Source organism: Capra hircus, chromosome 4 (genome assembly GCF_001704415.2).
Source record: "Capra hircus breed San Clemente chromosome 4, ASM170441v1, whole genome shotgun sequence".
NCBI classification, from domain to species: Eukaryota; Metazoa; Chordata; class Mammalia; order Artiodactyla; family Bovidae; genus Capra; species Capra hircus.
Genome location: NC_030811.1, coordinates 18661461 through 19641756, shown reverse-complemented (window position 1 = coordinate 19641756; position 980296 = coordinate 18661461). Strand labels below are relative to the sequence as shown.

Here is a 980296-nt window from a genome sequence, read left to right as displayed (position 1 = left end):
ATATTTCATTATTCTCAGCGCTTCAGAGATTAAACAAATTACCATCAGAAAGATTTTGCAGAAGATTAGAATTGGCGCTATGGGTAGACAGTTGATATCCGCAGTTTATGATGCTTTAAGCAGCTGCCAAGAGCTCATGTGATTTGAGGATTTGAGACTGATCTGCATGTGCCTGAGATTAGAGTGGGCGCACCTCTCAGTAGGTGTTACAGAGAATTCATGCTGTGCAGAGTTTTATTTTGTGTATTAAGTCAAAAGATACATTTAGGAGATTAAATGGGATGCCCCTCAGAGTAAATTCATTCATCTTATCTTTTCTGCCTAGAAATACAATACAAGCGAAAAACTAAATAATCTCAAAAAATATCAAGAAAAGCATGAGTGTTTCAACTAAATGAACTAAAGAGGATGAGGAATGAATATAAACTTGTTTTACACTAAGGAAAAGAAAAGCAGTGCACCATCTTCTATTTTAACCAAGAAGTGACTTCCATATCTTAGTTGTACTTAGCGGTGGGAGACAAGCTCTTTATGACCAAACTGCGTATTTCTCAGAGAAATCTGTTTTCAAGAGTCTTGTGTTTCAATACTAAAAAAAATATAGAGAAATTCTAGAGAAAAGAAAAAAGAAAAAAATCATAATATCTCTACACTGGACTCCCCTGTTCCTTTCCAGGGAATATATATATTCCCTGGAATATATAAAAGTATATATATATTATATGTACACACTCATATATATATTATATGCACACATACATTCATTTCTGTATTGACACCCCACCAGTGTTGTGGTATTAGGTGACAGCAGTGCAGCTGTTTGAAGCTTTTGATAAGGCAGAACAACATCTTTTCCCCGTAAACTCTTCCAAGATTTTTATAGTAAATGAAATTTTTAGACTTTTGTTAAGATTGTCAGATACTCTGACATTAGTTTTCAAACAGAACAGTTCCTGCCAACCTCAAACAAAACAAAACAGTGAAACCATAATTAGTGGAACAAACGCCCTTTCATAAAAAGCCTAGTGACATTTTCAGTGAACTGTATTTTGCCCAAGCCTACTTGTTACACCTAACTCTTAGCAGGAGGCATAATAATCCCCCTTTTCAAATGAAGAACATGTGACTTATGAAGTTAAATTATTTCAGTTCAGTTCAGTTCAATCACTCAGTCATGTCTGTCTCTTTGTGACCCCATGGACTGCAGCATGCCAGACTTCCTGTCCATCACCAACTTCTGGAGCATACTCAAACTCATATCCACCGAGTCGGTGATGCTATCCAACCATCTCAGACTCTGTCAGCCCTTCTCCTCCTGCCTTCAATCTTTCCCGGCATCAAGGTCTTTTCAAATGAGTCAGTTCCTCGCATCAGGTGGCCAAAGTATTGGAGTTTCACCTTCAGCATCAGTCCTTCTAATGAATATTCAGGACTGATCTCCTTTAGGATGGACCAGTTGGATCTCCTTGCAGCCCAACGGACACTCAAGAGTCTTCTCCAACACCACAGTTCAAAAGCATCAATTCTTCAGCACTCAGCTTTCTTTATGGTCCAACGATCACAACCATATGTGACTACTGGGAAAGCCACAGCTTGGTCTATATGGACCTTTGTTGGCAAAGTAATGTCTGTGCTTTTTAATATGCTGTCTACGTTGGTCATAACTTTTCTTCCAAGGAGCAAGCATCTTTTAATTTCATGGCTGCATTCACCATCTACAGTGATTTTGGAGCCCAAGAAAATAAAGTCTGTCACTATTTCCATTGGTTCCAATCTATTTGCCATGAAGTGATGAGACAGATGCCATGATCTTCGTTTTCTGAATGTTGAGTTTTAAGCCAACTTTTTCACTCTCCTCTTTCACTTTCATCAAGAGGCTCTTCAGTTCCTCTTTGCTTTCTGTCAAAAGGGTAATTCAGTTCAGTCCAGTCACTCAATCACTTCTGACTCTTTGCGACCCCATGAACCAAAGCCCACCAGTCCTCCCTGTCCATCACCACTGCCGGAGTTTACCCAAACCCATGTCCATTGAGTCGGTGATGCCATCCAGCCATCTCATCCTCTGTCATCTCCTTCTCCTCCTGCGCTCAATCTTTCCCAGCATCAGGGTCTTTTCAAATGAGTCAGGTCTTCGCATGAGGTGGCCAAAGTATTGGAGTTTCAGCTTCAACATCAGTCCTTACAATGAACACCCAGGACTGATTTCCTTTAGGATGTACTGGTTGGATCTCTTTGCAGTCCAAGGGACTCTCAAGAGTCTTCTGCAACACCACAGTTCAAACGCATCAATTCTTTGGTGCTCAGCTTTCTTTATAGTCCAACCCTCATATCCATACATGACTACTGGAAGAATGATAGCCTTGACTAGACAGACCTTTGTTGGCAAAGTAATGTCTCTGCTTTTTAATATGCTATCTAGGTTGGTCATAAGGGTAGTGTCATCTGCATATCTGAGGTTATTGATATTTCTCCTGGCAATCTTGATTCCAGTTTGTGTTTCATCCAGCCCGGCATTTCACATGATGTACTCTGCATATAAGTTAAATAAGCAGGATGACGATATACAGCCTTGACGTACTCCTTTCCCAATTTGGAACTAGTCTGTTGTTCCTTGTTTGGTTCTAACTATTGCTTCTTAACCCGCATATAAATTTCTCAGGAGGCAGGTAACATGGTCTGATATTCTGATCTCTTAAACAATTTTCCACAGTTTGTTGTGACCCACACAGTCAAAGGCTTTAGTGTAGTCAATGAAGCAGAAGTAGATGTTTTTCTGAGATTCTCTTGCTTTTTCTAATCCCTTGAATCTATTTGCCACTTCCACTGTATAACTGTAAAGGATTTGATTGAGGTCATATCCAAATGGTCTAGTGGTTTTCCCTACTTTCTTAAATTTAAGTCTGAATTTTGCAGTAAGGAGTTCATTATCTGATCTACACCAATGTGATTGCCTTTAAATAAGGAAACAGATTGCTCTTTAACATTTAAAAAAGCACTCTCAGGCAGTAGAAAATTAATAGGTAATAGATTTCATATGTGTTCATGGTAGAAGTTATTGTGTTCCCTAATAAATTCATATTTATAAGGGAATTCTTTTAGGGGCTACTCTTAGGTATGAGAGCTTCCAGGGTAGCTCAAGGGTAAAGAATCTGCCTGCAATGCAGGAACCGCGGGTTTGATCCCTGGGTCAGGAAGATTCCCTGGAGGAAGAAATGGCAACCCACTCCAGCATTCTTCCGTGGGGAATACCATGGACAGAGGGGCCTGGCAGGCTATAGTCCATAGGGTCTCAAAGAGTTGGACATGACTGAAGAGACGTAGCATGCAGGCACACTCAGGTATAAATCAGGAATTTCAGAATATTTTCACAAGATAAGCAGCTGCTATCTGAGGTTTCTGTCATTGCAGACCAGTCCCCAAGTGGTGTTGGTGGGACCAGCTACAGATTCTAGTGAGTAAATTTTTTAAAAAAATTCAAAATAAGGTACCCACCCATTGAAATGATTACTGTATTTGCTTTCCAAGGTAGTTCAAGAATCACCAAGATAGGGACTTTCTGGTGGTCTAGTGGTTGATACTTTGTCTTCCAGTGCAGGGGGTGCAGGTTCAATCCTGGTCAGCAAATTAAGTTCCCACATGCCTTGCAGCTAAAAAAATCAAAACCTAAAACAGGAGCAATACTGTAACAAATTCAATAATGACTTTGAAAATGGTCCATAGCAAAAAAAAAAAAAAAAAAGAATAACCAATATCTGTTATGTGGTTTCGTAACTAGACTCCAACTTGCTAAAATTAAAGTCTTCCCTTTTTATTTATTTTTTTTCTTTTTTGGGTGAGAAGAGGATAGAAAAATCAAAGCCATATTTAGAAATATTCTTGATGAAATCTTAAGAAGCTCTTTGAGGTTTTCAAGTTAAATTATTGAGTATGAAAACTGAGACATTTGTTTTCTATTTCCCTTATTCATTCCCAAGAGTTCTAATCATGTTTCTTACATCAGTTGCCTCAAGAGTCAGAAACAATTTTTCAACTCAAAGTAGTCATAGCTGCAAGGAAAAGTCAGACGGAAGAGGTGGACTGTATCAAGCTATCCAGAAAGAGCCAATTAAATGATGACATACAGCTAGAGCAGACAGGTGAGGGAGCAATAGGTGGCCATCCATCAAAGAAGAGATTGGCCTGTAGAGGAAGCACAATAAGAAGGGGCCTCAACAGTGGTCATTAGAGAGCATCCTAACATCTGGAAATTCGCCCTAACAACATGCAGCAGGGCGTGCCCAGTATTTCTCTTTAGCCCCTCCTGATCTGCTACCTTCTCCATCCCACTCTTTGGACTCTGGGAAGCTGATCTGTATGCGCTCCATAGGCATGCTCTTTGCCCTCTAGTTTCTAGTTGAAGTTATCCAAGGGACCTTGCAGGCATCCCTCATAGGTCAGTCAGTAAAGGATCTGCCTGCAATACAGGAGTCTCAATTTCAATTCCTGGGTCAGAAAGATCCCTTGGAGAAGGAAATGGCAGCACGTTCCAGTAATCTTGCCTGGAGAATCCCATGGACAGGGGATCCTGGCAGGCTGTAGCCCGTGGGGTCGCAAGAGTCTGACAGGACTTAGTGACGAAACCACCACCACCACAAGGGACCTTGCAAGGTGTAGGAGTATAAGAGGAGAACGAGACTATAATATTTATTTCCTCCCTTCCTTTTGGTTCACCATAATTTGACTGTGTCCTTCTAGAATCGGTTTGGGTGGTCTCTGGTTTCAATAATTTATCCCTTCCTTGGAATTAAGGGCTAGAAGTGGAGTAGTGATACTTCACCATTACTAGCCCTAGGGTATTAACACTTCTCTTTCTTGGGTTTCTTAAACACTGCCATCACATTTGTACATAATTATAATATATAATTATATATATATATTCCATAGTATTCTTATTAAACTTTCCTCGAAGTACCTATTTTCAGTGGACTGTCTGTTACCTACCGCATACCCCAGTGATAAGCAAGGATAGTCATTAAACAGAAGAAGAATGATTTTCATTGAATCCTTAAAAAGTAATTTAAGACTCCATTTCAAAAAGATAGATTTAAAAGGCAGAATATCAGGACAAGGACTAGGAATAAGAGACTCATTTGGCATTTGATGTTTTTTTTTTTTTTTTTTTTTTTTTTTAGAAATATGGCCTAATTTGATGGGCTGGCCAAACAAATCAGGAGTCAATTATTATTTATTTTTCCATCTGTTCATAAAATCAGTTATTCAGCAAATATTTATTGAATGGAAATTCTATGCCTGACTCTGCACTAGGGGCAGTGCTACACAGGGAAGAGACAAATAGGTTTCTCCATAGAATCGGTGTGGATGAAGATGAGTAGATGAAATTCTGGGAAATGGTCTATGGAGCCACTAGTCTATGGAGACATTGGTCAGATCGTATTGAAGATTTTATATTCAATCTCTACGAGAGAAAAGGGTAGGTACACTTCTCAACTCATTCTTTGAAGTTAGTATTACAAAAACTAGACAAAGATAGCACAGAAAAGAAGACTGCAGACCAACACCCATCATGAACATAGGTGCATCATGATCAATTGTGCTTTATTCCAGGAAAGCAAGATACTTATTCAACGTTTGAAAATCACTCAATGTACTCCACCATATTGACAAGCTGAAGAGTAAAAATGACATGACTATGTGATGCAGAAAAGCATTTGACAAAATTCAACGTCCATTCATATGAAAGTCTTTTCAGAAAAATAGAATTAGAGGGGAATTTCTCAACTTGATAAGTGAGATCTTTGAAAACTTATCTGTCAGCATATACTTAATAACAAAAGACTGAATGCTGTCCATATACACTCAAGAACAATACAAGAATATCCCATCTTACCATTCATATTACTTAATTCTGGAAGTATTATCCAGTGCAGTAAGGCAAGAAAACGAAAGAAAAAGCGTACAGATCCTAAAAGAAGAAGAAAAAAAATCCCTGTTTGCAGATAACTTGATTATCTATGTAGAAAATCCCAGCGAATATACCAAAAAACTCAACAATAACAAATGACCTCAGTAAGGTCACAGGATACAAAATAAACATACAAAATTAATAATATTTCTGCATAATAACAATGAACATGAAGACCACAAATCTGTTAAAATATACAGTGCCTTGTATAACCACTCAAAAAATTGTACACTTAGGTATAAATCTAAGAAAATATGTACAAGCTATAAGATGAAAGCTAAACAAGGCTAATGAAAGAATATTTTTATAAAGATCTGATTTAATACAGATGCACACTGTGTTCATGGATTAGAAAATTAATCATAGTAAAGATATTAATTCTCCCCAAGTTACTACAGATTTAACATAATTCCTATCAAAATCTAAGCAAGATTTTATTTTAGATATACATGAGATTATTCTAACAGCATTAGGAATGGTAAAGAAACTAGAATAGCTAAAATAGTTTTTCAAAAGAAAAATAAATTGAAAGGAATCAGTCTGCTTGATTTCAGGGCTTACATAGCCACAGTTATCACGTGTGTGGCATCAGCAGAAGGATAGACACATACATCAATGGAACTAAACTGAGAACCCAGAAATACACCCACACAAATAAACCTGATTCTGATAAAAGTGCAAAAACAATTCAAAGTAGAAAAACAGCCATTTACAAAATAGTGCTAGAACAACTGGACATCGACAAGCAAAGTACACAAAACCTCAGGCTAAATCTTGTATCTTACATAAAATTTAATTAAATTGCATTATGAACTTAAATGTCAAACATAACATTTCAAAACTTAAAGAAACATACACACTCAGAAGAAATACCCTTGGTTCCAGATCTTGGCAAAATGTTCTGAAATTTGACACCAAAAGCATGAGACACAAAAAGGGAAATTTGATAAATTAGACTTCATCAAGATTAAAAAGCTTTGCTCCTTGGAGAACTCTGTGAAACTGAAAAGACAAGCTACAGAGTAGGAGAAAATATCTGCAAGTCACACATCAAAGAAAGGAATACAATGTAGACTATATGAAGAGTTTTCAAAGTTCAGTTCAGTTCAGTCACTCAGTCGTGTCCTACTCTTTGCAACCCCATGAACCACAGCATGCCAGGCCTCCCTGTCCGTCACCAACTCCCAGAGTTTACCCAAACTCATGTCCATTGAGTTGGTGATGCCATTAGACTATCTCATCCTCTGTTGTCCCGTTTTCCTCCTCCCTTCAATCTTTCCCAACAGCAGGGTCTTTTCAGATGAGTCAGGTCTTCGCATCAAGTGCCCAAAGTATTGCAGTTTCAGCTTCAATATAGGTCTATCCAATAAACACACAAGGACTGATCTCCTTTAGGATGGACTGGTTGGATCTCCTGGTAGTCCAAGGGACTCTCAGCAGTCTTCTTCAACACGACAATTCAAAAGCATCAATTCTTCTGCACTCAGCTTTCTTTATAGTCCAACTCACACATCCATACATGACCACTGGAAAAACCATAGCATTGATTAGAAGGACCTTTGTTGAAAAAGTAATGTCTCTGCTTTTTAATATGCTGTCTAGGTTGGTAATAGTTTTCTTTCCAAGGAGTTTTCAAAACTCAGTGTTAAAAAATGAACAATTCAATTAGAAAATTAGCATGGTACACATACAGATATTTCATTGAAGAGGATACACAAATGTCAAATAAGCACATGAAAAGTGTTAACAGCATTCGCTATTCAGTTCAGTTCCCATCAATTCAGTCACTCAGTTGTCTCTGACTCTTTGCGACCCCAGGAATCGCAGCACGCCAGGCCTCAGTGTCCATCACCAACTCCTGGAGTTCACTCAAACTCACATCCATCGAGTCTGTGATGCCATCCAGCCATCTCATCCTCTGTCGATCCCTTCTCCTCCTGACCCCAATCCCTCCCAGCATCAGAGTCTTTTCCAATGAGTCAACTCATCGCATGAGGTGGCCAAAGTACTGGAGTTTCAGCTTTAGCATCATTCCTTCCAAAGAACACCCAGGACAGATCTCCTTTAGAATGGACTGGTTGGATCTCCTTGCAGTCCAAGGGACTCTCAAGAGTCTTCTCCAACACCACAGTTCAAAAGCATCAATTCTTTGGTGCTCAGCTTGTTTCACAGTCCAACTCTCACATCCATTCATGACCGCTGGAACAACCATAACCTTGACTAGACAGACCTGTGTTGCCAGAGTAATGTCTCTGCTTTTGAATATGCTATCTAGGTTGGACATAACTTTCCTTCCAAGGAGTAAGTGTCTTTTAATTTCATGGCTGCTGTCACCATCTGCAGTGATTTTGGAGCCCCAAAAAATAAAGTCTGACACTGTTTCCACTGTTTCCCCATCTATTTCCCATGGAGTGATGGGACCGGATGCCATGATCTTCGTTTTCTGAATGTTGAGCTTTAAGCCAACTTTTTCACTCTTCTCTTTCACTTTCATCAAGAGGCTTTTGAGTTCTTCTTCACTTTCTGGCATGAGGGTGGTGTCATCTGCATATCTGAGTTTACTGATATTACTCCTGGCAATCTTGATTCCAGCTTGTCTTCTTCCAGCCAAGCTTTCTCATGATGTACTCTGCATATAAGTTAAATAAGCAGGGTGACAATATACAGCCTTGACGTACTCCTTTTCCTATTTGGAACCAGTCTTTTGGCCAAGTCCAGTTGTAACTGTTGCCTCCTGACCTGCATATAGGTTTCTCAAGAGGCAGGTCAGGTAGTCTAGTGTTCCCATCTCTTTCAGAATTTTCCACAGTTTATTGTGATCCACACAGTCAAAGGCTTTGGCATAGTCAATAAAGCAGAAATAGATGTTTCTGGAACTCTCTTGCTTTTTCCATGATCCAGCAGATGTTGGCAACTTGACCTCTGGTTGCTCTGCCTTTTCTAAAACCAGCTTGAACATCTGGAAGTTCATGGTTCATGTATTGCTGAAGCCTAGCTTGGAGAATTTTGAGCATTACTTTACTAGTGTGTGGGATGAGTGCAATTGTGCTGTAGTTAGAGCATTCTTTGGCATTGCCTTTCTTTGGGATTGGAATGAAAACGGACTTTTTCCAATCCTGTGGCCACTGCTGAGTTTTCCAAATTTGCTGTAATACTGAGTGCAGCGCTTTGACAGCGTCATCTTTCAGGATTTGAAATAGCTCAACTGGAATTCCATCACCTCCACCAGCTTTGTTCATAGTGATGCTTTCTAAGGCCCACTTGACTTCACGTTCCAGGATGTCTGGCTCTAGATGAGTGATCACACCATTGTGATTATCTGGGTCATGAAGATCTATTTTGTACAGTTCTTCTATGTATTCTTGCCACCTCTTCTTAATATCTTCTGCTTCTGTTAGGTCCATACCATTTCTGTCCTTTATCGAGCCCATCTTTGCATGAAATGTTCCCTTTAGTTCAGTTCAGTCACTCAGTCATGTCCAACTCTTTGCGACCCCATGAATCGCAGCACACCAGGCCTCCCTGTCCATCACCAACTCCCAGAGTTCACTCAGACTCACATCCATCGAGTCCGTGATGCCATCCAGCCATCTCATCCTTGGTCATCCCCTTCTCCTCCTGCCCCCAATCCCTCCCAGCATCAGAGTCTTTTCCAATGAGTCACTCTTCGCATCAGGTGGCCAAAGTACTGGATTTCAGCTTTAGCATCATTCCTTCCAAAGAAATCCAAGGGCTGATCTCCTTTAGAATGTATTGGTTGGATCTCCTTGCAGTCCAAGGGACTCTCAAGAGTCTTCTCCAACACCACAGTTCAAAAGCATCAGTTCTTTGGTTCTCAGCTTTCTTCACAGTCCAAATCTCACATCCATACATGACCACTGGAAAAACCATAGCCTTGACTAGATGGACCTTAGTCAGCAAAGTAATGTCTCTGCTTTTGAATATGCTATCTAGGTTGGTCATAACTTTTCTTACAAGGAGTAAGCGTCTTTTAATTTCATGGCTGCTGTCACCATCTGTAGTGATTTTGGAGCCCAAAAAAATAAAGTCTAACACTGTTTCCACTGTTTCCAGATCTATTTCCCATGAAGTGATGGGACTGGATGCCATGATCTTCGTTTTCTGAATGTTGATCTTTAAGCCAACTTTTTCGCTCTCCTCTTTTACTTTCATCAAGAGGCTTTTTAGCTCCTCTTCGCTTTCTGCCATAAGGGTGGTGTCATCTGCATATCTGAGGTTATTTATATTTCTGCCGGCAATCTTAATTCCAGCTTGTGTTTCTTCCAGTCCAGCGTTTCTCATTATGTACTCTGCATATAAGTTAAATAAGCAGGGCAACAATATACAGCCTTGTTGTACTCCTTTTCCTATTTGGAACCGGTCTGTTGTTCCATGTCCAATTCTAACTGTTGCTTCCTGACATGCCTACAGATTTCTCAAGAGACAGGCCAGGTCGTCTGGTATTCTCATTTCTTTCAGAATTTTCCAGTTTATTGTGATCCACACAGTCAAAGGCTTTGGCATAATCAAAAAAGCAGAAATAGATGTTTTTCTGGAACTCTCTTGCTTTTTCCATGATCCAGTGGATGTTGGCAATTTGACCTCTGGTTCCTCTGCCTTTTCTAAAACCAGCTTGATTATTAGGAAGTTCACGGTTCATGTATTGCTGAAGCCTGGCTTGGAGAATTTTGAGCATTACTTTACTAGTGTGTGAGATGAGTGCAATTCTGTGGTAGTTTGAGCATTCTTTGGCATTGCCTTTCTTTGGGATTGGAATGAACACTGACCTTTTCCAGTTCTGTGGCCACTGCTGAGTTTTCCAAATTTGCTGTAATACTGAGTGCAGCACTTTCACAGCGTCATCTTTCAGGATTTGAAAGAGCTCTACTGGAATTCTGTTACATCCTCTAGCTTTGTTTGTAGTGATGCTTTCTAAGGCCCATGACTTCACATTCAAGGATGTCTGGCTCTAGGTGAGTGATTACACCATCGTGATTATCTGGGTCATGAAGATCTTTTTGTACAGTTCTTCTATGTATTCTTGCCACCTCTTCTTAATATCTTCTGCTTCTGTTAGGTCTATACCATTTCTGTCCTTTATCAAGCTCATCTTTGCATGAAATATTTCCTTGATATCTCTAATTTTCTTGAAGAGATCTCTAGTCTTTCCCATTCTGTTCTTTTCCTCTATTTCTTTGCATTGATCACTGAAGAAGGCTTTCTTATCATTTCTTGCTATTCTTTGGAACTCTGCATTCAGATGCTTTTCTTTCCTTTTCTCCTTTGTTTTTTGCCTCTCTTCTTTCCACAGCTATTTGTAAGGCCTCCCCAGACAGCCATTATGCTTTTTTGCATTTCTTTTCCATGGGGATTGTCTTGATCTCTATCTCCTTTACAATGTCACGAACCTCATTCCATAGTTCATCAGGCACTCTATCTATCAGATCTAGGCCCTTAAAGCTATTTCTCACTTCCACTGTATAATCATAAGGGATTTTATTTAGGTCATACCTGAATGATCTAGCAGTTTTCCCTACTTTCTTCAATTTGAGTCTGAATTTGGTAATAAGGAGTTCATGATCTGAGCCATAGCCAGCTCCTGGTCTTGTTTTTGTTGACTGTATAGAGCTTCTCCATCTCTGGCTGCAAAGAATATAATCAGTCTGATTTCGGTGTTGACCATCTGGTGATGTCCATCTGTAGAGTCTTCTCTTATGTTGTTGGAAGAGGGTGTTTGCTATGACCAGTGCATTTTCTTGGCAAAACTCTATTAGTCTTTGCCCTGCTTCATTCTGCATTCCAAGGCCAAATTTGCCTGTTACTCCAGGTGTTTCTTGACTTCCTACTTTTGCATTCCAGTCCCCTATAATGAAAAGGACATCTTTTTTGGGTGTTACTTCTAAAAGGTCTTGTAGGTCTTCATAGAATGATTCGACTTCAGCTTCTTCAGCATTACTGGTTGGGACATAGGCTTGGATTACTGTGATATTGAATGGTTTGCCTTGGAAACAAACAGAGATCATTCTGTCATTTTTGAGATTGCATCCAAGTACTGCATTTTGGACTCTTCAGTTGACCATGATGGCTACTCCATTTCTTCTGAGGGATTCCTTCCTGCAGTAGTAGATATAATGGTCATCTGAGTTAAATTCACCCATTTCTGTCCATTTTAGTTCGCTGATTCCTAGAATGTCGACGTTCACTCATGCCGTCTCTTGTTTGAGCACTTCCAATTTGCCTGATCATGGACCTGACATTCCAGGTTCCTATGCAATATTGCTCTTTACAGCATCGGACCTTGCTTCTTTCACCAGTCACATCCACAGCTGGGTATTGTTTTTGCTTTGGCTCATTCCCTTTATTCTTTCTGGAGTTATTTCTCCACTGATCTCCAGTAACATGTTGGGCACCTAATGACCTGGGGAGTTCCTTTCAGTATCCTATCATTTTGCCTTTTCATACTGTTCATGGGGTTCTCAAGGCAAGAATACTGAAGTGGTTTGCCATTCCCTTCTCCCATGGACCACATTCTGTCAGGCCTCTCCACCATGACCCACCCGTCTTGGGTTGCCCGGGGGGCATGGCTTAGTTTCATTGAGTTAGACAAGGCTGTTGTCCTAGTGTGATTAGATTGACTACTTTTCTGTGAGTATGGTTTCAGTGTGTCTGCCCTCTGATGCCCTCTTGCAACATCTACCATCTTATTTGGGTTCTCTTACCTTGGGCGTGGGGTATCTCTTCACGGCTGCTCCAGCAAAGTGCCACCGCTGCTCCTTACCTTGGACGAAGGGTAGCTCCTCACTGCTGCCCTTCCTGACCTTCAAGGTGAGATAGCTCCTCTAGGCCCTCCTGTGCCAGCGTAGCCATGTATCTCTAATTTTCTGGAAGATATCTCTAGTTTTTCCCATTCTGTTGTTTTCCTCTATTTCTTTGCATTGATCACTGAGGAAGGTTTTCTTATCTCTCCTTGCTATTCTTTGGAACTCTGCATTCAGATGCTTATATCTTTCCTTTTCTCCTTTGTTTTTCGTTTCTCTTCTTTTCACAGCTATATGTAAGTTCAGTTCAGTTCAGTTCAGTTCAGTCGCTCAGTCATGTCCGACTCTCTGTGACTCCATGAATCACAGCACGCCAGGCCTCCCTGTCCATCACCAACTCCTGGAGTTCACTCAGACTCACGTCCATCAAGTTGGTGATGCCATCCAGCCATCTCATCCTCGGTCATCCCCTTCTCCTCCTACCCCCAATCCCTCCCATCATCAGAGTCTTTTCCAATGAGTCAGCTCTTCGCATGAGGTGGCCAAAGTACTGGAGCTTCAGCTTTAGCATCATTCCTTCCAAAGAAATCCCAGGGTTGATCTCCTTCAGAAAGGACTGGTTGGATCTCCTTGCAGTCCAAGGGACTCTCAAGAGTCTTCTCCAACACCACAGTTCAAAAGCATCAATTCTTTGGTTCTCAGCCTTCTTCACAGTCCAACTCTCACATTCATGCATGACCACAGGAAAAACCATAGCCTTGACTAGACGGCCCTTAGTCGGCAAAGTAATGTCTCTGCTTTTGAATATACTATCTAGGTTGGTCATAACTTTTCTTCCAAGGAGTAAGTGTCTTTTAATTTCATGGCTGCAGTCACCATCTGCAGTGATTTTGGAGCCCCCCAAAATAAAGTCTGACACTGTTTCTACTGTTTCCCCATCTATTTCCCATGAAGTGATGAGACCAGATGCCATGATCTTCGTTTTCTGAATGTTGAGCTTTAAGCCAACTTTTTTGCTCTCCTCTTTCACTTTCATCAAGAGGCTTTTTAGTTCCTCTTCACTTTCTGCCATAAGGGTGGTGTCATCTGCATATCTGAGGTTATTGATATTTCTGCCGGCAATCTTGATTCCAGCTTTCTTCCAGTCCAGCGTTTCTCATGATGTACTCTGCATATAAGTTAAATAAGCAGGGTGATAATATACAGCCTTCATTTACTCCTTTTCCTCTTCGGAACCAGTCTGTTGTTCCACGTCCAGTTCTAACTGTTGCTATTTGCAAGTTCAGTTCAGTTCAATAATAGTGTCTGACTCTTTTCAACCCCATGGACTGCAGCACACCAGGCTTCCCTGTCTATCACCAACTCCTTGCTTGCTCAAACTCATGTCCATTGAATCAGTGATGCCATCCAACCATCTCATCCTCTGTCAGCCCCTTCTCCTCCTGCCCTCAATCTTTCCCTGCATCAGGGTCTTTTCAGATGAGTCAGGTCTTCGCATGAGGTGGCCAAAGTATTGGAGTTCAGCTTCAGCATCAGTCCTTGCAATGAACACCCAGGACTGATTTCCTTTAGGATGAACTGGTTGGATCCCCTAGCTGTCCAAGGGGCTCTCAAGAGTCTTCTCCAACACCACAGTTCAAAAGCATCAATCCTTCTGCATTCAGCTTTCTTTATAGTCCAATTCTCACATCCATACATGACCACTGGAAAAACCATAGCCTTGACTAGATGGACCTTTGTTTGCAAAGTAATGTCTCTGCTTTTCAACATGCTATCTAGGTTGGTCATAACTTTTCTTCCAAGGAGTAAGCGTCTTTTAATTTCATGGCTGCAGTCACCACCTGCAGTGATTTTGGAGCCCCCAAGATAAAGTCTGTCTCTGTTTCCATTGTTTCCCCATCTATTTGCCATGGAGCGATGGGACCAGATGCCATGATCTTCGTTTTCTGAATGTTGAGTTTTAAGGTAACTTTTCCACTCTCCTTTTTCACTTTTGTCAAGAGGCTCTTTAGTTCTTCTTTGCCCTCTGCCGTAAGGGTGATGTCATCTGCTTATCAGAGGTTATTGATATTTCTCCCAGCAATCTTGATTCCAGCTTGTACTTCATCCAGCCCAGCATTTTCATGATGTACTCTGCATATAAGTTAAAAAAGCAGGGTAATAATATATAGCCTTGAGGTACTCCTTTCCCAATTTGGAACCAGTCTGTTGTTCCACGTTCAGTTCTAACTGTTGCCTCTTGCTGCCACACACCACATGGGTAGTGTTAGAATAGGGACAGAAGAAAATATTTTCCTATTAAGAATGGAAGAGAATTGGAGGCTCACAGTATTGTGGTTCACAGAAAGGCTTGCAGCCCTCTTGGGCAACATAAAGCCTCTTTATTCTGGGAGAGATAGGAGTGCCTAGATTCTGTGCTAAGGGAAAAATTCTGCTGTGCATTGTTTTACAAGGCTACTGATTCCATCATCAGAGATGTGTATCCTTGTCTATTATTTGCTTGGCCTCATGTAAAATACGAATCAAATGTCTCCTGTCAGTATAAGGAGTTTATATTTTGTGTGTGTGCTTATTTGTATATTTAACTCTGAACAAAGAATTTTTGGTGAAAACTGTTAAAAATCTAAGTAATAAGAAGGAAGGAAAAATTAACCTTGTGAAATGCTTTGCAAGTTTAAAGAAATGAGCTAGATAAATAAATGTGAAAAAAGCATTGTAAAGCAGTTGTCCTCCAATTTAAAAAGAAAAAAGAAAATTGTAAAATAATAGGCACAGAAAATAAGTCTTTTATTTGCAAGCATAAGTTAACACAGACACAGAGATAAAATATTTTACAATTTTCAAGAGTACATGTATATGTATGTAAATATATGGAAACATTTTGTAAGATTACACAACAAACTAAAAATCACCTCATTCCAATAAATAAAAAATTAGAATTGATAGTGTTTGTCACAGAAAACTATCATTCCTGGTAATGTTTTAATTTTTAAACAGAGAAAAATATTACTTGAGGGATTTGAAATTGTGAAAACAGTAAAAACTGGAGTGAAATACACCAACATGGGAGCAGTAATGGACACAAGTGATTGAACTGTGATTGCATTTTCTTTGCTCCATTTAGTATTTCTCTTGTGTTTCTTAGGAACATATCTTTCTATTTAAAATTTTAAATCATCCAAAGAATTTTAATGAAAATCAATTATGATATATGCATAAATGCAGATACTATCACGTTAAAACCTAGATGGGTTTTTTTGTCATGAAAAGTTGTTCACACTGTTTGGTTAACTAAGGACAATTTGCAGAGTAGAATATCATCTTTAAAATTATAGATTGTTGTCAGAAATAATCAATCTATAATAAGAAGAGAGTTTTATTCTAGCTAAACCGAGGACAATAGCCCAGGAGACAGTCTCTCAAATAGCTTTGAGGAAGTGTTCCCAAGAGGCATAGTTTTCAGCACAATTTTATATCTTGTCCTACCAAAGAAAGAGTATATGCTTTTAAAGTTTCAGTAAAAAGACAAATCAGCAGACGCACAGTGAGTTAGTGTGGCCTTGATTCCTTTGTAGGGCTCTGTATCATCAAAGGAGTGCTAACACGAACATCCTAGGAAAGGCAGGCAGTTACCCCTACCTTCAAAATGGACATTCTTTACCCCAGACAGTGTACTATTTGCTTCAGTGCTTAAAGCAGATGGACCATGTATGTGTGATAGGCCCTAAACCAATCTGTCCTAGTTAGCATAAAGTTTAAGTTACATTATGTATAAGCCAGTATGACTTCCCTAGACTTCAATATATGAAAATATCTTCCATCAGGATTACCATTTATTTTCAAGAAACCGAAACCCCCACAAGCTAGCTTATGGAGAAATTTTTTTGTAAAGAATCGTGTATCACAGAGACATGCAAGAAGAAGAGGCACACCTTAGGCAGACAGAGGTGAGAAACATAGTGTTTACAAAGAAGCTGTAAGTGAAAGATCAACGCTGCCATTCCCTGGGATGTAGAGTTTTCCTCCAAAGCATTTGCCACATGAACTACTCCACAGAAACGGCAGCCTAGAACTTAACTTCTGAGTCAAGGGATTGTCCTAGTTCCCTTCTCCCTTATTTCTTTCTTTTCTGGCCAGAAGTGTGGGTGCTCGGTATGCCATACCAAGGACATTTAGGGGATGTCATCTGGGTGTGTCTCATTGCCCAGAAATACTCAACTACATTTTGAGTATTTTTGAGTATTAGAAGATATGTACTATCATCTATTTTACTACTTCATGGCTGTCAGGGCTGTTGTCCCAATTAATTTGATCACTTCAGCTAGTTAGAACCCACCATTTTTGGTGATGTTGCTGAGTTTCACAACTGGAAAAATACACAATTCACGTCAGAATCTTCTCTACCACTTTTGTGAAGGATATAGCATATAGCAGTGCACGCATGCTCAGTCGTGTCTGACTCATTGTGACCCCGTGGACTGTAGCCCGCCAGGCTCCTCTGTCCATGGGATTTCCCAGGCACGAATCCGGGAGTGGGTTGCCATTTCCTGCTCTAGGGGATCTTCCCAACCAAGTCTCTTGTGCCTCCTGCATTGGCAGGTGGATTCTTTACCATTGGGCCACCTGGGAAGCCCATACAACATGTAATTTTACCCAAATAACCTCAAACCCTCAGTCTTCAGAAGTAATTCAGAAGCAAAATCTCCTGAAAAGATAATTCTGTAAGTAAACATAAAAACTTCGATTATATTTGGATTTAATTATAAATAGACCTCTACACCTTTTGAGCAGATTTGCTCCTCAAAACCACTATGTCTTTAATATAAAGAAGTTTACTTCAAACAGAAGAGTAGCAAGTACTGTTAAATGCTTCCTTCAAATTTTTACTATGAAATGTGGAAATAATACAAAATAGCTAATTCATTCATAGTCTAAATATATCATCTAAAAGTGGATCTGAGTGGATAAAGGAAAGCTTTTTCTATAGATTTCAGTGTTCTCTGAATGAAAATTCAACTCTTGTTGCAAATAGATGCCCTCTGCTATAATGGAATAAACCTGAATTTTAAGCATTTTATTTAGAATCTGGTAGCAAACTCTTCAACTATAATTAAAAATTAATTTTAAATGGCTGCACTTTTTAAGGAACAAAACCAAGACAACGATGCTGTAATGTGAAATTAGGCTAAATGCCTGCTTCCCTTTTCTTCTCCATGAAAGGCCAAAGACACTGTTCCTTATCTTTAAATTCTGGAAAAAGCCAGTCATTTAAATGATAACTTCTTTTAGCACAAGGTTTTCATATTTCCTTTCTGAACGTACATGTAAGAAATGTTAATTTCAACCCTGTTTACAGATGATTTTTCAATGAAATGTCGGAAAAAATAACAATGTCAACAGTAAATAAAGCATACCATAATATTCATAATATAAAGCTATAAATAATTTCTTTTAAATTCCTACTGAAACAACCTTAATGGTTTCTATCATTCACAGAATTTGGGAGAATTGTCAGAGGGGTATTTGGAGTTACTGCTGCAGAAAAAATTATATAATTGGAGGGAAATACAAGTGCCCATGGGGGAGGTATGACAACAACAACAACAACAAAAAAACAAAACAAATAAATATTAAAAGCAAATGAAAACCAACTAGCAAGGCAAGAAACCCTAACAGCTAAAACAGATCAGAAGCCTATCTTAATATTTGTCAACCCAGTATATAGCAAACATTCAATCTCTTTATTCAGCATCTCATTATATATAGGGCATTGTGACAAGCACTGATAGGAAGAAAGCTGTGGCGTACTTCAGGCTCTCATAAAACATTCATTCCTCTGGTAGAAGCTACAGAAATAGTTGCTGAACACAAGTTATCCAGGAAGGAAGGAGTGAATAAATGAGTGAGTAAGTTGATGAATAGTTCTCTATGAGAAAAACAATACAGAAAGAGATCATTTAAACAAGTCATCTTTCAATAAAAAATTTAGACAGTACCTATAACATTATTGATCTCCATTGTATGAATTGAATGTTTCAGTTTGACTTGATTGTAAGCATAAACATCTACTGGCTATTAGAACCTGCTGTTAACAATTTGTCTGTTCAACATATTGCTGAACTCACAGACTTAGAATAGGGTCTCACATATAGCTGGAGATCAAGAGACATTTGCTGGATAACATGCACTTAACACAATAAATCAAAATACATTTTAAAAACACCTCAGGATCATCAAGCTCTAGGATCAAGTCATCGAGTCAATGGCAGAATCAAATGTACTTTTTGAGCCATAAGGATTCCAAATCCCTGTTAACCTAATAAATAAATTCTGAATGTTAATATACAAGGAAAGCAAAGTTGCATTCCTATTTAAAAATTCAATAAAGCTGACTTATATGAGTTCTGGAATAGAGAATGTTGCATACGAGATTTCTGTTCCACTCAACATTGTCCCCCTCCCACGGAAAATCAAAATATTTTCTCTCTCTCAACCTCTACCTCCCTCCCTTGTCCTTGATATTCAGAGGCACCATGAAGTCAGCTGGAAATGGTTAAAACTCAAGTGCAAATTACTCCTCACATCACCACTTTTCCATCATTCTAAATTAGTATGCGCAGTAGCTAATATGCTATGAAAGTCACTTACTAATAACAATGCGATCTCTGAATACTAATCTGAATGGGCAGCAACCAAAAAGAGTAGACCATTGCTGTGATCGGATGAAGCTAATAAGGGAGCCTTGGGTGAAATAAGCGACAGCTCCTCATTTTCATCATCTCCTCTCCCCTGTATTGACTCACCTCTCCCCTTTATCTTTCTATTCCACTCCAAGTGGAAATATCAGCATCAACTTGCAAAAACTGTTTGGCATCCGTTCCTGATATTACTGCTAGTTCCCATATCTACCCTGCAGTTGGGATCTATGAATACTTAGTCCATTTGTAGAACAATCACATTTGGCTTTTGGTTTTTTTTCCTTGAAATTAACCAGTGGATTATTTTTTAGGGGTTTAAGATAACAGTCATTCATCTTTCTGGAAAAACCAATTCCTACCTGCCTCAATAGATTACATACAGTGGGTCTCAATATTGACTGCATACTAAAGTCCCCTATAAAGATCTTAAAATAACACCAACACATTGGAGTCACCTCGGGGCAATGGAATCTGAACCGCAGAAAATAGGACCCCAACCTCTGTATTTTTCAAAGCACGCTAGGTCCTTGACACACAGGAAGAGTTGAGCACCATTAGCTGTGTTTATTGGTTCACCTCTGCAGAATCAAGGTTACATTTGTGAGCCCTTTTAAGATCATAAACGTCAAGGTTGTCCTTGGAATATCTGTCTTCTGGAAAGTGAGGAGACCAGGAATAAAAGACACTGGTTGGAGCAAGTACTTCCCCACTTTATAAGGAAAGTACGTATCCTAATATAGGCATCAAAAATGTAACCTGTATAAGGATTCTATCTTAAGTACTGAGTTTGCTTGTTTTTTTTTTTTTTTAACCTTTCGTTTTGGAATAATTTTAGATAAACAGAAAGTTCCAAAGGAAGTACAGAGAATTCCCATATAGCCTTCCCCCAGCTTTCCCTAATGTTAGCATCTTACTTAACCATAACGTAGTTGTCAAAACTCAGATCTTCACATTGCTCAAATGCTATCATTTAAATTATAGACTTAATTTGGACTGTTCCACTTATTTCCCTCTTCCGTTCCAGAATAGAGTCCTGGATACCCGTTTGCGTTTAGTCAGCATATCTGCTTAGCCTCTCTGTGAGTTTCTGTCTTTTCTTGTTTTGTATGACTTTGATAATTTCAAAGAGTATTTGTAAAATGTTCACTGGAATATCCCCAATTTTGACTTGCTTAGTGCTCCCTCATAATTAGACTAGGGTTATGGATTTAGGGAAAAAAAAAACTCTAGAGTTGAGATGTCATCTTATTGCATTGAATTAGAAAGTGTATGATGTTATGACTGGTTACTGACTATGTTCACTTGATTGCTCTGTTAAGGTGGTGTCTGCCAAGGTTCTCCACTAGAAAAATACTTTTTTTTCCTCTAAATACTCTATTTTTAGAAGTGAGTCTCTAAGTCTAGTCCTTGCTGAAGAGAGGAAATTAACTATTATTATTTGAAATTCTTTTGTAAGGATCATTTGTTCCTTCTCCATAATTTATTTATTCGTTCAATTGTTTATTTTTATCAGTATGGACTCATGAGTAGTTAGTTTTATTCTTTGGAGTATAATGCAATACAATTTCTATTTATTTATTTTATTGCTCAAAGTGTTTCAGTTTGGAACATTGGAACATTTTGCAAACATTCTGCAGTTGGCTCCTGCGTCAGTTTGATAAGCCCTATTTTTGTTTGTTTGGCTTGACTTCTTATTTGTTTGTTTTTGTTTTTGTTTTTTACTTTCCGGCATTAACAACAATCTCTAAGCTCATCTTATGCTTTCCATGCCCTAGTCTTAGCATCATCCATTTCTGCAAGGAGCTCTGCTTTCTTCTATTGGAATTTGGTCTTTACAAGCTTAGATCTGAATATTAGATATGCTCCTTATCACTGGAGTGTCACTGTGGTGAGTTTCTAAAAGCTGTTTCTTTTTGACTCAGCATTCATGTTCAAATCTTGCCTCTTGAATAACTATAAAATTCTTAGAATCTACACATTGTGGTGAAAATATGATCCACTATAATTTTGAGACATAAATTCTCTCTCTTAAACTGGTGCTAGGGTAGCTAGACATTTTTATTATCTTGCCTTTCTTTTTCTAGACATTCTTATTATTGATTTGGTATATATTATATTCTGTGTTTTTTTGCCAGACTCATAATAGTTCTGCCAACTATCTTTGCTTGAAAATGATACTCAATCATATCCCCCAGAAAAACATTGTGTATATGAGTGACCTTCTTGGGCCCCTTCCGTGTTCTCAGTGTTGATGTGTGCATGCACACTCAGTTGCTCAATCAAGTCCAACTCTTTGCAACCCCGTGGACTGTAGCCCACCAGGCTCCTGCGTCCATGGGGTTTTCCAGGCAAGAATACTGACGTGGGTTGCCATTTCCTTCTCCAGGGGATCTTCCCGACTCAGGGATTGAAGTCAGGTCTCTTGCATCTCCTGCATTGACAGGCAGGTGCTTTACCACTATGCCACCTGGGAAACCCTCTCAAAGTTGATGGACATTGTCAAATTTCTGGAGCCCCTAACAGCTGGTAGCTGAGTTACTTACCTGCTTTCTTACATCAACTGTCAAGAACACCACATGTTAATGATTAGGTTTTTTTAATCTCTTTTTTTAATCCATTTTCTGTTTGTTTGTAACCTAAAGTCCTCTACAAACAGATGCTTCTAGGTGAGGCTTTCACTGAGTCAAGTCAGGGCAGATTGGGGTATGGGTTAGGTTTAGTCACAGCAACATTTGTAGTGATTAGTAGAATTCAACATCAGAAATTGATATTAAATCCTGATTATAACATTGTAATTATAGAAGCACTTCAGAGAAAAATGAAATAAAATAAGGGTGAGCCTTATGAAGGATTCATGTCCAGTACAATTGTGCAATCAGGAAAACTCAGTAAATATCCATAGCAATTCAAAGGTAAGAATCACACAAAGTAGGAGTGATTTTTCCTTGCTCTAGAGCTACTGTGCCTACATTCCCCTCTTTCCAATAACATCAATGGAAAAATAGATTGAATAGGAATGTGATATGCAAGCTCTTAGGGAAGACAAGATATCCAGAGATAAAGTGCCATTTTCTTGGTGTGTGACAAACAGCAACTATGATGAACAGTTTGTTATTCAGTGATTTTGTTCAGTTGTTTCAGTTGTTCAGAGAAAGCCAAACAGCTACAATATGATGAGAAATGTTCTGTTGAAAGCATTTATACGGATCTGTGTAACTGTGAGATGGAGGTGCACAAGGCCACCCAGAAAAGTCAAAGAAGGCTGCAAGCAACAAAATTGAGTCTTCAAAAGTGAATGGATGTGAAAAACATGTAAACAAAATAAATAGGATAGAAGAATGCTTAATTATTGCCCACAGGAAGATAATTGTAACGTGGACATATAAAACTCTGAAAGGAAGAAGAATTTTTTCTTTTAAATATCAGATGGTTTCATTCAACTTGGTCTACAGTGATCTCTAGGTGTTCTAAAACTCCTCGTTCCCTGAAGGGCAAACACAAACACTTTCTAATTATTTAGTGGAATTGCTTCCAGGACTTTATCTATAGCTTTAAAGTATTTACTGTGGTGTAACAACCAGAAAAACACACAAACACATCTATGAAAGTGATTTATCTTCTCATGCTGAGACGTCAGTGTCATGAAAATCCTTTAGTCCAAAATCAAAATGCCCTGACTAAAACCAGAACAAAAAAACCCCTCTAATCTCATTATGCTGTTACCAGAAAGAACAATCCATTTCTAGTCCCTCTTTAGTTTTTCTTACTGTTTATTTCCTTTCTGTTGCACTGAAAAGATAATCTTTGCTTTAACAAAATTTGGAGAAATGAGAGTACAAAATAAAATAAAGCAGAGGGGGTTGATTACTTTTCATAAGAATTTTCCAGGAACCGCCCTTACCCAGTTGAATTTCTTAGTGCCCCCAAAATAGAATTTGATGTTCCAAATTAATTGACAGCAATATTTTCATTTAAAAAATCATTTCCTTGAATCTTAAACCTTTCTAGTCCTATGGTTCCCACTGTCTGACTGTTTTTCTTTTAATGAAACCACTTATAATACTAGTAATTGTAATACTTTAATGGCTAGGTGTGATCACTCACCTAGAGCCAGACATCTTGGAATGTGAAGTCAAGTGGGCCTTAGAAATCATCACTACGAACAAAGTTAGTGGAGGTGATGGAATTCCAATTGAGCTATTTCAAATCCTGAAAGATGATGCTGTGAAAGTGCTGCCCTCAATATACCAGCAAATTTGGAAAACTCAGCAGTGGCCACAGAACTGGAAAAGGTCAGTTTTCATTCCAATCCCAAAGAAAGGCAATGCCAAAGAATGCTCAGACTACCGCACAATTGCACTCATCTCACACGCTAGTAAAGTAATGCTTAAAATTCTCCAAGCCAGGCTTCAGCAATACATGAACCGTGAACTCCCTGATGTTCAAGCTGGTTTTAGAAAAAGCAGAGGAACCAGAGGTCAAATTGCCAACGTCCGCTGGATCATTAAAAAAGCAAGAGAGTTCCAGAAAAACATCTCTTTCTGCTTTATTGACTATGCCAAAGCCTTTGACTGTGTGGATCACAATAAACTGTGGAAAATTCTGAAAGAGATGGGAATACCAGACCACCTGACCTGTCTCTTGAGAAATCTGTATGCAGGTCAGGAAGCAACAGTTAGAACTGGACATGGAACAACAGACTGGTTCCAAAGCGGAAAAGGAGTACGTCAAGGCTGTGTATTGTCACCCTGCTTATTTAACTTATATGCAGAGTACATCATGAGAAACGCTGGGCTGGAAGAAGCACAAGCTGGAATCAAGATTGCTGGCAGAAATATCAATCACCTCAGATATGCAGATGGCACCACCCTTATGGCAGAAAATGAAGAGGAACTAAAAAGCCTCTTGATGAAAGTGAAAGAGGAGAGTGAAAAAGTTGGCTTAAAGCTCAACATTCAGAAAACGAAGATCATGGCATCCAGTCCCATCACTTCATGGGAAATAGATGGGGAAACAGTGGAAACAGTGTCAGACTTTATTTTGGGGGGGCTCCAAAATCACTGCAGATGGGGACTGTAGCCATGAAATTAAAAGACACTTACTCCTTGCAAGGAAAGTTATGACCAACCTAGATAGCATATTCAAAAGCAGAGACATTATTTTGCTGACTAAGGTCCATCTAGTCAAGGCTATGGTTTTTCCAGTGGTCATGTATGGATGTGAGTGTTGGACTGTGAAGTAGGCTGAGTGCTGAAGAATTGATGCTTTTGAACTGTGGTGTTGGAGAAGACTCTTGAGAGTCCCTTGGACTGCAAGGAGATCCAACCAGTCCATTCTACAGGAGATCAGCCCTGGGTGTTCTTTGGAAGGAATGATGCTGAAGCTGAAACTCTAGTACTTTTGCCACCTCATGTGAAGAGTTGACTCACTGGAAAAGACTCTGATGCTGGGAGGGATTGGGGGCAGGAGGAGAAGGGGACGACAAAGGATGAGATGGCTGGATGGCATCACCGACTCAATGGACGTGAGTTTGAGTGAACTCTGGGAGATGATGATGGACAGGGAGGCCTGGCGTGCTGCGATTCATGGGCTCGCAAAGAGTCAGACACGACTGAGCGACGGAACTGAACTGAATGACTAATCAATGTTGCTCTTATGTTTTTACATTGTGCTCTGAAAGAATTAAAGAAGTGGAAGGTCTAATTCTGTATTCAAAAATGCCCCAGATAACTGGGGATACTAAGCACTTTATAGGGTTTCCCGGGTGGCTCAGTGGTAAAGAATCCCCCTGCTAATGCAGGAGACACAGGAGATGTGGGTTCATTCCCTGGATTGGAAAGATCCCTTAGAGGAAGAAATGACAACCCACTCTAGTATTCTTGCCTGGAGAATTCCATGGACAGAGGAGCCTGGCGGGCTACAGTCCATAACGTTGCAAAGAGTTGGACATGACTGAAGCTACTGAAGCTACTGAGCATGCTCCCAGAAGACATTACAAGGAGAATGGCAAGGAAACCCACAATTTTTCAAGTTAGGAGAAAATACTAAAAGACATATCTTAGAATCGTATTATTTTAGAAAGTGTGTTTCCAAATACTGAATATGTTAGAGCAGTAGCGGACTTCTGAAATTAGATCAAGTTACAGTAAACATTATCAGTGTTTTCCTTCAAACACCTAAGGTCATTCCCAAAGAGGTACAGAGGTCTGCATTTTATAAAGACTTCTCAAGATGATTCTATTGACCCATTACCTAGGGTGGGCTTCCCTGGAGGCTGAGACGGTGAAGGATCTGCTTGCAATGCGGGAGAACTGCATCAATCCCTGGGATGGGAAGATCCCCTGGAGAAAGGAACGGCTACTCACTCCAGTATTCTTGGCCTGGAGAATCCCATGGACAGAGGAGCCTGTTGGGCTACTGTCTGTGGGGTTGCAAAGAATCGGACATGACTGAGCAACTTTCACATTCACATTCATTACCTATGGTGAAGCAGGAGGTCTTAGGACCAGGGGAACTTGGAAGGCACTGTAATCATTCCAGCACAACTTTGATTACTTTTAAATATTAGAATTTTAAGTAAGATTACTTCTGAATATAGTTGTTTGCCACTTAAAAATAAGTGCAAACATCGATGGAAATTCTGATTTTAGTTCTATTTTCAACGCTACAGACTCTCTTCTCATACTAAGACTAGAATTGCCAGAATCTGCACTAACAAGAATTTCTTCCAATGCCGTATATAGCCCTAGAGCACCTAGCATTTTCTCATTTTTTATAGTTTTTCAGGCATGTTTATCAAAATACATTTTAACAAAAGATATCTATGATTTATGAAAGAGCAACATTTTAGATATTTTGATAGCAAAATATTTATCTCCTAAAGAAATAAAGGTCATTTTGCTTATATATTTTGGCAAGACATTGTTTTGTTTTGAGGATTTTCAGATACTACTTAAATAGTTAAATAGTTTCATTCTTTTCAATGATGGGAGTAAGGGCCTGAGTTGTTAGTCTGAGTACAAAAACTTTGGCTCAAACTTTTGATAATCCTTTCCAACATGAATTGACTTGAACAGCATAAATTCTGAAAACTTGTTTGATGAAAATGTACTATATTTAATACCTGTACTTTCGTTCACATTTCCATACATTTCTGGTTTACCACCACAGAACGTGAACTTAAGATGCAAATTTCCCCAAATATTTTCTATTCAGTGTTAGGGTTCTAAAACATATGCATGGGTTTTAACGTGAAAGTGATTATTATGAAAAAGCATTTGGAAAGGAGTTTAAAGGTGATCCAAGTTTGTTTACTGCTGACTTCTTAGAATGTGTTTGTTTATACTGCAAGTCCAAGGAGGAAAACAAAGTAAATTGCTTGGGGAACTCTTTCTTTCAAGGATTGTCTCCTGGGATTGCTACTCTGCAAAACACATTTAGAAAATCACTCACTTAGATGTTTTCTCCATTTTAAAAGTTTCACTCTATTAAACTCACATGCATACACTGCAGGAAGTCCTGGTGGGCTACATTCAGAAAGCTCATTGGTCAATGTACTGGAAAGGTGGTTCTTTTCAAGACTGGTAGATTATTCATTACCTAAAGACCTTCTATTGTTTTAGTTTGGCCATTTAAAAATAAAATCTTTTGCAGGCAAAATCCATTTATTCTTATGATTCTTAAATTGAGTATCTTTCAAAATATAAGAGACTTTTATCTTCTTAAAATGGTGTAAGTATGGATCTGCTCAAACGTTGTAGGATGGAAAAACAGTTTATTTCTGATCATTCATTTTTAGGTTTGAGAGTCCACAGTCTTTAAAACTGCAAGTTTTCTGTTATCTGAGAATCTAGAGAAAAATTTCCAGCTCTTTCTATCATTCAAGTATTTCCTGATTGTCTTAGGCCGTTCAGGGTGCTCTAGCAAAATACCACAGATGCCAGCCGTCCGGTGAATGCTCTCTTCTAAGTTGTGGGCTGCAGACTTATTGTGTCCACGTGGTGGAAGAGGCAAGGGAGCTTTCGTGGGCCTCTTCTTTAAAGGTACTAATCCTGTGTATGAGAACTCTGCCTTCGCGATCTAATCACCTCCCAAAGGCCCCAATTACTAGTGTCATCACCTTGGGCAACAAGATTCCATTATGTGAATTTGAGAGGAGGACCATGAACATTCAGACCATAACCCTATTTTCATTTTGAGTCTGAAATCAAGAAAGACTCCTATGGGCCAATAAATATAGGTTAGAAGATGGTGGGGTAGAATGGAAAGAGCAGTATCTCCGTTGGAGAGCCCATGATCATTGTTTCATGGCCTCATTCTTGAATATGAATGGATGATCAAGGAATGCCAGATGTTAAAGTAGAGCCAGGAACACGGAATAGAAAGACTAAGCTAGGTAAATAAGGTAAAAATACTTGGAGGAATCAGAAATAGTTTAGGGAACAAAGGAAAACCAGAAAACACTTGTTTAATGTCTTTCTTCCAAGAAATTCAAGATATTACTTCCCTATGTTATGAGGAATGCTATGTCTTCAAATCTAATGTATGGGTTACAAATCTCAGTTTCCTTGCATGTCTAGTAATTTTTATTTGAAAGTGAGTTAACTGTATACAATATGCTGTTTTTTTTTTTTTTCTGAGGGTTATTTTTTGTCCAGGAAATTAACTTGATTCCATCTGTGAAATTTGACTCATGTGCAGTGTGCAGGTATCTATCTATCTCTCTTTTATAATTTTAAATTTGATTCCTGTGATCTTGTAGATCAAATATTTGAAGCTATTAAAAGATCCATTTCTGTTGCCTGGATAAAGATAGATTTCAAAACATAGAAAATTTGTACAATTCCTTAGACTTCTAGAGCTTTGTTCAGGCTCCATGGGGTCTCCTACATGAGCACGTGTATTATCAGCCAGAAGGAAATACGGAGTATCTGTTATCTTAGTTACAACATTTCTGCTCTTATATTAACAGCTCCATTGCTGTCTGTCTGAACTAAGTCTGCCACTGTCCGCTCAAGTTCAGGGTGAAGAGAATACCTCCAAGTCAAAGAAGTAATTAGTCACATTTTTTTTTTTTTTACCTAGTACAAAATAGTCTATTGACTTTTTTAAGTGAGCAAACTTTTCTCACACTTTTGCCTGTCATTGACCTTTTTCCAGCATCCTTCAGTTAATTTTAGTAATATTTTTTGGTGTATGCTTTTCTCTGCAGAAAAGTATCTCACAACTTTATCAAGGTTTCAGGAGTAAGGCCATTTCTTATCTTTTTATTTCCCTTACTATTACAGATCTGATCATCTCATGTTTATATTGGCCTTGTATCTTTGACCTGTATGTGTGTTAGTTGCTCAGTCATGTCTGACTCTGCGAACCCATGGACTGCAGCCCGCAAGGCTTCTCTGTCCATGGAATTCTCTAGACAAGAATACTGGAGTGGGTTGCCATTCCCTTCTCCAGGGGATCTTCCGTACCCAGGGATTGAACCTGGGTCTTCTGCACTGCAGGCTGATTCTTTACCATCTGAGCTACCAGGGAAGCCTATAAACACAATTAAAATTTTCCACAAAAGCTAATCAAACAAGTAAAAATGGCACACCTAAAAAATATAGCTATAATACTGCTCCTAATAATATTAAATGTAAAAGACCTAAATATTCTATCAAAAGATTGTTCAACTTAATAAAAATTCAAGAACCAACTATGTATAGTCTATAAGAGATGTATGTAAAATCAAAAACAGAACAGGTTGAAAGTAAAAGGGTGAAAAATATAATAAGAACAGTAAACATAAGAGACCCAGTTGGATATAGTAATATAAAATAGACCTTCTTTATTGCTAGTTACTGGATTCTTTACCAGCTGAGCCACAAGGGGAGCCCAAGAATCCTGGAGTGGGTAGCCTATCCCTTCAGCGGATCTTCCCAACCCAAGAATTGATCCAGGGTCTCCTGTTATTGCAGGTGGATTCTTTACCAACTGAGCCATTAGGGAAGCCCCATAGTAACTAAAAGTATAGGCCAAATGCTACGCTAGAAAAGACATCTTAATAAATTAAGAGGGATTAAAATCATATGGAATGTATTCTTGAAATCAACAGAATTAAATTATAAATCATTAACAAAATAAATCTGGAATCTACAAATATGTAGAATTTTATAATATCAAGCACATTTTCTAAAGGTTAAATAAGAATTCACACAGGAAGTTAAAAATATCTTGAACTAAATAAAAATTAGAATTCAGCATATCAAATTTCTGAAATGTAGCTAAGAAAGTGTTTATCTGGACATTTAAAACTATAGATGATTATATCAGAAGGCAAAAAGAAAAAGCAAAGATCTAAGTGTCTATATTGAGCTATGAAAAATTACAGCTAAAGTAGTTTAGTGGAAGAAGGTAGAAGAAATCTTAAATATCATAAATCAATGCAATGGAAAATGGACAAACAGTGGGACAAATGAATAAAATTGAAAGCCAGACACAAAAGACTATATACTATAAGTTTCCATTTTTATGAAATTCTAGAAAAGGAAAAAACTACAAGGAAAAAAAGTAGAAGTGTGGTTGCCTGGTGTCAAGGATTAGTTGAAAGGGAATAAGGGAATGTTTTAGAAGTGATAGGGCAGGGCCAGTTCATGGTGTGACATGTGCAGTCTCATGGGACTACACACTCAGAAGGACTCTACCTCCAATTTAATGCTCAGTTCAGTTCAGTTCAGTCACTCAGTCGTGTCCAACTTTTTGCGACCCCATGGATCGCAGCACACCAGGCCTCCCTGTCCATCACCAACTCCCAGAGTTCACTCAAGCTCACGTCCATCGACTCGGTGATGCCATCCAGCCATCTCATCCTCTGTCATCCCCTCTCCTCCTGCCCCCAATCCCTCCCAGCATCAGAGTCTTTTCCAATGAGTCAACTCTCCGCATGAGGTGGCAAAAGTACTGGGGTTTCAGCTTCAGCATCATTCCTTCCAAAGAACACCCAGGGCTGATCTCCTGTAGAATGGACTGGTTGGATCTCCTTGCAGTCCAAGGGACTCTCAAGAGTCTTCTCCAACACCACAGTTCAAAAGCATCAATTCTTCAGCACTCAGCTTTCTTCACAGTCCAACTCTCACATCCATACATGATCACTGGAAAAACCATAGCCTTGACTAGATGGACCTTAGTCAGCAAAGTAATGTCTCTGCTTTTGAATATGCTATCTAGGTTGGTCATAACTTTTATTCCAAGGAGTAAGTGTCTTTTAATTTCATGGCTGCTGTCACCATCTGCAAAGTCTGACACTGTTTCCACTGTTTCCCCATCTATTTCCCATGGAGTGATGGGACCAGATGCCATGATCTTCATTTTCTGAATGTGGAGCTTTAAGCCAACTTTTTCACTCTCCTCTTTCACTTTCATCAAGAGGCTTTTTAGCTCCTCTTCACTTTCTGCCATAAGGGTGGTGTCATCTGCATATCTGAGGTGATTGATATTTCTCCTGGCAATCTTGATTCCAGCTTGTGCTTCTTCCAGCCCAGCATTTCTCATGATGTACTCTCCATAGAAGTTAAATAAGCAGGGTGACAATATACAGCCCTGACGTACTCCTTTTCCTATTTGGAACCAGTTTGTTGTTCCATGTCCAGTTCTAACTGTTGCCTCCTGACGTGCATATAGGTTTCTCAAGAGGCAGGTAAGGTGGCCTGGGGTTCCCATCTCTTTCAGAATTTTCCACAGTTTATTGTGATCCACACAGTCAAGGGCTTTGACATGGTCAATAAAGCAGAAATAGATGTTTTTCTGGAACTCTCTTGCTTTTTCCATGATCCAGTGGATGTTGGCAATTTGATCTCTTGTTCCTGTGCTTTCTCTAAAACCAGCTTGAATATCTGGAAGTTCACGGTTCATGTATTGCTGAAGCCTGGCTTGGAGAATTTTGAGCATTACTTTTATTTAATGGTCAGTTGTCACTATTTAATTTTTTTAATAACATTTGAACAAACGTACCCACATTTTGGTTCTACATTGGAACCTACAAGTTACAGAGTCAGTTCCAGATGGAAGTTTTTTTGTGGTGATTATACATTTACCAAACTCATCAAACTGTACTTTAAAAAAAAGAGAAAGACTTTTATTTTGTCCTGGGACATGGTTTCACACTGCCGTGCTAGTTTTGGGTGAACAGCGAAAGAACTCAGCCACACTTACGCATGTATCCATTCTCCCCTCAAACCCTCCCATGCAGGCTGCCACATCATATTGAGCAGAGTTCTTAAGTGAGTGGGTTTACTGTTTTATATTATAAAATATGACAATAAAACTTTAAAATATGAGAAGAAGTAGGAGGAACAATAAGATTTTACTTTGCATATCATACTAGCAAAACAGCTGAATACACATCTATAAGACATATTCCCGGAAGTATGTGTATATGTGATTTGATCAGTTAATAAAAGAAATAAGAAGTCTGCTGCCTATTGGAAGGCTACCTGGAAACATCTATTAACATCAGTAACACCTAGATATTTTAATCTAACAATTCTACTCTTGTGAATCTACTTTATAAAAAAAATAATTTCCAAATATCTATATTTGATGACAATTATAACAGCATTGTTCATAGTAGTCAAGAACTGATAAAAAGTAAATGCCCATCAATAGAAGACTGGTTTGACATATGTTGGTGCATTTATGTATGAAATATTTTGTAGCAATTGAAAGTGACAGACATATTACATAATTGGGAATGACTTTTATATGCTTTGTTGAGAAAGACAAGATACATAAAATAACCTATAATATCTTCCCATTTTGGTAAAACAAGCAATCACACAACAGAAATCTGTATATCTATCTTTATACCTGTACAGGTTTAAATTAGTACAGAGAAAACTACAGAAAGACTCTAAGGAATTGGAAAGAACATGGTATAGACATGGTTAGAAAAGGTGAGTGTGGATTTTTGAAAAGGTCTTCTGAACAATTAATTTTATTTATCATTGCATCTCTGTATTGTATATTTTTGTAAATCAGCAGTGTTAGTAATCATCAAAACGTCTCACTTTTAAGACAAACAGGCTTAAATTTATATCTAATCTCTACCATGTTGTAGACTTCCCTGGTGGCTCAGACAGTAAAGTGTCTGCCTATAATGCAGGAGACCCAGGTTTGATCCCTGGGTTGGGAAGATCCCCTGGAGAAGGAAATGGCAAACCGCTCTAGGACTCTTGCCTGGAAAATCCCATGGACTACTACCATGGTGTAGTCCACTTCAGTTCAGTTCAGTCACTCAGTCATGTCCGAATCTTTGTGGCCCCATGGACTGCAGTACACCAGGCTTCGCTGTCCATCACCAATTCCTGAAGCTTGCTCAAACTCATGTCCATTGAGTTGGTGATGCCATCCAATCATCTCATCCTCTGTCTTCCCGTTCTCCTCCTGCCTTCAATCTTTCCCAGCATCAGGGACTTTTCAAATGAGTCAGCTCTTCGCATCAGGTGGCCAAAATATTGGAGTTTCAGCTTCAACATCAGTTCTTTCAATGAATTTTGAGGACTGATTTCCTTTAGAATGGACTGGTTGGATCTCTTTGCAGTCCAAGGGACTCTCAAGAGTCTTCTCCAACACCACAGTTCAAAAGCATCAATTCTTTGGTGCTCAGCTTTCTTTATAGTCCAACTCTCACATCCATACATGACCACTGGAAGAACGATAGCCTTGACTAGACAGACCTTTGTTGGCAAAGTAATGTCTCTGCTTTTTAATATGCTATCTAGGTTGGTCATAGCTTTTCTTTGAAGGAGCAAGCATCTTTTAATTTCATGGCTGCAGTTACTATCTTCAGTGATTTTGGAACCCAAAAAATTAAAGTCTCTCACTGTTTCCATTGTTTCCCTATCTGTTTGCCATGGAGTTATGGGACTGGATGCCATGATCTTCATTTCTGAATGTTGAGCTTTAAGCCAACTTATTCACTCCCCTGTTTCACTTTCATCAAGAGTCTCTTCAGTTCTTCTTCGCTTTCTGCCATAAGGGTGATGTCATCTGCATATCTGAGGTTATTTATATTTCTACCGGAAATCTTGTTTTAGATGTTATAGATGTATATATTTTTAAGTTGCTTAACCGCTTTAAATTCACCACTTATTTAGCATGTTTGTTGGGAATTAGAATAATGTCTGTAAGGTTCTTGACACCTGGAAAGATAATAATAAGTGCAAGGAGCATTTAGTTTATCATGGTAAGTACTTGGTAATACTTCCCTACTAATGCTTCCATGTTAGTCTTATAGAACATTTCAGCACCCAGTAAGATTCTTTGAACATATAAGTACTGTAAATAAATGTTGAAAGAAGCATTAAACCTTGAATAATACATCAACTATTAATCATAATGGTTAATTAACCAAAATCCTCCAGACTGGATAATAAAGGCAGATCCCAGCTTCTGATTTATTTTAATAATGAACTGTCTCTATTCTTGAAGCAGAGCAAGACTAGTCATTCATCAGTGTTACAATTCAGTAGTCAAAGATAAAGCCTGTCTCTGTTTCAATTTTAGTCAAAGACAAAGTTTTTGGATGTTTACATGGAGGAATGAAAATAAAGTTCTCTATCAAGAGTGATCAGATCATTCATCATCCAAACCATCTATCACATTTGAAGACTGAAGGTAAATGGGCAAGATAGAAGGAAATATGGTTAACCCAGAAAGTGTTGAGAAGATAGGTGTCTGGTCTAGGTGAACTAGGACCATGCACTCCTATTCTGACATAGCCCTGCATAAGGACAAGTTGTGAGGAAAGTTAATTAAGTTGAGGACTCAAAAACCCACAGAGTGCTTCTACAATAGCTTCAGCTTGTGGCCTGAATCCTACTCCAAATTTAAGAGATATTAGATATAAACTATAAAGACCATCTTCTAGGAACTGAATGATTTAAAAAGCTATGATCAAAAGAAGTCCAAGTGAGAGAAGAATTGCTCCATATTTTTTCCACTTAGGAAAGAGATGCTTACTTTGTCTTTTCTGAGTTTATTTATTAGGATTTACATGAAATGCATGACAAGAACTAAGTCTCTAGACATGAGTTGTTGGCAGAGAATGTTGTCACTTTTAACAGTGATTCAGTAATCAACACAGCTCTAGGATTACATTCAGACAGCTAAAATAGAGTAAGAGGTAGATAGATGGAATAAACATGAGACTTCCAGAGTATAAAAAATGGTAGCCTTGAATGGGAATCACAGTCGTAGAATGGAAACTAAAAGATTAGGAAACTCACAGAAAATTTGGGGCAAGAAATAGTCAGGTTCCAGTTAAGAGGCTTCAGCAGAAAGTACAGGAAATCAGTATAAACAATGGAAATTGATGCTAAGCTAAAAAGTCTATGAGTTGGAACTGTCTCCCTCATTTGATATTAGACATCTGAAAGTGGACATCTAGAAGGACATCTGACCTTAACTCTGAAGGACAGTATGGTAACAACCAAAGTAGGTCTTGACACAGTTCTATACATTCTAGGTTCCTGGCTATCGAAAGCTCAGTTCCTTGGCACCTTTTCCTTTTGGAAATGCACAGTTCATTGAGTGTCATATCCTTACCAGATTTTGATGTAGACATCAAATAATGAAATCCAGTAGTAAGTTCTTTAAACTGCAGTTCCTATCTGCCTGTCTCTTCTCAGGAGAGAAGGCAAATGAAAATGACCTTGCAGTCTCCTGGGACTGGCCTCCTGTTGGCAGACAATCAGACAGCAGAACTAGGTGCCATTGCCATCAGGTGCTCTGAAAACTTTTAAATGAAGGGCTCAAGATTTCCTCTCTCCTTCCAAGTGTGTTCCTGAATTCATTACAGATGAAGATATATTCAATTCAGATTTATCTATGCCTGATGGACTTGAGCTGACATGGCTTTCATCTCATCTACCTGCAGCCATAGTTGAGAAGCTCTAGTTTGAATAAGACAAAAACAAAAACTCATTGCCCACGAAAGAAGGGACAGTGAGCTTGCCCTCTGAGTAAGACTAGACCGTCAGCCTATTGTTACCGTGGGGATGGCAATTCATTCTTAGAACAGAGTTGTGGAGAAATTTTAGTTCTCTTTTGCATCCATACCATCCCTTCCTCTGCAAGGAAGGGACTTATCATTCAATAATAGCGTACTAATAATTAAAGTTTGGAACACTATTTGAAATTATACAAATTTTATTTCATATTCTTAGTAAGTTTTTTTTTTTAAATTCTGGCATTCTGGTTATCTAATAGGAAATCAATTAACAGTGTGGGTTATTTGCTACTTTTTATGATGTAACTTTTACACATGGTTTTCATTTTAAAAAATAGTCACTATAAAAATAGTAATAGAAACAAGAGATATCAAATAAAAACCTGAAATCCTACTTCAGCAATTCTTATCAATATAATTTTGATATATGTCATTTCAATACACTTTTTACTTATAAATAAGTTAATCTTATCAAGTTGGGATCATTGAATACTAGCTTTTAAAAATAAAAATGTATGTTGTTTTTCAAAATTACATATATTCAATACTTTTATTTATCAGTATATTCTTAGAAAAGTTTATTACAAGTGATGGGTTATACACACATATATTCCCTTGCTTATTCCTATCTTATTTCACTAAGATGGAAATAAGGGATTTTTTTTTTTTAAGCCATCAGGAATCTACAAGAACAAAAATAGCTCAAAAAAGGCAAATGCAGCCAACTTTTGGAAGTTGAAACAGATGGGTGGGTGGTAACTGATTTAGCAAATACAAGAAAGCAGAATCCTACATTGGCAGTGGGGAATCCCAGACAGGCATAAGAATTGACAATGCCAACTACCTCTAAATAGAAGTGAAGGTGAAATTAAAGTGAGAAGCTGTGTCAAAGTCGGCTATACCCCCTCAGCTGTTTCTTGCCATACTTAAGCAGATTTTGAACTCTTCCTTACTTGAGATTTACACTCTGAAGAGGATAAGTGAAGGGTCTTGGCACTTGAGAAATAGGGAGACAGGTATAGTTGGAGTACATGCCAAAGTGGAAATGGAGAAATAACTGTAGGTTTAGATAACGAATGATGAGATTCCTAGCTTTTGTACAGCAGGTGCCCAGGCTAAGCACTCTGGAATGGAGATTGAGAAATTCTTTTCTTGAGAATCTGAGAAGCCATGAGGAAATATATAACAATGTTTATAGTAGAGTTATCCACACACACACACATACACACAAAACAGTTCAGACAGATAACACAACAGTGAAACCATAGCAAACAAACCCCAACTGCATTCATAGTTTAAGATCAGTGTTTTAATCTCCTAATCTTAAATGTGAGCAGACAACCAAAGATTACCTGCCATCTAATAAAATCCTCCAAACATGAAAAATGGAAAACAAACAGAAAAAAAAAAAACAGACAATTTAGAATAAACAGACTCTGCAGGAAAAGAACACCTTTCTTCAACTTTTATCTTGAAAAGTGTCAAACCTAAAGAAAAGCAGAATAAATAGTGCAGTGAATATTTTACCACATCTGTGCTTGACCTCCCTCTCCTCACCCTTTTCAAGTGCTGAATTTCACTCCTAAATAATTCTGCATATATTTTCTAAAAGTAAGAGCTTTCTCTATATAATGTCCTTTCACATCTAAAAATTGATAATAATTCTATATTATTAATCTTCCATATTACCCCACAAGTGATTTTTATTGGTGCTTCATTTTTATTCCATTTCATGAATTGCATTTTGTGTGAGTGTCTTTTAAACTCTTTACTATAAACTTCCTACGTCTTTTGTTTTTCACAACATTTAATAGTTTGATGAGTTCAAATCAGTTGCCTTGCAGACAGAATATCCTACATTGTAGATTTGATTTTTTCATCATGATCTCATTTAACTTATTTCTCTATTTCTTGTATTTCCTGAAAATAGGTCTTCTTTATAAATGATGTTATTTTATATTCTTATTATATCATGTTAAAAGAGCATGTAAATTTAGATTGGTCCACCAATAAGAATAATTAATGAGGCTAAATGTGCCCACTTAGTGCAGGTGGTTAACCAGATCTAAGAAGAGAAATCTGAAGGAAAGAAGCTATAATTGACATCCTAAAAAAGGCAAAGTAAGATTTCGCAATTATGAACTAAGAAGATAAGGCTTTTACAAGTATCCAAGAAAACTGAAAAAAAATCTTTAGAAATAAATGCATAATGGTAAATATGCAAAAGTCAGTAGAACATGTGGAAAATAAAGTTGAGGTAATCACCTAGAAAGGGGCTTCCCCAGTGGTTCAGCAATAAGGAATCCACTTGCAATTCAGGAGACGCAGGAGACATGAGATTGATCCCTGGATTGAGAAGATCCCCTGGAGAAGGAAATGGCAACCCACTCCAGTATTCTTGTCTGGGAAATCTCATGGACTTGGAGGAGCCTGGCAGGCTACAATCCTTGGGGTCTCAAAGAGTCAGACACAACTGACCACACAATCACCTAGAAAGTGGGGCAAAGCTGGAGAGAGACTTAGTAGAAAATAAGAGAGATAATATGAGAAAGTTAAAAGATTGTAGGAGATCCAGGAGATCCAAATATGACTAACAGTACTTCCCATCTGAGTAAAAAAAAAGTGAAGGTGATAAAATTATTAACAAGATAAATTCAAAAAATTCCCCTGAGTTGAAAGATGTGTTTCCAGATGGAAAATGTCACTAAGAAAGGACCCAGCATAATGCATGATGCTATTTTTTCTCTATATTTGCTCTATTAATCTGTCTTATCACACACATGTGATTTTATTTATTGTAACAAATATGTCAGTGCTTGCTAGGGTATGTCCCTCTTCAATATTTTTGTTCAAAAATTTTTATTATTTTTATTCACATCAATTCCATCATGTTTTGATTAAGTTGCATAAATGTGTATAGATATCTGAGTTTGTTTTATCTTTACAATGGTAAGGTTTCCTATTCAAAGTTATTCATTACATACAATCAAGTCATCTTTTCTATTCTCTGCTATTTTTGCCTGAGTGATTTGTCAATAAACTCTAAGTTTTTTTGCTAGTTTAATTCCTAGGCACTTTTTAACTTTGTTTTTTTTAATAAATAGTATTTGTTTGCCATTACAATTTCTGTATATATACCTTCAGTTCAGTTCAGTCGCTCAATCGTGTCTGACTCTTTGCAACCCCATGGACTGCAGCACACCAGGCTTCCCTGTCCATCATCAACTCCCGGAGCTTGCTCAAACTCATGTCCACCGAGTTGGTGATGCCATCCGACCATCTCATCCTGTGTCAGCCCCTTCTCCTCCTGCCTTCAATCTTTCCCAGCATCAGGGTCTTTTCAAATAAGTCCATTCTTCGCATCAGATGGCTAAAGGATTGGAGTTTCAGCTTCAGCATCAGTCATTCCAATGAACATTTAGGATTGATTTCCTTTAGGGTTGACTGGTTGGATCTCCCTGAAGTCCAAGGAACTCTCAAGAGTCTTCTCCAACCCCAGTTCAAAAACATCAGTTCTTTAGCACTCAGCTTTTTTTTTTTTTTGGGGGGGGGGGTCCAACTCTCACTATACCCTTACAATTATAAGGTATATAATTGATACCTTAGACAGGTATTTATTTTTATTTTTTTTTATTATACGTATTACCATTTTGTATTTAACATATTATATATATATATTTTTTTAATTTTTTATTTTTTTTTAAATTTTAAAATCTTTAATTCTTACATGCGTTCCCAAACATGAACCCCCCTCCCACCTCCCTCCCCACAACATCTCTCTGGGTCATCCCCATGCACCTGCCCCAAGCAAGCTGCACCCTACGTCAGACATGGACTGGCGATTCAATTCTTACATGACAGTATACATGTTAGAATTTCCATTCTCCCAAATCATCCCACCCTCTCCCTCTCCCTCTGAGTCCAAAAGTCCGTTATACACATCTGTGTCTTTTTTCCTTAGACAGGTATTTAAAAGCAAAGCAGAGGAGGCCAGCAGGCAGAAAACTGTAAGCAGCCCTGGTGGGTGGTGGGTGGATGCTTTCTCAGCAAACTAGAATTAAATTTGCATATCCCAAACTAGAGGCCAGACTTTCCCAGTGATGCAGACAGTGAGAATCAGCGTGCAATGAGGGAGAGCCAGGTTCAATCGCTGGGTTGGGAAGATCCCCTGGAGAAGGGAGTGGCTACCCACTTCAGTATTCTTTTCCTGAAGAATTCCAGCGGCAGAAGAGCCTGGTGGGCTATAGTCCCTGGGTTCGCAAAGTGTCAGACATGACTGAGCAACTAATGCTTTCACTCCAAACTAGAGCCCAGATCTCATCTGGACTGGTATTAAGGTCCCAGATGGTTCCAGCCTATGGGAGTATGGATGATTTAGCAGCCTGGTTGTGATAATGTCAAGCATTTCATGATTGGCTTAGAGGTTGAATTGCAAAAGTAGTAACTGAGATAAGACCTTTCTCCTATTAAAGGACAATTGAAGGATGTCCAGGGCTCTTCCATCATGTGATTTCACTTAGCTTAACGTGGAAAATTATTGCTCTACAAATCTAAGTTTTGTTTTGATATCCTTCTGTGCAACCCTTTGAAACAAAGTGGTGTAGTATGTCCAAATAAAACTGCTAATTTGAGGAATGTGCAAAATCATCTTAAAATGTCTTTCTTGATATTTATTTTAAAAATTGAATTTAGTATGACTTAGACAAAAAAACAAAAGTATATAGAAAAAGCTCCTAGAAAAACCAACACCAAATAACAATTTCTTACTAATTCCAAACTGTGAACACTCCTAGCCTTTTCTTTTTCCTTGAAAATTCCAGAAAGAGAAATGCTTAGCTTATTTTCTTGCTTTTTTTAACTTAAACTACAGGATTAAAAGACTCTTAATTTTGGTTATCTCAACTGCTTTCTTTATTCGAATATCTCTATAGCTAATGCACACAGAGGGATATCAGGTTTCTGAAGTCCTAGGTGTTCCATTTCAAAGAGCTTCATTGTACATAAGCATTGAGCTTTATTGTAGCATGATTCTGTGTAAATAATTTCCACTTTCTATGAGCAGGATATTGTCCTGGCAGGGAGTCTATTTGGTGTGGCTATTCTAAATTTAATCTCCTTTCCAGTCTCTATTTAAGCGTCCTGTTTCTTTCTATCAGGGTCAGTTTTGCTAAACAACAATTTTCTAGAAAAATATTTCCTTTAAGTTTCCATATATGTTGCACTAAAATTATCTATAATATTTTTATGTACATCTAAATTTATATCTTCTGTCTCTGTGGCTGTGTCTCCCTTCTTGCCTAATAGTCAATATTCTGTGTCTTCTCCCTTTATTGTTCATTAGATTTGTTAGCATCTAAAAAAGAGAAGAGCTCTTAAAGGAGGAGTTACATAAGAGAGCTCTGATGAGAATCAGACACCCCTTCCACAATAGTTACGTGTCAGAGAACAATGAGGTGGATTCTACAGACTTTTCAGAATTCTCTACACTCCCAGTTGTTATTCATATGGCAAAGCCCAGGAGGAGATAACACCCTTCTCCTATATGCTGTTCTGTGGGAAATGAGGAATTCACTGTGTAAAAAGATAGGCTGTGACTATTCAAATATACAATTGAATCAACATTTTTTTATTAGAGAAAATGCTTTATGCTCATATATGTTCTTGAAAATTAAATAAAAGAAAATCAATGTGAAGTAATGTTAGGCTAGGGAGACCAACTATGTCTGTAATTTTGAGCATGTGCCCTAAGTCCATAAGCATGGAAAACTAATGTGTTCAACTGCAAATGATTCTAGATGCTTCTGGGCTTTATCCCTTTGATTGCCTGATAGACAAGTGCCAGGAGGAGGAAGAACAGATTCTCAGGCTCCTTGAAACCCAGACACATTTCTGTCTAAATCACTGTCATTATCCAGGTCCAGAAAGTATGAATATGGTGATAAGAGGAGGAGTTGGGGAAAGAGAGAGAGAAAGGGCAAAAATATTCAAGATTGAATATATGAGAATGGAGACCAACATGAAGAAGGAAAAAAATAGACAATTGTAGAAGAGTACACATATAACTTGTTGGAACACCAGTAGTATTCCTTGAAAGGCCAGGGGAATTCCAAATCAAAAAAAGTATTTGCCTGGCTTCCGAGAATACAGAAAGGGAGACTGAAGGGGAGAGAGCTGCCCTGCCTCTACCAAGAAGCCTGAGATATAAAGGGTGTAAGATGACTTACCTTAGGACAGCTCCTTTGATTTCCCCAAAACCAGCATGAGGTTGAGAGTATAAAAGAGAATCCTTATATTTTGAGTTCTGGGACCCATTCAAAACAAAGAAGTCATTAAAACTTTACATTTCTTTAAAAAATGCAATGAGACATTCTTATGATCACCATGAATTGAATCACGAAACCAGGAAGATTTGGCTGGTTTCTATTTCCCTGAGATTAGCAAGAAGAATTAACTGATGAGGATGGAGAGATGTTTATCTTACAGGCAATGACCATGTGTCAGAGTTGCACTGGGGGACTTTCCGCCCCATGGTGAGACGAGGCAGTAAATAATCCCCAAATGTCCTTTCAGCTCTAAACTCTATGTTTCTAATTCGGTCATATACATGTGGCCTCACTTCATCTTTCTCTTCCACAAATATGAAAATGAACCTTTTTGAATAGAGAGAGAATTTTTCCTAAATTAAAACAAAAAGTGAAACTAGAACACAGAATACGTCAAGGCTGTTTATTGTCACCCTGCTTATTTAACTTATATGCAGAGTACATGATGTGAAATGCTGGGCTTAATCACAAGCTGGAATCAAGATTGCCAGGAGAAATATCAACAACCTCAAATATGTAGATGATATCACTCTAATGACATAAAGTGAACAGCAACTGAAGACCCTCTTGATGAGCGTGAAAGAGGAGAGTGAAAAAGCTGGCTTAAAACTCAACAGTCAAAAAACTAGGATCATGGCATCCAGTCCCATCACTTCATGACAAATAGATGGGGGAAAAGTGGAAACAGTGACAAACTTTATTTTCCTGGGCTCCAAAATCACTGTGGACATTGACTGCAGCCACGAAATTAAAAGATGCTTGTTCCTTAGAAGAGAAGCTATGACAAATCTAGACAGCCTATTAAAGAGCAGAGACATCACTTTCCCAACAGAGATCCATATAGTCAAAGCTATGATTTCTCCAGTAGTCATGTAAGGATGTGAGAGTTGAACCATAAAGAAGGCTGAACATCGAAGAATTCATGCTTTTGTATTGTAATGTTGGAGAAGGCGCTTGAGAGTCCCTTGGACAACAAGGAAATCAAACCAGTAAATCCTGAAGGAAATCAACCCTGAATATTCACTGGAAGGACTGATGCAGAAACTGAAGTTCCAATCCTTTGGCCACCTGATATGAAGAGCTGACTCATTGGAAAAGACTCTGATGCTGGGAAAGATTGAGGGCAGGAGGGAAAGGAGGTGACAGAGGATAAGAAGGTTGGATGGCATCATCAACTCAACGGACATGACTTTGAGCAAACTCTGGGAGATAGTGAAGGACTGGCGTGCTGCAGTCCATGGGCTCGCAAAGAGTAGGACACAACTTAGAGACTGAACAACAGCAGGAACACGCAATAATTTTTATGATCCAATGTATGATGTGATTGTTAATATGGTGGTTCAGGCTCCCATACAGACTTTTCTCCTCCCTTTCTTTCTTATGAAGCAGAAGAAAACTGACCTGAAAGTTTTTAGGCTTCTATAATTATTATACATTCACAGATTCACATTTTATGATACTGCAAACTAGTATCATTATCTGTCTTTATACACAAATATTTGGAGCAGAATTAGTAGAATAGCATGCTTTGCCTTTTAGTGGTTTTATATTTAGTTGTATGTACATGTATCTGCTCCTAAGGACAGGTCTTGACCACTTTCCAAGCCTAGAATCTAGAATTCCTCAGTGCAATAAGTTTGGTTGAATAAACTTCAGTCAGCTTTATAAACGTATGTTTCTTCTATTTAGTAAGTAAAATTCTACAGATGCCTCAAAACATTTCATTCATGCCTAAATTGGCAAGAATGTTCTCCTTCGTTTTGGCAAATATCCTTCTCAGTGGGGTTTGTGCAGAACTAATGCCAAACTTACTGTGGTTAGCTTGTGTTTGTGAAACAAGCTTATCAGCCACAATGAACACATGGCTTTTAGACATAGGAATTAATCAGTGCTGGAGAGACAGGCTCCTGGCTTAGATTCTGGGCTTCCTGCTTGCATAAGCTTGCTTTTGGGATCTATTACACAAAGCAGAATCCAGGGCTGCAGAGCACAGAATCCCACGCACAGTTCTCTGTCAGCCTTAAACTTTGCAGAAAATGTCTGTTTTGAGTAGAAAATAGTGAGAAACACGGATGGATAGATAAAACTGAGTTAGGAATATGGCTATTTCACAGGGCTCATATGAAAAGCAAATAGAATATTAAATGTGAAAATACTTTAATAATGTGTGTTCTACCTTATTTAGAAAGAAGTTAAAATTGTTTATAGTGACACATAAAATATGGCAAGATATCCTAAATTTGAAATTGATGAGAAAAAAAAAGTGCATAAAAACATGTAAGGTATCCAAGAAAGAAGCTAATATAAGCTTTGTGTCCTTGCTACTGGTTTTCAACAAAATCAGATTTTATCATTTTATCTGTTAACACATAGAATATCTGATCGATATGGCAATGCACAATGTCCATATAATTAAATTGCTTAAGAGAAGCACAGCTATTGCCCAGGTTATGGTAGTAAGAAGTTTTTTCCCTGGGTCTTCCAAAATAGAACAATCTTGGCTACAGTGAGCAAAACACCCTCTTTAACAACTTACCAACATTTTCATAGCCTGACTGTGCCACATTGTGATACATCCAAGCTATTCTGGAAGGGCCAATGATATGCACAGGGTTTGCAGGTCTGTACTGGTTTGCCTCTATCCTTTCTGAAATGCCAGGAGAAAATGAACTGATTGTCGTTAAAACGCTTTGTAAAGTAGAAAGCAAAGTAGTATGTAAATGCAGGATACAATAATTTTCACTGTCATTATGACTTTGCAAGCCAGGTGGTGAATTTGAGACTCAATCCAATCAGCACTAGGAAATCTACAATATTGTTAACAAGGAAGGCTATAGTAAATCTTGTGTTCCTTTTGTTTCTCTTTTGCTGGGAAGCAATTTTCCTCCTGAATAGGTATCAGTCTTCCATAGAAGTATCCAAACGAGGACAGCAATCACTGATTTTACATACAAGCGCTAAGGTAATGACTCAGAACTTCTGGATTTCTTCCCTATCAGGGATAGGCAGATTTTCACAGTAAGGACAGATAATTTATTTGTGCAACAAAAGCAGAAAGTAGAAAATTTAAAATACTGAATACTTTAGAATGCTATCTGCGTATGTAAATGTAGCTATATGTGATATTTTAGAAAGCACCAGTAATGCAAACCAAATATAGATATTGTGCTGTAATGATATCTGTCACCAGGGTTCCTTGTTTCAATTTCTTATGAGAACAGTCTCGATAGTATTGACCTTAGTGCAAGATACATCTTTTTAAATTACCTGTCTTCTCTCTCTCAAGATGCTACCCATTTTACTCTTACATTTACCTGGACTAGAAAGGAAGAGTTTCATTTGTTTGTTTGGTCTTTTAAAATTTTAAATGACCTTTTCTCAGTTACTGAAAAGGAAGGGACAAAACAAAATCTTTCATATGTAATTACTAAATATATTTTAAGTCTTTAGTATGAACCAGGTGCTAAGTCTAAAACTGTCATCATGTAAAATAACGATAATAGCAAAAATAATCAGCCAAGTACTGTACTAAGCTCTCTACATGCATTATCTCATTTTAGCATCATGGAAAGCCTATGAACAGTCACTGTTATCGTTTCCATTTAACAGATGAAAAAATGATGCACAGAGAGGGTAACTAACTTTTCAAAAGTCACAGAGCTAGTTAGCTACAAAAATGACTATACGGTTTTATTTTGACTCTGCAGTTTAAGCTTTTAACTATGATGATAAAGAGGCATATGACTTCCTGATATAGACTCAGAAATAGAAAGAACAAGTGGTAGGATATGAAGAAACTTGGGGAATATAGCATTTGGGGGGAGGACAATTCCAGTGTCATAAAAAACTCTGTGGAGAAGATTTAAGCTGAGTCCCAGAGAACATGCAAGATTAAGTCTGGTGAAGGAGCAGTGGGGAAAGAGGACAGGGAATTCCAGATAAAGCAAATGGCATGTCTCTGCCATAGCTAAGAACTAGATCTAAATTTAGGATAAGAAACAGTGGAGAAAGCAGTAATGTAAAAAAAGAAATAAGCTAAACAACCCAGTGTCTATAAAGAAATGTACTGCATTGTCAAGGCAATCATTGAAAGCAAAACAGTAGCCCATTAGTGAGAAAAATAAGATGACATTTCATTATATTGAGATCTAGAGAAATAAATTATATTTAATTCTTCTTCTCCTCTATGATGTCTATTACACGTTTATTCATTCTCAATAGAGCTTAAAGTGCCTTGAAGGACGTTCTCACCTCCAACAGCTTATCCTTCTGCTTTATTTAGTAGTCTTATCCACTGACACTTGAAATATTGTTCTAATTAAAGTGCTGGCACTTTAGGGGTGCTGTGAAATTTCTCCTAGAAAAGGGCCCTCTTGTCTTTCTCATTATGAAACCAGGAAAAAGGTTGGGGACTCATCAAATTTCAAATCTTTTTAAAGCCTCTAGCAATTCATCCTGTAATCATTCCCATGAATGACTGTCAGATCTGGGGTTAGAAATCACCATGCTCGATCTAAAGGTTAGCTTTTTCAGCATTTTTATGCTTTTCAAAATTTCCATAAGACGATAAATGCTGAAGGATCAGTAAGCTCAACAGCTTGGACACCCACTGCTGCCACACAGGCGTGTGAAATGCCTCCATCTGACTCAGAATTAGAGATGTAAAATTGTCATCTAGCTCAGGATTAGAGCTTGGCATTAAACGTATTTATAATTTGTGTTAGCAGAAACTGTGGGCTTGGAAAATCTTTGCTGGAAAACTGGAATTCTTCAAAGAAATTCCAACAAGCAAAAAGGGTTCTGAGCAGAATATGTAAATATGGAGGAAATAGTCCATCTGCTGATTATCTTCAAATTACTTATATATAGCTACAGCTATTTTAGTCAAAAGTCCACAATACCTTGCATCCTTATTTACATAGGGAAGCAATCCTGTGGTTTTATCTTTCTGCTTCCCACTGCTGAAACTCCATCCTTACTTTTTTCTAATCAGTTGTCTAACTTGTATATCGACAGCACAAATTCATTTAAGAAATATTTGTGATATGCCTATTATAAAAGAGGCAAACTGCTAGAAAAGTGAGTATATAATTTTGAACAAAATATATGGTTCAAGCAAACTGAAGGACACTGTGAAGTCCCTGCATTGGGACAGATCCTAGTATATTCAAGAACATGATAGGAACCCCATTCCCTTGTTGCCTCATGAAGATGATGAAGATGGACATGAAATGAGCCTGGAGAAAAGGCAGAGCCAGAGCACAAAAGCTAGACTCTCCTACCTGCCACACCTGTAACCAATGAGACAAAATGCAACTTGTTAATCAAGACACAACTTTAATAGTAAATGTGAAGCTAAAACATGAGGTCTCGTCTAAATTCCAGTTATTTCACATACACCTTTTAATCAATTACATTTCAGACTTTGATTTATAGTTGGGATTAATTTGTGTAGTTTTGGAAAGAAATACAATTAGTGCTAAAATGGAATGTACTGGGAATGATGGCTCTTCCTGTCATGGTGAGGTAGATCAGTTGTCACTGGGGTTTTGAATTCAACATTTGAAAAATGACATATGATGTTTATTTTTCTCTTTTGGTGGTTGGATTTTTATTTGGCCAAATAAGGTCATTTCAAATAAAACAACCTGTCATTTCACAAAATGAAGGAAAATTTTACAGCAAAAATTGGGAAAGGTATCATTTCAGAATCTTAAAAGTAGATTACTTTTATGGCAAGTTAATGAAATGTCTTTATTTTTCTCATTTCCCTTCAAACCCAGTATATCCTCTCCATTGACCAAAGGGCCAACATTTAGTAGGTACTAACATACATTGTATTCCATGAGGATTCAGGCAATGAAATTATGAGTTATATATACTAAATTCTGATGTGTAAGTCTCAGTATAAAATGTTCATGTAAAATTCCAGTAATGTGTCAGTTCCTGAAGTAGACATCACGTTCTCTGAGAACTGGCAGAAGGCTGGTTCACTGGGCATGGTGTTGGAGCTCCAAGTAGCCCTTAGGTGAAGACAGATTGGGAAACTAGTATGAAAAATACCAGTTAATAAGAATGTGCTTTAAGAACACCAGAATCAAAATGAGGTACTTGCTGTAAAATACATGAAATTCAGCAGGTGGCAGGAATCCTAAGACATGCTGAGGCTCATAAAGAGCAGTTGGTTCATAAGAATGTAATACTATTTTACCAAGAGCAAAGATTTAGCAGAAACAGCCCTGCTTGGCTTAAACAAGGGACCTTGCAAGTCTCTCAGGTGGAGACTTGTCTAGGGTTTTCCCTGATTTTGTGTTTAATTGCTGTAGCTCAGTACTATGTGGTTGGAACCACCCATTCTGTGACTGACATTTAAACTAGCTTAGTTGTAATGGTATCTTTCTTCTTGAAGGGAAGTATCCTTTGTAGAAGAGCATGTCTTCTGACCTAACACAAAGCTGACAAAAGGTATGACTCATGACTTTTATGAGGTTAGATTAATTAGAAATATATATATACACACATATATATATAATTTCTCAGGTTTCTTATATTCAAAGCTCCTTGTGTTTGCAACGGAATTGAGGCTTTGAATTTATCAATGCCGTTAATTGTTCCTTCTCTCTGCAGTTCAGTTCAATTGCTCAGTCATGTCCGACTCTTTACGACCCCATGAATCGCAGCACGCCAGGCCTCCCTGTCCGTTACCAACTCCCGGAGTTCACTCAAACTCGCGTCCATTGAGTCAGTGATGCCATCCAGCCATCTCATCCTCTGTCATCCCCTTCTTCTCCTGCCCTCAATCCCTCCCAGCATCAGAGTCTTTTTCAATGAGTCAACTCTTCTCATGAGGTGGCCAAAGTACTGGAGTTTCAGCTTTAGCAACATTCCTTCCAAAGAAATCCCAGGGCTGATCTCCTTCAGAATGGACTGGTTGAGAGTCCAAGGGACTCTCAAGAGTCTTCTCCAACACCACAGTTCAAAAGCACCAATTCTTCGGTGCTCAGCCTTCTTCACAGTCCAACTCTCACATCCATACATGACCACTGGAAAAACCATAACCTTGACTAGACGGACCTTAATCAGCAAAGTAATGTCTCTGCTTTTGAATATACTATCTATCTAGGTTAGTCATAACTTTTCTTCCAAGGAGTAAGCGTCTTTTAATTTCATGGCTGCAATCACCATCTGCAGTGATTTTGGAGCCCCCCCAAAATAAAGTATGACACTGTTTCCACTGTTTCCCCATCTATTTCCCATGAAGTGATGGGACCGGATGCCATGATCTTCGTTTTCTGAATGTTGAGCTTTAAGCCAGCTTTTTCATTCTCCACTTTCACTTTCATCAAGAGGCTTTTGAGTTCCTCTTCACTTTCTGCCATAAGGGTGGTGTCATCTGCATATCTGAGGTGATTGATATTTCTCCCAGCAATCTTGACTCCAGCTTGTGTTTCTTCCAGTCCAGCGTTTCTCATGTTGTACTCTGCATATAAGTTAAATAAGCAGCGTGACAATATGCAGCCCTGACGTACTCCTTTTCCTATTTGGAACCAGTCTGTTGTTCTGAGTCCAGTTCTAACTGTTGCTTCTTGACCTGCATAAAGATTTCTCAAGAGGTAGGTCAGGTGGTCTGTTATTTCCATCTCTCAGAATTTCCCACAGTTTATTGTGATCCACACAGTCAAAGGCTTTGGCATAGTCAATAAAGCAGAAAGAGATGTTTTTCTGGAACTCTCTTGCTCTTTTGATGATCCAGTGGATGTTGGCAATTTGATCTCTGGTTCAAAAACCTTTTCTAAAACTGACATGAACATCTGGAAGTTCATTTTTCACGTATTGCTGAGGCCTGGCTTAGAGAATTTTGAGCATTACTTTACTAGCGTGTGAGATGAGTGCAATTGTGCGGTACTTTGAGCATTCTTTGGCATTGCCTTTCTTTGGGATTGGAATGAAAACTGATCTTTTCCAGTCCTGTGGCCACTGCTGAGTTTTCCAAATTTGCTGGCATATTGAGTGTGGCACTTTCACAGCATCATCTTCCAGGATTTGAAACAGCTCAACTGGAATTCTATCACCTCCACTAGCTTTATTCATAGTGATGCTTTCTAAGGCCCACTTGACTTCACATTCCAGGATGTCTGGCTCTAGATGAGTGATCACACCATCATGATTATCTGGGTCATGAAGATCTTTTTTGTACAGTTCTTCTGTGTATTCTTGCCACCTCTTCTTAACATCTTCTGCTTCTGTTAGGTCCATACCATTTCTGTCCTTTATCGAGCAGACCTGACCAAAAATTTTCTCCTCCTGGTTTTCTCTGTTCTCTCTCTTGGAGTCCAATTGTTCAGCTATTTTAGCTTGACCCCATAAATATCTTATTTTCTTCTTTCTCATTTTTCTACTCTTTGCTTTATTGGTCCATTCCATTGGAGAATTTTGCATCTTATTTATGTATAAATATTTATAAATGTATAAATATAATACTGAATTATACAAATCTGCCATCATATTCTTACTTTCTAAAGTTTTTAAAGTAAATCTTATAATTTTTACAACATTATCTTATATTTCATGGATCCAATCATTTTTTTTTTAAATCTCTGAGTGTCTGTGGTCATTCACTGTATCTAATTTGGTACTGTTTTTCCAAAAATTCCCTTTCCTTTATTGTCCTTGGTTAGAGTTCAGCTTGCCAAGTGCAGCTCACAAATGTTATCTCTTATCTGCTGGCTACTCTGGGTAACCAGGCTATAGATGCTCTAATTTCTGCCAGATCTCTTTCTTCAAATTCTCAAAGTCCTAGTCTCAGCACAAATGCAGTTCATGGCAAATAGTTCCAACTTTTCTGCAGGAAGTGGACCATTGATGCTGGAGGCGATTAGTCAGGTTATACTTTTCCCTCATGGTTCTAGTTTGCCCTTCTATCTTCTGCTTCTTATTCAACTTCTCTTCCCAATGGCTAACACTTCTGACCAGAATTTAGCTCTACAAGAGATGCAGAGGCAACAGTTTTCCATAGACGTTTGCTTCTTTTGTAATAGTGTAAGGACTAATCTCTGCAACAGAAGGCTTTTCTACCTCACTAGTTGTGGTTCTGCTGCCCTGCATGAACTCTGTGTCCTTTTGGAAGATAGAGAGGAAAAATGGAAAAGCTCTAAGACTGGGAACTGACCAGAGAAACTGAAAACTATTTATTAGTCAAATATAAACAGCAAATATTGATTTAAGCAAGGGGTCTGTTAACTAAATTCTGAAGATAGGAAACAGGCTTCTAAATTCTCATTTTTCATATTAGGATATTAAGAGATAATATCTAAATCTGAAAATGATGATTTATTAATATAAATCTTGGCTATAATCAGTAAGGTGGTAAAACTGACCGTAAAATGAAGGAGGAGGGAAAGATTTGCCCATACACACAAAGCAAAAACAATGGAAAAAAATAGGACAGTTTAAAACCAACTGGCATGTATAAGACATCACAGAAGATAAATGTATGATTCTCTGTATAATTTGCATTGTTGAAGTATAATTTGCCTTATACAAGCTTGGAAGAAAAGCAGTTAGCACACACACACACACACACACACACACACACACACAAATTCCAATGAAATCAATATGTCAGTATAAGAAGGGGAATTAATGAACCCAATGTAGTCATGAATGTGGATAGGACCATGAGGCCACTCAGGTAGTAGTGAAAATTAAAGGGGAGTCAGTATAAAGTCTAATGGGGAAAAGGAGAGCTTTTTGTTATTGCTACTGTTGTTTTCAGTAAAGAGAGAACTGCAAGCATGCAAATGTGATTATTTCTAGCGTGCTCCAGTCTGTTGTTTCCCTAGCTCAGTTCCTTGTGTGTTTAAATAAATCATTGTAGGCATATTTGTGTTACTTTGCCTCTTCTATTTCTCTATCAGCTAATATCTATGTATAAGCTGTTTTGTTTTGTTTTTTAGTTAGGAGTCATAGATGTTCACAATCTTGGCAAATCCTAACAGGGTTCCTTCCAGAATGTAGCAGCCTTAACTTCTTTCCCTAGTCTTCATGTACACAAAAGCAGCCTGGGACCCCAAACCCTCACCCTAGTAGGGAATATTGCTATAAATACCCAAAGAAACAATAACAGAATTGAAAGTAGTTGACTGGAGAAGAAGATCTGGGTGGGTGGGGCAGGAATGCAATAGGGGAATACTCTTTTTTGTTGTTATGGCTGTTAAGTCATGTCCCACTCTTTGCAAACCCATGGACTATAGCATGCCAGGGTCCTCTGTTCTCTACTATCTCCCAGAATTTGCTCAAATTGATGTCCATTCATTCAGTGATGCTATCTAACCATTTCATTCTCTGCTGCCCACTTCTCCTTTTGCCTTCAATCTTTCCCAGCATCAGGGTCTTTCTTTTCAGTGAGTCAGCTCTTGGTATCAGGTGGCCAGAGTACTGGAGTTTCAGCTTGAGCATCACTTTTTCCAATGAATATTCAGGTTGATTTCCTTTAGGATTGACTGGTTTGATCTCCTTACAGCCCAAGGGACTCTCAAGAGTCTTCATCACCACAGTTTGAAAGCATTAATTCTTACGAGACTCCTAAAAGCATGTATTTGGTTATGCACAGATAATACTTTAGTAAAAATAAAGATGCATTTCAAAGGATAATATAAAAATATAAAATAAAAATGCAAAATGACCTCAGATGACAGCAAATAGAAAGTATATATCTCAAACATTCTGAGAGAAACCTACTTTCAATCTAGATTCCTATACCTAATTAAAATACTAATCAAGCATAAGGACAGAATAAAGTTATTTTTAAACACCTAGGTATTTATAAAGTTATCTTCTCATAAATCTTTCCTTAGGAAGATATTGGAGGATGTATTACCAAACTAGAAGAGGCAGAGAAATGGGGTACAGGAGAGAATGAATCCAATTCAGGAGGGTGGTAGAAAGAAGGCTGAAGATGGCAGCAATACAGTGAGCCTAGAGAAAAACTAGTCTAGACAGAAAAGGGAAAATAGAGGAAAATAATTGTGAATATTGACAAAATGCAGACTCTAGATGCTTTAAATTAAACACTAGAGAAACTCACCCATGAATTTCCAGCAACAATACACATGGCATATTAAAAGCCCAGACCTGCCCTGGAGAAGTTTGCCACCATTACACAGCATCTACATTATTGATCAGCCTCAGAAATGTCATTTGGAAAGCAAAACAAACTTGTCTAGCTGTCTGCCCATGCTGTATCTACACAGTGAAGGGTTTTTAGTGGCCATTAAAAAGAATGAGGTGTATCTATATTTACTGATATGAAATAATAACCTTGATAAACTAGGAATAACAACAATAATAAACAGACCTGGGAAACCTAATTTGGATGTGACTTGATTAGCTATTAGCTGTTGGCTTCCAGCCAGTCCAAAGGTGGGTGGACTAAACTCCTTATCTTAGAAAGAGAGATGTGAGAAGAGAGTAAGGCCTAGTATCAAAATGACTGGAAACCAGTTTGTTTGGGAAGCAGAGAGCAGGAACCTATGGCTCCTAACTTTGCTTGGCCAAACCCCTCTTGATTGGTTTGGAAAAACAGGAGGCAAATAGATTGCTGAAATTCTTGGCACTTTATGAATAGTTTAGTCAGCAACAGGGGTCAGAGTTTAAACTGGATATTTAAATGGAAACAGAAAATGGCCACAGGGCAAGGGTGAATTTAAACTGAGAAAGATTAAGCCCTGAAGACTCACTGAAGGCTGATTTCTATAGTCTCACCCCAGTCATTTTCTTAAACCCACTGTTCATGCAATCTCGAATATTACTGACTAGTATTTTAAACTCTATTTACCATGCTGAGGGTTTTCATATATTTTTAAATGAAAAATGCAATATCCCAAGTGTTATATATAATAATATGCAATAATTTGTGTTATAAATAGAATATTTGAATACACGCACACGTGCAGGTACATATATGCTCCCAGCTGTTTGGAGGAGGATAGGAAACTAATAACAGCAGGTAGAACTGAAGCACAAAGATGGGAAGGAGACCTATATTTGTTGCACACATTTTAGTCCTGTTTAAATTTTAATTATTTACCAATTACCCATCAAACCCCGGTCTCCCGCATTCCAGGCAGACGCTTTAACCTCTGAGCCACCAGGGAAGCCCACCAATTACCTATAATACTTGTTAAATACAATTTTAGTTTAAAAAGAAAAAAAAAAGGAAAATCCAAAGGACAAGTCATAATAGATCAAAATGTTTTAAAAGAGTGTAGAGGGTTGTGAAAGAAAGTTGACTACAGATGACTGTAGGCCACTACAAAAAGGGAGAATTTCAGAGTAATGATTAGATAAAGAAGCCTGCAGCAGATGAAGGGGACAAAGGGGAGGAAATTCTTAACACAAGAATTAAAACATTGTAAATAATGAAATTTGCATAATAAATATTTGGGATTTTTTAATTTAAATAACACCTGATTTCACGGTAAAATTCAGGATAAAGAAAACAAACTTTTTACTTGGATTAAAAAAAAAAAAACTTTCCTTTATCTGGTAAAGAAATTATTTTCTTTAGTCCTACCATATTTCTATAGTAAGCCTGCTTTACAACATTGTAAGACTTATTTTCTTTTCTATCAAATTTCTTTCTATCAAATTTCTTTTCTTTTCTATCAAATTTCTTCCAATATCACATTCCACTCACAGCATTCACCTCAGAACACAACGTTCAGAGGACAACTCTGTCCTGTAGTCATTGATTAAATAGAACTTAATAGGAAAACAAAATGGCTCTCATCTTGAAACTGAGCTGGATCTCCACTCATCTCCTCTGTGCTCCAGCGAAACTCTCAAGCCTTCCTAAAGAATCCACAAATAACTAACGTGGCTTCCTCTGATGACCCCCATCAGGCTGCTCAAGTACATCCTGACACAATCAGCCTCTTTGCTAGCTGCCGATATCTGAAAATAAAACTCAGTCTCCCCAGATTTTTCTTCCCCTTTTTCTTCTTTTTCTAATATATCTGGTTTTGCCCTTGTGACTGACAACAGCCTGTTTCCCCTTCATATATGTAAGTAAATTATTACCACGCATGTAACTAACTCAGCATCTGAGTTTTCCTTTGACAGTTTCTCGAGTTTCTAGTGAAACATTATTGACTTGAATTCTAAAATGGTAGCCAGTAAAATTGTGTACCTTAAGATCTAAGTTGTGTCCTTTAAGGGGCTCAGTTTCTCTTGGCTCCTCTGGTTGAATCTCAATGATTCAATACTTTAGATCTACCATGCTAAGCACATTTCTTGGTATAGTTTATTTCTGATTATAATTCTGATTGTTTCCATTGTTGACAAAAGTAATGTGGCCTTTGACACTACAGCCTGACCAACTGGAGATTTCTATCAGGTGGCAGATATGCTGATTCTAACACTGCGGACATTTGGAAGCTTAGGAGTGAGAAGACATTAGTATTTTGTTCTTCCTTTCATAAGTAAAACCTACATTTGTTTTTGTTATTTGCACTGATGTGGCTTCCTCTAATTAAAAAAATTTTCCTCCCCAAACTCAAGCCTTTTTTAATATTTTTCCATTATGGCCATAGTAGTTGTCAATATCCATAAACATGGAAGTTCAACATCAGAGATGATATTTCTTTTAGAAACTTTTGACTGTGATAAAGTGTTATAAGTGGATATTTAGAGTGGAAATGAAAGATAACCTCTGAAATGAAATCAACTTGTTTTGATTGCTAGAACTCTTCAAACAATGAAATAATTCCAAATTAAGATCCCTTCAGACAGCTTTTAATAAGGCTATATTAAGGAGAAAATAGAAATCGATGTTTCTAGAAATTTGGCAATTAAGTTGAAAAATTGCAACTCTAAATAGTTATATAAATTTTAAAAATTATTAAGGTATAATTGACGTGTAAGAGACTGCACATATTTCAAGTTTACAATTTAATGTTTTGATATATATATAAACACCCATGAAACCATTACCACAATCAAGAAAGTGAATATATCTATCACATCCAAAAGTTTCTTTGTGCCACTTTTTTTTTTTTTTAATTCAGGCTGCAGTGAAGGTGCTGTCCCACTACTGACAGCCCTATGAGGTTTGACATGTTGTGTTTCTGACCTGGACCAGTTTACTCCTCCATAGGCAACCTGGTCGCCCGCATTTCAAGCAGGTTACCATATTGATGTCAAAGTTAGTGTGGCCCCAGGTGGGCATAGATCACTCACAAAAGCCAGAATCCTGAGCTCAATGAATCCTTCTGCCCCGGCCACCTAAGTCCAACTATGACAGTCCTCAGCAGATGATTTTGTATTCTATAACTGGCATAATAATCAGACAGAACATCGAGAACATTAAATTACAATGTCAATCAAAGATTCCTGAAGCTTTCTATGGCAGATGCCATTGTCATCTTCCTGAAATAATATTGTCAATTATTTGTTCTCATTTCCTAATCGTTCCAAGATTCTCTGTACTTCCTAAAGTTCTTCCTGAGGTTGGTTGATTTTCTCTTCATCTGTCACTGTGCGCTTCTGCTGGGCTGTTGTTGTTCAGTCGCTCGGGCATGTCCCACTCTTTGCATCCCCATGGACTGCAGCATGGCAGCTTCCCAGTCTTTCACTGTCTCCTGGAGCTTCCTCAAACTCATGTCCATTGAGTTGATGACGGCATCCAACATCTCATCCTCTGTCATCCCCTTCTCCTCTTGCCCTCAATCTTTCCCAGCGTCAGAGTCTCTTCCAATTGGTTGGCTCTTCACATCAGGTGGCCAAAGTATTGGAGCTTCTGCTGGGCATAACTCATGCTGTATTGGCCAGAGACTCTGCGCGATTCATGTTCTTGAATTTTTTATTGCTAGAGGATGAGCTCACCAAGCAGACCCTTTTTACAATGCTTGTCACTTTCAGATCCATGATCTGTTGCTCTAAATGCCATGTTTGCAGGTGAAACTGTGGTGAAAAAGTCTCTCAATAAGCTAGACATTCAACACTTGTCAAAGCTGGATGCCAACTTTGCATGATCCTCTTATTAAGAAGAGCTTTTCAAATTTTCTGTAACTTAATATACCCATCAGTCTCCTACACAAGATTAGGTTCAATCCATTTATAGTCACTAAGGTCACAGATCATATATTTCCACTGAATGAAAGTCTTTGGGGCTATATAGTCACCCCCAGCAACAGATAGTAGCATGAGGTACTGAAGTTTTGTCTTGTAGCTAATCTTGCTAATCAAACATTCCTGTGAGGCTAGTAGTTCTACTTAATTGGAGAAAATTTCAATTAAGAGACCAAAACTGCTGAAATGATATCCTGAGTTGGGGGTAGGATGATGTGGATAGCAAATACTTCATGGAACCAGATGTAGTTCTTTGTTAGCGCTAAGCCTCCTTTTATTCCAAAGCTATATTTTCCAAGTCCTGGCAGACTTCATAGGCCAGGGAAGACCTGCATAGTTACCACACTCCACCACCCACCAGCCAGCAGGTCACACAGGTGCCAAGACAGCCACACAGGAGCCCAGTGTCCACCTCAGAGTGGCTCCTTCTCTAGGAGTGACTCAGGAAGAGGCCCTCGGCAATCAAGGGCACAGACCAGCCACATGACCCAACAAAGGGTGCAGGAACTCCCAGAGGGGCCTGCCCAGAACCCACACTCAGTCAGTTAGACAAACCACCTCCTTACCCTTCCCAGAGGTCTGCACAAATGGTCCAGTCAGAGGATAAGTGCTAGGATGTATAAGTCTTTCCATATGGATGTATATTTTTATTTCATTTGTCCAAAGTGGTTGTGCCTCTTATATTCCATCAGCAGTATGTGAGAGTTCTGGGTTCTCTATTTCCTTTTTTGGCCAACACATTTCATTTTAGCCAACTTTTGGTATGATTGGGTTTTAATCTTAGGCATTTTTATTTATAACATTTCCTCTTAGTGTTTCTTTATATCTTCTATTTATTTGCTGAGACTTTAAAAAAAAATTGTTTCCAACAGGTTTCTATTTGCATGTTGAAACACTTTTATGATAGCTGCTTTAAAATCCTTACTAGGTAAATCTGATATACCTGTTATCTCAGTGTCTTTTCTCATTTAGTCTGAGATCGTTTGGTTCTTGATATAAGAAGTGATTTTCAGTTGATACCTGAACATTTTGTGTACCATGTTAAAAGAGTCTGGATTTGTCTTGCAATCCTCTGTTTTAAACATGTTCCCTCTAGCACTGCTCCTGTATTGGAGAGAGGAACCCGTCATTACTGTCAGCTGTGGGTGCAAGTGCAGTTTCCTTTCAGCTTCTGTTTACACCTGAGGTAAAGGGACTTCTCGGAGAAGGCGATGCACCCACTCCAGTGCTCTTGCCTGGAAAATCCCATGGACGGAGGAGCCTGGTAGGCTGCAGTCCATGGGGTCACAAAGAGTCGGACACAACTGAGTGACTTCACTTTCACTTTTCACTTTCATGCATTGGAGAAGGAAATGGCAACGCACTCCAGTGTTCTTGCCTGGAGAATCCCAGGGATGGCGGAGCCTGGTGGGCTGCCGTCTATGGGGTCACACAGAGTCAGACATGACTGAAGCGACTTAGCAGCAGCAGCAGCAAAGGGACTTAAGGAAACTGCTGGGTGGTGATGGGAGTTCAGGCTCCACTGACACCAACCTGCCTAGGACAGTCAGATGCACCACTCTTCCCCACGTGACCTCCACTAACACTGTAAGAGTGTCCTGGTTATTGCCAACCAAAGATGAAGATCTTGACTCTCCAGTGGGTCTCCTCTGATGCCCTGGGATTCCTTGGTGGCTCAGAAGGTAAAGAGTCTGCCTGCAATGAGGGCGACCCGAGTTCAGTCCCTGGGTTGGGAAAATCCGCTGGAGAAGGAAATGGCAACCCACTCCAGTATCTTGCTTGGAAAATCCCATGGACAAAGGAGTCTGGTGGGCTACAGTCCATGGTTTCACAAAGAGTCGGACATAACTGAGCAACTTCACCAGATACCCTTCCTTCAGAGAAACAGTAGGCTACCTCCTTACCTCCCCTCCCCTCAAGAATGGGATGAAAGTATAGCCTCTATATGTGGTCTCTGTTGACATTTCATAAGGAAGGACACCTTGTTGCCCTGAGTAGAGGGTAAGTACTTACCATACACTAGGGCTTCTCTGACACCATACTGTCAAAGACAGGGAGGAGGTAGCTTATTACTATTAAGTACAGGTGTAATTCCCGACATAGTCTCCATTGACACAATGGGGTTGCATTATTTCAGATTAGATTCCACTTTTTAATATCTGAATAATTATTTTGTGAATTCTGTTATAAATATGGTGATTTAGACTGTTTTGACCCTATCATACTTTGTCAATATCATATGCGTTCTTATGTGTTGTTTAACACTTCATCAGTTCAGTTCAGTTCAGTTCAGTCGTTCAGTTGTGTCCGACTCTTTGCGACCCCATGAATTGCAGCAGCCAGGGCTCCCTGTCCATCACCAACTCCCATAGTTCACTCAGACTCACGTCCATCGAGTCAGTGATGCCATCCAGCCATCTCATCCTCTGTCGTCCCCTTCTCCTCCTGCCCCCAATCCCTCCCAGCATCAGAGTCTTTTCCAATGAGTCAACTCTTCGCATGAGGTGGCCGAAGTGCTGGAGTTTCAGCTTTAGCATCATTCCTTCCAAAGAACACCCAGGGCTGATCTCCTGTAGAATGGACTGGTTGGATCTCCTTGCAGTCCAAGGGACTCTCAAGAGTCTTCTCCAACACCACAGTTCCAAAGCATCAATTCTTTGGTGCTCAGCTTTCTTCACAGTCCAACTCTCACATCCATACATGACTACCGGAAAAACCATAACCTTGACTAGACGGACCTGTGTTGGCAAAGTAATGTCTCTGCTTTTGAATATGCTATCTAGGTTGGTCATAACTTTTCTTCCAAGGAGTAAGCGTCTTTTAATTTCATGGCTGCAGTCACCATCTGCAGTGATTTTGGAGCCCCCCAAAATAAAGTCTGACACTGTTTCCACTGTTTCCCCATCTATTTCCCATGAAGTGATGGGACCTGATGCCATGATCTTCATTTTCTGAATGTTGAGCTTTAAGCCAACTTTTTCACTCTCCTCTTTCACTTTCATCAAGAGGCTTTTTAGTTCCTCTTCACTTTCTGCCATAAGGGTGGTGTCATCTGCATATCTGAGGTGATTGATATTTCTGCCGGCAATCTTGATTCCAGCTTGTGCTTCTTTCAGCCCAGCATTTCTCATGATGTACTCTGCATATAGTTTAAATAAGCAGGGTGACAATATACAGCCTTGACGTACTCCTTTTCCTATTTGGAACCAGTCTGTTGATCCATGTCCAGTTCTAACTGTTGCTTCCTGACCTGCTTACGGTGTACCTCGAATTTAAGGTAATCATCCCAAGTACTTCAGGTTTCACTTTTAGCTTCTGCAATTAATAGTTTTTCAAAAAAATTTTAAGAATATCTTTTAGCCTGCTTTATCTTTTCATAAAATAAGTTTATATATTAAGTTTTGTACTCACTATTTTCCCCTAAGATTCTTAAACCCATTTACAAATGGTTGATCATAAATTCTGTGCCAACATAGATGCTTAAAGAGATCTTAAGGTTAAGTATGTAGATTATAACTCAAATTGCATATATTATATCTCCTAAGATTTTGATACTCAGCTTCTGTAAATGATAATACTGAATTCACAGGGAAATAAAAATTAAAATGCTTAAAATTCTAGGGATGGGATATATGTATACTTATGGCTGATTCATGTTGTTGTATGGCAGAAACCAACACAACATTGTAAAGCATTATCCTCCAATTAAAATTAAATTTTAAAAATGATTAATATTTAGTATTTGATCAATAAATACTGATTCACTCTCCTTCAAAGCTAGATTTTATAGATTTAAAATTTTTAAAATAGAGAGAGCTGAAAATTCATGTTTAGTTTGGAAATATATGAATTATTGGCTTAAACTTGTATTCAGTTAGCAGGCTCTTTTTATCTTACCAGTTATTCTGTTGAGGAAGCACTTAATGAGCATGTTTTAGATATCACAAAGGTAAAACTAAGACAATAAGCCCTTAATCCAATGCAATTCAACAAGTGTGGTTTGAATGCCCATTAAGCCTAAGGCACTGGACTAAGTACCAAGGAGGCTACACATATGGATAAGACCCAGTTTCTGCCCCCTGACGTGGCAAAAATGAGTCATTGAAAAGGGCAAGAATGGAAAAGAACTCTATCACAGAGCTGTTGCAAAGCACTGTAATCTCATGCAAGTGCACTGAGGGAATGGAGGGAGAGAGGCATGAGAGAAGCGAAATGTGGCAGGATGCTGGGAATCTTGCACAAGGCGTTTTCTAGGTTTCCATGGAAACAGTTAGACTTGAATGCATGGGTGCATAAGGCAGTCTTACCAGGTGCCTGCTATTGGTTTGGAGGAGGGACAAAATTACATTTCCATGACAGTTACAGATTAGCTGAGCAAGTAGCTTTCCAAAGTGATGTACTTGCAAAAAACAGATAAACACTGTCCAGAGTGAAAATGTTTGTATTCTCCAGTGCCAGCTGGGTAATTAGATCTCCCCTCAGAAAGCACGAGATTGCAGTTTGTACTTTCTGACCATTTTACCCAAGATAGCAAGATCTCCTACACAGAAACAGTTTTCTGGGGGGAAAAGTCTCATAATACATAGGTAGACAGTAGGAAAGAAAATTGAATATGTGAGAAAAATTGCCTCAAAGAGAACCCTGCAGACATTTTGGAGGTGATGAAAATAAGACAAGGAGTAAGAGTGTGTGTCCACATAGCAAGTTATGAAATATTTATAATGGCATTGAGACATTGAGGTGTTTGATGGTGTAGTGAAGCAATACTTTCTGTTGTGAATTGGGATTTAAGAAAGCAACACTTAACCATCCATCACAGATCAAGAGGTGACAAAGAAAAAATGAAAATTAGACAGTGTTGCAAAAAGAATCTAACTATATGGGTATAGTCTGAGTTTAGCAAAATATACAGTTTAATTTCACAAATTTCAGGAACACAGAAGACAAAATGTTATACTTGCTTCTTCCAAACATGATAGATAAATTAGGCAGGTAAGTAGGTAGGTAGGTAGATAGTTGCTGTATATTTGATGATTGAATTGTTTATTGAATCTTAATAGTATAAATAATAGTGATGAAAGTCACAACAAACCATCAAAGAACATAAAATCAATGGCATCACATGCAATAGACTGTCAAAAGTTATAGCATAAATTAAAGATTACTTCTTAAATCCTGCATCATGCAGAATAAAGTATTCAAGAAGGGAATGTTAATTGGAAAAATATTTTGAAAGGAGTAAGTTTTGAGTCAGATTTCAAAGATGTGGTGGCCTATGGATTGATAACGTGAAGGTGAAGGTCTTATCAGTGCGTAGAAATGTTGTTTGCAACCAAAAATAAAATCTATAAACTTCAAGCAAACTTTAAAGACAGGTGTATGGTAAATGTAAGTGCAAACATGAAAGTCAGTAACAGGAAGAATAATGCTGAGATAGGGGTAACTGGTCCCCCACCTTGTGTTACTTTTAGAAACTAATAAATTACCGAAGTAACGTAGCAATATTGCTGCAAATGTATAAAATATAGAAACATATCAAATATCCAGTGTAAATGCATGTTCAGTCACTCAGTCATATCCAACTTTTTGCAACCCCAAGGACTGTGGCCCATACCCTGTCCATGGAATTTTTCAGGCAAGAATACTGGAATGGGTTGCCATTCCTTTCTCCAGGGGATCTTCCCATTGCAGGGACTAAACCCACATATCTTGCGTCTCCTGCATTGGCAGGTGGATTCTTTACCACTGAGCCACTTGGAAAGCCCCAATTTCTTAAGACTCTTACAGTGTTTTCAGAGATATTAATTTTTGACAACTAGTTGTACAACAGTATTTTATTGATGTTGTGATTTATAGTTCTAAATTATAGAATTTCCAAATAGGACAAGTTATTGATTATGTTTCTTTTCCTTGTTTTTTATTTGCTCATGTCTATTTTTCATATGTCTAGTGGTACTTATCTTCTTTTTTAGTATGGAGAAAATTAATTATTGTGATTTGTTTATATTACTCCTTAATCAACTTTATATATGAAAATAATTGCCCTCAGTGTGTGGCTTTCATATTCACTTTACTTAAGGTGACTCTGATGAAGAAAACTGGTTAATTTTAATGTGGTCTAATTTATCATTTTGTTTCCAGATAATGCTCTATCTTATTTAATACACTTTCCTATTATATTTCATTTATATTCTTTCAAATGCTAAATTATTAAATGGTGTTGTACTCTGGGATTGATGTTTTATTCTGCTATTTTATATTTTAACTTTTCCCCATGTGGAGGGCCACCAGGTCCATATATTAAATGGCCCCTCCCATTTCTCTTTGAGGAAATATACCTCATTGCCAGTCATGCAAGGGCCATTTACTCTTACATCAGTCAGTTTTCCTATTCATGTCACAATATCCCTACTTCCTTACTTCCTATTGTTTTATTATAGGTCTTTATAGTCATTAGGGAAATTTTACCTTCTTTACACTTTTTCAGATTGTTCTAGCTATTTAGGTCCTTTGTGCACCCATGAATATTTCATAAACAAATGGTCAATTTTTACAAAATATCTTGTGATTTTAATTACAGTTGTATTCAATACAACACAAAATAGAATTTACAGGTGCTGTGGATACTGTCTGTCATAGATATGTTTACTTCTGGATAAGGATGAAACTATAACTTTTAAATAGAAGCTGAATCCATCTTTCCATCTTCAGATAGCTTCATTTAGAGACATTTTCTCCCTTTTCACATGGTTGTTAACCTTAGAGCATGTCAAAATGTACCCTCTTGCTGTATTCTTTGTAACTAAATATATAACTTCATATAAAAGTTACATTCTCTGTAGATAATATTAAGAAGAGGTTAAAGCGTCTGCCTCCAATGCGGGAGACCCGGGTTCGATCCCTGGGTCGGAAAGATTCCCTGGAGAAGGAAATGGTAATCCACTCCAGTATTCTTGCCTGGAGAATCCCATGGACGGAGAAGCCTAGTAGGTCACAGTCCACGGGGTCGCAAAGAGTCGGATACGACTGAGCGACTTCACCTCACCTCACCATCATTACAGGGCTTCCCAGGTGGGTAAAGAACCTGCCTGCAATGCAGGAGACACCAGAGTTATGGGTTCATTTCCTGGGTCAGGGAGATCCCCTGGAGGATGGCACGGCAACCCACTCCGTATTCTTGCCTGGAGAATTTCATGGACAGAGGAGCCTGGCGGACTATCGTTCACAGGGTCGCAAAGATTCCGTAAGTTGCAAATAGTCACATAGGACTGAAGCGACTGAGCACAGCCCAGCACCATCATTATAATACCAAGTTTTTGTATTCGTTAACACATACTGTCTTTTCTTCCATTAAAGTGTTTTCAATGTTCTTCAAATTGTGTGTTGCTGTTGGCTAGATTTGAATTGATATTTGAGCATTTAATCTCGCTTCCAGCTATCATGCTCTAATTCTGTTGATTGTCTCTAGGTCCTTTAAGATTTCCTGTGAAAATGATAACATGTCCAGTAATAAGACATTTATTTATCCCTTTCCAATCATTACATCTTAATTTACTTTCCTTATTTTATTCCAGTTTTGGCCTTCTACTATAGTGTTAAATAGAAGTAGTAAAAATGGGACTCCCTGTCGTGTTCCTAAATCTATAGGGAACAATTACAATGCTTATCCATTTATGATTGTGCGTATTGTAGAGGATCTTGCTGTCTTGTAGAAAGTTAGTTTCCTTCTAATTTAGCTTATTAAATCAGTCTTGAATGCTATTAAAAATTTTTCCTGTATCTCTTGAGATGAGCATATTTTTTTCTAGTATCTATTAATGCAGTGAATTAAATGTACACATTTTCTTTTTTTTTTATAGTGCATAGAGGAGATTTAGCATAATTCTTAAGGGCCCTAGGATTCTTAGAACATAGTGATGGTGGTTTAGTCACTAAGTTATGCCCAACTCTTTGTGATCCCATGGACTGTAGCCTGCCAGGCTCCTCTGTCCATGGGATTTCCCAGGCGAGAATTCTGGAGTGGGTTGCCATTTCCTCCTCCAGGGAATCTTCCCAATCCAGGGATCAAACTCGGGTCTCCTGCATTGCAGGTGGATTCTTTATGGACTGAGCCACCAGGGAGCATATGGGTTTTTTTTCTATTAACACAGTGAATTTTTTATTAAAACATTATTGCATGTTTATGATGTACTTTTGAGAGTACTGGGTTTCATTTGCTATTTTGTCTAGGACTCTCACAATCATGAGGAAAATGGGCTATAATATTTATTTTAATTGGTCTAGTTTGGGGTGGTATCAATCAGAATACTGCACCACAGCAAAAAAGCTTCCAAAATTTTAGTAGCTAAAACATTATAGTTTTATTTACTGGCCATGCCACATGCTCATCTCACATCAGTCACGCAGAGATGCAGAATGACAGAGCTTTCACCATCTGGAGCCTCGCCAGCCACCAGGGAGAGAAGGACCTAACAAAGCACACACTGACGTTTAAAGACTTCTTTTTGGAAGTCACACAGATCATAGCTACTCATATTCCCTTAGGCAAAACCAGGTCAAATTGTCATGACTCTCATCAAAGGATTAGGCAACTGTAGGTTTGCAGAAGGGAAATAACTAAAAATTGGTGAATAGCTCTAGTGACTACCATAGTTCACACTTCTGGTAAGAAAACATTTAGTTTTCTCTCCCACACATGTAAAATGCAACCCCCAACTCATGAGACTTAATACAAAAGTCTTTTCTAATCATGCCATCAGTTCCACAACCAGCGTACCTGAGGAATATGGTGGTTTGTGCAGTATCTTGGTATTAAGTCTAGATGTGACTCTTCTTGATATGAAGGGCTACAAATGTCTCCAAAATCCAATATGTAGCAGTGGAACCAGGACAGATAACTGCTGTAAATATTCTGGCAGAGGACATATTGTAGTCACAAAGAAAATTTCAATCCCAGAAAATAAAGATTTGTCTGTCTCAACTCTGAAAAATTTCCAAAAAACATATTGATAATATCCACCCGCCTCCAAAGTTGGTAGGAAGAGTGATTCTTGAATAGGCACTGATTCTCTTCCTTAGGTAACTTGTCCGGTTTTCTCCCTGGGTAACTTTTCTTTATCTTCTCTTGCCTTCCCCCTCCCTGATTTTTTAAAATTACATTCTTCTCCTTGTCTGTATCTGATTTGGACATCATCAAGATGTTCTTCTTGGAACCTGAGCACCTCTCTCAGTTGTCTTCTTGCCTACAGATGGTAGAGAGCCCCAGGATCTTTTAAGGTATCAAGCCATCAGAGTCTATTTTAGTCCAAGCTGTTGATTCTTTTGACAGCACACTTTTCTAAAACATAATTTTAGCTTCTCCATTTTATTGAAGTCAGTTCATGAGCAATGAGCACACCTAAATTCCTTTGGAATCATAATCTTACTTTGAGTATTTCATTACTGTCAGTTCCTCTTGCCTCTCTTTCTCCAATTATCTATGTGTATCTAAAGCCTATATGAATGACTTCATTATTACAGTTGTTCATTTTACCAAGAATTTAGCCGCTATATAGTAAAGACACTCATTCTTCTGGTCTATGGTAAAATACTGTCCTCACTATCAAGCATATAAGCCATTAAGCCAATATCACATTGTTAGGATTCTTTGATAGCACTCTGTATATCAAGGTACCAGTAGCTGTCAGCATAAACCTGACTGTGCCATGTGTAGTAGTATGATTTATAATAAGAAATATATCTAGCCTTCAGCCAGTGCTCTTGGCACAGAGCTCCTAAAACCCTTGTAATTTTTCTGTGAGGAAAGTAAAGGTGTCTCTTGTTACATGGCTGAGCTGATTGTAGACCAGCTGGTTATCAGAGCCTTGTAATTAGAAGGAGACTTAAAATTCTGACTTCCCCTCCTTTCCACATACATACCCTGACCTCCAAGGAGGGAAGAAGGGTTGAAGACCAAGTTTAGCTGCCAATAACCAATGATTTAATCAATTATACCTATGTATTGGCACCTCCCCAACTCAAAAAAAAAAAAAAAGGAGAGCTTCCCATTGGTGAACACGTGGAGATTTGGAGAGAAGGGCATGCCTGGAAGCTCTGTGCCCTTTCCCTATATTTTGTTCCATGCACTTCTTCCACCTGGCTCTTCCTGAATTATGTCCTTTTATAATAAACCAGTGATCTAGTAAGTAAAATGTTTCTCTGAGTTCTGTGAGCTACACTAGCAAATTAATCAAAACTAAGGCGGGGGTCTTGGGAACCTGCAATCTATAGCCCATTGGTCAGAAGCATGGGTGATAACCTGGGCTTGTGACTGGCCTCTTTATTAGGGGAGGGAGGGTCCTGTGGGACTGAGCCCTTAACCTGTGGCTCCTGATGCTGTCTCCAGGTAGACAGTGTCAGAATTCTGTTAAAATGTAGGATATTTAGCTGTGTCCAAAGGATTGCTTGTTGGTGTGAGGGGAAACCACACACACACGCACACACACACACAGGCAGAGGCACACATTGAAACTGGATCCAGCAACCCAAAATACTATGGGAGCAATCAGTGCCCAAATTATAGGAGCTTAAAATAACAAATCTTTGCATCAATTTTATGATTTGGAGTTGGTGGAGACTCCTCCAAGTCATCCTCACTTGGAGGCACAGGATGAGGAAGTCCTCACTCATCACCCTGACAGGGTAAGTGGAATGTTGCAAACCATTTGCAGGCTCTTAATGGCTTCCAAGCTCCACTAACTGACCAAAGCCAATCATATGTGCCTGCTTACATTCACCAGAGTGGGAGGGTGCATATTATACATGCCTGGGAGAAGGAAGGAAAGAAGACAGGAAATCTCATGTTCTGTATATGTATCAAATTAATTATTTCAGTTGAAGCAGTATGGGGGAAAGAAAACTGCATGTAAATGTTGGCTGAGATTGTTTGAGCCCTGACCATGAGGGAGCCCACAGGCTGATATGAACACTGGATCTTTCTGATAGATGGGATCCTATTGTAAAGATGGAATCATTAAGGCATTAGGCCTGATACCACTAAACATCCTCAGCATTGTACTAACTCATTTTATTCTAACTCATGCTCACCACATTATCTTCTAATAAGCTATCTTTCTATGTGGCTTGCTCTCAAGCAAAAAAAAAAAAAAAAAAAAAAAAAAAGCACTTGGGAGATGTGAACAGTGTCTGTTCCTTTACAGTCATAATTCCCAGTGAAGTTTAGTAAATCAGCATTATGCTTTTCTATCTTGTGCAAGATTTGTAGCATGAGTTGGCATCACCAAATCTAATCAGCTGTGCTACACTGACATGATCAAACTCAGAAAAGTGACAAATTCCAAGGAAAATTACTGCTCAAAAATCTGGAGGCGGGGAGAATCAACCTGACCCTTTTTTCCTTTTCCTGAGGACCACATGAATCTGCATTTATAAAAAATAAAAAACAGATGACAACCGGAAAATTTTGCATTTTCCTCTTTTCTTCAGAATAGCAACCCACTCCAGTATTCTTGCCTGGAGAATTTCATGGCCAGAGGAGCCTGGCAAGCTACAGTCCATGGGGTTGCAAAGAGTTGGTTGGTCACAACTGAGTGGCTAACACATGCACACGCACACAGGTTGAATCAGAGACGCTTGTTGGGGAAAAACTGAGCTCTAGATCAGAGACTACAGTTTAAAGCAAGTCAGGCAGAAAACAGGCATGAGTATAAAGCATGGCGGTGAGTTGCTGAGTACAGTGAAAATCAGCCCTGACTGATGGTAGGAGCCAAGATAGGACTCGGCATGGGCTCAGATCGCCACGGGGTTCAGAACATGCTCCGTCATCCCTGTCCCACTGGCCTTTTTGCAACACCACGAGCTCAACGGACTTTTATTTGGTTGTTACCTCTGCCTGAAATGAACTTTCACCATGACTACAGACCTGTGCCAGAGGGTAGGTGGGCCAAAGCATGTTCTAGCTGTGCTGGCAAGTTCTTGTGCCCTTTTTGCACTGTAAGAGTGAAAATAAATGCCTGACAAATGCTTATTGAGTAAATATGAGAGCAATGAATGGCTAATTCATGTACTCCTTTCTTAGAAGAGAAGGCCAATCGTCAGACCTTTGTTGACACAGCACATTGACAAAGGAGATAGGGGGACAGAGAGAAACCTGCAGCAATGACATCATCACAGACTAATCCTTAGTAGGACTAATCTTAGTAGGCTGGTACTATGGTAAAACATAGGACGATAAATGAGAGCCATTAAGTCCTGATTTTGCCGATCTTGATCAGTAGATGATAAACTAATGCTAAATCATTGCACAGAATACCTATTATATCAACGGCTTCACAACAAGCAAGAAAGACTTCTTACTAGTCTAGAGCAGGGCATGTATTGCAACATGAGAATGAGAATGAATGTGGGTTCTAAGATGCTCACGTCTCCGTTTTCTGCCACTATGTTTCTATATCTATCGCTCATAAAGATCAATCTCCATTTAGAGGTGATTAAAAACTGAAGATGGATGATCTTGTGCCCATCAGACTCAGGTTAAAAAGAAAGACTGAAATATGAACTCCCTCCACAACAAAACGGAGAAGGCAATGGCGCCCCACTCCAATACTCTTGCCTGGAAAATCCCATGGACAGAGGAGCGTGGTAGGCTGCAGTCCATGGTGTCATGAAGAGTCAGACATGACTGAGCGACTTCACTTTCACTTTTCACTTTCATGCATTGGAGAAGGAAATGGCAGCCCACTCCAGTGTTCTTGCCTGGAGAACCAGGGACAGGGGAGCCTGGTGGGCTGCCGTCTATGGGGTCACACAGAGTCGGACACATCTGAAGTGACTTAGCAGCAGCAGCAGCCACAACAAAAATTTAACATGTTACTAGGCATCAGAAAAATGTAGACCAGCAGTTTTCATGAATTAAAATAATTTGCTTAAAATATGAAATTAAAGCAAAAAATAAAAAATAAAGAACTAAAGAAATTATCACTGGAAAAGATAAGTCAGGTAAAACATGAAAGTTCTCAAATCAGAGGTGAAAAGAAAGATAAAAATGTAGCTTTCCAAGCTTCAGGGAAAAAGTCCATCATTAAGGGTATAATTAAGTATATTTTAGGAACTTAGAAAGTTGGTGAAGGGTATAGGAAACACATACAGAAGTTTAGAAGATATATAGATATGGATATGAAAAAAATTAAATAATATCAAAATTAAATTACCAAACTAAATTCAAAGCTGTCTTATATTATAGGGCAAAATGTTTAATGTTCAGATTTATCTTTTCTGGAGAAAATCATTTGCATCTAATTAGTTTCCTACAACTTAACTTCCAAGTTTAAAGAGATATAAAATGTCTGCAGCTAATCAGTGGGCGTGTGTCCCCCAAGTCAGTAGATGCTTAGGCAGGTTTATCCATACAGCACGACTATGAGGGTCATGCTTCATCCTTCTGCCTTGTATCCATGTAAGATAATCCTTCTTAGCAACCCTTCCTTGTGATAAAAGTAATCACCAAATAGTACTTAATTTACATATGGTACTAGAATATGAATCTGTGAATTCATTTATTTTTCTTTGTCAACATTACCTCTTTTTTTGTATTATATATAGAGTGAGGGTGAGATTTTGTTGCTTTTTTTTTTTAACATGTGGTATTCCGTTCGTGTGCTTTCACACGGTGCAGAGCTATGTTCATTAACAGTAAAGAGTTTGATGTGACTAGAACAGAAGGTCCACAGAGAGAAATCTAAAAGGTAAGGAAGATGAGGTCATCTGAGGACAATTTGTAAAGGTCACATGTTTTATGTAATGGTATTTTATTGTTCTGCTGATGATAATGACTTAATACTAAGTTACTGTTCTTAGAAATTCATCCATTTATTTATTGGTTACGTCATTCACCAAATATTTTTAAAGGGTGATATGTGAAAAAAAATCAGCAAGGTAATAAGTCTAAGACAACATGTGTCATGCAAGGAGAGAAGTTTTATTTTTTATTCACCAAAATGAAAACATTACACAGGTGATTCATTCTTCAAGTCTATACTTCCTTCAACTTTTTATTTATAAATACCCTCTTCTCATCCTTAGGACTTAATGCAGATGCTCTGTGTTTTGAGATCTTTCTGATTATCCCAAGCTGAGTTAGGCATATAACTACGGTCTTCGGTAGATTCTTCCATCATTGCATTATTGTATTATTATCATGTGTTATTATTACTAGTCTGTTTATTTGGCTCCCCACTAAATTTTGTATTGTATCTATTATATTGATTTTTTGGTAGACGCATAACCCTTTATAAATGTTGGGTGAACTGAAAAATCATGAATAAATAGATGAATTCTCCAGGACAGTAACCTAGTATAACACCAAAAACAACAAAAAGCCAGTATGACTTTTATACCCTTTAAATTATACAAAGGACAAGAAGTCCTGGAAACTAATCTTAAGGAAATTAAGTGACATGAAGATATTTTTCCTAATGTTAAACAGTGAAACTTTGACAGACAAGTCAACACAAATATTGGCAGATAACCATGTAAATAATGGTATATTAACTGGTTAATACATTATTCACTAAAATTATACTATGAACAGTGCAAAAGTATAAAACACTAAGAAAAATCCTTAAAACATAATTATAAATTTTAAAGTCTCAGTTCAGTTGCTCAGTCACGTCCGACTCTTTGCGACCCCATGGACTGCAGCACTCCAGGCCTCCCTGTCCATCACCAACTCCTGAAGCTTACTCACACTCATATCCATTGAGTCAATGATGCCATCCAACCGTCTCATCCTCTGCTGTCCCCTTCTTCTCCCGCCTTTAATCTTTCCCAGCATCAGGGTCTTTTCAAACGAGTCAGTTTTTCACATTCGGTGGCCAAAGTATTGGAGTTTCAGCTTCAGCATCAGTCCTTCCAATGAATATTCAGGACTGATTTCCTTTAGGATAGACTGGCTGGATCTCCTTGCAGTCCAAGGGACTCTCAAGAGTCTTCTCCAACACCACAGTTCAGAAGCAACCATTCTTTGGCACTCAGCTTTCTTTATGGTCCAGCTCTCACATCCATACATGACTACTGGAAAAACCATAACTGACTGGATGGACCTTTGTCAGAAAAGTAATGTCTCTGCTTTTTAATATGCTGTCTAGGTTGGTCATAGCTTTTCTTCCAAGGAGCAAGCATCTTTTAATTTCATGGCTGCAGTCACCATCTGCAGTGATTTAAAAGTCTAAAAAGTTTATATTCTCAAGAGTTCTAATTATGTAATTATTTATGAATCCAACAGTCAAATCAATGCTGAAAAGATGAAAGATATTTACCTGTTTTTCTATTTATGTTATATAATACTTTGAATACATATCACCCGTGGTGGATTCATGTCAATGTATGGCAAAACCAATACAGTATTGTAAAGTAAAATAAAGTAAAAATAAAAATTTAAAAAATAAATAAATAAATAAATAAAATGAAATTTAAAAAAAAAGAATTTAACTGAAATAAGCCATAGATACATGAAGAATAGAAAGTGTTAAAGAGTGAAGTAAGCCAGAAAGAAAAACACCAATACAGTATACTAACACATATATATGGAATTTAGAAAGATGGCAACGACGACCCTATATGCAAGACAGGAAAAAAGACACAGCTGTGTATAATGGACTTTTGGACTCAGAGGGAGAGGCAGAGGGTGGGATGATTTGGGAGAATGGCATTCTATCATGTATACTATCATATAAGAATTGAATCGCCAGTCTATGTCTGACGCAGGATACAGCATGCTTGGGGCTGGTGCATGGGGATGACCCACAGAGATGTTATGGGGAGGGAGGTGGGAGGGGTGTTCATGTTTGGGAACACATGTAAGAATTAAAGATTTTAAAATAAAAAAAAAAAAGTGTTAAAGAAAAAATTTAAAATAAAAATTATTGGAGATAAATCATGTTTAAATTAGACACTATCTATCAGCATCATTAATAGAAATAAAAATGATTATTAATCACATTGCAAGTTAAGTTCAATTTATATTATCTTATAGCAAATTGAGATATTTAGGCTGTTAGATAATTAAGCATCATTTTTAATCCTTTCTATTTGTCTTACCCCAAATTTAGAACTGAGGAAATTAAGCTTCTCCCTTCTCTCAAATTAAAGGATTTTTCAAGTGATGAACATATTAGTGAAGTGAAAGTGAAGTCGCTCAGTCGTGTCCGACTCTTTGCAACCCCATGGACTGTAGCCCACCAAGCTCCTCTGTCCATGGGATTCTCCAGGCAAGAGTACTGGAGTGGGTTGCCACTATATTAGAAATCAAGTATATTGCTTCTTTATTCTGTACTTTTACCTCCTTGAAAATATCCTGATGTCTTATCAGTATGAGAATTTTTTTTTCCATATTAAATTATAAACCACATTTGTGATTCCTTCTCTGTGGGAAATAATGTCAATAAATGCTTAATTAAAACATTTACACATCAGAAAAACACCGCTGGAGTTTTATTTGTGACACGGTATAACACTATTTCTCTCTCCATCTTTTGTCCTTGCAAGCAGAGCTCAGAGGCTAGGGAGAGTGTGCAGGACAAAACAGCAGAGAAAAGAGAGATGCACAGACATCTCTGTAGATCCGCAGAGGGCCTCCCCTGAGTATTTGACTGAATACTGATCAGCACATCATGGGAGGAAACCAACTGAGGCCAGAGAAAATCACTCACCACCGCCTAAAAGGATAAGAGGTGAGACTATCACTGCTCATACAGGGCAAGGAACAGTGCTTGTTCCCCTGGATTCTGATGATTTATGAGTCGTTGTTTAGAATACACAGAGGCTCTTTTCTCATTAATGAGAATTTAATTAGACTGAGCAGTGCTCTGGTCTCAGCTAACAGATCTTAAAAGCTGAAATCAATAGGATCAAACTATCTTCAAGTAACCTAACTGCATTCTAGAACAAAGCTAAATACTGTTTATAGAAACAGAAAAATAGCTAGCAGCCAATAAGGTAAAACTCACAGTGTTTTAATCCAATAAAAAATTACTAGGTATGAAAAGAAGCAGGGAAATAAGATCTATAACAAGGACATAAATCAGTTAATTGAAACCTGCCCAGAACTAAAACGGATGTTAGACTTAGCAGACGAGCACATTATAATGGTTATTATCACTACAAATAGAGTTGACAAACTACTAGTAATGAAAATAAAATATGTTCAAAAAACTGAAGTAGAGACATGGAAGATGGCAACAAGACCCAAACCAAACTGCTAGTAATGAAAACTACAGTATATTTGGTGAAAACACACTGGATAAAATTAAAAGATTAGGCTTTGTGAAACAAAATATTAGTGAATTTGAAGGCGTAGCACTAGAAGCTATCCAAATAAAATAAAGACATAAAAGACAATGAGGAAGAATGGAGTTTCAGTGAACTGAGCGATAGGACAACATTAGGAGATCTAACATACCTGTGAATAATGTCCGTAAAATACATGTAAATGGTCTAACTATGCCAGTCAATAGGCAGTGATTCTCAGAATAGGTAAAAAAAAAGATCAAATTATTTGCGGCCTACAAAAAATACACTTCAAATAAAAAGACAAAAAAATAAGTTATAAGTAAATGAATGGGAAGGCTACACCATGCTACTTTCAAATGAAGTTAGTGTGACCATATAAATATCAGATAAAGTGTATTTCAGATCAAAGAATATTATCAGCCAAATGTTACTGTTGTTGTTGAGTTGCTAAGTCATGTCTGACTCTTTTGCAACCTCATGGACTGCAGTCCACTAGGCTCTTCTGTCCATGGGATTTTCCAAGTAACAATTCTGGAATGTGTTTCCGTTTCCCTTTCCAGGGGATCTTTCAGACCCAGAGATTGAAGCTGCCTCTCCTGCATTGGCAGGCGCATTCTTTACCACTGAAACACCAAGGAAACCCCCCAAAAGTTATTGCATAATGTTACAAGGATAGTTTCTTCAACTGGATGTAATAGTCATAAACATTTATACCCTGATGTAATGCTTATAGCCTAATATAAAAAATATATAATAGATGAAAGAGTTCTCCTGCACTGCAAGCTGCTTCTTTACCATCTGAGCCACTAGGGAAGACAATACTCTAATAACACAGCTTCAAAATATATGAAGGAAAACTTATAGAATTACAAGGAGAAATAGAGAAGCCCACAATTATAGTCATAGATTTCAATACCTCCCCTCTCTATAATTGATAGGAAATGCAAGCAAAATACTAAGGCTATAAAATAGATTTTAATACAATCAACAAACCTAACCTGATAGTTTTAAAACACACTACCCAGCAATGGCAGAACATACACTTTTCTCAAGCCCACACAGGATGTTTATAAAAATATACTATATCTTACTCCCTAAGACATGTCAGAATAAATTTTAAAAGATTCAATTCATATAATATATATCCTTCATAATGAGGAAATTAAATTAGCAATCACTTACAGAAAGATAACTGTAAAATCCCCAGATTTTGAAAACTTTAGTCATGGGTAAAAGAATAAATCAAAAGAAAAATTGGAAATATTTTTAATAGCTAAAATTAAAGCACAGCATAACAAAATTTCTGAGATGCTGCTAAAGCAGTCCTGGTAAGGGGAGGATTTATAGCACTAAATAACTGTGTTTCAGCAAGACAAAAACCTATCAACTCAATTAACTCAAGATTCTTTTAAGAAACTAGAAAAAAAGAGGGCAAATTAAACTCAAAAGGGAAGTAGAAAGGAAATGGAAATAATAAAGACAAGAGTGACAATCAATAAAATAAGAAGTAGAAAAACAAGAAAATCAGTGAAGCCAAAGGTATTTCTTAAAGTGAGTAATAAATTTGGTAAATTACTAACCATGAGAGAAAATATGAACTATAATACAGAAAATTTTGAAACTATATAAGGTGAAAGATGTTAACTAGACTTATTGTGGTGATTGTTTCACAATGTACACAAATATCAACTTACTATGTTCTACACTTGAAGCTAATAAAATATTATAGGTCAATTATATCTCAATTAAAAATATATAATAAATGAGAGAGGTGACATCACTAAAGACTCTATAGCTATTAAAAGGATGATAAGGAAATCCTATTTCTTTAAAACTTAAAGACAATAAATTCAACCACTTCAATGAATGTGCAAATTATTTGAAAGACAATATATCAATGCTCACTCATAAATTAAAAAAATATGAATATCCAATATCTATTAAAGAACTGAAATTTGTAGTTAAAAACACTCCCACAAGGAAACTCCAGTCCTAGATGGCTTCTCTGGGGATTCAACCAATCATTTCAGGAGTAAAAACTGCTCATTCTATACAAACACTTCCAGAAAGTTGAAATGAACAACATGTCTTGATAGCTTATGGTGAATAGATTTGTGATCTCTGAAGAAGAAAATTTAGCTTCAGGACCAGGGACCAGCTTGATCATTCAAGAGCTTTTGTGTAGCAGTCTTATTAAAGTGAGAAAGAACAGAGAAAGCTTCTGACATAGACATCAGAAAGGGGATGGAGAGTGCCCCCACTCACTAGTCTTATCAAGGCCTTATGTACTTTCACCAGACCCACTTCCTCAAGAGACATCTTAAATTAACGAAATTAGAACTAACAATAGAAAGGTCTTACGAGACCCACTCCCACCACCAGAAAACCTTATTAAGGAGAGATATGTCCTCGAGCAAGATACATTGTTATAATGACTAAACAAAGCAATGTAAAAAAAAAAGTTTGTCTTTTTCTCCATGAGATCCCCAGAGCCCTTTCTCCTTCTCTTGGGCTCCAGACCCTTTTCTCCTCCTCAGGGATGCTAGGAATTGACTCTCTCAGTCCCCTGACTTAGTCTGCTGGGCTGCCATAATAAAATAACATGGACTGAATGGCTTAAACAACTGAAATTCATTTCTCACAGTTCTGGAACTCGGAAGTCCAAAATCAAGGTTGCCATCAAGGTAGATTTCAATGAGACCTCTTCTCTTGGCTTGTAGACGGCCACCATCTCATTGTGTGCTCATATCACGTTTTCTTTATGCATGCATGAGCGAGGGGAAGGGAAGAGAGAGGAAGAGAGGGAGAGACAGAGAGGGCATGCTCAAGGTCTCTGGAGTCTCTTCTTATAACAGCTCTAATCTCATCACGAGGGCCCCCTCTCCTGACCCCATCTAATCCAAATGTGAACGTGAAGTTGCCCAGTCGTGTCCGACTCTTTGCAACCCCATGGACTGTAGCCTACCAGGCTCCTCTGTTCATGGGATTTTCCAGGCAATAATACTGGAGTGGATTGCCATTTCCTTCTCCAAGGACTCTTCCTGACCCAGGGATCGAACCCGAGTCTCCCACATCGTAGACAGATGCTTTACTGTCTGCAATCTCAGCCAAAAGGCTGAGAAGCAAAATCCAAATTACCTCCTAATACCTCTTCAAATACAATCACATTGAGGTTTTGGGCTTGACTTCTCTTGTGGCTCAGATGGTAAAGCGTCTGCTTACAATACAGGAAACCCGGGTTCTATCCCTAGGTCGACAAGATCCTCTGGAGAAGGGAATGGCAATCCACTCCAGTACTCTTGCCTGGAAAATCCCATGGATGGAGGAGCATGGTAGACTGCAGTCCATGGGGTCGCTAAGAGTTGGACACGACTGAGTGACTTCACTTTCACTTTATATGACTTTAGGAGGGACACAAACATTCAGTCCATAATAACCCCCAAGTCATTTTACAAAACCAAAATTACCTTGATACCAAACTAGACATTTTTAGGTGTAGATAAATACCTCTCATGGGCATAAATGCAAAATTTGACAGTAAAAATGTGCTAAAAAATGTAGTAAAAAAATTGAATCTGATATTGTATTTAAAAAGATAATACATAGTGATCAAGTGGAGTTTATCCAGGAATACAAGATTGGTTTATCATTCAAAGGATTCATCAATGCAACACAATATAATAACCAAAAAAGAAGCAAATATCTAACAATCTCAATCCGGTGTAGAAATGTACTTGACCAAATTCAAGTCCCATTTCTAGTAAAAAAAAAAAAAAAGAAAGAAAGAAAGAAAGAAAGATAGAAACTTATAACAAACCAGGATTAGAAGGAAAATTCTGCAATCTTATAAAGGGCTTCTATGAAAAACTGATAACCAAAAACTATTTATTATTATTTTGGTCTGACCAAAATTGGTCAGTATTCTGTTAGCAAAATTCACCCAACTGTTAGCAAAATTCATCCAACTGTTCACTTAAAATGGGTAGATTTTATTTTTTTTATAAATGGTATCTCAATGAGGCTGGGGAAAAATTGAGTAATAAAATCTCTCCTGCAGAATATTCCTTTACATTACATGCTTCCAATTACTATCTGGTCAACATAGATATTTCCTTTGAAAGGGAATTTACAAACACACTAAAGAAAAAACAAAACAAAAACCTATTCAATTTTGCCTGCATGCTAAGTTGCTTCAGTCGCGTCCGACTCTTTGCAATCCTATGGACTGTAGCCCACCAGGCTCCTCTCTCCATGGGATTCTCCAGAGAAGAATACTGGAGTGAGTTGCCATTGCCTTATCCAGGGGACCTTCCTGACCCAGGGATTGAACACATGTCTCCTGAGGCTCCTGCATTGCAGGCAGATTCTTTCAGTTCAGTTCAGTTGCTCAGTCGTGTCTAACTCTTTGCGACCCCATGGACAGCAGCACGCCAGCCTTCCCTATTCATCATCAACTGCCAGAGCTTACTCAAACTCATTTCCATCCAGTCAGTGGTGCCCTCCAACCATCTCATCCTCTGGCATCCCCTTTTCCTTCTGCCTTCAATCTTTCCCAGCATCAGGGTCTTTTCCAGTGAGTCAGTTCTTTGCATTAGGTAGCCAAAGTATTGGAGTCTTAGCTTCAGCATCAGTCCTTTCAATGAATATTCAGGACTGATTTCCTCTAGGATGGTCTGGTTGAATCCCCTTGCAGTCCAAGGGACTCTCAAGAATCTTCTCAAACACCACAGTTCAAAAGCATCAATTCTTTGACATTCAGCTTTATTTATAGTCCAACTCTCACATCCATACATAACTACTGGAAAAACCGTAGGTTTGACTAGACAGACCTTTGTTTGCAAAGGAATGTCTCTGCTTTTTAATATGCTGTCTAGGTTGGTCATAGCTTTTCTTCCAAGGAGCAAGCGTCTTTTAATTTCATGGCTTCAGTCACCATCTGCAGTGATTTTGGAGCTCCCCAAAATAAAGTCTGTCATTATGTCCATTGTTTCCCCATCTATTTGCCATGAAGTGATGGGACCGGATGCCATGATCTTTGTTTTCTGAATGTTGAGTTTTAAGTCAATTTTTTCACTCTCCTCTTTCACTTTGATCAAGAGGCTCTTTAGTTCTTCTTTGTTTTCTGCCATAAGGGTGGTGTCATCTGCACATCTGAGGTTACTGATATTTCTCCCGGCAATCTTGACTCCAGCTTGTGCTTCTTCCAGCCCATCATTTTGCAAGATGTACTCTGCATATAAGTTAAATAAGCAGGGTGACAATATACAGCCTTGATGTACTCCTTTCCTGATTTGGAACTAGTCTGTTGTTCCATGTCCAGTTCTAACTGTAACTTCTTGACCTGCAGACAGATTTCTCAGAATGCAGGTCAGGTGGTCTGGTATTCCCATCTCTTTAAGAATTTTCCAGTTTGTTATTATCCACACAGTCAAAGGCTTTGGCGTAGTCAATAAAGCAGAGGTAAGTGTTTTTCTGGAACTCTCTTGCTTTTTCAATAATCCAACAGATGTTGGACCCGTTGTTTTAAGACCTTTCGTAATATTATAGATTTTGTGCATCAACAGTATCTTAATAACCCATTTATACATATACTCCAAACCTTTCCTACTAATTATTCTATTTCTTCCATCCGAAGTTCAAATGCCCATTGTTACTTCAAACTGCCTATTTCATGGAGAATTTTATATACTTTATTTACACTGTCTTATCATCATTACATGATAGTGTCCCTAGGCAGAACCTGAAGTCTTGTTGGAACTAAAGCTGGAAGCAGCTATTGCTATTTTCATCCAGTTGTAGGTGAGACAACAGAGAGATGTCAATGCAAGGAGCTAACAGAAGGACCAGCTGCTCTCGTTAATGCCACACAGATGAAAAGAATCAAGGGTAGTCATCAGGTACAAAAATAAATATCGAGTCATAAAAACAAGGAAATTAGAGCAAGACATAAAAAGCCAGGGAGGGAACTAGCCTGAGTATGGAGGAAGATGGATATGGCCAAACTTAGAACGAGAAAGTGGTGTGTGCAAAAATAGAGGAATTGAGGACTAAGAGATCAGTGAATCTCTGGAATCTGCAGAAACATGCTGAAATGGAGAAGGTGTATTCACAGGGATTAAGTTTGAGAATGGATTTCCATAGTGGCTCTGATGGTAAAGAATCTGCCTGCAGTGCAGGAGACCCATGTTCAATCTCTCAGTCAGAAAGATCCCCTGAAGAAGAAAATGGCAACCCATTCCAGTGTTCTTGCCTGGAGAATTTCATGGACAGAGGAGCCTGGCAGGCTGCTTTCCATGGGGTTGCAAAGAATTGGACACGACTGAGCAACTAACACTTTCACAAGCTTGAGAAACTGTGCCTGCATAGACATATTTGCAGATAATTTCTCCCAGGAAAACCTTGGACCAGAAAACAGGACACAGGTTTACAGAATGAGTGGATGAGAGCCAAGACAAACAAGCTAATTAAAAAGATCCTTCTAGCTGGATTCTCAAGCCACTCATGTCCAAACCAGTTATCTTCCTTACTTTCAATTCTTGCTTCTATCCTATGTTATAACTTTCCTTGATGCCACCTTGTGAAACCATGTTATTGGTTCTTACTTACTCATCCCCTGATTCAGTTCCATGGCTGGTAGACTTAAATCATAGCAGATATAAAGATGTGGCTAGAACCTGGCATATCCTTGGCTTCTTACTCAGAATAGTGTCAACCTCACAGTAGTAGCAGACATTGTATATTGACAAGATGTATTGTTTGGAAGACTTAAGAGTTACACAGAGTGCTTGGTAGAGGTATGCCCTGGTTGTTAATATTACTATAAACACAGGAATTAGTATTGTGCCAGAAACTAAATGAACAGATTTTAGGCCACAGAGCTAAGAGTTCTTATTAAACTGGGCATAGAAGGCCATAGTTAAATTATACCTCAAACTATGGGTACCCCATAATTCACTTGAGCAAGATGAAACTTTGAACAAAATAGAATATGAATTAGCACAGGAAGAGAAGTTCTGATTTGGGAAGTTGTATAGCATTTGGAGGATTTCTCTGGTGGCTCAGACCGTAAAGAATCTGCCTGCAATGCAGGAGACCTGGGGTCAATCCCTGGGTTGGGAAGATCCCCTGGAGAAGGGAATGGCAACCCACTCCAGTATTCTTGCCTGGAGAATCCCCATGGACAGAGGAGCCTGCTGGGCTACAGTCCATGGGGTCACAAAGTGTTGACCACAACTGAGTGACTAAGCATAGCACTCAGCATAGAATTCTGAAAAACTGAGAAAACTCACTGCATTCTTTCTTCTTCCCCCCACTATGATGTCACCAAAACTTACCTTAAAATACTGTCACTCATAGTTCTTATCATTAAAATGTTTTCTATTTTATCATTTTTGCTTTTGAACTGTCGTGTTGGAGAAGACTCTTGAGAGTCCCTTGGACTGCAAGGAGATCCAACCAGTCCATTCTGAAGGAGATCAGCCCTGGGATTTCTTTGGAAGGAATGATGCTAAAGCTGAAACTCCAGTACTTTGGCCACCTCATGCGAAGAGTTGATTTATTGGAAAAGACTCTGATGCTGGGAGGGATTGGGGGCAGGAGGAGAAGGGGACGACCGAGGATGAGATGGCTGGATGGCATCACTGACTCGATGGACATGAGTCTGAGTGAACCCCGGGAGTTGGTGATGGACAGGGAGGCCTGGCGTGCTGTGATTCATGGGGGCGCAAAGAGTCGGGCACGACTGAGCGACTGAACTGAACTGATGAACCTATTCACTCTTAATCCTATTAAATGTTCCACTGGCTGTTAGTTGTAATTTAAAGAGACATAGGTATGTTCTTTGTTTTTGACTGAACCACGTGGCTTGTCAGCTCTTCATTCCCAGACTAGAGATTGAATCTGGGCCCTTGGCAGTAAACCACATGGACTGTCGAGGAATGCCCCAGAGGTAGGCTAGAGACGGTCATACACAGTGAAGAAAGTCAGAAAGAGAAAATCAATATTGTATATAAATGCATATATGTGGAATCTAGGAAAATGGTACAGATGAACCTATTTGCAAAGCAGAAATGGAGACATGGATGTAGAGAACAAATGGTGTGGACACCAAGTGGGGAATGGGGAGGGGGGGTGGACTGGGAGAGTAGGGTTGGCATACATGCACTACTATGTATAGAACAGTCAACTAATGAGGACGGGGCGCAGGGAGCTCTACTCAATGCACTTCGGTGACAGAGAGGGGATATATGCATGCGTATAGCTGATTCACTTTGCTGCACAGCAGAAACTAACACAACATTGTAAAGCAACTATACTCCAATAAAATTTTTTTAAAAATTGAGGTCACTGTCAACAGCTGAAGTTCAGTGGCCCTGACCAATAGAGAACATTCCATGGGTCTTTGCTTGGGAGTGTGCCTATTTGGTCTGCTTATTAAACTGTAGATCACCTACCAACTGCAGCCACTGTATCTAAAAAATGTGCTTCCTCATTAGATAAAATATATTATTTCTTGGTCTCCCCCACACCCAAAATATACTCGGTCTTCATAAAGATTCTGTAAGACAACAGAATCTTTTTATTAAACTGTACTATTGGGATAATACAGAAGGCTGAATGTGGTATGAAACCAAGGCCATAATAAATAAACATAGTGATTTATGGCAAGCCAGTCACTAGAGACTGCCTCCTCTCTGAGAGACTTTTTTTGTAGTTTTACTCATAAAAATAAGAAATATATGCAGTGGATAGCGAACAGGAAAATATATTAAAAGGATTTTTTTTTTCTATAGAAAGGCAAAAAAAACCCCAGCTAGGAGGCCCCAGTACTATTCCTGCCTTTTAATTTCAAACTGGAATGGGACTATCAGACAGTAAATCTGTTTTAAAGTGATTTTTTTTAAGAGAGAAGGTAGGAGAAACATATGAGAGAGATATTTTAATCTCAGAAGAGTGAAGGGAAATACTTGCAGTAATCTAAAATTGTTATTCTATTTATGTCTAAAATAAAGGCACCACTGGACAGTCTCACTGAGCAGTGCTCTGTTATGGAGCTGGATTCTTGCTGTAAAGCCTGAGGCTGCTGCCTTCCTTGCCCTATTCCATTTCTAGAAGTTGTGCTGTCGTGACGCCGTGGAGCTCACAGATGGCAGCAGGCAGTGTGGTGGGAGTTATTCGCAGCTCACTCCTGCCTCGCATACCCCTGAGAGTAACTGCAAAATGGAGGCCATGATTAGAGGGTGGAATTCAGTGACCATTATCCCCACTTATGTTATTAATTAGGAGCCCTCTGCACATAAACAAGACATGCAGAGGAGCCTGTTATTAATGTAACAAAGAGATCTTTTCAGTATCTGCAATTCACACACACATTAGTCCCCAAGCATTCCCAGAAACTATTAGTACAAGTAAAACCAAGTTGTTTGGAACACGTGGTCAGATTTTTGTAATTTCCTCTCCTCTGGGCATGGCATGCTGAAATGAATTATTGAGGGAGAATTTGGGAATAGTAATACTGTTAATTCATATACGTGTAGAGTTCTTAACAGCTTATAAAACACGTACATACATGTTACCTCATTAATCTTCACAACCATATGAGACAGATTACTAATATTATTGCCATTTTTATAAATAAGAGAAATGAAATCTCTCAAGCCTAAGAAACTTTCCAAGACCCCATGGCTTTTAAATAGTGGAGCTGGAGGTATTCAATATGTGTTGGGTTTTTTTTTTTAATTGTAAGTTCAAGGGGCCCGTTTATACCAAACTAAAAAGTAACCAACTAACCCCCAAACTGGATAGCATCCATCTATTATTATGGGCACAACCCTATCTGAACATGGGCAAATCATCTTTGCTGAGCACTAGAGATGCATTCTAGGCACAGAAGCAAGGGACAGTCTGAGTATTTGATGTCTCTAGGCACAGCACCCCTCAGATCATAGTTCCCATACTGCTCGTGGTCTTTCATTTGTAACTGATGTGCAATAAGATAACCAATGAGGCTGAGAACAAACATCTGGAACATGGTGTGGCAAATTAGGGCTTCCCTGGTGGCTCCATCAGTAAAAAACCCACCTTGATGCAGGAGACCACCTGCGATGCAGAAGACTTCAGTTCGATCCCTGTGTCGAGAAGATCCCCTGGAGGAGGAAATGGCAACCCACTCCAGTATTCTTGCCTAGAAAATCCCATGGACAGAGGAGCCTGGCGAGCTGCAGTCCATGGGGTCTCAAAGAGTTAGACACGGCTTAGCAATTAAACCACCACCACAAGGCAGTTTGGCAGAGTAATTTTATGGCTGTTGAATAGTAAAAAATTGAGACCTATATTTTGAGTGTCCTTTTTAAAAAGTTTTGCTGTTCTATCAGTTTATGTTTATTTTACTAAAGGATCAGGCCACAGCAGAATGGGGGAAAAGTGATCCCTCACCCAGTTTTGCACAAAAAGCACTGCTTTGTCGTACCAGACAGCGTGCCTGTGTTCAAGTTCCACAGGGCGTCCTAGGCAGGCTCTGTGCTACTCTACTGAAACTACTTAGCATGGACTCTCCCTAAGGGCCTCCCTCTCTTCTCGTTTTCTCATGGTCTGCAGTTACAATAAGCATGTCCTTTGGTGTCTGTAATGCCTGCTTCTGAAGAGTGGCTATGTCCGTTTTGCTGCATAACAGATCACCACAGACTTAGTGGCTGAAAACCACCCATTCATTATCTCCCAGACGCTGCAGGTCAGAAGGCTGAGTGGTGGAACAGGGTTCTCTGCTCAGGCCTCACAAGGCTGGTAGCCAGGAGCTGGCAGGGATGCAGGCTCACCTGGAGTTTGAGGTGTTCTTCCAGGCATATTCAGGTTGTTGGCAGAATCCAGCTTCTTACAGGGTGAAATGTTCCTTGTTAACTGTCAACGGAGCTCGCTCTCAGCTCCTAGAGGCTGTCTCAGCCACATGGTCCGCCTCTAAGACAGGTCACATGCTCACTTGCCTTCTTCCATGCCAGCCAGGAGAGGGATTCCAACACTTGACCCTCCTTTATCTCTTCACCTGATTCAGGCAGGCCTACCCCAAATAACCTCCTTTCCAATGAACTCAAAGTCAATTTGTGCCCTGATCACTGGATTGATATCCTGTTATGGTCCTTGTTCCCAACCACACTGAAGAGGAGAGAATTGCACAGGGCATGCATGCCAGGGATGAAAATTTGGGGGAGGGGGCAGCATCTTAGCATTCTGCCAATCACAATGGTTAACATGTGATTAAAAAAATAAAAACATTGAGAAAATATATTGCTAATGAACTTTGTCTTACTATACTCTTTGAATACTTACCTAAAAATAGTGTTAATTAAACTGTGTAACTTTCCATTCATGTTGAATTATACTAATTCCATGCCTGCTTGTTCCCTCAGTTTCTTAGCAGGAGGACTCATCTGTTCCAAGAAGCATTTTGATCTTCAAATACCAAAATAACAGAGGTCACTAATGCCTTCATGCGGCAAATCCAGACTCCTCAACACTTTCTGCCGTGGCACTGCCAGATTGCTGGAATTACGCTCATTACAGCTGGCAGTTCTGAGATTACAGAACTGTACATGGAACAGAGCACACAATCTTGGGGAGGGGTCAGGAGAAGTCAGGCTCTGAAACTAACAAAATCAACACACAATACAACCAAGCGGGACAGTATCTGTAACTCATCCTGTAGTGGGTTTTTTGAAAGTTTACTTCTGAAACTAAGGCATCAAAAACCAAACACACACAAAAAGAAAGTAGCATAAAATAATATGCAGTCATGGAAATCACACTAGTTCCATTTGGACACTAGTAAAAAATGCTGAAAAAGTCATTGAAAAATTAGAAACTTCCTTCTGTCTATTGTATTACCTAAAGACAGTGAAGCTCCAAATTATTACCTTAAAAAAATCAATACCTTTAGTATTTTCATCCCAACAGGAAGGAGTATCACCAGAGTGTTACTAAGTATTCTCTTAACACCATTCAATTCCTTTCATTAGCAATAGGCACTAACATTTTATGATACTTTAAAAAAGAATATTTTATTATTTCATGGACATATTTTGATTTGTGCTCAGTCATGTCCAACTCTTTATGAAGCCAAGGACTATAGCCCACTAGGCTCTTCTGCCCATGGAATTTTCCAAGCAAGAGTACTGGAGCAGGGTGCTATTTCCCAGTCCAGGGAGCCTTCCCAGCCCAGGGACTGAACCCATGTCTCTTTCGTCTCCTGCACTGACAGACAGATTCTTACCACTAGTGCCACCTGGGAAGGTTTTATGTACTTTTATTTACGCTAACCTTAAAATCTTAAAACAACCTTCTCATTATGATTTGTTTTGACAAATCAATTGTTCTAATAAAAAAATTTTTTTTCCAATAATGAGAACTCTCTGGTGCAAGCTATAGAAATTGCTAACTAAAATAAGCAAAAAAATGGGGAGGGGCAGTTATTAAGAGGATGGAAAACAGTGTATATATATAAGGCCCTTATACAGATGTAGAATCAACACATCAAAGATTTTGTTTGACTCATTAATCAATGAGGAAAACAGTAGGTGTTCCAGCTTGTTCAAAGTAGAACTGAAAGTACCACACATTTATAGTAGTGTAAGGAGGGCTGACACAACTTCACACATGTACAGAAGTTACTCCTGGAAGAATAAATTGAATTTTGAGCTGAGCAATAAAACCTGGACTTCTCTGGACTTTATGGAAGTATTACCAGTATGTGAGATGCACCCAGAAAGAAACAAGTGAATTATTTATCATTAACATTAATGTAGACCATCACATATCAAATCAGCCATATCAACAGGCCATACCTGAGGAGAGAATTGCTAAGCAAAACTCTCTGCCTCAGTCTTGTTTTGCCAGTTCAATGATCCTATACAGATTAAGGTTTGGATTTACCTGCATATTGTTTGGTATGGAAATTAGACTCACAACTTCTGTAAACTTTCGGAGTTATCCTATTGTAGACACAAACCGATGCATCTTTTCACTCAACCTTTCCTTCCCTGAAGACAGCCTAGTCCAGATTGGCTAACAGAAGGGGCCACTGCAGGAACATCTTGATAATTGAGACATCGTTAGTCTAATTACTTCTATCACACCCCTGCTTCACCTTCGCCCTCCCCCATTTCTTGGAGAAGCATCTGCTAAATGTCAGTAGTTAAGATGTGTCAGACAGGCTCCAGAACTGCATAGCTTGGTTTGCTGGGAGGCAGCCAGAGAGGAGAAGAGGAAGAAAAATATTTCTTTCAAATTCTTTCTTTTTCAATTGTCATCCTGATTGTTTTTACAGAGAGAGAGGAATCCAACAAAAACTGAAAGAGAGGTTATCTGTGTACCTGACTATGTGTGAGCATATTGCGTGTGTGTGTGTGTGTGTGTGTGTGCACGCGCGCATGTGTGAGAGAGAGGGAAAAACAGAGAGAAATTTTCCAGTCAGGCAAGGGCAAGGGTATACACATATACAGGAAAAAGCATGACATCACTGGCAAGATTTATGTGCCCGTTAATGATTTAATGGCTTTTTAAATAGGGTAGAGAATGGAACACATCTAAAACTCAGCATTCCACTTGTATCCATCCCTAATGGATCAGATAGTGAAATTTAGCTACTAAACTAGACACCAATTATCTACATGTCTATTTGAGGGTAATATCTGTTACTAACTGGTGATGATCAAAATTAAATATACCATCTATTTAATGCAAACATTGTATAAAAGCAAAATTTTCTCTCATGTACAATTAGTGTTTCCCACTGTCTCTGTTTATGTGGGATAAGGCTACCACGAACTGTAAAACAGGAATTCTTTCCTCATTCTCTCATAGGAGCAGCTACTTCGCTGAAGCAATCCATTTTTTAAACCCCACATCTGATTCTCATCTATACCAGGCTGCAATAATCACTTTCGAGACTTTTGCTCCCTCTGAGCTATCACACCTATCATACCAGTAGTCACTGCTGGTGGTTGTGGTGGTAGTTTAGTCACTTAAGTTGTGTCCAACTCTTGCGATGCCTTGGACTGGGAACCCACCAGGCTCTGTCCATGGGCTTCTCCAGGCAGGAATACTGGAGTGGGTAGCCATTCCCTTCTCCAAGTCACTGCTGGCAAATGGACATGGAAATTACTGGATGAGTACATGAAAAAGAAAGAAAATATTTTTGAAAAATAATTAATCATTAAATACAAATTATTTAATAACTTCTTCATTGGTGAAGAAAAAAAAAACAAGGAAAAGAATATAAACAACTAGCTACATGTTAATTCTCTCTAACCTAAACTTACCAATAATTTGGACCACCACTGTCCCCTATTTCTCTTCAGTGGACTGAACACAACAATGGAATCTCAATGAGGGCATGGACTTTGCCATATTCTGCTGTAATTTTCATAGTTTCATACAATCTTGAGCAGAGAGTATTGACTTAATAAGTATCAATATTTGTTGAATGAGAGAATCGTGTTCTCAGAATAAAATCATTTGGGGAAGAAACTGCTCTGCCATTGGTTTTTACATCTTGGTGATTTTTTTTTCCAGTGCAAAAGCTTCATTATTCTAATCAATGATTATGTCACAAACACCTTCCAAGCCTTGCCTTTGCCATCCCAGTAATCTGGGCCAAATATGAACTATGCTATTCCGTAATATCCTTTCCTCTTCCCTCATGTCCAATATCCCTCTGTGTTCCTAATGCAAGAAACCTTACATCAAACTGTCATTTTCTGCTCCAAGATCTGAACTCTGTTTTCAGGGGCCAAAACAAAGATAAAAAATAAACTAAAATGATTAAAAGCACCTTGTTTCTGATATCCTCCCCCAGGCATGCTTCTTAAAAAAATTTTTTTTTTCCTATTAGAGAGAGGTTACTTTTGGCCATGAAATCACTCACTCCCCTCCTCCAAGTGTAGCAGACATTAACAAAAACAGAGCTTTTGCTTGCTTCTCTGGTTTCTATAATTTACCATTTGGCTCAGGTTTTCAGTTGAAATGGTTCTGAATTATTCAAGGGAACAATGTGTTTTCCTTTCTCTGAATATTTTACAACATTTAATATAATAACTTACTCATTCACTTGAAGATATCTCCTGGACACCTACTACGCTCCAGGCACTAGGTGTATAAGTTGGACACACCATAGTCTCTCTAGGCTTTCTAGAGGAAGAGACTTGCAGGTAAATCAGTGATTAACCATATGAAAACTACTCTGTGGAAAATGGAGATTTAGTTCCAAGGCAGCATAAGAGAAGGATCTCAGAATGTGACAAGACTCTAAAGAAAGACTGCTTAGAAGAAGGAGGACTTGAATCAAGGCTTTGAACGCATGGAAGTGCCACATAATATGTGTAGGTTGGAAGATGTAAGAAACTCTTAACATAAGTATAATGACTATTAGATACAGTCTGAAATATAGGAAGACTACTTTGGAAACTAGAGTCTAGTACATCTGGAGAGTATATGAAAGTGTGAAGGAAGGTTGGATGAAGAAAAACAATAGACTGAAATGAAGAGTATATGGCAGTTAAACAAATAGATAAACTGACCGGTAGAGTCCAGAAATCAGTTTAAATATAATTTAGTATATGTGTGCGTGTTAGTCACCCAGTCGTGTCCAACTCTTAGCGACCCCATGGACTGTAGCCTGCCAGGTTCCTCTGTCCATAGGATTCTCAAGGCAAGAATACTGGAGTAGGTTGCCATTCCCTTCTCCAAATTTAGTATATGACAAAAACATTTTTCAAATATGAAAAATTAATTCTTCAATAGTGGCTTAGGCAACAGGCTAGTTATTTTGCAAAAAAAAAAAAATCAGATGATTTTTCTAGCTCACTTCTAATAGCAGATGAAATTCTATGTAGCTCAAAATGCAAAAACCAAATCATAAAGGCTTTGGAAGAAAATATAGGTAATGTGAATTGAGTTCCAGCTGAGCTACTTAAAAGATGTCATCCTAAAAGATGATGACATAAAGTGCTGCACTCAATATGTCAGCACTTTGGAAATTTTTGTACTTTTGGAATTTTGGAAAACAAATTTGCTCTTTTGTTTTGAATGCAATGCCCACAGGACTGGGAAAGGTCAGTTTTCATTCCAGTCCCAAAGAAGGGTAAAGCCAAAGAATGTTCAAACTACCATATAATTGTGCTAATGCTAGCAAGGTTAATCTTGAAATCCTTCCAGTTAAGTTTCAGCAGTATGTAAACTGAGAACTTCCAGATGTATAAGCTGGGTTTCAAAGAGGCAGAGGCACCAGAGATCACATCACCAACATTTGTTGGACTATGGAGAACGCAAGAAAGTTCCAAAAAAAAATCTGCTTCTGCTTATTGACTATGCTAAAGCCTTTGACTGCATGGATCACAAAAAATTTTGGAAAATTCTAAAAGAACTGTGAGTGCCAGACCACATGACCTGTCTCCTGAGAAATTTGTATGTGGGTCAAGAAGCAGCAAAACCAGACTTGGAACAACGGGCTGGTTCCAAATTGGGAAAGGAGTATGACAAGGCTATGTATTATCACCTTGTTTATTTAAATTATATGCAGAGTCCATCAAGCAAAATGCCTGGCTGGGTGAAGCTCAAGCTGGAATCAAAATTTACAAGAGAAATATCAATAACCTCAGATATTCTGATAACACCACCCTTATGGCAGAAAAAGAAGAAAAACTAAAGAGCCTCTTGATGAAGGTGAAAGAGGAGAGTGAAAAAAGCTGACTTAAAACTCAGAATATGATAGATAAGTAGATAGATAATGGTTCAAAAACCAAAGTTACTAAGAATTTCATGAAGGAACAATTTGATCTTTTTTTGGAGCTTTATTTAACCTTTGGTCAGTTCATAGGCCAGTCTTAGGCCAGTTACTAAATACCAACTGCTACTTGATCAACTAAAGTTGCTTTGAACTATTACTGGCTTCTGCCGTTCTACTACAAAATAGTTGAGAATAGAAGTAACCTTAATGCAAAAGAATAGTGAAACAACAACCTTTTTCAGATCTGTCTGAATGTCCATGTTCCTTTGTCCTGAACTTAGTATCAGTGCTTTGAAAATGGTGACAAGGACTCTCTTTAATAGATAGAAACAAAGAGGAAGCTGAATTTCCTTTTAGTGTGAGATGTCTGATTGCAACTTTTTATTTTTCCCTCTCTCCGTATACTAGATTTTTTTCATTTACTTTATAGAAAATGGATGAGAGCAAATATAAATATGGAGCAATATGCAGAAACAAAGCCAAAATCAAGACTCTGGGGTTGCCTCTCTTTTATTACAATTGTTTTTATTTTGATTTGCTTGCCTGCCAAGTTTTACTTGGAAAAAGCATTATTCCTCAGGGAAAGTTGAAAAGTCACTAATTCTGCTGTAGAATCAAAAACATTTTGATGCAGTTATAAAAATAACCATCTTTAATTTATAAATGTCAGTTTGAAATTTTGATATTCAATTCTGTTAATTAAAATCAAAAGAAATGACACTCAAGTAACTTGATGGTAAATATTTGGCCACCTAATGCAAAGAGCCAACTCATTGGAACAGTCCTTGATTCTGGGAAAGATTGAAGACAGGAGGAGGAGGGGACAACAGAGGATGAAACAGTTGGATGATATCATGGATTCAATGGACGTGAGTTTGAGCAAACTCAGGGAGATAGTGAAGGGCAAGGAAGCCTGGCATGCTGCAGTTCATGGGGTCGCAAAGAGTCAGACACAACTGAGCAAATGAACAAGAAATAGGGTATCCTATTCCTGTACTGTCTGTATTGACTTTTATTTTTATTTTTATTATTTTTTATTATTTTTACTTTATTTTACTTTACAATACTGTATTGGTTTCGACATACATTGACCTGAATCCACCACGGGTGTACATGCGATCCCAACATGAACCCCCCTCCCACCTTCCTCCCCAAAACATCCCTCTGGGTCATCCCCATTCACCAGCCCCAAGCATGCTGTATCCTGCATCAGACATAGACTGATGATTCGATTCTTACATGATAGTATACATGTTTCAATGCCATTCTCCCAAATCATCCCACCCTCTCCCTCTCCCTCTGAGTCCCAAAGTCTGCTATACACATCTGTGTCTTTTTTGTTGTCTTGCATACAGGGTCATCATTGCCATCTTTCTAAATTCCATATATATGTGTTAGTATACTGTATTGATGTTTTTCTTTCTGGCTTACTTCACTCTGTATAATCGGCTCCAGTTTCATCCATCTCAACAGAACTGATTCAAATGTATTCTTTTTAATGGCTGAGTAATACTCCATTGTGTATATGTACCACAGCTTTCTTATCCATTCATCTGCTGATGGACATCTAGGTTGTTTCCATGTCCTGGCTATTATAAACAGTGCTGTGATGAACATTGGGGTACATGTGTCTCTTTCAATTCTGGTTTCCTTGGTGTGTATGCCCAGCACTGGGATTGCTGGGTCATATGGCAGTTCTATTTGCAATTTTTTAAGGAATCTCCACACTGTATTCCATAGTGGTTGCACTAGTTTGCATTCCCACCAACAGTGTAGGAGGGTTCCCTTTTCTCCACACCCTCTCCAGCATTTATTGCTTGCAGATTTTTGGATTGCAGACATTCTGACTGGTGTGAAGTGGTCCTCATTGTGGTTTTGATTTGCATTTCTCTAATAATGAGTGATGTTGAGCATCTTTTCATGTGTTTGTTAGCCATCCGTGTGTCTTCTTTGGAAAAATGTCTATTTAGTTCTTTGGCCCATTTTTTGATTGGGTCATTTATTTTTCTGGAATTGAGTTGCATAAGTTGCTTGTATATTTTTGAGACTAGTTGTTTGTCAGTTGTTTCATTTGCTATTATTTTCTCCCATTCAGAAGGCTGTCTTTTCACTTTGCTTATATTTTCCTTTGTTGTGCAGAAGCTTTTAATTTTAATTAGATCCCATTTGTTTATTTTTGCTTTTATTTCCAGAATTCTGGGAGGTGGATCATAGAGGATCCTGCTGTGATTTATGTCGGAGAGTGTTTTGCCTATGTTCTCCTCTAGGAGTTTTATAGTTTCTGGTCTTACATTTAGATCTTTAATCCATTTTGAGTTTATTAGAATCCAACAACACATTAAAAAGATCATACACCATGACCAAGTGGGCTTTATCCCAGGGATGCAAGGATTCTTCAATATTTGCAAATCAATCAATGTAATTCACCACATTAACAAATTGAAAAATAAAAGCCATATGATTATCTCAATAGATGCAGAGAAGGCCTTTGACAAAATTCAACATCCATTTATGATAAAAACTCTCCAGAAAGCAGGAATAGAAGGAAAATACCTCAACATAATAAAAGCTATATATGACAAACCCACAGCAAACATTATCCTCAATGGTGAAAAACTGAAAGCATTTCCCCTAAAGTCAGGAACAAGACAAGGGTGCCCACTTTCACCGCTACTATTCAACATAGTTCTGGAAGTTTTGGCCACAGCAATCAGAACAGAAAAAGAAATAAAAGGAATCCAAATTGGAAAAGAAGAAGTAAAACTCTCATTATTTGCAGATGACATGATCCTCTACATAGAAAACCCTAAAGACTCCACCAGAAAATTACTAGAGCTAATTAATGAATATAGTAAAGTTTCAGGATATAAAATCAACACACAGAAATCCCTTGCATTCCTATACACTAATAATGAGAAAGTAGAAAAAGAAATTAAGGAAACAATTCCATTCACCATTGCAACAAAAAGAATAAAATACTTAGGAATATATCTACCTAAAGAAACTAAAGACCTATATATAGAAAACTATGAAACACTGATGAAAGAAATCAAAGAGGACACTAACAGATGGAGAAATATACCATGTTCATGGATTGGAAGAATCAATATAGTGAAAATGAGTATACTACCCAAAGCAATTTACAAATTCAATGCAATCCCTATCAAGCTACCAGTGATATTTTTCACAGAACTAGAACAAATCATTTCAAGATTTGTATGGAAATACAGAAAACCTCGAATAGCCAAAGCAATCTTGAGAAAGAAGAATGGAACTGGAGGAATCAACTTGCCTGACTTCAGGCTCTACTACAAAGCCACAGTCATCAAGACAGTATGGTACTGGCACAAAGACAGAAATATAGATCAATGGAACAAAATAGAAAGCCCAGAGATAGATCCACACACCTATGGACAGCTTATCTTTGACAAAGGAGGCAAGAATATACAGTGGAGTAAAGACAATCTCTTTAACAAGTGGTGCTGGGAAAACTGGTCAACCACTTGTAAAAGAATGAAATTAGATCACTTTCTGTATTGACTTTTAAATTTAAATCTAGAAACATCATAGTTTGAAATAGTCTAAAGTTCTCATGTTAATGTATAATTATATATTAAAATATATTCAAAACTAAATAGAAATACATAGAGGCATTCATCTTATAGGAATAAATATATATTTAGATTATTGATGTCATTCTAGCAGCCTAGTTGTGATAATAAATGGTATTTTGCCATCCATTTCCCCTTTTGATGCCAGTGTGTAATGTTCTGATCTTTCACTTAAACTGAAATATATAAAACTTTAGTGAGACAGTCATATGCCATTTTCTACATCCATGCTCACTCTAGAATTTTGTAATTCTGTTACAAAACAATTCTATTGCTACTTCTGGTCCTTTGCTCAGTGCAAAGAGGAAAAAAATGCTTGTATGTTTTTACCCTCTACCCTGGTGAGTGAAAAGCTTGTAATATGATAGACATACACATACTTGTCTATGAAGTTTCTGGTTGCAAGATAAAAGAGCAGTTATCATGGGTGTGGCATGACTTACTTACTCAGAAACATCCAAAGCTAACAAACAGAAGACTGACATGAGCCTCCACAATGAAAAAGCATAATCATTTAACCAATATTTGTCAGCTTGTTAATTTTTATAATCTTGTGATTTCCTTTCCCTTTCTAAGCTGATATTTATTTTTGTGCCTAATAGGTAATTATCTCAGTTAAGTCAGGCTGTTATGACAAAAATAACATTCATTTCTCATGGTTCAGTTCAGTTCAGCTCAGTTCATTCATTCAGCTGTGTCGGACTCTTTGCGACCCCATGAACTACAGCACGCCAGGCCTCCCTGTCCATCACCAACTTCCGGAGTCCACCCAAACCCATGTTCATTGAGTCAGTGATGCCATCCAACCATCTCATCCTCTGTCGTCCCCTTCTCCTCCTGCCCTCAATCTTTCCCAGCATCAGGGTCTTTTCAAATGAGTCAGCTCTTCGCATCAGGTGGCCAAAGTATTGGAGTTTCAGCTTCAACATCAGTCCTTCCAATGAATACCCAGGACTGATCTCCTTTAGAATGGACTGGTTGGATCTCCTTGCAGTCCAAGGGACTCTCAAGAGTCTTCTCCAACACCACAGTTCAAAAGCATCAATTCTTCTGCGCTCAGCTTTCTTCACAGTCCAACTCTCACATCCATACATGACCATTGGAAAAACCATAGCCCTGACTAGACGAACCTTTGTTGACAAAGTAATGTCTCTGCTTTTTAATATGCTGTCTAGGTTGGTCATTACTTTCCTTCCAAGGAGTAAGCATCTTTTCATTTCATGGCTTTAGTCACATCTGCAGTGATTTTGGATCCCAGAAAAATAAAGTCTGACACTGTTTCCACTATTCCCCCATCTATTTGCCATGAAGTGATGGGACCGGATGCCATGATCTTCGTTTTCTGAATGTTGAGCTTTAAGCCAACTTTTTCACTCTCCTTTTTCACTTTCATTAAGAGACTGTTTAGGTCGTCTTCACTTTCTGCCATAAGGGTGGTGTCATCTGCATATCTGAGGTTATTGATATTTCTCCCAGCAATCTTGATTCCAGCTTGTGCTTCCTCCAGTCCAGTGTTTCTCATGATATTCTGAAGAAGAAATGTCCAAGAATGAGGCACCAATAGATTCTATACTTGGTGAGTTCCTGTTTGCTGTGTACCCCTATGACTGAAGGGACAAGAGAGCACTCTGGGGTCTCTATTACAAGAGCAAAGTCCCACTCAGGGGAACTCCACCCTCTTGACCTAATCACCTCGCAAAACCCCACCTCCAAGTACCACCACAATGGAGGTTAGGATTTCAACAAATGAAATTTGGGGAAGCACAAACATCCAGCCATTACAATATTAATAATTTATTATTGAAAAAGGAAAATTTTAAATTGATTCTTAAGATTACCAAAGTTCCAGGCCCCCCAAAATCTAGATCTTTCCCTGTGAACAAATTTCCATTAATTTGTCTATGAGATCACAATATATAAGTTCACAGCACAATAAAACTGAAACCATAAATTTTTTCCACTGTTTTTGTAGTTAATGAAAAATATAATTTGGGACAAACCACTACTAAATTACTAGAAAGAACACAAGACTTCCTGACTAAACTCTGCCACCTTGTTTACTTCTTTGAAAGTTAATCAGACATTTCCTTATTATCTGGGGACTTGGTTTTTATGCTGTTGGAGTGCTGTTCCCACCTTACCCCACCAAGATCTGTCTTTCAGTTAGTGGATGCAATTTCTGGAAAATAATTACGCAGATTGTCAAGGGAAGGTAGACAACACATTTTGATGACTTTCAAGAATGTCAGGAACAGCCCTGGCATTGGGATGTTCCAGAGATAGCATACTTTGTGTTTGATCAATTTGGAGCAAGGACTCTAAACCTAGAGAGTACAGAGAAAAAATAGGAAAAGAGCACTAGGCAGTTTAAGACTTGAACAAGGTACAATGTATTAGAGGTGGGTAGGGTAAGAAATAATTTCATGGAAACTGAAACTACAGCTGAGAAGAAGAACATTAATCTCCTTTGACAGCAATAATCAGCAGAGTTAGCATTGTAGAAAATTGATTCGGTGATATACCAGACAATCTTGAGAAGTTTCCTATAAGGCAGAAGGAAAGAATAAGATAAGAAAACAACCTAGACTACAATAAATAATGAGAAGAAATAATGAAGATACAAACTCAGAGTGATGGTTGTTCCTGAGTGAGCAGCAGAATAATTAGATCTAAAACAACAGTAACAAAAAGCATAATGTCCTTAGCTAAAAATCAAACAAACAATTAGAAAAACATGAGCATGAAGATAGGAATTGGATTCATCATGTGCCAGAGAATTCAATGAAAATAAATCCACACTGAAACCCACATAACTTTTTTCTTGTTATTATAAGGACAAAAGAGAAATGTCTATAGGTATTCAGGATTTTAAAAAAAATCTAAAATCAAAATGTTACACATAGGACATTTTTCTGGTTATATTTAAAAGAACAAGATCTGCCAATATTCAGACTACCTTCTGCAAGAATGAGGTCAGAAACCAGAACACTAGCTCAGTAACTATTTGAAGACAGTAAGATTATGTATCTAGATAACCCAGGTAATTTAATGGAAAAATTATTAGGAGAAAAGATAGAATTCAAGAAGTGAAAGAGCTGTAGGATGGCCGCTGCAGGTTTAGGCTATTTTCATCCTGGTTAAGTGGGCTTTCCTGATAGGTCAGTTGGTAAAGAATCCACCTGTAATGTGGGAGACTCCAGTTCAATTCCTGGGTTGGGAAGATCCACTGGAGAAGGGATAGGCTACCCACACTAGTATTCTTGGGCTTCCCTGGTGGCTCAGCTGAAGAATCTGGCTGCAATGTGGGAGACCTGGGTTCGATCCCTGAGTTTGGAAGATCCCCTGGAGAAGAGGAAGGCTATCCACTCCAGTATTCTGGCCTGGAGAATTCCATGGACTGTATAGTTCATGAGGTCACAAAGAGTTGGACACAACTGAGCAACTTTCATTTTCACTTTTATCCTGGTTAATGTACCTATAGAATTGTTGAAAATTGGATGTTGTTTTTGTCTTGGCCATGGTTTAAATTATCCAGTATCTCTTTTTTCTACTCATTCCCTTTAGTCATATTATGTTTTGAAAATTGAAGTACACTCTCGTTTAAGAGTTCTTGGTACACTGACAAAGACTGATCATACACTTCTCCTCAAAGGAAAAAACTTCAATAAATTTTAAAAAGTGGAAATTATCATGCCATACGCTTTGATAAGTCAATAATAAAATGAGAAATTAAAGCAAGATTTGAACAAAATAGCAACAAAACAGAAAATTTTTTGCTAAGTAAATCCTGAAGTACTTCAACGATTCAAATGTGACTTGTATGAGGAGAAAAATGTCCTAAGCTGTCTCATTCTCAAGAAAACTGTTTCTCTGGCCAACCCACCGACCTTAGCACATCCTCTCTCTCCAGAGGTCAGATGTCTCTAGCTAGGATGTCTTCCTTGTCTTTCTGCCAGGGTTGTGATTGATTATACATCTTCGTTACCTAATCAGTCTGTGCACTGAATGTGGAATGGATTCAGCAGTCAGAGGAGGAAGTGGGAAAACAAACCTACAACGTTTTGAGATGTGCTATGACTTAGGTATGGAGGAGGGCCTGGCAACCCTCTCCAGTACTCTTGCCTGGAGAATCCCATGGACAGAGTAGCCTGGCGGTTACAGTCTATAGGGTCACAAAGAGTGTGACTCAACTTCAGCAACTTAGCAGGCACGCAGAACTCAGGTGAAAGCTGTTGTGTAAGTCCACAGTGATCCCATTTGGCTCTCCACTTAGGTGTCTTCTTGTCCTTCAGATTTGATGCAGAACGCGCAAACCCTAGAAACAGATTGTGTTCCTCTATCCTTTTCAAAATGGGATGACTTTTTGTTGCCCATCTTACTGAAAGCCAAGGGAAGCAGCAGTCTAAGGGAAAGGACATCCATACAGCTAGGGAATAAAGTCAGAAAACTGATGTCTATGTTTTCCCAAAGAACCAAACCAATTGTAAAACACCCTAGTCCAGTCAAAAGGGAGGCTAATTTAATAATTGGAAGAAATAGTTGTCAAGAGAAATTATTTGGGACCTCAATCACAGATCCGTAATAATTGTTCCTCACATCTCAGAAATGGGAAGGTTTGGTCTATTTCTTAAAAAATAATTCAGTCTCTGAGAAGAGGAAAACAAGACGGAAAGAAGCATCCTGTGTATTCCCCTCTACTTCCCTAAAAGGTGAGATTAGAAAACTTCCACAGGGGAGTCCCCAGAAGGGTTTGGGGCTGAGAGACAAGTTTCGAAAACCAGAATAAGATTTTGGGGAAGAGAATTTGTTGCAGCCTCATTAAAAGCAAACATACAAGAAAAAAAAAAAAAACTTTAAGCTATTCTATTGTTTTCATTCTAAAGGGTTGCATTTCAAATAAGATCAGAGATGGACAATGCGCTAAGGAATCTTTCTAGGCAGGTGACTGTGCCAATCCTAGGTTCCCCTCCTTGGTTGTACTTCACTGTTCCATGCTTGCCCCTTAGCCATCGTGATGTGATTGTCTGAACATGTGTGCCTGTTTCCACTAGACTCACAGACTCAGGCAATGTCTGTTGGTTGTGCAATGCCTGGCGATAATAACTGCTTGTTGAAAGACTAAATGGAATAGCTACATAGATGGGAATTAGTGGTCATCAGTTCAGTTCAGTTCAGTTCAGTTCAGTCGCTCAGTCATGTCTGACTCTTTGCGACCCCATGAATCGCAACACGCCAGGCCTCCCTGTCCATCACCAGCTCCCCGAGTTCACTCAGGCTCACGTCCATCGAGTCAGTGATGCCATCCTGCCATCTCATCCTCTGTCATCCCCTTCTCCTCCTGCCCCCAATCCCTCCCAGCATCAGAGTCTTTAGTGGTCATACATATAGTCAAACCTCCAACTGACAGCAGGCATCTCCAGAGAGCTGGTACTTTGAACTTTTTGGAATAGCTGCAAGAACAAAGAACTCATTGCTTGTAAATGCAAATTAGGTGATTTAAATTATTAGGTAGTGTAATTGGTGATTAACATATTTAGATTATTAGAATGTATTAAAATTCTCTTTCTTCTATTGATTTTACCTTACAGAGCTAGGTAGAATATCTCTTCTTCTGTGTATCCCCTCTTTGGTCTTCCCTGGTGGCTCAGCAGTAAAAAATTCACCTGCCAATTCAGGAAACATGGGTTTGATCCCTGGATCAGGAAGATCCCCTGGAGAAGGAAATGGCAACTCACTCCAGTATTCCTGCCTGGGAAATCCCATGGGCAGAGGAGCCTGAAGGGTTACAGTCCATGGGGTCACAAGAGTTGGACATGACTTAGAGACTAAACCACAACCACCACCACCATCCTCTCTTCAAAATCTAACTTCTGCCATCATCTACTCTTTTTCTTTATAAACAATTTACATATACAGAGCCTCAAACAAACTAAATAACTTATTCAAAGTCAGAAAGCCAAAGTTGATGGGCTATTATGAGACTTAAACTCAGCTCTTTGACTCTATAACCTGTGAGCTTAACCACTCTGTTGTATTGGAAATAACTGCAGTTCTTTAAAATGAACCTTTTTAAGTGGCTTCAACAGTACTTACTATCTCAAAACCCTTTCTCCATGTACTATTTACTTTGTCAGTATCTCTCAAAATGCAGCACTAAAATAAACACAATGTGTCAGATATTATCTGACTAGGACAGAGTGTGGTGGGACTGTTACCAAATTTGATTTATCGGGCCCAACAGTTCCATTTCAGTAAAATGAATGTGTATGGATCTTACCAAATCTATATTTATTTTTTAGTAAGCAAAACTTCTGGATCATTTTTATGCAAATTATTCCAAAGAAAAGTCTCTCCAATCCAGTTGTAGCGTTTTCTGTTTTTATTAAAACACAAGATCATTTACCTTTGTTATATTTCATCATTTTGAATTAGACCTGTCATAATCATTTTAAGACTTCATTCTGATGTCTATCATATCAGCCAGCCCCCAAATATGATGGCATCTGCACATTGGATAACCATATTTTTGAAGCATTTAGTTATGTCATTGCTAAAATATTAAAAGAACAAGATAGACATTTATCAATATTCTATTAGAAATGTTCCTAAATACAGAAAGAAAAAAAAACTGAACATCTCTGGATCAATTGCTCAGTGGTTTGCAGTACAATAATCTAGATATATTTCACTATATTATTATAATAACTAGAAATAAGGGTAACTTTGTTTAAATGCCATGTAGAAGCCATTATACTCAACATGTCAACTCTATCAAAACAGACTGACTTGCTCTGACATATACTTAGTTAGTGAATCCATATTGGCTCTTGATAATCATATAATCTTTTCTACAGGCCCAGAAAGTGTGAGGTTAATAATATATCCTGGAATTTTCCAGGGAACAAATATCCATGTGTTTGGGAGTTCTTTCTGAGAAAAGAAAACATAGATCTTTCAGTGGAAGATAATGGTGAAAACACAAAATGATATTCTTTGCAGTACCACGTTTTTGCATAAAACCTAATTGTCATCCATTTTCTTCAACACTTTTTTTTCCTGGTCATTTCATTAACTTCACAGTTACATGAGACTACATCTTATGTATTTGAATATTTTGAAACTCTCTTATAATTCCAGGATAGATTACCAACCTCACACTTTCTGAGCTTGTAGAAAAGATTATGTGATTATCAAGAGCCAATATGGGTATTATTGTACGCAGTGTTTTGAAACTAGAAGACAGACTATGTATAGAATTTTATTAGAAGTAGGCCAAGTCCCTTAATATTGCCAAAGCAATTTGCCAATTGCAAGAAAACATGTTGTCATATCAAATCTTTCTGATGACTGACTATACTGGCTTGAATACGTAAAAAAAAAAAAAATGTTCATCATCCCATAGCCCTTATTTTACTTAAAATCTGTATTTCCTATTATAATTTATATTTTCAAAAATTTTCTGTTCAAAATTGTGAATTTTGCCCTATACTATACTTCAGATTTTACCACATGAACCCTGCTTTCTTTGAGGAGGCGTGGGTTTGTCTAAGGCTCCATTTTACGTTTTATGATTTCATTGATTCTGTTCACAGATCTAATTACTTCAGGCTGACTCTTATTTCTTTTGAAACACTAACTGGTCTTCTCGGAAGGTTTTCTGGATCCCCTCCAGGCTTCGTGGACATTTCTTAGGTATGTTGAGCAGGTGGTATGCACTGATGTCTTGGTCATTTGAGTCTCCTCCCTGCAATGGGGACATGAATCTCACTGCAGTTCCGACAGGCTCCACATGATGGTGGCCTTGTCTCCACAAACCGGACTTCAGGTTCCTCTACATGCTAGAAGTTTACTGGCCTCAGTTTCAGGCTCCCTTATGAAGTAGCTGTCAATTTGCCAGAACCTGGTCACATGGCTGAGGTTTTCAGTGTGGGCTCCACACCTGTGGCTGAGACACAGTGACTGTGAGCTGCATGAGGCTTGCAGGAGTGGATGCTACTGTGCTTTGCTTTTGATTTTCATTTTTCTCTGGAATATGTTTTCCTAGTACAAAACTCACATTTTGAGGATGGAGGATAAAGATGCAGAATGAAAACATAAAAGATAATTAGATCTGCAGAAAATGTTAAAACACACACAAGATTTCAAAGGTTTAATATGAAAAAAAGATAATGAAAATTATTTACACATATTTCACATAAAAATGATTACAACTGGAGGTGTATTGGGTTAAATAGAGTATATTAATAAAATTAATTTCACTTGTTACTTTTTAAAATGTGGCTACTAGAACTGATGCTTTTGAACTGTGGTGTTGGAGAAGGCTCTTGAAAGAGATCCAACCAGTCCATCCTAAAGGAGATCAGTCCTGAATATTCATTGGAAGGACTGATGCTGAAACTCTAATACTTTGGCCACCTGATGCGAAGAACTGACTCCTTGGAAAAGACCCTGATGCTGGGAAAGACTGAAGGCAGGAGGAGAAGGGGATGACAGAAGATGAGATGGCTGGATGGCATCACCAACTCAATGGACATGAATTGGCAATGGGCAGGGAGGCCTAGCATGCTGCAGTCCGTGGGGTCGCAGAGAGTTGGACACGGCTGAACAACTGAACTGACCTGAACTAGAAATTTTAATTTTACACATGAACTGCGTTTGTGGCTTGCATGGTAACTATATTGAACTGAGTTTATATTGTCTAGAAGGAGGTAGGTGATGTTTCTATATTCCTCTGCGGCACTTCCTGAGGAAATCTCTGACTTCAACACAGTTGTCAGACTGAGCGAAGAATCTGAATTCCCAGGAAATGTTGGAGGCCTCCATACGGTTATGGCATGGAGACATTTTAGAGTGGTCCCAAACAAGGGCTTCTGGGTCATAGTTGATTATCAGAATTATGTGGGAACAATGTTCTAATTGATTGTTGATCCCCTCTACAGATACATTGATTCAATACAGATGGATATATTGATGTTTTCCTTTCCTCCATTCATTTTCTGACTTTTCCCCTCCTCTCCAATTCCTCCAGTTCCTGGAGGAAGGAGTGACCTCCAGGTAGGAGAATACTGTGTTGCCTGAAGAAATAGATGTGAAAGAGGCGTGATGAGTGGAGAGCTGCAGAGACAGTGTGAGTTGAACAAGAGTGGACTGAGGGTTGTCACCTTCGGTGGCACTCCAGAGTAGTTCTGGTGTTCCAAAGTAGGGCATATTCAGTTGTACAATCAGAACATGGGCATAACTGGAAAACCAGCCAGTTGACCCTAAAGTCTGAGGTTGATTTACAGCTACTGAAATTATATAGAATTTTTGCTCACTTCTGTTATCCTGAAAGTGATTATAAAATTGCATACTTTGGACACACTTTAGATAAGAGATCCATCAGCTCTTCCCTCCACTACTTATGTACAACTTTCCTACAGTTTGAAGCCATTGGAGCTTTGCTTGAGCTTCATGTACTTTCTCAGGAGGAAACGAAATTCCCTAAAAAAGTGAAATGCATTCATTTGGAAAAGCCTGCAGAATTGAATTGGGTAGCCGGTGTACTTTTGACCCTTTACTAGTTTCGCAGCAACATTTTGACTGGATTCTGTTACAATCTCCCAATGAGGTGTTTTGGTTTTTACTTGTTTTGTTTTTCAATTTAGCAGCCAACTAACTCCTTTGAAGTTAAACTACCAGCCCTAAGATGACATCTGACATTGCAATTTAGTTCTTTGATTTTCTTTTTTTTTCATGGCTTGCTTTGTGCCTACCTGATGTGTCTATATGACCCAAGTGTCAGCCAGAGATTTGAGCAGGGAATTCCACAAAGCTTGGGATTCCCTCTCTCTAGTTCTCCTCTCTCTAAAACTCCTTTCTCATTATCTGTCAGCTGTCCCATTTTCTTTGAACTTGCTAGATGAAAATGGATGTAGATTTCCTAGCAGAGATTTTGCCATCTGTGTGGTTAAGATTATGACCTGCCTTAAGGCTGAAAACCATAATAAAAAGGAAACTTGCCCTCTGTCTTTTGCTTCTTTCAAGTGCTGGCTCCCCTCCCAAATCTCTGTGCTCACATTCTTTCTCAAGTACCTTCAAATAATTACATTTTATGCCTTGACAAGCCTTATAGTTGTTGCCTGATGGAGGGCTGGTCCCATGCAAGCTTATTCAGCCATGATGGAAGGAAGTGGATTTTCTCTCCTTTGTTATTTTTTTATTTTGTAGATTTGTGCTTTCTTCATTTTTATGTTTGATTACTAGCTATCATTTGTATTTGATTGTATGATTTGTTTGACTTGTCTATGTTTCTTCTTTTCCACCTCCCAGGATTTTGATTCATTAATTTGATTTAAAGTTTTTCTATTCTCTACTCATTTTTCATCTGTAATTTTTTCTTCTTTTTGGTTTCTTTTGGCTTATTTTATTGTTATTTTCTACTTTCTTATATCAATAATTTAAATCATATTTTTTCATGCTTTATATTTATGTATTTATCATAATTATACAAACAATAGCATTAATGTCTAACTATGAAATCTAAATCAGTACACTTTCAAAACAAAAGAGACTTTTTGCTCCCCCTTCTCCTTCATGTGTATATGTCCTTAATCTTTTTTTATTAACTTATAAACTTTATTGATCAAATTGCCAACATCCATTGGATCACTGAAAAAGTAAGAGAGTTCCAGAAAAACATCTACTCCTGCTTTATTGACTATGCCAAAGCCTTTGACTGTGTGGATCAAAACAAACTGGAAAATTCTTCAAGAGATAGGAATACCAGACCACCTGACCTGCTTCCTGAGAAATCTGTACGCAGGTCAAAAGCAACAATTAGAATTAGACATGGAAAAACAGACGGGTTCCAAATCAGGAAAGGAGTATGTTTAGGCTGTATATTGTCACCCTGCTTATTTAACTCATGATGCAGAGTACATCATGAGATGGACTGGATGAAGCAAAGCTGGAATCAAAATTGCAGGGAGAAATATCAATAACCTCAGATATACAGATAACACCACACCTATGGCAGAAAGTGAAGAGGAACTAAAGAGTCTCTTGATGAAAGTGAAAGAAGAGAGAGAAAAAGTTGGCTTAAAACTCAACATTCAGAAAACTAAGATCATGGCATCCAGTCCCATCACTTCATGGAAAATAGATGGGGAAACAGTGGAAACAATGATGGGCTTTATTTTTTTGGTTTCCAAAATCACTGCAGATGGTGACTGCAGCCATGAAATTAAAAGACACTTGCTCCTCGGAAGGAAAGTTATGACCAACCTAGACAGCTTATTAAAAAGCAGAGACATTACTTTGCCAACAAAGGTCCATCTAGTCAAGGCTATGGTTTTTCCAGTGGGCATGTACGGATGTGAGTTGGACTATAAAGAAAACTGAGCACAGAAGAACTGATGCTTTTGAACTGTGGTGTTGGAGAGGACTCTTGAGAGTCCCCTGGACTGCAAGGAGATCAACCAGTCCATCCTAGAGGAAGTCAGTCCTGAAGATTCATTGGAAGGACTGGTGCTGAAGCTGAAACTCCAATACCTTGGCCACCTGATGCAAAGAACTAGCTCATGTGAAAAGACCCTGAGGCTGAGAATGATTGAAGGTGAGAGGAGAAGGGGACAACGGAGGATGAGATGGTTGGATGGCATCACCAACTCAATGGACATGAGTTTGAGTAAGCTTCAGGGGTTGGTGATGGACAGGGAAGCCTAGCATACTGCAGTCCATGGGGTCCCAGAGAGTCGGACATGACTGAGTGACTGAACTGATAAACTTTATTAGAAACAAATAAGCAAACACTGACTGATACACTGTTCACTTATGGAACCGATAAGCTTAAGTAACGTTTGTAAAGTCTAGAAATTTTGATCATGATTTTAAATAATTTATTTTGGGGTTTTTACTTTTATTGCTGTCACTTTCAATGCTATGGACTTGAATATTGCATTAAAGTGTGAGTCGCTCAGTCGTGTTTGACTCTGCAACTCCACGGACTATAGCCCTCCAGGCTTCTCTGTCCATGGAATACTCCAGGCCAGAATACTGGCGTGGGTAACCATTCCTTTCTCCAGGGGTTCTTCCCGACCTAGGAATCGAACCCAAGCAACCCAACTCCTGCAATGCAGGAGACTTTTTTAAAATCATCTGAGCCACCAGGGAAGCCCTAGTGATTTAAAAGTATCTTGTATATTCTGAATGTTCATTATTTGATTTTCCTTACCATTATTTTTGCAAAAAAATCAAATTGCTGACATCCTTACTTGTTATTCGAAACTTGTTTAATACAAAGTTCTTGAATTTCTAGATTGGACATGCTCACAGGAAAAATCAGTGCAAGATTTAGAAGGTGAACTAGAAGAAGCAGCCATTTAATGCTCTGATGGTGGGTATAGAACTTAAGGTGATGTGCCATCCATGTGCGTAGTCACTTGTCTGCTAATTCGATTGTTGGCATGGCCAGCATCTAATCCAGCCTCTCCAGTTCCCATCACATCTTCTCATTTGGTCTCTCAGGTCCTGGCCTGCGTGCATATACAGCTTCATTATAAAAGATGCCAGCTTTCCTGCGGGCCTCCAGCATCATCCAGGTAAGCCAGAAACAGACTCTGGCTCCAGTTTGTACTTTTGGATTCTGAGTTATTTCTACAAGTTACAGTTTTCTCTGCTCTCTGTCTTCACAAAGACTTCAAGCCCAACCTAGCTTCAAAGGCAACCGTTTGCATAGATTTGCCCACAGTTCCCACAATTGGGAAGAGCCTAATATTTATGATAAATTTCTTGTTCTATACCATGTTGAAGAATAGCTTCTCTCATAAACCCTTGATTTCAGAAATTGGTGCTGGAAGTGGTTCTAGAGAAACATAAGCTCAAGGGGGGTTTCTCTGAATGAATTCTGTGTAATTTGCACTTGTTACTGTGCTGTTGTTGGTGTGCTGCTCAGAGAAATATTGATAGTCGATGATAGCGTGATAATTCCTTAAATTATCACCTGTAGATGTCTCTAATAAAGAGTCTGTAAAAAACGCACAACTTTGGTAGGTCAAGCATTGCAACCATAGAGATGTTAGTAAAAATAACCATGATGAGGTGGTTGGTTGCTTGTTTGTATGTTAATTGTAGCATTTGGGGAAAGAAAATGCCCAGCCCAAGATTCTACTTAGGGACCAGAATAATTTTATCATTTGCTTGTTAAAAGAAAACTGGAATGGGGACATCTGGGCAGATTCTGTTAAAGCTGGGAAACTTTCCCTGTATTCTGCCAAGTATCGTTGACTCATAAATACAGCTCTTTATGTCCTGTCAGGGAGATTCATCTCCTCTTGCCTGAAGACTATGTAATGGGCTTCTCTGAAATAATTTCAGAATAATTTCTTAATTTTACTAAATTTAGGGAACTACTGATCCTCCTTATGAACCGCCCCCACCACTTCTCATTGTTTCCAGAGCTATAAAAGGACTTAAGTAATGGGAATCTTAGACTGTAAAGTAAAAAGTGTAGCTTTTGAGGAGGACCTCAAAGATTTGCCAGTTTGTATCAATATAAATCTTGGAAACAGGCATAGGAATGGATTCTAAGCTGCTCATGAGAGGTGTAAGGAATATACGATTGGATTGCATCTAAACATTGCTATTGATGAATTGAGATACAATTCTGTACTCAACACATTGGCAAAGGTGGCCGGAGGAGCTCTAACATTTCATTTGCTTGGCTGACTGAAACCTGGAGCCAAAAGTGATCTGCATAGAGTGAAGCTGAGATGCTTGCTAGACCTTCCAACATAGGTATCCAAAGGATTAGGAAGACTGGAATGCTGGAGTGGTGGAAGACTTGCCCCCGTACTCCCTGAATACCTCCCCTCAGAAGTCCAGAGGATATGTCCTTCACAAGGGGTGTGCAAAATAGATTGGTCAGAGGACACTACTATCAGAGTTGATTGCCTGATTTTAATGATGATGATGGGACTTCTGAGTGTCATGGGCCATGTGATGGCACTAAATTACCAAAGACAAGAAATGTATGAATACTGGAAAGAGAGTCAGAGCCCAAGTCTGTAATAGGAATTTTCTCACTGGCAGAAATCTTTGGTATTAAGTAGTGGGTCATGGTTTCTCTAGATAAAAATTAGAGAGCCCACAAAATTTTTACTTAGTTTAGGTAATTAGAAAGCTGAAATCACTGTAATTGAAGGTGAGAGAAGAAGGGGACAACAGAGGATGAGATGGTTGGATGGCATCACTGGTGCGATGGACATGAGTTTGAGTAGGCTCTGAGAGTTGGTGATTGACAAGGAGGCCTGGCATGCTGCAGTCCATGGGGTCACAAAAAATTAGACAAAACTGAGCAACTGAACTGACTGACCAAACAAAACAGAGGGTTTAACTGAGCCAGGACTGTGTGGGCACCCTTGCTGCCTTCCTCAGGTTAGATGTACTTCTCCTAGTAATGATATCATGGAGTTCAAAACAACGTGCCATTGAAATTGAAAAGCAATTGCTGCAGAAAGATACCAGTGGTATAGCAAAACCTCACCCTCGTGGAAAAGCTCTTTAATCGGTGGACAACCCGTGTCTCCAGGTTATGATTTGGCACCGCATGCCGAACCTGAGAGCTCAGTAATCCCTCATTACCGTAGACCTTTTGGAGGCTCCACTGATGTGATTGTGAACAACATAAATAGAATAGTGAGTAACAGGGGAAATATTAGGTTAAATGAAGAGACAATCAGACTACATCTGACTTCATGTTCATCATGAAGCAGCAGAGTTCCATGACCTGATGGTTTCGAGGTTTTCAAAACTGCTAGTAATGGAACATTTTGCAGGTTTATCATGGTCAGATCCAAATCTACCAAGATTTCCTCATGTCTTGATAAATCAATGGGGTTTCTTCTCATATCTAATTAAAGCTCTTAGTAGAATAATTCCATTATTTCCATAACTACTTTAATAAAACTCCATGAGTATTGATTTCAAACTCATCAGAGATGTCCTTGGGATTTTTCTCAGTATTGAGAATGTACAAGAATCTGATTTCTGATCAGGACTGCTGTGTGATGCTTTGATGTAATATGAAAGCTATCGAGTATGGACTTACCATTAGGCAGAGATTAACCTGGAGCAGCTGTTAGAGACTGGCTGTTGGTGTCCCCCAAAATGTATGTTGGAACCCTAACTCCCAATGGAATAAGGGGGTAATTAGGCCTTTGGGAGATAATTAGGCTCAGATAAGGTCATGAGGATGGAACCCCCATGTTGATGGGATTAGTGCCCTTAGTAAGAAGAGACTGTCAGTTTCCCTGCCATATGAGGATATAGCAAGAAGATGGCTATCTGCAAACCACAAAAGGGGCCCTCACCAGACACTAAATCTGCTGGCACCTTGATCTTTTTCATCCCAGCCTACAGAACTGCAAGTGTTTGTTGTCTAAGTCACCCAGTCTTTGTCATAGCAGTCCAAGCTGACTAACAACAGCTACATCAGTCCTGCTTTCTTCTTTGAGGCATCCAAATGCAGGGTGTGTTTGGGAAGGGGGAGGGGTATGCACACGCATATCATTTGGCAATACGTTAGAGTATTTGTTTAAGAAGTAATAACTTAACTAAATACACTGAGGACAGTTCAATCAGAGTTCCTGGATAGGAAAACTATGCGAGGGATTTTGCTGGAAAACCCAGAGAGCAAATACATATTTTCATGGATTCTATCCAATTAATCAAGATAGTGATAGAAAGACAACACCTCTCATATATTTTCCACGTTGCCAGAATATTTTATTCTTTAATAATACTTGCTGTGCTTAGTATACAATGGAGTATCATTAAAAATGAGCTCATCATGTGACAGGATGACAGAAAGAAAATAAATCTGTTGCTGTGTGTTATTTATCTCTGCCCTATTAAATTTTTCTGTTCAGATTGGCTTTTTAGCTAGCCAGAACATGACCAGACACTATAATAATGACAGTCTACACACACATTTTCTATGAGCATTTATGCAGCTCATGTAAATACTGTAAGAAGTGTAATTCCAATCTTGAAGATTTTTCTTGATATACAAGAACTCTCCTCTCGTGCATCTGAAGTCTCTCTTTTCTCCACACTCGTAAAATGTGAGAAGATACTTCTTTCAGAGGGTTATTAAAGTTTGTTTTGCAGTCCACTGGTTGGGAACACAATTTCCTGGTAATTTAATTTTGATGTGTTTCTTAACTTGGGTTTAATTCTATTCATCCCAATAGATATCGAAGTAAAGAAGTACATATTACTGTGAATATGTGTTGTATTACTATGAAGTTGAATCATTTTAAATATTTTAATACAGAGGACTTTCTACTCTGGCAATTTTAATGACTTATATCAACAGTAAAAATTTCAAAAATAGTTACATGAAACAGAAGTATCACTTGGAAAAGGCAAACTGCATACTGGAAATTCCACCACAGGACTGCACTACACTGAATACCATTTCATGGTTCAAGGACTAACCCCAACTCACTCCAAGGCTGAATTAACAGCATACTAACTCTGGACATGAGAGGCAGAGGGGACTCCCATTAACCATGTTACAGAAAGTGAAAGTTGCTCAGTCATGTCTGACTCTTTGTGACCCCATGGACTATACAGTCCATGGAATTCTCCAGGCCAGAATACTGGAGTGGACGGGCTATCCCTTCTCAAGGGGAATCTTCCCAACCCAGGGATCAAACCCAGGTTTCTCACATTGCAGGTGGATTCCTTACCAGCTGAGCCACAAGGGAAGCCCAGGAATACTGGAGTGGGTAGCCTACCCCTTCTCCAGTGGATCTTCCTGACCCAGGAATTGAACCAGGGTCTCCTTCACTGCAGGTGAATTCTTAACCAACTGAGCTATGTAGAACTGAAATATAAAAATCATAATCCCCATGTATTGATTTATAGTGATGAAAACAACTCTCTTGGGGTGCAATACTCATTCTGACATGATGCTGATTTTCTTCCCACATGTGGACATAAATGGGGCTCAGATGTTTGTTCCGTGAGATCAGTTCTGTTGAGGCAGTGGTTATGGATGTGATAAAGTGTTTGGCTTAGGTTTCTCCCTCTTCTGAGTATGTTCATAATGGCACTCCCACATGGACTACTGCAATGCCTTTTTACCTATACTGCTCATCTTTTCTCACCTCTCCCCACCACCTCCAGACTCCTAGTTCTTATTGACACATCCTTTTTTGATAATTCTGTGACATCAATCTTGCACCACTCAGTTTCCTGATCAAACAGCCCTTGGTTTTAAGTTTTCCTTGCATGTGACCTAGTAATCATAGATTTTTTGATTAATCCATTTCTTTTTAAACTATATTTTCAAGTTCTGGGAGACTTCCTCTATGTAGATTCCCAACTACTGAAAATCAGCAAAAAAAAAAAAAATTTACATAATTTTAGAAATTGAAGTATGGTAAATTAAAAACCATTCTGAAAAGAGAAACATAATTAGGAATTACGAAGCAGAGTTGATGGTAGTTAGCTACTGAAGAAGCTGAGCTTAGGCAGATGTCAGAAAAAAACATCTTTATGACTCAGAAATAACATGATTTCCTTTTGAGAACCATATATTTATTACAAACACTAAACAAGAGATAGTATAAAGAATGAAAGACCCATATTATAAACAATTTTCCCATCCTAGTGTCAACTTATAATGAGAAAAATAATGACATATCAGGCTATAATAATCACTTTGACATGAAATTAATTTTCTCTCTTATGTAAAGATTAATATTTATTTTTTGAGAATAAAAGAATAGAATAAGGTTTCAGAAACTCATTCATTACATAAAAGTCTGATCTGGGCAGAGATGTAACATTCCTTTTCTGTCACAGTTAAAAACTGTTTGTTGAATTAAAAAATAAACCAGTGTGTGAGTTCAAGAATATTGAATGAAAAGGAAGCTCGGTAAGAACGGGAGGAGCTTGTGGTGACACTGGTACAAGGAAGGCTAGCATCTCCATAGGAGGAAATGATGGGAACAAGGAGGAAAAGAAAGGCGTGTTTGGAGCTTAGCAGCAAGGGGAGCCTGGGGCTTCCCTGGTGTCTCAGACAGTAAAGAAAGTGGAAGTGTTAGTAGCTCCGTCCTGCCCAACTCTTTGCAATCCCATGGACTATAGCTCACCAGGCTCCCCGTTCATGGAATTCTCCAGGCAAGAATACTGGAGTGGGTTGGCACTCCCTTCTCCAGGGGATATTCCCGACCCAGGGATCGAATGCAGGTCTCTCACACTGCAGGCCAATTCTGGAGAGAGGAGCCTGGTGGACTACAGTCTACAGGGTCACAAAGAGTTGGACACAACTGAGTGACTAACACTTTCACATTCAGGAAGTGTTAGGGAGGAAAGGCAGTTCCCAGTCCGATAAAATACTGAAAGAGGCCACTAAAGATTGCAGTGCAACACTACTGTCTTGCTTGTGACTGACTTCGATTGGCATATGGTTCTGAACCAACCAGTGCCTGAAGTAAACGTGGGAATCCAGGACTTAAATAGGAAAACAAATCATGTTTATTTTCACTCATCTCTAACTGAACTAAAATTTAACATTCTCTTTCCTTGCAAATGTAGGCAACAAACCAAAAGAGTATAAGCAGGATTTTTGACTTTGTCAAGAAGAAAATCACGGTCTCATCGTATTACAGTTGTCACAGATAGCTAAAAATATCGTGTATATTACCACTATCTTCAATAGTTATTAGACTTAACTGGATCTAATTTAGGGAGTTAATAGTGAAGCAAAAATATTTCTGCATCAAAAATTTTTCTAAGTATAGAAATTGCATTTCAATATAATTGGAATTATTTATATTCCAATATAGCTTATAGTAAGCATTTACAGTATTCTTTGAAGGGATCCACAGCCTTCTCCAGACTGCTAAAGGAACTCATGGAACAAAAAAAAATTAAGAATCCCTGCATTAGAATTAGTATTTTGGTTTTAGCATTCCTTACCCTATCAAATTAGTTCTCCAACAGTTTCCAGGTAAACAACTCCATCTATTAGCTCTCTCCAGAATTTTTATGAAATTGATATCTAGAAGAGTCCCTATTAGTGTGTATGTGGATAAGAAAGATGAACTTTTACATCGCCCTTTTGTATTTTCTTCACTCTCTCTTTTGTCCCTTTTTCTTCCCTTTAAATGAATTCCCTATCTTAGCACAGGCTTCTCAGGTGGCACAATGGTAAAGAATCCACCTGCCAAGCAGGAGATACAGGTTTGATCCCTGGTCGCGAAGATACCCTGGAGAAAGAAATGGCAACCCATTTCCCAGTATTCTGGCCTGGGAAATCCTATGGATGGAGAAGCCTGGCCAGCTACAGTCCACAGGGTCACAAAAGAGCTGAACACAACTTTGCGACTGAGCAGTCATGCACACTTTGGCATTTATCTGGATATGACGGGGATAACTTCAAGCAGGCAGGGAGATTCAGGAGGGCTTAAATATAAAAGCAGAGTTCTCCACACATGGATAGGAGCTGCTGAAAGAAAGGAAAGGAAAAGTTGATGATGGTGGAGGAGACAGAGTTGCCAGCGGGAGGGGGAAAGTCCAGCCCAGCAGATAAAAGCCAGCACTCAGCCTCTGGAAAGTACAGACATAGGCCACAGGTAGACCAGAGGCTAGTATCAGAGAAGTCTGGAAAAAAGTGAAATATTTACTGAAATATAGCCCAGGCAACATGGCAGCAAGTAGGCTAAGCTCAATCAAAATAGGGATAATTTCCTAGCCTGGAAATTTGATTTGCATCAGATGAGTTGGTCTAGATGTGGAAGAGATTCAGAGCAGGACTATACAGAGGACAGTGGTGGTGTGACTGGGGCAAGGGTTTGAGAGAAGAAAACAGAGCCCAGATTTATAAGGTAAGGACACCCGGCTAACTTCAAAGAGGTTAATTAAGGACATAGTAGAAAAGGGTAATAAAATGGAGGTTTCTTACACTTGGATGCAAATTGAGCATGATAGTAATGATGAATTTCTTCGTATTGAATCAGATCATCTTAAATAACGACAGAGAGAATGGTTCACAAAGTCCGTATTGGGACTAAGTCTGTCAGTCAAGGTGAAACTGATTATTCGAATGGAAATAGAGGGCTTTGAAGGCAGAGAAGCAGGACGTTTATGACAACTGGTCAGCTCTCCAAATCGGCTTTACTCTCTGAGGCATCTATTCTATGTGGCATTAGGCTCCCAGAGCATGAAGCAGAATGTGTTACTAAGTCAGATCTCCTTGGATCACAACAAAAATAATCAGGCAACAGTGATAGACAAAGAGAAAAAGAAACAGGAGAAAATGAGTGGGTCGCCAGAGGCAAAAACGGATGACAGATCCAGATGGCCTTCATTATTTCTCAGTTGGAAAAGTCCAACAACTTCCTAAATTGTCTTCACATTTTCAGTGCTTCACTTCTCGAATTCATCTTATAAACCACTTCCAGGCGACAGACTAAAATTCTTCAAGTGTAAACACTGTTTCTCACTGCAATCTTCTACTAAAAAATACCAACAACTCTTTGTCACCTAACAAGCTCCTTTTCTTTTCATTCAAATTTCTGCACAATATGGTTCCAACGGATGTCAATGCTTATTTCCTAGTATGCTTTATTTTTAACTTAAAAGTCATTAAAATAACTGGAATACTTATTCTCTGAATGCTTCTTTTTTAATGTTTTGTTTTTACTTCTGACAAGTGTGTCCTTCTCTGAAGACTTTCTCTGCTTCGTCTCGTGTGATTTTGGTGGGCTGCCAATCAGAAGACTATGGACTTCCGACAAGAGAAGTGCCACATGGCCCTAGTGAGACCACCCCTCGTTTACCCCCCGGAGGCACATCCCAAGAGTGCAGGGGCGGAGAGGGATCAAAAGTGGCTGGAACGGAGGCATGAGAGGAATTCTTAGGTGTCTGTGTCTTTATCTCAAAGTTCCTGTGATCCTCTATCCTTCCTTAGGCTCTTCCACTCAGTTCTTTGAGGTACTCAATATCCTTTCAAGGAATTCCTTTGTGTGTGTGCACACACACACACTTAAGTTCAAGAACAGCAGTTTCTGTTGCTTGTAACCAAAGAACAGTGAAGGTTGCAGAAAAGAGCACAGAAGCACAGGGGAGGCTGTTAGGCATAGAATAGGGCACAGGCCTTCCCCCCCCCCACCCCACCCCCCCGAGATGGCTGGTGTATGTGGAACCAATTCTCAAGCTAAAATATCATAAAAAGCAATGGCACTGACATTAAAATTCTGATATGGGAAATTTAAAGTCCATATAAAGGAGAGCTGGGAAATAAGGTCATGGATGGGGCTGCCTGGAACACTGTGGGTGAAACTTCTAGGAACTGTTGGCTTTTGTGATTGTGTATCTGGTTTCTGGATAAATGAAACTGAGAGAACTGTGACCTCAAATGTTACCATTTTCACTGGGAGGCACACACTAAAATCCAGAGTCTTCCTGTCCCCACGCCCGATGCATCTCTTTTTACTCGTTGTCACGGGGCTGAGACTGACGCAAACTAAACTCAGAGATGGACCGTGCAGCCTGTTACATCAAGGCAACTGAGAATATTGGCACGTATCTTGCACAGATCTCGAGGGAAATAATGGGATATGAGCTGTGCAGCAGATATATTAGTAAACATTTAAGCCGGAAGAAACCTGAGCCACCGGCGCTCTCGCCAACATTCCTGGTCTGCCCTCCCCCTCCTTGACTGAGGAAGCAGAGTACCCCACAGGAGAAATAAAATGGATCCTGTGGCACCAAAGCGCCTTGGTGCTGACCTCATCTCCCCTGCCCCTCCTGATCTCTTGCCCCTCTCCCATTTGCTTACTTCACCCCCAGGCTCCCTGTTCTGGCTCAGGTGCTGGGAGCTCCCATGGCAGGGCTCTGCACTCTCCGCCCTTGCTGCCATCTCTTCTATCACGCTTTCCTACCAGCGAGGATGGCACATGGACCCAGTTGCTGCAGCGCTGAGCCCAGTTGCTCCACAGCTTGTGGGAACCCAGTGCCCCGACCAGGGATCAAACCTGCATCCCCCACAATGCAGGGCGGATTCCTAATGACTGGACTACCAGGGAAGTTCCCACACCTGCCTGACTTGTTCCCTCACCTCCTTCCAACTTTGGGGGGCTTGAATGTCACCTTCTCCTGGAGATTTCCTCTGGACATTATATTCGAAATTGCAACACTTGCCCAATATTATGTTGCCCTTTGGTGTTTTATTTTTCTCTGTTGTACTTAACCACCATCTGCTATATATTTTACTTTTTTGTGTCCTTTGTTCCCAGACATAGCCCCCAATGAACCCTGCCTCCTGGGATTCACTCCCTTGGGTAGTCCCCCTCCTGGAGAATCTGGGCAGCTCTACAACTCATTTGAACCTTGGGAATCTGTCAGAAAGGATGCTGAGCCAGTTCCAGGCTTAAGCCTTCAGAGGGCATGCTGACTTCTGACTTTGCGCTTGGGAGGGCTCTGTGCTACCCCGTGAAAAGGCTGGTTACTATGCTGGGTAGACTTCTGTAGAGACAGATAACACCCCACGGAAAGAGCGAGCCCATGGACTACATGGAGAAACTGAGAGGCCCAGCCCTCCAGTGTTCCACTTGAATCCAGTTCTCCAGCTATTTCCACTAAGAGGTCAGGCACATGAGGAAGCTGCACTGGACATTGGACATCCCAGCCCTTCAAACTAACATCACATGGAACAAAAGCACTTGAATCCAGATGAGTCCAGTCAGCCCACCAGGAGAGGCAGGAGATGATAAAATCATTGTTGTTTTAAGCCACTACGGTGGTTTTCTATGCAGTGGTATGTAACCAAAATATTTTTCATTGTGTTCATTGTCTGTGTTTCCAACAAGAATGTAAATTCCATGAAAACAGGAGTTTGGCGGGGGGCTCATTTTGTTCTGTGTTGCACCTCTGGCACCAGTTACTGTGCTGAGCACTTAAACGATTCGTATGCAGGAAAGCATAAATTAATTAATTTAAACTAAACAGAGACTATGGGATGAAATGTATAATCAGAATTTGGAAGGGGAAATATATTCAATAAGATTTTTAGGAATTAATCTCTATTAATCAACGTAATTATCATAGAATAAAATTTGTTCAAATGGGGTTTAGAAATGCACTTCCTAGGAATGTGGAATCCCATTTTCCATATGATCAAGCTTCTTGATAAGGATGACTTCACCAGAGTCTGGGTTCAATTTCCAGTATTGGTTAAGTTGCCAAATTTAACTCATAAACCAAATGGTGCCAATAGAAATCTACCTTAAATGGCCAGATATTTTTTAGCTTAATACAGAGGGGAGGAATTCAGAGATTTCAGGAATTCTTAATTGGAACAGTTATACACAACTTGCCCATTTTCTCCTTGACCACATCCCAGAATAGACCCCTAATAACTCTCTCTTCCTCCTTGCTGCAAGATAGCAGATTGGCATATCTCTAATGAAACTGATGAGAAGTTGAATTATTAGGTATTACCACCTTAAAGCATACAACTCTGACTTAGAAGTCTAAAATTTATATCATTTATTGTAAGCATCTCAATCTGTTGGTCATTTATAGCAACTGAGATATTCATGTAATTCTCCAAGAATATCATAAACTAAGATACTTGAAGATTTCTTTCTCCTATATTTTATGGATATGGCAACCAAAAGACAGGAGAAAAATGACTCATTGCGATTAATGTATTTTATGTAATATTTTGTATCTCCACTAAAAGCAAGTTGCATATATGGATTCAGTCACTACATGTGTATACTCTGTAAGGTATTCCTCCATTCCCAGTTTAACTACACGATGTCAGGATTTTCCATGTTGTCATTCTCTAACATAGATTGTATAGCTTCCATGCACATTTCCAAAGAAAAAAGAAAATACATTGCAATAACCTAGATATATAACCCCCTTAGGCTTCCCCAGTGGCTCAGTAGTAAAGACTCCGCCTGCAGTACAGGAGACGTGGGTTTGATCCCTGGGTCAGGAAGATTTCCTGGAGGAGGAAATGGCTGTAGTATTTCCACTGTAGTATTCTTGCCTGAAAAATCCCATGGACAGAGGAGCCTGATGGGCCATAGTCCATGGGGTCACAAAGAGTCAGACATGACTGACTGACTGTGAGCATATAACCTCCTTAGCCAATCCCACTAACAACTTTATATTGTAGCCATAATGGAGATATATATATATATATATATATATATATATATGGAGATACACACATAATAAATATATCAATGTTCTGCTGGTCAAGGTTTTGTCCTTTAAAAATTATATTACAGAAATTAGATATTGAGAGCTAATTGTTCTTTATTTTTCTTTTTAAATTAAAAAAAAATGGAACACATGTCAGTTTGCATTCCTTTGTGTTGAAATATTCTTGAATGACAGGATTTTATTTGTGACCCTAATAGGACTGAACATTTACTTTACTTCTGCCTTGTTTGGAAAATTGAAAGACTGGGAAGAAGAGAAACATTGGTTGGGGGGGATGGATTGCTAAGATCATGACATGTTTTTCTCTGCTTAAATGTTCCCTATATTTTATTTCTAGGAGAATTAAAGTCCACATAAGTATGAGGTAGGTATTACTTACTAAATGCTCTGAATAGCATTATGCTCCTTACCCTTTATGGAAATGTATTCCAAGATTCTATGTCTTCTTTGAAAGTACTGGAAGATTGAAAATGCATCTATTTGACAGAGCTGGAGACATTACTGTCTGCTTAAATAAGTTGTCTGCTGCTTAAATTTCCAGATGCAAGAAAAAAGTGTCCTCTGGCAGCCCAGACTAAGTACGAGAATGCAGAAAAACATGATAAGATAGGGAAAAACATGGAGAGAATTTTTTTTAACTCAGAAATAAGCTTGTAGACAGTGAGGAGCCTGTTTTACTCCAAAGAAGAATCTAAAATTTGAATTTACATAAGAAGTGTTGGAACATGATTCTCTACACTCTCGCCTTCTGATTGATTTCACTTTTAAAAGCTTAAGGCTTAAAACTAATTAAATTAAAAGCAAGCCAGAAAAAAAAGAGAGAGAGAGATCAAATGCTTCGATATTGCACATCTAAGGATGCTGATCTGTCGCATTATTTTCTGGAGAAGGTTAATGGAAATAAAGCCCTTTGTTTCACTCCATTAGAGAATCCCACAACTGAAGGTTGATAAAATTTGAATTTTTATGTTTGGAAATTATTTTAAAATAATTCAATTAGTGAAAGATAGTATTTTATATTGCCTCATTTGGTGCTTCCTAAAGCATATTTACCTTTGTTTTTCATTTGAACCAAATAAGTTATGAAACAATTTCAGACTTTCAGATATATGGAACCAAGAGTTACATATTATGGGAAAATATGTGTATCTCTTATTCCTAAAGAAATCTGTCTTCTCAGTGGGTAAAGGACTGTAATATTTCTTTTCTTAAATAAGGCTTCTTACGGTCAAGGACCCATAAATGAAATTATATAGTTCTTTTTTTTTAACACCTCCACAATTTAGTAGAACTTGATAACTATTTAGAGCATTAAATTCTGTTTGGAGTTCTATTCTTACAGAGTTAACAAGACATTATGATGTCATTCTAGGAATATAGTGTGATAGGATTCATACAATCAGGATAAATAAGAAAGCCTGTCAAAATCCAAGTGTGAAGGATATGGTCACCATATTGAATAAGGACATGTTTGGTAACTGGAAGATTGTTTTTGATAATTGGAAGAAAACTTGTCTTCAGTCTAAGATCCTTTGAGGAAACATAGCTGATTTCTTTCTGTTTCTCTTTCCTTCCTCCAGGCTTAAAGAACACTAGGATAAATAAGTTCATAAAGCTCAGAATGATTGGAAGAGAGAACTCGCTGGCGCACTCTACGAAATACTGAAAATGGTCTTTCTTTTCTATTTGTCAAGTCAGTGATTTTCAGAGCCTGTCCTTTTGTATTTATGTTCTCAATGCTTCAGTGAGATTTAGCAAGGTACTTAAAGCTGGGACTGGGATCTTGAGAATTTAAGTATTTCATACTCTATGCAGTGGAGATTCGCATCCGCACCCTTGTCTTCACAGAAAATCAGGGAGTTAGTGTATGATGTGTTGAGAATCACCCTTCACACAGCAGAGCGCCCTTGGCTTCCTGCCATGTCCTAAGGGTAAAAAAAGAGGGACTGCCGCGATTGTTTACAGGACTGCTTTTCCTGTGGGGGATTGTGTTCTAGTTCACCTCAGCTCGTTACTGATTCATGGGCTGCTATTTTGGCTAAATGAGGATGGAGGAGCAATATTAGGTGAGAGGCTGACAAAACATTCTTCAGGCTTTTCCACCACCCCTCTCCTTGCAGAGTCTTTGCTGTCAACAAAACCCAGTCAGGATAATGCCTCCCTTTCATCTCCTCCATCCATCCCCGTGAGTACTGTTCGCCTGTTAAGCTTCACCTGTAAAGGAACTGCATTCACTATTCATTTCTGCATTTGCACTTTACAAGGTGCTTTGCTCTTATTAAGTACCAGTCTATAAATTGTTCCACATATGTGCCTAGAGGTTTGTTCCTTTTTCTACTGCCCACTGGCAGTTGGCTTTGATTTAGTGGGGAGACATGGATCCCGCCAACATTCCTAGCTCAAGCGGAGTCTTTGACCTGATGACAAAAATATGTCAACTTTGAAGGCACTTTGGCTGCATCATCAGACCAGTTTGTAATTAGTTTATTGAAAGGTATTGAAATCATCATTTCTGAGAGTGGACTTAGAGTTGTCTTGATAGGTAAGTGTTATTTATAAAAAAAAATAAAATAAAATAAATAAAATAAAATAAAAAAATAAAACGAACTATTTTAGGTGATTCAAAAAAAAATCAAAAAAAAAAAAAAGTAAAGGTGGATTTTTCAAGAGAAATAATTTGAGGTTAATCCCAGCTGACTTCTGAGGTGTTATTTGTCTGAATAATAGAAGCATAGTTGTATTTACTTAAAAACTGTGTTTAGAGCCCAGAAGATAAGGGAGTTGTTTGCATATATGGTCTGTGGTACTCATATAGTAGATGATAGAGTAGGAATCATTGGTTTATAGAAACCAATAACAAGCAACCATTATGCCTGGTGTTAATATGCAAACCCAGCCTTGAATATTCACTGGAAGGAGGGTTGCTGAAGCTGAAGCTCCAATACTTTGGCCACCTGATGTGAAGAAACCACTCATTGGAAAAGACCCTGATGCTGGGAAAGATGCTGGGAAAGAAGGAGACGGGGATGGTAGAGGATGAGATGGTTAGACAGCATCACTGACTTGACAGACATGAATTTGAGCAAACTCTGGGAGATAGTAGAGGACAGAGGAGCCTGGTGTGCTACTGTCCATGGGGTCACAAAGAGTCAGACATGACTTAGCGACTGAACAACGACAAAGTCCAAACTTACTCAATAGAAGAAGAGCATTTTTTTGTTCCACCAACCCTAGACTAGTCTGGAACTTTAATTTGGTAGCACCAGTCCAACCTATTACATACTGATAGAAAGTTTAAAATATAGTTAGAGACCTACATCTACAGCTGTGTCAACCCTTTATAACATTTGTGCCCAAGAGATTTAATTAGTTTGTACGATCATTTCTCACTGCTAACAGATGAGCTGGGGGAACATAGGTGACAAAGAGAGAAGGCTTACAATATCAAATTATTGCACACAAAAGCATCTTTTTTTCAGCATCACCTTGATTTATTTTCCTCGTCTTTTTTTTTCCTCCAATGGAAAAATAATTTCATCAAAAAACAAATATTTCTGCCAAAGTGAAATAATAATTTCATGTTATAATGCTTTCTTTTTTTAAAAAAAAAGTCAACATTGAACTAGGACATGCTCTAACCACCCTCTCCTCATTTTGCTGACTACAATTTTTTAAAAAGCCACTGGCAGAAAAAAAGATATTTTCCTCAAATAGGATGACCATATTTTATTGCTCCTTTGTTTAGTAGATATTTTTCTCAATTGGGAAAAAAAGTCTAGGTGAAAAAAATTACCTAACAAGAGAAGTAGTTTACATAGTCATAACATTTAAATTGCTGCCAAAAGAAAAAAGTGTAAAAAAAAAAATTTAATGTAAAATATCACATAACTTCAAAACCCTTACCTCAGTTTTCTATCACTTAACATGTACTATAAGCCAACTTTCTAAATAGGATTACAGTCCTCTATTATAAGTCCCTAGTGGTACTATGGTATATTGATACATTTAAAAAAAATGCTACTACAAAATTTTTCTTTTCATTTGTTTCTGCCTATTGTGTACTTAAGCTATAGATAATTTTTGAATAAAAAGCCTACGGTAGATATAAATGCAATAGTTAACTGATCCTGTTTGCTGATGTCCTTTTCACGGTCCACGGAAGGTGGCGGCTTTTAGTCCAGCATCTTCTCCTGTTTCTTGCCTTCCTTTTTCTTCTTCTTAGATTCTGCTGTGATTAAAATAAAAGAAAGAGGAAAACGTATCACATTAGTAAGCTATGAGAGAGGGAGCCACTTTTCTTATAAATGGCCAGGAATGAAATGATTAAATGCATAGACAAAGTACGTGTGTGTGTGTGTGTGTGTGTGTGTGTGTGTATGCATATGCACGTGCTTTTGAGAGAGAGTGCCTATGAGAATAGGCAGGAGTAATACAGCTTCCTGTGTGAACACCTAAAAATGCCTGGTTTCATACTGATTGCCCCCATTTAATAAACAACATACTGTCTGAGGGTCTCACTTAGAAAACTGAAATACAGCCAGCCTTTTTGAAAGAATAGACAGGTCACTGCTCAATGGAGAGCTACCGACGGTCTCCCAGACCCTCACTTCCCACATTTCCTTTCCATGCGACAGGTGATAAGCTTTTTTTTTCCTGTCATCATTTTCAAAGTGCTTCTGCTCCTGAGTTATCCTCTCCTGATGTGTCTTCTGTTTATACATTTGGCCATCTAGTCATATATGAAGGACCACCTCTGAATCTACCAAACATGGAGCTTTGACTCTACAAAGACTCCTAGCCTTGGTGAAGCAAGTAAGATGTACCAACCTGGGCCAAACCAGGTAAGTAAAACTATTAGGATTTAAACCAAAAGACTTCATCCTTTTCCATTCAGTCATCTGTCATTTCCCTTTTCCTAAGCCTAGGAGAAAACAGTATGGAATGGATATGTCAACTTTGGCTCCAAAGATGAGAACGGTCAGCATCACCAGGCTAGCGAGTGAAAGGATATTGCTAAGTGTTTTTCAGATATTAAATACTTTCCCCATTCAGTCCCCATAGTGGCAGAAATGTATGGGTTAGGGGCTGGAGCCAGACTGCTGGAGTTTAAATTCTGACTCTATCACTAAGTTAATGTGAGACTCTGAGAAATTTGTATATCTGTGAATCAGATTCTTCACTTGTGAATGGGCATATGAATAGTACCACTTCATCAGGTTCATATCCAAATTTGATGAGTTGTATCAGATCCACTGAGAACAAAACATGGGACAATAACGTGGTAATAAAGGTTAACAGTTATTATTAGTGTGATAATAGACTAAGAACAAGGGGGTGATTTCTCTACACGATTAATATTCTTTGTCATCACCAAGACATTTGCACTGAGTAGGTCATTGAATGTGCTGAGCAACAGAGGAATATCAGGGCAAAAACCGTGGCCAGTAGGGACTTGTTCATGGGATCACAGGATACGTGCCCAAGAAGGTCAAAAGTTTATGATGAGAGGGGACACCTCAACCACAAATGGTGTACAAAACTCAGCTTATGCTTAAGCAGAGCTTGAACTTTTCCCATTGTTATCCTTACCATCTCTTCAGATTAGTTCTGAAGTCCATTATCTATTAGGCCTAGAAGTATTTCTGTACAAAGTAATTGTCCTAAACTTCCTTTATTCAAGCTTCAAGGGTGCAACATAGGCAATTAGGTCAGGAGTTGAGAAAATGTTGCTGAACTGCTGCTCAAGAGTATTCATGTTGTTCACAAATATCCTCAGAATTTTCCCCTCTCCATACTGAAGTAACACTCTTTCACTCTCTCTGTTTCTATTTGTCATTAGAAATGTCTCCTTTTTGACCTATTATAGGTGAGATGACCAGAACTTTCAAGTTTAAAGGTACCTCTAAGGTCAAATAAGGTTTTCTGATCAGTTTCTGAACAAATACTATCTGAACATTCAATAATCCCCAGTCTTTGGTTGGCATTTGAAGTAACAGCTGTATATTAAGATGGTATCCTCAGGGAATAATCTAGGATGACAGCTGAAATATAACTCTGATTTCCCTCGTCTCATTTTCTCCAAATCCCTTACTGGGGAAGCCTCAGTAATTTATAATCCTCTAGCCTCCAGGAGAGGATGTTTGGGGCAATAGTTCGCATGTTTTGGCTATCATGTCCCTATTTCAATATGTAAGTAAATGAATCCCACACTGATCAGGTGTTGGTAAAATTTTATTTCATAATGCTTAAAGTTACTCTGAATATTGGAAACTGTTTGATCTAAGTAATGTAGGCAACACTTTGGGAACTGGAATTTCTCCTCAGTTGTCCTTGGTAAAAGCAAGAGCATCTCTCTCTGTTACCTAAGCCTGACATTTACTTTATATTCATCAATGAACAACCATTATTGGTTGTTAATACCATTAAATAGGTATTTAACAACAATTAAAAACCAAGAAACGAACCAATTGCCCATATAATCTGCACAATATCAATATTTTTAATGCAACTGACAAATAAGTCACCATGGCATTCCTTTGACATACTACCCACCTTAAGTCCACTCTGGGTTCAGTCTAAATAGATAAAATGAGGAGTCTTCAGTAAAAGGCAGTGGAAAGAAGAATTCGTATTTGTCTATAGTCAATTTGGTGACTTCCCTGGTGGCTCAGATGGTAAAGCGTCTGCCTACAATGGAGCAGACCTGGGTTTGACCCCCGAGTCAGGAAGATCTCCTGGAGAAGGAAATGGCAACCCACGCCAGTATTCTCACTTGGAAAGTCCCATGGACAGAGGAGCCTCGTAGGCTGCAATCCATTGGGTCAAAAAGAGTCGGACACGACTGAGCGATTTCACTTTCACTTTCATAGTCAATTTGATTTCTCACACTGTGACCTTTATGTATATTTAGTGAGCTTTGTCACTACTTATCTCTATGGCCTCAGAAACTGATGAACATCCTCTCGAGCTTTACCCTGTCTGTGTTGTGCTGTGCTGTGGTTTTAGTCTTGTCCAACTCTTTGTGAACCTAGGGACTGTAGCCCACCAGGCTTCTCTGTCCATGGGATTCTCAGGCAAGAATACTGGAGTGGGTCACCATTCCCTCCTCCAGGACATCTTCCCAACCCAGGGATCCAACCCATGTCTCTTAAGTTTCCTGCATTGGCAGGCAGGTTCTCTACCACTAGGGCCACCTGGTAAGCCCCAAAGATCATGGGTGTGTGGCAGCTATTTTTATGGCTTCATGCCTATTTCTCTTGCTACCATCACAGATGCATGTGACGTCAAAGACAGTAAACCAGTATGGAGGAAAAGTACGTCTGTGGTAGATTTAGTCTGAGGCGAGAGAGAATTTCTCCTCTCAGGGTTATTTCATTCTTTTTGAAAAGTATTATTTTCCAGTTTTAAAAGTAATGCCTATTTATATAAAAATAAACATATGGTAAAAAAAATTACCCATGGTTTCACAATATAGAGATAGCACTTTCAGCAACCAGGTCTATTTATGTTTCCTTGCTACAAGTATATGTAATGTACTTTAAGAACATAATGACAGTTGATAGAATATATTATACTAAAAATTCTGTTATATTAGTTTCCATGCCATTGCATATACTTTGAAACATTACCAAGTAGCATTCTTTTATGACATCTCTGCCTATTTTTCTTCTTTTTTTGGCCAGTTGGCGTGTTCCCACATGTCCCCATTTTTTATTATTATAAAGAATGAGGCAATGTGTGTTCTGCAGACAAATCACTGTATGTTTAAACTTTGCCCTAGGGTACATTATTAGCAGAGGATATACTGGGTCAAAGAACGGAGTATTTTTAAAGCTCTAGGTATGTATTGGCGTATTTCTTTCTTGAAAGGAAGAACAAATTTAAATTTTTATCAACAACTTATATAAGGCTATCACAGGGATTCTCTAGTGCTCCAGTTATTATGAATCCATCTGCCAAAACAGGGAACACAGGTTCGATCCCTGGTTAGTGAAGATTCCGCATGCCATTGGGCAGCTAAACCCCTGCTCCACAACTACCGAACCTGCATGCCTAGAGCCCATGCTCTGCAACAAGCCACCGCAATGAGAAGCCATATATTGCAATGAAGAGTAGTCCCCACTCCCTGCAACTAGAAAAAGTCTGCTCAAAGCAATGAAGACCAGGCCCAGCAACAAATAAATACATAAATACAAATTTTAAAAAAGAATCGATCACAGCAAACTCCTTCTCAAAAGGCAAATCATCAAACAAGACGCATCATCTCCTTTCCACCCATCCACAGGTCCTTTTAAGAATAGGATTGCTGTGTGGTTGGTACAAGTAAACACCCACTCCCATTTCCATTATTAGGGACACCTAGAAGAAATAAGATTGTAAGTGGGAATTGAAAGAAAGACATCACAGATTTTCTTCTGAAGACTTTGAGAGGAGATGTCATTCTAAGAAGCAGAAGAGTTGAAAATTCTGGAATAAAGTAATCTCATTTCCTTAGCAAAATGTCTTGGTTGGATTTCTTTTTTTCAGATGACCTATGGCATATATAGAAAATGAAAGAAAATTAAGAGATGAAATGATTTGAGAGGGGCTTGGATTTTAACTGGGTCAACATCTCTTTGCTGCTATTTCAAATAAAATGGCTTTGGGTCATTACACTGATGGGAGGAACTGTTAATTAGAATAGGAAAATATGTTTACCTTCTAAAGAGGTAGAATTTCTATAAGAGGAAGCTATGAACTCTCAGAAATGGAAACCAAAGCTTTAGAGGTCAAGAGTCCCCGTGGACAGGGACAGCGGGCGGTGTGTCACAGAGAGTCCTAAATATAACCTGTGGAGATTCATTCAATAAATCATGAAAACTGAGTGAGGGAAAATAATCAAGTTACTGTCAAACAATAATATCACCATGTAAATAAGCCCCAAAGTCTGGATACAACCAACACCTTTGTAACGCTTCATGAACCTATTTGAAGGAATTCACCTGTGCTTAAGAATCAGCTGCCTAGTCACCTGGAAATCTCTAATTCCTTCCCAGCTGTGTTTCTGAACTGATAACAAGGCTTGCTGAATTGTAAATGTACAGCTCAGTGATCCACCAGGGATCTAGGTACTAGCTGGCTCAGCTTCTCGCCACGGCACCATTCATTGAATTCCCCAATATTTCAGGTTAAATGGGGTAATGTCTATCAAGTGGCACAATACAGGAAGAAATTTCTGTATAGTTAATAATCAAAAGTATCATCTCTTAGTTTTTTATTCTGATTATTCTCAGATATGGTTCAGTCCAACAGCTGTGTAATAAATTGTTTCCTCTTCAATTTCTTGTTTTGTAATGTCACATCATTTCTTCTTTTATGGACTCGATACATTTATAATACTTCTAGAATTATATAAGGAATATATGCGTGCATGCATGCTAACTAGCTTCAGTTGTGTCCAACTCTTTGAGAACCTAAGGTCTACTCTATTCATGAGATTTTCCAGGGAAGAATACTGGAGTGGATTGTCATGCCCTCCTCCAGGGGATCTTCCCAAACCAGGAACTGAACCTGCTTCTCTTGACTACTCCTGTACTGGCAGACAGGCAGATTCTTTACCAGTAGCACCACCTGGGCATATGGAATATATACATCCCACCATATATACCCACCTTCATAGAGCTGCTCCTCAGTGATGCACTCGAGCTAGTATCTGCCCTTTCCTTCACTGCCCACCTTCCCTTTGCTCATCAAGTCTATTTCATAACAACACCAACCACTCTCCTCTCTACTACCTGCCCTTCTACACAAGTTTACTTTTGACATCAAGTACAGTACATTAAAAATAGTATAATTCTGTGTGAAAATGCAGACTACACGTGTCTGGACCCTTTGAGCAACCTCTGTTTGCCCGCATTCACTTAGGGGTGACTCAACACTTAACTGCGTTGCCTCAAAATAGCAAGTTCAGCTATGAAAGCATGGTGAGTAATGTGGACTTAACAGAGGGTTTAGTGGAGATGAGGAAATTATTTCGTCAACTACCCAGAGCAAGTTTAGTAAATGTCCCTAAGCAGGCCAGCTATTTTCCAAAGCAACTCCCCTTGGATCAGTAAACGAAGCTCTTCTCCCTTCACCCAGAGACTCCTCTTTTCAGCCCCCTTTCCCTCTTATCCCTCTGTTTTTTCCTCTTTGAAGGAAAAAACTGAGACCACTACTGGCTTCTCCAACCCATCAAGAAAGGAATCCTCTCCAGGATGTGCTTTCTTTGTAGGGTAGAAGCGAGTGTGCTGGGGTCACTCCTAGATCTGACCTATGCACACGGGTATACCAGGAAGAGAGTCACCAAGTCAGACCCCTCTTTTAACTCAGCTCATTCATATTGTCCTTATGTATCAGTCACAGCTATTCTGGACTAGTCACAACTATGTCTGGAAATGTAAAAAAAAAAAAAAAAAAAAAAAAAAAAAAACCACTGGAAATGTTTGTGGACTTTTCCTCTGAGAGTCACGAGAGAGAAGAACAGTAAAGAAAGGAATCAAGAGATACTTCATCTGTATGTCCTTTAATCCAGGGTTTTCTCACTTGTATACAGTTACAGAAGGAAAACAAAAAGCTGTGTGTGTTGTGGGTATGTGTTTGTATTCATATTCAGCAGCTACATTGTTTTTTTCACCTTTGGCCCAAAAAAGTGTTTAAGTACTGAAGAAAATTCAAGAGAGGCAAATACAGCTAGAGCAAATAAAACTTGGCAAAGAATATGTAATTTTATGGAGGTAGCTTTGAGAATGTTGGGATATTTATGGCCATATATTTGTGGGCTCAATAGCACCCAATTCTGATACCTGTGTTAGAGACTTGGTGTGTGCCTGTGTGTGTGTGTGTGTGTGTGTGTGTGTGTGTGTGTGTGGTTTGGCAGTCACTAGATGCTGTTATTCTTGGTAATCCTGCTGGCCCTATCTCCATTCCCTAGCTACCTTGAAGCACTCTGTAAGTCAGAATAGAGGATATACTGAAATCCACGTGTCTCTGTCTCTCTAACACACAGACACACACACAGAAAGACACAGACAACCACAGATGGTGGAACGAATGTCTAGGCTTCTGTTCAGCAAAGCATCTGCTCCTTCCTCAGTCCACAGGCCCCTCTCAACACCTTACACTTCTTGACAGTGACCTCCCCACACAGAGTAACTGACGTCTTCTACATCAAAAGCAGAAAGCATACTTCTTTCCAATATGATATTTAAATGTTTAAAACCTTATTTCTGTAATAATGAGGGCATAGGTAGAAAATTTACCTTATAAAATATTATAAGTTATATGGTAGCCTAAGTCAGAAATGAAATGTATTTTTATAAACAATAAGTAGTTCCCACTAAGTACATCATTATTTTTCTGTTATCATATCTAATGTTTAATATTAAATGACTGGTGCTATTGGAAACTCAAATTATGATTTATGGAAAAGGGGAAAAGCTTGAACTCTAGAATATTTAAAAACTCAGTAAGTACAGCTCCATGAATCATTTTTAATTCACTCTTATATTTTTTTGGCTCCTATATGTACATGTATACATTATATATATATATACACACATTATAAATATATATACATATATGCATATATATATATATGTATGTATGTATGTATGTATTAGAATCAGTTGTGATGGGCTGAATTATGTCCCCCTCAAAAATCCCTACTGAATCCCTAACCCCTCAGAGTGTGAACATACTTGGAGACAAAGTTGTTACAGAGGTAAAGAGGTTAAAATGAGGTCATTAGAGTGGGCCCTACCCCAGTATGAGTGGTGTCCTTGTAGTAAGGAAATCTGGACACAGACAACCCCACGAAGAGGAGAGCAATCTATGAGCTGAGGAAAGCAGTCTGGAGCAGACTCTTCCCTCACAGTATTGAGAGGGAATCAATCCTGCTAAAACCTTGTGAAAAAATTAATTTCTGCTGTTGAAGGCACCCAGCTTGTGGTGCTTTGTTATAGCAGTGAGAGTAAACGAATGCATCCGTGAACCAGATTACACTAGCTGACCTTTCTGTATATCCTTCAGATAACCCTCACTAGTTGCAGAGGTGCAAAATATACCTGAGTTTATTGTTATTTTTTTTAAATGTCCCCCAGATTTTAATTAACATCATTTGAATATGTGACTTGGGGACAGTACACTATAGGACTGTATGCGCATGTGTGGTTTCACAGCTGCTCCAGGCATTAACCCATCACCGGTCTCCATGCCTGTCCTCCAGATTTAGAGCAGGTGAGCTGTGTTTCAACAACACTCAGTTCCACCCTGCCTCCACGCACCCAATGCTCTGTCTACAGCAGCAGCAAGTAGGTCTGAAGAGACTCCCTTCAACTTCTCTACATGTTTTTAAACAGCAGTCTTCATAGCAGCTTAATTTATTACTCTGGTGCGTGTCAGCAAAGGTCTGAAAATAAAGCTTTCCTGTTTTCTGTAGAATGAGAATCATCCCTGGAATTATTTTCACCTTTCAAGAGCAAGCGCCAAGAATGTGTGGGCCTGTGGTAAACAGCTCTGGGCCTTGCCCTCTGTGTGCCCCAGCAGCAGGACACTGGGAAAATGTTTACCTGCTTCTTGCCCTTTGGATTTCTGATTAGCTCTTCTATAAATACTCCATTTTCCTCTAGAAAAAAATCTTTCTTTCCCCCTGCCTCTTTGAGCTGAGCAACAGCCAGCCTGCTTTGATTTCCCTGTAGGTTGCTGAAGGCTGTGCAATGCGGCAGAGCTGGCTGGAGTCACTGGGAACATACAGAATGTCTCTACAGCAGCACCGGTGCCTTGGATCCTGGGGAAGCACGAGTATCTCAGAGTGGAGAGAAGGTAGCCCCAGATCCAGCCCTGGGTGGAGCCTGGGAGGCCACTGAGTGTAATGGGGCACCTGGCACTTCTGTGTCTTACTCTGGAGGAAGTCAGCCCGTTTATAGGACACTCATTTGAGAAAAGTGGCACTAAAAGTTATCATGTGCTCCCATGTGATTATTATACAAAGAAAAGATGAGTCAAAAGTATCTGATGCAGCTCAATGGTAAATGATCCCAAACATACTTATACTAATGTTTTAGAGTTCAGTTCAGTCACTCAGTCATGTCCAACTCTTTGCTACCCCTTGGACTGCAGCACACCAGGCCTCCCTGTCCATCACCAACTCCCAGAGTTCCCTCAAACTCATGTCCACTGAGTTGGTGATGCCATCCAACCATCTCATCCTCTGTTGTCCCCTTCTCCTCCCGCCTTCAATTTTTCCCAGCATCAGGGTCTTTTCCAATGAGTCAGTTCTTCTCATCAGGTGGCCAAAGTATTGGAGTTTCAGCTTCAGCATCAGTCCTTCCAATGAATAGTCAGGACTGATCTCCTTTAGGATGGACTGGCTGGATCTCCTTGCAGTCTGAGAGACTTTCAAGAATCTTCTTCTACATCACAGTTCAAAAGCATCAATTCTTTAGTGCTCAGCTTCATTTATAGTCCAACTCTCACACCCACACATAACTACTGGAAAAACCATAGCTTTGACTAGATGGACCTTTTTTGGCAATGTAATGTCTCTGCTTTTTAATATGCTGTCTCAGTTCAGTTCAGTTACTCAGTCATGTCCGACTCTTTGTGACCCCATTAATTGCAGCCCACCAGGCCTCCCTGTCCATCACCAATTCCTGGAGTTTACTCAAACTCATGTCCATCAAGTCGGTGATGCCATCCAGCCATCTCATCCTCTGTCGTCCCCTTCTCCTCCTGACCCCAATCACTCCTACCATCAGGGTCTTTTCTAAGGAGTCAACTCTTCACATGAGGTAGCCAAAGTATTGGAGTTTCAGCTTGAGCATCAGTCTTTCCAATGAACACCCAGGACTGATCTCCTTTAGAATGGACTGGTTGGATCTCCTTGCAGTCCAAGGGACTCTCAAGAGTCTTCTGCAACATCACAGTTCAAAAGCATCAATTCTTCAGCACTCAGCTTTCTTCACAGTCCAACTCTCACATCCATACATGACCACTGGAAAAACCATACCCTTGACTAGAGGGACCTTTGTTGGCAAAGTTATGTCTCTGCTTTTTAATATGCTATCTAGCTTGGTCATAACTTTCCTTCCAAGGAGCAAGCGTCTTTTAATTTCATGGCTGCAGTCACCATCTGCAGTGACTTTGGAGCCCCCCAAAACAAAGTATGTCACTGTTTCCACTGTTTCCCCTTTTATTTGCCATAAAGTGATGGGACCAAATGCCATGATCTTAGTTTTCTGAATGCTGAGTTTTAAGCCAACTTTTTCACTTTCCTCTTTCACTTTCATCAACAGGCTCTTTAGTTCTTTTTCGCTTTCTGCCATAAGGGTGGACAAAAGCCTAAACTATTCAGTTATTTTAGAATACCTAAAGAGATCCCATAGGAAGCAATTTAGGAAGAATTGGTATAATAGAGAAGAACTCTGGACACAGACTCTCTTGACTTCAAGCCTGGCCCCTCACTGGCTAGTGACCTTGTGCAAGTTGAAGCCTTAGTGTCCTGATTTGTAAAATGCAAACCAAACTCCTTGGGGCTGCTGTGGGGACCAAGTGAGGCAGTGAGTGCTAAGGGCTCAGTATAATGCCTTTCCGGGTTTCCCAGGTGGCTCAGTGGGTAAAGAATCTGCCTGCAAAGCAGGAGACATAAGAGATGCGGGTTCGATCCCTGGGTTGGGACGATCCCTTGGAGGAGGACATGGCAGCCCACTCCAGTATTCGTGCCTGGAGAATCCCATGGACAGAGGAGCCTGGCGGGCTGCAGTCTATAGGGTCACAAAGAGTCAGACACGACTGCTGCGACTGAGCACACACAGGCATAGTGCCTTTCCTATCGTACTCAGTAAACAGCAACTACTCTTGTTATGCTCAAGAAATGCTGATGATAATAGCTGCAACCTAAAACATGAAGCTGAAATTCTCAATCCAGAAGTTAGAAAGGAAAAATGCAGAAGCTTCAGGGGGAAATAAAAAGAAGGTCCCTCAACCCAGTATCTAATTAGTGCAAACATTGTTCTATTATGCAGCCTTCCTTGATACTAATTATTATATAGCTGTTTTGTGTGTACGCAGCTAATGAGCCTCTGAACATGGAATTTACCAAGGGAGATGAAAGCAGATAAACAGCATGAAGTGAACCCTACAAATATTTATAGCTGCTAGACCTCACAGCTGTCCTGGCAATTAGAAGCAAAAATTCTTTAATAAGGATGGGAGTAAAATACCCAGGTGACTCTTCTTCCAAGTGAACGCCCTATGCTTTAACTGTGATTCTCAATGAATGAACGGTGTGCTTTAGTGAGCCAGACCAGGATAGTTTATTTACTTGGACACATCATTCAGGGAATTCCCTGGTAGCTCAGTTAGTAAAGAATCTGCCTGCAGTGCAGGAGACCCAGGTTTGATCCCTGGGTCGGGAAGATCCCCTGGAGAAAGAAATGTCAACCCACTCTGGTATTCTTCCTGGAAAATCCCTGGACGTAGACAAGATGTCCCGTCTTGGACAATGGGGTCACAAGAGTTGGACATGACTTAGCGACTAAACCACCACCCCCATTCATTCATCGAGTCAGTACCATTTGTTGAGCTCCTCTCAGGGACTAAGGACCTGAGTTGTAGTAACTTGCATAGGTGAATGGGTTGTGGCTCCTGACCTCCAGAGCTCCAGTGTGGGGCAAGGCAGACATGTTGGCAAAGTTATGTCTCTGCTTTTTAATATGCTATCTAGCTTGGTCATAACTTTCCTTCCAAGGAGCAAGGCAGACATGTTCCTTCTGCAGAGGCAGTGATGACTGTCTTATCACAGGAGCCAGCCCTTAGAGATAAGGCAGTCACTGCAGGCTTGGGCAGGGAAGTCTGGCAAGTTCTCATAGGGGTCTCCTTTCTAATCCTCAACAAAAACAAGCTCTTTTTGGCCTCAGGACTCTGAACTTCCCCTTGTTTTATTTAGAACAGTAGTGTGGCTTTGTTTTCTTGGGCTCAAAAATCACTGCAGATAGTGACTGCAGCCATGAAATTAAAAGATGCTTTCTCCTTGGAAGAAAAGCTATGACAAACCTAGACAGTGTGTTAAAAAGCAGAGATATTACTTTTCAGACAAAGGCCATATAGTCAAAGCTATGGTTTTTCAAATAATGTATGAATGTGAGAGTTGGACCATAAAGAAGGCTGAGCACTGTAGAATTGATGCTTTTGAATTGTGGTATTAGAGAAGACTCTTGAGAGTCCCTTGGACTGCAAGGAGATCAAACCAGTCAATCCTATAGGAAATAAATCCTGAATATTCACTGGAAGGACTAATGCTGAAGCTGAAACTCTAATACTTTGGCCACCTGATGGGAAGAACTGACTCACTGGAAAAGACCCTGATGTTGGGAAAGATTGAAGGCAGGAGGAAAAGGGGGTGACAGAGGATGAGATGGTTGGATGGCATCATCGACTAGATGGACATGAGTTTGCACAAGCTCTGGGAGATGGAGAAGGACAGGGAAGCCTGGCATGCTGCAGTCCATGAAGTCACTAAAAGTTGGACACGACTGAGTGATTGAACAACAAAACATTGTGGCTAGCTGCTCTTTATCTTCAAGTCCAGGTTCAAAAGTGACCTCTCAAAGGTGCTCTCCCCAGTTACACTGTCTTAGCCCACTTCCCTCTTGGTCACTCTAACACTTGGCTCTTTAGTTAAGACCACTTTCTTCAATACGTAGTTCTCATTTTAATTATTAGTTGTTTATTTTGGTCACTATTATCTACCCACTATCACCACTAGAACACAGAAATAAGAGGGAAGGAGACATTTAACATCAGTAGCACCTAAGATGCAATCTGCAAGCTCTTAATAGATTTTATAAATAAATGAATACATTGGGAACTATGTCAAAGGACAGCATGCTTCTCTCAGAACACTTGGAACTCCCTGCAGGACATTGGGATTTATCCTCCTTCTACTGCACTTCTGGTCCATAGAGGTCATTGTATTCCTGGTGCTGATCTAACCTACAGCACCCACTGCATAAATGTTTGCTGAATAAACAAGCTGGGTTTTACAGAATGAAATGTATAAAGCATAGGAGAAGGGAAACAGGTCAAAAGTTTCTAGAATAACAGGTATAGAGAAATGGACATGTAACAAATCATGGCCCATGGATCCATCTGTGGGAGTTTGGTGTGGTTGGGGCGGAGTCTATGAGCAATGTCTGGAGCAAGGATCCAGGAAGAGCCAAGCTGGATGATGCCTGAGCAGCAAGTCCTGCTAAGGAGCCAGGATCTGATTCTGTGCTCATAGCAGTGATGCTCAAAGAGGGATTTTAGGAAGAATAAGTGGGTCTGAAATTCATTACTTTTCTTAGATAAGAAACTGAGAGGCCTATATGGAATAGATACAGGGGTAGGAGGTATATGTAATGCAGGGAATCTAGAGTCAGGCTGCCTTATATTTAAGTCCTGGCTCCTCTGCTTATTATCTGTATCACCTTATACTAGGTATTTAAGTTTTCTAAGCCATAGTTACCATATATGTAAAATTGGGGATGATCATAGTAACTATTTCACAGAGATTTTGTGAATATTCAATGACAATGTATGAGCATTTACCCAACTATAATAAAAATCTATCAGGCTCTCAGGCTTCCCTGGTAGCTCAGCTGGTAAAGAATCTGCCTGTAATGGAAGAGACCCAGTTCAGTTTCTGGGTTGGGAAGATCCCCTAGAGAAGTGATAAACAATTCACTCCAGTATTCTTACCTAGAGAATCCCATGGACAGAGGAGCCTGGTGGGCTATAGTCCATAGGGTCACAAAGAATCAGACACGACTGAAGCAACTTAGCACGCACACACCAGGCTCTCACAAAATATTAACTCTAGTCACTATAGGTGTAAATCACCGTAATTCTTTTGCCTGAAAAAGTGCTGAGGGAAACACCCACCTCAAGAAATCCATTTGGAAGGAAGGAAACATTCTACAAAATACTGCACATTTATCAAAGATTTGTGCATAAATTACTTTTATCTATGCAACGTGCTATGAGATATTCATTGTAGATTTTAGTTTCCAGAAGACAAAACAGATATTCTAATAAAAGAGGGGCAGATTTAGATTTTCTCACTTCAAGAACAGTATCATGGGAAATAAAATAGACATTCAAAGATTGCCACAAGCAGAATGAAAAAGAAATGAAAACCTTGAGGCCAAACTGAGTAAGACTGTTTCTTCCTGATCAAAAAGAACAAATTCCCAGGAGTTCTCTTTCTGGTCACATGCAAGGGCAGCAGCCATCGACCCCCCAGGGGTCTCAGAGAGGAGGAAGCCCCTCCCAGACTGGCTGGCACTGGGATTCTGTGCGCTCACCTCTCTGAACACGTTCAAAGTCTCTCAGCCTAGCAAAGCTCACAGAGTAGCTCCATGCTCATTCCCAAGGGACGTCAGAGCCCAGAAAATAGAAAGAAACATTGGGGAGTGTCTTTTATCTTTAAAAGAACTAACCAAAGAATCTATTTAGCGGGAGAGAATTGAGAATGCGGGAAATATCACTTTACTGACCCCCTTTCCCATTTAATGATTAACTGCCAAACGCTGTGCCCTGCACACTGCCGAGTCTCACACTTAAATGGCTGCCGTGCTTTTGATCTTTAAAGATGAATCGTCAAAGCTGAGAAGCCTAGGAAATCATCCAAAAAAAGAGAGAGCAGCAACGTAGCGAAGCTTGTAGAAATAGCCGGGAAGAAATAAAAGGAATCAGGGTTAGCGAGAGCAGGGAAACTAGACAAGGACTTGGCACCAGCAGAGCGTACATTGGTGGACAGGATGGCAGGAGGGATTAGCGTTGTTGCCTGGACCACCTGTGACACAGCCATCCATCCGTGCGCTCCTCACCCTGCCTCTCCGGGAAACCATTTGTCAATGGCCACTGTCACACAAACTCGGAAGCAGACACATGCCAAGCTGGCGTGTCAGAATCGAAAGGAGTTCCACAATACTTTCCAGTATTTATGTATCTTGTTCATAAAGCAACAAATGATTTCCATGTCAAGGAAAACTCAAGATTCTAGAATGATCCAACATGATCATGGTGCTCTATCATTTGTGGCGCCTAGGAGGACCTCAGCTCATCTAGGTGCCTCCCACACAAGTCCCCTCCTCAGCCTCTTCTCTGACTCTGCACCCAGGTGATAGCTACCAGCAGCCTGCTCCCCTGGGCTGCACCTGCGCCCACAGACAGGCCAGCCTGGAGGACCCCAGCTCCCCCACAGATAGGCCATCCTGCCAGCCTCACTCAGCTGGACCACCTTCTAAGTCTACGGTGAGTCCGTCCTCCAAGGAGACCATGGAGAAACACTCACTGCCCTCTGAAGGGTTCTCTGCTCTGACCTTTGATACAGCACTGTCAACCCTTACTGGCCACATTTCCAACCTTCTGCCCTTGCTCAACAGCTCAAATATTCCTGTACATTATTTTCAAACTGAAAAGACCAAAATGACTCAACAAAGAATGACTGGTGGTCCCAATAAGGAATAGGTGCTTCCCTGACAGCTCAGTTGGTAAAGAATCCGCCTGCAATGCAGGAGATCCCAGTGCGATTCCTGGGTGGGGAAGTTCTGCTGGAGAAGTGATAGGCTACCCACTCCAGTATTCTTGGGCTTCCCTTGTGGCTCAGCTGGTAAAGAATCCACCTGCAATGTGGGAGACCTGGCTTCAATCCCTGGGTTGGGAAGATCCCTTAGAGAAGGGAAAGGCTACCCACTCCAGTATTCTGGTCTGCAGAATTCCATGGACTGTATAGTCCATGGGGTCGCAAAGAGTCAGACATGACTGAGGGACTTTCACTTTCTTTCTTTCTCTCTATAGTTTGGTACTCAACTGGTCCAGTGTGATTTTTCTCCAAGAAATGTCCTCAGTGCCTCTTCTAGCCCAATAGGAGAGAAGGGTAGGTCTAATGTTACACTCTAACACATACTCCCTAGAGGATCCACTCACTGAATACCAATTCAAATCCTTTTCAGCTTCTCCTTTGTATTCATAAGCAAAGTTTAGAAAGTTTTAGACATTTCCCAGACCCTCTTGCAGCAGAATTTTATATGTGACCTAGTTTCCACCATGCAAGGCACTCTTAAATGAGTCTTAGAGCAGAACAAGCAGAAAATAAGGCCAAATTTGGGGAGACTGGACATTTTGGCGAGAAGGGAGGTAGAAGTGTTTGGCTTTGGGGGTACAGAGAGGGTGAAGCTTCCAGTGTCCAGCTCTTAGTATTATATGCGTCAAGCAGTGGGTACTTTCAGCAAGAAGGTCTCTGCTCTATCAGTCACGTATGGTGTGATTAGACATTTCTCCTGGATCTGATGTCTTCTCAGCAATATTGCTGAATCCAAGTCAAATCCTCTGGCCCTTCCGGAGAGTCTGTGAGCTATATAAAACTCTTCAATCAACCCCTTTCTGCTTCACTAGCTAGAATAGATCTTGCTGAAGCTAAAATCTCTTCGACAGACACAGGATTTTCTTAATTAAAATTTTTAATTAATACTCTGAATCTCTTTTCCTAAGAAATTAAAATCTTAAGTGTCCAACACTATGACTCACTAATTTCTCCCTGCCAGATTCTGGCAGCAATTAAGCAAATTCCAGTTATAATTTCTCAGTCAATGACCCTCCCCAGAGCAATCTGTCCTTACCCCAGGAAAGCTACATTTCAATTCTACATCTTCCAATTCTTAAGTCTGTATAGGATATAAATATTCTCCCTTCTTCTGGGTGTATAATTCAGAAGTGAATGACTAAAAGCTCTTTTCAGATTAAGTGGGATTCCAACACAAGAGAACCTTTAGATAAGGATCTAAAAGTTTCACTGAAACTGCGAACCAAGGCTAGAGTGTAGCGTTTGTACAATATTGCCAGAGCAGTAAGAAGAACCACTTCTTTACCTCAAAAGCTAATGCTGTGAGAATGAAGCTCTATGAATTTTAAGACAATTTTTAGCCAAATCAAGTGAGATGTTTAGTAATTTGCCAAAATTTATATGGCAATTCTAGATATTAAGCACCTCCTCTCTCCAGGCAAGTCTTTCAGTCTTTTAACCTCATTAATAAGCAAGTCACAACAATTATCCCACAAGGAAGATGTTCTCCCATCTTTCCTCAATTTAATGCTGGGTCATCACAGCCTTACACACATCTTAATATTCCATTCTAAAATTTAAAGAGCATGTTTTTCACACTGAGAATCATGCAGTTTACATATTAATCCACTACCATTTCTCAAAACAAGAGGCCAGTAACCAAGCAAAAGAGTTTTATGAAACAAGCAGATTAAAAAAAAAAAAATCCCAGAACTTGATGTTCTGTTTCATGAGAAGGATAATGTTGGGGGAAAGAAAGTATATTCTGGCTATGAGGTCAGTGACTGGGTTAAAAAGACAGACAAATGATGTCAAAAGAGAACAAAGCCTGGAATGATTCTGCTACTAAACAACTTGGATGAATCACGGATTTCCTTTGTCCTCATTTGTTACATGAGGGCCCCATCAATCACAGGCAAGGTCCCTAGAAGCTCTCCCATGTAATGAGTCTAGGAATCGGGATTTATCTAATACTGCCAGAGTTTCAGGGACAAGGAAATGGCAACCTACTCCAATATTCTTGCCTGGAGAATCCTATGGACAGTGGAGTCTGGAGGCTGCTGTCCATGGGGTTGCACAGAGTTGGACACGACTGAAGCGACTTAGCATGCATGAATGCATTGGAGAAGGAAATGGCAACCTACTCCAATATTCTTGCCTGGAGAATCCCAGAAACAGAGGAGCCTGGTAGGCTGCTGTCTGTGGGGTCGCACAGAGTCAGACACGACTGAAGCGACTTAGCAGCAGCAGCAGCAGCAGCAGCCAGAGTTTCATGAGTTTATAATACTTAGGGGCATGCGTACGTGTTCATGTGTGCTCAGCCATGTCTGACTCTGCGACTCCACAGACCATAGCCCGCCAGGCTCCTCTGTCCATGGGAGTTTCCAGGCAAGAATACTGGAGTAGGTTGCCATTCCCTTCTCCAGGACCTAGGGGCAACACAGAACAATTGAAAAGGCAGTGGGTCTTCCAAATCAGCTAACTTTACATTTGAATCCTGGTTTCAAAACTTACAAGCTGTGAAACCTCAGGCAAGTTGCTTAAACTCTTTGAACCCTGTGTTTTCTCATATAAAAGTAAGATAAACAAAATGCACTACAAAGTGTTGTTTGATGCTTGAATTAAATGATGAGGAGCACCTATGACAGTGCTTGAGTCAAAGTTAACGGGTCCTCTACCCGCCTCTGTCTTTTTTATGTGTTTTATAAGCTAAAACACAAGAGAGCATCAATAACTTACTCTTTCCTGAATAAAGGAAGAAACTAATTTATAACTGTATAGTTTTGAGAAAAATGTCTTTAAATCACTTCTTTACTCCAGCTTCCACCACTCTTTGGTGGATCTGGTTTACAAAACATTTTTTGCCTTTTATTAATAGCATTTATTTTATAAATATTTATTCACTTACGGTATGCTGTTCAATGTTCTAAGCAAAAGGGATACAGTGGAGAATAAAATAGACTAAGTCCCTATCCTCCTGGAACTTATATTCTGGGAAATGTCTTTCAGAACAGTTTTGGAAATAATGTTCTAAAAACTATCTTCTTCCATCTGGGCATCATCCCCCACATCACTGTTGGATTTAACAAAGCTCGTGTGTGAGTGCTAAGTCGCTTCAGTCGTGTCCAGCTCTTCGTGACCCTATGGACTATAGCTCACCAGGCTTCTCTGCCTATGGGGATTCTCCAGGCAAGAATATTGGAGTGGGTTGCCATGCACTCCTCCAGGGGATCTTCCTGAACCAGGGATCAAACCTGTGTTTCCTGTGGCTCCTGCACTGCAGGCAGATTCTTTACTGCTGAGCCACCTTTAGAAATCTCATCTTCTCTTATTTCAAAGGAAAATATACTCATGGAGGTTACCTAATATCCACACGAGATTAAGTAAGAAATCTACAGGGTATGAAAGAGAATATGAACCTAGAGTCAGCCAAGTGTGGACTCTTGTCATTTATTAGAGATGTAGCCCCTGGCAAATAAAGTAACCAGTGTTCTTCAGTATCCTTCATATCAAAATCTACTTGCAAGAATATATGGAATTTTATGAGATAATATATGTAAAATACCTAGAGCAAGGTGTGAGAGTAGAAACAGGACAATACTAATCATAATAGAGATTCTATCTCATTATGACTTGTTTCTCCATTGATCAGAAATAAATGAGCTATCTTAAGGGTAGAAATTGACACAGAGAAAGCTGTAACATCCATTCATGGTTATTTGAAAAAAAATGGTATAAAAATATATACAACCCACACATGCCACCTGTTACATTTTTACTTAAACCATGAAAAATATGTTATGGAAAGTGTGTGTGAATCCCATTAAGAAAATCTTCTATCTGACAGTCTCCCTAGCTCAACTCATATGATAAGATTTTCAAAACTACTGATGCTGATTTAGCTGGTCTGGACCAAGCTGAGAACCTGGTGTGCAAACTACATTCCTGGAACCTTCCATTGTTGAGAGGGAAAAGATTAGTTTTAGCAAAGGTGTGTTACGTACCAAAAGATTAAATCTTAATGACCTGTGAGATGCATAACTGGTAGAGTTGTTGAAATACAGAACTCAGTTCAGGTAAGTCCATTTTCAATTAATTATATACTTTAATTTTTGACATAAAAAATTAAGCAAAAAAGTTTTGACATAAAACAACAGACTGCCTACCCACTTGAAATATTGTTACCTCTATTTTTCAAGCCTGAACCAAACTTTTAATCTTCATTATGTATCCCTAAATGGGAAATGTAAAAAAGGGAACTATTCACCAGTCCAATTAAAATGGAGCCTCATTTAATATATTTATCAAATATCCTAAGAAGTCTTTCTTAATCATGTTCCTACTTTGTCCGACTCATTCCAAACTTTTCGACATTTTACATGTTCACCCAGCCTCACCACCATCCACCACCTGTCTAATCAAAATCCCTTTTTTTTCTCCTCACCCCCTCAAACTGCAGTTTCTCTCACCAAAGGAAAGAACAAGGATGGCATGGAAGATCATGTGTGAGTGCCTTCCTATCCATGGTCCCTGTGAATTTTACTCTCAATTTTGGCTGATACTGAAATCTCCTAAAAACCATTTTAATTTTTCAAAACTACTGATGCTGATTTAGTTGGTCTGGGTTATACCCGGGCACTGGGCTCTTTATAAGTTCCCACAGAAAATTGTGTGTGCAGCCCAGGCTGAGAACCAGTTGATTGGAACATGGAGACATCTTCAATCCCTTCTCTTTTCCACTCTATATTTATGCTGAAGATTTTGGTTCTCTGACTGGATTAAAAATCAACTAATTTGAAAACTGTATCTCTTAGTTCTTCCAGTCTGTGGACTCTCTCACTGAATAGACGAGGTGTGGGATTTTCATTAGATTTCTGTGTCACTGTTTCCAGAAGAGTGATATTTGTACAGTTGGCAGACAAACTCAGTGAAATGACCCTAGCCCCATGTTATGCCTTTCAAATACACACTATAACCAGCAGACGTTTCCATGACCTGAGGAGAGTGGCCTGAATCCCAGATATGCACCTGCAGGTCCAGCCTCCATCAGTCTGACCAGCCTCCATCAGACTAAAGAGTGAGGCCTATGAAAGGGGTCCTTCCTGCCCATCAGCAGCAAGCCAGTCAATCCTCCTCAGTTTCTGAGGATATTTTTTCTGATTTTAATTTATTATGGACTTTTAATGTTCAGTTTCCTGAATTTTTCCTTATACTTAATCTAGCCAATACGAATTTTCATATCCATTTTAGAGTCCATTTAAATGAGCAAAGACCAAAGAGATATTTTAAGATAGAGTTCACTGAGGCCCATCATATTCATTTGCTAGGGCTACCATATACCAGATCACAGAGTGCATGGCATAACAACAGGAGCTTCTTTTCTCACAGTTCTAGAGGCCAGAAATGCAAGATCATGGTGTCAGCAAAGATGATTTCTTCTGAGGTCTCACTCATCAGCTTGTAGATGGCTGTCTTCTCCCTATGTCTTCACCTTGTCTTTCTTGCGTGTCTGTCTGTGTCCTAATCTCCTTATATACTGCTGCTGCTGCTGCTGCTGCTGCTAAGTCGCCTCAGTAGTGTCCGACTCTGTGCGACCCCATAGATGGCAGCCCACTAGGCTCCGCCGTCCCTGGGATTCTCCAGGCAAGAACACTGGAGTGGGTTGCCATTTCCTTTTCCAATGCATGAAAGTGAAAAGTGAAAGTCAAGTCACTCAGTCGTGTCTGACTCCTAGCGACCCCATGGACTGCAGCCTACCAGGCTCCTCTGTCCACGGGATTTGCCAGGCAAGGGTACTGGAGTGGGTTGCCATTGCCTTCTCCCCTTATATACTAGTCATATTGGATTAGGACCCATCCTTATGACTTCATTTAACTTTAATTTCTTCTTTAAAGACCCCATCTCCAGACACAGTCACATTTGGAAAGACTGAGGGTTAGGATTCAATATTTGAATTTGAGGGGATATAACTCATCCATACAACCATGAAATAGAAGATTTTAATACCTTCTTGTCTCCCCTCAGCTGGGATTCTATTGTATGAAACCATGGCCATGATATTTAGTTTGGTTTATTTTCTCTAGCATGAGAGCTGACTTTCTGGGAATGAATCGAAAGATAGCTCTACATAATTTTGGAATTCCATGATAAGCTAATCTAACTAAAAAAAATTAGAAATACAGAACTTACCAAGTTAGGTAGTAGAAAAAGGAAAAATATAAAATAATGTAACTGATTTCATGAGAACTATATACATTGATTATCTAGGAGAGTTGATTTTGAATTTTCAGCCTTTTGATCTTCCTAAGTGTGTTCATACTTGTCAGGATGTGGTCCTGATTTAGGGCTGAGACTGTTAAGTCACCATTGTTGTTGTCATTGCTGTTTTAATCACTAAGTCTTATCTGACTCTTTGGCAAAGCTGTGGACTGTAGCCCACCAGGCTCCTCTGTCTAAAGGATTTCCCAGGCAAGAATACTGGAGTGGGTAGCCATTTCCCTCTCCAGGGGATCTTCCCGACCCAGGGATCAAGCCTGTGTCTCCTGCATTAGCAGGCGGATTCTTTACCACTGAGCCACCAGGGAAGCCAAGTAAGTCACCATATAACTGTCTTAATTTGCCTGTCTTGCTAAGTTGTTTGTTTCTGCAAGGAGACTATTCCTATACCCTCATCAGCACAGAGGACTGCAATCTGAACTCCTCAATTGCCTGCTGCTGAAAAGTACTGGTGTGGTGCTCAGTATACGGACTTTTTCCAATCCCTTTCTTAAGGTGATTCACCCAAGATTTCCTTGTGGAAAATTTGCACATCTGAAGATCCTGCCTGAGCCCTTCAGTCCATTCAGATTAAAATTATGGTTCAAAGACAGGAACCTACCTTGAGGTTTGGACTTGGTCAGCTTGCCACAGGGCTTGGAGATGGTGACTGTCTTCTGGCAGTCAGCATTGTGGAGGGCTCGCTTCAGGCTCCCAGTTCGGGTCTTCAGAGCCGTGTTCAGATCACATTCTCCCCAGGCCTGGAACTGGTATTTGCACTCCGCTGGAGGCAGGGTAGGACCAAACAGAAATCTCTGAGTTCCTCTTGGGGTACCATGAAAACAGACACTTTTGCTTTCCATTTTCTATAGTGAGGCAATTGTTGGTACACATGCAGTTGTGAAAAATAATACAGTGAGATCCCGTATACTCTACACCCAGTTTCCCTCTATGGTGATATCCTGCATAGCTATAGCACCACCAGGAACTTGCCATGGACACAGGCCAGAGAATTTATTTATTCAATGGAGAAGGAAATGGCAACCCACTCCAGTATTCTCGCCTGGAGAATCCCATGGGCCAAGGAGCCTGGTGGGCTGCCATCCATGGGGTCGCAAAGAGTCGGACACGACTGAGCGACTAACACACACACAGTTTCACACGCTCTCATTTGTGTATATGGTATGTGGACACTGACTTCTGTGTGACTTTATCACATGTATAGATAAGAGTGAACACCCCCCCATCAATAACATTCAAACAACTTCTAACACAAAGGTCCCTTAGGTGATCCTTTTATAGTCATAGCTCAGCATCCTTCTTCCTCTCCTACCTCCTTGCTGTGCTTTTCTTAGTCAGTCTATCTGACTTTTTGTGACCCCATGGACTGTAGCCTGCTAGGCTCCTCTGTCCATAGGGATTCTCCAGGAAAGAATGCTGGGGTGGGTAGCCCATCCCTTGGCCAGGGGATCTTCCCAACCGACCCAGGAATCGAACCAGGGTCTCCTGCATTGCAGGTGGATTCTTTACCAGCTGAGCTACCAGGGAAGCCCTTCCTACCTCCTGAACTCTTAGTAGTTACTAATCTGTTCTCTGCCTCTATAACTGTGTCATTTTAAGAACGCTATATAAATGCAATCATATAGTATGTAATGTTTTGAGACTGGCTTTTTCACTCGGCAACATTTCCTGGAGGTCCATCCAACTGTATGAATCAATAGTCTGTTCCTTCCATTGCCGAGGAGCACTCCGTGGTATGCATGTACCCCAGTTTGTTTAACCGTTCACCAGCTGAAGGATATCTGGGTTGTTTCCAGGTTTTGGCTATAACAACTCAATCTGCTATACAAATTCATGTATAAATTTTTATAGGAACATAAGTTTCCATTTCTCTAGGATAAATGCCTAAGAGTGAAATCACTGCATTGTATAGTAAACACAAGTTTCATTTTGTGAAACACTGCCATGCTCTTTTCCAGCGTGGCTCTCGGTTCTGTATTCCCATCACCAGTGTGCATGATCTAGTTTCTCCTGTGTCCTTGCTAGCACTTGATGTTATTTCTGACTTTAGCCATTCTTACAGGTGTGTAGTATATAGTGATGCCTCATTGGTTTTCATTTTTATTTTCATCATGGAGAAAAGATGCTGAACATCTTTTCACATGTTTGTTTGCCTCCTAGGTATCCTCTTCAGTAAAATGATTGTTTATGTCTTTTGCCCAATTTCTAATTGGATTGCTAGTTTTGAAAGCTCTTTATATATTCTAGACATTTATATATATAAGACCTTTAAAACACATTTTTAAGACATTTTATGTATAGATCTTTAGAGTAGTTATATACAATTTAAGATCAAACATATCTGAATTTCACCATGCCTTTATAGAATTTACCTCCACTTATGTAAAGTTATAACCCCAAAGGTTATAGAGAATGAAAAAGATGTAGTGTACGTATCCATTACCCTTCTCCACTGTCCAGTAGGCCAAAACACATTTCTGTAAACCAGTGAGAATACTTGGGGCATTGTGTCCCACTATGGCAAGAAAGACAAGTCTAGAATGTGGGGAAAAAAAAAAAAAACAGGCAATTTTGGTGTTCAATGGTGGGTTTAGGGTCAAAAGTGTTGAAAGATTCCTTCTCAGATTGGGAGATGAGGTCTACATGAAACTGGCAATAGTCACTGAGCTAAAATCTATGAACAGTGGCTCAGAGCAGTCCATCTGGGTTTGGTGAGTAAAGAGCTATGAACCAGTGTGGCAAGTGGGGAGGGAGCAAGAGAAAGAGAGAAGGCCCAGAAGTAACAGAGAGAGACAGAGAGGGATCTGGAGAAGGAGGAGACTAAATAAGAAAAGAGGAAGGGAAGATAAAAGGATCTAGAAACAGAAGGAAAGAACACACTGTTAAGAGGGACCGAGGGCCTATTTTCTGTCCCTGCTGCTAAGGCAGTGGTCTCAGTCAGGGACTACTCTGACCCTCTGTCCCCACCCTGAAAGGAAACGTGAAGCAACATCTGGATACTTGCAGCTGTCACAGTTGCTGAGGTGGGGAGTGCCACCAGAAACTAGTGGGTAAAAGTCAGGACTGAAGCTAAATATCCTATGCACAGAGCAGCCCTCCCTCCAGGACAAGAAAACTATCTGGTTCCAGATTCTAGCAGCACGCAAAACAAGGGACCCGAGGTTGGGCGAGATGCCAGGTTATCTTGTATTTGATAAAATAAACTTGTTAAAATAGAGTCAACCTCAAAAAGATACCCGATGGAAGGATGCAAGAATTATCTCAGGGTGGAAGATTAAATCAAGAGGACAGTAAGGGTGGGACTCACCGCCAAATTGCTTTTTCCAGTTGCAGGGGATCTTACATCTCTGGGTCTTCATGGTTTGTTTACACTCAGCTCCGGTACGGGTGCCCTCACGGGTGCCCAGCCCACAGTCCCCACTGGTGGGTACACACACACTCCACTGCCATTCTCCACAGTCAGACTTCTTCACCTTCTTTTCTGAAAGGGAAGAAGGAAAAATTATCAACGCTCAGAAAACTCTTTAACTCCTGGATAAAACCAAGTTCATTCCTGAGCTCCTTAATTGCATGGTCTGTAATTTTAGCTCTCTCTTCAGTGTCTAGGACAGAGTAGGAACTCAGTAAGTATTAGCTGAATGAATGATTGAATCAACCAATGACCAGGAGAAGACAGAAAGAAAACTAAGAAGCTGGAACTAATATTGATTTAATTCTTACTATGTGCCAGGGACTGCGCTAAGTGGTTTACTGACACACCTCCTTTTGGAAGCAAATGTTGCTGAAAAACAAAAGATGATCAAAGTCAAGTTAAATCTAAAAAATAGGAAAATAGTCTATGAAAATTAATGGTTGTCAGATTAGTCATTCCAATGTATGTCAATGCTTCTTTTTCTGTTTTATAGATGGAGTGGTGGTTGTGGTTTAGTCACTAAGTTGTGTCCGACTCTTGCACCCTCACAGGCCTGCCAGGCTCCTGTCTATGGGATTCTCCAGGCAAGAATACTGGAGTGGGTTGCCATTTCCTTCTCCATGGGATCTTCTTGACCCAGGGATCAAAACCAGGTCTCCTGTATTGCAGGCAGATTCTTTACCAACTGAGCTATGAGGGAAGCCCATAGATGGAGTAACATAAACTAAATGTGGTAGACCACAGACGTAACAGACTCTCAGCTCCACAGCCAACTTATGACATTGCAAGTGACATGGAAAAGGTGCTTTATTCCTGCTAAGATTCAGTTTCCTCCTTTGTTCATGAGATAAAACAAAATTTGCTTCCAGGACTCTTTTCGAAGAAGAATATCAACATAAATTAAGAATTTGATTGCCAACCAATTTAATAATTATTAAATTATTAATAATAATTATTATTATTTCAATTAATAGTTAATGGTCACCATCTGTATTTCAGGACTTAGAGTGGGGGGATGGGATGAGAGGGGATATCACTTAGGTGTTCCTCTGAATACCTGGAAGAAAGGAAAGTGGGAAGAAAGGGAAAGAAGGAAAAAAGAGGGGGAAGGAAGGAGAAAAGACAAAAAAGCAAGTAGCTGGATTAGATAGACATTAATGAAGACTCTTGTTCATAACCATATTGCTCACCTGGTTTCTCTTTCTTTCCTGCTTCAGCGGTGTCCACAGCTGCCAAGATGAAAATAAATGCCAAGAAGGCAGCTGCAAATTTTCGACGTTGCTGCAGGTACTGTGGAGTCTGCATTCTAAGAATAAACAGAGAAATGGAGAAGGTGGTGTCAACCTAAGTCAAAGAAAGCTCGCTGAACTTCTTGATGAAGGACTCTAGTTTCCATTTCTGAAATATCAGATTTTAGGAAGATTTATATCATTTATATGGAGCAGAGGTCAATCTTTTCTCCAACAGCCACTGAAGTAAGTGCTCTTCTGCAATCAGGCATGTATTCACTGATAAAGTACAACAGTCCTTCACATAAGACTTCACACAACCATTTGCTAAGTATGACTCAAGGGCAATGGAAGCAAAAGAATTTTGATGGTATGCATTGGAACAGACTCCTACAGTAAGTCCTACTGATAGTGACACTTGGTAATGACAATGACTGTAGTTATCCTTATAACTCCTGATGATTCCTAAAAACAACCATGATGTTTTTGTCCATGCATATAATGTGAGTGGACACATGAATAGATTAGCTGTGCAAGTATATGTTTGCTGTTATCTTCAGATGCATCCATAATGATCAATACCTCTCATTTTGTTTTATCATTTCCATGATCACGATTGTCTTATCATCATAGTTGTGTTATTCATTGATCCACTGAAAAGTGAAGCCCAAAACAGAAGTAGAGCTAACATACCTTCAATATACAGCAAAAACACTTCTAAACTCAAATGTACTGAAAATCCTCTAAATTCTAGAATGGAGTAAAGGGTTTACATTTACTCATAATTTGAAATCTCCACATTTGATATCAATAAAAAAATATCCCAGGACAGCATTAGCAAGACTGCCCTAGAACTTGAAGTCACTTGTGACAGCATCGTGTCAACATGATCGCCTTGCCAAGCATACTGGGGAAGGCGCCAGGACAAGTGCCAGGACAGCCCACTTCTTGAAGCTATACCAAGTCATTGGCTGCAGTAACTCACCTGGTAGTCATTGGTCTCCATCTAGTATGTTCCTGATATTTTATACTTCATATAAAAATGATAGTAATGGCATTGGCTCATGAACTCAGAATTTTTCTTCCAGAAGTATAGACTGTTTACATGATTTTACATTCTCATGAATGTAAACAATAAAACTTCACATATATAAGGGACTAAGATCACTCTGTTCTGTAATTTCCTTTCCTCATTCAAGCCTATCTATAAAATGATATCCTTGTCAGTGAATTTTTCTCCCTTTCTGTAACACTGGAAATGCCTATTTTACTGCTTTTTAATTAATGACTTTGGATTCCATTATCTGGATGAATATTTCATATTCATCAGTTAAAGTTAATATTTTGATCATTTGGTCCTTTCCCTGAATCATAAGTCCTAATTAGCAACTCAGCATCTCCATCACTTTCTAAAATCTAAAATTACATGCTTTTACTTTCTCTAAATGTGTGTGTGTATATATATATATATATTTTTTAGAAAGTGAAGAAGACCTGAAGAGCCTCTTGATGAAAGTGAAAGAGGAGAGTGAAAAAGTTGACATAAAGCTCAACATTCAGAAAATGAAGATCATGGGATCCGGTACCATCACTTCATAGCAAATAGATGGGGAAACAGTGGAAACAGTGGCATACTTTATTTTGGGGGGCTCCAAAATCACTGCAGATGGTGACTGCAGCCATGAAATTAAAAGGCGCTTACTCCTTGGAAGAAAAGTTATGACCAACCTAGATAGCATATTAAAAAGCAGAGATATTACTTTGCCAACAAATGTCCATCTAGTCAAGGCTATGGTTTTTCCAGTAGTTATGTATGGATGTGATAGTTGGACTATAAATAAAACTGAGTCCGAATTGATGCTTTTGAACTGCGGTGTTGGAGAAGAGTCCCTTGGACTGCAAGGATATCCAACCAGTCATTCCTAAAGGAAGTCAGTCCTGAATATTCATTGGAAGGACTGATGCTGAAGCTGAAACTCCAATACTTTGGCCACCTGATGCGAAGAGCCAGCTCATTGGAAAAGACCCTGATGCTGGGAAAGATTGAAGGCAGGAGGAAAAGGGGACGGCAGAGGATGAGATGGTTGGATGGCATCACTGACTCAAAGGACATGAGTTTGAGTAAACTCTGGGAGTTCATGGACAGGGAGGCATGGTGTGCTATAGTCCATGGGGTTGCAAAGAGTTGGACATGACTGAGTGACTGAACTGAACTGAATTGAATGTAAATTTTTATGATTATACATCACTGATGATCAAACAGACAAGTTATTTCTGATTATGACACTTGTCCTATGACTTTCGTTGGACATGAATTATCTGAGAAGTGAGTCTAGATACATTGGTTGGCGAGTCCTCTCAGAGCTGAGTACCCTGGTGCATCTACACAATACATTTAATACATGTCCACAAGCACCTATAATTATGAGATGTAGCAATGGCACCCCACTCCAGTACTCTTGCCTGGAAAATCCCATGGATGGAGGAGCCTGGTGGGCTGCAGTCCATGGGGTCGCTAAGAGTCGAACATGACTGAGCAACCTCACTTTCACTTTTCACTTTCATGCCTTGGAGAAGGAAATGGCAACTCACTCCAGTATTCTTGCCTGGAGACTCCCAGGGATGGGGGAGCCTGGTGGGCTGCCGTCTATGGGGTCGCACAGAGTCGGACACGACTGAAGCGACTTAGCAGCAGCAACATGAACCTAAGTGAAGGTCTTCTGGTGTTTTCTCCAAAGGCAGTCCAAGAACATACTCTCAGTGACTAACCACTTTGGAGGCTGAAACTTCTCATTTGAATCTTCTTAGAGGGTAAGTTAACTTTCAAGTTTTAATGGATTTCTTTGTATGTTGTAATACACCTTTTTGTTTCATAATTACCTATGAATACTTGAATTAGATTATTGTGTTGTTGTTCAGTCTCTAACTTGTACCCTACTCTTTGTGACCCCGTGGTCTGCTGTGTACCAGGCTTTGCTGTCCTTCATTATCTCCCAGAGTTTGCTCAAACTCATGTCCTTTGAGTCACTGATGCCATCCAACCATCTCATCCTCTGCTGTCCCCTTCTCCTCCTGCCTTCATTCTTTCCCAGCATCAAGGTATTTTCCAATGAGTTGGCTCTCCACATCAGGTGGCCAAAGTACTGGAGCTTCAGCTTCAGCATCAGTCCTTCCAATGAATATTCAGGGTCGATTTCCTTTAGAATTGACTGGTTGGATCTTCTCGCAGTCCAAGGGACTCTCAAGAGTCTTCTCCAGCACCCCAGTTCAAAAACATCAATTCTTCGGCACTCAGCCTTCTTTACAGTCCAGCTTTCACATACATACATGATACTGGAAAAACCATAGCTTTGACTATATGGACCTTTGTTGGCAAAGCGATGTCTCTGCTTTTTAATGTGCTGCCTAGGTTTGTCATAGCTTTTCTTTCAAAGAGCAAGTGTCATTTAATTTCATGAGTGCAGTCACCATCTGCAGTAATTTTGGAACCCCAAAAAATAAAATTGGTCACTGCTCCCACTTTTTCCCATCTATTTGCTATGAAGTGATGGGGCCAGATGCCATGATCTTGGTTTTTTGAATGCTGAGTTTTAAGCCAGATTTTTCACTCTCCTCTTTCACTGTCATCAAGAGGTTCTTTAGTTAAAATGGATTCAAGGTTGCTGGGAGAAATATCAACAGCCTCAGATATGCAGATGATACCACTCTAATGGCAGGAAAGTGAGAATTCAGAAATTTCCACTGTGAGAGCACAGCTATTGAGAGAATTTTCTGACCAAGCAAAAGAGTGATGCTTGAAGAGCCACGTATCATACACAGCGGAAAGAGAGGTCACTGAGAAAACATGGACACTTCGCAGAAATAGAACCCTTTCAGAAATCACACACACACACAGAGTTATTAATAGAAAGATACTATTGCTGGCTATTTTAGCCTCAGCATTTCTAGTCTGACATTGCTAACCTTACTTTTATAATTATTTTCAAAAAGCTTTCTCTCAATCAAGTGCAATTCACTTAATTTCAAGGGAAAAATCCCAGAGGCCAGAATTTTCTGAACAAATGTTCAAACATCGTCTATTAAACAGGGATCGTAATAGAATCATCTATTAAACAGGGATCTTACCTGTAGTGGTAGCAGAGAGGAAGACAGGAGAGAGGAACTGGGATGAGAGTTAGAGTTAATAGAATAAGGTAAACTCTGTTTATATTGTTTCCCTTTTGAATTCAGAAAAATTTGGAATCTTAATTAGTGGGCAAATGGTTAATTTCAGCTTTTAGATGTTCTAAAGAAAATGCACACCATGCCATATGTACAGGGAAAATGTGTAACATTTGTGATCAGCAATAGGTTTGAGTTTTCAACTTATCTTTTCCCCTTCCTCCTGTTTTGCCAGCCATTCTGCTTAAGCCTCTGTTTTGGTAGCTTTAGATTCTTCTGGGTAGAGCAAAGGAAACAATTATTTTTAAAAAGAGAGTAAAGGAGTTTAGGAAAGAGATGAGTCAAATTATTGAAAAAAAAAAAGTAGCATGCAGTGTTAAGAACTTGAGTAACTGAATGTGTGTGGATAAGAGTTTCCCTTGCTTGTGGTAATTGTTGGTTGTTTATTTGTCCTTAGCATCAAACAAAGGCAGAAGTATCTCCATATGGTGTATCCCTGCCGCTCTTCAACACACGGTAGATGAGCACAGAGGCAAGAACACTGACTAAGGAAGCGGTCAGGGTCGGGACTTACTTTTCGAATGGAGGGAACTAAAACAATGGCAGAATAAGGCTTGCTAAGTCAGCTCAGTTCTTTTGAATAATTTTCTTATTTTCACTCCTTCTACTGCCAACTTTTGCTGTCCTTACTCTGACAGATTTAATTTCATGGGGCTTAACAGTTAACTAGAAGACTACCCTAGATGCCTGGTATCTCGAAATTACTGTTGCATTATCTCAATCACTACTAAGTATGAATGAAGCTCAAGAATGAAACGAAATCAGTTAAAGAAACCAACGAGGGAGGAAAGTGTTAATAGATTAAATCCTGGTCATTTCTATAGAAAAATCACTGGTGAGAAGGAAAAGTATTAGTATTTTAATAGGATCTAAAATTTTAAAGATGACTAACATCTGGTGTAAACATAAGACAAGGATGCTGGAATCTGTCTCTTGTGATTTGTTTTGAATGACTAATATAGGATTTAGAGGCAGAAGCTTTGGTTTAAACTTCAGCTCTACTGTATAATTTTTGGAATGTTCATGGGCAAATCACAACCATTTAAACTCCTGTTTTGACATCTACAAAGTGGGTGTGATTATAATAACTTGAGAGGTTTGTTGTGAAAATGCAGGATGCAAACTCAGAGCTAACATAGAATATCAAGAAATATTTGTTGTGGAAACTAAGTTGTAGACATAGAGCTGACCCAGATTATCAAGAAATATATTATTAGTTGCTGAATAAAGTTAGTTCACCCCTACACTCATATTACTTATTAAAAGGAAGTACTTCTATTTATTAAGAAATAATGAGCGTGATACTTTTAGCTGTCTAATCTTATCTAAAATCAAAGGATAAAAATTTAAAAAAAAACAGAGATATGATTTAATTAATGCCAACTAAAGACTTTTCAGCTTTATTAGGATACAAATTTGTTCAGGCTTTTGACTTCTTAAAAGGTTAAAATAAACTCAAGGACCTTTACCCCTAGTATTTCTTTGGAGTTCACTAAAGTGTAGAGGCTCCATGTTGAGAACTAATGAAACTGTTATGCAATTTAACATGTATAAAATGAAAAAAAATATAACTTTGCGACTGCATATTATACCTCTTGTGTGGTGAAACTATTCTATTGCCCTCCTTTTATTCAAATACCTGAGATAGGGCCCCAGCACAAAGTAGCCACTTAGTAAATTTTTTGCTAGCAAAAAAATATAGCTAAAACATGGCATCGAATAGAGGAATTAGTATTCATGCTAAAATGATGCTTCAGCTCTTTGTCTATGCCATGTCAATAAGATTCACTGAAAAAACTGAGCTAGAAACAACCAGAATCTAAAGCAGTTTCATACATACAAGGGCAGTCTATGAACAATTTGTAATACATCAAATATTACACATCACCAAACCTTTCTAGATATTTTGCGATCTATACTTCTAAAGCTCTGCAAAATAGTAATTCTTTTTCCTTTTTATAGGCCACTTTTATTTTCATTAACCCTTTTTCAAGTCATAATCCTCGAATTGATTTATTTTCAAATGGTTGATCATTGCCTTAGATTTCTAAAGTCTCATATAAATAACCATTATGTTTACAATGGAATCTTTTGCTAAACCAGCCTTTCACTTTGACCTTGTTAAGCTGCCTTATTTAAACACTAAGCCTTGAAAAGAATGTGTCCCAAGCATGCGTGTTCATGACCTCAGATACACTCTACTCACAGCCCATAAATGAATTCAACCGTGTTCCATCTTTGATTTTAAGTAAGTACATATCAATCAGATTGATAGTATGGCATTTGTTTAATTTTGTATAACACAATAAAAATGGGTAGCTTTCAGGCTGAACTATTTTCACAGCATAATGGCACCTGCTGGAGAAATGTGATATTTTAGGACATTTTCTTTGGGTATTTATTCAACGATTTTTAGGGTACCTACTGAGGGCTGGATGTCAACTAGGCATAAGAACATGATAAAAGAATATGATTCAGCCCTCCCCCGAAAGAATTCTGTGTAACTGGGAAAAAACGTGAGAAATGAGTGACATGATTCACTATCAATATTCAGTATCATGAGGCACTGTTACACACGGTGCTATTTGAGTGCCTAGGCCCAAGTGATAATCTTGCCCAGCAAGGGTGAGTGAGGTAGAGGACTGTGGTATATTTTATCAGATTAAAAAAAAATAGTTGAAGTCTTCTAAATAAAGAAATGAGGGAAGGAAGGGAACTTCAGGCAAAAGGGATCAAATAAATGAATGTGTGGAGACGATGTATATAATATATTCAGTGACAGAATGTGATTAGAATAGAGTATACAGTACCAACTACCAGTGGGTGGACCTCAAAAGGAGGAGAGGAAATGAGTTAATCGTGAAAATTGTGAGGGAGAAACTGCTCAGGAAAAGAGAGGCAAGGGGAAGTCAGGGAGAGAGGAATGCTGTATGCTGTGCTAAGTCACTTCAGCCGTGTCCAACTCTTTGTGACCCCATGGACTGCAGCCCACCAAGTTCTTCTGGCCATGGGATTCTCCAGGCAAGAATACCGGAGTGGATTGCCATGCCCTTCTCCAAGGGATCGTCCCGACTCAGGGATGAAACCCTCCTCTGTTATGTCTCCTGCATTGGCAGGTTGGCTCTTTATCACTAGGGCCATCTGGGAAGCCTGCATGCTGTATAAACATAACTAAAACCCTAAGTTACCACGAAAGGGGCAGCCACCATACTCAACCGTTCATCTCGATATCCTTTATGTAGTGTGTTTGTTTCTCTTTTGGCTTCCTTATTATTTTTGTTTACCCATGTTGTGGATGTTCTATGTACTTTGGTTCATTTTGAGATATTTATTACCAAAGTACTTATAATGCTTATAGTACTTGGGAGTCAGGGACAAGCTCCAAGACTCAAAAACTTCACACACACACACATTTAAAAATCTCTTCTGATTTTCATTAGAAAAATAAAGTTGGGCTAAACAATGATTTTTAGAGAACTGGTGTTTCCAGGGAGAGGTCAAGAGCTGCTGCCAGGCATGAAAGAAACCTGAGATGGTATTGAGAGTCACACTGTATCTCCCACCCTTATCTCAGCTTCACCTGCAGCAACTTCTCTTTCACAACTTTCCTTGTAAGGTTTCATTTATCAAGAAAGAAAAATGTATCTACTTTTTAAAATCTGATACTACTATTTGTTCTTTTTTTTAATTAATTTTATTTATTTTTGGCTTCACACGGGCTTTCTCTTGTTGCAGTGCACAGGTTTCTCATTGCAGTGGCGTCTCTCTTGCAGAGCACAGGCTCTAGGGTGCGTGGGCTTCAGTCATTGCCGTGCACGGGTTTACTTGCCCTGCAGCACGTGGAATCTTCCTGGACCAGTGATCAAACCCACGTCCCCTGCACTGGCAGCTTCTCAACCACTGGACCACCAGGGAAATCCAGAAAAAATGCATTTAAGAGTCACTGGTCTGGCCATTCTTAAGGTCAGTAGGGGATATGATATTATAAAACAATATTTTTTTCAAAAGTAGAAATGTGAAAATGTCTCAAGTAGTTAACATGAAATATATTTGCGTATGCAAAATGCTTTGTTTTGGGTAGCAAAAACAGGAACTTTACAAGTGTATATTTTAACTATCCCGTACTTTAATGTTTGACATGATTATGTCTTCTTATCAAGGATCAAACACAGTATAATAAGTATGACTACAATTATGAGGAAAATAAGACAGTAAATCATGAGGCATTAAAAACTAATTTTTTAATATATGGAAAAAGAAGAGGATTTGGAGTCAGCCAGAATTCTTCCATATAAGCTTTGTCACTTATATCTGTGATGTGAACAAAGCAGTCACTCCCTTTTATTCTCAATATCCTCTGTGGTAGAGAAATTTAAAGTTTTATCATGCAGACTCCTAGTGTTTTTAAAGATTACAATGAGATAACAGATATGAAATACCTGGCATCTTGACAGGCACATGTTAGGTTCTCCATCAGTAGCTCCATCAAGAGCTACCCCTGTAGCTCTTAGAGGAAGAAAGTGAGCGGTGGAGGCCCCCAGAAGTAGGTTCATAAAGAGGGTGGCAATACCTCCTTTTAAAGTAGTTTGAATTTTGATAAGAAAATGAATTTTCTGGAACGAAAAGCATTTTGGATGGAAGAAACATAATCCCTGATGACTCAGCAGTAAAGAATTCACTTGTAATTCAGGGGACGGCTTGATCCCTGGGTTGGGAAGATCCCCTGTCGAAGGAAATGGCAACCCACTCCAGTATTCTTGCCTGGAAAATCCCATGGATGAGGAGACTGGAGGGCTACAGTCCATGGAGTCACAAAAAGCTGGACACAACTGAGCAACTAGACAACATTGGGTAAATGGAAGAAATTTTAAGGTGAGAAATCAAGAGACTAATTTGAAGTAAATAGTTTGGTTTGGTGGTAAAAGAAGAAAGTGTGATATTGAAAATTTGGAGCCATAGCAGGTAGATCGTTGAAATCACAATCATTATCAGTGAATATTCAGTGACCACACACTATGTGAAAAATAATAGGCTAGGCATAGATATAAATTATATTTGATCTCACAGACTCTCCAAATGACAAATGCTTTATGGAGCCAAAGACACACTAAGAGTTATATGCCATATTTTGTGGTGGAAGATATAAAAATGTTGCAACTAAAACAAACATATTTTTGATGAAAGAAATGTCTAATATTCTTGCTAAGATTTCTTCTGCAAAGTTTAAAGAGTATCAATTTTAAGCAGTAAAAATCAAAAGAAAGCTGTAGGTACTGGCAAACAATTCGTTTCTCAAAGCAAGAGTCAATAGTGTTAACAAATCATGGATAAATGCCCCATGTTGACTGAAGACACAGTCCATGCTCCTTCAGACTAGCTCAGTAAGAAACACTTTTTTAAAAATATGTGGATCTTAACATCAAATGAAAACATCAACTACTGAGTTCAAATGGCATCTCGTTAATAACAAGTAGCTTTATTTGTTGAGATGAAGTGACCCAATCAAAAATATAATTAACAAAACAGCATGCAAATTTTGATGTTCGCTAACATACTGCTCGAAGGACATGAGTTTGAGCAAGCTCCGGGAGTTGGTGATGGACAAGGAGGTCTGTGTACTGTAATCCATGGGGTCATAAAAAGTTGGACACGACTGAGTGACTTAACTGAACTGAACATTCTGCTAAGCATTAGGAGAGTATTTCACATCATTTTGTATTTTGGTTGGGGGGGGGCACTAAAGAATAAATATTTTATGGCTGTGTGGGGCAGAGACTCAGCAGAAGAGCCATCAGGATCAATTCAGAGAAGTCCTACCTCTGCCACCAAGGTCAGACAAGGAATGAAAACGGCACACCTGGCAAGTGAGACTTTCTTTTTTCTTTTTTTTTGATAATTTTGAAAAGGGATCTAAATTTGTTGATTGGTCTGTTGCAGACTAAACTTGGACCAGAAAAGGAACTGAGTATTACTTTTACACCACAAAGAAATCACAGAAAATCTCAACCAGTAAATCTTGAATGTATCTGAGAGACTGTATCAGGTCTCTTAATTTGATACCTAGAATTACCAAAGAACCCTCCAGAAACAGGTTTCTTTGGGGGTAATTCAATGGACAATAAATGAACTCTGTAATGTTACAGGATACCAGATCAATATACTAATACCAATTACATAACTATATATATGTAAAATATTTACCCGTCAAAGGATTTCTATCTAGAATGCATAGAGAACATTTACAAATCAGTAATAAGAAAACCCATAAAAATATGAGCAAAAGAACTGCACACTTTCAAAGAAGATACACAAATGGCAAATGCGCACATCAGAAAATGTCCAACATTATCAGGAAACCTCCATGTGATACTACTACATAGCCACTCAACTGACTGAAAGTTAAAGAATAACCATACCAAATGTTAGCAAAGATATACAGGAACTTTAACTTTCATTATCTGTTGGCTGAAACCACTTTGAAAATCATCTTTATAGGTGTGATGGGGAAAATTCAATTCTATTGTTTTAAGGATTTTTTACTTACATAAAATGGTGTAATATTCATTTTAAATAGGAAGTTATATGTCAGAGATACATATGACAATTCCTAATGCAACCTCTAAAAGAAATAATTTAAAGAGTAATAATTTAAAAATTTATAATGCAATGTAAAATAAGGTTTGATTAACCCGAAACAATCAGGTAAGGAGGGACAAAGGAATAAAGAACAAATGGGATAAAAAGAAATAGCAACAAAGTATATGCAAATCAACACATATGAATAATTGCATTAAATATAAACAGACAAAATATATTAAAAACACAATGTCAAGTAAAGAAACAAGCAATACTGAACTGCATGCTATCTATAAAAGATATATTTTAAGTGTATATATATATATATATTTTTTTTAAGTTGAAAGCAAACCAATCATAAAAAAATTCTAGTGTGGCTATAGTAGTGTTAGTCAATGTAGATGTCAAGACAGGAAGAATTAACAAAACAGAGACATTTTATAATTAGAAAAGTATCTATTAATCAAGAAGACATAATACCAAGAGGGTTTACATTTAATAAAATCTCAAAAAGACATGAATTACTCAGAACTGGAAAAAAGAAATAGACCAATCCAGAATCAAAGTCTAAGGTTTTTGTTATTCTGTTCTTAATTTGTGCCCGACTCTTTGCAACCCCATGGACTGTAGCATGCCAGGCATCCCTATCCTTCAATATCTCCTGGAGTTTGCTCAAATTCATGTCCATTGAGTCAGTGATGCTATCTAACCATCTCATTCTCTGCTGCCCTCCAACTCAATGGACATGACTTTGAGCAAACTCCAGGAGATAGTGAAGGATAATTGGTATACATAGAAAAAAATTCAGTATGAATGAACTTGATAACAAAACCTAACAAGGACATTACAAGAAACCTCCTAATGACCATACACTCCTAATGAACATAAACATAAAAACATTTCTAAAATATTAGTAAATAAAATCCAGTAAATATAAAACAAAAGCTAGTTAATCATAACTAGTGGTGTTTCTTCCAAGATGCAAGGCTGTTTTAACAGCCAACATATTCACTGCATTGGCAGAATTACAAGAATAATGGAGAAAAATCATGGGGTTAGCTCAATAGATGCCATAAAAAACCTGAATCAAATCCAATACTATTTCCTGATAAAATAATGATGTACTATAATTAAAAATTGCTATAATAGCTTTGTTCTTCTTTTCAATTGGCATAAAAAAGTTACCTGGTTATGTTCAAAGACTTTAAGGAAAGCTATCAGAGGAGACTAATTTTGAATTTAGTTTCAAATAATATTTTAGGTTAGAGAAAGAAGAACGTCCCGGCAAAGGCCTGCAGGTTTGAATAAGTGTGATATAGTCTAGGAATCAATGATTAATTAAAAATTGCTCAAGCACCACTGAGAAAATTTGAGAAACAGAAAAGAAACTAAGAGATGGAAGAGACTAATCTTGTTGTTTCTTGATTGTCATATGTAAGGGTCACATGAGAAATGCAATGATATTTTACTTTAGAAAATATGGAGCTACGAAGACTTTGGAGTGAAGGAGGACCATGGCCAGCTGTGAATCTGAGAGAGTGCTCAGCAATAGGCTAGCAGAGTGAATGGGGGATGGTGAACCTGGACTCAGGAAGGCTTAGAGAAGGCCAGTTCACATAATCCAGGTGAGACACAGAGAAGACTTAAACTGTGGCATTAGAGAGGGGATTGAGAGAAGAAAAAGTAAAGTGGCTATTTTCTACTTTACTAGAAAGATTCTACTAGATTGGCTACTGTGAATAATGTTCTGATGACCATGATAGTTCATTGAGATCTGAAGTTTGATTCTTCTGGATAAACGTCATATGACAGTTCTATTTTTAATTTTTCTACTAGCCAATTTTTCTGCTTTACTAGAAAAAAGTAAAAAGAGAAAAGAGAAAAAGTTATTTAAGGGGTAAAATGTGTTGGACTTATCACACTGATTGAACGTACAACTTATGTAAGGAGAAAGAAGGAGAAATCTAGGACATTTCTCAGTTTCTAATCTTTAATCCAGAAATAGCTGCCAACATAGAGAATATGGTTTTCAACAGTTTCCCAAGTAATACACATGATGATCTATGCTAAGGACAGTAGATTCTCAGCAACTGACATGTATTAAATGTCAGAATATATATAAAAATATTTATATACAATATAGTTTATGAAATATATATTAATATATTAATACTCAGACATCTGAATGTTTAGGTTCTTCTAATATCCTTACTTTTCAGATCATTTAAAAAAAAATTGCTTAAAGACACTTAATGACTAAGGTTAAGGAAAGGTAGTAAAGATTTGTTTGGACATGTTGAGTCTGAGGTACCAGTAGGACATTTGAGTTGAACGAGATAGAAGTTATCAGTCTGGAAGAAGAGTTCTGATCTAGAGTTGGAAATTAAAGTGAAGTCAGCATATGCTATCTGAACAAGTAGGGAGACTTGGGACTTCCCAAAGAGACCATGAGTGAGAAGACAGAGAGTAAGAACTGAGGATGTGCATAAGACGTGAGAATTCTGATGCTTACACAAGTTGGGGGAGGGACTTCCCTGGCGGTCAAGTGGTTAAGACTCGGTGCTTTCACTGCAGGGGGCATGGGTTTGATCCCTGGTCAGGGAACTAAGATCCCACAAGCCTGGCGGTGTGGTCAATTTTTTTTTTTTTTAAGTGAATTGGGAGTAGCAACTGAGGAGTAAGAGGCAAGCAAAGCAAGCTGAATCATGGAAACCAAGCAAATAGGAAGTTCTTAACATGGTATGTTTTCGTGAAATTGCGAAGCTAAAAAAAAACCAAATAGCTGTTTCTGAACCAATCATTAAATTAACATTGCTTTAGAGACCGTTTCTTGGCCAGTGAGTATCTGTGTGATTTAGCTCAGCATTATGTTACAAGAGCCTAATAAATATTCAATCTGACATAATGAAAGGCTCTGAGAAGTGCCGCAGTGTAATGGCAAAGACTGTCCAAGAGTCAAAGGGCCAAGGTGCCTGCTCAGGGAATGCCATGACTCACAAGGGCCGGGAAGACAATGACTCCTGTCAGAAAGAGAATCCCATGGGACTCCTTCGGGTAATTTGGATTACAGAAAGGAATCTTTTACTCATTAACGAAGAAGACATCACCTCACTGCTCTTGGTTGTGATTCCAAGTGTGCTAGGCACTCAATACTTTGTGTTTTTATAAAGCTCTAAGCCTCTCTTCTGAACCCCTTACTACCCAAAGCACCACTCTGAGACCAGTAGCACCAGCAGCACCTGGGAGCTTCTTAGAAATCCAGACTAGGTCCCCACTCAGACCTGCTGAACTAGAATATTCATTCTAACAAGGTCAAGATCCCTAGGTGATATTGAAAATTTCATAAACACTTCTAAACCATAATATCTTGAGGAATCAAAATTTAAATATTTGCTAATTATTTGATTACTTATTTAAATTATTTATGGCCCAATTTCTTCCAATAATTTTAAGGTAGCTTTTAAAAAATATACAATCTCGAAGGATTACAAAAGAAAAACAAACAAAAAGGCAAAGGAAAAATAGAGTAGGGAAATACAGTAGCCATCATGGATTAAAGGGTTTGCTCTGTGCTAAAAGTTTTATCTTTTATCCTCCCAACAACATTAGAAATGAGTCAGCATTAGTCCAGTTCTGCAGGTGAGTAATACAGAAATTAGAGAATCTAGATAACTTGCCCAAGATCACAAAGTGTTAGAAGTCAAGTGTTTAAGTCAACTTCAATTTTTAAAAAAACAACATTTGAACCTAGATCACCCAAAACCAAATTAAATCTATGTTCTTAACCACAAAGTTGAATAGAGAGGGTAGAATAAAAAATGCCTGTCGTGTACTCTTATATGTTGTTGTTCAGCCGCTCAGTCATGTCCAACTCTTTGTGACCTCATGGACTGCAGCATGCCAGACTTTCCTGTCCTTCACCATCTCCCAAAGCTTGTCCAAACTCATGTCCACTGAGTCAGTGATGCCATCCAACCATCTCATCCTCTGTTGTCCTCTTCTCCTCCTGCCTTCAATCTTTCCCAGCATCAAAGTTTTTTCTAATGAGTCACCTCTTTGCCTCAGGTGGCCAAAGTATGGGAGCTTCAGTTTCAGCATCATTCCTTCCAATGAATATTCAGGATTGGTGTTTTTTTTTAAGATTGACTGATTTGATCTCCTTGCATTCCAAGGGACTCTCAAAAGTCTTCCCCAATACCACAGTTCAAAAGCATCAATTCTTCAGTGCTCAGCCTTCTTTATTGTCCAACTCATATACTTACTAATAATTTATTGATACATGGCTTTACACTTTCTAGAAACTGATGTAGAAAGAAAATACAAGAACCACATCCATATTTAATTCTCTGCCCATCAGAATGCTATTTGTACAGTACAGGAGGAGTTATGTGCATGCTCAGACACTTGTCATGTCCAACTCTTTGCAACCCTGTGGACTGTAGCCCACCAGGCTCTTCTGTCCATGGGATTCTCCTGGCAGGAATACTGGAGTCGGTTGCCATGCCCTCCTCCAGGGGATCTTCCCTACCCCAGGACTGAACCCACATCTCTTGCATTGCAGGTGGATTCTTTGCTCACTGAGCCACCTGGGAAACCCTAGAGGAGCTATAGATCCCTGTAGAAATGTGAATTATGTAAAACCTCTACATTTTCTCACTTTGCAGGAGTTCTTGAACATACTTAGTAACATTCTAAAAATGAATGCTGCTGCTGCTGGTAAGTTGCTTCAGTCGTGTCCAACTCTGTGCCACCCCATAGACGGCAGCCTACCAGGCTCTGCCATCTATGGGGATTCTCCCTGGGATTCTCCAAGCAAGAGCACTGGAGTGGATTACCATTGCCTTCTCCAATGCATGAAATTGAAAAGTAAAAGTGAAGTCGCTCAGTCGTGTCCGACTCTTCGTGACCCCATGAACTACAGCCTACCAGGCTCCTCCATCCATGGGACTGACTTGAAGGCAAATAATTTCCAAAAGCAAAATTACAAATATTAATAATTTCACCCCCAAATGTGTGTATGGAGATAGATGGATAGATAGATCGATCGATAGAAAGATCTCTGTAGAGAGATACAAATACAGACACATCTTTCACAAAGACACTAGAAACCTTTGTCCTCGGTGTAGGTACCAAAGGAGATGGAGCTGAATGGCTTCAGGAATCGTAGTTTTCTCTTCTCTCTGTAGTTTAGGTCCTATGCTAGGTTAGGATAGAACAGGAAGATCAAACAGCCTGATGGTTATCTTCTCTACATACCCTCCCTCAATCCATGAGTGATGTAAAATCCCTTCCTACACAGTTCCCACACTGGTGGAAGTGTCCAAATGGGTACTAAGCCAGTTAAAGGTAAAGATATGGTGTGTGTTTTCTTGGTTTAGCTTGCAAAGGCTGGGTTATTAATGCCTGGTTCCATACCAGGAACAAAGCGCTGGAATAATCAAACAATTGCCCAGGAAGCCATCTGGATTGAAGTTAGTCTCTCCCTCAAGAACGGAAGAGCTGAAACTTGCCAGCTTTGATTTGCACGCCTTTCAGCTACTATTTCCAGCCAATTCAGTTCATACAACTCTAGCTTTCATTTAGAGCTGAGCTCATTGACTAAAAAAATAAAGAAGAATGGGGGAAAAAAAGAAATCAAGGAAAGGCTTAATTGATTATGCAGAGTGTTGCTTTGGGAAAGAGGAAAATCTTGTTAGAAGCCTGGCAAACTCACTTCATTAGGGACCTAGTGACATCTTCCAAAACGAGAACATTACATCAGGTCAGTTTACAACAGCAAGAGACTCTGCAGCTTAGTTGGGATACCTCCTCCCCATTCACTCTGTCTGCCTCATTCTTTGCATTCTCCATCATATTTTATCAATGGTGAAAAGTTCGCTACTAAAAAATATGCTGAAAGAGATGTAACATTGGAAACTAGAAACATTAAAATCAAGGATTGTGATTCTGCTCACTCACCTTGTCCTCTAAAAGCCCACTTTCCGTTCCTGCTTACATGGTTATTTTCACCTCATTCCAACATCCTCCCCCCTCACACACATGGCATCCTCCACTCAATCTTCCTTCATCCGACGATTCACTGAAAGTGCTGTTGGTAAAGGAATGTGGGCCTGAGTACCAGATTGTATGTGGCTGCATGAGAATCAGTTGCTTCCTGTCCCTTCAGAGATCCTGTGAAGTCGTTCAGAGATCCTGTGAAGTCCTTCAGAGATCCCGTGAAGTCCTTCTGCGCGGTTTCCATGTCCAAGAAGGAAGCTGATGATTTTTCTCTCCCCCCTTTTTCGGAAGCATCAGATGCCCCATTTACTGAATTCCCTCCTTTCTAGAAATAATCAGCCTGAGGGCCAAAACTACCATCGGAATTTATAAAAGAGTAACAAGATCAAAATGGTTCCTTCACGCCAAATAAACCTTATTTAGTTGTGTGAGAAAGTGGCAAACCATAGTGATCTGATGGCCATAGAGTAGCTCAGTTTCAGGAAATTCTGACACGTATTTGGAAAACACACCTCTTGAGTAAGACAGTGAAGTTCCAGTCAGACAATAACACTGTGAGGTGGATACAACGTGAGATGGTTCTACCACCGAGTACTTATATAGAAAGGGAAAAAAAAAATCTAAAATCAGTCATTTAATCTCTGTCTCAAAAAGCAAGAAAAAAGTTCAAATTAAATACAGGTAGGAAAGTAACAAGTACATTTCTATTTTTAAGAAGCTCAAATAGAAAGCTCTTCCTTATACGAGCTGGAGTCTATCCACTGTAAATTTCATTTAACTTTTCTCAGAGGTAAATGAGCTGATTTCTTGACAACTCTTACATAGACAATAAGAGACAAAGTTAGCACTGATTATAGTTATGTCTAACATCACGATGACAGCAGGGAGCAACACAAATAGATTATTACCTTGCAGTTTCAAGTTTTGACTAAATTTAAAGTAGTTGCTAACCAAAGCATGAGCTTCCCAGTAAAAAATCCCCCTAAAATGCTGGAGACACAGGAGACGTAGGTTTGATCCCTGGGTTGGGAAGATCCCCTGGAAGAGGACATGGCAACCCTCCACTCCAGTATTCTTGCCTGGAAAATCCTATGCATAGAGAAGCCTGGTGGGCTACAGTCTATAAGGGTTGCAAAGAGCTGAATGTGTCTGAAGCAACGGAGCACTAACCTAGGTCATATTATTTAAGCCATACAATAACATCTTGCTTTATTGGCAAATAAATCCAGCCATTTTATGTATCTAAAACCTGTGTTCTATGTACTTTTTGATCTCTATACTTAGTAATTATGTAGGTACTTGGCACATATTTACTGAATGAATGAATAAAATTTAAAACTGACCAGCCAAACCCAATGAAACAGCATCACAGGGTTGATACCCTTAGGAGATACATCATTATCTTTTGAATTTTATATATAATTCTGCAGGTTTGGCTATCTGTTTTTCAAGTCTGTGGTTAATTAGAAGAAAGATAATAAATGCTGCCTCTAAGTATATCATTATCAGCATAAAGACACAGGAAAATATGGGGAAATTGTTTAAAAACTCAAAGGCACATATGAGTCATTTGGATTGAGTCAAGTAGTCCCCCCAGCAACTCAGTTTTCCCTGACTGGAGCCCCCAGATGTCATAGTATTGACATCTGCTAGAGAGCTAAGATCATTAGTGACTGAGTGACTTGCACTTTATGATTATACAGTGGAGGTGATGAACAGAAGATTCGAGGGATTCGATCTGGCAAACAGAGTGCCTGAGGAACTATGGACAGAGATTGGTACATTGTATAGGAGGCAGTCACCAAAACCATCTCAAAGAAAAAAAAATGCAAGAAGTCTAAGTGGTTATCTGAGGAGGCTTTACAATAATTGAGGAAAGCAGGAGTGAAAGGCAAGAGAGAAAGGGAAAGATATACCCAACTGAATGCAGAGTTCCAGAGAATTGCAAGGAGAGATAAGAAGTCCTTCTTAAGTGAACAAAGTAAGAAACAGGAAAACAACAGAATGGGAAAGACTGGAGATCTCTTCAAGAAAATTGGAGATACCAAGGGAACACATGCAAGGATGGGCATGACGAAAAACAGAAACAGTAAGGACCTAACAGAAGCAGAAGATATTAAGAAGAAGTGGCAAGAAGATGACGAACTATACAAAAAAGGTCTTAATGACCTGGATAACCACAATACTGTGGTCACTCACCTATAGCCAGATATCCTGGAGTATGAAGTCAAGTTGGCCTTAGGAAGCATTACTACAAACAAAACTAGTGGAGGTGAGCTATTTGAAATACTGTTGATGCTGTTAAAGCGCTGCACTGAATATGTCAGCAAATTTGGAAAACTTTAGCGGCCACACAACTGAAAAAGGTCAGTTTTCATCCAATCCCTAAAAAGGACAATGCCAAAAAATTTTCAAACTACCATACAATTGTACTCATTCCACATGTTAGTAAAGTTATGCTCAAAGTCCTTCAAGCTAGGCTTCAACAGTACATGAATTGAGAACTTCCAGAACCAGAGATCAAACTGACAACATTCGTTGGACCATGGAAAAAGCAAAGGAGATCCAGAAAAACAACTGCTTTATTGACTACTGTAAAGCCTTTGGCTGTGTGGATCACAACAAACTGTGGAAAATTCTTAAAGAGATGGGAATACCAGAACACCGTACTCGTATTCTAAGAAATCTGAATGAGGGGCAAGAAGCAACATTTAGAACTGGACATGGAATAACTGATTGGTTCAAAATTGGGAAAGGAGTACGTCAAGGCTGTATATTGTCACCCTGCTTATTTAACTTATATGCAGAGTACATCATGCCAAATGCCAGACTGGATGAATTCCAAGCTAGAACCAAGACTGCTGGAAGAAATATCAACAACCTCAGATATGCAGATGATACCACTCTAATGAAAAGTGAAAAGGAACTAAAGTGCCTCTTGATGAGGGTGAAAGAGGAGAGTGAAAAAGCTGGCTTAAAACTCAGCATTCAGAAAACTAAGATCATGGCATCTGGTTCCATCATTTCATGGCAAATAAAAGGGGAAAAAAGTAAAGCAGTGACAGATTTTATTTTCTAGGGCTCCAAAATCACTGCAGTCAGTTGACTGCAGTCATGAAATTAAAAGACATTTGCTCCTTGGAATTGAAGTGAAGTGAAAGTCGCTCATTTGTGACCGACTGGACTATACGGTCCATGGCATTTTCTAGGCCAGAATATTGGAGTGAGTAGCCTTTCCCTTCTCCAGGAGATCTTCCCAACCCAGGGACTGAACCCAGGTCTCCCATATTGCAGTCGGATTCTTTACCAGCTGAATCAAAAGGGAAGCCCAAGAATATTGGAATGGGTAGCCTATCCTTTCTCCAGCAGATTTTCCCGACTGAGGGATGGAACCGGGGCCTCCTGCATTGCAGGCGGATTCTTTGCCAACTGATCTATGAGGGAAGCCTGCTTCTTGGAAGGAAAGCTATGACTAACCTATTTATTGTTATTGTTCAGTCACTAAGTTATGACCTACTCTTTGCGACCCCATGGACTGCGGCACCCAGGTTCCTCTGTCCTCCACTATCTCCCGGAGTTTGCTCAAACTCGTGTCCTTTGAGTTGGTGATGCCATCCAGTCATCTCGTCCTCTGTCACCCTCTTCTCCTCCTGCCCTCAATCTTTCCCAGCATCAGGGTCTTTTCCAATGAGTCAGCTCTTTGCATCAGGTGGCCAAAATACTGAAGCTTCAGCTTCAGTCCTGCCAATGAATATTCAGGACTGATTTCCTTTGGAATTGACTGGTTTGATCTCCTTACAGTCCGAGGGACTCTCAAGCATGTTCTCCAGCACCACAATCAGAAAGCATCAGTTCTTCAGGCCTCAGCCTTCTTTATGGTCCAACTCTCACATCTGAAAAACCATGACTTTGATTATATGAACCTTTGTTGGCAACATGATGTCTCTGCTTTTTAATATGCTGTGTAGATTTGTAATAGCTAGAGAGCATATTAAAAAGCAGAGACATCACGTTGCCAACAAATGTCCAGGAGACAGTGCAGGTCAGAGGAGCCTGGAGTGTTGCAATTCATGGGGTTGCAAAGAGTTTAACAAAACAGAAAGAGAATCAGGAGAAACCAGGACCAGTCTACCCCTCAAAGGTAAAGATATTATTTTCCACTTAATCCTTCACTTAGACTGAACAAATTGGTGGTGTGTATGTGTATTACTCTGTGTGTGTGTGTGTGTGTGCGCACGCGCGCATGCACACACTCAGTTGTGTCTGACCCTTTGTGACCTCCATGGACCACCAGGCTCCTCCGTCCATGGAATTTTCCAGGCAAGAATACTGGGGTGAATTGCCATGTCCTCCTCCAGGAGATTGTCCTGACCTAGGGATCCAACCTGTGTCTCTTGTGTCTCCTGCATTGGCAGGCTGATTCTTTACCACCATGCTACCTGGGAAGACCCTGTAAATGTTGAGATAAGGCAATTCTCTTCAGAAAACAGACACATAAAAAACTTGGGTACAGTATTTTCAGAATGAATTAAAAATTCAAAGATATGTTTAAAATTTAATATATATGGTATTAAGTTTTTTCCTTTAAAGCACATTTCATTTTAAAGCACTAATTAGACTAAAAAAAACATTAACTACTTTTCAACCCCAAGATGGTATGATTCTATCTTGTTCAATTCTGCTAAATCACTGTGGGATCAACTGTGGCAGGCACTGTTAATCTGCAGTTAATAGACTATGAAATTGAAGATTTAATCGATTGCATAACTTACCCCAAACCACATAGCTAGTTAGTAGTGAAGCCAGATAAGAAGTTAGCTTGATCTTAATCTTAATTAATTATTATATAATGTCTCAACCATGTTTCAAGACAGGAAATCATCAGCAATCCTATCACATAGCTTGAAATCTCATTCTAGTGGTGTGTTGACAAAGGAGCATGCTGAATAAACGAGGCTTGTTTCCTGGATGGTATAATAGTTGCTGATCTGCCAGTAACGTTTTTTCTCTATCCTCTCTTGACATTCCACAATCATAATTTGTGAACAATTTCACTGTTAACTTCTACTTACAGTGCTTCTTTTAAATCACTACTGTTTCCAGAGGACTTATTAAGAGGGATTTATGAATTACCAAATGTAAAGCTGATCAGCTATTTTGGGGTCGACATGGAATTCTTTTCTGCTTGGGATGTGATCTAAGTACAAACAAAATGTGTATTTTGTTTCTCAGAGAATATTAAAAAGGAATGAATTTAATTTGATCCTTCAGCTCCTAATCCATCAACTAGAATTTATTTAGTGTTGTAATGTATAAGACTCTATGGACATAGAAATATATATATATATATAAAACATATGACCCTTATCCATAACAAAATTAAATTAAAACTTGAAAGTTTTCATGAAAATGTAAATACAGCTCCTTTGCTCAGTATGACAAAGTGTCCCATGGAATTAAAAGTTATATAATGTATGTGTTTCTCAAAATGCTTACCATGTGGTCCACTGTGGAGCCAGGGAGACCTATTTGCTAGATGGTTTCTTTTCTATAATACATTTTTCCAAATTATAAGCGGTGTGTATCATAATTATTATTAACTGTAGACTCTACTCACAAAAGACCAACCAGAAAAAATCTGTTAACTAAGCAAAGCTAATTGTACTAAACCTACTACAGTAAGGAAGATGTAACCTTGACCACAGGACCCAGGGATTGAACCCATGTGCCTTATGTCTCCTGCATTGCCATTTGGATTCTTTACCACTAACAATTCCTGAGAAGCCCAAGGAATTTACTAGGATCGAGCAAAGTTCATGATATAAGGGTCTAGTGAAACAAAGGTCGTAAAGTGTCTTGATAAGTGAACTGCTGTTTGATAAGCAAACTCTTTACCCAGGTAAGCAATCTATTGCTCTAAGTGGGGAACAATTTGCCAAGAAAAGTAAGCTATGTTTTTGGATACGTTCAGGAGTTTTATGAAGCAACAAAGTTATGACTTGGTTTTACAGCACTAGAGAAGAAAGAAAGAAAAGAAAGAGAAGTTGCTCGGTTGTGTCTGACTCTTTGTGACCCCATGGACTGTATGGAATACTGGAGTGGGTTGCCATTTCCTTCTCCAGCAGATCATCCCTATCCAGGCATCAAACCCGGGTCTCCCACATTGTAGGCAGACTCTTCATCATCTGAGCCACCAGGGAATCCCCTTCCAGCACTATCTTCCTGGCCAAACATTTCCTAGAAAAATGGGAGTAACTCAGAGGCTCTGCCTGGCTTCACTCTCAGGGTTGCTTCTCACCTCCCAGTTCATTTATATGTTAAGTATGATTTGTAATTATTGTTTATACATTAGAGGATATTTCACCTCATTCTAGGGGTCTCCAGTGAAAATCAGTACATTCAATTTAGTGACCTAAAAATCAAGAATAAATATTAGCATAGAGATGGAAAACACATTTATTTGAGGAAAACAAAATTTCCATTTGCAATTTAAAAAATTTAGACCTATCATCTCTCAAGAAAACTAAACATTAATGTAATATATTCATTAATATTGACATTATTATAGGATATCACTTTTAGTTAACAGCAGAAAAACAGCACAATCAGCCCTGCTGCTGGATGGTGGATTTAGTTTGAAAGAAAATAATATAAATCTGCACTTTCCTTTGCTTTTTTCCTCACTGAAACAAGTTGAGATTATTATCTATTTTGCACTTCAGTGCAGGTGCTATACTAAAGCTTTGTACACATATCTTATTTGATAGTCACAACAACCTTGCAAAACAGGTAGCATCATTACAATTTTACAGGTAGCAAAAACAGAATCAAAGAGGCTAAGCAGCTTGCCCAATTCATATAGCTCTCGGCAGAAACACAAATTTTGTATATCTGATTTCTATGGCTGTCCTCTTAGGACTGATAAGAGGAGGTTAACATGACTGTCATTGTGAAATTAGAACCTCAGAATGGGACCTCCTAGCTTTCTAAAATTCAGACCTCCTAATGGCTTTCCTGGTCCCTCAGTAAAGAATCCGCCTGCAATACAGGAGACCTGGGTTTGATCCCTGAGTCGAGAAGATCCTCTGGAGAAGGAAATGACAACCCATTCCCATATTTTTGCCTGGGAAATCCCATGGATGGAAGAAGGGCTACAGTCCACAGGGTTGCAGAACTGGACATGACTTAGGAACTAAACCACCAGCAGCAATATGAATCCATTAAATATAGCTATAAAATGGAATTCTATGTGGCCATTACATGTGATCTATCATTATCCACATGAAAATTTGTGACATTTATTTACACGAGAAGTTGCTGACTCCATTTATACACTACAACCCCATTTAATAAAAAAAACTACAAATGCACACACACATACAATTTACCACATTTTTAGGGTTCTGTGGGTTATATTGTTGTTTAGTCCCTAAGTCGAGTCCAACTCTCTTGCGACCCCATGAGGCATATCTGCATATCCCCACCAGGCATATCTGTCCATGGGATTTCCTGGACAAGAATACTGGAGTGAGTTGCCATTTCCTTCTCTAGGGGATTTTCCTGACCCAGGGATCAAATCTGGGTCTCCTGCATTGCAAGATATGCTTTACCGTCTGAGCTACTAGGGAAGCAATATAAGTCATTTTAATTTTCTTTTAATGCTTTCTAAATTTTCTGCAATCCTTATAAGTATTGTTTTTTATTTAGTGGATTTTTGCCACTCAAAAAACACACTAAACTCAATCCACTTTACAAAATAATTTGATCCAAACTCAGCCTAGTCACATCAAAGTAACATCAGTTCAATTCAGTTCAGTTCAGTCGCTCAGTAGTGTCCGACTCTTTGCAACACCATGAATCGCAGCACACCAGGCCTCCCTGTCCATCACCAACACCCAGAGTTCACTCAGACTCACGTCCATCGAGTCGGTGATGCCATCCAGCCATCTCATCCTCTGTCGTCCCCTTCTCCTCCTGTCCCCAACCCCTCCCAGCATCAGGGTCTTTTCCAATGAGTCAACTCTTCACATGAGGTGGCCAAAGTACTGGACCTTCAGCTTCAGCATCAGTCCTTCCAATGAACACCCAGGACTGATCTCCTTTAGAATGGACTGGCTGGATCTCCTTGCAGTCCAAGGGACTCTCAAGAGTCTTCTCCAACACCACAGTTCAAAAGCATTAATTCTTCGGCACTCAGCTTTCTTACAGTCCAACTCTCACATCCATACATGGATGGACCCATCCATGACTGGACGGACCTTTGTTGGCAAGGTAGTATCTCTGCTTTTCAATACGCTATCTAGGTTGGTCATAAGTTTCCTTCCAGGGAGTGTCTTTTAATTTCATGGCTGCAATCACCATCTGCAGTGATTTTGGAGCCCCCCAAAATAAAGTCTGACACTGTTTCCATTGTTTCCCCATCTATTTCCCATGAAGTGATGGGACCAGATGCCATGCTGTTTGTTTTCTGAATGTTGAGCTTAAAACCAACTTTTCCACTCTCCTCTTTCACTTTCATCAAGAGGCTTTTTAGTTCCTCTTCACTTTCTGCCATAACGGTGGTGCCATCTGCATATCTGAGGTTATTGATATTTCCCCCAGCAATCTTGATTCCAGCTTATGCTTCTTCCAGTCCAGCGTTTCTCATGATGTTAAATAAGCAGGGTGACAATACACAGCCCTGACGTACTCCTTTTCCTATTTGGAACCAGTCTGTTGTTCCATGTCCAGTTCTAACTGTTGCTTCCTGACCTGCATACAGATTTCTCAAGAGGCAGGTCAGGTGGTCTGGGATTCCCATCTCTTCCAGAATTTTCCACAGTTAATTGTGATCCACACAGTCAAAGGCTTCGGCATAGTCAATAAAGCAGAAATCGATGTTTTTCTGGAACTCTCTTGCTTTTTCCATGATCCAGTGAATGTTGGCAATTTGATCTCTGGTTCCTCTGCCTTTTCGAAAACCAGTTTGAACATCTGGAAGTTCATGGTTCACATATTGCTGAAGCCTGGCTTGGAGAATTTTGAGCATTACTTTACTAGCATGTGAGATGAGCGCAATTGTGCAGTAGTTTAAGCATTCTTTGGCATTGCCTTTCTTTGGGATTGGAATGAAAAGTGACCTTTTCCAGTCCTGTGGCCACTGCTGAGTTTTCCAAATTTGCTGGCATATTGAGTGCAGCACTTTCACAGCATCATCTTTCAGGATTTGAAATAGCTCGACCGGAATTCCATCACCTCCACTAGTTTGTTCATAGTGATGCTTTCTAAGGCCCACTTGACTTCACATTCCAGGATGTCTGGCTCTAGATGAGTGATTACACTATAGTGATTATCCGGGTTGTGAAGATCCTTTTTGTACAGTTCTGCGTATTCTTGCCACCTCGTCTTAATATCTTCTGCTTCTTTTAGGTCCATACCATTTCTGTCCTTTATTGAACCCATCTTTGCATGAAATATTCTCTTGGTATCTCTAATTTTCTTGAAGAGAGCTCTAGTCTTTCTCATTCTGTTGCTTTCCTCTATTTCTTTCCCTTGATTGCTGAGGAAGGCTTACTTATCTCTCCTTGCTATTCTTTGGAACTCTGCATTCAGATGTTTATATCTTTCCTTTTCTCCTTGGCTTTTCACTTCTCTTCTTTTCACAGCTATTTGTAAGGCCTCCCCAGACAGCCTTTTTGCTTTTTTCATTTCTTTTCTATGGGGATGGTCTTGATCCCTGTCTCCTGTACAATGTCACGAACCTCCATCCATAGTTCATCAGGCACTCTGTCTATCAGATCTAGTCCCTTAAACCTATTTCTCACTTCCACTGTATAATCATAAGGGATATGATTTAGGTCAAAGTAACACAGTTACTATTAAACATCCACAGAGCCAAATGAAGCTTGAGAATTAAATGTGGACCGAGGCTATCATCTTTAACAGATCATTCCTCGTTCCTGTTAATGTAGCCGGGAGCACCTGACATCACAGACTCAGCATCTACCACTGCCTACATATCCCTGACTATTCCAGACCTCCAGTTTTGCCTCGAGTCAGAAGTGTCAATTAACTCTCCTAAGAACATCCTTAACCTGGCCTGAGCAAAGGAAGAGACTCTGATGCTTTCTCAAGACTCCAGCTGAAGTGAGTTGAAAGGAATTTCCTTCCTTTATTTTCTCTTTTATGGGCAGTGAAAATATCCAGCTCTTTTTCAATGGCGTTTCCAATCAGATTTGCAGAAATCTATAAATTTCCAGCCACAGGCAGTGGGTAAAAATGACCATGAGTTCTTTTGACACACTTGAAAAGTAGGTGAAACTTGGCCAGGGTTTCAACTGCCCATTCTTATTGGGATTATGTCGTCTGGCATCCTCCTCTAGAGACGTAATGTCGTTCACTCCGCGTGTGCCTTTGTATCTGGGAAATTCAGAACAGCCCATCCTGCAGCCCACAGGCCTCAGACTGGCTCCCCCACTCTTGACTCTCAGAGAAGCGTTCCTTTTCCGGAGCTATTCCGGGTTCTATAAGTGAGCTAACATAACCAGGGTCTCATGAGAGGCTCAACAACAGAGTTTGTTTAGACCTAAAATTGCTTCACACCTTAGTCAAGAGATAAGAAAGAAAAAGGAGAATCCATAAATAGATGATGAAGAACCAGCTCCTACTTTCTGAGTCATGGTACTAGAAATAATCATTGAAACTGATTTGTGTTGATATGAGGCAGGCATTTTTCACCTCCCAGGCAGTAAAACTACTTACTGGGGAAAAAGCAAAATGCAAGCACCCCTAAACACCTTTACAAGCCATGCATCATACACTTGATAAAGTTTCAGGGCCAGCATACTTGAAATGCTAATAATCAAGGGTGGAATTAGTTGTGCAGGTTGCTGGGGTGCTCAGGGAAGATCAGTTCAGTCTCTCAGTATGTCCAACTCTTTGCAACCCCATGGACTGCAACACGCCAGGCTTCCCTGTTCATCACCAGCTCCCGGAATTTGCTCAAACTCATGTCCATCGAGTCGGTGATGCCATCCAACTATCTTATCCTCTGTCATCCCCTCCTCCTCCTGCCTTCAATCTTTCCCAGCATCAGGGTCTTTCCCATTGAGCTAGCTCTTCGCATCAGGTGGCCAAAGTATTAGAGTTTCAGCTTCAGCATCAGTCCTTCCAAGGAATATTCAGGACTGGTTTCCTATAGGATTGACTGGTTTGATCTCCTTGCAATCCAAGGGACTCTCAACAATCTTCTCTAACACCACAGTTCAAAAACATCAATTATTTAGCGCTTAGCTTTCTTTATAGTCCAACTCTCACATTCATACATGACCACTGGAAAAAAACATAGCTTTGACTAGACTGACCTTTGTCAGCAAAGTAATGTCTCTGCTTTTTAATATACTAAGTTGGTCATAGTTTTTCTTCCAAAGAGCAAGTGTCTTTTAATTTCATGGAGGTAGTCACCATCTGCAGTGATTTTGGAGCCCAAGAAAATACAGTCTGTCACTGGTTCCATTGTTTACCCATGTATTTGCCATGAAATGATGGAACTGGATGCCATTATCTTAGTTTTTTGAATGTTCAGTTTTAAGCCAACTTCTTCACTCTCCTCTTTCACTTTCATCAAGAGGCTATTTAGTTCTTCTTCACTTTCTTCATGCTATCTTGGGAAGTGGAGCGCTGCATGATTCTACAATGCTCAGCACCATGAAGGTGGCAATTGATCTTACTTTTTCAACTGAACAATTTATTATGGAAATAGATATCATGTTAGGAAAGGGTAGAACAGTGAATCTTAAATGCTATTTTCCACAGATGTGATAACAATATTGTGGCTATAATTTTTAAGGAGCTTTCATCTTGCCATTTTCAGATGAAACAATAAAATGTCTAGAATGTGCTTTAAAATACTTAAGAAAAAGAAAAGTTTTGGCATACCACCCAAGAAAAAAATGTTCACAGAGCATAGTAAGTATATCTCAAGCCTGTTCTTGTATATGTACTCACAATTTGGTTGCTTTTTTGTTTCCTTTTAATTTCCTAGAAAGAAATAGCATTCATATTTAGACCAATTTCAGGTATGTAAGGACTTCCACATTTTAGGATTTAGCTCCCTTGTGGCTCAGATGGTAAAGAATACACTTGCAATGCAGGAAACCTGGGTTTGATCCCTGGGTTGGGAAGACCCCCTGGAGAAGAAAATGGCGACCCACAACCCACTCCAGTATTCTTTTCTGGAGAATCCCATGGACAGAGGAGCCTGGAGGGCTATAGTCCGTGATGTCGCAAAGAGTCAGACACGACTGAGCGACTAGCACTATCCCTGACATTTTTTGTAAAATTGTCCTTGTTGTCGTTACTTTTTCATAGTTTAGCCAGTCGGAGTTCTTCCTTCTAGCCATAGTTTGAGTTCTGAACATGGCTGCTTAAGTCCTAAAGTGGGCTGCTGAAGGCCCAGAAAGTGTCCTGGTACAAAAGTGCACGTTGCTTTTCTCCCTCCAGCTGAATTCAAGTCCTCAGCAGGGCACAGTTTGCACTGTGTTGCACAATGGGGAACAGTCTTGGTCCTAAACATTTATCTTCCTTTTCAAAAAAAATTTGGTCTCTGGCTGCTTTACTTGGCAATCTAAGTGTCTGGTCAGAAGCCAAATGAGACTCACTTGCTCCCAACCAGAACACCTCTTGCCCCACCAAAAGACTATGGCCAGTTTAGAAGTTTCTCTGCCTTTTGCCCAGTCACCAGAAAACAGACCAAGCAGCAGTTACTAAAAAGCCCATTATCTGTTGCGTCTTTAACCTCTCCTCACTGCTTTTACGGAGAAGGCAACGGCACCCCACTCCAGTACTCTTGCCTGGAAAATCCCATGGACAGAGGAGCCTGGTGGGCTGCAGTCCATGGGGTCGCAAAGAGTCGGACACGACTGAGTAACTTCACTTTCAGGTATGTAAAGTGAAGTCTTCACATTTTATATTTTCACTCTCATGCATTGGAGAAGGAAATGGCAACCCATTCCACTGTTCTTGCCTGGAGAATCCCAGGGACGGGGGAGCCTGGTGGGCTGCCATCTATGGGGCTGCACAGAGTCGGACATGACTGAGCGACTTCACATTCACTTTTCACTCTCATGCATTGGAGAAGGAAATGGCAACCCACTCGTGTTCTTGCCTGGAGAATCCCAGGGACAGAGGAGCCTGGTAGGCCGCCATCTCTGGGGTCGCACTGAGTCAGACACGACCGAAGTGACTTAGCAGCAGCAGCAGCAGCAGCAGTGCCTTTAATTATGCATCCCTGTGGTACTGCATATTTGTACATCTTGGGGAAGGTGAGGAGGCAAATAAAAACATATCCTATTTCCATTAGCCAAACTGCTTCGATTCCTAATGAAGGTAATAGTAATTGTTTTCATCAAGTAGGTGGAAGATTGAATGTGAATGTCATGTATCTTGGGTACTGTTTCCTCTATTATAAGGCAATTTATAATTTTAAATAGGACCTTATGCTTCCATAGAGTCTGGCAAACAAAAAAATAGAAAAAAATTAATGTTCTCTGGGTCATCAGTAGGTCACTGAGTCAGTGAAATATCTCAACAGTCCATACCTCTCCTGTTTAATACAATAGCCACTGAGTGGATGGACTGTGGGTGGTCTGATCTGAGATATGCAGTAAATGTGTAATACGCACCAGATTTTGAAGACTTAGTATGAACAGAAAGGAACGTAAAAAATATCTCAGAGTTATCTGATTCATTCCATCGAGGACTCATTTACTAACGAGTTGGGCAGTGGACTAGTCATTAAAAATGGAGCAATGAATAAGACAAGCTCAGACTTGAAGATAGAGCTTAAAGTCTAGTAGCTGTTATTCAAAACTGTCTTCCTTTATTGGTTGGCCTTCAGCATGAACACTCTGACGATACTTCTGACATCCTCAAAACAGTCATCACTGTAGCGCTACTGCAACACCAAGGACAGGGACGTCCACTCTGCGTGTACGTCTTCTTGTGCGCTGGACAAGGTGCCACTTCCCATTGCCTTAGAGCCTCATTGTTCAATAAAACAGCCATACATCCAAGGGGAATGTTTGAAATGTGACTAGTGTAAATTGTGATGGGCTGCAAGTGTAAAATACACACTGAACTTCAAAAACAGTATGAAAAAATGAATAAAAATTATCTCACTCACATTTTATATTCAGCATACGGTATAATGATATTTCATATACAGTAGATTAAATAAAACATATTATTAAAATTAATCTTACCCATTTCTTGTTAACTTTTTAATGTGATCACAAGAAAAATTAAGATGACATACTGGCTCCCAAATTATTTGTATTGGCCAGCCTTCTCTGTAATGATGCTTTCCACTCTGCCAGGGCAAACAGCCACACCAGATGCCCTCCAGAAACCTATGGAACAGCTGGTGGAGCAACTTGCACCGAACTAGGGTACTAATAAGCTGGCTCAGCTTCTCCCTCTTTTCTTTTCCGTTTGAGGATCACTTGTACCTTGAGTGATTAGTGCATGCGATTCAAATGTGTAGGCAGTATGATGCAACAGAAAGGCAGTAGCTGTTAATCAGAAAACCTTGTTTCTGCTGGTCTCAGAGTTCTCATTCACTTACTGAAAAATCAAGAGCAAATCATGAGATCTTGAGGTATAAATAGAAAAATCTCTTCACGTATTAAATATAAAAACAATCTGTTCTCTCTCTCAGTTTTAGATAGAATGGTACTACATGAGATAAATATACGCATGTGAAGCCACCTGATACACTGAAAGCCATATTGTCATTATCATCACTTTGAATAAGGATTATAATAAAATACGTTCATAAGCAATCAAGAAAACGTTTGAGATGTAAAATATTGAAATACCCTAATTCTGGGGAAACTTGAAAAACAGCAAAAATTCAAATATTAAAACACAAATGTTTCAATAGTAAAATTGTCGCAGGAAGAGATGCATTGAAGGAACAGAGACCCCTAGTGGATGTAGAAGAATGGGGACAGTTTGCTTTTGGAGCTCACATCTCTGTCCATTGCCTGATGCCAAGAGATCACTTTGATATTACTTGTCTCTCCAAAGAACATATTCTTACACATGCTACTGATTTACAACAGCAGCAGCAAACTCACCCTATGTATTTGTAGCCAATCGTTTGAATATTGCTGCAGTAGCAAAAAGGTGGGCGGGGGTTTCTGATTTCACAGTGGCTAAGTTGAAGCTTGCTGAAACAGAGGGCACTTTGTACAAGTTCTGGCTTAGCAACACCAGGCACCACACCACTTAGCTCGTAATTGCACACCAGTGAGACACAGAGATGCTATTATTTTTCTAGGTATGTGAGCTGCTCCCCAAATTCCTGGTCTCCATCAGACCCTGAGTATTGGGGCAGACTGATAGCCTCAGAAGTCCTGGTTTGGCTGTGTTTGCTGCAGCCTGAGAAGTCTGTCACAGTATGGCTAGGGAACTATTTCATGCTTACTTGACTGCACCAACAATTTACAAAGTATCCCAATTACTGATTTTAATCAGCAAATATCTCTTCCATTGTGCATGACAAAGAGGTTGACATCATGGGGAAATGTATAGAACTAAGGGAAATGGACTTGGCCCAAAGAACCTTCCATAAGTCAAGGCCAAGTAAATAATGTTAAATAATATTTTTAAATAAAGCATGTTATAAAATAATATATGATCTTTTTTTCCCAAAGAATCTGTGCCACCACTTTCCTCTGTAGTGGCTGGTCAGGCAAGCATGGTTAAGTTCGACTTAGGTTTGGTTCTGCATTATGGAGGGAGTTGGAAATTTACATGGAAGTGGAAACGCTGTGGAGAATATTTAAGACACAGTAAACCAGTCCCTCTGGAAGGGAGGTTTCACGCAGCAGCATAGAAAGGGGTCTCATATGAAGCAGACGGCACATTTAAGTGGATTCCCTGAGGAGAGTTTAACAAACGCATTATTTACAATGATGTGAGTGTAGCTGGGGGCATCCCAGGCGGCACTAGTGGTAAAGAACATGCCTGCCAATGCAGAAAATGCAACAGATGTGAGTTCAATCCCTGGGTCAGGAATATCCCCTGCAGTAGGAAATGGCACCCCACTCTAGCATGCCTGGAAAATTCCATGGGCAGAGGAGGTAAGTGGACTATAGTCATGGGGCCACGAAGTGAAACCAAGAGAAGGTGTTGAAACATCCTGAAGTGAGCAACAAGAAGGTGCCACCACCTTTCTATCTGAGGTGGAAAGTGGAAGGAATCATTGTTAGAACCTTGGGAGAGCTCAAAGTGTAGGGGACCACAGCCCCAGAGGACCAACCTCCACACACTCAGGAAACAGCCCAGGTCACTTCTCTGTGATCTCTTGACTGTGACCAGAGCCAACCAAGAGCCAGATGGCAAAGAATCTGTTGATATTTCCTATAAAGGTCAGCCTCCTGGTATTCAGAGCAGAATAGCAAACACTGGAGAGGGAAATCGAAGGGTTGAATAGAACAGATCCCAGAGGACGGATACGTTAGGTCAGGAGGATGCTGTGGGGTGGGAAGCTTCCCTCTGCTGGGCTGGGATGGGGAAGAGTTGATGTTTCCTGTCCATCCTTATCCCATCACAAGCTTGCCTGGGTCTGTTTCCTGTTAGGCTCACGACACAGGTATCTCACACGGCAGGCAGCAAAGAACTGTTACAAGCAACTATTCTGTAGAGTTTCAACATGAAATCCCTAAGTCAAGGATTAAGGAGCAAGAATGAACAAAAAAATAGATCCCTTGGCCACTTGAAGAGTACAGAAAAATAATTCTTCAATATCAAAACATTGTTGTTTCTAATCTTGGGTTTTCGAAAATCCTGAGATTGGTGTTAATTCAAATTTTGATTAAATTTTGATTGAACTAATCCCAAACACTGTATTCATTAGCTGAGTAAATATGCTTTAGATTTTCTTATTTCTGACTTAGCCAGATATTGATCTGAACTGTCCAAAAGGCTTCTGGGTCTCTTGAATAGACATCAGACAGAGAAAAGTATCCCAGTCATTTAATATGGTAGATTCTTTAATGTGATTTTTTTTTTCAGATTTTCTGCTCCTTCTGTTTTATGTTAATAGCTTTTAACATAAAAATATTGGTAATTAAAGAGTTATCAACCTCTTATTATAATTCACATTAATAAATACACAGCCACCGGATGGCTGGCCACGGAGACAAAGAGAGACCCAGTCAAAATTCTGCACACATTGTTAGTGGTTCAGCATACCGTATTGAGAACAGCTTGTTTTCATAGAGGCTCTGCTTTATTCCTGGCCTTGTTGCCCATAATTATTGTAAATCAGGACTATTTCCTGCCTTCCTGCCCAAAATAGCAGGAAGCATCCAACTCTTTCAGCCTACTTTGCTCATGGGCACCACCTCTCTGCAGGGGTTAGGGTTCACTGCCAGGAATTTCAAAAGAGCTAACTCTGTTTTGGTTTCTTATCCAGAACTTCACTCGTGAGCAAAGAAATGAAGCAAGATCTGTAATATATCCAGGGATTTAGAGAAATGGCACCGCTTCAGGCCTGGTTAATAGCCTCGAGCCACTGGCAAGATAGAGCCCTTGCTCTTTTCCAGATTCATCATGGGATCAGTTCCAGGTGAGAACTGGTGAGCCTGTGACTAATGGGAAACAACTGGAGAAGGCTAGAGAGTGCCTTATGAAGTATTAAGAGCACAGAGAATGTTCACTGCCCCTTGGGATTTAATATAAAACTGCATCGAGCCTCCTCTCTGGGTCCATGCTACTTACTGGGGGCATGCCCAGCCAGACTACTATTCATGAACAATATGGCCCACATCTAACCTTCGATAGCCTGCAAGGTCACAGGCATCCCTGTGTCCAGTACCCAGTGCCCAGAGTGGACAGCTACTGTTTATAATAGTTAACACTAACTGTTAATTATTGTTTGCTTTTGGTTCTGGGCACAAAACTAAATGCTCTGTATGCTCTTATCTCAATTACTCAACCCACTCCAGTATTCTTGCCTGGAAAATCCCATGGACAGAGGAAACTGGAAGCCTACAGTCCATGGGGTCGCAAAGAGTTGGCCACGACTGAGCGATTGAGCATGCATGCATAACCCCGCTAGCCATCACTGTTAACCCCACTGTACAGATGAGAATGCTGAGTTTTAAAAAGACCAGGTCCTAAGGAAGGGAGCTAGGGCCCCAGCTAGGAGGTGCCATCCAGTGCAGAGGGCACCTGGGCCTGCACCTCGGAGGGGCCTCTGAGGGGCACAGGGCAGCACCGTGCAGGCCCCAGAGGAGCATCCTGGCAAGACCACCAAACATGATGGGCAGTCACCCCCAAAGAGGAGGCACACATTGTTAATGCAACTAAACACCATGCTCGGGCATATGAGACAGACTCCAAACTACACCCCGTGCCCTGCGCAGGGCATCGGCCCCGACCTCTCCCCTGCTTCTGCCCTTGTGAGAGGAACAGAAACACTACTCTCCTATGTTTAACTTCTGCCTGAGAATCAGCCCTAAAAAACTCAACTTCTGACTCTTGCCAGAGACACTGTTCTGACTCTAGAATCACAGGGGCCCCCAAGTAAAAGGTATGCTTTACTTAAAAGGCCACAGAAGCCCCAAATTGTACCATAGCAGCCAAACCCTCAAAAATCTCCTTCATCAGGGCTAATCCTTTCATGGGGTGCCCACTCCCTTTTACCTTAAATCTTTTGGTGGGAGCAATGTGGGGACCAAGGGCCTTAGGTGAGGTGACTGTCCCCCTCCAGGTAGCAATGTCACCTCTTCTCTGTTTAAAACGAGTCCTTTTTCTTTGTTGCTAGATGACAGATAGGACATTAGTATTGCATTAAAATTCACTATTTAGGGGCTTCTCTGGTGATCCAGTGGCTAAGACTCCCTGCTCTCAATATAGGGGGCCCAGGTTCAATCCCTGATCTGGGAACTAGTTCCCACATGCTGAAATTAAGAACATGCTGAAACTAAAAAGATCCTGCATGCCACAGCGAAGACCTAGTGTAGTCAAATAAATATGTAAATATTAAAAAATAAATGAATTTTAAAAATGAAATTCACGATTTAAGCACTTTTATATCTTTTATCCCATTTGACTCAGAACGCTGTGGGCATCAGGATGGCCATAGGGCCTAAGGCACAGGTTTAGTTGGTCCCAGGAGGATAATTTGGAAAGCATAAAAACACACCAGCTATTTTAAAAGTGTTCAACAATTTTCCTTTATTTCCTCATGTGTTTATTTCATTTCTACTTATTAAGCATTTCACAGGGGTCAGCTATGGTGCTAGAGACCAGAGATAGAAGGCAAAACACAGCATGGTACCTGCCCTCAAGGAGACCACAGCCTGGTAGAGGAAACTCACAAATCAGCCAGCAATGCTACAGAGGGTATGGAAGTAACATGGAAACAAACGAGTAAGGACCTCACTCTTCTTGGTAGTCAGGGTGAGTTGAGGAAGGTGTTTCAGAGACAGTAAAGCCCAGTGGGTCCTGGAAGGGATGAGCAGGCCTGAGCATTAGATGCTCTGATGGCACGAACAAGCAGGCACCAGGGGCTGGCAGGCCTGCTCAGTACAGCAGGTCTCCTGACCAATAAGGAAGGACTAGGGGGATTTGGGAGGAGGCATGGCAACCCGCTCCAGTATTCTTTCCCAGAGGATCCCCATGGACAGAGGAACCTGGTGGGCTACAGTCCAAGGGGGTCGCAAAGAGATGGACACGACTGAACAACTCAGCCCAGCACAGCACAGCACAGCACATGGGGTCGGAGAAGGGCGCTGCATTAAGAGCATGAAGGCAAGCCTTCTCTGTATCTCAGATTATCTTCATAGGGCTTTCATTTTCTCCTGAATTCATCAGTTTAACCCCAAATGGGATCCTAACTCCAATTCCTGATCAGTACCTTGCTCAGCTAAAGGTTCCACTTCCCAACTTCTATTCTGAATATAATACAAAATTTGTCTAACCTATTCCTGCCAGGTTCTTAGGTATCGGTCCTTTCATAATTTAATCCTTCCACCTGTACCTTAAAGTGAATTCTCGCTTGCTCCCCATTTTTAATGTTGTGTAAACAGCCACTTCAAGGATATTTTGGATAATTGCAAAGGAGGCAGCAGGCTGAGGTTCTAGAAAGAGAAAGCATAAAAGGTGTTGTAATGGATATGCTAAAAATGTTGTTTCTGCAGTCAACATCCTTACATAACTAGAGTTTCCTAAAGATGTACAAAACGTGTCAGAGAGAGAAATGAACCAAGGCAGTTTGGGAAATAAGAGTTGACATGCGCAAGTAAAGCACTGCTGTCGTTAAAGACAGACGTGGGAAAGAAAACAGAAAGATAATCATGTTAGCCTCACATAACAACTGGACTTGTTTAAAAAGGGAGAGAAAGTGTGAACATATTGATCAATTCTATCTGAATAGAAGGGTCCTGAATTTCTCTGAAGGATGCCAAGAGCGGCTGAGAATTACGTATATAAAATCAACATAAATGTACAACACGCCTACTCGGTGCTAAACACCACATGTAATAGGAGTTTAAATGTTGGATTCTCACAGAAAAGGACCAGTGATATCGCTTCACAGGTGCAGAATAAGCAGAATTCCAGGAATTCAGATTAAACCAGGCAAACATGAAAGCTATTTTCTTTTTCTTTGAACTCAGCATAGTTTTCTTAGTTAATATCATCATTTAAAAATATATCTTAGCATTTGAAGATCAAGACCTAACAAAGCAGAGGTAACCCAAAACACTTTACTCTTGATAGTCAAAAATCCAGGATAAGAATCACACTGTTAATATAGGTTCCTTAAAAGTTCTGGTAATTTATTATTATTTTTTAATTTCCTGGGTTTTCATATAACACATCTTAAAAGGCACTCTTTTTAGAAATAAAATTCTAAAAGTCATTTCTGTGCAAAATAAAAATTATATAGAGATTTTAAGAGAAGTCAATCTAGGGACTTCCCTGTTGGCCCAGCAATTAAGATGCCATGCTTCCACTCACTGCAGGAAATGCAGTTCAATCCTTGGTTGGGGAACTGAGATCCTGCATTAAAGAATTTTTAAAAAAAAATTTTAATAGAGGTCAGCATAGTAAAAAAGAAAGTAAAGCCTGAACGGTCCCTACATGTATTCAGTAATTTATGATTTACAAAGAATATTGTGCAGATTTCTTATTTGATCCCCAAAATTTTGTGAAGCAGGGGAGGGGGGCAATCTGTATTATCACCATCCTCCAGAAGTGAAGCCTAGTCCTCAGAGAAGCTAAATGTCATGAAGAAGCTGACACATGGATAAAGAAGTTGTGGTACATATACACAATGGAATATTACTCAGCTATTAAAGAAAGGAACACATTTGACCCAGTTCTAATAAGGTGGATGAACCTAGAGCTTATTATACAGAGTGAAATAAGTCAGAAAGAGAAAAACAAATATTGTATATTGACGTATTTATATGGAATCTGGAAAGATGGTACTGATGAACCTATTTGCAAGGTAGCAATGAAGACACAGACATAGAGGATAGACTTACAGACACAGCGGGGGAAGAAGAAGGTGGGGGAATTGAGAATTAATGCTGAAATATACCATATATCTGTTTACCATATGTGAAACAGATAGCCAGCGGGAGTTTGCTGCATGACGCAGGGAGCTCAAACCTGGTGCTCTGGGACAACCTAGAGGGGTGGGATGAGGTGGAAAGCAGAAGGGAGGTTCAAGAGGGAGGGGACATATGTGTCCCTATGGCTGATTCATGCTGATGTTTGGCAGAAACCGATGCAATGCTGTAAAGCAATTATCATCCAATTAAAAATAAATTTTTAAAAAGGAGTTAACACAGATAGTAAGAAAACAAAACAGAGGCGATGTAACAGGTCTCCTGACCCTTAGTTACCAAATGGCTGGAATGTTGTTGTGTAGTCATAATATTTAACAAATAGGAAGACTTTTGTTGCTTTTAAGATGAAAACAAAAATTTCTAGCCATCAGATGAAATTCAGTGAAAAAAATTCAGAGTAGACTAGATAAAGCAACGTGAGAGTATGGAACTGTTAGTCACTCAGTCGTGTTTGACTCTGCGACCCCATGGACTGTAGCCCGCTAGGCTCCTCTGTCCGTGGGATTCTCCAGGCAAGAATACTGGAGTGGGTAGCCACTCCCTTCTCCAGGGGATCTTCCCGACCTAGGGATTGAATCTGTGTCTCCTGAGTCTACTGCACTGCAGGCAGACTCTTTACCATCTGAGCCAGAAAGAAGAATGGGGATCAAAAATGGATCCAAACAAATTTTATTTACCACCAACAATGCCGAATATCACAAGAAGTTTTCCTGGATCGTTAGCACCCTTCCCCTCACATCACTTCTGGGCATGATCTCCAGATAAGGAATTTCACAAGGTATTCAATATTGTGGTCACTGTCACTGATACAAAATTTTGTTAGTAAGAATGCAACAGTGGACTCCAACTTACACACTTAACTTGGTGCTTTTATCATTTTAAGCCGTTTCCATTTCCATCGAATTATTCATTTTATTTTCTTGGTAGGTGGTTGGAATATATAGCATGTGCTATTTAATGGTAGGACACAGTTGCATAAATATCTCAAAATAACTCAGAAAGTGTATCAGTTCTGCTCTGCTTTCCCTGCTTTCCATGTAAACTGTATACAATTTAGTTTCTTCATAAAACAATAGCTATTACTTATATGACCTCAAAGAGAAAGCACTTGATGATCATGTTTATTCATTGTATAGTATTTATTGTAATCATATCAATAAGGCACTGTTTCTATGGGCCAGCTGCATGAGACATGGAAATAGCTTTGTTTCATAACACTCTCTTTGTATTTTTTGGTTGTTGTTATAATGGAATTTTGTTGTAAATAGCTCTGAATTCTACTAAGTGCTTCAGACTTGAAGAGTTTGATTGCAAGACTTATTCCTTTACTTTCCCTGTGCTATGACAGTAGTTTACAAAACAAGTCGTATATCACAGTCATCAATTATAAAGCCCAGGAAGAATTTTTAAGGTTCCCAAGTGATTCTGATGAGCTGCCAGATTTTTCAATGGCTGTTTTATGGAACATCTTTTTATTTTATTGTAGACTTAGGTTGAATGGTTATATTTTGAGAATTTCATCTGATTATTATTGTATTATTAGAATGAAAACCTTTTCCCAGGTAAAACTAAAGCCCAATCACATGAAAACTTCTCTTAAGATGACTCTCAATTTGTAGTCGGATCATTTGATATAAACCAAGTAATTGTGTATGGAAATAATGAATGTTACCAAAGAGAATTTAAGAATCTTTTGTCATCTTTACATGATCTTTACATCATCTTTTTATATGATCATATATTATTTAAGTGTTACAATATTACTTAAGTGACAATAAATTTAACATGTAGCATTACCCCTCATCCCAAAAAAGCTTTGATGATGCACAGCAGTTTATGCTTAAGTAATATCTGATCATGTAGAAAGTACTTAAGATGACAAAAAGGTCTTAGATTCCCTTTGTTTAACATTCATTATTTCCATATACAATTACTAAATAATGCTGAGGTTATAAAGATGCTGGGCCTAAAGATGAACAGAATGGAGTTCTAGCTCTTAAAAATTTAGTGAGAAAATTACAATTTCATCCTGCTATTAATCTGTTCCTCATCACATTTTTATTGGGAGGGTGTTAAAATAGCATGTATGAGTGAAAAGCCAAGCAAATATCACCCACTGAACTACATCTATAGAATTTTTTATAGTTTATCCAAGTGACAGTCACTAAGATCCTAAAACAGATAAACTTAAATGCATATGAAATGCCCAGTAGGGCCATAAAAGACCGTTTGAATGCTAGTCTTACAAAGTTTCTAGGAAATGACAATAAATTTAACATGTAGTATCACCCCTCACCCACCAAAAGCTTTGATGTTGCACAATAGTTTGCCACCTAATTAAATGGTTTTAAATAAAGTTGTCTACAAGGTAGGAAGGCTGTAATCTGTGTACAGGCTGCACAATATATTCCAGGTCCACCCCTTAAGAAGATACAGAGACAGATACAAAGCATAATGACTCCCACATGGAGTCACCAAACACGTTCTTCAAAAACACTGCAAATCATGTTAACTGACCCCAGGGTTTGCATTCCTCCCCTTCTCTCTGATCTTTACCCCTCTTTTTTCACCTCTCTCCCTTTGCTTTGAGGCTTCTGACAGCCAAGTACTTGCACAGTTACTTTGGGTGACAATATGTTATCCCCAGTAGAAATCAGGAGCTTTCATTCAAAAGGTGGCCACTCTTGACCTCTGACCCCGGTGCCTCCCACCCTGCTGCTCCCCTCCATTTTCTGTCTCCATGGATCTGAATAGTCAAGTGGAAAAATGGGAGCAGGAAAAGTCTATAGCTATTCATAGACCAGCCCACTCCCCTTTGCTGCCCTACCCCCCAAAAAGGAGAGAAAGATGAATGAAACTCATTCATCAATAAGCAGGAGATGAGGAAGAAAGCCCTATTAGCTGAAAAGCAAGCCAAGAAGCAGAGAGGGTGAAAGAGAAGAAGTGCCAGGAAAGAAATGGAGAGGAGTAAGGGGCTGGTGTGGGGGGGCGAGTTGTGAGTTCATGAAAATGAAAACCTAGGGGCTGAAGAGCCACACTGCATGTTTTCCAAGTCGAGTTATCTATGAGGGGCCGACTGTCTCAAGAATGAATGCCTCTCACTTGTGCCGCAGCTTCTTAAACAAGAACGCAGCTAAAAAAGAACAAAAGGGAGAAGGCCTGAGCCTCTGGGACTTTTATTTCTTTAAACATCTTGATGGAACCTCTGGGAGCCAGGACATATAGCAACTGAGACACCTGATCGAGGAGTTAAGAAACGAGAACTTAAAATCTACAGTCATCCAGAGGAAATGCTTTTATGTGTTGGAAAGTGACAGCAGACATATTATCCGTTACACATAGAGTTGATCTTTATTTCAACGGTCTGGGCTCAGCAATCTGACGTCTGCAATCTAAGAAAGTGGCCTGACTCAGACTGGCCAATGGACTGTCAGTCAATCAACCTGGTCACAGCATAGAGGCCAGAAAACAGAGTAGTTCCTCTCAACCTAAGAATGTTAGGTGCGAAGAAATATCAACATTAAATTCAGATCAATCTCGACTAGATAGGGTTCAATAATTCTGCAGCATTCACCATATTTCCTCCTCTCCCTCACAAGACGTAAACATTTAATAATTTATTAATCATCCATCTAAAAACTTGTCTGGTTTTTTCCCATATGCATGCCATCTCTGAGATTAACACTCCAAAGTAAAAAGTTTTCATTTTATGTGAATCCAAGGCAAAAACACACGCATTTGGATTAAAAAAAAAAAAAAAAAGACCAAGACGATGTTTCTGTGTTCCATTCCTCTTCCACCAGTGGGTCATCACCTGCACCCCTATAGCTTGACAAGAACTGCATTCACAGCAACGGAGTCACCTACTTGCTGACATAGTTCAGTTACTTTCAAATAAAGTCTAAAACAATTTTGCCAGAAAATTTGGCATCAGTCCTAAATAATTGTTGCATGTTTCCTAGTTTTTTCATCTGTCACTTATACTCTTCGGACCATCAACATCTCCTAGCACTTAGGTTTTGAGCATAAGAATATGCTTGAAGGAGGTCATGTGTTACGACTGGACAAAAATAAAGATGAGACCGATAGGAACACTGGCAAATTCACATGAGCTCAAGTCATCAAGTGAAAATCTCGTGACTTTCAAGTGTACATTACCACCATCAAGGGCAAAGCCCTTGAGCATCTCACACGAAGTGGGACTGGAGATGAGCGTGGAGGAATCTCTCATGGAAGGAGCCGTCAGGGATTCTACTGTCAGAGTGCTAAGCAAGACACAGACTAACCTGCAGCTGATGCTCCTATCATGACTGCCTCCCTGCGTGCCTCCCTCACCTCCTCCCTTACAGTCCTACAGATTCTCATGAAAAGCCCTGAAATGGGGACTAGAATGCAGAGGCAGAGAGGATTCAGCTCCTTTTTGGGCCTCTGCCAGATTCTCATTAGGTCCTGGACATGTGAGCCAATGCTGATTTCCATGGCTGATCTACCCTAAATCTGCCCTTCCTGAAACACTAGCCTTTGTCCTTCCAGTCGCCGTCTCTAAATGGGGATTTGGGTGAGAGCAATACCAAAGGGACCGTCATTATACACCCATTATGATGAAATTGATGGCCTCTAAGTCTTTCTGGCTGAAAGCTCTGACAGGCTGAGATCACACTGGATTGTAGAATCATTGCTTTCCCTGGTAAATCGGGTTACAAATGAGAACTAGAGTGGGAGGGAGGGTGAGCAGGAGGATAAAGGAAGAGTGTTTTTCCTCAAATTCACCTCACTTCATGCTGGAGTGAGAGGCCATCCATACTCACGAAAGGCTAATTATATAAATCAGATGCCCTGGCTGGGTTTCCAACCTCCTGGGAGCTGGGAGAACTTGGAATAAATGAGGTCTTCTTCAAAATGAAAGAAACCCTTTGAAAAAATGCCAAAACCAATGGTTATACAGCTTAACTCACAATTTTTTTATAGAAACAGAAAAATCTGGACCAAGGATAACAAAAATAGCTGAGTTTTCATCTTCTGGCAGATTTGGAAATGTTCTCTGAATTTATTTACCTCCTTGCTAGGATCTACTTGTCTTTACTTTCCATCGCTAAATATGACAGCTCTCAAGATGTTCAGATGTCTAAATTCATCTTCAAAATAAAAGCTGACTTTTGTTTTACAAAGATCAGATTTGTGTTAGGATACCATGATAAAAAGCCATTGCTCAAGCAGCAGAGCTAAATAAGGAAAGAAAAATCACATCGTTAAAGGAACAGGGATCTACACCTTTTGTTCTGGCTTTGCCACTTGGGAACATGCAATCTTGCACAATCACTTCAGTTTTCAAGGCTTCAGAGTCATATGAAAATAACTGGATTGATGTACACTTGCACCATTTGGTCTATGACACTGATTTTCCACACATGCCCCAAATAATCAATACTCAGAGAAACAACTAAAATTCACCAGCTGTCAGTGGCAGACATGCCACTTACTTAGAATATGAGTGTTAAACTTTGGGCATTTGGTGGATGCTTTCATGAAGTGAAAGTCACTGTTGTGTCCAATTCTTTGCAACCCCATGGACTGTATAGTCCATGGAATTCTCCAGGCCAGAATACTGGAATGGGTAGCCTTTCCCTTCTCCAGGGGATCTTCCCAACCCAGGGACTGAACACAGGTCTCCTGCATTGAGGGTGGATTTTTTTTTACCAGCTGAGCCACAAGGGAAGTCCAAGAATACTGGAGTGGGTAGCCTAGCCCTTCTTCAGTGGATTGAACCAGGGTCTCCTGCATTGCAGGTGGATTCTTTACCAACTGAGCTATCAGGAAAGGTCAGCTCATGAAAGTTCTTTCTTATTCTTGTCCCAAGTCGGAGAAGGCAATGGCACCCCACTCCAGTACTCTTGCCTGGAAAATCCCATGGACAGAGGAGCCTGGTGGGCTGCAGTCCATGGGGTCGCTAAGAGTCGGACACGACTGAGCGACTTCCCTTTCACTTTTCACTTTCATGCACTGGAGAAGGAAATGGCAACCCACTCCAGTGCTCTTGCCTGGAGAATCCCAGGGACGGCGGAGCCTGTTGGGCTGCTGTCTATGGGGTCGCACAGAGTCGGACACAACTGAAGCGACATAGCAGCAGCAAGTCACTGATATTGCCTCCTGCTGGATCCACTGAAGTTACAGCATCTGAGAGCAATTTAATTCCTGACAATGTAAGCTCCTTTTAAGAGCAGGACAGGAAAGGTGCCTGGAAATTCTCAAACCTGGTACCTGGAAATCATTCAATACATGCCTATTAGAATAAATCATTACATAAGTGTATGAATGTTTGAAGTGAAGTGAAGTGAAGTGAAAGTGTTAGTCTCTCAGCTGTATCCAACTCTTTGTGATCCCATGGATAGAGGAGCTTGGTGGGCTACAGGCAAGAATACTGGTGTAGGTAGCCATTCCCTTCTCCATGGGATCTTCCTGACCCAGGGATCAAACCCAAGTCTCCTGCATTGCAGGCGAATTCTTTACTATGTAAGCCACCAGGGAGGATGGTATGGATGGGCAGGCCACTTGAATATTTTTAAAGAATGCTTCTAACTGGATGGAGAGCTGACTTATTCATACTGATTTTTCTTCCCGAACAATCAATCCATTTTTTCTAATTTTTCTTTCTGACCAGACCAACATTAAAATTCATTCTTGCCTGTTTTAGAACTCAGACTAAACATACAGGCATAAGTTGTCAAAATCATAGTTATCCAGAGATGGAACATATTACTGAGGCCATCTGGTCTTCCTCCTTTTAGTTTTCAGAGGTAAGAGGCTAAGATAAATTAAATGAAATGTCTTGTTCAAAGTCATACAATCAAAACATGACCACAGTGGAACTGAAGCCAGAATCCATATTTTAGGAAACCTAAGCCAATGGTCTTTCTATCATGTCCCATCCTGATTAAGTTTCTCTTATTTGAATACATACACACAATATAAAATGTATATATACTTAATATATGTATATATGTAAGATCTGCTGTGTTCTTCATAAGTGAGAACAGCTTCAGCTGCTCATGGAACCTCTAAACTATTTAGGATTATGCTTTCTGCCCTCTTTTCCCCAAAGGAAAGCATTACAAGATCCCTACTGAGGGACATACACAGATCTTAGCAATCCTACTCCCTCTAACTTGCTTTTCTTACTGACTGTAAAATCTTCAGTCTGGGGGGGAGGAAGAACCATCTTCTACTGAACCAATCCATCATTTGTTGTTATAATTTTATGCCCCGAGTCTCCCTTGGCTTTGGAGGCCCCCAAACTGATCACTACTCAAAAGTCATAAATTTTGTGCTCTTTTTCCTATGATCTGCTCTAGGCATTCTCTCTTGAGGGCTGCATTATCGTTTTGTCTAGCTACTCAAAGGAAGAAGGGATATAGGGAAACTGGATTTACCAGTCGGGGAAAAGAACAGCACAGAACTAATTCTTCCATTTCATATCATTATTTCATAAAAATACATGTATACTTTTACACAGTCCTACATCCTACCGGTGGTGATTAGATTCTCAAATCAACTAACTAAAACCTATTAAAACCCTTAGAAAGCTTAGCTATCTGCCTTCTTTCCTTTCCATGGTCAGTTGTGCCAAACTGCTGGTGACTTTGGAGTTCAGAGCTTGGTAAGGCAAATTTTTGTTGAAGATATCACAATAGGGACTTCACTGGAGTGATCTAATCATCATCATAGTCTATATTCTAAAACACGCAAGCTAAGTCATTCAGTCATGTCTGACTCTTTGCAGCTCCACAGTCTGTAGCCTGCCAGGCTCCTCTGTCCATGGGACTCTCCAGGCAAGAATACTGGAGTGGGCTGCCATGCCCTCCTCCGGGATCTTCCCCACCCAGGGATCAAACTCATGCCTCTTACATCTCCTGCATTGGCAGGCAGGTTCTTTACCACTAGCGCCACTGAAGTCCATATCCTAACACAAGAGAGGATTAAAATCTTTGCAGAATGACCATGGATAAGATGCCCCAAACTCCATCTTGCCATCTCTCTCGAGGACACTCTCCAAGTTCCATGGAACTTAGACACTATTCTAGGAATTGTGAATACTAGGGAAGAATAAGGTATGAATCAACTGACTAAATTTACTGAGTTACCCTGAATTGTCTGAGATTGATATTTTGCTACCTAAGAGGCTCAAACGGAAATTGTTACCTCTAGACCTGAGAGGATGATCTATCCTATCAATTCAGATGGCCCGATGAAGTTGGGACTGAAAGATAAAATAAGAAGAGGATGGGATCCCAAACAGACATTGAAATGACTCCTAAAGCAGAGTGTAGAGGGAGAGCTGGATAGAGTTTCTCTGTGAAACTGGGTGGTTGGGTGCCTGAGGAAATGGCTTTATATAATCCATTAGCCACTTTATGCATAGGTAGAAAGACCTGATTGTAAAATATAGGTGGCAATTCTGAAGCTCTAAGTAATCCATTAAAACTACCAGACACTGCCAACATGGGGAAGTGTGATGTTTTCCAGTGTGAAGGACAGGATATTAATTATTGTCTATTTTTGGTGCTAGTAGTTTTCAAAGCCAATTTTAAAATTATACAAAGTGGTAATCATTCTCCAGTGGAAAATGAATATAAAGTGGGGTGTGCAACAATGAGGCAGCCACATGAATCCATCCATTTCTCTTGGAGGAGTCTCTGCAGCGCATGTTACTTAGGACAGTTTTACTTGCCTTTCTACCAATGAGAGAGATCAGGGTAAATGAGACAGGGAACCAGAGGGTGGGAGGTCTACTAAAATGAGAAATGGAAGATGCTTGAAGATAAACTTTGCCTGGCTTGACATCTTGTCTGGGTTTTTTTTTTTTTTTTTTTTTTTTTCGCTTTCTTTGCCTGATGCTTAGCTGCGATCTCTAGTTTCTGAGCCACATTCTGTGTCTCAGCTTTCAAATTCAGTTTACATACCTACCTTTTGAAAGACTGTTGTTATTTATGTTTTAAACTACTCCCCTATCCTTCCCCCATATTTAATGAAAATTAGGGGGCTGTTAACACAGGAGAAATTGTTAACCTCTGGTCCAAAGGCAGACAAAAAAGGTGGAGAGCTAGAAAATTCTATTTGTCTTTTTAATAAAAATGTTAAAATATTGAATTTTAAATAGAGTCATACTCTTACTCTCACTGCTGGGCATACACACCAAGGAAGCCAGAATTGAAAGAGACGCGTGTACCCCAATGTTCATCACAGCACTGTTTATAATAGCCAGGACATGGAAGCAACCTAGATGTCCATCAGCAGACGAATGGATAAGAAAGCTGTGGTGTATATATATATATATATATATATATGTATATATATATATATATATATATATATATATACATACTATGGAGTACTATTCAGCCATTAAAAAGAATACATTTGAATCAGTTCTAATAAGGTGGATGAAACTGGAGCCAATTATACAGAGTGAAGTAAGTCAGAAAGAAAAACACCAATACAGTATACTAACACATATATATGGAATTTAGAAAGATGGTAATGATAACTCTATATGCGAGACAGCAAAAGAGACACAGATGTAAAGAACAGACTTTTGGACTCTGTGGGAGAGGGAGAGGGTGAGATGATTTGGGAGAATGGCATTGAAACATGTATACTATCAGGTAAGAAATGAATCGTTAGTCTAGGTTCGATACAGGATACAGGATGCTTGGGGCTGGTGCACTGGGATGACCCAGAGAGATGATATGGGGAGGGTGGTGGGAGGGGGGTTCAGGGTTGGAAACACATTGTACACCTGTGGTGGATTCATGTGAATGTATGGCAAAACCAATACAGTATTGTAAAAAAATAAAATTTAAATTAAAAAAAATAGAGTCATACTCTTACTATAAAACAAATGTGTAAAACATATATTATGGAGTAAAGGAATTAGTTAATACTAAAACTAATTTACTTTATTTTTACCTACCTCACAAGGTTGTTCTGAGGATCTAATGAAAAATCAATGATTGAACATAATAAAAATGCTAAAATAATTTTGTGCTATGGTCTATGCTATTTATACTAGGATATTATTACCAAATGCTTTTAGGTATTTTAATAACTCTCTCTTTCTCCCTTTTGGTTGTCCATCTCTCACCCATCCTGTGGAAGCCAAGAGTCCTCTTGGTTACGCACTCCCACCCAGGTCTCCAAAAAGACTTCTTCAGGGTTATTTGACCTGTCTACCTCCCAGTTTCTATCACATATTGTCTTGCTCAACACCCACCCCAACCCTCTTCCAAAGTTGCAACGAGTGAAAAGCAAAAAGCAGAAAGAGTAACAAAACTGAATAATTTTTTAAAGAAAATTATATTTCCCAGCCCATTTTAGAGCTGTTTTATGGCAAAGGCAGCAACTCCTATAATGACCCAGCTCTGGGGTGTGTTTTGAAGAGTCACTCCCAGAACTTCAACCTAGAATCCATTTCTTCAGCTTTCTCAATAACTCTGCGAAGTATCTCTGTCCCTTAATCAATACCTCACTGCTTAAACTATACAGAGAGGATTTTGTTGTTTACAACTAAAAAAAGTTGACTTAAACTCACACTTTCCCTTGTCAAATTCTGCTCTCAGCCCATCCTTCGATAACGGACAAAGGATAAAATAAATTCTTACTAAGATTTTGTATTTCAATTCATACATGAGTAACTATTCTGAAAATTCATAAGACCAGAATAAATCTTACCTCTGTCTATCCATCTATCTCTAAAAAGATTGAAATCTAGTGTATTATAGCTATTCTATTTGTTGGATTGAGAAGCTTTATTTAATCCACTTAGGAACCCAATGAGAACTCATATCCTCTTGGAACATAACCTCTTCAGCACTGGATGTTCAACATGCACAGTCTTACTGGACTGGTAGAGATGTACTTTTATTATTCAGCCTCTTTAATTTAGCTGCTGAGAAATCACATTAGGAAGGCAGAAGAAAGTATCTGTTTTAGAGTCATTTAAGGAGAGCGTTAAGCTATGCCACAAAACCAGAATTTTCAGAAGGCCGCATGATACCCTAAAGATAGTATCCCAAGACAAGCCCACACTCTAGAATAGGGTTTGCACTGGGTCCTCTGTTAACTAAAGCAGGTTCAGCAGCATCATGACTCATTATTCTTTTCTGTATTTACTGACCTACTTTGCTCCATGTTTTAGGGCATACAGCAGAGATGAGAGTCACCATTGAGGAATCCACTGTGAACAGAAGACACACGTGTAGAGATATTACTAGCACGATGCAAAGCTGGCACTGTAGAAGTAAAAAGTGCTGTAAGAATACAGACTCTGTCTCAGATTTGATAGGCTTAGAAGTCAAGGAAAATTCTATATTCTTGAAGTGTGTCTACATTCTGCCTATTTTTATGTTCTCTTGGGTCCAAACCCATATGCTGTTTTGGGACACTTCATGATTCCTCAGTGCTTCATTCAGTTACCTAACTAACAACTTTATACATAGTTAACCAATACATATACTCATTCTCTCTGTTAAAATAATCGGTGTGTTGGTTTCTCTTGTGGCTAGTCCTGACTGATCCAGAAATCAACAGCATGTGTGAGATCAGGAATCAGAACCTCATAGATGGCATTTAGGAACTGGTTTCATTGTGTCCTTAGGTCTGAACACAGTGATGGGCTCCATGCTAATGGAAAATAGGATGCTAGTAATTATGCAATGCAACGGCATCCCAATTAATCAAATGAACACCTGTGGTTGACTGTGATAAAGAGCCTACTGAAGAACGTGCCTTGAGAGCCCAGATGGCTGATGCCCTTGACCACTGCAGCAGCTAGGATAACTATCCTGTGGGCTGGATTCTTCTGATTACTCCGCAGTGATTAGAGAAAGAGACAAGCTCAAGTCTAGATTCTTATCACAAATCACAGAAGAGAAGTGGCAACCCTTAACTTAACAGATAAGAGAATCTCTTCTCTCTTGTAACTCCTGAGCTGACATTACTGAAAATCTAAGGCAACATTTAATGGCGTGCGTTACAGAATGACAAACCATGTTAAAGTCCCAACTTTACCAGGTCTCTAGTGTGCAAGTCAGGACACTGGGAGGTAGAGTTCCTGAAATCTGAAAAGGAGAGATCTAGCTGGACTCAGATAAAACCCAGGTGCTTAAACCCCTGAGTTACTCTAAATTTCCCTTTAGTAACCATTGCATGCATGCGTGCATGGTAAGTCACTTCAGTCGTGTCCGACTCTGTGCGACCCTATGAACCGTAGCCCGCCAGGCTCCTCTGTCCATGGGATTTTCCAGATGAGAATACCAGAGTGGGTTGCCATGCCTTCCTCCAGGGGATTTTCCCGACCCGGGGATCGAACCCGCGTTTCTTACGTCTCCTGTATTGGCAGGCAGGTTCTTTACCGCTAGCACCAGCTGAGAAGCCTGAGAGCCTAACCGGAGCCAACTAGAAAAACAGAAATGTGTCTGCAGGGCCCCGACTCCAGCACCACTAGATAGTGTGTGGAAGAGTGGGTTTGGAGCTGCGACACGAGTCCCACACAAATGGGCAGCTAAGCTGTACCGTTTGAGAGGTGAGAGGCAGATGATGTTCCGCGGGCAAGACTCAGCAGGACTCAGTTACGGTTCTGTGGTCGAAAGTCTCTGGCTTTCTTTCTGTATTTGCGTATTAAAAAGAAAATGGTGGACTAGAATGGTAGTTTAGTTCCACTTTCGTTTTGAGTAACAAAAACCTCTTATCAAATAAGGCCACGTATAAAACTCAATTATATAAAACATACAAAAATAAGTTGCTCTTATTATATCTTGTACCTAGCTGGGGGACCTCCCCTTGCCCACCCTGAGCTATCTCTTCAGGGCTCCAAGGCTCTACTGAATGCAGTCAGTAAAGCTCTCAAAAGGATCATCTCTCAAGATCCTTCTTGCTCTAAAGGAAACCGATTTTGAGATTCTCTCTTCATGTCTAAAGTACCTTGTTCTGAAAGCATAGTCCTCCAACCAGCAGCATCACATCACCGGAGACTCAGCAGAAATTAACACATGTCAAAGCTGCCTGGGCTCATGTCTCAGCCTCCCCACTCACTCACTGTGCACCCCGGGAGCAAAGTGCTGACCCTCTGCTCTCATGTCCACCCCTGGAATTTCCATTGTAGTAGTGGAACTCAAATAACATAAGAAAATCCTTGGGACGACAAACAAGTCACGTTCCCAAGAAATTCATAGTGAAGGATTTTCCATAATTACACGCCAAGTGACCCAATGGCAGAAAACTTTATAACAACAGGCCAAGGTCGCCCCACGCTAATAAGAGAGGCCTCCTGTCTTTCAAACAGGAGGGGGCTGATTTCAAAAATGACCAATGGGGGATACCAAAGGATCAAGAGGGCCCAAAACAGAGCGGAAAGCACTTTCCATGCTGTAGAAACTGACCGGCATTTCAGCAAGAACAATAAGCAGAGGTGCTAAAGGCCCCCCAGGGAGGGCGTGGGGTCTCAGCGTGGCTTCCCAAAGCCTCACCTTTCCTACAAATGAGCCAGCTGCCAGATTTGGTAAACATCGTAAATCTCTAAGAACAGGGCTTGCACTCATGAGGTAACCCAGGTGTTCGACCATGGAGGATGTTGAAATATGCAAGGCCAGCACTGCCTGTGCCAAATGGGTCACAGCCGCCCCTCTGGGCGCGAGTTTCCCAGGCCCCTTGGTGGAACCGCTCACAATTAACTGCTTTGTCTGTCACCAAGCCCGCCTCCCTGTTGGACATGAGGTTCCTCTCAGGTTGGTGGTCTCTCTCTCTCTGTCTCCACGTCTCTCTTTCTTATTTCCACGCATGCATAGCAATCTTAATCAGAAATCACATCAGTTACCTAAGAGCCTTTCTGAGACTGTTAGCGAATCCATCACTTAGGATGGCAGGCTTGATGAAAGAGGCCCTGGGTGAGTGGGGAGAGACCAGAGGGCTGGGAAATCGGACGCAGGCCCCGGGCCTCTTCCTCCTGGTCCTGATCTCTGGATCTGACATGCTTTTGTCATCCCAGCTTGTGTTCAACTCAGGGATCAGAATGTGATTTTTAGATTTCTTCCTTTGTGGTTATGGAGAATATCATGTACGTTTGAAGATCAATAATTTGATAAACATACAAGCACCTCTGGCATCATAATTTCTTCTTTAAACTTTCTAACTGAGCAGTGGGCGTGAGAATGTAGGTAAAGATAGGAGAATTGCAGAGGTCCCCAAAGGGGAACCCCTGGAACCCCAAACTCCTGACCACATGCACAGGAATCTTGACTTTGGGAAATCCTCTAGGCCTTGAAACTTCACTGACTTCTTTTCCACCATCCCAGAAACTTCAAAATGTTCCAGTCTCACATCACCAAATGCAATAACAGATAACCACGGGCTTCTTTTCTTTTTGTCATTGGATTTTATAGGGCCTTACTGAGAGAACACCTTGATTAAATATAATAAAATAATTATATGTAGAACAATTGAAACATAAGCAGTGATGGCTTGCAGGGTATTGTGTTATACTTAAAAAAAAAAAAAAACTAAGCAGAACCCCCTCCTTTGCATCAAGGAAATGCATCAACAGACACTGAGTAACATAAGATCTGCGAATAAGGGCTGACATGAGTAAGTACACTTGGAGCTCAAGAAGTAGATGGTGAGCTTGGGTAGAAGGTTTAAATCAGAATTCCTGGATTAAATAGACTTGAAATCTTTCTTCACAAGAAGCAGTCTAGTGGCAGAGAGCCCACTGGAGATGAAGGTTTGCAATGGTCCAAGAACATCAGCATCTTGTCATTCTCATGCTGACCTTGATAGTAATCCCAGCTACTCCAGGGACTTCAAAGAAAACAAACAGATCCTTTTATACAGTGTTTGATCACACATGGCTCCACATTAAATAATACCTTTTATATATTCTCTATATTTTTTTATTTTATATATTGTGGGCTTAAAATTATACATAATTTTAAGACAGCAAGTGGTAGTCTCTTAAGTTTCATTTAACTTTGTGTTCCATTTCAGAGCTCTGACTCACAAATCTGTGTGCTACAAATGAATGAATACATGAGTGAACAACGGCCACAGGCAACCTCTGAGCAGAATGTTGGTCCTCTTTTATCTTTTAGGGCATTTGTTCATTCTCTGTGAGGTCATAAACAGCGTGGATTTTGGAGTCAGACAACCAGAGTTCAAATCTAGCCTTGCTAATCACTAGCTGATGACTTTCAGATACCTACTTATCCTTTCTAAGACCATGCTTTCCTTATTTGCAAAACAGGATAATAACCCTTTAAGTGAAATAAGGTATTTGAAAGCAGTAAGCATACCACTCAATACATAGAATTAACTTTCCTTCCTTCAGCACCCAAGATTCTTTCTTCTCTGGCATTTTAGAGACGAGTGTCATTGTCTCTCCCTTTGTGGAGGTAATGGTATTCCAGTTGAGCTGTTTCAAACCCTGAAAGATGATGCTGTGAAAGTGCTGCACTCAATATGCCAGAAAATTTGGAAAACTCAGCAGCGGCCACAGGACTGGAAAAGGTCAGTTTTCATTCCAATCCCAAAGAAAGGCAATGCCAAAGAATGCTCAAACGACCGCATAACTGCACTCATCTTACATGCTAGTAAAGTAATGCTCAAAATTCTCCAAGCCAGGCTTCAGCAATACGTGAACCGTGAACTCCCTGATGTTCAAGCTGGTTTTAGAAAAGGCAGAGGAACCAGAGATCAAATTGCCAACATCCACTGGATCATCAAAAAAGCAAGAGAGTTCCAGAAAAACATCTCTTTCTGCTTTATTGACTATGCCAAAGCCTTTGACTGTGTGGATCACAATAAACTCTGGAAAGTTCTGGAAGAGATGGGAATCCCAGACCACCTGCCCTGCCTCTTGAGAAATCTGTATGCAGGTCAGGAAGCAACAGTTAGAACTGGACATGGAACAACAGACTGGTTCCAAATAGGAAAAAGAGTACGTCAAGGCTGTATATTGTCACCCTGCTTATTTAACTTCTATGCAGAGTACATCATGAGAAACGCTGGACTGGAAGAAACACAAGCTGGAATCAAGATTACCGGGAGAAATATCAATAACCTCAGATATTCAGATGACACCACGGTTATGGCAGAAAGTGAAGAAGAACTAAAGAGACTCTTCATGAAAGTGAAAGAGGAGAGCGCGAAAGTTGGCTTAAAGCTCAACATTCAGAAAACGAAGATCATGGCATCTGGTCCCATCACTTCATGGGAAATAGATGCAGAAACAGTGGAAACAGTGTCAGACTTTAGTTTGGGGGGGCTCCAAAATCACTGCGGATGGTGACTGCAGCCATGAAATTAAAAGACGCTTACTCCTTGGAAGAAAAGTTATAACCAACCTAGATAGCATATTCAAAAGCAGAGACATTACTTTGCCGACTAAGGTCCGTCTAGTCAAGGCTATGGTTTTTCCTGTGGTCATGTATGGATGTGAGAGTTGGACTGTGAAGAGGGCTGAGCACCGAAGAATTGATGCTTTTGAACTGTGGTGTTGGAGAAGACTCTTGAGAGTCCCTTGGACTGCAAGGAGATCCAACCAGTCCATTCTGAAGGAGATCAGCCCTGGGATTTCTTTGGAAGGAATGACGCTGAAGCTGAAGGTCCATTACTTTGGCCACGTCATAAGAAGAGTTGACTCATTGGAAAAGACTCTGATGCTGGGAGGGATTGGGGGCAGGAGGAGAAGGGGACGATCGATAATGAGATGGCTGGATGGCATCACGGACTCGATGGATGTGAGTCTGAGTGAACTCCGGGAGATGGTGATGGACAGGGAGGCCTGGCGTGCTGCGATTTATGGGGTCGCAAAGAGTTGGACGTGACTGAGTGACTAAACTGAACTGAAAGGGAGAAGCTTCTAATCCACCTACCTATCCACACAGCTATCTACTTACCTATCTATCCATTATCATGTAATATTTAAATTATGTGATATTGCATGACCGCTGACAACTTGAGTTCTAGAGTAACATACACACTTGCTTTTGGATCTCACCTACTAACCCAAAGTGCTCGTGCCTGCTTGGTTGCTCAGTAATGTCTGACTCTGCAACCCCATGGACTGTAGCCTACCAGGTTCCTCTGTCCATGGGATTTCCCAGGCAAGAATACTGGAGTGGGTTGCCATTTCCTTCTCCAGGGGAACTTCCCAATCCAGGGATCAAAACTGTGTCTCCTGCATTGACAGGCAAATTCTTTTCCACTGAGCCACATGGGAAGCCCTACTAACCCAAAGACCATGTGCAATTTACTTAAGTCTCAGCCTCAATATTCTCATCCATAAAATGGGATTCATTAGTTTCCATTCTGTACAGAATCACTGTAAGGATTAAATGTCATTTAAATAAAGGATTTATCAGAGTTCCCAGCTCAAAAATCATTATCTATTGCAAAGTTTGGGCTTCCCAGGTGGCTCAGTGTAAAGAATTTACTTGCACTGCAGGACACATAAGTTCAAACCCTGGATTGGGACGATCCCCTGGAGAAGGAAATGGCAACCCACTCCAGTATTTTTGCCTGGAAAATCCCATGGTCAGAGGAGCCTGGCGGTCTACACTCCATAGTGTCACAAAAGAGTCACACACGACTTACTGAGTGAAACGAACAATTGCAAAGGTCAGCTTTTTCCCCCTTCCATTTCCTCTCCAGAAGCTTAAGTCTCCAGAGTGGGCATGACCTGAATACCCATAACCTGAGATTTTTGCTTTTCAGGATTTCCTTAAAACTTGACATTGAAGCAAGGCACTCCCAGGGACTGAAAGTGTCTCTTTGTCATTTTACTGAGACAGTCGCTCTCCTCACACAGCTCACAGTTCTTTTTTTGGCTGTTCAGCTTCCTCTGTAGTCATTGAAATGGAAACCTCAGGATTTCTCCCCTGTAGGGTTTTGTCTTCCATTTTATCAGAATCTGACCATGATCTCAGACTGTTTCTGAATACTCTTTCACAAAGAGTATTCAAACCTGCCCAGATGAGGAGAAGGACAAACTGCCAAGACTTCAGGGCTTGGAGGCTGGGCGCAAGGTCTGACCTGGGTTATCTTGTGGGCAGTGTCTGCTGCCCAGCCTCCAGCATCACGCAGCTTTGCCAGGACTCACTAACACTGTATTTTTCTATGTTGAAGGTAGAGTTTGACTGACATTACAGGGTCAGAAGGAATGTTAAGAGGGCCTGGGTCACTGTTTCAGTCCATACTCAGTAGCACTGCCCTCCTTGATACACCCCCTGGAAACATACTCTACTAAGAATCTACATAGATGAGTTCCTCCAACATTCTAAGAGGCAGACAACAAACCCCTCCTTCTTTCTAGCTCTGAAATCCCCATGCATACTATACGTATGGTCAGTATGTGCTTGGAAAATACAAATGTACATTCATACCTAAATGACAACCATTGAGCATCCTCAAATTTATTTTTATTATTATTATTAATTCTTATTATTTTATGCCATGGAAGAATAAAATAGTCTTCTTATTTCTTTTCCTATTCGTCTTCCATCACAATTCACCCACACATGCACACACAGCTCCTCCCCCATGCTCACCCTGGCTCCTCACTCACCTGATAGAAAAAATAAAACCCGTATGTGAGGTCTAGAATCTTTCTTTAAAGCAGACCGTTTTAGTGTCAAGTTTAAAATGTGAACTATATTTTCTAACTATTCTATTCTGTTGTTTTCCTCTTAGAGTTTAATACCTGGCCTTGGCATTAATTAATACATACTTATTTATAAGATTATAGAGTACTTTTACTCCATCTACAACTTAAAGCTGTGGCTGGGAGAGATAAAGAAAGGGCAAAAAATCTTCTGGAAGATGTTCAGGTAGGGAAAGAGAATTATGACAGGTATCAGAAATACTGTAGAAAAAGATATGATGCTGGACATGAAACAGAAAAGGAACATTGTGGGTTTTTCCCCCAAGTTTGCATCATCCGTTTTCTCTTGATTTTCTGATGTTAGCTTTGCAATTGAATTTCGTTTCTAACAGCAGGAGGCTTCCATAAACCAGCGCTCGGGCCTCTCTGGTCCTGCAGCTCACTGTCCACCTGCCCCACAGGAGACCTTGTTATTCCTCTTCAGAGGTCTGGGCGCGATGGTTATTCATCTCACAGAGCAAGCTGGGCTTGGGGGAGCCCTCTGTGTTAGACCTTCTGGCCTGATTTTCCCCGACGCCCAGGCAGCTCTGAGGTGAGCTGTGTGTACTGTGCCTCCGTAAGGAGTGTTGAAAAGTGTGCATTGTGTCCCATTCCGAGCATCCAAGCTAATGGACAGTTAAGGAAGTGACCCGACAGCTACTAGGCCTCCCCTGCTACTGCCAGTACCGTGTGCATGCTCCAAGTGGTGCTGAATAGCAACAGAAAATAAGCAGAGCAACCCGCCTCCACCACCCTTGGCCCCTCAGGTTAATATCACTTATCAAGCTGGCCTCAGTTCCACCTGCTCACAGTTGACCAAGAATCAAAGAAATGCTTGCTTTGCAAGAAGACAATCCTTTAAACCAAACATGATCAGAATTTCTGCTTGGCTTTAACCATTTTTAAATGATTCTCTCTCTATACATCTATGTATGTATGTATGTACACATACACATATATTTTGTGTGTATGTGAAATGACTATATATATGTATATATGTATATATAGGCACAGTTTCATATTTCACCACCTAAAAAAATAAGCTAATGTCTTTGTTTATATCCATGTCTTAAAGACAAAAGTCAGATGTGATAATGACAATATTTCTTTTGTCATTAATAGTGCTTATCATTGATGTCAAGTTCTTAAATGACAGATAATAAAAGTATTTTATGTGTGGATTTATAATTTCTCTATATCATTTTTGAAAGCTATGTTCTAAAGTTTAAGCAACATTTTTAATGAATTTCAGCATGTGGTTTCCTCTCCTTGTCCAAACCCTATTTAAAATTCATTTCTCAGTTGAAATACACCCACAGCCCTTGGGATTCACACATAGGGTTTCAGATTAAATACATATAATCAATAAAAATAACATATTGTTTAATGCTTCAGTCTTGAGTTAAGGTTCTATTCATAAATTTATTATTACAGGTTTTGCTGTATTTAAAACAGACCATACATGACTAGGATAAGTAAAACAGTATGTTTCATACTTGGCTTCTGCATTGGCAGGTGGATTTTTTACCACTGAGCCACCTGGGAAGCCCCATTTCATCCCTATCTTTCCTTATCTTTGAATTACGAGAGGAAATAGCTGTCATCCTAGCATTCCCAGTGGTAAAAAATCTGCCTGCCAATGCAGGAGACACAGGTTTTGATCCCTGGGTTGAGAAGATCCCCTGGAGAAGAAAATGGCAACTCACTCCAGTATTCTTGCCTGGAAAATTCTATGGACAGAGGAGCCTGGCGGGCTGCAGCCCATGGGGTCGCTAAGAGTCAGACATGACTTAGAAATAAAACAACAGCAAGTATTTAATAGCTAATTTTCAAAAATATATTGTATTACAAGTTACAGAATAAGAAGTTTAGACTCAGTAACTGAAATTGTAGGATATAAGATTTGGCAGGTGTTTTTATCAGTTCAGAAAAGAATTTAGTTGAAACCCAATAGGTCTTTCCTGATACCCTCCTCCCTACACTATCCCCCCTTCCTTTGATAAACACAATCATTCTCCATCTAATTGCTCTTTATTATTTTCCTTAGAACTTACCACTAACTGAAATCGTGTCTATTTATTTTGTTCTTCATTTATCAATATAAGTAGGTGCCTTTTACCTTTTCACCCTTGTGTCGCTGTATAGTACAATATATGCTGCTGCTGCTGCTAAGTCGCTTCAGTCGTGTCCGACTCTGTGCGACCCCATGGATGGCAGCCCACCAGGCTCCCCCGTCCCTGGGATTCTCCAGGCAAGAACACTGGAGTGGGTTGCCATTTCCTTCTCCAATGCATGAAAGTGAAAAGTGAAAGGGAAGTCGCTCAGTCGTGTCTGACTAGTAGCGACCCCATGGACTGCAGCCTACCAGGCTCCTCTGTCCATGGGATTTTCCAGGCAAGAATACTGGAGTGGGATGCCATTGCCTTCTCCGTTACAGTATATGGGCATCCTATAAATATCTGATGAGTGAATAAATGGGTGGATGTTTTCATTTATACTCTTTTAAAACTACAAAACATGTAATCTCATATAGTTGTATATAGACAGATATACACAGTCACTGCTTTACACAGAAATGTGAAACAATAAAAATGGTCATGTAAACTGAAACCATGGCAAGCAAACTTAATAATAATTAGGAACAATTATGATTGCTCCTTGAACTTCAAAAGTTTTTGCAAAATCATTAAAAACTCTTAGTATCAGATATAAATGTATTGTACATCATGCATCCTTGCTCAGTTGTGTCCAACTCTTTGTGAGCCCATGGACTGAAGTCCATCAGGCTCCTCTGTCCGTGGGATTCTCCAGGCAAGAATGTTGGAGTGGGTTGCCATCTCCTACTGCAGGGAATCTTCCCAGCCTAGGGATTGAACCTCTGTCTCCTGCATTTCCTGCTTTGGCAGGCAGATTCTTCTCCACTGCACCACCTGGGAAGGCCCTGTAAATGCATAGGAAAATTTAAAAATATAGGGAAGCTTATACTTACTTAGTATATGGTAACTTACACCATTAGAAATATTGAGATTTAAAGTGTTTCTTTTTTTGGAAAAATATTTACCATGACTACTTTGAACAGCTTGCTGCCTTCTCACTGTGTAAATTACAATACATTGTGAGCATCTTTCGATGCCTGGGCCAATTGTCATGGCTCTCTAAGTTTGGATTGGCCTCCAAGGTTTTATTCTTCATGCTTTCACTATCTTAAAATATACTTGAGAATTCCATTAAAGTGGGTTTCTTGCCAGCATCAGTTCCTTCGGGACATCTTCATCCTCTTTGTTTTGTCTGTCTTCCTCATTTATATCGACAAGCTTGTCTCCACTAAGTGTCTTTGGCTGCGAATGCAGAGCTTCTCAACTGGCAGCAGTGTCAACGTACCCACCTACGGATAGATATTTCTTCTCTAACTCCATTTATGTTTCATTTGAATTTCACTTCCAGTGTTAAATCACTTCTCACTTCTTGCCTGCAATTCATCTCTGTTGGCCAATTTCTTCTTTAAATTGTCTGTTTCTGAAAAATGTCATTGGTTTTATCCTGGGAGACAAGGAGGCAACAAAACTCCAGACTTCACTGTCTGTGCATAAAATGAATTACCGATGCAGAGGGACCACTGATGGGCAAGGCATGGAAGAAATGATGTGACTGCTCACTGATTATAAAACAAATCTGTTATTTACTGCGTGATTTGTGGACTGAGGGATTTCCTGGTGGCTCAGACAATAAAGAGTCTGCTCGCAGTGTGGGAGACCCAGGTTCGATCCCTGGGTCAGGAAGATCCCCTGGAGAAGGGAATGGCAACCCACTCCAGTATTCTCTCCTGGAAAATCCCATGGATACAGGAGCCTGGCAGGCTACAGTCCATGGGGTCTCAAAGAGTCAGACACAACTGAGTGACTTCACTTTCTTTTTCTTTCTCTTTATTTGTGGACTGAGAAGTTAGCAGTTTAATTTGTACTTTATGCAATTACTAAAATTTGAACCATGTTGTCAGGGACCTGGTGCTAATTAAACTGTAGTAACCAAACTTCATGCATATTGGAACCACACAAGGCAAAAACCACCCATAATTGAAAATATTAGTTCTCTGCCAAACTTTCATATAACCTCTAACTCTATGAATAAAAGAAGCTACTTTAGAACCATGCAAAATCAGATTCTTTACTCTCAGAAGTCATCAATTAAAAACACAGAGATCATATTTTCCTTATTGCCCTTCTTTGAGCAATAGAGAACTGTAGACTTTTGGCCAATGCACAGGTCAAAGAAAACAAGATGTAACTGAACATTTTACATATACGCATTTATTAGCCAGGATCAGAAATGCATTAAGTCAGCAGTTTTCAAACCTCATCATGTGTTAGAATCACCAAAGGGACGATTAAAACCCAGATTGCTGACTCCCGTCTGAGCGTTTCTAATTTATCATGTTTGGGGTGGTACCTGAGAATTTGCCTCGTGAAACGGATGCCCCAGATCAGGAACCACATATTAAGAACCACCGACTGAAGCACATTCAGAGGGCGTTTCAGGAGGAGAGAGGAAAGAATCAGGAGACCAAAATTTGGCAAGAAGACAGCCATTGACTCAAAGGGCTTCAGGCATCTCAGAGATCTTTTTATTTTAGGCTTCTTGTTTTACAATCAAGGAAGTGGAAGCCTGCAAGATTCAAATTACTTAACTCAGAAACAAAGTTAACCACTAAAACCTAGAATCTATTTCCAATAATTTCTGGAAGACAGCTAGCACCATACACACACACACACACACACACACACACATACACACACACACACACACACACACACACACACAGTGTTTCTCAAACTTTGCTTCATATGAAATGGCCTGGTTAAAAATTCATATTCCCAAGCCCTCACCTAAATGTTCTGATTTCGGAGGTGGAGGATTCAACCCCAGATCCAAATGCAGGTGAACTGTTCTTTAAGAAATTGCTCTAGAATAAATATTGCAAGCCAGTGTTTTAAAGCACAATCTATACCCAGGAAAGAACAGAATGCTGACTTTGCTTTTTTTTTTTTTTTCTTTCACAAAATGCTTTTACAGACTATGAAAACTCCTCAAACTATCCTATGAGGTAGATGAGGCACCTCCTTGGAGAACCCTTGGTCAAGTCTCCACCCTCCAAGTGTCCTTTTCCTCTTCTGTATAAGGAGTGAAGTTATTAAAATTGGTAGCATTTGATTGCTCTGAGGACAGAATGAGAAAAAAATGTGTGAAAGCAATTCGTGAATGGAAAAATATTATATGGAAGTTAGTTGCTAGGTTCATTATAGAGAAGCCTAAATTGGATATGATTTTGTTTAATACCAAGTGGCGAATCTGCAGATAAAAGATCCTTAATTGTATTACAGTAGGCTCCCCCTGGCAGAAGCTTACTTATTTGTCCAAGGAACCAGAAGAGGTAAAACCTCCATAAAACTCATAAGATTTCACTCTCACAGGTTCCCAATTACCGTGAACAGAAGCTGGAGACTATGTCCCAATCTGTAACAATAAAAACATATAATATATCCTAGGCACAATGGTTTTCTTAGAAAACTGGCTAATCTGTCCCCAGGACATTTCCTGCCTCTTCTGACTCTCACATGAATTAGGGATTGGAAACCAGACAATTTTGACTTCCTGAGCTTTCTTTGCTTTTGGCAACGCTGGAAGAATAATTTTTAAGGAAAGAAAATGAAAATGATCCATTTACCTTGACTCTGCCCTCACTCTGAAGGAGGATCTTGGAGCTGGAGAAAGAAAATACCAGAGAGGGAGGGGAGTCTTCCTTCCCCGCAGAGCGTTGAACATAAGACATGTTCTCCTTTTGAGGGCTCAGCACTTGGGTTTCTCCACATATTTTAATCAATATTCACTGAACCACAACAATCTGGCATCCACGGTCACTCTGGTGTTGTGTTTCATGAATAACTACTTTTTCCACTGGGTGCAGGAGAAATGACTCTGTACACGGCTGGCAGAAGATCATTCCTTCGAGCAAAGCAAAATCAGCAGTTTCAAGGGAAATGTGGGCATCGTGAACTCAAAGTACAGAAGCCAACTCACAGGCCAACTGACCCCTTTTGGAAGATGCGGCTTCAGACCATTCCACGTGCATGTGGAATGCCTGGACCTGATTACAGAGTTCTCCTGAAAGCCAGTGCATCCCAGGAAACCTTATGAGATGGAGCGAAGTAATACTGTGCATTCCCCAGCAAATAAAACTGTTAGCATGACCTGGCCTCATTCTGGCAGAAGCATGTTGCAAAATCTCCTGGGGAGGAAGGTACAATACTGAGCCTGGGGATTTGAGTTCAGCTGGGAGCCTGGTCTCCACTGCCCAAGTGCTGCAAGCCTGAGGCCCCTTCTCACGAACTGGCCTCCAAAATGGTGAAGATACCCATCAAGGTCAGAGACCTGGGAAGCCTGGATCCATCTCATGGCCCATTCTGAGGATAATCCATCTTTCCACAATTCCTTCAAGTCCAAGACACGCCACCTCCTCTCCTATACCAGCTCTTTCTTTAGGTTTCTTCCATCCGTGGGACTGGAATTCTTTCAAACTGATCAACATCTCATTTTTTACTCCCCCTTCACACCCATCTTAACATCTAGACATCCATCCTAATATCAGATAGCTTCTATTTTCCTTCATAGTGTCTCCAGAAAGAATTCTTCCTAAGTACCTGCTAATGTAAAGGCATCAGAAATCCATGCGTTTATTCATTCTTACAGACATTTGGCATCATGCAAAGCATTGGGCTAAGACCTCTGTAGTTAAGTAGGGGAGAAACAGCTATTTAAAATAACTGCTATATAAAAATGAAGTCAGGATTCACACTATTGTCCCTACCAGGAACTCCCACATTTTCAGTCTTTAAACACAAGTCAGGAGACACTTCCTCCTGGAAGCCTGCCGTGAATCCACTCCCAAATGAATCAGGTATCTCTCTTATGGGATTTCAAGAGTGCTTATCTAGATCATTGCACTAACACTGCACCCATTAGCCATTGATGTACCTGCTCTCCAACTAGACTGTGAGCTTTAAAGACACTGTTGTATTCATCTCGGTACTGCTGCTGCTGCTGCTAAGTCACTTCAGTTGTGTCCGACTCTGTGCGACCCCATAGATGACAGCCCACCAGGCTCCCCCATCCCTGGGGTTCTCCAGGCAAGAACACTGGAGTGGGTTGCCAGTTCCTTCTCCAATGCGTGAAAGTAAAAAGTGAAAGTGAAGTCGCTCAGTCGTGTCCCACTCTTCGCGACCCTATGGACCTCAGCCTACCAGGCTCCTCTGTCCATGGGATTTTCCAGGCAAGAATACTGGAGTGGGGTGCCATTGCCTTCTCCGATCTCTGTACTAGGAAGTACTTAACACAGAACCCAGTAGATCGTGTTCATTGCATATTTTTGAATGAATGAATGAATGGATAAAAACTATAAAAGAAAAATCTTAGAAAGTTGTAAAACAGAAAAAGGAATGAATATTAACTTTAGCTAGAGGAATGGAGACAATTTTCATGGAAGATATGGTATTCAAGCAAAGCACCGAAGTGTGAACTGGATTTCCAGAATTTGAAAAGATCAAGGGCTTGGGAGGAGGTGTGGTACACAGAGAATTACTTTTTAAAACCTAATGGATTCTTTCCACCTCTAACCTGTTACTTCTCTAATCTTTCCTATACTCTAGCAAAGTTTCTCCTTGCTTGTGCAGAACCTCCAGATGCCTTACTATTTAATGGGATAAAGTTCAAGTAGATCAGCTTGCACCTCAAGGGTCTTGCTATTGTTATCCAAAACTTTTTTCCTAATCCTAACTTTCACTCCTTGGTCACCCATTGTCTGCACACATCAAGCCCTTCTACTCTCTGGCCCCAAATACTTACTTTTTATCATCTCTTTGCTACTCCTCTCTCTCCAGCCCTCACTTCGAATGCCTTCTTCATGCCTTCCTGCCATGGAGAGTACCACTCTGTCTTTCAAAACCCTACCTCCTTCACGCAGCCTCCCTTTTCCATGCCAGATCAGAGTCACTTCTTCTAGACAACCTGATAACCACTCTTCTCCCATTTAACCATTGTGTGGTTTTCTGATTTTAAGCCTGCTTTGTCCCTCTTTGGAAGACCAAATCAGGTACCTACAAGCTAGGATAATGGGCAGTGGCTTTTGTAACAGGCACAGTGTTTCAGATGGCTATACTATTGATGAAAAATTCTTGATAACTGAAGCACTCTTCTAAGGATCTATGACAAGTCTTTAGGCAGACATCTTATTATTCAGCTACCAGCAGATAGGGGTGGTTTTTCTAGAAAAAAGATTGAATTTAATGAGAAGAAGTAAATTATCTGTTATCAGTGCGTCTACGTTATGAAATCACTAACTTTGCCTATGTAATGAAAAAAAACTTGCTACTTTCCTCCTTCACTGATAGAAGTACAGTTATAGTTACTTTTTATCTCTTCCATGAAGCCAAACTAATACTTTTTTTAACTGTGTAACTAGCCCTTTAAGATGGGTGCATCCTTTTCACCGTTTTTATCCTTGGCCTTATCATTGTGGGGCTCCTTCACGCTTTTCAGCTTCCAGGCTTTGCCCCTCGTCAAACCACATCAACACGAGTCTCAAACCTTAATCATAAAAGACATCTCGAGGGAGAGAGGCTCAGTACTTTACGAAAAGAAGTGACTGTATCTCACACAACGGGCTGCAGGGCATGGAGAATCCATCACCTAACCTTTCCCAGCCTTTATCCGTCTGCGCCCCACTGTCGGATTTCCAAGCTTGACAGTGAATGCTTTCCAATGGGAAACTGTAGCAGGATTTTTTTTCCCATCCTTTGGTCCCTATTGTATGTTCAGCTGCACTGAAGCTAGCTGCTAATCAAAGCCAGAGTCTCTCATACACAAACAAACAGGGCATTGTGGCCTCCCCTGGGGCTGGAACACAGCAATCCAGCAAACAATTTGGTCAGGTGATAGCAGCCTGGAGGACCAGACAGCGCATCACCCAGACGCCCTCCAGCCTCCTCTCCTCCCATGCCCTTCCTCAGGACAAGCCAACTGAACCACCAGGCCAGGCAAACCAAGGCCTGAGAAAGCAGTGGCAAATAAAGCAATATACAATCAAGGAAAGCCACTCTGACAACAGGATTCTTTGTCCAAAAAGAGAGTATTCGCTTGACCATAGTGAGGTAGAAATAAAATACATAGAAAACATATTCCTGGACACAAGGGGAGGAAGGAAGGGATTGAGTCAAAATATCTTCAGATACTCACTGAGCCCTTGTCATAGAACAGCGGGTGTAGGTGGAAGAGTGTAATGTTTAGGAGCTTTGTGGTTAGATATAGTTGATCTATAATCTCCGTTCTACTTCTTGAACTTCCTCGATGGTCCACTGGTTAAGATTCCGAGCCTCTGAAGCAGAGGGTGTGGGTTCAATCCCCTGTCAAGGAACTAAGATCTCACATGCCACATGATACAGTCAAAAAACAAAAAAGGATGTTCTCAGTTCTACCTCTCACTAGCTTGTGACCGTGAACAAGTTACTTAACCATTCAGGGACTCAGTTAGTAATGTTACTGAATTGTGCTCAGAACAGAAAAAGGAAAAGTGATAAGAAAAGAAAGCAAGGTCTCCAGCTTCTAGAAATAGCTGGTGATACGGGATGAAGACTCCTCCCTGGCCCTGGCATTTCCTAGGATCAGAGCCTCAGATGCAATGGAAGGTCCTGAACTTGACTTACTGCCATTGTCCCCAGAGCACACCAAGGGAAACCCGGGATGCCCAAGGCCAGCATGAAGCCTAGATACAGCTGTCTTCATACTACAACAGACGTGGGACTCTGAGCGGCTGCACAATGATTATGAAAACATCCCTGAGTATGAAAGATGAAGTAGAAAAGCTAGAGAGGTCAAAGAAAGTGATTGCTCATGTCACAATTTTTGGTGAAGGCAGCGGGATTAGTGACATTTAATATTAAATGTCACCGGGGTCAGTGAAGGGAGTGCAGGAGAGCGGGGAAAGTGAGTAGAAACTATGTGAAAGAAAGTGAAGTCGCTCAGTCGTGTCCGACTCTTTTGTGACCCATGCCATTTCCTTCTCCATGGAATCTTCCTGACCCAGGGATCAAACCTGGGTCTCCCACATTGCAGGCAGATGCTTTACTGTCTGAGCCATCAGGGAAGCTCCAAACTTCCCTGTGTGAAAGGTTGTCTTAATTCTATGCAACGATAAACATGAATTGAGTACATACTGGAGAAGGCAATGGCAACCCACTCCAGTACTCTTGCCTGGAAAATCCCATGGATGGAGGAGCCTGGTAGGCTGCAGTCCATGGGGTTGCTAAGAGTTGGGCAAGACTGAGCAACTTCACTTTCACTTTTCACTTTCATGCATTGGAGAAGGCAATGGCAACCCACTCCAGTGTTCTTGCCTGGAGAATCCCAGAGACAGAGGAGCCTAGTGGGCTGCCGTCTATGGGGTCGCACAGAGTAGGGCACGACTGAAGTGACTTAGCAGCAGTAGCAGCAGCAGAGTACCTACTACTCAATTTGCCATTTGCTATTTGGGTAATGGAAGAATTGATGCTTTTGAACTGTGGTGTTGGAGAAGACTCTTGAGAGTCCCTTGGACTGCAAGGAGATCCAACTAGTCCGTTCTAAAGGAGATCAGTCTTGGGTGTTCATTGGAAGGACTGATGCTAAAGCTGAAACTCTAATACTTTGGCCACCTCATGTGAAGAGTTGACTCATTGGAAAAGACTCTGATGCTGGGAAAGATTGAGGGCAGGAGGAAAAGGGAAAACAGAGGATGAGATGGTTGGATGGCATCACCGACTCGAGGGACATGAGTTTGAGTGAACTCCGGGAGTTGGTGATGGACAGGGAGGCCTGGCGTGCTGCGATTCAGATTCATGTGGTCGCAAACAGTCGGACATGACTGAGCGACTGAACTGAACTGAACTGACCCAAAGTGAAAGAACGAGAACCAATTGTCCAGAGGTATAGGATAGAACAAAGAGGTTCAGCAAGAAGACGCGGGACCACTGAAACTTAGAACTAATACAGTGACTTCCTTTAAATACCAAGGGTAGACAATCCAAAATGATTTAATAATTGAAGCACCTTCATAGAGAGACTGACAAATGGAAATAAAATCAGCCAGATGCCACCTTGAGGAATCTATAAGATCTGTAGATTTACTTCAGGAAACACCAGTCAGTATTTTCACGTCTTATCTTTTCTAGTATGTATCTTAAGTGCTCCTGAATTGCACATGGCGCTCCTCATTGGGTATTTCCACATCCTTATTTCAGTAAAAGTCAAATAAGTCCGATAAGCCACAGTCCCATAGTTTCTCCATTTTCACCTTCTGGGGAATATTTTTTACTTGCTCCTTAAGGCTTTCCTAACTGTCCTGCACTCAACCATTACATTTCTCACCTCTTAAAATTCAGAGGTTCCTAGCCTCCTATGAGGAACTGAGATCTCACTGCAGCATTATGAGTCATAGTAAATACAAACATACAGTAGATACAAATACTTTAGGCTGATCTTCCTCACCGAAGAAACATTAAGATCACCTTAAGGAGAGTGGTCACGTCTTCTTGTGTTCTGTCCTTATTTTCAATAGTTGCTCAAGTTCCAAAAGATGATGATGAACCTGGCCATACCTTGATATGGACTTGGAAATTAGGTAAGGAAGTGGTCAAATCGAGATGAGAAGAAGACAAGGAAACAATACATAGTTTTTAAATAGAAATGCCCAAGTCTAAACTTTTTTTTCTGATTTCAACAAAGATACTTAACATTACATATTAGAGCTGGTGAGTAGAAGTCAGAGTAGAAAACTAATCCAGAAAGCTAATTGGGCCAGAAGGGATGCTGTTGTGCCCATGAAAGGGAGCCTCTGGGTCTGTTCCTTGATCTCCTTTCATGATCCCTCTACAAGAGTGGGGAAGGTATGAATGGAATCAATGGGTAGAGGGTGTAAGCTTAATGGACAAGTTGACTCCAGCAACCAGCTTGTCTAGCTCACAGCCCAGCATCCGAGATTGCTCATGTCCTATTTAAGGCAGGAGCTCTTCACTTGAACAACTGATACTGTTTTGTCTGTAAATACTTCCTCTGAGAGGAACAAGGAGGGGACAGGCTTGCTCCTGTCCTGGAATGACTTATACCAAGAGGCATGCAGAGCTTAGGAGATTTAGAAAGCAATCAAGACAAAGCCACTGGGGAGAAATCTCCTAACGAACCCCACCAGAGTTAACTGAGCCCAAAGGACCCAAAGAGAGTTCATGCAGAGTGGAGGAAAGAGTTGGTGGGAATCCCAATACTGGCACAGGCAATGAAAGCATTTCCCCCCTTCCTAAGGTTCTCTGTGAGATCTGAAGCTCCTCTGCCCAAGCATCAGGCTTCTGTCAGATTTTCGGATGTTTTCCCTAGGGTCCCAGTTCATGTCCACTTCTATTTCTTTTGAATTCTTGGTTCTGCTGCCTTTGAAGTTAAATGCGCTCATTTTAACCTCTTGCAAGAGAAATCACTGGATGAGATATCAGAAACCCATAGTTATCTTGCCTTTCGGAAATATGGATTGAGTTAGAGAGAAGCTGGTAGAAATCCACCTCTACCTGCTTATTGCTGCTAAATTGCTTTTGATCGGTTTCTCCAATCCAAATTCATTTATGACAGCCTTGAAGTACACCTTCCAATCCCCAGATATCATATATCAGAGGGCAAACTCTGTGATCCCTAACCATCAGACCCAAACTGCTGTTTTCAAAGGCTAGAAATTATTTTAGGCTCAAGTTGGTTGGAATCCCAATACTGGCACAAACAATAAAAGCATTTAACTTTCGCCCCCTTCTCTACAAACAAGAGTGTGGTTGACAAACCCAAGTGTGATCTGACTCGCTTTAAACTACAGCCAATCTGCACACTAGTCATTCCAAATAATAACAGAGCAAATAAATACTCCCCAAAGAGTGCCAAGCCCTGGGGGGACTTGCCTCAGAGAGGTCAGCTGCCCCTGCAAGCTTACCACCTGCAGTGCATCAGGCCCACTCATCTCAGCCCAGAGCAGCTCAGAAGTTCCTCCGGCTCCTGGGACCTGCTAAGGGGTTGAGATTGAACCTGGGTGGGATCAGGCAGCTGTGGCTTCCCTGGGGAGACATTTACCCCTGGATACGTATCTGAAGGGTCTGCAAGGTTAAGAATGAAAGATAATGTTTACTCAGCTTGACCTTTAACTACACACTAAGGTCCACAGGATTATTTGTTCCCATCTAAATATCCATCCTTTGCTGGGAGAAAGATTTTTTGTTTGCTTCGTGGGATGATGGTTGTTTGTTAGCATTCTTCTATTTCCAACTTTTTAATGACAGTCCATGATATTAATTTACTAAGCTTTTTATGATTCAAATTTACTGATGTCAAGCTAAATAAATTGAATTTCCGTCTTAACTGGACCACTTAGTAGAAACAAATGCACATGGTAATGTGTGTAAAACTATAAAAATATAGCATATTTTGATTACAATGTTGACCTAAAGAGCAGGACAATTATTTGCACAACTATTTTCAAAACTTAAATCAGGAAAACTATAAAAGTGTATCAGAGTGTTAATAGTGGTGCCTATTTTGAGCATAATTATAAGTCATTTTTTTCCTTCTTCATAACTTTAAAGATCTGAAAAATCCTATAGCTTGGACACATTGTTCCAAAATGAGAAAAAATAATGTGTTTCTTCAGGTGTATATTTGTGTTTTCCTAATAACAAACATAGTAATAAAAAGACACATTATGTTTCACATCATTAAAATTAATCAATCTTTTTACAAGTTTGAATTGCGTTGAGCTGAATTTAAGGTTCTGCATTTTGCCAGAGGCCTTGAATTGAATAGTTAAACATATATTGTAATTAAAAGAGGATGGGAAGAAAGGAGTTATGTTATTGTTTCAAAATGTAAGTACCTCCAGCAGTTAAAATAACTTAATAAACTTTCTGCTTTCTTTCACATAGCAGCTTCAGACTTCATTTGATCATCTTGGACCATAGCTCATATTTAAAGGAATACATTGTACACAGAAGGCAACATTTTTTTATAGAAAAAAATTTTTTGAAGAACTAAATTGGCCCTCGCATAAGATTCTCCAAAGCAGCAAGATATTTTTTTTTAAGCCAAAGATCCAACTCCTGGCTTAACATGGACACTGTTAAGTGTCCATCTGGCCGGTTGGCAGATGCCCAGTGGAAGCCTTCTGATGTTCTAACGCTCAGAAACGAAGGCCACTATACACCAAAACTTTAGAGATGATTCTCTGCTGTCAAGAGCAATAATCCCTCACCCAGGTTAGAAGACACCATATTATTCCCAAATAAGGAAGGCCATTACGGAAACATTATTTTAAAGTTTTTTATGGTCTCCATTCATTTTATCCTGAGTGAAGAAGAGTTTCTCTGTTAGCTAAAAATGGGACTGAGACATGTTCCTTACTGATTGTATCTGGACTCTGAGACAAAAACCTTTGGCTCCTTCTCTGGGCAGCCCAGTGTCTCCTGGGAAGACACACAGATGGGTGCTCCCTGCATCCATATCCCTTATGATATGGAAGGGGACCTCCAAGAGAGAAACGATGTTCAAACCTTCAAGAAGAGAACACCGTAGGATGCAGAAAGCGTATTACATTACATCCTTCTCATACTAAGGATGGAATTTCCTGAACACTTCTCGCCAGCTTCTAAGGTAAATGAAAACGGCAGTATTTGGCTCACTGACACCCTCTCAGGGAAGAGCTCCAGCAGAGTGCCCGTAAGAAGCCCGAGATCACACCTGACAAAGGGCCTTGGGTTCCTAAGGGGCTTCAGTCAAGTCCATGGCAATTCGGATGGTGACTGTCAATTTCCTCTGCAAGTGATCCAACATTATAAACATTATTTGGATGTGAAGATACAGGCATGATCAGCTTTTGCACTAGAAGGACGTGTTACTGCCAGTGGCCCTCAGTGTGTGTATTAAGCTATGGACATCATGATTAGAGAGTTTTGATTCCTCTCGTAGGCTTCCAAGTTTATGAAACTAAACACTATTGGCTGGTCCCTCAACATGAGGTCCCTGGGCCAGCAGCTGCTATCACCAGGGAGTCTGTTGGAAAGGCAGCCTCTGAGAGTCAGCCAGAGACCTACTGGACCAGAATCTGCATTTTAACAAGATCTCTAGGTGACTGATATGCATATGAAAGTGTGAGGGGCACATCTATAGTATAAACAAAGGGCTGCTCATCCACCATAAAAACCTAAATTTACTGAGAATAACTGATTGGAATTTTTGGTAGGCATCTTGTACAACTCTGAGGAAGCACTCTAACATAATATTTAGTAAAACAATTCATAGCCATTTTAGTTTAACTTTTTTTAGAGTTGTCTATTCTCTTCTTTTTTTCACTCTGACTCAAATTTCCTTTTCTTCACACCTGCCTGTCACACATCTTGCCTCCTACTCACTTCATCTGATCAAACTTACCTTCTGACGTCTTAGGCAGTCTCTAGGTCCTGAGAAAATGATCGTGATGAGCAGCAGAATCGGGAAAGAAACAGACAGAACCGGCCCTATTGCTTTTATTAACAGAAGCTCATGTTTCGAATAACAGTTTACAGTTTATAAACGTTGCACGGACACAACTGACCTTTACCACCAGCCCAGGAGGAAGGCAAAGCATATATCATCACCATCATCATCATCACCATCTTACAGTTAGAAAACTTAAGGTTCCAGGACCTACAGGACATACTCAGCACCAGGCAGAACTGCAATGAGATAAATGCAGGCTCGTGATTCAAACCTGGACTCCTTCCTCCGAGCTGGCAGCTCCAAGAGGGCAGCAGGGCCAGGGAGGACATGGCTGTGGGCATCAATGCCAGCAATGAAGAGGCTGCACCTTGGATAAGAAGTGTCCAGTGTGCAAAATGCTCTCCTGCACACTACAGGCGGGCTTCCCAAGTGGTGCAATGGTAAAGAATCAGCATACAAATGCAGGAGATGCAAGAGACTCGGGTTTAGTCCCTGGGTTGGGAAGATCCCCTGGAGTAGGAAATAGCAACCCACTCCAGTACCCTTGCCTGGAAAATTCCATGGACGGAGGAGCCTGGTGGGTTACAGTCCATGGGGTTGCAAAGACTCGGACACAGCTGAGCAGGAGCACACAAACACTAAAGGAAAGGCCAAGGTCAACAGCCTGATCTGGGGACCTCACGTGTCAGATTCCCTGGGGCCTGGAGCACGATCAAATGTCCCATGTGTTTCTTTTCAGAGGGGGTTTTGGATCCGCATTTAGAATAATCTGAGAGTATAGCAGGCAGGAGCATTGCAAGAAGCAGAAAGTCTCACCTTTGTGAGACACAGACTAGGTTTCTGTCTGTCTGTGTCTCATGCCAGCTGGACATGAGAAATAAAAGCAGTGGAGGAGGGGAGGGTGGGGAGAGCAAGGGTGGGCTTTCATGCGGAGGGCTGCATCCCCATAATCAGCATTTCCATTATCTCGTCAAATACTCTGTAGCAGTCAGACTCTGGGTTCAGTCCTTCACACTCATTTTCTAGAATAATATTCATGTCAGTCCTAGGAGATAAGTATCATTGCCTCATCTTAGGAATAAGGAAATTGAAGCAAGAAAGATCACAATATTTGCTAATGGCCACACAGCTAGCAAGAGGTGTAGCTGTGGTTTACCTTCAGTTCTTTCATCTTAGAGCTCAAATGATGGAATGTTACAGCTGATGTTTCTAACACATCACCTGCATTCAGATGGCCTGTCACGCGTACAGGTTCTTTGACTCCACCTCTCAAATCAGAATCTCTGGAGATGGGCCCCAGGCATCTGGATGCTGAAACGTGACTCTAGTCATTCTGATAAACACTGAGGACCAGAAATCACTACCCTGGGTGATCTGGCCATTCACTGCATAGACACTGGAGATTAGGTTTGATTTGAGAGGCAACTGAGAGAGAAAATTAACTAGCCAAAGGAAGAGATGGTATTATATTATAGAGGAGAAAAAATATCCAAACTAGGAATTTTAAGATCTTATAAAAACTCCAAGATTCTTGCATAGGGTCATCTTAACCTCTTTAAACTTGCATCCTTATCAATTAAAAAAAAAAAGTCCTGCTCAGCCTACCTAGGTAGAATTGTTATAGAAATATGATGAGAAAATACATGTTACTAGTTCTGAAAAGCAAAAGCCTATAGCCACACTGAAGTTATGATGAAAATAATGTTCCAAGTGTTCAGTCTTAAGGCTTCGAATAATACAGTTTGTTAAAGAAGAGGGAAGGTTTCTGTCTCCATTATGGGAATGAGTCAGACCCATGCAAGGTCAAAGGCCTTAAAATGAACAAGGTGAAGTGTGATAAGGAAGACACTCCACTGAACTGGCAGATCTATACGTTTGCAATAATGGAGGTGAGGGGAAGAGAGGAAAGCTTCTTCTAGAGGTTCAAGGATGAGAATGGGGTACTTGGTTTTAAACAGGAAATTGGTACCAGGTGATGTTTATAGGGATTGAGTATGGAAGACAGTCAAGGTCATTGGAGCATGAGGAAGAGCAGAGAGAACGGTATTCAGAGTCATTAGCTTACTTTTTCACTCATTCATCAGACGTTTATCAGGCATTTCAATGGTCCCACTCTAGATATTCTAGGGTTCTAAAGATGAATGAGAGTGTCCTGGCCTTCAAGGAGTGATGGGGTGGGTGGAGTGGAGTTGGTGGTAAAAGTGAGTAATCCTCAGAGGTAAACGATGTGCTTTTCCAATGGTAACACTGCTGGGAAAGGAGGAACTGAAGTCTTGGGAAGGGGTGATGGAGGGGCTGAGAAGACAAGAGGAGGGAGAATTAGAGCGCCACCTAGAGGAGGATTTGCCTGGGAAAACCCACTCTTGGAGGCTTTAATTTCAGACTGATTCAGTTGGCAATCCACTCCAGCGATATTGCCTGGAGAATCCCATGGACAGAGGAGCCTGGTAGGCTGCAGTCCATGGGATCGCAAAGAGTCAGACATGACTGAGCGACTTCACTTTCACTTTCAGTTTAACCCAAATTCCACACTGAAGTTTGAGGACTTGCTGTCTTTCTCTCCATGTTCGTCTATAATTTCACTGAACAGTCATCTCATATCTTGGTACAAAAAGTGGAAGAAGTGGGAGGAAAAGCTGAGAGTTACAGAATGCTCTATGTGCCTTAAAATGATGTTTTTGGTTCTCATTCAGCACAATTCTTAGACTTAAGAGCCCAAGTGTCAGTTACTATTGACTTACTTCATTCAAGATTAATATATAACAATAGATTTTTTAACTAACTATGAATTTTATGAATCTTAAGAATTCTGGGTTTAGGAAACTCATTATGATGATGTTTTTATTTGAAATGTCACTTTATGTAAATCTACTACAAAGAAATGACTCCAAAATAAAGCACTGTAGAAGAAATTTAATTATTTCTCAAACTACCCTGAGCATGACAGTCACTGTGTTCCCTGCCTACTTAAAATAAATAGGAATTTGTGGTGAGTGTGATCTACATAATCAAATCTGCAATGTTACCATAATTATAATGCCCTCTGATAACATTACATTATAGTTAGCCTTCTAAACCACAGAAGTCTTAACTTGTCATTTACCAAGTACTAAAATAGGGAGGAACAAAGGGCTTGCTATGTCTGACAATCTAGAAAGATCGTATGACACCTGGAACACTATGCCACATAAAAGATTGGCAAGAAGTGCATGGAAAAATGGCCCAGTGGATGGAAACTTGAAATGGACATAAACATCAAGAATGGAGAACAGCTTTCCAACACAAGGCTGTGGCCCAAATTCCACTGAAGCCAATTGACTCAATGGGAAAAAAGCAGGTCCAGCTCATAGAGAGAAGCTCCATATCTGAATATTATTTTACCCCATGTGTGACATGGAACTGAGTCAAGAGGAAACAAAAGCTCTCTGATTATTCATTAGAACTGCAGCCAAAAGAGACAACATCACTCACCCTTAGAGAGGCTCCACTCAGCATCCAACTAAGGGAACAAGGGCAACTGGAGGTGTCTGACTCACCAGATGCTTAAAGGTGAGCATCTCTTCACACAGGACTGACCTGCACTCAGCTTGCCCCTTGATCACCCTGGGTGGTCTTGGTTTGGGCATTACCTTAGGAGGGAGTCAAGGACAGTTCCCCTTTTTACTATGTCATCATATTAAAAAGTGTATTTGGAGAACTGGAATTCATAATCAGAATTAGGACTACTGGCCCTGAATCCACTATTAACTCATGTACCATTTTGAACAAGCCAACCAAACTCAGTCTCCTCAGAAAATTTGAAATAGTAATAAAATACCACATGGCAAATAAGAATATGATCAGAATTCACATGAGAATGTCATTTAAATATGAAAGCAAGAGTATATTCAAAAGGAAAAAATATTTAAACTCAAAATATTTGATTTCTAAGATTGACTTTATTGATAAAAGCAATTAAATTATTTAAGGACTTTATTTCTCTCAAGTTATTTCCAGTGATCAGATTCTGTGAAAATCCAAACCAGGCCACAAGGTTTTCTAGAGTAAAAACATCAAAAATGTTCATTTAAAAATGCGGGTTCTGTGACATATTGCTATATGTGAAGATTAAGGTATACGTGGAAATTTTCAATAAATTAGTAAATTTATTGTTCCCAATATCACGAAAAGAAGTCTAGAAATCCACAGAATTGTGTTATAAATATAATACACTCTAAATATTTTTAAATGTTACTATTCTCATTCTATATAAGACCCCATTGAAAAGTCAGATAATAAAAAGTCACATATTAACTGAGTTTCTCTTCTTTCACAGCTCTAGCTTTGAAAATACAATATAATACCAAAAAGCAAGCAGCAGGAACACAGCAGCTAACGCGTTAAGTATGGCTTCAGGTGGGTGTTCCTTATAGAGGCTTTTCACTAAATGCGAAAAAAATGTCCTAAAAGAGGCCTGGGAAGAGGAGAAGAACAACTTCTACCAATTTAAAGTACAATTAGAGAATTCAAAGCACCAAAGTTTCTTAAAGCACAAAATAATTGCTTTTTTTTAATGAAATAATTGTTTAAAAGCCATCCTCTAATTTAAATGAGAAAGTACAAATATTGCTCCTCTAAAATAACTCATGTCCCAAAGGAAGGAAAAACAAGAAAATATCCAGTCTAATTGCCTTTGAATTTAACTGGACTATAAATTTTCTTATGATTTGGTCTTTAGAATGCCTAATTTATTTAAAAATAAAACCATAAAGAAGATGGAAAATAGAAGCTTTATTTTCTATGCTGAGAGACACCTCTTTTGTCTCACTCCCATTACCTTCCAATATTTCAAATATCAGTTTATCCCCAGATGCTCAAGAGGCTAAAATGGACTTTACTGTTCCACCAACACCACATTTGCCTGAAATCATGAAATCGCTTCATTATGTTTTTAGTTTAAAAGCTTTCTTGATAGTTCCTGGACCTCCTCCCAGGCCCTTTCCTCCAACACACGCACACACACACACACACACACACACACACACACACACACACATCACCTCTCTCAAGCTGTTAGAGCAAAACGCCTAAATAACTCTCAAGATGAAAGACGCCAAATGCCAAAAAGACTGGAATTTAATTTTTCTCAAATCGTTCCTTCTCCCAGTCATTGCCACCCCTCCCCCCATGTGCCACTCCTAGTTTTTCAGTGTATCCCCCAAACTTATAAAGCAGCTGTTAACAGAGGGAGGGGTGAGTTAACAAGAGCATAAGTAAACTCAGTGTTGTGTTGTGTTAGAGAAAAAAGGGTGCTTGCATGTGTGTGTGTGTTGAAGAGAAAGGAAGTTTTGTTTTATGTATTAAGTAGGGAAGGGAAGGAGTAGAATACATTCCTCTCTTTTGAAATATTTTAACTTATTAGACGCATCAACTCAAAAACTGAGAATCTAGCCAATTAGCAATCAATATACCCTAGCTTTACGTGGGGGAAATAAAAAGTTCAAGTGTCTCTGTACAGGGCAATTATTAAAATTATTCAAATGAGAAGTGGGATGCAAGGTGTGTCTTTTAAACTTCGGACAGAACCATTTCTAGAACCATTCCTGGGCTGGCAGGCAGGACAAGGAGTGCCCAGATGCTCTGTGAGGGATGCGCAAGGTAGCTGGCACTGGGAGGAACAAGCTCCCACTTGGTACCTAGAAATGCCAGCTCAAACGCATCAGCTGGCAAGCCCTGGGGCCATCCGGGAAGCTGAGGAAAGATGGGAAAACGAGCCTGCTTGCTCAGGCTGCCTTACTTTCTCTCTCTTCTCTACCCAGCCACAGACACACCTACTAGCTCAGGTTCTACAAAGGGCAAAGCCCCCGCACGTTCGCCATCCAGCTGGAAGCCAGGAACCCAGTCCATTTGCACGTCAAAAGCTTACACTCTTCCCGGGGGTCCCTGACTATCTGACCTGACTCCCCCAAAGTAAGCCTCTGGAGCGCATCAGTGTTGAAAGCAGCCCCACGAGCAGAGACACCAGCAGCCTCTCTCCCACTCTCACCAGTATCACGCGCTGGCGCCCAGAAAGGTGTCCATCCGAGACACCTCTGGAGGAATCGCGCATTCGCTTCGACTTACTTGGAGTCGCAAACGAGCGGTGCGCGCTCAGGCTGCCTTTGTTGATCCGGGAGAGGTTTTTCTGCCCTGAGTCCAGGTACCCAAGTCGCTGGTGCTCGCGGCGGCCGCTGCTCTCTGCCCCCGCACGCCCGGTGACTCCCTGCTCTCTTTCTTCTCTCTCCACTTCGGCTTTTCCTCTGCTCTGCGGCCTTGGCGGGATTTTTGGACTGGAAGGCGGGGAACCCGATCCTGCCTCGGACTGGCGCACGCCCTGCCGGGGAGGGGAAGGAAGGGAAATGGAGAATGGGAGGGATGCGAGGAGCGGGCAGGGAGAGGACGCGGCTGGGGAGGGGGGAGCGCGCCGTTCCCTCGCGAGCTGATTGGGAAGCTGCTTCTTAAATGCGAGGTTCTCCCCGGGGCCGTCTCGGCCCCCACCCCCGGCGCCAGCACTCGAATTTGAACTCAAAGGCGGGGGGAATGAAAGACTTGTTTCGTTTTCAACAGGGACCGATGCAATATCCCTTTGCCAAACTTTGCGCAGGACCTTTTCTGCAGGTGGGTGCGAATCCCAGTTTACCAAGTAGCAGACCTGAAATGGACAGTTTGAGGGTAACTTAGGTTACAGTTTGGGCCCCCGGCGATTTTTGTGATTGCTATTGAGGGTGGAAAACCCACAGTCTTCAGAACCAAGCTCTGGTTTGTCCCCACCCCACCCCCAACGCCCTTCCCCCTCTCTCCCAAACAATCTCCCAAATCAATCACTCCAGCGGTCAGTCCGGTCCCACCTGCGCGTCACTAAATGTGCAAAGGACTTTTTGGCGCTTGTCACAAAGAGTGACAGATGTCTGAAAGTTCCCAATTAAATGCTACTTTCCTTTAGGGGGCTCTTTCTTTTTCTGGCTTCCTTGGTGCATTTAGTGACCTACTTAATGACATGTCTTTGACACTCAAGAATTTAGGGGCTTAATCCACGTGGCTCCAACTCCGAGGTTTGTACAACTCAGAGGCTGGGCTTCTGTCTTTCTGGAATTTCCATTTTCTTCGAATGAGGACAAAAGTTAAGGTAATGTACCAAGGATTATTTGAGTAACACATAAATGAGTATTTGTGATATACATGAGAGCAAAGAGTTGCGTGAAATGATTAAGTATAAACCAAATGTACCCAAGCACGGTCAAAAAGGAGATTCTCCTCTGCTCACCGGTTCTTTTCTGTTCTTTCTCTTGCTTCTTTTACTTCCTTTCCACTTATTATTTGATAGTGCCGACCCCAAACGTAGCTGCAAAATATTCCTCCCTTGCATTTCCCATAGTTCTGAAGTAACTTCCTTTCAACTCAATTTAAGAGATAGCTAAGTACCTTATATAACTCTTAAAATTTACATAAATCAACCTAAACCCCAAAAAGCATTGTTTTGTGGGAAGTAGCTCTTAGGATCTTAGAGACTTTGATGGCTACATGGACAAATGTACCATGGAGGGACTGGGTGGGGACAAAGAGCCATCACTATGAGCAGTGCTTTGAATCAATCAATACATTTTTTTTTTTTTTTCCAAAAACACAAGCATCAGAAATTCACCTACACACCTCCGGTCTATCCCTATAGCTGAATTCTCCATATACCCAACACACACCTTCTTCAAATGAAACAAATGAATAAGGAGCTGTCTTCCTTCCATATACAAACTTCAGATTGCCTGTGTCCCTTTTGTCCCTGTGTCCCATTTATCCAATGAAGTAAAGCAATATTTGTTTTAATCTGATTTTACCTGTATAAATTGTGGAGGAATGCATATTATCACTTATGATTATTTTTCCCAGACCCTTTATTGAAAGAGATTTCTCTGTATTCATGGTCACTTCATAGGGCTGAAATTTCCAGGCCGTTAAACAAGGAGTTATCCAGTTTTTGGTGGTGGTGGTTTAGTTGCTGAGTCAAGTCTGACTTTTATGACCCCATGGACTGTAGCCCACCAGGCTCCTCTATACATGGGATTTCCCAAGCAAGAATACTGGAGTGGGTTGCCATTTCCCTCACCAGGGGATCTTCCCAACCCAGGGATTGAACCCATGTCTCCTGCAATGGTAGGTGGATTCTTTACCGATGAGCCTCCAGGGATGCCTTCTTAAATACTATCTTAACATCTCCAAATGTAACATATTGCTACCAGTTATTATGATGCTTCTTTATAGGGATCCATAAAGTAAGCATGAGATCCCCATGATTTCCATTCTATTGTATGTGTTATATCAAAAACTAACCCTTTATTCAAATAGGAACATATGAAAATTATTTTCGTCAGTAGTTCTCAACCAGGAGCTGTTTTGCCATTAAGGGAACACTTGGCAATGACTGGAGACACTGTTGTCACAGCCTAGGGGAGGGAGTTGCTACTGTGCTCAGTGAGCAGAGGCCAGGGGTGCTGCCAAACGGTACAAAGCACAGGACAGCAGCCCCACAGCAAAGAATTACTTGGCCCGAAATGTTAACAGAGCTGAGATTAAGCCAACGAACAACATTATTAATGTTTGTTTTTATTTTTATTTTTTTCACTTAAAAAGTTTGTGTTTATTTTTACTTTTTTATTGTGGTAAAATATACAGTGATTTTTAAGTATACAGTTCAGTGCCATTAGACACACACATTGTCCTGTGACCAGCACCACCAGGCTTCCTAGGCTCTTAATGAGAGATTATAATGGCTGGATGGGATCATAATAATCATTTTTAGCCATTGTATTTTTAAAATATAAAGGAAGATGAGAAAGAGGGTTTTTTTCTTTTTTTTTTTTAAGAAATAGAAATCTATAAGGTTTAGATTAGTCAACCCAGCAAGTACACCAAAGTTGAAGAAGAAGATGCTTTTCAACACACTCTGAAATGTGCTATTTCAAATTGAAACTTCTTCCTGTGACACAGACATGGGTCTATCTGTTGATTTAAGATTTCAAGTCATTTCATTTATTTAGCTGACTTTTTTTGAGCACTTAAGTTTTTGAGTGAATAGAGCCATGAACAAAAATAAATGAAAATCCCCACTGTCATATAGCTTATGCTTCTATTGATATAAACTAGCAAATGAAATTAACAAATTAGTAAAATGTTTTAAAGATATAAGCCTATGAAGGAAGATGAAAGCATCAGTTTGGAGGAGGAATGACTTCCTGAGTGAAGACTTAAAAGAGGTGAAGGAACTAGCTAAGAAAATATTTGGGAGGACCTCCAATCAAAGTTCAGCAAATGCAGAGGCCCTGAGGCCTGACTGCAGGATATGGTCGAGGACCACTGGGGAGGTCGAGGCAGGAACATAATGGGTGGAGGTGGGGATGGAAGTAAGGAAGGTAGTGGGCCAGATTGTGCAAGGTCTGTGTCCTCCGTCAGGAATTCCACTTTTATTCTGAATGAGGTGAAAGGCAATGAAGTCTCTGGTTTAGCAGGGTCTCTCTGCTGTGTTGAAAAGACCACACAAAGACAAGGGTAGAAGCAGAGATTCCAGTTAGGAGGCTACAGCAGCTTCTCACTGACCAGACTTCTGCTTGTCCCTGTTTCTTGTGAAGAGTAACTAGCTCCAAACTTACTCTCTCATACGTTCTCTGCCCCCAAAAGTGCCTGTCAGCAGTCACCTTGACTTGCTCATGCCAGCTCCCCAGCCTCTCCAGGGTAATTAGTGAGCCCTCTGCATGGGTGTTACCAGGCTAAAATATAACTACATGCAAGATGATTTGAAATCATAGAAATTATAACATATCCTAAGGGTGTTTTGAAAATGAGGCGGCTGATTCTGCAGTGACAAATACAAGGAGAAGTGTGATCAGCATGAAGTTAAAAAATGTGAAGCAACCTGCTGAAAAATTGGCCAGCGTGTCTCCTGGATTGCCTACTTGGCAGGACGTTTAGATTCTTGATTACCACCCTGAGTTCTTCAATATGCCTAGAATGCAAAAGGACAATTCATCACACCCTCAGTGTGATGGAGGTTTCATTAATACATTTCCCTTCCTCTCTCTGGAATAGTTCAAAGGTAATTTTTTGAAAAACTTTTATTTTTTTATCTTTGTGATTAAATTACAAAATTTACTTCAAGGTAATTTTGTTTTTAAATGACTGCAGTGTTTCCGGAGAAGGAAATGGCAGCCCACTCCAGTACTCCTGCCTGGAAAATTCCATGGACAGAGGAGCCTAGTAGAATACAGTCCATGGGGTCGCAAAGAGTGGGACACGACCGAGCAACTTCACTTTACTGGATAAGAAAACAGAAAACTCAGCTAAGAAGGGCTTAAGTAGTTCGAGAATTTATCTCATGAACAATATAGTTTGATCAAGTCAGTATTTTGAAATCTTCAAGGACCCAGGTCTTTCCATCTTTCGACTCTGTATCTTTAATTTGTGAACCAAGTCTCATCAGTATAGGTTTAGGGAGCTTCAGACATATTTGGCTTAAAGTAAAGAAGGTCCCAAACCCTTTTCTACATATCCTCACCAACATTTGTTACTTGTAGACTTTTTCATGTTAGCCACTTTGACAAGTATGAGGTGATATCTCACTGTGGTTTTGATTTACATTTATCTGATGATTAGCAATATTGAGCATTTTTTTTTCATGTGCCTCAGAGCCATCTGTGTATCTTCTTTGGAACAAATGTCTTTCAAACAAGCTCTATTTTTAGAAAAAAAGGACAAATTTGGACGACACATTGCTTAGTATCAAGTCCTGCTATAAAATAAAAATAATCAAAATTATTCTTTACTGATTATGTTTAATAAATAGAGACTCATGGGTAATAAAGAACAAAATCATCAATTCAGAAATGGACTCCAACATATTTCAGTGGAGACAAGATGGTCTTTATAACAAATGATCCTGAAAGAACATAATAACCACATGGAAAGGAGCAAACTTTGACACCATAGAGAAAAGTTGACTCCAAATGGCCCATAGACCTAAATGCAAAAGCAAATAATATAGAATTTCTAGATAAAGAGTTGGAGAAAATCTTTGTTACTCTGAAGTAGGGAAAGATTTCATAGGTTAGACATGAAAGCATAAATTATTATTCAGTTCAGTTCAGCTCAGTTCAGTCGCTCAGTCGTGCCTGACTCTTTGCGACCCCATGAATCGCAGCACGCCAGGCCTCCTTGTCCATCACCATCTCCCGGAGTTCACTCAGAGTTGCGTCCATCGAGTCAGTGATGCCATCCAGCCATCTCATCCTCGGTCGTCCCCTTCTCCTCTGCCCCCAATCCCTCCCAGCATCAAAGTCTTCTCCAATGAGTCAACTCTTCACATGAGGTGGCCAAAGTAATGGAGTTTCAGCTTTAGCATCATTCCTTCCAAGGAAATCCCAAGGCTGATCTCCTTCAGAATGGACTGGTTGGATCTCCTTGCAGTCCAAGGGATTCTCAAGAGTCTTCTCCAACACCACAGTTCAAAAGCATCAATTCTTCGGCACTCAGCCTTCTTCACAGTCCAACTCTCATATCCATACATGACTACTGGAAAAACAATAGCCTTGACTAGACGGACCTTAGTCGGCAAAGCAATGTCTCTGCTTTTGAATATGCTATCTAGGTTGGTCATAATTTTTCTTCCAAGGAGTAAGTGTCTTTTAATTTCATGGCTGCAATCACCATCTGCAGTGATTTTGGAGCCCCCCAAAATAAAGTCTGACACTGTTTCCACTGTTTCTCAATCAATTTCCCATGGAGTGATGGGACCAGATGCCATGATCTTCGTTTTCTGAATGTGGAGCTTTAAGCCAACATTTTCACTCTCCTCTTTTACTTTCATCAAGAGGCTTTTGAATTCCTCTTCACTTTCTGCCATAAGGGTGGTGTCATCTGCATATCTGAGGTTATTGATATTTCTCCCAGCAATCTTGATCCCAGCTTGTGTTTCTTCCAGTCCAGCGTTTCTCATGAGGTCCTCTGCATAGAAGTTAAATAAGCAGGGTGACAATATACAGCTTTGACATACTCCTTTTCCTATTTGGAACCAGTCTTTTGTTCCATGTCCAGTTCTAACTGTTGCTTCCTGGCCTGCATACAGATTTCTCAAGAGGCAGGTCAGGTGGTCTGATATTCCCATCTCTCTCAGAATTTTCCAGAGTTTATTGTGATCCACACAGTCAAAGGCTTTGGCATAGTCAATAAAGCAGAAGTAGATGTTTTTCTGGAACTCTCTTCCTTTTTTGATGATCCAGTGGATGTTGGCAATTTGATTTCTGGTTCCTCTGCCTTTTCTAAAACCAGCTTGAACATCAGGAAGTTCATGGTTCACGTATTGCTGAAGCCTGGCTTGGAGAATTTTGAGCATTACTTTACTAGCATGTGAGATGAGTGCAATTGTGTGGTAATTTGAGCATTTTTTTGGCATTGCCTTTCTTTGGGATTGGAATGAACACTGATCTTTTCCAGTCCTGTGGCCACTGCTGAGTTTTCCAAATTTGCTGGCATATTGAGTGCAGCACTTTCACAGCATCATCTTTCAGGATTTGAAATAGCGCCACTGGAATTCCATCACCTCCACTAGCTTTGTTCGTAGTGATGCTTTCTAAGGCCCACTTGACTTCACATTCCAAGATGTCTGGCTCTAGATGAATGATCACACCATCGTCATTATCCCGGTTGTGAAGATACATTTTGTACATTTCTTCTGTGTAGTCTTGCCATCTCTTCTTAATATCTTCTGCTTCTGTTAGGTCCATACCACTTCTGTCCTTTATCGAACCCATCTTTGCATGAAATATTCCCTTGGTATCTCTAATTTTCTTGAAGAGATCTCTAGTCTTTCCCATTCTGTTGTTTTCCTCTATTTCTTTGCATTGATCACTGAAGAAGGCTTTCTTATCTCTTCTTGCTATTCTTTGGAACTCTGCATTCAGATGCTTATATCTTTCCTTTTCTCCTTGGCTTTTCGCTTTTCTTCTTTTCACAGCTATTTGTAAGGCTTCCCCAGACAGCCATTTTGCTTTTTTGCATTTCTTTTCCATGGGGATGTTCTTGATCCCTGTCTCCTGTACAATGTCATGAACCTCATTCCATAGTTCATCAGGCACTCTATCTGTCAGATCTAGCCCCTTAAATCTATTTCTCACTTCCACTGTATATTCATAAGGGATTTGATTGAGGTCATACCTGAATGGTCTAGCGGTTTTCCCTGTTTTCTTCAATTTCAGTCTGTATTTGGTAATAAGGAGTTCATGATCTGAGCCACAGTCAGCTCCTGGTCTTGTTTTTGTTGACTGTATAGAGCTTCTCCATCTTTTGCTGCAGAGAATATAATCAATCTAATTTCGGTGTTGACCATCTGGTGATGTCCACGTGTAGAGTCTTCTCTTGTGTTGTTGGAAGAGGGTGTTTGCTATGACCAGTACATTTTCTTGGCAAAACTCTGTTAGTCTTTGCCCTGCTTCATTCGTATTCCAAGGCCAAATTTGCCTGTTACTCCAGGTGTTTCTTGACTTCCTACTTTTGCATTCCAGTCCCCTATAATGAAAAGGACATCTTTTTTGGATGTTACTTCTAAAAGGTATTGTAGGTCTTCATAGAACCATTCCACTTCAGCTTTTTCTGCGTTACTGGTTGGGGCATAGACTTGGATTACTGTGATATTGAATGGTTTGCCTTGGAAACGAACAGGGATCATTCTGTCATTTTTGAGATTGCATCCAAGTACTGCATTTCGGACTCTTCTGTTGACCATGATGGCTACTCCATTTCTTCCGAGGGATTCTTGCCCGCAGTAGTAGATATAATGGTCATCTGAGTTAAATTCACCCATTCCAGTCCATTTTAGTTTGCTGATTCCTAGAATGTCGACGTTCACTCTTGCCATCTCCTGTTTGACCACTTCCAATTTGCCTTGATTCATGGACCTGACATTCCAGGTTCCTATGCAGTATTGCTCTTTACAGCATCAAACCTTGCTTCTATCACCAGTCACATCCACAGCTGGGTATTGTTTTTGCTTTGGCTCCAACCCTTCATTATTTCTGGAGTGTTTCCTCCACTGACCTCCAGCAGCATATTGGGCACGTATTGACCTGGGGAGTTCCTCTTTTGGTATCCTATCATTTTGCCTTTTCATACTGTTCATGGGGTTCTCAAGGCAAGAATACTGAAGTGGTTTGCCATTCCCTTCTCCAGTGGACCACAGTCTGTCAGACCTCTCCACTATGACCCACCTGTCTACAGTGATAAATTGCACTTTATCTAAGTTGAAATCTCGCTCTTTGAAAGCCATCCTAAAAATAATGAGGCAATCCTGACAATGAAAATAAATACAGCTGTCCCTCCATATTTGCCAGGGAGGTTGGTTCTAGGACTTACCCCCAAGATACTAGAACCTAATCATGCTCAAGTCCTTTATAAAACAGCATAGTGCAGTTGACCTTCTGTATCCATGGGTTTCACAGCCTCAGATACAGGAGAGACCAGCTGTTTTCTCAAAATATGTGTCTGACAGAGATTGTGACCCAGGATATTAAAGATTCCACATAACTCAATAATCAGAAGTCAGCCATGCTAATAAAAAATTGCCAAAAGCTCTCACCAGACACATCACAAAAGAAAATATATGTAAATGCTAATAAGCTTAGCATTTGCTCCTCAAGGAAATGCAAACTCAAACAGCAGTGAGATACTACTACCTACCTACACAAAGAGCTAAATTAAAAAGACTGACAATCCTAAGCATTGGTGACAATATAACATGATACAACCAGTTTGGAAAATAGTTCGACACCTGTTAATAAATCTAATAGATTAAAAATGCATCTACCATATGATCTGGACTTTTCACTCTTAGGTATTACTGAAGTTAAATAAAAATCTGCACCCCACACAAAAGTTTTTACATAAATGCACTTTTATTCTCGACAGACCCAAATTGGAAATCCGTCAGTTGTTGAATGTTTTAATAATGTGTAGTAGGTCCATTCAATGAGATGTTATAAAAGATACAATAAAAGAATAAACTGCTGATACATACAACAATGTGGATTAACTTCAAAATCATTACACAGTGCAAAACAAGCCAGACACTTGTGAGCACATAAGGTATGATTATATTATATAAAATTCTAGAAAAATCAAATCTAATCTGCATTGACAAAAAGCAGATCAGTGTTGCCTGTGACTGCAATCCAGGGTGGGAGAGGTTGATAGAACCAACAAATAATCTATCAATGTGGTTACATGAAAATACACATTTATTAAAAATCTTCAAACTATACACTTAGCATGGGTACACTTTATTGTATATAATTTAAATTCCTAAATGGACCTCAAGAAAATTTTTTACAAAATCAAATAATAAGGTCATTAGGTATAGTGGTTAATAACATTGACTCTAATCAGAGTAACTGGTTCCAAACCTGGGACTTTCACTGATTGACTGTGTGACATTTAGTAACTTACTTAAGCCCTCTGTGCCTTGGTTTGGGCTTTCCAGGTGGCTCACTGGTAAAGAATCCACTTGCCAATTCAGAAGACTGGTTCAATCCCTGGGTCAGGAAGATCCCCTAGAGAAGGAAATGGCAACCCACTCCAGTATTCTTGCCTGGGAAATCCCATGGACAGAGGGGCCTGGCAGGCTGCAGTCCCTGCAGTCACAAAGAATCAGACCTGACTTAGCCCCTGAGCATGCACGCATGCCTTGGTTTACCATTTGAAAGTAAGGGTAATAACAGTGCCTGCCACACAAATTTACAAAGAAAATTAAGCTTTTAATATGTCTACAACACTGCTTGGTTATTAACAAATACTATATCACCATTTGCTAAATTGGTAAAGAATTTTTAAAATCACTGTGTTAAAATCTGGGCCAGACACTGCATTAAATTGGCTCTAGATCCATGTATAAAGGAAATACGTCATGAAGTAACAAGTCCTTTAAATATATACATCCCTTAAGTAAAAGCTGTATCCTAAGACTTTCAAAAAGTAGACCACTTAATTTTAAGAAATCATTTATTTTCTTTGCTCATTTCCCAAATTAGATTGCTCACCCCTATTATTAATAGGTATTTGGTTGATAGTCAACCAAGAAGGATGTCTGCAGTGTCTAGGTGCCTGAGGAGTCAACCTTCAGATTCTGCTTCAAGACCAGGGCAGTACTTATGCTGGGGGCACACAAAGAAAACGCCACAACGAAAGACACGTGCTTTGTTCTCAAAGAAATTACGCATATGGCATGACTGGCAAATGTGCATGGGTTTATAATGAAGGGTTTTTCCTTCAGTTCAGAGGAAAAATCACCCACAGCCAAAGTCAAGAAAAATGAGAGAACACTTAATAGAAATGGAAAGATTTACATTGGATTTTGAAGAATTTTTTTGTTTGTTTGTTTGTTTTTTAATGTGATGAGTAGAGTCAGACACAGCGATTATTCCAGCTAAGAAAGCCCACAAAGTCCAGTAAGGATGCTGGCTATGATTTGCGGGTAGTTTGGGCCAAAGCAGAGACCAGGTCTGGGAGCAAACCTGAAGAGATCTGAGAGTCACTTTGAAGCAGCTCTTGAGTCTGCCTTTATTGTATTGATAGACCCTGCAGAGACGTGGAGGTTTCTGAAAAAGATTGACACAGTGCATGCGGTATTTAGGAAGCTTAATTTGATAGATATATAAAGCATGGAGAAAGACTGAAAGAAAGAAAATCTTTTAAGAATTTGTCATCTGGTCAATCTTTGATCCAATAATCCAAAATTTTCCAGTGCAGGTAAGATGTTTTTGAATGACATCATCTAAAATTTGGTCCTTAATAATGTGCTTCATTTCTCATTGTCTCCGGTATCCATTTTTATTGTAGCCAGGCAGCTGTCCCAGTGGCCTTTGCGCATAACATGCTTCCTTATGCCTCCTGAGTCCCTGCTGTTTTTCTGGACTGATGAGGTCTTCCCTGCTCTGATGCATTTACCAAACCCTGTTCTTCAGTCAAGTTGCTCCTGCACCATAAGGACGTTCCAGGATGATACAGTGGCAATGACCTGGCCCATCACCTCCAGCACCTCTCTCAGAACTCTTTGTTTCAAAAACAAAACAGTGAGTTGTCATTTGTAAAGAGTGCAAACCCAAGAATATCAGGTTAAATGTGAGCCTCCTCAGATCCCCTTGACCTGATGCTGGTTCATTTTCTGACTTTGGATAGATCACCCATGATGTTTGACCTTTATCTCTTCTTCTCTCTAAAATATAGTAGAACAAGTGATCTAAACTCCTAATGTCCTGAGTATGAGACTGGACATTTTAATATAATTTCAGGGATTTGGAAGTCCATAGTTAATATGGGTTCATCTAAACAAAATCCATCTTTCTTTTCCTTTTCCCTCTTAAAATTGTCACCTTCAAGCACTACATACAGCAACACCTCTTTCTTTATGTAATATAAGTTTTACACAGTCTTTCACATATGGTTTCTCACTTGATATATATCAGGAACACATAAGGATAGATGTCATTATTACTCTGTCAGATCTGAGGAAGCAGAAGTTTAATCCTCTAATGAGGATGGTGACAAATTTTCAGAGACATCTCTATCTCATCTAAGGTTCTCTCCTCCCTCTCTGCCTCCCTTTCTTCCTCCCTTTCTTCCTCTCTTTCTCACTCTCTCACTCACGGATTCCCTCTGTCACTGAACTACTTGCTCCCTCATGACCATTCTGCAGCATATGGAAAAAGAGCAAGACTATGTCCATGGACTTGGCATAGACTGTCCTTCAGACAGTAGTATTTCTTTTCTTTTATCAGAAGATATTTTTAGGAGAGTTAGGCAAAGGGATGTGAGCCTGAGCCATCCTGTCCTGATATGTCAGGCTCTGTGGTTTAAGATCAGTTGCTATTTAGCAAGGTACAGTCCTAGTCTTATTTTGGAAATGACTTTCAGCTTCCATTGGGCATGAATACTGAAACCACGATTATTATTATTTGAGACCAAAGTTCAGCCTGAGGAACTCAGTGGGACATTTTCCAAGACTCAAGGAGAATGTGGCTCTAGGACATATTAGTACAGATGCCCTGCAGAGCACCTACCACACACCTATACACAAATACAGAATCACACGCACATGCCAGGAAGGAGTCAAGGAGAACTGTCCACAAGTGACAGATTACATATGGTCTTTTGGCAAAGGGCACACACACACACACACACACACACACACACACACACCTAGGTATGAAAGAAAATGTGGCCACAAATTATATTTACCAGAACTGCTCCTTGAGATGAAATTTCAGAATAGTCATTAGTTCATTAGAGAGAAAGAGAAGAAGAGGGGAAGGGGGAGGCAGAAGCAGAAGAAGCCTGGAGAATCTGAAAACCTTGTTTGTCCAGGGCTAACTGGTAGTACTGTTCATAGTCGTATATGAATGTGAGAGCTGGACTATGTAAAGAATAGCTGAGCGCTGAAGAATTGATGCTTTTGAACTGTGGTGTTGGAGAAGACTCTTGAAAGTTCCTTGGACTGCAAGGATATCCAAACAGTACATCCTAAAAGAAATCAGTCCTGAATATTCATTGGAAAGACTGATGCTGAAGCTGAAACTCCAATACTTTGGCCACCTGATGTGAAGAACTGACTCATTTGAAAAGATCCTGATGCTGGGAAAGATTGAAGGGAGGAGGAGAAGGGGACGACAGAGGATGAGATGGCTGGATGGCATCACCGACTCAATAGACATGAGTTTGAGTAAACTCCAGGAGTTGGTGATGGACAGGGAGGCCTGGCGTGCTGCAGTCCATGGGGTTGCAAAGAGTCGGACACGACTGAGCAACTGAACTGAACTGACAGTAACTTATATCTATAAAGCAATTTTTCTTTCAAAGATATATTGAGCTGTCCATTTCCTGCTCTATGTGCATAACGAAGTAGATGCAGATGTTGGATAATGGAGCTGGAATTGGAAATGTTCTTCTTCCTCCTGGGGTACCAGAGCTCAGAATTTGCAGCAATTTCTGCTTCTGCCCTCTCCCCCTACCCCCACACGGGTTGGGGTTGTGCATGAAAAGGGAGATTCTGTGACTAATATCAATGAGACAAAGAAATGAAAGCTCTCTAATCCCTGGGCTGGGCGCCAGCCGTCCCACTGTACGGGGCCATTGGCCAGAAATCCCACTGTAGGCTGGGCCCTAAGCCAACCAGGATTGGATACAATGAGTTTCACAGCCACCTTTTCAGAGCTGACAGCTAATGTTGGGGCACCAACAGCCTTTGATAAGAGCTCCAACTTTCTCTCTAACATTTCTACCCAATAATAATAAAGCTTTTTTTTTTCTTTTAATTTATAAAGCGGTACTTTCTTGAAGATTGCTTAGTGCTTTTAGAGACACAAACTCATTCATCTCAATGCTTATAGTGAGAAGAGGTGAGGCTGGTGGCCAAGACTGGGAAATCAATATTCTCTTCCTGTTGAGAGAGAGAGGGGGAGAGAGAGAGAGAAAGAGAGAGAAAAAGAGAGAGAGAAACACGCACATTACTTTATGCAACAGTTCATTCTGTTATTGAGATTTCTAGACAAAATCTCACATGAATATTCTTCCTTAAATTAAATGGGTGTCCTGAGCTAATGCACACTTGCTGTGTGATTCCTAATGAGTTGTTTACTTAGAATGTCTTCTCTCTTCTTAAGACTGGGGGCTTTTGAAAGGCCAAACACATATGCAAACCAGTTAGTACTGGCACCCCTCATGGAAATTTCTGGCGGTTTCAGATTTAAATATTGATTTCTTTCTTTCACTTTCTCTGTCTCTTCTCAACGGCAGCAGCTGTCAGGAAGTGAGGAACTTCATGCCAAGAAATCACCCAAGAGACTGTGAACACCATTAAAATATATTTTACCTTTTACTTTATTGTTCTCAAAAGCTCTTGAGTAGCTAGCTGAATATTGGGTAACCAAGAAGAGCTGCTCCACACCGGGAAGCGTTGGATCTGATTTCCATTAGAGATTCTGAATAATTTAGTGGGAATTGAGTGCCCTAATCAGTTGCTGTCTGAGTGGTTGCCCCTAGGCACAAGTGTATGTGCCTTGAGGTCTTCTTCTCTTGAACACAGAGCATGCACAATTTGAAACTTATTCATTTTTATTTAGAATGGTGGGGGACAAACTTACTTTCTGATAATTAAATTGGGTATAAAATATATCTAGTATGCAAAGTAAGCCCTAGTATACTGAAAATTAACAGAATTGTGAGGACCTCACTTAATCACAACCTGCTGTCATTTCAGTCTCTTATCATAATGTATTCCGCCATACAATTCTCAGATTTTTCATTCTTTCAAACTGCAAATTGATGGTAATTGCTGTAAGAAGTTAAATTCCTAGCACTCATTATCCTGCTGACTAACTGGTATATATTTAGTGGATTGAGATTTTTGATTGACACTAATGGAGATTTCAGTGGAAATCTAGACAAGAAAATAAAAGTTTGGGTTGAAGGAAGCCAATATGCAGACACATATATATCACTTTCTATCTCTGTGTACTTGTGAAAAAGTCATAAAAACTAAAACAATACAACTGACCACTTATTTTAGAATTGCCATTTTTTTTTCATTACACAGCATGCTTAGAAAGGGATTTTACGAGGACTGATATGAAGAGATGAACATGGGTCAGATTTATGGATAACATTGCCCATATTCTTAAAGAAGTTAGAATTTATTTTATTGCTATGAAAGTGAAAGTGCAAGTTCCTCAGTTGGGTTCAACTCTTTGAGACCCCATGGACTGTATAGTCCATGGAACTCTCCAGGCCAGAATACTGGAGTGGGTAGCCTTTCCCTTCTCCAGAGGATCTTCCCAATCCAGGGATCGAATCCAAGTCTCCTGAATTGCAGGCAGATTTTTTTACCAGCTGAGCCACAAGGGAAGCGCATTTTATTGTTACAGGCATTCCTTAGTCCGTTTTCAGCTACAGAGTGCCATCTATCAGATTTTCACTTGAAAGGTCTTACTGCATTGAGTTGGTGGAAGAGAATGAGTGAAGATGAAGCATGGGTACCAGCTGAGATGACCTAGCTGGGTAATCACATGCTTGAATAAGTAAATCAGCAACATGAGTTGGAGTAAGCTCCGGGAGTTGGTGATGGACGGGGAAGCCTTGCGTGCTGCAGTCCAGGGGGTCACAGTCGGACACAACTGAGTGACTGAATTAACTGAACTGATGGGGCAACAGGAGATTTGAGAAAAAAAAAAAAAATCACTGTCAAGAAGCAGTGGATGGGGACATCCCTGGTGGTCCAGTGGCTAAGACTCCACACTCCCAATACAGGGGGCCTGGGTTTGAACCCTGGTTTGAAAACTGGATCCCACTTGCTGCAACTAAGAATTCACATGCCATGATTAAAGATCCTGCAGGCCACAACGAAGATCAAAGATAATGCAAGTCACAAAAAAAAGAAGAAAAAAGCAGCAGCAGCAGTGTGGATCAGCTATGTATGGTGAAAGGAAAAATGATCAAAAATAACTCCTAGGATCCCACCTCTGTGGGTGATGATGCCAGTCTTTGAGACGTGAGGCAGAACTGGATAACTAGAGATGAGCTCACCTTGGGAAATGTTGAGTTCTGTGATTTATGTGAGATTCAGTAGAGAGCATTATTTAAGCAAAATTCAGAAGAAGTATATACCTTGGTACAAACTGACAATTTAAAATTCCTCTTTCATGTGTTTTCAAAGAATGGTCCGAAACTATGGGCCACTTGCTTTAATTAGTTCATTTATAATGCCTCCCTAAATCAATTTGTGCAAGAAGCTCTCAACCCTATTATAAAAATCTTTTCAAGCTAGACTTTGCCCTTTTAAAAGGGGTGTTTAATTTATCTTTCTGATGCTTCCATGTCCAGAATAGAAAAGGAGAAACTTAGCTAGTAACTAATTCTTTGATCTCTCTCCGACGTCAAGGTAACCATATTTTGGTAGCTCCCTGCATCAACGTGGCTGGAGAAAAGGGAACTCATGCCTTTTAAAGAAAAATCTGGTTATCTACTACTTAAGTGACAAATTTGGGAGGTTAACTCAGTTTTGTTTCCCACCCCATCCCAAACCCCATCCCTTCTCTTATTCATTTAAACATTCTAATGAATTCTAACTTGCAAGCAGATTTTTGCTCTTATCCGAGGCTTACAATCTCAGTGTCTTAAACTCTGCTTGCTTTTTGTCTTCTTGAGTGCAAGTTTGTGAGTCTTCCTTCTTTTTTAATAAAATAATTTCACCTTTACTCTATTTTTGGCTGTGCTAGGTCTTCATTGCCACACGGGCTTTTCTCCAGTTGTGGACAGCAGGGTCTACTTTCCAGTTGACTTGCACGGCCTTCTCACTGCAGCTGCTTCTCTTCTTGTGAAGCATAAGCTCTACAGCACAGTCTCAATAGTTGTGGCTCACAGGTTTAGTCGTTCCGCAGCATGTGGGATCTTCCAAGACCAGGGGTTGAACCTATGTCTCCTGCATTGGTAGGCAGATTCTTTACCACTGAGTCACCAAAGGAAGCTTGAGTCTTTGTTTTTCATTCTGTTTCATTTTGCTTTCCGTGTGCATGCATGAGAGCATCAGTGCAACCTTGAGGTCTGTGCTATTCCCTTGCCCCAGGAGATGAAATTTATCTGACACAGATTTGACACATGTTGAGCTGAGCCTTGAGAACCCTATGAACAGTATGAAAAGGTAAAATGGTAGGACACTGAAAGAGGAACTCCCCAGGTCGGTAGGTGCCCAATATGCTACTGGAGGTCAGTGGAGAAATAACTCCAGAAAGAATGAAGGGTTGGAGCCAAAGCAAAAACAATACCCAATTGTGGATATGACTGGTGATAGAAGCAAGGTCTGATGGTGTAAAGAGCAATATTGCATAGAAACCTGGAATGTCAGGTCCATGAATCAAGGCAAATTGGAAGTGGTCAAATAGGAGATGGCAAGAGTGAACGTCGACATTCTAGGAATCAGCGAACTAAAATGGACTGGAATGGGTGAATTTAACTCAGGTGACCATTACTTCTACTACTGCAGGCAGGAATCCCTTAGAAGAAATGGAGTAGCCATCATGGTCAACAAAAGAGTCCGAAATACAGTACTTGGATGCAATCTCAAAAACGACAGAATGACCTCTGTTCGTTTCCAAGGCAAACAATTCAATATCACAGTAATCCAAGCCTATGCCCCAACCTGTAATGCTGAAAAGCTGAAGTTGAACGGTTCTATGAAGACCTACAATACCTTTTAGAACTAACACCCCCAAAAGATGTCCTTTTCATTATAGGGGCTGCTGCTAAGTCACTTCAGTCGTGTCTGACTCTGTGTGACCCCACAGATGGCAGCCCACCAGGCTCCGCCATCCCTGGGATTCTCCAGGCAAGAACACTGGAGTGGGTTGCCATTTCCTTCTCCAATGCATGAAAGTGAAAAGTGAAAGTAAAGTCGCTCAGTCGTGTCCGATTCTTAGTGACCCCATGAACAGCAGCCCACCAGGCTCCACTGTCCATGGGATTCTCCAGGCAAGAGTACCGGAGTGGGGTGCCATTGCATTATAGGGGACTGGAATACAAAAGCAGGAAGTCAAGAAACACCTGAGGTAACAGGCAAATTTAGCCTTGGAATACGAAGAAGCAGGGCAAAGGCTAATAGAGTTTTGCCAAGAAAATGCACTGCTCATAGCACACACTCTCTTCCAACAACACAAGAGAAGACTCTACACATGGACATCACCAGAGGGTCAACACCGAAATCAGATTGATTATATTCTCTGTAGCCAAAGATGGAGAAGCTCTATACAGTCAACAAAAACAAGACCAGGAGCTGACTGTGGCTCAGATCATGAACTCCTTATTGCCAAATTCAGACTTAAATTGAAGAAAGTAGGGAAAATCACTAGACCATTCAGGTATGACCTAAAGCAAATTCCTTATGATTCTACAGTGGAAGAGAGAAATAGATTTAAGGGACTGGATCTGATAGATAGAGTGCCTGATGAACAATGGACGGAGGTTCGTGACATTGTACAGGAGACAGGGATCAAGACCATCCCCATGGAAAAGAAATGCAAAAAAGCAACATGGCTGTCTGGGGAGGCCTTACAAATAGCTGTGAAAAGAAGAGAAATGAAAAGCCAAGGAGAAAAGCAAAGATAAAAGCATCTGAATGCAGAGTTCCAGAGAAGAGCAAAAAGAGATAAGAAAAACTTCCTCAGTGATCAACGCAAAGAAATAGAGGAAAAGAACAGAATGTGAAAGACTAGATATTTCTTCAAGAAAATTAGAGATATCAACGGAACATTTCATGCAAAGATAGGCTCGATAAAGGACAGAAATGGTATGGACCTAACAGAAGCAGAAGATATTAAGAAAAGGAGCCAAGAATTCACAGAAGAATTGTACAAAAAAGATCTTCATGACCAAGATAATCACGATGGTGTGATCACTCACCTAGGGCCAGACATCCTGGAATGTGAAGTCAAGTGGGCCTTAGAAAGCATCACTACGAACAAAGCTAGTGGACGTGTTGGAATTCCAGTTGAGCTATTTCAAATCCTGAAAGATGATGCTCTGAAAGTGCTGCACTCAATATGCCAGCAAATTTGGAAAACTCAGCAGTGGCCACAGGACTGGAAAAGGTCAGTGTTCATTCCAATCCCAAAGAAAGGCAATGCCAAAGAATGCTCAAATGACCGCACAATTGCACTCATCTCACATGCTAGTAAAGTAATGCTCAAAATTCTCCAAGCCAGGCTTCAGCAGTACATGAACCGTGAACTTCCAGATGTTCAAACTGGTTTTAGAAAAGGCAGAGGAACCAGAAATCAAATTGCCAACATCCACTGGATCATCGAAAAAAGAAGAGAGTTCCAGAAAAACATCTATTTCTGCTTTATAGACTATGCCAAAGCCTTGGACTGTGTGGATCACAATAAACTGTGGAAAGTTCTGGAAGAGATGGGACTACCAGACCACCTGACCTGCCTCTTGAGAAACCTATATGCAGGTCAGGAAGCAAAAGTTAGAACTGGACATGGAAAAACAGACTGGTTCCAAATAGGAAAAGGAGTATGTCAAAGCTGTATATTGTCACCCTGCTTATTTAACTTATATACAGAGTACATCATGAGAAACACTGGGCTGGAAGAAGTACAAGCTGGAATCAAGATTGCTGGGAGAAATATCAATAACCTCAGATATGCAGATAACACCACCGTTATGGCAGAAAGTGAAGAGGAACTCAAAAGCCTCTTGATGAAAGTAAAAGAGAAGAGTGAAAATGTTGGCTTAAAGCTCCACATTCAGAAAATGAAGATCATGGCATCTGGTCCCATCACTTCATGGGAAATAGATGTGGAAACAGTGGAAACAGTGTCAGACTTTATTTTGGGGGGCTCCAAAATCATTGCAGATGGTGATTGCAGCCATGAAATTAAAAGACGCTTACTCCTTGGAAGGAAAGTTATGACCAACCTAGATAGCATATTGAAAAGCAGAGATGTTACTTTGCCAAGAAAGGTCCGTCTAGTCAAGGCTATGGTTTTTCCAGTGGTTATGTATGGATATGAGAGTTGGACTGTGAAGAAGGCTGAGCACCGAAAAATAGATGATTTTGAACTGTGGTGTTGGAGAAGACTCTTGAGAGTTCCTTCGACTGCAAGGAGATCCAACCAGTCCATCCTAAAGGAGATCAGCCCTGGGTGTTCTTTGGAAGAAATGATGCTAAAGCTGAAACTCCATTACTTTGGCCACCTCATGCGAAGCGTTGACTCATTGGAAAAGACTCTGATGCTGGGAGGGATTAGGGGCAGGAGGAGAAGGGGACGACAGAGGATGAGATGGCTGGATGGCATCACCGACTTGAGTTTGAGTGAACTTGGACATGATTTTGAGTGAACTCCAGGAGCTGGCGATGGACAGAGATGCCTGGTGTACTGCAATTCATGGGGTCACAATGATTTGGACACAACTGAGTGACTGAACTGAACTGAACTGAGCTGAGTACGTGTCTCCAGGTAATTTGACATTCCTATGCTCTTCCCTTCCCCCATCTTCCCTTGCAGTACACTAAGTTTGGTCTCATCCTAGTTAGGTGAGAGAGAATGATGGTGAGAGGAGTACAATATTTGGTTCCTACAGTAATAGCTAAAGAACTGGAATAACTATTGAAGAAAAGATTACACACCAATAGAAATTTTGTCAAAAAGGAAAAATGAGTATATCTGAGAAGTAAATAAAGATATCCTTAAAAGCTGGAAAAGTGCAAGAGAATATTTAAAAAATGACTGTAAAATTGAACATTTATTTTGCAAATTAATTCAGGAGTATATAGTAAAAAAAAAAAAAAAAAAAAGAAGAAGAAGAAGCTATAATCCTCTTCATCTTCCAGGCATTGAGGTAAGCAATTTACAAATATCACATGTAATTCTCACAAAAACTCTATGAGGTAAATGACTCATTATCCTATGTTTTTGCATGAGATCGCACAACTAGATGGGGTCAAGTTGAGGTCTGAGCCAGTCCTGACCCAGAGTAGACTCTGGTCTTTTTCAATCATCATCTTCCCAAATTTTTCATTACATTTTTGCCACGTCCTGTAACATTTTGATCTGTGGGAAATGAATTATAATGATTGCTCACGTTTTGAAGCTGCAAAGTGCTAGAGAAAAATCATGATGGCATTCAAATGTGCAGATAGATTACTATGTAAAGTGTGGCCTTCATCTATAGGGATAATTCAGAATGCTTGCAGCGTCAAATAACAGAAAACCTGACTAACGTTATGTTGCATAATGAGATGTCTAGAAATAGGTGGTTGCTGGCATTGATTCAGTGTCTCAAAGATTTGGATTCAGTGTGGTGTCTCTGCCATACTGCTGTCCTGCACTTGTGTCTACAAGATGTCTCTGTCTTGGGGTGTGCAGGACAGAGGGTTTCTCCTTGAGCACCTCTTTCTTGGAGGGAAAGGATAAATCCTTCCAGAGGCCCCCAGAAGACCCCTTACACACTGTTAGCCATGACAGGGTCATAAGTGATCGACATGCAAGGAAGATCTAGTAAGCTGAAGATACGATTTTTTTCAGCTTCTATATGGGAGGCAGGCAAAGGGAATAGATACAGGTGGCAGAAGGCCATAGGGTAGCCAGCAAACACATCTACTACAACTGTTACTTGACATGCGTATATTGTTCCCCTTTAATTTGACGAGTATGTTGTAATTACATAATCTCTTCTCCAAATACCAAACATAGTGACTTGCGCCTACCTGGGTTTTGGTTTTTGGATTTTTGATGCTGAATTTCAGCATGTGTACTGAGTTTTGGCAACATTCTTTAATTTCCTCTAACTATCTCACTTCATTAATAAAGAGCCGTTGCAGTGGGGAAATAGTTATTACATTTAATTTCCATCAAATCACTTCTGCCTGTGCCAACATTCTTTAAACAGTTCTATCCTTTCCCTTATACCTTTCATTTTCTTTTTATTCCTTTATTTATTTTATTTTTGACTGCTTTGGGCCTGAGCTGTGGGGGGTGGGTTCTTCATTAGGGCCCACAAACCTTTCTCTAGTTGTGGTGTGCAGGCACCAGAGCGCGTGGGCTCAGTAGTTGGCAGCCCTCCGGTGGCTTGCTTGCCCTGTGGCATGTGGGATCTTAGTTCCTTGACCACGATCTATCGAAACACGTCTCCTGAATTGGAAGGTAGATTCTTAACCACTGGACCACCAGGGAAGTCAGTACCTTTCATTTTCTGTTTTGGCCTCTTCCTGTAGAAGAGATTTTGGTTGTTCTCACCTTGTAAACTCAGGATTGCTTAGCAAGTTCTATCAATAACTAATTTGTGTATATTGAAATTAACTATGTATTTTTGATATTAACATTTTGTTTCTCTGGATCAAAGAGGAAAAGGACAAGTTAATAACTGAGAAATTACTGCTTCAAACAATTTTTCTACCATACTGTTTAGAGTCAGAAAATAGTAAGAGTATATGATATATTTTCAATAAGTCACACTAATTCCTTATCCAACCAAATATTTCATCTGATGCATAATGTGGCCAAATGTTATTAAAGGAGGGATATGTGTTAAAGGTTAGTTCTTCCTGATTAGTCATTTATTCATTTCCTGTTGAATTTTCTACACCCCAGTGGTTTCAGTTCATATTTCTCTTCCACTTAGAGAGTGGGGAGCTTTGAGAGAACCACATGCAATGCCATCCTGTGGCTGTCTCTCTAAAGGCCAGTTAATAGGAAGCCCACTTGTCTTCCAATATGAGCCACACATCCAATATCAGATTTATCAGTAATAAACGCAATATTTAGGGCTCTCATTTGCTTTGTCCCATTGTGCTTTTATTTATTTTTCTGAATTGGCTTTGAACTTGAGCTGTAATGATGGTGTATTATTTACTGGGTCCTTCTTGAGACTCATCAATAAACAACTTACAAACATAAATCCTTCTCTTTCACTCAATAGCTATCTGACTGTATATAAGCCCTTCACTGCTGTCCTCCAATATGTATATGTATCATATAGATGGCACTTTATCAAAGGACATAATAAAGCTCTGGAGGCTTTAGATTAACATTAGTAAAAGTGTAATAATGAAAAAAATTAATCCACATTAACATAGTATTTACCGTGTTCCACATGTTAATAGTGGTCCACTTCCATGGAAGTGTTGCAGGTCACTGGAGTCAATGATACAGATACTGAAAGAACCTGAAGACTGGGATTCTATTCCCAGCTTAACTTTCCTGAACTGGTTTTTTTTTTTTTAATAACTTTCAAAATATGCTTTGTGAGGACTCTCCAACTCCCTAATTTTATGATTCTATACTATTTCAGGCTGCTTCGATACCACCAATTCAATTACTGATTTGGACCCCCCCCCAAAAAAAAATCATGTAACAGTCCCTCCTGTGTCCCCAGTCACATAAGAGAATGGATCACAAATGGTCAAGCCAACTGGGTTGTCTCCTTTTTCAGATAGCAAGTTCAGTTCAGTTCAATTGCTCAGTTGTGTCCGACTCTGCAACCCCATGGACGGCAGTACGCCACGCCTCCCTGTCCATCACTAACTTCCAGAGTTGACTCAAATTCATGTCCATTGAGTCGGTAATGCCATCCAACCATCTCGTTCTCTGTCATCCCCTTCTCCTCCCACCTTCAATCTTTCCCAGCATCAGGGTCTTTTCCAATGAGTCAGTTCTTCCAGTCAGGTGGCCAGAGTAGTCAGCTTCAGCATCAGTCCTTCCAGTGAACACCCAGGACTGATCTCCTTGCAGTCCAAGGGACTCTCAAGAGTCTTCTCCAACACCACAGTTCCAAAGCATCAATTCTTCGGCGCTCAGCTTTCTTTATAGCAAGGTTCTGATTCAACTATCTATTGCTGTGTTGTTATAACGAAGACCCTTGTATTCTTCCCTCTTACAAGTTTATCACTAAAGGGTTGTTGCCTGTTAAGCTTAAATTATACATAATGCCCCATCTCTGGGAACCCTGCCTCCTAAGTAATGAGCATTAAGCAAAAATACCTTAGTGTAGCTCACAGGTCCCCCTGTGAATGACTGCAGGGAGCAGGAAATGAACACCTCTCCCCAGGAGGCTGATGGAAAACAGGAAAGGTTTGGCTTTGCTCTCCCCCTTTCAGTAAGGAGAGGCCTGGATTCTGACTCAGGCAAGACGACTCCTCAGGAGACAAGTCCGCCAATCTTCTTGGTCTGCTAGTTTTCTGAACCAAGTTGCTATTTCTTGCCCCAGCAAGTTGTCTCTCCAATTTATTGGCCTGTCATTGGGTGAACAGCAGGACCTTGGACTCAGTAAACAAATTTTAGCGTAACCAGGCAGCAGGCTTGTGGCAATGGTCATAGCAGCTGACCCAACTGCTAGTCCTGAGGACCTCATCTTGTCCAAGGACCTGCTGTTTCAAATTCCCCAAAACAACAGCTGTTCCAGCGTCTGTGGGAGGGCAATAAGGTGTCACTCTGGTATACACAGCCAGGAACGTTACTGTATCTCCTTTGTGGGCTTTTTCTCTGGGATAAGCCAGTTTGTCTTCTGTTTGAGTGGGGTACCCTTTTGGAGAAGGGAAGGAGTTGCATTTCCTCTCTGGGGCTTTTTCTCTGAAATGAGCGGATCTGCTTTGCAGTTGAGTGAGCAGTGCAAAGAGGAGAAGAGAAAAGCAAAGGAGAAAAGGAAAGATATACCTATTTGAATGCAGAGTTCTAAAGAATAGCAAGGAGAGATAAGAAAGCCTTCCTCAGTGATCAATGCGAAAAAATAGAAGAAAACAATAGAATGGGACTTCCCTGGTGGCTCAGGCGGTAAAGCGTCTGTCTACAATGCGGAAGACCCGGGTTCGATCCCTAGGTCGGGAAGATCCTCTGGAGAAGGAAATGGCAATCCACTCCAGTACTATTGACTGGAAAATCCCATGGACAGAGGAGCTTGGTAGGCTACAGTCCATGAGATCGCAAAGAGTCGGACATGACTGAGCGGCTTCATTTTCAAGAAAATTAGAGATACCAAGGGAATGTTTCATGCAAAGATGGGCTTAATAAAGGACAGAAATGGTATGAACCTAACAGAAGCAGAAGATATTAACAAGAGGTGGCAAGAACACACAGAAGAACTGTACAAAAAACATCTTCACGACCCAGATAATCATGAAGGTATGATCACTCACACTCACCTAGAGCTGGACATCCTGGAATGTGAAGTCAAGTGGGCCTTAGGAAGCATCACTACGAACAAAGCTAGTGGAGGTGTTGGAATTCCAGTTGAGCTATTTCAAATCCTGAAAGATGATGCTCTGAAAGTGCTGCACTCAATATGCCAGCAAATTTGGAAAACTCAGCAGTGGCCACAGGACTGGAAAAGGTCAATTTTCATTCCAATCCCAAAGAAAGGCAATGCCAAAAATGCTCAAACTACCACACAATTGCACTCATCTCACACGCTAGTAAAGTAATGCTCAAAATTCTCCAAGCCAGGCTTCAGCAGTACATGAACCATGAACGTTCAGATGTTCAAGCTGGTTTTAAAAAAGGCAGAGGAACCAGAGATCAAATTGCCAACATCCACTGGATCATCGAAAAAGGAAGAGAGTTCCAGAAATACATCTATTTCTGCTTTATTGACTATGCCAAAGCCTTGGACTGTGTGGATCACAATAAACTGTGGAAAGTTCTGAAAGAGATGAGACTACCAGACCACCTGACCTGCCTCTTGAGAAACCTGTATGCAGGTCAGGAAGCAACAGTTAGAACTGGGCATGGAACAACAGACTGGCTCCAAATAGGAAAAGGAGTACGTCAAGGCTGTATATTGTCACCCTGCTTATTTAACTTACATACAGAGTACACCATGAGAAATGCTGGGCTGGAGGAAGCACAAGCTGGAATCAAAATTGCTGGGAGAAATATCAATAACCTCAGATATGCAGATGACACCACGGTTATGGCAGAAAGTGAAGAAGAACTAAAGAGCCTCTTGATGAAAGTGAAAGAGGAGACTGAAAAGTTGGCTTAAAGCTCAACATTCAGAAAACTAAGATCATGGCATCCAGTCCAGTCACTTCATGGGAAATAGATGGAGAAAGAGTGGGAACAGTGTCAGACTATTTTTGGGGGCTCCAAAATCACTGAAGATGGTGATTGCAGCCATGAAATTAAAAGACGCTTACTCCTTGGAAGGAAAGTTATGACCAACCTAGATAGCATATTCAAAAACAGAGACATTACTTTGCCAACAAAGGTCTGTCTAGTCAAGGCTATGGTTTTTCCAGTGGTCATGTATGGATGTGAGAGTTGAACTATAAAGAAAGCTGAGCACCGAAGAATTGATGCTTTTGAACTGTGGTGTTGGAGAAGACTCTCGAGAGTCCCATGGACTGCGAGGAGATCCAACCAGTCCATTCTAAAGGAGATCAGTCCTAGGTGTTCATTGGAGGGACGGATGTTGAAGCTGAAACTCTAATACTTTGGCCAACTAATGCAGATAGCTGACTCATTTGAAAAGACCCTGATGCTGGGAAAGAGTGAAAGGAGGAGGAGAAGGGGACGACAGAGGATGGGATGGTTGGATGGCATCACTGACTCAATGGACATGGGTTTGGGTGGACTATGAGTTGGGGATGGACAGGGAGGCCTGGCATGCTGTGGTTCATGGGGTTGCAAAGAGTCGGACATGACTGAGCAATGGAACTGAACTAAACTGAGCTGTGGGTACCCTTTGGAGAGAGGAAACTGTTGTTAGACTTTGACCCAATTTGTGGCCCAGTTCATTTGTTTCTTTGGATGCTAGCATCTGTGTGTGCAGGTTGTGTCTTGTTTTTCTTGAATTTCTGTCTTTAAAAATGGGTAGTGTTACAACTATTCCTAAAGAAAGTCCTCTGAGCTGTATTTTAGGGAAGTGATCTGATTACAGCTGTAAGCCCAGTGGATGAGGAGTATATGATACTTCATTATAACAACATGTAACCATAGCACCTGTTAGGCTGTCTGCTTGGGTTTGGGCAGGGGTATCTCAGGACCCCATGCACCCCTGACTGCTCCCCTTGCTGTGTTAAACATGTCATTTATGGTCTCCTGCATCAGTGTATGTCAAACCTCAAGAGCAAACTTAAGGGCTTATTTAGGATTTTCTGTTTGTCCTTTGCTTTTCGCTTCAATTTGTTTGGTAACGTTGCTCCATTTACAGCCAAATCAGTTTTATGATATTTAAAACCTTTACAGGTGTCAAAGGGAAGAAAGGATCAGGGAAAACACCCAAATTTTTCTTGTGCAAGAGTGGAACTTTCTTAGGGAAGAAGAGACAGGCTCCACTTGGTCCCTAAAATTTAAAAAAGCTACAAATGGAAATAGCAGTGTGTTTTCTATAAATACTAGTAAAAAGGGGTTAGCCAGCTAGACAGGTGATGTTGATCTGTGTTATCTGCCAGAAGCCCAATTTGAATCCAACCTCTTTTGTTACTGATGCATTTTATGTTGTTTTACCTGATTCAGTTTTTGTTCTTTAAAAAATTTTTAATTTTCATTTTTTAGTGGGAATATGAAGCTCTCTGGCAGATAGCATTTACAGTTAAATTTAGCCTTTTTAGCCTTACTGCTACCAAGAGATTCTTGCAGTCTTTCTCATTCAAATAGCCCATTGTATTGAGAATTCTTTTCTTTCTACAGGATCACTTGCTCACTTAAATAGACATACGTTGCAAGAGAATCTCAGCAGGAATGCTGAAGGCATGTGATATAGGTTATCAATTCAACAATTTAGCAGTCGACCCATGGCTTTTTCTTCATAATCAGCAATGAGGCCTTCAGAAAGATATTCAACCATCCTTTATCTTTACACATGATGCTTCCTGAAATATTTTTCAGTTACTCTCCACAGTGTTAACCATACTATGTTTCATATTTTAAAAGTTTCCCAATCATCAAGTTTTGGCTCAACTATTCTTTTTTTTTTTTTTTAATTTTAAAATCTTTAATTCTTACATGCGTTCCCAAACATGAACCCCCCTCTCACCTCCCTCTCAACTATTCTTAAATCTAAGAGGATTTCCATATAATTATGCAAAACTGGTTAAATATTTAAAATTTCTTTACAGAGAATGGTAAGATGAACATAAATCATTCACATACAGAAATGTTACCATTCATCTTCAAACTGGCTTTATCACTACTCTTCCCACAATAAAAAGACACTGAAAATATCATGAGTTTTAAAGTTTTAAATATATTTAGATAAATGTAATTCAACTTTCTAAATTCTGAAAACGTTAGAGTTCCTCAATATCTCTTTCCATAATTTACTCTTCTCTTAGTTTTACTACCTTTGCATATGAACATTTTCTTCAAAACCTAAAGCAGGAGAAGGAAATGGAAACCCACTCCAGTATTCTTGCCTGGAAAAGTCCATGGACAGAGGAGCCTGGTGGGCTGCAGTCCATGGGGTTACACGACCCAGCACGTACGCATGCATGAGGGTGAAGGGAGATGTGTTGGTAGCAATAAACTGGTAGAATTTAAAAACAAAAAAACATAAAGCAAAAACCAAATGCAATTGCCCAAAATAATAAAGTTTATCAATTGCCTTCATAGTCTCAAATGCGAGTAAGGCAACCGAACAGATATAATCATCCTCATTTGGTAGATAAAGACACAAGGCTCAGATAAGTTAAATAACTTGTCCAAAATCAAACACCTAAATAACTGGCAGTTCTGAGGCTTGACTGCAGAACTTTAGATTTTACAGTCAGAGCACAAATGACAGGATATACATGGAAGCATATAGACCTATTACTTGGTTACTCACTGTTGTAATATCTCTGGCCATGATATGCTGATTTCATCCCTCCTACCATCTTGCTGGGGCTTCTTCTTTGCCCTTGGATGTGGGGTATCTTTTCCCTGGGGATGGTCTTGATCCCTGTCTCCTGTACAATGTCATGAACCTCATTCCATAGTTCATCAGGCACTCTATCTATCAGATCTGGGCCCTTAAAACTATTTCTCACTTCCACTGTATAATCATAAGGGGTTTGATTTAGGTCATACCTGAATGGTCTAGCGGTTTTCCCTACTTTCTTCAATTTAAGTCTGAATTTGGCAATAAGGAGTTCATGATCTGAGCCACAGTCAGCTCCTGGTCTTGTTTTTGTTGACTGTATAGAGCTTCTCCATCTTTGGCTGCAAAGAATATAATCAATCTGATTTCGGTGTTGATCATCTGGTGATGTCCATGTGTAGAGTCTTCTCTTGTGTTGTTAGAAGAGGGTGTTTGCTATTACCAGTGCATTTTCTTGGCAAAACTCTATTAGTCTTTGCCCTGCTTCATTCTGCATTCCAAGGCCAAATTTGCCTGTTACTCCAGGTGTTTCTTGACTTCCTACTTTTGCATTCCAGTTCCCTATAATGAAAAGGACATCTTTTGGGGGTGTTAGTTCTAAAAGATCTTGTAGGTCTTCATAAAACCGTTCAACTTCAGTTTCTTCAGTGTTACTTGTTGGGACATAGACTTGGATAACTGTGGACTGCAGCCATGAAATTAAAAGACGCTTACTCCTTGGAAGAAAAGTTATGACCAACCTAGATAGTATATTCAAAAGCAGAGACATTACTTTGCCGACTAAGGTCCACCTAGTCAAGGCTATGGTGTTTTCCTGTGGACATGAATGGCACCCCACTCCAGTACTCTGGCCTGGAAAATCCCATGGACGGAGGAGCCTGGTAGGCTGCAGTCCATGGGGTCACTAAGAATCGGATACGACTGAGCGACTTCACTTTCACTTTTCACTTTCATGCATTGGAGGAGGAAATGGCAACCCACTCGAGTGTTCTTGCCTGGGGAATCCCAGGGATGGGGGAGCCTGGTGGGCTGCCGTCTATGGGGTCACACAGAGTCGGACACGACTGAAGCGACTTAGCAGCAGCAGCACGTATGGATGTGAGAGTTGGACTGTGAAGAAGGCTGAGCGCCGAAGAATTGATGCGTTTGAACTGTGGTGTTAGAGAAGACTCTTGTCCCTTGGACTGCAAGGAGATCCAACCAGTCCATTCTGAAGGAGATCAACCCTGGGATTTCTTTGGAAGGAATGATGCTAAAGCTGAAGCTCCAGTACTTTGGACACTTCATGCGAAGAGTTGACTCATTGGAAAAAACTCTGATGCTGGGAGGGATTGGGGGCAGGAGGAGAAGGGGACGACCCAGGATGAGATGGCTGGATGGCATCACTGACTTGATGGACGTGGGTCTGAGTGAACTCCGGGAGATGATGATGGACAGGGAGGCCTGGCGTGCTGCAATTCATGGGGTCGCAAAGAGTCGGACACGACTGAGTGACTGAACTGAACTGAACTGTGGGGTATCTTTTTTTGGTGGGATCCAACATCCTCCTGTTGATGGTTTTTCAGCAGCGAGTTGTAATTCTGGAGTTCTCGCTAGAGAGGATGAGCGCATGTCCTTCTATTCTGCACACGTGGACATAGATGGTAGATACCGAAATCAGATTGATTATATTCTTTGCAACCAAAGATACAGTCAGCAAAAACAAGACTGGGAAATGACTGTGGCGCAAATCATGAACTCCTTATTGCCAAATTCACGCTTAAATTGAAGAAAGTAGGGAAAACCACTAGGCCATTCAGGTATGACCTACATCAAATCCCTCAGGATTATATAGTGGAAATGACAAATAGATTCAAGGGATTAGATCTGATAGAGTGCCTGAAGAACTATGGACGGAGGTCATGACATCCTACAGGAGGCAGTGATCAAGACCATCCTCAAGAAAAAGAAATGCAAAAAGGCAAAACTGTTGCCCCAGGAGGACTTACAAATAGCTGAGAAAAGAAAAGACACAAAAGGCAAAGGAGATAAGGAAAGATATGCCCATTTGAATGCAGAGTTCCACAGAATAGCAAGGAGAGATGAGAAAGCCTTCCTCAGTGATCAATGCAAAGGAATTGAGGAAAACAATAGAATGAGAAAGACTAGAGATCTCTACAAGAAAATCATAGATACCAAGGGAACATTTCATGCAAAGATGGGCTCGGTAAAGGACAGAAATGGTATGGACCTAACAGAAGCAGAAGATATTAAGAAGAGGTGGGGGCTGCTGCTGCTGCTGCTAAGTCGCTTCAGTTGTGTCCGACTCTGTGTGACCCCATAGACGGCAGCCCACCATGCTCCCCCATCCCTGGGATTCTCCAAGCAAGAACACTGGAGTGGGTTGCCATTTCCTTCTCCAATGCATGAAAGTGAAAAGTGAAAGGGAAGTCGCTCAGTTATGTCTGACTCTTCTCGACCCCATGGACTGCAGCCTACCAGGCTCCTCCATCCGTGGGATTTTCCAGGCAAGGGTACTGGAGTGGGGTGCCATTGCCTTCTCCAAGAATACACAGAAGAACTGAACAAAAAAGATCGTCTCGACCCAGATAACCACGATAGTGTGATCACTTACATAGAACCAGACTTCCTGGAATGCGAAGTGAAGTGGGCCTTAGGAAACATCACTACAAACAAAGATAGTGGAGGTGATGGAATTCCAGTTGAGCTATTTCAAATCCTAAAAGATGATGCTATGAAAATGTCACACTCAATATGCCAGTAAATTATTGGTTTGATTAATGCAGACATGTCTTTAGCATTAAGAATAATGCTTCTGCTGTACCTAAGTTTACTGGAAATCAAGTAAGACCTTATTATTCCTTTCACAAAGATTGTTAAACAAGAAAAATAACAATATGACAAAGCTTTTCAGTAAATAAAATAGAGGTAAATGTGGTAAGAGTTTTAGGTAAATGCTATAGGTATAATTATGTTTTGGGAATGTCTAGCTAAAATAGTCTCTCTTGATTTTCATAACTTGCAACTTAACTAATTAGAGAGACTCCATTGACTACCTGGGTCATTTTTAGTAGGATAAAATATTAGAACATTCGTTGCTGGAGAGGAAGACTGAAGCATGCGTTTGTCGATTGGGAAATGTTAGAATGACAGTGTACAATGACTTGTCTCTAGGTTTTCATTAGAGATTAAGGTTTTAAGGTTAAGAATTATAAGGGAAGCGTTTCAGTATGAAAAGATGTAGGAAGTGTGTTTTCAGCAAAGAGGATTTGAGAAATGGAAATGCATTTTGTTAGAGGGGAGAAGGTAGTTTTGTCCTTGCACTCATTTCTGAATGTAAGATAAAGTGAAGGACAGATTAATATGAATATAGAAAGACAAAAGTTTGTTGAGGAGGAAAACTGAGTTTTATGCATGGTCTGGCTTGGCTAAGATGAGACTGAACTTAAGAAAATGAATTTTAAAGGTAAAGTGGTATAAAACTTGAATTTGGCTCTCTAAGAGGAAAAATTTTTCTTAAAATATTGTATTACTTTTGGTGATAGATTGTGAATTTAAGTGATCTGTATTTGCCACTGAGATCTTTTATATCACTGGTTAAATTTGTTGGTATTTTTGAAAAACTTTCCAAAGATCAAATTTTAAATGAAGTTCATGTGACTTCTACCTGACTTTGAGGTTTCTCAAAGGATCCCTAATGTTAGTCACTCAGTCATGTCCAACTCTTTGTGACCTCATGGACTATAGTCCACCAGGCTCCTCTGTTGATGGAATTCTCCAGGCAAGAACACTGGAGTGGGTTGCCATTTCCTACTCCAGGGGATCTTCCCCACCCAGGGATCAAACCCAGGTTTCCTGCATTGCAGGCAGATTCTTTAACATTTGAGCCATCAGGGAAGCCATCAAAGGGTCCCTGAAACACCTCAAGTTATTTGTTTTCTCTCCAACTCACAGAAGAATATTAAACTAATTGGGCTTATTTGATATGTTAAATTACATAGGAAGCACCGTCAAATATCAATAACTGCAAACACGCAGATGACACCACCCTTAGGCAGAAGGTGAAGAGGAACTGAAGAGCCTCTTGATGAAAGTGAAAGAGGAGAGTGAAAAAGCTGGCTTAAAACTCAACATTCAAAAAACTAAGATCATGGCATGTGGTCCCATCACTTCATGGAAAATAGATGGGGAAACAGTGGAAACAGTGACAGATTTTATTTGGGGGGGCTCCAGAATCACTGCAGATGGTGACTGCAGCCATGAAATTAAAAGGTGCTTGCCCCTTGGAAGAAAAGCTATGACCAACCTGCACAGCATCTTAAAAAGCAGAGACATTACTTTGCCAACAAAGGTACATCTAGTCAAGGCTATGGTTTTTCCAGTAGTCATGTATGGATGTGAGAGTTGGACTGTAAAGAAAGCTGAGTGCCAAAGAATTGATGCTTTTGAACTATGGTGTTAGAGAAGACTCCTGAGAGTCCTTTAGACTGCAAGGAGATCAGTCCTGAATATTCATTGGAAGGACTGATGCTGAAGCTGAAACTCCAGTACTTTGGCCACCTGATGTGAAAAGCTGACTCATTGGAAAAGACCCTGATGCTGGGAAAGATTGAACGCAGGAGAAGCGGATGACAGAGGATGAGATGGTTGGATGCCATCACCGACTTGATGGACATGAGTTTGAGCAAACTCCGGGAGTTGGTGATGAACAGGGAGGGAGGCCTGGTGTGCTGCAGTCCACGGGGTTGCAACGAGTTGGACACGACTGGTAACTGAACTGAACTGATTGTCAAATAAGTGGTGATAAAACTTCTTAGGCTGTATCATATGGATAAACATTATTAATATATACATTTTAGAAATTATATGAAACTCTTAAAATTCTAGTATATCCTGGTTAGTGATATCAGTCATAATTTTAGTTATGTTTAGTTTAGTTATCATAAATTTTTGTATGTCACAGCAGTAACCAAGTTTCTTTTGAATTGTATAGTAATCCTGGTTGGCTAATGCCAAAGCAAATAGACATCCTTTTAGTGTTTAAGACGGTCAATTACTCTTTAGGTTTTAGAGTGATTTTTTTAAAAACTGAAGTATCATTGATTTAAGATTTTGTTTCAGTTGAACAGCAAAGTGATTCAGTTACTTGTGGTTGTTTAGTCACTAAGTGGTGTCTGACTCTTTTGCGACCCCATGGACTGTCGCCTGCCAGGCTCCTCTGTCCATGAGCTTCTCCAGGCAAGAATACTGGGGAGGATTGCTATTTGCTTCTCCAGGGGATCTTCCCAACCCAGGGATCAAACCTGCTTCTCCTGCAATGGCAGGTAGATTCGTTAACACTGAGTCGTCAGGGCAACGTATATATATAATTGTTCTTTATCAGATGCTTTCCCCTTACAGCTTATTGCAAAATACTGAGTGTAGTTCCCTGTGCCATACAATAGGTCCTTGTTGCTTATCATTTTATACATGCTTAGTCACTCAGTCATGTCCGACTCTTTGCAACCCCATGGACTGTATCCCGTCAGGCCCCTCTGTCTATGGGATTTTCCAGGCAAGAATATTGGAGTGGGTCACCATTTCCTTCTCCAGGGGCTCTTCTGGACCCAGGGATCGAATCCATGTCTCTTGCATTGCAGGCAGATTCTTTACCCGCTCAGCCATCAGGGAAGCCCTAATAGCGTGTGCATGTTAATTCCAAACTCCCCCCACCTTTCCCATTTGGAAACCATAAATTTGTTTTTAAGTCTATTTCTAGTTTGTATATAAGTTTATTTGTATCATATTTTTAGATTCCACATACGATATTTGTCTTTGTGTTGTTTACCTCACCCAGTATGATAATCTCTAGGTCCATCTATATCGCTGCAAATAGCATTATTTTATTGTTTTATATGGCTGAGTAATATTCTGTCATTTATATATAATATACCACATCTTCTTTATCCATTTATCTGTTGATGGACATTTAGGTTGCTTTCATGTCTTGGCTATTGTAAATAGTGCTGCAATGAATATTGGGGTGATTGATCTTTTCCAATTATAATTTCTCTGGATATATGCCCAGGAGTGGGACTGCAGGGTCACATGGTACCTCTATGTTCAGTTTTTAAGGAACCTCCATACTGTTCTCCATAATGACTATACCATTTTACATTCCCACCAACAATATAGGAGAGTTCTCTTCTCTCCACACTTTCTCAAGCATTTATTGCTTTTAGACTTTTTGATGATGGCCATTCTGACCAGTTTGAGGTGATACCTAACTGTAGTTTTGATTTGCATTTCTCTAATAATTAATGAAGTTGAGCATTTTTTCATGTGACCTTTTGGCCATGTCTTCTTTGAGCTTTCCAGGTGGCACTAGTAATAAAGAACTTGCCTTCCAAAGCAGGAGAAGTAAGAGGTGTGGGTTCAATCCCTGGGTCAAGAAGATCCCCTGGAGGAGGGCATGACAACCACTCCAATATTCTTGCCTGGAAAATCCTGTAGAAGAGGAGCCTGGCAGGCTGCAGTACAGAGGGTAGCAAAGAGTTGGACATGACTGAAGTGACTTAGCATGCAAGCACATGCTTCTTTAGAGAATGTCTAGTTCTCCTGTCCATTTCTTGATTGGGTTGTTTGTGTTTTTGATCTTGAGCTATATGAGCTGTTTGTATATTTTGGAAATTAATCCTTTGTCAGTTGTATCATTGCAAATATTTTCTCTGTTTCTGAAGGTTATCTTTTCATTTCGTTTATGGCTTCTTTTGCTGCGTGGAAGATTTATGTTTTAATTAGGCCCCATTTGTTTATTTTTGTTTGTATTTCTATTACTCTAGGAGATGAATCAAAAAAGATATTGCTGTGATTTATGCTAAAGAGTGTTCTGCCTATGTTTTCTTCTAGTAGTTTTATAGTATCTAGTCTTACATTTAGGTCTTTAATCCATTTTGAATTTATTTTCCTGTATGATGATAGAAAATGTTCTAATTTCATTTTTTTTAACAGATAGTTATCCAGTTTTCCAAACACTACTTATTTTTTATTTATATTTATTTTTAATTGTAGGATGATTACTTTACAATATGGTAATGGTTTTTGCCATATATCAGCATGAAGCAGCCATAGGTATACGTAGGTCCCCTCCCTCTTGTATTCCTCTCCCACTTTCCTCCCCCTCCAGGTTGTTATGGAGCGCCAACTTTGGGTTCCCTGCATCATACAGCAAAGTCCCCCTGGCTCTCTATTTTTTATGGTAATATGTATGCTTCAATGCTGTTTTCTCAGATCATCCCAGCTTCTCCTTCCCTCACTGGGTCCAAAGTCTGTTCTCTATGTCTGTGTCTCCTTTGTTGCCTTGCACATGGGGTCATCGGTACTATCATTCTAGATTCCATATGTATGAGTTGCTATATATTTGTCTTTCTCTTTCTGCCGTACTCCACTCTGTCTAATGAGGTTTGCCTGCCTCATTAGAACTGGTTCAAATGAGTTCCTTTTTAAGTGTATATGTACTACATTGGGTATATCTACTGCAATTTCCTTATGCATTCATCAGTCAGTGGACATCTAGGTTGCTCCTATGTCCTAGCTATTGTAAACAGCCCAGCACTACTTACTGAAGAGACTGTCTTTTCTCCATTGTATTTTCTTGCCTCCTTTGTCATAGATAAATTGACTTTAGGTACATGGGTTTCTTTCTAGGCTCTCTATCCTGTTCCGTTGATCTCTTTGCCTGTTCTGTGCTAGTACCGTACTCTTTTGATGCTTGTGGCTTTGTAGTATAGTGTGAAGTCAGGGAGCCTGATGCTTCAGGCTCTGTTGCTTCTCAAGATTGCTTTAGCTATTGAGAACCTTTCGTGCTTCCATAAAATTTTTAAAAGTTTTGTTCTATTTTCTATGGTAATTTGATAGGGATTTCACTGAATTTGTAGAGTGCTTTGGGCAGTATCATCAATTTGATAATATTGATTCTTCAATCCAAGAATACAGTACATCTTTCCATCTGTTTGCGTCACCTTTCTTTCACCAGTGTCTTATGGTTTTTAGAGTGCAGGTATTTTCCTTTCTTAGGTATGTTTATTCCCAGATATATTACTCTTTCTGATGTGATGGTAAATGGGATTGCTTTCTTAATTTCTCTTTCTGATCTTTTGTTAGTGAATAGAAATGAAACAAATATATATATTTGTATCCTGCAACTTTAGTGAATTCACTGATAAGCTTTCATCATTTTCTGATAGTGTTTCTAGGATTTTCTATGTATAGTGCCATGCCATCTTCAAACAGTGACTATTTCACTTCCTTTCCTATTTGGATTCCTTTTTTATTTCTTGTCTAATTGCTATGGTTAGGACTTCCAAAACTATGTTGAATAAAAGTGGTGAAAATGGATATCCTTGTCTTTTTTTTTTTGATCTTACAGAAAATGCTTTTAGCTCTTCTCCATTGACTATGATGTGCTGTGAGTTTTTCACATATGGCCTTTATTATGTTGAGGCATGTTCCCTCTGTGCCCACTTCCTGGAGAATTTTTTGTTGTAAATTGGTGTTGCATTTTGTCAAAAGTTTTTTCTGCATCTGTTGACATGATCATGTTTTTATTCTTCATTTAGTATGGTATATCATAGTGATTTGTGGATATTGAAAAATCCTTGCATCACTGAGCTAAATCCCACTTGAACATGGTATATGATCCTTTTAATATACTACTGGGTTTGATTTGCTAGTATTCTGTTGATTTTTGTGTCTGTGGTTATGAGGGATACTGGCTTGTAATTTTCTTTCTCTTTTGTCATATCTTTGGTTCTGCTATCAGGGTAATGATGGCCTTACAGAATATGTTTAGAAGTGTTCCTTCCTCTGCAACTTTTTGGAATGGTTTCAGAAGGATAGGTATTAACTCCTCTCGATGTTTATAGCACTTGCTTGTGAAGCCATCTATCCTGAACTTTTGTTTGTTATTCAGTTCCTAAGTCATGTCCAACTCTTTGAGACCCCATGGACTGCAGCACACCAGGCTTCCCTGTCTTTCACTATCTCCCAGAGATTGCTCAAACTTATGTCCATCAAGTCAATGATGCCATCCAATCATCTCATCCTCTCTCACCTGCCTCTCTTCCTGGGCTCAATGTTTCCCAGCATCAGGGTCCTTTCCAATGAGTTAGCTTCCTTTCCAATGAGTCAGCTCTTTGCATCAGGCCAAAGTATTGCAGCTTCACCATCAGTTCTTTCAGTGAATATTCAAGGTTGATTTCTTTTAGGATTGTCTGGTTTGACCTTCCTGCTGTCCAAGGTCCCTTGCTGTCCAAGAAGTCTGCTCCTGCACCACAATTCAAAACCATCAGTTCTTTGGCACTCAGCCTTCTTTATGGTTCAACTCTCACATCCATATGTGACTACTGGAAAAACCATAGTTCTGATTATATGGACATTTGTCAGCAAAGTGATGCCTCTGCTTTTTAATACACTGTCTGGGTTTGTTATAGCCATTTTTCCAAGGATCAAGTGTGTTTTAATTTTATGACTGAAGTTACCATCCACAGCCCAAGAAAATAAAATCTGTCACTGTTTCTATTGTTTTCCCATCTATTTGCCATGAAGTGATGGGACCAGATGCCATGATCTTAGTGTTTTGAATGTTGAGTTTTATGCCAGTGTTTTCTCTCTCCTCATTCACTTTCATCAAGAATTGTTTAGATCCTCTTTGCTTTCTGCCATTGGGAATTTTTAAATCACAGATTTAATTTCAGTACGTGTGATTTTTCTGTTTACATGTGATTTTTCTGTTTATATTTTCTATTTCTTCCTGGTTTACTCCTTGGAGATTGTTCCTCTCTAAAAAATCTGTCCATATCTTCTAGGCTGTCCAATTTATTGGCATTTTGGCATTGTCTGATTTATTGGTTGTCCAATTTATTGCTTGTAGTTGTATTTTATGGTCCTTTATATTCCTGTGGTGTCTTGTAACTTCACCTTTTTCATTTCCAATTTTAGTGATTTAGGCCCTCTCCCCTCTTTTCTTGATGAGTCTGGCTAAAGCTTTATCAATTTTGTTTATCATTTCAAAGAACTGGCTTTTAGTTTCTATTGTCAGTCTCCATTTCCTTTATTTCTGTTCTGATCTTTATGATTTCTGTTCTTCTCCCACTTGGGATTTCATCAGTTCGCCTTTCTCTGGTTGCTGAGGTGTGATGTTACGCTGTTTCTCTGAGGTCTCTCTTGTTTTCTGAAGTGCATCTGTCTTGGTATAAGCTCTTTCGGAACAACTTTTACTGCCTCTTGTGGGTTTGGGGTCATCATCTTTTTGTTTTCATCTGTCTCTAGGTATTTTTTAAAATTTTCTCTTTAACTTCTTCAGTGATCCATTGGTTGTTTAGTAGCGTTATTGAGCCTCCACATGTTTGTGTGTGTGTGTGTGTGTGTGTGTGTGTGTGTGTGTGTTTTGCAGCCTTTCCTTATAGTTGATGTCTAATCTCATAGTGTTATCATCGGGAAAGGTGCTTGATATGATGTCAACTGTCTTAAATTTACTGAGGCTTCTGTGGCCCACCATGTTATCCATCCTGGAGAATGTGCTGTGTGCACTTGAAAAGTATGTGTACAGTGAGTCCCCTATATACAAACGAGGTCTCTTCTGAGAGTGCATTCGTAAGTCCAGTTTGTTCTTAAGTCTGACAAAGTTAGCGTAGGTCCCCAACTAACACAATCAGCTTTATAGTCCTGTACTATAATAGGTTTGTAATAGTTTTCACACAAATAATACATAAAAACAAACAAATATTTTTAATCTTACAGGATGTTGAAAAATACAATGGTACAATACAATAGATGGCACACGGGGGCTGACATTGAGTGAACAGGCAAGAAGAGTTACTGACTGGAGGAGGGAGAGTGGGTCTAAGATGGTAGAGCTGAAGGGTCATCAGCAACAGAAGACGGAGACAAGCTGAAGTTTCATTCATGCCTGACGTTGATGGCACAGGTTCTGGTTCCTTGCTGGGTTCAACTCTGTCTACCCTTTTGAAAAAGTGATCCAGTGACATCTGGGTAGTAGATCTTATTTTTTCTTATTTTTTCATCACAGATGATACAGGAGCACTGCTCTGCCTTCTGAACGGCTGCTGCAGCCTTCATGTACCATTGTACGTTCAGGGGCCTCAAAAGCTAACAGTGCATCTTCAAAAAAATAAAAGAAAAACCCTTGACATTGCTTGCATCTTGAATCTCTTTGGTTCTTCAGCTACTTCTTCTTCCTCTTGTCTCTCTTGGTCCTTTCTCCGGGCCTCCAATTCCATCAGGTCTTCATTAGTAAGCCCCTTTTGCTGCGCAGCAAGGAATTCAGTGAAGTTGTCCACTTGCAGATCTAACTCCAGCTTCTTGCTGAGGGTCACTAAGTCGCTGAAGACCTCTTTGGGCTCCTCATCCACAAAACTTGTGAATAAACTGTGGGCAAAAGTTCTTCCAAACCCCATTCATGATGACAGCTGCAACCTCATGCCAAGCAAAGTAAATTTTTTTATGGCTTTGTAGATGTTAGAGTCCTTCCAGAATTGTCTCAAGGTGGTTCCTGATTTGTCACTCACCTTTACTGCCTGGCAAAAAGCATGACATAAATCATATTTCTTGAAAGTCACTATAACTCCCTCACTGATAGGTTCAATGAGTGACATAGTATTTTGCGGCAGATGCACTACTTTGATGTTGAGTGAAAGTTGTCCACGAATGGGGGGTGGCCCCGAGTATCGTCGAGTAGCAAGATTGTTGAATGGGATATCCTTCTCCAGGCAATATTTCTCTACCTCTAGGATAAAGAAGTGGAAAAACCAGTCCTGGAATATGGTCTGTGAAACCCAGATTCTTGGGCTTCCCCAGTGGCTCAGTGGGATATGCTTCAACCAGTGCAGGAGATGCGGGTTCAATCCCAGGTCCAGGAAGAGCCCCTGGAGATGGAAATGGCAGCCCACTCCAGTATCCTTGCCTGGGAAATCCCATGGACAGAGGAACCTAGCGGGCTACAGTCCATAGGGTCACAAAGAGTCAGACAGGGCTTAGTGACTGAACAACAGCCCAGGCTTTGGGATTACTCTTCCACACAACAGGAAGAGAGCCCCTGGCTATGTTTTTAAGGGTTCTTGGGTTTTCTGGACAATAAATTATGAGAGGCTTAAGCTTCATATTTCCAGAAGCATTGCCACCAAACAACAGAGTTAGCCTGTCCTTTGCTGCTTTATAGCCTGGCATCAACTTTTCATCCGTACCGATGTAACTTTTGTCTGGCTTCTGCTTCCAGTATAGTCCTGTCACATCCATGTTAAAAACCTGCTCAAATAAATACAGAGCTTCATCAATAATTTCTGAAAGCATTTCAGGAAATTCCTGGGAAGCTACTGTATCTGCACTCGCTGCCTCACCACTTCCTTTCACATTGTGAAGGCTGGCTCTAGCCTTGATGAAACCAGCCAAGGCTGACATTAAAAGGTGCCCTCTCATTCTGCATCGTGTGTCTTCCCCAAGTCCTCATAAAGGCTTTCCGCTTTCTCTTGCGTCAGCATTAAGCTGAGTGGGACTGAACGCTGATGCTGACCCTGCCTCTATACACTGAGCAATTTCTCCACCTCCTCCCTCACTTTCCCATGCTTCTTTGATATCTTCATCATCAGGACAGCAGATTTCACATGTTCCATGATCTTGTCCTTGTTCTTCAGAATCATGCTGACGGTTGAACGATTCGTGTTGTAAGAATGAGTGACCATCCTTATGCCTCAATCCACTCTCTCAATTATTTTCACTTTTGTTTCCATCATGATTGTTTGACACTTTCCAGTAGTCCCAGCTATATCACTGCTGCTTTTACGCTTGCTTCTGGACACCCTGGGTTTGAAATTAAGACACTAAATGTACTCTATACAGTACTGTACAGTAAAATACACAAAAGCACAATCAGGGACTTCCCTGGAAGTCCAGTGGTTAAGAATCCACCTTCTAATACAGAGGACTCAAGTTCGATCCCTGGTCAGGGAACTAAGATCCCATATGCTTCAGGGCAGGCCAGCACACCACAGCTACTGAGCCCACGTGCCCCAACTACAGAGAAGCTCACGCACCACAACTAAGACCTGACACAGCTAAAAATATATTTAAACACACACACACACAACCAGGCCTTGGTGCCAAAGCTCTAGGAGAGCTCACACTACATTGATGAATATTCCCTGTTACCTCCACCACCTTGTTCCCACAGTGAGCCACAGCTTCCCCCTGCCTTCCCCAGGAGATGCTCCAAGACCAGCAGGTAGGTCTGGCTCAGCCTCCTATGGAGTCACTGCTCTGCCCTGTGTCCCAGGGTGCATGAGACACTGTGTGCACCTGCCAGAGGTGACTTGTCTCTTTCCCCTAGTTCTGTGGAGTTCCTACTATAAAGTCCCGCTGGCCTGCCAAGTCAATAGCTCTGGGGGTTCCTCCTTCTGATGCCAGACCTCCAGGGTGGGGAGTCTGCTATGGGGCTTAAAACTCTCATTCCTCTTTGAGAACTTCTGTGATGTAATTATTTCTCCCCAGTTTGGGGATCACCCATTTGAAGAGGTATGGAATTTGATTATATCATGACTTCACCCCTCCTACCGTCTCACTGTGGTTTCTTCTTTATGTCTTTAGATGTAGAATATTTTGGGACAGTTTTCAGTCTTTTTATTGATGGTTGTTCAGCAGTTAGTTGTGATTTTGGTGTGCTTGTGAGAAGAAGTGAGCTGAAGTCCTCCTACTCTGCCACCTTGTCTAAGAAATCCAGCCACTTTTAAAAAAATCTGTAGTGGGGACTTCCTGTGATTAAGGCAGTGATTAAGACTTCACACGTCCAGTGTAGGAGCTGCATGTTTGATCTCTGGCTGGGGAACTAAGTTACCATGCGCCTTGTGGCATGACAACAACAACAAAAAAAACCAGCAGCAGCTTTTGAAGGACTCTATAGCTATTTTGTGAAGAAGGAGGGAAGGATGATGAAACCCTTTATGTGCAAGCATTTGTGCCATTACATCAGGGAAAGTAAGAAAGGAGGGGGCATAAGAGTGAGAATGTTGTTGTTGTTCAGTCGCCAAGTCACGTCCGACTCTTTGCAACCCCATTGACGACAGCACACCAGGCTTCCCTGTCCTTCACTATCTCCCAGAGTTTGCCCAAGTCCATGTCCATTGAGTTGTTAATACCATGCAACCATCTCATCCTGTGTCGTCCCCTTCTCCTCTTGCCCTCAATCTTTCCCGGCATCAGAGTCTTTTCCAATGAGTTGGCTCTTTGTACAAGGTGGCCAAAATATTGGGCTTCAGCATCAGTCCTTCCAAGGAATATTCAGGGTTATTTCTTCTAGGACTGACTGATTTGTTCTCCTTGCTTTCCAAGATACTCTCAAGAGTCTTCTCTAGCACCACAGTTTGAAAGCATTAATTCTTCAGCGCTCTGCCTTCTTTACTTACTTCCAGCTCTCTCATCTGTACATGACTACTGGAAGACCACAGCCTTGATTATATGGACCTTTGTCAGCAAAGTGATGTCTTTGCTTTTTAACACACTGTCTAGGTTTGTCATAGCTTTCCTGCCAAGAAGCAATTGTCTTCTAATTTCATGGCTGAAATGTTGCTTCAAACTGTAACACCTCTGGTTGAGCTAGCTGCCCCAGGCTCTTATACCCACATATTCATCCCTTCTGCCACCTTCCATTCCTTTCCAGCCCCAGTTCCTGGCATGGGCACTCAGGACTGTCTCTCCTTACTGGGAAAAATTAAAAAATTCGGTGTTAATTTCTGGGGCATAGGACTTAGTCTGGTATCACCATCTACGACCCAAGAGGGCACCCAGGAGCCACTCCCAGGGCAGGGCAATTTTCTTCACTGTTATCTCATATAGGGGACAAAATGCAAATAATCAGCCAGCTGGGTTTCTCAGACTTTAATTGAATCTTTAATTTAAATCTTCCTTTATAGGAAGGATCCTCTAAAACTGAAGTCCATTTGGCAGCATCCACAGCTGAACCAAACTGGGACCCCAGTGAAGGAAGAATGCCCTTACTAGAGCACCCCCTATTCATGAATCTCGGCAGATCTTTGAAAGGGGGGACCAAAGCAAAAGCATTTGAACATAATTCAAGAAATTCAGTAAAAAAAAAGAAATCAAAATCTTTCTGAATTTTTCAAAAGAACTTATCAGGCCTACAGATGTCATACTAATACAGATCCTGAAGCCCTTGAAAATATTAGAATGGTAAATTTGACCTTTCAGGGGGCAAAGTGCCTTAGATGTCAGGAGAAATTGCAAAATTTAGATGCTGCCTTTGTAATGAACCCTTCTTAATGGGTAGATGTTGCTTTTAAAGTGTTCAATAGGGGGGAAAAAAAAACAGAAAAAAGAAAATTCCCCCTTTTTTGGCAGCAACATTGGGTTTCCCAGAGGGCAGGAAACCCAAAGAGAGGTAAACCACTATGGGAAAGGAACAATGTGCTTACTGTAAGGAGGGAGAACATTGGAAAACAGTCAGAGAGGAACACTCTGATGAATGAAGAGGCCCAGGGTATGCCTTGGACTTGAGATACCTAATTTCCCACAGTAGCCCTGGGTAAAACTGACAATGGGGAATGAGCTGATTAACTTTCCCGTAGATCTCACCTTGAAGTTTTACAGCAGAACAGCTTGACATCAGAGTCCCACCAGAACATGCATTAAGCCTATAGATGGCGTGCATGAAAACCCCAGGAAAGGAGACGGAGCTTCCCCCCACCAGCCCCCAGGTCTATAGAAAGGGAAGACCAGAAGTGTACTAATGGTGTCCCAGGGAAGGCCAAAAACACAGGGCCACTGTGCATCCCATTGAAAGGGACACTGGGACACTAATCTAAAACAATATATTCTGAGGCAAGAGAATTACTTCTTCCACAGATTAACTTGTCAAAATAGCAGCTGGAGTATTCAGAAAAGGACCAAGAGAGGGCCAAAGAGTAAGGATACACCTTGGACACTGTTACCGCACGTTCATAACAGAATCATACATTAAAAATGAACAGCTCTAAAATACGTCAAGAGACTAATTTTACCTGGGTTAAGGCCTTGCAAGTTCCCCTGCTATGGATCAGTGGCTTCCAGAAGCAGGCCTAAATTAAGCTCCTTTAAAATATTGTAGGCTGTTCCAGGTGTTAGTCCAGGTGGGAGAATCTATAAATGCTCTAAAAGACCTAGCAATTATCAATTATGTTAAAACTTTGGGTGCTATAATAGCCTCTGTTCATGAGTTTGCCTCCAACAGGTCAGTCTATCCAATTGAAGTAGATGGTAATCTCATTGTAGCTGAAGTGTCAACCAATTTTGTTTAATTTTGTCCAAATACATTTGGGAACTGGAACCAAAACCCCAAGTTCAATTACAAATAAGACAAAGTGCTAAGTGGTTTTATCAGGTTCAAATAGTTATAGATAAAAAATGACTGGCTAAAGAGTCTAAGGAATATTTGTTGCCTCAATTCAGTAGGAATGAGCCAGAAAAGTCTTCATCCCTTTTCCCTATAAGATTGTGAAATGGATATAGACTGTGGGGAATTGTAATAGGGAAGAAACTTTGTATTTTACTACAAGTAAGTCACGAAAGGAATGTTGCCTATAAGCTTAAATTACACATCTTATCTTTGGGAACCCCGCCTCCTAGGTAATGAGCTTTAAGCTAAAATACCTTTGGTTTAGCTCACTGGAAACATCCTGACAAGGCCCACCTGCGAATGACTGCTGGGAGAAAGAAATTAGCACATCCCCTCTGCAGGCCGACCTGAGCCAGGAAAGGTTTGACTTTACTCCCTCCTCTTTTGGTATAAAAGAAGCCTGACTTCTAATTCAGGCAGATGGTTCTTTGGGACACTAGTACACCATCTTCTCTTTACTTTTTAAGTAAAGTCACTATTTCTTGCCCTTGTCTCTCAATTTATTCGTCTATAGTGTGGCGGGCAGTATTATCTTGGACTTGGTAACAGTGACAGAAACCACCCAAAACCCAGTGGCATTTACATGCTTATGTTTATGCAGTTTAGACCAGGCTTGTCAGGCCAGTTCTACTCTGCATTATGCTGGGACTAGAGCATCCAAGAAGTCTTCTTCAAATACATATCTGACAGATGCCTCAGCTTGGGAGGCTATTCATATCTCTTCTTTCTGCACACCTCCCCATGTGGCAAACTTGGGATTTGTTAAAACGGTGCTGAGTTTCCAGAAGGAGGAGACCAAGGGGACAAACCCAAAGTGCAAGTGCCTCCTATCAAACCAGCACTTAGTTCACATCTGCAAACGTCCCATAAGCAAGAGGAACAAATCCAGAGTTAATGCTGGAAGGGACTATAGAGGACATTCATAGCAGAGAGCAGGGTTCTCTGGGGCCCAAAGGAACAGTCAGCCAGAGACATCAACATGAGATTTCTGGTTCAAACAACTAGTACTGGTGAGTACACTAGAACAGCTTCTGACCCAGGCTCTTACAACCTATGTTTTGTTCCTTGAAAGTAAAAAAAAAAAAAAAAAAACCAACAGAACTAAAGTCTGAGAAATCCATATTTACTGTGTGGACCTATTCTATCAAATGACTCGTTCATTATTCTAGTATAAACTGCAGGGATGACATTTAACACTTGTTGCTCAGCCAACTTTTACTCCCTAGTTCTTTTTAAATAAGATAAATAGAATGGAAAATATGAGCTGATTTGGGTTAGACCTAGAAAATTCCATTCCTTCAGTATCACCCTTCTCCTGACAGCTTAAATGGCTATTTCACATCTGGTGATTAAGAATGTAGTTTTCACCAGAGGCTACTGCTGATTGAGTTCAGACTCTTGCTTCTGATTGTCTCTGTCAGAGGAATGAGTATCTTAGGCAGACAGGGAAGCTGTAACCTCTTCCTGCAGTAAACCAACAGCTCACTGAGCTGGCACCAACTGCTTCCATCGATTTTTCTATACAGATAATTGAAAATGGCTCATATGCTGGTATTTCATGCCCATCATCAGTGACAAGGAAAAGGCCTTAATTTCTGTGATTGTATCATGGTTCTCGTTGCAAACCTTAGATGTGAACTGAAGAAGTACTTTCCTTTCTGTGGAAGCACCCCTCTCCCACAAGTACCCCCCTCCAAAACAAACAAAAAACAAAACACCAAAATTCAGAGGAACCAGGCCAGTTTCAGAACTGAGATGAACAGTTATGGATGGGGGAAATTCACAGGGGCTTCAAGCAATGGGAATAAACAGAGAAACTGAAAACGAACTTACGAGGACGCGGAGCACGTGTTGAATATCACTGCAACTTAAACCTTGTCACGCATGCTCAGTTGCTGCAGCGTGTCCGACTCTTTGCGATTCTGTGGACTGCAGCCTACCAGGCTCCTCTGTCCATGGGGATTCTCCAGGCAAAGAATACTGGAGTGGGTTGCCATTTCATCCTCCAGGGAATCCTCCCAACCCAGGGATTGAATCTGGATCACAAAGAGTCAGACAGCGCCACCTGGGAAGTCCCAAATATTGTCTTAGGTTTTAAAATTATGAAAGAATCTTCAAAAGTTTGGTCAATATAATGTCTAAGTTTAAAACTTTGGTGGCTTTCAGAAAAATGAAGATAGTTTAAAAACAGGTAAATTTAAAAAAAAAAAACAAATTAATTCAAAGACCAAAACTAAATGTTAATACTCACTGTGTGATATGCACACATTTCCAAAGGAAGAACACAGCAGATTCCTCTTAAACAGGCAATGCGCACTGACTGACATACTATGGAACAAGACCAGAGGTCACGCTGATGGAATTTTTTGCCTTATTAATTTCAAACTTTTTTTTTTAACTTTTCTTTTAAATTCCCAAGTAGCTCAGATGGTAAATAATCTGCCTGCAATGCAGGAGACCTGGGTTCGTTTTCTGGGTCGGGAAGATCACCTGGAGAAGGCAATGGCAATCCACTCCAGTATTCTTGCCTGGAGAATTCCATGGACAGACCACGCGGCCGCAGAGTTGGACACAACTGAGCAACTAACACTACACTTGATTTACAATATTGTGCTAGTTTTAGGTGTATAGCATCCTGATTCAGATATTGTTATTCAGTTGCTAACTTTTGTCCAATCTTTTCTGACCTCAGGCTTCCCTGTCCTTCACTATCTCCCAGAGTTTGCTCAAACTTATATGCATTGACTTGGTGATGCCATCCAATCATCTCACCCTCTGTCAGCCCCTTCTCTTCCTGCCCTCAGTCTTTCCCAGTATCAGTCTTTTCCAATGACTCGGCTCTTCACATCAGATGGCCAATATTTTAGAGCTTCAGCATCAGTCCTTTCAATTAATATTCAGGGGTGATGTCCTTTAGGACTGACTGGTTTGACCTCCTTGCTGTCCAAGGGACTCTCAAAAATCTTCAGCACCACAATTCAAAAGCATCAGTTCTAAAGTGTTCAGCCTTCTTTATGGTCCAGCTCTCACATTAGTACAGGAGCACTGGAAAAACCATAACTTTGTCTATACAGACCTTTGTTGGCAAAGTAATGTCTTTGTTTTTTAATATGCTATCTAGGTTTGTCATAGCTTTCCTTCTATTAAAAGGAGCAAGAATCTTTTAATTTCATGGCTGCAGTCACAATATGCAGTGATTTTGGAGACTGAAGAAAATAAAGTCCGTCACCGTTTCCATTGTTTCCCCATCTATTTGCCATGAAGTGATGGAACCAGATGCCATGATCTTAGTTTTTTGAATGTTGAATTTTAAGCCGGTTTTTCCACTCTCCTCTTTCATCTTCATCAAGAGGCTCTTTAGTTCCTCTTCTCTTTCTGCCATATAGGGTGGTGTCCTTTGCATATCTGAGGTTATTGATATTTCTCCTGGCAGTCTTGATTCCAGCTTGTGCTTCATCCAGCCTGGCATTTTGCATGATGTACTCTGCATATAAGTTAAGTAATCAGGGTAACACTATACAGCTTGACATACTCCTTTCCCAATTTTAAACATCTGTTGTACCATTTCTGGTTCTAACTGTTGCTTCTTGACCTGCATACAGGTTTCCTAGGAGACAGGTAAGATGTCTGGTATTCCCTTCTCTTGAAAAATTTTCCACAGTTTGTTGTGATCCACACAGTCAAATGCTTTGGTGTAGTTAAGGAAGCAGAAGGAGATGGTTTTCTGGAATTCTCTTGCTTTTCCTGTGATTGAATGGATATTGGCAATTTGATCTCTGGTTCCTCTGCCTTTTCTAAAACCAGCTTGAACATCTGGAAGTTCTCATTTCACATACTAATAAAGTCTAGCTTGAAGAATTTTGAACATTACTTTGTGACCATAAGAAGTGAGTGCAATTGTGTGGCAGTTTGAACATTATTTGGCATTGCTTTTCTTTGGGATTGGAATGAAACTGACTTTTTCCAGTCCTGTGGCCACTGCTGAGGCTTCCAAATGTGCTGGCATATTGAGTGTAGCACTTCAACAGCATCATCTTTTAGGATTTGAAATAGCTCAGCTGGAATTCCATCACCTCCACACACGACTTCACATTCCAGGATGTCTGGCTTTAGGTGAGTGATCACACCATCATGATAATCTGAGTCATTAAGATCTTTTTAATACAATTTTCCTGTGTATTCTTGCCACCTCTTCTCAGTATCTGCTTCTGTTAGATCCATACCATTTCTGTCTTTTATTGTGCCCATCTTTGCATGACGTGTTCCCTTGGTATTTCTGATTTTCTAGGATAGATCACTAGTCTTTCCCATTCTATTGCTTTCCTCTATTTCTTTGCATTGTTCACTTAGGAAGACTTTTTGATCTCTCCTTGATTTTCTTTTGAACTCTGCATTCAGATGGGTATATCTTTTCTTTTCTCCTTTGCCTTTTGCTTCTCTTCTTTTCTCAGCTATTTGAAAGGCCTCCTCAGACAAGCATTTTGCTTTTTTGCATTTCTTTTTCTTGAGGATGGTCTTGATCCCTGTCTCCTGTACAATGTCATAAACCTCCATCCTTAGTTCTTGAGGCACTTTATCTATCAAATCTAGTCACTTAAATCTGTTTCTCACTTTCACTGTATAATCGTAAGGGATTTGATTTAGGTCATGCCTGAATGGCACTGTGGTTTTTCCTACTCTCTTTAAGTTTGAATTTTGCAATAAGGAATTCATGATATGAGCCACAGTCAGCTCATGCTCTGGTTTTTGCTGACTGTATAGAGCTTCTCCATCTTTGGCTGCAAAGGATATAATTGATCTGATTTCAGACTGTCTGGTGATGTCCATGTATAAAGTCTTCTCTTGTGTTGTTGGAAGGAGGTGTTTGCTATGACTAATGTGTTCTCTTGGCAAAACTCTCTTAGCCTTTGCCCTGCTTCATTTTGTACTCCAAGGCCAAACTTATCTGTACTCCAGGTATCTCTTGACTTCCTCCTTTTGCATTCTAATCCCCTATGATGAAAAGGACTTTTTTGGGTTTCTTTGGTGTTAGTTTTAGAAGGTCTTGTAGGTCTTCAAAGAACCGTTCAACTTCAGCTTCTTCAGCATTAGTGGTTGGAAATCCAAGTCAAATCCACAGACTTGGATTACTGTGATATTGAATGGTTTGATCTCTTCAAGAAAATTAGAGATACTAAGGAAACATTTCATGCAAAGATGAGCACAATTAAAGAGAGAAATGGTATGGACCTAACAGGAAAAGAAGATATTAAGAAGAGGTGGCAAGAATACACAGAAGAACTATTATACAAAAAAAATCTTCATGACCCAGATAACCACGATAGTGTGATCACTCACCTAGAGCCAGACATCCTAGAATGTGAAGTCATGTGGGCCTTAGGAAGAAGCATCACTATGAACAAAGCTAGTGGAGGTGACGGAATTCCAGTTGAGCTATTTCAAATCCTCAAAGATGATGCTGTAAAGTGCTACAATCAGTATGCCAGCAAATTTGGAAAACTCAGCAGTGGCCACAGGGCTAGAAAAGGTCAGTTTTCATTCCAATCCCCAAAAAAGGCAATGCCAAAGAATGCTCAAACTACCACATAATTGCACTCATCTCACATGCCTGCAAAGTAATGCTCAAAATTTTCCAACCCAGGCTTGAACCATATGTGAACCGTGAACTTCCAGATGATCAAGCTGGATTTAGAAAAGGCAGAGGGACCAGAGATCGTTGCCAACATCCGTTGGATCATCAAAAGCATGAGAGTTCCAGAAAAACATCTACTTTGGCTTTATTTACTATGCCAAAGCCTTTGACTGTGTGGATCACAACAAACTGTGGAAAATTCTGAAAGAGATGGGAATACTAGACCACCTGACCTGCCTCCTGAGAAATCTGTATGCAGATCAAGAAGCAACAATTAGAACTGGACATGGAACAACAGACTGGTTCCAAATTGGGAAAGGAGTACATCAAGGTTGTATGTTGTCTCAAGGCTGTATGTTGTCACCTGCTTATTTAACTTATATGCAGAGTACATCATGTGAAATGCCGGGCTGGATGAAGCACAAGCAGAAACCAAGATTGCTGGGAGAAATATCAATAACCTCAGATATGCAGATGACACCACCCTTATGACAGAAAGTGAAGAGGAACTGAAGAGCCTCTTGATGAAAGTGAAAGAAGAGAGTAGAAAAGTTGGCTTAAGACTCAACAGAAAATGAGGATCATGGCACCCGGTTCCATCACTTCATGGTCCCATCACTAGATGGGGAACAATGGAAATAGTGACAGACTTTGTTTTCTTGGGCTCCAAAATGCAGATGGTGACTGCAGCCATGAAAATAAAATACACTTGTTCCTTGGAAGAAAAGCTATGACCAACCTACAGAGCATATTAAAAAGCAGAGACATTACTTTACCAACAAAGGTCCATCTCGTCAAAGCTATGGTTGTTCCGGTAGTCATGTATGGATGTGAAAGTTGGACTATAAAGAAAGTTGACCACCAAAGAATTGATGCTTTTGAATTGTGGTGTTGGAGAAGACTCTTGAGATACAACCAGTTGCAAGGAGTTGCAAGAGTCTCAAGAAAAGACTCTTGAGAGTCCCTTGGACTGCAAGGAGATCCAACCAGTCCATCCTAAAGGAAATCAGTCCTGAATATTCATTGGAAGGACTGATGCTGAAGCTGAAACTCCAATACTTTGGCCACCTGATGCAAATAACTGCCTCATCTGAAAAGACCCTGATGCTGGGAAAGATTGAAGGTGGGAGGAGAAGGGAATGACAGAGGATGAGATGGTTGGATGGCATCACTGACTCAATGGACAGGAGTTTGGGTAAACTCTGCGTGTTGGTGATGGACAGGGAAGCCTGGAGTGCTGCAGTCCAGAGGTTGCAAAGAGTCGGACATGACTGAGTGACCGAACTGAACTGAGGTTTTGATATAACAGTCTCTCTCTACATATATGTGTGTGTGTATGTATATGCATGATTGAAGTTGCTGATCTTTTAATTTCAAACTCATTTTAATTCTCCTGCATTTGTATTCTCCTGCTTACAATTACTGGTTTGATACCATATTGGTGTGTGTATAATTTCTTAACATTTACTGTATGTTTGCTTTTACTGGTGAGCTTTCCTTTTTCATAATTTTATTGTATCTAGTTGTGGCTTTTTCTTTTCCATCTAGAAATGTTCCTTTCAGTTCAGTTCAGTTCAATTCAGTTATGTTCCTTTAGCATTTGTCATAAAGCTGGTTTGATTGTACTGAGTTCTCCTAGCCTTTCCTTGACTGTAAAAGTTTTTTGACATCTCTGTCACATCTGAATAAGAGCCTTGCTGAGTGGACTAGTCTTGGCTGTAGGTTTTTTCCTTTTTTCTCTTTAAATATATTATGCCACTTCCTTCTGGTCTGTAGAGGTTCTGCTGAAAAATCAGCTTGATGGTCGTATGGGGGGTTCTATTGTATGTTATTTGTTGCTTTTCCCTTGTTTCTTTTAGTATTTTCTGTTTGTCTTTAATTTTTGTCAGTGTGATTATATGTCTTTGTATGTTTCTCTTGGGTTTGTCCTGTATGAGGCTCTCTGCAACTCCTGGAGTTAGATGACTGTTTCCATTCCTGTGCTAGGGAAGTTTTCAGCTATTATCTCTTCAAATAATTTTTAAGGCTCTTTTCTCTCCCTCTTCTCCTTCTGGCACCCCTATATATGAGTGCTGGTGCATTTGGTATTGTCTCAGAGGTCTCTTAAACTGTTCTCATTTCTTTTCATTGTTTTTTCTTTATTCTTCCATGACAGTTATTCCTACCACTTTGTCTTCCAGTTCACTGATTTGTTCTTCTGCCCTATTTATTCTGCCATTGATTTCTTCTTGTGTATTTTTCATCTGAGTTATTGCATTCTTCAACTTTGTTTGGTTCTTCTTTATACATTCTAACTCTGCTAAGAATTTCTTCTAACCTCTCGCTCTGTGCATCCATCTTTTTCTCCAAGTTTCTGTTTCATCTATAAAGATGATAAGATCATTACTCTGAACTCTGTTTGGGTACATTGTCTCTCTCCACTTCACTTAGTTCTTCTGAGGTTTTATTTTTTCCCTTCACTTGGAACATATTCCTTTGTAGTCTCATTTTGTTTAAAACTCTGTTTACATTTGTATGTGATGGTGAATTACGTTTCTTGACCTTGGCGAAGTCACCCTCTGTAGGCGATTTCCTGTGTATCACAGCAGTACAGTCCCCTCTCACTACCAAGGCCCAGGGACCAGCTGGTTCCACTGCAGGTTCTGACCAGTGTCTTCAGACTCAGACTCAGTTTTCAGGCTGCAGTACCATACTTTTCTTGTCTCTGGTGACTGCCCCATGATAGATGAAGCTGGTCTGGAGGCTCATGAAGTCTTCTTGGTGGAAGGAGTTGCTGCCTGCCCACTGGTGAGTAGAGCTGGGTCTTGGCCCTCTGGTGTGTAAGTGTGTGTTAAGTGGCATGTGAAGAGGTGGCTGTGGGTTCAAGAATTTTTTAGGGCAGGCTGTCCGCTGATGGCTGGAGCTGCATCCCTCCTGGTTGGCTGTTTGGACTCAGGTGTCCCAGCACTGAATCCCACAGGCTGTTGGATAGGGCCAGATCTCTATGCCAAAGTTCCACAGTGGCTACATTCAGCCAGAGTTCACATAGGTGAACACTCCCTGTTATGTTCACCACCAGCTTTTATGATGCCAGAGAGAGCCAAAGCCACCTCCTTAGAAGACCCTCCAACACCAGCATGTAGGTCTGGTCCAGGCTCTTGCAGAATCACTGCTTTACCCTGGGCCCCAGTGCCTGCAAGACTTTGCATGCACTTTCTAAGAATGAGCCTCTGTTTCCCCAAGTCCTGAGGAGCTCCTGAAGTCAAACCCTGTTGGTCTTTAAAGCCAAATGCGTTAGGGTCTCCTCCTCCCAGAGCTGGACTCCTGAGCTAGGGAGCCTCACATGGGGCGCAGAGCTCTCATTCCTGTGGGAAAACTTCTACAGTATAATTATCCTCATGTTTGTGGGTCAACCACCTGGGTGGTATGGGATTTGATTACCTTGCAAGTACACCAATCTGTTGTGGTTTCCTCTTTGTGTCTTTGAATGTGAAATATCTTTTTTGTAGATTCCAATCTTTTTCTAATGGGTGCTTGTTCAGTCTTGTGTTGTGGTTTTGGTTTGCTTGTTAGAGGAGGAGAGCTCTACTTCATCATCTTGTCTCTCTCCTCTCCATTTCAAACTTTTGGCTATATTTATTGCATATTTTCACTCAATCTGTTTTCAGAGTTGTACCTTATCACTGTCAAAGGTTGTATATGTTTAACTTTTTAAGATACATTTTTAAGCTACAGGGAATAAAAATGATTGAGGCAAACTTAAGGTTAGGGCTTCAATGTCAAACCAACTAGATTTAATGAACTAAGATATCTAAAGTGAGAGCATCTTGCCTGTCCCCTATGCCACAGTGCATTCAATTCAGTTCAGTCGCTCAGTCATGTCCAACTCTTTGCGACCCCATGAATTGCAGCATGCCAGGCCTCCCTATCCATCACCAACTCCTGGAGTTCACTCAAGCTCATGTCCATCAAGTCGGTGATGCCATCCAGCCATCTCATCCTCTGTCGTCCCCTTCTCCTCCTGCCCCTCGATCCCTCTAAGCATCAGACTCTTAGAACAGTGCTATAAATATGATATTATGCATTTCACCAATGTATCTTCCCCAGCATATTTTAATAGGTGTAACTTACTATGTGGGCTTCCCAGGTGGCTCAGCGGTAAAAACTCCACCTGCAATGCAGGAGAAATGAGTTCAATTCCTGGGTCTGGAAGATCCCCTGGAGAAGGAAATGGCAATCTACTCTAGTATTCTCGCCTAGAAATCTCATGGACAGAGGAGCCTGGCAGGCTATAGTCCATGGGGTCACAAAAGAGTTGGACACGACTTAGTGACTAAACAACAACTTACAATGTGCTAGGCATTATTCTAAATATTTTTCTAGACAATATCTCATTTAATGTCCATAACAACTCCATTTGGTTGGCAGTGGTGTTTTCTATATTTCTGATGAGGAAACTGAGGTTCAGAAAGAGAGAGAGTTATGTGGACTCAGTTTATTGTCAGCACCATAGATGCCAAACCCAGGGCTGTCCACTCTGATTCAGAAAATGCCAAGCAGGAAAAAAATCCACCATGACCCTCTTACATTGAGCAGTGAAGAAGAAACACCCTTCCTCATTAGCTATCATGACCACATCCTCCGTGTGGTTTTAACACATAAAGCTTATTAAGCATCCATGCTGTGGGTAAGTTCTGGTCCTTTCCATCTGTATAAAACTGAACTAATTATCTTTACACCTTTCAAGTGATAGCCTGTAGAGTCAAGGAACTAGCAACCTGTGGCTGACTATATTGATCTCTAGAAATAAACACACACAAAATTCCAAGGGTTGAAACCTATAAGATGTATGGGATTGAAGCCATAGATGTCTTATAAAAAAAGATATTGCAGATTTAAATATGCCAGTCAGCATGACTACTATGACAAATATTGCTCAAACAGTATATTTTGTGGGAGACTTTAGTGGTTTCCAAAGTGAAGGCTTTAAACAGTGATCAATGTGAAGCTTTTCTCATCTTTATAATGAGTCTTCTATAAAAAGATTCCCTTCAGGGAATCCCACCACTTGAAAGCAGAAGGAGGTCCAGAGACCATCAGTTGTTCAGTCTTGTTTTACAGGTCAGGAAACTGGGCTCCTCCGGAGCAGAACTGGGCCTGGAATCCAGTGTATTTTTCTTCTACCACAAGTATCTGCTTCATCCTCATACTGCCTTCAGCTGGAATCTAAAGCATTCGAATGTTGCAATTGTGACACGAGCTGCAGATGAGAAGTCCCTAGGCTTTGGTGAAGTCTCCCTGTCTCTATTTAGCTATGTGATCCTGAGTAGTGTTTTAAGCTCTTGGAACCACAGTTTTCTCCTCTGCACAACGCAGCTTGATGGCCATGGTGTCTGGAGTCATTTTACTACTGAAACATGTAACTCTGTGCTTTAATCTATTTGTGAAAGAACTTCTACTTTTCACAAAGTACAGGGCCTTCTTTTTCCTCATTAAGACTCTCTGCATTTCTAAGAAAAATGGCTTTGGAACTAGAGTTCCAAAGATAGACAAGCTCTAAAAGATGAGAGGCATTTTTAGATATGCAAGAACCCAATTAATTTCCCTTATTCCTAGTTTTAATAAGCAATTTGTGGCTATTCATCAGCAAATCAAGGAATTAAGATGTGGATATCAAAAAGTAATAAGACAAATGCTGAAGTCCCAAAGAAGACCATCCTAAGGAAATAATTTTTCATTATCCCTAGGAAACCATTAATCAAAAGTAGAACAGGAAGCCAGTGGACTCAGAAGGATGCCTTCATGAGAAAGAACTGGAATGGATTCCAAGAATTATTAGTGAGCTAGATGATACTAGTGACATTTTTAAAAAATTATGTGTGTATGTGGGTGTTTTATCTTTCCACGAGAATAAAAATAAGCAACACCAAGGGAAAGAAATTCATAAATCAGAGAGTACAAATATGAAGCAGAATGATCCAAATAGAAGTCAGAAAAGAAACTATTTGACCCAGATAAAGGAACATTGTCTTTCACCGGCATTGGGGTCTGGCCTTGAATGCTATCAGAAAGGAATGTGGTTGTTGCACACTATGACCCATTGCAGTGCACACAAACCTGCCAGGCTATCGAAACTCCCCACTCCTGCGTTCAACTATTAGAATAAAATTTGACAACACACAGAATTTCTAATATTGATACCACATAGGGTGTCAAAGCTTACTTCGGTGACAGGGAATATTATTAACAGATGTTGAGAAGGAGAAGAAGGGACAAAAGATGGGAGATTCACACAAAACCATCACTGCGGTTCCCCGTGACCAGAGAGGGGGTAGGAAATGGGACTAAAGTGGGAAAACACAGGAGGTGGAAATGTTTTGTTAAGAAATAAAAGCTGGATAGACAGGAAAGGTGCAACCTGGCTAGTGGCAACAGGCATCTTCCCCAGTCTGGTGGGAGCTGACTGCTATTTCTTACCATTTGGTTCTTTTTCCAATGTTGGGTAGTTTCCTCACTTGCATACCCTGGTAAGACTTGAGTTGGGGGGTGGGGTCTCTGCAGAACTCTAGGGTTATTTCTCTGTGTGGATCTCTCCTCTCTGATACTCAGTTCTAGAAGCTCTAGTTGCCTTGGTTTCCCAAGGTCTCAGCTCTTTCTTACCAATTTAGGAAATCTTCCAGGCTCTGCTTCAATTTCTACTCCCTGAGCCATTGCCAGGAAACTCTCTGAAGTCTGTAAAAATGAAGAAATCATAGAGCTAATTTTATTTAATTCCCATCTCTCAGGGATTACTGTCTTTCTTTGCCTGAGTCTAGTGTCCTAACAATTATAGTTTTATATATAGATTTAAAAAATTCAGTTAGAGTAAATCTGGTCTCTCTTAGTCCAGATTTACTGGACTAGAAGTCTAAAAGTTTTTTTTTTTCCTGCCTTATCAGGGATCTCTTTTAGTTTCTACCATCCCCCAAACAGGCAATGCTTCATTTGCTTCCAAATTTTGAAAATCTAATTTAACCCCCTAAAGGATAATATTCACACCAACTACACGTAACAGCCATTAACCAAAGAAAAGAAACTAATTGTAGTTCTTAATTTTTATTCTGTACATGTCCACACAATTCACAATACAGAAAAAGTGTCCAAAAAGTAACTGTAACTAGTCAATGTCTTTTTTCAGAGATTAGTTCAATCTCCCAAATTAATTCCAGTGAAAATCTCTGTAGAGCAACGCGGTGATCAAGATACTTTGTATAAATAGGAAATGCCAGAAAATTAGGGAAAAATACTTTATGACTTTGTACAAAAGCTCCATTCTCCCACAGCCCGCCCTCCCCACCCACCCTCCATTTTATGTTATCTGGATCCTACTTTACCTGGCAATAAACTTCCTCATCCTCCTGCTGCAGATGCTACTTTGGTTTGGATTCCACCTGCCAGCTGGCAGCTTTGCAAAGGCGTGACTGTGGGATGCGGTAGGGCAGAAGCAGAAATCATGAAAGAGCCCTTTATAATGTGACTGCAATGCTTCCTACAGACATAGCCTTCGAGAGTGGACTCCCACAGCCAAGGGTACTCTGGATGCCCAGGAATATTATCCCACTCAGAAATCAAATTAAATGAAAGGTATTCACTCTTTTGGAACTGAGATTGTCCTCTATTTCTTAATTCTTTACAGGAGTGGTTTTCATCATTTTCAATCAGCTTTAGTCCATATGATATTCAGATTCATGGTTGCCCACTTCATCATTGGTAATTAAAGAAAAAAAAAACCCACAGCCTAACTTTTTAACTGAGACTAATTTGGACCCTACCTTTTCTAAGATGTGTTTTGCAAAATATTCTGTTGTCCTAGAATATTTTGTTTATTAAATTTCCAAATCTCACTCCCCAGGATGGCAAGAATCCCACATGTCTCAGCCCACAATCAGGATGTTAGCAAGCATTAAGCTAGGTGCCAGTTGCATTGGGAATTATACATATTATCAAAGCCTCTGTCCAACTAATGGGGGAGGGGGACAGGGAATGAAAAAGTTTACAGTTAATAAAACCTAAAAGGTTAGGAATCATTTGGATTCATCACACAAAGTGCAACAAATATCAAAGCTAGGCTCTATCTTAAAAATTGATAAATCTCACTAACATATTTGAGAGAATTACCCACAAATTTAAAAATATATACAAGGTAAAACAATTTAGGGCTTTCATCTATTTATTTTTACAAGAAGATTCATAATAATCTGTTTCTATAATTCTTAAGAGGAAAGGTTACATGTAAACCCCAAAATAAGAAAGTCATAGTCTCAGTATTTATAAGGATTATGAAAAAGTCTCTAAATTGTCCTTTATTTTTCTCAGATTTTATCAGAGTCCTGCACAAGTCCACAGTCTAATCTCTGAACATTTGGAGAAACTCCTTCAAAATCAACCCAGTCCTTTGGAAAGCTCTACTGGAAAGTTCTTCCATCTATTACTAGAACCCCGTTTTCTCCTAAATTCTAGACATAATCTAATTCTTCTAAGCAATATATGTTGACTGTTTCACAACTGAGAAACTTTTGTAGCCACTCTAAACCAGTTCAATTTTTCTCTATGTCTTCTGAATTTGCTTTCCATGAGGATCAAAGTTTGCTGAGAGTATATATTATTCATTTGTGGGTTGCCATAGCAATTTAAGACTAGTGCCTTATTACTGTATTACTCTTGAGAATCTTTTTTTTTCCCCATTACTCTGCCTTTTCTTACCTTCCTGAGCCAGAGGCAAGCAGGAAGGGTGGGAGACAAGATTGAGTGGGAGCAATTCTCTGAGCAAGCCTGCAGATATGGGTCCACGGTTAACAACTATCTCAGGAAAGACTCCCACCCCCATGCAGCCAACCTGAAATCCAGGAATTCATGGAAGTAAGGGAAGGTAGCCAATTAAAACTAGTTCACAAACAGAAATATCCCGGGAAAATTAGTCTAGGGATGGGAGGTTAAGTCCTGTTTCATGACAACAGGTAACAGAAATTGCCTCCATGCCTTTCTGTAATCAGAAAATACAGAGATCTTCTGCCCCTTCTCCAAGCCCCAGTCCCAAATGCACACCCCAAACAAAAAAAAAAAATGGAGAGAAAGTAGGAGAGTGAACACTAGATCCTTTGTTTCCACTTTAATTCCTGAATTTGTGACTTATGCCTTAGGAGAAATATATATCTTATTTAGAGGTTTGGGAATTGGCTGGCAGTGGTGAGTGTGTATGTGTAAGCAAAGCAAATTTTTTTTTTAAGGTCATGAAATACTGGCTTCTAAATGGTCTGGGATATATTTACAGTGTCTGGTATTTTTACAGAAATACTTTCATTGCATCTATATGGCAGGAACTTGAAAGAAGGGGGCTCTAATTGAGTTCTGCTCCAGTCTAAAATCATAGAAATTGAAACCTGGAAAACATCACAGAAGTCTTTTAGTCCAAGCAATTGCTTTAACATGATCCCTGATCTGGTTGTTCAATTTTTGCTTATATGCTATAAGAAACATCAGCTGTGATAAGTTCACTGTTTTTTAGAAAACCCAATTCATTTTTCTGGATGTAATGTTTAGGGAAAACAAAATCCTTACATAAGAAATAAAGCTGCCTCTCCTCCATGTCTGTTCCTGATCTCGTCTGTCCTACAGAATTTGGACCTCATAGTCCTACTTAAGCCATCTTCTCCCAACATTCCTGTTCATCTGGCTCCCTTCCAGATCAAACACCCCTCTTTTACATATTCATCAACTGCCGACAGTGGTGCCTTGTAAATATGAGATTAGGAATGGAAGGATATCTCAGGCCCGTTTGTTGTTTCTACCTCAAGTGTGGCATCTTCCCATAAGTGTGTTAGGCCTCTATGTATTGGGTTGGCTAAAAAAGTTTGGGTTTGTCCATAACATCCCATAGACAAACTCAAAAGAATATTTTGGCTAACTCCATACGTGAATGTGTATGATGGATTTAGCCTTGTATACTCACCCAAAACTTTAATCTTTGAAGTCTTGAATGGCAAGACACATTTTGGTGCAGTATTCTGAAATAATATTATTCCAGTAGTGACTTTCAAGGAGAGAAAATAATACCAACATTAAAAATGCTGAGAATCACAAAGCAGAGAAGCCAAGAAATCTCCCCTCAGTGTCATTTCGTAAAATCCATCCTGGTATGAAAACATTTGGTCTTTTCTCCCCTTGAAATATGTCCAACCTGATAAGCCTTTGTCTGAGAGCAAAACCCCTAAATTTTTAATTTCATATTCTCCCTCAGTCCTAACCAACCCATGCTATGGAATCTTAGGTAAATATTTTTTCAAGGAGGCACCTTGTAAATGATGGACATCTGAATGATGGATGTAAAGCAGCATTGAAAGCAATGGTGGAAAATTATTTACTTAGAAAACATCTATTGTAGACACATTAGTCTGGAATATCTGAAGATCTTAGCTGTGCTACAGTTCTACCACTTAATACATGTATCAGTGTTAGTCAGATTCATTGCTCTGAGATTCTATTTATTTAGTTAAAACACATTATATGCATTAAATCTCAGGGGTTTGCATTGAGGCTCAAAAGTGTAAAAAATGCATCAAAATGCTAAAGTAACATTCTAAAATTATTGAAACTGCTACTAATAAATTGTACAGATTTGAGTGGTTAAAATTATTTTTATTGAAAGCTATACGCACTAGAGGATTGAGAAACAAGATAGTTTCAGTTGCTCCCACCACTAGTCTCCCATGTCAAATGCTATTTGGCTCAAAATACTGAAACTATGGAAAAATGGGCAAAACCAGAATCATTACTTATTTTCATGGGTAAGCTCTCCCTTGTAATTACTATGCCAGGAGCAGAAGCCAGGGAACTTTCTAGGATTGCCTTTCATGGACATTTACTTGGACCTCAAACATCTTTTAGGCAGCGCTTTCTCCTCTGATCATACCAGATTACAAGTAATTCTAAGAATATCAAACCACAGCACATTTTTATACTGAATTTGAATAGACAGTAAAACAGATTTCAAGTAAGACTTTACTTAAGGATGCCTAAGAATATTCATCAGAATCCATGATGCTTCCAGAAGTAGAGTTATACCTCTTAGTATGCTTTCTTTTCATTAGCTCTTAAATTCATGCTTAGTTTTAAGATTTTTAAATGATAACTAAATGTCATTCTCTTTAAGACTTAGACTGTCACAAAGCGATATTTTAAAAGATTAAAAGTCAAGATTTTTATAAAATTTTCAAAGGGATTCCTCCCTTTCAACAAAGTCATTTTAAAAGAACATTTAAAAAAGCTCCCAGAATCGAATCCAGCCCCCTCAGACACATGTCCAAAATCACAGCATCCCTCCAGGTGGTCCACGTAGCCTCTGCTTAAATACTCCCCATTACTAAAAGTTTCTAATTCTGGGATAACGCCACCGTTCGATGATACTTATGCTTCACCTTTCTATTCAGTCAAAATCCAACTGCAAGTTTTGCCTCTTGTTCCTAGTTCTGTCCTTGAAAATAGGATAAACATTTGGGCTCTCATTTTAGTAGTGTTTCTAAGTCTCATCTTGAAGTCTTGGTTTCAGATCCTTATTTTTTTTAAGAACAGTAACAAGACTCCAAGAGAAAGGGAATGCAAACTGTGGCTTCTTTCATATTCTCATTTCATATTTCATAGAAATAAAACATGGTTAGACTTGAACTTGCAGGGCCTGCTCCCCAGTACCATGGGCTTCTGTACAGAACTTATCAGATTGGAATTTGTATTTTCTCCTAGACTTAGTTCCGTTGAGGTCAAGAGTTCTCTCTCTTGCAGTCATTCTTATATCCTTTGTATGGTGCCTGCACCAGAGTAAACATATCTTCAAGTGAATGATTAAATATATGATTGTATAATTGATTCGTGAACAGATGACTGTGTGTAAAATGACTGAATATATGTATAAACAGATTCTGGAATATGTCCACCATGAAGATACCATCCAATATCCAAATCTCTACTTTAAAACATAATGCTTCAACAGCCTAAGAATTATTTTTTATGCCTTTTTTGGTGGGGGGGGGTGGGTTCGGGGGGCAAGTTCAGTAACTGTCAGTGTCCTGGGCAAACAGGTTGTCGTGAGCACTATTCCTTTCTTAGTTCCTATTTGTAGGTTTCTCTTTGTGGGGTTATTGTTTGTTGTTTATGTTTGCGGGGTTATGTTTGCTAAGTCGTGTCTGACTCTTTGCGACCCCATGGACTGTAGCTCACCAGGCTTCTCTGCCCATGGGATTTCCCAGGCAAGAATACTGGAGTGGGTTTCCATTTCCTTCTCCAGGGGATCTTTCCTACCCAGGGATCAAACATGCACCTCCTGCATTGGCAGATGGATTCTTTACCATTGAGCCACCAGGGAAGCCCATGAGATATCCCTTTCAACTGTGGGGAGATAGCCTAAATCCATAAATGGCCAGTAGGGGTAAAACACACACAGAATCCAGCCACCCAGGTGACTTCCTAGGGGCACACGGTTTATATCACTGGGTGTGGAAGAAGCTTTTATAATAGCGTACTCTCATTGTGTGACTAGGACAGAAATTTGCTCAATCTATCTGGGAAATTACTTCTCAGAATAAGACTTCTTGTAACTGTGCAAGATGATCAAGGTCAGTGGGAGTCTATTTGTCCTTTAGGGAAAATGGATACTTGTCCTGGAGGGTAATTTCATTTTGATCCGGTTTGAACATAATATCTGGGGGAGACTCGGGCATCTGTATAATGGAATTATTGAAGGTAGTGGCAGAAAGTCCAGGAGTGGGACTACCGCTATGGTCAGACAATTGGAGGGATCAGAGATGGGATTATGACCAGGAAATAGAAATGGGTCGGTGCCAAAGTCAGTGTGAGGGGCCGGGCAGAGGGAACAAAATAAAAAACATAGGACTTAAAATAATCAGCTGAACATGGCATTTAGAGAATTAGAAACTTGAGGTATTCAGAGATGGTTCTACTAAGACCTGGGCAGAAGCAATTTCATACTAAATAAATGTTAAAGATCAGAAAACTCTCTAAAGATTGTTACACTTCTCCCCCTAAAATAAAAATAATCCATTTAAGTAATTAGTTTTATTGGATGGTTACGATAAGCCAGTTTAACAACAATCTACTTTATTTTTAAATAGCATAACTGAATAGAAAATGCTGTTTTCAGCGATTTCATTAGCTACTCTTACTGGAAGGAAGCCAAGTTACTCAGACCCTACCCATATCCAAGTTATGACACCTTTTTGGTGGGAACTTGCCAGAATGAAGTATCACTAGGCAGCCTACTGACTGTTAGTCCTGTAAACTCAGCCTTGTAAAGGTGTGTACGTGTCACAGAGAAACTCTCCACTCGAGATCCACAAATAGCGTAGACAAGTCTCGAGGCTCAGGCAGGCTGCATGCTTCATGGAAGGTAAGAAAGACAATCATAAGACCTCTTGGTCACAGATTTTACGACACAGGCAAGAGCAAATGTCGTGTGCGTTTGAAGTGCTGCAGTAACAGAACTGGGCTTAGTTAATAGGAAAGATAACAAAGCATAAAAGAAAAATTTTCTATTACCTTATCTTTGCCTGTTGGAGTTAACTACATAGGCACAGATGACTAGCATGCTTCTAAAATGTTTTTTCAAACTTATGCAATATATGTGTGTATAGGATATATACACATATATGTCTACAAATAAATACCTCTCTATGTGTGCGTTGAGGCTTGTAATATGCAGAGTATTTCTGACATATGTACAAGCAACAGTGGTTATCCGTGTTCCCGCTGTTTATCTCTAGGGGCCAAACAGAGGACTCTACACCAGCAGAGAGCAACACCTTGACAGTGCATGTGATATTCATCTGTGGTATTAGAACTTCTTATAAAAAGCACATTCAACTTTTATACTTTAAAAAACCTAAACATTTAAAATGAAATTGACATGGGGAAAAAAAACTTCTGCCCCCCATTTTTAAAGACATGAATATTATAAGGTGTCCAGTCAATAAATCCTGGAAATCCTTTAGGCAAAGAAACTGTTACTAGGTCTGAATGGAAACTACTTGCTTGTTGAGGATCTCTCAATGTAAACGGACCTGCCTACACACTCAGGCCAGCTAGAACAGAAGGATGGGAACAACGGGGCACGTGTGAGGCTTTCCAGCACTTGTTGCTAGTTTCAAGGCTGTGTACTCGCCAGTTAAATTCTTCATTTCAGACACTGCATTCGTTTTAGGTTAAAACCTCTGTGTGTGTGCTCAGTCACGTTCAACTCTTTGTGACCCCATAGACTATAACCCCTATAGAGGTAACTGAAACTCTCAAAGTGAAATTCCTGGCCGTGGTGTTTATTTTCTTCTTAGCTTCTGTTCTTTATCAAGCCCTTGAATGTGATAAGCACAGCACAACTGGGTCCTTTTTCATTAAATGCATCATACCAGAATATAAGGCTACCAAAAAATGACTAGCTTCAAGGTTATATAATGTTGGCTTTTAATAACTCTCCATTTCTCACGCCTCTATCTGCCCAATCTAAAAATGGAATCCCAGAGCAGACAGCAGCACAAGGCAAAGAGCTCTCCTGAGCCAAACACAGAGGAATGGCAGCTGAGCCAGCTACACTTGGCAGTGCTGTCTCAGTAGGTTTTGTAGAAAATTGTATTTCCATAGGTGTACAGTTTTAAGTCTTTTAAAGTTACGTGGATTATCAGACCAGTGCCAGACTATTTGCTCCCATGCTTCCTGATGGCCCAGGAGAGGGGCTACTACCTACCTAAGCTACGTTGGAGACTCCTAGAACACATGCCCTTCTCTCTTTTCTAAAGCCCAGGACTGTCACATGCAGTGACCAATTTTTTTAAAAAGCTACAGGAGGTAGATTTAATGTTTAAACCATTAAATAGGTCACTATTCTGACCATTTCTGATGCTTTATTTTTTTTTCTCAAAACCTAAGTTCTTAGGGTGTTTGCTTTTTCAAAGAGACATGTGCCTTTGTCCTATGTCATTCCCGCATCAATAATGTAGGACATTAATGTCTTTCTTTTTTGGTTTGGAACAATTTCCAAATGCATCAGGACCCCTACAGTAGTCATTACCTCATCTATTTCCATACTGAAGATTTACGTGTGACTTCAGCTGGAGCTATTTGAATTGGCCCACAGCCACCTGTACCCTCAATTTTCTCTGGGCTGTTTGGAAGCATCACAGAGAAATATGAGATGGTGGTTGGTGAGAGCAGTCCTTCATCCCAGCAGTCACCGTGTAGCCAAATGCTTGGCTCAATATAGGGCATGGAAGGCACCATTCAAAGCCAGGTTCCAGCCTGTCATAAGGATTATATTTCCGTCATCACAACATCTCCTTGACAGTCTCACCAGCTGAAAAATTCCCAGCAGAAGCCTGGTGATTAAATTCTCCTGGAGCATGTTTCTTTCCAGCTTCTGGAAACAATCTACTGCAGTCCCTTTTGCCCTTGCCAGAAAACCCAAAAGATCGCTCTGTTTCTAAGACTGATGTATGAAAACAGATTCCGCTTTCCACAGCTGAAAATAATGCCAACAGTTTGATTTGGAAACAACTAAGGGCAGATGTGGTCCCCATCCACTGAGAGGCTATTCCCACCTAATACAGTGTATCATCTCTGTACTTTCAAAATGACACGTGACCAAAAGTGGTTCAGATAAGTGAGGTGGCACCACTGGACTTTAACTTAAATGCAGAGAGACAATCATTTATGCTCACATGCAGAAACACAAGGGAAACATCTGGCTTATGTCTCAGAGCAAAATGGAAAGAAAGCTCAGAAGACATTGGTTTAAAGCAAAAAGGGCCACCCACTTTCACTTCTGCCTTATGCCCAAGTCAAGCAGATATTTTCTCTGAAAGTGAGGAGACTTTTTCTCCTGATTCTTTAGTTATCTTAGAGTCCCTAACAGAGGTACCTGTAAGTACCAATTGGTCTGTGGCAGGATGAAAAGCTGTAATTCTACTGCCAGCATGATGCTTCCAGTTAGACTCCCAACAGCAGTCGGCACTAAGAACATTCTGGCAGGGGAAATAGAGAAAAGGATATATTCAACCACCCTGTACATGAACAGTGGGGCTTCAGTGCTATCAGGCATGACCTTGGAATCTGATAACAGTAGGTGAGGCATCCAGCCGAATGATCCACGCATCTTGAAAGTCTGGCAGTGGAGCTCGTGAAACAAGGCTTTGTCCTTGGGACAAGGCTCCCTCAGGGTAATGAAAACCAAGACCTTAGAAGGAAAACCTAAAGCGGGCCCCCTCTCAGCACTGTACCCGAACCTATTAGCCTCTGTGCAGCTCCGGTGACTGTTTTCTTCTTAAGTGAGTTATTTTGACATATGTTGCTACTTTTGCTTTTGCTGTTTTATTTCAAGTCGATTAGCCTGCTTTCTACTATCAGTCAAAACGCCTAAAAGTAGACGCTGTCGGAGTGCTCCATGTCCTGTCACCAGAGTTCCCACTCATGGTTCTCTGCTCTGCAGTTTCAACAGCACTTAAAATGGGGTGGTTCTGCAAACCCACTACGGGCCTTGGTGAGAATCCACTGCCCATCTCTGCTGCAGCAAAAGGCAAAGATGGCTACACGTAGGCAGTACGGAGCTGGGCCAACAGCCCAAGCTGAACCAGTCCTCCATGGCTCTTGGCAACAGTGCCGCCGCCTGGGCTGACCCCTGGGTCCCCCCTCCGAGGTACCACTCAACCCAGGCAACTCCCATGCCACCTTGCCGCACCTCAGAGATACTGCACACAAGCGGACGCTATCTACGTGGCACTCCCAGCTCCTATATAATGAAAAAGGGTTAGGGAGGGAGAGGAGACATGCAGAAAGGTCACTAAGTAGTCTCGGTGTATTTAGTCTTGGAAGTGGAAGCAGTTTTAGAGTTATATTTCTGCAGGACATCCAGAGGGTTTGAAAAGATATTTCAGAGTCTCGTGGTCTTCAAAGACTGAGTGTAAAGAGAACAGATCATATATATTTTTTTAAATCGATGGGTCGTTACAGTAGAATTGTGCGGTACAGGGGAAAAGTGAATGCATAGGGGGGCGAGGGAGCAGTGCCATTTATACGAACATCCTTGGATCTTTAAAATAAATTATACAGGTGAACACAGAAGTTCATGCTACTTGCTGGAAGCAATAAGGATCGAATTTTGTGGAACTCGCAGTCCACAAATCTCCAGGTATCCTGCCTCGTCCTCAGTGGGCTATCATGTTCTGTAGTACATCTTGGTAGCCCTTAAAACTGGTGGCATGGTCTCAGATAGATTCTTGCAGGAGAGACAGAGTTATGGATTCCATCAGCTTCTTCCAGGGGAGCCGCCCAATCGCCAGGAGGACACAGGTGAGATGCTTGTTGAGGTTCTCTCAGCCTGTCTACCAGGGTCAAACAGCAGTTTCCAGGTCCTCATGGCCAATGAGCTTATAATTCTGGCGGCTTTCCAGGTAGGCAGCCAAGTCTGGGTCCCCGGCCTGTTGGGCTCTGTCTTGAGGTGTCTTTCCCTGTAGGTAACAGAGAAGAGGAAAGAGACACGAACACTTGGGAAACATTTTTTAAAACATCATAGAAACAGAGCTGCTCAAAGATAACTCACTAAAACTGATCTTTCCATGTTTTCTGTTTGAGTTGATGAGATACATTCTAAATCTATTATTGCATCAAACGCGTGAGATATGCAAGTTCAAGAGAGATGATCACTTTTCAGAGGTGGGGCTTCCATCAAAGGAAAGGGAGGTTCATAGAGTAACTAGGCACACAGCAGCAAATTATGTAGCACAGCAAGTATGAGAACCCAGATTCTCTTCAGAGGGGCACAGAAATCACTGAACCGAAAATAGGGAAACAGGCATTCTGATTTCTAGTTTGGAAGTCTTTCTGTGATACTAAATCCTGGGAAATAATAAGCAGAAACAAAGGAGGGATGATCAGAAACAATTTAAAGGGGTTTCTTCGCTGGTTTCAAAGTCTTCAGTTTGGTTCTCCCTAATTTAGAACTATTTTATCTCCCTAAAAAGTAAGTTAATTTCTGATAATAAAAGTGACGGGTGTTGAGTAAAGAAATCTTGGGAAAGTAGAAAAGCATAAGTAAGCAAAAATCACCAGTAATTCCACTATATTAAGATAACTGCTGTTAACCGTCCCATAAAGTAGCTATTTTCTTATTTCTGTAGCTCGACACGCAATTAGTTTTATGAAAACTAAACCATACTTTGTTTATATACTTAGGTAATGTGCTTTTGCACTTAATAACATATAAGTGATGAAATGTTATGAAATGCTCTATGTCATGAAATGTTCTTCTGCATCATTGTAAATGACTGTATAACTTTTTGCAGTCTATTATAATGTTGGGTTTCCCTGGACGCTCAGCAGTAAAGAAGCTGGCTGCCAATGCAGGAGGTATGGGTTTGATCCCTGGGTTGGGAGGATCCCCTGGAGAAGGAAATGGCAACCCACTCCAGTATTCTTGCCTGGGAAATCCCATGGTCAGAGGAGTCTGATGGGCCACAGTCCATGGAGTTACAAAAGAGTCAGATACAACTCAGTGACTGAACAACAAAAAATCATAATGCTATATGTATTTTGTTGATTTAGGTCATACCTGAATGGTCTAGTGATTTTCCCTTTCTTCAGTTTAAGTCTGAATTTGGCAATAAGGAGTTCAGGATCTGTGCCACAGTCAGCTCCTGGTCTTGTTTTTGCTGACTGTATAGAGCCTGGGCTCCAAAATCACTGCAGATGGTGACTGCAGCCATGAAATTAAAAGACGCTTGCTCCTTGGAAGGAAAGTTATGACCAAAGTTATGGCAAAGACATTACTTTGTCAACAAAGGTCCATCTAGTCAAAGCTATTGTTCTTCCAGTAGTCATGTATGGCTGTGAGAGTTGGGCCATAATGAAAGCTGAGTGCTGAAGAATTGATGCTTTTGAACTGTGGTGTTGGAGAAGACTCTTGAGAGTCCCTTGGACTGCAAGGAGATCCAACCAGTCCATCCTAAAGAAGATCAGTCCTGAACATTCATTGGAAAGGACTGATGCTGAGGCTGAAACTCCAATATTTTGGCCACCTAATGTGAAGAACTGATTCATTTGAAAAGACCCTGATCCTGGGAAAGACTGAAGGTGGGCAGAGAAGGGGACAACAGAGGATGAGATGGTTGGATGGCATCACTAACTCAATGGACATGAGTCTGAGTAAACTCTAGGAGTTGGTGATGGACAGGGAGGCCTGGCGTGCTGCAGTCTATGGGGTCACAAAGAGTCGGACATGACTGAGTGACTGAATTGAACTGAACTGATGTATATTTATACACGTAATATTTCTAAAATGAGGCCAATAAACATAAGTCAACCGTTAAAGGAGGAATGGTCTCCATTATTTTGAATGTTTATAGACATACTTAACCATCCTTGACACTTCTAATTTTTTTTCAATGGTATCTACTTAAAAATGATATTTAAAAAAAGAAATTTGTTGGAGTACAGTTGATTTACAGTGTTGTGTAAGTTTCTGCTGTATAGCAAAGTGAATCAGTTATATACTCTTTAGATTCTGTTCCCATATAGGTCATTACAGAGTACTGAGCAGAGTTCTTGTGCTATATAGTAGGTCCTTATTAGTTATAGTTATCTACATATTATAGTGTGTATATGTTATTCCCCAATCTTCCAGTTTACCCTTTTCCTCCTCCCTTTCCCCCTTGGTAGCCATAAGTTTGTTTTCTACATTAGTAACTCTATTTCTGTTTTATAAATAGATTTATTTGTATCATCTTTTTAGATTCCACATAAGTGATATTTGTCTTTCTGTGTGTGACTGACTTCACTCAGTATGACAATCTCTAGGTTCATCATGTCACTGCAAATGGTATTACTTTGTTCTTTTATATAGCTGAGTAATAGTCCATTGTGTATATGTACAAAATGATATTAAGTTCTAAGGAAAGGATAGAGGCATGATCACTGTACCAGATAAATAGTATAAAAATGCACACAAGTATTACAGAAACTATCAAACACTTCTCAGCCTTATCTTTTGCAATGGATGGTATCAACTTCAATTAAGTCTGATCCTAGTAGCCTACAAGGGCATGCGGAATAGAAGAAAAAAGGGATGTAACAATGGCTCTAAACACTCTAAACTTTTTATCTATTTAGTTGGGATTTAATATTTAGCCATAGCTTCAAGTTCCTATAATTTTATTCAATTTGGTTACAGTACTTGTAGTGTATCTTTTTTCTTCTGGAATATAGATGATTTACAATACTGTGTCAGTTTCAGGTATACAGCAAAGTGATTCAGTTTATATACACACACACATATCCCAATTCTTTTTCAGATTCTTTTTGCATATAGGTTATTACAGAATACTGCGTAGAGTTCCCTGTGCTATACAGTAGGTCCTTGTTGATTATCTATTTTATTTATATGTAGTAGTATGTACATAAAATAGATAATCTCCCAATTTTTCCAAAACTTTCACCAAAACTCCTAATTCCTCCCCACTCCTCCTTTCCCCTTCAGTAACCATAAATTTGTTTTCAAGATTTGTGAGTCTGTTTCTATTTTGTAAATAAGTTTCTTTGTAACATTTTTTTAAAGAGATTATCTTGTCATCAACATGAATGAGGTTGAGATTCCCAGTTTCTAAACAGAGGTGGAGTGAGCGGGCCTTTGAGTTGATTTTTAAGGAGCCATTCTCTATCGAGAGAAATTCTCTCAAAATATTGCTTCTCTCCAAAAATTTCCAGGAGAAGATCCAGTCATAATTATGATATTCAGCTTTCACCAAGCATAAAATTAGGGAATGGAAAAAATTAGAGGATCCCTGAGAAGGATGAAGCATAGCTCTACTATTCCAAACGCTAAGCTCTCTAAAACAAAATGTTGGGTGCAGATGTAGGTTATACAATAGCATATAGTATAGCTTGACTTTCCCTACCTGTAGGAAATGAGAGAGAAAAATGGACATACCCACATATGAGGAGAAACCATTAACATTTTAATGGTATATAGGTCTAGATTGTGGATTTCTAGGAATTTTTACTTTTTAAAAAGTTTTTGCATTGCTAGAGTTTTCTGTTAGGCTGTACTATATTTACAATAAAAATAATAAAACTTTGCATTTTGAAAAGAGGACATACATACATAATACAATATAGAAATATCAAGGAACATTGAGTCCCTTTATTTGATTCAGAAACTTAGATTAAAAAAGAACCATCTGCTCTGGGGCCAAGTCTCTTGCCCAGTCTCTTCCTGGTCCCTCTATTTCATCTTGCTCCTCCCTTCTACCACCTGAGTTGAGACCAGTCTCTGGTGCACAGGCAAGGGCCCTGCAGTGTTTTGAGTGGCCTTAGCAAGGAAGGCCAAGCCCACCTCAAATCTTGGCCTCTGCTGATCTTGCTTCCCTGGGTTGTGCCTCTCACTAAGGTTATACATCAAAGCACTTGAGGGCAAATATCATCTGGGAAGTATATCACAGTGAGTAATTATCTGCCATTTGGAATCTTACACCCAGTTAGCTAACCAGACAGGTAATAGATCCGCTAGAAATGAAGACCGGCTTGATGAATTCAATAGTCTAGATTTATCAAAATTAAGACAGCCAGGGACCTCAGAGAGCAAGGATCTGGTGGGTCACAAGGGAAATAAAGAATCAAGCACTGAAACTGGTTCAGAAAGGACAGAAAGGTCCATATCAGAGAGAAAGCTATGTCACAATGTACTGCAGTTGGAGGAAACTCCAGAGTGAAAACCACACACAGCTCCCATTAGATTTATTTAAGTGATGAGCAATTCTGAAGTCATCAATAGGCTTCTAAGTTATCCGTTTCTTGTCTACATTCATTGACACCAAACTTAGGTTACTTAGCACATACTTAATAAAGTCCTCACTTATATATTAAAATTCTTCTCTGTAACCTGCTACAGTTAAGTGGCTTGTCCTTTCTTAGATGGTGCTTTAAAACTCAGAGCCAACCATGACCATGACCTCAGATCATCATAGCAAATTACTCTATGGGGTTGATCTCTATTAACTCTTCTCTCTGCCTCTCTCTCCCCTTGAGTCCTGAGGTCAGAGTGTTCAGAGGTCTATGAAGCCCCTTGGACAAGCACACACCCTCCCTTTGTGCTTATACATTTAAACTGCAGTTTCTCTAAATGAAACACTTTATTTCGTCCTCCTTTTTCCAAAGCCCCAGGCACTTCCATAAGTACAGAAAGGATGCCTTTGCTCCAAGGCAATGGAGCCAGAGATCCTGCCCTGGGGGAGGATGCCTGCACTCACTCATCAAGTTACCTTGGAGTCCGTCTTTCTCAGAGATGCTCCTGCGTCCACCAGAAGCTGGCACACGGCCCGGTTCCGCTGGCAGGCTGCCTTGTGCAGTGCAGTCTCGCCCCTAAATCAGAGATGAAATGGGTAAAGGGCTGGAGGCGGGAGTGGGGGTGGGGGAAAGGGAGCAGGGAGGGAAGTGAGGGTCGCCTCTTACCCCTGCTGCTGACCTTCTGTGCCCCCTGGCCACTTTCTCACCTACGGCTGAGACCACATTTGCAGGGCACAGACAGGGGAGGTGGCTGACGGGGGTCCTAAAAGTACCTTGAGTTGGTCATCATCTCACCATAACATCTGACTCCAGCCTCTTTTTCAAACAGTGTTTGCTGGTTAGGTAGGTTGAGTGATTTTGTTTTAAATGACTACAGTCTGATGTAAGTCATCTTCAGTGGCACTCTGAAATAGACTGACGTGCGTAGACATGTCTGGACAGTGTGCAGCCACTCAGCGTAGACATTCCAGCTATGTCCCGCAGACATCAGGACATAGCCGGAACGACATGAGATGGAGTACACAGAGGAGCAGCAGAGAGCACCACATCGCAGGGCTCGGTAGACCACCTGGCCCCGGGAAGACCATCTCCTGGGCCTTGACTTCAAAGACCCAGGAGACACCCACTCTGCCTGACCTGCTGATTCCTTGTGAGTGGAAGGGGAGGGGCAGCCCCAGAGGATATCTGGGAGGGACAGTAAGAACGCTGGGAGAGTTCAGCAGCCCAAGTCACCTCCGGGTAGCGGCAGGCCTGAGGTCAGCCCACTCAGGATGGGGAATAGCCACGGTAAAGTGACTATTTCTCCAACCCCCACAGACAGCAGAGGGAGGAGGATGTTCCCATCCTGAGTCTGAAATTGGAAAGACACTTAATGCCAAGCTAGGGTGAATGACGACCTTGCCGACGGGATGTGCGGTATATGAACAAGCTCCCATAGCAACGGATGGTTTCTTCCTTGCGACTCATGGCTAAACCCCTCCTACTTTTCTTCCTTCCGGTCTCCTTAGCCCTTCTCCACTCCACTGACTCAATGGACATGAGTTTGAGCAAACTCGGGGAGATAGTGAAGGACAGGGAAGCCTGGTGTGCTACAGTCCATGGGGTCACAAAGAGTCGGACACAGCTTAGAGACTGAACAACCACAACTCCACCCCACCCATTCTTTATCCTTGTTATATTTCACTGCAGTTCTCTAGAGGCTCCTCCTGGCTTCCAGGGTTAGATGTTTTCAGACTTTCTTTGTCCCTGCTTGGGGAATTGTAACTGTTGTGCTACTCTGGGAATAAAAACGTTGACAACAAATGTTATCAGTTTGGGGGCTAACTGCAGAGCTGGTGAGTTTTTGAACCAGGGTTCCTCTTCTGAGGCACAAAACATGGAAATGGTTGGAGCTACTATGTTCCTGGTTCTCCAGTGGTTGCATATAACTTGTCCCATTCTAGATTTAGCATAGAGAAACTGTCTCACTGCATGAAAAGGATGCCTTAGGGCATTAGGGCTTAATTGGCTTATAAACCTCAGTTGAGAAAGAGTAAATGGATGGGTAATTAAGAGCTAAGTACATTAGACTTCTCTGGCATTCAAGGTGCACCAGTGCAGAAGTACCTCCCTTGAAGGAAGTCCTGAGTGAAGACCAGCAATGGTTATGTATGCAATCATCATGACAGGTACCATCTATTTCTACTGTGTAATCTTTGATTTAGAAGATTAGCTCTACAGTTATAAAGGCAAGTGAAAGTAGGGCGTCTTTATATGATCTCAAGAAGACAGTCTGGACTATACAATGGAAGGCAACACTCACGTTTCACTGTCTGCCATATCCAATAACTCGCACGGTCCTAAAGAAGAGGAAAAGCAAGATGCCCATCAAAAAAAAAGGTCAAAAATTACCATTAAAAAAAAACAAAATTGTAGTCACAGAATTAAAATACTTTGGGAGGCTGAATAAGAGCAGAGTATTTAGTTTCAGGGATAATAAGACCACCTCCCCCTCCAAAACAGAAATGCTCCCTCCACCTCCCCCTCATCAGTGTCTCAATCATCACCAGGCAATATGTAGAGAATGGGAGATAAAAAAGAATATGGCCTCTGCCTTCAAGAAACAAGCTGAAGAAATAAAATTAATAGGGATAGAACAAATTAAGAATAATTAAGTGGCTACCTAAGGAGGAAAAGGAGAATTGGGTGGGCTTTAAAGACTACTTTTAGCACAGGTTGTTTGGGAAGGTCTAATACAGCATACCATTAAAACTACGAGAGACTGTATTATCAAGTGTTCCTTATCTGATATAACACTTAGCAGCTTACACTAAGTCAAGACATTATCTACCCCAATTTCTTTATTTTAGAAATAGAGTAAAATTCTATTTTTCATAAAATTTCCCTCCTCAAACCTGGAAGAAATGTTATATATAAACATCAATTGTTTCTAGATGCTTCATCAGGAATTGAAACATTCTGAGCTTTCACATTCACAACTTCTTATTTGTTCACTAATTTACTCAATTCAACCTGTAAACACTGCTTGGAATGTCCACCTTTCCCCCCCGCTGCACTACTGCTTTCCTCCAAACCCTTCCTGCAACTTCTTACCTGCAGGTATCAGCTGATACACATTTTCTCCAGAAAGCACTCTGTTACTGCATTCTTAATATTGCATCAGATGCCCTGCCCATGTGTTTCCTCATTTTGTATGTTAACCCTATTTCCTACAATTAGGAGGGTAATATAAGTAACCATCAAAACTCAGAGTATCCCTAACAAGTAGGGATATACAATCACCTTACTGATCATGACACTTGTCAAGCCATATTAAAATCACCTGCTGTCTTGTCTCTATCCACAACTAGATGCTGGAAAACCCCTTGAAGTTGTGGCAGATGCCTGTCCAATTCTGTGTCCTTCGTTGGTGACTGGCATAGAGCACAGTGCCAAGCAGAGGCTTAAATGTTTGTCTGAATTAATGAATAAGGAGCCTGGCAAGCTACAGTCCATGGGGTTGCAAAGAGTTGGACACAACTGAGCAAATGACACACAAACAGATGGAAAGATATACAGTGTTCTTGGACTGGAAGATTTGACGTCAAAATGACTATGCTACCCAAAGCAATCAACAAATGCAATCTCTATCAAATTACCAGTGGCATTTTTCACAGAACTAGAACAATAAAGTTTAAAAATTTTATGGAAACACAAAAGACCCCAGGTAGCCAAAGCAATCTTGATGAAGGATGGAGCTGAGGAGTCAGGCTCACTGACTTCAGACTATACAAAGCTACAGTAATCAAAGTTGTTTGGTACTTGCCCAAAAGCATATAGATTAATGGCACAGGATAGAAAGCCCTGAAATAAACTCAGGCACCTATGGTCAATTAATCTACAACAAGGGAGGCAAGAATATACAATGGAGAAAAGAGAGTCTCTTCAATAAGTGGTGCTGGGAACACTCGACAGTTACATGTAAGAACTTGAAATTAGAACATTCTCTAACACCATACACAAAAATAAACTCAAAATGGATCAAAGACCTAAACGCAAGAACAGAAACCATAAAACTCCTAGAGGAAAACACAGGCAGAACACTCTGACATAAATCGCAGCAATATCTTTTTGGATCTGTCTCCTAGGCTAATAGAAATAAAAACAAAAATAAATGAGACCCAAGTAAACGTAAAAGCTTTTGCATAGCAAAGGAGAGCATAAACAAAATGAAAAGACAACTTCCAGAATGAGGGGAAATATCTGCAACAATGCAACCAAAACATGCAAATAGCTCATAGAGCTCAGTATCAAAACAAAACAAAACAAAAAAACCCATAAAAAAATGGGCAGAAGATATAAATATTTCTCCAAAGATGACATGCAAATAGCCAACAGACACATGAAAAAATGCTCAACATCACTGATTATTAGAGAAGTGCAAATAAAAACTACAATGAGGTATCACCTCACACCAGTCAGAACAGCCACCATCAAAAATATCTACAAACAATAAATGCTAGAGAGGGTGTGGAGAAAAGGAAATCTTCTTACACTGTTGGTGGTGACGGAAATTGGTACAGTCACTATGGAGAACAGTATAGAGGTTCTTTAAATACTCAAAATAGAACTACCATATGATTCTGCAATCTCATTCCGAGGCCTAAATCGAAAAGATACATGCACCTCCATATTCACTGCGGCACATTTACAATAGCCAGGACATGGGAACAACCTGAATGTCGTCAGCAGATGAATGGATAAAGACGATATGGTGCATATATATATATGCTGGGCTTCCCTGGCGGCTCAGGTTGTAAAGCGTCTGCCTGCAATGTGGGAGGCCTGGGTTTGATCCCTGGGTCAGGAAGATCCCCTGGAGAATGAAATGGCAACCCATCCCAGTACTCTTGCCTGGAAAATCCCATGGATGGAGAAGCCTGGTAGGCTACAGTCCATGGGGGTCACAAAGAGTCAGACATGACTGAGCAACTTCACTTCACTTATTTATGTATATATACACACACACACAGTGGGACACTACTCAGTCATAAGAAGGAATGAAATAATGCTATTTGCAGCAACATGGATGGACCTAGAGAGTATAAGAACTAAGCCAGAAGAGAAAAACAAACACATGATATTGCTTATATGTGGAATCTAAAAAAAAAAAAAAAATGATACAAATAAACTTATTTATAAAACAGAAACAGACTCTCAGACATAGAAAACAAACTTATGGTTACCAAAGGGGAAAGGAGGTGGGCAGGATAAATCAGGTATTTGGGAGTAACCTAAACACACTGCTGTATATAAAATCAATAAACAGGGACCTACTGTATAGCACAAGGAAGTTTACTCACCATTTCATAGTACTGAAAAATAACATAAGGATACATTTTCTTTTCAATATACGTGTGTGTGTGTGTGAGTGTGTGAATGTGTTACACACACATAAAACTGAATCACTGCACTATATACCTGAAACTAACATAACATTGTAAATCACTACACTTTTCAATAAAAACAAGTCACTGGTCAAGGAGAAGGGAGATATTCACAATCCTCCTGGTCATCCAGGAGCTACATCACCAACTTCCCCTCCTTTCTTTCCATCTATGGTCCTTAGGACAGGTGAATCTTCTCTTGAAATGTCTGTCCTATTACTTGTTCCAATTTGTCCTATTTGACAAATACACTTCCTAATAGGTCTCTGACAGGGACATAATGAGTGTGCAGGACTGTTACTAAGAAAACATATAAAGATCTAACATTTAGATTTCTAGGCTTCAAATTCATAATATGCCCTCTGTCTCCCCAAGTATTTAAAACATTGAAGTTCACAGTCTTTCACTTGGAACTACTCCACCTCAACTTGTTCTCAAGGCTCCATTTTTTTGTATAAGCTAAATCGGTAGCTGCACGATCACCCAAATATTTCTCAGACTCTCCCAGCTCTGAGAGCTTGCTCCCTCCAGCTATCTAGAGCAGCAGTTTCTACCCACACACCTAAATCTTTGCAGGAGGAAATGGCAATCCAGTCCAGTATTCTTGCCTGGAAAACCGTATGGACAGAGGAGCCTGGTGGGCTACAGTCCACAGGGTCACAAAGAGTCGGACACGACTGAGCATGCACACTCACCTAAATCTTACACACCCTTTAAAAGCCCAGTGTGTGACAAGGTCCTCTGAAAAGGCCACCTTTGACTCCATCTCTGAACTCCCATAACACTGAGGTCGACCCTTGTACTGTGCATTTGCTTTCTGAATGTATGCCTTATCTCCTTAATTATTCGACATCTTTTAAGTGTAAGAACACTTTTATTTACCCTTCTAGCACATTCCCTGTTTCACAGGTTCAACGAGGATTTTGTTCATTCGTGTTTGTTCCTCAGTCCTATGATTCTAAGGAAACTAGAGTGATAACTCTCCACCCCCGCCACCCCCTGCCCCACCGAAATCCCCCTAAAGTGTCAAGCAGTCTAGTGCAGTGATTAAGAGTGAGGGCTTTGGCGCTGAACATCCTTGGTCCCAAATCCCAGCTATCTCTGCCCCTCACGAGATCTCAGGCAAGTTCATTTTATTTCTCAGTCCCTTGATTACTGCACACATAAATTACAATTAATAATAGTATTTATCGCATAGGTTTGTTATGAGGTTTCATAAGTTAATACAAAAAAGTGTGCTTAAAACAGTAGCTGGGACACTACATGCAATGTGTAATGTTTAGGTATAATTAAGTATTCTATTCTCTGACATAACACAGCAGGTTACATTAAGTTAAGGTGCTGGAACATCAATGAGGGAAGGTGATATAAAAGGGTGCCTTGGCTCCCACATACATTTGAAGTAAGTGTTGACTCCAATTCAGTGTTCTGAGAACCAAGTGCTCCAGGCCTATTCAGTCTTGGACGAGGCAGACTCCACAAGGTCAGGAGCATGCTTACAGAGCCTAATGGTCCTTTTAGAGAGCTCCTGTCACCTTCAGCAAAGCCATTCATTTTGCAAGGAATTCCATGAACATGAGCAGTGGCCTCACCAGTGTCTGTTCCCACCATTACTGATAATTGTGTAACCAAGCAGGACGCTGTGGGGACTTCTCCTGGGGACAGACCCCTCCTACACAGCTCCTCTTTGGAGCACCTAGAAAATAGTGTCTGATGCACATTTCTGAGTTGTTTTACAGATGCTGAAACCACCAACAAATGGAAGAAGTTAACTGATGATCATGAGCCCCCAGGCCTACTGGCCCCTAAGGACTGATAACGTTAACCTCTGTGACACTACCATGACTCACCATCAGATGAGCTGATCACATACTCCGCAATGCCTCTCCCTCACCTGGCCTTTAAAAATGCTTTGTTGAAACCCTCTGAGTTTGAGGTTTGGGGACACAAGCCACCTGTTCTCCTTGTTTGGCCCTGCAATGAACCTTTCTCTGCTCCAAACTCTGATGTTTCCATTTGTTTGGGCCTCGTTGTATGTTAGGCACACAGCCCTGCATTTGGTAACAACTGCACAAATATTTAGGCAGCAGGGGTCTTGAGAAACCTAAATGCAGGTCAGGAAGCGACAGTTAGAACTGGACATGGAACAACAGACTGGTTCCAAATAGGAAAAAGAGTACGTCAAGGCTGTATATTGTCACCCTGCTTATTTAACTTATATGCAGAGTACATCATGAGAAACACTGGGCTGGATGAAGCACAAGCTGGAATCAAGATTGCCAAGAGAAATATCAATAACCTCAGATATGCAGATGACACCACCCTTATGGCAGAAAGTGAAGAGGAACTCAAAAGCCTCTTGATGAAGGTGAAAGAGGAGAGTGAAAAAGTTGGCTTGAAGCTCAACATTCAGAAAACTAAGATCATGGCATGTGGTCCTCATTACTTCATGGGAAACAGATGGGGAAACAGTGGAAACAGGGTCAGATTTTATTTTGGGGGCTCCAAAATCACTGCAGATGTTGACTGCAGCCATGAAATTAAAAGATGCTTACTCCTTAGAAGGAAAATTATGACCAACCTAGATAGCATATTGAAAAGCAGAGACATTAACTTTGCCAAGAAAGGTCCATCTAGTCAAGGCTATGGTTTTTTCTAGTGGTCATGTATGGATGTGTTGGACTGTGAAGAAAGCTGAGTGCCGAAGAATTGATGCTTTTGAACTGTGGTGTTGGAGAAGACTCTTGAGAGTCCCTTGGACTGCAAGGAGACCCAGCCAGTCCATTCTGAAGGAGATCAGCCCTGGGATTTCTTTGGAAGGAATGATGCTAAAGCTGAAACTCCAGTACTTTGGCCACCTCATGTGAAGAGCTGACTCGTTGGAAAAGACTCTGATGCTGGGAGGGATTGGGGGCAGGAGGAGAAGGGGATGACAGAGGATGAGATGGCTGGATGGCATCACCAACTCGATGGACGTGAGTCTGAGTGAAATCTGGAAGTTGGTGATGGACAGGTGAAGAGCCTAAGCTACTCCATCTTGTAAAAGAGCTCCATTTTGCAAAGGTACCGGGCAAACAGACTTAGACTTTGGATATTGCCTAAACCTGCCCCGCTATGCACGAGCCAATCAGCCCTTAGGTTAAACCTCCTGACTTTAAGTTCAAGAATTTGTGATTTACCTTGGAAGTAATGATTTACCGTGGAAGTAAAAAAAAAACAATCAGAAATCCACACACAACCCTATAGAAGAGGGTAACCAATCAGTAGTCCTTCAGCCTGAACACCCCCTTTGTTACCCTTTCACCTGAATATTCCCTATATAAGCAGTGTAACCCAAAACTCGGGGCTCCTCTCCTTAGCCGCTGCGTCAGTAACGGTGGGAGCCCCAGCTCGAGCTTGATAATAAAAACTCTCTTGCTTTTGCGTCGGATACTGCCTCCCTGGCGGTCATTGGGAGATTTCGCAACTTGGGCATAACATTTGGGGGCTCGTCCGGGATCTCCCATCGGCTTCCCGGGAAGACCGATCCAGAGAGTTACCTGTAACCGGTAAGTTTTTTCTGCTGTCTCTGATAAGGCCTGTTTTCTGAGACCAGTATATGACTCAGGCAGACGCGCTGATGGATCACCGGTGGGGGTCGTTGGGAGACGTCCCCGACCCTCCCGAAGGGGACGGAGAGCCCCTGTTCTCTGTTGACAAAGGGGATGGAGTGCCCCTGTACTCTGTTGACAATAGCGGGTCGCTCCCGCTGAACGGCCGGAGGCTGTGGTCCTACTTTCAGTTTTGCCTTTGGACTCATGAAGGTTTGTTTTTTCTGTCTGTCTGTCTGTCTGTGTTGTTTGTTAATTGACCAACGCTTGATTGATTCAGGAACGATGGGGCAACGTCAATCTAGCCCTACTCCTCTATCTCTGATGACTGAGCATTTTAAAGAGGTCAAGAAGCGCGCCCATGACCTCAGTGTTAAAATTAAGAAAGATAAACTAATTACTTTTTTGCAGCACCGAATGGCCATCATTCCATGTGGGCTGGCCTTCGGAAGGCACGTCTGACTTGGAAACTGTGCACCGAGTCCAAGATATCATCCTGTGACCGCAGGCTGGACACCTTGACCAAGTCCCCTATATCATAGTGTGGGAAAATATCATAGTACACTCCCCTCCTTGGGTAACATCTTTTTTGCCTCAACAGGAACTTTCTACCACTCGGGTGTTGGTGACACGGGTGGGAGAGAATCTGAAGAAACCTAGGAAAACTGAACCAACGGCGCCGCTATACCCCATCTTGCAGGGGGGAATTAGGGGAAGCACACTGATTGAAACCGCCCACCCTGGCCAGGCACCATAGTAACCATTTGCATGAGATCCTGATAAGGAATATGGAACTAATAAGCCTCCTCCCCCTTCCTTTTTCAACCTAGCTTCCTTTCCTCCCTTGAAATCTTTGATGTTAGTACTTAGATCTGAAGTTCTGTGTCTCTATAGGAGGTATTCTGAGGGACTGTACTCTTGTATTTAAGGGCTTCCCTGGTAGAGCCGAGGTTAAAGCGTCTGCCTGCAATATGGGAGACCTGGGTTCAACCATCTCTAACTCCTGACACTAAAAAAAAAAAAAAAAAAGACTTGAAGCTAGATTTGCACTGTGTCTGTCTAAATGTGTCTTGGTATGTCTCTGTCTCTGGGTAATATTTTTGAGGTTAATTTGTCTATGAGCTCTATTTATTTGGCTTAAAAAAGATAAGCGCTTACAAATCAAGTAATTCTAAATTAAACAATAAATTCCAGGTTCATGTGAACTGGGAAATATTCAATGTTAAATAGCTGATATTAACGTTTGTTTGTTGACCTATTTAATATAGACATGTCTTAGAGTAATTAACATTAAGTAAAATATTTTCATTGTACCTAGGTTTAATATAAGTTAAATATTATATCTGTTACAACTTTGTCAACAAGGAAATTACCTTAAGTGAAAAAAAAAACTTCTAAAAAATATAAATGAGATATGAGCTTTTATATAAACTATATTAAGAATAATTATTCTTTAGAAATATCCATCTAAAATAGTTCTCTCCAGATTGGCATAACTTAAAATCTGACCAAATGTTCTAAACCCTTTTAACTGATTTTTGATAAAACTTCCTAAGTAGAATTCTTTTGAAGTTCTTCTGATCTCTAGCTAACTTTGGGATGCTTCAGAGGGCCCCTGGAACATCCCAAAGAGAGATATTAAACTGTGTTTATTTGGTTGGTTAAATTACATGGAAAAGAGTATCAAATGAGTAATAAATCTGCTCATGTTATAATGTATGGTAAAATAACTAATACAGATATCCTAGAAATTATATGGAGTTTTTAACATTCTGATATGTCCTGGTATTTTAATGGAAAACCTGATGACTTCACAAAAGTTAACAAAAGGACTGAATGAACCAGCAAATATGCTTATAACTTTTATGGTTTCTATCTGAAAAATTATGGGTTTGAATCTTATGTTTTCAGGGAGTAGGGAAAATCTTCCCCTCAAACTAATTATGACAATACTTAGGTAAAATTAAACATTATAAACAAAACAATTATATTTTCTATCTGACTCCTCCAAAAATTGGAAGTTCTTAGGTTTCCAGTAAGTTTATCAAATGAGTTAGGAAGGTTATCTCATGGGTATAAATATCTCAAGAAATTTTTGAGACCTTAAAAAGGGAAGAATTCACCTAGATTTGTTAGGCAAAATCTGTGATAAGCCCTTTGGTGTGAGTTTCCCAGACCTGTTTTATTTTAAAAGTTCAGTCTGAGACTCTATAAATGTTTCAGCAAAATAAAAAGCCTATAATCAATTATGGTTATAAAAATCATCAGACCAAAATTAGTGAAAACAGACCTATTTTGCAAACAAACTAGCCTTAATTTGGTTATATTTAGTAAAAATAAGGGTAACTTTAAGGAGAAAAAGATATTTCAAAATGTTAATACCAGTTTGTTAATAGAGGTCTGCATCTAGTAAGACTCATCTCTTAGGTAGTTCTTTGCTGTTATGTGATATTAATGTAAAATTTAATTGAATTCTTGAAGAACACCCTAAGTTTGTGTCTGAAGCTTATCTCAGTAATCTATCTTTGGATGAAGATCAGATGCCTCATGACCTGCAACCAGGACTGGAAAAAGACATTTATTAAGGGACTGTCTCCAACATGGATGGAAGGACTTTTTTATCAGAAAAACTACACTACACCAGGATGAGAAGATGATGACATCAGAGGGAGACAGCTTCCCCGAGATGCTGGACCTGATTCGTATGATCATTTATGTTTTCTTGACTTCTTAGACCTTTGCATATAAGTCAAATGCTTTTCTATCATAGGCCTGATCCTATGCTAGTTTCAAAATCAATCCAATTGTTGGGTTTGTGGCCAATTAGCTGTGTCTAGTTCTGGGTTACCTTGGTAAATTTCTCTACTACCAGACTCTAACTGGTTGGCCCTGAGAAAATTTACTTAAAAAATTATAGTCATATTCTGGTCACTGTGCAGATGACCTGAGATATACTAGGCTACATCTAATGGAAGTTCTTAACATAAGTCTTACTTGTGACTTTACTAATACTGCTGGCTATGTTATTTGTATTTCACCTGTTTACAAAATTGCTGTTTCTTACACTGTCAAATATATGTGTGAGGCCTCTAATAGAATAATATATAGTCCCATATGAGATCGATGATGGTAGCAGTGTAACTCTAGATATGGCAAGAAGCAACAAGAGGGAATATTTTCCTGGACCAAGAAGCTAGTAAGACAGGTGGTCCAGAGAATTTTGGATACTGTTTTATGGCCTAGTCCAGTAACAGCACATTGAGTGGCCTGTCAACAGAATCTTTGCCAAATCTGAGAATGGACACTCTCAGCACCATGGGATAAAATGGTCATGAAATGCCCCCCTCAAAATCATGGTCAAGTTTATGAGCAAAAAGGGGCTCTGCCAACTGAAGACTGACACTTGCCATCTACATCTGCAAAGATTAAATCATGGCCGCTGCAAGTGCCGACTTTCAACGCCCCTGAAAGGAGTTCAGGGTGAAAATCAGAAATGAGGCACTCTGTGCTCTGGAAAAAACTGGCAGAACAGGCCTTCAGATAGTTAGATCTTTTCAGGAGAAGATTTTATGAATCCCAATTCTTGCATCTTCTCGTACCTAGAGAAACACTGACGTCATTAACGGTGAAATCTGCTTTGGCTATTAAGGAAAAGTTTACAATTAAAAGTCAAAATAGAGTAGCTATGGTTCAGATATCCTGGGAAATAACTAGGCGATGCTACGGGTGTACTTCCAGATTAGACCTCGTATTGCTAAACACTTGAGTTTTCTGAGTCGTATCAGGCTTGGATGCCACCATTTTCAAAACAATGTCTGCTGGAAGCTAGTAACCTTACTTTTTATAAAACTAGGCAACTGGCTACATGGCTACATGTCTCCCTGAAGTGCCAGGTCCAGACTGGGTTTCAGACCTATTCTTCTAAAAAGAAATGAGATTTATTTTGTCTACTAAATTCCAGTTATCACTCCTCCAACTACTTCTAATTGGGTCTGTTAACCAAAGTGGCAGACCAAGGGATTAGGATTTTAATCATACAAGACTCAGATCTAGAACTTGGAACTCAGAAATACTTCCAGTTCAGTGTCTATACTCCAAGCTGTGGCAGTCCTATGCCCCATTTTGACAGGAAGTTATCACAGTCATAGTTGCCTAGTTCCCCCCAAATTAAAACTGAGCGGGACTCTGTGGGGCTCTGGGGTACAGATCGGTTCTGTGTTCTCCATTTCTTATGTGTAGGATATAGACTTTGTTCAGCCTCCTTGACCTTTCCTGAACTCCAAATCGTGGTTTCAAATAATTGCTAATCAGGGAAGGGAAGGGATACAAAACCAGAAACAATCAAAGGTTGGTACAGCCTCCAGAGTCCTGGTTCCTACTGAAAGAAATATGCTTAACAATGTCTTTGAGCCCCCACCCAGGTGGAAGATGCTAACTTCAGACTGAACACAAGATTCCTGGAGCACAGCCCTGTTGCCTCACCACCAACCAATCAGAAGGGGTCACAAACCCTGCAACCCTCACCCCAAATGCTGCCTTCTGTTTCTGGGGACCAGAGATGACCATCCTGTTAGGTCTCCTGTTTGGCCCTTATCTATTTCATCTCTGAGACAGGCCAACTAAACTGTTGTTACTACAAGGGTAGAAGCTGGTTTCAGATGTGGAAAACCCCAACTTAGATCAGGTAGAGAGACTTCTGCTCTGCTAGGCAGGCCTATGCCCATGCACAGCAGGAAGAAGTTACAGAAGAAAGAGACCTCCACCCCAATTCCCAAGAAGTATCTTGAGTATGAAGTCTCTCAGAGGGCCTATGTGCTGTGTTAGGGGAAAAACGTTGTTTTTATGTGAATCACTCGGGGGTAGTCAGGGAGTCCCTGGCCAAGAAAAGAGAAGGGCTGAATCAGAAAAAAGAGAAAGAGAAATGTCTCAAAATTGGTTTGAATCCTGGTTCAGTTCATCTCCCCGGCTCACAACTCTCATATCTTCTCTGGCTGGGCCCCTGATCATTTTACTCTTGCTATTCACCTTCAGACAGTGTCTAATAAACAAGTCAATAAACTTTATCAAAGGCCGCATCAACATGGTGCAGTTTAGGGTGCTTAGGTCCCAATATGCAGCCCTACCAAACCCACCCCCGGTAAAAGACAATATAAAGCTAACCACAGACCCATGATTGGGTCTGTCTTGGATCCTTGAGAAGGGGGGAATGAAGAGCCTAAGCTACTCCATCTGCAAAAGAGCTCCATTTTGCAAAGGTACTGGGCAAACAGACTTAGACTTTGGATATTGCCTAAACCTGCCCCGCTATGCACGAGCCAATCAGCCCTTAGGTTAAACCTCCTGCCTTTAAGTTCAAGAATTTGTGATTTACCTTGGAAGTAATGATTTACCATGGAAGTAAAAAAAAACCAATCAGAAATCCACACACAACCCTATAGAAGAGGGTAACCAATCAGTAGTTCTTCAGCCTGAACACCTCCTTTGTTACCCTTTCACCTGAATATTCCCTATATAAGCAGTGTAACCCAAAACTCGGGCTCCTCTCCTTAGCCACTGTGTCAGTAACGGTGGGAGCCCCAGCTCGAGCTTGATAATAAAAACTCTCTTGCTTTTGCATCAGATACCGGCTTCCTGGTGGTCATTGAGAGATTTCGCGACTCGGCATAACACAGGGAGGCCTGGTGTGCTGCGATTTATGGGGTCGCAAAGAGTCGGACATGACTGAGCAACTGAACTGAGCTGAACTGAGGGGTCTCATCTCATTTCCTCAGCACTGTCACCTGGTGCTCTCAGAGCTGCAACCACAGTGGGTCCGCGGGCTCCAGGGTCCATGCCTCCGTGCAGTGTGAGGATGATAAAGCAGTTTCATCTGTGCTAAAAAACTGAGACAAAGAAAAGAAGCTTGTTCCTCAAACTCCTGACAAGAATCACTATAAATGAAGCCAAGCCAGCAGGATTCCAGAGCTGATCCTCTTATCTGGGAGTCAGGCACGCCTGGAGCTGTTTATCGTCTCCTCCTTCCTCTCCAATCTTCCGTCCTTGACAGAGGTGCTGATACTAAAACAAGATGTATCTTTTTGCTCTTAATTAATACCCAAAGAAACTTCAATTAAAGGTTTTAGAAAGATGGACTCTGGAAAGATGGACTTAACTGACAGCAAGAAGATTTAGGAGAAGAAAGGACAGAGGCGTGAATGCCACATGGAGTCTGAGATAGAACTGGGCTTTCCCTCCCTATGTGTGTCTCCAGTGACCTAATGGGAGCTATTTTTAATAGTGTATCAAGCTATCACTGCTATGTGGAATCTAAAACGTGACACAAACATACCTATCCATGAAACAGACTGAATCAGGGACACAGAGAATAAATTGGTGGTTGCCAAGGAGGAGAGCGCTGGTAGAGGGGTGAATTGAGAGTTTGGATTAGCAGATGCAAACTGACAGATACAGAATGGATAAATAACAAGGTCCTACTGTGTAGCACAGGGACTGTGTTCAGTATACTGTGAGAGGCCATAATGGGAAAGAATATGAAATAATATGTGTGTGTATACAAGCACATAAAACTGAGTCACTTTGTTGTATAGCAGTAATTAACACAACACTGTGAATCAACTACACTTCGATTCAAAGATAAAAAGGAATTTTGTACAAAAATGTACATGAGTAGAATTACATTTTGCAAACAATAAAAATTACGTTTTCTTGGAACAAAAACAGTGCGTCATGCTGTCTAATAGTGCCCTGTGTAGATTTGTAGCATGAGTGTAAGATTTGGAGGTGGGAGCACGTCCAGAAAAACAAAAACCATTAACAAAGACCACAAGTATATTCCCTGGAAAGAAAAAAATACATGTGAAAAGTAGCAACTGTGATTTTTGGAAAAGTTAATTTCAGCCTCAGCCATAGGTAAAGAACAGGAGAAAGAGAAAATAAGGATGGAATTCCTTCAAATAGATCAATGGGGGAACATTTGGGTTTGGGCTTTGTTTGTCATGTATACATATGTTCTGATTGTGGATACTATGCATCTCCCCTAAGGAACTGGAAGGAATGCCATTAAATTATCAGCAGAGAATTCCTGACTGTTCCCTGAATAGAAGTCTTGGCTTTCTGTCTCCCCAGGGTTTACTAAAACACCTACAGTTCAGCCCCCAGCTGACTTGCACTAGGAAGCAACTACTGAATCTCTATTGAGGGGCTATAGGTACAGATTTCTCCATGAATGTTTCAGAAGGTGATCGCCCTTCCATAGATGCCAGTTATCAGTAGAATCCTGTATATGATATTCATTTCAAACTACCCTGAACTGTGGTTGTTTATCCATGCTTTATTTCTCTTACTGAGTTTTAGGAATATGCACAGCAGAGACCATATCTTATATCATGGATGAGCTTTTGCAAGTCATCCAGCTTTACTACACTTCAGTTTTACCACCTGTCAAGTAGAGATAAGAGAACTTACCTCGTGGGCTTGTTGTAAGAATCAAATACATAAATACACATAAAGCACTCAGAACAATAAAGATGAGCAGTGATTATTACAATAATATTTCTGTTTAAAAGTGTATGGGACAGACTTTTTGAATGAATCAATAACATTTAAAAATCCACTTGGATCCTGGCCAATATCACACTTTTTTTCCTAAGAGAGAAAGACCCATAAAAGGAACATGGATTTAAAAAAAAAAAAAAAAAAAGCTACGTTATCTGAGAAATGGTCTGAAAAATAAAGGGGAAAGAAAAATACATTGTGGGCAGAAACACATTAGTTTTCGGATGTGGGGCAGGGAATTCAAAAGAGAAGCAAAACTTCACAAATTTCCCAACGTTGAAAAAGTGACAGCGTGGTAAGTAGTCAAACCTTCCAAACTTCAAATCGACTGCCCAGTCAGTGCTCATCCCAGAGGCTCTTCCAGGAACCCATGCAATTGTATCATCACCATCGCGCTTGTATTATATATGATGTGTCTTTTGTCACACGCATCCTTTAATTTGCTTCCCACACCGAGCCATCCAAATCCCCTTTGCTGTCCCCCCACCTCCCTGTGGCCTCTCTCCCTCTGGACCTCATTTCCCATTAGTCTCCCTGACGCTGCCAGCAGACCATTCCAAATCCTCCTGAGCGCCGACAAAAGCTGCACAGATGTGGGGAGAGCCGGCACTGGGAACTCTCAACAGCACCATCATCCTGTCCCAGCGGGACGGGGGTCGTTTCTCTCGGGGACCAGAGGCAGAGAGGGGGGTGGGTGGAAAAAAAAGAGAAAAGAAAGACTGAAGGCAGAAAAAGAGGGAAGACAAAGTAAGCCATTGAAATCAGAAAGGAAATGCATGAGTGAGATTTCTATCAGGAAACACAGTAGGGGGCAGAGGGGGGTGGGCGCTGGGAGAATAAAAACAAAAGAGCAAAATGTGCCCGGTGGTTAAAGACTAAGATGCCACAAAAGTCTCTGGGAGGGCACAACGAGGGAGGAGGGAGTGGGCAAAAATATGGTTGAAAGGAGCTGAAAAGCAGGAACCGCTGGGGGGTGGGGGGCTCTCCTCGGGAATCCCTCCCGTCCTCCTCTCTCCACCGGGTCCTTGTGGTATTCTTAGGCTCTCTCTCCCACCTCCATTCTCTTTTCAACCCTCCCATTGCCCAAATTCCAGTTTTTCATAAAGGGAAGCAGCGTGTTGTGTATTTAAGGGAAGACGTCCCAAAGAAGATGAGGGACGAGAAAAATTCAAGCCTCCTGTGGCTTTTGAGAAATAACCACAGGTCCCATGGCCCCCCAGCCCGTGTTTAAAAGAGCCCTGAGAAGAGAAATTCATGGCTGAATGTGTGCCTGGGAGAATGACTAAGCTCTCACGACTCCCATTCAAGAGGCGTCCTGTCTGCGGACCCCCACCATCAATAAGACATGAAGAAGAGGGTGAAGCAGAGAGGAGAGAGGTGTTCCCTGGAGTAAGGATGCAGGAGGCAAACAAGTCCCATCAGTCATGCTCCTTGAAAAGGGCCCACTGATTTCTTAGGACCCTTGTCTTGAAAGGCATCCTGACAGGCAGGTCTTTGAACAGTCTTTAGGATTTATATACTATAAAGCCAAGGAAGGACCTGAATCAAGTTTAAAACACAAAAATTTAAAAATTACAATTTCAAGAGGTTTGCAGCAACTCAGATGGCAAGAAGGGGTGTCTCTTGATCTTTGCCACAGTATAAAATCTGCATGGATTTATTCTTTTATTTATGTGAATTCAAACTGATCAGATCCATCGACCGTAAATCTAACGTTAACTTATCAATACGATGCCATAGTTTGGTAGACATCTCTGAACCCCAGCCTTACAGAGGCATCTCAGCAAAGGCTATTTTCCATCAAATCAGGGGAATTTCAGAGTCAGCATCATTATTAATCAGGCAAGACTATTTGCTGAGCAGAGACCACACTAAGAAGATGATTACAGAGTAGAGAAGGTGTCATGTTTTCTGGGTATGTGTCCCTGACTTCAAACACACCACAAAGGGCTTGCTGCAATTTAAGAGAGATGACTAGTTCTGCAAAGACAGTTTTCAGTTCTAAATGTGCAAGTTTATAAAATCATATCAGCAACTAAAGCTATTAAGACAAATGACAACAACAGAAATGGTTGAACCAAAGTGCTCAGCTCTTAAACAACATGGAGAATTAGGCTGACAATGTCGGTAGATTTCACATCCATGCTCCTCAACAACTAGAAATAATGAAGTTGATGTTATGAATGAAACTGACCATCAATTCAGTCAACCTGAATTGACTATCAGGTTGATAAACACAAATTTTAATAAAAATCAGCTACAGATCCGTTTTTATTATTTGACTGTGGTACTAAAAGGTTAAAAATAGCCACCCATCAATATACAGTGATCTTTGGACTGTAGATCGTAGTAAGATTTTATTTTCAGACAGAAGAGATGGGTTTGGCTGCATGATCTTCAGAGTCATATATCTACCGGCCATTTAGAGACCCATGAGGCAGATGCAGTGACCGTGAGAACTGCCCGTGAGCGAAGCAGAGGTGATTACAAGAATATCGTGTTTTCTCCTTAGTGTAAATATTAAAGTGACTAATTCACAAAAGTTAACCAAAAAATGAGAAAAATAAGCTTCTCCCTTCCCCAAGTTACTAACAAATTCCTCCTGCACGACTCACTCTTTGCAAAATCTCTCACTCTATACTGCACGATTCACTCTTGGGATCCAAGAGAAAGGAGTCTGGTGTTGGAATGTCAGGCTTTGGTGCAAGCACTGAGATGTGCCAGTTGGATTTCATGGCAGGAAAAGCGTGTGTGCTGATCTACAGTTTGGTTAGAAACTCCAAGCCCTGGGAGCCCGAGTTAGAGGGGCTGTCTTATCTAACGCAGTGGAAAGAGAAGTGGGTGGTGGGGGTTGTGAAAACCCACAGTGTTAGAGCAATACCATCTCAAGCCTCCTCATTCAAGCCCCTGGGGAGACTCAGCTGAAAAGAGGATTTCTGGTTTTTAGTGTAAGCATGTTCCCAATATTGCATGGGACATACTTATGCTAAAAAAATGTTATCGTGTCTTATATTTTTATTTGCTAAATCTTGAAGCCCTAGCTTAGGACCCTACACCAAGGGAAGATATAAAAGCTGAGTACCAGGGAATTCCAAGTGAGTCAGTAGTTCAGGATAATGAGAAGATCACCATTTTCAGCTGAAGAAGACAAAGAGTAAGGGAGGAGGCAGATTAAACACCATTAATTATGGAGCAGAGAGGTCTATTTCTCCAGCCCTGGAGCTGGGGCTGCCTCCATGACCCTTTTTAGCTGACAGAATGCCACAGAGATGAGGCAGACTTCTCCAGCCCAGCCTCTGAATGTCTGGAAGTTTCCATCCTCACCCTCCTGAAACCTGGGGATCTTCGTGCCGTGAAAAAGCCTGGGATGAAAGCCCAGGTGTCCCAGCCACCCCAGCTGACAGCCCCGAACACGTGAGAATCCATCTTAAATACAGACTCAGTCAAAACTGCAGCTGCAGCCTGACAGGTAAGACCAAGTGAGATACCAGCAGATTACTGATGGAGAAAGGATCCCAGAACCAGGGAGGGGAATTCCTGTTCTTCAGGAGAGGTAGAGCAGGGAGGAGAGAGAATTTTTAAGAGGTCTCATCACTCTAATAGAGAGCTGGTGTCTCACCAACCCTAGAGAGGTACTTGGGTACCGAGCAGATTAAGGTGTGAGGGCAAGCACCCAACTTTGTGGGTAAAAGCCAAACCAGGAGGGAAGAATTGAGAATGATCAAGATGACAGCCACCAGGAGAACTTGCACCTGAGCTTAAAGCAAACAAGGTGAGGACATATATCTAAAGCTCACCCTCACTTTGTCCAGGGGAAATTCTGAGATCTTTTCTATTAAGAGAAAAATAATTATGGAAGCTTTGTGACCTTTATGTACTATCTGTGGGGCTGGGTTCTAATATTTGGTTCTGCCTGTCACCAGCTTTTGAAAGAGTCACTACAGAAAAACACCTATAGTTTGTGTGTGTGTGCAAAAGACAAATAGAATTTATGCCACCATTGTCTATTCAAGTCATTGTTTAAAGAGGCATGCTGTAATTGCTGGAGGCTGAATGGGGAGTGGGAGACAGAATATACACACCCCTGACACAGCGCCAGGAATAGATGTAGGCTTTCTGGGGCAGACAGGCTCGGGACAATCCAATCTAGCCTACTGGGGCGGGGGGGTGGAGGAGGGGAGGGGAAAGCCTCTAATGGTGACCATCCTATTGAAAACCCTTTCCTCTTCCTAAACCACTCTTTCTGCCATAATTCAGGCCAAGGGTTCAGGCAAACTCTCCATGGTGAGAATGTATTGAAGACAAAAGCAAGGCGAGTTTAATGGGACTGAGAGTCTAATCCTTTACAAGGTCCTTGTAAAGATTAAATGATAGGATGTGTTCATTCTAAGCATGTGGCATACAACCAGTGCTTGAGAAATGGCAGCTCTGTTTGTGACTTTACAATAGGACTTAAGAGTCCTACATACAACTGCTTTCAATTTAACGATGCATATGATTATATTTTTTATCCTGCAATTGCTTGATGACAGAGACTATATTTTACTTGTGTGTGTGCTGGTTTATGACAGATAGTTCCTGTGAAGCACCCCACAAATATTCAATGAATGAATGAATGAGTAAATAGAATAAGACATGTTTGCTGAACTGAATAAAAAGAGGAATAAGAAGGAATGTAAATCCATACACAGAAAACAAATTTATGGTTACCAAAGGGGAAAAGGAAGGGGAGGGATAAACTGGGAGTTTGGAATTAACAGATACACCCGACTGTACAGAAAATAAACAGCAAGGACCTACTATATAGCACAGGGAACTATATTCACTATCTTGTAATAATCTGTAATGGGAAAAGAATCTGGAAAAGATTAAATATATGTATAACTTCTCAGTGGCTCAGCAGTAAAGAATTCGCCTGCAATGCAGGAGACATGGGTTTAATTCCTGGGTTGGGAGGATCCCCTGGAGGAGGAAATGGCAACCCACTCCAGTATTCTTGCCAGGAAAATCCCATGGAGAGAGGAGCCCTGAGGGCTACAGTCCATAGGGTTGCAAAGAGTTGGACAAAACTGAGCAACTGAACATACACGTCTTTAACTGAATCACTTTGCTGTACAGCTGAAACTGACACCCTGTAAATCAACTATACTTCAGTTTTTTAAAAAAGGGAATGTGACTGTGTACTAAAATGCTTACTATTTACAGCCTAAATGTGGATACAATGAGGGTGGCCATCGGCTCAGTGCTAGGGCTCACAGAAAATAGGATCTCTATATACCTGAATTCAGCAGAGCCAGAGATTCCTCAAAAACAGCCAAGCCAGGGAGAGTTTGCCCGCTTCTATCCTATTTTTCAGTCCTAGAAACACTATAAACATGGGAAGCAGAAAGTATGGTCAAGATTTGATACTCCTCTGACATGTCTGTGCCTCTGAAGGGCTATTAGAGGTAGATGCTGAGGTCACCATTTAACATCAGATTACAAACCCCGTTAGGAGGCTGTCCAGCGGGTGAACATGGCCTGCCACAGGAGACACGGCAGTACCAGATATTTTCGAAGAGAATAAAAGGTGACTTGAGTTGAAAAGGTGAATGAGATTCAAATAGAAAAAAAAGGGGAAACTAGAAAGATGGAAATAAATATGTGCATTACTCCTCAGAATGATCAGCAATATACATGGATTATGTACCTGGTCCCAACTAGCTAACTTCACAAAACATAAAAGCCCTTCCCCAAACAGTACATGATGCCAAGTCCACATTCGGTTTTGTCTTTCATTTTGTAAGTAATCAGCCCCCAAATACCCTGCAAAGGCCTTGATATGGAAATGATTTCTGTTAAGGTTAAGGTGGTTAAGGTAAAGATAAAGGTGCTTGGTTAAGGTGACCTGTGCCAGGGGTCTGGAATCCTGGCTCTGTCATATAAGCAAGGAGAGTCAGCGAAAGCTCAAGGGTCTCTCCGCCATTCTGAGGACAGCCTGGATGAAAGTCAACTTCGAAAATGCAGTCTGTTTCATGGATAATTGATTCCTGGTTTGCTATGCCTACTCACCGTGGTCAAGGATATATTTCACAATCTCCCCGTTGCCGGTTTTAGCTGCGTAATGAAGGAGTGAACAGTGGTCTGGTCCCTGAATTAGCAGGCTGCCTCCGTTTTTATAGCTTTCTATTAGCTGAAAAAGAGACATAGGAAAAGCAACTCAGACAGAGTCCGGAACAAGGAAAGCAGCTAGCTGGTGATAAAATAAAAGTAATGTAGCAAACCACAAATGTCTACAGCCTCAGAGGACACAGGGAAAAGCCAAAGAGATGAAGTAACATTCCTGGGTTGTGTTATCACTCAAATAGATGGCCAGTGTCTCCGCAAATTCCGGAGAGGGTAAGTGGGTGCTGAACAGCCTAAGGGAATGGAAGCATGCTAAATTATTTGTTCCCTTTCTGGGTTTTTTGGTCCTTTTCTTTTCTGGGCACTGAAAAAATGAAAGAGAGGAGAATGAAAGCTTCCCTATGCAGGCTGAGCGTTCTTGAGTTAAAGAACAATTAAGTGTATAGGCAGGAAGAGCTTGATGTCTGGTAGCGACGCGCCCTCCGCCCTTTAATTGATTCTGCCCTCTCTAATGAGCCCAGCTACTGAGTACAGAAGCTGCTTGCCCCTTCCTCGCATGAGATCACACGCACAGCCATACAGCAGACACATGCACAGCCGTGTTTGGCTCCCTCCTTCGTCCAGATCTGCAGTCTGCCTGCCTTCTATTTATCATCCAACACATACCACCCAACAAGGCTTGAGATGATCCATGGGATGAGAACCAAAAGGGTTCAGAGAATGTAGTAGTAGAAACCTAAATGACCTCCAAAAGACTGGGGGGAAAACAGATTTTGCAGACTGAGAATTAGGAGCTAAATGAGGACACAGTCTTAAGTTTGTGAAATACTGCATATTACCGAACTGTAATGTAAGTGAAAATGGATCTCTGTTCTCTAAACTGTAATAATCAGAACAAGGGCCTTACTGGAGCTTCTAAAATGTAGCTTTAGAATAAATAAGAATCAACTAATCCAGCATGTAATAAGCAAAAGGAACGTGTCTACCACCAAGAAGTTAGATGGCATAGCATTATAAAAACAAAAACAAAAAAACAACTCCTAAGGTCAAAGAGAATAAACTGATAACTCATACATTCACTCAAATACAACTACAGATTAGCCATGTGCCAGATGCCAGGGAAACTAACATGAATACAGCTTGACCTCTGACCTCTAAGCCTCCAAGACCTCAGTGTCCATGGGAGGGAGAGATTTTTAAAGAACTGCACAGAGATGAAGAGGACAATGAGGAGGATAGCACAGGGCACTAGGAAAACATAAAGTAGGGGATGGAAAAAATCATGGAAGACTTTCTAGGAAACTGATCAAAAAGGAGCAGTTGACTGGAAGTAAGGAACATGGGGTTTCCCAGGTGGCACTAGTGGTAAAGAACCTGCCCGCCAGTGGTAAAGAACCTGCCCATAAGTGATGTGGGTTCAGTCCCTGGGTTTGGAAGATTCCCTAGAGGAAGAAACGGCAACCCACTCCAGTATTCTTGCCCGAAGAATCCCCATAGACAGAGGAGTCTGGCAGGCTACAGTCCATAGGGATGCGAAGAGTCGGACATGACTGAAGCGACTGAGCGTGCGCAAGGAACATACAGAGTTTTCATGCCTAAATTGAGAAGCAAAGGAACAGGAAGAAGTAGCTAACTGTTTTCCACGACAATCTAAGAATCCTGTTCTGTTCAACTGTACTGTCTCACAATGACACATCCATTCTTTGTGGGAAGATCCACAAAGGATTTGGGCTCACAGAGTAGCTGAGACCGAATCCATCAGCTGCCCTGATTTTGCATTGCTGTGGTGTTCCTAGAGACTGCGGCCACTAGGTTAGGCCATGGGTATGTTGTGCAGCCCGGTGGATAGGAGCTACTCATGACATCCTGCATGCAGGGCTGATCCAGGGCCTATTCTCAGTTCATTGGTGTGCTTGGACCTTGCTTCCCCCTTCAACTCGCCCTTTCTCCCCCTCCTTCCTCACACTCGTGACACACATACCCAGTTGAGTATTTAATATTTATAGTACTTTCTGCATGGGACAGAGAAATGGAAGAAGATAAAAAAAAGGAGGGGAAAGTACTTGGGAAGGAAAAGAAAGAAAAAAGTGAAAAAGAAAAAACCCTCAGGCTTTATATTTCACCTCTCAGTAAATCAGATGTTACCGAGTCATTTCTCAGTCATCTAGGAAAGAATTATAACAGAGAATGAAATAAGGCAACCAGCCGAATATAGTGATTTCCCTTCTCTCATATAATTCTCTGTTAAGTACCAAAGAAGTGCAGTAACATGCCCAGGGCCCTGGAAAATCTGTTGCCTAGACCAAAAGTATATACAAAACAAAATGAAGTGGTTTCATAGGTACAGCAACATTTTGCAAAGTTTTCTGGCTTAGAAACTCTCCAAGAGCAGGGATCAGGTCTGAACTCATGCCTCTTGCTCACAGAATCCAAAAAGGCTTTTCAGGGAATAGAGGATAATATTTGGTTTAATCCACTGCCTGGAAACGGCACTGAATTCAGGTATACACGCTGCTTAGAGAGCACTTTCCTCTTTAACAATTCCTAGTGACACTGTGATCTGGTCATGGCACGGGCACCATGCCCAGGGATGTGTGTCTGAAGATGACAGTTTAACAAGATGCTGACAACCTTCTCAGCACTTGTTTTCTGCTAGTAACCTGTTAACAATGTAGCTCTGAGGTTTCTCAGTTTATTCAACAGATGTGCTTCCAAAGAACTTATATACAAGAGCTTGTGTGTATGTGAAAGTTGCTCAGTCGTGTCTGACTCTTTGCGACCCCAAGGACTCTACAGTCCATAGATCGGATTTTCCAGGCCAGAATACTGGAATGGGCACCCTTTCCCTTCTCCAGGGGATCTTCCCAACCCAGGGATCGAACCCAGGTCTCCTGCATTGCAGGTGGATTTTTTTACTAGCTGCGCCATTAGGGAAGCCCAAGAATACTGGAGTAGGTAGCCTATCCTTCCTCCAGCGGATCTTTCCGACCCAGGAATTGAACCGGGTACTCCTGCATTGCAGGTGGATTCTTTATCAACTGAGCTAGTGCTTCTTAACTTTCTTTTAAGGCTTCTGGGTTCTCAATCTGGGATAGCGCTGAACTTGAGTTAGTTGGAGCCTCTGCCTGGGAAAGTTGCTGATAATACAGAGCAGATCAATGCCATTACAGCATATACAGGGATACCCAGGCAGTTTTAAGTCCTGACACCTGAAAATAACTTGGGACCAAATATAGCTTTCCGGGTATTCATGGACTATATTATACTTTATAACAAATATTTGTCTCCCTGCTATGTTTAACTATCAAAGGAACACAGATTAACACTGTATTAACAAAATAGCTATCTTGGGAGAGTCCCTTCTATGAAGTTATAGGAACAATCTTAAGAGCTTTACATGAATTTTATATTCAATCCTCACAGTAAAGCAGAGAGAAGAGCAATGTGATTCTGTTTTACAGATGAAGAAACGGAGGCCCAGAGACAATTAGGTAATTATACAAAGTCTCATATATAGTCAAAGGCAGAGCCAAGATCTGAACCCAGACAGTCTGACTTCAGAATTTGCATTCACTCAGGAGGCAGCAGTTTCCTCTGAACTAAATTCTCCGGAAAACATGAGCACAAATCACAATATTCAAGGCAGATGAGAGTAACTTCTGATTAACTGTGATCCCCAGAGTTCAAAACGGCAATAATGTTGCATGATGTTGTCTCTTGCTTAAAGAAAGTATATCTGGGTATTGTCCAGGTTATTCTTATAGCTGCATTCATTTAAAGACTTGGGCTGAAATAAATCTTTAAACTTCAAATATTAGTTCCAGATAGCAGGAACCCGAGGCACTGTCTCCTGGGGACACGTATCAGTTGTAACCAGTCAAGGCAGACAGCCAGCATGTGCCTTTGCACAGACCCTTTGCTGTTTGGAGACATGGCGATGCTACAAGGACGCTTCTCACCCTCTCTGCTCAATTCTCAAAAAGAACATCCTTCTGCCTTCTACCCAGCTAGCACCAGGGGGATGGGAAATGATAAATGGGATCATGAAAACTTGGTGAGAAATTATGCTCATTTAGAGTTCTTAAAGAATCACCAAAAGTTCTGGTAGGAAGATATCTTACCTTCATAAGATCACCAGCTATTACTGCCTGCAAAATTGCTGTGAAAGACAAAAGAGAGACGTCCCATTAGTAGAAGACCCTCTCATGAAAATATTACAAAGGGCTGGATCCATGTTTGGGAGACACAGTCTACATTAGGGGTGGGGATCAGGGGAGGAGAAGCATGCCAAAGGTTGAAACGTGGGACAGACTGAGGCCTTCTGTTCAGCCCTTCCCTCCCTGAGCATTCATCTTGTACATCATTCTAGAGCCGACAGGAACCCCCTCCAGCCCTGGTACAGAAAAGTGAACATGAAATGTAGAGTCACACATACTGGATTCCAATCTTAGCTCTGACCCTTACAGGCGGTGGAATACTAGGCGAGTTATTTAACCCCTCTGAGCCTCAGTTTCCACATCTGTAAACCAGCAAGTCTCAATTATATCAGATCTTTGAAAGGGTTCATTAAATCATATAAATGTTCTTATCTCATCCACTGATGCAGAATGCCTGATCATTAGGATTGTTTCTCCTCCCTTCCTTTCTAATTTCTTCTACTTTGTCCTTCGGGGGTTCAAAAATTATTAGCAATTTTGTGTTCTACAATTATAAATAAATACCTACTGCTATGGAAAGAAGGATTAGAGACAATAAAGAAGAAACACATATTTTAATTATGTTCTAAAGAAAGTAATCATACATTTAGCATAAAATTCATTGGTGATTCTTATAGAAAGCACTCTGAAAGTTTAATTAAACTAATTGTAAGGCTACTTGGTGGTGGTGGTGGTGGTGATTTAGTCGCTAAGTCGTGTCCGACCCTTGCGACCCCATGGACTGTTGTCTGCCAGGCTCTTCTCTTCTGTCCATGGGACTCCCTAGGCAAGAATACTGGAGTGGGCTGCCACTGCCTTCTACTTAGCTTAAGGAAAAATAATCTAAGTACCTGTGCATGTCATGTGGGATGCAGAAGAAAAATGAAAAAAATATAACTAATAACAGAGGAAAAGAATATATGACTGTCTAATGGTGGTTATGATTCCTAAAGGGGACAGTTGTATTAGGTCAGAAATGGTCCCTTTAGAAAAACACCTATATTTTAAAACTGCTCAAGAAAAAGATCATTTTAAAGTTTTAAAGTCACTCCCCTCAAAATCAGAAGGTTTGAAGTTTATTTTTCAAAGTATCATTTTACTCTTATTTTGGAGTCTCTCATATACAGTTGGCTAAAAATGCAGTATCAAAGCACATGGTGCCCTTGACTATCACTGAACAAAGCCCATGAAGCTTTCATCATGCGTACTCATGGGCCCTGGGTGATCAGAGGCAAAGAACCACAGACATGTTCAACTTGTTCAGAGGCCCAGGGCCGAGTGCCTTCCCTCTGACCAAAGCAGAAGTCTTGGAAACCGTAGGAAATGATGATGGCTGCTTAAGCATGGAAGGAAGAATGAAAGAAGAAGAGCGAGAAAGGAAGACTAGGAAAGAGAGGGAAGAATGTATCTTTTCTATAACAAGCTGTTTAAGCTGGGACTATGGCTCCAGGCGCAATAATGCTCTTTGTACATGGTCAGTGTGTACCAATCAGTTGTTGAAATGATAGAAAAGAGTGCCAGTTGCTCAGTCATGTCCAACTCTTTGTGACCCCACAGACTATAGCCCATCAGGCTCCTCTGTCCATGGGATTCTCCAGGTAAGAATACTGGAGTGGGTTGTCATTTCCTTCTCCAGACAGAAAAGAGAGCAAAGGGGAAAGGAGTGAAAGGCAATGGAGATAAAAATAACAGAAAAGGGGACTTTCTAATGGTCCAGTGGCTAATACTCTGCACTCCTAATGCAGGGGAGGTGGGGTTCTATCCCTGGTCAGAAAACTAGACCCCACGTGTCACAGCTAAGAGTTCTCGTGCCATAAGTAAAGATCCTGCGTGCTGCAGCTATGACCTGGCACAGACAAGTAAACAAATACATGTCTCTAAAAAATAACAGAAAGGGAATTCATAAAATGCTGTATGTCAAAAGAACCTAAGAAACGTGTCTCGTTCTTCCTTTTACAGATGGGACACTGACATTCAGAGGGAAATGTCTCTCTCAGGGCACGCAGAGACTGTGTAGCTCAATCACCCCACAATGCAGGTCCCTGGACCATCCCAGGCTCTGTCCTGTGCCCTCTGGGAGTTCACCCTGTAGTAGCTCTTCGGGCTCTGTGGGGCCTAAGGAAAATGAAAGGAAATAATCTTTAACTGGAGTCTAATTCTGATCTCTGCAATTTATTTGTTGTTCAGTCGTTAAGTCATGTCCGACTCTGCAACTGCATGGACTATAGCACACCGGGCTTCCCTGTCCTTCACTATCTCCCAGAGTTTGCTCAAACTCATGTCCATTGAGGTGGTGATGCCATCCAACCATCTCATCCTCTGCCAGCCCCTTCTACTCCTGTCCTCAATCTTTCCCACCCTCATGGTCTTTTCTAATGAGTCCGCTCTTCACATCAGGTGGCCAAAGTATTGGAGCTTCAGCCTTATCATCAGTCCTTCCAATGAGTATTCAGGGTTGATTTCTTTTAGGATTGACTGGTTTGATCTCCTTGCAGCCCAAGGGACTCTCAAGAGTTTGCCAGCACCACAATTTGAAAGCATCAATTCTTCACCGCTCAGCCTTAAGAAGTCAAACGTTTTAAATTAACTTTCGTATCTAAAGTAAGATTAACAGCTGTCCTGGTCACTTCTCTGTAGTAAAGATGAAGCCAAATAAGCACTTTATAAATAGGATAAGTCATATTGACAGAAGGGATAGATTATAGTACTTCCGTGACTATGCCTAAGTATATGAAAAACACATACACACACTTCAGAAGGAGCCTAGCAAGAAGGGTGAATTGGTGTGTGAAGTCAATCAGGCATATCGCTGTTCATACAGCCCTCATCAGAGGTAAGGCCGGGCTGCAGGAGCCAGTGAAACGGTAGAGCTTTCCCAAGATGTCAACTCTGCATGAGAGGACAGGGAGAGGGAGGCAGGGGCAAGTATGAGCAATTGCAGGTGTGGGCGAATAACTCAGTTTGGGCTTTTACACTACAGGATCTTCTATATCCATTTAGGAGAGAAGGAAGGTTAGGGTAACTGCCTGAGAAGGCAGTTCGTGAAAAGCCTTGAAAATGACACACAGACGTTCCTAACAATATAGAGCCTGCATTTTCAAGACCACACTGAAACACTTCCCAGACACTTAAATAGAAAAAAGAATGAATAAAGGAGAGAGAAAAGGAGAATTTGCTAACTTAAAGCACCAGTGAATAACATTTGGTGCATATAAGCAATAAGTCAGGATGATAAAATTCTCCAGGATAAATATTATTGGAAGAGTACTGATCATGAGTGAACAGATGAATGAGAGATTGGGGGGGGGGTAGGGGAAACTCACTGGCTACCTGCCGAGTTCAAAGGATTGCTGGAGAAGGTGAAGTTAAGACAACTCTTCCACAATCAGTGGTTTAATTAGCAAACGCATCTGGGAAATCCTTAAAAGATGAAGGGAAAATACAAATGAGGACTTGGAAGTTAACAGACTGTCCGAAGGGCCCTGGGAGGAGGTCTGCATGATCACACCTGGGGCTGGCTTGTCACACGTTGTGACTGTGAAGTTCCAGTGGGACCACTCCGGTGAGCACCTCTTTGTCCAGAGAAGGGACCTACATTTTTATCCTGTGAGTACTGAGAAGCTAAGGAGGAGTTAAAAGTAAATCAGAGAATCATGTAAATGTCCTGACACCTGCCAGTCTGATTCAGCCCCTCCCTTCCTGAGAACAGAGTTGCGACCTGCTCTCAGCTCATGTGCCTCCATCACAGCAGCTTTCCATTGCTACCTCACTCCACTCACAACATCTTTATTTATGTCTTTTGGTTTCCTAGCTTCCCAATTTAAAGTTCCCCTGAACAGACAGAAGAGCATATAAAAGAATCATAACCACAAATAATTTCCAATTGTACTGGAGATGGAAAACATGAATATTTATTTTTAAGTCAAGCAATACACTCAAGGGTAGCTATTATGCAAACATTATTAGGCACAAGGCCCTCTTCTCTGCTGATTAATGTCCTTCCCTCCTGAACACTGTTGTTTAAGATTTCCTTTGCATAAACAGAGCTTGAATCCATTAGTATTCAACTCCAGATAATAACCTTCTGAAAGATCAAGCTTAAAAACAAATAATGAATTGTTATGATTACAGCATTATTTTTTTATTATTTCTTCAGCTCAGAGCCTGCCTTCTGGCCTTTTCCAAAACTCCTTCATATAGAGTAAACAATGCTCCCAAATTCAAAAGAACAAGGGAAGTTAAATGGCCAGTGGGATACAAGGGTTATTGAGTAGATGACTACTAAGTTTCCTAGACAATTAAATCACATAAACTTATATAGTTAGACAGGAAAGTAAGGGGGTAGAGGACTGAAAAGCTTTTCATTTTCAGAGAGTTTAGAAGTTGAATCATTAGCTTATAAGAAATGACTTTTTTTTTCCTTCAGCACTGTGCCTCCTGATCAACTGCTAAACAGTAAACATCCTGAGACAGAAAGCTGGAATGGAAAAGTCAGGACTACCAGGAAGGAGTCAAGTGTCTTCTTCTCAGAGCCTCTCTTTCTTTGGCCTGGATTCCCAGAAGCCCAGACATCCTTAGACATCTGTGCACAGAAGGAAAAAAGTCACTCCCTCCCATCATGATGGGAGAAAATAGTCTGTGGGCCACGGGCTGGCCCACCTGCTTCTTCTGCCAGGCCAGGCCCTGTTCCAAGCCGACTGTACAAAATAAACTTCATCCTCTCCAGAAACTGATATTTTGGCAAGAAATCCAAATTAGGAAGGGATATATTTTAACTGAGTTTAGAATCGTATTGCCTGAGTTTAAGGCTTGTGAGCCCGGCGGGCTAGAGTCCATAGCGTTCCAAAGAGTCAGACACGACTGAAGTGACTTAGTATGCCCACACATCATTAACTAGCTATAATCTTGGGCAAGTTAGTTTCACCAAGCTTCAGGTCTCTCATTAGGAAAACGAAGATAAAATCATTTCTTTTGAGACTCTGCCTTGCAAGTAAGCTCAAGGAACAGTGACTGTGCCCACTGTGGTTTTCTGTGTAGAACACCATGGAATACTGATGTTAACACCATTACACAGAAATGAATCACTTCTTAGCTGTGAAATGAGAAGGTGAGACTCAAATAGCATGTGACTAATTCCAAAGGGATAGTTTAAGGTTGCAAAGTTTGCTTTGCAACAAAAATATTTGCAAAAAAAAAGTGTACAGAACTTGGCAAAGCCACAATGCTTGTAAATCTCAATAAATCAACTAAAATAACTATAAACAGTCACAACTCTGAGCACTTGTGTCTATTTAAAAATTTTAACCTTTCATGTTATTTTTCAGTTTTAAAATTAATGTTCTGTTCCTGCTAATGTTCTGTCACTTGCTAATGATAGTTGCCATTTAAATCTTTTATTTTAATCATGGAAGAAAAAGATTAAAAGTAACAAGAAAAACTGTTTAACAAAAATGGCTTCTGGAGGCCTAGGGGGTAAAAATCAGCCAATTCACTGAGATTCATAAATATACATCTGACTTTGGCAAGTTCTGCATACATTTTACTCCTAAATATTTACAAAGCAAGAATCAGAACATAAAATAATGTGTCAGGAGTCATATTCCACATTCCAAAGCTCTATGTAGCCTTAGTCTAACCCTTGCATTTAATAGAGGAGGAAAATGGTGCTTGAGAAGTAACTCTCCAAGGTCACACAGGCAGTTAGCAATCCAGCTGAGAGAGACAGAAGGATGCTAGTTTCTTTTATTTTTATTTTTTCAAAAATATTTTCTTTTATTATCTCTGAATCTGAGGTCAGAGTTCCTTTCACCCTCTGTTTTTTCTGTAACTGGGAGCAGGGTGGCAGAAATTAAAACAACCTCATGCGAAAGCTTCATAGATGCATCAGACAGAAAGTGAAGTCATTTTATGGCTTCAGGCTCCAACCCTTCTTACACTAAAGCGGACGCTGAAGAACCAGCCCCTCTCTGACGAACATCAGGTTCATAGTTCCCTTGACCTGATCACAACAGGTGTCTTCACACTTTTCCTTTCTTAGTGTTGCTCAGCCCCACAGAGGCTGCACTTCCCGGTGCCCGAGAGCGTACTTCTCTGAGATCCATATTTCTGCATAGCTTTTCCTGTATTTTCCTTATCAGCAGCATTCTGTTCAATTTCTCTGCTTCGTGAACAGCATACCCTGGTACATTAGCAACAAACTGTGAAGACTCAGCTCCCCAAAATGGAATTTAAAATAAGCATCAAAAATAGCAAAGGTAACCTAACACACATGTCATTGTATGGATAACTATGCTGAATTATGCTAATCAGACATAAAGGAGGAAGCTGCTCATGAAAATACTGTAAATATTATTAATATTAATTAATATTATTTTACATACTCTTACTGAACAATCCCAAGATAAGGTGAAAGAAAAGAGGAATTAGATATTGCTAAAGACCTCTGCATGTTAACTGAGGCCTCAAGGAAGTTTTGACAATTGATAATAACATATGTTGCCAAGTTATTTATTAATAGTAATAGCCAAAACACTAAGGGTTCTTAATAATATATTAGAATAAATTTAAGATTATTCTTCTAATGACACACATATCTGCATCAGTTCCCTATTCTTGCATAGCAAAACATTCCAAAACATAGTGACTTAAAACACGACAATTATTTATTTTTTCAAAAGCTGCAGCTTGGGCTGGGTTAAGCAAAAATTGTTGTTTCTGCTCGATCTGGCCTCAGCTGGGGCAGATTCACTGAGAGCTCAAAGATCCACTTTCAAGATGATCACACACATGACTGCTAAGTAAGAGCTGGCTTCACCTGGGAGCTCTGACTCCTCTTGTGTGGACGTCCATGGGCTGCCTGGGCTTCCTCTGGAAATGATGACTGTGTTTCAAAAGCAACCATTCCAAGGGAGCCCAGCAGAAGTCACCTTGCCTTGGATCCCACCACAGCATCATGTGTGCCCTGCTTCAGTCTTAAGTTTGTCCATATTCAAGGAAAGGAGATACACACCCCATAGCGCAATGAAAAAATAGTCAAAGACATGTTGTAAGAAGAATGTGTGGGATGGGAGACAATGCTGTTTAGGAAAAATACGATCTGTCACATCCTACACTTGCATCATGATGTGCTTGGAGTCAAGGGGTTGGTGCTGACCTTCAGTCAGTGTTGGGAGATGCCCAAGAACACTTGTGTGACAGATACAATGTCATCTGTTTTACATTAAGCATCTCAGCAGATAAATAAAAAAGGCTGAGAACTACTTATCTGAAGGACCAGGTTTTTGGAGTAGGAAGAGGAAAGGCAAGTATATGACTCTGCAGACAACAAATCCTGGTTGAGTTGAATTAGGAATTCAACGTAAGGTATTAAAAAGCAGAGACATCACTTTGCTGACTAAGGTCTGTATACTCAAAGCTATGGCTTTTCCAAGGTCAGGAGTGGCGGCTGTGAGGAGATATCCCATGTCCAGGGCAAAGGAGAAGCCCCAGCAAGACGGTAGGAGGGCGGATTTGCATTTAGAATCAAACCCCGTTCCGGCCAGAGATGCTCAGAGGGCTCAAAGACACCTTATGTGCACCAGGACCCAGAGACCCCACAGATACTGAGGACAGAACTGTGTCTGAGTGTCTCCTGTGGAGGTACAGGTCAGCAGTGGACTGCCACAGGGCCAGGGGCTCTGGGTGCAGCAGGCCTGGGTATGGCATAAGCCCTCTTGGACAAGGTGGCCATTAACCCCACCACAGAGCTGCCAGAACTTACCCAGGACTGGGAAATAGGCTCTTGGAGGGCACAAACAGAACCTTGTGTGCACCAGGACCCAGGAGAAAGGAGCAGGGACCCTTACAAGAGACTGACCCAGACTTTCCGGGGAGTGTCCAGGAGTCTCTGCAGAGGCGTGGGTCGTGGTGGCCTGCTGCAGGGTTGGGGGCACTGAGTGCAGCTGTGCACGCATGGGACCTTCTGAAGGAGGTCGAGTTATTTTCATTACCTCCACCATAGTTGGGCTTCAGGTCAAATAACAGGGAGGGAACATGGCCCCTCCCATCAACAGAAAACTGGATTAAAGATTTACTGAGCATGGCCCCGCCCATCAGAACAAGACCCAGTTTCCCCCTCAGTCAGTCTCTCCCATCAGGAAGCTTCCATAAGCCTCTTATCCTTCTCCATCAGAGGGCAAACAGACTGAAAACCACAATTGCAGAAAATGACCCAATCTAATCACATGGACCACAGCCTAGACTAACTCAATGAAACTATGAGCCATGCCGTTTAGGGCCACCCAAGACAGATGGGTCATGGTGGAGAGTTCTGACAAACTGTGGTCCACTGAAGAAGGGAATGGCAAACCACTTTGTATTCTTGCCTTGAGAACCCCATGAACACTATGAAAAGGCAAAAAGATAGGACACTGAAAGATGAATTCCCCAGGTCAGTAGGTGCCCAATATGCTACTGGAGATCAGTGGAGAAATAACTCCAGAAAGAATGAAGGGATGGAGCCAAACCAAAACCACCACCCAGTTGTGGATGTGACTGGTGATAGAAGCAAGGTCCGATGCTGTAAAGGGCAATATTGCATAGGAACCTGGAACGTTAGGTCCCTGAATCAAGGCAAATTGGAAGTGGTCATATAGGAGATGGCAAGAGTGAATGTCAACATTCTAGTAATCAGCGAACTAAAATGGACTGGAATGGGTGAATTTAACTCAGATGACCATTATATCTGACTTCCCCGGTGGCTCAGACGGTAAAGCATCTGCCTACAGTGTGGGAGACCTGGGTTCGATCCCTGGGTCAGGAAGATCCTCTGGAGAAGGAAATGGCAACCCACTCCAGTATTCTTGCCTGGAAAATCCCATGGACAGAGGATTGTGGTAGGCTACAGTCCATGGTATCGCAGAGTTGGACACGACTGAGCTACTTCACTTTCACCATTATATCTACTACTGTGGGCAAGAATCCCTTAGAAGAAATGGAATAGCCATCATAGTCAACAAAAGAGTCTGAAATACAGTATATAGATGCAATCTCAAAAATGACAGAATGATCTCTGTTTGTTTCCAAGGCAAACCATTCAATATCATGGTAATCCAAACCTATGCCCCAACCAGTAATGCTGAAGAAGCTGAAGTTGAACAGAGCTGACTATGGCTCAGGTCATGAATTCCTTGTTGCCAAATACAGACTTAAATTGAAGAAAGTAGGGAAAACCACTAGACCATTCAGGTATGACCTAAATCAAATTCCTTACAATTATACAGTGGAAGTGAGAAATAGATGTAAGGGACTAGATCTGATAGAGTGTGTGATGAACTATGGAAGGAGGTTTGTGACACCATACAGGGGACAGAGATCAAGACCATCCCCCCCAAAAAAAATGCAAAAAAGCAAAATGGATGGCTGAGGAGGCCTTAAAAATAGCTGTGAAGAGAAGAGAAGCCAAAAGCCAAGGAGAAAAGGAAAGATATAAGCATCTGAATGCAGAGTTCCAAAGAATAGTGATGTGAGATAAGAAAGCCTTCCTCAGTGATCAATGCAAGAAATAGAGGAAAACAGTATAATGGGAAAGATGATATATCTTTTCAAGAAAATTAGAGATACCAAGGGAATATTTCATGCAAAGATGGGCTCAATAAAGGACAGAAATGGTATGGACCTAACAGAAGCAGAACATATTAAGAAGAGGTGGCAAGAATACACAGAAGAACTGTACAAAAAAGATCTTCACAACCTGGATAATCATGATGGTGTGATCACTCACCTAGAGCCAGACATCCTGGAATGTGAAGTCAAGTGGGCCTTAGGAAGCATCACTACGAACAAAGTTAGTGGAGGTGATGGAATTCCAGTAGAGCTATTTCAAAACCTGAAAGATGATGCTTTGAAAGTGCTGCACTCAATATGCCAGCAAATTTGGAAAACTCAGCAGTGGCCACGGGACTGGAAAAGGTCAGTTTTCATTCCAATCCCAAAGAAAGGCAATGCCAAAGAATGCTCAAACTACTGCACAATTGCACTCATCTCACATGCTAGTAAAGTAATGCTCAAAATTCTCTAAGCCAGCCTTCAGCAGTATGTGAACCGTGAACTTCCAGATGTTCAAGCTGCTTTTAGAAAAGGCAGAGGAACTAGAGATCAAATTGCCACCATCTCCTGGATCATGGAAAAAGCAAAAGAGTTCCAGAAAAACATCTATTTCTGTTTTATTGACTATGCTAAAGCCTTTGACTGTGCCGATCACAATAAACTGGAAAATTCTTAAAGAGAAACCTCTTGAGAAACCTGTTGCTGATCAGGAAGCAACAGTTAGAACTGGACATGGAACAACAGACTGGTTCCAAATAGGAAAAGGAGTACCTCAAGGCTGTATACTGTCACCCTGCTTATTTAACTTATATGCAGAGTACATCATGAGAAATGCTAGACTGGATGAAGCATAAGCTGAAATCAAGACTGCCAGGAGAAATATCAATGACCTTAGATATGCAGATGACACCACACTTGTGGCAGAAAGCAAAGAAGAAATAAAGTCTTTTGATTAGATTGAAAGAGGAGAGTGGAAAAGTTGGCTCAAAACTCAACATCAGAAAACTAAGGTCATGGCATCTGGTCCTATCACTTCATGGCAAATAGATGGGGAAACAGGGGAAACAGTGGCTGACTTTAATTTTTTGGGCTCCAAAATTACTGCAGATGTTGACTGCAGCCATGATATTAAAAGACACTCCTTGGAAGGAAAGTTATGACCCATCTAGACAGCATATTAAAAAGCCGAGACACTACTTCGTCAACAAAGTTCCACCTAGTCAAGCTATGGTTTTTCCAGTAGTCATGAATGGATGTGAGAGCTGGACTATAAAGAAAGCTGAGCAGGGAAGAACTGATGCTTTCGAACTGTGGTGTTGGAGAAGACTCTTGAGAGTCCCTTGGACTGCAAGGAGATTCAACCAGTCCATCCTAAACAAAATTGGCCCTGAATATTCATTGGAAGGACCGATACTGAAGCTGAAACTCCCACACTTTGGCCGCCTGATGCAAAGACCTGCCCCATTTGAAAAGACCCTGATGCTGGGAAAGATTGAAGGCGGGAGGAGAAGGGGACGACAGAGGATGAGATAGTTGAATGGCATCACTGACTCAATGGACGTGAGTTTGAGTAAACTTCGGGAGTTGGTGATGGACAGGGAAGCCTGGTGTGCTACAGTCCATGGGGCTGCAAAGAGTTGGACACAACTGAGTGATGAACTGAACTGATGGCTTTTCCTGTAGCCATCATCATGTATGGATGAGAGAGTTGGACCATAAAGAAGGCAGAGTGCCAAAGAATTGATGCTTTCGAACTATGATGCTGGAGAAGACTCTTGAGAGTCCCTAAGGCAAGAGCAAGGAGATCAAACCAAGCAATCCTAAAGGAAATCAACCCTGAATATTCATTAGAAGTACTAATGCTGAAGCTCCAATACTCTGGGCACCTGATGCAAAGAGCCAACTCACTGGAAAAGACTGATGCTGGGAATGATTAAGGGCAGGAGGAAATGAGGGAGAAGGAAGATGAGATGGTTGGATGGCATCACCGACCGAATGGACATGAGTTTGAACAAATTCCTGGCGACAGTGATGTACAGGGAAGCCTGGTGTGCTGCAGTCCATGGGGCTGCAGAGTTGGACATGACTGAGCGACTGTACAACAACCACACAAGGGGCACTCTCTTTAACCATTGAATGTGAGAGAAGACTGCGCCTCCTCTTTCTCTTCTCCAGCCAGGCAAACACTCATAGATCTTGAGTCTTATATTCCTCGTATTCTGCCTACTGGTGTCTCCTCCACTGCTGAAATAGAGCGTGTGGGGTACAGAGCACACATCTTACATATTCCGTTATCACCTCATCTTCGTTGGGATGAACCCATCAGTGGTTAATGTAAAGGCCATTCAATGCTACAGTGGTCTAAGACTCACATACCACCTGTGCCAAATTCCTTTTAGCATGTGCAACCATAGATGGAGACATAAATAGGCTTTCTGTCTCTCTAATGACAGTTAACCCTCAAATTCAATTAGTCCTTGCTAACTGAATACATGACTGTATATGGGTTCTTTCCATCTGCTGCAGCAATCCTTCTGAAGCTGCTATTAGCATGGAAGACGTCTCCTGTTTGCAGAAAAACAAACAGCCCCTCGCCCCCCACCCCGTCCAGTATTCCCTCTGGCAGAGTATGTGCACCTTGCTGCCAGAGGACCAGGATGTGCTCTGCTCACAGTCAGTTCCATTTCTCTTACAGATCACTGGAATTAACCATAAACCTGAAGGAACCAGATGTCTTTCCCAAATATCCTATTTGTTTATCTCTTGTTATGAAACTGTTTTCCAGTTGTTTTTTGTGTTTAAGCCTCATCTCTGCAATTAATCCTCAAGCACAGAGTGGTGCTTTTAGTTTTTTCCCTCTTTGCTTTATCCATATGCCATCTCTTAATGAAAACTCTATAGTTCAGGAAATATATGTAATGCTTACTAGCCACTTGGTCTGGTGATTCACCTGGCTATCATTTCAACACTCTTCAAACTGTGGGTCAAGGGAGATGTTCTAAGGAATAGAATAAAACCTACTTTTATTGCCCCAGCTACACATGGCAGTTGATTTTGGAGCTGAAAGTATTTCTCTATCTTTTAAAATAATATCATGGTGCTTACCAGATGCAGTGAAACAGCATTATAAGTATCTCAATAAACCAGAAACGTTTATATATGGGTCAAATCAGAGCCTTACACTAAGCAACAACACATGTTACTTTCTAGAACACTGGTTGTAAGCCTTGTGTTAGTTACTCAATTGTGTCTGACTCTTTGTGACCCCATGAACTGTAGCCTGTCAGGCTCCTCTGTCCATGGGATTCTCCAGGCAAGAATACTGGAGTGGGCTGCCATGCCCTTCTCCAGGGCTTAGTTCCTTGTTAAAACAAATGTCACACATTAATTAATTTGCTTTGGGTACGGGGTTAGAGAAAAGTTCACAGGTTAAAGGGCCAACTGGGTTCATACTCTTTCAGAGTCACAATATGTTACTTTCCACCAACTGTGAATATGCACTGACAGTTACTGGGGGCCAGAGAAGTTCTTGAAAATTCCTTCTTGACAGTCTATACAGCTCAAAATTAATGTTTTCTCTAGTGATGACAGATTAATGTTTTTTGTATGAAGTGGGTCAACACACTTTTTTTTTGTAGTGCCCTCTTCAAAAGTAATATCCAATTATTCCCATTAATCTAGAAAAATATAAATTCATCTTTAGCATCAAGATTATAGAATCCTCTCAACTATTTTTGTTCAATAAATATTAAGCCTCCATCCACAGTGAGGATTTTTCCTATTAGTCAAGAGTTTTAATCTGATTACAACTCACTGAATTCATGAACCCTAAATAATTGTAGTATACAATAACACTCTTTCTCCTTATCATGTGGATAAAGTCATACATATTAAAATACTTAGTGCATGGCAAACTGCTTTTGGAATGTCAGAGATTAAAAAGGAAGTTCTAGTATTTTCCAAAAGTCCTTCATCCCTAGAATGCTGAGAGAATTTAATTTAGATTGATGAACTTTGCTGATTTTTTTCTTTCCTGGCATTTGGATGATGAAGCATCATCCTGAGAGGGCCGGAGAGATAGATCTAAGAAATAAGGGCGCTGTTAGCCTCACAGATGAGAGGAAGGTGCCCAGGAGAAGAAGGGCTGCTGGCCACAGTCCTGACAACTTTCCCCGAGGATCTTGGGTGACAGCTCTGGGGCTTGGGCTTCCTTCTTTCCCTCGATGTCAGGCTGCCTTCCTCCTGTGACGGGTCTCCTTAAATGCATGTGATGTATTTTAGCAGTGTCCTTCAGGACCTCTAAAAGGAACTGAGGTTGGAAAAGTGTGCTCATATATCATTCACCGATAGCCACAAACAGATCTGACGGGGCTTGAAAGTGACGGATGGTTATTGGTTTTAACCAAACATCAAGACTGTATGGGAAGTGGCGTTTAAGGCCAGGATCCAAGAATGAATGATTGTGCTCTTGAGCTCAAACAGATGAGAGGTCTACAGGTCATCCAGTCGCCAGGATGTCTGCTGAGTTCCTTATCATCGCCTAGCAGCATGCTGACCACTCTGTCAGATGAAGACCTTTGTGACTGACAGGAAGACTGGGTTTAGCTCAAACACCCCTCTCTGTAACAAAATAAAGCCAAGGAGGAGTTGACACAGCAAAAGTCACTTTCAGGGACACACATCAGTGAAATGCACGTCTAACAGAAGTGTACCATTATGGTAAAGAATCCACCTGCAATGCAGGAGCCAAAGGAGACACAGGCTTGATCCCTGGGTCAGGAGAATCCCCTAAAGGAGGAAATGGGAACCCACTCCAGTATTCTTGCCTGGAGAATCCCAAGGACAGAGAAGCCTGGAGGGCTACAGTCCATAGGGCCACAAAGAATCCGAAACGACACCATTTTTCTAACAGATAAAACTTTTAGATTCTGTCCTCACTTGTAAATGTGAAGACAGACAAGAAACTTTATAGCTGGAATTAGGTTATAATAAAACCATAAATTTTGACTCCTCCCATATCAGCATGTGGGTTTCCCAGGTGGCTCAGTGGTAAAGAATCTGCCTGCCAATGAAGGAGACACAGGTTCAATCCCTGGGTTGGGAAGATCTCCCAGATTCCCTGGAAGTGGCAACTCACTCCAGTATTCTTGCCTGGAAAATCCCATGGACAGAGGGGACTGTGGCTACAGCTCATGGAGTCGTAAAGAGTCAAACATGACTAAGCACACACACACACACACACACATCTGTCATATGCTGATATGTGTACGTGGATTTTATTTCAGAGGAATGAAAAATAAGCTTTATCTTTCACTTAAGTATTATGCTAAGTTGATGAAGCAAGATCACACCTTAGAAGCAAGAATGATAAAGTTCTTGGTTAGTTCTAATGCTTGCTCTACAGGAAAGATACAAAATAGAATAGGCTTTAGTATATGAGTTGAACTTCAATGATCTTTATTAAAGAGCAGATTTTACTGTTCAGCTTCTAAGAAAGGAAATGAAAATTAAACCTTCATCCTTCTTAGGGATTCATATATTCTAAAGACAGAAAAAGCTCCAAGAGGAGCTATCCCACGTCCAAAGTTGGGGGCGATGGCCGGGGGCGGTGGCCAGGAGGAGCCACCCCACGTCCGAGGTCGGGGTGACGGCCGAGAGGAGCCACCCCGAGTCCGAGGCTAGGGGTGGCGCCCGAGGCCAAGGGCGGCAGCAGGAAGGAGCAACCCCACGCCCGAGGCCAGGGCAGCGACCGGGAGCAGGCGGTCAGGAGGGGCAACCCCACATCCAAGGAGTGGGAGTGGAGGCTGTGCGGGCGCAGCATGGCCTAGAGGAGCCTCCCACATTGAAGGTCAGGAAGGGTGGCGCGAGGAGATACCCCTCATCCAACGTAAGGAGCAGTGGCTGTGCTTTGCTGGAGCAGCCATGAAGAGATACCCCACACACAAGGTAAGACGAACGCAAGTAAGATGATAGATGTTGCAAGAGGGCATCAGAGGGCAGACACACTGAAACCATACTCACAGAAATCTAGTTAATCAAATCACACTAGGACCACAGCCTTGTCTAACTCAATGAAACCAAGCCATGACTATGGGGCAACCCAAGACAGGTGGGTCATGGTGGAGAGGGATTGTGACAGATTGTGGTCCACTGGAGAAGGGAATGGCAAACCACTTTGTATTCTTGCCTTGAGAACCCAATGAACAGTATGAAAAGGCAAAATGATAGGATACTGAAAGAGGTACTCCCCAGGTCAGTAGGTGCCCAATATGCTGCTGGAGGTCAGTGGAGGAATAACTCCAGAAACAACGAAGGGTTGGAGCCAAAGCAAAAACAATACCCAGCTGTGGATGTGACTGGTGATAGAAGCAAGGTCCAAAGCTGTAAAGAGCAATATTACACAGGAACCTGGAATGTCAGGTCCATGAATCAAGGCAAATTGGAAGTGGGCAAACAAGAGATGGCAAGAGTGAACGTCGACATTCTAGGAATCAGTGAACTAAAGTGGACTGGAATGGGTGAATTTAACTCAGATGACCCTTACATCTACTACTGCGGGCAGGAATCCCTCAGAAGAAATGGAGCAGCCATCATGGTCAACAAAAGAGTCCGAAATGCAGTACTTAGATGCAATCTCAAAAACGACAGAATGATCTCTGTTCGTTTCCAAGGCAAACCATTCAATATCACAGTTATCCAAGTCTATGCCCCAACCAATAACACTGAAGAAGCTGAAGTTGAATGGTTCTATGAAGACCTACAAGACCTTTTGGAACTAACACCCAAAAAAGATGTCCTTTTCATTATAGGGGACTGGAATGCAAAAGTAGGAAGTCAGGAAACACCTGGAATAACAGGCAAACTTGGCCTTGGAATACGGAATGAAGCAGGGCAAAGACTAATAGAGTTTTGCCAAGAAAATGCACTGGTCATAGCAAACACCCTCTTCCAACAACACAAGAGAAGACTTTACACATGGACATCACCAGATGGTCCACACTGAAATCAGATTGAGTATATTCTTTGCAGCCAAAAATGGAGAAGCTCTATACAGTCAACAAAAACAAGACCAGGAGCTGACTGGCTCAGATCATGAACTCCTTATTACTAAATTCAGACTGAAATTGAAGAAAACAGGGAAAACCGCTAGACCATTCAGGTATGACCTCAATCAAATCCCTTATGATTATACAGTGGAAGTGAGAAATAGATTTAAGGGCCTAGATCTGATAGATAGAGTGCCTGAGGAACTATGGAATGAGGTTGATGACATTGTACAGGAGACAGGGATCAAGACCATCCCCATGGAAAAGAAATGCGAAAAAGCAAAATGGCTGTCTGGGGAAGCCTTACAAATAGCTGTGAAAAGAAGAGAAGTGAAAAGCAAAGGAGAAAAGGAAAGATATAAGCGTCTGAATGCAGAGTTCCAAAGAATAGCAAGAAGAGATAAGAAAGCCTTCTTCAGTGATCAATGCAAAGAAATAGAGGAAAAGAACAGAATGGGAAAGACTAGAGATCTCTTCAAGAAAATTAGAGATATCAAGGGAACATTTCATGCAAAGATGGGCTCAATAAAGGACAGAAATGGTATGGACCTAACAGAAGCAGAACATATTAAGAAGAGATGGCAAGAATACACAGAAGAACTGTACAAAAAGGATCTTCATGACCCAGATAATCACGATGGTGTGATCACTCACCTAGAGCCAGACATCCTGGAATGTGAAGTCAAGTGGGCCTTAGGAAGCATCACTACGAACAAAGCTAATGGAGGTGACGGAATTCCAGTAGAGCTCTTTCAAATCCTGAACGATGATGCTTTGAAAGTGCTGCACTCAATATGCCAGCAAATTTGGAAAACTCAACAGTGGCCACGGGACTGGAAAAGGTCAGTTTTCATTCCAATCCCAAAGGAAGGCAATGCCAAGGAATGCTCAAATTACCACACAATTGCACTCATCTCACACGCTAGTAAAGTAATGCTCAAAATTCTCCAAGCCAGGCTTCAGCAATACGTGAACCGTGAACTTTCTGATGTTCAAGCTGGTTTTAGAAAAGGAAGAGGAACCAGAGATCAAATTGCCACCATCTCCTGGATCATGGAAAAAGCAAAAGAGTTCCAGAAAAACATCTATTTCTGCTTTGTTGACTATGCCAAAGCCTTTGACTGTGTGGATCACAATAAACTGTGGAAAATTCTAAAAGAAATGAGAATACCAGACGACTTGATCTGCCTCCTGAGAAATCTGTATGCAGGTCAGGAAGCAACAGTTAGAACTGGACATGGAACAACAGACTGGTTCCAAATAGGAAAAGGAGTCCATCAAGGCTATATATTGTCACCCTGCTTATTTAACTTCTATGCAGAGTACATCATGAGAAACGCTGGACTGGAAGAAACACAAGCTGGAATCAAGATTGCCGGGAGAAATATCAATAACCTCAGATATGCAGATGACACCACCCTTATGGCAGAAAGTGAAGAGGAACTAAAAAGCCTCTTGATGAAAGTGAAAGAGGAGAGTGAAAAAGTTGGCTTAAAGCTCAACATTCAGAAAACGAAGGTCATGGCATCCCGTCCTATCGCTCCATGGGAAATAGATAAAGAAACAGTGGAAACAGTGTCAGACTTTATTTTTGGGGGCTGCAAAATCACTGCAGATGGTGACTGCAGCCATGAAATTAAAAGACGCTTACTCCTTGGAAGAAAAGTTATGACCAACCTAGATAGCATATTCAAAAGCAGAGACATTACTCTGCCGACTAAGGTCCATCTAGTCAAAGCTATGGTTTTTCCAGTAGTCACGTATGTATGTGAGAGTTGGACTGTGAAGAAGGCTGAGTGCTGAAGAATTGATGCTTTTGAACTGTGGTGTTGGAGAAGACGCTTAAGAGTCCCTTGGACTGCAAGGAGATCCAACCAGACCATTCTGAAGGAGATTAACCCTGGGATTTCTTTGGAAGGAATGATGCTAAAGCTGAAACTCCAGTACTTTGGCCACCTCATGCGAAGAGTTGACTCATTGGAGAAGACTTTGATGCTGGGAGGGATTGGGGGCAGGAGGAGAAGGGGATGACCTAGGATGAGATGGCTGGATGGCATCACTGACTCGGTGTATGCGAGTCTGAGTGAACTCCGGGAGTTGGTGATGGACAGGGAGGCCTGGCGTGCTGCGATTCATGGGCTCGCAAACAGTCGGACATGACTGAGCGACTGAACTGAAAGACAGAAAGGTAAGAGTAACTACAAAGTGACATGTACATTGAAACAGACACAGGGAGCCCTGCTTGCTAAAGCAGCATGATGTATGGAACAATTTTGTAGGGAATTTGTTAGAAATTGTCTCAAAAGGGAAGATTTGCACCGGCAAATAATGACGGGAGCAAAGTTTTATATAGAGAAGACACTCCAGCATAGAGGTATGGAGGGCAAAGCGAAAAGCAGTTTCACTTGATAAAGAAGGAAAGCTGAGGGACCTCGCTGGTGGTCCAGCGGTTAAGATGCTGCACTTTCAGTGCAAGGGGCACGGGTTCGATCCCTAGTTGGGAACTAAGAACCCACATGGCCTGCAGCAAGGCCAAGAATAAAAAAGAGAGAGAGCTAAAATGGGGGCAGGGAGAAATGAGTCATAAATAGAGGGCACTTCCAATACGCAGAGAGCAATGTGAGGTCAACGACTTTTTTAAAAAATGTCAATGAAAATCACTCAGCAATTCCATTTTCCAAATATAACCTTGGCCATGACCATCATTCTTTTCCTTGAAGATAAAAAGAGCTTAAATATAGACAAGAGGAAAAAAAGGAAAGGTCACTGGGAAATCAATACCAGAAGAAGAATGTCTGTGAATGGGTCATGTTTTCTGAGACCGAGAAGCCCTCAGGGTTAGTTGAGGAAGATTCAAGGACCAAAGAGACACCTGGTCAGACAAACAGAGCAAACTGCTGCTGACATAGTATGGCTGAAATGCCGTTTGTGTTACCTTATACAATAGCACTCTGATTTTTCCATGGCTGAAAAAACTGCCTTCACTTCCTGGAGTGGAGAGAGGGGATGGCAATGCCACCAGGCTAAGCACAACTGAGTGGATTCTGGCTGATTACAAGGCCCCTTTTCAATAAGCAATGAGGCTTTGCTTTGTCAGGAGAGAAGCTGGAAGCTGCATAATTAAATAGTAATGTATGTTGCTACCTTCATTAAAAAAAAAAAAAAAAAAGCTACAGTGTGAAAGCTGCCTGCAGCCTTTATGCCCTTTCAAAGTTCCTGTCTTTTTGGAAGATGGGTGCATGGTGAGGTATGGAAATAGCAGAGCTGTTTGTCGCCCAGGCAGAAGAAACAGACTGGCACTCAGTTGCAGGAATCCACACGCTAACAGGGCATACGAGTCTCCAAAATACTTTTCCGAAATGGAAGATGACATGATTAGTTTTGCCTCATGTGCTTCATTGTCCAATATCCTTTCCTGGCTCAGAGGTCTGAATCTATAGAACAGAAGGGGTCTCCGGTGTCAGCGTCAGCCAGCTTGGCCAGCTCAATGAAGAGACCAAGGCGTGAAAGCATTGCTCTGCCCAGGGTACTCAACCTGTGAAGGGTGGTGCCTAGACCTTCTCACGCTAAGACCAAGGTTCTTGGTCTTTGCCTGATACCACCATCCATGCTCGCCTGACCACTGCCCAGAAAGATAGTCTTTTTCTGTCTGTTGGGCTTCCTAAAGGAGTTGTTTAGTTCCAGTAAATTTATAAAACAGCCTTAAATAAAGTCATAAGCCCATGCTAATAGGATCCAGCAGGTTTACTCATTTTGGTTATTTGACATTGATAGTTTCTCTGTTCTCTGCTGCATTTTTACTCTCTTGTTGTGTCTCTCTCTTTAGTTAATACTTGCAAGCACACTATGTACTAGGCATAGAGCTAAATGCTTTCCCTACATTATCCGATTTGATCCTCATGGGAAGTTGACAGTAATATGTAGTATTATGGCTATCAACCTCATCTGAAGGATGAAGAAAGTGAGGCTGGCTGAGGCTGACATCTGCTCAAGGGCACACAGCTAGCGTGTAACAGAGCCAGGCTGACAAAGAAGCCTTTTCTCCCCCTTATTCGGCTGTACAGACTGTCAGATGGCACTATGGTGATGAAACCAGGTCCTCTCTTCCCACCATTCCCCTGGTCAGCCACGGGGGATGCAGGTTTTGTTGTCTCCATGCCCCATACTTTTCTGGCTCTGATGAGTGAAAGTGCAGAAAATAGAGCTGCAGAGCTGGTGAAAGGAAATGCAGAGGTGATTAACCTCTCACAGGTACTGTGTGGAGTTGTGATGACTGGAAGAAGGGATGATGCATGAAGCTAAGAAAGTCATCCCCTAAAATTCAGAGCATACACAATGGACCCAGAAAAAGAGGCTGATATAGAAGGCTGGCAAAGAGAGGAAGCATTCAGTTGACTTCATTATTTTGCTAAAGAAGAGCTGGACTGATGATGATTTTCCTAGCTCTGTGCAGGAGAGCACCGGCCTAAGAAGCTATAATGGGCATTGTGGGCAGACAGAAATACACACTGGAAAATTGCTTCTAGATTCTGGAACATACAGGTTGAAGTAACACATCCAGAACTAACTTCCAGGAGCCAACTGAAAGAAAGGGCAATGCATTCTAATATTTTGCAGCTGGTACTTGTGATGAGAGGCTTAGTCTAAGATCATGATTTAAAGATACCAGTCACCAATAGCACTAACTCATTTCTTTGCAAGAAAAAGCCATCAAAATAGAAAATAAGCTTTAGCTAGAGTAAACTGGGGGCTCTCCAGTGGCTCAGCAGTAAAGAATCTGCCTGCAATGCAGGAGACCCAGGTTCAATCGCTGGGTCAGGAAGATCCCCTGAAGAAGTAAATGGCAACCCACTCCAGTGTTCTTGCCTGGAGAATCCCAAGGACAGAGGGGCCTTTCCGACTCCATGAGGTCAGAAAGAGGTGGACACGACTGAGTATGCACACACGCACAGAGCCGATGGTGAAAAGTTTTCACTGGCTTTTAGGGTTTCTAGTCAAGTAGAACACAGATAAATAGTGTGACATTAACCATGATCCTTATATAAAGACTCTACTATTATTAATACTGCCATAGCTGCCAATGTACCTGCTACCCCCTCAGTTAAATAGGTACCACTATAAACCAGATAAAATCATTGTCTAGAGTAAAAAGCTTAAACAAACAGTTTGAACTTTAGTTCAAAAAGCAAGCACAATTCACTTCTTCATCTCTGCTCTCATATATGACTATGTAGGGACCCAGCCAGGCATTTCTTACTTTCTTTTTAAACACTTACCTGTAGAACAGGGGATGTATCTGTAGGAATGAGACCTATGAAAGCTTCCCTCGTTGCCGGAAGATCCATGACACAGCCGTGTTTGACCTCTTCCCACCCATCCACTTAAAAGCAAACCAGGAGGTTAGCCTTCCTCCCTTCCTAGCTCTCTCCTTTTTTTCTGTTGCTTTCTCATTTTGCAATGTTTTTAAATCCTTTAACTTAAATATTCTCTGAGGCCAAAGGCAATCTAAAGTGAAGCTGTACATAAATCTTAGTGAAGAATGCTCCCCATTCAACACACACAGACATCTATAATTAGTCTTCAAGAGGTAATTAGATAATGATCACCAGCAAAGTCTTCCAAAGAATCCAGAAGGCTCAAAGGATTATAGAGTTACAGTCAATAGTCAGATTTAATAAGGGGGAATGACAGAGAACAGTAGGGTCAGGGAAGAAGTAAAGTAATACAACCTGATTTCAGAAAGCCCAGGGTAAGGGTTTGTTTTGTTTTGCTTGCTGGTTCTGTTTTGTTTTTGCTTTTAATCATCAGTGATTGTCTGTTTTCCTAGGAAATGTGAAAGAAGACAAGCCAAGGAAAAGCATGCTGCCATTTCTGATCCTTTTCTTTCTCAGAGCCTCTGGGGAGTACCCAGTGAGACCACCATTAAAGGCCATCTTTTCAGCACAGTAGTAATGAATTTCTTTGGAAAAGGACCAGCACTAACCTATCTTCTATAAGAGGGAACAATGTTAATGAGGCTACAATAGAACCTAAAGATGTGTACTGAAGGGTCTGTTTGCCAACATCACATACTGCAGCAAATGTAACAGTGAGACTTGTATAGAGAGAATCAACTCTGTGCCAGGGCACAGCACAGAATGGGGCAACGTCTCTATTCATTGAGTGCAGAGTTAAATAGGAAGGGCAGCACCGCCTGTGGGGAGAAAAACTGGAATCTGCTCAAAAAAAAAAAAAAAAAAAAACAGTGAATAGGGAAGGAGAAATCATGGGCATTTGAGCTGTCAGAAAAATTCATCATTGTTTGTCCTTAGAATTGACGGAGGTGGTTCCAAAACACCGAATTAATAAGCACAGAGGAGGGGCTGGAATGAAGGACAAGGAAGGTGGTCTGCCAGAGAGATGGCAGGAGGGCATAGAAGCGGCACAGATGTGTGAGTACGAGGGAGATGGGATCTGGAGACGGGCCACGAGCAGGGAGTAGAAGTAATCCATCAAGGCAACAGAAGTAGAACCAGGATGAGGAAGAACCTCAACAGCGAGCGCTAAAAAGTTTGCATCTAAATACAAAGCCAATAGAGGCTTCCATGTCACAAAGTGAATTGAGGCAAATAAACACACACCCACACACACCCACACTCACACACACACACACACACACACAGAGCAAGAACAAAACACTCTAACCACTTTGTACTTGCTAGCCCAAGGTCATTGCAAAGTGGCATACTGCAATGGTGAATGATAAAAATTCTTCCCAGTAAGGCAGTTAAAGATCAGCAGATGTTTCCATCTGTATCATTGGCTACGCTTACTCATTACATTTTACTAATAAATAGATTGTAGAATATAAAAGGGAAAAATATCTAACTTTCTTAATCCACTCTCTGTTCTGGTCATAAAATACTGGGTTGTTCAAAAAGTTTGTTCGGGTTTTTTGGTAAGATGTTATAAAAAAACCTGAATGAACTTTTTGGCCAACCCAATAACTGTCTTTATATGTGATATTTCCTTAAGGAAATAGCTACTTTTCAAGAATTCTACCTCTTTAAAGAGTGAGTGCTACTGACAGGAAATTAGATACCTGTTTCTTCGATTGTGAAAATGTGGAGGTGAAATAAGTGGACAAGAATATAGCTTTAAATTGTTCTCTGTTAAGGGAACTGCTCACTGCTATGAGAAGAAAAAAATAAAACCTCTTTGTTAATGATCAGCTCCAACCCAATAATTTTGAGGTCTCTTTTCAGCCAAAAGAATCAAGATTTCCTATTATACTAGCTCAACACTTAGCCATGCTATTGAGAGATTGTATAGATGGGCTAAATGTGGGATCTGGATGTAGAGTATCTGAGTTCAAATCCTAGTTCTAAGCCTTACCACCGACATATGTGACCTTGGACAAGTCATCTAATAGGTTCATGCCTTACTTTCCTCATCAGCAAAATGGGAATAATAGTAGTACTATGATTGTACTGAAAATGAAACATACAGAAAACATTCAGGGCAGTTTGTTCAGTATATAATAGTTTGGTGTGAGCCTATAGTTATTTAATTCTCTTAACCTCAACAGAAAGTTTCTTAAGCCAGTGGCCCCCAAACAGTTTGGCATCAGAGACTGCTTTTCAGAAGACAATTTCTCCATAGATGGGAAGGGGGCAGTTTTGGGATGATTCAAGTACACTACATTTATTCTGTACTTTAATTCTATTATTACTACATCAGTTCCACCTCAGATCATCAGGCATTATACCCCAGAGGTTGGGGAGCCCTGCCATAAGCCACTGCCTAGAACTTACTAATTTTTAATAGGTACTAACCTTAATTTTCTAGCTTTAACCACACATATTATGCCAAATAATTTCAAAGAAGTAGTTGAAATTATTTTTGCTAAAACATAAGGACCAAAACCATTGAACCCTCTAGTCTTAGTTTCTCAAAAATCAATTATTCTTTTTAATTTCAGAAGATAACAAATATTTTAAAATATAACTCTTAAGGCATAGAACTATTATTTGAATAAAAATGAATACAGGTTTCTCTTTCAGATAACAGGAGGAATGAGATACTTTCTTAACATTTTAAGCTAAAATGCTGGATTAAAAAAAAAAATCAGGAAATGTGGAAAGATGCTTGTAATACTTGCAGCAGACTTTTTGAATATCCCCAAATCTCCACATATACAAAGACAGAGAAACTAGAAGAACCAAAAACACATGGTGAAATTTAAGACAAACTAGATATCCTTGCAAACCTCAAAATTATGAGTGGCTGGAGAGAAGACACTGACAAGTCAAGTGACCTGCATTCTATCAACATCTGTGCAGGAAAGCAATGGGGCATGGACCTGAAAGCAGGAAGCCTCACAACAGCCAAGTGTTCACGGAACAGTACAGTGGGCCAAGGTGAGCAAAGCTGCAGAAACAGTCAGAAGCTTTTCCAACCTGGAACCTGCCCATGTAGACCCCCAAATAAAACTGTGTCCCCAAAGAAAAAAAGCTGTGCAAATGAATAAGAAATAAAGACTACAAAGGACTTAGCAAGAAACTTGGTATTGTATGGAACTAAACACTACAAACAAAGCTAGTGGAGGTGATGGAATTCCAGTTGGGCTATTTCAAATCCTGAAGGATGATGCTGTGAAAGTGCTGCACTCAATATGCCAGCAAATTTGGAAAACTCAGCAGTGGCCACAGGACTGGAAAAGGTCAATTTTCATTCCAATCCCAAAGAAAGGCAATGCCAAAAAATGCTCAAACTACCACACAATTGCACTCATCTCACACGCTAGTAAAGTAATGCTCAAAATTATCCAAGCCAGGCTTCAGCAATACGTGAACCGTGAACTTCCAGAGGTTCAAGCTGGTTTTAGAAAAGGCAGAGGAGCCAGAGATCAAATTGCCACCATCCGCTGGATCATGGAAAAAGCAAGAGGGTTCCAGAAAAACATCTATTTCTGCTTTATTGACTATGCTAAAACCTTTGACTGTGTGGATCACAATAAACTGTGGAAAATTCTGAGAGAGATGGGAATACAAAACCACCTGACCTGCCTCTTAAGAAACCTGTATGCAGGTCAGGAAGCAACAGTTAGAACTGGACATGGAACAACAGACTGGTTCCAAATAGGAAAAGGAGTACATCAAGGCTGTATATTGTCACCCTGCTTATTTAACTTCTATGCAGAGTACATCATGAGAAACGCTGGGCTGGAGGAAGCACAAGCTGGAATCAAGATTGCCGCGAAAAATATCAATAACCTCAGATATGCAGATGACACCACCTTTATGGTAGAAAGTGAAGAGGAGCTAAAAAGCCTCTTGATGAAAGTGAAAGAGGAGAGTGAAAAAGTTGGCTTAAAGCTCAACATTCAGAAAACTAAGATCATGGCATCTGGTTCCATCACTTCATGGGAAATAGATGGGGAAACAGTGGAAACAGTGTCAGACTTCATTTTTGGGGGCTCCAAAATCACTGCAGATGGTGACTGCAGCCATGAAATTAAAAGACGCTTACTCCTTGGAAGAAAAGTTATGACCAACCTAGATAGCATATTCAAAAGCAGAAACATTACTTTCCAAACAAAGGTCCGTCTAGTCAAGGCTATGGTTTTTCCAGTAGTCACGTATGGATGTGAGAGTTGGACTGTGAAGAAAGCTGAGTGCTGAAGAATTGATGCTTTTGAACTGTGGTGTTGGAGAAGACTCCTGAGAGTCCCTTGGACTGCAAGGAGATCCAACTACTCCATTCTGAAGGAGATCAGCCCTGGGTGTTGTTTGGAAGGAATGATGCTAAAGCTGAAACTTCAGTACTTTAGCTACCTCATGCGAAGAGTTGACTCATTGGAAAAGACTCTGATGTTGGGAGGGATTGGGGGCAGGAGGAGAAGGGGACGACAGAGGATGAGATGGCTGGATGGCATCACCCACTCGATGGATGTGAGTTTGAGTGAACTCCGGGAGATGGTGATGGACAGGGAGGCCTGGCATGGTGCAATTCATGGGGTCGCAAAGATTCGGACAGGACTGAGCAACTGAACTGAACTGAACTGAGACACAAAAACAAAGACGACCTTTATACGAATCTACTGACATCATCTGAATAAGACGCTCTTTGAATTAATATCTCTGTATCTGCTATGCATCCTAAACAAGAACCAAACAAGCATCCGTACACACAAACACAGGAATGGAGGATTTAATTTATATTAATCGAGTCTGGTAGTTTTCTCTGGCAACTGGAAAAGCTCGCAGAAGGTGTTAGAGAACTCTTATGCATAAAGGGCCAAGGAAATGAGCACCTCACCTAGAAGAGTCTAAAGTGAACACGAATACAAATTAGTAAAAATGAACAAGAAGATAACTTGTAAGAACTTATTTGGGATGCATTCCAGAGAAACAAAGAGATAACAAAACAGGGAAAGGAAGGTAAGACACTTATAGGATAGCATCAAAATGTCTAACATGCATCGAAACGGAATTTCAGAAGGGGCTACACAAGTAAGAGAAGGCACTCAGGTAATGTTTGTGCTTAAATGTCTGTGTCGGGGGTGAAAAAGGAGAAAAAGAATAAAAATAAGATGAATGATTAGAGGAGAGGAAGCTATAAACATAAGACACTAACGAAACAGAAGACCAATATATAATACAGAGGACCAATGAAGGTAAAAACTAGTTTCTTAAAAAGCCAGTAACATAAACAGATCTCTAAGCCTCTGGTGGGAGAGAGACAGAGGTGGGGGAGATACACACAAGAAGCAGGCCCAAACAATATTGAAAATGAAAAGGCAGCTGTAGCCTCAGATCTCACAGAAACGTCACAGGTAATAAGACAGTATTTAAAAATTTATGCCAAAATGAGAAATAACTTTAATAAAATGGATGAACCCCTTAAACATAGTTATCAATATTGATTTGATATGAAACAGAAAATCTATTTCTGTAAACATTAACAAATAGAAATGTCATTGAAATTTATTCCCACAAAGGGAATGCCAGCCGCAGACAATTTTGCTAAGAGGATGTTTCAAGATACAACAGAAATAGATGGCTCAAGTGTTGCACAAAGTCTTCCAGATATTAGGAAACGAGGGCACAGTTTCCAAATCATTTTATGCAGCCTGGAATACCGTACAATAAAAAAGAAAAATCAAAGACCAATCACACTGATGAACATGGATGTAAAAATTCTAAATAGAATATTAGTAAGATGAACCCAGCAATATACAAAGGAGATATATGTAATAACCAATTCGAGTTCATCTCATGCACATAATAGGTTTTCTATTATAAAATCAATTGATGAAATGTACCACAGTAAAAGACTAAATGAGAAAAAGCACATTATCATCTCAAAAGATGAAAAAAATCAATAAAATTCAGTATTTGTTGAATTTAACAAATTTGAATGAAGGGTGAAATCCTTAAAAGTCTATCCACAAAGCAACCCTACCGGCAGCACCACGACCCCCTCAGTGACCTTCACAAGCAGTGGTGACTTGTGGATGGCACTGACTTGTCAATCAGGAAAAGGCAATGATGCTGACTACCTCTACATCTATTCGATACTGTACCAAGGGTTCTAATCAACACAGCAGGAATGAGAAAAACACATACAGAGCACAATGGTTGGAAAGGATGAAACAAAATTCTTAGTACTTGTAGATAATATTGCCTATAGAATTTTTTCCTTACAAAAGATCCCTATGAGTATAAATATTAGCAGGAATCTTGAGTTGAGATTTTGAAACAAGATTCTAAGGCAACTGCCTTTTAGTATGCCAACAATAATCACTTGAAAATACAATTTTAAAAATATAAAATATCGCTAAAAATGTTAAGCACTTGGGAATATATATAACAAAATATGGTCAAAACTTTCATGAAACAAATTATAAAACTCTGTTGATAGGCACTTTAAAAGGTTAATTAGTCTTAAAAATTTAAATGCAGAGATGGTTTGAGATGGAAAGACTCATTATCATAAAAATATCAATTGTCTTAATACGGATGTATAGATTCATGCCATTGCCACGAGAATTGCAACAAAAAACTTGGTAACTTGTTCCTAAAATTTATATGAAGAAGCCAAAGTCCATGTGTATCAAGACACCCTGGATGAAGAACAAATTTAAGGTAACTCCTAGATAATCAAGATTTCCATCGAAGTTAGAACTCTAAAAACATATGAAAGAACTGGCTGGAAACTCAACATTCAAAAGACTAAGATCATGGCATCCAGTCTCATCACTTCATGGAAAACAGAAGGAGAAAAAGCAGAAGCAGTGACAGATTTTATTTTCTTAGGCTCCAAAATCACTGAGATGGTGACTGCAGCCATGAAATTACAAGATGCTTGTTCCTTGAAAGGAAAGTTATGACTAAACTAGACAGCGTATTAGAAAGCTGAGACATCACTGTGCTGACAAAGGTCCATCTAGTCAAAGCTATGGTTTTTCCAGTAGTCATGTATGGATGTGAGAGTTGGAAAATAAAGAAGGCTAAGCGTCAAAGGACCGATGCTACTGAACTGTGGTGCTGGAGAAGACTCTTGAGAGTCCCTTGGATAGCAAGGCAATCAAACCAGTCAATCCTAAAGGAAATCAACCCTGAATGTTTATTGGAAGGACTGATGCTGAAGCTGAAGCTCCAACCCTTTGGCCACCTGATGCAAAGAGCTGACTTATTGGAAAAGACCCTGATGCTGGGAAAGACTGAAAGCAAAAGAAGAATGGGGGTTGCAGAGGATGAGATGGTTATATAGTATCACCAACTCAATGTGCATGAATTTTAATGAAATATGAGAAAGAATGGAGGACAGAGGAACCTAGTGTGCTGCAGTCCACGTGGTCACAAAGAGTCAGACATGACGTAGCAATAAATAACAACAACCCTATGCCATCCCTGTGTTTAAACCACAGAGACATTCTTGCAAATGGACACCAGGAGGAGTTATAAAAAAGATGTCCATAACAATATTGTTTACAAAAAGAATGAAACCAAACAAAAACACCCTAGAGTCCACCTAAACATTAATCAAAATTTGGACATGTAAACTGTTCTGTATTCATACAGTAGAGCTGTACATCAACATGATCGCTGCTCATCAACAGGATGAATCAGAGAAACACTATCGTGAAACAAAAGATACAAACCATAGAAGAGTTTGCAAAAGGACACAACTTATAAAAGTTCAAAATAGGCAGAACTATATATATATATATACACACACAAACATATATGTGGAATACATACATGTATATTCATATGTTTAATAAAATGATAGATAACAAGGAAGTTCTTAACAAAAAAGCAGAACAGTAGTTATCCCATAGGAGAGGGAAGATAATGTATAATAAAGGCAAACACAAAGCTTCCAGACTGCTACAAATATTTTACTGTTTAGGCTGGGGGCTGAGTACTGAGCCCCTTGGCTATAATTGAAACCAAGCCAATAAATTTTGTATATTTTTATGAGTATTTCTATTTCAGCAAAATCTATGTACATGGATATATTTATACTAGAGAGGAAAATGAACATATGGTATTTGAGCCAGAGACAGCCCCTGATGTACTGAGCTCTGGGTCACTCTGCACTGTTTCCCTGCACGACCCACTGCAAAGTAAAACTGCCTCAAGCATGTCAGCGGCTCATCCTTGGGCACTTACACCAGTGACTGTGGATGTTACAATTTTTATTTCCGGATATCCCCTTCTCCCATTCTTGTTCACTGTGTTACTGTTGCAACAGCAGAAGTACCATGTAGTGTGAGGACCATCTTTACCAACAGGTCTAGTGGGAAGGATAGGAGAGGGACACGTGCTTCAGACATGCCAGGGGAATCAAAATTGCTTGGCACTGCTGCTCAGGAGAGTCCATGGATGTCCTTAACTTTGTAAGTGAACAGACACTGGTTGAAGCTGACCCTCGGTTGCTGCCTGGATGTAGATAGCAGCAGCACAGAGGCGATCTGAGTAGCCTGAAAGGCAAGAGGTTAAGACGACAGGGCAAAATCTGAGAGCTCAGAGCAGCAGAGGCAGCCTGGGCACTGGAGGTGGCTCCAGGGGCAATTTAAATGATGAAGTGATAGGCATTAAAGGCAGTGGAAACTCGGAGGACAGGGCAATCCATCATCGCCAAGCTTATCTTCTGACAAAGAGTAGGACTCGGCTTCCAGCTGTAACATTCAAATGTAATGTTCCCCCTGGGACTCAGCATGGCAGGCTTCCCTGAAGCTTCAGTTTCACTCAGTTAACTAATTATGAGAGAATGTGACATTGGTATTTACTTTTTCTACAGGGACAAATCATTCCCAGCAGGAGGGAGAAAGTTGTTATTTTTGGTCTGTTTTGGTTTGTCATTAAAAAGAAATTACTCACACAGTAGTAAATAAACTCTTGTTAGAGGGAAATGTTTTTCTTTCGACAATTCTATCAATTCACCTGAATGGTGACACTCATTTCTTTTGTTCTCTGGGGACATGGTGAGCAAATGAACAAGAGCTGAGTGTTTAGACTAGGTGTGAAAATTAACACCACCACTAACTAGCTGTGTCATCATCAGCAAATTATGGAAGTGTGCTCGAGTTTCCTCCCCTAAAAACTGAGAACACACTTACTGTGTCCTGTGATTTGTTACAGACGAAATGAAGGGACGTGGCTGAAACACTTTAGCAGAGTGTTTCTGCCTAAGAAGCACTCAATAGATTTCAGCCTTTATTCTTAACAACTCTGATATTCTGGTGCAATTAGAAACGTTCTACACTTCATTTATGCCTTAAATCATCAACTCCTCATATCTACTCACCTCGCATCTAATCAGACACTGTCCCTTTACTTTATCACTGCAAGCTAAATTGTGTGTTGTTTTTTTACTCCTCCTCACTTAGACATAAAAAGTTTCCAATGAAATTTAATATTTAATGATAATGTTGAAAGAAACATTTCTCACACACCCTCTCATTCCCAGCACATCTTTTAACCTGTCAAAGGCAGGGCATAATGCTGAGCAAACATCATAGTAAACACATATTTCTCCATCCACTGAGGACAGCAACAGCATTATGTTAGGGCTGCTTTTCGCAAATGGGAAAGTGATTTCACAGACAATTTCACGACCGAACTCATAACAGTCCCATGAGGAAGGCAGGCAAGGTAGATACGAACAGCCTCGCTTTACGGCCGAGGGAACGGAAACTTGGAAGGAAAATGACAAAGCCACGCTAACCAAGCACATTTTCTGTAAAAGGGTGATAATCTGAGGGGATTGAGAAGGTCAGGGCTATTGGACTCTGGAAAATGAGATTTTCTCAAGAACAAAGTCTGTTTTGGCGATGCCCAAAGGGACCAGTCAGAGTGAGGGACCAGCCCACTGGCAGAAAGCAAACAAAACAGAAAAGCAAGAGGCACTGAGCTTTCTGATTTCATGATCTGATTGCCGATGTGCCTGGATTTTTCTACCCATAACTCTGAGAAAGCAAAATTACTAGTTCTTACTTCTCTTCCAAGTATATTGCAGTGTTATTATTATATCCAAACACAGCTTGATGACACGATACTTCAGGTTTTATGCAAACCACAGCAAACATGAACATGTAAAAATATATAAACATAAGAAAACACATTTTAAGTACTAGTAGAAAATCTTGGTGATAAAGGAAAAGAATATTTTTCCATGGATACATGGGCCAGAAGATGAAAATCAGATGAGATTAGTTACATCATCATTGTAAGTTTATGCTACATATTTGAATCACTTTTGGAAGTTGCAGAATCAAATTAAGAGGCATGACATGTAATAAATGTTGTACCCCAACTTTGGATAATGTGTCTTTAACAGATCACATACACCCATTTTCAAAATAATTGATTCTGAAGTGCTGTTAATACTGATCAAGACTTCCTGGTAGTCATCACCTTTCAGGACTCCTCAGGATATAGGCAGTGCTCACTGATAGCTCATAGTCCAGTGGACTATGGACTATAGAAATGGAATTCTAAAGTCTCACTCCCTTTTATTCTGGAATAGGGAAGAAGTTCTTATACAGAGAAGAAGGCAAATGCAAACAAAGTTCATTACAGTAAACCCTAGTCAAAATAAATACCGAACATAAATTTCTGGTTTATCTTATGAACCTGAAATCCAAGGACTCCTAAATATGCAATTTAAAAAACCCAGTCAACCAACGCTGATGGACAAAATAGCATACAACAGTAGGTCATCATTAGATGGTCGATACTTGACTTGATAGGCCTGAACATAACTGCCCTATGATTTTTCATAAAACACGACACAACTTTATACTCCAATACAGGGAAAGACGTTATGATATGGCAGCAGAACAGGTCTGCTTAAAAACTCCCCGCTCTCTCGTCAGTATAGTCAATTAATAAACATCTTTTGAATGTTTGCTATTTGTTGGGATCTTCATCAAAGAACTCACAGTCTAGCAGGGAAGACAGGTAAATCAAGCATCAAATTTTTAAGTCAAATTCTAGAATGAAGAAAAATGTGCCTTGCAATTTTAAGCAGGGCAGAAAGCTCTCTTGGAGGATGGATGATTGACAAGTATAAACTGTCTTTGACAAAAATGAGGAGGGACTTCGGTCAGAACAGTCTGGATAAAAGTGGGAAACATGATAAATATGGTAAAAACTCTACGACTAGAGTTTCAGAAACTATCCATAGTACCTCATGGCTAGAGCACAGAGAGAAGGGAAAAGAGGCCCAAAGAAACAATGAGCAGGAGAGGAAGACAGATTTCCATCTTTCAGGACTTTCTAGTTCAGGTTTAAGTTCAGTATCGGAAAGAAGAATAGAACTATTGGTCTATTGAGAAGATTTCATCCCACAGGCAATGTGAGCAGATTTTTGCCGTAATCAGTTTTGGTGATAGGCAGTTATAAAGTGAAATAAAAGAAGGAACTCAAGAGGAATGGCTATCAGTTAGAAGACAATGTTAAAGGTCCAAGTAAGACATAGAGAGGCCCTAAACAAAAGGAATGGGAATGAAAAAGAAAACAGAGGAAAAAGTAGTATAAAAAATAGGGTTGGCAGAATTTAGTGACCAGGTAGGAAATAGACGGTGAAGAGGAAAACTTAAAACATGTCTTTTATTTTTTTTACTTGATTGCCTAAATAAATAATGGTGCCTCAGCTGAATTAGGAAGAGCATGAAGTAGAACATCCATGGTACTGTTACAGTCCTGGTTTATCCCTCTTTTATAAGATGAATTGCATTTTGTTTTGTATAGCAGTAGGTATGTGGCATTCCACCAACTCCATCCCCCAAAGAAATCCTTGAGGGAGAAAGCTGTGTGTCACGCATCATCTTGTCCCCACATATAGCCCCACACAGCATACCTGTATAACATGATCATATAACTGACCCACTGTAAACACTTAGTAAACATTTTTGACTGACTGATTGAATACACACACAACTTCAAAGCTAGCTGAGACAAAACTATACATATTCTCCTTTGAATAAGACAGTTGTCTCTTAAAATGTAAATAACTCATCTTAACTGTGTAACGACTCAGACAACTACCACTCAGCCTCATATCAGACTCATAACATCCTCCACACATCTCAGCGTCCCATCTGGGAGGGACTTTAGGAAATATATACTACCACCCCCATTTTAAAGGTGAAATCTGTGACTCAGAGAAGCCACACAACTAGCTCAAAGTCACAAAAAGTACAGCTGACCCTTGAACAACATGAGTGTGATCTGCCCAGGTCCACTTGTGTGAGGAATTATTTTCAACAGTAAAAACTACAGCACTACAGGAATCACAGCTAGTTGAATTCAAGAAAATGGAGAGATCACAAATACGAAGGGTCAACTCTAAGTCACACACAAATTTCTGACTGTGTGGAGGATTGGTGCTCCTAATCCCCACATGGTTCAAGGGTCAATGGTATCCAGAGATGGGACAGAAATCAGAATACATTAAACTTTGTAATATTTGTTAAAAAAAAAAAAAAGTTGTAACAGATCTGAAGACAGTACAAGATACCAAATTTAGCTAGGGTGAATTAAGCTTTTAAAAGCACTTCATAATTGGCACTTAAAAAAAAACATAAGACAAACATCTTAAAGACATTTTCTTAAATGATTCTGCTGACAATGAAATGCAAGGCCCACAGCTCAACTTTCACCTTTGAATTAGTATAAGTAAGACAGGTTCTTACCGTGATCTTCTGAAGAGACTGGTGACCTAAAATGAGACAATAAGCATGATAAATCTTTTGCAAATGATACTGATAATTCTAAGCACAATGATCAAGATTAATCTTGTCGAAATTACACCATGAAAATTCAGTTAAACAGAAATTCAATACAGTAGATGGTATAATTAATGTGTTGGTTGTATGGTACGTTCCAGCGAGTAACTCCCAAAGCTTACCTGGATTAGTTAAGCGGTAGATGTTACTAAAAGTGTCTATTAGTGGGACTTCCCTGCTGGATTCGTGGTTAAGAATCCACCTGGTAATGCAGTAGACATGAGTTTGATTCCTGATCTGGGAAGATCCCACATACCGCAGAGCAACTGAGCCTGCACACCGCAACTACTGAAGCCTGCATGCCTAAAGCCTGTGTTCTGGAACAAAGGAAGCCACCACGACCAGAAGCCCATGAACTGCCACTAGAGAAAGTCCTCGCGCATCAGGGAAGACCCAGAGCAGCCACACATATACAAATAAATAAGATTTAAAAAACAGTCTGTCAGCACGGTGATGTAAGACTGAAGCAAACTTAATTAAACTGTCTGGGTTTATCACACACACAAAAAGAACTCATAGAAATGTGACGATGGACAAAACCCCTGCCATGCCACTAGTGCCCAGGGCCAGCTCTCCAGAGAAAATGCTGGGGATGTAAATAAGCCCTAGATTAAGTGTCTATCGGTAACAAGAAATCTACTTGGACAATAAAAAATGAAACCAAAGTAAAAAGCCATGATGTTCCCTAAGCATTATTGGGTTTTGCTTCCACTGTTCATGGAATTTAATGTTTGAGTGATATGACATAGACACTTTATATGCTGGCTTTCTGTTTCTAAACCTATCAGGACCAGGATTAGACAACAGGGCAACCACTGGGGTCCCACATAATTTTCACAAATTGGTGACTTTTACCTATCATTTGAGGCTCAGGTTTAATTATGACATTAAAATAGCAATGGACGGGACTTCCCTGGTGATCCAGTGATTAAGACTCCTTGATTCCAATGCAGGGGGTGTGGGTACCAACTCTGGTCAGGGAAGTAAGACCCCACAGGCCACAGGGCATGGCCAAAAAACAAAAATAAAATAACATTAACGAGAATAAAAATGCCAAAAGATCCCAGTGGATAATGCATCAATCCCTTTCACAATAAAAACCTTCTTTTCTTTCTCAGCTGACTACTAATTAAGTTACTTGGGGGCAATACAGACACAACCTTGTGGATGAATTCCCCCCAAGCTTGAAAGATACTGTCTTGATTACCAACTCATGCTTTACTTGGGAGAAAGAGATGTATAATACTGTCTTCAGAGGTGTTGGAAGTTTGAAGCGAGAGGCGAGAAACCAGGAGGGAGGGGTCCTCTCTAAATGATGGGCCTGCTGGAGCCCATAGCAGGGCGATGACCAAAGGCTAATGTATGAGTTTGGTAATAAAGCTACCAAACTTAAATAACTAATATTATATGCAGTCACAATACAACTAAACCTAGGAGCATATTAAAAAGCAGAAACATCACTTTGCCAACAGAGCTCTATACAGTCAAAGCTGTGGTTTTTCCAGTAGTCATGTACAGATGTGAGAGCTGGACCATAAAGAAGACTGAGCATTGAAGAACTGTGGTGTTTTTGAATCGTGGTGCCGGGAAAGACTCTGGAGAGTCCTTTGGACAGCAAGGAGATCAAACCAGTCAATAATTAAGAAAATCAACCCTAAATATTCATTGCAAGGTTGATGATAAAGCTCTAATACTTTGGCCACCTGATGCGAAGAGCCAGCTCATTGGAAAAGACTCTGATGCTGATAAAGATTGAGGGCAAGAGGAGAAAGGGGTGACAGGATGAGACGGTTGGATGGCATCACTGACTCAGTGGACATGAGTTTGGGCAAACTCCGGGAGACAGTGAAGGACAGGGAAGCCTGGCGTGCTGCAGTCCATGGAGCTGCAAATCTCAGACATGACTTAGCAACTGAACAACAATATAATGTTTATGAGACAGGATGCAAACACTGAGGCAAGAATGACTCAATTGGGACACAGTGGCTGAAGGACAATTTTAGCTACTTTGGGATGCCCAATACCATTTCACTTTATCTACTGATCAGAAATTCTTTTGTCCATTATGTGAACAAACAGTACAATAATACAGACATAGGAGTAATGGTGGGACAGCCTTAACTTTCACTGGGTGGCGAAGTGTGAAATTATTTCAACCTCAGTGGTTTCTTCAAGTAAACATTTGCATGTGAAGACTACAGAGGGTTCCAAGATCTGGTGGACAGAAAGTTGGCATCTGGGAAGCAGACACAGGGAGGGACCCTGCTGCTGCTGCTAAGTCGCTTCAGTCGTGTCCGACTCTGTGTGACCCCAGAGACGGCAACCCACCAGGCTCCGCCATCCCTGGGATTCTTCAGGCAAGAACACTGGAGTGGGCTGCCATTTCCATCTCCAATGCGTGCAAGTGAAAAGTGAAAGGGAAGTCGCTTAGTCGTGTTCGACTAGTAGTGACCCCATGGACTGCAGCCCATCAGGCTCCTCTGTCCATGGGATTTTCTAGGCAACAGTACTGGAGTGGGGTGCCATTGCCTTCTCCAGGGAGGGACCCTGACACCACCCTAAATCAGCTCTGAGGCATCTGCCTGAGAAACACCGCTGGGCCTCCCCAGGTGGAGCTGACCCATCCTCTCCCTAAGTGCCCCTGTTTCATACTTTCAGACACCAGCCTTCTCACTAGGCTGTGGCGGCGGTGGGGGTTTAGTTGCTAAGTCGTGCCCAGCTCTTTGCAACCCCAATGACTGCAGCCCACCAGGCTCCTCTGTCCATGAGATTTCCCAGGCAAGAATACTGGAATGGGGTGCAATTTCCTTTCCCAGGAAGGAGATCCTTTCTTCCCAACCCAGGGATCGAATCTGCATCTCCTGCTTGGCAGGCAGATTCTTTACCACTGAGCCACCAGGAAAACCCCACTAGGCTGTGAGCTCCTTGGACACTAGGACCATGTCTTATTTAGAACAAAGAGGATCCCTGATTAAAATGTATTAAACTGCATTAATTTCGGCACCATACACTATCACCTTCAAATTACCTTTAAGTCTGCCAGCTCCTAGGTCAGCGAGGAAGGAAGGATCCAGAGAGTGATCTGAAGCTTCAAATTAGTGACAATGTGGGCACTCTCCAGGCTCCACCCCAGACATGCCCACCATCCAATAAAGGACCAGAGGGGCCTGAACAAAGGAGCAACAGGATTGACATGTACACACTGCTATATTTAAAACTTAAGCAACAAGGATACTGTACAGCACAGGGGACTCTGCTCAATATTCTGCTCCAACCTAAATGGGAAAGGAATTTGAAAAAGAACTGACATCTGTGTATGTATATCAAGCACTTTGCTGCACTCCTGAAACTAACACAATACCATTACTCAACGCTACTCCTGCACAAAATAAAAATTAAAAAGGAAAAAAGAAACTGGAGAATTTTTTAAGCTGTCCAGGACATAAAAAAGAGCTAGTAACAAGCAAACATCTTCATTCCTGGTATTTTCTGATGAGAAGTAAGCAAAAGCCTGTCTTGGATGGTTCACAATTAATTTCTCACAGAGTTATAGGAATAAAGGAAAATCCATGCCGATGGATGGACCACTAGATGTCTCAGGTGGAAGACCCAGGAGGAAGGGTTTTTGCTGCCTTTCTGTAGCAGCAAAGCACTAATATTAAACCTGAAAAATTCCAGATGGCTCCATGAGAACCCCAGGGGGATGCCTTCTACGGTATGTCCGGGCAGCGGGGAAGAACGATCGATTTCAGACTGTTTTCTAAGGATTAGTCATGTTGAGTTTCTGTGTGGAATGTCTCCCACACGCCTAGGTTTGTGGAATTTTAAGACATATGGAGTATTTCAATCCTCACTCAGCATTTCACCTTTCACCGGAGCAAGTCACTAAATTATTCCACTGAGACAGGCACATCATCCATTATTGCTGGAAATGGGCATAAAAAGTTTTATGGAACTTAGCTCAGGAGAGAAGAAATACCATGAAATCAGCAGTATACACAGTTATTTTTAAAACAGAGAGGTTGAATCCCGGGAAGAGATAACCTTCCTTAACCCAACAATGCAGGAAAGCAAGAAAGCTCGCTGCTTTTCCTCCAGTTGCATCTGAAAGACTTGCAGTTTTGTCCCAGCCTGCTCATATCTCCTCCACAAACACTTTATCCTGCAAAAAGCATCTACTCTCTTAATGCTGACTATAGCTTTACTAGCGCTCAAATAACCTCCAGGATTTAGAGTTTGCCTCCTCACTTTTTTCCTCACCACTATTTTCTTTTATGATGGGCATCCCTGGTGGCTCAGGGGCAGAGAATCTGCCTGCCAATGCAGGAGATGCAGGTTAGATTCCTGGGGTGGGAAGATCCCCTGGAGAAGGAAATGGCAATCCACTCTAGTATTCTTGCCTGAGAAATCCCACGGACAGAGGAGCCTGGTGGGCTACGGTCAACAGGGTCACACAAGAGTCAGATACGACTTAGTGACTGAACAACAACAGGATCTTTATACTTGACTTTGTCCTGTTTTGTTTGTTTTGGTATTATTTCACATGTTTATTTACATTCCATTCAAATCCAGCAAAGACAGTGAAAACAGAAATTCAAGTCCAGCATTTAAAAATCTTTCACCTATTTTATTAACCCTGAATAATGAGTATTCAGATCTAAATCTTTCCATTTATAATTATTTGAACCTGAATAATAACTGTTACTTGAGACCCTCTTAGCACCAGGCCTAAGAGTGATGTAGACTGAAAAAGAAACAAGACATCAATTTCACGGAACACATAATTTAGTGCAGGAGGAAAACATCTAACCAAATTATTATAATGAAAAAATGCAATCATCAAAACATGTATGAGTACAGAGCACAGAAGAGAGGAAGACCAATGCTCTTTCAATGCTCTTTCAAAAAGAGTAAAAGAAGGCTTCAAAACTCAAGAACTGTCTGAGCTGGGTTTTTTTTTTTGTTTTTAATTGGCATATAATTGCTTTAAAATTGTGTGTTGGTTTCTGCAGTACAATGAAATAATCAGCTTAAATATACATATATCCCTTGCCTCTTGAGCCTCCCTTCCACCCCTCATCCTACCGCTGCGGCTCATCACGGATGACTAAGCTGAGCTCCCTGCGCAATGCAGCAGAGCCTGCCAGCTATCTATTTCACATATGGTAATGTACATGTATTGCCAGCAAATTTGGAAAACGCAGCAGTGGCCACAGGACTGGAAAAGGTCAGTTTTCATTCCAATCCCAAAGAAAGGCAAGGCCAAAGAATGCTCAAACTACCACACAATTGCACTCATCTCACACGCTAGTAAAGTAATACACAAAATTCTCCAAGCCAGGCTTCAACAATATGCGAACTATGAACTTCCAGATGTTCAAGCTGGTTTTAGAAAAGGCAGAGGAACCAGAGATCAAATTGCCAACATCCGTTGGATCAATGAAAAAACAAGACTTCCAGAAAAACATCTATTTCTGCTTTATTGACTATGCCGAAGCCTTTGACTGTGTGGATTACCACAAACTGAAAAATTCTGAAAGAGATGGGAATTCCAGACCACCTGACCTGCTTCCTGAGAAACCTATATGGAGCTCAGGAAGCAACAGTTAGAACTGGACATGGAACAACAGACTGGTTCCAAATAGGAAAAGGAGTACGTCAAGGCTGTATATTGTCACCCTGCTTATTTAACTTATATGCAGAGTACATCATGAGAAACGCTGGACTGGAAGAAACACAAGCTGGAATCAAGATTGCCAGGAGAAATATCAATAACCTCAGATATGCAGATGACACCACCCTTATGGCAGAAAGTGAAGAGGAGCTAAAAAGCCTCTTGATGAAAGTGAAAGAAGAGAGTGAAAAAGTGGGCTAAAGCTCCACATTCAGAAAACTAAGATCATGGCATCTGGTCCCATTACTTCCTGGCAAACAGATGGGGAAACAGTGGAAACAGGGCTCCAAAATTACTGCAGATGGGGACTGCAGCCATGAAATTAAAAGATGCTTATTCCTTGGAAGGAAAGTTATGCCCAACCTAGATAGCATATTCAAAAGCAGAGACATTACTTTACCAACAAAGGTCCGTCTAGTCAAGGCTATGGCGTTTCCAGTAGTCATGTATGGATGTGAGGGTTGGACTATGAAGAAAGCTGAGTGCCGAAGAATTGATGCTTTTGAACTGTGGTGTTGGAGAGGACTCTTGAGAGTCCCTTGAACTGCAAGGAAATCCAACCAGTCCATTCTAAAGGGGATCAGCCCTGGGTGTTCATTGGAAGGACTGGTGCTGAAGCTGAAACTCCAATACTTTGGCCACCTGATGCAAAGAGCTGACTCATTTGAAAAGACCCTGATGCTGGAAAAGATTGAGGGCAGAAGGAGAAGGGGACGACAGAGGTTGAGATGGTTGGTTGGCATCACTGACTCAAAGGACATGAGTTTGGGTCAACTCCGGGAGTTGGTGATGGACAGGGAGGCCTGGCATGCTGCAATTCATGGGGTCGCAAAGAGTCGGACATGACTGAGTGACTGAACTGAACTGTATGGATGTGAGAATTGGACTATAAAGAAAACTAAGCGCTGAAGAACTGATGCTTTTGAACTGTGGTGTTGGAGAAGACTCTTGAATGTCCCTTGGACTGCAAGGAGATCCAACCAGTCCATCCTAAAGGAAATTGGTCCTGAATATTCACTGGAAGGACTGATGCTAAAGCTGAAACTCCAATACTTTGGCCACCTGATGTGAAGAACTAACTCATCTGAAAAGATCCTTTTGCTGGGAAAGATTGAAGGCAGGAGGAAAAGGGGATGACAGAGGATGAGATGGTTGGATGGCATCACCGACTCGATAGACATAAGTGTGAGCAAGCTCCGGGAGTTGGTGATGGACACAGAAGCCTGGCATGCTGCAGTCCACGGGGTTGCAATGAGTCGGACACAACTGAGCGACTGAACTGAACTGCACTGAATTTATATATGTGGAATCTATAAAAATGGTACAGATGAACTTATTTGCAAAGCATATCTAGAGACATGGACATAGAGAGCAAATATATGGGCATCAAGGAGGGAAGGAGTGGGTGGGATAGATTGGGACTGCCATACATACACCACTATGCATAAAATAGATAACTAATGAGAACTGACTGTATGGCACAGGGAACTCTACTCTGTGCTCTGTGGTGACTTAAATGGGAAGGAAATGCAAGGAAGAGGAGATATATGTGTGTTTGTGGCTGGTTCATTTGCTGTACAGCAGAAACTAACACAACATTGTAAAGCAACTGTATTCCAATTTTAAAAACAGACAACATGCAGGCCTGGGCAAAGTTCCCCAGGCTGGACTCTTGTCTCCTGCCTGGGCCATTATTGCTAGCTGTCTGTTAACAAACTCTTGAGAAATGGCCCGAGTGGAAACTGGTTTCCCAGGTGGACATCAAGTCCAGGCTCATTTCAAGGGTCCACACACCACTGCTGCAGAAACACCATCTTTATTTTTCTCCTGTTTTATGTTAAAGTCATGAGGCTACACAAATTGAATTTATTTCCTGCAACTGTGGATGAACGAAGAACACTCAATTTAAATCAAGTCGGCCAAGGGATGATTTAATATGGTCTCAAAGCATGACTGTAGGTAATCATCTCTGGGCAACAGCATTCTCCCTTGAGCTTCCCTTGAGGATGTGCATTGCCTAAGGATTGCTATGCACAGCCCATGACATCATCTTGAGGGCTTGAGGGAGCAACAGTGAGATCATGGATATAGGTGACATCTTCACCACCATCACTCCAGCCCCCAAGCATCTCCAACAAGGTAAAATAGAACCAGAAATCCCTTAGCACTGAGAATCTCCATCCATTATACAGGCTTCTCTTTGTTTTCTTTTCCTCCCTGCTAATTATGAAAATTGCTATTAAGACAATGAACAAAGCACATACAGTAAGGGAGCAGGCGAGAATGAGAGTGAGAGAGATGAAAGTTACAGCAGCCACACAGAGTGGCATTGAAATGGGAGAAAGACAAACACATTCTCTATTCAAGTGGTCACAAACCCATTCAGGGACTGCCAAACAGCCTCAAAGGTAACATTCACCACCAACAGAGGGGAGGGTGCGGAAAGAGGAAGGAGAGAGATGGGCATTTGTGTGGAGGTGGGGAAATAAGTCCCAGGACTCAAATAATAAGGCTGTTTGGTGAGTTCTTCTCCTTTGATGTAAATTTCTTCTAATTCTGTTCATGCTCATAGTTTCCTCCTATTCAAATATATACCCAATGGTCCCCACGTGAGCTGTACTTGAAATATCCTGTGTTTTTAAATAAGTTCCTGTGTTTAGTTATATCTGGTGTTTTGAAAACACCCCTGTTTTACCCTTTGCTTGTATAATTCAGTTTCTCCTATGCACCCTCCTTAAGTAGTCTGCAGAGTCAGGAAGCCCTTCAACGCTCTTTGAGCTTGAAACTGTACTGCCACCTACCGTTAATCACTAAGAACTGCAACGAAGGGAAGGGAAGGTGTTGGAAATGCAAGGGCGAAGGGGCAAAAGTGGGAAGTGGATACAAGAAAAAACATTAAAAAAAATGATGTGGAAGAGTCTAATACAGTCCAAGTTCCTTAAACATGAAAACTGGACCATCACACTTTTTATTATGTAAAATTTGAACACTCCAAGGAAATACTTGAACATTTTGAAGATAATGTAAAAATAACAAAAGAAACCTGTGCATCCGACATTGCACAATCATTCAGAAAAAGAGATGTGACGGTTCATATTATAAGTCAGTCTTTGCAATATAGTTTCCTGCCTAGTTTCTAAAAAGAGATTAAAGGGATAGAAAAGGCATGCTATTCTAAAATTTGATCAAGGGAAATATACCTGCGGAGAGCTGTCTAGAGCATTAGCAAGGAATATCTTTTAGAAAGTGTTGCCGGCTTTAGCCTAATGACTCTGGGAACCCTGGCCAACAACTCCTGTTAAGACCCGATCCATCTGGAGTTTTCTGAATGTGGACTTGTTTCTTTTTAAGCATAAATTGAAACATGAAGCTCTCAATTCTGAGGGCAAATCATCTGAGTGCTACATTCAGTATTAACACAAGCCAATGTGCTCAATTGCTGCAGTCATGTCTGACTCTTTGAGACCCTAGAGACTGTAGTCCACCAAAGTTCCTGTGTCCATGGGATTTCCCAGGCAAGAATACTGGAGTGGATTGCCATGCCCAATTCCAGGAAATCTTCCTGACTCAGGGATTGAACTCACATCTCCTGCAGTGCAGGTGGATTTTTTTACCCACTGAGCCACCTGGGAAGCCCAGAGACACATGTACCCCAATGTTCATCGCAGCACTGTTTATAATAGCCAGGACATGGAAACAACCTAGATGTCCATCAGCAGATGAATGGATAAGAAAGCTGTGGTACATATACACAATGGAGTATTACTCAGCCGTTAAAAAGAATTCATTTGAATCAGTTCTGATGAGATGGATGAAACTGGAGCCAATTATACAGAGTGAAGTAAGCCAGAAAGAAAAACACCAATACAGTATACTAACACATATATATGGAATTTAGGAAGATGGCAATGACGACCCTGTATGCAAGACAGGAAAAAAGACACAGATGTGTATAACGGACTTTTGGACTCAGAGGGAGAGGGAGAGGGTGGGATGATTTGGGAGAATGGGAATTCTAACATGTATACTGTCATGTAAGAATTGAATCGCCAGTCCATGTCTGACGTAGGGTGCAGCTTGCTTGGGGCAGGTGCATGGGGATGACCCAGAGAGATGTTGTGGGGAGGGAGGTGGGAGGGGGGTTCATGTTTGGGAACGCATGTAAGAATTAAAGATTTTAAAATTTAAAAAAAAAAAAATAAATAAAATAAAATAAAATAATTAAGTCAAAAAAAAAATAAAATAAGAAACTTATACAAAGCCTATCTCACATACCACAACATTCAGGATAGATAATATTTATCTTGTGGTGCCAAGGTGATTGAGTAAGGCTTATCCACAGCTAATTATTTTTATGAAATGCCATAAGGACTTCTGAATCCAGCATCAGAAAATGGAATAAAAAAATTGGTAGAGTTGGGAGTGGCTTTGGTGCTTCTCCTGAAGATAACGGTCATATACTCTGGAAGTTTTCCTGGCAACATCTCCTCCCATCTCACTCAGTTCTCAGAAGAGGAAATTCACGTTCCAGACACTGGCATGAGAAACAAAAAACAAAACAAAACGAAACAAAAAACAAAACAAAACAAAACAAAAAACTCTCTTCCCCACTCTCTGTGTCCAAAAACAGGGCACTTTCTATGTAACATTTACATTACAAGCAACCCAAAACATGAAAGGAGCTGTAGGAGAAAAGGAGAAATGGATATAGATAAATCATGGTGCCTTCTTCCACTTCTGGCACAGCCACTGAAAACAAACAAATCCCCATTCCTATACTGCCATAAAAACACTCTAACTCCTCCAGTGCAGAAGGAGATGGGAGTTGTTTTCCCAGTTTTAGAATGGTGCTTAAGTGATTTTTGTCCCCAAAGGCTCTTGTCATCTGACTTGCTTTCCTTAGTGCGCTACGGCACTCTGTGTTGTTGCAAGGAAAGAGAAATCCCCTGATTTGATTTTAAAGAAGACTCAACAATTTCCTGAGATGCCCTTCCCACTGATCTCTGCCTCTCAGCAAACTCAAGGAAAGTGCTTTCCTGCACAAATTGCTTTTGCACTTTCCAATGCTCTGCCTTTGCCTTATCTCTTTCAGTTGGAAATCCAAGAATTCTCTTCCACCCATAACATGTTGATACTTTATGGTGCCCCACAAGCCAGGTTTCTCCCTTCTGTCCAAAGAATATTCACAACCTCTTCAAGAACTAAACTTCACTACCAACATAACTGAGACATATGACATGGGCTTCCCAGGTGGCGCTAGTGGTAAAGAATCCACCTGCTAATGCAGGAGACACAAGAGACGTGGGTTCAATCCCCAGATAGGGAAGGACCCCTGGAAGAGGAAATGGCACCACACTCCAGTGTTCTTGCCTGGAATTCCTTGGGCAGAGGAGCCTGGTGGGCTGCAGTCCATAGTGTCACAAAGAGTCGGACGTGACTGAGACACAGCGCACGTGAGCATGGCATGGGAGACACGCATAGGCTTCTAGGCACAATTCTTTCTCCCGGCTCCACCCTACTGCTGTGCTCGTTAACAGCACCTACCGCTGCCAGTCACCTTTTACTGTCTAGCTTGTAAAACAGCAACAGCTCTCTGAGTCAGAGATTCAGTGCATCTTTATTACTACAGTATGTTAATTTCCTGGATCCAATTGAGGAGCAATTAGAGAAAGAACAGAGCAAAATTTTTTATTAATTATTTTGCACACATAAAAGGATAGCGTATCATTATGTGCTTGGCAAGAGAGGATAATGACCGGAGGTAAGTTAGGAGAAAAAGAAGAAGAAAGGAAGATACATGTCAGCTAAACTGCACTTTTTCCAGCTTGAGTGATTAGCCAGGGAGAGCAAGATTTAGAGTCATCAAAGGTAAGTAGGGATGGGACCCAACTATCTTCGTGAAGCAGACACAAGAGACTGTCTCTATCCTGACAGCACTGATCTCATCTCTGAGATAGATTCCAGCAAAACCTGCCTCCCACTAAGAGGATTAATTTTCTCCCTCTTATCTGATTTTGATGCTTGAAGGATATTTCCACAACCAAAATCGCTGCCCAATAGTCTGTCTTCCTGTTGAGAATCTGGAGCTTTGACAGCAGGCACAATTATCTTTTTTGTTAGAATCAGGCCATCACCGAATGTTCCAAGAAGAAATTGGGTAAAGTAAATAGCTGAAGACAAGACAGGCATGCAACTATTATTCCTATGCTCAGACCAGAACTTCTGAGTTTTGGAAAAAGGTGAAGTTTGGGGTCTATCTTCTTGATACGGTGGTTTAGAATTCTAGACTACACTAAAAAGACCAATTTTTTTAAAGTATTATTAAGTGTTTAGGCTATCCCTAAATAATTTGCCAGTTGTACAAACTTCCTTAAGGACACTTTAGGTAGAGTGATGTGAAACTGTCATGCAATATTCAATTATTTGACAGGCATTTCTGGTGATGAGGGCTTCTCTGGTGGCTCAGATGGTAAAAAAAAAAAAGTTTGCCTGTAATGCAGGAGACCTGGGTTCAATCCCTGGGTCAGGAAGATCCCCTAGAGAAAGAAATGGCAACCCACTTCAGTATTCTTGCCTGGAGAATCTCATGGACATAGGAGCCTGGTGGGCTATAGTACATGGGGTCACAAAGAGTCTGACAGGACTAACAGACTAACACTCTCACTTTTCTGGTAATATAATGATGAAAGTGAAAGAGGAGAGTGAAAAAGCTGGCTTAAAGCTCAACATTCAGAAAACTAAGATCATGGCATCTGGTTCCATCACTTCATGGGAAATAGATGGGGAAACTGTGGAAACAGTGTCAGACTTTATTTTGGGGGGCTCCAAAATCACTGCAGATGGTGATTGCAGCCATGAAATTAAAAGACACTTACTCCTTGGAAGAAAAGTTATGACCAACCTAGATAGCACATTTAAAAGCAGAGACATTACTTTGCCAACAAAGGTCCATCTAGTTAAGGTTAGGGTTTTTCCAGTGGTCACGTATGGATGTGAGAGTTGGACTGTGAAGAAGGCTGAGCACCGAAGAATTGATGCTTTTGAACTGTGGTGTTGGAGAAGACTCTTGAGAGTCCCTTGGACTGCAAGGAGATCCAACCAGTCCATTCTAAAGGAGACCAGTCCTGGGTGTTCATTGGAAGGACTGATGCTGAGACTAAAACTCCAATACTTTGGCTACCTCATGCGAGGAGTTGACTCATTGGAAAAGACTCTGATGCTGGGAGGGAATGGGGGCAGGAGGAGAAGGGGACGACAGAGGATGAGATGGCTGGATAGCATCACCGACTCGATGCACATGAGTTTGGGTGAACTCTGGGAGTTGGTGATGGACAGGGAGCCCTGGCTGCTGCAATTCATGGGGTCATAAAGAGTCGGACATGACTGAACGATTGAACTGAATGATGAAAAGCAGATACTTACCTGATCACAGGCAAAAGATGAAGAAAATAAGCAGAGAGCCCTTTAAAAAGCCTCCTTTTTCCTTAGAGGCTTACGTTTTCATTAAATCTTTGAATATTCATCCTTTTGACATAAAAATAGAAAAGTGAAATCTAGAGGGAGAAGCAAATTCTTTTTCCTCTTATTTCCAGAACACTCTATGCATATATCCACTATAACACTTGTCATAGGGAACTATGATAATTGGTTTGTTGAGTATTTCCTCTAAATATATAAATATATTTTCCCCTAGAATATAAGTTCTTTAAAGGTGATAATTTATCATTTAGTTCTACATCATCGATGCCTAAGTGTGTGTGTGTATATATATATATATACACACACATATATAGCTCCTACCTAGAAGGTGCTGAATATGTATTTTCCCCAAAAATAAATGACTATGAATGTCTCAACCCATGTTTTTAGATTCCAATCAATCCAGTGGAATCCATTTAAATTCCAATGCCAAAAACCCAAATCATAAATCAGACCAGATGCCTTATCATTCAACTTTTGATAACACTGTCTCTTGATAGAGACAGAAATGCTCTACTGATCATAAAGATCCAGCATTCCTGCCTCGGTCACAGACACCTGGGCATGTGGATGTCTAGACTGAATGTCTGCCTTTGGGTGGTTCCCTACACTGTCTCTCAGTGTCTTTTATTTTTACCTGTGTGACCATCACCTTAGCTCTTCCAAGCTCAGGACTTGAGGACACTAAGAAAAAGTGCATCTCCTTCAGTCAATTTTGGGGAGTTTCGCACAAACCAAAAAATAAAAGACCTAGAAAATACTACTTTTATTCATAAACTAAATAATATCTTCTGGCCCCTTTACCTGTTTTCCCTTAACCTATTCAATTCAGTGGTAATTCTGTCCTTTCTCAAAGATAACTTGAAAAGATCATACAAGAGTTTCCACTCAGTGCCTATTTTTTCTTTAATCTCATAGATCTTAAAGTCAGGAAAAGTCTTCCTTAGGAATCAAACAGATTCTGTCTGCGAAAATTTTAATTACTTCCTCACAAATCTTCTGTCAAAATATAATCTTGTTATGAATTGTTGTGGTTCAATTAACGATGACAGCAAATGTGTTTCCAGAAACATGCTATTTTACTAGCACCTTCTTAAGACACTGAAAACATTTTTCAAAGAGAAAAACATTTTCAAACATCTTTAAATACAAATTCATTAAGGTCATAGCAGTAACAATGTGAGTCAATTATTTATCATCAATTTGTGTTTTTTTACTGTGTTCATAGGATTTCAAGATCTTATATGTATTGTATAGCCTTCTTTGGAATTGTTGTCTCCTTTAGAGGACCTGTGTAAGCAGACAAAACATACACACACACACACACACACACACACACACACACACACACAGAGAGTATCTACATATATTATTACCTAAAGATGCTTTTGAACTGTGCTGTTGGAGAAGACTCTTGAGAGTCCCTTGGACTGCAAGGAGATCCAACTAGTCCATTCTAAAGGAGATCAGCCCTGGGTGTTCTTTGGAAGGAATGATGCTAAAGCTGAAACTCCAGTACTTTGGCCACCTCATGTGAAGAATTGACTCACTGGAAAAGATCCTGATGCTGGGAGGGATTGGGGGCAAGAGGAGAAGGGGACAACAGAGGATGAGATGGCTGGATGGCATCACCGACTCGATGGATGTGAGTCTGAGTGAACTCCGGGAGTTGGTGATGGACAGGGAGGCCTGGTGTGCTGCGATTCATGGGGTCGCAAAGAGTTGGACATGACTGAGCGACTGAACTGAACTGAAAGTTTCAAAAAAAAAAAAAATGGGTAAAGGAAATAGCTGAAAACAAGAGGGGGATGAAGCTATTACAGACAGACATACATATGTCTGTCTATCTATGATTTCCAAATCCTGAGTTAACCAATCACAGACCATATACTCTGTTCACAATCCATAGTTGGTTGAATCCGAGATGCTGATCTGCAAATACAGAGAGCTGATTATGGGACTCGAGGATCCATTTGATTTTGGTCCTAAAACCAATTCCCTGCAGACATCAACAGATGACTCTATAAATCTTTCTTTAAAAATTGCAATGTATCTACAATGGAATTTTAATATAAATATAATCAGTTCTGGTAAGAACAGAAATCTAATTCATTCTATGTGTTCATTCTGTTTGCACTCCCTGAAGAGGGATAGAGCTTGATGCATCTTAGAAGTGAAAGTTAAAACTCTGAGATGGAGCCTTGCTCCTCTCCCTGGGCAGAGAAGAGGTTGGCTGGGTCAATTAGAGTTTTAGAAGGGAAAAAGTCACCAGAGCAGGAGGAAGAATGAGTTGGGGAAACACTGGAGTTGCATTTTTGTTTGCCTCTTATATTTTAATCTTCTTAGAGTTCTGTCTGTTTTGAAAGAACCAATTTTTAGAATTTTTATTATTGGTGAATCATTTGTCTGTTTTGTTCTCCTTGTCACTGATTTCTACCTCTATTATTTCTCTTCCCTCTTGTTTCTTTGTCCTCTACTCTGGGACTCTTTCTCCAGTTTATCAAATTGAATGCCTCATTTGTGTGCAATCATTTTTCTCTTGATAAATGATTTAAAGTCATAAATCATGCTGTGAATACTACTTCTACCATTTACTGCAAATTCTGACAAACAGTATTTCCAGTTCCAAGAATTTAAAATTTCCCTTTTCATTTCTTTACAGAGTGGGTTATTTAACACAGTGAACAAGATGTTAAAATTGAACTTTTACTATCTCCAAGTTGACTGGGACTTTAAAGCTAAAAGCAACAGATGCCAATTGTGCCTACAATATTATGCTAATTTTTCAGGTTCCTTCACATACTGCTTTTTAAATGCTCCCAAAGGGAAAGTAAATTGTGCAATATTGGGCAAAGCTGAATCTGCGTGTCTACCCTGCAATAGACCCACACTGCAGAATGTTCACTGTATTTTTCAATAACAAGATACTAGAAATCAACATTTAAATGGAGGAATAAACTATGGCATATTTGTATAACACAATATTCTATACCAAATAAAATGACTTAAAATCTACATATATCACATACTAAGCAGAACCCTATGAGGCCTTCCCAGGACAGGTCCCCCTCCCCCATATCCTCTGCTGTAGCTCCTCTGAAGCAACTAGATAACAGTATCTGAAATACTTCCAGAGATTTTCAGATGCTAAAACCACTACCAAATGGATGAAATTAACTACTTGATGATCATGAGGGTATAGCTCTTAGACTTTCTGGTGCCTAAGAATCAATCATCATTAAGCAAAGAACTGTGTATGAGCTGATCACATACCTGGTGGACCACCCACCACCCACCTTGCCTTTAAAAATGCTCTGATAAAACTGCTCTGGGAGCTTGGAGTCTGGGGGGCATGAGCTACCCATTCTCCTTGCTTGGCCCTGCAATAAACTTATCTCTGCTCCAACCTGATGTTTCAGGATTTTTTGGCCTCACTGTGCATTGGGCTCACAAACTTGCACTCGGTAACATCAATATAAGTAACTTTTAAAAATTCAATGTTGTATGAAGTGGCAAGCTCTAAAAGTATATGCATGTTCATTACAGGTAATGATAAAAAGATAACACAAAACCAAAAAAACCCGTAAAACAATATATATTTTTATGATATGGTACTATGTTATGGATAGAAAGACTTATGCAAGTAATAACATAAAACAATAACATTTCAGCATTGTTGGCACATTAGGATTTTTCATATAATGTTTGTATCTATTTAGACTGGAACATATTAATATATATTTAATAAAATAAAAGCCTATCTCTAATTTTTGTTTCAATCTGTTTTTTAAAGAAAAAAATGCTTTAAAATTAATTCTCAAATATATTTACTTGTGGGTAAATTTGCAGCTGTGCATATTTAATGAGCATACACAGCCTTCCTAGATTGCAGAATTTTTCACTTTACAAACGCTAAAAAAGATAGACACCAAAGTAAATCCTTTTTGGGCCTTGGGGCTGTGGGCACCCTGCCTTTGCACTGGCCCTTCAGGAAGACAATGTGGTATGGAGGAAAAGCATGAAGTCAGAAGTCAAGAAGACCTCATTCAAACAGCAATCTCCACATTTGTTATCTCGAGTGACTTAAGATGAATGTTTTAAACTCTCTGAGCTTCCAGTTTACTCATCTGTTAAGCAATGTGAAATTTAAAAGGTGTTGAAACAGTTAAGGATATTTTAACAAAGCACACAGGACATATCAATACTAGCTATTACTGACCTTATGATACATATGTACATAAAATATATATATTGTTATGGAATAACTACAATTATACTCATTTGTATCAAAGATGATCTCTGAAGTAAATAAAGAGATGTTCTTCCTAAGAAATTAATAAACACATGTACACGTTTTCCGAATTAACAGACAACTTGGGTAAGGTAAAGTACTTCCCTGGTGGCTCAGACAGTAAAGCATCTGCCTGCTATGTGGGAGACCCGGGTTCCATCGCTGGGTGGGGAAGATCCCATGGAGAAGGAAATGGCAACCCACTCCAGTACTCTTGCTTGGAAAATTCCATGGATGGAAGAGCCTGGGAGGCTACAGTCTATGGGGCTGCAAAGAGTCGGACACGACTGAGTTACTTCACTCTCTCTCTCTCTCAAAAGTACTCAAACGATTTAAAGCAACCATTTAATTTTGTCACACTTTCTGTGAGTCAGAGATTCAAATAGAGTCCAGTGAAGACAACTTGTCTCTCTTACACAGTATCTGGAGATTCAGCTGCAAAGACAGGAAGCTACAGGTTCCAAAGCTGTTTTGTTTTCTAATTCACTTGAGAGAAGGAAAAAAAAAAAGTAAGAGAGTCAGCTGCTCTAGTGCACTTAAGACCACAGTGTGTGTGCTACGTTGCTTCGCTTCATTTGCGTCCAACTTTGCGACCTATGGACTGTAGCCCTCCAGGCTCCTTTGTCCATGGGATTCTTGAGGCAAGAATACTGGAGTGAGCTGCCATTTCCATCTCCAGCCACTCTTCCCAACCCTGGGATTGAACCACGTCTCATGTTTCCTGCATTGGCAGGCAGGTTCTTTACCACTAGTGCCACCTGGGAAGCCCATTTAAGAATTAAGTTGCATAAATATTCAGGAAAACTAGTAGCTGCCAACTGAAGATCAATAAAATAATGAAAAGAAATTCCTAAAAGGATAATAAATCCAAATAGAAAAGAGTTGATTTGAAGAACTTGGCTCTTATATAAAGTGGTACATTTACTTGTGATTCTTGGAAAGAATATTTACTGTCTTAGAAATAATCTCACATATCATGATATGTATGGACATACTAACATACTATACACAGAAACACAGGGTATAGGAAACGAGATTGAGATCATGCTTCACTTTTTGCAAACAGCCTGTATACAAGAATAACCAAAACACACATCTGGTTTGTCTAGGCTTAATTTCTGTTCTGTGACTAATTTAAACTAATTTTCAAATAAATCTGCCTGAAGCTAGATGGCCACTTTTTTAGCTGTCAGTGGGTGGCTGACTCAGTCTGGTTCACAAACCTTAATTCCATATACAAAAGAAATGAAAAAACAGCCTGAATTGTAAGCAATCAAAATGCTATCAGAAACTAACAACATGGTTTAATTAAAAAGAAAAATCCATAGAAATTCACTTTTTCCTTTCCATTCTTCACACAACAGAATAAGAGGTAGTACAGAGAAGCAATTAAAATGAAGTCACCTTTTGCCCTTGGGGTGTCTGAGTAGAACCTTTACCACCAAAATAATTAGCTTCTGATTTCTCATTTTCCTCCCCTTTGTCATACTGAAATTGCTTCTGGTCTTATAAACAATGCATTGTCCTGCCTCTTCAGTTAACCCTAGGCTTCTGAGCATCTCAATAACCTTATTATTTTATAAAAAAGGTAAAACTGCATAGTTACAATGCCATTGTCCCCATTCGATTAGGACCTTGAATAGGACTGGAAATTAGCCTGATCTCCTGAATTACAATGAACTTTTGTATAATATCTGAGATAGGGTTGTTAGGGGAAACCACTGACCAAAACCACCCACCCTCGCCAGGGTACCACAGTCACTATTTGCCTGAATAATCTTACAACAGGAGGTACTGGTAAGGAACATGGAATTAACAAGCCACCACCAACTGAAAGGTCAAAAGGAGAGAGAAGACACCAGACCATATGTCCTACCAACATCCTAGAATCCTTCTCGCTGGAATCCACCTTGGCTGAACGATGCGCAAGCCACCAGGAAGGGCTCTGAATCAGAATGACTGGCCAGAGGCAACCCCAAAACTAGTCCCATCACCATAAAACCTGAGGCTGAGAGCCACGTGGCAGAGCAGTCCTCCTGGGTTCCCTTACCCTGTTGCTCTCTGCCTGGGCACCCCTTCCCAATAGAGTTTCTTGCTTTGTCAACATGTATGAGTCTTTGGAAAAATCATTTCCAAGTGTTAGACAAGAGCCAACTCTCGGTCGCTGAAAGGAGTTTCCCTCCCTGCAACAAAGTGTGTGGCCTGGAGTCAAATCAGTTCAGTTCAGTTGCTCAGTCATGTCCAACTCTTTGCAACCCCATAGACTGCAGCACGCCAGGCCTCCCTATCCATCACCAACTCCTGGAGTTAACTCAAACTCATGTCCATTGAGTCGGTGATGCCATCCAACCATCTTATCCTCTGTCGTACCCTTCTCCTCCTGCCTTCAATCTTTCCCAGCATCAAGGTCTTTTCAAATGAGTCAGTTCTCTGTATCAGGTGGCCAAAGTACTAGAATTTCAGCCTCAGCATCAGTCATTCCAAGTCTTCTCCAACACCACAGTTCAAAAGAATCAATTCTTTGGTGCTCAGCTTTCTTTATAGTCCAACTCTCACATCCATACGTGACCACTGGAAAAACCATAGCTTTGACTAGATGGACCTTCGCTGGCAAAGTAATATCTATGCTTTTTAATATGCTGTTTAGGTGGGTCATAACTTTTCTTCCAAGGAGTAAGTGTCCTTTAATTTCATGGCTGCAGTCACCATCTGCAGTGATTTTGGAACCCAAAATAATAAAGTCTGTCACTGTTTCCCCATCTATTTGTCATGAAGTGATGGGACTGGATGCCATGATCTTAGCATAAATAAATGGGTGCAAATGACCACAAGGTGCACCCTGAGCCTGTCCTGCACAGAGGGGGTGACAAGAGGGAGGATTCACAGGGCATGAGGGTACCAACACTGTTGCAAAACCCAATTCCCATCCCTCAGACGAAAACACACCCACTCTTCTGGCCTATAAACAAACACGTCATCAATTAGCCAGAGAGACTAAAACACAGCACACGCAGCAGGCAAGTCCCCAAAACCGCCCGGCCACATCACACAGCACAGCCAGAGGCTCAGAACTGGAGTTCACGAAGCTGACCGCGAACAGTCCACCCCAACGTTCACACAAATAAAATGCTTTCCATCATTTCCAGACTATTCATCACACTCAGGCATGTCCTTGCGATATAGCATCTGGTAAACCCTGGGATCACTTCTGGGGAAGGGAACACTACTGAGGTTCAAAGTACTGACAGGTCCATGTGCAAGGTCTCACTGAGGCTCAGCAGCACAAGAAATGGAAAGTGAGGCTCCATCAGAGCTTGATGTGGGTAAAAGGGTGCGTGGTGAAGAAAATGTCAAACCACAGGGTGATGCAATCAGGAAAGAGCTAGAGCACCACTGAGAAGAGAATCCTTCCCTTCGGTGAGTGCCCCGCGGAATCCCCTCCATCCCAACAAGCCCAGTGACACAAGGACAAGAGAGAGAATGCTCTTACTGTAGCACTCGGGAGTGGCTGAAATCTTTCAGATCTGAGTCTTCATAATGCGGGCTTATCATCCCCAGCCCACTGTCACTCAGCATGCGTTTCCGGAGAGCAGGATTCCACCAGTCTGTCATTCTGGGAGAAAGAAGGACACCAGACACTCAAAGTCAGGCATGGGACTTATTCTGCCCTTTCTCAGGATGAGTTTTGTCTCCAAACGAGAGGAGAACAATTAATCTTTATGGGGTATTTATAAGCATTTCACGTTTACTTGGGCTTCCCAGGTGACACAGATTCAATCCCTGGGTTGGGAAGATCCCCTGGAGAAGGAAATGGCAACCCACTCCAGTATTCTTGCCTGGAGATTCCCAAGGACAGTGGAGCCTTGTGGGCTACAGTCCATGGGGTTGCAAAGAATCGGACATGACTGAAGCCACTTGGCACATTTTTTAGTTCACTTAATTTTTTCAACAGTCAGGGTCTCTTTGGACAGTGCTGCCCTCTTTATAGATGAGAAAACTGAATTTTGAGATTAAGTAATTTTTAATATGACACAGATAAGAAGTAATGGCAGGGGACCTTCCTGGTGGTCCAGTGGTTAAAACTTCACTTTCCAATGCAAGGGTGCAGGTTCAGTTCCTGATTGGAGAGCTAAGATCCTATATGCCTTGTAGCCCAAGAAAACAAAACATTAAAAAAAAAAAAAACACCAGAAGTCATATTGTAATAAATTCAATGAAGACTTTATAACAAATGGCCCACGTGAAAAAAAAAAGTAATGGTGACTGATGTCTTATAGAAACGTAGGCCATCGTATCCCTGTTGCTAGTTAATTTCCAGAGGGGGCAACAAAAAAGAAATAAGAAAGGAACTGATTCAAGCTCTTGTGGATTTGCAGGTTACTTTATCTTTGGAACCAGAGCCAATAGAGAGTGACTGGGAGGACAAAGCCAGGGAAAGCTTGGCCGAATAGGCTCAGACTTCATCAGACTGGACACTACAAACCAGAGCTTGTCGAGGGGAGAACACCTGGAGTCCAGCAGAAGCACAGCTGACAGCCATGACATCACACACAGCCTTCCCCACGCCCTTCCGGCACTCTCTGGGTTACATCAGGCCGTCCTTTGTGCCAGTCGGCTGTCCCTTCACGACACGACAGCTCTGGGATTACTAGCTCTGGTTCCTAAACACAGCCATCTATTTGTTCCAGCCACCACTTCTATCTTTTCCTGGCTCCCCAGAGACTCGGTATATAGCCTTGATATCAGCTGGCCTGGTAGAGTGGGAGATACCCAGAAATAGCAGCCACGGTCAAATTAGTGAACAGGGGTGAACAGGCATGAGGGTTTTACCTCAAGTGCACACGCCTGTTAACACTGTACAAGTATGTGTACACATTTGAGTCCATGTGTGTCTGCTTCCTGGGGAAATTCTTATTTTAACTATTTACCTTCTGTGTACCAGTAAACCTCTAAAGTAAACCATTAAGCTTCACGAGGGCAAAGGTTTCTGTGTTTTCACTTGTGCACTGCTGTTTCTTAACCTGCCACATAGAAAACTCTAAAGAACTATTTCTGAAGTTTTAAAATAATCTAGAAATATTAATATGTTGGTGGTTCAGTATGGTGGTTAAAACATGCATGGGCTCTAGCCTCAGAAAAGCTGGGAATAAATCTCAATTTTTTTCCCCTTTACTTTCTGTGCAATAGTGGCCAAGTTGCAAAAACTCTCTAAACCTCATTTTGCTTACATGAATTTAAGACAGTAATAGTACCAAATTTGCAGGGTCATGGTGAAATGATGATGATTCCAGTAATATAATATTTAATGAGTGTCCACTAAGTGCCACAGACAGCCTTAATTTTACATGTATCAATTCATTTGTTTATTTTAAAACTAACTTATCTCTTTGACTGTTTTGTATCTTAGTGGCAGTGCACAGGCTTAGTTGCTCTGTGGCATGTCGATCTTCGTTCCTTGACCAGGGATCGAACCTATATCCTCTGGATTGCAAAGCAGATTCTTAACCACTGGGCCACCAGGGAAATCCCTCAATTCATTTAATTTTAAAAGAATTTTCTGAGTAGGTATTATCATTTCCATTTTACTGATGAGGAAATAAGCATAGAGCACATAATAGGAGAGATATAAAGTAGGCATTTAGCATAGTATGTGGCTCTTAATAAGTTCTTGATATTTCATAGTTATTGTTATTGTTATATGATATATATATATCAGGCTGCCTGGTTACAGGAAAAAAAGGAGAAGGATTAGGAGAGGAGGAGGAGAGGAAGAAGAGGAAGGAGGAGGAGGGAAAAAAGAAGTCAGACCACCTGTGTCATTTTTCAATGTGATAGTCTAGGCATTCCAGACATACATGGGCTGTGTGCTGTGGAAAGTCATTTCAGTCTTGTCTGACTCTTCGCAACCCCATGGACTATAGCCCACCAGGTTCTTCTGACCACAGGATTCCTCAGGCAAGAATACTGGAGTGGGTTGCCATGCCCTCCTCCAGGGGATCTTCCCAACCCAGGGATGGAACTCAGATCTCCTAAGTCTCCTGCATGGGCAGACAGGTTCTTTACCACTAGCGTCTCCAGACGTATATGCACAGACACAAATACTAGTGCCTTCTAGTTTGGTAGGAAGTGTTGGTGTGGTGGGTAAAGACGGCTCAGACATGACACGGATCTGAGTGGGAAAGAGTGATTCTACCCAGACATTCTTAGGCTGACTTACAATGCAACCTCAGGAAACACAAGAACACCTATACATCACAATAGTTTGATTTTATTAAACATACCAAGCACAAGGCCAAACCAGACACAGATGTCACCCTGCAGCCAGTCTCACCACAAGGAATAAGCCCACTTACCCCGAGGCTTGCTCCACCACCAGGTCAGGCATTCCTGGGGGTGTCCCCGCCTGCTGTGACAACACCATATCTGGGTCCAGAATAAAAATCTCATCTTGAGAAATCTCCATTACAAAGTGCAAATGTTCCTAAGGAAGGAAAAGAAATCTGTCAGATGACTGATAGGATGCTCAAATCCATCATTTAAAGAATAACTAAATAAAGCTATTTGGTCCTGAGGAATACTGAAATTTTATGCCAAAGCAAATGACCACAGCATATTATATTTTCAGAGGGCTGACCAGTGGCATTCCTTCCTGAAGGAACATGGTAGCAAGAAGCTGAGGAAGGGGAGAGTTGAATCCTTGGTCTGGGACTCTTTAACCAGGATCCTGTCAGGTATAAGCAGAGATGGCCTTGCCTCTTTTTACCAAATACTATCCAAGTACTCACACGCTACATGCAACCTGGTCCAGCATGTGCATACAATGACCTGGACTTAAACCCTCAGGATCTGGTCAAAGCTAAGTGGCATGGCTAATAACTGGTTTTATCAATGGATTCCATTCTATACCTTCTTTTACATGAGAATTTGGACAGTGGAACCACTTGCCATCATTGGGCATAAGCATTTTGTTTTCTCACTACCAAACTGGAAAGTGGTGAGTTGAAACTAAGTAGCCTACATATACATTTGAGGTTGCAAATCGGCCAATCAGAAATAAAGTTAAAAAGGCATAAAATTTGGCAAGGAAGCAGTAAAAGAGTAGCACGAATAAAAACTTGGAGTGCAGGCTGGTGACAACATCGACAAGCCTACTTATCTTCTGGACTCATTTTCAAGGTCAAAGCGTATCACCTTGAGTTCACAAATCACAAACATGTGAGGACAAGTAACAAGCTCATGGCTGCGACTATGAGTATCATTCCAGAACTGTACACATTTCGGTGGTTTTGTTGGGGGGAAAATGTGTAAGATTAGTACAGTTACTTGGGAATTTTTCACTTTCACAAATAGGTTCAAGAAATCTTACCTGAGATCTGTCTATTCGATAAAAGCGATCAGCAGAAGTAGCTAGAGGGGGAAAAAAAGTATATGGCATTCAGAGAGCCCTGTGTTATGGCAGCACATTTACAAGCTTCTCTCCCACCCTGACACTCCAGTCTTGCTGGATAACTGGCCAGTCCCTAAATCTACTTAGAAAAATTCAGTACTTCATGCCTCTGTTGCTGCTGTTCCACAGCTTAGAAATCCCTTCCCCAGGACTTTCCTGAAGGTTCAGTGGTTAAGACTCTGAGCTCCCAAGGCAGGGGACACAGGTTCAATCCCTGGCTGGGGGACTAGGATCCCACATGACCCGTGGCTCAACCAAAAAAATTTTTTAAAAGGCCCTCCCCATTACACATGATTATCTAAATCATTTAACTCGTAAGCTTGGGATTAAAATTATACACACTACTAAACGTAAAATATAGACAATCAACTACAACCTATTGTGTAGCACAGGGAACTATACTCAATATCTGGCAGTAACCTATGATGGAAAAGAATCTGGAAAGGAATATACGTATATCTGAGACATGTACATATATGTCTGGATCACCTGAAACTACAAGATTGTGAATCAAATACATTTCAATAAAAACTTTAAAAAAGAATCATGTCTTAAGAACCAACTTGAATGCCACCTCTCCTGTGAACCCTTCCTCAGCCCCTTCCTCCCTGCCCCAGATAGAATCAGTTGCTCCCACCTCCATGTACATTTGTAATCTGTTTACACTTCTTATAAAACTCTCTTCACTGAGAACTCTCAGACCAAGATATCTGCCTCTTTAAAGACCTGTTTCATTTCTTCTTTTATATCTCAAGATATGAGCACAGAACCCTCAACAGAGCTGAAACTCGATATGTATTTATCAAGTAAACAGAGCTAGAAAAAAACAAATCTGTAGGTTGCCTGATTTCTGAGGAAACGATTCTCATTTTAGGAAAAAAGAGCTTGAATTTGCAGAGTTAGGGAGCACTTCTGGTATTAAAGGAATCATTTCAGTTTAAAACTGAGTCCCTGAGCCATGTTTTAAGAAAGCTAAAACAGAAAAAATGAAAATTATTTAAGCATTCCTATAAAGGATTGGGCTGTGTGTGTAGTTTGAAGGGAAAAAATACTTAATGATAAACTCTGGGCTTCTAGAAATTAATCTGATTATTCCTAATATTCAAAAGAATTATGTTCCTCCTCATTTAAATCTATCTAACAGAGTCCAAATATTATAAATAGATTTTCTACAAAGTACCTAGTACTAGAGGGAAAAACTCAAAATGCAAATAATAGTTCAAAAATCATACATATTTAACAAGTAGCTTCTCTCCAAACGAAATAAGCTAAGAAGCAAGATAATCATGGTTCTTACCCTCTAAAACCAAGAGGGGGGAATACCTGCCTGAGAAGGACTTAACCTACTTTGTTCTTTAACTATGACTACAATCTTTAAACATTTTAAACACAGCTATTTCTAGTGTAAATGTAGTATCTAGGTTAACACCATTAACCACTTAGAATTTTATCTAAGACTATATACAAAGTAGACTACATATGGAACAATTTATATACATTCCCATAATTTTTTCAAATATAAGTTGTTCCTCTGTGGATTCAGGAAAAACTAATGACTATGTTTCTCATCACGAGGGAATAAAGGACCTGAAGGGAAAGCAGTGTCAGATATCTTCAGAGGCAGCTGACAAGCCATTAATGAAAACCGATATCATAATGTGTGTGGATGAGATTTGATACAGATATGGGTGCTCATCTTCATAAAATGTTCACACCCTCACACAGCCCATCATTCTCTTGTCCACATTTATAACCTTTCAGATGTACACAGAGCTAAACAAAACAGAGGCATACAGCGAGAGCCCAGTGTCCGCAGAGATGAGAGATACTGGGGAGAAGACCCACTGGGAGTATCTAAGCAGAAATGTACTGTAAAATGGGTAACTGCACATAAAAGTGGGATTAGACAGCCTTTAGGGGGATGGATGGAAAATGGACTCGTTAACCACATTAACCAATCAGAAAATGACCGACCTACTAGGTATTCAACATGTCAGAGCAGATGTGAATGCACCTGAAAATGCCCGCCCTTTCACAAAAATTTGTAACTCATTCTGAGATGATGGCTTACTGAAAATAATATGGAAGTTCCATAATATGCAAACAGCATGCAAATTAGTACCTATTCCCCCTGCTGATGAAATCCATCTACCAGCCTGAATAGAAGACAGGCACTCAACACGTTTTTGGAAAAGGGGGCACAGGAAAGGACGTGTTAGCTTGAGCAATTTGATGCTGAGAAGTTTGGCCAGAGTTAACTGACTTGCTTTGAGGGAGATAACTTCAGAAAAGTATGCTGCAATATCAGAAAGTCCACATTGTTTGAGATGCAAGTACCAATCACGCGGAGGGTTCCTGAACAATCTTTCAGAAAATTAGAGTCCACTCAAGCCATCAATGCTTTGCCCTGAGGCTTCCCGAACCCCCAACCCTCCAAAAATACAGAAACACTCACCATCTAGAAAGCACCACCGTGGGGAGAGTCTCTGAGCTGAGAGCGCCCTAGGGAAGGAGGTTTCGTGGTCCTGGAAAGACACACACACATCCTCATGGCTCCATTTGAATGAGCTGAGAGCTATTCCTCACTCCACATTCTGCCCCATCACCTATTTCTAAGAGTGAGCATCCTTTCCTACTCAAAGCATTGGTGAGCGATCGAAGCATACTTTCCACTGGAAACACCCACAGGGGCTCTGCTTGGAAATGATTTATTTCACATAACCACTCTCACATACAATTTCCAGAAGGTTTTCCATTTTTCCATTAAGCATTCATAAATTCTATAACTTGGGACATGTACTTCCTTTGGGAACTCTCTTTCTTTCCCTTTATGAAGCTGAGGACCTAGTGGCAAGCTGGCTGTCATTTGCATTTCAGTTCTCCACACAGGTATAAAAATGTCCCCTACTAAAAGACTCCCTGCCACTCACAATTTTTTAAAACATAAAATGCTAATTTATAGGAGGATTTGGGGCATTCTGGACTGGACTCAGTGAAATTGAGATAACTGACAGAAACGAGACAGATTAGAAGGGAGGGCAGGTCTCTGTAGGGAAGAAACTGGGACTTTGACCCTTATTAGCAATCTGAGATATTCGACTAGAAGGAGCGTCCTTGGAGTGAGGCTGGTTGTGCATGACCTTGTGTGTACAGACAGGGACGGGAGAAAGATATGGGAGAAACAAAGAAGAGGTTAAGAAGAGAGTGAATCAGTTTATGCGCTGACTTCTTCGGAGGTTGAACCTGTCCCACATGGTCCTGGGGCAGAGCTTCTGCTTAAATCAGTGAATCTTAAAGCATGCACCCTGGGCCAGCAGCATCAGCTGGGAGGTTGTTAGGAACACAAATTCCCAGGTCCCACCCCAGATCTACAGACACCCTGGGGTGACACCCAACAATCGCTGGGGTTGAGACTGATGTATGTCAAAGTTTTAGAATCACTGGCCTAAAGTAACAGGGACTAAAATTGCCCATTATTAGCAATATTGGGTAGATGGGGTTTTTACATGAGTGGACTCTGCAAATTAAATAATGAATAGAGGAAAATCTGGTCTCACTCAGGACTGGTGGCAAAATTTACATGTAGAGATGTAAAAGTGATATAGCATGGATATAGAGATAAATATAGTCTTCTTTCTTGAACTGGCTTTGGGCTACATGAAATCTTGACATGTACCTATTTATATGAGAACTGCATTTAACATTTTGGGAATTATAATTTGACACAAGTGATATCTTACTTTAAAGAAACTTATGATTCTTAATGCAGTTTTTTAAAACAACTAAAGCTACCAATGATCATACTAAGTAAGTCAGAGGAAGACAAATATAATACGATGTCACTTAGATGTATAATTTTTAAAAATTGATATAAATGACTTATTTACAAAACAAAAATAGACTCTTGGACTTTGAGAACAAACGTATGGTTACCAGGGGCAAAGGGTAGGGGGAGGGATAGACTGGTAATTTGGGATTGACATGTACATACTGCTATATTTAAAATAAAATGCCTTTCCATGAAAAAAAAAAAAGAGAGAGAGAGAGAGAAACACCTTAAGAACCTTAACATCAAAGACAAATGTATACTGGGATGGATTAAAAGTGGGCCAGAAGTAAAGAGGAACAGATTGTCAAAAAGGAAAGCATAATAACCCAAAGCCAAGATCTGTCCACTTCTTCACATTCTTGATGGGCCCAAACAAATGAGGACCACAGCGGTGATGCAGGTCTTCCGTACTCACATAACTTTTTCAGTTTGTCTATCTACACCCTCAATTCTCCTAACCAAAAAAGAGGACCAGAAGTGGCAGTGGTGTGAGTATGGAAATAATACAAAACTTGCTGTGACTTTGTCTTAACTAACTCTCACTGCTAACACATTGTGGGTATTATATTAGCTAGCCTGTGTCCGCACACAGGACCTGGACACAGCTGGAGTGGGTGACCCTGGCATGAAGGATCCTGGATTCAGGCTCAGCAGGAGCATGAACAGCAATGCAGTGCAGGCCAGGAGGCAGACTTGAGCAGGAAACGGGGGAGTAAGGAAACAAACCGCCCCACCAGGAGGTCAAGGACTGGCCCCAGGATTTCATGGGGCCATGGAGCCTTCGCACAAGGATTCACTATGACAGGCACGCCAGCATCCTTGCCACCAAACAGCGACAGCCGAAAGGATGGCCAGACACGCTTGCTTTGTGAACGCGACACAGTAAAGCCGGTATAAAAAGGCAATTTCCGATGGAGCCACAAAAACTCAAAAGCAAGCCCCTTTCAACACTGACTGTAGACACTTAGAAATGTGATTGTCTGAACGCAGCTACATTTCTGAAGACAGTCACATAATCCCCTGAGCGGTGCCGCTAACCACCGTGTCAACAGCCTTCAGGACTAGTTTAGGGCTTCTTGTCTTCTCTGTCCTCTCAAACAGCATAATCAAATCAATGATTCATCAAAGAGATAAGACACTTGACTTGCTCATTTTGTGACTTGTTATTTTTCTTCATAGAAATGGTAGGACTTAGATGAATGCAACCGTCAATGCTCTATAGTGTAGGCAGACTGATCTAACCCTGCATGTAATTATGCTCTCTAGCTCTTAAAACTCCATGCTCTTTAAATGAGTAATATTAACAAATACTGCTAATTCCCCAAATTCCTGATATGTGAATTTTCTCTTTTGATATATTCTAATGGAAAATCTGTTCTCATGCTAAAAACAGAGCATGGACAAAAGCAAACCTGACTTTCCTCAGATATATATTTTTGAAAGTCAACTGGCATGAATTATATGTAATTGATAAGGAAATTACCTTAACCACTATCGGGCAAACACACACCAACCTTACCCTTAATTTACATTCAATTACTCACTGCTGATTCACACATAATTTCATGATTGTGCAGCCCCATTAAATACTCCACTAGGTTATCCAATTAAGCAATATTCACCTAGCATTTAACTACACCTTTACTGGGAATGAAATTCTTTTTCTTTCATAAAATGTAGGGAAGATATAAGCAGAAACAAAATAGAAGTCCCTTTGAATTGGGAATTTGTTTCATTTAATAATGTCTTGTCAATAATCGGTACTTTAAAATTTCTCTTATGTATCCATCCAAATTTCTTCTTTGTTGGCCTTGACATTTCCTGCATCTAACCCATCAACACATTCATTTTTTCCCTCTCTTTCCATCACCAGGCTATATACCAATATCTCTTACTTACCAAATCTACTCCTTTACTACCCACCATTCTTGCAGAAGAAATGTACAGAAATGGGATACCCATTTGCAAATCCAGCTCTGAAAGATGATGAAATAGTGATGGTGTGGTAGACGATGGAAATGAGAGATATTTCAAAATTTTCAAGAGCCCTTTTCTGGCGAGAATATCTTCCATTAACAACAACAACAATTCTCTGTGTGTATGTATGTGTGTGTGTGTGAGAGAGAGAGAAAGCCATCTTGCTTTCACTTGTAATAGCAAACAGAACCTGGCCCCAGGCAAGTCTTACTTTAATTCCCCATTTGAGACATTTCTGACAGCTTTGATCTAGCACCTAAAAAATAACATTCTTCAAATTCTCTACCTAACTCCTGTCCTTGTCTAAGACAAGATAAATTAATTCCCAGGAGGACTCCCTTGAACTGGTTTCAACTCCTCCATTCAGACACTTCTAGACTCCAAACCACAAATTAAAGAAGGAGATATTTCAGAGAGAGGAGGGAGATGAGTAAGGGTAGCCAGTAGCAGAAAAGGAATGAGTCAAATACTTGCAGACACTTGCTGTTTGCCCAGGACTAGAGAGAGCTCCGATGGACTGCAGCACAAACCTATCCTCTAGGAGAAGATTAGGCATGTAGAAAAGAAAGAGATCAGAGGATGAACAAACGGCTATAGAGTCAGATTTGACCAAGAGTGTTTTCTTATGAAAGTGAAAGACATCTATAAGGGCTCTAAAGGATGAAAGAACTTTTTGAAACTGTTACATCTATAGTGAAATATTCCAACTATTCTAGAGTTATCCTAACTAAATTGATTCTTAAAGAGGAGGAATCACCAGACCCATTTTCACCCATTATTGAGCCATATTGTACTTATTACGGTTTCTCAGGGGGCGCTAGTGGTAAAGAACCTGCCTGCCAATGCAGGAGACATGAGAGATGTGAGTTTGATCCCTGAGTCAGGAAGATCCCCTGGAGGAGGGCATGGCAACCCACTCCAGGACTCTTGCTTGGAGATTCCCATGGACGGAGGAGCCTGGCAGGCCACAGTTCGTGGGGTCACAAAGAGTCAGAGACAACTAAAGTGACTGAGCACGCACACATACACTGTATTTATTAAAACCTCAAGTTATTAGCTCATAATAGTTTGAAAACACACTTCCGTGTGCCAACTTCACCCATACATATGGTGAAACCCTGAGTGTCTACAAAACCCCTAATTGTCCCTGGTTCCATTGCGCCACCACATCCATAGATAACTCTTTATACTTTCCTTTGCCTCTTTGTGTTCCTCTTTCTCTCTCTTTCCACTTTCTTCATCTAGCACTGTCATTGGCCTTGTCCCCAGAAGTCCTGAGGGCCATCAGAATGACTCAGGGCTTCTCACGCCCTCACAATGGACCTTTGGGGGATGGGCAATCCTGTTGCAGGGAATTGCCCTGTGTGTTGTGGCATTTTTACAGCTTCCTTGACCTCTACTCAGTAGATTCTGATACTTCCACGTCCCCTAGTCATGACACACAAAAATATTCAAATTGCCCAACTGTCCCATCAGTTCAGTTGCTCAGTCATGTCCAATTCTTTGCAACCCCATGGACTTTAGCATGCCAGGCTTCCCTGTCCATTACCAACTCCCAGAGCTTGTTCAAACTCATGTCCATAGTGTTGGTGATGCCATCTCATCCTCTGTCATCCCCTTCTCCTGCCTTCAATCTTTCCCAGCATCAGGGTCTTTTCCAATGAGTCAGTTCTTCCCATCAGGAGGCCAAAGTATTGGAGCTTCAGTTTCAACATCAGTCCTTCCAGTGAATATTCAGAACTGATTTCCTTTATGATTGACTGGTTTGATCTCCTTCCAGTCCAAGGGACTCTCAAGAGTCTTCTCCAACACCACAATGCAAAAGTACCAGTTCTTCAGTGCTCAGCCTTCTTTATGGTACAACTCTTACATCCATGCGTGACTCCTGGAAAAACCATAGCTTCAACTAGACAGACCTTTGTCAGTAAAGTAATGTCTCTGCTTCTTAATATGCTGTCTAGGTTTGTCATAGCTATTCTTCCAAGGAGCAAGGATCTTTTAATTTCATGTCCCATATGAGGGACAAATCTCCCCCAGCTGACAATCACTAGGATGGTTGAATCTGCCTCTATTCCTTACTAACCTTACAACTTGGAGTTTAAAAGAGATATAATGAAGTCCAGGAAAGGAGCAGAGAAGAAATCATTTCATAGTAGGAGGCCTCAAGATGAATCTTAGTAAATAGGGAGACAAAGTTCAATTTGCCTATGAATTCTAGCTTACCTGGCAAGCTCAGGAATATCCTGAATCTGCTAGCACAATGCATTTTGTTTATCAAGTTATAACTTACCAGTTACAGGTAACGTGAGCTGCATTAGGACTGGTGGGGGATGGGCTTTGTGTTTAGACCTCAGAGATGATACAGGCAGGAATTTTCAGCAGGCTATAAATATCCAATAAATTCTTGTATAACTTGTAAGGCCTTGTTAGGTTAATACAAGGTGTCATTTTGAGGCTTAGGGTTTTGTTGGCATTTCACTATGAATTTGGGAAGGGAAGAAACCAAAGCACTTCATTGCTTCAATGGCTAGGAACTGCCATCCAGCTCATTAATAAGGTGTCTCGGGGACTTCACACCTTTCTAAAGCCTGGTTTTTCTCTTGAGTGTTTTTCTAGCCTTAGAAAACAGTCAGCTAAAATCCCAGCTGCAAGTTAGTGAGCCTACAGGAATTTTGCAAGTTTTCAAACTTGCTGATGTTTATTCATTCCATGCAAGTTAATTCTCGAGTACATTTACTTCCATCTCATACATAAGAAAAGTCATTAGAAAGCATTTCAGGCTTTTTGTTGTTCACCTTACAGGTCTTTCTCCTAATCACTCACTAATCTCAGATCACAGATGCTGATATTACCAGTTTCTGCTTTAGGAAACAAAAGATCTAGTATTAAATTTCCTGCCAGTTGGTTTGGTCACTTTCTGGATAAAACAAATGGCACCTCTAGCCCATGTATTTTATACACACAAGAAAATATCGGAATCAATCTATGCCATCTCAGCCTCCCCTTAGCATTTGACTTATTTCATCACTTCTGCCTTTTTCGAAATATGTTTCAGTTTTGGCTTTCATGATACCATCTTCTCCTTGATTTCCAGCTATCCAGCTGCTCATCTGTCTCCATGACTCTTATTGACTGATTGTTCTCTTAACCTTGTGCTCTTCTTGACCACTCACTAGACACATATGACATTGAGCTCTTTTCTTTATGCAATCTCTCCCTAAGTGATCTCTAGCCTGATAGGTTCAATGAAGTAGCATTCCTTTGCTAACAACTCTCAAATTTCTGTGTCGAGGAATGAATTTTTCAATGAGCTTTGAAAGCCATACATCCAATTTTCTACTCACCAAAACTTCTTGCATCTAATAGGCAGATCAAAATTATTGCAGCTAAAAGAGAACTCTTCATTCACCATCCCTCCAACTCATTCCTAGTCCTGTCTGTCTGTGCTTGTAAATCTCAGCCAAATGAGAAGGGTTTTATATCCCCCTACTCCTTGTCTCAACCAGCTTTCTGATGCTCTGCTTAGGAAATTTCCTCACCACCTTCTCCCTACTCTCCAGCCATATTAGTTCAAACATCATTTCCCTCAGTTAAACTACCTATTTAATGAGCAGATTCTGGGCGTCCCTAGACAACCTTATACCAGCCTTCTCTTAATACCCAAATGGCTCCTGCTTTTTATAACTCTTCAAGGAAGTATGTGGTGCAAACTAACACCCTGACACTCATCTTTGATCGCTGAATTGGTCATCCAGCTGGTCAGTGCACAAACTTTTGCAAGTGACATTTATAATGCAGCCGTTTGGACACCAGGGTTTGACCTGACTGCAAACAAACAACAAAAACAGGAAGATTTTGATACAGATAAGTACCATTAATCCTTCTGAAGGTTGTTATGAACAAATAATCAATAAAACAAATGTCCTTATCATATTCTAGAGTCTCAACCATCCCCTGCCATCTGCAGACTTGCACAAACACAGCATAAAGAAAACACGGTACAAAATATCCATCTACCGAAACTCTCATGCCAAAATGACTACATTGAATAAGTCAGGATAATAAATAAATGCATCATAAAACTAATTAGAGGAAATGTTTGAGATGCTTTGATAAAGCTGCAAAGGTTTAAACTACCATGTGTAACAATTAAAAATTCTAAAAAAAGACTTAAAATCTATGGCTAGCAGTGCCAATCCTTAAAGGGCAGAAATCAACTCTAGTCTAGTCTTTAAAAACACTTAAAAAGAAAATGATATCTAGGTAGTGACTCTAGGTAAATATGCAAATAATGGATACAGGAAAGGTTGTGCTCTATCTAAAAAATACAGTGAAATTTGCCTTCTAAGAGTTGGTGTAAAAAAAAAAAAAAAAAAAAAAAAAAAACAGTCCCAGAAGTAGAATTTATTTTCTCATAGTAAACACATCTTTTTTTTTTTTCTTTATGGTAAACACATCTAAGTGAATTTTTATCCTTTCTTTTGAAGCCAGATGGAGGACAGGATTCTGCGATAGTGGGGTACTTTCTCTGAGAAATAAACATACAAAGAAATAAGAACATCAGGGCCACTTCTGTCATCCAGCCTTGGGATAATTAGGCTGCTTTGACTGAGGGCATAGCTATTGACCTACAGGGGAAGAAAGTTACCTGGATGCTACAAGGCACAGGGGTCTTTAAATGGTTTTTGCAAAATGATGCTTAACCAGCAGTTTCAGGGGTAGTATAATAGACACCAAAACCCAGAATGAGATGCTACCAGGAACTACGATTTAGACATTTTAAGTCTTTCTCCCACACGGAAGTATATAGGGTCTAGGATAAGATTTATTTGGAAGGTGTCACTGGCATGCTGTGACTTCCACACACCCCTCCCAGCTGGCAAGGGTACCGGGCTTCTCAGGGATAAGGGCTTTTATGGGACAACTGAGAGCTACTTTGCATGCACCCCTTACAATTTGGTGTGATGCTGCTGCTGCTGCTGCTAAGTCACTTATGTAGTGGCCGACTCTGTGCGACCCCAGAGACGGCAGCCCCCCAGGCTCCCCCATCCCTGGGCACTGGTATCTAAATCATGCCTGGGAAACCTAACGGGAAGAGGATGGCTTGCAGAGGCCTGTGCTACACAGCAGAGATGGGAAAGTGAGGGAGAAACTGCACTCCCAGGGAATGTTGAGGCAAAGGTAGCTGAGTGTTCTCCCATAGACTGGAGGTGGGTTACTAGAGAGAGGCAGGCTGGGTTTATTGGATTCTTTCTATGAAACCAGGATGGGACAATCAGATTGCATTTTCGAAAGCTGGTTTGATGGTTGCGGAAGCACAGAATTTACTCTCTTGTTTGTAAACGAGAAACCCAACTCCTGGTTGCTCCCGGCAGCCATCTTCGATCAGGAAAACATCTTGTCCAGGGGTGAAATTTCACAGAAAAGAGAACAGAGCAGAAAAACCAACAGAAGAATGGAGTTTGAACCGTGGTCAAATGGTACACAAAATTCACCCTGAATCTGAACTTTGTGCTGATGTAAAGCAAAAGACTCCCCGTCAAGCTAGTTTGAGTTGCATTTTCTAGTATTTATCACTAAAAGCACTTCATTTTATAATCTCTAAAAGATCTGGGAGGACAGCCACAGCCCAAATTTGTGCTAGACTAGAATTGTCCACTTTGCAGGAAAATGCCCAAGAATCAAAATGCCAGCTTCAACTTGCCTCTCAGAGTGAATTCTATCCCTTAAGGAAGATGTGGAATCTAATTCAAATGAGACATTAATTGAAAAATGGACTTCTTTTGGCCAGAAGGTAAGAAACAAGGAGAGTCAATTATATGTTACCTGGTAATGAACTCTCTGGGAGCCAGAAGAAACTGACTGCAGGTCCTAATGAGAAAATGGAAAAAAAACACATACCCACATATCTTGAGATTATTTTGAACAAGCTGCTTCCACGACTCCATCAACTAAATGCCCAATTTTATATTATTAAACCCATCTGGAAAGCATCTTACTCTCCCCAATCCCTCAAGGCTAGGCAATGAAGATAATGCCAAAAATAATAAAAGCACATTAAGTAGGACTGAGAGAAGAAAGGCCATTTAGCTACTGAAACTTAGAAATCCTAAACAGTGTTTAGAGGTGAGTGGTATAATTTCAAGGAGAGAGACGACCCAAAGTAAAAGACAGGCGATTCTGTTGTAATTGATGGGGGTCATACTTAACTTGCACCTGGACTTTTGGCTTGTGAAATAAGCTGCTTAGGTCCCTTTAGGCGCTTAGGAAGAATTTATTTATCTAAGACCAAAAACACACTGTCATGATAATTGTGTTTATACCAATAAGTTGCTTAGCAAACAAGATTCCATAGACTCAAAAGAAAATCGCTGACCATCTCTGCATGATCACGAAGTGCAAATTAACAGGACTGAAATTAATGAGGTTTTCCTGGAAGATTCTGAGAGCCAGGCTCCCTGTATAAAGTTTTATAACTAAGTCGTTGCTACTGTCATGACCTGCAGGCTTCCTTGTTAATGAGCATAGTGATTCTATTTACAGATGTCAGCAATCCTCACACCTGCTTCCCACAGCCTTTATCAACTTACTAAGCCCAAGTTTAAAACTCTTCTTCTTTATCTGTGCTTGCTCTTTACTTAAAAAAAAAAAAAAATCCTACTTTTAGTTGAATATTGGTGCAATGAGCCTAACCGTTAATTTCCAACAAAGTCAATTCACCAGTCAAATATTTTGCTAATGGGGGATCTTAAGTTACTCAAGTGTTTTATATATAAAAAAAGGTTTGTTGTCAATTATGACTTTTTTATGATAGGTTTTTTTGAGGGAGGATCTACAATAAAGGAATATTATTTTGGGGAAAAAAAAAAGAACAATCTATTATATGTTCTAGGATTGATTTGGACCTGAGTCACATGCTAAGAAGTTTACCAACTTTAACATGCTTGAGTTATCTTTGGTAAATGTAGCCAAATTAAGCCACAAATATAAACTTTGTTGACTTTTCTTCTCTCACCCTTATTAACACTCACAGTTCGGCATCTATTTCAAAATACTCTGTATTCCCAATTCCAACTCTATCCATAACAAAGCTGAAGAGAAAAATCAGTAATTATTACATTACTTTATGCCTCCTACCTGAGTTTATATCCACCAAAAGAAACAGAATCTAATGTTCAAAGCTAAATCTTTTGCAGCCCCAAAACTGCAAAATTTGAAGGGATTTTAAACAATATACATCTTCTTTATTTGTGATATTTATTTAAGTATAATGTGTGGTCTGGAAGAAAGTTGCTCATCTTGGGATATTTATCAAAATCACCCAACAGCTTTAAAAATAAAAATGTCTGGACCACATCCCCAGAAGTGATTCTAACGTGCATCTTTCACCGAGAAACAAGGATAAAGAAGTGGCTATTTGCGTGCGTGTGTGTGGTGAGTGTTTTGCCATTTTCAGGATAAGATACTGAATACTGTCCCTTGAAGTTCTGCAAAACCAACCCATGACCACTGCAGTGATGCATCTGGGTTTCTGGGCTTTGCAGGTGCAGTTCAAGGGAATGTCACATATGAGACTCCCCTTTCTCGTTCTCAGTGCTAAGACTGGTTTGAGAAAAAAATAATAGATTATTCCTTTGTGTTCTGACACAAATTCTTTTGAGATAGAGGTTTTTCTTTCCTGTAGAAGTTACATTAAAAAAATAAACCTAGTTGTCTCTGACTGAAGTTTGTACTAGACACAAAGCACTAAGGAACCACAAATCTCTGTTTCCCTTTATTATTTATCATGCCCCTTAAAATTCTGTAGAGTTCAAAAAACACAGGTGAGCTGTCTGGCAAGACAAGCAAGCAATAGTGAAGGATCACACTGGAGCAGCATCGTGCTGTCATTAACCCTATCAACCCTTTCCACTCCAACCACCAGAGGCAGAGAAACAGCAGTGGGGGTGGGGAGAGAGAGGATGCAGTGTATGCTTAAGAGAAAGATGAGGCCACCATTTCTCCATTTCTCCCCAAATGCCTCATTTTAGAAGTAAAGAAAGATGGCTGGTAATCGACAAAAACGGAAAACTGAGCAGCATAAATGATTGGCTAAAGAAACTCACCTCCTGCAGGCGATCTATGTACATACGGCAAGTCTCCAAATCACAGTCTCCACGCACAACTAGAATGCCCAGTGGGATGGCTGAGGGCAAAGGAAAGAGAAAAGTCCAAAATAACATATTTGATTTTTCTATTTTGGCATAAATGCATTTTTTACGGTTGAAAAAGACCCCTCATAAACCATACTGCTTTTTTTGATATTTCACTCTCTCCTGGCACCTCTCCTATGAGCTCAGTCTCTACTTATGCAGCTTTCATATTTCCTCCTTGCATGACCCATCATGCCCCTTGCCACCTGGCCAGCCTTCACTGCATTTTGTCTCAGAGGCCCTGACATGAAATATAATGTCATGGAAACTGTAGACGGACAGGGCCAGAGGCTGTTCACAGCCAGCTGCTAATTTATGCCTGCATTTGCAACAGCCAATGTACCAGGGAGGAATTAAAAAATCATGATTCTGGACATTTACCCCTTTCCCTCTTAAATGCATTAGTCTTAATCTTTCTGTCACATATTAGTTGTCTAATAAGAGACTCAAGCTACTCAAGGTACTGTTGCTACCTGGTAGCCAATACCAGAACTAAACAGGCAAGAAATACTTTATAAAAAAAAAATGCTTCTAGAAGGTTCACAGCTATAAAATCCAATTGATTTTAAAGATGGTCAGTGTAAATGTAGTAGCAGCAGGGCTTCAGAAATCAATGAGAAGCTGTTAGGGGCTTTAAATATCTTTTCTAGGTGGTAGTAAATGTCACAGTATGACTTTAGTAGATAGAAACTCCTACTTTAGATATAGCAATAAGATTGTCTGAAATAATGAAAGTAGTCTCCTTCCCAAAACTTCAAAAAAATGTATGTGTACATTTCTGATTTTATAAGTAGAGTTATATTATTAAACCCATGATTTAAAAAATATTTCAAAATCTTGAATTAACCAACTAGAGATTAACAAGGAGATGACAGGACAATGGTGTCCACTAAAGATTTTTAAAAATCTTTCACTCATTGAATTTTTAAAGCTTCATCATTGATAAGTAGATCTGAAAATGCAAAGTGCTAGGACATTAAAAATGAACCATACAGACAATAAAATCCATTTAAACTCATGGGAAAATCGTGAATTCACAAAGTTGTAGAGAAGACACACATATGAAAAATAAGATATGGAACATAGGCTATAGTAAATGTATGAAATTAAGTCACTTGAAAACTAGGCAAGAGGGACTAATTCTTGCCTGGAGGGTAGATTTTAGGCTCTCTGAAGGATATGGAGCCCCATTGGTCTTTTAGAGAAGCAAGAGTGGTCTAGAGAAAAAGAAATAGAATTTGTTTCTCAACATTAGCCCTAGATTGGCTCCTTAGGAAGATCAATACCACTGTGTCATACCTCTAGGTTCCCAAAGTGCTACACAATTAAACTGGAAGCCATCCATCACCCTGTGGAGCTATGTAAGCCTATGAATCATATGGACTCTCTCACCACAGGAATAAGACTTATTTCCTTTACAACCCCAATATCTGGTAGATATGTAATAAAACTTTGGTTTTTTTTATACAAAGGGGTGGAGGGAGGAGGAAGATAAGCTTAGAGCCTGTGCAAGTATGAAAGAGAAACTGTGTCTTTAAGAGCTAAGTCTATACAGGATAGACAAAAACGGAATTGGGGAGAGTAGACAGTGTGCATTAGGTTGGCGCTTGCCTTTGTCTGTTCTTCCAGAAGCTAAGCAAGAGAACAGTAAGCAAGTATGTGAGGAACCATGCAAGTGTCATATGTTTGGGGGAACAATAATCTGGGGAAATATTTTTTCCTCTCTCTTCTTTTTTGTATATAGCTAGAAGTATCCAAAAAAAGTCTTCAGTATCGCAATCCTCTTTGAAAGGAATGAAAGGGAAATTCAATAAAGAGATTCCTAAAAGTAGTTAATAAAGTAATTATCCTCAACTAGATTACTCAATAGGTTCAAATAAGGTGATCTAGTTAAGTAAGAGAAGAATAAGGATTTCTAATCTCTGACGAATGCAGAGGAAAACCTAGAAGTTTGGCCTAGAAAGTAAATCACACATTGTGGAAACAGAATACAACTATACTTATCATGAGAATCCATATCTGAATCTTGTTTAATGAAATTTTCTCTTAATTTCAAATGTGCAAATGCAGAGACATAAAATTCCATTAATATTTACCTATTTACTTAAATGAGGAGGCATCTTACATGGGAATGCAGGAATTTGGTCAACACCTCGGATCTCCTTCTTCCTACCAATGCCTGGAGTTAGTCTGGTCGTAAATTCAATATACTTGGTAGAAGATACTTTATTTTTTTTTTTTTATATATTTTTTTTTATTTTTTTTTATTTTTTTTTTATTTTTTTTTTTAATTTTAAAATCTTTAATTCTTACATGCGTTCCCAAACATGAACCCCCCTCCCACCTCCCTCCCCACAACATCTCTCTGGGTCATCCCCATGCACCTGCCCCAAGCAAGCTGCACCCTACGTCAGACATGGACTGGCGATTCAATTCTTACATGACAGTATATATGTTAGAATTCCCATTCTCCCAAATCATCCCACCCTCTCCCTCTCCCTCTGAGTCCAAAAGTCCGTTATACACATCTGTGTCTTTTTTCCTGTCTTGCATACAGGGTCGTCATTGCCATCTTCCTAAATTCCATATATATGTGTTAGTATACTGTATTGGTGTTTTTCTTTCTGGCTTACTTCACTCTGTATAATTGGCTCCAGTTTCATCCATCTCATCAGAACTGATTCAAATGAATTCTTTTTAACGGCTGAGTAATACTCCATTGTGTATATGTACCACAGCTTTCTTATCCATTCATCTGCTGATGGACATCTAGGTTGTTTCCATGTCCTGGCTATTATAAACAGTGCTGCGATGAACATTGGGGTACATGTGTCTCTTTCAATTCTGGTTTCCTCCGTGTGTATGCCCAGAAGTGGGATTGCTGGGTCATAAGGTAGTTCTATTTGCAATTTTTTGGAACTGGAGGAATCAACTTGCCTGACTTCAGGCTCTACTACAAAGCCACAGTCATCAAGACAGTATGGTACTGGCACAAAGACAGACATATAGATCAATGGAACAAAATAGAAAGCCCAGAGATAAATCCACACACATATGGACACCTTATCTTTGACAAAGGAGGCAAGAATATACAATGGAGTAAAGACAATCTCTTTAACAAGTGGTGCTGGGAAAACTGGTCAACCACTTGTAAAAGAATGAAACTAGATCACTTTCTAACACCGCACACAAAAATAAACTCAAAATGGATTAAAGATCTAAATGTAAGATCAGAAACTATAAAACTCCTAGAGGAGAACATAGGCAAAACACTCTCAGACATAAATCACAGCAGGATCCTCTATGATCCACCTCCCAGAATTCTGGAAATAAAAGCAAAAATAAACAAATGGGATCTAATTAAAATTAAAAGCTTCTGTACAACAAAGGAAAATATAAGCAAGGTGAAAAGACAGCCTTCTGAATGGGAGAAAATAATAGCAAATGAAACAACTGACAAACAACTAATCTCAAAAATATACAAGCAACTTCTGCAGCTCAATTCCAGAAAAATAAACGACCCAATCAAAAAATGGGCCAAAGAACTAAATAGACATTTCTCCAAAGAAGACATACGGATGGCCAACAAACACATGAAAAGATGCTCAACATCACTCATTATTAGAGAAATGCAAATCAAAACCACAATGAGGTACCACTTCACACCAGTCAGAATGGCTGCGATCCAAAAATCTGCAAGCAATAAATGCTGGAGAGGGTGTGGAGAAAAGGGAACCCTCCTACACTGTTGGTGGGAATGCAAACTAGTACAGCCACTATGGAGAACAGTGTAGAAGATACTTTAAACTACACTTAGAGATTGGATATTCTAGACCCAAAATAACGAATGTCTAGGAAAAAGTTTTCCAAGATGTGTCATTCATTTCTACTAAGAGTACAAAATCAGCAACTTTGCTGATTCCTCAAGAAGCTAATTAAGAGAAATTGTATTTGATTGATATTAGCTATTCAATTAGGATTAAAAAAAAGGAAAAAGGCATCCTATATCACAATTTCATAATACAGTTACTGGCATTTGTTGTCAAATTTATCCTATGAAAGTACTACTGTGAACTAGGAAGAATTTATGGTCATTTTCTCTTGGATTCATAGCCCAATGCTCTGGTCTTACAAATGACACATGTTAGCTGTTTGGTCTTGAAACTTAATTCCTTTGATCCTTTGATCTTAGACTGTATATTAAAAAGCAGAAACATTACTTTGCCAACAAAGGTCTGTCTAGTTAATGCTAGACAGTAGTCATCTATGGATGTGAGAGTTGGACTATAAAGAAAGCTGAGTGCTGAAGAATTGATGCTTTTGAACTGTGGTGTTGGAGAAGACTCTTGAGAGTCCCTTAGACTGCAAGAAGATCTAGCCAGCCCATCCTAAAGAAAATCAGTCCTGAATATTCATTGGAAGGACTGATGCTGAAGCTGAAACTCCAATGCTTTGGCCACCTGATGTGAAGAACTGACTCATTTGAAAAGACCCTGATGCTGGGAAAGACTGAAGGAGAAGGGGATGACAGAGGATGAGATGGTTGGATGACATCACCAACTTGATGGACATGAGTTTGAGTAATCTCCAGGAGTTGGTGATGGATGGGGAAGCCCGGTGTCCATGGGGTCACAAATAGTCAGACATGACTGAGCGATTGAACTGAACTGAACTTGATCCTTGGATTGAAGGCTATAGGATTTAGAATAGGTATCTTCTCAGATTTGGGGAAGATTAAATGCAATACTATATTTAAAAATGAATATCCAGAACATCAACATTAGTTCTTCCTCACTCCCTTTACTAACTTTTGTAGGCTTCCCTGGTGGCTCGGGGGTTAAAGCGTCTGCCTGGAATGCAGGAGACCCAGGTTCGATCCCTGGGTCGGGAAGATCCCCTGGAGAAGGAAATGGCAACCCACTCCAGTACTCTTGCCTGGAGAATCCCATGGAGGGAGGAGCCTGGTATGCTACAGTCCATGGATTCGCAAAGAGTCGGACACAACTGAGCGACTTCACTTTACTTTTACTAACTTTTGAGCCTCTTGAGCTAGAAAATTGGATAAACCAAAAATCTATTTTTCAATGTATTGTGCCACAAGGATTAGCTGGTAGTAGTTCTGTAAGTTATATTCTGCTTATTTAAAACTAACTTTTACTCTTTGATGGAAAAGATAACTGTAGTACAAAAATACTGTAACCTGACACTTCTGTTTGAGGCTTTAAATGGTGAAGAGAAACCAGAAACTTGTGTAAAATTGCCACCTTCCTTTTACACTGCTGACAACCAATTGCCAAACCTCAGTGAAGCTTCCTTCATCTTAATTGGGAGCAGTGAGAATACTTCTCACCCAAGCATTAGCATTACTATTCCTGATCTTGATGATTCATCTTATTTTAGTGTTAGAGATTTTATTTGACTGCAATAAGCATCAGCCAATACTCAACCTACATAATGGAACTTTTATTGCAGGGCTCAAATGGAATTTACAAGTTCTAACTAAGCAATAAAGAACAAGCTGGTTTCTATGTTAAGAAGGCAGATTTAACACATACTTACTTCTCTTGTGCCAGAAACGCTACTAAATTACAGCACATGCATTTTAAAAAAGATAAAAACCAACAAAAAGAGAGAGCAAGGAGAAAATGGCAATGGATAAAGCACATGGAAAACTCATAACTGACTCAAAGGCCCTAGACAGTCTAATTCTAAACTATATGTGGGAGTGGGTAAGAACCAACACAATTTACACTGCAAAACTGTCAGAAGATGCGCTACCCGGAAACATCATTTGCAGTTAAAATAAGAATCACTGGATATTAAATCACTAGATTCTACCACCTACTCTTGGTTAGGTGCAGTTACTTTATAGAAAATGGGGATTAACTAATCATCTCAGAATGCAGAGATACCCAACTTGTTCCTCTCACTAGGCTTTCCAGAAAGCTGGCAGTCAGACCACACATTCTTAGAAAGAGATCTGAAGAGTCTTCTCTGGGGAATCCTCAGAGAGTTAAGAGAGAATATTCCCTCCATGATATATAAATATGATTATATTAAAAGATGAAGAATATGAAGAAGAAAATGGGTCATTATTCAGAGAACAAATAGGTCCTTGAAACTGGATAGAATGCAGTTTAATAGAAGGGTTAGAAGATGAAGTTGAAGAAATCTTTACAAAAGAAGAGCAGAAATAAAAGGAGGCATAAGAAAAGGTAAGGAAAATAAGACTGGCCCAGTGGTCCCACTTTCGAATGACAGGAGTTCTAAAAATCAGAAATAGAAGTAGTTAACAGAAACAAACGAAAAATCAAGACTATTTCTCAGAACTGAAGAACATCAGTTTCCAACTTGAACTGCCCAACAAGCACAGTAACTAAAGGACAACAGGAAGACATTTTACTTTGAACTTCAAGAATATTGGGAACACAAAGAGGGGTCTACAAAGTTCCAAAGAGGAAAAATTAGACGGCAAAGAAAATGGGGATTAGACAGTTTTAAATATCTCAAAGGCAACTGCACAGTCACAGAAGCAAGGAAGCAATGGGTTCAGAATTCTACGACTTTTACACATAATTCAAACTACCAAACAAGTTCAAGGACTGAATGAAGGACATACTCTCTACTAAAAAGTTACTGCAGAACTTGCACCAACAAAAGTTGAATTTGGAACAAGAATGAGGAATGCATGGGATATAATGAGGAATCTAACAAAGAAAAAAAAACCCTCCAAGGGGATGGGGCTAGAGGACTCTAGGGTGAGGGATATATTGGAGCACAGTTACTCAATAGGCCAAGATGCAGAGAGCTGTCATCAGCGAGTCTCACCATCACAGGAGAGTTATTTTTCCACCTAAGGACAGAATGTCTAAGTAAGTCTGAACCAGTTTTCTAACAGTCACTCCAAGATTTACTCTGCCTTAACCTGTTCTTGAGAGCAACAGTTAGGTCTTGGTGAAGGAGAAAATTTCAAAAAAGTCCATCCCTTATAACGACAGTTCCACATGATAGCTAGAACCCACCCTAACACCTTACCAAATGCTTTCCAGAATGCAATCATGATCTTGCCCACTAAACCTCATAGAATGGGTGCACAGGTACTCTTGGGGAAGCTGAAAAGTGTTAGTCGTTCAGTTACGTCCAACTCTTTGTGATCCCATGGATTATGGCTCCTCTGTCCATGAAATTCTCCAAGCAAGAATACTGGAATGGGTAGCCATTCCCTTCTCCAGGGGATCCTCTTAGATACTGAACCCAGGTCTCTTGCACTATTACCATCTGAGCCACTAGGATAACTGAAGCCAGACACTATTCCTGAGATTCTTTCCTGATCTTGACAGCCTTCATCTAAAAGTGAAAGCATCTTCACTTCCTTGCACAGGGAGGTTTAAGATTGCTACTTGATTTTTCAAAACTGCTATATCTGAATGAGGGATGCATTTATTGATGGTAAATACATACGTATGAAGAAAATGGCAAATAGAGAAGTTAGCATACTGGGATTATCTTGGTAGAAGAGGGATAAGGTGAGGTATTTGTTCTGCTTCTTAATCTGAGTGGGAGGTACATGAATGTCCATTTACTATTAATCTTTAAGTCTATGCATTAGATACACATACATATGTGTGTGTATATATATATGTATATGGGTATAGGTGTATATGTATGTGTGTATGTATATATATATATGAACATTTATGAACAGAACAAGTATGTGTGTGTGTGTTTATGTATATTTCTGTGTACAGTATCTCAGAATTGAAAATAAGAAATACAACCTATCTGTGGCAATTGATTTTACTGATAGTGGTGCCAAAATTCACTGTATAGTCTCTCCAATGTTTTCTGTGAATTAAAAAAAATTCTATATTAGTATCAAATAGGAAAAAGTAGAGAAGTCATCAAAAGCCCCCAAATGAAACCTACTGTTGCAATCCATCTCTGGTAATGGACACCAGGCACACTGAACAGTCATAACTTTATGGCTCATCATGGCATGTGTATTTGTTTGTGGGTGTGTGTATATAATAAGCAGCAGGATTACCTTGCTGCATTATCTGGGCCTCAGAAGTCTCTAGAGAAGCAGTGTCCAACAGACCTTTCTGTATGTCCAATACTGGAGCCACCAGCCACATATCAAACTAAGTCCTTGAAATGTGGCTTGCGTGACTGAGAAACAGAATTTTTATCTTCTGCAATTAAAGTTTAAATAAACATATGTGGCTAGTGAGCATTATGGTTTGTTCTCTGTAGAACCAAAAAGTTGAATGTCCTTAGTACCAGATGCAATATATGTCAAAACCATCCATGTGTTAATCATCCCACAAATAGTGCAAAAATCCAACAAACAAAACTTCTTTGGTCTTTGCCCCTACTAGCTGGATCTAATGTGCTTCCCAATTTCCAACAGTAGTATTCCTTGGTTGACTGAGGACAAATTTATTTCCCTTACTCTATATCCTACCTTTCTTAATGACTTCTCTGACTCTCCTTCTATCAAAATATACCTTCCGATCCTTCTTGGCACTTTAGTATAAATGAATAATAATTAACTAAAGAGTTAATCCTTTAAGAAGCATCTGAGTTTTAACATGTTTGAAACCGGAGCTAACATTATTGTCATAAACTGAATGACTGTGCCCCCCAAATTCACATGGTGAGGTCCTAACCCCCATACGATGGTAACTGGAAATGTGCCTTCTTTGGGAGATAATTATAGTTAGATGGGGTCATGAAGGTGGGGCCTTCATGACGGGATTAGCGCCCTTGGAAGAAGAGATGCCACAGAGCACTCGCATGCTCCCTCTCTCCCGCTTTGGGAACACAGCATGAACCCAGCAGCCTACAAGGCGGGAGGAGTGCCCTTACCAGAAACCAAATCGGCCAAACCAACAAGTCCTTGATCATAGACTTTCCAGCCTCCGGGACTGAGAGAAAATAGATCCCCATTGTTTAAGCCACCAGGCTAGTATTTTGCTACAGCAGCCCAAGCAGACGAAGACAATGACAAAACTATGGCAAATACAGGTACAGAAATAGGAAAGATATTGCCGAGTTGACCGGTGATTCTCAGCCCTGAGAAAATTATACTATCAATTACCTCTCTATAGCTGAAACGCAGGCACTACCCTGGCTTCCTTCTCAGGCTTCACCATGGCCTCCATTAACCTCCTTTCCCTATCTCTGCTTGTTTAAACGCCTCATAATCCAGAAGGTAATTAAATTAATTGGTTGAGAAATCCATTAGATATTTCACATCGCGTGCTCTCGATTTTATGTCTGAAATAAAATGTCAACAGTTCATGATAATTAATTTTGTCTTCTACAGTTGAAGTTAGGACTACCTGAAGTCATTATGCAAATTTATGTCAAGTAGTGAATAAATTAACACCATTCATCTTTAATAAATTCAAAATTTTCTAGCAACCAGTACACAAGTATACTCTTTTATCTATAAGAAACTTCTAAAGTATATATGCACTAAAAGAAAATATATGAAATATGGTTTCTAAAATATATATTTCAGCACAATTGATGAACAGAGTCAGGAAATAAATCTGATGTAGGCTCAGATATCTATATATGGAACTGAACTGCCCAAAACATTGAAAACCAAAGTTCTTAGAGGCCAATTACATAGAAAATTCCTATAGTTTTCACAAAACTTATAAAATATTTTTCAGAGTCAGAGTGTGTGTGTACATGTTGGTCACTCAGTCGGTCCAACTCTATGCGACCCCAGGGACTGCAGCCTACCAGGCTCCTCTGTCCATGGGATTCTCCAGACAAGAATATTGGAGTGGATTGTCATGCCCTCCTCCAGGGGATCTTTCCAAGCCAGGTCCCCTGCATTGTAGGTGGGTTCTTTAACAGATGAGCCACCTTAAGAAAACTTGAAAAACATTTCTAAAGAGTCAGAAATACGATGCAAAAGACAACCCAACTGTTTCCTCAAGACAATAAGTTATCTGACTGAAGACAAAAGATCCTTGGGGACCAGGTCTGAAATGAACACCTCTCCCCACTCCCCAAGATCTCTGTAGCCATTTTACTCTGGTATCACCACAGAAGTGTGAGCAAACTGCATTAAGGTCGGTGAATTCACAACGTACACGAATCTGAGGTGAACAAAACTGCAAACTTCATGGGTTCCCATATGCAAAACTCTTCTGCTGGACTGAGTGAGGAGTGGTCATCCTCATCTCACCCAGCTGTTCTGAACCTCAGCCTGGTGGTTCGGAGAAGCAACAATGATAGCAGGAGGAGGGTGGCTGAAGTCATTCGTGTTCTTCTGTTAGTGAATCCCACCTCCACCTTTGGACTAGCCAGCTGTGCCAGAACAGACTTTGTGCATATGTATATTCTGGGAGCATACTCTAAACCACAGTATATTTAAAGCTATACCTAGATAGCATATTATAAAAGCAGAGACATTACTGTACAACAACGGTCCATATAGTCAAAGCTATGGTCTTCCCAGTTGTCATGTACCGATGTGAGAGTTGGGCCATAAAGAAGGCTGAGCATTGAAGAATTGGTGCTTTCGAATTGTGGTTCTGGATAAGACTCTTGAGAGTCCTTTGGGACTGCAAGGAGATCAAACCAGTCAATCCTAAAGGAAATCAACCCTGACTACTTATTGGAAGGACTGATGCTGAAGCTGAAGCTTCAATACTCTGGCCACCTGATGTGAAGAGTTGACTCAGTGGGAAAGATCTTGATGTTGGGAAGGACTGAGGGCAGGAGGAGAAGGGGGCGAGAGGATGAGATGGTTGGATGGCATCACTGACTCAATGGACATGAGTCTGAGCAAACTCCGGGAGATAGTGAAGGACAGAGTAGCTTGGCGTGCTGCAGCCCATGAGGTCGAAAAGAGTCAGACACGACTGAGTGGCTGAACAACAAAAGAGGAAAAAGACAGTAATGATTATGTGATACGAAGAAGGAGAAGCAAGAATGAGAAGAGAAAGGAAAGGAAGAGCAGGGTGGGAAGGAGGTGGAGGAGGAGAAGACAAGGTATTGAACACAAGCCATGTACTTGTTTTATGGTGTTATTTAATCTTTACCACAATCCTAAGAGGTGGATATCACTAGTCAAGTTTCTAAAATGAGGAAACCTAGTCTCAGGAAGATGCGGTGACATGCCCTGAAAGGTCACGGCTAGCACATGGAGCACCCGGGCTTCGTCCCAGGCTTCTCTGACCGGAAAGCCTGTCTCCTGCATTATCCCTCCTTCTCATTAATCCTGGGCCTCATAGGTGATGGAGCCTCACCTTTCAACACTGAGTTCAGAGCAGCAAAGCCAGAAACTGGTGACAGGCTGACTGAGGAGTGAGGGCAGAATGACAAGTCCTGTACCCAGAGCTACACAAGAACCGGGGAAAGGCTGTGACACTCCGGAAGCAAGGCCAAGGCGAGCAATTTCAGCCTGGGACAAAGGAGTAAGGCCCTGGGACTCAGAAACTGTGAGTCAAGACACACACATGCTTCATAAACACACCTGGCAGGGGTGGGATCACTTTTAAAGACATGCCATTCCCTTCCCCTTTTTAGTTTTAAAGACACACCATTCCCTTCCCTTCCCAATAGGCCAGCTTCTGAGACTGTGATAAGTCAAGCTGTTGATAAGTTCTAACCATATCTTCAATATAAGAGTCACAGAACTAAACCGTTTCTTACTTTATATAGAACTACATGCTACTAAAATATTGTGAGCAGGATTATGGGGGCAGTAGAGGCAGCAAGAGTATATCTGTCTTTAATCAGAATCATTATGGACAATCATGTGGTTTGTTTTGCTATTAAAATGACTGCATTATCAACTTGCCTGACTTCAGGCTCTACTACAAAGCCACAGTCATCAAGACAGTATGGTACTGGCACAAAGACAGACATATAGATCAATGGAACAAAATAGAAAGCCCAGAGATAAATCCACACACATATGGACACCTTATCTTTGACAAAGGAGGCAAGAATATACAATGGAGTAAAGACAATCTCTTTAACAAGTGGTGCTGGGAAAACTGGTCAACCACTTGTAAAAGAATGAAACTAGATCACTTTCTAACACCGTACACAAAAATAAACTCAAAATGGATTAAAGATCTAAATGTAAGATCAGAAACTATAAAACTCCTAGAGGAGAACATAGGCAAAACACTCTCAGACATAAATCACAGCAGGATCCTCTATGATCCACCTCCCAGAATTCTGGAAATAAAAGCAAAAATAAACAAATGGGATCTAATTAAAATTAAAAGCTTCTGCACAACAAAGGAAAATATAAGCAAGGTGAAAAGACAGCCTTCTGAATGGGAGAAAATAATAGCAAATGAAGCAACTGACAAACAACTAATCTCAAAAATATACAAGCAACTTATGCAGCTCAATTCCAGAAAAATAATCAAAAAATGGGCCAAAGAACTAAATAGACATTTCTCCAAAGAAGACATACGGATGGCTAACAAACACATGAAAAGATGCTCAACATCACTCATTATTAGAGAAATGCAAATCAAAACCACAATGAGGTACCACTTCACACCAGTCAGAATGGCTGCGATCCAAAAATCTGCAAGCAATAAATGCTGGAGAGGGTGTGGAGAAAAGGGAACCCTCTTACACTGTTGGTGGGAATGCAAACTAGTACAGCCACTATGGAGAACAGTGTGGAGATTCCTTAAAAAATTGCAAATAGAACTACCTTATGACCCAGCAATCCCAGTGCTGGGCATACACACTGAGGAAACCAGAATTGAAAGAGACACATGTACCCCAATGTTCATCGCAGCACTGTTTATAATAGCCAGGACATGGAAACAACCTAGATGTCCATCAGCAGATGAATGGATAAGAAAGCTGTGGTACATATACACAATGGAGTATTACTCAGCCATTAAAAAGAATTCATTTGAATCAGTTCTGATGAGATGGATGAAACTGGAGCCAATTATACAGAGTGAAGTAAGCCAGAAAGAAAAACACCAATACAGTATACTAACACATATATATGGAATTTAGGAAGATGGCAATGACGACCCTGTATGCAAGACAGGAAAAAAGACACAGATGTGTATAACGGACTTTTGGACTCAGAGGGAGAGGGAGAGGGTGGGATGATTTGGGAGAATGGGAATTCTAACATGTATACTGTCATGTAAGAATTGAATCACCAGTCCATGTCTGACGTAGGGTGCAGCTTGCTTGGGGTTGGTGCATGGGGATGACCCAGAGAGATGCTGTGGGGAGGGAGGTGGGAGGGGGGTTCATGTTTGGGAACGCATGTAAGAATTAAAGATTTTAAAATTTTAAAAATAAAAAAAAAAAGAAAGGAAAAAAAAAATAAAATAAAATGACTGCATTAGAATTTCCCGTACGGAGCTGATGAGCTAATTGACATCATAAAATAAATGTGAAACCATGCTCTCACTTGAAGTGGAAAAAGTTCATTATGTCAGATGCACAAGATATTACAAATCTTTCCCTCAGATTTTTGATAGAGCATTTACTTAACATTAGTTTTGGGTTGTCAACATTTGATATCATTAATCAGGTAGTTTTGCTGGGATAGGTTTAAACTACATTAAAACATTCATTTTAATATTTGTTTATTCTTGGTAAATAACTAACTAGAAAAATCAGAATGGCAGATGTTTTTGATCATTTTGAGTACTCAATGAATTTATCTTGTCCTTGATTATTCTCCCATTTAGTATGTGAATTCTCCATGCAAAGACAGATATGGTGCCTGAGTCATGGTGAGGATTAAAGATGTCAGTGTCTGCAGAACACAGTATCTGCAAATCAATTCTATATTCATTCCTATAAGCCTTATTAAATTCATGGATTTCTTCTAATTCCATATCAACATGTACCAGCCATTCATAAAGTCACTTTCAGCAGATCAAATGTAGTGACTTTTATAGCAGATGATATTGCAAAAAAGCTTCTAAAGGCCAAGCCTAAACCAAAGCATACAAATGAAAGAATCAACCAAACCTGCAAGGAATCACAGCTGGCTGCTTTATGACACAAGCAAAGACCCTTGGAGCCAAAGCAAGAAAGAATCACCTTTGCCACAAAATCCACATGAACCTGTTACTGAGATTTATAAAAGGGAGAAACTGCACAGCAGCTAATTCATTCCCTGCAAGACACTGTGATGTGTTCAACAAGGTATCACGATGGAAAGAAAGGGCTGAAAGCTCAGCAGTTAAAAGGAAAGAAAGGATTTAATTATATGACACATGAGCAATTATAGTGCAATTCCCATTCAAACAGAGCTGCAGCTAAAGGAGCTATTTACCTATTCAAATCACAAGATATCTTCAATGGGATCATTAAAAGAAGGTGTGAGACCTTAGGGAAAAGCGTCTCAGAAACTGCAAAGGTTTACAAAGATGGGATTTTAAGCTCTAAATATACACAGAAAAATAATAGAATTTCAAAGGCTCTGTTAAGGCTGAATAAAAAGGTTGCTGCTTTCTGAAAAGAACAATAAATGTAACAATGGGGTTAAAAATTTGTAAAACAGAAATGCATTCTGAATTTTATGGGCAAAGCCATCAAATGCACAGATAATCTTAAAATGAACGTAGTTTATGCTAACACTCTTCAGAGATACACTTTTAAAAGGCTGACATTCCCTTAAGCATTAATTTTAGGTTTACTGACATAATCAATACAGTTTGTCAAAGCTTTGCTATCTTTCTATCAATTTATAAGCAGTTTTAAAAAGACCCTGATGCTGGGAAAGATTGAGGGCAGGAGGAGAAGAGGGTGGCAAGAGGATGAGATGGTTAGATAGCATCACGGATGCAGTGGACATGAGTTTGCGCAAGCTCTGGGAGATAGTGAAGGGCAGAGGAGCCGGCACGCTGCAGCAGTCCATGGGTCACAAAGAGTCAGACACAACCAAGCAACACAAAAACAACAATACGCCATCTTCAGAGGCAAATAGTCTGAAAAAAATTTTTTCCCTAGAAAATAAGATAGGAGTGAAGCCAGGTAAGCTTGGGTTTGGTCGTTATGTTTGATGACAGAAATAACATCAAAAGCATGATCCATAATAGAAGAAGTTGATGACTTGGACTCAAAATCAAAACTTCTGCTCTGTGAAAGGCACTGTTAAGAAGGCAAAAAGACAAGACAGAGTGGGGAAAAAATATTGGCAAAACACGTACCTGATGAAAGACCAGCATTCAAAATATGCAAAGAACTCTTAAAACTCAACAATAAGGTCAATTAAAAAGTGGACAAAAGATCTGAACTGGCATCTCACCTAACAGGATGCACAGATGACAGATAAGCATATTAAGCATATGATGACAACAAAGCATAAATATTGTTGATTAGTTGCTAAGTCATGTCTGACTCTTTTGCAATCCCATGGACTGTAGTCCACCAGGCTCCTTTGTCCATGGGTTTTCCCAGGCAAAAATATTGGAGTGGGTTGTCATTTCCTGCTCCAGGGTATCTTCCTGACCTGAAGATCGAACCAACATCTGCAAAGCTCCCGCACAGCAGGCAGATTTTTACCGCTAAACCACTGGGCTTTCCATTCATGTGTTATTAGAGAATTGAAAATTAAAACAACAATGTGACCCTATTACACATCTACTATGACAGATAAAATAGAAAAAAAATGAACAATTCCAAATGTCAGTGAAAACCTGGAGCAACAGGAACTCTCATTGTTGGTGCGAATGCCAAATGGTAGAACCTCTTTGGAAGACAGCTTAGCAATTTCTTACAACTTTATACAAACCCTAACCATGTGATCCAGCAATTGAACTACTTGGTATTTACCAAAATGAGTTGAAAATTAGGCCCCCACAAAAATCTGCCCATGAATGTTCATAGCATCTTTATTTTTAACAGCTGAAACTGAAGCAACTGAGATATTCTTTGATAGGTGGAAGGATAAACACAGTGGTTATCACACAACAGAATGTTATCCAGCAACAAAGAGAAAAGAGTTTCCAAGCCATAAAAGATGATGGAGGAAACTTGAATGTATACTGTTAGGAAAGAAGCCAGTCTGCAAAGGCCACATACTGCATGATTCCAACTATATGGAATTCTGGGAAAGGCAAATCCAAGGAGATAGCAAACAGATCAGTAGTTGCCCAGGACCTGCGGGGAGGGGCTGATGAACGGGTGAAGCACAGAGGGTAGTTGGAGCAGTGAAGCTGTTCTGTATGATACTGTCATGGTGGCCACATGTCCCACCTCTGTGAAAACCCATAAAACTGTAGAAAAAAAGGATGAATCCTATTGTAAAGTATGGGTTTTAGTCAATAAGAACATACTACTGCTTTTGCATCAATTCTAACAAGGTACCACTCTCACACAAGATGTGAACAGTAGGAGAAACTATGTGTACTGGAGGCTGGGGGAGGTTGAGGGGATATATGGAACTCTACTTTGACTTCCTTTTTCTGTAAATCTAAAAGTTATCTGAAAGGTAATGTCTATTTCATGCATCAAAACTGGACTGGCGCTCTGTTTCACATAAGATAATATACATGTTTTAGGGTGCTCAGGGCTGGTGCACTGCGATGACCCTGAGGGATGGGATGGTAGGAGGGGGGTTCAGGATGGGGAACACATGTACACCCATGGCTGATTCATGTCAATGTATGGCAAAAACCACCACAATATTGTAAAGTAATTAGCCTCTAATTAAAATAAAATAATAAGAAGAAATTTTAAAAAATAATGTCTATTGATTTAAAAAAATTAAAAAATCAAGAGGGAAAAAAGAAACCGTTCTGAGTTTCCCTCAGACAGATACTTTGCTGTCACCAGAGAATACTGACATACAGAAAAACAAACATTATTTGCTTTCTTAGCCAGAGTGTAACCACCATTCAAAAAACCAACAAGATGATAAGGGGCTGGAGGGGAACATCAAGGAAGGGAGGTCGCGGACCAGAGAAAGGAAAGCCCTGAGGGAGGACGGCAGGGGCCACGTGGACTCTTTCCATGTTGCCTCATTAGTTCTGAATGTGTCAGGGTTATCAGGGCACGAAAATTCTAACTTGATGGCTGATGATAATTAGACAGAATGAGTTGGCAATAGTTCAATCCAATTTTCTCCCCGCATCCCACAGGTTTATCGTACAACAACCTGTCATTGTTACCTGCCCACTGTTCACCTGGAACCAAGAGGGGAAATTAATGGGCATATTAGCATTCAAAAGGAAACATAACACCCTGAGACCCTTCCATCCCACCGTGCAGTGCCTGGGTCTGTCAAAGGTTTCACAACCCCCGGTGCTCGTGATGAAAAATGATCCTAGAGTTTGAACTTCACGGCTTGAGCTGAACCTAGTCCTCTCCCCAGTTAATTTAAAATGTCACCCATAAGATAAAAGTCACTATGCAGTTTCCACTGCATTTGATTCAAGGATGATATTTTGAAGATGTGCTTTCCAGAAACCAGCAGGTTCTCTACCAATCTGGGTTTCAAACTACAGGTCAAATTCTGCTCTTTATTCTGATGGTAGACAACCTAAGAAGGCCATCCAAGGAACAGGCAAGTCACTTTTGTTTTTAAATACTCTGGCAGTAATAATCTTGAATAACTTATGGTATTCATGTTCATTTAATTTGGCAAACTTGTATTGTATATATAAAGGATTGTGCCAAAATATTTTTCACATCTACAAATCATGCACTTAATTAGTCAACAAACAAGTTTTAAGGATTTTCTCATGCCAGAGACAGTCTTGTGCCAGACTCCCATGCCAGGAGTTGGGCATATAATATCAAGAAAGACACACTTCCTGCCCTCAAGGTGTTATAGGAGAGTGGGAAAGGGGAGTGATATAAAAACAGCCTCGTGATGAAACACACTGTACGAAGAATGCTGATAGCCAAGAACCCAGTGCACTTGGGACCACAGTGCAGGATCTCCTCCCCTAAGGAGTTATTTCCCAAGTAAAGAAAACAATGACATTTGACAGAAGACACAAGAGTTTTTCTAGACAAACGGACTTCTCTAAATCTTAGATCATCCTTAGACTCTAAGAAACCAAGGCATGAAAAGCAGCAAATGCTCAGGACTGGGAAAGTTAGGGAGGTGCAGAGTAAAAAGGGCTGAGACCACAGCCAGAGGTTGATTTGTTTATGTTAGGAGCTGGAACTTTATTCTCAAAAGGATTGGCAAATGAGCAAAGGTTTGTAGCACAAAATGGTTTCAGATTGACACTGACTAAGGTGGGGCTGAATGTTGCCCTCAACTTGACTAAACTTTGGACAAGCTTCTTCCTGATTGAATGGCCCTGATCTCCCATTTGTAGAGTACTTTATTTTTTAAAAAAATTATGTATTTATTTGGCTGCACTGGGTCGTAGCTGTGACATGCTGAATCTGGTTTCTTGACCAGAGATCGAACCTGGATTCCCTACATTGGGAGTGCAGAGTCTTAGCTACTGGACCTTCAGCAAAGTCCCCAGGACTTACTTTAGAAAACTTGCAATTACTAAATTCTTTCTCTGCCCTTTTGAGAGGTAAATCTTTTCCCAGCTATCTGCTGGTTCTACAACGCTGGACATCAATTCCAAAGAACAACCCTGGATGTCACTCCCTAAGACTCTAGGACCCATCTCTTTGAAATGTAATTGTTGGAGACTTCTTTGGTAATCCAGTGGTTAGGACTCCATGCTTCCACTATAGGGTGCCCAGGTTCAAGCCCTGGTTAGGGAACTGAGATTCCACAGGCCACGTGACATGGCCAAAAAATAACAAAAAAATGAAAGAAACAAGATGAATTTAAAAAAAAAATCTGGAAACAGATACATGAAAAATAAACCAAAAAAAAAAAAAAAAAAAAAGAAATATAATCATTCATGAGAGTACTCCTATTCCCAGCCTCAACAGGTGGCTAATAAGTGACAATTAGCAAACACAGACAGCCTAATCAAATTGACTCAAGTCCTCCAGTATTTTTCCACTTGTTCACCCCAGTTCTTGAAAAGTCTAGGTCTTTTGTTCCAGCAGAGTTCACTTTCTTTCCCCACTGCCATTGTCCTGACCCCTGTTGCAACAGTCTTGAATAAAGTCTTCCTCGGCTGTTTAACTTTTCTGTGCAATTTTTCTTTGACAACATATTAGAGAATCCTTTGGCAATGTGGAAGGCAAATTACTGGAAAACAAGGCGAGTGGCAGGAAGGTGAGTTAGGAAGCTAGAGCAGTAAATGAAATGAGCGACGCTAGAGTCTGGAACAGAGGAGGGACAGTAAAGGCTAGAGAGACACATGAAGGAGATATGACAAGCCAGCTCCATAATCAACCGGATGGTGAGAGAGAAAGGAATTTAGAGTGGGATTTAAAGGGGATTTAGAGTGGCCATGGCGGTTACCACCTTCTCACACACTTGGTTCAGAGAAGGCAATGGCACCCCACTCTAGTACTCTTGCCTGAAAAGTCCCATGGACAGAGGAGCCTGGTAGGCTACAGTCCATGGGGTCACTAAGAGTCGAACACGACTGAGCGACTTCACTTTCACTTTTCGCTTTCATGCACTGGAGAAGGAAATGGCAACCCACTCCAGTGTTCTTGCCTGGAGAATCCCAGCGACGGGGGAGCCTGGTGGGCTGCCATCTATGGGGTCGCCAGAGTTGGACACGACTAAAGTGACTTGGCAGCAGCAGCAGCAGCAGCACACACTTGGTGACAACACAGCAGACTGGGGCCTGCTGAGCTAGAGGGAGGGTGGGAAAACCAAGAAGGCAGGAGAGAGGGAGGCTGGGGAGGGAGAGAGAATAGAAATAACAAAAAAGTAAGTGGCCCTTGGAAAGATGGTTGATAAGACGCATTTATAAATGCCTCAAAGGCAACTGATAACACCTAAAATATCTGAAAGGGACTTCAGAGTTAGAATGTTGTTATAGGCAGAATTGGGGAAAAGAATATTCTCAAGTTTGGAGAATAACAAGCAGGTAGGGGGCTTCCCTGATAGCTCAGTTGGTAAAGAATCTGCCTGCAACACAGGAGACTCTGGTTCAACTCCTGGGTCAGGAAGACCTGCTGGAGAAGGGATAGGCTACCCACTCCAGTATTCTTGGGCTTCCCTTGTGGCTCAGCTAGTAAAAAATTCACCTGCAATGTGGGAGACCTGGGTTTGATATCTGAGTTGGGAAGATCCCCTGGAGAAGAGAACAGCTACCCACTCCAGTATTCTGGCCTGGAGAATTCCAAGGACTGTATAGTCCATGAGGTCACAAAGAGTCAGACACGACTGAGCAACTTTCACTTTCAGAGTGAGGGGGGAGAGAAGGGGAGATTGTCACTCCCCAGACATCCACCCAAGGCTCAGACCAAGTCATCTCGGGAAATAAGAGTCACTGATTCTTTTCTTCTTATCTTTCCAGTCATCAGCATACAGCACATGATGAATGGAGAAGAATAGGTAAGAAAGAGAAGTTCAGGACTTTTGGACTCAGAGGGAGAGGGTGGGATGATTTGGGAGAATGGCATTCTAACATGTATACTATCATGTAAGAATTGAATCGCCAGTCTATGTCTGACACAGGATACAGCATGCTTGGGGCTGGTGCATGGGGATGACCCAGAGAGATGTTATGGGGAGGGAGGTGGGAGGGGGGTTCATGTTTGGGAACGCATGTAAGAATTAAAGATTTTAAAATTTTAAAAATAAAAAACTAAAAAAAAAAAAAACAAAAAAAAGAAAAACAAACAAACAAACAAACAAAAAAGACGTTGAAGCAGTTTTCTGAAGAGATGAAAGGGGTCAGGGAGAATGCAACTCAATCAAGGCTAATATGTTTAACATTGCATGAGCTTTCTTTTTTCCTACTTTGGATAAATGTGGTTCATGTATTACTGCTAAATGGAGTAGGAAATGGCAGCCCATTTCCAATATTCTTGTGTGGAAATCTCCACAGACTAAAAAGCCTAGCAGGCTACAGTTCATGGGGTCACAAAGAGTTGGACACAACTGAGAGACTGAACACATTACTAGTAATAATCCAGGAGCAAATAAAGGGAAAAGGCCCAACGTGTTTAGTCACTCAGTCACGTTTGACTCTTTGCGACCCCCTGCACAGTAGCCCACCAGGCTTCTCTGTACATGAGGATTTTCCAGGCAAGAATACTGGAGTGGGTTGTCATGCCCTCCTCCGGGGGGGTCTTCCTAACCCAGGGATCAAACCTAGGTCTCTTGCATTGCAGGCAGATGCTTTACCATCTGAGCCACCAGGGAAACCCAAAAGTCTGAATACGGTCTTCTAATTAATAACAGAAACCAAAGGTCTAGAAAGTGTCATATCTGAAAGTTTACTGACAATGATGTAAAGTTCTATTTTTGATGAAAGGAATTTCATTTCAATGAAGATTTCTAGTGTCTGATACAATGAAATTCTAGTACAACAAGGTGGTTTATAAAATTCCTTGGAATGCACTGCCAGTGTTAAATATGACAGAAGCATTTAACTGTGAGGTTCCAGAAGGCGCCTGACAATGGACATTGGAAAATAACGTAATTTTTGTCCAGGTACGTTCATTCAGAAAGTAATATTTGCAAAATTCCTGGATACGGGGAAGAACCACCACTGATAATTTACTGCCAGCACTCCAGCATTTGGGAGGGAGGGCTTCCCTTGTAGCTCAGCTGGTAAAGAATCTACTTGCAATGCAGGAGATCCAGGTTCAATTCCTGGGTCGGGAAGATGCCCCAAAGAAGGAAATGGCAACCCACTCCAGTATTCTTGCCCGGAGAATCCCATGCACAGAGCGCTACAGTCCGTGTGGTCACAAGAGTCGGACACAACTTAGGGGCTAAACCACCAACGAGTACTTAACAGTGACATGAAAATGCTGGCTACGTGGTTTGGCTATCCAAACACACATGAAAATCAAGATGGAATATTAAGTGCTCAAAAGCAAGGATTCATAACCATACTCAAAATTTCAATACTATACTCAAAATGATGTTTAGAGACACTGGTTCACATCTCTTTCACAAGTTTAACATGCTACTGTCCATTACACATGATGGTGATGGGAAAGGTCACTGACAGATGCTGAAGGACCATTCAGTCAGGCAGCTCTGAACTGAGCTGACTGGGTACACGTGAAGATTAGTCACAGAAGATGTCCTAAGATCTGCTGTAGAGGCCCAAGTCTCTCTGTGGAAGCAAAGAGTAAATGATGTAGACAACTGCCATGTAGCAATGTGAACTATGGTGGCCTCTAAGAAAACACACTGCCAGCATCCAACAACCAAGGGAACACTCCAGTCCTGCTTATCAGTGACTCCGGAAGAAACGCAGTGCACCAGGGATTTGGGAAGCCCAGTAAGAATTAAAGAGTGCTTTCCACCAGTATGAACTTGGAAGGCCTGACGCTTTATCTCTGTAATGAGCAAATAAAATTGTGGTTCTGAATCAATCTACAAAGAGGTTATTTTCAGACCAGCATACATTTCTGTCCTTGGTTCTGTTTAGTTCAGTATCTTTACCCATAAACTGGATCAACATACAGAAAAAATATCCAACCTGCTGAAGATCAAACTATCATGCTATCTCTGACTACAATGTTTGGCTAGAAATAGCCTGAAATTTATATTACTCTGTGTTTAAGTTTCCAGTTTTAATTACTCAAATTCCAAATGGGGAATTATTTAGATTGATAGTAGTTTGGGCAAACAGAACCTTTAAGAAAAGGTCAGCATTAACATTTTAGTCTTCCATTTTCCTTAGCTCATTCTGAAACATCTAAAGAAAGCAATTAGCTTATATTCCAATACCCTGAATTTGGAATAGCTGGGAGGTTGGGCTTTCTAGGTGGCTCAAGTGGTAAAGAATCCACCTGCCAATGCAAGAGCCTCAGGAGACTTGGGTTCACTCCTGAGTCAGGAAGATCCCCTGGAAGAAGAAAGGGCAACTTATTCCAGTATCCTTGCTAGGATAATCCCAGGGACAAAGGAGCCTGGCTGGCTACAGTCTGTGGGGTCACAAAGAGTCGGATACGACTGAATATGCAAGCACAGGCCAAAAGATACTACAAAGAGAGAAACTTGGAGGTTAGTGATGCATGAGCCTAATTCCTAGTACCTAGAACAGTTTGGTACATAGTAAGTGCTCAATAAATAGTTGTCACATGGAGTGAATGAATGGACTCAAGGATTTGGGTGAGTTCAAAAGCAGGTGCCAGGTTATGCAAACCAGACGGTGACTGCAGAACAGATATGTTTCCCACACTGGCCTTTCAGACCCGCGATGGAACTGAAGCCCTCATTCTCTCAGCTGCTGAAAGTGCTTGCTCTGCTGACAGCTCACAGCTGAGTCCCTCTCTAAGAAGAACATGACCTCACCCACGGCTTGCTTCCTCCCTGCGGACAGCCTGAACACTCGCCAGTAACCCTTGCCTCGGTTGGGACCATTCTCAATGGCCATCCCAGGTCCAAATGTCCGGGGAGTGCTCTGTTACAGTCGCATCACGGCTCAGTTTGTTCCTCGGCCCAGTTCTACTCCTCGCTCTCCACGTTCATCCTCCTCTTGGAGCGTCTCCAGTGAACTTCCTACACATTAAGCTCAAAAGTCTCAAAGTGTGTTTCCCAGGGAACCCAACCAAGAACAAGAACTATGATCCCAAATTTCTTCCTGAAAGCACATCACATTTCTGTAAGTGCACAGCTATGTCTTTACAAAGAAGGGGAACTGTGTATTAGAAGGTATACTGGGTTACAAGAGAGAAGGTGTAAATTCTTATTACAATCCTGTTGCAGCTACGTGAGTCTGTGTGAGGCCACCGCTGGAAGCGTCCCTGTAACAGTGACCATTGGACAGTGTATGCAACAGCATTCTGTAAACTATGAAGCATAATGAAGACTCTTAAGTGTTATTTATTATTAAATATTATAATAAGAGTGGTGACTCTGCTGTGGCTAACAGCACACCACCCACATATTAACATGATGAATGAAAAAGTAATAAGTCCATACAAAGCTCTTAGAAGAAAGTCTTCAAAAAGAAATGTAACAACCATCTGAGTTCATATACCAGAGTTGGTGACCTGGGAAGGTAACAACAAAACAGACTAAGCTTTTCTATAAGCAGTGAGAATTAGTCATTATTTGCCTGTGTGTGTGTGTGGTGGGGGTGGGGGCGGGCTGGGGGCAGTGGGTACATGGTATAAACCAACCAAAAGGAAAAATATTCTTTTGGGCAAGACTTAAGAATATACTGCCAAATGATGGGTCTCAAAATGGCAAGAACCTAACAGAAGAGATTAAGAGGTGGCAAGAATACACAGAAGAACTATTCAAAAAAGGTCTTAGAGCCTGGGATAACCTTGATGGTGTGGTCACTCATCTATAGCCAGACATCTTGGAGCGTGAAGTTAAGTGGGCTGTAGGAAGCATTATTACGAACAAAGCAACAGGCAACAGGATTACACCTATTTAAAATCCTAAAAGATGATGCTAATGTACTGCACTCGACAGCAAATTTGGAAAACCCAGCAGTGGTCACAGGACTGGAAAAGGTCAGTTTTCATTGCAATCCTAAAGAAAGGCAATGCCAAAGACTGCTCAAACTACCATACAACTGTGCTCATTTCACATGCTAGCAAGGTAATGTTCAAAATCCTTCATGCTAGGCTTCAACAGTATGTGAACCGAGAACTTTCAGATGTACAAGCTGGATTTAGAAAAGGCAGAGGAACTTGAGATCAAATTGCCAACAATCACTGGATCATAGAAAAAGGAAGGGAATTCCTAAAAAAATATCGACTTCTGCTTCATTGACTATGCTAAAGCCTTTGACTGTGTGGATCACAACAAAATGAGGAAGGTTCTTAAAGAGATGTGAGTATCTGACCACCTTACCTGCCTCCTGAGAAACCTGTATACAAGTCAAGAAGCCACAGTTAGAACTGGACATGGAACAACAGACTGGTTCCAAATCAGGAAATGAGTACGTCAAGGCTGTATATTGTCACCTTGCTTATTTAACTTATATGCAGAGTACCTCATGCAAAATGCCAGGCTGGATGAATCACAAGTTGGAATCAAGATTGTCAGGAGAAATATCAACACCTTCATATATTGTAACACTCTAATGGCAGAAAGCGAAGAGGAACTAAAGAGCCTCTTGATGAAGGTGAAAGAGGAGAGTGAAAAAGCTGGCTTAAGACAACATTCAAAAAACTAAGATCATGGCATCTGGTCCCATTACTTCATGGCAAATAGAAGGGAGGAAAGTGGCAACAGTGATAGATTTTATATTCTTGGGCTCCAAAATCACTGTGGATGATGACTGTAGTAGCCACAAAATTAAAACATGCTTGCTTCTTGGAAGGAAAAGTATGACAAACCTTGACAGTGTATTAAAAAGCAGAGACATCACTTTGCTGACAAAGGTGCATCCAGTCAAAGCTATGGTTTTTCCAGTAGTCATGTACAGATGTGACAGATGAACCATAGAGAAGGCTGGGCACCAAAGGATTGATGCTTTTGAACTGCGGTGTTGGAGAAGACTCTTGAGGGTCCCTTGGACAGCAAGGAGATCAAACCAATCAATTTTTAAGGAAATCAACTCTGAATATTCATTGGAAGGAATGATGCTGAAGGTCTAATACTTGGGTTACCTGATGGAAAGAGCCGACTCATTGGGAAACACTGTGATGCTGGGAAAGATTGAGGGCAGGAGAATGGGGTGACCGAGGATGAGATGGTTGGATGGCATCACTGACTCAGTGGACATGAGTTTGAGCAAACTCTGGGAGACAGTGAAGGACAGGGAAGCCTGGTGTGCTGCAGTCCATGGAGTTGCAAAGCCTCAGACACGACTTAGCAACTGAAAAACAACAATAATATCAACACTTCAGGCTACTTCCTTGTCTGAGACCTAACATCATTAGCATCTAATAAAGCAAAGCTCTGGAATCACTTCTTACTTTCTTGTAAACAAAGCAAGGCTTTGGATCATAAGGTTAGATAACGAAGGGGATTATATTAAAAATAAGATCATTATCCTTCAGTCTAATATCCCCCTGGCATTTGAGTCTTGTAAGACAAGGAGTACACTCATGTATAAGTCAAGAAGATCCCCAGAAACTGACAAATCAGGGTTTTGGTGCTTTCGAAAAGCCAAGGAGTTCAAGGTTCCAAATTTACCATATAGCTCGGCATCTTCCCAGGCCACTCACTGTACAGCTCTTCAAGTGACTCTTTCAAACTCTTTTTTCCTTGACCACTGACACACTTCCCTTCCCTACCATTAACTTGCTTGCTTCTTATGTCACTGAGAAAATAAAAGTAATCAGAATATAACTCCTTCCTCTTCTTGGTACCAAATCCCCCACCTACATGCCTCGCACCTACTCCTCTATCTTCCCTTGTATCCTCTGGGGGACTTGCCCCATCCCTCCACTGTGCACTGGACCCCATTTTTGGATATGCCAAGGCATCGCTCCTGTACCTGGCCCTCTCTCTCCTGATTCAAGTTCTCACTCTCTCCTGGACTGGCCCATGAGCACACACACCAGTCCATGGAGCTGAACTAGCTTACTAATCAGAAAACAAAACAAAAAAAGATCCTCCCTTGATTCCATATCCAGCCCCCTCTTCCATTTCTCCTTTCCATTTAAACAGTTCAGAAGGGAGATCTACATGGAAGCAATTCCTTTGCTCCCACTTGTACCTGAACCTACTCCATTCAGCTTCTTTCCTCTACAACCTCTTGTGAGGTTACTAATAACCACCCTTTACTCAAATCCAATGGCCAGTTCATAGCGCGCATCACCTTCCACCTCCACAGAGCATTTGACACCATTGTCACTCTTCTTTTATAAAATAAAAGAATTTATTCCTCTCTTGGCCTTCAACTGACAAGCTCCCCAGTTTTTTGGATTTTACTAGCTCACTCTGTGCTTCTTGGCTGCACTTGGGTCTTCTATGTCAGCCCTACCTCTATACCCCAAGTTGAAAGTGAAAGTGCAAGTTGCTCAGTTGTCTGACTCTTTGTGACCCCATGGACTTTACAGTCCATGGAATTCTCCAGGCCAGAATACTGGAGTGGTTAGCCTTTCCCTTCTCCAGGGGACTTTCCCAACCCAGGAATCAAGCCCAGATCTCCTGCATTGCAGGTGGATTTTTTACCAGCTGAGCCACAAGGGAAGCCCAAGAATACTGGGGTGGGTAGCCTATCCCTTCTCCAGCAGATCTTCCCGACCCAGGAATCAAACCAGGGTCTCCTATGTTGCAGGCGATTCTCTACCAACTGAGCTATTGCTGAGGTCAAAACCTCAGAGGCATCCTTGAATCACCCTTTCCTCCTACATGGTACAGCTAAACCATCCTTTGATCTTACCAGGATTATCTCCAAAACAGACACCAATTCTGCTGCTTTAACTTCCCTCAACTTTCAGCATACATATCACTTGGAATGTCCTGTAGGTCTTGTATCTGGTGCCCTGAATTCTACTTCCACAATCCAGCAGTCAGTTCTCCACTCAGCAGCTAGAACTATTCAGTATTAGTGCAGACATGTGAAACTCCTTCTCAAATAATTCCTGGACCTTCTCATTACATTCTGAATAAAACCCGAAGCCTCTCCATAGCCAACAAGCCCCCTCCGTGCGCCAGCGCTTTCTTACAACTTCAAAACCACTTCGTACCTTTCTCTACTCAACTAACGAGATACCAGCCACATGGATTTCCTTGTACCTTAAATAGTCCAAAGGGGTTGGCATCACAGGACCTTAGCACTGGCTACTCCCTCTGCCCAGAAACACTCTTCCCTCACATACTCTGGTGTGCATTCAAACTTTACTTTCAAGTCTCTGCTTAAATGCCACCTTTTCAGCAAGTCCCTCCCTGATCACCTTAGCAAAAACAGGATGCTGTATCACTTTCTCTATTTCCCTTGATGGAATTTACTGACGTATTATACAATTTATTCACTTATCTGTCTCTCAAATGGAGTATAAGCCGTATGAGGGCAGGCACTTTTCAGTATCCCCATCATCTGAAATATGGGAAGTAGCCAATAAACATTGGGTTGGCCAAACTGTTCTTTTGGGGTTTTGCCTTAAGATCTTACAGAAAAACCTAAGTGACCTTTTCAGCCAATCCAATACAAGCTGAACTTATGAACGGATGATTTATTTGGGGGGGGGGGGCGTTGAGGAAGATTCAGAAACAGAAACTTGTCCAACAAACCAGAGTCTGGTCACTTAAGAGAATATCAGTTTAAATATAAAAAAGCATTTGAGACAGTGCTGCTAAAGATTTAAAAACAAATATGCTATTAAAAATATTTTATAAAAGAAAATAACTAGTCCTGAAAAAAAATAAGAAGCATAGTGATTAAATAAGTATCAGAATGTCAGACCCTTAAACATTTTCCTTAAGTTTTTTGGACCTCAGTTTCTGTATATATGTGCTTCCCTGGTGGCTGAGATGGTAAAGAATCTGCCTGCAGTGCAAGAGACCTGGGTTTGATCCCTGGGTCAAGAGGGAAGATCCCCTGGAGAAGGGAATGGCTACCAACTCTAGTATCCTTGCCTGGATAACTCCATGGACAGAGGAGCCTGGTGGGCTATACAGTCCATGGGGTTGCAAAGAGTTGGACACAACTGAGCAACTCACACACACACACACACTTTTTATTGAGGGTAAACAGAAGATACAGACAGGAGATAGGGTAGAACAGTAAAGGAAACTAAACACAGAGCTCTTGAGTAAATTTCAACTCATGAAAATAGAAATAAGCATAAACACTGGCAAAGGAATGGACGGTGTCCTTCAGGGGACAGACTGACATCATTTAACTCCTCAGACAGACTGCAAAATGGAACATCTACATCCACCAAATGGAGGTCTAATCTCCACTGAACAAGCCTGTTGTCAACTTGTTAAATGAGGGGGAAAGATTCAATTTTAGATGAAGCAATCGATAGGGGGGAAAATCCATGTTCTTGGCAAACTCAAAGCAAAATGCACAACGCATTTTGACACTTGCAATCACTACAATGAATGATGCTGGAGCTTTAAAAACTTTCCTAAGTAAACACATCGGGAGGAAAAATTTTCAGTCCTGTGTAATTTCTATAGGGCTAAACATTTATTATGATACAGTATGTTCTGAGGAAATATGGAGTTTAACCACTGCATTTAGGAGATAAGACAACTGAAGCCTAAAGAAGGTGAATGCATTGCCCAAGGTTACTCAACTAATCAGTGGTTAGCCTGGCTTTTGTCATCCTTGCTTATATATTCCATCCCTTCCTGCAGCTATGTAAATGTTGTTTACTAAGGAAACAGACACATAGTGTTTCCATGGCTCTATCATAATCCTCATCTTATAAGGAAAAGCTCCTGCAAGTCAGGGATTATTTCTGCTTTTCTTTTTCCACCACTGTTTGCTCAGTGAAACCACTCAATACATGAGTACTGAATAAATGACACTGTAACATTACATGCCCTGATTTCATCTTGCAGTGCCTGGCATTTAGGGTGAGATCCAGCATGTAACTGGCACAAATGGATAGTTTTTGGAACCATGGATGCATCGATTTGTGAATGGCTCCAGCATTTTGGCATGTTTATCAAAGGCAAGTGAGTCAAACATAAAAGCTGGAAACAATAAAAAAAATCCAACGATCCATATTCTCCTGTTTTGAAGATGAGTAAAGTACGGTGACTCACAAAGAATGGCAAAGGGAATGGAAAAAGACAGTAACTTTACAGTGGAGAAACCTGGCCGATACAGCCTACCAGGACATCAGGTTGCCATCACGAGGCATGAAATGTGGGCATCAGGTGGTTACCATCACCAGACATGTTGTGTGGGCATCAGGTAACCCCTGATGTGATGGGGAAGAGTACTTTACCTCTGTAGGGTTCTTTCCAAAAACCTATGACTCTAACCTAATTATAAGTAAAACAACAGAGAAACCACAATAGGCGATATTGTGCAGGACACTGGCCTGTATTCCTCAAGACAAGCAACATCATGGGGGATGTGAGGGGAGGAAAGACAGAAACGGCCAGAGACCAGGGGTGCCTGGGGAGCCAAGCCAACCAGAGGCCTGTGGTACCCTGGATTAGATCCCAGAACAGAGAGCCCTGGGATTAGTTAACAGTAATAAAGCCATATCAGTTTCTTTGACAAATACACTATGAAAATATAAAATGTTTAACAAGAAAAACTGGGTAAGAGGTACACAGGAATTCCTAGTACCATCCTTGTAACTTTTGTGTAAATCTAAAATTATTCAAAAGTAAAGTTTGTTTTTAAATATTCTGTGATGGATAACAGCTGATGCACTTAAGAAAATGTATAGGGACTTAAGAGAGTTTGTAGATATCTGACCTGATCTCTAAATAAGGATTTCATAAGTAGAAATATCTGGCCATCACGGCCATCCCAAATAAAAGTAAATCAAATGGTTACTTATATTTTCTTTCTGTAATATATCCTAGTGTTTTTAATCCTCTTTTTGAAGTGAGTTGGAAGGTGGCAATGATGTGTGCAATTTGGTGAGAAGATACATAAAAACAGGGCAGCAGCTCTGAGCCTGACTTTCAGAGCTGTAGATTGAAGGGCAATGCCAGCAGTGTCTTTCATAACAGCAACCCCAACAATCAGAGTAACCATTTTGGGAAAACTTGCTAATGTTGCCAGGCTGTGCAGCATGGGCTTCATATACAACATTATATTTAACCCTCAGCACCCTACGAGGCTGCAATTATATTCTCATTTGAGAGATGAGAGATTCGGTCATCAGTAAAATTACTCTGTCAAGGTTGCAAGCAAGATGCAAACCCAAACATTTCGAGTCTTTTACTAAATCATTAAACAGAAGATGAGGAAAGCCCCTTAGAACAACTGCCTAAATATTTAACTAGCCATAATCATCAGTCAGATAATATACTGAGATATTATAACTATATAGATCTACTAAATTGTAAATGGGCAGATAATACCCATTGTACTGGATGCTGTTTGTAAAAGGGTGGCTGAACATTGTATTTGATATACAAAAAATGTTAGCACCACCAACCTTTATAGGCTACCTCTGTTTTCAATTAGTTTCAAACTGGTTTTTACTTTTGTGTTTTAGGCCCATATGAATCATTGTGGCCATTCAAACATACAGAGGGAGCTGAAGCCAGAAGCAGAGTTTAGTCAGCTTATCAGAGACAGAGTTAGATCTTGGCCAGTATCAAGTTATTCTAAATACCAACCAACCAATATGCCATGTGTCAATGAAACTTTTTGTACTTAGAAATATGAGAAATTAAAAAAAAAAAACTGATGTGAGAGTTGGACTGTGAAGAAGGCTGAGCGCCCAAGAATTGATGCTTTTGAACTGTGGTGTTGGAGAAGACTCTTGAGAGTCCCTTGGACTGCAAGGAGATCCAACCAGTCCATTCTGAAGGAGATCAACCCTGGGATTTCTTTGGAAGGAATGATGCTAAAGCTGAAACTCTAGTAGTTTGGTCACCTCATGCGAAGAGTTAACTCATTGGAAAAGACTCTGATGCTGGGAGGGATTGGGGGCAGGAGAAGAAGGGGACGACAGAGGATGAGATGGCTGGATGGCATCACTGACTCGATGGACGTGAGTCTGAGTGAACTCCGGGAGTTGGTGATGGACAGGGAGGCCTGGCGTGCTGTGATTCATGGGGTTACGAAGAGTCAGACACGACTGAGCGACTGAACTGAACTGAACTGATTATCCTTTGCCTAGACTACATGATTATATGCTTTATTAGGACTCATTTATATACTTCATTCAGATTATGGGAGTGAGTTTCTGCTATAATTATTATAGCCTTACATTAAGAATTATTTTTAAGATGGCCACTTTCTCTTTATTTTAATTCAAGTTGAATAGAATTTCTTCTCTTGGACATCATAACCATTAACTTGAGGATTAATAATTCATAAATCCAGGGTAAAAGACTTTAACTGTTATAAGTAAGCCTGAAATTTATCAACAAGGGCAGAGGGAGAGACTGGCAAAAAACTCTACCTCTCTGTATTGTTATATTTTAGAGGAGAAGCTGCCAGGTCAGTTGGGCCTAATGGAAGGGGGATAGGAAGTATTTAAAATATATAGCCAATTTTCTCTATGCCAAAATAAACATAGTCATTAAAAGGGCTGCCATTCTGTGATTATCATGGAGTCCTGCCTTACAGAGAGAAGCAAGGCTATGTAAGACACAAACATCTGAGTTTATAATCTAATATGAATTATAAGCCAGACACATGAGCAAGATTCTATTAAACAGTAAAGGCAAACAGCCACATGCTATCTGGATGAATCACTTGGTGTATAATCAAAAAAGAGAACTAATTTTTTAAACCAGTAATGCAGGACTGCTCTAGTTTAGACTTGGATGTTGACAATAAATGAACAACCAAAGTGGGATTCACCCATTTTGTTCTTCTGGGATGCAGGTCAGAGCACCTTCCTAGAGTGCCTTTTATCTCAAATGTGTTCTCTGCATTTCATTTTATTAACGCTTCTGAAATCACCTATTTTGGTATGCACTGTGCATTTGGATTTGAACTGGTTTTTCCCCTTTGTATTCAATTTGAACTGTTGCTCTTCCAGCGCATCTGTAGTCTCTTGCAAGTTGGAGCCAGGGAAAAAGGGTGAGAGTGAATAAGAATAAATTCACAAACCCCCAAGGACAAACTTCCCTGAACAACTGCAACTGAGAAGCATCATCACCACTTATTAAAAACAGAATGACTGAGCTGGTCACTTTTACTTCTAATATGGTGTTTTCCTCAAATCTTTAGAATGAGATAATGCTTTAATTCCCTCTTTGAATGTTTCTTTGTTCTTTGGGGTCCCAAGATATGGCTGAATTTATTGGGCTTATATTTATACCACATCACCTCCTCCAATTTCAGATCAGAAGTTCCCTCACAGAGATGTTTTATCACAGAAGAGATGATGAGTAGAGCACTTGCCAGGAAATGTCATCTTGTAAAAACTCAAGTCACAATTACTTCTGGCAATAGTGGACAGATAATGCCCCAGAAAAGATAGATCATTGGAATCTAGAGATAAGCCTCAAATCTCATTTCAGTCAAAAAGTTCAAATATTTCCCCACTCCCAACTGACTCTCCTCAGGATTCTTTGTAAGCTGCAAAACACTTCTGGCTTGAGATCCAGGATCTTTCTGATTTTTCAAACTTAAGCTATTTGTTTAGAAGTTTGTAAGAAAAGAACATAAAACACCATTCTTTATCATTAGTAGCCTCTAAAAGGCAGTTTAATTTACACTGTAGCCACACATTCCATTGCAAACAAATAGGTCCACCACCTTACAGGTTAACCTAGATTTTGCACTAGTCTGTAATCTCATTTACATTAGAAAATACAATGTGCCCTTGGCAGAAGGGGGAAATGCAGAAGTTCAGGGAATTGCTCCTCCTTCACCTCCAAGCATTCTTACTAAAGGGAACAAGAGAGAAGGATGGAGTAAGAAGACTGGGGAGAAGCTAAAGGGTACTGACATTTACAGAAGGGATGAAGAGGGTTGAAGAAGATGAAGAAGCAGTGAGGGGATGAAAGAGAAATGCCACACGGGATGTGCTGGTAGGTTCAGTGTCTGGACTATGGGGGCTGGGGGGTGGCGGTATGGATCCATGCTCTTTGCTTTATCCGGATCTCAAAGTCCCTGCCCACCCTGAGACTGTCCTGGATTTTGGGACTTCCCTCCCATACACCACACTCCTGATTATAAGTTCAAGAATCAAAGCTCAGAAATGTACCCCCTACTCCATTCCTGCCAGTTTTAACTATCTGTATCTTCTACACCTGCAGGTAGGTCCACACTTGGAGATAGTTTTAGTTCATAAATCTCTGGTTCTACACGACACTTCTTTCTGCTGGCATCCCTGTCTGTGCCCTTGGATACTGGCCCTCATCTTCTCAAACTTTATGGAACTTGACTATCAGCCCCCACAGTTAAGAAGGAACCCAGAACCCTAATATCTAACACACCTATAGTCTTAACTGCTTCTGGTCAACCCTCCCCAATTACTTCATATATCATATGCAGATATGGATCTAAAATAGTGACTAGAATGTAATAAATGTCCAATAAATATGAAATGATGAACAAAGTGAACTAATACTTGGTTATATATTTAAAGAAGCATATGGAAAATACGAACATTGAGAAGGCATTCATACACTGACTCAATCTAAGATTTCAGAAGCACTGGCACCTCATCAATGACTCATTTTACCCTGACATTTACAGTGCTGCGGATCTTTCTTAGATGTCATATAATCACATAACAGCTAGAAGTGAAGGAAGTGTCTTCACAGATAACTGTCACACCAGCATGAAGAATGAGGACAGTAATTGGTAACACAGTCTCCAAGAAGGGATGCATGCTGTCTTAAGATTTTCCTAGATGTTATTATACCATAGGGTGTCACCAACTTTCTGCTTTTCCCATTTTATGTAAACCTGAGACTAAGCTGGTTAATAAACCAAGAGATCCTAACATAGCATCAAGAGCAGAACTACTTCATTCTAATTTCCTTTCCTAGTTCCATGTTCTTCAGCCTATATGGCATCACTTTGGGTTCATGTGTTACTATGCTTCCCTACATTTCTTTAACCATGACTTCCGGACAGAGATGAATCTATCCATCAAAGCAAGGAGGACCAAAAGACTGAAAATGAGCTGATCTCATCACACCCCTTAGGCACTTCCAACTTACAGGCTTCCCGGAGTTTCTCTTTGTCGTAGTGGAATCCTTCATAGTCTTGTAAACTGATTTTGTTCACCCGGATCCTTAGGCGGTCTGGAACAGACTGGGGACTGCAAAACAAGAACCAAGAGGTCAGATATCAAGGAGAGCATGGAACTGAGAGTCATAAGCCCCTTGCTGGACTAAAGGCAATACTGACTCTTTCTGCTAAGAAAGAGAGTCAACACTCAAACCAGAATTATGGGTTCTTGACCAGAATACAGCAATTATCTGGAGAACACCTCTCTGGAAACCTCAGGTTTCTGGAATTTAGGTAATAACATTGGAATGAGCAGAAAATGCTTCTGGAGCCTTTGTTTTTGTTTTTTTTAGTACTAACTTACTAAAAACTCCAATAATATCATGTGTTCAGTTCCACAGTAAATTAGATGTAGCTAATCTGAAATGGTGAGAAGTGGTGTAGAGCTGGAAAGAACTGCTTTAGCAGATATGCCCAGAATGGCTTGGCTCTGAGAAGATACAGAAAAACATGAACAGCATACCAACAAGCCAGAAAGCACAGGACTGGAAAAGAAAGGGCTCTGCACACCTCAAACCCCCTGAGAACATTTCTCAGTCAAAGCAAACTACAAATAAACGTTGCCTGTGATGACGCCACTGAGCACCCCCAAATGGAGAAAAAGTGTTAAAATAAGCACAAAATACATTCTTTAGGAAGAGACTGAAGTATTTCATCCATTTTAAAAGAATTCAATCCAAACTGGCTCAGGATAGATAGTGAACAGTTAAAAGGGGGTCATACCAAACTTTCTAAAGCATCCTATTTACCCTCAGAATATTTTCACCTGGATTCTTTGGGTGTTTTTAACTCAGATTTTCAAAATGGTTTAATCATGGGCATCAGTTGAGTGAAATAATTTGATCTACATCATCACCACTATGGAATCGCACGTGTCTTCGATAAATTAGTAGGACACAATCCCACTTGTCTTTGTGGCTTCTGCTATCTTGTGTTATGGGATGAAAGTTCCCACTGACTAAAGCAGAAAGAAGAGCATCAGTCCTCAGTTCACCTCAGGAAGGGAGGGACTGGAAGGAGAAGAAGAAAGGAAGGAAAATATGGACAGAAAGAAAAAAGGAAGGGAAGAAGAAAGGAGGAAGGGGAGGGAGAGGGAAGAAAGAGGACAAAGATGGATAGAAGGGCAGAGTGATGCTTTTAAAATATTGTCAGGATACCTCCACCCCTGCCTCACACACACACACACCACACACACACATGCATCCACACATACACAATTTCACTGCAACTCTGAAAGAAGGAGAAATAATTTCATTCTCTTGTCTAAAACTTCCTTTTAGGGAAAAGTATAATAACTCCCTCCATACAGATTCCAACTTAACGAGTACTGATGAATAAAACTGACATGAATATTTAAGTTGGGATGGGAGATGTGGTTTGAAGCACATTTGTGAATATGCAGAACAGACCTTTTGTATCACGCATCCCCATGTGACCATCTACAGAGATGGCGCCTGAGGTTCAGGAACATGAAGTGAGTTTAAGGTCACAGAGCTACTGAGTGACAGAGCTGGGAGCAGAGTCTTGGATTCTTTACTCATCCCCTTCATGCTCCTTCTATTATATGATGCCAAGGATCACAAAGATTTACAGCCAAGCCCTAGAGCCTGGATTAGCAGAGTCAGATGATCCCTGCATGGTGCTCAGACTCTGGTTAATGAATACTCGACAGTGGGGTGGTTAACTAAACCTTTGGTACAAACAGGAGAATGTAGGACAAATAATACAAACGAGCATCTTCATTTAGAAGAAGTCTGACTACAACATATTGTTAAGTGAAAAAAAAAAGTCATGGAAACTTATATATGGCATAATCTCTTCCATGAGAACTACTGAATTCAGGGTTTTACAGAGAAGAATCTGAAGAAAAGGTTCAATAGGCTGTCTGAGATGGTTACCTCTACCTGGTGGGATTTGGGGATTATTTTTTACTCAGTATTGTCATTTTTAGAAAAATAATATTAATATAATTATTTTAAAAGTGCATTAATATGTGACTAGATGGTAGTTCAAGGCATGAGTTAAAGGAAGGATTATATTAATGTTAGGTGTTAGTGTTCCGTAGATAGGAAAGAATCAACAGAGTGATCACACAATGTTCACACCAGATGCTCATTTTGAAATTAAGAGGGGCCTGATCTTTTTTTTTTGGCTTCAGGACAAAGCATATAAGATAGTTCTTCGACCAGGGATCAAACCCGTGCCCCTGCAGTGGAAACATCAAGTCCTAACCACTGGACCACCAGGGAAGTCCTAAGAGGGGCTTGATCTTTTTAACGTCGAGTTCACCTTAATGAACTGCAAAGATTATAGTTAGCAAGTATTCAGTAGATAAGAGGGAAGACGGAAGCATAGTATATGGCAGCTCAACATACTCTGTAACAGGAGAAGAGACAGGGCAGAGGTTGAAGAGTTCCATCAAAACGTTTTTCAAGACAATGCTTTTGGGGCTAGTGGCTGTGAGCTCCAGTCCTCTCCAAGGGTCTGAGATGTCGAGTCAGGAGCTGGGCCACCACAACAGCTGCAGAGCGGGAGATGGGATCCAGAGAGGAACTGCGGAGCAGTCCCGCAGCCCTCCTCCAGGGGGCTCCCCATGGGCTAACCGGTGTGAGCCACCTTTCTCAAAGGCCATCAGTATCTGCTCTCTGCCCACATACTTCTGCCTCCCAGGTTCTCATCCAAACCCACTGATTCCCACCACACACTACTGTCCCACCAATCTTACAGAACTTTCCAGATCCCAAACGAATTCTCAAATATTCCCTCACTTCATCTCCAGAATGGAGACCCCCACTAACCACTGGACATGCTGTTTTCCCCATTTCCTACACAGTCACTCTCCTACTATCATCTCCCATCTTCTCTCAGCACCCACAACACCTCCCACCTTTCCAACAGCAGCAGCCTCTTAACTGGGGAACCTGGCTTAACCCCAGCCTCCGACTAGGGCTCCTGGAGTCTGGGCTGCTATCAAATGGTGCCTCAGATCAGGTCAAATGTTCATCAGCAGAGGAATGGAGAAAGGAGGTGTGGTAGATATATACAACATTACTCAGCCATAAAAAGGAACAAAACTGGGTAATTTGTAAAGACCTAGAAACTATCACACAGAGTGAAATCAGAGAAAAACAAATATTCTATATTAATACATAGATGCAGAATCTGAAAAAATTTGGTATAAATGATCTTGTTTACAAAGCAGACATAGAGAGACAGATGTAGGGAATAAATGCATGGACACCAAGTGGGAAAGAGGGTGGGTGGGTGACACTGAGAGATTAGAATTGACATATATACCATATCGATACTATGTATAAAATAGGACACCAATGAGAACATACTGCATAGCGCAGGGAACTCTACCTAATATTCTGTGGTGACCTAAATGGGAAAGAAATTTAAAAAGAGGGGATACACACACACACACACACACACACACACACACACACACATGTATAGCTGATTACTTTGTTATACAGTGAAAATATAATATTTTTTCAACAGAGTAGAGATGGGAGACAGCTCAACCAAGTGGTTAAGAGCTCAGACCCCAACTTAGGTTGACTGGCTCAGAAGTCAAGTTCCAGTTACCAGTCAATCAGAAAACTGCGCTTCAGCTTCCTCGTGGGAAAGGTGGGGATAACAATAGCATGCACCTCACAGGGGTGTTCTGAGAATCGGTGTATCAATAAATACAGGCAATGTGCTTAGAAAAATGTCTGGCACATTATAAGTGCATCTTATAAGCTATTATCGGTCTAATGGTAATTCTGAAGCTTGTTCTTTCAGGTGAGGTTCTGGCTAATAAACACGAGCGCCTGCTGCAGACGAGCACAGCAAGGAGACCAGGGCACACACGGGAACTCCCCAGACACGCCTAACACGCTGCCGGGCTCCCCGGGGGCAAACTGTCTAGCCTGGCTGGTGTATTGACTGTCCCAGATCTTCTCGCACTTGGTATTTTACAGGCCAAGTGATAGCGTGACAATAAACAACTAGAACACAGGGCGAGAAAAGTGCACAGAGAGGAAATGAAAGTCAAGTAATTCATTTATGTCCTTTGACGTCAAAACATATCGTGTCCCATTAACGGCTGACCGGAGGTGGAAGATGACAAAGCTGTTCCTTGGACTCTGGGGAATAGCATTGCCATTAGTTTTCTAAAATTAAAGTTTGCCAAGAAAGTTAGTAGAGCAGAGAAGAGACTAACAACCTGGTAAAAATAGATGTGCCTCTGGGCCAACATCTGCCTGAAGTTCCTCCAGGACTAATGTAAGCTCTGTATCAAGGGTTCCAACCCTGACTTCCAAGGAACCCCTCAAGGTCCCTGCAAAGGATTCAGCAATCATTGACCGTCCTTTAAAATGGGGACAATGGCCTCAGGCTATTGCCTTCTCACTAATTTCCTCTGAAACATCAAGAATGAGCTCCTTGTGTAGACTGGAAGTTGATGCTCTGAACTTAAGTCACAAATATCCTCGTTATGACTTTCTCAACAACCATAATGAGAGCGCCGCTCATTGCTAAAGTCACCAGTAGGGGCCTCCAAGAACTCCAGACCGCACCTTCCCCCTCCACTTGCACATACCCTGAGATGCTGGCGAGAGGGCTGGGGAGAGGTGGACTGCCACGAAGACAACTCCCTGAATACAACTTACATCTCATTCTCATTGCTACCTGCTCTCCTGCAGTTCCTGTCAATAGATTTTTAAAACAGACTTCAAAAACTTTCAATCAGTTAGGGTTAAATTCCTCCCTTGTGTCTCCAAGCTTCTTCATCCTCTCAGTCAATTTCCTTACGAACCCCTGTCTCTCAGGCTGGTAACAGACTCCTCTCATCCCAACCTCCTATGTACAGATACCCCTCGTGGACAGAAGGGATGAGCTGGGTGCTTCTGTTCCTACTTCCAGACAACTGACATCATATAATCTTGTCCATTCTGAAGGAGATCAGCCCTGGGTGTTCTTTGGAGGGAATGATGCTAAAGCTGAAGCTCCAGTACTTTGGCCACCTCATGCGAAGAGCTGACTCATTGGAAAAGACTCTGATGCTGAGAGGGATTGGGGGCAGGAGGAAAAGGGGAAAACAGAGGATGAGATGGCTGGATGGCCTCATGGACTCGATGGACGTGGGTTTGAGTGAACTCACCAACTCGTGGGAGTTGGTGATGGACAGGGAGGCTTGGCATGCTGCAATTCATGGGGTCGCAAAGAGTCGGACACAACTGAGCGACTGAACTGAACTGAACTGAATCTTGTCTTCTCATTTGGAACAGGAATCACCTGAGAGTTTTATCACCTAATATTAAGACAGTAAAGCACAGTGCATAAAGGAGGACATAGAATCAGAAAAATCTTAGGTCCAATCTGAATGCTGGCAACTAGTATACATTTGACATTGAGAGCTCTGAAGTTACCTTCTCTAAACCATTTTCTGATCTAAAAAATGAGCATTGAATGAGGAGCTGTGTGTAAGACAGTTAGCACATTCCTGGTAAATAAGTGTTCAACATAATGTTTCATTGTTGTTTTGTTACTATTAACAGCATACTAATGCTCCTTCCATTTCCACAGGCCCCTTTTTTCTGTTTAATTTAGTCCTGAATAATAATATCATAGAAGAAATCAGAGTCATAACTCCAAATAGCAGTTAATAGATCTCTAAACTTTGCAGGGTGCAAGTCTGTTTATGTAGGTTGGGAGACAAGGTTCATGAGAGTTACAAGCTTATCTGCTGGATGAGAATGCAAGTGGGGACTATGAATGTTTGCAAGATATTCTACTAAAAGACAGTAAGGATATAAATCCTAATTCACATTACAAAGTGAAAGTGAAGTTGCTCAGTTGTGTCCGACTCTTTGTGACCCCATGGACTGTAGCCTACCAGGCTCCTCTGTCCATGGGATTTTCCAGGCAAGAGTACTGGAGTGGGTTGCCATTTCCTTCTCCAGAGGAGCTTCCCGACCCAGGGATTGAACCCCAGTCTCCTGCATTGCAGGCAGGCGCTTTACTATCTGAGCCTCCAGGGAAGTCACATTACAAAGGACAGCCTTAAAGCTGTAAAATGATTCTATATTTTGTACCTTGCAATGTCCTGTTTCAACATTTCCTAAACATTTCATGTGGACAGAGGAGCCTGGTGGGCCACAGTCCATAGGGTCACAGAGGGCTGGACACAGCTGAAGCAACGTAGCACACACATACACAAGACTCACTCAAAGGCCCAGTTACTTTGTATTTCATCATGGAAACCAATGAGTCTACATAGTGTGTGGTTTATGGGGAGCAGCATAATGAACTACAATTTAACTGGGCCTATGTTACTCACGTATAAAGAGTTTTTGTTTGCAAGGCAGAAAAGCCTCACAGCTCTGCCTGCCTTTCTCTCTTGAAGCCTGATGTAATAATGAGGAGAAGGAGGGGAGGAGGAAGAGGAGGGAGGAAAGAGAAGAGGAAGGAGGAGCGGGGAGAAGCAGCAGTAGTGACAGGAGCAGTGTGCACGTGTTGAGTTGCTCGGTTGCGGTAGTGGCGGCCACTCAGTGGTGTCCAAGTCTTTGCAACCCCATGGCCTGCAGCCCACCAGGCTTCTCTGTCCATGAGACTCTCCAGGCAAGACTACTGCAGTGGGATGCCAAGCCCTCCTCCAGGGGATCTTCCTGATCCAGGGATTGCACGCGTATCTCTTGCGTCTCCTGCACTGCCAGGCGTGCTCTTTACCACTAGCGCAGAGAATCCCAGGGGCAGAGGAGCCTGATGGGCTGCTGTCGATGAGGTCGCACAGAGTTGGACACGACTGAAGTGACTCAGCAGCAGCAGCAGCAGCCGCCGCCGCCGCCTGGGAAGCCAGAGCAGATGATTCAATTTCTTTCAAGAAAGTAAATGTGAGATTCGATTCAGTCATAACGCAGATAGGACAAAGGATGTTTTTAACTAATCTTTAACAGAATCCTGGAGAAGGAAAAGGCAACCTACTCCGGTATTCTTGCCTAGAAAATCCCACGGATGGAGAAGCTTGGTTACAGTCCATAGGGTCGCAAAGAGTCAGACACAACTGAGCGACTTCACTTGCGCTTTTCACTTTAACAGAATCCATTTGAATCGGCTCAGCTCTTGTTTGATGAATGGACTTTGATTAAGACATTAACTTCCAGTGTGAATTCCTGACATGAAAGACTATTTCTTCCTCCCCACGGCGGCTCCAGTACCAAAAATAGAGTCAGTCTCTGTTGTTTACAATAACTGATTTTGAACAAATAAATGAGCGAATCGCAAGAAAGGCAAATCCTTCTGGGATTCTGAACAGCCCTGAGGCTTAAGCACAGTTCGGAATCAGACCATCTGTGAGATGCTCACTCCAGAATTTTGTCTCCAGAAGCCCCAGGCAAACCCTGCTTTGGCTGTCCATGTCTGTCACTGGCTCTCTAGCTTTGGAGGTAAATCCATGCTGGGTTATGCTTTCCCACTCCCTCACATCTTATTTCTAGTGGGATCTACACAAACCAAGAGGGCAGAACACACAAATAAAGAGAATGTCCCCACCAGAAAGGCACGTGAACCACTTCAAGGCTGCTTGTTCTTTAAATAATGGTGAAACAGAAGCATTCACTACCACATCCTCTTGTTGCCTATCAAGCTGGGCCTTATTTAATATACTCAATGGCCTTGCCTTTAGCCACTTCCTAGAATTTGCCTGTTTATCTGAGAACATATCCAAACCATGACTGATAATAACTTATCCAAGTGGGCCTCTGTTTATTGAGCAGTAAAACCAAATCAAGTCAAAGCTTCTGAACAGAGATTTAAAATGGACTTTTGACACCTGCCGAGTTCAGAGAGAGTGCTAATAATTCAGTTGTCTCCCGCCTAGAGTACAGAACAATAAGTCAGGACTGGGAAATAAATTGTGAAAGGGTTTTTGAATTTGGAATCAAGGATAAACCAAAATCACATTAGCAGCAATCATGACTTCCTGCTGTCTGACATGTTTTTCTGGAGAAAGTCCCTTTATAGGTTGTTAATTCTTTTTTGATAGGAGTTGACTAAGTTCTTGGCTCCTTAAGACATCCATTTGTGAGGTGGCTCATATAACATGTCATAGCTTACAAATTATTTGAGATAGCTAGCCTTCCAGACCCCAACAAGATAATGAAATTAAAGCATTATGGGGTTGGGAGAGATGTTAGATCTCATCTAATTCAATATCTGGTTTAGACTGCTGTAAGCCTTTGTCAATTCTTCCTAAAGAATATAAACCTCTCTCTCCATGTTTCTGTTTATTGACCTTTCTTATGCTATTTGGGTCAGAATTGGATATTAAGTCACTGAGGTAATCAGCACTAATGGCAAAGATATGTAAACTTTAAGCATGAAAGCTAGACACATATCAAAGAAATGTGTGCTGCCTTCATGGCTGATACCTTACACATAGGCTGCAAGTACCAAAGATCAAAGCATTTTTATGCCACTGCTTGAAACAAAAATTCATTTTAAAATTTTCTTGATATCTTTAAATGCACATTTTCATGCTTCCACTGAAACTGTAATACATTTCTAAGCTTCTGAAATTGTAATCAGTGAATATGCAATAGAATAAAATTAGCATTATTAGGTTCCTGGCATTTTAAAGAGAAGAGAACAAACTAGTAGTGGTTTTAATCCGTGGCATTGCAAAGCATCCAGACCAGTACAGCGGTTTCATCATTTCTGCTGAAAGGAAAAAGAAACAGGCCAACAGCTTTGATCAGTAGGTCAGATCCTCCTCACCACCCATTTGCTTTTGAGGCAATGATTGCCGCAGATGCTAAGGGTTCTAATTAGCGCTCAGTCATCTAATGCTGAGATTGTATGTAGAACCACTGCACATAAACTTAATGTTACAACTTCTCGGTACCAGAGACACAGATTTATTTAAGTCATAAATGCTCAAACTCTCCTCTCCATAGGATCACACAGTCTCCTCACTTTCCCTTTATTCATGCATTTTAAATTTCCTTCTAACCTCTCACCCTAATTCTCCCTTCAGCAGCATTTCACTCTGTGGTTAACTCTCTGCTCCCTGAAGCTCTTTGCTCTTGGATTTCAACAGAAAAAACTCTCCTGGTTTCCCAAGTAAATTTCTGCCTGCTCCTTCTCCCTCCTCTAAATGTCTTCCAAATACATACGCTCCTGGTGTGTGCGTGCACACGTGATCAGTTGTGTCCAACTCTTTGCAGCCCCACAGACTGTAGCCCTCCAGACTCCTCTGTCCATGGACTTTTTCAAGCAAGAACACTGGAGTGGGTTGCCACTTCTTACTCCAGGGGATATTCCCGACCCAGGGATGGAACCCACATCTCCTGTGCCTCCTGCATTTGCAAGCAGATTCTTTACTGCTAGCGCCACCTGGGAAGCCTCCTATGCTTCTCTGTGCTGGGCTGTCACCAGTCGTGTCAGACTCTTTGACCACACAGACTGTAGCTCACCAGGCTCCTCTGTCCATGGGGATTCTCCAGGCAAGAATACTGGGGTGGGTTGCCATGCCTCCTCCAGGGGATCTTCCCAACACAGGGATTGAACCCAGGTCTCCTGCAACGCGAGTGGATTCTTTACCAGCTGAACCACCAGGGAAACTCAAGAATACTGGACTAGGTAGCCTGTCCCTTCTCCAGGGGAACTTCCCAACCCAGGAATTGAACCAGGGTCTCCTGCAGTATAGGCAGATTCTTTACCAGCTGAGCTCTCTAACCCTCCACTGAAACCCTCACAGACCAAGACCAGACTGCTATTATCCTGTGACTAGACAACCTATGCTCTTGTACCCATTCATGCCCTTATCACACTGTACAGGCAGCAGTTAGTGTGAAATGTCAATGTGATCATGATATGATGGTTTTGTTACCTTCCCTTGTACTCTGTACAAAATAAATAAGCTAAAAGGATATACTGCAGAGTGTAGGGAATACAGCCAATAATTTATAATAACTACAAATGGAAAAAATCTATAAAAATTCTGCATCAATACATTGTACACCTGAAGTGAATACAATACTGTAAATCTCAATAAAAAAAGAACAGAATGCCCAGCTCTCTCTATATATCTAACTTTACATCTCTCACAGTACGTATTAAATATGAGGCTTTCAGCACCTAAGTTACTGCTTCTCATCTAGACTTGCTAATTTTGCAATGAGAAACAAGATTTTTCACGGTTAACAGACTATGTTATTCATTCCACCGAATCATGTGTGATGCATATGATGCATCGTTATCCAGAATGGGGACCACTCAACAGAATTTGGTTCAAAGGAAAAATCAGTTCCCATTACTACATCCAACAAACAGGAAATAATTGCAGTGCTCACGTTTCTCATCATTGCTGTGCTCTCCCCATGCATGGAGTTGACTCTCTGGCTGCCTCTGGTTAATACCAGTGGAGAATTTCTACTTGTGATAAGACACCATCTACACAGGTAAGAACTATGAAAGTGGAATCTCCTTCCCTGATATTTGCTGAACTGGCAACCAGGGTGACAACCTTTGGGGGGAAAAAGTCTTTTAGGAGTTTTAGAATTTAAGTTCCCACTTACACTCTTTTTATACTATTTTATGCTAAAAATATGGGAGTATATGAAGAGGAGAAAACTATCACGATGAAAGGCAAATAAACAAATACCGCAGAAAATAAAGAGGGGTTTAGGATGGGGAACACACATACACCCATGGCTTATTCACGTCAATGTATGGCAAAAAACACTACAATATCAGCCTCCAATTAAAATAAATAAATAATTTTTTTTAAAAAGAGGGATGGAAATCAGAGAGAGAGGGGGAACATACATATTTGTTCAGTTCAGTTGCTCAGTCGTGTCCAACTCTTTGCAACCCCATGAATCGCAGCACGCCAGGCCTCCCTGTCCATCACCAACTCTGGAGTTCACTCAAACTCATGTCCATCGAGTCAGTGATGCCATCCAGCCATCTCATCCTCGGTCGTCCCCTTCTCCTCCTGCCCTCAATCCCTCCCAGCATCAGAGTCTTTTCCAAAGAGTCAACTCTTCGCATGAGGTGGCCAAAGTACTGGAGTTTCAGCTTCAGCATCATTCCCTCCAAAGAACACCCAGGTAGAACTTTATAAATTCAAATGGCTGAGATGAAGAACAGCTTGTAACAGGAGTAAAGAACTCAAGCCATCTCATCACGCCCAGCCAAAAGCATTTACACTTAATGAAATAATTCCATGCAATGAAGGTCTTGTATTTAAAAGTGACTAAAGATTCTATCATAAAACGCTAATCTGAGCTACTCTGAGTACCCTAGACTTCAAAAGCATAGAGAATTATTTTGCTGTTCTGATTGTAGAGGACCAACAATCACTATCTCCAATGAAGCAAGGAATCACTGGGCTTGAACCAATGAGACTGAGACACACTAAGATAATGTTACTCCCAGGTCATTCAAATGGCTTCAGATCGCACGTGCTCCAACATGAAGCATTCTTCTTTTTAGTTCAGGTTTCAATGTTGATATAGCAAACAAAGAAAACCTTATATGCATCTGCTATTTAAATGGCAAAAATCTTCCCTCGGGTTTGTAATCACTAACTGTTGTTAATATGCTGCTCTTAGTTGCAACTGATGAGAAAGCACTTTCTTTCCTAGAAAATAGTGTGGAATAAGGAATGGGAGTTAAGTAGTCCAAAAAGTATCATTTCACAGAAGAAAACATTTCTAGCCTTTCACAAATATCCTGAAAGACACTGAAAGCAGGCTTAAAGCCTAACATATTTGGTCATCCTCTAGTAACTAAGCACTCTGATGATTCAAGTGGAGGTATCTGTGTGGGTGTCTGTGTAACATCAAAACAAGTTTTTACCAAAAAGAAAAAATCCTAGCATGTTTATAATATTTATATTTAAATATTTAATATTTAACATTTAATTCACCTAAAAAACTATAGAAAAAGAACAAGAATTTAAAACTGTTTATAAGGGGAAAAAAAGCAATGGCCAAACATGCATAAAGCAAAAACAGAGTGAAAATAAACATAACCAGCTACTGTAGTAACTCTAATTAATGTAACTCTAATTTGAGGAAGGGTTGGCTGCATGAATTACAAGATGTGTTCTTATTGAAAAGTTATCATGCAAACTGTGTGGAAGGAGCTCTGCATCCCTAGGAAACAGGCTCAGTAAGCAGAGGATTCCATGTTTTGTTTCATATCAAGAAAATAAAAGTATTAGCCTTACAATAAATGGCATTGCCTAAGACACACTTCGTTAAATGGTGTTAGCCTTCTATAGAAAACATCCATGACATACATTTTCTTGAAATCTGGATATCAGAGAAAGGATGTTTGCAAAGCCATTTTTTTTTAATAGGTAGTATTTCACTGTGCTACGTTTTGACTCATTTTCCCCCAGGTCGACTACGGCTTCCTAAAGTCTGCAGTACTCACTCAGCAGGGCTGCCCTGGGCTCAGGAGAGAGACATGGCTTCATAACCCTCCTATCCACCAAGCTACAGCTGGTGGAAAGCTAAGCCCCCCACTTGTGACACAGATGGGTCCCCACTCCCCCATGTGTCCTTGTCAGAAATCCAAGAAAGAATTGGAAAATCCTTAAAATCCAGCTCTCCAACCCAGCAAATTCAGCCAACGAGGGAGAAACTTTTCACCACCTTTCTCTAATTTCTGATCCAACGACTAAAGAAAGTTTTTTCTTGGAATCATTTTTCCTGATGGCATAAGAACAGACAGACTAAAGACATATTGCTAGAACAGAACTTGGAAAGGTCAGAGAACAATTCTAGGACTACCACAATTACTCATCAATACAGACAATTTTTGTAAAGTTTGATAGTAAACTTGGGGAGAAAAAAGTTCCTTGAGATAAACTTTTAGTGTGTAGACAAATTACTTGTATGGTGATGATGAACATGAAAATAACTGCTACCAGTACTAAAAGAGAATAAGAAAAGAGAGGGAAAAAGGTCTCTGTTGAGAAATAATTGGGGTACTTTGCTGGACCAGTTTATTCTGTCCTCTCACTTATCACATTAAAGTACCAGATGGGCCAGCGTTTTGGCCAAAAAGTTAATTTGGACTTTTCTTTAAGATGTCATGGAAAAATGCAAATAAACTTTTTGACCAACCCGATAGACCAAGCCTTTACTAAAGGCAGTATCCTAACATACTCATAAACAAAGAACCTTTCTTCAAGGAAATGTGTAATTGTTTTACTTCACCTAGGTAACAAAGCATCATCTGACCAAAAGACTTATTTATGCCCCAATAAGAGGACATAAGTAACTTGAAAGCAGTAAAGCCTAAGTGATTAATTAAGAAAAATAAAATAATTATAGCATTCTGTAATATAAAGCTGAAAAGTTTTGGCCTTTTTGTTCCATTTGTAATTCTAACTCCACATTCATTTTAATCAAATATCTTAGCTGCAAATTTTGGAACACACTGAATTCTTTTTAGAATTCCATTTTCTGACACAAAATGTGTGACACAAAAGTTCTAGGGATTAATTAAATCTAGCATCAAGAAGTATTTTCTTTTTTTGTCTATAAAATATACTCTTTTTTTCATTTCATATAAAAGCATTTCAGGGTATCATGACAGATGAGAAAAACTCAATTGCATTCGTATAATTCAACTGAAACTCTCACAAATGAAATACACATTGCATTTCATTACCACTCCAGCAAAGCAACCTGAAATAAATACCCTCTTGCAACACTCAATACAAACGTCCAGATTTCTTTGTTATTGATAAATTCTTCATACTCCATGGCAGAATATAATAGAGTTATCACTGCAGTACTGGAGTGAAAACTGAGATGTTTCTTTTTTTTCTCTGAATGCAGCAATTTTATGACTAACTTCAGAGTTGTTTTGGTATATCTAAAGATATAACTATTTTCTAAAAGTATTTAACTTTATTTTTTATTACAATAATGCCTTAGGAATTCAGATCTGAGCAAAAAATTTAAAGTTCATTTGTGCTGTGCTCAGTCGTGCTGGATTCTTTGCAACCCTACGGACTGTAGACCACCAAGCTCCTCAGTCCATGGGATTTTCCAGGCAAGAATGCTGGAGTGGGTTGCTATTTCAACTTCTCCAGAGGATCTTCCCTGAACCTGCATCTTCTGCACTGGCAGGAATATTCTTTACCACTGTGACATCTGAAAGTGAAAGTCACTCAGTTGTGTCTGACTCTCTGCGAAACCCCACGGACTATACAGTCCATGGAATTCTCCATGCCAGAATACTGGAGTGGGTAGCCTTTCCCTTCTCCAGGGGATCTTCCCAACCCAGGGAAAGAAGCCAGGTCTCCCACATTGCAGGCGGATACTGTGCCATCTAGAAAGCCCCCAATGCTGGGGATGTTGGGAGAAATCACAGGTGTGCTAAATTTCAATGGGTGTTTCTCCTCTTTTAGAAAATATGCCAGAAGCTCTTCAAAAACCTTATTTGAGGGGAGGGTGCTTCATGGCTTGTAGGAATCTTAGTTCATATTGTAATCCATTTTAATTTACAAAAAATAAATTTTGGCCTAGAGAGGTCACTGACCTTATCAAAGGAGAAGCTTCCCTGGTGGCTTAGATGGTAAAGAAACTGCCTGCAATGCCGCGTACCCAGGTTCGCATACCCAGGTTTGATCCCTGGGTCAGGAAGATCCCTTGGAGAAGGGAATGGCAACCCACTCTAATACTCTTGCCTGGAAAATCACAGTTAATTAATACTTACAATATGCTATAACTAAAAAAGCAATGTCCTTTAGCCTCTTAGACAGTTTAATTTAAAAAAAGATTTTAAAGAATTAAATGATCAATATATGTAAAATACACAAAGTTCAGCCTTCATGTAGTTAGTGGCAGAAGAAAACTCCTAAAATTTATTCAGATTTTTCTAGTACAGTGTTATGGGCTAGATTGTGTACCCCAAAAATCACACATTGAAGTCCTAACCTTACTACTGAAAAAAGTGACTGCATTTGAAGATAAAGTCTTTAAAGATGAACTGAGTTAAAATGAGGACATATGAGTGAAATCTAATTCAGTCTGACTGGTGTCCTTATAAGAAGATTAGGAGATGGACAGACAGGGAGGAAAGACAGTGTGAAGATCCAGGGAGATGGCTATCTGTAAGCCAAAGAAAGGCCTCAGAAGCAAGTAGTCTTTCTAGCATCTCGATGTCAGACTTTCAGCTTCCAGGTCAACAAGGAAATACATTTCTGTTTCAGCCTCTGTATCTGGGCACTCTGTTATGGCAGCTCTAGCAAAGTAATACAGATGCCTATCGAAAAGATGCACTAGGAAAAATAACACAGTTTGTTTTAATCCTAAAATTATGGCTGAAGAATGGGAGAAGTCTAATTATTCACTTTCCGAAATTTGTGACTTGGAAATTTCTCCTGGCTTAATGTCACTGTTGGGATGATCAGATCTTAATTTCTGCTTCTTTTCCTCAAAGTCAGAGTATGTGGAATAATATTTAAAAATCCATTGTTGTGTTTATTGGACTAATGTTACCTCTAGCCTCAGGCTTTTTCATTTTTAATTTTCTAAAATTTAATTTGATTAAACAAACACAACTCATGAATTTTCCTCCCCAAAGACTGTACCCAAACCTTCCTGAGGGCTTCCCAGGTGGCTCAGTGGTAAAGAGTTCATCTGACAAGGCAGGAGACACCGATTCCATTCCTGGGTTGGGAAGATCCCCTGGGGTAGGGAATGGAACTGGCTTCAGTATCCTTGCCTGGAAAATTCCATGGACAGAGGAGCCTGGCAGGCTGCAGTCCATGGGGTCGCAAAGAGTCAGACACGACTGAAAACCTTCCCTTTATCTTGAAGCTCACTGGGCCCCATGCCCTGCCCCTTGTACAAACACCTGAGTTAAGTATCAGCTTCACTTTTGTTGCTGTTGCTGTTTTTCTTCTTTTGAAGTGACCTTTTATTATACAAGAAGTGCTGACTTGCAAGACTGTTTCTACACCTACGCAGCCATGAATAATTCATCTGTAAATTTTAAAAGCAATGAGATATAACTTTAAATGTTGAGGGAGTCCTAATACCCCTTTACGTAATTATAGCAGATGCTGGAGCCACGATCACCTTTGCCGAGAGCACACTGGCGCCATCCGTCCCCTGAGGATGTGAGCAGGACCCGCCCCTACAAGTCTCTTTTGCAGACTCAACACCATTATAAACAAGCCGAAAAGACTCTCCACCTTCTTTAGCTGTGCGAGAATTTATTTTTAACTGGGGTTTGTCATTCTGACATTTTTCGTATAATAACACAAACTTCAAACCTGCAATCCTAGAGATTCACACATTTGAAACACTCAAAATTGAGTCCTAACGTGTTATCTCTGAGGTTTTCTTAAAAGGGGGAGTTTATATAGTATGATTTGATTAAAACTCAGAAGTTACATATATAAAAATGCACACACACAAGAAAATGACCAGAGGTGATATCAACAGCACAATTCAGTGCCTTAAGCGTCACCCTCAAATAGCCCTGGATGTCACCTTTTATGACTTATAGCACCTGATCTTGGGCAAGTTTCCTAACATTTCTTATTCTCAGTCTTCTCATCTATGGGGTGGGAATGAAAGCAATCGTTACCACATACAGTTATTAGGATGTTAGATTTGATCACAAATATCAGGCCCATATTATCTCTCTGGCTAAATGAAAAAATCCACCCAGGTTCTTGCTGAGAGCAAGTTGAAAGTGTACACAGCCTGGCCCCCTGATCGGTACTAAGGATAAAGAACGACCCTGTCCCCATCCCAGGGCACGTCTCGCCTACTTCATGTCTTAGATCCCCTTGGGGCAGATCTTCATAGAGTCTAGGGTCATGCCCTGAACTTTCACATGACAGAACTTTAGAGCTGATAAGAATCCCAGGGACCAACTGCATTTCTTTTCAATATCTGAAAAACTGAAATGCAAAAAGTTTATTATAGGGTACAATCGGGTCAATGTCACAAGGATAAAAGCAGGGCTCACATATTCACTCAAAACAGAGGCTGTCTTTCTGAGGCTTGGGGTCTACGGAATGAGGAAGACCCTGGAGTTAGAGGCCTGAGTCAGCTCCTGAGCCCCCTGGTCTTTAAGCCACTAAAGGCCCCTGCCCCGGCTACCTGGGTGAGAACAGAAGTGCAGGTGGGGCGAGGAGCTGTTGTGGAAACTCGCAAAGCACAGGGGGAAAGAAACCAGTGTGCTGAGGGGCAGCCTGGATTCAAGTGTAGAAACTGGAATAAGATGAATTCCACGGAGTTCTCCTTTGCTCTGGTGTATCGGTCTTACGGAACCAGCAGAGAAGGGTGGCAGAGGAAGAAAGGAAAGCAGGACAGTCTGACATAACTGCAGGTCTAGGAACTGTGGACAGTGGGGAGTGAAACCACTAGGAATTCAGAGGATGTGGGGGAGGAAGTGAGAGAAAGGAGGGAGCAGAAAAGACCAGTGAAGCTCAGCAGTTTCCTCTGCTCAGAGGATCAGAGCACAGACAGCTTTATCTTCCAGAAAGCCTGGAGCTAACTCTTTCTTTTATGGAATACCGTTGCTTTAGAAGGCTTCGTTAGTTTCTGTTGTTCAGCAAAGTGAATCAGCTATATGTACACATATATCCCCTCTTTCTTAGATTTCCTTCCCGTTTAGGTGGCCACAGACCATTGAGTAGAGTTGCCTGTGCAATTCAGTAGGCCCTCATCAGTTATCTTTTCTATACATAGTAGTGTATATACGTCAATCCCAGTCTCCCAATTTCATTCCCTCCTTCTTTTCCCCCTTGATAACCATAAGTTTGGTCCCTAGGTCTGTGAGTCCATTTCTATTTTCAAATAGCCTAACTATTACGCTTTGCCATTTGATTCTTAAGTAGGACTGAAAGAAATGTCACTTGCTCAATCGGCGGATTCAACAATTCTCTCCTGTTCTTTTAAATTTCATTTCTTTCCTTTTGGTTTTACAGCTGCACTCACTGGGGGAGGGGGGGTGGAGTGTGTGCTTACCCACCCGACTCAGAACCAGAATCCTCTACTGCCTTTCTTTTTTGGCCACGCCACAGGGCACGTAGATCTTAGTTCCCCTGATCAAGGGTGGAACCTGAGTCCCTGGCAGTGAGAGCACTGAATCCTAACCACTGAGCCACAGGGAATTTCCTCTGTTGCCTTTTAAAGCAGAGACATTTTTATAAATGGCTATTTTTTTCCCCCTTTACAGACGTGCTCATTGAAATCAGTCAAAAATTAAAGTCAATTTAAAAAATGATATGTAAACCTCCTACTCAGAGATAATCACACAGGGATACAATAATAACACAAGCATTAACAACAAATACATTCATAATTTTATGCATACCTAGGCCCTTTTAGGCTTACTCGTTGGAAGGAAAGTTATGACTAACCTAGATAGCATATTGAAAAGCAGAGACATTACTTTGCTAACAAAGGTCCGTCTAGACAAGGCTATGGTTTTTTCAGTGGTCATGTATGGATGTGAGAGTTGGACTGTGAAGCTGGGCGCCAAAGAATTGATGCTTTTGAACTGTGGTATTGGAGAAGACTCTTGAGAGTCCCACGGACTGCAAGGAGATCCAACCAGTCCATTCTATAGGAGATCAGTCCTGGGTGTTCTTTGGAAGGAATGATGCTAAAGCTGAAGCTCCAGTACTTTGGTCACCTCATGCGACGAGTTGACTCACTGGAAAAGACTCTGATGCTGGGAGGGATTGGGGGCAGGAGGAGAAATGGACGACAGAGGATGAGATGGCTGGATGGCATCACCGACTTGATGGACATGAGTTTGAGTGAACTCCGGGAGTTAGTGATGGACAGGGAGGCCTGGCGTGCTGCAATTCATGGGGTCGTAAAGAGTCAGACACGACTGAGTGACTGAACTGAACTGAACTGAGGCCCTTTTAGTACCATCACAGTTTGGTTTTTGCGTCCAGAAATTATGACCCCAAAATAATAATCCATGGACTAAAATATGGGCAGATTCCTGCCCGAGGCATGAAGCCCTCTTCTGAAGGTTTAACAGGCCCAGGAGTGCCATTCATCCTGAGGTTCCGTGAAGGTGGTATGTTCACCACTAAGCTTAATTCATTCCAAGGCAAACCATGCCTGGTGGGTCTTCTTGGCTACTTTAGAGGTAAACCCCATAGTTTCCAAAGGCATGTGTGTAAATTTCTATGTTGACAAGGCTCTTCCTACTCCCTGAGAGAGTCCAGGGTGTGGAAGAGTGAAGTTTACTGAAAGAAGAAGGAAAAGAGAAAGAGGTTTGGAAAAAGCATAGTGAATCTTATTTTCTAATTAAAGGGCCAGTACATGTTAGGTCCATGAATCAAGGCAAATTGGAAGTGGTCAAACAGGGGATGGCAAGAGTGAACGTTGACATTCTAGGAATCAGTGAACTAAAATGGACTGGAATGTGTGAATTTAATTCAGATGACCATTATATCAACTACTGCAGGCAGGAATCCCTTAGAAGAAATGGAGTAGCCATCATGGTCAACAAGAGTCTGAAATGCAGTACTTGGATGCAATCTCAAAAATGACAGAATGATCTCTGTTCATTTCCAAGGGAAACCATTCAATATCACAGTAATCCAAGTCTAGGCCCCAACCAGTAATGCTGAAGAAACTGAAGTTGAATGGTTCTATGAAGACCTACAAGATCTTTTAGAACTAACACCCAAAAAAGATGTCCTTTTCATTATAGGGGACTGGAATGCAAAAGTAGGAAGTCAAGAAACACCTGGAGTAACAGGCAAATTTGGCCTTGGAATGCAGAATGAAGCGGGGCAAAGACTAATAGAGTTTTGCCAAGAGAACACACTGGACATAGCAAATATCCTCTTCCAACAGCACAAGAGAAGGCTCTACACATGGACATCACCAGATGATCAACACCGAAATCAGACTGATTATATTCTCTGCAGCCAAAGATGGAGAAGCTCTATACAGTCAACAAAAACAAGACCGGGAGCTGACTGTGGCTCAGATCATGAACTCCTTATTACCAAATCCAGACTTAAATTGAAGAAAGTAGGGAAAACCGCTAGACCATTCAGGTATGACCTCAATCAAATCCCTTATGATTATACAGTGGAAGTGAGAAACAGATTTAAGGGACTAGATCTGATAGAGTGCCTGATGAACTGTGGAATGAGGTTCATGACATCGTACAGGAGACTGGGATCAAGACCATCCCCATGGAAAAGAAATGTAAAAAAGCAAACTGGCTGTCTGGGGAGGCCTTACAAATAGCTGTGAAAAGAAGAGAAGCGAAAAGCAAAGGAGAAAAGGAAAGATATAAGCATCTGAATACAGACCTCCAAAGAACAACAAGAAGAGATAAGAAAGCCTTCTTCAGCAATCAACGCAAAGAAATAGAGGAAAACAACAGAATGGGAAAGACTAGACATCTCTTCAAGAAAATTAGAGATACCAAGAGGAACATCTCATGCAAAGATGGGCTCAATAAAGGACAGAAATGGTCTGGACCTAACAGAAGCAGAAGATATTAAGAAGAGGTGGCAAGAATACACAGAAGAACTGTACAAAAAAGATATTCATGACCAAGATAATCATGATAGTGTGATCACTCACCTAGAGCCAGACATTCTGGAATGTGAAGTCAAGTGGGCCTTGGAAAGCATCACTAGGAACAAAGCTAGTGGAGGTGATGGAATTCCAGTGGAGCTCTTTCAAATCCTAAAGATGATGCTGTCAAAGTGCTTCACTCAATATGCCAGCAAATTTGGAAAACTCAGCAGTGGCCACAGGACTGAAAAAGGTCAGTTTTCATTCCAATCCCAAAGAAAGGCAATGCCAAAGAATGCTCAAACTACCGCACAATTGCACTCATCTCATATGCTAGTAAAGTAATGCTCAAAATTCTCCAAGCTAGGCTTCAGTAATACGTGAACTGTGAACTTCCACATAGCCGGTTTTAGAAAAGGCAGAGGAACCAGAGATCAAACTGCCAACATCTGCTGGATCATGGAAAAAGCAAGAGAGTTCCAGAAAAACATCTATTCTGCTTTATTGACTATGCCAAAACCTTTGACTGTGTGGATCCCAATAAACTGTGGAAAATTCTGAAAGAGATGGAATACCAGACCACCTGACCTGCCTCTTGAGAAATCTGTATGCAGGTCAGGAATCAGCAATTTGAACTAGAAATGGAACAACAGACTGGTTCCAAATAGGAAAAGGAGTACATCAAGGCTGTATATTGTCACCCTGCTTATTTAACTTACATGCAGAGTACATCATGAGAAATGCTGGACTGGAAGATGCACAAGCTGGAATCAAGATTGCCGGGAGAAATATCAATAACCCCAGATATGCAGATGATACCACCATTATGGCAGAAAGTGAAGAAGAACTAAAAAGCCTCTTGATGAAAGTGAAAGAGGAGAGTGAAAAAGTTGGCTTAAAGCTCCACATTCAGAAAATGAAGATCATGGCACCTGGTCCCATCACTTCATGGGAAATAGATGGGGAAACAGTAGAAACAGTGTCAGATTTTATTTTTTTGGGCTCCAAAATCACTGCAGATGGGGACTGCAGCCATGAAATTAAAAGATGCTTACTCCTTGGAAGGAAAGTTATGACCAACCTAGATGGTATATTAAAAAGCAGAGACATTACTTTGCCAACAAAGGTCCGTCTAGTCAAGGCTATGGTTTTTCCAGTAGTCATGTATGGATGTGAGAGTTGGACTGTGAAGAAAGCTGAGCACCAAAGAGTTGATGCTTTTGAACTGTGATGTTGGAGAAGACTCTTGTGAGTCCCATGGACTGCAAGGAGATCCAACCAGTCCATTCTATAGGAGACCAGTCCTGGGATTTCTTTGGAAGGAATGATGCTGAAGTTGAAACTCCAGTACTTTGGCCACCTCATGCGAAGAGATGACTCATTGGAAAACACTCTGATGCTGGGAGGGTTTGGGGGCAGGAGGAGAAGGGGACGACAGAGGATGAGATGGCTTGATGGCATCAGCGACTCGATGGACGTGGGTTTGGGTGAACTCCGGGAGTTAGTGATGGACAGGTAGGCCTGTTGTGCTGCAATTCTTGGGGTAGCAAAGAGTCGGACGCAACTGAGCAACTGAACTGAACTGAATAAACAAAATAAATAGGCCTTTTAGCATATTACACAATTCAATAAAATGCTGAAACAAAAGTTTTCATGTCACTAGTTGGAGAAAAAATGACCAAATTTTTAGAAAGCATTTCAAAGAATTTTCTAATTTACACCCTTGGCCAGAGGCATGAAAATATTAAACCACCTGTGGCCAATTTATTTTTTTTCCAATCATGAAGATTAAAGATTCTTGGTTCTCTCTTGGTTATTTCTCAAGAAATAAATTATTAAACTCAACTCAAAAGAAAAAAGTTGACACATCAAAAATATTTCTCTTTCTTTTAGTAAAACTCCCTTTCTTCCTAAAACAAAAATCAATTTGCTTTCATCCTTTACCAAGAAGCCATCACTTAATTGGAAGCAAGTTTAGAATGCAGAGTCATGGTCGGGTTGTGGTCAAAGGTAACAATTCATACTTTTTTCAAGGACCTGTGCCTAACTCTGCCTTCCCCAAGATAACAAGCAAATCCACGTAATTTAGCATTGGGAAACAGCTTGTTTATGTTTAAATTTTGACTGTTGTGCAAGATTGCCTATTACAATTAACATTGGTTGGTTGCAGTTCAAAACGCACTGGTTTTTCTGCAGAGCTTAGCTATGGCACCCTCTGAGTGACTGTATCAGGTAAAAAGAGGATACAGTGTGAAAACTCTCTGCTTTAAAACACAGCAGATGGATTTTCCCAGTGGTCCAGTGATTGAGAGTCTGCCTTGGGATTCAGGGTATGCGGGTTCAAACCCTGGCCAGGGAAGTAAGATCCCACATGTCATGGTGTAACAAATGACAGGGAGAAGACCAGAATTTAAAATACCATCCAACTAATGGTAAGCTCTCTCCTCCTTTGACCTCTAATCAACCCTAGTGTGGACTCCAGGCAGTACAAAGCCTAAAATGGACCACAGGCAAAGGCAGAGAAAGCTCTAGGAGAGCCCTTGAACTGATGTGAGGATAGCAAAGGGACTATGAATGAGCAGGGAAACTGGGGAACATCTTCCTCTTTTATTCCTGCTCCATCTTCTCACAATTTAGCACTCGGGCAGTTTTGCTGTGCTGGCGGCAGCAATGACAAAGGTCTTAGGTACTTAAAACTATCAAGAGAGGAAGATAAACAACAAGATACTACTGGAGAGCACAGGGAATTATATTCAACATCCTGGGATAAACCATAACGGAAATGAATATGAAAAAGGATGTGCATGTGGATAACCGCATCATTTTGCTGTCCAGTAGAAATTAACACAAACATTGTAAATCGACTATACTTTAAAAAAAAAAAAAAAAAAACACTTTAAGGAAAGGGAATCTTCCTCTCTGATAAGAGGAGCTGTGGTCCCAAGAGGGTGGGATAAATGACCATGCTGCTCTTTCTCTTCTGGTCCTTCCCTTCCCTGGTCCTGGAGGTGAACATGATTTCAGGAGGTATGCAGCAGAATGAGGTAACTAAAGCCTTAGCATTCTAGCTGAAGGATCTGAAAAGGGAGCCTCAAGAAATGGGAAAGTATGGGGGGCAACGAGAGAAAGAGAGAGGCAGGATCTCAGGGAAGCAACTCCACAGGGACGTCCGTGAACTTGGGTTCATCCCTCAGCTGTAGATGTGTGAATCTGGCCCTAAGCATAGTACCACAGACTTTGGAAACTAAAGCTACAGAGCAGACCTCCACTCAGATTCCACCCTGCAACTTGGTGGGGCACACGCCAGACAAAAAGGACCAGCACTGCAAAGGCTCTGAAAATACAACTAACGCTCAGAAGATGAGTCAGAAGTTGTGGTCTGAAAGCTGATTCCACGGCTTTCTAAAAGGAAGAAATGATTAAGCAAAACACATATCTAACAAAAGCTTGGATCCAAAATACTTGACCATCTTACTCAACAGGAAGAAAACAAACCGCCCAGTTTAAGAAATGTGCAATAGACTTGAGAGGCTGATTCACTATAGAATATATAAAAGCTGGCAAGCAGTCATTTGAAAAGACACTGGTATTAAATGATTACAATTTTAAAATATTGACATTATTCAGTGCTGAAAGAGATGGGGGACAACAGGAACTCTCATACACAGTTGGTGGAAATGCAGAATGGTACAACCACAGTGGAAAACAGTGTGTTGATTTCTCGTGAAGTTACCAGATGACCCTGGACTCCCTCCCAGGTGTTTAACCTGGAAAAATGAAAACTTAGTTTTTACAAAACTTGTTAATCAATATTAACGCAGCTCTATTCAGAATAACCCCCAACTGGAAATAACCCAGATGTCCTTTTGGGTTATTGGGTAAATAAATGAAAACATCCATACAGGGAATACTATTCAGCAACAAAAAGGAACAAATGATTAATATATGAAACAACTCTGATAAATATCAAAGATGTTATGTTTATGCAAAGGAACCAGTTATAAAGGTTGCATATTGTGTGATTCCATGTATATGGCATTCTCTAGGACATAAAACTGGGGCTGCCAATTTTGGTGGCTCAGACGGTAGCTCAGAATCTGCCTGCAATGCAGGAGACCCAGGTTCAATCCCTGGGTCAGAAAGATCCCCTGGAGAAGGAAATGGCCACTCACTCCAGTATTCTTGCCTAGAGAATTCCATGGACAGAGAAGTCTGGTGTGGGCTACAGTCCATGGGGTTGCAAAGAGTCAGGCATGACTGATGCAGCTAACACTTCCACTTTTACAAAACACAAAACTATAACAATCAGTGGTTGCCAGAGGTTGAGATAAGAGATACAGGGATTAGAGGGTGTGACCATAAAGGATACAGATTACAAGGCAGCTTTTTGGAATGATAGAACCCTTCTATAGCCTGATTATGATGCTGGCTATATGGATCGATACATGTCTTAAAAGTGGGAATTATATATCAAAAAAGTCAATTTGACCCTATATTAATTTTAAATATTAAAGTATAACAACAAACATAATAAATACTCAATAAAAGATTATTCACATGAAGTACAACCAGAATCTCTATTTGGATGCTTCTCACATTGTGTCATAATTGTGTTAACACTGTAGGTCTATTCCTACAGTGCATCCATTTCTCCAGGGCAGTTACCTCAGCTTTCTAATCTCTTATCTCCAGAATCCTACAGAGTATCTGACATCTGAAGTAGACACTGAATAATATTTTTGAAAGATAAAAAATGAATAAATTAGATGTAACCAGTTCACATTATTTCATTTTGGTAGAGGAAAAGCAGAAGAGAAACAGAACTTAATGAAAAGAACTCCTAAAAGTGAAAGAGTTCCAGAAAGACTCATTTTATAGTTACACACTTTTGGGGGCTTTTGAGGCATGACCACATAACATTAATATTTATGATTTATGAGATAGTGCATGTATGCAGTCTTCAACAGGGATTCTACTGTAAAGGCATTAATTATAAAGAATTTATTAACTGAGGGACTGCTCTAATAATTCTTTGAGCAACACTGGAGAGGCAAGGGTGAAATGGGTGAAGGAGGTCAAAAGGTACAAGCATCCATTATAAAATAAATAAATCCTAGGGATGTAATGTGGTTGCTACATGGTGACTAGAATTAATAGCATTGTATTGTCAGACTTTATTTTTTGGGGCTCCAAAATCACTGCAGATGTTGACTGCAGCCATGAAATTAAAAGACGTTTGCTCCTTGGAAGGAAAGTTATGACCAACCTAGATAGCATATTGAAAAGCAGAGACATTACTTTGCCAACAAAGGTCCATCCAGACAAGGGTATGCTTTTTCCAGTGGTCATGTATGGATGTGAGAGTTGGACTGTGAAGAAAGCTGAGCACGGAAGAATTGATGCTTTTGAACTGTGGTGTTGGAGAAGACTTTTGAGAGTCCCTTGGACTGCAAGGAGATCCAACCAGTCCATTCTGAAGGAGATTAGCCCCGGGATTTCTTTGGAAGGAATGATGCTGAAGCTGAAACTCCAATACTTTGGCCACCTCATGAGAAGAGTTGACTCACTGGAAAAGACTCTGATGCTGGGAGGGATTGGGGGCAGGAGGAGAAGGGGATGACAGAGGATGAGATGGCTGGATGGCATCACTGACCTGATGGACGTGGGTCTGAGTGAACTCTGAGAGTTGGTGATGGACATGGAGGCCTGGTGTGCTGCGATTCATGGGGCCGCAAAGAGTTGGACACGACTGAGTGACTGAACTGAACTGAACTGGATTGTCTATTTTAAAGTTGCTAAGATATCTTAAAAGCTCTCATCGTAAGAAAAAACTATTGTAACTACATATGATGATAGATACTGGGTTTCATGGTAACGTCTTATGGAAAAAGTTGGATGAACTTTTTGGCCAACTCAAGATTAACTAGACTTACTGTGATGATCATTTCACAATATAAACAAACACTGAATAATTATGTGGTACACTTGAAGCTAATATAATGCTAGCTGTCAATTATATCTCAATAAAAAAGTAAGAATGGCCAGGTTATAAGGTATGTTATATTAAGAAGAGATGGCAAGAATACACAGAAGAACTATACAAAAAAGATCTTCATGACCCAGATAACCATAATGGTGTGATCACTCACCTAGAGCCAGACATCCTGGAAAGTGAAGTCAAGAGGGCCTTAGGAAGCATCACTGTAAACAAAGCTAGTGGAGGTGATGGAATTCCAGTTGAGCTATTTCAAATCCTAAAAGATGATGCTGTCAAAGTGCTGCACTCAATATGCCAGCATATTAGAAAAACTCAGCAGTGGCCACAGGACTGGAAAAGGTCAGTTTTCATTCCAATACCAAAGAAAGGTATTTCATTCCAATACCATTTCATTCCAAAGCCAAAGAATGCTCAAACTACCACACAATTCCACTTATCTCACACACTAGCAAAATAATGCTCAAAGTTTTCCAAGCTAGGCTTCAATAGTACATGAACCAAGAAATTCTAGATGTTCAAGCTAGATTTAGAAAAGGCAGAGGAACTAGAGCTTAGATTGGCAACATCCATTGGATGAAAAAGCAAGAGAATTCCAGAAAAAAAAAAAAAGATCTACTTCTGCTTTATTGACTATGCCAAAGCCTTTGACTATGTGGATCACAACAAACTGTGGAAAATTCTTCAAGAGATGGGAATACCAGACAACTTGACCTGCCTGAGAAATCTGTATGCAGGTCAAGAAGCAATAGTTAGAACTGGACATGGAACAATGGACTGGTTCCAAAATGGGGAAGGAGTTCATCAAGGCTGTATATTGTCACCTTGCTTATTTAACTTATATGCAGGGTACATCATGTGAAATGCTGGGCTGGATGAAGCACAAGCTAGAATAAAGACTGCCAGGGGAAATATCAATAACCTCAGATATGTAGATGACGCCATCCTCATGGCAGAAAATAAAGAGGAAGTAAAGAGCCTCTTGATGAAGATGAAAGAGGAGAGTGAAAAAGCTGGCTTAAAACTCAACATTCAAAAAATGAAGATCATGGCATCTGGTCCCATCACTTTATGGGAAACAGGAAAACAATGGAAACAGTGACAGACTTTATTTTCTCAGGCTCCAAAAATCACTGCAGATAGTGACTGCAGCCATGAAATTAAAAGATGCTTGCTCCTTGGAAGAAAAGCTATGACCAACCTAGACAGTATATTAAAAAGCAGAGACATTACTTTGCCAACAAAGGTCTGTCCAGTAAAAGCTATGGTTTTTCCAGTAATCATGTATGGATGTGAGAGTTGGACTGTGAAGAAAGCTGAGCTCCGAAGAATTGATGCTTTTGAACTGTGGTGTTGGAGAAGACTTTTGAGAGTCCCTTGGACTGCAAAGAGATCAAATCAGTCAACCCGAAAGGAAATCAGTCCCTATTATTCATTGGAGGGACTGATGTTGAAGCTGAAGCTCCAATACTTTGGTCACCTGATGCCAAGAACGGACTCATTAGAAAAGACTCTGATGCTGGAAAAGACTGAAGGCAGGAGGAGAAGGGGACGACAGAGGATGAGATGGTTTGATGGCATCATCGACTCAATGGACATGAATTTGAGCAAGTTCCAGGAGTTGGTGATGGACAAGGAATCCTGGCATGCTGTAGTCCATGGGGTTGTAAACAGTTGGACATGACTGAATGACTGAACTGAAGCCAACTCTGGGAATTATAGCTTTTCTCTGATGTAAAAAAAAAAGAAAAAAGAAAAAGAAAAAGGTACAGAACATAAAACTTGTAGTGAAATAATTCATTTACTTTATTGTGTTCTATTGGATGAAGGCACTAAATATCTTTGATTTGTTGTTATCACTCAGTCATGTCTGACTCTTCGCAACTCCATGGATGTAGCCCACTGGGCTCCTCTGTCCATGGGATTTTCTGGGCAAGAATACTGGAGTGGGCTGCCCTTTCCTCGCCCGGGGGGATCTTCCTGACCCAAGGACTGAACCTGAATCTCCTGTGTCTCCTGAATTGGCAGGCAGATGCTTTACCCTCCCCAGTTCAGTTCAGTTTACCCTCATATATGGTCATACATGATCAAAACAAAAATTTCAAGGTTCTCCTTTATGTAAAGCTGAAATTTCCCCTGTAGGCACATATTAATAGTATGCTGCAATTCCTAATAATTTATGCATTATGTCGTCAAAACCATGACTTCCTCCCTAATTAAAAAAAAAAAGTCATTGGAAAGTTAGAGAGAAAGGATAATTCAAGTTGCTTTAGAAAAGTAACATTTGCTTTAGAAACAGCATAAAGAGGTTTCTCCCAAAGGAAAGATCATCTGTAAAAAAGAGTTGTTCTGAGCAGAGAATAGTTGATACAAGAGTAAAAAAAAAAAAAGTTTAGCTCTCTAAACTGGAATCCTGACTTTCGTGAGGACCGAGGCCAGGTTAGTGTGATTCTCAAACACTGCTGCCAACAGCAGCATGAGAGCGGGTCTAAGCCAGGTCGACCTCTGCCATAATACTGGCTTGGCCAAAAAGTGAGTGTGGGTTTTTCCATACAAGCTTACAGAAAACCCCAAACCAACTTTTTGGCCAGCCCAATATATAAAGACAATGCTTATTATTGTGCTTGGATTTTTTTCTCTACTTTCCTTGCTCTATTGGACAGTGTTTAGTTATCAAATTTTTAAAATAATACTTTAATAAACACTTATTATGTAAGTCATCAGTTATACAGATATAAAATCTATAATATGCATTAATTAACATAGCATATATAAGTATAAAATACTTTAGATCAATATTCAAGTTTTAAGTTGGCCATATCTGGGGTCCTGTTACACTCTATGAAAACTAACAGGACAGTTCACCTTCCCATAGCATACATGCCCGGAAAAAAAAAAGAAAGGGAAAAAGAGCCCCATTTAAATTATATGATGAAAACAAACACAACCAAAGCTTAAATGATGATATAAATATGACAAATATCACCTGCCTGTCTGCTGTTGATATTCTCAATTGTTTGAACTCTATCAACAAAGGTGCTGAAAATAATGAACACCGAGAGCCATTCTGGACTCACATTTATTGAACAGGACTTATGTAGAATAATATACCCCAGGAACAGCTGCCAAATTAGAAAGTAAATGCTATTTTCTTGTTGTCTGACCAGTCGATACTGAGTTCCATGAAAGTATAGGGTTGTTGTGCTCAACCCTAAATACTAGGCGGAAAATAGCATCTGACACAGAGCAAGTACAAAATAATACTTTTAGAAAAACATTTTGCAATAAATGAATAAATAAGCATGTTCCACAAGATTAGAGCTGAAAGTAAAATTATATAATAATTGAACTTTAGGAGTCACATTGGCACATCCCTGGATGTTAGATATTGGCATGGTTCTATTTAGACAGGCATTCTTTCATTCATTCATTCCACCAACCAACAAACAGTTCTTTCTAATTTCAGAATACTTTGTGTTAAGGTCTGTGATCAGGACTGGGGATACAAAAGTCACAGGAAGACACTGTTAACTGATTTCAAGTGGCCTAAGTGTAGTGCGGGATATACACAGATACAGAGCTAATATAATTAGTACCAATGGATTGTACCTTGAGAACTATAATAAGTACAACATTGTAATAGTGAATTCCAATGAGGACATAACTAGTTCTACCAGAAATAATCAAGGTATAGTTCTTAGCAAAGACAGTTATTCAACTGAGCTCTGAGAAATACAAAGGATACTGGTTGATAAAAAACGGCAGATTATAAATTGTTAAGAGCATGAATTTTGGAAACAGGCTGCAGAAGTATGAATCCTAGCCTATCACTCATTAGCTGTGTGACCTTCCTGAAGTTACTTAACTTCTCTGTTCATCAGATCCCTCATATATAACATGGAGGCAATAATACCACTTATAGCATACGGGTGTTGGGGAGTAAGTTAGTTGATGTATGTAAAGCACCTTTAACAGCACCTGAAACATAATACAAGTATATGTAAGATGGAGAAAAGAAGCAAGGGCAAGAAAGAAGCAACAGCATAAAAAAGTCCTGAAGTGCTAAAAAAAAAAATTTCTTTCTGTTCTTCACACACACAAAAAAAGCATAAAGTATGCTAAGTACAAACTACTACGTATAAAATGCATTTTGCCAACTCACTGACAACTTTGGGTCATTGATCATTTACTACCACTATGGATGCTCAACCTGGAAAAATGCACAGATGCACATACGTACACTGAAAGCTCCACACATATCAATAACTTCAGGGGACCATCCACAGAATCAAGGGTAGCAGGTACTTCTTTGCACGTATGTACACTGAAAGCTCCACACATATCCATAACTTCAGGGCTCCATCCACAGAATCAAGGGTAGTGGGTGCTTCTTTGCACATATGTACACTCAAAGCTCCACACATATCCATAATTTCAGGGCTCCATCCACAGAATCAAGAGTAGCGGGCGCTGCTTCAAGGTCAGAGCCATAGGTGATGGAATGATCTAATGGGTTTACTTTCCGCAGAAACCAAAGCTTGGTATGGAATTTCATACAACCCCGTGCAACTTTGGACCCTGAAGTGTCTAATCAAAAAACTTAAACCGTGAACTCATAGAAGACTGAGATGAAGAAAACACAGAGAACTTCACAGCTGCGTCTCAAATCAAAGAAGGGCTAAAGTGGACAATCGCAGCAAGGTGGTTCTTTGTCTGAGAAGCAGACCTGTGAAGGACGAGGATGCAGGTCCTCTGGCCCTGAAGAGGAGATGAAGCTGAGAGACACAATGTAAAAACAGAACGGTTTTGTACTCACATGGTGAAGGAGCCTGGGGGGGCAGACACTCTCCGCAGGTCCGCAGCTTGCACCTGATGGATACTAGAGGCAGCAGGGAATGAGCAGCGAAGACAGTCAGCAAAACAGCGTGGACAGACAGGGAACAAGCCGGGAGAGAGAAAGAGAGACACACAAAATTTAAACAGAACTTAAATGAGCACGTCACCAAACAGTGAATGAAAAGAAAAGGAAAACCAAGCCAGCCACAGAAAGAATCCAAAAAGCCAGTGATAGTGACGAAGCCAACGGGACACATGGCAGGGCTGATGCTCAGGCAAGCCGCAGAGCGGGGCACGAGGCAGGGCGCCTGCAGCCGCTGCAGGAGCGCGGATGCTGCGCGGGGTCGCGGGGCACCACGGTCCTCTCTGGCTCCAGGTCTCACAGGGCATCCATCTGTGCGTGTGCACAGACACACACACGCGCACACACACACACACACACATGAGTGGCAGGCTGGCCCAGTCAACTCATCTTTGAGCAGAATCAAGGTAAGCTGAATCGCTTAACAAATAGTCCTCATGATTCCAGGGCTTTGTTGAAATGTTCATGTCAAAAGAAAAACCATCTTGACCAGAGCCACCCAACAAAAACTTAAAGGTCATACCAAGAAAGCCTAATTTCATCACAATGATGCTATAATTCCACTGGTACTCTTGGCAGTGGAGTGAAACCATAGACTTCTCTCTCTTCTCTACCCCTCCTTTAAAAATTAAAATAAAAGAGAGGGTCTTCCATGGCTACCACAAAAGATAAAATGTGGAACTGAAGAAATGAAACCCCTCATTTCCTGTTATTTTTATGTTATTAGTAACAACTCTTACTCTCTCAGACCATTTGAATGGTTTCAGTATAACGCTCTTCCCCAATCCATCTTTCCCTATAACCCTACTCCCTCATTTCTGCTGGGTATGTAAATTCTCATATGAAGCCTCCCACGAATTAACTCCTTATTATCCTCAAAGGGCTATCAGTTATCACCAATAGTACTTTTCAGCAGCCCAGGATGGGGGAACCGAGTTGCCCAGTTCAGAGTCTGCCAACTGAAAATCTTTCCCATGGAGTATGCAGTCGCCCTTCACATTGCTGTCTTAATTGCTAGAGAACTCAGGCTAAGATCTTCCTAAGCACCTGAGTTAATGTAGAACTTCTGATCTCCTTCAAGAGTGCCTTTCAAATAGCAAGATCAGGTTTATCTGGCTACCACGTTACTAATACATGAATATGAACCTAGACAAACCTGCTCAATTACTTTTGGGGTGGATGATATTTATTAGAGTCATATCTGAAGTAGATTCATAAGCCATAAATGACATATAAAGGCATATGCTCCTATATCAATGGGGTGGGCAGAGGAGGGGGTAGTGAGCCTAATGGGCCTAGCTAGTCTTTTAGTTTGTATAGTAATAGCAAATGGGATCACAAGCCAATAAATATTTTTTAGAATTTTTTTTCTTTTTGCAGAAGTAAAGATCTAGGGGCATCATGAAAGCCATTTAGCTGTTTCTCATGGGATTTTCTCCAGCCATCCATGTATACCAGATCTTGAAATTATTAAGCATATATCTTCCATTTACCACCATAAAATACGATCAAGAGATTTTCTATATTATTTGTATACTCACAAAGTTTTAGATTTATGTTATTTTGGAATCGATTTCTGAGAAATGCAACAGATGGAACATTATAGATCTGATGCATGTGGGAGTCCCTTGTTCAACATGTAACATTAAGACTCAGCACACTGACGGGCACTGGGGACCCTGCGAGGAAAACCCCAGGGTCTCCCCCCAGAGCAGAGGAGACAAGTCAGCCAGCAATGACACTAGTTTTGATAAATGGTGTGACAGAGCTAACAAGAGCACTGCAGGGACGCTGAGTGGTGTATTTAAGGGCCGGAAGCAGAAGGCAAAGGATTCTCAGGGAAAGTGATATGTCGATGGGAGTATGAACTCGAGCAAAAGCCAACAGATGAAAAGGAAGGAAGGGACAAACTCAGGAAGAGCAACAGGAGAGCAGAAATACGATGATGTTCAAGACAGGCCCGACTGCTGTCTTGACTGCCAAGGTGAACTTTGCACAACAGAGGCCTAAAGAATGAAAAGCTTGAAGGACTCAGAACGCAGAAGAAAACGCCAGTGGCCAGGCTTCCCTTACACTGGAAACGCCACTTGGAAATTTAGTGGAAAAAGCTGGATTTCCAAACAGCAAGAAGCAGTCTAATCACAAAGGGTGAATAAGAGTAGTGGCTGACAGATTTTCTAAAAATGCAGTGTTGAAGGATAATTTTAATGATAAGTAGGAATAAAGATCTTGGCTAATCTTTAAGATAATATATATATGTCCTTTTAAGAAATGGACAGAATATTATTACTGCCATTTCCCAGAAGTCTATCTTCGAGTCTGAGGCTGCTTAGATGGAGGCACCACTGCCCCCTAGTGGCAAGTGACTGCATTTTTGAGATGAAATGGCTTCTTGAACATCCTCGCAGCTTAATCTGTGAAGTCACATCATATGTACCACATGCACCAAAAAAACTCAACTCTTTACATTTGATTTTAATACATGAAGAAAGCCCCAATAAATTCTTAATACAGTTTCTGAGCAAAAACAATTTTTTTTTTCTCAAGGGCAAAAATTGTTTGAAACTAAACAACCCATAATAATTACATGTCTGATAAGGCTATTAAGGGTAGAAGCACCAGGCATGAAAATGAGAGCTGTTTGGCTGTAGATACTAAGAATTTTTAGCCCTGCTAACAAGTGATCTACAAGTGACCCAAAACAACCTGGACTATCTCAGAGAGGACTTATCACTTTGTAGTTCAGATTTTCTCTCAAACCGATAGTTCACAGCTTAACTCTGAACATTTTTAAGAGACAGTATGGCCAGCTGTATACTACTGCTGACACCTTGCCTGAAACTCCTGAAGTGTATATCCAACCTAATAGCAGGGAAAGGCAGAGGATAGAAAAAGCAACCAAAATAACCCAAGAGTTTCTCTAGCTGCAGAATGTAAACAAAATGAAAAAGGCAACTACACCAGCCCTCTGGATAAGGATCTAGGAAAAGTGCTGGGGAAGTGCAGAGTGATTCTCGAATAAGAGGGCGCAGAGGAGAGAAGACGCCTCAACCTTAGGAGCAGAGGCTACAGAGGAAAACGCTTTATGAGCCCTGTCGAATGCTACTCTTCAACGTCTGCCTTTTCAGAACAGGGGCGGAGCTTCGGCAGAGAGTGATGATCCCTGTGTCGTGGGTTCATTCTAGGCACTTCTGTAGCTGTCACACTGACTCAGAAAATACCTTGGCAAAGCATGCCCTTGCTTCGCAGGCACTAGAGGAAGCCAGCCATTCAGTACAAATACAGAACCATGCATCACGGGCCACGAACAGGAGGAGCACCTCCGAGGGTACCTCACTGTGACACAAGAATGGCCAAAATTCAAACTCGGAAATGGCCTTACCTTACCTTACCTTACCTGTATCTGACTGTCAGGTCAGACACAGGGGCATGATATATAGAAGAGGCTCAAAATGATGCCCCAAATCCCCATGTTTCTTCATCCCTTTCTCGAAGCCCAAATAGACATTTTCAATCAAAAATTAGATAAAGGGACTCTATAAAATGAATGTGCACTCAACAAAGCCAGTCATTATCACCTTTTCCAAATCAGTTTCTCAAAGCACCCAAGAAAGGAAAGGGTCCAGGAGGGGTACATTTTGTTCAGGCACTGAGTCATGGGTCAGGTCTCATCTATTAGACAACAGGATGCTCTCCAGCATTGGAAAAACTGAGTCGAAGCATCAGAGAAGATCAGACTCCAAACTGCGAGCCTTGGGAAAGGTACAGCCCACTAACAAGCAGAAGGGGATGCAATATGGGGAGCAGTGAGCCAAAACCCAGTTCTGCCAACCTTCTGCCCTGGAGAAACCAACACTCTCCAAGTGACCAGGGTCAAGAAGAGGAGGCCAACGGGGGCTTCTTAAAATGAAACCGAACATGTTTAACCAGACAGGTTTTATGACCCTGAACCACTCAATGATTTCCGGCTGGTCCCAGTCAATATATACTTAAGTGGGTGGTCGGTGAAAAAGCATCATCAATCTAACATACCATACAACAATTACTCCTGAAAGAAGCGTATGGTCACCGTATAGTAAACATGAAGAAGAAATATGTGTGAGAGGCCAAGGGGCAGCTGAGGCTCCCGGACTGTTCTCCTCTCTCAGCACAGGGAGGCCTCCGGCCATGCACATGCTCAGTGCCCTGCTCACCGCGGTCTCCGTGTTCACAAAGGTGGGCGAGCGCAGACTCACTCATTGAGTAAAGGCATGGACGTTCTCCTCTTGCTCTTCTGTACCATGTTGGCCTGATTCCTCAGTGAGATCCGAATCATAGCCGGGGCCAACCTGCAGGGCTCCCCATCCACTTGCATGGGGATGGATTTGTAAGTTAGCAGCATGACCTCCCGACACTGGTGCAGCCTTTCTCCATGGCCTCCAACTTGCAGGGCAGCCTGTGAAGATAAGAGACAAAAGGAAGCAAGAGCTTAGTGCCTGAGTTACTCAGGAGTGACTTCCCTGGTAGTCCAGTGGTTAAGACTTTGCCTTTCAATGTAGGATGTGCAGGTTCAATCCTGGTCGGGGAGTTAAGATTCCACATGCTTCGCAGGCAAAGAACCCAAACATAAAAACAGAAGCTACATTGTAACATATTCAATAAAGACTTTAAATATGATCCACATTAAAAAAATCTTGAAAAAAAAGAATTACTACTCAGGAGACCCAGAAACCCCAAGTCCACTGCATATAATCAAAAGGTCTTTGAAAAATACTTAGTGAAAGCTATTAGTCCTGAGGAAAATGGGAAACCTTGGGTAAATCATGAATATAAATAAGCTAAAATGTTTAAACTTTTGAAAGCTTGATCGCAAATCCTCATTGACAGCTACTTTTTGCTTTTATGTATTTTCAGTCTTAATCATGTTAGGTTAATACAAAAGCTCTTTTCGTTATCTACTTCCATTAAATAACCAATGTGTGCAAAACAGAAAGAATCTTAAAAAAGATAAAATACATAGTTTAAGACAGCTTCTATACTATAGCTAATATATAAATATATTTATATATTTATAATATATAATTATCATAGTTATATATTAAATATGCATTATATTAAAATATGCTACCCATCCATAGAAAAATTTTCAAACTTCAGGCAAGCTTTTCCTTCTTACCTAAAACCTCCTCAAACTACTCCTAATCTGTATAAGATCAATGAAATGCAAAATAATAATCCTCAGTTGAAAACATTCTGAAGAGTAAAGCAGCTTTGAGGATCAAAAATCTAACACAATAAGAGCTTGGTTCACTACAGTAGCCACAAAATGAAAGGTCAATCCAACATTAAAATTCTGCAGTGAATTAGCATAACTTCTCTGCCTTAGTAAAAAAAAAAAAAAAGATTATTTTAGTATCACTCACCCTTACAGGGATGAACTAAAATCAAATAATATGTTTGGTTACAGCATACATAGAGAGTGCCCAAACTGTCGTATACAGTTTGATGAACATTTTTATACACATATGTGAATCTCCATCCAGATTAAGTTTAGGCAATTTACAGCAACCAGAAGGTTTCCAAGTGCTTCTGTCCAATCCCCGATCTATTTATACTCCTCTCACCTCCCACTAACTGATTTCTATTACCATAGATTCAGTGTGTTTGAACTTGAAGTTCATATAAGATAAATCATACAATATGTAGTCTCATATCTGACATCTTTTTCTTATCATTGTTTCTGAGTAATAGAAAATAAGAATTGAATCGCCAGTCCATGTCTGACGTAGGGTGCAGCTTGCTTGGGGCAGGTGCATGGGGATGACCCAGAGAGATGTTGTGGGGAGGGAGGTGGGAGGGGGGTTCATGTTTGGGAACGCATGTAAGAATTAAAAATTTTAAAATTTAAAAAAAAAAATAAAAAAATTAAAAAAAAAAAAAAAGAAAATATATTTATCTACTCTTCTGGTAACATTTGGCTGTTTCAAGTTTGGGGCTATTATTGATGCAAACCTGCTTGTGTGTATCTCTTGGTGGATACATACCTACAATGAGTAGAATTGCTATGCTGTAAGTTTAGATGTATATTTAATTATAGTAGATACTACTAACAGTTGTTCAATAAGGTTCTATTATAATGCATTTTGAGTATCAATTTATAACAATGTAAACAAATCTTTAAAAGGAGTTAATCTAACTGTAGCTCAAAATCTAAAAGATTCACTCAAAAAGGGAAATCTACATATTATCAGCTTGTTTCCACACTTCTCACCTCTATCTTATGAATGAGGAATAAAAACTTGTTAACTCAGATTTGTGAAGTCAGCTTCCACTAATTTGGTTCCCAGGTATTTGTATTTATTTTGTGCTTTGAACTATTTTTGCACTCACATTAATCTGAAGAATAGAAACCTGTTTATGTATAAATGCAAAGATAAAAGAAACACAAAGGAACAGAAAGGAGGGAAAGAAAATAGAACAAAAACTGAAAAGAACTTATCATTATTGAACACCTTTGACGTTAAAAAGCATTCAACTGTAACCCTTACATACAATTTTATTCAATTAGTAGAACAAGGAGGCAGAGGAGAATGAAGTGAGAATTTATTAAAATTCTTTCTAGCCTATTACCCAATCCTGTTATTCAGCTGAAAGCTTCTCTGATTGTACTTAAATGACCCATTTAAGTTAACCAATGGATTTGATGCACTATTAGCAACTCCAGGACTTTCCCAATATATTTCCCTTTCCTTCAAGTAATTCTCAGTCCAATATTTATCTGACAAAGCTGTATCCCTTCATTCACTGGGAGAAATACTAGTTTCTTCCTTTTTCCTCAGTCTTGACTAGGCCTAATGACAAATAAAGGGCTTCTCTGGTAGCTCAGCTGGTAAAGAATCTGCCTGCAATGCAGGAGACTCCAGTTCAATCCCTGGGTAGGGCAGATCCCCTGGAGAAGGGAACAGCTACCCACTCTAGTATTCTTGCCTGGAGAATTCCATAGACAGAGAAGCCTGGATGGCTACAGTCCATGGGGTCGCACAGAGTCAGACACAATTGAGCGACTTTCACTTTCACTTTTCAATGACGAATAAAAATGCAGAACCAGCCAAGTAAGTAAGAAGTTACTCCTTGGGTTTGACAGGGCTTGAAACTACTTATGTGCTTTCCAACCCCTTGGTATCAGAAGGCTTCCACAGTACCATAGAGCATGTTTAAACCATATTCTCAGCCTCAATGGTAGATCAATAGCAAGTGCAACAAACAGAGGTAGATAGCTGTCAATGGCAGTTCCACTGGCATTTCAGAATCAATCCGAGATCGCTGCACAGGCACAAGAGGAATTATAGTAATTAGCTTCTCAGAATAAAGACAGCTCTATTAGTGTTAGCACAACCACAGTAATTTATTTTTGGAAGAAGCTGGACTAAAAGTAATTTTTAAAAGACTTGCTAGAAATAGGTATTTTTCATCATTCAGATGGGTGTAGGCTTCACATCCTATAAGGCACAGGCTCTAACAACTATAATAATGTCCAGGATTTTTGAATCCACCAATAAAAAATCTATTGGTATTTTAAAGACAGATATTCAATTGTCTGTTCAACCTAACATGTGTTATATTGTTGTGAAAATGTCAAATTTGCCTTTTTGGTAGTATATGAATTTGGAGGGAAACAAAGCTAAGCGCCAGAGAAGGCAATGGCACCCCACTCCAGTACTCTTGCCTGGAAAATCCCATGGACAGAGGAGCCTGGAAGGCTGCAGCCCTTGGGATCACTGAGGGTTGGACACAACTGAGCAACTTCACTTTCACTTTTACTTTTCACTTTCATGCATTGGAGAAGGAAATGGCAACCCACTCCAGTGTTCTTGCCTGGAGAATCCCAGGGACGGGGGAGCCTGGTGGGCTGCCGTCTATGGGGTCACACAGAGTTGGACACGACTGAAATGACTTAGCAGCAGCAGCAGCAAAGCCAAGCACATCTGTTGCCATTCACTGTCCTACAGTCACTAACAACTTTAAGTCCACAGGAATAGCATGAGATCTTCTGTCTTTCCACAATATGCTCCTCCCCAGAATACCATTCTTCATCTCTCTTCAAATCTCATCCTCCTCCTTACTACTCAAGTCCTTATTCCACCTGCCGCCAGATGACAGGATGGACAGCTCTGGGTTAGGAGACGAGAAGAGAAACAAGGGCAAGTCCTCCAACGTTTCCTTCTCCCCACTGACTGGGAGAGACTGGGCACTGACTCCCAGACCCAGTCCCTGAACAGAAATGCCCAAGGCAGCAGTCAGTGACGTGGATAAGAAACACAGGAGACAATCAGCAACATGAAAATCTGTTCTTTTTTTTTTTTCTAAGATGAACAAATCTTATAATATCTTGTAATCTTATAATATCAAATAACAAAAAAGGGAACATTTGTTTTATTAAAAAATAAAACAAAAGAAGATAAATATATTATGTGATTGTACATGATATCAAATACTAACCAAATAAGACAGGACATTAATGTGCATGATAAACAGAAATAAGTATTTTCCTTCCTCTTTAGATTTTATCAACAGAGCAACTGAATATTCTATAGTTTGAAAGCAACATAAACACATTTTTAATAGAAGCCCACATATAACTGTCATGAATGTCTTTCTAAATAAGAATATTGTGGGCAGCTACTCAAGTCAAGACATATATTACATTGGGAAATTTGTAATTCTTCTCCCAGAATATGTTATGAACACTGCAGTTTTAATCAATTAAACGTGCAGTTACTGTTCTGCAAACTGTAAGCTGTGAGTGTATCTGCACAGTGTAAGTTCAGAAGTCACATTATGAAGATCTATATGTTAAACTGGAAACTCTAGATAAATTTCTGGGAAAATATAACTGCAAAAATTGGTATACTAAATACAGAAATTGGATAGCCTAAACTGATTTTAAAAATTGAAAGTTATCAAAAATGTTTCTCATTCCAACCCCACACCAAAATGTGCTACGTGGACTTAGACGTTTTACAAGTTTATCCAAGTTTTAAAGAAAGACAGTGTCTAATAAAACTTGTTTTAGAAAATGATGCTATGGCTGAGACAACAAAACCAGATAAGGGCAGCAACAGAAAACAAAATTTTAACTGAATTTTATACCAATATCACATACCAATATAATTTTAAATATCATGTGATAGCACTAGTTTGTGGAAATTTTTTAAATGACACAGATGAACTTATTTATAAAACAGAAACAAACTCATAGACATACCAACCAAACTTATGGTGACCAAAGGGGAAAGCAAAATGTGGGGGATGTTGGGGGGGGAGATAAATTAGGATTTGAGATTAACATACATACACTGCTATGTACCAAATAGGTAAACAATGAGGACTTAACAGGGAACTATACTCATCTTGTAAAGTGGAAAAGAATCTAAGAATATATATATATATACACACATATATCCAAATCACCTTGCTGTACACCTGAAACTAATACAACATTGTAAATTAATTATACTTTAATAAGAATAAAGCAAAAAAGGAAATATAATTTCACGACATTACACTTTAAGTGAAAAAAACATTATCATCCCAAAAGATGCAGAAAAAAATAAAGTTAGTGCCTTTTAGAATCAATTGTTAGAAAACTAGAAATAGGACATAACTTATTTAACTGAAGAAAGTCATCTACCAAAACTAGAGAAAACATTATTTGGAATTAAGAAAATATGAAAGCATTCCTTTCAAGGGACAAAGTACTCCACCAGTAATGAAAGTTTCCAGCATAGTAGTGGAGGTTCTTGAACAACATAGTAAGTCAAGAAAATAAAACTGGAAGAAAAAGGTTTGGAAGAAAGAAAGGAAACCTGGTAATATTCCCACAGGTATCATCCCATACATAGAAATTCCAAGAAAATTCACAGGCCAAGAATTAAACCTCATAAGAAAGGTACGCTATCACACAAAAAAATCCAATAGTGTTCCCCTTCCCAATAAACTAAGCAAAATCATAATAAAAAACATAAAAAAATAGGATGTCATATAATATCAACAAAAACAACAAAGCAATGCATGAGACTTTTAGGCAGAAAAATTTTAAACTATTGGAGACACAAAGGAAAACTTAAAGAAACGGAAAGTCATGCCATACTCATGGATGGGACAATTTAATACTCTGACAATATTAATTTCCTCCAAAATAAAAAATTCAATGTGATTCCAAGTGAATATGAGAAATACTACTGTGAAGAATCTTGTCAAACCAATTCTATAATTAATTTCAAAGAATAAGGTCCACAAATGACTGAGAACCTTCTGAAAACATAAAGAAAAATAGACTATCCTTATTAAATATTGAGATGTAATTCAAATAGAGGTGTTTGCACAAGACAAGACATAAAGGTCAAAGGAAATGAATTGAAAGCACAGAATAAACCCATATGCATGAGGATGCAAATATTTGAATATGGGATTATAAATTACTGGAGAAATCATAGATAATTTAGCAAATGGTGCTGGGAACACTTCTTCCTATAATAGAGAAAAATTAGTATTCTAGCTTACTTCACACACATTACAACTCAGATGTATTAAAGGACTAGGAACAAGAAACAAAAATATAAATATACAAATTAGCTGGGAGAAAGAGAGGAGACAGCAAATCTTTCTCCTTAGCTCTCTTTTTCTCAAGCAGTATCTTGAGTGGTTGATTCTTCTCTGTGCTTCCATTTCCCACAGGCAAGCACTCTCGCCCAGCCACCCCTGACTCTATGACCAGCCCAGACAGGCAGCAAACCACAGCAGCGAGCCCAGCTCTCATGGCCTGACTCCTTCCTCTGGAGTCCCAGCTCCCGCCTGATGACCCTTGCTGCAGAATGCATCAATGCCACTTCTCCAGGGTTCCACCCCTGCCTAGTGGCCCTGGCTCCTGAGTGCTGGTACCATCTCTTCCCTTTATCCCTCCAGCCTTGGAGGCTGCAGAGAATTTCTGCAGTTGCCAATCCATGAATCACTACATAGGTTACTTCCTTCCAGTTCTTCTTCTAACATCCCATGATTAGTCCCCTGGATTAAATTTCCTCAATTGAACTACCTCACATGGGTTCTTTTCCCTGTCTGACACACAACCTTAGTCACCAAAATGAGAAATTATTAAGTAATTTGCAGTGGCACTATTATCATCCACTCCACATTTATCTATACAAGTTTTTACATGCTGTTTTATTGCCATGAAGCAATGCCATAAGCTTTATTGTTTTTCATTTATCAAATATTAAGATTTCAGGATATGGGTATGTTTTAAAATCCTACTTCAATGAATGATGTAAGCAGTCTATATACAACCAGCAATTGTACTGCAATTCACTTCATTATTGTCCATATGAGTCACTATTTACAGCAAAAAATAGCTCCGTAGATTCAGTTTCTGTATATGTTGAGTGATGAGTTTTTGGTAGGCTATTATGGCCTGTTTTCACATTAGCATTTTATGATGCTAGGAAATAATTTCATGTTCCTAAATTCTACCACATACCATCTAGAGTCCCCTGCCTTACTTTGACAGTACTAGCCATAGGACTAATGCATGGCCAGTGTGAAGCAGAAGATGGTGAAAAAGAAAGGGCTTTATTTGAAAAACTTGCCTTCTGCTCATTGAAATTAATCTAGGCATTATTGAATACTTATTAACTGTGGTGTTGGAGAAGACTCTTGAGAGTCCCTTGGACTGCAAGGAGATCCAACCAGTCCATCCTAAAGGAAATCAGTCCTGAATATTTATTGGAAGGACTGATGCTGAAGCTGAAACTCTGATCCTTTGGCCACCTGATACAGAGAACTGACTCATTTGAAAAGACCCTGATGCTGGGAATGATTGAAGGTGGGAGGAGAAGGAGACGACAGAGGATGAGATGGTTGGATGGCGTCACTGACTCAATGGACATAAGTTTGAGTAAACTCCAGGAGTTGGTGATGGACGGGGAGGCCTGGCATGCTGCGGTCCATGGGGTCGCAAAGAGTCAGATACAACTGAACGACCGAACTGAACTGATAGGTCAAGAAAGTTCTGGTGAAACAGGTAAGAGTCTTATAATGTAGAAACCTAAGTACTCGTTCTCAATGTGGTTTACTTGTATTATTTATTATTCTTAGTTACTCAGTTGTGTTCAACTCTTTGCATCCCCATGGACTGGGGATCTTCCTAACTCAGGGATTGAACCTCAGTCTCCTGCATTGCAGGCAGATTCTTTACTGTCTGAGCCACTAGGGAAGCCTCCTGGTATACTTATGTCTTTCTCTATTTTTGTTCAATTGAGGTAGATTAACTATTAAGGAGAGTGAAAAAGTTGGCTTAAAACTCAACATTCAGAAAACTAAGATATGGCATCTGGTCCCATCACTTCATGGCAGATAGATGGGAAAACAGTGGCTGGCTTTAATTTTCTGGGCTCCAAAATCACTGCAGATGGTGATTGCAGCCATGAAATTAAAAGATGTTTACTCCTTGGAAGGAAAGTTATGACCAACCTAGATAGCATATTCAAAAGCAGAGACATTACTTTGCCAACAAAGGTCTGTCTAGTCAAGGCTATGGTTTTTCCAGTGGTCATGTATGAATGTGAGAGTCGGACTATAAAGAAAGCTGAGCGCCGAAGAATTGATGCTTTTGAACTGTGGTGTTGGAGAAGACTCTTGAGAGTCCCTTGGACTGCATGGAGATCCAACCAGTCCATCTTAAAGGAGATCAGTCCTGGGTGTTCATTGATAGGACTGATGTTGAAGCTGAAACTCTAATACTTTGGCCACCTGATGCGAAGAACTGACTCATGTGAAAAGCCCCTGATGCTAGGAAAGATTGAAGGCAGGAGAAGAAGGGGAAGACAGAGGATGAGATGGTTGGATGGCATCACCGACTCGATGGACATGGGTTTGGGTGGACTCCGGGAGTTGGTGATGGACAGGGAGGCCTGGCGCACTGTGGTTTCATGGGGTTGCAAAGAGTCAGACACGACTGAGTGACTGAACTGAACTAAACTCTTAAGGTGAGTAAATGAGAGGCAAAAAAGCTGCAAAGGGGGCTCTTCAGCTTCTCTGCTGAGATCTAGCCTGGGATTCAATGGTGCAGGCTGGAAAAACATCACCTCCATGGGTTCAAGCTATTTCCATATCAGTCCCCTGAAATCTGCAGTATTATGACAGAGTGAATACAGTACAGTCAAACAATCAACAATAGCCTGGGATCAAACAAATTTGTATAACTAACACATCTTATTGATTTTTTCATTTTAACACTAGCCTTACATCCATCCCTTACATTAGACTTAGTAGAATATGATGCTAAAACTGTATCAGCTAAGTCACAATAAAATAAAAGCCAGACTGCATACAACACATAATCTCTCCAGCATATAATCAATCATACTAGACAAAGAAGCAAGAAAATGTGACCCATGATGAAGAAAACATTTTTGAAATGGCTACTAAATTGATTTAAGAGCAAACTGGGCAGCATAAAAAAGAAAGGGTCTGTAAACATCAAAACAGAACAACAGAAATTATTTAATCTGAAAAACAAGAGATGAAATTGTTTTCCAGGATCTGTGAGACAACAAGCAATCTTTAGTACACATAAAGGAGCAGAAAACACATAGATGAAAATACTCCAAATCTATGGAAAAAAGTCAAACTTCAGTTCCAAAAAGACCAATGAACCTAAAAGAGGATAAATACAAACAAAATCATGTGGAAGTTAGAATGATGCCCACCACAACCACCACCAAGAAAAAGATGTCTGTATTCTAATGCCCAGAAACTATGAAAACTTACAAGGCAAAAGGGTCTTTTCTGTTATGATTAAACTAAGGATGTTGAGATACGGCATTATTTTGGATTATCTGAGGAAGGGGCCCCCAGTGTCTTCACAAGGGTCCTTGCAAGCAAAGGAGGGAGGAACGAGAGTCAGAGGACAAGACGTGAGTATAGAAGCAGAGGTCAGAGTGAGGCAGGGCCATAAGCCAGGGGATGCAGACCACCTCAACAAGTGGAAAAGATAAGAAACTGGGTCCCTTCCAGAGTCTCTGGAAGAAAGACAGCCCAACCACCCACTTTCGACTTCTGACCTCCCAAACTCTATGAATAAACGTGCATGGTCTTCAGCCACTACCTGTGGTGGTTTGTTTACAACAGGGACAGAAAAGCAAAACAAACACAGAGAGGCTTAAAAACAGAAGAGAAATCTAAAAATCAGAGAAAAAAGAGACATTACACCAAGGGAACAGTGATACAGATGGTAACTGGCTGTTCATCCCTAAAACATGGAGGTCAGAAGAAAGTGAAAGCACATACTGAGAGAGCCAAAGCGACCTTGGTGGTACAGCGGATAGGAATCCACCATCAACGCGGGGCACACGGGCTTTAGTCTTTCCCATTCTATTGTTTTCCTCTATTTCTTTGCATTAATCACTTAAGAAGGCTTTCTTCTCTCTCCTTGCTATTCTTTGGAACTCTGCATTCAAATGGGTATATCTTTCCTTTTCTCCTTTGCCTTTCTCTTCTCTTCTTTTCTCAGCTGTTTGCAAGGCCTCCTCAGACTGCCGTTTTGGCTTTTTGCATTTCTTTTCTCTTGGGGATGGTCTTGATCCCTGCCTCCTGTACAATGTCACAAACCTCCGTCCATAGTTCTTTGGGCACTCTTGTCTTGAAATAGAATTACTAGAATGGGAGAAAAGATTATTTCTAATCTAATCCCTTGAATCTATTTGGCACTAGTACTCTATAATCATAAGGGATTTGATTTAGGTCATACCTGAATTGTCTAGTGGTTTTCCCTACTTTCTTCAATTTAAGTCTGAAATTGGCAATAAGGAGTTCATGATCTGAGCCACAGTCAGCTCTCAGTCTTGTTTTTGCTGATTGTATAGAGCTTCTCCATCTAGAAATAAATACATCTTACAATGTCTGATTATGATCTGAATGAAATCCAAAAAGGTAATGTGGTTACTGAGCACCCAATGAAGAATCATCTTAATTAACAAGAATGCAATTCAACCAGTAAAATGAACTGAATACTTCTGTCTTGAAATGTTCAATTATAAGATAAAGAGTCTAAAAGAAATAATCTTTTCTCCCATTCTAGTAATTCAATTTCAAATTTCTCTTAAAGGATCACTCTGAATATTTTATATACACAAAAACAGATATACTTTTACCCAAATAACTACACTGTTCTCTTTATATGATCATCTTACACAGATGTGCATTTTCAAATAATTTACCTTCTCAGAAATGCAATCAATATAATATAATATTGGTTACAAATATAATCAATATAATTTCAAGGAATGTGAAATTTAAGGACTGAAAATAAAGCACTTTCATTATTCAGTGAAAAAAAATATACAGTGTCTGCCCTATGGATAAGTGTTAGTCGCTCAGTTGTGTCTGACTCTTAGTGATCCCATAGACTGTAGCCCTCCAGACACCTCTGTCCATCAGTTTCTCTGGGCAAGAACAATGGAGTGAATTGCCAGTCCTTCCCCAAGGGATCTTCCCAACACAGTGATTGAACCCAGGTCTCCTGCATTGCGGTCAGATTCTTTACCATCTGAGCCACCAGGGAAGCCCATGTTATATGGATAGTAACAGCAACAAATTGATACTCATATATGTCAATAGTAAGATGCATATGAGTATTGAGTTGTGGTTTTTGTTGCTCAGTTGCTAAGTCATATCTGACTCTTTGCGACCCTGTGGACTACTGCACGCCAGGCTTTCCTGTCCTTCACCATCTCCTGGAGTTTGCTTAAACTCACGTCTTTGAGTTGGTGATGCCACCTAACTATCTTATCGTCTGCCACCCCCTTCTCCTCCTATCCTCAATCTTTCTCAGCATCAGGGTCTTTTCCAATATGTCAACTCTTCGCATCAGGTGGCCAAAGTATTGGAGCTCGAGTAACGTTATTTAAATTACATGGGACGTTCAAACCTGTGCGGTTTAATCTACATTTAATAATTTTACAATTTCGTGTTCTCTACACCAACTCCTATCTACTCTTTTTCTCCTTTACCTACTCACGACAGGATGGGAGAGAAAGATAGGAAGATAAATAGAGATAGAATATTAAACACTCTCTCCCAACCTAGTGAGTTCTCCTGAGTTCCAAGCATACATTCCAAACTGCACATTTGTCCATCTTCTTAGATGTCTCACAGGGATTTCAATTTTGACTTACATGAAACAGGGTTCACTTTTGACACTTTTACCCTTCTTTTATATTTTCTCTCTCATATAATATTGTCACCTTTACCCAATGGCCTACGCTGGCCACCCACCCGTTTCTCACCCTCAAGATAAGTCCCTATCCATTCATCAACCCTTTCTGTCTTCATCATCACTTTCTTTATTCAGGCTTCCAGATATTCTCATCTCTTCACCTGGACTTTGGTACCAACATCCTGATTTGTCCATCTGTCTGCAGAAGTGGAGATTCTCGTCACTTCCACACTGACATCCAGATAACTTTTCTGAGCAACCAATCCCATCCTGTCCCATGCCATCAGTTGCAAACTCCCCATAACAGTTAAAACAACAATTAAAAAAAATATATCTAACTCTTTCTGCCCTTCATTCACCATCTGCATCACCACTCTGAGCCACCACTGGTCCTCCCGGTTTCCATGTTCTCTTAAACTGATGCCTCTATGAGAGTGGCCACTTGGCAATCTCACCCCAAAAGACTCCAATCTGTAAACATGGTTCTTTCTATCCTCATTCCACATCCCTTTACCCCAGAATTTATTACCTTAGTCTGTGATTGTTCGTTTCTTTCCTCACCTCCCTCCCATCACTGGACTGTGGGCACCCCGAAGACACTGCTTTTCTATAGGTTCATTTTGTACCTGTTTTATCTAGCAAGTGTCACTTATGGATTCAATAAGTATTTGTGGTTTCAACAACTACTCAATAAATATTTATGAGTGACACTAAATGAATGAAAGCAGCAAGATATTTTAAATAAATATTGCCTAGCATTTACAAAATCCCTATTAATTAGAGACCAATCCATATTGCCCATATTTCCCAAATGCTGCATGGCCTTTAAATGATCCAACCTCAGAAGTTACATAGCATCAATTCCACTGTACTCTATTCGCCAAGTATTTGTAAGCCCACATAGAATCAAGGGGAGGTTATACAGACTTCAACCCTTGATGGGAGAAATCCCCAAAATCTGATGCCAGTTTAAACCCACAGCCACCGAAGGACACAAATGAACTAAATTACTTTGAAAATATATAAATAAAAGACTTGCTTGTGCTGCTTCTCTGAAACAAACTGAATAAGTCATCAAAGAGTGCGTGCTGAGTCATCTCTAACTCTTGCGACCCCATGAGCTGGAGGCTGCTAGACTCTCCTGTCCATGGGATTTTTCAGGCAAGAATACTGGAGCAGGTTGCCATTTCCTACTCCAGGGGATCTTCCCGACCCAAGAACGAACTCACATTTCTTGTGTCTCCTTTATTAGCAAGAGGATTCTTTACCACTTTGCCACCTGGGAAACCCCCAAAGTTGGGACACATGGCTTAGCTGCTCGGAGGCACGTGAGATCATCCCAAATTAGGGATCAAATCTGTGTCTCCTTCATTGACAGGCATATTCTTAACCACTGAGCCACCAGGGAAGCCCCAACCAAGCAGCAGGTGTAGGAAAAACTTCTCCTTATAGAAACAGCCCAGTTAACAAATGAAGAAAAGAGTCAGAATATCACTGCTGGGCAATCCCTGATGATTCCTAGATCCTGACATTGATCATCAAAGACTATTATCGAGAGAGAGAGAGAGAAAGAGAACCAGACATTACATACCCTCCTTTGGAAGAATAAAACACTTCTTACAAAAGAGATTTGGAGAAATATGTGTCTGATGAATCTATATCCAACTATCAACTTAGCAAAAACAAGTAAAAGAGAAGAGCACATTATTGAGACTGTGGACATTATCAGCACAGTTCAGACTCAGGGAAACTTCACAGGACAAACAGCCTGGTCTCTTTAATAGATAAATGAAAAAAAAAAGAAAAGAGAGAGATGGGTGCTACAAAGACTTCAGAGTCATAACAACTAATCACCAGAATGTACTTTATTTGAATCCTGATGCAAATGAACAGAGCAAGAGAAAACAGATGACATCTGCAAGACAATTAGAAATTGAGTACTGAGTAGATATTTAGTAATATTAAGATGCTATTGTTTTTGAGATGGTATGATTGTATTCATTAAAGGAAGTCTTATTTTTTAAAAAAAAACATATTCAGAGATATTTATGGGGAAAATTATGTAATGTCTTATATTTAGTTCAAAATAATGTAAGAGAGGAGACCAAAGTTGGAGACAGAAATAAGACTGTGCATGAATTGATAATAGGTTAAGTGACACCTGCCAATGCAGGAGACATAAGAGACATGGGTTAGATTCCTGGGTTGAGAAGAGCCCCTGGAGAAGGGCACGGCAACTCATTCCAGGATTCTTGCCTGGAGAATCCCATGGCAAGAGGAGCCTGGAGGGCTACAGTCCATATGGTCAAAGAGTCGGACACGACTGAAGCGACTTTCCACATGCGCATGTGTAAGGCTGGGTGATAGTAAATGAGATTTCAATGTGCTGTCAATTTCTCCAGTGAACTTTTCCCGAACAAATATTTATTTTGAAAACACACTTTGCTGATGCCCAAAAGTCAAAACCCTTAGGTAAATTCTCTAGTGCACTTTGTGATGTCACCCCTGCCTACTTCTCCAGGACCATCTGCATCACTTTCGCTTTTCACCTATTTTTAAGCTACATAAAAATGACTGTAGTCTGCACAGAAGACTACGCTCTCTTAGACTACCAAGTGTCTGTACATTTCCCTTTTTCAAGAATGTCAAGTTCCATTCTTCTTCACCTGGCAAAATTCATTCATCCTGTCACATTTCTTATTGCCAAAGACAAGTCTCAGATTCTGTGCTGTGGACCGGCAATACACTAGACTGATGGATACCAGTCACCTGCCATTCCCACCTGATACTCCACCCCTTCCAAGCCCTCTTCCCTGCCCTGTGAAACTGACCCAGTTAGACTGTTTAATGGCTGGAGAGCAAGAACTGTACTGATGTCTCCGGCTTTCTCCCTGACCAGGCTGGCACAGAATGACTGCTTTCACGTAGCAAACCCTACTCCTACCGAGTGGTCCTTCCTAAGTCATTCTGTTTCTGGTACAGCTGACTGCTTCCTTGCCTTTGCATCTTCAGCTCAGGAATACCCCACCATCCACTGTCACTTCTCATAACCCAGTGCACTACCTGCAAGAGTCCATCCATTAAATTCTCCTCTAATTACCCAGTTTCACTCTGCCTTCTCCTTCTTGTTCAGACTTTAATTATATAACTGTAAGCAGAAACACCCCAAACCAAAGAAAGACTTCTAAAAAGAATCTAACAGAATATAGATGGAAAAGTTATATAAGATGAAGAGGTAAAGAACATTTGTGATAGGCAGCATAGGCAATGGTCCTGTAGTACAAAGAAGCAAAGGATGTTCAGTACTATAGTTGACTTGAGAGGCAACAAGCTACAAAGCACAGAGGGCAGTGGTAAAGGATGGAGATTTGGAAAGAAACTCAATTTTGCAGTAAAGACTTAGTTTGTGATCTTGAGAACAATGGGAAAGTGTCTCATATTCTCCTGCCCTCGCAAGCCTAGGTAAGGGATCATCTTCTTTTAGCCATTCCTTGACAACCTTCTACAGCACAGCCAGGACTAGGAAACCCTCACGGCAAAAAATTCAACACATGTTCACTGGATTAGTGAATAAATGAATGAGCAAAATAACACGCGACCAGGTTTGTGACTTTCTCGGGCACCTCCAAACATTCTTCCTTGCACATACCCTAACTGAACTTATTCCTGTTTGCTCTTGGCTGAGTCTTATCTATAATTAACATAATAAAGACTTTTGGAAAGAAAGAGTTACATATGAGCTATGTACGATCTTGAAAATTACATCATTCCCAGACCAATCTTTTACACTTAATGACCATTTCATTCTAGACACATCAAATGTAATGAGCAACATCACCATCTCAGGAGATGGACATTCTTTTTATAATCACAAGCATTTATTCTGTTAAATTTCACCAATTCAAGGTGATGGAGGAAAAGCCACTTGAAATCCATGAGATGGATGAAAGAGAGAGTCATTTTAGGTTGTTTAGAACAAGAAATACAACCTTCTAGCCTTGAGATATAGCAGCATAAACTAAGTGCTAGCCAAGTGCAGGAAGAAGCTTTATTTTCATTTGCTTTACAAACTGATAGTATGGCTGATCTATATCTGATAAAATGATATGCAAAATTTTTAATTAGTTTCTTTATCATTCAATAATAAGTTAAAACACGAGGCTAAAACCTGCTTGCGATTGACCTTATTCTATATACTTACTTGTCTAATGCCAGGAACCAAAATTAAAATGCAAGGTGATCTCAAAACTGGCAAGTGAATATTCATTAATGTCATGAGAAGTCTTTCTATATTTAGATATTCTGTGATAATGTAAATGCCCATTTTATGCTTAAGTGGGTAAAATGGAGATGAATGCAAATGACCATGTTCTTTTTTATCTAAACTTGAGTCTTCCATGAACCAACAAAGTATCAAACGGCAAGATTTCTAATCAATGTTGGGATATATTTGTGGCATAATGTTATGTAATTAACATAAAAACTTTGCATTTCATTCTGATAGAAAGTATCAGGAAAAGTAACAAATAACATTCATTTACCTTTGAAGTTCAAACAAATATGCATCAACGTTTTTTAGTGACACAAAGAATGACTTTGCTTTTGGCTTCCCCTAGCAACTCTACATTGCATACAGTTTATAAGTTGATAAGCCAGGAGACAACATTATACCAAAATCTTGTAAAATGAATAAACTCTTATTGTGACTAAAACACATTTTGCTTCAATGAAACAGATGCATTGCTCACCAAAGATGCCATGGTGAATCCAATGACTTCAATATAACCATCATCATGACGCTGGGGTTCAAAGTCATGGTGATCTCCTGGGTTCCCCCAGGGCATTGTGCCAGCACAATATCTGCAAGACAAGAGTAAGATCAGAATTAGAGCCTGTGCCAATCTTCTCGTGGTCATCATCAGGCAACAGTTTATAGTTTGATCTGATGTTGATTTCACAAAAGAATGGCTTTCTACTCTTGGTTCATGTCTCCCAATAGAAAAGAAAATGGGTTTATCCCCTTCCCCTCCAAGTATCAATTTATGAAAATGGGTCAAAATTCGACAACAAAAGCATCCCGTGGTGTCCGACTTTCTACTAATTCATTCTTTATCAAGTTTTTAAAAAATTTTTATTGGAGTATAGTTGTCTTACAATGTTGTGTTAGTTTCTACTGTATAGCAAAGAGAATCAGCTATAGTATACATCCATCCCCTCTTTTTTTCCCTTGGACTTCAAAGAGATCAAACCAGTCAATCCTAAAGAAAATCAATCCTGAATACTCATTAAAAGGACTGATGCTGAAGCTCCACTACTTGGGCCACCTGATGGAAGAGTCGACTCATTGGAAAAGACCCTGATGCTGAGGAAGACTGAAGGCAGGAGGAGAAGGGGACCACAGAGGATGAGATGGTTGGATGGCATCACTGATTCAATGGACATGAGTTTGAGCAAGCTCTGGGAGATGATAAAGAACAGGGAAGCCTGTGTGCTGCAGTCCATGGGGTCGCAAAGAGTCAGACACGACTGAGTGATGAACAGCAGCAGCAATCCCCCTTTTTCAGACTTTATTCCCATTTAGGTCACCACAGAGCTTTAAGTAGAGTCCCCTGTGGTGTACAGTAGATTCTCATTAGTTATCTGCTTTATACATAGTATCAATAGTGTGTGTGTGTGTGTGTGTGTGTGTGTGTGTGTATGTTTCTCACTCTATAATTCACAGAGGCCTACTTTCTATGACATCCCATGAGTTATCAATAGGTGGTTTCAGAATTTGGTCTTGGAGGGAGACATATACATGCCAGTAAGAGAGGAAAAGAGAATCGAGCTGGGTAAGCATCGGCAGTAAATACATAGTTAAGATAATGAGTACCCCAGGATGGGGGAACAGTAACTGAAGACAGAGGAGTGAAAAAGGGATGAGACAAAGATGTGAGATCAGAAAGGGAAGGGGAAGTCAGGGAAACTGAAAAGTAGAATAAACAAAGTCCAGAGGGGAGATGGGAAGGAGCAAGAAGAATAAGAAGAAAAGAAAATTAAAGCAAGCTAACGAACACTGTTTCCTGAGAATCTAGGCCCCCTACTTCAACGACTGAGATGAAAATACTTCTGGAATAGGTTGTAAGGGGCTAAACTGAGCATGGCCAAAAGTCATCAGGAGACTGCCTTCCCAGACATAGATTTGCATACACTTCTCATTTCAACCAAATTCAGTCTAAATAGAACTTACTTGTGGATTTTTGTGTCTGAGTTGTCTGGTTTGCAAATAACAAAGAGTCAGGGATCCATCCCTTTCAAATCTTGGCTTGGGAGCCTAGAATCTAAATTTAAGCCCACTGAGAAATGTGCTTATTTTGAGACTAGTTAATCTTAAATACCCCTTTCTCCTGAGGTATATAATAGCACCAAAGAAAGCTGACATTCTGGCTAGAAAATGCTGCTCTAATTGATCCTATTTTTTCAAAGCAATCATCTGGCAACGATTTTGAATGAATTCCATGCTGAAATCAGGCTGGAAGGTTTCCTAATAGCTTTTGGGAAACTAAGAACACGTATTTATTCAAGTCCATCATTCCTGGGGAGGGTGACAGGGTGGAGGGGTCAGTAACTGAGAATTACATTAAAATGTCTCGGTCCAGAGGGCTGCCTGGGCTTCTTAAGCATGGGTAAGTATACACCATGCATGCTATACCACATACATGAAAAAATACCATAGAGAACATTAAACAAAGCAAGTAGGAGAAAAAAATGATCAGGCCTGGAGACTCTTAACAAGTCATTAAAGGAACTATTTTTCATCGCTTGTACCTGGAAATTTTCCATCATGAAAGCAGAGAACCTTAGGTCAAACAGAGTTCACATCAAACCAAGGAAGACAATAAGAACAGGGCTTACCTGGGTATATTTAAAAATACTATACACTGGAACTTCAGTTCCTGGATCTTTGGGGTAAGATCGGTCCCATCACACTGCAACAGTCAAAGCAGAAAAAGCAAGGGTTTTGAAGCAGGTGCAAGTCTACAAGCCAACTTAGCTGACAAGGGCAGGTACCAAAGTCTTACCCTTGTCCTTGTCTGTTGCTGGCATTGATGGCCATTACTGTGACTGAAAATTTATTCTAACTTTCCCAGCTCCAGAGTTCAGGGCTTGGTTTTGCTTTGACTTCATGTAAAAACAAAGCTGCCATTTGACCAAAATGTTTTTCTCTGGTCTCACAATCCAAGGAACTCTCATTATTCTTAACCTTGGACTGTGATTAGATACTTAGGCTTATAGTATCAACATTAAAAGATTTAGGTAGGTAAGTAGGTTTAGTCACTAAGTCATGTCTGACTTTTGCAACCCTACAGACTGTAGCCCACTAGGCTCCTCTATCCATGGGATTTCCCAGGCAAGAATACTAAAGTGGTTTGCCATTTTCTTTTCTAGGAGATCTTCCTGACCCAGGGATCGAACCCGGGTCTCCTGCATTGCAGGCAGACTCTTTACCAACTGAGCCACCAGGGATTACAAGATATTGAATACAGTTCCCTGTGCTATGCAGTAAATCCTTAAAAGATTTATGAACACTTAAAAGAACAAAAGGACAAAGCCTCAAGATGAGGCAATAGTAATCTCTACCACCATCATCTGATTCAAAAATAGTCATGCATATGACCATATATTTTCCTTGCTTTTTGACATAATTTGTCTTTTGAAAATGTTCAATGTAATATTTTGAAAGCAGTTTGAAAGGAATATATCCTGCATGGTTTTTTGTTTTTTGTTGTTTTTTTTTTTACTATCTATTATAAATTAGCATTATCTCCATTAGCGATTTACTCTTATCAGTATAATCTCTTATAGACTGTGACTGGTTTTCCTAGATAAAGCACTTCATTGGTTCTGGATGTGACTTTGGGTTTCAAGGGCCTCAGGCTGGCTTGGCCTCAATACCTTTGTGTGTGGTTTCCCTGACCCGCTTGGGGCTTCCCTGGTGGCTCAGATGGTAAAGAATCTGCCTGCAATGCAGGAGACCTGGGCTCAATCCCTGGATCGGGAAGATCCTCTGGAGAAGGGAATGGCTACCCACTCCAGTATTCTTGCCTGGAGATCTCCATGGACAGAGCCGCCTGGCGGGCTACAGTCCATGTGCCGTAGAGTCAGACACGACTGAGCGACCAGCACTTTCACTTTGCCTGACTGGCTAGCGCTTTCCTCAAGAGCACCGTCTGACTGATCAAGGAAGAGGCTTTTCGTTTCCCTTTCTCATGACCCACTGGGGACAAATGCCAAAAGAGGAGCTCTCTGCTCAGGACTCTAGGCCTCCTGATGTCAAAGGTATAAAGCCTGCTTTTCATCTGCTCTCCTCACACCCTCATCACAGAATGTACCCCACCCCCACCTCATCCCCCCACCCTCCGTCTTCTCCTTGGGAGACAGGGTTAAAGCATTCCCAAGATCCTTGCAAATTACTGAAGTTTTCCTCAGAGGGACTTGCAATCCAGGTTACGATGACTCTGCTAGCCATCAGGCTTGTCTCATTCTCCTCCTCCCAGCTGATCTTAACCCAGACTAGTTTTCATGAGCATTCTCAAAAACTGTTTCTGGAAAATCTTATAATCGTAAACAAGAAAACTATTCTCAAATGTTATTTAGAGTGGAATGAAGTTCTAAACATTGATTGAAGGTGTTTTCACAACACTTTCAAAATGTTAAACACTCATAAGGTCTCCCAATTTAAGGACTTGAGTTGATAGATGGCTCTACCAGTGAAGAAAAAATGTAGATATCTTAAATGATCAAAACTGAGTGTTGTAAGCTACTAAAAATGTCAAAAAAAAAAACAAACCCCAAAACAGTATGTGATATCTTAATAGTATGCGAAGCAGCACTGTTACGTTACAGCAAAAATCCTATACTTATATATTACGTTATTTAGAACAGAATTTTTTTTTTAATTTTCTACTTTTTCCACCTGAAAAAAAACATAGTGATTCTGGAAACTCAGCAAATTCTATGAGGATGCATGCCTTACAATATTTTACAAAATTTTCCTAAATATTATTGCATTTAAACTTCACAAATCTTTAGGACCGCAGTTTTCAATCTTCTCCCTACTTCAAACACACAAAGGAAAATATTTCCATACAAAAAAAATCTTCCTGTGTACAAGCTCCAAAGTGGATGAATCAAAACAAGAAGAACACATGTGCAGTAGAACAAAAGGATGTATGTAGGTTTTTGTTACTATCCTCTGGGTGTATATGTGTGTGTGTGTATTATTTGTGCACATATTTTATATTTCTGTGAGATTAGATTATTAACTATTACATCAGAAACACTGACTTCACACCATGGCAAAGATAAGATAGTCTGCTTTTATGTGTACATCTATTTGCTCTGACTTCCCATCTTTTCAGTCTCACTCTCAGTGACGTAATTGTAGAAACACCCTTGTATATTTCTGTGTCATAGCACAATGGTAACTGTTGTTTCAAATGCATGTGCTTTTAGTCATATAGACAGACCTCATAAAGATAGACCTAGACCTAGGACTGAATCCCAATCGTTAAGACTTAGTTTCTATTGTGTGTGTGTTTTTTTTTCTTCTCTTCATAAATAAAAGATGATTACACAATAGCCTGGAATATTATACCTACTGGCTGATATCAAACCTTTCTAAGTTTCCGGCTGCTACTTTGGCCTCTCTGCAGGCTTTTTTTAATCCCTGCTCTATGGCCACCCATGCCTGAGACATTTCGCAACAGGAAGACTGCCAGATGGGGGAGAAAAGCTCTCCAGTGGTGTGGAGACACATGGAGTTTAATTTCCACCCAGCTGAGTTAGACAGTGAACAGCATTCAATATAGCCACTGCCCTCCACTCACTGGCTCTCCAGGCAGGTGCTACAATGTTCCCAATAATGCAAAAAATACTGGGAGAAGAAGGAAAGTTTATTTTTGGCTGTTTGCAGGCCGCTACAGAAGAAACAGGATAAGTCTCAGGCAAGGTTGCTGCTACTTAAATAACCATCGCTTTATCAAAATTAAGATCTTCACAGTTTAATGGATTATGTCTCTTTCTCGTATCTAGATTTAAAAAGGCAGTATTCCAGTTTTCAAGAGTTGCTACGACTAAAGGATACTGGCTTTTCATTAGTATTTTATGAGAACTGAAACATCTGAAAGTGATGCCAAAGGCCGTTAGTGGTAATGTCTTTGTTTCAAATGATTTAGGAGATTTGTGTCTCCTATATGGTTTATTGGTGTCAAGAAAATTGAATATTTATCTTAGGCTCCTCTGTATTCCTCTATAAATCCATTAGTTTAAGGTCATATATTTTTCTCTATTTGCATGTATACCTTTTATCCTGCCCCCTTCTGTCACAAATGCTATTCTTATCTATTCCACAATAAACCCAAGCATTGCTGTGTTCCCATTTCTCTTTCCTCATCTGTACATTTTTTCTGTCTTTCCTGTTTCACTTATACAGGGATGTGCAACAGAGTCATGCTCATTCCCTCTCTCGACTCGTTTACTTCAAGGAAACACTTTGTCTTCTTAATAATTAATGATATGCTATTTTTAAATATATCTCTTAGAGAAAAAATGACTTCCCATCTCCCTTGCCTCCAAGATGAGTATTCCCCAACTTGGGATAGAGATTCAGAAGTAAACAGCAGCCAAAAAAACTCCTAAGTGGTAAGGGACCTTGACCAGGCTACAGAGTAAGTGACCACAAAACACTAAAATCAAAGTATTTCTCTAAAAATGAAGATTCTTCAGATAGCCTGGGAATAGCAAGCTAGTTGTTTGGTGAACATCTATTTCTACTTCAAGACCCAGCTCAACATCCTTGCTTTGATGATTTCCCTGACTACACCAGGGGCAGTTTGCATTTCTTTTTTTGTACCACCAGCATATGACACAAATAGTCGAATAGCAACATTTATTCTATTGTTCTGCCATGAGTTAGGTGCCCTTCAGCATGACCAAACCATGAGTTTTTTCAGGAGCAAAATCCATCCATCTTATTTAACTTCATCCTCTGTTCAGTGGCCACACATTACTGAATGCTCCTAAATGTTGGTTGAACACACCATACTCAATTCAGCTCAAGTTCTATGCAGCCCACTGATTAAGTACATAAACTGGTATTTGGGGTTTATGTTAAGGACATGATATTTACATTCAAAGGGAAATGAGTCAACACACGTAATACTTACGACAACTTTAACATGTTTGGATAAATCTCTAGAGCTTCTCTGTAGGAAATCAGAAAAAGCTGCCTATACCACAAAGAAAGAAAGAAAAAAAAATGCTTTATTACACAGTTATGCCAAAGCCCTGATTCTGTGTGATAGATAGATCCTAGGAATTCTGAGTTATGCAAAAATACAAAATATAAAACAAATTCTCTAGAGTAAAGTAGTGCAGAGGCTGTCAAGTTGAAATCTATGTCTTTGTTTTCAAAATGTAACTTATAATAAAACTTAAGATAGCAGTAGGAGAGAGAAAATGTAGGTAATTTCAAGGGTCAGTTTGGAGATCTGACGGCCTTTCCTGACCTTCCTGTTCATCCAGCAGATGCTGATAAAATCTTTAACTCGCCACTGAAACTGTCTTGTTTCACCTCTTTTTTACTTTAATCCCCTCTATCCAGTGGTATAAACTTAAGCACACTTTAAAAATCAATATTTTGGAGTCCCTCTTTTTTTTTTTTTTCTTTCTAGCCATTCACATCCAGGGATGTCCCTGAGAAGAAGTGAAAAGAAGAGTGCCCCTTTATCTCATATATGCTTCCATGAAAAACCTCTCCGTGGTCTCTTCATTTTGCATCCAAATGTCAACGCACAGGATACATACCTTTATGGAAACTACATTCTTACCCAAGACTTGCCATACATCTTTCAGCCTACCTAATTTTCCAGTTCTCTAGCTTGACGTTGATGTTTGTTTTTCACACCACTTCTTGAATATCATTCCCATTCAGCATAAGGGCTTTAGAGTTCAAAGATAATGAACTCTCTGCCAAACAACTTAAGAAATATACCTTTACTTTTATCCTTCAACCAACACATTAAGTATTAACCATATATAAGCATAGGGCTTCCTGGGTGGTGCAGTGGTAGAAAATTTGCCTGCAGTGCAGGAGATCTGGGTTCGATCCCTGGGTTGGGAAGATCCCCTGGAGAAGGAAATGGCAACCTATTTCAGTATTCTTGCCTGGAGAATCCCATGGACACAGGAGCCTGGCAGGCTACAGTCCATGGGGTCGGAAAGAGTTGGACATATCTGAGCACACACATAGACACACATGTAAACATCTGTGATGTGTATGTAATTATTAGCATAGTATATTAGCATCTTTATTACCATCAGTAAATTAGTATAAATCACATGTAATCATTGAAAAATGAAATGTATACTTACCCCTGCATAGAACATTTTATTTCGAAAACGACTGTTGAATTTCTCTGGATTTGCTTCTGTGAAATGGAAAAGGTGGTTTTGTTACAGACTTCATTAGAAGTAGTGAGTTAGATTAGCTCCTCCACATTCTCTCTGTCCCTCCCCACCCCAAGGAACCAACAGCTTCATTATCAGGCTTCCCTCAGTTATAGGCAGTTGGCACAATAGCCCAGGGATATAAAATGTAGCCCCAAACTGTCATCAGTGGCACTATCAACTGAGACATGCAAATTATTAGGCTCCAGCCTACTCCTATTGAATTAGAGTGTCTGGGGGCTGGGGTCTAGGAATCTGGTTTAACGAGTTCTCCAGGTGATTCCCATGCACATTAAAGGCTGAGACACTCTGGACTCTATTCAAAATAGAGGAGTGGTTGGAATACAGGGCAGTGGTGACAGAAGAAAGAGGGAAGAGAGAAGGGAGAGGGTCTACTGTCTGCTTTGACCTCCATGGAGCACAGCTTCCATAAACTATGTATGCAGCTCAAATTTAATATAGGGAATCTGGATAAAAATCAATGAAGAATTTGCTGTCACATTTTGCAAAAACTCCTAACTACCATCTATACTCTTGTTTGTGACAGGCCTCGAAAAACCATTTGATTTAGTGAAGATATATAAATATTATATTATATATATGTGTATGTGTGTGTGTGTGTGTGTGTGTGTGTGTGTGTGTGTGTGTATCTATGCAGCTTCCAGATGGCTCAGTGGTAAAGGATCTTCTTGCCAATGCAGGAGATGCAGTTTGACCCCGACGTTGGGAAGATCCCCTGGAGAAGGTAATGACAACCCACTCCAGCATTCCTGCCTGGGAATCCCTCCTCCCAGAGGAGCCTGGGAGGCTATAGTCCATGCGGTTGCAGAGTCAGACACACGTGAGCACACACATATAGGCAGATACAGACATATACAGATGACCTGCAGAATGGACTCAGGGCAAAAGACAGCAAAGGCTCTGACTGAGAAGGGTTTAATTTTGTGTCTGTTCCTGGATGTTATATAGATTGAAGACCATAAATAGATTAAACAAGAATCTTCATCAGAGAATGTTCACATGAATTCAAGGGATGATAAAACCCCCAAATGAAATACTATTTCCTTACACTCTGATAAAATTCCAAGACATTCCAAAGGAACCCACTGTCAACGTTCGTCTTTTGCTATTTTGTTCATTATCCTATTTTTTGGGAATAGATCTTTCTCCAAGTCATTTCTCATCAGACAGCTGGCTGGCTGGCCGAAAGTGTCCAAATCCCAACCCTGTATTTGAATGGTAAGCATGACACCAAATGGCAAAGTTCACAGAAACCAAAATTTTACCTACAATAGTCTACCTCCTGGCCCCTATAGTTCACATCCTTCACATGTGAAAAACTCATTCACTTCCTCCCAGGTCCCAAAAGGTCTCATTCCCATTACAGCATCAACTCAAAATCCAAAGACCTCATCTAAATCTCATTAGTTCAAACTTGCCAAATCTCATCATCTAAATCATGTAAATGATTTGGCTCTGAATGTAATCCATTTATAATGATAATGAAACCCTGGGTATAACCCATTCCATTATTTTAACATATTAATCCCATCTTTGTGTACAGCACAATAACATATGTGCCGTTAAAATGGAATCCAAAACTCCAGTTTTTTCTGTAATTGGTCTTGCCTATTAGGGAGATATTAGCAAATATAAGTTTAACGCTATGTTTATAAAAACCAATAAGCAATTTGAACGCCATATAACTCATGTGTGCGTGCTAAGTCGCTTCAGCCGTGTCCAACTCTTTGCGACCCCATGGACTGTAGCCCACCAGGCTCCTCTGTCCATGGGATTCTCCAGGTAAGAATACTGGAGTGGATTGCCATGCCCTCCTCCAGGGACTCTCCCTAACCCAGAGATTAAACCCATGTCTCTTACCTCTCCTGCATGGCCAGGCAGGTTCTTTACCACTAACGCCACCTAGGAAGCCCATACAACTCATACTTCTTCCAAACTATCTGCATTGGATATTAACCCAATCTTAGGACATCGGTTATGTATGCATTAATGACTTCAAAATCTATGCCTACAGTGACAGTGTCACCTTCAATTAAAATTCTATGTGTTGTAAAAATCTTTTCTTTCAGTCACTGCACCTTAAGGACAAATTTTTTACCAGCATTATCTTCATTTTCCTAACACCATGGCAAAAATCTTTCACTCTGTATTAACCAGTCATCTAACCCATCTTTATCACAAGCGCCTTTGTCCCTCTGTACTTTTCTTTCCTGTCTGAAATGCCCTTACCCATTTCACTTCTTGTCTGCATCACATTCCTTCTTTTTTTCCCATCATATTCCCTCCTACCCTTTCTGAAAACTTTCCCGATACTTTTCTTCTGTCAACGATTCCCACCGAACTTTCATATTACTCACTGCCTATACATCTTTCTCTTACTATATTCTCCCTCTACTTTTATTTATCTTTTATATATGAGCCTATTCTCCAATTTAACATTCCATTCCTATAGCAGACATTTGAGACAGCCACTGGACTTGGCACAGGAGGATAAAAATAAGAGAGTCTTTTGCCCTTGTGTTGTTTAAAGAGGGGAAGACAGACCTGAACATGAAAATGAAAAATGTCATTTTGTATATGCCATAAAAAGATGTCTATATAAGACGACTCCATGGACTGTAGCCCGCCAGGCTCCTCTGTCCAAGGAATTTTCCAGGCAAGAATACTGGAGTGGGTTGCCATTTCCTTCTCCATATAAGATGAAGTGGGGGCAGCATGGGGGAGTGGGGTCTATACATAGAGAAAATCAAAAGTGTTCCAGAGCCAAGTACACTGGAATCTAGAATGATGAGTAGATGTCACACTGAGGTTCAAGATGGAAAAGAAGGTTACAGATACGGAAGCTTGGACAGGGTTTCTCAAAGGCCAACTGTGCCTGAGTCTTACTCCCTAGGCAGGAGCCTGGCAGTGTGTCTTTGGCTGTGATGGTGATGGTGAAATTTAGCAGTCCACTGAAAATAACACCTTTTCAAAGAAATCTGTCAGTTCACCATATGAAGCATGAAACATTCATAATCCTTTGAAACATGCTGATCTGCATGCCTCTTTATATTCAGAGAAAATAGCAAATCCTAAATCAAATTTAAATATTGCCTCTTCAGGAGTCATAATTGTATTTCCTTGACCTTGTAGTGTAAGGTTCAAATCCCCTGAATAATAAGCAATTTCAATGAGGGTATGACTTGAGTGTCCAATCTCAGACTAAAAGTTTGATGTGTTTAATATCCTTCATGTCCCCCAAAGATGACTATCTAATTCACATAGCTGGCAAAGTGAGACCTAGCTTTGCTACCTGATAACCATAATCATTGTTCAGTTCAGTTCAGTGGCTCAGCCGTGTCCAACTCTTTGTGACCCCATGAATCGCAGCACGCCCAGGCCTCCCTGTCTATCACCAACTCTCGGAGTTCACTCAAACTCATGTCCATCGAGTCGGTGATGCCATCCAGCCATCTCATCCTCTGTCATCCCCTTCTCCTCCTGCCCCCAATCCCTCCCAGCATCAGGGTCTTTTCCAATGAGTCAACTCTTCGGATCAGGTGGCCAAAATATTGGAGTTTCAGCTAATAGTGGACTAAAGTATTTTCAATGTACTTCCTCAAGTACTGTCATAATGCAATAGTGTAAAGTACTGGGCAAAATTCCAACTGAAAACTGAATGACCAATCCTATCAAATCTCTGAATTTTGTTCCAAACGATTACATGTTCTGTTATACAACAGTTCAGCCAGATATGGCTTAGTCACTTTGAGAAGAATAAAACAGCATCTATTTTCCTATCAAATAAAGTATACCTTCTTCTTTTAAAAATCACTTTTTAAAATTTATTTTTTGGCTGCACCACATGGCATGTTGGATCTGACTTCCTTGATCAGGGATCAAACCCACATCCTCTGCATTGGAAGCATGGAGTCTTAACCACTGGCCCAGCAGGGAAGTCCAATATACTTTCTTTCAGATCAAATTATTCAAATGTTTGCATTATTTACATACAAAGTCAATCAAAATGTTCAGCCTTTCTTTACTCCTTATTTGCTTTTCTACTGGTAATTCTAAAAGCATTTACACAGAAAATGCCAATAATAAACTGTCTCAAAATGAATGTCATTTTAATTGTCCCTTCTAAAAGAAATACAATACAGATACTAATAAAAGTCTGCAACTGTCCCATGTCAATTTGATGGGCTATTTCATATCTATGCCAAAAACTTTCTGCAATTGAATTTTTTAGGATTCTGCTTTAGTGAGATTTGTATTTATTACCCAGTCCATGTAAATGGATTGGCATAATTCCCAATTTATTGTATGTTTTGACTAATATCTAGTAGGTTATTCTATGCAAGGTTATGTTTTTTGGAAAGGCTCTCATGAGGCTTTGAATCACTCTGCAAGTATTGGATGCAAATGATACAAGCTTTGTCATGAAGTCACAGTCCCTGAGCAGCTGCATTACAGAACAGTTTGGAGTCTCAACTGTGGTTTGCATGGCTTCCAGCCACTATCTATCAACAAAAATAAGTACATATGACCCTAATGAAAATGAAGCCTCACTTTCTTCCTCCTCCTCCTACACTGGAGCTTGAGATTTCTTGACCATCCAGGTAAAATCATGGGGAAAACCCCAATAAACAGAAAACAGAAAAAAAAAAATTAGCCTGATGGGCTGCCCTGGTGACTCATTGGTAAAGAATCTACCTGCCAATGCAGGAGACACTGGTTTGATTCCTGATCTGGGAAGATCCCACATGTCACAGAGCAACTAAGCCCGTGCACCACAACTATTGACCTTGTTCTCCAGAACCCAGGAGCTGTGACTACTGAGCCCAAGTGCCACAGCTATTGCAGCCCACATACCCTAGAGCCCGTGCTGGGCAACAAGAGAAGCCACCGCAACGAGAAGCCCCTCACCCTGCAACTAGACAGTAGCCCTGGCTCACCACAACCAGAGAAAAGCCTGCGGAGCGACGGAGGTCCAGCATCGCCAAAAATAAATTACATTAAAAACACAGCTTGAGTAATTATACCTTTCATCATTAATAATGATTTCTTTTTTACTTAATGCAAAAAAGACAGACTAACAGATACTAAAAAGTCCACACCTCTGGTATAGACACATCAGCCATCTGTTTCCATCTGTTTCAACCTGTTTCAACATTTCGTGTATATTGTGTACTGCCATCTCTAGATCCTCTCCATGAATATGGTATTCATTACTCTCAGTCAGCATCAATCCTCCCTTACCAGCTCTTTAGTCACTGCTTTCCCTCTTTTTTTTAATCACTTCTTGGTCGCTCACTGACTTTAGTTTCTAGCCAGACCTAAAGATTAGCAGTCCTGAGTCCTGGAGCACACATCTGGTCCTGACCTTTACTGTCTTTGAGACCCTAAACAACGAGGTCTCAAGGTAACATCTGTCCTAAGTTCCTATCTTACTGAGCTCCCACGGTCACCATGAAGTTCATATGGAGAGACAGCAGTAGAGCACACTGTGGACGCTTAAGTGATATGCAAACAAAAGGGAACATGCAAAACACCTGCTGGAAACTTCCTCCCTGGGAGATGGAAATGGGACGTTGTCCTCACCTCTGGATTCATGGAACTCCAATGTGACGTGCGCATCGAATCCGAGGCTGAAGTAGTTATTGAAAACATTCAGAGGAAGCTGCAATGACGAACAAAGGCAGAGGTGAAGTTGAAAGCCAGACACCAGTCTGTGGCGCAAGTCCCTGGGAGAAAGACCAGTCACAACCCAACATAGGGGTGTCTACATAGAAGGAACAAGGGATTTTTGAATTAATTCTTTAGGGAAAGCTCAACTCATAGGATACTCCCAAGAATTTTAAATAGTTTAGGAAACAAGAGACACAACACAAATTGTTAAATGAGAACCATTCTCATGGATATTATAACCCGAGAATCTTAAGGGCTGAAGGATGCACATTTGTAAGAGTTACAAGGGATGATTCACTAAACAAACTGCAAATAAATTTAATTGTAAGGATCACATCTAACCTACTTAATCAGTGGATGCACATTTTTTGAAGAATTTATGTTCAGCAAATTAATATTGCAACTGAAAATAAATACCATTTAATTTGTTTACCCTTATTTTCTAAAAATCTATATATTTTTGACAAAAGTCATGTAAGCAATAAGCCAGTGGGAGCCATTTAATTATTCTCAACCGAGATAAAAACTAAAAGCTAATTAAGAGGGTAGCACTGACATACACACACTGTTATGTGCAAAAGAGACAGCTAGTGGGAAGCTGCTGCATAGCACGGGGAGCTCAGCTCGGTGCTCTGTGACGGCCTAGGCGGGGGATGGGATGGGAGGGAGGTTCAAGAGGGAGGGGACACATGTGTACTTATGGCTGATTCACACTGTTGTACAGCAGAAACCAACACAACATCGTAAAGCAATTATCCTCCAATTAGAAATAAAACATGTGTATTTATTAGCGTTCAGATTTTTATTTACTCTATTAACTCTTTAATAGACCATGTCTTTAGATGACATGGTCATCTTTAATATGACCATGAAATACGCAAACACAGACACATAGAAATATACAGAAGCCTCAGCTTTCCTTGCCAGAGTCCTCTGGGTCCCTGGCTGTTACGGCTGCAAGCTGAGTAAAAGGGAGAACAAACTACGTAGCCTGAAGTCCTGCATTAAAACTACGAAGCTGACGTGATCTGAAGGCCTTTGGTTTAACGTGAGAACAATTAGGAAAGCATGTGGGAAATGCTAGAAGGCATATGGTGGTTCTTCCACTTTTTCTTCTGCAACTCAGATTGGAAGGTAAATGTTAAAGTAAACAGCGGGGAAATATTATCTCAGCCTGGATGATGTTTCCAGATAATGATCAGGTTTCTCCTCCAGAGAGAAATGCACTCCTCTTCTATTAGAAATAAGTGTTTAGCCTCAAGATTTCAAAAATTACTGGGTTTCCTATGCCCCTTGATCAGTAAGATTTTTCTCTCTGACTAGAGCAATAATCTTGTCACAGTAAAAGAAAAATAAAATGAGAGGGAGAATCAGAGAGAGAGCAAGAGAGAGATTATTAATAATACAGAAACACAGAAATTGAAATAAAGGATGAACCCATCCACGGAAGGCTGACTCAGAGCATGTACTGATTCAGAGGTCAGCTCAGCCCTTAGAAGTGGTTACAAGTGACTGGAGAACAGGGAGAGAAACTAAACACACAGAACAATGCCAAAACATGTCTCACTCTCCTGGCTTCACATTTGAGAATGTCCAGTTCCTGCACTTAAACGAAAATACAAGTCCTTAGGAACGACAGCAAGGGTTGGTGATCCTGCCAAAAGCACAGATATGTCCATTTCTACCATTTATGTTCTTTTGGCTACAATTCTAACCCATGGCTCAGCATCCGCTGATAATGTAGGAGAACATCTGGTCACCATCCTCTAAATAACATCACAATTTAATCTGTTTTAAGAGTTCTTATTCACATTTTCCAGGAAAAATTGCCCCAATTTCCTACACATCTCCTTACAAATCCACTTTTGAAACCCTTTAATTATCTGGATTAATGTCCCCAGGCTGCATCAAGAAGTCTTTCCATTTCTTAAGCTGTTGGGAAAAGAATTAAATAGAGATTGCTATTGAGGGCCTAACCATTCCAAGTTGAGTGGGGATAGGACCTTAACATTTCCATATGGTACATTTCTTTGTACTTTAGCTGTTTTACACCCAGTTTCTATAAGTCAAATACATTACAAAGAAGTATTATATCCCAAGACGATACTTGCTTAAACAACACTGTGACGTTACGAACTTAAGGTCAACTGAGCAATCATGATAAGTATGAAAAACCTTAGCTTCTGGATCATAGTTTAGGTGAAAAAACTATGAAGGTAAGACAAAACATGTTTTAACCAATTTTAGTCAAATAAGTAACTTGAGCTTCTACCACAATTGGTCGGGATCTTGATGCTCATCAATAAAGGTGCATTTGTTGTTGTTTAGAAACTAAGTTGTATCTGACTCTTTTTCAACTGCATGGACTATAGCCCACCATGCTCCCTTGTTCATGGGATTTCCCAGGCAAGAACACTGGGGTGGGTTGCCATTTCCTTCTCCAAGGAAAGGTGCACTGGTTTGTTCTAAAATGATACCGGATTCAAAGGCCGAAGCACCATGAAATCCTGGCTTCAATCAATGGTGTGATCCAATAGAGCAGGGATGCTACACGGATGCTGGGCCTTCACCCTACATCTACTTAATCAGAATCTCTGGGAACAGGGCCTTGCTATCTGCATTTCAGAGGACCACTGCCTGGAGATTCTTACACAATGAAAATGTGAAAACACTATCACAGAAGAAAAAGGCAAAGTAATAGAAAGCAAGTGGCTACTCAGAAACCTATCAGATTTATATGAAATTGAGGCCAGAACTTAAAACTGAATTCTAACCTGAAGCTCCACAGTAGCATTTTTATAATCACATCCCTTGGTTTGTGAAATACAAGTTTAATCACTGAAGGAAAAACACTAAGTCAAACATTTATTTAGGTGTATCTTCACATCCCAAACAAGTGATGAAAATGGAATTTTTGCTATCAGACCAGAAATCTCAGATGGTATCTTTCTATTGAAAGACCTTGTGCCTAATGTTTCAGGCCATATGACTTTTATTTTTTAATCTCCTCATGGGTCTAAGATTTTGCAATGAATTTGAAAGACTAGAAAACTGATACATTTCTTTCTGGTATTGAATTTGAGGACAGAGAATAGCTCCCTGCACTATGGAAGCACTTAGGAAATCTTGATCTTTAGAAGTCTATAGGGCAGAATCACTGGATAGCATTATTCTCACAGCCCTAGTAGCCATAACCTCTATAGGAGGGAATCAGACATTAACTCTCCGGCCAGGAACGTATTTCCTGTGGCTCAGGCAGAAAATACTCCAGGGTTCCCTTTCTGCAGAAGGGAAAACTCTCTAACCTTACACACGCCATCTTCCAGTTCTTCAGGAGGCAAGTCTGGGTTTCTTTCCACGTGGAGGTTCCAGCGATCCAGCTGTACAATCGTCCCATCTTCTACTTGGCAAAGGATCTTAGAAACAGGCTCATCAGTGTAGCCCTAAGGAATCAAAGAATGAACACACTGCTGTCTGGAACACTGGACAGAACAGCCAAAGGTATTGATAGTTCATGCCAGGCGGAGACCTTCTGCTACAGCTCTCTCTTTATTTTGCAATTAACAAGGCTGAGAGTAAACTGTTTCCCTTGAGATATTTAGAATTTAAGACAACAGTCACGGTTACCGTGCACGGAAATACTATGTCTAGTTGGTTTGAGCAGAAGAATGACTTCTGTTAGCACCAAGAACTAAGTCAATGGCAGTCATTTGAGAGCCATGCTGGATGGCTGTTTTTATCAGGGTGAAAACAGATTTCCCCACATCTCCCTCTAGGGAAATTTGGAGGATACACAGAACAAGTGTATGTGGCAAAGCAGGAAAATAATCAAGCGACATCTGCAAGGTGATTCCTAATATTCCATTTCACTCACCTCTCCCTGACCTTGTCCTAAGACACCATTCCTTTCATGACCTAAGGCAAGTCTGACTGATGAAGAGCCCTGCTAGGGAGCCATCTACTTACTCCCTGAACACACATGACTGATAGCATGATTATTAAGGATGATCAAGTCATTGATTTAGATAAGGGGAACTAATACTGATAAATACATTAGCTGCCTCATAAGAATATATTATTTATACTATGCTTACTTAAAATTAAAAAAAGACCTCTGGGAAGTTAATTCACCCAAGGCCAAATAAATATCTGCTGATGTAGTGACATAATTATCACCCATGGGAGGTTAATACACCCGAAAGCCAGATTAATACCTGCTAATATCTGAAGATAATTTTCATCGAGCCCAGCCAGGGCAATAATTTCATATGAGCAGTTAAAAAGCCAGTCAGGCAGCATATGTTAGCATATTGTGCTTTCTTGTTTTCCTAATATTGTAAAAAATATTAATGATGATGATGATAATAACAGTTTTTAAATGACTGTTGTTGTTGTTTAGCCACTAAGTCATGTCCGACCCTTTGCAACCCCATAGACTGTAGCCCACCAGCCTCCTCTATCTGTGGGATTTACCAGGCAAGAACCCTGGAGTTGGTTTGCTATTTCCTTTTCCAGGGGATCTTCCTGACCCAGGGATCAAACCCGCATCTCTCATCTTGTAGGAGGATTCTTTACCACTGAGGCACCTGGGAAGCCCCTTTTAAATGGCTGGTTAGTGGCAGATAAACTACTTTCAACAAGCTTGCCTGAAGTTGACTCCAGGGTGAAAAGGAAAATTGGTTACCTGTAAAGCCAAAACTCTGATGACGCTGACCAGAACACTAAATGCTCAAACATAGACATGACTCTTCCAAAGTAAGAATCAGAAATCTGAACCAGATTCATCAGGGCAGACTAGGGGTCAGGAGCAATTTGAGTCTCTGTAATTGCTTAATATGAGGACCAACCCAGCCCCTGGATACCTGTGACTACTGTCTTTTAGTGGATACCTCAAAAATACCCAGACATGTGTACTAAAACCCATTTTTAAAAATAAAACTTCCTCTTTAGCTGACTCTAGATTTAAACTGAAGATAAAGCCATGGTTCATGGGGACCTTGATCCTCAACTCTAACTTGTTGCTTGAACAAGAGGAGCACATGTGCCTCCACTAGAGCATCTGTGGATTCGGGGACCCCACTGCTTGATGACGTGGGCAGCCCCTGAGAACATGCTTACCCCTCCCCAGTTGAGAGTCCGAGCCAGGTCATTCCCAGTCCCCAGAGGAAGGACCCCGACGGGAGGCTGAGGGCTCAGCTGCAGTTCATCCAGAATGGAAAGGATCCAGCCCACCTACAGACATTTGGGGGCCAGAAGAGATAGAAGAAAGATAAATAAGTTACAAAGAAGACACCCTGAGAATAGGAGGCTTTACAAGGAGCAAAACAGAATAGGCATATTTTTCTTTAAAAATCCAGCAACCAGGAAACAGAAGGGGCACTTATCGCGAGCAGTTTTAATGCGCCAAGTCTCTTCAAAGGGAAAAAGAACCATTTTGTATACACCATTTCATATAAACAAAACTAGACCCGTTCATCATGTGTTTAACTAGTATGTGTGTGCTCTCAGTCATATTTGACTCTTTGCAACTCCATGGACTGTAGCCATGGGGTTGCAAAGAGTCAAATGCAGGCTCCTCTGCCCATGGCATTTTCCAGGTAAGAATACTGGAGTGGGTTGCCATTTCCTTCTCCAGGGAATCCTCTTGACCAAGGGATTGAACCCACATCTCTTGTGTTTAACTAGAGCTCTACTTTAAAATTCAGGAGAGTTTACAATTTAGGGAGGTTGGTTTATCCCTAGGGCATTTCAGGAAATCAGACTAAATCTCAATTCTGGCTCACACTGGCTTTGTCATCTTGATTAAATATTTAACCTCAGTAAGACTCATTTATTTGATTTTCAAAATGAGGATAATAATACCTACCTCACAAGACTGTTTATAGATTAAAACTAAAACATACATAAAAACCTTGATATGGTGCATAGCTTATGGAAGTACTCATTAAATGGTTACTCTGTACGTTATCATCTTAGAAATTAGCAGTGCTTTCCTAAATATCCCTACATTCCTCTTAATGAAACATTAAAAAACATAATTATGGATGAACTTAGTACTTATTACAAGCTTAAGCAGAAAATGGATACTTATATACTAGAATCATATTCCTGTTCAATCTTTTTCTAAGATAAATAATACTTGGTGTTTTGTCTTATTATAACTATTTAGAAAAATTACCCCAAACTTGGAAACAGCAAAAAGAAACCTGAATATCCTCACAATGTCATTCTAGAGCAGCATCACAGGCTTATCTAAGAACTTTATGAGTGTAAGTTACTGGGAGAATTTTTGTCCTGTAGAGTTACAAACATTGAGAAGAGAAGATCACTTTACATGCTCTGGTTCTATTCCCCCATCAGAACATAAACCAATTTTGTCTCAAATTTAGAAAAATTATTCTGGTATAACTACATAATTCTTTTCCTCTTCTTCTCCAATAAACGGGCGGTATTACCTTGCTAACTCCTTTATTACAAACCTAAATAAAGTTTTTAACATTTATTGATTCTAAAGTTGTTCGAGAATCATGTTTCAAATTTTTTAGAACTGTATTTTAACAGTACATTTATTGAACACTACTATATATAAAGCATGGAAATAAGGAATTGAAATAAAAAGACGAGTGAGACACTTAAGATAAGGCAGAATGGTTGCTCTCAAGGATTTTCCAATTAACAAAAAGAGGGGCATACTGATCTTTTCTGTGTGCTAGTCCCTAAGCAAAGCTTTCTACTGAATTATTAAACTTCAAAACAACTCTCTACAATAGATATAATTTTGATTCCCAATTCATAGATAAAGAAACCAAGGCTTGAAAGGTTCAGTGACTGCCTTAACATCACAACATTTATACGGTAGAGCTGACATTCAAAGCTGGGTTTGCCACACATCAAAGGCCAACCTCTGAGCCGCTCTGGTGCAAGGAATGTTTCAGTAAAGAACTAAACTCAGCTCCCAAGTGGCCTGACCACCCCAGAGTCAATACCATGGACCTGTGGGATCTTTGGAGCACTGGGGAATCCTTCAGTTCAGTTCAATTCGTCGCTCAGTCGTGTCTGACTCTTTGCGACCCCATGAACCACAGCACACCAGGCCTCTCTGTCCATCACCAACTCCCAGAGTTCACCCAAACCCATGTCCATTGAGTTGGTGATGCCATCCAACCATCTCATCCTCTGTCGTCCCCTTCTCCTCTGCCCTCAATCTTTCCCAGAATCAGGATCTTCTCAAATGAGACAGTTCTTCGCATCAGGTGGTCAAAGTATTGGAGTTTCAGCTTCAACATCAGTCCTTCCAATGAACACCCAGGACTGATCTCCTTTAGGATGGATTGGTCGGATCTCCTTGCAGTGGAAGGGACTCTCAAGAGTCTTCTCCAACACCACAGTTCAAAAGCATCGATTCTTCACCACTCAGCTTTCTTCACAGTCCAACACTCACATCCATACATAACCACTGGAAAAACCATAGCCTTGACTAGATGGACCTTTGTTGACAAAGTAATGTCTCTGCTTTTCAATATGCTATCTAGGTTGGTCATAACTTTCCTTCCAAGGAGTAAGCATCTTTTAGTTTCATGGCTGCAATCACCATCTGCAGTGATTCTGGAGCCCCCAAAAATAAAGTCAGCCACTGTTTCCACTGTTTCCCCATCTATTTGCCATGAAATGATACAGAATCCTTGGAAACTGCTTAATCAAATTCAGTTAATTTGCAGATTTATTAACTGAGGTACACAGAGGCTATGGTATTTGCTCAAGACCAAATAATCAGAAGTGAAAGAAACAAGAGTCATAACCAGGTCTGCTGACCCCTTATCTAAAACCCTTTCTCCTCCACAGTGACTATTTTTTAGGATGTCAAACTTGCCCATCCATCAAGAAGCCTAAAGCTGTGTTCACCTTTTAGAAATGGGCAACACAATGCTGGCCCAAGGTGGGAAACTAAAAATTTAGATCTACATGAGGGTCCACAAGTCCCCTCATTCCCCCAAACTGAGCAAAGAATCCCTAGACAAGTCCTCAGATTCCCACCCAGGGCTTCTTTAGCTCTTCTTTAGCAAGCTCACTAAGCTTGCTATCAAAGTAAAAGAAAAACAAAAAAGCCAGATGCTAAAGTAGTGCTAATGACTATGTTAGAGGTTGTTCCTCAGCCGCTGAAAACACAAACGAGATCGAGTCAAAGCAGAGGCCTCTAACAAATGATGAGCAGGGGGTTTAAAGGTCATGAAAAAGGACATGAAAATTCAGAAATCCCAACAATCTGGGCTCCCTGACTACATCTGTAAACAGCCCTGAGTAGAACCAGAGACTCTGAGAGAGGAGGTGGAACTTACTGGAAATCTAATTCAATATCTCATATACAGCAGGGAAAAGAACACAGACTCTTTAACTTTTCTGAGACATGCCCTGGCAGCTCCCCTATTCTGATTTATACTCACAAGTCAAATCAAAGTTCTTTTAGATAGATTTAAATTAGAAATATTTTTCTTGCGGTCCTTTGAAATAGGTCTGTCTCTCCTGGATAAAGATAATGCTATGAGTTCACACTTTGAACATTCTATTTCCCTCTAGACAGAAAAATAAGAGGAAAAAAAAGAGTCTCCATGGGTCAGAAACAAAGAAAGCATAGCGGGGCAAGCAGAGGAAGCCAGGCGTTTGGCTTCTGTCTGATGACAGGGGATAAAAGTTCACCCCTTGCTGGCAGGAGGCTGTGTATGAACCAGACTCCCTATGTGGTCAGAAGAAAAGAGGCCAAGAAGAGAGGGTGAGGAGCCACTGCCTGAGGCCATCATCCGCAGAAAGCTGTGATGCCTTAGGGCTGGAGGGATGAAGCTTCTATTAGTGAACTGAAATGCCCATGAGCTTGTTGACACACCTGAAACACCCCTGACCCAGGGTCAGGATGGGAGCCCTTACCGCTTATAGAAAACCCAACTCGAGTCTCAGGATCCTGGAAACCATCCAAACTACCAGAAAAGATTAGTACAAGGGTGCAGAGAAAGAAAAGGAAAAAATCACACAGCAAAACATCTTCCTCTGCAGTCGAGCCTGCAGAGAGAAATTCTAAATACCAGAAAGAACACTAAGAGTAAGACAGAGCAGAAGGTCAGAGAATAACTTATAACCCATAAAACACTAATTGTTGAGTAACTTTGAAATAAGTGTCCCATAACTTCCATGAATTGATCAAGTGTCTCCTAATAGTGTTAGGTAAAGACAACCAGGACCCTGAAAAGAGTGATCTAACAGGCTTTTTAATGGTGAAGCGCTCCCGGGCGGGGTTCCCGGGTGGGGTTCCTGGACCCAAACGAGGCAGGTCGAGGAAGTCAGCGCCCTGACCGTGTTAGAAGCGGCTTATATAAGTTTGTTGCAAGGGATGGTCAGGTTAATGGGCGGGGGTTCGGATAGGTCGCTAGGCCCAGGCGTCGCGGGCTGATAGGTCCTTTTATGTGGCTGGGGTGGGGCGGCTTTAGCTGGCGAAGTGTGCTGTCACTGGTCCCCAGGATCTGGGCGGCTCCTTCCGTTAGGGACTTCCCCCGCCTGCGGGAGGGAGAGGAGGGGCAGCCCATTATGGCCCCCTGGGGTCCAGCCTTACAAACAGATCTTTATTTTGTGTGTCAAAAAAAATTTTTTTTGGGGGGGGAGGGCTCCAAAATCACTGCAGATGGTGACTGCAGCCATGAAATTAAAAGACACTTACTCCTTGGAAGGAAAGTTATGACCAACCTCAGCAGCGTATTAAAAAGCAGAACATTACTTGCCAACAAAGGTCCGTCCAGTCAAGGCTATGGTTTTTCCAGTGGTCATGTATGGATGTGAGAGTTGGTCTATGAAGAAAGCTGAGCGCTGAAGAATTGATGCTTTTGAACTATGGTATTGGAGAAGACTCTTGAGAGTCCCTTGGACTGCAAGTGGGTGTTCATTGGAAGGACTGATGCTGAAGCTGAAACTCCAATACTTTGGCCGCCTCATGCAAAGAGTTGACTCACTGGAAAAGACCCTGATGCTGGGAGGGATTGGGGGCAGGAGGAGAAGGGGACGACAGAGGATAAGATGGCTGGATGGCCATCACCGACTCGATGGACATGGGTTTGGGTGAACTCCGGGAGTTGGTGATGGACAGGGAGGCCTGGCGTGCTGTGATTCATGGGGTCGCAAAGAGTCGGACACAACTGAGCGACTGAACTGAAGAGATCTTTGATCAGTATAATTGTCCTCATTCAAACTTTAAGAATTGGTCCTTTCTTTTTCTTGGAAGGCTGCCAAGATTCCACATGACACGGTGGTGTGATTCCACAAAATGGCAAGAGTCCTTTGGACCCTCTGACTTGTCACTATCCCCTTTCTGTTTTAGACTTGGCCTAAGTATAGGCTTCTCCAGTGGTTCAGATGGTAAAGAATCTGCCTGCAAAACAGGAGACTCAGGTTTGGTTTCTGGGTGGGTAAGATCCCCGGAGATGAAAATGGCAACCCACTCCAGTATTGTTGCCTGGAGAATCCCTTGGACAAAGGACCTTGGTGGGCTACAGTCCATGGGGTTTCAAAGAGTCGGACATGGACTGAGCTACTTTTGCTTCACTTTCAAGCATAAAAGGAAAACATACAGTTGATTTGAATGTAAAGGATCTTCCCCTTTCTTATCAGTTGATCTGGTTTAACAAAAAAAAACAAAAAACTTCAGAAATAGATTCTCTCTCCTTTTCCCAATAGCCAGTTTGTTGTTGTTCAGGCACTAAATCGTATCTGACTCTTTGCCACCCCATGGACTACAGCACACCAGGCTTCCCTGTCCTTCACTATCTCCCAGCGTTTGCTCAAACATATGTCCATTGATTTGGTGATGCCATCCAATGGCCAGTTAATCAACCGTTTAATTTTCCCCTTAATACAAGCAGGCATCATCAATTATATAACCCTTGGAGTCATCAAACGTCTCCTGCCTTTCACAGCACAGATTTTTTTGTCTTGAATCCATATTTGGCTCACAGTTCTTTGGCTAACGTGGCTCTTGCTCTTTCTTTCACACAACTCTTGAATAATTTTTCTCATCCAAGAGCTACATCATCACTACCCAACAACCATCTTCCCCAAAAGGCAACATAACCTAGGAAAGGCACAGAGATGGGGGAGACTTGCTGGCTCCATCACATACTGGCCAGGTGAGCTTAGGCAAGTCAGTTAACCTAATTCCTTCCTATGTAAAAAGGGGCAACAGTACTTGCCTCATGTGAGCATTTTACCAATTAAATGACATAAAGACATTGATTAGCAGGTGCCTGACAAATAGGAAACCCTAAAATTAACATTTACTGCTCTGACTTAAGCTATATATTTGTCTTCTTTTTTCTTTACTTCATCCATAAAAGTCTAGTTTCCTAGAAGCAAAATGCCTTTTTCCTGTGTCTCCACTTCGAAGTTGAGCCTTGAATTTCACAGATCGATCCCAACGCTGACTGCCAACAAGCCACAAAGTCTTTCACAGACTATCAAAAAAAGTAAAACCCAAGCTACTATAGCAGAAAGGTGAAAGAGACAGGGGATGGGGGTAGAGGGGGCAGGGCAGTGGTGGGGAGAGACTATACACCTACAAGAGAAGGAGGCATAAAAGGTCTTCAGGAATAGTCCGTGTCTCTGCCCCTATGAGAACAAAACTATATAAAAGGTCTTAAAGCCCGTTATCAGCGGCTCTCCCTTCCCAGGACCCAGGACTCTGCTCCTGCTGGAAACCCAGATGCATATTGTGGGCAGGACTGTATTTGCTGGGAATTTTGCATTATCCCAAATCATCTCCACAAGCACCTCTTCAATTAAACTTAAGTAATTGCAACAGAGGACACTTAGCATATTTCGCATCACAACTGAAGAATGGGCAGTCATGTTCCAGGTAGCAGAGCTCCTCCTGCCTTCTGTTAGGCAAAGCAAGGCTGACAAAGCGAGCTCACCAGGGTCCCGGGATTCAGCCCTGAGGCTGCAGCAGTTGCCCGATGCTGCCACCTCCTGGCCACATTCAGCTATAACTATCACCAGATAATTTCCCAAGTGCAGGAGGAGCCCCGTTTTCATTCAGCAATATGCTAGCTTGTGAACGGACTGAGGGGCGGGCGAACAGGACGGTGAATTGACATTTTCTTCGAACAGAGCGGGTGCACAATTGCCTTTCCTCATATTATCTGCAGGCAGAAAAGTAAAGGATTCTCATATGAAGAAATCAAAAGAACGAGGGGAACGTTTCTGTACCCTGAAAGACCATCCAAAGGCAGCATTTGACAACTAGGTTTCCTTTCTAACATGTACACTGCCATTCGTCCTTTTGATATTTTTATATTTGCACTTAATAGTTTACAAAGTCACTCTATGGTAAGATAAATGTTTAAAATCAATGCTAAAGGAATTGAGAAAAAAGCCAAAATATGAGTTTTTGCTTTTGTTTAATATAATGTAGACTTTAGGCTGTCCATTCTCTCACTGGCATGAAGATAACTGAGGTTACACCATGGGCTGTTTCTCAAGAGACTCTGGGATGTGGAGAGGCTGAGAGAAGAGGCATGTGGAACAATTTACTTGTCCTGTCAGTTAGAGGGAAATAGACCTTTCTTCCCTGTTCTGTGGCTGCAGTGAGCCAGGGCATGGGCGTGCCTTCTGTTTCGCATGTATCCTCACCTGGGGATGCCAACTGAACCGGAAATAGGCATGCTGTAGTTCGAGCCCATTTAACTCCCGCCCTTGAGAAAGACGTCAACAGGGTTAAGGGTGGACCTTTGGGTCCAGCTCAGTTCATCAAGGCCAAGGGCAGGTAACAACAGATCACATTACACCTTAAGGCTCCTTCAGGAGGGGAGGGGACCTGTGACTTTAGTGTCTCAGTTTACAGACTCCTTGCTAGTTAAGCAGCAGCCATGGGGAGTTCGATGGGTGGAGATGTGGCTGCAGAAAGCACAGAACGCAAATCTACCCCAAAGACAGAATATGTCTACCTTAAAACATGAAAATTTGAGATCATTCTGAGTTATTTTCTCTCCGCCTAGAGATCAAAGATGGGACCAGCCGACTGGATGCCTGCAACTATGCGACCATCTTGGGATTCTATAAACCAGTTACAAAGAGCCTGAAACTGTGGCGCTGTCCCCCGCAGCCTCCACTGGCCAGGTGTGGTCACAGACTGCTCAAACGTGGCTGATCCAAACTGGAGGCGCTGTAAATTTAAAATATAGGCTGGTTTTGGAGACAATACGAACTGAGCTTAAAACATCCCATTAGTAACTTTACACTGACTGTGTGTTGAAATGATAGTATCTTGGATATACTGGGTTAAAGAAAATATATTATAAAATCAATTTCACCTGCTGCTTAGTTTTTAAAAGTGTCTTCTAGAAAACTTAAAGACTGCAGCTTACATAATAGCTCTCCTAAACAGCAATGGTCTATAGTAATATAATGCTACAGCTGTGAAGAGCCTTAGGGATCCAAATGTATCTGTTTTCAGACTTAGAACATCTCAGAAGGGGTTAAGGAACTTGCCAAAAGCCACAGCAACGGCGGCACAAGCATCTCTTCCTCTTCCAAGTTCAGTATATGCCTTTGTACTTTTTAACAGCATCAAATTAAAGTAACTCACACTGAAGCCTAAGAACTTTTTACAAATTAATGTAAGATGTCTGTATATTAAATAATACTTCGTATATAAATGGAGGTAATTAAGGATTAACATATCCTCATCCCAACCAGTCCAAAGCATTCCATTTCTGATTCCTCCTAGAACCCTGTCACTTAGAATTCTGACAACCTCTGCAGTGATAGACATACTCACTAAATGAAGGCTGAGCACCTGATGTCAAACATATACCCGGCACTCAGGAATTATCCTTCATTTGCCAAGAGCCAAGAGTTTCTCTTCAGGATTCCATCAGCAGGCCTCTCCTTCAAACACTCAAAATTAAAAGTTTCATATTCTACACTGATCAAATTAAGACCATTAATCACGTCCCTTGATAAACACGTCATAAACCCCAGATACCTTTCACAGGACAACTTGTTTTAACAAGGTAAAATAAAATAAAATCTGGTTTTATATAAGGTAGAAGATATGAAAAGTTTTGATTCTACATGATTGGACTACAGAGGTTACCACCGACAAAAATAATTAGCTCAAAAGAATGCATCAATTCTAAGGGAAATATACCACTTTTCATAGCTGTTATACATATAAATGTCTACTGCAGTTGTGAACTATGTAGAAAGAGGTAAAAACTGAAGCTAGGATCATAGATAAGGTACCAGGGAGGAAAAAGCACCTAGAACACAAATGGGAAGTTACATCCAGGCTTCTGGAAGACCTAGCTTATGGTCTAGGTCTTCCAGATACCCAACTAAAAAGATACCTAATTATGGTATATTTAAAGAAGAGATGCTAGAAAAGATAAGAAAAGCAGGAGAACCAGGTAGTCTGCGAGTCAAGAAGGTGACATTAATGACACCAGAAAGTATTTCTAGAAACTCAACACTGTGATTGGATCTGCTCATTAGAACTCCTTATGTGTGTTGTTGCTCAGTAGTTGCTCAATCGTGTCCAGATTCTTAGCAACCCCATGGACTGTATCCACCAGGCTCCTCTGCCCATGGAATTCTTCAGCGAAGAATACTGGGGTGGGTTGCCATTCCCATCTTCAGGGGATCTTCCCAACCCAGGGATCAAACCCATGCTTCCTTCACTGCAGGTGGATTCTTCACCATCTGAGCCACCAGGGAAGCTCAGAAATCATTAGGGTGGTACCAAATCTCATTCATTATGGGTTTTGTCCCATTGATGGCATCACTGACTCAATGGACATGAGTTTGAGCAAACTCCAGGAGATAGTGAAGGACAGGGAAGTCTGCTACAATCCATGGGGTGGCAAAGAGGCAGGCACAACTTAGCGACAATGATAAATCTCTCATTCTGGGTTCTATTAAAATGTGTCAGGCGCTCTATTAAAACCATTCTCCTGAAAACCACCAGCTATCTCCTAGTCTCCAAATCCACAGTAATCCTTCAGTCTCTTAACAATATAATCACTGTCTCGAAACTTCTTTGGGGTTGTTTTCCTTGATAAGACTACTGGTGGGCCTTCTCCTTCTATCTTTTCCTCTTCTTTGGAAATTCAGCTCTGACTCCATAATTACAAACGTTTCACATGTGTCTGGACCTAGAACAGTGCTTTCTACACATACCTGCTGAATTAAGGGAAAAAAGCCGTGAGATTGGGGGGGGGGGGGTGGCGGGCAGAGAGAGGTAATGAGAGACTCAGGGGAGAAGGGGGAGTTTGGAAGGTGGGACAGCCAGTCCATGATGAAGCCTGATATATGAAGACAGCACAGGCAGCCAACACAGATTGGAGGTAATTGTCATTTAAGAGAGAGAAAGGACCCTGAATTCAGGATACCAGGGCTATCCCAACAGTCAAACAATTCTGGAAAGCTCCAGGTTAAACAAAGCAAAATAGGTTTGGCTTCTTTAAGACTTTAGAATGAATTTTATAAGCTAATAATGTGTATCAGAGTTTCAAAGAATAGTAAACACTATTTTCTCAACTGAAAATTGTTTTCCTCTCTGCAGAAAATCTTAAAGGACTAGGGAATCACTGTTTAATTTCTTTCTGGTTGTGCTTATTAGTATATAATGTGTATTCAGCGCAGCATTAACTGCTCACGTGCTGTGAGAGATAAAATTAGAAGATTCTGTTGCTACCTTTGAGAATAAAACATTCTAATTAGGAAAATTAGAGAAAAGCCAAAGATAGTTCATAATAAAATCCTATGAGATCAGACTCTAAATACAGAAGAAAAGATACTGAACAGCAAAATCTAAATGTCACCATTCTCAATTATTTGCCTTTGCTAAATATAGCAACATAAGTAGAGGGCAAACTGAGAAACAGATGAGACAAACTGGGGGAAATACACCCGTGATATTAAACGTCAGCCCAATTCCATCTTTTCTCCTAAAATGACTCCAAAGAGGACCAACTGTGATCTTTAAGACAAAACGTTGGTCAATATTCTTTTATTTCCACAAGTAAAAAATAAAAAGCAATAATTCAATTGTGTATGCATATTTCTCTTCTAGAATTGTGACCAACTATTAAGAATATCCGGAAATAGGTCAGTTTCTGTTTTAAAAATCATTTAGTCATCTATGATCTTCATTCTAGTGATGTGGCTAGAAGATCACTTCTAGTCATCAAAAGGTCATTCTAGTGATCTAGTGACCTTCATTCTAGTGATCCTTACTTTATGGAACAGGGAGACACAGGGCAGGAGCGGGGAAACAGAATTAAGAAAGATCAAGACTGAATCCTTAAGGGCAATAACAAGAGTCCCTCCTAACCCTTAGGGGCTTGGATTTACATAAGAGACAAATGCTTTAGGGCAGTGGTCCCCAACCTTTTGACACCAGGAACCGGTTGCATGGAAGATAATTTTTCCAAGGACCAGGGTCGGGGGAAGATGGTTCGAGTGCATTACACCTACTGTGCACTTTACTTCTATTCTTATTAAACCAGTTCCACCTCAGATCATCGGGTATTAGATCCCAGAGGTCGGGGACCCCTGTTTAGGGGACTGGAAAGACTGTGAGGTGGGAATGAAGAAAGACACATGTTTTCAGGAGAACAAATGGCAGACGGAAGAAACAAGGAAGAGAACCGGATTCTCTTTCAAGGACCTACCGTTCCATCCCCACCACAGGCCAGAATCCGCAGGTTTGGTACCTTCCTATACAACTCAAGCCTGTGGAGGAAACAGGAAAAAGTTAACAAAAGAGCCTATCCCTGGCCACGGCAGAGAGCATTATTCCAACACACACCACAAAAGAGGGCGAGGGGGCAGGTGAAGAGAATGTATAATCATGAGGATGGTAATACCCTCAAAACTAGTTACAAAGTGACCCGATCTGAGTGATCACAAGAGGACTGACTCCAACAATCGGATGAGAGGTTGGCACCCAACACCATTTTCAAGTGGCCGGTATTGGAACATCCTGGCGCTTATTTCCCATAACTCCTATTAATGCGTCAACTCACATTATTTCCCTCATTAGTGTCAACTTCCTTCTTTTTCTTGCCGGTCATTCTCCTCCTTTCTCACAGAAAACCATCATTAATCAATAGTCCTTATAAGTCTCTTCCTTATATTTGATTAGCTTTCCTCAGATCTATTTATTTTTCAGACTTATACTTCCCACTCTTAACCCTAGAAGACCTTCTTCAGAGAGAGGGACACCCCACTAGCATTATTACAACAGCACCCACAATTCCACTCACTTGCTAATACTAAAACCTCCATTTATACTTCTCAGCCCAAAGAGGGAAGATGTACCGAAGTTTATTTTGTCTCCTTGAAAATAGATCTTCCCTGTTGTCTCTGAAGAAAATGTAATGACCCTTCCGCTACGAAACTGTCTGCTGAAGTGAAGATTCTAATGGCCCTATTCCAGAAACACCTTATTTACATCAAATGACATTTTTTCTGAAAACAGTTCCTGTCTTGCCATATTCTTTATGGTGATCTATGAAGTTATCTACCTAAAGTCTAACTGAAAATGATAAAATCTTAAGGAAAGTAAACATAAAAGGGCAAAACCCAGGATAGTAGATTTGATTTAATACATCTGAATGCAGAAGAAAAAAAAATAGAAGTCTTATAGCAAACTCTAGTGGCAAAGAAGTCCATAGACCAGAAGAATGACAACAGAAATTAATTTTCATAATTAATGTTCTCCTGCATGCTTAAAATATATAATTTATCCATTTCATAGAGGAATATTATTTTTCTAGAAATTATCTGATAAATTCTCAGAAATTATCTGAGTGCTTCTTTGCCTCTGATATTACTTACTGAAAGGTAATTATTATCTCTTTAGCTCTAAGGTTTAACATATGAAATCTGAACTATCATATTAGACGGGTTTTCAAAAGGGAACCAGACAACAGCAGAAACATCCCTGGCTCTTTCCTACCATACACCCTTCCACCAAAAGGAAGATATGAGATACATGTCAGCTACAAGTAGACTTTATTTTTCACCACTTTCAACAAAAAATAGAGAATGAAATTTCTGAGAGGCTCAAACAAGGAATTAAACAGGAACTAGAATGTCTCCCCCACTCTGCTATGGAATCTACAGGTGTAATCAATTCACTCGTTTCACAAGTGGTCACGGATGCATATATATACACACAATCTCTCAATCAAATAAACAAACACATTCATAAACAGATCATGGCCATTCTCCACAAAGAAACACGTGCTCCTGTTAAGGGACATCTCCAAAGCCATACATGCAGAAGTAGAATCCAGACTTGCCCCTTATCCACAGTTACACGTGTCTAAGCAACAAACACATGAGGAGTTAGTAACACACAGGATATGTGTTGAATGAAACTTAGCCAGGGAAGAGGGGAAATATCAGGTGAAGTTTTAGAGGGAGAGTAGGAGAGGTGAGCAAGTAGATGAAAGACAGAGAATGCTTCACGATGTAATCAAATAATAGAGCAGGACCCCAAAACAGAGAGATCTTCTCACTCGCCTAAAGCAGTATGAACCACAGAGGGTATTTCCAGACTTACGCGTCTTTCGGTCCTTCCTGAGAAAGGTCAAACACTTGCCGTGGATTCAGGTACCACATGAACATCTGCAGGACTTTGGTTCCCTGCAACAACAACAACAAAAGACAATAAGAGGAGGAGGCTTCCAAATATTAGCTCCTCATTTAAAGAATAAAAATAAATCCTGTTCTGAAAAATAATATCGAACCATATAGAGAGGTAGTTAAAGGTCATGGGCTTTGGCCATCTCTATACATAGGTTGAATGCTGACATACACGCTGTTAACTCATGAAACTCTGAGCAATTTCTCTAATTTCAATAAGCTCAGCTCTCAATGCAGAGATAAAAATGTCTACTTCACAGCGTGCTGTGTGCTAAGTCACTTCAGTCATGTCCAATTCTTTGTGACCCTATGGACCATAGTCCACCAGGCTCCTCTGTCCATGGGATTCTCCAGGCAAGAATACTGGAGCGGGTTGCCATTTCCTCCTCCAGGAGATCTTTCCAACCCAGGGATCCATCCTGTGTCCCTTACATCTCCTGCACTGGAAGGAGAGTTCTTTACCACTAAGTGCACCACCTGGGGAGCCCTTCACAGACTTGTTGCAAAGATTAAATACAGTGTGGATGGCATGCAGTAAGTGCTTAATGATTGAGCCCTATTAGCTTTTGTCATCATTATCTAATTCATGAAAATCCACATAGGAAAGTTAGTCAACTTATGCAAGTTAACATTAATTTTTATTTTATTGTGCAGATTACTAGTGTCTTTGCATAATATGAAATATGGACAGTATTAACTAATATAATTTTCTTGAAATAAATGTTTTTAACCACAGCACAAGTATCTCAGGCTCCCCATTATTTATAATATATGGTGTTTTCAAATCTTACTTTGACATTTTTCAATTTCCATGTCTGTACCTGTGTCTATTTCTCAAAACCATTTCCAGAGTGTCTCGAGTAATTGCAACATTTATAGAGCTGTCATCATGGCAAATACAGGCACTTCCAGAGGTCATTTCTTACAGTGAATTGAGCAAAACAATAAAAGAATAATTTTTACATTCAGTTCAGTTGCTCAGTCGTGTCCGGCTCTGCGACCCAATGAATCGCAGCACGCCAGGCCTCCCTGTCCATCACCAACTCCCAGAGTTTACCCAAACTCATGTCCATCAAGTCGGTGATGCCATCCAGCCATCTCATCCTCTGTCGTCCCCTTCTCCTCCTGCCCCCAATCCCTCCCAGCATCAGGGTCTTTTCCAATGTGTCAACTCTTCGCATGAGGTCACCAAAGTATTGGAGTTTCAGCTTTAGCATCAGTCCTTCCAATGAACACCCAGGACTGATCTCCTTTAGGATGGACTGGTTGGATCTCCTTGCAGTCCAAGAAGCTGCTGCTGCTGCTGCTGCTAAATCGCTTCAGTTGTGTCAGATTCTGAGTGACCCCCATAGATGGCAGCCTACCAGGCTCCACTGTCCCTGGGATTCTCCAGGCAAGAACACTGGAGTGGGTTGCCATTTCCTTCCCCAATGCATGAAAGTGAGAAGTGAAAGTGAAGTCGCTCGGTCGTGTCCGACTCTTGGCGACCCCGTGGACTGCAGCCCAGCAGGCTCCTCCGTCCATGGGACTTTCCAGGCAAGAGTACTGGAGTGGGGTGCCATTGCCTTCTCTGGTCCAAGAGGTTAGGCAGTATCAAAAGAGGTTTAAAATTAGGTAGGGTGCTTCATTTTAGATCACCGTCAACCACAGCAAATAATATTTGATTGGTTGGGCAGCATCTGTTGCTTCTTATTATAGTCCCTTAACTAGCTATCATAATGGCTCTTTCTTAAAAATATTCCTGTTTATATTCCTATATTCTGTATTTGCTGCTGCTGCTGCTGCTAAGTCGCTTCAGTCGTGTCCGACTCTGTGCGACCCATAGACAGCAGCCCACAAGGCTCCCCCGTCCCTGGGATTCTCCAGGCAAGAACACTGGAGTGGGTTGCCATTTCCTTCTCCAATGCACGAAAGTACAACGTGAAAGGGAAGTCACTCAGTCGTGTCCGACTCTTTGCGACCCTACAGACTGCAGCCCACCAGGCTCCTCCATCCATGGGATTTTCCAGGCAAGAGTACTAGAGTGGGGTGCCGTTGCCTTCTCCGACTCTGTATTTGAGAGTCATCCTATTATAGTAGAAATAGCATGATATTTGAGTCAGAGCTAACCTGGATGTTCTAACTGGGTTACTGTGAACGTTTATAATCTTGTAGAAATTCAGCATGTAAAATATGGCAATGTCTGCTTCCCAGGGTGATTACGAGAATTAAATGGATCAGTAATAGTTACATATCCAGCACAGTACGTGGCACAAAATAGGCCTTCGTAAATGTTAGTCCCTTTCTTTTTTGCCCCTTGTTAATCTATTCATTAAATTACACTTGAGGGTGTGAGGGCTAAAATGTAGTTTATAATTATCACATTGTTATGCCAGTTGTTGCAGAGGCCATTGTAGGTCTTTTGTTCCACATCTCATCCAAACCTCTAATTTAAAAGTTCTGCTTTATCACGTGCTTGCTATAAATTTAGGAATAACACTCTATCCTTAATTATTACAACTAACCCAATCCTTCAGTTTCACCAAATGACATGCTTCCCTTCCTATAAAATTCAAACATGGGTTTTGATACATAATGGCAACTAAATAGGAGACTGCTCTCTCCTTTCCATACCAGGCCTTGGTATCAAGTCAATTGGGATTATTTCAGGTAATCTTTTATGTTTCATAGGTAACACCAGAGTCATTTGAATGACCAACTGGCGTATTAAAAACTTCCAACTGACTTGCTAGAAAATTAAATTCTCATTTTTAGGTTCCTAGGGCAACGTGTATTGTCAGTGTTAATTACTCCCTTCTTGTCACCTTTGGCTCTGGTAGAGTGTGCATTTCAACTTCAGCTTCTTTTACGCATATAATACTAGGTAATTCACACCTTTCACAAATACAAATAAGAAGCACTGAGAAGGCTTTTTTTTTAATCTTCAAATTTCTCTAAAAGGTTTGGGTGTCCACACTGTCTTGGCTTTTGCTCATTCTGGGTAAGGTAGAACACCTAACTGTCTATAGTTATCCTTTTGAAGAAGGATTATTTTTTAAGGCTGGTAAATTTTGCACCCCATGCTTCTAGGCGGTGCCACTGACACTGGAGTCTACTGGAATGAGGCGCTCTGGAACTGAGCAGGGGTCACCGGCATAAACACGGAAGGCTGCCCTTAAGTGTTTACCTTCAGCCCAGTTCAGTTCAGTCGCTCACGTCGTGTCCGACTCTTTTCGACCCCATGAATCGCAGCAGCCAGGCCTCCCTGTCCATCACCAACTCCCGGAGTTCACCCAAACCCACGTCCATCGAGTCAGTGATGCCATCCAGCCATCTCATCCTCTGTCATCCCCATTTCCTCCTGCCCCCAATCCCTCCCAGCATCAGAGTCTTTTCCAATGAGTCAACTCTTCAGTAACCTTTCTAAAATACATTCGTTTGCGAAAATGGTCAGTGTCTGAATAACACATTGCACTGTATTAAGTCAATCTTGGTGGGTAAAGAAAAGAAGCCAGGCACACATTCAAGTCAGTTCTATTAGTTCTGCTGTTACCGCTAGGATGAGCTACTTTAGGGCTTTAATAGATACAATCTATTCAATAGAATTGAATGAGTGGACAAGTACTAACTCACCAGGAAAAGGGTAATTTCTTTCTTTTCTCACAGACAAGAGTAAGTCTACTCCTTCATTTACACAATTCACTAGCAAGTTCCAAATACTCTCACGGTCATCACATGCTATATGCCTTGCAAAAGCTGACTTTCTGAGCAAGAGGTTCTTTTTTTTGTTTTCTCTACATTAAAAAAAAAAAAGGCTATTATACATCAATTCTAATACACTCTGAAGAGTATTCTCATACATAAGGTTGTAGCTGTAATACCTCAATATTTTTTAAGATATTGTGAGATTTTATATTCCTATGGAATGTTAAAGTGGAGAAGGCAATGGCACCCCGCTCCAGTACTCTTGCCTGGAAAATCTCATGGACGGAGGAACCTGGTGGGCTGCAGTCCATGGGGTCGCTAAGAGTCGGACTCCACTGAGCGACTTCACTTTCACTTTTCACTTTCATGCATTGGAGAAGGAAATGGCAACCCACTCCAGTGTTCTTGCCTGGAGAATCCCAGGGATCAGGGAGCCTGGTGGGCTACTGTCTATGGGGTTGCACAGAGTCGGACACGACTGAAGTGACTGAGCAGCAGCAGCAGCAGCATCGAATGTTAAAGCATTGTTCCTTCCAGCTCTAGGTGTCAGGAAACAGAATGGGGCATCATAGAACAACTTTCAAGAAAATAGATACACTTCTCTAGATAGAAACAAGCAGTATTCATCCACTCACCTACTAAGGGCCAGGTACAGTTTTAGGTAAGGGAATCAGGAGATGGGCAAGACAGAGAAGATTCTTGTTCTCAAAAGGGAATTCTCTGAATTATTCATAGAATATAGTAATTTGGGGGTAAAAAGAATCAACTAAGAATGGGTCAGTTCAAACAGCAGCACATCAAGCACTGAAATTCTCATGTAAGGCTGACTGGTCTATGCTACTAAGCAAGCCTTGGTTTATACCACAGAAATATTTTCTAGATCATGAAAAGAACTGTCCACAAGAAACGTCTGAGGAAAATCTAACAGCAGGAGGAAGAGGTGAAGAAATCTCTTAACCCAAACAATCCCAAAGGAATACCTAATTTGTGCAATAAATCTGCGTTAGGCCCCTAACCTGTACCCATGTGTGCACCCAGGAGCTCAACACAAAATAAAGTCACTCACTAACAATGGTCAGTGCTATGCTGAAGATGCCAACTGAAATGCATGAGTGGCCAGTGGAGATACTCAAAGCCCAGCCGTGGGGACTGGACGAAGGTGTCCTATATATGATACTTGAACTTTGTCTTGAAAGATGAGTAGAGTTAACCATTTGTTTTTAGATGAAGTAGACAAAAATGTTTTAGGCACAACCCATGTGAAGCAGCAAGACGTATCACGGAAAAACTATATTCCTTTCAGTCTGTGGACCATAAGGCCGAGGTGGTGGGAGATGAAACTGCACAAGTGAGTTGCAGATTAATTCATATAGACCAGGGGTCCCCAACTCCCAGGCCACGGACCACCTGTCCACAGCCTGTCAGGAACCAGTCAGCAAAGCAGGAGATGAGTAGCAGGTGAGCGAGGGAAGCTTCATCTGTATTTATAGTTGCTTCCCATCACTCATATTACTGTCTGAGCTCAACTATCTAGTTAAATAAAACTAAGCTCAGGGCTCCCACTGATTATGTATTATGGTGAGTTATAGAAATATTTCATTATATATCACACGTAATAATAATTGAGATAAAGTGCACAATAAATGCAATGCACTTGAATCATCCTGAAACCATCTCCAACTCCACCACCCCACAGTCCAAGGAAAAATTGTCTTTCACGAAACCAGTCCCTGGTGCCATCAAGGTTGGAGACCGCTGACACAGGCTATGGAGCTTGGGCTTTGGTTTGCAGGAAATGAGAGTCCCCGAAGTTCTCCAATCAGGAGAATAGGACTTACATTTTGATACATCAGTATAACTACAGACTAAGGAGCTAGACATCCAGGCCCTATGAAAGGTTCTAGATGGCTTGGTTTGTGGTATACACTGATGTCTGTTCTCTAAAAATCACACTCAACATGAAGGTAGGGCCTTTGGAAATGGCACACAAAAGACATGCAACATGCAACATCCCTAATTATTAGATAACTGCAAATCAAAACCAAAATGAGGTTATCACCTCAATGGTCAGAAAGGTCATCATCAAAAAGTCTACAAACAATAAATGCTGGAGAGAGTGTAGAGAAAAGGGAACCCTCCTACACTGCTGGTGAGAATGTTTATCAGTGCAGCCACTATGAACAATAGTATGAAGGTGCCTCAGAAAACTAAAAATAGAGCTACCATATGATATAGCAGTTGTATTCCTGGGCACATATCCAGAGAATGGCTTAATTTGAAAATATATATGGACACCAATGTTCATAGCAATACTATTCACAATAGCCAAGACATAGAAGCAACCTAAATTCCATCACAGATAAATGAATAAGAGAGATGTTTTATATATATCAGTTCAGTTCAGTCGCTCAGTTATGTCCAACTCCCTGCAACCCCATGAAGCGCAGCACGCCAAGCCTCCCTGTCCATCACCAACTCCCAGAGTCCACCCAAACTCATGTCCATTGAGTTGGTGATGCCATCTAACCATCTCATCCTCTGCCATCCCCTTCTCCTTCTGCCTTCAATCTTTCTCAGCATCAGGGTCTTTTCAAATGAGTCAGCTCTTCAAATCAGGTAGCCAAAATATTGGAGTTTCAGCTTCAACATCAGTCCTTCCAATGAATATCCAGGACTGATCTCTTTTGGGATGGACTGGTTGGATCTCCTTGCAGTGCAAGGGACTCTCAAGAATCTTCTCCAATACCACAGTTCAAAAGCATCAATTCTTCGGCACTCAGCTTTCTTTATAGTTCAACTCTCACATCCGTACATGACTACTAGAAAAACCATAGCCTTGACTAGACAGAACTTTGTTGACAAAGTAATGTCTCTGCTTTTCAATATGCTGTCTAGGTTGGTTATAACTTTCCTTCCAAGGAGTAGGCGTCTTTTAGTTTCATAGCTGCAATCACCATCTGTAGTGATTTTGGAGCCCCCAAAAATAAAGTCAGCCACTGTTTCCACTGTTTCTCCATCTATTTGCCATGAAGTGATGGGACCAGATGCCATGATCTTAGTTTTCTGAATAAATGCATACATATATATATGTGTGTGTGTGTGTGTGTGTATGTGTGTGTGTGTGTATATATATATATATACACACAATAGAATATTACTCATCCATAAACAAGGTCATTTGCAGCAACAAGGATGGAACTAGAGATTATCATATTAAGTGAAGTAAGTCAAAGACAAATATCATGTGATAATACTTAGATGTGGAAGTCTAAAACTGTAATGTAAATGAACTTATTTACAAAACAGAAACTCATAGACATAGAAAACAAACTTATGGTTACTAAAGGGGAAAGGGGGCAGGGGACACATTAGGAGTTTGGGATTAGCAGATACAGTTCAGTTCAGTTGCTCAGTTGTGTCCAACTCTTTGCAACCCCATGAATCACAGCACGCCAGGCCTCCCTGTCCATCACCAACTCTCGGAGTTCACTCAAACTCACATCCATTGAGTCGGTGATGCCATCCAGCCACCTCATCCTCTGTCATCCCCTTCTCCTCCTGCCCCCAATCCCTCCAAGCATCAGAGTCTTTTCCAATGAGTCAACTCTTCGCATGAGGTGGCCAAAGTACTGGAGTTTCAGCTTTAGCATCATTCCTTCCAAAGAACACCCAGGACTGATCTCCTTTAGAATGGACTGGTTGGATCTCCTTGCAGTCCAAGGGACTCTCAAGAGTCTTCTCTAACACCACAGTTCAAAACATCAATTCTTCGGTGCTCGGCTTTCTTCACAGTCCAACTCTCACATCCATATATGACCACTAGAAAAACCATAACCTTGACTAGACGGACCTTTGTTGGCAAAGTAATGTTTCTGCTTTTCACTATGCTATCTAGGTTGGTCATAACTTTCCTTCTGAGGAATAAGCATCTTTTAATTTCATGGCTGCAATCACCATCTGCAGTGATTTTGGAGCCCAAAAAATAAAGTCTGACACTGTTTCCACAGTTTCCCCATCTATTTCCCATGAAGTGATGGGACGAGATGCCATGATCTTCGTTTTCTGAATGTGGAGCTTTAAGCCAACTTTTTCACTCTCCTCTTTCACTTTCATCAAGAGGCTTTTTAGTTCCTCTTCACTTTCTGCCATAAGGGTGGTGTCATCTGCATATCTGAGGTTATTGATATTTCTCCCGGGAATCTTGACTCCAGCCTGTGCTTCTTCCAGCCCAGCGTTTCTCATGATGTGCTCTGCATAGCAGTTAAATAAGCAGGGTGACAATATACAGCCTTGACGTACTCCTTTTCCAATTTGGAACCAGTCTGTTGTGCCATGTTCAGTTCTAACTGTTGCTTCCTGACCTGCATATAGGTTTCTCAAGAGGCAGGTCAGGTGGTCTGGTATTCCCATCTCTTTCAGAATTTTCCACAGTTTATTGTGATCCACACAGTCAAAGGCTTTGGTATAGTCAATAAACAAAGTATTATATAAAATAGATAAACAATAAGATCCTACTGTAAAGCACAGGGAACTATTACTCAACATCCTTTAATAAGCCATAATGGAAAAAAAATATACACATACTGTATCACTTCACTGTGCAGTAGACAGACACACAACAATGTAAATCAACTATATCTCAATAAAAAAATCATAATGGTTTTTGATTTATGCTTAGGTTGGGCACAGTAGAAAACAACATCTTCTTTGAGGTTGTTTGTTCTGTATTTAGAAGTAGTTTGGGGATTCGGATTTGAAGTTACTTCTTCTTGTCTCCTCTTTCCTCCTACTTGGGTTGACTTTCCCTGGCCTGAGTCAGGACAGTTGTCCCTGATGTGGGAAAGCCTGCCCAAGGATAGGGGTGCGAACTCAGTCAATATGAGCCTGTCCACAGACTGAACATCCTTTCCTCCTCTAACCTGCTGATAAGCTCCCTGGGAACTCCCATCCAAGGGTCCAACTCATGCCACGTCTGAACCCTGGGATTTCACACTGAACAGTGTAAGCACCCAAGGATGGACCCTTGACTCTAAGGATTGCCTGGCTAGAATAACTAGTGGTCAGATCCCCTGCTTACAGGAAATAAAGCCTATATTCTATGAAAACTTGAAATGAAGCCTAACCTACAAGAACATTGAATCACTATGTTGGACACCTGAAACCAATATAATATTATAAATCAGCTACAGCTCAATTAAAAGACAGACATCTGCCTAACCATGCATGTATAATATGTCACTGAAGATAAAATTTGTGAAGGAGACCCAGTGGGAAAGCAGGAAGCATTGAGAGGCATCAGAAAGGCCCATAAGACTCAGACACAAATGTGCTGAGTCAGGGGCATCCAAAAAAACATTGAGTGTTGAAATTAAAGCAGAGATATGCATGAGCAGTCGGGCCCTTTCTCGAGCCCTCAGGTTTCCACACTGAGGAAGGGATCACGCAGGAGTAAAGTTTATCTTTCTTCTTTTCTGCAGGAGATGACACTAAAGTTGATATCGCAATCCCTAACTCTAGTGAATGCTCCCTCACATAGCTCACATCCCACCAATAACAGCCATACCCCCAACCTCCAAAGCTTTGCAGAACACCCAGCATGTCTACCTGAAGGGGAAGAAAGAGAGACAATTACTGTGAAGCACCTGTTTAAAGGAGGCTTCTCTAGTGGCTCAGACATTAAAGGATCTGCCTGCAATGCAGGAGACCCAGGTTTGACCCCTGGGTCAGGAAGATCCCCTGGAAAGGGGAATGGCAGCCAAGTCCAGTATTCTTGCCTGGAGAATTTCATGGAAGGAGGAGCCTGGTGGGCTGCAGTCATGGGGTTGCAAAGAGTCGGACAAGACCAAGCGACTAACATACAAACACATCTGTTTAAAAGAAGTCATTGTTTAAAAAATAAGAAATAAAAACCGCCCCCATGTTCAGCTCAGGATCTTCCTGCCAAGTGCTGGAAATTTTCTGAAAAAATACTGAAAAAAAAAAAAGAGCTATAGGCATTTTACTTGCCAGCAGATGGCGATGTAGTCTAGTTATTTGAAGAATAGATATTTAAGGTTTTGTGGGTGTGGGGGTGTGTGTGTGTGTGTGGGTGTGTGTGTGTGTCTAAGTCTGAAGCCTAACCTTCAAGAACAGAAAGGGGTAGGGGGAGTACTTTATATCTAGACACAGATGAGCAAGACAAATCAATTCTTAAAAGGCAAAAGCCCTGATTTAACAATCAAAAAACAGAGTCCAGGAGATCTTCATGACCGAGGGATCAAACTCACGTGTCTTGCATCTCCTGCATTGGCGGGATTCTTTAGAAAATGGAAGCCCCATTTCTCTACTAATTGCTGTAAACTCCTGTGAATCACTGTGGTCTCCGAGCTGCAGCAATGGTGGCACCAGGAAGCTTGTCAGAAAAGCAGGATTTCAGAGGCACCCCAACTCACTGAATCAGAATCTGCATTTTAACAGGATCCCTAGGTGATTCATGCACACAGAAGCTTAAGAGGAAAAAAGGCCATGATTCTTAACACTTGCTAGACAAGAAAATCATCTAGGAACTTAGACCAGTTAAGGCGCCCTGTACTCACAGGTCTTAGCATGGGGTGGAGCGCACATCACTGTCTTTAAAGGCTGCTGGGGTCTTTAAAGGCAGTGGGAGTTGAGAACCACTTCTCTGGGCTAAGAGATGAGCCTCCTTGAAGACAATAAGGACAAACTGAGATGCTATTTTTCAAACAAAAAAAGAAACCTTCATCTCCAATAAATTCTCACCTGCTGTGCTCCTCACACAAGGCCCAGGTAATCTCAGAAACCCTGACAGGACTCTGATGATGTGTCCCTAAATGAGTCCCACAGAAGACTGATATCAGAATTACCTGAGATGCTCACCAGTGGCATTCCCGGGCCTCACCCCAGACACACAGCACCAGATTTTATAGGGTAGAATATGTCTAACAAGTGTTTCCATGGGTCTCATTTACACAGAAATTGGAAAACTATTGGACTATAAGAGGGGAGAGTAAGAGGCACACATTCAGATAGAAATTCCCCGGACTGAACCCTAACGTCAGGATGAAATTTCCTGAATTTTCCCCAAACTGAAAATTTCCAGATAAAGATTCTGATGAATGGCATTCCAAAGGCTATCTGAGGATGTCAAACACACACAGAGGTCATGTTATTAATCTCAACTTGTCTCTAAGGTAAATAAACGTGAATGCCTCCTTCTCGAAGGAGAACACCACATCATGTCAGGTTTGAGCACAGAATGCCCCCCAAGGAGAAACCCCAGGTCAGAAAGCACACACACATCCTTCCCCCTTCCTCCTTCCTAGGGATAACCTGCTTTCACTGCCACCCTCTGTTCTTCTCTGCCTCTTGGTCTCAACTGCGGCTCATTTAGGTCAGAGAGTCAAGGGAGCTGAGGAATAAGAAACTCCGTTCCTCTGATTCCGTTTTGCCAAGTAGGGTGGTTTACTTCATTCTCTGACTGCCCCCATCCTGCAGCTGACTCGTGTGCAGTGTGAAGGGCACGGTATGGCCACAGCTAGACCTAAAAGAGGAGTTAGGTCACCCCTGACCATGACTCTGCCCTGCTCACCACAGCTGGGGGTGGGACGTGGTTAGAGGTGTACCATCCTAACACTGAAGAAGGAACCATAAATATATGGAGGTCAGTTTGAAAGGTTCTAATTATAGACGGGTGTTTGGATTTCTCTACAGCTTTCTCAACATTTCATGTTGTGCTTAGAAACAAGGTCCTTTGTATTTATCATGCTTAGTAAAGAATTCGAGGGACTTTCCTGGTGGTCCTGTGTCTGGACTCCAAGCTCCTAGTGCAGGGGGGTGGGGGGAGGGCCTGGGCTGCATCCCTGATCAGGGAACTAGATCTTACAAGCTGCTTAAAAAGGATCTAAAAAAGGATCCTAAAAGAAAGGATCCTGCACTCTCCAACAGAAGATCCCCCACGCCACAGCGAAGAATGAAAACCCCTGCGCCACAGCTGGGCCCGGCAGAGCCAAATAAATAACTATTTCTTTAAAAAAGAATTCTTCTTTACAGAGGAAATACACAGAAGTTTAAAGTTACACACTATTCATTTTGATTTGCTTAGTCACATTTCTGATAATCCTAGGTACTCTGGAGGTGACCTCATTAGGGCAATTCATAAGCCAAAGTGCCTCAAGTGACAGTCAGGAAGCTTTTTGCTTCTAATAATAGGCCAGTTTTAAAACCTGAATACCTCACTGTGATCTCAAATTCTTCAAACACATTTCGACATCTTTCCCAAAATAATTCTTTCCTTTCCTGAAAAATCCATTGATAACAAAGCCACTTTCCAGATACTCGGCTGGAAGATCTTGATGCCTTGCTTCCCTTTAAGTATCCCATTCATCCCCATGCCCATCTGTTCATCCCCATGCCCATTCATTCACCCACACATCCATCCTTTAACCCACAGGTCTACCCATCTATTCACTGGTCCATCCATTGTGCTCTCCATCCAATTTTTAAAAACTTTTATTAACGCATATTTGATTTACAATGTTGTGTTAATTTCTGCTATACAGCACAGTAACTCAGATATACATATATAATATATATATTATTTTTCATATTTTTTTCCAATTATGCTTCATCACTGGATGTTGAATATAGTTCCTTGTGCTATACAGTAGGACCTTGTTGTTGAGGGAAAGACCGGGAGTTTGGGATTAGTAAATGCAAACTATCTTATACAGAATGGATGAACAAGGCCCTCTAATTTATGCTAACGCATAGCCTCCTGACTTATATGTATTCTCAATGTGCCTAATTAATCTGCCATCATATTACTCCTTTATTTAAAAAAAATATTTTTCAAAACTAAAAAAAAAAAATCTTTAAATAGCAAAAACCAAAATTTTTAATATGAATCCAAAATCCTCCGCCAGGATTTAAGACACTGCTCCACAAGTTCTTTCTAATCTTTAATCACATTTCTAATAACTTAATATGTATGCTCGACCCATTATATTGTGCTCAAAATGAATCACTTTCATCACAACATCCCACCTTCTACACACACCGCTGGTTAAACAATTATAGTTCATTCTTGTGCGCTGTGCACTAGAAATCAGAGGTTCAGAGGGGCAGCCCCTGGCATTAACTGAGCCTGTATCTCTTCGGAACAGACACACAGAGTATACACAGTACAGGACTTAATGCTGCAATTTACATAGTACACATGTGCGCCATGGCCTTCAGGAGCACAGCCGACAAGCCAATTAGTTCTGAGCAACTGTTCAGAAAGGTGCTACTGAGCAGTAAAGGGTGAACAGGAACGTGATGCAAGAGAGAGGAAGGAGAGGGCATGACCCTAGTTTCCTCTGCACAACTAAGTGGTGTCCATCTTCTGTTTCAGCCACTTCCCTGACACCATGTCCTTATCACTCCCAAGTGACTGCCTGCCTCTGAAATTTCACAGCCCCTGTGGTCTGATCCACTCAATTGAGAATTCACATCTCCTTAATGTTGCTCAGATTCTTTTTCCCATTCACCCCTTTTGTGTCGTTAACAAACACAATATCCTTCGAAAATTCACTTCTGCTTCCTTGAGCTGTTTTCTATTTAGTGAAAGAAGAAACAATCTTAGATCATCTCTGAAGTCCCTGTCTTTAATAGTTTATACAGAGATTGAAACAGGAACAGGATGTATCTTAACTGGACTGCCTCCTTCTCCAAAGCAGAGATCATCTACCATTTTCTAAATGCCTTAAAGGAAAAGCTTATAAGAATTTAATTAATGCATTTTACATAGACTTGTAAGATAAAATATACCTGAGATTAATTAGCATATGGAGCTCAGGTGGCCAAATTCATGGAGTCATTTACATTAAATAACTGTGCTGTGTTCCATGGTTCCCAACCATACCCTCAACCCTAGTTAGGCTATGGAAAGACTAGACCTAGAGAGGGAGTAAGATTCAGAGCAAACTGAACTTTACTCCCAAGAATTTCTCAAGAGGTAGTTTTAGGATCACCATCATTACAACATGCAGATCATCACTCAGTAAATCAAAAGAGTAGGATGTTAAAAATAAATTCTCTACTTACAACAGTTCTTTTCCCTATTCTCTATGATGTTAATATAGACTTTTAACAGAAGAATTAATATTAAGAATTTTGGGGGGACTTCCCTGGCAGTCCAGTGGTTAAGACATTGCCTTCCAATTCAGCTGGCATGAGTTGGATTCCTGGTCAGGGAGCTAAGATACCACATGCCTCATGCCGCCCCCCCGCAAAAAAAAAAAACAGAACATAAGCCACAGAAGCTATATCATAACAAATTCAATATGCTCAGTCAGTCAGTCTTGTTCAACTCCTTGCAACTTCATGAACTGTAGCCCACCAGGCTCCTCTGTCCATGGAGTTTTCCAGGCAAAAATCCTGGAGCAGGTTGCCATTTCCAACTCGAGGGGATCTTTCCAACCCAGGGATCAAACCTGAGTCTCCTGCGTTTCCTGCATTGGCAGGAATTCTTTACCACTGCATCACCTGGGAAGCCCCAACGAATTCAATAAAGTCTTTAAAAATGGCCCACATTAAAAAAAAAATCTTTAAAAAAGAAAAAGAATTTGGAGGTTTCCCTGGTGGTCCAGTGTTAAGAATCCACCTTGCAATGCTGGAGACACCTGTTTGATCCCTGGTCCGGGAAGATCCCACCTGCCACGGGGCAACTAACACCTGTCACAACTACTGAGCCTGCACCCTAGAGCCCATGCTCTACAAGAGAAGCCACCACAGTGAGAAGCTTACAGCGACTGGAGAGTAGCCCCCACGTGCTGCAACTAGAGAAAGCCCGCGTGCAGCAATGAAGGCCCAGCACAGCCAAAACTAAGTAAATGCGCAAATTAAAATAAGAATAATAATTTTGAAGAAAGGAAAGGGGGATAATATTTCTTTAAATGAGAAACTTTACTATAATTAATGTGATCTGGAAAATACCCATTAACATTACTAATAAGAACAAGCATTATCTTGGGTCAATCTTAATTCTATGATTTGCCTACTTACACGAGGTGACTAAAACAGTTTTAAATCTTTAAGTTGCTTAGCGTGACACTTCAGGGAATCTTGTCTCAAAATGTAAAATGTGCACTTAACGGACACAGGAAATAGCATCCAAACTCGCATAAAAGTCACAGCAAAATCAGAACCCACAGAAGAGTATTGATAAGAAGCCTGAAAGTGGGACGAGAATTAGATGAGGAGACAAACACCTGGATTCTGGAACAATTTCTGTCCTTTAAAGAGCTGTGTACATTAAACATGTTATTAAATTTTACTTCTCTAAGGCTATTCGTTATCCTCAAATGAGGTTGATATTAATCATTCTATAGGACTTGGACAAAGACCAAATGAAACCTGTGAAAGGTGATGTATTTTTGGTAGCCTTGGTGGTGTCTGTTGTTCATGATTATCATGGATAATGAATCATTATTACTCAAAGTAGTTGAGTCTCGATTACAGCAGAAAGAAACACAGGTGGTGGTTCAGGTGGTAAAGAATCTGCCTGCAATGCAGAAGACCCGGGTTCGATTCCTGGGTCGAGAAGATCCCCTGGAGAAGGGGAATGGCTACCCACTCCAGTATTCTTGCCTGGAGAATTCCATGGACAGAGGAGCCTGGTGGGCTACAGTCCATGGGGTTACAAAGAGTCGAACATGACTGAGCGACTAACTCAAACACACAAGCTCATGAAGGGCTTCCTAACTATAAGAGTTAAGAAAGCTGAAACACTGAGAGTTTGTAGCATGAACTTTCTTGAAAATCTGTAAGTAAAATGTTAGCAATTCGGTTTTTGACACCTCTAGTGAAGCTTGACGTGGAAGCAGAGGGATAAATCCTAGAACCTCGAGGTTTCGCCTGGCCCCGTCAAGTGTAAAGCTGTGCCTTACTGGAGAAACTGGCTGTCTTCCAATGCTAGGAGTCCCACATAGTGCTATTTTACTGGGTGTCAGGAAATGTGTTTTCAAGAAAGTGTTGAAACTTCCAAGTGAAACGCATGAAAATCGACTTACCTGGTTGCCTCCGCTCTTGGGGTTTACGAACACAAGCAAAGGTTTCATGAGCGGAGAAGAGATAGGTTTTATCACAAAAGGACGACCTTTGTTTTCCTGCTAAAGAAAGAAAGCAGCACTACTGAGACTTGAAAAGCAGCCCCAAAGCAATGCAAGTGAGATATTTCCAGAACCACTGCCACTCCCCACCCCATCCCCCCAAATCAACATATCCCCCAAAATACACTGCATTTGTTTCACAGGGCTCACTCAACATGAGAAAGTGTCTCAAGCTGTAACTTGCCCCCAAGAATTTAGCCATGATCTTTTTTTTTCTATAGGCTTGATGTGTACTAGATACATTCTAGCTCTCATCTTCATCATCTTTGGGATAATACTTCCATAGACAAAAGCAAATGCTCTGACTCTCAAGTGGCAAGAGGTTTTATGTGTATATTTTAAAGGGACCGGCAGAACCCCAGCGTGGTTAGGGTATGGTGAAGGAGAGTGGAGGGAGATACATCAGCAAAAGGAGCTCGGGCCAGGTCGAGTCAGACGGGGAGATGGTGGAGAGGAAGGTGGATTTCCCTGGACCATCACCCTCAAGCACTTACTTCGGTTCCTCTTTTGCTGGCTTTTCTTTTAAAGCTTGTTCTCTTCTTCTTCCGATTGGACGCCTTCAGGGAGCTCTGCAGGGAAAGAGGGGAGCCCTGAGCCGGCAGGCGACGGGCCGCGAGCGCGCCCATGCAGGACCATGGCGAAGGCGACGGCGGCGCCGCATGCTGTTCGGCAGGGCATGCTTCTCATGCTTTGACACTTCCAAGCCACTGCTCATGGGGAAGCCACACACAGACCCAGTCGCGTGCTGGAGAGTGAGCGACTGACTCCCCACCCCACGGAGAGGCAGGGAGTTAGAACCCTGGAGGCTCTCATGGACTCACATAACAACACATGTTATACCTGCCAACCCTCCCAGTAAAAATGGAAGAATCCCAAATTCTCTGAGGGGCTCCAGTCTCCCGCCCAACCAGGTCCGTCTCCCGCCCAACCAAGTTCAAGAAGTTCATCTCCTGGTATGGAGATCACCTATGTGGAAATGTAAAAAAGGAGGCCATTTTTCACGTTTTTCTTTTTTCTTTTTCTTTCTTTCCCCCTCTGTTTACTTTTTATAGGAGATGACCTGTTCATATAAAATGACTCAACGCCACTGAAATGTTATGATCCAAGTCTTCTATCAGCATTCATGGCTTGGTTTTCAAAATGCAGAGTGGCAGTCACTGCTCTTCCTTTTCCTGGCTAAGGCCCCACTGGTTTAAAAAGTCCTCCCTCCCTTGGCAACCTTGATCTTTTTCCTCTCACAGAAGCGCATCCAACTTGAAACACAGGGACTCCAAATTTACTTGCCCTGTCTTTCTCTTTCTAGGGAATGTATGGACCACAACTCTTGATTATTTCAGCTATTTACTCTTAATATTTGATACAGATGCTTTGAGAAGAACCTTTTTCTGGGAACAGTCACAGCTCCCTGGCTGAAGGCAAGGCAAAATCAGATTTAATTAGTGGAGAGTCAGTCATCAATTAGATGGCCATCTTCATAAAGACAAGCTATTACTACCATGACATAGATGTTGAAAGCCTGAAATACAAAATTTTTAACTTAAAAGTTTACATAAGCATAGACACATGCATTGCTTGAGCAATTAAATGTTTTCAAACAGCTTGAAGAAACTTAGATATCTATTTTTCAACATTGTATTTTTTCTTAGAACATTCAAAATAAACCTTTTAGTCTAGAGTACATCATGTATGAACACATCCAAGTTAGTAAGACTGAAACTATTTAGCTTTTATTTGCATTTGGACCAAGAAAAAAAAAAAGTTGATTTGTGGCCTGTGCTCACCAAGGATGAAGGAAACTTTCTTGAACCACCATTTGTCCCAAGGTTTTCTTCCCCCATCAGATTAAAAGAGTCTTCAGGTTTTCTGAATCTCACCAGAAAAGAAATCCAGAAGTTCATGGGTGTTCACGATGCCAGGTGATTTCTCATCACTCACTTTAGACTATACTTCTCCTGCAAATAGATCTCCAGGTTTCCAAATTCCCCTTTAACTGGATCTATTATCATGTTCCTCTTTGGGAAACTTCTGCATTCTTTGAGCATTTGCTATATTTTGACTACTTCCAATTTTATTAAAAGGGAAGAACAATTACTCGGAACTTTTAAATGCTTAATCAGTCAAATATTCCAAGGAGAGTGCTGAAAACTATTAGATTGGCAGAAGCAGCGTCTATTACTTATGGCAATTCATGATGCTTTGAGTGTTGGTACCTGGGCCCCAACAAATATTCTTATTTAATTTGTTTAGGGGGAAGCCCAGGCAAAGATACTTTTTAAAAGCTCCCCAGAATAGAATAGATTACGACAGGATGGAATAGAATAAAATAAAATAATAAAAGCTCCTGGGGAATTCTAGTGTGGCCAGCATTGAGAACCTCTGTCTGAAGTACAAAAGGTAGAATGAGGAGCTGTATGTACTGCATAGAATAAAGCCAATCACTGGGGTAAGAACTGTGAGATGTGGGATTTGACAGACTGAATTCTGAACCTCTCTGTTACTAGCTCCATAACCTTGGCCAAGTCAAACTTTTGAATTAGGTTTCTTAATTTTCAAAGGAAGGTGATAATACCTACCTCAAAGGACAGTTGTGGAGTTTAAACGAAAAAAAAAAAATGCATGTAAAGTAGTTAACCTGGTATCCATCCCGTGAGAAACACTTTGATCAATGTTATCAGTTGCCTCTGATGGCTATATATCCCCAGCACCAATGCCTGGCACACAGTAGGCACCCACATCATTGTGGAAATAATAAGTCAGTATTTTTATAATTCACGACACTGACTGAGTCTTCCCTAATTTCATAAAGGGTCCTTAGGAAGTGGTGACTGTTTCCTAATTTCTTTCATTTTCATTGATTTAGTGCCAAGAGCAATGTGGGACACCAACACTTACAGGAACATACTATGGGCCTCGGCTCTGGACAGGACTCAATAATTAAACTCCAAGAGACAGGGCACATGAACCAAGTTGAGGGACTGTTTCCTCAACTTGCTTGATCACAGAAATCACAGTTCTTCAGGTGATCCTGCTGATCAAGTGTGTTTGAAAAGAGGGTTAGAAAAACATACCAAAATAACGCTGCATGTCTGAAAAAGGAGTAGGCAGGGGACTCAGCTCTCATAGGGAACAGACAGACAAAAATGGCCTTTGTTTTAAACACAGATGCAAATGCTTCCAAACCTCACCAAGCCACACGCACCTGAGGCCTTCATCTCACAGAACAAGAAGGGGGAAAGCTCAAGCACAGTGGTTGACTTACAGTACCTGGACGCTTGTACGTGAGCTCTGAGTAAGCTTACCTCCCTACAGATGGTCAAAGAGCAAACGATAAGCATTATGGAACTCCACACCTCCAAGTTCCCCAGGCTTCTTTCTGTCCTTGTGTAAACATGTGTCTCTGTCTCAGGACATCACTTCTTTTAGAAGGCAGCTTAATTCAGTGAGGAACAGATGGATGCGAAGGCAGATTCAGGCTGTGTTTTGGCCAAGACAAGTCTTCAAGCCTTGCTAATCCACAATATCACTTACTCTGCCTGGTCAGTCTTGTGAGAGTTAAATAAACATGGTTCCCAAGAATGAAAAAATTATACCGAGACGTTATTATCTAGAATTGTTGACAAATCAGCCAAGAAACCTTTAATACTTTTCCTGGGTTCTAAAACAAAGCAGCACTGTTATCAAAAGCAGCTAACTCAGTGGTGCAAAGGGTTCGCTCTACAAGTTCAACTGTCCAAACAGCAAAACGTAGCGCTCTTGTCTGGATTTTTACATTTTTCTGATCCCAAGAGCATTCACCCCTGTACATTCTGTGCCCACTCTTTCGTGAAATTCCTAAGATAAAGGATTTTTGTTTTCTTGTCCCAGGTATTGTGGCACAGGATTACCTTGCCACAAAAATAATCCTATCAACACAATCTTTATCACAGTTATGACGCCTTCCTGGGCTGTTATGAAATCCTACGGATGAATCATTCCACTGTGAATGAAACCCAACTTACTACTCTTATTAACTCTTGGGATTTCCTCAGGTGACAGGATCGCAAAGGATCAATTATAATAACAGGTCTAAAGATACCATATCTCACTTCATCATCCCAGATGACGTCTTCCTCCATTCACACGCTGGACCAAACTCTGATGGATAACAAGAGGGCGCTCCGTGGACTTTGTCTATGAAAGGATAGTCTCACTCTGCCCTGCTCCAGCTTTAGCATTGCAGCAATGGTTGTTATAAGGACAGGCAAGCAGAAGAATCAGGAAAACTTACTCCAAAAGTTAAGGACAGGGTCTCAGCAGCTTCTCAGGCATATTTGGCCAAATCACAGCAACTTGTTTCACACAGCAAGTGTGACATTTAGATTGACCAAAGGAAGTCTTTGGCATTGGGCATTGAGGGAGATTGTTGGTCATTGCTATTACATACCATGGGAGCCCTAGCATTTTAAGATAATCCAATCATAAGGAATAAGGACTAGCATGGAGAAAGCCCATACAAGGCTAGGTAGGAGTTGATTGTGACATTTTTATAAACAGACCATTAGAAATAATATAGATATCCATTGGGAGGGAATTTGCTTAAATCAACTATAAAATATCCACAGCAGTTTAAAAGGAATCAAATATATATGTATTAATATAGACTTTTCCCTATGATTTTTCTAATAGAAAAGCCAAAGTTTGAAGCATTAAGTAGAGAACAATGTTATTTATTAAAAACACATACCTCTAGGGTCCCCCCACAAATCTGACCTCACAAAAAGTTCATGCCACGTGAGTCTTGCTCCATCAGCTCCAAGTGCCTGCACTAGTATTTGAATATCTTTAATTCATTCACCCAAAGCACTATCCTCTAACATTTTCAGTCCAGAGGACAAACACTGACATTTGTAACTTCAAATATAACTTGGACTTTATATTCACTGATTGAGGCTTGGTCACTAATTTTTTTTTTTTTTTTTTCATTTTGACTCCTTTCAGTTATCTACCTTCCATCATCTTTTCACTTCCAGGTCTCGCCAAGTAATTTGGTGATGAAACCTAGCAAATCACCCAGCAAGCTTTCACACAGAGCCCAACTCCACAGCTGGTCACAGAGTCATTATCCACTCAGAATCCACCGTCTTTCCACAGCGAACGAAAATATATGGTTTAATTCCATCTCTTTACAACCCACTTTTTCAGACCATAATACACTCCAGTAAATTTCCTTTACTCTTCTGTAGAGCCATTTATTTAGACACAAACATTGCAAATAAAGCCGACTGTATCTCATGACCCATCTTCACTGCTGTTCTCAGTTAGATCCTACTGGCTTACATCACCCTTCCTCATCCCTCTTGCCAGGGATGTGGCCCACATCCTTCAAGACCAAGCACACAGGCCAGATTTTCCACTGAGCCTAGACTGTTCTCCATGACTGAGGCAACTCAGTTTTGCTCCAGGTCTCCACCGTGTTTCTACATCTTAGGTGGCATATACCCCTTTGCGCCTTAGATGTGTATGCATCTCAGTGAGCAGGGCTGATGCAACCCAACTTTCTGGTCCCTCCCTTTCACCTCCATATGCGTGTCTCTCCCATGAGATACACACCGGTCAAATAGATATCCCTTCCCAGACATCTGAAAACTACTCTTTCAGTGGGTTAGCCAAAAAGCTCATTTGTGTTTTTCCATAAGATGTTAGGGAAAAAACTTGAACAAATTTTTTGGCCAACCCAATATTAAGGATTTACTTGTGGCTGAATTCCTCTCCAGAATCAAATTCACAAAGACTCCAACCAATGATTTAGACTGTTGTGTCTTTTTCCTCCCTGGGAAGTACACTCTTTGTGGACATCAAATGAACATCTGATTCATCTTTGGACCTCCCGCTGCAGGTAACAGCATCTTCGAATGTGGTTAATTAAACAGTTATTTAATTCAATTAAGGCTCTTCTCCATTATCATCATTAAGCAGTGTCAGAAAAACAGGTAGGTAGGTGCTTGTGCTCAGTCGTGTCTGCCTCTTTGCAACCCTTTGGACTGTAGCCCACCAGGCTCCTCTGTCCATGGGATTTTTCAGGCAAGAATACTAGAGTGGGTTGCCATTTCCTTCTCCAGGGTATTGTTCCTGACCCAGGAATTGAACCTCTGCCTCCTGCAGCTCCTGAACTACAGGCAGATTCTTTACTCACTGAGCCATCAGGGAAGCCCCAGTGGGAAAACACAGAAATATATGGTACAGGTGGAAAGATACATAAAGCTCTAAATGCTCAGAAAGCATTTTACCTGCTGTTTTCCATCTACTTTCCAAATTTTCCTTTAAAAAAAAAAGATTTCCCACCCAATGTCTCCAAATAAATTCTCTAATCTTATTGCTTCCACACCATCTGTAACAGGTTGCCACCCATGCCCTATACTCTACAAAACTACAGCTTTGACTTATTGATGATCTGGTTCCAAACACAGGGACTTTTCTCAACCCTTGGTATTTTTCTCATGTCTACAGAATTGAACACTGATGACTGCCCTATTTTTCTTTTCATTTTTTAATAATGAAACTTCATGCTACCATAGTTCTCTGTCTAGCAAACATTCTCCTCCTCCTCCTTCCATTTTCTAGGTGTGGATGTTCTCCCTGTCTTCTTCTATTCTTTTATTTAGTAAATGAGCAGGTCTTGACTGTCTCCCCTGGGAAAAACTGGGCTAGTGAATATACAATCCCACTCTGGTGTGAAATACAACAGCCACAGTAAGACTTCGAGGTGCACTTGGAAACACCGTAGATACGATGCTATGGCCCCTACTCTTGACTCTTTCTACCCCCTGCATTGGGTCTCTCTCTTACCCTCTTCATGTCTGCTTTCGCTGTAACACAGAAGGTTCAGGGATCAGTAACTTCTATCCTGACCCCTGTTTGACTGTCCCACTGTCATCTGTTGTTGCACAGCTTCACCTGACACCTTGTGCTCCTAAAAGTCAATAAGAAGGAAAACAGCAAGAGCTAAAATCTGAGTGGCTACAATGAGCCAGGTACTGTTCTCTGTGTGTTATTCCACGTGTTTTAGCTCACCAGTCCTCAAAAAAGCTCTATGAAATAGGTACGAGTATTATTTACCCTTTACAGAGGAGAAACTGAAGTAGAAGAGATTAAGTTGAGATGAAACAAGTTATTAAGTGGCAGGGCAAAGTTATGAGTTCAGGCTGCCTGGTTCGCAAACTAGAGCGCTTCTCCACTACCCTATTGCCACTCTGCCCCCTCAGGCTCATTATACACCACCTTTTATACAGAACTTGATTAGTTAAATTACTTGATGACTTTGGGACCCAGGGGAGAAGGGACCACCAAAATTTTTAAAGTTATCTAATTCATCAAGGCTGGTTTTAGCAACATGGTAAAGTAGCATGATATATCATTAAGAGCTTGGATTTCAGAATCACAATTTGTGGGTTCAAATACATCTCACACCAATAATTGTATAGCCCCAGCTAATTTGTTTGACTTTTCTATTCCTCACATTCATCAGCTGTGAAGTGGGGCTAATAAGAGCACTGTAACAATGAGATACTAAATGTATAGTACTTAAAATATGTAACACATGCAAAGCATTCAATAAATGTTAGCTTTCATTCTTATTATCAAATGTCCTGAATCATAGATGGGAATAAAAAGGTGGCTTATTAAAAAATTTTGGACTTTAGCATCCTGACTCTGAACTACTTTCCAAAAACCATTCCCACCAATCAGCTACCTAATAAAAGTTGCTAAGATACCAACTTATTATTATGAAAATTTACAAACAAAGGCAAACACAAAAGCATCTGTTATGTATTATATTTGCGGGTAATAAGGTCAAGGTCTCTTCATAGAAAAACTGTAGCTAAAAATTGAAGAGTAAAAATTGGAAAATCACCCTTTAACAAAACCCAATGAAATAAAAGATTTAGGCAACAATCTGTAATGGATAAAATTACAGATGAAAGACAGAAGGACAAATTTATAACAAATGGATTAGGATGACAGTTTCTGAATCCTAACACCACTAACAGTGAACAATCTGGTATTATGTTCCATTAAAAGCAACACTACAGAAAAAGACATCAATACCCATACAGTCCTTTTGCCAAGAAATTAAACCGGAATCTCAGTCCTTACATCTAAATATTTTTGTAAGAAATATGGGCCATGATTTTAAATGAGGATTTAAATGATTTTAAAGCACAATAAGGATACAATCAGTCAAAATTAAAATATGAGCTATGCTGTAGGTAAAGTGACCCTATTTATTCAATAAATAAATGGCAGGAAAAATAACAGAGCAGAGTGCTATAGATTAAAAGAGATTTAAGAGATCAGTCAACAAATAGGGAGTTGTAGATTTTGGATCTTAGTCTGAAAAAATAACTGTAAAAAGGATATATTTAAAACAATCAGAAAATAATTTCAAGATGCCACCTCAAATTAATTAATTTTGATGGGTGAAGTAATGGTACGGAATTGTCTTTCTGAAGTAGTATCTTTCTGGGAAACAAAAGGCAGCATTTATAGATTAAATGGCATGCTAAACTTTGCTTTAAAATACCCTAGCAAAAGGAAAAAAGGGAGACCTGCACTTTCAAGAAGACAGAGTAAAGGGGGTGGGGCCAGAGGAAGCACGGATGTGGCAGCGAAAGGGTAACAGAAGGCCACTGATGGTGATGGAATTGTTCTGTCTCCACTGATCGTGTCCGCATCCTGGGTCGGATGTTATACCCTGATACTACAAGGTGGCACCATGAGGAGAAAGTCTGTAACGGATACACGGCTTCCTTCTGCGCTGTTTCTTAGAACTGCATGGGAATCTCAAAACAAATTCAATTATGAAAAGAACAATACGGCGTGGCAAGGGACAGATGAAACAGCAGCAGCAGAAACGTTCATGGTTATAGAATTCACTATGATCATCTCTTTCTCTTCACTAGTTTGCAAATTTCCACAACCTAAAGATCTTTTAAAGTTTACAAAAGTAAACTTGGAGTTTCTCTGCAGAGTGATAGTGTCTTCTGGTTTTCCTGTTTTATCTTCAGTCGTCCAAAATCCCATACCGCTAGGTCATCCTACATACTCGTGCTAGTTAAACAATTATATTTAAAATACATATATATATATATATAATTTTACTCAATCATTCCTTTGTTAAAGGATAAAGTTTGCACGGAGCAAAAATCTCCTCTGAGGCCTGAACAATCTTATGCTCGTCCCTTCTACTCACCCCCTGCATAAACCTTCCTCTGCAGTCAATCTAGTCTCACAGCCCCATGGATATAATTTTGGACAAAGTATACTTGCTCCTGCCATTCTCCTGCATTATTTTCTTCTCCACTGATCTAAGTCCCACTCATCTTTAAGGAAGCAGAATAAAACCCACCTGCTTCATGAAGCTCTCCCTGATCTTTCCTTAAAGTAGTTACATGGTTCTTCAGAGCAAAGATCAGGTATTACATTCACAGTGCTTAGTAGCCTTCTTGATACCAACAAGGTTTTTGATGAAAACGTGTTGATTTAACTGAATGTTTACTATAAAACAACTGGATAGAGTGCTGAATTTTAAGGGGAACACACGTACAAAAGAGCTTCTTGGTGGCTCAGACCTAAAGAATCAGCCTGCAATGCAGAAAGTACAAGGAGGCTTGAATACAGAATGAGATTAGCTGTTAAGAGGATAAATTCTACTTTGCCTTAAGGAAAGAGTGTTGCTCTCTAAGCAGGCCTCGTGTACTGGGGAAGGTCATGACCCACAGTCTGCGTTGGGGTTGGAAGTGGTGGGAATCGCAACCCAACACTGAAGCCTGCACCACCGTGCGCCCTCACAGTCACTCCCTGGGGTTGCCCAGGCTGCAAGAGAAGAGAGTCGTGTAAGAATCAGCTGCACGCACCGCTCACCAAAGGGCTTTAAGGAACTCAGCAGAGCGCCCGGGCGAGAGAATACATATTAGCATCTGAATGGGGAGCAAGCACTCCTGCTGTGAAACTCTGATTTCTTTAGGAAGAAGAGGCTGGTTCCATGAGAGAGCCCAACAGCAGTACAGGGATGGGCTAACGGGATGAACTGAGAAGCTAAGCATGGGCCTGTGGGGAGGAGTGAGCAGAGATTGTAGGAACCCAGAGCCTCATTGAGGGGAGAAAAGCAAGAAGCAGCAGTTCCTTTTTCTCTGAGCTGGCCCAGCAACACCAGGGTCCCGGCAGTTACCTGAGGTTTCTTCACCTTAATGATCCAGGTGGGCGGAACAATAACAGCAGCGTGAGCCCCCAGGGAGCAGGGTTCCTCAATCTGATGCAGCATGAAGCAGGTCACCTTATTGTGAAACTGAAGGAAAAACAGGCCAGTTAACAACTCTGCACGGAGGGAAATGCCGCCGCAAGAAGGAACAAGTGCATGTGTGCATACTTTAGCACACGCTCGCGTGCACACACACACATAGAGGTCCCACGCTCCCCATTACTGCCCAACCAGCCCCAGGAACTTAAGAGACCAGAATACAAATTCATTCTACTTTATAAACTGACAGCAACTGATTACAAGAACTCAGTTTATAAACCAGCTGAAACTTGATAACCTTTTATAGGATATTTACATTAAAAATGTTAGAGACTTGGAGGATTCTAGAAAGGCTAACTTTGCACATAATTTTGTTTCACTTGGCTTGTGCTCCTCACAGACTTGGCTGACTTGGGATAATGTTGAGAAGGAAATGAAGACAAGCAGAGTGACATTCCTCCTGCCTGCCTCTCGTTTTTCTATCCACAGACATCAATCCTTCCCAGTAGTCCCTCCAGTGTAAGGGACCCAGAAAAAAAAAAGTTGTCTCTTCTAGAGAGTTGTTAGAGAGGAAACAAAGAGACTGCTTCTGCCGGGTTTGTCTAAAGCTGCTGAAAAAATAATGGTCCTAGCACACTTGGCAAATCTAAAGTGCTTTTGATTTTGGAAAGGAAGGAAGTCAATATAGACTAATGATAATAACCATACCTAGGTTCCAGGGGCTTAGCTATATACCCCAATGGACGAGTAACCTTAGGCCAATTACATTTCCAGTAATTTTTTTTTCTTTTTTGTGACTGTAAAGTGATAATAATGTGTGGTAGCATTTGTTTTCTAATAAACATCAAATCCCCATTATACAATTATGGGCTTTAAAATTTTAATCATAGTGATTAAAAAAAAATTAACAGTAGCTGCTACTTAGATTATACTTAATGTGACCACGTAATTTATCATCTTAACTGAAACAACTTTAAGAATGAAAGGGAGCAGAGACAATAATTATGTTGGAACAGCAGACATAAACTAGGGCTGTCTCAGGAAAACTGTCAAATATAGCCACCCCAATTACAGCACATCAGGGCAATTTTATCTTTACCACTGAGTAGCTTCAAGATCTGACATGATCCATTGGCAAATTACTAAATCAATTAAGCATGAAATACTAATTAATAAGATAATAAATAACTCTCCCTAAATTGTTTGTGATTTGCAAACAATTTGATATACCAGAGAAATGTCATTCGAATTCTTTCTTTAAAAAGTCATTTTCTCTCAAGTCATCCCATCTTCTCCTTCTCCCACTGAGTCCAAAAGTCTGTTCTTTATGTGTGTCTCCTTTGCTGCCTGGCATGTAGTATTGTTGGCAACACAATATTGCAAAGTAATTATCCTCCAATTAAAATAATTTTAAAAAATAATTTTAATAATTCAAGTAAACCCCCATATGAATAGCCGTTGCATTTCTAACTGGGCAGAAATCTCAGAGACTGCTGACTCCAACTCTCACAATTTACACCTGAGTACTCTAGAGAGACTAAGACGTGTGTCTAAAACTGCATGACTTTTAAGGGGTAGAGTCAGGACCCGAATACATGAAACCCAGCTCCCAAATACAGTTTTATTTTCTGCTACAGGAAGTGCCCACAGAAGGCACTTAATTGTTTGACATCATATATCCTAGAAGGAATTACCTATAGTGTTAAAATACACCACCACCATAATCTGTCTTAAAAGGTTTTGTATTTTTAGTCCTTGAAAAATCAACTTCTACAACGTGGGGCCCTGGGAAACTCAACGATACACATGCTGTGATTAGTCGCTCAGCTGTGTCCAACTTTGTAACCCCATGGACTGTAGCCAGCCAGGTTTTTGTCCATGGGGATTTTCCAAGCAAGATTATTGGAGTGAGTTGCCATGCCCTCCTCCAGAGGATCTTCCCAGGTCTTCCCAGGGGTCAAACCCAGGTCTCCTGCATTACAGGTGAATTCTTTACCAACGGAGCAGCCAGGAAAGCCCCCAAAGATACACAGAACTGATCAAAACTCTGCCACAAGGGTCAAGTGAAAGTTGTATTTTTAGTGATTTGATTGGACTACAGATTCAAGAAAAGAAAGCATATGAGTTCACTGTTAAGCAGGACAGTTTCCAAATTAAATGACCTGGGATCAACCATCTAACCACAACCTGGCAGCTACAGGGTAGCAGCATGTGCAGCCTATCTAAGGCCGCGTGGATGCTACCTGGCAAGTGTCGTCTCACCAGATCAGGGAAACAACAAGCATAGACACTGTCGGGGACCCCGAGGGCCTAAACCTGCTTCTTCCTTTCCAAGCAAAGTGCAGTTGGAACTGCACAACTGGCATTTGCACAGTTCCTTGAGTGAAAGGAAACATGTTCCCTTATATTTGTGAACATGTTCTTGAACAGAAGCACAAAGACTACTTGTAAAACAATTAACTGAAAGGAGATAGAAATGCCAAGAACAAAAAACGTGCCAGGAGGGTGATGCAGCAAACACTGAACTTTCCCAACCAAGGTGTCCCTACCAAGTAACAGCAGATCCTCCTGACACGAGGGGGCTGGTGAAAATATGCCAGAGAAATTATTAGATTGAACCTGATGGAACTGCAAAGCTGCAAAGGTTTTTCACCCACAAAAAAAAAAAAAGCCAATTTCCTGTGTTTCAAGTAAATGCATCTTCCACTCCTGCCTTGGGGACTAGATAAAGCCAATGTGTGCAGTGCATGGGCTAAGTTGCTTCAGTCAATCATATCCGACTCTTTGTGAACCCATGGACTGTAGCCCACCAGGCTCCTCTGCCCATGGGATTCTCCAGGCAAGCATACTGGAGTGGGTTGCCACACCCTCCTCCAGGGGATCTTTCCAACCAATGCACCCTGCGTCTCTTGCGCGTTGGTAGGCAGATTCTTTACCCCTAAGCCACCTGGAAGTCTGAAGTTTATCTGCACAGCCTTAACCCTTAAGCTTAAACAGCACAGCACTTTATTTCCTGGTTGACTGTGCAATGAGGGGACAATCTATCCCAATTACAAAGACAGTTTGAAAAACCAGTAAATTGAGAGATTAGAGCAGGGGTCCAGATTGTTTCTATAAAAGGACTGGATAGTAAATATTTTAGTCTTCTGGGGCCATATTGTTTCTGATGCATTATTCAACTCTGCTGCTGGAGCAAAAAAGTAGCCAGATGCAACACATAAAGGATGGGCATGGCTGCGTTCCAATAAAACTTTAGTTACAAAAACAGGCAGCAGTCAAATTTGGTTTATAAGCCACAGTTTGCTAACTTGTGAGTCAGTCTCCATTGTCTAGCGAAAGAAAAAAAAAAAATAGGTTCATAGACCAAAAAAAAAAAAAAAAAAATTGAACCATCTGGTTGGGACAGAGCTGTTAAAAAATGAAAAAAAGAGAAGAGAGGAAAAGTAAAAAGGGAAATTATCATTGGATCCATATGAGTATCCATGTTCAAATATAAGAAAGAGTAACATTTCAATGAGCATACAGCCAACTATAACAACGTCCAAACCTAAGGAAGAATATAAGCCCACTCTAATCCTAACACAGTCCCATTAAGAAAAAAATGCACCCACATCAAAAAAAGAAGAACCAAGATGTCTGAACTGCTTTGTCAGAGGGATTATCTAAGGTGCAACTTCCTTCTATACAAGTCGTCATCGATGACCTAGTGTACTACGGGGCAAGTGGCCCTAGAGTGAAAATCCCTCCATTCTAGACTCAGAGATAGAATCAGGAGGGGATTTTCTGACATGGGATTCCAGGTTTCAATGTATATAAATAAAGGGGTTAATTTCTAGTTTCTTGCAGCTCATTTATCCTATGATTCTACAGTTCTAATGTGTCTTTCTTCCTCCACAGATCCTATGAGAGAAATAATACATAAATTAGGATAATGTTCCACTTACAGACAGGAACTCCAGCCATGACATAATTCTACTTTGAGAAAACAGGAGCCCACTTTGTTTTATCTTATCCCCAAACTTACCGCCTGCTTACACCAGGAACAGCTGATAGCCACAATCTCCTTACTGTGGAAGGAGAATTTTTGCTGGAAGCCCTAGAATATTAGAACAAGAGACAGAGAATTAAAACCCACTTCCAATCGAGTATGCATCTGTCCTCCTGAAGCCCAAGGAAGTCAGTAAGGCCAGGCTTAAGGGAATTGAGACAGCAAATGCCACAGCGGGCACCGACATCCCCACCTTCTACCACCTTCCCTATCACCAAATTCTCTAAAGTGTGAGAGAGGAGGCACCAGTATTTACGTTACCACTAGCACTCAAAGTCAGCCACAAAAACTTTTTTTTCTTTGACTGCACTGTGTGGCATGTGGGATCTTAGTTCCCTGACCAGAGACTGAACCTGTGCCCTGAGCACTGGAAGGCTGAGTCTTACCCACTGGGCTGCCAGGGAAGTCCCCAAATCATTGACCCTCCACCAAGTAAATGAGGTTCTGGTGCATTTTTATTTTAAGTTAAAAAGAAGCCTCTATTGGTTCACATGATTTATTTGTAACAGTGGTTATCCATCTCAGAGGTCCTACACAACCGTACCATCAAGAAGCCACAAAGAGAGAAAGGAAGCAGGAGACAGTCAGGTGACCTAGAAGTGAGAGTCTGGGAGACGTCCAAGGGTGGAGAAGGAAATTCAAACACTCTCATCATCCCCTCGGGATGTCAGGACTCAAAACAAGCAGCTTTCAATTTCCATTTTTCGCCAGCAAACGGCAATGAGATTAATGGAATGGCAAACACAATCCTCTTAATGAACAAACAGAATTACTTTTCCATCAGAGAAAGAAGAGATGCTTTTTGGCCGCTGTTGTCCCTAAATAATTACCAGAGAGAAGTACGCAGTAACTCTCAAGGAAATTTTTTTTAGCTTTCCCAAAGCTCACCCATTTCTATCTGTGAAATCTAAGCCAAACAAACTAATGCAGATCAATGACCCAAAACTCTTAAAGCTTTTTAAGTGACCCAAAGCAAATAGAAAGATGTGATGGGCAGGAAAGCTTTAAAGGCAATGAGCTGCATGTCTTGCTTAATGTGTACAGATAACTTTAAGTTTAAAGAAAGCCAATTTACACATTTTTAAAAGAAGTCCTAGTGGCATTTTTGCGGTCCCCGTAATTCCTACCTGTTTGCAGCATTTTATATACTAATGAGCACTTCCTCCTTTGTGGTCCTCTAGCCTCTCCTGATTTCCTAAAACACATCTCAATTCTCCTTCTTCCTCTCCATCTCCTGCACGTGGACAGGAGACTGGGACCAGGGTCAAACCTTGGTGCTCTGCAATTCCACCTTGAATCCTTCTCTTTTGTGTCCAACCTCAAATCCCACTTCAAGAAATGTGACCTCTTCTTAACATCGGACTTCCCTGGATTCCGAAAAGTTTCTCCATCAATATCCTTTTCTCAACAACTTAAGCGATTATAGAATTGCTCAGTGCAGAGGCATTCACAAAACAAGCATGAGTCTGCTATCCTCACAAAAGCCTGCTTGCAGTGTGGGTCCTTGGCTGGCATTAGGGAACTTGAATTTCAGGAGGGGTTCCCCAGTTGGGGGGGCTCACTGTGCCTGAATTGTTGGTACAAACCCCCTGGTGTATGAACAGCTGCTTTCCTTCTGGAGTCTGGAGGCTGGGTCTGTGCTGGGCAGGAGGTGATTATGTCACCAGACCCCTAAGAAAAACCTGACCACCAAGTCTCAGATGAGACCCAGGAGATAGTATTTCACACAAGTTGTCACAATCTGTGTTGGAAAAATTAAGTGCGTCCTTTGCAACTGTCAGAAGGCTTCTGGTGCTTTACACTTGGTTTCGGCAGGACCTTATCCCATGTTCCTTTCCTCTGTTGACTCTGCTTTGTAGCTGTTTGTTATAATAAATCACAGCTGTGAGTAATATTTCCCACATAGCTCAGTTGGTAAAGAATCCGCCTGCAACGCAGGAGACCCTGGTTCGATTCCTGGGTTGGGAAGATCTGCTGGAGAAGGGATAGGCTACCCATTCCAGTATTCTTGGGCTTCCCCCTTGTGGCTCAGCTGGTAAAGAATCCATCTGCAATGTGGGAGACTGGGGTTTGATCCCTGGGTTGGGAAGATTTCCTGGAGAAGGGAATATACTCTGAGCCCCAGAAGCCCTCCTAGTGAATAACTGAAAATGGTCACCAAACATACTCATCCCCCTCTACCCCTACAAACAACGAGTCTTGATATTCTCATTGACAGAGGTGACAGAGCATTTCCCCAGTAAAGGATGCACTTCTGTAAAACAAACAGGGACAGAATTATTAGGACAGGTTGGCATCCACAGGCTTACTGCTGTACCGGTCAGCCACGACCCACACAGTCCCTGGCACCTGAGTGTTATTACTGCCTAACAGAAATTGTTTATGTGCATGTATGTTCTAAAGTGGAATTGTAAGTTCTCTGGGAGAAGTCCTTGCAACATTTCTTAATAAATCTTTACAACTTAGCATAGGGATGGCAGGAATATTTTCTGATTACCTGAACAAGAAAGTCACTGCTACCACACTATGATCCAACTACAAAGTTCATGCTATCCAGATTTTAAAACCCTAACCCAAAACACCTGAAAATATGGCCCTCCTCATTAAACTCTCCTCCAAAGGCTATAGACACGGCAAATCACTTAACCCTTCTGTCTTCTTCCTTCATCCATCTGGAAGTGGTCATAAAAATACAAACCTCTCCAACACCACTGAGTAGTTATAAGCATCCAATAAAGCAATGCATTTGAAAAGTCCTTTATAACACAGTACACAGAAGGAGCACATTTACTGCTGGAACCTCTTCTAACTTCTTGCTAACAGTCCTCCACTATCATATGTGTGACTAGCAATGCTCTATTCAATTGTATTAGCTCATCTCTCTACTGACTATTGGCCTTCTGACTTCAGGGGGAAGCAGAGCCTGTCCAGTGTGGCCCTGACAGCCTGGCTGAGAGCAGACACAAGCCCCCAGGCCAGCCTCAACTGGGGCGCTGGGTACTGTGTTTATGTAATTGTGGTGGGTCCCTTGGAAATGAGCCTCGTGGCAATTTGCTCTCTGTTTCAGACTCTAGTTTGGCATAGTCACAGTGGCCATGGCTTCAGGGTTACTATCTAACAGAAAGACCTAAGTAGAACACCCTGGCAATGCCAAAGAATGCTCAAACTACCGCACAGTTGCACTCATCTCACACACTAGTAAAATAATGCTAAAAATTCTCCAAGCCAGGCTTCAACAATACATGAACCTGGAACTTCCAGATGCTCAAGATGAATTTAGAAAAGGCAGAGGAATCTGAGATCAAATTGCCAACAGCCGCTGGATCATCAAAAAAGCAAGGGAGCTCCAGAAAAACATCTACTTCTGCTTTATTGACTATGCCAAAGCCTTGGACTGTGTGGATCACAATAAACTGTAGAAAATTCTGAAAGAGATGGGAATCCCAGACCACCTGACCTGCCTCTTGACAAATCTATATGCAGGTCAGGAAGCAACAGTTAGAACTGGACATGGAACAACAGACTGGTTCCAAATAGGGAAAGGAGTCCATCAAGGCTGGATATTGTCACCCTGCTTATTTAACTTATGCACAGAGTAAATCATGAGAAACTCTGGGCTGGAGGAAGCACAAGCTGGAATCAAGATTGCTGGGAGAAATATCAATAACCTCAGATATGCAGATGACACCACCTTATGGCAGAAGCTGAAGAACTAAAGAGTCTCGATGAAAGTGAAAGAGGAGAGTGAAAAAGTTGGCTTAAAGCTCAACATTCAGAAAACTAAGATATTGGCATCTGGTCCCATCATTTCGTGGCAATTAGATGGAGAAACAATGGAAACAGTGGCAGACTTTATTTGGGGGGGCTCCAAAATGACTGCAGATGGTGAAATTAAAAGACGTTTACTCCTTGGGAGAAAAGTTATGACCAACCTAGACACCATATTAAAAAGCAGAGACATTACTTTGCCAACAAAGGTTCATCTAGTCAAAGCTATGACTTTTCCAGTAGTCACGTATGGATGTGAGAGTTGGACTATAAAGAAAGCTGAGCGTCGAAGAACTGGTGCTTTTGAATTATGGTGTTGGAGAAGATTCTTGAGAGTCCCTTAGACTGCAAGGAGATCAAACCAGTCTATCCTAAGGAAATCAGTCCTGAATATTCATTGGAAGGACTGATGCTGAAGCTGAAACTCCAGTACTTTGGCTACCTGATGCAAAGAGCTGACTCATTTATAAAGATCCTAATGCTGGAAAAGATTGAAGTGGGAGGAGAAGGGGACGACAGAGGATGAGATGGTTGGATGGCATCACCGACTCAATGGACATGGGTTTGAGTAAACTCCAGGAGTCAGTGATGGACAGGGAGGCTTGGCGTGCTGCACTCCATGGGGTCACAAAGAGTCAGACACAACTGAGCGACTGAAGTGACTGAGAACACCCTGGAGCCTCCATGATCCCACGGGCAGGTTTTGGCTGGGATCTCAGCACAGCAAGAAAAGCCAGATTATCTATTTATAAATGCTGGCCCAAATCTGATATTATGCTACTGATAGATGCCCTAACTGAATTTCAATTGACTCTGATTGTTAAGGGCTACTTCATTCATCACTATCCACAAGGAAAATAGGGGTGTGAGGTCAGATGGGCTGGAGCTAACTAACTTCAGAATTATAAATACCAAGAACCTTGAGGGATACAGTTGAGCTTTTTAGAATAAAGTTTAAACAACATTTATTCTGAGCATCTAGAACTTTGTTGCCTCTTTTTCTTGTGCACCCAAGGGCATACACCAAATAGCACTCAGTTTTATAGCCTTGGCTGAAACCAGGAAAGGGAGCTTTACTTGAAACAAACTTTCTTATTGTTTATCTATTTAACTGAGTTTTGGGAGAGGGAAATTTCCTGACTGTAGTCCCAGTCCCTGTATGATTTGATTCAACCCAACAGATACTGCTCTTGCCTCCAAAACTTTAACCACTGACAGCAAAATAAACCTCACCATGTCCACTTGCATATTCAAAACTCACAAAGTATTACAAAAGCAAACCCAAGGGAATTATCTCAGGCTAAATCAACATCCATCTTAACACAGAGTACTTCATTTTTGCTCAAATATTTCCTTTCATTTTTGAAAACTGTATATCCTCTTTTACACATATTATGTTTAATATCTAATAAAATGTTCATCCTAAGTTTAATTAGATGCAACGTTCATTATTACCAGAAAAACAAAATTGAAAATTTACCATGTTTTAATTAAAACTTTGAAATGAAACTATAAAGCACTCTTGTAAACTTATCCAGTGGGATAGAAGTACTATAGCTATTTGATACAACGTAGAAGGAAATTTTTCCCATTGGAACAGATCTCAAACTGGCTGTGCCATTCCCATGCAACTTTTAACCAGCGGAAGCTGACAGCCAGTGATGATGTTTCAGAGTTTCACCAGCTGAAGCTAAGTAACTGAGACTTTTGAGTGACCTAGGTATAGACCCACACCAACCAACCTAATTGAAAACTTTTTTCTAAACAGGAAAAACTGACATTTGACCTTTGAGTGACCCACAGGCAAACTCACACCAGCCTAAATGAAAACTTCTGACTAATAAAACATGGAACCTATTTAACTGATGATCTACAGACTTACAAATTGTCCTGTACAGAGCTTAACCTTCAATAGTTAATTAGCAAAGTCTTCATGAATCGATCTCTTTCCTCATAAGTGCAAATTGTTAACTTTTTCCCGTCAACAAACTGTTCAGCCCAATTTTCCATGAATAGGTATACCCTTGCCTAGCAATGCGAATCACTGGATATTAGACTAGTTTTATAATATGCCTTTTCCTTGGCTTTATCACAGTGTAAAAATGGTACCACGGGGTCTCGAAAAGTCCAACACAACTGAGTGACTTCACTTTTACTTTTCACTTTCGTGCATTGGAGAAGGAAATGGCAACCCACCCCAGTGTTCTTGCCTGGAGAATCCCAGGGACAGAGGAGCCTGGTGGGCTGCCGCCTATGGGGTCGCACAGAGTTGGACATGACTGAAGCGACTTAGCAGCAGCAGCAGGGTTTATTTACTCATAAGAATCTAATTTACTTGAGCATCCTAAAGCCTCCAATACTGATTTTACTGGTTTTAATTCACACATTTCATAAACAGTCAAGATTTTCAAAATGTAGACATAAATTGAAGTAAAACTGAGTTAAAATAAGTAATAGCTTTATAAACTGAATTACACTAACCAATTTTTCTAACTTCTGACAGTGCTGCAAATTATATGAATCTACAGTTACTTTATTAGAATTATCTTTGAAAAATCGAAATTTTTGTTCACTGGGTTTAACTATGTGGCATTAAGAGCTCTGAAAATTTATGTCCTTATTGGTCATAATAAACTCTCATTCAAGGGTAATCACTGATTCATGTACAAAGACTGATATTTTATTATTCCTCGATAGAGCCTTTATGTCCCTTTTATTTTGTAATTACAATTTATTAATCAGAGCCAGTCTGCTTATTCTCAGATAGTTTCTGCTTTATTAACTTATCCAAAGGCCCTTGCTATTAATACAAGCTACAGGTCAAAAATTGAGTATCCGGACTAGTGGTGGAGGTGGGGTGGGAGGAGCAGAATTTAGAGCACAAGCTGCTCAACATAATACTGTTGCCACAAACCTGTGAGAGTGTATGAAGTGCCCAAGGCATGATGTCCAGAACATTGCCATCAGATGCAGAGAGTTCATGAAGTAGGAGGCTTAAGCTTGTAATTAAAGTATAACTGAAATTAAGCCTGTAACAATGGGCACAGATCTACATTTCAGTTTACACGTTAACTATTTTAACTGTGTGTTCATATTTTTATGACCACTCTGATTCTAGGATAAAAATGCTTGATACAGATATTTATTCAATATGGCCAAAACTGCATACAAAACGTTAACTGTTAGTTTTATGTCTTTGTCCTAAAATACCAGGGAAGTTCCTTTCGTGAAAATATTTATCTAATGGTACAACTAGCTACAATTACAATAATAATGGTCTTCCATAAAAATTAATGTCCATCTCTACCCCATAACTGATAACCTTCCCAATAAAAGTTATAACTTTAATGTTGATAATATTCACCAAAGTGAAAGTCACTTAATCGTGTCAGACTCTTTGTTACCCCATGGACTATTACAGTCTGTGGAATTCTCCAGGTCAGAATACTGGAGTGGGTAGCCTTTCCCTTCTCCAGGGAATCTTCCCAACCCAGGGATCAAACCCAGGTCTCCCACACTGCAGACAGATTCTTTACCAGCTGAGCCACAAGGGAAGCTTGATAATATTCACCAAGCAGGTCATTTTCCGGAAAATTTGTTTCTAACCAAAACTATGTTTTTTAAAAGACAGGACTGATGTTATCACAGTTACCAACTACAAATCATTACATATATTCTGAGAAGTCCTATAGTCTATAATCTTGCTGAGAGTATGACATTTCAGGACATAACTGGCTATAGTCTCCACCCTTAACTAATGGAGGAAAATGGTATTCTGCTGGTAAAACTAATTGCACTTTCTTTTGGTGCAAAATTAGACTTTTTCTGTAACAGCTCCCAGACAACTGAGAAAGATACTGCCAAAATTATTTAGATTGTGCTCCTTCTGGTTTCATGCATTTATGACAAAGGAATACCACCATATAATGCATGCTTTAGAGAAATAAAAGATTCTGCTACCTAGAAACAGCTTTGACTTCACTTTGGGATTTTAATAGTAAACTGATGGGTCTTCCAGCTGTCTCTGATATAGCAACTCTAGCAGGCCTACTTCTGTGAGATTTTGATTTCTACTTCCTCAATCACAGCAATTCTGGTATCTTTACCTCACTTAACATGGATTTTTTTAAAACTAATAATTATAGTATTATTGTAGCAAAAATATACAAATTAGAATCAGTCAAAAGGAGAGATATATAGGTCAATATCTAGAAGGGTTTGAAACATAGATATCCACTGTTCTCTCTCTGTGCAGTCAGGATATGTAACCATCATGTCATTCTTAAAATTTTTTTTTTAATTGGAGGATAGATTTGTTGCTGTTGCTGCTGTTCAAGTTTCAAATGCCATTCTATTGTTCAGTTCAGTTCAGTCGCTCAGTTGTGTCCGACTCTTTGCGACCCCATGAATTGCAGCACGCCAGGCCTCCCTGTCTATCACCATCTCCTGGAGTTCAATCATACTCACGTCCATCAAGTCTGTGATGCCATCCAGCCATCTCATCCTCTGTCGTCCCCTTCTCCTCCTGCCCTCAATCCCTCCCAGCATCAGAGTCTTTTCCAATGAGTCAACTCTTCACATGAGGTGGCCAAAGTACTGGAGTTTCAGCTTTAGCATCATTCCTTCCAAAGAAATCCCAGGGTTGATCTCCTTCAGAATGGACTGGTTGGATCTCCTTGCAGTCCAAGGGACTCTCAAGAGTCTTCTCCAACACCACAGTTCAAAAGCATCAATTCTTCAGCGCTCAGCCTTCTTCACAGTCTAACTCTCACATCCATACATGACCACAGGAAAAACCATAGCCTTGACTAGACGGGCCTTAGTCGGCAAAGTCTCTGCTTTTGAATATACTATCTAGGTTGGTCACAACTTTTCTTCCAAGGAGTAAGCATCTTTTAATTTCATGGCTGCAGTCACCATCTGCAGTGATTTTGGAGCCCCCCAAAATAAAGTTTGACACTGTTTCTACTGTTTCCCCATCTATTTTCCATGAAGTGATGGAACCAGATGCCATGATCTTCATTTTCTGAATGTTGAGCTTTAAGCCAACTTTTTCACTCTCCTCTTTCACTTTCATCAAGAGGCTTTTTAGCTCCTCTTCACTTTCTGCCATAAGGGTGATGTCATCTGCATATCTGAGGTGATTGATATTTCTCCCGGCAATCTTTATTCCAGCTTGTGTTTCTTCCAGTCCAGCGTTTCTCATGATGTACTCTGCATATAAGTTAAATAAGCAGGGTGACAATAAACAGCCTTGATGTACTCTTTTTCCTATTTGGAACCAGTCTGTTGTTCCATGTCCAGTTCTAACTGTTGCTTCCTGATCTGCATACAGATTTGTCAAGAGGCAGGTCAGGTGGTCTGGTATTCCCATCTCTTTCAGAATTTTCTACAGTTTATTGTGATCCACACAGTCCAAGGCTTTGGCATAGTCAATAAAGCAGAAATAGATATTTTTCGGGAACTCTCTTGCTTTTTCCATGATCCAGCGGCTGTTGGCAATTTGATCTCTGGTTTCTCTGCCTTTTCTAAAACCAGCTTGAACATCAGGGAGTTCACGGTTCACGTACTGCTGAAGCCTGGCTTGGAGAATTTTGAGCATTACTTTACTAGCGTGTGAGATGAGTGCAATTGTGCAGTAGTTTGAGCATTCTTTTGCACTGCCTTTCTTTGGAATTGGAATGAAAATCGACTCTTCTTGCTAGTATCTAAGATGACCTAATAATCTTTTCACACCAATATACCCAGTCTGGAACGTGCAGAGGCTGCTCAGAGAGAAAAAGGAATACATCTCAAAAAATCTAGCTGTAGGACCTAACCAATATATACCAACAAGAAAAGGAAAGCGTGCATGGGACCAGGTCCTGGGGGTGCAGGACAAAGGGGAACAGGACTTGATGTTGAATAAAAGAGAGTTTCTCAATGTGGGAGCATTCTACAACAAAGAATTTAACACATTATCAAGACCCCAAGACTATAGCACTAACACTGGGATGCTAGAATCAATACTAGAATGGTGTCTGAAAACTTGAATGAAAAATGAGTGTTAAGTGAAGGAGCAATGCCAGAATTGCTGTGACAGAGGAAGAAGGAATCAAAATCATACAGAAATAGGCACATTAGAGTTGCCATGGCACTCCAGGGACAGATGAATAGAGTTCTATACTCTCCTTGGGGTTTCTCCTCTGCTCATGCATTTTAAAGATTCTCTCTATTAAACACATCAAATTACATAATTTGAGTGTGAGATCTCTTTCCTTCCTGGACCCTAAAAGAAAGTGAAAGTGTTAGTCGCTTAGTCATGTTTGACTCTTTGTAACCCCCTGGACAGTAGCCCGCCAGGCTCCTCTATCCATGAGATTTTCCAGGCGAAAATACTGGAGTGGGTAGATATTCCCTTTTCCAGGGGATCGTCCTGACCAAGGAAATGAAACCAGGTCTCCTGCATTTCAGACAGATTCTCCACTGTTTGAGCTAGCAGGGAAGCCTGGACCCTAACTCTTACACAATGTAGGATTATGAATGAAAACTCTATGCAGTGATCGTAAACATGCAGCCTGGTGGTGAGTGAGTGGTAAAGTAACTGAATCACAAGTAGTCTCATTTGCTATTCATTATATGCCACACACACTCAAACACATTCAAGGACTGCAAGAAAATTAGTCCAAATATTTACTGTTAATTTTGTAAAAAGCAGAAAGTGAAACTACAAACACTCTTAGCTATAAACACTTACTAATAAGCCCAAATGTTTTTAAACCATCAGTTTAAAAATTTGGTTTCGGTAAGTGAATATATTTATTACCCCATCCCAATGGATAAACTATGGAATAATCTGCATAGAAGTGTGTGCGTGGGGGTGGGGGTGGTTTAGAAATCTCTGGATATGTAAGAATGTATAGCCAACCATACTGATGAAAACTATGCAGAGCACAAAAAATCTGAAACGAACCGTCAACCACCTGGTCTGCAAACGGAAAGAGAGTCACTAGGTTTCTTCTAATCCAGGGGATAAACCAGGCTCCAGAGAAGCGTTACTTATTATCCAGCAAGGAGATGGATTTAAGACCACCCCATGCCACAATGGCTTGAGCCTGTGAGAATCCATAAGCAGCTGTATTATAAACACAGGAGATGAATAGAACAGTATTATAGAGCTGGGACCACAGACTTCACCACAGACAGCCGTGATGAGAAGCGCCCTGTCAGCACTCCTAGATGGTTGCCCGGGGATGCTGGCCAGGAAGAGAGACATGGTCACAGCAAGTCAGACTGCGGGTGTCCAGTTCCTCCTCTGTGGTTGACCACGCCAACAGCAGGCAGGGCCAGAAAGGGGCGTGCATATGACGCTAGGGAATATTTGTCACAAGATATACAATGCTTATTGATTTTCTTTTAATAAAATTTCTCTAAATCTATTATGGCTTGAAAACTGCTGAGGGGGTGCCAGCTACTAGGCTGTCCAGTGAAGGTAGTTTTTCCAAATCCTTCCTACTGTTCACATCTCCGACCTTAAAACTGGCTGTGCCTACCTGCTTATTCTCTCTTATGTGTACACATGTGCGCATTCTTATGGGAAAGTTGTAGACAGTCTATACTTCACTAAGAGAAAATTCATAAGCCGGAGTGCAACACCAGGCCTTTCCTGGTGGCTCAGTCAGTAAAGAATTCGCCTGCAATGCAGGAGACAAAGATTCAGTCCCTGGGTCGGGAAGATCCCCTGGAGAAGGAAATGGCAATCCACTCCAGTATTCTTGCCTGGGAAATCCCATGGACAGAGGAGCCTGGCCGCCTACAGTCTATGAGGCTGCAGAGTCGGATATAACTTAGTGACTAATCCACCACCACTAGGGCAACACTAGCAAGGGAAGGAGATGGACCCAATGAAGGAGGTCATGTGAGGGCAAAGGGCTGACCTCTTTTTGTTTCCAGCTGTGGAAAAGGGCCGGTAAGCATCTTTCAACTTCCCCTCCCTCCTCCTTCTATTTTTACCTCTTCCCCTCCCCCCTTTTTTCCTCCTCTCCCTTTTAATCTATTTTGTCTGCTTTTAATCTATTTTCTAGCCGGGAAAGATTCCAGGCTAGAAAGGAACCAGCTGGAAGTCACTGTGTTGAATTGGAGGAGATATTACCAGTTATAATGGAGGGAGGGGCATACCCTTGAGGCTAAAGGATGTAGCCTTCCAAAGAAGAGCTTGGTGACCAATGGCTGCAGCATATTCTCTTTCCAGGCACTGGGCAAACAACAAAATTAATCAAACATTTTTCCCTGTCTCACTCACCCTCCACACAACTTAGGTGGCCTCCCTCTATTGTCAAAAATACATACTGGTCAGCTCACCCCAGTGCTTGACCCAAAGGAGTCACATGAATAAATATACATATTAGAAATGAGTTGATGAGGACTATAATTTCCCAAATTATCTTCCATTCTACCAAATCAAAACTTCCTTTATTGAGACCAGCTTGTTGTTGATCAGTCACTCAGTCATGTCCAGCTCTTTGAGACCCCATGGACTGCAGCAGGCCAGGCCTTCCTGTCTTTCACCATCTCTTGAACTTTGCCCAAGTTCACGTCCATTGCATCAGTGATGCAATCAAACCATCTCAACCACTGACACCCTCCTCTCCTTCTGCTCTCAATCTTTCCCAGCATCAGGGACTTTTCCAAAGAGTTGGCTGTTCACATTAGATGACCAAAATACTGGAGCTTCAGCTTCAGCATCAGTCCTTCCAACGAGTATGCAGGACTGATCTCCCTTAAGATGGGGAAACAGTGGAAACAGTGGCAGACTTTATTTTGGGGGGCTCCAAAATCACTGTAGATGGTGACTGCAGCCATGAAATTAAAAGACGTTTATTCCTCAGAAGGAAAGTTAAGACCAACCTAGACAGCATATTCAAAAGCAGAGACATGTCCAACAAAGGTCCGTCTAGTCAAGGCTATGGTTTTTCCAGTGGTCATGTTTGGATGAGTTGGACTGTGAAGAAAGCTGAGCGCCAAATAATTGATACGTTTGAATTGTGGTGTTGGAGAAGACTCTTGAGAGTCCCTTGGACTACAAGGAGTTCCAACCAGTCCATTCTAAAGGAGATCAACCCTGGGTGTTTTTGGAAGGAATGATGCTAAAGCTGAAACTCCAATACTTTGGCCACCTGATGCGAAGAGTTGACTCATTGGAAAAGACTCTGATGCTGGGAGGGATTGGGGGCAGGGGGAGAAGAGGACGACAGAGGATGATATGGCTGGATGGCATCGACTCGATGGACATGAGTTTGAGTGAACTCCGGGAATTGGTGATGGACAGAGAGGCCTGGCATGCTGCAATTCATGGGGTCGCAAAGAGTCAGACACAACTGAGTGACTGAACTGAACTGAAGATAGACTTGTTTGATCTCCTTGTAACCAAGGGACTCTCAGGAGTCTTCTCCAATACCACAATTCAAAGGCACCAATTCTTTGGTGCTCTGCCTTCTTTAAGGTCCAGCCCTCAGAATCATACATGAATAGTGTTAAGACTATAGCCCTGACTATAGGGACTTTTTCAGCAGAGTAATGTCTCTGCTTTTCAACACACTGTCTAGCTTTGTCATAGCTTTCCTGCCAAGAAGCAATCATCTTCTGATTTCATGGTTGAAGCCATCATCCACAGTGATTTTAGAGCCCAAGAAGAGGAAATCTGTCACTACGTCACCTTTTCCCCTTCTATTTCTATGAAGTAATGGGGTCTGATGCCATGATCTTAGTTTTGTTTAATATGTAGTTTTAAGCCAGCTCTTTCACACTCCTCCTTCACCCTCAAGAGGCTCTTTAGTTCTGCTTTGCTTTCTGCCATGCATATCTGAGGTTGTTGATGTTTCTCCTGCCTATTTTGATTCCAGCTTGCAACTCATCCAGCCCAGCATTTCTCATGATGTGCTCAGCATATAGATTAAACAAACAGGGTGACAGCAGACTGCCCTGTCATACTCCTTTCTCAATCTTGAAGCAATCAGTTCTTCCATACAGGGATCTAATTGTTGCTTCTTGAACTGCCTACAGGCTTCTCAGGAGACAAGTAAGGTGGTCTGGTATTCCCAACTCTCTAAGAGCTTTCCACAGTTTGTCATGATCCACATAGTCAAAAGCTTTAGTGTAGTTGATGAAACAGAGATAGACGATTTTCTGGAACTCCCTTGCTTTCTCTATAATCCAGTAAAATGTTGGCAATCTGATCTCTGGTTCCTCTTCCTTTCCTAAACCCAGCCTGGACATCTGGAAGTTCTTGGTTCATGTAATGAAGCCTAGCATGCAAGATTTTAAGCATGACCTTACTAGCAAAGAAATAGAGACAACAAATATTGTTGTCTTTCCAACAATAGAATTGGAAAGACTAGAGATCTCTTCAAGAAAATCTGAGATACCAAGGAAACATTTCATGCAAAGACTGGCACAATAAGGGACAGAAGTGGGATGGACCTAACTAAAGCAAAAGATATTAAGAAAAAGTGGTAAGAATACACAGAAGAACTATACAAAAAAGATCTTCATGATCCAGATAACCACAATGGTGTGATCACTCGCCTAGAGCCAGATATCTTGGAATGCAAAGTAAAGTGGGCCTTAGGAAGTATCACTACGAACAAAGTTAGTGTAGGTGATGGAATTCCAGTTGAGCTATTTCAAATCCTAAAAGATGATGCTGTGAAGCTGTTGTACTCAATATGAAAGCAAATTTGGAAAACTCAGCAGTGGCCACAGGACTGGAAAAGGTCAGTTTTCATTCCAATCCCAAAGAAAGGCAATGCCAAAGAATGCTCAAACTACCGCACAATTGCACTCATCTCACACACTAGTAAAGTAATGCTCAAAATTCTCCAAGCCAGGCTTTAACAGTGTGTGAACTGTGAACTTCCAGATGTTCTAGTTGGATTTAGAAGAGGCAAAAGAAGTAGAGATCAAACTGCCAACATCCAGTGGATCATCAAAAAAGCAAGAGAGTTCCAGGAAAACATCTACTTTGGCTTTATTGACTACACCAAAGCCTTTGACTCTGTGGATCACAACAAACTGTGGAAATGCTTAAAGAGATGGGAATACCCGACCACCTGATCTGCCTCCTTAGAAATCTCTATGCAGGTCAAGAAGCAACAGTTAGAACCAGACATGGAACAAAGGACTGGCTCTAAATAGGGAAAGGAGTACGTCAAGGCTATATATCGTCACCCTGCTTATTTAACTTATATGCAGAGTACATCATGAGAAACGCTGGGCTGGAAGAAGCACAAGCTGGAATCAAGATTGCCAGGAGAAATATCAATAACCTCAGATATGCAGATGACATCACCCTTATGGCAGAAAGTGAAGAGGAACTAAAAAGCCTCTTGATGAAAGTGAAAGAGGAGAGTGAAAAAGTTGGCTTAAAGCTCAACATTCAGCAAACTAAGATCATGGCATCCTATCCCATCACTTCATGGCAAATAAATGGGAAATAATGGAAACAGTGACAGACTTTATTTTGGCGGGGGAGTGGGGGGCCTCCAAAATCACTGCAGATGGTGACAACAGCCATGAAATTAAAAGATGCTTGATCCTTGGAAGAAAAGCTATGATCAACGTAGACAACACATTAAAAAGCAGAGACATTACTTTGCCAACAAAGGTCCATCTAGTCAAAGCAATGGTTTTTCCAGTAGTCATGTAAGGATGTGAGAGCTGGATTATAAAGAAAGCTGAGCACCAAAGAATTGATGCTTTTGAACTGTGGTGTTGGAGAAGACTATTGAGAGTCCCTTGGACTGCAAGGAGATGCAACCAGTCCATCCTAAAGGAGATCAGTCCTGAATATTCATTGGAAGGACTGATGCTGAAGCTGAAACTCCAATATTTTGGCCACCTGATGCGAAGGACTGACTCATTGGAAAAGACTCTGATGCTGGAAAAGATTGAGGGCAGAAGGAGAAGGGGATGGCAGAGGATGAGATGGTTGGATGGCATCACTGACTCAATGGACATGAGTTTGAGCAAGCTCCAGGAGCTGGTGATGGACAGGGAGGCCTGGTGTGCTGCAGTCCACGGGGTTGCAAAGAGTCAGACACAACTGAATGAAAGGATGAACTGAACTATTAGCATGGGAAATGAGTGCAACTGTCCAGTGGTTAGCACATTCTTTAGTACTACCCTTCTTGGGAATTGGGATGGGGAGTGACCTTTTCAGGCCACGGCCACTGCTGGGTCTCCCAGATTTGCTGACATACTGAATGCAACCCCTTGATGGCATCCTTCTTCTACCGGAATTTCATCATATCCACTAACTTTATTAACAGCAGTGCTTCCTAAGGACCACTTGACTTCACACTCCAGAATGTCTTTCTGAGGGTGACTGACCACTCAGTTGTAGCAATCCAATACATTAAGATCATTTTTGTACAATTCTTCAGTGTATTCTTACCTTCTCCTCTTGATCCCTTCAGCATCTGCTAGGTCTCTACCATTTCTGTCCTTTATTGTGCCCTATCTTTGGGTGAAATCTTCAAAACAAAATGAAGCAGGGCAAAGGCTAACTGAATTCTGCCAAGAGAATGCACTGGTCATAGATAACACCCTTTTTTAACAACTCAAGAGACAACTTTACACATGGACATCACCAAATGGTCAACACCGAAATCAAACATTACATTCCCTGTAGCTGAAGATGGAGAAGCTGTATACAATAGGCAAAAAGAAGACCTGGAGCTGACTGTGGCTCTGATCACCAGCTTTTCATAGCAAAATTCAGGCTTAAACTAAAGAAAAGGGGGGAAACCACTAGGACAGCCACGCACAACTGTAATCAAATCCCCTATGAAACTACAGTAGAGGTAATGAATGTTGCTGTTGCTGCTGCTAAGTCACTTCAGTCATGTCTGACTCTGTGCGACCCCATAGACGGTAGCCCACCAGGCTCCCCCACCCCTGGGATTCTCCAGGCAAGAACACTGGAGTGGGTTGCCATTTCCTTCTCCAATGCATGAACGTGAAAAGTGAAAGTGAAGTCGCTCAGTCATGTCCGACTCTTAGCGACCCCATGGACGCAGCCCACCAGGCTCTTCCACCCATGGGATTTTCCAGGCAAGAGTACTGGAGTGGAATGCCATCACCTTCTCTGAGAGGTAATGAATAGATTTGAGGAATCGGAGCTAGTAAACAGTGTGCCTGAAGAACTATGGACGGAGGTCTGCAATACTGTACAGAAGGCAGTGGACAAAACCATCCCAAAGAAAAGCAAAAGGGCAAAGTGGTCATCTGAGGAGATTTCACAAACAGCTGAAGAAAGAAGAGAAGTGAAATGCAAGGGAGAAAGTGAAAGGTATATCCAAATAAATGCAGAGTTCCAAAGAATAGCAAGGATAGTGCATAAAATTAGAAGAAAACAACAGATGGGGAAAGACTAGAGATCATGTCAGGAAAATTGGAAATATCAAATGACCAGCTTATGTTGATGTGATTTTTAAAAAAATCTTTGTAGTAGGATTTACCACTGGATTAACCTTCTCAGAGTATCCTTCCATTCCTAAAGTAGATCTTTGTACGTTGAAAAAAGCCATAACCCAAATCTGTTAGGGTCAATATTGGGCAGTCTACAGAGCATGCAGCTTTCAAGAGCCCTGCCTCACTCTCACACGTGGCCCTGCACCCTGAGGGGCTCACAGCCCATGACTCTCAAGGAGTGGACATAAATGACCACATATGAGAAGGGCTTCTCTTTCTAGGAAGCGGGTGATATCCCAGGAGAGCAATACCCTTCTTGCTTTCATGTTGCCCTTCTACCCAGTTCTGCTCAACCACAACATATCAACACGAGCCGCGTCGCTCAGCCACCTGCTGATTTTCTGTTGTTGTTTGAAGAAGTGTGTGATGTACCCACAATCCTCAGGAGGGAGTTTAAACAAGAGAGGAAGTCTCCTTTTCTTAATTGTCAACAGTGAAATAAAAATCCCTTCATACCAGGGATTAGCACTCACAGCGTGCCAATCCCTGCTATGAAGACCACTGCCTCTTGAGGGAATTCGAGAACAAAAAGAAGACCTCTGAAAGGGGGAAAAAAAAATGAAATGGCTCAGTTGTGTTCAACTCTTTGGGACCCCATGGACTGTAGCCTCTGTCCATGGGATTTTCCAGGGAAGGGTACTGGAGTGGGTTGCCATTTCCTTCCCCAGGGGATCTTCCTACCCTAGGGACTGAACCCGAATCTCACGCATTGCAGGCAGACACTTTACCATCTGAGCCGCCAGGGAAGCCCATTTTAAGGGAAGGAGGCCTAAAGGAAGGAGGCCTTTGGAAGGGAAGTGACGTACTGAGCCCTGGATTCAGGTGATGGGACTCATGGACCTCAGGCGCTTGCCAAGGCCTGAGCACCCTCCTGTGATCACGGCCGTGCAGGGCAACGCCTTACCTTACCACACTGCTTACACTTTCCTTCCTGCCGACGTCTGTGCACCCAGTGGTGACGCACAAAGTTCTGTGGGAAAACAAAAGCAAATGAGTACGTTTCAGTGTGCAAACTCCAGGATTCTTTTTTTAAAACTGTTTTAGGAGTAGAGATTTCCATGAACAATCATTTAAGCCCATCTTAGCACAAAACCAAGTATGTGCCCGTGAGGTTTGTTTAACAATAAACACGAATCCACTTGGGAAAACAAAGCTAAGTCTCCATCTTTGGTGATCTTTCATGTTTGCAGAAACCATTAGTTATTCCTTCTCTTTGCAGCTTCCTGGTGACAAAGGCCTATAATGAATTCCTGGTACTCTGCTTTCTTCTTAGTAAAAACATGGTTTGCGTTTGTGACTTTGGGCTGGGAGGTAACTGAGGCAGGTAAGAAATATTCTTAAAGAAAGGAGGTGAAGGAGAGAAGGACAAAGACATCCATTTTAGAAAGCAAATGTGTACTTAATGCTTTAAAAGTGCCAGGCAAGCATCCTACTCAACATTTGTGTTAGGAAGAATTTTAAAGAAATCAAATTCTCAAAAAGAAATAAATCTCATGATTTGAGAGTTTGTTTGTTTTTTAACTAGCAAAAGTAAAGGAAGAGAGCTTGTTTGTTTGTTAACTAGCGAAAGTAAAGAAAGAGAAACACTGAAGAAAACTGATGACAAACACAAGAGACACGAGCCTAGCGTGAAATTCTGTAATGAGGTTGTCCTTAGGTATTCTGAATGCAGTCAGCTTCCAAGGTCTTCCAAGGTGTGTGCTTAGTTGCTTAGTTGTGTCCAATTCTTTTGTGACCCCATGGGCTGTAGCCCACCAGGCTCCTCTGTCCACGGGATTCTCCAGGCAAGAACACTGGAGTGGGTTGCCACTGCCTTCTCCAGGGGAGCTTCCCGACACAGGGTCCAACCTATGTCTCCTGCATCTCCTGCCCTGGCAGGTGAATTCTTCACCACTGAACCACCTGGGCAGCCCCCATTCTTGGCTTGTGCTATAGGAAACATGGAAGGTCCTTTTCCTCCCAAATAGACGATCACTCAAGAAGCACATGTCAGCTGTTGGGATGCTTTATAAGAGGGAAAGCGGTCTTCAGGCCTAATGCTACAGGTAAACCCTAGTAACCTACACACAATTCATCTCTCTTAGGCCAATTCCCCTAAAATACTTGTTAATGTTTTTCTCCTGTCCTTTTCTAAGAACACATACTTTACCTGAAATTAACATTTGTATTGTCAGGCCACAGTCTATATTTTCCCTTTAAAATAGGCCCTCTAATATATATTCAACTTTGCAAATACTTACCAAATGCCTACTATCCAGGCATTGTTCTAAGTAAGGAGGGACACAGAAAACAGTTCAGTGTCGAGAAAAAAAATGTTATGTCAAGACAGGAAATTCAGAGTGACAAAGATACCTCTAACAAGCATTAGCATTATCAATTCCAAATTGTCGCCTCTATTTCTCTTCATTATGTCAAACCAATTTAAATTAAAACTTAACAAAGATCCTGGAGGAACAATGGTCTTCTAACTATAATAAGATATAAAGAAGTATAATGGTCCTACTAATTAGTCTAGTTTTTGTCTTGCTTTTTCTACTGCGGCAGTTTAATAAAATAAGGACACAATTCTTACACTGTTCTCAGAAAGAAGCTAATAATAATAGTTAACATTTCTTGAGAACTATCTCTGTGTCAGGCACTTTCTAAAATGCCTTACATATCTAATACTATACACAAAAATAAGCTCAAAGTGAATTAAAAATCTAAATGTAAGACCAGAAAACTATAAAATTCTTAGAGGAAAACATAGGCAGAACACTCTCTGACATGAATCACAGCAAGATCCTCCACGACCCACCTCTCAGCGTAATGGAAACAAAAACAAAATAAACAAATGGGGCCTAATTAACCTTAAAAGCTTTTGCACAATGAAGGAAACAATAAACAACGTGAAAAGGCAGTCTTTAGAATGGGAGAAAATAATAGCAAATGAAACAACTGACAAAGAATTAATCTCCAAAATACATAAGCAGCTCACGCAGCTCAACACCAGAAAAACGAACAACCCAGTCAAAAAGTGGGCCAAAGAACTAAACAGACATTTCTCCAAAGAAGACATACCGATGGCTAATAAACACACGAAAAGATGCTCAACGTCACTCATTATCAGAGAAATGCAAATCAAAATCACAATGAGTACCATCTCAAGGCAGTCAGAATAGCCGCCATCAAAAAGTCTACAAACAATAAATGCTGGAGAGGGTATGGAGAAAAGGGAACCCTCTTACACTGTTGGTGGGAATGCAAACTGTTGCCACTATGGAGAATAGTGTGGAGATTCCTTAAAAAACTGGGAACAGAATTGCCATACAACCCAGCAATGCCACTGCTGGGCATACACACCAAGGAAACCAGAATTGAAAGAGACACGTGTACCCCAGTGTTCATTGCAGCACTGTTTACAATAGTTAGGACATGGAAGCAACCTAGATGTCCATTGGCAGACAAAAGGATAAGGACCTTGTGGTACATATGCACAATGGAATATTACTCAGCTATAAAAAAAGGGACACATTTGAGTCAGTTCTTATGAGATGGATGAAACTGGAGTCTATTACACAGAGTGAAGTAAGCCAGAAAAAGAAACACCAATAGAGTATATTAACACATATATATGGAATTTAGGAAGATGGCAATGATGATCTTATATGCAAAACAGTAAAAGAGATACAGATGTAAAGAACAGACTTTTGGACTCTTGTGGGAGAAGGCGAATGGTGGGAGAAGGTGGGATGATTTGAGAGAATAGCACTGAAACATGTATATTAACATATGTAAAATAGATGACCAGTGCAAGTTTGATGCATGAAGCAGGGCACGCAAAGACAGTGTTCTGGGACAACCCAGAGGGATGGGGTGGGGAGGGAAGTGGGAAGGGGATTCAGGAGGGGAGGACATATGTGCACCCGTGGCTGATTCATGTTGATGGGTGGCAAAAACCATCACAATGCTGTAATTATCCTCCAATTAAACTAATTAATTAAAAAATGACTTACATATAATAATAATTTTAATTTTCATGAGAATTTTCATGAATAGAGGTGCTATAGAGTTGATTACTAGTAAAACCCTGAGTTGATAAAAACATTGAAATATGTCTATACTGATTGATAAATTGCAGTTCGGTGCTTCTACCATCCCCCTGGCTCCTCCATAGCTACCATAGCACCCCCATGCCCTCAACACTGCACACCATTTCTACCTCCTCATTATTAAGAAATTAGAATGTTAATTCTGGGCATAACAGGTCTCTATGATTCTGGAGCTCTCTTCTGAAAATAAACCATGTTGCCTGGACAATGCCACTGGGTTCCACCACAAAGTCAGAAAACTGGGCTATGCCCCACTGATGGCAGCTGTCTGTCCAGGTATCAATATAAACAATTCAGGGGCCTATGGCTGCAAGTCCAGGAACCTGCTTACTGTCCATACCTCCAGGTCAGTGCAAAAACTCTACTGGGATGAAGGTACCAGACCCTTCACCTCACAGATGAGGCAGACTGCTCCAGCTTTTCCGCCTACCCAAGTGAGAAGCACTTTAGCCCACTGCCTGGAAGGACAGGGGCCAACTGCTAATTGTACTCTATCCCAAATCACATCATTGTAGGGCAGCTTATCAAAAGGTTTGACTTGAATTATCATCATCATCCTCATTTTACAGATGATGAAACTAAGGTACAGAGTGGTGACTTCAAATGTCAAGGGCCGAGCAAGGATTCAAACCCAGGCAGGCTGGCAAAAGAGCCTGTATCCTCAAGGACTCTGTTGCAGGGCCTCTTCTCTGCTCTGAAATATCAAGTTCAAGCTCTTTCAATAAATGATTTCAATGACAGTCAGTAGTGGAAATATTAAATACATAAAAATGTCAGGCGGTATTATGAGAGATAGAAAAATTTACTATAATTGCTGTTAGTGTAGCAGAAGCTGGGGGAGAATGAACAATAACACTGATGTTAAGAGAAACTCTGCTTATTGAGATTATAAATCACCTAATGACTCTCCATTTAAGAATTGAAGGCGGGAAACACTGGAAGAATTTGATGCAATTACCTATGAGAAATCATGGTTGACTCACGGGATTATTTAGTGAGTGACAACCTTAATCAAGAGATTAAACCAGTAATTTCCACAAATCAACAATTATTGAGAAACTATGAGGCTGACGATGAATCATTCGTGCAGCGACATATATTGTTTGGTAAACAGATTTATAAAACCATGTAGTTTAGTTTATTTAGAAAATAAGAGAGAACATTTTTAAATTTCTTATTTAAATGCTTATGACTCTGCAAGTTGTTGAATATTTTTAATATCACCCTTCCTAGGAAACAGGTAGGCAATTGAGGCACAGATAAAATAATTCATACAAATCACCACTGTAGAAACTGAGTAATTGTCTCTGTGAATATGATTTGAGATGTCAAGTATCCATCTATTTAGAGGTCTTCATAGATCTGATATAAATTTTTTTCTATGCTGCTTAAACATAGCTTGAACAAAGTGAAAGCCAATAAATGTGTGTTGAATTGAATGAAATTCTCAACCTAATTTCCTTGAAATATCACACAGCTACCATTTTGGAGGATCATCTATTGTTTTTTATCAGTTAGGGGAAAAAGAACACTTCTAGAGAATCACTGCTGTTTTATCATCCATCTTTCCCAAGCACTTAAATTTTTCATACTATTTCCTTTTGACTATTATTCATTTCTTCTAAATTATTGAACTGAAATTAGACTCAGAAGCCTCACACTGCAAATGTGAGTGTTGATACATGCTGTTAAGATAGCAGAGCAAGGCTTCTAATACTGTAACATCTTTTTATTGTTCATCAGTAATCTGAATTATTCATATACCACCGTCAAGTACTGGGTAAGAATAGGGTTATTACTTATGGGTGTTAAAATCTTGGTGATCCATTATTTCAGGGATTATTTTCAGTTTGGTTAGCAAAAATGCATAACACAATTGCTCAATTACTGTCCAAAGCAGCCAGTTCAATTCATAATATTCAGTTCAGTTCAGTTCTGTCACTCAGTTGTGTCCAACTCTTTGCAACCCCATAGACTGCAGCATGCCAGGCCTCCCTGTCCATTGCCGACTCCCGGAGTTTACTCAAACTCATGTCCAGTGAGTTGGTGATGCCATCCAACCATCTCACCCTCTGTCATCCCCTTCTCCTCCTGCCTTCAATCTTTCCCAGCATCAGGGTCTTTTCCAATGAGTCAGTCCCTTCGCATCAGGTGGCCAAAGTATTGGAGTTTCAGCTTCAGCATCAATCTTCCCAATGAACATTCAGGACTGATTTCCTTTAGGATGGACTGGTTGGGTCCCCTTGCAGTCCAAGGGACGCCCAAGAGTCTTCTCCAACACTACAGTTCAAAAGCATCAGTTCTTCAGCACTCAGCTTTCTTTATAATCCAACTCTCACATCCTTACATGACTACGGGAAAAACCATAGCTTTGACTAGACAGACCTTTGTTGGCAAAGCATTACTCAAAGAGTTTTTTAAAGTATCTTAGAAATTATAGACCAATCCAAGCAGCTTATATCTAAGGACACTGAGTCCATCTGGAAGGTTTCAACTTAGAGGAGTCAAACCAACATTCATTACAAAAAACTTCAGGTATCAAGCACCCCACAAAGCCTAGGAGACAGTGATTAACAACCCCACTCCAGGTCCCAGGCCTAGAGACACCACTGAGGGAAAAAGAAGCAGAGATGGCCTTTGAACACAAGTCAAACTAATTCTAAAGTGACTGTCTCTTTCATTTACATGAAGTAAACTATCTAAGTCTCTTAATTAAGAATCCCCACGGGTCATGCATCCCTGGTGGCTCAGACAGTAAAGAATCTACTTGCAGTGTGGGAGACCTGGGTTCAATCCCTGGGTTGAGAAGATGCCTTGGAGGTGGGCATGGCAACCCACTCAAGTATTCTTGTGTGGAGAATCCCACGGACATAGGAGCCTGGTGGGCCACAGTCCATGGGGTTGAAAAGAGTTAGACGTGACTAAGTACAGCACATAGCATGTGACATAAGAATCATTTCCAAATTGTACTCTTAGAATAAGAGTTCTTAGAGATTTGGAGGGGGAAATTAACCCTTTCATGGGCTTCCCAGGTGGCTCATTAGTAAAGAATTTGCCTGTGATGCAGGAGACCCAGGTTTGATCCCTAGGTCAGGAAGCTCCCTTGAAGAAGAGAATGGCAACCTACTCCAGTGTTCCTTCCTGGAGAATTCCATGCAGGGACCATGGGGTCGCAAAGAGTCAGACCCAACTAAGCAACTAACACTTTCACTCCTCTATACATTCATTAGGTCAAAAGATATTCACTGATCACATCTTCTGCATCCTGCCTGGTACAACGAGTTTGGAACAAATTTCATGAGTGATCTCCCAAAGCCTACACAACAGGAGGATGGCAACAGACAAGCAAATGGGTAATGCTTGTAAATAATTATGACACAGAAAGTGCTCTAAAGGGCAGAACAAGGTGCTTTGATAAAGAACAATGTGCGACCTATTTAGAGGTGGAAATCAACAAAGACCTCTGAGGGGCTCTAACTGTAAGAAACAGCTGGTCATGAATAGAGATCTCCAGTAGCATGACAAAACACACAAATATCAGAAGGTGAAGAATATCTTGATGTGTGCTTCAAGAACTTAAATCCATGTGGCAGACAGATGGGTTCAAAGACGGTGGCTGGCCCAGCCTATGAAGGACTTTTGACTTTTCATACCAAGCCAAGGGGTAAGGTTTTCCTCTAAATGACATGGAAATCACTGCCGAGTTTTAAGCTGGAAAATTATATAATCCAATGTTCACTTTAAAAGATCACTCTCTTATATCATGGTGGATCGATGGGGGAAATTAAAGAATCCTGGAGAAGTTACTGCAGGGGTCAAAAGCAAGGGATCATGGTGTCTCAGTCCAGAGCACTGGCAACAGAAATGGAGATAAATGCATGATTTGAAATATATTTTATAAATAAAATTGATAGGGCTGGCAAATGGATTAAGTGTGGGGAGTATCTGAGAGAAGCATCATTATGACCCCTTGGTTTTCTCATTTTGGGGAGTTGGACCAACAGTCATCTCATTTTCTCAGATACAAAACAATTGAAAAATATAGTTTTTACAGGGATGGCAATAGAGTTTAGTTAGTAATGTATTATATTTGAGTTGACTCTGACACATTCCATGGGCATATCAAACGGAACTCCATCAACCCAGACACGATACTGAAAACCAAAGGACTGGAGGAGTTCTCCCAATGCCAGCAGGCAGAGCGTAGTCCAGCGCTAACAAGCCAACAAATACGTAGAAATCAGGGAGTGAACAGTGGAAGGGCTACCCAGTGAAATATTGAAGAGAAACATTAAGAAAGCTATCACAACAGGAGAGCATTTCAAGAAGGAGGAAATACTGAGTAGTTTAAACACATTTGAAAGACTGAATAAGAACAGAAAATACCTAATGAATCTGGCATCAAGGAGATATGGGCAAGATTTAAAAAAGCAGTTTCAGTGAATGGGTAGAGGAAGACCAGATCAGAACAGGTTAAAATGCCCAGGAGGGAAACATGCTAGAAACAATTTATCTGGCTAACATTTTCTGGAACTTTAGCTCTGAACACAACACTGAGAATCAGAGCTGCAATTAAGACACAGTTGGTCATTAAGGGATATTCTTTGTTTGTTTATTTGTTTTTTAAAGATGGGAGCTCTCAGAGCATGTTAATGGTGATAGAAATAATCTATAAGGAAGGTGAGGAGTTGAAAATGTAGGCATGGAAGAAATAGCAAGTCCTTGATATGAAGACAAAGGAAGACACTGAAAACAGTTATGAAGGGTCTGGCTTCACAGAAGAGAAATAATACAGCTACCGCAAACACATCCCCCAAATCCTTGTGTTAGAAATTAGAAACAGTCGCAATCACCTATCCAAATGGAAAAAGAGAAATCAAAGGACAGGGAGCCAAATGTAGACATATGGATGCCCTGGTTAGAAATTGACAAAGTCCATCTTAAAAAACTCAAAACAATTTCTTCTATTGCCCAAGATAAAATGTCTCCTTCATTTGAGCTATTGCTGAGTTATCCCTTGGCCAATGCTATAGTGTATTCCGATGACACCGAGGGTAAACACAACCCTATCATTTTTCTTACGACTTTCTCACCCTACGTATGACCCATAACCAACCTCTTGCTGACATAACAGACAAGCACAGTGGGAACAGACAGCTAACGGGAACAGCTATTTTTCTCTCTCTCTATAACCTCCACTGCCAGCCTATTCTCTCTCCATGTTTTCTCCTAATCTCCTTGTATTAATTAGTAACAATATTATTCTTCTTCACTGTGTCTTCATTCATTAACTGTCATTAACATCAATCTACACTCAGACGTCTTCTATTCCTACCTTACCCAGTCATCAATCTTATAGCTTTAATTGCTACCTTGAAATGCTGACAATTCACCAATGTCTAACCTCTAGCCCAATCTTCCTCATAAACTCTAAACTTATATACCCACTCAGCTTTCTGTTGGATATCACCAGTTGGGAGCCTCAGGACAACTCAAACTTGAGAGTTCTACAACTGAACTCATTACTTCTCTACCATATCCTCAAGGCAATTCATTTGCCAACATATTTGTCCTTATAGTCAAAGGACAGGGGAGCTCAGCACAAAGTTATGTTTTTTCCAGTAGACATGCAGAGATGTAAGAGTTGGACCATAAAGAAGGCTGAGTGCTGAAGAACTGATACTTTCAAATTATGGTGCTGGAGAAAACTCTTCAGAGTCCTCTGGACAGCAAGGAGATCAAACCAGTCCATCCTAACGGGAATCAATCTTCAATATTCACTGGAAGGACTGGTGCTGAAGCTAAAGCTCCAATACTTTGGCCCCCTGATGTGAGCAGCTGACTCACTGAAAAGACCCTGATGCTGGGAAAGTTTGAGGACACGAGGAGAAGGGGGCGACAGAGGATGAGATGGTTGGATGGCATCAGGGACTCAATGGATGTGAGTTTGAGCAAACTCAGGGAGTTGCTGAAGGACAGGGGAACCTGGTGTGCTGCAGTCCATGGGGCTCACAAAGTCAGACACCACTTAGTGACTGAAAACAACAACCCCTGTCCTTGTGTCCAAAATCCAATCAACTAATATATCCTGCTGCTGCTGCTGCTGCTGCTGCTGCACCGCTTCAGTCGTGTCCAACTCTGTGCAACCCCATAGACAGCAGCCCACCAGGCTCCCCCGTCCCTGGGATTCTCCAGGCAAGAACACTGGAGTGGGTTGCCATTTCCTTCTCCAATGCATGAAAGTGAGAAGTGAAAGGGAAGTTGCTCAGTCGTGTCTGACTCTTCGTGACCCCATGGACTGCAGCCCACCAGGCTCCTCCATCTGTGGGATTTTCCAGGCAAGAGTACTGGAGTGGGGTGCTGTCGCCTTCTCCGTAATATATCCTGACCACCTTATTTCCTTCAAATTCACATTTACCAATTTTCACCGTCTCAGTATTACTGTTAGTTCAGATCACCATTATCATTTCCCTAGACTAAGAGAATAGCCAATATCCTCCATGCCTCTAACATTGCTGCTCTTGAAATACATGGCATCCCCTCCACACTGTAGCCAGATTAATATATTCTGCTTAAAACTGTTCAATGCTCCCTCTAATTACTATGGTGATGAGACATGCAACTTGCCTCCTTGCTTACAAGACCCTTCGTGGTCTCACGTCTGCTTATCTCTTGGGCCTCATGCCTTCCTCGAATATACCTCACTTTTGAGCCTGTGCTCACTCATCCCCCCAGCTAACTATCCCCCAGACCTTCACTTAGATCAATCCTTTGGATCTCAGTTTAGTTGCCACCTCTTCCAGGTGGAATAGACCAAAAGCCAATAAAATACTATGTCTTTCTTACCTTTTCAATTCTACCACCATTCCCTCTCCCTACTTTCCGGCTCATTCAATAGACCTCAGCTTTCCAGTGCATTCTATGAGAAGAAGAAAGGGTAGCAGACACACACTGAAGAGAATTGGGGGGTTTACTGATTGTATTTGTTGAGATACTGATAAGATACTAATGTGAAATGGAGGGAGACAGATTTTTTTAAATCCCTGATGACTATGAATCTAATGAATCAATGGGAAATAAAAGGTGGTATTTGCACTAGAGCTCTGAAATACTTACTTCTCTTGGTGATCTTGAACCTCCTTCTCGAAATGTTGGTTTACATCTGAAATTAATCTGTCATTTAAAAAGAAAAGTGTATTATAATAGGGAAAGCACCCAACTAGAATTACCCTAAAAATTACCTAGAGTTACCCTAAAAAACCAACAAATCCCATGGGTGAATGACAACACTTGCTATTATTGTGAAGAAACAGGCCCATACCAGGCTTTTCTCTCTAACCTTTTTATTCCTTTACCCAAGAGTCAACATGAAATGATATCAAATTAAAGCTCAGTAAACAACAGAGTGGATGTAAACCTTAAGCATAGTCCTCCCATTATTAATCTGGTGATAACGTTGGACTTCGAGGTTTTTAAAAGAGCGTAGTTGTCAAGAAGTTGAAAATGAAAACTGACGCTTCATCTTTCAAGTCCAAACACTTGCAGGGTAGCAAAGATTGCAGCAGGTGGCGCTGTCTCACCTTTTCTAGCTGTTCAATGCAGGCGGTATGGACGACAATCTTACAGACCGCACACTTCCTCCTGAGAGCTGATTTCTACAACAGACAATTCAGAAGACAAGGAGAAACGTTAACAGTCTGCTCTGAAGGGTTCCCTGGTAGTAAAGAGAACATTCAGAAATAAGGCAAACATAAACCAATTTAAAACTTCATCATAAACGTTCAATAATATGACAAACTTTGTCAGTAGTCCTTTGATCTACTAAGCAGCTACACGGTCAGGACTTAGGGTGGCCGAGATGTTCTCTTTACAGCATAATTATATACTAGATGTTATATGTTGAGTATATACTATGAGCCAAGTTCTTTATTCTGCTGTTTTTTTCCTCCTCTAAGTTTCATAACCTAACATGGTAGGCATGATTATCTTCTATTTTTTTTTTTTTCATGTTTACTCTAAGGGGTAGGGCCAGCATCCCAGGTTCAAAAGAAGCATCATCACCTCGGGCTTTTATTCCCAGCACAAACCTAAACAAACCTACTTGGGTTTCTGCCCAGGTCATCTGGAAAGTAAAAAGACAAGTCCAACTTTTACTAATCATTATCATCATCATAGCAGCAGCAACAGTAACAGCAAGAGCAACTCACATGAATGTACTACCTGCCATGTGCCAGGTATTCTAGTAAGCACTTCACAAACAGTGACATTTAATCCTCACCACCCTGAGAAATAAGATACTATTCTTGCTTCCATTATAGAGATAAGAAAGCTGAGGCACAGGAAGTTATACACTTAGAGCACAGCAGGACCAGGTAGTCTGAAACCAGACTCGTGCTTAAAAGCATTACATAGTTTGGCCTCCCTGACACTCAAGTCTGAGTTAAAAATTCACAATAAAAATACTCTCTGAGGCTGATCTTCTCTCTAACTAAAAGACAAGCAGTAGAGAGAGGGAGAAGAAGGCGTGGAAATCTTGATTCATTGCTCCCAGTGCCATGGAAGGTATAAGCTACCAATGCTCAGGTCTCTCTACAAAGGACAAGCTAAAAGGCAGAATTGCATGAATAATTTGGGGGTTTGAGTGCTGAAAGAAACTTACTATAGCAAAGCCAATCTGTGAAATAGCCCATCAAAGCATCCATGTGTGAAAGGCCCCGAGTCCCTGTCCTCAAGAAAGGCACTGCCATAGGGTACATTCTAAGGACTGGCTTCTCCTACTGGGATTTGATTTTTGAACTAAAAATTGAGGTGATGCTGCTACAAAAGGAGCCTGGAAGAAATGCAAACCAGCACCTTGGGAGGGACAGAATCGGCAAAGAAACTACAGCCTCCTGCCTCCTGGATGGCTCTACTCATTCAAACACAGGGTCTCCACAGTGTCATCAGACACCAATCAAGCACCAAGAACACTGCAGTCAGTACTGCGGCAACGGCATGTGCCATCCTAACACCCGCTGACTAAGGTTTAGGTACTGTGCTTGCAAATGCTTTCATCACTCTTGGTTTTCCTCTGCCTGAGGAAAGGACATAGCCTGGAACTTTAAGCAAGTTTGGCAATCAATTGCTTTTGCAAAAAGACAGGATAAAGGGAAACCCAAGCATCTAGCTACACTACTGAAAAGTGTCTTGGCTTCACTACTAAGAAGAAAGAGGGGATGATGGGTGGGAGGAAAAAGGAAGGGTGGGAGAAGGGGAGACAGAAGAAGATTGACAAGTAGAAGCGGCAGCACCAGCAGGGGCAACATCACTCAAGGCAACAGTAATAAAATTCAAGGTTTGTGGTTTTTCATGAGCTGAGTGCCCATTAGCAAACTCTTGATGTGCTCCTGTTAGCTGGAACTCCTGGTGGGGACCACCGCTTTAGCGTAACCTGGAGCAAATGCATGGGGCTCTAGAGTCCTGTCGCTCAAGAGTTATAGTGACGCTTGAGAGTCAATCTCATTCTACTCGTTATCCATCAGCCCCCTAGGAGATTTCACAGCAAGCAAGCAAAGCGACACTCTCATGGCAGCAACCACGTACAGGCTGATTCAAGGCCACCTGAAAAGCCTCCCTCCAGTTAAGTCCTGCGCTGGTCGAGCTTTGCGCCTGACCGTGTGCTCTGTGCTGGAGTCTGCATGAGGTTGCATAAAGGCTCCATGAGGCTCCTAAGAAGCCACTGGGGATGGTGGGAAGGGACAAACATGCACTCATCAAAGCCAGAATACCTCTTCCTTGCCTTGCTTTCCATCTGGATTTCAAGTCAGAATCCTTTTTGAATACAGGATTTTGCCTGGAAAAGTTTGAGAGCCAGTAGGTAAAGACTGTTCTCTCTCATTTTCCTAGGATAACATGCAGTTACACTGATTCATCAGGTTTAATCCCTGGGTCAGGAAGATGCCCTGGAGGAGGGCATGGCAACCCACTCCAGTATTCCTGGAGAACCCCATGGACAGAGGAGCCTGGTGGGCTACAGTTCATAGGGTTGCAAAGAGCTGAACATGACTGAAGTGACTTTAGCACACATGCACACACACGGATATCATTCATGTGTAATAATTCAAGTGCAATGTACTACAGATGATAATATAAGAAAAGTGCCTTACACTATAAAACTGATTTTATTTAGACAATATTGAATTTTTAAAGGCCCTCATAAAATATAATATGTGCTTCTATGCCTTCTGAGGCAGAATATATAAACCATAATCTGAATTTGTCTTTATAATCACAACGTGATACATTTTACTATAGAGAACAGTCATTTTTCTGCTTCCTGTCTTTCTATCAGGCTAGAAGTTGTTGTGTCTGACTTTAGTTGCCCTCAATTTCCTAAATGACAGTTTCTAAACAGCTTACAATCTGATAAATTAGATAATTAAGGTCCATATATAATCATATGAAAAATTAAGCAAATAAATTCTGATTGAAGGCCCCAGTTCTTTTTCCATAGTAGAAAAATATGTCGATTTTTTGCTTCTCAACTGATGAAAACTGTTTCAGTGAATCAAAAGTCCGAACTGCAGACTTCTTGGTATATCACTGTGCTTCAGTTGGTTCAAGTTCCTTGAAGCAGTTGAATAATAAGCTCCTGCGCAAAAATGCTCAATTCATGCTTGGTTATGTTCCAATTTTTATTTGCAAGATTCAAACTAAATATAAATATAAAATGCAGGAATGTAGATATTCTAAATACTGTAAGTATTCACCTTTTTTAAAAAATCTCTTAATTTAAGTCAGTACTTTCTTAACTATAAAAAATGATAAAGCAAGAAAAGTCATTCCAATTAAGTCAGCAGATTAGTTGTCATTCTTCTCAGTGGGACAGTTGTGATAGAACCTAGCACCAAAATGGAAATTCAAAAATAAACATGACCTGGGAAGTAAACATGCTTAAAAATTATAAAAGTTTAATAATTCACTCTCTTGACTTAAAGGCCAATTAGGCTTATTGTTTCAAATATCAAGTGACCTCAGTACCTTACCAAGGGTTTCCTCATTTCGTTAAAGGAGGTTCATGAATTTGTAATTGTGTGTATGTGTCCATGTGTGTGACATCTGTAAACACTAGTGGGCAGGCACACCTGGGAAAACTAAGACAATATAGGCTATACTATAAATTATATCCCATTATACAATGCTTCCCAGGTGGTGTTAGTGGTAAAGAACTGGCTTGCCAGTGCGGGAGACACAAGAGATGTGGGTTGGCTCCCTGGGTCAGGAAGATTTCCTGGAGAAGGAAATGGCAACCCTCTCCAATTATTCTTGCCTGGAAAATCCCATGGACAGAGGAGCCTGGCAGGCTATAGCCCATGGGGTCACAAGAGTCGGATACGACTAAGGGGCTGAGCACACGCACAGTGACCGTAATTTACTTATATAATCATGACGCCATGAAAATACGCTGTGCTTTAGGAGGGTGGGCACAACCTAACCAGCAGACCCAACAGTGACGTAAAAGAACACCTTCCAAGTTCTGACTTGGCCCTACACGTTTCCCATACTGCAGGCACTGCTGGCACTCTACACAGTAACAATTCCTCTCCAAACTTCAGCTCATCTCAGGCACAGAAGCAAAACAGCCTTAGACCACTGGCCCTGGGGATGGACGCTGGAGAGGGGCCGGAAGGACCAGAGGCAACAGTGGTGGAAAGCATGTGACTGTCCCCGAGAAAGAGTTTAATATCTCACCCTATCCCACCTACCCACTCCCTTTGGTCACAAGTCCCTGATTCACCTGTACCACCAAGCAAGCTATGTTTGCTTCCTTTGAATAAGAGATGCGGTTTCTACTAAGTAACAATAAAGACCTGGTGGTAGGCAACAGCATTCGATAGAAAGAGAGAGAAGCAAGGGCGAGAAGGAAGGAAGAGGAGAAAGAAAAGGAACCTAGCTTCACAGGTTTATGATCTGTGACAGGTCAAGGCCACCACACGGCAAGGTAACTTAATTCAAATGTCACCCCTAATAATGTGAAATCTGACCCAAGAAGCGTGTATGACAAGGCTGACTGAGCCTCTCCCCAATAAACATCCACCAAATCTCATGTTTCCCTGAAGATGAGCGAGTCATCCTGCCTCTGACCACATCTCTCCTGCAGTATTCTTAAAGACACCCTCCCCCAACACACACACACACACACACACACACACACACACACACGCACGCACACACGCACACACACACACACAGAGGTTTAATCACAGAGGTCAGAAGCAGAGAAGGAGGAGGGAAAATGTAGTCTCCAGAGCCCATGTGGCCACTCTTTCTCAGCCTCCTGTCTCAAGAGACCTCAGGGGCCAGAGCCTACTGCTGGCCAAACAGTAGTATGGGCCTGGCAGCACCTCACTGCAGAGAGTCCGCAGAACACAGGCTCCCAGATCAAATGCAAGAAACCAGTGTTTCCATCAGCCCCACCCCTGTCACAAGGCCACAGGGACAAAAGGATGAATGGCCAGGAAAGGGGCTCTGAGCAGGGATGCAGCCACATGGGGAGAGGGCAAGGAGGCAGAGAAGGTCCTGGGGGAAGGACAGGATGAGGAGCTGAGTGGTGAAAAGCTGGGAGAAGAAGGCTGGATGACTGTAAAGTGATTAGCCTCCAATTAAAATAAATAAATAAATAAACAAAAAGCAGAAGGCTGGATGAGGTGGTGGGCTGAGCTTCCAAACTCAGGCTCCCCCAGCTGTCTTCTCCCCAGTAATTCTCTACCTCCTCACCCTTCCCACCTCACAAGAATCATGGTGAAAAAGAGAAGCTGAGTGCTGGGAGTCAGGTAAAGGAGAAACAGCAGGCAGGGTGAGAAGAATTTTATCCTCACTTCTGGACCCAAAGCTCTGTTTACAGGGGGGCACTTTGATGGAAAAGGGAGATGGGGCGATCGGGCCCAGACAAGGCCATCCCTTCTTCCTCTCCAAGGGTGGAGGTAAAGGAAACCTCCTAAGCCTTCCGAGGGTCAGGAATCCGGCAAACCTTCAGTGGGGACTGCCTCTATGGGCAAGGCGAACAAGAACACTGCTGCTGTCTAATCCTAGGTAAATGGAAAACAAGAGTTCTTTGATTTATTTAAAAACCTAATTAGAAGAAATGACAAGCATCCTTGGCAAGTGCTGCTCCTCTGGGGCGTCTAGGATGCAATCTGCAAATTGGTATTAGGCAAAAAAGAAGAATGACATTATCTGGAGGCTTCATTACTGTGGCTTCATGGCCACGTGTGAGGGAGCCTCTCTTTCTCAGATAGAAAGACGGGACATTTTGGACAAATCAAGAGGGTGGGTAGCTGAAGTACCAGCACACCCCTATTTTGGCTCCTCAGTACATAAGTAAGCCTTTCTTACTTGGCAGGATTGCCATGGTGATGTCAGGATTTCACAAGCCTGGACCTGGGAGCAGAGAGGCCACATGTCAGGACAAGTTTGTGCCCAGGGAGTCTCCGAGCCCTCTCTCTCTCTCAAGAGTCTCCTGGAGAGAGACCTTGCTTGGTGTGACAGGTGCCAGCCCTCGCCCTGGGCACCACTGTGCATGTTGGAGAGTCCAGGCCTTCATGTGTCAGGGCGCCACCTGTTTGGACCACGTGTCCTCTGGAGAGGGCTCAGTACAGGGGCTGGGGCCCTCTGAGACACACCCCATCACCACCGTCTGAGATACTAAAGATGCCAGAAGCGCCTCAGAATAGATGAAAGCAAAAGGATCAAGACCAAGAGGAGGCTTGGTCAGGGATCAGACAAACTGTAACAGAAGTACTCATGCAATGCCGAAACACACACCAGTACACCTAAATCTGCGGTTCACTGGAATCGGCGCGGTCTGAGGCCTGCATGTTGCTAAAACACGGAGCGCTAAGCAGGAAGTGAAGCAAAGGAAGCTTCTGCCCTTCCTGGGAGAAGCTGGCGAGCCACTTGAGACAAGGAGGACTCGAGACAAAGGTCATTAACAGGAGAAGGCCCTGCATGGCTAAATGCTAAATGAACAGCTCGGACAATAAAAGCTGTCATTTAGAGCAGAGGCCGAATCAGTAAAAAGCACCTAACAGGAAAAAAAACACACACACACGTACAATTCTTTAACTGGGCCTTAAAAGATATATAAATATTTGAAAAATTGAAGACACTGTTGCAGGAAGAAGATCCAGAGTCTCTTTACACAGTAGGCATCGATGCCTCCTAAGAGGAACTGATCTGGCTTCTGCGTGTCCAGTGGGGCCCCGAGCCAGGGGCTCACAGGTGTCCATTTGCATGAGTCACTGGGCATTGCATTTCGTGGTGGAGTGTGGAGGCTTCTCTGTGTGTCAGGGCAGGCAATCAGGTGGAGGTTCACAGAGGTGAGGAGTGGGAACGCTTGCTGTGGGTCACGAGGAACTCAAAGAGAAATGGCAGAGCAAAACCACTCCCGAGAGGCCCAGGGTTAAAAAGGATGAGGTTACCAGGAGATGGGGAGAGTCCCCTGTGTTTCCACACTGCTCTAATCCAACACCAGGAAACACTGCCTGATACATAATAGGAGCTCAAGAGATGTTCTGGAAGGGAGGGAGAGAGGAATGGAGGGGAGAAGAATGGGCTTGCAGAACAGGCCTTTCTCCTCAACATAAGCCCCCAGACTAACCTCAGGCTAGAGAACTGGTGGCTTTGGAATGATGAGAGAAACCTCCTCCCCCTCCAAGGCACAGGCATTCTCAGGGTAGGTAACCCTGAAAGGAGAGAGAAAGCGGGACCTAGAGGTGTTTGAGGGACAGAAGACCTTTATAAGTCTTAGAGGGAAAATGGGATAGAGGCTTCATGGGGAGGACAGCTGAACAAATTTTGTGACCACAAATGGTGTCTTTGGGGGAGTTTCAGAGACATCAGACAAGAAGGGTATCTTGCCAAAGGCTGAAAGTGAAAGTATCAGCTGCTTAGTCACGTCCAACTCTTTGCAACCCCACGGACTGAAGCTCATGACGGTAGCCCACCAGGATCCTCTGTCCTTGGAATTCTCCAGGCAAGAATACCTGAGTGAGTAGCCTTCTCCAGGGGATTCCCTTCTCCAGGGGATCTGCCAGACCCAGGGATCAAACTCAGGTCTCCACTGCAGGCAAAGCAACCATACTCTAATTTTAAAAGGTGATTTTTTAAGTAATGAGAGGTCATCGTGAAAATTCACGTATTAGGCAACGAGGCTCTGAACTGGAATGATAAAGAATGGAGCAGAAGGAAAAGCCGGAAAGCTAGAGTGATGAGCCACCGAGAGAGTGGGGCCCTCTTTCCATCCCATGCAGGTCTCCCAAAAGGAGGCCCCAGCCTGGGCTCTGTGCCTCTCAGGAGCAGACCAGCCCTGGATGGCTGCACTCCAAGCCGCTGTGTGTGCAGCAGCTCACTACATGCCCTTGTCTCTCGTGCCCTGTTATGGCAGGGACTGCCTCTGAAGTACTGCAATAGAACTCACTGAATGCGCTCTTCAAACAGTAGAGTTTGTTCTGTACTAAGGCACACTTTATCTGAAGCGCTTTGCATGTGAAAGTGTTTATGTTTCCAGAGACACCTCCCCTGAGGAACCGCGATAAGCCTGTAAATCTCAGGTAGGCAGGACCCATCCGAGCTGGCACAGAAGGGTCTGCTCCACAGCGTCCCTAGAGTCACAGACAGTAGGAGAAAAGTGCCATTGTTGGGACATGGATACATTTTTCTATTTCCCCAACAGCCAGTGCATTTTATATTTTTCATGTGAAGAGAAAGAAAACCAAACTCTTAGAGCAGGAAGCCAAAGGGAAGGGAGCTGAATATGAAGAACCACATGGAAAAATGAGACTACCACCTGGAAACCTTACCTCATCCAGAAAAGCAGCCAATCAGGGCTCACGGGAGGAACAATTTGGGAAGAACCAAATTACTAGCTAGTGAGTTAATTCAAAGCTAAAGTTGATGGCTGGTTATCAACTGAAACCTCACTGTGTTTTGACCATTGGATTAGGATTGGAACAAGTTGTGGTCAGAACAGCACAGGCTCATTTTGGTTTTGTTTCTTTAAATAGCTATTTGGCTGTGCCAGGTCTTAGCTACAGCAAGTGGGATCTCCGATCTCAGTCGTGGCAGGCAGGATCTTTAGTTGCGGCATGTAGGATCTAGTTCCCTGACCAGGGAGCGAACCTGGGTCCCCTGCAGTGGGAGTGTGGAATCCTAGTCACTGGACCACCAAGGAAGTCGCTAGGTTCATTTTAAGAGGGGAAAAAAGGTCCATGTCCCTATCTCAATAGTTCATCCTTACAGTGAAACTCCTGGTGGCTCAGGCAATAAAGAATCTGCCTGCAATGCAGGAGACACAGGTTGGAACCTTGGTGCAGCAAGATTCCCTAGAGAAGGAAATGGCAACCCACTCCAGTATTCTTACCTGGGTAATTTCATGGACAGAGGAGCCTGGTGGGCCCAGTCCATGGGGTTGCAAAGAGTTGGACATGACTTAGGGACTCAACAGTGAAATTTCTACCAAATCAGTCTCTTTAAGAGTGATTTAAAAGCGGCTTATGCTAGAGAATTTTTTTTTTTTTTACTTTATTTTACTTTACAGTACTGTATTGGTTTTGCCATACATTGACATGAATCCACCACGGGTGTACATGAGTTCCCAAACATGAACTCCTCTCCCACCTCCCACCCCATATCATCTCTCTGTGCACCAGCCCCAAGCATCCTGTATCCTGCATCAAACATAGACTGGCGATTCGTTTCTTACATGATAGTATACATGTTTCAATGCCATTCTCCAAAATCATCCCACCCTCTCCCTCTCTCTCAGAGTCCAAAAGTCCGCTCTACACATCTGTGTCTCTTTTGCTGTCTCGCATACAGGGTCATCATTACCATTTTTCTAAATTCCATATATATGTGTTAGTATACTGTATTGGTGTTTTTCTTTCTGGCTTACTTCACTCTGTATAATCAGCTCCAGTTTCATCCATCTCATTAGAACTGATTCAAATGTATTCTTTTTAATGGCTGAGTAATACTCCATTGTGTATATGTACACAGTTTTCTTATCCATTCATCTGCTGATGGACATCTAGGTTGTTTCCATGTCCTGGCTATTATAAACAGTGCTGCGATGAACACTGGGGTACACGTGTCTCCTTCTATTTTGGTTTCGTTGGTGTGTATGCCCAGCAGTGGGATTGCTGGGTCATAAGGCAGTTCTATTTGCAATGTTTTTTTTTTTGTTTGTTTGTTTTTTAAATGAGAAGAAAGTGATAGGTACAGGCTTCTGTAATAGGCTTTAATAAAAAACTGCCACATGACTCTTAGGAGAAGTCTACGTCTTGGAATTTGATTGGGTAACTGGTATATACATCTACTACCTTTTGTACACCTACATAAAATTCAGGTCCAGTTATCGAGACATGAACCAAACATAGATTGCAGCTGTTACTTATGAAAAGGATGATGAATGGCCTGCTAAGTTTGTATTGGCTGGTACAAGTCCAATGGAAACATACCAACACTTGGTTGCCCCCAGAACCAGGCTGATTATGCTCTGGGTACCCCTCATTGACTGGTCCAAGTCTGGTGTTCCTTCTACCAGCTTTGCATAGGGACTTCTGACTAATGAACCCCAAGAAATCACCAAAAGTCCATAATTCTATTTCCTGTTCCTGACTCTCATTTCACCCAAGGAGATACCATATTTCCATGACGACTATTGTTGACTGTCTATGCGCTCTGTTACTCTCATCTCTTGTTTTGCTGTGTATTTTCTTCTGCCTGCTTGTCTTCGCCTCATTTCTTCTTTACCATTTGTTTCCTCTGTGCCTCTCAGCTTTGATGTTAGCAGGTTCTAACAGTGGCTGGTCAATAGCTTTACGTTCATCATGTGTTATCTTTCTGCTTTGGTTCTCAGCTGCTTTTATGGCTGTTCCCTGCTCAATGTTTGTACTCTTTTCAAAGTTATCTCAGATCAAAGCTGCCATGTATCTTGTTGTAGACTGAAGTGCTTCTGTACGTACACAAAAATGTATATAAAGGCAATTACAAGTGTACAGGCACTAAAAAGTAGATACTCATGCAACTAGAAAACATAAACACATGTGTACTCACAATTTTCCATCAGTCAGGTATGAGCTAGACATATTACAGAAGTCATAGTAGAGACAACAGGAAACGGTGTTTCAGTGTTCTCTTAATTGTCTTGTTCTAAGGTGGTGTATTGGGCTTCCCTGGTAGCTCAGAGGTTAAAGCATCTGCCTGCAATGTGGGAGACCTGGGTTCGATCCCTGGGTTGGGAAGATTCCCCTGGAGAAGGAAATGGCAACCCACTCCAGTATTCTGGCCTGGAGAATCCCATGAACGGAGGAGCCTGGTGGGCTACAGTCCACGGGGTCACAAAGGGTCAGACACGACTGAGCAACTTCACTTTCAAGGTAGTGTATCAAGGGCAAAGCAGGGATCTGAAGCTTAACATAAACTAGGAAACACCAACCACAGTTTGCCTTTTAATATCTGCCAGCCTGATAGCACTATATATGCCATCTTACTTGCAGCATGATTCCTAATACATTCGCATTATCAGTTTACTCCGTGGAAATACATGCAATTGTTTTTTTTGTTGTTGTTTTTTCTAAAGTTCACAGCACGAGATCTCTAAACAATAATCTAGAGACATTTACTTTAATCCAGAAGATTGCATCTACTTAAAAAGCCATATCAAACTGTGGTAAATTATCTATCCCATTCACTGTCATTTCCAACATCCCAAGCCTGGAAAACCCCATGGGCAAAGGAGCCTGGTAGGCTGCAGTCCATGGGGTCGCGAAGAGTCGGACATGACTGAGCGACTTCACTTTCACTTTTCACTTTCCTGCATTGGAGAAGGAAATGGCAACCCACTCCAGTGTTCTTGCCTGGAGAATCCCAGGGACGGGGGAGCCTGGTGGGCTGCTGTCTATGGGGTCGCACAGAGTCGGACATGACTGAAGCGACTTAGCAGCAGCAGCAGCAAGCTGCTGAGGACATAATGAAGACAGTCTTTTCAGTCAATCTGACCCAGAAGACCACCATTTCCATTTCAGTTCACCCAAAACTGTATCTCCAATTGGCCATGTGGTTTTCCTTCATATACATACAACTACCACTACTATTTTTCAATAAGGATACCATTATCACAAGAGTATTTACCAGAAGGCTGGCGGTGTGATACACACACCAAGTATCTGAGAGATACCGCTCAGCTCAGCCACACAATGTGGGTACCATTTACCTGCCTTACAGATAAGCAGCTGAGACCCAGTGAGACTGAGCAACTTGCCCAAGAGACACTGGCCAGGAGTGGAACTTATGTCTTTCTGACTCAAAACCATTTCCTTCTATTACATCTTACTACTTACTTTTCATTTTACTAGTGATGGATTAAACAAGACTAATGAAGCCAGGAATCCGTTATACTTGACATGATTGCCTTAGATGATCTGTCCTCATGAGAATCCCAAGGAGATGATTAATGACAACCTACCATGACCCCCTGTGCCATGAATGGTCAATAGCAGTCTCTGTCTTCCAGGAGAATCAAATAAGAAGGGCACAACACAGGCAAAACTTGACTTAAAACCCTGCAATACCTGTAGTAGTGAGTGTGGCATCTCCCCATGAAGAGCCTTAAAAATAAGGCAGAAATTCAAGCATCTTGGATTCTAAGTATAACGATACTTAAACAGCAGGGCTGATCTGGGGATAGGTGTCTGTGTGTGTCTTCCAACAATCTCATCATTGAACCCATTCATTCATTCCGTGAAAAAGGGTAGGATAATAATCACTCAGTGCTACATGTTCTCAGTGCTGAGGATCCAGGCAGAGTCCCATGCTAAATGAAGCTCATGCTTTAATGGAGGACACAGACATACGTAAGAAGTGATGCTGTTATAAAGACTAGAAAGTGATGAGTGCTGTGAAAGATCTAGAGACGGGAGAAAGGGCTCAGCTGGGCTGGTTGTTTCACCCTCTTTTATTCAGTGCAAGAGAGGAGATGATGATGTGGCCCTGAAGTTAATACCTGGATACCCAGGGTACCCAATACCCTGGCACTGCCTGTTGGGTTTCAGTTTCTGACAACCCCCTGATGCCACTTTCACTTGAGGAGTAACGATCAAAGCAACCAGTTTTTACTGAGCACATGTAACTGGCTGTGTCATTCATTGCTGCATATGCTTTATCTCACTGATAGTTCATGGCAACCCTAAGCGGTAGGTATTATCCACACTTTAATGTGGTATATCTAGGCCTCAGACATGAAACTGAGGCCTAAAGAGGTTAAAACAATGAAGGACAACACACAACTAGAAAACCCCAAAGACTAGATTTGAAGCCGGGTCATTTGATTCCAAAGCCTGCTTATCTTCTCAAACAAAGACCTCAGAGCCAACTTTGCCAATTCCTTGCATCTTTAAAACATCACCTTCTGCAATCTGTATCTGTCTGGCATATGAGGTAGGAAAAACAAAACCAAAAAAATCTCCTAAAATACAGTCAATGTCACCTTGGGGCCAGTAGTAGTTCTGGGTAACTGCTAATGTGAAAAATGCTTCAGCCAAGACTGGGGCCTCTCAGAAACAAGAGGGTTGGTTAGAGCCCAGTGCTCTGGGTCCTTCACACTGAGGGACACTGAAGGAAGAAAAAGATTTTCTGTACACCTGGGCATCGCCTGGATGATATGCAAATCCTATGCCAAATCACATGTAAATTATTTTTATTAAGTAACAGAACCATGCCAATGTCAAGTAAGAACTGAACTGGGCCACACAGGCTCATAAACCACCCCTCACCACACACACACAAATGCAGCTTCAATCTAAAAGTATCATTGCAAAAACAGAAAAGGGTCCAGGTAAGACTCTGTGCTTCCATTGCAGGCAGCATGGGTTCGATCCCTGGTCAGGGAACTAAAATACCACATGATGCACAGTCAGTTTAGGTGCTCAGTCGTGTCCAACTCTTTGTGACCCCATGGACTGCAGCACTCCAGACCTCCCTGTCCATCACCAACTCCTGGAGCTTACTCAAACTCATTTCCATTGAGTCGGTAATGCCACCCAACCATCTCATCCTCTGTCATCCCCTTCTCCTCCCGCCTTCAATTCTTCCCGGCATAAGGGGCTTTTCCAATGAGTCAGCTCTTCACATCAGGTGGCCAAAGTATTACAGCTTTAGCTTCAGTATCAGTCCTTCCAGTGAATATTCAGGACTGATCTCCTTTAGGATGGACTTGTTGGATCTCCTTGAGTCCAAGGGACTCTCAAGAGTCTTCTTCAACACCACAGTTCAAAAGCATCAATTCTTCGGCACTCAGCTTTCTTTACAGTTCAATTCTCGCATCCATACATGACTACAGGAAAAACCATTGCTTTGACTAGGTGGACCTTTGTTGGCAAAGTAATGTCTCTGCTTTTTAATACGCTGTCTAGGTTGGTCATAGCTTTTCTTCCAAGGAGTAAGCGTCTTTTAATTTCATGGCTGCAGTAACCATCTGCAGTGATTTTGTGTGTGGCCAAAAAACAAAAATAAAGTATTACTGCAGAACAGATGACTACTATTCTCAGAGGCTCAAACTCTAAAAATAAGATGGACACACACACATGGCTTAATGGAAGGTTAAAACAAACACAAAAGAATTACATAAAGATACATAAAAGTTATGAATGAAGCCCCAGGGTAGTGATTAAGTATCTGAGTTTTCTTTCCTTTACATGGGAGTAAACTGCCCCAATGACCACCCCAAAGGGTTGCTATTACTGACCAATATTGACAAGAGGAAAACTGTACTGCGTGGGTATTTCTCAAATAGTTTTCTACTGAATACTGAGATCCTACAAGATGATGACAGGTGTTCTGTGGGGAAAATAATGAGTTTTCAACAATCATCCCATCCCCCGAGCAAACATATAGGAAATCCTCCACACCACAGCCCTTCTTTGAAGAAGGAAATGGCAACCCCCTCTAGTATTCTTGCCTAGAAAACCCTATGCACAGAGGAGCATGGCGAGCTACAGTCCATGGGGTCACAAAAGAGTTGGACACAATTTAGTGACTAAACAAGTGCCCTTCTTAGAGTTTCAGAGTAAATATTTGATTGTTAAAGGTGTTTAAGCTTATTTGATTACAAGGTTCTTTTTTTTAATCACAAGGCTCTTTTAAGGAATGATATCCCATATTGCTTTTATAGGAGTTCAGTGCTCTCTAGAACATTTTAATTTTTTTTAAGCACACTGAACAAATAGACAATGGTGCTGCTGATGCCAGGTCAGCTAGGAGAGTGACAGAACCCTGTAGCGTCCTGGGTTCCATATCTTATCACTCTCTCTAGTGCATAAAGTGGACGGGGTCTGTATTATACACTCAGGTATACAGACAACACTCTATGTGAAATAATCACAGTGATAATGATAGTTGTAACAACAACAATGACTAACTTTTACTAAGGACCTGCTACATGCTGGTCTCAGTTCTGTGTGTGCACCTGGCTGACCTCGTGGAAATTGCCGATCATCTGGCCAGACACATATGGGCAACACCCCTTGCACCCACGGGAACACCCTGCCCTCTTCTTCCATTCACATCCCCTGACTCAGGGGTCAAAAGCAGAGAGTCCGTCTGAGCAAATGCTTTTTCAGAATTATTCTGGTTGATGGCTCTGTTCTCTCTGAGTCATCTGCATTCATGAGCTCCCCAGCATCCTCATGGTGGGAGGCGTCTCTGGCAGAGAGCGGCGGCCTCAGAGGCTCCACGGAGATGGCATCTTTGCACCAGCACCCAAACAGCTTGCAAGGCTGGCTTGGGCTCCTGAGCTTCGCTGCCACACTCCCAGCTCTCTCTCTCTGTGGGCCCGCACCCGCCCAGCCAGGCCACCATCTGGAGGTACAGAGCATCAGTCTGCTGTGTTGGATGACCAGAGGCGGCAAGCAGGCAGTCCCAGTGCAGTCTGAAGCTCCCGTCCATTGTGGGTGTTCTGGGGTGTCCACCCCCCAGACCCGAATGCACAGATGGTCAGAGGTCGTCAGCCACCTGTGCTGGGGACCAGCTCTCTCTTCTCGCTCCCAGCACACAGATGCACGCAAACCAGCATCTGCACATACTGCTGTCCGGTACCCGCATCTTCCAGAAATGAAACAGACAGGACTGTCACCAGCTTTTTTCCTTTTTAAAGCAAAAAGCTGAAAGTTTCCTTCAAATAGGACAGAGAGCTACTGCCCTCGTATTCTTGGAATCTTCCCAACCCAGGGATCAAACCCAGGTCTCCCACATTGCAGGTGGATTTGGTACTCTCTGAGCCACCAGGGAAGTACCCGTTCTTCTTACAAGTTTCTTTCAAAAACCCAGGGACGTAGCCAGCATCCTTGTGAGCAGATGCCGTGGTGCCCAATGACAAGGATGAGGCTTCTGACCAAGAAGAAGATATGGCCTGGGAGATATAGTCCAGAAGGAGTTACTTTGGTTTATAGCAGTCAATTGGTTCCACCCACGACCTGGGGAGACTATGCGTACTACCACGGCAGCAAAAGGACAGGGAAAGTATGAGACCCTCACTGTCGGGGCTAGGCAGATCCTCCTGAAGGGAAAGTATGAGACCCTCACTGTTGGGACTAGGCAGATCCTCCTGAAGGGAAAGTGCGAGCCCCTCACTGTCGGGGCTAGGCAGAATCCTCCTGAACAGAAGGCCATGCTGAAACCAAAGTCCAACCAAAGTACTGATTAGCTCATTCAACTAATGATATTGAAGTACAATCAGGGACAGGAGACAAAGAAGGAGGAGGTTAACCTTTATCAACTAATTTAATCCTCCCACCAATTCCGAGAAGCAGATGTAACCATCACTGTTTTACAGGGAGACCTGAGACGCAGAGCAGCAGGACAGAGCCAGGACTTCTATCCAGAGCTACTTGTCTCTGCATCCGAGCGGCTCCTCTCTCCCCACTCCCCCTCCTCCCCATCTCCCCTGGCCTCCTTAATGCAATTCCTTCATTTCCTAAAACTATATTTGCTTAGTGCCAAACAGTATCAAGGTCAGGTGTCACAGGTGGGGTTGGCCACTTTTGCCCAATGCAAACCACCAAACACACCAACAAAACAATACCAAAAGCAGAACAGTACCCATTAGCCTACCCACCAAAAGAAGGCGACACAAGCACGTTTAAAAATAGAGAAGCTATATCTGGTAACAGCACTCTGAAGTCTGTCAGCTCCTTTTCCCTCTTACCCAACCTACGCAGTCTCCCTCACCTTTCTACCTTTTCTTTTCCCATAGTTCTTGGCTTCTGGCACCTATCTGTCTGTCTGCTCATGTTTCCAGAAAGCCACATACCTGTCAACTGAGATCCTCCAGCAAGCCCGATTTAAATGTACCTGTGCGAGGGCATCTGAGAGCCACATGCAGGCACCTGTGTGGCCAGGTAAGGTAATTCACTTTAACAGAATGAATACTGCCTTTACTTCCTAGGGCTGCCCTAGCCAAGTACCATACCCTGAGGAACTGAAAGCAACAGAAATGTGAATTCTCGCACAGCCTGACTCCGAGGTGTTAACAGGGTTGGCACCCTTCTGAGGTTGAATCTGTCCAGACCTCTCTCCTAGCTTCTGGTAATAGGTGCAGGCCTTGGCTTGTGGCTCTGTCACCCCAGTCTCTGCCTGCACCAGGACGTGGCTTTCTTCCCTGTCTACCCCTGTGTGCCCTCTCCTCTTTTGTAAGGATGCTTGTCAAAATGGATGACGTCCCACCCTACTGCAGTGTGACCTCATCTTAATTATATCTGCAGCAATCCTATTTCTGAATAAGTCATATCTGGGGGTCATGGGGGTGAGGACCTCAGCATATTTGGGGGGTACACAATTGACCCCATAACAGCTACTGTACGCCAGACATGGGTTCCAGGCCACTTCAGTTGGTCCTGATACTCTATGAAGTATATCAGTGGCTCCCTACCCACTGTGTGTGACAGAACATAACATCAGCTATAGAGTTTGTTTTTAAAATACTCATGTCTGGTCCCACTCTCCAGAGATCCTGATGTGGCAGGGAACCAACCATTTTACAAAGTAAAATTAAGAAATAAAGTTTCAAAAGGAGTGACAATGCTTATCCAGGAATAAGAATCATTGGGGTCCATCTTAACAACAATACAATAAATCAGGAAATGGGAGCAAAAAGGAAGTGAAACGCTATGTCCAAAATTCACTCAGTACCTGGATGAAACAAAAGGTTTTCCAACCCAGGTCAGTTTCACTGAGAATCCCCATCCTTTCCACTACCCAAGTGTGACCACGGTTGTCTGCCCCTCTACACAGTGATACAGTAAGTATTTTTAGGTGTAAAAATAAGTGTGCACATCTATGTCCTCTGTGGATTCTTAGTGAAGGCGTGAGTGTCTTTGGGATGAGGTATGTATTTGGCTGAACATCTTTGTATATCCGATCAGCCACACACCAGAATGACTTCTAGAGAGTGTCCCGACTAAGTCATGACGTTGTCACTTACAATTAACTGTCACCTGTCACTCTCAACGCAGTCTGAAGTTTCTAGTACAGGGTACTCATCTCATAAATATTTGTAGAACAAATGAATAAAGAAACATCCATTTAAGGAAATATCATGAAATAAAAGTGGTCCTTGCTGGAATTTTTTTTTTTTTAGTTTTTCACCTTATCATCATGATGGGAAATCATGATCCTTCTGCTCCAATTTCATTACTTCTGCATCCTTTTCTTCTCTCCAGATGAGAAAAAGAAGCCATTACTAGCTTGGGGACTGTTGCTGATTTGGGAACAACTTTAATCCCATTAAATATCTACTCACAGACATTCTACAGTATTAAATGTTGTCACTGGAGGAAATACGAAAGGAAGAAGTTTAAAGGTAACTGGGTTCAGCCCTGAGATTCTGGAGCAAATGCTCCGACGACAGTCTTCATGTCCTAGATCGTCTCTGCCTCACTTGCGATGTCCTCCAACATCAGCCCCCCAGGTCCATCCATGCACGGCAGAAGGAGGTCCGAATTTGCAGGATGGCTTTGGTTTTAAATAAATTATGGCACCGTCCCCATAAGCTGGGGTGACAGGTTCACGGCAGTCAGTTTCACACTCAAGTCCGTCCTGCTTTAGACAATAGGGCCAGGCTCCATCAGCACACAGCCATTTTTTACAACATGCACTCTGAGTTTCAGTGGAGAAAACACAGACAGACACCCCCACCCATCCTGATTTCCATTCTTACCTAACACATGCCCTTTGCTGTGTTCATGGTGTCTCGTGACTGTCTCCTCCCTCGTACAAAGCATCTTCCTGCCTTTGAGTCTGCCCATGTTCCTCCCCCTGCCTGAAAAGTTCTCCTTCCCCACCCTACTTACGTAAGTCTAACCCATCTTTCAATACTGCCTTCAAGCCCCATTTCCATGAAGCCTCCTCTGTCTACTCAGCCCACACTGATTCCTCCTTTCTCTTAACTTCCACCCGTGACATTTGCTTTGCTAAATTAGGGTATGGAGTGAAAAGCACCTCTTCAGTGATGGATTCACTCCTCCTCCATGCTCTGCCTGGACTTTGTTTATAAGCCTGCAGGTAGCACCTGGTTATGGTAATCTGATACTAAACCCAACAGGTTGGCTTCCTTCAAAGGTGGTTCTTTAAAAGAAATGAGAATACATAATTTGCTTACACATGCTTTTATTTTTTTTTTCCTTTCAAAACTGTTGCTCAATTCTAAGAGAGCTACAAATAGAATATTTAAACTGGAGCCTCTCTTGGAGATTTCCTTGCCTAAACCCTTATCCAAAGCAGAGGTACACCCCACTGTAGCATCCTTGAAAGATGGCCACTAACTTACTCATAAACACCCTCTTTGAGCCCATCTCTCCAAGCACCTGTGCTCTTGCTGGTTGTCCGAGCTCTGATTATTAAAGTTCTTCCTTCAGTTCAGTTCAGTTGCTCAGTCATGTCCAACTCTTTGTGACCCCATGAATCGCAGCACGCCAGGCCTCCCTGTCCATCACCAACTCCCAGAGTTCACTCAGACTCACGTCCATCGAGTCAGTGATGCCATCCAGCCATCTCATCCTCAGTCGTCCCCTTCTCCTCCTGCCCCCAATCCCTCCCAGCATCAGAGTCTTTTCCAATGAGTCAATTCTTCTCATGAGGTGGCCAAAGTACTGGAGCTTCAGCTTTAGCATCAGTCCTTCCAAAGAAATCCCAGGGCTGACCTCCTTCAGAATGAACTGGTTGGATCTCCTTGCAGTCCGTGGGACTCTCAAGAGTCTTCTCTAACACCACACTTTAAAAGCATCAATTTTTGGGCGCTCAGCCTTCTTCACAGTCCAACTCTCACATCCATACATGACCACTGGAAAAACCACACCCTCGACTAGACGGACCTTAGTCAGCAAAGTAATGTCTCTGCTTTTGAATATGCTATCTAGGTTGGTCATAACTTTTCTTCCAAGGAGTAAGTGTCTTTTAATTGCATGGCTGCAGTCACCATCTGCACTGATTTTGGAGCCCAAGAAAATAGTCTGACACTGTTTCCACTGTTTCCCCATCTATTTCCCATGAAGTGATGGGACCAGATGCCATGATCTTCATTTTCTGAATGTTGAGCTTTAAAGCCAACTTTTTCACTCTCCCCTTTCACTTTCATCAAGAGGCTTTTTAGTTCCTCTTCACTTTCTGCCTTAAGGTGTTGTCATCTGCATATCTGAGATTATTGATATTTCTCCTGGCAATCTTGATTCCAGCTTGTGATTCTTCCAGCCCAGCATTTCTCATGATGTACTCTGCATAAAAGTTAAATAAGCAGGGTGACAATATACAGCCTTGATGTACTCCTTTTCCTATTTGGAACCAGTCTGTTGTGCCATGTCCAGTTCTAACTGTTGCTTCCTGATCTGCATACAGGTTTCTCAGGAGGCAGGTCTGGTGGTCTGGTATTCCCATCTCTTTCAGAATTTTCCACAGTTTATTGTGATCCACACAGTCAAAGGCTTTGGCATAGTCAATAAAGCAGAAATAGATGTTTTTCTGGAACTCTCTCGCTTTTTCTATGATCCAGCGGATGTTGGCAATTTGATCTCTGGTTCCTTTGCCTTTTCTAAAACCAGCTTGAACATCAGGAAGTTCATGGTTCACGTATTGCTGAAGCCTGGCTTGGAGAATTTTGAGCATTACTTTACTAGCATGTGAAATGAATGCAATTGTGCGGTAGTTTGAGCATTCTTTGGCATTGCCTTTCTTTGGGATTGGAATGAAAACTGACCTTTTCCAGTCCTGGGCCACTGCTGAGTTTTCCAAATTTGCTGGCATATTGAGTGCAGCACTTTCACAGCATCATCTTTCAGGATTTGAAACAGCTCAACTGGAATTCCATCACCTCCACTAGCTTTGTTCGTAGTGATGCTTTCTAAGGCCCACTTGACTTCACATTCCAGGATGTCTAGCTCTAGGTGAGTGATCACACCATCGTGATTATCTGGGTCATGAAGATCTTTTTTGTACAGTTCTTCTGTGTATTCTTGCCACCTCTTCTTAATATCTTCTGCTTCTGTTAGGTCCAGACCATTTCTGTCCTTTATCGAGCCCATCTTTTCATGAAATGTTCCCTTGGTATCTCTAATTTTCTTGAAGAGATGTCTAGTCTTTCCCATTCTGTTGCTTTCCTCTATTTCTTTGCACTGATTGCTGAAGAAGGCTTTCTTATGTCTTCTTGCTATTCTTTGGAACTCTGCATTCAGATGCTTATATCTTTCCTTTTCTCCTTTGTTTTTCGCCTCTCTCCTTTTCACAGCTATTTGTAAGGCCTCCCCAGACAGCCATTTTGCTTTTTTTGCATTCCTTTTCCATGGGGATGGTCTTCCTTATAATACAGTATTTGTCAAAGTTAAGTTTGTGGCCCATCTGTACCATAATTATTTGAGGTGCTTATTGAAAATTGCAGTTTCTCAAGTCTAACTCCAGACATACTGAATCAGCATTTGGAATAAGGATTTTAAAAAGTAATCTACATTGTTAATAGGTTTCGCAGGTGATTTTTATTATACCAAAGTGTAAGATCCACTCTTAGAGTCAGTGGATTCTATATCTAGAACTTAGGTCTACCTTTCTAACAGTGGAGAGCAAGACACTTCCCTTTTCTTCTCAATGTTCACTGCAGCACTATTCACAATAGCCAAGACATGAAATCAGTGCAAATGTCCATTGACAGAGGACTAGATAAAGAAGATGTGGTGCTTATATACAATGGAATATTTGTTGTTGCTGTTTAGTTGCCAAGTCGTGTCTGACTCTTTGCAACCTCATGGACTGTAGCCCGTTAGGCTCCTCTGTCCATGGTATTTCCCTGGCAAAAATACTGGAGTGGGTTGCCATTTCCTTCTCCAGGGGATCTCCTCAACCCAGGGATTGAACCCAGGTTTGCTTAGCAGGTGGAATCTTTACCACTGAACCACCTGGGATGCCTTGACAATGGAATATTACTTAGCCATAAAAAAGAATGAAATAATGCCATTTGCAGCAACATGGATGAACTTAGAGATTATTACACTAAGTGAAGGAAGCCAGACAGAGAAAGACAAGTATCATACAATATCACCTGTACGTGTAATCTAGAGAAAATGATACAAGTGAACTTATTTACAAAACAAAAACAGACTCACAGACTTCAAAAACAAACTCATGGTCACCAAAGGGAAAACATAGTCATGGAAATGAAGACCTTAAGCATCAAACCTTGCAACATGGAGATTTCATCTATTGGAAAAGACACCTGGAAAGCCCCCTCTCAGATCCCAACAGAAAGAGATGTACTTTGCATCTCTGGCAGGAGTGACACTGCTTTACTATCACCATAAATAGGAAGAAAGATTTTTTTTTTCTCTTTACCTGGCAACAGCTTAGCCAATGAAAAACCGCTATACTTCAAACTGTCAGATTCCTTCAATGGACTTTTTGTTTATAACAGCCCCTCCCAACTTCCCCATCCCTTCTATAGGAGACTTTCCTCTCCTTCCTTCTACTACAAAGTTTCCTACACTGTCCCGGGTCTTCTCTTTGTCAATGTCCTTCCTAAAACGTGATGCCAAAATGAGGTGGAGAGAGCAAGCTAGAGAGAGCAAGGTCCAATGCTTTTATTATGAATACATATGGACAATTTTGATAGTGGGAAAACCAGTTTTGTTCCAAACGAGCCAGCGAGGTAGTATCATTCTGTAACTCTTTGTTAACAGACACATGATGCTGACTCTTCATAGTTGTTTTAATTTGGGTGCCTTTATGATTAGTTGTTCCTCTGTAAATTATCTGCTCTTCTCCTTTGTAGGGTTGTTTTTTTTTTTTTTTTCCTCTTTTAATTCATTACGTCTGTCTGGCAACTAAGCTGATTCAATGCATTATCTCACCTAATCCTCAAAACATTTCCCTTACTTTACAGGTAAAGAAACTGAGCCTTCAGAACATGAAATGAGGAAACACAGATCTTCAGCTTCCTCACCAACTTATGCCTTCATTTAATTAATGTTTTTGGGAGGAGAGATCTTTATCTTCCAAACACTTTGTAAAGTGAGCTAAGAGAGCCAAGTATTTGGGATGCAAGCATAAGGAAGGTTCAAAAGAACATTAGAAAATCTCATAACTCCATTATTTACTTACATCTCCCTAAAATTTCCTTTTTTTATTACTTTCCTGCCCTAGAGGTAATAGTGACCAAGTTATAATCAATTAGTGCTATTTACTGAAACAAAGGTTAAGGAGGATGTAGGTACCTGTTCATATTTTTGTCAAGAGAGGTAACGTATGGCTGACCCTAAAAGACCATCAGAAAAAGATCAAAGAGTAATCTAGAAATAAGGCAGAACCCCATAAAATTACAGTCTATTAGTTGGCAGCAACATCAGTAGATAACAGTTCAAAAGTACACATGCAGGAAGAATTGCTTTCATTTTTTCCATTTTCCATTATCAAGACCAGTATTTATGCAATTAACTAAGATCCAAATGCTAATTCATCATTTATAGCAGTTTAGTCCAAACAGCTGAGCTTCTCTTGGTTTTGGTTAATTTAATCGAGTTCCACGCAATTATACTTTAATTGAAAATGCATATGCATAAAGTTGAAATGATGTTTAAATCAACTGAATTTACAACTACATAAAAAAATGCAAACAACAAAGTACAGATCTGAGTTGGAAACAAAATTAATTTAATCCTTCTCCATTTTTCTACTTTGAAGATGACCAACACCCAAAGGTCAGGCATTCTCAGCGTCACACAGCCAGTGGTAACACTGAGACTCAAATCCAGGTTTCCTGACTTTGGATTGATAGCCTGTACAGCTGGGTCTTTAACTGATAATTAACTGTTCCACCCTCACTCAAACAAACCTTGGTCCTCCAAACTCTCATAAAGTTTTTCAAACAAAACTTATAAACTAGGTATCAAAACAGCTAATGTAATTTTAAAGATCTTTGTTCCCCAGCTTTGTGATTCCAGGCAGCCTAATAAAAGTCCCTGAGGTCTATATTCTTCCAGAAACTTTGGCAGAAACTCAATTTCTTCCTTCTTCATTATTCACAGAAACATAGTCATTCGCAATTTCTAGGTTCTACATTTTGCCCCAATCTTTCTTTCACATAATAAACAAGCATAATCAAAAAGAAAAAAATATTATTAGGTCAATTATGATGCCAATTTCCTCCAAATAAGAAATAATACATCTTTTCTTTCTTTCTTTCTTTTTTACTACTCTAAGTTTCCTATTACTTTCTTTTTGGAACCATCATTTGAAACCACACAAAAATTTTAAGTTCACTTTCTCAATACTAAAATTTTAGTTTCTCCCAACTTACTGCCTGGCAACCATGCTCTTTTCACAGAACATAAAGAGGATTTAACATTCAAACACTTAAAAGCCACATATACTCTTAATGCAATTGACTGTCATTCACATATATATTAATAGTTCCTAGAATGTCATAATCTGGAGCCTAGTCTTAATTATTTGTGAGCCTGCATCCACCAGCAGACCAAGGTCTGCACTCATCTCCAGCTTTGCCCAAGAGCAGTGCCCTCCACCACACATGCTCCCCTACAAAGGAGAGCCCCCTCCCACAGAGACCCTTCCTCCACACACAGGCCTCTCCCCACAAGACACCCCACCCCCAGACACGAACAAAACCCACCCCTGGTATCATCACAAAGTAGCACCTTACTCCACGGTCCCACCTGCAGAGTCAAGAAAAACACCTATAACCATTCAAATGAGCCCTTAAATGCCATGCTAATTTGATAAACCCTGTCGGCTGTCTCACAGGGACGGGCTCTTTCAAACCTCTCCTTGGAAATTCAGGCGAGGTGACCCCAGCTGCCTCCAGATTCAATTACCCACAAGGCTCCCTCACAAAGGCCAGACCACAGGGGAGCCAGGCGCACACTCACTGCAAATCTGACTTGGCAGCTCTCCTCCCCCAGGTAGCACAGGTCTCCCGATACGTTGGTCTCCAGCCACAGGTGCTCCCCGTTCACGGCATTTTCCTGGAGAGAAAAGACAAACCTGACTTCAATTTTCCTTTCAGGCATAAGTGGGGGCGGCGGGATGTGGTGGGGAGAATGGATCTCAAATTTAGATTTTTGGAAGAACACTAGTGAATCCCAGCAGTCCAAAGACTTTTTATTTCACTCCTGACAATACTGCTGGAGTTGGTCCTACTGACATTCTAGAAATGGAAAAGGTGTTTGAAAAAATTTTGAGCAATAATGAAGATGTTAGCTCCAAAGATGCTTTAACCATGCCGGTGGTCATCTTTGAAATACATAGTAAATAAGGGGGAAAAACCCTCAAGTTATTCAACCTAAAGCCTTATTCATCCAGGCCCACTGCAGAGTCCACAACAACTGAAACCAAAATTCTATTAAAAGTTGATTCTTTTTAACAAGTTAGCTATGGAGGGTAGTATTATTAAAGTATTTTAAAGACTTCTTGAAAACACATTTATATTATTAATGGGTAAATTATACTTCTAAACCAGAAGCTTCTTAAAAGTTAGTTTTAAGTCACTATATAGATAAAGCATAACAAATTTCTACCAATTTAAACCTATTACCAGTTCAATAGGGCCTTCACCCAATTCTAAGTCCTCCAAGTTGAATGATTTCCTTGCTTCTAAAAATATTTTCATACTTCCAGTAGCAGAGAATAGCTGTAGGTTTGGAACCCTATGGGCTTCCCTTGTGGCTCTGCTGGTAAAGAATCTGTCCACAATACAGGAGACCTGGGTTCAATCCCCGGGTTGGGAAGATCCCTTGGAGAAGGGAAAGGCTCCCCAATCCAATATTGTGGCCTGGAGAATTCCATGGACTGTATAGTCCATGGTGTCACAAAGAATCAGACATGATTGGGCAACTTTCACTTCACTTCACTTGAAACCCTAAAAGTTCTCAGTGATGGATGAAAACAATATAAAAAATTAATTAAAAGGAAATGCTCTGCCAGTTATCCTAAATAAATCAAGCTCAACAAACAAATATTCTACAACTGGGAATTTAGTATCCAGCTGTAACTTATAATCATCTGTAGAATTTCTTTCCATTGTTTTTTTCTTCAATTCATTTAGCAAGCATTTTTCCATACCCCTGGTGCCAGGCACTGGGTTGTATGCCAAGTCGCATCAGTCATATCTGAGTCTTTGCAATCCCATGGACTGTAGCCCACCAGGCTCCTCTAGGATTCTCCAGGCAAGAATACTGGAGTGGGTTTGCCATTTCCTTCTCCAGGGCATCTTCCCAACCCAAGGATTGAACCCGCATCTCTTATGTCTCCTGCATTGGCAGGCGGCTTCTTTACCACTCGCACCACCTGGGAAGCCCAGGCACAGAGTTAGGGTATAGTAAAACCTACCAACGAACGTGGAAACTAAACAAATAATTATAGCAGCAAATACTAGGAATACTTACTACAGCAGAAATCCCACCAACTCTTTTAAAAAGTGAAGTATAAAATGTTGCAGTGGGGGAAAGGTCAAAAATCCTTGATAATACCAATCTAGGCAGGCCAGCAATTAAGTCCTGGTAGGTCAAGGAAGCTGGGTAGGAGTAGGCAAAACCTGGGAGTCAGAGATGTAAGAGACATCATAACTCACTGGGCTGGGAGGCTTCATTCACGCTAGGCCAGTTGGTATGTTCCTGCACTAAAGACCGCCCCGACCCCCGCAAGCACTCAGGGGCTTGCTGATCACTATCCATGCACAGCAAGGACTGCTACTGCTAAGATGAACTAGCTTCACTCCTAAGTGGGGAACCTGATTAGAAAGCCCGACACTTGTAAGAGAAGAAGGAAAGAAAAAGGTGCTGGGTCAAACACGCTGCTTCTCAAATCTGATTGCTCATTAAAATGACCGGATGAGCTTTGACGGATACCTGACTATCATCCCACCCCCAGAGGGTCTGCTTTCACTAGTCTGAAGTTTTTAGCAAATACTTGCAGTTGTAAGAATGGGAACACCATTTACTAAGCATGCAGGGAGAGGACTAGAGTAAGAGCAGATTTAGGGAGGGAGAGTTCAGGTTCTTCTGTTATTCTACTTTCAGCTGTGTTATAATTAACATTCAGTATGTTGGTTTCAGGTGTATGATATAGTGTTTGATATTTTAATACATTATGAAATGATCACTGCAATAAGAGTTCAGTTTTGAGGATGTGGAATTCTGAGATGCTTTTTAGACCTTCAAGTGAAGATGTTGAGAAGGCTGTTTTTTGTAAGTCTGAAGTTCAAAGAAGAGGTTTGTACTGTATGAATAATTTGGGAGGCAACTGTTAACTGATCTAAAGCCAAGAATGGAAAACCCTACGGACGGAATGTGGATGCAGAGCTCTGATTTCTGAACCGTGGAACGTTCCAACATTTAAGAGTTTGAGAACATAGGAAAGATCCAGCAAAGGAGACTGGGATGGAGTGGCCACTGAAGTACAAGGAAAGCAAAAAAAGAGAGAGTAACGTTTCCAGGAAGAAAGTGCCCCTAGAAGGTCTGCGTCAAAAGCTGAAGGCTGAGAACTGGCCATTGGGTTTCTCCACGTGAACATGTTAAGTCACTGATGATCTTGACAAAAGTAGTGACAGTGAACAAGAAGGAAGAAAGCCAGACGGAATTGGGTTCGGGAAATAATGGTACTGACTTTAGCTTCAAAATGTATATGAGACCCAATTAATGCTCACCAGCTCTACTGTTACCACCTGATCCTCCTTCCCCCTGGCTTGGAACATTCCCGACAGCCCCCTGCCTGGTGTCCCCGCCCCGCTCATCTCTCCTTTTCCCTGTCCAGTTACCTCATCTTCTCTCTCTTTCCCTCTCGGTTGCTGACATGCAGTCACACTGGTCTCCTCGTATTTCCCAAGCAGACTAAGCAGCCTCTCATCCCAGGTCCACTGAATTTGGTGCTTTCTTAACTAAAAATTGTTTCACTGTATATTGTCTACTGTATCCAAGTTATTTATTCCTCTCCATTCTGACTTATGTGGTTAATTTCTATTTACCCTTTGGTCACCAAATCGAGCGTTACTTTCTCAAGCCAACACTCACCCTCAAATTGAAGTCATTTTGTTAGCTGCTCTCATAAAACTATGTTTATCTCCCATCATTTATCCCAGATGGCAATTATTCATTCATCGGCATGACTATTTGATTTATGTTTCCTTCTTATGCTAAATTCTAACCTTCATATGGACATTAACTGTCCAGCACTTGGCACCTTGCAAACAGTAGACGATGAAAACATTTAGGGAACTGAAAAGATGAGACCAAGAATCAATGAATGAATCACATTTTTGTTATATAAGGTTCCAAGGAGTAGAAAGGATAATTACTTTTTTACCTGTCCATTAGCTCAGAGTCATACACCGTGAGAAAAACACATGGATGCCTGAGAGACTTGACAATCTTTCAAAATCACGACAGAAACAGAAGCATGCAAGAAAAAGCCAGTCATGCAAGGAAAACATGAAACATACCTTTCTTAGACTATCTTTTCCCCGTCTCATCCTTTTCTTGTACATCTGTCTTGTCCAATGCATCAGAAAGAAGTAACCTTACCCAAAGAGAGGTTTGGCCTTGGCCCTCAACTATAGAATGGTAATTTAAGTGCCTGGGATGTCTTGCCTGATAACGGCATCTTTGTTTACCTGGGGACCCTGGTTTATACTAGATATACTAAAATAGCACTGACTTGTGGTGGGGTATATCAACTCAACCTCCAGAGGGTCAAGTGGCTAAGGTCAACCATGCAGGTGGTCAACCATGTCCATATGACTAAGCCCCAATTAAACTCTGGTCACCAAGGTTCAGATGCGCTTCCTTGGTGGCGATACACCATACGTACATTCCCACCATGGCTGCTGGGAGAAGTTAGCTCTGTCACAAATTGACTGGGAGAGAACAGTTGGAAGCTCCTTGTACAGGAATCTCCTGGACTCTGCACCATGCACCTCTTCTCTGGGCTGATTTGAACCTGTGTCCTTTCACTGTATTGGGATTCCTTGGCGACTCATATGGTAAAGAATCTGCCTGCAATGTGGGAAATCTGGGTTTGATCCCTGGGTTGTGATGATCCCCTGGAGAAGAGAATGGCTACTCACTCTAGCATTCCTGCCTGGAGAATTCCATGGACAGAGGAGCCTGGCAAACTACAGTCCATGGGGTTGCAAAGAGTAGGACATGACTAAGTGACTAACACTTTCACTTTCCTTTCACTGTAAAAGGTCATAAATGTGAGTAAAACAGCCTTCACTAAATTCTGAGTCCTTCTAATGAATGACTGAATGTAAGTGTGGTCTTTTGAATTCCAGAAGCTGCAAGTGAGGGTGACCTTAGGAACTCCTGAATTCTGTATAAAGGTATCCAGCTGGGTGGCATTCACCCATAAATAGAGTAGACAAATAAAATGTTGGTTTTTTTCTTACATTTCTGGTAAATCTTAATCCACTTCAGTATCAGTAAACATAAGCTTTGGAGTCAGGTAGACTTGCTACCGACTAGCTCTAGGACCTAGGGTCTCTCTGACTTTGCTAGACCTCAGTTCACTCCCCACTGAAGTTGAAATAATGATTTTACTTCTCTCACAAAGTCACAAAGATGTTTAAATGTGAAAATGAATAACATTCAATGCCTTCCCCACAATGAGAATTTAATACAAGTTCAATGTAATTCTTACTATTATCATTGTGGTTGGTCTCCAGTTTTCCTTTCCTGTCTTCCTAATCCATAGATATTGGTATCATCCAAATTTCTCTCTTGGGCCTTTGTAGTCGAGACTGCTAGCCATTCACCAAATTCATTCTCCTCTTCTTCCTGAACACACACTTGGAGTTTGCTACCCAGTCTCACCTGTAACAAGTGTGGCCACATGACCCAGTTCTAACCATGAACAAGAGTGATGTATACTGTTTTCAGACTTGGTCCACTAAGCCTCTCGTGGGCATTCCTCAATACTCTGTTCTCATACTGGGTACCTGGGCAGTTGGTCTTTGGGATGGTTTAAAAGTCTTCTGATGAAGTTGTAAGAGTAACTGTCAGTCTGGGTCACTGAATAACTGTGTGGAACAGAGTCCACCCCCAGCCGAACCTGGAACAGTCCTGGTTTGCTCTTGGGTGTATTTCCTTCCCACGTAGGTTACCACCGAGCGTTGAGCACAGTTCTCTGTGCTATAGAGTAGGTTCCCATTGTTCCTGTTGTTTAGTTGCTAAGTCATGCCTGGCTCTTTTGCGACCCCACGGACTGTAACCCAGCAGGCTCCTCTGTCCATGGGACTTCTCAGGCAGTAATACTGGAGTGGGTTGTCATTTCCTTCTCCAGGGAATCTTCCAACCCAGGGATGGAACCCGCGTCTCCTGCATTGGCAGGTGGATTCTTTAGTTATCTATTTTATACACAGTAGTGTATATATGTCAATTCCAATCTCCCAATTCATCCCACACCCTCCTTCCCCCCACCCTTGGCACTCATACATTTGTACGTCTGTGTCTCCATTCCTGCGCTGCAAATAGGTTCATCAGTACCGTTTTTCTAGATTCCACATAAATGCATTAATATACAGTATTTGTTTTTCTCTTTCTGATTTACTTCACTTGTATGACAGTTTCTAGGTCCATCCACATCTCCTCTCTGATATTTTACACTGCTATAAAATTAACTTCCTAAAAACACAGCTGTGATTATGACTCTCTCTTGCTCAGGATGCTAAAAAAATTCTCTATTATTTATAAAACAAACTCCAAACTTAATCCCACATACTAGGCCTTCCATTAATGCTACCAGGCTGTCTTCCTTATTCACCTTCATACACAGTTTCATAGAATGTATGAGGCTATGCATCTCAGTATAGTCATATTTTCCTTTTCTGTGTCATGTTTTTTATTTACCCCATTCTCCACACCCAGGGACCTCTTTCTCTTCTCTACACATGCATCTTGAAATTCCATCTCAAACACTATACAACTCAGAGTACCCATCTGTGCCAGACAGAAACAATAGCTCTATTTCTAAATGAAGATAGCATTTCTTCTGTAACAGTCATAAAAAAGCTGGCTTAAAGCTCAACATTCAGAAAACGAAGATCATGGCATCTGGTCCCATCACTTCATGGGAACTAGATGGGGAAACAGTGGAAACAGTATCAGAATTTATTTTTGGGGGCTCCAAAAGCACTGCGGATGGTGACTGCAGCCATGAAATTAAAAGACGCTTACTCCTTGGAAGAAAAGTTATGACCAACCTAGATAGCATATTGAAAAGCAGAGACATTACTTTGCCAACAAGGTCCGTCTAGTCAAGGCTATGGTTTTTCCAACAGTCATGTATGGATGCGAGAGTTGGACTGTGAAGAAAGCTGAGCGCCAAAGAATTGATGCTTTTGAACTGTGGTGTTGGAGAAGACTCTTGAGAGTCCCTTGGACTGCAAGGAGATCCAACCACTCCATTTTAAAGGAGATCAGTCCTGGGTGTTCTTTGGAAAGAATGATGCTAAAGCTGAAACTCCAACACTTTGGCCACCTCTTGCGAAGAGTTGACTCATTGGAAAAGACTCTGATGCTGGGAGATATTGGAGGCAGGAGGAAAAGGGGACGACAGAGGATGAGATGGCTGGATGGCATCATCAACTCGATGGACATGAGTTTGAGTGAACTCTGGGAGATGGTGATGAGCAGGGAGGCCTGGCGTGCTGCGATTCATGGGGTCACAAAGAGTTGGACATGACTGAGCAACTGAACTGAACTGAACTGAGTGAGTGTTAAAACAATGTATCCATAGATATACATAGATTTATATAGATCAGCCTATCTATGGATAGATTCAGTTACCTAAGAGTAGAGACCCACCTAGGTAAGTGTAGATATAATTCCTTGCCCTCGAGTTCTACCTGAACTCTTAGTAGTAATTAGCTACCGGTAAAAAGATGCAAGTTGTGAATGAATGACACAAACAGAATACACTGACACCAGAAGCAAACAATCCACACAAAATGAAGCCATTTACTGGCTAAAAAGAAGAGTTTTAAAACAGTAAGAAAATTATAAATGTGTATCAAATATAAATATCCTTACAAATTCAGAAATGGAAAAAATCTGGACTGCCTCCCCCTAAAAATCTTTAAGGTAATAATAGGTAAAATCTGTCTTGGATGGTTTAGATCTGTGCTGTCCAATAAGCAAATGGTGATTCAACATTAGGAATGGGATAAGCACTAATTGAGATGTGCTGTCAATGTAAAATAAAATAAATAGCAGACTTTGAAGACTGACTTTCTGTAAAAAGTGAATTCTCTCATTGATCATTTTTATATCAATTATGTGTTGAAATAGTAATATTTTTGATATATTTGAGCAAATAAAATATAATACTAAAATTACTTTTAGGGGCTTCCCTGATGGCTCAGTTGGTAAAGAATCCATCTGCAATGTAGGATACTGCCTGCAATACAGGAGACCCAGGTTTGATCCCCAGGTCAGGAAGATCCCCTGGAGAAGGAAATCACAACCCATTCCAGTATTTTTTCCTGAAAAGATCCCATGGACAGAGGAGCCTGGCAGGCTATGGTTCATAGGGTCACAGAGAGTCAGCTATGATTGAGCACAACTTTCTGTCTTTCTGTCTGGTGGTCCAGTGGCTAGGACTCTGCACCCTCAATGCAGGGGGTCCAGGTTTGATCCCTGGTCAAGGAACTAGATCCCACACACCACAACTAAAGTTTGCATGCCACAACCAAAGACCCTGCATGTCACAATTAAAACCCGGTGCAGCCAAATTCAATTAATTTTTTTTAAAGCTAGCTCTGTCCTTTAAATTTTTTTAGAAAACAGAATTAATTTTACCTATGCCTTTTTCGCTTTTTAATGTGGCCACTATAAAATGAGGCTTACTTTATGGCTCACATATATTTCTTCTGTTTACCTTTATTAGTTTATAATCACTTACTAAGAGGCAAAAGATTAGACCTAGTTACTTCTCAGTGAGCTGTGAAGCTGTACAATTCTGTGATTTCTCCCAGCAGCCAATGTGATATCATTTAAAATTTTCATAATTTTAGAAAATAAGAGACTAGTGAGGGTGCCTGAATCATGCTAGATCTGTCCACTATTAAGATGACTGGTCACAGCCAGGATCTTCACTAATTCATAGATGGTCAGCTCCTCCTGCTTGGCTCAGCAATCTGACATCTTGATTAATCTGACAATGTTTTTCCAAAAGAGGGATGGAAGTGAAGAAAGATATCAGGCTGTGTCACTATGGGTGATGACACCTAAGCCTGAAGTTAAAGAGCAAAGGCCTGGAGCTTGTAAAGAAGGCACAGGTCTGTGAGGACCTCTCGTTGTAAACAAGGCTAAAATGAGAGCATGCTCATGTGCATATGGGTGTACACACACACACACACACACACACACACACACACACCTGCCTCTTTCTGCCTTTCCATTCAAGGTTTCCAAAGATAAAACAACCTAGTTTTATAACCCAGTTTAACCAATCCCACATGAAGACTCTGTTCCCCTAATCTTATCGCTGAACCAAACTGTGAGGTGAGTGTACCCACTGTTCCATGTTCTACCTGCCTAATTTTCAAGCATCATCATCCAGAGGACAGGAAAGGTGGTCGGGATATAAAGTCTGGGTTTGTTTGCATTGAGGCTGTTTTCCACAGCCCTCAGCATTGGAGGAAATTTTCCAATGAGGAAAGAGAAAATGAACAGAAATCAAGGATGTCAGATTGAAAACCAATATAGTTTTTTTAAAGAAAGATTTTGGTGGATTTTTCACCATTGCTTGGAGAACTGTTTCAGGCAGTGTGATGAGCAAAAGCAAATTACAGAATAGAGGAGACAGAGTGAAGACCCACATCCTATGTTTTCAGCTTTAAGAATAACAACAAGGAAGAAATCTCCATGTCCTAAATAAGTCTCCATCCCACAAGAGGCATGTGACATTTAAGAGAAGATATGCATTATCTATGCAGTAGACTTACTTCAAAGTGGATTAACTCCCCCTAAACTGGAAGCTTGGATTCCAGCCCAGGAGATGCGACTATTTTTCCCTGTTAGAGCATTACTCCCTTCCTTTCTAGCAATTTAGCCTGTTTTCCCCAAAACTGGCTTGGCTGATGTTCATGGCATGGTGTCAAAGGGAGCAGCCCTGTAGGTTCTCACCATGAAAGGGGAGAGAGGATGCCATCGGGGTGAATGGGAAGATCAAAAACTGTGCAAGCTTCAGGCCTTAACACAATGTACTGGATTAGGAAGGAAATTTTAAAAGAGTTACTCGGAACTCATTAGCATAAACTCATTGACGTTTCAAACAGGCTTTTGACTTTTATCTTCCAATGCCCTTCTGGAACTGGAGATCATCTGAGTGCCCATCGGCTCCCAGAGATGTGTCCCTTCCTTGCTGATTGAACAGAAAAGCTGTAATCAATTCATCCCTGACATCCACCAGAGAGTTACTAGGCCAATGATACTGCGCAGTCCACTGTGAAGAAGATACTTATTTCTGCTTGCTAGCAGAGAACACTGCTCCTCCCTTCAAAGTGCCTCAAATCGAACTATGACCTAGAATAAGTCAACCCAAAACACGAATTTGGCTCTAAGACAATGCCCTATTGGTAGAAATTTTATGTGGAATCAAAAACAGATAAACAGAAACTAGTTCAACCAAAATAAACAGAACTAGTTCAACCAAACAAATGAGCACAGCCTGGCAGAGAGCAGGAGTCAAGTCTTTGTAGAAAAGAGCTACATTCACCTCAAGTGAAGCCGACTGTCCACCGTAGTCAGTAGAAGACCCCAGCCTGTACTGAGGCTGGATCTGGCTGTTCCCCATCATTAAGGCTTCCATCCCTGACATGAATGGAGAGGAGGGCCTGTGTGCAGGTGGCAGGCCCAAAGGTTGGCAAAGAGTCATCAAGGAAATGACCCTGTGTGGGGCAGAGAATCCCATAAGTCAAAATAAAATACGTGAGTGAATCACAGCAAAAGAGAAGTTTCCGAACTTGGAGGAACAGACTAAAAATAAGAGATAGTACACATCCCTAAGTAGGGAAATGGGAATATGACAATGGAACACTTCAAGGAAATTATTAAGTTCACTGACCCAAAGCAGAAAAACTGACTCCTGCAACAGGATTTTTCTGGCCGAATGCAGAGGGGCCTATAGTCTAATCTCACCTGGGTCTCAGGCACTCCACAAGCAGGCCACTCCTCAAAATCCTCTGCAAGAGGATGTTTAGGAAACAACTGTGCCCCTTCTGAAGTCTTTGGTACATACTAGAGTCAGAACGGGACTTCCCAGGTGCAATGCAGGAATCCCAGATTCAGTTCCTGGGTCAGGAAGATTTCCTGGAGAAGGGAATGGCAACCCACTCCAGTATTCTTGCCTGGAGAATCCTACGGACAGAGGAGTCTGGCAGGCTAGGGTCCACAGGGTCACAAAGAATCATACATGACTGGGGCAACTGAGCACACGCACAGTCAGAATGGGGCCCTCTGAGGTTTCTACAGTAAGTAGAAACTTGGGACTAAGATTGAAATTCCAGGTTCACCCTGATTTGTCTTCAACTTAAGATGCAGCATGGACAGCTTTTGCATCTGTTTTCTCACTGGTGAAAGGAGGAGAGGGGAGGTGACGTAAGTTAGGGGTCATCGTACTACAGGTTTTTGAGATGACTTTCCACCTCTGACCCTCTGAGGCAAAGAGAATCTCAATGTATGAGTCAAGGGGGTTGAATGCAGAACGAGGAGAATTTCCACAGCCCTGTCCACCCCTGTTAAGCTGGATGCATCCTCAGCTCTACTGGGGACTCTTATCTCATCCAAGACAAGAAATTGAAGTTCTTCCTTTTTTACCTTTATTTTGACATTTTTGCCACTCTTCTTCTCATTTGAGAAACTCTTAATAAGAGGTTCCAACCCAAATCAGCACTCAACAATCAGCAGCAATAAAATGACTGATCATTTTAATGCATTTAGTTCAGAAGAGGGAGCTGATAGGAGAGAGGTGGTCACACCACTTTTTTGCAGGGAAGCAGACAAGGAGGTGGAATAAGGCAATGGTGGTAGGTCAAGACGAGTAGGACTACTTTTATATTTTAAAGTTTAGAACAAAGAAAATCCTGGTTTAGCTTTCTGCACAAGCAGGCAAACCAAAGTGGCATAAATGAAGTTGGTGTAAAGCAGTTTGGTTAGTAAAAGCCAAAAATTTGGAAGCAAGGGAAGTCTCAGCAAAAAAAAAAAAGGGGGGGGGCATTTAAATGTTTTGAACAATCTGCTTCTTCCTCTCTTCTGAGAAAAATCTTTTAGGTAACTGTAATAAGAATGCGTAGGGTTGGTTGCTATCTGGCTTCAGCAATATTAGCCCACAATTATGGGGTTTTTTAGAGTCACATCTTATAACTCCTTCCATATAAGATCTCTAAATAAGCCCTGAGATAAGAGTGTCTTCAGGGAAGGCTTTCAATTTTCCCTCTACTGTTAAACATCCCCAGAGTGTTTCCCGTCACCGTGACAATTCATCAGGCCACCAAGATGAAGTGACCACAACCGAAGGGGCTGAAAGATGAAGGATCAGCTCAGCTACACACAACGCAGCCTTACTTCCTGCTCACTCTTTCCAAAACGTGCACCGCAGCCTCCCACCACCAGCCAAAAATACCATTTTGATGAAATATTAGAGCATAGACCTCTTTACAGTAATCTGGAAAATAACACCTTCTAGTCAAGCTTTGGTTCAGGAAGGAAACTTTTTCTAAAAGCATTTTTCTGCTAACTCTTTCCAGCATCAAACAGGGATAGAGTGTCCTTCCTCACACCCCCACGGCACTCTTTGCACCCCACTATGCTTGGTGTCACTGCCCATATTTTGGTGTCAATGTCTTTTCTGCATTCTAAGCTTCTTGAAAGCAGAAACCATATCTTCCTCACCCAGAATCCCAAGGAACCAAACAGGTTCCAGAACAAAGCAGTTACTCAACATATGGTGATCGATCAATGAATTCATCAGTGACTTAATTTCTGAATAAATAAACCTACCGGCTGTACAGTTTACAAGAACGTTTACATTCACAGCCCCATTTGATCTTAACAACAACCCTGAAGTCCCCCTGAGGGAGAAGTCACCATTGTTCCCATCTATAGATGAGGGCACTGCGGCTGAAAGAAGTCAAGTGACTTAACTAACGTCACACGAGGGGCAGAGAAATGATTTAATGAATGTGTGTGCACAGTCAGTCGTGTCTGACTCTTTTGCAACCCCAAGGACTGTAGCCCGCCAGGCTCCTCTGTGCATGGGATTCTCCAGGCAGGAATACTGGAGTCGGGTGCCGTTTCTGATTCCAGGGGATCTTCCTGATCCAAGGATCGAATCCACGTCTCCTGCACTGAAGGCAGATTCTTTACCAATGAGCCACCTGGGAAGCCTGATTTAATGGGTGTTTCTAAATGACGTAAACTTTCATTAGAATCTTGCACCTCAAATAGAATCCTATGAGTTTGGATCAGAGGATCTGGAACATCATGGATAATAAACTAACATTTTTTGGGTCCCTGATTCTTAGCACATCCTCATCAGTGGTCCATGTATATTCCTTTTTAAATTTAACTTATGTTTGTTTATGTATTTAATTCTTTTAAATTATGTAAGCACTGGTGTCAAAATATTCTATATTCTAACCTTTTAAGGGTTTATTAAATGACTGTCCTGGAATAAAGGGAAACTTACAGGAGGGCAAGGGTCTTCCCAAATACCAACTCAGCATACACAGGTGTGACCTGAACACTCTAACTGACTTAAATTCAGATTGCAATCTTCAAGTTAACAGCTTTCATAGATGTCTTTTATATAAAACATTAAAATTAGCTAATATATATAGCAGACTTCATCAAGGAAGAAAGTTTCATTTCAATTAGATTCAGTCTTTTGCCAGGTACTTCATGTATTGCATACATTGCTGTGTGTCCAGAATATAAAATAAGGATGTTAGTAAGTGTGTTCTTGGGGAAGAGGGAGAAATATTACAGTATTAAATGATATTAGGTTATGGCATATGTGCCAAAAACAAAATTTAGTTTACAAAGTCCTTTCCTTTCTGGCACCCTGCCAGATGGTCTTTCTTACGGGAGGAAGAGAACATGGATTATTCCCTCTGTTCAACTCAACCAGAAAGGCTAGACAAGATTCATCAGGACCAGACTGGAATAATCTCAGAGCAGCCTCCTCTGGCTTCATATTGTTTCTTACATTGCTTCAGGAAGGGACAGGCCTTTCAGTCCATAGTTAGACATGCCTTCAACCAAGAACTTGGCTCACCGAAGACTCTTAACAAATGTATTCTAATTGACTTAAGAAATTCACACTGCAATCTTCAATTTAACAGTTTTTATAGATGTCTCTTAGATAAAACATTAAAATCAGTTAATATACAGCAGATGCAAACTATTATATAAAAGAATAGATAAACAACAAGGTCCTACTGTATAGCACAGGGAACTATATTCAATATCCTGTGAAAAACTGTAACGGAAAAGAATATGAAAGAGAATATACACATATGTATAATTGAGTCACTTTGCCATACAGTAGTAACTGGGCTTCCCCGGTGGCTCAGTGGTAAAGATTCCACCTGCCACTGCAGGAGACACAGGTTCAGTTCCTGGGTCAGGAAGATCCCCTGGAAAGGGAAATGGCAACCCACTCCAGTATTCTTGCCTAGGAAATCCCACTGACAGAGGAGCCTGGCAGGCTACAGTCCTTGGGGTTGCAAAGAGTCAGACAAGACTTAGTGACTTAACAATAACAACAACAGTAGAAATGAACACAACATTGTAAACAAACCAGACTTCAATAAAATAAATTTTTAAAAAATCAGCTAATATACCCACCCCACTGATACAAGACCCATTACCTTTGGGTTAGGAGAGGAAACATAGCAGACAGGAGCACATGGAGTGCCTGGAATGTAAAGTGAGGTCATCCTCTCCCAGTAAAAATGAAAAAGGAAAGAAGAGCACCAAAAAAGAAAAAGGCAGCTTGAGCTAAGGAAATCAAACTTGGACTTTACGACTTAGTCTCTAAGAGTAAACTGTATTCATCGCCAACTTGGCAGGCAGGGACCGATGAAGCATGTGCACAGAAGTACTTGTTATTTCACAGCTGCTGCTGCTGCTGCTGCTGCTAAGTCACTTCAGTCGTGTCTGACTCTGTGCGACCCCAGAGATGGCAGCCTACCAGGCTCTTCTGTCCCTGGGATTCTCCAGGCAAGAACACTGGAGTGGGTTGCCATTTCCTTCTCCAATGCATGACAGTGAAAAGTGAAAGTGAAGTTGCTCAGTTTCACAGCTGCAATCCCAGGCAAATAGTGCTTAAAAGGATTCCTGAAGTTTTTAGCCTAGTCTTCAATATGTTTGACTTCATAAAAGGAGCTATGTTCCTGGAAATCTGAAAATGGAGCCGGAGCTTAGATACTCAAAGATGGGTCAGTGAACAATACTGAAAATGATCAAGTCTTGTCTGGAGCTACAGGAATCCTGAGAATGAGAAAGACACACATGCAGTGAAATGACGTTACATGAAAACGCCGACACCTACGCTCCAGTCCAGAGTCGCTCTGGGCTCCTTCGCTGGACCGTTTGCGACAGGAAGGCTGAGGGGATGTGCAGGAGCCAAGTGCTGCAGGCCTGCCCGAGAGATTGCTTTCCTGCAGCAAGAAGGAAAAAAAAAAAACAAAAAAAAAACAAAAACCAACATCAGAAGGTAATACAGAGCTGAAAATTTCCCATGGAGTAGAAATGATGCCTGAGTTAGTCTTGCATGTGTGAAAACCTTTGCAAATGTACTGGAATCTCTAAAGTGCATGGTGAGAACCAAGGATGGCAGGTCTCAAAAGACAGGAAGGTTGAGGGGGCCACCTTAGGGACATTCAGGGGAGACAGCAGAATGCAGGTCTCTGTTTGCAGAAAAAGACCTAAGGCTGAGGTGGTCACAGTCCTTGGACAATTTAAAAGCTGCCAGAGACTAAAAGCACGCAAAGCAGGCTTGTGAGATCTTTGATTAAAATTCCTCCATTTCCCAGCAAAGAGCTCTCCAAACTGGTTACCACTCCCAAGTTCACTGTTACACATCTCAAGAACATCCTCCCTTGCCCTTGCAGAGGATGTCTACAGTTGACTTGAGGTACTAAGTGGAAAAAGACTGATTCGTATCCTGGAAATCACACAATGCAAGACCAATATTTTATCAAAGTCTGGGGTAAGAAAATTCGAAAACATGTTGGTTGGATTTAGGTTTGTTGAGTGGAACGTCACAGAATTCGGGTCAGAAAGGAGGGATGGAATCAGGAGAGGTTGAGAAAGTCAAGACTGACCTAGGCAAAGATAAGACATAAGAGGAGTTGCTTTAGCAAGCAAACATGCCTACTACTGAGCAAAGGGGAGGGAGGAGATAAGGGCAGAGTGGAGAGAATGAGGAGAGCAAGATAAAGGAAGAGAGCAGGGATCACCCACGGAGAGCTTATGGTTCCATCATGAATAATAGAAGGCCAATTTCTGAACAGCTCCATCAGAAATGTCAGACAATGGTCTCAAGCCTAAACAGGAGTGCTGATCTGTGGCTTAACTAAGTGGCTCCCTGGAAGGGAGAGGAGCAGTCCTCTCTGGGAGCGTCCATGTGTTGCTCTGAGAACAACCTGAACTAGAATAAGGGGTGCCTTGTGATGCTGCGGCTCTGAGTCCTGAGTCTGGGGTGGGCTTGGGGTGGGCTTGGGGTGGGGGTGGGGAGGGCAGGAATCCGAGCTTCCACATGCTTCCCAGGTGCTTCTTTCTGTCTCTAAAGGCTTCACGCTGCTGCACAGGAGTGTGGAAGGATTTTAATCTAAAATGGATCTAGACACTATGAAATGGAGAATCTCCCACAAGTGCCCTCAGGCAAACAAAACGTAAGCGCTAAGAGACTGATTTCCAGTAAATGCCTGATTTCCAGGAGACAGAAGCTTATCCCTCCAATGCAGAATATCTGCCAAGCATCTCTCCCCATCCTCAAGCCAATGAACCTGCTGCTTAGAATCTGTCTGTGCTCTCACCACTTTCCTCTCTTTGACCATAAGGACACTGCATCCCAAACTATCAGGAGCCTTGCCCACAGCTCGCTACAGTCTGCGTGTCCCACACTGCACTGCCTCTGCTGAGTGCGTGTGTGAGCAGTTGCTTTAGTCGTGTCCAACTCTTTGCAACCCTATGAACTGTAGCCCCCCAGGCTCCTCTGTCCATGGGATTCTCCAGGCAAGAATACTGGAGTGGGCTGCTGTGCCCCCTCTTCAGGGGATCTTCTGACCCAAGGATGGAACCCATGCCTCCTGCATCTCCTGTTGTATCACAGGTGGATTCTTTACCACTGAGCCACCCAGGGAAGCCCCACTTCCTCTGCTATTCCTGTATAAACGCAATATCTGGCCATTCAAGCTCATTTTAGTTCACGTCCTTCTTTAGGTAGACAGAACAAGTATCTTAGGCAGGTGAGGGGCACTGAATACCCCAGGCCTATCCAGGAGGAGGAAATCAGCAACCACTTCATTGCCCGCTTGACTGCCCATAGCTCCCTACAGCCTGTCTCACGAGACGTGAGCAAGACTGAAGGAACCTGCCACCTCTGACACTGGACCTGCAGATGCACCAAGTCCCCAGGGAGGCCCAGGTCCTCACACAGAGGAGCAAGGCGACACACCAACAGTAAGATGGGATCCCATCAAAGCCCAGCAGAATCTTGCTAATGACAGATGATCTCCCTGCACTGTCCCCTGACCTTTGCAAGCTCCACCCAGTCATGTCACTTGCAAAGGTGAGCAAGGTGAACAGCTGCCCCCAAACCCAAGCAAAGGCTGAACAGACTCCAGAAAAGAAGCCAGTCAGTCATCAAGGATCAAGCACGTCTGAGAGTTCAGCCAGTGTCCAGCCTTCTTCACCCGTCCTTCAGCTCCTTCTTCCCCTCACTCCATTATATATTCCATTTTGTTGAGCCATAAGGAAAGAACACTGGAAGATTCTTCTTCTTCTCCTTCCCCTTCCCCCTCCTGCTCCTTCCTTTCTTCTTCTCTTTCTCCTATATTCCTACACAGGAAGTCCCAGAAACACTGGACAGGTCTTCAGTAGTTGAAAGTGATCGTATCAAGCTTGCCAGCAGCCTCCAGAAGCTCCCATTGGGCAGCAAGGAATGTACGTGCTTTACATAAGCCCCCCAAAACAGTCATCACACATATGTAGGCCTTTAAAGACAGTCTGATGACACAATATTTTTCGCCTCACTTTCATCAAGACAAATAAGGAATAACATCAGTTTTGGCCCCTGACTCCAAAGTATATCCCATTTTCTTGAGCCAGAAGAAAAGAATACTAGATGACTCTTATATGGTGAGCCTTCACTTCCTCCCCCAAGGCATATTTTCCTCCAGCTGAGTTCAAAGAACTTCTTTAGCATTTTTCATTAGGACTTTTCTCTGATTTACCCTGTATGGTGATTCTGAGTCACAGTTTTTATCACAAGAATGTCAGATCTCTGTGGAGTCAACATCTACAGGTTCCACTTTTGATTCCCTAACAGTTATCACAGTCTAAATTTAAGTGTTCTAGCCAAAAAAGAAAAAAAAAAAAAAAAAGGTGCCTAAACACAAAGTCTTAGGACAGCTGAAGAATTCCTGAATTTCAGGTGAAGAGAAAAACACAGACCCTTCATTTTTCCGTGAATAGCCACAGAGATTTGTGATCAGAAAATAGAAGAGAGGAAACAAAATTCTGTTATCACAGAGGAAACCACAGGACAAATGAGTTTAACTCATCAGAAGCTGGAGACTGACCCCCAAAACCTGATTATTCTTGCTAATGAGGACTGCCAGCAAATTGCTCAGAGAGTGAAATTAGGATGCAAGGAATACATATGTCTCTAGAAGAGCAATGTGGTTATAAGGCAAGAGACATACTAATATTTAACCCAGGACGCGTGGCTGCATGTCTGCTCACTCGTGTCCGACTCTTTGCAACCCCACGGACTGTTGACCACCAGGCTCCTCTATCCATGGGGCTTCCCAGGCAAGAATACTGGCATGGGTTGGCATTTCCTTCTCCAGGGGGTTTCTGGACCCAGGGATCGAACCCGCGTCTCCTACACTGGCAGGCAGATTCTTTACCGCTGCGCCGCCCGGGAAGCCCTAAGCCCGGATAAGCCCAGCAATGAAACCTTAGTCAAATCACACTTTCGCCCAGCCCCTGAATACAAATGATTAAGGGCTTTTGTTGATTATTCCCCATTGTGGATGCAAATTTAAGGTTGGCTTTTTTGTAACATTAATAGAAGAAAATTGTATATCTACCACACATAAAAACATTAATTAGGGGGGAAATAAATAAGAAACTTCAAAGTGGCTGCCAGTTTGTAACTGTAAATGGGCCTCACAAAAGGATATTACATAAGAGAGAGAACAGGAAAAATGTATAGAGGTAATAAAGGGGATGGGAGGTAACTTCTGATTATAGCTTCCCATTCTTCCAAATAACCATGGGAGAAAAAGCCTTTTTTTTCCAATAGTTCATACATGTATACACACTTTGTTCCAAAATAAGAAAGCAATTTCATTATTTCTCAGACCTCAAATAACATTAGTATAAGTTATTTTTCTATTTGGATTCATCTTGGTTGCAAAAGATGACATTTAAGAATCTGATAGAATTTGATGTGTGTTGAGGGGGTTTATGCTGCAGTTTGCTATAATTTAAAAAAAGAAAAACTCAATGGAGTTTCAACTTTCATTCTTTCCTCCTGCTCAGAATCCTCCCAAATCCACAGTAAGTAAAACCATGAAACGGCAATAATTCTATTAACTTTACAACAGTACTTTGTCAGGTGATGACTATAATGGCAAGAGAGTCTGTGAAAAGAAGAAGTGTGATATTAATGGTGAAACAGATACAAAACCAAAATATTCTAAAGCACAGTTTCAGGCACACAAAGTCACAGTTGATGTCAATTATCTGCCGTGAAAAACCGTGAACATATTTAAAGTACAAAAACCATCATACATTTTAAATAGCATTCTATTATTTCCTTCACTTCATTCAATAAGACTATAAACTCCTAAAGGACAGGGCTCAATTCATCTACTAATCTTATTATGTTCTAGCCCGGGGTAGACACAGTATATATTCAATAAATGCTTTCTGAGTTAATGAATGAACTTGACCAAGAAGCTAAGCCAAACAGCTTGCTGATTAGATCAAGGGTTGAGAAATCTGATTAGGATGATTTGAATTATATCTCAGGCCTTCCATTTCAGTGATATTCTTTCCTGAGAAAGCCAAAAATCCCTCAAAGAAGCTCTTTAAAGATAAAGGCAATGAGAGAGAGAATCCAGTGTTAAGAAGCCTAAGAGACCTCGAAACGGCTTTGTGATCAACATTAAAATGGAATCTTTTGCTACAGCATTTGGAAAAGGCATATGATAGTCAATACTTTCTTAATACAAATTATTGAAATAAACATGCAGCATGTACTCTTCATAAAGAGAAAGGATCTTTTTTTAATTTATGGGAAAACATATAAGTGGTTACTGGGCCAGAATCCTTTTTAATTATCCATTCTGCAAATTTCTCTTGGTTCAGGTTGGTTCTCCTGTTCTTCCAGGGTGATGTGGCTCCCAGAATTGATCCATCCCCCTCTTGCAAACTCCCTCTCCGAGGGATGCTACCTGCGGGGACAGAATGAGGAGCCCAACTGCTGGGAGAAGCACCAAAGAGTTAGGAGGTCTCCTTAGCCAGGAAGTCTCTTAAGACAGGCAACTTTCACACTGGAGATCAGTGGACTCATGTCCTTGCTCTAGAAAAGGAACCAGCTGCCTCAAAAGTCATTCTGTATCTTGGTTTAATTCCCCAAGTACCTCAAGTAAAATCTTAATTATGGTACCTGTTGGTGTTCTTCCCTCCATTAACTGCACTAACTTTGCCTATGTTCATAGCAGCCTACAGTGCTTCTTGGTTGATCCAGACAAACTGCTTGTCATGTTAAGGGGAGTCCACTCAATAAAAAAAAGTTGTCTCAAACCCACACAAATTTCAAACATCTTACCAGAGACTTATATAGAGAAAAAAACTGTGTAATTATTTGAGCCTAAACCTTAATTCATTTTAATATGAAAACAGTATTTTTTGACCATCTTAACATCTATTAACATTTTTCAGGAATATAATCATTGCTGAAACAAAGGTTGGGTTTAGGTACCTAAAGGTTGAAAGGCATTCAGAAAATCACCACTGGTGTTGAATCTTCAACATGTTATACATGGATGAGTCTACACTGGTATCTGTTACTTTCACAGTGATTCTCAACCTTTGCCTATGATGGGACTTGGAGAATCAGTCTACTTAAAGGCCTTCCAGGTATTTCTAACATGAATTGTGAGCTGAGAACTACTGTTCTATATAAAGGTGCATACATCTGACCACTTCATTATGTCTGCTAATGTGACTAAGCCCTAGCATTTATATACTGAAACACATTTATTCATTCACCAATGTATTTACTACTGAATGTCTGTTTCATACCAACCACCGTTCTACATGTTTAAGATACATGAATGAAATAAGCTTGCATAAACTGTTGCCTTTGTGAAGCTTCTAGCAGGAAATATATTTTGCCAGGCACTGCTTCATTTTACATTCTTTATACATCCCTCACGAGGCAGGTACTTTTATTATCTCCTAATTTACAATTTAAAAAAATATATAGCACAGAATGGTTAAACTACATGTCTAAGATCACAGAGATGGGAAGAGGTTCAAGTGAGATTTGAATCCAGGCATCTTACTTAACCATGTACATACTTAACCATTACCCAAACCCACGCTTATATGAAATGGTAACAGCACAACCTTACACAGCAAAAGAGACATACGACACAATCAGCCTCTTGCCACGCTACTTTTGTAGTTGTTGCAATTATAAGTGTCTGATCTCTACAACAAGAGTGCAAGCTTTCAGAGAGAGGCCGATTAGAGAGGCATTTGATCACACGGGTTGAGAACACACCCTACCTCACCCGTCACCAAGTTGCGTGACCTCTCTTAGCCTTTCCTTGTATTTCAAATCAAAACAATGTTATCCAACTCAGAGAGTAGCTCTGGCCATTTTCTTAAACATGCACAGGATGGCTGGCACATGACAAGCACAATAAATAGTCACGGCTGTTACCGGTCTCGCATATGCCTCAGCCGTCCTCAGAAGCATCCAGCCAAGACGAGGTATATGGTAAATCTCTGAATAAATATGTGCTTTTTATTCTATTGCTCTCAAATATTCCAAGTTCCCTGGACACCGCTGTTCCTTCGATAAACATTTAACAAGCTTCCATTATGTGTCAGGCAGTTCAAAGGGGTTATTCAAACAGATTCTTCTTCCAGTCATCGTAAATAATTCCACGGTTGCCGAAGGAATGAATCACTTTTCTTCCCTGACTTGCCTAACTGCCTAGAGCAAAATTAAGCAGCAGCACTCACTCCCCTCAGACAAATTTACCAACATATTAAAAAAAAAAATGCAATCCAAATGACATTGGAAGTATTTAATGATATTCTTATAAATGATTGCAATACCAAAAAGGCAACTATTTGTTTGTTTAATCTGTAAAGCAGACTGGCTGCTAAATGCCCCCTGGGAACTTGGGAACCCACTGTTAGGATTTATTTCCCCAGCCTAGTTCATCATCAGCACATTCCTAGAGCAGTGCTGGCATAGGGTTGGTGTGCAATATGGCAATGATGTAGACACGAGGCAACATTTCTTAACTGGGATTCTCTCAGGAGTTAATGACATTCTTCTCCTTAAGATATTTGAGGTAATCCCTGGGGATGGATAAAAAGTAATCATACTATTTGGGGTTGAATTGTGTTCCCACATCAAATTCATCTGATGAAGGCCTAATCCCCAGGGCATAGCAGAAAGAGACTTTAATTGGAGAGAAGGTCTTTACAGCGATAATCAAGTTAAAAGAGGGACTTAGAGTGGGCCCTAATCTAATACGACTGGGGTCCTTATGGAAGAGACGACTTGGATAGATACACACATAAGGAGAACACCATGTGAAAATAAAGGCAGAGATCCAGGGATGTGTGCATGAGCCAGAGAAGGCCAAGAATTGCCAGAAAACCACAGCACCTAGAGGAGCGAGGCCTAGACCACATTCTCCCTCAGCCTCAGAAGGAATCAGCAGCTGATCTTAAACTTTCAGCCTCCAGAACTGTGAAACAATAAATTCCTATTGCTTAAAACAGTGCTTGGTACTTTGTTAATGACAACTCTAGCAAATATACATGCTTTAATAGCAAATATACTTCAAAGCTAGATCCACAATCTTGATTTAGTATAACAGGGTTTTTCAGTTCAGTTCACTCGATCAGTCGTGTCCAACTCTTTAAGACCCCATGGACTGCAGCACGCCAGGCCTCCCTGTCCATCTCCAATTCCAGGAGTTTACTCAAACTCATGTCCATTGATTCAGTGATGCCATCCAACAATCTCATCCTCCGTTGCCCCCTTCTCCTCCTACCTTCAATCTTTCCCAGCATCAGGGTCTTTTCAAATGAGTCAGCTCTTCACATCAGGTGGCCAAAGTATTGGAGTTTCAGCTTCAACATCAGTCCTTCCAATGAACACCCAGGACTGATCTCCTTTAGGATGGACTAGTTGGATCTCCTTCCAGTCCAAGGGAATCTCAAGAGTCTTCTCCAACACCACAGTTCAAAAGCATCAATTCTTCAGCACTCAGCTTTCTTTATAGTCCAACTCTCACATCCATACATGACTACTAGAAAAAACATAGCCTTGACTAGATGGACCTTTGTTGGCAAAGTAATGTCTCTGCTTTGTAATATGCTGTTTGGGTTGGTCATAACATTCCTTCCAAGGAGTAAGTATCTTTTAATTTCATGGCTGCAGTCACCATCTGCAATGATTTTGGAGCCCCCAAAAACAGTCTGCCACTGTTTCCATTGTTTCCCCATCTATTTCCCATGAAGTGATGGGACCAGATGCCATGATCTTCGTTTTCTGAATGTTGAGCTTTAAGCCAACTTTTTCACTCTCCTCTTTCATTTTCATCAAGAGGCTTTTTAGTTCCTCTTCACTTTCTGCCATAAGGGTGGTATCATCTGCGTATCTGAGGTTATTGATATTTCTCCTGGAAATCTTGATCCCAGCTTGTGCTTCTTCCAGCCCAGCATTTCTCATGATGTACTCTGCATAGAAGTTAAATAAGCAGGGTGACAATATACAGCCCCGACATACTCCTTTCCAGATTTGGAACCAGCCTGTTATTCCATGTCCAGTTCTAACAGTTGCTTCCTGACCTGCATACAGATTTCTCAGGTGGTCCGGTATTCCCATCTCTTTCAGAATTTTCCACAGTTTGTTGTGATCCACACAGTCAAAGGCTTTGGAGAAGTCAACTCCAAAACGTTGACTTCTGTCCCCGTGAAATGCTGGGTACCTTTCAATTATAATTCTACCCTTCAAAACTAATACTTCAGAAACACACTCCTATGAAAAATCAGTGTTAAGAACAACAGTCTCACACAGATAGTGAGCATCTGATAAAGTTCTATTTGATTCAACAGTGAAGTAACGAACAGAGGAGACAAATGCAAAATCCAAAGTCTGTATAAGAAACGGGGTATGACAAACTGATTATTTATAATAATCAGGAGGAAAGTACCTAAAAAGACTTCTAAATCTGCTATAACAATAGATAACTTTCTACAGGTTAGTAAGACCTTAGCCCCTGTGACATAAACCTCTCTTTGGTCTATAAAATCATGACACATCAGTCTTTCACAGGTCAACCTCTAACTTTTTATGGGGATATAAACTGCCAGCACCTCTATCATTTGTGGACAATTAATCAATATACAGAGACAACAAAAATATAGTATCCAAGAATATCAGGTAAGAGTCACATTACTAAGAAGCAAGGTTCTACTTCTTTTGGAGCAGACTAATTAGAATATATATGGTCTAGTAAAATAACATTTAAAAAAATCAAACAGTAACCTTTTTCCATTGTCAGAATTTAGGATAATTTTATATTCCCTACTCATGGTTCAAACTACAAATTAGAATTTCTTGTGTTGCTATTGTTGGTATTTCCCTGGTGGCTCAGTGGTAAAGAATCTGGCTGCAGTGCAGGAGACGTGAGTTCAATCCCTGGATCAGAAAGATCCCCTGGAGAAGGAAACAGCAGCCCACTCCAGTATTCTTGCCTGGGAAATCCCATGGAGAGAGGAACCTGGCAGGCTACTCATGGTTTAAACTATTAATTAGAATTTGCTGTGTAGCTTTATATATTTCTAGAATATTTTGAAAAAATCTCATAAAATATATGATCTTACTCTCCAAATAACAATAATAATAGCAATCTGCTAGATACCCTGTATGCCTTGGACATTATTTTAACGGTTTTCTCTGAGGCTAGAAGCAGATGTTTGCAAGTTTACTAGAGAGCTTGTTGGGGGTGAGAGGAGCAGGACTGGCAAAGTAAGAAGCTGAACCGTGATGCAATTAGAGACTTCAGTTGATCGCACATAACAATCTGGAGCTGGAATGCCCTTCAGAGCTGTCCCAATTTCAGGCAGAGACGTGACTTTGAACCTCCACATCAATCAGTTGTTGGGTGCAGGCAGCCCCCTGGCCAAGCATAACATGGTCAAGAGACTCTCTTACATTGAGGCAATGCCTGGGGAGGGGCTCAGCTGCAGACTCTCAGCAGCCAGTGCTCTTAGAAGCTGAAAAATATAAGCACCTTGGTCCTGAGAAGGCGTGCAGACAGCAACCCACAAAATCCACCACACACCTCTCTAATACTCACGACAAACTAGGAAATGGATCATTTTATTATGCCCATTTTTCTGATGGAACAACTAACATGGGAAAGTTTAAGGAAATTATAAAAGCCATCCAGCTCAGAAGTAATGAGGCCAAAACTAAAGCCCAGATGTCTGGCTCCAATGGCTCCACCACCTGCATTTCCTCTGAAAGGGAGGGGGGAAGGGAAGGAAAGGCATAGAAGGAGAGAGAAGGACGGACAAGATGGTACAGGGGCTGGGCAGACGGTGGCTTGAAGTGACCCATGAGATGCTCTGGTGCGTGGAGGGCAGAAGGGCATTTTAAGGACACAGTCTAATGTCCAGCTGGAAGTTGAGCTGCTGTCATGGAAATGCCCCTCCTCTCTGTTTCCCTCCTGCTCTTATGTCTTCAGGAAAGCCTACTCCTGGCTTCAAGGCAGTTGGGTTTTATGAATGTGAAAACTGAAGAAGAGGCTGAATTTTACATCTAGGTCAATGAATATAGAATAGACTGCCTACTGGGATAGAAAGATAATCCGAAATTGAACAAATTTAGAAAAAGCATGAGCCTGGGAACAGAAATAACTTTACGAACGTAAGCCCTTTGGGAAACCACAGAATTTAGGGGAAAGGATGTAGATTTCCACAGGGTTGTTCCCAGTAAAACTGGCAACAGGAATTGTTTATCTTTAGAGCCTCCCCTTCTCTGCTTCCAGGCTAGGACGCTTTCCGACTGCCTTCAGTTTCTCGTCACTCCCGGCACCTTTGCTGCTTCCACCACAATCTTGTTCAGCTGGTAATGTCACTGAGGAGATAACACAACACAGCTTTGTCAACTGAAAACAGTTTAGGACATGTCCCTAAGAAGGGTGTCGACAAGAGAGCCGTCTAGTTAAAGCTGTGGTTTTTCCAGTGGTCCTGTAGGGATGAGCGAGTTGGACCATTAAGAAAACTGAGCGCTGAAGAATTGATGCTTTTGAACTGTGGTGTTGGAGAAGACTCTTGAGAGTCCCTTGGACTGCAAGGAGATCAAACCAGTCCATCCTAAAGGAAATCAGTCCCGGATATTCACTGGAAGGACAGATGCTAAAGCTGAAGCTCCAACACTTTGGCCACCTGATGTGAGGAGCCAACTCACTGGAAAAGACCCTGATGCTGGGAAAGATCAAGGGCAGGAGAAGGGGGTGATAGAGGATGAGACAGTTGGATGACATCATGCACTCAATGGACATGAGTTTGAGCAAACTCTGGGAGATAGTGAAGGACAGGGAAGCCTGGTGTACTAAAGTCCATGGCAAAGAGTTGGATATGACTGAGCAACTGAACTGAACTGAAGAGACTCGTGAAAATGCAAAAACCTTCATGATCCGAAGGAATGGAGTCAAATGATATTCAAAGTGGTCAAAATAATTTCCCTAAGCTACAACCCAAAATACTTCAAAATAGACGGGTGGAGGGTGGGGTTAGAGGCAGCAACCTACTGCTTACTTTGAGACCAGTCCTAGGATGATGCTAGGTTTACAGAGAGGCTTAAGAACATAGACATGTCTTCTCAACTGGTATCAGGGAGAGAAGGTTCCTGGTCGTAAAGAAAGCTCACTTCAATCCTTTAAGGAATCTCCACACTGTTCTCCATAGTGGCTGTACTAGTTTGCATTCCCACCAACAGTGTAGGAGGGTTCCCTTCTCTCCACACCCTCTCCAGCATTTATTGCTTGCAGATTTTTGGATCGCAGAGTGGTCCCACTGCTGGGCATACACACCGAGGAAACCAGAATTGAAGGAGACACATGTACCCCAATGTTCATTGCAGCACTGTTTGTAATGGCCAGGACATGGAAACAACCTAGATTTCCATCAGCAGATGAATGGATAGGAAAGCTGTGGTACATATACACAATGGAGTATTACTCAGCCGTTAAAAAGAATTCATTTGAATCAGTTCTGATGAGGTGGATGAAGCTGAAGCCTATTGTACAGAGTGAGGTAGGCCAGAGGGAAAGGCACCAATACAGTATACTGACACATATATATGGAATTTAGAAAGATGGCAGTGACAACCCTGTATGCAAGACAGCAAAAAAGACACGGAGGTGTATAACGGACTTTTGGACTCAGAGGGAGAGGGAGAGGGTGGGATGATTTGGGAGAATGGCATTGAAACAGGTATACTATCATGTAAGAATCGAATCACCAGTCTATATCCGATGCAGGATATAGCATGCTTGGGGCTGGTGCACGGTGATGACCCAGAGAGATGTTATGGGGAGGGAGGTGGGAGGGAGGTTCATGTTTGGGAACACATGTACACCCGTGGTGGATTCATGTCGGTGTGTGGCAGAGCCAATGCAGTATTGTGGAGTGGAGTGAAGTAAAAATAGAAATTGAAAAAAAAAAAAAGAAAGAAAGCTCACTTCAGATAATTCAGACAAAAAGACTTTCATAAAGGAATTATTTTAAAGTAAGATTACGGGGACTTCTCTGGTGACCCATGGTTAAGAATCTGCCTTCTAATGCAGAGAACTCGGGTTTAGTCCTTGATCAGAGAATTAAGACCCCACCTGCCACAACCACTAAAGCCTGTGCGCTCTGGAGCCCAGGCAACACAACTAGAGTGCTTGTGTGCCACAATGAAAGATCCCAAGTGCGGCAACCAAGACCCAATGCAGCCAAATAAATAAATATTTTAAGAGGAAAGTTAAACCACTCCCTGAACTCAAGACTTACAATAAAGCTCAAGAATCCAGAGCATGTGGCATTGAAGAAAAGAGATGTCAAGGTACCCAGAGACAAGACAGCAGGTGAATGTTTGAGTGGTGCAATAAACCACAATCAGTAACAAACAGTGTATATCTCAGCCTTCTCTTTAGCAGACAAAGGGAGTCCAGGATCATCGATCTCTTCTCACGTTTCTTATTTCCAAATCTTTCAGTCACATTTGCAACTCTACCAGGCTTTCTGAAATCGACTTGGCTCTTTACTGCATCTCTGGGTCCAACGTAGAGAGCAAAGTACCTCATTTGAGGTCAAATAACTAGTCAGTGGTGGAGCCAGGAACAGAAATCAGGCCTCCCCTCAGCCCAGCCAATCTGCATTATCACTGTATGGCTATCACCCATCCCACCCAGTTTGGGTGCATGTGTACATGTTCTTTATATTTTTCCTGCCCGACACACCCAGCAACTAATTCATCACCACCCAGATCTTCATGCTTCACATGTGTCCTTCGGGACTAACAAAAAAGAAAAAAAGTGAAAGTGTTAGTCACTCACTTCCAACTCTTTGCGACCCCATGGACTATAGCCCACTAGGCGCCTCTGTCCATGGGATTCTCCAGGCAAGAATACTGAAGCGGGTAGCCATTTCCTTCTCCAGGGTATCTTCCCAACCTGGGGATTGAACCTGGGTTTTCCAAATTGCAGGTAGATTCTTTACCACAGGGAAGCCCCAATAACAACAAAAAAATCATGACTAAAATTTTCAATAAGGTAGAAAGATAAAGAAAGTCTTCAATATGATAAAAGAGTTGTCTGAAAAATCTACAAGTAATATTATACATAAGATTTTCTCCCTAATATTGAAACAAAGTTTGTCTACTTTCCCCACTTCTATTCAACATTGTTTTAGAAGTCCTAGCCAGTGGAGTAAAAGAAAAATAAGTAAAGAAAAAAAATGTTGGGAAGGAAAAAGTAAAATTTTAATTTGCAGATGACTTAATTGTGTAAAATCCCAAGTAATCTACAAAAATCTACCAGAATTAATAAGTGAGTTTGCAGTCATAGTGTTCAGAAGCCATATACAAAAATCTCCTGTATTACTACATATATGCAACTACAAATTGAAAAAGAAAAAATTTAAAATATCATTAAAAATGACATTCAAAATATGAACTATGAAGGTATATATCTAAGAAAATATGTATATGACCTATACTGAAAACTATAAAACTTTACTGAGAGAAATTAAAGAAATTGTTAATGAATGAAGGTATCATTTTTGTGTATTGAAAGACTCAATACCGTTAAGATGTTAAATCTTCTGAAACCCAACTGATATTAAAATGTTTATATATAATACATAAAATAGTCAAAAACCTTGAAAAACAATAAAAAGTTGAAGGACTTTCACTCCTCAGTTTAAGACTTACTATAATGACAAATCAAGAACATGCGATATCAAAGAAAGGATTGATAATTAGGTCAATGGAAAAGAATAAGAGACTTCAAAAATAGACTTACACATGTATGACTTCAAAAGAGGCAGTTAACTCAATGGGGGAAAGAATACCCTTTTAACATATAATCTTGGGGAAAAAAAAGGTTATTCATACTGTTAAAAAATTTAACCTTGATCCCTATCAAACACTGTATACAAACGATGTTACAAGAGGAATCACAGATACAAACCTAAACAGTAAAACTATTAAGTTCCTAGAAGAAAACATGACCTTGGAGTAGACAATGATTTTTTTTTTATATATAGGATGCAAAAAGTTCTAACCACACAAGAAGAAACTGATGAATAGGAAATCATCAAAATTAAAAACTCCTACTTATCCACAAACATATCAAAAGGTACTTCTTACTCCACTATTTTCATTCTTGTGCCAACAGTAAAAAAGGTTGTGTCAAAACTTCTGAAAAACTTCTCCTTCATAAATAGCAATGAGAACACTTGCAAAATCATCAAAATCATTATTTTTGAGAACTCTGGAAATTACCAGTTGACCAGATGAGACTGGCAGCAGCGCTGCCCTCGGTTAGCTACTAGGGAAGGCTGAGCCCCTCGTCTTATGCCAATGGTAGCTTCAGTCTGCTCCACTGACTAACGGTGCAGCCCACTCAGGAGTCAAAGCCCACTCCGTCAGCACTGACCATACTGACCAAGATTTCGTCTTCTCGTCCACCCGACGGCAGGATGGAAAGTGCATCAGCCTGCAGTCTTCTAACATCCAGGATTTGCTGTTGATGTTGTTTGCCTCCAACTCACCCAGGACTGTGGTGATGCTGGTAAGACTGCACTTGTCCCTCACCCCCAGCCCCAAATTTCAACCACCTGTTCTTGAGAGCCTGAGTGAGGTCAATTTTCTGAAATTTCAGGGAACCAAGAACTTAAAAGGACCCCAATATTTGCTCCATTTTGCCTGGCCAATCCCCACCAAGTCATCTGTTCGTGATTTTGTTTCTTCTGCTGGGATGGCCCAGCAGCCAAGTCCATGGACTAAGCAAATGCCCCATGGGCACTGTCTGTAAGGCCTTTGTGCAGACACCCTTAACTTGCAGGACTATTCTCTCTGAGCCCTCCCCCTCAACCCCTAGTGGCAGCCAGAGAATGCAAGAAATCATGAAACTTTCTTTACTAACACCGTAGTCTGAACAAAGCAACATGTTCCCGCCTATCCTCTGTGTTTACTGATTTGCAGGAATGGAAAGAAGGGCTGGGTGGGACAATTTTCTAGCCCTCTCAATAGGCAGCTCTGGCAGCATTGCAACTTTAGAATGTGTCCTCCTTACTATGTTTGTAGTCTTCAGCTTTGACACTCGACCATAAGTCCAAGGTAATAGGAAAAACCCTCCACTAAGGGTTTTTCAGAAAGGGGGAGGCAGTTTATATTTAGGAAAAATAAAATGTTTAAGATTCAGACTTTTAGACACTCAATATTTATATTCATAGTAGTACATGCCTCTATGTACTACAGAGCAGTGCAATGAATTGCTGGCTGTACAGAAGGACAGCACTTATGGTCCCTCCCCTTGTGAAGCAACAGATAATAAATAATAAATACATGAATTATTGCTGAGAGATACAACTGTTATAAAGGGGATGATAGGAACAAGTGGTGCAGAATGGGAATGATAGCGATGAGGGATCCGACCAGGAGGAGATGACAGAAGCAGGATTTAAAGTAACCTGGAGCGGAAGTCCTGCTCTCCTACTTGCCAAATACACGATCTACCATGATTTAATGTCTCAGAATCAATTTCTTCATCTGTAAAACAGGAAGAATAATTTACACCACATTGGGGTTGTTGTTAAAATTTAATTAAGAATATTAAACACATCTTTTTCCTATTACTTTCCTAGAACACAATAAAGGTTTTTTAAAAAGGCATCTAAGGATTAACTTTATAACTCTAGACAAGCCATGTACAAGCTCCAAGCCTTCTTTTCCTCAACTATAAAAGAGAGAAGGCAATATCTTACAGACTGTATGAGGCTATAAACTACCTTTCAAATAAAAATATTTCCTTATAAAGTTCTAATGTCCTTGATATGATAAAGTAATGAATATACACTCTTAAGCATGGTTAGATTTATCATGAAACTAATGAAGTTTAAATTTTAGGGCCTCTCACTTGTATGGGCCACTGTGAGTACCAGGAGTCACAGAACTTTGCATGTGGGCGTGAGACATGATATAGTGAGGAAGGATTTACATGTAAACATTCCTGGTGTGTTGTCTACAGAGAACTCAGGGAAAATAGGGGCTACATATCAGAGACTCCATTCATGGGTCTACAGAAAATATATCTGTCTTGGATATTGGTACTCGATGATAGAAGGAAAAAAAAAAAACTCTTCCTTGAATATTAGGCTGGAAGCCAGCCCTTACATAGGACTTCCCTAGTGGCTCAGACGGTAAAGCGTCTGTCTACAATGCAGGAGAACTGGGTTCGATCCCTGGGTCGGGAAGATCCCCTGGAGAAGGAAATGGCAATCCACTCCAGTACTATCACCTGGAAAATCCCATGGACAGAGGAGCCTGGGAGGCTACAGTCCATGGGGTTGCAAAGAGTCGGACACGACTGAGCGACTTCACTTCACTTTCACTAGCCCTTACATAGGTTTGCTCCCTGAGTTGTCCCAAAGATTCAACCCAAATATTTAGTACAAGGTAGTTATGGGTTAATAAATGTTCCCAGACCACCTGACCTGCCTCTTGAAAAACCTATATGCAGGTCAGGAAGCAACACTTAGAACTGGACATGGAACAACAGACTGGTTTCAAAATAGGAAAAGGAGTACGTCAAGGCTGTATATTGTCACCCTGCTTATTTAACTTCTATGCAGAGTACATCATGAGAAACACTGGGCTGGAAGAAACACAAGCTGGAATCAAGATTGCCGGGAGAAATATCAATAACCTCAGATGCAGATGATACCACCCTTATGGAAGAAAGTGAAGAGGAACTAAAAAGCCTCTTGATGAAAGTGAAAGAGGAGAGTGAAAAAGTTGGCTTAAATCTCAACATTCAGAAAATGAAGATCATGGCATCTGGTCCTATCACTTCATGGGAATTAGATGGGGAAACAGTGGAAGCAGGGTCAGACTTTATTTTGGGGGCTCCAAAATCACTGCAGATGGTGACAGCAGCCATGCAATTAAAAGACGCTTACTCCTCGGAAGGAAAGTTATGACCAACCTAGATAGTATATTCAAAAGCAGAGACATTACTTTGCCAACAAAGGTCCATCTAGTCAAGGCTATGGTTTTTCCAGTAGTCATGTATGGATGTGAGAGTTGGACTGTGAAGAAAGCTGAGCACTGAAGAATTGATGCTTTTGAACTCTGTATTGGAGAAGATTCTTGAGAGTCCCTTGGACTGCAAGGAGATCCAGCCAGTCCATCCTAAAGGAGATTAGTCCTGGGTGGTCTTTGGAAGGACTGATGCTAAAGCTGAAACTCTAATATTTTGGCCACCTCATGTGAAGAGTTGACTCATTGGAAAAGACTCTGATGCTGGGAGGGATTAGGGGCAGGATAAGAAGGGGACGACAGAGGATGAGATGGCTGGATGGCATCACCAACTTGATGGACATGAGTTTGGGTGAACTCTGGGAGTTGGTGATGGTCAGGGAGGCCTGGTGTGCTGCAATTCATGGGGTCGCAAAGAGTCGGACACAATTGAGCGACTGAACTGAATTGAACTGAAGTGTCCAAGGAGTAAATACAAGCCCTCCCTAGAAAAACCAATTCTTTAAATCTAGGTCTCAAAGTATTCCAAGAAAGTACCAAAACACATGAAATCTCTTATCAAAAATCACAAACACAGAAGAATCAACGAGTACAAGCCAGCAAAAGCAAGAGACTCTAGAATACTAAAATTGTCATGACTAGAATATAAAACCATGTTTGGTGTCCTTAAAGAAATAAACAATGGGAGTAAAATTAAAATTGATAAGAGACTATTACAGTTAAAGAAAAATTTTAAAAAGACTATAGATAGCTTTTAATAAGGAAAACTAATTAAAAACAAATAATAAATAAGCACATAGTATATAGAAGCAACAGAAAAGTTAGCAAACCATAGTGAAGATTTAGAAATTATCCAGAATGCATAATACAGACAGAAAATTGGAAATGAAAGGAAAGTTAGATGCAAAAATCAGTGAGAAAGTAGATCCAACATATGCCTATTAGAGTTTCAGAAAGAGAAAAGAAAGAACTGCCCAGATGCAAACTTAAAGACATATTAGAAAGCAATCAAAACATCCAAATAAAAGATCTTTGTCTATATGGTAGGAGACTTTTTAAAGATGTCAGTTCTCCCCTGAATGATCTGCTGCTGCTGCTGCTGCTGCTGCTGCTGCTGCTAAGTCGCTTCAGTCGTGTCCGACTCTGTGTGACCCCATAGACAGCAGCCCACCAGACTCCTCCGACCCTGGGATTCTCCAGGCAAGAACACTGGAGTGGGTTGCCATTTCCTTCTTCAATGCATGAAAGTGAAAAGTGAAAGTGAAGTCGCTCAGTCATGTCTGACTCTTCACGACCCCATGGACTGCAGCCTACCAGGCTCCTCCACCCATGGGATTTTCCAGGCAAGAGTACTGGAGTGGGGTGCCATTGCCTTCTCTGCCCCTGAATGATTTAAGGATTCATAAAATTCCAATCAAAATTCCCATAGGATTTTGGGTGAGCTTGACAGACCCATTCTAAAATTTACATAGGAGAGCAAAGAACAAGAGTAGCCAAGGTTCCAGAAAAAACACTGGAAGTAGGGTTAGTATTAACAGATATCAAGACTTGCTATAACATGTTAACAAATAATACAGTGTGGTTTGACACAAGAATAGACAAGCTGACCAACGAAACAAAAAATGTGATTCAGTAACAAAGCAAAAAGTATATGGAAACTTGATTTATGACAGAACTGGCACTGCAGAAAAGTGAGAAAAAGATACATTTTTCAATAAATGATCCCACAATAAATTATTATCCAGACAGGAAAAAAAAGAAATTAGACCCTACCTCAAAGGATGCGTAAAAATTGATCCCAAGTAGATTAAAGATGGAAAAGTAAACCAAAAAACCAGGTAACATTCGTAAAATAATATAGGAAAGCATCCTTTTATCAAAGTGGAGCGAAGCATTTACTAAATAAACATATACAAAAATGCAGATATCCTAGAAATGCTTTACAAGTTTAATTAAGTCATTCTGTTTATCAAAAACACTATGAAGAGAGTGAATAACAAACCACAAAATAAAAAAGATGTCTTCCACAAATGTAATTGACAAAGCATTAGTAGCAATCCATAACAAAAAGAGCCCCTCCCCCACCGATAAAATAGGAAAAAAGTGGAGAAAGATGGAAGGAAGGAAGAGAGGGAAGGAAGGAAGGGGAAAAGAGAAGAAAAAGAAGTGGAATTTCATATCTTCCCCCACTCATTCTTTTCTCTACCATTTCAAACCACTTTGTACACATTGGCAAAATTTTTAAAGTTTATTTCTAATATTAACTCTTGGAAAGATTAACCACTGGAGAGACAGGGAACTTATAAACTGTTAAAAGGTGTACAATAAGGCACAATCACTTTGAGAAACACCTGGCATTACCTAGGACACGGAAGGTGTATGTGCATGTGTGCGTGCTGGGCTAAGTTGCTTCAGCAGTGTCTGACTCTTTGCAACCCTATGGACTGAAGCCCACCAGGTTACTCTACCCATGGGGATTCTCCAGGCTAGAATACTGGAGTGGGTTGCCATGCCCTCCTCCAGGGGAGCTTCCTGACCCAGGGATCAAACCTGTGTCTCTTAAGTAACCTGTGTTGGCAAGTGGGTTCTTTACCACTAGTGTCACCTGGGAAGCCCCTGGAGGTAAACACAGCACAATATTTACCAACGACATGCCAAGGTACAGACCCTAGATATCTCTGGCACCTACACACAAGATGCTGTCAAAAATATTACAGCAGTACTGTTTATTATAAAAAAAAATTAGAGCACCCCAAATGTCCAGTGAATGCAGAATGGATAAATACACTCATAACGAGAAATAACACTCCGTGGCAATGAAAATGAATGAGCTACAGCTCCACAGAATGAAACAGATGCAACTTGGGAAGAGTGATGATTGAAGAACACCAATCCCAGAAGATGTACAGTTATGTCTACTTATATGACATTTAAAAAAAGCTACAAATAGGACTACACTCTGCATTCCTGAGAGGTGGTGTGGTGTGGAGGGTAAGAGCACACGACCTGCAAACAGCCCACTGGAGTCGAAATACAGGCCGCCACACTTAGTACTAACTCCAGGATTCTAAATACTTCATTTCCTCAACGGGACAATGGGTACCTCCGAGGACTGTTTTAGGATTAAGTGAGTATTTCGCACCTCACATGTTTGCCATATGGAAATCACTATAAAGTTTTATGCTGCCACAATTAAAGCTATCTATACTTGGTTAACAGAATAATGAAACACAGGGAATAATAAGTAAAAAATTCAGGTCACTTAAAGGAGGTGCAAGGATGGATTAAGGACATCAGAGGCTATGGTAGTGCTCTTTGTTACTAAAATGGGTAGCAAATTCTCTGGTGTTTTTTGTGTCATTACTCTTTATAACTTACAAACATTTCATAAATGTTTTGTTGCATTCTGTTTCCTCCTTCCACTGAAAAATACTTTTAAATGTTGTAAAATTGGAAATAAAGGGGGTAGGGGAGTTCAAACAGCCAAGTTACTACTGTCCATTCAAAGCCACCACCCTAGAAAACACACACAAAAATCTCTCAGTAACAGATGGCATTTTCCTGAGATTCCAGTACCTTGTTCAAAATATTAGTGATTTTTCTTTTTTGGAAATGCCTCCAGAGCCTGCAGCCATTCTTTTGAGAATTCTGAATGCTAACAGTTCTCATCCTTTGAGGGGAGATTTAATTTTTCTCCAAATACCAGCAAGCGATTTGAAACCAACTTTGACAGATGAGATGGGTGATTTTGCTCTCTGACAGGTAAGTGAGGTAACAGTGTTTCATAAAACAGTTTCTCAAAGTAATTTCAAAACATAATGGACTTCCAGGCTTAGCAGAGTAATCAAATCCAACCTCCCTCACAACTAAGGAACTGGATCTGCCAGGACTCTGACAAATGGCTAGGCAGCTTTGACCCAGAATTTACAAATAACACAAAGTCAGACTGAACACCCTAGAAGATGGGTGGTGATAAGCACCGATATCTACTCATTAATCTAATTGCCACATTTCCTAAGTAGATAGCCTTCTGTTACATTCCACTGGTCAATATTGGGCCACGGTTTCCACTGACAGATGTCAAAAATCTGACAGCTTAATATCAGGCGCATCAGTTCTTTTCCAGAGGAGAATAAGGTGGTAAATATTATGTATGATTCACCTAAGACACTGACGCGAGTAGCGACCAGATTATGACCAAGTGCAGAAATCCTGCTCAAACAGGACCTGGCCTCCAGTTTGGAAGTAATTAGTAATATTTGTGGAAGTGGTTTCCTCTCGACCATAGGGAAATCATGAAAAAGGATCACATGCATTGTTAAAATTTAGATACAAATTATCTATAGAATTTCCTAAATCTATTACTGTAATAATCCTATGCAATAAATGAAATGAGGCTCATTACATTATTTATATATATGTACATAATAGATATTTTATTTATTTATTTAATGTATGTAATATATATTTACATACATTTTATTTCCTGCTGGTTCATTGTGATTTCCTTTTATAAGTCTACATAAAATATCTATTTAAGAACTCTGGGGAATTTAATAGAGGTTGTCTTTAAACTTATTGTTATAATTTCACCTGCACAATTTTGACCATGGAACCTTTTCTCATAACCAATCTTCCAGAAATGCTGCCATTTGCAATATTTCTCAGACATTATTGGTCCAAGGCTCTGTGATCAAATCTGCAAGATGTCTCACTATCTGTGATACAATTTAGTTGAATATGGAAATCTTTCCTCTTCAAAGGAACTAGGTTGTTTTAAAATCTGTTCTTTTTGATTTTAGATTCTTTTCTATCATCAATATTTATTCATTTCTTCCAATTTGAAGGTAATTCTCCTTCATGGAATTACCTGAAGCAACATTAGGCAAAAATCCAATTTTAAATTTTCACAGATCTAAAATTCTAACATCATTTTCTTCTAAGATTCTTTGAAGGGTATATAAAAATGTTAAAAGCATCCAACACATACTTGCTTTTAAGTATACATTTTAAACAAAGCAGAGTGTTTTAAAGCAATTTTCACCTTTAAGACTAGATGTCTGTAATTGTTACTTTAAAATTTTTCTTCTATTTTGTTGCACCAATATGTAGACATTTACCCCAGAAAAAGGACAATGACATATCCAGAACTGGAAACAGAGACTTGGAAAGGACAGAGAAGCAGAGGTGGGGCAGGGGGGAGCAGCATGAGCTGTGCAAATTCCACATGAGACCCTGGTTCATGACATTGAACCCATAAAACAAGAGGCAGCCAGTATACCACAACTATCACACAAACAGGCCCTGAATACAATCCTTCCACATTACTACTTATGTCAATCCACATTGTTATAAACTGAATGTCTGTGTCCCCCCCACCCAAATTCGAACTCCCAGTGTGATGGTATTTGGAGGCAGGGCCTCAGGAAGACAAAGAGGTCGTGACAGAGGGGCTCGCGTGATGAGATTTAGTACCTTTATTTAAGAAGAGAAAGAGATAAGAGCCACACACACACACACACACACACACACACACACACACACACAATGTGAGTCCACAGGGACATGATACAAAGATTGTCAGCAGAACAGAAAGAGGACCTTCATCAGGAACCAAATCAATGAGCACCATGGCCTTGGACTTCCCAGCCTCCAGAACTGTAAGAAATATACCCCTGTTGCTTAAGCCACCCAGTCTGTGTTTGTCTGTTGCTGTTGTTGTCTTTCTAAAGCCCAAGCTAAGACACGCCATAAGCACGGTAAGAAGACATCTTACTGAAATTAAATGCTAACTATAAAATCACTCTCTTGCTGAAGGAATAGAGGTGCACAGATAGAGTATGGACATGGACATGTGGGCGAAGAGGTGGATGGGATGAACTGGGAGAGCGGCACTGACATATATACACTGTAGTGTATATACAGTGGCGTATTTACACTGTAGTGTGAATTAAAAGACACTTGCTCCTTGGAAGAAAAGCTATGACAAACCTAAGCAGATTAGAAAGCAGAGACATTTACTTTGCTAACATAAAGGTCCGTAGAGTCAAAGCTATGGTTTTTCCAATAGTCACGTACAGAAGTGAGAGTTGGACCATAAAGAACATTGAGCACCAAAGAACTGATGCTTTCGAACTGTGGTGCTGGAGAAGACTCTTGAGCGTCCCTTTGACTGCAAGGAGATCAAACCAGTCAATCCTAAAGGAAATCAACCCAGAATATTCACTGGAAGGACTGATGCTGAAGCTCCAATACTCTGGCCACCTGGTGTGAAGTGCCGACTCACTAGAAAACACCCTGATGCTGGGAAAGATTGAGGGCAAGAGAAGAGGGTAACAGAGGATGAGATGGTTGGATGGCATCATGGACTCAATGGACATGAGTTTGAGCAATCTCTGGGAGATAGTGAAGGACAGGGAAGCCTGGTGTGCTGCAGTCCATGGGGTCGAAAAGAGTTGGACATGACTGAGTGACTGAATGATGCGTAAAACAGATGGCTAGTAGGAAGCTGCTGTGTAACATAGCAAGTTCAGCTTGGAGCTCTGTGATGAGCTTCACCAGGGGGTGAAACAGAGGACGGTGGGAGGGACGCTCAAAGGGGAGGGGAGGGACATAGGTACACATAGAGCTGATTGATGCTGTTGTACAGCAGAAACCAACACAACATTGTAAAGCAATTATACTGCAATTAAAAAAAAAAAAGAACAAAATAAAATGACTTTCCTACTTAGAAATGAAGTAACTCCTTGCTCTCCTCAACATTAAACCCACATCCTCACCCTAAAGTTGAGATGCCCCACCTTCCCTGTGTCCAGTCATGCAAGTGTATCTCATTATTCCACACGGGCAGTCTTTCCATCAGCTAAAGTAAATTGCTCATTTCCGTGCCTTCACAAATATGACTTCTTCCACCTGAAATGGCCTTGCCCGTCCTTTCTGGCTGTTTATATTGTTCTCCTTCATGCCTCCCTCCTCATCAGAAAACACAAATAAAAATAACCACCATAAAAACTAATAAATACAAGCCTTCTCTGCAATTTCCCATAGGAGAATCAGCCAATGCTGCCCTGCTCCCTTTTGCATCTTGCTCCCTGGCGAAAGGCAGGCGCACAAGAGCTTAGATCAGCGGTTGGTGTTACAGATTCTGTGTCAAATGGTGCGGCTAGGACCCGGGCCTTGATATTTGGAAAACCTCCCTGGGGGACTGAATGTGCATCCAGGAATGAAAGCCGCCTCTCGGTCTAGCTGTGCAGAGAGTCTCAGGCCAAGCTCTGGAAACACTATCTTAATTAGGAGTCAGTGAACAGACCTACTGAATTAGATGCTCAGAGGCTGAAGCATTTGTATTATTAAACAGCTCTTGACAAACCTAGGCCCAAACAGTACATTAGCCTGATGGTGGAGCAGGACAGAAGGTGCTCAGGCCCACTGCCCTCTTTCTTCCCATTTTGAAAGTCCCTCAAAGTGTAGCAGCAATGCCCCTTTTAGCATCATCCAAAACATCACTTGGGTATTCTATGATGCCCTAGAGGTGGGTCATGATGAAAGCCCCAGCTTCACCTAGGGTGTGTCTATAGTATAATAGGCCCAACAACAAACAAGTGTGGACACCTGCAACAGTGGCCTGTTTTTGTGCAGAAGAAAAAAAGGAGGAATATGCAAATATGCAAAGCAACTAGGAGAAACATGTTACTCAGAAATACTCTGTGCTCCGTGAACACCAATCACACCATGAAGAAACAGCCCACAACTCATTATCTCAGTGGAAGAGCCAGTCTGCAAGGAGCAGAGAAAAGGGAGTGAATTTTGCCTAGAAGAGGGTACAGGTAAAGCTTCACCAAGGAGGTGGCACTTAAGCTCCGTATGAGAAGGACTTAACCAGATGAAGAATTAGATTCAAAGCGTGCTAGGGAGAGGGTGCAGCAGAGCAAAGGCCCAGAGCTGCGACAGTGACAGTGACAGTCTTGTGCTGGTACCAAGAATCACCACTGAGCTTACATGGAAGGAATACAAAGGAAAGAGACAGCACAAAGCTGGATGACTGAGGACAAGAGCACGAAGCCTTGAATGGCCGACTAAAGAGGTCATATCGCCAAAGCTCTTATATCAGAGCGTCCACTACCACTCTGGCCTCTGCCAAATATTCTTATTTTCAGCTTTAATAGAACCTCAATAGCAGGTTCAACATGATAGTTCTCTGGAAACCGTGAAACCTTTCTACAACGGTCTCATTATAATTTTGTTTAACATCTTCAGACAATCTGAACATTCATGAAAGGTTCACTATCAGAATAAAAACCACAAGAAAGATCTTTAAATGACTGCAAAATTTCCTAAGATAAGGCTGCAGACTCTTCAGGCTCACAAGCAATCCCCACAGGTATCCCCAACTGCTATTGCGTTCAGTTGCTATAACAACCTGCCACTCATTTCGACTTTATACCAATAACCCAAAGACAGCTGGATCCAGAATAGGTTAACTCAAACATAAAGCAAAAGATGCCAGTGGAGAAAAACTCAGCAGGGAGGTAATTAAAAATGAAATCACTATTCTCTTAATGATCTTTAAAAGCAAATGATAATGCAGCCCCTTGAACACAAGCAGCATGTGTTGAAAGACTGAAAGGGACACCAGGAGTGAACATCTTACCACTGACCAAGAAAGGGCCCCCTTCCCCAACTTCATTTCCATCCCTGCCCTCTCTGGAAAAGACGACGCAAATTCCCAAAGGTCAAAGTGGGTACTTCCTTAGCCTTTCACTCCTCAACTTTTTTTAAATTGGGGTATAGTTGCTTCCTAATGCTGTGTTGGTTTCTGCTGTACAACAAAGTGAATCAGCTATATGTGTACATACATAAATATTGTTACTTAGTCATGTCCGACTCTTTGTCACCCCGTGGACTGTAGCCCACCAGGCTCCTCTGTCCATGGGATTTCCCTGGCAAGCATACTGGAGTGGAATGCCATCTCCTTCTCCAGAGGATCTTCCCGACCCAGGGATCAAACTCTCATCTCCTGCACTGGCAGGTGGATTTTGATCACTGAGCCACCTGGGAAGCCGACACACACACACACACACACACACACACACACACACACACACACACACACACACACACACACATCGTCCCTCCCCCTTGAACCTCTCTCACCTACTCCCCATCTTGCCCCTCTAGGTCATCACAGAGCACCGAGCTGAGCTTCCTGTGTTATTCAGCAGCTTCCTACTAGCTCTCTGCTTTACACGTTAGTGTATATATGTCAGCCCCAATCTCCCAATTCATTTCCCTCCTTCCACCTGCCACGTCCATGTGTCCACTCTCAGCATCTGCATCTCTCTTCTTGCTCTGCAAATCGATTCATCCGTACCATTTTTCTAGATTTCACATACATGCGTTAATACACAATATTTGTTTTGCTCTTTCTGACTTACTTCACTCTGTATGACATCTTCTAGTTTAAACAAGTTCTATTACTGACCTATTCCTTTTCCTCTCCTTCTGAAAAAACTCTCAGCCTAAGCAAATTTCCCCAATGTTGATTTTATTCTGCTTGTTTCTTGCACAATGCTGTATCAACAACCTTTTTCTCACTGATAACTGCACACTCTCCTTCCAGACCAGCTCTTATCTTATGAAACTTGTCCTATTCCACTTGTCCCATAAGGTCAGTTCATCTTGTTAACCTTTATTAAATTCTAGAACACTAGGGGACAGGGACTGTGTTTTATTTGGGACCCTAACATACCAGCAAATAGTAGGTAGCCAGTATTCTTTCACGTGATTGGAACTGAAGGAAGAAATTTCACCTCATACACAGAAAAATTCCAAAAAGATTGCTTTCTTCAATCTGTTGGTTTAGAACCTGTAGGATATGAAAGATCCTATTATTTAATCCTGGTCAGAAATGGCTTTGACATGCTTTTCTTGGCTTTCAAGAAGGAAACAAATGAAAGACTGTGGGTTTTTTTTTTTTTTTCTCTTTCTGTAACTTAGAAGAAACCAACATTCTATTTAAAATAAGTAGTTGGCATTTTGGCTGTAGGGAGCATTTCTCAGGAAGATTGTAAACAAAATAAAATCTAAGAGTAGACAAGCACATTTTAAGCGACATCAGTATTTTCTAAGATGCGGTGGGACCCCTCTAAGGCTTAATGGTGGGTCTTGTTTGTTCATTTACAGGAAATGCAGGCACAGCTCAGTAACATTCTATGAGTGTGTATGTGTGTGTGTGGACACACACTTGCACAGAATTTTTTTTTTTAACTTTGATTTTACTTTGAACATTTTATCTGGATATTTGGAAGTGTTCAGACAAATTTCCATAAGAATTAATGAAAAGTGGGATATTATGTAGGTGGGAAGCAGGCATGGAAAAGGAAAACACGAAATTCTAACAAGGGAACAAGGAGGTTCACACTTTATCTTCTCCTGAAGATTCTCATATAAAACCTGCTGCCCAGAATGGCCACTCCGGGCTGAAAAACAACTCAGCATGTACTTGTCAAACCATTTCCACATACACTACCCCTGACGGTATTAAACTCCCTCTTAGCATCTTTAGTGCAAACTACCGCTCCATCTTACGGCTGTTGCGATCCACTAGGGAAGGAGAAATCATGAGCCCTGTTCTCTTCCACCAGAAGAGCACTGCTTCGCAAAGACAGCCTTCTCAGAAGTGCTCAGAGTACAGGCCCACCCGGAACGGGAAGTGATAACTCACCAAGGGGTCCTGCCCACTCACAGCATCTCCAGCGAATGAAACAAGAACCAACAGGACTGGCCGATGGCTCCCAGCCTTGGCAGGAGAACGTGGTCAGCAGGAGGCTTTTGTTTTTTTAAAGCAGACACTAGGCTGTATGGTTAGTATTATTAGAGCAGTTCTGTGGATGACTATGATGAGGCCCAGAGAGGTTGCACAACTTGCCTGGCTCAGATGACAAACAGTCTGCCTGCCAATCCAAGAGACCCAGATTTGATCCCTGGGTCGGAAAGGTCCCCTGGAGAAGGCAATGGCAACCCATTCCAGTATATCTGCCTGGAGAATCCCATGGACAGAGGAGTCTGGCGAGCTACAATCCATGGGTTCACAAACAGTCGGACACAACTGAGCAGCTAACACTAAAATCACAAGTAAATCAAGGTTAGACTTGAGATTCAAATCCAAAGGGCGGCCCCTTGGGGAAGAGATGCCCACCCTGCCAGGAGATGTAACGTGAGTGTTGACAGGGGCGGCTGAAGAATGAGCCACTTTGAGGAAGAGACTCTGTGGCTAAAAATGTAGGCCGAAGACTTCTTTCTGACACAGGCCCAGTCTGCAGGACTCGAGAGCTTTCTCTGTAGGACACACAAGGTTCCAGCCAATACAACTCCAGTCACAGTGTGACTGCCTCAGAAGACTGTGAGACTTGCTCAGAGCAGCAACACCCACACAGACATAGAGGGAACGCCCTCTGAAAACCCTAGAAGTCCAAGGAGGAGTGCAGAAAGCATGGGAACATCACAGTCACAGGCAGCTTGTAATTTCTACAAGTGAGCACAGGGATCTTTGAGACTCTGCCAGGGGATCTCCCAGCCTTGAGCAATGACAGGGACAAGAAGCTCCTTTTGGGGGCATAAGTGACTCTGAGAGAGCTGGGAAGCGTACTCTGCCATGTAAGGTAACAGCGGTCTGACATGAATAAAAACTGTCCGTCTGGGGATTTTCCTGGCAGTCCAGTGGTTGAGACTTCACCTTCCAGGGCAGCGGGTACAGATTCAATCCCTGCTTGATCCCACTAAGATCCCACAGCCAAAAAAAAAAAAATCATAAAAAAAAGAATAATCAGAAGCAATATTGTAACAAATTCTTATTCAAATACAGACTTTTAAAATAGTCTGCACAGAAACAAGAAAGAAAAAAGCTGTCCACGCCCATTCGGAGAGACTTGTAAATGTGATCACAATGAAAGCGGTCCCAAACTTTCAATGGGATGGATTCTGTATAAAATACACAAGGGACACCGTGTCCTTCACTTTGTTGATATATTGGTCAGCAGAAAGTCCTTGGCCCATAGTATTTTAACTTCTTGGACAGTTAGATTTTCTGCATCCATTTGCTATTCTGTATCCACCTTTAAAAGATGCTGCTGAAACTTAAACAGAACATAAAACCTGAATCCACTTGAAAAGTGCCCTAAAATCACCTAAGTACTGTCTGCAGCCCAACTAGGATTCTGGGCTCAAATACTATGTTGAAAGGTGTGTGCTCTCAGAGCCCTTGGATGGACTCAGAGCTGCACGGGGTGAAGTGGGGGCACCAGGGTCTCACAGCTGTCTTCTCGGCCAAGAATTAGTTACAACTCCCTCAAGTATTTTAGGAACATCTCTTAAAGCCAGATGATTTTCTGGGTGAGCCCTGCTGCATTTGATCAATAAATCACAGGGTTTAAGTGCTGTATATCTCCATTTTCCCCTTGAACACGAGTCTATCATTTTCTAAGCTGCATTCATCAGGGATTCCCATGGAGCCACGCTCCTCCACAGGCCCCATGCTGAATGGTACTGGAGGAAGAGGGGGCAAACGAGGCACTTAAAGGGTTCGTCAGAGGCTGGCTGGGGTGGCCTCACCCCTCAGCACCAAGGTTCCCAATCCACTTCAATCAGATTCACCTGGGAAGCTTGTTCATAAAAAATTCCCAGCTCCTGGCGAGATTTCTGGTCCAGTGGTTTTGAGGAAGGGTGTGGGGGTGGGGAGGCATAAATGTATATTTCCAATAAACTCCCCAGAAAGTTCTGAAGCTAGACGTCTATAAACCTCACTGAGCATTCTATTTGGACTCACCGTCAAGATAAGAGGAAAGACCCTACACTCCATTCCTGCTTTACTCTGCAGTTAGAACAGTGTAAATCAACACCCTCTTCAGAGACAATTAAGCTGGGCTTTCCAGCAAGGACAGTGCAATGCTAGGACTCTTGTCTCTGAGAGGATGATTAGAAAGGAATGATAATCAGACAATGCAATGATCACTTTACACATATATATAAAGCTGAGTGCTGAAGAATCGATGTTTTTGAACTGTGGTGTTGGAGAAGACTCTTGAGAGTCCCTTGGACTGCAAGGAGATCCAACTAGACAATCCTTATCCTAAAGCACATCAGTCCTGAATATTCATCAGAAGGACTGATGTTGAAGCTGAAGCTCCAGTACTTTGGCAACCTGATGCGAAAAGCTGACTTACTGGAAAAGACCCTGATGCTGGGAAAGATTGAAGGCAGGAGGAGAAGGGGCTGACAGATGGATGGCATCACTGACTTGATGGACATGAGTGTGAGAAAACTCCAGGAGCTGTTGATGGACAGGGAAGCCTGGCATGCTGCAGTGCATGGGGTCACAAAGAGTTGGACACTACTGAACTGAACTGAAATATACTCTCAATTGTTTGAGTTACTGGTTTCCTACAGATAGAAAATATCTATCTTCTGGCTTCTCTGGTAGCTCAGTTGGTAATAAATCTGCCTGCAATGCAGGAGACCCCTGTTCTATACCTGAGTTGGGAAAATCCAATGGAGAAGGGAGAGGCTACCCGCTCCAGCGTTCTTGGGCTTCCCTGGTAACTCAGCTGGTAAAGAATTCACCTGCAATGCAGGAGACCCCAGTTCAATTCCTGGGTTGGGAAGATCCCCTGGAGAAGGGAAAGGCTACCCACTCCAGTATTCTGGCCTGGGCAATTCCAGGGACTGTATAGTTCACGGAGTCACAGAGTCAGACACGACGGAATGACTTTCACTATCACAGATAGAAAAGGAATAAAAGCATGCTCCACTTGGAATTTGCCTCTAATGCGTCATTCCTTTTCCTCGAGACTTATTTTTAAGGTTTTCTAACATCCAAATAATGTCAGTAGTGAATCTGATAACTGCCACCAGAAAATGTTCCAATCCCAAGCTCACCTAAAGCCCTGGCGCATTCTAAGAAGAGCCACCATGCGGCCCTGAAGCATTTTAGTGAGATGCACAGGTAAGTGAGGGCTGGTGAAGTCTGCCCCATCTCAAATGACCTGGGTGACTTACAGAGTTAGAGTGGAGAGAAATCCAGAAGGACAAACTCCATCTAATATTCTGGTCCTGCCCGTGAATCTTCTCAATCACACCGCATGCTCTTTATGCAGAGTGTTCTCATGTGCCCTGGTGGGAGGAGAAAATCCTGAGAGCTACCCCAGTGTTTCTGCACCTGCTATAGGACACGAAGCTCCTCACACTTTTTAAGGGTCTAATATTATCTGAGAACTGGAAGTGTAATCTGAAACTCATCAATCTTACAAATTTTCACATTTACCATCAAGTCCTTAGAGTAATTTGCAAAGTGAAATTTTTGGTAAAATTATTAGATATTTAAAGTTTCTGTGATGGTATTTCTAAATCCAGATCTCTGCTTTCAAACCTTAATCCTACATGTGTGCACTAGTTTCTAAAGTCAATTAATGACATTCATACACTCTCCCTCCCCCCCACATACTATTTCAAATTCCACATTTATTATATTCATATTTAATTTTGCCTTGGAATTTACACTTATGGTCTAAATCTTTATTGTTTCAAAGGTTTCTAAATGCTCATAAACCAGCACCATGCTTGCTTTATTTCCATTTGCTAGTGAATTTAACTGTCTGCATTATCAAGTCTCCATGAATTATTTTTTTAATTTTATTAAGAGCTAATACATAAAGATTTTAAAAATTAGCTTAAAAAAGATGTTTCCTTACTACTTTTAGCCTCCATTCCTCCAATTCTTTTTCCAATTTTATGTAAAATATCAATACTAAAAGATTTTACGTATCTTTCCAGAACTGTGTTATGCCTTTCAAGTGTATATATGTGTGTACAAACAGAATTTTTATAACACAAATCACAGCAGACTATTCACTATTGTGAACCTTTTCCTTTTCCCTTCGTAATACATCTTGGTAACCATTATGTCTTTATCAGTACTTAAAGGCTTGCATCCTGCTCTTTCACTGCTGCATCACAGTTCATTGTGATCCGGTCATTATTTTACCAGCTACACACATTCAAGGTGCTCCTTACACTGTCTTCTCCATGAGCAGCAGCTCCTGGGCTTCTGCAAGGCCCTGCACTACACTGTTTCTAACCCTTCTACATACAGCCCTACAATGACGATCTTTGGAAACAAGGCCTGTGTATATGCCCCACTAACTAGTCGATCTGTAGACTGAAGCCTTAGAAGTGAAGTGACTGATTAACTGACCCCTCTAAATGAAGCCGTCTATGCCTCCTGCTTCCTCGCCCGCATCACTGAGTCCTTTGCACCTCAGATCTATAGTACCTTCCCATCACCGCCACCCTGGACCAGGTCACCATCACCTCTTTGTTGGGCTATTGCAAGACCTTCCGAATTGGTCCCCCTGCCCTCTGCCCGCCTGCCTTCAGCTCATTCTCTACCGGGTCACCACTGTGACTGTTTAAAAGTATAAATCTGTGATGGCACCCCACTCCAGTACTCTTGCCTGGAAAACCCCATGGATGGAGTAACCTGGAAGGCTGCAGTCCATGGGGTCGAGAAGAGTCGAACATGACTGAGTGACTTCACTTTCACTTTTCCCTTTCATGCATTGGAGAAGGAAATGGCAACCCACTCCAGTGTTCTTGCCTGGAGAATGCCAGGGACGGGGGAGCCTGGTGGGCTGCCGTCTATGGGGTCGCACAGAGTCGGACACGACTGAAGCGACTTAGCAGGAGACGCACTTCGAGTTCCTGCTCCAAGCTATTTCATGTTTCCCTTTGCCTGAAGAATGTCCAAATTCCTTTCACAGCCTCTCTGGCCCTTGGTAATAATCAGGCTCATCTCTTACCCTCTTACCTGCCGTCTATGCTCCAGCCACACTGAACCTCTGTCACGTCCTGAGGAACTGGTCATGATCTGACCCTTGGCACATCTGACTCCACTTGCCCTGAACACTCGCTCTTGCCTAATTCAGCCCCTTATCTAGCCAGCCACTCCGCTGTTCTCAGTCCTCAGCCTAAACACACAGCATAGTGGTTAACAGCACAGGCTCTAAAAGTAGGCTGCCTGGGTCTGCTTCTACCATTTATTAGCTGTATACGCCAGTTAATCTACTTCTCTATGCTTTATTTTCCCTATCTGTAAAATGGGACTAACAATAGTATCAACCTCATGGATTTGCTGTGAAGATTAAAATGGTTCATGTGCATGAGGCACTAAACACAATTGATGGCTCATTGTAAATGCTCTGTAAGTGACAGGTATGATTACTTTTATGTACCCTCCTTTGAGGGGGGCTTCCCAGGTGGCGCTAGTGGTAAGAACCCGACTGCCAATGCAGGAGAGGCTAAAGATGTGGGTTTGATCCCTGGATGGGGAGGGATCCCTCCTGGAGGAGGGCATGGCAATCCACTTCAGTATTCTCGCCTGGAAAATCCCATGGACAGAGGAGCCTGTTGGGCAACAGTTTATAGGGTCACAAAGAGTCGAACGTGACTGAAGTGACTTAACATGCATGTACACACCATCCTTTCAGAGGTCTTCATGGACCCCTTAGACAAAGTTAGATCCCTTCGCCATAATAACTGCCATGTGAGCGGATCTAAAAAGCAGAGGAGGTGGCATCCGGTCCCGTTACTCCATGGGAAATAGATGGGGAAACAGGGAAAACAGTGTCAGACTTTATTTTGGGGGGCTCCAAAATCACTGCAGATGGTGACTGCAGCCATGAAATTAAAAGACGCTTACTCCTTGGAAGAAAAGTTATGACCAACCTAGATAGTATATTCAAAAGCAGAGACATTACTTTGCTGACTAAGGTCCGTCTAGTCAAGGCTATGGTTTTTCCTGTGGTCATGTACGGATGTGAGAGTTGGACTGTAAAGAAGGCTGAGCGCCGAAGAATTGATGCATTTGATCTGTGGTGTTGGAGAAGACTCTTGGGGGTCCCTTGGACTTAAAGGAGATCCAACCAGTCCATTCTGAAGGAGATCAACCCTGGGATTTCTTTGGAAGGAATGATGCTGAAGCTGAAGCTCCAGTACTTTGGACAACTCATGCTAAGAGTTGACTCATTGGAAAAGACTCTGATGCTGGGAGAGATTGGGGGCAGGAGGAGAAGGGGACGACCGAGGATGAGATGGCTGGATGGCATCACTGACTCGATGGACGTGAGTCTGAGTGAACTCCGGGAGATGGTGATGGACAGGGAGGCCTGGCGTGCTGCGATTCATGGGGTTGCAAAGAGTCGGACACGACTGAGCGACTGAACTGAACCGAACTTACTAATGTGGCTTCATCCATTCACTTAATCATTTATTCACTTACTCAATACATATTTATATGTGAAAATTCTGCTCCAGGCAACCATGATGCACACCTGTGAGCATTGATCAGGCTCACAGCCCTTCCCAGGGCTGCTAAAGTAAGGAACTAATCTCCCTGATTGATGATTTTACTATTCAGTCAGTTAACATTTATGGAGCTAATAGCTATGCCTTGTGGCCAGGCAATCTTCAGGATGAAAGACATAGAACAGGAAAGCCCAACTAAGTCCCTCACTGAAAGCATTTACTGTGGAGTAGAGAGTCAGACAATAAAACATAGACAGTTTTAACATAGAGTTAAACTGTGATGGACTGTTGAGAGTCCCTTGTACTGCAAGGAGAGCAAACCAGTCAATCCTAAAGGAAATCAACCCTGAATATTCATTAGAAAGATTGGTGCTGAAGTCAAAGCTCCAATACTTCAGCCACCTGATGCAAAGAGCTGACTCACTGGAAAAGACCCTGATGCTGGGAAAGACTGAAGGCAGGAGAAGGGGATGACAGAGAATGAAATGGTTGGATGGCATCACCGACTCAATGGACATGAGTTTGAGCAAATTCCAGGAGATGCTGAAGGACAGGGAAGCCCGGCATGTTTCAGTCTATCGGGTCACAAGGAGTCGGACGCAACTGAGTGACTGAACAATAAAACTGTGATAGCAGAGATCACGAGAAAGGAGTAAGGGATGCTATTCTAGATAAAGTGTTATAAACTCCTCTTAGAGGAAGCGACACTTGGGCAGGCTCTTAGATGAAGTGAGAGAGCACCAAGTTCTGTTTGCTGAAAGAGAGCTCCAGACAGTGGTAATTCCAAGTGAAGAGTCCCTTGGAATTTTGTCTTATTCAGGGACAAGCAAGAACGTCAGTGAGGCTAGACCTCAATAAGCAAGGGTGGGAGTGACAGGAGAGGAGACCAGTGAGGCCTCGAGGGCCAGGACACGCAATGCTTTCTAGGTCAAGATGAGGACTGTGCACTTCCTAAGTCTGAAAGAAAACCATTAGAGGTTTTTGAGCCAAGAGATGGTCAGAACAAAATTACACTGCAAAAGATCACATTAGCTGGTGTGTGGAGAACAGATCTGAATGTATGTGGAAAAGGACAGGTATAATCAGAGAAACTATTTAGGAGGCTACTGAAGTAGTCCAGAAAACAGTGGCTTGGGTGAGAATAGGAACGGGGCTGGCGGTCAGAAGTGGTAAGTTTGGGACTTCCCTGGTGGTCCAATAGTAAAGAATCTGCTTTCCGATGCAGGCGATGCATTTGATCCCTGGTCAGGAAACTAAGATCCGGCATGCTGTAGGGCACAGCCAGAAACAATGAAGAAGTGGTCAGATTCAAGACACGTCTTGAAAGCAGAGCCATCTGCTAACAGACTGAAGGAGGATTATGAGTAAGAAAGAGAAGCTGAGGATGACTCAAGCTTTTAGAACAAAATGGTGAGATGGGGATACTGAGGGAGGACCAAGTGTTGGAGACGTGGAATCAAGTATCTAAACCAACATGTCAAGCAGGGAGTCTGGAGTTCAGGAGTGACATCAGGACCCAGATGATATTTGAGAGTCCTTAGCATACAAATGGTATTTAAAGTCACTGGGCCAGATGAGGTCCCAGTGGGGAGCAGCTGGGAAGAGAGAAGAAAAGAAGAGCTAGTCCTGCACCCCGGGGCTTTCAACAATGGCAAGTTGCAAAGGCAAGACTGTTCTAGCAAAGGAGGCTAAAAAGCAGCAGCTAGTGATGGAGGGGGAAAATCAAATTCAAAAAGAGAATAACTATTGCAGTTACTAAGTCATAGAGGGAAAAGGGGGTGGAAGGGAAAAAGGTACACAAAGGATTCCTGATGAACTCATCACAAGTATTCTGCTGGCATCTCCCCCTTTTATTAATACCACACCCTCCCAGAGCCAGTGGTTTCTCTTCCATGCCTACTCCCTAGGCTTCCTTCCTGTCTGCATTTCTGCTGAAACAAACGTGTGTGCGTGTGTGTGTTCGTATGTGAAACACCTGCATTAGGCAGCCAAGAAAAGAACCAGATAAAAGATATTCAACCAAGAGAAGAAACACATCAGTGGAACTGTTGGGTCTTCTTGGTTTTGCTGCGTAAGAAGTCTTGGGAGTGACATATACATACTACCATATAAAATAGATAACAAATAAGAACCCATGGCATAGCACAGGGAACTATACGCAATACCCTGTAATAACCTATACGGGAACAGAATCTAAAAAAGAGTGATATATGTATATGTATAACTGATTCGGGCCTCCCAGGTGGGGCTAGTGGTAAAGAACCTCACTGTTAATGCAGGAGACATAAGAGATGTGGGTTCGATCCCTGGGTTGGGAAGATCTCATGGAGGAGGGCATGGCAACCCACTCCAGTATTCTTGCCTGGAGAATCCCATGGACAGAGGAGCCTGACGGGCTACAGTCCATAGCGTCTCAAAGAGGAGGACATGACTGAAGTGATTTATCACACATGCACATAACTGATTCACTTTGCTACACAGAAGAAACTAACACAACATTGTAAATCAACTATACTGCAATAAAATTTAATTTAAAAAAAATCTACAGTTCAAGATCCCAGAAATATATTCTTCTGGGCAGAAATACAACTCAAACCATTTTGACAAATGGTCAAAATAGCCAAATTTCCCCTAGTCAAATTAAGCTTCTCTCAATTATTTAAAATTTCAGGCCTATAACATCCTCCTTTTCATTTTCTTTATTATGTCACTATGTCCCTGAGGTGACCTGGAGACAATCAAAGCCACATTAAATCCTTGGTCCTTGCTGGAAAGCTTCCCTTCAGCTTGAAAAAACAGACTGTAACCAGAGGGATTTCTATTTAAAATAACTTTTTAAATGTTGTGTGATTTTTGTGAAATGACTTTTGTGATATTTTTCTCATTATAAAACATAAATAGATGTAATTAGCCATAGAAAATTAAAATTGGTGGTAAACTAATCTGTTTACTTTCTTCCCATACTTTTATATCCTGACTTCCGATAACAGCCTCTGTTTCCCTTTCAAGGATACATTTCCAAGTAAATTAAAACACAAGAGAAAAAAAGGGGAAAGTTTTAAATTTCTCTCTGAGCCTAATTCTCTTATTATACTCTTTAAGTTTATTGACAGATTTTTATTGGCCCCAGTCTAATATCTTTCCTTTGTTCAGGGGGTATTTTCAAGTACACCATCTCTTTTTACATAACTGTAATACAGTACCTAAAATTAGTTATTATATAAAATACCCAAATCCTCATCAAATGTTAACTGTTGTTAACGTGCCATATCCGTAGTCCAACAGACTCTTTTAAGCCTCAACTCATGTTTCCTTTTTGTTCAGTCACTCAGTCATGTCCGACTTTTTGCGACCCCATGGATAGCAGCATGCCAGGCTTCCCTGTTCTTCACCATTCACCATCTCCCAGAGTTTGCTCAAACTCACGTCCATTGAGTTGGTGATGCCATCCGGCCATCTCATCCTCTGCCGCCCCCTTCTCCTCCGGCCTTCAATCTTTCCCAGCCCTGGGGTCTTTTCCAATGAGTTGACGCAGAGACTCGGACATGACTGAGTGACTGAACTGAACTAAACTGAAGTGAACTGACTCTTTGCATCAGGTGGCCAAAGTACTGGAGCTTCAGCTTCAGCATCAGTCCTTCCAATGGCTATTCAGGGTTGATTTCCTTTAGGATTGACTGGTTTGATCCCCTTGCAGTCCAAGGGACTCTCAAGAGTCTTCTCCAGCACGACAGTTCAAAGGCATCAATTCTTTGGCACACAGTCTTTTTTTACTGTCCAGCTCTCACATCTGTACATGACTACTGGAAAAGCCATAGCTTTAACTATATGGACCTTTGTAGATAAATTAATATCTCTGATTTTTAATATGCTGTGTAAGTTTGTCATAGCTGTTCTTCCAAGGAGCAAGCATCTTTCAATTTCATGGCTATGGTCACCATCTGCAGTGATTTTGGAGCCCAAGGAAATAATTCTGTCACTGTTTCCATTGTTTCCCGATCTATTTGCCATGAAGCGACGGGATGGGATGCTATGATCTGCATTTTTTGAATGCTGAATTTTAAGCTATGTTTCCTACTGCTTGCTTTATATCTCACCTAGAAGATTCCTCATACCTACCATGCTTTAAACTGAAGGTCTGGTTCTTTCTTCATCCCGATCGTTCTTACTGCTGTGTGCTCAGTCACTCAGTTGTGTCTGACTCTTTGAGACTCCAAGGACTGTAGCGTTCCAGGCTCCACTGCCCATGAAATTTTCCAGGCTAGAATGGTAGAGTGGGTTACCATTTCCTACTCCAGGGGATCTTCCTGATCCAGGGATCAAACCATCATCTTTCGAGTCTTCTGTATTGGCAGGCAGTGTGTTACCACTCACGCCACCTGGGAAGAACTCAATGGTTGTTTCACCCCCTCAGTTGCTGAGCCTTCCCTGTGGACTCCATCACCCTCAACCTCCACAACCAATTATTGCTAGATTCAGTCAAGTCCACTTCTACAACATGCCTTTTTAAAATTTATTGTTGAAACAAAGTTTAAATTTTTTTTTTAAAAAGCCTTTAGTGAATTTGTTACAATACATATTTTTTAATATTTTGCTTTTCTGGCCACAAGGCATGTGGGATCCTAGCTCCTGAATGAGACATCAAATCTGTACCCCCTGCATTGGAAGGTGAAGTCTTAACCACTGGATCACCAAAGAAGTCCCTACAGTACGTCATAAAGTCCCTACAGTACGTCATAAAGCTCTCCATTCACTGTATCTCCTCTGCTCCCACACCAACCCAAGGCATCCTCACCTACAATTATAGACTGCAGAAGCCTCCTATCTGGTTTCTATAATTTCCCCTTCCAATCCAAGCCCAATCTCAAAATATTGTTTTGCATAGACATCATTCTGAAAAATAAAATCAGGTAAAATAATTCCCTGGTTATCAAAACAACCCTGTTAGACCAAAATTATTCATCAAAATATAATGATACTGAATTATGATGCCAGTTGCAAAAAGATCTGAGAGTTCCAAAAATCTAAGAAAAATGCAGCTCTCAATTTAATAATCCACACATGATGTGGTCATGAACTTTCTTCTTCTAACTCTGTACTCTTCCATGGAGGGATCAAGGATTCACACATGAGGCAAAGGCATCAACAATTTTTTTTTTTTTTCCCTGAAGAAGTCGGCTAAGGATGAGGAAAGAGTTTCCAAAGTTCTGTCCCTTTAAAAACTAGCTTTTGGGGTTCAAGAATTCTTGGTATATCACCACTGACCTCTTCTACAAACCACAGAGTTTTATGAAAGATGTTGATGGCATCACTTCCAGTTTTAATTTCCTCAAAAAAAAGTCCTATTTTGTGGAAAGCAGTGGGAGTCTATTCCCCACTCCTAAACGATTTCACTCTTGTTATTATAGATCTGCTAAAGACTCTGATGAAACACTTCTTATATATTTCTATTTTATTTATCAAAGCATCTACTTATGCGTGTTGTTAGTTAAGGGTGCTGTTGTTTTCACGATGTGCAAGAGAAAACAAAATGCTATCTCGTGAAAAGGAGATGTTTAGCTCCCAAAGCTACTTCCTAATGCCATTTCCATGGAAACAGGACCTTTTCCCTTAACTGCAATGACATTAATAATCAGGTGTCTAAAGTCATACAAAGGGGAGAAAAGAGGACAGAAATTACCAGCCAATCTTTCTTATGTCAGTGGGGAACACGACAATCATGACCCTCATCTAAGACAAGAATGGATGTTCAACAGGTTAATCTTTCATCTCATTTTTGTTTCTAAATACATTGTATGAAAACAACAACAAAAAAAGTTGCCATCCAAAGAAAGGATTCTGAGGAAAACCACTCAAGCAACAATTGAAGCACCACTTAATCCCACCGTTCCTCTATGAAGCCTCTCCACACCCATCGTGCGCCACCCAGAGCCAAACACAGAGGGCATCTGATCAAATGCAGAAGTAAAGGATTTGGGCAAAGATGTATTTCTTGTAATTTCTTTGTACAGACCTCTGTAGAGCTCTATTTACACAGTGACAAAGGAGCATATGAAAGAAGTAAAGGAAAAGCTCAAATAACTCAAATCAGAATGTTTATAAATTTATGAACGTCTCCAACTATACATCCAACAATCAAATAGCTACTTTTTTTCTTTTAATTTTCCCCAGGTGCTCACTGTCATGTCAGTAGCCTTGAGTCTCAAGAGTGAAATAATTTGCAAACCATGAGAAAAATTACATATAATTTTTCATAGCAAAATCTTAAAACAGAACATATTGTTTGTGGCCAGAATTGGGAAGCTATGAAACTATCCTGCTATGATTAAACCTTTTTCTATCCACTTCTTTTAAGATATGCAAAACAAATAATCCATCAGACCAGAATTAAGGACAAAGAACTGGCTTGGAGTTTGTCTATCATCACAGGATGATCCAAAATCATGTGAAAACAATTTTATGAATAAAAAGTTTACAAAAGTTTGGAACTACTTCTTGTAAGACATTCACAAAAAATGTTGAGCCGACTAAATATCACATGGTGAAAACAGCAAATGTTACTCTTCAACACAGTTTTCTGGAATATCCGGTCAATAAACATGCTATTAATTTGGCATTCTCTTCAAAATGATAATTTGAGGAAATCTTTAAAGGAAAAACTATGGCATGTCATAATGTGGTCCAAAATATTAGCAACACAACCTTCAGATATATAGCTAGGAGTAAGACTGTTGGATCACATGGTAGTTCTATTTTTTTTTTTTTTAAGAAATGCCATATTGTTTTCCATCAGTGTCTGCACCAATTTATATTTGCATCAACAGTTTTGTGTGTTTGTCTAATCAGTATCTTAGAAAGCTCTCTGCACTCCCATGTTCACTTCAGCATTATATACAACTGCCGAGATATGGAAACAACCTGTGTCCTTTGATGGATGAGTCAAAAAAATAAAATGTGGTATATATACACCATGGATTATTATTCAGTCATAAAAAGAAGAAATGTGCCATTTTCAGCAACAAGGATGAACCTGGAGGGCATTTTGCAAGTGAAATGAGCGGGAAAGAGAAAGACAATTACTGTATGACATCAAGTACGTGTGGAATCCTTTTTTTAAAAAAATCAATTTCATAGAAAGTGAGACTAGAATGGTGGTTGGTTGCCAGGGCCAAAGGGAGGAGAAGACGGTAATGGCAAGGAGCATAGATCAAAGGGTACAAATTTCACTTATAAGTAGACTAAATTTTGAGGATCTAATATACAGCATGGTCACTGTAGCTAGTTACAGAGCACTGCGCACTTTAATGCTACAGAGAATAGATTTTAAGCAAACAGATAGTTTAAAAAGAGTTAATTACGTGAGGTGATGAATGTATTAATTATCTTCATCTTGGTAATCATTACAATGTGTATCAAATCATCCCATTGTGCACTTTAAATATACTTAATTATATTTGTCAATTTTTCCTCAATAAAGCTGGAGAGGGAAAAAAGAAAAAAAAAAAAAAAAAACAATGGCAACATCAAAGTCTGTTCCCACCCGGGAAAGTCACAGATCGGTCTTGTTGGCTAGCATCATAGGGATGCAACCAACCCTCAACCCTGCAGGCTCAGAAATCAGACTTTGTCAGCACAGGTAGTGCCAGCGGTAAAGAACCCACCTGCCAATGCAAGAGACACAGAGACACAGAGACATGAGTTCTATCCCTGGGTTGGGACGATGCCCTGGAGGAGGGCACGGCAACCCACTCCAATGTTCTTGCCTGGAGAATCCCATGGGCAGAGGAGCCTGGTGGGCTACAGTCCATGGGGTTGCAAAGAGTCAGACGTGACTGAAATGACTTAGTACACACCCAGCACATCAAAGAATCCTTCTCCCATAGCTGAGACTGAAGATGAATCCAGGATGCTAGTTTAGGAATTTCTACTGAGAAAAGATACAAATAGTGACTTCAATTTTCAGTCTGTATGAAAAAATGCATTTTACCCCCAGTACGATGGTGGTTTTTTTCTTCCTTGGGAAGGAAATGAAGGAAGGAAGGAAAGAGAAAGAAAGAAGAAAAGAAAGGAAGGAAGGAAGAAAGAAAAAAAAAGAAAGAAGTAGGGTGGATAGAAATGAGGCAGTAAATGTAAGGGTTGACATTCATCTCACACAGCCCAGCCTGCCTGATCCAATGTGCCCATCTGTGCTGTGCTTAGTCACTCGGTCATGTCTGACTCTTTGCGACCCCATGGACTGTAGTGCACCAGGTTCCTCTGTCCAAGGGGATTCTCCAGGCAAGAATACTGGAGTGGGTTGCCGTGCCCTCATCTATGGTTGATCTTCTCAACCCAGGTCTCCCGCATTGAAAGCAGATTCTTTACCATCTGAGCCACCAGGGAAGGTCAAGAATTCTAGAGTGGGTAGTCTATCCCTTCTCCAGGGGATCTTCCCAAGTCAGGAATTGAACTGGAGTCTCCTGCATTGCAGGCAGATTCTGCACCAGCTAAGCTATCAGGGAAGCCCAATGTACCCATTTTGTCTCTGCCAATGCAACCCAAGCGCGCATCCATTTATCAAGGTTCCCTCTCAGCAAATCAGGATTCAGAGAGGCACTTCTAGCTTTGCCCCAGCTTCTTCTCTGTTTTCCCATGGCTAATCAACCTCAGTGCTCAGCAACACATTCTTCCATTAGACATATTAACACTTTTAATCACATTCAGATTAAGTCTGGTGGGGAGGGGAGCCATTCTGTATCTTTCAGGTGACTTCGTACATTTCTCTATTACAACTGATTTTTAAGTTTAATTTCAGAAGATCATCTTATGTCTTTGATTTTCTCAAGTGGTCAGGGGTTACACCAACAGGTCTGTAACTACCAAGGACTAAGTAATCTCATGATTCCAGCTAGTTCACATTGTCCAAATTGAGTCTGACCCAGAAAATATAAAGCTTTTTTTAAAACATGGCTGTTTGTGAGAAATTAAAATCATTAAGGAAAAATGAAATAACTGATAAGAGAGTTGTCAACTTATTTTGCTAAAAGCATTTAAAAGAAAAATATACCATCTACTAATACTAAGTAAAGATTTGTTGTTATTATTTAGTCACTAAGTCATGCCCAACTCTTTGCAATCCCATGACTGCAGCACACCAGGCTCCTCTGTCCTTCGCTCTCTCCAGGAGTTTGCTCAAATTCTTGTCCATGTAGTCAGTAATGCTATCTAACCATCTCGTTCTCTGTCACCCCCTTTTTCTTTTGCCTTCAATTTTTCTCAGCATCAGGATCTTTACCAATGAGTCGGACCATCTTCGTGTCAGATGGTCAAAGTATTGGCGCTTCCAGCATCAGTCCTTCCAATGAATATTCAGGTTTAATTTCCTTTAGGATTGACTGGTTTGGTCTCCTTGAAGTCCAAGGGATTTGCAAGAGTCTCCTCCAGCACCACAATTTGAAAGTAAAGATGTTTCAACCCAAATATAAGGGAAAAGACAGTCTCAGGATAAAACAGCACCTTTAGGACAGTTCCCTTAGTTTCCCCACTTTTCTTCCCACCATGAGCACCTTATTTTATTCCAGCGTTGTCAGGCGGGCATGCGCTGGCAGAATAGCATTTGGGAAACCATCCTCCATAGCTCCAACACTCAGAGAGTCTCCTCCTAGAACTCAGGCAGGATGTCACCCAGAAATAAGGTGACCTGCCTCGTGCTCCAAAGTCTCCTAACAGACTCCAAAGCTCCTTCTATATTTAAGAAACTAAAGTGAAAACCTACAAAAACTAATACAAGTCTTCGATTCTGGAAGAAATTTATAAAAATATAATAACAGACTATTTCAATAAAATGCCTACTTCCTTCCTTCAGAGCTGAACTTCTGGGAAGAACAGTCCTTGCGTGCATGCCTGGATCCACTCTCATCTGGCCTCTGCCCTCTCATGCTACCAAAATAGCCCTCAGTTGATCATTATTAACCTTCTAATGGCAAAATCCAATGAAAGTGTTTCAGTCCTTATAAGATTAAGGTCTATGCTGACTACTTCCTTTTTCTTAAAATTTTCTTGGCTTCCCAGACACACTCCTTCATCTCCTTAATGGTTTCACATTCACTGCCTTAAATCAGGGATGTCCACATGCCACAGGGCAACTAAGCCCACATGCTGCAATTACTGAGCCCACGTGCTCTAGAGCCCATGAGCTGCAACTAGAGAAAGCCCTCACCCTGGAATAAAGAGCCCACATAACCAAAAAAATATCTTAAATAAAAAATAAAAATAAGCAAGGGATGGAAAGGAGAATTCATCTTCCTTGTTGACACTGATCTATTGCAGTGGGTTCTGAGACCACCAGCAGAAATCAACCTTGAATATTCATTGGAAGGACTGAAGTTGAAGCTGAAGCTCCAATACTTTGGTCACCTGAAGCGAAGAGCCGACTCATTGGAAAAGACCCTGATGCTGGGAAAGATTAAAGGCAAAAGCAGAAGAGGGTGGCAGAGGATGAGATGTTGGGATGGCATCACCGACTCGACGGACATGAGCTTGAGCAAACTCTGGGAGATGGTGAAGGGCAGGGAAGCCTGGCATGCTGCAGGCCACGGGATTGTAAAGAGGTAGACACTACTTAGCGACCAACAGACGACAATGACTGAGAACACCGTGCTGAGAGATTCCCAAGAGTGCTGGGCTTGATGAACAGTGTTTCCCATGAGGTTGAAAGGAGGCACAGAACAAAACGTGTGCCAGAGAGCTTTTAATCTCCTGTTAAGAACTGACACTGCCCAAAGTTTTATCTTTCACTCTCTTCTCATCCCTGTATCATGTCAGCTGTGCCCACGGCATCAATAACCTCTCACACTGTCTCCCACATCTCTGTTTCTAAACTGGACGTCTCCCTGTGTTAAACTATCTATTAACCTGAATATCCCATGGGCCCCCCAATCTCAGCATGTCTGTAACTACATCATCTTTCCCCAGAACATCCTGCTCCTCCAGAATTTTACACTTTGGTTAATGGCACTTCTCACCAAGCTCTCAAACTGGCAGTCATCCTAGGCTTTGCTCTTACTCCTAATTCTGTATGGTTCCCAGGTCTCATCACCTTTACAGTCACGTTCCTCTCCTCCTTCCTCTCTACATCACCTTAGCTCAGTCTTTATCAGCTTTTTCCTGCAGTTTCGTGATGGTTCTCTAACTGATCGCCAATTCATCCTTCACAAAAACAAACATCATTTCTTCACTTTAAAATTCTTCAAGCCCTTTCCTAATATTTTGAAAATATGTTTTCTTCATAACTTTACTGAGGTATGACTGATACAAAATAAAATGGCACATATCGAAAGCAGACTATTTGATGAGTTCTCAAATATGCAGGTCAGACCACCTGACCTGCCTCTCAAGAAAGCTGTAGGCAGGTCAGGAAGCAACAGTTAGAACTGGACATGGAACAACAGACTGGTTCCAAATAGGAAAAGGAGTATGTCAAGGCTGTATATTGTCACCCTGCTTATTTAACTTATATGTAGAGTACATCATGGGAAACGCTGGACTGAAAAAAGCATAAGCTGGAATCAAGATTGCCAGGAGAAATATCAATAACCTCAGATATGCAGATGATACCACCCTTATGGCAGAAAGTGAAGAAGACCTAAAGAGCCTCTTGATGAAGGTGAAAGAGGAGAGTGAAAAAGTTGGCTTAAAGCTCAACATTCAGAAAACTAAGACCATGGCATCCGGTCCCATCACTTCATGGGAAATAGATGGGGAAACAGTGGGAACAGTGGCTGACTTTATTTTGGGGGGCACCAAAATCACTGCAGATGGTGACTGCAGCCATGAAATTAACAGACGCTTACTCCTTGGAAGGAAAGTTATGACCCAACTAGATAGTATATTAAAAAGCAGACACATTACTTTGCCAACAAAGGTCTGTCTAGTCAAGGCTATGGTTTTTCCAGTAGTCATGTATAGATGTGAGAGTTGGACTATAAAGAAAGCTGAGTGCCGAAGAATTGATGCTTTTGAACTGTGGTGTTGGGGAAGACTCTTGAGAGTCCCTTAGACTGCAAGGAGATCCAACTAGTCCATCCTAAAGGAGATCAGTCCTGGGTGTTCATTGGAAGGACTGATGTTGAAGCTGAAACTCTAATACTTTGGCCCCCTGATGCGAAGAGCTGACTCATTTGAAAAGACTCTGATGCTGGGAAAGATTGAGGGCAGGAGGAGAAGGGGACAAGAGGGGATGAGATGGTTGGATGGCATCACTGACTCAATGGATATGGGTTTGGGTCAACTCCAGAAGTTGGTGATGGACAGGGAGGCCTGGCACGGTCACAAAGAGTCAGACATGACTGAGTGACTGAACTAGAACTGGAAAATAATGTATGTGGGGCTTCCCTGGTGGCTCAGGGGTAAAGAATATGCCTGATAATGAGGGAGACATGGTTTTGATCCCTGGGACAAGAAGATCCCTTGGAGAAAAAAAAAAAATGGCAACCCACTCTAATACTCTTGTCTGGGAAACCCCATGGGCAGAGGAGCTTGGGGGGCTACAGTTCATGGGGTTGCAAAGAGTTGGACATAGCTTATCTCAGTTGGTAAAGAATCCACCTGCTTAGATTCTTGGGTTATGAAGATCCACTGGAGATGGGATAGGCTACCCACTCCAGTATTCTTGGGCTTCCCTTGTGGCTCAGCTGGTAAAGAATTCACCTCCAATGCGGGAGACCTGGGTTCGATCCCTGGGTTGGGAAGACCCCCTGGAGAAGGGAAAGGCTTCCCACTCCAGTATTCTGACCCTGAGAATTTCAAGGACTGTATAGTCCATGGGGTCGCAAAGAGTCAGACACGACTGAGCAACTTTCACTTTCTTTCTTTTCTTTTACAATTAAACAGCAGCAACAAGACGAAGTATTAATACATATGCACATGGGAAACCATCACCACAATCAAGATAATGAACATATCCACTGCCTTCCAAATTTCTTGCATCTCATTGTATTCCCTCCTATGCAGCCTGTATGTGAGCTAAAATCAGGCCACTTGGGTAAAATCTTCATTCCAAAACTTCAAGACTGAGTTTGGGCAAGTCACTTAATCTCTCTCTGTTTCAACTTCTCAATTAAAGTAAAAAGGGAATAATACTACTACCATTTTCACATATGTATGGTGAGGAAAATACAGCTAAAACTTCAGAATGCTAAGAGAAATGTCCAGTGGCTCCCATTTCACGACTAAGAGTTAGATCCTTTAAAGTGACCACGAGAGACCGCATGATCTAGCTCTCAACTCCTACCACTCTGCTCTGCCACATCACCGTTCCTTGTATTAATAACACTCGCTGAGCAATTGCTGACCATAGAGACTTTATGCCCACTCTTCCCTCTGCCCAAAATATTCTCCTCCAAACTTGCCCATTCCAGCAGTCATATACAGATGTGACAGTTGGACCATAATGAAGGCTGAGAGCCAAAGAATTGATGCTTTTGAATTATAGTGCTGGAAGAGACTCTTGAGATCCCTTGGACAGCAAGGAGAGCAAACCAGTCCATCCTACATGAAATCAACCCTGAATATTCATGGGAAGGACTGATGCTGAAGCTGATGCTCCAATCCGTTGTCCACCTGGCATGAAGAGCTGACTCACTGGAAAATACCCTGATGCTGGGAAAGATTGAGGGCAGGAGGAGAAGGGGGTGACAGAGGATGAGATGATTGAATGGTATCACTGACTCAGTGGACGAGTTTGAGCAAACTCCAGGAGACAGTGAAAGACAGGGAAGCCTGGCATGCTGCCATTCATGGGATGGCAAAGAGTCAGACATGACTAAGCAACTGAACAACAAATTTGCCCAGTTTTTTCTCATACTAATATTATATCTACAATTTTGTCGGAGACGGCAATGGCACCCTACTCCGGTACTCTTGCCTGGAAAATCCCATGGACAGAGAAGCCTGGTAGGCTGCAGTCCATGGGGTCGCTAAGAGTCGGACACGACTGAGCGACTTCACTTTCACTTTTCACTTTCATGCACTGGAGAAGGAAATGGCAACCCACTCCAGTGTTCTTGCCTAGAGAATGCCAGGGATGGGGGAGCCTGGTGGGCTGCCGTCTATGGGGTCACACAGAGTCGGACACCACCGAAGCGACTTAGCAGCAGCTACAATTCTGTAGAGAGATACAATTTTGTAGAGAGATACAAATCTGCCTGGCCTTTCCTGTGCAAATTTTTATCCATCCCTTTGCTGTTTACTCCACTTTCCAAAGTTCTTTTCACCCTCAAACTTTCTATATATTTGCTCATGTATTTATTGTCTCCCTCCACTCTCTCCCTCCAGCTAATGAAAACATTAGCTCCATGAGAACAAAGATTTTGCCTATTTTGTTCATTGTTTCTCTAGCACTAGGTTCATACTAGATACTAAAAACATTTATCGAATTAACAGGGCCTCTGGCACACAGTGCAGACTCAACACATGGCAGCTATTATCAGTAATGTGATTGTCCTCACCATCATCATCACAGATGCCCTAGCACCACCATACCCAGTGAACAGCCTCCGCCTCTAAATGCAACTGTAGGCCAAACCCTTTCCTCCCCAAACCAGGCCCACATCTGCATTCTGAGGACAATGCCACTGTGTGAATTCACATTTCTCCAAAGTCCTTGACCTTGCCCGACCTTGATTTCTGGAGCCAGCTGTTTCCCGTAAGGTTTTCTTTCTCTGCTTCCTAAATCTGGCCTCACACTAAATAAACCACAGACTTTCCATTCAGAGCATGGCCCGTTTGACCCTTAAGGATCTGCTGAAATTAACTCCGTACTTTGTTTCCCAAAATAAAAATCCACACCATATGTCACCCTAAGCTCTGCTTGATCAGGCCTTCTCGTTGTAGAGAACTGTTCATGTAGAGAACTGTTCATGCTCTAGTTGGACCAATAACTTTAAATGAATTATATATTTTTAAGAAACAATCTTTAATTCATATAAGTACTTTTCTGTCTCAGTAAAAGCTTCCATCTTCTCACAACACTTTCACAGTTCTTGAGAAAAACCTGCAATTCCGTCATGCGTAATATCGATTTATTTGCCTAGATGACAAATGCTATGCTGATATGGGTACACAAATACTAACTAGCAAATGAAACAGTGATCTGTCTCACAATATTATGTATAATCACTTTTCAATAGATATCTGTAAATACACATCTGTGGGCCTTTCATACCAGGGGGCTGTATAGGTATTCAATGAAGATATATGAAATTGAGTTTGCAGGTGTTGTAGAATCTGTGTGACAGGGCTCTGATACATAATCCTGGGTCATTTGATACCTTGCCTGATTTGCATTGCCTGAGTAATTTGCATACAACATATTTGTTATAGTCAAATATCCTAATTCAGAGGCTCTCACAAATATAATACACTGAAAGACTGTTCATCGGCTGATTTCCTTCCATCAATGCCTTTCACTATGATAACTTCCCTAGAGCCTGCAATCCTAACTGCCCTAAATCACTGACCCCTCTCCATAGTTCAGCAGAGCTCAGTCTTAAAAGAAGTTTCTTGGATCGGACAGACACCAAACTAAATGATGCCAAGTGGGTGTCATACAAAGCCACTATAATGTCTGTTCCAAACCTGCCCATGTACCACATTTTTATCTATCTGGAAAGTTTCAGACATTGTTCTTATATATGGATGGACTTGCTTCAGTGTCCTTTCTCACTTCTCCCAACCCACCATTTGTATCATTATTTATTATTTAATAACTGTATCTCCAGATGACTCCCCACTGCACAGATTCTCTCCATAACACACACAAACATACACAGATTCACATTTGCACAACGGCCACTACTCCTCCCAGCCTGAAGACATTCTCAAGTCTCGTTCATCCTTTATGAAGAAGGCTCCTGTAGTTTCATCTCTACAAACTCTGGAAATGTTTTGTGCACGTGGTTAAATATACATAACATAAAATGTACCATCTAAGCCACTTTTAAGTGTGTCATTCTGTGGCATTAAGTAAACTCACACTGTGTATAACCCTCACCACCATCCACCTCCTTCCTCTTAGTCCTGGGCAACCACTATTCATTCCACTTTCTGTCTCTGTGAATTTGATTACTCTAGGACTCTCATATAAAATCATATAATATCTGTCCTTTTGTGAGTAGCTTATTTTCACTTAGCATTATGTCTTCAAGGGTCATCCACAGTACAGTATGTGTCAGAATTTCCTTGCTATTTAATACTGAATAACATTCCACTCAATGTATATACCACATCTTATGATCCATCTGTGGACACTTGGGGTGCTCCCACCTTTTGGCCTGAGTATACTATCTTGAACACTTTTAACCTTTTCTCCATAACCATTGAAAGACAAATAAACATTCGGTATTCAACTAAGCACTAAGGATAAATCAGGTACAAAATCACGAATTCTACTTTCATGGAGTTTACGTTTTGATGGGAAGAGACAAACAATAAATAATAATTAGGTAGAACATTAAAGAATGTGCTAATCATCAGACAATTGCACTCATCTCCCATGCTAGTAAGGTCATGCTTAAAATTTTGCATGCTAGGTTTCAGCATTACATGAACCAAGAACTTCCAAATGTCCAAGCTGGGTGCAGAAAAGGAAAAGGAACCGGAAATCAAATTGCCAACATTCACTGGATCATAGAGAAAGCAAGGGAATTCCAGAAAAACATCTACCTCTGTTTCATCAACTATGCTAAAGTCTTTGACTGTATGGATCATAATAAACTGTGGAAAACTTTTAAAGGGATGGGGATACAGACCATTTTACCTGTCTCCTGAGAAGCCTGTATGCAGGTCAAAAAGCAAAAGTGAGAACCCTGTAGGGTATCCTTGGTGGCTCAGATGGTAAAGAATTTGCCTGCAATGTGGGAGACCTGGGTTGAATCCCTGGGTTGGGACGATTCCCTGGAGAAAGGAACAGCAACCCAGTCCAGTATTCTTGCCTGGAGAATTCTATGGAAAGAGGAGCCTGGCAGACTACAGTCCACAAAGAGTCAGACATGACTGAGTCACTTTCACTTTTCACTTTCTTGGACCAACCGAGTTCCAAAGAATAGCAAGAAGAGATAAGAAAGCCTTCTTCAGCAATCAATGCAAAGAAATAGAGGAAAATAACAGAATCGGAAAGACTAGAGATCTCTTCAACAAAATTAGAGATACCAAGGGAACATTTCATGCAAAGATGGGCTCGATAAAGGACAGAAATGGTCTGGACCTAACAGAAGCAGAAGATATTAAGAAGAGGTGGCAAGAAGACACAGAAGAACAATACAAAAAAGATTTTCACAACCCAGATAATCACGATGGTGTGATCACTCATCTAGAGCTAGACATCCTGGAATGTGAAGTCAAGTGGGCCTTAGAAAGCATCACTACAAACAAAGCCAGTGGAGGTGATGGAATTCCAGTTGAGCTGTTTCAAATCCTGAAAGATGATGCTCTGAAAGTGCTGCACTCAATATGCCAGCAAATTTGGAAAACTCAGCAGTGGCCACAGGACTGAAAAAGGTCAGTTTTCATTCCAATCCCTAAGAAAGGCAATGCCAAAGAATGCTCAAACTACTGCACAATTGCACTCATCTCACATGCTAGTAAAGTAATGCTCAAAATTCTCCAAGCCAGGCTTCAGCAATATGTGAACCGTGAACTCCCTGATGTTCAAGCTGGTTTTAGAAAAGGCAGAGGAACCAGAGATCAAATTGCCAACAGCCACTGGATCATGGAAAAACAAAAGAGTTCCAGAAAAACATCTATTTCTGCTTTATTGACTATGCCAAAGCCTTTGACTGTGTGGATCACAATAAACTGTAGAAAATTCTTGAAGAGATGGGAATCTCAGACTACCAGACCTGCCTCTTGAGAAACCTGTATGCAGATCAGGAAGCAACAGTTAGAACTGGACATGGCACAACAGACTGGTTCCAAATCGGAAAAGGAGTACGTCAAGGCTGTATATTGTCACCCTGCTTATTTAACTTCTATGCAGAGTACATTATGAGAAACGCTGGACTGGAAGAAACACAAGCTGGAATCAAGATTGCCAGGAGAAATATCAATAACCTCAGATATGCAGATGATACCACCCTTATGGAAGAAAGTGAAGAGGAACTGAAAAGCTTCTTGATGAAAGTGAAAGTGGAGAGTGAAAAAGTTGGCTTAAAGCTCAACATTCAGAAAACGAAGATCATGGCATCCGGTCCCACCACTTCATGGGAAATAGATGAGGAAACAGTGGAAACAGTGTCAGACTTTATTTTGGGGGGCTCCAAAATCACTGCAGATGGTGACTGCAGCCATGAAATTAAAAGACACTTACTCCTTGGAAGAAAAGTTATGACCAACCTAGATAGCATATTCAAAAGCAGAGACATTACTTTGCCAACTAAGGTCTGTCTAGTCAAGGCTATGGTTTTTCCTGTGGTCATGTATGGATGTGAGAGTTGGACTGTGGAGAAGGCTGAGTGCCGAAGAATTGATGCTTTTGAACTGTGGTGTTGGAGAAGACTCTTGAGAGTCCCTTGGACTGCAAGGAGATCCAACCAGTCCATTCTGAAGATCAATCCTGGGATTTCTTTGGAAGGAATGACACTAAAGTTGAAACTCCAGTACTTTGACCACCTCATGCGAAGAGTTGACTCATTGGAAAAGACTCTGATGCTGGGAGGGATTGGAGGCAGGAGGAGAAGGGGATGACAGAGGATGAGACAGTTGGATGGCATCACTGACTCGATGGATGTGAGTCTGAGTGAACTCCAGGAGTTGGTGATGGACAGGGAGGCCTGGTGTGCTGCGATTCATGGTGTCGCAAAGAGTCGGACATGACTGAGCGACTGAACTGAACTGGACAAACTGATTGATTCAAGATTGAAAAAGGAGTACAACAGGGCTGTCTGCTGTCACCCTGTTTGTTTAATCTATATGCTGAGCACATCATACGAAATGCCAGGGTAGATGAGTTATATCACAAGCTGAATAAGATAGGCCGGAAAAGCATCAACAACCTCAGAAATGCAGATGATACCACTTGAATGGCAGAAAGAAAAGAGGAACTAAAGAGCCTCTTGATGAGGATGAAGGAGGAAAGTGAAAGAGCCAGCTCAAAACTAAACATTAAAAAGCTAAGATGATGGCATCTCGGCACATTACTTCATGACAAATAGAGGGGAGAAAGTTAGAAGCAGGGACAGAGTTCCTCTTCTTGGGCTCTAAAATCACTGCGGATAGTGACTGCAGCCATGAAATCAGAAGACATTTGCCTTTGGCAGGAAACCTATGACAAACCTAGACAGTGTGTTGAAAAGCAGAGACATTACTCTGCCAACAAATGTCCATATAGTCAAGGCTATGGTCTTCCCAGTGGTCATTTATAGTTGTGAGAGCTGGACTGGGAAGAAGGCAGAGTGACAAAGAATTGATGCCTTTGAACTGTGGTGCTGGAGAAGACTCTTGAGAGTCCCTTGGATAGCAAGGAGACAAACCAGTCAATCTTAAGGAAAATCAACCCAGAGGACTGACACTGAAGCCGAAACTCCAGTATTTTGGCCATCTGATGCGAACAGCTGACTCATTGGAAAAGTCCCTGATGCTGGGAAAAATTGAGGGCAGAAGGAGAAGAGGGCGTCAGAGGATGAGATGGCTGGATGGCATCACTGATGCAATGGACATGAACTTGGGAAAACTTTGGGAGATAGTGAGGGACAGAGAGGCCTGGCCTTGTGCAGTCCATGGAGTCGCAAAGGGTCGGACATGACTGGGTGACTGAATAACAATAAAGCATTAACATGAAGGCTGAAATTTTAAATAGACTGGTCAAGACAGACCTCACTGAAAGGGTGGCCTCTCAGCAATGATTTGAAGGTGGTCATTATTTTGATGGTTTCACACAGCATTTGTGAAATGAGTATTATCCCCCATCTACATCTGCAGTACCAATGCTGCTAGATATATTTGCTTGAATAGATAAGTTTCTGTCTTCAGTAACCCCCTAAAATCTATTGTTTACATATTATTGATCTTCATCAATATGTTGCCACTACCCAGTCATGCAGATGTGGTACGTGGTAGGCACCTCTCAGATGGTCCCTAAGGATTCCTGTCTTCTGGAATTGTTGCCTTTATATAATAGCCTTCCCCTAACTGTAAGCTGGACTCAGGGACCTCCTTCTAACAAGCAGAATATAGCGGAAGTGATGTAAGGTCATTTCCAAGGCTGAGTATTTTAAAGACTGTAGTTTCTGACCTGGGTAGTCTTTCTCACATCTCTTAGATTGCTTTCAATGTGGGAAATCAGTTGACATGTTATGAAGAAGCCCTATGGAAAGGCCCCTGTGACAAGGGACCAGTCATCAGCCATGTAAGCACTCTTAGAATCAGATTCCCCAGATAGGGATAAGTTCTGAGATGACTGTAGCCTCAGCCAACAGAATGACTACAACCTCACGAGGGACCTTGAAACAAAGACCTCCAGCTAAGCCACTCCGAGCTTCCCAACCCACTAACGTGGGACATAATAAATTCTGATCCCAGTTTTAGTATAATCTCTTAAGCAGCAGTCAATAACTAATTTGTAAGAAGAGGCCTTGCAACCATTCTCTAGATTTTTTTTTTTTAATTCCAGACTTCCACACCCCAAGATCTTGAAAGTGCTTGGCACAAAGTAGGTGATCAATAAATATCAGTAAATTACTCTCTCTCCTTTACACATCACTATCAATCATCAAGGCCTGTCAATGTGCCCTTCTACAAAAGTTGAGAAATTGTCTGTACCCCATTACCATTATCCTAGGTGGATCCCTTCTCATCTCACACTTAAACCATGTCAATATCTCTTAACTAAGTCTCCCTGCCTTCACTCGAGCTGCATCTGTGCACATTCTCTTCAGTGGCGTCTGTCCAATTCTTTGCAACCCCTAGGACTATACCCACCAGGCTCCTCTGTCCATGGGATTTCCCAGGCACGAATACTGGAGTGGGTAGCCATTCCCCACTCTAGGGGATCTTCCCGACCCAGGGACTGAACTCGCACATTTCCTGCATCTCCTGCACTGCAGGCTGATTCTTTACCCACTGAGCTAACGCCCTCCCTCTAGCTACTGCCCCCAAAATTGATCTTCGATGCTGCAATTAGAGTTGTCTGTGTGAAAAACATCTGTCCTATTTTCAACATTTCAAGGGTGCCCTGTTGCCTAAAATAAAATTCAATATCATTGGCACTGCATTTTAGGGCTCCATATCAAGGCTTCAGACTATGTGTTCAAACCTACCTTCTGCCATTCACTACCTTATATATCATGCTTTAGTGATATTTATCTATTTTGATTTTTCTTTACAAACCATCAGGTTTTTTCTCCTTTCCTTGGTTCATATTGTGATTTTACCTAAAAACCCCTTCCACCTCTCTCTATCCGGTTAGATTTTACCCACTCTTTAAGACTTCACATCAGGAATCATCCTTCCAGAATCTGCCTGTTCCACATTGGGCCAACTAGCGCTTTCTTGTGCTTCCTGGGATCCCTGTAATATACCTGTGTTTTAGGGTTTACTGCTGTATAGTTACAGCATTTCTGAGGCAAACGGTAAGGGAGAAAGATTTTCCCTTCAATTTTTTACCTAAAATAAATTAATTTTCCTTGATGATGTAAAGGTATCTCTTAGGTATTTAAATGTCTACTGAGTGGCAAGTCATTTTCTTAAGATTAAGAAGTGCCAGAACATAAAATTAGTCACTATGAAGAAACTGAGCCCAGGGGAATTTGAGGAAGAAAGGAAGTAAAACTCCAATTCTCCACCGTCCAAATTTAAAGTGAAGGACACTGGTTGGGACAGACGAAGTGAGCCCTTTTAAGCCCCTGCCACAAGGCAGGGAATGATTCCTGAGGAAGACGGTGATTAGGAGCAGAACCCAAGGCTGGGGGGTGGGCGCTGGGCCCGTTCTGGCTGCAGTACACGTGTCAGTGAGGAAGGATGTTCTTGGACCCTACGCCCTAGCATGGCAATTCCTCACCGGGAACCACAGCTGGAAATGAGCAGACGGCTGCGGCCTGAGCCCTCTGCGGGGAGCTCCACACACACATCACATGTGTTGTACATGGAGCAGCTTGACACCAGGGAACCCAGTTCAGTTCAGTTCAGTCGCTCAGTCATGTCCAACTCTGCGACCCCATGGACTGCAGCACGCCAGGCCTCCCTGTCCATCACCAACTTCACTCAAACTCACATCCATCGAGTTGGTGATGCCATCCAGCCATCTCATCCTCTGTTGTCCCCTTCTCCTCCTGTCCCTAATCCTTCCCAGCATCAGAGTCTTTTCAAATGAGTCAACTCTTCACATGAGGTGGCCAAAGTACTGGAGTTTCAGCTTCAAAACCAGTCCTTCCAATGAACATTCAGGACTGATTTCCTTTAGGATGAACTGGTTGGATCTCCTTGCAGTCCAAGGGACTCTCAAGAGTCTTCTCTAACACCACAGTTCAAAAGCATCAATTCTTTAGCACTCAGCTTTCTTCACAGTCCAACTCTCACATCCATACATGACCATAGGAAAAACCATAGCCTTGACTAGACAGACCTTAGTTGGCAAAGTAATGTCTCTGCTTTTGAATATGCTATCTAGGTTGGTCATAACTTTTCTTTCAAGGAGTAAGTGTCTTTTAATTTCATGGCTGCAATCACCATCCGCAGTGATTTTGGAGCACCTCCCCCAAAATAAAGTCTGACACTGTTTCTACTGTTTCCCCATCTATTTCCCATGAAGTGATGAGACCGGATGCCATGATCTTCGTTTTCTGAATGTTGAACTTTAAGCCAACTTTTTCACTCTCCACTTTCACTTTCATCAAGAGGCTTGTTAGTTCCTCTTCACTTTCTGCCATAAGGGTGGTATCATCTGCATATCTGAGGTTATTGATATTTCTCCTGGCAATCTTGAGTCCAGCTTGTGGTTCATCCAGCCCAGCATTTTTCACGATGTACTCTACATAGAAGTTAAATAAGCATGGTGACAATATATAGCCTTTTCCCATTTGGAACCAGTCTGTTGTTCCATGTCCAGTTCTAACTATTGCTTCCTGATCTGCATACAGATTTCTCAAGAGGCAGGTCAGGTGGTCCTGATCATGTCCAAGGTTAGGAGCAGCAGCCACAAGGAGACACCCCACGTCCAAGGTCAGAGAAACTCCAGTAAGATGGCAGGCGCTGGAGCAGCTGTGAGATACCCCATGTCCAAGGGCAAAGGAGAAGCCCCAGCAAGATGGTAGGAGGGGCAAATTCACGTTTAGAATTAAACCCCATTCCCACCAGAGATGCTCAGAGGGCTCAAACAAACCTTGGACCAGGACCCAGGGACCCCACAGAGACTGAGACCAGGGAACCCAGCATCTGTTTAATTTTCCACACAGCTCTCTCCTCTCCATTCCCATCTCAGCTCATCCCAACTTCTGCAAAGTTAGGCAGAAGGAAAAGTCAGAGGAGACATCATTAACGTGCCCTTACTCTCTTAATAAATGTCCAAATAGATTTTGCAGCCTGAGCAGTGTGGATAGTGGGAACATCGATAAACCACTTCCAATATTAAAATAGAATATATGCAGCAGACAATCTCTGTCATGCCACGTGTTGACAAAGGGCAGCCTAAGTGAGGGTTAGGCAAGGGTTTTGGAGACAAATCAAGCTGAATTGCAGACGTGCTCAACCTCTTACTAACTGTGTGACAGTGAGAAAGTCATTTAGTTCCTCTGCGGCTTTTATCTGAAAAGGCAAAATGGGATGAATAGTAGTTCTTACCTTGTCAGGTTGCTGTGAAGGATAAATGAGAGAATTTATTGAAGGGCTTAGCAATCGATAAATTTAACTTTTAAAGTGGTCAGCTGAAAGGGAAAACACTTAAAGCCTTTCTATAGCATCTCAGGCAAATGGTAAGGGAAGGTCAAACAACAAACCCACAAATAGCATCCTGTTTGTCCTCAGCAAAACAAACATCTAGGGAAAACACTGGATGCAATGGGAACTTGAGATTGACCATATGGGATCTTCTGCAGGTTATAAAAATAGCTTAACTTAATCAGAAACCCTCAGCTTCCAAGAGGTCTGAATACATATGAGAAGGAAATAGATTTTGTCAATCAAGCCCTTGTGTCAGACTCCACATTCGATACAGAATTGTGGTTAACTTAATCAGGGGTCATATGGCCCACAGGACAGGACAAACACTGTATTCAGTTTTTTGTTTTTTTTGTTTTTTTGTTTTTTGCTAATATCTGCCTTCAGATCATTAATAATAGTGGCTTTAAATAATGATCTTTGTTTGTTATCTCTTATAAGTCAGGATGAAACATAAGTGAACAATCTGTGGACTAACCCCTAAAAATTAAGGCTAATTAGTTTAAACTGGACTGAACACCACTGAGCAGAACACGATTGGATGACAGGTAACAAGACAGTGTTTTTATTTTATTTTTTATTTATTTATTTTTTTTTAAGTTTTTTATTTTTTTAATTTTAAAATCTTTAATTCTTACATGCGTTCCCAAACATGAACCCCCCTCCCACCTCCCTCCCCATAACATCTCTCTGGGTCATCCCCATGCACCAGCCCCAAGCATGCTGTATCCTGCATCAGACATAGACTGGCGATTCAATTCTTACATGATAGTATACATGTTAGAATGCCATTCTCCCAAATCATCCCACCCTCTCCCTCTCCCTCTGAGTCCAAAAGTCCATTATACACATCTGTGTCTTTTTTCCTGTCTTGCATACAGGGTCGTCATTGCCATCTTTCTAAATTCCATATATATGTGTTAGTATACTGTATTGGTGTTTTTCTTTCTGGCTTACTTCACTCTGTATAATCGGCTCCAGTTTCATCCATCTCATCAGAACTGATTCAAATGAATTCTTTTTAACAGCTGAGTAATACTCCATTGTGTATATGTACCACAGCTTTCTTATCCATTCATCTGCTGATGGACATCTAGGTTGTTTCCATAAGACAGTGTTTTTAAAATATAGACCCCAAAATATTTAGTTTCCTACACTGGGCCTGTGGACACTCACCTAAACATGCTAGCTTTAACTTGAAAAGATTTCAATGTGCCTTATTTTAAGAAAAAAGAAAAATCATGCAAATTATTTTCCCTGATGCTGGGAAAGAATGAAGGCAAAAGAAGAGAGTGACTGAGGATGAGATGGTTAGATAGTATCACTGACTCAATGGACACGAATTTGAGCAAACTCCAGGAGATGGTGAAGGACAGGGAGGCCTGGAAGACTGCATTCCATGGGCCGCAAAGAGTTGGACACAACTTAGCAACTGAACAACAGCAACAATGCAAATTTTCAAAGCAGAGACATCAGAAGATAATGACTTGCATTAGAAATATTCTTGGAAAAATTCCTTAGAATATAGAAACACTAAGTCCAGAAACTGAATCTGCTTGTACTCTATAAAACTGTATCTGCATCAATGCATTTAAGGAATTAGCAAAAATAACAAAAATCTTATTATCATAAAGTGGAAAAGCAGGAAAATATCTTGAAAATCACAAAGGCTAATCCTCTCATTTTATAAAATTGATCCACATCAGCAGGTGGAGTGATATCCTATCACTCATCACCTGGGGACTAGATGCAGAAGCCATGACTTCATCCCCTAGGTACCTTTCATCACCCCAAACTGCATGCCTTTTTCCTTACACATTATCTGGACACTGTATTCTGAAATGCTTCTAAATATCAACTGTCAATTTTTAATAAGCTAAGAACCAAAGTTCAAGTCTCCTATCAATTACCATCTTTAGGAAAGGGCAGATCAATCTGGAGGTAAATGAAGTGTGGCAGAAGAGATACGCCAAACTGAAAAGGCCCAGCCACATGGGAGCTCATTTCACACACAACATCCCTGGCCATCTTCACTGAGGCTTCACTGCGCGGGAGCCATGAAGAAACGGGACCATTAATTTATTCACCCAATATCTGTTGTTTTGTCTATGTGCTCCAAGCTCTGAGAGTAACACAAAGAATAAGTCAGAAGCAGTCTTTCACCATCCACCAACAGCGGCAGGAAATACTTATTGAGGGCTTCCATGCTAACCAATCACATGGATTTTCTCACCTAACACACCCAATATAAGTCTGATGAAATACGTCCTGCGGTGGTCAGCATTTTACAGCTCCAGAAGGAAACACAGAGAGACTGAGTAACTTCACCAATGTCACACAGCTGCTAAGTGAAAAAAGTGGGATTAGAAACCAGGCTTCAAGGCTTCCACCCTTAGCCAGTATGCTGGACTGACTCCAAGAGAGTGGAGAAGACGCACATTAAACACATATCTGCAAATTATCACGTATGTTACAAGTGTAGTTACTTACACAAAGAGGAACTTTAAGTTACTAGATTCTTTACAAGAAGGATCTAGTCATTGTCATCCAGGGCTCTGTTCACCGCCAGACTTATTCATTACTTGTCAATGTTACGGTGACATTTACCTTCCAATACAAAATGCCATATTAGTAAAGTACATTTATAGTAATGGGAGAGGGAAGGTATGTTTATACGCTTTAAGCATTAACCACTGAAACAAATCTGATTTTGTCCACTCAAATTCTGGCTGCCAGAGGAAATGTCTTCTTTTAAGCTTGAAAACGGTTCTTGAAGCCACCCAGCCCTGTCATGTTTGAATACTTTTTTTTTTTTAATCATAGAGAAGGTGGGGTTTTCTCTTTTCTTTTCACATCCAATTCACTAGCTACTCAAGGTGAAGTTTGCCAGACTTCCATTAAGTCTTTTTCCTTTCCTATAACTCTGACAATGCCCATCATTCATCAGGCCAGCCCATGCAGGCCTGGTGTCATCTGAGTTATCCACGCCCGTTAACTGCAAGAAAAAAGAAAGATTCACCTCTCATCCCCCGGTCTGCTTGATTTCTGCCAAATGAGGGCAATTAGTAGACATATGGACAAACTCATCTACCTAATGGAAAGTTTATTCCCTCACGCAGTCACGTTTTCCGTCCAAATCTGTTTTAAATGAATTGGGAAAACCACGTAGAGCCATTTCATACAGCGCACAATTAGTACATCACAAACAGGGGGTTAGAAGCTGATCTCCAGCCTGGGCTCCACTCTCTGAGCCACATGCGGACCTGACTGTGTATCCACCTCAGACCTCAGGTCGCACATCTTCATAAATTCACACTCAGCATCCTATAGTCTAGCTGGAGCTATAGAATTACTCAACTCTGTGAAAGTTGCATCTCACTGGGTCTCATTGCCTTCATCTCTAAAATAAAAAGATGGACAAAATAAATTCCAAGGCTCCTCTCATGTTTAAAACTCTAAATATAAAGGTTTAGGCTTCCCTGGATTATTTAGAGACGCCTAAGAGGGAAAAAAAAGCAGGAGCAAGCGATCCTAGAGGCTTCCTATGGAACCTCAGGCAGGACTTCTCTGTAGACTCCAGCTCTGGCTCTCTTGCTAATTTCCTAAGGGACTGCCTTAGACATCTTATCTGTCTCTTTAACCACTTGTCCAGCCCCCAGTGTATGGGAATGGCAACGAAAGGGTAGCTGTGAAAGCGGTTGGCAAACGTAAAATGTGTTCCATAGACGTATCTGCTGGGTCCTCCCAGAGGTGTTTATCCTCCAGATTGTCCAGGGGCAGTTCTTTTTGGTTATATGCCTCCCAGCGCCCTTCTCTCCTGTTCTTCCTATTTGTCAGTAGAGCCTATGAGAGTGAACCTCTGCTTTCCAGTCTGTTTTTGCCATTGCCACGATTGAGTTGGCCATCAGACAAAGTTGACACTGGGGTCTTCATTACTCCTCCTGGTGTTGCCCAGTGATGCTGGTCCACCACAACTATCAAGGTTAGAGTAGGAAAGCAGAAGCTCCTTGTTGCAAAAGAGAACATCAGCCAATCAGCTGCCTTGGAATAACGTTTAAGAGTAAGCCCACCACCATATTTCACCACGTCTTCTCTACTTAAAGCCCTACAACAGGATTTGGAAATCACAGACTCTAGCAAATTTAAGCACATACTCTATGCATGCAGTCTGAGAGACACACTGCAGAAATTCACGTTCTTGGGAAATAAACGTAAAATACCTCAATGTATTAATCCTGGATCAAAGACCAGCTTCTCTCTCCCTTCTTCTGTCCTGATTTTGTTCCTATCCTCTTGGGGAAAAGTGAGCCCGAATCAGTACTGTTTGGCATGAACACAAGATGTGTGACATGAGGAACCTCCACAGGGAGGGTGCCTGAGGTCAGGCTACAGAAGAAATTCCCCCAGGACACCAGCCGCGCTGCCCTGTGTCTCCACCTCGGCCTCCGCCAAAGTGTTTCAGCAGCAGCGGCACACGAGGAACATGCATCAAGCTCTCTCCAGGGATTCACCACAGTTGCTCCGACCTGCCTCACAACTGGAGACTCAAGAGACTGTCTCACTGTAACAGGGAAATTTACCTAGACCAGCCCAACCCTTTCTCTCCCTCCACAACAATCAGCCCCAACCTTGGCGGCTCAACGTGTTCAAAAATGGTGCAAATATGGAACCACGGAAACATCTCTGGAAAGTTTCTGTGACTTGCTGGTGTTGTAATGCTCAACCTGTGACTCTAGTTTTAAACGAACAGGTGGCACTAGGGGTAAAGAATCTGCCTGCTGATGCAAGAGATGCAGGAAGATCCCTGGCTTGGGAAGATTCCCTGGAAAAGGAAATGGCAACTCGCTCCAGTATTCTTGCCTGGGCAATTCCATGGGCAGAGGAGCCTGCGGGCTATCGTCCGTGAGGCCACAGAGAGCTGAAGAGGACTGAGCGGCTGAGCACATGGAGCTCATACTAAACCCACACAGGATGAGAATGCTCTCATGCAAAAGCAAGAAATACTGGACTCTCCAGCCATGCCCTGCTTGTAAGGTAGCCAGGATACTGGAAGGAGAGTGGGCTTGAGAAGTAGCTCTGGGTCCCAATCCTAGTCTGTCATCCTCTGAGTAACTGGACAGATGAGTTAGCCTCTCTGAGCCTCAGTTTTCTCATCTATAAAACGGGCCAATAAATATCTGCTGGAAGGGTTATTTTGAGAATTTTAAAAGCACATTTAAACGGTCAGTGAAGAGTCTGTCCCAGAGTGGTAAGACATCACCATCATCTCTTGATAAAGTCTTCAGCTCTTCTTTCTCACCTCCCATCAGATCAAAAATCCAAAAAAGGAGACAACCCATTCAGCAGCAGTGTACGTGGAAGGTCACACTTCTTGATTTTATTTCAATTTTTAAATTAATTACTTTATTTATTTGACCATGTCAGATCTTAAGCTGTGGCATATGGGATCTAGTTCCCTGACCAGTGATCGAACCCAGAGCCCTGCTTTGGGAACGTGGAGTCTTACCCACTAGACCACCAGGGAAGTTCCTTCTTGATTTTATTTAGTGAAAGACAGCACATATGTGAAAGTCAGCCTACCACAGGCACACTATTCTATACATAAATATCAGAGGTAGTACTCATTCCAGCTCAGTTTTACAGATACCTCTTCACACCCATCAGGTAATCTGGAATGCTTAGAGAAAATGCAGATGGACAAGTGAAACATGGAGGTTTGAAGAGAGGGTATGCAAAAAACCTTAGCCGACATAAAGAAGAAAATTAATACCATGAGGTTCCTTCTGGCTTATCCCAGCTTCTGATTCTTCATATGTTACGTCCCTCTGGACTTTGATTCCTTCTTGCAGAGATCATGGAGAGGTCATGGTTTATGCAGAAAGATTTCATTGGAAAGCACTACTTGGGGCTCCAAGAAGCACCTGTATCTGGATGGTAAAACCAGACAAACCACAGTTGCCAAATGTGCATGGAGCCTGTGAGCCAGATATGACCACCTGTTCCTGAAGAATTATCTGAATCACTAAGCACAGTCCCTCTTGGGCTCCGGGTTGAACCCAGTTGTGTTAACTATCTCGACAAATCTGGACACTCAATGTCGTGAATTTGCAGCATTGGGAGATATGGAAAACACAGCCAATAGATAATATAGATTTAAAAAAACCTCTTGATTGTAGCAATGCTGAAAACCACAGAAGTCACTATCTAATAGCGAGGTTCTATGTTTTGTTAGTGTTTTTACATTTACAAATACTATATACAAGCATCATCTTTACCCTCTTAAAAATATGCCTGTTGAGAATTTTTATTTGCCTTGTGGATAGCTTCCCTCATAGCTTGGTGGGTAAAGAATTCGCCTGCAATGCAGGAGACTCTGATTTGATTCCTGGATCAAGAAGATCCGCTGGAGAAGGGATAGGATACCCACTCCTGTATTCTTGGGCTTCCCTGGCGGCTCAGCTGGTAAAGAATCCACCTGCAATGTGGGAGGCCTGGGTTCAATCCCTGGGCTGGGAAGATCCCCTGGAGAAGGGAAAGGCTACCCTTTACAATATTTCCAGGATTCCAGAATACCTACTCCAGTATTCTGGCCTAGAGAATTCCATGGACTGTATAGTCCATGGGGTCGCAAAGAGTCAGATATGACTGAGCCACTTTCACTTTATGGATAGCTGGAGAAAAGTTATTTGTGTACAGCAAGCTAGTGGCCCAACTCACAAATCTCACCAAGGCTGCGCTAATTGGAAAATCAAATATCTGTTCTTTATAATAATGAGCTCCCATAAATAGTTCCTGCTTGAGTCAGATTTACAGCACACCTCCTTTCAAGGAGGCAGAGACAAACTCTCTCACACGCTCTCATATGCCAAAGGCAGTTCTTTGGCTCACAGACTGTTCCCAAACTGACGACTGCCATTCCACCCGCCACCCCCACCCCCCTCACCCACCTACTGCCACTTCAATTCTGTCAGCTATGGTCTCCACAAGGAAAAAGAAGAAAGCAAGAAACAGAACTTTAAAATCCTTCCTAGGTAGGGTCCCCTGGCATGCAGAACAGCGACAGAGAATCTCAGTGCTGCTCTGGGTAGAAAATACAGCTTCAATTTTTAAAGGTTCCAGAAAAAAATAAGAAATTTAAAAAAGAAAAAGTGCCAGCAAGTGAGCCTAGAACTCACTGCCATGGCTAGGTGTGCATAAGGAAACCCAAGGATGCTCTGCACACCTCCACTCAGCCCCATGGACAGGTGAAACCTTAACCAGGGCTCTGAGCATGCAAGAACCATTTCTGAGGCAGAACTGGCTCAGACCAGCATGAAGAGATTAATATGCAAACCACGAACACATGCTCATGGAATGAAAGCCCAGGTATACGATAAGCCTATATTTCACTCGATACATAGAACTGCAGAAACAAAATAAGTTACTGAGAAAAAAAACAACAAAACAAAAACTGAACTTGGGAAGAAAGAATTAAGTGTGTGAGTAAAAAGGGCTTGATTCCAGAAGTAACCACAAACAGGACCAAAATGCAATACATAAAGGCGCTTACTAAATAAAGTAACACATGGAAAGAGACAGAATAGAAAACAGAAGACTGTTTCCTTATAATCACAATACCTAATATAAGGGACTTCCAGTGGGAACAGACTTTCAAATTGTTGAAAAACATCCACTTGTGTGAATTTGTGCTTTATAAAGTGATGAAGGCATGGCGGAGGGGGGCAGAGTACCAGCAAAATTCGCCTTTGTTATGGAAAGGATTGCTAGCAGGTCTTTTATTCAGGTTGATGGAAGGCAACAAGCACCTTCCCACTCATCTTTGGAAAGACTGAATTCAAAGAAACCCACTGTAAAAGTTCTAGACTAACATATTAAGTGTTAGTCGCTCAGTCATGTCCAACTCTTTGCAACCCCATGGGCTGTATAGCCTGCCAGGCTCCTCTGTCCAAGGAATTCTCCAGGCAAGAATACTGGAGTAGATTGCCATTCCCTTCTCCAGGGAATCTTCCCAACCCAGGGATGGAATTCAGGTCTCTTGCACTGCAGGAAGATTCCTTACCATGTGAGCCACCAGTGAGCACAACATACTAAGTGTCTATTTAATAATGAACATTGGCTGCTCTAACAGAACTATGTCTGCAGAGGCAGAATTGTATTTCTGGTTTTTTCCCAAAGTTTGATTGAGAATTGATCAATCCTTGAAATTCTGGTTTATTCTTAAGACACTGTGCTTGTATCATCAGCCTGGATGGAGCTGGAGTTAGACTATTAGGACTGAGGTAAGGCTTCACTTTCCTTCCCCTACCCTTGGGGGACAGGCCACAGGCAGGCAGTACAGACTTGGCAAACCATAGTCTGGCTAGGCTGCTGGTCCCCACAGGGCATGATCTGAGCCCGAATAATCCAGACTTGGATTAAAGCACTGCCAATTATATGTCAAGCCTGTATATCGTCACCCTGCTTATTTAACTTAGAAGCAGAGTACATCATGTGAAATGCCAGGCTGGATGAATCACAAGCTGGAATCAAGACTGCTGGGAGAAATATCAACAACCTCAGATATGCAGATGATACCACTCAGAAACCTCAGATATGCAGATGGTAATATTCTAATGGCAGAAATCAAAAAGGAACTACTATCACTAAGTCGCTTCAGTCGTGTCCGACTCTGTGCGACCCCATAGACGGCAGCCCACCAGGCTCCCCCGTCCCTGGGATTCTCCAGGTAAGAACACTGGAGTGGGTTGCCATTTCCTTCTCCAATGCATGAAAGTGAAAAGTGAAAGAGAAGTCGTTCAGTCGTGTCTGACCCTCAGCGACCCCATGGACTGCAGCCTTCCAGGCTCCTCCATCCATGGGATTTTCCAGGCAAGAGTACTGGAGTAGGGTGCCATTGCCTTCTCCAAGAGGAACTAAAGAGCCTCTTGAGGGTTTTCATGGGATTTTCACCCTAATGAGAGTGAAAGAGGAGAGTGAAAAAGCTAGCTAAAAATGCAACATTCAAAAATTAAGTCATGGGTGGCATCCCATCCCATCACTTCATGGCATGTAGAAAGGGAAAAAAAAAAATGAAAACAGTGACAGATTTTGTTTTCCTGGGCTCCAGATGGTGACTGCAGCATGAAATTAAAAGACGCTTGCTCCTTGCAAAGCTATGACAAACCTACACAGCATATTAAAAAGCAGAGGCATCACTTTGCTGACAAATGTCTGTCGTTAAAGCTATGGTTTTTCCGGTAGTCATGTATGGATGTAAGAGCTAGACCATAAAGAAGGCTGAGTGCTGAAGAACTGATGCTTTTGAACTGTGGTGCTGGAGAAGACTCTTGTAAGTCCCTTGGATGGCAAGTAGATCAAACCAGTCAATCCTAAAGGAAATCAACCCTGAATATTCATTAGAAGGACTGATGCTGAAACTGAAGCTCCAATACTTTGGCCACCTAATGTGAAGACCTGACCCACTGGAAGAGACCCTGATGCCAGGAAAGATTGAGCACAGGAGAAGAAGGGGGTGACAGAAGATGAGACAGTTGGATGGCATCACTGACTCAATGGACATGAGTTTGAGTAAACTCTGGGAGATAGTGAAGGACACGGAAGCCTGGCATGCTGCAGCCCATGGGGCTGCAAAGAGTCAGACACAACTTAATGACTGAACAACAAATTATATTTTCAGGGACAGAGGGCCAAGCCACACCGTGAGTCTCCCCTGGGGGAAAAAAAAAAATGAGTTTCTCCTTGGCAGTTATCCTGGGGAGAAATACTCCAGAGTTTATAAAAATACATGCCTTGAAATAGGTCAAGGAAGTCCTCCTTGCTGTCTCAGCAACCTGCTCAAGTTCAGAGACTATTAAGTGTGTAGGAGCTTGAACTAGGGGCAAGATGGAGGTGGAGGTGAGCCCAGACCCAGCAGAGTGAGAGACCCTAAAGAGAAGTCTAGGTCTGAGGCTCCGTGAGTCCAAATACATCTGGTACCAGCTGTGAGCTGTTCTCTGGGTCTTCCTCATGCTATAGTCAAGTTTTCAAAATGTTCTTATGAACTGAGCCTCACGGCTGTCCTGATGGGAGCTAGCGAGCATATGAGAAAGGGATGCAGTGGTGGTTACCAGGGGAAGACAGGCAGACACAGCAGCTCCTTTCAACAGCACCAGCATCAGCCAAGAGGCAAGATGTGGGGGTCAGAAATATAGAAGATCCGTTAGAGCAGCCATCTCCCACCTTCCTGGCATTAGGGACTGGTTCTGCGGAAGACAGTTTTCCCACAGACCAGGGTTGGGGGCAGGTGGTGGTTTGGGGATGATTCAAGTGTATCACATTCACTGTGTACTCTCTTTCTATTATTATTACATCAGCTCTACCTCAGACCATCAGGCATTAGATCCCAAAGACTGGGGACCCCTGTTTTAAAGAATCCCCAGAAGCCAGGACTCAGCAAATTCCTCAAAATCACTGAGAGATATTTTGATGCGGAATTTATTTCTAGTAATTTGGCTAGTCAGGTTCCTTGTCATAATAATTTAAGATTAAAAACTAAATGTAATCTGTTTTGTTTTTTTTTTTCATCACAGGCTGGTGAAAGTGTGGATTCTCCCAACATTTGTTGGAGTTACTATTATTAGACTCTGTCATAAAAACTACGCGTGCTCACCCATTCCCAGGTCTCCTTTTCTTCCTCGGTGTTTGAAACCTTTACTTCCAGTCCCTGCACTTGAGCGCAGCTATACGCCTAGATCTGCACAAAGGCACATGAGCAGAAGTGACATCTAATGGGTAACTTGGATGTCGAGGCAGTTAAGAACTGGATGCCAACACCCAACTTTCTTCTCCCTTGCTGCACCAACATTAAAGATCACATGCTGAGATGCAGACTCAGTGGTAAAGAATCTGCCTGTCAATGCAGGAGCCACAGGAGGCCAGGGTTCAATTCCTGGGTCAGGAAGATCCCCTGGAGGAGGAAATGGCAACCCACTCCAGTGTTCTTGCCTGGAGAATCCCACAGACAGAGGAGCCTGGTGGGCTAAGGGGTTGCAGAGAGAAGGACGTGACTGAGCATGCATGCACGCTGAGATGGAACACAGCATCACTAGAAGAAGGTAGCCTGCATCCTGAGTCCTCAGAGAGAAGAGGGCTCTCACCACCCCTGCCTCCTTCCCCCAAGAGCTGGTCCAGACCTGACTCAGAGTTTGTGTGAGGAGAGAAAACTCTTTTGTTGTGCTAAACCAATTAGATTCCAGGGTTTATCTGTTCCGCAACATACTCTAAGGCATCTTTACTAACAAATGCCACCACATTTGACAGACAGGGAGATAAGGTCTTTAAAAACACTGGGAACACAGACAAAATACACAAAAGAAAGTAAAAATTCCTCATGGTTTCCTCTCCCAAGAAATCATACTAGAACGTAAGAGGTCATTCTCATGCTCTGTTTCAGTCCCCAAAAATATTTGGCATAAACGACAGAGGATGAGGTGGTTGGATGACATCACTGACTCAATAAGTGTGAGTTAGAGCAAACTCTGGGAGATGGTGAAGGACAGGGAAGCTTGGCATGCTGCAGTTCACGGGACTGCAAAGGATTGGACATGACTTAGCGATTGAACAAGACAGTAAATAGTGCTTCCTTTATGGAAAGAATAAATGACAATTTTGTGTATTTCCTTTAAGCCTTTTTTCTTATACACATATGTATGAGGCGTTTATAATAATGATTACATTTACATCTTTAAATCGCATTCTGTATTTCAGTTTTGTGACTCCTTTTGTTCATTCTAGCCATTAGATGCATTTATATTTGAAAGTTTTTAGAGGGATCAGAAGAAAATACAATGAAAACAGCATGATATATGGAATGATTGGGGGCTGCTTTCTTTCCACAAAGTCTGATAGTATGTATACTCTTTATATACTATTAGAATTTCATTGAAAACCCACCATTCCTAGTCTAAACCCACCATACAAAGCATGATCCACTTTCTTAAAAACCTTTAGAAAAATGTCAAAATTAAGAGAGAGCATCTTAAAGATACCTGATAATAAAAGGAAATTATTACTGGAATTATTAACTTTTTATGATTTACAAGTTACTGGTTTCTTCCAATAAAACTAGCAAAGAGCTCACGATAAAAGCTGAGTTGGATGACAAGATAATTTAGTGTCATGCCTTGTAGACAATAACAACAACCCATAATTATACTGACATGCAGGTTATGACTACGGAATTATTTATGGAATCAAGAGAATACACTATCTGCAACCGGGATGTATGGTTACCATATCCACATCGTGATCATCAAATATTTATGAATGGAATCACCTTTTCCGACTCTTGCACTCTACTATCCACAAATTTGTAAAACAAGATTCCCAACTTCATGTAAGATACATGAAAACAGCTCCTTTGTCTTCTGTCCTTCCATGTTCAAATCATAAAATACCTGCTCTTTGTTCCTCAATTTGAAAAGCTCACAAGAGAACACTAAAATAAGGGGCAGACCCTGCCACTCTCTGCCCTTCCTCTCCCCTTTCCTCAGCTCTTACACCTGCTATCATTTCTGCAGACACTGTTAACTTTCCCCAAGCAAGCTCTCCTGTCAAACCACTGCCGAACTTCAAGCTCACAGGCAGCAAAGACTTCAAAGGACTCACTTGGCCCATCTTACTGAGTCTAAAGAATTCTTATTTTTTCTCTCCTTCTCTCTCAACTCCTTTTTGATTGCTTAAACAAATCCTGGTTGTTTTTATAACTTCAGCTAAATAATAATAATCATTCTGCTGCTGCTGCTAAGTTGCATCAGTTGTGTCCGACTCTGTGCGACCCCACAGACAGAAGCCCAACAGGCTCCTCCATCCATGGGGTTCTCCAGGCAAGAGTACTGGAGTGGAGTGCCATTACATTCAGCGACAGGCAAAAGCTGTGAAAGGGAGGCGGAAAAGAAACTGAAAAGGAGAAATTTTATAGAATGGAAGTTTGAGCTAAAAGAGATGTTAAACTTCATCAACTCCCAACTCATCATTCTGCCTATGAAGAATCAGGGTCTGTGAGGTTGGCCAAAATCCCATCCGACTCCATGCCTGCAAATCTAAGAGCTGTAAGAAGAGGGACATGGTCTTCATCATTTTGTCTCTGCAGAGAACAGTGCGAAACCCTGTTAACTCATCAAAGAAGTGGAAAGTTCCCGATCCAGACACAGCGGGGGTGGGGCTGTTCACAGCAGTGAATGGGTCTTCAGGCGGAACTCACGATGCACTCACGATGCGGAGCTGAATCTGGATCAGTGGGGCCAGGTAGGAGGTGGAAAGCCACGGAGGAGAGCACAGTGTCACGGGAGAGCAGAGGCCAGCACCAGGACACGGCACTGGCAAAGGGGAGTCCTAGCAAGAAGCAACAGGACAGGAGATTGTGACGGCAGAACCTGAAGTCAGCAGAATCAGAAGAGACAGCAGAGAAGGCAAGCCTCGGTGAGGCGAAGGAAGGGCCCCTAGTCCTAGAAGAACGCGGGGGAAGGTATTACAGTCAGGGTTTCGGCTACGAGAAAAGGAATGGCAGGTGGTACAGGAGCTCGGACCCGGGCCTCCCTGCTCCAGGTCCAGGCCCCAAGTTGCTCCCTCAGAAAACATCCTCTCCCCTGGTGAAGCACACACACCTGAGAGGTGAGACCCCCAAGGGGTGGCCCCTTGTCTGTTTTAAATCTCTTGCATCCCATGTGCAAGGGACAAAGTCTGGAACATTGCAGGTACTTAATAAACGTAGAATGAATGAACAGATGGTTACTCATTGGCAGTTAAAGGGAAGTTCAGATGCCCCATCCTGTTAGCTGTGCGTCATTTTCTCATCTATCCGATCCCTCCCCGCTCCCACAAACCCCCTAACACTGGTATTCTAGGCTCTGCTCAGCAACTGTAGAATACAGAGGACACTCCAAAAAGAGCAGAGCGCCCTGCCCAGCCCAGCCCTGGAAGGTCTGCCACCACAGGCAGTCACACCGAGCAGCCAGGAGGAGGTCAGTCCTTGGGAGCTCGGCAATATTTCACTCCATCATCTGTAACCCCTGGGGATTCTGGAGGACCGGGGAAAGGCCGGGCATGTTAATGAAGGTCTTTAAGACAGTGAAAGACTTCATGCTGATATTTCTGAGATGTTCTCCACATCCACAGAGAATCTGGCTTAAAATTTGAGGGCCAAAAAAAAAAAAAAAAGATAAGCTAATAAAATTTAATAAAGACCAGGTGGTCAGAAGTCCTAGTTTCCAGACATAATTTTATACAACTAACTAGATGTCTGGGCCCCAACTTCTTCAGCTGTTGGGGACATCAGTAGGTGATCTCTAAAGGCCACTCCTAGTTCCAGACTCACTTGGGTTTTAATTCATAATTTTGTTCCTATCTAAGGTCCGAAATGGGACATCTCTGAATCTATTAGAACTGTGAACCTGACACCAGTTAGGTGGTTAAGGTTCTTCCTATGCTTCCTCTGGAGAAAACAAGCCTCCCTCAACAACAGATGCAAAGGTCTACTTTGGTGAAGAACTGGAGGCTGCAGATAAAGGTCTCCTTCACTATTACAAGCAGCAGGCCTCACAATCATTTCTTAATTTCCATCCCAAAGTTCCTACCTCCTAGCCTGCTCTAGAAAAGCCATTTTGTCTCCTCTGAACACCAAAACAGTATGTATTTTTCTACAGCCCCTTATGAGAACCTGTCAGATCTAATTATTTTATCAGATTTCTCCCACTGACAGTTAACTCTCTGAGAATAGGACCATATTTCCACCTACTGAAGGTCTCTCACTACACCCGACAGGCTGCATTTGCATTTAGGGGGATGGCACTGTTAGATGTTTGCTGGGCATCTTTTACACATTTTTATCATATGCGTTCCATACTTGTTTTAGGTGTCTCTCTCTTCCTTGTCTGATTGCTTTAGAATCTCCGTGAGCACTGGTAATGCTCATACTTTCTTTAAAGATCCCCTAAATATTTAGTATCACTGCAGAACTTTTGAAAGCAGGTAAACGAAACAACAACAAAGGAAATGAGGAAACCAGCCAGACCATGACAACCTATGTATGTTGACGATCAAATACTAAACTTTTTAGGCTTTGTGGGCCATGGCGTCTCTGTCACAATTACTTAACTCTGCAGTTGTTCTACAGACAATTCATTTTTGAACAACCACAGACAATTCATTTTTGCATACATGAGCATGTCCGTGTTTCAGTAAAACTTTATTTGCAAAGCAGGCCAGAATAACCTGTAGGCTGTAGCTTTGCAAACTCTGAATTAAATTTTGGAATAAAAAAAAATAAACATAAGAACAATTTACTGTCATCTTGCCAGGCTTATTGAGAAACATTTGATCCTATATGGACTCTGAAGGAACAAGTTAAGAAAATGAACAATAACAACATGATGATAATGAAGAGATAAACTAAAGCAACATCTTTCAGTTTACTGACCATGTCTGGGCACTAGCCAATCATTTAACTGTATTTTATTCTATGTACATATGACATATGCCTTCAAATATATAACCACATACAATCTATCCCTGTGTTTCAAAATCATAAGTCCTATTACAATAACCTGACTACTTCCAAAACACATCACCATAAGAAACTTCCCCTCACCTGTTCCAAAGAGATTGCTCCCTTAATAATAGAAGCTGGGGGAAAACAAAGAGGAGGATGTGGCCAAATTATAAAAATGGTGGGTGGCAAACTCCCATCACTCAAGAATAATATAACCCACACAAAGAGAAAAGAAAAACCAGGTCTCATGATCCCCACAAAGGTGTAAATAGGGGTGGCCTCATTCAAGAACTTCAGTCCGTGAAGAAGGAACAGGAGGGTCTAATATTTATCGACTATATCTTTCTGTTACAGAAGGTGGGAAGTTCCTCTTTACTCACCAGCCACCTGAGGACTCTGACCCTGGCCCTGGACACCTGTTTTGGTTCCTGTAGTTTCGATGAAAGAGACCCATCCACGTGGGAGTCATCATTCCAAGACAGCCAGGAGCACTCTTGGACTCACACGTGTGTTCTCAGGTGCTCGGGCACACACACACATACACACATATCACCTGGAAGCTTGGTGCTCTACTTCAGAGTAATCATCTCCCCTCCCCCGTGAGTCCCTCAATAATAAGCCAAGCTAAACTTGAGTGGTCTGAAGAGTGAGAAGAGGGGAAAGGAAAAGACAGGCTGGCTGTGCCAAAAGATAACAGAGGCTGCAAACTGATCCCCAGGAGCCTGGAGTCGGTTTAAACGGCACCAGGCCACTCAGAGACCCAGATGTTCTCAGGCGCTAGACACTGAACCAGAAAGTGGATTAGCTGGGCACATGGTAAACGCCTCGGAGCCCGGATCCCTGGGACAGCCTGCCAGCGACTGCTGGAGCACCCACCACACACACTCAGCAAGAATTCCAAGGCTTCCCAGGACCCAGCTGTCTGCACACACACACACAAACACACATCCAGGGGACACTTCAGTTCCTCATTGCCAAAAGGAATGCAGGAGAAGCAGGGGGAAGAGACTGAGAGAAGAAAACTTCAGATAGGATGGGGTGTGAGGTCTGAGCCAGTTCACACCAAAGGCAAAGCGGGGAGAATGCTGAGTGCGTGCGCTTTCGGTTCTCTCTGAGTCAGGCTCCGTCTTCCTCTCCCTCACTTCACAGTCTGAGGTGTACAGAGGATATGGGGCCTGGAAGGTGGTCCCAAGAGGCTACAGAACAGGTAGGAGCCCCCGTCCCGCCACCTTCACCAGCAATTCCATTTCTGGGGCTAAGACAATAGAGACATCGGCATCGTTGTGGTACAGCAGCTCTGGTAGCAGATTCCGTCAGCCAAGCGGGTGGCAGATGAAGGAGAAAATGACACCAGGGCAGCTAGTCACACTGAAATGGGATAATGGATGTTTCTGTTACAGCAATATTTTGTTAAAGGAGAGAGAGGAGGGAGAGAAGGGGGAAGGGGGGAAGGGGAGGGGAGGAGACGAGGGAGGAAGAGGAGGAGAGGATGGGGGGAAGAAGGAGGAAGAGAAGGGGGAAGAAAGGGCCAGCATCCTTGCGGGTCGAGAGGGAACACCTGCCCCCCACCCTGGCACACCCCTGTTTCTGCCTCACATCCACCAGAGATGCTTCCAGTGGAGGGAGGGGGTCCAGCGCACCCCCCCATCCCCCTCTCGCCTCCTCCATTTCCTCTCCCAGGAGCTCCCTAACTGGGCCTCATCTGCACACATCCTGTGGCTTTGAGAGGATAACAAAAATGACCTCTTCGGCCCAGAGATCACACAGGTTGCAACTTGCAGTTTTCCGAAAGGGCTTCTCCTACGTAAGCCAGCACAGGTAAATAAAAAGGGCAGGAGTCTGCCTGCCAACCAGCTCCAGATCCGCCCCTCCAGCCATTTGGAATCCTACTCTGGCCTCTGTGCAGCAAGAAATGTCTATTTCACCCTTTTCATCTGGAGCTGTCCCCAGGTGACCTCCGCCCCCTCTCTCTCACCTCAGGGCACCTGCCTCAAATAACTTCCCCAGTGTTGTCATTCACCTCATGGATAATTGATAGCGTGTCAAGCGGATGCTAAGAAAAGACCAAGGTGGTTAGACGTGTGCCTACTATAAATAGACCCATGACATGACCAGCATTTGCCAACTTTTGAGCAAAGGAGGCAGAAGCAGAAGCAGGAGGCGGCAGCTTCCCCCGGGTCCCCGGGAGAGCTGGCTTCGTTCACGCCGGCAGCTTCCACTTGACAGCGGAGGGCGGGCCGATGACGCCGCTCCCGTTGGGAGCAAAAGTAAAAATATCACACGTGCCGGCAGTTTGAGGCTTGTTTGACAGAGGCAGCAGGAATGCTCAAACGACACATACTTTAAAACATTTGCCTTCTCCTCTCATATTATCCCTTTTCTCTTCATGTCTTAGGCATTTCATTTCTGTACTTTGCTCTTGAGGGCATTTCTTGTTCCAGGTTTTTATATACATCCACTCACATGAGTAAACCCATGACTAATTGGCACCTAGCCTGTGTTAGTGCCTGAGTCGTGTCCAACTCTTTGTGACCCTATGGGCTATAGCCCACCAGGCTTCTCTGTCCATGGGCTTTCCCAGGCCAGAATACTGGAGTGGGTTGCCATTTCCTTCTCCATGGGGTCTGCCTAACCCAGGGATCAAACCCGGGTCTCCTGCCTTGCAGGCAGATTCTTTACTGACCAAGCCACCAGGGAAGCCCAGTTGGCACCTGCTAAGTCACTTCCGTCGTGTCCAACTCTGTGCGACCCCATAGATGGCAGTCCATCAGGCTCCCCCGTCCCTGGGATTCTCCAGGCAAGAACACTGGAGTGGGTTGCTATTTCCTTCTCCAGTGCATGAAAGTGAAAAGTGAAAGTGAAGTCGCTCAGTCGTGTCCGACTCTTAGCAACCCCATGGACTGCAGCCTACCAGGCTCCTCCGTCCATGGGATTTTCCAGGCAAGAGTATGGGAGTGGGGTGCCAGTGCCTTCTCCAATGGGCGCCTAGGTAGATATAAATAAAGGGCAGGTCAGACACTGCAGATACAAAGAGGGAGAATAAACTAAGGTCTCTAGGCTCGTGAGACATTAAGCAAGAATCCTTTTGTCTCAGACACATGTACCCCAGTGTTCACTGCAGTGCTATTTATAATAAGCAAGACATGGAAGCAACCTAGATGCCCACCAACAGATGAATGGATAAAGAAGTCGTGGCACATACAATGGAATATTACTCAGCCATAAAAAGGAAAAAATTTGGGTCAGTTCTAGCGAGGGAGGTGAACCTAGAGCCTGTTATACCGAGTGAAGTAAGTCAGAAGGAGAACAACAAATATCATACATTAATGCGTATACATGGAATCTAGAAAAATGGGGCTGATGAAACTATTTGTAGAGCAGCAGTAGACACACAGCCATAGAGAAGAGACTTGTGGACCCAGGCGTGGAAGGAGAGTGTGGGATGAACTGAGAGAGCGGCATGGAAATACATGCATTGCCTTATGTAAAATAGGTAGATAGCCAGTGGGAATTAGCTATATGACGTGGGCAGCTCAACCCAGTGCTCTGTGAAAACATAAAGCGGTGCGGAGGGGTGGGATGGGGTGGGAAGGAAGTTCAGGAAGGAGGGGACATGTGTACACTTATGGCTGATTCATCCTGATGTATGGCAGAAACCAATACAACTCCGTAAAGCAATGATCTGCCAATTAAACATTCTAAAAGTTTTTTTAAAAAGAATCCTGTTGTCTCAAGTAGTGAAAACCTATTCAAAGTAGAAATATAAATGGGAAAATGGTAAGGATGCAAGGCCTTTCACAACACTTCCTCCCAAGGATTCACCACCAAATGAGGGAGCCGGCCCATGGCAGGGATCCAATGAAGGGGGTTGCCTTCCTATCTAAGCCTATGTTTTTCCCATTTGGCTTCATGATGGTTGCCACTGACAGAGAAGGGGAGAGGGCGGGACAGAGAACAAAAGCAAGAGTACGAAGCTTTTCAGGCTTTAGTATTACTTCTGTGTCTAGATTGAGATCTTTGTCTTGGTTGCTCACTCATGGAACAAACTGGAAACAAATCAGCCTGAATGCTCTTAATTCTCTGAGGGCATTGGACTGCCAAATAAACAAGTCTAGTCTGAGAAATCCTATAACTGCCCACCCTCCACAGTAACCCCAGCTCCCCCAAAGCTCCGGCTGTGAAAGCTGTCAGGCCCTGGGGAAAGTCACTGTTCTCCTGGCCCCCTTCACGGAAGTGTCCTGGAAAACAGCAGGGGAAAAAGAAAGTGGACGGAAACTAGAGAGACACAACCAACTGCAATCTCTGTAAGAAATCACTATATTTCAGGCTCGCAGAAGCGAACCATATAAACTCCAAGTGTTGGGGTGGACAAGCAAAGCAGCCAGCTGGAAAACACTGGAAATGTGAAGGAAAAGGCTTGGGTGCATGGTCTAGCTCCTAAATGCATGACCGAGAGAGCCCCTCAACCTTATGAAGGGGGGGTCCATCGGGCAATGTCCGTATGAGAGGTATATTTTGAGCCAGACATTCACCAAGCACTGCAGTCAAACAGAATCAGAAGTTCGTCCTCGACCCAGTCAGTTACCAACAATAAGTGGCAAAACAGCATCAGAGCCAAGGAAGCAAAAGAGTCACCAGCGTACATACATCACTGATAAACCAGTTTCCTGCAGAGGCCTTAACAGCTAAGCAGATAGGAGATCTCTTGCCTTTTTCCAAGCAGAGCATCTCATCAGTAACCCAGACAGGAGATAATACGCCAAGACCGGCTGTGCCCTCCCCGTCAAGCACGACCTCAGGGCTCCCGGTTAACATGCCCTGAGTTCACACCTAGGAGACAATGGAAATTCACCCTTGGCTGCACAGCCCTTTTCTGATTCATCTGAAAGCTACACTAATAATCCCATGATGCAAACACAGGGGGGGAAGAAAAAAATCATTCGGGAGCCATCAGAAAGGTTATTTTTGCAAGACATAAGGGAATGATTATAATGATTTATTAAAACCTTACAATGTGAGAAAGTAAGATCGGCAAACAAAATCCAATTAAGGAATTCACCAAATAAAAAGGAATTGAACTCCTCCAGCCTGAGGTTGACAAAGAAGCCATTCAGTCGAGGGCTTTATATGCTAAACTTAGCTGAGTAAACCTAGTTATTTTCCATGCAGAGCTGCTCTTAAAAGAGCTATTTAACTTCATCCATCTCTACGATCTGAAAGACTAGGTATTCAGACTTGCGGAGGTTTTTTTTTTTATTATTATTATTTAAATTTCAATTCTAAAATGAACTTCCCTCAGAAACTACATTGAGTAGATTTGAGCTGATTGATAGTGTTCATAAGACTATCTGCTCAACATCTCTCTCCACCCCTCCCCTCTCTCTTCCCTTTCTCACAACTTACCCTCCTTTAGTCTTCCCCTCCTCTCAGTCAAATCCATCTACCTAGCTTCTTTTTCTGTCAACCATATGGGCTCCCTATATTTTGGATGTGTTTCTATATATATAACGTGCTTGTTTATTTCTTTCAGTTCAGTTCAGTTCAGTTGCTCAGTCGTGTCTGACTCTTTGCAACCCCATGAACCATAGCACACCAGGCCTCTCTGTCCATTACCAGCTCCCGGAGTCCACCCAAACCCACGTCCATAGAGTCAGTGATGCCATCCAGCCATCTCATCCTCTGTCATCCCCTTCTCCTCCTGCCCTCAATCTTTCCCAGCCTCAGGGTCTTCTCAAATGTGTCAGCTCTTCGCATCAGGTGGCCAAAGTAATGGAGTTTCAGCTTCAGCATTAGTCCTTCCAATGAACACCCAGGATTGATCTCCTTTAGGATGGACTGGTTGGATCTCCTTGCAGTCCAAGGGACTCTCAAGAGTCTTCTCCAACACCACAGTTCAAAAGCATCAATTCTTCGGCGCTCAGCTTTCCTGACAGTCCAACTCTCACATACATACATGACCACTGGAGAAACCATTGACTAGATGGACCTTTGTTGACAAAGTAATGTCTCTGCTTTTGAATATGCTATCTAGGTTGGTCATAACTTGCCTTCCAAGGATGGCTGCAATCACCACCTGCAGTGATTTTAGAGCCCAGAAAAATAAAGTCAGCCACTGTTTCCACTGTTTCCCCATCTATTTGCCATGAAGTTTATTTCTTTATATTTCCCTTTTGTATTTCTTGTTTTCCTGGAGTTCATCAATAAAACTCCTTCCCTTTCCTGGGTACCCACACTCTCTTCCACTCCCATTTAACACTTCACCCAGGAGGTCCACAGTCTTCTCCTCCCAACTCTGGGGAAACCTCCCACCAAAGCCACCCCTTCTGTCCCAAAGGCGAGACTCTATCAACCTCTCAGTACCATCTGCAGCTACTAACTTGGGTAACCGCATCCTTCTCTTGACCACAGTTTCCTCCTTTGACTTTCCTAGATGATTCACTCCTGATGTTTTGATCCCCTCTCCTTCCCAGGCTTCTGGTCTTCCTTCCTTAACTCTTGGGAATGTGTGCTCAGCCCTCCTATCTTCCTTCCATAATTTCCCTAGAAGTCACCTACTACATGCTGGAGCAACTCACCTGCAATGAGGAGACCTAACTTTCCATCTCTGTCTGAGACCTCTCTCCAGACAGCTAGAAGGGAACAATTTGAGTTCAACATGTCTAAAACTACCACTATCAGTCCCCTGACCTGGGCTTCCTAGGAGAACAAATCATTCAATCCAAGAACTGGAAATCAGGCCAATACTCCCCTCTTCTTTCTTGTTTACATCCAGTCACTAAATCCAGCCAACTCCCTCTCCCCTTCTGCAGCTGCCAGGCTGGTTTAGGACGTGGCCAGACAACCCGGCTCTTCTTGCTGAACACACCGCTCCTGCTGTAGGATTAACCAGTGGCTCCACACCAACTACAAAGTAAACCGAAGCCCTCAGATATGTCCTTCCTCACATTTCTCTCCCACCTGCTAGCTTTCCTGAGTTATCTGTGGTCTCCCAAAGGCAGAAACTCCAATACTTTGGCCACCTGATGCGACAAACTGACATTGGAAAAGAACCTGATGCTAGGAAAGATTGAAGACAGGAGAAGAAGGGGAAGACAGAGGATGAGATGGTTGGATGGCATCACCAGCTCGACGGATGTGAGTTTGAGTAAGCTCTGGGAGTTGGTGATGGACAAGGAGGCCTGGCATGCTGCAGTCCGTGGGGTCACAAAGAGTTAGACATGACTGAGCGACTGAACTGAACTGCACTGAAAGGCAGAAAGCTCCTCCATCCCTTCGTGTCTATTATTTTTGAGTGGAAGGAATCCATCCACCTCTCCTTTGACTAACTCTTTACAATATATTTCAATTGTCAGCTGCTCCATGAAGCCATTTGTTATGGACCAAATTCGTATGCAAAAGGCCTCTCAGCATGCATGTATTTGGAGATGGGGCCTTTAAGAAAGTAAGTAAGGTTGAAGTGAAGTTGCTCAGTCGTGTCCGACTCTTTGTGATTCCATGGACTGTAGCCCACCAGGCTTCTCTGTCCATGGGGTTTTCGAGGCAAGAATACTGGAGTGAGTTGCCATTTCCTTCTCCAGGGGATCTTCCCCACCCAGGGATCAAACCCAGGGATCGAACCCAGGTCTCCCGCCTTGCAGGCAGATGCTTTACCCTCTGAGCCACCAGGGAAGCCCTAATTAAGGTTCAAAGAAAGTGAAAGTGAAGTTGCTCAGTGGTATCCAACTCTTTGCAACCCCATGGATTGTAGCCTACCAGGCTCTTCCATCCATGGGATTCTCTCCAGGCAAGAGTACTGGAGTGGGTTGCCATTTCCTTCTCCAGAGGATCTTCTCGACCCAGGGATCAAACCTAGGTCTCCTGCATTGTAGGCAGATGCTTTTACCGCCTGAGCCACCAGGGAAGGCAGGGAATTAAGGTTAGGTGAGGTCATAAAGGGCCTCCTAGGTGGCGCTAGTGGTAAAGAATCCACCTGCCAGTGCAGCAGATGCCAGAGACACGGACTCGATTCTGGGTCAGGAAGATCCCCGGGAAGAGGGTACTGCAATCCGCCCCAGTAGCCTTGCCTGGAGAATCCCATGGACAAAGGAGCTGGGCGGGCTCCAGTCCATAGGGTCTCAAAGACTCAGACACGACTGAAGTGACTTAGCATGCATGCAGGAGATAGTAAAAGTGGTGCCCATGATCCCATAAAACTAGAAGAAAGAGGTACAAGGGAACTCTCTCCTCCTCCCTCCCTCCCATCGTGTGCACACCCTGAGAAAAGGCCACTGCAGGAAGGTAGCCCTCTGCAAGTCAGGAGGAGAGCTCTTGACCCTACTGGAACCGTCATCTTGAGTTTTCCAACCTCCAGAACTGTGACAAAGCAAATTTCTGTTGCTGAAGCCACTGAGTCTATGGTGTTTTGTGATGGCAGCCCAAGCAGTCTAAGCCATCTTCCTGAATCCCCTGTCCTCTCACTCTGGAGAGAGCTGGTCATCCTTCCTACCACTCGACTTCCTACCACACAACTATCCATCTATGACAGCATCCACCATCCGATAATCCGATGTATGTTCACATAGCCTTCTTGCCAGCTAACTATAAACTCTTGGAGGGCAGAAACAATGTCTTACCCACTTCTGTGTTCCTTCTCTTGGTCTAGAACAGGATTCAGCCACAGTAAATGTTCAGTAAATGCCTGTGAGATGAATTATGAACTAGTACATGACATGACTAAAGCTGAACTTCCTGTTTGCATCTGGGTTGACAGGTGGGCATTTACACGTGTGGATGCTGTGTAGGGGTTTGTATGTGCATGTACACCTATGCGATGAGACGGTTTACTTGCAAGAGGTGACCATATGACTAAATCAAGCTGTTTCATACTCAACTGTAGAACCATTTCTCCGTTTCTCCATTTGGAGATTCCTTCCCAAATCCTCTTGAATTTTCCTAATGCAGTTCCCACTTAAAAGAAATCGCCTGACCTCATTTTTATATCTGGGTCTTCCTTGTTTTCCCACAAATTTGGGGTACAGCTGCACACAGTTTTATCCCCTTTGGCTGGTACTGATGACATGAAGCCAGAATGAAGTCACTGGTTCAGAAAATCTCTCTAAACCAACAAGATCTCAACGTAGAGCCTGTTTCCCCAGGGCTCTGGGAACTCTGCATCACTGCTGGACAGATCTACATGTTTACAAGTGATAACGCAGCTGAGAACAAGATATTCTCATCTGGCAGAAGTCAGTTTTTAAAAAAAAAAAAAAAAAAGAGTTTTAGGATTATTGCAAAACTGGAGAATTGTGCACATCCTCTCTCCAGCCTGGAGATAGATCTCCTCACCTCCTGGGGACGTTAGTCCTCATTACCTTTCTTCTTTTCACAGCTATTTATTACAGCTTGGAACAATGAGTTCAAGTTCCATACCTCTTGTTTCAACTATCCTTTGTGCAAAAGAACCTTCTTTTCCCAATAGCTAGAACTATACCTGGTTGTTTGGAGGTAAAGAGATTTGGAAATAGATACAAATCCACTTTACCACCACCTACCCAGTGAAAACTGCAAAATCTTGCTAGTGACACCAAGTCTGTGAAAGTCAAGTCTGCGGCAACAACATGATTCTAAGAGCCCCTGAGTGAGGCTTGGGGCTCTCAGATCTCCCTGAGGTTCACTATGTACTGGGGGCCACCGCCCATCCCAGGGATGAGTCCAGCATGCGTTTCCAAACAGAGAGCTTGAAATGAAAAGTCTGTTAGAAAGGGAGGATGGGAGTGGACTCTCAAAGCCCTGTTTGCAATGTGCTTTGCTAGATGGAGAGGAAGTCTGAGAGGTCCCTCCCCAGCAGAGGTGCTGGTACCATGTTTTCTGAGACCACACGGGGTGTGATGAGGAGATAGTTAAGCTATAGGCCTCACTTGTAATTGTGACAATCTCTTACCTTTCCTATTTAGGTGTTCTGATCTTATTCAGAAAGGGACAGCTGCATTCACATATTTTTAAAAAATACATTCGTGGAATCCAGAAAAATGGTACAGATGAACCAATTTTCAGGGCAGAAATAGAGATGCAGACATGGAGAAGGGACATGCAGACACAGGGGAAAAGGAGAGGGTGGGACGAGCTGGGAGATTAGGATTGCCAAGTACACACCGCGTCAGCTGCTCAGTCATGTCCGCCTCTTTGTGACCCCATGGATTGTAGCCCACCAGGCTCCTCTGTCCATGGAATTCTCCAGGCAAGAATACTGGAGTGGGTAGCCATTCCCTTCTCCAGCAGATCTTCCCAACCCAAGAATTGAACCTGGGTCTCCTGCAATGCAGGTGGATTCTTTACCATCTGAGCCACCAGGAAAGCCCATATACACTGCCATGTGTAAAATAGATAGCTAAGAGGGAAGCCAGGAGGACAAGGAGCTCAGCTCGGTGCTCTATGATGATCCAGAGGGCTGGGGTGGGGAGCGGGTGGGATGGAGGTTCTAGGTGGACGGGATATAAGTATACATATAACTGATTCACTTCACAGTACTGCAGAGGCTAACACAGCATGTGTTAACACAGCATGTAAAGCAATTATCCTCCAATAAAAGAAATTGTGAACAGTGAAAAAAAACCTGCATTCGACTTGACAGAGACTCTCATGCAGCTAGAAAGTGGCTGGACAAAGAAGAAGGGCAAAAGACTTTCAAGGAATCCTTAGGTAATTACAGGCCTGGGCTGGGCAAAAATGCTGCATTAATGCAAACTCACCAACACACACACACACACACACACACACACACACACACACACTAAGCTGACCACACCCAGTCCTCTTCTGTACCCCCAGCCAGATCCTTGCTTGTCCTCAGAGGTGACTCCCTTTCCCTGAATCAGCTGGCCCCACCCCACCTCTCTTCCCTTCCAGGTTCTGTTGGTGACTATGGTGATTTCTGTAACAGCCAAGAAGCCCTGAAGGGAGGCATGGCATTTTCTAAAACTCTGGGCTCATACCCAGCCAACTCCTTCCACCTCCCTGCCTCCTCCCCAAATCCTGAGTGCCTCAGCCGGGAGCCTGTTGTCATGGTTACTCTAATCTTTGTCTGCTTTGCTTGTTAAACAGGCTGACTTCTTCCCTCCAGCCTGTCTCCTGGTGGCCCCAGCTCCACGTCCTTCAGGGCTTCCCGCCTCCCTCCCTCACCATCCTCAGGTCCTCCTTCTCCTCGGGGATGAAAGGAATGGGCATGACCAGTTTCTCCCTTCCCACCCCTCCAGCCCACTAGATCTTACCAGGAGGGTTTTCTTTCATGTTCCTAAACGGAAAAGTACCACTCATGACAGAAATAACCAGTGACTGAAAATGAAGGTTCTACACAAATTCTAGAAGTAGAGGAGGAAAAGAGGAAAAGGAGCCAGAAGGGATGAGTTCAGTGGGTTGACAAAAAGAGGCTGGTGTCTAGAAAAGTTGGTTGAGATTGGCTGATGCCAGTGCACCCAGCAAGCAATGCCCAGAGTAAGACCTTGTGCCCTATTTTAAACAGACTGTCCCTCACTTCCCTTCCACATCCTCACATCACATCCCTCCTCTCTCCCGGTTAGAGGGATGACACTCCTCCTCTGGTCCAGTCAATGCTGTTCAGGCTGCTCTGGATTCTGTAACCTCCTGCCACCTTAGGGGTCTCTTTTTTCAACTTCATGGAGTTGTAACCAACAAACAAAAATTGTATATATTTAAAGTGTACAACTTGATGTTCTGATATGTATATACACTCTGAAATAATCACCACTATCAAGCTAATCAGCACAGCCATCAGCTCACATAGTTGCATTTTTCTATTTTTTTCTTTCTTCTATTCCATTTTTGTGATGAGAACTCTTAATTCAACCAACATTTCCTCAGTCTCCTTAATCTTAAACCAATTTCTTTGTATTTACTCTTTCCCCTCAGCATGTAAACACAATTTTCCATCTTAAAAAAATTCCCTTTTGACCTCATATTACCCTCTAATTCCTGCCCACTTGTCCTCCTTTTAGAAAGCCATCTCCCCTTCCTGTCTCTATTTCCTTGCTTTGCATTCAACCCATGAACAATGGTTTCCTCCAGGACCAAGGCAGAGCCCAGGTTATGAAGGACTTTTCTATTGTCAAATTCAGTGGAAACTCTTTAGTCTTTCAGCCCTTGCACTTCCCAACAAGGAAGTGATGGCTAACAAAGTGGTTGTGATAGTTAATACACAGGACTCCAGAGTCCTTTTACTTATTTTCAACTTTGGCCCTAGCATTTATCAGCTGTATGGCTTTAACCAAGTTATTTATCTCTGTTGCCTCAGTTTCTTCTGATTTCAGAAGAGGTATTAACCATTCCCCGGGACTTCCCTGGTGGCTCAGTGGTAAAGAAAATCTGCCTGCAATGCAGGAGACGTAAGTGAGGTGGGAGGAGATGTTGACAGGAAAACCTCTGGAATATATTATCTTCAGGAGAAGCACCAAAGCAACTCCCAGCTCCACCTATTTTTTTCTTCCATTTTCTGACGCTGGATTCAGAAGTCCTTATTGGATTTCATAAAAACAATTAGCTGTGGGTGAGCCTTGCTCTATCGCCTTGGCCCCACAAGGTTAATATTATGTATCCTGAATCCTGTGATATGTGAGATAGTCTTTTGTATAAGTTTCTTATGTTAGTGGGTTTCCCAGGTGGCTCAGTGGGTAAAGTACCACCTGCAGTGCAGCAGATGCAGGAAACGTGGGTTCAGTCCCTGGGTTGGGAAGATCCCCTGGAGAAGGGCATGGCAACTCACTCCACTACTCTTGCCTGGAGAACCTCATGGACAGAGGAACCGAGCTGGGTATAGTTCATGGGGTCGCAAAGAGTTGGATCCAACTTAGTGACCAAACAACACAGTAACAATACCCACCTCACTGAGTTAAGATGACGATTAACTGAGGCAGTACATGTAAAACAACCAGGTAGGGTCCATTCGTAGAACGCACTTGAAGAATGACTGTTGACCATTCCCATTACCTGAAGCCCCTGCAGCATTCAGAGTTGCTGCTCATCCTCTTCTTGAAACCCACTCCCACGTCTTCCTTCTTCCCTCCTTCCCCTATTCCTCTGTGAATACCTCACCAGCTTTCTGAATGGCTCACAGAGTTCTGCTCTGGACCTCTGCTCTTCTGACTTTAGACATGATCCCTATGCAAACTCAGTTATATCCAAGGTGTTAACCACCATGGTGCATGGTCAAGCATCAAATCTCTGTTCAGCCAAACTTCTCTGCTAGATGCCAGACCTATATCTATAGATAGATAGATAGATAGATAGATAGATAGATAGATAGATATGTTAGATATATATCTAACTGCTGGATATCTCCACCTGGCTATTTCATAGATAGATATGTTAGATATATATCTAACTTCTGGATATCTCCACCTGGCTATTTCATAGGCAACTTGAAATCAGTTTAATCAAAGTAGAACTCTCCATCTGTCTACTGTATTCTAGCCCAGTGAATGATACCATGCAGTGGCCCAAGCCAGAAAAGTGGTTTCCCTCATCCCCTCCATCCAGGTAAGAAGCAAATCCAATGACCTTTACTTCAGTCTCTCGCAAGCCCATCTAAACTGTTTACTTTTAATGACCTTTTCTGGGGACTTATTATTTCAGGCCTAGATTATCAAAAGTATTTACCACTCTCAAGTGTAATGCTTTAGAATTACAGTGTGGCGAAGACTCTTGAGAATTGCTTGGACTGCAAGGAGATCAAACAATCAATCCTAAAGGAAATCAACCCTGAATATTCATTGGAAGGACTGATGCTGAAGCTGAAGCTTCACTACTTTGGCCACCTGATGGGAAGAACTGACTCATTGGAAAAGACACTGATGCTGGGAAACATTGAAGGCAGAAGGAGACAACAGAGGATGAGATGGCTGGATGGCATCACCGACTCAATGGACATGAGTTTGAGCAAGCTTTGGGAGACAGTGAAGGACAGGGAAGCTGGGCGTGCTGCAGTCCATGGGGTCACAAAGAGTTGGACACAACTTAGTGACTGAACAACAACAGCCCCTCTCAAATAATTTCTTTCACTGTTGCCAGAACAACTCATTTTAATCCAATAGAATAGTGTTTCTTCCTTGCATTAAATCTTAAATAGCTCATCATGGCCTATAATAGTATTTCCCAAACTTAATTGTTTCTTAAAAAAAAAATACTTGTGTCCCAGTTCAGTTCAATTCAGTTCAGTCACTCAGTCATGTCTGACTCTTTGTGACCCCATGAATCACAGCACACCAGGCCTCCCTGTCCATCACCAACTCCCAGAGTTCACTCAGACTCAAGTCCATCGAGTCAGTGATGCCATCCAGCCATCTCATCCTCGGTCGTCCCGTTCTCCTCCTGCCCCCAATCCCTCCCAGCATCAGAGTCTCTTCCAATGAGTCAATTCTTTGCATGAGGTGGCCAAAGTACTGGAGTTTCAGCTTTAGCATCATTCCTTCCAAAGAAATCCCAGGGTTGATCTCCTTCAGAATGGACTGGTTGGATCTCCTTGCAGTCCAAGGGACTCTCAAGAGTCTTCTCCAACACCACAGTTCAAAAGCATCAATTCTTTGGCGCTCAGCCTTCTTCACAGTCCAACTCTCACATCCATACATGACCACTGGAAAAACCATACCCTTGACTAGACGGACCTTAGTCGGCAAAGTAATGTCTCTGCTTTTGAATATGCTATCTAGGTTGGTCATAACTTTTCTTCCAAGGAGTAAGCATCTTTTAATTTCATGGCTGCAATCACCATCTACAGTGATTTTGGAGCCCAAAATAATAAACTCTGACATTGTTTCCACTGTTTCCCCATCTATTTCCCATGAAGTGATGGGACCGGATGCCATGATCTTTGTTTTATGAATGTTGAGCTTTAAGCCAACTTTTTCTCTCTCCTCTTTCACTTTCATCAAGAGGCTTTTTAGTTCCTCTTCACTTTCTGCCATAAGGGTGGTGTCATCTGCATATCTGAGGTTATTGATATTTCTCCCAGCAATCTTGATTCCAGCTTGTGTTTCTTCCAGTCCAGCGTTTCTCATGATGTACTCAGCATAGAAGTTAAATAAGCAGGGTGACAATATACAGCCTTGACGTACTCCTTTTCGTATCTGGAACCAGTCTGTTGTGCCATGTCCAGTTCTAACTGTTGCTTCCTGGCCTGCATACAGATTTCTCAAAAGGCAGGTTAGGTGGTCTGGGATCCCCATCTCTTTCAGAATTTTCCACAGTTTATTGTGATCCACACAGTCAAAGGCTTTGGCATAGTCAATAAAGCAGAAATAGATGTGTTTCTGGAACTCCTTTGCTTTTTCTATGATCCAGCAGATGTTTGCAATTTGATCTCTGGTTCCTCTGCCTTTTCTAAAACCAGCTTGAACATCAGGAAGTTCATAGTTCACGTGTTGCTGAAGCCTGGCTTGGAGAATTTTGAGCATTACTTTACTAGCGTGTGAGATGAGTGCAATTGTGTGGTGCTTTAAGCATTCTTTGGCATTGCGTTTCTTTGGGATTGGAATGAAAACTGACCTTTTCCAGTCCTGTGGCCACTGCTGAGTTTTCCAAATTGCTGGCATATTAAGTGCAACACTTTCACAGCATCATCTTTCAGGATTTGAAACACCTCAACTGGAATTCCATCACCTCCACTAGCTTTGTTCGTAGTGATGCTTTCTAAGGCCCACTTGACTTCACAATCCAAGATGTCTGGTTCTAGATGCGTGATCACACCATCGTGATTATCCGAGTCGTGAAGATCCTTTTTGTACAGTTCTTCTGTGTATTCTTGCCACCTCTTCTTAATATCACGTGTCCCACTCTAACAGAAATCAGATTCCAAGAGAGACAGCATTTTTAACAAGTGTCCAGTGATTGTCATGATCAGTAAGTTAGGAAAAGGCTGACCTCTAAGATCACAGAGTGTGCCCTTTGTGTTATAGCTGTCCCTCTTTAGAGAATTCCTAAGGTCTCTCATATTCTATAATCCAGCAACAGGGAACAAAAAAAAAATCAGGCAAGTACATAACACAACTCTCTGTCCTAGTCTCCCGCCACTGATGGCCACTATCAACTGGTTTTCCATGTTGCCTCACACCTAGTCCCACTGCTCCTGGTCACTGCACCATTTTAAATGCTGCTCCCTAAATGTGAAACCCCTTAGCCCCACATTGATCACACAGCCAATTCCTTCTCATTCTTCAAAACTGTTCAGAGTGTCTTCTCCAGGAGGCTGTGCTTGGTCCAATAGTTCTCCCCATCCCCAGCCATCCCAAGCCTTCATGAAGCTCATCTGCTCCGGGCCCCTCCAGAATCCTGGCCTACCCTCATCAACCCTCCACTAAAGACACTGTCTGCTTCTTATTCTCCTTCTACAGGCTGTGATTCCAAAACCCAGCAACCAGTCCAACTCCTGGCGACCAGGGAACTTTATATTGTCAAGGGAGTGGCAAAGAATGATTTCAGTAGGACTTAGCTCCATTCTCTCAACCATTCGGATCTCTCTGAAATCAAAGTCCTCATTATCCCTCCTAACTTCAGATCACTTAAAATTTTGCTCTCCATGTTCTTTTTATCCTCATCTAAGTTATGATCAAAAGTTTCAATGCTGAGCCCAAGGGAGAAATCTATCTGCGTGCAGGTCAGGTATTGGCTGTAAGGACCCTAGAGAAGTCATTCAAACAGGGGTGATGCTATCTGATCGTCCTTTTATACAGCTTGCATTTATTGACATTGTCCAGGAAGCTCTGGGTGGAAAGAGAACTGACACAGACACCATCAAACATCTTGCTGAAGTGCAGATAGACCATATCCACTGTATTTCCTTTCTTAAGGCTTCACAACTTTAAACTTTCTTGAAAAGGAATTATACTACTCAGGCAAGATACTCTCAGTGAGCCGATATTTGCACTTAGGGACCACTCAGGTTTCCTATCCAAGCACTCACAAATTGTCTGTTTCATAACCTGTTCAAGAATGCTTTATGGAAATGATCTCAGGCTCTCTCATCTATCATCCTCCCATTTTTCAAAACCTAGAAAATGTTTGCCTATCTCAGCTTTCCAGCTCCTGTCCCATTTGTTATCCATGATTCTCTGAAGATTCTAAATTGTAATTCAATAGCTTCTCTCTGTAACCTAGAATGTAATTCATCCAGGCCACAGGGCTTGAATCATGTAGCTCAGGCCGGTGTCTGCTTACGACTTCCTCATCTGGAGAGAATTTGAAAAAAGAGAACTAGGACTAGCTTTTTCCTATGGTTACTGGGGGTGTATCTTGCCATGTCCTTTAAAGACTTGGACAAATAAATCATTTATTCATTTTTTTCAAACAGAGAGGTACACACACACACACACACACACACACACACACACACACACACACACACAGGGGTTCCGGAAGGACCAAAAGTAGGAATCCAAGCTTTATTATCTAGTAGCTTTTCACCCCTGGGCAAGACTATTACCCTCTGTGAGCCTCAATTCAAAACAAGAAGAACAATAATGCCATTTTCAGAAGAGCTTAAAGATACCAATGGATCGGGGACTTCCCTGGTGGATCCAATAGTTAGGATCTGCCTTCCAAAGCAGGGGATGTGGGTTTGATCCCTGGTCAGGGAACTAAGATCCCACATGCTATGGGGCAATTAAGCCTGAACCCAGCATCTACTGAGCCCAAGCACTCAGGAGCCCCTTGCACTGCAACTTGAGAGAGGCCCAGTGCCTCAACAAAGACCCCATGCAGCCCCCCAAAAAGGATATGAATGTGTTAATACAAAGGCATCTGTAAATAGTACCTGTTACTGAAACTACCATTAGGCTTTTTTTTTTTTTTCCAACCTATTATGAGTAATTTTTAGCATGGGATCCCGGATGTGAGAGTCCAGAATGATGTCAGTAATCCAGTGGTAGGATGAATTAAATCAATCAAGCACAGTGATGCAGGATTCCCCTATAAGCACTGTTGAAAACTGCTTATAAATCTAACCCTCCTCATACATTTGATGTGAGTTCCACACTGTGTGACTGAAAGAGTAAAGGACGCCCTCTTGAATCATGGGAAAGCAAAGATGCTCTGTAGAAAAACAGAGACAACCTAGAACAGAGTGAGGCATTGGCAGAAGCAGACCTGTTAGGGTCAGACCTTGCCAAGAGCTCTCAGATATGGCCTAGAAGCCAAAATTTAAAGAGCAGGTGACCTGAGTATAGTTTCTAGGTAGCAGGCAAATCCTGCTGCACTTAATTCTTATTTCAACCAGAAAATACATAACGCATCTCTCCATTCCCTGCCACTGATGGCCTCTATCAACGACGTCTATTATCAACTGGTTTCCCATGTGCATGCCCTCACTACTGGTCCTCCCATATCTGGAGGCATTCTAAGGAACAACTGTGATGGAAACACTCAAACCTTTCTTGGCTTTCGATTCCTGTTATGATTTTTTGCTTCCTGTTTCTGGTTTTAGACATGAACAGCTGAAACGTATATTAGCTCTTACTCAAGGTGTGCAGGCCTTCAACGACCTCACTTCATACTGGGCTCAAATCGGACTTGGGTGGGTTAAATAGTGGAAGAGAGAAAGGAGCACAAGTCCTCATAGGAGTCAGCTGCTCAGTCATCACCTGGGAGGCACTCTTGATTCTTAAACCTTTCTACATTACTATGGTTGTTGAGGTGGATTCAAGGTTCAAGAAAAAAATAGCACGTATTTTTTAGTCCTCTGAAATAGAAACTATATTATAATTAGCCCAAGAATTTTGATCTGCCTTTCATGAGAATTGTATTTTCTTCAGTAAATTTAACCTTTTTCTCTAATCCCCTTTCACACTTCTCTCTTGCCTCCAAGATAAAATCTTTCCATTTGGGCAATTAGAAAGCACAGAATTCTTAGGTCTGGGATCATCCATTCTCATAGGGCAGACTTCTTCCTTTGTAAGAAGAGTCACTGTCACACAACAGAGGATCACTCAGCATCTCCCTTTTGGGAGCCCCTGGACTAGGGGACCCTTGCGTGTCTTGAGGTCCACTGACCATCTCCTGAGCACAACAGTGACTCAGGGTCAGTGGGAGGGAAGTCAGAGGGGAGAGAAGGGTTCCTCCCTGATCTGCGGGGGTGTTTACTTTCCCCTCCAGGCAAGAATAGAGGGACCTGCCTATCCGAGAGGAGGACTCTTCTCCATGGGGACTGCAGGCACAACACGCGTGCCATCTGCCCCTGGTCCCCAGTAAGGCCTCCACCCACCACGAAGCAATTGCCAGTCTCGTGTACCAATGATAGAAGTGTGCTGTAATATTTCTGACCAGAAGGACAGAGCAGCGTGAGGACCAGGGCTCTAAATAAGTGACCGGCTATCTACCCGCTTTGGCACTTGCTCTGTTTGTATTATCATCAAAACGTTGATTTTTAAGCCTCTAAAGGTGCCAAGTGAGGGCTTCTGAGTTGACTCTGATGGGGTCCTAGCACAGATCCAGCAAGTATTTAACAAATGTGTTTTGCTGCTCAGCCCCCATGTGGATGGTGTCACCCTAGCAGAGCTCATGTTTCTTAAGATGCCCCACCCCTGTTCTGACTACACAAGTTCAGGGTGGCACCCCGAGATTCAGTATTTTTAAGGTGCTCCCTAAACGACACTAGAATTATTGTTCCCAGTGAACAGACTTTCACACTTTAGTTTCGTAATTCAGAAGGAACTTTCCCCCCTCTTTTTGCCAAATATGTACATCTAAAAGAATCTGGGGAAAGCCAGGATGGTTTCTGTTTAACTTGTTTCAGATACCCCCAACGGAGCATCACTTGCGGCAGTGGTTAATAAGTTCTTAAAAGTGCACTTAGTTCACTTCCACCCACGGCAGACATGCTGGTCCATATCAGAAGTACATCCAAGTTCAAAGTGCCTCCAAGGGCAGGTCATTTACCACCCAAAGGCCGTTTTCCTCTCCAATAGCACCCATGACAAGGATGGTCTCTCCTCCAGGCTGGCCTGGGGTACTAGCCACAGTCCCATTTCACATCTATTGTCCTGGTGTATTTAATAAGCACCCCCTTTTGCTATCAATATCCCGGTTTGGAAGATAACAAGAGTGAGCACACAATCTACCTACAGCTCAGGATAAACTTGAGATTCCTTACCCTGAGACAGTCCCAACCTCCCCCCACCCCACGTCCTTTCTCTCCCATCTCATCACCCAACACTTCCTCCTCGGCTCACACAGAAATGCTCTCCTCTCTTCACTGCAGACACGCTGCCACTGAGGAACAGGCAGTGACTCGCCCAACGTTTTGCAGCTAACAAGTAGAAGACTGTTTCCCATCTAAATCCCAGTTCCATCAATGGTTTCTCCAGAGATGCTGCTTCCAGACCCTCAGGCCCTTTGCTAATTGCCCTTCTCTGGCAAACTCTCATTTTGCTCCATCTAATAAAAGACACACAAACATGAGCCTTCAGGTGAGTCTAACCATTGAATAGGGTGCTACCTCCCAGGATCAATACATTACGCTCCATTAATGCCGCTTTTTAGTTGCGTCCCCAGATTTAGCAGCTTATATTGAGCTTTTAGTCAAATAAAACCTGAATGTCTTTTCTCTACCAGAACTACTGCCAGTAAATTTTTTTTCCCTCCCATTATCACCATCGATTTTTTTAAACTCCCAAGTAACATTTTACATTTATCTCTTTGTAACGTCATCTGCTTATTTTTAACCCAGCATTCCAGTGTATTTAGATCATTTTGAGACAGGTTTTTGTCAATGATTACATTGACCATTCTTTCCAGCTTTGCGTCTGTTTAAAGTTTGATATTCACATGCCTCCCGCGTCTTCTTCCAACTTACTGGCAAGGTGACTGCCCAGGGCAAGTCCAGGAACTGGGAATCTCAAAATGATTTTACCGGTGACACTCCTTGTCTTGTCTGTGTGATCACAGTCCTTCACTGGGCATTCCTACTGAAAGCATGCCCTTGCCAGAGTTTACAACCATCCCACCCCAGCTCTCTGCAGTGAGATGTAAACACAAGAATCTTCCTGGAAATCAGGCCTTAAATCACACCATGACTAAGTGATTCAGCCAAGTAGTCCTCAGGCCTGGGCCGACTCTAATGACAGGCAGAGTGTGATGTGGAGGTTTCCAGAAAGGCCCTTATGGAGAAGGATTTTATGGCAACCCACTCCAGTATTCTTGCCTGGAGAATCCCATGGAAAGAGGAGCCTGGCAGGCTACAGTCCGTGGGGTCCCAAGAGTCAGACACGACTTAGCGACTAAACCACTGCCACCACCACCAGAAAGACCCTTAAGCCCCAAAGCCCCTTCTTCCAACTGGCTAAGAAGAAAAAAGGTCTCTATTAGAGTTTCATTCCCAAAGCCTTATCCTTGTTTCTAAGAGAAGTTACACTTAGACCTTAAGCTGATATCAGGCATTTGTATTTCACTGTGCTATAGAAAGGTTTTCAGAGACGATGCCTGAAAGCAAAAGGCCAAAAGAAGCCTGGCTGAACACAGGTTTCCCTGAATGTCAGATCTAGTTCCTCAATCCTGACAGTCAGTCCTTTTCATTTACAGATAAAGACAGGAATACAGAAGGTTGAGAGAAAAGAAAGAAAGGGCTACCTCAGGGAGGCTCTAGCAGGAAGAACAGGGACCCTTCTCTGTTGCTCTGCAGGATTTTCTAGCCTAATAGGAAAATGAAGCAAACTCCAGAAAATAAATATTTTCAACAGTGATATAATCAGGCTTCCATTAAGCATGCCACGTTAACGTGGTGTTTATCTCTGCTCCCTTCCCAAAATGCACCGTAAGGAGAGTAATTAAATTTAAAAAGTAAAGTTCCACAAGGACAAAGAGAAAGGGAGAAGTGATAACAGAAAGAAGGAAATGTCACCAGTCTTCCAGAAGACTGACATCGCACAAGGAGGTCATTACGAACTTATGAGAACAAAGTGAAAACTCTCAAAGGGCAAAGCCAAGGAGAGATGACAGTCTGTACTGGACCCTTCAGCAAGGCTCAGCGATGAGAAGTGGCACCATGGAAAGTCCTGCAAGGTGCAGACAGCCCGCCTGGCCTGCACTCGACAAAAGAGCGTACCTTCCCCCGCAGTGCAGGAGACGTGCGAGTCTCTTTCTAGAGAAATTACAAGAGGGTCTTCAGGAACAAGGGGTACAAGTGGGGAGGGCTGCTGTGAATGTGAGGATGGTGCAGGGGTAAATGTGAGTCTGAAAAGGGAGAACTGAAAGTCAACACCCATCAGGAGATCTCTCTGTCTGTGGCCCCAAGCTTGGCTCCCACACACGTGCAGCAGGCACATGTCCCCAGGAACAAGTCTGGAAGATTCTATGTTGGATAATCTGACCAGCCCATGGGAAAAGCTTCCAGGTGATGTTAACTGGGGATCCTTCCACTGGACAGATCAGCAGATCCCAGAATATGTGACAGTGAGAGCTGCTAACTGAAGAGCCTGTGCCCCCCTCAGCAGCTCCTCAGAGGTCCCCATCTATGTGACCTGTGAAGTGCCACAGATCTCCTGACAAAGGAGGTCACTAATACACAAGACAGGACCACAGCAGATAGGCAGGAAGAAGGAACTGAACAAAGGGATGTGTCCCAGATAAATAGTTCTTGGGATTTAAAAACATCACAGAAGAAAAAGTCAACAGAAAAGTTAAAAGATAAAATTCAGGCAAAATTCAGGCCAAAAGAAAATGAAGATAAAGGTAAAAAAGAAAATCAATTCAAGACACCTAACTTCCAGGTATCAGGGGCTCCAAAAAGAAAAAAAAAAAAAAAGTGACAGTGAAAAGAAGGAAATGACAGTAATTAAAAGGAAAGAAAAAAAGTGATGGTGCACATACGACTCCTTTACGAATAGTATGTACAAAATCACAGTAACTTAAAGAGTATGTAATTAAAAGCAGACTCTATCACAGACATAGAAAATAAACGTATGGTTACCAGGGGATAAGGGAGCAGTCATAGACTAGGAGACTAGGGCTGACATACATGCACTTCTTGCTGTTTAGTTGCTAAGTTATGTCCAACTCTTTCACAGCCCAATGAACTGGAGCCCACCAGTCTCCTCTGTCTATGGATTTTCCAGGCAAGAATACTGGAGTGGGTTGCTAGTTCCTTTCCCAGGGGATCTTTCCAACACAGGGATGGAAACTAAGTCTCCTGTATTGGCAGGCAGATTCTTTACCACTGAGCCACCAGAGAAGCCCCCATCCATATTCTACTTAATATAAAACAGAAAACTAATAAGAACCTACTGTATAGCACAGGGAACTCTACTCAGTACTCTGCAATGACCCATAAAGGAAAAGACTCTAAAAAAGAAAAGCAGGAGTAGATATATGTATATGTATAACTGAATCACTTTACTGCACCTGAAACACAACATTATCAACCCACTGTACTCCAATAAGAAAGGATTTTTAAAGCAGATTCGGAGAAGGCAATGGCACCCCACTCCAGTACTCTTGCCTGGAAAATCCCATGGACGGAGGAGCCTGGAAGGCTGCAGTCCATGGGGTCTCAAGGAGTCGGACACGACTGAGCGACTTCACTTTCACTTTTCACTTTCATGCATTGGAGAAGGAAATGGCAACCCACTCCAGTGTTCTTGCCTGGAGAATCCCAGGGATGGGGGAGCCTGGTGGGCTGCCGTCTCTGGGGTAGCACAGAGTCAGACACGAATGAAGTGACTTAGCAGCAGCAGCAGCAGCAGAGCCAGATTTCCTTCAACCTGAAATCTACCAACTACAACCTGTATGACTGAAAAAGTTACTTAATCTGTTTCTCAACGTCCACATCTGCATAATAGAAAAAAATAACAGTAGCTACTTGATACTGTTGCTACCAAGGTAAGTTATTATGTGTCTAAAGCTCTTAAATGGTGTCTTGCATTTAGAAAGTGCCCAACATGTCAGCTATTATTTACACTGTTACATAATATTACAGTATAAATAATATGGGCTTCCCTCCTGGCTCATTGGTAAAGAATCCACCTGCTAATGCAGGAGACGTAGGTTCGATCCCTGGAAGATTAGGAAGATCCCCTGAAGGAGGAAATGGCAACCCACTCCAGTATTCTTTTCTGGGAAATCATATGGACAGAGGAGTCTGGCGGGCTACAATCCATGGGGTCACAAAAGAACACGATTTAGTGACTAAATAACAACAAATAGTATAATCATTAAATTTAACCCAAAACGTTGATGTAAATATATGAGGAAGAGAAAAAGGAAGAGAAAGCATGACAGATGGGACTCAGGGATGTTAGTCTCAAACCTTATCATTCATGGAAAGAAGCCAGTACTATAATGTCTAATAACATCTTCAAAGGGCAAATCAACAGTAGCACAAACAAGGTGTTTAAAAATGAAGAGGAAAACAAAAACACCAGAAGGAACAGCTAGAAGAACTGAAAGTTGCTGTTCCCTGCAACCCTCCACAGGGCTCCACAGTGGGGAGGACGCCAGACACGTGGGTATGAGTAGTTTATTTCCATAGCCATTTAAAACACACACATGTTTAAGTAACCTTATCACACTGAGCTGAAACCCAGAAGGGATGACAATAGATGACTCTCCCCAAGCTGCTTCTTCAAAAGCTAAGCACTGACTCAGAACCACAAAAAATATCCTTCCAGCTGCTTCAAACAAAAAGTAAGTGAAGGCCATGTTCTAGGAGAAAGGGAGGCAACCAGACTTGGGGCACAGCCCACCTCCCCTACGTGCCTACCCAGGTAAAGTCCTGCTGTACTCCGACGCACCCAGGTACCTTGAGTTTTCTCCCCTCCCTCCTAAGACCCAGGCCTTGTCTTCTTGCCTTCCAACCCCCAAGCCAAACCTTCCTCCAGCCCTCCTTTACATGAAGGGACAAAAGAAATTGCTGTGGCTTGATTGAATGGCTGCTAAATTGTGCTCTCAAATCTTCTGAGTTTTCTATTAAATGATCCATATGGTGGTTTCATCAGAGAAACTAACTCTTGCAGAAAAGCACTTGTTTTATAAGATGACATGTGGGCACTCTGTATTCTACCCGAGAGGCACGCTGTAATCGCTCGAGGTGCCAGAAGATGAAAATACCAGTTACTGTAAGAGATTTCTGAAGAAGTCAGGAGGAACAGAAAGACAATTTTGTCTTCTTAAAAAAATGGAAAGTGGGTCAGGAGAAGCTGAGAAAAGAAAGCATTTATACATAGGGATTCATCACGCTGATTATGGAGCCGTACTACATGGTAATAGTCACGCTTCCTGCTTCTGCCACTTTCAAGGGAGAAAGAAGAGCAGATGCAGGAGAAGCCAGAGCAGGTTACGGTAAACACAGCAGACCAACTCCACTTCAGGTAGAACCCAAGTGTGGCAGTTGAGGATGAAGTGAAGCTAAAGCAAAAGCTATCTCAACTGAAGCGAGCTATGAAGAATTACCCTACAGACTTATGGTTGCCAAGGTGGAGGGGACATGGGGAGAGATGGACTGGGAGCTCTGGATTAGCAGATGCAAACTATTATAAATAGAATGGATAAACAACAAGGTCCTACTGTATAGCACAGGGAACCTTATTCAATATCCTACAATAAACCATAATGGAAAACAATATGTAAAAGAATGTGTTATATATGTAACACGCACATGTGTGCGTGTGCTCAGTCACTTCAATCGCATCTAACTCTCTGCAACCCCATGGACGGTAGCCAATCAGGCTCCTCTGTCCATGGGATTCTCCAGGTAAGAATACTGGAGTGGGCTGCCATGCCCTCCTCCTCCAGGGGACCTTTCCCACCTAGGGATCAAACCGGCAGCTCCTTTGTCTCCTGCATTGCAAGCAGATTCTTTACCCACTGAGCCACCTAGGAAGCATACACACACACACACACACACACACACACACACACACACACACATTTATATATAATAACTGAATCATTTTGCTAAACAGTAGAAATTACATGCACAATATTGTAAATCAACTGTATTTCAATGAAAAAAAATTTAAAGAATTAGTTCTAATCAGTGAAGATGAAAGCAGTGCCATTCACTGGTTAATAAAAACTAAATAATCACTTTAAAAAGTAATTAGTTATACCCACGTGGGTTTTAACAACATATTTTAGGAGTATTTAAGATTTGTTTAGGTATTTAGAATTTAATATCATCTTATAGTCTTGGAGTGAATTAATAAAACATAGACAGTTACGTACTCCATTTATTTAAGGCAACTGTTGAATGAAATACATAGAAGTTGAATCTATATGATCATCAATTTCTATTTTGGTATAATTCTGATCTATTTTTTCTGCATCACACGACATGCGGGGTGTTAGTTCCCCAACTAGAGATCAAGCCTGTGCCCTCTGCAGTGGAAGCACAGAATCTTAACCACTAGACCACCAGGGAAGTCCTGAATAATTCTGTCTTTTATTCCCTATCTGAGTTTATATTTTATCTCTGAAATCATGTTCATCCACTTTTATATAAATCATTTTCTTAAATCCCTAATAAAGTATTTACCCTACTAGTCTGTGGGAAAAAGAATTCATATTGTATGATATGCATCATATCTATTACATCATATCTGTGCTGTGGCCATCACAAACCCACAAAATTAAGCCAAAAAGACTTTTGTACAAAATTAAGCAAATTTTAGTCTAACAAAGCTATTGTTTTTCCAGTAGTCATGTATGGATGTACAAATCGGACTATAAAGAAAGCTGAGCACCAAAAAATTGATGCTTTTGAACTGTGGTATTGAAGAAGACTCTTGAGAGTCCCTTGGACTACAAGGAGATCAAACCAGTCCATTCTAAAGGAAACCAGTCCTGAATATTCATTGAAAGGACTGATGCTGAAGCTGAAACTCCAAAACTTTGGCCACCTGATGCGAGGAACTGACTCAGTGGAAAAGACCCTGAAGCTGGGAAAGATTGAAGGCAGGAGGAGAAGGGGACAACAAAGGATGAAATAGTTGGATGGCATCAACAACTCCATGGACATGAGTTTAAGCAAGCTCCAGGAGTTGGTGATGGACAGGGAAGCCTGGCGTGACACAGTCCATGGGGTCGCAAAGAGTTGGACATGACTGAGCGACTGAACTGAACTGAGAAAATTTCCTCTTGAACAAGACAGAGGAATAGCTAGATATCACAAAACAAGAACCTTCATTTCAACGCTATTTTAGTGCTATAGTTCAACAATATTTAAAAAATCAGAATGACTCAGGACACTCTGGTGATACACAGAGTAATGCTGCTTTGCTCTTTGAGGAAAGTGCAACCTCATGAGCTACTGAACAAGCTGAGAGATTTACTCAAATCTGTCTACCAGACCCCAGATGAATCTGGAAGCTTTGTCAGTAAAACCAGAAGGACTTAGGGCTTGAGACAGATGCTCAGCTTGCTTCTAACTCAAGCTGGGAAACATCTTCTAATAATAAGATGGCATTGGTCTTGGGTGCACTAGAATCATTGGAAGTCACTAAAAATTCTGTGCATGTGGACACAGAAATTGGCAGCTGTGGGCTTAAGGGAATGGAAAATGTCCTGAGACAAGCACAGCCTATTCCTATTTATGATTTTGGCCCAGTATACACTGTTTGCACTCATGTCCAGAGAGAAAGGAGCAAAATAAAACTCATGACTGGTTTTATGCCTCTCTCTCTGACTCATTTTGGAGGCTTCCATATCAAGTAAGATTAGCTCAAGTCTCATCTATTCTTTTTCCACTAAAACCAGAACTGTGATCATTAGAATGCTGTTCAGATACATACACTCATCATAAAGACAGAAATTAAAAATAAATGTATGAATAGAATATCTGGGGAGGGAGACACTTAACTCCATGGCGACCTCCCTCTAAGCTGGCATCATATTATTTTAAAATGCCTACAGTCTGTTCTGTTTCTCCAACTAGACTATGAACTCCCAAGCAAGAGCTGGACCTTCGCTGCTGAGCTGAGATGCCCAGCACAATGTCTGGCACAAGGCATTCAGCAAATTTTATTTAAATTGAACTAAGCCTACTTAAGGGAGGGATTTTTTAAAAAGTCAAAGTAATCCATACATCTGATTTTTAAAAAGAAAGCATGCATAATGGTTTATAATGAACAGCCTAAGTCCCCAGACCAGTTCCTGATACTACTCCCCAGAGGCAACCACTCCTAAGGATGAGAATTTGTTTTTAAGGTTTCATCATATTTGTTGCTAATGCAAAAAAAAAAAAAAAAAAAATTCCAGTTTCAAATTATTCATGCTTCTTTACTTAAATAGGCCTCAAATATTTGGAAACATGGCTGGCAGTCATTCCAAGTTGTTGTAGTCATACATTCAATAAATATATATTGTTTGTGTTGAAAGTGGTGACATTTCAGTTTTCACACTTTTATTAGTAAAGACCAGCTTTCTTTCCTCCTAGGATGAAAGAGGCATAAGCCAGTACAGCCCTAGAATTAGCGGGGCCAGAGCACATCAGAACTAGACAATAGGGGTGGAGAGAGGATGGGTGATCAGTGTCACAGCGGGGTGAAATGCTCCGAGTTAATGTCGCAGGATGGGGGGAAACGCCAGATGCAGAGACCTGCTCCCCTGTTAGCTTTAGCTTTCTCTGAGCAGACGTCACTCTGCACAAGGATGGCGCCCCCAGGGCAATCACATTATGCCCCATTTTACATCGAGAGACTCCATCTATGACAGCAGCTCCACGATCTAGGGAACCATCCTCTTATTTTGAACCAGTGAAATAATCTGCAAAATCCGTTGGAATTATTTATAACGGGATTTCTCTTATATTAGTAAAAACAAGTAGAAGCATAAAATGATGCTACATTTATAGCACATAATGGTTGGAAACACTCTGCAAAGACACGACAATTCGGGAAAATCCCCACTCTGATCAGAGTGAATAAACATGATTAACTTGCAGAGAAGATGCTATTAGGCTCTTTGCCAAAAAACAGATTACTGCTTTAAAGAGTCTGCCTGCAAAGGTGACCTGACCCCCAGGAGATGCTGGAGCCCTGAAATAGTGACCCCGAAGGGTTCCCAAGTGATGGGTCACCTATGTGACAGGGCCTCTGTGCACCCAGGGGAGTACAGAGGAACTGAGAAACAAGATACTGATCAAGAAGCTCGGCTGAATGGGTGGCTGTTTATCAAGACAAGAGACCAATTTAGAAAAAATCCTGTTGGCAGAAGCCAGATTCAGATACTTCAAGATCACCTTCTGTCTAAACTGAGGAGAAACCCAAGGCTCAGAAAGAAAACAAACACACACACACACACACACACACACACACACATAAATAATGACAATCAGGGAACAAGAAAAATGGAGAAACTGATGTTTTCCACATCCTTAATGTGGACTGAGGTTTTATGAAATTAATCTGCATTAATCCTCACTCCAATACTAACCTGTAGCCATTATCTTCAGAGCCTCTGTAACCTGCTGAAGGCCACAGGAGTCATAAAGGGGATTCAAATTTAAGACTGACTCTAAATCCATGTTCTTTCTATCATGACAGGGAGAATGTCCAGAAGGTGAGAAAAATCCTGTATCTCAATGCACAGACATTATACATGGTGAGACCTCTGAGGTTTACAAATGAGTAAGCAAGTCTGGGGATGCAAACATGACCAAACTTTTTTCAGTCACTTAGACTTTCTTTTTTTTCTGGCCGAGCCACACGGCTTGCAGAACTTCCCCAACCAGGGATCAAACCCGCACCCCCTGAAGTGGAAGCTCGGAGTCTTAACCACTGGACTATGAGGGAAGTACTAATCTTATTTTCTTAACTGGGTACCTTCAAATACTTCTTGGGTGACTAATTTAGGTCCATGTTTTAAAATATTACTAGGGTCTGGTAAAAAGATCCTTGACAGTCAACTGGAATTTTAGTACTAGAAAATGACCTTTGCTTTACAGAGCGATACAGTAATAAGAACACATCTGTGAGTATGCTGCCTGGTGGGTCCGTACCCCAGATTGGTATCTCCAGCTGCCACTGACAGGGTGATTGTAACTGTGCTCACCTATGCCTTAGAGACGCATTTACTAATACCAGAGGGGAAAGAAGCTACTATTTAAACAACAAAAAAAGACAAATTCCACTTTTTAGGAAAACAAAATATTAAAGTGCACAGAGCATTTGATAGAGGCCTGCATGTGGACTGTATTTAAACTCTCCGACAGATTCAATAGTGAATCAAACAGAATTCACAATCATAGTTTGAGTAACATGAAAAGCACATCACAAACAGTTTTAAAAAACCTCCCATTTTCCAAACTGCTTTTGAAATGGGTCAGTCAGATGGAGAGTTTCTCAGAAAGTCACAAGTTTGTGAAAACTGAGTAAAACTAGAAGCTGCGGTGCAACTTCTACCCCATCCAATCTGTAACTGGAGGGTTTTCTTCCCCCTACTGTAAACAAAACTAAAACGTTCACCCTCATATGCATGAATATCATAAAACTGCATCTTTGCCCACAACACACACATTTATCATCACCTCCCCCAACACACACACAATAAAAAATAAAATTGAACTCCACCTTCCCCCCATCCAGGGGTGTTTTGCTTTCCAGCGGTCCCACATTGTCTGAGTTGCCGATAGTAGCCGACTGCTCACAGGTCACCTTTATCAAACGGCCTCTTCTCCAAAAAGGCCATTGGAGTCTCCAGAAAGACTGCTGGGGTACATGGTTGTCGGGCAGACTAGCACCTCCACCTGTCTTCCTGTCACCTCTTCTCCCTCAACCCCCTTAAGCGAAGGTCCTGTATGAAAAGGAGCTGGGATAGGCTTCATGAGAGGATGAGCAAGACGAGCGCGTGTCAAGATTTCTGTGACGTCACGGGAGCACCATTTCCAAAGAGGCACGAAAATTCTTCGTCTGCTGTCAAAGTCTATCAGCCATCCTCAAGCTTTCCATTCAGCAGTTTTTCCAGGCAGGTCTCCACGCATAGCTTCTTTTTTTTTTTTTCTTAACACACTAAGCTGACTCAGACGCCCAGGCAGAAGTCCTCTGACTCACTTCTCTCTTCCTTCTTTCTTTCTCTGCTTTTCTTTGTTTCTTTTCTTTTTTTTTTTTTAACTGCTTGGCTCTTGGCAATGGGGATTAGTTCTTCTCATTTAAGCTGGGGAGCCAAGTGCAAGATCCAGCAGGGCAGTTTGTGGTCTTCAGTGCTCAGAAAAATGCAAATGCTAAATATCCTTGGGAAGACTGATGAGGAAACAACACTCAAGGGATTTTCTTCAAGTCTGGCAGAAAGATACTCATTCCAGGAGGGTAAATGTGGACACTTCTCTGGACCTGCGGTCTTTCCTCTTCTCCTCACTTTCTACCAAGGTACCTCTGCCCTTCTTATTTCTTGCCTACCTAACTGTGCCTGTGCTTTGAGGTCCATGGATACGTAAATGCTTGAGTGTACACATACGCACATATAATGAATTTAATATGTGTGAGGAATATACTGTGTTGATACACATTAACTGGCACAGCTGTGTGTGTCTTCAGTCACTTCAGTCATGTCTGACTCTTTGCGACCCTATGGCCTGTGGCCCACCAGGCTCCTCTGTCCATGGGATTCTCCAGGCAAGAATACTGGAGTGGGTTGCCATTTCCTCCTCCAGGGGATCTTCCCGAGCCAGGGATCGAACCCACGTCTCCTATGTCTCCTACACAGCAGGGAGATTCTTCATTGCTGAGTCACTGAAGCTCCACAGCCACATCCTTTGTTAAACTATTTAAAGACTTCCATAGTGATGGGGAAAGAGAAATCCTCCACTTAAAAAGCCCACAGATAACTCAACGACACTGTCCAGCGGTGGTCACAGAGGTGGGTGACTGGACCAGGAAACAGAGCTCGTGCAGATGCACCTGGAGCCCAACACGGATGGGAGGCACAGCAGGTGGCTTCCAGGGGCCTCACCTGGGAGCCAAAGCAGGAGCTCTCCACGTCCACACAGTCAGGTGTGTGTCCAGCTACCTTCTGTCGGAAACAAAGCCCTGGGCTCAATGACGTGATACTTATCAATGCCACAAGCGAACTGTGGAACAGACTGATGCGTTTCCTATTTCAACCCATGGATCATACAGGGCTATCACTTAGCTGGAGACAGCTGCACTGTACCAACGAGGAATCCACAAATGCTCTGAATATTATCAGAATGATACGATGAATGATTTGCCCTCTAGCATATCACTTGGTAGACAGTGATACAGTGATATGCCCACTAACCTATCACTTGATATCATTTAAAGAGAGTTTAGTTCACGTAAAGAATAGAACCTATTTTTAAGTGATGCATTCTGGATTTATTTACATTACCATACTAGTGGGCAAATATTTTCATCATCGCCATACTAGTGGGCAAATATTTTCATCATCTGGCTATATGTAAGCACGTGTGTACATTCACGGATGCTTAGAAAAAATGTGGACGCCCACACAACACAGCAAATCGTTACGTGCAGTGACCTCTGGGTTGGGGGAAAGAGGTGTTTGGGGAGCAGGTGCATTTAAAGGAGAAATGTTTCATTTTTATACTCTATTCTGTAGGGATAATCAGTTGCTCAGTCGTGTCTGACCCTCTGCGATGACCCCGTGGACTGTAGCCCACCAGGCTCCTCTGTCCATGTAATTTTCCAGGCAAGAACACTGGAGTGGGTGCCATTTCCTCCTCCAGGGGATCTTCCCGACCCAAAGATAGAACCCGTATCACCTGCATCTCCCGCACTGGCAGGCAAATTCGTTACTATTGTACCACCTGGGAAACCCAGTGTGAATAATACATTTATTATTTTTGTAATTAAAAGTTAAAAAAAAGAGTATACATGTATAGAAACACTTGTAAACATGCAAATAACAAGTCTGAGGGAATTGAACAGAGGAAGTGGATTATCAGTGTCTTAAGAAACGATAAAAGGAGGTGGCCTTGTGAGAAAGAAGAGGTATCTGAGGGGTCAGGTTTACTGCTGGGAGGCTTGGAGCAAAAGCGCAGTGAATACGGGAAGGCAATGTTTTGCAGATTAATCCCAGGGGAGAGGAAAAAAAAAGAAAAAGAAAGGGAGGATAATGAAATAATCATTAATTGCAGGAAAAATCTTTGAAAATGCAGGGGAGGGGGTGGGTGCAGGGAGAAAGAAGGGAAGGACCTGAGAGAAGGGAGGGAAGGAGGAGGGAAGAGAGCAAGGAAGGAGAAAAGAGGAGAAACAGGGAAGGGAAGAAGTGAGGAAGGAGAGAAGAAAGGGGAAAGAGAGAAAAGGAGAAAGAGAAGCTGGCTGACGTGTCCAAATAAACACGCATGGATTCAGCCCCGTGTCCAACAAGAGCCAGAGCAGTTATGGTCAAGCTTCTGCCAGTGTCCCCTGTGCCATGCTGCTGACCGTGTAGCTTCAGGAAATGCTTGAGTTTTGAAATCATAATCAGCCCTTTCCCTTGTGTTCACAGAACTTTAAATCACTTCTCAATAAGTGAAACCGTTGCATCACTGGCTCTCTGTCACTGCTCTCTACTCATAATTGTCCTTTAGTCTCTTTAAAGGATTATATACATGTATCTAAGGAATACACATATTCTAAGGCTCCTGAAAGGCTTTGCTCTGGATAAACGGGGGCATTTCTATGGCTCTACTTTGACCTTAATGTCACACTGGCAATAAAATATGATAAAGAATTTGCCTGCCAAATGCAGGAGACACAAGTTCAATCCCTGGGTGGGGAAGATCCCCTGGAGAAGGAAATGGCAACCCACTCCAGTATTCTTGCCTGGGAAATCCCATGGACAGAGGAGCCTGGCGGGCTACAGTCCATAGGACTGCAAAGAATTGGACATAACTGAGCATGCATGCAAAAACAAAAATATCCAGGGCCATGAACAAAACGACCGAGGGGAAGTAATTTAGGATGGTCAGATGCGTGCTAAGTTGCTTCAGTTACGTCCTACTCTTCATGCCCGGCAGGCTCCTCTGTCTATGGGATTTCCCAGGTAAGAATATTGGAATGAGTTGCCATTTCCTCCTCCAGGGGATCTTCCTGACCCAGGGATCAAACCCACAACTCTCACGTTTCCTGCACTGGCAGGCGGGTTCTTCACCACTAGTGCCACCTGGGAAGCCTGGTCAGGTACCTACAATTTACAGTTTGCATTTACAAAGCAACCATAATTTGACTATAATGCCCATCCATCTTCCTTTATGTCCTTTGACAAGAATACTAGGTGATGGACAGTCAAAAATGACTAAGACACTGACCCTTCTCTAAAGGAGCTCAAAGCCTCATACTTGAGGTAACAAATCAGTGACTCAATAATTACACGCAAGTTGATAAGCTCTATGATACTAAGACATAGCAAGAACAATGGGAAAATAAGAAACCATGAGTAACACAATTTGAGGTAGTTTCCCATGAGCGTTAATGCTTTCAGCTGACTTTCAAAGAACCCTAAGAGTTAGCCAGGCTATAAAGAAGGGAGAGGCATTTCAGAAAGGAACCATTACATATGCAAAGAAGGGGAGACTGTTCCAGGGAAGGGTCTCTCTAGGGAAACGCCAAATGGTCAGTAAAATCAAAGAGCACATGAAATAAATAAGGAAAATCTAGGAAAAGAAAATAATGAGGAACAATGAAAGCAATGAAGAGCCACTGATTAAGGAATGGTTTGCTCATGCTTGCATTTTTGGAAGATAGCTCTGGGGACCATGGGCAGATGGATTATGAAGCTGAAATAAGAGGCAGGGAAACCACAGCATGGCAGTTGAAGGAGATGTTCAACAAGCTTTTCCTAACAGCTCAAAACAACTGTTCCACAAATAACAATGCTAAAATCTGAGCAATTGTTTTTAGCTACTAAAAAATACTGAAAAGTGACCGAGGTATGGCAAAAACTGGAAAAGATTGCCATTAAAAGGCAAACCATAACGGATGAAGTTTGCAAGTTTGCAAATTTTTACCTGAGAGCGCTCTCACTCCACAGATAGCTGGGCCTGCAGAAAGCCTCAGCTTTCTTACTTGGCTAGGATGTCAGATAATTTCAGGGAAGGCAGAACTTCCAGAAAGTTACAGGGAAAAGTTGGAAGTAAGGAAGTCACAAAGGGAGTGAATACTGAAATCTGCAAATAACCCCCTCAGTCCCTAGCTAACCAAGAAACTATGCATGCAAATTAACCAGATGAATCAATGCAACCGAGTCATAATCCCAGCAGGCTTTATAAATAAAAACTGACAGAATTCTAAAATCTAATTGAAAATGTAAACGATCAAGAACAGTACAATAATCACTAGAAAAGAACAAAGACTGGACAGTTAGACTACAGGACTTCAAGATACCTTTAATCTAGAAGATGAAATTGACATAAAGACAGACAGATGAAGAAACAGAACAGAGAGTCCAGAAATGAATACACAATAATATAGGCAATTGGTTTTTGACAAAGTAACCAACACAATTCCATAAAGTAAGAAGAGTCTTTCAACAAATTATGTTGAAACAGCTAGATACCCATATGGAAAAAGATATCTTCATCTTATACTATGCACAAAAATTAATTCAAAATTGCTCCTAGATATAAATATGAAAGTTAAGATATAAAACTTATAGAAGAAAACATAGAAGAATATCTTCACAGAGGACAGGGTAATGATTTCTCTGATGGGAATCAGAAAGCAATACCATAAAAGAAAAATGAAAATTTTTATGCTTAAGAAAAATAACACTAGGAAAATTAATGAACATGTATCACATTGGGAGAAAATAGCCAGCAAACATATATCTGATAAGAGACTTATATCTAGAAATTTTAAATCCTATACAGTTCATTTCAGTTGCTAAGTTGTGTCTGACTCTTTGAGACCCCATGAACCACAGAACACCAGGCCTCCCTGTCCATCACCAACTCCCAGAGTTTACCCAAACTCATGTCCATTGTGTCGGTGGTGCCAGCCAACCATCTCATCCTCTGTCATCCCCTTCTCCTCCTGCCTTCAATCTTTCCCAGCATCAGGGTCATTTCAAATGAGTCAGCTCTTAGCATTAGGTGGCCAAAGTACTGGAATTTCAGCTTCAGCATCAGTCCTTCCAACGAACACTCTGGACTGATCTCCTTTAGGATGGACTGGTTGCATCTCCTTGCAGTCCAAGGAACTCTCAAAAGTCTTCTCCAACACCACAGTTCAAAAGCATCAATTCTTCTGCACTCAGCTCTCACATCCATACATGACTACTGGAAAAACCATAGCCTTGACTAGATGGACCTTTGTTGGCAAAGTAACGTCTCTGCTTTTCAATATGCTATCTAGGTTGGTCATAACTTTCCTTCCAGGGAGTAAGTGTCTTTTAATTTCTTGGCTGCAGTATCCATCTGCAGTGATTTTAGAGTCCAAAAAAATAAAATCTGACACTGTTTCCACTGTTTCCCCATCTATTTCCCATGAAGTGATGGGACCGGATGCCATGATCTTCGTTTTCTGAATGTTGAGCTTTAAGCCAACTTTTTCACTCTCCACTTTCACTTTTATCAAGAGGTTCTTTAGTTCTTCTTTACTTTCTGCCCTAAGGGTGGTGTCATCTGCATATATGAGGTTATTGATATTTCTCCCAGCAATTTTGATTCCAGCTTGTGCCTCATCCAGCCCAGCATTTCTCATGATGTACTCTGCATAGAAGTTAAATAAGCAGAGTGACAATATACAGCCTTGACGTACTCCTTTTCCGATTTGGAACCAGTCTGTTGTTCCATGTCCAGTTCTAACTGTTGCTTCCTGACCTGCATACAGATTTATCAAGAGGCAGGTCAGGTGGTCTGGGATTCCCATCTCTTTCAGAATTTTCCACAGTTTGTTGTGATCCACACAGTCAAAAGCTTTGGCATAGCCAATAAAGCAGAAATAGATGCATTTGTGGAACACTCTTGCTTTTTCCATGATCCAGCAGATGTTGGCAATTTGATCTCTGGTTCCTCTGCCTTTTCTAAAACCAGCTTGAACATCTGGAAGTTCACGGTTCACATATTGTTGAAGCCTGGCTTGAAGAATTTTGAGCATTACTTTACTAGGGTGTGAGATTAAAAAAAAAAAAAAATTTAACAAAATAAGCAAAAAAAAAAAAAAAAAAGAGAGAGAGAGAGAGAGAGCCCAGACATATACTTCACCAAAGAAAACATGTGAATGTCGAATGAGAAATAATGCTTTATAGCATCAGTTACCAGGAAAATGCAAAATAAAGCCATACTGATATCATCATGAACCTACCAAAACAGTAGGTTTTAAACACTGGCGATACAAATGTCAGAGAGGATGCAGCCCAACTGGAATGCTCACACTTTGCTAGTGGGAAATAAAATGGTACTTCTGGAAAAGATCTACCAGTTTTTTGTTTTGTTTTCTTATAAAAGTCAGCATAACCTACTGTCAACCCCATTGCCAGGTATTTATCCAAGAGAAATGACAGCATATGCCCACAAAGAGACTTCAAGAATGTTCAAAGCAGTTTTATTCACAATCGTCAAAGATCTAAACAACCAAAATGTCCATCAACAGGAGATTCACAAGCAACTGTGGTTTATTTATACAATGGACTGACATTCAGCAATAATAATGAACGAACCATTTAGTAATACAGGCAACTTTATAGATGAATCTCATACACATTACAGCGAATGAAAGTCAGGCACAAAAAGAATATATGCTGTATGATTCCATTTCTATGACATTCTAGAAGAGGTAAAACTGAACTAAGATTAAAAAAAAAAAAAAAAAAAAAAAAAAACCAGAACACTGTTTGCCTTGACAGGGAAGAGAGTAAGAAAGGAAGGGGGAACTTCTGGGAAAATGGAAAAGCTCTGAAGGATGGGTTGAGGATTCATGTATCCATACTGTATATCTAAGATTTATGTATTTCAATGAATATATATTTTACTCTAAAAAAAAACCTCTAACCTCATCCTCATCATTAGCAAGCATGACTGGAAAGTTAGTTGAGCTGTTATGTTGACAACTGTCAAAACTAGGTTTTGAATAGATGGGGGTTCCATTTTATTTACCTGAGTTTTTGCAGTAATTCAAGTGAGAGATGATGAAGGCCTGAATTAAAGAAGTAGCAGTTAAGTTAGATAAGATGAAACTGAATGCTATCCAGAAGGGCTTCCCAGGTGGCTCGGCGGTAAAAAATCCTCCTGCCAGTCCTGGAGAGGCACACTTGATCCCTGGCTGGGGAACATCCCCTGGAAGAAGAAACAGCCTCCTACTCTAGTATTCTTGCCTGGGAAATCCCATTGGCAGAGGAACCTGGCAGGCTACAGTTCATGGTTTCGGACATAACTTAGCATGCATGTATACTATCCAGAGGGTGACTGATGACTGATACTGAACGACTGTGAGACGTAAGAGAGAGAGGGAAAATTCATGGATTCCAAATGATCCACATAGAACTGTATTTCCATATCACTGGTTTCCATAATGGCCCCCTGGAGGTAAAAACATGATTTTGAAAGGTGTCACTAGACATCACTAGATTGCAAAAGGGATGCCGGCAGCACATACAAGCTTAAGAACCTAGAGATGCTCAAACTCCCAGGTTTCTGACTTGAGCAATTAGGTAGATTTTCTAGGTGCCATTTATTAAGACTAAAGAGAAACGACATGAAGATGGATGGGTATTTGGGATGGAGGGTGGGGTTCAGATAATGATGTGAGGTAAGTTTGTAATATTTTGATCAGGGAAGCCCAGTAAGCTGCCGGATCTAAGAGCCTGCATTTCAGGAAGAGGTCTGGGCTACAGAGACACTGGTGAGTCATCAGGATGGGGGAGATCAATGACTGTAAACTGGGATCCTGTTGATGCCCAACTTCTCATCAAGAGAGACCCAGGCTTCCCTGATAGCTCAGTTGGTAAAGAATCCGCCTGCAATGAAGGACACCCCAGTTTGATTCCTGGGTCGGGAAGATCTGCTGGAGAAGGGAAAGGCTGCCCACTCCAGTATTCTGGCCTGGAGAATTCCAGGGACTGTATAGTCCAAGGGGTTGCAAAGAGTCAGACATGACTGAGCGACTTTTACTTTCTTGTCTACCACAACATGGCCTGGTTCCACCTTTGTTATCCACTAAACCCATCCCAGAGGCCATAAACCCTGCCTCCATGTAGCAGAATTCTCTCCGCAACAGGATAGGAAAGTTTGACAGAAAGGAGGGGAAAAAAATTTTACCATTGTAACAAGATGTTCCAATGAATATTCTTTCTGAAGTCTCGAGGAACAACCGACAGTAAATTTCAAAACGGGAGACAGACCATTTGCAAAATTTACCAAAGAAAGTGGCTATAAACTATTTGTGAAATTCATAATTCCTTTACCACAGTAAGGGGACAAAGGCTCAAGATTTGGACATCTTGGGTGGGGGAGACTTTCCAAGGCAGTTACTGATGAGTGGAGAGTATACATCCCTCCAAACAAGGAAGGCGGTGATTAGGCTTGCTTGCCTCTCCATCTCACATCAAGACAGAGGAGCAGGAACGGGCAAACACACATCTGTCTTCAGCAGTTCAAGCAATTTGGGAGACACACAAACTTGCGTCTGATTCACAGCTGAAATCTAGAAATAGAGATGGGCTTGCTGGCTGCATTGATGGTGAATTCAGGAGAGGCGGCTGCACTCCCAGAGTCTGCAGAAACAAAGGATGCTTGAGGGTCCCCCATGGAACACAGTGTGGACCATGTGCTAGAGATAGCCATGTCCGGGCTGGCTTACACACTCCACCACAGCCCTTGGCTGAGATTACCTGGATGTGTTACCAGGAGCCTAGGGGCTGAGAAAACTGCAGCCAGGAGAGCAATGCATTGCCCTGTCGCTAGGAACTGCAAATAGGGATCCTTAGCAATGAGGGAGTAGAGGCTGCAAAAATGCCATAGAAGATCTTCAAAGAGAAGAAGTCACCTTAAACACCTGCTAGATTCAGAGCACTGACACGAGAAACACAACCATGAGTCACATAGGTACTTACCTGCTTCCTCCCTCCTCCTTTCTCCCAACCCAGTTTCAACTTTAGAGAGCTCTGCAATGGAGCCCGCTTTGGAAAACAGCATGGAGGTTCCTTAAACACCTAAAAATAGAGTTGCCATATGATCCAGCCTGGCGAGCCACAGTCCATGGGGTCACAAAGAGTCAGATACGACTGAGCAACTAACACTTGGACTTCCACATGATCCAGCAATCCTACTCCTGGGCATATATCCAGACAAAAGTCTAACTGGGAAAGATACACGCACCCCAGTGTTCACTGGGCTTCCCTGATGGCTCTGTGCTAAAGAATTCGCCTGCCAATGTAGGAGACATGGGTTCAATCCCTAGGTCAGGAAGATCCCTTAGAGAAGGAAACGGCAAACCACTCCAATATTCTTGCCTGGGAAATTCCCATGGACAAGGGAGCCTGGCAGGCTGCAGTCCATGGGGTCGCAAAGAGTTGGACACAACTGAGTGACTACACGCAATGTTCACTGCAGCACTGTTCACAATTGCTAAAATGTGAAAGCAACTCATGTGCCCATCGACAGAGGACCGGATAAACAAACGTGGTACATATTGTGTCCAGTTCTTTGTGATCCCACAGACGGCAGCCCACCAGGCTCCCCTGTCCATGGAATTCTCCAGGCAAGAATACTGGAGTGGGTAGCCATTCCTTTCTCCAGGGGGTCTTTCCGACTCAGGGATGGAACCTGGGCCTCCTGCATTGCAGGTGGATTATTTACCACCAGGATTATTTCCCTGAGCCACCAGGGAAGTCCTATGATGCCACTTATATATGGAATCTAAAACATGATATAAATGAACTTATTTATGAAACAGACTCACAGACATAGAAAGCAAACTTACCAAAGGAGAAAGGGGGTCGGGAAGAGATAAATTAGGAGCTTGGGATTAGCAGACACAAAGCACTATACACAAAATAAACAACAAGCTCCTACTATATGCACAGGGAAGTAATTCAAAATGCTGTAATAAACCATAATGGAAAATAATATGACAAAGAGTTATATACATGTTTGTACGTATGTGTGTGTGTATATGTGAATCACTTTTCTGTACACCAAAAACTAACATAACAGTGTAAAGCAACAAAAAAGACAGAGGGAGAGAGAGGTCTGCAACTGAGGCCAGCAAATAGGAAGAAATGGCGGAAAAGCAGCGTGGAGTTAACAGGGGCCTGACCACTCGTCTTCTCCCTGACTGCAGGAGGCCCATGGCAGGCCAGAGCTGGGGAGGGAGGAAGCCTCCATTCTGATTCAAGTCTAGAGTTTTTACTCTTCCCAACCTCTGGAAGTCTTAGTGACTGAGTTAGTGTGGTGTTTTACAACTTAAAGCTGTTTTTTACTTTAATTACCTAGGAGTGACACGCCCCACAACGCAGGTTTAAAGAATGAACGGCTGTTTCATGATTATCTCCCAGGAGGCCGCTGCACCTCCCCATAAGCCTTCTCAGATGGCACCCAGATTTCTGGCTCCCATCCACAGTTCCTTCATTCCTGGGCCCATAGTTCCAGCGGCCTACTAGACAGTCCAACATGGCGGGGCTCATCCTCAACTCACTGTGTCCCAAGAAGAACCTTGTCACTTTTTACAGGTCTCCATATCCTTCTCAACCCAATCTGCTCCTTCCCCTTCATTATCGACCCATCCCACACACCGCCAACAGAAAGATCTTAAACCAGAACACTCAAGTCGCTCCCCTGCCTGCATTTCTCAGTGGCTACCAGACACAACTTCTCTTGGTGACATCCTGCCTACATGTCCAACCACCACTCATCTGCATGTTCTTAGAGGTCTCATGCGCAAAGCCAAGGGCTCCCTCACCACCACACCTCTATTCTTGCTGGTCCAGAGTTGCTTGGAATGCCTTATCAACCCCAGCATTTTACCTGGAAAATGCCTCTTTGTCTTCAAAGCCACCCAGATGTCACCTCCCTTGAAAAAAAACTTTCCTATGCTCTCCAGGCTGGAGAGTTAAGTGGGTTACACACCTCTGCAATAGCATTTATCAAATTTTATTTTAAACAGCTCAGTGCTTAATCATTTGCCCGTCCCTCTGCTATTCAACCAAGCAAAACAATGTTCTTTGACAAAAGCCTCCTTTTTGTTTGCCAGCATAATGCCTGGTACAGAGCAAGTGCTCACAAATATTTGTTTAACTGAATTAAAGTCCTTAGTGACTTCAAGAAATTTGTAATTTGAAAGAAAAATGAGAACAGGGATTCTCTAATTCATCTCTAACACAGAGTAGGCCTCTTTGTAAGTCTGGTGAATAAATGAACACAAAAATGAATAAAAGATCATATAGAAAGTAGGGTATACCTAAAATGGAGCAGATAAAGATGACAGAAATTTAATGAAGAGAGACAAGAGCCCTTTCTCCTTTTCATTCCTTACTCTGGTATTTTACACTGCAAAGCTTAAAATAAATGAATGCAAAAGGGATGGAAGTGGGAGAGGTTTTCTTTAAAAAATAAAATAAAATAAAAATAAAGAGACTGCCACCCACTACCCATGCTGCCTTCCCACCAGAATGACTATAGTTTCTGCATCCCTAATAGGACTGTTGCAGTTTTGAGAATGTTACCATAGTAACCAACCTCAGCCCTTCCCCTAATATAAGATAAAATTTAGCAAAAGGAATAAATAACAGACTCCCATAGAAACATTATCAGACCTTTCCATATAAATAACCTGGGTAATTAAATGTTTCAAAACAGAATATTTAGAGAGCTGTGAGGGGTAAAGAAAAAGATTCTACAAAGTTTATTTTAAAACAAAGAAAAAAAAATCACAAAACATCAGCTGGAATACTTGGCTGCCTGAATGGTTTCAAGGAGTCACAATTTCCAGACTCGCCTGGACACAGTCAGAACAGAGACGCATGGGTCTATATTTTGATGCACAAGCAATCTTCCTATCGGGACTCCCAACTCCTACTCTGAGGAGTCTTTTCATCATATAACTAAGAGCCCTGTCCCTTTCAGATTCCCCCCAGACACAACTAGGGGGACATGGAAAGCATCTGCAGCTGACCCTCATAGTATCACTGCCTAGAGAACACCCTCGCTTTGCCACAGCTACCTTATCACTGCAGGAATTCTCCTGGTGACTTATCTATAACAGAGGTCACAAATTTGTCCTGTAAAAGGCCAGTAATAAATATTTAGTCTTTGCAGGTCATGTGGTCTCTGTTGAACTTCTAAACTCCACCATCAAAGGACAAAAGCAGCCAATGACAACTGTCGTGTTGTCCAGTCAATAAATCGTGTCCGACTCTTTGCAACCTCATGGACTACAGCACACCAAGCTTCTCTGTCCTCTACTATTTCCCGGAGCTGGCTCAAATTCATGACCATTGAGTCGGTGATGCCATCCGACTATTTCATCCTCTGCTGACCCCTTCTCCTCCTGCCTTCAATCTTTCCCAGCATCAGGGTCTTTTCTAAGGAGTCAGTTCTTCGCATCAGGTGGCCAAAATACTGGAGCTTTAACTTCAGCATCGGTCCTTCCAATGACTATTCAGAGTTGATCTCCTCTAGGACTGACTGGTTTGCCAGTGACAATACATACACAAATAAGTATGGCTGTGTTTTAGTAAGACTTTAAGAACAGCCACACAAATCTGGCCCCAGGGCAGAAGCTTGCCGACTCCTTATTCATAGTATTCCTTGTAATGTAATTCCTTGAAATTCCATGTAATTTCTATGTATTACAGGAAAAGCTGTAGCACCATCTCTGGCCAGCAGGGAAGCTAGGCCCTAGAGAATATCCCACACTTAAAAGGAAGGGAAAGGGTCCACGGTATTGATGATCCTACGACTGACTCCGGCAATAACCATAATAAGTTATCAGGAGAAACTGTGAACTTCCTTCCTGTAAGAATTTCAAAAGCCAAAGAGAAAACCATCTGTCAGGGGAGGGTACATACAATGCTCCCTACAACCAACTGGATGCTGTTCTACTTTAAATGGATAAGAAGTTTGGCTGACTGGCATGGAGCCCAGTGATGCACTGCTATTCAATAAAGCAAATTATTATCAGTCTGAAGCCTGGAGCAATTTCAACCAATTTGGAACCTTGGATGATTTTCCGAAGTTCCTTTAAGTTCTAGAAAGAGACATGGATGCAGCTGGTGAAACAGAAAGAGCAGGATTCAGGAGATGGATGGCGCATGCTTCTCCACTACCTGGTTATGTTACCCAGAAAATCCCTGAATGACTATATTATGATCCGTAGAATAAGTATAACAGGACCTGTGGCTGGATTTGTGAAGGATTAAATTAGATAATCTATAAAGAACATGTGCTTCAGAGTAAGGATTCAGTTAATGTTAGTTGCATTCTCTTCAAGGGAGCAGGCAAACCTCCAGCCTTTGGCTTAATTGTATCTGTTCTCTTAGAAAGACATCACTTGGGTTAATGTTGCTATAGTCCAAAGAAGAATTTGTTTTTCTTCTGGCAAACTGCTATAGGAGGAGTCTTCTTCTGGCAAATGTTTAAACAACTCATCTGTACAGAAACCAGTGCAAGTGAGCAACGGCATATGACAAGCACCTCAAAACTCACAAACCTCCCCCTTCTCTATCCTTCTATTTCTTTTTTGACCTGGTAAAAATTTTAAAGGCACATTACATTATTTCACATTTGACAAGACAAAACACATACAAGACATATAAAAGGCTTATCAGGTTTTCAGATAAACAATTATTTTAGCCATTAACAAAAATAGCTCACAAGTGTTTAATTAATACAGAATTCCAAGAGGTTCTTGTGAGTGAAGTGTGAAAGTCGCTCAGTCATGCCCGACTCTTTGTGACCCCATGGACTGTAGCCTACCAGGCTCCTCTGTCCATGGAGTTCTCCAGGCCAGAATACTGGAGTGGGTAGCCTTTCCCTTCTCCAGGGGATCTTCCCAACCCAGGAATCTAACCCAGGTCTCCCACCTTGCAGGAGGATTCCTTACCATCTGAGCACCAGAGAAGCCCAAGAATACTGGGGTGGGTAGCCTATCCTTTCTCTAGCAGATCTTCCCAACCCAAGAATCAAACCGGTGTCTCTTGCATTGCAGGCGGATTCTTTACCAGCTGAGCTACCAGGGAAGCCCAAGAGGTTCTTACCCTTCTCGGTTTCCATGGGCATCTATCTACCTCTGTGTGCATGTTTTTCTCTCCTTCTTTTCTTCTTCTAACCCATCCTATTTCTTCCCCTATGTGCCCTCCCTCATCTTCACCAATGGGCCATGATGTGAGCTAGTACATTTATTTAATGGTTTCACATTCCCTCTCAAATCACCTAAATTAGATTGCTCTTTCTTAAGGGGCTTCCTTAGTAGCTCAGTTGATAAAGAATCTGCCTGTAATGCAGGGGACCCTGGTTCAATTCCTGGGTTGGGAAGATCCCTTGGAGAAGGGATAGACTACCCACTCCAGTATTCTTGGGCTTCTCTGGTGGCTCAGCTGGTAAAGAATCCACCTGCAATGCAGAGACCTGAGCGACTTTCACTTTCAAAGAAAAGGCTTGTTTAATGTCAAAATGCACGCCAACTCAGAAGGACCCAAAGATGTCAGAAGAACTGGTATTTGCATTTCTACAGATTTTTCCAATTAAACTAAGACCTTTACCAGTTGTAAGACCCTATAAAAGCCCCTGGGCTTCCCTGGGGGCTTAGTGGTAAAGTACCAGCCTGCCAACCAAGAGACAGGTTCGATCTCTGGGTGGGAAATATTCCCTGGAGGAGGAAACGGCAAGCCACTCCAGTATTCTTGCCTAGAGAATTCCATGGACAGAAGAGTCTGGCGGGCTACAATCCATGAGGTTGCAAAGAGTCAGACAGACTTAGCGACTAAACAACAATAAGATCCCTTAAGTATAAACCTGCCCTGTGGTTCAGTGGTTAAGACTGTGCTTCCACTGGAGGAGAATCGGGTTCAATCACTGATCAAAGAAGTTCTGCATGCCATGTGGTATGTGGCCAAAAAAAAAAAAAAGAAAGAAAGACAACAAAAAAAGGATTCCTTAAAGCTGAAAATGTCATCACCATACATGGAAACTGAAAAAGTTGGCTTAAAACTCAACATTCAAAAAACGAAGACCATGGCATCCGGTCCCATCACTTCATGGCAAATAGATGGGGAAGCAATGGAAACAGTGTCAGACTTTATTATTTTGGGCTCCAAAACCACTGAAGATGGTGACTGCAGCCATGAAATTAAAAGATGCTTGCTCCTTGGAAAAAAGCTATGACCAACCTAGAGAGCATATTAAAAAGTAGAGACATCACTTTGCTGACAAAAGTCCATATAGTCAAAGCTATGGCTTTTCCAGTAGTCATGTATGAAAATGAGACTTGGACTATAAAGAAAGCTGAGAGCCGAAGAATTGATGCTTTTGAACTGTAGTGTTGGAGAAGACTCTTGAGAGTCCCTTGGACTGCAAGGAGATTAAACCAGTCAATCCTAAAGGAAGTCAGTCCTAAATATTCATTGGAAAGACTGATGCTGAAACTGAAGCTCCAATACTTTGGCCACCTAACATGAAGAACTGACTCCTTAGAAAAGACCCTGCTGCTGGGAAAGACTGAAGGCAGGAGGAGAAGGAGACAAGTTGGATGGCATCACCGACTTGATGGACATGCGTCTGAGCAAGCTCCAGGTGTTGGTGATGGACAGGGAAGCTTGGCGTGCTGCAGTCCATAGCATGGCAAAAAGCTGGGCACAACTGAGTGACTGAACTGATTTACAGACACTTCTCTTTTCTATCACATAGCCCTAGTGATAACTGAAAAGAACTTTTGGATTCTTGAAAAGAGATGCTAGATATTTCAATTCCACTCTCCAACTTGCTTCTGTTTTAATTCCACTCTGGTTTGCTGTCACATGGTGATGGGGTGGATAAAGTTCCTGACTTTTGCTCTCCGGAGCAAAATGTTCTCTGGAATATTTTATTTAGTGGTGGGTGAAGAAATATAAGTGAAATATGAACCATTCAATCCTTTTCCTCTCACTTCTTCTGTTAAATAATGATGAGATTTCTAGGGATATCAGCTCATGCATAAATGTTCAATGTATTTCAGCATAAAAAAAGTAGTTTAGCCACAATTAAATAGACTGTATCAAACATTGAAGGACTGATGCTTTCAAATTGTGGTGCTGGAGATGATACTTGGGAGTTCCTCCAGTGGCTCAGCAGTAAAGAACCCGCCTGCAACGCAGGATGACACAGGAGACACAGGTTTGAACCCTGGGTAGGCAAGATCCCCTTGAGGAGGGCATGGCAACCCACTCCAGGATTCTTGCCTGGAGAATTCCATGGTCTGAGGAGCCTGGTGGTCTAGAGTCCATAGGGTTGCAAAGAGTCAGACGTGACTGCAGCGATTGAGCACACACCATGTACAGAAGACTCCTGAGAGTCCACTGGACTGCAAGGATATCAAACTAGTCAATTCTAAAGGAAATCAACCCTGAAAACTCATTGGAAGGACTGATGCTGAAGTTGAAGCTCCAATACTTGGGCTACCTGATGTGAACAGCCAACTCACTGGAAAAGACCCTGATGCTGGGAAAATTGAAGGCAAAAGGAGAAAAGGGCAGCAGAGAATGAGATGGTCAGATAGCCTCACTGACTCAATGGACATGATCTTGGGCAAACTCTGGAAGATAGTAAGGGACAGGGAGGCCTGGCATGCTGCAGTCCATGGGGTCACAAAGAGTCAGACATGACTTAGCAACTGAACAACCACCACCAAACATCTTAGTGATCACTCAGAGAGGACAAATTATTTTTAAAAGCTGATTTAAATATAGTGAAGGAAAGATAGTATCTTTCTCACTAACAGCAGTGCTCTGAAGTATGAGCCATAGGCCTAGAACACATTGGTTTATCAATGAACACAAATATTTACTGAGCATCTGCTATTAAACACAGACAAGGAGTGCTGGTCTCCAAGAATCATGAATATACAGATAGATATCCATTAGGGTGGCAGTGGGCAAAGGAAAAAATAAAGAGAATGAGAGATAAAGCTAATTGGGAGAGTAAAAGACGAGAGATCAATAACCACTTTCCCCCAATTCTCCATGGGGATTATATTTAGAATGGAAATCAACGGTAAAATGTGATTTTATTTAGAATCAATATATTTCACTCCTACATTGAGAGAGATTTTATTTCTCATTCATCCATTCATCAAACATTTATTAAGCATCTGTTACAAATAAGCACGGAGTTGGGTGCTGATTTTGAGGAACAGAAGTGCCACTTGACAACACCAGGAGGTCCTTTCTTCCAGGAAATAACAGCTAATAGCTAACATGTATTGAGTGCTTACCATGTGCCAGGCATTTTCCCAGGCAACTTGTAAGAATTAGCTCATTTAATCCTCACCATGAAGATTATGAGAGTTGGTATTACTACTATTGCCTCAGGTGGCTTATTTCTTTTATCCTTTCTTCTTTCTCTTCAATATAAGGCCTCAACTGCTTGATGAGATTTCTGTCCTTTATAATAACAGAAACTTCAGAAGCAAACAACCTCTCTCCTGCCATTACCTTGGTCTACACCTACCTGCCTGCATCTCCTAGACTATGAAAACAGACCCCTACCTGGTCTACCTGACTCCCTTCTCTTCCTCTTCCAGTTCATCTAGCACTTCACTGTGCTTTAATAACTTTCAAACACTACTTTTTTCACATGGTTCTCCTGCTTAAGAATTTGCAACATTTAAAACATTAATAGGTGCTACCAATGTCTATGATATCTCTCCAGCTTCCTCTCCTCTTCAAGTGTGATCTCTACAGTATACCTCAAACATCTGCATATCTGGAATAGTCAAGAATATATTGAAGGACTTTATATTCTGGAGTTTGAAAGTGTCTTTTAAACCTGTTAACCATTTTCCTAAAAACAACCCCAAATAAGCATCCTCCTACCCCCTCATGCCTTATTGAAAATTACTCAACAAATTTAAATACAAACACTTACCAAGCTTTCAAGGTCCCATAATCTAGTCTTACCCCCAAAATGTGTATCAATTCCCATAATTTTTATATAATTCCTCACCTCCAGTCAAGCTAATCCTCCCACTGTTCAGTTCACAGAGAGTTTACAGTGCGCCTACTCTGTGCCAGTCACTGAGGATCTAGAGCGAGACATAATTTAGGCCTTCAAAACTTCACAGTTTGGAGATCTGCATATAATAAATAACTCCCACCTCTGTAGGTTGGCCCATATTCTTTCATCCACTTGATATGTACGCACCTCCTCCTGTTAGTTTCCTCAAAGCCTAACTCAAATGATGCCTTTCTGGACTACTCCAGCTCAGATGAACTGTCTCTTTCTCTGATATTCTTCAAATTCAACTCTTTATCTCCACTATAAAGAACTACAGGAAAGACAAAATAGTACAAAGACTAGAATCCTCCAAAATTTTAGGGAAGCTGATAATATACTTCAGAGATTTGGGTTGAGAAATATCAACATGAATTAGATGAGGCTAGTCAATTGCAGGGATCTTCCCAGGACAACCACATAAAGATGTAAAAATTCTATAGGCATGTACTTCTCAGACTTTAATGTGAACATAAATCACCTTGTTAAAATGCAGATTTTGATTCAGTAAGTCTGGAGAGCAATCTGAGGTTCTACATTTCTAACAAGCTCTCTTTGAAGCAGTGCTGATGCTATGGTTCCTGAGATGCACTTCAAGTAGCAAGTCAACAGCAGGCACATCTTAAGGGTCCCCAGCCAACAGCTCACTATCAACCAGTCAATCCCCAAACCCTACTGCCACAATTAGGTTCCTCTGGCTTATTTAGGGTTCTAAGCTGAGACATGCACTCCAACTTTATTATCCACAGCAAACAGCCCTCCCTTCTTTCATGAGCTCAAGGCTTAAGGGAAAGGCCTCATCGTGTACACAGAAAGATGAGGTACAACATTCCCCTGGAGACATAAGTATCCATCTCTCCAAAGTGGAAACAAGCACCAGGCTTAATCACCGTGTAGCCTTGGAGCACATCCATTTCCATTTTTCTGATGCTGTACTCCCTGAACAACTTTCTGGTCTGAAATCTGCATCTCAAAAATAGTCCTGACATTAAAACCACCTAGAAAGAAGAAGCGCACTTCTAGAATGGTGCTCCCTGAAAGCAATAGTGCATTGGCAAACATAGTCAAAATTAACTTTTTCAAAACACAGAAATTAACCAAAGGGTTGCAAGAAAATGGTTGATTCTCTAGAACTAGACTCTGTGGCATTTAAACTTTCCCTGTGCCCTTCTCCCTCTTCTCATCTCTGCAGTATCTCTGAAAACAAGCAGCTTTAGAGACAGGGTAGCTGTGAGAACTACCAGCTCTTGGAGACAGTAGAATGGCTCTGGAGGTGCCCAAAATGCCACATTTTCAGAGAACAATCACTACTGTCTGGCAGCTCTCTGGGAAAAGCCCATTCACAGAACTTATTAATATCTTTATCTGACTTAATGCAGATATCATTAAGTGAGGAAATCCCTATCTCTGCGGTGTTTTCCCAAAGGAATCAGGAACTGTTTAACATCACAGCTAACTGAAGTGGTGATACCAGTTGGGGAAAACAGAAAGCTGACCAAGAACCTAAAATTCTGTGGAATGAGATATCCGTAGGGGGCTTTGGAAAGCTCTGACACATTCCCGGGAATCAAAAAAGCCACGTGCATGTGCTAGGCATTATATGTTCACAGGAAAGGTCTGAGAAGTCCCCCTAATCTCTCATCTATGGGTGACAGAGTGGGGGGTGAAGGTAGGGAGACCTGTAAAGTGTCAGAGCCCTGAAGGCACACCCTAACTCACACACGTACATGCAAAAGGGTGGAAGATCCATTAGTTGAAGGAATTTAGGGAAATAACTGTCCAATCATAGCTGACCACTAAACTAATCAAGCAGAGACTTCAGAATCTGCATACATAAAGAATATAGACCTTAAAAAGTTAATGAAGTCACTAACACTGATAACTAACCACTACAAGCAAGAACAAAACACTAAGGGGAAGGGCAGCAAATCTGATTTCCAGAGATGCCTCATTATGCTGTGCTAAAAGTCTAGTTTTCAGCAATTAAAACAGAACAGGAGACACATAATGAAACAGAGAAGAGAAATCAATGAATCAGTAGAAACTCTCCCTGGAAAAGCCCAGATGTTGAACTTACTACACAAAGTTATAAATGAGCTGTTATAAGTATATTTAAAGAACTAAAAGAAATCTTGCCTAAAGAATAAAGGAAAAACATAACTATTGATGACTCACCAAATAGGCAGTATAAACAAAGAGACAGAGTTATGAAGAAGAGTAAAATAGAAACTCTGGAGTTCAAAAATACAATAATATGAGTGAAAAATTCACTGAAAGAGATCCACAGCACAGCTGAACAAAGAAAATAAGTCAACTGAAATTATTCAATTTGAGGAACAGAAAGAGGGGAAAAAATGAAGAAAAATAAAGCCTCAGAAACCCATGGGACATGACAGCCATCCCAGTTATACAAAAAGGGAGTTTCAGAAGAGGAGTAGGGTAGAAAGGATGGCTGGAAAAAACAGTAATGGATGAAAGGTTTTCAAATGATGGAACATATTAATGACACATTCAAGAAAGTCAGTGAACTCCAAGGAGGATAAACTCAGAGATCCACATAGATACTAAACTGTCAAAAGCAAAGAAAACAAAATGAAACAAAGCAAAAAACAGAATTTCAAGAGCAGCAAAAGAAAAATGACTCATCAAATGCAAGCAAGCTTTAATAACATTAACAGCTGACTCCTCATCAGAAAATATGGCAGCCAGAAGCCAATAGATGACAAATTATTAGAAGAATTGAAACGAAAAAAAAATGTCAACAATATCAAATCTAGCAAAACTATCCTTCAAGTTGAAGGACAAATTAAGACATTCCCAGATAACCAAATTTTGAGAGAACCCTTTATAAGCAGACCTGCCCTATAAGAAATACTACAGGGAGTCCTCCTGGCTGAAATGAAAGCATTATACAGTAGCACGAATACCCATGAAGAAATAAAGACCAGCGCTGAAGGTTACCACATAGGTAAATACAAGAAGCAATATTAATGTTTTTTATTAACTCTTTTTTTCTATCAGATTTAAATGACAACTGCATCAGCTAATAATGATAAAATGGTCCTGGTGTAGATATAACTTTTGTGATTTTTTATGATAATAGCACAAAGGAGGAGGGAGGAAACAGAGTTACATGTGAGCAAAGTTTGTTCCTACTACTGAAATTGTTAGTATTAATCAGAACTAGATTTTTTAAAACAAAATATGTCAAAGGCAACCCCCAGGGAAACCATTTAGAAAATAACCCAAAAATGTATAATTAAAAGGGGTGGTAATTAAAATGGCATGCAAAGAAATGTATATTTAACAAAAAAGAAGGCAGTAATGAAGAAATATAACAACAACAACAACAACAAAGAAACGCAGAGACAAATTTCAAGTCAATAACCTATCCTCCCATCTTAACTAAAAAAGGGAAAGAAAAAAAATAAAGTAAACCCAAAGTGAGCAGAATGAAGGAGATAATAAAGTGTAGAGCAGAAATGGATGAAATAGGGAACAGTCAACTATATATAAGAGGAAACGCAAAATCAAAAGTTGATTTATTTGTAAAGACTAATAAAATTGAACATCTCTCAGGCTGACCAAGGAAAATAAAAGAAAATTGCTAAAAGCAGGAACAAAAGAAGGATATCACTACTAATCTTACAGAAATATAAAGAATACTATAAACAACTCTATGCCAATGAAGATAACCTAGATGAAATAGGAAAATTCCTAGAAACAAACTAATGAAATTATCTCAAGAAAAAGTAAAAAACCTACATAGACTTATAACAAGTAAAGAGACAGAATTAATAATTTAAAAACTTCTCGTATAGGAAACCCTCAGACTCAAATGACTTTGCTGATGAAATCTACCAGACATTTAAAGAAAGAATTAATACCAATCTTGCAGAAACTTTTCTGAAAAACTAGAAGAGTAAGGAACGCTCTCCAACATACTCTTTATGTCTAGTATTACCCTGTATATTGGAGTTCTCCAGAGAAATTGAAACAATAGGCGATAGATAGATAGATAGACAGATAGACAGATAATTAGATAACAAGTTGCCAAGGGTGTGGAAGAGCTTGAACCCTCACTCATTGTTAGTGGGATTATAAAATGGTACAATACTAGAAAACGGCTTGCTAGTTCTCCAAACTGTCAAACACAGAGATCCAGCATTTTTACTCTTAGGTTTAAACCCAAGAGAAAGGAAAAGATAAGTTCAGACAAAAACTTTTACACAAATGTTTGCAGCAGCATTATTCTTTATAGCCAAACAAAATGTAGTATATCCATGCAATGGACTATTATCTGACAATTAAAAGGAAGGAAGGCCTGATACATGCTACCACATGGATGAACCCTGGAATCATTTCACTAGGTGAAAGAGAAAAAGGAAGAAAGAAAGCAAGTCACAAAAGATCACGTATTGTATGACTCCATTTATTCAAAATGACCAGAACAGGCAAATACATGGAACGAAAGTAGAGAAGTGATTGCCAAGGGCTGCACAGAACAGGGAAATGGAGAGTGACTGCTAATGGGTACAGGATTTCTTTGGGAGATGGTTAAAATGCCCCACAAATAGTGTGGATGGTCGCTCAACTCTGCGAGTATTATGAAATCTACTAAAATATACACTTTGAAAAGGTGAATTTTCTGGTATGTAAATTATATTTCAATACAGCTGTTATAAAAACAAAACCAGTCCAACTCCTCTTAAGAACATACTGAGTTCAGCTATCCTGCCTAGAATGTATTCCTTTAAAAGTAATCACTTTGACATCACGGTCCATCAGCTTTTGGCTGTACCGTTAAGAAATCAATCACCTACTTTCTTAAGGAAAAATGAAAAAAATAAAACGAAACATTTCTGAACCTCCAAGAATTAAAGCCAGAATATTCAGGAACCCAATCTAAAATAGTGAGGCAATCAGCTTCACCCATCTCAAAGGAACACCTGAATTAAAGAACAACCAAATGAGAGATGAGTTACAATACCTCCCAGATAACACTGGTATTGTCTACTGCTGCTTCAGATACATCCATTTTGAATCTCTAACTGGCTTTCAAACTCACTATGATTATTTTTTTTTAATTTTTATTTTTACTTTATTTTACTTTACAATACTATATTGGTTTTGCCATACATTGACATGAATCCACCACGGGTGTACATGCGTTCCCAAATATAAACCCCCCTTCCCACCTCCCTCCCCATAACATCTCTCTGAAAAAGGATTTAAAAAACATTTCCCTCTGTACTGATTAATTGCAAGTGTTCAATGACATCAGAAAACACCTGGTTCTATTCTTCAGTGCGTTTATCGTCAGATGACTGTTGGCAATAGAGCAGGAAGGAAATACCAAAGGCAGCAGGAGTGAAGGACATGGTTGTCTTAGTCAAATTGCTCCAGAGCCTTCATAAGGGTAATGAGAACTCTCAGGTACCCCAGGGTTTCCCCACTGGAGAAGGCGGCAGGCTTGGAAGTGAGCTTATTGCTCAAGAGAATTCGAAGACAGCTATTACATCCTTAAGACAGGCTGGAATGATACACTACCCAGGTGACTTCCCATCAGTTTCATGAAAGGAGGAAAACAGACTGATGTCCATTTTTAATAGGTAAAAAATCTAGACCCAGACAAGACTGGCAGAGCAGAGATTCAGCTCATGCTTACTGGTATTCAAGTCTTATTTCTGGACTGTGTACTCATGTTACTTTAACGATTCTGCCCCCATCCAGGGCCCATGATGCCCAATCTAGTTGATGCCCTTTCTGTAGTACATGCATTGGTACTCGTTGCAATTTTTCATTTTGCAAAGTGTTTCATTCTACTCTGTCTGGGTATCATGTTGTGATAGTCCCTCAGTCATATCCGAATCTTTGCAGTCCCTGTGGACTGCAGCCTGCCAGGCTCCTCTGTTCTTGGGATTCTTCAGGCAAGAATACTGGAGTGGATTGCCATTTCCTTTACCAGGGGATCTTCCAGATCCAGGGATCAAACTCAGGTCTCCTGCATTGCAAGCAGATTCTTCACTGCTAAGTCACCAGGGAAGCCCTCTACTCTGTCTAATGAAACCTTGTATTTCTTATCCCATCACTCTTATCCATCTAATCCTGAGAAACTTTTGAAAGAACATGATTCATGGGTCAGAAAGAGAAGAAAAGGAAGTATCAGATGGTGCTTAAAAAGCCAGAAGGTCCAACGCTCCCCAACTTTAGAGTCAAATTTTGACTTCTTTATCTACTTGTACATGCATACTCTCCTACAAAAGGAGAAGGGGTGGCAAAGGATGAGATGGTTAGATAGCATCACTAACTCAATGGACATGAATTTGAGCAAACTCCAGGAGATCGTGAAGGACAGGGAAGGCTGGTAAGTGGTAGTCCATGGGATCACAAAGAGTTGGACACAACTTGGCAACTAAGCAACACTCATACTCTACTACTCACATGGACTGTCTTTTATAATTCTCTTAACCTTCAAAGACGTTCTTGATGTTGTTTTGAACATACAAGAGAAAAGACAAAAATAAATGAAATAAAAAGGAAAGGAAGGCAAAGAAAACTAACGATCACAAGATAAAGAGCAACACTACACACAAGAGAGTGGAAGACACAGGAGCCTGGCGTGCTCTAGTCCACGGGGTTGTAAAAAGTCACGACTTAGCGACTCTGCAACACCACCACCAACACACAAGAAAGTCCCAGTGTGGGTCAGGTCACTTGCATTAAGGAAGTTTCAGCCAAGACATTCTGGAGACATAGCGGGCATTCAAAATACTGCCTCATTTGAAAAGACGGGATGGAGGGATTCTAGCAGAGAATGCCAGTGAGACAACGTGAAATTCAGGTCACAGTGATGAGACAGAGTTTTGTAACAGAGTTAGATCAAGTTTTCATACGAGGAAATAACAAAAACTGGGGCTCTGTTTTGTGATTCTGATATCAATAAGTGTACTGAATCAATCCTCAAAGGAGTCCTCAGCACCAATTTCACATTTTTTTCAAGAGTTAAATATACTATTTATATAACCAAAAGTTTATTTGTACAATATTTTACTTTTTAAAGATTTTTTTAAGGCAGACCATATTTAAAGTCTTTATTGAATCTGTTATAAAATAGCTTCTGTTTGTTTTTTTTATTTTAATGTTTTCATCTCCTGACTATGAGGTATATGGGATATTCGCTGCCCAACCAGGAATGGAATCCATATCCCCTACATTGGAAAGTGAAGTCTTAACCACTGGACCCATCAGGGAAGTACCAATATTTCATTTTTTATTGACATTATTTTTCTCTCTGTTGTCTACCTACTAAAGAAATTCACCTCTCCCATTTGTAGACAGAGACTTAGAGAATGACATACTGAAGGCTCTGGAAATTTTTCCCTGAGCAAAAGTATTTCCCCCGTTTACCAATGAATTTCTTCCACAAATGCCATTTTACCTGCAGGATCTCCTATTAAAATACAAACACTTCTGCATATGTAACATGCTAAGTCCACATCAAATACTTTGGAGAACTTAGTAAGCATTAAATGTACACTGGAAGAAAAACACAATGGCTTAAGAGCTAAACATACCTGGGTCCAGATTCCAGTTTGAACACTCACTGACTGATGTTAGCTGAATAAGGGAAACAGAAAACCACAGTCTGTGCTTCATTATCTGAAAACGAAGCTGGAGAGCAAGCCCACTTCGCAGTATCATCTACTCTGAGACCTGACTGCCATACCTCCTAAAACACCTGACGGTGAACACTCAGCAAATGCTTTGTGAAGCACTCAACAAGAAGTACTTGGTTCACTTTCTCTCACAGCTGCAGCGCCTAGCAATACACTGGGCACTTAATGTCTGATTTTGATATTGTTGGAAAAAAAGGAAGCAATGGAGCACGGACTTTGGACTTCTCTCTCTCCCTGGATGTGTAAGCTTGAACAATTTGTCTCTCTGAGTATCAATCTCCTTTTTAAAAAAAAGACAAAAATCACCACTTTACAGTTATTGTAAAGAGATCCTATTTTTTAAAGTATCTAGAATGTTCTAGGCATATACATAAAGGCAAATTTTTTGTGCTTTAATAGGATTTAATTATTGGCTCTTTGCCCTGTTTCCTTTCTGAAAATGCTCATTCTTGCCTTTCAGGAAATCTCATAGGCGCCCTGCTCATTCATTGAACATCAATAAAACTATATCTGCTAGTATAAATTATCTATAAGAACAAAGGCAGGGTATTGGGAGATTCAAATTGAGATATATACACTACTATGAATAAAACAGCTAACTAATGAGAATCTACTGAACAGCATAGGAAGCTTTACTCAATGGTGAACTAAATGGAAATGAAATCCACAAAACAGGGGAGAGATGTATATGTATAGCTGATTCACTTTGCTGTACAGTAGAAATACATTGTAAAGCAAATATACTCCCATAAAAATTTAAAAAAATATATGAACAGAGGCAGGGAAATTTTGGATTCTTCCAGAAAAAACTAAAAATTTTAACTTTTTGGTATTTGTATTCTGCATGTTTAACATCAATACTGGCTGGGAGAGGATATGAAATAAAAGCAGAGACATCACTTTGCCAACAAAGATCCTTATAGTCAAAGCTATGGTTTTTCCAGTAGTCATGTACAGATGTGAAAATTCAACCACAGAGAAGGTTGAGGGCTGAAGAACTGATGCTTTCAAACTGTGGTGCTGAAGAAGATTCTTAGGAGTCCCTTAGACTGCAAGGACATCAGTTCAATTAAGAACAGTCACTCAGTCATGTCCCACTCTTTGTGACCCCATGGACTGCAGCACGCCAGGCCTCCCTGTCCATCACTAACTCCCAGAGTTTACTCAAACTCACAGCCATTGAGTCGGTGATGCCATACCACCATCTCATCTTCTGTTCTCCCCTTCTCCTCCCATCTTCAATCTTTCCCAGCAGCAGGGTCTTTTCAAATGAGTCAGTTCTTCACATCAGGTGGCCAAAGTATTGGAGTTTCAGCTTCTGCATCAGTCCTTCCAAAGAACATTCAGGACTGATTTCCTTTAGGATGGACTGGGATCTCCTAGCAGTCCAAGAGACTCTCAAGAGTCTTCTCCAACACCACAGTTCAAAAGCATCAATTCTTCAGCACTCAGCTTTCTTTATGGTCCAACTCTCACATTCATACATGACTACTGAAAAAACCATAGCCTTGACTAGATGAACATTTGTGGGCAAAATAATGTCTCTGCTTTTTAATATGCTATCTAGGTTGGTCATAGCTCTTCTTCCAAGGAGTAAGTGTCTTTTATTTTCATGGCTGCAATCACCATCTGCAGTGATTTTGGAGCTCAAAAAAAATACAGTCTCTCACTGTTTCCATTGCTTCCCCATCTATTTGCCATGAAGTGATGGGACCAGATGCCATGATCTTAATTCTCTGAATGTTAAGTTTTAAGCCAACTTTTTCACTCTCCTCTTTCACTTTCATCAAGAGGTTCTTTAGTTCTTCACTTTCTGCCATAAGGGTGGTGTCGTCTGCATATCTGAGGTCATTGATATTTCTCCCAGCAATCTTGATTCCTGTTGTGCTTTATCCAGCCCAGAATTTCTCATGATGTACTCTGCATATAAGTTAAATAAGCAGGGTGACAATATTCAGCCCTGACGTACTCCTTTCCTAATTTGGAACCAGTCTGTTGTTTCATGTCCAGTTCTAACTGTTGCTTCCTGACCTGCATACTGATTTCTCAGGAGGCAGGTCAGGTTTTCTGGTATTCCCATCTCTTTCAGAATTTTCCAGTTTGTTGTGATCCACACAGTCAAAGGCTTTGGCATAGTCCATAAAGCAGAAGTAGATGTTTTTCCGACTCTCTTGCTTTTTCAATGATCCAATAGACGTTGGCAATTTGATCTCTGGTTCCTCTGGCTTTTCTAAATCCATCTTGAACACCTGGAAGTTCACAGTTCACATACTGTTGAAGCCTCGCTTGGAGAATTTTGAGCATTACTTACTAGTGTGTGAGATGAGTGCAATTGTGTGGTAGTTTGAGCATTCTTTGGTATTGCCAAATTTGCTGGCATATTGAGTGCAGCACTTTAACAGCATCATCTTTTAGGATTTGAAAGTGCAAGGACATCAAACCAGTCAATCCTAAAGGAAATTATACCCTGAATATTCATTGGAAGGACTGATGCTGAAGCTCCAATACTTTGGTCATCTGATATGAAAAGGTGACTCACTGGAAAATAACCTGATGCTGGGAAAGACTGAGACTGGGAGGAGAAGGGGGCAATAGAGGATGAGATGACTGGATGGCATCACTGACTCAATGGACATGAGTTTGTGCAAACTCTGGGAGATACCGAAGGACAGGGAAGCCTGGCGTGCTGCAGTCCATGGGGTTACAGAGTGTCGGACACAACTTAGCAACCGAGCAACAATAACAACAAAATCTCCTGGATTAAGGGCTTGGGTGGATGTAAGAAAGGAGAGGAAATGAGGTGTATTTTTCTTTTAGTAAAGAATCATGCATTAAAAAATTATTCACAGCAAGGCTTTGCCTATCCACCAAAAGAAATGGAAAATGATGTTTCTCCCTTGAGGGCAGAGCAAAATGCCTGTCTGTTTAGTCTAATCTTACTTTGTAGGCTTGTGGAGTTGAATGACTATTCAAACCCTCATCCATGTCTCCTTTTCTGTGTTCAACTTACATAACGTGTTCTCTAAATCTTCAGCTGTGTTTCCACCAACTCGTTCTCAAAGAGAGTAAGTTAAGAAAAACCCCAGAAGCACCTGGGCTGTATATTACCTACTTGTTTACACATCCCTGTCATTACAAACTACAGGTTGACACACACGGATGACTCCACTATTGTACTAATGTGTATCAAGCGCTATTTTGCCAAGATGCTTTACAAAGATAATTTCACTCTGTATGCCTTCTCTCTTGTTTTATTTATGTTTTTTAACATAATAGGTGCTGGCTTGTGTACATCTCTAGTAAATCTGCTTCTTTGTCTTTCAGCTGTGCTTGGGGGAAGCGAATGCTGACTCACGTCAGATTGTGACATCCCTACTGAGTGTGATACATTCTCCCTTACCTGTCTGACAATCTCCAGTGCCACTCCTGGCGAGGGTCGGAATGGAGAGAAAGTGTCTATCATCCCTGTGGTACCCAGAGGGGTGGGCAAAACAGGCCCCTGGCCAAAAGGCAGCCACCCAAAGTCATCATGAATTTTTGTTGAGACAACCTACTGCCTTGAGAGCTTCCTGGCTAAGGTTCCAAAGAAAAGCAGCTGTGGTTGGCTCCTCAGCAGACGTGAGACAATGATTTGCGGCCATACAATATTGTCCCTACTCGAAACAATGGAAAAAACCACGTTCTTCAAGGTTAAACAAGGGGAATGCATAAGCAGGCAACCAGGCAGGCAGATGGAAACACCTGCTAGAAGCTCTTCTGAGCTCAGAAACGGAAATGATTTACATCCATTCCTCCTCCTGTCTCCAGTGTTTCTCCTCTGAGCCCTCCCCCTCTCCGCCCTTCATAATTCATTCCACTTGTTCTCAGATGGGCCAAATCTCTTAGAATTTTATAACTGGAAATACCTTCCAGATCACAAAGGTTGATGCTCAAATTTTAAAGATAAGAAAACTTAGGCTAAGAAAGGTTGGAGGGACTCACTGGAGTTCCCACAGGTCAGCCAAGGTTGGGTCAACAGCCTTGGCCCTGAGTTGCTGCTGCTGCTAAGTCACTTCCGTCGTGTCCGACTCTGTGCAACCCCATAGACGGCAGCCCACCAGGCTCCCCCGTCCCTGGGATTCTCCAGGCAAGAACACTGGAGTGGGTTGCCATTTCCTTCTCCAATGCATGAAAGTGAAAAGTGAAAGAGAAGTCACTCAATCATGTCCGACTCTTCGTGACCCCATGGACTGCAGCTTACCAGGCTCCTCCGTCCATGGGATTTTCCAGGCAAGAGTACTGGAGTTGGGTGCCATCGCCTTCTCCCAGCCCTGAGTTACAGGGGGCTAAACAAAGCATAAGGTAATTTCTGTGATGCTAAGTGATAACACAGGCAGCACTTGAATTGAGTGAGAGCAAGAAGACAGGGGATTTCACTTCCTCTTCTTAAACTCATCTATGATGAACCACACATGAGCAAGAACAATGGTGCTGCCTCCCTTTACCACCCACCTTGAACACCCCCTCTTCAGCATTCTGATTTACCAGATGCAGCTCCTCACCGGAAAGACAGGTAACAGACACTGGGGACACTGGGGACAGCAGCCAAAGGGGCTGTCACTGATGGGGTGTATGCCCAGTGACTTGCAACAAGCATTTTATTCTCAGCATTGCAATAGTCAGGGGTTATTGTTCCCCCACTTGCAAATGAAGAAACCAAGCCCTAGAGAGGTTGCCCAAAGTGATGGAGACAGAATTGGAATCCAGACCTAGCTGATTCCCAAGTCAAAGCTACACTAGACCAGGAAGAACCAGGCACTGGACCTTTGCTTCTGTGCACAAGACTGGGATGAGTAACAGAGCCAGGCTTCTCGTCTGCCTTCCTCCCACCAGGACTGACTTCATCCAAGTCAGGAACCCAGCAGGGGCCAAGCATTGGAATAAAAACTGTATCAAATCGCTACAGGGCTCAATTTCCACCCCACACATCAATCATCACCAGCAGCCTATTTGCCAGAGGGATGTGGGAAAAGGGAATGAATAGGACTACAGGTACTCGCTTCCCCTAACCTACGAGTCCCAGGGAAGACGATGCTCATACAGTACAAGGCACAGTGTAAGAACTACACCAAACCTCTAAACCCCGGGACCCTGGGATAGCCTGTTCTGTGCCAGGTGATTTGCTCAGTTTAAAAGAGGGGCATTTCACTTTTCAATTCTATCTGTGAAGACCCAAAATGTGTATCATGCAATACTAAAGTATATTATTGCCAAATGCTGGTTTGCAAATACTAGGACTTCTTTTTAATATAAAATGTTCCAAACCTCCACCGAAGAGCTCTTTGTTTTCAGGTTTAGATGCCTGAAGAAATACATAATGATGAAAAAAGCTACTAGGAATCAGTAACCCTTCCAAATGAATGCTGTATTTTGTCATAATAGCATCTAGGTACATTTGGAACAAAGAAATACTACATTTATGCATGAGCTACACTGTTTATGCAGTTTTCAGACTCTATTGGAAGTGCAGATGGATTGATGGACCCCCTGGAATGATCTAGCAGCTCACAGGAGAGGCCTAAGTGAGTCACCGTGAAAGTGAAGTCCCCCAGCATCCTCTAGGCCAGTGCCTCTCAAACCTTCCCCCACTCATGGCTCTGAAGACCCTTTTAAATCACAGATTCTAACTCAGCAGCCCAGGGACCTGGCCTGAGACTCTGCATTTCTAGCAGATGATGCTGTTGCTGCTGCATGTGGACATACTTTGAGTAGAACAACCCTGCCACTCACACCGAGCCCAACTCTCACCCACCTACCTGTCCACTCAACCGCATTTCCTCTACTCATCAAGTCATACACCCTCTTGTCACCATTTTTCCTAAAAGAAAAATGAGTGTGTATATGTGAATGTGGCTCCCCAGAAAATGAATCTCATCTCCTGGGCCTTGCAAAATCCCATTCATTCCCACTTTGCTTGCAGACCAGACTGCATTTACACAGCCAATTAAGCTTTCTGCCTAGGACTGTCTCACTGCTGTTTTACATGCATGTGCGTGGATGTTGGTGGTATTCAGTTGCAATCTCCTTGAGAGCAAGGATGACATAGTAGTATATATGTCCACAGTCACTAACATTTGCTCAGTAAATGCTGGCTGGTTCATAAAGTCTCTGGGTGAGAAATTGATGCATACTGGTATGGACATGAATATAAAACAATCCAGCATGTGAGTGAAAGAAACATATCCCCAAATTAATCACTAATATTTATTTCAAAAAATAATAGGTGCCATTTACTGAGCACTTAGAGTCAGTCCACTGAGCAAAGTGCCCTTTACATGGTCTCATTTAATGTCACAAGGACCCTAAGAGGAACACTCCAAAGCCCATATGTCAACAGAGTGCTGCCTCTCATTAAGTGTCTCCTAGGTACCAAAACACAGTTAAAACCTGGTATAGGATCAGGGAACAAAACACTCTCCTGTTCTCCAGGCAGTTGCAGGTACAAGTAATGAGGCTGCAATATGGCAAGTACAATTATACAGGTCAAAAGGCAATAGAAATAAGAGCAAAAATAAATAAATGGGACCTAATCAAACTTCAACGGAGAAGGCAATGGCACCCTACTCCAGTACTCTTGTCTGGAAAATCCCATGGATGGAGGAGCCTGGTGGGCTGCAGTCCATGGGGTCGCTACGAGTCGAACGTGACTGAGAGACTTCCCTTTCACTTTTCACTTTCATGCATTGGAGAAGGAAATGGCAACCCACTCCAGTGTTCTTGCCTGGAGAATCCCAGGGACAGGGGAGCCTGGTGGGCTGCCGTCTATGGGGTCGCACAGAGTCGGACACGACTGAAGTGACTTAGCAGCAGCAGCAGCAGCAATCAAACTTCGAAGCTTTTGTACAGCAAAGGAAACCATAAGCAAAATGAAGACAACCTACAGATTAGAAGAAAATATTCACAAATGGTAAGACTGCTGCTGCTGCCAAGTCGCTTCAGTCGTGCCCGACTCTTTGCGACCCCATGAATCACAGCACGCCAGGCCTCCCTGTCCATCACCATCTCCCAGAGTTCACTCAGACTCACGTCCATCGAGTCAGTGATGCCATCCAGCCATCTCATCTTGGGTCGTCCCCTTCTCCTCCTGCCCCCCCAATCCCTCCCAGCATCAGAGTCTTTTCCAATCAGTCAACTCTTCGCATGAGGTGGCCAAAGTACTGGAGTTTCAGCTTTAGCATCATTCCTTCCAAAGAAATCCCAGGGTTGATCTCCTTCAGAATGGACTGGTTGGATCTCCTTGCAGTCCAAGGGACTCTCAAGAGAGATTATCAAACTAGTGAAGTCAGACAGAGAAAGACAAATATCATATGATAACACTTACAGGCGAAATTTTTTAAATGACACAAACGAACATTGTTACAAAACAGAAACAGACTCACAGACATAGAAAACAAACCTATGGTTACCAAGTGGGAAAGGTGGCAGGGGGTGAGGGGTTGGTGGGGATACATTAGGAGTTTATGATTAGTAGATACACACTCAGTTCAGTTCAGTTCAGTTCAGTCTCTCAGGCTTGTCTGACTCTTTGTGACCCCATGGACCGCAGCATGCCAGGCCTCCCTATCCATCACCAACTCCCCGAGTTTACTCAAACTCATGTCCATTGAGTCACACTACTATATATAAAACAGATAAACAACAAGGTCCTTTTTATAGCACAGGGAACTATATTCAATATCTTGTGATAACCTGTAATGGAAAAGAATATATACAACTGAATCACTTTGCTGTACACCAGAAACTAACACAACATTGTAAATCAACTGTACTTCAATAAATAATAACAACAGTAATAATACAGATCAATGCAAAGTACCACAGGAAGAGAGAGAGCCATCTGGGAATGTTGGAAAAGGCCTAAGAACTGACTTTTAAACTAAGTCTTAAAAAGCACAGACTCAAGCAGAGGAAGAAAGAATGGTGGGAAAAGGATGAGAATGCATGTACAAAAAGCAAGGGGATATAACGGAGCATGAGGAAGGGTTGAGGCAGCCCGGGAAGTTTGGGGTGTCTGGAACCCACGCTGCACGTGGTGGGATGGCGGGAGAGAGCAACTGACGGTGGTGAATCTCTCCAGGGAGAAGGGGATGACTAGATGCGGAAGAAGCAGTCTCTCAATCACTGGGGGACCTTTCTTAAACTGCACATCCCCAGCCCAGGAGTGTGCTGTCTCCCTTCCCCATCATTCATCAGCTTATCAGAATTTCCCAGGGAAGCGAGTTTGGGAATGGGAGGTTGGCAAGTTCTGATACTGCTAACATGAGGGGAAATCACGGCAGAGGAGGGGCTACGGGCTCAGGATGGAGGGCTTTATCCCCTGGGCTATGGGGGAAGAAGGCCTTGGCAATGGGGAAATGACAGGATTGAATCTCTTTTTAAAAGATGCAGAGTATGGATCGGAGTGGAGAAAATGCAGAGACAGGGAGAACATGAAGCTGCCAAAATAGCAATAATAAAGATAATAATAGCAGATTCTTATCGATGTCCCAGGCACTGTTCTAATTTAATGGTGTAATCACAGATTTAAAAGCCTGATCGGAAGCAATGTCTGGAGGAATGAAGAGAAGAAATTGTTTCAAAAGAGATGTCTAATTGGGTAGGATATGGGCTTAGAGTTACAAAGATGGCTATTTTGTCACCAGGTATCAAACTGAAGTCTCAGGCTGTCCTAAGCCCTGCCCCTTGCCCTTTCAGCACTTAATAATGATGAGAGATATATCTTAGGCATGTCCTGAAGGGCTGAAGTTTAGAAATGGGGAGAGTCTCCAGGGTCAGAAAAATTATAGTTTATTTGAAACCACCTAAGTTTGAAAAAAAAAAAGAAAGTGCAAATTTTTTTCAGAGCCAGCAGCAGTTCAGATGCTATGGCCCGGGCCAAAAATGATGCAGGGATAAGAAGATCTCCTGCTTTCACCAGCAAGAGTCCCAGGCATTTCCTGGGTTTGCTGGGGGCCCTCTGGGGCTCTCCCAGTGACCACACTGCAGCCACTGATAAGGGGGCAGGGACTCTCTCTCATCGGGGAGCCCTGATGATGATGGAAAACAGTAGGACTTAAGAGTTGAAATAAAAGAATAATTGGCAACAATGAGTTCAGAGAGAGTCAAAATATTTCGATAAAGCTAATGGCAAGTTCCCTTCAAATTATTGGATTTATATAAAATTCACTCATCAGTCATTTTTTGTGTGGACACAATGCACCAAGCAAAACATGGCTTCAGCAAGAAGAAAACAGAAGGGGAAAAAATTGAAGAAAAAAACCTAGACTTTGAAGCTACTAAACAAGTTTTATTGCCCCCTCTAAAACATTTATTATTAAAGCCTTACATTTTCTCAGACGGTTAGACAGACTTTATAATAAAGTTAAAACAGAGAAAACAAGTGCCCTCTAGGTTACATCTTGACTGGTCACCCAAAGTGCAAGTCCTGGACCTGGATCATTGCATTAGCTGGGAGGGAGGAGGATACACTGCAGACACATAAGCAGTGTCTCATTTGTTAAAATAACGACAATTTATCTCTAGCCCACACTGTCTGTCTATACAGGGTTGGCCAGGAGTCTCTGGGACCCAAGCTGATGATGGGGAATGTTGCCAGAAACTGTGGCAGAAGAAAAAGACATCCCTGAAAGATGATAAACATTCCAGCCAGAAAGCGGCACGCGTCACTTTGAATAGCAACATATGTCCAGAACTAGTCACCCAAATATAAGGGATCCAGGAATTACAACCAACCATACTCCCTGAGTGGGAAGAGCAGGAATATTTGGAGAACAGCACCAGTGACCACCACAGACACATGGCAGGGTGGGCCCTGTTTTAATTCACCATGAGCCCAGAGATTGAGCTCATGCATCAGCCTTGATCAGGCAGTCTAACATGATTATTTTCAGCAGATAAACTAAAATTGTTCCTGAATTCTGCTCCTGAAGCAATGGTGTGCTACCCAAAGATGAAGTGATAAAGAAGGGAAATCTAATAACACACGCAATTGAGCTTAAAGTGATTAAACAGTAACACCCCTGAGCTACTCCCTACCTACTGCCGTCAGGAGGCTCCTTAATGGCATTACACTGGAAGAGTTATGGGGTTTCTCAAATGACAAGAGCCATTCTAAGCACCAATCTGACCAAGAACTGACTAAAAGGATTTTATATACCTCTTCCCATCGTTCCCACCCATAATCACAGCCTGCAGAAGCCAACTTCCCCCAAAATAATCTCTTGACCAAACTCAGAAGAAAATAAGCACAAAATACTGTGTCAGAAAGACCACAAAGTACCAGTATTTTGCACAGCTTATGGGGAAGAACTGAAATCTGCCGTGTAAATCCCTTGGACATTGGGATAAACTGAGACTCAGTAAAAAGACTGTGATGCAGTCTTTCAGATCAATCAGACTACGCAGGACAAGAATGACATAAACACCGGTTTGGACCAAGACACACTGGTTAAAAGTGACTGCGGCTCTGGTTGCACAGTGAAGAGAAAAGCAGCCTAACCTCAGAATGAACGGTCCCTCCTTCATTACATGTTAAACGCATGTTAAAAAAATGGAATCTACATCATTTCCGATTGCTCTGGCCAAGCCAGGTAGGGAGCAGCTCTTGAAGCATCTCTCTGGGCTCGCTTTGTTACAGATTTCACTTCATTCTGAATCACTCCCAACACCCTGTGCAGTAGCTGTCGTGGTTTGGTTTACAGATGAGCACTCTGAACTTCAAGCAAGCTGAGTGGCTTGTTCAAGGTCCAGTATCTCACAAGTGGTAGATCCCAGGAAGATCCTCTTTACTTCCCATTCCCCAAGGCTTCTCCTTGGCAAGAGAATCAGTCAGTTGTTGTAAAAGAGACAGCTTATAATAATGATAAGTAGTCTGGGCTCTGGGCAGACAGGTCTGGAAACCAACCCAGCTCCAAGTCTTTGAGTTGCCTTTTATGTCACAGTTCCAGCCTAACTGTAAAATGGAGATAAGCCTGCCATCATATAGTTTTTATGAAGAATAAGTAAAATTAGGTCTGGCACCTCATAGGCACTCAATAAATGCTGGCTATCATCATCATCACCTAGGTTCTATATCCTATAAAGCCAAGAGGCATTTAACTGTAGCAAAGGTTATTCCTAACCTCTCAAGCAATTTCACATATATTTCCCTGGAGTCTTAAAGACAGTAAAGTGCCAAAGGAAAATGACTACTGAAGAAACCCTGCTCTTTCAATTTCAAGGTCATGATACTGAGCCCCTAGCATGGTCATCATAACTAAAACTTTAAACCGTAATGTATAAAAGACACCATTTCAAAATCAACACAACATTGTAAAGCAACTATCCTCCAACTAAAAATTAAAATTAAAATAAATAAATAATAAAAGACACCATTCCAAGCCCTTTGTGTTTATTAATTCATTTAATCGTCACTCACAATAACCCTATGTGGCAGATTCTACTAACATACCCATTTTACAGATAAGGAGAATGAGGTCAAGAGAGCTTGAATAACCGGCCTAACTTCATAGACCTAGGAAGGGATAGAGTCAAGACTTACACCCAAGAAGCCTCATCTTAAAGTCTGTGTGCCACCCACTAAGTCACACTGCCCCTGTGTAATATTAATTAAGTGCACCGTCATATTTGAGGCATTACTAATACAGGATGCATTATGTGTGTAACAAGAAAGGCTGCAGCCTCCCAAGTCTTTGATGCATGATGAATTGAAGCAGGCAAGCACAACTGTGAGATCAGTCAACAATGTGAGTTGTGAGAAATGTAAAGAATTCAAGATAGCAAGGGCTCAAACAATGACTCTGGGGAGGCATGCAAGGGACACAACTCAACAAGCAATCAGAAGGAAGGGAGCCCCTCTTTTTAAGCAAACTAAATAGGCCGAGGATGGTGCTGATAGGCACCATCCACATAAGAACAGAGACTTGGGCAGACCATCTACAGAGCTCATGAGGGACTACGGTAGTCCACAGATCTCATCATCAGTGCCAAGACAGAAGAAGAGAGTTCTCTCAGGGGCACCCAGACAATACAGAGCAACTGCACAGGGGCCCAAATCAGAGAGAAAAAACTGAAAACCAATTCCTAGCTTGGTCTTTGATTTCTTATTTGGCTCTGGCAAACTTAAAGTTTTCTTTGTGTGTATTAGAGTGAGTGAGTAAGGATGAATCCAATGCTCATATCCGAGGGCAGATTCAGGTCGGGGGAGGGACAAAAAGGGACCATGATCATCACTTTGTGTCATGTCAGACTGGGGCTTGCAGGGCTGTGGATGTCAACACTTTGGGAACCATGGCCTCAGGTGTTGAGTGTGCTGGTGCTGACTTTATCTACCGTTCAAGGAACTGAAGCAGAAAGAAATGAACCTCCACTCAACTTCACCTTTCACCTGTAGGACTGTGCCCAAGGACTCACCCTGTTTATTGCACTCCACAGTTCCAGACCACTTTGCAAAGATGGTGGAAAGTCCTTAGCTATAAATTTCAAATCGTACGATAGCTCTTACCATGAGACAGACGGAAAAAATGCATTTTTGGCAAGATTCTAACCCACTCGAATGTAGTCATTTTTCTCCAAACTGAATCTTGGCATTTCAAGCTGTGCATTTAATGCTGGCAAAATGCAACTTCTTGGTTCAAGATAGTTAATAACTCTAATCGTTATTGAGTGCAATACAGGCAAATGAGGCTAATACCTGGATATGCTTTTTCTTGAAATAATCTCTGAAGTGAAAGCCCAGGGGAAAAATACGTTCATAATGAGGCAAAAATGGATTTCTGCTAAACCCATAAACAGTGTAGGGCACACTATTAAACCCCAAAGGGCAGCTCTGGCTACCTGGATTGATCAATGGTTTGTCCTTTCAATCCTCCTTTTTTAAAGCTTTCCGCATGGGATGAAGACAAAGGAGGCCAAGCAGCCACCAGCGGAGCACAATGACCTCACTCACAAAAGCCATTACGAGGCCTTTTCTAATAAGACTCTCAGTTCGAGGGTTAAGAAAAACTCTCCGCACTGGAATGGAACACCTTCAAGTGTTCTTACAAAGGAGCGAAATTACGAAGGAGCATTCAAATTCCACCACCAACTTCATCGCTCTTAGAAGGGGTGAGTCTCTCACACTCTTGAACACTGGACAGCTTCCAGCTTCTCTGGCTACGTGGATCTGAGCTGCTCCAAGCAACCTGACCCATAACCAAGGCCTGGAATTAGATAAGAAATGCTCTGGCCTAAGCATTATTAAATAGTGTAAAACTCCCTACAGAACAAGTATAGAGAAAATTCTGAGCCTACAAATAGTCCAGAGGTAGGACGAACTACGTGGATATGTCACTTACACTTAAAAACAAATGGCACACTGGTTTTAGGTCAAACAGGTCTATAAACTGAAAATCTTTGGGCAGCAGTTTCCTGTCTTTGGGTTATTCAAGACGTCTCCGAGTTTGGACAATGGAGCTTCTCCTTTGCTATCTCGAATTCCCACTGCAAACATGGAAATATCAATAATTACCCAAAAGATTTGCTCTCTTTTTGCCTCCCGCTGAAAAACAGTAGTAAATAACACTGGCTTTCCATTCATCAAAGTAGAATTGTTTTATTACTTTTGTTGGCTATCTATAGAATCTGCATTTCTTTTCCTTAGTCTTTCAAAGAGTCATCCTCCTTTTTCTCCCTGGAAGCACAGACAAGAGGATGAGTGTGTGTGTGCACTTGAGAGCAAGGAGAACACAAGAACCGTCCCCTCCACAGACACCCCAGGTGAAGCCCATGCACCTGACCCTCTTAGGAAATCATCTGTTTGAGTTACTGGTCCAGCTTTCCTCACCCCCAGCAACCTCCTAATGTATGCCTCCCTCCAACTTCCCCCTTGGAAACTGTAAGTTTGTTTTCTAGGTCTGTGGGTCTACTTTTAATAAGTCCATTCGTATCTTTTTCTTTTTTTTAGAGTATACATTATAAGTGATATCATACGCTATCTCTGTCTGACTTAGTATGATACTCTCTAGGTCTATCCATGTTGCTGCAAATGGCTTTATTTCATTCTTTCCATGGCTGAGTCATTTTCCCCCGTATATATGGACTGCACCTCCTTTACCATGCTCTGTCAGTGGGTCTTTAGGTTGCTTCCATCTGTTGGCTGTTGTGAACAGTGCTGCCACAAACATAGGAGTATATGTACCTTTCCAAATTACGTTTTTTCTCTGAGTACATGCCCAGGAGTGGGATTGCTGGACCCTGTGGTAGTTCTGTGTTTAGATTTAATGAACCTCCATACTGTTCTCCATAGCAGCTGTACCAATTTACATCCCCATCAAAAGTGTAGGAGGGTTCCCTTTCCTTCACAGCATCTCCAGTACTTATTGTTTATAGACTTTTTGTTACGGCCATTCTGATGGGTGTGAGGTGATACCTCATTGTAGTTCTGACCTGCATTTCTCTAATAATGAGTGATGTTGAGCAGCTTTTCGTGTGCTTGTTGGCCATCTGTGTGTCTTCTTTGGAGAAATGTCTGCTTAGGTCTTCTGCCCATTTTTTAATTGGGTTGTTCTGTTTTTATATTGAAGTTCATGAGTTGTCTGTATATTTTAGAGCTTAATCCCTTGTCCCTTGCATTATTTGCAAATATTTTCTCAAGTTATGGGTCCAGCTTCTGCAGGTGGCTATGGCACCAATGTAAGTGCTCACTTTTCAGAAATAAGTGAACTTGTTTGCTTAAGAAGTTGGGGGGTTTAGTCTATTGCGAAATAGAGAAAAAAAACCCAATGGTCTACAAATGTCATCATCCTCTGACGTGGTTAAAAAAAAAATTCTCTAACAAAATGGCACATTATTTCTTTCAATAAACATTTTCTAATTCATGTATTCAATACCATCTGTGTATTGAAGTCCTACAACACATCAGCCACTGAAGTTCACACTAAGGACACAGATGTGAAAAAAAGTGAGGATCTAGGCCAAAGAAGCTTGTAGTTTACCTGGCAGTCATAGTACTAGCTATCAACTACTGCCTCTGTAACATCACTCACTACATTGAAAATTAAAAATACTAGAGGACCAGAAGGAAACAGAAACCCACTCCAGTATTCTTGCCTGGTAAATCCCATGGAGTGAGGAGCCTGGTGGGCTATAGTCCACGGGGTCGCAGAGTCAGCCACAACTTAGCAACTAAACAAAAGCAACAACTAGAGGACCAGTGAGAAAGAAGTAATTCTACAACAGAACGACTTCAGACAGAAGCACACACCGAACACAGACCTTGAAAGATAACTCGACTCCTTCTCAAGGGCCTTTACACAGGACGTGACTTCAGTGTCCCATGTGTCCTCTTTTTTTCTTATCCTATAGATTATCTGTCGATTATCATGTTCGCTCTCTTGATTTCTGTTCCCATTGTACAATCTACACATCCAGCCTGGACCACTCCCTTGAATATCAGAGTCCCTTTCACATTGGCTCTTGGTGTCCTGATGGCAACACATTATCTCGTATGCAATAAGACTGAAAAGCCATCATTTCCCCATCCAGCGTAGCTCATCATCTTCTCTTCTTTATCTGACATGCTAGTTCCACTAGCCAACCAAATGTGAAGCACCGAAGTCATCCTTGATTTGTTATTCATTCCCAAAAAGTCACACTTAATCATTAAGTCTTCTTAATCTTAAATCCTAAAGATTTCCATCTCCTAGCTCCGCCTTGCCCATTTTCTTGCACCGAGACTAGCATAAGAGTCTCTGTTGACCCATCTTCCGTGCAGCCATTTGAATAGTCTAATTAAAAGACAAGCCTGAAAAATCCACTCCCCTATCTAAAACCTGTCAGTATCAGTCCATTTGTTGTTTAGTCACTCAGTCACATCTGACTCTCTGCGACCCCATGGACTGCAGAACACCAGGCTTCCCTGTTCTTCATCATAAAATGGCAACAAGTCCTCCACTTCGAGCACTGGCTCTTGCTCTAGTAATCAGCCTCCAGGGCCCATGGCTTCCCCATGAAGGTCCTCTCTCTCAGCATAATTTTCTCATGAGACCTATCCAGTCTCTCCTTCCCAATTCGACTCTTCCAACCTCTGTTTCACAAACTCAGTTGGACTCAAGTCGTTACGTCCAGATACAGCTTCACCGGCAACTCGAACTAGAAGCCTCTGCTGCGTTAGCATCCTCTTCTGCTAGACATCAGTTCCAGCCAATCTTGTGCCAGCTCCAGCTTCTAGAAACTCAACATGGACAAGAGTGCCAAGTCCCTACTATGGAAGGAAAAAACCCAAGACCATTTCTTTCTGGGTTCCAGCCTAATATGGTAGCACCCTAGTCTGCTCTTACCTATATCTACACACTGCCCCAGCTGGAACCATCCTGTGCTGGATGTAGAGGAAACCAAAGCCTTCAACAACAGGTCCCCAAGCTCTTTCTGAACTGTGGTCTTGGAAAAGACTCTTGAGAGCCCCTTGGACTGCAAGGAGATCAAACCAGTCAATTCTAAAGGAAATCAGTCCTGAATATTCATTGGGAGGATTGATACTGAAATTGAAGCTCCAATACTTTGGCCACCTGATGTGAAGAACTGATTCATTGAAAAAGACTCTGATGCTGGGAAAGATTGAAGGCAGGAGGAGAAGGGGATGACGGGTGATGAGATGGTTGGATGGCATCATTGACTCAATAGACGTTAAGTTTGAGCAGGCTCCAGGAGTTGGTGATGGACAGGGAAGCCTGGTGTGATGCAGTCCATGAGGTCACAAAGAGTTGGACACAACTGAGTGACTGAACTGAACTGAAGCTCTTTCTATTTCAACCCCACCAGCCCCCACTGACACAAGAACAGCAACTCCAGCCCCACCCCACTCCTCATAACCTAACAGTGCTCTCCAGTGTCAGGAAGTCCAACTGCATGTGAAGAAGCCATAAGCTCAGAACCCAACATGCTCTGCCCCCATTAATGCCAATGGACCTTCCCACAAGCGGTGAGATGTATTCAAAACCTAGAGATCCTCCCCTATTTTGTCCATAAGGTGTGTGTACATCAAGACTCCTTGAGCTCCAATGTAGAGTTCCACCATCAGGGAAGAAAGAAGAGAGAGAAGGAAACAGGGTGGTCATCTCCTTCCCTTGTATCCAGGTTGACACCTGGCACCCCAGCCTGGCTACACGAGGCCAGCCATGGTATCTGTGGGGCAGGTCAGGGCTCCCACAAAGCATAGGTTGGATTATTTGGGCAGGAACTAGAAAAAGACCCTGCAGTGTGGTCTTCTAATGTCTGGAAACTCAAGTTAGGCAAGAGTTGAGAGTGCCAGAGCCACCAGGACAGGAGATGTGAGGTTAAGCAGTCTTACAATAATGAAGAAATACCTCCACCACCGGCCATGGGGATACCACCCAAAGGATGCCTTGGAGGCCAGGGCTGCTCATGTCTCCCTCCAAACCAAAGTGTTTCCTTAAGTCAGAGCATCCTGGTCCTCAGCTTTGATCTCTCAGTCACTAGACACCCTCACTAGGACAGCACACTCCATCCCTGGTAAGACTCCAATTTTTTCACTATTAAATCTTCTATGTCCACTAACTGCCCCACTCTCTGATTTCTATCTAACCTGGCATCTCTGATTTGGGGCATATTCTTTGAAACTCCTTAAATCCAATCACAAGTCCCCTGTCTACCCCCCACAGCAAAAACTCAGACTAATAGCCATAATGCACATACATGTGCAAATAAACAACAGGTATTACACCGCCTTAATATTGCCACTTGCTAGATGCATAATCTCAGGAAAACAGTTAACCTCTCCAGTTTCCTCACGTGTAGAATGAAAATAATCCTGATGCCTACCTCCTGAGGTTGTTAGGGGATAAATGAGCTGATATGTGTAAAATACTTAGAACAGTGCCTGGTAGACACAGTAAAAATAAATGTTCCCTAGTCTTATTATTCCGGCACTACAGAATCTGTATCCAACACGCGGCACTCCTCCACCCAGAACTTTCAGATATCAAACTTTTCCAAGCATTTGCCTATGTGCCCTGCACTATGCTAGGCTTCAGGGAAATAACAACCAACAAATCAAAGACCTCATGGCGTTCATATTTTAGGGAGGAGAGACAGATAGTGAAAAAAATACAGAATGTGATATCAGATGGCATCAAAAGGCACAAAGGAATTAAAACAGGGCTACGCAACAAGGAGTGACAGATGAGGAGGCAAACGTTTCTGCGGCAGCTGGGGTGGGTAGCACAGCCACTGCAGAAGGGACTTTTGAGCTAAGACTTGAATGATTCAACCCAGACACGGTGGAAAGATCAGGAGCAGGGTTTCTCAACCATGGCACCCCTGACATTCTAGGCCAGGGAATTATTTGCTGTGAGGGGCTGTCCTGTGCACCATAGGACATTTCTCAGCAACCCTGACCTCAAACCATTTGATGCCAGCAGCATCTCCAAAGTCAAGACATGACCGCCCTCACTGAAAAACACTGAAATACAGTGACAACATGGTTACCATCCTGGTCTCATTTCTTGACCCAATCTATTGTTTTATAGTCCAGGATTCTCAATTTACTTTTAATTTTCCATACAATCATTTCCCACAGCTCCATCTTTGCTTGTATTGACCTCTTGACCTTTGTGGAAGACCCTTCCCACCCCTCTTTAACTGACTAATTTCCTCCTCACCTTTTCATAACCAACACATATACTGTAATCATCTGCTTATCAGTCTCTTTGTGAGATTCTCACGGTAAGGGGATGGACTTTATTCATCTGTGTTTGGTGCCTAAAACACACACTAGTTGCTTGACACATCCCAGGTGCTTAAGAAACATCTGTAGAATGAATTCATTGCTGTGCCCTCAAGAATATTACCATCATTTTGAAGCCAACAAGATACTCACAGACAAAACTCTCCAGGAATACCCAAAATGGTATGTGACATAAAGAGAAATAACTGTTGTTAGAGTTCACAGTCAAGAAAACTGCTTTTCCACTACATAGTTTATTCATTTGCATAGAACAAAATGAATACTATATGTTGTTAAATTGTGACTCCCGCCCCCCAACATGGTCCTACAGTCACAGACTATGATCATAATTTTATGAGTGACCAATAAAGGCCTCACAGACCAGGCGTGAGGATGTTTGTGGTTCATACTGACCCTCACTCCTACTGGAAAGCCTACCTGCAGGTACCAGCCGATTGTTTCAGTGCTAAGAGGGTGAAGAATGTAGGCATCTGAGTTCCATGTCTGAGTGAGGCCAGTACTCAAAGGCACCTTCTGATCTCTTTCTTGCCCAGTCTCTTTAAGATGTCAAGTCTGCCAAGTTTCTTCCCTGTATGTGTGCATGTCCAAGCCTCTCTAACATCAGACGTGTGCACGTGTATGAAAGCAAGAGTGGTGACAATGAGTGTCCACATCCGCACGTTACCAGTCTTTCCGTATTCCAATACCCTTCTTGGCTTTACCTGTCTTAAGCAATCAGACGATCAGTGACATTGTCTCAAGGCATGAGAACTGAATCAGAAACTGAACCATGAACTGAACCACCTGGGAATCCTTTACCCCTTCATTACAAAGATGAGTTAACTGGAAAGCATTTTGAGAGGCCTGCTTGGCTAGTGAGCTAAAAACTCAACAAAAATTTTAAAAAAAATCCAAAACAGGCAACTCAGAGATTGGAAACTGCTGTGGAGTCTGGTCAAAGTGCCATGTGGTTCCAGAAAACAATAATCCCCTGGGGTTTCAAAGTTCAGCAAGCATAAGCTAACACTTGAAAGTCTGGGGATGTGTCTGTCATCAACACAAGTGCCGTCCTAAGATGGCCCGGCTGGAACATTTGGCTAAGGCTTTGCTGTCCAAGTGCGTCCCTAAGATAGATCCTGCCATGCTGTTGTTTGCATACATTTTCAAGTCATCCTCAACTCTCATCTGATTCCTCCTCCAAAACTCAGGAAAAACTCAACACAAGTGCATCACACAAAATTCATGTACAGGTTATTTGTTTCTATACTTGCTGACAGCTAATAACTCAATTAGAAAAAATGCTAAGCTTTAAAATAAAATTTTTCCCCTCCAATGTCCTAACCCACAGCCAAGTCATTATCATATAAAACTATTTCAAAAAACAAAACCCTCCCAGCTGCACGGAAGTGAAAATGTCCCTTTTACATGTGGCAATTCTGAGACATAGACAGGTCAAGTGCCTGAGCTGGGTTCAAAAATCCTAATCAAAAGCTGAAATAAGATTTGGAAATTTCAACTCCAGCTTCACTCAGGACCTGGTGCTCCAAGCCCCGCCTGACATTACCTCTTAATATAGCTACTGAGTCCAGCCCACATTTAAACACCTACTCACAGACGCTACACCAGATAACACTCCTCAACAGAGCTGTGTTCCCAGACCCACATATTCATGCCCACACAGAGAATCTGAGAATTTCAGACGACAAGGGATCCTAAAACCATCTAGGCCAGCCTCCTCAACTAGCAGAGAATCAGTACAGTTCTCCAACCCACCTCTACCGCCACCACCACTAAGGAGAAGTCCAAGCTCACCTTGGAAGTCCAAGCACCCTCCACCCTCTGGCCCCATTTATTTCCAGATGCCCAGTTTGCCAGCCTGCTTTGCACCTGTACCTGAGGACCAACAAACAACCAACCTTTTCTAGAACATACCATACTTTTTCAAACCTCCATCAATCAAGCTTTGGCAACTGGCTTGAATGTCATCATCACTATAAAGCATTCTCTGACCATTTCAGAAGCCCTTCTTCCATCCACCCATGATACTTTTTACATGCCTCTGACCTAGTTTATTTCTCATCATGGAACTCTACACTGTTTCAGTTCAGTTCAATTGCTCAGTTGTGTCCGACTTGTTGTGACCCCATTGACTGCAGCACTCCAGGCCTCCCTGTCCATCACCGACTCCCAGAGTTTACTCAAACTCATGTCCATCGAGTCGGTGATGTCATCCAACCATCTCATCCTCTGTCATCCCCTTCTCCTGCCTTCAATCTTTCCCAGCATCAGGGTCTTTTCAAATGAGTCAGTTCTTTGCATCAGGTGGCCAAAGGATTGGAGTTTCAGCTTCAGCATCAGTCCTTCCAATGAATATTCAGAACTGATTTCCTTGAGGATGGACTGGTTTGACCTCCTTGCAGTCCAAGGGACTCTCAAGAGTCTTCTCTAACACCACAGTTCAAAAGCATCAATTTTTCCGCGCTCAGCTTTCTTTATGGTCCAACTATGCTGTTTGCAGTCTGTCTTCTTTCACTGGAGGATGAATTCCTTGAAGACAGCGACTCTATTTCACTCATTTTTGTCATCTCTGGGTCTAGGCTGGCACTCAGGGACCTCTTTAAAAAAATCAGACAAATGAAATAAAGAGAAATAGGGGGGAAAAAAAGAAAGGCAGGGGATGGAAACTTGGAGAATTTAAGAAATTTGCTCGAGATCACCCAAATGGACACTTGGATTCCACATCAGGGGCCCTGTCACACGCGGTCACACAGACCAGGGGACGCAAGGTCAGTTTGGCACTTATGCAGAACACCCACATCCGCCACCTCCCCGTGTCCTCTCCACCAGGACAATTTCCGGTTCTGAGCATAGTTTCCCACTCACTGCTATGTCACACTCAGGTGGGGACACTTGCAAATGGCAAATGAGAAGCCTGAACTTCCTGGAAGCAGAGAAGAAGAGCTGCTGACGAGGGCTCTCGGGTGAACGGGAGTCTTCAAGCAAGGCTGCCAGGCAGATACTCGGGAGGAACAGACACTCACCCTTCTCCCTTGCTACCAGAACCAGGGCTCCACCACCAAAGCCCCAACCACTTAACCTTCCAGCATACCAACCCCAAGGACAGCGCCTCTGTGGACCACGAGTCTTCTTGGTTCCCATTCCAATGTCTGGGAAAGCCCCAAGAATGAGCACAGCCTCTCCTACTTGCAAGGAAAGCCAGCCAGGAAAGCCAGCCAAGAGATTAGCCAGCTGGCGGGAGCTCCAGGGCTGGGCCTTTGCGAGCTCAGAGCAGCCTCCAGGCACTGTGCAAGGGCCTCCCTGGCCGGGAATCAGGCTTCACAGCCCACAGCCAGCCTCCCCGGCAAGTGTCAGAGACATCCACCCTCCCCTGGGGCCTGGCCCAGAGAGAGCAGCCCCTCCCCAGTGGCTGCCAATTTGCACCTCATTAGCAACAGTCTTTCCCCAGTGATGGGTCTTCAGAAATCCCAGACTGAGCACCTCATTGGTGCTAAATGAACTCTAGGTGTTTGGGGAGAATGGCATCTGAGCTGTCAGGAGAATAACAAGTCTGAGAGCTTCCCGGAAAGCCAGTGGAGCACAGGCTACAGAAGGAAGAGAGCCAGGAACCTCGTGTCTGGCGGAAACCAGCTGTTCAAGGTTGGGTTGTTGTTGTTTAGTCACTCAGGCGTGTCCAACTGTTTAAAACCCCATGGACTGTAGCCCTCCAGGCTCCTCTGTCCATGGGATTTACCAGTCAAGAATACTGGAGTGGGTTGCCATTTCCTTCTCCAGGGCATCTTCCCAACCCAGGGATCAAAATGGAGTCTCCTGCATTGACAGGCGGGTTCCTCCTTCCAAGGCTTCCCTTTGAGGTTGGGACGGGCCAGCAATCAAAGGGCTAGACTGAAACTTTAGTTGACTGCTGCAAGGCAAATGGCGAGCTGATAAACGTAACAGTATTGTGCAAAATGCCGGACAGAGATCACAAGAGTACCTCTTCCTCTTGGAGGCTTGAAAACTGATGTACAATTACCCATTCCTCCTCCAACACAGGGAAAGTTAGGAGAGATGAAACACCTGTGAAACTCCTAAAAGTCTTTTAGAAGCAAGAGGCACTAAGGACATTACGGTCTGTTCAAAAATTCTAAAGGAATACACTGATTTCTTCAGTACGAACAATTTTATGTTGTTCTTACTGAAGAAAAAAAACAGTGAGAATTTTCAGGTCTCCATGATAAGATGGACACACACCTTTATCTCAACTCTGTCTAAAACTTCCCATTGAAATGAAAGTAAAAGAAATAAAAGACACAATGTCTACAAGAAAAAAGAAAAAGGCGCGATGATAGCAAAAGGGGTGACAACAAGATTTGGGGGGCTGGGAGTGAACTGGGTAAAGGTAAGCCTGAGTAGGCAGGGCAGAGAAGGCTGGGAAATAAGTGCAGGATGGACAGAGGAGCAATCAAGAGATGGTTCACCCCGCAGAGCTCCAGAAAAGGGCACGAATTGGAGGCACCAAGTACCACTGAAGAGGAGGGTGCGAGAAGAGGTTAAAAGTCTTTCCAGAGACGAGAGTACCATCTCAAGCAGCCTGGGGGCTCCTCTTGCCACACACAGCCCAGAGTCTGGAGATGTAGTTTCTAAAGAAGCTAAGCCAGAGATGAACTAGAAACACCCACCACAGCTGGGTTTGAGGAGGAGACCCTCCACTGCCAGCAAAGAGATCACCTGAAAATCTGTACATCGAATAAGGAAAATTCCAGCCCCAGAGAAGTAACAGTTAGACATCAACCTCTGAAGAGGAAAGGGGAGCATTCTCCTCTGAGGAAACTGACCAGAAAATATGAATGTTTAGTGTTTCTCCAGCAAAACAAACCTGATTCCCAACCAGTCACTCCACAGTGGAGGTGAACGAGCTGATGAATCACAAACGTAACCACATGGTGCTTCCTTCCAGCCTTTGGAGTTGCTCTTTTCAACATGACTGGACAATCAGACATTTGAACAGAGTCTCCAACAAGAAGAGAAGATACTACATAGAAAAAAAAATCTGAAGAACACAGAATTGTTTTAGGGTTAATAAAACGTCCACAAATGTCATTAAGGGTTTCCCTGGTGGCTCAGTCTGGTAAAGAACCCACCTGCAATGCAGGAAACCTTCTGAAATGCAGGAGATAATGGGTTTATTCCCTGGGTAAGGAAGAGCCCCTTTCATCAGAGATATAAGGACATATTAAAGCCACAAAACAAGAATGGAATGCCAGAAAAACAAGCACTAGAAACCAAGAGCTTTTAGAAATTAAAACGCGATCACAAAACAGTGAAAATCCAATTTAAAAATGGAAAATAAATGAGGAGAACCCCCAGAAAGGGATAAAAAGAAACAACTTCAATAGAAAAGAAAACAACAGGAATAGTTCAGTAGATACAATAGTTTTATGATATCAATTCCAGAAAAAAGCAATCAGTGAAAGGGAGGGGAAGAAGATAGTCTCTTCCACTCTCAAAATTAATATCAAGAAATTTCTTAGAACTCAAAATTTTCAGATTGAAGAGATCTAAAAAGTCCCCAGTACCATAAGTAAATGTGCCATGCTAAACCACTGCAGTTCTGATATTTCTAAACAGAAGATGGTGGTGGTGGTTTAGTCAGTAAGTCATGTCTGACTCTTGTGACCCCACAGATTGTTGCCCACCAGGATCCAAGGAGGAAAAAAAAGTGTTTAACCTAGAGAGAAATAAAAACACAAAGTTGTTTAGAATCAGAATGGAACTGGCCTTCTCCACTGCAATTTTGGAAGCAGAGCAGTAAAAAGGAAATGTCTATACCATTCTGGGATAATACTCTTTCTAGTCCAGAACTCCATACCATGAAAAACTCTCAATCGTGTGTGAAGGTAGAAAAAAGATATTCCCAGACATGAAGGGACTCAAAATACCTCCCTCCTATGTACCCTTTTCCAGGATGTATCCCACTTCCTGGGAAACTTTTTAACTTAGTCATCTAAAAATATGATGAAAGTTCCTGGAAAAAAACCTATCCAGGAATGTGGTGTTATTGTTCTTGAAAGTGTTATTGTTCCACCAAATGAGGTAGAAAACGAAGAAGATGTGAAATCCAGGAAATCTAGACAATAGGGGATGCAACTATGAGAAACAGCAAAGAGAAATCAAGAAAATTATTTTAAAAAGAGAGAGAGATGGGGACTACGCTTTCAAACAGTCCAGGAGGACTGCTGACAAGAAAAAATAATGAAACGATATATTACTTTACACATTTAAATGTAACAGAGAATTTATGGTTCTGTTAAGAAGTGTGTAGATTGAGAAATAAGCCCATGTGAAAATAATTTTTTAAATGACATCAATAATATAAGAAAGAAGATGCCTTCACTAGCACACTGGGTGGCTCAGCTGTGCATGAGATTTACAATGCCAATAATATAAGCATTTATGAATGCTTTAAATAAGACTGTGATATGAAGATAGCAGAAGGATTATAGAAGGTATATGTGCAAACGGGATAAAAGAGAACTAAATCCCCACCTTCTCGTAGGAAAACAGTTGAGAAAAATTCTAAAACAGCAGTCAGTGGCATATTATTAAAAACATAAATGTAGGCTACAGAGGAAATAGCTAACTTATCATAGCAGCTTCGGGGAAATGAGAGTACAGGAGAGAGAGGGAGAAGGGAACTGCTGGCCTGGGTTATAGCCTGCAGTTCTAGTTAACTATGAGCCATGTATTAATCCATGCTATGGATTCAGTTCAGTCACTCAGTCGTGTCCAACTCTTTGCAACCCCATGGGCCGCAGCACGCCAGGCTTCCCTGTCCATCATCAACTCCCGGAGTTTACTCAAACTCACGTCCATTGAGTCGGTGATGCCATACAATCATCTCGTCCTCTGTCATCCCCTTCTCCTGCCTTCAATCTTTCCCAGCATCAAGGTCTTTTCAAATGAGTCAGCTCTTTGCATCAGGTGGCCAAAGGATTGGAGTTTCAGCTTCAGCATCAGTCCTTCCAATGACTATTCAGGGCTGATTTCCTTTAGGATGGACTGGTTGGATCTCCTTGCAGTCCAAGGGACTCTCAAGAGTCTTCTCCAACACCACAGTTCAAAAGCATCAATTCTTTGGTGCTCAGCTTTCTTTACAGTTCAACTCTCACATCCACACACAACTACTGGAAAAAACAAGGCTTTGACTAGACAGAACTTTGTTGGCAAAGTAATGTCTCTGCTTTTTATTATGCTGTCTAGGTTGGTCATAACTTTTCTTCCAAGGAGCAAGCCTCTTTTAATTTCATGGCTCCAGGATTACTTTGATTAAATATGTCTTATATTTAGTGGTGGTTTAGTTGCTAAATTGTATCCAACTCTTTGCAACTCCATGGACTATAGCCCGCCAGGCTCCTTTGTCCATGGGATTTCCCAGGCAAGAATATTGGAGTGGGTTGCCATTTCCTTACCAAGGGGATCTTTCCCACCCAGGGATCAAACCCATGTCTCCTGAATTGAAGGTGGATTCTTTATAGACTGAGTCACCAGGGAAGCTCTGTGCTTTATTTTAAAACTAAACAAAAAGCCGGCTGACCCTCACAAACCCACATCTGCATATCTCCACAATGACATGCCCCCTTAGCAGACAAAAGCTCCAAGGCCATCATGAAGAGACTGAATTGCCCTGAGATATTCACAAGGTCTTCACATCACCCATGGCAGAAGCACGTGCACAATTCAGCACCGTGGCAGAGCAGCCACTTCCGGCATTTACATAAGACTTTAGAGGGCTTCCCTCACAGCTCAGTTGGTAAAGAATCCACCTGCAATGCAGGAGACCGCGGTTCGATTCCTGGGTTGGGAAGATCCCCTGGAGAAGGGATAGGCTACCCACTCCAGTGTTTCTGAGCTTCTTTTGTGGCTCAGCTGGGAAAGAATGTGCCTGCAACGTGAGAGACCTGGGTTCAATCTCTGGGTTGGGAAGATTCCCCTGGACAAGGAAAAGGCTACTCACTCCAGTATTCTGGCCTAGAGAATGCCATGGACTCTGTAGTCCACGGGGTCGCAAAGAGTCAGACACAACGGAGCAACTTTCACTTCACCTCACTTACAGTGGAGAGGGTACATTCATTATTCCATTCAGGAATGGAATGAATATATTCAACAATTATGTTGTGTATGAGGCATCACCAGCCTCACTGTTCAGATGACAACACTGGGGACTGCAGAGAATGAGGCCTATATGAGGGTTAGTAAGTGACAAGTAAACAAGCAAATCCCATTTACACTCATACATACACAGACACACACACACACACACACACACACACATTCTGAAGCATGTAGTACTATTTTCTAACATGACTGGACCGGGACACATTAACCTATTTGGTTTTTAATTTTGTTTATGCCTTCTTTAATCTAGGGCATGATGGTAAATATTTTTGAATGAAAGCTATGGGTGGGGGGGATCTGCGAGTAGTATATTTCATGTCAAACAAAACTGACTTTGGGATTTATTTCTCTCCTCATGTTCATGGACACTGGGTTGCTTCCAGCTTACAGTGGTTACAAATAAAGCTGTGATGAACATTTGTGTACTAAAAAATTGGCTTCACTGAGTAACACAGAACAGAGTAGGAAGTTCTGCATTTTAGAGTTTAGTAAATCGAACAGAATGATGACACTGTGGTAGTCACTATATTAAGAATAACTTGATTTGGTTGGAAAGTAAAGAGAGGGTCCTAATCTTAATCCTGAAATTAGTCTGCAGGCTGAATTCTCCCCATCAGACAGCTCACATGGTTCTGTGAGCCCAAGAATGCTCATCACTCTGGGTGGCCTGGAGCCAAGATCCTATTCTTTCCTTGCATGTTAATATTACTTTGATCTCCAAGTGGCTCCCTCTTCTACTCTATTTCCTCTATTTTCCATTTATATGACCAAAAAATGGTGATTTTCCAAAATGCAGGGCACAAGCTAGCTCTCAGGTGTTGCAATGCGATGTACATAGTGCAGAATGTAAGCTGGACATCATCCTAATTCCCCAGGAACAGGCGTGAGAGCCAGGGGACTGAATTGGTCACACCGACTTTCAACCACAATGCTGCACTCCATTTGCTGAAGATTAGGTCTGAAAAGAGTGTGCAGTCTGCAGCGAAAGCCAATCTTTCCTAGCTGCAAAATTATCTGTGTTTCTATTAACTGGTCCAACCAATCGCCGTTCACGTGATAGTGTTAGGCAGGAACACAGCCCTCTGATAGGGAACAACATTTAAGCTGCTTGACAACTATTTTCTAGTACATTCAGAACACATATTTATCCATTAATTTGTTCAGTGATTTCCAGGTCTTAGAATCTGGGGGATAAAACATTCCACTCCATTAAAAAAAAAAAATCGATGATGTGAATGTGGGGAGTTATTCCAAACAGATTAGAGAGGAAGTCTCCAGTTTAGAGGCAAGCCCAGTTCCCAAGTTTTCTGTGTAGTCACTGCTTTGAACTTAACGCAAGATTGTTTAGCTAAAGTATTAACGAATGAAATGAAATCTAACCATGTATTACACTACTTTATGTAAAAATGAGTTTGTGTTCAGACTCTGAGGGTATCCCACATTCTCCTTTTTCCTTTCTCCTTTATCAAACTCTCATGAATTTTAGAGTCACTCCCCTTCCTCCTTCCAACTGTCCCAGAGGCTTCTGAGACACCATGGCCACTGGGCCTCCCTTCACTCTTCAAGTCCTGGGGGAGGGAGGGAGGGAAGCTCTCGGCCAGTGTGGATGCTGAGAGGCAGTGCGGTGTTGACAGTGGCTCCAGAAGGGTCCCTGGCAATGAATCCAGGGAGGACTTCCTCACCTTTGGGTACGGAGTCAACTCTCTGCCCCCAAATTTCCAATAGGTTTCCATTATTTAATAACTACAAAATCCAAATTCTTCTGATTGCCTTCCAGGTCTTCTGTAATGAGCATGCAATTTATCTTCTTGGTCTAAACTTCTACTACATACCTCCACGCATAAAGCAACACTGCTTCCCAAATACTCATGCATTTCTCCCCACTGAGTCCTTTCTCATTCAGTTCCTGTGGCCTGACTGTCTTCCAGACCTGACCTCCTGTGTCCCATCTCTTCCTTCGAACTCCAAGAAAACATCTTCCAATCGAGACTAACCACTCTCCCCTCGTTTGTGTTCCTACCACCCAGACATGATCATGTCCATCACTGCCTGCTGTTTACCTTTGCCCAAGAAGCTGATGTCTAACAAGGATGGAGTAGACAGAGCTCTTAGTAAAGGTCTTTTATGTGTGGATTTAAAACAGGTAGCAGAACCTGTTTAAAGCTTCCCTCATTCAAAAAATTCAAATGATCAATGTGGGGGTGCTGTTCATAAGAGATTAAAAGTGAATGGATTGTGTTTTGAGACTCTGTTTCTAGTTTGCTATTTAGAACTTAGGATATGTGCATGAACCCCTATGTTCATAGCAGCACTATTCACAACAGCCAAGCCATGCAAACAACATAAATGTCCGTCGACAGATGAATGACTACAGATGTGGTGTATTTGTGTAATGGAATGCTACCCAGCCATTTAAAAAATGCAATAACAACATTTGCAACAACGGGGATGGACCTAGAGATAATCCTACTAAATGAAGTGAGTAGAAAGATAAAGACAAATACCATATGAAACCACTTACATGTAGAATCTAAAATATGACACAAATGAACGTGTCTACAAAAAGAAATACTCACAGACCGAGAAGACAGACTTGTGGTTGCCATGGGGGAGGAACAGATTGGGAGCTTGGGATTAGCAGATGCAGACTCTTACATACAGAATGGCTAAACTAGTCCAACTGCATGGCGCAGGTAACTCTATTCAGTATCCTGTGATAAACCATAATGGAAAAGAATACGAAAATGAAAGTGTATATACGTATATGTATATATTTGAATCACTTTGCAAAACAACAGAAATTGACACAGTACTGTAAATCAACTATGTAGTGGCTTAGTTGCTAAGTAAGTCATGTCAGAGTCTTGCGACCCCATGGGCTGCAGCCTGCCATGCTACTCTGCCCATGGGATTCTCCAAGCAAAAATACTGGAGCGGGTTGCCATTTCCTCGTCCGGAGGATCTTCCTGACCCAGGGATCAAACCTGGGTCTCCAGCATTGCAAACAGATTCCTTATCAACTATACTTTAAAAAACTTAATTTTTAAAAAAAGAAGTTAAGGCATGTTTTCTGCATTGAATTGGTGAACAAAGTTACTTAGCTATCTCTACCCAGCTATCTCCTCTTCCTTCTTCAGGGCACATTTAACCATCAGCTGCTCTAAAAGATCTCTGTCAAACCTTTCCTCTGGACTCTCTCACCTGGCCCCAAATCCTTCTAACTCTGTGTTTATCAATCTGTATTGTTTCAGATCAAATCATTTCATCTCTCTCCCTAGACCATAAATTCTTGATAACAATGGTTCTTATTTCTCTTTTATTTCTAGCATTTAGCGTAGTATTTAGCATACAGTAGGCACTCAAAGCAGTTTTTGTTTCCCCAATAAGTCATAAGCCACTTGAACCAATTTTAAGGGAGAAATGATATATTGTTTGACTTTGGATTCCTGGCGGAGGGCTTGAAATCGTGCTTCACACTTGTAACAAGTGAGTACCCCACTGTTGCTGTTCAGTTGTTAAATGAGTCCGACTCTTTGTGACCCCATGGTCTGCAGCACACCAAGCTTCCCTGTCCTTCACTATCTCAGGGAGCTTGCTTAAATTCATGTTCATTGAGTTGGTGATGCCATCCAACCATCTCATCCTCTGTCACCCCCTCCTCCTCTGGCCCTCAATCTTTCCCAGCATCAGCATCTTTTCCAGTGAGTCAGCTCCTCGCATCAGGTGTCCAAAGTATTGGAGCTTCAGCTTCAGCATCAGTCCTTCCAATTGAGAACTCAGGGTTGATTTCCTTTATGACTGACTGGTTTGATCTCCTTGCTGTCCAAGGGACTGTCAAGAGTCTTCCCCAGCCCTATAATTCGGAAGCATCAACTCTTCAGCACTCAGTGTTCTTTACAGTCCAATTCTCATATCTGTACATGACTACTGGAAAAACGGTAGCTTTGACTATATGGACTTTTGTTGGCAAAGTGATGGCTCTGCTTTAATTCGCTATCTAGGTTTGTCATACCTTTTCTTCCAAACAGCAAGTATCGTTTAATTTTGTGGCTGCAGTCACCGTCCGCAGTGATTTTGCAGCCCAAGAAAATAAAGTCTGTCACTGTTTCCACTTTTTCCCCATCTGTTTGCCACAAACAGTATGAGCATCCCATAACTATTCTTATCAAACAGGTACATTTTTTATCCAGGGAACTGCTTGGATTATACAACAGAGGTGAGAAAAACCCAATGTTTCTTCCAGTGACACTTTTTTCTTTTTGTACTTTTTCTTGGTTTTCAATATCAAGACTTCAAAGAAAGTGCTTAGCGCGTGGGAGAGCCTCAGAGGCCATTGAGATTCGTGTATTTCATTTCTCATCTTCCAAAGCTTTTCTCCTTTTCCATTTCTCATCATCCTCACAAATTATCTCACTCCCTTCGGCAGAAGATGCACATTACCCGGGTTATTTTTAGAACACCCTTGTGTGCAGTATTGGTAGTTCAAAACACCAGAGAGAATCCACACAAACACATAAGGATTCTCCTGGGGCTTTTGCTTTGTCCTTGAAGCTCTTTCCGCAGCTTTCTAAGGTCTTTCCTGTAGGAACTAGGTGAGCCACATTAGAGGTTTAAATCCAGGCTTTTAATTCCATGTCTCCCTGCTGAATGTACAATAAATATTTATTGAACATAATGGGAACTAACGTTGAGACTAAAACAGGGCATACTGAGAGCTTTCCGTGACATAGACAGAACCTGAAGCTACATGTCCATACTCCAAGTTTACACCTTGTATCTTGGGCCATGCCCTTGCCCGAATTTCAGGAATCTACTTGTAGAGAAGCAGTACTGCTCTCTCCATACCCTTCACTCTTACCCGCAGATGCAACTAGTACTGAGCTAAATACTGATACTTTCAATGACAAAAAAGCCAATGCACCCTAAAGTCACAGAACATGTTCACTCCCACACAGAGCCACATATGTCTGGCAAGGCAGAGGAAGACGCAGTTTGCAAAGGAAAGAGAAGACAAACTTCCCATCTCTACTGTTATGGAAATCAGCCACCACTGTAGTGAGGAGGGGAGGAACACATGACAAGCAGGCTGATGGGGGACAAGCCGGCCGATGGGGACACCCAGAATGCCTTTCTCTTTCCCCGTCTACAGTGCTCTCTCCTACTTAGCTATACCTCTAAGCGTAACTTTTTTTTTCCTGAAGTGGAAGTGTTAGTCATTCTGCCATGAGTGAGTCTTTGTGATCCCATGGATTGTAACCCTCCAGGCTCCTCTGCCCATGGGATTCTCCAGGCGAGAATACTGGAGGGAGTTGCCATTCCCTTCTCCAGGGGATCTTCCCAACTCAGAGACTGAACCTGGATCTCCTGCATTGCACACAGATTCCTTACCATCTGAGACACCAGGGAAGCCCTAACACACACACTCACACACACACACACACGCACACACCTTCATGTATTTGCGTTTGGCTGCGCTGGGTTCGTGGCCGTGCGGGCTCTTGTCTAGTTGCAGCAAGCAGGGGCTACTCTCTGGTAGTGCATGGGCTTCTCACTGTAGTGGCCTCTCCTGTCACAGGGCAGGGCTCAGGGGTGCACAGGCTTGAGTAGTTACCGCACAGGGGCTGGGCGGCTGCAGCTCCCGGGCTCTAGAGCACAGGCTCAGTAGTTGTGGTGCACGGGCTTAGTTGCTCCGAGGCAGGTGGGATCCTCCCAGATCAGGGACAGAACCAGAGCCACCTGCATTGGCAGGCAGATTCTTCATCACCAAGCCACCAGGAAAACCCCTAAGACGCAACTTCTTAATTACAGAATTAGACAGCTTAATTCAAGAACTGTGCCATCCAAGGTTGTTGTTTAAGGATGATTAGCTAGAGGTTTTTCTGGTAGTTTTGATAAATTAGTGCCTTGACACTAATCCCTCAAAGCAGTACCATTCAATAAAACCTTCTGCAGTGATAAAAATGGTCTGCATCTGTACTTCCAATAGGGTGGGTCCTAGCACCTATGGCAAGTAAGTACTTAATGTGCAGGGAGTGTGACCAAGGAACTGGATTTCAAATTTAATTCATTTTCTCTTGATAGACACACGTGGTTCCATATGAACACCATACTGAACAACCCTACCTAAAACAGCAAAATGTTCTCTTCTGGATAAAATAAGCAATCCCCTTGACCACCAAATATAGGTTTAGCCAAAATATAGATGGATTTCTTTATCAGCTCTGTGTCAGCTCACTAAAACAAAGCTCACCCAAACCTCTCAGACAAAGAGCTTAAGCCAGTTTTCGAAGAGCTGGACACAGGCATCTGTCCATCAGCAGTAGGGCCCAGAGAAGAGCAGTACAGGCACAAAGTCTGGAAAATGGAGATAACAGTAAATTGTAGTTAAGAGAGAGCTTCCCCTTTCTTATTTAGGAAAAAAGAGAGAAATAAAGGGAGGGCAAGAGGAGGAATCGGGAATGTTCTAGAAGTGTCTGGTATCTGAAGTAAATATAAAACACGCCAAACAAACATTTAGCCAAACTGAAATGACGAATCTTAAGTGAAATGTCTGCAACCTAAGCAAAACCATGGAAATGTCATCAGTAATTTGTTGAATTGGCAGTCTGGAAATTTGGCTTTTGAAATGAGTTTTACAGCAACTGGCCTGCACCCAGGCTAATCCATATACTCGTGGCAAACAATGGCCACAACAAGAGAACTAAGCCCCCCAAAGCCATACCTACACTTGTGCAGATGGTGTACTGCATGAAGGGTCACGCAGAGACTAAAACCCAGCCTAAGCACCTCCCACCACATGCTAAATCCTAGTTCATGGGCTGACAGAGCTCGGGGGTAAAAGAGCTTCACTTGCTCACTTGTTCACTCAGGCTTGGACCTGTTTCTAATTCTAACAGAGACATCCTATTCACTAGTGGTGGCCCTGGTTAGACCACAATTTCACTTTACTGCTCAATGCTTTTCTTTTTTTTGGCCACACCCAGGGGGCAGGCGGGATCTCAGTTCTCTTGCACTGGGGGCACACAGTCTTAACCACTGGACTGTCAGGGAGGCCCAACTGCTCAACTCTTATGGAGAAGGCCATGGATAAACCAGTATGCTATCAAACAAGGAACACCCAGAAACAGGAAGGTGACTGAAAATCACCTTTGATATGAGATAAGGGAACAATAAAAGTGGAGATGGTTTAGTCTGAAGGAAAGAAGGTAAAAGAAAAATGTAATACCCGACTTCAAATATTTGAAGACCTATCATACAGAAAAAGAGGGAGAATTATCCTGACTCTTCCCCAGAAGTGAAACTGTCATACCAGTAAGTAAGAAATAAAGGAGTCTGTTTTGGACTTAATACAAAAGCAGCATGATATAATAGGAAAAAGTGTGAGCTTTGGGTGACCTCAAACTGAGTCTAAATCCTGATTCCTTCAGTTAACACCTCTCTGACTTGAAGCAAATTGGTTCTTCTCTATAAGATTCAGTGTCCTCATCTGTATAATAGAAATAACTAACTCAGTGAGTTTGGACATTTAAAAGAATAATCAAAACAGAGGCACAAAGTATCTAATTCATGCTAAAGATACACGAAATGATAATACTTTAGTTTTTTCTATAACAAAACTTTCTAACAATTATATATAACCAATTGTTGATGTTTAATTGCTAAGTTGTATCCAACTCTTTTGTGACACCCCTGGACTGTAGCCCACCAGGCTCTTCTGTCCATGGGAGTTCCCAGGCGAGAATACTGGCGTGGAGATCTTCCCAATCCAGGGATCAAACCCATGCCTCCTGCATTGGCTGCAGATTCCTTACCGCTGAGCCACTGGGGAAACCCATTAATCTGACCAGTGGGATAGCCCTAATGTGGCCAAGAACTTCTGACATGGAAGACACTCGCCAATAGAGGCTGGTAGACCATTTGCAAAGATATTTTGTCAGATAGGTTTTTGGGGTTTTGTTTGTTTAGCTGCAAACAATAGAAACCAATCCTGGTTAATGGAAACAAAAAGAAACTTCGTTGGGAAGATGTTGGATAGATCACAGTTCACTAGAAGGGCTGGTGATTCCTGCTTGAAAAGGACAGGATCCAGGGCAGGAGGAACCACCCTACGGGGCATGGAGATGAGCAAACTGGTACTTCCTTTGACAGCCCTTTAAGAGGTGAGGTGGAAGAGTCTGGTGTCCAAGCTCATGCCCCAAGTCCCAAGGAGGAATCAGGGTGGTGAGGGGAATCAGCTACAACAGCTCCCAAAGACCTCCCTGGTTCCCATGGCACAGAGCTAGGCACTGCAATGTACAATCCCACACCCCTGCACACAACAGGGTAGAGATAACTCCCAAGGCAAACAGGGTGCAGTCACACACACACTGGGATATAGCCCAGAGTAATCTTTCCTTTTTCCTGGCTGCACTGGGTCTTTACTGCATCTCGGGGGTTCCTCTATTTGCTGCAGAGGGGTTTCTTTAGTTGTGGATCACAGGCTTACTTGACCTGAGGCGTGCGGATCTTAGCCCCTCCTGGCCCCCAACCAGGGATCAAATGCATGTGGCCTGTACTGAAAGGTGGATTCTCAACCACGGGGCCACCAGGGAAGTCCCTGGCCCAGAGCAGTTCTTAAGCGCAGTTGCCAGGGAGTTCTTTTCACATTTTCATTCTGGTTCCAGTGTTCATCAGCTGTGAGACCCTGAGCTGTTCCTCTGTGCCTGAGTTTCTGCCTCTGTAAAACTAAATAGTAATGACACCTACCTCATAAGACTGCTGTAAGAATTACCTGAAATAAATAGGTAAAGCACTCAGCACAGTTCCTGGCACACACAGTAAAGCCTCAGTAAATGCTGTTATTATTATTAACATACTATTAACAATGCTGAGAGCACACATCTGAGCACCTCCCAGATCCGCTTTATCTGAGAGACACTTAGCATCTGGCTTCTCTATGGTTCCAGGCCAGGAAGTCAATGATTTCAGTCCTCTCCTCCCCAATCCTCCTTGACTTGATTCTCCCAAGTGGATAAGGAGTTCCTATAACACCAGAGATGCTTCACCAAAGCCATTTCGGGTAATTGTCAGAAGCCCACAATGAAATACACGAAAAGCACTAATTGTTGGAGAGATGCTGAAAACACCCACGCTATGGAATCCAGCACCTCAGTGGGAATAACTGCTCACCATTTGTGGGTTCACCCATGTGTTATTTCTTCCGAACATGACTTTCAGTTCCTGGAAGAGGTACTCTGCCATAAATGGGAGAACAATTTACTGGAAGTTAAAGGTCAGCTTCCAAGCATTCCATCTCCTCCTGGAAAAAGGGACTTTCTCCCAAACAGCTTGGAGGGAAGGACTAAGGGGTGGTGGTGTGCAGCGCACTCTTAGAAAACAGAAAACTTCACTCCCTTAATAATTCCTTGGAAGCAGTGCTTGGGAGACAAAATCCTTGTCTAGAGACATGCAAGTTTCTCCACCGTCTGAGCTACAACAGAGATGGCGGAAGTGCTTGAAAAGGCAGGACCATGATCTCCCACGCGTGCACCATGCAGCCTTCCAAATTAAAGCCAGTGCAACGAGAAGAAACAGACCACCTGCCAACTTTGTACTCAGAATCTCCCCTTTCACACACATATCTATCAGGCCATTCGGTATCTTCCTCTACCCCACACTTTTCCTCCTGATACTCTCCACAACACGCACCAGTTTTGTACAATACTTTCTTTTGCCCTCATTTTTTTTTGTTTTCAGTTAAAGACATTTATGCTGATTTCGAATAGAATATGTGGTGGTTGCAGAAAATTTAGAAAATACTGCACAAAGTTTAAAGCAATGAAAACCTATCCATCACTTGTCTTTTGTCTTCATTTTAAGGGCCTTGGGTTGCCAACAAAAATCTCAATACAATGAAATCCTGGCCTAGATCCAACCCCTTGGCTGCAATCACATTTTGCTCTCTGCCATATTACTTCAAATAACAGAACTGCCAACTCTCCAGAGCATTCCATCAAGATGTTATCGGTCCACGTCAGATATGGCCTCAAAAAACATACCTGTTTGGTGGTCGAGCTTCCTCATCCTTAAAATCACTGCTCACTCTTAATCACAGGATGTAGGAGTGTGGCTATTAGGTGATCAGCTCTACTGAATTTTCTCTATATATTCAACAAATGTGTTGAGGCGCCTATTTCTCCTCTGAAAATCACTGAGCATATGCTATATGGAGACGTGAAATGCAGTTGCTGTAAAAATGAAATGCTATTCTGGGAATACCTATGTCATTACTTGAGCTGAATCTCCTTTACAATGAAATGGCTGCTGCTTAGCAACTAATGCAAGGGAAGAGCCTGCAGAGTTCTCTATCTTCCCCCCACCCCCAACTCCTGCCCTAGTAGGAAGAATATGAAACATCTGCCGTCACACTGGTGGTGTCACTGTATGGTTTGCACTTAAAACAGGGGGAGTCATGAGAAAGACGACGAGGTCATTGTCCTCGTCAATGAGACACGGATTTGGGACGCTAGCCAGTGGTGGAGTCCAACTTTGTTGATCACAATGAACAGCTGAGATCAAGTCAGTAACATTAACGAGGGGGAAATATTGAGAACCATCTTTCCAAAGAGCAGCGGGAGGAGTCAGGGTGCTGAAGGGAAGGGAACATGGGACTTCAGATCCAAAAACTAGACTGAGCCTGGCCGTGCCCGTCGCTGGCATGTGGCTTTAGGGCTTTAGGGCAGGTGCTTAGCGGCCATGCCTGCGTTCTGAACTGTACAAGGGCTCTGAAGACAATACCTCCTCTACCTGTTTGGAAGGTAAAATTAGATCAATTATGTGAAAGCAGTTTTTTAATGGTAAAGCTCTCACATACATCTTTATTATATGTACCTAAATTTAGTCAGTATTAACAATTTAAGAAATCTCCAGAAATTTGTCTTTTGTAGAAAAAAAAAAATCCCTTAGATCTTGTTATAATTCTGTACTGGCTCATAGAAAGCTTCTGTTTTAATCTTTAAATAGCTTGGACGTTTATTTTTGAACTTGAGATTTATTTTGCTAAGAAATTCTGAAGGTTTTCTTCAAATGTGAAAGAATGACTCAGGTTTTTTAACTGATCCTTTGGAACTTTCTAGGGGTCTGTAACTATGCACACAGATATACTTATGAATTCTAAAATATGCTGCTATGGAAAAACTTGCATTACAAGCACTTGAAGCCTGAAGAGGCCCTTTAGTTAAAGGCAAAAGACTCTTCTTAGGATATATATATATTTTTAAATCAAATGGTACCTAGTATGCCATTTTGGCCACACAAAGTACACGGGAATTGTTCCTAAGTTCTTCATCTCAAGTATTATATTACCCACCTCCCTTCAAGTTCTACTCTGATTACAACTCATAAGATCTTATACTGGAGGTGGAATTGGAATCAGGGAGTTCCAGGCTATAATCCTTACAAATCATTTCCTGGCCCCAGGAAACTGGATTTGTTCCTCAATTCATGCAATGGAAAATTCATATAGTTTGAAAAAGAATCACCAAGGAAAGCTCAACCTTGGCCTTCTTAAAATTGCCAGTAGCACAGAGCTATTCACAGAGCTGACTCCATGCTTAAACAAGAAAAGAATTCTTGTTTTCTTAGCCCATCAACCTTTGTTAAGACCTTCTTCTATGTCAAGACTGCTTGTACACACTAAGATGAAACACACAGCTCTCTCCTCTCGGGGGATTTCGGTCTAATAAGCTACGAGATGGCAGAAATATGGCTATTTGTACACAGGAAATGGAAACAGGTGAAAAAGAACCAGGCTGAAAAATTGTATTAGAGAAGCAATAAGCAAATACAGGCATAGATCTAAACTCTGCCATTTAAGTGGCTTTGTGACCTCAGGCAAGCAGCTTACACTCTAAGTCCCCATGTCTTCATCTGTAAAATGGAAAAAATAATAGGCCCTACTTAAGTGTGTTAGTGTTACTCGCTCAGTCGTATCCAACTCTTTGTAACCCCATGGACTGTAGCCCACCAGGGTCCTCTGTCCATGGAAGTCTCCAGGCAAGAATACTGGAGTGAATTGCCATTCCCTTCTCCAGGGCTCCTTAACTGAAGGTTAAATGAAATACTATTATAAAATGTTTAGCAGCTCTTGGCACAGATTAAGCATTTCATAAAATCAGTAACTTGGACTGATTAATAGTCACACAAGTAGGTATGTGAATAAACTAATACTTGCAGTCCAAATCTGAGGGCTTCCCAAAGGGCTCAGTGGTAAAACCTGCCAATGCAGGAGACACAGGTTTGACCCCTGGGTAGAGAAAATCTCCTGGAGGAGGAAATAGCAACTCACTCCAGGATTCTTGCCTAGAGAATGCCATGGACAGAGAAGCCTGGCGGGTTGGGGTCACAAAGAGTTAGACATGACTGAACAAGTGAACATGTACACATGTGCAAATCCAAATGGAGAAAAGCTTTTTCCTTCTCTTAGCTGCACATCACCAGCTCTTTGGAAGTATACAGGCTGCCTCTGCAGACTTGGGGAGTAGTCTATTGGAGGTTGTTGAGAAGGACAAGAACAGTGACATGTTGCTTTTTGGTCACTGGGAGGAAAGGCAGGGGGCATTGGGAAAGCAGGTGGCTCTCTGGGTGTTCATTCTGCCAGGGAAGACTACTCTCTCCAGCTTCTGGGGTTCAAGAATCCTCTGCTTTCTTTCTAACTTCAGAAGCTGAGGACAGTGTTTCCCCGCTGGAGGAAAAAAAAAAAAAAAAAAACACTACAGCTTATTGACTGAGAGGGGGCCAATTTAAAAGGAAGAAACTGTTTTAAAGCAGGCTCTCCTCTCAAAAACCTCTACAGGAAGTGCTCTGCCTGAGAGAGACAGCCTGAAACCCTGTCATGTATGGAAGGACAACGATGAGAACACAGTCCTTTCAGTTTGCAGACTGTTCCAGAAGTTTATCTCAAAGTGATACATGGAACCCTTTCCAAAAGCTTCCAGTTAAGTTTACATGAAGCTCTTTAAAAAAAAAAAATCTTTTTTTTTAAATTTTATTTATTTTTTTATTTTTTAAATTTTAAAATCTTTAATTCTCGCATGTAAGAAAAAAAAATCTTTAAAGAAGATATGGTACATGTATACAATGGAATACTACTCGGCCATTAAAAAGAATGAAATAATGCTATTTGCGGCAACGTGGATGGATCCAGAGAGTGTTATACCGAGTGAAGTGAGTCAGACACAGAAGGAGAAATGTCACATGGCATCCCTCATATATGGAATCTAAAAAGAAATGATATAAGCTTACAAAATAGAAAGAGACTCACAGACTTAGGAAACGAACTTATGTTGCTAGGGGGAAGGGACAGTTAAGGACTTTGGGAAGGTCATGTACACACTGCTATATTTAAAATGGACAATCAACAAGGACCTATTGCAAAGCACAGGGAACTCTGCTCAATGTTATGTGCCAGCCTGGATGGGAGAGGAGTTTGGGGGAAGAGTGGATACATATGTATGTTTAGCTGAGTCCCTTCACTGCTCACCTGAAACAACCACAGCATTGTTAACCAGCTATACCCCAGTATGAAATGTTTTTGGTGTTGAAAATAAATAATTTTTTAAAAAATCTTTAAACAAATTGCTTTCAAGTGTTTTTGGAACAAAAATTAATTTTTCCACAGAATTTTGACATCTTATATACAAAAGAAGGACACATTTTAAAGTGTTCTTTGGACCATGCAAGAAGTCTATCTTCTGGCTATTTCCTGAAGATCTTCAAGATACAAAAAAGCAATTAAACTGCCTTTCAAAGGAAAAAAAGTGGATTTACTTCCTCAGCACTTACCTCAACATCCTGAGCCAGTTTTATTTGCTCAACAAATATTTAATAATCTTCTAAAATTAAAAAAATAAAATAAAATCTGCTATTTGGTCTGGCTGAGATAACTGACAGCATGTCCCAGAAGGCTGAGCCTTCCATTTCTGAAATAATCCGGGACACGTTGCCCCTAGGACGCGTTTTTCTCTCACTGCCAGGACGAAGCGGCCAGCTACTGTCTGCACATACAGAGAAGACATCATCCAGTCAGGCCAGAAGAGGGATAACCTCTATCCTGGGGTCCCTGGCGACAACTCTGTTTCTAGCACCTCCGCCTTTATCTGCATATCTATTCCTGGCACTACAAAGCTCTGAGACCCCCATTCCCTCCATGACTGGCTTCCTGCTCCCAGATGGCAGCTGGGCTGTGGACTACTGCCCCCTGATCACTCTGCTCACTGCGCCTGTCTTCTCCGACCTTGGCCTGCTGTCTGAGCCGATTTCCAGAGCACTCGGAAGCAGCCTTCACATCCTCTAGGAAGGGTGAACTAGTTTTTAATAAGTTGTTAAAGGAAAAGGACATATTCTCTACCCCCACTGAATGTCAAAACCTGTAAATTAAAGTGTATAATAGATCTCATTTTCATATTATCTGAATAATCTTATCACTTGCTATCAACATTCAATAAATGTTCAATATTTTGAAGAATAAAAAACAAAATCTGGTCCTTAGTTGGACATAAGTATGCCGAAGAACTGATGCTTTTGAACTGTGGTGTTGGAGAAGACTCTTGAGAGTCCCTTGGACTGCAAGGAGATCCAACCAGTCCATTCTGAAGGACATCAGCCCTGGGATTTTTTTGGAAGGAATGATGCTAAAGCTGAAACTCCAGTACTTTGGCCACCTCATGCGAAGAGTTGACTCATTGGAAAAGACTCTGATGCTGGGAGGGATTGGGGGCAGGAGGAGAAGGGGACGACAGAGGATGAGATGGCTGGATGGCATCACTGACTCGATGGACATGAATCTGAGTGAACTCCAGGAGTTGGTGATGGACAGGGAGGCCTGGCGTGCTGCGATTCATGGGGTCGCAAAGAGTCGGACACGACCGAGTGACTGAACTGATGGCTGATACCACCCTAATAAAATACTCACGCTGCTTCCTTTGTTACAGAGACCATTATCAGTTAGCCTTCAAATAATCACACAAGGTAGGGACTATTATCATCACCATTAGACAGGGAAACTAAGGCACAGAGAGGTTAAGTAACTTGTCCATGGCCCCAGAGTAGGCAGAGGCAGCGATCTGAACCAAAGAGGCAGGGCTCCAGAGCCAGGGCTCTCAGCCACTACTCGACTCTGACTCTCAAGGAACTGAAGAATAAGAATAATGAGAGCTGACTGCAGTTTAATTATTACTGTTTTTAAGCTTTGAATGTCTCCCCCTCCATCTAACAAAAGCCAGACCATTAATATTACAGCTTAACTCAGAATTTGTTCCATATCAGAGCATTATTTATGAGTCTGAAAAACCTAAAAGACCATTCTCCACTGGAGCAAATGAAGTTTGCTAACTTCATGGAAGTTAGGCACAAGAACTCCAGAAGTCCCCATCTAAGAGCTGTTGCCTTTAAAAAAAAAAAAAGTATTCACTCCACTTCAACAACTCACAAAGGGCTGGAAGGAAAGAACTAAAATAATATGCAAAGATCCTTCCTCCCACCTCTACCCAGCTATAGCCCCCTCCGCCAGCCGATACACACACCTCTGATGGGTTAATTTTTTTTTTTTTCTAAAATTAGCCAAACAGTGCTCATTCCACCTCTCTGAACACTACTGGTGTCAGAAAACTCACCAGCATTCTTCAGGTGCTTTATGTGTTACACGAATAAAAAGTAGCTGGTACTTTCTCAAAGACTTGGGGATTAAACGCGTTAAAAACAAAACAGAGGTTTAGTTCACAGTCACAACGTTGATTGAGGAATTCTTCCTAAAATAACTTTTCCATCTGAAGTCAGTCAAGGGAGCTGGGAGGAGAGAGCAAGTAAGGCAGTACAGAAGAGAGGCCATGCGGGTAACCTCGGGCTGGCTGGACCACGGTTGGTGCAGATGCCGAAAACGTGGGGCAACCATCTTTCTAAGTTCTACTCAGAGAAGGAAAAGTCAACAGAAAAGTCCCTAAAGAGAAAATCAATGATGCCCCTTGGAAAAGGATGAGACAGACAGAGAGCCGGAGAGCTAATTAGTGCTACTCAGAAGGCAAATTAAGGCCTTTTCTGTGATGAGCTGCAAATAGCTGGTTAAGCAAGATATTCGGCCACCCTCTCCAGCCTCCAACAGCTGGCTAAATGGCTGGCACAGGTACTCACACAGGAAACTGTAAACAGAAACAGTCCTGGGAAGCTGGACAAAGTGTAAATGAGAAAAAGGCAGACGCTTCTCTGAGTAGAAAGGAAAAAAGCCACAGTTGAGATGGACAAGGAGCACATAACATAGTAGCTTATTTAAAGAAGGCAATTAAATTCATTCATTCGATAAATATTTATCTAATACCTACTGAGCAATAAGAACAGGATTCAGAGATTCCAATGATAAGGTGCAATTTCTGCCCTCAAAGGAGCTCATGACCTAGCAGGGAAGAGTAAGACTTTTTTTTTTCCCATATTTCTTTCATTTTTAATTACAAAAGAAATATATGAAAAATTCTAATGACACAGAAGTGTATTATCCCCTTGGCTCTCCAACCAAGATCCTACTCTTCAAAAGTAACTGGTGATGACGGTTTGATGTACATGTTTCCAGGATATTTTCTATACATAAATAAACACATTATAAACCAAAATGAGGGCCTAAATAGACATTTAAAGTTAACTCTGCACAAGGCACTGTGCTGAGTTCTCACCATAAAATAACTCATTTAATTCTCCTAACAAACTCCTAAGAGAAGTATTACTATTACCACATGAGCCTCAAAGGGGTGACATAACATTCCCAAGGTCAGCTAGAACATGCCAGGTTCAAATCCTAGTCTAATTCCCAGGACAGAAAATGACAACTCAGCCCTAAAACAGATGTTTGAAAGCATCATGTGAGGACAGGAGAGAACCACAGAAAGTGGACCCTCTTGAGCTCAAGCCTAACAAGGGGTGTGTCTGGGGAACAAGCCAGAGATGAGTCTGGGGAGCATTATGTGCAGACAGACCTAACTTGGGAGTTTTTCTTCCATTAATCACCTTCTGTATGTGCTGGTCTGTTATGCCTTGCAATAGGCATAACATTCCAACCAGCTCAAACAATTCCAGAAGTTCAAACAGTTACAACCAGTTCAAACACTTTGAAATTAGTCCATTTTTATAGCGATTTTGAACAAATTCAACTTCAAAGAAACATAAAAAGCCTAATAATTTAGATTTTTACTCTGCTCCTTACCTTCTTCCCTGAGCTACCCATTCACATTCCGCATTAATGCAGTAAATACTGTGCTAAAACTACCATTATAGGGTCTCAGAAAAAAATAATTAGGATCCACATTATCCAATGCAAACCCTTGTAAGAAAGCAAATGTCACATAGCCCAACATGTAGGAAAATGTTCGGATACTTCTTGTCTCAGGGTGAGTGCTTCTGAATCCACTTCAAGGACACCTCAAGGTTGCATAAGGAATCTGTATTCCAGCCCAGAAGAGTCTGGAAGATGCAGCTAGCCTAGACCCTCATGAGGAGTCCTTATTTTTTCAGATTAGAAAGTAAAGTGTTCCCTGTTCAATGTTATGTGGCAGCCTGGATAGCCGGGGAGTTGGGGGAGAATGGATATATGCATATGTAAGGCTGACTCTTTTTGTTGTCCACTTGAAATTATCACAACATTGTTAATTGGCTATAGTTAGTTAGTTAGTTCAGTCGCTCAGTCATGTCTGACTCTTTGTGACCTCGTGAATCGCAGCACGCCAGGCCTCCCTGTCCATCACCAACACCTGGAGTTCACTCAAACTCATGTCCATTGAGTCGGTGATGCCATCCAGCCATCTCATCCTCTGTCGTCCCCTTCTCTTCCTGCTCCCAATCCCTCCCAGCATCAGGGTCCTTTCCAATGAGTCAACTCTTTGCATCAGGTGGCCAAAGTATTGGAGTTTCAGCCTTAGCATCAGTCCTTCCAATGAACACCCAGGACTGGTCTCCTTTAGGATGGACTGGTTGGATCTCCTTGAAGTCCAAGGGATTCGCAAGAGTCTTCTCCAACACCACAGTTCAAAAGCATCAATTCTTCACTATATTCCAACATAAAATAAAAAGTTTTTTAAAAAGTAACAAGTTTCAAACAATCAGCTCTAGTCTAACTAAATCTGACCCTATGAGGCAACACTGGTGTTGCCAGAGCAGAAGCGAACACCAGCAAAGCTCCCATCCACTTCTTCATCCCCTGATGCCCCAGGACCCAGTGTTGTCATGCTACCATGTGAAAACCAAGCCTTGAAAAGATCAGCTAGAGCAGCCTAAGTACTCTGGACAGCGGTTCAAGTGCAAGCTTGCCTAGTGTATATCCTGATGGAGAAAGTCTACAATTAGCCAAGTCCTAAGCAATTATTGAGGAAGGAAACAGTAACTTAGAACCAAGGTTTTACCTAATCCAGAAGCCTCTAAATATCAAACAAGTATGTGAAGCACAGATGAAAATAAATAATATAAATAAAAGTGGTTTACAAAGGAGGATGCTGTGTACTGATGTTCGGGAAAAGAAAACTTTCCCCCATACACTATACATCCCCATGCAAGGAAAAGCAAGTTCCGTGTTCTCCTACTCAGCTTTCAACATGCCAACAGTCTTTCCCAACATCACAATGTTGTGTTTCAGGGAAATACTCGAAATGGAAATACTGTCTTCTTATCAACATGTAAAGAATAACAGAACCATTTTTACCATGCAGCATAATATAAGAAGCTAAATGCTCCTTGTGACTTTTATCTCATATCCCAAATCCCCTTTCAGGAGGGTCTGATATCACCATCCAGGTTTATAAATAGAGAAACTGAAGCACAGGCATTAATAACGCATAAGTAACAGCAACTGCCCAGTCCTCCTTACAAACAAAATCACACTTGATCACTTATTCTGTGCTGCTCATAGAGGTACAGACAGGCCACCTCTTCCCTGGATCAAGGTTCACCTACACAACACCTGCGTAGTTTTTATTAAAAGTCATATAAAACTCTAAACATGGAGATCTTCAGAGATAGCAGGTGTCATGTAGGTGGTTTTGTTCTCAGAAGCAAAACCAACGTATTTTCTGGTGATTGTGAATTTAGATTCATTTCTATTTCTGAAAGAGTAGAGGAGTTCCTTAAAATTATACGGCCAAAGGGACACAGTCCAAAGAATAAATTATATAAGAGAGAATAAATAATGACCTGTGGCATACTGTGGAAGAGGTAAAAGAACAGCTGACGTTCATGAGAACACAGATGTCCAAGGCACACATTCAAACCAGAAGTGAATGTTCAGGGAGAAGGATGAGGTCTAAAGAGAATGGCATTTAGAGTCAGATCTGGGTTTAAATTCTGTCTCCTACCCAAGTTCTAATCCTTAGGTTTGTTTATAAAATAGAAATAACCATAATCATATCAACAACAGAAGGGCTCCAAATAGGAAAATGAGAACATCGAGGCTGTATATTGTCACCCTGATTATTTAACTTATATACAGAGTACATCATGCGAAATGCTGGGCTGGATGAAGCACAAGCTGGAATCAAGAAATATCAATAACCACAAATACTCAGATGACACCACTCTTATGGCAGAAAGTGAAGAGGAACTAAAAAGCCTCTTGATGAAAGTGAAAGAGGAAAGTGAAAAGTTGGCTTAAAGCTCAACATTCAGAAAACTAAGATCATGGCACCCAGTCCCATCACTTCATGGCAAATAGATGGGGAAACAATGGAAATAGTGAGAGACTTTATTTGGGGGGGCTCCAAAATCACCACAGATGGTGACTTCAGCCATGGAATTAAAAGACACTTGCTCCTTGGAAGAAAAGCTATGACCAACCTAGACAGCATATTAAAAAGCAGAGACATTACTTTCCCAAAAAGGTCCATCTAGTCAAACCTATTTTTTCCAGTAGTCATGTATGGATGTGAGAGTTGGACTATTAAGAAAGCTGAGCGCCAAAGAATTGATGCTTTTGAACTGTGGTGTTGGAGAAGACTCTTGAGAGTCCCTGGGACTGCAAGGAGATCCAACCAGTCCATCCTAAAGGAAATCAGCCCTGAATAGTCATTGGAAGGACTGATGCTGAAGCTGAAACTCCAATCCTTTGGCCACCTGATGCAAAGAGCTGACTCATTTGAAAAGGCCCTGATGCTGGGAAAGATTGAAGGTAGGAGAAGGGGACGACAGAGGACAAGATGGTTGGATGGCATCACCCACTCAATGGACAGGAATTTGAGCAGGCTCCGGAAGTTGGTGATGGACAGGGAAGCCTGGTGTGCTGCAGTCTCTGAGGTTGCAAAGAGTCGGACATGACTGAGCAACTGAACTGAACTGAATAATCACATCATGACCGTCATGAAGAGTAAATAAGACAGAACATGAGATGGTTGGATGGCATCATTGACTCAGTGAACAAGAGTCTGAGCAAACTCCAGCAGACAGTGAAAGGCAGGGGAGACTGGCATGCTGCAGTCCATGGGGTCACCAAGAGTCGGACACAACTGAGCAACGGAACAACAGGACAAATTTAGTGCCATTCCTGGTACACAGGAGACAATGAACATCAGCTACCTTCTCCTTCCCTTCCCCTGTGTGTTTCTAAAAGATATTTTTTGTTGTTATACTGACTTAAATGGGAACTCTTACAGTGGTTAAAAAAACAGTTCCTACACATTATATAGTCATTGGCACATATGTATCTGTTGCAGCACCATAATTTGCAAAGAAAAAGGAAGTAGTAATTTTAACAGAAAAGTACTAGTTCACTTGCACTGCCTTCTAAAGCCTTCAGCTTTATGGTCTACAGAGATTATTTGCTCTAGGGGAGCAGAATGTGAAATAAAGGAAAAATTCTCGTGGGAAAAAAAGGTTCCCCAAAAAAAGAAAGAGAAGATAATGAGGGGAAATCGAGGGGTATAGAAAGGAATTTATTTTACTTAACAAAGTAAAAGTTAAGCAAAATGAATAATCTGCCTCCAGAAATGGTTATTTAAAGGTTTTTTGCAAAGGGCTCTGGTTCCTAAAAAGACAGGAGTCATTGCATATGCCCACCCACTCCTCATTTATTTTTAAACCCTAGCTTATATGTTCCTTAGCAACAGAAGGAGCAGATGAGACCCCCTACACACAGGCGCACACACACCCTCTCCCCTAGCCCCCTTCTTCTCTCCTGTCATGTCATTCTGTAAACACCCATGTTCTTCAACAGATATTTATTTTTGACCACCTGCAAATCTCTTCCTCCCCACCTCAACTGACCCCCCTGACACCGTGGCCATATTCCACACCCTAACTCAACCCTTTCACCTAGATTCCATTCTGTGAGGTGTTCTTGACCCCCATCCATTATCCTTCTCCAGTCACCGTCCTTGGCTGTCCCCTCCCCCACAGAAGTAAGGTGATGTGGTTGGTCCTCACTGAGGAGACAACGCTCAACTTCAGTCAAAGTCCCTTTTCTTACAGACCATTCATCAACCCACCAGTGAAATGGCCAGGCCTAGCTACATCCGAGTCCAGCGTAAATGGCTTCCATGATGAATAGGTATGCCATTCACCACCCACTCACCACATCTCTAAAAAAATAATCTTCCTCATCATCAAAATAGAGACACTCTCCAGGCTACCAGCACAAACACATGCTGATGAAATACCTACCTTTCTCTGTCTTTCCTCTGACTTTGGGACTGCTAGCCACGTTTGGCTGAGCATGGATTATGAGTTTAAAGATCAACTGCTTACCTCTGGGGGTTTGGGGGGGAACATAGAGCAGCAGTCCTCAGATATTAGTGTGCTTATGCATCACCTGAGGAGCCTGTTAAAAATGCCCACCCATGGAGAGTTTGATTTTGAAAGTGTGGGGTGGTGGGCATCTTTAACCAGCCTCCTGAGACAATGCTGATACAGGAGGCTTCCTGAATTGGAGACTGTAAAGCTTTATTTAAAAGGAAATGATGTTCACAAGGCACTTAGATGTCCACTTCTGTGGACTCTAAGGCAGATGCAGTCTTATTCTTTCTCTACAGGAAAAAAAAAAAAAAAACCACTATCTGGGTCTACATCTGTGTTTGCCTGTGAACACCCATACACATGTATGTGTGAGCATGCAACCCAGAAAGCCACAGTCCCACACAGTACTCTTTTCCAAGAGAGAGAGGCTCAGGGAATGACTCCTGCCAAGAGGCGAGCTGAAATGATTTCCCTTGCAAACTCTGGCTTTGCAACCCAGGAGGAGTCTGATGATGAATACCAATGACACAGGAACAATTCTAGGCCCAGGAGCCCAGACACACAATATGTTTCATGTAATCAACCGCCCCACAGCCTCCAACTCACAATTCCTAAATTAGGCTGAATGTAGTCCTTGGTCCCCTCAGGGCCAGACAAGCCATCCTAGCTAGGAAGTAGAACTGCCTGTGTCCTAGCCTACCTCCTCAGAGCTGCCTCACTTTCCACCACTTGTCTATTTTTAGAAACCAAAAATATCAAGAGAAAGATCCATTTTGTCCTGATCTACGTGAGAAACTAAAAGAGCAAGTCAGGTGGGAAACTCCCTAAATGCACAAATGAACAAAATGCCCTTGAGGGACAAGGGAGCAACACTTTCCCCAGGAAGATGGTTTTGGAGTTGCAAGGACTAAATACTTAGACACAGAGCACATGCCCTAGTGACCGGGTCCTCCAGTCCAGGTGATGCCCATGGGGATCCCAATGATTCACACACATGCCCCCAGAAATACAACACACATCCTCACAAACCCACACACCTCTGTCATCTGCTTTTGCTTACATAACAGCACATGGTGTAACAGCCTTAGTACTTTATATGGGTTTCTGGAGAGGACTGCTAACTCAAAATGAGGGTCCCTTGCTTTCTTTTCAAGGAGTACTCCGAGCCTGAGCAAGTGAACATCTTTGCAATTCTATGCTTGTTTATCACCTCAACTTTTAAGATTAACAAGCAGGAAGGGTAGTCTCCCAAACTCTCCAAACCTATCAATATCTTTATTCTTGCCTTGGGTGGGAGACTGGGCAGGGCAGAGGAGAGAACTTACTGAATCCTCCTTTCTTATCTGTGACTCCTGAAACAGTGTGCGGTAGTTTTTTAAAGCATCATTTGGGGGCCATTTATCCCACACTGTCCTTGTCTTGCAAATACACCCATGCTGGGCACAAGCATGGCCCCATTCTTGCCCTCACACCTTGCGTGCCAACAGGCTCCCCAGGTCGTCCTTCTGGGCACACCCAAGAGAAGTGGTACTTTTCTGTTAAAATTACTACTTCCTTTTTCTTTGCAAATTATGGTGCTGCAACAGATACATATGTGCCAATGACTAGTTCCCGGGGACGGGGGGGGGGGGGGTGTCACATGTACAGGTACCCTGGGAACTAGTTGCGTACGTACAAACAGAGATTCACAACGCAGCAGGACCACCTTCCATAAGGATTTCTCTCCAGCGTAGAGCGCTGTTCTTTTCTACCCGCCTGTGATCTCAAGTATCAACTTAGTGCCAAAGGTTCACTCTAAAATCAGGAACGGAGGGAGAGTGGGTGAAGATGACCCAGGCTTAGGGACAACTTCGAGGACTTCTCTCAAGAAAGCCGGCACCTGTGTGTGCACCGCCACACACACACACACACACACACACACACACACACACACACAACACACACACACACACACACACACACACACAAGCATTTTTATTGTTGTTCTGACCTCAGAGAACCAGTCTTCTCTCCAGTTCCGGAGGGAAACCTGGCAGACGTAGCTTCCCTCCAGCCCAGAAAGATGGGATGGGAAGTGAACACACAGCCCAGAACGGGGAGGAAGAAGTAGAGAGACAGACAGAAAGAGCGAGAGAGAGAGATGCCCCCAGTCCAAAGAAGCGCCTCTCCGAGGGCGTAGAACCGGTCTCGCGCCCCGCAGCGGCACCTGCCTCCCGGTTGCCCAGGCTCGCGCGCCTACCTGTAAGAGACCTGCTTCCGGAAAGTTAAGTTCCGCAGCTTCTCCTCCAGTGCCTCGTCCTTCTCCTTCGGGCCGGCGGCCCCGGGCTCTTCCAGGGCAGCCGCTGCCGCTGCCCCCGCGCCCCTCGGGTCCGCGCCGCCCTCGGCGCCCAGGCAGCAGCTCCCGGCGCCGCTTCCGTTGCTGCTGCTGCCGCCTGTCGCCCCCTTCTCCTCTCCCGCCGAGGAGCTGGGGTTCATGGCGACCGCTCCGGCGGCCGCGGAGGGAGCCGAAGCGCCGCCGCTGCTGAGGCCGGGCCGGCGGACGGCGCTGACGGCTGCTGCCACTGCAGGAGAGCGAGCAGGTCCGCGCGCCGCTGGCAGGGGCGGCAAATGGCAGCCCCTTCCCGCAGCATCCATCCGCGGCGGCCCCGCACCGGGGCATTGTGGGAAACTCCGTGCCTCCACTCCCCCTCCCCGACCAATCAGAGGCCACCTCCCTCCACCTCCCCTCACCCTCCCCGCTGCACACCCGCGCCCTCCCGCCCCTCTGGCCTTTTCCGAAATCCGGAGCACCTGCCACCGCTGCACCTGAACTCCGCCCTGAGGCGCCGGGTGGCCGGAGAGGTGGACAGAGGACGGAGTGGGGGGTGGTGAGGAGAGGAGGGTGAGGAGTTGCCCGGCTGGGCGCGCAGACAGGGGCAGCAGGAGAGGAGAGCTCCAAAGGGAAACTCGGAGGACGCCGTGCCGCGCCCTGGTTATTACACGAGGAAACGGAGACCAGGAAGGGAGAGGTGCCCTGACCCGGCTACCGGCCCGGGAGCGCTAGCGCCCACCTTGGTCCCCGTCCCCGTGCCTGACGTCCGAGGTCCGGGACGGCATTCTCCCACCGCCGCTGCCCGACCCTGCACGGCGGAGCCCGGCAAAAGCCGTCCTACGCGGGAAACCTTGTGGGGAATGCAACGCGCGCGTGGTCTGTGCGAACCTAGGAGAGAATTCGTGAGCAGGGTAAATGAGGGATGAGGAGGAGGTAAGTTTAACATGCAGGCGGAAATCTGCCTCCTCTCTCAGGACAAGGGCTGGGATCCCCTCATCCCTAAATCCCCCAGCCTAGAGCCTTCCTTACGCATAGAAAGATCCTCCTAAAGAGCTGTTCATAGACTGAATCAGATCACAGGCCGCTCAGCGAAGTAGAAACACCGAGAGAACCAGGAGGCAGAGTGAGGACCGAGCGCTGGTTGCTGCTGCGGGTGGCAGAGCAGGGAGGGGAGGATGGGCAGCCCGAAGGGGGGCTTCCAACCTCTCCAGACCCCACTGCCGAACAAAGCCAAGCTTGCAGGCTCTGCAGATTTAATTGCCCAGCGGTCTCTTGTTTTTGTTTCTAAAAATTATCAGAAACTCTATGAGGTTTGAATGATGTGCTATGAAGTGTGTGAGACAGTTTTCCAAATTAGGGATTTCCACACAAGAATCGCTGCTGTCAACAAACACGGGGAAGATGCGTACCTAAGGCTAAGTGGAGTAACCAAAATACAGACGGGCAGCGAAGAATTTCAGGTCAGTGTTGCACGACCCCAAGCAAGTTGCTTGATTCTTTTTTTCCTTTATTTCTCATGACTAGAATTAGGAGGTCGAATAAGATATCTCAAATCTCTCTCAAGTGCCACATTCTGTATCTCTTCATATGTACATTATAATAAGTCAAGGGTCAGGGCTTTTCCATAGTGGCATAAGGGAAGGTAATAATAATAATAATAATTTAAAAAACAGCTAGTGGTTATTAAGCCCTCATTTTCATAACATATTGTGCTAAGCACTTCACTTGCCTATCTCTGTACTTTTCATAGTAACTGTCCAATGTGAGTACCTACCCCACTGCTCAGGCTTATTCAACTAGACATTGGCAGAACCAGGAGTTATTACACCCAGGCTGCCTGTTTGCAGGTCTTCACTCCCCTCCCTCTCCCCCCGCCTCACCCCGTGCAGCATGCCCCATCTTCAGAGGAGACTGAATCATAGTAGGTGCTTCAACAGACATGTTAAATAAGATCCGTCACTATCTAGTGTATGGCTAACACTGAGAAAACATCATCTTATCTGAATTACTAGACAGCTTCCTAACTGCTCTCCATACCTCCTCCGAACAATTCTCTAGCTCAACCCCCCAGACACTTCTGATATGTTATCCTCTACCTAAAAGTCTTCCAATTATATCATATTGTCATCGGACCAAGTTCAAACAACCCCTTCACTGATTTTCAAGGCCACATGAGTGAGTGGCATGCCAGCCCTGTCCACTTCCTGTCCACTGTGTCCTGATGGTGCCAATCTGAACTCCACTATGTAGCCATCCCTGACGCTCCTTCGGCTCCCATCTTTGCATGTATGGGTCCACCGCCTCCTTTTCCAAACTCCTCCCATCCCTAATATTAGCCCAGCTAACTACATGTAAATAACTCAAGTGTCCATTGACAGATGAATGGATCAAGAAGATATGGTACATACGCACAATAAAAAAGAACAAAATAATGCCATCTACAGCAACATGGATGCAACTGGTGATCATCATACTAAGTGAAGTAAGTCAGAAAGAAAATATAAATACTATGATATCACTTAGATGCGGAATCTAAAATAGGGCACAAATGAACATATCGACTAAACAGAAAGAAATTCACAGACATAGCGAACAGACTTGTGGTTGCCAAAGGGAAGGAGGTGATGAAGGGAAGGACTGGGAGTGTGGGATTAGCAGATGTAAACTGCTATATATAAGATGGATAAACACAAGTTACTACTCTATAGCCCAGGGAACTATATTCAATATCCAGTGATAAACCATAATGGAAAGAAAAAAAAAAAGACTGTCTATATTTGTATAGCTGAATAACTCTTCTTCATGGCAAAGAGATTGGTGCAACACTGTAAATCAGCTATGCTTTAATTTTAAAACTTTTAAATTAAAAGTAAAAATAAACTCAATTTTCAACTATAATAAGATGCCATTTTTAGAATAAACAGTTTGAAAATAGATGATATATTGGTTGAGGGGGTAGAAAAGCCAACACTGTCTCAAATTGTTGGTGTAGTCTTTCTGAGGGGAATTGGAAATACCCATCAATATTTGAAACACCAGCCTAATTAACCTAGCAATTATGCTTCTAGGAATATGCCCTCTGATGTCCTTGAAAATATACACTAAAAATTTAAGACTAAAAATAACTGAAATGTTTGCTAGTATAGGACTAATTACCTAAATTATCATTCATCCAAATAATGACATTCTCTGCGGCCATTAAGAGGAATAAGGCAAACTGATGAGGTATTGATATAAAACAATCTCAAAAATATAACTAAAAAGAATAACCAGGGTTCAGAATACTTAGCATGCTACCATTTACAGAAAAAGAGAAAATAGCTACAGATATAAGATTTAAGGGAAGATAAATTAAAAAAAAAAAACAGTGATAATCTCTCAGAGTTAAGTGACCTCACCTAGAATTTTGAGTTTTGCCTGATTAAATAAATACATACCAACAGGAGGCTGACTGTGTCCCAGGCCACCAGGAAAGCCATCTGTACCAATCAGGTATGTATTTGCATGTTTAAAGAGTCTATCAACAAAGATGGGCTACTATATAAAGGAAAATAGGGTAAATAAAAAAAGACCATTGAACATTCACTTGAACTTAAGACTGAGAAAGAGGGAAACCTACACCTGAGAAGCATAATTCCAAATAAGGAATCATTCTAGCATAAGGCAAATGAATTCTTGTTGTGGGGTGGCCTTCTAAGAAATTACTTAAAATAGCAGTTATCTTTTTAAACAATTTATTTTCCTTTTTTCAGTGATCACTAAGCAACTTTGTAATTATTCATTCAACTTCTCAGTTACCTTGACTCTAAAAAGTGGAATTTGTGGGCATAGGTCAAAAGCACTCCAATCACAAGAAAGGAAATTGATGTTGGCATTCCAAAATTTATCAAAAAAAAAAAAACAAACAAACAAAAAAAACAAGTGTATGATTTTGACCAAGGTTGAGTACATTAACAATAAAATGAGCTTCTCTGGATATATTGAAATATGCTGCTTCTCATCTCAGACCTCCCCTAGAAAATTTTTCTATCACTGGACCCAGAGCCATGCCCCTTCTAGGTGGACTCTTTACCTCATCTTTCTGTTATTAATTCAGTTCATTCTAAAGCAGGGATCATCACAGTCTTAGATACCAAACTTACTACCACTACTACTACTACTACTACTAAGTCGCTTCAGTCGTGTCCGACTCTGTGCGACCCCACAGACAGCAGCCCACCAGGCTCCCCTGTCCCTGGGATTCTCCAGGCAAGAACACTGGAGTGGGTTGCCATTTCCTTCTCCACTTTTCCCCAATGCTAGGTCTGATCAAAAAATCTTCAAGCATGAAATTTTAAAGAAAGAAAAAAAAATTAGAGTTGAGACTGTAAGGCCAGTAATAAAGAGGACATTATATCTAAAAAAGTTTTAATGTATGTAGTGATTAAAAATTTTCAGGAAATAACACAGAATCATTTTTCTTTTGTTTTTTAGAAAGCAAGTAACACATACAAACCACGCACATACACAAATAAACCACACACACACCATGTAGGGTTCAGGTTATTTAAATGCCAATCTAATTGGAAAATACTGTCACTAAAGGTAAAAAGAAATGGAAATGTACAGGGTCAAGCTGATAAGCATAAGCCTATTCCTGCCTCCCACCTTTACACCTGTTACTTTTGCTGCCTGGAATGCACCAGAGATTCCCAAACTTACTCAGTTCACAGAACCCTTTAGCATCTCAGAAATTATTTTTCCTGGCACCTCTAGACCAAAAGAAGAACCTAACATTAAGGTTTATTAGGTAGTTAAGTGCTAACAATTTAATAAGTATTTATGTCTTAACAACTCCAGTTGCTATTCTTAAAAAGTGATACATAAAATTTGAAAGGAAAAAAAGGGTTGTATTTCATTCTTAAATAGCCCCAGTGACTTACAAATGAGACAGTAATGGGCACAGCACGACTTTGCAAACCTTGGAATCATGTTAGACACTACTTAGCTTCATATTCAGAGCAACCACTGAAAAACCAGCTATGCCACAATAATGTCATTGAAAAAATGTAGCATGATATACTGTTGAAACCGTCAACTACCTGGAGCTGGTCGTTTGCATGGTATCTAACAGAGGCTGATCACTGTTTGCCCTGAAATTTTCAAATATCCTGCAGTGTCCCTATGAATTCATGGCAGAGACCTGAGCACCTCCACGGAGTTGAGAAACCATGTCTCCACCTTAATATTTTTACATGATGTTTGTTTTTGCACAGATTCCTTAGAAAACACATTCTTAGGCAAACCTTACAAACTAAGGTTTGATGGAGAATTGTAGTTCCAGGAGTTTAGGAAGGGAAAAGAGAAGTAAGGTAGAAAAAGAGGGGAAAATAAATTCAAGGTGGTGAGTATGAGATGGCTACATCCTCACAAATAAACATACCTGGTTGCTTGGTCACCAGAACTTCATCCAGACAGAACTTACATCATCACTGGATTTGGGAACATACTGTCTGCAGAAAGAAGGGGAATTTCTCTGCTGGTTTCTTCCTGTCTCCTGACTTCTGTCTCTCACTGGTTCAAGTCTGTCCCTTAGGGAATTGACTCACTCTCACTTCCAGGTTAAGTCACTGGGGAACCCAGCCTCCTGCTGCACAGCCCGACTCCTCAGCCCTTTCTCATAGCAATGGGAGGAAATTCTATTTAGAGCTTGGCTGAGCCTGAGCATCAAGTTGTTGAGCTTCCTGCCAATCCCAGAGTCCAGCCCTTCTTGGGGAGGTGGAGGGAGCTGGCAAAGGTAGGATATGAGGCATTGTGAATGTCAACCATTAAGCAACAAATAAACAAGAGGGTGAGGGGACAGCAGGGGCCAAGCCATTCTGGGTCCTATACGCTCTACTTCTCATCATTCAGGTCTTACTTCTCATGTTATCATTTCAGAGAAGCCTTTCTGACATTTCCTAAAATGTCCTTCTCAGACAAAGCTGACACAAAACTCTGTGTGTGTGTGTGTGTGTGTATATGTGTATCTGTGTGTTTTTCCATAGAACTTGCCACTGTCTAAACTGTATTGTCTATTTACTTCTTTGTCTTTCTCCTCTTATTAGAATATGAGCATCTTCTTAGCTAATGTCTTCAACGAAACTATACTAGATACACAGTAGATACATTATGCTCATTGGATGAATGAATAAATGTTATCTAACAATCATTCGCCTAGAAAGAAAATCAGAGGGCCATTCAGGAGGGTGCTAGGATTGTAAATTTACTAGCTAATAAGGAAAGGAGAGATCTGTATGAGGACCATGTGTTAAGCCCAAGATTCTCATGCTTAAACCATTGTCATACAAAATATGAGGCTGAAGTGGGAACCTGTTGAGTCAGAATGGAGAACAATCTCTTCTTGGCCTTTTGGCTGTGATCAAGTGCAGAATGGAGAACAATATTTTAGGTTCTACTGATGAATTTATTAGCTCAGGCAGTCTCTAACTAGATTTAAATTAAAATTGAGCTATTCTTTCTCCAGGATGAAAGGGATCTTAAAATCATCCATCCAGCCTTCTATCAACTCCAGCTTCCATCTATGCATGGTACTCCCATAGCATCCCTTGACATGATCCTTTTCAGCCTTAAACAACTGAAGTTATAAGGAGTCATTGCTTCTTAATACAACTCAATCATTTTCAACAGGCTATTTCATTAAATTTCGTCTCATTTTTCATTGTAATTCCTTATTCTCATTGTTGTTGTTGTTCATTGTTGTTCAGTCCATAAATCGTGTCCAGCTCTTTGCCACTCCATGGACTGCAGCACACCAGGCTTTCCTGTCCTTCACTATCTCCTGGAGTTTGCTCAAAGTTTGCCAATGGTTGGCGCACCTCAAAGAAATAATATAATTTACAATATTTCTGTACTTGAGCAGCTTGTTTGGGGCCAAGTAGAAGAAATTCACACTTATTTTCATTAAATTTTCCCTTACTGTGCTCTGACAATCATTCACCCATCCAGGAATCTTGGGGATCTGAAGGATGTCATTCATTGTATTCACAATCTCTCTTGATTATCAAGAGCAGATCCAATCTGCAAAATACTGTGAAGTTGCCAAAAAACTTCCTAAAAAGGATATGGTCAGAATGCATAGTGTACGTCTAGAAACTTCAATTCAGGCTGACAGTGTTTTACAGGCAGCTACTAAATATCTACATGTGATATGCTCTGTTCTAGGCACTAGCGATACATCAGGGAAAAACTAAAGACTTTTCTCTCTCTCTGCTGTCTTGGTGCTAAACATTCTAGTGGTCTATTCATCAATAACTTTTATAAATAGTTATTAAAATCCAAATTAAAACACTGAGCTGAACTTTTACTGAATCTACATTTCTCTATTTGTGGACAAATTTCAGTTGCAGGACTATGTCCAATACTCTATTTCTATCACATTCCCCCAAAGTATCAGATAAGAAAATCTATCCAGGAAAATGAGGCTAATTTCATGTGACTTTTTAATTAACCCATCCTAATTTTCAGAGATCGTATCTTTGCTTTTTCAACATGTTACCAACATTTCTTGACCCTTTCCTATATAAACAGTAAGCTAATGGTGAGTATTCAAAGATGGATATAATTCAGTAAATTCCCTGAAAGAGGTTGGTATTTAATTGTAATAAATGAAAACTATTTCCTTTCATTTTTACTGACAGTGATGAAAGTCATGTGGCAACTCCAAAGTCTTTTTACTCAAAAGTCATTCATGTCCCCTTTCTCCCTCATCTTCCTAAACTACAAAGATATAAAAGATAAAATACTCTTTCCCAAACTGCCATGCAGTGAAGTGTGACTATGTGACCAGGTTCTAAACAATGAGGTCAAAGACAAAATAACCAGATGAGACTACTGGGAGAGTGTCTTATTAACTGTAGAAAAATTATATGCCTCTTCAGTCTTTGCCTACCTTTCTTTTTCAATTCAGTGGCTAGACATGTAATAGCCATTTTGCAAACATGAAGACAAAAATCATTTACTAAGAATGAAAAAGTCAGCTGTAATGACCTTGGTCTATGATGACTTCCTTGAATAGTTGCTAGCTCAGGACAGCTCATCTACCACTAGACTCTATAACAAGAGAAAATTAAACTCCAATCTGTTTAAGCCACTGTTGATTGGTTTTGGTTTTTTGATTTTTGCTTGCAGCTAAATGCATCCCTAACTTTTAACTGGAACAAATGAATTTAGAAAAAAAAATATGCTGGTTGAAATATTCATAACCTAAATCAAATGGGGTAGTTTTGGTTAGAGACTTCCCCCAATTGTATTTTGTGACTAATCTGCAAGGTTAACTATAAAATTAACAATATTACTCTTTAATCAAAGCATTCCACATCTAAAATGCATCTTAATTAAAAATCCCAAGTAAGAAGATGTAAAGAAAGGAAAATATTTGTTGTAGAGTGATTTATAATGATGAGGAAGTGTCCTAACAGATAAACAATAAGGAAATGAGTAAGTAAAATTTCCAATGTCCATTGAAGGAATGTTTATGCAGACCACCAAAACAATATTTAGGGATCCATGCAGATTTGTTATACAAATTGCTGATGATGTGCTAAATGAAAAACATTGAGATATAAAGTTGGATAACATCATTATTGAAATATAAAATATGGATCTATATTCAGAAAAGGAATGCCACAAATTAAAAAATAATTGGTTTTGAGATGACTCAAAATTTTTTCAAAATTATTTATACTCATGATTTTATACTTATAATGGTAAGACATTTTAGATGACAAATATTATTTTGTTAAATACTATATTCTTTCAAAAAGAATTCTTTCAAAAAGATTCTTTTTGTACTCCTACCAGGGACAGAGTTATCATAAACTTTTGACTTAGACTCACTGGAAGTATAAACAGATATTTAACTTAAATAAATGGCATAAAACATTTTAGCTCAGAAGGGAAGTGAAGTTTTATAATATTGGGAAATTTCATTAAGATTAGAATGGTTGCTCTCAAGAATAAACAAGAAGTATGGAGTCAAATGACTTAAAGAAATTCGGCTTTGTTTTCATTTCCCTTGCAAGTCATGGAGAACAAAATTATTTTAATGATTAAAATTGTATTTTGCACAAATAAAAATGGCAGCAAAATAATGTCAGAGTTGGGAGGAATTTAGGAGATTATCTGCCCCCACCTTTTATTCCGCAAATGAAGAAACTGACACCTAGAAAAGTTAAGTGACTCACCAAAGTTCGCATAGGTAGTCAGTCAAGAACAAGGATAGTGTCCAGGTTTTCTTTGTTGTTATTCATTCCCAAGAATAAACACTTATTCGTTAAATAAGAATTTATTAAGTAGTTACTCTGTACTGCTGTACTGCGCACTGTGCTAGGCACTGTATTCAAAGAATAAGCTGAGGATGATACACTGCTCTGCAAGGATCAGAGTCTTGTGGGGTGAACAACAGGATAATAATTATAAGCTATATTGACATAAGTGCTCTATGTTCTACTACATTCCAAACTTTGCTGACAATGGTCCATATAATCAAAGCTATGGTTCTTCCAGTAGCCATGTACAGATGTGAGAGTTGGACCATAAAGAAGGCTGAGTGCCAAAGAATTGATACTTTTGAATTTGCAGTGCTGGAGAAGACTCTTGAGAGTCCCTTGGACTGCAGGGAGATCAAACCAGTCAATCCTAAATGAGATCAACACTAAATATTCCTTGGAAGGATTGATGCTGAAGCTGAGGCTCCAATACTTTGGCCACCTGATGCCAAGAGCCGACTCATTGGGGAAGACCCTGATGCTGTGAAAACACAGGAGAAAAGCTTTATACGATCGGATTTGGCAAATATTCCCTTCATATAACACCAAAAGTCGAAGCAACAAAGTAAAAATAGATAAATTGGACTATGTCAAAATTTAAAACTTCTGTATATCAAAGGACATAATCAGCAAAGTGAAAATGCAACCTATAGAATGCTTCACACCATGAGATATTGTCTCATACTCTTTAGAATGGCTACTATAAAAAAAAATTTATGCCCAGAAAATAACAAGTTGTTGATGAGAATATGAAAAACTGGAACCCTTGTCCACTGTTGACAGGAAAGTAAAATGGCATAGGCACTATGGAAAACACTGTAGCAGTTCCTCAAAAAATTAAAAATTAAATTATCATGTTGCTGTTCAGTCGCCCAGACTCTTTACATCCCCATGAACTGCAGCACGTCAGGCCTCCCTATCCTTCACTATCGCCTGCAGTTTTCCCAAGTTCATGCTCATAGGATCAGTGATGCCGCCCAGCCATCTCATCCTCTTATGCCCTCTTCTCCTTCTGTCCTCAATCTTTCCCAGCATCAGGGACTTTTCCTATGAGTTGTCTATTCACATCTGATGACCAAAATACTGGAGCTTCAGCTTCAGCTTCAGCTTCATTCCTTCCAGTGAATATTCATGTTGATCTCCCTTAAGCTTGACTGGTTTGATTTCCTTGCTGTCCAAGGGACTTTCAGGAGTCTTCTCCAGCACCACAGTTCAAAGGTATCAGTTCTTTGGTGTCCTGCCTTCTTTACAGTCCAGCTCTCACAACCACACATGACCACTGGGAAGACCATAGCTTTGACCATATGGACCTTTGTCAGCAGAAAAATGTCTGCTTTTCAACACACTGCCTAGGTTTGCTTTTGCTTTCCTGCCAAGAAGCAATCGTCTTCTGATTTCATGGCCTCAGTCACTGCAGTGATTTTGGAGCCCAAGGAGAGGAAATCTGTCACTACTTCCACCTCTTCCCCTTCTTTTTGCCATGCAATAATGGGGCCAGATACTATAATCTTAAAGTTGTTTTCTTTTTTTTAATATTTAGTCTTAAGCCAGCTCTTTCCCTGTCCTCCTTCACCCTCATCAAGAGTTTCTTTAGTTCCTCTTTGCTTTCTGCCATTAGAGTGGTATCATCCACATATCTGAGGTTATTGATGTTTTTCCTGCCTATCTTGGTTCCAGGTTGTAACTCATCCAGCCTGGCGTTTCTCATGATGTGCTCAGCATATTGATTAACAAACAGGGTAATAGCAGACAGCCCTGTTGTACCCCTTTCTTCATCTTAAACCAATCAGTTTTGCATATTGGGTTCTAACTCTGGCTTCTTGACCCACATACAGGTTTCTCAGGTAAGATGGCCTGGTATTCCGATCTAAGAGCTTTCCAATTTGTCATGATCCACACAGTCAAAGGCTTTAGAGAGATGGTACGGGGAGGGAGGTGGGAGGGGGGTTCAGGATGGGGAACACATGTACACCGTGGCAGATTCATGTTGTTGTATGGCAAAACCAATACAATATTGTAAAGTAATTAGCCTCCAATTAAAATAAATAAATTTATACTTTAAAAAAAAAAAGGCTTTAGCATAGTCGATGAAACAGAGATAGATGTCTTTCTGAAATTCCCTTGCTTTCTCTATAATCCAGCGAATTTGTTCCTCTTCCTTTTCTAAACCCAACTTGGACATCTGGAAGTTCTTGGTTCACATACTGCTAAAGCCTAGCATGGAAGATTTTAAGCATGACCTTACTAGCATGGGAGATGAATGCAATTGTCTGATGGTTAGCACATTCTTTGGTATTACCCTTCTTGGGGATGAGGATGAGGATTGACCTTTTCCAGTCCTGTGGCCACTGCTGGGCCTTCCAGATTTGCTGGCATAATGAATGCAATGCCTTGGTGGCATCCTCCTTTAGGATCTGAATAATTCCTCTGGAATTTCTTTGCACCCACTAGCATCATTAAGAGCAGTGCTTCTTAAGGCCCACTTGACTTCGCACTCCAGGATGTCTGGCTGTGGGTGCCTAACCACACCATCATAGTAATCCAGTTCATTAAGATCTTGTTTATACAGCTCTTCCATGCATTCTTTCCATCTCTTCTTGATCTCTTCAGCGTCTACTAGGTCTCTACCATTTTTATCCTTTGTTGTGCCCCTCTTTGGGTGGAATGCTTCCTTGATGTTTCCAATTTTTCTGAAGAGATCTCTGGTCTCTCCCTTTTTGTTGTTTTCTTCTATTATTAAGCATTGTTCATTGAAGAAGGCCTTCTTGTCTCTTCTAGCTATTTTTTGGAACTCTGAGTTTAGTATATATCCAAAAGAATTGAAAGTAGAATCTCAAAGAGATATTTACACATACATGTTGATAACAGAACTATTCACAACAGGCAAATGGTGGAAGCAACCCAAGTATCTATCAGTGGATAAACGGAAAACCAAAATATCATCTACACACACAATGGAATAGTATTCACTCTTAAAAAGGAAGGAAAATCTGGGTGACCCTTAAGGCCATCATGCTAAGCAAAATATGCCAGTCACAAAAAACAAATTCTGTATGATTGCCCTTATACAAGGTACCTGGAATGGTCAAATTCACAGAAACAGAAAGTAGAATCATGGTTGCCGGGGTCTAGCAGGATGGGGGAATGAGGAGTTATTGCCTAATGAATTCAGAGTCTCAGTTTCGCACGATGAGAAAGTTCTGGAGAGTGATTGCCCAACATGTGAATATACTAACACTACTGAACCATATATTTATAAATGATTAAGGTGGTACATTTTATGTTATCATTTTTTACCATAATAAAATTTTTTTTAAAAACTACTTGTAGAAATTCTCTGAAGCAAGGGGTTTAAAAAACTATGTTGGGGTGGGATTTTTAAATAAATTTATGCTGAGATCACAAATTATTAAATATGTTTTTGACTTTATGCCTCAGACCATGAGCAAGGAAAATAAAATTCTGCTGTGAAGATCAGTCTAAATGCATAGAAGTCAGGTAGGGGCAATTGTGAGGCAAGGGAAGAAATAATTTCTTGATGGGGCATCTGTGCTAAGATGCCAATCCCTGTACCAGATTTTGGGACATTGGAGTTTGCCCTTTCCTCTTCGTTAATCAAAGATAATGCAGAATTACAGCATGGAATTACATGCCAAAGAGTTTTCCATTTTCTGCCTCTCTCAGATGATGCTGATTGGAATGAGAAAAGTTCCCTAAGGACAAATGTTTCTGTTCTTAGGACCGGAATTTGCTTGCAGCAAAAACAGAGTGCTTAGAGGTCTGGTTTTGTTATTACTCAGAGTACCTCTGCTGAACTGAATACAGTCAGCAATACTCCCCCAGGCCCATCCGCCATTATGGAACCGCACATGAGAACATGGGCTTTTCCCCTTTGGTTTCTAGCCAGTTGGGTAGTGCTAGTGGTCAAGAATCCGCTTGCCAATGCAGGGGACGCCAAAGACACAGGTTTAATCCCTGGGTCAGGAAGATCCCCTGGAGTAGGACATGGCAATGCACTCCAGTATTCTCTCCTGGGAAATTGAATGGACAGAGGAGCCTGGCGGGCTACAGTCCATGGGGTCTCAAAGAATCGGACGCAACTGAGCAGGCAAAACACACACACACACACACACTCAGTGTAACCTTGCTTGTCCAACATTGTCATCCAAGCAGTGAGAAAGCAGCTCCTGTTACATTTCTCTGAGCTCTTATTCAACTCATAGTTTACTGTTTCTGAATCTTCACTCATATACTGAACTATCTTAAAGAAAAAAAAGATTCTTATAGAGTCTCACAGATTCATTTAGATTCTTTTGATTATCATTTTAATTATGTTTTCGCAAAATAAGCCAAAAGTCAGTCCTTATGTCGGTTATAAAGACCCAAAATACCCCAAATAATTTTGAAATACAATTCAAAGAGACACAATCCAAATATTCAAAATCACAATCTTTATTTGTATGATGGACATGTTGTCCTCAAAATGAATCACTACCTTCAATAGGAATATGGTCTTGTGCACTTCAGAGCAGGCTCTTGAGATGGGTGTTTTGTGAATACTCAGCTCTCTGGTCATATTTCTAGACTCCAGTTATGATGAAGCCTTTGCTCATACAGCCTGTTCTGTTGCCACTTGGCCTAACTTAGCACAAGGGCATCATATATGTGATAATTTCATCCTTATTCTTTACTCATTAGCCCATAGTTACAAAATAGTGCTACTTGGTGATCATTGTGAATGGGGGCTCCTGAAATTAGGTCATTTAGTAACAAGAGGTAATCCAGGTCGTGCAGAATTGATATACACTGATTTTTTCGACAACCATCTAAATAAAGATGAAAAAATAAACTTTGGAGATAAATGACAGAAGATTTAGATTCTTAGAATCTGTTGAGGAACATTACTCTACAGCACACTTCCCTTAGCATCTACTTAATTAGTAAATAAAGTGCTTTATTGTTTCCTATGTATCACTACCAAGTTAAAGTGATAGCAACTTGAAGGCAGTAAGTCCTATGGTTCTATGGCTGAAGCCAGTAAAGCTGTGTCCATTGCTACAAATCCCAACCAACCAGCTTCAGAGGTTGCTGAACTGATCGATTAAGGTTTCCTGAATGTTCACTCCTTTGGAGCCGATACCACCCAATTTATTTTTTTCCAGCTTATTGAGATACAAGTGACATATAACATTGTCCACGTTTAAGGTTTAAAATAGGTACCAATTTGTTGAATTAAAGGATACACTATTATTGGGACCAGGAAATACATTCAGTCCATGTGTGGGCCATTTTGAGACATGAAAAGAAGGTCTTTTGGCTCACCAAAAATAGTGTCCATTGACCACCTGCATTCAGACCATACCACCTGATCACTCAAATTTCTGGACTTCTTTCACTTAGGAAATAGGAGCTGGACAAGAATGACAAGTATGGGAAAACCTATACCAAATTTTCCATTGTCAAAGCCCTTTGCAGAAGGCCCTTGTAGTGGAAATCAGGATGCTGGGTGAGAAAGCCAGAGCCCTTCTTGCCCTGTATTTATCTCAAGAAGTTATGTGACCTTAGGCAAGTCACCTAACTCCTCTAATATTTGGTTACCATATTTACAAAGTGAAAGAGTTGAAATAGAAATTCCATAAGGTTCTTTTTCATTCCAAGAATCTAATAAGTGTGAGGTGGAAATGTAAGAGTTGAGGTAGGCTGCCGTCTCATCACGTGTTTTGCTCTCTGTGTGTGCTCAGTCGTGTCTGACTCTTTTCGGCCCCATGGACTGTAGCCTGCCAGGCTCCTCTGTCCATGGAATTCTCCACACAGGAATACTGGAGTGAGTTGCTATTTCCTACACCAGGGGATCTTCCCAACCCCAGGATCAGATGCAGGTCTCTTGTGCCTCCTGTATTGGCAGGCTGATTCTTTCCCACTGAGCCGCCTGGGAAGCCCATTTTGCTGTCTATAGCAACCTGAATGACACTTTCACTGCTCAGCTGTGTCATTTTTCTCTCCAGTCTCTCTCTTTCTCTCTCTCTCCCCTTTCCTTCTCCTCTTCATCGCTTCCCCCTCCAGATGGTGATCAGCTTCAGGGAAGAATGAGGAATGGCATCAAGAATGCGGTCAAAGGGTATAACCACAGACCTCCTTAATGATATGCACATGTTCCCTTCTCTCAGAAATAGATATGGATCCTTCTGATGTTTTTCTGTCTCTGAAAGTAATTTTATGAGTATGTTTGCCAATCTGAATGTTGAATGATTTCCAAAAGATCACTTCATCAAAGCTAATGGGTAACTGTGTCTGGTAGTCAAGAGTGCACTGATGTGTTTCCTGCTCCATTACTCAATAAGCATTAAATAACAATAACAGAAACGCTACTATTAAGGCCACTCTGGAAGAATTATTTAAGATAGAAGGAAGGAGGAAGGGAGAGAAGAGAACACATCACACAGAAAGCTGTAACTCATACAAAAGGAGATGCGTTTGTTCCCCATAGCCCAAAAGGGACTTGGTGATTTGCTTTGGACTGGAAGAAACACAAGCTGGAATCAAGATTGCCGGGAGAAATATCAGTAACCTTAGATATGCAGATGACACCACCCTTATGGCAGAAAGTGAAGAGGAACTAAAAAGCCTCTTGATGAAAGTGAAAGAGGAGAGGGAAAAAGTTGGCTTAAAGCTCAACATTCAGAAAATGAAGATCATGGCATCTGGTCCCATCACTTCATGGGAAATAGATGGGGAAACAGTAGAAACAGTGTCAGAAACTGGCTTTATTTTGGGGGGCTCCAAAATCACTGCAGATGGTGACTGCAGCCATGAAATTAAAAGACACTTACTCCTTGGAAGAAAAGTTATGACCAACCTAGCTGCTGCTGCTGCTGCTGCTGCTGCTGCTGCTGCTAAGTCGCTTCAGTCGTGTCCAACTCTATGTGACCCCATAGATGGCAGCCCACCAGTCTCCCCTGTCCCTGGGATTCTCCAGGCAAGAACACGGGAGTGGGTTACCATTTAGTATATTCAAAAGCAGAGACATTACTTTGCCGACTAAGGTCCGTCTAGTCGAGGCTATGGTTTTTCCTGCGGTCATGTATGGATGTGAGAGTTGGACTGTGAAGAAGGCTGAGCGCCCAAGAATTGATGCTTTTGAACTGTGGTGTTGGAGAAGACTCTTGAGAGTCCCTTGGACTGCAAGGAGATCCAACCAGTCCATTCTGAAGGAGATCAACCCTGGGATTTCTTTGGAAGGAATGATGCTAAAGCTGAAGCTCCAGTACTTTGGCCACCTCATGTGAAGAGTTGACTCATTGGAAAAGACTTTGATGCTGGGAGGGACTGGGGGCAGGAGGAGAAGGAGGCAACCAAGGATGAGATGGCTGGATGGCATCACCAACTAGATGGACATGAGTCTGAGTGAACTCCGGGAGATGGTGATGGACAGGGAGGCCTGGTGTGCTGCGATTCATGGGGTCACAAAGAGTTGGACATGACTGAACAACTGAACTGAACTGAACTGAACTGATTTGCTTCGAGTGTTACTCTGGCAGGTAATGAGGTAGAAACTTCTGCCTTTCTATAGGGATGTATAATAAAACTGAACACACTGGTTCCACTGTGTGTAACCTTTGAGAGAAGATATGGAGAGATTTAAGAGAGTTCAGAGGCATATAACAAAGACTACTTAAAAAGTGGAGAAAATGAAATGAATTGGACATGTTTGGTGAATTTGAAAAGGATAAAGCTAATGGCTGACTCAATTACTGTCTTGTGGGAATGTCTATAGAGTCATCAGGGGACAGAGCAAAAGAAAGCAAACTTTTTGTATTCCTCTAATAAATTATTAAATTCAGAATTTCTTTTGATTCCACAAACTCTAATTTGTTCTTTACTCAAACAACCTTAATAGCTCTCATTATATTTTCATTAACATTGTCTTCAGTTCTTCCACAGAAAGAACCTAATCTGATTATTCAGCCTGAAGTCCCTTTTTCAAACATTTCTATCTCCTTCAATGGCTAGTGATAAACATCTGATGATGTTTCTTCTTCACCTACTTGTGCCAGCCAGTCTGTGGTGTCCTTAACACCAGTGTGGTCAGGCTCTCAGGCCTCTTAGGTATAAGTAGTCAAGAAGCGAAAGGTAAGGAATGTATCAATTCTTCCTCCAGGAGGCCTGCAGCAAAAAGGCTGGTCAAGAAGGGAGTAGTGCTGAGAGATCCTGCCAGAGTAAACAAGAACAGACAGCCTCTCTCCCAGCCAGCAAACTTCTGCTCCAAAAAGGTCCATTGGCTCAGCCAGTTGGTTGTCCAAGGCAGCTAAGCAGACGGCAGGCCTCCCCTGCAAACTTCCTGCTTTAGGGGCCATCCTATCTGGTACAGCTATCTGAGCTGTCCACCAGCTCCCTAACTTAGGGGATGGTTCTAACAGGTCTGTCCGCCAAGTTCCAGTGTTTGGCCACAATTACTTTAGCTACTAAGTTGCCCATGCAAAACCCAGAAAGATTAGGCAGTCTGAACTCTGCAGTCAAGTCATCATATCCCTAAACCCCTCAGCACATTCACCTAACCCAGAGCTTGAGAAAATGATGTGGAAATTTTACATGGGTTTTGAGGAATTCTTTGTAACCCTAAATAATTTGCTGGCTTTTTCATTTTCTGTTCCACCTACAGTTTCACGTACCTATTTTCATTTTCTCATGCTTGTCTTGTGCCACCTACCTATACATTCAACTAATCATTTTTCCAGAGAGAGAGAGAGAATTAAAATCCTACAAATTGTTTCCTTCTTCCTACCTGCTTATGTTTTTGCACATAGATCACCATTATGCTGGATAGGAATTTTGACAATTTTCAAAATGTGAGTATCTCAGTGGAGCATGTAAAAAATACTTATGGTTGAACTTCACCCCAGACCAAATTACTCAGACTCTCTTGAAATGAAGTCCAGGTATCAATATTTTGAGAAAAACTTCCTTGGCAGCTCTAACATATAGTCAGGTATAAGAACCAGTGATCTGGAAGATTGTGGGTTTCTCCTGGGCACAACCATCTTGGCAGTTGCCATGAAGTGACTGTTGGTAACTGATAAAGTAGCATCATCCTCCCAGGCTCTTGCAGCATAAACAAAGGGTGTTTTAGTCACTTCCGGGGGGAGGGGGGTAGCCCCTGCTCTGTGGTGCGTAGGGTCATTAAGGAAAGTTTTGTTGCGGCAGTGGCACCCATAGAAAGCTTAAAATTATAGTTCTACTTCTATTCTATGAGGAATTTCTATCTAGAAACCTTGCATACACAATAACAATAATTACAAGTAATATATGGAATACTATGTAACAGTTATTAACATATTCTGTTAACTCACTCTATACTCACAGTACCCTGTAAGGTGGGTAGTATTTTTATCCTCATTTTGCACATGAAGGAACTGAAGCAGAGAGGCTAAGAGACTTGCCTGGGACAATAAAGGTTGTGCATTGCAGAGTCAGGATTTTGAACCCTAATTGTTAAGATAGGATCTGGGGCCAAATTCCATTATAGAACCACTTGATTATCTGTGATTCTTTAAGCTGAGCTAAACATTTTGTTTTCCAACTCTACTAATGGGTTCTAATATTGCCTTTTGAAGACGAATCTGCTTCACATACGGACATACTTCATTTTATTGTGTTTCACAGGTAGATTTTTCACAAATGGAAGGCTTGCGGCCACCCTGTGTGGAGCAAGTTTCTCAGTGCTATTCTTCCCACAGCATTTGCTCACTTAGCATCTCTGTGTCACATTTTGGAAATTCTCATGGTATTTCAAACTTTTTCAGTATTCTTATATTTGTTATGGTGATCTGTCATCAACAATCTTTGATATTACATTACTACTGCTGCTGCTGCTGCTGCTGCTAAGTTGCTTCAGTCGTGCTCTACTCTGTGCGACCCCATAGACGGCAGCACACCAGGCTCCCCCGTCCCTGGGATTCTCCAGGCAAGAACACTGGAGTGGGTTGCCATTTCCTTTTCCAATGCATGAAAGTGAAAAGTGAAAGTGAAGTCGCTCAGTCGTGTCCGACTCTTAGCGACCCCATGGACTACAGCCCACCAGGCTCCCCCGTCCATGGGATTTTCCAGGCAAGAGTACTGGGGTGGGGTGCCATTGCCTTCTCCAATATGACTCACCAAAAGCTCAGATAATGGTTAGCAATTTCTAGCAATAAAGTATTTTTTAATCAAGGTAAGGACTTTCTTAAAGATGTAATGTTATTATACTCTTAACAGACTATAGAGCAGTGTAAACATAACTTTTATATCTAGTGGTCACACCAAAAAATTTGTGTAACTTGCTTTATTGCTGTGGTCTGGAACTGAAGCTGCAATATCTCTGAGGTATGCCTGTAATAAAGGATTTATATATCTAGGATTATAGGATTACATATAATCTAGGATTAGGGCTGGAAAGGCCTCATAAATCAACACAATCAGTGTTGCCTCTGCATTTTATAGATGTCAAAGCTGAAGGCTAGAACGTTTGCGATGTATTCAAGACTACACAGCTAATCAACTTAACTCCTGGCAATATGGTGGACTAACTCTCCAAAGACATTCCCTTGGTACAGATAGCCTACATTTCTGGATAAAATACAGATAACTTTTTTAATGAATGTCTGATTTATTCATTAAAATCCTTCATTAAACTGATCCCTGTTAAATAGAATGGATGTTTAATGGTCTGTGCAGTTGGGGAACAGAAAATTAAGCCCAACAGGTTGACAAGTTGGATTAAAGACCCACACACGGCCAAAATCCCTGAAACATTGCATCTACAGTAAGAGCTAGAAAAAATCCACACCACAGAGGAAGTTGGTAGGGTTGACTGCACTGTAACGATGCTTGGTGAGGAGCTACATGCAATCAAGGAGGAGGAGAAATAGGAAAAGGAAGAGAAACGTGGCAGAGGAGGAAGAAGAAGAGTGTCTCCTCAGGAAATGTCTCATCACATTGATGTAGACTGGGGGTCAGAATTCATACTAATTAAATGAGCACAGCTGTTAATAATTATCTGAACACAAACTGGAGATTTCATTTCAAGTAGTTGGAGGTAGGTAGCGTCTTGGTACCTGGTGAAATAAAAGCAGATTTCCTTTGGAGGAACCCAGTTCAAATCTAGCTCTCACCGAATTTCCACAGATAGTTTCAAAAAAAAGATGAGTTCAATGAACATTGGGGTACATGTGTCTCTTTCAATTCTGGTTTCCTCCGTGTGTATGCCCAGAAGTGGGATTGCTGGGTCATAAGGTAGTTCTATTTGCAATTTTTTAAGGAATCTCCACACTGTTCTCCATAGTGGCTGTACTAGTTTGCATTCCCACCAACAGTGTAGGAGGGTTCCCTTTTCTCCACACCCTCTCCAGCATTTATTGCTTGCAGATTTTTGGATCGCAGCCATTCTGACTGGTGTGAAGTGGTACCTCATTGTGGTTTTGATTTGCATTTCTCTAATAATGAGTGATGTTGAGCATCTTTTCATGTGTTTGTTAGCCATCCGTATGTCTTCTTTGGAGAAATGTCTATTTAGTTCTTTGGCCCATTTTTTGATTGGGTCGTTTATTTTTCTGGAATTGAGCTGCAGAAGTTGCTTGTATATTTTTGAGATTAGTTGTTTGTCAGTTGTTTCATTTGCTATTATTTTCTCCCATTCAGAAGGCTGTCTTTTCACCTTGCTTATAATAGCCAGGACATGGAAACAACCTAGATGTCCATCAGCAGATGAATGGATAAGAAAGCTGTGGTACATATACACAATGGAGTATTACTCAGCCGTTAAAAAGAATTCATTTGAATCAGTTCTGATGAGATGGATGAAACTGGAGCCAATTATACAGAGTGAAGTAAGCCAGAAAGAAAAACACCAATACAGTATACTAACACATATATATGGAATTTAGGAAGATGGCAATGACGACCCTGTATGCAAGACAGGAAAAAAGACACAGATGTGTATAACGGACTTTTGGACTCAGAGGGAGAGGGAGAGGGTGGGATGATTTGGGAGAATGGGAATTCTAACTTGTATACTGTCATGTAAGAATTGAATCGCCAGTCCATGTCTGACGTAGGGTGCAGCTTGCTTGGGGCAGGTGCATGGGGATGACCCAGAGAGATGTTGTGGGGAGGGAGGTGGGAGGGGGGTTCATGTTTGGGAACGCATGTAAGAATTAAAGATTTTAAAATTTAAAAAAAATTAAAAAAAAAAAAAAGATGAGTTCACAATCAAATATCACAAAACCCATCAAGAGGAAAGGCACCATAAGCCAGAGTCCACAGAAGAGCAAACTGCAGAATCATCCTGCCAAACATTCAGATCTGGAAACTTGAATGCAGAATATAAAATAATCATGCTTGATATGTTTAAAAATAAGAGAAGATACTGAAATTGTGATGTAAAAACAAATGACAAAACAATTAGACATTTTCGAAAAACACTAAGTAAGCACTTCAGGAAAAAATAATAACTGAAATTAGAAATGTCGTAAACAGATTAAGCAACCTGTGGCAGATTCAAAGATGAGCCATCAAGATTCCCCTTTAAGGAAGGACTTAACTCAGCTGCAAGGGGTGTATTCATCAGACAGCCTCCAGCTGTCATCTCCTTCAGAGTTCGCCTCAGGTGCCAAAAGCTGCCTTTGCCAATGTTATTAGAGTAGCCTGTATCCAGTGACCGACGAAGGATACAAAGACCCCGATGGTTCCACCCCAATGCAAGACAGCGCTGGTGGGAAATATTCACTCCCTGATGGATTGTTTTGTTTTGCTGAGTCATTTGTGACCCCCTGAACTGCAGCATGCCAGGCTTCCTTGTCCTTCACCGTCTCCTGGAACTTGCTCAAACTCATGCCCATTGAGTCAGTGATGCCAGCCAGCCATCTCACCCTCTGTTGTCCCCTTCTTTTCTTGCCCTCAATCTTTCCCAACATCAAGGTCTTTTCCAAAGAGTGGACTCTGCATCAGGTGGTCAAAATATTGGAGCTTCAGCATTAGTCCTTCCGATGAATATTCAGGGTGGATAACCCTGAGCAGGTATTTTTAAAATTCTTTCATAGCTGCCTCATCTCCAGTAGCTGCTTCTCTGGCAACTTAAATATTTTTCTACACCTTATAGCTTTTTGAAATGTGTGAGCCAGCCTGTATCAGCTGAGAGGATAACCCTGGATAATGTGACCATAAATTTCTTTGGCTTCCAGCTTCATAGCAACGATGTCCACTTTTATTATTATTATTCAATCCTCATCTCATGAATCCAGAAACTTAGCTGCTCTTCCACCTACTCCATAGCTTCATCGCTCATTATAGGTGTTACTTTAGCGCTTTTCAGAGTAGACTCATGTCCGGATCAGGATTTCCTCTTCCTTTTTCTGAATGAACTGTGTTGTTGATTTATTAGCACTGACTTCACAACCAATAGCACCATAACTCATGCCTGAATGAAGCTTCTCTAACACATACGTTCTCCATAAGACACATCACAACTTTTTTTTTTTTTTTTTGGCACTTAGGAACGCAGAATTTCAGCCCTATGCCCCGGGGGCCATTTTAAACAGCAAAATCACCCCCCAAAAGAACAAAAATGTGGAAAGCATGACACTAAATAGATCACAAAAAGGACAAGTTTAGAGTATGAGAGCTGAGCTAAGAAGGCAGAGTGTCAGCTTGTTCACGTGCATCAGGCAACTCCCATTTTTACGCTGTCCTGCACAAGTTCATGAATTCTCATCAAAGTGCTGTGCAGATTGATTTCAGGGACACAGGTAAATTTTAATGAGTAGACAAATTCATAAATAAACTCTGTAAAACACAAGGACCAACTATACAACTGAATTATTGCACAGAAATTCCATGAGAATTGGAGAGCTACTCAGAATTAAGGCAGGCTGAGGTCCTTAGATTGCTCAGGAGAGCAACCGCATTGATACATTTTAAATGTTTAAGTTAAATGTTCATGAGAAGAATAAAAGCAATATGTGAAGAATAAAAAGTGTGTTTTACTTCCAACAGTCACAACCACAAGATGTCATTTTATACCCATCAGAGTAGCAAAAATTAACATCAGTTCACATTAAGCATTTGGTGAGAGTATTCGCAAACAGAAACACATATATTGCAAGTGGAAGTGTAAATTGATAGAACCATTTTGACAAAGCTTGTCAATAACCTAAGAACGCTTATGATATGTATTTTAAAGTGTGGTACCCAGAACAGAATGGTACCCCAGGATGGACTATCCCACACAGGAATCCATTATGTCAGGGCAGAGTGGACTCTTGCTTTCTATGGCTTGAGGCAGGTTCTGACTTTGCACTCACTTCACAATAGCCACATTCTAAAGCATCAACAGAAACTCTAAGAAACAAGGCTAAGCCAGAGCTTCCTCAGTCTATTATTGGAAAGGCAAGGTTTTAGACCTAAAAATAGACATTCCATTATACCAAGTGTTCTGCCTCTATCTGCTACCACCTACTTTATCCTTTTTTCTTTTTTAATTGGAAGATAATTGCTTTACAATGTTGTGTTGGTTTTTGCCGTACAACAACGTGAATCAGTCACAATTATATATATATATATTCTCTCCCTCTTGAGCCTCCCTCTAAATTCTGCCTCCACTGCTGCTGCGATCAGGTACCCAGGAAAGGCAAAGGGAGCGACCCTTACACATGTGAAACGCCACGCAGTCCTGATGGAAGGGGTCCTCTCTGCCACAGCATCCTCTCCCACTTTTCACGTAGGACATGTTCAGCTTCTAAATACATGTTTAATCCCAGCTGGGAAACTGTTTGAAAATTTGGGTTCCAAGTTCTGGCTCTTGTTGACAACATCTACCCTTTCCGACATGTAGTGCTACTTGACCTTGGTTTGTGCAAAAACTCAGGTACCTCTAGAGCAATGGAAACAGAATCAGAGACCACTGCAGGCTTGGCGATGTCAGAGGGAGGTGGAATTTGAGCAGAAAAAAAGAAAGACTCACTCCTGGCCAGTCCTTGGCGCCAGCCTTTCATAAATCAGTTAGGCAACGGTGAGTGAGAGCAAGTGCTGGGTCATCGAGAAGGTTCTTGGAGCTTCTTTAATGGAGATAATCCAAACAGAACATAGTTTAAGCCACCAGAGACAGAGGGAAGCAGAGCGGAGGCATGGGGTGAAAACACGATGAAGTAAACCACGTATGGAATGATCAGATTTCTAGGTCCCATTTCCCACCATGATCCCAGAATACCTGCAGAGTCAGGACATGGAAACACTCAAGAAGCTTGAATGGTCCCAGATATCCATACACTACCCTTTGAGAAGCCTAACAAGAAACACTAACTTATCATCCTATCTCATTACATAGAGAGAATTCAGTCAGTTTTTTAAACTGAAGCATAGTAGTCTTATAATATATATGTATATTTAAATATTTATTTGTTTGGCTAGTTGACGTGTGCAGGCCTAGTTGCCACACAGCATGTGGGATCTTAATTCCCTGACCAGAGATCAAACTGATATCCCCTGCATTGAAAGGCAGATTCTTAATCACTGGACCACCAGGGAAGTCCCTGCGTTACAATATTATGTTTCAGGTTTAAAACATGGTGATTCAGTATTTTTATAGATTATACTCCATATAAAGTTAAATATATTTGTTAGACTCCATGTGCTATACATGAATGCTCTTTTTTGAGAATTTAAAACATTTTTATGGTGACCCTCAGAAAGACATAACTTTTAAATTGTGACCCAGAACAGCACTTTTATACACACAAATAGAGCTGAAATTAAAGTCATATGTGTCCGACTCTGTGCGACCCCAGAGACAGCAGCCCACCAGGCTCCCCTGTCCCTGGGATTCTCCAGGCAAGAACACAGAATGGGTTGCCATTTCTGTCTCCAATGCATGAAGGTGAAAAGTGAAAGTGAAGTCTCTCAGTCGTGTCTGACTCTTAGCGACCCCATGGACTGCAGCCTACCAGGCTCCTCTGCCCATGGGATTTTCCAGGCAAGAGTACTGGAGTGGGGTGTCATTGCCTTCTCCAGTTAAACAGTGTTAAACAGCATTAAACTCTAAATGCAGTCTGCTATTTTCTATTTTGTTCTATGAAATTCCATTCTGTCCCAACCCCATGCTACTCCACTCCATTGTTTCTCTTTTGTAAGTTGGTGATTAAAAATACACAAAATTGATTTCTCAGCCCCGTGGCCCCCAGTTTAAAGAACACTAGGATAAAAGAAAAGAAACATTTGCTTGCCCTAACTTTCAAATTTACAGCTAATCACTGTAGATCATCAGTGTTATCTATGGGAATGGGCAACAAAAGCCATTCAGGTCTTTGAGAAAGGTTGGTAATACAAAAGAGAGATCAAATGGGGAGAGAAATGTGTGTGTGTGTGTGGCAGTGGTGGTGGTGGAAAACTTATATGCACGAAAGAACGTAAGAGTCAAAAATTGATATATAAAATATTAAAGCATAAATCAACGGACATGGGTTTGGGTGAACTCCGGGAGTTGGTGATGGACAGGGAGGCCTGGTGTGCTGTGGTTCATGGGGTTGCAAAGAATCAGACACGACTGAGCGACTGAACTGAACTGAAAGCATAAATGCATTATATAGAGAGAAATAGATGCAAGAAGAAATTTAATTTGGTTACCTCCAAGAAGTAGGACTAGTGGGTGGAAAAGATACAGAAAAAATGAACTGCCATTTTTCAATAAAAGCTTTTCAGTACCCTAATTTTTTTAGTTATGGACAATATCTCTGCAACAGTATTTCAAAATTTAATTATATTGCAGGAAAATTTTGTCATGGGTTTCAATAGCACTCTTTCCCCCACTCTTTTCCCTGTTTTGTCACACATGCAGACTCTTACTCTAACTGGCTTTTTCCAAAGCATCTTTCCTGGTTCAACCTATATCCTCTGTCAAATACTGCCCCTGAGGTAGGACTGCATGGAATTATGTATGCGATACTGCACATACTATTTCAACTGTATTTTATTTTCTGCATTCATTTACAACTTAATCTCAAACCAGGATTTCAAAAGCTGTATTAACCACTGGAAGCATTTAAACGATGGTTAAGACAAGAAAGGATATATTAGGGGAATTAGAGGCACCTTTTCTGTCCTGGTGGTCTCTAAACATGTAGGTGGTTGTATATTTACATTTCTTCTTCACGTGGGAGGTTTCTTTTCTCTGAACCAGCTTCAGCACATGGCATCTCTTATATACCCATCAAAATGCCATCTGTTTTTTTTTTCCAGAAATATTGGGGAGGACATTAGTTATGAACACGCTGGCAGCCTCAATTCCTGAATGCTTTTCTCTTAAGAGACATTAAACATTTTGAAACAGATTTCTTGGAAAACAGCACAACAGCCTCTCCGGCAGCTTTCATGGTATCCCTCAGTGGTTATTTTTGTTCCTCCATCTAAAAACAACAGCATAGAAGGAGGAGGAGAACACATGGGCTCCTCCTGGGGCCAGAACTCTTCTTTAAAATTGCCAAAAAAAAAAAAAAAAAATCTAGCAACAGCTGTGCCCACTGGAAGACAACATCAACTTGTGCGACCTGCCCAGACTTATCAGAAAATGAGGGATCAAGTTGTAACCAGCCTCCTTGCAAACGGTGGCTTGGATTATTTTGCAGGAAAGGACTAAGATGAGTCATCTTCCTTCCTTTCCGTTCCCTGTAGAGACAGGAGCCTTTGGGAGTGTCCCAAATCCTGGATTCAAACTCAGTGCTGAGAATTCTAGGCGAAAGAGTATGCCAGGGCCATCTTGTAAAGTTCCATAAGAGGGGTCATGGATGACAGCTACTGTCACCTGCCCCAGATCAGGGACAGCTCATGGAACTAGGACTAGGCTGGAAATTAGGACAGCTGGTCTGTGCTTCTGCTGTGCACATACCCACTGTGTAACCTAACGTGGAGCCATCCGCGTCTCTACAGCCCCCACCTCCTCAGCTGAGCGACAGAAACAATAACAGTTGCTCCACCTTCCCCATGGACAATCAGCAAGTCACATTAGCGGGAATATGGAAGCGCTTTATGGAAAGCACAGGGTCCTATATAAAAGGGATCATTTAAAAGATTTTTCATATAAATTTTGAGATAATGAAGATTTTTCTCTAGGATTAAGAACAGAGCCCAGATTGCATTTTTTTTCATATACTGTGCAAATAAAGGCGATTGCTGTATACATGCCCCCTCTGCTCCTAGCCGAGGTGCCTCCCTCCTCAGCCCCCTCTCCCCATCCCTCAGGGGGAAACTAACCACACTCCCCACTGCCACCAACACAGTATTTTTCCCTTTATGCCCTCTCTCATGACTCCCAGAAAGTCAGCCAACATCTAGTCCAGAGGCTGTCAATTCAGATGACAGAAGGACCAGGTAAGTGATATAAATGCATGAACTAGCCTGGGCGTGGGAAATGCGGCCACACAGAAAGTGGCCTACACCCATCTAAGGGGCCACCATTACTTAGCTCCTGAAATTGCCTGGTCTTCAAGTCTTTCAAGAAAATATGGAGACCTGGAGTTGTATGAGAAATCTTTGAATGTTGAAAGGTTCAGTTCAGTTCATTCGCTCAGTCGTGTCCGACTCTTTGCGACCCCATGAATTGTGGCACGCCAGGCCTCCCTGTCCATCACCAACTCACGAAGTTCACTCAGACTTGTGTTCATCGAGTCAGTGATGCCATCCAGCCATCTCATCCTTGGTCATCCCCTTCTTCTCCTGCCCCCAATCCCTCCCAGCATCAAAGTCTTTTCCAATGAGTCAACTCTTCGCATGAGGTGGCCAAAGTACTGGAGCTTCAGCTTTAGCATCATTCCTTCCAAAGAAATCCCAGGGTTGATCTCCTTCAGAATGGACTGGTTGGATCTCCTTGCAGTCCAAGAGACTCTCAAGAGTCTTCTCCAACACCACAGTTCAAAAGCATCAATTCTTGGGCGCTCATCCTTCTTCACAGTCCAACTCTCACATCCATACGTGATCACAGGAAAAAACATAGCCTTGACTAGACGGACCTTAGTCGGCAAAGTAATGTCTCTGCTTTTGAATATGCTATCTAGGTTGGTCACAACTTTTCTTCCAAGGAGTAAGCGTCTTTTAATTTCATGGCTGCAATCACCATCTGCAGTGATTTTGGAGCCCCCCAAAATAAAGTCTGACACTGTTTCCACTGTTTCTCCATCTATTTCCCATGGAGTGATGGGACCAGATGCCATGATCTTTGTTTTCTGAATGTTGAGCTTTAAGCCAACTTTTTCACTCTCCTCTTTCACTTTCATCAAGAGGCTTTTTAGCTCCTCTTCACTTTCTGCCATAAGGGTGGTGTCATCTGCATATCTGAGGTGATTCATATTTCTCCCGGCAATCTTGATTCCAGCTTGTGTTTCTTCCAGTCCAGCGTTTCTCATGATGTACTCTGCATATAAGTTAAATAAGCAGCGTGACAATATACAGCCTTGACGTACTCCTTTTCCTATTTGGAACCAGTCTGTTGTTCCATGTCCAGTTCTAACTGTCGCTTCCTGGCCTTCATACAGATTTCTCAAGAGGCAGCCAACAATTTTTAAATGGTTGAATCATCCTAGGGCCAAATCAGAAGCATTTGTGCATGAGCTGAAGGTTTGCAGCCTTTGATCTAGGCTAACTCCTGTATTTTTACAAGTACAAATCCTCAAGTCCTAAAAAACAGCATGGTATAGTTCACAGACTATGTACTTGGAACTAGTGAAGACCAGGGCTCAAATCTCTCATTAGCAGTTAATTTACCACACGATCATTTGAGTAGGGGTCTTAATTTTGGAACCCCAGTTTCCTCAACTATGAGAGGGGGTAATTATTCATCCTCTATAAACGTTCTAGAGAAAATGAACAAGATCACAGATAATGCATGAAAATCACCTGGTAGATAATAGACACTGTGGGTGTGCATGCTTGCGTGTCGAACTCTTTGTGACCTTATGGACTGTCGCCGACAAGGCTCTTCTGTCCACAGGGATTCTCCAGGCAAGAATACTGGAGTTGGTTGCCATGCCCTCCTCGAGGGGGTCTTCCCGACCCGGGGATGGAACCCGTATTTCCTGCATTGCAAGCAGATTCTTTAGCCACGGAGCCACCAGGGAAGCCCAGGCGCTCAGTGTCTCCTTTTCCCTTAAGGCCAACAAGTTAATGGTTACGAAGCAAGAGCCCATAACTTTTATCTCCTGAGTCCACTGGTTCTTTTCCCCACTGTACCCCAGCCTTCCTTCACCTGGACAGCTCTCGTTTTCGGAGATGTGAGGCACGATTTGCCTAGGAACTGAGCACAGCAGCAGCACTTTACAGATGCCTGCTTTCCGATTCTTTCCTTTCCTAAGCACAAGCCCCACCAACCTGTGTAGGTCTCATTTATTTTTTCTGGAACAAAAGTGACAACCAATGTAAAATGAGACAATAAATCTGTGTTCCATTGCTCTAAATCATAGTAGGCCAATCCGTGAAACCCGTCCATGAAAAGGCCTGTGAGCCCGAGATCAGCTTCTGATTGGACAGCCCGATGCCTAAGGAATATGTTTTAAAATTTAGATTTTATTATTATTCAAATACAGTTAGGCCAACAGATAAAGAGATGATTGCTTTGAAAAGAGAGTTTGTAAAGAAATAAAAAAATAGAAGCTTAAAAAATGTTCATCTTTATCCAAAAAATAATCTACAAGAAGATTCAGATTACCTACTAATTAGCAGGGAGGTGAATCAAGTTGAAAGAATATGGAACATTATCAACATATTCACTAATAAACAGTGAGTATTTTCTAATGTTTCTATGTCTTATAGTTTCCTAGCTTCTCCCAGTTTTATGCTATAGTTATAGTTTGTTTTATGTTATAATTATAATTTTTCTATAACATTTAACAGATTTCAAGGGACAATGAGTACTTAATAAATATGCAATAATGATTATTAATATTAATTAACGCTGTTGAAAATTTTTAGAAAAGAAAAGGTAGTTTGTTACTTTCAGTTCCCAAGAAGCACCAGGGTTGGCTGAGAAGCAGAGGAAAATTAGGCCAGAAGCTTTACTGTAGTTTCTGCAGAAAGGAACAAGCAAGGCAAAGAAAGTAGCTTTAGGGGTGGCTGGTTTGAAGAATTTCAGTGGGCTCGGAGGTGTAGAGGTTGTTTCTAGTGGTCTGGTACCTGGTCATGGTGATTAGGCCAGGGGGACAGTGAGGTCCTGAGAGCTCATAAAGGAGATGCTTGAGGAACTGGCTCTGGTTTGCATATGAAAGTTGTGCTTACAGGCAAGTCCTTTACTGTGTCTTGGCTACCCCTGTGAGGAGCAGTCCCTTTCTGGGTCACCAAGGTCCCAGATGTCCAAGTATTAGGAATACAGAAAATACAAAGGCATGATTAATACAGAGTAACTTCAAACTAGTGAGTATTGCCCCCTCCACACATCCCTGGAAAGACAGCAGAATGTCAAAGAGGAAGTTTCCATAATAGGCTCGCAGAATAAGAAAGAGGGAGGGTGACTAAAATCCTCTACTGGGAAAGGACCCTCGTGTAGGAACAGAAGAGATGGTCAAGGCGCCCAGGGACGAAAGGCAGCAAGACAGTAATGCACCCAGGAGCTCAAAGAAAGTTTCCACGCGCTGCTAAGAAAAAGAAAGTCTTGGGGGTGGGTGGAGCTCCATAAGCATGGTCCATGGCCTTAGTCTCTTAACATCTTGGCTACTTTTTCTAAGGTTCAGTGAAGCCCCACTTTCTCTGAGTGGAGAAAATTAAATTTGAATACAGAGACTGCAGTGGAATGAAGGTAATTCTGCTTGAGTGCATTGACCTTTATCAACCATTTCACCATAATTTCTGGAGCATGAATCCAATGTTAGGCATCCTCTGTGACTGTTCCTATAAAGAAGGATCCTTCTCTTCTGGCTCAGGTCCAAGCCATCATTCTCAGGCATCTTGAGACAGGGAAAGAAAAATAAAATCCATGGAGTTCTGAAATCTACTTAAAGAATAATTGTAGGAGACAATGAAAAAAGCAGTCAGGCAGCATAAATCTCCAGAGAATATGAATTTTCTTCCTATGACTGACTAAAAAAACAATTATATTTCTCAATATTCCTCTAACTGAGACTTGGATTCAGCACTTGATAACATACAAATTGCTGGTTTGAAGCTCTTTTTTCAATTGCACTAGATAGGAAAGAATGGCTAGGCACACATAGGCAGATCCAAGCTTATACAGAAAAACTTTTAAAAGAAGAATATCAAGGATTTTCAAGACTGGACAACTTTTTACTATTTAAGAAAAAATATTTTTATTTGCAAGAAATGGAAATACAAAAGCATAACAATTTAAATTCATTTTTTTTCCAAACTAAATACAAGTATTCTACAAAGCATTTGCTTTTTTTTTGTATTTATTTAGCTACGATAAAGAATAAAAAGCCATTAAAAAAAAACAGCGTGATAATGACAGATAATAGACTCACAATGTATTTAGACTTAAACATTACTGGTCTATATAACCTGTTACCAAAGAGAGAAAGCCCAGACTGTCAGCACAAAGATTAAAGCTCAAGGGTGATTATAGTCCAGAGTCTGTTCAGCATTGTTTAAAGATGGTCGCCCACAATTTGTCAAAGAGTGCTGGTGTTTTTCGTAGACTCAGAAAATATTCCGTCTGAAAGGGAGATTTGCTGAACAGTGTAGGCCATGGGTCCATGGTGTAAAAAGTTCATGTTCTCAGTCAGCTGGTGAGCAAGCGAGAGGAGCAGAGAAACAGCTAAAATTGCTGGTGTTGCTTTCCCAGGATGCAGAGGCTGCTAGCTGGAACTCACAGAGGATGGGATGAACTGAACAGGAGATGAACATCTACAGTATGAGGCAAAAAGCCCTCAACTTTGCACAGCGGGGCCAGCCCAGGGAGTAGGAGGCACTGCATTCTCTGCCCAGAGGAACTTCAAGGCTTACAGTGTGCTCCCCCAGAAAGAGATCTGCTCAACCTAATCCGCAAATTGCTGCACCTCCCATATCACTTAGCTGTTTATCATCTCATAATAATTAGTTGCCCTTGTTTTCTCTTTCTATAACATTAAAAGACTTATTTAGTATATGTGTGCATGCTAAGTCACTACAGTCGTGTCCGACTCTGTGATCCTATGGACTGTAGCCCACCATGCTCTTCTGCCCACTGGATTCTCCAGGCAAGAACACTAGAGTGGATTGCCATGCACGCCCCCCACCCCTCCAGGGGATCTTCCTGACCCAGGAATCGAACCTATGTCTCTGGCAGCTCCTACATTGCTGGTGGATGTTTTTACTGCTGAGTCACCAGGGAATACCTTACTTAGCACCCAGCATTTAGTAAGTGTTTAAGAATTATCATTTTCCTTCCTTCTAGAAACCCAGACATAGCATTCCTGAATTTTCTGTTACCCAAAATGACAACATGAAATATGTCCTGTAGTAGGTGGTACTGACCCTTTGGCCTCGGAGACATGGAGCCTGAATCCTCAAAGGCATTGGATTCTTCTGTGCCAAGAAAATGTTCTGCTGTGAGGATTTATAATACCTTGAATCCCAGCTGGCCATTTTTTGATGTGACCGCACCTTGGAAAAATGGGATTTTCCTAATGGATGTTACTGTTTCTTTTCTCCTGATGTATAGATGTGATCAAGGCTCACTTTTAAGAAACCATTCTTTGAGGCTTTGGAAGTTTCATCGTCCAAACCCACTTCAATTTAGTACTACAAGGGTGTATACAAAATCTCCCAATGACAAGGTGGCCCTCAGTCATCCTGGATTCAAATATAAGGCACATGTAATGCACAAATGAGTGTCCAAGACAAGGGAGGAAGGTATTCTTGTGTGTGCACCCATGCAAGGGGTGGGGGCAGGGAGGGAAAGAGAGACAGCTGCCACTTGGGCTGTTCGAATAGTTATTGATTAATGAAACTTCCTCAGGCCCCTTATTCTCCAATACTCACTAGGGCCTCTTGCAACACTCTTTCTTGGGAATGAATGACAACTCAGTGAATGAACGGATGGATGAGTGAGTGAAAGAAGAATCTGAACTCCGTCTCTGGCTGCTTCATAGGCCTCCACGCTCTCCCAGAGGGTCTCAACCGATCACATGTCTCCTAACTGTCTCCGCTAAAAAGCATTCAAAGAAAATGACCTTGACCAGAGCACTACCTGCTAATGGCCTGTCTGCACTGCAAGCAGGAGAGCTAGTGTCTGGAATAAAGACTGGACTCCACGGAACTGAATTACTGACAAGAGCACTTGGCAGAGAAGGGGGAGGCTACAGCCTCCATCTCCCATTTCCCCACATTAGCAAGGCCGCACAGAGGCTCCATCTCCCCGATGGGAAGTGGGAGGTCTCTGAGCATACACCCTCCACACAAACGACATGTGTGTTCAGAGGAGCTGGCCCTGAAGGGCCTCTGATCCTTGTCTTTTGCTCAGTGTGAGAATACAGAGGAAGGAGACACAAAGTGCAAAAAAAAAAAAATTTAATAAAACACTTGTGTCAAAAATTCTGGACACTGACTCACTGCCAGAACAAAGGTGAACCAGTTCAACACTCTTGCTCCAAGGACACATGACAAATCACAGCCCTCTCTTGGTATTCAGGCATGAGGAAGGAAAAAAACCCACAGTATTTATAGTTGGTTTGTAAATAAGTTGCACTAAAAGTTGTTTTCACACTCTACAAATTAGGTCTCTAAATCAAAATCATTTATACTAATAAAAAGGTTATCTAATTTTGCCTGTACTGGTGTCAAAACTCATCCCCACCTCCTGCCCAAAAGGAGCAACCTAGTTCAGCTGTCAGATTTTTATGTAACACTCTCTTTATGTGAGCTAGGCTCCAGAGTCCTAACACTTCACAGAAATCCTTTCTTAAACTTGGCACTGAGGCCTTTCATTTACAGTAGCCATTTCTAAGTGCAAAGTCCAGAGCTGTGAATAGAACCACGCTGGGGAGTCTGGGTTACTCAGGTCTCACCCAGTAAAAAAAAGTACGTGTTTTCTGAACTTTTTACAAGACATCTCCTCCACTAGGCTAATCAAAGAAAGGGAGGAGGAAAATCTGCTGACATGATGGAAAATATATTAATATATTTATCATGAACATTGATTCTTTATGATTGACGGTTGTGCTAACAGTCTCAAATTTTCCAAAACTGAGGTTCCAAAGCCGAAAGCCTGCCACTCACTATTTAACATCTTCAGGGCTAACCAAGTATTACTGACTCATCTATGGTACGGGATAGTTCTAGGGGGAAAACAAATCCACTGACGTTGTGAGCTTAACCCTGGAAGAGAAAAGGTGCACATTAACTATTTAGACCCGATCTGGTGTTATCCAGCTCTTCTGCACCCTCTGAACTCCATTACATTCTCCTAAAGGGGTAACTGTTTAGTTCCTCTTCTTTGCCTAAGCAAGGAGTGGGGAGCGGAGGTCTTTCTCAAAATAGCAGCAACTGGTCCTTGGGTCCCCTTACAATGGCCATTTGAGCCCTCAGGCTGATGTCCTCAGTCTCTAGACACAGATTCAGTTCTGGAAGAATGGCTGCCCAGAGATCAAACCCTGCCATTTGGAGGACTGGAAAGAGTGAGGTCAAGTGAGGAAATAAAATCCTCAAGGCACTAAGGATGGGCCCTAGGAGTTGGTTGTCCTTTGCCTTCTTCTTCTTTACTCAGAAGAAAAGGTTTTCCACTCGGGCTAATCCAGGAGCCTTAAAAACCCGATCTGGTTCCAGTGTGTCAGGTGGGTAAGCTGACCCATTCTCATCGACACAGGAAAAGCTTCACTTTCTAATCATCCAAATACTAGAGTTAATACTACCTTCTCACCTTCTTAGCCACCCTTGACCCCACCCCATGGGCTGCCTGTGCCTGATAATTACATGACATATTAAAGAGAGGGATGGGTCAGTAAAGGCTCTTGGTTGGCAGACACCAGCCAGACCCAGGAAGGTTGAGAGCAGAAGAGAAGGAGAGAGAGAAGGAGAGAGGAAAGGAGAGAGGAAAGGAGAGAGAAACAGAAGGGAACAGGGCAGGTACTAGCAACCCTCCTCCCACACAGCCCAGCCTGTCTGGTCTCACCCTTTGCTGGCCAATGGATGGGGCAGTGAGAGGTGACCACTGTGATCCTGATCCAGCTTTACACAGCGCCAAGAAGGGAACTTGGCCATCTCCCTGTGGGAACTTTCTCCATCACAGTAGGGAGCGAGAAGAATCACTGACGGTGAGCCCTGAAGGTACCAGATCTGCTTATGAGTTTGTTGTTCAGTCTTTAAGTCATATCTGAAGCTTTGCAACTCCATGGGACTGCAGCACGCCAAACATCCCTGTCCTTCACTATCTCCCAGAGTTTGCTCAGACTCACGTCCAGTGAGTCCGCTGCTTATGAGGTCTCATGGCAAATACTAATGACGCCAAATTCTGTGGCTGATATGGAACAGAGGGCCCAGAAGTGGCTTAATCTCTCCTAAGTACAGGTTCCAATGACAAAAGAGATGAGAAAACCAGAGACAAGAGAGTTCAAACTAAAAGTGCTTCAGCTACTTCTAAAAATAAAAAACCAAAATGTGAGCAAATTTCTTACACAAAATCTTTTACAAGCTAGGGAAAAACATTTAAGGGGAGCCTTCTACATTATACAATAAAAAGTCTATTTCTATTTCTTATTTGTATGAAAAATGAAAGCTTTTTTTTTTTTTTAAACTACAAAAGTTACTCTTAATCATTAAAAAAAAAAAAAAAAAAAAAGAAGTAGGTTGGGGGATTAGGTTGTGTCTCTTTGGGTGAGCTGCAAAGTGGCCAAACCTGACTAGAAAAGGTAAGACACAGATACAGAAATGTCACCTGCTCTGACCCCAGGAGCAGGCCTCAGGCCCAGCCTCTGTATGGAGGCAGAAGAGGAAGGGAAGGCAGACGAGTCGGGGCAGGTGGGGAAAACTGAGCTAGCATGGCTGTCTGAAACGCCTGGGTCAGGGCTTCCCTGGCATGGGCACAGGGCAGAAAAAGCACCTGTCCACAGAGCCTCAGACCTGAGCCCTGCTCCCTCTTCCCCTCTGAGTTCATGCTCCAGGAGGACACATGCTTAGGGAGGTTCCCCAACTATAATTAGAAGCCTCCAGCCAAAAAAAAAAGAAGAAGAAAACACAAAACAAAACACGGCCTGGAAGAATGGGGAATCCCAGAGTCCAGGCTGCCCTCTTCGCTCCACAGGCCAACAGAGGACCTTGTGAGCCTGGAGGGGAGGCGTCCCGATGTCTTCAGTGGTCGCCCGGGGAAGCCTCTGCAAGCTAATAAATACTATTTACAAATGGGGAGGAGAAGCCAGGGAGGCAGAACTAGGGGCGTGTGGGGACACAGACTGTGGAGAAATCCTACAAGCAACATGACGGGGCAGGTTTGCCTGGAGTAGAGAAGCCTGATTCCTTCAGGCATTGCACTTGCGGCCTGAGAGTACGAAGGGGGCGCCTTGCTCCGGCGAAGGGACCCTGGGCCGGGGCCCAGGGCAGAGCGGCAAGGGGCGCCCGCGGGGCACCGCAGAGCCAGGCTGAGGAAGGCAGGACGTCAGTCAGTGCTTCGCCAGATTCCAACGAGCATCCTGGTAAATTTTTGTGGGGTCTCGAGTGAACAACAGTCAGCTCTTCTTCAAGGAGGCGGTCACACCCACCCCGGTGAGAATCGGGCCGTATCTTTTTGGCACTGTCGGTAGAAACAAGCCTGCTTGTCCCACCCCGACCGAAGATAATTGCCTATGGCAGTAAGCGAGGGACGGGGGCGGGCTCCTCTGCAGGGAGGGACGTGGGACCGGGGGAGGCGCTCTCTCACCGCAGGCGGAAATTCCAGGCCGGCCGTCCTCCCATCCAGAGCCAGGACCGCTGGTCCAGGTCTTCGTCCAGATTGGGTGGGCACAAAGGAAAAGCTTATGACAAAAGGTGGTTTGGAGAGGTAAAGGCAAAGTGAAGAGACAGAGGGAGGTGGCGATAGCCTCTTTAAAAGGTGGCGTTCACTCTTCTGTCGAGTTCTACAACTTTTAGTGTCTCATTCCCCTCCAGGTTGGTGCTGACCCTGCGAAGGCATCAGAAGGGGAAAGAAGTCTCACCATCATGCTTGGCAGGAGGGCGCAATGACCCCGTGACTGGACTCAGCGGGCTGGCCCACGCACGCCTCTTGTCTTCTCCCCTCCCAGCAGCACTGCTGTGTTCCAAAGCCTCTTGCTACCTGCCTGTCCACCGTCCACATTCCTCCTTTATCCTCATGCCAAAGGAGACATCCCAACCCAGAGGATAAACATGGTGGCTTGACACTGATTCCTTGTATGTTGCTTACAATTACTGTATTTATTGAGGAGAAATACCCCATGCTAAACCCTGGGAAGGAGAAAATAAAAAGATAAAGGCTGATTCTTAGTCTAGAATAAACATTTTAAAAAAATTTAGATAAAGATGAAACCTTTATAAAGATTAAAAGATTCTAGATGAAGGTTAAAAAAAAACCCAAACTATCATGAAATAACAATAAATATATCACAGAAAATAAATGCATTATTACATTGTGTAACAGCCTAGAACATCTCCTAGGCATCCAGAGGAAGGTGATGAGGGCTCTGGTATCAGGGAGACATCCCAGAACAAGAGGGATTTCAATGGGGCCTTGAATAGCGGAGACGAGGAGAGAAGACTTTTGTCATGAGCCAAGTTGTTGAATGGCTAAGTCTTCTCTGGCTCCCACAATTCTCTCTAGGAAATAATAGTAATATCTAACCTTGTAAAGTATTTCAGAGGATTTATATGTCACACTTACCTAGTTCTTAATAAGTGCTATAAATGTTAAATATGCATGTAGAATATAAATATATAAAAGTATATATAATTACAAACTTTCCCCTGCAGCATTAGGTGAAGAAAGCTAAAAAATTTGAAACAAAAACTTTCCTACTTGTATTGGAATAGCATTATCTCTAGGAGGCACGAGTTCTGCTAGACCACCAAGCGCACCACATATAACCAGGACTGTATGCAGATATTCCTTCCCGTGCCATTTAGTGTACCCAGGTACCTCCCCTGCAGGATAACAATCCCCAGCAGTTATACAAGTCTTTATGTTTATACAAGGACTCTTCCTTATCACTATCCAAAGGAAACGACTCATGGAGAATTGGAGACAAATATATGTTATTCTCAATAATGGAAACACAAGAACAGTGCCTCTCAAAGTGTCCTTCAGTATTCATATATAACTATCTAAGTATTGCTTCCCTGGTGGCTCAGACGGTAAAGCGTCTGCCTGCAATGCGGGAGACCCAGGTTCGATTTCTGGGTCGGGAAGATCCTCTGGAGAAGGAAATGGCACCCCACTCCAGCACTCTTGCCTGGAAAATCCCACGGACGGAGAAGCCTGATAGGCTACAGTCCATGGGGTCGCAAACAGTCAGACACGACGCATGTTTGCAAGTGTGCTAAGTCACTTCAGTCGTGTCCAACTCTTTGTGATTCCATGGACTGTGGCCCGCTAGGCTCCTCTGTCCATGGGATTCTCCAGGCAAGAATACTGGAGTGGGTTGCCATGCCCCACTCCAGGGGACCTTCTTGACCTAGGGATCGAATCTGGGTCTCTTATGTCTCCTTCCCTGTCAGGCAAGTTCTTTACCACTAGTGCCACCTGGAAAGCCCTGCTGCTGCTGCTGCTAACTCACTTCAGTCATGTCCGACTCTGTGCGACCCCATAGACAGCAGCCCATCAGGTTCCCCTGTCCCTGGGATTCTCCAGGCAAGAACACTGGAGTGGGTTGCCATTTCCTTCTCCAATGCATGAAAGTGAAGAGTGAAAGTGGAGTCGCTCAGTTGTGTCCGAAGCCCTAATGCATGTTTATTTACATGTAAATCATAAAACTACATATTGACATATAACGTGACATATATGTATCTCTAGGTGGAAGGAAGCTTGGAAATATGCCTTGAGGCAGCATTTGCATAGCAAGTACACTGCTGTTACTGGACTGTATGTTTATTTGTGAGACTCTGAGGAGAGGAAGAAGACAGGGAGGAAGGGAGTCAAGCCCTTTCCCCAGTTCTTGGGGCCGCCACTGCCAGTTCCCCAGTGGCATAGCAGATACGGGGCCAGCTTTCACCATGTCTCTTCCCCAGTCTCTGTGAGGGCCAGCTGTTGACAGACAACGGACTCTCCAGAGCCCAGGTGCTGGAAATAGGTCCTGAAAAAGCTGAGGGTTGGACCAGGCCAATGAGAAAGTCTACTCTGCACACTGCAGTTTGCTGACTCATAACCCATCACTGGTGCCCTTAGAGGAGGTGAACCCGTGTCTGACTTACATGTGCTGCTGCAGCTCCAAAAGCACTGATTTCTCCAGGCTGGTCTCATTTGAGATAATGAAATGAGGAAGATCCACGTCTGGCCTGGACTCCAGCCCTTTTGCCCTAAGCAGAGCAGAGCCTCGGTCCCAGCGTCCCAGCTCCCCAGCTGAGGCAGAACTGGGCGGCTCCTCCAAGGGAGAATGTTCCTCATAGATCAGCAGGTTCCTGGATCTCACTGAGAACAAAGCAAAGTAACAGGTGTTACATCACACCTCCCCCTAGATGCTCAGGGCGGGGAGAAGATGATAATTCACGGGTCCTTGTTGCCCAGGACTTGGTGCCAACTGGAGTTGGCTTTCTATAAAGGCTTTAGGATTTCAGAGTTTGGTGTGCTGAAAAATGATACCAATTATAAAGTGCTAGAAGAACAATAGGAGAACAAATACCAGGAAGGAAACGGCCACCCCCACTGCTTTGAAAATAAAACTCCCCTCCAGGCCACCACCACCCCCTCACAACCATCTGGAGGAGTCAAATTTCTGGAGGTGTCCAGACTCAGCTAAAGTAAGCATTCTCAATGAGTAGGTCTTGCACAGGGAGAAGGTACAAAGGCAGAAAACTGTGTTTTCATTTAAAAACTAGAGAGGAGACACAAGGCCAAAGCCATAAATCAAACAATGGAGACACACACTCTTGTTTTATAGAACAGTTGCATAGCTAGATGGCTTGGGAGCAACTTTCTACAACATAGAAACTTTGCTCTCATCAACTTCCATTTAAATTTAGAAATATATCCCCTTGGAGGAAAAAAAAAAAAAAAGAGAGAGAATTCCCCAGGAGACCACTGAAATTATTTGCTGAAATGCTGGACCTTCTGTCATATACCTGGCAGAGACACGCCTACCTCAGATGTTTCAGAACCACAAAATTACGCCTACCCTCAAAATCCAGTACCCCTAATTTCACACTTGTTCTTACTAGTGTATATATCTATTTCATGATCCCTACATACCATCCCTTTATTTACCACATACTTAAAAGAGATCATTGATCCAGATGAGACTATCACATCTAACACCCGTGTCTCCAAAATTATCTAAATCTTGGGCATTATACTTTGTAACACAGGCTGATTGTCTCACGGGCTAATGCTTACTGTGGTAACATGATTTCCACTGAAAGTGGAATTCCTTTAAAATGTGATGGAAAACTTATGGCTCCCCCATCCCTTCCCTGCAAATGCCCATCCCACCCCACGTCAGAACTCAAAAAGCAGACGTCAGAATCTGCCAGGAATACAGTCTAGAGCAGAGGTCTGAAAGCCATGCTCTGTGGAGCTCTAGAGAATTCCCAGTGGTGACTCAGCCCAGTGTGTGAGGGGCAGAAGGGGAGACCCAACAAGTGGCCTGGGCACCAGACTTCCCATGGCCCTCTTCCTCCCTTCCGTGGAGAAGTTACACTTTTACCACCTTTTAAACATTAGGCTTTCATACCTAAGCAGAAGCCAAGAACACTTCCTGCAAAATCCTGGAGGTCAGAGTGATGACAGCTAACTACACACTCAGTAATTTGGGGGCAGACGTTTGTGTTGATGCTCTTCAACCAATGTTTCTCATGGGAGAGAGGGAACAGTGACATTGAATTGTCTCCTCCCAGGGAATATATATATATATATATATATATATATATATATATATATATGCGTCTTTATAGAGAAATGATTTGAGACCACTGCTCTGTACCCAAGGAGGCTTACCGTAGAGCTATTTCAAACCAAGTGATTTAATACAGTTCTCCCATCAAAAAAAAAAAAAAAAATTTAGACTTTCACATAAGACTTCTTTCAGAAAGTTAAGCTTTGATAAATGAAAGAGAAAAGAAACAACACCCCTCCCCAGCTGCTGAGCGCTGTCTTACCTACGGAGGACGTGTAGGGTTCCTGCAGGGAATGCTGGCTGGGCAGGGCCATCTTGGTGGCAGAAGGATAGGGCCCATAGCCCTGAAAGAAGCTGCCGAACGCTACGGCAAAGCACAGCACCACGACCTGCAGGGGGAGGAGAGAACGTGGGAACCATCAGTTCCAAGATGCACAGAGCAAGCCTGCAGACCTGCGACTCCTGGGAGGTCTGGAAAGACGACTCTCTCCTGTCAGGCCAGCAGACCGCACCCAGGTCAATCGCTGTCACATCATAGGAGAGAAGCAGCCTCGGAGCGAGCTGTGGTTCCTCCAGCCCCCAGCACTTGGATGTGGCAAGGGGAGAGGCTGGAGCCTGGGGAGTAGGCCAAGTTGGTGATGGTGCTGTTCATTTGGGAAACTCACCATGAGGCATGTGCCAGTCTGCGTGCCGGCCAGCTTGCAGGTGCGAGAAACCTTGCCCATCACCAAAGTCTGAAGCTTCTGCAGCTGCTGCAGGAGAGTTCTGCAAACACAACAAATCAAAACCATGAAGGGCATCTCAGAGACGAGAGAGAACGCTTGTCAGTGATCTCCACCCCAGGCTCCAGGGAGGCTCCTGTGGCTTTGTGTCTGAATTAGAACACAGTGCCAAGAAAAAGATTCCTCTGATGAAGACACAGATACCACTGTCTTCCAGCACCGGACTCACAGAACTTACGGGGCTCAGAATCCACCCCCATGAGCAGCCTGTCCATTCTATGCTGTTCTAAGAGTCACCTCAATGCTCCCAAATCACCCCTGATCATCCTGGGATCTGTTTGTCAGCCACTGAGAAAAAAAGAAGCAAGAATTGGTTAGGGATGTTGACATGGAAGAACTCATTTACCCAAGAGAAGAGAAATACCAAAGAAGATGCAAGAAAGGAGAAAAGCGTGGAGAAAGAGATGCCCAGCAGAGAACAACTGAAGGGGTGGCCAGCAGCATCACTGAGCAGCAGGTGCTCAGATAGCAGATCTAAAAAGAAGGGGAGAGACAGAGAGGAAAACAGGAAGGGCAGGGAGGCCAACAGCCATGGGCCTCTCAAGACTGTGGTCCTTGAAGGCTCGCAGCACCTCCACAGGCAGAAATGAAGCCCAAATACGAAGGAGCAAAGAAGCCGGCTCAGCTGGACACAGGTTCAGAGCCAGGACTGCAGAAGCCATGCTCTGATGCAGGTTCTGATGTTTCTCCAGGGAAAGACAGAGAACGGGAGCCAAAAAAAAAAAAAAAAAAAAAGTTGTTCTGCCCCAAAGGGGACAACTGCACACAGCCTTAAAAGGGGAAGGGTTCAGGATGAGAATAGTATGTTCTGGTCTGTGTGACAGATCACAAAAGAAGCAGACGGTGACATTCTTTGCAAATTCTGAACAGCGCAGCCACAGAAGAGGATCTTCCAGCCCAGGCTCCCAAACTGGAGCCTTGGGGATGGATTCTGTGTGAGCAGCGTAAAGATGATTGTTGAGTCTCAAGAGTTTCAGAAAATTCATGCTGTGAGGAGGACATGAGAAAGCCAGACAAGTTCACTGGAAAACATCAGCAAATCACTCATTGGCAGAAGAACTCCGGGCATTTGCAGATAACCCGCCGCCCACTGCAGCACTTTCTGCAGATAAGCAAAATATTCCCAAGTCTACAGCTTCCCTCAACCTCCCCACCCGTGACCAGTACCAATTAAATGAGTTCTCCCAGGTTTAAGCCAGGTAGGGACAGGTGGCTGTAAGAATGAAATTGCTCTAGCAGTTAACTGGGTAAGAGTAGGGCCAGAACTGGAGCCCACAGCACAGGCAGCACAGGCCTTCTGAACTGAACAACCCCTGTGTGGCTCCATCTATACCCTGTTTTTACCTTGTACACTGGTCTTGTGTGTGTGTGTGTGTGTGAAAGTGAAGTTGCTCAGTCATGTCCGACTCTTTGTGACCCCATGGACTGTAGCCTACCAGGCTCCTCTGTCCATGGGATTTTCCAGGCAATAGTCCTGGAGTGGATTGCCATTTCCTTCTCCAGGGGATCTTCCTGACCCAGGGATGGAACCCAGGTCTCCCGCATTGTAGACAGACGCTTTACCGTCTGAGCCACTAGGGAAGTCCTAACAACCCCTGTGTGGCCTCCATCTACACCCTATTTTTACCTTGTACAGTGGTCTTGTATGTGTGTGTGTGTTTAGGTGCTCAATAGTGTCCAACTCTTTGTGACCTCATAGACTATAGGTCAACAGGCTCCTCTGTCTATGGGATTCTCCAGGCAAGAATACTGGAGTGGGCTGCCACTCCCTTCTCCAGGGGATCTTCCCAACTCAGGGATCGAACCCAGATCTCCTACATTGCAGGCAGATTTTTTACTGTGTGAGCCGCCAGGGAAGCCCCAACGGTGGTCTTAATGTAAGCAAAACAAAATCATTCATCCCATTATTTAATATCATTCAATTCTATTAATATGGAGGTCTTTTCAGTACTTAGTTGTATGTTTTTTTGCTTTATAGTAATCCAGAAGTATAATCAAAAGTAGTATAGACTGGTTTACATTTATATATATTCAAGCAATATGCAATATGTTTTTTAAAAGAATTCTGTGTGTTACTCAAGGCTGAGTAATACTAATGGTGTGATGACTTTAAATTCTCCTTTGGGGAATTGTGTCATTTGTGACAACATGGGTGAACCTGGAGGTCATTATGCTAAGTGAAATAAGCTGGATAAAGAAAGATAAATACCATATGGAGTCACTTACACATGGAATCTTTAAAAAAAAAAAAAGAGTTGAACTCATAGAAATAGTAGAAAGTGGTTGTCAGGAGCTGGGGGAATGGGAGACAGGAAGTTTGGTAAAAGGGTACAAACTTTCAGCTATAAAATAAATAAGGTCTGAGGATCTAGTGCAAAATATGGTGACTACAGGTGATAACCCCTGGAGGAGCACATAGCAACCCACGTCAGTAATCTTGCCAAGATAATGCCATTGACAGAGAAGCCTGGCAGGCTACTGTCTATGCAGTCGCAAAGACAGACATGACCAACTGTGTGCGTGCATGCGCACGCACACACACACACACACACACACACAGAGGATAACACTGTATCATATAATTGAAAATTGCTGGGAGTAAAACTTAAATGTGCTCACCAAAAAATAAAAATAAAACAAGGTAAGTAGGTGAGGAGATAGATGTGGTCATTACTCAATGTGAGGAATCCTTTTACAATGTATATGGATATCAGATCATTATGCTGTACACTTTAAATATCTCACAAATTTACTTGTTAATTATACATCAATAAGATAGAAAAAATAATCAGAAGTTTGCAGCTAAAGGATCTTATGATGCAGCAAGTTCTTTTCCTCACGCTTTCTCTCTTCTCCCAAGAACTCCCAAGAGCACCGCCTTCCTGCATGGCTGCCTTTTCAAAGCTTAGAGCTGAGTGACCTCTGACACACGCTCCTCCTGGATGAACGTTCCTTCCGGCAGAGCTGACATCTGGCAGGCAGTGGCACGCATTTTATTGACGACCGTCTGTCATGCCAGCCCCAAAGCCCTCTCTGAGTTCTCCCTGCTATATTTCTGGAAATCCTGGGGGCAGAGGCAAAGGCGAGCCCTCAGATAAGAGCCACATTTGACTGCATGGCACAAACCTTTTCTCTCGTATTCTGGCCTCCTCTCATGTACCAGTTAACAGGCTCTTTGTCAGCAGCTACACTACAGAAAGGGGCCTCGCTGTTTCCCTGGTGGCCTGCTGAAGGCCATGTCTATACCACTAGCTGCCACTCCTGATGGGCACCCCCGCTTCCACGGGGCACCCTGCTGCCTGCACTGCAGCACCAAGGTGCTGAAGCTCAGCTGTGCTCTGTGCGTGGGGTGGGGTGGGGGGTCATCCCTCCATCCAGACTTCCATTAGACAGCAGATTTCCAGATGTCATCAAAGCCATTCACTTTTGCTCTGACATTTTAAAGTGTGTATTTTTTTTTAATTTAATGTCCTGTTATTCTATTTTATTTAGGGGGTGGCTGCACCAGGAGGCAGACATGGGGGATCTTAATTCACCCACCAGGGATCGATCCTGTGCCCCCTGCATTAGAAGCATGGAGTCTCAACTACTGGACAGCCAGGAAAGTCCCTCTTAAGGTGTTTTTTAAAGTGAAACTGCCATTTCCATTTTTACCAACAGTTCCTACAACCTTCTCGCCTGTTCCCTGCCTCTTGTCCAGTCTTGAAAGCATGAATCACTGAGGAAACCAGTTCCACGCAATACTTGGAATCACTCCTCCCTTCCAATTTCTGATTGAGATCATGAGGTCTGGGACCCTTTCCCTAGGATGAAGAGTCTCCCAGGAGGCTCAAGAGTTCATCCTGAAGGCAGACCTCTAACAGGCTGATGCACCTAAGCCCCGATGGTATAGTGCCTGAAGCTCAAATTGGGTCCCCAGCCACAGGTGTAAACTGCTGCCAGTTTGGAAGAAGGAGGTCTGACTGGGTGAGCACGGAGGCGTGTATCTTTAGAGGTGTACGATGCTTTACTTGGCATCCATCAGCACATCCTTTCCAAACTCAAAGATAAATATGTGCTGAATCCACTGTAAATGAAAATTGTTGTTTAACGGCCCCTGATTTCTAACAGTTTATAATGCAACTCTTTAAGAGAAGCAAACATGTAGTCTAAAATAGATTTTTCAGTTTGAAATTTCTGCGGAAAGCAATAGTAATTTACAATGTGCTGTTTGCTGCTGCTTCTCCCGCTCAGATTAGTGAAGGTAAACTGGTGGGAAGGCTGACGCTCTGAAGGCCCCATCCATCAGCAACAGAGGGATTCTACCCAAGGAAAGCAGGTTAGCTCATCCATCCCCAAAACCAAAACAGATTTCCATGATGAGATAAAGTTTGGGAAATTCATAAACATTCACACAATAGAAACATTCATTTTTTGTCATAACCAAAGAAAATTATCAATGATTGAGTGTCCACCGTCTGAGTTCTAGAACTTCATATGAGGCACTACATAAATGTCTCAAAGACATGTAACTGGTAACTAGAAGACCAAAGATGTAAACGCAAATCCATCTGACTCCATAGCTCATGTACTTTCCAATTCAGTACAGCATGGGACCCCAACCTATAACCTAATAAAATTAATGATCAAAAGACTTCTCAGTTAAGTAGATTCTTCTTAAATCAGTGACATTAATATCATATTGAGGAAATTCTCTGGTGGTCGCGTGGTTAGGACCCAACGCTTTCACTGTTGAGGCCTGAGTTTGATCCCTGGTCAAAGAACTAAGATCCTGCAAGCTGTATGGCATGGCCCCCTGAAAAAATATTATATTGACAACAGCACAGTCAAGAGCTATGTCCACTGTTAAACAAGAAAAGATTACTTTCAGCAGTGACTAAACTACAGACAGAAGGGCCCCAACGACTCTGATGGCAATGAGATACGTACCAACAAAGTTTCCGTGATGTTGATACAAATAAAAGCAACAAGGTAAAACATACATTTCTTGGCAGATCTCTGGAAATGACAAGATAAAATGCAAGAGATGGATAAAAGAGTAATGGGTGTTCCTTAGCCTAAGTCAAGCGTCAGGAAGTCAAACCTGAGCTTTGTTTAGGAAAATAGAAATTATAAGCCCTGTCCCTACAATGGATACCAAGAGAGCTGATGAGATGGCTTCAGAATTACTAAGTCAGTAATATTCACCAGAATAGGGCGATGAACTCTCAGGATAAGAAACCTGAATTTAGATCTCAGTACCACGGCTGTGTGCTTTTAATCATATTACTTAAGCCCTGACTTCAGGCAGCAGTTCAGTGTTCAGCAATGTCCTCTGAACTGCTGCCCAAACTCAGGACTTGAATAATATGGTCAAAGTTAATTCCCTTGACCACCTAACAGAATAATGAGAGAATCCCTGTCTGGGGTACTCTGGCTTTGCTGGAACAAATACACCTTTGCAGAGTGCTTGCTGTTTTCTTTCCACTGACGACTCTGTATGGGGAAGCCTAGGACCTCGGGGCTGCTATGCTGGTCTGAGATGACGTGGTACTTTCCCTGGTGGCACTGGGACAGATGCCAGGCCCTGCAGCACGGGGAGCTTGGATGACAGCTGTTATTCTGCTTGCATAAAGGGCTGGCTGGAGAAAACGCAGGCACCAGATGAAATGGAAGAATTATTTTAAGACAAAAGCTATAGAAAGTCAATCATAGTACAGACTCTCCAGCCGTGCATTCAGAGCTCGGTATAAACTTCTCCTTTATTACTGTACTTTAAATCATCAGTGATCATGGCTAATTATGGCTTAATGAATTCTCGGGCTTCCGGGAGCAAGCTCTTAATTTAGAGAGACGTTTATCTGGGCCAAGAAATTTTTCACAAGTTGTTAAATCGGAGTGTCCAAAGCTCGATTGAGAATGTGGATTTTTGTCCCGTGGTGAGATGTAAAAATAAACTTTACGGCTGTGCTCGCATAGCTCCAAGGAAAAGAGCAGTTGAAGGCAGCTGCCAGCCTCGCCCAAAATAAAGCATCACCCTGTATCTTGGGAGACAGATCAAAGGAAATTGGGCAAAACATTCGAAAGTAGCCGACAGTGTGAGACACAGTCTCATAAAAACTGGGAAATGCATCAACAGCCTCATGTGTTTTCTTGTAGTTGGTTTCATTTTGTTTTCTTCTGTTTCTGTTATTTAAGAGAAACAGTGGGGGTGAGGAGAGGAGGGAGCAGGAGAGAACAAGAGGGATGCAGCGGCTGTACCCTGTGCTCTGAACATTCTAGTCTCTAATTTCCCACTGGAGTCAGAAACTAGGACCCAGGGAAAAGGATAAACTGCTGGTTCCCAATTACTTGCTGTGCCAAGGAGCTGCCAAGCAGGTCCTCTCTGTAAACACACTTTCCATCAAATCCTGTGACATGCCTTTCTCAGAAGTGAAACCAGCTGTGCTAGGATGTGTGTGTGCACATTTGTGTGTGTGAGTGAACCACTCTGGGCACATCGGCCATCCCACGGGGATGAAGAAACTTTTTTTACACCCTTATGGAATGACTTAGAGCAGTGAGTTCGAAATTCCAAACCATGAACCATTCGTGGGCTGTGGAAACAACTGGGGTATGACTGGTGTATTTTCTAAGGCTGCTGCTGCTGCTAAGTCACGTCAATCGTGTCCAACTCTGTGCAACCCCATAGATGGCAGCCCACTAGGCTCCCCCGTCCCTGAGATTCTCCAGGCAAGAACACTGGAGTGGGTTGCCATTTCCTTCTCCAATGCAGGAAAGTGAAAAGTGAAAGTGAAGTCGCTCAGTCGTTTGTCCTACTCTTAGTGACCCTATGGACTGCAGCCTACCAGGCTCCTCCGTCCATGGGATTTTCCAGGCAAGAGTACTGGAGTGGGGTGCCATTGCCTGCTCCGTGAAACAGAATCGAATAAAACACACACTATCTGAAGGCATCACACATAGTAAATAAGCAATTATCTGTGAAACATTCCTATTAGTTATGTATGTGATGTATGTGTGGTGTATCTGGTTGTTACACAACATGTAAAATGATATGATCAAAAAGTCTAAGTGTTATTTAACTATAGTGCTTATGCAAAAAAAAAATATTATGAGTGACTATTATGTGGCTTCATGATGGAAGAGGTAGGCATCCATGTTTTTCTGAAGCAAAATCCCACCAAAAGCCCTCCCCATCCACCCCAATCTTCCAGAATTAGTGTCAAAGATCTGAGGGATAGGAGGGAGGTGTTACAAAGCTGAAACATGTATCTCAAAGTCCTTAGGTGGAGAGAGACGCGCTGGTAGGATATATTGGTAATAACAACGCAAAATACTGCATAACAATAGTTAAGGAGACTCATGTATGTGTTAGTTGCTCAGTAGTGTCCAACGCTTTGTGACCCCATGGACCGCCAGGCTTCTCTGTCCATGGGATTCGCCAGGCAAGAACACTGTAGTGGGTTGCTATTTCCTTCTCCAAGGAGGCTCATGAACTACCACAAAGACTTTTAAATACTAAAGTGCAAACTCTTACACAAAAGATAATCACATTCTGCTAAAATCCTACACTTTGAATAAATATTCATTCATTTATGACCTTTTACTTAAGTTTTGCAGGCTGTTTATGGGGTTCTGGTCTAAGTTTTTAAAAATACAAACTGTCTCCTTTTTCTCACTGTGCAGCTGCCACATTCCAAGGAGCTTTATTTTTCAGGGACCAGGGGGCACTTTTGAAATATTCTATCACCGACTTGCCCAAGAACACAAAAAAGAGAGTTTTAGAACATTTTCTGGGGCTGAGGAATGTCTAACTTCACCATGAAATCATACTAAAATGCCTTTCTAAACTCTCTGGGAAACTCAGCCTTATATCAACAATCCTTTGAAGTTTGTAATGTTTTCACCTGAAAAAAAAAAGTTTATACTCTTCACACAGCCAGAAGTTAGAGATAATGGAGAAATGAAAAGTGATTTAAACCAAGATATAGGTCTACAGAGGGTCATTCCTGGACTCGGGTCATTCGTCAGCACTCTAACAGCCTCTCTGGGCACAGCAGGAGAGGGGGACCAGCTGGTTACGGTCAGTGGAAGAGAAGGCATCACACAGGGAAAACCATAATAGCTCGGAGGGAGCCAGCAGACAAAACTGGTGCAAAGGGACATGACTGTGTGGCTCAACAAGCAAATCAGGAGAGGCAGAGCATGACCACAGCCCAGGGGGCTTGGCTGGAAAGACCTCGCTCAGAAATCGCATGCAGATTGCAAAGAACAAGAGCAGAGCCAGAGAGGAGGACTAGAGTGGCGAGGAAGGTCGAAGAGGAAAACCAAGGAATCCTCGTTTCTGAAAACAACACAAATATAGGTCAGGACAAGCACATCCTTCACTTCTGTGAGGTCCAGGGAAAGGGAGCCAGTGAGGCCCACATACCATGTCATATATCCTAGTCCTAGCCGGCAAACACTGCCTACAGGTACCCCCAAGGCCTGCTCCCTCGAGTTCCCTCCAGGCCAGGTTAAGAGCTCCAGACAGACATATCGCCTTGGTCCTGCTGACTCCTCATCCCACTGGGAGGGGTGTGCTAGGGGAAGCCGGAGCAGGCCCCCTAAAATGTGGGCCCTGAGCAGGGCCCTCTCATTTGGATCCAAGGTTGGCCCTGTGATAGGGAAGGCATTGGTCCTTGGAGAGAGTGCACAACAGGGGTAGGAGTGACTGCAGTAGGGACCATTGGAAAAACGAACTGCCTGACTCCCAGTTCCCATCTTACCTCTAAAAGGATGGATGACCTTAACCTCACCCGCTCTGTGAAATGAAGTGATTAGCAGTTAAATGAGATGATCTCTAAAGTATTTTTCAAGTCTGAGACACCTGTCTCTCCATTGATTGTTGCGACTCCTATCTCTCCATTGATTGCCAGGGTTGATTTGGCCGATCTGGCTGGCTAGGCAGGTGTCCACTTCCTCTCTCATCACTCCACATGTGACCCTCTCAAAGATGCGAGATCAGTTGAAGAGGACAACTACCTCCAATGGAGGAGGACCAGTCTTCGATCAAGAATATATGAGTGGCTGCACTCCCCTGCTAGCACCTCCAAACAAGCTCTCACGTCTAAGCTCCTATGAGTCTACAGATCAGCCCTATAGATGTTCAAGGGCAAAATTAGACATGAACGGAGCAAACTGAGCCACAGACGCCTACAACGAATGGGCTAGTTGAAGCACTTGTGTAGAAGAAAAGGCTATAAAGCGGAGGAAAGACAGGGTCTCTTAAGAATGAGTCATGCAGCTTGGAGACGAATGAGAAGCAAGGAAGGCCAGGAGACGTCACATGCAGTCTCGCTTGGACTTTGTAAAAGCAAAAGCATTTCCTGACTGAGCACAGGAAGGAGGGCCCCCTGGGAAACCGTCTCTCTCTGGCTCACACATTTCCTGGTGGTAGGTGATTAGCAGATCGCCTTACAGACAAGTGTGAAGGTGACTTCCCACTGCTCCAGCTGCCCAAGGTTCCAGTGGTAAACGCTGTGGAAGTCTCCTCTTCTGTCCCCACCCCCTTCCAGCTTGCTGAGCTCAGGCAAAAAGGCCTTTTCACCTCGAAGCCAGTAACATGCTACCTGGCTGCTGCTGGGGCCAGTACTACCCTAAGATTCAGGACTTACTCCAGCTTCGAGTGCGCGTTCTCATCTGGATACACACGAAAGTCCTTGTGGGGTATGGCACGGAAGTGGTAAAATGTTAAGAGGGGCAGTTTTTCTTTAGCTTGGCCAACAATGAAGCACCCACTTGCCTTTCCTGCCAGGTCATGCCAAATGAAACAGCAGCACCCCAGGTATCCCACCCACTTCTGGGTAGCCAGGATCCTGTCCACGTCTGGTAAGCATTTCTGCCTCTACCCGCCTACCTCCGAAGGATGGTAACATCAGAAGCGCGAACAGGACACAAACACAGGTGTGTGTTCACGGGGCGCCACTCTGTACTTAGTTCAAACATTGGGTCGCTCACTAGGTGCCATGAAGAAAGGGTCCGAACGTCTCCCCCTCCCACAGGCCCACACCATCATCTCCTCCTGACCAGTTTAGGGCAGAGACTGCCAAGGTTCAAATTGGTCACTCCGGCCACGGTGTCATCTGAGCAAGGAGAGGCCCTTGGCAGGAACAGAAGGAGAAGGGAGAGGAAGTTGGGGGGAAGGCAGGCCCTTCCCTGTTTGCACAAGAGCAGCTTTGCTTTATTCCCTGGCTTCTCAAGCCAAAACACACGAAAAGCTGCTGAACTGAGAGACTATGACCTAGGAGGCCCCTCATCAGATTACTTGTGGGAGGATGGCAGGTTAATCAAGTATTAACCATTTTCACCATAAAGGGTTGGTTGTCTACCAGGAGTCTGGAAAAGGGAGGGGACTGAACGCAGCCTGTTGTGGAACCACAGTGGAAGCTCCTGCCAGTCAAGGGGCAAGCAGAGCACCATAAGCACGAAGTAGATTGTTTTTTCAGTGGAATCTCCTGAATTGCTGGCAAGAGCTCCCACAGTGAAGAAGATAGAAGGAAAACTACCATTGGCTCTCAGGGAAGAACTCAAGATATGCTGACCCAAGCTCAAATATACAGGGACTCTCTAACTCATATTATATAATAACTGACATCATATTAATATAGTCGTGGCCATCCACCTGCAATGCTGGAGACTTGGTTTCAATCCCTGGAGAAGGAAATGGCAACACATTCCAGTATTCTTGCCTGGAGAATCCCATGGACAGAGGAGCCTAGCGGGCTACAGTCCAGGAGGTCACAAAGAGTTGTGCACGACTAAGCAATTAACACTCATTATTTTAAAAGATAAAAACAACTGGCAAAGCATGGATTGTTCTTGACACACACATAACCAGATGTGCTTTATGTCCATGCTCTGCAGATAACAGCTCTTTATCAAAATCTGACAGAAATAAAATTATGTAGAAATACATTTACTGATATGAAAATATATGGCCAGTATGGCCAGTAATTTCTGTTAAATGGGGAAGGTTCTTAACAGAAGAGGATGTACAACGTAAGTACATACATATAAAATATCCCATTTCAAAATGTAAACATTTCTTTGGGTGAAAAGATTTGGGGGGATTTTCTTTTCTTTTTTAACTGTATTTTCTAAATTTTTTTTACAATGGGCATATTACATGTGTGTGGGTTTTCTTTTTTAGGTTTAAAATCTATGATACAGCAGGGTCAGCCTGGGGAGGGGAGGAAAGATCCTTTCCCAGTAAAGGGGGCAGGCATAGAGCCCTTCTCATCACAAGCACCCAATGCTCTTTGTGTCTCTGCTGCCCCCGTGTGGCTGCAGGAAGACCTGACATCCGGAACCCCTAGACAAGACCCAACCTGGACCAAACTCCATTATCTTGGATGGATTCCTCTTTCTCTTTTCACCATTTCATGGCCTGGATTTGTCCCACTCATGAACATGGGGTTTTTTCAATAGCGATGGCTAAGACAGGAGGTGGGATGGACTAGAATCTGCTCAGGATGCTTACAAAATGGATACAGACTCTGGTGGGGGTTTAGGACCCAGAGAACCACTCTGGCAAGAATAAAGGTGGAGATAAGAAGGCATGAAGCCTCAGGAGACTAATCGCCAAAGACAACAGCAAAACCGGAACCCTGAAGTGCCACTGGAAACCAGTTCCTCTGCATGGGGGATCAAGGTGATATCACATGGAGCTGGTGGCATTTACTTACTTCCGTTGTTTGTCTACAGAGGGCTGGAGGTAACTGTCCTTGACCTGCCATATGAGCACACGTTCCCAGAAATGCAGAGAGAAACCCAGTGGGGTCACAATGTCCACTTTTCCTACTGATGGTATTTTTAACTGATGACTCAATTAGCCTGCTGTTTGAGCAATAGACCATGAAGATTTAAGAAACGGGAGCCAAATTTTACACTATTATCAGATGACATGTAAGTAGATTTACCCTGACCCCTTAACATTTGCAAACCTGTTATTAGGCATTAATGCTAAGCCTTAAAAGGATGAATTAATATTTTGCTTACCTCAAAGTCAATTTTTCTCTGCTTGGATTGTTGGATCTATAACAGCTAAGGGCAACAGGATCCCTTGACTAATGAATAATTTTCAAAGCATGAGCAGACTCTGAACACACACACACATGATGAAACGCCTCAACCACCGTTTCTCAGCTCTATACCTTAACATGACCCAGGATAAAGCTCATCAAGGCTCTAGGGCCACACTGCCTGCCTTCAAACACAGCTCTGGCATTTACTCTGTGACCCTGGGCAAGTCACCTAACCTTTCTGAGTCTCCACTGAGTTCAGTTCAGTTGCTCAGTTGTGTCTGACTTCTTTGCGACCCCATGGACTGCAGCACACCAGGCCTCCCTGTTGAGTCTCCATTATCTGCACCATTTAATAGGGACAGTAATAGGACTAGGTCGTAGGGTCATCAGAAGGTTATATGAGTTAATATCTATAAAGTCCTGAAAACAGTACCTGACACAGGAGGTGTCAGATGAACTCATTAATCCATCTGTCCTACTTTGAAATTATTTTTCAAAATGGACTTAAAATGTAATCAATTAATTAACTTTTAAACACAGTAATTAAAAACTTTTTAAAAAACAAACTTGGTTTTCCCTCCTTTTTTTTTTCACTAATAAGCACTAATTTATTTTACTCAAATTGGGTGACAACAAAGTGGTCACTCCCTCCTTGCTGCTGCTGCTGCTCAGTCGCATCAGTCGTGTCCGACTCTGTGCGACCCCATAGACGGCAGCCCAGCAGGCTCCCCGGTCCCTGGGATTCTCCAGGCAAGAACACTGGAGTGGGTTGCCATTGCCTTCTCCAGTGCATGAAAGTGAAAAGTGAAAGTGAAGCCGCTCAGTCGTGCCCGACTCTTTGCGACCCCATGGACTGCAGCCCACCAGGCTTCCCCGTCCCTGGGATTCTCCAGGCAAGAATACTGGAGTGGGTTGTCATTTCCTTCTCCAATGCATGAAAGTGAAGTCACTCAGTCGTGTCTAATTCTTCACAACCCCATGGACTGTAGCCTACCAGGCTCCTCCGTCCATGGGCTTTTCCAGGCAAGAGTACTGGAGTGGGGTGCCATGGCCTTCTCCGACTCCCTCCTTAGCCACCTCTATAAAGTCTGATGTCATTTTCAGAAGAATCAGACTCATTGACCATATTCTCTCCCAAGCCTCCTCTTAACTCCCTCTTCATGAAAGCCCTTGTCAGAGTCAGATTCATCAATCTCACGTATTTTAGGAAAAGTAGAGGACAGGCACAGGCATGTGTGTGTGTGTGTGTGTGTGTGTGTGTGTGTGCACGCACGTGTACACAGGCGGCAGGAACAGGTGCATGGAGCACGGCCACCCTGAGCATCCTGGCACAACTACTCTTTCAATGGCACCTCCTCCCCTTTCCTCCCAGCTCCCTTTCTGATCTGCCCCTCTCTCCCCACCTTCCATCCTCACTCCAGGGACCCTCACCTGTTGGTGTTCTCCAGAACCTCCACCTTCTTCCGAAGCTCCAAGTTCTCTGTTGAACAAGACTCTACCCTACAGAGGAGAGAGAAAAAGAAAAACCTGAGTTTTATCAGGGGAGCAAGCGCTAAACCAGGAGCTAGGATGGAGGCAGGTGGGGTTCAGAGGAAAAATAAACAGAGAAGCAGCTACTCTGGGGAGATCAGAAAAAGAGCTAGGCTAACCTGAGTTGGGGAAAAGGGTGAGGACACAAAAGAAAAAAAAGAGAGAGAGATTAGTAACAAATGGCTCAATGATGGAAAATGGATTGGAATGGTACACAATGTAAACTTCTTACGTGCTGTGCTTAGTCGCCCAGTCATGTCTGACTCTTTGTGACCTGATGGACTGTAGCCCTCCAGGCTCCCTCTATCCATGGGATTCTCCAGGCAAGAACACTGGAGTGGGTTGCCATGCCCTCCTCCAGCGGATCTTCCCAACCCAGGGATTGAACCAGGTCCCTCGCACTGCAGGTTGATTCTTTACCATCTGAACCACCAGGGAAGCCCAAACTTCTTAAAGGGTTTTTCAAACTTGATTTCTCTTGACTTTTCCCTATGGCTCTCAATGCTCATCACACTTCTCCCTCCATATTATAGGATCTGAATGCTGCTAGCTGTGCTCTTGGCCAGAAAGACTGACAGGGCTTGGGGTAGGGGGAGAGGAAAGGACAAGACCTTAGGACCTCAAGGCAAGGAACACAGGTGCTGGAGGAGGCATGCCCCAAGAGGCCATAAAGAAATTTTCATCAAAACATCTTGACCCCGGATACCTCAACAATGATTGGTAACAATTCTTATTAGTGTTAGTGTTAGTCGCTCAGTCGTGCCCGACTCTTTGCGACCCCATGGACTGCAGTCCACCCGGTTCCTCTGTCCATGAGATTTTCCAGGCAAGGATACTGGAGTGGGTTGCCATTTCCTTCTCCAATAATTCTTATTACCAAAACCTAAATCAGGAGGAAGAAACACAGACTTTCAGTAGGAACTTCAGGAACCAGCCAGGATCCACCAACTGCTCCTCTCACCACATATACATAAAGATTCACTTCTAGATCCAGGGACTCATTCCCATTTTAAATTGATATTAGTTTGTCAGATGGGAACTATTTTCTAGGGTAATACAAGATTGTGTTTTAATTTATGTTTTTCTAAGAGCCCTCCTGATATTCCAAGCTATTCAGAATAACACAAGGTATCCTCAAGTGTTTTGTGCAAAGTCACTCACCTATAACACGAATCACAGCAGATAGAAAATAAAGAACGCCAACTTGTCTTATATCCCCCTGCTGCTCTCTAGGATGCGAGGGAGTATGGCCAAGGGCAACTGATTAATTAGCCCTGCTCATTTCTGCCAAATAGCACCTCTCCTCTGAGGAGTCCAGGAATGTGCATGAAGGTTTGTATTTGTACTTATTTGAAAGTAAGCCTTCAAGGACTTATGGACCCTTGGTTGAAAACAGTTCTGTACAAATGCCTACTAAGATCGAAAAGCGGAAATGTGTTAGTCACTCAGTCAAGTCCAGCTCTTTGTGACTCCATGGACTATAGCCCGTCAGGCCTCTCTTGTTCATGAGATTCTCCAGGCAAGAATACTGGAGTGGGTAGCCACTGCCTTCTCCAGGAGATCTTCCTGACCAAGGGACTGAACCCAGGTCTCCTGCATTGCAGGCGGATTCTTTACCATCTGAGCCACCAAGGAAGTTGTACTTTTCATTTCTTGCTAGATTTATAAGCTTCTCCTCTAAAAACCACTAGGTGGCAGGCAAAACACAGGCTGATAAACCAACAGCCTTTGCTGGGAGCCAGGTGAGAAACTGAACCCCCTCGTCATGGAAATCAGGGGCCCCCTGGCACTCACATTTCTCTACGTGAATTGCTCAATACACACAACCAGTTTGGCAGGAGGCTTACTTTTTCTCCAAGCTGTCCATGTATTCTTTCTTCTTCCTCCTACTTTCCTGGGCTGAAATCTGCAATGGAAAGGGAGAAAAGAGGATTACACTCCAGCTGTATCAGTAAGGGACAACAGAGGGTGAGATGGTGGGATGGCATCGTTGACTCAACAGACATGAGTTTGAGCAAACTCCAGAGACAGTGACAGACAGAGAAGCCTGACGTGCTGCAGTCCGTGGGCTTGCAAAGAGTTGGAAACAACTTAGCGACTGAACATGGCAGTAAACCCGGATGACTGGAGGCTGTGAGCACAGTAATCACAGAAGCCCTGCTCACTTCTGTGGCCACTTCCCATTTCTTTAACCTGCTGGCTCATCTACTAATTGCCTCTTCTGTTCCCCCTGGTTTCAATCAGTCTATGCTCTCATCTACTTTCCAACAAACTAGGCCCCCAGTGAGAAGGATGGTGGTCCAGGAGTCAGACCAGAACATGTACATCATGAACCATTTCTATGGGGTCAGAAAAATGATTTCAATTCTGTGGACCTAGTTGGGTCATTGTAATACATAATATAAGCCAGTTGGGGTTAGTTACACAAAAATTCCCTGGTGGTTCTGCACGTGGGTGAAGAATTATGACTCTAATCCTCTCATTCTTCCTCTCTTAGTCTCCTCCCTCCTGCTCTATCCACACCCTAGCCATGCCCCAGGGCCTCTGTGTCCCTTATTCCCACTATAGGGGCCCAGCACCAGGAAACTGCTAGACCCAGGTATAGAAGAGCCAGCAGAATTTTTTAACAAAAACCCCTATCAAGAAAAAAAATTAAGCAAGCACCCATAATATATTGATAGTTATGTATTTATAATATTATAATTTATAAATATTTATAAATTGCATAGATGCCTACTAGGGGAAATATTGTACATATTATAAAATAGAAATTTTAAAGGCTGAGATGTTTTTAAATGTAAATGGGAGTTCTAATATTTTCCTCCCATGCCTGAATAGGTTATCTGGAGCATCATGGAGTATGCACACCCAATTTGGGGGCCCACTGCCCAGAAGATGGATGGCAGGGCTGGAGGAAGACAGGGCCAAGCCTTGGTCCCGACACCAAGGGCCGGGCCAGTGTTGGCCACCGGGAAGGTGGGACAGGCACATGGCTCGGTTCTGCTCACACCTCTGCTCGCAGAAGTGCCTGCATCTGATGGACCCACCTTATTCTTGATTTTCCTCCGGATTTTCTTTAGGGCCTTCTCCTCTGATTTCGTCAGGGGCAACTTGGTGGGGATGGGATAGCCCTCGGCGATCAGGGTCCTCTTCTCCTCCTCCGTCAGGACCAGGGGGCCTGATCCCTGCAGCTTCTGTGTAGACCAAGGAGCAAAAAAGGGTCAAAGAGGAGCAGCCGGGTGCACTGGAGGGAAGCCTCCTGAGGGGTGAGGAGGGTCTGATATGATGTCTTGCAAACAACTAAGGAAAAAGGAGGCCCATCTGTTTGGGTGAGAAATGGGCACTCTGAAGTGGAAGCAAAAAAATGGAGAAGATACCCATGTGAGTGCTACAACCCAAGGATTATAATTGAAGGGAACAGGTAAAGAAACCTCCACCTGTTATTTCCCACAAAGCACCCCACTGGCTAAAACATGGAAATTTTTTAAAGGATAGAATTCATTTCCTACATCCCTGGAGGTTTCCTGTCCTTGGAGTGATGAGGAGTTCACTTGGAGTTCTGTGGAAAGTTTTGTTGTTCTCCTGAAAAGGCCATTTTGCAAGATGCTCTCTATACACTAGGAGCTGCTTCTCAACCTCCACGTCCAGCGAAAGGGCTAGGACTCCCAGGGGCACACTGGCAGGCTTGCTCCACGACAGCCTCTGGTTAGCACTGTCCTATACTGTCCATCGTCAACGGAGATGACCACTGTAGCTCACCCCATGTCATCCATGCTAGGACAATGTGTTTATAATGAGTCAATAAATGGAGGACCTATTGCATATTAACTCTGTGTTAAATGCATGCAGAAATCAAAATGAACTCTGTCTCTTAAGCAGCTAATGATCGAGACCAAGGCTGAATTGAAACACACGAAAGAACGAGAGCAATTAAATGCTAGACTGTGATACTCACTCCAGGTGCATTAATAATATGAAGAAAGAGAACACTTGTTTGAGTCTCTGCGATAAGGGAAGGCTTAGGGTAGCAGATAAGACTTGAACTGGGCCTCCTGGAAGAAAGGGGGTGATTTACACAGGGAAGGACTTTCCAACAAAAGGCAGCCTTGTAAAGAGTAACAGAAGAAGCCGCTCTGCCTGGAGGGGGCGAGTTCTTGAAGCTGCTGCAGGTTGGGCACATACAGAGGGTATCAGTACCCAGCAGAGGTATGACAGCTTGATGCCAACAGATAGTAGGGAGACACAGCACAGATGCTGAACCAAGGTCTGACATGGGGAGGATTTAATCCATGACCATGTAGAATGAACTGACTGTGGCAGGACTCACAGACCCATAGAACGAACACTATTTCAGTAATCAAAAGAGTGAAGGGTTAATGGTGAGAAGGTAATGATGGAGCGGAAAGAGGTAACCCACTGGCCGTCAGTAATAGCGATAAATAAGAACATGGCCACAGATCTAAGAACTTGCTGAATTTCTGAGACAGACTGCATTCAACTTTTCAAAGTTATGCTAATTGATAGACGGCTTTTCTAGAATTTTTACATATCTCACTTCATTCAATACTTTCGCCACCTGATGCGAAGAGCTGACTCATTTGAAAAGACCCTGATGCTGGGAAAGATTGAAGGCAGGAGGAGACGGGGACGACAGAGGATGAGATGGTTGGATGGCATCACCGACTCGGTGGACATGGGTTTGGGTGAACTCCGGGAGTTGGTGATGGATAGGGAGGCCTGGCGTGCTGCAGTTCATGGGGTCGCAAAGAGTCGGACACGACTGAGTGACTGAACTGAACTTCATTCAAACTCGCTCTATGTGATATTATAAATTCAGTAAGGTTGACTATGATTTTTAAATCCTCAGAGAAATCAATTGACTATTCAGAACAATACAAAATTAATTATATATCCCTATTTTTTACTTGGAGAAATTATATATGTGAGGGATGAATAATGACTCATGAGTTCCATCCTGAGTCACTGGGTTAAGAGCTGAACCACAGACAAAAAGGGTTAAATTATATGCTTGCGCTTTAGACATCAAAACATTTAATCTCAGGGTAATTTTTCAGTTCATCGAAGATTGTTTATTTAAAAAATAAGCTATTTCCTATCTTAGGTCACAAAGACTGCCTAAATTGATGATAAATATTTGTGATATAATTTTGAGAAGAATGACAACATTTTTATTCCTTATGGTTGTAGCTATAAAAAATAAGCACAGGAATAAAAACCGGAAGCATGCACAGAAAAGGGAAAGAATGTGTTAGCACGATGAGATCACAGGCAGTTTTTAGAAAATGTTCTCTAAGTCTGTCATCCCCCAGCTTTAGCAATCAGCCTGAAAACTTCCCACAGGAAGAAAAGCCAAGTGGCCCGGCATGGCAGCCACGCTGGGTGAAGCTCCAAATGACAGGATGGGGGGATCGGGTTGCAGGGATGCAGGGACACTCACATGAGGAGCAGTGAGGAGCGGGGAGCTGGCCAGCGCCGAGGGGGCCCGCGCCGGGGCCCTGGCGGGGCTGTGGGTCTGCGGAAGGCCAAAGGGATGCAGGCGCGGGCTGGGACTCAGGCTGCCCTCGGAGTCGCTGCTGTTGCTGCTGGGAGGAGTGGGTGGTAAGTGCAGGTGGTCCACGGAGGCTGAGGGGAAAAGAACGGATTGCATCCATCAGGGAGCAACGAAGCAGGACGTGGGGGCACTTAAACATCTGACATCCAACCAGGGACAGTTGAACAAACGGACGAGGAATCTCTCCTAGTGGACATGGAACGGCCTCCAAGATATACTGTGAAGGCAAAATTTAAGTGTTTCTTTCGAAAAACAGTAGATTCAATTTCTGGGTTTCAACTCTGCAGTTCTTGATACAGCCTCAAGCAGGTGCTTTCTTGGTTTGATTTTCTGGCTTTATTGAGAATAATGAGCTTCCCTGGTGGCCCAGTTGGTAAAGAATCTGCCTGCAATGCGGCAGACCTGGGTTCGATCCCTGGGTTGGGAAGATCCCCTGGAGGAAGACACGGCAACCCACTCCAGTATTCTTGCCTGGAGAATCCCATGGACAGAGGAGCCTGGCGGGCTGCAGTCCATGGGTTCGCAAAGAGTCGGACACGACTAAGCAACTTAGCACAGCACACTGTGGATACGTTTTTGGACTGGATTTTTGAGTTTTACTTTGGTCAACAGGAGTTTCAGTAGATGTGACATAAGTGTATGCTGGTCTCAACCTATAAACGAGAGAAATAAATCAAGGTGCAATACCGTGTGTAGAGTAGACTTCTTTTTGTACGAAAAAGGAGAGAAAAAGAATACAGAGCCTATTTGCTTGTAACTACATAAAGAAACTCGGGAAAATATGTAAGAAAGTAATCAAATTATGACAAAATGGGGACATGGGAAATTACAGTAGGCAGGGATGGTGCTGGCATAATGTTCCCTCGCTTCATTTCGTATAGTTTCCACAGTTTGATTGTAAACCACCACGTTAATGTATCAGGATCTTAAAAAAAAGAAAAGAAAAGAAATAGCAGAAGCAGGGAGCCCATGAGGGTTTGAGAAAAGCTCACTTGTTTCTGCAGGAATGTGCATGGCAGGGCCCACAGGCCAGATGCCAGGCATTCTTGATTCAGATAACACCCAGTCCATCTGTGGATAGAAAAACAGGCACTGGAAGATAAATGAGGGGGAGCGGGGTGTCCCCGCAACGTTCCCCAGCATCAAGCATCCTCCACCTCTCCCCAGGGAGACATTCATACTCTGCCAGGCCTTGGAGCCTGGGTCAGCGCCGCTCATGCACCTCCAGCGCAGCGGAGGCAGGTTCCAAAGGAAGAACTGTCTCTGAGTTCAACCTGGCAAATGTGCTTTGGGGGTCTCGCTCTTTTCCTGACCTGTTAATCTTCACGTTGTGCTGCAGTCCCTTGATGGCCAGTCACCGTTACTGAGCCAAGGGACGTGACCTTGGGTAAGCCTTTCACTCCGCACCCCTCCTGGGACCCCCAGGACAACAGATCCCCGAGTGCAGCAGCTCTGAACTGGGCGAGCAGCCCAGGGGCCGCATACACACCTGGACTTGCTCGACCAGAGAACAGCCCGAGGCCATGGAAAGGCCTCCTGCCTGAGATACTGTAGATGGAAGGAGCCTTCCTGAGACACAGCTACTCACCTCAGAAAAACGACCCTCAGAGCTGCCTTTGGAGGTGAGAAGCTGGAAGCATGGGGCTCTTCTGCTCACTGAAACACCGACTGTCCCAGGGAACCACAGGTGATCCATCTCTCTCAGTCACTTCCCCACCTTGCCCCACCCCTACTAACAGCACATACTTTTTCCTCTTTCTTTCTTACACCAACCCCTCTCTTTTCTCTTTCTAACCTACCCTGCCGTAGAGCTCCCTGGTGTTTTAAGAGTCCACGGGCACCCCTAAAGCTAAAGAATATTCTAAAACAATCCCATACATCTCTATTGTCAACTCTTTGGCCACAGCTTCCAGGCAGCTAAGGAGGGTAGGTAGGTGTCTTAAATATCTGTTCACCTAGAAAGGAGTCCTAAGAGTGTTAAGTAAGGTTTTCCCAACCCCATGATAACCTATGGGACTGTGTAGTGCCAGGTCAATTAATAAGCATGGAAGCTGTTACCCTGGGGTGTCTCCAGTGCTCTGGCCACTTACACAGACAAACCAAAATCCAATCCTGTAAATGCTTCAAGGTTACCAGGCTGGAATCTAAGGACAACTGGTCACAAACAGCCAACTAAATTTTAAGTTATAGCTCATAGATAATCTCCTTACTTTGCTTCCACCTTCTCTTTATAAAAGTCTGCCCCCCCCACCCCCCAGCTGTTGTCAGAGGAAACTTCTAACCAATTTGGCGCTGCAAAGTCTAATTAATTTTTGCTCAAATAAGGGATTCAAAGTTTTAATTTTTTAGAGCTTATCTTTTGACAATGTTTCCTTTAGACTTCAAGGAGATCAAACCAGTCAATCCTAATGGAAATCAGTCCTGAATATTCATTGCAAGGACTGATGGTGAAGCTGAAGCTCCAATACTTTGGCCACCTGATGGAAAGAACTGACTCATTGGAAAAGACCCTGATGCTGGGAAAGATTGAAGGCAGGAGGAGAAGGGGACAACAGAGGATGAGATGGTTGCATGGCATCACCGACTCAATGGACATGAGTTTGAACAAGCTCCAGGAGTTGGTGATGGACAGGGAGGCCTGGAGTGCTGCAGTCCATGGGGTCACAGAGAGTCAGACATGACTGAGCTACTGAACGGAATTTTAACAATGTTTATCTTTTAGCCATGGTAAACAAACAAGCAAATAAAAACAAAAGCAAAACAAAACCCATGAGCAGACAAACCTCCCAGGGGCTTCCAGTGTCTGCCATGCAGAGCTATTAGTCTGGAGAATTAGTCAAGAGTACTAGAGCTTACTTTTCCCTTTGGCTGGGCACAGTCCAAATTATTCTAGTACTTTTCTACTTTCCAAGAAGAAGGTGCTCCACACACACACGAAAATGGAAATGGCACGGCAGGAAAAGTGAAGCAAACTTGAATCTCCTCTTACCCACTTATTGAGAGCTACTGCCCTGGTCACAAGTGCCTCAGTATCAGATTTCTAAATTCACTTGAAATGTGGCTCTTAGGTTACTTCCTGACAGGGCTGGGGACAACAAGCCACTTTGCCTAGAAGCCCTGCTACATTCAAGCATATTGAATTTCCTCCTCCCTGTTTATCTAGGATAATGAGGAAAGATGGGCACTTCAAGGAAGGACCCTGAAACTTTTCTCCTCTAGAGATCGGAGATTCTGAAGCCACTACGGGGCTTACTGGTACGGTGATGACATTTTCGGAAGCATATGGCAACACAGATTGAAAGAGCAAAATGTATTTGATAGTTGTTACCAGTATCACAAAAATGAAAGGAATTACTTTCTTTAAAGCTGAAAGGCACTAAAATGTGCATCACTCAGTTAAAATAAATATATGGATTTTAGTCAGTATTACTAATTATAAAAACTGAATCCTGGGACTTCCCTGCCAGTCCAGTGGTTAAGACTCCACACTTCCAAAGGGGCATGGATTCAAAGGGAACTAAGATCCCATATGCTGTGCTGTGTGGCCAAAAAAGTATAAAAAAATAATTGAATCCTTTCTTTACTGATGACGAAGGTAAATGCCAACCTTGATTAAAGTGTCACGGATAAATCTTGAGTATGTTTCTGGTGGGATGAAGTAGACTTTGTTTCTGTGAGCATTGCTCCTATATACTGTAACATCTGCACATTATGTCCACACCATAGCATGGATACCTTTCCCATGACCAGCACGTATACTAGTTTCTTATTTGTTGGTCACATCAATGAGCTGTCCTTCTAACCATGTGCTGAAAGTATAAATAAAAAGGGAGGGGATGGTGTGTCTTAAGGCACTGAATTAAGGAGCTGGGCAAAGTATATCAATTAAAAAGGCTGAGAGAGCTTCTTAGACTCTCTGAGACTTAGGGGTCTGCATTCAGAATTCCTACCCAAGGGCTTCACAGGGGTCAAGGGAAAAACTGACACAGGGAAAGAAAAAGGTGAGAGTGTGCCCGTTTCAAGTATTGACACCACTTATTTCTAAACAGATGCGAGATGCCTGAAGGACGCAGGAATAGAGGAGTGGTGGTGCTTGGTGGTGATTCGGTCACTACGTCATGTCCAACTCTCCCGACTCCATGGAATGTAGCCCAGCAGGGTCCTCTGGTCATGGGATCTCCCAGGCAAGAATACTAGAGTGGGTTGTCATTCCCTTTTCCAGAGGATCTTCCTGACTCAGAGACTGAACCTTCATTTCCTATATTGCAGGCAGATTCTCTACCAGCTGCTGCTGCTGCTAAGTCACTTCAGTTGTGTCCAACTCTGTGAGACCCCATAGCTTAGCCACCCGAAAATCAACATTTAAAAATACTGAATTGCCAGACAGAGAAACTGTGAATCCACTTCACAAAGGGTTTAAAATTAGAGTTTGTTTTAAGCCAGCAAGTTGGCTTTGTAAATGCCCATTAGGTCTGTACTGATCATCTCGCCAGGGCAGGGAGCTGTCTTTTACTCATAGGATGGCTTGAGGGCAGGGGTTCCCATGTTCCCTTGTCAGCACCCAAGTCAGAAGAGTCTATAAACATGTTGAAAGGTCACCCTGGCTTGGAATAAAAGTTGAAGATTTAACTTGACAACTAAGCATACACATATATGGGAAAATAAAATTTAGCTTTAAAGTTTGTATTTAGAGTCAAGAACAGCTATTTCATAAAACAAGCTCTGCTTTTAGTCCTCAACGGTCCCCACCTTCCCTGGGGTGACACACCCACACCTGTTAGCCCAAAGGGGAGAGGAGACAGACCTTCCTTGGGAGAGAAGTTTAGGAACTGATCCACTTCATGAGGCTCCAGCTTAATCTTAGGAATAATGGTCTGGCATGAGGAATCAACCTAAAGAAAGAAATTCAAACACAGTTTTTAAAAGCCAATAACAAACCCGAAGCAACACCCCGGGGAGCTGTTTGTCATCCTGTCTCCCTCCCAGGGCTATGCTAGGGCTGGTGAGGCCTGGCTGAGCTCAGGCTGCTTCTTGGACCGGGAAGTATTTTAGTCCTTAACCCTCACCCATTGCCAACTCTGGCAGTACAGGTGAGGGAGCCCTCAGAATTCTCAAATGAAGAAGCCAGGGCTCACTTGTCAGTGCTTCATTCCATTGTGTTTATGGTACTGTACAGGCATTTTACCCCAAAACTAGTCTGGCACATTCCTAAAGGGTCACGGGCCTCTGGCAGGAGGAATTGTGTGAACCCAACTGCGTGCATTCTCTCCAGGTTCCTGACAACCGACAACACGTAACCACGAAACACTGGGTAGGGAAAGGAGGACAGGTATCTGGTCCACGCGTGGGAGAAAGGCCACAACTCTGATCTTTCTTAGTGACTTGCTCAAAATTCAAACTAAAACATCACAGAGCAAGAAGACTAATACAGACTCCAGAAGCCTCATCCTATAAACAGACTCAGGTAGCTACTGAGAAAGGAATTCTAGAGGGCAGCATACAGGTGCTCCGTTCACCTCATCTCCATCGGCCCTCAGCTTCCCGATGGATGGAAGGTAAACAGCACAAGGAGTGAGGATGCAGCCACGCCTTGGTGGTGCCACCACTGCTGGGTTACCTTTTCCTGATTCCTCTACCTTGCTCAGAGGAGAAATGACTTAGAGAATGCCAGTGGAGTCACTGTAACATAACCTGTGGCTGTGAGCACAAGGAAAGTTAGGGCTGGATTCCGAATATCCAGAAGAAGATGTACAAGTATGCCCCTGGTCCATCACCAGACATCAAAACACCTAAAGAGAAGGTGGAGTACAACTAAATCCTACTTGCTATAGGCACGGAACCGAGCAACTCCCAGTTTCTTACGTTTTCCACGGGTAATACGAGAGCTGGTAGCTGGGAAATCCCCGAATTAAGTCAGGGCAACTCGCACAGCACTAGGGGAATAAAGCATGACACAGGAACAAGCAATCCTTGTTGCCACAGCCCAGAAAGCTATGAATAGCACCATCGCTGAAACCACTCCCTTCCAACTGGCTTAAAAATCAATTCCAGGGAGAATTTTTTGCCAACATGGATATCCCTGAACTTTTTCAATTTTGTAATAGCATTCGCAGAAAAACCAAAATGAGACTTTCTACCAGTTTTTCTGGACAATGCCTTTAAAGGAAGTGATATAACCAATGTTGACACCAAATCAACCTGCTCTGGATATAGACATAAATATACCTTTACATATATATATATATATATAGTTACATATCCTTAAACATATACAGCCACTGGCTCCAAAAAGAATAAATGCCTTTTCGGAGAATGAGGATCTGTTATCTCTCGATCCAATCTGTTTTTATGGAAGAAAAGTGACTTTACCCCAGCGTTCATTTCCAGAGGGGTTTCCTCCTTTTCAAACGGGGTGGAGATTGCGGTGATGGTCAGCGTGACAGAGGGGACAAGTCCCGAGGGTGGCTCGTCCGTGATGGGCTCTGTCTTGATGGTTGTTGGTGGAAAGTCTGGAGACAGGTACCATTTCTCACTCTCCACTTCATCTATGGGAAAAAGACAAGCACACTGTGAAATCTGCTCAGGGCATCAGGTATAAGTAAAACAAGTGACCACTGACCTTTCTCCTCAAAAAAATCTCCAACAAAGAATTATTGAGGGAGTTCTCTGGTGCTACAGGGGATAAGAATCAACCTGCCGATGCAGGGGACACGGGTTTGATCCCTGGTCTGGGAAGATCCCACGTGCCTCGGGGCAACTAGGCCCCTGAGCCACAACTACTGAGCCTGTGGTCTAGAGCCCGAGAACCTCTACTGCTGAGCCCATGTGCTGCAATCGCTGAAGCCGGTGTGCCTGGAGCCTGTGCTCCACAAGAGAAGACGCCACAGTGAGAAGCCCTCACACTGCAGCTAGAGAGTAGCCCTCTGTGCTCCCCAACCAGAGAAAGCCCACACACAGCAGCAAAGACCCAGCACAACCAAAACTATGATAAATTAATAATTAATAAAAAAATTACTGAGAGTAGAATTAAAAGAAATAAAATGAGAACATGAGAGAGGAGATCAAAGGATGAACAAACAAGTGGCAGAACAAGAATCGATGCTTTCATTCACTTGAGTGTAAGGACGCCTAAGGCAACTCTGGAAGCACGCATATGAAACAAAGAAACGAAGCTCCCTGGACACGGTGGGAAGAGACTGGGTGGATGGGGAATAGGATAGGATGGACAATTCCAGTGTGTAGTGTTTTATACTTTTTGGTTTTCAAGCCAAACGAACCTATTATCTATTCATAAATAAATAAGTACATCTAAAAATATGAAGGAAGGAGAGGACGGATCAGGAGATTGGGATTGGCACACACACACTACTATGTATTAAGTAGATAACTAATATCTACTGTATAGCACAGGGAACCCCACTCAATGCTCTGTGCCAACCTAAATGGAAAGGAAATCCAAGGAAGAGGAGGCACATGTATACGTGTGACTGATTCACTTTGCTGTACAGCAGAAACTAACACAACATTGTAAAGCAACTATATTCCAATAAAAAAATATCATAATGTTCGTTGGGTTTTTGCATAACATCTTGCAGAAAAACCCCAACAAACTTTTTGTCCAATTCTACAATTAAAAAATAAAAACAAGCAGGAGAGAGTGAATGACTGCAACCAGGGTCTCAGGAGACAGGACCAGAGACAATGGTTAGAAGGCCTCTGCCCTTCTCCCCAGTGGGTGCTTATCTGCTTCCTGTTTTCTTCTCACTCCCCATGCTGGTCCCAGTCTGCTCCTACAACTGCACTGAAGCCTTACACCAGCCCTAGACTTCCAGAACTTTACTTAGCCCTCTCAGAAACTTCAGAGTTTGTAAAACATGTTGCTGAAATGCATGAAATCCAGAGGGAAGGGCGGCTTCTTGCTGAGTCTGGTCTTGGCCTCTGGCTTTCGTGATGATCACAGACCTGGGGATTGCAATGAAGGAACAGCACTGATCGGACAGAAGCACCTCCATCACTCAGCAGCATTCTGCCAGGAGCCCGCACGGCACCCTGCACTTCTCACCAAGTTACTTGAGAGCAGGTACCTCGGCGCAGCCCTGGAAAAGAAGGGGGAAGGGCAGGGCAGGGGAGAGCAAGGCGGCTGCAAGCAGGTGCAGAACAAGAGAAAACAAGTCAGAGGTTCCCAGAGTCAGCATTCCTCACCCGATGCCAGTTTACCAAAACGAGACTGAAATAAAGCCAAGATATGCTCCCTTGCTTTATTAAAATGTACATAAACATTCACACCTTTGTGAACTGTTATTGTAGAGGGCAGCAAAGTCATTCACATTATGAATTATTTCACACTCAAGAATCAGGTTCAAGTTTTCTTATGAAAAGGTACATGAACACCACATCACTCAACCATCAAGGGGCAGTGGAAGAGTGGGTACAGAAGCCAAAAACTACAGCCTGCAGTGATGAAGGTTGTACTTCGTAAGCAACTTCCTTCAGGGGAAGGTTAGATTCACTTGCAAGAAAATGATTTTCCCCCAAATCCAATTTATAACTGACTCAATTAAATATTCCAGCCCCAATGTATTAATATTTCCTGGGGTAAAATAAAGACGGACAAGGTTTCAGTTGGTTGAAGATGTTTTGCTTTTAGAGCTGGTTCTCTGGAGCTGCTGAGCACTCTGGGGCGGTGGAGGAGTCCCATCATTCCCAGGGGACTGGGGACCACATCCTGGCCGAGCGGGAGGGGCAGGAAACAAAAGGCCTCTTGAAGGCGGTCAGGGGATGGAGACCACACTGTACTGGGCCAGATGGGCACCCCAGTTCAGCTTGAGGGCAGTGGGGGCAACTGGATGAGGAGCCAAACCAAGTATCTTTATTTTTTTTTTTTTACTTTTGGCTACACTGGGTTTTCATTGCTGTGTGTGGGCTTTCTCAAGTTGCAGTGTGCAGGAGCTACGCTCCAGTCGTGGTGCAAAGGCTTCTCACTGGAGTGGCTTCTCTTGCTGAGGAGCACAGGCTCTAGGGTCCGCAGGCTCAGTAGCTGCGGCACATGGACTTAGTTGCTCCACAGCGTACAGCATCTCCCCAGGCCAGGGATTGAACCTGTGTCCCCTGCATTGGCAGGGTACATCCACTGTACCACCAGGGAAGTCCCAAATAGTTTCTAACACCACTCCCAGGAGGAGTTCGGAATGAGAAGTCTCTCTGTCAGCTGCAAGGAGGACATGCTCAGGACCGATGTGGGGAGTGGCCATAGAGACAGACAGAGCACAGATCACACTTATTTCCACTCAGGAGTGATGTGTTCATACCTCCACCTGTCAGCACTTACAGCCTGTCCACAGTGAGCAATATTGATCCCCAGCAGAGGCTGGAAGAGAGACAGCAAGATGAAATCCAGCTTCAGTACATATGAAAATGAATAGTAAGGAGGCATCACTGAGAAAAAGGGCACATGCAATTATCAGAAAATGGTGAGATAAGGCCAGACCCCATGGTTGTGCCATTATGATTCCTGTGATGACAGGTAAATCACAAGGCACAAAAGAAAAGGCAAACATAAATACAAAAAGCAGATACGAAATTACAAGCGCACCTTCCCTGGTGGCTCAGTGGTAAAGAATCCTCCTGCCAGTGCAGGAAACACGGGTTCGATCCCCAATCAGGGAAGATTGCACACGCTGCAGAGCAACTAAGCCCGTGGGCCACAACTGTTGAGCCTGTGCTCTAGAGCTGGGGAGCTACAACTACTTAAGCCTCACGCTCCACAACAAGAGAAGCCACCACAACGAGAAGCTGCCACACCTCAACTAGAGAGTTACGCCAGCTAGTTACCCAGAACTAGAGAAAAGCCCATGCAGAAATGAAGACCCAGTACAGTCAACTATAAACAAATAAATAAAATTATTTAAACATAAAATTACAATCAAAATGAAGACATTCCAAATGAAGTCCTTCCAATAAGCTAAGCCATTCTCAAAGCACACATCCATTAAGTACGTCAAGAGTTTATAATCCTAATGCTCAGTGCCCTACACTCTTGTTTTTAAAAAATTTTATGTAAATATAATCTTCGTTATATCAGAGATGGAGGCCGAAGGACAAACGACATGCAAACTATGAAACAAAACTTCCCCTGAACTCTTCCAAGAGAGAAGCCCAAAGAAGCTTCCAAAGAAGCCCAAAGAAGCTTCCTGAGCTTTTTGGTGACAAACAACTGGAGTTTCCTGCCTGCTTCCAGTTCAAACCAGCAATTTACTACTCTCCCTTGAAAGATATTTTCTGAATTAGAAAGAAGTTTAAGGCCATCAAGCTCAATATGTGATCTTACGATGAGGAAACTAACAGGCAGTTCTAGACCACACAGCAAACAAGTGGCAAAACTCAGGTTTCTCGATCCATGAAAGAAACAAGTAAACATAGACAAACATTTCTGCACAGATATGCTCACTACAGCATTATTTATAATCACAAGACACTGAAAGTAACCAAAACAGTAAAAAGGAAGGGCAAGGTTAATGAATTAGGGTGTACTCATACAATGGAAATATTATGCAGCCAGAAATGTTACATGTTAAAGCCTTTTTAATAACAAGGCAAAGATTCATGATAGAGTATTAAGAAAAAAAAGATATAAATGTGTGCACTATTAATAAGGAAAGTGACAGAATGATCTCTGGAGAATAACTCGGAACATGAGCAATTTTTTCCCCACAATTTCATACTATTTCTAAATTTCCTATACAGGGAATATTATCATCCCAGGATGACTGCACATGGAAATGGCCTGCTTCTGGCTGCTCTACTTTATACCTCAAAACAGTAATTACTAGAAGCCTTAGTGGGTCAAGGGGCCCGTTCAGAGTCCCTCAACATAGAGTCAATGAGCACCTTAACATATGTTATAAATCACGTAATTGGCTCCACAGTTCTTCATTTGTGCCTTTATCTTCCCACTGGGGACTATTTCCTATCCTGGGATTGACCACCTGACTTGCTCTGGTTAACAGGATATGCGCTTCCTAACGCAAGTACAGTCTTGAAATGCACAACTGAACTCACACGTTTGTGCCTTTGCCATCACAGTGCGAAGGATGTGCTAGGACAATCTACCGATCCCAGGAGGACAGACACATAAAACAGAGTTGTCCCCAGATAGGCTTGGCCAAGATCAGCCAACTCTCAGCCTTAGACATGTGAGTGAATCTAGCTGAAACCAGTAAAACAAGTCACTGCCCCTAACCCCACCGAAATGAGCCAACCTCCAGTCAAGGCACAAATGTGTGAACTACAATAATAAATGACTGTTGTCAAAGCTAATGAGTTTAGATAGAGATATAGATGGAGAGAACAAATGTATGGATACCAAAGAGAAAGAGGAGTGTCATGACTTGGGAGATTGACATATATACACTGTTGATGTGTGTGCTGGGTATTTAGCCACTCAGTGCTGTCCAGCTCTTTGTGACCCCATGGACTTGCAACCCGCCAGGCTCCCCTGTCCATGGGGATTCTCTAGGCAAGAATACTGGAGTGGGTTGCCATGACCTCCTCCAGGGAATCTTCCTGACCCAGGGATTGAACCCAGGTCTCCTGCATTGCAGGTGGATTCTTTACCATCTGAGCCACCAATATATAAAATAAATCACTAATGAGAACCAACTGTGTAGCGCAAGGGATTGTTTACAGTGCTCTGTGGTGACCTAAATGGGAAGGAAATCCATAAAAAGAGGAGATACATGTATACCTATAGCTGATTTAATTGTTGTACAGTAGAAACTAACATAACATTGTAAAACAACCATACTCCAATAAAAATTAAAAAAAAAAAAGCTGATGAGTTTAGGAGTGGTTTGTTTTTCAGGAATATAGCTGGCTGATATAACACAGCTGAAAGTATCAATATATACAAGAAATTAAATCCATCACATCAGAACCTACGGCAACACAATAGCTGAACCACATTCCCATAATAATTCCTCTAAACCACCAACTGTAAACCATATCAATAAATATTTGTAGATTGATTCGATCTACCAGTTAAATCATAAAATAAATGGCTTCAGGTGAAGAAGGTCAGCCAGTAAGAAGTTGCTGAGACCAACATTCCAGCAGCAGTTGAAATTAGAAAAAAGGAGCTTTCATTCTGAACTACTAGGTGTTAGCTTGTACTCTGTCTGCCAATGGAAATAAATCTGAGAAAACAAAATGACAAATATAACCTCTGAGGTATGACAGAAGATAAAGTGAAAGGGAATCAGTAGAAAACGCGTTACACTTTTTCCATATGACCTTACTTTCACAGCCTTATTTCACTGGCAAAAGATCGGCAGAGCACCATAGCTTAGAACTTAGATGGCTGAGTTATTGATAAAAGTACAAAAATAAGAGTCAGTACACACTCTATACATGCTCCAATTTGTAAAACTTCTGAAGCTCGGATCTTGATTAAAAAAATGTTTTTTCCCTAAACTATATCTATACGCTTTTTAAGTTTCCTTTCAGGAGGAAAACATCACCCGGGTCTTTCCTGGCCAGCCAATGGCTAAGACCCTGATCTTCCACTGCAGGGGGCATTGGTTCAATCCCTGGCTAGGGAACTAAGATCCCACATGCCATGCAGCACAGCCAGAAAAAAAAGGAAAAAAGAAGGAAAACATGACCCAATAAGGCCAGTAGTGCACTGCGGAGAGTAAGAAGCACAACCGACATATATTCTAATTTTATTTAAACAGCTTGCTATCAGAGGTCCAACTCGACTGGCGGATTTCCTGGGCATCACCATTTAGCTGTCAGCAAGAAAACAAAACCAAGCCGCTGTCTCATGATGACCAGTCCTTCACATCCAAGGACGAAATGGAGCAGCTGTGAGCACTGGGGCTACATGCTGAGATTATCAAGACAGCAGCTAAAAAGCCCACAAACTAGAGCCAACATAGATGCAACACCAAAATGCAGGTCCTCAACCACTTCCATAAATAACTGCACTGACTAGAAACTGATTCCTGGGAGGGGGAAAGAAGAGATTAAATTGAGAGTAGAAAGTATCTTTATGTGATATATATGAGTTATATATATATATATGTGTGTGTCATTATATATATATAAATAATACATATGTATCTATATATGCACATACACAGATATACATATATCTATATCATATGTCTGTACTCTTAAAAAGAGAAATTACATAGGGCAATAACACTTATATGATATACACATATGCACCCATTAGCTATTTATATGTCTAAAGTAAAAAGGAAATTTTTGTGAATTAAATAAGTATGCCTCGTCTAAATCCTTCAGTATTTCATACTTCACCATTTGCCCTGTGAATTTCTTCAACAGAATTGGCAAATCTTGACCGATTTTTGGCCTAAACATCTCTTAAGGGAAAACTCCAAGGCTGGGTTCTGGAGGCCAGGAGAGGGGAGGAAAGCAGGTGAATGTATCAAAGAGTCATACTAAGCTGGAGCTCACTGTTCAGACAGAAGGTAGACGCCAGCCTGCCCAAGGTCCCACCCTGAGTGCCTGGACAATGAAATCACCTCCAGTGTGAGTTGTATGGGGAAGTGTTGAAAACAGTGAACACTTAACTAGGAGTGTTTACTACGTATTAAACATTGTTCTAAGTGCTTTAGATATATAACAATTAATTTAACCCTGAGAGTGACTCTGGAAGGCAAGCTCTATGGTTGTTCTCATTTTATAGACAAGGATACTAAGATTAAACCCCTCAACCTACGTTACCCAGCTGATATACAGCCTCCAGCTGGCATACGGCCCCTAGCTGGAATATGGCCAACCAGGGTCGCACACCCAGGCCAACCAGTCCCACAGCCCGTGGGATATTGCTTTTCAAGAGATCAATGATGAAACATCTCTGCCAAAAGTGAGTATTCTTCAATTAACGTTATTTTGAACCCATAATTAGCCACTAAAAAAAAGTGCAATATCGGTTCTTTCTATACTTCTCACCCTCATTTATATGGACTCCTAATCCACTGTTGCTAAGGTGAAGTATTCCAATTTAACAGCTCAAATGTTTTGAGAGCTGTGTGCCAGGCCCCGTTCTTCATGTTTACCTTCCTGATTTCGTGTTCTTTCTGTGCCTATGTTTACAATCTCTTTCACTTATTCTGGTTGTTAATATTGTGGTCAGTTGGTAAATTATGTACTGAATTATGTGGCAATTGGCATAAAGCAATAATAACAAGAGCAAAGCAATAATGACAAGAGCTAATATTTATTTAGTGCTTACTAATTGCCAGGCACTGTTTTAAATGTATAATATATATTAACTTAATCCCTACAACAATAGTACAAGGTTGAGTATTATGAATATTATTTCCATTTTAAAGATCAGGAAAGAAAGACAAGAGTTGAGCCACTTGCTCAAAATCACACCATTAGGAAGTGGCAGAACCCGGATTCTAATTCAAGCAAATTGATCCCAGAGATGAACTGCTAAGTTCTATCTGTGGTCTGCATTTGGTATCTCAGGTCCTCCCATAGGAAACTGTGTTTAGAGTATGCATTAACAAATATCTGTGGAGCGAATGACTGATTTAAAAAGATTTACTTAGTGTACACATGCAAAAAAAAAAAACAAAACCCTCATGTGTACACTTTTCTTCACCAAAATTATGACTCTTACTTGTAAACAGAGTAAGTTTAATGCTTTGTTGTTGTTCTTCAGTTGCTCAGTCATGTCTGACTCTTTGCGACCCCATGAACTACAGCACGCCAGGCTTTCCTGTCCTTCACCATCTCCTGGATTTCGCTCAAACTCATGTCCATTGAGTCAGTGATGCCATCCAACCGTCTCATCTTCTGTCTACCCCTTTTCCTCTTGCCCTCAATCTTTCTCAGCATCAGGGTCTCTCCCAAGTTTAATGCTAGATAGCAAGGCAATGCCAAAGAATGTTCAAACTACCACACAATTGCACTCATTTCACATGCTAGCAAAGTAAACCTCAAAATTCTCCAAGTGAGTCTTCAACAGTATATGAACCGAGAACTTCCAGATGTTCAAGCTGGATTTAGAAAAGGTAGAGGAACTGGAGATCAAATTGCCAACATCTGCTGGACCGTAGAAAAAGCAAGAGAGTTCCAGAAAAAATATCTATTTCTGCTTTACCGACATGCCAAAGCCTTTGACTCTGTGGATCACAACAAACTGTGGAGAATTCTTAAAGAGATAGAAATACCAGACCACCTTACCTGTCTCCTGAGAAATCTGTATGCAGGTCAAGAAGCAACAGTTAGAACTAGACATGGAACAACAGGCTGGTTCCAAATTGGGAAAGGAGTACATCTAGGCTATATATTGTCACTCTGCTTATTTAACTTATATGCAGAGTACATCATGCAAAATGCCAGGCCAGATGAAGCACAAGCTGTAATCAAGATTGCCAGGAAAAATATCAATAACTTCAGATATGCAGATGACACTACCCTAATGGCAGAAAGCAAAGAGGAACTAAAGAGCCTCTTGATAAAAGTGAAAGAGGAGAGTGAAAACACTGGCTTAGAACTCAACATTCAGAAAATGAAGATCATGGCATCTGGTCCCATCACTTCATGGCAAATAGATGGGGAAACAGTGGAAACAGTGACAGATTTTATTTTCTTGGGCTCCAAAATCACTGTAGATGGTGACTCCAGCCATGAAATTAAGACACTTGCTGCTTGGAAAAAAAGCTATGACCAACTTAGACAGCATATTAAAAAGTAGAGACATTACTGTCATCCCCATTACTGACATCCCCTTACTGACAAAAGGTCTGTCTAGTCAAGGCTATGGTTTTTCCAGTAGTCATGCATGGATATGAGAGTTGGACCATACAGAAGGATGAAGAACTGATACTTTTGAATTGTGGTGTTGGAGAAGACTCTTGAGAGTCCCTTGGACTGCAAGGAGATCCAACCAGTCCATCCTAAAGGAAATCAGTCCTGAATATTCATTGCAAGGACTGATGCTGAAGCTGAAGCTCCAATACTTTGGCCACCTGATAAAGAACTGACTCATTGGAACAGACCCTGATGCTGATAAAAACTGAAGGCAGGAGCAGAAGGGGATGTCAGAGGATGAGATGGTGGGATGGCATCACCAACTCAATGGATGTTGAGTCTAAGCAAGCTCCAGGAGTTGGTGATGGACAGGGAAGCCTGGCATGCTGCCATCCATGAGGTTCCAAACAGTCAGACACAACTGAGTGATTGAACTGAGCTATAAATATTGCTTTCTTATACTAGTCTAACATTTCAATGACCAAGCAAACAAAGAAGTCATTATTTCTCTTTTAAAAAGTTGAGGGGGTATTTTCCATACTAGTTAGAAAAAGAAAATAAAAGGTCATCTCAAATGGATGATGAGCGAAAAAACGTACATCACTAGTCCAGGTTTCAGACTCTGAAAAGAAGACTGTTCCTCTACTTGTCCACACCAAACACATCAGGTTCTTTCTGTAGCTTATCCTTGCCAGGGGACCCAGCTACTTCCCGTAGGTAAATGACAGATATGTCTGAATTTTTTTAACCCTAGAATCTACGCCCTCTAAGACGGCTTAGACCCATGCTCTTGTCAGCAGCTCTAATCAAATGTGATGAAAACAAAGCTCTTTGTCATCTCTCTGGGACTTTCTTTCCCAGGTCCCAAGGCCTTGGAACATTTCAACATCAAGATGTCTTCACCACTGCAAACAGAAAACCTAAGTCACCCATGACTCATCTCTACCCTTTACTCAGCATACCCGATGTAGTCCGGCTCTGGGTTTCATCGAATCCTTTCAAAATCCATTTTTTCTTTGTCCTGCATGGCATACACTTTTCCATTTCTCCCTGGACTGCTATATTAAGCATACCTTCCCTGCTCTGGCATCATCAGCCATCATTTTTCTTCTTCAAGTCTCTGAAAAAACACCACTCCACTTTACTAAGGCCCTGTTTCTCATCAACTGCCGAGTCTCCGCCTTCCATCAGGCATCTGTTCATCTTTAGCTCCCAGACTATTGTTTTCACAGACACCTGTGAAACAACACCATAAATTTAAGATATCCATACTAAGCCAGTGCACCTGGTCACTCCTTGCCCTGCTGACTCTAGAAGCCTAACCAGGCCAGCCAGAAGGAAGATGATTATTTTTCATGTTCTGGTCCCACTGTCTGTAGAACTGGAAGAGTCACAGTTACAGTTCTTTATTCCACCCTAAATAAAGTTACCTTGACTTGTGCCTGGGGCCAACAGATCACTTCTGGATGAGTATATTCTACTCTGAGTCTGTTCATATTTTGTATATTTTCTAACTTGTTTCTTATACCATCTTGGAGGACAGGGGCCATGTCTAGCTCTCTCTGAACAGCCTTCATCCAGCAAGAGGTTTCCTCATTAGGAAGAAGACAGAAATTAAGGAACAAAAGTAAAAAAAAAAAAGTACCTAGCACCCCAATTACAAAGGAACATGAACAAAATAGACTAACTCATGAAGATACCCTCCAGCTGGTAAGGAGCAAGACTTGGTCATTTAAATATAAGCTTTTCATTCCTCAATCTACTTGGGTACTTCTGCTTATCTCTTTATAAAGTCTTCACCTTTTAAAAAAAAAGAACAGAAAACCCTGCTTAGCAGCCTTAATCCTGGGCAGAAACGGACAAGCTGAAAGCAGGATGTCTCTCTGGCGGTTTAAAAGGCTGAGCCCACATTCCTAGGACTGGCTCCTGTGGTTGCCGAACCATGTGAAGTTCTTTAGTTCAAGTGTTTCAGAGGAGTCCACAGTCAAATTCAGCCCCGAAGACAGAAGACTCCTATGTAATCTTAGACTAGTGTTTCTCAACCTTTTTTTGGTCACAGGCTCTGTTGAGGATCTAAAAAAAAAAAAGTTATAAATGTCCCCAGCAGAAAAACTGACAAAATGTTGTCAGCCCCAAATTCTGCACACAATTTTAGGGGTGGGTCCACCGTCCATCTGAAGAACATGATAGACAAACACCAAAATGTACGACAAGAGCACCTACATTTGCCCAATATAGTTGCTCAGGGTTCGAGGAGGGAGGAAGAGGGAAAATAAAGTTAGTAGGGAGAAAACAGAGAAAGAAAGAAGGATGATGGTAGGAGAGAGAAAGAGAGAAGGGAATAGGGAGGAAGAAAGAAAAATCCTAATAAACTGAAAGTCTCATTTGAACTGTTTAGCTTATCACTTTGTTTCAAGCTCAGAAGCATTTACAGAAGAATTCCTTTTAATCTTTAAAACTGGACAAGAAGATTGGAATCATTGACTTTGCGAGGTACAATGAAATACTAACCATCACTAGAAACAAGGATTCCTAGTTCCGGGCTTTAGGCTCTTTAGACAGTGCAAATGATGAAGAATATTAAATTTAATGCAAACAGTAATGTTTAAAGTGCTGCCTATTTATGCATCTCCTAAAGAAATATCATCCTCCTGGATCAGGAAAGCAATCTGCTTAACAGAACACAGACTCCAGAGGGATCTTTGTGAATTAATCCTCCCTAAGGCAGATGCCAACTGGGATTCAAATGAATCAAATCGTTCTGTTCCCAAACATTTGCCTATCCACACAAAACTCAGAAAAACAATTGAAGCCAAGACCTGCACAATGCTTTCCTCAGCAAGTTCCCCAGCTCCTTCATGCACACTGCCTACCTCCGATTTCACGTACTCCAAACAGTTACTATTCACACTCATTATTCCCTGCATACAAAAGGGTTTTTGCTAGCATAGGAAGCCTTTACTCAGAGAAAAACTGATACTTAAGATGAACTGTGGATCAGAAACTCTTTGCAAAATATATCTGACCCACTGTACCTATTCTCAGCAAATTACCAGCACAGCCTATTACAGTGTGGTCCAAAAAAAAAAAAAGGCAGCCTAAAAGTTGAGAAATTTATTTTATTCGGTGGATTTCTGAGGCCTTAGGTCCAGAAGACAGCCTCTCAGACAGCTCTGAGGGACTGCTCCAAAGAGGTGAGGGATAAGTCAGGATGTAGAGGAATTTTTTGCAACAAAAACCAGGTAGTCAGAACATCAAAAGATTACTGTGAATTAAAGAAACCCAGACACCTGAAGTAAATGAATTCAGCACTTTTCTTTATATGGGAAGATGCAAGAGTTTGGGCTCATTGAAGTCATTCCTCTGATATGCACCTTAACTATTTAGGGCCAACATCCTGCTTTTTTCCATCCTGAACCTCCTTAGGGGGCATAGTCCGGCTGACGACCACAACACCTTTTGTTGACTGATATGGCAGGGAACGTTCCTTGTGTTTGGCACTATAGCACCTCTAAATAGGAGGGGCCAGATGGGGAAGCTGAAAGTTGTGTGCTTTGGTCTAATAAGAAAGCTTCCTGAAAAAGATTGATCATTTCTCCCCATGCTAAACTATAAGTATAGGTGGTTTCTTTATGCTACATGTATACTGATAAGCATTAAAAAGCTAAAAAAAAAAATAAAAAAAGTGTTATCAGGAAGAGGAAGGGATCCTGAACTTTTGGAAACCTGCTTGGCAATCATTTCACGCAGGGTCTTGTGTTAGAAGAATCAGTATCCCAGCCCTGTGTCCACTATCTGCTTCCCTCCAACCATCACCACCGTTTCAACTCTACTCAACACGTAAGGGCTCACATGAAATTCTGCCTCGTTCCTGCAACTTTTCCTGTGATCATCACTGGGCCTGCTCTCTCTCCTCCAAGATACTACAGTTTCCTCTCAGGACACTGCTCATATTCAGTCTGATCAAGTGTTGGGGTACATGGTATCTTCCCTATGAGCTACTTTGAGGTAAGAATCTAAGTTTTACTGGGTTTCCCAGGTGGTGCTAGTGGTAAAGAATTCACCTGCCAATGCAGGAGAAACAAAGAGACGTGAGTTCGATCCCTGGGTGGGAAAGATCCCCTGGAGTAGGAAACGGCAACCCACTTCAGAATTCTTGCCTGCAGGATCTCATGGACAGAGGAGCCAGGCGGGCTCCATAGGGTTGCAAAGAGACGGACATGACTGAAGTGACTCAGTACACACCATTTTACTATCATTGTCTCACAAGTATCTAGAACACATGGTAAGTGCTCAGCAAACACGGATTTGAAGGGGAAAGTTGCCCAGACTGTTTAGGCCAGCTCTAGTCTGCATATTCTAGAACCAAGGTTGCTGCATGGATGACTGGCTCCACAGATGATAACTGAATACAACAGAGGTTTGCTGTGTTGTTATCGCACCCCTAACACAGGGCCACTCCCTCTGCCTAGAAGCCTCTTACACATACACCTAGTTCTTTTCCTCATCTGCTGATCTTTGCTCAAATGCTACCTTCAAAGAAAGGCCTTCCCTGTCTATCCTAGTTAAAATGTCAACTTGCCTTCTGCTACGCTTTGAATGTTTGTGTCCTCCCAGAATTCACATGCTGAAATTCTAATGCCCAAAGTAATGGTCATAGGAGGTGGAGCCTTGGGGAGATAATTAGGTCATGAGGGTGAAGCCCTCTGTAATGAAATGAATGCCTTATAAAAGAATCCCCACAGGGCTCCAGTACTTTCTACCATCTGAGGACACAGTGAGCCATGACGGAACTCAGGATGGGAAAGAAGTTACTGGCCTTAGATAATTAAGGTTCATATCAGAGGAATGATTTCAATGAGTCCAGACTCTTAAATCTTCCCCAAACAGAGAAAAATGCTAAATTCACTAACTTGATTTGTCTGGTTTTTCTTTAATTAACAGTAATCTTTGGATGTTCTGACTACCTGGTTTTTGTTGCTAAAACTCCTATATAACCTGGCTTCTCCCTTACTGCTTTGGAACAGAACCTCAGAGCTATCTGAGAAGCTGCATCCCAGGCTTCAGTCCTCAGAAAGTCCACCAAATAAAACATAATTCTCAACTTTTAAGTTGTGTGTTTTTTTTCAGTCAACAGCCAGAACCACGTACATGAGCAAGTCCTGAATTCTTGATCCACAGAAATCATGAGAGGTAATAAATGATTATTACTAGTTTAAGCCACAAATTTGGGGAGATCTGTTACACAGCAGTAGATAACTATATAAGAGGTATTAGAAATGACTTCCACAAAGGGAATTCGGGCTTGAAATAGAGGCATCAAAGGAGCTATAGGAATACCAGAGGCAAACCAGTAAAGAGAATATGGGTAGTGTCTTCCCCGGTAGTCCAGTGTTTAAGACTTCACCTTCCAATGTAGGGAATGTGGGTTTGATCCCTGATTGCAGAACTAGGGTCCCACATGCCTCACAGCCAAAAACACCAAAATATAAAACAGAAACATTATTGTAACAATTTCAATAAAGACTTTAAAAATAGTCCATATCAAAAAGAATATTAAAGAGAGAGAGAGAAAGTATGGGAAAACCATATACAAAGGCAGTTACAAATGTTAAACAGACATCACACCCACACAGAACCTCAGCACTGGGAGAAATCTTAAAGGTCATTTAGTCCAATCTCCCATCTAGTGCTAGAGTCCACTTAAAAAAAAAAAAGCAATTAAGGCAGGGACTGCAAGAGTTTATCTAAGCTAAAATGCAGAAAAGGGCTGACTCCCTATAGTTGTTCTCCATGTTATAATAAAATGAAGGGTATATAGTCATAACAGAGACCATATCCCTGAATTTGAACAGAGGTCATTCCTGGAAATGATTTAATAAGAAACTGAAAGGGGAAAAAAGATGGAGAGCAGGGGAGGGGAGAAGAAAGACTAAAATGAGGAGAAGCAGGAGGAAAAGAAGGGGATCAGGAAAACGAACAATAACAACTCTGCAGCAACAGAGGAAGAAAGAGGAGGTGAGGAGAGAAGGAAGAAACACTGATTCACTGAAATGCTATGTGGTGGGCACTGCCCCAGGTTCTTTAAACTCATCATCTCATGTTACCCTCAGAACAACTCCACAGCCTCGAATTATTTCAGCTGTATTTCCTCCCTTCCCTCCCAGGGGACTTCCCCTCACCCTGTTCCCTTGTCGAAGCAGGGAAAGTAGACAAACTACAGAGAAGAAGGATGAGGTCATCATGCACCTAACCTCTTGTCAGGAGAAATCTGAGAATACACTTAGGGCTCCAAAGGGTCCAGTCAGGAAAGAAGTCACCCACAGATTTGGGACCCTCCCTTCTCTGAGGACAGAAGGCCAAAGTTCCTGGGCTGTTTGTGGGTAGACCTCTAATCAAAAGAAGAATAAGCCTGAGAAAGAAAAAAACCTGCAGCATTCTCTGTCCCAAGATACAATGTTTTACTGATCCCAGAGTTGGTTCTTTTAGAGGTCAGAGCGACTTCCCTTTCACTTTTCACTTTGATGCATTGGAGAAGGAAATGGCAACTCACTCCAGTATTCTTGCCTGGAGAATCCCAGGGACAGAGGAGCCTAGTGAGCTGCCGTCTATGGGGTTGCACAGAGTCGGACACAACTGAAGCAACTTAGCAGCAGCAGCAGCAGTAGATCTAAGGAGCTCCCCTGGCAGCTCAACTGGTAAAGAATGTGCCTGTAATGCAGGAGACCCTGGTTTGATTCCTGGGTTGGGAAGATCCCCTGGAGAAGGGATAGACTACCCACTCCAGTATCGTTGGGCTTCCCTGGTGGCTCAGTCGGTAAAAGAATCCATCTGCAATACGGGAAACCTGGGTATCACACACATAGCACAGTAGATCTAAGAGGGATTCCCAGGTGGATCAATGGTAAAGAATCTGCCTGCTAATGCAGTAGATACAGCAGTTGTGGGTTCAATTCCTGGCTCAGGAAGATCCCCTGGAGGAGGAAATAGCGACCTAGTCCAGTAGTCTTGCTGGGAAAATTTAATGGACAGAGGAGGCTGGCTGGTTACAGCCTGGGGGTCGAAAGAGTCAGACACAACTGAGCTTGCAAAAACATGCAAGCATGTGATAGATCTAAGAACCCCAACTGGAGACGGGATTCCCCCACAAAGCTAATGGCCTATTTGTGAAGTGGACACAGGCATGTGCCTTTAACCCAAGGAAGCAGGAGGCATCCTGTCCTGTTAGGTAGTCAGTTCACAAGATGCTGTCATGTATACAGTCATACTGGAGAAGGCGATGGCACCCCACTCCAGTACTCTTGCGTGGAAAATCCCATGGACGGAGGAGTCTTATAGGCTGCAGTCCATGGGGTCACGAAGAGTCAGACATGACTGAGCGACTTCACTTTCACTTTCACTTTCCACTTTCATGCATTGGAGAAGGAAATGGCAACCCACTCCAGTGTTCTTGCCTGGAGAATTCCAGGGACGGGGGAGCCTGGTGGGCTGCTGTCTATGGGGTCACACAGAGTTGGACACAACTGAAGCAACTTAGCATACAGTCATATAGGAGGAGAGGGGACATCTAGGTCAAGCCAGAGGACATCAAGTTAGGGACCATTCTCTTGGGAGAAGAGAGCATATGCCAAACTAGCATTAGGGGATAGAGTTTTCAAAACTTACTCAAGATACTAAAACAGATGGTTATACTTCTAGGAAAACAAACATAGAAAATTCAATTTTAAAAGTTTCATAGAGCCTATACTAATTAAAGGCCTGTGGAGTAATGGTCAAAACATGTGAACATTTCCAAGACCAGGAAAACTAAATTCTCAACACATACCAAGCTAATGGCCTTGATAATGGGCATGAAAGGGTAACCAACGAGAAAGTCTAGGAATGTTCGCCAAGATCTCCTATACACGGGGTTAAGGAAACATGTCGGAAATGGGTCAAGAGGATACCCAAGAAGTGTTTATGGAGAAGAGTGGTCATAAAAATTCTTTCTCAGAAAAAAAAAAACAAAAACAAAACATGGCATGACCTCTTGAAATGGTGGATGTACTGGAATTATCAACCAGAAAGGGCAGGCTGATGTGTAAAAGGAAGCTTTGCTGCCCAGTCCACAGGGTCAAAGAGAGCAATTAGTACCATTCAGTTCTAACAAATTCCCAGAGCACACAGTCTCAGGCAGAGCTACATTCTGTGCCTCTTTGCATTTCCCCAGGGCCCAAGCACAGGCCACACACAGCAGGTATGTGGCTGAAGGGGGTGCTGATGATACTGTAACACACAATCTGCACCCTCAAGGTCAAGGTCAAAGATGCCAAGGTCCCAGCTGCTTCCCCTGCTCTGGGTTTACCGTCATTGAAGCTGTCGCTGGCGGTGATGTGGGTGAATGGCGACTGGGCCCGAGGCTCCTCACATAGGGAGTAGCTGTGCTCAGCCTGGATGAGGGGCGCCGGGGACGTTGGGGACGGCTCCACCTCCATCGACACGCTCTTCTCTGAGAGGAAAGGGTCGTTCAGGAGCTGGCCCAAGACGTTCTGGGAAAACTCATCCAGAAGCTCCGAGAAGTGCTGCAAGTGCAAAGGAGGAAGAACTCTTTTAACTATGATCTGATATTTACACACATATTCTAACTCAAGGGCTTCCCAGGTGGTGCCCGTGGTAAAGAGTCTGCCTGCCAGTGTAGAAGACACGAGAGGCGCCGCTCAGTCCCTGGGTGGGGAAGATCCCCTGGAGGAGGGCATGGCAACCCACTCCAGTATTCTTGCCGGGAGAACCCCATGGACAGAGCAGCCTGGTGGGCTACAGTCCACAGGGTCGCACAGAGCTGGACACGACTGAAGCAACTTGGCACATTCGCATGCGTTCTAACACCAAAATATTATCCACAACTTCTAACAACATCCAAACGAAGTCACTCATACACAATGTCCAATTATCTATTGCTATGTAGCAAACCACCTCAAAGAGAAATGGCTTAAAATAGCCACGATTTGTTGTTTCTCACTATGCTATGGGTTGGCTGGGTGGATACACTGATTCATCTGTGTTCACTAACAGAGATGGAATGAGCTGGAATTTTGGCAGGGGCTGGGCTGGGCTGGGACACTGGATGCCTAGGCCTTTTCCTCAAAGGGGCTTTATCAGGAGGGGAGTCCTCGCATAATGGTAGAAATGTTCCTGGAGGGAGAAAGCCAAAGCTGAGTGGCCCCAGAGGTCACACAACATCACTCCCTCCAAATTCTTCAGGTCAAGGAAAGTGACAAGGCCAGCCCAGATTCATGGGGTGAAAAGAGACACCACCTCTTGAACAGAGGAATGGCAAAAATCACACTGCAGACAGGTGTAAACAGGATGGCATGACTCACTCGGGGCCATGATTGCAACTATCTACCACCTTTTACATTGGGAATATCTGAAAATAAGCAAGCTATCCTGCATTTCTGTAGCATGAAAGTGTTATTCATAGTCAAGTGCCAAGTTCAAAGGCATCCGGATAAGCTTTCCTCTATTCTCCCAAGTACCTGGACTTTGTTCCTCTCTAGTTTTTCCTTAATCTACTTCATTTCTCCCCATCTTCCATCTCCAACAGCATCACCTCCCTAGCAGCCACCCTGCCAGGATGATGATACAGGAATGGTCTATGCATAGCCCCCCAGGGGGTCCTGCATGCCCTGTTCCACAGCCCCAACCATTCTGCCTCACTGATGGAGGAATATTCATGACATGAGGGTCTATAGAGCCAAGTTTCTCAACCTCAGCACTACTGCCATTTTAGATGGCAAATTCCTTGTTATGGGGGGTACAGTTGTTCTGCGCATTGGAGTGTTTAGCAGCATTCCTGGCCTCTACCCTCACCAGGCCAGTAGCACTCCCCTAGTTGTGAAAACAGTTCAATTCAGTTCAGTCGCTCAGTGTCCACCTCTTTGTGACTCCATGAATCGCAGCACGCCAGGCCTCCCTGTCCATCATCATCTCCCGGAGTTCACTCAGACTCACGTCCATCGAGCCAGTGATGCCATCCAGCCATCTCATCCTCGGTTGTCCCCTTCTCCTCCTGCCCCCAATCCCTCCCAGCACCAGAGTCTTTTCCAATGAGTCAACTCTTCGCATGACGTGGCCAAAGTACTGGAGTTTCAGCTTTAGCATCATTCCTTCCAAAGAAATCCCAGGCTAATCTTCAGAATGGACTGGTTGGATCTCCTTGCAGTCCAAGGGACTCTCAAGAGTCTTCTCCAACACCACAGTTCAAAAGCATCAATTCTTCGGCGCTCAGCATTCTTCACAGTCCAACTCTCACATCCATACATGACCACAGGAAAAACCATAGCCTTGACTAGACTAGACACTGTCAAATGGCCCTGGGGAGAGTAAAGGGAAGATTACCCTTGGTTTACTTATTTATTTATTTGTATGTGGACCATTTTTTTAGTCTTTACAGAATTTACAATATTGTCTCTGCCCTATATTTTGGTTTCTTGACCATGAGACATGTGGGATCCTAGCTCCCCAACCAGGCACTGAACCCTCACCCCCTGCATTGGAAGGCAAAGTCTCAACCACTGGACCACCAGGGAAGCTCCTCACCCTTGGTTTAGTATAATTTTTTAAAGAATATTTTGGCTGCAGGTTATGTGGGATGTTAGCTCCACACCAGGAACTGAAACCGAGCCCCTCATGGAAGCGCAGAGGCTTAACCACTGGAGCACCAGGGAAGTCCCTACCCTTGGTTTAGAACTCATGCTGTAGAGTATATTAAAAATAATTCTAAAATAATTTAATTTAAAAGTTTGGTTGACACCAGCTGTTAGAGCCACTTCTACCTTCTTAACGTTCCCTGAGTCACAGCCCAACAAGTGTCATCATTACTGATTAAACTTCAGGGACACTTAAGGAAGTTCGGAAAGCAGGTACAGTAATAAGAGAACTGGTTGCAAACGGTGATACTTCGGGGGAGGTGATGAAAATTTCTAAGATTCACAGGGTAACTAAGTCCTACCATGGAACTGAAGGATCAGTGAAGGTGTTATGAAAATGAATGCAGCTTAGGGAAGGTGGGGGCAGGAGGTGATCCTGAGGTTAGAGCTCTAAGATCAGGATAGTTGTAGGTCAGAACTGCTCCCTTCCAGAAAGAACAGAAGTAGACAACAGAGAAGAAGCCTTTAGTGTAGGTCCTTAAAGCAGCATTAGATGGGTGGGTTTCACCAACAGCACAAACATGAGAAAAGCTGCATCTCATCAGGACAGAATGCAGAGAAGCCACAGACCTTGGGTACGTCCTAATAGGCATGTGTCATGCAAGAGAACAAGACAGGGTGGTTGGGTTAGAGTTCTCTGTGCACAGACATATTTAAAACTGAAAGGTCCTTAGACATATCTAAGGCAAGAATTCCCTGACAGGGACTTCCCTGGTGGTCCAGTGGATAAGACTCCGCACTCCCAAAGCAGCAGGCCCAGTTCATTCCCTGGTCAGGGAACTAGACCCCACATGCTACAACTGAGAGCAAGCATGAGGGCTTCCCTGCCGTGCTGCAGCCCATGGGGTCACAGAGAGTACATGACTGAGCGACTGAACAACAAGATGGGGGCTTCCCAGATGGCTCAGTGGTGAAGAATCCGTCTGCCAATGCAGGAGATGCAGGTTCGATCCCTGGGTCGGGAAGATCCCCCCGAGAAGGAAATGGCAATCCACTCCAGTATTCCTGCCTGGGAAATCCCATGGACAGAGGCACCTGGTGGGTTATAGTCCATGAGGTCACAAAAGAGGCAGATATGGCTTAGCAACTAAACAACAACAATAATACAGCAACTAAGAGTTCGCAGGCTGCAACTAAAAAGATTCTGATGCGGAAACAAAGATCCCACACTCAGCAGCGAAGATCCTGTGTGCAACAACCAAGACCTGATGCAGCCAAGTGATAAAATATATATATTAAAACCCCCTTAGAAAGAATGCCAGCTGTCTGCATCACAATTAGCAGGATTTTGTTTTAGCTGTTTTATAATGAAATATTTTAAGCATTCAGAAAAATTATAGGGAATAGTAACATGAATAATGATGATAATGAGTAATAATGAGATAATACCTTTTCAAAAAAAAATCTTTTTTTCCATGTTTGCTACTGCAATCTTTTTTTCTTTACTCTTTATTTAAAAAAAAATAAAACATGAAGCTCCCATTGAATCCCCTTCTTCCCTCTCAAAGTTAACTAATGCCCTGAACTTGGTGTTTCTTTTTCCCATCTAAAACTTGACACTTCTACTACATAAGTACGTTTCCATTACATACACACAGGTTTTTTTAAACTTTAAATAGTACCATACTTTACACCTCCTCTGCAACTTTCTTCTCTCAAAAAAATTCTTTAGACTTATTAATGTTTACATGTGCAGCTCTATTCATCCATTTAGATTTGTGAGTTGTATTACATTCTATTTATTCATTTCCTCTTAAGGGACATTTAAAGATTGTTTTTATATATGATACTGTAATAAAAATTACTGAACCTAACAGGAAATTTTAAAACATAGAAATCCTATGACCCATCTTCAGAGCTTTTGACTTATCAGGTCAAAGATAGCCATGTTTGGGAACGCATGTAATAATTAAAGATTTTAAAATTTAAAAAAAAAAACTACAAAAAAAAATAAAATAAAACCAATTCATGTTGATGTATGGCAGAAACCATCACAATACTGTAAAGTAATTATCCTCTAATTAAAAATTAAAATAAAAAAAATAAAACCACCACCGCCATCATCAGTCATTCAGATGTTCATGTCTGTTTTTCAAACACTGAAGGTTGACACCAACTCCATTCACCACCCTTCTCTTTACACACTTTACAATTAAGTCTCTGGAAGTCCCTAGCAGTTTGGACATGCTCAAAGTCAGAGAAAGATTCATGGATTTTGCAGCCACTGTGTGCTAAACTTTAGATAGGTCCTGTGGATACAAAAAAAAATAAATAAGAAGATAGAGGAATTTCCCTGGTACCCCAGTGGTTAAGAGTCTTCCTTCCAGTGCAGGGAATGAGGGTTCAATCCCTGGTTGGTTCAGTTCAGTCACTCAGTCGTGTCTGGCTCTTTGCAACCCCATGGGCTGCAGCATGCCAGGCCTCCCTGTCCATCACCAACTCCCAGAGCTTGCTCTAACTCATGTCCATTGAGTCAGTGATGCCATCCAACCATCTCATCCTCTGTCATCCCCTTCTCCTCCTGCCCTCAATCTTTCCCAGTATCAGGGTCTTTTCAAATGAGTCAGTTCTTAGCATCAGGTGGCCAAAGGATTGGAGTTTCAGCTTCAACATAAGTCCTTTCAATGAACATTCAGGACCGATCTCCTTTAGGATGGACTGGTTGGATCTCCTTGCAGTCCAAGGGACTCTCAAGAGTTTTCAACACCACAGTTCAAAAGCATCAATTCTTCAGCGCTTAGTTTTCTTAATAGTCCAACTCTCACATCCATACATGACCACTGGAAAAACCATATCTTTGACTAGAAGGACCTTTGTTGGCAAAGTAATGCGTTTGCCTTTTTAATATGCTGTCTAGTTGGTCACAGCTTTTCTTCCAAGCAGCAAGCATCTTTTAATTTCATGGCTGCAGTCACCATCTGCAGTGATTTTGGAGACCAAGAAAATAAAGTCTGTCATTGTTTCCCCATCTATTTGCCATGAAGTGATGGGACCGGATGCCATAATCTTAATTTTCTGAATATTGAGTTTTAAGCCAGCATTTTCACTCTCCTCTTTCACTTTCATCAAGAGGCTCTTCAGTTCCTCTTTGCTTTCTGCCATAAGGGTGGTATCATCTGCGTATCCAAGGTTATTGACAGAGGATGAGATGGTTGGATGGCATCAATGACTCAATGGAAATCAGTTAGAGTAAGCTCTGGGAGTTGGTGATGGACAGGGAGGCCTGGCGTGCTGCAGGCAACCTTGATTCCAGCTTGTGCTTCATCCAGCCCAGCATTTCTCATGATGTACCCTGCATATAAGTTAAATAAGCAGGATGACAATACACAGCCTTGGTGTACTTCATTCCCAATTTGGAACCAGTCCATTGTTCCATATCTGGCTCTAACTGTTGCTTCTTGACCTGCACACATATTTCTCAGGAGGCAGGTCAGGTGGTCTGGTATTCCAATCTCTTTTAAGAATTTTCCAGTTTGTTGTGATCCACACAGTCAAAGGCTTTGGTGTAGTCGATGAAGCAGAAGTAGATGTTTTTCTGAAATTCTCTTGCTGTTTCTACAATCCAGTGGATGTTGGCAATTTGATCTGTGGTTCCTCTGCCTTCTCTAAATCCAGCTTGAACATCTGGAAGTTCTTGGTTCCCTGGTCAGGGAACTATTAACCCACATGCCTTGGGGCTACTAAGCCCATATACACCTGTGCAGCACAACTAGAGAACCCACGCACCACAATGCAATATCTCAAGGGCCATAACTAAGACCTGAGGCTAAATATTAAAAAAAAGAAGAAGACAGAAAAAGCCCTGCCTTCTCTAGCCATATTACTTCGACCAAACTTTTATGTGCAGATGAGGTACCTGGGGATGTTAAGACATAGAAGATGATTCACAAATGCAGGTGGGCCCAAGATTATGCATTACTAATCAGCTCCCAAGTAATGCTGCTCACCCATGGACCAGACTTTGCATGGCAAGGAGTGGGACAGCTTTAAGGTTAAGACTAGAACCCAGAGACTTCCCTGGTGGCCCAGTGGTTAAGAATCTGCCTCCAATGCAGGGGACATGGGTTTGCACACCCCAACTACTGAAGCCCTCCTGCTCTAGAACCCATGTCCCGCAGCAAGAGAAGCCACCACACAGCCGTAAAAGAAGAGAAGAGAAAAGACTAGAACCCAGATTCCCTGATTCACTGATGACCTGAAGCCAGGGTCTGATTCCCTAAGCAGCTCCCCAAAGACAAATTTACTTGTTGCCTAATGGCAAATACTCTGCAAGCATCTGACAGAATTCAAGATGGAAATTAAGGAAACTAAAAGAGAAATAAATGACACAATGTAGAATGCAAAAGCAAGTCCTGAACTCACAACCCCTGCATTCTCAAGCCACGATTCCATCCTTGTGCTGCAGTGTCAGCCCTGGCCGGCTGTGCGAGCCCAGCTAAGCCTCTGGAATCCCACTTTATCCTGAGGCAAGGCTCTCTTTGGTTGTCCCTGCTTTCCCATGGAAGTTGCCAGGTTGCTCTACTCTGCTGACACTATTTTCTTTCTCCTGAGCAGCACTAATGAGTGTTTTCATGAACATCCCCTGGATAAGCAGTCATAAACCTTCTTTCACTCGGCTAACCAACCCTGACCTCCCTTCACGTTGGATTCTGTACTCTCATGTCACCAAACAATTTAGCCCTAAATGATAGGGAGTCCTGAAGAACTCATGGCTGTTACCAAGCACGTTATGACAACCTCCACTCTGGAAATCGAAGCTCCTCAAAAGAAGGGAGCAACTGTGCTTCACCACCACCTACACTGAGGCACTCAGCAAAGTGGTAAGCAGGAGAAGGTCCCAGAGAGACACTTGAGATTGAAAAAATACGCCCAACTTGTCCCAACCAGACACAGTGACTCAACCCAGCAAATTAGCTCCAGCTGGGTCTCCCTGGCAGCAGTGGGCCCTAGGACTCAGTTGACAGGTCAAGACACCATAGTCCACAAAGGGATCAGGCCAGAATCATACCACCTTTAATGCCAATGAGAGAAGGGCATACAGTCCTGGAGGCTGAACACCAGAGAAAGGAGCAAAGTGAGCCTCAAAGATGGAGGCTTTCTGCTGAGAAACACTTGAGCAAAGGACTACTCGTGTAGTAGATCAAAGATTATGAAATGTCAGTTGAATTCTTTCAAAGCTATGGCATAAGGGAGTTTTACCATTCTGTCTAAGAGGTTATAATATTTTCATAGCTTTTCCCTCAACCAACATTTACAACAATCCTGGGAAGTTGGTTTTAAACCTATTGTCCAGGGTCAGAGTCATGCACTATTTGAGCTTGGACTTGACATAGATCTTCTTACTGCAAATTGAACAAACTTTCCCCACATTGCTTCTCCTAGGAAAGAGGTATCTAAGCTTCACAATCTAACCCCATGGAGAAGTTCTAACCAGGGTGAAAACATGATGCTGATGCTGATCATTAATGAAGATGCTGATCATTAATGAAGATGCTGACAGGATCAGGTGGTAGGCTCATCCGACGGACCAAGTCTTGACTTTTGGAACATAAGGTAGGTGCTTTCTGATAAGATAGGCATGTCCCCATTTATAGATGAGAAAACTAGGGCTCACTGTAGTTAGGTACATTGCCCAAGCTTAGCGCTGCATAGCTGAATTACTATTCCATCCCTAGTCTAGCCAATCCCAAAGTCTACGCCCTTTCTACCACAGAAGGCCCCACTGTTTAGGTCAGCCTCTAAAGCTGACACATAGCAGAGACCAAAGTTTAAAAAAAGAAAGACAGACTCACTGATAGCCCATTCCCTCACCCGTTATGAACACACAGTCTTCAACATTCAAAGTCTAGAACTGTGGCAGGGGATTGTTAGATTGAGAGTCTCCTGGTATCACTTCCATGGGGTGTCAGCAATAAAGATGGATGTATTTACTTGCTTCAGAGCATGGTTCTGCCAAAGGGTTCAAAGTCACAGACTCTCCAAGTTGGAAGAAACTTCCTGCTTGGGTCAAACCTCTGACTCATGACATGAGTGGTCCTCATCTCCTCAATGAAGATACATGCAAGTTCTTTTATGAATTCATTTCTGTCTCCCCATTACTGAAGACCTGACATTTAATGCTCCAACCTGGCCCCAATCATCCTGTGAAGTCTTGTTTTCCTTTATTCTAATACCTGACACACCAGCCCTAACAGTGTCCATATGATACTGAAGCAACACAGCTTTGAAGTCAGACAACTGGATTTGAATCCTGGCTCCTAGCTGTGCAAACCTGATGAAGATCCTTCAGTTCTCTAAACTTCAGTTTGCTCCTTAGCTAGGATAACGAAAGTATCCACTTCCTGTTATGACGATTTAATTAAATAATGCATGTAAAGCACCAAATGCTTCACTGGCATAGCAATAATATTTTGAAAAGCTTTTTTTTTTTATAAAAACCATCAAAATTAAATAGGGTTTAATGTCTACACATGGACATCACCAGATGGTCAATACTGAAATCAGATTGACTATATTCTTTGCAGCTGAAGATGGATACGCTCTATACAGTCAGCAAAAACAAGACTGGGAGCTGACTGTGGCTCAAAACTTGAACTCCTTACTGCAAAATTCAGACTTAAATTGAAGGAAGTAGGGAAAACCACGAGGCCATTCAGGTATGATCTAAATCAAATCCCTTACGATTATACAGTGGAAGTGACAAATAGATTCATTGGATTAGATCTGACAGACAGAGTGCCTGAAGAACTACAGACAGTTGGTAACATTGTACAGGAGATGGTGATCAAAACCATCCCCAAGAAAAAGAAATGCAAAAAGGGAAAATGGTTGTCTGAAGAGGGCTTACAAAGAGCTGAGAAAAGAAGAGAAGCTAAAGGCAAAGGAGAAAAGTAAAGCTATACCCATCTGAATGCAGAGTTCCAAAGAATAGCAAGGAGAGATAAGAAAGCCTTCTTAAGTGGTTAATGCAAAGAAATAGAGGAAAATAATAGAATGGGAAAGACTAGCGATCTCTTCAAGAAAATTAGAGATACCAAGATAACATTTCATGCAAAGATGGGCACAATAAAGGACAGAAATGGTATGGACCTAACAGAAGCAGAAGATATTAAGAAAAGGTGGCAAGAATATACAGAAGAACTATGCAAAAGAGATCTTCATGACCCAGATAACCATGATGGTGTGATCATTCATCTAGAGCCAGACATCCTGTAGCACGAAGTCAAGTGGGCCTTAGGAAGCATCACTACGAACAAGGCTAGTGGAGGTGATGGAATCCCAACTGAGCTATTTCAAACCTTAAAAGATGATGTTGTTAAAGTGTTGCACTCAATGTGGCAGCAAAGTTGGAAAACTCAGCAGTGGCCACAGGACTGGAAAAGGTCAGTTTTCATTCCAATCCCAAAGAAGGGTAATGCCAAAGAACATTCAAACTACTGCACAACTGTACTCATTTCACATGCTAGCAAGGTAATGTTCAAAATCCTACAAGCCAGGCTTCAACAGTATGTGAACCAAAAACTTCCAGATGTTGAAGCTGGATTCAGAAAAGGCAGAGGAATCAGAGGTCAAATTGTTAACATCTGCTGGATCATAGAAAAAGCAAAGGAGTTCCAGAAAAACATCTACTTCTGCTTCAAAGACCCATCACAGTCAATAAATAAATAAAATGTTTTAAAGTTGTTAACCTTACATAAATTGCTAATTTTATGCAAAGTTACCCTTAGCTCTAAGCATTGACACTTGTGTTTGCAGGTCAGTAGTTGTCAGAAGGAGCTTACAAGGTAAGAGTGAGTGGTTTTAAGTCTGGGCTGTCTCCTGCTGGCAACTGCCCCAGGAACCAGGATCATGGGGTGAGGAGGGCAAGTAGAGTAGGAGGAAGATGAAGGATTCATAATTCTTGAGCTCAAAGAACTGGCTGTATAAAACTAAAAATCTCTCTTCCTTATGCTGCTCACCACAGAGGTTCACTCAGTCAACAGAGCGAGCAACTACTGTGAGTGAGACCCAGGCTGGGCAAGGGATGAACAGAAGATGCTTAAAGGGCATCTATAAAGAGAGGACTGTCCTGAGGTGCGACATGAGTTATCTAGCTATATCCTGTGGCTGCTGTGCTCACAGAACAGGTTCTAAACAATCTTGTTCCCCTGAGGTGGGTCCAAAGTCATCTTTTGTGCCAGATCAGAGCACAAACAGGAGATCTGGTCCCAGCCTACACCTGACTGGTTACCACCCCCACCTCTTCTGGATTCTGTTTCCTTGTCTGTAAAACTCTGTGTGTGCGCCAGTGTGTGTGTGTGTGTGTGTGTGTGTGTGTGTGTGTGTGTGTGTGTGTGTGTTGGAAAGTGAGGGGAAGTGATGGAGTAGACTTTGGACTTGAGCAGTAGTTTCTCACCTTTTTTGATGTGTGGACCTTTTTGAGAATCTAATGAAAGCTTCCTGGTGGAAAAATGTCCAGGGCGCTACTCGTCAAGCGCAGGATTGAGGCGGGCGGTGGGGGGACGACTCACTCAGCCCCTGAGCCTGTCCGTGGAGAGGAGGGTTCCATGGATTCCAGGCAGACACTCCCAGCAGAGGGAGTGTAATAACACAAGGAGCATTATCGGTTGTCGCTAACAATCTATTCGGCTCCGCTACACTAATTTTCTAAAATGTGGCAGGCGATATTAAAATGGAAAAGCTCTGCAACTTAGGAAAAGGACAGACGAGGGGAAACGCCCCCGTTGCTGCTCCCTGCGTTTGTTCAGCTTTGCCCCGTTTCCCTGCCCGTGGGCAGTGAATCGGGCGGGGCGCAGGTTCCGCAAGCAGAAGTTGGCCGCTCCTTGCGAGGGGCCCTGGTCCAAGGCTTGGGCTTCGCCGCCGCGCCCCACAAAGATGCCATTCTCCAGGCCCGCCGGGAAACCGGCTGCCTGCGCTGCCGGCCTCTGACTGCAGGCTCCATCTCAGGCAGGGGAAGAGAGTTTTTACTGAAGAATCGTAGCCAGAAGCCTTGCCCAGAGCACAGCAAGCTACAAAAACATCAGTCACGGATATAGTGAGCACGGTGGGGGCAAGCTGACAACCCTCAAAGCCTCAAAGAAATACAGGGAAGTAATTTTGACGGCACACCTCAAATTCACTTTAGAAAGGAAGGTTTCTCTCCAGCAGAACACTGTTCGCCTGTATTGTGGAGGAGGGAAAAGGGAAGGGAGAAGGAGGGAGTGGAAGGGGAGAGGAGGAAGAAGCGGGGAGGAGAGAGGAGTGACTACTGACGGAGCCCAAAGTCTCCTCCTTTCCCAGGGGTCCACCTTCAAGGAAAGCCACCTTACACATGAGGGGATTCCTGCCCTGCACACATCATAGGGAAGGGCCAGATGATCACCCAAAGAAGAAAAGGTCATTTGGTGAAAGTCACAAGGAAAAAAACTAAAAAGGCTCACAAGTCAAACCTTATTACAGTAAAATTTCAAGGGGACTCAATTTTTTTCTGATAGCAAAATTTAAGTACATTACATATTTCTCTAAATGTTAAAAAAGAGGGCGACGGGGAGAGCTGAGCCTTGGAACTCTATTACACAAAAGATTTGGGAGTTTGGGAGGTTTTTGCTTCTTTGATGAAGGGATGTTTACTTTACTGAAATATTACAAGCAGTAGCAAAAATTGATTTTTAAAGAGCCCAAATCCATAACGTGTTTATTTTGGTTTGTCATATCCAGATGTGGCTTTCTTTGTAAAAGAAGTATGTGGAAAAGATCAATCAAATTATAAGGGCACTGGGGAGGCTTACTAAAAGGAAACCTGCTATAAATCCATTGGTAGAATATATTCTTTTTTTTTTTTTGCAAAAAGAGTTACCCCTAATTTACTAATTATGAAGTATGAAGTCTTACATACACTGTGTGTGTCAGGGGAGATGCACCCATACTACTAAATAATTCCTCTTGAACTACATCATTCTTCATCACTGCAAAGGTAATGATGCCCTTTCTCCAAATGCAATCAATCCTGAATGGTCTACAGCAGCTGTTAGCTTAACATTTTACGTGAAAAAAATTCATGGTCTCATTTTATACAAACAAGTCAGTTAATGAGATTAAGAGAAAAACACCAATGGGTGGGTCCTGCTGGCAAAGGAAAACTAGGAGATTCAGAGTTAGCTGGCACAAAGACACTCAATCTACATATTTCTTGGCTTACTTATATATACTGCTGCAAATGCCTCCAAATGAATTCTTTGTTCTTTCTGAACCCAAACTAGACTTAGCTTGGTAAAGTTCTCCCTTTCTGTGGCTTAACAGTCTAACCAGCCCTCATAGGAACAAAAACAGCAAGAAAATATAATAATAATAATATTCCCACGCTCAACACATAATGGTTTACATATGACAAAACACTTCCACATCATTATTGTATCTGATCTTGGCAAGATCAAGGATTATCCAGAGTGGACAGCTGGAGATTGTGGAGCAGAGTGCAATAGGGCAAGATTCCTGCTTTCTGGCTCCCATATACTTTCAGCATAGCCTGCTGCCTCCCCCATCGCTAACACAGAGAACTCAGGGACCAGATTCCTGATGGTCAAATGCTTCTTGAATGGCAATGTACGGCTGAGATCAACGCAATCCCCCCCTTATATTAAGGGAGAAAATCCTTAGGGTCCTTTCAGAGCAGACAGAACCATTCTAGACATAAATCATGGTCCATATCAGATGGAGTAGTCATCTTGATTTGTTTTGAGAAACTCAGACTGTCCTCCAGAGTCCTTCTATTGCCTCCTCTTTATGCTAAACAGCTGAATTCCCCTGACAAACACAAGCCCTTCAAAACCATGATCAGGCGAACGGTTCAAGGCTGAGGCAGTACAGTCTAACCTTCTGTTCTCGCCAGCTGCAGTGAGAGAGCACAGAGGCCTGGGATGTTGAGAGCCAGCCATCTCGACAAATGAGTCTTCCCTTCTGCCCTCTCCACTTTGACCCCTAATCCAGAGGCCACCTGCACACTCTCAATGATAGTGCTGGTGACCCAGCAGGGCTTTCCACCTGATCTATCCTACATGCCAAAGCCAACAAAACATTTGATTTTAACTTCCCACACTTAACACTCCCCAACATAACTCAAAAGTCCAAACTCTCCACAGTTAAAATAGATTAAAAAAAATTTTTTTTTAATTTCTTACTCACTCTCTCCCGAAGTCCCTGAAGAATTTCTTCTTTATTAACGTCTTACCCTTTCTTTGATACTCCTCCTGTCCTGTACCTTCAATGTGCAGGTTTCAGCCCTTTTATGTACTCATTATACGAGCAAATTCAGAGGCTGCTTTTAGTCAGGCTCTTCTAATTGGGTCTCCTGCCTTCGCTACAAACATAACATTCTCCTCCCAGGTTCCCTCCACTCTCCTAGCAGAAAACAACTCCATTTTCCCTCCTTCATCACACACCTTCCATATCAACACTTCACTTATGCCATCAGGAAACACCCAGGGCACTCTCTCATAGTCCTCAGTGAAGGCTAAGATAGTCATTGTTTGTACCCTCTTAGATCCTACCCTAGAGATGAGAATACCAGACCACCTGACCTGCCTGCTGAGAAATTTATACACAGGTCAAGAAGCAACAGTTAGAACTGGACGTGGAACAAGAGACTGGTTCCAAATCAGGAAAGGAATACGTCACGTCTGTATATTGTCACCCTGCTTATTTAACTTATAGCTGCAGTCCATGGGGTCACTGAGTCAGACACGACTGAGCGACTTCACTTTGACTTTTCACTTTTACGCACTGGAGAAGAAAATGACAACCCACTCCAGTATTCCTGCCTGGAGAATCCCAGGGATGGGGGAGCCCGGTGGGCTGCCGTCTATGGGGTCGCACAGAGTTGGACAGGACTGAAGCGACTTAGCAGCAGCAGCAGCATGCAGAGTATATCATGAGAAATGCTGGGCTGGATGAAGCACAAGCTGGAATCAAGATTGCCGGGAGAAATATCAATAACCTCAGATATGCAGATGACACCACCCTTATGGCAGAAAGTGAAGAAGAACTAAAGACCCTCTTGATGAAAATAAAAGAAGAGAGTGAAAAAGTTGGCTTAAAATTCAATATTCAGAAAACTAAGATCCCATCTGGTCCCATCACTTCATAGCAAACAGACGGGGAAACAATGGAAACAGTGACAGATTTTATTTTTCTGGACTCTAAAATCACTGCAGATGGTGACTGCAGGCATGAAATTAAAAGACACTTGCCCCTTGGAAGAAAAGTTATGAGCAACCTAGATACCATATTATAAAGCAGAGACATTACTTTGCCAACAAAGGTCCATCTAGTCAAAGCTATGGTTTTTCCAGTAGTCATACATGGATGTGAGAGTTGGACTATAAAGAAAGCTGAGCGTCAAAGAACTGATGCTTTTGAACTGTGGTGTTGAGAAGACTCTTGAGAGTCCCTTGGACAGCAAGGAGACCCAACCTGTCCATCCTAAAGGAAATCAGTCCTGAATATTCACTGGAAGGACTGATGCTGAAGCTGAAACTCCAATCCTTTGGCCACCTGATGCTAAGAACTAACTCATTAGAAAAGACCCTGATGCTGGGAAAGATTGAAGGCAGGAGGAGAAGGGGATGACAGAGGATGAGATGGTTGGATGGCATCACCAATTCGATGGACGTGAGTTTGAGTAAGCCCCAGGAGTTGGTGATGGACAGGGAGGCCTGGTGTGCTGCAGTCCACGGGGTTGCAAAGAATCGGACTCGACTGAGCAACTGAACTGAACTGAGGTCCTACCCTAATATAACTAAAACTTGGCATTTTGCTATTCCACAAACAATTCCTATTATTATAACAAGCTCTATATCATGGACTGATGAAGCGGGAAGAAACACGAAGTCATGTGAGGCTTCTTGGTCATTCTAATTTGAGAAATGACCTTGAGGTACAGGGTGGTACATGAAATCAAAGAGTGGAAGGTTGAACTCTTAGCACTGTGTGTGTGTGTGTGTGTGTGTGTGTGAGTGTGTGTGTGACGTGCACTCAGTCGCTCAATCATGTCCGACTCTGCAACCCCATGGACTGTAGCCCACGAGGCTCCTCTGTCCATGGAATTTTCCAGGCATGAATACTGAAGTGGGTTGCCATTTCCTGCTCCAAGGGATCTTCCTGACCCAGGGATTGGCAGGTAGATTCTTTACCACTGTGCCACCTGGGAAGCCCCTTGATACTATAGATTCTGTAATAAGAAAGATGGTGCCTAATCATCAAGAATTACCAAATAGATAACTGAAGAGGGTCCCATAAATGTCTTCCATAGAATTCTCTGAATAGGACGTATGTTTTGAAATTAGAGAATTCTGTCTCCAAATCAAGATCCAATGCCAAAGATATCAGAAATGAAAAATTAGAAGAGCCCATAAAGTTTTTATGAAAAGAAATGGCATACTCCCTCGAAAGCTATTGTTTATTTGTGAGCCAGATATGTTGTAAGAATTACTGAGGTAATCTCATCCTTAGAATGCATGAAGGAGAAAAGAGAAAGCACTTCAGACGTAGGAGGAATTGTCTGCCTTGTTTCATAAATGGACAGGGATGATTCACTGCCAGAAAGTACTCCTTCCCCCTGAGATAAGAGCAAGGAAAAGAATCCAAACTGGGAGACCCAGGTAGGTTCTGGCTTAAAGCCACTGAGATTCTCACTCTGTCAGATCTCACACGCATGCTCCCGCTGGCCTGCTGGAACACACCAGAGAATCTTAACCATCTGAAGGAGTGTTTTATGTACTGAAGTCATCAGTCAGAAGACAAATACGCTGGACTGGCTCTGTAGTTATCAGCAATAACTTTGGACACATCACCCATGTTTCCTGTTCCACTCGAAATTAGGGAGAATACATTCTGCCTTCCAAAATTGTTGTGAAGATAAAATGGAGATATAGTCTGATCCAGACACAACATGGTGCCATAGTAAGTGAAAACTGGCAGAGAACCATCAGTGGGCTGTGAACATGAAAGTTACTTCAGTCATCCAGAGTCACGTCCATCTTGACCAGTCAGTTAGCAGTGGCCACCAGCGGAAGCATGGTACCCATTGGCCGTCCGCTCCTGCATGTTCCTTCCTCTTATAAAACTCAACCAACTAGGTATTCAGCTCTGTTTTTTTCGTCTTCAAATGCTGCTAGAATACAGGAACTCAACAGCCTGGTCAGGACAGGACATCTGGGGAAAGTAAGGAATGAAAAATCACCGGATAGCTCTCTGTTACCCACACCGTTTGCTTCAAGCTGGGCCATTAACTCCAGTCCCATCACTAGAAACCAGAGCATTTAGAAAGGCAAGCTCCATTATTTTTTAAAAAGAAGATATAGTTAAGAGGTTCTAAATCACCCATTCCTCTTCCAAAATGAAACGAAATTTGACATTACTCACTTAGAAAAGTGCCCTTCACTAACAAGAGTTCAGTAAATGATAGCTCTTTTATTGTAGTTGTTAACACATGCCCTGCTAAAATTGGGACAAATTATTAAGCATGTCTCTGATCAGCCTATTAACACTATAAAAGATTATGAGGCTCATTAAATACCATTTATTCATAGTGATTTCATCCTAGATTCTAGTTTTCCCATTTGCTTACCAAGAGGTTTAAAGTTCAGTTCATCATTCACAATTCTGATGGTTTTTTAAAATATTTACTTAAAAAAAAATTATTTCTTTGGCTGCACCAAGGTCTTAGTTGTGGCATGCAGATTCTTTTAGTTGGGGTACGTGGGATCTGGTTCCCTGACCAGGGATCAAACCTGGGCCCCCTCCACTGGGAATGCAGAGTCTTAGCCACTGGACCACCAGGAAAGTCCCCATCATTCGTAATTGATATTTCTTCCTTTTCCCCTTTTTGAAGACCAGGCCCATATCTCTAGTCTCAAACACCTCTCACATTCCCTGTGAGTCCACTGTAGACCATCATCATTTTGATCACATTTATATATTTCTTCAGTGCCGTTTCTTCATTTTTAACCAGCAATTACAGTTTTTTTTTAAACCTTTTCTCAAATGTTTATAAGAAAACTGGTCACAGTCAAAATGAATTATCAAGTTCCCCCTTTGGTTGTACTGTTGACAAAGAAAACATAAAAGGCCCAGAAAATCCCAAGTAGGCCAGTAAGAAGAATGAGATCATCATCCAGTGGGCAGCTCAGAGTCCATGATTTTGAAGCATCAACAGAGAGGGAGAAAAATAGAGCATCTTGGTTGTGAGAAAACATCCTGGACACGCTCAAAGACTCCTGACCCTGGTCTAAGCAGCAGCCGGCCAAATCCTTTTCCACAGATGGCTAGGTTCAGGTTCTCATCTTGCTCTGGAATTGGAGTCCAGGTGCTCCAAAAGGAATCCCTCTAAGTACCTTTGCCGCCAAGATAGTCCCTGTCACCCAGCTAGAGCCCTGCCCCTCCTCTTCAACTGACCTTGTAAGAGTTGAAGACAATCTACAGAAGGTGAAAAAAACAGAGGCCATTATATTCTCTTTCTAAGAAAGACCATAAATGGAATCGGGTGATCTCAGAGTTGTGTGAACCAAAACATCACCTGCCTTATCAGTAAAGTAAGGATGTTGCAGCCATCAAGACAGCATGTTACAGCTGCCGGGACGCTCAGCCCTGAGGGAACTCAAAGAAAAAGAGTACCTGTAAGAATTAAAGATTTTAAAATTAAAAAATAAAATAAAATAAAATAAAAAAAGAAAAAGAGTGAAACTGACAGTGTTAGTCGCTCTGCTGCTGCTAAGTCGCTTCAGTCGTGTCCAACTCTGTGCAACCCCATAGATGGCGGCCCACCAGGCTCCCCCGTCCCTGGAATTCTCCAGGCAAGAACAATGGAGTGGGTTGCCATTTATTTCTCCAATGCATGAAAGTGAAAGTGAAAGTGAAGCCACTCAGTCATGTCCGACTCTTAGTGACCTCATGGACCGCAGCCTGCCATGCTCCTCCGTCCATGGGATTTTCCAGGCAAGAGTACTGGAGTGGGGTGCCAGTGCCTTCTCCAAGTCACTCAGTTTGTCCAACTCTTTGCAACCCTGCGAACTGTGGCCCTCCAGCCTTCTCTGTCCATGGGATTCTCCATGGAGAGGGTAGCCATTCCCTTCTCCAGGGCATCTTCCCAACCCAGGGATCAAACCTGGATGGAAATAAATGGGCTGCTCATGGCCAGGCCCAGCTAGCAGCCAGCTGCTGCAGGCATCCCCAACAGAACACCAGAGGAAACCCGGGCAGGAGAAAACACAGGATACTGGCCCCAGGTAGTTGAGGTGCATTTCAAAGGAGTCATTTCAGTGGGCCCAGCCTCTCGCATCTTCCCACACAAAGAAAAGTGCTGAATTCCTTAACTTGAGATTTCTGGTTTTCTTTAATTAACAGTAATCTTTTGATGTTCGACTACCTGGTCTTTTGCTGCAAAAACTCCTGAATACCCTGACTCCCCTCCTTGCCTCTTCTTGCTGTGTCCTGGGCTTAAGTCCTCACTTTTGTCCACTGAATAAAACATAACCCTCAGCTTTTAGGTTGTGCTTTTTTTTCCCAGTCAACAGTTGTTACGAGAATAAGCAAAGTGAAGATTTTCTGCAGTCCCTTTGGGAAACTGTGCAAACACCACATATTAAAACAAATAGCTTAATTGAATCCTTTTCTCCCACAGAGAATACAGAACAATGCTTCTACATTTCTTTCTTTTTTTTTTTTTTTCATGACTGGACAGCGGTGGATAACTGCTTACTGCATCGTGAACAGGGAGCCTTTGCTTTTTGGTCTTAACAGATTCTTTTCTGTTGCCCATGAACCCAATGGTCTCAGAAATGACATAAGGTTTGAATGAAACAATGATGCAATGCCTTCATGGGGGTGGAGGAATATTTTAGAAAGGAAGTCAGCAAAACTTCATGAATAAACAATATAAGAAGTCAAAAGGGTAGCTGCTGGTGTAGTAGAAAGAACACTCTATTTGGAATCAAAAAGCCTGGGTTTAGATCCAGCTCTGTAACATTACATGGGCTCTGTGACCTCAGGCAAGTCGTTTACCCTCTCTGGGTCTCTTAGAATATAAAATAAAAGAGGAGGACCAGCTAGTATCCCAAGCCCCTGTAGCTCTGACAGAAATTCTGAGACCAGTTATGATGTAGGTGGCCTCTGCTTTCATATACCGAAGGGAATAAAATAGCTTGAAAACAAATTTTGAGCCTGAGTCAGTGTTCCCTGCAACTCCCCGCTCTCTGGCCTTTTCCGAGACTCTTCTGGCAAAAAATGAGTTCCCCTGAGGATGGCTGAGTTAACAGCTGGGCAGTATTGGCTGATTTCTGCCTTTGAACAGCTGGTCTATGAGACAAACAACCAGACAGACTTTTGTCAGAAAATGTGACTCAACTTTTACAGGCCAAGTATAGATGGAGAAAAATAGACTTAAAAAGCTCTGTGCTGCTTTCTCCTGACCCACATCTCCTTACATGGACCAATATCCTTCTAGCCTTAGCTCTGCAGGCTCTCTATGAGAAATGGGGGAGAGAGAAAGAGGACCAGACAATTTCTAGAAAGCTCTAGAAAAAAAAAGAATGTATGGCCATAAATTCTTATTTTCTTTTCCATTCCTTTCAAGAACTCAAAGTTCCAAAGGGCTTGAGGCTCTAGCCAGACCATGCTGGAATTTTAGGTAAAAAGATTCTTCCTTGATTGGTCTTCTCCTGAACATCACAGGTCCCCTGGGCACTAAATGCTAGTGGTTTCCTTTCCCCATCATGATGCCAACCAAAAATGCTACCATGTGTTTCTAAAAGCAAAACAAGCTGACTTTCAATAGATAGCAGCTGGATTATAAGGAATCTCTATGTTCACTCAAGAGCTTTCCATGGCTCTGTTTACATTACTATAAAAAATTCTCCTGATAACCATCTGGGTCATTGAATTGTCTTCCCTCCCCTGCCTAAGGCCCCACCAAGATCTGAGTGCCCCTTTCCCTATTCATCCTAATACTCTCAACATTTGCAAAGCTCAGGTTTCTAATAGGTTAAACCTGTAACTAGCTTTTAAAGTCTGGGTTTGTAATAAACCGATCCTTTCCTCACCTTTGTTTAAACAGATTTTTGCCACCAGCAGCCCATTTGGAAAGGAAGGGGAAAGAAAAACAGCAACTCACAAAGCTGCACACAGCCTGTGCAGAGGATGGAGGTGCAGGTGGACCACCTCGCTGACTCGTGATGTCTGTAACGTGCAGTAAAATTAATAAACTGTGCCAGTGCTAATGCTCCAGTCTCAACAAAGCGGTTTGTTTATTAGGGCTTCTAGCTCACAAAAGAGGCATTTAAAAACTCTGCGCGTAGCCTTGGGAACAGACCCGGGGAAAAAGTAAACATAAAGCTCAAGTTTTGCCTTTATAAGCGGCAAGCGCAGCATCAATGACATTAGAGCACGTAACGAATGAAGGCAAATGAAGTTAGTGCTGGATGAAGACAACAGCATTACAACCTCTAAGAAACATTTACTGATCAGAGGTGAATAACCCTGACTCAAGAGCTTTCATCTATCTACCTAAAGCTTTAAATAGCCCATGTAAGATTGTTTCAACAAATTACAGTATATCTAGTTAGTTGCAGTTGTTAAAGTAGTAGTTAAAAACATTACTGTGGAAGGCTGTTAATAAATGTTCATAATATACATCAAAGCGAAAATATACTACAAAAACTGAATTTCCCATTCTTTATTATATAGTAGAATTGTCTGTAAATGCTAGAATGCAGAAATGTATGGATGGATAGCTGGCAAAATGTTGACAGTACTTCTGCAGAGTGTATCGTGGTTTTTTGTTCTTAGATATATTTTGTATAATAAAAACCTCTGAGTTTCTAATGAGGGTCAAAGCATTTGTTTTGCTTTTTTTTAAAAAAAAAAAAAGACTATTTAATCAAATTAAGTGAGAACTGGTTTAAATAGTTCTCAGGGAACTAAAATAGTAAGGACAGCTGACTAGAGACAACATTTTCTGCACAGAAGATAGACAGTCAATATTTCATTCCTGATTTTAAAAAAATAACCCACTGGCAGGCACAGGCTTAAAAGACAAACCCGTATGCAGGACAGTCATACCCCATTTTTCTTGACACTTTACATGTTAAATGGACAGAAACCACCTCTCTAATTTTATCCTCCTTGTTGAGAATAACTAGGACCCACAACAGCTGGGCCTCTGTCCAACGAGCATGGTTACCCACAAGTCATGTGCAGGGTTTGTCTTTAAAAACAGCTCTCATCAGGAACTCTGTATGCAATAAAACCTCCTCACACTTGCAGAGAGCTCCTCTCATCACCAGGCTGGGCCCTGAAACAGCTCCTAACAATCTGCCCAATCAATAACACTTTTTCTTTTCTAAATCAAAATTTCCACTGTGTGCTACCACAATTAAGTTTTTATCCTTAGATTGTACTTAGCTGTAGTTTCTGTTCTCTCATGACTCGGGGGCCACAAACACCTAAAATAATATCTTTGATCCTGCTCTCCAACCCCTTCCCAAATTACAGTCACTAAATGGAGAGAACAGACAAGCACTGGTCACTTTCTCTCTTGCTCTCTGTTGGAGGCTGAATTATAAGATGACTCCAAGATTCCTGCTCCCTGCTGGACACACCTCATAAGGTCCTCTTGATGTGGCCCAGGGATATAATGGATGGGCTCCTGTGAGTGCCAGGTTACACTGTGGGGAAGGCAATTTTGCAGATGTAATTAAGGCCTCTAAATTACCCAAAAGGGAGATTATTCTGGGTGGGTCTCCCCTAATCAGGCAAGCCTTTTCAAAGAAGGTCTAGAAGTCAGAGATTCTCCAGCAAGCCTGGAAGAAACAGGCCACCGAGAGGTCTACAGGTCCACGAAACTGAATTCTACCAACAACCACAAGCTCAGAGGGACTGTAGCCCAGCTCCCAGCTGACACCTGACTGCAGTGTGGTGAGTGAGTCTCAGAGATAGGAACCAGCTAAGTGCTACCCAGATTCCTGACCCAAGGAAAGTGTGAGATAATACATGTTGCTGTTTTAAACCCACTAAATTTGTGATAATTTGTTACATGGCAATAGAAAACGATTGGCCATGTGCAAGTGGCTGTCCAAGCTTCCACCCATGCTCTCTCTTCTTCCTGTCCACCCTCTGTGAGGCTATTTATGTGGAGGAAAAAAGAATCCTCTGTGATCTTTGGAGGCAGCCTCAAACCAGGAAGTGAGGCCCACCCGGTGATGACCTGTCAGAGGCACTCCACCCTTGTTTCTTGAACCTAATGCTCTGCTTCCCCGCCCTCTGTTCACTCCTTTTCGGAAGTCAGGCTTAGATTTCAGTGGCTGTGAATTCATACCTGACCTCCCAGATAACGGTTCTAGGTCTGGATAAAACTCTTTATCCTGACAGATGGGCCAAGGTCAAATTGATTTTTTTTTTTTTAAAGAAACTTTTAGAAGAAAACAAAGGGAAGGAAGAAGAAGGAATTTTTGCAATGAAAGTAGACACATATAGGACACATTTCTTGCTCTAACTTAACTAAAGGCTGGGCACAGCCTGGCTTGGCTGGTGTCGCTCCTGGAACGTTCGTGTCCACATCCGCTTCCCTCCCCAGCCTGGTCTTTGCAGGAGGTTTGCAATTGTGCCAGGTTCCCTCTGGCCTGAACTGCATTTGAGTTGGCACCTTACTAGCCCTGGAGCCTCCCTCCCAGGTCCTCCCTCTCTGGTTTCTGGCTCCAGGGATGAACAAGGAACTTCCCCATCTGACCTCAATGATTCCTCCCTGAGCCCTCATGCTGGGGACCTTATATAGCATTTGTGCTTCACTCACCGTCTTCCACACCTCTGTGCTCCTGTGTCTTACTCTTACTTTCTGTCCCCCTGGCTTCAATTCACCCAAGATAGGTTAAGAATTCACTGTGTGTCAAGCAGCTGTGCTGAATTCCAGAGCTCTGCATAACAGTGATGCTATCATGCAGCCCAGGGCCTATGAAAACTGCCTAAAACACGTTCACTAGTCCATTAAGGTTCTATACGATTTTCATAACTGGTACTAATAGATTCACGCCCAGCCTATTTTTCTTGGCTATTGCCTAAGTGGCATCTAACTAGTAGCCAAAGGAGCACCATGGTAGGGACCAAAACTTACCTGCAGCTCCTCTGCCTCCTATATAATCATACCCTATAAAGTTGTAAGAAAATAAATATACTAGAACTTCAGTGTCTAAGTTCCATCTCCCTACTAGATTTTTCACTATTACTGTTTATTTGCAGAATCCCATTGCATGTAACAGGAGAAAATAGGATACTGATTTGCTTTGGACAGTGTCAATCCATAGAGTTTTGTAAACATTAAGCTCTAAGAGGGTCTTCTCGGTTATTCAAATGTGTGCTAGCCTCAATACCAGAATTCCCTAGGAACTTACCTGGTGGTCCAGTGGTTAAGAATCCACCTGCCAATGCAGTGGACATGGGTTTGATCCGCAGTCCAGGAAGATAGCATGTGCCATGCAAAAATGAGGAAAGTCTCAAACAAGTTATACGTGAAGGCATTCCTCTATCTAATCAAGAGCTCACATCAGAGTCCAGAGATCACTGGTCCCAGAGGAATCTCAAAGGTCAAACTAGCAAAAGCAGACGTCATTTTCTCTCAGGCAGATACCAGCTATCAAGGTTCAGAAAGAACAGCCACCTGGACGTGGAGTTTAGCATTCAGACTGCTGACCTCATCACCCCTGCCATGGTGGGGTCAACAGGGACCTTAGAAGAGCACTCTAACAGATGGTTTCATTTTCTATTGATGCCGCACAGATGTTTAAAAAAGAATGTGCTGGAAACTGTGCTGCAAGTGTAAAATGGATCTCAAAACGGTTTACAAAGGACCCACATATTCATTTCATTGCAAAGCTATCAGGAAAAGAATCTTCTCCTATTCCCCTTCCCCCCAACTCGAATACTCCAAAGACTGGCTGCTTGGGAAAGCTTAATATACTTTGGGGGTCTTGCTGCACAAGTCACTTCCCTATATGTCACTTTCGCATCAATAAAACAGCTACCGGTGTTGCATAAACCTCTTCCCATATCATGTATTTGACCTTAGTCTGTTATAAGCAGCAAGCCTCTCCCATCCCTTTGTTCAACATGTACATAAATCTTATCAACATCCCAATCAAGATTAGAAAAAAATTAAAGGGAGACTTCATTAACGTTTATTTTGAAACATTGATATTTCTTCCACAAGGGGAAATGCTGTTTTATGGAAATGACACTAGTTTAGACATTCACTGATACAGAAGTCAATGCACACTGTTTATTCGCTAATGGGTCTATCAGTGGTTGGGTAATCTTCAGGCAGAATTGTTAGGAAACAGAGGTTATTGTCAAGATACTTATTAATTTTATCTAAGGATCTACCAATAAACATCTTGTCAACACAGTTCTTACCATCAGAAGTATAATGAGGAAAGTGGCTAAATATATTATTTCATTAAATCTTCACAACAAACGCGTGAGTTAGGTAATAGTAATGTTATTACCCCCATTTTACCAATGCAAAAATGTAAGCTCAAAGAGGTTTGACAACTTAGCCAATGTTGCACAGGTAAAGAAGGAGCAGAATCAGGGAATCAAACCACTTCCTCTGACTGTGAAAGCTACACTCTTTCCACTACACTATCTGCCTCTCAACACTCCATGGTGAAAATGTAGGTGGATGTTGTCAAGCACTTGTAGGACATAGGAGAGAGACTGTTTCCCAATGCGATATCTATTCTCTGGGCATCTGCTGAGGGCAAAATGCCTCAGTCATTTCAGAAAGCCAAGTAAGGCCAAGTATGCGTACCATCAATTCACATTTGTGTCTTTTTCTGGGAAAATGAAGATAACAGTTCCATTTCCCTTACTGGGTCCTTGTAAAGATCCAGTTACACAGATCACATCAAAGAACTTCACAAACTGTAAAGCCCTTGTAACTGAAAGGTGATATGACTACCATTATCCCCTTTCAGACAGGGGACTGTTTCTCACCTATCCTGGGCTTCTGAGCTATTCTTTAGCAGGACTTTTCCAGGATTTGGCTTCTTTGGGGGTGGAGAGTAAGGAGAAATTAGGGAGGCTCCATAAATGCCAGAGCAGAAGCACGTCTGCATATGCATCCACGGTGAGTCATTTACGCTCCAGTTAATCACGGCACGGTCAGTCAACAGAACAGCATACAGCTGACCCTCATTACTCACAAACTCCATGTCTGCAAATCTGCCTACCTGCTAACATTTATCTGTAACCCCGAATCGATACTTGCGCTGCTTTCATGGCCATTCACTAACAGGCACAGAGAAACAGAAATCTGAATTTCGAGAACTGCACGTTTTCAGCTGAGGTTGAACAAGGCCACACTCTGCCTTCTTTCGGCTCATACTATAGACAAGCATGCTCTATTCAGTGCCACATTTTCACACTTGTGTTCTTTTTGTGGGTGATGTCGCTGTTTAAAACGGCTCCCACGTAGATAGAGTGCTGAAGTGCTGGCTAGGGTTTCTAAACTGAAGAAAGCTGTGATGTTCCCTGTGGCAAAACTGCCTGTGTTAGATAAGCTTTGTTCAGGTATGAGTTATAGTTCTCTTGGCATGACTTCAATGTTAATGAATTGAAAATATATGTATTTGGGGGCTTCCCTTATGGGCCAGTGGCTAAGGCTCTGCACTCCCAATGCAGGGGCATGGGTTTGATTCCTGGTCAGAGAACTAGATCCCACATGCCACAGCTAAAACCCAGCACAGCCAAATAAATGATATGGAAAAAAAAGTTTAAAAACATATATGTACATATTTTGAGTAAGGTGGTTTTTTTTAAACATACACAGGAAACAAGGCAATGTATTGATCAGTTCATGAAAATGTGAAATCAGAGGCTCACAGGAATCTAACCTAATATTTCCCCTAGGAGCAGTGATTCAGTATTCACTAATTCACTATTCACAGGGGCTTTATAGAACATAACTACCTCCCAAACAAGAATGGATTATCAGTCAGTCAGTTCAGTCACTCAGTCGTGTCCAACTCTTTGTGACCCCATGAACCACAGCATGCCAGGCCTCCCTGTCCATCACCAATTCCCGGAGTCCACCCAAACCCATGTCCATTGAGAACAGATTATATTTAGTCACTAAAATCTGTAAATACGGAGTATTAACATAAACTTGAGGAAGAGTGGTAAAGTGTCTGCTATGTATTTACAGGACTATGTATTTTGTTATTCCAGTTTCACTGAGGTATAATTGACATAGGTATAAGATATACAGCATAATGATTTGATTTACACACATCATGAAGTGATTATCACAGTAAGTTTAGTGACCATCCATCATCTCATACAGATACAAAATTAAAGGAACAGAAAAAAAATTTTTGTGTGTGATGAGAACTCAGGATTTACTCTCTTAACAAGCTTCATATATAACATATCTCATTGTTACTTATATTTATCATGTCATACACTACAAGTAAGCAGCTAGCTGTTAACTATCTAAAACCAGATACATGAAAAAGACTGGGAGGGGATATGAACATAAAAGTATTTCTGGGTTTGCATACTTATAAAAGAGCTTTCTTATTTCTCCAACTGTGGTAATATATTATTTTCATGGTTTAACAATAAAATTTTAAATACAAAAAGCTCCCACCATTAATATCTAGAAAAACACAAAAGTCCACATTGTCAATTCTAAAACTGATCTATGTTAGGCAAGCCCCCAGAGGTAATTAAAACCATCTGGAGGACTGGTGAGGTTTGATTCACTTTTCTGAGAAGCTGGAAAAAGATGTTCTTAGTATGGACCTGATTTATCATCCAACAACGCTGAAGGTTCTTTTGGTGTTTTGATTTCTACAAACCATTCACTACTATATACTCAACCTCCTTCTCTGCTTCCCCACTGCCAATATGGCATCACTCCAAGACCTTCATATTCTCAGCCCCTCAACTCAAATATCACCCTGGAAAGACAGGGCTCATAACCTCCAATTGTAGTCACAGACCTTGTTTTATCTTCTTCATGGAATTTACCATTATCTGAAATTATTGAACTTATTTATCTGTTCTAGCTTTTATTGCTTGACCCCTGCCCCCTCACTGGAACATATAGGACTGTCCATCTTACTCATTGTTGACAGTCACTTTACCCACCCCACCCCCCACCACACCTAGAAGGGCCTAGGGGTAGATAGGAGGAGCTCAATAAATATTTGCTGACTTACTGACTCAGGCTTTCCTGATTCCTTTTTCTCCTTTAACCCCAAGCCAGCCGTCATCATTTGCTTGTCTATCTTAATCCAAAGAGAGTTTAGGAATACCTCAATCCTGTAACAAGTCCTTTCAATTCATATTTCTCCATGTTGCTTGATTCCATCCCAGTTTGTTTCCTGGGAGACAATAGGGTCCAGAGTTAAGAGATTTAGTTCTCTCTAATTCACTGAAGTTGATTTAAAGTAGGATTAGCTCCTGGTGATGTTTTGCTGAAAACCTGCTTATCACTGAGTTGCTTCACAGAACACATTCCTTCCCTATGACCAAATTCCTGCAACAGGCTTTTGAAAACTCCTCTACACACACTCCAGTCTGGCTGAGGTCCAAGGGACCAATGGGCCAGTAAGAGTCTGAGCTTTGTATAGGTTTATGCTCATGTTCTTTAAAAAGGGCCCACAATCTCCAATACATGACCCTCCAGAAAGAGAGGTCTGTGAGAGGAGAAGGAGGTGGAGCAGGGGCAATTCGGGTTGGTGGTGACCATCTCGAGATGTGAGTATGGAGCAATCATTTTACCTCTGTTGAAAAAATTTTTTTCACTTATCTGTGTTTTAAGACCATGAAGAGGTGCACACTGAGCTATTTCTGACATCATGTCTTAATCAGAAAGCAGCTGTAATATAGAAAAAAGGCTTCATTTAATCCTGTTTGCATGATGGTTTCTAGGCAACTGCTTAATGCTTGATAAGATCATGGGTTTTCACAGGGCCCAGCAAGATCACACAGCCATGTCACTTTGCCAGGAGGAGAAAAGAAGCAGGAGTTTGCGAGCAGCAAACATGGAAGAACAAACAGAACTTTCTTGATGAATCGTACAGAGAAAAAGAAAAAAATCCAGTTGCTCTCAAAAGAGAGATCAAACCCTTGAGAGGCCCCTTGTGGACTGGGATTTTAAAGTTCCACAAGCATAACTAGATTCTGCCCTTTGATCTCAAGATGCAGGTTGTATTTGTTCTACTTAAGCTTGAGGGATAACGAAAATGGCAACTAAAATTGTGAAATGAGCGGTAGCATTTAACATTCACCGGGGACAGAAGTATAGGACTTTCAGGTTTACAACTGCATATTACTTTTTGTGAGACGAAAAGACTAGGCGTCAATGCTAGGGACAGAATTCACAGTTTACAACTCTACCTGCACCTGGAGGTAGGACAGCAGATAGTTCTCCAGGAGAAAAAGGAGGGGAATGGGGACCTGTTTGCTCCTTGCTCTAACTGCAGTTTTCTATTTTCACAAATGTCCAGAAGTAGGAAAAGCACTGCAAAGAAATAACCCGAGCATCACAGGGTGGTGCCACCCCCTACAAAGACAGACAGACTTCAGCCTGAAATATTAAGAAGCACCCATCTTTAAAAACTGGTCGTTTTATCAAGCTCCCCAGGCCTGGGAAAGATTGAAGGCAGGAGGAGAAGGGGATGAAATGGTTGGATGGCATCACCGACTCAATGGACATGAGTCTGGACAAACTCTGGGAGATGGTGAAGGACAGGGAAGCCTGGCGTGCTGCAGTCCATGGGGTCACAAAGAGTTGGATATGGCTGAGTGACTGATCAACAACCACCAGGCCCCCGTGTGCAAAGCCCCTGGAAACAGTGAACAGAGTTGTTGGGAGGCTCATTGCATGGTGGGGCGGTGACAGGAGGCCAGAGAGATGGGGCTGGCAGTGGGGCCGGAAGGAAAAGGAGCCAACTGCCCAAACTTGCCCAGGGCTTTCCCGGTTTTAGTGCTAAAAATCCTGCCTCTTAGAAGACTCCTCAATCCCAGGCAGACTGGGAAAATGGTTCAGCTTACAAACAAGCAGAAAGAACATTGCAGACATTGCCTAAGTGCAGACGTACTTAGTCATTCCACACTCTTAGTCACAGAGAACCCAGACTCAGGAAGCCTGCTCCTCAGTGTCCCTGCTGTAATACTACAGCGAGCTGGCATCTGCAACGATGTAGCCACCACACCCTGCTCCCCACACTTGGCATCTGGGTTCTTTCTGGATATCAAATAAAGCAGAGCGTTCCTCTGACCGAGCCACTGGTAAAGACATCATTCTTTCACAATTTTACCCTATCATTCTTCAGCCGCTAAGTCGTGTCCAATCCTGTCAGACTATAGCCCACCATAGACTATGGCCCACCAGGCTTCTCTGTCCGTACTGGAGTGGGTTACCATTCCTTCTCCAGAGGATCTTCCCAACTCAGGGATGGAACCTGTGTTTCCTGCAATGGCAGGCAGATTCTTTACTACTGAGCCAACAGGGAAGCCCATTTTACTCTATACTTGGAGGTAAACAATCAACGGCCAAGAGAAACCAATTACCTTCCTGACCCCTAATTTTCACTTGGCAAGTCTCTTGTAAATGGTTAAGCATATACACTACCAAGCCATCATTAGGAATTCTCTTAGAAATCTTTGCCCATTTTCCATCTTTGTAGACTAAGAAGCCATCAAACAGGACAGAAAAAGCACATGTTCAGACATTTCCTTTAAGAAGCAAGCAGCAAAGGCCTGATGGATAGAAGCAAAGCGTCACAGTAGTTTGTTAAGAGCCACAGGATAAGTGTGACAATGACAATTACGGAATTGATTCTTCAGCATTGCCACCTCTCTCATCTCCTAAAGGCCCACAAGCTCAACATAAACACTGGATCCAAAAATCCTTACTGAGTCTAGAAACATGAATGAAGGCATTTGGCACTTTTACTTATAATTTCTGATGAAAGTTTATTTCAATCAGGAAATAATTTGAAAAAGAGTAATTCAGAAAATAATGTCATGGACGCCCCTGAAACCCACCACCAGATTTTTCTTTTTTGTTAACACCAAAAACACTTTGTACTGGGGTATAGCTGATGAACAATGTTGTACCACCAGATTTTCCAATCTGCTGTGTTGGCTTCAGATTTTCCAAAAAGCACAGAAATGTGGCAGGTAACACCAGATCCCCACTCAAAAAGGCAGAGGCCATAGGAAGTGGAAACAGGAGCTCAGAAAGGTTAAGCAACTCCCCGAAGCTACAGGAAGGGTCTCTGGGAACACTCACATCCCAGCTGCAAGTACGATTTCTCTTCTCTCAGTGTACCTTGCAATTCACTTGGAGCGTGCGTGCTCAGTCATGTCCAACTCTTTGCAATCCAGACTATAGCCCACCAGGCTTCTCTGTCCATAGGATTCTCCAGGCAAGAATACTGGAGCAGGTTGCCATTTCCTTCTCCAGGTGATCTTCCTGACCCAGGGATTGAACCCGGGTCTCCTGCATTGGCAGGCAGATTCCTTACCTGAAAGCATTCCTAATTGGATGCTTCCAACACAAACCAAAGCATGTGATTCCAGGACTCAGACTCCACCGCCACGGAATACCAAAAGATGCCAGGTATTTGGTGGCGAGACGGAACAGTCAATTCACCTCAGGCATGTAAAATTTTGAGTCAGAAAAGCCCCAGAAGGCCTTATGATTACTTACACACAGTTGTTTCCTGCTTATAAGTGCAAAATGAAAAAGCAGTCATTGTGTAAAGAGAGTAAGATATCACTAGGTGTGTACAATTTCAACATAATTAAATGTTTTGGTTCAATTATATATCACTTTTCAAATGGTGTAACCATAAAACTGTTTTTCAAATTTCCTCTCTATAAAACTGAGCGTTCTCTTATTCACCAAAGCTCTCAGGCCCACCGGGGCCACTGCATGCTGCCACGTCACTCTGCATTTTCCATTTGGGGGCCCTGACAAGCTATCAAACGGAGTGTCACTGAATATTTTCTGAGAAGCCCCAAACCCAGAAATGCCACATCGAAACAGCAAAAACAATGACAGGTACTCCATTTTAATTCACATTTCACAACATCCAGGTGGTGAATGTTATGATCAGTACATAGAGTACAATGCTTCACCTGAAAAGTCAGGCCATCTAATGGGTGAAATAACATTCCCCAAGGCTAGAATAATCTGTTCCCCTTTTTCTAGGAAAAGGAATTCTCTGCTTACAGGGAAGCAGTCAAATTCAATTAGCCTAGTTGTTGAAGAGCTGCTTTTAAGTGTGAGCAGCATTTCAATTTGCAAAATAGAGACCTTTCTATAAAATGTGTATGTGAACTTAATCCAATTCCCCCTCCCTCCCCCAACCCTATACACATTAAAATTCTCAGAATGTTTTGTCTTTTCTTCCTGCCCCTCCACTGGCATAGGCCCTGCTCTGGTCTAGCCGGCCAGAGTGATGTGGATTGTCCCAACCACAGTGCTTATCAAATCTGTCTGACTTTTTTATTATGTTTTAAACGTATTTGTTTAGCTGCACTGGGTCTTACCTATGGTACGTAGGATCTTTGATCTTCATTGCAGCATGTGAGATCTAGTTCCCTGACCAGGGATTGAACCCAGGCCCTCTGCATTGGAGACAGCCACTAAACAGGAAGTCCCCCATCTGTCTGACTTTAGACATAAGATTTCTGTATCCCAGAATTCCCTCCTCTCCTCGGAAACTCCGACTTCGTGACCCAGGCTTTTTCCACTCACCCCTGTCACCATCCACACTCAAAGTGCACACAGAGCCCCTCATATACTTTTCTCACTACCTTTATCATTTGCGCAGTTTTACTATTCCCCCCGCCCCGCCCCACCTCAAGGATGTGACCACAGGATCTAACACACTGCCTCGACGTGGGCAGAATCAGTGCTTGATAAGCCCGATAAAAGTCATGCCCTGTTGTCTTCCCTACCCTTCTATACTGCCTCCTGACCATTCATGGAACTGCCTAGCTCCACAAATGGGTGTTACCTTCACCGTGAAAATCTCGACTTAGCCCTGACTACCTCCCACCAGAAAAAAGTACAGCAATTGCGACCTAAACAAACAGGCCATCCCTTCAACTAATGAAGAACCCTTAAATTCAAATGGTGACAGATAGTTTTTCTTCATTTTTGTAAAGTGAAGAATACTTTGCGAATTCAAATAATTCTTAATCCATTCAATTTACCTGCCTCATAAGTTTGCTTCGAAGAACACACCTGTAAAAGGACAATTAGGTGTAAAGGGGGAATGGTAAATGCAGTGACCTGTATCTCCTTTCTCTGCAAAGGAGTTAATGATCATGAAGCAAAAACACCTCCGATGAGTGCTTACTAACTTTTGCTGTCATAAGAGGAGGAATAAAGATCACAATACAGCATCTCCTCCCAGAATGTTCAAAGCACAACGTTTGGCGTGTTCTCTATTTGGCCTGACCCTCTTGATGAGCTGTTAAACTGAATCAGTCACTTCCTGGTTTTCTCCTAATCCAGGTCATCACTGTACCTGACCCACATGGTCACTGAGAGAATCAAGCAACCCCTTGACCCTTCCTCCTCCTTCCTTGATCATGAATTTCCCTGCGGTTGGTAGGAATACCGTGGAGTTTAGAGTATAGGTCAGTAGACAATCAGGGAGTTTGAGTTACCCAAGGCATACAAGGCCAAGGCCACAGCTAACATACTTGATGGTCTAACACAAAGTAGAAAAGTGTATTCCTGCTTCAAAAAAAAAAAAAAAAAGGAGGGAGAACTCCATTAAGTTTGGGAATTAGAGAGAAACTACTGAGATGTTTAGTCATTAAGTTGTGTTCAACTCTTTGCGACCCCATAGACTGCAGCACGCCAGGCTTTCCTGTCCTTCCACATCTCCTGGAGTGTGCTCAAACTCCACTGAATCAGTGACACCACCCAACCATCTCATCCTCTGCCATCCTCTTCTCCTTTTGCTTTCATCTTTCCCAGCCTCAGGGTCTTTTCCAAGGAGTCGGCTCTTCACATCAGGTTGGCTCTTGCTTGGCTCTACGCTCAAATGTAGTATTTGGGGAAAATGAATGGAGTTTCTACCCCCTCAAAATGATCAGAAAGTTACTCTTTAGCTACTCAAAACACACCCAGCAGCTTGAGATCATCTGGTGGATTTAAAAGAACTCTAACTTTATTTAAGGAACTAACTTATCTGCTTAGCATTTGCTGCAAAGCAATGTCTAGATGTTCCAAGAAAGCCAGTAAAATATGCAGGGAGGCTCTTTTGCCCACACACCTCCTGCATCAAAGGACAATGAAACAGCTGCTCTTGAACTTGGGCCACCTGAGCGGCCTCCAGCGAGGCCATCCAGCTGACTCTGCCCGCCTCTGCCCCACCTCCGCTTAGATACGGGTGAGCGGATTTGCTCAGGGATGAAATCCAAGCAGGGTCAGGGTCAAAATCTCCCAGTGCCAGAATTTTACAAACTCGAGCTCTGGCTGCAATCAGAGGTAAATAATCACTTCAGCATCTTTTTTCAGTCTTCAGAATACCAATTCATGCAAAACACAAAATGAACAAAAAGTGGGCAACCTTGGTGTCTTAGTGGTAAAGAATCTGCCTGCCCATGCAGGAGACATTGACCAGGATTTGATCCCTGATCCGGGAAGATCCCACAGGCTGCAGAGCAACTAAGCCAATGCACCACAACTATTGAGCCTGTGCCAAATAGTTTCTAGAGCCCAGAAACTGCAGCTACTCAGCCCACGTGTCCTAGAGCCTGTGCTCTGCGACAAGAAGCAACAAACGACCGCAATGAGTAGCGCTTGCAACCCAACTAGAGAGCAGCGCCCGCTCTCCGAAACTAGAGAAGAGCTCGAGCAACAATGATCCAGCACAGCCAAAAATAAATACACAAATCAGTTTTTTAAAAAAAGAAAGAAAGGACAAAAAGTAAAGCAGAAGATACTGTGGTACACTTGAGAAAACCTACTGACTCCAAGGAACTGTAATTGAGCTACTAATGAGGACTGCAGCATCCTCATCTGGGGACGGGTGCAAAAATGTCAAAACTGGGCAAATCCTCCCATGAAGAAATGGCCTCTGTTTCTCCATTCATTGGAGAAGGAAATGGCAACCCACTCCAGTATTCTTGCCTGGGAAATTCCATGGACAGAGCAGCCTGGCAGGCTACAGTCCATGTGGTCGCAGAGTCGGACACAACTGAAGTGATTAAGCAAGCACTCTCTGTTCATTGATTCTGGAATGGCCTCTTAGGTTGTTCTGGCCAAGAGCATGTGATAGAAGTGATACTGTCCAACTTCTGAAACTGGGCAGAACTGGACTCAAGAGTCTTTGGTTCCACCAATCTCCTTCTTGGAAACTCAATCTACTATATGAACAAGCCAGGGCCCGTCTGTCGGATGATGGGAGACCCTGTGGTCCCGTGTCCCCACCACTCCTCTCCTCTTTCCTCCAGCTCGTCATCCAGAAGGACAGCTTCCCAGCTGACCAAAAACTGGCCATGGGCTCACTTGTGAGCCCCACTGAGATGAGCAGAACTATCCATCTGAGCTGGTCTACAGAACTGTGGACTAAATAAAATGGCTGTATGTTATTAAATCATTTAATTTATTGATCAGTTATTAGCAGCAAAAATTCATACATCAGTTTCAAAAACTTTTTAGGAGAAATGAACATATGTCTGAATGGCATTCAACTCCTTGAAAACAGCAAATCAGACCACTGATTTCTCAGACAGTCTACAAACTTGGGTGAATGAAATCATGATGAAAATCAAAGTCACAAAGACCAACTTAAATGATCCTAGGGAAAGTGCTTCCTTCACTATCCAGTGAGGGAAGAAGATACAATATTTTAAAATTTTAAGTAATTTTACTACTAACTTACCAGTGCAGCAGAAAATCAAACAGAAAACTACTTGCCTCAATAACGTTTCGCTTTCACTCCATTCTCTTTATTTCTCAGAAGTGTGCTCTTCTGTGTTCCCTTTCCCTAGTTTTTCTAATGCCCATTACTGCGTACTCCCCATTGTACTTTCTAACGAGAACAAAAGGAACAGCAGTAACTTCCACTTATGGAGGCACCTCAATAGACGCTTTAAAAACATGACATTGTGCAGTCACACAACCGCTTTTTGATGAGTATAATTAGACCCATTTTATAGAGCTGTAAACCAAGGCTCAAAGAAGTTAATTACCTTGCCAAGGTCATTTGGTTTGAAGGTGCTGGAGCCAGAATTTAAACCACTAACTGTGTGATTACACAGCTCATGAATTTTCCATTATATAACACTGCCTCCATGGGACAATGAAACCTGCTACAGGCCTCTCATGAGCAAGGAAGCTTGAAATCCAGGGACTACAGTGATGGCCCAGTGATTAAGACTCCACACTTTCAATGCAGAGAATGTGGGTTCGATCCTTGGTTGGGGAACTAAGACCCCACATGCGGTGTGGCCCCACATGTGGTGTGGCCAAAAGCAAATAAATAAATAAAATTCAGTGACTATAAATTAATTCAAAATAAGTATCTAGATGTATGCATATATGTACGGGGAGAGAGTGTGTGTGAAAAAGAATAAAAGAGAAAGAAGTGGCTGTGCAATCTACAATTCTACCAAAAGAACTGGGGTTGTACTGATTTTGGCCAAAACCTTTTTATCACTTAGAAAGAAAGAAGCAGGAATATAAGATGGTTAGGATTCATGGTGTGTTTGTCCAAAACCATCAGTAAAAGACATCATTGGCCCAATTATCTGTGAATGTGATGTATACTTGTGTCAAGACATCAGAACGGGAATCATCTAAAATTCACAAAAATGCAGCCTGCTGACTATGCATATTTATGAAAGGTTTTGCATAATACAACCACTACTAAACTCAAGCACACATTTTATTTAAATTAAAAAATAATCTTCTCTATCAACTATTTTAAACTTAAAAGTAAATTATCTCTTTTACTCCAAAAGAAGGGCAGCTTTAAAAAAGTAAATCTACCACTAAACAATAACATAGTTGAATCTTATGTTCTGTATTAAATTCATTTCCTTCTTCCAAATTATGTATAAACCAGAGGGGAAAGATGTAAACGTTTTAAACGTTTGTCCCCAATTTTCCCAATTTTAACTGATTAGTCCAGTCTTCTGGGGATCAGGCCAGCATATGTGAGGGAAAGTGTACAAATCCTCTGAATTAAAATCAGGGAGAGAACACTGTCCCAGCAGAGCGAGGGGGGCAGGGGATGTCCCCTTCTATGGACAAAGTAAAGATGAGTCTGAGCCTTTCTGGTTGAGTAAACGGTTTCTGCCCACATCAAGGCCCAAAACCTTGGGGAATCTCATCCTTTGCTGAAAGACCCCCACCCCCATTCCCCTCCCAGGCAGCACATTCTCCAGGCCTCTCTCATCTGATCTTATAATGACAGTGACGCCCTCCTCTCTCCCGGATTGCTCAGCTCACTCCACCCCTCTATGCCTAACGCTCTAATTTATCTGACCCACAGAGCCCCTTTCTCAGAAACTCAATCTGCTCCACAAACCTGTCTCCAGCTCTTCATTTCTCCTTCCCATCACCCCCACTCACTTCCAGGCCCCACTCCACTTTCCCACCTGCCACCACATCAAAAGTCAATGTCAAAGTCAAGGAATTCTTGTCCTCCAAGTGGGAAAGAACCAGAGAGTGCTCAAGTCAAAGGGCATCTTGCAGTTTTCCAGTGTAAACCCAGGCTCAATACCGAGCCTGAAGACGAAGCCCTCACGGAGCTGAGTGGACCACAGCTGAGCAGAGCAGCATGAATTATTTCACTGTCACATGATAAACTAAAAGCCATCTCCCTCTAACTCTGGTTGTGGTTCTGACTTGAGAACGTCTTTGAAGACTGTCCTACAGAAGGATTCAGTATTTATTCTCTGATCTTGTGGCTCCTCTGGGGAAACAGACATCACACTGAGTGTTCCTTCATCCTCACAGCTTCCAACTCAGAGGCCACATTATCAGAGAGGCCTTCCCAGACCATCCTGGGCAATGAGCCACCCGCCACCCCCGCCCCCAACTCTGCTGTTATGGAGTTCTCCATAACACTAGCACCTCCTGAGAAATGGGATTCTCCAGGCAAGAATACTGGCCTCCTCCAGGGGATCTTCCCTACTGGGGAACTGAACTCGTCGTGTCTGCCTGAGTCTTCTGCATTGCAGGCAGATGATTCTTTACCCACTGAGCCACTTGGAAAGCCCAAGAAATTAAAGTACTTATCTAATTCTCTTTTCTCTCTTTCTCAGTGGTCTAGGAGGGCTGGACCTTCATCTACTGCACCTCCAGCATCCAGAATGCAGCACCCGGCACAAAGTGAGTACTCCATAAACATTTATTCAATAGATGAATTCCCACCCCACCCCTGACCATTCCGCATCACTCACATACGCATCTGCTTTCTCTCCCATGGGCCTGTGTATCCCACCTGCCAAGCCAGCCGGGGACTTTGAACACTAATTCTGGCACATGAGCAGTCCCTTTCAGCTGTGAGTCCCTGAGGTCTTCTGTCCTTTATTCTCCTTCCTTTTTTCCCTCCCTCACACCAGCCCCCTCCTTTACGCCTCTTCCTAATCTAGAACCTTCTACCCCAGAGAAAGTCATAAAAAGCATATGGTCTATGTCATTTTATAATTTACTGAAACAAAAGATGCATAGACATAGCCCTCCTAAAGAACCTTCTTGTCTTTAGTTTTAAGCCAGAATCTACAGTCTCTTTCTTCTACTTAGAAAAAAACTGTATTAGATGTAAATTTTTATTTTATTTTTTATTGGAGTATAGTTAACATTACAATATGCTACTTTCTGATATATTGCAAAGTGAATCAGCCATATGTTATACATATATCCCCTCTTTTTTGGATTTCCTTCCCATTTAGGTCACCACAAAGCATTGAGTGGAGTTTCCTGTGCTACATCATAAGTTCTCATTAATTATGTTTTATACATAGTATCAATAATGTATATACGTCCATCCCAATCTCCCCATTCATCCCATTCCCCTTGCCCGCCTCGCTGTCTATACATTTGTTCTCTATATATCTATGTCTCTATTTCTGCTTTGCAAATAGGTTCATTTGCACCATTTTTCTAGATTCCACCCTTTTCCACTGTTGGTGGCAATGTGGATTGGTGCAGCCACTATGGAGAACAGTGTGAAGGTTCCTTAGAAAACTAAAAATAGAGCTTCTGTATGATCCAGCAATCCCACTCCTGGGCATATACTCATAATCCCAAAAGAAACATGCACCCCAGTGTTCACAGCAGCACTGTTTACAATAGCCAGGACATGGAAGCAGCCTAATGTCCATCAACAGAGGAACAGGTAAAGGAGACGTGGCGCATATACATTCTCTTGACTGTCTCTTAGCAAATCCATACAACTACTCAGCCAGCACTACTTTCTTTCATTCCTTAGGAACCTGCTTAATCATAAGCTCTAGATGTTCCCCAGAGATGAATGTTAAGCTTTTCACTTTTCAGACATCTGTACTGGACTTACTCTCTCTAGCTCTCTGGAAACTCATACTTCACTTTGGTATTCCTCATTACAATTTAACAGTGCTCCCTATATTTGTCCTAAAATAAACGGCAATCCTTCAGTCTTTTTGGATACATTCTTTGAAATTCTCTAACAACTCTCTGGTGTCACATGACTCCCTATCTGTGTTTTACTGTTCATGTTTTTTATAGATTAAATTTGTTTTCTAATCCCATTATTCACAAATTTTATTTATATTAGTCTTTGGCCATGGAGCTTACCTAATTTTTTTCCCCCTGGATCATGAGAAACGCTATGCAATTTCTGATACAGGCAAAATTATGTTCAAGTATTACTTGATGTGTTTTTATAGTCTTAAAATAGAAATGATCATTCCCCTCTTATTTTTGGTGGGGTGTTTGTCTTAGACTATTTGCTCAGTGTTTGGCATATTTGTTGAAGAAAGAAATAAAAAATAAAAGTGAGCAAATGATGACAATATCAAAATAAAAATTTATCACAATTTCCAGCAGAAACAGATCCTATAAAGTGTAAATAGTCCCCTTATCTTCTTTAAAATTACCATTAAACAAACTGGTACTTAATGGACCAGCAAGAGTATATGCTGGCTCCCAAAACACTTGCGAATGGAGCAACGGAGACACAGACATTGAGAACAGACTTGTGGACCCAGTAGGGGAAGGAAAGGATGGGAGGAACTGAGAGTAGAATTGAAACATATACATTACCACATGCAAAATTAGCCAGAGCAAACTTGCTGTAAAATGCAGGGCGCTCAAATCAGGTGCTCTGTGACAACCTTGAGGGGTAGGATGTGGGAGGGAGATTCAAGAGAGAGGGGACATATGTATGAACCATGACTCATTCTTGTTGATATATGGCAGGAACCAACACCATTTTGTAAAGCAATTCAATTATCCTCCAATTAAAAATAAACAAATTTAAATTAAAAACATAAGTGGTTGTTGATTCTTGCCAGCTTCAAATAGAAGAGGAAAAGCTTGGAATAAGCTAATCTTTTGGAGAGAAGTGGCACAATGCCTCACTTTGGGCCATAGAAAGTTTAATCTGGAGATTTTACAAAGAACAAGCAATAACACATTTTGCCACAATTTCATGACTCTGGAATGAATACTAATAAAAATAAGGAAAATATAAGAAGAAAGATCAGAGGAAAGAATCTATACCAGAGTTAACTGGAGCTTCCTTCTAAAGGCTTTTTACTGACAAGCTGCAAGAACTGTGGTTCTGAACATTTTTTCTATTTCCATGTAACACTATGAGTAGCACTCTTCACCAAGTAATATCTCTCATTATATACAGACCCTCAAGTGTCTGGGAAAGGGAGTGTGGAAGACAGGGCATATAGTCTGAATATCTGCATCCCCTTAAAATTCATATGTTGAAGCCCTAACACTCAATGTGATGTTTTTTGGACATGGGGCCTCAGGGAGGCAATTAGGTTAAGATGAGGTCATGAGGGTGGGGTCCTCATGATGGGATTAGTGCCCTTATAAGAAGAGACCAGACAGCCTGCTTGCTTGTTCTCTTTCTCCTCCTCCCTGTCTCTCTCTCTTGACTCAGAAAAATTACGTCTGTTGTTTAACCAATCCATACTATGGTATCTTGTTATGGCAACTCTCACTAAGACGGAAGGGGAATAAACCTAGATCAACCCAATTTGGTCTCTGGACTCATTATCAAGGTATCATCATCGATCTAGTGAAAATTTGGGCTAAGTACCCAGGAAGAAGAGCCTCTTTAATGTAATAATGTCATCTCATCAACAGCAGTTCTAAAAGAGAATACATCCCAGGCTTAGTGTGAGCCCCAGCCCCCTCACAATGGCTCCACCCAAACCCCCAGTTCTTCCCTAATGCTAACCCCCAAAAAAAGATGCTCCAGATGACTCAACAACAAATCACCCTCACCCTTCATTTGAACCTAATGGGACAGTTTGGTTCTGGCAGCTGGATTCTCTTCTGGATCCCAGGCCCCACAGAATCATGCTTCTGATCACTGGAACCTGCCTTATATCATAGGTAGCCTGCCATGAAATCCATTTCAAAGGACCTTCTTCTACCCACTGACAGGTCACTGAATGAACTTAACAACATCTGCATGTCACCCAGCAGGGATTCCCTTCACTGCAGCACTCCAATTATAGGACCACCTTGTAAATACCTGTGCTGTGTGCTGAGCTGCTTCAGTCATGTCCGGCTCTTCATGATCCTAAGGACGGTAGCCCACCAGGCTCCTCTACCCATGGGACTCTCCAGGCATGAATACTGGAGTGGGTTGCCATTTCCTCTTCTAGGGGACCTTCTCAACCCAGGGATCAAACCCACATCTCTTACGTCTCCTGCACTGCCAGGTAGGTTTTTTTAATGCAGTTTATTGAGTAACAACTCTATGCTAGATCTTAGCTTTAACATGCATTATCTCTAACCTTCAACATAGAGCTGTAAGATAGATATTACTCTTTCCATTTGTAGGTAAAGAACACAAGACTTAGAAAGTTAAATAATGTTCCTATGATCACATACCTCATCGGTAAAGTCTTGCTATTTTAAGCTCTCCATCTGACTTTAAAGTCTATAGTCCTCCCAATACACCACTATGCTATCTCTTCCCAGTTTGGTACACCCCATCCTCTTCCTATCTCCCACTGCTGACACTTCCCTGGACTGGAGTTGACGCTTCTCACCTCCTCTTAGCCTCATGTGGTGCCAAGAGGCTGACTGAGCCTCTGCAACAGAGTCTACCCAAGCTCAGTCCCCCAGCACACCCTCCTCAACCCCATCATCTGGTCTCTATCCCAACCCCTATATAAGATCCAATCTGGCAGCTCCCACCTGCCACAAAATCAGCTTCTAGTTTGAGGCACGAAATAATTATAGTGCATAACACCATGTCTTGTGTACATTATGGTGGAGGAAGCATCAGGGAAGAGGAGAAGAAGGGAGAAAAGAAAATGAAGAAGGGAAAAAGAGAAGGAGATGAAATAAGACAAAAGCAGAGCTGAGGAGAGAGAAGGAAGGAGGAGACAGGGTACCCAGTAAAACAACATGTGTCAAATAAGGTCATTTGTGAGACTGCTTAGTCAGGACAGGCAGGAAAATCTGGAAGTGCTGCAGAGTCCCCAGTCTTTTAGTTAAGCCAAAGCAAACTGTTCCTAGTCTGAGAAGAGAATGTGCCTGATATCAAGATTACAAACCATAAAAGCAAAGTCTGATTTTTCACTGGATATTAGATTAAAAAAAAAAAAGCTATAAAGGTCATTTGGGGGACAACTGGGGCAATTTAAACATGGACAGATTAGAAAACAGCAGTGAATCAATGCTAAATGTTTTGGAGTGATAGGATTTTCATTGAGGTTGTTTGGAAGCATGTCTTTGTTCTTCAAAGATACCTGCTAATGTATTTAGAGCAACAATGTCAATGTCTTGGTTAACTTTTAAAGGTCAGCATAAACAAAACAAAACATACACATACATACACATGCAGAAAGACAAATAAGCTAAAAGGGTAAAATATTAATGCTTGGTAACTTCATCACACCACTTTTATAACTTTTCTCAGGTCTGAAACTTTCAAAACAGAAAGTATAGGGGAAAAAATTATGAATTAGCCCCTACCTAAGGGACAAAACTTCCATAAGCCTCACCTACTAGCCTTGAAGGCACTATTTTGTGGGGATTAAAGGCTCATCCAACCCCGGATTCATGCTGCCTGGGCTAGGACACCATCTATCACTAATGAGCAGAATAAGTTACCTAACCCTCCTCAAGCCTCAATTACTTCACCTGTAAAATGGGGCCAAAATTAGGACCTAACCCCAAGGGTTGATTGTGAGACCTAAATGAAATTTAGCTATTCACAAAACTATTACTATTATTTGAAGAAAGGAATGGCAACCCACTCCAGTATTCTTGCCTGGAGAATTCCATCAACAGAGGAGCCTTGTGGGCTACATGGTCCATGGGGTGGCAAAGAGTCAGACACGACTGAGCAACTAACACTACCACTACTATTAATTTTATTATTACTGCATGTTGCTGTGTACTAAGTCACTTCAGTTGTGTCTGACTCTGTAACTCCATGGACTGTAGCCCGCCAGGCTCCTCTGTCCATGGGATTCTCCAGGCAAGAATACTGGAGTGGGTTGCCACGCCCTCCTCCAGGGGATCTTCCTCACCCAGGGTTCAAACCCATGTCTCTTATGTCTCCTGCATTGGCAGGTGGGTTCTTTACCACTGGCCCCCTGGGAAGACCATTATTACTCTTACTATCCCTATGCAAATTGCCCAAACAGAATTCTACAGGATAAACTATTTTGTTTTAAAATTTTCTTTCTCTCTCTCTTTCTCTTAAGTAAAACACAGAGAAAGCAAGCCCACAAAGATAGCATGTGCCAGATACTGGAACTGATCTACTTATCACAGCTCTTAACAGGGAGGTAGGTTGATGCCTCTCTACCAAACTGCGTTTCTTCGGAATTCTGTATTTTAACATTATATTCAGGTGAAGCCCTTGCAGTGAAGAAAGGGCAACTGTAAGAAAGAAAACCGAAGCTTCCCGTGCAAGCAGGACAGTTCATGGAACCAGAGAAAGGGCAGGGTGGGAAGTCCGAAGTCAAAACACATTCCTTCTTTCGGCAGGAGAAGCTCAGGCCGAGGACCTGGAGGGCTGGCTTCTCCCTCCCCACAGTAACTGCCTTGATGACTGGAGTGCGGCCCAGACAGAGCACATTCCTTCGGGCCAGAGAGTGGGCGTGTGGCCAGTGGCCGTTAAACACCACGTTTGTGTCCTCCAGGAAGAAAGAATGTCTGGAAGCAACAGCCCATGCCTTGTTCTCAGAACAGACTTCTCCGCCAGCCAACTCTCCAGCAGACAGAAGAGCTGTTAGGCAGCGCACATCCACCTATACTGCACTTAACTTGAACACTGAGGGCCGCAGTGTGAGACTCTTCCGAATATCCGTTATCTTTTTTAAAAGCCTCCAGAGTGGAATGTTTGCATCAGAACCAACCGAGTCCCTGAATTCAGTTGGCAGAAATACTGAGACACGCAAATTTAAAAGAAAACAATCAAGTCTACACAGAGCCTAAAGGTGACCACACTTATTCCCAGAATTTGAATAATATATATATTTTTAAAGTTTTGGATGACACACAGGTTATCATACAGGACATGAAGGAAAGTGGCAGTCATGGCAGAATTCGCTCTCTCTGAGGTAAAGCTCTGAAGTCTGGGTATGCGCAGGACTCCAGCCCTTACTTGCTACAGCCAGAACACCCTGGGTCTCCTTTCCAGCTGCAAACCACCTTATCATATGTCCTTCTGAGCCTAATCATGGACTTCTCTGGACAGTCACAAAAAGCCATAGGATGTTTATAATGCATATTCTGTTTCTTTTAACCTTTCTAAAATTATTTTTAAAATTAATCCTATATATATATATCCTAATATTTGGCCACACCATTTGGTATGCAGGGATTCTATTAATAGTTCCCTGAACACGGATCAAACCCATGCTCCCACAGTGAAAGCATGGAGTCTTACCCACTGGATCACCAGGGAAGTCCCCCAATCTCTTTCAAAGAGAAAAAAAATTCCAACACTTGGATATTTGTTAAGAAACTATAAAATACAAATACAATGAAAAAAACAGGCATTAAAAAGTAGTAGATAAAAAGTATTAAAATTTTAAAATGTCTATCATTGAATAAAAAAGAATATGACACAAAAGTCTTATGAAAAACTTGAATTATAGTATATAAAAGAAATATTCATAGAAAAATATCTCTGAATGCTAATGCAACAGAAGTTAATAGTGGTTGGGGGAGAGTGAGTTTTTAAGAGATGTCGTTTTTTATTTTTCAGTTTCTATAATGGGGTAATATTCTTTTTGTAATGAACAACAGTAACAGTTTTTCTTGAAAAGAAAAAGCAAAACTTAATGAATCTAGAACAAGGGCAGACTTCTTATTTTGAATTCCACAATCACCCAAAGGAACTAAACACCAGGTACCCATAAGAGTCATTAATAAATACATTGTGGATCAATCAGTACAGTGAGTATTTTCACACCAGCCAGTTCCCATATGGATACTCTGACAACAGAGTCCACTTGTTCGATTTGGGGAATGTTCCCCAAAACACTGCAATGCAAGGAGCAAAAATATTTATATATGAGAAAACACACACTAAAAATGGGAAGAAATAGGCTAGTATGGAGGACTGAAATGGTTTGAAATCCCTCAACTAATGACAAACTCAGTCATAAAGAGCCCGACTCCTATATGTTCTTCTTAGGTAGGAGACCTGGGTCCTAAGGGGTAGAGGTCCCAGCTGTTCTCTGAATCTATAAGCTCACAGTGGGCATGTGCTAAAAGTTGATGAGCTTTTACTAAGTCAGTGTAGTACAACAGCAAGAAACACAGAGTTTTGGTCCACAGCTCCCTCTTCTCTTTGAACACAATGGAGATCGCCATGGCCCTTGGGAGTTAGAAGAAAGCATAGCCAGAGTAAATTATTCTCCATGGTCTATGGAGGGACCCAGCAGCAAAAGATAATGGGAGACGTTCCAAAATCAGGAAAGCAGCAACTGAGGGCCCAACTGGCACCAGATGCATTGCTGTGCTCGGAGAGCTAATAGGAAGGATTCGAGACCCTGGATGCAGGGAAAATGTGAGAATGGCAAGAGAGGTCTCAGTCAGCCAGAGCTTCACAATTCAGTCTCAAAACTCTCCTTTTAAGGGACATCCCTGGAGGACCAGCAGCTAAGACTTCATGTTCCCAGTGCAAGGGATCCAGAGTCCATCCCTGGTCAGGGAACTAGACCTCACATGGTGCAACTAAGAACTGGCACAGCCAAATAAACAAATATTTGAAAAGAAAGAAAGAGAGAGATGGATGGAGGAAGGAAGGAAGGAAAGAAATGAAAGAAAGGTATGAGTGAAAAAAAAAGCCCTTCTCTTAAAAACCCACTTTTCATAACTTAAACAATTATCCATACTGAGCTTCTAATTAATGATTCTCCCATCCATATTCATAGATAAATTCTCCAATAGTGAATGAAGCAAGTTTTCACAAGATTTCCAGCAATCTAAAAACATGTCATGAGTTGGCATTGATGTTCTGGGGAGCATTTTCAAACCAACGATTGCTCATCATTAATGACTGGGATGAAGCTGGTATCAGCTGGGAAAAAAGAAATGATGGTAGAAGGAACTAGTTAGAAAAGAAATAAAGCCAAGTGTCCGCCTTAAAAAAAAAATCTCCTTGTGTTAAAAAAAATATGAATAAATAGGCTTGTCCTACCTACCCTATTGGGATCATTCACTGAACAAATATTTCTGTGTGACAGAGACTGGGGTAGAATGGTAGTGAAAAGCAAACAGACTCATACTCACCTGGAACTTACATTACTCAGAGACAAGATGTCAATCAAAATAATGGATATGAAAGATCGAGTGTTATAACTTCTCTGAAAGAAAGGAACCAAATCTCTAATTGCAAGGAGAGTTTGTTTAAGGCTTGAGGTCAACGGAAAGAGTCAGATAGGACTTAGCGACTAAACAATGACAAAGGCTAAGTAGCAGTTAATTGCACAGAACGGGGAGGGGAGGAAGAGCGTTTCAAATGGAGGAAATCGCAAGCGCAAAGCCCCTGTGGCAGGAAGGAACATATTTTAAGAACTTAAAAAGGGGAACGCAAATTGCCAGGGCAGGGCTCTTCAGGAGTCAAACCACAGAAGGAGTTGTAGGCCTTGTTAGAGATTGTGTTTATTTCACAACAGCAATATTAAGCCATTGAGGGTTTTAAGGAGTGACAGTGACCTATTTGGATTTACAGTTTGCAAAGATTTCTTCCAAATTCGGGGATGATGGGAAGGCAAGAGAGCAAAATAAATGTTAGGAGAGTTGTAAATAGGTTACTACAGTAGTCCTGGTAAAAGATGGGGGCTTCATTGTCTTAAAAGGCAGCTGAGAAGATGGAAAGAAGTGGATGGAATCGAGACGTTTAGGAGGAAGGTCCATAGGACTGAGTGACAGATTGGATCTGAGGGTTTAGGGGGAAGATGACATCAAGGATGGTTCCTGGGTTCCTGGCCTGTCCCAGTGGATGGATGGCTGTACCACATGCTGTGACAGGGAACAGGTTTGGGGTGGAGCCTGGGAGACAGAAGTATCAGTTCAGTCTTTGATGCATTTCATGGAGGAAACTCTGAGAGAGCTCGGTGGAGAGACAAGCTGGCAGCTGGATAATCAGGTCTCAGAGAAAGATCCAGGCTAAAGATATAAATGATAGACCTATCATAATATAGACGGTAACTGACAAGACAGAAGCTGCCCAAGGAACGGTTACAGAGTGAGAAGAGATGATGTTTCAGCATTGAGCCATGAGGTACTTAAACTCTTATATTTATTTATTTATTTGGCTGCACAGGGTCTTAGTTGCAGGATGAGGGATCTTTGATCTTTGTTGCAACAAGTGGGATTTTTAGTTGAGGCATCTTGAGTTGTGTAATTTGAACTCTTAGTTGCAGCCTGTGGGATCTAGTTCCCCGACCAGAGATGGAACCCAGGCCCCCTGTGCTGGGAGCGTGGAGTCTTTGCTACTGGACCACCAGGGAAGTCCCTCAAACCCTTTGAGAAGGTTGGGTGACTAAAAAGCGAGAACATCTATGAATGGCTTTTAAAACTTTAAACACTATAAAAATTAGTCATGTACGGATATGAGAGCTGGACCATAAAGAAGGCAGAGAACTGAAGAACTGATGCTTTTGAACTGTGGTGCTGGAGAAGACTCTTCAGAGTCCCCTGGATGGCAAGGAGATCAACCAATCAATCTTAAAGGAAATCTGAATACTCATTGGAAGGACTGATGCTGAAGCTGAAGTTCCAATATTTTGGCCACCTGATGCGAAGAACCAACTCATTGGAAAAACCCCTGATGCTGGGCAAGACTGAGGGCAGGAGGAGAAGAGGGTGACAGAGGATGAGATGAATGAGATGAGATGGCTGAATGCGATCATCAATAAGTTTGAGTACTGGAAGATAGTGAAAGACAGGGAAACCTGGTGTGCTGCAGTCCATGGGGTCTCAGAGTCAGACATGACTTGTCGACTGAACAACAATAACAAAACTCTGGAGGAGGCTGGAGACTCTTCCAGGCTAACATTTCTCCAACTAAATTTCTCTGCATTTTATAGGTGTAGAAACTGAAAGAAAGGTTACAGATCAAGCTTAGTGAGGCCAGGAGTTGTACAGACAGGACCAGACTGGAGTAAAATCCATAACAAAGCTTCAAAAAGTCCAGGAGAACAGACTGTCTGAGTTCTCTGTGAGCCCAAGAGGCTGGGGAAGGCAGCTCAGCACTACCCATAATCAGCAGGGTATTTCTTTTCCAGAACCCACAAATGAGCCCCGTACGCAGGCCTCTGCACTAAGCTGGCTGAGGCTCCCAGGGGCCTGGCTGACACACTGTAACCTCACATCTGCAGGGCTCTCGCTCTCTCTCTCTCTCTCTTAAAGGGCCTTTGTCGCTTATTCCCCAGCCCCACAGGCAGAACAGAAGGACCTTTGCTTCTGTAGCCCTTAGAAGCGGAATGAAGTTTGGGGAGCAGGGAAGTTAGAGAGAGCCTTCATTCTGCCCATTTCAGGGAGGACCAGGAACCATGACTCAGTGAGAAGTAAAACACAAGCATCACACAACACACTTTTCCTTAAGGCACTCTTCATTTCTTGTTGCCTTGACTCCCAATTTTAAAATAGCAGGAGAGAGAGAGAGGCGAGCAAGCTTTGCACAAGACAGCTTTTATTTTTCTCCTAGGAAAGCTGTTTTAAACTATATTCATTTGCTGGAATTAAAAGTGATTTCATCCTCAAAACAGTGACCTTAGACTCATTCTATCCAGCTGCATAAATCAAATGCAATTCAGCGCAGGGCCGCTGGGAAAGACATTGAGTGGGAGGCTGACCAGATGACCCTCAATGGTTTCTCCAGCTCCAAGACTCTGCTCCTGAGCATAAGAACCAGATGTTCTTATAAAGAGTCAGCATCTTTCAAAAACATCTATTTTCTCTGTGCTCATATGTGAATCAATGCCACTCAGAATTCCAATTAACCAAGTTTGGGGTGCAGATGGGTATTTTTTCAGACAGGAGTCTGCTCTCACATACTGTCTCTCTGGAGCCTTGCTGGGGTCACTTATCTAAATATACAGTGGCCACGCAGCCACCAGGCATGGGCTAAGACCTGCTGACCCTGCATTCTTTTCCCACCAGACAGATACAGTTTCTTTCTACCCGTCTTCACCGTCAAGTCTTGGGGGGCATCAGCCCCAAATTCATCATCTGAAGAAGCAGGGAACTTTTCCCCCAATATTCAAATTTGAAAAATGTAAATCTGAGCTAAGTTGAAAGAATTTTATAATGAATACTGTATGCTTACCACTTTGATGCTATCATTAACATTTCATTGTTCCTGCTTGACCACAATCCTACCCACCAATCTATTCATCGATCACTATTTTTTTTTATGTGTTATATAGTAAATTACAGACCTCCAGGATAAATACAGACCTGATCTGGGAACTATTTTTAAAAAGCCTTATGCCCCTAACCTCAAACTAGTCCTAAAAAATATCAGACAAGCCCAAATTGAAGAATGTGCTACAAAATAATTATCAGTTATCTACAAAAGTGTCAGGAAATGTAAAATGAAAGAATGTAACATGGTCACATATCAGAGGAAACTAAAGAGACATCACTACTGGGGAGGCCCACTACTGGCTGCCAGCTCTTTTCACTGACCTCTACTCCCAGGAGATTACAGCGGAGGAGGCCAGAGAAGCGCTCCCTTGACTGGGAATGAAGTGGGCACCGCAACAGGCAGGGAGACGAGGGAGGAGCTGGTGGTGAATAAAACCTGGACAACTTTGTTTTAAAAAAGAACCAACCCCCCCCCCAAAAAAAAAAGAGACATCACTACTAAATGCAACGTGGAAGGTTAAAATCAGATCCTAGCCCAGAAAAAAATACATCAGTAGAAACACTGGTAAAATCTGAATAAATATCTGCATGAGTTAACAATATTTTATCAATATTAATTTCCTAGTTCCCATAATTATACTATGGCCATGTGAGTTGACATTAACTTCTGCACTATTTTTTCTACTTCTCTATAAGTTGAAATTCATTTTTCAAAAACAATGAAAATTTTTGCTTTCAAAAAACATTCATATGCCCCATGTCCAGAAATTTTGATTTAGTTAATCTTGGATGGGGATCAGATACCAGTACTTTTTTTTCCAGTCTCCCCAGGTAATTCAAACATGTAGGAAAAGGGTTAGTGAGAGCATATATATCTGCTTCTCATGAGCCCTGACAGGTAGGGGTGGCAGAAGCCAGCAAGCAGGGGCAAAAGAATGCAACAAGCTTCACTCCCCTCCGCACCGCCTATAGAAGGCTGCGCACACACAACCAACCATAAACAAACACAAAGGGCACAGGATGTTGGGGGAGGGGGGGTTGTGGAATGATGTGCCGCAACTTCTTCAGAACTGAGGCTGCAGTAGGGGAAATTCAGGTCTAAAGGCGCTCCCTGAGCTGACACACTGGGCCGTGGCCCTGCCTCCCTTCATCCTTGATAGCGTCCTTGTCCCCCTCACTTTGCCTCCAATGTACAGTGGAAGTCTGCATGGAGATGGGGTTGTAGGCATTCTCAAAATCTAGCAACAGAGGAGAATGGAGGATTAGCAAAAAACCCTGCCTAGGTTCTTCAGTCTGGATGATCCAGGAGCAGAAGGCGCCAGTGGCAGCAGTCCTTGAGGCAGCAGCATCTCCAGTTTTGCTCTCACAGAGACCCAGATCATACATAGGAAATGGTTTTGCAACATGACTGTTTCAAAGTAAAACAGTGGGCGCAGATCATGCCTATAGGAATTCAGGAAAAGGAATGAGAGACAGTGACTATGGCAAGAATCTTGGTATAACCCACTGGACATCTAATCAGTAGCAGTTATCAGAAAAGCCTAGATATTACTTTCATGATATAGAAAAAACAATAGATAGATGGATGGATAGATAGATAAGTTGATTATATGTATTAATAACAATACAGACAAACCTTGTTTTGTTTAAGAAATGCAAAAGCCATGTTCAGCGGTGCCTTTTAATTAGAATTTGGTACTTTACAATTAGAGAGGACTCAACCTTTTCTCAAATGACCCCACATAAAAATCTCATTTAATCCTCAAGCCAGCTCTGTGAAATCAGTGGGTATTATCATTCCACTTTATAAATGGAGCAAATGAGGCCAAGATAAATTAGAGACTATTGAGCTTAATGAATCCAAAATATAAATGACCTGGTTTCTGGACACATTTTGTAATCTGAAAGCACTTTACAGAAAAGTCAAAAACAAGGTCAGACAAATAATCTCTCTCAAAACAGACTTTTAATAATGGAAAAGATGAGCTTGAAAGGCCAGCAGGAGAAAGTAAATAAAATGTCCTGATGTCGTTTCTGGTTCTGATTTTGGAAGCATCTCCCATGGGTGCAGAAACAGTACTTTTAAAATGCCACACAGATAAACTACAACCTGGACAGTCATGTCTCAATCAGTCTCGACCAAGGCAGCTCAGTTTACACAGGTTAGAGCCTTTGCTCAATTTCTGTGCATCTGAGGAGAGTCCAGGATTTATCTCTGAAGGCCCATCTCAGAGGGATTTACCACCCCATCTCAGAGGGATTTACCTCTACTCTGTGTTGTTTGTTTGTTGCTTGGTTTAATTTGGTGGTGGAGTGTAGCAGGGCAACTTCTAAAAAGCAGGAGATTTACAGAAAAATCTGTATTTCTGGCTTCTTTAAAAACCGGATCATCTGTCGATACTGGGTTCACATTCCCATCGGGTACCTTCTATCAGAGCTGAGGGGCTGCCGATTCCACTGAACAGGTCCCGAACCCACCTGCCACCCTGCCCCCCAGTCTCTCCAGTCCCAGCTAGCCCCTACAATCTCCCTGATCAGCTTCAGTCTTTTATTTGCCAGATTCCTAAGCTCAAATCAACATAAAAGCAGGTGGTCCAGAAAGGTGGTAACAGACAGCTCGGATAATACATGAAGGTTAGTGAGTCAAATCACACTGTGTTCAAACAATGAAGACCCTGGTGGTCTAATGCCTGAGACTCTTGACCTCCCAACGCAGGGGAGGTCGGGTTCGATCCCTGGTCAGAGAACTAGATCCCTCAGGCTTCAACTAAGAGTTCACATGCAGCAACGAAGACCAAAGAGCCTGAGTGCCACAACCAAGACCTGGCACAGTCAGATAAAAAATAAGTATTAAAAAAAACCACAAATAATGAGGACCCTGGTCAGGCAGTGATCCTGGGGGTCAGGAAGCAGAATGACCCAACCCACTGTTATTCCCACTGAGTGATGAGGAAAGAAAGGAACCGGGCAGGGGTGAGGCAATGAGGCAGGAGGCTGGGTCCCCATTAAGTGTGTGCCTCCTTAAGTCCCAGCCCATTGCAGCCCTGCACCAAGGGCTGCCCCAGAAAGTTCTGCGGGATAGAGACAAGAACAACAATCTCAGAGATTCGGACATTCATTCTACCAATTGCCTGTGAGGGCTAAGAGATAACAAGAGCAGCAAATTGAAACAAAAGATGCTGATAGCATCTTGGATGATATGTGAGAACTCGAAGGTTGTGCTCAGAAACCCAAGAATCACCTTTGGAGTAGTAAATGCTGCTGCTTCGGGAAAAAGAAAATTCACAGTAGTTTATCTTAAGTGCAAAGCCTGAGGAATTGGCACTGCCTACCTGGAGTGTCCTTTAGGCAGGGAAATTAGGGTCGGTGCCATGTGAGCTCAGAAGATAAAGGAGCTGGCGATGTCTAATACAGGCAAGGGGGTGGGGGCTGGGAGAGGCACACCTCCGCTGGGCACCTGTCATTTCCGTTCTAACCATCCCAGCTCTAGCATGTTTTGTTTTGTTTTATCATTGTCTTTCATAAGCCTTCTGTTTTTAGTCTGATTTCCCTACTTCCATCCCCCAGGGTGAGGACATGGCAAACTGCTGGGCTGACCAAGCAAAGCACCACAAGGTCAGGCCAGCAGGCCAAGGCTTCCCAAAGCACAGACTGCAACCAATTCCACTGGCCTCCAACTTCAGACCAGACCCTTGCATCCCTGTTGTTAAAATATGCTGGGACTTTCAAGGGGACAGGTAGAAAAGGGATTGGTCAGGAATGGGAGGGAATCTAACCCAGATATAGAACCAAACCCCAAGAAGTTTCATGGAGGGAAAGCCAGTGTCTTGGGGTCCTTCTAACCAGATCTGGCATCAGTACTTGCTGCGGTGTTCTGGCTGGGGAGCCTACCCCTCCAAGGTAGGGCAGGAGGATGTTCTAGCCCGTAGTTCTTACACTCAACCGTGCACGGGAATCAGCCGGGAGCTGTGGATCTTCAGATTATCACTTGGAAAGTCTGGAGTAGATTCTGCATCAGGGACAACCTCCCAGGAGGTGCGGATACTGCCAGTCTGCAGACCAAGTTTCAAGTAGCAAGGCCCCCAGCCAACAGTTCCCAACCTATGGTTTCATTTTGGAATCAACAGGGAAGCTGTTAAAAAAACAATCTTGCTGCCCAGGCCTCATCCCCAAACCAAGGAGATCAGAATCACATAGGCTGGGACCCAGGGGTGGATATTTTCTAAGCTCCCAGGTAATCATGATGTGTAGCAAAAACCAAGAACCATTGCTACAGGCAATGGAGGTGATCACAGCAGGAACCTCATGATTCCAAGGGATTCATCAGGTCTAAAACACCTTGGGGAGTGAGGCCAACCAAGGAGGTGGCCAGAGGCCCCATAAGAAGAACCTAGACTGGTGAGCCACACCTCTAGGTCTGGAGGAACACAACTGGAGAAAGGAAAGGGAAGGGTTGCTGATGTCTAGGGGCAAGCATTATGGACACCAGTAACCAGCAAACCTAGACGCAGATTTCCAAAACCAGGGGACCAGTCTTACTCAATGTAGGTGACAGAACTGTTAGACCTAGAGGTCCCCAGTGTCCCAACTGAAAGGGGAAAATAACAAGAAAGCAAAATAGGCAAGAAGTTTTCCACTGTCAACCAGTAAAACTCCTCAGCGACTCTAAGGGCAACTAGTTCCTCTCCTGGCTACTTCTGCTCTTTATTTATATGTTGGTCCAGTTATTCCACTATGCTCCTTCTGGGTCTTCAGCTCCTGAATATTTTGGAAAGTCAACACTGCAATTTCCAGTCCGCCTTTAACAATGCACACCATTAATGTGACAACCTCTTGAATGCCACCATCAGCTGGGACCACAGGTTCTGGCAATGAAGCAGGAGAATCAAATAACAGATTCCAAACCCTGAGTTGGGGGTCCTCATACCATCAGGGCTAAACAAAACTCTGGAAACAGTGGCAGAGTTAGGGCACAATCAGAGAAGAAAGGAAAGACCCAGGAGAGCAAAGGACACAGAAGGAGAAAAAGAAGGACAAGAAGGAGATGAGAAGGAAGCTGGGATGGGGAATAGGACCCAGGCCAATGCCACCAGCATCCTTCAGGGACTGTGCCCAGGCCAGGAGTGAGCCAGTCAGATTCCAGGCAGGTCTGTGTTTTAAAAATGTATTTATGTTTACCATGTTTCCAAAATGATTCAAATGGCTTGAAAGAAATATATAATATGAAGTCAAATAAAACTCAAAATGGATGTAGAGAAGAATTCCTGTATGTAGAGAAGAAATCCTTCCTGGGAGGATCAGGAAGTAGAGAAGGGAAAAAAATTAAGACCAATGTAGGGTTTGGCACTGGCTGTGATGAATGAATGTATGGGCTTTCACTTCTGATCAGAAAAGACTGCTTCAACTTTTGTCTACTTTGAGTCAGAATCTTGAGAATACTATGAAATATCTTTATAATATGCAAGATTTTTTTTTTGGCTTATGATGCAAGCCACTCATTTTTCACACATGCTCCAAAAAGAAAAAAAGGCTTTCTCCCCTCCCCCAATAAAAAACAGACAAAGGGTTTAGGGTACAAACAATGCAGCTTCTGGGAGAAGAGCTCCCCTGTCAGCAGTCAGCATCTAATTAGTGCACAGCAGCAGGAGCAGGCAGGGCTTCTCTGGAATGCTGGGGGCGAGGGGGGAAGCATGGGGCAGGGGCGCAGTGTGGGGGGTGGTCCTCTCCCATGCACATGGGATGTTGACAGTGGACACTGGCTGTGCACAGACCTGACTCCTCTCAGCCTTCACTTTAGAAATACAACCTCCAGGACGGTAGGTCTTAACATTTGGGGGTCATGAATTTCTTTTGAAAATGTGATGAAAAATGTACACCTACAATACCCTGGAGAGCATTCCAGGAGGTTCTCAGACCCACTTGAGTCCATGATCTCAGCTGTAAAGAACTGCCACTCTACAGGTTTTCAACTCTTACAGGTTTCCTCCAGCAGGAAACACACTGCCCTGGTCCCCCCCTCCCCAACTTGTCAGTCAGGAGCCTCGTGAAATTCCAGTGGACGCCCAGTGCTGTAGACTGAACTGTGCCATCCCAAAACTCATATGGTGATGTCCCAAACCCCAGTGTGATGGTTTTTGGAAACAGGGCCTTTGAGAGGTAATTGGGGTGAGATGAGGTAATGAGGCTGAGACTCCGAACGGGATGCCCTCCAGAGCACTATCAGGCCCCCAGATACAGCACCATGGAGACTGGTTGTACCCCTGAAAGAAGGAATAATCAAACAGTGAGAAGCAAGGACAGAAATGAAATGTCAGGGCTGCCAGGCAGTCCTTGGGAAATGGGAGGACTGAAACTGAAAATTCACAGGGAAAGTTAGTACAGAGCTAGTGGTCTTTCTGACATGTTCTAGTAAATCTGCCTAACACAACACCCTCTCTGCACACACCATAAACTCTGTTGACTCAAGGCTGCTCTTCTAAAGGAAACACACCAGGCTACACAGGCCAGTGTTATTAAATGGCTCCAACCTGGCAAAGCTGTTTACCCTCAAATCAGTGTTTTTACACACCATCGCTCTCCACCAAATAACAGACCTTTACAAAGCCCTGCTCAAAGCCAGCTCCTCCAGGCTGTCTTCCTGGCCCGGCTCCTTGGTCTGCCGAGGCCACTGCCCACCACCAGCACTCATCACACATGTGCCATTGAACTGGGAGCCCTGCTAGGCTTTGCTCCCCTAGGGCAGAGCTGAGTCTCCCGTGGCTTTAGCTAAGAGCGTTCCTGGAGGCCAGATCTCAGGTTCCGCGCTCAGAGGCGGCCCAGTAATTGTTGTTGGCTGGCTGCTTTTCCTGAGAGGGTATAATCAGAATTTTGGGTTCCCATGCACACACTACCCTGCCCCTGCCCCTCTCCTCTCCCGTGAAAGGGACTTTGCAGATACTCACATTCTGGGCACAGTTTATACATCTGGGGATGAGAAGCTCAGCCCAGGGGTGCCCAAAATCCAACTGAGGGGCTGGCACACACGGAGCCAAGTATTACAGAAGAAAATGAAGCAGCTTCCTTATCTTGGCGAGAAGGGTTGTCCTCGGCCATCTCAAAGGCCCCACCAGACCTAGGATCCTATAAGTCTGGGAAAATGTTCTTTTGTGGTACAGCAGACACTGCTGCTTAACCACTCAGGATCCATCTTGCCCTCCCTCCTCACAGTCAGACATGCTAATCTTGTTCAGGGTGACAAGGTGTCCAGCTAAAGCACCTTCCTGGCTTCTCTTCAATGAAAGGCGGCCGGTGAAACCTGACAGGAATTCTGCTAGGGCCCTCAGAGCAAGCCTTGGCTTTCTTTTCTCATTTTTATCTTGGAGCCACTCGGCATGTGCGGTCGTAGTTCCCGGACCAGGGATCAAACCCTCACCCACTGCACTGGCAGCTCAAAGCCTTAATCACTAGACCAACAGGGAAGTCCAGCCACCCTTGACTTTTCTAATACAAGTATTACCCTCTTCTACTTTGCCCTCTCACTTTCTCCCTGCCAGGGAGGCTGATTTTACACCGGAGATAAAGTAACCATTTTGCAGTCATGAGGCAATGTAGAATGAAAAGATGGGACAATCCTAGGCCCCACTGACACTGTTCAAAAACTACACCGATCCTAAAAGGCCTCGATCAAGACTTCTTGGGGACTTCCCTGGTGATCCAGTGTCTAAGAATCCCCAGTGCAGGGGACATGGATGCCATCCCTGGTCCAGGAAGATTCCACCTGCCTCAGAGCAACTAAGCCCGTGCACCACAACTACTGAAGCCTGAAAGCTCTAGAGCCCACACTCCGCAACAAGAGAAGTCATCGCAGTGAGAAGCCTGCACGTCACAACTAGAGAAAGCCCACATGCAGCACCAAACACCCAGCACAGCCATAAATAAATAATAAAAGACCTCTTGGTTCATAAGATAAGTAGGTCCCCCTGACACATTTCAGTGACTATATTTTGAAGCCAAGTGACATATATACTTGCAATCTTGAAACCTTTGTTCCTGGTTTTGTTTTTTCTAAATTTGGCTTAGGCAATAGTTTCTCAAAAGGGCAACAGGAAAAAAAAAAAAATCTACCTACCAGGATATTTTTCTTTTGGTTGGCAAATACCAAAGAACAAACTTCTCCATGAAATCATCTGCATTTCATGAAAAACCAGTGAAGGGCTAACCAGTCCCCCAAACTGCCAGCTGTTTTACAATAAAGCAGCTCTATAGAGAAGAACCATCAGGTAACTTATTCACACTTGTTAGTCCCTACAGCTAAGGGTTTTTCTCTCTGTGGCGTTCACTTCATTATCAGCCATGGGTTTTGTATGCGTGTTTGTTAAATAAAAATTATACCTTCCAGAGGGGATGAAGATTTGGACACAGGTTTTCTAACAGCTCCCTTTCAAAGTTTTTACTGAAACTGCCCCACCAAAAATAACAAGGCATTATGGATGTGAGTCCACTCACATGCCAGAATCTCTATGGACCTTCTGATAGACAGAATGCTAGTTGGTCCACATAAAAGGCAGTCAGACAACTAATAAGGACCTGCATAGCCTAGGGAACTCTTTACAATACCCTGTAATGACCTATACGGGAGAAGAACCTAAAAAGGAATGATTTCATTTATATGCATAACTGATTCACTTTACTGTATGCCTGAAACTAACACAACATTGTAAATCAACTATACTCCAATAAAAACTTTTCAAAAAGAGTCAGTCAGAGAAAACCAACTTTGAATTCTGCTTCCCAAAAAAGCAAAGTCAGAGGAAGTTCCTTCGCTAAACTGCTTACACTAAATCCTCTGAAAGGTCAGTTCAGGTCGTGGGCCAGAAAGAGAGCCCATGGCTTAAACACCTTTTGCTGCAGCTTACCAACAGATCTCACAGTGGCTCTGCTGGGAGGCGCAGAGGCCCGGCAGTGCCGCAGTGGACAGCCTTACTGCTATCCCACACCATACTTACCGTTCTTTCCCTCTCTCTTCCTATTAAGTGAATTCCCAGCTTTATCACAACCAGCCCCAGAAGTGCTCTTTATATTTTTTTAAAAAAGCAGTGTAAGTAATCTCAGTCACAGATGGCTGTTTCAGGCGAAGGCGGGAATAGCGAATGGACCAGCCCCTGCATGCCCTCCCTCTGGTGACTTAAAGAATGTTAACACCTGCTGCCAACCCACCTCCTCAAAACCTACACAGAATTTCAGTTCTGCAGAAGCAGGTGCCTGAAAAATCAAACTGTGAACCCAGTCATGCAAATAAAAACCAGGCCTTGAGCCTAAAAAGATTCACATAGGAACTGAAAAAACTTTTAGGGCTTTTTCCTTTAAACTTTTAGGGTTCTTTCCCGCCCCCCACACCTAAAAGTCATCACAATTAGGCCACATTAGGGTGAAGGTGGTCAAAAGGTACTAACTTCTAGTTAAAAGGTAAATAAGTCCTAGGGATATAATTTACAGCATGGTGACTCTATTTAACGATACTGTCTTGGGTATTTGAAAGTTTCTAAGAGAGTAGACCATACAAGTTCTCATCACAAGGAAAAAAGAATTGTAACTTTGTGAGATGATTTAACCAACTTTATTTTGGTAATCATTTTGAGATATATGTGTGTGTGTGTGTGTGTGTGTGTGTTATGTTGTATATCTGAAATTCCTAAGTTATATGTCAATTATATCCCAATAAAACTAGAGAAAATAAACAAAATAACTAGGTCACATTAGAGAGGCTTTATTCTATTTACTAATTTTGTTCCCTTTTGATTAGAATTTAGCAAGTATTTCCTTCCTATGCCTCCCTGAAATTACCAGAGGAGAAAAATGGGATTTCCTTGGTGGCCCAGCAGTGAAAACTCCATGCTTCCAGTTCATGGGGCACAGGTTCAAACCCTGATCAGGGAACTAAGATCCCACATGACGCATGGTGAAGCCAAAGAAAGTTTTTTAATAATTTTTTTTAATTTAAAAAAGAAAAATGAAGCAGAGGCCATGTACCAGGCTTGGAGACAGACACTTCATTTACATCATATCACTCATCCTCTATCATGGCCTTGTGAAACAGCCTCAGAAAGATACCCAGGGTAGGCAGTGCCAGATCGTTAAGCCCAGAATCATTCATTCATCCACTCAGCAAATAATTCACTGGATCCCTATGACATGTTTGCCAATGTTCTGGTAGCTTCTCAAGAGTGCGTCTATGGAATGCCCTGAGTGGGGGCTGGAGCCCACAGAGCCCCTGGGCTGTGACCGGCCTCATCCATTACTTCAGGGACCCAGGTGGATAACATCATTCTCCCTTGGTGCCAAGTTAACAGCACTGGGAAGCACTGAATAAATAATTTGCTCGGTGGTGATGAGGACTGTGAAGTCAGCGCTGACTACAAAATCCTTGTTTTTTCCTACCAACCCTCTGCCCCAGTGGTTGAGCAATCAGCAGACAACAGGACATTCAGAATCCACAACAGAAACAGGAAGAGCAAGAGTAAGAAAGCTGAAAATTCATCATATTCAATCTGCTCAACCATCCACCTCTCAGCTGGGCCGAGCTTAACTTCAGTTTCCTCATATAAGTTGAAAGGAAACCCTGGGTTCCTTTTTATTTAAAACCCACCTCATGTTCCGAAGGTGTAAACACAGCTGAAACACCAAATAGTATTTTTTTTTTACTTCTCCTTCTCTGCCTTTCTTTCTCATCAAATACGAAAATGTGACAAAAATGTATGTGTATGTTAAGACCGCCGGGGTCACTGGCTCCTTCAGTTAGAACATGATGCCCTGGAACCCCAGGGGGTCGAGCTGGTCTCCATCTGGGTTTGGGCTTGACCTCCTCGGCATCCTCAGCCCACAGTCTTAGGCCTACCAACTGCTCCCAAACGTAGGTCATGGGCTGCAGGGGAGCCCTGCAAGAAAACTCGAAAACCCAGAGCAGAACCAGAAAAACAACTCCTGGTACTGCCTGAAAAATGAATACCACCTTACGGTGGTAGGAAGTTAAAAGTCCTAGATACAAAGATTGCCTTCAGGTTCTATGGTTACAAAAAAATACAGTATTTCCCCCACTCAATCCCACCCTCCTTTCCAATGTCCAGCTCCTAAGCCACCTGTAAATGGAAGGGGGCAGAGGTTGGGGAGGGAGACACACCATATTTTAAGACTTTAATTGTAGCCTCACTGGCTCAATGGACATGAGTTTGAGGAAACTCCGGGAGTTAGGGAAGGACAGGGAAGCCTGGCGTGCTGCAGTTCATGGGGTCACAAACAGTGAGACATGACTGAGTGACTGAACCACAAGAACTGAAATCTATACGTCTCCTCCTAAATTGTCTAAAATAAATTTTTATTCAAAAGAAACAAAAAAGAGCCTATACACACTCTCACAAATATAGGTTTGAGGCTCTTTGGACCAACCTGGCTTCTTGTTGGATTACAAAAGGAAGCTTGTCTGTGACTAATTTTAAAAGGCAAAGTTAAAATCAAAGCTGTCACAGGTAACCCTGGCTTATGAGTCCACATTCCAAAAGTGTGTAATGGCGGGATATTGATGCTGGGGTAGGTTGTGCGTGGTGTGCAGAGGTCAGGGAATATTTGGAAATGGTACTCTTTCTGCTGAATTTTGCTGTGAACCTAGAGTGTGTTACTCATTCAGTCATGTCCAACTCTTTGCGACCCCATGGACTGTAGCCCACCAGGCTACTGTGTCCATGGGATTCTCCAGGGAAGAATACTGGAGTGGGTTGCCATCCCCTCCTCCAGGGGATCTTCCCAGCCCAGGGATTGAACCCAGGCTCCTGCACTGCAGGCAGACTCTTTACCATCTGAGCCACTGGGGAAACCCATAAATCTTTTTATTTTTATGATTTACTTATCTATTTATCTGGCTGCAGGGGATCTTAGTTGCAGTATCCAGGCTCTCTAACTGCCGTACATGGGCTTAGTGGCCCCATAGCATGTGGGATCTTAGTTCCTCAACCAGAGACCGAACCTGTGTCCCCTGCACTGCAAGGTGATTCTCAACTACTGGACCACCAGGGAAGTTTGTGAAACTTAAGCTGTTCTAAAAAAGCTGTCTATTTTTTTTAACTTTGACCCTGCTGCTTCCTCCCTGTGCAGTCAGGATGCAGAATTTTTCTCTTTTTTTCTCTACCCTCTTCTTTCCTGGGCCAACTTCAGTCCTGCAGACAGAGTCCTCCTCCCATTCCTGTTCTACACCTCCTGGGGAGGTTTGAGGGCCTTGAAAATGACATCCTAGACACAGGGCAGCAGAGAGTAAAGGCCGCATTGAGCCACAGGATGCAGGGGGCATGGGGAGGACTGCAGGATGTCCCCCACCCAGAGTCCCCCTTGTAGGTCCTGAACCAACAGGCACTGCTTGGAGCTGCACGTTTTCTTTGAAGCAGCATCATTTATTTTAATGTCCCTTTCACTGCAAAGCCCTTGGGTTCATACATTTATTACAAAAACCACTTGTCCTCACCTTCCCCCTGTTACTATGTCATTAAAAATGGGGCCAATTTGGGTTTTTTTGTATTTTTCTACCATGTGAATAGTGTTGATGTCTCTGTGATCAAACTCGTCTTTGGCAACAACTGGGTCCACGTGATACCTTCTCATTTGGAAGAGCCAGCAGATATATAGAAAGGAAAATGCTCAAACTTCACAGGCAGTTGATAAATTTCAACTCTCTGAGTCCCTGGTGGCTGCAATGCAGGAGGCCTGGGTTCGATCCCTGGGTTGGGAGGATCCCCTGAAGAAGGGAATGGCAACACACTCTGGCATTCTTGCCTGGGAAATTCCACGGACTGGGGTGACTAGCGGGCTACGGTCCATGGGATTACAAAGAGTTGGATGAAGTGAAATGAAAGTCGCTCAGTCATGTCCAACTCTTTGTGATCCCATGGACTGTTCTCTAGGCCAGAATACTGGAATGGGTAGCCTTTCCATTCTCCCAGGGATGTTCCAAACCCAGGAATCGAACCCAGGTCTCCTGCAATGCAGGTGGATTCTTTACCAGCTGAGCCACCAGGGAAGCCCAAGAGCTGGACATGACTGATCAACTAATGTTGCAGTTGTTAACTCTCTTATACAGATATCGTAAGTCCAGAGAACCCTCCTTCTACATGCCCCAAAGCCTGAGCCCCATAAATGACAGATGCACAAAGGGACCCCAGCATGAACTCCTCCTCAAGGATGAGAAAGATGTCAGGAATACAGGGATTCAGTCAGAAGAGACGGATGAAGAGAGGACTTTCATAATACTGCACCGGCACCAGGACAGTCTCCAAGGCTAATTCTGAGGATGAAATTTACAAAAACAAAGGGAAAGAAAGAGGCACTGTTGTATAGATTATCCACCATGCATATTTACTCCCAGCGTCTGCCCTTCGGCAGTTTCTGCTCTCGGCTGGCAGCAAGGCCTCCACTCCATCGGCACAAAGCCACAGAGCCGCCCACAGGTATAGACCCCCAGGGCCTCGGCGACTCCGGACACAGTCCCACCCTGAGCTGACACCACACAGTGGTCCAGGGCTTGGCAGGCAGCTGAAGAGCACACAGTCCTTCTTTATCATGACCACTCTGTAGCCACCCTCCCCTCTTTTGGATCCTGCGATGAGATTTTCCTGGATTTTCTCCACTTTTTCTGCGTTCCATCTGCAGATTTCTCTTCTTCTGCTAACCCTCCCCAGGGCTGCGTTCTCTCCTCACTCTCTCCCTGACCTCCCTGGACTACTGGCTTCACTTATTCCCCATGAGACTCCTAACACCCAAATCTGCATCGCCAGGCCTTTCTCTAGCACTCCAGATCCATGTTTCCAAACGGCATTTAGATATCTCTCCCTAATGTTCCATGAACACATCAGATTGCCATGTACAAAACTCAACTCAACATCTTCCCCACCAAACTCATCCTTCCTCCACCAAGAGCAGCACCATCAACTCTGTCTGCTACATCAGAAAACAGGATGTTGGGACTTACCTGGCAGTTTAGCGGTTGAGACTCTGAGCTTCCACTGCTGGGGACATGAGTTCAATCCCTGGTAGGGGAACTAAGCTCCTGAACGCTGTGCAGCACAACAAACAAAATGCTAGCAGGATGTCTCCCATATCCCTTTATGCCCCACTGCCACCAAGTCCCTACATCCAACTCCTAACCTTCTCTTGTACCCGTATGCTCCTCTCCATGGTTCAAGGCCCCCTTGTGCCCTGTCCTACTTTCATGGATGACATAACCAGCCAGCAGATCATCTTGCTGCCACAAATTCTCCCCTCCAATCCATCCTTTATAACCACTAGGGTTTCCTTGCGAAAACACATTTCTTCCCCTCTTTTTTTGGTTAAAGGTCTTAAGAGCTTCCTACTCTGCAGCCCACAAAAGAATATCCAAATGGGTTAACAAAGCAGGCCAACTTTGTATGGTCTTATCGTTATCTCCCAACACTCCCCACAGAACACCCTACCTGAAATGACAAAAAAACTACTTGGAATTCACAGAATCAACTATGACATTTTATACAGTCCTACTCGGCACCTACTACTCCTATGGCTCAGAGAAGTCCTATTTATACCTCAGGATCCAATGCAAACATCACCTTTCTCATGAGAGGCTCTCCAACTCTTCATCACCTTCAGATCTGTTACTCCACCCTGTGTGCTCCAGAAAGACTTTGAATATGGCTTTAAAGCATACACCAGATATTTAATGACTTGTGATTTAATTACTTATTTACATATCTTCCTTTCCACTTGTCTGGGAGAACCATGAGGCCAAGAATGCATACCCTCCTGCCTAGAACACACAGGTTTAGAAAAGCAGTTCACCAAGTTCCTTTAGGAAGGACCAGCAATGAGAGATGTTTCCCCAGGATGTACAGACAGGAAGCAAGGGGAAGGAAGGAGTTAATGGCTGAACCTTTCAAATGCTATGACTGGTAACCTTGGATTTAAATTTCTGTTTATCACAATTGGCCAGTGAAAAAGCATTTTCATCACAAATCCTTGTTTCCTCCAAGTTTTCTAAAAACATAGCCCTATCAGTTTGAATCCTGCAAGCTCTTTCTCAGCCAAAAGGAATTTCCCTTTAAACAAAAACTATTCAGACATTTCCAAGATATGAAATGTTATTTAAAAAAAAAAAAAAAAAAACACAAGATTTTCCACTCAGGCGACTAGAAAACTGTTTGTAGGTTTTTTTCCCCCAGACTCCTCTTACTTGCCAAGAAGTCTGAAGAGGGTTTTGTGTGTGTGTGTGTTTCTGATGTTAAAAAAAAATGTTCCTACCTCTGTGCCTCTGTTTTTCCATTCTTTATTTTGTCTGAATTTTACTGAGGCAAGGTTTTTAAGTCAGAAGACAGAAGCTATGAAATGCAAAACTATATCCACGAAGTTACCTAAATGAAAGAAGCAATCAACTGAACTTTGTTGTTGCTGTTTTAAATCATCCATTTTTTTTTAAAGATCAGGAGTGGGAGCATGATACTCAGCACAGAACAGTGGTGGAGTTAAAAGGAACCTCTGGGACCATAACACAAACGCTGCATTTTACAGCAGCAGAAACCAAGGAGGAGGATGTAGAGTAACTTGTACTATAGTGAGTTTTACCAAAGAAAAGCTCTCTTCCAAGATACTTGTAAGAAGAAGCAGGCATAGACGTTTGAGTAGTTCAGAGTAACCTATCTCAACTCTTTAAAAGCTCTTCAATAATGTCAATAAAATTTAGATACATAAATGACGCAAGAACAGAGCAACTCAAAGGCAGGCAATTCAACACGGGGCAACTGTAACTGGGCTCGACAGCAGCTACACACACCCAACGGATCAACGGCGCATGATCTAAGAGGTTATGTCTGACTCTCACATGGACCTTCCACTTAGTCCCAGAAAAAAATTAGACATCCCACTGGAACACCACAAAGGGCTTCCAAGCTGAAGAATAAGCACAAGCCCACCCCAACCTGTATCTGATGGGTGACACTGACTTGAGAAATAGCTGGGTCCCGGCGGTGACTTCTGAGCCTCTCATGGGTTTACCCTGCAGTAGAGTTGGGTCAGTAAACATCCCCTAAGATCACAGGGGTGCGGTGATCAGGAGGATCAATGTGTTCCCAGCTCTTCTCAAAGTACCACATCAGGAAGATTCAAAAGTCATCCAGCCAGAGCTGCTCAACAGCTCACGATGGCCCAGAAGAATCCTGGGTCATATTCCAAAGATCTCCCAGGTTCCATCCACTGACAACTAACAGATGTAAAGATCTGAGACTAGCTATACTGAAGCTGATAGAGGAGCCCAAGAGAGCGCAAAAGATCAAGTACCAAACGCTCACATTTAATAGATGGTTAGGCAGCTGGCAAAGGAGGAAACATGAAGCGTTCCAGGTGTCACCAAAGCCAAAGCAAAAATAAGTTACAAGACGACCATGTGGTCAGCCAATATCGCCAAATGTCTCCATGAGGCTTTGCAGGTAGGGATGGAGAGAAGATTAGTGGATCGAATGGTCAGAGAGAAGTTGGAGACCACTGGGGCAGCAGTCGGAACCAGAACATACAGGAGGCCGAAGTAAAAAGTGAGGAAGTGGAGACTGCAGCTATTGTCTGAGAAAACCTGGCAGTAAACAAGAGAGAAAAACTGAGCAGAGGAAGGAGGGGCAGTAGCATCTGGCAAACATGTGTTCAAGGCAGAGGCCTGTGTTTACAGCAGAAGGCAGAAACTGAGGAGAGGAAATGAAAATGCGTGAGAGGGAATAATTACAGGTCCCTGAGCTTCCTGAATGATGTCAGACTCCTGAGGTGGGAACACCTCCTCCCCAGAAAAAAGACATTTGACTCTGGGGAGAGGGTGGGAAAGTGTGCCCACTATGGGCCTGGCAGATACATGGGAAGAACCTGAGCCCCAAAGAGGAGAGGGAACTTGCACACAGGTCACCAGACACAGTGGCCCTGGATTCCAAATCTGCCTGGCTCAAAGGCCTCTGCCTTCAACTCTAGTGGAAACTGGGGCTGTTACACAATCATGCCCCCCTCTCATCTTGTTCTCAAAACTAAACAAGGAAAGTTATTGACATCAAACTACCCAACTCACTTTCATATTAAGTTTTCAGACTTGCAGAGGCTTTCACAAGCATCCAGAGTTTTAAAAGAATACATTAACAGAAGAGACCAAGGCCACCGAGCTTCTCCAAGACTGCCTCCCTCTATGTAACAGGGTGTTAAACAAGCATTACACATCTCTGAGCATGGCGAACTTGGTGGTGGTGGTGGTTCAGTCACTAAGTCATGTCCAAACCTTTGTGATATGACCCTATGGACTGCAGCACGCCAGGCTTCCCTGTCCTTCACTCCTCACTACTGAGGCATTTGCTCAAACTCATGTCCCTTATGTCAACGATGCCATCCAATCATCTCATCTTCTGTCACTCGCTTCTCCTCTTGCCCTCAATCTTTCCCAGCATCAGGGTCTTTTCCAATGGGCCCGCTCTTCACATCAGGTGGCCAAAGTAGTGGAGCTTCAATTTCAGCATCAGTTTGGGAGCAGAGAAAAAACAGTCATGTCCCCTGCCTTCAAGGAACTTGTGTTACAGCTAAGCATCTCTCATTTTGGTTCAAGGCCTCAGATTCTCCCCAGATAAATAGGCCATCACCTCCTAAGTGCCTCGCGAGTAACCCAGACACTTCCATTCAGGGAAAAAATGAGGTCACATGGTACTTCACTTGGAAGAGCCGTGAAGGGCATGTGGCGAGCCACATGGGGGGAGTATACTCAAGGCTGACACCAATGATGGATTTCACCATTTCCTTTCAGTCTTGCCTCTACTGAGGTAGGGAATGTAAACACTACTCCTTCATTCATAAACTCGCTCACTTGGGCAATTCAGACACCCTGCACCCATAGGTCCTCAATCCTATCAAATGCCCATCCAAGGCCTTAGGCCATTTGCCCCAAGACAGTCCACAGAGTGCTCAGAGCTATGCCAGGCTGAGGCAGGCAGTTTAAGCTGCAAACAAGCACACTCTGACCTTATCCCTGTTTGAACAGCCATATGCAACTGGAAAAACAACTTCTTCAGAAAAACAGATCCAGCTTTCTGCCTGCAGAGATGAGGTTACGTGGACCTCAAACAGAACAAGTCCTTCTTGTCCTGCACGGTGATCATGATTAAGGCTCGCTAGTTACCTCCAGCCCTGATATTTGACCATGATGCAGAGAGTTCAGATAATATAGGTAAATTCTACATTTCCTCATTCGTGAGTTGGAACACAGCAGTACCGTCTCCATGACAGCCTTTACGTGCATTGCAGTTGTTTGGTTGCTAAGTCGTATCCGACTCTTTCACAACTCCATGGACTACAGCCTACCAGGTTTCTCTGTCCATGAGATTTCCCAGGCAAGCATACGGGAATGGGTTGTCATTTCCTTCTCCAAGGGATCTTCCTGACCCAGGGATCAAACGTGAGCCTCCTGCATTGGCAGGCACATTCTTTACCATTGAGCCACCTGAAAAGCCCATGCACGCAGAGCAATTTCATATTTAAATATCTCAAAACTTCTTACATTTGCTAGCCCATCTTTATGAGAAAAACAACCATTGGCTAAAGGAACATATCTTTTCATTAAGGGAAGGTCCAGCAACTCAGACTATTTTAGCAATGATCGTTACACATGGTCATGCTGGTTGCGTCTAAACCAATCAAGTAAATCCTGTTCTAGCCATTGGGATTTAGAAATGATGAAGTCATCCAACCCTTGATAATAAAGCTTAAAGAGAAATCAGGTGGTGAGCATCTGAAAAGTTTCTCTCATCCTAAAAACAGACACAGGCAAGGCACGACCTCTCTTCTTCCTCTGGATATTGTCATATTGAATACTTGATACCCATATGGGTATGAGTTGCTTTCTGGTCACCAACAACTTGGAGATGAAACCTGGAGATGAAATCTAGGCCCACACTGACCGAGGAGCACATGAATCAGCCAAACATGTAGCTATACTTTTAGGAATCTTGCAACAGAACATAATAATTCACTTATTATGTAGGAAATGGTGGCAGCTCAGCTGGTAAAGAATCCTTCTGCAATACAGGAGACCTGGGTTCGATCCCTGAGTTGGGAAGATCCCCTGGAAAAGGGAAAACCTACCCACTGCAGTATTCTGGCCTGGAGAATTCCATGGACTATACAGTCGCAAAAAGTCGGATTTCACTTTCACTTTCATTATGTTAGCAATCTGAATTAATTTTCAGTTGTTCACAGCTGCGAGCATTGTCCTTTAATTCGATTATTAATCTAGATGCAAGGCCTGATTTCTCCTGCCAGAGCAACTTCACATCAGAGTTCGAAAGAAGATTATCACTCAGGGATCTCTCAAGAAAGAGAACAAGTACAAAACTCAGCATTGCCCTCTCATCTTCCAGAATCATGTCCAAACCCACCTTCCCCCAACCCATGTCAACCCCATAAGAACAACTTTGTAGGAAATAATATAATTGAGTCAAAGACTTTTTACCACGTCAATGAAAATTCTTTAAATCATCACTAAATCAGTAACACAATGCAAGGCTGCCTTGGGGAGGGAGTTCCCCAAATACTTCTCCCCCACTACCTGGCTATTGCCTTGGGTTCTGCATTTAGAGATTCACCCTCTTAATCTGAAGTAATTATTGTTAAAAATAAATGCCCACTTAGAGGGTCACATGTTAAGTATTATGAATATTAATATTTTTAGTGTTAAGCTTATCAAATCTTTCCTGAGAGCAAAATGAAAGAGAAGGGGTTGAAAAGGGAACACCATTACAGCAAGCACTTGGGGTCCAAGAAGTGAGGGAAACACAAAAGGAATGGGGCTGAAGAAAAGTGACATAGGGCCTCCAGGACATAATCTATTGACTGCACAATTCTGTCTCCTACTGGAATTCATTACCTTTATTCAGCTGGTGGAGGTCAGGTAACCAGAGGTCAGGTAACCAGAAGTAATGACTTCTCACTCATGAGGACCCAGAGTCTCACACAGAATCTGGCCAGGGACCAACAGTTGGAGATGAACATCACAGCAAAAGCTCCCATATCCCACTGGAGCCCCATCAAGTCTCTGGGCCACCAAAAGGAAGGGGAAAGCACCAGCCTCAGAGATCAGCATCTGCCTTCCAGCAGTCACTGTGGCTGCGGAAGCCAGATGGCCTCACATTCTCACCCCAGGCAGGAGGACCCTTCTCTTAACTCACTCCCCACCCACCACCCTCTGGCCTCAGTCTTTCTTTTATTGGATTATAATTGTTTACAGCGTTGAATTAGTTTCTGTTGTACGACAAAGTGAATTAGCTGTATCACAATAGCCAGGTCATAGAAGCAAGGTAGATGGCCATGAATGAATGAATAAAGGAGATGGATGAGATGGCTGGATGGCATCACAGATCGATGGACGTGAGTCTGAGTGAACTCCGGGAGATGGTGATGAACAGGGAGGCCTGGCATGCTGCGATTCATGGGGTCGCAAAGAGTCGGACACGACTGAGCGACTGAACTGAACTGAACTGGTACAGATATCTGATGGGCTCAGTCATTTACCTTAAGAACCAACTGGATATAAAATTTAAGCAGCATAACCACTAAAAAATTCTACAAAGAACTGGATTTACACAAATTTAGCATTTAAAATGAGCAGAACTAAAGTAGGAGGTTGGAATTAACAGATACACACTGCTATAAATAAATCAGTGGTGTGTATCTACTTATAGCATGGGAAACTATACTCAGTATTTTGTAATAACCTATAAGAAAAAAGAATCTGAAAAAAGAAAAAAATTATATATATATATATAAATAAATCTTGTGCTGTATACCTGAAACTAACACAACATTGTAAATCGACTATTTTGTTGTAGTTGTTTAGGCAGTAAGCCGCATCTAACTCTGCAACCCAATGGACCCTGGCCTTCCAGGCTGCTCTGTCCATGGAATTCTCCAGGCAAGAATACTGGAGTGGGCTGCCATGCCCTTCTCCGGGAGATCATCCCAATCCACTGATCGAACTCGAGAGTCTTGCATTGGCAAGCAGATTCTTTACCACTGAGCCACCAGGGAGGCTCAGAAATACTTCAGTAAGATAAAATAAAATACTAAGCAGAACCTCTGTCATTATCTTTGCAAACACTTGGTAGTTCCAACTGCATACTTTTAAAAACAAATCATTGTAAACACTGATAAGATTCCTGTTTTTCAGATCGCTAAACTGAGCCATAAGAAAGATACCAGGAGCATGAAGCATCATACACAAATCCACTGCTAATCTTCCAGCCTCAAAGCCCTTCTTCCCCCAAGCACTCCTGCTTCCTCTATTCAGTACCCAAGGCCTCCCCCAACTCTGGTGGTGTTAAGCGAGCATCAGATCCCCATCCCTACAAGGAAATGGAGGCCAAAATCACCTCTAGTCCAGTTTTATGTGGTGCCTTTAAGTTGTCATTATTCAATCCCTAAATACTTTCAGGAGGTAAAAATTTGAACAGTACAAAAGGAATGGTGTAAAAACAACTCCCTCTCTCTTCCTCCCTCTCTTGACCTCTAGTCCCTCAAGTCACCTTAATAGAAAATCATTAATTATGTTTCTTGAGCATCCTCCCAGATATTGTTGTTGCTGTTCAGTTGCTAAGCCATGTCCAACTCTTTGCAACCCCATGAACTGCACCATGCCAGGCTTCCCTGTCCTTCACTATCTCCCGGAGTTTGCTCCAGCTCATGTCCATTGAGTTGGTGATGCCATCCAACCATCTCATCCTGTGTCACCCACTTCTCCTCCTGCCCTCAATCTTTCCCAACATCAGCATCTTTTCCAATGAGTCAGCTCTGCATCAGGTGGTCAAAATATTGGAGCTTCAGCATCAATCCTTCCAATGAATAGTCAGGGCTGATCTCCTTTAGGATTGACTAGTTTGATCTCCATGTTGTCCAAGGGACTGTACCCCAGATTTAGTCGGGGTATATAATAATATATACAGATAAGATTTATAGACTGTTTTGCTCTTTAAATTGCAAAATCCCACAGTAAATTCCCAGAAGTGTAATCTGCACAGAATCTTAGAGGAAACACATCAACATTAGAAATGTCCAATACTCTGGGGCAGGCTGAGGGGAATTTGACAAGGTGTCTTACAATGACTTGAAACCATAAAATACACACTCCTCATTTTTATAGCTGCCATCTTTTATGAAATCACTTTTAGCCTGTATCCAAAAGAAGTACTCACTGATTTAAAATTATATCTCATCATCTGTATGGGAACTAATTTTTAAGCTTCAAGAGGAACTGCAAGGCTCTAATAATTCAAGATCTAATGAGCAATTCCAAATTCAATCTATCTATGCACTCCTTTCATTGCGCCTGATGGCTCACAGAAGGTGCCTGGGAGATGTGACAATCCCAGCCTCCGGCAACTTCTATGTTTTTAAAATCAGGTAGGTGACAGTTTTGCCAAACAGACAGTAGCAATCATGCATGTAGTAGCTAAATCCCTATTTAGAGCAAAAGAGTGATCACGCTAGGAACGGCTGGTGGCTGCACTGCCACCTTGGTTAAATATTAGCTGCCTTCAGACTCAGCAATTTCTGACTCCCCAAATATCCTTTCCCATTCCCTGACTCAGTTCCTTTTAAGTCTAGATCCTTCATTCATATAGCACAGTGGGCAAAAGCTTGGGCGCTGGAGGCAGGCAGACTTGAGTTTAAATGACCTTTACCAATTTGCTTAAACTCATTAAGCCGCAGCTTTTTAATCTGTAAAACAACTCCTTCAGTAGAACATAGAGGGTTTTTTTGTTTTTTTTTTTTTGTTGTTTTTTTTTTTGCCACAACGCAGGGCATGCAGGATCTGAATTCCCAGTCCAGGGATCAAACCCATGCCCCTGCAGTGGAAGCAGGAATTCTTAACCACTGGACCAACAGGGAAGTTCCATTGAGATATCATTTTTGTAAAGCAATAAGTACAATGCCTTTCATCAGAACTAGCTACATAATCTATGGGACCTGATACAAAGTCCAAATGTGGAGCCCCTTGTTCAAAGATTATTAAGGATTTCAAGATGGTGACAGCATAGCTTCAGATTGCAGATCCCTGTGGGACTGCACAGGTGGCAGGCCTATGAAGCTAGCCCTCCCTTTCAGATGATAAATGTTCAATAGATGGTAACTATACTACCTTACCAATTTTCCTCCCTGCAAGCTCTCCACTCCCTATGTGATGCCTAATCTACTCAACTTGGAAAGTTTCAGTGAGCCTTTCCAAAAACAGGCACTTTGCCTGGAGTAACCTGCATTTACAAGGAAAAAACTGACCCAAATGGGGGGATCTAAAACAGAAAGTGATGTTACCATAAGTTCATGCCAGATGCACTCCCACCTGAGGGCCTTTGCTCTGGTTTTTCAACCTGCTGAGATCCTTCTTCCCTCCTTCAAGCCTCTGTTCAGATCCACTTTGTATAGGAGGCTTATTCTGATCACTCAATTCACTTTATCCCCCTTACCTTACTCTCTATTCTCCTTACACTCTATCCCCCTTACCTCACTCTCATTTTACTTTTTCCATAGTACTTTATTGTCCAGCATAACATATCTCTTATTTCTTATGCTTGTTTCATTGTTTATCTTTCCTTGAACAAACACGCATAGAGTGTAAGTTTCTCAAGGTCAAGCATTTTGAGTTTTTTTTGTTCACTGATATACCCCAGCTGCTTGAGGGCAAGAGGAGAAGGGGGTGACAGAGGATGAGATGGTTGGGTGGCATCACCGATTCAATGGACTTGAGTTTGAGCAAACTCTGGGAAATAGTGAAGGATAGGGAAGCCAGGTGTGCTGCAGTCCATGGGGTCACAAAGATTCCAAGATGACTATCAACTGAACAACAACAACTGCTTAGAGCAGTGTTTTGCACATAGAAGCTACTCAACAACCATTCACTGAAAGAACAAATAAATCTTTGAGTGAACGCATAATCAGGCCACACTTTTTCCACTTAGAGGTCAGGCCATTTCACATTATGGACAAATGGCAATAATAACGAGCTCTGCAACTGGATACTCAACAGAGTTCAAGAAACAGATGGGAAAGTTATCTATTTTCAAATCTCTGCCAAACTCCCCTTAGTTTAGAAAGAATATAATCCAGTCGTCTGTGCTACTAAATCTCATCTTTCAACGCTAATTCATATACTCAGTTTGTAGGCCATGACTTGCAACAGTGACAAGTGGTATTTTATGAGAGCTGCCCAGAAGAGAGACAAGTCCCTAAGTGGCAGACATAAAAAATAATTGAAAAAAAATCAAATTAGAAGAAAAATAATCACCCGTCACTGCTTCATCACAATGACAGAGAAAAACTAAGCCCTTACTACCAAGAGGAAGGTAAGGTCTTTACTCCTGAAACTGTTCATAAAGATGTGAGAGCCAGCCTGAGCAGTTCTGCCTGGAGTTAATGCCACAGTCACAGGTAGCATCTCAAACCCTGAGATCTCACAAATGCAAGTCCCGAGGAAGGGAATGTGGACCCTGCACATAATTTATCCCACCAGCTGAAAGACAACCCAAAGCATTACAGCTGTTGGATGAGACATTTACACAGTATTCACAAGGACAAAAGAGAAGAGCTGCCCCTCGCACGTGGTTTAGGTGTGGCCCACGTCAGGAGAAACATCTGGAGATATTATCAGAAGATATTTGAGGGCCAATGTGCTCTCAGCTCTGTCTTGGCAACAGGAAGCACATCTGGGCCCCCAGTTGAAATGCAGTCCACATGGTCTCCTTGGGACAGGCTGGTCGAGCACAGCCCAAAAGATCACACCACACAGCTGGCTTTTGACCCAGCATGGGCTTCCACTCCCTCTCAGCCCGCCCTCCGCCTGTTTTCAACAAGCCATTCTCAGCCACCACAAATGCTTTGGTGGGAATCACAGGGAGGCCCTCCTCCCTTTTCCCAAAATAACGTCAGCCAGAGGCCAAGGCCAGAGAGGTGGAGCCTGCAGGCCATTTTGCAAAAGTTTCAAATATCCTGGCACTGACCCCACTAAAAGAATCATAAAGGAAAAACAGCCAAGCTTCTCATTTTCTTATTAGTGTTTCTCCTTCTCTCTCTCAATATAAACTCTGCATTTGTAAAAAGAAAAAAAGAAACAAACAGATTTCACAATAAAGTCATAGTCTCAGTGCTGGCTGTTGTAAACACAATTTCATGTTGCAAATTTAATGCTAAACACTTAGTTGAAATTGAAAACTTTTAAAGAAATGTGTGTGCTCTACGAGAGTTTAATGCCCAAAAGGGTCGCTGGGGCATAAGGCTGAGCAAGGAACTGGTGAGCTGTCCCACCTTCCCTAAACCCTTTCCGAAATGTGCACTGTCTCAGATTTTCCATACCCCTTTGCTGATCTTTCCTCTGAAGAAGGAGGAAGCAGACTTCTTGGCTGCATGGTTAAAGGAGTCAAATAAAGCAATCTTTCTCCTAAAAGGAAGGGGCCTTTTTTCAAAACATACACACATACCTAGAGGTATGTTTCTTAAAATACAAATTAAAAAGTAAAGAAGAGAGGGAGAGAATATGACGGCGAAGGAAAGAAACTGCTACTTTGTTTTGTCCAGTTTTTTAAAAGCATCCCACAAAAATCAGTAGCAAACGAAACATTATCGAACCATCTACCCGTTCTCCAGCTTTATGGAGCAATAGGAAATGAAATAGCAGATGTGAAAAGCCCCCGGGGAAGAGTATAAGTTGCTAAAGGAATACAAAGGGTCGTTACTGTTATCAAAAATTTAAAAGGGCCAGCGGCCCACCTTCACTTTTCAGCTAGAAAAACCACACCTCTCCCCAGATTGCTCCATTCCAGGCAAGCTCTTCCCCAAATACTCCCTTCCGAGTTTCCGGTCCCGAGCTGTTCCTTTGATGACAATTATCCCTCTCCAGCCGCCCCTTCCCCTGCCCACCGAGTCCTCACCGTGTGGTACATGAGAGCCTCGGTCTCCCCGGGCTCTGACAGCTCGCTCAGCTTGCGGTCCCACTGCAGGACGCTCTGCTCCCCGCTCTCCAGCACCTCCATGGTGGTCCGAGGCGCGATGGGCCGAGGATGCTGAGCGCAGGAGGGGAGCGGACTGGGCGGCCTCGGTGGGCGAGATCCGCCTCCGCGTGAGGGTGTGTGCCTGTGTGTGTGCCCGTGTGTGCGTGCGTATGCGTGTAGCTTATGCACTTAGGAAGCAAACGGTTCACTCCTCTGCCTCAGACAGAACTGCCAAGGGTCCAGTGTCCTCGGAGATCTGAGGATCTCCTGAGGAGACAGATTGTCCAGAGATCAGATCGTAGGCTGAGGAGAATAAACCAGGGTGTGCCTCCAAAATAAAGGCAGGAGATCAGTTCTCATCCCAAGAAAAGCCCCTCTCAATAAGCCCACTCTCCGCTACTGCTCCAGACTCAAAACTTTGAGACTCCCCAGGGCTCCTCAGCTCTGCTCCAGGTCGCAACTAAGATTCCGCCTCCCTCCAGGACGGGGACCAATCGGATGCTCACTTCGCCGCCCTATCCAATCAAAAGTCTTTCTCTCCGCCCAAAGGCAGGGACTGCGGGAAGTCCCCGCCCATGCCTTGGAATGTGGGCAGGCAGCGCCTTTGACGTCACCGGGGAACTACTCTGGCCGAAGTGCCGCCGCAGCCACTGTCTGCGACAGCAGACAAATGGACAGCTTGGATCCTCGAGTGAAGGATTGGGGGAACAACCAATGAGAAAGGAGAGCCTGGGAGGGACAGCCAATCAGATAGCGACAAGAATACATTTTATAAGAGGGAGGGTGCGCTCAGTCTACTGAGAAAGTCAAAGAAATTAGGGCGCGTGTCTGGGAGATCGCGGTGCTTTGAGCGCGGATTTAAATTCTGTCAAGTATTTTCAAGTAGATTAGCTTATTTGACTCTTTCAGAACAATAAACAAGTCACACGTTGCACACAAATATAAATATTCTCTCATGAATTTATGTTAGCATATATCTGGCAAATTGTAACTGTTCATGCTTCCTCACATTTTCTCTCCCACTTTCTGTTAGGCTCTTCTGTCGTGTTTTTTATGGGCTTTTTTTTTTTCTTTTATTTACCCAACATACATTATTGAGGAGAGCCAACGGCTTTCTTTTCCAGGTGATAGAAGTCTTAAGTCAATGGAAGTGACAGGCAGTAAACAAGTAAAGAAAGAAACACATGTCTGAAAGTGGTAACTGCTATAAAGAAAAACAAAAGCAAAGTAAGCGAATGATATTTTAGATAGTAGTCGGGGAAGTTCTTTCTATGTAGGTAAGGTTTGAGAACAGACCTGAATGAAGTGAAGTTATGCGAGAAGCTGCTGTTACTGACAGGCAAGGAAACGCATGTGGCTGCAGTTTGAGGTGCCAAGCACCGAGTGAGGGGAGAGGGGCCTCAGAGATGGGCGAGGCCCAGACCAACAGGCCTAGTTTGGGAAAGAAAAAGCCTCTTCTAAAATATTTTCCCCTAACATTGTGATTTTTCTTCCTCCTTTCAGACTCCTCCTTTTAAAGAAACAAAGTGCTTGCATATATAGTTTGCTCATTTTAAATATAAGGGGGTCTTTGCAAATTGTCCCTAAAAGTTCCTTACAATGACACATTCCAGTGTGGAGGTTTGTCACCTTCATAAGTATTTTTTGATGGATAGGGTCATTCTAATTTTGTCTTGGGGCTCTAGGGTGTCCTTAAGAGGCAGTTTATCATGGGAACTATTCCATTTGTCTGGACCTATCTCTTAGGTCACTTGAGAATATTTTAATGCTTAAAATATAAATTAATATAACAATGCTTAAGTAGAAATTCTACTTTATTGGCCTGCATTTCCTTTGTATAATAGTTTTCTTTTTATTTCTCTTAGTTCTTGGCTTTTATTTTACAATCTGCTACCTCCTTCACCACATCCTTTTCATAGATCCCCTTTTCAATTTTTAAAGACTTTTTCAAATTTTCTTAGCATAACACTCAACATGAGCAAGCAAGATAAGAAACAAGTACACCTTCCAAAATCACTGCAGATGGTGACTGCAGCCATGAAATTAAAAGACATTTACTCCTTGGAAGAAAAGTTATGACCAACCTAGATAGTATATTCAAAAGCAGAGGCATTACTTTGCTGACTAAGGTCCGTCTAGTCAAGGCTATGGTTTTTCCTGTGGTCATGTATGGACGTGAGAGTTGGACTGTGAAGAAGGCTGAGTGCCAAAGAATTGATGCTTTTGAACTGTGGTGTTGGAGAAGACTCTTGAGAGTCCCTTGGACTGCAAGGAGATCCAACCATTCCATTCTGAAGGAGATCAGCCCTGGGATTTCTTTGGAAGGAATGATGCTGAAGCTGAAACTCTAGTACTTTGGCCACCTCATGCAAAGAGTTGACTCATTGGAAAAAACTTTGATGCTGGGAGGGATTGGGGGCAGGAGAAGAAGGGGATGACGGAGCATGAGATGGCTGGATGGCATCACGGACTCGATGAACGTGATTCTGAGTGAACTCTGGGAGATGGTGATGGACAGGGAGGCCTGGCGTGCTGCGATTCATGGGGTCGCAAAGAGTCAGAAACGACTGAGCAACTGAACTGAACTGAACACCTTCCTTAATGCTGGAATATGAATATTTATCTGTCAAACATTTCTGTTTTAGGCAGAGTCAGTCCCTGGTTTTGCCCATGTGGTTGGCAGCATCTAAGATGGCTCCAATGATCCAGCCTGTCTGTGTTCACACCCTCTTTTAACTGCCTCCCCTTGAGCGTGGGTTGGACCTGGGAACTTCCTTCCAACAAAGAGAATATGGCAAAAGTGATGAGATGTCAAAAAACATTCTGGCTCCTGGCTTCCTCATTCTCTCTTCCTCTTTTGTTTGCTTGCTCCGAGCTGCCCTGTGGAGAAGCCTACAGAGCAAGGAATTAAGGAAGATGTCCATCTAATAGCCAGCAAGGAACTGAGTCCCTCAATCCAATAACCGCAAGTAACTGGATCCTGCTAATATAACCACTTGAGTGAATATGGAAGCAAATCCTCCCCAAGTTGAGCCATCAGATGACTACAGCCTTGTTGAGAGACCCAGATCTAGAGGACTCAGCTATGCCATGCCCAGATTTTAGACCCACACAAACTAAAGGCAATAAGTTTATATTGTGTTAAGCTGCTGAGTTTTTCCTTCATAAAATCAGTAATGTAATAACTGGTGTTCTAAATGCTTGGTTAAACTTATCTCTATTGCCATAGTAGTATCCCAGTCCCCAGTGGTGAGTTTTTTCAGCCTCCTTTATTTCCTGTACCCTTCTGTTCACTGTATAGAAGACTTCTTACTGGCACATTTTTTCTTCTACATATTGAGCCTACAGTTTGTCCCTTTCCCTCTCATTCTTAGGACTTAAAAAATTTAGCTGACTCTTTTTCAGCTTCTCTGGCATCCCTTAAAAAGTAGCAGCCCTTGCTCCCCTGCCTGTTGTTGTTGGGTTTTGTTATTGGTTTTTGTTTTTTTGAGTTAATATGAACATATCACACTTTATCAAATTCAGGAGCATAACATAATGATTCAATATTTGTATCTATTGTGAAAGGATCACCACAATGTTTAATTACAGTCACCATGCTGTATGTTACGTCCCCAGGACTTACTCATTTTATAACTTGAAGTTTGTGCCTTTTGCCCCTTTCACCCGTTTCACTACCTACCCCCACTTGAAAGCCCTGCCTCTGGAAATTGCCAGTCTATTCTCTGCCTCCATGAATTTGCTTGTTTCTTTAGATTCTACATAAGTGAGGTCATACAGTATTTGTCTTTCTTTATTTGGTTTCCTATAGTGGCATGCTTAGATGGGGCCTCCCTGGTGGCTCAGTGGTAAAGAATCCACCTGCAATGTAGGAGAAAGAGGTTCAAACGCTGGTTTGGGAAGATTCCCTGGAGAAGGAAATGGCAACCCACTCTGGTATTCTTGCCTGGGAAATCCCATAGACAGAGGGCCTAGAAGGCTGCAGTCCATGGGATCACAAAAGATGTGGACATGACTTAGCGACTACCAGTATTCTTGCCTGGAGAATCCCAGGGACGGGGGAGCCTGGTGGGCTGCCGTCTATGGGGTTGCACAGAGTCGGACACGACTGAAGCGACTTAACAGCAGCAGCAGTAGCGACTAAACAAGAGCAATGCTTAGATTCCTTTATCTTTTGTGTTTTTGCTGTGTGATTGCCATCAGGCTTACAGAAAACAACTCTAGATAATAATATAAGTTTGAATTCTTTCTAAATCTCTATATTTCCCACTGCCCCCCCCCAATTTCATTTTTGGTCACAGTTTACATCTTTTTATTGTAGTTACAGTTATTTACTATTCTTGTCTTTTAACCTTTGTACTAGCTTTGTAAGTGATTAACCAGTGTGCTTTCACTGTCTTATGTTTCCCTGTTAGTGCCCTTTTGTTTTAGCTTAGAGAAGTTTCTTTCACAATTCTTGTAAGGCCAGTCTAATGTCAATGAACCCCCTTTGCTTTTGCTTCTTTGGAAATCTCTTTATCTCGCCTTCAGTTCTGAAGGACAGTTTTGCCAAGAAGAGTATTCTTGATTGGAAGTTTTTTCTTTCAACATTTGAATATTGTGCCACTTCCTTCTGTCCTGCAAAGTTTCTGTTGAAAAATCTACTAATACTCTTATGGGGATTACCTTGTACATAACAAATTTACTTTCTCTTGCTGCTTTTAAGATTCTTTCCTTGTCTTTAAATTTTGACACTTTGATTTTAATGTTTCATCATGTGAGTCTCTTGGGATTCATATTTGGAACTTTCTGGGCTTCTGGAACTGGAATTCTGTTACTTTTCCAGGTTAGGGAATTTTTCAGCAATTATTTCTTCACATGTGCTTCTGCCCCTTTCTCTCTCTCTCTTTTCCTTCTGGGTCCCCATAATGCAAATGTTGGTCCACTTGCTGTTGTTCCATAAGTTCCTTAGACTATCTTCACTCTTTTTTTTCTTTTCTTTTTGCTGCTCTGATTGGATGAGTTCCATTGACCTGTCTTGAGTTCAATGATCCTTTCTTCCACTTCATCTAGTCTGCTGTTGAAACCCTTTATTTTATTTTTCAGTTCAGGTATTCTTAGTTATGTGATTTCAATATTGTGCTTTCTTATATTTTATTTTTGTTGAAATTCTTACTTTATCCATTCTTCTCTTAAACTCAGTGAGACGTTTAATGACCTTTATTTTGAACTCTATCAGATAAGTCACTTATCTTTGTTTCATTAAGGTCTGATCTTATTCTTGTGTTTGGAACATACTCTTCTTTCTTTCTTTGAGTCTGTACTAGTTTCTATACATTTGCTAGAGCAGCCATCTCTCCAAGTCTTGAAGGAGTGGCCTCCTGTAGGAAGGTTATTGTCCAATTCTGCCTTAACTCTTGGATGTCTCTCAAACCATTGTGATTGTCTAAGCAGCATACTTTATTCTTAGTAGTTCACAGTGGTTGAAGCTGTGCCAAGCCCCATATCCCAAAGGGAAGGATCTCAGTCAGCATCTAGATTCAGGCTGATTGGAAGTCAGACTCTCAGGCAGCACTTGTAAAGTATGCAAATTTCACAGAAAGACCGGAGCTGGGCATTTCTGTCTGCTCACTGTACCCTGATCTTTGGGGAATAGCCAGTTAAGAACTGTTTCTTTGTTTGGTACCATTTCACTGAACCCAAGAACACAAGCCCCACTTTCCACTAGGGCTGGCTATCAAGGGATGGGTTTTCTGGGTAACAAATCTGTCAGTGAGACAGATATGTACACAGCTTTTTGCTTAGAGACTCAACAGCTTGGGGTGGAGCAGAGGATGAGTGTGAAGGTAGCACTTGCTGGCCTCCCTAGTCTCTGTAATCTGTCCCTGCTGCTGCTGCTAAGTCACTTCAGTCATGTCCGACTGTGGGATCTGTGTGACCCCACAGACGGCAGCCCACAGGCTCCCATCCCTGGGATTCTCCAGGCAAGAACACTGGAGTGGGTTGCCATTTCCTTCTCCAATGCATGAAACTGAAAAGTGAAAGTGAAGTCGCTCAGTCGTGCCCAACTCTTAGCGACCCCACGGACTGCAGCCCACCAGGCTCCTCCGTCTGTGGGATTTTCCAGGCAAGAGTACTGCAGTGGGGTGCCATTGCTTTCTCCCTAGATGTGTTTGATTAGAAACCTACTCTTCAGGCCACAGCTATCAAGGTAACAGGTAAACTCCCAGAAAGACTGGAGATGCATTCCAGTCTGCTGTCTCCTCCCTGTGCCCTAGTGGGGGAGGGCTATAACTGATTATGAACTTGCTGTCTATTTGACACAGTTCTGTGGGACCCAAGAGTGGAAGACTCACTAACAACCAGAGCCTGGTGATCAAGAGCAGCCTCCTGTAGGAAGGTTATTGTCCACCTCTGCCTTAACTCTTGGAGGTCTCTCAAACCATTGTGATTGTGTAAGCAGCATACTTTATTCTTAGTAGTTCACAGTGGCTGAAGCTGTGCCGAGCCCTGTCAATATCCCAAAGGGAAGGGATCTCCTCAGTGCAACCACAAAATCTGGGGCACCCATCAGACAGGTTCACAAACTCCTTTCCAGGAGATACTGGCAACTGGAGTGAGGCAGAGGGAAAACTCAAATATGGTGCCTGCTGACCAGTGTCCTTGGAAAGTATTTCATAGCCCCCTAGATGAGTGTTAGATTAGATGCCTGCCCCTCACTCCACAGCTTTAAGATAAGCAAACAGGACTGCTTCATGAGCTGCTTGATTGTTTTCAGGAGCTGCTTTAGTATTAGGTCCTGGAGGGGAGCCAGGGGAGTTCATGTGAGCCCTTTAATGACTGTTTCTCAGTTCACTATAATTTTGTGGGGCTTGTGGATACAAACCCCACTGGCTTTCAAAGCCAAGATGTTTTGAGGGCTTATCTCTCAGATGCTGGTCTTCAAAGGTGGGGTGCCAGATGTGGGGTTCAAACCCTTCACTCCTCAAGAGGAAGCTCAGGTTGTGAGATCCCTCCCCCCTTTGATTGTGGGTCACTGCATTGGGTGTGAGTTTATGACAAGATTGTGTCTCAGCCTCTCCTGCCCATTTTGATGTGGGTTTTTTCTTGTTTGCTCAACAGGCAGGAGTCACTCAGCTCCTTTGGGGGTTTCTTTCAGAAAGAAATTATTCCATGTATAGCTGTAGATTTTGTGCATATATAAGAGGAGGTGAGTTTAGGATCCTCCTATGTCGTTACTGTCGACTGAAAAAAAAATGCTTGTCACCCTGCTTATTTAACTTCTGTGCAGAATACATCATGCAAAATGCCAGGCTGGGTGAAGCACGAGCCAGAATCAAGACCGCCAGGGGAGATATCAACAACCTCCGATATGCAGATGATACCACTCTCATGGCAGAAAGTAAGGAGGAACTAAAAAGAGCTTCTTGATGAGGGTGAAAGAGGAGACTGAACAAGTTGCCTTAAAACTCAACATTCAAAAAACAAATATCATGGCATCTAGTCCCATCATTTTGCTTCAAATAGAAAGAGAAAAAGTGGAAGCAATGACAGATTTTATTTTCTTGGGCTCCAAAATCACTACGGACAGTGACTGCAGCCATGAAGTTAAAAGACACTTGCTCCTTGGAGGGAAAGCTATGACAAACCTAGGCAGCATATTAAAAAACAGAGGTCTCATTTTGCTAACAAAGGTCTGTATAGTCAAAGCTAGGTTTTTCCAGTAGTCACGTATGGATGTGAGAATTGGACCATAAAGAAAGCTGAGTGCCGAAGAATTGATGCTTTTGAACTATGGTGTTGGAGAAGACTCTTGAGAGTCCCTTGGACTGCAAGGAGATGAAACCATCAATCCTAAAGGAAATCAGTCCTGAGTATATAGTAGAAGGACTCATGCTGAAGCTGAAGCTCCAATACTTTGACTACCTGATGCGAAGAGCCGTCTCACTGGAAAAGACCCTGATGCTGGGAAAGACTGAAGGCAAAAGGAGAAGGGGGCGACAGAGAATGAGATGGTTAGATAATATCACTGACTCAATGGACATGAATTTGAGCAAATTCCAGAAGATTGTGAAGGACAGGGAAGCCTCACGTGCTGCAGTCCACAGGGTCACAAAGAGTTGGACATGATAGTGACTGAACAATAACCAAATTAACAACTAAAAGCTGAGAATCCTGTTTTATCTGGCAAACTTTCTGAGGACTCACACCTGAGAGGCGACCTCTCAAATAGCTCTGTGGGACTGCTCTGAAAAGGCAAAGGAGGAGCCAGGATACATAGGCGTTTTACAACAAAAACCAGGTTGTCAGAACATCAAAAAATTACTATTAAAGAAAATCAGATATCTCAGAGTAATGACTTTAGCACATTTCTATGTATGGGAAGATGCCAGGGTCCACACTCACTGAAATCCTTCCCTTGGTATGCCCCTTATCTAACGCCAGTAACTTGTTTTTTTCCAATCCTGAGTTCCCTCAGTGTTCACCATAAAGGGCTGTACTGGCTGACGGCTTGATGGCCACAATATCCTCTGTTTGCTCTTAAAGGCAGGGGCATTCTTAGTCCATGGAGCTTCCCAGGTGGTACTAATGGTAAAGAACCCACCTGCCAATGCAGGAGACGTAAGAGACACAGGTTCAATCCCTGGGTGAGGAAGATCCCTTGGAGGAGGGCATGCCAACCCACTCCAGTATTCTTGCCTGGAGAATCCCATGGACGGGGGGCCTAGAGTCCCTAGCATCACAAAGAGTAGGACACAGCTGAAGCAACTTAGCGTGCATGTATTCTTAGTCCATATTATCTTGTCCCCATCTATTTTTGACAGATAAATGGTCTCTGAATAGGCCAATTTAATGGTTTTAAAGTTTCTGAAGAAGCAAGTATCTATTTTGTTCTCTAATGCTCTTGACTTTCTACCATGCTTTAAGAGTTTTCATCCTGTTTTAATTTGTTCTGTCCCTTAACTCTGGTTTGGAAGGGAGCAAACTTTTACCGCTGCTTGATGTCCCTTCTTTTACTTCTCCCTATTCTAATCATATTCAGTTTAACAAAGACAGTGTTCAGCTTTGAGGATTTCTTTCAGTTATCATTACTTAACTAGAAATGATGCCTTTCCATTTGACAGTCATTATTATTTCCTGCACATAGCACCCAGAAGAGAGATGATGTCTGGGAGAATCTCTCCATAGAAAACCAGGGATTACAGGATTGGCTATGGAGTCCTTTAGCCCTGAGAGATCCTGAAAAAAAAAAAAAAAAAGGTATGAAAACCCTGAGCACTGAGATAAAGAATCCCACAGGAGAGAAGATGAAGGGAGAGGCTGTAAACCTCACAGGAGTCAGCCCTGAGGAGACAGTGAGCTGGAAAGGGCTGGAGGGTACAAGACCCTTGGCATTAGACACAATTGCTTGTTGACACAGAATGGTCCCTGAGAGGGGTCCTGGTGCTGCCACTCTGCCCGAAGCCTAGGAAACAGTGTCTCTTTCCTTCCCCTCCCCAGGTCCCTCCACCCGCCTCCCTCTCTTGCTGTCTCTCTCTCTCTCAACTCTGAGAGAGGGGGCTAGGGAAGCCCAGAGAGCAGGCTACCCTTGGAAAATCTAATAAATCTGTAAACCTCTTCCCATCCTGGAAAGATCAGAGATGGCAGAGCCACTGTGAAGAAGAGGACTTGCTAGAGATGCAGGCGGCTGCAGCCACGTGTCACTGGCCCCGCTACACCTTTGCTCCCCTCAGATCTTAGCTACACCCTCCCTCCCAATCACTGTCTGAATTCATGCTCATGGCAATTTGCCACTGAGACTGAGCTGGCTAATGAACTACAGCTTCTTTTAAAGCGTGAGAGAATGTTTTCTCAGCCAACTGGATAACTGTGTGAAAATAAAATTTTATAAGCCCTGCCTTACAACTTATGTGGAAATAAACTTCAGATGGACTGAGGACATAAAAGTGTAAAAGGAAACAGAGCTGTTCTGAGATAAAATACTTTTATAATTTCAGCGTGAGAGCGAGACACAACATAAAAGGTGGAAAACATATAGGAAAAGCTAGATGTGTGTATGTTTGAATATATGTGTGCTTCCCTGGTGGCTGGCTCAGTAGTAAAGAATCCATCTGCCAATACGGGAGACATGGGTTCCATCCCTTGTTGGGAAGATCCCCTGGGGAAGGAAATGGCAACCCTCTCCAGTATTCTTTCAAGGATAATCCCATGGACAGAGGAGCCTGGTAGGCTACAGGCCGTGGATTTGTGGAGTTGGACACAACTGACTGAGCCACACACACAGGCACTCATGAACATATGTATGAAAAGTGAAAGTGTTGTCATTAAATCGTGCCTGACTCCATTGACTGTAGCCCTCCAGAACTCTCTGTCCATGGAATTCTCCATGCAAAAATCCTGGAGTGGGTTGCAATTCCCTTCTCCAGGGCATCTTCCTGACCTAGGAATCGAACCAGGGTCTCCTGCATTTCAGGCAGACTCTTTGCCATCTGAGCCACCAGGGAAGCTCAAAAAAAAAAAAAAATATATATATATATATATACATATAGTTAATATATACATACACACACACATATATATACACAGAGTATGTAACTTAAATAAATGTCATTAAGATGTTATACATGCTGTTGCTAACCTGAATCGTTTCTAGTGAAGGTCTTTTAAAATTGCTTCTCCCTGTACTCCCATCCCATCACATGGAAACAGTGTTAACAGTCCTGTGTGTATCTTTCCACTCTTTACGTTGTGCTCGTATAGTTCTGTACAAATACACACCCCTCTGGAGGAACTTGGTCATTGTTCCATTATGCACACTTCCCTGCATTTTGCTTTTCTTACTTAACAAGAGATCTTGAAAATCCTCCTACTCTTCCAATACAGATCTAATGTATTTTTTTAAATGACTGACACAAACAGGACTGTTAAAAGATAACTGAAATATATTTAAAATTTTTAAGAGTTTGCTTGAGCAAAAAGAGATTTGAACCTCGCATTAGTGAAGCTGGCAGATAAGAAGGAGTTCCGGGGAGCTGTGCAGAACAAAAGACTTTTATAGACAAAAGGGAGCTGGAACAAGGAAGTTACACTCAGCCAAAAAACAGGTTGGTTATGGTGAAGTTACTTTCCTTTAGGGAATGGCAGGGATCTATAAGGCAGTTCACCTAACGAATACTAATCAGGAGATTCCATTTCTGGGTGAGCAGAAACTCTATTTATGTTGTCTCACTTTAGTGAAGCTTAACATAAGTGACTTCATTTGGGGCCTGTTGTCTTATTTTAACAGGATAAAGCACATTTTATTCCTCAGATGATGAGCATTTATTCCTTTTCCAGATATTAAATGGGTTAACGTGCCTTTCTCTTTTGAATTTCCCGATAAGTGACCTTCTAGTAATGGAAGATTAGGCTCTGATTATTGCATTTGACAGCCTATAGAACACCCAGTTCCCAGAGAGAGGGAATGGGGTGCCAGGTATGGAGGACAGAAAAGAGCAGGGAAATAGAAGGGCTTGAAGGGGTGGGAAGAGACAGAGGCCTAAAAGATAAGACTTTGCTATACTATATTATTGCCTCATGAGTTGAGCAAGCTCCGGGAGTTGGTGATGGACAGGGAAGCCTGGAGTGCTGCAGTCCATGGGATGGCAAAGAGTCGGCGACTGAACTGAACTGATTATTGCCTCAAACCAGTGTAGGGGCTTTCACCTTGGGATATTCTTTCTGATATGTCACAAGAGAAGGTGGTGGAGGCCAGAGAGTGACAGAAGGAGGATGGAAGGCACAATCAACCTGAAACTAAACATCTGAACTACAGTTCAACTCAGTTTAGCCGTGTCCGACTCTTTGCGACCCCACTGACTGCAGCACACCAGGCTTCCCCGTCCATCACCAACTTCTGGAGCTTACTCAAACTCATGTCCATCAAGTTGGTGATGCTATCCAACCATCTCATCCTCTATTGTCCCCTTCTTCTCCTGCCTTCAATCTTTCCAAAGGACAAAAATTGAAGTTTCAGTCAGAATTTTGTTCACTTCTACAACACTGCCACCATGTGGTTATAGAAGAACATTGCAGCTAGGAAACAGTGATGGGTTGGGAGAATTGTTCAGTTGCTAAGTCTGGTCTGACTCTTTGAGATCCCACTGACTGCAGCATGCCAGGCTTCCCTGTCCTTCACTGTCTCCTGAAGTTTGCTCAAACTCATGTCCATTGAGCCATCCCACAGTCTAATTCTCTGTCGTCCCCTTCCTCTCCTGCCCTCAATCTTTCTCAGCATCAGGGTCTTTTCCAGGGAGTCGGCTCTTTGCATTAGGTGGCCAAAGTACTGGAGCTTCAGCTTCAGCATCAGTCCTTCCAATGAATATTCAGGGTTGATTTCCTTTTGGATTGACTGGTTTGATCTCTTTGAAGTTCAAGGGACTCTCAAGAGTCTTCTCCATCAGTTCAGTTCAGTTCAGTTGATCAGTCGTGTCCGACCCTTTGCGACCCCATGGACCACAGCATGCCAAGCCTCCCTGTCCATTGCCAACTCCCAGGGTTTACTCAAACTCATGTCCATTGAGTCGGTGATACCATCCAGCCATCTCATCCTCTGTTGTCCCCTTCTCCTGCCTTCAGTCTTTCCCAGCATCAGGATCTTCATATGAATCTAAAAAGAAATGATACAAATGAACTTCCATATAAAACAGAGACTCACAGACTTAGAAAATGACTTATGGTTGCCGGTGGGAAGACTTCGGGAAGGTCATGTACATACTACTCTATTAAAATGGATAACCAACAAAGACCTACTGTATAGCATGTGGGTCTCTGCTCGATATTATGTACCAGCCTGCATGGGAGGAGGGGTTGGGGGAGAATGGATGCATGTATATGTATGGCTGAGTCCCTTAGCTGCTCACCTGAAACTACCACAACATTGTTAACTGGCTATACATCAGTACAAAGTAAAAAGTTTAAAGTTTTGGGAAAAACAAATAAATAAGCAAAATAATTTTTTAAGATTAATTTTTAATATAGTCATCCAATTGCCCTAGTACCATGAGAGCCTCTTTCTTATGCAGAAGCTTGTATTGTGGAAAAAAATACATACATACTCACAGGAGGTTTGCTTTTATTCCAAAGCCTTTCACCATGACACCAGATTATCCCTGTCTCCACTGGAGGGAACTTTTTTTTTTGTTTCTAGTTTGTTGTTCCAGTGCTTCTCTTCAAAAATTTCCCCTCAGTTTGCATGTTACAATCAATGAAATACAGGTAATCTGCCCCAAGTAATATACATTTTAGTACTGCTGGCTTTTCAACTTCAGAAAAAGGATATCTTGACTATTTGTTCTTTTCTGAGGCTCTTTTCCTCCCATTCTGTTATATTACTGAGACTCAAGCACGCAGCTCTGTGTAGCTGCCGTTCACCCAATTTTACTGAGGTGTTCTATTCCATCGTGTGAATATACCACAAGACATTTATCCTTCTGTCACTAGCATTTGATTGTTTCCAGTGTTTTTCCTATGTATACTCTCTTTAAAAAAAAAAAAAAAAAAAGACTTATTTATTTATTTAGCTGCACTGGGTCTTAATTGCCGCACTTGGGATCTTCAGTCTTTGTTGAGGCATGCGAGATCTTCAGGTGAGACATGTGAGATGTAGTTCCTTGCTCAAGGATCGAACCCGAGCCCCCAGCATTGGGAGCATGGAATCTGAGCCACCGGACCACGAGGGAAGGCCCCTATTTTGTATACTCTTGTGATTATTCTTATTCATGTTCCCTAGGACATGTGTGAAACTGCCACCTATCTAAGCAACATGGAATTGCTAAAGAGAACAGTATGTTATGTCCCACTGTAGTAAAAATTGTAGAGATACTTCTGGTTTCCAGTCCAGCATGTAAGGAGCTTAGCAGTCATCATTCCTAGCCACACGAGAAGAAGCTTAACCCATAGCACAGGGAACTCTATTGAACATATTCAGTGTTTTGTAATAACCTATAATGGAAAAAAATCTGAAATATATATATACAATACATATATATATATTCATACATGTCTGAATCACTTTGCTATTCACCTGATGCTAACACAACATTGAGCTTTTTAAAAGCACAACCTTTTTAAAAAAGGATTCTAAAAAAAGAAAAGCTTAACAAACTGACATTCAACAACTCTTCTTAGCAGGGCAAATTGCTGTCCTTCAAATTGGAGAAAGAGGCAAATACAAACAACCACAAATTATTAAAGTAAAACTCTTTTACAAGAAACTGTCCTGGGGTAGGAAAGCCTGCACTGTAGCTGAGAATTTCCGGAGGCTCGATGTGGACAAGTTTAAGAATTAAAAACTCATAGCAGGAGAGGAATCTTTGGTGAATCCCCACATTTTTATGAGTTTTACGTCCAGAGGTCTAACCAAATTCTTACAGTGAAGATAAGAGAAAAATTCTCTCATGCTCCTGGCAAGGTGAGGGAGAAAGCAGTCTGTTTTTCTTAACAAGCCTGACCTCAAAAAAAAAACACCCTGTTTTTTCAGAGCCTAACTGACCTGGGGAAAGGGACTCCAGCCCCCTTTAGCTTTCCTGTCTTACCCAAGGAGGAAGGGAGACTGAGATGTACTTGTGAAGGTCACATCTCAAGGGCACAGGCTCTCGAAAACATGTAGACCTACTCATAGCACTACAGAAAGCTTCTCTTGGGCTTCCCTGGTGGCTCAGTGGTTAAAAACAAAACAAAACAAAACAAAACAAACACCTGCCAGTGTAGGGGACACGAGTTCGACCCCTGGTCTGGGAAGATCCCACCTGCTGTGGGACAACTAAGCTCGCGCATCGCAGCTACTGAGCCAGCACTCTAGAGCCGGTAAGCAGCGATTACTGAGCCCGCACAGTGCAACCACTGAATCCCACACGCCTAGAGCCTGTGCTCGCAACAAGAGAGTAGCCAGAGCTCACTGCAGCTATGAAAGCCTGCACGCAGCAGTGAAGACCCAGCACAGCCAAAAATAAAGACATTAATCAATAATCTTTGGGAACAAAAGGAAACTTTTCTCCCCCAGTACCTTACCTCCACTTCCGTAAGGCTCTTTATAACAAATTACAGCTTCAAGCCCCAGGCCTTATTTAAGAAGACGTATCTAGGGAACCCAAAAGACAGTAGGTGAAGCAAAAACAAGGACACCGAGGAAATTTTAGCATCTGGCAACTACAGGGTCAATGAATAGCACATACAGCCTAACCCCCAGCCAGGTAAACCTAACACCTCACCTTAAAGGCCTGTTTACTCCCATACCTTTAGCCCCACATGCTGTGTCTAGTTTTCAACAGATCATTCCAAAGCATGCTAAAGACAAAACAATGCATTTTGAAGAGACAGAGCAAGCATTAGAACCAGGCTCCCACTTGGCAGAGATGTTGTAATGATCAAACCAGGAGTTTAAAACACCTATATTAACATGCTAAGGCTGTAAAGGGAAAAGTGGGAAGGATGGAAAACAGATGGGTAATGAAAGCAGAGAGGAGGTGTTGAGTCTAACAGAGTCCGTGATGTTGATGTATCCATTATGTGTGGCTGAGCTGCTGCACAGGCTTTGAACTGGCACCAGCCCTTCCTGTGAGTGTATGCCTTAGATAACAGCCTGCAGAATCACAAGCAAATTAAATTTTTGATGGACTTCCCCAACTACCCTGTGCTAAGCACTTTTCCCTGCCTCCCAGCATCTCCCCATTGGGTGTCCATTACAGAAGATTATTGTGAAGCTTACCAAAATCTTGCTCTTCTGTGTTTGAATTGACCAATCTCGCCTCAGACTGGGAACCCCAAAGCTTTCCACCCATAGACCCTAATAGGAACATGTGCCCCAGCTTCTGCCCTGTCCTCTTGGCCTGCTTCCTGCCTCGACCTCCCTGTGTCCTTCGAGGTGTGTCCTTTAAAAAAAAAATTATTTATACAGTCAGCAAAAACAAGACCAGTAGCTGACTGTGGCCCAGATCATGAACTCCTTATTGCCAACTTTAGACCTAAATTGAAGAAAGTAGGGAAAAACACAAGACAATTCAGGTGTGACCTAAATCAAATCCCTTACGATTTTACAGTGGAAGTGACAAATAGATGCAAGGGGTTAGATCTGATAGACAGAGTGCCTGAAGAACTGTGGACAGAGGTTCCTAACATGGTACAGGAGATGCTGATCAAAACCATCCCCAAGAAAAAGAAAAACAAAAAGGCAAAATGGTTCTCTGAGGAGGCCTTACAAACAGCTGAGAAAAGAAAGTGAATGTCAGAGGAGAACAGGAAAGATATATCGATCTGAATGCAGAGTTCCAAAGAATAGCAAGGAGAGAAAAGAAAGCCTTCCTCAGCAATCAATGCAAAGAAATAGAGGAAAACAATAGAATGGGAAAGACTAGAGATCTCTTCAAGAAAATTAGAGATACCAACGGAATATTTCATGCAAAGATGGGCTCAATAAAGGACAGAAATGGTATGGACCTAACAGAAGCAGAAGATGTTAAGAAGAGGTGGCAAGAATACACAAAACTATACCAAAAGGTCTTAATGACCCAGGTAACCACAGTGGTGTGATCATTCACCTGAAGCCAGGAATGCTGGACTGTGAGGTCAGGTGAGCCTTGGGAAACACCACTATGAATAAAGCTAGTAGAGGTGATGGAATTCCAGTTGAGCTTTTTCATCCTAAAAGATGAAGCTGTGAAAGTGCTATGTTCAGTATGCCAGCAAATTTGGAGAACTCAGTAGCAGCCACAGGACTGGGAAATGTCAGTTTCCATTCCAATTCCAAAGAAAGGGAATGCCACAGAATGTTTAAACTGCCAAACAATTGCACTCAGCACACATGCTAGCAAAGTAATGCTCAAAATTCTCTAAGCCAGGCTTCAACAGTATGTGAACTGAGAACTTCCAGATGTTGAAGCTGGATTTAGAAAAGTCAGAGGAATCAGAGATTGAATTGCCAACATCCATAGGATCATAGAAAAAGCAAGAGAATTCCCCCCCAACACCACCAAAAAAAAAAAATCCACTTCTGCTTCATGAACTATGCTAAAGCTTTTGACTATGTGGATCACAACAAACTGTGGAAAATTCTTCAAGACATGGGAATACCAGAGGCACCTTAACTGCCTCTTGAGAAACCTATATGCGGGTCAAGAAGTAACAGTTAGAACCAGACATGGAACAATGGACTGGTTCCAAATTGGGAAAGGAGTATGTGAAGGCTGTATATTGTCACCCTGCTTATTTAACTTATATTTAGAGTACATCATGCGAAATGCTGGGCTGGATGAAGCACAAGCTGGAATCAAGATTGCCAGGAGACATATCAATAACCTCAGATATTCAGATGACAGCACCCTTATGGCAGAAAGTGAAGATGAACTTAAGAGCCTCTTGATGAAGTGAAAGAAGAGAGTGAGAAAGTTGGCTTAAAACTCAACATTCAAAAAAAACTAAGATCATGGCATCCGGTCCCATCACTTTATGGCAAATAGATGGGGAAAGAATGGAAACAGTGACAGACTTCATTTTTTTGGACTCCAAAATCAATGCATATGGTGACTGCAGCCATGAAATTAAAAGACTCTTGCTCCTCAGAAGAAAATTTAGACAGCATATTAAAAAGCAGAGACATTACTTTGCCGACAAAGGTCCATCTAGTCAAAGCTTTGTTTTTTTTCCGGTAGTCATGTATGGATGTGAGAGTTGGACTATAAAGAAAGCTGAGTGCTGAAGAATTGATGCTTTTGAACTGTGGTATTGGAGAAGACTCTTGAGTCCCTTGTACTGCAAGATCAAACAGTCATTCGTAAAGGAAATCAGTCCTGAGTATTCATTGGAAAAACTGATGCTGATGCTGAAGCTCCAGTACTTTGGCCACCTGATGCGATGAACTGACTCATTTGGAAAAACCCCTGATGCTGGGAAAGATTGAAGGCGGGAGGAGAAGGGAACGACAGAGGATGAGATGTTTGGATGGCATCACAGACTCAATGGGCATGAATTTGAGCAAACTCCTGGAGATAGTTAAGGACAGGGGAGCCTGGTGTGCTGCAGTCTATGGTGTTGCAAAGAGGTGGATATGACTGAACAACAATTCTTTCAAAATCAAAAGGCACTGAGTGCATATAGGCAACCAATTTTAACCAGTCAGGAGGCCAAAAATTTTAAGAATAACAATTAGGACA

At 41.7% G+C, this 980296-nt stretch overlaps 3 protein-coding genes and 1 non-coding gene across 6 annotated transcripts; 1 reads left to right on the top strand and 3 right to left on the bottom strand.

The window, feature by feature from the left end:
* Positions 122230 to 228513, bottom strand: PTN (pleiotrophin). Of its 2 annotated transcripts, none has more exons than XM_005679510.3 (5): positions 228091 to 228513; positions 149263 to 149378; positions 147968 to 148141; positions 145262 to 145423; positions 122230 to 122985 (listed from the first exon to the last, which is right to left on the bottom strand). In XM_005679510.3, the coding sequence occupies exons 2-5, from the start codon at positions 149375 to 149377 to the stop codon at positions 122933 to 122935; spliced, it is 504 nt and encodes a 167-aa protein (XP_005679567.1). In that variant the 5' UTR covers position 149378; positions 228091 to 228513; the 3' UTR covers positions 122230 to 122932. The 2 variants fall into 2 exon arrangements, with proteins under 2 accessions (XP_005679567.1, XP_005679566.1); XM_005679509.3 differs by having other exon boundaries at positions 122230 to 122988; positions 228091 to 228508.
* Positions 287152 to 801636, bottom strand: DGKI (diacylglycerol kinase iota). Of its 2 annotated transcripts, none has more exons than XM_018046893.1 (33): positions 801235 to 801636; positions 619000 to 619108; positions 604320 to 604415; positions 579447 to 579521; positions 578983 to 579039; positions 568680 to 568745; positions 550475 to 550546; positions 546382 to 546498; positions 536669 to 536743; positions 536076 to 536174; positions 520259 to 520341; positions 518361 to 518421; positions 506773 to 506886; positions 504960 to 505097; positions 501568 to 501646; positions 495889 to 495944; positions 494682 to 494744; positions 490369 to 490442; positions 488223 to 488334; positions 471461 to 471660; positions 435706 to 435806; positions 400881 to 400960; positions 398602 to 398646; positions 389425 to 389494; positions 386889 to 386929; positions 385876 to 386003; positions 383013 to 383135; positions 361986 to 362011; positions 327090 to 327127; positions 322915 to 323035; positions 302596 to 302632; positions 300770 to 300869; positions 287152 to 295966 (listed from the first exon to the last, which is right to left on the bottom strand). In XM_018046893.1, the coding sequence occupies exons 1-33, from the start codon at positions 801627 to 801629 to the stop codon at positions 295850 to 295852; spliced, it is 3168 nt and encodes a 1055-aa protein (XP_017902382.1). In that variant the 5' UTR covers positions 801630 to 801636; the 3' UTR covers positions 287152 to 295849. The 2 variants fall into 2 exon arrangements, with proteins under 2 accessions (XP_017902382.1, XP_017902383.1); XM_018046894.1 differs by having other exon boundaries at positions 536076 to 536171.
* Positions 405787 to 405858, top strand: TRNAS-GGA. Its single transcript has one exon. It is a non-coding gene; the product is annotated as a tRNA-Ser (tRNA).
* CREB3L2 (cAMP responsive element binding protein 3 like 2) lies at positions 832899 to 962581 on the bottom strand. Its single transcript, XM_005679511.3, has 12 exons — positions 962070 to 962581; positions 886667 to 886883; positions 868900 to 869075; positions 867335 to 867422; positions 862417 to 862601; positions 860006 to 860152; positions 858806 to 858864; positions 856860 to 856928; positions 843268 to 843367; positions 842865 to 842991; positions 840966 to 841182; positions 832899 to 838704 (listed from the first exon to the last, which is right to left on the bottom strand). Exons 1-12 carry the CDS (start codon positions 962169 to 962171, stop codon positions 838629 to 838631), a joined length of 1563 nt encoding a protein of 520 aa, XP_005679568.2. The 5' UTR covers positions 962172 to 962581; the 3' UTR covers positions 832899 to 838628.

Coding starts and splice junctions, on each gene's coding strand:
- PTN (XM_005679509.3), bottom strand. CDS start 149,377: ATGCAGACTCCACAGTACCTGCAGCAACGTCGAAAATTTGCAGCTGCC. Junction 148,142..149,262: donor AGGAAAGAAAGAGAAACCAG/GTGAGCAATATG, acceptor CTTCCCTTTCAG/AAAAGAAGGTGAAGAAGTCT. Junction 145,424..147,967: donor CTGGAAAAAGCAATTTGGCG/GTGAGTCCCACC, acceptor CCCTGCCTCCAG/CGGAGTGCAAATACCAGTTC.
- DGKI (XM_018046893.1), bottom strand. CDS start 801,629: ATGGATGCTGCGGGAAGGGGCTGCCATTTGCCGCCCCTGCCAGCGGCG. Junction 506,887..518,360: donor CCTGTGGTGGGGATGGAACG/GTAGGTCCTTGA, acceptor AAATGTCTGTAG/GTGGGCTGGATCCTTTCCAT. Junction 505,098..506,772: donor GGACTCTCAACTGGGGAGGG/GTAAGCATGTTC, acceptor TTGATTCCTTAG/GGCTACACTGATGAGCCTGT.
- CREB3L2 (XM_005679511.3), bottom strand. CDS start 962,171: ATGGAGGTGCTGGAGAGCGGGGAGCAGAGCGTCCTGCAGTGGGACCGC. Junction 858,865..860,005: donor GGAGGAAAATCAAGAATAAG/GTGGGTCCATCA, acceptor TTTCCATTGCAG/ATTTCAGCCCAGGAAAGTAG. Junction 842,992..843,267: donor AGACTGGCACATGCCTCATG/GTGAGTTTCCCA, acceptor CTCCCCCTGCAG/GTCGTGGTGCTGTGCTTTGC.